Here is a 1,153,433-nt window from a genome sequence, read left to right on the forward strand (position 1 = left end):
GCAAATTTGCAGAGGTAATATGTTGGCACATGCCCCTATATCAATCTTGGCCAATAATGAATAGTTACCAACTTACTTTGGACAGATAATTTGAATCTTGGCAAACACTTTGGACGTTGTGATGGCATCTACGTTTTCCACGAGATTGAGTGTGAAACATGTTAACTGCTCTTTGTCTTATTGTGCACATCTTCGTTATTTTCTGGTTTGTCAATCACCTCATTTATATGTTTCTGATGGGATACCAGTTGGTCATTCTTGTTGCTGGAAGGTACCCGTTGTGTACAGTCTGTTTGGATCAGTGCCCGGTTCTTTGTACCTGCATCAGCCTTTGGTCTAATGCACTGCCGCTGCCAATGGCCCTTTCTGCCACATGCCTTGCAGAATTAATGTAAAGCTGGGCAGTTCCTTGGTGCATGCAGAAGACCACACGTTCCATATGTCTTGCTAGGTTTGGGTGTTCTAATGAGTGCACCAACAATGGAATTGCACTTAGGGCCTGTAAGTTTTATTGACCTGCGAGGATCGCTTCATATTTAGGCCCAATTGAGTAGCTCTTTGATGCTATACATTTGGGCTTGTCTAACAGATCCTTCTGGAGTGTTTCCATGGGAGTGGATACAATCACCAACTCAACAATTCTGTCTGCTAGCTCTGTGTTTGAAAAATCACAGTATGTACTCTTTTCTCTGCATCTGCTGTGAAGTGGTCTATGGATTCTGTAGGTTGATGTTGAAATGATATGAACTCCAGTCGATGAATATGGAAATTTAAACTGATTCTGAACCGGTCTTCCAATGTGATCTGTATCTTTTGGGGAGGCTTTAGCTCATCTTCTGTTAATCCTGACATGTTCAGTCTATGTACACCTTCACTTCCAATTGCCAAGTAAATTTTTATGGCATGTTTGGAGATGGACTTTTCCAATCTCTCTCCAATCATGTGCAGTGCCTCTTGAAATTCTGACAGAACCCTTGCCAAGACTGCTCATCTCCAGTACATCCTCCTCCTCTGTGGCCAGGGTCTGGAGGCCTACCCCCTTGTTCTTTACCTATTCCTGGTGCTCTGCGCTCTCTTCTCCTGCAAGGGAAACAAAAAGAGAGTTATGGATGTGAGGACTGGACTATGTTGAGACAATGGAAAGATAACATTTGTGGGGGATAGCTGTGTAAGATGGCAATAAGATGAGAGTGGATTTCGGTGGTGGCTATTCAGATAGGGATGTTGGGTAAAACCATGAGTGGGAGGAATCGATGGATTTGCAAGATGTGTTGGCATGGACAGTGCTGTGTAGGAAAAGGCTGGGGAGGTCAGGGTGAGGCAATTTACACTTGAAGCAGAGGCACAAGAAGAATGTGTCATGCCACTCACTTTTCCTGCCCTGATGAGGCCATTGAAAATCTACCTGTACTGTATCCATGAGCAAGGGGCCAGTATCCTGCTGCTCACCCTTTCAGCCACTTCCAGCTACGCCTGCATCATTTCCAAGACAGATTTCTTCCTCCTGTCTGCTGGGATCAAAGTGTCTCTGTAGACCCTTCTATCCTGCAAGATGATCTTCAGTGTTGCCTCAGGAACTATGAGGCAGCCTACCCTCTTTGAGACTCCATCACTAAAGCTGCTGTCTCTGACTTGCCAGTTGTAGAATGATTCCACTCTGCCCCTGACCAAAATCCCTTTAAATACAGCAGCTTCAACAGGCAGGTGCACGTCATGATCACGCCTGCTCTAATTGGTAAGGACTCCCAAAAGTGGGATCGTTATACGGTAGCTAAGTTAAAGGGTCACTGAAAAAATCGTGCCTCAAAACTATGGGTTCCCAACCCACTGCTGGCCTGCTTCAACGCAAGTGAATCTAAACTTTAAAATTCAAACCTTGCTATTTCCCATGTCACCAAAGAGACAGGGTCCATTTCTATTCCATAGATGGATGGAATCTATTGTTCCTTCTTAAGTGAATGGGATAGTAATTTTTGTCTTTCTGGGCTAGTAATGCTTGATAGCTGGAAATTTGAGGAGGGAAATAAATTTATTAGGAACACAGTATAGCAATTTACTGCAAAGCTGCCTCCCCGATGATGCATGTCACAGTTTGGGGCTCATTGGTCGTTTTTTACATGGAAAATATTTGGGCATGAGCTATGTTAACACACGTTATTGTATCAAAAGCTTTTGAGGAACTCACCTTTAGGAAAGTGGGTTTCTCAAAAGCACCTCTTGCCAAATTGTGGAACAGTTGGCAGATGAATGGGAATTCCAAGGTAAAATAGGGAATTGGCTCAAGGGCCCAAACAATAGATAATTCATTACCCGTTCCTGGTTATTCAAAAGGCACCTCACACCTTGATTTTGGAAACTCTTTTTGATCTCTCTGGGGGTTGCAAAAAAATGTATTTTAAAAACCAAAACATGAATTTCAAGAATTGATCAAGCAGCAGTAAAATTGCAAAGGGTTTCCAACAGGAAATAAAAATAAAATAAACATTTTAACATTTCATTAAGAGCGAGTCCCTGTGTTATTCACAATAAGAGGTTGTGGTGGAAGAATTAATCCAGGCTGGTCTTTTGGTTCAAGCTGGTTTATTTTCATGACCATTCCTGTACTGACCTCCAAATAGCTTCCACACAAAGTGTTCCAGCTGTATCTTTTTATTCTATTTAGATGGATAATCAATGCCCAACACCTGTTTAACTAGCAATTGGTTTTAACAAGGTGATTGCCATATTAACGCCATCTCATGTGACAGAGTCACAGGGCACATGTTTTATAATATTTTAAAAATCTTTATTTTTAGTGTTCAGAACTCTTCATCTTGCTGAGGCAGCCCTGTGCCTGTGCAAATGTGCACTCTCGCCTTCCTCCCCCCCGCGATACATGCAGCGCTGAGCATTGCCGCACAGGTTTCATGCTGGGCGGGCTTTAATTGGCCCACCAGCGTGAAATTGTGGTCCGGCTCCGATCACAGGTGTCAGACGACTTCCCAACTGCCCAAGCCGCCCCCACCAAACCCGCTCAACAAGGGCAAAATTCTGCTCACTGTCTTTATTAATGACCTGGAAGCAGTGTGGGGTTATTGGAAGTAAATTTGCTGATGACACCAAAATCTATGTAAGGTTTAAGATGGTAGGGGCATGCAATCAAATCCAAAAAAATCTTGCTGTGCTAGGGGAGTCGGCAACACAAAGGCAGATGGCATTTAATTTAGAGAAATGTAGCATGATGCACGTTGGTCAGGCCAACAGAGAATACATGAATCATTTGCAGGAAACAAAACTGAAGCAGGTCGAGAGTCAAAGATCTTTGGGTTATTATGCACAGATCACTGAAGATTCCTGACCAATGTAGAGAAATTGTAGCTAAAGCGAATAAAGTTTTAGATTGTATTATAAGAACCATTTGATATTAATCAAAGGACACAATTTTGGCACTATACAGATCACTGGTCAGACCACATCAAAATATTATGCCTGGTTTTTCCACTCCCAACCCACCACTATCATCCCTCCACCTGGTGTGTGATATAGCAGCCTTAGGAAAGACCAGAGGCAGTTGGTAAGAATGAGCCTTTGTTTAGAACCTCAGCTATTCAGAACAGCTCAAGGACCTTGACAGCTTAAACTTACAGGAAGCCTGATTGCAGTCTGTAAAATAATTTAAGGGGGAGATGGCGGTGTAGTGGTGAGGTCACTGGACTAGTAATCCAGAGGCCTAGGCTAACGTTCTGGAAATATGGGTTCAAATTCCACCTTCAATTAAGAAAATTCAATTGATAAAATCTGCAGTTGAAAGCTAGTAAGTAATGGTGACCAAGACAACTATCATTGATTGTTGCAAAAACCCATCTGCTTCACTGTTGTCCTTTAAAGGAAGGAAATCTGCCATCCTTACCCAGTGTGGCCTACATGCGATTCCAGATCCACAGCAATGTGACTAACTGTTAACTGCCCTCTGGAATGGCCTAGCAAGCCACTCAGTTCAAGGGCAATTAGGGTGGGCAACAAATTCTGGACTTGTCAGCGACGCCCACATCACAGAATTTTTACAGTGCAGAAGGAGGCCATTCGGCCCATCGCTTTTCCGCGTTTGCACTAACTCTATGTAAGAGCATTCTACTTAGTCTCATTCCCCTGCCTTACCTCCATAATCTTGCACATTCTCTCTTTTCAGATAGCCATCCAATTCCCTTTTGAATACCTTGATCAAACCTGCCTCCACCTTTTGCCAATTATTTTGAATCTGTGCCCTCTGGTTCTTGATGCTCCCTTGAGTGGGAACAGTTTCTCACTATTTACCCTGTCCATACCCCTCAAGATCCTCAGTACCTCTATCAAGGTCTCCTCTCAGCCTTCTTTTCTCCAAGGAAAACAGTCCCAACCTCTCCAAACTATCCTCATAGCTTCAGTTCTTCATCCCTGGAATCATTCTTGTGAATCTCCTCTGTACTCTCTCCAATGCCTTCACATCCTTCCTCAGGTATGGTGCCCAGAACTGGACACAGTACTCCAGTTGAGGACTAGTGTCTTACAGAAGTTCAACATGGCCTCCTTACTCTTGTACTCAGTGCCCCTATTAATAAAGTCCAAGATACTACATGCTTTATTAACTGCTCTCTCAACATGCCCTGCCACCTTCAATGACTTACGTGCATATACACTGAGGGCCTTCTGCTCCTGCACCTCCTTTAGTTTCTCCCTTTATTTTATACTGTCTCTCCATATTCTTCTTGTCAAAATAAATCACTTCACACTTCTCTGCATTGAACTTCACCTGCCAATGGTCTGCCCAAACTATCAACATGCTTATGTTCTTTTGAAGTTCAAGACTATCCTCATCACAATTTTCAACATTTCCAATCTTCGTATCATATGCAAATTTTGAAATCATGCCCTGCACACCACAGTCTAGGTCATTAATATATACTAGGAAGTGCAAAGGTCCCAACACTGACCCTTGGGGAGCTCCACTACAAACCTTCCTCCAATCTGAAAAACATCCATTAACCACTACTGTTTCCTGTCATTCAGCCAATTTCTTATCCAAGTGCCTACTCTCCCTTTTATTCATGAGCTAGAATTTTGCTCCAGTCTGATGTGTGGCACTGTATCAAATGCCTTCTGAAAATCCAAACACACCACAACAACAGCTTTTCCTTTATCAACCTTCTCTATTACCTCCTCAAAAAACTCCAGCAAGTTAGTTAAACATGATTTTTCCCTAATTAATTCATGTTTTTTTCATTAATTTTCCTGCACTTGTCTAAGGACTATTGATTTTGTCCCAAATTATACATCCCATGAAAGAATAATAAAAAGGGCTGGATAGTGTTCCTATTCGTAGATTATTCCAGTTTAACAGATTGTGGAGAACCAGGTGACATGAGATTAAACGCTGTGAGAGTAGGAATAGACTGGGCATTAGGTGGTTCTTCTTTTCCCAGAGAGTATTGAGCCTCCAGAATGTATTTTTTAGCTGGTCTGGCGGGTGCTGACTCTCTGTGCAGCTTCAAGAGGCAGCTGGACTGCTTCCTGACTGGGCAGAGATTATATCACATGGAAATGACTTTATAGGTAATACTTAGTTCATGTGATCTCCTGAAATGGTTTCAATCATTTGAAGGAGTCAAAGGAATTCTACAGTGTATTTTTTTCCTTATTGTTCTGACATTTTGTAGAGGGTGCCTCTTTTCTCCCTCAAAGACCCTCCCCACACTCAATTTCGTGACACCAGATCCACAAGTGTATGGCTTGAAAAGAATGGCCAGTGAGAAAAGTTTTTTCTGATAATTCACAATTGCTTTATTGAATTATCTACCATCCTCAGAGAAGGGCTGCATTCAGCAATCATGAAACACAGTTACAATTACAGTTACCCAGAACCCTGTCCCATCAGAGCCAAAACCCCACCTTGTTCCTAACTTAATTCTTAAATTTTTATACCCTAACTTAATACTTACAATCACCCCTCAGTTGGTCTTCCAATGGTGTTGTAGGTCTCCCGTGGAGTTGACCAAACTCCACCAACTTCCTTGATTGCCTGTAAAAAACAGTGGCATCCTACGATTTCTGTCCAAGTCCAGACAAATATGATCAGCTCTTACATTACTTAAATAATTCTCCTCCTGTTTTGAGGCAATACAGTAACAGCACCTGGCTCCAAGGTCGATGAAAGTTTGAATATCAATGGCATGTTCCTTCCGCCATTGTATCGGGCAATCAGTCTCTTAATTGTGTTAGTCAATGGCAGGTAATGGCATTTCCCTGGTACCATTGTTCCATGATAGCAATCAATCAATGTCCAAACCCTTTTGATGAGCCACTGTCTTATTAAATGTCTGGATTAACCCCTTGTTGCACAGCCCTGTGCTGCAGCTGGGTTTCTGCATTGTGTGGTACAAAACATGAGGTCAGAACACATCCATGGGTTTGGGTTTTATACTCCATAAACTTCCCAGTTGGAGGGGATTCTGATTCTACAATTTCTTTTCTGTTTCTTTCCCTCTCCTAGGAAACTACATGGCTGCAGGGGTGGGTTCAAGGGAGTGGGTGGTGGGACAGGGAGAGGAGAAAAGGGAGGTATGCTTAGTCATGTTGGTTGAGCCATCATGAGGTTGGTTTGAGGTAGGCTTGATTGACACGTTTCTAGCCCGTCATTTTCTAATGTTTCCACGCTTTTAAGGTAAGTTATGGTGATTGCACCAAGTGTCTTTCAGCATAGTGTTTTTGCTTCAAAAGTATACTTCAGTTCATGAAATTTATAAAGATATGTTGCAGTACAATTTGAGTGTAACAGTCTGCATACTGGAAAGCAGATCGATTAAATTAAATGCAGGACATGGCACTCTACAGTGGGATCAAGAGGAGTCCAAGAATGCATTTGTAGCAGTGAGAGATCAGAACCTAAATCAGGCAGGGTCATTGTACTGAGGGCACTGTTCATGATTGACTAGCCAGCCTGGCTCATTAATAGGGCCATTAAGGTTAAACCTGTATCTGACGGCTGGGATTCTGCTCAACTCAGGATTTTTAAATGCCCCCTCACACTGTTAATGAAAGGTATTCTAAAGATGTTCTTTTTTCAAAAAAACCTGCTGCCTCAGTTCTGAAGACCATTGCTAGGCCCGAGTACCTTGGTCTTCCAATTGCAGTTGTATCTCCCTTTCCACCCTGCAATCTATGAACCATGTGGTGGTCAGTGAGCCATACAGGGGAGCTTAATCGGCTGATAGTTTAACTGCAAGAGAAAAAATTCAGTTGTGAAAAGGAAATTCTACTTGTTTGCTGCCAACAGGAAGTAGCACTCCTGGATGTGCTTCACAGTTTACTGACCAAAACTGGTCACTGAAGTTAGAAGGAGAGTTGTTGCCACAGTAACCAAGGTTCTGTGATTCCAGCCTTGATTCAATCAGTACACAGAGATGGCATAATAGTACCACAATAAACACTTTACTCAGGCATGTCTAGTGAGAAGACAGTCTCGATATATTTAAAAATAAATCTGGGGCATATTAACAACAATCTTATCATGTCACTGCTATCTCCCAGATCCTGCAGAAATTCAGAATTCAAGAAAAATGCTATTGTTATAAAAAATACAGATGTTAATGGCAATACCTGAGAAGTTAGAACACAGTGATAATCCCAGAAAATCTGATGGCAGCTAGTGACTGAGTACATTTTATTATATTGTAGGTGCAGTGATCTCAATGTTGGATCCTCATTCGCATGAGTGGATGTGTAGCACATTACTTTGTTGTCATATTGTACAAGCAAAAGATGTTTTATGGGCAAGGGGATGGAACAAGGAGTTGTTCCATTCCTTTAGCTTCTCAGCTAGGATGGGGAGGGGAAGGGAGGAAGGAAGTTGTAATGTGTGAAATGCAGCAGCCTAGATGCAAGACCCACAAATAGTAAATTGATAATGAACAAATCATCTGTTCCATTGTTGGTTGAGTGATAGATATTATCTGAGACACCGGGGGGAACTCTCCACTTTTTCTTTGAATAGTGCCATTGAATCTTTTATGTTCACCTGAAAGGGTAGACAGAATCTTAGTTTATCATTTCATCTGGAAATGGCACCTCCGACAGTGCAGCATTCCTTCTGTACTGCACTGAGGTCCCAACCTGGAATATGTATTAGAGTTTCTGGGCCTGAACCCAGAACCTTCTGACTCAGAGACAGCTGGAAAAGCAGAGGCTTGGTCACAGCATCTTGCTCTTCAGAAACGTACCCCCTCACCTAAATCTTGACATCTAAGGCAGAACTACCACATCCTGACTCATAAGCATGTCAAAGAAGCTGCCCTCTTTGTTGCAGACAGCTTGGCAATAATTTTAACCCTAGACCCACCACCTCCTCACCTCATCCACGATGAATGGTGGGTTTGGGATTAAAATCAATGTCAAGTTGTTTGCAACAAAGCGGGCAGTTTCATAGATACCTTTATGAGCCAGGATGTGGCCTTAGATTTTCATCTAATTGTACTTAGTCAAAACATTAGTAAATATGCAAGTGCTGAATGAGGTTTGAATTGCTCCTGGTTAAGTGATAGATGTTTAGATTTGTTTGGACTGGGATCTATATTGCAGGTTTCTCTCAATATCTTCACCTTATTTTGATTCAGTTTCTAGAGCTGAAACATTTGGCACAATATTTGGTTGTGTAAATCTGTATTTTCCATTCTATGGCTGCTGTTTTGGGTCAAAAATGGCATTGGCACTATACTCAAAGTTCTGTTACTGACCATGCCGGACACCATTTTGGGTATGTCATTAGTGTGAGTGCTGGGAGCACTTGTTGGAAGTGTGCAGAGCAGGCAGATCGTGATGTCAGTCATCATATAATGCTGAATTGACCCCATTTAATGCCCTCTCTTAACCTTGCACAGCTGAAAATATAGTCAGCAGCAGGAAGGACTCACACTATTCAAAGGAATCATCAACTACTTTCAGGTTAGTTGTTGTTTGATTTCTAATGGCTGTTGTTGACTTAGTAAACATTTTTTGTGCTTAGTACTGCTATTTGAAGTTGATAACATCAACAGGAAGTGGTGTTGCACACGATGAAGGTCTTGGTTCTGACTTCAAGGGTTCTGTTCAAGCCTCTAGCTCCCAGTCACGCCTGCAAATGTTTTTTTATTATTCTTTCACAGGATGTAGGCATGGCTGGCTAGGCCACCATATATTGCCTAACCCTAACTGCCCTTGAGAATCTGGTGGTGAGCTGCCTTCTTGAACCACCGCAGCCCAAGTGGTATAGGTACACCCACAGTGCTGTTAAGAAAGGAGTTCCAGGATTTTGACCCAGTGACAGTGAAGGAATGAAGGTAAAGTTCCAAGTCAGGATGGTGAGTGGCTTAGAGGGGAACTTTCAGATGGTGCTCCCATGCACCTGCTGCCCTCATCCTTCTTGGTTGTAGAGGTTGCAGGTTTGGAAGGTGCTTTCGAAGGAGCCTTGGTGGGTTGCTGCACTGCACCTTGCAGATCATACACACTGCTGCCCCTGTGTGTCGGTGGTGGAAGGAATGAATGCTGTATGTGGTGAATAGGGTGCCAACCAAGTGGCTGCTTTGTCCTGGATGGTACCGAGCTTCTTGAATGTTGTTGGGGCTGCATTCATCCAGGCAAGTGGAAAGTATTCCTTCACACTCCTGACTTATGCCTTGTAGATGGTGGACAGGCTTTGGGAGTCAGGTGGTGAGTTACTCGAATTTCCAGCCTCTGACCAGTGGCAGAGTTACAGTTAGTGGGGCCCTGTGCTCAGCTTCATTTTTGCACCCCATTCCCCCCCCACGCCCCCAGGTCCTGAACAGGTCATTATCTCACTGTTTCTTTTACTACTGATGATGGAAACGATTCATGGGAAGTTACTCTTGAGGAAATTTTTAAAATCCAACATTTTAGAATACTGCATACTTAAAAAGATCTGAGATCATCCGATTGTAACAAAAATATTAGGAAAAGAGGTGAAACATGACTGGTCAATGTTAAAGGACAAGCAACCCTGGTCACTTTTATCATTGTCATGTTTGGCTGTACAGTGAATCCACAAGGATTGTCCGTCCTTCCTGCACCTGACTGTCAACTATTCTATCACAAAGCTATTCTGTATTCTCTACCATCAAACCATTGATATCACACCACACAAACCTGCCACAAACAGCTTCATGAGATCAATTTTTTTCTAAAACTAATTGTTGGTATGTTTTCAATATGGTAAAGATCTAAACTTTCAATAAAATGCTCAGCACTGTCCTTGTGGTAAGCATCATGCTTGAACTTTAATATTTAAATTTTGGAATTGCAATCCAGATATCAAGCATTGTATATATCAATATGACCGAAGCACATATTACGAATGGCTATCACAGTTTTAGTTACTTTTCTAACAAAATACTTCCAGTTTTCAATAATGTTCGAAGTCAGGAAACACCAATACCCAGTGTATTGGAAGCACATTCCAATGGGCTACCTGATTAGCAACTATCCCGATATGATCAAGATGAAATATTTAATAAAACAGGAAAAACGACAATTAAGATAGCCAGAAGTTTTGAACCCAAAGCAATTGTCATTTTGAAAATAGGAACTCTAATGCAAAGTGGATTTTTTGTTAGGTCTCGGAAGCTTTCACTTTCAATGAAGACAGCTCTAATTGCCACTAGCACCATGATGGAAAAGTTCACTAGTAAACAAGTAAGAAGCAAATGTTGCACTCTGTACAGAACAGTATGATGCCTTATTAATGAGTTCATGTGAAACCTTAAACATCCAATGTGCTTCAAATATAGACTGGCAAATGCTCTGATATTTCAAATGCATCTTGGCAAATATCAGCTCCACTGTGTTTTAAACGTTATATTTTAATCTGACCTACTATTTTTAGGGCCCCCTGTCACTTGGGGGCCCCATGCCATGGCACAGTGTGTTTCATTGTAAATCTGCCCCTGCTTCAGACCTGCTCTTGTAGCCACAGTATTTATATGGCAGTTAACTGTTCACTTAAGTTTCTGGTCAATGGCAACCCCAGGATTTTAATAGTGGGAGATTCAGTGATAGTAATTTCATTGAATGTCAAGGGGAGATGGTTGGATACTCCTTGTAGCCTGTATTATGGAAAGGAGAATAAATAGAGATGACACAGAGGACAAAAAGCTGCTTAAAGAAGGAAGATGGGGAATAGGGCTATTATAACAAGCAACATCCACTCAGGGTCTTCAGGAGCATTTTTCCTATCTCAACCTCAGCAAGCAGCAGTGGCCTGAATTTTTGGCTCGGCAGGCGGGCGCGATCAGCAGGCCCAGGATCTGCCAGGAAACAGACCGTGAACGCTATCGGCCCCCGACCACAATATCATGATGCTGGCTGGCCAATTAACGGCCAGCCAACGTGAAGCGTGCGCTGAAAACCTCAGCACTGCCGGGGTGGGGGCGGGAGGAGGGTGGGTGATATTTCACAACGGAAACCTCATCCCACCCTTGGATGAGGTCTCATTAAAGATGTAAAGGCCGCCTGGCCAATTCGCCTGTCCGCCATCTGTAAGGTTGGATGGGCAATGAAAAGTAGCAGACAATTGCGCTGTTAATGGGTTTAATTGCCCTCTTAATTGTCAGCGGGTGCACTTCTGACTTTTGCACGTGCCCACCAAGTGAAATATCGCACGAGTGCACAACAATGTTGGAACGCTCGCTCGACATCATCTCACGCAATTTCACGCCCGATCGGGTCGGGCGCACGCCCTCCCAGTCAATGTTAAATTCAATCCAGTGTGTGCAACATTTCTGCTTCATTGAAGAGGTGCTCACTGAAATCTGCCACCTGTTGCAAGCAAAACAGACCTGCATCCAGAAAGTAGGATGAGGACAGCATTGCCAGTGGCTGTGAAGGTGATCATTTCCCTTAACTTTTTTGTGCTAACTTCCTTCCAGACTAGAGCGGGCGATATTTCCAATATCTCCTAGTGAGCCATTCACTGTTGTGTGAACGAGGTCACTGAGGCTCTGGATACCTCCATGAATAAATTTCATACTCTCTTACAAGAGAAGCAGGCAGAGTGAGCATGTCATGGTCTACTACATCCTGCACAACTTCACCGTCATGAGAGCACAGCCCTTGCCACCAGGTGTATGACAACCAGCTGAGGAGGAGGAAGAGCATGAGGAGGGAGACTGGGAGGAGAAAGAAGAGAGGGGACAACCAACACGGCCCTTTCTGTTGGGCTGTCTGTGGTCAGCTCATCTGACTGCAGTACAAGTGAATGCAACCCCAATTCTACATTTATCAACAGTCACATACCTCACTTTCCCTCTGCTACTCCTCTTGGCCATAGTGCTGAAATAAAACTAACACAAAATAAAAACTCCAAACATCTTTACAAAGCGAATCATCCAATATTTCAAACAAAAGTCAACTAATTATCTGCATGCATTCCCTTAGTGTTAATATTTGGTTGATGAGGTTGTTAAAGGTACACAGGCAATGGGCATTATTTGATTGAGGACTGAGTACATATAAAGAGAGTCAGCTGGGACACTGGGTGGGTAGTTAGGAGGCAGGGATCTGTAATGCTGCATCCTGTGATTAAACCTACTCTCAAGGAAAAGATCTGTGTCTTGCTTTGTACTTCATCTGGCTTGGCTCCATTTAACATCGTAGCAGAGAATGATTCCCTAAAGGTAAAGATTGGAAACTAAGAATTTTATTTTCAGACAGAAGGTTGTAATCTGTGTTACTTTTGAGAAGAATAGCTGGAACCAAGTGTAAAGTGTCAGGGTATGATTTCCCACCATTGCTCTCTGAATCTGAACTTAATGACCAATGGAAAATGAAGTAGATGTATGGGCATGAGTTATGTCCTTACCAAAAAGAAAACAGGGTTATGGCCTTCGCACTGTCACTTCCTAACAAGAGTAAGATAAGGTGCAGAGTAATTTTCTGAGCTAGAGGCCTGCCTATTGAACACTGAGGTAGGGTTGGGTAATCTATTAAGCTTTATGGATAAAGTTTATAAGAAAGATGATCTATTAAATACATGTAAGGCATGGTCAGACTTTGACAAATTTAGAAAGATGAACAGTAATTCAATATAGGAATACATCATGGAATTTAACAGACTATATAAAAAATTACAGAAATTCTATTTGGAAATTCCTTATTCAGTGCTTGCTTTCAAATTGTTGGATTGTGCTAAGTGTCGCATGTGGATTGACTCCTGGGCTTGAATTTTTTGGATGCAGGGTCTCCCTTCCTGCCATCCGAAGAGTTGACGGGGAACAAATCCCCACCAGCTCCGAGTGCCCTGCAACCATTTCATGCTTGATTGAGGATTCAGTGGCTGCAGGCAGGACTTCTGACCCTCACGCTGGAGGAAGTCCCGCCTTAGAGAGCTGGCCGCCAATCAGATTGTCCAGCAGCTCTCCAGTTCCTGCAGTGACAAGAGCAGCAGCGGACTGAAGAGGAAGTGCACCAACAGGCCTGAGCCTAAGTCCCAGAACCGGGAGGCAAGTTTAAGGCATCCCAGGGCGAGGAGTGTAGCGATGGCCTGGGGGAGGGGAGGCACAAAGGGGAAAGGCTTGGGGGGGTAGCGGGTGTGAGCAGAGGGAAATCCATCAGCCAGTGGACCTTAAGGGGGGTGCCCACAGTCAGAAAGGGGCTTCTGATGGAGGCACCACCCTTTTCCCATCTGAGATCTAGGCCCTTTTGTGCTTCCCCCACGCTAGGTAAACACTCCCACCAGCCTAGAAATTGAGGGTAGGCAGGAAACGGCCTTAAGCGGCCATTAATTGATCATTTAAAGGCCTCAATTGGGGTGAGGGTGGGCTTCCCGCCTGAGGCCTTGCCCATCTCAGCATAAAATCGCTGCAAGGTCAGGACGGGTGGGAAACTGGAGGGAATCCCATTCCTTCAATTTCACGCCCTGCCCTCCTTGCCACCACACCCCCCCCCCCCCCCAACCCCACCCCCAACACCTAAAATCCCAACAGTGGGGGAATGTGAAATCCTGGCATTGGTCTTAACTGGAGTTAGATTCTCAGAAAAAGACTGGCTTGTGGAACAGATGTTGGAAGCTTTAAAAAATTCCTGGGAAATCAGTCATCACACAAATGGAACATTCAGCAGTGTCACAAGATGGAGAATTCAAAGTTCTTGGCATTTTGAGACCATCGAGATATGGGGTGCATGTGTCAATACAACAGAAGAACCACCGACAAAAGAAATGAAGTTGGAGAGATTTTTGGCAGATGACATGAATGGAGTAATAATTACAGGAGAATGAACCCCAGGAATGCCCAGGGGTTATTAACAGTTGTTTCAGATGTCATTCAAAATATTATTATGCGGTAAATTGTCCAAAATGGAACAGTGGGTTTTTTGACGCAACACACAAAATGGAAGTTTTGAGAAGGGGGGGATGACAATATTGATCAATCTGAGATAATTGTACTGGTCACAAGAAATTTCAGTCCAGTAATTATTGTTCTAGTGTGGATTTGTTTAATTGTGCCATGTTGGGCAGTGATTTCACATTCACAGTATGTGGAATGGATTAGTTGAAATGTTATTTGGATTCATTCAGTAGTAAGGATTGAAGTAATGCCAAGGAATATGAAAGTTCTACTTGCTTCCGGCTTAGGGATGACAACACGTTAAGGTCATTGAAAAGAATAGGGATTCCATGTAGAATGGCTGAGGTAAGCCAATTTATTAGTACAGATGTTGTATCTAGTTAGATACTCTTGCTGCTGAGCAAGCTAGCCATGAAAAAGACAAATGAAAGTAGGCATGGAATATGATAAAGCAATTTTCCTTGAAAAATCAGTAGATTTGCAATTTACCCAATCAGGGCTTTATTGCATCCTTTTAACAAAACCTAGCATCTCTAATAAGAATATGAAGAAAGTGTTAATGTCATCAGGTGATAGGAATTTAAGAGAAAAAAAGAAAAGTGTCTTAAAGTTACATCGACAATTTGCTCATTCCTCTTGTCACAGATTAAAAATCCTACTAAAGGATGCAGGGGTAGCTGATGATGAGTACACAAAGCTTATTGAAGAGATTAGTGAAAAATGTGATATATACAAAGAAGACACCATCACGGCCTATTTTCATCAGACTTTAATGAAATAGTAGCTATGGATTTAAAGGTGTGGGACAAGGACAAAAACATTTTCATTTTACATTTCATAGACAAAGCAACACAATTCTGTCTTTCTGCAGTAATACATGGTAACAAAAAGAATGATTGTGGGTAAAATCATGGAAAAATGAATAGAGACTGGACTGGGGGCACCAGCTAAATTCCTAACTGACAATGCGGGTTGGGGAGGAATTTGCCAATGACAAATTTAGAGATGTGCAGAAATATGAACATTGTAGTGGCGAATAGTGCAGCTGAAAGTACCTTGAATATTGGGAATCACACAGTGATTGATGAGAAACTCCATAAGATCTGAGCTGGACCAATCAAATTGTAAGCTAACATCTGCTCTGGTGTGGGCAGTCCATGTGAAGAATTAGTTTCAAATGCTTGGGGCTATAGTGCATATGAGTTGATCTATGCGAGAAATCCAAAAATACTTTCTGTGATGTGTGATCATCCCCGGCGTGGAAGGGGCTACAATTAGTTCTACCTTTTCTAGGCAATTGAATGTCCCACATGTACCGAGAAGGGCATTCATCAAGGCAGAAATTTCAGAGAAAATTACTCAGCAGTGCAATTCATGCTGGTTGCTGCTATAATTGTTGTAATGGGCAGGAAGCATGAAATTTACATGCAGCCTACATTGGGAGGATCAAGTGCAGATGAATCATGCATCACAAAGCCCATGCTCAATTTTGGGCTTTATTGAATTTGTGGCACTTGAAGTTTGTTTCCCCACTACAAAAATCATAGCACAGTGCAGAAGGTGGCCATTTGGCCCATTATGTCTGTGTTGGTCCTTTGGTAGAGCTGTCTAATTAGTTCCACTTGCCTGATCTTTTAATATAGCTCCTTAAAAAAAATCCCTTCACGCATTAATCCAATTCTCTTTTGAATGTTACTATTAAATTTGCTTCGACCATCCTTTTAGTTGATGCATTCCTGACCACAATAATGGACTAACTCAGTACGTTTGTTGTGGTAAGTTTGACAAACGGACCGCAGGAGGCTCAGGTACAGGTCACAATTGTTTATTCGAGCAATTGCAAGGAGAGAACCATCTCAAGGCAGCTTGAGATAGCACTCTGCTAAATTACAAGTGTTCAGCATATTTATACATTATTGGTCACGTACAAGAACATTTTCCAGATTCTGATCCCGTCAACATATAGGTTTGCATTAAACAAACATCTCTGGCAACAGGTATATGCATCGTATGTCCCTATTTTCACCCAGGCAGAGACCTTCCCTCCTACCTAAATTAGGACCATCTGTTCTTTCCCTATCTGCTGTAAACAGGCTCAATCTTAGTTGTTTTTTTTAACAACCTATGTCTCCAGTATGGCTCCTAGGACACCTAATCTATCGTATTTGCATTCCTCTATGTCCAGCCTGGTTCCCAGGACCTTGCTGATGATCACAAGCCCTAAGGGTGTACAAGGTTCATGTGGTGCTTTTTAACTATTTATGTACTTGCAGGCACTGGCTGCTTGGAGATTCCAACAGTATCATTCCCTTATAATAAATTTTTACTGTACCCCTATATTCCCCCTAACACGTTCCTTCATGTCACCTCTAGTTCTTTTGCCAATTACCTCAAATCTGTGTCCTATGGTTACTGACCCTTCTGCCAATGGAAATAGTTTTTCCTTATTTATTCTTTCAAAACCATGCATGATTGTGAACACCGCTATCAAAACTTCCCGTACCCTTCTCTGTTCTAAGGGGAACAACCCTAACTTCTTTTGTTTTTCCACATAACTGAAGTCCCACAACCTTGATTCCGTTCTAGTAAATCTCTTCTGCAACCTCTTTAAGGCTTGTCAAAGTGCTATGCTTGGAAATGAACACATCTGAGGCCTAACCAGTGTTTTAAAAAGGTATAGCACAGCTTCCCGATTTTGCACTCTATTCCTGTAATAATAAATCAAAGGATACAATGTTTTTTTTAACAGCCTCTCAACTTGTCCTGCCACCTTCAAAGGTTTGTGTACATACACCCCAGGTCTCACTGATCCCACACCCGCTTTAAAGTTGTGCCATTCAATTCATATTGCCTCTCTTCCTTCTTCCCAGCAAAATGTACCGTTTACTTCTCTGTGTTAAATTTCATCTGCCATGCGTCTGTCCACTGGTACTATTGTCTACTTTTACTGAATTTCTAAATTTTTTGTCATCTGAAAACATTGAAATTATTCTTTTATTCATTTACAGGATGTGGGCATTGCTGGCTAGGCCAATATTTATTGCCCATCCCTAATTGGCCTTGAGAAGGTGGTGGTGAGCTGCCTTCTTGAACCACTGCAGTCCTTGAGGTGTAGGTACACCCACAGTAGTTAGGGAGGGAGTTCCAAGATTTTGACCCAGCGACAGTGAAGGAACGGTGATATATTTCCAAGTCAGGATGGTGAGTGACTTGGAGGGGAACTTCCAGGTGGTGGTGTTCCCATGTATCTGCTGCCCTTGTCCTTCTAGTTGGTAGCATTTGTGGGGTTGGAAGGTGGCATAGTGGTATTGTCACTGGACTGGTAATCCAGAGACCCAGGGTAATGCTCTAGGGACCTTGGGTTCAAATCCTGCCACGGTAGATGGTGGGATAAAAATCTGGAATTAGAAGTCTAATGTTGACCATAAATCCATTGTCATAAAAACCCATCTGGTTTACTAATGTCCTTTAGGGAAGGAAATCTTCTGTCCTCACCTGTTCTAGCCAACATGTGACTCCAGATCTGCAGTAATCTGGTTGACTCTTAAATGCAAGTAACTATCAAAGTGCAAATTATGCCCTCTATATGCAAGTCCAAGTCATTAATATGTATGAAATCATATTATCAATTGCATTAGTAAGTCTATAAATTTCCTCCAAAAATTCTTGTACATTATCAAGAATTGTTAAAAAAAATCTTCTAACAATATTGGCAGAGATTCCTTGCTTTTCCTTTCCATTGGTGGTAGCGCAGGAGACTTGCACTTCTGTTCACCCTATAGTCAAGCAACTGAATATGATAAATTTCCCATGGTCAACCAGTTTTGTCACAAATGCAAGGTTTTATTAGATGGTTATGTTTTGAACTGTCTTTTTAAATTCAAGGTAAAATGATGTAATGAAAAGGGACATGTGACCTCCTGCTAGTTCTGCCCGGCGATAAACTAATGTGATCTGGTTACCATGGGGACAGATCAACTGCTTTGAAATCTACGTACCAGGTTTAACATCCAAAAGGACAGAGCATTTGGCTTTGCCATGGGTAGAAGTACATACCCGCAGACAGCTGCTGTTGCTTTGTGCAGACTTTCTGACTAAAGAAACCCTGGACACAGGGAGAGAGAGAGAGAGAGGGAAGCAGCAGCAATTGTGAGCAGCCGGGAGAAAGCTGTTTTCTGCTAGCTACTAGGCAGCATGCTAGTGAAAGCTTGTCCTCTGGGTAATGAGAAGGAAACTGCAGAGATTTAAAGAACCTGCAGAGATTTAAGGTAACTGGAAGATTCACCCTGGTGAGGCCAGGAGAATTAAACTCCAGAGTGAACCTTGTTGCTGAAAGATGATTTTGGAATTCTCAGAAGATTGAGGGACAGGATCTTCGAACAACCCTGGAGACTACGACTCAGCGAAATGGAGAGAAGTGAACCCATTAAAAGCTGAGAGTGACTTTGGGCTGTTTCCTGTAAAAACTGTAATTCTTCTAGGAATGTGCTATAATGTATGTATGCGGTGTGGGGTTATCGCTCATGTTGAGACTCTAATAAGCATTATCTTTTTTGTAGTTCAGAGTATTAGCTGCGTACCAAGTGATGCTTAGTTGTGTTGATTTTAGCTTATTTGTTATATTAAAAGATTTAAAAGAACCACGTGACATTTGAAGTTTTAAATTGGTCATTGGGGATTCAATTTTTTTTTAAGTTATTGGTCTCTGCGGGGATCATAACAGTTTGCATAACAGTCAGTGGACAGCCATTGAGGACCCAGAAAGAATAGGTTGAATTTGCCATTTGGGGTGAAGACTGATATGATGCTGTAATATATAATGTCCTGTAACAGCTTAAAGGGGTTCTTAACAATTCAAACAGAAGAAAACTGAAAATTATAGTTGCTGGAAGACCTGAAGAAGGAAGGGCCTTCAATTTCTCTGAAGCACCAATGGAGCTACTTTTGGGGGAAAAAATGAAGGCAAAGTGATCAGGATCATTTGGCTCACAGGGTTTGGTGAAGACATAATGGAGTAAGGTTGCTGAAGCAGTGAGTCCCACCTTCATAAGCTCAGATCAGCAGCTCAGTGTCCCCAAAAAATCAAGGACTGATCAGAATGAGTAAGTCTCCCCTGCCATATTGGGAAACAGCGCCTCATGTCTGAAACAGGTGTTAGGAGCCTCGCAGCCGGTTGAGTCACCGATTGAAGATTGTTACACTGAGCAGCAGCCTGAACTTTGCTGACATTACACCAGTGAGCTATTTGCACCCTGAAGCTTGATGGAAATGAGTGCAAGGCCCAAATCAGGGCTGCCTTGGATTTCACCCTTCACCCTGAGTCCTTTGAATATCTGCCTCCTGATGTCTGAGTGTAGTATATGAGGAGAAACTAATCCTGGTGTATGAGTAGGTGTGCAATGTTGGTGGTGTGTTTTCTGAAGCGTGTGGATGCAGCATGTGAGAAGTGTTTAGTTCCTCCATATAAATGTAGTGCATGAGGAAGACTTAGTCTTAACTTGTGAATGGGATATCTGGAAACTTACTACTCCCAGCTTGTGGATGTGAGCCAAGAAATTCGGCTTATATCACTGCTGATGCCCATGCTACGGAAGCTCCAAGCTCAAAGTGATGGCTGCAATGCTTCCAGACATTTCCAGCATTCCCTGCACGGAGCTCCCTGACCAACAGGGCGTTACCACAGGCACGCAATGTGTGCGATGGAAGCATACAAAATTAGGGAAAAGAAATGTCAAACAGCCTCTAAAACTGATTTGACATACGATCTGACATTGTGGTCTGCACAGGTCCAGTTAATGTCCTCTCTTACTCATCTCAGCTGTACATGCATGAGGGATCTCTCATATTGCTACTTTATCCAACATCCAGGTCAGGTGCTTTTGACTTCCTTATATTGATACAGAGTTAATGAAAGTACTGTGTTCTGTGTTTTTGAAGGAGTTTTACTAACTTTGGATTTTCATGAGAGTGGTACTGGATCTTGTTAAGTAGGTCAGAGAGACTAGCCTGTCAGGAAAAGTCCGCTTCTCAGTAATGGGAGTTATAGTTGCAGGCCCTCTTGGGTTGCAGTATGATTTGAAAAAGGAGCTCTGGCAACAAAGAGGGGAAGTGGTGCATATAGGAAGGAGGGCTCTTAATAAGAGGCCCTATCCCAAAAGGGTCTTTAGGGAACAATTCTCCTACCTCCATCTCAGCCAGGACCAATGTGTGAGGTACCTGTGTTTCTTCAAGGAGGTGGGCACTGAACTGTATAACCTCTATAATCCAACCTTCAGCCACACAGCAGGGTGAGGACAGCGATGCCTGTGGCCACCAATGTCACTGACACCCTTAATTTCTATGTGAGCAAAGCCAGACGAAATGGCCCTAGGAACAGCTCGGCCTGCAATGCTGAGCATTGCCTCCTCTAGAGGGCGCCATCGATGATTGCATGCCTGTACCCCACCAGTTCTCTGCTGCTACCTCTGGTTGTCAGCCACCTGAGTGTTTTGGAATATAGTTGACTAATGAGCCTGCCATAATTAAGTAGCTAAAAGCAGCAAGAGCTGGTTGTGAGGCTGGCATCTTTGGAAAATTAAGGGTGAAGTAGAGCATCTGAATGTTAAGCACAAGTCCAGATTACTGATCAGCATGTGATTGGCTGTGGTGTGTTTTATTATTCATTTATGGGATGTGGGCATCGCTGGCCAGGCCAGCATTTATTGCCCATTCCTAATTGCCCTTGAGAGGTGGTGCTGAGTGGCCTTTTTGACCCCCTGCAGTCAATGTGGTGCAGATACATCACAATGCTAACAGGGAGGGAGTTCCAGGATTTTGACCCAGCGACAGTGAAGGAACGGTGATATATTCCCAAGTCAGGATGGTGAGTGGCTTGGAGGGGAACTTCCAGGTGGTGGTGTTGCCCTGTGTCTGCTGCCCTTGTCCTTCTAAATGATGGCAGTTGTGGGTTTGGAAGATGCTGTCTAAGGAGCCTTGGTGAATTCCAGGAGTGCAACTTCATTGCTGCCACTGTGAGTGTTTGTGGATGGGGTGCCAATCAAGCAGGTTGCTTTGTCCTGAATGGTGTCAAGCTTCTTGAGTGTTATTGGAGCTGCACTCATCTAGGCAAGTAGAGCGTATTCCATCACACTCCTGACTTGCACCTTGTAAATAGTGGACAGGCTTTGGGGAGTCAGGAGATGAGTTATTCACCACAAGATTCCTAGCCTCTGAACTGCTCTTGTAGCCACAGTATTTATATGGCTAGCCCAGTTCAGTTTCTGGTCAATGGCACCCCCAGGATACTGATAGTGGGGGATTCAGCGATGGGAATGTAATTGAATGTCAAGGAGCAATGGTTAGATTCTCTCTTGTTAGAGATGATCATTGCCTGGCACTTGTGTGGCATGAATGTAACTTGCCACTTATCAGCCCAAGCCTGGATATTGTCCAGGTCTTGCTGCATTTGGACATGGACTGCTTCAGTATCTGAGGAGTCGTGAATCGTGCTTAACATTGTGCAATCATCAGCACTTCTGACCTTATGATGGAAGGAAGGTCATTGATGAAGCAGCTGAAGATGGTTGGGCTGAGGACACTACCCTGAGGAACTGCTGCAGTGTTGTCCTAGAACTGAGATAGTTGACCTCCAAAAACCACAACCATCTTCCTTTGTGCTAGATATGACTCCAACCAGTGGACAGTTTTCCTTCTGATTCCTACTGATTCCAGTTTTGCTAGGACTCCTTGATGCCACAGTCAGTCAAATGCTGACATGGATCATCCACTCGGCACTTCTGGCTGAAGATTATGGCAAATGCTTCAGCCTTATCTTTTGCAATGATGTGCTGGGCTACCCCACCATTCAAGGTGGGAATATTTGTGGGGCCTCCTCCTCCAGTGAGTTATTTAACGGTCCACCACCATTCATGACTGGATGTGACAGGACTGCAGAGCTTAGATCTGATCTGTTGGTTATGGAATCGCTTAGCTCTGTCTATCACTTGCTGCTTATGTTTTTTGGCACACAAGTAGCCCTGTGTTGTAGCTTCACCAGGTTAATACCTCATTTTTAGGTATGCCTTGTGCTGCTCCCGGCACGGCCTCCTGCACTCTTTATTGAATCAAAGTTGATCCCCTGGCTTAGTAGTAATGGGAGAGCAGGAGATATAATAGCCACTTGGTTACAAATTGTACTTGAGTACAATTTTGCTGCTGCTGATGGCCCACAGCGCCTCATGGATGCTCAGTCTTGAGTTGCTAAATCTGTTCAAAATCTATCCTATTTAGCACACTGGTAATGTCACACAACACGAAGGAAGGTATTCACAATGTGAATGTGCGACTCCATCTCCACAAGGACTGTGTGGTGGTTGCTCCCACCGATGCTGTCATGGACAGAAGCACCTATGGCAGGCAGGTTGGTGAGGATGAGGTCAAGTATGTTTTTGCCTCTCATTGGTTTCCTCACCACCTGCTGTGGACCAAGTCTAGCAGCTTTGTCCTTTAGAACTCGGCCAGCTCGGTCTGTAGTGGTTCTACCGAAACACTCTTGGTGATGGGCATTGAAGTCCCCCACCCAAAGTACATTTTGTGCCCTTGCTACCCTCAGTGCTTCCTCCAAGTGGTTTTCAACATTGTGGAGTGCTGATTCATCAGCTGAGGAGGGGGGGTGGGGTCACAGTGCGTGGTAATCAACAGGATGTTTCCTTGCCCATGTTTGACTAATGACCTCACATGGATGGTCATGTGGTCTGGAGTCAATGTTAAGGACTCCCAGGGTAAATCTCCCCTCCCCCTGTCACCCAACAACTTTCCCACGTCACCCTTGACCTACCCAATATCACCATTCATCTCCCTTCTGTCACCATTAAACCTTCCCCCACCTCCGTTACCTGGACCATGTTACCATCCACCTCCACGTGCCTTAAGAACATAGGAACATAAGAACTAGGAGCAGTGGTAGGCCATTTGGCTCCTCAAGCTTGCCCCGTCATTCAATCAGATCATGGCTGATCTGCCCCAGGCCTCAACTCCTCTTTCGTGCCAGCACCTCATAGCCGTCAGCTCCCCGATATTTTAAAAGTCTATCTACCACCTCTTTAAATACTTTCAGTGATCTAGCCTCCATAACTCACTGAGCTAGATAATTCCAGACATTCACTACCCTCAGAGAAGAAATTCCTTCGCATCTCAGTTTTAAATGAGTGTCCCCTTATTCTGTAACTATGTCCCCTAGTTTGACATTCCCCCATTAGTGGAAACATCTTCTCAACATCTACCCTGTCAAGCCCCCTCAGAATCTTGTACGTTTCAGTAAGATCACCCCTCATTCTTCTAAACTGTAATGAATAAAGGCCTAACCTGTTTAGCCGTTCTTGATAAGTCAAGAATTAGTGAATCTCTTTTGAACTACCTCCAATGCCAGTATATCCTTTCTTAAATACAGGGACCAAAACTGTGCACAGTGCTCCAGGCGCAGCCTCATCAACACCCTGTATAGTTGTAAAAAGACTTCCCTATTTTTAAACTCCAACCCCCTAGCAATACAGGCCAAAATTCCATTTGCCTTCTTAATTACTAGTTGCACTTGCATGCTAACCTTTTGTGTTTCATGCGCAAGAACACCCAAATCCCTCTGTGCTGCACTTTTTTGGAGTCTCTCTCCATTTAAATAATAGTCTGCCTTTTGATTTTTCCTACTAAAGCGCATGACCTCACACTTTCCTACATCCAAACTCCATCTGCCAAGTTTTTGCCCAGCAAATTTGGATGCATTACACTCTGCCCCCTCCTCTAAGTCATTAATATAGATAGTAAATAATTGAGGCCCAAGGACTGATCCTTGAGGCACTCCACTAGTTACATCTTTCCAACCTGAAAAGCACCCTTTAATCCCAACTCTCTGTCTTCTGTGTGTTAACCAATCCTCAATCCATGCTAATACATTATCCCCAATACTGCGAGCTCTTACCTTGTGCAATAACCTTTTATGTGGCACCTTATCGAATGCCTTCTGGAAATCCAAATACACTACACCTACCAGTTTCTCTTTATCAACTCTGCTTGTTTTATCTTCAAAGAACTGTAGCAAATTTGTCAAACATGGGGCAGGATCTTCTGATCAGTGAGCAGGGGCGGGGTCTGCTCGCTGATGCATAAAATGGCGCGGGATGACATCGCGTGGAACTCCCGGCGTCACCCCACGTCATTTCCATTTTCAGGTCAGCAGGGGTGCAGCCGAATCAGCTGCGCGCCCGCCGACCTGTCAACGGCCAAATGAGGCCATTGAAAAAGTAATTAACATCATTAATGGACGTGCCCGTCCAACCTTAAGGTTGGCGAGCAGGCCGAGAGCCCTGGTGGGCTTAAGAAAAAGCATCAAACCTCATCCACGGGCGGGATGAGGTTTCATGAGGGTTTTAAAATATTTAATAAAGGTTTCAATAAAAGTTATGGACATGTGCCAACTCATGTGACAGTGTCACATGAGGGGACATGTCAGGGAAATCTTGCTATCATTTGTTTAACAATTTTCAATTTGGAGCCGATCTCCTTGAGGCAGCACCTAGCCAATCTTTCACGTCACGCTGGGTGGGCCTTAACTGATACCTTCCTTATTAACAAAGCTACCCCACCTCCTTTTCCTTTTGCCTATTTTTGAAGAACGTCGAATGCCCTTGAATATTGAGCTCCCAGCTTTGGTTACCCTGCAACCACGTCTCTGTAATAGTGATCAAGTCATATCCATTTATTTCTATTTGTGTCATCAACTCATCTATCATGTTACAAATGTTGCATGCATTCAGATAAAGTGCCTTAAGCTTTGACTTTTTACCATTATTACTGATTCTGGTTCTAATTTCTGCTGCACTCTTCTGCTTATATTTTCTGCCCCTTCCTGTCACACTTTGATTATTGTTCGCCTCTTTACTACCCTACACCTCTGCTCTCTTGTTTATCTTTGATTTTCTAAACTTCCCTTCAATTGAACCCTCCACCCCACCCACCCCCAACTAATTAGTTTAAAGCCCTATCTACAACCCTAGTTATACGATTCGTCAGGACACTTGTCCCAGCATGGTTCAAATGAAGCCCGTCCCAATGGAACAGCTCTCTCCTTCCCCAGTGCTGGTGCCAGTGACCCATGAATTGGAACCCATTTCTCCCACACCAATCTTTGAGCCACGCATTTACCTCTCTAATCTTATTTACCCTATGCCATTTTGCACTCGGCTCAAGTAGTAATCCAGAGATTATTACCTTTGTGATTCTGCTTTTCAATTTAGTCCCGAGCTGCTCGTAGTCCCTCAGAAGAACCTCTTTCCTAGTCCTACCTATGTCGTTGGTACCTACGTGGACCACGACAACTGGATCCTTCCCCTCCCACTCCAAGTTCCTCCCCAGCCCAGAAGAGATGTCCTTAACCTTGGCACCAGGTAGGTAACACAGCCTTCGGGACTCTCTGTCTTTGCTGCAGTGAACAGTATTTATTCCCTTAACTATGCTATCCCCTATTACTACTACATTTCTCTTTCCTCCCCCCACTTGAATGGTGCTCTGTACCACAGTGCTGTGGTCAGTTCGCTCATCCTCCCTGCAGTCTGTGCCCTTGTCCACACCAGGAGCAAGACCCTCCTACCTATTGGACAAGGGCACTGGCTGAGGCTCCTCCAAAGTTAAAGTCTGGATCCCCATACCTGCCTCACTTGCAGCCATACTCTCCTGTCCCTGACCATGGACCAAATTTAATGTAATTAATCTAAGGGGCGTGTCTGGCTCCTGAAACATTGTGTCCAGTTAAATCTCCCCCTACCTGATGTGTCGCAGTGTCTGCAGCTCAGACTCCAGCTCATCAGCTCTGAGCCGAAGTTCCTCAAGCAGCCACCACTTGCTGGTCACCTTGGATCGCACCGGCATCCACCATCTCCCACACATTGCAACTGCATGCCCAACCCTTCCCTCCCCTCAGAGCCAACACCCATTACCATCCCCATGCTCACAATACCCCTGACCCCTCCTGTTATCCAAGCCACATGTGCCTGTGGAGTTCACCTCCGTGATACCTGCCCATGAAACCTTAACCCACTAGACTATCACTTTGGACCTGTTACTCTACTGCATCCCACGCCCCCTTCTGACTGTGACTGTTCCCTCCGCTGCCCAGTACCCTCAGTTCAACCGCCAGGGCCCCACTGTCAACAGCACCGGCCCTGCCCTCTGGGACCCACTCTCTTCAAACATCCTTGTCTGTAAAAACCCTCCCCACCCAGCCACAGGAACCCCAGAACCAACAAGAAAGACCCTTCCCTCCATCCAATGTTGCTGCACCCTTACGTTCCCTCGCTGCCTTCCCCCCTTCCCCAGACATTCTTCCTCCCCTTTCCCCAGACACTCTTTCCTGCCACCCCCCCCACTCCCATGCCAGACACTATTTCTCCCCCTTCCCAGTCACTCCCCTCTCGCCTTCCGCAGACAGTTTTCCCCCACTTGCACCCTTCGCCTGCCTCCCATGTCCAGCCTCTGCTTCACCCTACCCCCTTCCATCTTTTGCCTGCATCACATGTCCAGTCTCCACTCCACCTTTGCACCCTACCCTCCTTCACCCTTCATCTGTCTCCCACTTCCAACCTTCACAGCTTTTGCTACCGATACACAATATGTGTCAAGTTATGAGTGGTCTCCAAGAAGGGGAAAGCAGTGTCTACTGACCTTAAAATCCTGGAAGATGTGAAACTCACAGCTGCCTCAGGGAATTGCAGACCTTCAAATAATGAAATAAAGCTTTAGAAAGCAGCTCAAAAATGTCCATGCACCACAATCAAGCACCTGAACGCATGCCTCATAAAAATACTATCCCCAGATATTCATCTTTATTTTGTTTCCTAATGGAAATTTCATCCCATCCTTGGGTGACGTTTGATGAAAAATGTAAAAGCCGCCTGGCCGATTCGCCAGTCTTCCAACCGTAAGGCTGGATGGGCCACAAAAAAATCGCAGATAATTGCACCATTAATGGGCTTAATGCCCCCTTAAATGTCAGTGGGCGCAGTTCCAACTTTTGCGCGCGCCCGCCGAGCAAAATATCGCATGAGTGCACGATGGCGTTGGGATGCTCACCCGACATCATCTCGCACGATTTTATGCCCGATCAGGTTGGGTGCGTGCCTGCCCTTAGGATGTAATATTCTGCCCGCCGTCTGTGCTGGTGTATCTGAAACAGTTTGAGTTGCAGATGTGGGTTGTAGGAAGTAATTTGATAAATGTCTCACATTTATTTCTGCTGATAAAACAAAATGAAGAGATAATGATCAAAGTAGGATGTGTGTTCACAATACTGTAACACTGACAACAATGCTAACTTTATGCTGTTTAATCTCAGAGATGAGCCAGGGCACTTTACTTTTCACAATGCTGTTTAAACATTAAATAATGGAAGTAAACGCAAAGTACTGTGGATGCTGGAAAGCTGAAGTAAAATAATGGAAGTATTCCATTTAAGAGTAGCAACATTCAACCTGCTGCTTGCAGGGTTGCCAATCACTCCAGTCTACCTGCAACAGCAACAACAACTAATAGCACCTTCAATGCAGAAAATTATTCCGAGAGGTCAATAAAAAATGAACACCAAGGTTTAGATTTTTAGTCGGGGATTAGGAACCAGAAATGTGGTTAGTTGCAGCTCCCGACCCTGTATAGCATGCTTTAGGCATACCCACCAGGATTTTCAAATCTTCAGCCAATTAAAGATCAGGGAGCAGTCACGACTCACTGGGGATAGCGCACTGTAACATCAAGCCCCACTGTTCCTGAGCACGACAAATGTGAAAAGTTTAATCAGACTCCCAAATTGCCCCAATTCTACCAACCAGTTTAATTTAGGTTAACAGAATACAAGCACCAGGTTTTCGTAAACTTAACAAGTAAATAACTGTTTATTAAACAAATTGTCTTTAACCAGTGGCAAAAGAAAGAAATAAGAACTGCTAATTTCTAACTCTATAACTTAAACTCTACCCCGTCTTAAACCCCTAGACATAAACACACACACACATACATAGGACACACAAAACATGGATTTTAAGGGTGAGATAAAACAGCTCAATAGCACCAATCCGGAGCACAAGATTAGATGGTTTGATTTTGATTGATGCCTTTCAAATTCCTTGCAGTTTGTTGCTGATGACACAAGGTCCCAGCACTTTCAGTCTGTGGTTCACTGGTTGAAAAACTTGTTTTTCAATGTCTCTATTGGTGATTTTTCCCCTTTTCCTCTTGACAGAGGTTTTCAGAGAAAGCAGGTTACAGAGATGTGAGGAATAGCCAGTTAGCTACTATGGCAGAATTACTGGAATCTTACAAACACAGGAGAGAGAGATTTTAGGTCTTCCCTCTTTGCAGTCTAGTAGCTGTACTACCTACACTGTTACCACACAAAACTCTGGTCACCTGGTCAGAAGCCAATTAAAATGCTGTCGTCAGGCAGTTCCCCTTGGTCTAGGCCTTCTTTTCAGCACCATCCTTCTTTCATGGCACACTATGTTCCAGGATAGCAACATTGTAGATATTCCTCATCCTATTCCAGTGAACATGTCTTTTAACTGCAGCCATGGTAGTTTTTAAAGCCACTGTCCAATTTTAAAGTCACAGTCCAAGAAAAATAAAAATAGGCTATTTACAGAGCAGGCTTGTAGTCCAATCAGAGATGGCAGGCAGGCTCCCAACACTGGAGGGACAATAAGAGGCCCTCCAGTAATCAATGATTTGCAACCCCTCCGATTGAGGTGGGAGCTACCAAAGTGAGCATGGAGACAGTGAAGGACAAATAGCAGTAAGTTTATTTTTGGGTTCTAAAAATCCACAGCAGCCTTGATCGTGATCCAGCAGCCACAACTGTGGCCTGTCTGCCATTATGCGTGGTGGGTGAGGAATGGGTTCCTTCACGTGATCCATTATACCCCTACCCTGAGCCCACAAATTTAGTTTGGGCATGGTCCAGGCAAACATGGCTGTTCACATTGCCTACTGGAAAACCCAGTTGGTGTGAGAACAGTGCCTTATTAGCAATAATTGGCCTTAAATGACTGCCAGCCACTTGACGGCTGGCAGCCGGTCCACCTCCTGATCCACCCGCATTCAAAATGGCTCAGGGGCGGGATGCATGGTGGAAAAACAACGCAGGGGCCGAGGGCACCAAATTGCAAGACAGACCACCTCCAATCCAGACCATGATCCTTTCAATAATCCAGTCTCAAGTCAAAAAAGGAAATATTAGGAGAAACGATCAAAAGTTGTCACCAGCACAGATGCAGAGCACTGATAGTTCATTACAGCTGTTAACCTTAACTCTGTTTCCTGATCATCAATCAGCTAAATGTCCTCATATCACCTGCTTGCATTATTGAAACATGCATCCTAATGTATATCTTAATGAATCCCTTATAAAAATCCATTTATATTACATCTAAAGCATTCCTTTTCTCTAACATTAGTTCTTCAAATAAATCTATTAAATTAGAGCAGCACGATATACCTTTAACAAATTCCTGCTGGCTGTCCTTGGTAATGCAATGCATCTTTAAATGCTCACTAATTTGATCTTGACATTTTTGGCAGATTTTTGTTTGCTCAGCATGTGGGTGTGCGCTCGACGCACTCAAGCGTAAAATAGCGCGCAATGATGTCGGACAAGCACCCCGACGTCATCACACACTCGTGCGATATTTCTGTTAGCGGGCAGGCGCTAAGCTCTGAAGTGCACCCACCAACAATTAAGAGGGCCATTAAGCCCATTAACGGCGCAATTAATCAGGATTTTTTGCTCCCTGTCCAACCTTACGGTTGGCAGGCGGGCAAAAGGCGGCCTTTGCATTTTTCAGGAAACCTCATCCAAGGGCGGGATGAGGTTCCCGTCATTAAATAAAAAAAAGGTTTGGACAGGATTTTCATGTTTAAGGCTGTTGCTGATGTGTGGGCATGTTTTCCCGGTTTTTAGAATCTTTTATTTTTTTTGTATTTAAATTCTTCAGCCCCCTGAGGCAGCTGTCTAACTTCAGGGAGCTTTCATTCTGCACTCCCCACAACCTGACTGACTTCAGCAAATGCCTTCTTCCCGCCCCCAACCCAGGCAGCGCTGATCGTATCAGCGCGTGCTTCACGCTGGCTGGCCGTTAATTGGCCAGTCAACATGAAATCGCAGTCGGGGGCCGATTGCGCTTGGCAATCCATTTCCCGACTGCTCCCGGGCCCGCCGATCACATCCGCCCGGTGAGCTGAAAATTCAGGCCATGGAATCTAAAAATTTCCCCACAGCTGGCATTAGTTCGTTTAACCTCTTGTCCTTTCTTGAAATCAGTGGCGATGAACATTAGGGCTTTTTATAACGAGGTGCCAATCTGGTTCAACTCCCAGGCAGCAAGTTGAAATTCTACCCCAGAGTCTGTGCGAGGAATCTTGTTGAGGCCTTGCGTGTCTCACTTGCAACTGGAGAGCCAGCTAGAGACCCATGCTGCCTCTTTTCAGGAAGGCCCGCCGAACCACAGGCCAATCAGGCAGTGGTGAGGCCAGCCGCAGGCCTTCCACCGGAATCAAGACCCGGGGCTGTAAATCTACAAGAGACCAGCAGCTCTTGTGCTCAGCAGTGCCACTGGGGAGTCCATGGCTCTGCCAAAATGTCAGGCACCAGAGTCCCAGGACATGAGTAACCCAGGGCATAGGTACGTGATGTTGGGGGGAAAGCATTGCAGGGTGGGGGTCACAGGGAGGAGGATGCAGGGGGTAGACAGCAAGTGCAGGAGTGTGGCTTTCAGCCCCTCTTTCCCAATGCCCAAGCCCTCGATCAAGCACTGAGTGTCCTTGATCAAGGGATAACCCCCCCCCCCCCCACCCAGGAAGTGACAAGCTGGCCGCACGCTTTTAGCTGACGTGCACATCGCATGGTGACAGGCCCGCCCACCACTGGGTTAATTCCAACGGCAGAGGGATGAGGTCCTTAAATGATCATTAATTGGCCACTTAAGGGCCTCAATAGGCAACGAGGTGTATTGACCTCAAAACTTAATTCTGGCGAAGGCAGGAAGGCAGCAAGATACCAGGACACCACCTTCCCACCTAATTACATGCCCTTGCCGCCTTCAAGCTCAGCAATGGCGAGAGCAGAAGATTCTGCCCTGTATGTCACACATCAGCCTCAATGTACTCTAAACACCTATGTCAGGGAGGAATTGCTAGGGAAGAGAACTCCTAGACTAGGAGTTTCCATGGCTTCAGCTTAGGTTCTGCTATGCTGCAATAAAGCAAGTGTACCAGCCTGCTCAACGGTGACCATGGAGCCAACTTTGAATCCAAAACTGGAGACTAGCCAGAATCCCCAAAGGTTTCTTGCTGCAATTGTACAGGGCCTTGGTGAGACCACAGGTAGAATATTGTGTGCAGTTTTGGTCTCCTTATCTGAGGAAGGATGTACTTGCTATAGAGGGAGTGCAGCAAAGCTTTACCCGACTGATTCCTGGGATGGCGGGACTGACATATGAGGAGAGATTGAGTCGATTAGGATTATATTCACTGGAGTTCAGAAGAATGAGGGGGGATCTCATAGAAACCTATAAAATTCTAACAGGACTAGACAGGGTAGATGCAGGATGGATGTTCCTGATGGTGGGGGAGTCCAGAACCAGGGGTCACAGTCTGAGGATATGGGGTAGACCATTTAGGACTGAGATGAGGAGAAATTTCTTCACCCAGAGAGTGGTGAGCCTGTGGAATTCATTACCACAGAAAGTAGCTGAGACCAAAACATTGTATGCTTTCAAGAAGGAGTTAGATATAGCTCTTGAAAGGGATCAAAGGGTATGGGGAGAAAGCGGGAGCAGGCTATTGAGTTGGATGATCAGCCATGACCATAATGAATGGTGGAGCAGGCTCGAAGGGCCGAATGGCCTACTCCTGCTCCTAGTTTCTATGTTTCTATGTTTCAATCTCATCTGTCTACTTTTACAAGGCCCTTTCAAAATCACACAATAAGATGCTTCTGCCACTGACACATGATGCCATTGTCACTTTTCCTGCCCCCATTTCTCTGGCAGACATCTGAGATGTGCCTATAGTCACACGGGCATCTTCTAGTGTAATTAAAATGAGGGAACTATCCCCTTACTCTGAATACTCTGCACCTTAAGTGCTGTAAGCTGCAGGGCTATGGGCCGTGTGCAGGAAGGTGGGATTAGAAAGGGCACCTGGGTGTCCTTGGGCTGGCATGGACAAGATGGGCCGAATGGCCTCCTTCTGTGCTGTAACTTTTCTATGGTTCTAATACTACGGTGGAGTCAGTGGGGTGTATCCCAGTATTGGAATAGAAGCTTGGATTTTCAGAGGCAAAATGGTTATTTTCACTTATTTAGAATTGCATATACAACCATCACTGAAGCCTAATCTGTATTTTCACAGCTGCTTCATCAGACTTTACTGCCCTCCAACCCACCCCATCAAGTTACAATCATCTGTGAATTTGGCAAGTTTACATTGTGTTTCTGAATTCAGGGCATTTATGTGTATCGGTAAAATCCAGAGTACTTTCCTCTGGGCACTCATTCAGTAATCTCTCTGACAACATCCTCTTCTTCCCCTCTTCCAGTAAATTATTTATCCACCTCCAAATTCTGCTTATGATATTCATTGGCTTAATCTTGTCTAGCAATTTTCCTTGTGGAGTTTTATTAAATGCTTTCTGGGACATTTTATGGTCAATTTTGAATAGATCCAAGTACATCATCCACAAAGATACCTCAAATCCCAGAAAAAATGTTGACATGGAAGTTGATAAAATCCATTTGCCATGAAAAAAAACTGATGAAATTAAAATTCCAGCGAATTCTTTTTTTGTGTGAACTATATAAGCTATCACTTTGTGAGAGACACTGCTTATCTTATTGTGAGATACACATGTCATTACTGAGTATCAGATATGTGAGTTATGTGAGTCATCACTAAGTATGAGATATAGGGCAAAATCATTCCAGATTTACACTAAGTGCAGTAGCATGCGGGAAAAAGAACGTTTTACCTGCAATGGTGGCTTTTCATGCCGTATCGTCCCAATCCCACCTCGTTAATCATGCATTCCCAGGAAACACACAGGTTGCTGGCGAGTGACCCCTCACTTGCCCGCCCCGCCGTCACCTTGCTGCTTCCTCATGCTGGGCGCCATATTTAAAGTACAGCCACGTACACACCTCTCAGTGCTTCCAGCCCAGGACTGCTGCACAGATAACGCCCCAAAAGGCAAGAAGACTGCAGCCCTCCGATTCAGTGACGCTTCCCTGGAACGCCTTTTGGATGCAGTGGAGGTCCGCCGTGATGTCCTTTACCCTTGCTCTGGGTGAAGACCTGCAAGCAAGGTGATAAATCCAGCGTGGGAGGCAGTGGCAGCGGTGGCCAGTGCCAATGCCCTGCAAAAGGGAACAGCCACCCAGTGCCGCAAGAAGATGAATGGCCTCATCCATTCCGCCAGAGTAAGTCACTCTTCTCATCACTCTCAACTCACACACTCACAAACCGATCGCACATCCACAGGGATCTCACACCTCAAGGGACAAATCCACTAACTCTCACACACACCCTCACATCTCCATCAGGCTCATATCCTCTGGAGCTTACATCATCACCCCATCCATGGCCCCGCTCACCACACAAACATTCCACACAGTCCCATGTGTCCTGCTCACACTCTCTCCATCTGCTTTCATGCGGGAGAAGCTGGCTCACATCAGCAGGGAGAGGTCCCAGACCAGGAGTGGAGTGGCCCACATTAGGCCCCTCACTCACTTTGAGGAGCATGCCATCACGTTGACTGATGAGGATGTAGACCATGCCTGCAGCAATGGGGAGGTCGGCGGTGAACACCCACATGAAGATCCGACACGACATCATCCCACTCTCAATGAAATTGTTGAGTGCTCTCTCTCTCTCCTGCTTTTGACTCTGCTGCTATGCACTAATTATCTCTACTTTGGTTCACAGGGAACTCTGCCAAGCGGCCAACACTCTCAGCCAGCTAGTCTCTCAGCTCCATCCAGGCCCTCACCTCCAGCCAAGAGGACACCTCCTCCATTGAAGAGCTGGAAATAAGCAGCCTGGAAGACACTTTACACACACCCTCAACTTGCACAGAGACACATACCTCGCTGGGACCTAGATCTAGAGCGGCCTTAGGTTCACAATCTGGTAGTCGCTGCACAGACACATGTCCATGGAAGGAGGAGGCAGTTTCAGCCGAGCTCCCCTGCACTTGGAGGACTGCTGGGGAAGAGGCAGCTGTGAGGTCTGAGTCAGATGACAAGCCTCTGGATTCTGCCTTCCAACTCATCGTGGAGAGTCAGCAGAAGGTGGGGGAACATCATGCAGAGCTGTTGACACCCTCAACAGAGTGGCACATGAGTCAGGAGAGTGCGCCCACCTTCTCTCTGATGAATTGGTGCTCATATATGCGCGTATGGAGGTCTCCATGGGGAGGATGGAGCCACGGAGACCCTGGCCCAGCAGAACACGGAGATGCGCACAAACCTGCACTCCACTGCGGTAGCCTTAGGTGAGTTCCTGCATTGGCAACGCGAGGGAGAAACGGTGCACCTCAACATCACTCCAGGTGCTCCTTCCCCTCAAGGAGTCAGTCCAGGACCCTCGGGCACCCGAAGGGAGGAGGAGCAGCAGCTGGATCCCCCTGGGTCATCCACTCAGGAATCGCAGAGGTTGGCCTCTCCCTCCAAGTCCCCTTTGCCTTTGACTCTCTCAGCCATATCATCTATCATGACAGATGGAGCAGCTGACCCACAGGAGGACAGCCAAAGCAAGTCAGGACCCTCAAGGCCTCGGCACTCCAGATGACCCACAACAAAGTCATCAGAGACAACAGGGCCAACCATTGCAAAGGCTGTCTCCACCCCTGCTGTGGATGTCAGGGCAGCACCTAGAAATGTTAGGCCTGGAAAAGTTAAGAAATCCTAATCACAATTGTTTGCATGGGTGAACACATTTTGTCACTTTATAATCTGAAAATATATTCACTTTCACTGAATGATGTGTCATGGTGCCTTTGAGCTTCATTGACAGGCTTTGAACATCCTCCCACTGCATCCCCCTCCCACACCCCCACCAACCCTTCCTCCCGCACCACCCCTCCCCCACCCCCACTAGCAGTTTGGCTGCACGCAGCTGGCTCACACGTGATTCTGGAGGGAGAAGTGTGTGTGTGGCAAGGCCTTTCAGAGCCTCATGCAGCACTCTCCCACGCACGCCTCTCTCAATCACACTCATCTCAATGTCCTGAGCATTTTCAATGCTGCTTGCGGGGGTTCTCTTTCACTTGTCCATCTTAGTTGCCTGTTCCCGCCCACCACGAGTCTCCTTTCACTTTTGGATTTAGAAACATGGTGCGTGTAACATTCGTTTTTCGCTCCCCCATCCTTTCCCCTTCCCCTCAAGTCACCTATGTACTTTTCCCCATCACTGTCTACCTCCCTGGCATCACCTTCCACCTCCCTGCTGTCACCTACCAGGCACAACCCTTTTCTTGCAGGAATGTCCAGGTGAATGTGCACATTCCCTACCTTCCCAAAAATCCCACCCCCATCCATATTAACCACCCTGACCTCCACCTTCCCATTCCCAGGGATCGTGTCTGCCTCTGAGTCCCCACCAACCACCCTTGCCGTCCCTTCTATCGATACACCGCACCCTCACTTTCCCACCCTACCGGCTCACTCTGCCGTCTCTCATTCTCACCATTCCCTCCTACCACGCCCACCCTCATTTCGTTCCCCAGGAGGCAATCATCGAATCCACAGACCCCTCCCTTACACATTCGCCTGGACATCCCCCCGCCACCGCCCTCCGGACTCCTCCTTCCCCACGGACTCTTTCCCACTCCAGACTCCTCCCTCCCCATTTACTCCTTCCTCCCCACCTACTCCTTCCCCCTTCCTTGCTCCTTCTTCTACGCTTACTCCTTCCTCCAGCCTTGTTCCTTCCTCCCCCCAGACTCCTTCCTCCCTCTGGACTCCTTTCCCCTTCAGAGCTCCTTCCTCCCCCCAAAGCCCAGTCCTCCTCAGAATTCCTTTCTCTTCCTGAACTCCTTCCCCCGCTCCAAACTCCTTCCCCCGCGAACTCCTTCCTTCACACCTTCATCCCCACTTACACCTAACTCCTCAGTTGCCATATTCTCCCCATTACGCCGTCCTCCACATACTCCCTGCCTCCTCCCAACCTTATCCCTCCGACACCTTTGTTCCCTTCCTCCCAACCTCACCCTTGACACCTTCATTTCCACCCCCCCAACCTCACCCCCCCGATACCGCCTTCTCACCCACCCCACCCGACATCTTCATTCTCCCCTATTGCCGACACACCTTCCTCTCCCAGTCAAACTTAGACCTTCCTCTCTACCCCCTCGATGATCATCTGTAGCAGACCATGGCCAAGACACTGAAGTCCTGAAGCAGACCCTCAACGGTGACATTCCACCTTCCGTCAGCTGCTTCACAATGGAGCTATGTCCATGAGAATCCACCTAGCATGCGCTGCACGTTCCTCCAGGATCCCATTGCTGTCAGGTTCCAGCATCTTCTGCTCCTCAAATGTTTGCGATGTGATCAAAACCCTGACAGTAAGTCCCAACTTCTGCATGTCACACTTGTCAAGGCATGTTCAACACCAGCATGTTTTCCCACTGACGTGGGCGGTAAATTTGACGTGGAGGATGATTTCAGTGAGTTGGACTTATAATGATATGCAGATGTATTACAATGAAGCTCCCATTGTGCAGCAGCAGGAATGCAGCCCACCATTTATGGGTGGAGCAGATGATTGCAAACTGGTTTCATGACATCATGAAACCGATTTTTGGCATTCCCGCCATATTATTTGCTCATGCCATGACACCCGATGACAGCAGGCACGGAAAATTCCGCCCACACAGGTTGTCCCTTCATATGAAATACATAGGTTGTCAAAATGGACATGAGCTATCCAGATTATCACTGAGTCTGAAATATGTACACCTCTGAGGTTATTTCTGAGTGTAACATATGGAGGTTGATAATGTGTTGCTAAGCAACCATACCAAACTACTGCTATGCTTTGGGCAACAGTGCTCTGCATTATGGTGCACTAAGTCCTAAAATTTGTTCAGCTTGTGTCAAAATGTGTGACAGAGAGCCTATATGCATACTGTGCAATAGATTCATTAATGAGCTGAAAATTACAGTAATTAAGGCAAAAACCCAGAATACCAGAACTGTAGGTATATTGATATGGCTTTAAGGAATAGCAGCATGCTTTCACTAGAAGGGAAGTGTGCCATTTGATCCAGCCTCAGTTTCACTTTGGCCTGTGGGAAGAACACAGCACACACAGCCTTGCTGCTGATGTCTTCACGCTTTCTATCCAGGTATATATGTTCTCATGTGCCTAGTCTTAATAAATGAACCCACAATGTGTTTACCCAATTCCTTATGAGTGATTGATGCCTTTATATTATTATAAAAACATGACACTCCAGAGACTCAGGGTGGGATTTTCTGGCCCTGACACTGGCGGGCATCGTTGCAGGCGGGATGGGAAAATTGGAGAGCCATTAAAAGTCAATGGCTCTCAAAATTTTCACATCCCCCCCATGACGATGTCCATTGGTGTCAGGGCTGGAAGATCCCACCCTCAGTCTTCATATAAAAAAGAGGCTGTGAGGGTGGTTATGTTCAGTCTAGTAGTTGAAATGATTTATAGTGAGAAGATGCTATGTATTTTTTGAACTATTTTAATGTTTCTTAGTTGCGTAGCTGTATAGCTGCTTTGTTAGTTTGTTATTTCACTCTTTAACTAGAAACAATAACTATTGTTATTTGCTTAAAGTTGACAATGTACACTTCTAGAAACAAAGTGGTTTAGTAACTGCTTGTGCCATGACTGGTGCCGTGAGAATTGGTGTGGTCTGGATCTATATGCAATGGAGCACTTGAATAGTCATTTGAGTGGGGTGTTTGAAGTTATATATCTGTCATATCACAGAGAGACATCTCTATTGTTTGTACCAGCTCCTATTTTTAACCTGCTAGCCTGCTGAAATTCCCTTACGTTAACTCAAGATCTAATTGAGAACAGACAATTGGACAATGATAAATTAATGCCAACATTATGACTGCCTCAAGATGATTTCTTGATAGACAGTCTGCTATAGATTCAAGCCCAAGAAAGCTCAACATTGGTATTCATTATGAAACATATTACTGATCTTAGGAAATCAGCCAAAGGGAGCTATACTGTGTGCAGCCTTACTCTCATTGGTGGTCTTCAGCTCAGTTAGGTAGTCCTGCAAAGTTGCAGATACACATTGTGGACTTCACAGGTGCCCTCAAAATGCACAGTCTGCTTGGTACACTCTTAGGTGATTGTGTGAGGTGCTTCTGGTGCACTATCATAATGTGTTTGTAGACAACATAAAATCTGAATGCCTGAGCTCAGAAGCTTGAGTAGCTCTTCAATTGAATTCACAATTAGTTATGCTAATTCCACCTGCACTTCCTTTTCACTTGTGCTCTGTCAAGTTTTTCGTGCTACAGCTCACTAACTAATCTGTGTGATATGGTTGTATCTGTGCTTGTGCTTGCTAATGTAATAAATGCAGAACTGTGAGATGCTTAACTGAGTCTGCCCCGAATTCTGACACCACTTACCTGTCTACTTTCAGGAATAAAATATATTCTAGAATGTTAGCAATAGGGAACCTCTTGAAATGGAGTTTTACACAGAAAGCATTTTTATTACTAGATAGCAATATGAATTGTGGGGAGGGTGCAAAGAGGCTTCAAGGGGATTTAGACAGGCTAAGTGAATTGGCAACAGCATGACAGATGAAACATAATGTGAAAAAATGTGAAGTTATCCATTTTGGGGTTGCACGCTTGACTTGAGGCTCTCCATTATGTGTGCATGAATCCTGAAACAAGAACTTAAGACCTTCAACCACAGGGTACCTATTCTGAAGCAAATTCTCTGAAATGAGGCTCTTAGCGAGGAAGTTAAACATTCTGAAAACTGCACCTCCACACAATCTTAACCATAATCTTCTATGTCAGAACACAGAAACATAAGATCCTACAGTCTAAAGCTATAACATTCCATTGCGAGGTTGCACACTATGAAACAAGATATTCCTAAAAAGGTTCCACATTTTTTTTATTAAGAATTGGGAATGTTTAATATTATTGGTCAACTCTATAAAGACATCAATAATTTGTATTTTTTGTATACTTTCTTGTCTTCTGCCATGGGATCTTGCATCTGTCCATGCTGCTTGTCTCCATCTTCATCAAAACCAGCATCTCTACTCTTGGAAAGCACTTTGACTTCTCCAACAAGATGTCAAGAATCCTAACAACGGTACATGAGGTAAGGGACACACTGCTTCTTCTGAGTTGCTATATTGTAATTAATATCATTATCAATTGCATAGGATTACAGGGGAAATATAGGACAACATAGGCCATTCATTATTACATATACATAAAATTGATCAGATTGCAAAGGGTTTTGGTAGAGTAAATAAGGAGAAACCATTTCTATCAGTAGAGGGATTAGTAGCCAGAGGACACAAAATTAAAATAATTGGCAAAAGAAACGGAGGTGACATGAAGAAAAAATATCACACAGTGAGATGTTATGATCTGGAATACACTGCCGGAAAGGGTGATGAAAGCAGATTTAATCGTAACTTTCAAAAGGGAAATGGGTAAATACTTGAAAGGGAAAAAATTGCAGTGCTATGGCAAAAGTTTAATTCCTGTACCCATTTGTGGGTCTAACACAGAACTCCTCTTGTAATTCATAAACCAAGGAGACAGGCCAAGTTGCATAGTGCAGAATATCACAAAATTTCAAAAGGGTGGGAGAAAAACAAGATAAATTAATAAGTACTGATTAAGCATTGGCAAGTTTAGATTTTTTAAAGCTGGAAGATTGTAGGGGAAATGAACACTGAAAGAGATAAGCAATTCCACAATTTTATGCTGTTGTGAAAAAATGAGGGGTGGATTTTATTGAGCCACAAGGGCGGGAAATGTAGCATGTGCGGTGACTTAATTTTGATTTCCCAATGGCGGATTGAGCTGCGGAGATAGACTCAGCAGCATGTTAGCAACATGTGGAGAATTACACCATACTTGTAAAGCATTTGCATGCCATGAGTACTCATTAGTGGAAAGCATTTTTCAATTACGTCCTACCTTCAAGATAAAGTCAGCAGTGCATCAGAATCTCATTGCGCCTCATGGACCATCACTTAAAGATGGTGTGCATCTGTTGGCTTTGTGCAGTTGTGTGTAAGTTCAGTGGTTTTCCTTCATTAACTCTATGGTATAGGGAGGGGAGCAGGAGAATGGATTCGCTTAAAAGGCTCGGGACTGGCAAGGGTGAGTCTGCAGTGAAGGGGTTTTGGGGTGGGATTAGGGGCATGAAGGAGTGGAGGTGGGATCCAGAGGAGCACAGAGGGTAGGGTCAGGGGCATGGAGGAGTGAAGTGGGAAGGATCTGGTGTCCTGGTGTGGGATGGTGGGTACGGTCAGTCAAGGTAAGAAAATGAGGGCCCTAAAGGATAATATCAGTACTGTCCAAATGTGTTTCCATCTCAGGGTCTTGGCTGGCAGAGTCCTTACAAGGTTTTGAGTTCACCTATAACATTTCAGTTACCCCTGCTGAGATTGTTGTCAAACAATTCCCTTTATAATGCACAGAAGGGAGGGCCAGCTGAGCCTGCAAGTTCAGTCATGTCCCATGGAGAGACGAGTACAACACTGGGCACTAGCATGAACATTCAATAAACATTGAAGGCAGAAGCACAGCACTGTTTTTTCCACAATAAAGGAAATGTCCCTAACTCCCCTGTGATGCATGCCAACCATGAGGCATCTCTGACTAAGCTAGTCTCAAAAAATAACAATGGTGCACCAATGTAATGTGAAATATTTACAAGTGAAATTTAACTTTGAAAAATACCCTTGCCACCTTTGTGCTCTCAAGTCTCCTTTTAATGGCAACGTAGTTGGGCAGGCAAATGATGCTGCTGAGCCTCTCTGTTTGACCAGGAAGCTCTTTAATAGGCCGCCTACAGATGCAGCATTGTTAGTTGATGACAAGTTACACAAATGAAAAACTTCACCGTTGCCAAATTGAACATGTTTTGCATGCATGTGACTGGAACATAGAATTTTAATAATAATCACGTGGGAAACAGCAAAAAGAGAGAAAGCAGAAGAGCAGCACTGTTCCGGTTACAACGTCGAGAATGACATGCTGTTGATAAAATCCTGGCCAATGAGTTAGGCTAAGAAGTAGTACGGTAACTTGATTTCAACGTGGTAAAAATTTAGTGAAGCAGAAAAATGAATGATGGCGTTAGAAGGAAAGCAAAGCAAACTTTAGAGGAGCATTGGCCTTACTGGTATGTATCAATGAGAGACATAAGAAGTAGGATGCAGAAAGTGCAGGACTGGAAATTGCTGTTGGTGATAATAACCAATGTTACAGCTAGCATTTATCCCAAAACCTCCACTTGACAGACAGCAATTTCCTTAAGTGGTCTAAGCTTGTTCTGAAATAGTTATCTTTGTGCAGTTACGTAGTGCAGAATATATAGGATAACTTGCTAGTTCCAAAGCAATTGCAGCTGTTTGGAAGTTTTGTGAAACTGGCCCCTTTAATCCTCTCCTGTCACACTTTTCCAGACTAAAAATGCCTTTTTATGTCACAGAATCACAGAATTTTAACGACACAGAAGGAGGCCATTCGGCCCATCGTGTCTGCACCGGCTCTCCAAATGAGCATTATGACCGAGTGCCATTGCCCTGCCTTTTCCCTATACCCCTGCACATTGTTTCTATTCAAATAATCATCTAATGCCCTCTTGAATGCCTCGATTGAACCCTCCAGTTCCTATGTCTGCCCTCTGGTTCCTCTACACTCAACATTCTGTGCTTCCATAACCCAACATAGATAAACTGACATAAAAGCAAAAAACTGCGGATGCTGGAAATCCAAAACAAAAACAAAAATACCTGGAAAAACTCAGCAGGTCTGGCAGCATCGGTGAAGAGGAGCACAGTTAACGTTTCGAGTCTGCATGACAGTTTCTTGTCTGATTCCCATAATGCTTGACTCCCTTGTCGATCAAAAATCTATCTAATTAAGGACCCAGCCTCCACTGCTCTCTGGGGAAGAGAATTGCACAGACGAATGACCCTCTGAGACAAAAAAATTCTCCTCATCTCAGGGGTCTCCCATTTAAGACTAACTTTTAAACTGTGTCACTAGGCTCTCCCATGAGGGGAAACATCCTCTCAACAGCCAAACTGTCAAGACCCGTCAGGATCTTAAATGTTTCAATAAGATCACTTCTTCTAAATTCCAAAGGATACAGGCCCAACCTGTCCAACCTTTCCTTGCAATATAACCTCTTCATCCCAGGAATCAGTCAATGAACCTTCTCTGAACTGCCTCTAATGCAATTATATCCTTTCCTAAGTAAGGAGATCAAAAATGTACAAAGTACTACAGATGTGATCTCACTAAGGTTGTGTCCAGCAGTAGCAATACTTCCCTACTTTTATACTCGATTCCCCTTGCAATAAACACCAACATTCCATCTGCCTTCCTAATCAATTGCTATACCTGTACGCTAACCTTTTATAATTCATGCCCAGATCCCTCTGTACCACAGAGTTCCGCAGTCTCTCTCCATTGAATAATATTCTGCTTTTCTATTCTTCCTGCCAAAATGGACAATTTTACATTTTCGCACATTATATTCCATCTACTAAATTTTTTTCTCACTCACTTAAGCTATCTAAATCCCTTTGTAGACTCTTTGGCCCAATTCTTTTGGTCTCCGGATCGTCGGATGCCTGACATACAATTGAGGTGCCTGTCAGAACCCTGTAGAAGTCCCGGTGCACTGACCTACATGGAAATTGCCTGGGAAGTTTCAAATTGAAATGGGCAATTCCCTGCTCCCTGGGACCCTCCACAAATGTGTCCAACCCTAAGCTAGAGTCAGGGTCTTTGGACAGTTCCGCAGTACTACCTGAATAGTTACCCAGGAAATGTTAGTCACATTTAACCTAGTCAACCACCTGGGCAACTACAGAACTGACCCCTAATCACTCAAACTGACGACCACCTCACCCACCACCTACCACCTCACCCACCTGCCACCCTACCCACCTACCATCTCACCCACCTGCTGCCTCACCCACCTGCGGTCTCACCCACCTGCCACCTCACCCACCTGCCACGTAAGCCCCCTACCATTACCCACTTATCCACTTACCACATCACCCACTTACTCACTTTACTCACACTACCAACATAGCCAATTACCTCACCCACCCTGCCCACCTATTCACTTACCTACCCACCCTACCCATTCACTCATTCATCCACTCACCCATTCACTAACAATTAAACTGGAGCTTGAAGCTCACCACATGGTGCTGTAAAAAGGGTCCATGTCCTCTCTTCCCCCGACTCTGTAAGTTAAGAGACTCAGACCGTTGCAGTTAGTGTTATACCAGCAGTTGCGGGGTGGTGGGGAAACTGACACATATATCCTGCTGGGCATGCCAGCAGGTCTGGAAAGGGGGAGGTTGCCCTCCTGCTCAAGTACCCTCTGGTCAATGGAGGTACCCACTGGCAGCAAGGGCCACCCACGTGGGAACCCCCCTGCCTTTATACTGGCCCCCCTGAAAGACTGGCCACGGCAAACCTACCCCACTTACCTAGGTTCAGGGGCTCCATCACTCTTCTTCAATTTGGGGCCTACCAGCAGTACCAGCAGTGGCAACCTCTCCCAGTGACACTGCTAGTACTGAAGAGCTGCTGGCCTCTGACTGGCTCGAGGTGGGAAATTCTCCTAGCAGGAGCCAAGAACCCCAACACTGGGCAACAGATGCCTGATTGGCTTTTAATTGTGTTGGGGCATCCAGGAATTGCCACGTAGGGTTTCCGCCAGCTCTCCAGCCAGTGTGTGGGCCACAGCCATTAAATCTAGCCCCAAGTGTGATCTAACCAAAGTAGTCAACAAGATTAAAATGCCATTTTTGTTTTTTAATTCTATCCTACTAGAAATTAACCCCAGTACTTGTTTTTGTGGCCTTTTTAACCTGCTTTACTACTTTTAATGATCTATTTATCTGTACCCCAAGATCCCCCTGTTACTCTAGATGCTTACTTTCCAAGAATATGTGACCTCCTTATTCTTTCTACCAAAATGTATTACCTTGCGTTTATTTATTTTGAAATTCATTTGCCAATTACACTCATGTTTTGAAAATTTAATCATGACTTCCTGTTTTGTTGCAGCCTGCCCCTGTGTTAACTGCACTTCCCCTCCCCCAAGTTTGGCATTGGTAAATTGTAAAATTTACTGCCCATTCCCATGTCCAAATTGTTTACATAAATGGTGAACAACAATGGGCTCAGCACTGATCCTTATGGTAAACCACTTCCCACCATTTGCCAATCTGAGTAACTATCTTTACTCTGTTTCCTCCTCTGTTTTCTGCTTTGCAGCCAGCTTGAAATCTATTCTGCTACTTGTCCCCTGACTCCACGGGTTGAATCCTACCAGTCCCGCTGAGGCAGCAGTGACAGCAGGACCAGGAAGAATATAGGACAGGAGGGCACCAGGGCGACAGGCCAGCAAGTTTCAGCTCCTGATAGACCTTGCTGGAGGCGGGGTGGAAGCGACAAGAGTTACCCGCCCATCGGCAGCAGGTAGCTAATTTGGATATGTCCAGTTGTGGGTGGATTGGAGACATCGTTGGGATCTTACTAGCAGCAGACAGGACCCCTGCTGAGGCCTAAACCTAACATATGCCTAGAAACAGCTTGGCAGTGGCTGACTGGTGGGCCCGTGAGTTCTCCAATACTTACCACCCCCACCACACCAAATCTGCAAGGATCAGTGGGCTCACGTTCACCCTCCTATTGTGCCAGCACCCTCCTCTATTGGTGGGGCTGCCGTTCTTCCAGGCTATAGGTCCTCTGATTGGGCCTGTCGCTTCAGCAGCCTGCCCGCCATCTTTAATTGGATGGCAGATGTGGAGACGGCCAATTAGGAGGCCACTTCCAAAAGATTGCATTGTTGGGCACGTTGCCATAAGTGCAGGTTCGAGACCTTGAAATGGTATTAACCTGGGTTTATTTTTAAAGTGGGTAATATTCTATCCAATATGTTCTGATTTTAATTGTGAATCACTTACCAGATTCCTCAACATCTCATTAGATAGTCTTCTTACTGTTCTACCAACCAGTTTTTTCTATTTCACTAATTAGGCGTCATCCTATCTCACAGATCGGGATTCCTTTGAATGCCACAAACAAGATTCATCAGCATATCACTAATTAGGCTCACTTCACTGACCAGGTTCCTCACCATCACATTAACCAGGATTCCTTACTCTCTCACAAGCAACATTCATTGCGATTTCACTAATCAGATTTCTTGTTGTTTAACTTATCAAACACCTCAGCATCTCACTAAGCAGGCTGCTTAACTTTTTGCTAAACAGGTCTTCACAATTTTACTAACCAATCTTTTCAGCATATCATTAATCAGGTTCCCCAGCATTTCTCTAACCAGGCTCATCACCATTTAACTGCAGGTTGGCATCACAGTGGTTGTTGTGTTTGTAGTTACTTTGGGAGCAAGGTGCATCATTTTGTGTGGTTACCCTTGGAGGCATGCTAGTGGCAATGTCTGAATTCCTCACCACTGTGCCACATTTCATCATGGGACCATATGTTTATGACCAAACCGTTATTAGTAAGTAGATCATGGAGACATCAGACTTGTGATTTTGTATTGTTGGCACCAGAGCTTCTCAATAAGGTAGAACTAAGAGGTATGACTAAATTTACTTTCTGCGCAACAGCATAAATAGTGTGGATAGGAAGCCAGTGTAACATAGACTGCACGCTGGTCCATTATGATTTGTTAAAATGCAGCAGATTACATTATGATTCCACTTTTAGATTCTGTACAACCCAATCATTTTTGAGATATGGATGGCACTGGCATGGTCATCATTTATTGCCTATCTCAAGTTTCCCAGAGAAGGTGGACTTTCTTCTTGAATAGTCACAGTTTTTAGTAGCAGTTTTATACAATTAGGTGGCTTGTATAATCACTTTAGAGGGAAGTGACCATGTTGGCTATAGACTGGGGTCACATATAGGCCAGACTAAGTAAGGATGACAGGTTTCCTTCATTAAATGATGTTGGAGTCATACTGTGTAAGACATTCACTCCAGTCCTAAGAAAGACTCAGACTCTAGATACAAGTTAACTTTCAATATTTATTGAACCTATACTTAATCAAAGTTACAAGTAGGATATCAATCAAGGTTACTTCATGTAACTTCTTGCTTTTCTAAGTAATTTTCTGCTATAGTTAGAATTTAGAAACACCTAACATCATGAGGCATAGCTTTCATCTAAGAGTATTCTCTAAACCCAGTTCTACAGGGATACAATTCATTACTTCTACACCAGTAGACTTGTATTGCTCAAGTTATCTGGTCTGCACCAAGATGTCTCTATCACATGCTGTACACTGTCTCTCGTTCTCTATACCAATTAATCTGTGATACCCACATTAAGCTGTTAATCTATTATAATACACATTAGCCTATCAAGGACATTAATGAACCAGGTTTTTATGGTAATCTTCATGATCAGCTTTTTATTTAAATTGAATTTAAACTCTCAAACTTGCATGATGGGATTTATCTCATGTTGTCTGGATAATTATTTCAAGGCATTGGATTAGTCCAGTTGTATATTATTCTATAAATATATAGCATATAAATCAAACGAAGTTCAGTTTGTTCAGCTCTTGTCTGCAGGCTATTTGAGGGGCTGTCACACAGGTTCAGAGTGCTGATCATTTTTAAAATTCATTATTATCCAATGGTGTTAATTGATATGTATTATTTAACATTTCAGTCAATCACAGTGACTTAATTCAAGCATACTTGCATTTGAAGCACACGTAAGCATGGTGCTAACACTTTAAAAGTCTGCAAATTGCAATTACTGTTAGCGATATTAGTGGATGAATGCACAATAGATTCATATAACATTCCTCTGTCTTTATGGAGGCATCTTTGAATTGGTCAGTCCTCCATTAAAATAATGGCCAGAGGAATATTATACAATACTAACAGAAATTCCTAGATTTCTATCTATCTTTTTGCAGAATCGACAGATTCCAACCTCTGTCAAGTCAAAGAATCCAAGACCACTTTCTCCCCAACAGATTTAGAATGTACACAGCACAGAAGCACCGACAGCAATGTGGTCACCCTCTTCATATTCACTTAGTTTCTGCGAGGAATCGGGATGGTCCCTTCGGAATTTCATGCATAAATGATTTTGGAAGTGAGAAGAACATTCCCATATATAGGTAGGTTTGATACACCAAAATCTCTGCAATACCAACCCCACACCCAAATCATCCCAACTACACCACTGCAACCCACAACCACACTACTGCAACAATTTACATTTATGCACTCTATTTAATTAGTAAAACATTCCAGCATTATTTTCAGGCAGAAGGGAGGTAAAGGACACCAAGCAAAGAGTTGGGAATAGGAGGTTCGAGTAACAACTTGAACACGCCATTGAAGAGGTAGGTTCTGAGAAACTTTTGAAGGTCTGGAGGCATGTAACAAGATGGAGAGGTTCAGGAAGCAAATTCAAGATTGTAGACTATGATGACAGAACGATCTACTACTAATGATGGAGTCGAGGGAGGAGGAAATAATAGGATGAATGCTCAGAAGAGTGGGGGCATCAGTTGATGCATAGAGTGAGAGGAATTTGCAGAGGTAGATTGGTGGTATTGAAAACGAGAAAGAGGATTTTGAGTTCAAAGCACTAGGATGGAGTGAGTGGAGCCCAATAAGGACAGGGCAATGTGTACAATGTAAACAATGAAATTCTGCATATATATTTTGTCTAGGGTGCAGATTGAAAACTTGATTGGGAGGCTGTGGTAAAAGTTATACCAAGAGGTATTATAGGAATGGATGAGGATTTCAACAGGGATTGTGGTGAGGCAGACAGAGGTGATTGATATTTTAGAGGTAGAAATAGTCCTGATGATTGACTAAATGTGGGCTTTGAATCTCAGAATCACAGAGTTGTTACAGCGCAGGAGGCCAATCAGCCCATTATGTCTGCACCAGGCCTCTAAATGAGCATTTCACCTAGTGCCATTCCCTGCTTTCTCCCCATAACCCTGCACATTCTTCTTATTCAGATAACAATTCCCTTTCGAATGCTTAATTGTATCTGCCTCCACCACACTCTCAAGCAATGCATTCCAGACCTTAACAACGTGAAAAAGATTTTCCTCATGTAATTTTGTTTCTTTTGCCAATTACTTTAAATCTGTGCCCTCACATTCTCGATCCTTTTATGAGTGGGAAGTTTCTCCCTATTTTCTCTGCTTTGACCCCTCATGATTTTGAATTCCTCTATCAAACCTCCTTCTCTTCTGCAAGGAAAACAGCCCAACTTCTCCAAGCTATCTTCATAACTGAAGTTCATCATCCCTGGAAACATTCTTGTAAATCTTCTCTGCACACTCTCTAATGCCTTCACATTTTTCCTAAAGTGTGACACCCAGAACTGGACGCAGTACTCCTGCTGAGGCTGAACTAATGTCTTATTCAAGTTCAACATAACCTCCTTGCTCTTGTACTCTATCCCCCATTAATAAAGCCACGATATTGTATGATTTATTGTATGAGTTATTATCCGCTCTCTCAATCTGTCCTGCCACCTTGAATGACTTGTGTACATATACACTCAGGTCCCTCCACTCCTGCACCCCGTTTAGAGTTGTACCATTTATTTTATATTGTCTCTCCATGTTCTTCCTACCAAAATGAATCACTTCACATTTCTCCTCATTGAACTTCATCTGTCACCTGTCCATCCATTCCATCAACTTGTCCATGGGCTTTTGAAGTTCTACACTATCTTCCTCTCAGTTCACAATGCTTCCAAGTTCTGTATCATCCACAAATTTTGAAATGTTGCCCTGTACACCAAAGTTTAGGCCATTAATATATATCAGGAAAAGCAAGGGTCCCACCACTGACCACTACAAACCTTCCTCCAGCCCTAAAAACATCCATTAACCACTACTCTCCGTTTCCTGTTACTCCGTTAATTTTGTATCCATGTTGCTGCTGTCCCTCTTATTCCATGAAATATAACTTTGCCCATAAGTCTGTTTTGAGGCACTGTATCAAATGCCTTTAGGAAGTCCATGTACACCACATCAGCAGCAATACCCTCATCAATCCTCTCTGTTACCTCTTCAAAAAACTCCAAGTTAAACACAATTTTCTCTTAACAAATCTATGCTTGCTTTCCTTATTTAACCCGCATTTGTCCATGTCACTATTAATTTCGTGCTGAATTATTGTTTCTTGAAGTTTTCCCACCACCAAAGTTAAACTGACTGGCCTGTAGTTGCTGGGCTTACCTTTCAACCCTTTTTTGAACAAGACACCCCTGTGACTAAAGGAGACTGAAAAATGATGGCCATTGCCTCCACAATTTCCACTCTCACTTCCCTTAGTATCCTTGGATGCAGCTCATCTGGTCCTGGTGTCTTATCAACTTTAATTACAGGCAACCTATCTAATACCTCCTCCTTATCAATTTTAAACCCTTATAGTGTCTGAATTACCTCCTCTTTCACCATGGCCTGTATAGCATCTTTTTCCTTGGTAAAGACAGATGCAAAGTATTCATTTAGCGTCTCAGCTATGCCCTCTGCCTCCCTGTGTAAATCCTAATCAGTCCTACCCACCCTTTTACTACTATTTTACTATTTATGTGCCTATAGAAGACTTTGGGGTTCCCTTTTAAATTGCCTGCCAGTCTCTTTTGATACTGCCTCTGTTTCTCTTATTTGCTTTTACACCTCTCCTTTGAACCTTCTATATTCAGCTTGTTTCTCGGTTGTATTGTCCACCGGACATCTGTCACAAGCACACTTTTTCTTCTTTACCTTAATTTCTATCTTTTTGTTTCATCCAGGAAGCTCTGGATTTGTTTGCTCTACTTTTTTCTTTTTGAGGGAATATACCCTGATACCTTGACTGTGCCCGAGCTATCTCTTCTTTGAAGGTAACCCATTGTTCAGCTACCATTTTCCCTGCCAAACTTTGACTCCAATTTATTCAGCCCAGATCTGTTCTTACTCCATTGGCTTTCTCCTAGTTAATTATTCTTACTCTGGATTTTTCTTTGTCTTTTTTCCATTGCCAACCTTAATCACAGTCCCCTAAAAGTTTTCCTACCAACACTTGATCCACTTGGCCCACCTCATTCCCAAGAACCAAGTTCAGCAGTGCTTCCTTTCTTATTGGACTTGAAACATACTGCTTTAGAAAATTCTCCTGAACACACTCTAGGAACTCTGGCTCCTCTCTGCCCTTTACACTATTACTATCCCAGTCTATATTAGGATAATTAAAGTCCCATGTTATAGCTACTCTTTAATTCTTGCACATCTGTGTAATTTCCTTGCAAACTTATTCCTCTTCATCCTTCCCACCAGTTGGTGGCCTACAGGCTATACCGAGCAATGTAATTGCACCTTTTTTGTTCCTTAGCTCTAACCAAATAGATTCTGTTCTTGAGCCATCTGGAACATCCTCTTTCTCCTTAATCAAGATCGTCATCCTTCCCCCTTTTCTTCTTTTCCTATCTTCCCTGAACAACCTGCATCCAGGAATGTTATTGACTTCTCTGAGCCAGATTTCTGTACTGCCACAATATCATATTCCCACTTGCAATCTGTGCCTGTAACTCACCAATCATGTTACCACACTCTGTGCATTCACATACATACATATTAATCTTGATTTAGGCTTATTAGTTTCCCCCTTACTCTGATCCCACCTATTAACTTAATTTTCCCTACTCTACTGCTATATGTCTCTTCCAGTATTTTGTGCACATTGGTATTCCTCTCTGATATTCCCTTCTCACACCCTTGCCAAGTTAGTTTAAACCCTCCCAAAAGCACTAGCAAAATGCCCTACAATGAACTTAGTTCTGGTTCTATTTAGGTGCAACCCGCCTGGCTTGTAAAATTCCCATCTACCCCAGAGCCAGTCCCAATGTTCCAAGAATCTAAAGCCCTCCTTCCTGTACCATCCTTCCAGCCATGCATTCAACATGCTTCATCTGCTTTATCCTCCTATTTCTATATTCATGGAGAAGGGAATCACGGGGTATGGGCATTGAGTTTCTGATGATAATAAGGTTATAGTGGTTATGTTACTGGACTAATAATCCAGAGGCCTGGACTATTGATCCAGAGACATTCATTTAAATTCTACCTTGGCCACTGGGAAATTTAAATGCAATTTATTAAATAAACCTGGATTAAAAAGCTAACATCAGTAATGGTAACCATGAAACTAATAGATGCATCTGGTTTACAAATGCTCTTTAGTAAAGGAAACCTGCTGTCCTTGCCCAGCCTGTCCTATATGTGGTTCCAGACCCAAAAAAATGTAGTTGGCTCTTAACTGCCTTCTGAAATGGCCTAGCATGCCATTCAGTTATATTCAAGATGGCAGTTCACCACCACCTGCTCAATAGGAATGGATAAAAAATATTGGTTCTGCCAGTGACATCCATATCCTGTGAATGAATTTAATAAAAATTGTTCAAGATGGTTTTAGTCTTGCTATGTTTAACTGGAAAGAATCTCTGTCTCATTCGCATTGATGCTGCATGGACAGTGAAACAGCCCTCAAGTACTTAGCCGGCCAGCATGATGCCTTCCATGCAATCAAGCCCAGAGTGGGGAGTAAGTCCGTCCCCTGAGAACTACTGACCAATCAGAGGCTGGCAGCTCTCCATTGCCAGCAGTGCCACCGGGAGCACTGGCTGCTACTGATAATGCACCCAGGCCCAGCCCAAGATCATCACTGGATCCCTGGACACAGGTGAATGGAGTGGGATGGGGGTGGAGAGTGTCGTGAGGAGGGGATCACCAGAGGGGTAGGGAAAAGGGGCGGAGAGAAAGGCAGGAGGGTGGCTTTCAATGGCTCACCACCTCCTGATGCCAGGCCCTTTGATCAGGCACTGAGTGCCTGAAAATGTTGGACTTCAATCCCCACAAGGCCACAGGCAAACAAACCCAATGGGGTTTGCTAGCTGGCCTTCAGGAGGCATGGGGGCACCAGTGCGAATCCCTGAGCCACCATTTCAGTTGGGTCAGGGATAATTGCCCTCAAGTGGCTTATTGATGAGCTTAATTGACACCTTGCTGCCAGCAGGCAGAATTTTCACATCGGGCCCTTCCTGTCCCCAACAAATTGGGGACAGTTTCTCTGACACCAAGGGCGGAACTTTCCGAGTCCGCTGGTGGCAGGCGTGATAGGTGGGGTGCGCGGTAAATATGGCACGACCTGCTTCACGATGGTGAGAAGGCAGGTCGTGATTGTCTGCCCAGCCCGCCAACGATGGGCCACGTTTCCCTCCATTATGTTGGCGGAGAGCTAACGTAATACATCAGCATATAATTAAACGGCCATCCCACCAGGCTCTTGGAACTCTGCCATATCGTCCGACTACATCAGCGGGAAAGCACACCGATATGTTTCACAACAGCACAGAGGCGACGTGCACTTGGTGGCCTTCACTTTGGGGGAGCTGAGGTGAGTAAGCAGCAGCGTTCTCCACAGCTGTTGTTTACAGGCCTTAGGGGAGCTGGGGGGTGAGGGTAACTGATGCCTGGCCCCTGAGGTGACTGCTGAGGGGGGTGGTGTCCAGGGCAGGTGCTGGCCAGCGTCGGAGGCGAATGCTGGGTGGGGTGGGGGGGTCAGGTGCTGCCCTGGCACTGCATCCCGCGCACAGGCAATCGAGGTGGGGGCAGGGTAAGCGAGGGGAGTGGCCACACAATAGGGACACCTGTACAAACTGACCATGTCTCTGCAAATAAGATAGGTCAGGCCCAGCCACAGCGAAATGATTGGGGTCAGTCTCCTAGCCTGCCCACCCACGCAAGCAACACGGAGGCACCAAAGGGTCACCAAGCGCTCCATACTTTACCCCCACACCACCACTAGCGACCCCCACACCCCCACCCCCAACCCCCCGGCACAGACTTCAAGTTCACCACCACTTTATTGGACCGTGGAGCAGTTGGGTTGCACACGTTGTACAATCTCCTCACCAACCCTGGCCATGTAGCAGTCACTGCTGGAGGTGCTCACAGCCCCTTGCAACCTCAGCATCCCAGTTTGGACCAGTGTCCCCCATGTCGCAGGTTAACAGGGCAGCCATGCAGCGTACTCATCTCTGGCCATCCGAGGGGTGACCAGCACTCTCCAAGAAGCTTTCAGGGTCAGTCACACAGGGCCAGCTGCTAAGTACAGCCATGATAACCACGTCTCTCTCTCTCTCTCTCTTTCATGCTGCAGGAGGATCACGTCAGGGTCATGGATCCTGGTGACCTAGCTGTCTGCCTGATGTCCCACAGAGACCATAGAAGATGGAGGAGAAAGCAACTAAGGCACCTGGCCACGCAAATCAGGAGCAGCAACTTCGTGAAGAAGGGGCAGCAGGGGCTCCTGCACATGCTGCCCAGGAGTGACAGTGAGCCGTGGCTGCTCAGCGCCTAGCGACACCCAGGATCTATAGACGCTGCCTGCCACTCCTGCAGATGACTGAGAACCAGTGTCGCTGACGACTGTGCATATCTAGGGACCTGGTGGCTCAAATCTGCCACTTACTGCAGGACTTGGTGCCAAGAGGACATGGATGGCATCCACTGCCAGTGGTTATGAAAGTGACTGTGGTGCTCAATTTCTATGCCAGTGGCTTCTTTCAGAGCTCCACAGGTGACCTCTGTGGGATTTCACAATCTGTCACCCACAAATGCATCTATGAGGTCACGGATGCCATCTTCTCCATGGCACACAACTTTGTGCATTTCGCCCAGGACCGGGACAGCCAGGATGCAAGAGCCATTGGAATCTCCCTGACCTCGGGATTCCCACAGGTGCAGGGTGCAATTGACTGCACTCATGTGGCGCTCAGGTCTCTATTTCTACATTCAGTGGACTTCATCAACGGCAAGGGCTGGTGTGCGACCACCATGAAACACATCCTGCAGGTATGCGCACGGTTTCCAGGGAGTGTGCATGACGCCTACATCCTGAGTCGTTCACAGATCCCTGCAGTGTTCCAGGGTCCACAGTGGCTGCAGGGTTGGCTCCTTGGGGACAAGCGCTACCCACAGAGGCCGTGGCTGATGACACCCATGCAGCGGACTCAGACTGCAGCAGAGCGACGCTATAATGAGGCTCATGCAGCAGCTCGCAACTTGGTGGAGCAGACCATCGGGATGCTGAAGATGCTGTTCTGGTGCCGGGGCTGGCCTTGTGAGGCCCTGCAACACAGTCCGCAGAGGGTGTCACACATCGTCGTCGTCTGCTGCGCCCTTTACAACCTGGTGCTGCAATGGGGTGAGGAGCTGGCTGAGGAGGAGATGGAGGAGCTGCATGACTCCTCCGATGAGGAGGACACTGACGGGGATGAGGGTGAGGGGGTCCTCGGTGGTGACGATGACGGGAATGAGACCCTCACACTGGCCAGACGAGGCAGGCGCACTTGCGAGGCCAGATTTGTGGAGGATGATGACGACATGCAGTGAGGTGCCCCTGTAGATCCTCACATCGCAGTTATGAATGTTTGACTCCAGTCTGGCTTATCTCAGCGCAAGTACCCTCTGTGAGAATGGTCCTGTCATGGAGATGCAGTGGACGCCCTAATAGTCACTCGATCACAAGAGGATGATGACAACATGCAGTGAGGACATTCCATAGATTTTCATATGGCCTCTGGGAATGTCTGACTCCTGTCTGGCCAAGGGCAGCTCACTTGCACTCCATGATCAGGCCCATCTCAGAGACGCAGCCATGAAACTTTAGACGCATCTGATGCTGTGTCCGCCTTCAGCATCTCAGCCCTTCAGGAGCTGGTGCACAGCATCACTGGTCACAGATGCTGGTGTGATAGGGGCCAGCCTCACCCTAAAGGTGCTGAGAGCACACAGAGAGTATGACAGAACTCTGTAGCACTTACCCACTACATTTTGTCAGCAGTGACCAGCACCGCCGAGGTGCAGGCATCAGTAATGTTTCCAGGGAGTGTGAGGGTGGACCATCCCTGTGGTCTGAAGGCTGCACAGAGCACAGGGAAGAGGCCCTGGACTGAGACACCTGCCTTTTATCTTTTGCAGAAAGGTTTCACATCTGAGTGACAAGAACACTGCTCATTAGAACAAAGAGCCACAGACAGGGTGACATTCTTAGGAGTTTATTGACAATAATTAACAGTATGCAGAAGTGATCAACACCCTTGGCCAGGCTGTGCAACTATTTTTACCTAACTTTCCTAACCCTGCCGCTACGTCTTGGTGCTCCCAGGACATCCATTTAGAGGTGGGGACAGCCTGCTGACTGTGATGCCCTGTCTGTGATGACTTTGGCAGGTGTCCTCTGGAGGGCCGAGACTTGGAGGACCCCGGCCTGCTTTCGGGGTCCTGCTGTGGGGCAGTGGCACTCTCCTCGGCCTGTGAAGCTGGATCTGCAGAGGTCACAGGATGATAGGATTCGGATGAGCCTGTCACTCCCAGTCACCTGAGTGAATGACCCTGGGATGTGCACCTGCTGATCCTCCTCCCTATGGATGCCCAAGGGCCCCTGGCTAAATTCGTGAGCGGAAGGGGTAGCTGGAGTGAGATCGAGCTGTCCAGCATCCCTCTTGTGTACACACTGTTGGAGGCCAACTATGGCATCAGTGATGAAGTTAAGCCCATGAGCAGTGCAGGAGTGAAGTCCTGGACCAAGGTCTCCATGGCGGCCACCATCCTGCCAGTGTTGACTTCGATGCATTGCAATGCCAGTGCTATCACCACAGCCTGAAGATGGGCGGATTCATCCATCATGCCTTGCAATCTGAGGAATGCAGCGGCCATCCCTTCCTGAGCTTGCCTTTGCAGCTCCAGCAATTGTGACGTGACCCAGTCCAGAGGCTCATCATCTGACTCAGACTCAGCAACGTTCTGGCCTCCAGCAATCCTCCGAGTGCCGGGGACCTGGGAAGTCCCTGCCTCCGCCTGCTGTGGATCAGAGAGTGTGATATGCTCACCAGATTGTGATCCCGAGGCTATTCTAAAGCTAGGTCGCGCTAAGGTATGTGTCTCTGCTGGTGGAGGGTGTGGGTGAGCACTGTGATGGGAATTCAAGGGGGGTGCCTTCAGATTCCTCTTCAGAGGTTTCTTTGGGGCTTGACTGGAGGCCCTGGGACATGGACTCTGTCGGCTGTTTGGCAGATGTGCCTGTGAAAGCAAGGGGAGATAATTAGCGCATGGCAGTGGCCTGTGAAACAGGACATGTCACTCATGGCATGTTGGATGGATGTTGCACTGCTGGATCCTCACTTGGTAGAGCAGCGCTGACCTCACTGTCAGCACAGGACTGATCCCGGTCATCGCTGACCAGCTGGATGGCTCTGTTTTCAAATTCTGCCAGAACTTTGATCTCTGGCATCCCTCCACCTGTGACCTTTCCCTCCTGTTGTGAGCCAGTTTGTCCTGCATGGATAGAGATGGGGAGAGTTTACTTGGATTACTGTCAGGCCAGACGATAAGTATGCCTGGACTGTGTGGGTGGTGAGTGGTCCCATGGACGGGATGAGGACAACGATGGTGTGTGTCAAAGAGTGAATGGTGATGTCCCTTGCACTAGCAGTGAGTGAGGGCCCTGTGGATGTGTGATGGGTTGTGAGTGTGTGAGTTGGAAGTGATGAAAAGGATGACTTACCCTGGCGGAACAGAGGAGATCATTCATCCTTTTGTGGCACTGGGTGGCTGTCCTCCACTACAGGGCATTTGCGCTGACCACTGCTGCCAATACCTTCCAAGCCGGGTTGGTGGCATTGCTACCCATCCTGCAGCCAGAGCGGGTGTAGAGAAAATCCTGTCAGGCCTTCACGGCATCCAGAAGTCGCTCGAGCAACACATCGTTGAAGCGGGGGGCTGCAGTCTTTTTGCCTTTACTGGCCATATCTCCCAGACAGCGGTGGTGAGCTGGTGGCGATGAACGCTTTGCTGGCGGCTGCCTTTTAAAGATGACGACCGGCGTGATGCAACAGTGGGGTGAAGGCGAGCGGGCGAATGAGAGCCCACCTGCCATGGAAATGGCATGTTTCCCGGGAATGCATAAATAATGAGGCTAGTTCAGGAAGATACTGCATGAAAACCTGCCATTTTCGTCGGCAGCTAGGACTCAATTTTACCCGCCCGCTACTTCACATAGTGCAATTCTGAGAAGATTCCGCCCCAAGAATCCAATGTAGGTACTCGTGCCCAATTCTACCACAACCCTGAGCCAACATACCTGCTCAAGCGGGCTACAATAAATTCCATGGTGTGGTTGTACACTATTTACGGAACTGATTCTATCACTGCACAATTCACAGGTCATTACAGGGTCAGTTAATACAGCCAATTCACGGCTTTAAATCACAGTCAGCTGTAGCAGCCCAGACTCTTGGCAACTCATACACTACTCAATTACACATCAGATTTTTATTACAGTGTTTTATCCCTCACTATCAATGTTTCCATTTCTTCAGGAATCCTTTACACCATCGCATTTGTGGGTCCAGCTTTGGTTTTCGTGCTCAGTTCAGTAGTGCTGTAATTCTAGGGGGACATCAATAAATCTCTGAAATGAAAGTGTCCTACTAATGAATGGTTCCAGGGTCTCATTGGTCAATAGAGTGATCTCGCATTGGTGAATTGTGAAAGGTTGAATGAGCTGAAGTCCTATTGGTCAATTGCATTGGATTCACAATGCTTGGGTTTCTGGCTCACCAGCATATGGCACTGGGGAATGGTACCAGTGTCTAATTGATGCTGTTGGTTTCTCTTTGGCAGGTAGTATTGTTGTCTCATTGGTAAATAGTACCAACATTCCATTAATGGACAGAGCTGGTTGCCCAGTGTTAGATGGTACCATTGGTGAATCATGCTGGTGTTCCTTTGTTCAAGGATGTTGGCGTCCTATGGCATCACTAAATTAAATGGGCAAGGGGTGAGCACCAGCATGGTAAAGCAGTGTATAAAGGATTGAGAGTGTTGGGTTGTGCTAAAGAAGAATTTAACAACATAAGATAGGAGCAGACTAAGAAGGACTACGAGAAACACAAAGAAATGTTTAGAATGCATGTATTGAAATGCACAATGTGTGATGAGTAAAGGTTGGTGGCCTACAAGTGCTAATAACCATGTGGGAATATAATGTAGTAGCAACAACAGAAACGGCAACTACAGAAACAGGACAGGGCACTTAATATTCACAGATACAAAGCAATGGATTTTCTCATTGGAGGCAGGAATCTGGAGTCAGGACTGTCTCCAGCCTGACATGAGTCACAATTTTGCAGTACCCAGGGCCTTAACTGGCCTGGAGACGGGTCTGCCACCCATATCAGCAAACCAAACCCAGAAATGCAGGCAAGCTGATTCCATAACAGGAACAATGAAAGGCCCGCCTTGGCTACCATCTTTTTGGAAAATTGTGAAGTTGTCTTGAATTGGTGATAGAAGATATTGAGATTGCTGAGAAGTGTTGGTTGCAGCTTGGAGTGTAAGTACAAACTTTCCTTTCTGTCTGATATGTGAATATCCCTATGAAAGCTGGTCCAGCATCATGGAACCCCTATGAAATTGTCAAACGTTTGCAGTCTCCTTGGAGCCTTTACTCTGCTACCTCAGACCCATCCCCCCCACCCCCCACCACCCCCACAAATACACTGATGACCCAACCTGTCTCTACTCCCCACTGCATGTGCCTGCACTCTGTCATGTGCAGCTACAGCAGGTCTCAGCAAGTGCTGGAATTGAGCACAACAACCCATTTCAAGAGCTGATCTCCACATACATCCCTGAAGTGAACAGCCTTTCCAAGTAGCCTCATCTGACCATATTTCAAGCATGAGGACACCAACCCTGCAATCCCCTGGACACTCCTAACTTCACACCATCCCACCAGTAGTGAATACCTCAAGGAGGTCTGTCTCCCAAGACCATTGCTACACAGCAGGAACCCATTCTATGATGGCCGGCACACATGAACGGTGAGGCAACCAAGCCTTCACACAAGCCACCCATCACTTGTAAAAACCCAGAATTCACTAGCCCCTGACATTCATGTAAGCTTTCCCACCTGATGCTATAATTGAAATGAAGCAATCATTTATAATGACTTCTATACTTCTTGCACTCCAATGCCAGAATGTCACAGTCAGACAGGCAGCAAGGGAAGCCAGTTCACAGGTGCAGACCTCGAGGTTCTCATCGACGAGGCCAGGCACAGGAGGGACATCATTTTCCTCGATGTCACTGATGATCATGAAGAGGACATGGATCGACATTGCTGACAGTGCCAGTGCCACAGGGGAGCAGTGCCACACTTGGCTCCACTGTCACAAGCAGTGCAATGACATATTGCAGTGTGGAAAGGTAAGTCCTACCTCCAAGAATTTGCCTATAGGCCCTTGGCCACACAGGCTCCATCATGCGCAGCAGCTAAGGGGACACAGGAGGCATTCTGCTCCTCACTTTTGCAGGAGTATGTGCCCAGCACTCACTCAGCCTTCAGAGAAACTTTGCGGCATAGTACTTACGGGTACAGTTGACAACATCAGCATCCTGCCTTGATCAATCTGGAGGAACTGCCCTTCTCTATGCTGGACTCCAGTGCCCTATCTCTCTCTCCTTCTTGGCTTTGCGGGAGAAACGGGAGATGGCCCAAACCAGGAGGTGGTGCCCCAATAATGAGAACCGTCAGTGCAATTGAGAACACGGCTCTGGAGATAGCCAGGGCCATGCCACAAGAGCATGTTGGTGAAGGTGAGACCATCATCTCGGTGCACATGGCCAGTGAAGAGGCCAGTACGCCCATGTGGGGGGGTTTGGTGCCACCACCTGACACCTCGTCTGAAAGCGTGCCAAGCACTGGGTGGTGGAAGGCTTCAGCACTGCAGAGCCTTCAGGATCTCCAATGCTAACTTTCATCATTTCCTCTTGGGTCTCACGCAGGTCTCAGCAGTCTCAGGCCACCCTGTCCCTCTGAGGAATCACTTGGACAGCAGCAGGAGGAGGTGTCCGAGGTTCCATCGTCAGAGCAGACTAGCACTCTCTTCATCAGTGTAGATACCAGCACATCAGTGGATCCATGCTTAAGTGTGGAAACAATAGCACTGGGTGAGAAGCACAGCACTCAAGTGTAGGAGGAGTTGCCTAAGGCAGAGGCTTCTGTGGACAGTCCTCCTCAGAGGATGGAGCATATCACAGTGGTGCTCCACTGAGTAGTGAGGAAGCGCCTCAAGAGTTATAGTTTGGGGCTCAGTACTTGGAAAACCAAGAGCAAATGTGTGGCCATTTGTCAGAGTTTCCTGGGGCTGTTTTTATTTATTCCTTTTTTTATTTATTCTTTCATGGAACGCAGGCATCTCTGGCAATGCCATCATTTGTTGCCATTGAACTGAGTGGCTTGACACACTATTTCAGTGGACAGTTAAGAGTCAATCACATTGCTGTGGTCTGGAGTCACATGAAGGCCAATGGATGGCAGGTTTCCTTCCCTAAAGGACATTAGTGAATCAATTTTTACGACCATCAACAATGGTTTCACAGTCACTGCAGTGATATCCTTGTGCTACCTATATGTAACACAAATGAGGTACATAGACTCCATTTGCAGGATTTATTTACAGCTAAATCAGTACAAGCAGTAGAGCAATCTCTAGATACATGCCGTTGTTTAGGGTGCTACAGTGCAGAGAGAGACCGTGGCTCCTGGTCACATGATAGCATCAAGGTAGCTGGTTTGTCTGCATGTTGAGCTTCTTAAAGGGACATCACTCTTAAAGCGATATTACAACAGTCGCCATTACTGAAACTAGTTTTAATTCCAGATTTATTAATTGAATTTAAATTCCACCAGCAGCCAAGGATTTGAACCCTTGCCATCAGAACATTAGCCTAGACCTCTGGACCACTACGCCACTGCCTCCCCAAATGTGCAGGTTCATGTACTGCAATTGGAGGAGTCCATGGAATAGGTGAGCTCGACCATGTCTCAGGGCTTTGAGTGCATGAGTTTTTCCCTTGAGAGAGAGGCCAGCCTCATGGAGAGCCATGTTCGGCAGTACCTGGAGGGCATGCAAAAACAGTGTGATGTCCTGCACTGGATGCAGGGCACTTGAGGTAGCCTGGACCAGTCAGTTCAGAACCTGATCACTGATGAAAATAGAATATATGAAGCGCTGAGCACATTGGAGAAGACTTTTGAATGGGTTGTACAATGATGGCTGGAGAGGATGTCAGCTGTATCCCAGCAACAATTCCCTCAAGCCAATGGGAGAGCCTACTAAAGGCTGAGGATGCGCTACAGGAGGATGAAGGTCCACACAGTTCGCAGAACCCTCATCATCCTTGGCATCCTTGGCCCCTCTGACAGAGGGTGCATCCGTATGCCAGTTCTCAGTGACAAGGGCTGCCCCTGCAGCGATGTTGGCAGAGCAATCCCAGGAGAGACCCCAAAGAGACCCTTCAAGACAAGGACAGCTGCCACTGGCTTCACAGCTGCAAAGCCAGAGACATGAGCATACTGTATCCACGTCCTCCAAGGCATCAAGGGGAGCACAAGTTAGGAGTGTCGGAATTCAATGGGCACGACGGTCAGTGTGTCATACTGTAAATGTTGCATGCAATTAAGTTTGACTCACTATGTAAATAAATTCACTCTTGGTTACAATGGGATTAATTATCTTTATAACTTTGTGCTAAGCAATAGCAGCAGTGCGTAAACAAAACAATAGCTTCTCATTGCTCAAGCAGTAGTCCATCTCTCTGTGAGGGTAAGATTACATATGCTGGATGCACAGTTGTCTTTCCTGTGCCAGCGCATGCTTGCTGCATTCACAACCATCTGATTAGTCCCACAGCCCTCTCCATTTATCTCCTAAACTTTTGTTGGATCAGAATGTTCCTTACAATACTGGCTCCTGGACAGACCTTGTTGTGACACCCCAAACCCAGCCACCTTCATGGTCACCCAGACCACCTCGTGCAGCAGAAGGTAACCCCCCCACCCCCCCCACGCCCACTGCCCCAACCTCTCCCACATCCTGGTCATCCTCTTCCTCCAAGGATATCACACCTCTCCACCTCTTCAAGCGTTACTCCCTTTTGCTGGGCCAGGTTGTGAAGCATGCAGCATACCACGGTCATATGAGAAACTCTGGCCATGAGTATTGCCACCCAAGCGGTCCAGGCAAGGATAGCACATTTTGAGAAGACCAATGGACTGCTCAATGAGGAATCTTGTCAGCAGATGGCTATCATTGTACTACCTTTGGGTCCCACTTTGTGGTGAACTTACATGATGGGCAGCCTTCACCTCAGAGGGTAGCCGTATCCATGGACTGTGGGGGTGGGATGGAAAAGCAGCGGAAGGCTTGACTGGTGGAGAATATATGTTTCATGGCAGTTTCCAGGGAAGTGTGCACCAACATGTAGCAGGTTTTTCTTGTGGTCGCACACCAGCTGCACATTCATGGATTGCTAGGTTGTTCCAATATAGTAGGTAAAATGGCTTCTGCCTCAGTCCTTTACTCACAAAGGAATGAATCTGAGGTCACATGACTATGGCAAGCCACAGTACACAACAGGCAAATGTCCACAAAGACATTTCTCCAAAAAAACCCTTTTAATAAAAAGATGAAAAACACATTGCATGCACTATCATTTGTAATTGCAAGGTACCCACATCCATGGTCTATAAAGAAAGTCATCACTCGCGGACAGAAAACCGTTCATTCAAGTTTGTTAGATTTAATGTCTCTGCAAAGTTGATGACTTCTAGAGCATGTCATGTTGCTACTTCTCATTGAATTTGGAAGATTTCATACTCTGTACTAACGTCATCAATTTCCTTCGAAGGGAGTGCAGCTCTTGGCAGCATATCGGCGATGTACATCTGCTTCCCTTGCTTGTACTTCACTTGCAAATGATATCTCTGCCAACAAAGTAACATCCTTTGCAGACACTTTGGAGCAGATAGAAATGGTTAAATGGGTTGAGAAAGATGCTTTGAAGTGGCTTGTGGTCAGACTCTACTGTCAATTTGCGCCTCCTAGACAACTACTGGTTAAAAAGCTCACAAGCAATGTCAATAGCCAGGCACTCTTTCTCAATCTGGGTGCAGCACCATTCAGTTTGCATTAATGCTCTGGATGCAAATGCAACTGGTTGTCCTTGCTGCATGAGGGTTGCTCCAAGTCCTGTCTCGCTGGCATCACACTGCAGGGCGACTTTGTCGTTGACATGACAGTACCTCAGCACTGACATTGTCGTCACTAGTTGTTTGATGTGAACAGAAGTTGCTTCCTGTTCTGTGCCCCAATACCACTGAACATCCTTTTCAGTGAGCTTGTGTAGAGGTTCACACTCTGATGACAAATTGGACAAAAACCTTGTTAGGTAGTTCACAAATCCTACAAATTGATGAAACACCTTCACGTCTGTTCATTGTTGCATCTCTGCTACAGCTTGCACCTTATCTGGATCAGGGCAAAGCACTTTCACTGTCAGAACATGACCTATGTCAGGGCTTCTCAAACTGGGGATCACAACCAGCAATGGCTGCCATGGAGCTCTGACTGAATGTTAACAACTGCGAGGCCCCTTTAAAAATCCTCGCTTTTTTTTATTGGTGGGCATATCTTAAATGGCCGATTCCTGCTCCAAAAACAGCCATTAAAAAGGTAAGTGTTTAAAAATAGGTGAAGATTAAAAACCGACCCCACTCACACTGGTCTCCCCCCCACTAACGTGCTCTCACAGTAGAGAGGTTATGCTTCAGTTATACAGAGCACTAGTGAGACCACATCTGGAGTACTATGTACAGTATTGGTCACCTTACTTAAGGAAGGATGTAAATGCATTGGAAGCAGTTCAAAGAAGGTTTACCAGACTAATACCTGGAATGGGCAGATTGTCTTATGAGGAAAGGTTGGACAGGCTAGGCTTCTATACGCTGGAGTTTAGAACAGTAAAAGGCCACTTGATTGAGACATATAAGATCCTGAAGGGTCTTGACAGGGTGGATGTGGAGGGGATGTTTCGTCTTGTGAGAGAATCTAGAACTAGGGGTCAATGTTTAAAAATAAGGGGCCGCCCGTTAAGACAGAGATGAAGGAAATTTTTTTTCTCTCAGAGGGTCATGAGTCTTTAGAACTCTCTGCCTGAAAGGGGGTGGAAGGAGAGTCTTTGAATATTTTTAAGACAGAGGTGGATAGATTCTTGGTAAGCAAGGGGGTGATAGGTTATCGGGGGTAGGTGGGATGCAGATTTGAGGTTACTATCAGATCAGCCATGATCTTATTAAATGGCGGAGCAGGCTCAAGGGACCAAATGGCCTGCTCCTTGTTTGTATGTTCATATGTCCACCACCCGTCCCCATCTGCCCTGCTCTCACAGCACTCGCTGAGGGGTGACGGCAATTTTGAAGCCTCAAAATGTGGTTGCAGTGGGAAAAAGTTTGGGAAGCACTAACTTATGTACTTGACTTCAGCCATCTACAGTTGCAGTTTTTCTTGTTCAGCTTCAGGTTCATCTGGCGAGCTTTCTCTAGCAGTTTCATTGGATTCTGATCATGGTCTGCAATGACTTCTTTTATCATAGCTCCATATTCATATACCAGCAGGTCATCCATAATCACTTCCACCTCTGGAAGATCATTGACTATCTCATCCTGGAGCAATAAAAATGCCAAATGGCATGCGCAACTATCTGTACCTCCAAAATGACATCCAGAACATGGGCATCCAACTTCACTTGTCAGTATCCATCCTTCACATCTAGCGTAGTAAAGAGTTTTGCCTTCCCAAGTTGTGGCAAAATGTCTTCAATGGTTAGCATAGGGTAGTGGGATCTCTTCAAATCTTTATTGAGGTCCTTTGGATCTATGCACTCTCCCAGCTTTCCAGGTTTTTGTCACTGCTGCCATGCTGCTAATCAGTCTATCGGAGTTGTCACTTTCTTGATTATTCCCATCTTTCCAAGCTCCTCTATCTAGTCTTTCAGGCTGGACTTGAGGGCAGCTGATACTCTTTTCGGAAGATGCTGAGTTGGTTTCACACACTCATCTACTTCAAGATGATATTCACCAGGAAGACATCCAAGACCTGTGAAAACATATTTGTAATTTGTCAGGATCTGTTCAGCAGTCGATGGTTTGGTGGCATGCAAAACACTACAAATCTCTTCTGGCAAATGGAGGATTTTGAAGCTTTTGACTTGTTTCAGCTGATTGAGGGGATTTAGTTTAGTGTCAACTATCTAAAACTGTAGATCTTCTTTCTTCCAATTGCATTGGGCTCTCAGCTTAGTTTGCCCTTTCGGAGTGAGCATCATTCCATCAACTTTACCTTCTATGGCTTCATTTTCGAGTCACCACCTTGAGCAACTTCACACAGATCTGCAAAGCTCATAATGCTGCAAGTAGCACCACACTTCACATTAACTTGATGCTCTCCTTCTGCAGTCATCATTCCAATAGTCACAAACCATCTTTTCCTTGAGACTTAATGGTGCTAACTTGTTCTAGAGTGTAGAGTGATTTGCCGGAAGCATTGTCTGACATCTCTCCAGAAACCATCTTTATAGGCTTGTTTATCTTCTTTCCAGCAATACACTTGCATGCAAAATGATTCAGCTTCTTACAGGTAGAGCACTGCTTTCCCCATGCTGGACATGTTTCATTTTCTTTTGTATAGCATCCTCTGCAATATTTACATTCAATACTCTGGACTTGATCTTTCTGCTGGCCCTTCTGTAAATTGTTCTTTGTTTTCTCCATTGCCCTGTGTTTGGAAGGCCTCAACTGCCTCTCCACATAGTGCAAAGCCTCATCAGTTTTCCCATCAATACTCTTCAGCTGATGATTAATCACTTCAGAGCATCTGCATATGCCAATAGTTTTCTTGAAGTAAGTTTCTCTTCTCTAAGCAGGCGTGATCTCATGGTGGGATCTCTTGTCCTTAAGACAATCCTATCACTGATCAGATCATCCTTCAGTTACTCAAACTCACAAGATTCAGCCAGACGTCTCAGTGCAGTCACATACTGATCAATATTCTCCCCTTCTTCCTGAGCTCTAGTATTGAACTTGTAGTGTTCATAAATAACATTAGTAGAGTGTTCAAAGTGGGTCTTCAAGGCTTCCCAAAATTTCCTAAGACTGTTTTTTCTGCTCCTTACTGTAGTACTGAGGGGACAAGGACATAATTCATTTGGTTAGAGTTGAGAAGCAAAAGGGTATGATCACATTACTTGAGTTATTCTATAGGCCTCCAAATAGTGAGAGTGATAGAGGAGCAAATCTGCAAGGATGTGCAACAATTAAAGATTGGTGGTATTAGGGTGCTCTAATTATCCAAATATCAAATTGGTTAATGTTAGAGTAAAGGGATAGGAGGGGAAGGAATTTCTGAAGTATGTTCAGGAAAACTTCCTTGACGAGTGTTTCTCAGTTCAACTAGGAAGGAGGCACTTCTGGATCTGGTGCTGGGGAATGAGGTGGGTCAAATGGACAAAGTGTCTGTGGTAAAACACCTGGGAAAGAGTGGTCATCATATCGTAAGATTTAAATTAATAATGGAGAATATCATGGAACACTGTAAAGTAGAACTTCAAAATTGGGAGAGGGCCAACTTCAATGGGATGAGGAGGGTTCTAGCTAGGATAAAATGGAACCAATTTTTGACAGGAAAAACCATAATGGAACAATGGGTGATCTTTATGGAAGAATTGTTTCAGGTACAGGCTACATATATTTCTACAAGAAAGAAAGGCAGTGAAACGAAAGCCTGGACTCCTTGGATGATGAGGGAGATAGAGGATGTTCTGAAGCAAAAAAAAAGGGTGTATGATACATGTCAGGTAAATTCTTCAAGTGAGAGCCAGGTCAAATACAATAATTTGAGAGAGGTGAAGAGAAAAATAAGATTGGCAAAAAGAGAATCTAAGAATAGAATGGCTATTAACATAAAAGGTAAGCCAAAAATGTTCTACCGGCATGTGACTAGTAAACGGAGAGTAAGAGGCAGGGTGGAGCCTATGACTGACAAAGAAGGTCATATGTGCTTAGATGCACAGGGAAGGCTAGAATAATTAATGAGTACTTTGCATTGGTGTTTACTAAGGAAGAGGATGCTCACAAAATATTGGTAGAAGTGGAGATGGTAGAGGTAATGGGTGGGGTAAAAATTAATGGCAGGATATACAGGAAAGGCTTGCTATGCTTAGAGGTAATAAGTTGCCTGGTTAGATGGCTTGCATCCCGCAAGTTGCTAAGGGAAGTGGGGATGGAGATAGCAGAAGAGCTTGCCATAATCCTCCAAGCTTTCCTAGATATGGGGAAGGAGCCAGAGGATTGGAAAGTGGCAAAGAAAGTGTGGAAAGACATTCCAAGTAACTACAGGCCGGCCATTTTAAAATCAGTGATGCATAAGGCTTTAGCAACAATAACCAGGGAAAAAAATTAATAGGCACTTGGAGAGGTTTGAATTTATCAAGGGTAGCCAGCATAAATTAGTAAAATACAAATCGTGTTTCTCAAATCTAATTTAATTTTTTGATGAAGCACCAGAGAAGGTTGCTGAGGGAATGCAGTGGATAAGGGAATGCAGTGGATGTCATGGAAGTGTTTGACAAAATACCTCATAAAAGGCTGGTTAACAAAATTGAGATTCATGGAATAGGAGGGTAAGTGTCAACTTGGATTTAAAATTGCTTAAGGACAGAAAACAGAGTGTTGTAGTAAATGGTTATTTTTCAGGCTAGAGGATAGTAGACAGTAGTGTTCCCCAAGGGTCAAAAGCACCACTGTTTTTTTGATATACATAAATGACTTGGCTATTGAAATATAGAGTAAATTTTCAAAACTTGTTGATGATACAAAACTTGGAGGTGTGGCAAGCTGTGAGGGTGACACCATTGACTGGAACAGGGCATAGGCTAGCAGAATGGGCAGACAAATGGCAGATGGAGTTTAATAAAAAGAAGTGTGAGGTGATGCATTTGGCAGAGGGAATAGGGAGACACGATACATACTTAGTATACATACAGTTCTAAAGAGTTTGCAGGGACAGTAAGATCTGGGGGTTGATGCGCCTAGATCATTGAAGGTGACAGAACATATTGAGAGGGTAGTTAGGAAAGCATATGAGATGCTGGGCTTCATAAATAGAGATATTGAGTACAATGATCAATTATTTCAAATGGAAGTTGGATGGGCACATGAGGGGAATAAACTCAATGGAATGGGACTGCTGGATTGCTCTACAGAGAGCTGCATGGACTCAATGGATTGACTGGCCTCCTCCTGTGCCGTAATGACTTTGTGACTCCATGACTGAAGAGCTCCATAATTAACTACCACCTTAAGTGATGATATATGCCAGTTCATTGTAGCATTCAGGGTGTTTAACATGAAGGAAGCTGGAATTGAAGATATTTTTGGCAGGGGAAACACTTCCCCCAGTCCCATGCTCTCCAATATCAGAGGTCATGGTTACACTGGACTTATACAAGAAGTGCGCCACTAGGTCCCAAATAAATTTAGGGCCATAGTCTTGAGATACTGCAAGTTATAAGAGCAAATGCACATTGACAGGCCACTCATTGCCTTGCATGCCAAGCTGGGTGTCAATTGGTTACTATACCTCATGCAGCTAGGTTGTTTTCCAATAATGTAAGGTGTTATGTCCTAGGAAGATGTGAATGTAGTAAGGCTTTGCATTATACATGACATCTTGAACAGTATCGTACCGAGTTATAGTGATGTGTGGCATGTGTGAAGAGGCTGTAAGTTTATGTGAGAGTTTGCTAGGGGAAGTAATAAATGTGGACAAAGTTGTCATGCAGCTTTTGTCATGCAATCTTGAATCATCCACTTGATATATGATGCTGTCAGGCTATTTTAACTTCCTGATTCCTTAAAGTGCTCTTGCGCATCTGTTCCCTGATCCTGCAGGTAGTACACAGCACTGAGTCTGGTCTCCATCTGGTGTCAGGAATGATATAGTGCTGTTGAATAGAGAGAGTGCCCTGAAGTGCTGAACAAGGAAATCCCCCTTGAACCATTTCATGGCACAGCATAACTCATTATTTTGGCCATCAGACAAGAAATTGGATTCAGTATCACTGTCATCTACTCACAGAATCTGTGTTTGGTTTCCATTTCAGGTTTGTTTTCATTTTATTTAGGCCTGGAATTTCAACACCCCCTCTCTGATTCTTAGCAACGGCTGACAAATATTGATCACCATATGTTGGCACTTACCTTACATACACATGCATCCATTTAATTTGGACAGCAGTCATATTTCCACATCGCCCATTAGGCTTGCTTACTGCACAAGGCCAAAGCTGCACAATGAATAATTATTCAAATAAGTTGACTAAATTTGGGGCAATCAGTTCACAGATTTGTAGCTAAACATCCAGGTAAAAATGAAAATATTGACACAGATAGTGAAAAATCTTCCCTTTATTAGAAATGGAACTGAGCAGCTTCAAATAAGCAGCAGCAAAATAGCACTTAACAATGTTAAAGGCATCAATCAATGAGTCCAAGAAACTTCTATGGTACATTTCTGGTATCTTTCCTGGATAATTTTGGGCTGTAGATTACAGTCTGTCATTTTACATCTGGAACCTATGTTTAAATCCAGCTCATGAAATGAAGGTCTCCTGTCTACCTTCAGCAGCTGGATAAAATCAATAATTATTAAGGCCAGAGGTTGGAAATTCTGCAGCAAATAATTCACCTCTTGACTCCTCAAAGCCTGTCCGCTATGTACAAGACACAAGCTAGGAGCTTGGATGAGTGCAGCTCTAACAGCACTCAAGAAGCTTGACACATCCAGGACAAAACAGCTGTCAGACCAGCATCCCATCCACCACCTTAAAAATTCACTCCCTCTACCGCTGGCACAGTGGCAGCAATGTGTCCATCTACAAGATGTATTCAGCAAGTTGTCGAAGTTCATGCAACAGCACCTTCCAAACACATAACCTCTACACTTAGAAGAACAAGGGCAGCAGGTGCACGGGGACACCACAAGCTGCAAGATCTCCTCAAAGTCATACATATGAACATACGAATTGGGAGCAGGGGTAAGCCACTCGGCCCTTTGAGCTTGCTGCACCATTCAGTAAGATCATGGATCATCTGATTTAACTTCAGCTCCATATTCATGCCACCCCTAATTATCTTTCACCCCCTTGTTAATAAGAATCTATCTACCTCTGCCTTAAAATTATTGAAAGATTCTGCCTCCACCACCTTTTGAGGAAGACAGTTCCAAAGACTCATGGCCCTCTGAGAGAAAAACAACTTTCCCTCATCTCTATCTTAAATAGGCAGCCCCTTATTTTTAAACAGTGACCCCTAGTTCTAGATTCTCCCTCAAGAGGAAACATCCTTTCCATATCCACCCTGCCAAGCCCCCTCAGGATCTTATATGTTTCAATCAAGTCGCCACTTACTCTTCTAAACTCCTGTGGATACAAGCCTAGCCTTTCCTCATAAGACAACCCACCCATTCCAGTTATTAGTCCAGTAAACCTTCACTGAACTGCTTCCAATGCATTTACCTCCTTCCTTAAATAAGGAGACCAATACTATATACAGTATTCCAGATGTGGTCTCACCAATGCCCTGTATAACTGAAGCATAACCTCCCTATTCTTGCATTCAATTCTTTTGCAATAAATGATAATATTCTAGTAGCTTTCCTAATTACTTGCTGTACCTGCATGCTCACCTTTTGCAATTCATATGCCAAGACATCCAGATCCCTCTGCATCTCAGAGCTCTACAAATCTTTCACACTTTAGCTAATATACGTTTTTATTCTTCCTGACAAAATGAACAATTTCACATTTTCCCACATTATATTCAATTTGCCAGATCTTTGCCACCTCACCAAACCTATCTCCTTTTGTAGCCTCCTTATGTCCTCTTCATGACTTACTTTCCTACTTATCTTTGTGTCATCAGCAAATTTTGCAACCATACCTTCGGTCCCTTCATCCAAATCATTTATATAAATTGTAAAGAGTTGAGTCCACAGCACTGATCCCTGTCGCACACAACTCATTACATCTTGCCAGCCAGAAAATGACCCATTTATGCCTACTCTCTGATTCCTGTTAACTAGCCAATCTTCTATCCATGCTGATATGTCACCCACTACACCATCAGCTTCTATTTTCCGCAATTACCTTTGAAGTGACACCTTTTATCAAATGCCTTCTGAAAATCTAAGTACAGTACATCCACTGGTTCCCCTTCATCCACAGCACATTACTTCTTCAAAGAACTCCAATAGCTTTGTTAAATGTGATATCCCTTTTTCCAAAATCATGTTGACTCTGCCTGATTACCTTGAATTTACCTAAGTGCCCTGTTATAAAGTCTTTAATAACAGCTTCTAACATTTTCCCTAGGACGGATGTTAAGCTAACTAACCTATATTTTCCTGCTTTCTGTCTCCCTCCCTGACTTAGAAATGTATTGCCATTTCTTCACTATTGCTGGGTCAAAATCCTGGAACTCCTTCCCTAACAGCTCTGTGGGTGTACCTATTGAAGGTGAACTGCAGCAGTTCAAGAAAGTGGCTCACCACCACCTTCTCAAGGAAAATTTGGGATAAGCAATAAATGCTGACCTTGCAGTGATGCCCACATTCAATGAAAAAATCATAGGTAAAGCCTGTATGTTATTGATAAAGCTCTTTGTATTTTGTGAGATGTTCTCCTGGTGGCTGACGAGTCACCATTTTTGCTGTGGCTGGAACCAATGAAACAGGATTTGTGGGGGCAAATTAACTCAGAGGAAAAACAAAGGAAAATATCAAAACAAATTAATTGAATAAGAACACTTACTGCCTGTACCTTTATCTGCAGTTGAGTTGTTGCCTTCAGGTCCAAGGTGGGTTGGTGCCTGTTGCCTTTGGTTCCTTCTCATTGCTTCATTTTTGGGTCTCAGTTCCATTCCATATTCTTCTTTCCAAGAACCATGTCCAAGGAAGGGGTAAGTAACAATTTGTAGTCTGCACATGGACAACTTGAAATTTGTTGAACCTGGCTGTATTACTGTTCTTTTCATTTGCATGATGTGGGTGAGAACCAGGCATGATTTATTCCCCTTATTTGTTGCTTTCACATTTTGTGTTCTACTCTGGGTCTTACAGGCCTCCTGGAGCTTGGGGATACAATGATGCTCTTTGTATTTTGCTGCTGCTAAGCTGGAAGCAGCCCAGAAAAATGTCTTTAAGCAATCAGTAGCAGATGGGTTCCGCAATTTACGAAAGACCCATAAAACCCTTACTGTGTAGCAGCGGGGAGGTGTCCTCTTTCACTGTGATGACTGTCAGGTCAGCCAAAGGGTAGGTCAAGGGATTTGGCAAAAGCCCACTGATTATGTCAATGCCATCAGCACTGCAGAAAGGATTTGGGTTTAGAGCCAATGCCAAAAAAAGTTCAATGACTTCCCAAGAGTGGGAAAGTTGACAATTACACTTGAATCTCATGCAATGCATAAGAGGTGTAAGAGTTTAAGGTCAAGGTGACCTTGCGTGGAAATGTTAGCTTCAGCAGGGGGATGTAAAAGGCAGTAGGAGATCGGCTCCCATGATATGGCCCTGGACTATTTCCTTTTCATTGCAAATATCCTTCAGATGCAATATCATCATTTCTGTTCCTGTCATACTACAGGTAGAATTTTATAAATATACATGAACCTGGTCCCATTTTTGGAGAAACAGAATGAAAATGCAGCATGATAAAATTGTGAAACTGTGTTACACAAGGAACATAGAGGAGTTTTATCGATATCCATTATAGGGTTTATGTAATTATTTCAGATTAGTACCCTTAATTTCACAATAACAAAAATTGGAAAGAGCAATCAATCAAGCAAACTCTACACTAAAGTATACCCATAAAATACACAGTCTGTTGGGTAACCATTTATGGATAATCACTTTTTAACGTCTCTGTTTCCATTTAAAAGAATTGAAAGGGCAAGGATCCAATGGGATCAGGACTTCAGAAAACCTCTCTTTGGGAGTTTATTTAGAGTAATGCTCAATTGTATTATTCTTTTCAAAATGTCATCAATTCAGAGTAAAGTTGTGTGTGAATGTCAGTTCCCAGATTAACAAATTGTAGCAGTTTCTACCAGTCCTATTGGCAGCAGCTAAATTCCCTGGTCCTTCAGCCATTAACTTAATCTGTGCAGAGAACTTTAACTGGACTTGTAACTTACCCGTGCATGCTCTTGTATGCATACAATGATTGATTCCTATGTCTTTCTTGTCAATGATTGTACAAGTCTATGATATGATTGATCAAAAGTCTCTTGCCCACTCTGATGAAATTCAGTGACATTGGGAAACTTTGAATAACTGTATTATAATTGTAATTTCCATACTGTCAACGATCACTGAAAGAAAGACAAAGGGTCGCAGACTCTCTAATTAGATAGCACCCCAAATTCATCCCTTGTCTGGCCAGAAAACACTTGGGACTGGAAATTCCATGTGGGTTCTCCTAGATCTTGCCCACCCCAAGTAAAATTGCAGACTGGTTAGGGATGGAGTGGAGAGTGGCGGGAAGGACACCCAGTGAATTTTATGGGCACCCCTGCCTGCAAACTGCCAGTGGGGGACTATAAAATTCTGCCCAATGACTGCATGCTACTGAATGAGGCAGCTTTGTTAATGGCAGTAGCGATTTTCACCAGAAGAGGGAGTGCCGTCCCAGTCATGGACAAGGTTTTGGAGATAAAAACAAAAAGCTAAAAGCTACTGCGGATGCTGGAAATCCAAAACAAAAACAGAATTACCTGGAAAAACTCAGCAGGTCTGGCAGCATCGGTGGAGAAGAAATCAGTTGACGTTTCGAGTCCTCACGACCCTTCGGCAGAACTGTCTCCCTGATGAAGTACAAGCAGTAAAGACAGAACTCCCTGGGCATGCCCAAGTAACTGTGGTATTGTCTGTGTATCTGCCACCTTGGGTAGGAGAGGGTCTGCTGATCCCTTCTCCTATTTAGGGTTACTTGTCTCACTTTATGCTTACCACATTCCCAACCACTAGCTCTATCTGGACTAGAGAAATTCCTAAAGGAATATCCATCCTGTGCTGTGCCAGCTGTTCTAAGCAGAGGCAAGTCTCCTCAAAGGTAGGTGCAGATGCAAAAAGAGCAAAAATCATCCTTAACTCAATGGCAGCACTCATGCCTCTGAGTAATTTTCATCAAATATGGAGTCTTAAAGATGCTAGGATGTGAAATGTGAACAAGCGTTCTAGCACACAAATGCAGAACAATGCAGAACCACAGACCAGTAGGTAATGGCCACAGGGTTTGCTCTCTCAATTCTGCAATCTCTTTGTGCCTCATGTACATCTACTGCCTTGGTTCACAGAACCTCACACCCTACCCCTTAACCTTTTGAACATTGGCAAATTATTAGGATCTTATCTGACACCTTGGTTTCTCAATTTAGAACTCAGAGACCCACTATCCTGAAAGTTAGGGCTATACCACATGATCATCATGTTTTTCCCAATTTCTAGCGTTCATAGTTCTTATTTTAACTTCTCCTGAAGGTATTTATTGGCCTAAATTTTACAGTCATCAGAGAAGCAACAGCACTCTCCACTGAACTTGAAGAGAGCTGCCCATAAAGATCTAGTGATCTCTGTGGCACAGATTCCCCCTTTCCTGATGGCAGTTTAAGTCTGGTGCCAAGTCAAGGGGAGCTCCAGGCCTGCAGCAGCAATTATGTCAGCAAGTAGGATAAACACTCAATCACACTTGAGTATTCTCAGAGAATCAAACCAGAAAGCTAAAAGTACTTCATCCTTCATTTTTAATTTTAATTTTTAGAGAGCGAAATAAATGATTATAATTGGATTTAAATAGAAACTAAAATAAAGATAAACAAACTCCTAAACAAAAATAAAAACAAAAAACTACTGCGGATGCTGGAAATCCAAAACAAAAACAGAATTACCTGGAAAAACTCAGCAGGTCTGGCAGCATCGGCGGAGAAAAAAAGAGTTGACATTTCGAGTCCTCATGACCCTTCAGCAGAAGGGTCCCTTCCTGCTGAAGGGTCATGAGGACTCGAAACGTCAACTCTTTTCTTCTCCGCCGATGCTGCCAGACCTGCTGAGTTTTTCCAGGTAATTCTGTTTTTGTCCTAAACAAAAATGTTGTTTCAAAATGTGGAAATTTTTATCATAATGGAAAAATTTGACATTCCACAAATATAAATTTAGTATTTATGAAGTTAGTATCACCCTAGAAATACCTCATTCAACAAGGTGTAACTTCCAAGGGTTTTTACAGCAAGACTAACAGTATGAAGGGAAGTTCTTGTTAATTCCTAGGTTTCCTATTGATTGCAGCCTGAGATGCTACAACAGCATACCTTCTGGAGAAGTATAGAATCTCTCACACAAGTATTGGATTTCCAGATTATTTTGTGCACATGTGGTCTCCCAGAAGTGCTGTAAGTTTCAGTGGAGTAATGACGGTGAACACGTACTGTTTTGTTGTCAGTACCACCACAGAATCTGGGCTATTTTTGAGTTTATGCTGAAAGGAATCAATAATAAACCAGACACTGTACCTAATCCTGAATTTAAAGATAGGAAAACCAGATATTATTCCTGGCCCTGGCTGCAGCTGCTCACCTTATCAAGTTAACAAAAGTTCAGGTCATTGGATGCCTTGCCTCTTTAAACAACTAACAACTATGTGTGTCTGCTTTTCAGGTCTCCCAGTCACTTTGCTTGGAATGCTCAGGAGCAGAATTTTGGCGGGCGGGCTCAGCGGTTGCGGGCGGGAAGCCAACCACTGCCCACAATCGGCACCAGACCACAATTTCATGCTGACGGGCCAATTAAGGCCCACCCAGTGTGAAACGTGAGCAGCAGTGCTCAGCGCTGCCTGTGCTGGGGTGGGGGGAGGGCGAGCAGGCCGAGCACGAACTTTATGCGTGTGAGTGCTTCATATTCTCCCTGAGGCACAGAGCTGCTTCGGAGAGATGAAGCGTTGTTAAAAAAAATAAAGAAAATAAAAATGTAATAAAACATGTCCCCTCATGTGACACATGAGCAGGGACATGTTATTAATTAAATTTTAAAACTTTTATTTTATCTTTATTTGCTTTTGGAAACCTCATCCCGCCCATGGGTGAGGTTTAAAAAAAATGCAAAGGCCGCTTGGCCTTTTCACATGCCTGTCAACTGTATGGTTGGATGGGTGGCGAAAAATTTTTCTTAATTGATTCTATAATGGCCTTAACAGGCCTTTAAATTGCCGGCGGGTGCACTGCTGATTCCCACGCATGCTCACCGACCTAACTATCATGCGACTGCGCATTGACGCCGGGACACTCGCCCAACGTCAACGCATGTCATTTCACGCTTGAGCGTCGGGCGTGCGCCCAACTGCCAAGCTAAAAGTTTTGCACTTGATAATGCATCTGCAATCAGATAATCCCGTCCCACCACATGTATAATCTGTAGATTAAATGGTTGCAGTAATAAACTCCATCTGAGTAGCTTTGCACTTCAGTCTCGCAATTTGTCTAGAAACTTAAAAGGATTGTAGTCTTTACAAATAATTGTTTTTGACGCATTGTTTGCAACATAAATCTCAAATGCTAACACCAAACCCAAAGTCTCCTTTTCGATTGTTGAATGTCTTCTCTTTTGTGCACTCAACTTCTGTGAAAAATACCCTATCGGTTTTTCAATTCCAGTGTGATCTTCTTGTAAAGCACGGCCCCAATGCCTATATCGTTTGCGCCAACGGCCAACTTAAATTGCTTGGTGTAATTCGGTACTGCCAAAACTGATATTGTAGTTAATACAGTTTTCAAGTTGTCAAATGCCTTCTGACACTCCTGTGCAATGAAACTTCTTTTTTAATAGTTCAGTCAGTGGAGCAACCACACTGCTAAAATTTGATACAAATTTCCAATAGAACCCACTCATGCCTAGAAATCTCGAAACTTCTCATTTTGTTGTAGGCACAGGGAAATCCACGATAACCTTGACTTTCACATCTCTTGGAGCCACCATACCATGTCCAATATTATGGCCTAGATACGTAACTTGCACTTTTGTAAATTCATTTTTAGCCAAGTTCATCAGCAAATTAGCTTCTTGTAATCGAGTAAATAATTCTTCCCGGTGTTGTAGATGCTCCTCCCACGTCTGACTGAAAACTAGCAAGTCGTCAATATAAACAACACACTTGCTCAGACCTGCAATTACTTTGTTTATCAGTCTTTGAAATGTTGCAGGTGCATTCTTCATACCAAACGTCATGACTTGAAACTGACAGTCTATCTGGCGTCACAAAAGCCGATATCTCCTTTGCTCTTTCCAATAACAATATTTGGCAATATCCCTTTAGCAAGTCAATCTTTGTGATAAATTTTGATTGTCCCACTTTCTCAATAAAATCTTCCAATCGTGGTATAGGATATGAACCCACTTTTGTCAGTGCAGTCACCTTTCGATAGTCCACACACAATCTTTGTGTTCCATCTGGTTTCGGTACCAGCACAATAGGCAAACTCCAGTTACTGCAGATAGACTCAATGATACCATTTTGAAGCATGAATTTCTGTACCTGTAATAGCTTTGCCGGATTTAATCTATAAGGATCTTGCCTTAGCGAAGATGAAACTTCGACACATACATCATGTATAGCTAAATTTGTCCTCTCCAGCTTATTTCCACAAATATCTTTGTGTGACCGCAATAACTTTTCCAAATCACTCTGATACTTGTCTGGAAGGTAACTCAATATTACATTTAAACTTTCAAGTACCCCCTCATTATCCAACTTGATTAGAGGGAAATCATTTTCAGAATCCTGCATTTCTACTCTTTTCTCATTATCAACCACCACTAATACCTCCTTTTGGTCCTCTTCCATGTCAAAGTACTTTTTAAGAATATTTACATGACACGGCCTCTGCTTCTTTCTTCTATCTGGAGTATTTATTAAATAATTCACTTCACTCAGCTTCTTTTCAATCCTGAAAGGCCCACTAAACCTTGCCTTTAATGAGTCACCCACTACTGGTAACAGAATTAGCACTTTCTCCCAGCAACAAAACTATGAACTGTAGCTTTTCTGTCTGCTTTTATTTTCATCACTTACTGTGGTATCTTTACATGATCCCTAGCCAACTCACATGCTCTGTCCAATCTCTCTGAACTTTGATACATAATCCAGGAGGGTAGTTTCTGAATTTTGACCCATCAATTTCTCATGAATCAAGTTCACTGGTCCCCTTACCTCATGACCATAAACTAGTTCAAAAGGACTAAAACTAGTCGGTGCATTAGGAGCGTCCCTAACAGCAAACAACAAGAATGAAATTCCTTATTCCAATCCTGTGGGATAACTCTGATTACATGCTTTCATCATCGTTTTTAGAGTTTGATGCAATCTTTTAAAACCATTTGTGACTCAGGATGATAAGTTGTTGACTTCAACTGTTTTATTCCCAAACTGTTCATTACTTCCTTAAACAGCTGTGACATGAAATTTGACATCTGATCTGATTGTATTTCTTTAGGTAAACCATTTATTGCAAAAAAAATTTAGTTAACTCTTCCACAATTTTCTTTGTTACAATGTTTCTCACAGAATCATAGAATCACAGTGCAGAAGAGGCCCTTTGGCCCATCGAGTCTGCACCGGCACGTGAGAAACACCTGACCTACCTACCTAATCCCATTTACCAGCACTTGGCCCATAGCCTTGAATATTATGACGTGCCAAGTGCTCATCCTGATACTTTTTAAAGGATGCGAGGCAACCCGCCTCCACCACCCTCCCAGGCAGCGCATTCCAGACCATCACCACCCTCTGGGTAAAAAAGCTTTTCCTCACATCCCCCCTAAACCTCCTGCTCCTCACCTTGAACTTATGCCCCCTTGTGACTGACCCTTCAACTAAGGGGAACAGCTGCTCCCTGTCCATGCCCCTCAGAATCTTGTACACCTCGATCAGGTCACCCCTCAGTCTTCTCTGCTCCAATGAAAACAACCCAAGTCTATCCAGCCTCTCTTCATAACTTAAATGTTTCACCCCTAGTGAATCTCCTCTGCACCTCCTCCAGTGCAATAACATCCTTCCTACAATGTGGCGACCAGAACTGCACACAGTACTCCAGCTGTGGCCTCACCAAGGTTCTATACAACTCTAACATCACCTCCCTACTTTTGTAATCTATGCCTCAATTGATAAAGGCAAGTGTCCCATATGCCTTTTTCACCACCCCACTAACGTGCCCCTCCACCTTCAGAGATCTATGGACACACACGCCAAGCTCCCTTTGTTCCTCAGAACTTTCTAGTGTCATGCTGTTCATTGAATACTTCCTTGTCAAATGACTCCTTCCAAAGTGTATCATCTCACACTTTTCAGGGTTAAATTCCATCTGCCACTTATCTGCCCATTTGACCATCCCGTCTATATCTTCCTGTAGCCCAAGACACTCAACCTCACTGTTAACCACCCAGCCAATCTTTGTGTCATCCTCAAATTTACTAATCCTACCCCTCACATAGTCATCTATGTCGTTTCTCAAAGGTATTGTTTCAGGAAACCTGGTAGGCACATCCATTATTGTCAGTAAGTACTGATTTCCACTTTTAGTCTCAGGGAGGAGTCCTACAAAATCAATCATTATCCTAGTAAAAGATTCTACAAAGCTGTAATGGGAATTAAAGGTGCCGGCTTAATCACTGCTTGTGGTTTCCCTATCACCTGACATGTGTGACATGTTCTACAGAATTGGACTACATCCCTATGCAATCCAGGCCAAAAAAAATGTTTTTGTATCTTCGTCTGTGTCTTTCTAATTCCTAAATGTCCCCCCAATGGAATTTCATGAGTTATCCTCAGGATCTCATTTCTACATACAAATGGTATAAGAATCTGATCCAGCTTTCATTTACTGAAGCATGATAAGGCCTCCATTTTCTTATTAAAATGTTACCCTTAAGGTAATAACATTCTGGAATACATGTTGCCTCTGTTTCTGAGTAAGCTGTCTGATATAAATGTTTTATTTACAAATCATTTTTTTCTGTAACTCCACTAATCTCCTTGAGTTAAACACTTCAGCTGAATTGTCCTCTAGTCTTTCTTCCTGAACGATCTTATCAAACACAGTATCAGATAATTGGATTTCCACACCTTCTCCCTGCCTTTGTTTGACCTTTCCGTTATTCTTGTTTCAACCTATGAATGATGATGATCTCATTATCACACAACCTGGAAACAATCCAGGGTGTTCTTTCAACACTTCTGTTGAAAACACTTATACAGGCTGCTCAACTACCATAGGCATCACCCATATTTATGATCCAGTTATATCATTACCCAGAATAAACTGAACCCCTGCAATGGGCAATTTTTCCACTACTCCAACAACCGCATCACCTGTTTTCCACTTGCTCTTTAAATTTATCTCCCACAATGGAATAGATTTAGCATCTCCATGAACCCCACTTATTGGGTGGAATTTTCCGAGCCCACTGGCAGCAGGCATGATAGATGGCATGATGGCGCAAAGGCAGGTCACGATCGTCCACTCAGCCCACTGACGGCGGGCAATGGTTCCCACCATCAGTGAGCGGGGAGCTAATTGTTATACATTAGCATATAATTAAAAGGCAATCCCGCCAGGCTCTTGGAACCCCACCATATCATCCGTCCTCGTCAGTGTAAAAGCACGCCGACTTGTTCACAACAGCACAAAGGCAACATGCATTTGGCGGCTTTCACTTTGGGGGAGCTGAGGTGAGTGAGCAGCAGCATTCTCCACAGCTCTCCTGTTGTTTACAGGCCTCAGGGGTGCTGGGGGGAGGGGGGGCAGGGGAAACTGATGCCAGGCCCCAGAGGTGACTGTTGAGGGTGGTGTCAGTAGTATCTGGGGGCAAGTGTTGACCAGCCTCGGAGGCGACTGCTGAAGGGGAGGGGAGGTCAAGTGCTGCCCTAGCGCTGCATCCCACGCACAGGCAATTGAGGTGAGGGGCAGGGTAAGTGAGGGCAGTGTCCACGCATTAAACTGACCATGTATCTGCAACTGAGACAGATCCGGCGCAGCCACAGCGATATGATTGGGTTCAAGCTCCTAGACTGCCCGCCCTTGCAAGCAACGTGGAGGCACCAAAGGGCCACCAAGTGCTCCAAACCTTACCATCCGCTCCGCGTCCCCCCACAACTCCGGCACAGACTTCAAGCCCGCCACCACTTAATTGGAGCGCGGAGCAGTTGGACTGCACATGTTGTACAATCTCCTCGCCAACGCTGGCCATGTAGCAGTCACTGCTGGAGGTGCTCACAGCCCCTTGCAATCTCAGCAGCCCGGTTTGGACCAGTGTCTCCCATGTCACAGGTTGACAGGGCAGCCATGCAACACACTCATCTCTGACCATCTGAGGGGTGACCAGCACTCTCCGGGAAGCATTAAGGGGCAGTCACACAGGGCCAGGAAAGGTGCTAAGTACAACCATGATAACCACCCCTCTCTATCTCTCTCTGTCTCTCTCTCTCTCTTTCATGCTGCAGGAGGACCACATCAGGATCATGGATCCTGGTGACCTAGCTGTGTGTCTGATAGCCTACAGAGACCGTAGAAGATGGAGGAGAAAGCGACTGAGGCTCCTGGCCACACAAAGGCGGGAGCAGCAACCTCATGAAGGAGGGGCAGCAGGGCCTCCCGCACACGCTGCCCAGGAGCGACAGCGAGCCGTGGCTGGTTGGCACCTAGCGACACCCAGGGTCTATAGACGCCGCCTGCCATTCCGGCAGATGACTGAGAACCAGTATCACCAACAACTGCGCATGTCTAGGGACCTGGTGGCTCACATCTGCCACTTACTGCAGGACTTGGCACCAAGGGGACATGGAGGGCATCCACTGCCAGTGGCTGTGAAAGTGGCCACGATGCTCAATTTCTATGCTAGTGGCTCCTTTCATGGCTCCACAGGCGGCCTCTGTGGGATTTCACAATCCGCCACCCACAAATGCATCCATGAGGTCATGGATGCCATCTTCTCCATGGCACACAACTTTGTGCATTTCGCCCGGGACTGGGACAGCCAGGATGCAAGGGCCATTGGATTCGCCCTGATCTCGGGATTCCCACAGGTGCAGGGTGCGATTGACTGCACTCATGTGGCACTCAGGTCTCCATCACTAGACTCAGTGGACTTCAACAAAGGCAAAGGCTCACTGCATCTCCATGACAGGAGTGAACGTGCAGCTGGTAAGTGACCACCAGAAATGCATCCTGCAGGTGTGCGCACGGTTTCCAGGGAGTGTGCACGACGCTTACATCCTCAGTCGGTCACAGATCACTGCAGTCTTCCAGAGTCCACAGAAACTGCAGGGTTGGCTCCTTGGAAGCAAGGGTTACCCACAGAGACTGTGGCTGATGACATCCAGGCAGCGGACTCAGACGGCAGCAGAGCGACACTATAATGAGGCTCATGCAGCAGCTTGCAACTTGGTGGAGCAGACCATCGGGATGCTGAAGATGTGGCTCCGGTGCCTGGACCGGTCTGGTGGAGCCCTGCAATACAGTCTGCAGAGGGTGTCACACATCATCGTCGTCTGCTGCACCCTTTACAACCTGGCGCTGCAACAGGGAGAGGAGCTGGCTGAGGAGGAGATGGAGGAGCTGCACATCTCCTCCGATGAGTAGGACGCCGATGGGGATGAGGGTCTCACAATGGCTAGATGAGGCAGGCGCACTCGGGAGGCCCTCATATCTGCCAGATTTGTGGAGGATGATGACGACATGCAGTGAGGTGTCCCCATAGTTCCTCACGTCGCAGTTGTGAACGTTTAACTCCAGTCTGGCTTATCTCAGCGCCAATACCCTCTATGAGAATACTCCTGTCATGGAGATGCAGTGGAGACCCTAACAGTCACTCGATCACAGGAGGATATGACGACGTGCAATAAGGACACGCCAAAGATCTTCACATGTCCTCTGAGAATGTCTGACTCCTGTCTGGCTGAGCGCAGCTGACTTGCGCTCCATGATCAGGGCCATCTCGGAGATGCAGCCATGAAACTTTAGATGCATCTGATGCTGTGTCCGCCTTCAGTACCTCAGCCCTTCAGGAGGGCTGATGCTGGCGTGATGGGGGCCAGACCCACCTTAAAAGTGCTGAGAGCGCACAGAGAGAATGAGAGAACTCTGTGGCACCTGCCCACTACGTTCTGGCAGCAATGACCAGCATCGCCGATGTGCAGGCATCAGTAATATTCCAGGGAGTGTGAGGATGGGCCATCACTGTGGTCTGAAGGCTGCACAGAGCACAGGGAAGAGGCCCTGGACTGAGAAACCTGCCTTTTATCTTGCGCAGAAAGGTTTCACATCCGAGTGACAAGAACACTGCTCATCAGCACAAGGAGCCATCGGCAGGGAGACATTCTTAGGAGTTTATTGACAATAATGAACAGTATGTACAAGTGATCAACACCCTTAGTAAGGCTGTGCAACTACTTTTACCTAACTTTCCTAACCATGCCGCTACGTCTTGGTGCTCCCCAGACATCCCTTCCTGTTGTTCCCGAGCTTGCCTTTGCAGCTCCAGCAACTGTGACATGACCGAGTCCAGAGGCTCGACGTCTAACTGAGATTCAGCAACGTCCTGGCCTCCAGCAGTCCTCCGAGTGCCGGGGACCTGGGAAGTCCCTGCCTCCACCTGCTGTGGATCAGGAAGGGCGATGTGCTCAACAGATTGTGATCCCAAGGCTACTCTAAAGCTAGGTCTCACTGAGGTCTGTGTCTCTGCGCTGGTGGAGGGTGTGGGTGAGCGCTGTGACAGGAATTCAGGGAGGGTGCCTTCAGATTTCTCTTCAGGGGTTTCTTCAGAGCTTGATTGGAGGCCCTGGGTCATGGTCTCTTTGGCTGTTTGGCAGCTGTGCCTGTGAAAGCAAGGGGAGATAATTAGTGCATAGCAGTGGCCTGTGAAAGAGGACACACCACTCACAGCATGGTTGTCTAATGGATGTTGCACTGCTGGATCCTCACTTGGTAGGGCAGCGCTGACCTCACCGTCAGCACAGGACCAGTCCCGATCATCGCCAACCAGCTGGATGGCTCTGTTTTCAAATTCTGTCAGAACCTTGATCCCCGGCATCCCTCCACCTGTCTGCAACCTTTCCTTCCTGTTGTGAGCCAGTTTGTCCTGCATGGATAGAGACGGGGAGAGTGTATCAGGACTCCTGCCGGCCAGATGATAAGTATGCCTGGCCTGTGTGGGTGGTGGGTAGTCCCATGGACGGGATGAGGACAACGGTGGTGTGTGTGAAAGAGTGACTGGTAATGTCCCTTGCACTCTCAGTGAGCGAGGGCCCTGTGGATGTGTGATGGGTTTGTGAGTGTGAGAGTTGGGAGTGAGGAAAAGAATGACTTACCCTGGTGAAACAGAGGAGATCATTCATCCTTTTGCGGCACTGGGTGGCCGTCCTCCTCTACAGGGCATTTGCACTGATCACCACTGCCACGCACTTGCAAGCCAGACTGGTGACATTGCTACCCATCCTGCAGCCAGAGCGGGAGTAGAGCAAGTCCCGGCGGGCCTCCACGGCACCCAGCAGTCACTCCCGGGACCCATCGTTGAAGCTAGGGGCTGCAGTCCTTTTGCTTTTGCTGGCCATGTCTCCCGGACAGCCGTGGTGAGCTGGTGGAGATGAGAGCTTTGCTGGCAGCTGCCTTTTAAAGATGGCAGCCAGCGTGATGCAACAGTGAGGTTGATGGCGAGCAGGCGAATGAGAGCTGGCCCACCATGGAAATGGCATGTTTCCCGGGAATGCATAAATAAAGAGTCCGACTTGAGAAGTTACGGAGTGAAAACCCTTCGGCGGGTAGGACTCCATTTTACCCGCCCATTACCACACTTAGTGAACTCAGCAGTCACCTCCGAGGCAGGCCAGCACTTGCTCCCAGACACCATCCCACCCCCCACTCAGCAGTCGCCTCCAGGGCCAGGCATCAGTTGACCCATCTCCCCGGCACCGCTGAGGCCTGTAAACAACAGGCGAGCTGTGGAGAACGCTGCTGCTCACTCACCTCAGTTCCCCCAAAGTGAAAGCCACCAAGTGCACGTCACCTGCGTGCTGTTGTGAAACATGTCAGCATGCTTTCCCGCCAATGTGGACAGACAATACAGCAGGATTCCAAAAGCCTGGAGGTATGGCCTTTTAATTATATGCTGATGTATTTCAATTCGCTCCCCACCAACCAATGGTGGGAAATGCGGCCTGCCGTTGGCGGCTGAGCGGACAATCGTGACCTGCCTTCATACCATCATGAAGCAGGTCGCACCATATTTTCTATGCATGCCACCTATCACACCTGCCGCCAGTGGGCTCGGAACATTCCACCCAAAACCTTTAAACATTTCTGCAACCTGCTCTTCCGAGTTCTCTCAAGTAAATTGTGAACACATTCCCACTTCTTTATCTATCACTAATTCTCCTTGTTTTACCTGTACAAACAACATTGGATTTTCCTGTGCCTGAACCTCAGAACCCACAGTACTTTTATTTCCAGCACTTTTCAGCACCCCTATAATTCCAACAGATTTTCCCCGCAATTTCCACACACAGGTTTCATATGTCCAACTTTATTACAATGAAAATATCTCAATTTTCGAATGTCACTCTTACCCTCAGCTCCTTCCTTTTTATTCTGAGAAAAAACTTCCTGCGAATTTCCACTTACTCCTCTTACCTGAATACCCACCTTCTTTCACCTTCCCACTTTCTATCCTTTTCTGATTTAAAAGGGTGATGAAAAAAAGGTTTAGCTCAATGAACGAAATCATAATCATCAGCTATCTCTGCTACTTGTCTCACGATTTGAACCCTCCATTCCTCCGCATGAGTTCTCACTACCGAAGGAATAGAACCTTTAAATTCTTCCAAAAGAATTACTTGTCTAAGAGCTGCATATGTTGTCTTTATCTTTAATGCCCATGCCCACTGATCAGAATGATTTTATTTTACTCTTTCAAACTCAATATAAGCTTGCCCAGGCAGTTTTCTCATATTCCTAAATTTCTGCCTGTATGCCTCAGGAATCAACTCATATGCACTCAAAGTAGCCTTTTTTTTAACCACACCATGGTTCACTGACATTTCTTCTGTACTGGCATCTCATTTTTAACTGCCTGCATTTTAAGCTGGAACTCTCTCTCTCTTTTTCTCTTTCCTCCTTTCTAACTTTGCTATTTCTAATTCCCTTTCTTGTTTTCTTTCTTTCTCCTGCCTTTCTGCCTGTTGCCTTTGAAATGCTCTTCCTTTTTGCTTTTTCATTATCTGCTGCCTCTTACTCATGTTTTTTCATTTCCTTTGCTTGTTCAAGTTCAATCTTCTTCATTCCTAATTGAAGTCTCATTACCTCCAGCTCTGACTCACTAGCGTCAGGTATCACTTCCAGCTTTAAATGCTGATCTATATCTTCAATTAAACCTACTTTCTTCACCTCTGCAGGTAACCCCAATTGTAATTTATCTGCCAATTCCATTAATTTAACTTTAGTTACCTTTTGTAAACCAGCCAAAGTTATAACTTCAATTCCCAACAAGTCTGAGCAACTGGCAAAGCCATATTGCAGTCTCACCACTTCAAAAAAACTTCATGCCAGCTCCTGAATTCAAAGTGCTTCTCGTACTCATAACCTCAAGATTCACCAACACCAAACCAATCAAAGAATTTCAATTATATCCCGCAAAGAGCCCCCAACTATGTTATGGCACAGCCAATGGCAAATGCTGAGTTGTTCAAATCCCAAAGTGAAACTTGAAACAACTGCCATAACTTGTTTTGCAATTTGTATAAATTTCAAGATGCGTGCCTTGAATTCAGTAGCAGTAAGAACACCAAGTCTTATAAGTTTTTATAAAACTAGATTAAACATTTATTAACAAGAAAAATGATTTTTAAGCACATACATATGTCTTCAAATTACTACTATGATAACTTCTAAATCCCCTAATCAATCTATCTCCCTGTTACACTTGCATTAAGGGAACTGTAAGACACATAGGCCAGAATTTTTCACTTGGCATGTGGGCATGTGCTCAACACGTTCGAGCGTAAAATGACGTGCGATGACGTTGGGTGAGCGTCCCAACAACATCACGCACCCACACGATAGTTCAGTCAGCGGACATGCATGGGAATCAGCAGCGTGCCCATCAACAACTAAGCGGCCTATTAAGGCCCTTCATCAATTAATTGATTGGAAGTTATTGCTGCCTGTCCAACTGTTCGATTGGTGGGCAGGCAAAATGGCCAAGCGGCCTTTGCATTTTTGGCGAAACCTCATCCACGGGCAGGATGAGGTTTCAACCAGTGATTAGAATAAAAAAGCTCTTTACACTCATATTTAACATGTCCCTGCTCATGTGACAGAGTCACATGAGGGGACTTGTTTTCATTATTTTAAAAATCTTTATTTTTATTGATAAAAATCTTCAGTTCCCTGAGGCAGCTCTGTGCCTCAGGGAGCTTTTACTGCGCGCACCCGCGTGCACATGCAAACTTCAGCACTCACACTCCTCCCGTCCCCACCCCGGCAGCGCTGCGGCATATGTTTCACATTGGCTGACCATTAATAAGGAACTCAGTAAATAATGTTCTGCTACTTTTGTTGATACTTTTCCTGCTCAGGTTAAGAACTGGCTATCAACATTTCTTGTGCACTAATGCTAGCCATGGCACAGTTGTGAAAGGGTATCTGACATCATCCAGTTTCAAATCAGTTTGTCCTGTGGCGCCTCAGGGTACTCTGATTTTCCATTTTAGTGTCTGAGAACTGTACAGGGAGAGAGAGAGAGAAATGATCAGATGGACAGAAATCAAAAAGAGTACAAACAGACTGTGGGAGATAAATAACTAGAGATGGGCAAGTGATCTCGGAGACAGATATATAAAAGCAAACTTTATTTTTGTCTGCAAGCAATACTCTGAGAGGTCAGCTAGTGTTACAATTATGTTCTTGAGTTACCATCCTGGCCATTATCTCCCCTGCAAAATACAAGTAACTTTACAATGGATCATGTTAGGAACTTTAAGAATCAGTCTTGCTTGGCTCTTCACTGCACATGCAGTGCTATTCTATTAACAATAATGTGAGAAATAGAAAGTACCTCAGTCATAAATAATAAACACCGTCAGGGTTTAAACCTTGTGCTTGAGTGATTGGAGACTGATCAGGGGCCTATTACTTCAACATCACCTGTTTTCTCACCAACTTTAGGGCAATGCCCAAGGAAACCACATCATTCGCAGTCGGAATTCAAGTTACTCCAAGTACCAGGTACCATTGTTTACTTATCCATCTGTTCAGAATCTTACTGGGATGGGAAGTAGTACAGCATTTTCCACTAAAGCTTCACTTTCTCTTGCCTCCTCATTTCTTTAGTTGTTTTGACTTACTCTCATCCTTTATATTTAGACAGCTCTTGGCAGTCAAATACTTATTTTAATGAGAAACAGGAGAATGCCTATTTCTCTTCATAATTGACAACCTACTAATGAAATTTAAGGAATGCACACCTTTGAAATAGACATTTCAATAATTTTGATAATAAGCTGATAATTAGAGAGAAAACAAGGAGTCCTCTAATTTAATTGAAAGAGATTTCACACCAGAATTGTTGAGCTTCACGTTTAGATGCCATTTACTTTTATCATTATTCCTCTCTCTTAGATATCACTGGTCTGAAAGACCCTCACCACAGCCTGATTTCTTTACTGACCCCTTCGTAACTACAGGGCTCTTCTGATTTTAGGGTTCCCCTATTGAGCTCGTCTTGAGAGCAGTTGGTCTGCCATTTTACAAGGTTGAGTGAGAAAAAGCGAATATAAAGAGGGGAGGAAAATCCTTCATTGGCTCACCCTTATGTCACTATGACTGTTCAGCTAATGTTTATGCATTGCTATTTTGCAGGTTGGCTTCCTGGTCCTATCCTATTTGGAGTTATTATTGACAGAACCTGTATCCAATGGGAGTAGAAATGTGGACACTTGGTCTCTTGCCAATATTATAACAATGATCTTCTCCATATAAGATACTGAGAAAAGACATCCCTCCATACTAGATCGCTTCATTGTCCAATTCATGCCTGAACAATAACGCGAAAAATACAAAATAAATAAACACAGAATCACTCTACAAAATAAACCAATCACAAATCAAACTTGTTCTCCCTGATTTTCCAATTGGGAATATTCAATTTATATCATAGAAATCATAGAAAGCTTATGACACAGAAGGCCATTGACCCCTCATGTCCATGCCAATTACATGTTCAAATTGGGCAATCACAATTTGAAAAGCAGGTGGAATGTGTTATACTAGATCGTCGCTAACTTTACTCCATGTAAGCAGCAAGGAAACAAAAATAATAGTATTTAATGGTTGCTGGATAGATATTTGGCAGCAACTTGTAAATTGGCTTCAATGTCATTTTCGAATGACCTCAGCCTTTGCCATTGTGCCTAGGAATGGTAGATGTCTATGTTATACAGGTATCAAATATGAAAAGCAGTGGTGGAGGACAATGTGGCACATAACGTCATAAAGTCATTATGCCCTTATGAAAACATATCTCCACAAAAGTGGATTATTACTTCCGTTATCCAAGGTACTAGTGGGGACCCAGTACAGCAGGTCATCAAAGCATCTTCCATCCCGATTGCCTCTGAAAATGGAGCAGACTGCCTTTCGATTCTCATGGGCCTTCCTGCCAATTGTTCTGATTCTTCATTTTTGCTCCAGTAGCATTACTGATGCCAATGAGAAAACACTCTCTGACATTTTTGGAAGAATGGGAGGACCTACAGAGGGATACTAGCCAGGTTATATTGCACAGGGGGTAGTTCTGTGCCCAGTTGCTGCTACCCACACATCTACATCCACATTCAAAGGTCATCACTTGGGGAGATGATTGATGCATGTGGAAGTTCCTTTTCCAAAGAAAGCACAACAGTAAAGTAAAACAGAATAATGTGAATGCCTGACTAACTGTAATGTTGAATGCCTCCTCGGAAGCACCCCAATTACAGATATCATATTTTCGGTGGCACCATATGAGAAAAGGCATTCTAGGATCATAAAAGCAATGCCTATTTGGCTGCACCTGTCAAGATGCTATCAAACTCCTCCTCCTCCAGGTCCCATGCCCTAGGAGGGCATTGGCACCAATGGACTTCCATTGGATCGGTCCATGATTATGCTTGGCAAAGTCCTGTAGCGGTTTGCTGTTGCCTTCTGCAGTATGGCTGATCAAGAAATTCTCCCACCCTTACCACCTGCCATCAGGGATATTTGAAGGATTTACAGGATAATAATCAACCTGTTTGGCTACAAAAGAATGTACATACCACGGCCATCAAGTCCTGAAGTGGGACTTGAATCCGGAGCTTCTGGCCCAGAAGTAGGGATGCTATCGCTACACCATAAGACCACCCGTGCCACCACACAAATGGATGTTTTCCCTAACTACTGCAGATAGGGAATGCTCACTTCCCTAGGAACGGAGTGCATGAAACATGGATGGAGAATGGTTGCACTGCGTTTATGCCCCTTTAGCATTGACTCAAGATTTCTAGGGCTTTCTTGATCAGGCAGAGCTGGGTCATGGAGAATTATCTTAACAACAATTACATCTTGCCTTTATTTAGTGCTTTTAACATAGAAAAATATCCCAGAGTTCAGGTCATCAGAGAGCTGGATGTAGAGCCATGTCATATCATGCAAAAACACTTTTACTTACCCTGCAGCATAAAGTTGGCACTTGCAATGAAAGTAACAATAGGCTTGGTTGCATCTCCTGAAGGCATGCTATGTTACTAATTTATGAGAATGGTGTCATTAAGAGATGCAGAGGACAACTTTTTCTCCTAACCACTTTAGGTACCACAATGGACGCTTTAGTTGCAATCAAACAGGTGGCCATCCTTGCATCTAGGGTTTCCTTTCCTTTTATTTCTGCTTGTTACTTTTTAGCAGTCTCTCCTTTCAGCTTTGGCAAAGGATGTTCATGGACTGAAAGGCCTAGAGCCTTTCCAAAATTTTTCAGAATATTTGTTACCTTTTTTTATTCATCCATGGGATCTGGGTGTTGCTGGCTAGGCCAGCATTTATTGCCCATCCTATTTACCCTTTAGAAGGTGGTGGTGAGCGGGCTTCTTGAACCGCTGCAGTCCATGTGGTGTAGGCACATCTACAGTGCTGTTAGGGAGGGAGTTTCAGGATTTTGACACAGTGACAGTGAAGGAACAGCGATATATTTCCAAGTCAGGATGGTGTGTGGCTTGGTTGGGAACTTCCAGGTGGTGGTGTTCCCATCTATCTGCTGCCTTCGTCCTTCTAGATGGTAGCAGTCATGGATTTTTAAGGTGCTGTCTAAGGAACCTTGGTGAGTTGCTGCAGTACATCTTGTAGATGGTACACACTGCTGCTACTGTGCATTGGTGATGGAGGGAGTGAATGTTTGTGGATGTGGTGCCAATCAAGCAGGCTGCTTTGCCCTGGATGATGTCAAGCTTTTTGAGTGTTGTTGGAGCTGCTCTCATCCAGGCAAGTAGAAAGTATTTAATCACACTACTGATTTGTGTCCTGTAGATGGTGGACAGGCTTTGGGGAGTCAGGAGATGAGTTAATCACCACAGGATTCCTAGCCTCTGACCTGCTCTTGCAGCCACGGTATTTATATGGCTAGTCCACTTCAGTTTCAGGTCGATGGCAATTCCCAGGATGTTGACAGTGGGGGATTCAGCGATGGTAATGCCATTGACTGTCAAGAGGCGATGGTTAGATTCTCGTGTGTGTCTGTGTATCTTAATTGAATTAAAGGCAGCTGCGCTGAAGGCTTTGATGTAACAGAAGAAACAGAAGATAAGCTAGGTTTGAAATGTTAAGTAGGTAAACATTGGTTTAAAGAGAACATTTGCATTTTTAAATAAACCAGTCTAGATTGATTTCAAAGGAGGGGTGAAATGTTTCACCTAGCCAGGAGAGGTTAAGAAACAGTGTACTTATTTTTCCCAAAGATTACTGGTAAAATTGGTAATTTAATGGATTTTATTATTAGAGAGGTAAAAGTTCAAAGATGTGGTGAAACAATGGGAATTTACATTCAAAGGGGAAAACATGCATAAAGGAGTAATGTGTAAGAGAAGAAATTCTAAGATCTAACAAACGTGAAAAGTCTCTAGCATCGACGCCTCAAGCTGCTGTCTACAAAGAACTGAAGTTAAGAAAACTCACTTTGAATTGGATTGTTCAGGGAATGGTGTATCTTTGCCTGGGTCTTTTAAAATCTATGTATTTTACTGTTGCCTTAATGAAAGTGTAACTGGGAGTTAGATTAACTGGAGGATTTAGAAGTTATCACAGTAGTAATTTGTAGATCTATGTGTGTACTTAAAACCAATTTTTCTATTAATTAAGATTTAATTTAGTTTTGTAAGAGACCAAAAGACTCGCTGGTCTTATTACTACTGAATCCAAGGTACACATCTCGAAATTTATGCAAATTGCAAAACAATTGTGGCAGTTGTTTCAAGTTTCCCTTTGGGATTTGAGCAGCTCAACATTTACAATCGGCTGCGCCATAACACTGAGGAGTCACGAATAAATCTGAACATTGTGCAATCATCAGTGAACATCCCCACTTCTAACCTTATGATGGAAGGAAGGTAGTTGATGAAGCAGCTGAAGATGGTTGGGCCTAGGACACTACCCTGAGGAACTCCTGCAGTGATGTCCTGGGACTGAGCTGATTGACCCCCAACAACCACAACCATCTCCCTTGGTGTCAGGTATGACACCAACCAGTGGAGAATTTTCCTCCCTGATTCCCATTGACTCCAGTTTTACTAGGGCTCCTTGATGTCATACTCAGTCAAATGCTGCCTTGATGTCAAGGGCAGTCACTCTCACCTCATCTCTGGAGTTCAGCTCTTTTGTCCATTTTTGAACCAAGGTTGTACTGACGTCAGGAGCTGAGTGATCTTGGCGGAATCCAAACTGAGCATCAGTGAGCAGGTTATTGCTAAGAAGTGCCACTTGATAGCACTTTTGATGACCCCTTCCATCATTTTACCGACAACCAAGCGTATACTGATGGGGCGGTAATTGGCCGGGTTGGATTGGTCCTGCTTTTTGTGTGCAGGAGATACCTGGGCAATTTTCCACATTGCCAGGTAGATGCCAATGTTGTAGCTGTACTGGAACAGTTTGACTAAGGGTGCAGCAAGTTCTGGAGCACAAGTCTTCAATACTATTGTCGGAATATAGTCAGGTCCCATATCCTTTGCAATATCCAGTGCTGTTAGCCATTTCTTGAAATCATGTGGAGTGAATCGAATTGGCTGAAGACTGGCATCTGTGATCCTGGGGACCTCCAGAGTAGGCCAAAATGGACCATCCACTCGGCACTTCTGACTCAATATTGTAGAAAGTACTTCAGCCTTATCTTTTGCAGTAATGTGCTGGGCTCCCCCATCATTGAGGATGGTGATATTTGTGGAACCTCCGCCTCCAGTGAGTTGTTTAATTGTCCACCACCATTCACGACTGGATGTGGCAGAACGCAGAGCTTAGATCTGATCCATTGGATGTGGGATAACTTAGCTCTGTCTATCACTTGCTGCTTGCACTGTTTGACATGCAAGTAGTCCTGTGCTACGGCTTCTCCAGGTTGACATCTCATTTTTAGGTATGCCTGGTGCTGCTCCTGGCATGTCCTCCTGCACTCTTCAGTGAATCAGGGTTGATCCCCTGGCTTGGTGACAATGGTAGAGTGGGGGAATATGCCAGGCCATGAGATTACAGATTGTGGTTGAGCTGCTTCTGGCAGCCCACAGTGCCTCATGGATGCCCAGTCTTGAGTTGCTAGATCTGTTTGAAATGTTTCCCATTTAGCATGATGGTTGTGCCACACAACATGATGGAGGGTATCCTCAATGTGAAGACAGTCACTTTGCAACAGTCCCTTATAATTGCTTCAGTTTGTTCAAATTTCAATTGTTTGCAATTTTACACTTTCAGTATTAGTGTGTAACCTGAACTCATTCAATCCATACCTGGTGCTGTGGAAATTATGATAATGTACTGACCTTGGAAAATTAGGTGTAAATAGCATACTTCCATTTGTATCAGTGAAAAACCTATTTCTTACCATTTGTCATACATTGTGCCTACATTGGAATATTTACGCTACTCCCTTTCAAATTCTGGAAACAAAACAGATCAACATATCTATAAGGGTACATCTCCTCTATGTAATTTTCTATTTTAAAGTCTATTGTATGGCACATGTCCCACTGTAATCCTGTATAATCTTGTGCATTTTCAATAGTAAACCTTCCCCAAAATACTGCTGTACTATTTATTATATTTACATAAGCATATTTCCTCATTATTCTGTACTGCTTAATATACCTTTATGAGTACATTTCCCTGCATCAATACTGTAGTGTTTAGTATGTTTACATGAACTCATTTCCTTACTGTATTCCTGCACATTTTAGAATACTTAATGATACATTTCTCTACTTAACCACTGCACTCTCTCTCTCTTTCGGCTCTTCTCATGTTACATGGGGTCTCCACAATGCTGGTTGATCACCCTTCTCTACTCATATCAATCATCATTTTTAGATTTGACAGCTGGATGCCCTAATGCACTTATCTTCTACACTATCTAATGTATTTACATCAGTACATATTCAAGTAATCTTTGAAAAAACTCAACAGACCTGACAGCATCCGTGGAGAGAGAAACAAAGTTAAGGTTTCGAGTCTGTGTGACCCTTCTTCAGAGCTCTGAAGAAGGGTCATACAGACGTGAAATGTTAATTCTGTTTCTCTCTCCACAGGTGCTGTCAGGCCTGCTGAGTTCTTCCAGCATTTTCTGTTTTTATTTCAGATTTCCAGCATCCACAGTATTTTGCTTTTATTCAAGTCATCCTTCACAGTTTAATGTGTATATAAGTAAATTGCCCCACAAAAACCTTGCACTGTTTATTGTTTCCTACATTAATTCTGCAAGGAAATATACTTATATAGTTTCCCTACATTAATTGTACAATTATTTGATTGCATTTCTCCATAACCCTGCAATCTTTCTTTTATTTACACAAGTATATGTAGCATTATTTATCTGCATGACTACATTCGCTCACAGCAACTCTATAATGCAGATTTCATGCTGTTACCTCCTATTTTTGATGTAAATTATTATAATAGCAAAGGAGGTTAAATCAAATGAATCTTAGATAATTTAATGTTCTCTCTGTCCTTTCTCAGGTTCATGGGGGTTTCCAGATTATTTTTCTAGTGGTAATTTTCATGTGCTTTCTCATCGTTTGCTACATAATGCAGTATAATATACTGAAGATTACAGTCAGAACAGCAACAGAGAAATATGCAGAGTCTGTTGAGTTATTAGAAAGCAGAGTTGTACTGAATGTAAAGTAATTAATGAATCTCTATTTGACATGAGACATAAAATAAATGTTGAAAAAGAATGCAGTTAGCCCACACTCATAAGAACATACAAAATAGGAGCAGAAGTGAGCCATTTGGCCCCTCGAGCCTGCTGCACAGTGTTAGGAAATAGAGATAGTTTACATAATTTATATTTATACTTGTGGGTGTTAGGAATGAGTTTTAGCTTTAAAGTTTAAATTTGATTTGTATCTCTGTATCTGAATGTTAAGAAAAGGTCAAATTGAGTTTTAGTTTCACTTTAAAAAGGTGCCTGCATTTCTAATGAAAGTTGTATGACTTAAGCTAAGTTAAGCAAACAAGAGTAGAGGAAAATCAATGCTGTTGCCTAGCAACAGCAGTCCAGAGAGGCAGATCCCTCCCACAGTCACACACAGAAGAAGGGAAACAGCCGTTTGATTTTGGAAGCTGTTTGAGTTCAGTTGGTTTTGAAAGTAGTTGCCAGAAAGAGACTGGAGCAAAGGGGACAGATAGCTAGTCCCCAAAGACCCCAAAATCCAAGGGAACGGAAGAAGACCTTCTAGTCAAAGGAAGGACAGGAACCTGGAAAAAGTACTGTTAGGAGAAGTTCAGAAGGGCAGAGAGAAAGGCCCCAAGCTTCAGATTTAAAGAGACAAAATCTGCAGAAAGCAGCTTTAAAGTGAGAACAACTTGCAAGGGGCCAGAGGTCCAAAAAGACAACTTTGTTATGGGCATGTGAAGCAGTGGTGCTGTTGTTGGCTGAGTCGGTGAAAGAGAGTGTGTGGAAGAAAGCTTGGATGCATTTGGTGACCCAGGAGAGAGGAACATCGGAAAGAGAGTTCAAAACCCTGGAGTTGAACCATTGTGGAAGGCATCTGAGAGAAAGCATCAGTTTGGGAGAAGATTCCAAAGCGAGTCCTTCGAGAGTGGAGATTGGAAACCCTCATGTGAATGACGGAGTTCAGTGAGACTGGTTGGCTCACGGTGTGACAAGCATCTGGGAATTGAGGAGAGATCATTAGCCTCTGTCTGCGGTGGCATCTGTCACTTGGTTTCAGAATGTGGTGTGCCTGACCACAGTATGCCTATAGGTTTACATGGACTGTACTTACTGTGAACATTAGAGTATAAGATAGCTTTTGTAACCTGTGTTATCCTTACAAATCTGTGTATATCTGTAAAGGTGTAGTTGTGGGTGAAGGAGTATTGTAATATAGTTCATCTTTTCTTGTTTAATAAATGTTTTATGCTTTTGTTAAAAGTTCATTAGCTGACTCCAGTGACTGTATTCAGTAGCCCCTCTCCACATATCTAAGCAAAGAAATAAAAGCTAGGATCTGTCAAGCTGGGTTCACCTTGGGATCAGGCTTGTCCAGTGGTAACCTCGCTGGGGATCATAACACTCCTCTGAGAAATCATCATCTGCAAGGTCTTATTGCACATGTTGAGGTTCTTTCAGAGGGAAAGGTATGAATTAGTGCTGGAAAGTTAAGAATGTTGTAATTTATAATTGTGAAGATGATTTTTCGCTCACTGCTGAAATCAAGTCAACATTTCACTAAGTTAAAATGCTCAGAAAGTTGGTGCAGACACGATGGGCCAAATGGCCTCCTTCTATACCATAACAATTCTGTGATTCATTAGAGTGCTGTATATCTGTGAATTATGTTTAATTTTGTCACCAGATAACTGAGAGGTCCTCATCTCTGATGACCAAGAACACAGAGCTGCCTCTGATCTCCAGTGTTTCCTCCTCTGCAGTTGTCAGTTGTGAAAACTGTGGAGTCCTACCTCTGGTTCTCTTTTCCTGCAAAGATGGAAAAAGCAGATCTATGACAGAATGTAATGGCATTTGTTCACCTAATGGATGGAATACTTTTGGTGACGGTGACTATCAGGGAGAAGCACCAAATTGCATAAGCATGACATTGAGTGGCAGTGGTGGATGAATAGATGGGGATGTTAGGAAGTGCAGAGAAAGAGAAGTATGAGTGCACTTTGAAGCTAAGTGGGTATGAGAGTGATGTAATGGAATGGGCTTGACAAGACCTAGTGCAGGGGTCAGTGAAATGCACACAGGATGTTATAGGTGAACATACAACTGTACCCGCCTCTCCTGACCTGGTTAAGCTATTAAAGTGCTTCCTGCGCTGAATCCAGAAGCAAGGCACAATATTCCTTCTGTTGACCTTCTGAACTACCTCCATGCTTTCTTTGTGGCAGCAGCATGTCTCTTCCTCCCAAAGCTAGGGCAGAGTATCGCTCTTTGGCTCCATGTTCCCTCAATGTTCTTCCTCTGTTGCGTCCAACTCCAAACCCCACCTTTGTATTGCTCCTTTAAATACTGGAGTTAAGATTGCATAATGTGGATCCTCGTCAAACCCACCACCACACAATCAACATGAAATAGGAAAGTCAAATGATCATGCGATACCTGCAATACCAAGTTAATAGGAGGCCCTTCGTTTCTACTTTTGTCTGTTTGTTTAATAAACCCTCTCACAAGTTTTGTTTTTTTTTCTTTCTGGTTCAACATTTACCAGAAACAGGTTTGTAGGAACTTATCATTTATAATTAAATACAACTCACAAGCTGTCCAATGCGCAGTGGCAGTATCGTAGCCGATGAGGTTTAACCGAGGCGCGATTATTGCTTATTGAAAACCTTTCCCAATACCCCACTATGACGACTTGAAATATAGTCGGCAATGGCAATTTTTGATAGTCTCTGCGGAAAAAAAAGCAGTGTATTACTTAAATGAAGAACAGCTGCAGAATTCCGAGGTGCAGCAGGATACAGGTGTTCTAGTGCATGGTTCACAAAAAGTTAGTATGCAGGTACAGCAAGTAATTAAGGTGACTAATGGAATGCTATATTTTATCACGAGAGGAATTGAACATAAAACTAAGGATGTTATGCTTCAGTAATACAGGGCATTGGTGAGACCACATCTCGAATATTGTGTGCAGTTTTGGTCTCCTTATTTAAGGAAGGATGTAAGTGCTTTGGAGGCTGTTCAGAGGAGGTTTACTGGATAGATACCTGAAATGAGCAGATTGTCTTATGAGGAAAGGTTAGACAGACTGGGCTTATTTCCATTGGAGTTTAGAAGAGTGAGGGATGACTTCATTGAAGTAAATAAGATCCTGAACAGTATTGACAAGGTGGGCATGGAAAGGATGTTTCCTTTTGTGGGTGAGTCCAGAACAGGTGACACTGTTTTAAAATTAGGGGTCACCCTTTTAGGACAGAGTTGAGGAGAAATGTTTTCTCTGAGAGGTTAGTGCGACTTTGGAACTCTCTGCCTCGGAGGTCGGGTCATTGAATATTTTTAAGGCAGATGTAGATAGATTCTTGTTAGGCAAGGAAATCAAAGGTTATCGAAGTGTAGATGGGAATGTGGAATTCAAAACACAAACAGATCAGCCATGATGTTATCAAATGACAGAGCAGGCTTGAGGTGCCGAATGGCCTACTTCTGCTCCTATTTCGTATGTTCATGTAACCGACAAATCAAACCTGTTAAATATGCATCAACAGATGCTCCACTAAATGCTCCAGTGTACATTGCATAAAATGCATCTCATGTACATTCTATTAAATGCCCACCATATTAAATACTGCTCATGTGCATTCCTCCAAATATCCCACCTTCAAGCACTCTATTAAATGTTGTCCACAGCACAATATACTTCCCCATGCATACCTGCTGGACACTGTACTAAATAGCCATGAATTCTACAAAATACCCACTGTGCATTCTACTAAATATCCAATTGTACTAAATATACTTATTATGAGTCAGTAAATATTTATTGTGTACGCTACATTTCATTTCTTTCTCATGCTAAAATAATTGGTGCTGCAGTACTTCGGCAGCTGCAGTATTTTGACTTCAAACTTCAACTATTTTTCATGACTGAACAACATTAGCAAGAACAAAAGCACAATGATCCCCTTTCTTACCCTCTCTGATTTGAGTTTGCAGGTCCCGTTTCATCAGTTTAATACACTTTCTAAAGCTAATAGAACACCAAGAAAAAGCAACAGCCAGGTGTATAAATAGTGTATGCCAATTTTTTCTCACACTCAGACGCACGCACAACTTCACTTTAGAAAAAAGATTTCATATAAATTTCACCTCAAGCGAGATTTTGAAACTTGTCTTCTTTGTCAAACTTATTTGAACAAGAATTAGTGTCCAAATTTGCAGACAATAGGAGGCATGGTAGATAATTCGACTGACCAAAGAAAGCCGAAAGTGTAAATTGATAAGATGTTGGGTTGGCAAAAAAATTGTTGAGAGAATTTAATGTTAATAAGCAGTGTTTTATGATAAAAAATAAAAATAAAAATTATATTTTGAATAATAGATTTAATAATGTTGAAGAACAAACTAGGCATGCACATTTCTTCTGTCAATTTTATATTGAAGTTTAATACAAATGTGCCTTTTATTTCCTTTAAGATCAGTAAACGTTTTTATTATTATATTTTCGTACTCAGTAATGTTCCTTTACTCAGTAAACTCATCTGCTAGTTTAAAGCATGAGCTACTCATGTTAATCTAATACCTGCCAAAGATCACGTGGCAGTGCATGATAGAAAACCTTGGGCTGCATTTTATGTGCCCCCACTGGGTGTGTTTTCAGTAGAGGGGCAAGTCACCCACCACCTTCCCTCCCACCCCCAAGCTCACCCCCATTTGGTGGGCACCAAAATCAGCAGACCACCTGCCATATTTAAATAAATAATCAAGGGTCGATTAGGCTTGTTAACAAGCCAATGGACCCCAAGAATATGCTGCCCACACTATTAAACGATTGGCATGGGCAGTCAGGTGGGAGTGAACAGGTCATTTTTTAAAAAACGTTTTCAAAGGGCAGGAAGGGGGTGCCCTTTGTGGATCGGGTAGCAGCCACTCGAAGATAGTACTCTCCCCCCTTCTTCCTACCTGCCTGCTCCATTAAACACACCACCCGCAACCCCTGCAACTCCCCACTAAACTGCCCAAACCCTCCCTGCCTAAGAGCCTGGACTTTCCTGGCTCTGGGATCCATGTGCCGCCTTCTTGTTCCTGGTTGCAGTCCCAGCAGCACCCACTAATGTGCTCTTAGTGCTGCTGGGACTGATGGAGCAGCCAGCCAATTTGACTGGCCGGCAGCTCCCGAGAGCGAGACTTCCTCCCCAGTGAGGGGCAGGAGTCCAACACTGCTCCAATTTAGCCCACCCGCAGCCTGTTATGGCCGTGAGGCGGGCTGCCGTGGAGTGGGTTTGCTCCACGCCAACTTTACTTCTGGGGATGGGGGGACTTTAACATAGTAAAATGTCCAAGTGCACTTCAGAAGAGTAAAATCAAAGAAAATTTGACACTGAGTCACATAAAGAGATATTAGAACAAATGACCAAAATCTTGGTCAAAGGAATACGTTTTTAGGAATGTCTTAAAGGAAGAAAAGGGCAAAGAGTTCAGGGAGGAAATTCCAAAGCTTAGCACCTTGGCAGCTGACAGCATGATTACCAATTGATGGAGTGACTAAAATTGGGGATGCATAAGAGATCAGAATTGGAGGGCTGCAGAGAAGGACTGGAGGAGGTTACAGGGAAAGAGCGAGGTAATTGAGGGATTTGAAAACAAGGATGAGAAGTTTAAACAAGTATTTGCTTGCATTTCTTTTAATTTAGTATACAGTGTTCACTGTTCAGGATTTGGTCTCCTCTACATTGGGGTGACTAAACGCAGCCTAGGTGACTGCTTAACAGGACACCTCCATTCAGTCCGCAAGCTTGACCTTGAACTTCAGTTGATTGTTATTTTAATTCTTCACCTTTCTCCCACTCTGGCCTGCTTCAGTATTCCATTCAAGCTCAAAGTAAGGTTGAGAAACAGTATGTCATCTTTCAAATTGGCACTCCAAAGCCTTTTGAACTCAGCATTTAGTTCAACAATTTTAGATTGCAACATCTGGCGCTGTTTTGTTTTTCTTTTTTCTCTTGCTTCCCTCTCATTTCCTTTTGGATAGCAGCAATTTAGGAACCTGCCATTCATACCTCCTCTAGATGCACCTTTTGATTCTTTACATGCCTCATTGCCACTCCTTTTGGTCTTGCACCATGAAAACTTTTGTTATTTAATCTGGCCTTCCCCTCCATCATATCATGGACCTTTCCTTGGTTCTTTTTGTTCTTTTTGCCCACACTCCCCCTTTCACTTACTCAAAACCTATTACATTTCAAACTTTTCCCAGTTGTGATGAAAGGTCATAGACATGAAATGTTAACTCTTTTTCTCTTTTCACAGCTGCTTCAAGACCTACTGAGTATTTCAAGCTTTTTCTATTCATTTTTTTAATCTTTCACGGGATGTGGGCATTAATGCCTGGGCCAGCATTTATTGCACAGCCCTAATTACCCTTGAGAAGGTGGTGGTGAACCGCCTGTAGTCCATGGGGTTAGGTGTCATGAAAAGATATTAATGTGTATAATGTTATTGGAATTTATTTTTAAATTAGACCTGTGGTAGGGTCTGTGTCTGTGTGTGACTTAATTGGATTGAAGCCAGCTGGTCTGGGTGCTTTGATGTATAGTAGTGAGATCTTAATTAGATAAACATAAGGCTAGAAAGTAAAGGCTACATTTGCATTTGTTGAATAAATTTTTCAAAAGAAGGGAGTAAAACCTTGCACCTAGCTAGGAGACATCAAGTAATGCGTTTATATTACTAATAAAATTGGTGCTATGAAAGGGGTTTATTGTTAGAAGAGATGAAGTTCAAAGATCCATTGATACAATGAGAATTTACATTCAAAGGGAAGGCTAGATATAAACATGAAGTTTTGTATGTGCAGGTCAGTGGCATGTAAGATCTAAACAGCCTGTAAGCCCTACAACTGTCACTGGCCCTCTATCCAGCTCTTCTTGTCCCCACCCCACCCATTAAACCAGCCTATATTTCACCCCTTTTCTATTTTTCCTTAGTTCTGTTGAAGAGTCATGCGGACTCGAAACATTAACTGTGCTCCTTTCCACAGATGCTGCCAGACCTGCTGAGTTTTTCCAGGTATTTTTGTTTTTGCCCTACAACTGTGTCTGCAAAGGAACCAAATTGCAAGAGACCTCATTTTGAATTCGTAAGGTTAAATGTGCTTTTCCTGGGGAAGAATTTTCCCGTCGGCGAGTTGGGGTGGAGCCTGCTCGCCGACACGTAAAATGACATGGAATGACGTCGGGCGGAACTCCCGACGTCATCTCGTGTCATTTGCATTTTCAGGTTGGCGGGGGTGCAGCCAAGTCAGCTGTGCACCTGCCAACCTGTCAACGGCCTATTGAGGCCATTCAAAAAACAATTAGTGGACCAGGTCAGGAGCGTTGGCGGCCACCTGAAAAAGCATGAAACCTCATCCAGGGGCAGGATGAGGTTTCATGACTGAATTAAAAAATTAAGATTTACTTTTATTTAAAGTTATGTCCATGTCCCAAATCATGTGACATTGTCACATGAGAGGACATGAATGATAAATGAAATTTTCGACAGAATAACTTTTTCACTTTGGGAACCGATCTCCCTGAGGCAGCACTTAGCGTCAGGGAGATCAGAGCACGCACGCGCGAAGGAGCGCAATTCCGCATTTGGCATTCCACCTCCCTCCCCCCACCACCAGCCCTCACAGGAAGCGCATAGTGCTTCTGTGCGGGTGTCACGCTGGGCGGGGGCACCGATCGGAGGGCTGCCCGCCCATGCCCACTCCTGCACTCCCCCCACCCCGATGGCGGGAAAGTGTTGCCCCTGGTGTCTGTTTAAAGTCTATGGGTTATTGTTACCCTGGTGAAGATATACCTGGGAGTGATTAATTTGGGGATTTGTTTAAAAGTTATTATGATAGCAATTTGTAGACGTGTATATGTGTTTAATTTCTTGTTAAATTAATAAATGTTTAATTTAGTTTATATAAAAAAACCTCTTGAGGCTTAGTGGTTTCATTTCTGAATTCAGTGCTGCATCTCAAACATACCAATTGAAAATATAGGTTATGACAGTTGTTCAAGTTTCCCTCTGGGATTTAAAAAAACTCAGCCTTTACCAACTGCTGTGTCATAACAATTGGGGACTCTTGGCAGGACAATATTTGTAATTCCTTCATTGGTTTTGAATTGGTGAATCTTATGGTTACGAGTATGAGAAGCATTTTGAATTCAGGAGTTGGTGAGGTATTTTTATAAGTGGTGAGGCTGCAAGATGGCTTTGGCAATTGCAAGACTTGTCTGGGAGTAGAAGATATAACTCTGATTGGGTTACAAAACGTCTCCAAAAATAAGTTAACAGAGTGGCGGATAAATTACAATTGGGGTTACCTGTAGGGGCTAGGAAAGCAGATACAATTAAAGGTATAGCACAGCATCTACACTTGGAAGTGATATCTGACACAAGTGAGTTCCAGCTGGAGGTAGTGAGACTTCAGTTGCAAATGAAGACGCTTGAACTTGAACAAGAAAGGAAACTAAAAAACTTGAATTGGAAGCAAAGGAAAGAGAAATGGCATTCAAAAGGGAGCAAGCAGAAAGGCAGGAGCAAGAAAGGAAGCTGGAACTGGAAAGAAGGATAAAGAAAGAGAGGCAAGAGAAAGAGAGAAAGAAAGGGAAAGGGAATAACTACTTAAAAGGTTGGAAGTTAAAAAAGAGAACACAGATTCTGAGGAGAGTTCTGATGATGAAAAAACCTTTAACCTAAAACCCTGTGGGGAGATGTTTAAATTTGTACAAGCTCTTCCAAAGTTTGAGGAAAAAGATATTGAAGCATTCTTTATTTCATTTGAGAAGCTAGCTAAACAGATGAAATGGCCACAGGAGTACTGGACGTTATTGATACAGTCTAAGTTGGTGGGTACAGCGCATGAGGTAAATGCTTTGCTGTCTGAAGAAGTATCAGTGAATTATGACGTGGTGAAAAAGGCTATTTTGAGTGCATATGCATTGGTTCCTGAAGCATACAGGCAGAAATTTAGGAATATGAGAAAACAGTCTGGGCAAACTTATACTGAGTTTGAGAGTAAAACAAAGTAATTTTGAACAATGGATACGGATGTTAAAAATAGAGACAACATATGAAGCTCTTAGGGAAGTAATTCCTTTGGAAGAATTTAAAGACTCAATCCCTTCATAGTGAGAACTCATGTGGAGGAACAGAGGGTTCAAACTGTAAGGCAAGCAGCAGAGATAGCTGATAATTATGAGTTAGTTCATAAAGCTAAACATTTTTTTAGTCACCCTTTCAAATCGGAAAAGGATAGAAAGTGGGAAGATGAAAGGAAGATAGGTAGCCCGGGAAGAGAATGAGTAGCTGAAAATTCCCAGTAAGTTTTTTTCTCAGAATAAAAAAGGTGCTGAGGGTAGGAGTGACATTCAAAAATTGAGGTGTTTTCATTGTAATAAAGTGGGGCACATGAAGTCAGTGTGTTTGAAATTGCAGGGAAAATCTGTTGGAATTATTGGGGTACAGAAAAGTTCTGGAAGTAAAAGTACTGTGGGTTCTGAGGTTCATGCACAGGAAAAACCAGTGGTTTGTGTATAGGTAAACCAGGAAGAATCAGTGATAGGTAAAGTAGGAATGTGTTCACAGTTTACCCAAGAGAATTTTGAGGAGCAGGTTGCAGAAATGTTTAAACACTTTGTGTGTGAAGGGAAAGTCTTTCCATGTGTACAGGGTGGAATAGGTAAAGATGCTAAAATTTAAAGAGACACAGGAGCTAGTCAATCCTTAATGATGTGGGATAGTGATATTTGTTGTTCAAAGGGAGTATTGCAGGAGCAGGTGATAATAAGTGTGGTTCATGGAGATGCTAAATCAATTCCATTGTGGAAGGTAAATTTAAAGAGCAAATGGAAGACAGGTGAAGTTATTGTTGGAGTAATGAAAAAATTGCCCATTGCAGAGGTTCAATTTATTTTGGGTAACGATATAGCTGGGTCACAGATTTGGGTGATGCCTATGGTAATTGAGCAGCCTGTAAATGGGTTTTCAACAGAGGTGCTATAGAAGGAGCATCCTGGATTGTTTCCAGATTGTGTGATAATGAGGTCAGAAGCATACAGGTTGAAACAAGAAGGACAGGCAGTTCAAAGGCAAGAAGAAGGTATTGAAATCCAATTAGCTGGCACTGTGTTTGTTAACAATGTTCAGGAGGAAAGACTGCAGGGACAATAACACAGGGAGGTTAGTGGAGTTAAAGAAAAATGATTTGCAATTAAAATAGCTATATCAGAAAGCTTACTCAGAAGCAGGAGCAAAATGTATTCCAGTATGTTATTTCCTTAAGAGAGATATTCTAATGAGATAATGGAGGCCAGATCATGTTTCAGCAAATGAAAGCTGGAGGGAGGTGCATCAGATTGTTATCACAGCTGGGTATAGAAATGAGGTTCTGAGAATTGCTCATGAAATTCCAATGGGGGGACATTTAGTAATTAGGAAAACACAGGAACAGATACAGAGGATTTATTTTTTTTGGCCAGGATTGCATAGGGATGTAGTCAAGTTCTGTAGAACCTGTCACACATGTCAGGCAACAGGGAAATCATAAGCAGTGATTAAGCTGGTACCTTTAATCCCAATACCAGCATTTGAATAACCTTTTATTAGGATCATGATTGATTGTATAGGACCCGTCCCTAAGACTAAAAGTGGAAATCAGTACTTACTGACAATAATGGATGTGTCTACCAGGTTTCCTAAACTAATACCTTTAAGAAATAATACAGCTAAGAGGATTGTGGAGGAGTTCACTAAATTTTTTACAAGATATGGTTTACCAAAGGAAATACAATCAGATCAGGGTTCAAATTTTATGTCACAGCTGTTTAAGGGAGTAATGAACAGTTTGGGGATAAAACTGTTTAAGTCAATAGCTTATCATCCGGAATCACAAGGAGCTGGAAAGGTGGCATCAAACTTTAAAAACATGATGAGAGCATACTGTAAGGATTGTCCATAGGATTGGGATACGGGAATTTCATTCTTGTTATTTGCTATTAGAGATGCTCCTAATGCATCAACTGGTTTTAGCCCCTTTGAACTAGTTTATGGTCATGAGGTAAGAGGACTACTGAAATTGATTCATGAGAAATTGGTGGGTCAAAATTCAGAAACTATTCTCCTGGATTACATATCAAATTTCAGGGAAAGATCGAACAGAGCATGTGAGTAGGCTAGGGAACATTTAAAGACATCACAGCAAGTGATGAAAATGAAGGCAGATAAGAAAGATAAAGCTCACTGTTTTGTTTCTGGAGAGAAAGTACTAGTGTTGTTACCACTACTAGGTGATTCATTAAATGCAAGATTTAGCGGGCCTTACAGGATTGAAAAGAAATTGAGTGAAGTAAATGATTTAATACTCCAGATAGAAGAAAGCGGAGGGTGTCATGTAAATATGCTTAAAAACTACTTTGACAGGGAAGAGGAACAAAAAGAGGTATTAGTGATGATGGATGAGAAAGAGGTAGAAGTGCAGGACTCTGAAATTGATTTTCCTCTAATCAAATTGGATAATGAGGGGGTGCTTGAAAATTTAAATGAAATATTGAGTTACCTTCCAAACAAGTATCAAAGTTATTTGGAAAAGCTATTGCAGTCACACAAATCTATTTGTGGGAATAAATTGGGAAAGACAGATTTAGCGATACATGATGTCTCTGTACAGGTTGCATCTACAATAAGGCAACATCTTTATAGATTAAATCCGGTAAAGTTATCACAAGCACAAAAAGAAATTAATTTCATGCTTCAAAATGATATCATTGACTCTAGTTGCAGTAACTAGAGTTCGCCTATAATACTGGTACCGAAACTGGATGGAACACAAAGACTATGTATGGACTATCGAAAGGTGAATGCGGTGACAAAAGCAGATTCATATCCTATACCATGGTTGGAAGATTGCATTGAGAAAGTGGGACAATCGAAATTTATCACAAAGATTGACTTGCTAAAAGGATATTGGCAGGTACCGTTGTCAGAGAGAGCAAAGGAGATATCAGCTTTTGTAATGCCAAGTGGACTATAACAACAGAGAATGTACAACAGAGAAGATATTCAATGATCGAAAAAGAGATGTTGGGTTTGGTGTTAGCACTGCAGCATTTTGAAATTTATGTTGCAAACAATTAACTGTTTATACAGACCATAATCCTTTGAAGTTTTTGGACAAATTTCGAGACAAAAGTGCAAGATTTTTCAGATGGAGACTATTATTACAACCATTTAACCTACGGATTATACATGTTGCTGGTAGAGGAAATCTGTTCGCAGATGCATTATCAAGAGTTTGAAGCTTAAAAGAAAATTGGACGTTTTAAAAAACCTGGACACTGAACTGGAGTGTTTTCTGTTGATACCAAAGACTTGTGAACATATATTATGTTAATGCGTGCATCTGGTAATGTAATAGTGTAATAAGTATAGGAGATAGTGTGAGATGTGTTATTAAAAAAGGAAGCCGTCTTTTAAAATTATGACAGTTCATTTGTCGATAGGGAGGGGAATGTCATGAAGAGGTATTAATGTCTATAATGTTATTGGAAATTATTTTTAAATTGGACTTGTAGTAGGGTGTGTCTCTGTGTGGCTAAACTGGATTAAAGCCAGCTAGTCTGGGTGCTTTGATGTATAGTAGTTTTAGATGTTAATTAGATAAACATAAAGCTAGAAGGTAAAGAGTACACTTGCATTTGCTGAATAAACAATTGAAAAGGGAGTAAAATCATTGCACCTAGCTAGGAGACACCAAGCAATATGTTTATATTACTAATAAAATTGGTGCTATGAAAGGGGTTTTATTGTTAGAAGAGGTGGAGTTCAACGACTTGGTGGTACAATGAGAATTTACATTCAAAGGGAAGGCTAGGCATAGAAAGAAAGGAGTTTTGTATGTGCAGGTCAGAGGCATGTAAGATTGAAGCAGTCTGTAAACCCTACAACTGTGTCTGCAAAGGAACCAAATTGCAAAGGACCTCATTTTGAATTCATAAGGTCAAATGTGCTTTGCCTGGTTTCTGTTTAAAATCTATAGGTTATTCAAAACAAAAACAGAATTACCTGGAAAAACCCAGCAGGCCTGGCAGCATCGGCGGAGAAGAAAAGAGTTGACGTTTCGAGTCCTCATGACCCTTCAACAGAACTGAGTAATATTAGGAGAGGGTGAAATATAAGCTGGTTTAAGGTGGGGGTGCGGGGTGGGGGGAGAGAAGTGGGGGGGGGGGGTGTTGTGGTTGTAGGGACAAGCAAGCAGTGATAGGAGCAGATAATCAAAAGATGTCACAGACAAAAGAATAAAGAGGTGTTGAAGGTGGTGATATTATTTAAACGAATGTGTTAATTAAGAATGGATGGCAGGACACTCAAGGTACAGCTCTAGTGGGGGGTGGGGTGGAAAGACTAACAGGGCATAAAAGGTATAGATTTAAAAATAATGGAAATAGGTGGGAAAAGGAAAATCTATATAAATTATTGGAAAAAACAAAAGGGGGAAGAAACGGAAAGGGGGTGGGGATGGAGGAGGGAGTTCAAGATCTAAAGTTGTTGAATTCAATATTCAGTCCAGAAGGCTATAAAGTGCCTAGTCGGAAGATGAGGTGCTGTTCCTCCAGTTTGCGTTGGTCTTCACTGGAACAATGCAGCAAGCCAAGGACAGACATGTGGGCAAGAGAGCAGGGTGGAGTGTTAAAATGGCAAGCGACAGGGAGGTTTGGGTCTTTCTTGCGGACAGACCGCAGCTGTTCTGCAAAGCGGTTGCCAGTAGAGGAGACCGCATTGGGAGCAACGAATGCAGTAGACTAAGTTAGGGGAAATGCTGCTTCACTTGAAAGGAGTGTTTGGGCCCTTGGACGGTGAGGAGAGAGGAAGTGAAGGGGCAGGTGTTGCATCTTTTGCGTGGGCATGGAGAGGTGCTATAGGTGGGGGTTGAGGAGTAGGGGGTGATGGAGGAGTGGACCAGGGTGTCCCAGAGGGAACGATCCCTACGGAATGCCGCCAGGGGGGGTGAAGGGAAGATGTGTTTGGTGGTGGCATCATGCTGGAGTTGGCGGAAATGGCGGAGGATGATCCTTTGAATGCGGAGGCTGACGGGGTGATAAGTGAGGACAAGATCATGTTTCTGGGAAGGAGGAGAATGTGTGAGGGCGGATGCGCGGGAGATGGGCCGGACACTGTTGAGGGCCCTGTCAACGACCGTGGGTGGAAAACCTCGGTTAAGGAAGAAGGAGGACATGTCAGAGGAACTGTTTTTGAAGGTAGCATCATCAGAACAGGTGCGACGGAGGCGAAGGAACTGAGAGAATGGGATGGAGTCCTTACAGGAAGCGGGGTGTGAGGAGCTGTAGTCTAGGTAGCTGTGGGAGTCGGTAGGCTTGTAATGGATATTGGTGGACAGTCTATCACCAGAAATAGAGACAGAGAGGTCAAGGAAGGGAAGGGAAGTGTCAGAGATGGACCATGTGAAAATGATGGAGGGGTGGAGATTGGAAGCAAAATTAATAAATTTTTCCAGGTCCCGATGAGAGCATGAAGCAGCACCAAAGTAATCATCAATGTCCCTGTCGCTTGCCATTTTAACACTCCACCCTGCTCTCTTGCCCACATGTCTGTCCTTGGCTTGCTGCATTGTTCCAGTGAAGCCCAACGCAAACTGGAGGAACAGCACCTCATCTTCCGACTAGGCACTTTACAGCCTTCCGGACTGAATATTGAATTCAACAACTTTAGATCTTGAACTCCCTCCTCCATCACACTCCTGATTTGTGCCTTTGGGTAGTCAGGAGGTGAGTTACATGCTGCAGAATTCCCAGCCTCTGACCTGCTCTTGTAGCCACAGAATTTATATGGCTGGTCTAGTCCAGTTTCTGGTCAATGATAACCCACAGGAAGATGATAGTGGGGGATTCAGCGATGGTAATTCTAAGGGAAGATGGTTGGATTCTCTCTTGTAGGAGTTGGTCACAGTTTGACACTTGTGTGGCACGGATGTTACTTGCCATTTATCAGCCCAGGCCTGAATGTTGTCCAGGTTTTATTGCATATGGGCACAGACTGCTTCAGTACCTGAGGAGTCGTGAATGGTGCTGAACGTTGTGCAATCATCAGCGAACATCCCTACTTCTGACCTTATGATGGAAGGAAGGTCATTGATGAAACAGCTGAAGATGGTTGGGCGAAGGACACGACCCTGAGGAACTCCTGCAGTGATGTCCTGGGACTGAGATGATTGATTTCCAACAACTACAATCATCTTCCTTTGTGCTAGGTATGACTCATAAGAACATAAAAATAGGAGCAGGAGTATGCCATTCAGCCCTCAAGCCTGTCCCGCCATTCAATAAGATCATGGCTGATTTGCCGCAGGCTTCAACTCCTCTTTCATGCCACCTCCTCATAGCCCTCAGCTGCCTGGTATTTCAAAAATCTATGTACCTCCTTTTTAAATACTTTCAGTGATCTAGCCTCCATAACTCTCTGGGGTAGATAATCCCAGACATTCACTACCCTCAGAGAGAAGAAATTCCTTCGCATCTCAGTTTTAAATGAGTGTCCCCTTCTTCTGTAACTATGTCCCCTAGTTCGAGATTCCCCCATTAGTGGAAAATCTTCTCAACGTCTACCCTGTCAAGCCCCCTCAGAATCTTGTACGTTTCAATAAGATCACTCCCCATTCTTCTAAACTCTAATGAATAAAGGCCTAACCTGTTTAACCGTTCTTGATAAGTCAACCCCTTCATACCAGGAATCAGCTTAGTGAATCTGTTTTGAACTGCCTCCAATACCAGTAAATACGGGGACCAAAACTGTACACGGTGCTCCAGGTGCGGCCTCACCAACATTCTGTACAGTTGTAACAAGACTTCCCTATTTTTAAAATCCAACCCCTTAGCAATTCAGGTCCGAATTCCATTTGCCTTCTTAATTATTTGCTGCACCTGCTCGCTAACTTTTTGTGTTTCATGCACAAGAACACTCAGATCCCTCTGTGCTGCACTTTTTTGGCATCTCTCCTTATTTAAATAATAGTCTGCCTTTTGATTCTTCCTACCAAAGTGCATGACCTCACACTTTTCTACATTAAACTCCATTTGCCAGCTTTTTGCCCACTCACTCAACCTATCTATATCCCCTTGCAGATTCCTTATGTCCTCATCACAACATGCCCTCCTACCTATTTTTGTATCGTCAGCAAATTTGGATAGATTACACTCTGTCCCCTCCTCCAAGTCATTAATATAGATAGTAAATAATTGAGGCCCTAGGTCTGATCCTTGTGGCACTCCACTAATTACACCTTTCCAACCTGAAAAGGACCCATTAATCTCGATTCTTTGTCTTCTGTGTGTTAACCAATCCTCAATCCATGCTAATACATTATCCCCAATACCGTGAGCTCTTATCTTGTACAATAACCTTTTATGTTGCACATTATCGAATGCCTTCTGGAAATCCAAATGCACTACATCTACTGATTCCCCTTTATCAACTCTGCTTGTTATATCCTCAAAGGACTAACAAATTTGTCAAACATGATTTCCCTTTCACAAAACTATGTTGACTCTGTTTGATTGCGTTAAGCTTTTCTAAATGTCCTATTTCTTCCTTAATGATGGACTCTAGCATTTTCCCAATGACAGATGTTAGGCTGATTGGCCCTATAGTTTCTGGCTTTTTGTCTCCCTCCCTTCTTGAACAGTGGCATCACATTAGCAGCTTTCCAATCCACTGGAACACTCCTGGAATCCAATGAGTTCTGGAATGTTTCGGCCAATGCCTCCACTATATCTGCAGCCACTTCCTTTAAAGCCCTTGGATGCAGGCCATCAGGTCCTGGCGACTTGTCTGCCTTTAGTCTCATTAGTTTGTCAAATACTTTGTCCCTCATGATAGAAACTGTCACAAGATCTTTCCTCCCATTAGCTCCTTGCTTATCTCCAACCAGTGGAGCAATTTCCCCATTGACTCCAATTTTGCTAGGGCTCCTTGATGCCATACTCAGTTAAATGTTGCCTTGATGTCTCACCTCACCTCTTGAGTTCAGCGCTTTTGTCCATGTTTGGATCAAGGCTGTAATGCGGTCAGGAGCTGAGTGGACATGGGGGAACACAAACCAAACATCAGTGAGCATGTTATTGCTGAGTAAGTACCGCTTGATAGCAATGTTGACAACACCTTCCAACACTTCACTGATGATTGAGAGTAAACTGATGAGATGGTAATTGTCCAGGTTGGATTTGTCCTGCTTTTAGTCAACAGGCCATACCTGGGCAATTTTCCACATTGCTGGGTAGATGCCTGCATTGTAGCTGTACTGGAACAGCTTGGCTAGGGGCACGGCAAGTTCTGGAGCACAAGTTTTCAGTACTATTGCTGTACTCTTGTTCAGCCCCATAGCCTTTGCAATATCCAGTGCCTTCAACCATTTCTTGATGTCACGTGAAGCGAATTGAATTGGCTGAAGGCTGGTATCTGTTATACTGGGGACCTCAAAAGGAGGCCGAAATGGATCATCCACTTGGTCCTTCTGGCTGCAGATGGTTGCAAATTCTTCAGCCTTGTCTTTTGCACTGATGTGCTGGGCTCCCCCATCATTAAGAATGGGGATACTTGTGGAGCCTCCCTCTCCAGTTAGCTGTTCACGACTGGATGTGGCAGCATTGCAGACCTTAGATCTGATCCATTAGTTATGGGATCGCATAGCTCTGGCTATCAAATGCTGCTTCCACTGCTTGACATGCAAATAGTCCTGTGCTGGAGCTTAACCAGGTTGACACCTCATTTTTAGGTATGCCTGCTGCTGCTATTGGTATGCCCTCCTGCATTCTTCATTGAACCAGGGTTGATCCCCCAGCTTTGGTAATGGTAGTGAGGGATATGCCAGGCCATGAGATTGTGCTTATATATAATTCTGCTGCTGCTGATGGCCCACGGCACCTCATGAATGTTCAGTTTTGAGTTGCTACAGCTGTTTGATATCTAACCATTTAGCACAGTGGTAGTGCTACACAACATGAAGGAGGGTATCTCAGATTTCCAGCATTCACAGCATTTTGCTTTTGTACATGAAGTTTAAAATTGAGACCTTGCTGGGCTGGAAGGTCAGCATGCACAGGGCTGACAATTGAACTGGCCTTGACTCAACTGGGATATATGAGGCAGCAGAGCTTTGGAGAAGCTCAAGTTTATGTAGCGTACCTTCCAATTAACTCAAGTACGGTGATAAGGCTTCCCTGTTCACTTCCTGGGCATTATGAATCGGCCTAGATGCAAGCTGGCTACTAGGGTCCCCTTATGGGAGAATGCCTGGCCATTCTTCTCTTATATTTTCCTCACCCCAATAAAAATAATAACTTGCATTTGTAAGAGAGACTGTATATTGTACAAACATGTCCCAGGACACTTCACAGAGTTGCAATCACATAGGAAGACCTTTCCTCCTCTCTCTTTCTCCTCTTGTTAAACGCCACACTCAACTCCATGTTGCCATCCTGAGAGGTAGTCCAGTGGATCATCTGGCCTATTACAGTCACCAAGCAACCTGACGAGCAGGGGCGGGGCTAGCGGAAGTGACGCACTTGTTGCTGCGGTGACGAGCTTGTCTTGCTGATCGGACGGTTTCGCTCCCATTCCCTTTCGCTTTTAGCACCATCATTATGTCCGGCGGAGGCGGAGAGTTCGGAAATCCCTTGCGCAAGTTTAAGCTCGTCTTTCTGGGCGAACAGAGCGGTGAGTGACCGACGCTAGGCCCGCGGATGAGCCTCGGACTGTCGTGAGCAAGAGCTGGCTTGCGGCAAGCGAGGACAGCGCGGCAGGAGCATCCGGGCCTTTCAGTCAGGCCCCGAGGCCGCGGTCTTTGCTGTGACTGCAAGGCCCAGTTACTGTGACTGAGCTAAGAGAAGGAAACCGCCCCATTGAGCCTCGGATCTAAGAGCAATGACCTCGTTGAAGGATATTTTTCCCCACCAACCCCCCCACCCCACCCCAACTCACCTCACCTCACCTTACCTTACCTACCTACCTAGAAACTTAAGACTGATCAATCTGATTGAGAGACGTTTGAAGCGCTCACCTGGCTCTCCCTTGTTTCATTTCTCCACGCTGCTTATTTTTAGTGGCTAGTTACCCGCCTTCAGTCTCTCTTCCAATTGTTTGGGACCTTCCGCCTTTCATCCTTCAGGGCTTCAGAAAACAGGGCGCTTGGTGTATTTACTTTTTTTTCAATGAATGAAAAATCCCAAAATAGATCCGATGTGTGCCTTTTTAGCCATGTCTCTGGTGATCGTCACCTTTAGAAGTTCCAGGATTTAACTGTCAGATGGATTTGTGACAGAGGGAAAAAGTTATAGGAATGGCTGATAGACGGTGATCAGGCACTTAGCACAGTGGAAGAGGAGTTAGCCTCACAGCAAACATCTCCCTGCCAAAGCTCCTTCCAGAAGAAGTGGTTTCTGCCTACTAAATATGTTGGATTGGATTTTGATCCCTCGAATATCAAAGTGTTTTGTACATTGGAATCTGTCTTGTGTAGTTCTCTACATTGGGGAAAACCAGATGTCTGTGCTCATCTTAAGTTTGGGAACTTTTCTCTGTCATTTCATTCCTGGTTATATCAATTAACCCATTTTGTCTTTCCCCAGCCTTTTTTCTCCTCATTCCAAGTAATTAGAGCACCCCCTTTGTCATTGTAGGAAAGCTGTTTGTTCTTTCAATTTGTTGTTTTTTCTCTATCCTTGTTGTCAAGAATCCTTTGTGTGTTTAGAGACAGCTCTTCTTGCTAACTTGTTAGGTAATTCTGTTTTTGTTTAGGATCTTACATTGCTGCATAAACATGCACTATTTAGGAATCCTATGTGTGAAGTTCCTTTTCAATGTGTTGCACTGGTTTATTATTTTATATAGAGTTAACTGATCAGAGAGACTGGATAGGCTTATAGCAGAGAAGGCTGAGGGGGACACAAAATTATGAGGGGCATAGTGGAGGTGAGGTGTCAGTAGCCAGAGGGCATAGATTTAAGATAAGGGCAGGAGGCTTAGAGGTGATTTGGGGAGATATTTTTTCACCCAGAGGATGGTTGGAATCTGGAACATTTTGCCTGAAGGGGTGGTAGAGGCAGGAACCCTCACAACGTTCAAGAATTATTTGGATGAGCACTTGAAACGCCAAAGCGTACAAGACTACGGGGCAAGTGCTGGAAAATGGGATTAGAATAGATGGGTGCTTGATGGCTGGCGTGTTTACGATGGGCCGAAGGGCCTGTTTCTGTGCTGTATAACTCTATGACTATGACTGATTAGTCAGTAAACATTTTCCCTGTTATTTATGCTGAGATATAATCCATTGGGTATGAGTGGCACTCCAGTATCCCTTCCAATCTGGATAAAGAGCTGACATGAGCAGAAAATGTTATATTTAGCTGTTCAGACAGGATTCATTGAGCAAACATTAGACAGCTCATATTTTAGGTATAAAATTTCTTCAAAACTGAGCAATATTACAGAAAATTCAGTTTTGGTGTTTACAGTGGTGGAAAAAGGATTTGAATCTCCAATATTATGTACTTTGGTTTCTTGCCAATTGAGCTCAAAACCTACAGTTGCAAAATCATCTTTGAGGATACTTACTGCCAAGTTTATTATTTCTAGCATTACTGCTAGAATAGCAATTTTGTCGCCGTAGTTGAAGTCAGTGAAACTTTCTAAATTTAGCTCAGTGCCATTCATGCTTTGACTAGCAGAATTTGCCAAGATGCAGTCCACTGGTAGCAGAAACAGGCCAGGGCTGGTTAAAGTACACTCGCCAAACTCCAGGTCCAGTTTGAATAAGGTGCTGGCATCATTGCATATGCACATGCAAACTTATCCCTTCGTATAGGAGTTGAATGAGTTGGACAAATTTATCTGGAGCATCCGCTTGCTTTAGAATTAATCAAATTGAGTTCCTATTTGCCAAATCAGATGTTGCACACTACAGCCAGGTCCTGGATCTCACATTTGACCAATGCAGGCCAGGGAATTCTAAATATGAAGACCTTTGCCTTGTAAAGCACACATTTATGGCCTGTGAATAGTGTTTCTTTTGGTGTGCTGAATGCTTGGGTTATGATGAACTGCAGACTTCTGTCAGTGGTGGATCTACTGAGTATGAACTACTTTGCTGCAGCCATCTCTTACTTGACAGGAGGGTATTCCTCTTGTAGCTTTCATATAAGGTTTTGCTGCATTCCCCTTTCTCAGTTGGGATTATTAATCCACCCTTCTAGCCTTTGAGCATGATCTCTTGCTGCTAGGCATCAAGTGTCAATTGATGTTGGACTTTAGTTTATGCCTGTCCATGACATTTCAACAGATATTCCACATGTGTTGTGGGCAGCCCAATCATGAGTTTCTTTATGGAAGCCTTTGTTTCCAATTTGAAGGATTTATTTTGGGAAATGGTATTGCTTCATTTGCTTGCAGAACTTCAGAGATCCCTCTTTAGGAGGCAGTCCTGCAAGGTTTCAAACCGGCTCTTCTATCTTCTATTTTCTCTGATTATGGCTGATCTTCACTATATTTGACTGGACCAAGGGCTAATTTATGACGTCCATAAGAAGCTTAATGCCTGGTGGGGTTAGATTTCGGTAGCTGCTCTTCTCCATTTGCTTTCTGCAAGGCCTCATACTGATGGTCTCAACGGTGCCTTTGCCCCAAGAATATCTGTGGTACTCCTCTTATGTGCAGTGTCCTTTCTTGCATCTTTGAAGGGATCGATAGTGAAAACAGAGGAAGATTACAGGGCAATGAAATGAAAACAGGGCAATGCAATTAGTTTTGAATTGTTTTAACAGAGCTGTCACAGACTCAATGGGTTGTATGGCTCACATTATCCCAAGCATGTATGTAAACTGAATACATGGGATTTTCTCTGTCCAGAACTGCAGAGACATATTTTAAGGAGGTTATTTTCCCTTGTTTGGCACAAATCTTAGATGGCGTTTACCTCTTCAGACTTTAACCCTGCCTACCTGCCTGGAATGCTGCAAGCAGCTGGCTGTGAGTCTTCACGTTCATCCTTCCCAATGAACCTCCCCAACCTTGTTGATTTCCTTGTAATTCCAAGTTATTCCCTTATGTATTGTGTATGCACTGAGGTGTTTGGATAACACTGTTAATATGGTCCTGTGCACGTACAAAATATGTACTGTGCATCATGCCACTTGTACTGGCTATTCCTAGACCTATATTCCAATTGACATCCAGCACTACTGCACTGCCAGCAGTGTTTACACTCTGAAGAATTAGAATGAAGACAGACTGCAATGGGATGTCTGAGACTCTGATTATTAGTAATGTGTGCATGGAAAGAATTGCTTTATTTTTGTGTAAGTAATATTTTAATTTGGTACTTTTTGATACCTTGATGAATTAATTTTATTTGGAAATCTTGATTGAGATAATAAGACTTCTTCATTTCTGTACTGTGACATCAGTTGCAGGATGGAAGTATTGTCCCTGTGCCCCCTTGCACAAACTAGTCTGTCTGTGCTGTCCACGTGCCTGATGAAAATTTAATCTCTCTTGAACTCGATGGGATAACTGCTTCATGTTAAAAGACACTTCTTAAAAACAATGTTTAAAGAATTAATTATTTGGATCAGTACTACCTGAAATAAAAATAGTAGGATCATGCGTTTGTGTTTTTGCTAACAGGACTGACTGATGTAGCTGGTTAATGCTGCAAAGGTAGAACTAGATTAGAACTATCAGTGCCACTTGTTAAAGCTAAAGGGTCCTATGTACTTTTTAAACAGCTTTATCAAATTGCCCTTGCCTTTTCAGGACTTGTGTATCTGAATCCCTTAGTGTTTGCTCTGTTAATGTTTTACCAGTTAGTGTATAGTTTCTCTGCTTGCTTATTCCTCCCAAGATGTATACGACCATACAAATTAGGAGCAAGAGTAGGCTACTTGGCCCTTTGAGCCTGCTCTTCTATTAAGTAAGATGGCTGATCTGATTTATAAATTCAAGTCAACATTCCCACCTACCCCTAATAACCTTTCGCCCCCTTACTAATCAAGAATACATCTACCTCTGCCTTAAAAATATTCAAAGATTCTGCTTCCACCACCTTTTGAGGAAGAGAGTTCCAAAGACCCACGACCTTTTGAGAGAGAAAATTTCTCCTCATCTCTGACTTACATGGGCAACCCCTTATTTTTAGATTCTCCTACAAGAGAAAACATCCTCTCCACATTCACTTTGGCAAGACCCCTCAGGATCTTGTATGTTTCAATCAAGTTACCACTTTCTCTTCTAAACTTCAGCAGATACAAGCCTAGCCTGTCCAACCTTTCCTCATAAGATCATTCCAGGTATTAGTCTGGTAAACCTTCTCTGAACTGCTTCCAACGCATTTACATTGTTTGTTAAATAAGAAGACCAATACTGTATACAGTACTCCAGATGTTGTCTCACCAATGCCCTGCATAACGGAAGCAAAACCTCCCTATTTTTGTATTAAATACCCCTCGCAATAAACAATAGCATTCTATTAGCTTTCCTAATTACTTGTACCTGCACTAGGTCACTTAGATCCCTCTGCATCTCAGAGCTCTGCAATCTCATAATCTAATTTTTTTCTCTGCATTGGATTTTGTTTGACATCCATCCACCCGCTTTTCTAGTGAAATCATTTTCAGTCCTTTTTAGAGTTAATCACACAATCTGTTTTTAAGTTGCATTTAATTTTGGTATTGTGCCCCTGGATCCAAACCCATATCATTTATTTTTAGTGTGTGGATTCACAGAATGGTTTCTCGAAATACTTGGCCTTTGAAGTCTTTGAGAACAAGCCTTGCTGCGCATGGTAACATCATTCTAATAGTTTGATCAGGCGGACACTAAAATGGGTGAGATTAAATTCTGGTCTGCCATTTGGCATTAGCACTGTGCAGTCAGAGGTCAGCGCTGCCTATTGCTAATTTCCTATTTGTTGGTTATTGACTTAAATGTAATAGTTCCTATTGATCAATAATTCTGTGTCTCTGAACATTCTCCAAACAGATGAGTAGTCCATCTGTCAGTTGGTTAATTCAATACATTGTTATCAAGTTGTTACTGGAAAAATTCCTCTTAAACTTTTCATGTTGCATAATGTGCATATGTGACATTCTCCATGCCATGACCAGTACTTCACCCTAGTGTCACAGTCCAAATCCCTCCAAAGACAACCCCAAACCCATCATTGATTTTTTTCATAGCTCAAATGGCCATTGTATGAAATCCCACTTTCACCACATTAATTTTACTGCAATGTATTGATCAGGCATGCTGAGCTTCTTCCTGGATGCTTATCCCCCTTTTCAGTGTAATTTCACCTTCCATTCCAGATTTTCCAGTCAAACACTAAATGCCACGACAGTAGCAAATTCTTTCAGAGGTGACTATTTGTCAACACACTACACATTGCTGTACTGTACAGGCTATTGAATATCATTAATGAGGCTTAGAGTTCTCTACCTAAAGGAGCAATATGCATCAATGTTATGTTGAGATTTTTCAATTTAAATTAAGACCCAAGTATTTTCTAAAAACCAAAGCAGTTCAGTGTTTTTTTAATCTAATATCACAATCATGCAAATACCTGTGCTGGAGCGTTCCTTCAGTCCACGTAGAAAATAGAGAATAACGTATTTAATTTTCGATCATGCAGTTGGTTGAACTGATTCTGAATACTGTGTAAGCCCAGCTTGACAATCATTTGAATAATCTTTCATGTAGGAGCCTGGGTTTGATTTCAGCTTCGGCTAGTTGCCCTCCTGGGCAAGAAGCAGGGTAACATAACACAAAGAAAAGGCATACTTAAAAGGTTGTGTATGCAACAGAATGGGGGAGCATTGCGCTGAGACCTGATAATTGTTGTATGCTTGTAACTATTTTAAAATATTACAATTTTAACAAATGCTGAAAGCAAACATTACTACAATAAGAAGACAAATTAATAATGTTTTTACATCAAGCATTACCAGTCTTTTATTAATAATTTCCTGACAGCTGTTTGTTTAGCATTGACCGCAGTAGTGAATCTTGATTTTTAAAAAATCATTTAACTCAATTGCCATACCTTGGGAGTCCATACGAATCTTCTCTAAGGTGTCTTTCAATGGCTGTATGCAGCCTTTTTACACCTAACGTAGCTGAAAAAAGCTTTTACCATTGCAACTGAAATTATCTGCCACTTCTTTCTCCTTTAATCTCTCAGCTGTTCTGATAGCCTTTGTTTTCTTTAATTGTGCATGATATTTGTGTCTTCTCTTGTAAATGATATTCCTTTAATCTATAAAGTATGTTTGCTAATTTGAGGAATGTTGCTTTTGTTGCAGTTGGAAAGACATCTCTGATAACCAGGTTTATGTATGACAGTTTCGACAACACTTACCAGGTGAGTGATTCAGTAGGCCAGTATCTAGCTCCATGTTTTGTAGTACTTCTGTGTCCTTGTGCTGAGTTTCTGTTATTAGCAGCAGTGTCTAGGAAACAGTCATGTCAAAGTCCAAATCCTATATGAACAGGCCATTAGGATACTGGAAGATGTATTGCATAAGGCTGAGGTGATTGTTACTGTGTAATATTAGCAGAGGGCTAAGTAGATTTCACACCTTCTTAGCTGGAGAAGTGATTGTGCCATCTTCAGGATATTATTTCTGTTTCCCAAATTTTAATGTATTTAATTTGTTAAGATGATGCAGTCCACAGCTGAGCTTTCTAAACTCAGAGCTGCTCGCAGTCACCCTGCAAGGCCATCTGTGGTCTTCACTGAAAGTCAGCAGTCTTCCATCAACCATACTGCAACCACTGGGGTAGCAATGTGTTGGAGCACTAGGATAGACAAATACACAGGGAAGATGGGCACTAAGGGGGAATGCTCTAGGCTAATTAGTAGACTTTTTGTCTGCAAGATAACATTAATTTATAAATTTGGTTTAGAATGTTTATTTTGTGGAGACATTTGTTTTTGCATTGTGGCTGTGAGTAGTAGAGCAATGGGAGCATTGTTTAAGCACTCCAATGATCTGTTCTATTCATTTGTGTGATAGCATGGGCTTTCGTTTTATGCATGCTGTGCATGCATGGGTTGCACAGTGGAGTTATCAGCCATGTGGTCAGCAGCTAATATCTCTTGTCATCCAGTAACCACCCTTCAGTTAACTGTGCTAGGCCAAATATAGCTGGAACAGTGGACTACCGCAAATGAACCAGGCATTGACCTGCATGATTTACTGTCCATGGTTACGCACCAGCTGGATGCTACAGTGCAAAATTAATATGCATCACCCGCAAAGGAAATTGTGTGCACTCAAGGGAACCTGCACTGTGGGGGAAGCATGCAATGCTACCAAAGCCATGTGTTCACTGAAACTGCTTCACTCTGGAAAAACAGAATAAACTGTAGTTGGCTCTCATTGCATAGAGAGCCTCAGTAACCTACCATATGCAATAGTGGATGGTAAACTGCGAGATGTTGCAAATATCTCAATTAAAGCCAAGAAGGAGCCAGCTACATAAAGATTCATTACCGCAGTCACCACTTGGAATGCGATCCTTGCCTTATTCTGAGGTTGCAGTTGTGATTCCAACAGTTGACCAGTTTCATTGAAGCTGTCCTTATTGAAAAGCAGACATCTTGCACATTTCTCCTTGCTGAGATTCATGTTGGAGGATTGCTCCCTAACACACTGGATGGAAAGGGCCCCCTGAGAGCTTTTCTTCTCCACCTGCTCTTTCCTTTTTCCTCTCGCAGCTTGTCCTGCTCTGCTAGCCTTCTGTTCATTCTCTGCATCATGCTGTAATCCATGGGGAATGCCTACCACTACACACATGTCTTGGAGCAATTAGTTTGTGCAGATGCATAAAGTCATGAACAATTCATCAACACCTGCCACACACACCCTTAGACTTCTGAAATTTTAAGTATTGGTACAAAGCATGAAATACTTGTAGACTCAAAGCAACAGCCAGAAAAATTGAACCATCAGCTGGCCTATAAGTAGTCGATTACCCCTTTAAATAGCACTGGTGGGGGTCCTTCCTGCTGCTAAATGCACATTCAGTTGTGTGAGGTTAAGAGATATTAGCTTGATAGCTGAACTCCAAAATGACATTACTGGCATCAGATCAGCATTGTACACTGAGTTTATGATCTGCCTGTTTTGCATATCTCCAGCTGCCAACTGTGCCTATGCCTGCCAATGCCCGAAATGATTTGCCCCAAAAGTGTGCATTTGCACTACAAATGCCATTTTGAAGTTTGAAGGGCACTCATAGTTCCCAAAAGAGGGATACCAATTATCCCAATTTTTGCACTCTTTGTTTTCTATGGGGAAAGTAGTCAAAACAGTGGCATTAATGTTCTATATTCTTAAGCTGACTTTTCAAAAGGTGACCATACACCTCCATTTTTAAATGTGCTAGGCAATTTTAAATCAAATACTTTTGCAGGGAAATTGTCTTATGAGCAGTAGTTTTTCTAAAATCTAACTATTCTTTGCTTTTCACTTAATCTTGAGTGTTGTGAATTTTGAACTTGCCTGTTTGTCCTATGATCAGTATAGATGCATTTTGCTTTATTTCACTCCGGTGTTTTGTTTCCAGGCCACAATTGGAATTGATTTCCTGTCGAAAACAATGTATTTGGAAGATCGGACGGTGAGTATGATCACATTTACAGCTAATAAGAGTTCTTGTATCTCAAACCAGTACTTTCATCTTGTGTATACACACACTTTAGCTTTGCTTAAGTTTTGGTTGAAAGGCATTGGTTGTTCTATGGGGGATGCTCATTGGAAGCTTCTGGATTTGTTATTCAGCAGACCAGTCAGCAGGGTGGAAATAAAATTAAAATGTGTGCGACCTTTCATTTTACAGATTATGGCAACTGCCTCACCCTAAGCCTGCCTGAATTAAGGCAGAAATATTTTCTTTCTTGCCCTCTAAACTAGTGCTGAATTATTCCAGAATCTGTATTTAAAAAGAAAACAAAATAATAAATTGAAACCATTTACAGGTTGTGAGCTGGTGTTCGGTGCAAGTGAGTTTTTCTTGCTGGATTGTGATTTGGTTGTCAAGAAGTACTGCATGAATTGGATTAATTCTGCAGGATAATTATGCACTAGGAGAACTGAACGACTGTACTGAAGAGAAATTACGTTTTCAAGTCCACTTACAGTTTCTGGTTATCAGAGCATTAGAAAGGGTGCTGCAATTACTGGGTTGTTAATTTTGTAGACTACCCATGTGTTACAAAACCATAATACCCTTGTCTTATTGTTTTCTCCTGAAGATGTTATCACATACTGGTATGTGATTTCATTAACACTCTAGTTCCCTTTGAGTATCTTGTCCAATTAGGCATGTTTCATGTGAGAGCCTAAATGATGAGTAGGCATTTCATGTAGTCTGATCATGTTTTCACCTAATTTTGAGGCATAATTTCCAGCCCAGGAACATAGGTTACAAAATACAGGTTATAGGAAATGGGAACGTGGGCTCCAGCTTATTTGATATGTTTCCCCTTCACCCTTCTCCCAGCCTGTGAGTACTAACCGCTGAGGCTAATTGTGTAACATCTGCCAGGATCCTGGTTGAGATTAGTTAATTTAGAACAGTTTAATCCATTGCCGTACAACATGGTGCATCTGTCAACTAAACCTAGTCTCAAAAACGTTCTTTTTAGTTTTCTTATTTTAATAGTGATTAGCTAGCATTGCTTGTGAAATGTAAGGAGCCGCACTGAAAATGCTCCAGTCTTGTTACTTTTCTTCATGATGCCGACTATATCTGCAGTCAGAGAAACTAGACATCCAAGTAGGTAAAAGGTATTAAAATGATCAGGAATTTTGCTTCTGATAATGTTTTTGAATGAAAATGTCTACATGTGAGACTGGAACTGGTTACTCATGCAGAAACTGAATGTTTGTTAGCAGGTCTATTCATTCCTGATTCCCCAGGCTGTATTAATTAATCTGGACATATGACTTCAATTGGTGGCTCAGATTGGAGGGGACTAAGGGAAGCCCTTTGGTAGTGTACTTGAAATTGCCTGCTCTAATGACAGTGTGTTCTGAGCTGATTTCATGCTTTATCCATTGATGCAATGCTGCATACAGTACAGTGGAACCTCCATTATCTACCTTAATGGAGGAGGGAAGTATTACATCACTTCAGCGGAAATTGGCAGATCATTTTGTTTTTAGTTTCTGAATGATTTTTTAGATTGCCTAATTCCCTGAGTATACAAGTAAGTTTTCCATTTAAAAGCTCCCGAGGGCGAAAATGTTGGTGCAACTGCTTTTGATCTCAGAACTCAGATGTTTGACTCCCACTGGACTTCTAACCTGTGAACCAGTTGAAGTCCCAATTTTTGGGCCTACCATATTGCTGTAGCCTTTTGTGTCTACAATCACTGTATTTATATAAATAGAAAACGAGAGTCCCCAGCAAATATCCCATGGAAATACCACATTACGTCAGTATAAACTACACAGGTTTAACCCCACCATCTGCTTTTGTGTCCTAGTATCTTTGTACATGTTGCTACAATTTCTTTATTGTCTTAAATTTCTTACATGTCTTGTGGCATCTTGCAAAATGCCTCCTGAAAATCCAGCATAAAACAGAAGACACAAGAATAGAAAAACAGGGGGCAAAAGGGACAGAGGAACATAAAACAATCACTATCACTGGACAGAATGTATTAGGAAAACAAATAGAACCAAGGGCTGACAGGTCTCCTGGACTTGATGGCCTGCATCCCAGGGGCTTGAAGGAAGTGGCTGTAGAGAAGGTGGATGCACTGGTTGTGATCTTCCAAAATTCCCTAAATTCTGGAAAGGTCCCAGTGGATTGGTAGGCTGCAAGTGTAATACCACTGTTCAAGAAAAGAGGGAGACAGAAAGTAGGAAACTGTAGGCTAGTTAGTCTACATCTGCCATTGGGAAAACACTAGAATCCATTATTAAGGAAGTAGTGACAGGCCATTTAGAAAGTCATAATACAATCGGGTAGAATTAACATGATTTTGTGAAAGGGAAATTATGTTTGACAAATTTATTAGAGTTCTTTGAGGATGTAGCAAGCAGGGTGGATAAAGGGGAATAAGTAGATGTAGTGCACTTAGATTTCCAAAAGGCATTCAAAAAGGTGCCACTTAAAACGTTACTGCAGAAGATATGAGCTCATGGTGTTGGGGATGATATATTAATATTGATAGAGGATTGGCTAAAATGAAGAGGAAACAGTCGGGATAAATGGGTCATTTTCAGGTTGGCAAACTGTAACTAGTGGAGTGCTGCAGGGATTAGTGCTGGGCCTCAATTATTTATGACCTATATTAATGACTTAGAAGAAGCAACTGACAGTATTATCGACAAATTTGCTGATTATACAAAGATATGTAGGAAGGCTAGATGTGAAGAATACAGAGTCTGCAAAAGGATATAGATAGGTTAAGTGAATGGGCAAAATTTGGCAGATGCAGTATAATGTGAGAAAATGTGAGGTTGTCCATTTGGCGGGAAGAACAGAAAAGTTGAATGTTATTTAAATAGAGACTGCAGAATGCTGCAGGAGAGGGGGATCTAGGTGCCCTCATACATGAATCACAAAAAATTAGCATGTGGGTACAGCAAGTAATTAGGAAGGCAAATGGAATGTTGGCCTTTCTTGAAAGGGGCTGGCCTATTAAAGTAGGGAAGTCCTGCTACAACTGTACAGAATATTGGTCTTCTTACCGAAGGAAGGATACACTTGCATTTGAAGCAGTCCAGAGAAGGTTCGCTAGGTTGATTCCTAGGATGAAGGAGTTGAGGAAAGGTTGAACAGGTTGGATTCATACTCATTGTAGTTTAGAAGAATGAGAGGTGATCTTATTGAAACACAAATTCTAAGGGGGTGTGACAGGTTAGATGCTGAGAGGATGTTTCCTCTGGTGGGGAATCTAGAACTGGGGCACTGTTTAAAAATAATGGGTCTCCAAGAATTGATCCGTTCACACTTCTCAAACCCATTTTTCATGTTTTCTTATTCTTTCCTTACTATAATTCTTAACTCTTCTCCCAATTTCACTGATTTACATCTCTGCAAAACTCCCAGCTTAATATTTATGGTTCTGTTCTCTTATTAATTTCCAGCAACTATAGCGAGACCACATTTATTTCCACTCTCTAGGTACTTTGAGAAGGCGATGGTGGACCTTCTCTTGAACTGCAGCAGTTTTTATGGCGTTGGTGTGCCCACAATGGCTTTAGGTAGAGGATTCCCTCTGAAAAAACATTCTAAGTTTCAAACCACAAATTTTACATGGCCTTGACTTTTAACTTCCTCTTTTTTTTAAAACTGCAACCCAACCTTATCTATCAGTGTTCTCACTTATCCTCTACTCTTAGTTCAATGTTTGCCCCTGCTGGCTCCTTGATGCACCACACTCTGCTTGCAGTCAGCAGCCCTCACCATGTGTCCTTGACATACAATGGCAGACCTAAAATCTGCGTAGAAGAGTGTGATCCCAAAGGCTGGTAACAGAACTTCCCAATGTCACACACCCTTCCACACATTGTATAAAATTCATTGAGCTGTTTGGGTTTAGAGCAATCATAAACATTTGAAAGAAAGACCTGTTCTTTACAGTGAAATTAGACACCCTTCTCCAGTAAGTTAATGTCACTCTCCCATTAGTTTTTCAAGAGTGCTTAGGATGGAACTATCATGAACATGGTCTGCATTGAGAAATGTGAATCTGCCTAGTTGGCCTGTGGCTCATCAGGTACCTATTACATTAACTATTGGAGGTAAATTTTGAACACTAGTAGTAACCCCCCTGTAATATTATATTTGATATTACTTGCCTTGGTTCTATCACAGTTTGTTTTTTTTAACCACGTAGAAGATATTTGATTGATATTGCCCTTTGCAGCCTCTGGACTACATGTGTAGACTTATAGCTCAGGAGGCATGTGTGATTGACTGGGTGTATGTTGCTATGTGGCCAGCTAGCAAAATCTGCTAAGGCTGGCACAAGGTGTAATCCATTGAAAGTTAATTTCCTGTTATGTCAGCTAGAACTTCTAATCTCCACATTGTACTCAAGATCCCTATCCAAGGGAACAGTCATTGCAAAAGCCAAATAGGTTGTAATTGAAACCAGCAACCCCTCAGAATCGTTTGCTATTTTTTTTGCCAGTTAATGAAATATAAGCTGCATTGCATCTCTTGGCAGGCTGTGCCATTTGAATTTTCATAGATGAGAATGATCGGTCTTGCAGACAACCTTTCATAGCTTAGAGCCTACCAGGGGGGTGGTTTCATAATATCGGTTCAATACAAGAACACCCTCCTTGTCCAAGAATAGGATCTAGCAAAAAGACAACCTTAAATAACTTTAGGTAATTTTGTGATATTCTCCAAGCCTAGTGTTTGAGGTATTGTCGGCGGTTAAACTGGGAATAATCAGTTTAAGTGAGGTGTGTGGTAATACTGCTTGTTACATGGCTGATGTTTAGCACCATGGATGGTAAGAAATAGGTTTGATTTCCATTTCAATTCCCAATCTGAGCCATACCAAAAAAAGGGAGACTATAGGTGAGGGACTAGTAACAATACACTTGCACTATGTTGCCAACCATTGGACAGTGAGCATTAGGTAAAGAGGTTATTAGCTGAGGTCTGGAAGCACCGAGCAGTTGTTGTGGTAGCTTACAGGGCTGCTTAAAATGTATCCAAGGAAAAATTGGAGATGAGTGCTCCTCATTGATCTGCACACTCTCCAAAAAGATTCTTTGATTTTCCAGCTTGTGGCATGAAGAGAAAGGTTGCTATTGGTCCCTTCCAATGAGCCATACAATTATTTACTGACAGGAGAACGAAGATCAGCTGTGATTCAACACTAGCTACTATCTAGTGATCCCTAACAGATAGTGCCTGTGTGGAGATCAAGTGAGGACAGAAGTATGCTTAGCTATGATGCTTTTATGATTGAATAACATATTGGCATTCACTATCTAGAGTCACATACTAAGAATGTCACTTGGGTGAGGTACCAAAAAGTAGCCAGCATCTGTGAAATTGTACCCCAGCGTGTGTTTACATCTTCAGGAGAGGATATGAGAAAACTCCTAATATACCAGCGATTCTCCTGTTGAATGACTGGATGCCTTGCTGAACTTTATCTATGACTCATTGACTAGGTGTATGTAGCGGAGTGGGATCTAATTCTGCTTCAGTGCATTCATGAGATGACTAACGAGACGACATCCATTTGTTTCATTATATCTGTTTTTTTACCTGCATCTGAAAACTTGTTGTGAAGCTTTTGGTGGGTTTGTGAAGTACCATTCTGCTTTTCAGGTTTTTAGGTTCCCTGCATTCTTCATTTTGTTTACTTTGCCGTTCAGTATATTTTTCCTGTGTTGTTTTCCCATTTGGTTTTTCCCCTCTGCTCCTCCACCCCCAGATCAGACTCCAGCTGTGGGACACCGCAGGCCAGGAGCGATTCCGCAGCCTCATTCCCAGCTACATCCGTGACTCGGCTGCTGCTGTTGTAGTGTTTGATATTACAAGTAGGTATTCAGTGTATGTGCGTTTTGATTCCAGTACAATCGGTACTCTTTATAAAACAATTTATGGACTATCTGGCAATTAACGCACTATTTTGTTCAAAATAACCATTCAGGTCTATAGGTGTTGAGGCAACGTTAATAAAATGCCTTTTTTGCTGTGACTACATACTGGTGTAACTTACTGAACAAACTTTTCCTTTGTTGTTATGGTGAAGGTTAATGCATCTGGGAATGGAACATGTTTCACTTCCATCCATTGACATCGTCAGGCAGCCCCCAATAGCCCATAATACACATCTGTGCGAAGCTTTCTCTGAATTCCTTCAGAGGCTGGGTCTAATTTGATACAGATTTATGTGCCATTCACTCCTGTACACCCCTGGTAGCATGCCTATTGCCTCTCATACAGATGGGCATATTTTCCATTTGTCAACTACTAAGTGCGATTTTTGAGTTTATCCTGAATTGAAAATTATTTGTATGCTTATGGATTTAACTTCCACAGTTTTCTAGAATTGCAGAGCCCTTATCTATTACTGTACTCAAAACAACTCTTAGCAGCTACTATAGAGAAAAGAGACAGCTCTAGCACTTGCATTCAATTCCCCTGTCTCATAACACATTGGTATAGCTGCTTGTTGGAGGACTGCTGTTTTTCATCATTTTCTTGTAGTTACATCCAGAACTGTTTTAATTCTGCAATCTTTCTGAGATCTGGGCTATTAAGGGTTGAAGCTGAGATTATCTGCCTTGTTTTATCAAATGAAAGCTATGTAAGGAGTCACTTACATAGAAAACATTTCCTATAATGCAACCCAAATAGGATGAACTATTCCTAAAGAAAATTGACAGGAATGTGATCTTATCAGGTGAACCATTTAAAGCTCATAGTAACTGACATATACAAGGGAGCTTCACAACACTTACACAATTGAGAGGTTCAAAGAGTGGTGTGTCTGAGCCTTTAAAATGTGTAAGGTGTGTTGAACTAGCTTGTGACCGTCACTTTGCCAGCACTTTCCATGCCGCTGTATAAGCCACAGCTATGACTGCTGGAGTTTCAAGTTCAGTTTACTATATCAACCAAGAATATCAACTTAAGTGTATTAAGTTTTCTGGCTAATGTCACAAGGATGCGCACACAATTAAATTCTCTTATTGTATAATTATATACTTGACACCTGATAAGTTAATTCCTTGTGTTTCAGAAAAGTTAACAATGATCTTACAAAACTTTACTAAATTGTCATGGGATGAAGATACAGGTTTCATTCTGCAGGCCTGAGATGAGGTTGATGTAAAATGCTTGTTGAGCTTTTCAGATTTTCTAACTGTTTTAATTTGCAACTAAATCCAATTATCATGAAACACAATAGTGGAGACTCTGACCTGCTCCCAGTGAGTGGCGTTCTGCTGTGCTGATTGAGATTGGTCCTTGATCCTGTCGTTTTCCCCTTGCCTTTTCTCTTTCTCTGCTGTCCTGGACCTGGTCTCTGCAGGTTCGACTGCAGCTCTGGGATACAGCCGGCCAGGAGCGATTCCGCAGTCTGATTCCCAGCTACATCCGTGACTCCACTATTGCTGTTGTAGTCTATGATATCACAAGTGAGTGCAAATTCCTGCTAATTCTTTCTCTTACTCCACTATGTTCCTGTGCATGACACACTTCTGTTTATCACACAGCTGCTATAGTTTCTTATTAATATCCATAATAGGGTGTAGCTAGTAATTCCACTGTGTCCCCATGATGTAGTCATGCAATTACTGCAACTGATACCACGGTGCCGAGTATGGCAGTGCATTCAAAGTATGACATCCCCTTCCTTTTTGACCCCGAAGTGTAATGATCGGTGACCTTGCTGTGCCCCTTCTAAAATGTGGCAGTGTTTTCTGCAAGAAGAAACCCTGCAATGCTATCTGTTCCACCCCCTACAACAAAGGAGATCAATGTTTGAAAGCAGGCATCCTGAAAATAAAACTGGCTGGTTAAGAATTATTAAAAATAGACAAATAAGTACCTTTGTCATAGTCATAGACAAAGCACTGAAAAAGGCCCTTTGGCCCATCGAGTCTTCACCAGTCAAACAAATACCTAACTATTCTAATCCCATTTTCCAGCACTAGACCCATAGCCTTGTATGCTATGGCATTGCAAGTGCACATCCAAATACTTCTTAAGTGTTATGAGGGTTTTTGCCTCTACCACCCTTTCAGGCAGTGAGTTCCAGATTCCCACCACCCTCTGGGTGAAAAAATTCTTCCTCACATCCCCTTGAAACCTCCTGCCCCTTACCTTAAATCTATGCCCCCTGGTTATTGATCCCTCCACCAAAGGGAAATGTTCCTTCCTGTCTACCCTATCTAAGCCCTCATAATTTTATACACCTCAATCATGTCCCCCCCCTCAATCTCCTCTGCTCCAAGGCAAATAACCCCAGTCTATTCAATCTCTCCTCATAACTAAAACTCTCCAGCCCAGGCAACATCCTGGTAAATCCCCTCTGCACTCTCTAGTGCAGTCACATCCTTCCTATAATGCGGATTCTAGAACTGCACGCAATACTCTAGCTGTGGCCGAACCAGTGTTTTATACAGTTCCAGCATAACCTCCCTGCTTTTATATTCAATGCCACGGCTAATAAAGGCAAGTATCCCATATGCTGCCTTAACCACCTTATCTACCAGTCCTGCTACCTTAAGGGACCAGTGGACATGCACACCAAGGTCCCTCTGATCCTTGGTACTTCCCAGGGTCCTACCATTCATCGTGTATTCCTGTGCCTTGTTTGTCCTGCCCAAGTGCATTACCTCACACTTATCCGGATCAAATTCCATTTGCCACTGATCAGCCCATCTGACCAGCCCATCTATATCCCCCTGTAATCTAAGGCTATCCTCCTCACTATTTACCACCCCACCAATTTTCGTGTCATCAGCGAATTTACTGATCAACTTTCCTACATTCAAGTCTAAATCTAAATATATACCACAAACAGCAAGGGACCCAACAATGATCCCTGTAGAACCCCACTGGACACAGGCATTCAGTCACAAAAACACCCCATGACCATCACCCTCTGCTTCATTCCACTCAGCCAATTCTGGATCCGTTTTTGCAATATTGCCTTGGATCCCATGGGCTCTTAGCTTTGTTATCAGTCTCCCATGTGGGACCTTATCAAACTCTTGCTGAAGTCCAAGTAGACTATGTCAAATGCATTGCCCTCATCTACACACTGGTCACCTCTTCGAAAAATTAAATCAAATTGGTCAGACATGACCTCCCCTTAACAAAACCATGCTGACTGTCCTTGATTAATCCCTGCCTCTCCAAGTGTAGATTAATCCTGTCCCTCCGAATTGCTTCCAGTAGTTTCCCTACCACTGAGGTTAGACTGACTGGCCTGTAGTTCCCTGGTTTATCCCTTCCTCCCTTCTTGAATAACGGTACCACATTGGCTGTCCTCCAGTCCTCTGGCACCTCTCCTGTGGCCAGAGAGGTATTGAAAATTATTGACAGCACCCCTGCTATCTCCTCCCTTGCCTCAATCAACAGCCTAGGACACATTTCATCCGGGCCTGGAGATTTATCTACCTTTAAGCCTGCCAGATCACTTAGAACCTCCTCCCTTTCTATGCTAATTTCTTTAATTATATCACAGTCCTTCTGCCTGATTTCCATACCCATGTCGTCCCTCTCACTTGTGAACACTGACACAAAGTATTCATTTAGAACCCTACCTACGTCTCCCGGCTGCACACACGAATTACCACTTATGGTCCTTAATGGGCCCTACTCTTTCCTTCGTTATCCTCTTACTCTTAGGCCAGGATATTGAGGTCGGCGTGCAAGGGGCAGGGCCCACTCGCTGACACATAAAATGACGTGGGATGAATTCGGGTGGAACTCTCGACGTCACCCCGCGTCATTTCAATTTTTAGGTCGGCGGGGGCGCAGCCGAATCAGCTGTGCACCCACTGACCTGTCAATGGCCAATTGAGGCCATTTAAAAACTAATTGAACTAGTTAATGGACCTAAAGGTTGGCAGGTAGGCCGGGAGCCCTAGCGGCCTTCAGAAAAAGCATGAAACCTCATCCACAGGCGGGATGAGGTTTCATGCAGGTTTTTAAAAATTGAATAAAAGTATAAAAGTTTAATTAAAAGTTATGGACATGCCCCAACTCATGTCACAGTGTCATATGAGGGGACATGTCAGGGAAATTTTATTTCTCTACATTTACCATTTTTAAATTTGGCGCTGATCTCCCTGAGGCAGCACCTCAGGGAGATGAGTGAGCCCTTTTGCGCGCATGCACGAAAGAGCGCACTCCCGGCTTAGGGAATTTCCCCCACCGCCCGCACAGGGAGCGCATAGTGCTTCCTGACGGATGTCACGCTGGGCGGGCCTTAATTGGCCCACCCACATAAAATGGCGGTGCACCCCCAATTGGGGGCGCCGATCGGAGGCGCGCCCATTCCTGAACTCTCTCTCCCCCCACCCCCACCCCGGACAGGGGGCAAATTCTCCCCTTAATGTATTTGTAAAATAACTTTGGATTTTCCTTTATTTTATGTGCCAATGTTTTTTCATGCCCCCTTTTTGCTCTCCTAATTTCCTTTTTAAGTTCCCCCCCTACACATTCTACACTCCTCTAGGGCTTCTGCTGTTTTGAGCCCTCCGTATCTGCCATAAGCCTCCCTTTTTCTCTTTATCCAATCCTGTATATCCCTCGACATCCAGGATTCCCTGGATTTGTTGATCCCACCCTTTATCTTTACTGGAATATGTTGGCCCTATACTCCCTATTTCCTTCTTGAGTGAGTCCGACTGCTCTTGACACAGATTTACTTAAAAGTTGCTGCTCCCAGTCCACTCTGGCCAAATCATATCTGATCTTAAAATCAGCCTTCCCCCAATTTAGAAGCCTGATTTCTGGCCCATTCTTGTCCTTTTCCATAACAACTTTGAATCTAAGGGAGTTATGATCACTATCTGCAAAATGCTCCCCCACTGATACCTTTACCACTTGCCCAGCTTTATTCCTTAAAATTAAGTCCAGGACCTTCTACGTACTGGCTTAAAAAGCTCTCCTGGATGCACTTTAAGAATTCCGCTCTAAACCTATCACACTATGACCAGCCCAGTTAATGTTGGGGAAGTTGAAATCCCCCACTATTACTACCCTATTATTTTTGCACTTCTCTGAAACTTGCCTACATATCTGCTCTTCTATTTCCCTCTGACTGTTTGGGGGCCTGTAATACACTCCCAGAAATGTGATTGCTCCTTTTTTGGTTTTTAAGTTCTACCCATATGGCTTCATTTGAGGAGCCTTCGAAGATGTCCTCCCTCCTTACTTCTATAATTGATTCTTTGATCAATATTGCGATACCCCTTCCTCTTTTACCTCCTTCCTTGTCTCACCTGAGGACCCTATATCTGGAATATTGAGCTGCCAATCCTGCCATTTTCTCAACCATGTCTCTGTGACAGCAATGACATCATACTCCCATGTATTAATTTGTGCCCTCAACTCATCTGCCTTATTCGTCAGACTCCTTGCATTAAAATAAATACCATCCAACCATGCCAAACTCCCTTGTGCCTTAACTGGCCTATAATATCTATGCCTTCCAGACTCAATTGCTCTCTCTTCTAATTTTGGCTGTGCATCTCCCCCTGCTAAACCTCCTCTCAGGATCCCACCCCCCTGCCAAGTTAGTTTAAACCCTCCCCAACAGCATAGCAAACCTCCCCGCAAGGATGTTGGTCCCATTCCGATTCAGGTGCAACCCGTCCGCCTTGTACAGTTCCCACCGACCCCAGAAACGGTCCCAATGTCCTAGAAATCTAAAGCCCTCCCTCCTGCACCATCTCTCCAGCCACACATTCATCTGGACTAACCTCCTATTTCTATACTCACTAGTGCGTGGCACTACTACCTTTGAGGTCCTGTTTTTTAATCTGCTTTCTAGCTCCCTAAATTCTGCTTGCAGGACCTCATCCATCTTTCTACCTATGTCGTTGGTACCAATATGTACCATGATCTCTGTCTGTTTGCCCTCCCCCTTTATAATGCCCTGCAGCCGTTCAGTGACATCCTTGACCCCGCCCCCCCCCCGCCACCACCACCACCACGTGCAGCTGAGCCACTCAGTGCCATGAGCGTGGCTGCACATGCAGCTGCCAAGCATCTGCCAAGTCATTCTTTTTGATACAGTCCTAATGTGCGCCTGAACCCCATCTGTCCAAGAAACATGTTTAATTGCCTCTTGAAACCATTTGGCATCTTTTTCGATGTCTTCCCTGGTAACATTCTACAATGCTTATTACCCTTTTAGTGAAAAAGTTCAACCAATTCCCCCCTGTACTCCTAACTTTTAAGCCCTATGTAGACCATTCACCATGTTAACAAATACGCCTTAATGGGTGTTGCTTTCTTTCCTCGTCTCAAATGTTTCCTTTCTTTGCTATCTAGATGTTGCTAGCAGGGCATGACCAAGTCATCGCTGCACACTGATCCCAGGCTACCAGTGCTACACGTGCCATTTCATCTGGTTCTCACCATTTATCTGGCAGGGACTATGTTATTCAGTTATGGAGTTTAAGGGGTTTTCAGAATTAGATTCAAAACATGAAAGCATATTCTGATTATATGACTGTTTCGCATTCTGATGTTAGATGATTAAGTACAGGGATGGGAGAGGCCCTGTTGGCAGTTAGTGAAAGTGATGCAGGGCTGGTGGGTGGAAAGAGACCCACACATTCTTGGTGGTTGAAGAAGACAGGAGAGAGTAATTGATCTGCTAATGGAGGGAAGGAAATGGGAGAGATTGGTACTAAAGAAATTCCAACTTTTAGAAACATGGCTGTGGAAAAACCCACTGGTTGAAACATTTAGTCTGCCAGCAGGGGATGAAGCAGGTAATGTTGCTAGTCTTGGTGGGAATGTAGCAGGTTTCTATTCACCTTTCAATCCCATTACTGCTCCTTTCTTCCAGTGTTGTAGATTGTTGAGGCCGGTCCTGGTAGATTAATAATTAAAACAGGAAATATTCAGCAAGTCTGATAGCATCTGTGGTGAGAGAAAAACAGTTAATACTTCAGGTTGTTTCAGAAATGAAACAATATATATACTTGTAACAGGTTTTAAGCAAGTACAGAGGCAGGGAAAGTAAGGAGGGAGAAGAAGCACTAAAGGAGATGTCCGCAATGGGGACAAAAGGGATGATGGTGCAAGACAAAAGGAGATGGTAATGGGACAAGTAAAGAAATAAAAGATGGATCTTGAGGAGATGTGAATGGGGAAAGCAGTGTCATCACCAACAGCTGTTGTCCAAAAATAAAACCTCTGGACCTCGCCCACTTTTTTTATGATCTGAACTTGTTGAACTCAACGTTGAGTCTGAAGGCTGTGAAGAGCGTAATCGAAAGATGAAGTTCTGTTCCTTTAGCTTACACTGAATTTCGCTGGAACAGTGTAGGAAGCCAAGGGCAAGGTGGAATGGACGGTGTATTAAAATGGCAGGTGATCGAAAGCTCGAGTCAATCTTGTGACATGAACAGAGGTGTTCTGCAAAGCGTCACCCAGTCTGCATTTGGTCTCCCTGACGTAAAGGAGGCTGTGTTGTGAATGGTGAATACAATATACTAAATGGATAGAAGTACAAGTAAACCACTTTCACCTGGAAGGACTGTTTGAGACCTTGGAAGTTGAGAACGTAGGGGGTAAAAGGCAGGTGTTGCATCTCCTTCGCTTGATTGGAAAGGTGGCATGAGAAAGGAAAGGGCTTTTGGAGGTGATTCAGGAGTGGACTGGGGTTCCCTGGAGGGAATAGTACCTTCAGAATGCTGAAAGGGGAGGGGAAGATGTATAGATTTGTTTGGTAATGACATCACGCTGCAGATGACAGAGGATAATCTGTTGAATGTTGAGGCAAGTGGGGTGAAAGGTGAAGATAAGGGGAATCCTATCATGGACCTGGGAGTCAGGACAGAAGTGCAGGAAATGGACCAGACAAAGCAAAACCATTGCTGGTTAATTCATCTCCCATCACACCCCCACAACAGATTGGTTGTTTCTAACCTATCCCTTTTTGAGATGTGATTTTTTTTTAATGCATATCACTTGGCATATCAATGTGGCATTTTACTTAAATGGGAGGGGTGATTGAAGCCAGCTTAGTCTCTGCAGGTTCTAAATGGGAGACATGGTTGTTAGCTTGAATGACCCCAGTAGAATATGAAAAGTAAGCAATCGGGAGACTAGCCTATATCTCCCACCCCAAGTACACAGCATCATTTTGAGCAGTCCTCACCAATCCTTGATGCTGTGTGCACCATTCTGCTGCCTCTTACAGGTTGAGTCCAGATGCTGCTGCTTCTAACTTTCCTGAGTCCCAGTGCCTCATCTCGTCCATAGTTCCAGACACAATTTGCAAAGATACAAACAAATCTGAGAAAGTTAAGAAGAAAGTGGGAAGGGAGAGTGGTGTAGTAAAGAGGAGGAGTGTGTGAGTTAGATATAAAGGTCAGGAGAAAGGAGAGAGCAATCACTGAAGAAAAGGGTAATGGGAGAAAAGTGAAAAGGGGGGGGCTGCATGAAGGAAAGGGAATTGAGAGGGACAAAGAAGTAGAGAAAGAGAGAAGCAAGTGGTGAATGAATGAAAGGGTATAGAACAGAGAAATGAAGAGTGAAAAGAAAATATCTTTGAGCCCTTTTCATGTTCCAAAGGGCTTCGCAGCCAATTAACATAGCCACTTGGCAAATATATCTGAAGTCTGGAGGGATTCATTGTAAAATCAGTCTTTGATATCAAATCAGTAGCTGCTTAATTTTTTTTTCATGGAAAGTGAAGTCCTTGTGCATGAACAGCGAAACAACTGGAAACCCCCTTTTTAGCTACCACGGTGGCTGTAAGTAACAGTCGGATCTCTGGAAAATATTGGAGAAGCTTATTGGTGCTGGATTTCTTGTGCCTATTACTTCTTGGTCATTGGGGAAACTCATTTCTTCAATAAAATTCTTAATTTTGTATATGGTGGTTTAATCCAACTGAGGCAGAAAGCGAATATCACTGCTTGGAGTATGAACAGAATGGAAATGAGCCCCACACCAAGCTGCACAGATATTGTATCTGCTGTTAACTTCCACTAACAGGCCCTTGCATTGAAAATAACTATCTAAGTTATGTTGCTATATTCTTAGACTGTTTCTTTCTTTTTGTCCCATCCCCAATACCTCCAGATTTGAACTCTTTCCAACAGACTTCAAAATGGATTGATGATGTACGGACAGAAAGAGGAAGTGATGTCATCATTATGCTGGTTGGGAATAAAACTGATCTGGCTGACAAAAGGTAACAAGCCTAAATTAGTTTTACATGTAATTTTTTTTTTGAATATTTCACTCACCTGTACTTTTATTTAACTGATGTTGATGACTTTATTCGGTCTGGACTGTTTTTTCATAAGTTTCTTCTAATTCTCCTGTTAAATCAAGTGATTCATGAATTATAATTTGGGTGTCAGGGATGTTTCTCATGAGATATGCACCAGACATCGGATCTGGTGTGAGCAAAGCAGGATCAGACAGATGGTTGCACAGGGGTAATGTCACTGGACTAATCCAGAGGTCCAAGCTAATGATCTGGTGACATGAGTTCAAATCCACCAAAGCAACAGGTAGAATTTAAATTAAATTAATAAATCTGGAATTGAAAAACTAGTTTCAGTAATGGTGACCATGAAACTATCATTGATTGCTGTAAAATCCCATCTGGTTCACTAATGTCCTTTAGGGAACGAAATCTGCCAGCCTTACTTGGTCTGACCTACGTATGACCCCAGATCCACAGTAATGCGGTTGACTCTTAACTGCTTTAATCTGAAATGGCCTGGCAGGCCACTCATTTTGAGGGTAATTAGGGATGGACAACAAATGCTGGCCTTGCTGGCGACGCCCAGATCACATGAAAGAATAAATTTTTAAAAATTAGTTTCTTTGGGATATTAATAGACCAAATAATGCTGATCTCTTTATTATTTCTAAACAAGAATATGTTACAATGTCACAGTCCTTGGTGTCCCTTTTGATCATGTGCTGACATTGTGTTGCATTTCCATTGTTGTAGGCAGGTTTCTATGGAGGAGGGAGAGAGGAAAGCCAGGGAACTGAATGTAATGTATATTGAAACCAGCGCTAAAGCAGGATATAATGTCAAGCAGGTATGTACATGTGTGTTTTTAAAAAAAAACATTTGAAGTGTGAGGTTTCCCTGGAGCTTTTAGTGAACTGTTGCTGCCCTGAATTTACAAATTGATTCCTGTAAAACAGGCAAAATTAATGTGCAGAAAGTTTTGCTTCAAAAAATTTTAAATATTTATTATTCATTTTATATATTAAATACATAATAAAATGATTAAAATGTATATTTCTTATTACAATTGGGCAATGTTACAGCTGTACCTCTTTCCCCATTGCACCTCACCCCCACCAACCCTGGCCAAATAAAAATGCAAAGCAGTGCAACTCAGCAGTGTCCAAGATTTTTGTCTAAGTGCAGCATACTATGGAGCATCAGATGTAGATAAAGTTCAACTCCATGTTCCTTTTAATTTCTGTACATCTCAAGCTGCCAGTACTGCAGATCTTGGAACATTGATTTAGGATTTAGCCACTAATAAGGCAAGAGTACTAAGGTGAGAACTTATCAAACCTCCGGGCCTACAAAATTCACACAGGCAAACCAGTATTTAAGACGTATAAGCACAGATAAGACTGAATTACCAGGGTTTTGAAGGCCACATTATCAAGGCTTGAAGGTTGCAGTTTGGACACCCCAGGTCCAGTTTACCCTTCTTTCCAGCCTGTCTCTCTGTCCTACAAGGTATTTTCCTGTGAAATTGGAATTGCAGGTATATTTGACTAAGAAAGTTAAATGATTCAGTTCTCTTGTGTATAATTAGCCATTGGAACTAATCATAGAATGGTAACAGCGCAGAAGGGGGTCATTCAGTCCATATAGTCCATGCTGGCTCTCAATAAGAGCAATAGAGCTAGTCCCACTTCCCTGCAGATGTGCAATTTTTTTTCCCTTCAAGTACATACTTGTTTCCCTTTTGAAAGCCATGATTGAATCTGCCTCCACCACCCTTTCAGGCTGTGCATTCCAGATCATAATCACTTGCTGTAAAAAACACATTTTTCTTCGAGTTGCCTTTGATTATTTTTGTCAGTCACCTTAAATCTGTGTCCTCTGGCTCTAGACCCTTTCACTTATGAGAACAGTGAACAGTCTCCCTCTGGATAATTTGTCTAGATCCCTCCTGATTTTAAACGTATATGTCAGATCTCATCTCAACCTTCTCCGCTTTATGGGGAACAACCCCATCTTCTCCAATTTATTTACGTAACTGAAGTTTGATCCTTGGAACTGTTCTAATATCTTACTGCACTCTCTCTAGGGCCCACACATCCTTCCTAAAGTACAGTGCCCATGATTGAACTACCCCAGCCATGCCTTCTGCTTGTATGCATAGGTGTCCTTTTTGGCCCCAAATCAGCCTCACCCCTCTTTATACTACCTGTCCACTATACTTATAGAAGGCATTTAGATTCTCTTTTATGTTGCATGCTGGCTTTTTCTCATATTCTCTCTTTGCACCTCTTTATTTCCTTTTATACTTTCCCCCTGAACTTTCTGTATTCAGCCTGGTTCTCACTTGTATTTTCAATCTGTCATATGCCACCTTTTTCTGCTCATCTCAGTCTGTATCTTTTGCCATCCAGAGAGCTCTGGTTTTGTTTGTCCTATCTTTCCCCCTTGCGAAAATGTATTTAGATTGTACCTAAACCATCTTTTCTCTAAAGGCCACCCGTTATTTGGTTACATATTTACTAGGGCGAGATCTGTTCTTAACCTGCTGAAATTGATCCTCTTCCAATTTAGTGCCTTCATTCTAAATTGCTCTTTGTCCTTTTGCATAGGTAATCTAAACCTTATGATGCTATGGTCACTGTCCCCTTAATGTTTCCTGCTGACACTTGCTCCACATGACTTTCCTCATTCCCCAGGACAAATCCAGCAAAGCTGCCTTCCTCATTGGGCTGGAAATGTACTGATCAAAAATGTTCCCCTGAATTCACTTGAGAAATTCTTCCTCCCCTCTGCCCTTTACACTATTATCCCATCTATATTAGGATAATTGAAGTCCCCATTATCACTATTCTATAGTTCTTGCCCCTCTCTGTAATTTTCCTGCAAGTTTGCTACTCTATGTCCTTCCCACTAGTTGATGTTTATAGAATACACCCAGTCGTGTATTGGGGCCTCTGTTGTTTCTTAACTCAAAGCAAATAGTTCGGCTTAACCCCCTTCTGACATCCTCTCTCTCCAGCACTGAAATAGTCTTCTCATTATTGCCAGCCCCCTCCTCATTTTTCCTTTCCATTCTTCCCTGAACACTTTATATCCAGGAATATTCAATATCCAATCCTGCCCTTTCTGGAGCCAAGTCTCCATTATTGCCTCAATATCATATTCTCATGTGGCTATTTGTGCTTGTAGCTCACCATCATTATTTCCACAGATCATGCATTTACACAATTGCACTGCAAACCTATCTTAGACCTTGTGTTCTCTCTTAGTCTGATCCCACCTAATTTTATACTATTTCTTACTCTGATGCTACGGTCTCTCCCAATCCTTTGTGCACCTAGTTTCTGCTTTCTAATGCTATACCCTTGTTCCCATCCTCCTGCCAAATTAGTTGAAACTCTTCCCCCTTCAGGTCTAGTGAACATTCTTCCCTGTGACACTGCAGAAAAATAGTAATCATCCAGGGAGTACCCTTTCCAGAACAATTGAACTAAACCTTAGGAGACTTTTACTTGGGTCTAAATAAGAAACAAATAGAGTTTGCCAACCTTTTGGAACCTCCTGCATTTGGCTTTATTCAATTCGAAGAATTTTAACAACTATTTTTTTTAAATCACTTTTTTTTCATTGCCAAGATTGGAATAAGCCCGTTAACATGGGCTTGAAGGGTCATGCAGACTCGAAAGGTTAACCCTGTTTCTCCCTCCACAGATGCTGTCAGACCTGCTGAGTTATTCCAGCATTTTCTGTTTTTATTTCAGATTTCCAGCATTCGCAGTATTTTCTTTTATCATAAATTATATTGCACATACTATTCCCTGATGGGGCTGGTACTTATTAGAATTGGGTTCCCATCTGCCTCCTCCTACAATAAGAGATGGGTCAGATACTTTGGAAAGAGTGGGAGGGAGAGGCCGGGCCTCCATGCATGGCTACTACTTTCCTGTCTCTTGTGTAGCAGTGTGAAGTTCAATTCATCCAATTATGAACAAGTTCTTTATCTAGAAGTTGAGAAAAGGTTAACTAATGTTCTTTGTTGCATAGCATCAGAGAAAAGGAGCATTCCCCAAAAGCACATTATCTTTTGTCAGCAGGAAAAAAAACTAGGATGTTACAAATGCATTTTTGTTGTAAAATAGTTAGCAGTGGGAGATGGCACTGTTAAATCATCAATCAGAAAAGCTCCTTTAGATTGCAAATGAAGAATGGGATTTTTTTTGTCGGATATTTTACTAGGGCTTAGTGTCACTGACTGCTCCTGTTACTATATCTTGTTTCCCCTAAAATCTTGAGTGTGCCTTTATCTGTCTAACATTTAAGCAAATCACAGTGGATCAAACAGAATGGTTGCTGGATTGCACCATGTGCAACAGCGTTCATTCTATTAGATTGAGACTCTAGCTATTTACAAACAGGCAATTTATTTAATGTGCACTACAAATTGAATGTCTGCAATCGTAATTGTCATGTTCAATGTCACTTTTTCATAAGTAAACTATGCATCTCCTACTCCAGATTATCCTTAACCGTTTCTACCCAAATTATCATTGAAAGTGTGTCTTGGAGGACTGTGCAGCCGATATTGTATTTTCCCATCTGGGCCATAGGCACCAATTCTCTCTCTTTCACCTTTTTGTTTTCTGCTTCACTGTACCAATACAGGCTCATTGCATGAAAATTGAACTGCTGATTTGCCAGATCGGTGGTGGGGAACATCAGATTTCACCCCCGTTCCACCCAACACAATGGTTTCTATTGACTCTGGTGGGGCCATAAAATGGTTGAAGCATTCACTTTACCGCTTCAGTATTTTGTACTCCTGCTCAAGTAGTCCACATTCAGTTACGGCAGATCAACAATAATTCAGATGCACCACCCATCACCCCCCACCTCCAGCCCTCCCGAAAAAGAAGATCCACCTGGATTGCTTCTGTAAAATAGTACTAGATTTAACAAAATTATTCCATTCTAAGATCAGCTGTACCCTGGCAGATGCTGTGTCTTTCTCTGTCAATTCAACTGTTATGCTTTTGGGTTCTGTGCTAGATATTTACCTGGATTTCGGCCATTGATCTTTCCTGTAAGTTGATCTCACATCACATCAGAATATGTCTTAACCTAACCAGTATCTAGGTGATCAATGTGAAACCAGAGGATTGAACTGGTATGTGAAATAAGAATAGGTTCCTTAGTTTCTAAATAAATACAGGTGAGTAATGATTAAAGTAAAAGAATGAAAATCTTTAGGAGGTTGTGAATCCAAGAGCAGTGCTTATTTCTTTCAGATTCTATTTCAGCCATATTTGGAGTTGTGTGAAAACTGAAACAAGGCATGCAGGGAGATGTATCTTCAGTTTCTACAAGTTGTGTACTGAAGCTAGTAAAAACAGAAAATGTTGGAAAACTCAGTAGGTCTGACAGCATCTGTGGAGAGAGAAGCAGAATTAATGTTTCGAATCTGTATGCCTCTTCTTCAGAGCAGCTCTGAAGAAGTCTTGAAACTCAGTTTCTTTCTCCACGGATGCTGTCAGACCTGCTGAGTTTTTCCAGTGTTTTCTGTTTTTATTTCAAATTTCCAGCATCTGCAGTGTTTTGCTTTTGTCTTAGTGTACTGAAGCTGTTTGATTTTTCCAGTCCAGGAGCAGGTGTTGAACTGCAGCACAGTTCCTATAGGGTGAAGGGGAGGTACGAGAGAGAGAGTGTGTGTTTGGCGTGTTTGTGTGTGTGTGAGTGAATGACTATACTATGGCCTAGCAGAGACATTACTGGGCAGCAGAGGGGACAGGAAAGGAGAGAGGCTTGTCACCTCTGTCATTTGTTTAGTTCTTATCTTTTTCATCTAATACAAAATTTGGAAGCATTGTGAACTCTGAGGATATTGTAGAACTTCAAAAGGACATAGAAGAATAAAAAAGTCCTGGTTACACCCTATTTTGAGCACTCTGTTCAGTTCAGGGCACTGCACCTCTGAAAGTACATATGAGCCTTGAGCGGGTGCAGCACTAGAATGATTAGGGCTAAAAGGCTTAAGCTTTGGGGAAACATTGCATAGACTATTGTATTACTTTGCTTATAGAATATTTAAAGGATGAACTAATGATTTAAAGGATTTGATGGGGTAGATAGAAACTATTTCCCCTTCTTGGTGAGTCCAGAACAATGTGCATAACCTTAAAATTAGAGCTAGGCTGTTCAGGAGTGATGTTAGGATGCACTTTCAGATATGAAGGTAGTGGAAATCTAGAATGCTGTTTTCCCAAAAAGTTGAGGTTCCGTAAACTGAAAATTTAAAAACTGAGATTGATAGATTTTTGTTAGGCAAGTATATTAAGGGGTACAGAATCAAGGTGGATACGGAGTTAAAATACAAATCAGCCAGGATCTAATTGAATGGCAGAACAGGCACAAGGGACTGAATGGCCTACTCCTCTTCCTATGTCCCTACAAAAATGGTTTAACATTAGAAGTTTATCAAGTTTTAATAGATATTTTCTCCTTTTGTTCAACAGTTTCTTTGAAGATATCAAGCAAATAAAATGTTAAGCTTCATATTTTGCAAAATACTGGGGTACTGCCTTTTTTGTCTTTGGACTTCCGCATCGCCACTGAACTAGCAAATGAGCTTGCAGTTATAAGGCATCTCATCACGTCTTCAGGATTCCCCAAAGTTAATATTAATTGAGTAACCTTTGCCACCAATTTCCATACAGCAAGGTTCCACAGAGAGCAAATGAATGAATGACCTGTTTTTGTTGAGGGAGGAAGGTTGACCTGGAGACTGGGAATACTCTTTACTCTTGTTTGAACAGAACCATGGATCTTTTACATCCATCTGAGCAGGCAGATGAGGACTCAGTTTAACACCTCATTGGAAAGACTGCACACCCTCAACTGCACTGAAATATCAGCCTAGGTTATGCATTCAACATTAAACAATTGCACAATAGTCTGCTCAATACTGCATATCAGCATTTTAGTCACACTGCACTCTGAATCAAAGATCATCATTTACTAATTTGTGACAGGTCTCCCAAAAGACCAGCCTCTTTTTTAAATTGTAGCTACTTAAGATATATTTTAGTATGATATGAGTTTACAAAGATAGATGTTCTGAAGTTTTTTGGTCAGTGTTGGGTCCCCACATAAAGACTCATATTAGGGCATGAGAAGTGTGGTTGCATGTGTTGGTGTTGGGTCCCAGTTTAAACCCTTACCCAGGAGTAAGGGAGATGCTTTATGTGCAGTTGTCTGGGCCCCAAATAAACTTTGAAAATGCTGATTTCAGGCCTTGAATAGATTGCTTTAAGGCACAACTGCTAGCAAGTTTAGGTAGAGAGTTGAGTTCATGTTTGTTTTCAGATTTCCACATTAAACTGTCTGATTCTTCCTGAGGTTCCTGTCTCTGATCGTATTTGTGAATTTCTGTAGATAGTCAACATGATGTATTATGTAATTATCCAAATTCCTAAATGTTTATTGGTCTAAATATTTATAAAACAAAGTCATTATAATCAAAGTAGTTAAAATTTTGCAGTTATGAAGATGCTAGCTGTAAGGAGGAATCACTGAGACAGTCAAAGCAAGGTAGCTAGATTAACATTATCAGATACAAGCACGAACAGGGTGCAGGCTGGGAGAAGATACTAAGCTCAGTCGATATTGTGAGAAAACTGGATTAGCATCAGTGGAACTACTTTGGTGACGTACCATTTTGATAGTGACCATCACTTTTTCTGTTTTGTGACTCCTCCCCCACATTTTCCCTTGTTTTTATTACTTACCACTTCCCTTGAAATGTTGATAATATTTTGAACATAATGTTCCTTCCTTAAGTGAAAGAAACCAGTCCATATACTGTTTGCCAATAAATTGAATCAAAAATGTTCCTCTCCATTGCCTTGCCCCACTATATTTCTGAAAGCCTCTACAGTTGCTGGGCGAAGACATGACATCCACTCTTTTCTTAGTGAAGAATGTTGGGATGCTATTTCAAGAAATATGCAATATGAACATATGTTATTGAATGTGCCTGTGGTAGAAAGTAAGTCTCTTTACCTTAACAGTTTCTGTGCAGGCCACCCCTCGACAATACATGCCCTCCCAAGTGAGAACTGTAACAAGCTTGGTTTGTCTTACCTTGGCATTAGATAAGACTCTTACCAGCTATTACACAACTACGTTGTAATTTGTAACAAGATGGTTCCAAATGAGTTTTTTCCTCTTTCAACTCGTGCAAGCAAGTTGATAAAGTGCAAAAAAGTAAAATTGTGGGGTGGAATTGGTGGTTTGGAACAGATTACAATTGTTGATTATAAACCCTATATAGCGCATTGTCCAGTTCAAGTCTTCTGTTTAGATAGCTTGCCTTCTGTTGGCTTTGAACCAGTTAGTCTTGAATCATCAACTTCTAATTCATTTCTTTCAGCTTTTCCGACGTGTGGCAGCTGCTCTGCCTGGTATGGACAATGCACCTGAAAAGAGTAAAGAAGACAGTATCCTTCACTGCACTTTCCCATGGCTTTTTAAAGAATATCTAGCTGCAGGCCAGAGCTAAAACAAACACAGTTATGATAAAATAGTTAATTTTGTATTTTACTATCTGTCAGGATACACGCAAAATAATAACTGCCATTGCATGATCTGGCAAAGTAGGATGCCAATTTAAAAATTCAATGTCACAGTGTATGAGTGTCTAGGTGAGTTCATTTTTCATTCTAAATAAGATATTAACCTGTTGCTCAGTTATTTAATTCTTCTGTAAAGCAAATTAGGATATTTTACTGAGTTAAATATGTTACATAGGTACAGTTTCCTTTACTGTGTACAGTAACTGCAATAGGTTAATGTAATATATTTTCTGCATATTCATGACGTATTAGAGCTATGTACGAAATGGCTGTGGGCCACTCCATTCTCAGTTTTGGGAAGATTAATCCAATTCCTTGTTGGAGAAGGGCAAGACATGCAATATTACCTGAAGAAGATGGGGAGAAATAAGAAATTAGGCAATTTTTCTTTCCTGTCTCTTGCCTTTTGGTATTTGGGCTGGGGGGATAGGGAAGGCGAGAGAGATATCAGAAAGGTGTATACACAAGCTATGCCAGTGGCTTTATCGGTAGCTGAGAGAAAAAAAGTAAACTTAAGTTTAAGTTGTTGAACAAGCTGGTATCAGCGATTTTCAGGAATGGAAAAAAAAATCACCAAGGTTTCTGATGACTATTCAGTAACTCCTTCCTAAAAAGTACATACATTTATAGACACTAAATAAGCAAGGGCTCATCACAAGAAGGGAGACAGCTTGAAAACACTGCCTGCATTCACAGAATGGACATTTGGGTGATGTACCAGAGAGTAAGTGACACCTATCGAAATATACCCCAACAAGGAGTCAGCAGGACAAATCCAACCCAGCAAATGACTACCCAGTCAGTACTCTCGATCATCAGCAAAGTGATGGAAGAGGTCACCAACAGTGTTATCAAACGGCACTTATTTAGCAATAACCTGCTTACTGACTCTCAGTGTATGTTCCACCAGGACCACTATGCTCCTGATCTCATTACAGCCTTGGTCCAAACATGGACAAAAGAGCTGAAATTAAGAGGTGAGGTGAAACTGCCCTTGCTGTCAAAGCAGTGTTTACAAGGAACCCTAGTAAAACTGAAGTCAGTGGGAATCGGGGGGAAAAATTCTCCACTGGTTGAAGTCGTACCTAGCACAAAGAAAGATGATTGTGGTTGTTGGAGGTCAATCATCTCAGTCCCAAAACATCACTGCAGAAGTTCATCAGGGTAGTGTTCTGGGCCCAACCATCTTCAGCTGCTCATCAGTAAGGTCAGAAATGGAGATGTTCACTGATGATTGCACAATGTTAGAATCATTTGTGATTCCTCAGATAATGAAGCAGTCCATGTCCATATACAATAAGACCTGGACAACATTCTGGGCTGGTAAGTGACGAGTAATGTTCATGCTACACAAGTGCCAGACAATGACCATCTCCAACAAGAGAGAACCTGACCACCTCCCCTTGACACTCAATGGCATTACCATCATTGAATCCCTCACTATCAACATCCTGGGGGTTACTGTTGACCAGAAACTGAACTGGTCCAGCCATATAAATACTGTGGCTACAAGATGGCTACAAGAGGATGGGAATTCTGCAGTGAGTAACTCACCTACTGGCTCCCCAAAGTCTGTCTACCATCTACAAGACACAAGTCAGGAGTCTGATGGAATACACTCCTCTTGCCTGGATGTGTGCAGCTCCAACAACACAAGAGGCTTGATATCATCCAGGACAAAGCAGGTCACTTGATTGGCACCCCATCCACAAACATTCACTCCCTCCACCACCGACGCACAATGTCAGCAGTGTGTACCATATACAAGTGAGCAACTCACCAAGGCTCCTTCGACAGCACCTTCCAAACCTACAGCCTCTACCATCTAGAAGGACAAAGGCAGCAGATTCATGGCCACCATGGTCAACACCACCACCTGCAAGTTCCCCTCCAAGCCATGCGCCATCCTGACTTGGAACTATATTGCTGTTCCTTCAGTATTGCTGGGTCAAAATCCTGGAACTCCATTCCACACAGCACTGAGAGTGTACCTGCACCACATGAACAGCAGCGGTTCCAGAAGATGGCTCATCACCACCTTCTCCAGGGCAACTAGGTGTGGGCAATAAATGCTGGCCTAGCCAGCAATGCCTACATCCCGTGAAAAAAATAAAGCATGTTCAGGAAAGATGGAAAGGAAAAAAATTGGTGCAAGAGGATTTCGTGAGGAAGGTGGTGAACAGGTGAGTGTGACTGTGCTACCCTCTTGTTCAGGCAGATAGAAAGGCAACATGGTGGCTTTCTTTAAGTTTCAATGCTGTTGTTTTCAGATCACCTGGTGTTCGCTGCTTTGTCAGTTATGTTCATTGATAACTTAATCTCCTTTCTAAGGGTGAGGCACCTGGTCTAACAGAAAATATGATCATTTTATTACTTGTGGAATATTCTTTTCCAAATAAATGACATTGAGGTTTCTGAGTTTTTCCTAGCTGATAGCTAGAGTGCTTGTTAGGGGAGGAGTTGAAAACAAAATCATAAGTAAGGGTGATAAAACAGAAGTGACAAGTGTTACAAAGCACCGATAATTCTGTACATTATGTCCTTAAATAATCTCTCTCAATCTGCTAATGGGTATTGTTGGATTTTCTGGGGTAAGTTTTGAAAGTAGGATTCGTTCAAATTACTCACTGTACTCACAAGGGCACATATAAATGACAGAGATATTCATAGATAAAGTGAATAGACGAAACTGTGGGAAATAGATTTCAATGTAGGTTAACGTGAGGCCATCCACTTGGACCTAAAAAAAACAGGGTACTTTCAAAATGGTGGAAAAATAAAAACAGTAGAGGTTCAAACAGACTTAGGCATCCAGGTATTTAGTTCATTAAAATGCCAAGCAGGTATGGAAAATAATCAGAAAGGCTAATGGAATACTAGTCTTTATATCTCAAAGAATAGAACGCAAGAGGTCAAAATTATCCCTCAGGTATTCAAAGCCCTGGCTAAACCACAGTTGGATTATTGTGAGAGTTTTGGGCATTGCACCTTGGAAAGGATATATTGGCCTTAGAGGAAGTGCAGCATGGATTTACTAGAATAATACCTGCACTCCAAGGTTTAACCTGCGACAAGTGATTAAACAAATTAGTGTTCTATAAGCTGAAATTTAGACGGTTCGGTTTAGAATTGATTGAAGTTTTCAAGATATTAAGGGGAACAGGTAGGTTAGATTGTGAGAAACTACTTCTGTTGGTTGGGAAGTCTAGGACTAGATGGCACAGTCTAAAAATTAGAGCCAGACCTTTCAGGAATGAAATTAGGAAGCACTTCAAAGGGTGGTGGAATTTTCTTTTTAATCGTTTATTCATTCGCTCGACCAGCATTTATTGCCCATCCCTAATTTAAGAGGGCATTTTAATAGTCAACCACATTGCTTCCCTAAAGGACATTAGTGAACCAGATGAGTATTTATGATAATCAGCTATGTTTCATGCTCATCATCAGATTTTTAATTCCAGATTTTTATTGAATTCAAAATTCACCATCTGCCATGGTGGGATTTGAACCCAGGTCCCCAGAGCATTCCACTGAGTCTCTGGAATAGTGACAATACCACTATGCCATTGCCTCCCCTGTTCCCCAAATGGCAATTGATGCAAGATGCATTGCCAATTTTAAAACTGAGATTAATAGACTTTTGTTAACCAAAGGTATTGAGAGGTATGGGGCAAAGGCAGGGTTATGTGATGTTCGGTTGTAGGTCAGCCACGATCTCACTAAATGGCAGAACAGGCCATATGGCTAACAGCTCTTCCTATATTGGTGCCTGATTGTCTTGAAGGAGGTTGATGAATTGCCGAAGATGGTTGAATGTCATTGAGCTTGCTGTGAAGTTGATTTGGTCAATGAGGGATAATAGGCTGGTTTCTCAAGAGACGATATGTTTGAAATGCAGCAAGAATAATTAAACCAATCTGAAGAAATGTTATCCAGTGCAAGATTGCGCCAAAATTCAGAATGTTTCCTCACTGGTATATATATTTGGTTACAGGGGCTACAATGGGTACAGCCTCCCCTACATCCTTCCTTGTTACTGCTTGCTGCCACCCACCCCCCAAACAAATGGCAACAAGTTTCATGGAATAAAACATCCCCAAGCACTTGAAAAGTGTGTTATAAAGCAATATTTGTTACCAAGCTGCACAAGGCTAAGGTTGATCAAGGCCAAAAGCTTGATCAAAGAGAGGTTTTCGGGAGTGTTTTAAAGGAGGAAAGAGAGGGTTAGGGAGAAAATTCCTGAGTCTAGGGCCTAGGCAGCTGAGGGCACAGTCAGCAGTGGTGGAACAATTAAAATTGGTAATGCTCATGAGGCTAGAATTAGAGGAGTGCATATAGCTCAGGGCTGTGGAGCTAAAGGAGATCACAGAGAAATGGAGGGGAAAGGCCACAGGAGGGACTTGAAAACAAGGCTGAGAATTTTAAAATTGAGGCATTGTTTAACCAGGATCCAATGTGGGTCAACCAGCACAGAGTAATGGGTGAGCAGACAGATTTGAAACAGACAACAGTTTTCTATCCAATTGAGTGCCATCTTAGAGGTAAACTATGCTAATGGATCAGCATTAGCTGAACTTGTTTGGATCTATGCCATTAATTGAAATGGTGGTGCTTTGTATCCAAGTGTAAATTTAAAATGCATCTCTTGAATCTAGTGTAGTACAGTTTCATTTGTGTAGATGTACACTGCATGGTGCCAACTGTGGCTCAGTTGGTCGCATTCTTGCCTCTGAATCATTGTTGTTGGTTCAGCCCCGCTCCAGGACTTGAGCATAAAAAATTAAAGTAGATACTCCAGTGCAATACTGAAGGAATGCCTCACTACCAGAGATCCCATCTTTTGGATGAAACATTAAACCTAGGGCCCCGTCTATCCTCTTGGGTGAATGCAAAAGATCATTTGGCAATATTTAACAGAGCAGGGGAGTTACCCTGGTGTCCTGGCCAATGTTTAACCCTCAATCAACATGACAAAAACAGATAATTTGGTCATTGTTAGATGGCTATTTGTGGGAGCTTGTGCACAGGTTGGCTGCTGCCTTTCATTCGAATAGTGACTACACTTCAAAAGCACTTTGAGATGTTGTGAAAGGTGCTGTATAAATGCAAGTCTTTTTATTTCAAAAAGGTGAAATTCCCTTAACTTCATTTACACAGTGATTGATATCAAGCTGGAGAAACCACCAGAACCACCAATCAACGAGGGTGGCTGCTCCTGCTAATACTGGCACAATCAAACTGTTCCCTATTGGCCAGCATCACCAATTGCATTACAGTCATTGACTAGCCACCTTGCTCCTTCTTGGTGGTTTGCTGGCTTGGTAATGTGTGAACGTGCTGCTGTAATCACACCAGGAGCTTCTTCATTCAGAAAATTCAATTTCATTTCCTTCAGCTGCATGGTTTATTTAAGATCAGAGAGCAAGTTTGATTTAATTATGTTATGTATTGCACTCTAACACTGAGCGATGCAGTCCTCTACATTGTACAGAAATGTGTGCACGATGTAAAATGTTTGTGTGAATATGCAAAGATGTTGCTGTGTCAGGTTTTCAAAAAAAGGAAAAAATTGTCTATGGTGAGGTGTACGAGCTGAGGTGCTGATGCTGCTTTGACCAGAGAGACTTTTTATGGTGGAAAGGAGAGGAAGCACCAATGTATCCAGTAAGACTCCTGATACCTCTGAGTAATGTCTTAATGTGTTGCCTTGGGTGATCTTTGATGAGGTGAAGCAACCTTCTTGCTACTATGTGGTGCTAGAACAGAATTGATTTTCTACTATTGAAAGCCAGTAAAGCTGCATTTCTTTTGCCATCTCTGGATGTGTGTCTCAGCTCATGTGCACAACCACGTGGAGTTCAAGTGAAAGAGAGCAAGTGCAGTGGCATAATATCTGTTTATTTAAAATTGGAAGTCAGTTGATTATCATTGGGGAAAGCATCTGAATATTTTCTTCTGCGTAGTCCCTCAGAGCCTCCTTTGCAAGTAGATGGTGATTATGGCATTGCACAAATAGACAGCATCCAATTTCAGTACCCATGAAATAATTCAATCATGCTTTGTAATTTAAGTTGTGGTGCAGGACGTGATGGCTGATAAGTACAGTGTGATGTTTTGATGGTTGCTGTTTACTGAATCTATTTGGCCAGTATCCTAGTGAAGAGTAGCCCTTTCAAATGGTCCCCGCAGGTTTCAGGTTCAACATGAATTGGTGCTTTTACATTCTGCGTTTTTCTAAGTTATTCTAACAGTAAAATGCTGTCCCTTTTCAGGTTGTCACGAGAAAAGTAATAGTCATTTTCTGGTTATTCTTAGTAAACAGCACTAAATTCCTAGAAATACCTTTTGTTTGGGCCCACTGTGGAGAGGTACGTTAGAATTTTATTCACGGGTCAGGATGTCCATGTAACCGGAAAATGCTTGATTGCAATTTTGTACATTTAGCTACATTGCTTAATGTTTCAGACTAAATTGAGTGTTTCTGAATAATTTTGCTATAGCTCAAAGAAAGTTGCAGTCCCAGAACTCTGACTAAACCGAGTTTGTGTTAGTAATAGTTACAGCTTATTGCACCAGACTCCTTCGTGAGCGAGCAGTTGACGGAAACTGTCCTGCAGGTGAGCCACAGTTAATTAGTTTTCAAAGTCTCTGGGTATTGTGCGGCTCTGTACAGTCTTTGTACTTGCGATTACAAAAATGCTGCAAAGTGTAACTGGTAAGCTTCGGATTTAGTAGGGGTTGAAGTTTGTTGTTGTTGCTGCGTGAGCACCTGAAATCTCTGTCCATTAGCGAGCTCAATTCCGTCATTAGCAAACTCAATTCACAGCAACATATTTATGCGAATCCTTTGTTTTAATGGAATACATAAAATCTTAAATGAATTTGTTGGGAACAGCTTTTTGATGTATTTACAATTTTGAACTGACATCTTAAACCACAATTATTGGCTATAAAATTGCTGTAAATTTTGATGTGACCTTATTCCTGTCAGATTAAAATGTTCATGTGATGTTATGCATAATTACATCAGCACATTGATTTGCTGTGTTACTACTGATTTGTAAAAGCTTAAGGTAGCATTTTTGTACCAGAGACGTACCCAGAAATGCAGATTAAGCATTCTCTGGGCAATGTTGTTTGTGTTCATTTAAACAGCCATTTAGTGTGAAACTTCAACCAAATGGGGAGGTATTAAAATAAACGTGATGGTTGGTGCTAACTCATCAGCAGACTTAAAATTAACTCTTTATATCCAGCAGTATACTTTTTTGTATCAATAATTTGAGTATATGTACTATTGCTGTACCTTTTTGGAAGAGCCTATAATATTTAATGGAACTGATGATTAATGCAGGGTTATTTGATTCCATAAAACACATTTTTTCCCATTTGGGATTTGACTAGAATGGAAAAACTGAGCATAAATAGCTGGTCTGTAGGTTTCTAGAAGAAGTGATGTGCTGTGTTCAGACATTCTGACTAGGTCCTCTGAAAAACAACAGCAATCACAATAAATCAAGCAGGAATTCACTGTGGCTCACTTGAAACATGCCCTGCATTTCTAATCACACTTTTAAAATAAACAATTTACCTTTGTTCAGAAGGATAGCAACATGAATGAGGGGGTCAAGTTTGTTGCTTAGTGAAATATTTCATTTGAACTTGCCATGTCTAATCAGCTTCATTTGAGGATGTGTGTGTGCAAGGTTGAAGTTGTAACTGATACCAAGTGTGGCTTTCCTGTTTGTGATTACAATAATTATTGGTATTTTAATGCAGCCTGTGGAGGCCAGTAATGAAGGATACTCTCTTGAATAATTCAAAAACAGTCTATTACATTGGAAATATTTGCAGACAAGTACTGGGGCCTCCTCCATCAGTGGTGTGTTTTTTTTTGAATATTTAAAAAAAGTTGTCTTTTTGTTGTAAATACTTGACAGTTGTAATGTTCTCATGTCTGTGTATGCATTTACTAGATTAACATCTTTGGAAAGGCAGTAAGACACTAATCCACTTGCCTATACTGAAGTTTATACCCTTTATCAACTTAGATTAGCTCAGCCTGTGTACCTGTGTCTAAAGTCTTTTGCAAAGATAAATATCCTGTCACCCAAACCGTTCACTAACACATTAACTATTTAATAAAGAAAATATTTGTCTTCATGTTTCCATCACTAAAATGGTCTCATTACAGCTAGTTATTAGAATATTTGTGTTAAGGTACCACCTCCTGTTGTAAAGTCACTTCCTTGTATTACACACAATAAAATGAGCCATTTCACCACTTAGCCAGTTTGTAATAGGTTTGTTATGTGTGTATTCATCTGAGTGCCAAAGTGAAAGTGAGTCAAGTTCAGTGTCAAGTGCTTGTGCCCTCTAGATTCCACTGAATACCCTTGGATCAGACCCAAAAGAACAAAATTGCAAATGTCAGAAATCTGAAATTAAAGCAGAAAATGCTTATAACACACAGCTCATCTGTCAATTCCATGCTCTAACATTGCCACTTGAATTGGCAGCATCCACTGTCTTAGAGGACCTACAAATGTAACCTCTTGAATAATATGTGGACTTTTTTCAAACTCCAGAACTTGGGTACATTGCTTATGCTCATACTGCACAATCCAAATTCAGCATCGGATAAAAATAACAATCCAAGGCATTATAACTGCAAAATTCAGTCCACAGTGCCACATCATTTTAAAAGTTGCAATTGTCAATTCAATAGATAAATTAAGTATGTTAATGTTCAATATGTAATTTCCTTGAATTGTTAAATTTGCCCATAATTGGATATTAAGGTAAAAATGGCAGATGAAAAATCAATTTCATTTGCTCACAAGTAGTTCTATAAAATCGCTGGGCTTACCCTGACATGCTTGTTTTCACTAAAAGAAAGTTTGGTGGCTGGGTTTTTTTTTCATGAGAAGTGAATACTTCAAACTCCCTAAATTCTTTCTCAAAGTTTCTAAGAAAGTTACACAATTGTGTTGTGATGTGATCTAAGGGAAGGAATCACAAAGAATAAGCAAAGAAGGAGAGAGGGATGTGTGTGTGTGTGGATATACACACACACGAAAGATTTGTAGGGTATGGACAAAGCAGGGGAATGGGCCTAATTGGATAGCTATTTCAAAGAGCTCGCACAGGCATGATGGGCTGAATGGCCTCCTTACTGTAAGATTTGATCAGTCAATGAAATTTTCAGAGAATTGTGGGAGCACAGTGACCAGGATGTCAAAATGATGAGCTTCAGTTATAAAAATTAACAGGAATTGTAACAGAAAAGTTCAGGTACTGTAGACAAAGTACACAAGGATGTGAATCGGTAAAATTAATGTGGCTGCACTGAGTAAGAATGCGTGTGAATAGTGTGCAAAAGCCAAGAATTTGGTGAGAGCGAATTCCCTTCAATGCAAGTGAGTATTTCTCAAATTGGAAATTTAGTTTAACATTTTGAATTTAAAACGTTTGAACCTGCAAGCTACTCAATAGCACTGTTAGTGGCAGTTAACTGTTAATCAGCTGTAAGCGATCGAGTAAGTGCTAATTACTGTGTACAGGAATCCGAGTTAGCACTTGTAATTTGGTTGTGGCTCAAAAAGATTTATAAAGTAAGCAGTATCAATACACAGAGTGGTTGTGAAAAGAATGCAGGAGGAATAGACTGAAAAAAGTTGGGAATTTGGTACAGAAGAACGTGTTTTTTTTGCCTCTAATACTTGTATAGTTTTAAGTAAGCTTGAGGTATTAAGTAATTAAAATTTTTGATCAGTATTTAATACAAGTTAGAAAAAAAACCTTGCAATAAACTAAAGTACATCAAATATAAATAATTTAAACTAAGATATGACAGTGAAGGTTGTGTGTCTGAGCCACAGTTTGCGCTTGTTTGTGTACAGTGAGACTGTACCTAGCAAACATGTGACCAGTAGATGTCTCTTTTTTGAATCTCTCTGGCTCAGAGTAAATGAACTAGAATGTGAATTGGAGCCTTCCAAAGGAGTGGGAGCAGTATCTGAACAATTTACCCCAGACTTTGGTCACACCTTGCAGAGGTTCAGGTTCAGAATCGGGTTGGTGTGATCAGTAGTGTACGTAGTAAGGGGAGCCTAGGTGAGTTAGAGAACAAGGAACCGTAGAAACTGATCCTATCCAACAGGTACTAATGATGCACTTGCTTCCTGTAAATATGAGGATAAAGACTGTCGGAAGGAGAGCCAACAAGAGGATCAGGAGGCTGCCCAAAGAGGGAGGAGAAGAGAAGTGTGATGATGTAGTTGCAGGGGATTCAGTAATTAAGGTGACAGAAACATTGTTTATAAGCAGAATGGCAAGACCCACATGGTGTTTTGCAATCATGGTGCCAGGCTCATGGTATACCATGAAAAAGAAAGCGGAGGAGTGACCTCATAGAGGTCTTTAAAATTTATGAAAGGTTTTGATGGAGTGGATACAGAGAGAATGTTTCCTCTTGTGGGGAAGAGCCTGGCAGAGGGCCATTGATATAAGATAGTCACCAAGAAATCCAAAAGAGAATTCGGAAGAAACTTTACCCAAAGAGCAGTGGGAATGTGGAACTCTATCTCAGGGAGTGGTTGAGGTGAATAGTACAGCTGCATTTAAGGGGAATCTAGGCAAGCATATGAGGGAAAGGGAATAGAGGGTCACAATGGTATATTTAAATGAAGGGAAATGGGAGGCAGCTCAAGTGAAGCACAAACACCGGCATGGACTGGTTGGGATGAATGGTCTGTTTCTGTGCTGTATTTCCTATGATATTGGAGAGGGACAGAGGATCCAGATGCTGAGATACATGTTGGGACCAACAACATAGGAAAGAGGTCTTGGTGCATACCAGGAACTAGGAGCTAAGTTAAAGAACAGGATGTCGAGGTTTGTAATCTATGGACTATTACTTCAGCCACATGCAAATTAGTGCAGGGAATAAACCGATTAGGCGGTTGTGCACATGGCTGAAGGAGTGCTATGGGAAAGAGGGGTTCCATTTTATAGGACACTGACACCATTACTGGGACAGGATGGAACTGTACCATTGGGACAGGCTTCACCTGAACCAGGCTGAGACTAGAGTCCAATGGGAAGAATGCAATGGGCTGTTACAAGGACTTTAAACTAGTCAGGTGCGGGGAGGTGGCTCAGGTAGAAAAGACAGTACAAATATTCAAAAACAAAAGGGAGAAGCGTAACAGTCAGAAGTTGTGCTTTAGGCACTACAGGTAAAGTGAAAATAAAATATATATAATAATTAAATCAAAAGAGAGAAATAAGAAATCTGAGTAAAACACTAGAGCAGAGTTAAGATGCGTGTCAAATAAGCATTCTTTATATATAAACACAAGAGTATAAGGAATGAATTGCAAGTGCAAATTCAACTTCGTGTATGACATGGTAGCTGTAGGTGAGACATGGCCACAAGACAGAACTGGGAGCTAAATATAGCAGGTTATAAGGCCTATAGGAAAGATTGAAAAAAGTGGAGGAGTAACCTTAGTGATTAAGAATTAATGGGGTATTTTAACTTTTATATAGTTTGGAATAAGCAGACTAGCACATGTCAGAAAGGGAGTTGATTTCGTGGGTGTGTGGGATAGTTTCCTGCAGCAATATATTCTAGAGTAGCGGTGGGCAACCTGTAGTCCATCAGGGTTCTGAATGCATTTTGTTGATCGTTGTCCATGTGCAGGGTTGCCAGGTTCTGCTGGTTTCCGTCCACAGTTCTCAAAATGCTCTGCCAGTGTAGACAGCGCTTGTAAGTGAACTGATGGATCATATTCATGTCCTTGATCAGTGTGTTTTTCCAGTATTTTTTTCAAATTTGGGAAGTGAGTGTGCTCACATGAAAATAACTGAGTGGACATTAATTGCAGATGTAGCATGAATTTTCTGACACTAGCAACTAGTGTGGGCAAGAGGTGATTTTTTTTTTCTCCTGCAACAACTCATTCAACACATTCAGGTGGCCAGTGACATCAGTGAGAAAAATCACATCCAAAATCCATTTTTCATCTTCTAGCTCTGGTTTAGTTTCTGTCTGCCTCATTTTTTTTCTTACCAGCATTAAGTGATATGCTTGCAAAGCAAGGGTACATGCAGTGAGGTGCGTGCTGACTACACATAGCATTGACTGAGAGCTGCGTGCTCCCCCTGCGTCCAATCGAAGCATTGCTATGGTTCAGTTGGTACGCCCTGCAAATTCTAGGTACGCAAGCGCAGTTAGCAAAATTACCCTATCCCGGGAGACTGTCTTGGTTACAACACCAGTGGACGTGGGACGTTGTGCTTTTTTATATGACTTGCAGGTAATTTAGCTTGCCTCTAATTATATAATGGATCACTGTGTGTTGAAGTGGCTTGATAAAGGAGGAGAATCAAGTGCAAAATCAAAATATATAGAGGAAGGAGGAGTAGCCAAAAAGAGGAAAATTGGTGACGAGGGCAGAATGGCAAAAGACAGTTGGGAGCTGGACTATTTTGTTATTGAACAAAAAGGGAGGCCATTTTGCTTAATTTGCAATGAGCTGATATCAGCTCCAAAAAAATACAACGTTAAAGGACATTATGAAACATGCCATTCCTCTCGTATAGCAAAATTTCCAGTAGGTTCTGCGTAAGGTGCTCAACAGCTTCCAAATCTGAAGGAAGCCGTGAAAACACAGAAGCAGGTACATAGACGAGCATTAAATGAAAGTGATGCAGTGACTTTGGCTAGCTTTCATATTGCTTGGTTACTTGCAAAAAGTGGAAAGGCATTCTTAGTGAAACAATGCATCATCGAATCCTTGGATGTTTTATTTGATGGATTTTGGATGTGGCTTTTCTTGCCAAATGCATTGAACGAGTCATTGCAGGGGAAAATTCACCTCTTGCCTACATTAGTTGCTAGTGTCAGGAAATTCATGCTGCACCTGTAGTTAATGTCCACTCAGTTACCTTTATGTGAGTGCACTCACTTCCCAAATTTGAAAAGAAAACTGGAAAAACACTCTGATCAAGGAAATGAATGTGATCCATCAGTTCACATACAAGTGCTGTCTACACTGGCAGAACATTTTGAGAACCGCTTTTCTTCTCGAGTGATCTGAAGCCCTTCCTCTCTTTGCTTTCAAATCCATTTGAATTTGATCTGAGCAAATGTGACATAGTATGTCAAAGACTTGGGGTTGATAAAATGAAGTTTGAGGAAGAACTAATTCATGTGTGTGCCCTGGATGAAGATGAAATTAACCAGCTAAAGAGGGAAGGTACATGAGAACTTTGGTTGAATATCCCCAGTCCAGTTCTCTGGCATTACATTGCAAAGCTGCTGTCAATCTCTGGATCAACATACACATGCGAGCAGAATTTCTGCTATGGAACACATCAAATGCAAGAAGCACAACACACTGACAGATGGAAACTTCAGTGCTGAATTGCGAAGCATCTGCACATCCCTGAGTCCTAATCTAAGAAAGTTTGTGGAGGATAGATCCAACCATAAGTTACAGTGAGAATGATGTAAGGGAAGCGTAAATATTTATTTTGTTTTTACCATTTGAAGTTGATGACAGTTCTATTAATATATGAATGATTAAGCATTTTCTATAACTCATTATGAAATATTTGGTGTGTATTAAATGTATTTAATCTTATTCATAGGATCATGGTTAGTGCACATGCCCAATTTTAATCTTGTGGCCCACAGAGATGAAGGAGGGCCACTCATGCAGCCCACTCACTAGCCTAGGTTGCCCATCACTGTTCTAGAGCCAACAAGGGGGCAGGCCATATTAGATTTAGCAATGAGTGATGAACCAGGTATAGTTAACAGACTAATGGTGCATGAACGTTGATCTAATAATGATCATAATATGATTGAGTTCAACGTAGCGTTTGAAAGGGAAAAATGCAAAACAGCTACTAAGACTCTAGATTCAGGTAAGGCTGACTTCATTGGGTGGAGACAGAAACCATCCACAGTAAAATGGGCAAATCTTTTAATAGGTGAAACAACAGAAGATGATTGAAGGTGGTACAGAATCAGTTTATATCTCAAAAGGGAAAGAACTCCACTTGGCAAAAAAGATGGCCGCGGACAACCAAAGAAGAAGTAAAGCAGACAAAAATGCAAAAAGCAAAGCACAGATTCTGGCGAATAAGGAAGATACAAAGAGTAGAAAAGAGTATTAAAACAGTAAGAGCTACAAAAAGGGAGTACAAAAAGAAACTTGCAATGGGATGTAAGAACATTTTTACCAATTGTATTAGGGAAAATAGTGGTCAGGAGCAAAGTGGGTCCTTTAAAAATTGACATTGATGAAAATGTCAGAATAATTACTTGCTGAATAATTTGCATTAGTATTTACAGTAGAGGAAGAGCTCAGCATGCTAGACATTCCAAAGGAACTATTATTGAATCTGGACCAGGGACTCGCCCAGATTAATATAAGCAAAATAACTAATGAAGAAAATAATGGCACTAAAGAGTGGCAAACTGCCAGGAGTAGATGATTCCCACTCCAGGGTCTAAAAGAAATAAGTGACAATGTTAGATGCCCTAACCATAACCTTCCAAAGTTTGCTCGATACGGGAACCATTAATTTAGATTGGAAAATAGGACATGCACTATTAAGAAAGGTGAGAGTGGGGAAAAAATGGAATTAAAGCCCAACATCATCTGTCAGGAAATTGCTAGAGCCTATAAGGACCGAATATCTTGAATATTTTCAGTTGATTAGAGAGCCATCATGGCTATGTAAAGGGTAGATCGTGCCTGATGAATCTGATTGAATTTTTTGAAGAGATGACTAAAGTAGTAGACAGGCAAATGTCTGTGGATGTTATTTATATGAACTTTCAGAAGGCATTTGATAAAGCCCCTCATAAGAGACTGATAGCTAAGGTTGAAGCTCATGGACATGAGGGCAAAACTGTGACAAGTGGATTTAATTTTAGGCAAATATGAGGCCATCCATTTGGACCTACAAAGGATAGAACAGCGTACTTTCTAAATGGTGAAAAGCTAGAAACAGTGGAGATCTAAAGAGCCTTGGGGTTCCAGGTGCAAAGATCAATAAAATGGCCTGAACAGGTCCTTAAAATAATCAAAAAGTCTAATGGAATGCTGGCCTTAATATCTAGAAAATTGGAAAATAAGGGAGTAGAAGACATCCTTTAGCAATACAAAGCCCTGGTTAGACCACACCTGGAATACTGAGACAGTTCTGGATATATCTTAGGAAGGATATATTGGCTTAGGAGGGAATGCAGCATAGATTTACTAGAATGCTACCTGGAATCCAAGAGTTAAAATCTGAGAAGCGATGGCACAAACTAGGGGTTGTATTCCCTAGAATTTAGAAGCTTAGGGGGTGATTTGATTGAGGTCTCAAGATATTAAGTGGAATAGACAGGGCAGATAGAAAGAAAATACTTCCGCTAGTTGGGGAGTCTGGGACTAGGTGGCACAGTCGAAAAATTAGAGCCAGGCCTTTCAGAAGTGAAATTAGGAAACACTTCTTCACCGACCAGGTGGTTGAACTTTGGAACTCTCTTCCCCAAATTGAAATTGATGTTAGATGCAGTGTCAATTTTAAAACTGAATTCGATAATTTTTTGTTAACCAAATGTATTAAGAGATATGGGGCTAAGGTGGGTACATGGAGTTAGGTTACAGATCAGCCATGATTTTGTTGAATGGAAGAATAGGCTTGAAGGGCCAAATTACCTACTCCTGTTCCTGTGTTCCTAGTGAAACCCCTGACAAAGCACTGGGGTTTATTTCTAGAGGCACGGAATTGACAAGCAGATAAGTTATGTTAAACTTGTATAGAGCATTGGTTACACTACATTTGGAATATTGTGATCATCTCTGGTCTCCATATTATAAAAAGGATATAGAGACTTTGAAGTAGTTTCAAAAAGTAGTTACCAGAATGATACCAGAACTGGGTGGTTATATCTATCACTAAAGATTGAACAGGCTGGACCTTTTTTCTCTAGAAAATAGAATACTGAGGGTTGACCTGATAGAGGTCATCAAGATTACAAAGGGGTTTGAAGAGTCAGACCTAGAGGGTGGAATCTTCTGATCCCGCCAGCAGTGGGAACTGTGGTGGGCGAGGGCACTTAATTTGGCGGGAGGAAAAATATCTGTTTCCCAATGGCTGGATAAATAGTAGGAATTTTGTTCTCCTGACTTTCAAGGTGGGTTAAAGACAGGTTGAGATCCCTGACGAACAATGTCAGTAACCCCATTTGCATGCAGTAGCATCTCATGCATGCAAATTAAAAAGCCACCTCACTGGAATTAAGTTTGCCTTCCAAATTAACTTCCTTACCAGTGAGAATTTAGAACGTTCAGTTTTATGACTATATAAGTGGCATGCACCCCTCAAGCTTCACTTCTTCTACCACTTTGACATAAGTAGATGCTGATTTTGCCTTCTTGGGGACCGCACACAACTGCTCTCGATATGAGTGAAATTAGAAAAAGCTGCACCAAGACTGGACACAGGAGGCAGGTGAAGGCTGTGGGGGGGCAGGGCAGCAGGGTTGTTGGAGGGAGTAGGGTGGAGCACAGGCTGGACAGGGGGGCAGGCTAAGTGGGGAAAGGGGGTGGGGGAGAGAATGTCATAGAAGGCAAGGCCGGCGGTGTTAACGGTAGGGTCTTGGGGTGTCAACTCAGAGCACTGGTAATTGGAGGGGACAATCACAGTCAGGGGGGAGTGGGATGCAGTAGGATGGCAGGTCCAGTGTGATAGTTTGGTAGGTTAAGGTTTCATGGGGTAGGGAATCATTCCGACTTCCCAACACGCCACCGTACTTAGACTCCAGAACAAAAGACCCAGCTCAGAGAAGTCATTTCTACTTAAATGGGAGACCAGAACAAGGAGCCACAAAATTAGATAGTCACTAATAAATCCAATAGGCAATTCAGGGGAGACCTCTCTCCGGTCGAGACGCACGGAGAAGGAAAATGATCTAAAAGAAATTTGTTTCTCTTCCATATTCTCTTTTTTTAAATCCTGTTCATTTTTAAATGGACAAATGGCTGGACTGACAGTGGTCACCACTGACCACATCATGGTAGTTCTGGGCAGTTTAAAAATGGACAAAGGCCAACACACCAAACCCCTGGAATGTCACATTCCTTGCATTGTATAGACATTCCAGCCAACCCACACAAACAATAGTAGACAAGACATCTGCACTAGTCTGCTATGGACAAAGGCAGAGCTATTTGTGACTCTTCATCTCCAATGTTGTGCAAATAGTTCGACAGTTACCTGCTCAAAACACAATGGGTTTTAACAAGTGGGCCTCGTTAGCTGAATGGCTCAACCCAAAACCACTGTCACATGACTGAGACTTGAGCATTTTAAATTGCTTTAATTATGCAGCTTTTGGATTTCATCTTCAGTCACTGTTTAACCTCAGAAGAGTAACAGGATGCCAGGCTCTGTCTGCCATTTACCACCTAACAGAGCAGCAACAGAACCATGGCTCTGTCCAGGTTTTAAATTGCCTGGCCCTCATCAACACTGTGAATACTGGAACATCTGAACTTCTGTATCTGCACCTAGAAGACTAATTCACCTCTACATGAATTCTTCCATCGTGGAAGTCATCGCCCCTGAAAAAGCGGATCACCATATAACAGTTTCAACACCATTGGACTTTTTGATTCTGGACTCATGAAACCACAATTCTTATTTTTATTGTGGTCTTAGCCCTGAAACCTTTGCTTTCCATTATCCCTCTTATTGTACGAATGCAAAAAAAGGGGTGGATGTTGTGAAATTCCTTCCTTTATTTTGTGTGTGTGTGTAAATAAATTACCCCTCTTATTTTACCTTATCTCGAGTTTGCTGTGGGGTTATTAATAGAGGGTTGGAGCACTCCAAAACTGAAAGGCTGGGGGAAAAATGCCACCACTTATAAAGGGGGAAATCAAAAACAACTTTCTGCTTACGGACGGAGTAGTGAGTGGAGAAATCAGAGCTGTTCTAAATTAAACCTCTCCTGTCCATAACAGAAATTAGGAGCTTGCATCTGGGATTGATCCAATTTGAATTTGACCTGAGTCCCAAGTTCGGAGATGAGCCAAATCTGATATAAAAGGGTCAATTGGAACCTAAGAGGGAAACTCGGTGGCTGGGACAAGTTTTAAAATCCAAGTAACTTACCACAGCAAATTCCTTGTCCTAACACTAAGAAAATGGCAACATTTGATGCCGAAACATTTGTTCAGCAAGAGCACAGATCAACTGAAAGCTGTAGCTAGGGAGATACAATTCAAATTGTCTAGCAAAATCAAAAGAAGTGAACTAATTCTGCACTGGTAGAATGTCTGGATCTCATGTTACTAGTAGAACAATTCGATGAAGAGCTCAATCATGATGCTGAATCCCCTTCCCTTATCAATTTCGAGCTGGAGAAGCTTAAATTGCAGCTAGAATTTCAGGAGAAAGAAAGGGAAGCTCAAGAGAGGGAAACAGAGAAAGAGAGTGCAAGGGAATAAGAAAAGGAAAGAGAATTCCAGCTCCAAAAATTGGAAATGGAGCTGGCAGCTGAAAGGGGGAGAGAGAGAGAGAGAGAGCAGACAACTAGCCGGTGCAAGGGAAAATCTTCCTCTACCTGGAGCACCCCCTATCCCCTAACCCAGAACCACTCTCTGGGGCCCTCAAGTATGCAAGGTTCCTTCCCAAATTGAAGGGAGTGTTGTGAAATTTTTTTTACCACCTTTAAGAAAATAGCAGGACAGCTAAAATGGCCCTCAGAGATCTGGACATTTTTAATTCAAGGGCAGCTGCCAGGGAGAGCCCAAGAGGCCTGCCCCATGCTGCCTTCTGAGGTGTCCCTAAATTATGAGCAGACTAAGGCTGCCATTCTAATTGCCTATGAGTTAGTCCTGGAGGCATACCGCCAGCAATTCCAGAACGCTCGTAAGAAGCCCACCCAAATCTGCAAATCTGCATCGAGGCTGAACGGCTGAAACAAATCGAATTTGACGGAGGGATAACATCCCTAAAAATCCATGCATCTATGTGGGGTTGCATGAGCTAGTACTGTTGGAGGAATTCAAAACTTGCCTTCCCTCCAACTTGCGAATACACCTAGAGGATAAGAAGATCCTTACAGCCAGGGGTGCAACAGTCACAGCAGACAGCTATGACCTCCCTCGTAGGCCTGTAAACTCCAGCATATCCTTTCCAAACCACATCCCTGAGCATTGGAAAGATAAGCAGGGCGATCCATACAGGAAAGACCCCCCCACCCAGAAAAGAAAACACAAAGGGCATGCGAGAAGTCCCCATGCAGCCTGAAAGGAGAACTGGAGGCTGGTGTGTTCTCTTTGCAACAAAATAGGCCATTCCAGACCTGAATAGTGGAGATTGCGAGGCGAGCCAGTTGGTCTTTTAGGACTTCACATGATTCGTCCCCCGAAGAACGCCCCAGTGGGTAGTGCAGCAGAGCAGACAGAGCCTCTCACTACAGAAACTTACCCTTCTGAGCACAAGGCACTATGGGTGCCAGAGAGTTCCCGGAGCTTTGTCCTGTCAGGAACCGTGTCCCCCTACCCATCCCAAAATGTGAGCAAGTCCATGGTACTGCTTCAGGACACAAGCCCCTCAGCCCTTAACATTGAAGGGAAACTTAAACCTGCTCACTGAGTCCTCCCTGAAGGCCAAAGCACTGATCAGTGGAGCGGGAGGAGGATTTGTGTTTGCTCTCCTGCATAAGGTCCACCTAGACTGTGACCTTGTTTCAGGCCCTGTTACAACAGGAATTGTCCCTAAACTACCAGTAGCAAGAATTGATTTCCTCCTTGGAAACGATCTGGCTGGCAGCTAGGTGCTAGCCAGTGAAAGAAATTAGGGCAAAGCCAAGCAGCAGTAAACTGCAGAAGGGCAGAAAGCTGGAGAAGGTCCTGAGGCCCAAAAGGGAGGGATAACACCCGTAGACCTCGAGCAAGAGCTGCTTGAAGGTAGCAAGGCCAGTAGAATTACAAGACCAGAGACGGCCCCTGGAATCTGAAATAGACTCCCTAAATATCCCAAAATTAAATAGGGACCAGTGTATCTAGAGTAGGGACAGAAGTAGTGAGGGAGATGCCCCACGTAGCCAAAGATGTGAAGGAAGGTCAGTTATTCAGCCCAGAAAGGAAAAGGGTAAGGACTTGCCTGAAGTATGGCTAGCAGAAACCTTCTTTCTGACATTAAATAGGGAAAAGGGGAGTTGCCAAACCAATGAGCAGATAGGGAGCGAGATGCCTCCCCCAATCGAAAAGCCACAAGGGAGTGTAGCTGGAATGGCACCTCCACTTGAGGGCAGAGGTGTTCCAAGAGACATGGAACAAGTCAGGGGAGCACACACTGCCAAGCCAAAGACCCCAGCTAGGAAGCCATTGATTGGTTTGGCCAAGTAGCTGGCGAATTTAAATGTGGACCAGAAAAGTTCGCAAATTGACCCAGAAAGATTGAGTGTGATGCCTCACTTAGTTGTAAAGCTACCGGGAGGTACAGCAAAAGCTGGCAATCCACCAGAAAGGAGTAGTGTCCCAAAAGACCCAGCGCCTACCCTTGACTGACCAGCAGAGGAACCCCAATCAGATTGCGCCCCATGCTCACCCACCATAATGCAGAATCGCAAGGTGACTGGACAGGGTTAACCCCCAGGGTTAACTCCCCCAACCCCCATTTAAAATGATCCATAAACCCTAACCAGGCTACAGCACTGTAGCCCTATCCAGTATGGATGCGGGAGAGGCCCCTGCCAGAAGGACATCTTCATATTATCTAGGCCCAGTAAGGCTGGCCCAAGTTCAGGAGCCAACTGTCCACCTGTTGCCATGTCAACTCAAAGCACCTAACAACAGAAGCTGGAATTCTCCAGTTATGCTAGTGCCCGAACTGGACCCTGTACCAGAATCTCTTAAAGTGGTCCAAGTCCCTTTACACACCTTACTTTCCTGACCCCTTAGCCTACACATGGCCCCTGACTTCCGCCACCACCTCCCCCCACCCCCACCCCACCCCACCCCAGATTACCAGAGTGAACAAGCAAGAGCTAAGCTGGACGAGAGCAGCTCAGCCCTATGATCTCATGGACTGGCACCCCACAAAGTGAGGTGTTCAGCATTCCCTCGCAGATCACCTAGAGTAGCTTGACCATCACTCTTTCTCTTAGTGCTAACCACACTGTAAAACCCCCAGACACTTTTGAAGATACTTAATCAGGAGGTTGGAATGCCTAACCCCCAACAGAGGGAAGTCAGAACTCTAGCACTGAATACACTTCCCCAGGCAGATGAATTTCAAATCCTCCCAAGTCACTTAAACTATCCCGAATCCCAAAGCTGGACAAGGTCCTTGTGGATGGATGCCCTGTACAAGGTTTAATTCACAAAAAGGAAATGCAGCAGTGAACTGCTATTTCCCCTGCTAACGGTATATCTTATGTGCCAGTGTGAATGAGAAAATGCATGTATACTTCTTTACTTGCTATTCTTCCTTCTTAAAACCATTATTATTTATTAAAAAAATGAAATAGAATTCATTTCTTTTGTCCAACAGTGGAGACATATCCCACTGCGAAGGCACAATGAAGGAAAAACATTCTAAAAGAAATTTGTTGATTTTCCATATTCACTTGTTTAAATTCTATGTTTTTAAAAATGGATAAATAGCTGGAGTGATAAAATAGCCGCCGCTGACCATATGATGGTAGCTCCCGAAGTTTCTGAGCAGTTTAAAAATGGACAAAGGCTAACACATCAAACCCCTGGAATGCAACACTCCTTGCATTGTATAGACATTCCAGTCAAGCCAACATAAAGGATAGTAGACAAGAAGTCTGCACTAGCCAGCTATGGACAAAGGCAGTGCTATTTATGACTTCTCATCTCCAATGTGTGCGAATGGTTCCACAGATACCTGCTCAAAACACAATGGGTTTTAACAAGGAGGCCTCATTAGCTGAATGGCTTGACCCAAAACCACTGTCACATGTCCGAGACTTGAGCTTTTTAAATTGCTTTAATTATGCAGCTTTTGGATTCCATCTTCAGTCACTGTTTATCCTCAGAAGAGTAACAGGACACCAGGCTCTGTCTGCCATTTACCACCTAACAGAGCAGCAACAGAACCATCGGACTTTTTGACTCTGGACTCAAGTGAAACCATAATTCTTATTTTTATCGTGGTCTTTGGCCCTAACCCCATTTTTCCCTTATCCCTCTTATCGTACGAATGCAAAAAAAGGGGTGGGTGTTGTGAAACCCCTTCCAGCATTTTGTGTATGTGTAAAATAAACTACCCCTCTTATTTTACCTTATCCCAAGTTTGCTGTGGTCATTAATAGAGGATTGGATCACTCCAAATCGGAGGTTTGGAGAAAATATGCCACCACTTATCAAGGGAGAAATCAAAAATCAAAAACACCTTTCGGTTTACAGACGGATAGTGAGTGGAAAAATCCGGGCTGTTCTAAACCCCCTCCTGTCCGTAACATTTCTTTAACCAGAGAGTGGTTAGAATGTGGAACTTGCTATTAAGGGCTGGTTGTGATGACAAGTATTGATACATTTAAGGGGAAGCTAGATGATAAAGGAATAGAAGAATATGTTGGTGAAGTTTGATAAAGAAGGGTGGGAGGAGGTTTGTATGGAGCATAAGCACTGGCATAGACCTCCTGGGCTGAAGTGCCTGTTTCTGTGCTGTTAACACTGATTATGGTTTTTATACTTTACTGAGTAAAAAAAGGAAATTACTTATCAATGTTATCAGAAAATATTGAACTGATCAGTAACGTAATTAAGCAAATTAACATTTTTAAAATTAACGTAATGCAAATTAGGTTGTATATTTATAAATTGAAAATGTTAAATGTAAATTTCAAGGTATTAAATAAATATGATTGAATTTTAAATTTACTTACTCAGATTAAACAACCTCTGATTAAACAACTAGTTAGAAAGTGAAAGTTGCCATGGACAGAGGACAATTTCCAGAAATAGCATAAAAGGCATATTATGCCAAAATTTACTCCAGTTTTGGTGCTGATTCTGCTGAGGGGAATTTATACCAAAATCAGCATCAGAATAACCAAATTTGCATCCATCTCATTTCAGTACAGCAAAAGATAAGAATCAATCAATGTGATTCAAGCTTAAGCAACTAGCTTTCTTCAGCCAGAGGCTTGGGGTTAAAGATGACAGACAATAACACCTCATCTTATGAGAAAAACCTTTCCATTGACTTTGTAGTGTTTCAGCAGCATTTACTTTCCCATAGCTGATCACCAAATTCAAGACCAAAGTTGGTAGGAAGAGAGCCTGCAATTATACTCCTGAATGAAAGGAAAGTCAGGACCGCACATGGATTCTCAAGGAAAATCCAACATGTGTAGTTATTGCTGATCGTCAGAAGGCAAATCTGGCATAAGCAGTTATTATTGATTGTCGGAAAGCAATCTGGCATGTGCAGATATTGATTAGGACATTGTTTTGCTATAGCCTGAAGCAGCATGGGTACAGAAACCTTGGAAGTGCTTTTAACCTGAACAGTATGGGGAGGCAGACAAACATATGAGGGAGAAGGGAATATTGGGTTACCATGATAGATTTAGAAGTAGAAAAAGTCTAAGGAAGACAGAAAAGTTGTGACCAGTGTTATGATCCACAGCTGAGGTTACCACTGGACAAGCCTCATCCCAGAATGGAACCCAGCTTGATAGATCCTAACTTTTATTTGTTTGTTTAGATACATGGAGAGGGGCTACTGAACAGAGTCACAGGAATCAGCTAATAAACTTTTAACAAAAACATAAAACATTTATTAAGCAAGAAAAGATGAACTATATTATAATACACCTTCATTCACAACTACACCTTTACGGATATATACAGATTTGTAAGGATAACACTAGTTACAAAAGCTATTTTATACTCTAGTGTTCACAGTCCATGTAAACTAATAGGCAAACTGTGGTCAGGCACACCACACTCTGAAACCAAGTGACAGATGCCACCGCAAACAGAGGCTAATTATCTCTCATCAACTCCCCCAGATGCTTGTCACACCGTGAGCCAACCAGTCTCACTGAACTCCGTCTTTCACACGAGGGTTTCCAAGCTCCACCCTCAAAGGACTTGCTTTGGAACCTTCTCCCTAACTGACGCTTTCTCTCAGACGCCTTCTGCAAGGGTTCACCTCCAAGGTTTCAAACTCTCTTTCTGATGTTCCTCTCCCTGGGTCACCACGTGTATTCAAGCTTCCTTCCATTCACTCTCTCTCGCCGACTCAGCTGTCAACAGTACATCACTGCTTCACATGCCCATAGCAAAGAGTTACAGACCTTCAGCCGTCTCTTTGGAACTTCTTGCCTCTTGTAAGCTGTTCTCACTTTAAATCTGCTTTCTGCAGCTTTTGTCTCTTTAAATCTGAAGCTTGGAGCCTTTCTGTCTGCCCCTCACTTTTAACTTCACTTAACAGGAACTTTTCCATGTTCCTGTCCTTCCCCTTGACTAGAAGGTCTTCTTGGGACTTGTTCCACTCACCTGGATTTTGGTGTCTTTTGTCCCCTTTGCTCTAGTCTCTCCTGGCAGCTACTTTCAAAACCAACCGAACTCAAACAGCTTACAAATCAAACTGCTGTTTCTAGTTTCTTTTGTGGACCCCTGTTGCAACTCTGGACCCCTGTTGCTAGGCAACAGCTCAATTTCTCTGCTCCTGTTTGTTTTTTTTTATTCATTCATGGGATGTGGGCATCACTGGCTAGGCAAGCATTTATTGCCCATCCCTTCTTCAGAGGGTATTTAAGAGTCAACCACATTGCTGTGGGTCTGGAGTCACATGTGGGCCAGATGACAGCAGATTTCCCTCCCTAAAGGGCATTAGTGAACCAGATGAATTTTTACAACAATTGGCAATGGTTTCATAGTCATCATTAGACTTTTAATTCCAGATTGATATTGAACTCAAATTCCACCATCTGCAGTGGCGGGATTCCCCAGAGCATTACCCTGCGTCTCTGGATTACTAGTCCAGCGACAATACCACTACGCCACTCCACCATTGCCTCCTTGATTCATTAGAAATGCATTAGAATTCATTAGTCTCATTAGAAATGCAGGCATGTTTTAAAGTGAAACTAAAACTCAATTTGACATTTCTTAATGTGCAAATACAGAAATGCAAATCAAACTTCAACTTTAAAGCTAAAACTCATTCCTAACACTTACAAATACCAAAGTAACTTACTTAAACTATCTCTATTTCCTAACACCCAGTGCTTCCACAATTTCTACTGTTACTTCCCTCAGTATGCTTGGATGCATCTCGTCTGGTTCTGGTGCCTTATGCACTTTAAATACAGAGAGCCTATCCAACACCTCCTCCCCATCAGTTTTAAACCCTCATTGTGTCTGAATCACCTCCTCTTTCACCGTGGCCTTGGTAAAGACAAATGCAAAGTATTAATTTAATACTTCAGTTATGCCCTCTGCCTCAATGTGTAAATCCCCTATTTGGTCTCCAATTGGCCCTACTCCTCATTTTACCACCCTTTTACAATTTATATGCTTATAGAAGACTTTGGGCTGCCCTTTATGTTGGCTGCCAGTCTCTTTTCATACGTCCTCTTTGCTTCTCCTATTTGCTTTATCACTGCCCCTCTAGACCTTCTATATTCAGCCTGTTTCTCAATTGTATTTTCTACCTGACACCTGTCATTAGCACTCTTTTTCTTTCTTATCTTAATTTCTATCTCTTTTGTCATGCAGGGAGCTCTGGGTTTGTTTGCCCTACCTTTCCCTTTTGAGCGAATATACCGTGACTGTGCCCGAACTTTTTCTTCTTTGAAGGTAGCCCATAGCTACCAATTTTTTTTGTCAACCTTCGACTCCAATTTATTTGACTCAGATATGTTCTTATCCCATTGAAGTTGGCTTACTCCCAGTTAATTATTCTTACTCTGGATTGTTCTATGTTCTTTTCCATAGTCAACCCAAACCTAACGATACAATGATCACTGTCCCATAAATGGTCTCCTACTGACACTTGATCCACTTGGCCCACCTCATTCCCAAGAACCTGGTCTGGCAGTGCTTCCTTTCTTGTTGGACTGGAAACATACTGCGATAGAAAATTTTCCTTAATACGCTCTAGGAATCCTTGCCCCTCACTGTCCTTTACACAATGAATATCCCTGTCTATTGTTGGATAATTAAAATTCTCCATTATAACTATCCTATAATTTTTGCACGTCTTTGTAATTTTGTTCCTGTACATCCTTCCCACTAGTTGGCGGCCCATAGACAACACCGAGCAATGTAATTGCACCTTTTTTGTTCCTTAGCTCTAGCCAAATAGATTTTGTCCTTGATGAAAATGAAAATTTGAAAAGAAAACCTTTAAAAAAAAAGTATATCATATAGCTAAATAAACAGTACCTAATAAGTGTGACACCATTGTGAGTGAGTGACTGGCAGCTTAACATTGAAAACTTCTACCAGTATCACTTAGAGGTATAGTACCACCTTGAAGTCAATCCATTTAAGAATCTACTTTAACTAACCTTCACCCCTTTTTCATATGATCTCGGAGGAACTGAACGTCCCCTGTAGTCAAACCTACCTGGTGATTAGAAGTACACCACTATTCTCCAATGAATTGCCCAACATTGTAGGGTGTTTTAACTTTATAGTGTTAATTTGTTCAGTGTTTGATTATGTGTGTCTGTTAACTCTTCTCCACACTGTGTGTGATTAGTTAAACCTGGGTGTGGTGACTGAAATAATAGAAAGTAAACTGAGGCAAGCTGCTGAAAGAATGAGAGCAGACATTTTAAAACAGTGAATAAAACTCCTGTTACACACATGGAAGCTGGTGTATCATCTCTGCATATCTCTGAGGCATAAAACACAAACATGAATGCAGCAGATTGCAGGAATCATTTTGTAATTACTTTTGCCTTCAAGTTGTGTACATGGGAGCAGAAAATTGCAATGGCAAATTGATACATTAATTGAGTAAGCAAAACTGTGACTGATGTAATTCAATCTGGGGAAGTGTGAGGTCATTCACTTTGGACCTTAGAAAATACTCTGATCTATCTTTCTGAATGGTGAGAAGCTGGGAACTGTGGATGAACAGGAAAGCTTAAGGGTCCATGTGCAGAAATCACTAAAAAGCAGTGAACAGATACAAAAAAGTAATCTTTGGTCTCAGGGATATTGGAATTCAAAAGTGAGAAAAGTTATGGTTTTGTTATACAGAGCCTTTGTCAAACACTGCCTGGGAGTACTATATTATGTATATATTATATAATATATATATTATATATTATACTATATATGGAATACAACGTGGGGAAGTGTGAGGTCATGCACTTTGGTAGGAAGAATAGAGGCATAGACTATTTTCTAAATTGGGAGAGAATTCAGAAATCTGGAGTGCAAAGGGACTTGAGAGTCCTAGTCCAGGATTCTCTTAAGGTTAACTTGCAGGTTGAGTCGGTAGTTAGGAAGGCAAATGCAATGTTGGCATTTATTTCGAGAGGACTAGAAGATAAAAGCAGGGATGTGCTCCTGAGGCTTTATAAGGCTCTGGTCAGACCACATTTAGAATATTGTGAGCAATTTTGGGCCCCGTATCTCAGGAAGGATGTGCTGGCCCTGGAGAGGGTCCAGAGGAGGTTCACGAGAACGATCCCAGGAATGAAAGGCTTAACATATGAGGAACGTTTGAGGACTCTGGGTCTATACTCGATGGAGTTTAGAAGGATGAGGGGGGATCTGATTGAAACTTACAGAATACTGAAAGGCCTGGATAGAGTGGACGTGGGGAAGATGTTTCCATTAGTAGGAGAGACTAGGACCTGAGGGCACAGCCGCAGAGTAAAGGGAAGACCTTTTAGAACAGAGATGAGGAGAAACTTCTTTAGCCAGAGAGTGGTGAATCTGTGGAATTCATTGCCACAGAAGGCTGTGGAGGCCAGGTCATTGAGTGTATTTAAGACCGAGATAGATAGATTCTTGATTGATAAGGGGATCAAAGGTTACGGGGAGAAGGCGGGAGAATGGGGTTGAGAAACTTATCAGCCATGATTGAATGGCAGAGCAGACTCGATGGGCTGAATGGCCTAATTTCTGCTCCAATGTCTTATGATCTATATTGTGTTCAGTTTTGGGCACCGAACATTGGCCTTGAAAGGGTGCACTGCACAGATTCAAATTCAGAAAGATCATAGGGCTTAAAAGGGTTAAATGATGAGGACAGGCAGAAGTTTGCCTTGTATTCTCTTAAATTTAGGGGTTAAGGGATGATATAATTGAAGCATTTAAAATGATCCAGGGTATGTGCAGAGAAACTATTTCCCTCGTGGGAAATCCAGAACAATGGGACACAACATTAAATTTAAATCTAGGCTATTTTGGTGTGAAATCTGAAAGCATTTTTTTTCACTCAAAGGGTAATGGAATGTCTTTTGTCTTGAAGTTACCCTAAATGGCTTGTCAACTGAAAATTTCAAGACACGTGAATAGATTTTTTAATCTGCTGAATGGCCATTAATTAGAAACATGAACTATTTTTCTCTCCATAAATTCTGCCTGGCCTGCTTTTCCAAGTAATTTTTGTTTTTGTTTCAGATTTCCAGCATTCATTGTATTTTGCTATTGCTTTATGTTGATAGAATTTAGTGGATAATAGTATCAAGGGATATGAAACAAGGGCAGATAAATGGAGTTAAGGTACAGATCAGCCATGATCTAACTGAATGGTGAAATAACCTCAAGGGGCTAAATGGCTGTTTAAAATACTCCTGTTCCTTTTATCATCTTCTCCCTCATGTACTTGTGTATCTTTCCCTTAAATGCATCTATGCTGTTGGCTTCGACTACTCCTATGTAGTACTGAGTTCCACATCGTCTTTGTCTCTCACTTTGTCTCACTGTTCCTGCTTCTCGCTTTTCACATGGTTGATTTTTCATTTATTCTCCCAGCGCTTGTTTCTTTTTCACTATCCCATCTCTCTCTGTATCTGGGTCTCCTTGCCTGTTTATCTCTCCCATTTATTTCTCGCCGCCTTTTTTCGCGTCTGCTTTTTGTCTCTTTCTCACTTTTCCAGTCTCTTGATCTCTTTCTTGCTTCTCCTGTTTCTCACTACCTCTATCGCCCTCTACATCTAAGTCTCCTCCAAGTCCGTTATTTGCTCTCATTTTTCTACTTGTTTCTCTGTTTTTCTCTCACTTTTCCATTCTCTTTGTCTCGATGCTCCCAATCTCGATTCTTTCATTTTACCCAGTGTTTTTCACTCTTTCTGACTGTCGCTGACTCCTGTCTTGAGTCCGATTCTGTTTTTGCTGGAGCTCCTGAACGCAGCCTTTTGCGGGTTCGCCAAATCGCTGAATGATACCAGAACAGCCGAGGAGTAGCAGCGCCATTCGGAGCAGGGAGGATACGATAGCAAACCGCCAGCTGGGAACACTTTCACAAATCCTGCCGATTGCAACTGTTGAGTAGCTGGATGGTCGCTGTCACTCCTTTGGTATGATGGGGTAGACGGAAGGTCGAGTGTAAAGGAGGGGTTTGAAGCTCAACAATGGTTCACAGAGAAGGTGCAGTGCAGCATCTTTATATAATACAGTACCTGTCGTTCATGTTCTCTAAAGCTCTCCGTGCCGCGTGCGCTTTGTTAGTTTGCGATAAAATGTACTACTTCAGAGTAATTGATGAGTTTGTTGCACTTTTTTTTGCCCGTTGAGAACAAAAGTGGGCTCATACTGAAATCGCTGCGTCAATTTTTTTGCATGGCTGTCTTCTATTTAGTGCTGTGATTATTGAAGGAATTTAATACACAAGGGCGCCCATCTGGGAATATTCACGGAGGCTGCTAGTGACTCTGACTATGGTTGTGCATGTTTAAATGTGCTTCAGACTTTATCAGAGACGCGCCCACACGTGCTGTATAACACTTGAGTGTAAGATTGATGGTGAGTCTCTCCTAGCTGTTAACATATAGCAAGGCAGAGAAACAATTAGCAAGTAAAAGCTTGGGAGAAGCGGATCAAGTTTTGCTGTGTCCGTATCTCTTATTTTGTTTTTTACATGTTTTATATTGAAACAGATTTAGTATATATTGTTGAAAGCCCATGTGCTCCACGGATTATTTTCCACCAGTGCACGGAGGTACTTTGTGTAGAATAGCAGGATGAAGCCTGGACAGGCAGCTGGAGCACTTTATAAATTGAAGCTGATGCAGGTGAAGTGATAGACATGGAAAGAGATTACGTTTATAAGTGTCAAGTCTATATCGATGATTTGCCTTTTTTATGGATAGGCTGATTTCACTTCTCGTGTGGTTATTGTGATTTCACTCCAAGCATGGTTATCAACTGATTAATTTTCTGACACTGAGTTTTGCATCTCTGACGCTGTGTTTAATTCATCCATAACCAGCGTGTTTCAGTAGAAAATGTAATCACAGTATCACAAATCAGGACAGTATAATGCTATGATTCCCCATGCAATACATTCCCATTTGGTCTTTCCACTAGGGCAGGTGCCAAGCGAAAGCCAAGAGATTTTCTTCCCCTGCCCCCCGCGCCCGCACCCCCCCCCCCACCCAATCCCCATCCCTGACATAGGGAAAAATGAGTGGAAAAGTGGAAAGTTACCATGGGCTTCCTTTGTGCATCATCTTATACCTAGTTTATAGAACATTATTGGTCAAGGTTTCCTTGTTCAAAAAAGGGTGTAAGGATAAGCCCAGCAACTACAGACCAGTCAGTTTAACTTCGGTGGTGGGAAAATTTCTAGAAACTATAATTCGAGACACATGGACAAGTGAGGATTAATTAGGGAGAGCCAGCATGGATTTCTTAAGGGAACTTGTTGGTGTTTTTCAGAGGTAACAGAGAGGATTGTTGAGGGCAATGCTGTTGATAAGGTGCATATGGACTTCAAAAGGCATTTGTTATAGTGCCACACAACAGACTTGTGAGAAAATTTATAGCTCATCGAATAAAATGGACAGTAGCAACATGGATACAAAATTGGCTGAGTGACAGGCAACAGAGAGTAATGGTTAATGGATGTTTTTCGAACTGGGCGAAGGTTTTAGTGGAGTTCCGTAGGGGTCGGTATTGGGACCCTTGTTTTTCCTGATATATATGAATGATCTAGGCCTTGGGGGCAAAATTTTTAGCTCAGCAGGCGCGCGCACGCCTGACCCACTCGTTGACGTCAGGCGAGCGTCCTAACGTCAACACGCAGTCGCACAATATCTCAGTCAGCGGGCACGTGCCAGAGTCAGCAGCGCACCCGCCGACAATTAAAAGGCTTGTTTAGGCCATTAACAAGGCTATTAAAAGAAGTTTTTTGTTGCCCATCTAACCTTACGGTTGGCGGGCAGGCGAAAAGGCCAAGTGGCCTTTGCACGTTTTAGGAAGCGTCATCCACCGGCAGGTTGAGGTTTCCTAAAGCAAATAAAATAAAAGTTTTAAAATTTAATTAATTACATGTTCCTGCTCACATGACAGAGTCACATGAGGGGACATGTTTTATTTCATTTTTCAATTATATATTTTGTTTTTACAACTCTTCATCTCCCCGAGGCAGCTCTGTGCCTCAGGGAGATTCTGAAGCGTGCACTCATGCACATGCGCAAAGTTCACGATCGAACCGCTCCCCCGCCTCCCCCCCGCCCACACAGGCAGCGCTGAGCACTGCTGCTCGTGTTTCATACTGGGCAGGCCTTAATTGGCCCGCCAGCATGAAATCGCCTTCTGGCCTCCATCATGGGCGGCGATCGCGGGTACTACTCTAAAGGGAGTGCAGGAGCAAAGGGACTTTATGTGCACAAGTCATTAAAGGTGGCAGGACATGTTGAGAGAGCAGTTAATAAAGCATACGGTATCCTAGGCTTTATTAATAGGGGAATTGGGTACAAGAGCAAGGAGCTTATATTGAACTAGTTCAGAACTAGTTATAAGACACCAGTTTAGCCTCGGTTGGAATATTGCATACAGTTCTGGGCATTGCATTTTAGGAAGATTGTGAAGGCATTGGAGAGAGTGCAGAAGAGGTTTACAAGAATGGTTCTAGGAATGAGGAACTTCAGTTATGAAATAAGATTGGAGAATTTGGCACTCTTTTCCTTGGAGAAAAGAAGGCTGAGAAGAAATTTGATAGAGACATTCAAAATCATGAGGTGTTTGGACAGAGTGGTTAGGGACAAACTGTTACCACTTGTGAAAGGATCGAAAATAAGAGGGCACAGATTTAAAGTAATTGGCAAAAGAAGTAAAAACAACATGAGGAAAAAATCTTGTTGAAACATCAGGCTGGCTGGGTGTGAAAGGGGGCGTGCACGGACAATATGGCACGATCGGTTTCACGACTTCGGGAAGGCAGGTCATGATCGTCTGCTCAGCCCGCCAATGGTGAACCGTGCTTCCTGCCAACAGTCGTCGGGGAGCCCATTGTAATACAGCAGCATATCATTAAAAGGCCATCCTGCCAGTCTCTTGGACCCTCGTTGGATTGTCCGTCCACATCGGCGGGAAAGCACTTCGACGTGTTTCACAACAGCACACAGGTGACGTGCACTTGGTGGCCTTCACTTTGGGGGAACTGGAGGCGAGTGAACAGCATCGTTCTCCACAGCTCGCCAGGGTCGCCTGTTGCTTTTCGGGCTTCAGGGGTGCCGGGGGCCAGGGTGACTGTTGTTGGGGGGGAGGGATCTGGGGGCAACTGCTGCTCAGCCATGAAGGCGTTGGACCCCACGCAGAAGAAATCAAGGTGAAGGGCAAGGTCGGCGAGGGAAGTGGCCACACAGTAGGGGCACTTGTATAAACTGACCATTCCTTTGCAACTGAGACAGTTCAGGCACAGCCACAGTGACATGATTGGGGTCAGGCTCCTATACTGCCCGCCCACACAAGCAATGCAGAGGCATCAAAGTGCCACCAAGTACTCCAGACCTTCTTGCCCCTGGCTCAGATTGCGAGTATGCGACCACTTTACTGGACTGCGGAACAGTTGGACTGCACAATCTCCTCGTCAATGCTGGCCAAGTAGCAGTCACTGCTGGAGGCGCTCACAGCCCTTTGCAATCTCAGCATCCTGGTTTGGACCAGTGTCCCCCATGTCGTAGGCTGAAAGGGCCGCCATGCAGTTCACTTATCTCTGGCCATCCGACGGGTGACCAGCACTCTCTGGGAAGTGCTAAGGGTGGTCACACAGGGCCAGGAAAGGTGCTAAGTACACCCATGCTAACCACGTCTCTCTTTCTTTCATGCTGCAGGAGGACCACATCAGGAGCATGGAGCCTGGTGACCTAGCCGTATGCCCAATGGCCTACAGAGAGCGGAGAACACAGAGGAGGGAGCGACTGAGGTTCCTGGCTGTGCAAGGGCAGGAGCAGCAACTTCAGGAAGAAGGGGCTACTGGGGCTCCAGCACACGCTGCCTATCAAACTCTGACCGGTCAGTGCCTAGCGTCACCCAGGGTCTATAGACGTAGCCTGTCATTCCTGCAGATGACCAAGAACCAGTGTCACTGACAGCTGCTCATGCCTAGGGACCTGGTGGCTCACATCTGCCACTTACCACAAGATTTGGCGCCATGCGGACATGGAGGACATCCACTGCCAGTGGCTGTGAAAGTGACCGCGGGACTCGATTTCTATGCCAGTGGCCCCTTTCAGGGCTCCACAGGTGACTTCTGTGGGATATCATAAGCCACCACCCACAAATGCATCCAAGAGGTCATGGATACCATCTTCTCCATGGCACGCAACTTTGTGCATTTCGCCCGGGACCGGGACAGCCAGGATGCAAGGGCCATTGGATTCGCCCTGATCTTGGGATTCCCACAGGTGCAGGGTGCGATTGACTGCACCCATGTGGCGCTCAGATCTATGGTGCTACACATGGTGGACTTCATCAACTGCAAGGGATTCCACTCACTGAATGTGCAGCTGGTATGCGACCACCAGAAACGCATCCTGCAGGTGTGTGCGCGGTTTCCAGGGAGTGTGCACAACGCTTACATCCTCAGCCGGTCACAGCTCCCTGGATTCTTCCAGGGTCCACAGAAGCTGCAGGGTTGGCTACCCACAGAGGCCGTGGCTGATAGCACCTGTGCGGCGGCCTCAGGCTGCAGCAGAGCGACGCTATAATGAGGCTCATGCTGCAGCTCGCAACTTGGTGGAGCAAACCATCGGGATGCTGAAGATGAGGTTCTGGTGCCTGGACCAGTCTGGTGGAGCACTGCAATACAGTCCGCAGAGGGTGTCACGCATTGTCTTCGTCTGCTGTGCCCTTTACAACCTCGTGCTGCAACGAGGAGACGAACTGGCTAAGGAGGAGATGGAGGAGCTGCATGTCTCCTCTGATGAGGAGGACCCCGATGGGGATGAGACTGAGGAGGTCCTCAGAGGTGGCGATGATGGAGATGAGGCCCTTGCACTGGCTAGACAAGGCAGAAATGCTTGGGAGGCCCTCATAGCTGCTAAATTTGTGGAGGATGATGACGACGTGCAGTGAGGACACTCCATAAATCTTCACATAGCCTCTGAGAATGTCTGACTCCTGTCTGGCTGAGGGCAGCTCGCTTGCGCTCCGTGATCAGGGTCATATCATAGACGCAGCCATGAAACTTTAGAAGCTCTGATGCTTTGTCCGTCTTCAGCACCTGAGCCCTTCAGGAGCTGCAGCACAGCATTGGTGGTCACTGATGCAGAAGAAATGGGGGACAGCCCCTCCTTAAAGGTGCTGAGAGCACATCAAAAGAATGAGAGAACTCTGTGGCGCCTGCCCACTACATTCTGGCAGCAATGATGAGCATCGCCGAGGTGCAGGCCTCAGTAATATTTTCAGGGAGTGTGAGGCCGGACCATCACTTTGGTCTGAAGGCTGCACAGAGCACAGGGAAGAGGCCCTGGACTGAGACACCTGCCTTTATATTGTGCAGAAAGGTTTCCCATCTGAGTGACAAGAACACTGCGCACCAGAACAGGGAGCCATAGACAGGGAGATATTCTTGGGAGTTTATTGACAATAGTGAACGGTAGGTACAAGTGATTAAAACCCAGGGTAACTAATTCTCCTTAATTTTTCTAACCCTGACCCTGTGTCTTGTTGCTCCCCGGACATCCACAGCGGAGGTGGAGACAGCTCACTGACTGCGACGTCCTGTCTGTGATGAATTTGGCTGGCGTCTTCTGGAGGGCCCCAGCCTGCTTTCGGAGTCACTTTGAGTGGCAGTGGCATACTCCTCAGCCTGTGGAGTTGGAGCTGCTGAGGTCACAGGAAGAGGGGAGTCGGATTGGCCGGATACTCTCGGAATCACCTGGATGGATGGGCCCGGAGTGTGCACTTGCTGATCCTCTTCCCTGTGGGTGCCCGAGAGCCCCAGTCTAACTCCTTGAGGAGCAGGGGTAGCTGGGGTGAGATTGAGCTGCCCAGCACCCCTCTCACGTACACACGGTTGGAGGCCAACTATGGCATCAACGATAGAGTTGAGCCCGTGCAGCAGTGCAGGAGTGAAGTCCTGGACTAAGGTCTCCATGGCAGCCACCACCCTACCAGTGTTGAGCTCGGTGCATTGGCATACCAGCGCTATCACCTCAGCCTGAAGGCAGACGGACTCCTCCATTGTGCTTTGCAACCTGAGGTGTGCAGTGGGCATCCCTTCCTGATGTTCCCGAGCTTGCCTTTGCAGCTCCAGCTACTGTGACATGGCCGAGTCCACAGGCTCATCATCTGACTCAGACTCAGCAACTTTCTGGCCTCCAGCAGTTCTCCAAGTGCCGGACATCTGGGAAGTCCCTGCCGCCGCCTGCTGTGGACCAGCCAGTGCAATGTGCTCACCAGATTGTGATCCCAGGGCTACTCTAAAGCTAGGTCCCACCAAGGCGTGTGTCTCTGCGCTGGTGGAGAGTGTGGGTGAGCGCTGTGATGGAATTTGGAGAAGGGTGCCTCTCCAGAGGTTTCTTGGGGCTTGATTGAAGGCCCTGGGTCATGGACTCTGTCGGCTGTTTGGCAGATGTGCCTGCAAAAACAAGGAGAGATAATTAGTGCATGGCAGTGGCCTGTGAAACAGGACACATCACTCACGGCATGGTTGTCTGATGGATGTTGCACTGCTGGATCCTCACTTGGTAGACCAGCGCCGACGTCGGCATCAGCACAGGACCGGTCCAGATTGTGGCCGGCCAGCTGGATGTCTCTGTTTTCAAAGTCCATGAGGACCTCGATTTTGGGCATTCCGCCACCGGTCTGCGACCTCGCTCTTGTTGTGAGCCAGCTTGTCCTGAATGGATAGAGATGGAGAAAGACTAAGCAGGACGCCTGGCAGGCCAGATGATAAATGTGCCTGGCCTATGTGGGTGGTGAGTGGTCCCATGGATGGGGTGAGGACAATGACAGTGTGTGTGAGAGAGTAAATGGTGATGTACCTTGAACCAGCAATGAGTGAGATCCCTGTGGATGTGTGATGGGTTTGTGAGTGTGAGAGTTGAGAGTCATGAGAAGAGTGACTTACCCTGGCGGAATAGAGGAGATCATTCATCCTCTTATGACGCTGAGTGGCTGTCCTCTTCTGAAGGGCATTGACGCTGACCACCGCTGCCACTGCCTCCCAAGCTGGATTGGTTATGTTACTGCCCATCCTGCAGCCAGGGCGGGGTTACAGGACATCCTGGTGGGCCTCCACGGCATCCAGCAGTCGCTTGAGGGACTCATTGTTGAAGCGGGGGCCTGTGGCCTTTTTTCCTTTGCTGGCCAAGTCTTCCGTGCAGCAGTGGTGAGCTGGAAGTAATGAGCGCTGTGCTTGCGGCTGGACTTAAAACATGGTGCCTGGTGTGATGCGGCTGCGGGGTGATGGCCAGTGGGCGAATGACAGTCCACCCACCATGGAAATGGTGTGTTTCCTGGGAGTGCATAAATAATGAGGGCGGTTTGGGACAATACGGCATGAAAACCCGCCATCGCGGCCTGGGGGTAAAACATCATTTTACCCGCCCACTACCGCACTTAGTGCAAATCTGGGAAAATTCCACCCAACGAGTGGGTCTGAATGCACTGCCTGAGCGTGTAGTGGAGGCAGGTTTAATTGAGGCATTGAAGAGGGAATTAGATGATTATTTGAAAAGAATCAATCTGCAGGGTTGCAGGGAGAAGGAAGGAGAATGGCACTAGGTGAAATGCTCATTTGGAGAGATGGTGCAGACATGATGGGTCAAATGGCCTCCTTCTGCATTGTAACAATTCTATGACTCTTGAAATTACGAAGCGCTTAGTGAAATGTGAGGTAATCATGGTACTCAACAAAAATTTTTAAAATTAAGTTATTCTTCATAGTTTTTATAGAATTTTTTGAAGATAGATGTTTTACTTGGATTTTCAAAAAATTGGTAAGTGATTTCTGGCAAAGGTAACTGTATATAGAATTAAGGTGGTTGTGGCAAGGATAGAGAGCTGGAGGCCAGAAAGTAAAGGGTATGGATAAAAGGAATTTTCTCTGACCGAACAAGTGTTGTTGATGGTATTCCACTGTGGCTGTGTTGGAGCTGCTCTTATTTAATACACGAATAAATGATATGTGCACAGGAATTTAAAAACAATATTGACATTTAACAATGACACCAAATTGAGAGATATGGCATATTGTGACAATACTGTGCAGTAATTGTGTCAGTGCACCACTGTCCTTGATCAATACCTAATTAAGAATGAAAAACTGACATTTGCTGTAATATGAAGAATATGTTCCTCAAAACATTATCTAAAGTTTTTGTACACTGCATTAATGATTTCAGCACGGCACATACAGCACACATTTACACACTGAGATCACAAATGAGTCGTGTGCACCTCTGGACTTGAGTTTTGAATAAAAAGGAACTTTTGGGTTTTCCTTCTAAAATGCAGGAGGATTTTTTTTTAACCAATTCACCATCAAACAAAATAATTTAATGGTGGATATTGGTCGAAACTGATCTTAAAGGTCCCTATGTCTCATCCATAGGTGTTAACCTAGGTTGATAACAATCCAAGAAAACGAATGTTCTAAAAAATTGGAATCCGAATCAAGTGTGTTAATTTACATAGCATTCAAAATAAAACTAGAGACTAGTAAGCATTAATAACTATTGAAGGATAGCTTTAATAGAGATGGAGCTTAGGTTTAAGCAGGACTCTGAACCTAATTATCCCAATTATTAAAGAGAGATAAGGAAAAAGGGCAGGAGAATAACAGTGTTAATAAGGGCTATCCTAGCGCTAGAAAGTCAGGGTATCTTAGTGTTAAGACAATATCCATATAGATAGAGTTAAGAAATAGATAGAGAAACAGTACAATTCCTGATGAACATTACAGGTTGCCCAACTTTTGAGATGGGACAGTTAGTTTAGAGAGCTGTTTGAGAACAATGGACAAAATATTGGATGGCAGGATAGACTTTGAATTACCAGGGAGCTTGGGGAGCCTTTAGTTCCCTGCTGCTTTCTCCATGGCAATGCTTTGGCCAGAGTTGACTTGCCAAACAAACAACGAGCACTCTTTTGTCCCATAGTATAAATTGTGATCATTTTAAATTTGGCATTCTTGCATTTTGTCCGGATGGGTACAAGACAAAATGCTTCGGCAACATGTTGCTCTTTTCAGCAATAATCAAGTTCAGTACAACCAAGCGACTGAACATTGAGGGATTAATTAAGGACAACCAACATGGATTTGTTGAAGGCAAATTGTGTTTAACCGTGTGTTAATTTTAATGAAGTTTCATGAACATCAAAAAGATTGCCTTCTTCTAACTTATAACATTGCCTATCTCTAGCCCTGCCACACACCATTTGCTGTGGAAACTCTCATCCGTGCTTTTGTCACCTCCTGATTCTCTATTCCAAAGCTCTCTTGGCCAGCATTGCACCCTTCACCCTCCATAAATTGTAGCTTATCCAAAACTTTGTTGCCATATACTATCTGACTCCAAGTTTTGCTCACCCATCTGCCCTGTACTCACTGATTTATATTGGCTCCTATTCCCCCTCAAATTTAAATTCTGATCCTCATATTTAAAACCAATCGTGGCCTCGCCTCTGCATATTTGTATAACTTTCTACAGCCCTACAACTTCTGAGAATCTTTCTTGTGCATCACTTAGCCCTTTAACAGGCTGAGCCTTCTGTTGTCTGGAGCCTACTTTTTTTCCTTTATTCTTTAATGGGATGTGGCCATCGCTGGCAAGGCCAGCATTTGTTACCCATCACTGATTGCCCATGAACTGTGGGCAGTTAAGAGTCAATTGCATTGCTATGGGTCTGGAGAAACATGAAGGTCAGACCAGGTAAGGATGGCAGATTTCCTTACATAAAGGACATTAGTGAACCAGATGGGTTTTTCCAACAATCAATAGTTGTCATGGTCACCATTAGTGAGACAAGCTTTTATATTCCAGATTTATTAATTAAATTTAAATTCCATCAGCTGCCATGTTGGAACTCAAACCCATGTCCGCAGAACATTAGCCTGGGCCTCAGGATTACTAGCATAGTCACATTACCACTATGCCAACATCTCCCTTTATGAGATTCTCTTCCTAAAACAGTCTGCCTCTCCACCTCCCTCTGTTAAGTTCCCCTTGAGTTCCATCTCTTTAACCACATTTTTAGTCATTCATTATAATATCTCCTCCTTTTGCTCAGTTGCTTTTTGTCACTGCGCTACCATGCACTGCCCTGGGATGCTTTTTTCTACATTAAAGGTACTACATGAATGCAAGTTGTATTATTCTCCTCATTAAAGATTTCACTTGGAAACATCAGCCTGTCCCAAAAGTCAGGGGCCATGATTTACCGGCCCTCCCATGGTGGGACCCACTGCAGGCGGTGCAGTGGCCCAGCCAAAAGCCCATTGATTTTCGGTGGGACCGGATGATCTGGGCGGTGGATGGGGCCGGAAAATCCTGCCCGTGGTTTAGACTTCCGAATTTGGCTTGTGCAGTCTGAGCATGTGTGGTACACCTAATTTCCCACAACGCAACAGCTCCATTCAGTCAACAACATTCTAGCAGTTTCTGTCTACTTGCCCTTCAAATTATGCAAAGGAAAGCTGGAGGACAAATTTAAGAATTTTTATTCAGGTGGAAATTTTATTGATTTATCTTTAAAGCAATAAGGAAAGTCAGATGGCTGATTACATAGCTGTATTTTTTTGTTATTTGGTTTATAAACTTCAGAAACTGTGTTAAGATCAGAGACAGATGGTGTTTCTCCTCATCATGATTGAGTTCACTTGAAGCAAAAAGCCTCTAATTACCTTAACTGGTTATCACCCGGCACGCTGTGAGAAAATGTAAACATTTTAATTATTAACAGGTGTCAAACACCACATCTCTTTTCTTTTCATTTGGTTTAAATTAAACAAAAACTGGAATTTTGAAATCTCTAATTGCCACCTGTACTTTGTTATTAGGAATTAGAATTTTTTAATATATTGGCCCAAATCTTCCGAGGAGTGGCCATTACCGCCAGACTGTCACTCCACTCCTATTTATTTACCTTGCACCTTTCCGCATTTCTCGCCCAGACTTCCGAACCGGACCATTTTAGAATCGCGGAGCGTACCTGTCTGGGGTCCTTCCTCGTAATACAGGATCGTTGGGGGAAGCCAAACCACGGCCCCTTTTTATGGCACCAGCTGCTACATTCCAGTAAGTTCAAAGGACTCAAAGCAACTTTGAGAATTTAAAGAGAGAAGGTGGATGTGTAAGGTAAGTGGGTGAAGGAGTAGGGTGGCAGATGGGTAGTATGAGGGGGTAGGGTGGCAGATGGGTGAGGGGTAGGATGGTAGGTAAGTGGATGAGGGGGTAGGGTGGCAGAGAGGGTTCAGGGTGGTCAGGGGGTGTAGTCGGGGGTGGGGGGGGGAATAGTCGTGTGGTCAGGAGGATAGTCGGAGGGGGTGGAGGGTCCAATGGGGAGTTGGAGGGGGGTGTCAGTAGTATAGTTACCCAGGAGGTGGAACTGGCTTCCATCCTTCTAACTTTTCCGGTAAGTGAGTCAAAACCATCCAAAGTCTCCAACTCTAAATCAGAGTTTCGGGGGTTTCCAAATGCAGGGGAATTGCCCTTCCTGGGCAATTCCCATGTAGTCAGTGTCTGGGGGCATCCAAGGAGTACCCCAGGGCATCTTGTAGGGCAACCATGGGATAAGACCACCTGGAGATCGGAAGTTCTGGGCCAATTAAATTGTCTTTTAACCCTGAGAGAATGCAGAGTGAGATCGACAAACACAGACACACATGAAGGATCAATCATCAAAGCAAATACTATGTTTAAAAACATCCCTTAAAGTCACAAACCATGGCTGCCACACTTAAGAATTCTCCACACTCCCTCCAACATCCTGTCAGGCTCATGCCTTGTTGTTCCCTTCATTGCTGACAGACAACAGGAAATGGTCTATATAACCGTCACACTGCAATCACACTATCCTGTCAGTGATAGGGCTGTGGTCCATTGGGCTATCCTTGTCTTATGGTGCTGCACTGACATTTTCTTCCAGGCCACCTTCCCATTCTGCCAGAAAACCAGCCCTGTCACCCCTCCTGCCCATCCCTCAAAAGTCCTGTAACTTTCGAAAGAAGAAAAGCCAGTTCCCTTGACCTGATGACTCAATAGATGGTTGCACTGGCAACTCTGTTCCAATTATGAGTATTCTTATTCATAATATGGTAATCCCCATTGGCTCCATGGGCACAATAAACAAGCTACATAGAATTACATAGAATGTACAGCACAGAAACAGCCTGTTCAGCCCAACTGGCTCATGTCTGTGTTCGCGCTCCACATGAGACTCCTGGCCTCAACTATTGGTTGTGGTTACAAGTTTCACATTCTAACCACTCGCAAGAAGTTTCTCCTGAATTCTTTTGGATTGAATAGTGACTATTCTATATTTACAGCCCCTAGTTTTGGTCTACCTTCTACGATAGTATATTGGTTAGTACACTAAGATAATAGGTTGGATGAAATAAGTATAATAATTTGAATGTATGTTTATGTAAATATATATGTCATTGCAGGAAATGATGTAATATCACGTTCTGGTAAGTAGCATGTGTAAGCAGAAACAAGAAGTCCCGCAATAAAGCTCTGTGTCAAACCTCCATGCCAACTTTACAACTGTGTTTGTACTAGTCTCAAACCCCAGATAATTTCAGATCAAAATTAGCTGCAGTCTTAGCTGGAGAGGCCATTTGCAGTGTTGTGGTTTGGGCGTGGATTTTTTTCCGCCATTGCCATACTTGCATGCTATTAGTCCACCTGTCACTAGAGTACCTCCCACCTGCAAACTTGCGAAGCCCGCGCTGCGCCAGTACAGCTCTGTGGACATCACGGTTAGATGCAACCCTGATACTGAAGCTTGCTCTTTTAGGAGGAAAAGTGATAAAAGGCTGAAATCACGGCAGCCAGATTCCCCGAGGTCAACTGCAAAGTGTTTGATGTCCCAGGTGAATTCAAATTACTCAAGCAGAAAATGGAATTATGTTTCCTAGACCACAGGCTGGATGCAGAAAAACCAGAATTGTGGTAGGAAATGTAGGATTTCCTTAGAATAAATATCTCTGGTCTATCCAGATCTGATCAGAAGGATCTAGCAAAGTTATGGTCAACGTTAGAAGATCAGCTGAAAGTGGGAGTAAAATTTAGAATATACTGCTTGGATCTCATGCAATATAGGCAGAAAGCCAATGAGTGCATAGATGATTTTGTTAGCAGATGTAGAGAGAAAGCAAAACATTGAGACTTCACAGATGCGGAGCTCTTAGAATGCATTATGGAGTTAATCATTGCCTCTACTTCATAGAGGCTTTCCAAAAAGATCTACTGGAGAAGCTGAGGTGGGGCTTGGGGGAGTGGGGGCAACCGGGAACTCCAATCATAAATCATTTGGCCCTGATTTTGTCAGCCGACTTAGGCTATGGCAAAACAAAGTGTGCAGAAACTGCAGGCTCTGCCACAAACCGTGAAGATGCCTGGCATATGCAGATACATGCAAGGCCTGCAGGCTTAGAGGACACTGGGCCAAACTCTGCAGGATTCCAACATGAGGAACATGGGGAGAAGCCCGAACAGGCAGCATTCAAACCACAAAAGCACTCCACCAAGAGGTGAAGGCAGGCGAGATACTTCTTGGCATCTCCACAAGCCCACCCACAAAATGGGAGAACGCCTAACCAAACTGAATGAGTAGTTAAAGATACTATCAATGAGCAGCTGTTTCACATAATCACCCTAGTGGAACAGGTTAATTTCATAATCAAAATGGCAGCCTTTGTGACACTGCAGATTATTTTCCCAAATAAGGCTGGGAGACATCGACAGTGGGTGAAGATTGACACAGGTGGAAGTGCCAACACTCCACTTTTCCACACTCAAAGATATGTATATATGCATAAAGCTCACGGCTTAAAATGGATCACCAATACATTGTCTAGGTACCTTAAACCTGGAATGCAGGGAAAAAATTCAGCTTGGTTTGGTAGACATTTTACATTGTGGATGTGTCAGGACTAGCAGTAGCAGTATTGCCAGCATGCCCGAAAGGTAGGCAGAGGAAATAGTTTCTGCCAAAGGGGTTCTGATTATTATCAGCTCTTTTGACAGGTATATGGACCAATATTCATTTTTGGCATTGAGCTTTGAAAAGTACATGGTCACTATTCATGAGTTGACCTAGTCGAAAGACCACAGTAATCAAAGTACATGCATGCCAATTGAATTAATTCTAGACCACCAGAGGTTGCACCTGGACAGTTTGACACGATTGGTGATTTCCATGGTGATGCAGTCCTTCCCCTCAAAGAAGGCGCAACACCATCAATCGAACCACCATGGAAATGCAACATGCACATTCAGGAAAGACTGAGGACCGAACTGGAGGGACATGGCATAGTTTGCTGAGTGCAACACCACATGAACTGGTGCAGCTCCACGACTACTACAGTCAAGAAAGGTGGTTCTATTTGGTCATGTTTGGACCCCAGGAGGCTGAATAAAGCCTTGAAGAAATGCCCTCGCAAGGTACCAACAGTAGAAGAGCTTAACCCAACATTCACAGCAGTGAAATATTTTTCAAAGCTCAATGCCAAAAACGAACATTTGTCCATGCACTTGTCATAAGAGCCACAAGAGCTGATGACATTCAAAACCCCTTTTGGCAGAAACTGTTTCCTCTGTCTACCTTTCAGGCTATTGGTCAGCAGACATTTTTCAGCAACACATGCACCTAATAACGGAACAAGTATCAGGCTGCGTGTGCATTGTAGATGACATCACTGTGGTAGGATGCACAAATAAGCAGCATGACAGAAACTTACACTTGTTGATGGAGACCCCCTGGTGCGAAGGTTTGGCTTTCAATGGTAAAAAGCGCTCCATTAAGGTGGACCACCTTAATCTTTTCAGGCTATTTACTCCAGCACAATTATCCGCCTGGATCCTGGCAAGATTAAAGACATCCAATCAATGTCAACATTGCAGGTCAAGGACAACCTACAAAGATGCTTAGGTTTGTTCAGTTTCCCAGTGGCATACATTCTGAGCTTCTCAGAGAAGGCATCTCCATTAAAAGACCTGTTGAAAAAAGACATACCGTTCCTATGGCAGGATGAATACCAACATTGAAACAAGCTGAGTCATGTCTTCAATATTATGATGCACAGAAAACTACCACACTTGAAGTAGACAAATCACAGAAAGGTCTTGGTGCATGTCTTGGTCCGGATAGCAAAAACCTGTTGTATTTGGATCAAAAAGTCTATCGTCCACACAGGAAAATTATTCGAATATCGAATGTGAAATTCTTGCACTTGTCTTTGGGATCTGCAAGTTCCAAAGATGCTTATTCAGGAAAGAATTCATGCCTGAGACAGACCACAAACCCTTAGAAATAATCTGGAAGAAACCGCTTACTAGTGCACCACCTCAATTCCAAAGATTACTCATTAAAGATTCAAGGTTATAACTCAGTAATCAGATGGTTCTCTCAGACACTCTGAGCAAACTGCCTAACCCTGGAAAGGCACAAACCACACCACTCAACTTCCAGGTTGATGAAGTGTGTTCAAGCTTAGAGGATGGCTACAACATTGACCTGATGTGTTTTGGTCATCACAAGCGAACTCCAGAGAGAGACTTCTCAAGAGCCAGTACTCAGAACCTTGTGACAGATCATTAAATATACATCATAACAGGAAGTGATGTAATATGTGTTCTAGTCAGTCTTATACAGTCAGTCATTAGCATGTGTAAACAGAAGCAAGAAGTCTCCCAGTAAAACTCTGTGTCAAACCTCTATGCCGGCCTTTTGACTGTTTATATTAGTCTAAAACCCAAGATAATACAACATTCCCCACAAGTGAAAACTACTTCTATATATTTACCTCATCACACCCTTTTGTAATCTTAAAGACCTCTACTAAATCACCCCTCAGCCTTTTCTTTCCTAAACAAAAGAACCCCAGCCTATTCAACCTTTACTAATCTGTATAGCCTCTCAATTCTGGTATCATCCTTGCAATTATGTTTTGCATCTTCTACATCCTTTTAGAACATGGACATTAGAACTGTTCACAGTTCTTCAAGTGAGGTATAACTAAGGCCTGTGCAAGTTTAGCATTATTTTGGTTTTCAATTCTATCCCCCTAAAAATGAATCCTACTGCCTTGTTTGCTCTTTTATGGCCTTCTTAACTTGTGTTGCTACTTTAGTGGTTTGTCTATACTGTCAGATCCCTTTGTTCCTCAACCCCAATTAGAAACATAGGAGCAGGAGTAGGTCATTCAGCCCATAGAGCCAGCACTACTGTTCAATTAGATCATGGCTGATCATCTAACTCAACCCCACTTTCAAATGCTATCCCCATATCCCTTGATGTCATTAGTATCCAGAAACTTATCTATTTCTGCCTTGAACTGCTCAATGATTGAGCTTCCACAGCCCTCTGGGTAGAGTTCCAAAGATTCACCATCCTCTGAGTTAAGAAATTCCTCCTCATCTCAGTCTTAAATGGCGTGCTGTTTATTCTGAGACTGTGTCCCCTGGTTCTAGACTAACCAGCCAGGGAAAACATCCTATTTACATCTCCCCTGTCACAACCTGTAAGAACTTTGTAAGTTTCAATGAGATCACCTTTCATTCTTCGAAACTCTAGAGAATACAGGCCCAGTTTCTTCAATCTCTCCTCATAAAACAATCCTGCCATCCCAGGGATTAGTCTGGTAAACATCTTATCTTCCAAAGACTATTCTTATTTTAACCCTTCCTACCAAATTGCAGCACCTCACAGTTATGTAGAAATTCATTTACCAATTAGCAACCACTCTACAAGTTTATTAATGTCTTTTTGTATTGTATTTGGAGAAAGTGAATAAATGTATTCCTATGTTCACATCTCTCATTCAGTTTTTATGGTTTGTTGATGAATCAATGGAATCACTTTTTTCAAAAACATTCTCGCTGCCATTTTTCCTCAAGGTAACTGAAATTTCGAAGCCCAAAATCATTTTTTAAACATCTTTTAAAAAAACCCAGCCTCAAAAAACCTGGGCTTCAACTGAATGGCTTCACTTCACCACAGCTAAGAAAGAGCTTTGCAGAGATTACCAGCATGCAGTCAACACATTACTAATATGTATTGTTTCCAAAATTTTCCAGCCTGCAATCTGTTTATCAACAGAAAGATGAAAGGATATGTATAGTCGGCCTGGGAGCATTTAAGGGTTCCTTTGCTTTTTTCCAAAAGACTTTGAATGAAACTGGAGAGTGAATTCTTGAAGCTTTTGTTTTAGGCAAGTGATGAAATTAAATAAATGCATTTTTCTGTTGCAAATTACTCACAGGCCAACACGCTTTTTATTATTATTGTGGTTTATTTGTTGAAGGGCTATAAAATAAGAGATTGTTTACAGGGAATGATTTAGACAAATATCTCATTTGAGTGGATCAGGTATTGGTGCCAGGATTCAATAGGTGGAATTTTATGCCCTCTCTGGTAGAGTGTTTGGAGGTGAGGAGGGCATTTAATCAGGTGGGAGGGTGGCGTGTGAGCACCCTGCCACCTTCCTACTTCCACCAAAATTAAGTCCGGGGTGGGAAGGCTTGGGGTCAGACTTCTCGCCAGCTGCCAGTTGGGGCCCTTAAGTGGGTAATTAATGACCACTCATGGGCCTCATCCTGCCATCAGGGGTCTCTTGTTCATAGGCACTCAGTGCCTAATCGAGGGATGCAGCATTGGGAAGAGGGTGCGGAGCCGCTGAGAGCCATCTCCCTGCCCTTGCTTCCATCTTCACCCCCCCCAACATCCCCTGTGACCCCCCCCACCTCACAAAACCCCTCTAGGTTGGGTTGCTCCGCGATCCTGGGCCTCCGATGGCTGTCTTTCCAGCAGCAGCCATCACCTCCCCGATGACACTGGTGAGCAAAAAATGAGTTGCCAGTCTCTGATTGGCTGGCAACTCTTGGTGGGTGGGATTTCTGCCCCTGGGGTCATTGTTCCTGGGGAAGGCCTGCTGCTGGCATAATTTGTTGCCATGCTGCTCAATTGTAAAGAACTGTTGTAAATTACAATGTAATTGCATTGTATTGTGAATACATATGAGCTTTTAAAAATAATGAACAATTCCATAAAACACACAGTTCTCAGGAATAATTCAGGAAGGGAGAATTATGCACATTGTCTTTCTGTGAATTGACAGGACACATTGTCAGTCATAGACACCTTTCAACTAGGTAAACATTTTGACATAGGGGCCTATTCTCCAATGGTTAAGTCCACATGTTGCACTACTGAGCTAGAATTTAACTTACTGCATATGTGGCTCACGTACCACTATGAAGGTTTTGAACACAACTTGTCAAATCTGTATTTTAAATTGTATCCCAGGTAAATGATGTTACTGTTCCTATGCCTTTCCTGATAGAACCACGGTTAAAGCTAGTCTGCAAATGTTGTATGGTGGTCCAAAAAATGCATAGTCAGTTAGCATCTGAAAAGAGAAAAGGTAGTCATGCATTTGTGGTGCAGATCGTTTATCAGAGCTGCAGGTTCAAATGAAAAGAAAGTAGAACATTTACTATGCAAGTCTGTGCTGGCAGTTTATTCCACGTGAGACACCTAGTCAAACCCCACGCTCCTGTTCAGTCTCCATACTCACTAATATACCTTCATAAAGCAATTGGCTAATTTCCCTTTAAAAAATTGAAGCATTCTGTTTCAACAACAATTTGTGGTCAAACATTCCACATCCTAGTAAGCCTTTCTATTAGGATTGTTTTCCTACACTCTGGTTTATTTATTTTTGCAATTATCTAATATTTGGTTCTTCTTAATGTTGTCTCAATGACCAGTGGAAAAAAAATTACTATTTACCTAATGATCTTGAAGATCTCTATCATATTGCTCCTTAACCTCCTCAATTCTAAAGACAGAAATGCCCCAACTTGTCACGTTCTTCATCCTGGTTATGTGATAAAAGGATTAGCACCTGAAATTATAACATCTCTCTTTTCAGGTGCTGGCAAAATTAAGAGTTAATATCCTGAAAAAATCTATTTTATTTCACAATTCCAGCATAAACAGGTTCCTTTTTAAAAACATATACTGTAGTTTAAAGTTGCTGCTATGGATATTGCAGTGCTCAGTATTATGTTTAGGATTGCTGTAAACCTGTTTTAAAAAGAGGTCTTGACAGCATGAATGATGAAGTCTGAAGTTGGCACAGTAAATAATTGCAGAAAGTTTGCTATGTTTTTTTGGGATTAATCTTTCCAGGCTGGCTCATAATGATTTATTTTTTCACCACCATCTTGTGACCATACTGGACAAATGGAATGAATTAAAACATCCTGTTTATATTTTTCTTTGTAGACACTGAGCGTGCAGTGCAATTACTTGCAAAGTACTGCAAGAATCTTCCAGAACTAGAGGAGGAGCAACTCCGAGTGGCAATTGGGAAAGTCACAAACATTTTCAAAAGTGATTTGTTCCGAGCACTATTAGGTAACTCTCCTTACTATACGTTGATATTAAAGTTAACTACTTGTCAAACCTTTCTGACTTGCACAGTAGTTCACATATATTTTGAGGAGCTAGTCAGCTCAAAATTTAGACGTATAGCACTTGTTTTTTGAGAACTATGAGTGGTCTTAGAGGCCAAAATAATATCTGTGGTGTGTACGTATACTTCTGGTGTGAATTGCATCGGACGACATATTGGTGACGGTGTTAGCATCTGCGCAGTGATTGTCAGAAGTATGCAGAGTAGCCAGTACATGGTGTCAGTGTGTAATGCTAAATATGCACTCAGCAGCAGGAAAGACCCACCTCACACACCACCCAACCATCCACCCACCCTCGACCAGTACTATTTAAAGGGATCATCAAGTAATTTCAGGTTAGCAGCTGATCGATTTCTACTTAATGTTGCTTTGAATGTAGAGGTGTTTGGTGCTTTAGATTTTTGTTAAATTTGCTAAAATCCACAGGAGGGGTGTGACATGTGCTGAAGGAACTAGTCCTGACTTCAAGGCTTCTGCATTAACCAGTTGCACCCAGACATAGGTGCACTAGTCCACATTCCCCTTGGAATATAGTATGACAGAGAATTAACAGAGCAGAGCAGGGCAGGCTGGAAGAGGGAGAGGAGGGGATGGGCTCTGATCAAGAAGCCACATGCACCCAATGCATTTAGAGAGCAATTCTCCTACCTGAAGCTCAGCAGGAAGTAATGTGTGCTTCACTAAGGAGGTCCTCACTGAAATCTGCCAACCACTGCAGCCACAACTGCAACCTCAGAGCAGGGCAATGTTCATATTGCTACAGGCTGTGAAGATGACTGTGGCAATGAACTTTTATCTGTCTGGTTCCTTCCAGGCTGGAGCTAGAGCTGTTTGCAACATATTGTAATTGGCCATCCACTGTTGCATAAGGGAAGTAACTGAATTTCTCTATTAAAAGAGAGCTAACTACATTTCATTCTCTTGCCTGAGAGCAGCAGGCAGAGCGAGCATGTTGCTTTACTCGGACTGCAGTCTTCCCCATGTTGCAGGGTGTCATTGACTGCAAACACGTTGGCATCATGCATACAATGAAAGTCATGCTGCCAAATGCAGTGTGATAAAGCAGACAACACTGAGTTGGAGTCATGTAGCAGAATGACTGACATTGCTTATCAAAGCCAATCAAAGCTTGAGTCTGGGATGTACTCTCATTGCGGTCAGAGGAAGTTCTACAAGGACACTCTGAAGGCCTCACTTAAGTTTTATGTCGACTTCAAATCCTGGGAGAAGTTTACCCAAGATCACTACACACGACAGAACCAAATAAAAAATGGTGCAACCTCCTTCAAAAGCAAGCGCATACCAGAAGCAAAGAGAAAATGCAAGGAGAGGAAATCCCCAGCCAGCAACTCATCCAAAACTCAATCATCTGCAGTATCCTGTCCTATTTCCAACAGAACCTTCGGGTGCAGATCAGCCTTACCAGTCACCTACATACTCACCGGAACCGTACCAAACACCCCTGATAATGAACATGGTCATCTTCGCCTGAAAGGATGATCAAGAAGATAGAGCAGATCAGTGATGTGCTAAAACAATGCTTCCGCTGCCTGGACCCCACTGCAGTATTTAGCAACTGGATGTCAAGATTCTTGGTGGTCTACTGTATGCTGTACAACCTTACCACCATGAGAGCACAGTCTTTGCCACCAGCAATACAGCGAGCAGCGGACGAGCAGGAGGTGGAGGAAGAAGAGAAAAAGGAAAGGAGGCAACCTAGGCAGTCGCTTTCATGCAGGGTTTTCCGTGATCAAATTATTCTATTGTGTTATCAGCAAATGCAACTCCAATTCTCTATTCGCCACACCTTTCCTTCCCTCTATTACTGACCATCACAATGTCTATTTGGTCACAACGTAAATAAACAAAAAAATACATTCCAAACCAAATTTATAAATCCAATCATGCCATATTCCAAGTCAACTAGTCACCCCTGCACATTCACTTATTGTCTGTCTTCCATATGCCTTTGCCTGTCCTAGAGTTCCTACTCAATGTGTGGAATTTAATGCAGGCCGCTGGAATAGGAACTGTGGCGGCTATAGAATCACATGAGAGGTTGTGTGTCAGAGGCCTGATGTTGGGAACTGAGGGCTGAATCATGTGGGCCTTGGGGAGGCAGTGAGGTGGTGATGTCACATGCATCCTTTATGCATGCTAATATGTTACCCCTACACCATGAGCTCTTATTTTGTGTTGTCACCTTTGATGCAGTGCCTCAGTAAATGCCTTCTGGAAATCCAAGTCCACCACATTTACATTTACTCTTTATCCACATTGCCTGTTACTTCCTCAAAGAACTCTAATAAATTAGTTAAACACGATTTCCCTTTCACAAACCATGTTAAGTCTGCGGATCCCATTATGATTTTACTAAATATCCTGCTATAACCTCCTTAATAATAGATTCTAGCATTTCCCTATGGTAGATATTAGGCTAGCTGGCCTATAGTTTTCTGCTTTCTGTCTTCCTCCTTTCTTGAATAAAAGTGTTACATTTGCTATTTTTCAATCTGCTGGGACCCTTGCAGAATCTAAGGAATTTTGGAAGATTACAACCAATGCCTGTATTATCTCTGCAGCCACTCCTTTTAAGACCAAAGGACGCAGGCCATTAGGTCGAATAGTTTTCCCAGTACCTTTTCCCTGGTGATAGTGATTGTTTTAAATTCCTCCCTCCCTTTCGCCTCTTGATTTTCAAATATCTTAGGAAGTTTTCCAAATCTTCTAGAGTGAAGACAGACACAAAATACATGTTCAACACCTCTGCCTTTTCATTGTTTTCCATTACTAATTATTCAGACTCACTTTCTAGAGGACCAGCAGTCTATTTTTACCTTTTCCTTTTTAAATATTTGTAGAAACTCTTACTTCCTGTTTTTATATTTCTAGCTAGCTTTCTCTCGCACCCTAATTTCTCTCTCATTATATTTTTAAGTCATTTTCGCTGGTTCTTAAAATCTGTCCTGTCTTCTGACCTGCCACTAACCTTCACAGAATTGTACAATGTTTCTTTCAATTTGATAGGATCCTTAACTTCCTTATTTAGCCATGGATGATGCATCCTGAAAGAGATTTCTCACTGGGATAAATCTTTGCTGAGAGTTATTAAATATCTCCTTAAATGCCTGGCACTGCATCTCCACTGTCCTACCTTTCAACCTAGTTTCCCAGTTCACTTTAGCCAACTCTGCCTTCATACCTTTATAATTATCCTTATTTAGGTTTAAAACATTAGTCTCCGACCCACACTTCCCATCCTCAAAGTAAATGTGAAATTCAAGCAGGTTATGATCGCTGTGGCCTAGACGCTCATATGAACATTTGCACAAGAAGCAGGAGTAGGCCATTCAGCCCCTCAAGCCTGTTTCACCATTTAATAGTTCATGGATGATCTGATGATAATCTCAAATCTGTATCCAGCCTACCCCCGATAACCTATCACCCCCCTGGCTTACCAAGAATCTATCCACCTCTGCCTTAAAAATATTTAAAGACTCTGCTTCCGCTGCCTTTTCAGGAAGAGAGTTCCAAAGACACACGACCCTCTGAGAGAAAACATTTCGCCTCATCTCCGTTTTAAATGGATGACCCCTTATTTTTAAACAGTGACCCCTAGTTCTAGATTCTCCTTTACCAAGAGGTTATTGATTAGTCATGTCTCATTGCACATTACCAGGTCTAGAATAACCTGCTACCTGGTTGGCACTAGAATGTGCTGCTCTAAGAAATTGTCCTGGATACAGTCTCTAAATTCATTTTCAAGGCTACCTTTGCCAATTTAATTCACCCAATCTACATGTAGATTAAAGTCACCCATGATTATTGCAGTACCTTTCTTACATTCCCCCTTTATTTCTTCTTATATACTCTATCCTACAGTGTAACTATTGATAGGGGGCCTATGAATTACTCCTGCAAGTGACACCTTTCTTATTTCTTTCCTATTTCTTATTTCTACCCAAACTGATTCTCCATCTTGTTCTTTCAAGCTAAGATCGTCTCTCACTACTGTGTTAATGCCATCCTTAGATAACAAAGCTACCCCATCACCTTTTTCCAGCTTCCTGTATCTGCGAAATGTATGTATCCTTCAATATTCAGGTCCCAGCCTTGGTCACTTTGCAACCATGTCCTTGAAATGGCTATCAGATGATACATATTTATTTCTACCTGTGCTAACAATTCATACAGTTTGTTATGAGTGCTGTGTATATTCGGATACAGAGCCTTTAACTCAGTCTTTTTACCATTTTTGCAATCTCTGGCCTTATCTACTGGAGCACTCTTAAGTTTGTACTCTCTGTCTTTCTGGTTATCAGTAGCCAAATCATTACCTTGCTTTATTATCTTGTTTAATTTACCATATCTTTCTCAGGTGATCCTTCCCCCCCAATTTAGTTAAAGCCCTCTCTACCACCTTAGTAATACAGCTCACCGGAACACTAGTCCCAGCACAGTTCAGACGAAGAAGGTCCCACTTTCCACAATACTGGTGCTAGTGCCCTATGAATGGAAACCCATTTCTCCCACATCATTATTTAGCCACGTATTCTTCTCTGTAATCTTATTTACCCTACGCCAATTTGCTTGTGGCTCAGGTAATAATCAAGATTTCCTTTGCAGTTCTGCATTTTAATTTAGCCCCTAGCTGCTCATAATCCCTAAGCAGAACTCCTTTCCCAGTCCTAACTATGTCATTGGTACCTATGTGGACCACAACAACTGGATCCGCCCTCTCCCACTGCAAGTTCCTCTCCATCCCAGAGAAGATATGCTGAACCCTGGCATTGGGCAGGCAAAATAACCTTATGGACTCTCCATCTTGGCTACAGAGAACTGTGTCTATCCCCCTTCTACAGCTACTGGTGGCTGAACAAAGGTAGATAAAGGAACATCTCTTTTCCCTCCTCACCAATTTCACACATAAACCAATTTGGCAACTACACACTTTGTCTATGTCTCACTCAGACATAGTCTCCTCTCTGTGCTTCCCCTTACTCAATGCAGGTTGAAAAAACCCTGTCTGCTTATATAGAGCCTCTGATGAGTTGCTAGCTAGCTTAGCTTCCTACTACAGTAATTAATGCCTATTAAATCAATTACTTTCAGCTGATTGACAGATAACTGCCTCTGCCAGGCAGCTCCCTGTTTAACAAGGCTATTTAACTAACTTCAATTTTTAAAATTCTATGTCAGAACCTGACTCTTCATCCAAAATTTAACATTAAATACCATCTGATAAACTCCAAAGAATTTGATTTTACAGCTTGCAGTAACTTGAGAAAAACCTATCAGAACTTACCACATGAACCAAATTCCCAACTACAAATGCTGTCTACATCTCATTCGGGCATGGTCCGCTCTCATGCATCCCTTTGCAGCATCCAGCATCACTTGGATGGTCAGATTGAAAAAATACTTCATTTATATAGCATCATACAGTCATGGAGATATTACAAACTTTAAAGCTATATTTTAAAAAGTTAATAAAAGCTGTGGAGATTGCTGCAGAATACCATGTGACTTTTGCCATTTGAAGTGTAGACAGTAGAATTTTCAGCCAATACCTGATTAATTATAGACCAAACCCTACAGACAATAGTGTTTGTTGTCAACTCACCTTTTTTTACCAAGGGCATCAAAACTCAATGTGTGTTGGACAAATGTGAAATGGATCCCTTTCATTGTATTGTGATGGTCCCTCATCCAAACACAAATACCTTGGCTGTCTCAAACTCTCAAAAGTGTAAAAAGCCACAGCACAGGATATTTATCAGCCTAACACACCGCCTTATTTAGAAAAGGACTTTGAACTTGTAACAGGTCGCATAGGTGAGACAGCCTATGTTTGTGCCTGCTTTTTAAAACAGCAAGAATCAGCTCTGCAGAGATAGAGAACCCACAGAAATCCATCAACTGGCTGCGGTCAACTAAGCAGCCAAGATAATAAACAGCAATGCCTTGAAAGTGGGAGAAGGCCTCTCTCCAACCTGTTCCAACTTCAAGTTCACCTATGAACCAACCTTCTGGCAATTAAACTACAAGAAAACTCGCATCTTACTAAGAATCCACTCCTTTTCACACCATCCAAAACTGAAATAATCCCAAATCGTAACTGTTTATTTTCTTCATCTGTACCTAATATTTGTGTGAGTGATAGTGTGTGTGAGACATCACACATTTAAACCTCCGGAGCAAGTGTGGGATAATAAGTAACCTTCCTTTTATTAAAACTCACAAAAAGCTTGCTGCTGGAATTATGTAAGTTGGAACAACCACTCTGAGGGTGATAAAACACATAAAGCTCACATGCAAATACTTTGATCACAGACAAGAGTAAAACACATAAATTCTGTCCATGACAATAGCACCTTTCACAACCAGCAGATATCCCAAAGCGCTTCACAGCCAATTAAGTATTTTTCAAGTACAGTCACTGTTGTAATGTAGGAAATACAGCAGCCAGCTTGCATGCAAAAAGCCCCCACAAACAACTTTGCCATAATTGCCAAATAATCTATTTTTGTGACATTATTTGAGGGATATATATGGGCCAGGATATGTAATTTCTTGTTTGATGTTTCTAATGTTTACTGCACCTCTGTGGTGGTTAAACTTGTTGCCAAGCCTGTGGTTTTGTGGTTTTAAATGTGTTTTCTTTCTGAGGGGTTCACATTATATTGCTGTTCTTTTTATGTAAGTATTGGAACTCAAATATTCCTAAGGATAACAGACTTACCAGATTCCTTGAATGCATTTACGATAAACCTAACTTAATTTTACTTATTCAGCCAGAGACAAAATAAACAGAGCAGCACACCAATCAATACTTTGAGACACTGTTTCCACCCAAAGAAATTGTTTGTGATGGAGATGTGATGAACCATCTGCTTAGTAGATATTCCTTTGCAAATGTAAACATTGATTATTTAAAGGCAAGTAGGCATTGGTATCAGCTATATGCACTCAGCCATGTATGGTGACTCTTTAAGAGATGGCAGGTTTTATGTTATTACCAACTTTTAATTATTAAGTGGATTTTGCATAATTTTTATTGCTGTAAACTGGATTTATGTGCACATTGTAGTATTGGATTGTTCTTTATTGGATTGTTTTTATATAGTACAAATAACACAATTGTGCAATACTAGTAGGTTGTACAGATTACATTGCATATATTAATATTAAAATGCTATTCAAAAGTGTCAATAGCCAAATGGCCTCGCAGTTAGTAACCAGTGATTGTGACATGAGTTCTGTGTGAGTTTCATTAGCAAGTGTTGCCTGGGGCTGTAAATACGTTTTGTGGATGAATTATTAAGTGGTATGGTGCATTTTCAATAATTAAGAAGAAAGATAAGATTGTGGGAGAATGTACAGGCAAATTGGCATCCAACATCTGCTTGGGAATCATCTACCAACTGAATGGAGGAGGGAAATGTTTCCCCCCTTTCAAATACCCATCCCATAAACTCCAAAGAATTTGATTTTACAGCTTGCAGCATAAAATCTTCAGTCATGCATTCAACTTTCCCTTATCTGTTCAACTGGAAGTCCTTATACTCATCTTTCCATTTGTAAAAATTGGAGTTATGCGACAGTGCCAAATTTTTGGTTTCTGATTGTCAGCCTGTTTCACATGACAATAAATAGAAGTCTCAGATATAGTGAATCACTTATTGTTTTGTACATTCCAAGTTTAATAATTGCTTTCAAGTTCTATCAGTCACTGGAAATGATTGATTGCTAAGTCATGACCTAAACTGATTGAGAAAATAATGCAGAACAGCATATTCCATATCAGTGAACCTGAAGCAGCACTATTATGTAAGAAAGCTCTGGACAAATCACTCTCTTTTACCAAAATTAACATTAATTTGACAATAAAGTAAAGAAATTTGATGATGTCAGTTTATTTGGAACAGCTGCTTGTTTTACTAGGATTGTCTCCACCCTACTAGATCCTTCGGGCACAGAAATAGGTCAGCACGTCAAGGTTAATGATGTCTCATTCAACCCCAATTAGGAAATTGTGAAATATCCACATTGTTTCAGGACAATAGGACAGTGGAATGAGCTGCCCTGTTTTACCCAAGTTGTGATTTCTCATAATGAGCCTGGGTGGTTTTCACTGTTGTATGCAACAGGTAAGGATCATTAAAATACAATTTTGCAAATCTTTCTTTGAATATTTAAGGGGTTTCAAAAACCAACCAGAAATGGCAGGGTGTGGAAAAATCTATTTGAAGTGTTTTTATTTGGCACATCATTACAAGTCACAAGAAAACATTCAAAAGGCTTTAAAATAGAAACAGCAATTGGTAAGACCAGAGGTTTTCTCAGGTCCACAAGTTTATTTCTGACTGAGGTCAAGCATTTCAATTATTTAAGCGAAACACAATGGGAAGAATCGTCCCAGATTTGCACAAAGTGCGGTAATGGGTGGATAAAATGACGTTTACCCAGCGCTGTGATGGCGGGTTTTCACGCCGTATTGTCCCAAACCCACCGCATTATTTATGCATTCCCGGGAAACACGCCATTTCCATGTCAGACGGGCTCTCATTCCACCATCACCTCGCCGCTTCATCACGCCGGCCGCCATATTTAAAGTCCAGCCACGCGCACCACATTTCAGTGCACCCAGCCCGTGACTGCTGCAGAGAAGATGTCCACAAAAGGCAAGGAGTCTGCAGCCCCCAGGTTTAGCAACGCGTCACTGGAATGCCTTTTGGAGGCCATGGAGGCCCCCCGCGATGTCCTTTACACCACACTTTGTCCACAGGATGGGCAGCGGCATCGCCAACCAGGCTTGGGAGATGGCGGCAGTGGTGGTCAGTGCCAATGCCCTTCAAAATAGGACAGCCCCAAGAGAATGAATGACCTCTGTTCCGCCAGGGTAAGTCACTCTTCTCATCACTCTCAACTCACACACACACAAACCCCTCACACATCCACAGGGTCCTCATTCACTGCCAGTTCACGGGACATCACCATTCACTCTCTCACACACACCTTCATTGTCCTCATCCCATCCATGGGACCACTCACCACCCACACACCAGGCATACTTATCATCTGGCCTGGCAGGCATCCTGCTTACACTCTCTCCATCTCTACCCATGCAGGTCAAGCTGGCACACAAGAGGGAGAGATCACAGACTGGTGGAGCAATGCCTGAAATCAGGGTCCTCACGGACTTTGGAAACAGAGCCATCTAGCTGGCCGGCGATGATCTGGACCGTCCCTGTGCTGACGGTGAGGTCGGCGGTGCTCAACCAAGTGAGGATCCAGCAGTGCAACATCCACCAGACAACCATGCTGTGACTGATGTTTCCTGTTTCACAGGCCACTGCCATGCACTAATTATCTCCCCTCGCTTCTACAGGCACATCTGGGAAACAGCCAATGACCCAGGGCCTCCAACCAAGTGCCAAAGAAACCTCTGAAGAGAATCTGGAGGCACCCTCCTTGAAGTTCCGTCACAGCGCTCACTCACACCCTCCACCAGTGCAGAGGCACACACCTCAGTGGGACCTAGCTTTAGAATAGCCTTGGGATCACAATCTGGTGAGCACATTGCACTGTCTGATCCACAGCAGGCGAGCAGCAGGGACTTCCCAGGTGTCTGGCACTTGGAGGACTGCTGGAGGCCAGAAATTTGCTGAGTCCGAGTCAGATGATGAGCCTCTGGACTCGGTCATGTGACAGTTGCTGGAGCTGTAAAGGCAAGCTTGAGAACATCAGGTAGGAATGTCTGCTGCACTCCTCAGATTGCAAGGCACGATGGAGGAGTCCATTTGCCTTCAGCCTGAGGTGATAGCACCAGCGTGCCAATGCATCGAGGTCAACACTGGTAGGAGGGCGGCTGCCATGGAGACCTTGATCCAGGATGTTGCTCTTGCACTGCTGTGCTGGCTGAACTTCATCGCTGATGTCATAGTTGCCCTCCAACAATGTGTACGCGAGAGGGGTGCCCTGCAGCGAAATTTCATTCCAGCTACCCCTTCTCCTCAAGGAGTCAGCCAGGGCTTCTCGGCCACACATAGGAAGGAGGATCAGCAAGTGCACACCCGGGGGCCGTCAACCCAGGTGACTCCGGGATTGTCCAGTCCATCTGAATCTCCTCTTCTAGTGACATCAGCAGCTCCAGCTTCACAGGCTGAGGAGGGTGCCATTGCCACACAGCAAGACCCTGAAAGCAGACCAGGGCCCTCCAAGTCTCGGTCCTCCAGAGGATGCCTGCCAAGGTCATCATAGACATGTCCCCTCATATGAAACTGGCACATGAGCTGGGACATGTCTATTAACTTTATTAAAAATTTTTACAAGACTTTAAAACCTTCATGAAACCTCATCCCACCCGTGGATGAGGTTTCATGATAAATGCGAAGGCCGCCTGGGCTCTTCGCCTGCCCACCAACCTTAAGGTTGAACGGGCAGCTCAGTTAATTAGTTTAATTAGTTTTTAAATGGCCATAATAGGCCTTTGACAGTTCGGTGGGCGCGCAGCCGACTCTGGTGCATGCCCGCCAAACGGAAAATCTGAATGAAGCGCAGTGACATCGGGACGCAAGCCCGGCATCACCGCGCGTCATTTTACACGTCAGCGAGCGAGCCCCGCCCCCACTCACTGAGCTGAAGATTCTGCCCAGGTGAATTCTTGCTGCCATAAGCCAGACTGGAGTCAAATGTTCACAGATGTAATGTGAAGATCTATGGGGACACCTCACTGCATGTCATCATCATCCTCCACCAATCTAGCAGCTATGAGGGCATCCCGAGCGCACCTGCCTCATCTATCCAGTGTGAGGGCCTCATCCCTGTCATCGTCACCTTCGAGGACCTGCTCACCCTAATTCCCTTCCCTCAGCATAGGAGACCTCCAGCTCCTCCACCTCCTTAGCCAACTCGTCTCCCTGTTGCAGTCTAAGGTTGTAAAGGGCGCAGCAGATGACGATGATGCAATGCACCCTCTGCAGACTGTATTGCAGGGCTCCACCAGACAGATCGAGGCACGGGAACCTCATCTTCAGCATCACGATGGTCTGCTCTACCCTGACATTTCTTGTCAGCCGGGATCATAAGATCTCAGAAGAAATGGGCTGTAGTGTCGAGCCGGTGAAATCTGCACAGGCAATGGCAATATGCCCAGCAATGTCACTGACTGGAAGACCTATGCCATTGTTTTCCCATTTTTCTCTTATCAGTATGTAGGTTGTGGTTGTTGGAGATTAATCACCTCGGTGCCAGGACATTACTGCGGGAGTTCCTCAGGGTTGTGTCCTAGGTCCAACCACCTTCAGCTGTTTAATCAATGATCTTCCCTCCATCATAAGGCTAGAAATGGGCATATTTGTTGATGGTTGGATAATGTTCAGCACCATTCATGAATCCTCAGATGTTGAAGCAGCCCATGTTCACATGCAGCAAGACCTGGACAACATTCAGGTTTGGGCTGATAAGTGGTAAGTGTTATGACCATAGCCAGTGTTAATTGCTGTGCAAATCAAACTCCAGAGGGAAAGCTGGCTAAGGGGCCACAACCTTTTTATTTGTATTCTAATAACGAGAAGAAGATGTACCAATCTCAGCAGTACGAGGTTCAGGAACACTTTTGGGTTTTTAAAACTTAAAAGTAAAAATTTTCTTAACAAAAAAATAAAACTTAAGCACACAAGGTTACAGTTACATAACTGAGGTTGGTCTTACAAAACATTCCCCCAACTCTTTACGTGGTCAAACCCACAAGTAAACATTTTCCAGGCAACACTCCCTTATAGATATTTAAATATGGAATCCAGTAATATCACACAAGGCAGACTGCTGTAGCTGCAATAAAGTTCTACCACATGACCTTTACCCTCTTCCACTTTGCTATGAAATTCACTTCAGAATAACACTGCTTGCTGCAGCCCAAGACTTCTCAACAGCCCAAACCGTTCCAGCTATCTCTAACCTAATGGCTCGACAGCTATCTCTAGCTCTCTCTACCTCAACAGCTATCCACAGTAACTCTAATATACCTTTTCCCCTTTCATCTCAGTCCTTTTGTTCTCACACCCCATTGAAATTCAAACCCTTCCAAATATAAGCTCTTTCATGTTTCCATCTTGTCTGTGCTTTTGAGTCAATAAAAATAGAATCTCCGCACTACTATTTACATATGGACTCCTGCCAGATGCAAATATTTTCCTTGGTACCACTGACTCTCTTTGAAATTCAAACAACCTCTCAACTTATCTAAAAATGCAAATGTTAGATCTATTTAGCTATCTGTAACCTATCTACTTGTACTTCAGACTTAACATCTTTAACCTTCTCATGTTTTCAAACACCCAGACAGCCTGACTCCCATCGACCTCTTGCCCAGCTGAATTAATTCACACACACGCACACGCAGACACCCCAGGTCAGGAATTTACAGCCCTGCTGCAGCGTGTCTGCCCCTGGTGGATGCAGAGAGCCATTTAAAGCCCCATTCAGTTCAGCGGGACTGTAATATCCCACCGGGTGGGAGGGACTGTAAAATCCTGGCCCCAGCCTTCTTTACAGAATAACACAATATTCCCCAAAATATTTTTTTTAAAATACATCCTCACAGTAAGTAACATTTGCGCCACACAGCTGCCAGGTAATGACCATCTCCAACAGGAGAAAATCTAACCATCTCCCCATGACATTCAATGGCGTTACCACTGTTGAATCCCCCACATGAATCAACATCCTGGCGGTTACCATTATCCAGAAACTGAACTGGACCAGCCTTATAAATTCTGTGGCTACAGGAGCAGGTCAGAGGCTGGGAATCCTGTGGCGAGCAACTCACCTTCAGGCACCCCAAAGCCTGTCCACCACTTACAAAGCACAAATCAGGAGTGTGTTGGAACACTCTCCACTTGCCTGGATGAGTGCAGCTCCAACACTCGAGAATCTCTGCACCATCCAGGACAAAGCAGCCCCTTTGATTTGCACTCCATCCACCACTTTAAACAGTCACTCCCTCTACCACTGATGCACAGTGGCAGTCATGTGTGCCAACTACAAGATGCACTTAGCAACTCACCCAGAATCTTTTGACAGCACCTTCCAAACATGTGACCTTCAGTACTCAGAAGGACAATGGCAGCAGATGCATGGGAACACCACCAACTGCAAGTTCCCCTCCTAGGCACACACCATCCCTACTTGGAACTATATTGCTGTTCCTTCACTGACGCTGGGTCAAAATCCTGGAACTCCCTTCCTAACAGCACTGTGGGAGTACCTAGATGTCATAGACTGCAGTGGTTCGAGAAGACAGTTCACTACCACCTTCTGAAGGGCTATTTGGTATGAGCAATAAATGCTGGCCTATCCAGTGATACCCACATCCCCTGATAGAATAAAAAAACTTCAAAAAATTAGTTTTCAAATTCAAAATAATCCATAATGCGGGTTAATTAAGGAAAGCCAGCATGGATTTCTTAAGGAAAAACTGTGTTTCCCTAACTTGCTGGAGTGTTTTGAAGAGGGAACAAAGAGAGTTGATGAGGGCAATGCTGTTGATATGGTGTACATTGACTTCCAAAAGGCCTTAGATCCAGTGTCACACAGCAGACTTATGAGCAAAGTAACAGCTCATGGAGTAAAAGGGACAGTAACAACATGGATATGAAATTGACTGAGTGACTGGAAACAGAGAGTAATGGTTAATGAATGTTTTCAGGCTGGAAGAAGGTTTATATTGGAGTTCCCCAGCGGTCAGTGTTGGGATCCTTGCTTTTCCTGATATATATTAACAACCTAGACCTTGGCACAATATAGGGCACAATTTTGAAATTTGGGGGTGATATGAAACTTGGAAGCATTGTAAACTGTGAGGAGGATTTTGTAGAACTTCAGAAGGACATAGACAAGTTGGTGAAATGGGTGAACAGGTGGCAGATGAAGTTCAATGCAAAGAAATGTGAAGTGACTCATTTTGGTAGGAAGAACATGGAGAAACAATGAGCCCCAGGGCATTGTACTAGGGGCGTACCTTAAAGATGCACTAGGGAATGCCCTTCGGAAGTTCCCAGGTATGGCTTGCATGACAATTGCCCAGAAGTGCAAACTTGCCCGGGGCAATTGCCCTGCATTGGGAACTGTCTGAAAATGCGATTTAAATTTTCAATTTCACCCAGAAAAGAATGAAAACCTCTTCTAACTTGTGGGCGACTATTGCACAGACTCACAGGGACTCCTCAAAGGACTCCACCAACACCCCCAAGCCCTCAGGGGACTCCCCACAGCTCCTGCATAGGACGCCCCCCCCCTCCCATCCCCCAAGGTGTCTCCCCCCACCACCGCCATGGGTCTCCCCCACCCCCTCAGGCACCCCAGGGGTCTCCCTTCACCCCACTGACTCCCCACCCCCACAATATTCCCCCTATCACCAAGGGGCTATACTCCCCGACAGGAAATTCCCAACCCTGGGATTCCCCCCTCACCCCCACGGGTGAGACAGGATCTCAGGTAAGACACTGGGAATGGAGTCGCAATGTGACACTGGTTGCCATTCCGAGGAAGTTTAGGCCCATTATAAATTGAAGGGTATAATTCTAAAGGAGACACAGGAGCAGAGGGACCTGAGTATATGTGTGCATGTCATTGAAGGTGGCAGGACAGGTAAAGCATACAGTATCCTAGATTTTATTAATAGGGGCATGGAATACAAGAGCAAGGAGCTTATGTTGAACTTATATAATGCACTAGTTTGGCTTCAGCTGGAGTATTGCATCCAATTCTGGGTGCTGCACTTTAGGAAGGGTGTGAATTCATTGGAGAGAATGCAAAAAGGAATCATTAGAATGGTTCCAGGGATGAGAAATTTCAGGGAGAAGTCAGGATTGTTTCCCTTGGAGAAAAGAAGGCTGGGGGGAAATTTGGTAGAGGTATTCAAAATCTTGAGGGGTCTGAACAGAGTAGATGGGGACAAATTGTTCCCACTCATGAAAGGATTGAGAGCAACGAACAAGCATTGTGCAACAAGATAGGATTAATTAATGCCCTCATAGTGAAGGCGCCCCTAAGTAGGGATGATCATAATGTGATTGAATTTTACGTTCAGTTTGAGGGAGAGAAGAATGGGTCTAAGGCTAGTATTTTAAACTTAAATAAGGGCAATTATGAGGGCATGAAACCAGAATTAGCGAAATGAACTGTCAATTTAGGTTAAGGGATAGGTCAGTTGAGATGCAATGGCAGGCATTTAAGGAGATATTTCAGAATTCAAAGAGTAGATGCATTCCAACAAGAAAGAAGAGGACCCAACATCCGTGGTTAACTAAAAAAGTAAAAGATAGTGTCAAACTAAAGGTAAAAACATCTAATTGCTCAAAGCTGGTGGCAAGTCAGAAGATTGGACAGAATGTAAAAAACAATAAAAGAATAACTAAAAGATTAATAAGGGGGGGAAATTTAGAGTACAAGAGAAAGCTAGCTAGAAAATAAACAGATTTTTTTATTCATTCACGGGATGTGGGCGCAGCTGGCTAGGCCAGCATTTATTGCCCACCCATAATTGCCCTTGAGAAGGTGATGGTGGGCTGCCTTTTTGAACTGCTGCAGTCCATGTAAGAGATAACAAGAGTTACTATAGATTGAAAAAAGAAAAGAATTAACAAAGCAAGCATTGGTCCTATAGAAAGTGAATCTGGGGAATTAATCATGGAAAATAAGGAGATGGCAGATGAATTGAACTGGATTTTGCATTGGTCATCACTATAGAGGATAAAAGTAACATTCCATAAATAGCTGTAAAACAGGAATTGGGAGGGAGGCACTCAAGAAAATTACGGTCATCACTGAAGTGGTCCTTAGCAAATTGTTGGAACTGCAGGTTGACAAGTTCCCCGATCCTGATAGATTTCATCCTTGGGTCTTAAAGAAGTGGCCAGTGAGATAGTTGCTGCGTTGGTTTTAATTTTCCAAAACTCACTCGATACAGGGAAGGTTCCATTAGATTAGAAAATAACAAATGTAACTCTTTTATTAAAAAAGAGAGGGAGACAGGAAGCTATAGGCCAATTAGCTTAACATCTGTCATAGGGAAAATGTCGGAAGCTGTCTTTAAAGATGTTATAGTAGGGCACTTTGATAAATTCAAGATAATCAGGCAGAGTCAACATGGTTTTGTGAAAGAGAAATCATGTTGAACCATTTTTTTGGAGTTCCTTGAAGAAGTAACATGTGCTGTGGGTAAAGGTGGATGCACTGTGCTTAGATTTTCAGAAGGCATTTGATAAGGTTTCCACAGTAAAGGTTATTGCAGAAAATAAAAGCTCATGGTATAGCGGGTAACATATTTGCATGGATAGAAGTTTGGCTAGCTAACAGGAATCAGAGAGTAGGCATAAATGAGTCATTTTCTGGTTGGCAGGGTGAGTGGTGTGTAAGAGGGATCGGTGCTGGGCCTCAACTCTACAATTTATATAAATTATTTGATGAAGGGACCGATGAAATGGTTGCTAAGTTTGCTGATGACATAAAGATAGGTCGGCAAGTAAGTTGTGAAGAGGACATTAGGAGACTATAAAAGGATATAGATAGGTCAGGTGAGTGGGCAAAGATCTGGCAAATGGAGTATAATGTGGGAAAATGTGAGGTTTTCCACTTTGGCAGGATGAATAAAAAAGAAGCATATTATCTCCATGGTGAGAGATTGCAGAGCTCTGGGATGCAGAGGGACCTGGGTGTCCTAGTGCATGAATCGCAAAAGGTTAGTATGCTGGTATGGCAAATATTTAGGAAAGCTAATAGAACGTTATCATTTATCGCAAGCGGAATTGAATACAAGAGTAGGGAGTTCTAGGGCATTGGTGAGACCACATCTGGAGTACTATGTACAATATTGGTCTCCTTATTTAAAGAAGGATTTAAATGCTTGGAAGCAGTTCAGAGAAGGTTTATTAGCTTAATACCTGGAATAGTCAGGTTGTTTTATGAGGAAAGGCTGGACAGGTTAGACTTGTGTCCGCTGGAGTTTAGAAGAGTAAGAGGCGACTTGATTGAAGCATATTAGATCCTGAGGGGACTTGACAAGCTGAATGTGGAAAGGGTGTTTCTTCTTGTGAGGGAATCTAGAACTCAGGGTCACTGTTTCAAAATAAGGGGTCACCCATTTAAGACAAAGAAGAGGAAAAAATTTCTCTCAGAGGTTTGTGAAGCTTCGGAATTCTCTTCCTCAAAAGGTGGTTGAGGCAGAGCCTTTGAATATTTTTAAGGCAGAGGTAAATAGATTATTGATAAAGGGGTGAAAGGTTATCAGGGGTAAGCAGGAATATGGGCCTGAATATTCTGGTTGGCGTGAGGGGTGGGCCCTGCTCGCCAACAGGTAAAATGACGCGCGGTGACATCGGGCTTGCATCCCGACGTCCCCGCGGGTCATCCTGATCCTCAGTTTGGTGGGCGCGCAGCGGAGTCAGCTGAGCTGTCGAAGGCCCAGTAAGGCCATTAATTAACTAATTAAACTGATTCTCGGGGCTGCCCATCCAACCTTAAACCGCAGCAGTGCAGGAGCAACGTCCTAGACCAAGGTCTCCATGGCAGCTGCCATCCTACCAGTGAGGGCCCTGTGGAAGTGTGATGGGTTTGTGAGTGTGAGAGTTGAGAGCGATGAGAAGAGTGACTTACCCTGGCAGAACAGAGGAGATCATTCATCGTCTTTCAGCACTGGGTAGCTGTCCTCTTTGAAGGGTGTTGGCGCTGACCGCCGCTGCCACTGCATCCCAAGCTGGGTTGGTCACTCCACTTCGCATTCTGTAGCCAGAGTGGGGGTAGAGGACAGCACAGCGGGCCTCCATGGCATCCAATAGGTGTTCCAGTGACGTGTCGCTGAACCTGGGAGCTGCACTCTTTTTGCCTTTTGTGGACATCTTCCCTGCAGTGGTCCTGGGCTGGAAGCACTGAGATGTGTGCGTGCAGCTAGACTTCAAATGTGGCGTCTGGCATGATGAAGCAGTGAAGTGATGGCGTGGCAAGTGAATGAGAGCCTGCCTGTCATGGAAATGGCATGTTTCCTGGAATGCATAATTAATGCCTGTTTGGGACGATATGGCGTGAAAAGCTGCCATTGCGGCTGGCGGGTAAAACGGGGATACCGCACTTAGTGCAAACCTGGGACAATTCCGCCCTTTCATTCAAAAAGTGTCCTACATGACTTCAGGATATCCCAAATTGGTAAAAGCCAATGAGGTACAGTTTAAGTGTGGTCACTGTAGTAATGTAATTTTGGTGGGAAGAGAGGGAGACTGGGGAATGGAGCTCAGGCAGAGAGGGAGAATGGGGCTCAGGGGATGGAGGAGGGAAAGTGACTTTGGAATGAGGTTGGGGAATGGAGACTGAAGGGAAAGAGGGCTTGGTTTTCCTTCTTTGCCAGCTCAAGTTAGCCTCTTGGTTGTCATAACTTCTCACATAAAAACTGCTGGTGCAAAACCATGATCAAGACATTCAACAACAGGGAACTCAACTTTTCCAAGGTAAATACAATAGCATCTGCAGATGCATTATGATGCTTTCAGTTTATGATGCATTCAAATCTGGATTGCATTTACTTTTGACTGAGTCATAAAATTAACAGATGAGCAATGCTGATTCACCTTAAAACATTGAAGAGGTTTTATTGTCCTAATCAATCATGTGTTTCTCTGAGCTAGTCCATGTGGAAAAAGAAGTTATTACTGAAGATTCCTGACATGCCTTACTATTGTAGTTGTGTGCTCACAGATAAATAAAAAGATTAAATTCTAAACAGGCCACATTTCAAAATAGTACTGAAACTCAGCAGCTGGCAATCTAATCAATGAGCCAGACATTGTTGCAAGTGGCTTTACAAGGAAGGTCAGCTCTATTACTAAACTGAAATGTGGGGATCAGACGGAGAATTCTAAAATTACCCAGTTGTGGCTGTCAAAATAACCATTGCCTGACCGTTGACTCCATCAAATCCTTTCAAGGAACAGCAGGTGACATCTGCCACATCACCCATCTTTCAGTGCATAGTATGTCATGCAGATCACAGATGTTTTGTTTGCATGGGCTATTGAATTAATCCATTTTTCCCCAGAAGGCATGCAACAGAGTTTAAAAAAAACACTTTTCCCTGCGAAGGGGACTTTCAGGGGAACAGATAGGAGAAGAGAGACAACAGTAATCAATAGTAGAAAAAAATCCCAGAAAAGGAGCCAGATGACTTACCCAGTTAACTGGTCACTCAGCTAAAGTGTCATTGTTAACATCCAAGTGCTGAAATGGCCAGCACACAACAGTCAATTCCAAATCTGCCCCTTAAAATAAATGTGCTAGTGCCTGAAGCCATACATCAGGAGCTATGAATACAATATTCAGTTCCCCACTTATCTTATTCTGCATCCTCTCACATTCTGTCTGTTGCAGAAAACAAGATAGGAACCACAAGAAGAAAGAAAAATAAAGACTTGCATTCATAGCAATTTCTATGACCTAAGATCACCCAAAGCTCTTCACATCCAATGAAAGTACTGTTGAAGTGTAGTCATTCCTGTAATGTAGAGAAGCAGGGCCATCAATTTATCAATGCCCTACAAATGGCAATGAGACAAGTTGTGTCTAAACTAAACAGTTCTGGTGATGTTGGTTAAGGGAACAATATTCCTCTGTTCTTCAAATAATACAGTGGGATCTTCTATATTTACCTGAGAGAACACATTTAGCTCACGGTCAATTCTGGTCAATTATGGCCATTCGGAGACAAAAAAAAATTTCATCTAGCGAATGGAATTTCTGCATCATGAATGGTACACAAAAGAAACCAAATTTCACTTTTTGAATATGGTGAAGTGGAGGTGCTGCAGTATGCAATATGCGCAAGGAGGATTACTTTGTTTGGCATGGTAGGGCATTCTTCCTAGAGTGGAACAGAGTATATGCATGTGGGTTGTGCCCAGTGCCCATAGTATCTGCAAACAATTGAGGAAAAAGGATATAAGAAAGAAGAATTTGAGAAAGCTGCCAGGGTAAGGCTACTCAACAGTGCCATTTATTGGATAAATGATCCAAGGATACAAAGCATTCACAAAATCTTGTAACTTTTACAGTGCTTACTATGCATGACCACAGGGCACACATTTCAGCTGTGATTTACAACCGGAGCTCTTGTGCTTCTGATATTTCAGAATAAATCTATATAAATCATTCTGAAAGATGTGGCTAAAAATGCACCAGCTACATCTTTGCAATGATACAGGAAGGCTTCTTGGCACCACATATGATAACTCCAGGGAAATCTGCAGCAAGGCCTCCAGTCATATGTTGGTGTTAATTTCAGCTGAAGTTCCTCTCATGAGCTGAAAAGGCGTTCAGTAGCAATATAGAAGTAGCTTTGCCTGGTGCCAACATTTTGGCAGATTGGAGGGCAAGGGCCATCAATGGTAATTTCCTTGGAGTTTCTTCCATTCTGTTGGTGGAACTTCAGTGAAAAATTGCAATCCTGCCAACTTTCTGCCGAAGCGATGGGGCAGGATTTTCAGGTCGTCGGGCGGGCGCGGTGGGCAGGCCTGGGAGCGGCCGGGAAATGGTCCACCGCCCCCAATCGGCCCCCAAACTCAGCGCTGCCGAGGTGGGGTTGGGAGGAATGCCTGCGCATTCGCGGGGGAACGCACACTGAAAGCTCCCTGAGGGCAGGGAAGTGCCTCAGGGAGCTGAACAATTTTAAAATCAAAAATAAAGATTTTTAAAATCAGAATAAAATGTCCCGACATGAGATTCACTCACAATAAAATCAACAGGATAAAAATTCTGTCCAATAATTTATATTCATTTTTTATTTAATTGTGGAAACCTCATCCCGCCCGTGGATGAGATTTGCTAAAAAATCAAAAGGCCACCTGGCCGATTCGCCCACCCGCCAACTATAAGGTTGGACGGGCAGCGAAAAATAGGATTAAGTTAATTGATTAAGGGACTTAATAGGCTTGTTAATTGTCGTGTGAGTGTGCAATGATGTTGGGACGCTCACCCAATGTCCTCGCGCACTATTTTCCGTCCGATCAGGTTCGATGTGCGTCTGCCTGCAGATTTGAAGTTGGAGAAACCTTGAGAAAATTTCTGGTTTATGGGTTGGGCTTCACAGGTCCATTGCTGTTCCAGATCTGTCTCCACACAAATAACTGGTCATGCTAAAGGAGTTACTCACCTGCAGGATCGTGGCATGTAGGCATGGTTGAGGCTGACGTCTCTCGGGGTATTCCCTGCACCCTTCCTCCACTAAATGTGCTGTAAAGAAGGTGGGATGAGTCAGCTACCGTAGCCGCAAATGTTGCAAATGCAATTGCAGGGGCATCTCAGGTGTCAGCATAAGGAGGTACAATGTTACATCAATCCCAGGAAGAGCTCACTCAGACCTTGCAGCCAGATACCATGCATGTGATCAGATAGATTTCAGATATAGTTTTTTGCAGAAATAAATTGTTGACACTTTATTACTCCTATAGGATTAGCAGTTTTCTGATGCTGCAGAATACGTTAGCAGCACAGCAGAAGATAAGCGTGGGTGACCTATAGGCAGTGCAGTGAACAATGTTGGACCACTTCATTCTACCTTCTTCCACACTGTTACCTCTGGTGTGGCCCAAGGATCGATTCTTGGCCTCCTCCTACTTTCCATCCACATGCTGCTCCTTGGTAACATCATTGGAAGGCATTGCGTTAGTTTTCACGTGTACGCTGAATATACCCAGCTCTACCTCACCACCACCTCTCTACTCCATTGTTGCTAAATTATCAGACTGCTTATCCAACCTCCAATGCTGGATGAGCAGAAATTTCCTCTAAATAAATATTGGGAAGACTGAAGCCATTGTTTTTGGTCGCAGCTCCAAACTTTGTCCCCTAGCTACCATTTCCATCCCTCCTGCCTGGCAACAGCCTGAGATTAAGACCAGCTGTTTGCAACTTTGATGTCACATTTGATCCTGAGAAGAACTTCCTACCTCATATTCGGGACATCACTGTGATGCCTATTTCCACGTCCATGACTTTGCCCCAGTCTCAACTCATCTGCTGCTGCAATCCTCATTCATGCTTTCATTACGTCTTGATTTGACTATTCCAATGCACTCCTGGCTAATCTCCCATATTCTACCATCCGTAAACTTGAGATAACCCAAATCACCGCTGCCCGTGTCTTAACTTGCATCAAGTCCTGTTCCCTATCACCCTTGTCACCTCCTGGGGTTTGGGGGGGGTGGGGGCTTCCCTTGATCAAAAGCACCCAGTGCATAATCGAGGGAATGGACATAAGGAAGTTGGGGGGTGGGGTGGGTGGGTGGTCACTGAGAGCAACGCCCCTGCCCTTGTTGCCGACCCACCCGCGTTCCTCTCCCTGCGACCTCCACTCTACCACCCCCAAACATTACCTACTCTGGCAGCTTTCCGTAGGTGGGCTTTCACCCCAGGGTCTTGATTCCAGGGGAAAGCCTGCCAACCGTAAGGTTGGACGGGCAGCGAAACATAGGATTAAATTAATTGATTAAGGGCCTTAATAGGCCTCTTAATTGTCGCACGAGTGCCCGATTGGCTTGTGGTTAGGTGGGCCTTCCCGAAGAAAGGCAGTGTGGGTCTCTTGCTGGCTCTCCAGCTTGCGAGTGAGATTCCCGATGCCTCAACAAGATTCCACATGGTTTCCTCATTTAAGACACACCTTAAAACCTACCAGTTTGACCAAGCTTTTGGTCATCTGACCTAACATCATCTTATGTGGTTTGATGTCATACTTTGTTCGTTAATGCTCCTGTGAAGCACTTTGGGATGTTTCATTCCTTTATCGGCACTGTATAAATATAAGTTGTCGTTTTTGAGAATATATGGACAAGAGCATTTGTTTAAGGGACAAGTGTCACAGGTACTTAGCAGCATATCCTGTATGAGCACCTGCCACAGTAGTCTGCTTCATAGAATAGTACAACAGTGCAACAGGCTATTCAGCCCATCAGATGAATGCTAGCTCTTTCAAAGAGCAATCAAGTTAGTCCCACTCTCTGGCTCCTTCCCCATATCGTTGCAGTGCTTTTCTCCTTCAATTATTTATTCAATTTCCTTTTGTAAGCTGCTACTGAATCTGTTTCCATGGCTGCATAAGGCAGTACATTCCAAATCTGAGCCACTTGTAAAGTAAAAAGTTTTTCCTCATGTCACCGCTGTATTTTATGTCAATCGCCTTAAGTTTGTTATTGACCCTTCATACACTGGAAACTGTTTCTCTTTATTTACTCTAAATCGTTCATGATTTTATACTCCTGTTTCATTACTTGACTTAAATACTTGACTGCAACAATGGGCCTAATCTTCTGAGGAGCGGCAAACACCATCGGTTTGCCACACTGCTCTTTTTTTTTACACAATGCCAAAGTTCCACATTTCTGGCCCGGACTTCCAAACCAGGCCTTTTCAGAAATGCAGGGTGTACCTGTTCTGGGAGTCTTTCTTTGTAGGGCAGGATTGTGGGGGAAGCTAAGCCACATCCCCTTTTTACGGCACTAGGTGCTATATTTTGGTAGGTCTACATTCATTAACACAGTAAAAAGCTTTGGGAAATTTAAATACTTTTCACTGTGTTAGTGAATGAGTGCGAGTGAGGTAAGTGGGTAGGTGGGTCGGGTGGCAGGATGGTAGTTTAGGTAGGTGCCAGCTGGGTAGAGTGGCAGGGTGGTAGGTGACAGGGTGGTCAGCGAAGTGGGAGGGTTGTGGGGGGAGTCCAAGGATCGGGGGGCGGGGAGGGGGGGGGGCGCTCAGAGGCTCAGAGGGTTGCAGGGGAGAGTTGAGGTGAGGTCAGTTACATAGTTACCCAGAAGTTAGACATAGTGCAAATCTGGGATGATTCTGCCCCAAGTGCAATAGTGGGCGGGATAAACAATGTTTCACCCGCCGGCCGAAATGGCGGCTTTTTAAAAAATTCATTCATGGCTAAGCCAGCGTTTATTACCCATCCCTCATTGCCCTTGTTCAGAGGGCATTTAAGAGCCAACCACATTGCTGTGGGTCTGGAGTCACATGTAGGCCAGACCAGGTAAGGACAACAGATTTCCTTCCCTAAAAGACATTAGTGAACCCGATGGGTTTTTACAACAATCAACAATAGTTTCATGGTAAACATTAGACTTTTAATTCCAAATTTTTATTGAATTCAAATTCCACCATCTGCCGTGGTGGGATTCAAACCCTGGTCCCCAGAGCATTACCTTGGATTTCTGGATCACTTGCCCAGTGACAATACCACCACAGCATCGCCACCCCCAGCTTCTCACACCGTATCGTCCCAAACTCGGCGCATTAATTATGCATTCCCGGGAAACACGCCATTTCGATGATGGGCAGGCTCTTGTTCACCCGCCACGCTGTCACCTCACTGCTTCATCACGTCAGGCACCACAGTGCAGCCACGCACACACCTCTCTGTGCTTCCAGCCCAGGACTGCTGCATGGAAAACATGGACCCAAAAGGCAAAAAGACTGCAGCCCTAAGGTTTCATGATGTGTCCCTCAAGCGCCTTTTGAACACTGTGGAGGCCCACTACAATGTCCTCTACTCCCGCTCTGGCCACAGGATGGGCAGTAACATCACCAAACCAGCTTGGAAGGCGGTGGCAGTGGTGGTCAGCGCCAATGCCCTACAAAAGAGGACAGCCACCCAGTGCCACAAGAGGACGAATAATCTCCTCCGTTTCGCCAGGGTAAGTCACTCTTCTCATCACTCTCAACTCACACACTCACAAACCCATCACATATCTACAGGGCCCTCACTCACTGCCAGTTCAAGGGATATCACCATTCACTCTCTCATACACACCTTCATTGTTCTCATTCCATCCATGGGACCACTCACCACCCACACATGCCAGGCATACTTATCATCTGGCCTGGCAGGCATCCTTCTTCCACACTCTCCATCTCTATTCATGCAGGACAAGCTGACATACAACAAGAGAGGGAGGTCACAGACTGGTGGAGGAATGCCTGCAATCAAGGTCTTCACGGACTTTGAAAACAGAGCCGGACTTTGAAAACAGAGCCATGCAGCTGGCCGGCAAGGAGCTTGACCGTTCCTGTGTTTACAGTGAGGTCGGCGCTGCTCTACCAAGTGAGGTTCCAGCTTTGCAACATCCAGCAAACAACCATGCTGTGAGTGATGTGTCCTCTTTCACAGGCCACTGCCATGCACTAATTATCACTCCTTGCTTTCGCAGGCACATCTGGGAAACAGCCAACGGAGCCCACAACCCAGGGCCTCCAATCAAGCCCCAAAGAAATCTCTGAAGAGGAACCTGGAGGCACCCTCCTTGAAGTCCCGTCACAGTGCTCACCCACACCCTCCATCAGCGCAGAGACACGCGCCTCGATGGGATCTAGCTTTAGAGCAGCCTCAGGATCACAATCTGGTGAGCACATTGCACTGTCTGGTCCACAGCAGGCTGCAGCAGGGACTTCCCAGGTGTCCAGCACTCGGAGGACTGCTGGAGGCCAGAAATGTGCTGAGTCCGAGTCAGATGACGAGTCTCTGAACTCGGTCATGTCTCAGTTGCTGGTGCTGCAAAGGCAAGCTCAGGAATATCAGGAAGCGATGTTCGCTGCACTCCTCAGATTGCAAGGCATGCTGGAGGAGACTGTCCGCCTTCAGGCTGAAGTGATAGCGCCAGCATGCCAACCCACTGAGATCAACGCTAGTAGAAGGATCAGCAGGTGCACACTCCGGTTCCATTCACCCAGGTGACTCCGGGAGTGTCCAGCGATCTGAATCCCCTCTTCCTGTGACCTCAGCATCTAGAGCTCTACAGCTCGAAGAAGGCGCCACTGCCACACAGCAGGACTTCGAAAGCAGGCTGGGGCCCGCCAGGTCTCAACCCTCCAGAGGACAACCATCAAGGTTATCACAGACATGGCATAGCAGTCAGCAGGCTGCCTCCACCTCCATAGTGGATGTCCGAGGAGCACCAAGACTTGGCAGCTGGGTTAAGAAGGTTAAGAAGATGTAGTTGCACAACTAGGACATGGGTGTTATCCACTTGTACGTAATGTTCACTATTGTAAATAAACATACACACACACACACACACATAAACACACACAGAAAAGCACACTCTGTCACTCTCACAAACGCACACACACATGCATGAAAAGATGCACACTCGTGCGTACTCAGACACACACACAAAGACACACACGCGCACACACGCACACATTCTCACACAAACCCACACACAGCCACACATGAAGAAACACATACATATAAGTGCACACACAAAAAAACTCTGAGACACACACACACACACACACACACACAAATGCACGCTATCAAATAAACACCCTCTCTAGCTCTCTCTCTTACTTTCTTTGCAGAAAAACACATATGGCTCCTTGTTCTGATGAGCAGTGTTCGTGTCACTCAGATGTGAAACCTTTCTGCACAAGATAAAGGCAGGTGTCTCAGTCCAGGGCCTCTTCCCTACTTTGTGCAGCCTTCAGACCAAAGTAATGGTCCAGCCTCACACTCCCTGAACACATTACTGATGCCTGCACCTTGATTGTGCTTGTCATTGACTCCAGAATGTCATTGGCAGACGTCACTGAGTCACGTCATTCTCTCTGTGTGCTCTCAGCATCTTTAAGGTGGCGCTGCCCCCCACCTCTTCAGCATCTGTGACCAGTGACATTGTGCTCCTGAAGGGGTCAGGTGGTGAAAGCAGACAAATGATCAGGCACTGGAACTTTATTTTCAGCATCCCAATGGTTTGCTCCACCAACTTGCGGTTGCAGCATGAGCCTTGTTGTATCTTCACTCTGCTGCAGTCTGAGGCCGCCACACGGGTGTCATCAGCACGTCCTCTGTGGGTAGCCCTTGTCCCCAAGAAGCCATCCCTGCAGCCTCTGTGCACCCTGGAAGGCATCAGGGATCTGTGACTGACTGAGAATGTAGGAGTCATGCACACACACCCTGGAAACCGTGCACAGGCCTGCAGGATGCACTTGTGGTCGTCACACACCAGCTGCACATTCAGCAAATGGAAGTCCTTGCGTTTGACATAGTTGACCGCTTGTTGCGACGGAGATCTGAGCACCACATGAGTGCACCCTGCACCTGTGGGAAACCCAAGATCTGGACAAATCCAATCACTCTTGCATCCTAACTCTCTTGGTCCTTGGCGAAATGCACAAAGTTGTGTGCCCTCGCGAAAGTGGCATCTGTAATCTCATGGATGCATTTGTGGGTGGAGGCTTGTGATATCCCACAGAGGTCAACTGTGGAGCCCTGAAAAGAGCGTAAAAATTGAGCGCCATTGTCACTTTCACGGCCACTGGCATTAAATGTCCTCCATGTCCCCGTGGCGCCAATCCTGCAGTAGCTGGCAGGTGTGACATACCAGTTTCCTAGACATGCGCAGTCTTTGACGACACTGGTTGTCGGTCATCTGCAGGAATGAAAGGCGGCATCTTTAGACCCTGGGTCTTGCTAGGTGCTGACCAGCGATGGTTCGCTGTTGCCATTCGGCGGCGTGTGTAGGAGCCCCAGCCGCCCCTTCTTCCTGATCATGCTGCTCCCCCCTCTGCACAGCCAGGCATCTCCGCTGTTCTCTTCTCTGTCATCTTTGCTGTCTTTATGCCACGAGACATACAGCTAGTTCACCAGGCTCCATGCTCCTGATGTACTCCGTCTGCAGGATGAAAGACAGAGATGCGTGGGTTAGCTTGGGTGTTCTAAGAACCTCTCTTGTTACGTCTAAAGGCCCCTCAATGCATCCCGGAGATTGCTGGCCACCACTTGGATGGCCAGAGTTTAGTGCACTGCATGGCTGCCCGAAACACCACTCCCCCATCTCTACCCCACTCCACCTGACCGATTGGCGACCACTTTGCCCATTGGGCTGCACGCTGTGCTTTCAGCCCAGATGCAGGCATTTCCTGACCCACGCTGCAAGGCTGCACTGTTAACTTGAACCATGGGCGAGGCTGGTCCAAACCGAGATAATGACATTGCAGTGAGGTTCCCGACATCAATGGCGGGAAACGCAGCCCACCATCAAAGGGCTGAGCGGGTGATCGCAAACTGGTTTCACAACGTCGTGTAACCAATTTCTGGCTGCCTCACCATATTGTCTGCTCGCCGCTGAGCACACACGACAGCAGCGGGCATGGAAAATTCCACCCCTTGTCTTTTCCTGCCTGACATTTCCTGGGTAAGTCGGAACCCTCTGAAGTCCCCGACTCTAACTCAGAGTTGGAGACTTCTTCAGAGTGTTCGGATGCAGGGGAATTGCCAATCGGAAGTTGAAACTTCTCGGGCAATTCCTGCGATGTCTTTACGTTAGGACTTCTGACGGGTTCCCCCAGCGCACCTTCCGGAGTACAACCATCCAGGCACTAGATGTTTTGGGCCAATGTTTTTGAGGTGGCATCCTCAGTGTTATTATCTGTGTTCTGGATAAAACTTGACCGAAAACTTCGAAAATATGAAGCTGAATATCAGAGCCCTAGAGAGGAATCTTCTGCTGTTGCTGGTGGCAAAATTGTAGGCAGGAAGAGCATGTAATTAGGCGGGGTGGTGGCGTACCTGAACCCCACCATCTTCCCACCTCCACCAGAATTATGTTCTGGGCAGGAAGGCCCATGGTTGACCTTCCCACCCCATCGCCAATTGAGGTCCTTAATTTGTCATTAATTGGCCACATAAAGGCCTCATCCCATTGCTGTGGGAATTAACCCAGCGGCAACCAGCCGTTTGCCATGCAGCGTGCACACTTCAGGAGGCAAGGGCGGCATCCCTCAATCAAAGGCACTCAGTAACATGGGAAAGAGAGGCGGTCCCCTGAGAGCCAACCCCTGCCCTTGCTTCCGGCTCCCTTGCCTTCCTCCCCACATATCCCTCCCTGCGAAATCCCTCCCCCCAACATTACTTACCTGTGGCCTGTGCCCTCTGCGATCCTCTGGGTGTGCCCTTCCAGCAACAGCCACAGTCTCCTCAGTGGCGCTGCTGAGCACAAAAGCTGCCAGCCTCTAATTGGCCGGCAGCTCACTAGGTGGGACTTCCGCCACCGAGGTCTTAATTCCAGGAGAAGGTCCGCCAGTGGTCTTGCCACTGCCTGATTGGCTTGTGGTTCAGCGGGCCGTCTGAAAAGAGGCACTACGGGTCTCTCGCCTGCTCTCCCCACTACGGGTCTCTCGCCTGCAGACCCCTGACGCCTCAACAAGATTGCACCCTTAACAAGAGCAAGATAAGTCCACTGCGGCGGAAGGCAAATTGGAACAGACCATGTAGCACATTCGGAGTGAGGAGCTGTCAAGGAAATATCTTCTGGTTCCTCCTCCCATGATTAACAATAGTTGGGCTCCCTCTCATCTGGCAATTGCTGCATAGAGTTCAAGGCCAAATTGTTGGCATGCAGATCTGCATGCATACATACCCAGCAGCCACTGAATGTTTTGCTGAATTGGCTCTCTATGACAGTCGCCAACCTCTCTCACACACCCAAGACATGGCAGAACACATGGCCTGGATTAACTCCCCCATCGTTTGCGTATAGCCTCTAGCAGCGCTGCCAGGTGTTCCCCTGTCTTTTGCTGCAACTCCAGCAGGTTCAGTGTGCCCAACACCAGAGGCCCAGCACCAACCTGGGACTCAGCTGGACCTGGCCTCCAACAGTCCTTTGATTGCCAGGGCTCTCAGATCTCACAGCCTCTGTCAGCTACTCCTGCAGACCTGTGAGGTGCTGACCAGATTGTGACCTCAAATTGGGTCACAAACACTTAGCCATTGAGATGAACATATCTATGCTAGTGGAGGGAGCGGGGGAATGATATGACACCGCATCCAATGAGATAGACTGCAGGGTTCCTGCCTTGGCAGAAATCTGTCCTTCCAGAGTGTGGATACCTGCATGTGAGAATATAAACAATTAGGGCTTAGGCTTTCCATTCCCCTCCCCCACCCATGCCTGTGCGCAGTTCCTTTCTGGCCAAAGATGGATACCAAGTTCTAGGCCTCCTCACTTTCATCACATATCACTCTGATCTACCAATCAGTTATGGCCCAGCCACCCTGCTCTCTGGCCAGGTTGAAAGCCTCCTCCTCAATGGGTGTCAGGCACACCTCCATTCGCCTTCTCCTTCACTTGTATTGTGGGCTCTTTTCTCCTGCAGTTAGAAGGGAAAAGTGAGTCTCCGCAACATGATCAATTGGTCTGCTCCTGTCCTGGCATTCCTCAGCCACAGTCTCTCTCATGTCCACTCTCATAGAACTTGGAGGATACTGGAACTGAGAGGCAGACGCCTGTCACCCACATGCAGCCATTCCTCACGAGGTAGCTGCTGAAAGGGGATACTATTCTTTCGTCTGACTGGCCGATCCCACCCCACAATGAGAACAGTTGTGTTTTGCCCACTAGACAGCCACAGAATGCTCATCATTCACTCATACTCACCCTTGCTGTGCAGAGGAAGTCATCCACCCGCTTCCGACCTTGGACCCAGGCTCACTTCTGGACCTCATAGTTGCTAACCTTGCTGCTATCACCATCCAGGCTTTCTTCTTCAGTCGGGAGTGGCTGTTCTTGCCATCTGTTTGGGACAGTGCTTCCCACCGTTCCCATACACTCTGGAGGAAAACCTCCAGCAAGGCATTGTTGAACTATGGGTCCAGCCTATGACATATTCCTGGTGAAAGCCTCCCTGGGATTTCAGGATTGTCCTATGAGGAGATATTGAGGAGACTGGGCCTACATTTTGTGGAGTTTAGATGAATGAGAAGTGATCTCATTGAAGCTTACAAAGTTCATCCAGAGCTCGACAGGGTTCATGCAGGATGTTTCCCCTGGCTGAGGTGCCTAGAACCAGGGGATGCAGTTTCAGAATAAGAGGTAGGCCATTTAGGACTGAGAGGAGTTAGGTATTTCTTCACTCGGAGAATGTGAATCTTTGGAATTCTCTACTCCTAAGGGCAGTTAAGGCTCAGTCATTGGGTATGTTCAAAGTAGAGATCAATAGATTTCTAAGTATTAAAGATATCAAGGGATATGGGGATAGTGTGGGAAAATGGTGTCGAGGTAAGAGATCAGTCATGACCTGGTTGAATGGTAGAGCTGGCTCAAGGTGCCAAATGGCCTACTCCTGCTCCTATTTCCTATGTTCCTCCTGCTCCGCTTCATGGACTGGGTGCTGCAGATGTTGAAGGGCGGTGGCCTGAGGGATCCATGTCTTGGAACTGAATGATCTATGTATTGCAGATGAATGATTTATGTCTTGGAGAGGAAGGCTGTTTATCTGTGCTAGAAACGGTGTCCTTGCAGCAGCTGGCATGATGATACAGAAAGCTTGAGGCACTGCAGACGGTCTGGCTGCCATTTAAAAATGGCACCAACTCATGTGCTCCCATCACCTGATGCCAGGAGTGACGCCTTTCTCCCCATCCCTGACACTTGATTTGCTGGGCACCGTGTCACCAACTTGTTAATTGGGCAGCTGCCACATGATTGCATTTGGCTGGCCGCTTCTGCCCCAAACAGGAATGCCACCCACTTCTGTGTCTGCCGCCGGGACCTGCACTACTGGCATTAAATTCCACCCATGGTGTGCAGTTCTGGGATCTACACTTTAGGAACGATGTGAAGGCTTTAGACAGGGTGCAGAAAGGATTTTTGCAAACAACGTTACTGGGCGCCTGAAACTTTATTGAAATGTATCTATGTTACAACTGAATGGACAGTTATAGGAACTCACAGGTCTCAAAGCGACAGCTAGAGTGTCATTGACATGCAGTGCATCCATGCTGATGGGTCCAGAATCTTGTTTTTTTTAACCAATTTATATTTCTAGAATTTTTCTATGTATGGGGGACTTCAGTTAGGAGGATAGATTGCAGAAGCTGGGTTTGTTCTCCTTAGAGAAGAGAATGTTGAGAGGAGATTTGATGAAAGTGTTTAAAATCATGAGGGGTCCAGGCAAAATAGATGAAGAGAAAATGTTCCTATTGGCAGAAGAGTTAAGAAGCAGAGGATACTGATTTAAGGTGATAGGCATAAGAACCAATGGCAACATGAAGAAAAACGTTTTAAAGTAACAAATGTTTAGGATCTGGAATGCAGTACCTGTAAGTATGGCGGAGGCAAACGCAATTGGGGCTTTCTAATGGGAATTGCATAAGCACCTGAAGGATAAAAATATTGCAGGACTATGGAAAATGGGAGAGGAACTGGGACTTGCTGAGTTGCTCTTGCAGAGCCAGCATAATCACAATGGGCCAAATGGCCTCTGCCTGCACTGTAACCATTCGATGATTGTGTGATTCTATTATTGCATTCAGATATACAACACCTTGGGTTATTGGAAGTCATTCCACCATATATGTGTTCACATAATGTTTCAAATGTATTCCACTTTTTTGACTTACATAGTTTATAAAAGCAGAGTATTATGGCGAGGATTCTTTTGAATTGTGCTCTGAGTGTTCTGACCTCTCACTGTGGTACAAAGCAGCATTTAAACAATACGTTCTATTGAGCAGAAACAACACTATGCTTTCAACTCCCAGCAAAATCAGGGTGAAGATAACTTTTAAGAAAATAGCTGGAAATGTTTTTGTTTGAAATAAAATGATGGTCTCCTGAATTTTTACTGAAAAGAGGGTGACCATCATCCAGGCTTTTAGAAAACTAAATTAAATCAGAGTTTACAGAGCAAGAAGAAATAACTCATTTGGCTTTGTGTTCATTGGAACAGCAAGGACACATGGATGTTGCAGTAAATGCACTTCTGGGAAAAGAGCAAGTGGATACCCTTAAGATATTATCTGATGAAAAGTTCTTACTCTGCTTTTGTTCTCTGTTGTTTAGTCCCTTTCATGAATATGAGTACAATGACCTTTGCCAGAAAAGTCATCTTTCATCTGGGAAGTATAATAAAATTATTCAGTACTGTGGTTTTGTTATAGGGTCCAATATTGTATAGCCTCCTAGCTTCCTCTGAGTAATTATCTCAAATCTTATTTAGGTCAGTCTGTGAATGCATTTGGTGATGAAAACAGTTTTGTAGATTTGTTGAATACAGCACCATTTTGTTGTGTATGAAAGCAATTTAACAAGAATTTTTTGTGGGTTTAGATAGCATTCCAACACTATCAAGTTATGAAACAATGAGTATTTTATGCTTCTGCATTAATGCAATGTTGTAAAATGAATGTGAAACCACAAACATTTTATGTCTGCTAGTGGAATCATTCTGACATTGCTTACAGTGACTTGAAAGATACAGGGTAGATGTTGGTCTCCCAGCAGTAAAGGCAGGAAATAGGTAGGACAAGAGCCACAGCCCATAGAGGAGCTGGTGAGTAACCCATCTCAGTTTCAGCACCACCCTGAATAGTGCAAGTGAGGGGTACTTCCAATGTGAAACAGGCACACCGTAGGCAGCCCACTGATTAGGAAGCAGTTCTTAAAGGGCTGTAATAAAAACAAAAAACTACTGCGGATGCTGGAAATCCAAAACAAAAACAAAAACAGAATTACCTGAAAAAACTCAGCAAGTCTTGCAGCATCGGTGGAGAAGAGAAGAGTTGACGTTTCGAGTCCAATGACCCTTCAACAGAACTGAGTGTAGTTAGGAGAGGGGTGAAACATAAGCTGGTTTAAGGTGGGGGGTAGGGTGGGGGGAGAGAAGTTGAGGGTGGGGTGGTTGTAGGGATAAGCAAGCAGTGATAGGAGCAGAGAATCAAAGGATGTCACAGACAAAAGGATCAAAGAGGTGTTGAAGGTGGTGATATTATCTAAGAGAATGTGCTAATTAAGAATGGATGGCAGGACACTCAAGGTACAGCTCTAGTGGGGGTGGGGTGGAAAGATTGACAAGGCATTAGTTGTAGATTTAAAAATAATGGAAATAGGTGGGACAAGCAAAATCTATATAAATTATTGAAAAAAACAAAAGGGAGGGGGAAGACACGGGGTGGGGATGGGGGGAGGGAGTTTAAGATCTAAAGTTGTTGAATTCAATATTCAGCCCAGAAGGCTGTAAAGTGCCTAGTCGGAAGATGAGGTGCTGTTCCTCCAGTTTGCGTTGGGCTTCACTGGAACAATGCAGCAAGCCAAGGACAGACATGTGGGCAAGAGAACAGGGTGGAGTGTTAAAATGGCAAGCGACAGGGAGGTTTGGGTCTTTCTTGCGGACAGACCGCAGGTGTTCTGCAAAGCGGTCGCCCAGTTTGCGTTTGGTCTCTCCAATGTAGAGGAGACCGCATTGGGAGCAACGAATGAAGTAGACTAAGTTAGGGGAAATGCAAGTGAAATGCTGCTTCACTTGAAAGGAGTGTTTGGGCCCTTGGACGGTGAGGAGAGAGGAAGTGAAGGGGCAGGTGTTGCATCTTCTGCGTGGGAGGCTGGTGGGGTGATAAGTGAGGACAAGGGGGACCCTGTCATGTTTCTGGGAGGGAGGAGAAGGCGTGAGGGCGGATGCGCGGGAGATGGGCCGGACACGGTTGAGGGCCCTGTCAACGACCGTGGGTGGAAAACCTTGGTTAAAGAAGAAGGAGGACATGTCAGAGGAACTGTTTTTGAAGGTAGCGTCATCAGAACAGATGCGACGGAGGCGAAGGAACTGAGAAAATGGGATGGAGTCCTTACAGGAAGCAGGGTGTGAGGAGCTGTAGTCGAGGTAGCTGTGGGAGCCGGTAGGCTTGTAATGGATATTGGTGGACAGTCTATCATCAGAAATTGAGACAGAGAGGTCAAGGAAGAGAAGGGAAGTGTCAGAGATGGACCATGTGAAAATGATGGAGGGGTGGAGATTGGAAGCAAAATTAATAAATTTTTCCAGGTCCCGACGAGAGCATGAAGCAGCACCGAAGTAGTCATCGATGTACCGGAGAAAGAGTTGTGGGAGGGGGCCGGAGTAGGACTGGAACAAGGAATGTTCCACATACCCCATAAAGAGACAGGCATAGCTAGGGCCCATGCGGGTACCCATAGCCACACCTTTTATTTGGAGGAAGTGAGAGGAATTAAAGGAGAAATTGTTCAGTGTGAGAACAAGTTCAGCCAGACGGAGGAGAGTAGTGGTGGATGGGGATTGTTCGGGCCTCTGTTCAAGGAAGAAGCTAAGGGCCCTCAGACCATCCTGGTGGAGGATGGAGGTGTAGAGGGATTGGACATCCATGGTGAAGAGGAAGCGGTTGGGGCCAGGGAACTGGAAATTGTTGATGTGACGTAAGGTGTCAGAGGAATCACGGATGTAGGTGGGAAGGGACTGGACAAGGGGAGAGAGAAGGTAGTCAAGATAACAAGAAATGAGTTCCGTGGGGCAGGAACAGGCTGACACGATCGGTCTGCCAGGACAGTTCTGTTTGTGGATTTTGGGTAGGAGGTAGAAGCGGACCGTCCGAGGTTGCGCGACTATCAGGTTGGAAGCTGTGGGAGGAAGATCTCCAGAGGAGATGAGGTCAGTGACAGTCCTGGAAACAATGGCTTGATGTTCTGTGGTGGGGTCATGGTCCAGGGAGAGGTAGGAGGAAGTGTCTGCGAGTTGACGCTCAGCCTACGCGAGGTAGAGGTCAGTGCGGCAGACAACAACAGCACCACCCTTGTCAGCGGGTTTGATGACAATGTTGGGGTTGGACCTGAGAGAACGGAGTGCAGTAAGTTCAGAGAGAGACAGATTAGAATGGGTGAGAGGAGCAGAGAAATTGAGAGGGCTAATGTCACGCCGACAGTTCTCAATGAAAAGATCAAGAGAAGGTAAGAAACCAGAGGGAGGAGTCCAGGTGGAGGGAGAATATTGGAGGTGGGTAAAAGGATCCGTTGAACGGGGAGAGGACTCCTGCCCAAAGAAGTGAGCACGGAGACGAAGACGGCGGAAGAAGAGTTCAGCATTCTGCTGAGCCCGAAATTCATTGAGATGAGGGCATAAGGGTATGAAACTAAGTCCTTTGCTGAGCACTGAACGTTCAGCATCGGAGAGGGGAAGGTCAGGGGGTATAGTGAATACGCGGCTGGGGCTGGGATTGGAAGATGGGGTGGGGACGGAGGGACAAGCAGGGGTGGAGGGTGTCAGATGGGTGTTGGTGTCGATGAGTTGTTGGAGCTTGCGTTCCTTAGCACTTCCAACCTGATAGTCGCCCAACCTCGGTCGGCCCGCTTCTACCTCCTACCCAAAATCCACAAACAGAACTGTCCTGGCAGACCAATCGTGTCAGCCTGTTCCTGCCCCAGGGAACTCATTTCTCGTTATCTTGACTCCCTTCTCTCTCCCCTTGTCCAGTCCCTTCCCACCTACATCCGTGATTCCTCTGACACCTTACGTCACATCAACAATTTCCAGTTCCCTGGCCCCAACCGCTTCCTCTTCACCATGGATGTCCAATCCCTCTACACCTCCATCCTCCACCAGGATGGTCTGAGGGCCCTTAGCTTCTTCCTTGAACAGAGGCCCGAACAATCCCCATCCACCACTACTCTCCTCCGTCTGGCCGAACTTGTTCTCACACTGAACAATTTCTCCTTTAACTCCTCTCACTTCCTCCAAATAAAAGGTGTGGCTATGGGTACCCGCATGGGCCCTAGCTATGCCTGTCTCTTTATGGGGTATGTGGAACATTCCTTGTTCCAGTCCCACTCCGGCCCCCTCCCACAACTCTTTCTTCGGTACATTGATGATTACTCTCTCAGTTTCTTCGCCTCCGTCGCATCTGTTCTGATGACGCTACCTTCAAAAATAGTTCCTCTGACATGTCCTCCTTCTTCTTTAACCGAGGTTTTCCACCCACGGTCGTTGACAGGGCCCTCAACCGTGTCCGGCCCATCTCCCGCGCATCCGCCCTCACGCCTTCTCCTCCCTCCCAGAAACATGACAGTGTCCCCCTTGTCCTCACTTATCACCCCACCAGCCTCCGCATTCAAAGGATCATCCTCCGCCATTTCCGCCAACTCCAGCATGATGCCACCACCAAACACATCTTCCCTTCACCCCCCCGGCGGCATTCCGTAGGAATCGTTCCCTCCGGGACACCCTGGTCCACTCCTCCATCACCCCCCTACTCCTCAACCCCCACCTATGGCACCTCCCCATGCCCACGCAGAAGATGCAACACCTGCCCCTTCACTTCCTCTCTCCTCACCGTCCAAGGGCCCAAACACTCCTTTCAAGTGAAGCAGCATTTCGCTTGCATTTCCCCTAACTTAGTCTACTTCATTCATTGCTCCCAATGCGGTCTCCTCTACATTGGAGAGACCAAACGCAAACTGGGCGACCGCTTTGCAGAACACCTGCGGTCTGTCCGCAAGAAAGACCCAAACCTCCCTGTCGCTTGCCATTTTAACACTCCACCCTGTTCTCTTGCCCACATGTCTGTCCTTGGCTTGCTGCATTGTTCCAGTGAAGCCCAACGCAAACTGGAGGAACAGCACCTCATCTTCCGACTAGGCACTTTACAGCCTTCTGGGCTGAATATTGAATTCAACAACTTTAGATCTTAAACTCCCTCCCGCCGGCCCCACCCCGTGTCTTCCCCCTCCCTTTTGTTTTTTTCAATAATTTATATAGATTTTGCTTGTCCCACCTATTTCCATTATTTTTAAATCTACAACTAATGCCTTGTCAATCTTTCCACCCCACCCCCACTAGAGCTGTACCTTGAGTGTCCTGCCATCCATTCTTAATTAGCACATTCTCTTAGATAATATCACCACCTTCAACACCTCTTTGATCCTTTTGTCTGTGGCATCCTTTGATTCTCTGCTCCTATCACTGCTTGCTTATCCCTACAACCACCCCACCCTCAACTTCTCTCCCCCCACCCTACCCCCCACCTTAAACCAGCTTATATTTCACCCCTCTCCTAACTACACTCAGTTCTGTTGAAGGGTCATTGGACTCGAAACGTCAACTCTTCTCTTCTCCACCGATGCTGCCAGACTTGCTGAGTTTTCTTAAAGGGCTGTAGCAGCTTAATGGGAAAGTACTTTTTTGTGAGTGAGAGAGAGAACATGGAGAGGCAAACGAAGATGCTTAAAAGTAAGATCATTTGATTTTTGAGTGCTGGTTGGGTGATTCTGAACTTTATTGCGGGTCATGTATCAACTAACTGCACTGTTGCCGGTGATTAATTCACCATCACGGTTTATAATTACAGTTTGGATTAAATTTTGGATCAGTGAAGCTTGTGCTGATGCATTAACGACCTTCACTTTTAGTCTGGTTGAGAGAGGTAGATTACTGGAACAATATAGTCTACAATTGATTTTAAGAGGTTTTATTGAACAATGCTTTTGTTGTTATAAAGCAGTATATGTTAATTCTTACTATTAGCAACACCATAGGAGATCTGTTAACATGTAAATTTTTGAGTTAATCAGACTACAGATGTCAGACATCAAAGTATAGAAAAGAACAAGAAAGTAGAGCACTCATTTCATGCAGGTTTCTTCTGACTGGGAATTTACAAGTATCTGTCACTTTGCAAAGTTGCGTCATCAACAACAATTGACTTAAGCGTTAGCTTGTGCCTCTGAATTAGAAAGTTATGGTACAAGTTCTTCTCCAGGACTTGATCACATAATCTAGTCTGACACAACACTGTACCAAGGAAGGGCTGATTTCCGGGGGTCTTGTATACTAGAGGAAACATTAAATTAAGACCTCGTCTGATACTTTAGGTGGATATAAACAATCCTATAGCACTTTGTTAAAGAAGAGCAGTGAGTGTCTGCAGGACCTTAATATAGCCAGCCACAGTGAACATATCATGCAGGTTCTGGAAAATCTACAAGTGTGTTTGGGAGGCAGGGAGAATGGGGATCAAGTAAGAGGGTGGATCAGGTCAGGATTTGGGGGAAGGATGGTTGGAGTGTGGGCTCATTAAGTACACGATCTGTGTTATGGAAATACATAGAAGGGGCTAGGGTGTTGGAAAACTCATTAGTGGGGAGCTAGTACAGTGGTGAATCTTTGGTCTGGTAGCACTTCTAGGCCACAAGGGCGGAAAACAGTTTGGATGCCAGAGGTTGGGAATTCTTGGAATGGAGCCTTGAGGGCCTGAGACTGGCAGCAGTTAGGAAGGAAAAGGAAACAGAATAGTTCACAGTAATGTAATAAAGGCAATGAAATAAATTTGATTAGATCCACTTTAAAGCAACAGTGTGACAGATTCAGAAAGTTAGCTATCACAAATTTGATGAAAAAAAAATCTCAACACTGGCAATGAATCAGGAACTGGAAGCACCCAGAACTGCTGATCCACCAGAAAGATAGCGAATATACACAGCAGCTAACCTACTGCAAGAAGAGTGCTTGCCATTAGAACACCAGGTAAAGAAGAGCTTGCATCTGCTGCATGAGTCGGGAAGGAGATTGGATACCAGGCAGAGTCAATGAACCACTATTCTTAAAAGGCTGCAATATTGGCAGAGGTGGAGCAGGGAAGTTGCCATGATGTAGTGGGACATCATTTGAAATATCGGGCGGGATTTTCTGCACCCACCTGCCACCGGGATCATCCAGTCCCTCCGCAAGTCAATAGACTTCTGGCTGGGGTGCTGCCTCACCTGCGGCAGGTCCCGCCCGCGACAGGGCTGGAAAATCCCGACCATAGTTCATCACTCTGCTTGTGCCACCTTCAGGCATTTTACTTGCATATATATTTTTAATATATTATAGAACAGAGGAGAGTATAGCTCCTAATAATTGATTGGTGAGGTTTTTGAGAAGGTGCCTGTGATCTTCTCCTTTCTGGATTATGTAAGAATCATCTAGATATCTGTGCTGATCTTTTCTGCCATCCTCGATAGTTCCATTGCGACTGATCCATTATCAAATTTCTTTTCCCTCAACAAAACTACCTGACTTTCCCAATTCTCATACAATTTATTTTGTTCCGGTCTTTTTCACACATTTCTCCCTTTCTGTTTTGAAGACACTGATGTACAGATGCCAGGCACCTGTTGGTACAAATTGAGAAGTAGAATACTGCATACTTGACCAGTCCACCCCTATCTATATCCATGACTCTTCCATGCCCTCCTTCACTTTAATAGTTTCCAATTTCCTGGCCCAAACTGTCTCCACTTTACCACGGATGTCCAATCTCTCTACACCTCCAACCCCCACCTGGATGGTCTGAGGGCTCTCCGCTGCTTCCTTGGAGGTCCAACCAGTCTCCATTGACCACCAGCCTCCTCCCCTGGCTGAACTTGTTCTCACGTTGAACAATTTCTCCTTAAACTTATCTCACTTCCTCCAAATAAAAGGTGTTGCTATGGGTACTCACATAGGTCCTGCAGTTTTGTAGATATGTCAAACATTTCTTATTCCAGTCCTACGCGAGCCCCCTCCCTCAACTCTTTTTCCGGTATGTGGATGGCTGTATCAGTGTCATGTCCTGCTCTCACCTTGAATTGTAAAACTTCCCTTCCTTGACTCCTCTGTCTTCATTTCTGGTGACAGGCTGGCAACTAATATTCATTTTAAGCCTACTGACTCCCGCAGCTACCTCGACTACACTTCCTCACACCCTACACCTTGTAAGGACTTCTTTCTATTCCTCCAGTTCCTCTCTGTCCATTGTATCTGTTCTGATGATACAGCCTTCCACAACGGTGCTTCTGAGATATCTTCTTTTTCCCTCAACCAAGGATGCCTCATCACTGGTTGAAAGGGCCCTCGAACGTGTCCGCCACATTTCCCACACTTCTGCTCTCACCCCTTCCCCTTGCTCCTAAAACTACAATAGAGCTTCCCTTGTCCATACTTTACGCCCCACCAGCCTCCATATTCAACAGATCATTTTCTGCCATTTCTGCCCCCTGTAGCATGATGCCACCACCAAACACATCTTCCCAACTGCTCCCCTTTCAGCATTCTGAACATACAAACATACAAAATAGGGGCAGAAGTAGGCCATTCAGCCCCTTGAGCCTGCTCTGCCATTCATTAAGATCATGGCTGATCTGTTTGTGTTTCGAATTCCACCCATCCCCGATAACCTTTGATTCCCTTGCCTAACAAAAATCTATCTACCTCCGCCTTAAAAATATTCAATGACCCCGTCTCCACCGCCTTCTGAAGCAAGAGTTCCAAAGTCGCACACCCCTCTGAGAGAAAAGAAACTCTCATAACTCCATCCTAAAAGGGCAACCCCTAATTTTAAAACATACATATGAACCTGGTTCTGGACTCAGCCACAAGAGGAAACACCCTTTCCACATCCACCTTGTCAATATCGTTCAGGATCTTATATACTTCAATCAAGTTGCCCCTCACTTTCTAAACTCCAGTCTAGTCTGTCTAACCTTTTCTCATAAGACAACCCACTCATTCCAGGTATCAATCCAGTAAACCTCCTCTGAACTGCCTCCAACACATTTACATCCTTCCTTAAATAAGGAGACCAAAACTGCACACAATATTCAAGATGCGGTCTCACCAATGCCCTGTATAACTTTTATGTTTAATTCCTCTCGTGAAAAAAGTAGCATTCCATTAGCTTTCTTAATTATTTGTTGTACCTGAATACCAACATTTTGTGACTCATGCACTAGAACATCTAGATCACTAAACATCAGAATTCTGCAGCCGTTCTCCACTTAAGTAATACTTTGCTTTTTTATTCTTCTTGCCAAAGTGAATAACTTCACATTTCCCCACATTATACTCCATCTGTCATATTTTTACCCACTCACTCAACCTATCTATATCTGTCTGTAACTTCCTTATGTCCTCTTCACAACATACTTTCCGACTGATCATTGTGTCATCTACAAATTTAGCTATGCCTTCACTCTCCTCATCTAAGTCATTGATATAAATTTTAAAAGGTTGAGGCCCCAGCACAGACCCCTGCGGGACTCCACTCATCCTGTCCTGCCATCAGAAAAAGACCAATTTTTGCATACTCTGTTTTCTGCCAGTCAGCCAATCTTCTATCCATGCTAATACATTACCCCCTACACCATGAGCTTTCATTTTCCACAATAACCTTTGATTTGGCACCTTATCAAATGCCTTCTGAAAACCCAAGTACAGCATGTCTACAGGGTCCCCTTTCTCCACAGCACATGTCACTCCTTCAGAGAACACCAATAAGTTGGTTAAACATGATTTCCTTTTCACAAGACCATGCTGACTCTTCCTGATTACCTTGGGTTTCTCTAAGTGCCCAGCTATAACCTCCTTAATGATCAATTCTAACAGCTTCCCCACAACAGACATCAAGCTAACTGGCCTATAGTTTCCTGTTTTCTACACCCTCCCTTCTTGAATTGAGAGGTTATATTTGCTACTTTCCGGCCTGATGGAACCTTTCCAGAATCTAAGAAATTTTGGAAAATGAACACCACCGCATCTACTACCTCATTAGCCATCTCTTTTAAGACCCTAGGATGAAGTCCATCAGGACCCGGGGACTTGTCAGCCCGCAGCCCCATCAGTTTGCTCAGTACCACTTACCTAGTGATTGTAATTTCACCAAGTTCCCCTTTCCCTTCCACCTCCTGATTTACAGATATTACTGGAATGTTTTTTGTACCCTCTATAGTAAAGGCAGAAGCAAAATATTTGTCCATTTCATCCACCATTTCCTTATTATCTACTATTAATTCACCATTGTCACTCTCTAGAGGACCAACACTCACTTTACTTACTCTTTTCCTTTTTAAATATCTGTAGAAACTCTTGTTACATGTTTTTACATTTCTAGCTAGTTTCCTCTCATACTATAATTTATTACTGCAGATAAACCTTTTAGTTATTCTCTGCTGTTCTTTATATTCTGACCAATCATCTGACCTGTCACTCATCGTTGTGTAGTTATATGCTTTTTCCTTAAGTTTGATGTTTTTTTTAATTTCTTTAGTTACCCACAGATGGAGGGTCCTCCCTTTAGAATTTTTCTATATAGTAGGAATATACTTATTCCGAGTATTCTTAAATATTCTCTTAAATGTCTGCCACTGTTCCTCTATTGATTTATCCCTTAGCCTAGTATCCCAGTTCACCTTGGTTAGATCAGCTTTCATGCCCACATAGTTGCCCTTATTTAAGTTTATAATGCTAGTCTTAGATCCACCCTTCTCCCTTTCAAACTGGATGTAAAATTCAATCATATTGTGGTCGCTGCTATCTAGGGGAGCCTTCACTCTGAGGTCATTAATTAATCCTATCACATTACACAACACCAAGTCTAATATAACCTGCTCTCTGGTTGGTTCCAGAATGTGCTGCTTTAAGAAGCTATCTTGAAAGAATTCGATGAAAGTCTCATTCAGGCTGCTACTGCCAATCTGATTTTTCCAGTTTAGATGTAGATTAAAATCACCAATGATTATTGCCGTCTCTTTATCACAAGCACCCAATATTTCTTCTTGTATACTTTGTCCTAAATTGTGGTAACTGCTAGGGGGCCTGTAGACCACCCCACTTGTGACTTCTTTCCCCTACTATTCCTCATCTCCACTCAAACTGATTCTACATCCTGATCTCCTGAACCAAGATCATCTCTAACTATTGCCCAAATGCCATCCTTGATCAACAGTGCTACCACCCCCGCAACTCCCCCCTCTACCACCACCTTTACCTAGCTTCCTATTCTTCTTGAATGTCATCTGCCTCTCAATACTCAGTACCCAATTCTTGTCATCCTGCAGCTATGTCTCCGTAATGGCTATCAGATCATATTTATTTACTTCAATGTGCATTATAAATTAATTTACTTTGTTATGAATGCTATGCGTATTCAGATTCAGAGCCTTTAATTTTGCCTTTGAGTTATCTTTGTAATATTTAGTCTTGACTATTGGTGTTTTCTTAGGTTTTTTCTCTTTGCCCCTTCCTGCTATTCCCTGACCCTCATTTCCCAGATTACTATGATGGTCTCCTGCCTTGAATCTACCCCTTGATTTGCCACATCTACCCAAGCTTAATCCCTCACCCCCCCCCACCCCACCTTGTTTAGTTTAAAGCTCTGTCTACTTTCCTAGTTATGCGATTCGCAAGAACACTCGACACAGCACGGTTCAGGTATAGACCGTCCCAATGGTACAGCCCCCACTTTCCCCAGTATCGGTGCCAGTGCCCTACAAATTGGAACCCACTTCTCCCACACCAGTCTAAGAGCCAGGCATTCATCTGTCTAATCTTTGCCCCATGTCAATTTGCATCTGGCTCAGGTAATAATCCAGAGATTAATACCTTTGAGGTTCTACTTCTTATTTTTGGTACCTAGCTTCTCATGTTGACTATGCGGAACCTCGTTCCCTGTCCTGCCTATGACTTTGATGCCTACGTGGACCACAATGGCTGCATCGTCTCCCTCCCACTGCAAGTTCCTCTCCAGCCCTAAGCAGGTCTCCCGAACCCTGGCAACAGGCAGGCAACACAGCCTTTTGGACTCTTGCTCTTTGCTGGAGAGAACAATGTCAATCTCCATCACTATACTGTCCCCTACTACCACTACATTCCTGTTTGCTCCCCCGGCTTGAACATCTTCCTGTATCATGGTGCCATGGCCAGCCCGCTCATCCACCTTGCAGACCTCACTTTCATCCGCACAGCTTGTGAGTACTTGAAACCTGTTTGACAATTGCAAAATCTGAAACTTCTCCACTGCTGTCTGCTTGGTCGCAATACCTTCCTCAGTCACAGTCACATCCTCCTGTCTTTCACTGCTGGCCAAAACAGACAACCCTATTCTAAGAGGCATGACTATTTCCAGGAACCAAGTGTCCAGATATTTCACCCCCTCCCTAATGTTGCACAGTGTCAGCAGTTCGGCTTCTTGATCAATAATCCTGATCTGGAATTCTTCTAGCTGCTTACACTTTCTGCAGACGCGTTTGTCCTGGATCACCTTGGCGTCCAAAAGTTCCCACATTCCACAGCTGCAACATAACATCTGTCCTGCCATTGCTACATGTGTTATTTAGCTAACTTAATTTAATTACTCACTTACTTAACTTAGAATAATTTCTATGTATACTACACCTCTTTCCCCTGTGCACCGAATTCCCACATGAACCTAATTTGCTATTACTCAGTGTCCGTCTCACTGCAGCGTAATCGCCTGTCTCCTCGCATGCCCCTTACTGATTGTGCAGTTTGAAAAGCCTGTCTCTCTTATAGACCTTCTGATAAGCCCCTAGCTAGTTTAGCTTCCTTCAACAGTAATTAACACCACTTGAACCAACCTAACTTACTTGAAGGTTAGTACAATGTCAGATTTTGATTCTTAATTTATAGTTAAAACCTGAACTTACCAGAACTTACCATGTGAACTTAATTCGCTACTCACTCAGTCTCCATCTCACTCCAGCGTAGTCGCCTGTCTCCTCATACGCCTATTCCTCCAATATACTCTGGTCCACTCCTCAGTGACCCCCAACACGCTGTCCCCTTCCCACATCGCCTTTCCATACAAACGCGGGAGATGTAACACCTGCCCTTTTACCTAATCTCTCCTCACCATCAAGGCCGCAGACACTCCTTCCAGCTGAAGCAGCAATTTATGTGTACATCTTCCAATCTATTCTACTGTATTTGCTGCTCACAGTACGTAGATTTGGCGACTGCTTTGCAGAATACTTCAACTCATTCCGCGTGTATGACCCTCCCGCTTCCAGTTGCCTGTCATTTTAATTCTCCATCTTGCTCTCACGCTGACATCTCTGTCCTCAGCCTATTGCACTGTACCAGTGAACCTCACTGTAAGCTTTACCGCCTTCCAGACTCAACATTGAGTTCAACAATTTTAGACCATAATCTCTGCCCAATTTGTGTTTCCTTTTCTTCGCTTGTTTCAGTTTTTCTCTTTTTATTTTGCTTTCAGATAGTAGCACACCTTTTCCTGGCACATCCTCTGCTTCTTTGTTTCTTTTCTTGCCCCATCTCCATTCCCTTTGTCCCTGGAAGACTGATTCTTTTGTCATTCAATCTCCCCTGTCTTTCATCCTATTGCAGATCTCTCTTTTGACTTTGTCCCACCTACCCCTTGCTCAAAACCGATTACTTTTCTAACTTTTCCCAGTTCTGATGAAATGTCGCAGACCTGAAACATTTGCTGTGTTTCTTTCTCCACAGATGCTGTCAGGCCTGTTGATACAACATGGGTGGGGACAAAATTAAGCACAGCTGAAATCATTCCTATACACACAGAATATTTTCACACACACTTACTTTCCAGCAAAAATTCATAACTGTAATCATGAGTGATATCCCCCTAGAGCCCTTCCTTGTCCAGTGATGAAACACTTTTGCCGCCCAGCCGAGAGTTAACTTAGTAATGAAAAGATTTGAACTTTGGTCTTTCTGATCTGTATGTCTCATCTTCTTGGAACTTCTAACTGTTTTTGTGTAGGCTTTTGATGACTTAAAAATCCTTTTTCTGTTATCAGCAATGCCTTTCTTCCACCTTACCACTTCATTACCATTGTGAATTACACACAAGTTTCCACAAGGGGGTAAATATAAAGAATAGCTCCAACATATATGATCTTGCATTGTAATTGAAATTGCTGAAGCAGAGATGGGCATAGATTAACTCAGGAAAGAAGAGAAAGTGACTCCAGATCTGAAGCTGTAGAATATATTGAAAGCTCATAAAGTAGAACATAAATACTGTGAAAAACTATGACAAGAAGGAAAAGGTATCCTGCTTGGGATTTGCTTTATTTCAAAGAAGGGATTAATGTACCAGTTTGATTGCTAGTTTTTAGCTCCACAATGTTACACCAAACTCCGTGGCTAATTGAAGCTCATGTATTCCAAGTGTAATATCTCATCACAACAGATATACTTTGGGATGGTGTACAATTTATCAAGGAATAAGAGATCTTTGACAAATACTGGAATTTTTGTTTTTTTCTTTTTTAAATGTAGCTGTGGTCAAAATGAAGACTATTTACCCCATTAGATCACAAAATTAATCGAAGATGTTGTGTCTTTGGAAATATTCATAACTGAGAATAGATTTCCCATAGAGGGGACAAGGGTTTAGACACAATAATATATACAGCTTGATAGACAGAAACACAGAAAACTGCCTTCTATGAACACATATATGAACTTACGAATTAGGAGCAGGAGTAGGCTACTCGGCACTTTGAGTCTGCTCCACCATTCAATAAGATATTGGCTGATCCGACTGTAACCTCCTTCCTACCCCCAAAAACCTTTCACCCCCTTGCTTATCAAGAATCTATCTACCTCTGCTTTGAAAACATTCAAGGACTCAGCTTCCACTGCCTTTTGAGGAAGGGAGTTCCAAAGATTCACGACCATCTGAGAGAAAAAAATTTCTCCTCATCTCTTAAATGGGCAATCCCTTATTTATAAACAGTGACCCCCTAGTTCTAGACTCTCCCACAAGAGGAAACATCCTCTCTACATCCACCCTGTCAAAACCCCTCAGGATCTTATATGTTTCAATCAAGTTGCCACTTACTCTTCTAAACTCCAGGGGATTCAAGCTCAGCCTGTCCAATCTTTCCTCATAAAACGACCTGCCCATTCCTGGTATTAATTTAGTAAACCTTCTCTGAATTGCTTCTAATGCATTTACATCCTTCTTCTCTCTAATTTCTGATATTTTTCTATTCTTTCATGGGACATCGACATCACTGGCAAGGCCAGCATTTGTTGCCCATCCTTAATTGCTCCTGAACTGAGTTCCTTGCCACACCATTTCAGAGGGTAGTTAAGAGTCAACCACATTGCTATGAATCTGGAGTCACATGTAGGCTAGACCAGGTAAGGATGGTAGATTTCCTTTCCTAAAGGGCATTAGTGAGGGGTTTTTATGATAATCAACAATCAGTAATGCTGACCGTGGTTTCATGGTCAGCATTACTGAGACTAGCTTTTCAATTCCAGATTATTAATTGAATTTAATTTGAGCCCACGTTCCCAGAGCATTAGCCTGGGCATCTGGATTACTAGTCTAGTGACATTACCACTACACCACTGTCTCCTCCTAAATCATTTGTAAATTCATTAAGAGGTGCAAATCCTGTGAGAAGAGAATACACAGAGTGCTGCATTTTACAGCCATTAAAACCCCATCAATCAAATTGTAAAAACTATTCAATTCTCTTGTTTCCTTTAAAAGGAATGGCTATAAGATGACACAAAGCACTCATAAAAGGGAAGCTCTGATTGTTATTTTTCAGCTATGGTGTAAGTGCATGAAACTCAATGGGTGAACTGGAAATCATGCTATCCACATAGAACATCTAATCATGAAGATAATGTGAAAGAGAAAACTTGACTGTTGCATCCAAGCAACCTGTTCACAAGGTCGTAAGATAATTGCAGATGAGGAAAGTCATTCAGCGTTTCTTATTTCATCTTTCTAGGTAACCCACTATTGCCACATCCAATTGCCTTTAAAATTATTCCAAGGTTCTCAGCTCTACTGTTGTATTCAGGAAATGTATTCTATGTGCTGTTCACTGTGTGTGTGAAGATGAGAATCCTGATATCAGCCCTATATTTTCCTTTTGCTAGTTTGAATCTGTGATTTCGCTCTCTACTCTTGCGATTTAATTTAAAGTAATTAGCTGGATGTCCTCTTTCTATACCATTGACTATCTTGTATGTCTTTATAAAGTCATCTGCCAGACATCCACTTTCAAGGTTAAACGTCCCAAGTTTCTCCAGTATTTCCTTTTAACAATGATCTCTAATATTAGGAATGAGTCTTGTGTTTTTTCCTTGCTCTTCCTTCAATGATTGAATGTCTCCCTTGTGTCCTGGTGAACAGAAATAGAAATAAGACTCAAGTGCAATCTGGCCAGAGCACTACAGTTTGATCATGACTTCCCTTGACTTGCAGTCTGCTCATTTGGGTGTATAGTTTAATATTCTATTAACATTGACTAGATGTTGAGTATTAAGTCCACAAAGGTCATCACCACCTCCTCAAGGGCAATTACAGATTGGTAACAAATCCCAGCCTTGGTAGTGATGCCCACATCCCATGAAAATAAAAAAAGGTCTATTTCAAATTCATCCTTAAATATTTCAATTCCACTCATGGTGCTTCCTGAAAATAACATAGTAACCACCATTGTACTTGAAATTATATAGTGGCTTTAATGCAGTAAAATGTCCCAGGGTGTTTCCAAGGAGGATTATCCAACAAACTTGGACACTGAGTCACGTATAAGAGAAAACAACCAAAAGTTTTGTCAGAGGTAGTTTTAAGGAGCATTTTAAATGGGAAAAGAGAGGTAGAGAGATTCAGGGAGGGAATTCCAGAGCTTATAACCTCACCAGCTGAAAGCATAGCCACTAATGATATGTAAATTAAAATTGGGGATGAGCAAGTTGCCAGAACTGGAGGAGCGCAGATATCTCAGAGGGTTAAAGAGATGAAATAGGTTACAGTGTTACAGACAGGCAAGACCATGGACGAATTTGAAAATGAGGTTGAAAATTTTAAAATCAAGGAATTGTTTTCCGGAGAGCCAATGTAGGTTGGGGAGCATGGGAGTGACGGATGAACAGGACTTGATGTGCTTTAGGATAGACAGCAGAGTTTTGGATGAGCTTAGGTTTATGGAGGTAGAAGATGGGAGGCCATCCTGGAGTCATTTTGTGGTTTTTAAGCATTGTGTCAGCTGGTATTTTGTTGTGTCTTTTTGCTTTTCTACATTATTTCTTCTGTAAATAATTCACTCGAAATAGATACTCTGCACTCATAGGTTGGATGGCATGTTATTTTTAGCCTTTGGAAGACCAGAAGAACATGATGTGTGTCCTAAACATTCTGAATATATTATTTACCAAGAATAAAGGATAATGTTAAACCTCACCATCAGTCCATTCCTCTTAGGTTTTTGGATGGGTTAATTAACAACTCTTAGGATGTGCATGCATGCAGTTTAATCATATTACCCTCACGTTGACTTATGTTAAAAAAGTCAACTTCACTTCAGAGCCATGGTTTTGAGGAATCCCAAACTGGGCCCTGGTCACAGCAGGTAAGCTGGGTTTTCACTGGGAAGGTACAAAGATTGGTTTAAGATGTGGGACAGTCCTGTCTCCCTCAGGCCTTGGGTCTTCTGCTGTTAAACTTAACTGAGGGTGGAGGTTGGCAATCTGTCCAACACAATTTGTCCTGACCTATGAAAGAATGCCGGAATGTCACAGGATAGTAGTTCAAGAAACCATTCTCTATTTGTGATCTGAACAGGTTGGTAAATAATAATCAGATCTCTGCTCTTATGAGACTGGCATGTTAATTCTCCATCCCACTCCTGCTCTGATCTCTCTGTCCTCTGCCTCTCACACTGTTTCAATGAAGCTCAACATAAGTTAAGGAACTGTACCTCACTTTTCCATTAGGCTGTTACAGCTTTCTGGACTCAACATTGAGTTTCACAATTTCAGATCATAACATCTACCCCCATTTTTCAGACGGTACCTATTGTTGATGATTCTGCTACTACACATTTACACTTCCTCTAGATCCATTTTTTGTTTCTTTATTTGTCCTATTACCATCTCCTTTTGCCTTACACTATCATCCCATTGTCATTTAATCTCTCCTACCTAACACCTTATCATAGACCTTCACTTTTGTTTACCATCACACCACACCACCTGCCTTTTCTCTGCCTCTTTAATTTCTTAAAAGTTACATCTCTAATTATTACCAGTTCTGGTGAAAGGTCATCAACTTGAAACTCTTTCTTTCTCCACAGATGTTGCCTGATCTGCTGAGTATTTTCAGCATTTTCTGTTTTTATTGCTTATGAGACTAGGGGCTGGATCTTTGTGCACCAATTGGGCTAGCATAGAGGCTGGCAACCAAAAAGAATGGCGCTGATGTAGTGCGTCACAATGTCCTGCCTCCATTGCCGGCCCTGCCAATTTTTGTGAGACTGGGACAGAGTGGGGGTGGGGGGTGGGGTGGGGGGAGGGTACATAATTGAAATTGTCTGCATCGTTAATTGGGCACATTTAGGTAATTAAGCAGCCCATTAAGAGCTTGTCTTCTAAGACATTGACATTTTCACAAGGAAAGCCAGCCACTGGTAGTCATGTAAAGCTGAACTGCTCCAGCCTGTCAGGAAAAGCACGGCAGCATGGAAAATGTTTTATTTGATTGCAAAAATTGGAAGTTTTGAAGAAAATCTATTCCACAGCAGTGAAATTTGAGTGCATAAACATTGCTCTACTCTATCCTGGGTTCCAGCCCTCCATCTGCCCTGGCCAATTCAGAGATTCAGATACTTTCATTTTGTTAAATCATACACAACACTGGCTGCTGAGTTGGGCCAAAATATGGCTTGCCTCTCTGGTGTCCTAACTCCAAACCCCAAACCCCGGCCACTAATTAGCCACCTCGCTGCACCCCCTCACCAATTAAATCCTTGTCTGCACCAAAATCGGAAGCTTTGCCTGCTTCCTGCTGGGATCACGCATCGCCTTCCGCATTTTGCCTCCTCAGCTAGAATCCAGCCCTAGATCCACTTACAGAGCTGTTATCTAACCATGAACACACAAGAACACAAGAAATAGGAGCATGAGTGGACCATATGACCCATCAAGCCTGCTCAGCCATCCAATACGATCCTGGTTGATCTCTGGCTTCAACTCCACCTACCTTGGGGGAGGCAATGGCGTAGTGGTATTGTCGCTGGACTAGTAATCCAGAGACCTAGGGTATGCTTCTGGGGACCTGGGTTTGAATCCTGCCACAGCAGATGGTGGAATTTGAATTCAATAAAAAAAAATTTGGAATTAAAAGTCTAATGATGACCTTGAAACCATTGTTGTAAAAACCCATCTGGTTCACTAATGCCCTTTCCTTCCCCTTAGGGAAGGAAATCTGCTGTCCTAACCTGGTCTGGCCTACATGCAGTCACAGCAATGTGGTTGACTCTTAAATGCCCTTTGAACCAGGGCAATTAGGAATGGGCAATAAACGCTGGCCTAGCCAGCGATAACCACATCCAATGAATAAAAAAATACCTGTGGCTCCCCATATCCTTTGATTCCCTGAGAGATAAAAAATCTGTCTATCCCAGAGTTAAATGTATTCAACGATGGAGAATCCACAACCCTCTGGAGTAGAGAATTTCAAATATTCACAACCCGTGAAGTAATTTCTAAAGTGACTCGCAGCAAACTCTCTTAGGATTAAATCAGAAGTTTAGTTTATTCACGCTTTCAAACCCCACGGTGAGAGGATGATTGCAACTTCACGCACACACACATACACAAACATGCAAGTATACAGTAAGGAGATAGGATATAACTATAAATGACTTAACTGTAAAAAGAACCACTGAAATAGCTATCCAGTCACATGATTTACAGAGTCCAGAAAGTCCACATCTAGAGGGGCTTCGCTCACAGAGAAATTCTAGTTCAAGTGGGCCCCTGGCTGAAGGCAAAAGTGCAGAATTCCTTTAAAGATGATGGTAATGCAGTGAGATGAGGTTGATATTCAGAGACATGGTCTGCTTGGCACTTGGCAGGCAGTGGCCAGTGGCTTCCAGATAAACAGGCTTCGAGGAGGGGTTGTTGCAGGCTGCTTGGTTACCCTGGAGAACTGCTGGCAGATGTTTGCAGGTTGGAGTTGAATCAGCAGACTGCCCTGATTCTGAGTTCTCAACTGTGTTTAGAGATTTCAAAATGGTCACTCAAGTTACGTGACCTCCTTCCTCCACAATGATTTCATAAAGGGAATGTTATGACACAGCAGTTTTCAAAGGCTGAGTTATTTAAAATCCCAGAGGGAAACTTTAAACAACTGTCATAACCTATATTTTCAATTGGCATGTTTTGAGTTGCAGCTCTTAAATTCAGGAATGAGACCACCAGTTTTCGAGAGGTTTTTTATGTCAAACTACATGAAACATTTATTAATTTACAACAAATTAAACATAAACACATGGCTACAAATTACTACTATCATAACTTTTTAACAAATTCCCAAATTAATCTCCACTAAGGCAACAATAACCAATAGACTTACCCAGACACCAGGCAAAGCATTTTCACCTTATGAATTCAAAATGAGGTTCCTTTCAATTTGGGTCCTTTGCAGACAGTTGTAGGTTTACAGCTGCTTTGATCTTACATGCCTCTGCTTTCATACACAAACCCCTCTCAGGTTATACCCAGCATTTCTCTTTGAATGTAAATTCTCATCGTATCACCAGGCCCTTTGAACTCCACCTCTTCTAACAATAAAACCCCTTTCGTAGTACCAATTTTATTAGTAATATAAACATTGCTTGGTGTCTCCTAGCTAGGTGCAAGATTTCACTCCCGCTCTTAAATGCCCTATTCAACAAAATGTAAATGTACCTCTACTTCTGTTTACATCTCAAAACTACTACATATTAAAGCACCCAGACTAGCTGTCTTTAATCCAATTAAGACACACACAGACACACCCACAGACTAAGCCTCTATTTAAAAAAATAATTTTGAATAACATTATATATATTAATAGCTTCATGACAGGGAAGTTTATCTGGTGTCTGGTTCTGGCTTTTATTTTGTGTCTTATAATGTCTCAGTCATTACCTCCTGAAAGAACCGTTATCCATATTGATGACCCTGTCCCGGGTAGCCATTGTCTTGGTAGACCCTCGAACTCTGCTAGAGCGGCAGGCCATATCAGGTAAAGAATTGGGTTAGCCCTTTGATCACGGCCTTGGCTATGATTTTCTTGAGTGGTTTTGCCTCGGGGAACTGGGAGCAGATATTGATAGCTGGTCTTGGTTAGCAGCCCCACGCAGCCTGGCAGTATTTGGTCAAATGCTGGGATGGGCTTGAGGGAGGCTGGTTTAATTGTGGCCTGGGGTTTCCCTGCAACCTGGCAAGCAATGACTGCTTGAAGTATTCAGTCACATGAGACTGCAGTCGAGGCCACTGAAAGTGCTTACTGATGCAGGTTAAACTTGTATGGGGATCCACATGTCTAGCCATCAGAATAGCATGGACAATTTTTAGATGTTATGGGTGTTCTGCAATCTGGTGGAGCACTGTTCACTCGTCATCTGCAGGCCTTCCATTGGTCTCCACCTCCGCATACTAAGCCATCTCGCAGGCAGTAACACTCAGCAACTGGGTGGCTTCTACTTCAGGGCAGGCAATCTGTGTTATGCGCTTGACTTCAGGATCTGCCTGCAGTGCTTTAATCAGGGAGGTTTTTGAAAATAAGTCTCCGCTAACCTGACCTCTGGGTCACCCAGCTGGTTCCTTTTCGACTAAGCTTGCCTGCCTAGCTTGGGATTGGGTCACTACATAATTAGGGAAGATCCCTGGAACTTCCTCCAGTAGCTATTCGAACTCTCTTTCTCTGCTTGGCTGGTCTAGAATTATAGGGGTCGCTACCACCTTACTGCCAGCCAAATCATTCCTGAGTAGGAAGTCGATGCCTGCCACTGGCAACTCAGGGACAATTCCTATGGTCGGTCACTGGACCTGATACTAGGCCGCACTGTAGATGGACCCAATGGAGGGGCACAGACATGTATCCTCCTCTCACTCCGCTGATCAGTGCCTGGGCTTTCAGGGAGGACTCGAGTGGAGGGCGGGGTGGGGAAGCATATGTTTCTCTCCAACATTAAGGGCAGAATTTTTCCCTCGTTGGGAGGGTGTGCACCCGACGCAAATGAGAGTAAAATAGTACGCAATGATGTCAGGCGAGCCTCCCGATGTCATCGCGTACACTCGTGATCTTTCGCACAGCGGGCGTGCACGGGTGGTCAGGGTGGCGCCCGCCATTAATTAACAGGCCACTTAAGGCCCTTAACAATGCAATTGCCTGAGATTTTTCATTGCCCGTGCGATTTTCAGCTGACTGCATGGGCAAAACGGGTAGGTGGGCAGCCGACATTTCCTCAAACCTCACCAAAGGGCAGGATAAAAAGGGTCAGTGGCATTGCCAGGGTGAGTAGTGAGCAGTTTTGGAGATAGTTTGCTGCTGGTTGCTTATTGGTATTTGGCAGCTTCATCTCTGTTTGGGGCTTTATTCTTAGCATTTCCAGGCCTCATTTCTGGACTCATTGGTGTCTCCAAGGCCTCTGGAGGATTCAGACCATGTGGACCCTTCCAGATATCAGCCCGACCTTCCTTTATACTGGTAATGGGGATTGTGGTCTCAGCTGGGAGCACCTCCTTTGAGGAGGAAGAGAGGGGCAGAGGGAAAGGAGGCCAGGTGTCCCCATGCAGCTTTCAGGGGAGGAGAGGCGCAGGCACAAGGGGCGTACGGCCAGCAGGTTATCTGAGGCAGAAGGGACCACAGTAGATGCCACTATCCTGCTGTCAGGGTTTACAGACGGCGATGCAGCTACCTCAATATGTCCGAGGTGCAATGCCGAAGGAGGCTCTGCCTCTCAAGGGAGACAGTGACCTCCATTTGTCAGATGATTGGGCCTGAGATCAGCTCCAACTGTGTGGGCGGACACCCCATGCCAGTGGCTCTGAAGGTCACAGTGGCGCTCAACCTCTATGCCTCCAGCTCTTTCCAGGTGTCAGTGGGGGATCTGTGTGCAGCCTCCCAATCAGTTGTCCACAGTTGTGTCAAGCTGATGACAGAAGCTCTGTTCAGGCTGGTACTGACCTTTATTCTTTACCGTATGGACGAGGCCAGCCAGGCTGAGCGAGCCAGAGGCTTTGCAGCGATTGCTGGGTTCCCCTGTGTCCAGGTTGCCATCGACTGCACACATGTGGCTATCAAGGTGCCAGCGGGTCAGCCGGGTGACTTCATCAACAGGAAGCGATTTCACTCCATGAACATGCAGATAGTGTGTGATCACAGGATGCAGATTCTACAAGTCTGTGCAAGGTGACCTGGCAGCTCCCATGATGCATACATCCTGAGACACTCCCAGGTGCCGAGGCTCTTCAGTGCTCCAGCCCGACTGGATGGATGGCTGCTGGGTGACAAGGGCTATCCCTTAAAGAGGTGTCTCATGATGCCTCTCCACCACCCAAGAACAGAGGCAGAGCGGCGTTATAATATGAGTCATGCCTCCACAAGGGCGGAGGTAGAGAGGACCATAGGTCTTTTCAAGATGCACTTTCGATGCCTGGACCATTCAGGGGGAGCACTACAATACCCCCCAGAGCGGGTGTCACTGATCATGGTACCATGCTGCGCTCTCCACAATCTGGCACTGGTAAGGGGGGACCCACTGGAAGAAGAAGATCTTGACGCAGCTGCACAGGCCACACATGATCAATCCAGTGGTGAATTGGAAGATGAACACGGTAAGGAGAATGCTGAGGGCGTGGAGCCAGACTTCAGTAACCTCCACGGAGGCAGGGATACCAGGGACACCTTGATCCAACACTCCTTCAGCTAAGCTATCAAATATCAGCTTCAAACGCATGCCAGGGCTGCCTCCAACATCCCGGATGTCTGAAAGGACCCTTTCATTTGAACACAAGGAACACTCAGTACCTGTGCAATAAAGTTCAGAGCTACCTACGTCCAGCTTTACATATTGACATACCCTGCACCAATGAAGTAAAAAGGTGAAACATACTCAGGCCATGATGACAAAACCAGATTTATATCATTTTGACAAGTACAGACTATTTACATCAACCTCTCTGGTCTTAAGTACCAGACCAGTATACATTAACTAAACATAAATTAACATAAAATCACCCGTGACCTGTCCCTCTTGTGCTTATGGTGCCTTTAACTTACACTTGTGAGTGCTACATCTAAGTGCTCTCCGCTCGCTGGCACCGGCACTGGAGTCAGCCCGCTGACTCTGCTGACTTGTTGGCCTTGATGATCTTGGTGGTCATCCTCTGGCCAGTGGAGCCCGTGCTGGCCCCACCTGGGGGGGAGCAGCCTGTGCCATGGCTGGCATCTCTCCAGTCACCGCAGCCTCATCAGATGCCACAGTCACTGGCGGAGGGGTAGAAGAGCTGCTACCATTCATCTGGAGCTCCCTGAGAGACGACAGGCAGCTCGCGTGCCAAAGTAAGATCGCTGTGGACCTCCCTGCTCAGCATTGATGGACGGGCACCTAGCTAGGGTACTGGGTGCCTCATCCATCTCCCACACAGACACAGACCACCTGAGGTCAGTGCCTGTGTGAAGGCTTGCAGGTCCGAGCGCAACCCCAGGAACTCCTCATTCTGTCCCTGGAGCTGCCTCTCCAAGAGAGTTGCCACTCTCTCAATGGAGGAGACAGTGTGCTCGCCTATGAGAGTCAACACAGTGCTCACGCTCCACATGGACTCCTCCGTCATGGAGACCATGGCACGCTGACCCTCATGGATCTCCGCCAGATGTTCCCACACATCTCGCTGGACATCCAGCATCTGCCGCCTTATAGATGACTCTGGAGGCTCATCATTAGCCTTAGACTGAGCATCATCCCAGTCCCCCGCAGTCCTCCATCTGCCGGCGTCCTAGGCACTCTCTGCCTCCTCCTGCACCTCAAGCAAGTGTGAAGTTCCCTCGCCAATGTGCACCGAGATACTAGCCGCTGAACTATTGCCCACCGAGGTGCTGATACCTGTGCTGGCATCTGGTTCAGAGATCAGTGTGATGCAGGTGACAGTGACGCCCGGTGGTCCTCCGGCATTGGGTGGCCCTTCGGGGACTGCAGATGGGACGCCTGCTGGTGAACCTAAAAGGGAGAAGAAGGACATGTCATTAGTTTAAGTCATCACACTGCCACTGTGCATGCCAGGCACTCTGGTGAGACAATGAAGATCTGCATCATGGTACCATCATCTTCCAATGATCAATGGGGATGCCAGGTTTGAGGCTCACATCAATGAGGAGACTACACTAGAATGGTTGCACAATCCGAGAGTGTCACCTCTGTGCACTGGACTCTTACCTTCGTCTGGCACCCCCGCCTCTCCACGCCCGGTTGCATGGGGAATGTGCCGGCTCTCCAGCTCAAGGGTGTCCTGCTCGAACAGGGAGAGCAGCAACAGGGCGGGCAGGCTTCTACCTTTATGTGACCTCTCTGCTTGGTAATGGCTTTTCTTCTCCTGAAAGAACAGAGGAGCATTGATTAGTCCACTCTGTACATGCAGCGCCATTGCAGCCTGGCCAACTCCAGCTGAGGAACACCTCACAGGCGCATCCAAGTCATGGCCCTCGAGCCGCAAGGCACTCAGTCCAAGGATCCAGGGCTCACCCCCTTGGTCAGCTCTGGCGTGATTGACAGTTTGCCCTCAGACTCTAGCGCCGCTAAGGTCCACAGGGGCTTGGCCACACCTTAACACTTCTGCACACTGACCTGCCAACACGGTACTCACTCTTCCTGAGCGTAGCAGGTCATTGAAGCACTTTGGCACTGCACCCATGTGCACCACACCACATCATGGCTGCTCACTTGATCAGCCACCTCCTCCCATGCCCTCTTGGTGAGGTGAGATGTCCTCCTCCTCCCATTTCTGGGGACAAGGGTGTCCCTCCTGGCAGCCACCTCCTCCAGCAGGACGGCAAGGCACTCATCGGAAAAGCAGGGGGCTGAATGCCCACCCAACCTGCCCTCTCGTCTGCCTTGTCCAGCTGCACTTGACTCCATAACTTCGATATTGAGACTGCAAAATAGACCTTTTTGCGTGGCAGCCTTCCAGGGGCTGCCTGGGCTGTTTTAAACAGGCCGCCAGGTCGCCATTAAACCTGGCGGCTGACAGACCCCCGCCCCTGCTCGGCCCTTCCCGACCAGTGCGGAGCCGCGTTTCATGCTGGTCAGGCCTTAATTGGCTCGCCAGTGTGAAATTGCGGCCGGGGCCTGATCACAGGTGGCGGTCACTTTCGTGGCTGCTCCCGGGCGCACCTGCCACGCCCGCCCAACAAGGGTAAGATTCAGCCCTAAGGATTGTGTGGCCCCTGTGTCCTGGAGCAGTACAATGGACTTGCTCACATTCTGGGATGGGTATAGGGACACTGTTCCTGAAAGGACAAAATTCCGTTAGTTCTCAGGGATTTTGTCCTTCTCGGCAATACATGGGGCAAAGCCTTCAGGGTGGTTAGTTTCTATAGTGCGGGTTGCTGCCGGCTCTGCTGCACTACCTCCTGGGATGTCCTTCCGGGGTTACTCTTGCGGAGCCCTATAAGACTCACCGGCTTCCTTTCAACCTCCAGCATTCAGGCCTGGAGTGTCCTATTTTGTTACCGTGGGAAAACACTGATCTCTCGGTGTCCTCCTTTCGGGCTTGTGGAGAACTTCTCGTACCTTCATTTGTACTTGTCTTTCTGCTGGTTGGAAAGGGACTGCCTGAGTTGCCATGCCTTTGGGTAAGGTCAAAGCTACCTGCTATGACAGTTGCATCCCTGGCTGTGAGAACCTTCTGCTCCTCCAAGTGCATTCTTAGGTTGAAGGGTAAGCAGTTTATGAATTCCTCCAGCAATATCAATTTGTGCAGTCCATGGTAGGTCCACTATGTTTTTAAAGAGCAGACCCACCAGTTAAATGTGATTTGCTTCAACCATTCAGACTCTAGGTAGGTCTGCGTGGGTTTCTTATGAGCGTTCCGGAATTACTGGCGAGATGCCTATGGGACAAAGGATGGCAGCCTTGGTTTGTTCATAATTAGTGGACATATTAGCAGTCAGCATGGAATAGACTTCATGGGCCTTCGCTGTCAACTGCCTCTGTATCATAAAGGTCCACTTATCTGGTGGCCATTTTAGCTGTCCTGCTACTTTCTCAAAAGTGATGAAAAAGGATTCCACATCACTCTGTTCAAATTTTGGAATGAACACAGCGTATTTAAAGGCTTCAGGAATATTTGAACAGTTGCCAGGTAGATTTTCCCTAGCAGCTTCCGTCTGATCTCTCGCTCCCTTTGAGCTTCCAACTCCATTTCCAATTCTCGGAGCTGGAATTCTCTCTCCCTTTCTCTCTCCTAAACTTCCCTTTCTCACTCTCAATTTCTCTCTCCTGAAACTCTAGCCATATTCTGAGGTTTTCCAGCTCAAATTTGGCTAGGGGAAGGGATTCGGTGTCGGGGTTTATCTCTATGTCTACGTGTTCTGGTTGATAAGTGGGGTCCAAATCCTCAACCTGCATCTGGAGTAGCTCACTTCTTTTTACCTTACCGGATAAGTTTACTTGTACCTCCCTAACTACAGCTTTCAATTGTTCTGTGCTTAGGGGTGATAGTGTTTTGCTGTTTAAGTGTCCTTGCTTTATTAACATCTGTGCATCAACATTTGTCATTTTTCTAGTGTTAGGGGAGGAGAATTTGCTGCATTAGTTTGTGTTTTAAAGATCGTTTCAGCCACTGAACCTTCCTTCTTAGATTCCATTAGTTTCTTTTGTATCAGCTTCAGCTTGTTTCTTAAATTTGAACTTTGGTCAGATTTTTGGTCAGATTTTGGCTCACTTGTAATGGTTCTGACCCCAAGACCTGAGACCCCAATTTTTGTAACAGATAGGAGAGAGACAAAATGGAACTCCTTTATACACTCACCATCTATCTGTAAATAGAGGTGTTTTTTGTTTTAAAATAGGCTGTAGTGCTTATTCTAGAAACCCTTCATTTGTGTAGTCAATTTTTAAAGAGACTTGCAGCAAACTCTCAGGATTAAATCAGGAGTTTAGTTTATTCATATGTTCAAACCCAGGGCGGGGCGAATGGGGGCTGATGATTGCAACTTCACACACACACATACACACACACACTCCTATACAGTAAGGGGATAGGAAAGAGGGGTTTTACAACTATGTATAGCTTAACAGTAAAAAGAACCACAGAAATGGATATCAATTCACATGATTTCCAGAGTCCAGGAAGTTCAAATCCAGAGGGGCTTCCCTCACGGAGAGGTTCCAATTCCGGTGGGCAGAAGTAGTAGGTAGAAGTGCAGAATTCCCTTAAAGATGATGACAATGCAGTGAGATGAGGTTTATATTCAGAGATATGGTCTGCTTGGCAGGCAGTAGTCAGTGGCTTCCAGATAAACAGGCTTTGAGGAGGGCTTGTTGCATGCTGCTTGGTCACCCTGGAGACCTGCAGGCAGATGTTTGCAGGTTGGAATTAAATCAGCAGAGTGCCCTGATCCTGAGTTCTCAATTGTGTTTAGAGATTTCAAAATGGTCACTCAAGTCATGTGACCCCCTTCCTCCATAATGATTTCAGAAAGGGAAGTTAATTGGCATCTGGATTGGTTTTTGTTTTGTGGCTTATTATGTCCCAGTCATTAGCATCTGAAACAATAATTATCCATTTTGATAACCTCATTCAGGGTAGCTATTGTCTTGGTAGACCCTCGGACTCCACTAGAGGGGGTAAGCTTGTAAAGATGCAAATGTTATCCATTTCTTTTCAATAGTTATTTTCTTGAAGTGGACCTTTACAGTCCCAGGTGTGAGATTCCATGGGCAACATGTCAGGGCATGTCTGCAGTGCAATCCATATAATGCCTTAGTGGCCCCCTTATAATTCCAGACATCAGGTGACTTGTGGCAGCAATCTTTTGGTTCAGCAAAATTCATTTTTAAATAAGCAATAAAAGAATAAAGTTTAATTTACATAGTTCATGATCTCTTCCATGTCTCACTGACATGTCATGTGTTTCAGTGAGATCACCTTTCATTCTCCTAAACTCCAAAGAATAATGGCCGAGTTTGCCCATCGCTCATCATAGACGACCCACTTATTCCAAGGGGCTAATTTAGTGAACCTTCCTTGTACTACTTCCAATGCAAACATATCCTTCCTTAACTATGGAAACCAAAACTGCACACAGTATTCCAAATGTAGCCTCACTAAAACCCTGTACCATTGTAGCAAGATCTCTTTATTCTTGTTACTCCAATCCCCTTGCAAGATCTCTTTGTTCTTGCACTCTGATTCCCTTGCAATAAAGGTCAATCATGCCATTTGGCTCCTAATTGCTTGCTGCACCTTCATGCTTACTTTCTGCGTTCCTTGTACAAGCACACCCAAGTCTCTTCGGACATCAACATTTACAAGTTTCATACCTTTTAAAATATATTCTGCTTTTCTATTCTTATGACCAAAATAAATAGCTTCACACTTCCCCACATTATACTCCATCTGCCATCTTGTTTTCCACTCACTTAACCTGTCTAAATCTCAATTCAGCCTCTCTTTGTCCTTCCTACAGCTTACTTTTCCACCTAACTTTGTATCATCAGCAAACTTAGATACATTACCCTCTGTCTCTTTGTTTAAGTTGTTAATGTAGATTGAACATAGCTGAGGCCCCAGCACTGATACTTGTGATACTCCACTGGTCAGCACCTGCCATCTTGAAAATGCCCCGTTTGTGCCCATTCTCTGCTTCCCGTCCATTAAAATCCTCTATCCATGCTAATAAGTTGTCCCATTTCCATGAGCCCTAAACTTGCCGATTAATCTTTTGTGTGGCATTTCAGCAAATGCCTTTTGGAAATCCAGATATACTATGCATACTGGTTCCTCTCTACCCTATGAATTACATTCTCAAAAAACTCTAATAAATTCCACGAAACTGTCATGAAAACACTCTAAAAGCTCATCTACGAGACCACTTTTGCTAATCTGATTGTCCCAGTCTATATGAAAATTAAAGTCTCCCAAAATTATTACATTGCTTTTTTACAAGCTCCAATAATTCTCTGTCCAGCGGTATAACTACTGCCAGGGGGCCTATAAACTATCCCATCAGCGTTTTCTGACTCTTGCTATTCCAATTTCCACCCATGCTGATTCAACTTCATGATCTTCTGAGGCCAGATCCTTTCTTACCAATGTCTTTATGATACAAAACCAAGTATTGATAGAAAGCCTAAAGAGCAGCAGACTTGACTGATCAATTGAGAGAACTTATGAAATTTAAGAAACTGTATTTATTCTAAAAAAAGCTAAAATTGGTGTTCTGAAAAGAGTAAAATATCTCCCTGTGGGCTGTTTCCAATTTCCCAATTCCCTTTTCCAGTTACCAGCTGGCTTACCATTTTTGCGCCTCAGTTATTTTTAACTATAAAAATTTTTGATTAATAGCTTGTGCAAATGATTTAATATTTTCATATTTTCATCCATCGACAATTTTCCAGTAAGCAGTTTACTATGATTGAGCCTAATTGTTGGACTCCATCTATATGCAAACTAGCCTGGCAGAGAATAAAAGACATAAGTTTAAGTTTGTAGGAGGCACAGTCTTCCAGTGGAAGCTGTTGTCAAATTGTTCACACAAGGTACTGAAGAAGTTCAAACTGAAACTCTCCTAGCACCATCTGATTATTGAACTAGAGATTTTTTTTGTCTTGTGGTTACCAAAGTTCTCTGCAGATAAGTGGGTGTTCAATAATCGTACAGTGTCATTCTCCACCAGAGTGTAGTTCATCACCTTCCATTATTAGTAAAGGACCACTGCAGCCGCCTGGATAATAATAGTAAAACCTGGATTAAGATATAATTTTACCTGAATAGGAAAACATTTATCAGTATTAAAAAGTTGTTCAATAATTTCAATGTACTTTGAGCTTCCCTTTTTTAAAGGTAAGAAACATTTATATTTAAGAAACAAAACAACTCGCATGTATATGCCACCTTATAACATTTCTTGAACTTTGAAATATAATCACTGTTATATAGGCAAAGCCAGCCATCATTTTATAGACAGCAAGATTCCACAGTACTGAGTTAAATGATTAGTCTACTTTTGGTGGATATTTTGAGGGAGGAATGTTAACCAGGCCACCATGAAAACTGCTCTTTTTCAAATGGAATTGTAAAATCTTTAGTCTACTTTGTAACAGACAGTTAGGACATGTCACGTTCAAAAGAGGGCACTGTTATTGCACTGGATGTCAGCTTTGATTAAGATCTCAAATCCTGGAGTGGGACATCTCTATTGCAGGTCTTCAGGCACAGACTATTAAATGAGGCATCGGAAATATTTTTCAGTTAAAACAGGTTTTTGAATCACATTCATCTTGAACAATGTTGATCATGGATGAAAAACGTTGTTTCTTCTACTTTTAACAGTTTCTCAGCATCTTTCTCATTTTGTGATCAAGGCTGGCACCCAGTGCAGTACTGAGAGAGTGCTGCACTGTTGGAGATGCCGAGCTTTGTATGAGATGTTAAACCGAGGCCCTCTCAGATGGACGTAAAAGACCCCATGGCACTACTTCAAAGACAAGCAGGAAAGTTATCTGATCATTATCCCATAGCTATGTCTGGGAGCTTGCTGTGTATAAATTGGTTGCTGTGTTTCCTACATTATAACAGTAATTGCACTTCAAAAGTATTTCATTGGCTGTAAAGCACTTTCAGACGTCCAGTGATTATGAAAAGAGCTATATAAATGCAACTCTTTTTTGGGCAGAGGGGGGAGGTTGATTTTAACTCCTTGTGATTTCTGGAACTGGAAGTTAATTGGTTTCCAAAACGTCAGTGGAAGAATGCAAGCATCGTGATTTTTTAACCATTGAGCCTCATTATTATTCCAGCAGTCCAGTTCTGTGTGATGAACCTCTGTATAAATTTGTCTTTTGAACTGAAAGAAATATCTGAACTAAATGACTTCAATTTCACCTCCTTTGATCACAGGGGCATTGTGCATCTAAGTGACACCCTTATATCTGTCTGTATCTAGGATTCTATAGCTTACATAATATTTACAACACTAAAATAGGCCATTGGCCTAACATATCCATGCCAGAAGCAACAGGACCACTCACTCTTTAGATGACCTTCTTTCTCTTTCTGTTGGAGATGTATTTTCCAATTTTACAGAGACCCTTCTATATATACTAGGTTAAGAATTCTGATGCCTTCTGCTACAAAGCCCATTGCAAGTGTTATGATATGGCAGGTGGTATTTGCCAGGCTGACCAAATCCCAAAGAGAAGCTTGGCCATGATACAACAATTTTGCAATTTGTATTCATTACAAGAAGGTTTGTACACTGAAGTCTGAAGTAATCAGTCCACTACCACCTTTTGAGATTTTAAAAATTAAATTAAAACACTTATTAACAAAAGAAAAGAAAACTTAAGCACACAAAATTACAGTTACACAGTTACATTTAATTTTATAACAGTTCTCTCAAGATTTCTACGTAACTAGACTTCTGACTACACACCCCTTCCAGGCAACAGTCCAAATAGATTCTTAATCTATAAAACATCCAGCAATATTACCATAAACACTCACTGTTGCTTTGAGGGAAGTATTTCACAGCTTCTCTCTCCCTCTCATTTGACAATGGAACTTCAAAGGCTTTTAACAAAACTTTGGTTACTGGAACAGCAAACTTCCCCACAGTGGCTCAAGGTTTTTACCCACAGATCTGTTTCACACAGTGCACCTTTCAAGATCTCACACGACCACACCACACACAGCTTCCTAGCTTTCTTTAAATACATTTCCTCCCTTTGTCCTGTAAATCTCATTGATTCAATCTTTCTTTGGAAGTTACTTTTCCCAAAATACAAAAATCATTCATGTTGTCATTATGGCCAGCGCTCTCAGGAAAAATAAACTTAATATCTTTGCCTTATTTATCTGGCAAAGTAAGGCCCGACCGGAATCGTCCCCAAACGCCTAATTTACTGTTATGATGGTGGGAAATATGCTGATCCAAAACACATCTGGACAAGTGTGATGTGCAGAAGTGTGGCCTTACCTTTACGGCTTTGTTCAGATTGCGGACATCTGAGGAGAAGAAGATGCTTGGGCCCTGCAGCTACCAGACCTTAGAGGAACACGTACATTGCATGCTGAGTGGATCCTCACCCACATAGCTCTCGGAAGGTGGGAGGTCTCCGTTGATGCTACAGGCCTGCTTAGGAACATCATGGCCTTGGCCATGGGCTGCTACAGATGATCAGCCAAGGGCGGGGTGAGAGGAAGGTCTAGACGTGAGTATGAGAGGAAGGTGTACCGGGAGGAGGAGGGGGGGTTAGGTTGGGAAGGGGGGAACGAAGGTGTCGGGCGGTGGTTAGGTTGTGAGTGGAGTTGAAGGTGTCAGGTGGGAGGAGGGAGTATAGAGGGGGTAGAAGGGTGTAACGGGAGAATGCTGCAAGGGGGGTGGGTAGGTGTAAGGGGGAGGAAGGTGTAAGAGAGGGAGCTCAGAAAAGGGAAGGTGTCTGGGGGAGGAGGAAATTTGGAGTGGGGAAGATGTTTGGGAGGAAGAGGGAGTTCGGAGAGGGGGAGGTGTCCAGGGGAGAGGTGGGAGTTCGGGAAGGGGAAGGTATCTAGGGGGAGGAGGGAGTTCGGAGGGGGGAAGGCAGCCGGGGAGAGGAGGGAGTAAGGGTGGAGGAGAGAATAAGGGGGAGATGTCCAGGTGCATGCGCAAGGGAGGGATCTGTTGGGTCAATGACTGTCTTCTGGGGAGCAAACTGATGTTGGGTGTGGTAGGAGGGAATGGTGAGTATGAGAGAGGGCAGAGGGAGCCAGTAAGGTGGGAGGGTGAGGGTGTGTTGGTAATGGTTGAAGGGGCGGCGTGGGTGTTTTGTGGGGACTCAGAGCCAGACACAGACCCTGGAGGTGGGAAGGAGAAGATCGGGTAGGTCAATGTGAATGGGGGTGAAATTTTCAGGAAGGTAGGGAATGTACACGTTCACCTGGACATCCTGGAATAACAAGGGTTTTGGTTGGTAGGTGATAGTGGGGAGGTGGAAGATGATGCCAGAGTGTCCACAGTGACGGAGGAAAGGACATGGTTGATGGGGGAGAGGAAAGGACGGGGGAGCTGATCAAAAACTACGACTATGGTTTTCAAATTGAAAATGAACAGAGCCTTATGTTGGATGGGCACAGGCGCTGCATGGGGAGTGAGGTCAGTGGGTGGGGCGGAGATGCAGATCAGCTCAGATAGATAACTGAAAGAGAACCCCAGCAGGCAGCATTGAAAATGCTCAGGACAGTGAGAGGAGTGTGTTGGATGAAGGCTGCACGTGCGTGGGAGAGTGGTTGCACAAGGCTCTGAAAGGCCCTGCCACACACACACACTTCTCCCTCCAAAATCACTCATGGTCTGGCAGAACTGCTAGTGGTGGGGGGGATGAGCAGGAGGACTCACGAAGCCTGTCAATGAAGCTGAAAGACAAAATTACACATTGTTCAGTGAAAGTGAAGATATTTTCAGATTATAAAATGACAAAATGTGTTCACCCATACAACCACTTGTGATCAGAATTTGTGTAGTGGTTGGCCCTGTTGCCCCTGATGACTTTGGCGTGTGTGCTCTGGAGAGCAAAGGCCTTGAGGGCCCTATCTTGCTTTGACTGTCCTCCTCTTGGCCAGTTGCCCCCTCTGCCTGAACAGAGGACGAGGTTGAGGGGGTCACAGGCAAAGGGAACTCAGAGGGAGCAGACAGCCTCTGAGATTCCTGAGTGGATGACCCAGGGGTGTCCAGCTGCTGCCCCCCTTCCCTTCAGGTGCGTGAGGGCCCCAGCCTGACTCCGTGAGGGGAAGGAGCACCTGGAGTGATATAAAGGTGCCTCATTTCCCCCCCACGTTGCCACTGCAGGAACTCGCCTCTGGCATCCATGATGGAGTGCAGGCCTACACGCGTCTCCATGTTCTGCTGGATCAGGGCCTCCATGGAGTCCTCCATCCTTCCCATGGAGACCTTCATGCGTGCACATGTGGGCACCACTAATCATAGAGCAGGCAGAAGCACTCCTCCAACTCACATGCAACCCTGTTGAGCGCTTCCAAAAGCTCTGTGTGATGTTCCCCTGCCTTCTGCTGACTCTCCACGATGAGTTGGAAAGCCGAATCTAGAGGCTCGTCAACTGACTCAGATGTCACAAATGCCCCTTCCCCAACAGTCCTCCAAGTGTCGGGGAACTCAGCTGAGCCTGCCTCCTCCTGCTGCAGGCATGTGTCCATGCGGTGACCACCAGATTGTGAACCCAAGCCTGCTCTAGATCTAGAGACCACTGAGGTGTGTTTCTCTGTGCTGGTGGAGGGTGTGGGTAAGCACTGTGATGGGTCTTCCAGGCTGCTAATTTCCAGCTCTTCAATGGAGGAGGAGTCCTCTTGGCTGGAAGTGGGGACGTGGATGGAGCCTAGGGACTGGCTGGCTGAGGCCGTCAGTCTCTTTGCAGAGCTCCCTGTGAACCAAAGTAGGGATAATTGGTGCATGGCAGCAGAGTGAAAGGCGGGAGAGAGAGCACTCACGGTTGCATTGAAAGAGGGATGATGTGGTGCAGGATCCTCACGTGGGTGTTTGCCACTGACACTGACCTCACCATCGCCACAGGAATGGTCCACATCCTCACCAGTCAGCGCGATGGCACGCTCCTCAAAGTGAATGAGGGGCCTAATGTGGGCCACTCCACCCCTGGTCTGGGACCTCGCCCTGCTGCTGTGAGCCAGCTTCTCCCACATGAAAACAGATGGAGAGAGTGTGAGCAGGATGCATGGCACTGCTTGGAATGCTTGTGTTGTGAGCAGAGCCATGAACGGGTGAGGACGTGAGCTCCAGAGGATATGATCCTGATGGGATGTGAGGATGTGTGTGAGAGTTAGTGGTGTTGTCCCTTGAGGTGTGAGATCCCTGCCAATGTGTGATGGGTTTGTGAGTGTGTGAGTTGAGAGCGATGAGGTGATTGACTCACCCTGGCAGAACGGATGAGAGCATTCATCCTCTTCCTGCAGTGGATGGCTGACCTCCTTTGTGCTCTGGTGGTGCTCACCGCTGCTGCCACCTCCTCCCAGGTTGGATTTGTGATTGTGGTGGACCTCCTGCGGCCAGACCGGGTGTAGAGGACATTACAGCGGCCTTCCACTGTATCCAGTAGGTGCCCCAGAGAGGCGTCACTAAATTTAGGGGCTGCCATCTTCCTGGCTTTCGGGGCCAGCAGTCCAGGTCTGTAGACATGAAGTAGGCTGTGGTGCACTTTAAATATGGCGCCTGGAGTGAGGAAACGCTAAGGTCACTGCGTGGTGGGCAAATCTGGGCCTGCCTGCCAGCGATCCAGCACATTTCCCATGAATGCATTATTAATGAGGCGGGATACGCCGGGAAGAGGACGACATGGCGCGAAAACCCACCATTGCGGTCGGCGGGTATAACGTCTTTTTTCACACACACTACCACACTTAGGGCAAATTTGGGACGATTCCACCCAAAGTGCGCCAGAAGTGCCATACATGAAGTTGACCCTTGCCAATTGTGCAGCATAATCTCTGCTGACGACTTGTTTGCAGGGCTGGCATCTGCTTTAGAGTTTCTGAAGCTGCATGTTGTCATGTTGGCAAATTCCTGTCCACAGCTTGTGTCTCCATTTGCATCGACCGTCAGCTAGAATTTCCCACTTGTCATGATTGACATTAAGGGCTTTCATATGTCTTTTGGCAGCATGCTTGAATTGGAGCTTTGGATGCCCTGCAGGTCTCTTGGCACGGGCCACCTTCCCACATGGCATATCTTGGGGATGCTGTCATCTTCTATCCTGTGCACATGCCCAAGCCAGCAAAGCATTCTTTGCTTGATTAGTGCTAGCATGCTTGGCATGTTTGCCCAAGGAAGGACTGCTTCACTGGTGACTTTCTCCTTACATGTGATGCCACGGATGCATTGTAGACACCAGATCTGGAAGTTGCTGAGCTTTTATTCTTGGTTGGCATAAATTGTCCAGGCTTCACTGCCATGCAGGATACAGGCCTTGTAGATAAGCATCTTATTCCTGCGGGTCAGTTTATTGTCTCCCCATACCTGTTTTGTTAGTCGGCCAAAGTAGGTGGCTTCCTTTGCAATGTGCTGAGCTCTTCTTCAAGAGACAGGTTGCCTGTCACCGTAGGTAACAGAATTTGCTGACTGTTTCCTGTGGTGTGTTGTTGAGTCTGATCACAGGTGGAAACACAATGACCTGCCTGATAACTACAGTTTTCTTGACACTGATGGTGAGAGAGAACATGACACAGGCATTGGACAGACAATCTATTAGCCTGTAGAACTAGTCTTCTGTCTGGGCAACTAATGCAGGATCATCAGCATACAGAAGTTCTCTGACCAAGACATGCTTCATTTTTGTCTTTTCTTTCATTCTTGGTAGGCTGAGGAGTTTCCTGTCTGATCATGTGTGGAGGCATAGTTCCCCCCTTCCATATTGTTATGACATGGCTGATGGTAAATGCCAAGATGCTCAAATCCCAGAGGGAAACTTGAAACAGCAGCCAAAATGTTTTTTGCAATTTGTATAAAATGAGGTGAGGTTCTAAAATCAGGAAATGATGTCCCCAACTACTTATGATGATTTTATAGCAGAGTACACGTTTATTAAAAGAATAAAGAAAAAGAATTAAAACACAATTACACTTAAACACAAGAATGTGTGTTAAACACAATAAACAGTACTTCAAAACAGTTCCACAAGATCTTAACCTAAGAGCTAACCATCCCCTTTTCTGTTCAGCAACTATCTTTACAGATTTTAAAATCTATATAATCCCAGTAATTTTTACCACACGGTGCCTTTTTTCCTTGGGGTATAAATACTCTGAGACTGACAGCAACTGGGTCTTCAGGTCTGGCCTTGTTCACACTGTCTCTTTGGAGTTCTTCCCAGCTACCCTGCTGCCTTTTTTTGGGAGATCTGACCAGCTTCCCCCACCTAGGTATCAATATTTCCTTAAATGCATTCCTTCCTTTGATCTCTCTATTGTCTCAACAAGTCTCTTCAGAAATGCTTTCTTCCCAGAATTGATTAAACCCGTTTTGTTTGCCTAGCTCTTAGATTTGTAAAAACAACCTTACCCAATATTTATCTTACTTACACTTTTTACAGCCTGCATATATTCTCTTTGAACTAAAACAGCTCAATTCAAAAACACTCCTGTTAATGCTTTATGTAAAACTCTGATTGAAGTTCCCCTTGGTACATTAACATATCAAAACCACTTCTCACTGTTGGTTTTAGACTCGTGCAGTCACTCTGGCTCTTACTCCAATTACTCCAGCCGCCTGTCTTCCAGGAAATAAGAAAAATGACAGTGATATTAGCAGATCAAAAATTTTACAATTTCTTGTGTTCTTGACAATGTTATCAGGAAAAGCATAGGTCAGGAGGACAAAGCAAAATATATTGTTTTTGTTATTATTCCAAGTCAGGATGGTGTGTACTTTGAAAGGGAACTTGCAGATGGTGGTGTTCCCATGCATCTGCTGCCCATGTCCTTCAAGGTAGTAGAGGTTGCGGGGTTTGGAAGGTGCCGTTGAAGGACTCTTAATGAGTTGCTGCAGTGCAACTTACAGATGATAAATACTCCTGCCACTGTGCATCAGTGGTGAAGGGAGTGAATGTTGAAGTTGGTGGATGGGGTGCTAATCCAGCGGGCTGCTTTGTTCTGGATGGTGTTAAGCTTCTTGAGTGTTGTTGGAGCTGCACTCATCCAGGCAAGTGGACAGCATTCTATTATACTCCTGACTTGAGCCTTGTAGATGGTGAACAGACTTTGGGGAGTCAGGAGGTGAGTTACTCACTGCAGAATTCTTAGCCTCTGACCTTCTCTAGCAGGCATGGCATTTATATGGCTAGTCCAGTTCAGTTTCTGGTCAATGGTAACCCTCAGTATGTTGATAGTGGGGGATTCAGTGATGGTAATGCCATTGAATGTAAAGGGAAGATGGTTGGATTCTTTCTTGTTGTAGATAAGACCATAAGACATAGGAGCAGAAATTAGGCCATTCGGCCCAGCGAGTCTGTTCCTCCATTCAATCATGGCTGATAAGTTTCTCAACCCCATTGGCACTTGTGTGGTGCGAAAGTTACTTGCCACTTATCAACCCAAGCCTGAATGTTGTCCAGGTCTTGCTGCACAGGGGCACGGACTGCTTCAGTATGTGAGGAATCATGAATGGTGCTGAGATTGTTCAGTTATCAGTGAACATCCCCACTTCTGACCTTATGATGGAGCAGCTGAAGATGGTTGGGCCTAGGATGCTACCTTGAGGAACATCTGCAGTGCTGTCCTGGGACTGAGATGATTGGCCTCCAACAACCACAACCATCTTCCTTTTGCTAGGTATGGCCCTGACCACTGGAGAGCTTTCCCCCCTGATTCCCATTGACTCCAATTTTGCAAGGACTCCTTGATGCCACATTTGGTTAAATGTTTCCATGATGTCAAGGGCAGTCACTCTCCCCTCACCTCTTGAGTTCAGTTCTTTTGTCCATGTTTGGATCAAGGCTGTAATGAGTTCAGGAGCTGAGTGGCCCTGGTGAAACTCAAACTGAGCATCAGTGAGCAGGTTATTTTTGAGTAAGTGCCGCTTGATGCACTGTGGGCGACACCTTCCATCACTTTGCTGATGATGGAGAGTAAACTGATGGGGTGGTAATTGGTCGGGTTGGATTTATCCTGCTTTTTGTGCACAGGACATACCTGGGCAATTTTCCACATTGCTGGATAAATACCAGTGTTGTAGCTGTACTGGAACAGCTTGGCTAGGAGCACGACTAGTCCTGGAGAACAAGTCTTCAGTACTATTGCGGGAATGTTGTCAGGACCCATAGCCTTTGCATTATCCAGCGCCTTCAGCTGTTTCTTGATATCAGGTGAAATGAATCTAATTGGCCGAAGATTGGCATCTGTGATGCTGAGGACCTCAGGAGGAGGCCAAGATGGATCATCCACTCGGCACTTCTGGTTGAAGATGGTTGCATATGCTTCAGCTTTCTCTTTTGTTCTGATGTGCTGGGCTCCCCCTTCATTAAGGATGAGGATATTTGTGTAGCCTCCTCCTTCAGTTAGTTGTTTAATTGTCCATCACCATTCACAACTGGATGTAGCAGGACTGCAGAGCTTAGATCTGATCTGTTGGTTGTGGGATCGCTTAGCTCTGAATATCGCATACTGCTTCAGCTGTTTGGCATGCAAGTACTCCTGTATTGTAGCTTCACCAGGTTAACACCTCATTTTTAGGTATGCTTGGTGCTGCTCCTGGCCTGCTATCCTCCTGCACTCTTCATTGAACCAGGGTTCCCCTGGCTTGATGGTAATGGTAGAGTGGGGAATATGCCAGGCCATGAGGTTACCGATTGTGGTTGTAAACTATTCTGCTGCTGATGATGGCCCACAGTGCCTGATGGGTACCCAGTTTTGAGTTGCTAGATCTGTTCGAAATATATCTCTTTGGCATGGTGGTAATGCTACACAACATGATGGAGGGTATGCTCAATGTGAAGAAGAGACTTTGTCTCCACAAGAACTGTGCGGTGGCCACTCCTACCAATACTTTCATGGACAGGTGCATCTGTGACTGGCAGATTGGCGAGGATGAAGTCAAGTAAGTTTTTCCTTCTTGTTTGTTCCCTCCCCACATGCTGCAGACCTAATCTAGCCACTAGGTCCTTTAGGACTCAGTCAGCTTGGTTAGTAGTGGTGCTACTGAGTTCCTCTTGGTAATGGACATTGAAGTCTCCCACCCAGAATACATCCTGTGCCCTTGCCACCTTCAGTGTTTCTTCCAAGTGGTCTTCAACATGGAGGAGTACTGATTCATTAGCTGAAAGGAGGCAGTAGGCGGTAACCAGCAGGAAGTTTCCTTGCCCATGTTTGACCTGATGCCATGAGACTGCATGGGGTCCAGCGACGATGTTGAGGACAACTCCAGGACAACTCCCTCCCAATTGTATTCCACTGCGCTGCCACCCCTGGTAGGTCTGTCCTCTCAGTAGGGCAGGACGTCCCCAGAAATGGTGATGGTCGTGCCTGGGACACCGCCATGACTACATGAGTAAGACTATGTCAGGCTGCTGCTTCACTAGACTGTGGGACTGCTCTCAAAATTTTGGTACAAGTCCCTAGATGTTAGTAAAGAGGACTTTGCAGGGTTGACATGGCTGGATGTGCTGTTGTCATTTCTACATAAACTTGACCCATAAAATCACCATGCGGCACACATCAATTTAAATCTATATTCAGATAAATAAGCTGAGAAGCAGTTAGGGTTGAATGAGTATAAAAATAGAGAAAACATTTATTTTTGTCACGGGCCATTTAAGCCGATCATCATAATTTATTCAAACGATTTGTGATTTCTTATTTTTAATGAATGGGGTGTTTGAGTCAATCAGCATGCTTTGCTTCCTGGGGCCATTTCCAGATCTTATTTCCCAGATTCTGTGGACATTTTTGTCCAGTGGCTGCCACCAGATGCAATATTTCAATTATGTAGATAACTATAATTATCTATTCTTGTCCTCTCAAATTTAAGTTGCTCTGCATAGAACAAGTAGTTACCAACTTAAACATTTTTTATTCTTCTATCATACACTCACAACACTAATAAATAATGTAGTTAATTAAGTCAAATTAGTTTAGATGTACATATATTTCTAAGAATGTGTATTGTAGGAATATGTTATAAGACACTGGCATTAATAATAAGATAGCAATTTGATAAAGTTGTGTTTTAGTGCTTAGTTTATAAGCCTTTTCAGTGTAGTGTATTGCAGATTTAAAAAATGGTTTTCCACTACACACTGGGGCATTGGCTACTTCTCTGGCCCTGGTTAAAAAGAAGCCAGTCAAGCCTTGTTTATTAAATATAAGCATGGGTTCTCCTAGCCACCATAATTTTAAACATCTAGGCATTTGAGAAAAAAAATGTTAGGAACATTTAACATGCATTTCTGGGCAATTAATCAACATCGCAATGTTGCTTGCACAGCTCTCATTAATCTCACCCCCTCTCATTCCAAAGTGGTTTTTGGCAGCCCTTCTATACCTGTATTGACAGGGCAGGAATCTATTGTGCAATTCATTGCCTTGGACTTGCAGATTATCAAGAGGTTTGGGGCATTTCTAATAATCTAGTTAGCTATAATTTTGACCAAGCCACAATGGATGTGGAGGAAAAAATACATTTTCTGTGGGAGGAATAATTATATAATGCCAAATGCGATAACAACTGCTAGGGATTAGAGTGCTACTGAACTACTGAAAAGAGCTTACTGCCTGTTTTCTGAAAAGCCTGCAAAGGCAAACTAGTCAAAGAAACTCAATAAACTCTACTTACCACTTTGTTCTTTGCCTTGCTCTGTACTTGATCATCTCCAACATTTTCCAGTTCTGGTGAATGGTCCATCAACTTGAAATATTAACTATGTTTTTTCCTCCATAGTTAACGTCAAATTTTGTTTGATAATTGCTCCTTGGGATATCTTACTACTTTAAAGATGTTATCTAAATACAACTTGTTGTTGTTGCTTGGCCTGTCCAGCATTTTCAGCATTTTCTGTTTTTATTTTGGATTTCCAGCATCTGCAGTGTTTTCCTTATGTTCAATGAACTAATCATCTTTTTAACCCTTCATGAACTGATTCAAAACTCTGTGACAGCTAGCTACAATTTACTGTCACTGTAAAATGTTTTATCTGTGAATACACATTTGATAAATCAGTCTGATAGGAAGCTGTTGCGACTGATACTAATTACACTTGAAAGTGACAAATGCATAAGGGAAGTGCTCTGTTTAAATCCAGAGACAATAATCCAGGGCAAGTTATACCAAATCACTTTGTGCACTCAGTTGCATAAAGGTTCAAAGGGAGTGATAGCAGGGCCAATTTTTGTATTAGGGCTGAGAAAAAATCTGGAAATATCTTACCTTATTGCAGCTCCTTCACCAGAATTTTAAAGTTTGCACAAATCTAGTTATGTGAATCCAGAAAATTTTGCGTAAGGATTTTTAAAGATAGAAATGCATTTCCTGAAGGATCGAGAAATAGCACAATAAAGATAGATACATCCCTAGGAAGTGGGGTTTTAAAGTACTCAGAGAATGGTGAGGGATTGAGATTAGAAAGATAGAGCTACCATGTCTGGCATCATAATGGAGCAGACTTTATGTGTCAAATGATATGCTCCTGTTTCTTTGTTCTAAGATAATCATTGTGTATATAGACTCAAGGGGCTGGATTTTACTGTTTTCGTAAGGCTGAGGGGAGCGGGACAGAAAGTGGGTGGTCCACTCATTCCTGCCCCTGCCATCTCAGCTTGATTAATCAAGTGTCGGACGGCCAATTAAAAGCCGCCTGGCAGGAAGGAAGCCATTTGTCGGTGTGTAGGGGGGTTCCGTGCCTAATTGGGAGTCTAGGCTGGGACATCATGTGGCAGAGGGGTTATGCTGTGTAGAAGAAGAAGTCAGTCATGGCTACAATTTTAAAGGCCCTCTGCTCTCTCAGTCTATCTTTTTTTCTCATGACAGACTCAAAAAAGTTAACAAATGAATCTCAAAAGCATACAGACACTGCCGCCTTCACCAGCAGAATCTCCTGCTACATGCAGCCATGGTCCGGATGACAGACTGTGTCTTCCGCCCTTGTACCACCTCGTCATATCTGCCATAAAGCATCCCAAACCTCTTCCTGTCTGATGTCCGAAAAATGCAATGGGGCAACAAAAAATCGCATACAATTGTCCCTTTTGCAGCTCAGTAGCTTGTTAATAGTTTTTTTTCAAAATGGTGGGTGGGCTTCCGATATTGGTGCCTGCTCGCCTTCCATCATACCTGAGATTGGCATGATGACATCGTATTGCTGACCCAACGTCACCACACCACAGTCAATAGTCCCATGGGGCTGGGTGGGGGTATGCGGGGGTACCTGATTTGCAGCTGTAAAATCCAGCCCAAGGATTCCGATGGCGATACTTCTTAAAAAACAAACATAGTCCTGTTGTAGATTTGAATTTATCAATTAACTATAAAATAGTTTTTATAGTTCCCTTCTTTAACGGGAAGAACACATTTGGCCCAGTTTTAACTCTGTGTAAGTGAATGAGTTTTGAATAAGTTCATTGGCCCATCCTTTAGACCTAGGGCTGCCTTTTCATCAAAGTTGCGTTTTCTGGGGAAATCAATATTTTTACATTTTTGCTGATGAATCAAATACAAAGTTGGTGTACTTCACAGCTGGATTTGAGATTTTTGTCATTTATACCTGTTAAGTGGTACTTAGCCTTTTGTAAAATGTGAAAGGAAAAGTACTACAGGTGTATTGTGACTACACAGTTTTCATTTACAGCCTTTAAAATATCTGAAATCTAGAAAAAGTAACTCTTTTCCGACAAAAGGAAGAAAGTTATAACTTTTTCTGTAATAGCATCAGAAATTCTGTTTTGCCAACCTCCCATTTTGAATGTAGTTGAGACTGCCATATCTGATGTCATTTTAAACATCTATTGGAGACGTGAGAAGATGCTTGTTCCAACAGCTGTTCGTAGTTCCCAAAACAATGTGTATTACTGTAGCATTGTCACTCTTATTCCTTGGTGTTAATTTTATCTTTGAAGTGAACAGCCAGTGGAGTTCATACCCATGGTGAAGTGGGAGTCATGATTTTGAGGCACTGGCCTAATTGTCAGGACAGCAAATAGGTAGCTCGCCAAACTAAGGCTAACCAATATTAGACCACCTTGGCCATCAACAAGGTAACTGCAGTGAGGGGATGGGAGCAGGGTCACAATTATTGAAATAGGAACTCACCAAGCAGTAGTGGCCCAGATCATATTAGTTGTGTCTGATGGAGCTCTCCTACCCTTGTTGATGCCAAAAAAAATTAGCCCAAATTTTGTGATCAGCGATGAAGCAAAAATACTTGCTGCTGATCTTGAGGAAAGCTGTCCAAAAAGATGTAGCAGTCTCTGTGGTGTTGATTTCACCTTTCCCGGCATTACTTCAAATCTGGCACCAAGTAAAAGGGATCTCCAGGTGTCCAGCACAAGTGATCAAAAGTGATCAAAGCAGGCTAAGCAGACAATCACATTGAAGAATTCTCACACAGCAAACCAGGAAGTAAAATGCACTGATTATCTTTCGCTTTCTCTAAATATTAAGGATTGAATATACACATGCACATTAGAGGCTGAAATATCCTAAACAAATTTTAAAAAAATCACATTAAGAAACTTGATTTTTTTTTAATTAGAATGAAAAAAAAATGACATTGCACAAATAAACAACCAGTTTTTCAGGGTCAGAGAGGTTCTTAAGCAGTAGTTATGACTTATTATGGATTGCCATTAAAAATCCAGTTACACCTGATTGATAAGATATAACGTTTTGGGAGGGCATTTAACAGTGATATTACAGTGTAAAAGGAGAAGTTCCCATAGTTCAGTGATTTCTAATTGATTGCAATCTATTAGGACATTAACAGCACCCCTATGGAGATGCACTGGATCACTGACTTTTGGATTTCTGCATTAACTGCATAGGTGTGGATACTAGAAGTTTCTGTCACTTTCAGAGGAATAATGACAGAGATCACCAAGAGATTCGCTGTCATTACTACCACAGAATCCAGGTCGATATTAAACTTGCCTTGGCCAAGCTTCTTTAGTGCCATCACCTACGGAAATGATTGGAGTATGAAAGTGCACTTCTGACAACAACCCAACGTGGGCAGTTGGAGTCTCAGGGCCCAATTTCCATATTGAAATGGATCTAGCACCTGAAACACATGGCACTTTGGGAATGCAGTATTAGGTTTCAAAATGGCTCTGGTTGCTTTGTCAGAGTTAACAGGATGGTAAGGCCCATTTTGAGGCCTGACCCCCATTAATGACAGGTGAATCTCCTGGAAACTTATTTATAATTGACTTACTGACCCACACTTGTACACTTAGCACTCTTAGTAGGAAAACTTGGGATTAGTGTACTTCACAAAACCAGTATTTGGAGTTGTTTTGTATTGTATTTCCCTAAATATCTGCTTTGCGCTCTATCCCTTGTTCAAAATGTGCTGTTGGTGCTGTCACATCTTTTGTCCACATGATGGTGCCAGATGACAGAGAGGAGTTTTTCTCTGGTGTAATTAATTATCCCGTTGTGCATAATATGTCTGTCAGCGTAAAAAAAATATGGGTTTTGAAAATACAGCTAAAATATTGTTTATTCCTAACAAGTAGGATGGTACCAGACTTCGGTGATACACTCTGTGTAGACACTGTTGAAGTAAACAAATTGTCCAAAGTTAAATGTTTGATCATTGCGCAAATAGGAACCTTTTAACATTTTTACCTCTCATGCAATTCCTCTACTTCACTCGATCACTACACTATGCAAAATGACAGCAGTCAGCAGGAGCAAATGTACTTCACAAGTACATTGCCCATTTAATAAACTAAGCATCAAGGTTCTGAGAATTTGAACGTTTGAATGCAGTTCAGACTGACTGGCATCTTTTGGAGAGATGGAGAGGGAGCAAAAAGGATGAAGCAGCTAGGAAGAAAACTGGTGATGGACAGAAATGTAAAGGAGGAAGAAAGAACAAAAGCAAAATATAAGGGCAGGGAGAGAAACAGATTGAGAAAGAGAATAGGAAAAGTAGAGACAACAGCTGCATGACATAGAGAAAAACTATCAGTAGTATAAATATTTCAACTTCAGTAGTGTTTCTTGTAGATACAAAATTTAAATTTAACACACACAAAACTTATGCAGATGATTTTCTTGCAGTTCTTGCTCTTCTTGCAGTGTTTCACCCTTATGTGTGTACAGAAAAACTGGATAGATGTTAAACTAATACAGGGAAGGAGAATAATAACCACATGGACATTGGAGTACTGATTTTAAATAGCTAACGTGGATTAATTCTACAAATTTATTTTGCCTTATTTTCAAATATTTAGTCACGAGTTCTAATTTACAAGCTGAATATATTAGTTTGTAAATAATGCACTTCCATTGATCTAATGGGGCTCCGCAGACATTTTGGCCGGATTTTCATGGAGGAGGCAGGGAAACTGCCGACTCCGTAGATCCATCTCCTATAAAAAGGCCCCCGGCTGCCATATTTTCATTCCAGGCAGGGGGAGCTAGATGGAGTTGGGTCCACCACCTCTGGAGGCAGTCCCAAGGTGGCAATGGAGATGGATGGATGTCCAGGCCAGCAGTGTAGAAGGTCTGCCTCCACTTACTGAGACATCAGCCCTTTTGTAATGATGATTACCAGGCCCTCAAGCCCTCATCCTTCACCTCCTCACTTCTTCAACCACCCCACATGCCCCATCTGCCCCTCCATGCCCCCCGTGCTCCTCATTCACCCCCCCCCCCCATGCCCTTCATGCCCCAATGTCCCCTCTATGCTCCCTATGTCTCATCCATAGCCAATCATCCAGTATCTACTATGAGCAGCCCTCAGGAACCATTAAAAAAAAACTTCTAACAATCCAAAAGAATTCTCATTCAAATACATTTCATACTGAAAAAAATCAATCAAGAAAGACATTCAAAAAATATAAATCTCCTCAATCTGTTACAAAAATAAGAAAACATATTCAGATACTACATAAAAGACAGATAATCCTTTAATAACCCCTTAAAACTGTTATTAAAACTGTCTACACAGCCGCTGCTGAGATAAGTGGTTCTGTAGGTTTTGGAACTCAGACAAGCATTCGTAATGGCCAGAGCTGCCAAAATAGCGACAGCTACAGACGATGAAGCCTGTTGAAGCTGAAAAATATATGTCCCCATTCCTTCTAAACTATACTAGACGGATTATCAATCAATGCACCCCAAGATGTCTTTTTATTCCCTAAGGGAAGTTAAAGGTTGTTTTTGTTTTTCAAATTGAAATGGATGTGGAGATTTAAATCACTTCATATCTAGGCTCTAAGGACCGGGTTTTTGCAGAGTTTCAGAGATTCTGCAGACCTTACAAAATAGCGGGCAGGGCCCAGATTCGGAGGTCCCACCCCCATTTCCAACAGATCCCATTTTTGTCGGTAGGGGAAGGGGGACAGAGTGTGACTCACACATGAGGGAAACCCAAACTCAGCAGGGCCATTTGAACTCAATGTTGAGTTCAAACTGCCCCTATTTTCGCTGTATCGGGAGCCTTAATCTGCAGTGTGGGCTTTGCAAATTTTTAGAGTAGACGAAATGCTCTTGAAGGGTGGATAAGGTCTGTAGAACTGACAAGCTGTGAAATTATTTAAATCCACAGCCCTTTACAAATAAAACAAAATTTGGGTCTGCACTGGAGTGCTGCTTTGGGCTATATTAGAGTGTGTAAGTTGGAGTTCGATGAGTGAGGGACTTTTAAGGGTTAATTTATATCTAAAGTGTAGTCTTTCTTTAATTTATCAATTAACTAAAAGTTGCCCGTTGGGCTGTGAGAAGGTGAGTTTTAGTCCATTTTACAAATAGGGATTATACAGGGTCTGCTGCAGCTGCAGCTAGTTAATTAGATAACTGGTTTAAACAGGATTTTAGAAGCTAGATTCAGAGAGCATAAAAGCAGTCTAGCTACAGTATTGCTTTGTCTGCCCTGGAGTGCTGCTTTGGACTGCATTGGAGCGCTTAAGTTGGAGTTTGGTGAGTGAGGGAGTTCAGTGAAGAGGAAAATAGGTGGTCTTTTCATTTTCTACCTTTACTCAGAAAGAAGAGCAGCGACCTTAGTAAGTAGGACCTGGTGAGTATTTCTACTGTCCTTAATATTTCCTAAACTAAAGCAAGTAAAAGTAAAGGGAGTAATTTAAGGGTAAGTCATGGCAGGGCAGCTCGGCCACATGGAATGCTCTTCCTGTGCAATGTGGGAAGTAAGGGACACTTCCAGTGCCCAGAATGACTACGTGTGCAGGAGGTGTCTCCAGCTCCAGCTACGTGAAATCCGCATTTTGGAGCAGCTGCTGGACTCACTGTGTAGCATCTGCAAGGATGAGATCTTCGTGGATAGCATGTACAGTGAGATGGTAACACTGCAGGTAAAGAGTGCACTGGCAGAAAGGGAATGGGTGACTGCCAGACAGAGTAAAAGCACTAGGCAGGTAGTGCAGGAGTCCCCTGGGTCCATCTTCTTCTCTAATAGATTTTCTGTTTTGGATACTGCTGGTGGAGATGTTTTCTCAGGGGAATGCAGCAAGAGCCAAGTCCATGGCAACATGAGTGGCTCAGCTGCACGGGTGGGGGTGAGGGGGAGGGGAGAGAAAAAAGATTGGGAGAGAAATAGTGATAGGGGATTCTATCGTAAGGGCAACTAATAGACTTTTCTGCAGCTGCAAACTTGACACCAGGATGGTATGTTGCCTCCTTGGTGCCAGCGTCAAGGATGTCACAGAGCAGCTGCAGGACATTCAGAAGAAGCAGGGTGAACAGCCCAAGGTTGTGGTCCATATCGGTAACAACATAGGTAAAAAGAGGAGTGAGGTCCTGAAAGCAGAATATGGGGAGCTAGGAAATAAATTAAAAGACAGAACCTCAAAGGTAGTAATCTCAAGGTTACTCCCAGTGCCATTTGCTAGTGAGATCAAGAAGAATAGACCAAATGAATGTGTGGCTGGAGAGATGGTGTAGGAGGGAGAGATTTAAATTCCTGAGGCATTGGGACAGATTCTGGGGAAGATGAAACCTCTATAAGCTGGACGGGTTGCACCCCTGTGGGACTGGGACCAATATCCTCACAGGGGTATTTGCTAGTACTGTGGGGGAGGGTTTAAACTAGAGTGACAGGAGTCATATAAAGTTGCTAGAAAAAGTAGCAAGCCTGAGGATTTAGAGCAGTTTAGAATTCAGTAAAGGAGGACCAAGAGATTTATTGAGAGTATGAGAGTAAACTTGCAAGGAACATAAAAGCAGACTGTCAAAGCTTCTATCAGCATGTTAGAAAAAAAATTAGTAAAGACAAATGTAGGTCCCTTTGTCAAGAAGATGTAATAATTCTCATAATGTTATTGGAATTTATTGTAAAACAGAGCAATAGTGGGATGTGTCTGTGTGTGTGTGAGAGAGAGAGGGAGATTTAATTGAATTAGAGGCAGCTAGTCTGGGTGCTTTAACCTAAAAAGAGAGGATAGGTTTGAAATGTTAATTAGATAAACATGGGGAAGTTTAAAAACATATGTGTCAAGGGAATATCTGCATTTTGAAATAAACCAGACGAGATTGTTTTCAAAGGAGGGTGAAGTTTAGAAACAGTGGCCAGAAACTTCCCCCCGTCGGGGGGGTTGGGGGGAGGGGGTGGGTGCAAACCCAATGAATGCCCCCAATTGGGTCCGCTCCCTACGTGAGCGCTCCCTGTCCAGGCGGGGGGATTCCTTGAGTGGTTCCCTGCGCTCTTTTGCGCATGTACGCAAAAGAGCGCGGAGATCTCCCTGAGGCGGGTCAGCTGCACGGCCACCGAACTGAATATCTGAATGACGTTGGGATGCCCGCCCAACGTCACCGCGCGTCGTTTTACGCGTCAGCGAGTGGGCCCCACCCCTCGCTTGCCGACGGGAAAATGCTGCCCAGTGTGTTTATTTTTCCCAAAGGTTACTGGTAAAATTTAGTGCTATGAGAGGGTTTTATTATCAGGGAGATAAAGTCCGAAGAAGTAGGGAAGAATTTTCCCACTGTCAGGGGGAAGTGCAGGAGCAGGCGAGGGTAGGTGCACCTCCGATCAGTGCCCCTGATTGAGGGTGCTCCGCCATATTATGTGGGCGGGCCAATTAAGGCCTGCCCAACGTGACACCCGCCAGGAAGCGCTATGCGCTCCCTGTGTGGGTGGGGGGGGGGATTCCCTCAGCTGAGAGTGCGTTCTTTCACGCATGCGCACGAAAGAGCGCACTCATCCCCCTGAGGCTAAGTGCTGCCCCAGGGAGATCGGCTCCAAATTTAAAAATGTTAAAGAGACAAAAAGAAAATTTCCCTGACATGTCCCCTCATGTGACACTGTCACATGAGTTGGGACATGTCCATCGCTTTCAATGAAACCTTTATTAAATATTTAAAAACCCTCATGAAACCTCATCCCGCCTGTGGATGAGGTTTCATGCCTTTCCTGAAGCCCGCCAGGGCTCCCGGCCTGCCCTCCAACCTTAAGATTGGACAGGCAGGTCCATTAATTACGTTAAGTACTTTTTAAATGGCCTCAATAGGCCGTTGACAGGTCAGCAGGCGCATAGCTGATTCGGCTGCGCCCCCGCCGACCTGAAAATGTAAATGACGTAGGGTGACATTGGGAGTTCCACCTGACATCATCCCACATTATTTTACACGTCGGCGGGTGTGCCTTGCCCCCCCACTCGCCAACCTCAATATCCTGCCCATAGTGAAACAATGGGTATTTGCATTCAAAGAGGAAGATATGTATAAAGAAGGAGCAAGGGCCGTGTGTAAGTGAAAGCTTTTTTAACGATCATACAAGTATGAAAAGCCTTCAGCATCTATGCCGCAAGCTGCTGTCTTCAATGGACTGAAGTTAAGAAAACTCAATTGGAAGTTGACTTGTTCAGGGTATCATGTTTCTTTGCCTGGGTCTTTTAAAATCTATGTGTCTTACTGTTGCCTTAACAAAAGTGTAACCGGGAGTTAGATTGAGTAGGGGATTTAGAAGTTATCATAGTAGTAAGTTGTAGATTTGTGTATGTATTTAAAATTATTTCTTTTATTAATAAATGTTTAATCTAGTTTTATAAAAATCTGTAAGACTTGGTAGTCTTATTACTTCTGAATTCAAGGCACGCATCTCAAAGTTTATACAAATTGAAAGTTAGTTATGACAGTTGTTTCAAGTTTCCCACTGGGATTTGAACAGCTCAGCTTTTACCATCTGCTGTGTCATAACATCCTTACAGCCTGAAATGCGAGAATTTATAACAGAGAACAAAGAAATGGCAGAGCAATTAAGAAACTACTTTAGCTCTGGCTTTATGGAGGAAGATACAAATAAATTCCCAGAAATGCCAGGGAACCAACGGTTTAGTGAGAAGGAGGAATTGAAGGAAATTAGTATTACTAAAAAAATAGTGCTGGAGAAATTAATGGGACTGAAAGCCAATAAATCCCCAGGGCCCGATAATCTATATCCCAGGGTACAAAAGGAGGTGGCCATGGAAATAGTCAATGCATTGATTGTCATCTTCCAAAATTCTGTAGATTCTAGAACAGTCCTGGCTGATTGAAGGGTCGCAAATGTAACCACACTATTTAAAAAAGGAGGGAGTGAGAAAACAAGGAAATAAGACAGGTTAGCATAACTTCAGTAGTAGGGAAAACACTGGGGTCCATTATAAAGAATGTGGAAACAGGACACTTAGAAAATATCAGAGGGATAAGGCAAAGACAACATGGATTTGTGAAAGGGAAATCATGTTTGACAAACCTACTGGACTTTTTTGAAGATGTAACTAGCGGAATAGATAAGGGAGAACCACTGGATGTGGTGTTTTGGATTTTCAGAAAGCTTTTGATAAAGTCCCACTTAAGAGGTTAGTGTGCAAAATTAAAGCACATGAGATTGGGGATCATTTACTGGCATGGATTGAGAATTGGTTAGCAGACAGGAAACAGAGAGTAGGGATACTTTTCGGAGTGGCAGGCAGTGACAAGTGGGGTATCGCGGGGATCAGTGCTTGGGCCCCAGCTATTTACAATGTATATCAATGATTTGGATGAGGGAACCAAATGTAATATTTCTAAGTTTGCTGACGACACAAAACTTGGTGGGAATTTGAGTGGTGAGGAGGATATTAAAGCGTTTCAAGACAACTTAGACAAGTTGAGTGAGTGGATAAATACATGACAGATGCAGTATAATATGGATAAGTGTGAAGTTTTCCACTTTAGTAGGGAAAGCAGAATAGCAGAGTATTATTTAAATAGTGATAGATTGGGAAATGTTGATGTACAAAGGGACCTGGGTGTCCTTGTACACCAATCACTGAAAGCAAGCACGTAGGTGCACCAAGCAGTTAAGAAGGCAAATGGTATGCTGGCCTTCATTGCAAGAGGACTTCAGTACAGGAGCAAGGATGTCTTACTGCAGTTGTACAGGGCTTGGTGAGGCCATACCCGGAGTATTGTGTGCAGTTTTGGTCTCCTTACCTAAGGAAGGATATACTTGCCATAGAGGGAGTGCAGTGAAGGTTCACCAGACTGATTCCTGAGATGGCAGGACTGTCGTATGAAGAGAGATTGGGTCCACTAGGCCTGTATTCACTGGAGTTTAGAAGAATGAGAGGGGATCTCATTGAAACTTATACATTTCTTAAAAATTAATTTGCAGGATATGGGCTTCGCCGGCTAGGCCAGCATTTATTGCCCATCTCTAATTGCCCTTGAGAGGGTGGTGGTGACAGACTGTCCAGGGCTGGACAGACTGGATGAAGGGATGATGTTTCCTCTGGCTGTGGGGTCTAGATCGAGGGGTCACAGCCTCAGGATACGGGGTAGGCCATTTAGGACTAAGATAAGCAGAAATTTCTTCACTCAGAGGGTGACAAATCATGGAATTCTCTAACAAAGAAGGCTGTGGAGGCCAAGTCACTGAATATATTTATGAAGGAAATAGATAGATTTCTAGACTTTAAAGGCATCAAGGGATATGGGCAGAGAGCAGGAGTATGGCGTTGAGATAGAGGATCAGCCATGATCACATTGAATGGCAGAGCAGGCTCGAAGGGCCGAATGACCTACCCCTCCTTCTATTTTCTATGGCCAGAATTTTCCGGCGGATGGCGTAGCCCGCACGTCAGCGTGAAAAATGACGTGCGAACATGCCAACGTCAGTGCACGGCATCGCGATATTTTGGTCGGCGGGTGCGCTCAGCAGCAGGGCGTTCGCCTGCTATTAATTGAAGGGCTTGTTAAGCCCCTTAACTTGCCAATCGTGCACGATTTTGAGGGGCCCGTGCGAACTTCGGGTCAGCGCACGGGCTCAACGGGCAGGCGGGGAGGAGATTATTTAAGAAAACTTTTGCAATGTCGGGATATGTGGACTCAGAGGGATTGTTCATGTTTTTCACGAAGTTATAATTGATGAAAATGTTTAAAACATACCTGTGTGATTGTTAGTAGTTCTCATCGATGTCCAAGAGGTTTTTGTGTAAAGTGAAAGCATTCTGCAGACAGCATTCTTTTTCGGCCTTGCAGCTTTCCGGAGGCCTCCATTTAGCCTGGGGCTATGGGTTCTGACCTCTCCAGTGGAGGCAGCTCCCCTGAGGAGGAAGGGAGGGATAGGATCAGGAGGAGGCCAGGACTGGACAGTCAGCCTCCAAGGGAGGCACCTTTGGGTGTCCAGGCGCAGGTACAAGGGGCGCAGGGCCAAGAGGTTGTCCAAGGTGCAAGGGGCCGCAGACAACACCACTATCCTGCTGCCAGGGTATACAGGCGGCGAAGCAGCTCCCTCAATATGACTGAGGTGCAGTGCCGAAGGAGGCTCCAACTCTCAAAGGAGACAGTCATCTATATCTGTCAGATGATTGGCCCTAACTGTGTGGGAGGACACCCCATGCCAGCGGCTCTGAAGCTCACACTTTCCCTCCATTTCTATGCCTCTGGTTCCTTCCAGGGCTCGGTGGGTGATCTTTGCAGTGTCTCCCAATCAGCTGTCCACACTTGTGTCAAGCAGATGCTCTGTTCAGACGGGTATCCACCTTTATCCACTTCCGCTGCGACCAGGCAAGTCAGGCACAGCGAGCCAGAGGTTTCACGGCTATTGCTGGCTTCCCCCGCATCCAGGGTGCTATAGATTGCACACGTGGCCATCAAGGCGCCAGCAGGTGAGCCCAGTGCCTTTTTCAATAGGAAGGGCTTCCACTCCATGAATGTGCAGATTGTGTGTGACCACAGGATGCAGATTTTAGAAGTTTGTGCAAGGTACCCAGACAGCTCCCACGACACCTACATCCTCAGACACTCCCAGGTACCGGCGCTCTTCAGTGCTCCGGCTCAGCTCGATGGTTGGCTGCTGGGTGACAAGGGCTATCCCCTCAGAAGGTGGCTCATCACACCACTACGCCATCCAAGAACAGAAGCTGAGCATCGGTACACTAGGAGCCACGGCACCACAAGAGCTGTGGTGGAGAGAGCCATCGGTCTTCTCAAGATGCGCTTCCGTTGCCTGGACTGCTCAGGGGGCGCACTCCAGTACCCCCCAGATCGCATCTCTCTGATTGTGGTAGTCTGCTGTGCTCTGCACAATCTTGCGCTGGAAAGGGGGGATGTAATTGACGATGAAGACCTTGACATCCTGGATGAGGCTGCACATAATGAATCCAGCAGTGCCTCAGAGGATGAGAAAGCACAGGGCGATGATGAGGGGCAGAACGACGACCTGCAATTACACCAAGGAGGCAGGGACACCTGGAACAATTTAATCCAAAGAACCTTCAGCTAGCTCCACACACATCGATCAGCAGGAGCAGCATTGCCTGGCGCTTCCACACGTGGCACTTAGGTGCTACATCTTCCACCTGATCAGCTGCAAATAAGGCCTTAGTACAGAAACATCAATCTCCACTCTAACACTCATGATAATTATGTCAAAATGAAAAATGCACCACAATGAAAAGACGCTCAGCCATGGTAACAAAGGTGGACTTTATTCTGTCCGCAATTAAAGCCCACGTGATTATTCGACAATGTTCCAAAAAGGGCCAACACAAAATCACTAGTGACATACCCAGGGAGTGCCGAAGGTGCCTTATGTTTTCGTTTGCGGGTGCTACGTCTAGGTGCCGCCCCATCGCTCGGAGTGGCTTGTGAGACAGCCTGCTGACTCTGCTGTCCTATTGGCCTAGATGACCTTGGCAGGCGTCCTCTGGCCCATGGAGCCTGTGATGGCCCCACCTGGGAGGGAGTGGCCAGTTCCTGAACTGGCACCTCCTCAGTTGTCGCAGCCTCAACGGAAGGAACGTTGACTGGCAGAGGGGCAGAGGAGCTGCTGCCCTCATCTGGAGCACCATGAGAGGAGCTCGCAGTGACGGCAGGCAGCTGCTGCGCCAACGTGAGGTCCAAATCTACCTCCCTGCTCACCGCAGATGCATGGGCACCGAGTGCCGGCACTTGGTGTCCACAACATCTCCCACAACGGAAAACACCACCTGTGGCCAGAACCACTGTGAGGGCTTGCAGGTCAGAGCGTAACCCAATCATATTTTGATCCATTTGGTGGAAGCCCCTCTCTGAGTGTCGCCAATCTCTCACTGAAGGAATCCTGATGCTCTGCCCTGAGGGTGGATTCTTCACGTGCGCTCTGCCTAGACTCCTCCGTCACAGAGAGCAACTGAACCATTCCCTCATGCAACCCTGCCAGATGCAAACGCACTTCCTGCTGCTTTTCCTGCAGCTGCTGCAATGGGGACAACTCCAGAGGCACGTCATTAGTGCCGGACTCAGCATGTGCCTTGTCCCCTGCAGCCCTCCAGCTGCTGGCGCCATCGGCACTCTCTGCCTCTACCATCTCCTCCAGCGATCGTGATGTGCCCTCTCCACTGTGTCCCGGGACACTGGCCGACAGTAAAGTCCCCAACGAGGTGTGTGTGTCTGCGCTGGTGCCTGGCTGGCTGAAATGATGTGCCGCAAGTTGCACATGTTGCCCCTCAGGTGTGGAGGGGGGGCTGCGGTGCGGACGTGTGGGTCGCTCTGGTGGTGATGCTGAAATTAACAACAAGGAGAGTGGATCAGTTAGCGTACATTCAGTTCAACCTTTCATCCCTTTGCCCCCCAGCCTCAAGTTGCTCACCCTTCAAGACCCTTAAAAGAAGAACATTAGTGAGGTCCAAATGAGTCAAGACGGGCCCCAAGCATTAAACGCACATGCAAACAGGCTGGTTAGATGGCCTCATGAATGGCACATGGCTTGTAAAGAACCAGAGGAGTGGGGAGAGTGCAGAGGTATCTGATGTGGATGCATTGTTGCCTGGATAGTTGCGCGGCTGAGGGAACATTTCTAACAGTTGTGTCATTTTCCGCCGAACTCAGGAGATTGAGACGTCATATTATTGCCCTTCATTCTGTAAGGAGGGGCATAGACTGGGTGGCCAGAATGCAACGTTTCCCCTTGGCGCAGGGATGAGTAACTTGGCGGCATTCATCTAAGTTGAGTGCCATGAGGTTCACAGCTGAGATGCTGAGGACCTTCTGGACAAAGTAATGTGGGGCGCACTGGCTGAAAGGGTGCAGGAGGTCCCAAACCCCAGAAAATGGAATAAGTCTTTGGGTGTGCAGCGGCAATCCAATGGCATGTGAGACCATGGGGATAGTGGTCACAAATGGGATAAGGTGACTTTGGAAGGTGGTGGAGAGGCTATTCCTCAAGGGGACGAGGGTCCCTCCTGTATGACCCAGGCGTCAGAATGCCTCAGTCAGTGAATGAGCATTGTTGCAGCACTAACGATTGCAGCAACCATCAGTGGTTTAGATGGTGGGCGCAAGGAGTCGATGGGACTGTGAACCTCAAATACCTGCCCGCTGGACCCCAGCCTCGCCACCCTGGCTTCCTGCCTCCTGCCCAGCACCCTGGCCTGCTCCTCGAATGGGGTGAAGCACTGGAGGAGGGCGCGCCCACCACCAGTCCTCAGGCGCTCCCGGGCATTGTGGTTACTTTTTGCCCACAAAACACATAAGAGGATTTATTGGGGCAGGTTGCTCATGTACTCTGCACGCACATGCCGCACTCCAACCACAGTGGGCCATCTGAGACCTCCAGCGGCTCCTGTCCACACTACTAGTGATGAGTCCTCAGACCCCTGGTCCCAAACCCCTCTCCCAATGGTCCCCTTGGACACATTTGGCGTCCATCACTTTGAATAGCACACTGGTCCGAGCGCCCATGGAAAGAAGGATCAAATAGGTGCGGCGCCGATGCCAGCAGATGGGACTTGCCCAAAAGATCTTGAGACACCCCTTGGACCATGTCATTACCATCAATATGACATGTGTTGGAGTTCTGAGTTTGTGTCTACCATTGGAACCGGCAGTCTGAGGCTGCCCGCCCCCGCAACTATTTTCCTGTTCTCCATGGGAGTCGCAAAGCCGCAATGCGGGCCTTAATTGGCCCGCCCACGGAAAATTGCAGCACGGCCCGTTTTGCCAGCGGCAATTGACCTCCCGCCCGCTGCCGTGTTGATCATGCCAGCCCGATCGACGAATGTAAATTTCTGCCCTATGTTTCTAAAATAGCCTGCCTATGTCAGTGAGAGGTTAAAAAAAAACTCAGGTCGGGATTTTCCGACCCTGTTATGGCAGGACCCACGGCGGGAAATTTGGTGGCCCAGCCAAAAGCCCATTGACTTTCAGTGGGGCCAGATGATCCCGGTGGTGGGCGGGGCTAGAAAGTCCCACCCTCTATTCTGGCAGTTATAATAGCTGTTTGTTGACATTTGACATTGCTCTAAGGGGTCTTTATGAATGCTTTGTCTGCTTTCCGCAGTCTATAATTATCGCAGTGGGGGGGGTGGGGTATGCAGGGGAGGAGGTGGTTGCTTTAAGTTCACTGTTTAATTAATGGTTAAAAGAGGTTATTAAAGGATTAGCTGTGTTAGATGTGTGGTTATGAATCTGAGTGTGTTTTTATAAGGGGTTAAGTATTGGAGGAGATGTAAATGTTTTGAATAGGCTTTCATGAATGGGAATTTTTTTATTATAGTGAAGGCTGTAATAGATATTTAGACCTTTATTTCTTTTCTTGGCTCCTTAGGTTTGTCCATGGTGGATATTGGGTGAGTTGGAAAGGAGGGTGTAAGGGCAAAGAGTGGTGGGTGGGTTGATATGGGTTGGCATTCATTGGGATGGGAGCTATAAGAGGCAATGGTAGTAGGTAAGTTGGCATGAGTTGGCATTAGATTGCCATGGAGAGTATGAGGGACCATTGTGGTGGGTGGGGGTGTGAATTCGCATGGAGGGTTTGAGGGGCCCTTGGGAATAGGTGGGTGCCATGAGTTGACATGAGTTGGCATGTGTTATGACGTGACAAATGATGTGTGCCAGGCAGACCAAATCCACAAGGGAAACTTGGTTGCGCCATCACAATGGTTTTGCAATTTGTATTTATTATGAGATCCAAGCACTGAATTCAGAAGTAAAAAGTCCACCAAGACCTTCAGAGATTTTAAAAATAAAATTAAATATTTATTAACAAAATATAAAAGATTTCAAGCATATACATAAGACTACAAATTACTTACCACTATAATAGGTCCTAAAATTCCTAATTAACCTGAACCCCAGTTACATTCTCTTTAAGGCAATGGTCCAAAATAGATTCTAGGTTTAAAACAAACTCAGCAAGCTACTACAATATCCTGGACAGTGGAATTCCAAATGGCTTTTCCCCAACTTCAATTTTGTTATATAGCAAACTTATGCACAAATGCTGGAGGCTTCATTAAGTCTATTTCACACACTCCTGTTAGATCTTACATGGCTTCTGATACATAACATTTCATTCTCCTTTATATATGTTTCTCTCTTTTTAATATGTAAGTTCTATTATTCCATATGTCTTTGAAACTGTATCTTCCTCATAATATAAAAACTTTCATGTTGCCAATATCGTCAGTAACCTTTGGGAAAAATAAACACGTTCCTTAGCCTTGCTTATCTAGCTAGTTATAAACAGACTAAGATCCATTTGAAATCCAAATCTCTTCATTTACCTAAGAATACAAATTCCCTTCACACCTTACATGCTAAGCCAGCATCCATGTTTACTCATTAGCATGTCAAGCACCCAGCTTCTTTTCATGATTTCAAACTTACAGTCTACTTTACTCCAAATGTAATTAAGTCACACAAAGACCCAACTATACTCACCCCCATAAACCTACTTCACAATAAACCGGAAAAATGTTATGAAAATTATTATACTTTTATCACACATGGCTGAGGCATTGGGAGCAGGTGGGGAGTGATGGGGTGGGGAGTGAGGGGGTGTGAATGGTGAGGGATAGAGGGCCTAAAACATGAGCAAACAATTGGGGCAAAGCCCCAGAGAACTGAGGTCAGCCTTTTAACCAGCCCGCCTAGGCTGCCTCCAGTCAGTGTCTGGGGATGGCAGGCCCAAATCCACCCGACACTTGCCCCCTATGTAAGGAAGATCCTGTCATATGGGAGGGGGGTTTCTCCCAAGGCGGGTGCGGCGAGCTGAGAAATTTCCCGATTCACGCTACCTGCCTCAGGTGTGAAAATCCGTGCCAGAAAGTGTTTTCTTCAGTTTTGAATGCATAAAATTGCGATGTGGATGTTTGGACTGATTACACCTGCAATGGAACTGGCAAGGGTGGGAGTGCTGCTTGCGTGCAGACTACCTGCACCCTTATCCCATGCCAGCAAAAATTGCCGGCAACAGGAATAGGGGTGGGAATCCCAGAATCAAGTCCCACCCGCCATTTTTAAACTGCTCTCAATTGAGCAAGAATATGGTCCTTTATGTCTGAATGACAACCTGTAGTTGACAATTATTTATTAATTTATGAAGGTGTGAATGGGGGATATGCTAAGCATTGAAAAAAGTACAAGACCTTACACCTTGTTATCTTGATTGTCATGTTTTTGTGTCTACTTTCTCAATTAAATAAATTCTTGTGTTCACATTTATAATGGAAAGGCCTTATGTAAGTCATCTCTGGTCAAAGTGTAATTGCAGATTTGACGACTAGATGCTAGTATGTTATCTTCTCCTCGTAAATTGCTAAAAGTACTTTTGAAAAAAAATTCATCTGCCATATTTTTCCAGGTATCTGAAATTTCTATTGTCCAAAGTAAGGTTCTAAAGAAAATATCAAAAAATAACCATGGCTTGCTCATAAATAAAATTTGTAGTTGCACCATGTACACTGGTGTGAAATAAAAATTGCACAGTGCATAGAATAGACTCGGGGTCAATTTTTGGGGAATTCTCTGACACATCTCCACAGCAGTCGGAGGCAGTAAGAGCCCAGGTCTCAGGCACTTGGAGGACTGCTGGAGAACAGCCACTTGCTGAGTCCGAGTCTGATGATGCGCCTCAGGAAACCACCATGTCAAACATACTGGAGATGCAAGGACAAGTGGCAGAAAATCAGGTAGAGTTGCAAGAGGCAGTCAGCAGACTAGACTGAACGATGGAGGAGTGCATACGTGTTCTGTCTGATGTTGTGGCTCTGACATGCAAGTGCCTCGATGTCTCCATGGGAAGGAGCATGGTCCTCTAGAAGAGTGTGGTCCAGCAGATCCTGCCGGATTTGTGCTTGGACCTGCACTCCATCACTATAGGCATTGATGAGATCCATCAATGACTAGGTGAGAGGGAGACAGGACACCTTGACCTCCCTCCAGGTGCTCCTTCTCCTCAGAGAGTCAGACAGAGGCCCTCAGGCATCCACAGTGGGGAGGACCAGCAGATGGACATCCCAGGGCCATCCCAGATAACTCTGAGAGTGTCCAATCAATCCCAGTCCCCTCTGCCTGTGACCCTATCACCTCCAGCTGTATAGGCCAAGGAGGGAGTGGCTGCCCCACAGCAAGATACCCAAAGCAGGCCAGGGCCCTCCAGCTCCCAACCCTCTAGAGAATGGCTGCTAAAGTCATCAAAAACTACAGGTCATTTCAGTCAGCAGGCTGCCTCCACATCGGCTGTGGATGCCGGGGAAACACCTAGATATAGCGGTAGGGTTAGAAAAATTAAGAAGCTTTAAAATCACTTCTGGATCACGGGTGTTTAATCGTAAATTGTAAATATCATGCACCTTTGTTAAACATGTGCTGTTCATGAGAATGGTGTACTCATTTGCAAGCATCCTGCATATGCATCTATGTGCCCTCTCATTGCGAGGGTGATCCATGCTCCCAATCAGTGTTCGCCTCCCTTTGTAAGCTTCACGTTCATGTGACATGTAGCTGACTCACGAGGCTTATTCCACCCTTGTGTTGTGTCAGGGAGATATGTGAACCTCTTTACGGAAGTGTTTGCAAAATGCACTAGCAATCATACTGCTTACAAGACAGTGTTAGGTGCCCTCACTAGCCTGGGTGGGGTAACTGTAATTGTTCCTCCAAAATGAGAAGGCTGCCATCATTTGTAGTGCCAAAGCACAAGACCTGCAGCCATGGTGCTCTCTCCAAACATGCACGCAAAAATGTCAGCAAAAAGCTTCTCATAAAGGTGGTGTCCACTGTACCAAGTCTTTTGACACAGCATCTGTGCTGTTGTGACAACTATCACTTCCCAGAGTGCACCAATGGAGGGGTCGCCCTGGCCTTTCCAGTGAATAGGGCCTAGTGCATCATGAGGTTTGACGGTGCAAGGCCGAACGCTGAGAATGCTCTCGATGTCACTGGTTGCAAAGGCCTTTTGGTCCACAGGTATGGCAGTAAGGAACAGAAGGAATGTGGATGTGTACCTTAATCATCCTGGAATTGTGTGGCCAACAGTGTGTCATGGGTATGCCTTTCATGTCGTGTTTCTTCGAGGCATCCTCACGTGGAAGCAGACACTCATCTCCCAGTTCATATTCCTGCCCATCCTGCTCTTCATCGTCTGAGGAGCTCTCAGCCTCCTCCATGCCTCCCTCTGGCAAGGGAACGCCATTTGAAGTACCAGGTTGTGAAGGGCGCAACACACCACGATGATTCAGGACACATCTCGGGAGAGTACTGCAGAGCGGTTCAAGCATCGGAAGTGCATCTTCAGGATGCCAGTGGTCTGCTCGATAATGGATTATGTTGCCTTATGCATCTCATTGTATCTCTGCTCCAAGTGACTCAGAAGATGATGCAGTGGTGTCATGAGTCATTGTTTGAGTGGTACCCCTTAACCCCAAGCAGCCAATCCTGTATTCACTGAGGCTCTTCGAATATGTAAGGCACCTGAGAGTGACTCAAGATGTATGAGCCTTGGCAACTCCCAGGGAACCTGGCACAAACATGTATGATGTGCTTCTGATGATCACACACCAGTTGAACATTGATGGAGTGTAAGCCTTTCCTGTTAATGAACATTAGGGGCTGTTACTGTGGAGCTCTCAATGCCACATGTGTGCAATCGATTGCACCCTGTACTTTAGGGAAGCCTGAGATAGCTGCAAACCCCAGAGATCTAGCATCCTGGCTAGCTTCGTCGAGTGTGAACTTCACATAATGATGATCCCTATGATAGAGGGCATCTGTCACCTCCTTGACACATTTATGCATTGAGAACTGTGAGCTGCCGCATAAATCCCCTGTGGATCCCTGGAACGATCTGCAGGCCAAAAAATTTAATGCGGCGGTGACCTTCAGAGCCACTGGCAGGGAATGTCCTCAATATGGCCAGCATTGACCACAGGCTCCATTACTTAATCCTCCTTCTCCCTGGGGAATGATAGATGCAAGAGACAGTGAACACTGGGCAGAAATAGTAGACCCCCGCTCGCACACAGAAAGACAGTGTCAAGCCACAGAGCTGGTCTTCATTAATAGCTTTTCGCTGATACAGCCTTGCAGCTGAGGCACACAGTCACATATCTAGGAGCCCATGATACCTATCTTGACTGATGTGATGCTAGATTGGGAGGGGCTATGTGATTCTGGTGAGTGGTGTTTTTAATGAGCATTCATGAGATGGTAATGCATGCAAATGGGGTTGCCGCCATGGATCAGCAGAAAACCTGACCCGCCATCAGTCCACTATGAAGGTGATGAGGGGAAAATTCCTAACTGCTTTCCAGCCAGCAAGTTTCAGATGTTTGACCTCTCCCCACATTTTCCAGTCCCGCCTGCCACAAAACCTGCTTCAGGCTCGAGAGAAAAATCCTGCCCATAATTACTGCTACTACTACATACTAATTCGCCAGCCATCAATTCAACAGTGATGATTGAGCCAATATATATTAGTAGTATGTATATATATCCTGTAGTATTACAAATGGCAAAGCAGAGAATATGACTTTTCCCTTATCTATCTTTGTTGTCTCAATGTTGCAGTATCTTGCATCATTTACATTATAAGTGACTACAATTCAAAAATACTTAATTGATTGTGAAGCAATTTCAAAAGTCCTAAGGTATAAAAGGTGCTACATAAATGCAAGCTCTTTCTTTTTCTTTTGTCTCTTTTGTTTTGCTTCTCTGCCTAACTCCGCTGGCTTCTCTCTCTCTCTCTCTCTCAAGTCGGAGATGATGGATTTACATAGTTTGGCATAATGTGTCAGGAAAAGGAGCCAACAGCTGCCCCTTAGTAACTGCCATCCAAGTCGCCCCAAATCACTTGCCTTACTATTTCAGCACCGTACAATGCTTATTTTTCACTATCTGTGTACATGTTGCACCTGCAAGTTTTAGAACAGTGCAAACAATCACAAGTTTTTATTGAATGATCTTACGAACCAGCAGTGTGAACAGGAAAATAAGCCTCTTCTGGAACAAGCATTGAATTGTTGTGACCTGTCACCTTTGTTTGATATTGTTCTCTTTTTGAATGCACAGCAGGAAACACAAGTAGGGCAATATTATATTAGGCAACACTTCAATTGTGACTTCAAGGTCACTCCCACCAGTACTCTCATGGATAGATGCGTCTGTGACAGGTAGGTTGGTGAGAGTGAGATCAAGTCAGTTTTTCACTGTAGTTGGTTCACTCAGCCTCTGTCGCAGTCCCAGTCTGGTAGATATGTCTTTCAGAACTCGACAGTTCAGTCAGTAGTCATACTGCCGAGCCACTCATGGTGATGGGTATTGAAGTTCCACGTCCAATGTACATTCAGTGCCGTTGCTACCCTCAGTGCTTCTTCCAAGTGTTGCTTAACATGAAGGAGCACTGATTCATCAGCTGAGGGAGGCAGTAAGTGGTAATAAGCAGAAGGTTTCCTTGCCCATGTTTGACCTGATGCCATGAGACTGCATGGGGTCTGACGTCAATGTTGTGAACTCCCAGGTCAACTCCACCCTGACTGTATACTACTGTGCGGCTGTCTCTGCTGGCTCTGTCCTGGGCCTCTGGATTACTAGTCTTGTATCATTACCAATACACCACCATTCTCAGGGTGCATATGAATGAGGGTCATCGTTTGGGGGTGGGAGAGGCGGGGGTTGGTGTGGCGGTCCTTCCTTAGTCTTACTTCTCTCCTTTGTTTGTCTGTGCTGTTTGGCCTGAAGAGGAGGAGAGAGGTGACTAGTGGTCTTTGTAAAGCAAAGTCCAAGTACTTAGGGCTTCTGCATGTGATATATGTGCTGAGAGAGAAAGAAAAGTAAGATGCAAGCAGGTTGTGGATGTGTTGAATGAAAAGCAAGTAACTGGAATGTGAACTGAGGAACAAATCTTGAGTCGTTCCTTATCTGAAATTGGTATCAGAATGCTATTGCCAGTTGCTATGAAGGCATCAAGCAAGAGTTGAATGTGTGTTTGGTGTGAGAATGAGAGGTGGTAAAGTGTGTCTTTGATTGGATATGTTGCAGGAGTGAGAATTGATTGGAGTGTTAGAGAGGAGGCTGAGCAAGTTGTTGCTCAGAAATGGAGAAATAGAGAGCCACACTCACCTGTACTGCTCTTGTCAGATTTTTATAAGTGTTTCCTCTATTGAACACAAGTTCTAGAGGTAATGCTCCTCTGCTACCTCTCTCCTGATCTTGGGTATGTAGGTCTTGACGACCTTATTCTGACTTTTGGGAAACACAATGTCCCCTCTTTCCCTTATCTTTTCCACTAGTGACCTCCAGGAAGGCTTCAGAAAACCTAGAGACAGTTGCAGACCATCTTACAGCAGTTAATGAAATCTCCTTTTAACAAGTGCCTCACATTTTACTGAGTCTCTAGAGGCCTGACAGAAATTCTACCCACAAAATGGGTGACTAGTATCTTCTTCTACATGTCATGATTTCTAATCTTCAAAGCAATGTAGGCGAGTTCAGCTTCAGAACATAAGGGTTATTGTAAGGCAGTTACTAATGTGCTTTGAGAATGAGGGATAGAGTGTGAAACATGCCAAAGATGCTAACATTCTTAAATTGAATAATGCACAATAAAGACCATGTCAAAGGGAATATCAGGTGACTGGTTGACCACACGGAACTCCCTGATTGAAGTTTGAAGAAAACCAAACCTATTTTCAGGTAGTAGTAAATAGAACGCGATCAGACAACATACATATGGTAAATTGATAAGCTAAATCCAAAGTAGTCATGAGATGTGAATGAGAATAATCTGTGCATGAGCCCAATTATCCAGGACATGTTCCCCAGAAAAGAGACAGAGCCAAAATGGGGAGGCAAAACAATACAGGTTAATTTGCAGTCTTGTACTAAGAAGTCATTTGGCTCAATCCCAAAACAGATGTCTATTCTTTTCAAGTGTTTTCCAACATATTAATGCATATTAGACATTGGGGAGGAGGATGACTTAGAAAGGGGGTTTGAGGCATTAACCACTGCTAAGATCCAAGTAACTGCGTTTGAACTTCTAAATAGACTGTTGTATAAGATCAAAGGTGTATAAAACTGAAAGTGCCAAAATCTAATTTTATAAATGAGTAAACAGCTTGTATTTTCCTTTGGGAATCTTCCCAATTTCAGGAGATTCAGAGTGTTAGCAGGAGGAAAATTGCATAGGGTCCCACCATCAAATCTTCATCACAACAAGACTTTCCTTTCCCAAGCTGGGGCCAGTGTTATGTAATTGCCATGATCTTGCCCCAAAACAAACAAACAAACACAGACACACACACACACACATATGACAGTGAGGTGTAGATTGTTTCCCACCCCTCCAACCCAATGGAAATAGCACCTCCTAGGTAATAGGCATTGACTAGCAGCATTATGGACTTAATGGCCCAAAGGGATTCAAAGCAAGCTGCAAGTATTTCTAAAGTGCATTTTAAATTAATTTAAATACATTTTAAATACTTTAATGTCAAGATAAGAGTTGTTAAAGTTTCTAAAGTTATTTAGAAAGCTTAACCTAGTGAACTGGGCTTTGGAAACCAAAGGAATGTCCTCCAGGCCTCCCCATATTCTCCTGCTCTGAAACAGAACAAAAGCAGGTTGAAGAGGATTGTTACAGAAATGGCAGCTCTACAGGCATCACAGGCAGCCTTTGGTCCTGGAGTGCTGGTGCCCACATCTCCTCATCTGTCGATCCAGAATGCTGTGAGCTACATTGTTACAGAGAATAAAATTACTTTTCTAGCTCCTGCACCACTGAATTTTCCTTCTCCATTGCACCAGCCCCGCCCCCACCCCCACAAGGGGCAGGTTGTCCATAGCGGGTGCAAATAGCACTGGGAGCGCACCATGAACATGTAATCAGTGTGCACTGAGGAAAGTTTAGTTGGTGTGGAAGGAGCTACACTGAATGGCAGAATGTAATTTTAGTGCAAGTTTAGCACAAAATTAACCACGGAGGAAAATCTATTTGAGTATCTCTTATTCGGGGGTGGGAAGGAGTTAATGCAAAAACCTTTAAGTGGGATCATTGGACTTTAAGATTTTAAATTTTTTTTAATGAATTATATTTTCTGTTTTTCTTTTTAAAGATATTCAGGAATTTTATGAAGTGACCTTAGTTGCTGCACTGAAACCGCCTGATCAAAACCTTGTAGCAAGCAATCTGTTTTCAGCTGAGGTGGGGAGGACATCAACCTTTACAAGCATTGAACTTCTCAGTCCAGAGGTGAGTGACTCAACTGGCTATACAAAAAGCAATAATATTGCAAATGCTGAAAATCTGAAACAAGGACATAAAACGCTGGAAACACTTAACTGGTCAGTCAATATCTGTGGAGAGAACAGATAGATTAAAATTTCAGGTATAAACACTTCATCAGAAATCAAATGGCTGTAGCTTTACGTGATGTAAAAAGGGAATAGGCTTCCACCTAGATTTTTTAATAAAAATAAATCACAGAATCCAGTGTGTTTGCCATGATGCATACAAAAATATTAAAAATGACGGACAGGAAAAGACCAGCCTTGGCCATAGTGCAAATAAGCATTGTGATCCTGAACAATATTCACCCACCAGCAGCTACGTAATCTCTTGGCAGATGCAAAAAAAACAGGAGGTTTGAGGGGAAAATGGGAAATAGCTGTGCAATCTTTATTGTCAAACACAGCATCAAATTCTAGTAAAATTGGTGTATGAATATTCATGCCACACGCGTACCAGGCAATGACTATCTTTCTTGACATACAACAGCATTACAATCGTTGAATTGCCCACCATCAAGCCCATGGGATCCAAGACAATTTGGCAAATTGGATCCAGAATTGGCTGAGTGGCAGGACGCAGAGGGTGATGGTCGAGGGGTGTTTTTGTGACTGGATGTCCAGTGGGGTTCCACAGGGATCGGTGTTGGGTCTCTTGCTGTTTGTGGTATATATAAACGATTTAGACTTGAATGTAGGAGGGTTGATCAGTAACGGATGACACAAAAATTGGTGGGGTGGTAAATCGTGAGGAGGATAGCCTTAGATTACAGGAGGATATAGACGGGCTGGTCAGATGGGCTGATCAGTGGCAAATGGAATTTAATCCGGATAAGTGTGAGGTGATGCACTTGGGCAGGACAAACAAGGCACGGGAATACACGATGAATGGTAGGACCCTGGGAAGTACCGAGGATCAGAGGGACCTTGGTGTGCATGTCCACTGGTCCCTTAAGATAGCGGGACAGGTAGATAAGGTGGTTAAAAAGGCGTATGGGATACTTGCCTTTATTAGCCAAGACATGGAATATAAAAGGTTGTTTTGGAACTGTATAGAACGCTGGTTAGACCACAGCTAGGGTGTTGCATGCAGCTCTGGAATCCACATTGTAGGAAGGATGTGATTGCACTAGAGAGAGTGCAGAGGAGATTTACCAGGATGTTGTCTGGGCTGGAGAGTTTTAGTTATGAGGAGAGATTGGATAGACTGGGGTTATTTTCCTTGGAGCAGAGGAGATTGAGGGGGGACATGATTGAGGTGTATAAAATTATGAGGGGCATAGATTGGGTAGACAGGAAGGAACTTTTCCCCTTGGTGGAGGGATCAACAACCAGGGGACATAGATTTAAGGTAAGGGGCAGGAGGTTTAGAGAGGATGTGAGGAAGACTTTTTTCACCCAGAGGGTGGTGGGAATCTGGAATTCACTGCCTGAAAGGGTGGTAGAGGCAGAAACCCTCATAACATTTAAGAAGTATTTGGATGTGCTCTTCCAGTGCCAGGGCACACAAGGCTATGGGCCTAGTGCTGGAAAATGGAATTAGAATAGTTAGGTAATTGTTTGACCGGCGCAGACTCCATGGGCCGAAGAGCCTTTTTCTATGCTGTAGACCTCTATGACTTTTTGACTCTATCAACGTTAACCAGAAATTTCCTTGGACCAGCCATATCAGTACAATAGGGGCATCTCAGAGGCTGGGAATTCTGCAGTGAGTAACTCACCTCTTGATTCCCCAAAGCCTGTCCACAAAATCGACAAGGCACAAGCAAGGAGTACCCGCTACTTGCTTGGGTGAGTGCAGCTCCAGCAGCACTCAAGAAGCTCAACACCATCCAGGACAAAGCAGCCTGCTTGTCAGCACCCCATCCACCAACTTAAACATTCACTCCCTCCACCATCAGTGCACAGTGGCAGCAGTGTTTAAATAGCAACATGAGACTTAGGAGCAGGAGTAGGTCATTCAACACTTTGAGCCTGCTCTATCATTCAATAAGATCATGGTTAGACCATAAGACATAGGAGCAGAAATTAGGCCAATCGGCCCATCGAGTCTGCTCCACCATTCAATCATGGCTGATAAGTTTCTCAACCCCATTCTCCCGCCTTCTCCTCGTAACCTTTGATCCCCTTACCAATCAAGAACCTATCTATCTCGGTCTTAAATACACTCAATGACCTGGCCTCCACAGCCTTCTGTGGCAATGAATTCCATAGATTCACCACTCTCTGGCTAAAGAAGTTTCTCCTCATCTCTGTTCTAAAAGGTCTTCCCTTTACTCTGAGGCTGTGTCCTCGTGTCCTAGTCTCTCCTACTAATGGAAACATCTTCCCCAAGTCCACTCTATCCAGGCCTTTCAGTATTCTGTAAGTTTCAATCAGATCCCCCCTCATCCTTCTAAACTCCATCGAGTATAGACCCAGAGTCCTCAAACGTTCCTATATGTTAAGCCTTTCATTCCTGGGATCATTCTCGTGAACCTCCTCTGGATCCTCTCCAGGGCGAGCACATCCTTCCTGAGATATGGGGCCCAAAATTGCTCACAATATTCTAAATGTGGTCTGACCAGAGCCTTATAAAGCCTCAGCAGCACATCCCTGCTTTTATATTCTAATCCTCTCGAAATAAATGCCAACATTGCATTTGCCATCCTAACTACCGCGTCAACCTGCAAGTTAACCTTAACAGAATCCTGGACTAGGATTCCCAAGTCTCTTTGCACTCCAGATTTCTGAATTCTCTCCCCTTTTAGAAAATAGTCCATGCCTCTATTCTTCCTACCAAAGTGCATGACCTCACACTTCCCCACGTTGTATTCCATCTGCCACTTCTTTGCCCATTCTCCTAACCTGTCCAAATCCTTCTGCATCCTCCCCGCCTCCTCAATACTACCTGTCCCTCCACCTATCTTTGTATCATCTGCAAACTTAGCCAGGGTGCCCTCAGTTCCTTCATCTAGATCATTAATGTATAAAGTGAAAAGTTGTGGTCCCAACACTGACCCCTGCGCAACTCCACTATTCTGAGAAGGACCCTCTTATCCCCACTCTCTGCCTCCTGCCAGCCAGCCAATCTTCTATCCATGCTAATACCTTGCCTCTAACACCATGGCTTCGTATCTTACTGAGCAGCCTCCTGTGCGGCATCTTTTCAAAGGCCTTCTGGAAGTCCAGGTAGATAACATCCATTGGCTCTCCTTTGTCTAACCTACTCATTACCTCCTCAAAGAATTCTAACAGATTTGTCAGGCATGACCTCCCCTTGATGAAACCATGCTGACTTTGCCCGATTTTACCATGCACTTCCAAGTATTCTGAAATCTCATCCTTAATAATGGACTCTAAAATCTTACCAACGACCGAGGTCAGGCTAATCGGCCTGTAATTTCCCGTCTTTTGCCTCACTCCCTTCTTAAACAGGGGGTTACATTAGCGATTTTCCAGTCGTCTGGGACCCTCCCTGACTCCAGTGATTCCTGAAAGATCACCACTAACGCCTCCACTATCTCTTCAGCTATCTCCTTCAGAACTCTAGGGTGTAATCCATCTGGTCCAGGTGATTTATCCACCTTCAGACCTTTCAGTTTTCCTAGCACCTTCTCCTTGGTAATGGCCACCATACTCACCTCTGCCCCCCGACTCTCTTGAACTTTGGGGATGTCACTCGTGTCTTCCACTGTGAAGACTGATGCAAAGTACCTATTCAGTTTCTCCGCCATTTCTTTGTTCCCCACTACTACTTCTCCAGCGTCATCTTCCAGTGGCCCAATGTCCACTTTTGCCTCTCTCTTACCCTTTATATATCGAAAAAAACTCTTGCAATCTTCTTTTATATTACTGGCTAGTTTACCCTCATATTTAATCTTCTCCCTCCTTATTTCTTTTTTAGTTGTCCTCTGTTGGTCTTTGTAGACTTCCCAATCCCCTGGTTTCCCACTGCTCTTCGCCGCATTGTATGCTTTCTCTTTAGCTTTTATGCTGTCCTTGACTTCCCTTGTCAGCTATGGTTGCCCCGTCCTCCCTTTAGTATGCTTCTTCTTCCTAGGGATGAATTTTTGCTGTGTCTCCCAAATTACTCCCAGAAACTCCTGCCATTGCTGTTCCACTGTCTTTCCTGCTAGGCTCATCTCCCAGTCAATTCTGGCCAGCTCCTCCCTCATGCCTCTGTAGTTGCCTTTATTCAACTGTAATACCGTTACATCTGGTTCCAGCTTTTTCCTCTCAAATTGCAGGGTAAATTCTATCATATTATGGTCACTTCCTGCTAAGCGTTCCTTCACCTTAAGCTCCCTTATCAAATCTGTCTCATTACACATCACTAAATCTAGAATTGCCTATTCCCTAGTGGGCTCCACCACAAGCTGCTCCAAAAAGCCATCTCGTAGACATTCCACAAATTCCTTTTCTTGGGATCCACTACCAACCTGATTTTCCCAGTCTACCTGCATATTGAAATCCCCCATGATCACTGTAACCTTGCCTTTCTTACATGCCTTTTCTATCTTCTGGTGTATCTTGTGCTCCACATCCTGACTACTGTTCGGAGGCCTGTACATAACTCCCATTATGGTTTTTTTTACCTTTGAGGTTCCTCAACTCTACCCACACAGATTCTACATCATCTGACCCTACATCATTTCTTGCTATCGATTTAATTTCATTTCTTACTAACAAAGCAACCCCACCCCCTCTGCCAACCTGCCTATCTTTTCGATAGGATGTATATCCTTGGATATTTAGCTCCCAGTCCTGATCCCCTTGCAGCCATGTCTCCGTGATGCCCACCACATCATACCTGCCAATTTCAATCTGCGCCACAAGCTCATTTACCTTATTTTGTATACTGCGTGCATTCAGATACAACACCTTCAGTCCTATATTTCCCGTCCCCTTTCTCATTGTCATCCCTTTATCTGATGTGCTTGAAGTTAGATTCGTAGCCCTTTACAAACACTCTGTCCTATTTTGTGTTCTGGAGACTTTAATAGCCTCTCCTGGGCTCTCCTTTCTTTTCAGTTTTTTCATAATTTTTCATGAAGTTGAATCCACCCCCCACATATAAAAATGTGACTTGCTCTGGTGTGAGGCCATATGGTGTGTCTCACTTATCAACTACAAAGCGTCTGTCATGTGGTGTACAAGTGTCCTGCATTAATTACAAAGGAGCAGAATATAATATTAGGTTAATTGACTAATATACTTTGATTACTTGATCATTGCACATAACTAAACTAAAACTAATTGTTAAACATGGGCTACAGATACACCTATGGCAGGTAATAAGTGTGGGAGTGTCTCCTGGTCAGCCATGCTTTATACAGAGTGGTGCCCCTCAAACTATAGCATCTGGCGACAGGCTAGAGACCTGTTCCAGGAAAAACTAGCTATGAAAACAGACATAAGTGCATGCTTTGTTTGTCTCATGTGGCACTAGATAGGGGAGAGAAAAGAAGAAGAAGACACATTGGCATAGAATACAAGAGTAAAGAACTACTGATAAATTGGTACAAGGCATTGGCCAGCCCACAGTTAGAATAAATTGTGTGTAGTTTTGGGCACCTCATTATCAAATGGCTATCAGAGCCTTGGAGAGCTTATAGCATCCATTTACCAGGAAATTGCAAGGCATGGGAAACAGTTATGACAAGAGATTTAAGATGCTAGTACTATTTCCACCGGAGCCGAGAAGCCAAAGAGGAGATTTAATAGATGTTTTTAAAATTTTGAAGAATTTTGATAGTGAGCAGGAAAAGGCCATTCCCTTTGGATGAAAGTAATTGATGAAGGGTCATCAATTTAAAAATGTGACTGAGAAGGAAGAGAGAGATGTTTGGAAAAAATTGTTTATCAGAAGTTTATTGGAGCATGGAGTGCTTTGCCACAAGGAGTGGTTAAGGCAGACACAATCATTTCTTTTAAAGAAAAACTGGATACAGATTTAAATCAAAGAAATATAAAAAGCCATAAGGAAAGTGCAAAACAATGAATTAGCAAAGTCTAGTCTAGCAAAGAACTAGCACTGACCTTATGGTCCCCGACTGTGCTGAAAACGTTTCATGTTCAATGGATTCAGGTCATGCTGTGAAGGGCAAGAATGAAGCTTGAGTGCTCATAGCTGACATCACTAGCTGTGCACTTCTAAACCATCAGACGTCCCTCCAAAAGCAATGCCCATGGCTGTCGAGTTACACTTCAAATTGCATTGTCTGTTCTGCAACTGATATTTGTCATCTGAGTTTTTTTATTAATATAAGGTTTGCCTAGGGCTCTGTTCTCTCTCCCACTCAATTCCTTCTTTATATCAGTGAGTAACTTTACAACACTCAACTACATCCACACTTACTGGCAATTTTGTACAGTAATACATTCATCAGCTCAATCTTTCAAATTTCATGCCATAAGTGCTCACAATCTGTTACCCTCTTGTCCCCTCACATTGCATTAACTGAATCACTACAACAAGCAGTTTATGGCATCTTTGATGTAGAAAAACATTCCCCCTTTACAGAGGATAGAATTGAAATGGAATGGATATGAGACATGATGAGAGAATTAGATGTGACAAAAAATATGGCTGAAAATGTACACTTTTAAAAAGCCTTAAAGATGGACAGAGAAGTGACAAAGTGGAGGATTAGGGAGAGGATCGGGGTATCTGAAGACTGCCACCAAAGGCAGGGGAAAGGGAGGGAAGAGCATACAAAAGATTTGGAGAACCAAAGAGTTAGCGGTTGCATATGTAGGGTAGTAAGAGACTTGGAGGGAATTAAAAATGAGAATGAGAGCTCCAATATTAACTTACAGGTATGGCAGCACAGTGGTTACATTATTGGACTAGTACTCCAGAGACCTGGACTTATGATTCAGAGACATGGGGCTGGATTTTATGGGGCACCGTATCCCCTGCTCCTCTCAACTAAAAAATCAGTTGTCAGCCACCCACCCAAAATCCAACTGTCCTGCAGTGATATTACATTGGGAGCAGCCTTAACTGTTTCAGGGTGAGACTTCTGCCCCCATCTGGGAGGAGGCTTTGCCCTAGAGATCTGCTGGACAATTTGATTGGACAGCAACTCTGCAGTCCCAGCAGCACCAGGATCAAACAACGGCCAGATCCCTGGATTACTCATCTAATAACACCGACACTATGCTACCATACCTATAAGTTAAAATTGGGGTTCTAATCCTCACCTTCAGTTCCAGCTAAGACTCTCACTACCCTACATATGCAGTCACTAACTCTTTGGTTCTCCAAACAATGGCGAGTGCTAGGTCGACAGGCAGTCCCGAGAAAGAGGTGATAGAGACCAGACTTCAAGGCAAGTCAGGAGTTTTGGACAGGCCTGGCTGGCAGACCCCAGCGAGGAGGGTACTGGGATACTGGGATGGGGGGATGGGGTGGGGGGGTGCGGGATTATTGTTGCGGGGGTCAGGATAGCAAGGCCAGAGGGGAAAGTTAAAGGGAGGTGTCTCGAGTGGGCACAGGGGATCCCCCAAAGGAAGTACCTCCCTTCCTGCCTGAGAGTAACCCATGCAGTCCTGCCTTGTTGTTTTGTCCCCCGCTGCACTTAAAATTGCAGTGGAGGCAGAATGAGGCCCTTATATGGCCATTAATTTGTCACGTAGGGCCTCAATAGACCTCAGGGCAGGCGGGCTTCCTGAGTGCTTCACATCCCATTCTCATCGGCATTTTTTGCAATTTCTTTTGGTTAAGGAGTGTATCCAAAGGCTTGTGGTTGGTTTCAATTTTGAATCTTAAACCCCTGACAAATAAGCACTTCTCATAGGCCCATGTGGCTACGAAAGCTTCTCTCTTTATGGTTGCGTACATCTTCTCTTTGCCCATAAAATATCTCGAGGCATAATACACTGGTTTTCTTTGCCCATGTTTTGAATTTGAAACAGCGCTGCACCTAATCCTGTAGATGATGCGTCTGCTGCTACAGCTGTTGGCAAATCTCGGTCATAGTGTGCTAGTACCTCTGGTGATGTTAAGAGATTTTTGATTCTGTCAAAAGCATTTTGCTGGTTAACATTCAGCACCATTACTGACCTTCTCTCAGTAGTTGTCATAATGGTTCGTTGATTTCTGCCAGGTTCAGTCATTTTCTGCCACTTGATTTACCGTGCCAAAGAATCTTTGCAATTCTGTGATGGTTCTAGGCTGTGGGAACTCTCTTAGAATTTTAGTCTTCAGTGGGTCAGCCGTAATTCCTGAAGCTTGCACAATGTGCTCTCAGAATTTTATCATCAGTTTTGCAAGTTCACATTTGTCATTTAATGTCAAACCTGCTTCGTGTAGGATTTTGAGGACTGTTCTTACATGACGGTCATGTTTTTCCTTTGATAAAATGTCACCCGTATGGCATATTATGCCTTCCAGGGTCTGACACATCATCCTTTGGAATATCTCAGGTGTAGAAGCAATTCCAAATGGTAACCTGTTAGAACAATAATGACCAAATGGAGTGATAAAGGTGGTTAATCTTGATTCATTGTCTAGGGCAACTGCCAGAAGCCGCTGTTAGCATCCAATTTTGTGAAAAAGGTGTTTTTTGCCAGTTTGGCATGACTTTCATCCATTGATGCTATTGGGTGGATCTCATACTCTACTGATTTGTTTAATTGATTCTGAGTAAACCATTAGGCTTTCGTTCTGTGACCATTCCAGAATGGTTACTGGAAAGATGACTCCTTATTGTAATATATGTTCAAGCTCGCTCTTGACTTTGTCTAAGAGTGGGTGAGGGACTTTCCTTGCTGTGAAGAGACATATAGGCTTGGCATCTCCCCATAGGTTTATATGATATTATGCCTTTAGCTTTCCTAAGCCGAAAAATAAGGATGTAAATTAGTTCCTGAAAACATTACTATACTGCTCATCAGCCTTGTAATTTCATCAACCTTGTAAATGAGCTTCAGCTGCAAACATGCCTTTTTGCTCAGCAATGATGACTCTTGGTTCTTTGTCACATAGAGGGTTTCCACAATTTCTTTATCTTTATATCTCAATCTTGCCAAATGTTGGCCTATTACTTTCAGTGTCATCTCTCCTGGACCTTGCAACTGGACGGTGATTGGCCATAAAGTAATATTTTTAAGCCACTTTACTTCATCAGATAATACTGAAACACCTGCCAGTATCTAGCTTGAATTCTGTGGGGTGACGATCAACTTCTAATTTAATGCTCCGATGATTATTTTCTACTTTGGTAACTTCTCTTAAGAAGGTTATTTGTTTTTTCCGTGGTTCTTCCACTTCTTGGATTTAACTTGGTTTATTTTTTTTCCCTCCTATGAACTATTGGCACTTTAGATTGGCAGACACTTCTAAAACTTTCCACAGTTGTGGCACTCTGCTCCCCCTGCTGGGCATTATTCCCTCTTTTTCAAGCTTTTCCTGCCACAATGAGAACATTTCAAGTTGGCGGTTGGTTTGCTTTTTTCTGATTTTGCTGTGCTTTCTCTGTTTTGTCTGACATATTGAATGGCTTCACTATTTCTTTTCCAAGGGACATCACTTTGACCAGGAACAACCACGTTGTTTAGCTTCCTAACAGCTTTTGTGAGAGTAAAATTTTCCCTCATTTGTAAAAGGTCTGAAAGTGTTTCCTTTGAGACACCCACTACTATACAATCACATATTACTTTATCTCTGAGAATCCCATAATTGCAAATCCCCATGAGTCTGTACAGATTATTTAAAAATGAATCCATGGATTACCCCATTTTTTGCCCCATTTTATTAAATTTTGCTTGCTCAATGATCAAATTTTTTTGAACACTGAAATACGAATTGGATGGAAAAGTTCATCGTATGAGCTTGAAGCCTCATCGACACCCTGTCTTGCGATAACATTGTCTGCTGTGGCCCTTACTGTTTAGAGTAAAGTGATTTCCTTCAATTATCTCAGTTTTGAGCCTGCTGCAAGCCTTCAGTGCTTTGGAACAGTTCTTGGAATGGCAATGTAGACTCTGCATACCCTAAGCTCTGGACCTGTTGCTGCTTTAGAAGTTTGGCTTACAGATGGTGAGCCAAAGTCACTGTGGTCTGACTGGTTTGCATCTACTGCTCCCACGATGTTCTGTTCTCAGTTGAGTTTTCAGTCTATATTCTTTCTTGTCCTTCTCCAAGGATCTGTAAGTCTTTCAGGTCTACAGTCTTTGCCTTGAGGTTTTCTTGGGTCTTTTACGCTTTTTCTGCTGCCACCATGTTTCTTCTTGAGCTCACATCTTGGATGGGTTTCTTGAAGGGTTACCTGTTACCCTAAGAATACTACTGTAGGATGTTATTCATAAAAACCATTCCTGTTTATTTACAGATATATATACATCTCAGTGCTACATGTGAGGTTCTACTTCTTGCTTCCCACCAGTTCTCAGTTATCTAGCCATGTGACATTGTATCACAGTTACCTCAGCAGTTACATCAATATCAGGTGCTCCATTACACTGCAGTGGGGAACCATAAACTCCAGCCACCATGGAAGCTGGAGAATTTAAATTCAGTTAATTAACAAAAAGAAATCTGGAATTAAAAAGCTCATGTCAGTAACGAAGACCTTGAAACTACCAGGTTGTTGTAACAACCCATCTGACCTTTAGGGATGGAAATCTGTTGTCTTTACATGGTCTGGTCCGTATATAATTACAGACCCACGGCAATATGGTTTATTCTTAACTGCCCACTGAAATGGCCTAGCAAGCTCACTTGTATTCAAGAAGGCTTCTCAAATGCAATTAGAGTGGAACATCAAATGCTGATCTGTGAACGCATAAAGAAAAATTAATTTAGGATGGACAACAAGACCTTATTACATGCTTTGTTTGATAACCAAACCATTTTAATTGCCAGTTTTCATTAATATTTGAAGATAGACTATCCTCCCAATCACCTGCAGAATCAGGCAGCCTGTCCACATGAACTATTCAATTTACAGCACGTTTGCCAACTGTACTTGAAGCGGGGGTGCATTACTTAAAAGTTGGAAAAGATTGTGGGTGTAGCACAGATGAGTCTAAGGGCCTCCTCCTGCTTCCCTGGAAGTCCTAGTGGGGGGCAGTGAGGGCGGGAAGAGAAGCCCTCTATACCCAACACCCATGGGAGCATCGCCAAGGTCATAGTCAGGTAGTCATCAACAGAAGTGATTGATAGTGCCAATCTCAATAGCATCACTCCTGAGACCTTGATTTAGTGTAGACAGGAGGCTTAATTATCTCACCAGGAGCAGGAGTGAGTTCACTTCTCTACCTCCCATGCTGGCGCCTCTCTTGCTTATTCCAAACACACTCACCTTTTTTCACACCACAAACTATCACCATTCTCTTTTCAAATACTAGCACTTACACAACCTCCAACTGCTCTCAACACTGCTTCCTAACAACTCATCACACATGTTTCTCTTTACATTGATCACCTCCGAATTCTCATTCCATCATGATTTTTCTACAAGTTTTACCACATTCACTATATGTGCAAGTCTCACACATCTCCAATCATTTCCTCAACCAGCACTCTCATCTCTGACATTCTATAGGGCAAGACCATGTATACTACCAGAGAGAGGAACAGAATAAATGAAAGAGTCCCCAATATGATCACCCACACACAGACAGAGCGAGAAGCTCTGGACATGGCTGGCCCAGGTAGAGTCATGAGCAGCGGGAAAGGAGAGAGTGGTGGCCTATTCAAGCAGGTGCCTGCACATTACTTGCAGCCCTTCATTCAAATTAGCACAGATGCAAAAAACTTAACAACTTCAACCTGAATTCTTAAGACTGCCACATGATCACCTGCCCGTCCTCTCTCTCTTCCAATCTAACTCTTCCCCACTTTCTCTTTGTTCCAGGGTTTCTGCAGAAAAATAGATCTTGGAAGAAGACAATCTTTCTGAGGATGCAGTGTCAGGCACTTCTCCCAAGCACCAGTGCAGCCATTGGCAATCTCACATGGGTTAGCTAGTTATCTGGGTGAAACATGTAGAACCAGTGGGCAGCAGTAGGTACTGCTGGAAGAGACAGCCCAAAAGTTCACCTCATAGGAATGGTAGAGGAATCATTGAGTTATGATCCCCGTTATTTCTAACTGCAAGGCACTGATGTAGCTCTTCTCCCTCTGCTGCTTCCTCTCCAAACTCTTCTCTCTGTTGATTGTTGCTGCTGCTCCTATGCTACTCCATCCAAAATGCAGGCCACTCTGCAATGTAACATTGTGCAATATGCAACAGACCACAATGATGAGCAACACTCAGTCTATGACATCTTGCAAGGAGCCCCTCAAGTGACCGAGACACCAAAACCTCTGCTTGAACAGTCCTATTGTATGGCCAAAATAGACTCAGGTTGTGCCTTGTTTTCGATTATATCTGTCTAATGGGTTTGTGCAGTGGTATCATCAGCCAGGTCTACGGAAGGGCTGGGGGTGGTGGGGGTTTGGGGAGGGGTCTCCCATAGGCCGTGTCATGATAATTCCCCGGGCACCAGTACATAATTTTGTTTGTGGAATCAGCCTGTTATCGGGCACTAGCTGTACATTGATAGAGTGGTATTCTTTTCTATGGGTGAATGTTGCTGGCTTGTGTTCTAGTGCCCTGATGGGCATGTGTGTGCAGTCAATCATGCCCTGGACATGAGCGAAGCCAACCACTGTTGAAAATCCATGAGCTCTATTCTGTTAACTGCTGTGATCAGTGAGGAAGGCATTGAACACATGGATCTGGGAAAGTGGGTGTTGCTGACCTGTTTAATGCAATTCTGAACTACAGTCTGGGATGGCAGCAGATGGACCTGGTATCAGACTGAAAGGATCCAGTGGCATAAAAATTCAGTTCTGTAGGAATGCGTCAATTCCTGGGTTGTTTCAATGACTTTATTATTAGTCCTTTTTTTATTTTGATCCATGAGCCACAGCAAAAGTGAGCATGGAGAAATTATTCCAAATCGCCCAAGATTGTACAGTGACAACTGTTAAATAAAACCTTAGGAAAGGAAATTTTGTACGGCTCATTTCAAAGCTAATGAGAAATGCAAGAACAAACTGTATTTTTAATAAAATGGTAATGGGAAAAACCTTGTCAAATGTTCAATTAGCTCATTTATTTCAAAAGATTTGAATTGGTTCCTGCTTCCTCATGCATAGAAATTACAGTGTCCTGAAGGGTTGTTATTACCCGGTAAAGGACTGCATTAACTTCCACTGCCATGGATTTGTTGTCAGTTAGGAGAGAGAAAAAGAGCAATGACTAATCTTCAATACAGTTTGAGCTCCCTGTTTTGTTCCTTTATATCTAACACATCTGTTTCCTTGGTCATTTGTAACATGTTCAGTCAGTTCAATTATAAAGATTATAAAACTATCCTCCAGGAGTTGGGGGGTGCTCAAGTAAGTGTGATCTCTTTAAAACTGAGGAAGCACCTAGACAACATGCTTGGTGATTGAAGCTCAGAATTAAGTATTCTTCCAACGCTGACTTAGTAAACCAATACCTGAATCAAACATGCTCACTGTATTTCAGGGTATAGATTGACCCATGAGCTCATTTCTAAACATACCGTGGCTTCCTAGATGTGGAAGAATAATGAGCAGAGGAAGAGCAGTATGTGGCCTCTCTGCTTTAGTAACTCATGAGTCCTGTCCATAAAACCCAGTGTTGCATCTTAGACAAGAGACACCCATCTGTGGGTGGATGTGCTCGTGCTCACTTTGTGAGACAGGGGTGAGACGCAAAGCTTAAGTAACTGAGTGGAGTTGGGGCTGAAGGAGGTACTTGTTGCTATCTGTAGGAGGCAGTTGTTGCTGGCTGGAGTGGCATGAGCCGAGAGAAGAAGTGGAACTTGCACTGAAGAAGATGAAGAATGGGAAAGCACCAGAACAGAATGAAATAAGTAATTATTGAAGCAAGAGTAATTATTGAATTAATTATTATTATTGAAGTAAGAACTGAAAAACTGGTATCACCAACAAGATCTACAACACTGGCATTACCCCTGAAGATCTAACTAAGTCTGTTTTCGTCGCTTTGCCAAAGAAACCTGGCGTAATAGAATATGAGATACATCGAACAATCAGCCTAATGAGTCATGTACTAAAGATCATCTTCAGAATCCTAATCGCCAGAGTTAGAGAGAAAATTAAATCAGAGATTTCAGACACTCAGTGTGGCTTTGTAAAAGATAAAGAAATCAAAAATGTAATCTATCTTTTAAAAAAATTGGCAGAAAAGAGCCATTGAAGTGAAACATGACCTCTATGTCTTATTGATTATACTAAAGCATTTGATAAAGTCCAACACAATCATCTCATGAAAGTGCTGGAAGACATCAACATTGACACAAAGACCTTCGATTCATCAGGAATATTTACTAGAATCAGGTAGCAGCAATCAGATATGAGAACAAATTTGGTGATTGGAAAGTGATCAAAAGAGGAGTTAGACAAGACTGCGGTCTGTCACCAGACTGTGGTCTGTCACCAGACTGTTTCACTCTATACAGTGAACGCATTCTCAGGTGAATTGAAGGAGAGATGGTATAAAGGTAGGAGAGAGAGTCAGCAACAACATACACTATGCTGATGACACCATACTTACAAAAGACTTACAAAAATTAATCGGTACAATCAAAAAGGAAAGTGTAGACACAGGCTTACACTCAATTGTATGGCTAAGAGAAAGAAAAGGGATATTCCCTTTCTGCAACGTTATAGTAAATGGAAGCAAGTTAGAACACGTCAATCAGTTCAACCATCTAGGAAGCACAGTAACATCCAATGTCGAAAGCAGCACTTAAATCTAAAAAAGGATTGGGCAAGCCAAAAGTGTTTTTACAAAATTAAGCAACATTCTAAGAAATTTCAGCTTGAGTCTTGAAATGAGAATCCGTGTACCAAAAGGTTATGACTGGTCAGTAATGAATTATGGATGTGAAGCTTGGCGCATTGGGAAAGAAGAAAAGAAAATCAACAGTTCCGAAATGTGGTGCTTAAGAAAGATCCTAAAGGTGGAGAAAAGAATGAATTAAGAATTACTGAATGAGGCTAGAAGAACAAGAGAGCTGTTAAATAATGTCAAAAGAAGACAAATGGAGTTCTTTGAATATGTCATCCATGCCGAAAGATTGGAATGCCTAATCACTACTGTTGTAAGGGTGGCCGAGTTGCTACTATTGACGACAGAGTTGATCTGCAGACACTTCTTGGGTGGAAACATTTAATTTATTTACAACATACTCAGCAGCAACTACACGTGTGCTTTCAACTCCAACTCTATCTCTGCACTGACTGCTGAGATAGCCCACGCTACTCTCCTATTGCTTACTACAGATCATGTGATCTTCCCTAACAAGCATTATTCTTAAAGGTATATTACACACTAAATAAAACCATAATTACTACATTCCTCCCCCTTTAACTCGTCAAACATCTATTTACAAGTACATATTTGTCAAGATGACATAATATTCACACTTGGTAAGGAATTTACAAGTTCAGTCTTTCAGGTGGTCTCCTGGTACAAGTGGAATGTCGCAGCTCCACAGCTTCAGATTCTTTGTCAGGAACCTCCTTTTCCAGAGTTGCCTGAACATCAGGAGCTTCGGTGGGCACTTGCAGTTCTGTATCCTCAACTCTTACAGGAACATCAGACATGTATGTCCTGGGTTGAATATCCTCAACAGGAAATGCAGACCCAGTCATGATCACTGGTGGAACCAAGTCTTGGTGATTTATCTCTCTCTTCCTTAAATGGTCCACATGTTTACAGCAGATCCGGCCTTCCACCTCCACGTGATAAGATAGAGGTCCAGTCACCGCGCTTATTTCACCTGGTAACCACTTTGGTTCTTCTCTGAAGTTCTTCATATACCAGCTCTCCCACGGTAAATTTCTTCTCGCGACTATGCCAGCCGTGTCTGGTTTTCTGGCTTCCCTGACTCCTTTCCACCTTCCCCTCTAAATTTGGCATTATTAAGCTCAATCTTGTACTGAGACAGCGTTTCAACAATAACTCCCAAGGTGTGACACCTGTTGTATGAGAGGTAGTCCTGTAATGAAAAAGAAAGCATGCTAGCTTGGTTGCTAAGGAATTGCCAGTTGGCTTTTTCATGCCTGCCTTGAAACCACCCTTTCGAACCACCCTTTCGGCCCGTCCATTTGGGGAAGAGTGGTACGGTGTTGTTTTTACATGAGTGATACCATTGAGGCTGATAAACCATTGAAACTCAACACTCATAAATGCCATGCCATTATCAGAAAAGACTACTTCTGATAGTCCGTGAATGACAAAACTCTGATGTAGTTTCTCAATTGTAGCGCCCGACATTGGTGACTCACCTCATATACGTCCAACCGTTTTGAATGGGCATCGACAATGACCAGAAACATTGTTCCCAGGAAAGGTCCAACGTAGTCAATGTGTAACCACACCCAGGGTCTACCTGGCCACTCCCATGGGTGTCATGGAGCTGTCACTGGTAACTTTTGCAGTTGCTGACATGAACACAGTGCTTTACTAAACTCTCTATTTCGCCATCCATCCCTGGCCACCATAGGTAGCTACATGCTATGGGGGTCTTCATTCGGGAAATTCCTGGTTAGGGACAGTGTAGTTCAATTAAAAGTGGCTCCCTTCCCTTTGGAGGAACTATCACTCTTGCACCCCACAATAGGATGACACCCTGTCTGGTTATTTCATGTCTCCTGTTGAAGTATGGTTTCATTTCATCAGATACGGGCTCCTGAGACCAACCATGTAGCACTTGTTCTCGTACTTGAGATAGGACTGGGTCCTGAAATGTCCAGTCTCTGATCTGTCGAGCACATACTGGCGAGGAATCTGAGAAATTTAACAGTAAAACAAGTTCCTGTGGAACTGGGTCGTGCTGATCAATTTCTTGTAAAGGCAAACAACTAAGGGTATTGGCGCTTTCAATTTGATTGCCAGGCCTATGTATAAAAGTGTAATCGTATGCTTCCAGAATGAAAGCCTATTGTTGTATTCTTGTCCTCACCAAACAATCCTAGCAATGGTTTGTGGTCTGAAATGATTGTAAAATGCTGGCTGTGTACGTACTGGTGAAATTTCTTGACACCAAATGTTGATGGACAGGCCTTTTTCTATCTGCGAATATCCCTTTTCCGCTGTGATGAGCGTTCTTGATACATAACCTATTGGCCATTCTGTGCCGTCATCCATCCAAAGAGAGAACACTGCTCCCACTCTGTAGGGAGATGCATCGCATGTCCAATTCTTTCGTCTGCTTATACTGCACTAATAGATTGGACAAGTGCAACAATTGTTTCACCTTTATGAAAGCTTCTTTCTGGGGCACCTCCTAAGACCAATGTTGGTCCTTTTTAAGTAGAGAATGCAGGGGGGCCAGCACTGTAGACAAATTGGATAAGAACCACCCATAATAGTTGAACATTCCTAGGAATTTTTGAACTCTGAGGCGTTCTTTGGCACAGGTGCCTCTCCTATGGCTTTCACTTCCTCCTCAACAGAATCGAGGTCCTATGAATCTAGCCAGTGACCAAATAGATTACCTCCCTTGCTTGTAACGTGCACTCTTCTTTTTTTAAACGCACTCCAGCTTGCAAGAAACATTTTAAGACTTCTTCTAAGTTTGCCAATGTTTCAATGAATCCTGTCATCAATACATCATCTAAATAGACTACAACCTGGGGCAGTCCCTGCAGCTCTTTATTGTTCTCTGAAAGATGGCCAAGTGGAGGAGGTACCGAAAGGTAATCGTGTTTATTGGTACAACCCTTTGTGGGTATTAATTGTGACAAATTCCCAGGAGGAATTATACAACTCTAGTTGTTGATAAGTATGACTCATATCAAGCCTCACGTTGGTTGTCCCTCCTGCCATCTCGGCATACAGGTCTTCGGTTTTTGGAATGGGGTGCCTGTCTATCTTAGCTACTTAATTAACCATCAGTTTGTAGTCTACACAAATTCGGATGTTTTGGTCGGGTTTAAGTACGGAGACTATGGGTGCTGCCCATTCTGAGAACTGAACAGGTTGTATAATGCCCAGTTTCTCCAGTCTGTTCAGTTCAGTGTCGACTTTATCTCACAATGCGTATGGCACCAGTCTCGCCTTCATGAAGCGAGGGGTTGCTTCCAGATTCACATGAATCTTGGCCTGCAGGCCTTGGATTTTCCCAGTTCGTACTTGAAGACGGCGATGTACTTTCTAAGTAGCTCTGGTAGCCCACTTGCTCTCAACTGGAAAATTTCAGCCCATTCTAGCTTAATCTCCTTTAACCGACTTGGCCCTTTACCTGCTACTACCGTCAAAACTAGCTTTGCCGATTGGGCTTCCACAATAGACAGTTACTCTGCTTCTACCTTTTACTTGAATGTCTTCACCTGTATATGTTTTGAGCTTGGCAGCTGTTCGTTCCAAACTTAACTGATGTTCACCATTATTCAAACATCTGAAAGTATGTTCCCCAATTACAACAGTGGAAGCTCCCGTGTCTACTTCCATTTTAACAGGTTTGCCATTTACTTTCACTGTGATGAATATTGGTTCTGTCTTTCCAACTTCCAGATTAAACAATGAATAAATGTCAGATAAAGGCAAAATACTGCGGATGCTGGAAATGTGAAACAAAAACAAAAAATGCTGGAAAAACTCAGCAGGTCTGACAGCATCTGCGAAGGGAAAGATAGAGTTGACAGAATCTGTGGAGAGAAGGACCGAGTTAACGTTTTGAGCCCATTTGACTCTTCTTCAGAGCTAAGAGAAGTGAAAATGTGGTGAAATTTATACTGTTTAAGGGGGGTGGAGCAGGTGAAGCTGGATAGAAGGCCAGCGATAGGTGGAGGCAAAGGAGAGATTGCCAAAGATGTCATAAACAAAAGGTCAAAAGGGTGTGAATGGTGATGGCACTGACTAAAGGATGTGCTAATGGTGACATTAAGGATAGAAAGCAGAATGTGATAATAGCCAGACACTGGAAAGAACGAGATGAGCAAGTGACAGATGGCCCTAGTGGGGTCGAGGGAGGGGTCAGTGGTGGGAAAAAAGATTGAAAATAGGCTAGAAGGTGGGGATAAAACAATGAATAAAAATGAAAATGAATTAAAAAAAATAATAATAAGCGTTAAAAAAAATTAAAAATAAAAATGAATATTGAGAAAAGGGGATAAAAAAAGGGGTGAAGATGGAGAAGAGAGTTAATGGTCTGAAGTTGTTGAACTCAATGTTGAGTCCAGAAGACTGTAAAGTACCTAATCGGAATATGATGTTGTTCCTCCAGTTTGTGTTGAGCTTCACTGGAACAATGCAGCAGACCAAGGACGGACATGTGGGCATGAGAGCAGGATGGTGTGTTGAATTGGCAAGCGACAGGAAGGTCTGGGTAATGCTTGCGGACAGACCAAAGGTGTTCCGCAAAGCGGTCACCCAGTCTGCATTTGGTCTCTCCAATGTAGAGGTGACCACACTGGGAGCAGCGAAAGCGGTAACCCAAATTGAGGGAAGTGCAAGTAAAGCACTGCTTCACTTGAAAGGAGTGTTTGGGCCCTTGGACGGTGAGGAGGGGGGAGGTAAATGGGCAGGTGTTGCACCTTCTGCAATTGCATGGGAAGGTGCCGTGGGAAGGGGTTGAGGTGTTTGGGGTGATGGAGGACTGGATTAGGGTGTCCCGGAGGGAACGGTCCCTACAGAATGCTGACAGGGGGGTGAAGGGAAGATGTGTTTGGTGGTAGCATCATGCTGGAGTTGGTGGAAATGGCGGAGGATGATCCTTTGAATGCGGAGACTGGTGGGATGAAAAGTTAGGTCAAGATGTGCAGACAACATCTTGTGTTCTTGCTCATATTGTTCTTTTCAGAGTGCTCACCCTTGTCCAGCTATTATCACATTCCGCTTTCTATCCTTAATGTCACCATTAGCACCTCCTTTAGCCAGTACCACCACCATCAACACCCGTTTGACCTTTTGTTTATAACATCTTTGGCAACCTATCCTTTGCCCCACCTATCATTGGCCTTCTATCCGGCTTCACTTGCTCCACCCTTTAAACAGTATAAATTTCACCACATTTATACTTCTCTTAGCTCTGAAGAAGAGTCATACGGACTCAAAACATTTACTCAGTCTTTCTCTCCACAGATGTTGTCATGCCTGCTGAGTTTTTCCAGCATTTTTTGAATAAATGTCAGAATTTGTTGTTTCAGGCTCTTCTACATTGTAGCTTTCATTGAGCTTCTTCTTTTGTTTACAAGCCTGCTTGAATCTTTCACTGCACTGCCTCATTATATGTCCATTTCTGTGAAAATGGTAGTATTTGTTTTTTTAAACTGCCAATCACTTAAAGATTGATTGTTTCCACCTCTATTAAAATTATTCTTCAATTTCGCTGCTAAGTTATTTTTCTTTATTCTTCAGCTAGCGGGGGCTGTTTCCCGCTTCTCGGCAGAAGTTTTCGCGCCACTTTCGGCTGAGGTTTCCTGCCCAATATGGAGGATGGCACCATTTTACGCACCCTGTATTGCTTTTGAATCTCTTCCTGCGCTTTCCATGGCCAGCGCTATCTCTAGCGTCTTCTTGAAATCCAGATTCACTTCAGACAATAATTTTTTCTGAATAGTGTCCTCTTCCACACCACACAGCAAACGATCTCTGAGTGTGTCGTTCAGAGTTGTATCGAATGCACAACGTTCCGTTAGCTGTTTCAAATTTGCCAATACCATGCAACTGTCTCACCCGGGGCTCTATTTCACGAATTAAACCTGAACCTCTACATCATGACTAAGAGCTTGGGTTGAAAGTGACCCTTCACGAAATCCACTAATTCATCAAAATTTTTCGAATCTGGGGCACTGGGTGAATTAAACTTTGAATCAAACCGTAGGTTTTACTCCCATAAGTACTCAAGAGGATCGCTCGCCTCTCACCTTCCCCGTAATCTCATTTGCTTGAAAAAAGAACGTGAGGCGTTCTATTTATTGCGATCAATCATCTGTGGCTGGTTCAAAAGGATCAGTTCTCCCAAATTGTGGCATTTTGAGAGAGGATAACTTCTTCAATTCTAATGGAACTTGCTACTTACAATCACTGGGCGAGGTACAATGCCAATTTCTTTCTAACTTAATTTCTTCTGTTCAATCCTGTTTGATCCTCATCGCCAGTTTGTTGTAAGGGTGGCCGAGTTGCTACTAATGATGATAGAGTTGATCTTGGGCGGAAACATTTAGTTTATTTACAACATACTCAGCAGCAACTACACGTGTGCTTTCAACCCAACTCTATCTCTGCACTGACTGCTGAGGTAACCCATACTACTCTCCTATTGGTTACTACAGATCATGTGATTTTTCCTAACAAGCATTATTCTTAAGGGTACATTACACATTAAATAAAACCATAATTACTACAACTACCGGAAAGATTAACTGAAGAATAGCAAGGGGCTGACAGCAAAGGAAGCAGCTAGACAACATTAAAGACTGGCTTAAACAGAACTCCAACACTGAGGTCGCCCACTGTTGCTGTGATTGGAGAGTTTGTAACACCCTGGTCACCTATACACTCAGGATGGCACTTAGACGACGACGATACAAACATACTCAAGATTATAGATTTAGCTGTATTGCAGCACAGCCTAGTTGCTTGCTCCATCTGCTAAAACACTGATTTTATATAATGGTTAGCAACAGATGATTTGGAAAATGGGACAGACTAGATTTAAAGACATATGCCAACAAATACCGAAGAAGGGTCACACAGACTTGAAACGTTAATTCTGTTTCTCTCTCCACAGATGCTGCTAGACCTGCTGAGTTTTTCCAGCATTTTCTGTTTTTGTTCCAGATTTCCAGCATCCGCAGTATTTTGCTTTTATGCTAACAAATATTGCCTTATCAGTTGTAATGCATATGTTCCTTACCATGGCACCAACAAACCACTTCTGCCAGGCAGTAATTTGGCAGTTTGTGAAAATTTCATTCACTGGATTCACTCTGTACTCTCAGTATTATTATTTTCTAATAGGTGAATGGAGCAGATATTCAATGTAAAGTGAAATGGAATTTCCAGATTTTTAGTAGCTTAGATTTATTTATAGAATGATCATAATTACTGTTCAGGTACTTTATACATTCCAGAGGCAGATTTCACTGGCTAAAAATTAATGGTAGAAATTAATTTCTGTTTTTGTAAAGTGTGTAATTGTCAAAACAGATTCACTGCTGAATTTTTAAGAAATTATTTCGTGGGATGTGGGCGTCTCTGGCTAGGCCAACATTTGTTGCCTATCCCTAATTGCCCTTGAGAAGGTGGTAGTGAGCCACCTTCCTGAACTGCTGCAGTCCAACTGGTGTAGGTACATCCTCCTGTTGGAAGGGAGTTCCACAATTTTGATTCAGCAATAGTGAAGGAAGGGCAATGTCGTTTCAAGTCAGGATGGTGTGTGGCTTGGAAGGGAAGTTGCAGGTGATGACGTTCCCATGTGTCTGCTGCCTTTGTCCTTCTAAGTGGTAGAAGTCATGGGTTTGGAAGGCGCAGTTGAAAGAGTCTTGGTTAGCTGCTGCAGTTGGATTCATTATCTATACATGAATGACTTACTTTTCAAAAATAAAAAATAAACTGAGCAGCAAAAATTCATTTTTTGAGGATGAAGTCTCGTTTTCCAGGCACAGGGCTGGCACTCCAAGTGGCTTTCATTGACCCACTGAATCTCCAGTTCCTTCATAACTTTGTTGTTGGACCAGACAAAATTTCCTGCAAATTAAGTAGAATGAAAGTGATTTGCTACTGTAATTAATGGCAACTTTTTCTCACTTGGCCATGTTAAATATTAAAAATGTTTTAGCTGCCCCTTTTGCTGTTGTATATATAAGATTTTTGGATTTGGGACCCAGAACACAGCCGACTATAGTTTATTAAGAAGCAACAGTTTAGATATGATGCATTAACTAATTAGACAGAAAAAGTATACGATCCATGATAATTGAGAGTGGTTTACTGATCCCAGAGGATGAAGGGACAGTTGGCACAGAGTGTGTTGATCTCAGTAGCTGGTGATAACAGCATTCTACTCTTTAGTTGAAGCGTTAGGGAACTGTTCCCTCCATCTTCTTCCTCCTTCTTCTTCCTCTTCCATCTAAAGAAGGCAGCTGTCTAACAAGCACTGCTACCTCACCAGGACCTGGCCCCTGTCCCTGAGATCTTGTTAATATATCCTTTTTCAGGGGGCTAGTAGCTTCCCCTGTGTCAATCATCTATTCAAACCCTTCTGACCAATGGACACAGGACAGGTGCCCAAAACGTCAGGGTGGTTATCTCCTCCCTTGTTCGTCACGCTGCTTGAAGTCAGCTTTTTAGTTTACATCATGCTGAGGGTCTTTTTCTGGTCCTTAATAAACACTTGCATAGATAAGGGGGTACACAAGATGCCATCCTACCAATTTGGGGATGTCAATATGGTAGTCTGAACCAAATAACCTTGCCATTTCCAGGCACTGTTTAAGAGGCAAGTTGTTTAAAAATTCTCTTTCCAGAGGGAGAATCAATGCTGTTTAGCTAATCTCATAAATGTTCTGCACTATGCAGAAAATACCAGTTTATTAAAGACCCTAATTTCTTACATATATGGTGCACACTGCTGCCACTGTGCATCGGTGGTGGAGGGAGTGAATGTGTAAGTTGGAGGATGGAGTCCCAATCAGGAAGGCTGCTTTGTCCTGGATGGTTTTGAGTTTCTTGAATGTTGATGAAGCCGTACTTATCCAGACAAGTGGAGAGTATTCCTTCACACTCCTGACTTGTATCTTGCAGATGATGGACAGACTTTTGGGAGGCAGGAGGTGAGCTACTTGCCTCAGAATTCCTAGCCTCTGACCTGCTGTTGTAGCCACAGGACATAGGGGAGATGGTTAGTTTCTGTCTTGTTGGAGATGGCCATTGCCTGGCACTTGTGTGGTGTGAATGTTACTTACCACTTATCAGCCTAAGCCTGAATGTTGTCTAGCTCTTGCTACATATGGTCATAGACTGGTTCATTATCTGAGGAGTTGTAAGTGGTACTGAACATGGTGCAATCATCAGTGAACATCTCCACTTCTGACCTTTTGATGGAGGGAAGGCCACTGATGAAGCAACTGAAGATGGATGGGCCTAGGGCACTGCCCTGAGGAACTCCTGCAGCAATGTCCTGGAACCGAGATGATTGGCTTCCGACAACTACATCCTTCTTCCTTTCTGCTAGGTGTGATTCCAATCAGTGGAGAGTTTTCTCCGGACTTCAATTTTGTCAGGGCTCTTTGATGACACATTCTGTCAAATGTTCACTCTGTCAATTGCGAAGAAGACTCATACTGGACTCGAAATGTTAACTTTATTTCTCTCTCCACAGATGCTTCCAGACCTGCTGAGTTTTTTCAGCACTTTCTGTTTTTATCTCTGTCAAACAATGCCTTGATGTCCAGGAAATCTGCATAATTATGTAACCATCATTACTTTCATCATCAAAATAGCCACTGATCTAGGATGTTCCCAATTTATTAGTGTTTTAGTAGCGCCTGACTTTCAGAGATGATTTCTTGCAAAATTTCCACATTAAGCTTTTTGGTTTCATATTTCCATATGGAGATGAACTCATTTGAGCGGAACATTTGATAGACAGAGAATCTTTGTAAAATAATTCATATGTAAAATATCCTGAAGTACTTCACTGTGGACATGAATCTTTCATTTTAAATGTCTACTTGAGCCTCAGTGCCTGCCCAAAGATCAATAGTTTTAATCATATTCAGACAAATTGCTGACGCCACCATATGTTGAGAGCACACTGGTCTAAGAATACAAATGCTGTAGCTTTAATAGGATTGTATTATCCACACATGAATGACTTACTACCCAGTTATTTTCAAAAAGAACTGAGCAGCAAAAATTCATTTTTTGAACATGAAATCCAGTTTATCCAGGCACAGGGCTGACAATTCAGATGGCCTTCATTGACCCATTGAATGTCCAGTTCCCTCATAGCTGTGTTGTTGGACTAGATGGAATTTCCTGCAACTTGAATAGAACGAGGGTGAAATGCTACTGTAGTTAATGACAATTTTTCCTCACTTAGCTTTGTTGACTAATAAAAATGTCTTAGCTGCCCCTCTTGATTGTTGGCCACCTCACCCGCTCATTCATCGGCCTTGCCTGCTATCTGTGTTGAGTGTTTTTCCGGTCTGACTTTTTACCTACCTACTCTGAATGTTTGTTGGCCTGCCTGCTTATCTATCTTCTGTCATTGTCTCCTTGTTGAAAAATGGTTTCTCTTCCACTTCCTAAGGAGAGAGACGAATTACTCCTAGGAACTCTGAAATTTAAAACAGTATCAAAAATCAGAGTAAAGAAACAAATAACAAAATGTAATCAGCAGGGGAGATGAGGCTGGCCAACAGAGAGAAGGGAGACTGAGTGACAGGAAAAGTGAATAAATGACAAGGGAGATCCAGAGCATTTAGAAAAAATCTACAAAGAAGTAAAAATGGAATGAGTAAGAAACAAGGAACAAAAGAAATCAGAAATACGAAAGAAGACTGCATCAACAAAATAGTAAAACTGAAGAATTAAAACTGTTACCAAGAGCTTCAATAGCTAATGGGTATGATGAATACTTGCTGGGCAATTTAGATATTCAAATACAACAACTTGTATTTAAAAAGCACCTTCAACACAATAAAACATCTCAAGGTGCTTCACAGTAGCGTTATCAAAGAAAAATTGATACTGAGCCACATAAGGAGATGCTTGGTGAAAGAGGTATGTGTTAAGGAATGTCTTGAAGAAAGAGAGGTATGCAGATTGATAGGTTTAGAGAGGGAAGTTTGGGCCTCGGCAACTGGAAGTACAACCACCAGTGATGGAGAAATTGAAATCAGGGATATTCAAGAGGCAAAAATTGAAGGAGTGCAGATGTCTCAAAGCATTGTAGAGCTGGAGGAAATTATAGTGATAAGGAGGAGTGAGACCTTGGAAGGATATAAAAATGTGAATTTTTTAAAAATCTAGGCGTTGCTGGACTGGGAGCCGATATAGGTCAGCGAGCACATGGGCGATAGGTGAACAGGATTCGGTGCAAGTTAGGAAATGAGCAGAAAAGCTTTAGATGAGCTTAAGTTGGATGAGTTGGAAGATAGGGGTCTGGTCAGGTGTGTATTGGAGTAGTCAAGTTTAAAGTGCTGATAAGGGTTTCAGCAGAAGATAAGTTATTAAAAAAATGAGAGTCAGTGAGTAAGTGTGAGACATGTTGGGAGTGAAGTTAGGTTACACCAGTCATGCAGAATGGGCTTATCATCAGCGTACTTTTCACCGCACCTGATCATCTTTCCACTGAAGTTCATAAAACAATAGTCCCTAGTCTCACTGTTGTCCGTCCTTACTTGATTTGAACTAAAAAAATCTTTGCCGCCATTTTCCAAGTCAATGGAAAATTAAAACTGACATGGTGAAAAATCAGCATGCCAATTTGCTACAAGCCTGTTTTACGCTACTGGCGTAGATCAGTTTCACCTGTGTAATGTCAGACTGCGCTAGGTGCTAAGTGGAATTCTGCAGAATAATACAGTGTTTAAAAGAAAGCTGGTCATTTCATGCTGTTCTTTTTTTCACCTGGAGTTGAGAATTTACAAGCACTGCCCATTCCACAAGCTTTCCTCACCAACAACAATTAATTTCACATTGATTTCAGGATTTTTTCCTATTTAGACTTTGTGACCTGAAAGGAAGTAGCCACTAAAACACAGCTGCGCTTTATCAGCGGGACCATTTATTGTGAATCACATGTCATCACAATTCACTATGGGCGAGATTTTCCGACTCTGCCAGCAGTGGGCATCATCACAGGCAGGATGGAAAATCTGGCCGTTCTCTAAATTTTTCTGCCCTGCCTACAACAATGCCCACCACTGGCAGGACCGGAAAATCCTGGCCTATACAATTTGACCTCCTATGAGCAATGTCACAAGATCTGCCATTCAGGGTTAAAGTTCATTTGGCACTTGGCTGCCCAATGGCATAACAGATCAAAATACTTTGTAAGTCTTGTACTACATGCTTTGTCACTGCTAGCTTAGAAATATAACTTATTTTTACACATGTTTATATTTATTTACAGAGTTACACGTTACCTTTCACCTCCTTACAACCCCAGTTCCAGTCTATACCTATTTATACTTCTTTTGCTCCAACCAGAAGGTTTCCAATAACAATGAATTAAATGTCCATTCCGAAAGAGACACCATTAATATACAGTAACAAAAAGACAAAACCTTTAAAGGAGACTTAGCTAATCAGATTAAAGTGACATTCGCAAGGTGATGATGCACTCCAGTGCCCGTGATGTACACCAATATTGGAAGACCTGAGTGCACCATTAGACACTGTGTGCTCCCTCTCGGACATAGTCGTGGGAGAAAGGCAGGTAGTCAGGCCAAGTGACCCCCTCGACCACCTGCATCCTAGATCTGTTAATGGCCACTGTAGTCAGGTCCAGCAGCAGTCCCCTTGATCTGCGTGCCCCCTCTACACTGGGTGGCCAAAGGTCAGGAGCGTGGGACTGGAGTGCAACCAGAAATTGAGGAGCAAATCCGTCAGACAGAGAAAGAGGAGCTGCAACTTCACATATCCTAGATGGATGTGAAACACACAACTGTCCATGCTGCAGAAATTACAGGCGGCCTGGAAATCTATGAATAGGCTCAACAATATATTAAATGGGGCTGTGGAGCTGCCATGTACAACAACCTCTATGCCAAATCTCAAATGGACATAAGGAGGACACCTGTGAGGAGCACCTTCCACTGGATCGCAGGATGAAATGCTGCAGCTTGTCCAGACGGCTGACGAGGGCGAGGAAGTGTTACCCTCCCAATTTAGCATAATCAACAAAATTGCCAAGTTTACATTTAGTTTCCATGTTCATGTCACAAAGGGAGATTAAAAACAACAGGGATTCAAGAACTGAAGCCTGCAGGACTCCACTTAACATCTCCCTCACAGTCTGACATTACACTTCTAATTATTCACTATTTCCAATTTTTTTTACCAACTTCTTATTTAGCCAAATGGCCTACTGTGGATTCTTATGGGATTTAGTTAATTAGGAGTCCTTTGTTTGAAGCTTTGTCAAAATGTTTCTTGTACAGTAACCTGCCAATGTTACATTCAGAATGCATGCTGATCATTGGCACAAAACACACAGGAGTTGAGTGGACTCCAATGGTTATAAAGCGAGACAAACCAACAGCTCTGCTCAACCTTAATGGTCTTCCATGATCTTGCTTACCGGAAAAGGGAGATGTGTGTATCCTCATCAACAAGTTACTGTATAAAATCCCAAATTAAATCAATTGTTCGCAAGGACCACTAGTTGCCCAATTAAAATATTATCAGCGTTCATTCTGGACAGTAGATTTACCATTAAGCTCTATTTGAGCTTTTGATCATTGTAAGTGATGGTCCACTACAGTCATGACAGACATAAGTATAATTGGAAATGGGTTGAATTTTATGTGGGCGGGGGGGGGGAGGCATGCTGCTCAACCCCCTGGAAGAAAAGTTAGTTCCAAACTGACTGACTTTAAACAAGCCCACCCTAGAGCTATAACCTGGTTCGTCTTGACGAGGTGAGGGTCTGACTCCTGCCTCTCAGTGGAAGGAAGCCCAACCCTCCAAAGCTACTGGCCAATCTTATTAGCTGGCAGTCCCAGCAACACCATGGGCAGAATTTTACACCAGCAGGATTTTACGGTCCCGCGGGGAAGTCAATGGGCTTTTGAATGGCTCGCCGCATTTCACGGCCCCACCCCTGCTGTGAAAAGGCTGAAAAATTCCGCCCCAGAACTCAGTAGTGGAACTGCAAGAAGATCGATGGTGACTAGAGTGAGGCAAGTCTCTCACTTTACAGCATGAAGGGATTGGGCACCCTAGGGAGGGGGGTAAGTGGGGTGAAGGGGGTTTAGGTGGCCAGGCATGGAGGCACTAAGGAGGGGTAACATCTTGGCGGGGCAGAGGGTGGGGTGGGTGGTGTGCCCTGATGTGCACAAGGTACACTCCCAAGCTTGTACACGCCTTCCTGCCTTCTAACTAGTTGTGTTAAAAAACGGCCTTCTTTCTCTTGTCCACCTGCCACTGTCCAACATTTTATGGCAGGAGAGGCAGCTAGAAGTGTAGTATAAGGGGTTAATTCTAAATGTGTGATATCTAATGAAACACAGTATGCATCATCACAAGAAGTGATGCAATGTCTCATGATCTTGCTCTCTCTTGTAAACTTCATAGAAAGATGAAGCCACTATAAGATGTGCTGTATTAAAGTTAATGGGCAGAATCACCCCAGATTTGCACTAAGTGCGATAGCAGGCAGGAAAAAGAACGTTTTTCCACCTGGCCGCAATGGTGGGTTTTTGCGCCATATTGTCCCAACCCCGCCTCATCAATCATGCATTTCCAGAAAATGCGGCGTTTCAATGACGGGCAGGCTGTCATTCAACTGCCACGCCATCACCTCGCCGCTTCATCATGCTGGGCGCCATATTTAAAGTGCAGCCATGTGCACACCTCTTAATGCTTCCAGCCCAGGACTGCTACACAGAAGACATGGTCCCAAAAGGCAAGAAGACTGCAGCCCCGTGATTCAGTGATACATCCCTCAAGCACCTTTTGGATGCCATGGAGGCCTGCCGTGATGTCCTCTACACCTGCTCTGGCTGCAGGGGGGCCAGCAACATCACCAACCTGGCTTGGGAGGCAATGACAGCAGTGGTCAGTGCCAATGCCCTGCAAAAGAGGACAGCCACCCAGTACCACAAGAGGATGAATGATCTCCTCCATTCCGCCAGGGTAAGTCACTGTTCTCATCACTTTCAACTCACACACTCACAAGCCCATCACACATCCACAGGGGTCTCACTCACTGCCAATTCAAGGGACATCGCCACCACTCATGCACACCTTCATTGTCCTCATCCCATTCATGGCACCACCCTCACATGGCAGGCATATTTATCATCTGGCCTGGCAGGCGTCCTGCCTACACTCTCCCCATCTGTATTCATGCAGGACAAGCTGGCGCACAACAAAAATGAAAGGTTGCAGACTGATGGAGGAATGTTTGAAATCAAGGTCTTCACAGACTTTGAAAATAGAGTCATCCAGCTGGCTGACGAAGATCTGGACCATTCCTTTGCTGACGATGAGGCCGGTATCAGGCTACCAAGTGAGGATCCAGCAGTGCAACATCCATCAGATCACCATCTTGAGTCACTTCCCCTGTTCCGCAGTCCCCTGCCATGCACTAATTATCTCTCTTTGCTTTCGCAGGCACATCTGGGAGATAGCTGATGGAGTTGATGCAGGGCCTCTGATCAAGCCCTAAAGAAACCTCTGAAGAGGAATCTGGAGGCCATCTACATTGAAGACCCATCACCGCGCTTACCCACACTCTCCACCAGCGTAGAGATACTCACCTCGGTGAGACCTAGCTTTAGAGTAGCCTCGGGATCACAATCTGGTGAGCACATCGCACTGTCTGATCCCACAGGGACTTCCCAGGCCTCCAGTACTCAGAGGACTGCTGGAGACCAGAAACCTACTGAGTCCGAGTCAGATGAGAAGCCTCAGTTGCTGGAGCTGCAAAGGCAAGCTTGGGAACTTCAGGAAGGGATGTATGCTGTACTCATCAGATTGCAAGGCACAATGGAGGAGTCAGTCCGCTGAGGTGATAGCATTGGCATGCCTATGCACCGAGGTCAACACTGGTAGGATAATGGCTGCCATGGAGACATTGGTCCAGGACATTGGTCCTAAACTGCTGCGCAGGCTGAACTCCATCGCTGACACCATAGTTGGCCTCCAACGGTGTGTTCGCGAGAGGGGTACAGGGCCTCTCAATCTCACTCCAGCTTCCACTTCTCCTGAAGGAGTCAGCCAAGGGCTGTCAGGGACCCATAGGAAGGAGGACCAGCAGCTCGATAACTCAGGCCATCCACCCAGGTGACTCCAGGAGTGTCTGGCCCACCTGAATCCCCTCTTCCTGTGACCCCAGCAGCTCCAGCTCCACAAGCCAAGGAGGGTGCCACTGGCACATAGCAGAACCCTGAAAGCAGGCTGGAGCCCTCCAGGTCTCAGCCCTCCAGATGATGCCTGCCAAGGTCATCACAGACAAGGTGTATCAGTCAGCAGGCTGCCTGCATCTCTGCTGTGGATGTCGAGGGAGCACAAAGGTGTAGCAGCAGGGTTAGGAAGCTTAAGAAGATGTAGTTGCACAATAGCCTGGGCACGGTTTTAATCACTTGTACATAATGTTCACTATTGTCAATAAACTCCCAAGAATGTCTCCCTGCCTATGGCTCCTTGTTCTGATGAGCGGTATTCGTGTCACTCAGATGTAAAACCTTGGTTCCTGCACAAGATAAAGGCAGGTGTCTCAGCCCAGGGCTTCTTTGCTGTGCTTTGTGCAACATTCAGACCAAAGTGGTGGTCCAGCCTCACACTCACTGGGCACATTAGTGATGCCTGCACCTCGGCGGTGCTGGTCATTGCTGCCAGAATGTCATAGGCAGGTGTCACAGAGTTCCGTCATTCTCTCTGTGTGCTCTCAGCACCTTTAGGGTGGGGCTGGCCCCCATCTCTTCAGCATCTGTGACCAATGACACTGTGCTCCTGAAGGGCTCAGGTGCTGAAGGCGGACGAAGGATCCGGTGCATTTAAAGTCTCACTGCTGCATCTCCATGATATGACCCTGATCACAGAGTGCAAACGAGCTGCCCTCAGCCAGACAGGAGTCAGACATTCTCAGAGGCTACGTGAAGATCTATCGAGTGTCCTCACTGCATGTCATCATCGTCCTCCTGGAATCAAGCAACTATTAGGGCCTCTGCTGCGCCTCCATGACAGGAACCTTATCACAGAGGGAATGTGCAGTGCTGTCAGCCAGACTGGAGTCAAATGTTCACAAATGCAATGTGAGGATCTATGGTGTCTCCTCACTGCATGTTGTCATCATCCTGTGCAAATCTAGCAGCAATAAGGGCCTCAGGGATGTGCCTGCTTGCCTGGCCAGTGCAATGGCCTCAATGCTGCCTTACTTGCCTTCGAGGACCTCATCATCCTCATCCCTGTCGACGGAGGAGACCTCCAGCTGCTCCATCTCCTACTCAGCCAGCTCCTCTCCCCGTTGTAATGCCAGGCTGTAAAGGCAAGCGATGACGATGCATGGCACCCACTGTGGACTGTATTGCAGGGCTCCACCAGACCGGTCCAGGCAGTGGAACCTCATTTTCAGCATCCTGATGCTCCACCAAGGTGCAAATTGCAGCATTAGCCTCATTATACCTTTACTCGGCTGCAGTCTGAGGCCGCTGCACGGGTTTCATCAGCCACGCCCTTGTCCCCAAGGATCCAACCCTGCAGCCTCTGTGAAGCCTGGAAGATGTCATGGATCTGAGACCTGCTAAGGATGTAGGAGTCATGGACACTCTTTGGGAACTGTGCGCACACCTGCAGGATGTGTTTGTGGTGGTCGCACACCAGCTGACTATTCAGTTAGTGGAAGCCCTTGCAGTTGACATAGCTGACTGCTAGTTGCCATGGAGATCTGAGCACCACATGAGTGCAGTCGATGGCACCCTGCAAATGTGGGAAACCTGAGATCTGGGCGAAGCCCAGCGCTCTTGCATCCTGGCTTTCCTGATCCTGGGTGAAATGCACAAGGTTTCATGCCTTCACTAAGATGGCATCCGTGACCTCATGGATCCATTTGTGGGCGGAGGCTTGCAATATCTCACAGAGGTCATCAGTGGAGCCCTGAAGGGAGCCACTGGCATAGAAATTAAGTGCCACGGACACTTTTACACCCACTGGCAGTGGATGCCCTCCATGTCCAGATGGCACCAAATCCTGCAGCAACTGCAGATGTGACCAACCTGTTCCCTAGACATGCACAGCCTTCAGTGACACTGGCTCTTGGTCATCTTCAGGAATGAAAGGCAGTGTCTATAGACCCTGGGTCTAACTAGGCAACGACCAGCAACAGTTCACTGTGGCTCTTCAGTGGCATGTGTGGGAGCCACAGCTGCCCCTTCTTCCAAAGGGCACTGCTCCTCCCTTTGCGCAGCCAGGCGCCTCAGTCGCTCTCTTCTCCCTTCACTCTCTGTACGCCACCAGGCATACAGTTAGGTCACCAGGCTCCATGCTCCTGATGTACTCCTCCTGCAGAATGAAAGAGAGAGACACATGGTTTAGCTTGTATGTAATAAGGCCTCTTGGTTAAGTCTGAAGGCCATTAACGCATGCTGAAGAGTGCTGGCCACTTGGCTGGCTAGAGTTTAGTGTGCTGCCCTTGCCCCCCCCCCAAACTCACCTCAACTGCAGTGCAGCCCTTGCTCCTCCAAACTCACCTCAACCTCAGTGCAGCCCCTACCCTCCCAATCTCACCTCGACTGCTGTGTAGCCCTTGCATCCCCCTAAGTCATCTCAACCTTGAAGTCCAACTGGATACCCAGATGAGCACTGCGCAACATTACTATGTACTCATCTCCGCGGTCCCCTCAAAGTGCAGCCCGCCAAGTGCACACCTTATATATGCTGTTGTGAAACATGTCGGCGTGTCCTCAGATGATCCAGTGTGGGAAGATGATTCTGACAGGCTGGCCTTATAATGATATGCAGATGTATTACAATGAGGTTCCCGACGTGCAACGGCAGGAAACACAGCTCGGCCTTGATGGGCGGAGCGGACGATTGCAAACTGGGTTCGCAACATTGTGAAACCAATTTTTGGCCTTCTCGCCGTATTGTCCTCTCACACCGCCAAACATGCCCGACGCCAGTGGGCATGTAAAATTCCACCCAATGTTTTCCTTACCTCAGCAGGCTCTGTAAATATTCTGTGCTAGCATAATGAGGCGAAGAATATTATGTTAAATGGGCACTGAGAACCTCAATAAGCCGAAGGGCATGCAGCCAAGTGGACGCCTGACCCACACCCCCCTGGCATTATGGGGTCTGGGTCAGGGGGTAGGCAGGAAGGCAGTAGGCTAGCCACCCGACATATTTTACATGCACCCCCACAACCCAATCGAAAACACACTTGGTTGGGAGCTATAAAATCCAGCCCATTGAGTCAATAATGGCCTGCCATTTCTGTTATGGCAGTTACTCCAAAACTTACACCAGCTGCCATGCCAACTTTGCTGATGGGAACAAAACCCAAAATTTCCGGCAGAGCTTATTTGTCTACGCTAGAAGATAAAAAGTGCCAAAATCTAAGTGCAAATGCAATGGTTGTCAAAGGAAGATGGTTGGGGTTGTTGGAGCTCAATCATTTCAGATCCAGGACATCATTACAGAAGTTCCTCAGGGTAGTGTCCTAGGCCCAACCATCTTCAGCTGCTTTATCAATGAGCTTTCTTCCATCATAAGGTCAGAAGTGAGGATGCTCACTGATGTTTGCACAATGTTCAGTGCCATTCATGACTCCTCAGATACTAAAGCAGTCCATGTACAAATGCAGCAAGACCTGGACAACATCCAGGCTTGGGCTGACAAGTGGCAAATAACATTTGTGCCACGCAAGTGCCAGGCAATGACCATCTCCAGTAAGAGATAAACTAGCCATCACCCCTTGCCATGCATTGGCAATACCATTGCTGAATCCCCCACTATCAACATTCTGGGGGTTACCATTGACCAGTAACTGAACTGGACTAGCCATATAAATACTGTGGCTACAAGAGCAGGTCAGAAACTAGGAATCCTGCAGCGAGTAACTCACTTCCTGACTCCCCAAAGCCTGTCTCCCAACTACAAGGCACAGGTCAGCATGTGATGGAATATTCTCCACTTCCCTGCATGACTACACCTCCAACAACACTCAAGAAGCTTGACACTGTCCAGGACAAAGCAGCTCGCTTGATTGGCACCCCACCCGCAAACATTCGGGCCCTCCACCACCGATGCACAGTGGCAGCAACGTGTACCATCTACAAGATGCACTGCAGGAACTCACCAAGGCTCCTTAAACAGCGGCTTCCAAACCCACAATTGCTATTATCTAGAAGGATAAGGGCAGCAGACACAAGGGAACACCACCACCTGGCCGTTCCACTCCAAGCCACTCACCAGCCTGACTTGGAAATATACCACTGTTCCTTCACTATCGCTGGGTCAAAATCTTGGAACTCCCTAACAGTACTGTCGGTGAATGGACTGCAGCGGTTCAAGAAGGCAGCTCACCACCACCTTCTCAAGGGCAATTTGGATGGGCAATAAATGCTGGCCTAGCCAGCGACACCCATGAATGAATACAAAAAAAACCACAAATAGGAGTAATGACATGCGTGTAAACAGCTCTGTTGAGTCTTCATCCACGGCACCCCACTCTCAGAGCCATTTGCCTTTGCTGGTCAATGTCCTCTTTCACTATTATGTAGAAAAGTGGTATGCCCAGAATTGGCACAAATAGAGTATACTTGTCTTCTCTGGTCCAAAGCGGGGCTAAGTTAATGAGCAAAAGTTGGATTTAAAGATATATAATTCAGGATTGTACAAGTGATTGCAGATATTTTGATATTTTGGTGTAAAGCTCTGTGAAAGTGCTCAAGTTTCCTTGGGAAAATGGCTTAACATGGCTCTTATAATGTTGGTGTGCCAGAAATCCTGGGCCAACATGCTTAATTACTGAGATAAAAGCAAAAATCTGCGGATGCTGGAAATCCACAACAAAAATAAAAATACCTGGAAAAACTCAGCAGGTCTGGCAGCATCTGTGAAGAGGAACACAGTTAACGTTTCAAGTCCGTATGACTCTTCAACAGACTCGAAACGTTAACTATGTTCCTCTCCGCAGAAGCTGCCAGACCTGCTGAGTTTTTCCAGGTATTTTTATTTTTGTTGATGCTTAATTACTGTTTTGGCCCACCAGTAGAAAAGCAATAACAGCACAGTCTGAAAATTGTCCCCTCTTCCATTTGTTGGACAATTGTATCACTGTTTTATTCTAAACTGGTATTGATGCCCTGACATTACAATACTTTATTAAAATCTTGCAAACTATTCCAATTTACTAATAACTGGGACTTTTTATTCTAGCATAAAAATGGAACTTTATAAAACTCAATGGTTTGAATTGAACAAGTGCAAGGAACTCAGACAGTGCATTACAGTTTGAAAACTGAAGAATTCATCTGCAGCTTTCTCTCACATCAGCTAATAATTGATAGCTGCAGTACGGCTGAATCCTGTATTTGCCAAGAAAGGTAAGAGGTTATTTAGTGATCCCATGCTCACTGCAGTGAACCATACTTACTGGAAACATGGGGGAGAGATTCAAGTTATGCTGTTGTACACACTCTTTCTGCCCTGAAACAAAAACAGAAAATGCTGGAAATACTCAGCAGTCTAACAGCATCTGTGGAGAGAAAAAAAGTTGAAGTTTCGCGTCCTTATGACTCTGAAGAAGAGTCATAAGGACTCAAAACATTAACTCTGTTTTTTGAGAGCTCTGAAGAAGAGTCATAAGGACTCAAAATGTTAACTCTGTTTTTTCTCTCCACAGATGCTGTTAGACTTGCTGAGTTTTTCCAGCATTTTCTGTTTTATTTCAGATTTCCAGCATCCACAGTATTTTGCTTTTCTCTTTCTGTCCTGGCTGGTTGTGCATACAACTTCCATGTTGCCAGTGCAGGATTATGAAATCATCTTTGGGTCCTTTGGGCAAAGTAAAGGCAAACAACAGACCGGCTTTTTATTTGCTTACCACTCTGTTCATGTTGAAAATTGGGGTTGTTGACAGACAAACTTCAAAAGAAAATTTCCTGTTGTTGGTTGAACCAGGCCCACAAGACTTAAATTTCAAATATGAATTTTGTTCCTTGCCCCACAAAAATTTTACAACCTACTGCTGATCTGCCATATCTTCCCTATTGATCATGCCCTCCCCTGTCCCCAACTGATTCCAGTGGAGGTCAAGCATACTTCTAGGCTTACACAAATGTCCAGAATATTAAGCTGCCTCAGATGATACAACCTGCCCCATGTCGGTTATTTCACCATGCTAAAGGCAGATATCCATCATATAGTTGATGAAGAAACAAGGAAACTTGGTTGGCAAACTTTGGAAGGTATTACCTGTTGTATTTCATGCACGCATCCTATTCTATTTTATTTTCTGTTTGTTTTTCTTTTCCTTCCCTTTCTTGCTCTCACATATGAACAACATCCCTCCCCCAACCACCATTGTGTACCTGTTGAATTGGTGTGCAGTCATTGCCTCATTGATTTCAAATCAATGTCATTGATTTAAAATGTAACAAAAAAAATCTCCAGCTTGATTGATCATTCATCAATAGTGCCCTGAACCATTGCAGACTTCCATGTCTCGGCCTCAGCTCATCACTGGTCTGCATCAGCAAATTGGCTTGGTTCCAATCTTTCATCAATAAGAATATCAGCTTGGAACCAACTGAAATATACAGCTATCCTGCTATGTCTCCACAGAGAATAGTTTGTTTACCCTTGTTTGTGTATATATCTCTACTCAAGTTTGTCACATCTTTCTATTTTCCTTTTCTATGTAGCCAGGACTGCTTCTCTCCCTGAATTTTCACCCCTATATGGGTATGGAGTCAGGCAGGAACAAAATTAGCACCACCAGCCATCATGCCAGTTTGATTCGCCATCCTGACTGTCATCAGTTTTGTCTAGGAGAGGGGAAAGCGGGACCCGACAACCCACTCGATTCAGATTAGTGGCTATTTGAGCTTGTTAACAAGTTTGTTGTCAGCCTGTAAAGGTCCACAATGGATCAGGACTAGTCCAAGTGGAAGGCAACACATTGGGAAGCCAGTCATGCAATTAGATGGGCCCATAAAAGGTGCATTGCTGAGAGGGGCACTCATCCATTGGTGTTGTTATGACCAGGTGAGGACGGGTATAAGGACTCCCACTTTTTTCCCATTCCTCAATTGATTGTAACAGGGTTATTTGAAATTTATAAGGACGAATGTGGCAATTCAGTGTATGTACTTAACCGTTTATGTGCTGATTGCAAAGAACTCAGTCCAACAGGCTTTGTTGAGTCTAAACACAAAAGGGGTTAGTTTTTATTGTGCTAAAACCCCCCAGGGATTTTCCGGTCAGCGAGCGGGGGGTCAGGGCCCACTTGCCGACACGTAAAATGACACGGGATGACGTTGGGCGGAACTCCCGTCGTCACCCCGCGTCATTTCAATTTTCAGGTCGGCGGGAGCCTATTGAGGCCATTGATAGAGTCATTAAAGTAATTAATGGACCTGCCCGTCCAACCTTAAGGTTGGCAGGCAGGCTAGGAGCCCTGGCGGGCTTCAGAGAAAGCTTGAAACCTCATCCACAGGCGGGATGAGGTTTCATGTAGGTTTTTTAAAATTTAATAAAAGCAAACTAAAAGTGATGGACATGTCCCAACTCATGAGACAGTGTCACATGAGGAGACATGTCAGGGAAATTTTATTTTTCTGTTTTTAACATTTTTGAATTTGGCGTCGATCTCCCTGAGGCTGCACTTAGCCTCGGGGAGATGAGTGCGCTCTTTCACGCCCATGTGCAAAAGAGCGCACTCTTGGCTCAGGAAATTTCCCCCTGCCCGCATAGGGAGTGCATAGCGCTTCCTGGTGGACGTCACGCTGGGCGGGCCTTAATTGGCCTGCCCATGTAAAATGGCGGCGCACCCCCAATCAGAGGGTCGCCTCCAAGCTCCCGCTCCTGAACTTCCCCCCCAATGGGGGGAAATTCTGCCCCAGATAAAGATATTACATTATTTACAAAGACAAGCACATTGCAACACACACAGAAGCATGCAAAATTACAACTTATAAAGTAGAGGAGGTTAGCTTTTGGCCCAATTAAGATTCGATGATAAAAGGCCAATAAATAGAGAGTTGACTGATTATGAATCCTTTGTTGTTGTATGTGGCTGAGGCAGTTCTTTAAACAGCAGTCCTTGTTTCTTTTCCTTGGAAACACTGCTTGGAATTTGAAGTCTTCTTCACAATTTCTCTGTCTGCTAGCAGAATTAACACTTTAGTTGAAAGAGAGAGAGAGGCATGCAGCTTTGTTGCTGCCTTCAGATATTTCTTCTCTAGACTGTGCCAAAAGCAACCAGGGTGTTGTAATGAAAGACATTTCAGAATGATGATCTTGATCACATAACTTCTCTCTCCATAACGATTTGAGTATTCCACAGAAAGTAACTGATCAGCTCATGTCTGGATAGACCTTGGCTATTGTGTTTGGTTGAGGTAATTTTTTTTTAATGCCCAAGTCATCATTTCTGAATGGCCTATTCTTTCCCGTGATGAGCTAGGAAGAACATATAAACACCCCCAATGTAGCCATTGTCTCTGTAGACTTTATGTCTCTGTCTAATGGAATGGAATGTAACTAGTATAGTGATGCAAATGGTGACTGCCATTTTAAGCTTAAGTCTATCTTTGAAGTATTCCTTGACCGCAGCATATGTGAAATTCAACAGGACGGCTGCCTGGACATGTCTTAATTGTAATCCATATTGGAAACTTCCAGAAACTTGACCAAGTTGCAGATGTGTCAGGTGACCTGTGGCGGCCATCTTAAGTTAATGTCTTTGTTTTAACAGTTGAAACTGCCGTTTTAAAACATTCCATATGTGAGTCCAGCAGATGAAATTGAAATTTAATATTTAACATCAACAAACCTCTGTAATAGTGTGCAGGTGCCATTGGTTAGCGAAGTTATCAGAGCAAGTGATCTGTGTGCACTTGAGTGGTGGAGCAGTTGTTAAATTCTACAGATTGCAGGACCATCACAGTTGGGTCCACTAAATATTGTGAGTGCAGCTGACCACAAGTAAGGCAACAGCTGGACATGGGATTAAGGTACTCGGAGATAGGTTCAAGCAGTGATAAGGATCAGCATCCTCAGGAGCAAATGCAAAGGCCCAGTCATGAGGAACATAGAGGGGAGGAATGAGGATCAGGAAGGCAACAAAGGCTATACCCTCAGTATTTAGCGTAACACCAAAGAAGAAGCTACGTGGACATGCTGGAGAATCAGTACCTTGGAGATTGTGCATATCTAGGCAGATGGTAACTGAGATTTGTATCCTCATTGAGGAAGACTTTAGACCTCTCAGTGCTGCTCATCATGCCCTATTATTAGCTTTTAAAGACACTGTGGCCTTGAATTTCTTCACCTCTGGCTCCTTCCTAGGATCAGCGATGGATCTCGGTGGCGCCTCGCAACTGGTGGCATACCACTGCATCTTGCAGGTTACTGATGTCCTATCAGTGAGAGCTGGGCAATGCATAAAATTTCAAACAGGCGGACCTCACAGACACAAGGGCAGAGAGATTTGCTTCTATTGCTAGATTCCCACACGTGCAGGGCATCATCAATTGCACCCATGTGACCATCAAGGCACTGAGTGATCGGCTAGTGAGATTCATTGACAAGAAGGGCTTCCACTCAACGTTCAGCTGGTATTTGACCACAAGAAGTGTTTTATGCATGTGTGCACTTGCTATCCTGGCAGCTGCCAAGACGCCTTCATCCTCTGGCAGTCCAGGGTGCTGCAGCCCTTCATGCCAACTTCCCTTCCAAACTACACGGATGGACTTAAGGGGATGAGGGATATCCCTTGAAGAAATGGCTACTCAGATCTTTACCCCATCTGCTCACACAGACCACCATCAAACAGGCCATCGTGCTTCTGAAGGTGTGGTTCCTGTGCTCGGACCAGTCAGGTGGCAGGCACCCTGCAATACACTCCTACAAGGGTTTTGCACCTTGTGGTGGTCTGCTGCGCTTTCCACAACATGCTCCTCCAGAGAGGAGTTGACCTTAAAAATAGTGAGGTGCTCAATTGACACAGTTCATCAGAGAAAGAGGAGGAGGAAGAGGCAGAGCAGAGAGGTGCCCATGTTGAGTAGGGAAATGACCATGGCCAGCTCATGAGCTACTCATTCAGCAAGACTGCATGCTCTGGAACTCATTTTGATCTGCCAATGAGATCACTCCCATTGAAGTCGCAATCTTGAATAGATGCACTTTTACTGCCAATCCATGGTGCACATCTGTGCAGTGGTCTCATTGACCCTGTTCAGAGACCATGGCTTCCCTTCACCAATTCTTCCCTCTTTTGCAGTCTTGCCATTAAAGAAGCTCACATGTCTGGGATCATGGGTCAACATTTTCAGTAGTAATAATAAATTACAAAATACATATTCACAAATGAAATAAACCCCTGTGAATGAGTCAGTGATCTGACCAAGGTGGTGGCCTCCAGTCTCAGCTACTTCCACGTGATGTTTCCATTGTGGCCTCGGATGAGTTGAAGGCAGCCTGCCTGCGTGTGTCTGTTTGCGGCTATGATGCATGTGGTGGTCATCCACATTGTGGAGCTGCCAGAGGGGCAACCTCCAGTAGATGTTGCACTGATGTTAATGCAGGAGCAGCCTGTGCCACAGGGCCGCGCTGCATAGATGCTGCCTCAGTGCAGGAGGCCGAAGAAGATGATAGCACCCTGTGAGGGGTGACACCTTCTTCCTCATCACTGACTACATTAGCCCTTGGATGGCGCTCTGAAGCACTGGAGGGAACAACTGCTGGGGCACAACTGACATTCACTTAATGCATTCTTTACACTTCAGCGCTACTGACTAACGCATGGTCAGTGCGCTGCTCCTGCATCCACTCTAAGTGCTGCAGCATATGGCTGTCCATGAGGTTGGACACTCTCTCAATGGAAGAACTCATGCGTTCAACACCCTGAGCCAGGGTCATGCACATGAGCTGAATGGACTCCTCCATTCTCAGCTTATGACCCTTCACTGCCTCAGAAAACTCTGACATGTGGTTATACATCCCACATTGTTGAACAAAGTATAGACTCCTTGCTTGTGACTCCCAAGGGCCTGCATGTGTACCCAGCTGAGATTAGCTGTATCTGCCCTCCGTCCGCCAAGGGGGACTGCTCACAGTTACCACTGCCTCTCTCACCTCCGGCACACTAGTACTGTGCTCTTCACCCAATGTCATCCTTTCTAACCTCATGCAAGGATCCACCAAAATGAGTGTACCTGGGCTGGTGGAGGGTGCACTTAAATAATGTGACTTTGCTGGCTCTGTTTCTTTAGAGGCCCCTGTTGATGTCGCTGCACTGGCATGCTCCCCATCCATGACTGACCCTATGGGAGTCAAGGGGGGATCATGAGAACTTTCCTGTGACAGCAGAAGCCTCTGTAGAGATGAAGCTTCCCACTGAAGCTTAGGCATTGATATGCTGTCAGACAGGGACGTGTCCACTCCACCCCCTTCATCTACAGATCTTGGTAACTTTCACCCCATCCTCCATGTATTCCCATCTCTCTGCCACTTGCTTCTGCAGGGTTACCCTTGCAATTTCCATTGCTGTCTTCTCCATGCCTGCAAGCATGGTGAGATGGGGCCCTCCTCCACATGTGTGCACCCCCTATCATGAATTCTGTACCTGCATGTACAAAAGAGAGAGAGAGAAATAAGGCAGTGCTGGCCTCTCTCACCAATGCCAGTGGCTCATATAAATAAAAACTTGCATGTAGCAGTCAATGCTGTCAGGTCCTCAACAGTGATGGGGCTCTGGCCATTGTTGGCAGGTCATTAATTACCCTGGGCACACATTTCTCCCATGATCAGGAGCACCATGTCCCCTCAGGCTGTACAGCTGGCACGTCTGCAGACCTGAAGGCTGTCATCTGGGTGGCGCGTTGCACTTTACCAGGTCATTAACACACTTGCAGCATTGCACCTAGTATCACTGGACAGCACTTCTGGCTGCTGATGTTTTCTGCCAGTTCCAGCTGGAGCTTCCTAATTTGACTAGGTGGCCTTCTCCTGCCACCCTTTAGGAAAAAACCTCTCACCTCTTGCAAACTGCCTCCAACATAATGTCAAGGATTGCACCAGGCAGCTGTGGGGCAGCTCTGCTACAGTTCCAAGCCTTTGCATTTTCTCCTGCTGACCTGGGGCTTCCATAGCAATGCAAAACAGCTACCCCAGTAATGGCTGACATCATGCCTTAAAATCAGGCTTGCCTTCATCGCACACCTGGTAATTGTTCAGCAAACCTGCCCCCAGCCAATTGGCAGCCCACCTCGGGGAAAATCGCAAGCTGTCTATACTTCTTCTCCAATGCAAGGATGGAACCCGGAAATAGTTCCAATGTTTGGTTCCTGATCCCAGCCTGAAAACTCTGCCTTCCATTTCCCTTTATTGATATTTGTGCCCATCTCTCTTCCTCACTCTTTTCTAACCCAGCGTTGACGTTTTTTCCTTGTATTTACCTGCGTGCAATATTACATATGTTTAAGACAGGCAGTATCCAAGCTTTTTATGTACACATTCATTAAAATATTTTTCCAATATGCATTTGCACCAATCAAAAAAACTTTAAGGACAATACCTTTGGAACATGAATAAATTTCTCAGTTCTGGTATAGAACCCCATCTGCTGGGAATGATCCCAGAAAATAGCGCAAGCATAATCCTCAATTTTCCAGTCATTAAACATTGGAAATGTACACTTCCAGCAGGTGAGGGTATACACTGGGAGGACGGAAGCTGCAGATTTAGTGTTTTAGGGTGTTCTAACGTCATGAAATCCTTGATCGTCTTGCAGAAAAGTTGTATTCATGGATTATTTCAAAGTGAAAAATAGAATATAATTGAACTACAGTGTGATATATTCCTTAACAAACCCTCACATCCAAACCTACCTCCAGGCACCCATGACTGTCCTGAGACCACCAGAGTGCCTGCTACTCTCTGTTGGAAATATAGTAGAATGAGTAACATGTGGCTAATGTGCACATACTTCTTGACAAGTCAGGAATCACAACCTGATCAATCATCTTGCTGTGCTCAAAAAACATTAAACTCGACATCATACTGACTTGCCATCTGAGTTGTGATTATTCCTGGTGTTACATGGCAGCAAATTTGTCTTAGGTACCACTCATTTCATAGTCACATAGAATTTTCTATGCCTCCTGTACACTATGGTTGACTCTAGTGAAAGCTTATTCTAATACTTTAATACTTATAGAATAGTATTAATAGTACTAATAGAATAACACTTATTCTAGTCTTTAATTAAAAATCTGTCAATGCCTATCTTTAGCCCCCTAGGTTTGCTACCAAAGGGGAAGACCAATGCCAGACAAATGCTGCTAAGTGCCTGCATTGTGATGACAGTGAGTGTTCATCGATTACCAAGACAAACTAACTAATTGTTTACAACCTTTTGGTTGGGGTTGGGGGAGGCAGTGGAGCAAGCTTCAATGCATAGTTTAGAAGCATTTTTAACCACTTTCCTTTAGTTATGTGCCCAAGAGTTTTTTTGGAAAGAGAAAGACAGAACTGTGCTACCATTCTATGAAATAGTTGTTAGTTTTGTGGGGAAACAGTTGAGCCAGACAGCCACTGCCTGTATTCAGAATTTAATTAGGTAAAGTTTGTTTGTTTAGTCTTGTATGTTTTTGAAATGTTAATGCCTGCAAATTTATAAAATTTTATTAAAAATCCTGTTCAATTTCTATTGTGACAACCGTAAATGACTTAGTTGCTAGCCAAGAAATTCTTGTCACTTATATTCGGTTGAATGGCAAAATGCTTAGTATTCTGATTGCCTGCAGGGCTGTTGAGAAAGAATCATTATTTTTTTTAATAAAGCCTGCCTCCATTTCAAAAAAAGGCAGGATTATATCTGGCAGCCTGGGATTTTTTTTAGTTTCAGAGAAGCGGCAGTGCTTCTCCAAGCCCCACAAAGGAATCTTGGATCTCCCCTTCCCTGGGTTTCCTGTACCCTAGATCTAAGCAGTACATAAGAACATAAGAAATAGGAGCAGAGGTAGGCCATTTGGTCCTCAAGCTTACTCTGCCATTCAATGAGATCATGGCTGATGTGATAATGGCCTTAACTCCACTTTCCTGCCTTCACCCGCCGCCACCCCCCCACCCCCCCCCACCCCACCACCACCCCACCGCACCACCTCCCCCATATCCCTTGACTACCTTAAATATATTTAATGACTCAACCTCCACCACTCTCTGGGGTAGAGAATTCCAAAGATGAACAACCCTCTGAGAGAAGAAATTCCTCCTCATCTTAAATGGAAGACCCCTTATTTTTAAACCGTGCCCCTAGTTCTGGGGCAACATCCTCTTAGCATCTACCTTTCAAGCCTCCTCAGATGCTTATATGTTTCAATAAGATCACCCCTCATTCTTCTAAACTCCAATGAGAAAAGGCCCAAATTTCTCAACCTTTCCTCATTGGACATCCCTTTCATCCCAGGAATCAGCCTAGTGAGCCTTCTTTGAACTGCCTCCAGTGCAAGTATATTCCTCCTTAAACAGAGTGACCAATATTGTACACAGTACTCAAGGTGTGGCCTCAACAATGCCTTGTACAGTAGCAGCAAGACTTCCTTACTTTTATACTCCACTCCCCTTGCAACAAAAGGCAACATTCCATTTGCCTTCCTAATTACTTGCTATACCTGAAAGCTAATGTTTTGTGATTCATGTACAAGGACAGCCAGATCCCTCTGTACTTCAGCATTCTGCAGTCTCTCTCCATTTAAATAATATTCTGTTTTTTTCCTGTTCTTCCCACCAAAGTGGATGACCTTACATTGTTTCACATTTCTACTCCATCTGCCAAATTTGTGCCCATTCACTCAACCTATCCAAATATTTTTTCTTTCATTCTTTTATGGGATGTGGGTATCACTGGAAAGGCCAGCATTTGATGCCCATCCCTAATTGCCCTTGAACTGAGTGGTGGGATTTGAACATATGTCCCCAGGGCATTAGCCTCTGAAATAAAAACAGAAAATCCTGGGAAAACTCAGCAGGTCTGGCAGCATCTGTGGAGGGAGAAGCAGAGTTAACGTTTTGAGTTTGTATGACTGAAGAAGAGTCAGATGCTGCCAGACCTGCTGTGTTTTTTCCAGCGTTTTCTGTTTTTATTTCAGATTTCCAGCATCCACAGTATTTTGCTTTTATTTTCGTCCAGGCCTCTGGATTACTAGCCCCGTGACATTACCACTATGATACCATGTGCTCAATCCCCTTTGCAGATTCTTTGTGTCCTCCTCACGACTTGCTTTCTTACCTATCTTTGTATCATCAGCAAATTTGGCTGCAGTACACTCTCTCCGTTCATCCAAGTAATTAATATAGATTGTAAGTAGTCAAGGCCCCAGTACTGATCCCTGTGGCATTCCACTAATTACAGTTTGCTAATCTGAAAATGACCAATTTATCCTGACTTTCTGTTTCCTGGTAGTTGGCCAATCCTCTATCCATACTAATATTTCACCCCTATCACCATGAACTCTTGTATAGTAATCTTTTATGTGCTTTTGTCTGTACATGCATAGTCTTTGATGCATAATACTGTGGAAAGTGAATATAATTGGTCCTGCAGCATGCTATCTCATTCATGTCATATAAATTATCACAAGTTTCCGCTCATAAAAGATATTCCTTTAGTTCACAAGCTTCTTACAGAAGCAATATTTTTACAGCGAACATAAGTTAAAAATTTTGAAGCCTGAATTGTAACATTTTTCTCTTCTACATAAATCATGTGCATTTACATGGTAGTTGAAATAATGTGTTACATTGCTACACTTGTTCATTGAAGACCTTTGTTCTAACTTTGTTTTCATTCGTTATTGGGATGTGAGCATCATTGACAAATCTCATTCTGAATTGCACTTGAGCAAGTGGCGGTGAGCTGCCTTCTTGAACTGTGACATACTGTTTGGTGTAAAGGCACCTACAGTGCTGTTAGGAGAGGAATTGAAGGATTTCGACCCAGCAACAGTAAAGGAACAGCGATATATTTCCAAGTCAGTATGATATGTGAGTTGGAGAGGAACTTGCAGGTCAAAAACAAAAATACCTGGAAAAACTCAGCAGGTCTGACAGCATCTGCGGAGAGGAACACAGTTTACGTTTCGAGTCTGTATGACCCTTCAACAGAACTAAGGAAAAATAGGAAAGAGGTGAACATGCAGGTTCTGGTTTTCTTATGTATCTGCTGTCTTGTCCTTCTAGGTGATAAAAGTCGCTGGTTTGGAAGGTGCTGTCAAGGGAGCATTGTCCAGTTAGATGGTACGCACTGTGCACCGGTGGTGAAGGACATGAATGTTTAAGGTGGTGGATGGAATGCTGATCAAGCGCGCTGCTTTGTCTTGGATGGTGTTGAGCTTTTTGAGTGTAACTGGAACTGGACTCATCCAGGCAACTGGAGAACATTCCATCACACCCCCAACTGTGCTTTGTAGATGGTGGAAAGGCTTTGGGGATTTTAGGTGAATCACATACAGCAGAACTCCCAGTCCCTGACTTGCCCTTCCAGCCACAGTATTTACGTGGCTGGTCCAGCTGAGCTTCTGTCAGTGGTAACACCGGAATGTTTATGGTGCGGGATTCAGCGACAGTTGAATGTCATGGGGAGATGGTCAGATTCTGTCTTGTTGGGGATAGTTTTTGCATGGCACTCGTGTGGCACAAATGTTATTTTCCGCTTATCAGCCCAAGCCTGAATGTTATCTAGGTCTTGCTGCATGCTTGCACAGACTGTTTCAGTATCTGAGGAGTCATGAATGGTGCTGAACACTGTGCAATTGTCAGTGAACATCCCCACTTCTGACCTCATGATGGAGGGAAGGTCATTGATGAAACAGTTGAAGATGATTGGGCCTTGGACACTACCCTGAGGAACTCCTGCAGCAGTGCCCTGGAGTTGAGTTGATAGGTTTCCAATGGCTACAGCCATCTTCCTTTGTGCTAGGTATAACTCCTACCTGTGGAAAGCTTTCCCCCTTATTCCCATTGATTTCAGTTTTACTAAGGCTCCTTGATGTCACTCTTGGGCAAATGCTACCTTGATGTCAAGGGCAATGCCATGCCCAGTATAGGCATGTCATATTATGAACTTTCAGGGAATACTTTTAAAAACTGGATATAAATAAGCTAAGTTAAGATGGCTGCTACAACTCATGTGACTTTTGACATTTGGACTACAAACAATTTCAAGTCTCCAGTAAAAAAATAATTAAAAATGGACATAGATGTGGATAACTCACAGCCATCTGTAGAATTCATACATTTCATTGTTTAAGGATGGGCCAACATCTAAAGACTATGGAGTTTCCAGACTGCCTATCTCCATGTTTCATAAAAGCCAAAAGGGAAGATTGAAAACCAATGGCCACTATCAATTTCCCATTGTATCACAATGGCCTCCCCCATCCAAACCAGACTGGGTGGGCCTCAGAAGTATTTACCCAGTGGTCATGTGATTAAAATTGTTTTCAGGGACTGCACCCTTATTATCCAAGTCCCGGCAGATCCATCAGAATCATCAGTCTTCAGACACTGAGAACTAGACTCTGAAACCTGCTGCAAGTCATCGGGTGGCCAAAGTACTTGACCTGTTCCAGTTTCAAAATTCACCTGAGAACCTACCTCCTAGATATTCAACTACAAGAAAGCTCACAGCTAGTTGTGAACCCTTTGCTTTACAAGACTCTTACTTCAACTTTAAATCATTGAATCCATTCAAGAAACCACAGGCCTGCCACATGGAAGACTGTAAATCATAAATCAGAGACTGAATTAACTATAATCAGTAATCTGGTGATCTGTATCCAACCTTTGTGTATATGTGTACGTGTGTGAGACCGAGTGTGTGACATTGCATTAATTCGGGGTAACTGTGTGAGAATACATACGCTTCTTTATTTCAAACTCATGAAAGCTTGCTGCTGAATTATTTAATTGGGATACACACTCCAAGGGGAGGAAAAGGCACACCTCTTGCCATACAGAGATGGTGATGGAGAAGCCTCATTGTCTGTAAGGTATGAACCTGTGAGTATGACAATATCAGGCTATTGACTAGTCTCCCAATTTTGGTACAAGTCCCCAGATATTAGTGAGGAGTACTTTTTGGGTTGACTGGGTAGAGCATGCCTTTGTCCTTTCTGGTGTCTAGATCGATATCGGGTAGTCCATCCGGTTTTATTTTTATTTGTATAGTGGTTTGATGCACCTTTGTGGTTTGCTGGACCATGGCAGAGTTCAGTTAAGGGTCAACTACATCACTGTGGGTCTGGACTCACATATGGGCCTAACCAAGTAAGGACTGCAGATTTCCTCCCCTGAAGGATAGTAGTGATCCAGGTGCATTTTTACGACAATCCAGTAGTTTCATTTTTATTATTAATGAGACTAGCATTTTATTCCTGTTTTATTCATTAATTGAATAAATAAAACTTAACGCATAAAGGAGCAGCCCCAGAATATTGGGGCTGAATTTTAATGTGGAAAAGCAAAAAGTTTTGAGTGTGGGTAGACAGTTGAAACTGACAAAATTGACTGCAGGATGCAAAGCTGGTTCCAACCAACTGATATGTGTATTTGACTCCAGCACACTCGGGTGCCTGAACAAAGTGTCCTCGGGTGAGGCAATTGCCAATCTTCATTTGCTAATTGTTCAACTGAAGCAATATTGACATACTGTTTTCACATTAATATTGGACCCACAGATTTCCTGGGCTTCTTGAAACTTGCCAGTAAAAATAAGCTAAGCACAAAGTAGCAATTGAGGGGACTGAAGCAATTACTTACCTACTAGTCAGAAAGGACTTGTTTAGTTTAGCTGAGAGGTAGTTTTGTACAATTTAGAGGTAAATTTGTACCCTTTGGAGATTTACTCTATCACATCAGGATGGGTACTGCTTGTGCTACCTTAAATTGGACCTCAGATGAGGAGCAAGAAAATCTGCAACAGCATATGCAGCAGCCTGCTGCTTACTGGCCTATAGCTGCACAACAGAGTCGGAACCAGCAAGAGGTGCAGCTCGCATGAAAAACCACCCATGAAACAGGATCTACAGGGAGACATGGTTGATTTCCTTGACCTGTCTGAACACCAGAGTCTCAGAATGTCTCCTTAAGTAGTGTCAGACATCTGTACCTCCTAGAAGAAGACCTGCTACCTGCCGGACCTGGTGGCTACGTGTTAACTATTGCTGTCAAAGTCACCACCATCTTCAACATTTTTACCCTGGGTCCATGTAGAGCTCTGTCACAGACGTATGCAGGATCTTAGCCAGCTACCCACAAATGCACAACACAAGTGACACATGGGTTGCTTGCCAGAGATGTCAGTTATATCATTTTTTTCTGCGATGAGGCCAGTGCTGACCGATCCCTGGGCAAGGTTCCTCCAATTTGTTATGCTCCTGGGTGAGGAGGGATGAATTGGCTCTCTTTCTTGATTCAACCGCCTCGGTTGGTCGCAACAAGGTTAATTTAAATAGGATCCCTTCCTCACGGATACCTTTTCCCAGTCTTGGGAAATGTACTTATATTTTAAAAAGAGCCAATTTAACCAGGCGTCTTGAGTCAAAGAGTGAGTTTATTAGTTACTAAACACAAGAAGAAAAAATGCAACACACATACAGATTAGAAATGAGAAATTGAGTCCAAAAATAAAAGTTAATAAAATATATGAATCAGTCCTTTGGCTTGTCTGTGAGGAGTAGATGGTGAAATGTTGTGGCCGTTAAGTTGGGGTGATTCTGGTAGCACTCACTTTAGCAGTTGAGCAGTTGGCTTGGAGATTCTTGGTTCTCCAGGTTAGCTGAAAGGAGTTGTCCTGTTTCCTTTTCGACTTTTGACTGTGGCTTTGCTGGCTTGTGACTTGCTGCCAGCAATCAGAGAGAGAGGGCGTTTTTTTTTACCTGCGAGCGCAGGAATGTCCAATTGGTGTACTTCAGCTGTGACCTTCACAGCACACACACACCTGAGCAGAACACCAGAATAGCACACCGAACTAGTGTTGCAGTTGGTTTTTTTAAACCCTGTTTCTTGTGTATTCCTGGAAGGGAAAAAACAAACATGTCTTTCGCCCAGATCCTATGGCTGGGATTTTCCGGCCCCGTCATGGGCGGGACCTGCCACAGGCAAGTCAGCGCCCCAGCCAGAAGTCCATTGACTTGCAGTGGGACCGGAAGATCCCAGCAGCGGGCAGGTGCAGAAAATCCTGCCCTATATTTTCTTTTCAACTCAGTTCATGTTCACAGCCTGGGAAATAACTCAACAGGAGGTGTTTTTAGCTGTGATGGTAATCATTTTCCATTATCTCTGCAATCACAGGAGATTACAGTTCAGTTTGCATTGTATCTTTTCCTTTGAAGTGCCTCCATCTGAAGTAGTCCTTGTCACACCTTTTAGGTGTGACATTCCATTCTCTCTGAACGAGTTGGTCAAGTAACCCACATAGGAATTTTCCAGCAAGTGGTTACCTTATAGTCTCAGCCAGCTTTTGCTTGAATGTCCTTTTTTTAAAAAAACATGTCTTACTTAAATGCTCAACATGTCCATAAGTAATTCGGGGATAGGATCTGTGGCCATGACACCAGTCAGAATGAGTGGGCGCTCGGCTTTGTGGTTCTGATTGACTTTCACAAGTCAGGGTGCCATTGACTGCACGCATGTACCAATCTGGGGAGTTAATAGAACCCAAGCCAGTTGGTGAAGTCAAAATTAAAACACAAAGCTTTTCTTTACTAAGAGAGTTTATTGAGTTTGTTCAGCCTCATAGCTCTCCTCATACACCCAATGTCCAGGCTGTCCCCTATTTATAGACTCTTTTTAGAGAAACAAAATCAATAAATTGAACTAGAATCATTAAATCTGAGGGGGTTACAGCCTCTGGTGGGGGTCTCCTATTTATATGTGCTCAAAGTACTTAAGTAAGCAATGGCCTTCACCTGTTTATCCTAACAATATAATTAACATATCATTAACATGGGGTCCACCCCCAGAACAACCAGGTATACTTGTAAACCATAAGATCTTTCGCTCCATAAATTGCACTATAAAACCACAAAGCGATCTCTATTTTCCAGAACAGTCACTGACCCCATCTCCTCTGGTAATCTTCACTCCACGGCTTCCCACCTCATTGTTCCCCAACCCTGTACAGCTTGCTTCTACCTCCTTCCCAGGATCCATAAACAGAACTGCCCTGGTGGACCTATTGTTTCAGCCTGGTCCTGTCCCACTAAACTGATTTCTTCCAACCTTGGCTTGATTTTTTCTCTCCGTACTTGCTCAGTCTCTTCTTACCTATATTCATGACTCTTCTGATGTCCTCTGTCAGTTCAAAAGTTTCCAATTTCCAGGCCCAAATTATCTCTTCTTTAACTTGGAATCCAATCTCGCTACACCTCCATCCCCCATCAGGATGGTCTGAGGCCTCTCTGCTTCTTCCTCGAATGGAGGCCTAACCATTTTCTATCGGCCGCCACTTCTCCTGCCTGGCTGAACTTGTTCTCTCATTGAACAATTTCTCATTTAACTTGTCTCATTTCCTTCAAATAAAAGGTGTTACTATGAGTACCCACATTGGTTCAAGCTATGCCTGCCTTTTTGTAGAATATGTCCCAGTCCTACCCAGGCCCGCACTCTCCCTCAATTGTTTTTCCAGTACATTGATAACTGCATCAGTGCCAGGCCTTGCTCTTTCCCTGAATTGGAAAAATTCTTCAACTTTGCTTCCTATTTCCACTCTTTTCTCATCTTCACATTGTCCATCTCCAAATCTTCCCTTTTATTCCTTGATTCTCTGTCTCCACTTTGAGTGATAGGCTATCATCTAATATTCATTTCAAGCCCACTGACTCCCACAGCTACCTCGGCTGCACTTCCACACATCCTACGCCCTGTAAGGACTCCATTCCATTCTCCCAGTTCCTCCGCGTCCATCACATCTGTTCTGATGACACACCCTTCCACACCAGCATTTCTGAGATGCCTTCGTTTTTCCTGAACTGAGGATTCCCCCCCCACCCCCTCACTGTGGTTGATAGGGCCCTCGACCATGTCGCGCCACATTTCCCACAATTCTGTTTTCATCCCTTCCTCCCCCTCCCAGATCCATGATAGGGCTCCCCTTCCACCCCACCCTCTACATTCATCGGATCATTTTCCACCATTTCTGACACCTGCAGCATGATACCACTACCGAACACATCTTCCCCTCCCCTCCCCTTTCAACATTCTGAAGGAACCATTCCCTACATGATACCCTGGTCCACTCCTCAGTCACCCCCAGCACTCTGTCCCCTTCCCAAGGCACCTTTCCATGCAAACACATATAGATAGATAGAAGATATAACACCTGTCCTTTTATCTTCTCTCTCCTCTCCGTCCAAGGCCCCAAACCTTCCTTCCAGGTGAAGCCGCGATTTACGTGTACTTCTTTCAATCTAGTCTACTGTATTCGCTGCTCACAATTCTCTACACTGTGGAGACCAAACAGAGATTGGGTGACTGCTTTGCAGAACACCTCTGTTCAGTCCTCAAGCATGATCTCATGCTTCCGTTGACCTATCATTTGAATTCTACACCTTGCTCTCATGCTTACCTCTCTGTCCTTAGCCCATTGCACTGTTCCAGCGAGGCTCAATGTAAGCTTCAGGAACAGCACCTCATCTTTCAATTAGGCACTTTACAGCCATTTAAATTCAACATTGAATTCAATCATTTCAAACCGTAAACTCTCCATCAATTTGTGTCCTTTTCTCTGTTTTTGTTTCAGCCAGCAGCAAACCTGCTCTAGGCATATCTTTTGTTTTTCTTGCCCCATCTCCATTCCCTTTGGCCCTGAAGGACTACTTTTCTGTCATTCAATCTCTCCTGTCTTCCACCCTTCACAGACCTTCCTTTTGTCCTTCTATCCACCCCTTTCTCAAAACCTATTACATCTCTAACTTTTCCCAATTCTGATGGAAGGTCACAGACCTGAAACTTTAACTGTTTCTCCCTCTACACAGATGCTGCCTAAACTGCTGAGGATTTTTATGCAGTACTTTCTGTTTTTATTTCTGATCTTTATGAAGGTTTGTGCACTACAAGCTTGTAGAATACTTTTAGAACAGTTTTCAGGAACAATATGTTGTGGAACCAACAAGGGATAAAACTATTTTAGATCTAGTATTTTGCAATAAGGGAGGTTTAATTAGTAATCTCAGAGTAAAGGATCCTTTGAGAACAAATGATCATAATAGATTTAAATTCGAGAATGACTATTCAGGATTTTGAGTTTCTGCCATGGATCTTCATTTGACTGAATATGCCAATTCTCAACCCACAGATCTTCCACATGGGGCAGTATTTACTACAAAGTGGAGTGAAGGATTTGCTTCCTTTTCCTTCTTTCTCTGCCATCGCTCTGCTTCAGCATTAAGGCATTAGGACTCAAAGCATGATGCAGCTTGACGGACAAGTTGTCTCCATTCTGAATGATTGATAGCAAGCTCCTCCCAGCTAGTCATTAAGGTCAATGCTGACACACTTCAAGGAGAGCTTCAGAGTATTTTTGAAGCATTTTCTTTGCCCTCCCCAGAACGTTGGCCATTTGAGAGCTGAGGGATGCAGTGGGGGGGATGGTGTTTGGCTATGTGGTCAAGGTGTCCAGTCCATCGAAGTTGATTTTGCAGGTGTTTTGTGGTCCTGGCTTCAATAAGGACACTAGCATTTGTTCAATTGTCCTCCCATTGAAACCAGGGGATGCAATGGAGACATTGCTGATGCAATTTCTTTAGCGCTCATATGTGTCACTGACACACAGTCCAGGTCTCACTGCAGTACAGGAGCGTGGTGACAGAACTAGGACCTTTGTTGACTTGCGGAGGCCTTTGTTGTCAAACATTCACTAACATAGTTTATAGATGGCTGAACTGGAGCAGCTAATCTGATGTTGGATCTTCTCATCCATGGTGGCCTTTTGAGAGAGGTGGCTGCCAAGGTATGGGAAGTGCTCTACATATTCCAGAGTCTCTCTTTCATTACATATAGGAGATGAAATATTTGGCTGACCAGATGTGGGTTGATTATGAGTTTTGTTTTGGCAACATTCAAGGACAGGCCAAGTTTCGTGTATGCAGAATTGAAGAGGCTGAGAGTGGTTTGCAAATACAGTGCACTGTGGGCAGTGACACTGCAGTCACTCACAAGCTCTAGATCATTTATATCCATGGCGGTCAGTTTAGTTTTGGCATGGAGATAATCGCGATTTAAGGGTTTTCCATCTAGATGGTATTTAGTTCCAACACCAGAGAATAGTTAATCTTTGATGAGGTAATGAGCCATTGTCAGGTAGATTGGAAATAGGATTGTGGCTATCACACAGCCTTGTCTGACCCCATTTGAAGGCATCGGTTTCAGATCTCCCACTCAAGACAGTTGGAGTCATATCATAATGAAGCAAATGCAAGATTGTGATCAAGTTTCTGGGACATCCAAATCTTTGGAACTCAATCCATAGAGCCTCATGATTTACTGAGTCAAATTCTTTGGTCAGGTCGATGAATGGAACAAAGAGTTCCTGGTGTTATTCTGTTGGATCTGTCTGGCAACAAAAAACATGTCGGAGGATCCTCTGGAAGGCCTAAAAACACACTGTGGGCGAAATAGTCCCAGATTTGCACTAAATGCAGTAGTGGGAGGGGAAAATGAAGTTTTACCCGCTGACTGCAATGGTGCTTCTCATGCCATATCATTCCAAACTCTCTGCATTAATTATGCATTCCCGGGAAACACGCAGTTTCAATGATGGGCAGGCTCTCATTCACCCGTCATGCCATCACCTTACTACTTCATTGCACCAGGTGCCACATTTAAAGTGTAGCCACGTGCACACCTCCCAGTGCTCCCAGCCCAGCACTGCTGCATAGAAGACTGGATAGTCCTAAAAGGCAAAAAGACTGCAACCCCCCGGTTTAGTAACGAGTGCTTCAAGCGCCTTTTGGATGCCGTGGAGGCCCACCGTGATCCTCTACATCCACTCTGGCTGCAAGGGGGCAGCGGCAATACCAGTCCAGCATAGGAGGTGGTGGCAGCGTGGTCAGCACAAATGCCCTGCAAGAGAGGACAGCCAACCAGTGCCACTACAGGATGAATACCTGTTCTGCCAGGGTAAGTCACTCTTTTCATCACTCTCAACTCACACACTCACAAACCCATCACACATCCACAGGGATCTCACATCTCACACATACCCTCACATCTCCATCAGGCTCATATCTCCTGGAGCTCGCGTCCTCATCCTGTTTATGGCTCCGCTCACCACACAAACATTACATGCAGTGCCATGTGTCCTGCCCACACTCTATCCATATATTTCCATGCAGGAGAAACCTGCTCACATCAGCAGAAAGAGGTCCCAGACCAGGGGTGGAGAGGACCGCATTAGGCCCCTCACTCACTTTGAGGAGCATGCCATCGCTCTGACTGGTGAGGACATGGACTGTGCCTGAGGTGACAATGAGGTTGGCAGCGAACAACCTCATTAGGATCCTGCACTACATAATTGCTCCCTTAACGCAAATGTGAGTGCTTTCTGTCCTGCTTTTGACTGCGCCGCCGTACACTTATTATCTCTACTTTGGTTCATAGGGAGTTCTGCCAAGCGACCGACACCTTCAGCCAGCCAGTCCCCTAACTCCATCCAGGTCCTCATCTCCAGTCAAGAGGACACCTCCCCCATTAAAGAGCTGAAAATAAGCTGCCTGGAAGATCCGCCACAGCGCTTACCCACACCCTCCACCAGTGCAGAGACACACACCTCAGTGGATCTAGATTGAGAGCAGGCTTGGGCTCACAATCTGTCCATAGCAAGAGGAGGCAGGTTCAGCCAAGCTCCCTGGCACTCAGAGGACTGCTGCAGAAAAGGCATCTGTGAGGTCTGAGTCAGATGACAGACCTCTGGATTTGGTCTTCCAACTCATCCTAGAGAGTTGGCAGAAGGTGTGGGACATCACTCAGAGCTGTTGAAAGCCCACAACAGAGTGGCTTGCGAGTTGGAGGAGTGTATCCGCTTGCTCTCTGGTGAGGTGGTGCCCACATGTGCGCGTATGGAGGTCTGCATGGAGAGGATGGCGGATGCCATGGAGACCCTGGTCCAGCAGAAAGCAGAGATGTGTGCAGACCTGCAATCCATTGTGGGAGCCATGGGTGAGTTCCTGCAGTGGCAACGTGAGAGGAAAACGGGGCACCTCAACATCCTTTCAGGTGCTGGAAGGATTCTGGAGAAGGGATGGGTACACTTACAGAGCAAAATGATATGGCAGCATTGCAGGGCAGCTATTAAGGTAATGATACCCAGAGTGACAGGAAGGGACAGAGTGTACAACCATAAAAAAACAGCAGCAAATAGGGTCAAAGGGGGACAAAATGGGAAAAAGGCAAAATTAGAGGCTCTTTACTTAAATACACATAGTATTCGGAACAAAATAAATGAATTAACAGCACAAATGGAGGTTAATGGGTATGATCTTACAGCCATTACGGAGACAAGGAGATCAAAGCTGGGAACTAAATATTCAGGGGTATGTGGCTTTTCAAAAGGACAGGCAGGAAGGAAAGGGTGGTGGAGTAACTTTGTTAAGATGAGATGGAATAAGTATGATAGCAAGAAATGATCTTGGATCGGAAGATGTAAAATCCATATGGGTGGAGGTAAGAACTAACAAGGGGAAGAAGACACTGGTGGGAGTAGTCTATAGGCCCTCTAACAGTAGCTATGCTGTAGGACTGAGAATAAATTAGGAGATAATGAAGGCATGTAAAAAAGGCAGTACATTAATCATAGGTGACATCAGTCTTCATGTAGATTGGGAAAATCAAATTGGCAGAGGTAGCCACGAGCAAGAATTCTTAGAGTGTATTTGGGACAGTTTCCTAGAACAATATATTGTGGATGCAACCAGGGATCAGGCTATTTTGGATCTGGTAATTTGTAATGAGGCAGGTTTAATAAATTATCTCAGAATAAAAGATTCCCTAGGGAACAGTGACCATGACATGGTTGAATTTAGCATTCAGCTTGAGAGTAAGAAACTTGGGTCAGAAACAACTGTGCTAAACGTAAATAAGGGTAATTACAAAGGAATGAGGGCAGAGTTGGCTGGAGTGGATTGAGAAAGGAGTTTAGCAGAAAAGACGGTTGATGAACAATGGCAGACGTTTAAGAAAATAGTTTATGACTCACAACAAATATATATCCCATTGAGGAAGAAGGATTGTATGAAGGGGAAAAACCAACCATGGTTAATCAAGGAAGTTAAGGATAGTATCAAATTGAAAGAAAAGACATACAATGTGGCAAAGATTAGTGATAAACCAGAAGATTGGAAAAGTTTTAAAAACCAACAAAAGGTGACCAAAAAAATAATGAATAGGGAGAAAATAAACTTTGAGGGGTAAACTAGCAAGTAATATAAAATTTGACAGTGAGAACTTCTTTAAATATATAAAATGGAACAGAGAGGCCAAAGTGAACATAGGCCCCTTAGAGAACGAGGCTGGGAAGATAATAATGGGGAACCAGGAAATGGCAGATGAGTTGAATAAATACTTCGCATCAGTCTTCAGAGTAGAAGACACTGGTAGCATTCCAAAAATACTAAATAATCAAGGGTCAAAAGTGGGGTAAGAAATAAATACAATAACTATCGCTAGAGAAAAAGTACTAGGGAAACTAATGGGTCTAAAGGTTGATAAGTCCCCTGGCCCTGATGAGTTGCATCCTAGGATATTAAAGGAAGTAGCTGCACAGATAGTGGTTGCACTGGTAGTAATCTTCCATGAATCCTTAGATTCTGGAGAAGTCCCAGAAATTTGGTAAACTGCCAGTGTAACACCCTTATTCAAAAAGCGAGGGAGACAAAAACCAAGTAACTATAGGCCAGTTAACTTAACATCATTGCAAAAATATTAGAGTCTATTATAAAGGATGTAATAGCAGAGCATTTAGAAATGCATAATATAATGAAGCAGAGTCAGCATGGCTTCATGAAGGAGAAATCATGCCTGACAAATTTATTAGAATTTGTTGAGGAGGTAACAAGCAGAATAGATAAAGGGATCCAATAGATGAAATATATTTGGATTTCCAAAAGGTGTTTGATAAGGTAGCGCACATAAGGCTACTTAATAAGATAAGAGCCCATGGTGTTGGGGGTAGTATATTAGCATGGAAAGAGGATTAGCTAACTAATAGAAGACAGAGTTGGGATAAGGGGGGCATTTTTAGGATGGCAACCTGTAACGAGTGGAGTGCCACAGGGATCAGTGGTGGGGCCTCAATTATTTACAATATATATGAATCACTTAGATGAGGGAGGTGAACGTATTATCTCTAAGTTTGCGGATGACACAAAAATAGGTGGGAAGGCAAGTGGTGAAGATGACAAAGAGTCTACAGAGGGATACAGACAGGTTAAGTGAGTGGGCAAAAACTTGGCAGATGGAACATAATGTGGGAAAATGTGAGGTTATGCACTTTGGCAGGAAGAATAGAGGAGCTGAATATTATTTACATGGAGAAAGACTGCAGAAAGCTGCTTCACAGAGGGATTTGGGAGTCCTCGTGCATGAATCCCAAAAAGCTAACATACAAGTTCAGCAGGTAATAGGGAAGGCAAATGGAATGTTGGCCTTTATTTCAAAGGGAATGAAACATAAAAATAGGGAAGCCTTGCTAAAACTTTACAAAATCTAGTTAGCCCACACCTAGAATACTGTAAACAATTTTGGTCCCCTTATCTAAGGAAAGATATGCTGGCATTGGAGGCAGTCCAGAGAAGGTTCACAAGGTTGATCTCGAGTATGGAAGGATTTTCTTATGAGGAGAGGTTGAGTAGGTTGGGCCTGTACTCATTGGAGTTTAGAAGAATGAGAGGCAACCTTATTGAAACATATAAGATTTTTAGGGGCCTTGACAGGGTAGATGCTGAGAGGCTGTTTCCCCTTATGGGACAGTCTAGGACTAGAGGGCATAATCTTAGAGTAAGTGGTTGCCCATTTAAGGCAGAGATGGAGAGGAATTTCCTCTCTCAAAGGGTAGTGAATCTGTGGAACTCTTTACCGCAGAGGGCTGTAGAAGCTGGGTCATTAAGTATTTCAAGGCCAAGATAGACAAATTTTTAGTCAATAAGGGAATCAAGGATTATGAGGAAAAGACAGGAAAGTGGAGTTGAGGATTATCTATCAACCATGATTTCATTGAATGGAGGAACAGACTCGATGGGCCGAATGGCCTGCTTCTACTCCTACATCTTATGGTCTTCTGGCCTTCCCCTCAAGGAGTCAGGCCAGGGCCCCCAGGCACCCAACGGAAGGATCAGTGGCAGCTGGGCAGCCCTGGGTCATCCACTCAGCAATCTCAGAGGCTGTCCTCTCCCTCCGAGTCCGCTTTGCCTGCGAGCCCCTCAACCTCACCCTCTGTCACCGCAGGTAGAGTAGCTGGCCATTGAATGATTCTGGAGAAAGAAGTGTGTGTGTGGCAAGGCCTTTCAGAGCCTCGTGCAAGAAATCTTCCACGCACGGGGATCCTTCCTGTATCACACTCAACGTCCTGAGCATTTTCAATGCTGCCTGCTGAGGATCACTTTCAGTTGTCCATATGGGCTGACCTGCATCTCCGCCCACCCACTGATCACACTCCATGCAGCACCTGATCTCACCCACCACAACTCTCGTTTCACTTCGATCTAGGCAGCATGGTGGTGATTCAGTTTTTTATTCACTCCCTCATCCTTTCCCCTTCCCCAGTCACCCATTTACTTACCCCCTTAACCCCTTGTAACTCCTTCCCCCCTTGGAACCCCTCCCTCCTGCCCCGGACTCCCCCCACCCACTTCATCCTTCTCCCTTCCTAACTCCTTTAAAAAACCTTCTTCCGCCACCCTTAGTCTTTCCCTCCCCTCCGACTCTTTCCTCCAGTCTTACTTCTTCCCCCAGCCTTATTCCTTCCCCCTTCCCAACTCCTTCTGCCACCCTTACTCCCTCCCCCGTCTGCACTCTTTCCTCCCCTCTCCACATTCCTTCCCTCTTCCGAACTCCTTCCCTTACACCTTCTGCGCTCCCCCCCTACACCTACCTCTCCAATTGCTGCCTTCTCCCCGTTAGCCCCTCATTCTCCCCATACTCCCACGCCTCCCTAGCACCTTCTTCAATCCCCCCTCGCAACCTCACATCCCCAGCCCCCCAGGTCACCTCTTCCTCCCCCAGTTGATCTTAGACCCTCATCTCCGTCCCCCCCCTCCCCTTCCCCGCCCGGTACGTCTTCCTCTCCCAATGACAGCTGGACCATCCTCTCCATCCCCTGGACCATCATCCGTTGTGAGCAGACCCACAACGGTGACTTTCCAACTTCAGTGAGCTGCTTCGCGGCAGAGCCGTGTCTATGAGAATCCACTCAGCATGCCATGGACATTCCTCCAGCGTACCTATGCTGTCGGGCTCCAGCATCTTCTGCTCCTCAGATGTGCGCGATGTGAGCAAGGCCCTGGTGGTAAGTCCCAACTTCTGCATGTCAAACTTGTCAAGACATGTTCTGCACTGGTGTGCAATCACACCGACATGGGCAGACGATCCAGCAGGTGGGGGATGAGTCCAGTGGGCTGGCCTTATAGTGATATGCAGATATATTACAGTGAGGTTCCTGATGTCCGACGGCAGCAAGTGCAGCCCGCCATTGATGGGCTGAACGGAGGATCGCAAACTGGTTATAATTGTCCCATTCCTGAACTCGGGCACGGACAGGGAGTTCATTTTCTCCCAAAATCCTTGGGATGAGTGCATGGAGTCTTGATGTGAGCCATGGACCGCCACTTTGTGGCGGTGGAGAAGCTTATATGTTCCGACAATCCCTTGAGTGATGCCGTCAGGAGCTCCTTGCTCCTGATATGGCCATCCATGATGACAAGGTCTGGGGGAGGTGCCAGACAAAGTGCATTCCAAAAAGTCCTCAATGGCAGAACAAGGGAAGGAAGGCTGTGCATCTCACCAGCCACCAGCAGCAAGCGACATGCTCCAGCCCCAAACAAGAATCTTAAACTTAAACAGAGCCAATTATGCAGATATGAGGGAAGAGCTGACTGAGGTTGAATGGATAAATAGAGTAATAAGCATGGCAGTAAATAAATAGTGGGGAACATTAAAAGAAACAATTCAACATTTTTAAAAAAATATTCACATTCAAAAACAAAGTCTCAGCATAATGGATCCATCTGTGGCTTACTGGGCAAGTTAAGGATAACATTTGATAAAAAGAAGATTCTTGTAATGTTGCAAAAATTACTGGTAAGCCTGAGGATTGGAAATGTTTTAGAAACCAGCAAATGGCAGCCAGAAAGTTAATAAAAAGGGAAGAAATAGAATATGAGAATAAACTTGCCAAGAATGTAAAAACAGATTTTAAGAGCTTTTACAAGTATATAAAAAAAGAGGACAATAGCTTAAGTAAACATTGGTCTGATAAAAGGGCACAGATCTGAAACGTTAATTCTGTTTCTCTCTCCATAGATGCTGGCAAACCTGCTGAGTTTTTCCAGCATTTTCTGTTTTTACTTCAAGTTAGTGCCTTTCTTTATGCAGTAGGTGCAGTAGCAGATGACTTTCTCCCGAGGCAGGGTGTGCAGAAGTCCACCACGGACTGTGATTCCATTGTTAAAGCCTTTCACACCTATTTTAGCCCGAAGCAAAATTTAGTAATTGAACAAGCATGTTTTAACCAGCACTCGCAACGACCAGGGGAATCAATTGAATTATTCCTAACAGACCTATATTGTCTAGCTAGTTCTTGCAGATACAGGGTACTGAAGAATCTAATCCATGACTGCATTGTCGTAAGTGTCCAGAGTGAAAAACTCTCTGACTTTCTGCAGGCCAAAGATGATCTTACATTGGATCAAGCGATCCAGCATGTGAGGCAGGCTGAGCTTCAAGCAGCACAACACCGAGGCACATGGGGAAAATCCATGACTCAGAAAGTAGAATGACAGTCTTGTCTGATGGCTGTAAGGATACAATGCAAAATAAACTTGGTACAGTTATAACCCAGCTCCCAATAGGTGTAGATCTGCAACATGGAGCTGCCAATAGATCACCACAAATTAGTAATCCATTCAGAGGGTGCAGAAAAAGCGAAATCAAACAACTGCAGTAGAAGGTGGACTTCTGAGATTGATGTAAATATACATGATGGGTAGAATGTAAAGTGATTTCCTGTGCTATAGAAGTGATTTGGGAGTGTTTATTTACTGCCATGCTTATTACTCTATTTATCCATTCAACCTCAGCCAGCTCTTCCCTCATCTCTACATAATTGGCTTTATTTAACCTGTGCTATAAAAGTGATTTGGGAGCGCTTGATGAGACATTCAAAAGAAGTGTTACTGTGGGTCAAGGACAGTTTGATCAGATTCACATGTGAGCTTGGAAAATTCTTATGCCTTGTGCCTAGACATTAAAATTGTTGACCACCTGTAGACACACACACATGCACACAGAACTCTTAGCATGCAGGAACACAAATAGACACACTTGATGAGATTACCTGAGTGCACAAATATAAATGGTCCTGTCAAATTTAATTGCATTGGAGGAAGAAAAAGTTAGGAAGGAAAGAAACACAATCGAGTTTTTCTTAACTTGTGAAGGAATTGATAAAATCAGGTAGATCATTTTCAGGACCGTTACAAAATTATGCGTGATCCCACTGTGCCAGTGGGAGTCTACACTTGAAAGGAATGTGGGCTGGGGCCTCATCACTACAGTGTGTAGAACAATCTGCAATTAAACTCCCTTTAAGTGTGGGTCTCTACTGAATGCCTGGACTAAGTGCAAATATCTTGATAAGAAGCTGCCAACTAACACTAACCCCTTCACAGCTGAAGTCATACACTTATGGAACAGATTCCCACATATTGCTTTAAACACTCTAGATACAGCAGGGAGTGGAGGGCTTTGGGTTTAGAAAAGGAAATTGATGAAAGGTGTCAGCTCAAGTCCTAACAAAACCTGGTAACTAAGGGCAGTATTTTATCTGTGGTGTGCCATACCCAACTGTGGAACCGAAAGTGGGCGGCACTTCCGTCCTTGTGTCGCGAGTTGGCTCCCACTCAATTCTAATTCAAATTTAAAGTGCTGGTGGCATGCATGGGGGGACATGTGCGATCACACACTGGGGTGGGTATTCATTGGTGGATCCCACTGCTAACCTGGGCTGGGGCCTCAAAAAGAACTGTGAGTTGCACAAAACGTATGAGCCATGAGAGGTCCCAGAGAAACAAGCACAGACATGCATAGTTCTTTGCCTGTTGCCATAGACCAGGTGTACATTCAAAGAGTGATAGCCCTTGTGATTTTGGTCCCAGGGAACTCTAATGGCCATATGATTGCAGTGGATGTCCCTTTGTACTCTAGGTAAAGGAGCAATGGCTGTGTAGCCCAATGCCCTTGTCACCTCATCTATGAAACATAAATATAGAAAATAGGAGCAGGAGTATTCAGCCCTTTGAGCCTGCCCGCCATTCAATATGATCATGGCAGATCCTCTATCTCAATGTCATTTTCCCGCTTCCTCTCCATACCCCTCGATGCCCCTAATATCCAAAAAATGATCAACTTCTTTCTTGAATATACTCAGTGACCCAGCCTCCCCAGCCTTCTGTGGTAGAGAATTCTACAGGTTGACCACCCTTTGAGTGAAGAAATTTTTCTTCATCTCAGTCCTAAATGGCCTGCCTCGCATCCTGAGACTGTGGCCCCTGGTTCTAGGCTCGACAACCAGAGGAAACATCCTCCCTGCATCCAGTCTGTTTAGGCCTGTTAGAATTTTATACATTTCAATCAGATCCCCTCTCATTCTTCTAAACTCTAGTGAATACAGGCCCAGTCAAACCAATCCCTCCTATACGACAGTCCTGCCATTCCCACTATCAGCCTAGTGATCCGTCGCTGCACTCCCTCTATGGCAAGTATATCCTTTCTTAGGTAGGGAGACCAAAACTGCATGCAATGCTCCAGCTGTGGTCTCACCAAGGCCTTGTATAACTGCAGTAAGACATCCCTACTTCTGAACTCAAATCCTCTTGCAATGAAGGCCAACATACCATTTGCCTTCCTAATTGCTTGCTGCACCTGCCTGTTTACTTTCATTGACTGGTGTATAAGGACACCCAGATCTCTTTGTACATCCACATTTCCCAATATATCACATTTTAATTTATTATTTAAATAATACTCTGCCTTTCTGTTTTTCACACCGAAGGGTATAATTTCACATTTATTCACGTTATACTGCATCTGCCATGTGTTTGCCCAGACACACAACTTGTCTAAATCACCCTGAAGCATCCTTGCATCCTCCTCACAACTCAAGACCCCACCCAGTTTTGAGTCAAGTAATTGATGAACTCACTTGCACGATGGATGAGGGCATTGGTCAGTTCCTTTATGCACCTGTGTTTGGCAGCCTGTGATATGTCACATACGTCACCTGTGGAACCCTGGAAAGCACTGATGGTGAAGAAATTGAACACGGCAGTCACCTTGAGAACCATTGGCATGGACTTCACACCGAATTCACATGGTTGCAAGTCTGGCTGCACAATCCCACATTTTTCAGGGACCACTTCCTGGGGCAGCTTCTCTCTGTCTCTCTGAAATCTGCAGGTAGTTAATTTTTGTCCTGAAGAGGTGGTGATAAGCCAATGCCTGTCTTCCACGTTGCCTTCCCTGGATGGCTGCTTCCTGACCAACCTCGCACTGTGGTACTGCCTGCTGCTGGCGTTGCGGCCAGCAAGAGCCCTCCTTTGTCACCTCCTCTTCTCCAAGCCCCTGACCCCACTCTCTGTCCTCCCTTGGATCTCTCTTGCATTCCTCCATGCCCCTAACTCCATTCCAAACCACCCCAAACCCATCGGCTCACCCCAACTTGCCTTTGCCGGTTCCGAGCCCCCATGCAAGCTGCCATTCTCTTGCTCCCCTCCCTTATGGTGCAGAGTTCAACAAAGAAAACAGCTGACCTCAGAAACAGCTGCACAAAGCCAACTGTTGCATGCCACTGTGCCACAAGATTCTCGTGCGCTACTGATTTAATCTTGAAAATAGGAGCAATTACAAAAAGTTTTAATGTAATCTGTATTCATGGCATGCAAATGTATTACAGGTAGGAACCCACCACAGGTGAGCCCTGACCTGCCACTGCCATGCCGTTGACCTCATTTCAAACCGTCATCGGGAAACCAAAATTTTGGCCCCCACCTAATTAAGTCACTCCATCTGCCATGTTTCCCTCTCTTACAGGCCCCATAAAATATTGCCCTAAAACTGCACTTATTATGCTGACCTTGCTGAGTGCACATTTACATGTGCATTTCACCTTGACAAGCACCAATACATGCACACAATGATTGTTTTAACTTCTTTAAAGTGATGATGTTGAGTTATCCAAATGACAGTTAGTTAATAGTGAATCAACATTTTGCTAGTAATAATCCATTACACATAATAATAGAAGAAACCATTCAGACACAAGGAGAGGGATCTGACTGACCAATAATAGCTTGTTTGCGGCTGATGCTCAATTACCTGTGGCTTTTGATAGCTATTAGAATAACATTAGATGAAGGATGGAAGAATGATAAAATTGCTGACAATAAGCGAGGGAGTCTTGACAGAGTGCAGCCCTTATCCGAATGGCTAATTGAACGGCATGTTTCTGCGCTGCCAAATGTAGATGTTTGAAGTAGATCCAAATGTACAAATCTTCTCCAGAGCTTTAGCTCTTATGGATATGCCATTGCAGTCAGTTAAGAGAAAAAAGGCAGATTGGAAGACAAACAAGCTTTAATGCAGCAATTCTCTGCCTCTTCCAGGGAAACATCTGCAAGACTTTTATTTTTGCTTCAAATATATGTGGCTCCGAATTAATTTCTTGAACCAAAGAATGGCTTGGTACTGTGGTGATTCAAACTATTTCTGCCCGTTTCTGTGCCAGTGTGTTATACCATACACTAACATCCACTAACTTCACATTTGGCTGCAAGGTGGGTGGTACTCTTTGTCAATGGTGAGAATGTTCAGTGGTGTGATATTAAATGTTTTTCATCCCTTTGCTGCATTTAAACAGTAAATTAAAAAAATAAATTACTATGCGAGTTCTTCAACACAGCAGGTAGCATGGGCCAAATGTATATATTTAAGAAAACGATATATTTAGGAACTCACTTATCATTGTTTTAAGGACCAAGCCTTTTATTACTTCATTGTGAGTTGCTTAAGGGTAAGTGCCTTTGAAGAACAGCCCCTCCTGTGTGCCAGAGCTAGACTCAAACAATTCTTGTGGTAATGGCAGAATCTTTTGAAAAGCACGTTTAATTTACATAAATTCTTCAGATGCTGGCATTAATATGAATAAATAGAACTCCTAAACAATCCCTTAATTGAATTCTGAGACAAGAAGATATAAGATGCTCTTTTTGATCAGGGCACACAGTTTAAAGTAACGGAATTTGTTAACTTTAAAATGGAGCCCACAGTGCACAGTTGAGCTTAAAACAAAATATGACAAACAATAGGAAATATAACTGTTCAACAAGCAAGAACTAAACTCATTGGAGTGTTTGATTCCTAGTTCTTTGATCATTACAAGCTGGTTTAAACAGGTAAGTAGGCACAGTTGAACTGTAAAACATATAGTTAATTCTTTAACAATGACATTTTTAACTGCAGTTTTGAGTGTTGGTGAGGTTTCTGAATAGTGATCTCGATATTAATATCTACCAAGGGTCGAGTTGAGGGGAGATTTAAAAATAAAAAAAACCAAGGAACATGTAACCAACCTGTTGCACATGTGCCTGCGGCCATTTTTACAGTAGTGGGTTGCAAGGCATGTGTGTATCCCATCTTAGGGCGGGGAAGCTTCACTTTCACATTTAAATTAGGTTCCCACAGTGCATATAGGAGCCTGGTTTAAATGCAATGACTGTTGACTAGATTTCCCAGACCTCAAGGAACTGGAAAGGAAATGGAGGCGTGAGCTGTCAGCTCCAGCAGATAAGAGCTTTTTAGAGTACTTCTCATGGGCCAGGAGGAGTAGGAATTCTTGCTCCAGCCCTTCATGAAAGGTTTTGGGCTGCCTCCTACCAATTGTTGTCTCTCCTCACTGCGTTGATCAGCTCCTAAACCCTCTCCCCAAAACAAGCCTCAGTTCTCCCCTTGCTATTGCCTGGCTTCCCTTCCCACCAAGCCACGATCTCAAGCCACGATCTGTCCCTTCCAACTGCCGCAACAATCCCCAGCTGCAGCATCTTATTACTGTTTTCCAATCCAGCAGCAGGCCAGCCTATCAATGTGACTGACTGCCAGGAAACAAGAAGAAACTTATGATGAGGTTCTGACATTAAATTTATAGACTAAAAAAGTAGAAGTTAATGTATTTGGCAGCTGTCTGCTTACTCCACTACCTTTCCTATATGCTCCTGCCATATCTTGCATTCTTCCACAAAATTTGCCCTTATAAGCATCATTCCTCTTGCACCTATGTTCAAACGTTATGTTACTTTTTTTTTTAAATTGAATAGTGTGCACTTCACATTCATAAGGCTGACTTCCTGCTTCACAATTTAGAGCTACACAATTTTTTGTCAACATTCGACGTGAAATTAACTATGTAAGCATTTATAATGGAAAAACTCTATTGAAAGATATAAACATTGCTGAGCCAATGTAATCACTCAAATTGCTTCTTCAAAAAATGATCTGCCATTTTGACTTGAGTAATTGAAATCTCTAATGCTCAATTTAAGGTTTTAAACAAAACAGAAAAATCTAAAGCTGACGTATTTCACAATGAAATGTGCCTACTGAATTATTTTAGTCTTTCAATACTTTATTACACTTTATTTCAAAGATTCAGCCACTTTCAAAACTTTAAGCTTTGTTGAATGTTTTATGTGAAAGCAGTTAGAAAGCTTTCAGCCATATCTGTGCATTCTGAGCATATGCAGTTTACAGAATTTCCCAGTATGCAATGTGTACATTATTAGGTATTGGATGGTAGAAGGAGATGTCCTGTTATCCTCTGAAGATTTTCAAGTTTCTTTGCTGTTTCCAAAGGATTTTAACAAAAAACTGGAGATTGAATTCTCAAAGCTTTATAGTAGGCAGGTTTGGCATTTAATTAAATTTACTAGTCGGTTTCCTGTGGATTGACATATATTAAGTAGGAGATACAGGAATACAGTCAGTCTGCTACCTGTCTCTACTATCTTTACGTTTCTGTTTCTGTCTCTCTGGGTGGAATAATACGGGTGGGGGGGGTGGGTGGTGTGGTGGGTAGGGTGGATGCAGATGGCACACCCCACCCCCCCGAAATAAACTCAGCATGGAGCTAACATGTTCCACACCAACCGGCCCCATCTTGGGGATGGGCGGGAAGATAGTGGGATGGGCACCCACCCTATTTACATGCCCCCGCCGTGGGAAAGACACCTGCCGAGGGCATGTAAAATTCAGCTCTCTGTTTCTCCTCTCCTGTTTCTTCCCTCATCTATTCTGCTTTCTCTCTCTTAACTCTTCTTTCTGGCTTTCCCTCTGTTCTTTTCTCCTTGTCATTTCTATGCTTTCCCTTTTGGTGGAATCTGGTGGGTGGTAAGGTATGTATGTTGAATAAAGAAGAGGCTGATGGTTCTAGGCTGGGTTTGGGGTGCAAGTTTTAGGAAAATGTAGCTCTCAATGTAACTCTAAGTCCCATCATATCCTCTAACCTTTTACCTTCCTATTCCCTTCTCATTCCTCTTCCTGTTCCAATCTCGATGCCAGCTCTTCCCCTTTGAACACCCTTTTCAACCTTGTATCCAACCCTTGTTTTTGGTCTGCTGTCACACATCTCTACCTTATGCTTTCCACTCCCTTCAGTCCCACTAAGTGCTCTTGCAGATGAATGGAGAGACCAACCACCATCGACTCTCAATCTCTCAATCTGTTTCTCACCTTCCCTACCCCTTTTATTCTCCCTTACAAGCTATTTCCCTCAAGAAGCTTTGTTTGATATTTGTTTTCAGGGTTTAACTCATTAAAAAAAAGGAATATATAAATGTATCCCTACCTGAAAATGTTGACATTTTTGGGTTAAAATGCACTCAAAAACGATCAGCGATCATTTGACATCAAATGTTCTAATTTGGAGTGAATTTTGCATGCAGCCAGCAATGTTTTTCCATCTTTGACAGCAAATGTGATCCAATGGCAAAAGGTGCTTGAAGGCATTGAGTACACTCGAAGCTATCCAATGAGCTCAAAGCTATCAAATGCGCTTGAAGGTGGCAACTGCGCCCAGCAATCTGCATTGAAAACTAGAAGGAAATTAATTATTTAGATAATATCTGAGTTTATTCAGTTTTTTCATTTAGTCCAAAAAATCTTTCCACTATACAGTGCATGCTTGGGAGCACCACCAGATCCCCAACAGTTCTTAATTCATTTTAGTCTCAGTGTCTAAACCTTTTCTCCCACCCACCTTCCCCACCGCCGCCCCCGAACCCCCCAAAGTCTCAGGGTGTAATCCTCTCTGGCACCTAGTCCCAGGGTTTAAACCCTCACCACATCCCGCCCCCCCCCCCCCCCCAAAGTCTCAGGGTCTAAACTCTCTCCCTTCCTTCTCTCCCTCCAGTCTCCAAACTCTACCCCTGTCCCTCCGTCCAGTCCCAAACTCTTCCCCTTTCCCTCCAGTCTCCAAACTCTCTCCTCCGACCCCCCTCCCTCCTGTCTCCAAACACCCTCCCCTTCCCTCACTCCAGTCTCCAAACTCTCCCATCCTCTCTTCCTCTGGTCTCCAAACTCTCACTGCCACAGCCCCCCCAGTCTCCAAACTCTACCCCTGGCTCCAGTCTCCAGGCCTCCGCTGCCAAACTCCAGGTCCCATTGTCAGCACCGAATTTCAGGCTCCACCGAACTCCGGGAGTTCCACAAACTCCGTGCGCCACCGCCCCCCTCCCCCGAAAACTCTCCCCATCTGCCCCCACCCCTGACTTCTCCAACACAATGCTCACAGGACAATAATACTCAATGCTACCAACTTAATCCAGTATCAATTCTGCTCACTAATGGGGCAGAATAGGTTAGTAGGCAGGAGGGACCCCATAAATTTCCTTGTATGGCCTTCCCACTGGGCTCCCACCCACCCTGATCTCTCTGAAGTTTAATGGTGTGACAGGGGAGGCCCAGGCTGTCCCACCCACCCTTACCTCAATTGAGGCTCTTAAGTGGCCAATTAATGACCACTTAACGGTCGTTTTCACCCAACCTTAATTTTCAGGCTGGCAGGAGATGTTCAGGGGCGGGGGAAGCCGGGAAAGTGACCTTGTTCAGACCTCGGGTGGGAAGGGGATGTGCCTACATCAACCGCCTCCTTTCAACTTTGGGCACCCCCCACCTCCCCTCAACCCACCCCAAGGTCTGGCCCCTGCGGGTGCTCCCTCCCCACTTAGCCTCTCCACCAAAACCCTCTCCGACGAACCCACTGGGCCTCACCTCTCCTCCCCGCCCTGAGACCCCCATGCATACCTGCTCTTGGACTCTCGGTACATAGGGTGGGATTTTCCAACCCTGTCCGCCACCGGGGTCATCCAGTCCCACCGAAAGTAATTAAACTTTTTGGATGGGGCGCCGAATCTCCTGTGGCGGGTCCCACCATGAGAGGGCCAGAAAATCCCGGCCTTAGATGCTGGGGACTGCTTGTAGTCCCAGTTCTGTCCACTGCAGCTTCTGGAGCTGCTGGGACTCCTGAGATGGGACTTCCTCCTGACTGAGGGGCAGAAGTACTGATTCCAGTCAATTAGTGCTCCTTGGGGTGTTAAATGGCTGCAGGACAGCCTGTATCAGCGGCAATGCTTTGGCCACCGGCTCTTCAGATGGCAGGAAGGGGAACCCCAGCATCTAAAAATCCTGGTCATGATCTTGAAAAGGCTTGCTTGCAATAGGTAATATGAAAATTGTTGACAAAATAATCAGGCCTCAGCTATTACCATTCCATAGGAGCCCTTTCACTGCACCTGCACAGGTTGCAGTCATAACACCACCCCCATATCAGTTGACTATTGTCTGAGCGCCTCTGACTGTCCATAGGAGCAGGAATAAGCCATTCAGCCCCTTGAAACTGCTCCGCCATTCAACTAGATCATTGCTGATAATCTACCTCAATGCCACTTTCCAATGTTATCCCCATATCCCTTTATGTCTTTAATATCTAGAAATCTATAGATCTTTGTTTTGAATATACTCAATGACTGAGCTTCCACTGCCTGTGGGGTGGAGAATTCCAAAGATTCATTACCCTCCATGTAAAGAAATTCCTCTTCATCTCAGTCCTAAATGGCTTGCCCCCTATTCTGAGACTGTCTCCCGGTTCCAGATCCCCTAGCCAGGGGAAACATCCTTTCTGCATCTACACTGTCTAACACTTTAAGGATTTTGTATGTTTTGATGAGATCACCTCTCATTCTTCTCAACTCTAGAGAATACAGGCCCAGTCACCTCAATTTCTTTTCATATGATGGTCCTGCCATCCCAGGAATCAGTCTGATGAATCTCCGCTGCACTCCCTCTCTGGCGAGTATATCTTTCCTTAGGTAAGGAAACCAAAACTGTACACAATACTCCAGGTACAGTCTAATCAACATTCTGTACAATTGAAGCAAGGCATTTTTACTCCTGTTGCCTTCCGAATTGCTTCCTAAATACTCTGCACCTCTGATTCTCCTACCAATGAGGATAAGCTCACACTTATCCACATTACATTCCATCTACCATGTTCTTGCTCACTCACTTAGCTTGTCCAAATCCCCTTGAAGCCTCTTTGCATCCTCATTACAATTCACATTCCCACCTAGTTTTGAGTCACCTGCAAACACATCCAAATCATTGATATAGATTGTAAATAGCTGGGGCCCAAGTCCTGATCCTAGCTGTACCCCACTAGTCACAGCTTGCCAACCTGAGAATGACCCATTTTAACTTACTCTCAATTTTCTGTCCATTAACCAACCCTCAATCCATGCCAAGGATATTACCTCCATACCATGTGCTCTAATTTTGTTACTAAGCTCCTAAGTAGGATCTTATTGAAAGCCTTCTGAAAATCTGAATACACCACATCCACTGATTCCCTCTTATCTGTACTGCTAGTAACATCCTCAAAAAATTCTAACAGGTTTGTCAAACATGATTTCCTTTTCATAAATTCATGTTGATTCTGCCCAATTAAATCATTATTTGCTAAGTGTCCAGTTATCACATCTTTTATAATAGCTTCTAGTATTTTCCCGACTACTGATGTCAGGCTAACAGGTCTGTCGTTCCCCGATTTCTCTCTTTCTCCTTTCTTAAATAGTGGGGTTATATTTGTAACCTTTCAACCTGCAGGCATCTTTCCAGAATCTATAGAATTTTGAAAGATGACCACCAATGCATCCAGTATTTCTACAGCCACCTGTTGCAATACACTGAGATGCAAATTGTCAGGTCCCGAGGATTTATCTGTGGTATAAAGGGTTAACAGATGGGTTATGCTAATGTATGACATGAATGACGATGTCCCATTGACACCAGTCAGTCATGCATTCGACTCTCGACAGAGATTGGAATCATGCCTAGGAGCTATGTGCCTACTCTAACCTGTTTATGTTTAGACCTAATAAACAAGTGTTAAGCAGATACCAGAGTACGTCTACAGTCTCTTAGAACCAAGTCCGATGCCTAGAGTCCGAGATAGAAAAACACATCTCACAACATGGTGGCAGCCGTGGAGACATAAATGTAAAAGGGCACATCCAAGGTGTTAAAGAAGGAACCACAGAGTGAAAAAACTTTTGAAAGCAGCTTGAGAAATTTTGGTGGAAGGAGACACAATAGAGAGTGGTAATGATGATGATACCTAGTGAACAGTCTCTTCCCTTGCCCCGCCCATTTGACTGCCTCGAAGGCCTGCAGAGAGGCCAGCAGTGGGAGTTATGGAAACACTATTTTCTCCAGTATCAAATAGCGGCAGGTCTTCACGAAAAAGAGCCAAAGCTTCAAGTTAATTAAATAAAAGCAAAATAGTGTGGACGCTAGAAATTTGAAATAAAAACAGAAAATGCTGGAATGCTGGAACACTCTGAAGAAGTCATATGGACTCGACACATTAATTCTGTTTCTCTTTCCACAGATGCTGTCAGGCCTGCTGAGTTTTTCCAGCATTTTCTGTTTTTATTTCAAGTTAGTGCCTTTCTTTATGCAGTAGGTCCAGTAGCAGATGACATTCTCTCAGGGCAAGACGTGCAGGAGTCCACCATGAACTTTGATTCCGTTGTTAAGACATTTGACACCTATTTTAGCCTGAAGCAAAATTTAGTAATTGAACAAGCACATTTTAACCAGTGTTTACAATGACCTGGGAAATCGATTGAATTATTCCTAACAGACCTATATTGTCCAGCTAATTCTTGCGGATACAGGGCGCTGGAGGATGACCTAATCCGTGATTGCATAGTCTTAGGTGGCCAGAACGAAAAACTTTCTGACTTCCTGCAGGCCAAACATGATCTTACATTGGACCAAGCGGTCCAGTATGCGAGACAGGCCGAGATTCGAGCATTTATCCGGATTATTATTCATGACAACTTCAAGGCTTCACATGACTCTGTACATTGGGCAGGCCCACAGGCAGTAGCCCCACCCATATGAGAGTGCGCCAAAATAACTGAAAGGCCAGGAAATTCCACAACGGCAGCCATTTTGATATGCTTGCATTGAGGCGCGAAAACTCAGCATGGACCAAACATCAAGACTGCGCAGCAGGAGGCACGGAATGCTTCCAGTGTGGAAAAATTGGACATTTCAAGCATTTCTGCAAATCCAGTAATTTTAATCGAAGCTGAAGACCAGAAAGTATTTCTGAAATTAATTTCTTCCAAGACAAGGAAAGTCGAGAACAAGACGAATGTACGTAGTTTCTTAGGGAAGTAGATAGTCTTCATCCAGATTACTGATCAGCTACAATCCAAGTTCAAGGCTTTGATACCACTTTTAAAATGGGGACTGGACCACCTGTTAACATATTAGCAGATGACCTCGACTGGCTTCAGCAAATGACCCTTTATCCATCAGGCATCAAGTTACAAGGTCCAGGCGGCATTGATCTTCCAATCAAAGGCAGGATTATTGCTCCTCTTAGCTACAAGGGGTGACAGATTGTTGATTCTCTCACTTTCTTCATAATCAATGTACAACTCTGTTGAGTGGCGAGGTTGGCATACTTCTAGGAATCCTATACAAAGTAGCTGATATCTACCATTTAGATGACTCCTTGGCTTTCATGCAACGATTTTCATCCTTTTATTTAGAAGCAGTAAAAATTCAGTCTTCAGAAGCTGAGGAAGTTTATACAATCGACAGTAAGTTTCCTTCTTTCACAGAGACCATCCACTGGACACATTGCAGACATGGAAGTTATGAATCTCTCAATTAACCTGGGGGCGGAGGATGCAGAGGGTACTGCAGCTGACAGTGACCATCCCCATGAAGCCCTGCTGGACCTGAATTGGCTCTTCTTAGAGAGTGATGAGGAAGAATCCCTTGCGATGCTGAGTAATTTCTTGCATGTTGAGATTCTTTCCCATTGTTAGATGCACATTGTGACATCTCTGTTGTGTTTTTAGAAGAAGCAGCTGTAATTTCAGGGGCTGAACAACATTCAGATCTTAGTTACACTGAATCTACTCATGTATTGCCTACTTTATCTCTTGTTGTCCATGAAGAGTCTTCCACAGAGAATGCTTTGCCTGAGTCCAAGACAGAGTCCATAGAGGATCATACTGCCCAAGACCTGGTACCTTCCAAGGGTGAGTGTCAATTGGCACCCATATTTCATTCCCAGCTGAAAGTCTTCTTCTCTCCAGAATTGAATGTAAGCACAACAGTGGTAGCAGACCTTTAATACTTGTTACGACCTGGAGGAGTGCACGAATTATACAGCCTCAATACTCCGCAGACCACATCATTAATTTAAATGTTTAATTTTCTCACCAAAATGGCCAATTGTGTACCTATACCTTAGTACCCAGAAGAAAAGACAATCTGATCAGGCTTCTTTCAAAAACTCAGAATGATTAATTTATTTTAAAACAAAACTTCTTTTAACAAGTTGCAAGTACTGGTTAACGCACAATTGTAATCGGAAGTATAACTATCTCTCTCTTCCTAAAGAATTCCCCCAGCACACACACAGAAAAAGGACAAACAGATAGATTCTCTCTGCAGAGATGGGCTTTGGAGGAGAGGCATTAGAAAATAAAGGATAAAGTCCGCAGGGTCTCATCACAGTCGACCTGGAGTTCTCTCTTGTGAAGACAGGCTGCTGGTGCAGGTGGATGCCTGGAAATTCTCACCAACTCTCAGCTTTGGAAGCTGAAATGCAGACCAGTTACACTCAGATGAGGATTCCCTGGCTACAGGTTGATAGTCACACAATTTTAAGCAAGATGGAGAGAGCCTTCTTTCCTTAGCTTGTTCTCCAACAAGATTGCCTTCAGAAAAGCAGGTTCACAAGTTATTCTTTTTTTTATCTCTCCCCATGTGATTGCCATTTTTGTCTCCCAGCTTCATTAATTAAAGTGTTTTGCAGCTCAACACAAACAAAACAACTCCTTCTCAAGTACCATGTAGGTCAGGTGATTTCTTGGAAGAGGCCTGCTTGCTGACAGTTCCAAGATGAACTTATGACCTTTTAAAAAAGATCCCAGGTTAACATCTAAATGTCCAGATCATGCCATGTCCTTCCATTTTGTAAAAGAAAAAATCAGTCCTGAGAGATATGATTTTAACATACTCCTGAAGCTGCAGAATCCTATACAGCAATCTTGTCCCGGAGTTGATTGTCCGCAGAAAAGCAGACAGTCCTACAGGAATTGTAGTTATTTTCTTCATCATCTAAGCTCATTGAAATCTCAGATCTTCAATGCCTTTTCAGTCTTTGATACAGCAGTCGATGATACAACTGTGATAGTCTTCCCAGGAATTGAAGATCATTCCTCTTCAGGAGATTATTCCCAGAGTTTTTCCAGGGAGCAACAAGTTCCTCAGTGTCTGAGTTCTTCTCTTCTAGTCCCAGTGGGTCCAAAAGTCCACTCACTTCAATCTTCTCCTTTGAATCAGTCTTTTGTTTAAAAGTCTTTGTTGTCCTTGCAGTTCAGTCATTCTGAGATCTACACTCAGCTTCCCTGCAATGCTGATAAAGTGTTGTCCTATTCTGCAGATGATGATGTCCTACCAAATGCAGAAGAAAGTCCTCATGTCTCCAAGCCATCTCCCCTAAGGGCTGAGAATACTGAGGAAGATTGAATCCCCCAGCACTGTGATTTGGGAAGAGTTGGAGTGGCTGGAATCTGTAGTTGTAAATAGGGAGTTACAGAAATGCAATGTAAATAGTTAAAGGTAGAGTGCGGAATCGTACCAGATTTGCATTAAGTGCAGTAGTTGGCATGAGAAAAGTCGTTTTACCCACCGGCCGCATAGGTGGGTTTTTGTGCCATATCGTCCCATTCTCGGCGTGTCCCATCTCATTAATAATGCATTCCTGGAAAACATGCCAGATAGCTGGCAGGGCAGCCTCAGATTCTCCCACCCCACCTCAGACCTTCAGTAATCCGGGTGCCATATTTAAAGGGTGCCTCTGCACAGAGCTAGCTCTCTCTAAGGGATCGGAAGCTGCTGCAAAGTCATGGCTGCCAAAGGGAGGAAACATACTGCCCTCAAATTTAGCGATGTCTCCCTTGGGTGCCTACTGGATACAGTGGAGGCCCACAGTGAAGTCCTCTACCCAGGTTTTAGGCAAAGACCAGCAAGCAGGGTCATCAATCCAGCATGGGAGGCAGTGGCAGCGGTGGTCAGTGCCAATGCCCTGCAAAAGAGGACAGCCATTCAATGCCGAAAGAGTATGAATGATCTCCTCTGTTCCGCCAGGATAAGTCACTCTTCTCATCACTCTCCACTCACACACTCACAAACCCATCACACATCCACAGGGATTTCACTCACTGCTAGTTCAAGGGACATCACCATTCACTCTCGCACACACACCTTCATCTGCCCTGCAGATCGTTTCCTCATTCCGTCCATGGCAGCACTCACCAACTACAAGTTCCAGGCATCCTTATCATCTGGCCCAGCAGGCATCCTGCTTACACTCTCTCCATCAGTATTCATGCAGGACAAGCTGGCACACAACAAAAGGGAGAGGTCACAGACTGGTGGAGGAATGTCCAACATTAAGGTCCTCAAAGATTTGAGATTAGAGTAATCCAGCTGGCCCATGATGACCTGGACCTTTCCTGTGCTGATGGTGAGGTCGGTAGTGCCCAACCAACTGAGGATCCAGCAGTGCAACATCCATCAGATAGCCATGCTATGAGTGAGTTCCCCAGTTCCACTGTCCCCTGCCATGGACTAATTATCTCTCCTTGCTTTTGCAGACACATCTGGGAAACAGCCGAGGGGATCCATGAGCCAGGTTCTTGACTCAAGCCCCGAGGACACTTCAGAAGAAGAATCTGATGACACCCTCATTGGAGACCTGTCACAGCGCTCACCCACACCCTCCACCAGCACAGAGACACACACCTCAGTGGGACCTAGTTCTAGAGTAGCCTCAGGGTCACAATCTGGTGAGCACATCACACTGTCTGCTCCACAGCAACTGGAGGCAGGGACTTCGCAGGTTTCCGGCACTCGGAGGATTTCTGGAGGCCAGAAGTCTGCTGAGTCCAAATCAGATGGGGAACCTATGGACTCAGTCACTATTGTAACTAAACTCCCAAGAATGTCTCTTTGCCTATGGCTCCTTGTTATGATGAGCTGAGTTCATGTCACTCAGATGTGAAATCTTGGTTCCTGCACAAGATAAAAGCAGGTGTCTCAGTCCTCTTTTCTGTGCAGTGTGTAACCTTTAGAACAAAGTGATGGTCCGGCTTCATCTCACTGGAAACATCACTGATGCCTGCACCTCGATGGTGCTTGTCATTGCTGCCAGAATGTCGTGTGCAGGCGTCACCGAGTTCCGTCATTCTCTCTGTTTGCTCTCAGCACCTTTGAGGTGGGGCTGGCCCCCATGTCTTCAGCATCTGTGACCAACGACACTGTGCTCCTGAAGGGGACAGGTGCTGAAAGCTGACAAAGGATCAGGTTCATTTAAAGTCTCACAGCTGCGACTCTATAATACGACCCTGGCCACAGAGCACAAGCGAGCTGCCCTCAGACAGACAGGAGTCAGACATTCACAGAGGCTATGTGAAGATCTATCGAGTGTCCTCACTGCATGTTGCCATCATCCTCCTGGAATCAAGCGACTTTTAGGGCCTCCGCTGTGTTTCCATGACAGGAACCTGTGCAGCAATGGTATGTGAGCTGCCATCAGCCACACAGGAGTCAAACATTCACAGCTGCAAGGGGAGGATGCCAGGACTGTCCTCACTGCATCTCGTCATCATCCACCATGAATTTTGTGGCCTCCCAAATGCGTCTGCTTCATCTGGCTAGTGTGATGGCCTCATCATTGGCATCCTCGCCTTCAAGATCCTCACCATCGTCATCCCCTTCAAGTTCTCCTCATCGGAGGAGACATGCAGCTTCTCCATCTCCTCCTCAGCCAGATCCTCCCCTTGTTGCAGCGCCAGGTTGTGGAGCGTGCAGCAAGCGACGATGATGTGTAACACCCTCAGTGTACTGTATTGCAATGCCCCACCGGACCAGTCGAGGCACAGAGCTCTGCTGCAGTCTGAGGCTGCCGCATGGGCGAAATTAGCCACATCTCTGTGGTAATGCTTGTCCCTGAGGAGCTAACCCTGCAGCCACTCTGGACCCTGAAAGATGTCAGGGTTCTGAGACCTGCTAAGGATGTAGGAATCATGGACGCTCCCTGGGAATCATGCACAGACCTGTAGGATGCGTTTGAGGTGGTCACACACCAGCTGAACATTCAGTGAGTAGAAGCCCTTGCAGTTGACATAGTTGACTGCTCGTTGCCATGAAGATCTAAGCACCATGTCAGTACAGTTGATGGCATTCTGCACCTGTGGAAAACCCGAGATCTGCGCAAATCCCAGCACTCTTGCTTCCTGGTTTTCCTGAACCGGGGCAAAATGCACAAAGTTCTGTGCCTTCACGAAGGTGGTATCTGTGACCTCATGGATACACTTGTGCGTGGAGACTTGTGAGATCCCACACAGGCCACCTGTGGAACCCTGGAAGGAGCCACTGGCATAAAAATAGTGCGCCACAGCTATTTTCACGGCCACTGGCAGTGGATGCCCTCCATTCCATCTGGTGCCAAATCCTGCAACACACGGCATATGTGACCGACTAGTTCCCTAGACATGCACAGTCTTCGGTGACACTGGGTCTAGCAAGGCGCCTACAGGCGTCGGCTCGCTGTGGAACTTCAGCTCCGTGCACAGTAGGCCCCGCCACTTCTTCATCTTGAGGGAGGTGTTCCTCCCTTTGCCAAGCCAGGCGCCTTGACTGCTATCATCTTCTCCTTATAAGACATGAGGCATACCGCTAAATCACCAGGCTCCATGATCCTGACCTTCTCCTGCAGGATCAAAGAGAGAGAGAGGTGCATGGGTTAGCATAGATATCCTAAGAACCTCTCTTGGTTAAGTCTGAAGGCCCCTTTATGCATGAAGGAAATTACTGGCCACCACTTGGATGGCCAGTGTGTAGGGTGCTCATTGGCTGTCTGAAACCCCATCCACCTCCGCCCTTCTCCATTTGACCGATTAGAGGCAGCTTCGACCACTGGATTGCATGCTGTGCTCTCAGCTCAGGCATTCTCCTAACCCGGACTGCAAGGCTGCACTATTAACTTGAACCATGATGGATACTGGTCCAAACCTTAATAAAGACATTGCAAGAGCTGTGAGCGCCTCCACCAGTGACTGCACCATGGCTACCTTTCACAAGGGGATTCTACAACTTGCCCAGTTGGCCAATTGTTCTGCAGCCCCCTAAAACACACATTAATTTGCAGCCTGTGCCTGAGGGGTGAAAAGTTCTGGACAATTTGGTGACACTTTCAGGCTTTTGCGTTGGTTGAGTGGGCAGAAAAGCTTCAGAGGCCTAAGCATGTCACTGGAGCTGCTGCTGAACAGTCTCAGCTGCGGAAGAATGCTCACTTTTGACAAGCTTTTCAAAGTGCATGGCTGTTTCCCTCACCCCCACTCCTCCAACCACCTCCCCGGCATGTACTTGAGTACTTCCTTCAGTCTGTGCTGCCTTGCCCCCCACTCCCTCCACCCCTCCCCAGCCTGACCCACGCTGGAGCCCTTGCCCCGGTACTGCACTGAAAGCCAGCCAGGAAAAAGTGACTTGCCTGTGCCCCCTGCGAATGCGCAGCGCCTCTTCCTTGATGTCCTACAGGTGATGCTCGTGAGTGCTGCGCAAGGTCATGTGCACTCACCTCCACATTTCCCTTGAAGTTCAGGTCTCCAGGTGCACGCCTTTTAAAGACAGTTGTGAAGCACACCGTTATGAATCATGCCAAAGTGGGAGGTAAATTTGATATAGGGGGAATTATTCCGGTGAGCAGGACTGATAATGAGATGCGAAAGTATTGAAATTAGGCTCCAGACGTGCAGTGGCAGGTGGAGCAGACGATCACAAACTGGTTTCACGATGGCGTGAAACCGATTTTTGGCCTTCTCGCCATATTGTCCCCCCTGCCCGCCATGACGTCCGATGCCAATGGGCCAGAACATTCCGGCCATAGTTCCATGTTGTTGTTTAAAAAGTAAGATAGTATACTTGGGCGGTGGGTGGGGTGTAGAGGGGCGGGAGGGTGCTGTTGGGAGGTGTTGTATAAAGGGTTAACAGATGGGATATGCTAATGTACGGCTTTTTTGATTCGTTCATGGGATTTGGGTGTCGCTGGCTAGGCAGCATTTATTGCCCATCCCCAATTGCACTTGAACTAAGTGGCATGCTAGGCCATTTCAGAGTCAGCCACATTGCTGTGGGTCTGGAGTCACATATAGGCCAAACTAGGTAAGGACAGCAGGTTTCCTTTCCTAAAGGACATTAGTGAACCAGATGGGTTTTTCAGACATTCGACAATAGTTTTTTTTTATGGTCATCATTAGACTTTTAATTTCAGATTTTTCTTGAATTCAAATTCCACCATCTGCCACAGTGGGATTTGAAACTGGATGCCCAGAGCATTACAGACACAAAGTAATTATTTAACATTATTCATCATGTATGATGGTATTGCATCCTCTGCAAATTGTACAATTTGTATGTTATTCTAAGCTAGCCTCTCTGTTTGCTCCTTTATTGTTGTTCCCAGAATAATAATTCTGAACCTGATTCCTCCTTTGCTTTGTATGTGTGGTCAGCAAGTTTCAGCCCTGTACTGTTATTACTTTATTACTGTTTATTTCTAAATCTGCATGATGTACCGAATTAGGAAATTGGGCCTGGATTTTCGCTGAGTCAGGCTGACTCAGGCGCCCTTTAAAAATGGCAAGTGAGATGCAATTCTGGATTCCTCCCCTATTCCAGTTTCCAGAAATTTTTTGCGGCATGTTCAGCTATTTCTCAAAGTATCACAGCCCAGATTAACTTTTGAAAAACTCCCACCACTTCTAGCAGCCCATTTCAGATGGGTAGGCTACCATTAAGTAGCACTAACCACTCGTGATATTGGGCAGTCTGTTGGTGCGAGCAGCCAAAGAATAGCATGGGAAGGGCTGGCTTTGCACAATGTCATTTAAAAGAGCAGGCAGCACCAATTTAGTGAGCCGTCTACAACGGATGAACATGAGTTAATCGCACGCTGCAATTCTCGTTACCCATTTGCAGGGATTTCTTACCCTTGAAATACTAGTTACTCATAAAAAATGTCTAAGGGGAAAAAATTCAGAAAGCATTTTGTGCATTTATGGGGACCCTGGTAGCCAGATTATGCAATTACAGTATGAGAAGTTTTGCATAAGGAAAACCTATTATAAATTTGGAAATAGGAAGTTATAATCTTCAAAAGTACTTAATTTGCTGTAAAGCACTTTGGGGTGCCCTGAGGCCATGAAGGGCTCTGTACAAACGGAAGTGTTTATCTTTGTATAATGAAATTTGATACAAAATGTGTGACAAAAATAATGACATGCAGTGTCTTTGAACATCTATTTTATAAAGCCACTTGTTACGATCAGATGAGGAAGGGTGGAGGGAGCCCCTCATCCTTTTTAAAAAGGATGCTGGATTGCTAATTCAGTATGTACATGACTGTGTCAGTTTGTAAAAATTAAGCCAGACAGGTATTCTTGAGTTAAACACATAAAGGGTTAGTTTTATTGTGCTAAAACCCACACAGGTAAAAAGATTTTGAAATGTTAAAGACATATAAATGCGTCCTACTTCCCACTGACACACGCAAACGCATATTCAAATCCCAAGCATGCAGAAAAAGTACAACTTTACTGAATATAAGATGTTAAACTTGGCCAAGTTAAAGTGCAGATTTTTTAAAAAGTCAATAAAGATTCACCGATTGTATCTGGAGGCATTGGCTCTGCAGCTGAGGCTGTTCTTTTTTTTTTTGCAAAAATATACTTTATTCATAAAATATCTTCAATCACATTCCAAACCATTTCAAAAACACCATTACAAGGGTACAATCCAGGTTAAACTTTTACAAAATGTATCACCAGGTGCATCAGTACAAACAATATTACAATCATTTACAGCCTTTCATTTTGAGCTGTACAGCCCGAGGGGCTCTAAACAGTTCCCAGTCTCTCGGTGCGCTGTGGCAGAAAGGTCTTAGACAGCGACCCTTCCCCATTGCGCCTTTGCGGCAGCTGCCCCAAGCTTTAGTGCGTCCCTCAGCACGTAGTCCTGGACTTTGGATTGTGCCAGTCCTCAACAATCGGTCAGGGACAACTCTTTGTGCTGGAAGACCAACAAGTTTCGGGCAGACCAAAGCGCGTCTTTCACCGAGTTGATGATCCTCCAGCTGCAGTTGATGTTTGTCTCGGTGTGTGTCCCTGGGAAGAGCCCGTAGAGCACAGAGTCCTGTGTCACAGAACTGCTCGGGATGAACCTCGACAGCAACCACTGCATCTCTCTCCAGACTTTCTTTGCAAAGGCACAATCCACAAAGAGGTGAACAACGGTCTCTTCCCCACCACAGCCACCTCGAGGGCAACGTGCAGAGGGGGTGAGACTCCTGGCTTGTAGGAAGGATCTGACGGGGAGGGCCTTTCTCACCACCAGCCAAGCCACGTCTTGGTGCTTGTTGGAAAGTTCTGGCGATGAGGCATTCTGCCAAATGACTTTGACAGTCTGCTCGGGGAACCATCCCACAGGGTCCACCCTCTCCTTTTCCCTCAGGGCCTCTAGGACGTTACGTGCTGACCACTGCCTGATGGACTTGTGGTCAAAGGTGTTTTTCTGCATAAATTTTTCCACCAGGGACAGGTGGTACGGCACGGTCCAACTACTTGGAGCGTTCCGCGGCAGCGTGGCCAGACCCATCCTTCGCAACACCGGGGACAGGTAGAACCTCAGCACGTAGTGACACTTGGTGTTTGCGTACTGAGGGTCTACGCACCGCTTGATGCAGCCACACACAAAGGTGGCCATCAGTATGAGGGCGATGTTGGGCACGTTTTTTCCCCCTTTATCTAGAGGCTTGTACATCGCGTCCCTGCGGACACGATCCATTTTCGACCTCCAGATAAAGCGGAAGATGGCTCGAGTGATCGCCATCGCGCAGGAGTCTGGAATGGGCCAGACCTGCGCCACGTACAGCAACAGCGAGAGTGCCTCACACCTGATGACCAGGTTCTTACCCGCAATGGAGAGGGAGCGTCGCTCCCACATGCCCAGTTTCCTTTTCACCATAGCCACTCGCTCCTTCCAGTTTCTAACGCATGCCCTGGTCCCTCCGAACCATATCCCCAGCACCTTCAGGCCGTCAGCCCTGACAGTGAAGGGGACAAAGGATCGGTCAGCCCAGTTCCCAAAGAACATGGCCTCGCTCTTCCCACGATTTACCTTGGCTCCCGAGGCCAGTTCGAACTGGTCGCAGATGTGCATCAGTCTGCGCACCGACAGCGGATCCGAGCAGAAGACAGCGACATCGTCCATGTACAGGGAGGCTTTTACCTGAGTGCCTCCACTGCCTGGGATCGTCACTCCTCTTATGCCCGGATCCTTCCTGATGGACTCGGCAAAGGGTTCTATGCAACACACGAAAAGAACAGGCGAGAGAGGACAGCCCTGCCTGACTCCAGATTTAATCGGAAAGCTATCTGTTTCCCACCCATTGATTGAGACTGCGCTACTGATGTTAGTGTAGAGCAGTTGGATCCAATTTCGAATTCCCTCCCCAAACCCCATTTTGGAGAGCACATCCCCCATGTAGGTGTGCGATATTCTGTCAAAGGCCTTCTCCTGATCCAAGCTGATGAGGCAGGTATCCACACCCCTGTCCTGTACATAGGCAATCGTATCCCTGAGCAGCGCGAGGCTGTCAGAGATCTTCCTGCCTGGCACAGAGCAGGTCTGGTCAGGGTGAATCACCAATTCCAGAGCGGATTTGACCCGATTGGCAATGACCTTGGACAGAATCTTATAGTCCACATTCAACAGTGAAATGGGTTGCCAATTTCTAATTTCCTCCCTTCCCCCCTTGTGCTTGTAGATGAGGGTGATAATGCCTTTCCTCATGGATTCTGACATACTGCCGGCCAGGAGCATACTCTCGTACACTTCTAGCAGGTCTGGGCCGATCAAGTCCCACAGAGCCGAATACAACTCCGCCGGCAAGCCGTCGCTTCCGGGAGTTTTACTCTTCTCGAAGGACTCAAGGGCTGTTCTTTTTTTTTTGTAAAAATATACTTTATTCATAAAAAATCTTCAATCACATTCAAAACCATTTCAAAAACAACATTACAAGGGTACAATCCAGGTTAAACTTTTACAAAATGTATCACCAGGTGCATCAGTACAAACAATATTACAATCATTTACAGCCTTTCATTTTGATCTGTACAGCCCGAGGGGCTCTAAACAGTTCCCAGTCTCTCGGTGCGCTGTGGTAGAAAGGTCTTAGACAGCGACCCTTCCCCATTGCGCCTTGGCGGCAGCTGCCCCAAGCTTTAGTGCGTCCCTCAGCACGTAGTCCTGGACTTTGGATTGTGCCAGTCCGCAACAATCGGTCGGGGACAGCTCTTTGTGCTGGAAGACCAACAAGTTTCGGGCAGACCAAAGCGCGTCTTTCACCGAGTTGATGATCCTCCAGCTGCAGTCGATGTTTGTCTCGGTGTGTGTCCCTGGGAACAGCCCGTAGAGCACAGAGTTCTGTGTCACAGAACTGCTCGGGATGAACCTCGACAGCAACCACTGCATCTCTCTCCAGACTTTCTTTGCAAAGGCACAATCCACAAGGAGGTGAACAACGGTCTCTTCCCCACCACAGCCACCTCGAGGGCAACGTGCAGAGGGGGTGAGACTCCTGGCGTGTAGGAAGGATCTGACGGGGAGGGCCTTTCTCACCACCAGCCAAGCTACGTCTTGGTGCTTGTTGGAAAGTTCTGGCGATGAGGCATTCTGCCAAATGACTTTGACAGTCTGCTCGGGGAACCATCCCACAGGGTCCACCCTCTCCTTTTCCCTCAGGGCCTCTAGGACGTTACGTGCTGACCACTGCCTGATGGACTTGTGGTCAAAGGTGTTTTTCTGCATAAATTTTTCCACCAGGGACAGGTGGTACGGCACGGTCCAACTACTTGGAGCGTTCCGCGGCAGCGTGGCCAGACCCATCCTTCGCAACACCGGGGACAGGTAGAACCTCAGCACGTAGTGACACTTGGTGTTTGCGTACTGAGGGTCTACGCACCGCTTGATGCAGCCACACACAAAGGTGGCCATCAGTATGAGGGCGATGTTGGGCACGTTTTTTCCCCCTTTATCTAGAGGCTTGTACATCGCGTCCCTGCAGACACGATCCATTTTCGACCTCCAGATAAAGCGGAAGATGGCTCGAGTGATCGCCATCGCGCAGGAGTGTGGAATGGGCCAGACCTGCGCCACGTACAGCAACAGCGAGAGTACCTCACACCTGATGACCAGGTTCTTACCCGCAATGGAGAGGGAGCGTCGCTCCCACATGCCCAGTTTCCTTTTCACCATAGCCACTCGCTCCTTCCAGTTTCTAACGCATGCCCCGGTCCCTCCGAACCATATCCCCAGCACCTTCAGGCCGTCAGCCCTGACAGTGAAGGGGACAAAGGATCGGTCAGCCCAGTTCCCAAAGAACATGGCCTCGCTCTTCCCACGATTTACCTTGGCTCCCGAGGCCAGTTCGAACTGGTCGCAGACGTGCATCAGTCTGCGCACCGACAGCGGATCCGAGCAGAAGACAGCGACATCGTCCATGTACAGGGAGGCTTTTACCTGAGTGCCTCCACTGCCTGGGATCGTCACTCCTCTTATGCCCGGATCCTTCCTGATGGACTCGGCAAAGGGTTCTATGCAGCACACGAAAAGGACAGGCGAGAGAGGACAGCCCTGCCTGACTCCAGATTTAATCGGAAAGCTATCTGTTTCCCACCCATTGATTGAGACTGCGCTACTGATGTTAGTGTAGAGCAGTTGGATCCAATTTCGAATTCCCTCCCCAAACCCCATTTTGGAGAGCACATCCCCCATGTAGGTGTGCGATATTCTGTCAAAGGCCTTCTCCTGATCCAAGCTGATGAGGCAGGTATCCACACCCCTGTCCTGTACATAGGCAATCGTATCCCTGAGCAGCGCCAGGCTGTCAGAGATCTTCCTGCCTGGCACAGAGCAGGTCTGGTCAGGGTGAATCACCAATTCCAGAGCGGATTTGACCCGGTTGGCGATGACCTTGGACAGAATCTTATAGTCCACATTCAACAGTGAAATGGGTCGCCAATTTCTAATTTCCTCCCTTTCCCCCTTGTGCTTGTAGATGAGGGTGATGATGCCTTTCCTCATGGATTCTGACATACTGCCGGCCAGGAGCATACTCTCGTACACTTCTAGCAGGTCTGGGCCGATCAAGTCCCACAGAGCCGAATACAACTCCGCCGGCAGGCCGTCGCTTCCGGGGGTTTTACTCTTCTCGAAGGACTCGAGGGCCTTAGTCAGTTCGTCAGGAGTTAGCGGTTTGTCTAGGCTCTCCCGCGTACTGTGGTCTAAGACCTCCGTGATAGAGGACAGGAAGGACTGGGAGGCCGTGCTGTCCGTGGGCTTCACGTCATACAGACCGGCATAAAAGGATTTGCTGATCCTCAGAATGTCGGACCGTGATGACTTTACTGAGCCGTCTTCTTCCTTCAGGCTGCTGATCACAGAGCGCTCTCTGTGTACCTTTTGGAAGAAGAAACGTGAGCACGTCTCATCCTGCTCCACGGAGCGGACTCTGGAACGGAAGATGATCTTGGAGGCCTCCGAGGCAAAGTGCGAGGCTTGCTGGCCCTTCACCTCTTGGAGCTCCTCCTTGACATCGACCCCCATCGACTGCAGCCGGAGCAGATTCTGCATCTTTTCCTGGAGTCGGGACATTTCCCTCTGTTCCTTTCTAGCTTTCTGGGTGCCTTTGCGGATGAAAAACCTCTTGATGCTTCCCTTGATCACTTCCCACCAGTGTGTCAGGGACTCAAAGAGGGGTTTCACGGTTCTCCAACCTTTGTAATCCCTCTTGAGCTCCTCAATGTTCTCTGGGGTCAGCAGTTGCACATTTAGCTTCCATGCCCCCCTGCCCACCCTCAGGTCTTCCTCCAAGTGGCAGTCCGCCAGTAGGAGGCAGTGGTCAGAGAAGAACACCGGCTTGACCTCGGTGGATCTGACTGTGAATGCACGGGACACAAACAGGAAGTCTATCCTGGAACGAATGGACCCGTCTGGCCGCGACCAGGTGTATCTACGCTGCGCTCCGTCTGCAGGGTTGCTGAAGACGTCGTGCAGCTTGGCATCCTTAACTGTTTCCATCAGGGATCTGGACGTAGCGTCCAATCTGCTTCCGGCCCTGCCGGATCGTCCAGCCGCATCGATGATGCAGTTGAAGTCCCCGCCCAGAATGACCGGCCTGGAGGTCGCCAGCAGCAGTGGGAGCTGCTGAAAAACCTCCAGCCGCTCAGCCCCTTGTGCCGGGCCATACACGTTAATTAACCGGAGTGGAGCGTTCTTGTACATTACGTCTGCTACGAGGAGTCGCCCGCCCACCACCTCCTTGACCTCGGAGACGGTGAAGTTGCCTCCCCGCAGCAGAATACCCAGGCCGGAGGAACGAGAGTCGTTTCCGCCCGACCAGATCGATGGCCCGTGGGACCACCATCGTGACCATTGCCTGTAGGAGCTGAGGTGCGGTATCGCACACTCCTGCAGAAACAACAGGTCAGCTTTGACCTTGGCTAGGTAGTCCAAGGTCGCAACACATCGCGTAGTAGATTTAATGCTACGCACATTTATGGATACAATCTTTAAACCCATTTTAAAGCATTTATTCTCCTACCAAACCCACTGTCTCTGAGAGTCCCAGACCTTTAGTCTGCTCCTTCATACCCGTAGTGAGCTCAAATTCCTTCACTTTGGATGGGCTGAGGTAGATCTCCTTGGCCGTGTTCTGCTCCAGTGGCATCTGGAGGTTCACGTAGCGAGCGGGTTTTGAGATGACCTTTGCTGGAGAAGCTTCTCCAAAACTCACCCCCTCTGGGGGGTTGCTGTTCCCGGCTTCCTGGAGCTGGGGTGCGATGATTGCCTCACTGCTCCCAGATTCCAGGGGCTGTGGTGCACTGGCCTCCTCAGGTTGCAGGCAAAGTTGGGGTGTGCTGGGCTCCTTGTTGTCTCCAATTTTCTGGAGCTCGGGTGTCTCGTCCTCCAACGCCCTGGAGCTTTGCCGCCTCTTCTGTCGGTGCCGCTCTGGCACTTCCTCATCCGAAGAGCTGCTGCCCTTGTCATCCGTGTCGGATGGGAGACGCCTCTTGCCGCTTCTCTGGGAAACGCCTTTGCTTCTTCTTCGCTCCCTCTTACTTTTCTTGTTCTTCACCGTCCGCCACTCCCCCTGCTGCTTTTCCACTGCTGCCTCCTCCTCCATTGATTCGCTGTCCTGAGGACTGGAAGGTTCAGGGGGTAGTGCTGTTGATTGGCTCTCTGTTGCCTCAATCTCTTTCTCCACCTTGTCTCTCTCTGTGTCCTCCTTTGTCCCGTTGGGCTCCCTGGGGGCCTTGGTGGTTGGAGTGACACGAAACCTTTCTTCTGCTTCCCCCTGGTCGGCTTTGGCTGCCTGTGCGTAAGTACGGCAGCGTTTGGGGCAGGTCCTGTAGAGGTGACTTGCCTCGCCACACAGGTTGCAGCACTTGGCCTGTTTGCAGTCTTTTGTCTGGTGCCCTTCCTGTTTGCAGATCTTGCAGAGGGAGGCGCTGCAGTTGGCCGCCACATGACCAGCCTTGCCGCATGAGCGACAATGCTTGGGTTGCCCAGCGTAGACCAGGTAGCCCCGGTTTCCCCCGATAGCGAAACTGGAAGGAGGGTGGAAAATGGCTCCCTTACCATCGGTCTTTAGCGTGACCTTAAACAGGCGTTTGCCTGTCCAGATCCCCAAGTCGTCTCGAATCTCGGTGCCGCTCCCCACCTTATCGAAGTACCTGGTGAGGAAGGTGACCACGTCGGCGACAGGGACGAAGGGGTTGTACACATGCACCATCACCTCACGTTCCCGTTGCAACGGCAGAGAGAAGTGCGGCTCCGCCGTCAGGATCTTCATCTCCGGCAGGTCTCTCTTCTCCTCGAACACCCTCAGGAGCCGGACGCAGTCTGCCACTCGCTTGAACGTGACGTCGAAATAACCACCTTTGCGGGAGTCGTGCAGGGTGAAGATCTCCGTAGCTTGGAAGCCGCACGCCTTCAACAGGATCCTCCTGGTGAAGAAGCCCCGATCCATAGGTGATCCTCCTTCGTCGCTGTGGTTCACCGTGACTCGGACGGTGATAGGTAACCCACGGTATGGATTCGGATTGCGATTGGTTATCGCCCTTCCATCCCGACCTTGCCTTGGCAGGACCATGGTGTCGCCCCTGCAACACTACACTTGATCTTAGCCAAAAGAACGAGAAGGGCTGTTCATTTAAAGTCATGGCTGGTATGGCCCTTTTCTCTTGGAAACACTGTTGTAGAAATCTAATGCTGTAGGGATGTAGACACACTTTTAGATCAGCAGAACAGGGTTCAAAGCTTAGGTGGAATATTGTGGAGAGAGAGAGAGGGCGAGAGTCAGCCGCTAATACTAGCAACTAGGATATTTCTGCCAAATGCCAAATTCAAACATCCCACACAGAAGTTTATATCACATGACCTCTCTCTATTTTGGTTACATATTCTAATAGGAAGTTGTTCAGCTTATGCCTGGCATGATATTTTGATAGCTGAGATGATTAATTTTTAATGTTCCAGCAATTAACTCGTGAATGGATCATTCTTCCATTTGGATGAGGTAGGAAGGAAATTTTTCACTCCTCCAGAGAGGTCATTGTCTGTTGGGGTCTCCATAGATCCTATGGCAAGAATTTTCTGGCCCCATAGTGTCGGGCATCATGGCAGGTGGGGGAGGACAGTATAGCAAGAAGGCCAAAAACAGTTTCATGCCAGTGTGAAAGCACAGTGGGATCATCCAATGTTGTCCGCCATGGCAGAATGCCAATCCCACTGGAGGCCGGCGTGAACCCTCTTTGCATCATGCTAATGGGATGCAAAGTAAGGCCTGACCGGAGTTGTACCCCCACAATAGATTGTCTATTACGCCGGCGGGAAAACACGCTGGCCCAGAACATGTCTGGACAAGTGTGACGTGCAGAAGTCGGGACTTACTGTTAAGGCCTTGCTCACGTCACGGACATCCGAGGAGCAGAAGATGCTGAGCCCTACAGCTACCAGACCCTGGAGGAACATGCGCATCGCATGCTGGGCGGATCTTCATAGACATGGCTCTGCCACAAGCAGCTCACACAAGCAGGGAGGTGTGCGTTGATGTCTGGGGTCTCCTTCGGAACATAATGGTGTTGGCCATGGGCTGCTTCAGATGATCAGCGAGGGGAGAGAGAGGAAGGTCCAGCTGTAAGTGGGAGAAGAAGGTGTACTGGGCATGGGGTGGGAGAGGAAGCTCCAGGTTTGGCTAGGAGAGGAAGGTGTAAAGGTTGGGGGGGGGGAGGGGTTGAGGGGGTGGGGTGGTACGAAAGTGTCGGGGGCGTGAAGTTGGGAGGGGGGTCACGAAAGGAGTGAGGGGGGGCTGAGGTTGGGAGGGGAGGAGGGAGTATGGGGCAGGAGGGTGTAATGGGGAGGAATGCGGCAAGTGGGGAGGAAGATATAAGGACAGGTGTTCGGAGGGGGGGAAGAAGTCCGGATGGTCGAAGGAGTCAAGGCAGAGGAAGGAGTCCAGGTGGAGGAGGGAGTAAGGGTGGGGGAGGGAGTAAGTGGGGGGATGGCTAGGTGAATGTACAAGGGAGGGATCTGTGGAATCAATGACTGCCTCCTGGGGAATGAACTGAGGGTGAGGGAGCAGTAGGAGGGAATGGTGAGTATGAGAGGGGGCAGAGTGAACCGGAAGGGTGGGAGGGTGAGGGTGCGGCGGTAGTGGTAAAAGGGATGATGACGGTGGTTGGTAGGGACTTGGAGGCAGACACAGACCTGGGAGTGGAAGGAGGAGGTCAGGAAGGTCAATGTGGATAGGGGTGGGATTCTGAGGAAGGTAGGGAATGTGCACATTCACCAGGACATCCTGGAAAGAAAAGGTGGGGAGGTGGAAGGTGATGGCGGGAGTGGGGTGGGGGGTGGGGGGGGGTGGCAACGGTGCAACAGTGATGGGGGGGAAAGGACAGAGATGCAGGAGAGGTAGGTCAGCTCAGATGGACAACTGAAAGAGAGCCCCAGGCACCAGCATTGAAAATGTTTGGGATATTGAGGTGAGTGTGAAGACGGAAGGCACCACATGCATGGGAGTGTGCTTGCATGAGGTTCCGAAAGGCCGTGCCACACATACATACCTGTCCCTCCAGAATCGCTCATGGGCCGGCTGCGAGCAGCTGAACTGCTAGTGCTGGGGGGGATGAAGTGGGAGGGCATGCGAAGCCTGTCAATGAAGCTGAAAGACAGTATTACACATTCTTTAGTGAAAGTGAAGATATTTTCAGATTATAAAGTGACAAAATGTGTTCACCCATACAACCACTTGTGATGAGAATTTCTTAACTTTTCTAGGCCTACCACTTCTTCCAGGCGCTTCCCTGATATCCGCAGGGGTGGAGACAGCCTGTGCAATGGTTGGCCCTGTTGCTTCTGATAACTTTGGCATGCATCCTCTGGAGAGCCGAGGCCTTGAGAGCCCCAGTTTGCTTTGGCTGTCCTCCTGTGGTCCAGCTGCTCCCTCTGTGGTGACAGAGGACGTGGTTGAGGAGGGTCACAGGCAAAGCGGACTCGGGGAGAGAGGACAGCCTCTGAGATTCCTGAGTGGATGACCCAGGGGCATCCAGCTGCCTCTGCTCCTCCCTTCAGATGCCCAGGACTCTGCCTGATTCCTTGAAGTGAAGAAGCACCTGGAGGGATATCGAGGTGCCCCATTTCTCCCTCACGTTGCCACTGCAGGAACTCACCCATGGCTACCATGATGGAGTGCAGGTCTGCGCACATCTCCCCATTCTGCTGGACCAGCGTCCTCATGACATCCACCATCTTTCCCATGGAGACCTTCATACGGGCACTGCTTCATCAGAGAGCAGGTGGACACACTCCCCCGACTCGTGTGCCACTCTATTGAGGGCTTCCAATAGCCCTGTGTGATGTTCCCCACCTTCTGCTGACACTCCACAAAGAACTGGAAGGCCGAATCCAGAGGCTCGTCATCTGACTCAGACCCTCACAGATGCCTCTTCCCCACCAGTCTTCTGGGTGCTGGCAAGCTCAGCCGAACCTGCCTCCTCCTCTTGGTGCGGACACTTGTCCATGTGGTGACCACCAGATTGTGAACCCAAGCCTGCTCTAGATCTAGATCCTCCTGAGTTGTTTGTGTCTGTGCTGGTGGAGGGTGTGGATAAGCGCTGTGATGGGTCTTCCAGGGTGCTTATTTCCAGCTCTTCAATGGAGGAGGTGTCCTCTTGGCTGGAGGTGAGGACATGGATAGAGCTGAGGGACTGGTTGGCTGAAGGTGTCAGTCGCTTGGAAGAGCTCCCTGTGAACCAAAGTAGAGTCAATTAGTGCATGGCAGCAGAGTCAAAAGCAGGAGAGAGCACTTACAGTTGCACTGAGAGGGATGATGTGGTGCAGGACCCTCATGTGGGGTCCACTGCCAACCTCACCATCACCGCAGGCACAGTCCACGTCCTCACCAGTCAACGCGATAGCACGCTCCTCAAAGTGAATGAGGAGCCTAATGTGGGCCACTTCCCTGGCCTGGGACACCTCGCAGCTGTTGTGAGCCAGATTCTCCTGCATGAAAACAGATGGAGAGAGTGTGAGCTGGACATATAGCATTGCATGGAATGTTTGTGTGCTGAGCACAGCCATAGACAGGATGAGGACACGAGCTCCAGAGGATATGAGTCTGATTGAGATGTGAGGTTGTGTCTGAGAGTTTGGGGTGTTGTCCCTTGAGGCGTGAGATCCCTGTGGATGTGTAATGGGTTTGTGAGTTGAGAGTGATGAGGTGGTTGACTTTGGTGGAACAGATGAGAGCATTCACCCTCTTCCTGCACTGGATGACTAACCTCCTCTGTTGCCCAGTGGCATTGACCACCGCTGCCACCACGTCCCAGGCCAAATCGTTGACTCTGGCTGGACCTCCTGTGGTGCTTTAAATATAGTGCCCAGAGCGAGGAAGCACTAAGGTCACGGTATGGCGGGCAAATCCAAGCCCACCCGCCAGAGGTCCAGTATGTTTTCCATGAATGCATTATTAATGGGGCGGGACACGCTGGGAATGGGACAATATGGCGCAAAAAGCTACTATTGCAGCCAGCGGGTAAAACATCCTTTTTCTCACCCACTAATGCACTTTGTACAAGCTGGGACAATTCTGCCCTACGTCTCCATGGAATGGACTGTGACTACACAATGCAAATTTGCAGCCATTTTGAGTCAGTGGGCTGCATTTTACATTCCCCCACAGGGCGTGTTTCTGGTGGGGGTGGCACATAAAATAGGGCAGGTGCCCACTCTACCACTTTCCCACCTACCCCCGAGCTCACCCCCATAATACCATGAGGTGGGTGAGTGCTGAAATCGGCTCCATGCCAACTTTGCTTCCAAGGGGGCGAGGGGGGAGCCAATCGACCCCGTATTATTCAGCACAGTGTCTTTGTTTTTCAATGAAAGGCCTCTTTTTTTAATTGTCTAATATGTAAAACCAGCAGATGAGATATCAGATTAATTCCATACAGCACATCTTTGTGACACATTTGTTTGTTTATGGAAATTTACACTGACTGAAGACTGTAACTTGGCATATTCACTACGAGTGCTTCTATTCCCCTGGTGCATACTTGGTGTGCATATTAGGAAACTGTAAACTCCAGTGTATTATTTTCCACCTGTTAATTTTAAGAAACAACTTATATGCTTAAAGAATTTAAGGCAGTAAGATAACGATAGAAGCTAGGTGGTTTTGGGAAAAATGGTGTAGAGTAACCTTAGACATAGAAGTGATTTCAAACAGTCGAAGGAGAAGACTGTTAGATGGGAACGCTTGAGGGTCATAGGCTGGATTTTGTGGAGCCGACAGAAGTTTTGCCCGCCATTTAGAGAACCAACAGGGAACATCTGTCAGTTCTAATGGGAAGGCCTGACGGAACCAATAGCCCTTCACACACTTTAGTGACCACCGTCCAGCCTTCTCTGCGATTGAGGTCCCTGGTGGTGGAAGTCCTGCCCTCCATGCGCACTAATCAGAGGCCAGCAGCTACTCGTCATTGCCAGTGCCAGTGGGAGCAATGGCTGCTGGCAGCACTCCACCCACCAGAGGTCTAGGAATGTCATGGGATCCCAGGCTAAAGGTGAGTGAGGGCAAATGGATGGCACGGGATGGGGTTCACAGGAGTGGGAGCAGGAGGATTAGAGGCAAGGGCAGCAGGTGGCTTTCAGTGTCCCCCCCATGCCAGGCACAGAGTGCTTGATAATGAGGGACCCACCCCATCCCCCCAAGAGGTCATTGGGTTTGTTGGGTGGCCTTGCAAGGGTGCAGGAAAGCCACTCGACTCCTGATAAATCCTTGAGGCAATACTAAATTGCAGTGGCCTCAGGGATAATGGGTGTCAATTGGCTCATTAATGAACTTAATTGACATCCTGCCACTGGTGGCCAGGAATCCCATGTCAGCCCCTTCAGCCCTTCAACTTAACCAGGGGCAGTTCTCCTGCTGCTGGGAGACTAATCCCGGGCCTCTCCCACAATTAAGTGTGTCTGGCTGCCATGGTTCCCACCATTCATTAAATCCAGCCCATAGTTTGAAAGAGGCCAAGACAATTTAGGATATAACCCTGGACTCCTGATCCCCTCCCCGTAAGGCTGTTAGACCTTGCTCCCCCTAATACTGCTAGATATCTGCAACATCAAGTATGGTTGGAGCCTGGCTTTATTATTTCACTTACATAGGTTGGGGAGGACCAGTGATTACCCTTAAAAGTACCAGCCACCTTCCAGTATATGGCCCAAGTGGCCATAGTTTACATTTGAGCCTTGCAAATGAGTTTTGGCAGCTCGATTATGGAGCACCAAGATCACTTCCAAAATATTTCCTTATCTCATGTTCACACGTGCGCCACTCCCTGTAGGAGTGACTGAGTAGCAAAAGGAAGTGAGGCTCTAGGCTTAATTTACCCAGGGGCACAGAAGTCAATTTAGTGCTCATCTGTTAACCAGCTGAGATCAAATAATATAGCACAGACCAAATCTCTAACCTGAAAACCGTCTGGCCTGTAAGGTTCAGCAGTTAATTTGATAAATCAGCTGAACTACTAAATCAATCTATTAATGAAGAAATGTTCAGATAAAACATGTTTATGAATGATGCCAGCAAAATAAATTTTCTTCTCACAGATAAAACAGAACTATAGACACCTACACTTTTGGAGGGAAAGGGGTCCTAGAGAGGACTAAAGGAGATCTGGGCAGAATTTTACGCTGATCAGGCGGGCGCGTGCCAGACCCAATTGGGCATGAAGTCGTGCAAGATGATGTCAGGCAAGTGTCCCAACGTCATCCCACGCTCGCGCGATATTTTGGTTAGTGGGCACATGCAAAAGTCAGAAGCGCACCCACCAACAATTAAGAGGGCAGTTAAGCCAATTAATGGTGCAATTGTCTGTCAATTTATGTAGCCCTCCAACCTTACGGTTGGCAGATGGGGGTATTGGCCAGGCGGCCTTTGCATTTTTCAACAAACCTTACCCACGGGTGGGATGAGATTTCCGTGATGAAATAAAATATAAATAAATTTATGTGCTCAGCATTTTCATAAGCTAAATTTTCAGGTGACTGATTATGATGCATGGATGCATTTTTTCAGCTTATGAAAGCTTTATTTTTGCTGCTTCAGGTCTTCAGCTTCCTAGGGCAGCTCTCTGCCGTCAGGGAGCTTTCTTCCAGTGCTCGCCCATGCCCGCATTGATGTGATCGCCTGCCCTCTCCCTGCCCCGTGTAGCACGGAGCTTTTCAGCGGGCATTTCACACTGGTTGGCTGTTAATTGGCCAGCCAGCATGAAATCGCGGTCGGGGGCTGATGGCGATCGGTGGTCTGTTTCTTGGCCAATCTCAGGCCCACCGATCACGCCTGCCTGCCGACCTGAAAATTCAGGCCCTGGAGAATAAGGGCCAGATTTTTGCAGAGTTCAGCTGCCTTCAGAGGCATTTAAGAATGGTGGGCAGGACCCGAATATGGAAGTCATGTTCCCATTTCCAGGAGATCCCATTTTTGCCATCAGGGGAAAGGGGACAAGATGTGAATCATACAGGCAGGAAACCCAAACTTAGCCGGGCATTTGACATTAATGCTGAGTTCGAACAGACCACAATGGCCTTAACCCGCAGTGTGGGAGTCATGAATTTATGGGGGAGGCTTTTGAAGGGCAGATAAGATTTGTTTAAGTATCATGATCTAAAGTTATTTAAATCCCCAACATATCAAACGTGAAAAAAACAGACTTGTCATTTAGAGTAGCAAAAACAATGGCTGCTGGACTGCTTTTGATTGATAGGCCATCTAGTGTAGCTTTTAAAAAATTACCGTCTGTTCCTGCAATTTCAGTATACTTTATTGCTGACATTTCCCAAGGGCTGTTAGTAAAGCTGTGCCCATTATGAATGCTTGGCTGAGTTTCAAAAGCTACAAACACTTACCCAATGAGGGCTGACTTCACATTTTGATTGACAGCTTTAAGAGGCTTAAAAGGATTCTCTGTCTTTGGCGTTGTTAGTGAATAGTTTGTTTTTAATAATAACTTGACGATTGGAGGGAATTTTAAATCTTTGAATGAGTTTCATGAATGACAGTTTTTATCAGTTTCAAGTGTGCATGAGTGAGAGCTCTATTAGCTGTTAGAAGTTTATTTTTTTTTCATTTCCATATGGCTCCTGAGGTCTGCCCATAGTGGATACTGGTGAGTACTATGGAGGTGGCATGGGGTATGAGGTGGAATGGTAGTATGAGGTGGCATGGGGGCTTGAGGCGACATGGGGAGTCGATGGCAGTGTGAGGGGTGCAGGCTGAAGGGCCTAACAGCTTTTTAAAAAGCTAGGATGAAGTCCCAGAGAACTGTGGAGGGTCTTCTAACTAATCCCATTTGGCACTTCCACCCCTTCTCCCTGTTATTCTAATATGCCTTTAAGGGATATCAGCATGACATCACTACAAGGGAAATGTGTCATGTGATCCAGTCTTACTTTCATTTTTGCTTTGAGCAGAACACACACACACAGCTCTGATGTCTTCAAGCTTTATACCTATGTATGACTGTCCTCATGTTTACCCAATCTCATATGAGTGATTGGTGCCTTGTGTCTTGTACAGTAAATAAGCCCAAGGTATTGTGTCATTATAATAACACGATAACTGTGGCTGCTTCCAAACTGCTCCCAGGGTCAGCAGGCCCAATTCTACTCCTCCTCCGCCTCCCTGGAGCGAAAATTATGTGATTGGGTCCTTTATATTGAGGTAGGCTGCCAAGTCCAGAAATTTCCCAACTCAAGCTACCTGCCTTAGTAGCAAAATCCAGTCCTAGCTATGGCAGCATGATCCGTTTGTGAAGCAGTGAACTGGAGATTGGAATGCAGCGGAAAAATAAGCTTGAAGCAGTTTGAAATATCCATTTACAGATGAGATAACTGGGCACATGTAAGCGTCTATTGCCACTGTCATTTTCATTTTCTTTTAATGCTGCCCATGGAGATTAATGTGCCCCATATTAAGAAGCACTGCTGTACATAATTTAATTTTTTCAACGTTCACTATTCCTGCAAGATGTAACAGTGTTTGTGGCCTCCCGACAGAACATGAAAAAATGAGCCTTGTTTCACTTCAGATTTCCTGATCATATTTCAGCAAAATCTCAAGGTTTCGACTTAGAAACGAAATTGAAACTCACTTTACGGTGTGAGTGAAAGTAAGATGAATTACTATCAAGTAGATGTAGGAAGTGCTAAAAGGTTGTTGGTGTACAACTTATCCCAGCAACTTAACAAAAAGAGGGGTAAAAATTGGGGCGATGGGGGAGAATTAGGAAAACATGCTGATATCAGATTACTAAATGAACTCATTAGCTGCAGGGTAGCTGTTGTCAGGTGGGGGAAGCTAAGCAACAGCAACAATGCAAAGATATTTGTTACTTTAATTATTAATTGGTTTTAATCTATCCATGTAATACCACAGTCAGTAATTGACTCTGTGATTTTCTTAATGAGTATCAGTTCTGGTTTTGGAATGTCATTAACTGAGACAATGCTTTGAGAAGCTTGGATCAGAACTCTCCGATCTTTCTGCAGGCTTTCTATTAAAGTATATTATATATCAGCAGCATGCAGGATCACACAAAAGAAAAGACAAGGAGGCTGGAATGCTTTTGCAGAGAAAATGGAGACTAGGGCTTGTGCAGAAATGCAAGTAACATGGTGATATTTTAGATGGAGTTTAAACAATTGAGTACTGTGTAAGAAAATTATTGAAGTTTGTCAAATTCCTTATTATAGTGAATTGAATAAGCATAAATTGGTATTTTTTCGAGTGTCTATTCCTGAAAGTGCTCTAGCGTCAGAGAAAGGCTTAAAAACTCGAAGAAATAGGAATGCTATATGAAATATTTTTTCTCAGCAATTGCCTGCATAAAGAATACCACTAAATATGGATGTGTGTATATTAATGGGCATTGTTAATATTGGTAAATGTGTATGGAATCCTTAACATAATAGCACAGAGGAAGTGAATCAGTCCATGTTGCCTGAGCTACTGTTATTTCTTTATTTGGATCTATCTGCCTCCAGCTGATGTCTCACTAACCATGAGCAGTAAAGCATTTCGTAGCATCTGTTTAGAAATAATTCCTGTTTATTTTCTCTTCATTCTTTGGGTGATAATTCTCAAACATTCTTCCTCACAGCTTGTTATGTGTTATGAACAAACTTTTAATATCATTTCTCCTCTGCCTAAATAACTTATAGGAAAATAGAGGTTCCTGGACCACATCACTAACCACAACTTGGCCAATCTCCAAGCATCTATTTACTTAATACATTTGCTTTCTGTTCCAAGCCACCTCTCTATGTGCATGCATGTTTCCGTTAATATCATGTATCTTAATTCCCATTATCAATAATTTCCTCAAAAAATCAAATTATGTTAATGAAACAAGCTTTGGCCTAAACATATTAACTGTCCTTAATTAATCTTGTATGTCTAAGTATTCACCAATTTCATCCCATATTAAAAATTTTATAAGCAAAATTTTCTAATCTGGCGATTTTGACAAGATGGAAAATCATGGGCTTGGGTTGCAAAGTTGCCTATTATGTATTCTGGTCATGCACCTTAGTGCCAAAGTGGAAAATCTCCTCTTGGAAATGTTCCCCAAAAACTCAGTTGGCCTCTCATTCCCTGGCTTATCCTTTTCCTATTTCTTCAGCAGGGTATAAAATTTCTATCATTCAACCATTTTCTAATATTCCTGCTTCCAAAGACTTTTGGAAATTTGTGGTTAGTGGCTCTGCTACTTCCTTCTCAGCCTATTCAGTATTCTGGGCTGCCTATCTGACATAATCATGACTTTTATATTTGTAGCTCTGTCATTTTTTTTTTTGTTTAACGTCTATTCAAATATTTACCTCCACTAGTGGCTGTTTCTTATCCTCTTCCGGTACTTGCCACTTTCACTGTAAATGTAAAAGTCTTTGCCATTCCTTGACCCCTAACGTATACGAAAACTCCCTTTATCTCTTCATGGTTCCACCCTAATGTAGTAACTGACGGTATAGTCTCTCCTGCTCTCAGGAGTCACATGATGTTCTGGGAGGTTCCGACCAATGAGCCGTAAGCGGGGTCAATCCGGGGAGGGTGGGGTCTTCCTGATGAGAGTCCTGATTGGGCATGTAGCACCTGAGAAGCTCTCTGTAATGAAGTTTATCTGTTTCTTGTCGAAACCTGTCCACTCCATCATGTCATTACATTTGGCGATGGGGGTAAAATAGATCAGACACTGCACCTCGCCTTGTTACCATGGGCAAGATTTTGATGTCTTCAGGCGGGCATGGCGGGCGGGCCCAGGAGCGGCCAGGAAACAGTCTGCCACCAGCGATCGGCCCCCAACCACAATTTCACGCTGGCAGGCCAGTTAAGGCCCACCCAGCATGAAATGCAGCTCTGCAATGGCCAGGAAGGGGCGGATGGGGGTGGGGCCTGTTGGCCACCAGGTGCAATGGTAACCTGGCGGCCAATTTTAAAAATGGTCCAGGCAGCCCCTGGAAGGCTGCCACGGAAGGTTCCCAATGGTTCCCAATACTGGACATGGCAGGTTGGGTGGCCACTCGATCCCCCACTTTTCCAACGAGTGCCTCGCTGTTCTCCTGGAGGATCTGGCTGCTAGGCAAGACAGCCTTGTCCCCAGAGATGGGAGGAGGAGGTCACTGCTCTTGTGGAGCCATAATTCATATTGTAACGCTTCTTTGCCTTTGTTCTTGGGTGGCGGAGAGGCGTCATGAGCCACCTCTTCAATGGATAGCCCTTGTCACCCAGCAGCCACCCAGGCTGGAGAACTGAAGAGCCTCAGCACCTAGGAGTGTCTCAGGATGTACGCGTTATGGAAGCTGCCAGGGTACCTTGCACAGACTTGCAGAATCTGCATCCTATGGTCAGACACTATCTGCACGTTCATGGAGTGGAAGCCCTTCCTGTTGACGAAGGCACCCCGCGGACCTGCTGGCACCTTGATGGCCACATGTGTGCAGTCGATGGCACCCTGGATGCGGTGGAACCCAGCAATTGCTGCAAAGCCTCTGGCCCGTTCAGCCTGGCTGGCCTCGTCCATACAGTAAAGAATAAAGGTCAGTACCCGCCTGAACAGAGCTTCTGTCACCAGCTTGACGCAACTGTGGACACTGACCCCTGGAAAGAGCCAGAGGCATTGAAGTTGAGGGCCACTGTGATCTTCAGAGCCACTGGCATGGGGTGTCCACCCACACAGCCGGAGCTGATCTCAGGCCCAATCATCTGACAAATGGAGGTCACTGTCTCCCTTGAGAGGTGGAGCTTCCTTCGGCATTGCACCTCGGACATATTGACTACATCGCCACCTGTAAACCCTGACAGCAGGATAGTGGCATCTTCTGCGGCACCTTCTGCCTTGGACTACCTGCTGACTCTGCACCACTTGTGCCTGTGCCTCTCCTCCCACAGGTCCCTCCCCTGGAATCTGCATTGGGACCCCTGGCCTCCTCGCCCTTCTGCCCCTCTCTCCTTCCTCAGAGGAGGTGCCAGCAGTGGAAACCACAATCCCCATTTACCAGGGTAACAGAAGGCTGTCTGATACCTGAAAGGGTCCACACGGTCTGAATTCTCTGGGGTCCTTGGAGACACCAATGAGTCCTGAAATGAAGCCTGGAAATGCTAAGAACGAAGCCCCAAACAGAGATGAAGCTGCCAAGTACAGTAAGTCACCAACAGCAAACTATCTACCAAACTCCTCACGATTCACGCTGGCAATGCTGCTGACCCATTTTAATCTGTCCTTGGATGAGGTTTTTGGAAATGACAGCTGGCCGTCTGCCCATTTTGCCCGTGTCACAAGCGCAAAATTGCACGGGCGATGAAGATTTGTCATCAATTGGGCTTAAGTGGCCTGTTAATTAATTGCTGGCATGGGTCCGGCCTCCACTCACCGAGCGAAATATTGCGCGAGTGCGCGATGATGTCGGGAAGCTCGCCCAATGTCATCACGTGCTACTTTAGGCCCGACCGGGATGGGCACATGCCCACCCGCAGGACATTAAATTCTTCCCCGTGAGCACATCGAATCTTAAGAAAAAGAACTGATTACCCAGCATGCCACTCTTCGGCAGAATCAATCCTTATGATGTGACTATGAAAGACTGGAGCCAGTATGTGGAGTGCCTCAGATTTTATTTTGTAGCGAACGAAATTACCATGGAGGCAAAGCAGAAAGTCATCCTTTTGAGTGTATGTGGCAGTGAGACATACAATCTCATTCTCAACCTGATGGCTCCGAGCGCACTCAATTCTAAATCCTATAATGAATTAGTGGACCTCGAGAAGATGCACTTGCAGCTGAAGCCATCTGTAATAATGCAGCATTTCAAATTTAATTCCAGAGTTAGGGCCCCAGGAGAGTCCATCGCAACCTGTGTAGCGAACCTTAAACAGTTGACAGAAAACTGCGACTTCAGAGACACGTTAAATGATTTGCTGCAAGACTGATTAGTTTGTGGAGTTAAGGACGACGCCATTCAGCGTCATTTACTCGTCGAGGTCGACATCGACTTTAAGTGTGCCCTAGAAATCTCCCTCATCATTGAAACTGCTGCAAGAGACTCACAGGCTTTGTAACACATGCTACATGGCGCCGTCCTTCATGCGGGGCGGAAACCTACCGCCGAGCGAAAACCAGACCCACAGCATCGAAGTGAGACGCAACATCTGCCATTAAAGACATGAAAAGGCCTAGTTGAAACACCTCAGCAGCGGCTCCAGGATTAAGTTGTTATAGATGTGGGGGGTGACCACAGACCGGACATCTGTAAATTCAAGGAGGCAGAATGCCATTACTGCCTTAGGAAAGGTCATGTAGTGAGGCAATGCAGGGCAAAGTTGAAACAGCCTGTAAAGCAGCAAACCAACGTGACTGAATTTTAAAATACAGCAGAACTTGAAGCTGCCGACACCAACATCTATTCCCTGTATAACGTATTCACTGTAAAATCCAAACCTATCACTGTCACAATCCAAGTTAATGAGAAGCCACTAATAATGGAGGTGGATATGGGAGACTCAACTACACACTTTCAAATACCTTAATGAAGGTAGCCAATAAACCTGAAGTGGACACCACTAAATTAAAGACACAGGAGAATCTATTCAGGTAAAGGGCATCACCACAGTACCAGTGCCTTATAAGCAACAGACAGCCCAGCTGCCTGTGGTAATAGCGAAAGGAGAAGGACCCAGTCAGTCTTATAGGCCGAGACTGATTACAAATGAACAAGCTTGGCTGGTCTGAGATATTTCACCTGAAAACAGGAGGAGTTCTGCTAAGGAAATACGACATGGTATTTCGGGTTGAATTAGAGAAGTTAAAAGGTGTACAGGCCAAGATATATGTGGATTCTCAGGTGACACCACATTTCTTTAAGGCCGGACCTGTGCCTTATGCGTTGAAGGAGAAGGTGGATGCAGAACTGTGCCAGTTAAAAAAACTGGGCACCATCCAACCTGTCCAATTCTCGGAATGGGCAGCACCCATAGTTCCAGTGGTTAAGCCTGACCAAACCATACACATTTGTGGGGACTATAAATTGACCGTAAATAAGGCAGCAAAACTACTTAAGGACCCCATTCCAAGGATAGATGACTTAAATGCAAAACTGGCTGGAGGCAAACCCTATACAAAATTGTATATGAGCCACGCCAATTAGAACTGGATAGCACGTCGAGAGAATCCACTACTATTAACACACACAATTGTCTTTATCAGTGCAATCACCTACCCTTTGGAGTTTTGTCTGCATGCGCTATCTTCCAGAGAACAATGGAGAATCTTTTGCGAGAACTTCCCTGGTAGTATACGTAGATGATGTTCTGATCACAGGGTCAACCGCGACTGAACACTTGGCCAACCCGGAGGAGGTGCAAAGAAGGTTCTTGGATGCCAGAGTACAGTTAAAGAAGGAAAATGCACACTTCAAGCGCCAGAAGTTACTTACCTGGGTCACAGGGTGGATGCCATAGATTTGCAACCAGTAGAAGAGAAAGTTCTGGCAATAAAAGATGCACCCTCACCATCCAATGTAACCAAACTTTTTTTATTATTAATTTGCAGGATGTGGGCTTCGCTTGCTGGGCCAGCATTTATTGCCCATCCCTAATTGCCCTTGAGCTGCCTCCTTCAACCTCTGCGGTCCATGTGGCATAGGTACGTCCACAGTGCTGTTAGGAAGGGAATTAAGGACTTTGACCCAGCGACTTTGGAGGAATGGTGATATATTTCCAAGTCAGGATGGTGAGTGACTTGGAGGGAAACTTCCAGGTGGTGGCGTTCCCATCTATCTGCTGCCCTTGTCCTTATATATGGTAGTGGTCGTGGGTTTGCAAGGTACTATATAAGGAGCAAAAACAAAAAATGCTGGAAAAACTCAGCAAGTCTGACAGCATCTGTGGAGAGAAAGACAGAGTTAACGTTTCGAGTCCGTATGACTCTTCTTCAGAACCGGCTCTGAAGGCTGTTTAAAGGCTCTGAAGAAGAGTCATATGGACTCAAAATGTTAACTCTGTCTTTCTCTCCACAAATGCTATCAGACCTGCTGAGTTTTTCCAGCAATTTTTGTTTTTGTTTCAGATTTCCAGCATCTGCGGTATTTTGCCTTTATCTTGCTGTCTAAGGATCCTTGGTGAATTCCTGCAGTACATCTTGTAGATGGTACACACTGCTGCCACTGTGCGTCAGTGGTGGAGGGAGTGAATGTTTGTGGATGTGGTGCCAATCAAGCGGGCTGCTTTGTCCTGGATGGTTTCAAGCTTCTTGGGTGTTGTGGGAGCTTCATTCATCCAGGCAAGTGAGGAGTATCATCCTGACTTGTGCCTTGGACAGACTTTGGAAAGTCAGGAGGTGAGTTATTCATCACAGGATTCCTGGTCGCTGACCTGCTCTTGTATCCACAGTATTTATACGGCTAGTCCAGTTCAGTTTCTGGTCAATGGTAACCCCCAGGATGTTGATAGTGGGGTATTCAGCAATGGTGATGCCATTGAACGTCAAGGGACAATGGTTAGATTCTCTCTTGTTGGAGATGGTGATTGCCTGGCATTTGAGTGGTGTGAATGTTACTTGCCACTCAAACTTTGGAAGAGCTTGTACAAATGTAAACATCTCCCCACTGGGTACAACTCTAGAGGTAAATCCTTCCTCACCTACTGGCATCTCTTTTTTAGCTGCCAACATTTTCAGTTGATATTCTCTCTCTCTCTTTCTCTTTCCCCCTTCTTTATCTTCACAATTTCTAATTCCCTTTTAAAGGCCATTTCTCTGTCCTTTGCTTCTAATTCAAGCTTTTCACTTGCAACTGAAGCCCCACTGCCTCCAGCTGTGACTCACTCGTGTCAGGTTTCACTTCCATCTATAGATGCTGTGCTACACTTTTAATTATATCTGATTTCTTAGCACCCAATTTTAACTTATTTGCCAACTCTGTTAACTTACTTTTGGTTATTTTCCCCAACCCAATCAGAGTTACCTTTTCTACTCCCAGACAAGTTTTAGCAATTGCCAAAGCCATCTTGCAGTCTCTTATAAAATACCTCACCAACTCCTGAATTTAAAGTGCTTCTTGTACTTGTAACCTTAAGATTCACCAATTCCAAACCAATCAAGGAATTAGAAATATTTTTATCCCAGGCGAACCCCCAATTGTTATGACGGAGCAGTTGGTAAAGCTGAGTTATTTAAAAATCCCAGAGGGAAACTTTAAACAACATCCATAACCTATATTTTTAAGTGGTATGTTTGAGATGAAACTCTAAATGCAGGACCAAACCACCAGTTCTCGAGACATTTTATATTAAACGCAATGAAACATTTTAGTAATTTACGCAAGTTAAATATATACACATGGCTACAAATTACTACTATTACAACTTATAGCAACTTCCCAAACTAATCTCCATTAAGGCCACAGCACCCATAGACTTATCCAAACGCCAGGCAAAGCATTTTCACCTTATGAATTCAAAATGAGGTTCCTCTCACTTTGGTTTCTGTGGAGACAGATGTAGGTTACAGCTGCCTCTGCCCTGCACACACAAAACTGCTTTCGGTTGTATCCAACACATCTCATTGAATATAAATCCTCATTGTATCACCAGCCTCTTTGAACTCCACCTCTTCTAACAGTAAAATCCCTCTCATAGTACCAGTTTTATTAGAAATATAAACATGTTGCTTGGTCTCTGCTAGCTAGGTGCCAGATTTCATCCCATTTCTTGAATGATCTATTCAAAAAATGCAAATGCATTCTACCTCTCTTACATCTCAAAACTAGTCCACATCAAAGCACCCAGACTAGCTGACTTTAATCCAATTAAGACACACCCACAGACTACACCTCTTTAAAAAGAAAAATATTTTCCAATAATATTATATACATTAATAGTTTCATGACACTGGATATTGTCCAGGTCTTGCTTCATTTGGACATGGACTGCTTCAGTACCTGAGGAGTCGCGAATGATGCTGAACATTGTGCAATCATCAGCAAACGTCCCCACTTCTGACCTTGTGATGGAAGGAAAGTCATTGATAAAGCAGCTGAAGATGGTTGGGCCAAGGACACTACCCTGAAGAATTCCTGTCTGGTCGCCAGGCATTGACAATGACATTGAAAGCATGTTCAAGCACTGTCTCCATTGTCAGCAACAACAGAAGTTGCCTGTTTCAGCTCCCCTGCATCCGTGGGAGTGGCCTGGTTGACCCTGGGTTAGACTACATGTCGATTATGTAGGGCCATTCTTAGGTACTATGTTTTTGTTGATTGTAGATGCAGATTCTAAATGGATGGATGTATACAAAGTCAAATCGCCAACATCAAGTGCATTTATCAAGAAGCTGTGTCATTGTTTTAGCATACATAGCCTACCTAAAATCATCATTTCTGATAATGATACAGTCTTTACCAGCACAGAGTTTCAGAAGTTCTTAAATCTGAATGGAATCAGACATATTTAGACAGTCCCTCACCACCCCTCATCAAATGGTTTAGCTGAGAGAGCTGTACAAACTTTCAAGGCTGGTGTGAAAAGGCTATCAGAGGGTACGCTAGAATCTCAACTTTCTCACTTTCTTCTCAGTTATCACAGAGTGGCCCATTTAAATACGGCTTCAACATTGTCTGAATTATTGGTGAAGCGCTGCCTACGTACACGGATAAGCCTGGTGTTTACAAATTTAGAGGGGAAGGTAGAGCGTAATCAGAGTAATCAAAAATTGAATCACAATATACGCAGCAAGGCTCGCATATTCAGTGTAAAAGACACAGTATTCATGTGAAATTTTGGAAGTGGACCTTGTTGGGTTCCTGGAACCATTGTCTCAGAGACAGTCCATTATCTTTCCAAGTACAAGTGGAACTCTGAATCGTTCGTAAGCACGTAGATCATATTCGTGCTAGAGAAACATTCCAACAACCAACTATTCTGCCTGTGATTAATGTTGAACCAACAATTTCTGAGATGACAGATTGACCTAGAATAGACATGCCTGATTTCTCTGTAGAGTTGCCAAACCCTGAACTGCCACTTTCTGATGATGTCTCTCATGCTGCAGTTCCAGATCCTGTTGATCCTGTTGAGGAACCTCAAGTGGTAGAGCTATGCCGCTGTAGCCATATAAGGAGACCACCTCAGAGACTTGATCTTTAATCACCTGAAGTTTTATATATGTGTATGTTGTTAGATATTCAAATGCTTCCCTGTAAATAGAAATTGTAAAAAACTAAAAGGGGGAGGAAATGTAGTAACTGAAGTTATTGCCTCTGTTGCTTTCTATCAGGGGTCACATGATGTTCTGGGAGGCTCTGACCAATGGCCCTAAGCGCTGGAAATCCGGGGGGTTGTGCTTCCTGACGACAGTCCTAATTGAGTATGTAGCATCCAAAAAGCTCTCTGTAATAAAGCTTATCTATTTCTTGTTGAAACCTGTCCACTCTGTCAAGTCATTACACCTAACCTTTTACATCTTATATGCTAAATCATAGCTATTTCCTTTCTTTCATTCTCCCTTTCATCCTTCTTAATTTCCTTTCCTGTTTCCTTTTTTTCATTGTCATTGTCATCTAAGGGCTTATCCATTGGAGGACGTTACTGCTCCCAGTTTCTTCTAACCCAGAAGTTCCCATGCAGGATGAGCACAAGTTGGCCCTTTAAGTTACCCTGATAAAGAAGTAGGAAAAGGAAATTATTTACTTTGGCATTCATGGCACATGACCAGAATACATATTGGGCAACTGTGCAACCCAAGACCATGACTTTCCATCCTGTCAAAAATAATTTAAAAGGGTTTGTGCACTTAAATGAATAGGCTGCATACAACAAAAACAAATCAGAGGGAATGTTACACATGGAGCTTTGGTGAGGATTCCACAGTTTCAGCCAAGGCCACTATGTCAACAGCAAAGTCCAGACCTGTATACATATAATCATTGCCTAGGCTGGTACATTCTCTCTTTTTCTGTTCTTGTTCATGATGAGTTGATAGCTGACACGAATAAGGCTGGGGAAAGAATACAGCCCGGATATGACCTGGTATATCAAACAGCTCAGAAGATTTCTATCAATATGGACTCAGCTGTTTGTGTGGGCATAAACCTCTTAGATTAATTATATAATTGTGAGTATTGCTGAAAAAAGAGACATGCTGTCAAAGCTTTTTGTGTTGCGCTCGTCAGGACAGATTTGCAAGAATACCAAATCTCAAAGAAAACAACTGCGAATCTGTCCTGATGAGTGCAAAACAAAAAGCTTGAACTACATGTCTCTTTTTTCAGCAATACTCAAATTCTGTACTACTAAGGGACTATTTATATAATTTTGATAGAGCCATCTAGCGATTGTAACAGGAGCCATTGACACTCTCTATTCACTGAGTCAAAAAATGTCTTCAAGTTAATGTAGTCAATATACTGACTCCTTGTATTTGCGTTGTTTGGCTGCCACCTGCTGTAGTGCAAATATCTGTTCAGTAGTGGACCTGTGAAGCCAACCTGTTTTTGCAGCATTTGTCTTTTCAGAGGGTTCTTGATGTGACCAAGTGTCCCTTTAATGCTATACATATTTCTCATAACTTTCTTCTATAGTATTCTCCCTATATTTATCATAAGCCTTTTTTAAAAACCTGACTTTGCTTTCACTTCTATTTAACAATGGAACTCAAGCTTTTGGCACATCTCATTTACTCCAATTGAGAATATATTTCACTTGCACTCTATCCACTACATATTTTAATTATCTTGACCCCACAGTCCTTGCAAACTACCATCCCATCTCCAACCTCCCTTTCCCCTCCAAAGTTCTTGAACATGTTGTCGCCTGCTAAATCTCTTGCCATTGTTTTTGGAACACTACGTTTGAATCCTTCCAATCAGGTGCCACAGTACCGAAATGGCTCTTATCAAAGTTACAAATAATATCTTGTTTGACTGTGACAAAAGTAAACTTTTACTCCTCGTCCTTTTCAACCTGTCTGCAGCCTTTGATACTGTTGAACACACCATCCTCTTCCAGTGCCTCTGTCATCTAGCTGGTCTCATCTGGCTCCATTCTTATCTAACTAATCATAGCCAGGGAATCACTTGCAATATTTTCTCTTCCTGCTCCTGAATCATTATCTCTGGTGTCCCCCAAGGATCTATACTTGGCCCTTCCTATTTCCCACCTACTTGTTGCTCCTCTGCGGCATCATCTGGATGACACTCATTTCTACTTCAGCACCACCTTTCAATTCCTCCACAGTTGCTAAACTATCAGATTTCTTATCCAACATCCAATACAGGATGAGCAGAAATTTTCTCTGATTAAATATTGGGAAGACTGAAGCTATCGTTTTTGATTCCCGCTCCAAACTCTGTTTGCTAGCTACTAACACCATCTCTCTCCCTGGCAACAGTCTGAGGTTAAGCCAGTCTGTTCACAACCTTGGTATCACATTTGACCCCAAGATGAGCTACTGGCCTTATATTTGCTTCATCACTAAAACTGGCAATTTCCACCTACATAAAATTGCCTGACTTCACCCCATCTCAGCTCATGTGCTGCTACAACCCCTATTCAGGCCTTTATACTCTAGGCATGACTATTGCAAGATACTCTTGGTTGATTTCCCACATCTTACCAATGTCTGAGTTGCAGGCATCAGGAAGGAGAGTTACCTGGACGTTTGTTCCAGGAGGCAGTCATACCCCTTAGGTTAAGTAGAACATTAGAGCTGGTTACTGGTCAAGGACAGATATGGGAATCCATCATATAGTGATGGGAGAGCTTCAGCCCTTGACCTTTGACCAACAGATAGGTACTGTTACCTGACTAGATGAGAAAAGGGACTGCAGGGTGGATCGGAAACTGACCGTGACACTATGATTCAGGATGCCATTCAAGTTCAAGGAGTGAGAAGGAATGTGTTAGTGATAGTCAATGGGTACAGTCAGGGGAATAGATACTAATCTTTGCAGCCAAGACCAGGACCTCCGAAGGTTAAGTTGTCTGCCCAGTGCCAGGGTGAAGGACATCTACTTGCGGCTGGAAATGAACTTGAAATGGCAGGAGGAGGATCCATAGTGATGTAGGTATAACTATGTATGATTTCTGCTGACAGTGTTTAAGGAGTTAGGGTCCAAATTAAAATGTAGACCTGCGAAGGTAGTAATCTCTGGATAATCATGTGCGAATTGGCAAAGAATCAAGCAGATTAGAAAAGTAAATGTATGGCTCAAAGAGTGGTATGGGAGGAAGGGATTTTAATTCATGGGGCACTGGCAGCACCGCTCAGGAAAGAGGGAGCTGTTCCGTTGGGATAGGCTCCACTTAAACCGAGCTGGGACCAGTGTCCTGGTACGTTTTATAGCTAGGATTGTGGAAAGGGTTTTAAACTAAATGAGTGGAGGGAGGGTAGGTGAAGGGAGATTTCAAAATCTAAAGAGAAACATAAAGACAATAGAATTGTGTAATGATTTGGCTAAAGACAAACAAAGTGGAACAGGCAAGCACAGAAAGTTTAATGGTAATAGTGCATCAGTAAGGCCCATGAAAATGATAGTTAAAAAGAATAAAATTAAAGCCTCCTTATCTCAATGCATGAAGCATTCGCTACAAGATAGATGAACAGCATCACAAATAGAGAGACATGGTTTAGATCTAAGGACCATTATTGAGACTTGGTGCAAGGTGGCCAAGTTGGGAAAGGAGGCGTCGCCTTGACTTAAGGACATGAGTGAGAAAGGGTCTTGGCTCAGATGATCAGGAAGTAGAATCAGTTTGGGTGGAGATTAGGAAAAGCAAAGGTCATAAAACATTGATTTGAGCAGTTTATAGGCCCCAAACAGTAATTATAATGTTGGACAGAGCATTAAGCAATAAGTAATTGGAGCTTGTAACAAAGGCAATGTAGTAATTCTGAGGGACTTTAATCTTCATGTAGGCAAATTGGCAAAGGTATCCTGGAAGATAAGTTCATAGAAAGCTTTTGTGATAGTTTCCTGGAACAATTTGTTGTGGAACCAACTAGTGATAAATCATTTTTAGAACTAGTCTCCTGCAACGAGGCAGGGTTAATTAGTAATTTCAAAGTAAAGGATCCACTGGGAAAAAGTGACCATAATACCAGAATTCCATACTAAGTTTAAAAGTGACATAACCCAGTCCCAAATAAGAAACTGAAAATTTAAAAAAAGCCAATTTCATAAGTATGAAGGGAGAACTGGCTAAGGTTGATTCAGTAAATAGACTAAAAGATATGGTGATAAATTAACAGCAGGAAACATTTAAAGAAACAATTCAAAATGTTCAGTAAAAATACATTCCATTAAAAACAAATCCCCAGCAGGAAAGAATTACCCTTGGCTTACTCAGTAGGTTAAGGATAATATTAGATTAAAAGAAGAGGCTTATAATGTTACAAACATTAGTAGTAAGCCTGAGGATTGGGAATAATTTAGAAAGGATGGCCAATTATTGATAAAAAGAGAATAACATAGAATATAATGGTAAACTATCCAGGAGTATATAACCAGATTGTAAGAGCTTTTACAAGTATATAGCAAGGAAGAGAGTAGCTAAAGTAAATGTTGGTCCCTTAGAGACAGAAACAGGAGAAATTTTCATAAGGAATGAGAAAATGGCAGACATTGAGCTGATATTTTATGTCCGTCTTCACATTAGAAGGCACAAATTACGTATTATAAGTAAAGGATAACCAAGGTGATAATAAGAGTGAGGAACAAACTTAGGATAATTAAAATCAGCCAAGAAACTCAAGGGACTAAATTTGGACAAATCCCCAGGACCTGATGGCCCACATCCTAGGGTTCTGAAAGAGGTAGCTACAGATATAATGGACGTGCTGGTTATAATTTTCCAAAGTATTCTAGATTCTAGAACGGCCCCCAGATTGGAAATTAACAAATGTAGCACCACTTTGCAAGAAAAGGAGGGAGAATATAAACAAGGAACTGCAGGCCAATTAGCCTGACATCAGTCATCAGGAACATAAGAACATAAGAAATAGGAACAGGAGGAGAGGCCTCTCGAGCCAGCTCTGCCATTCAATAAGATCATGGCTGATCTGCTTGTGTTTCGAATTCCACATTCTGATCTACCCCCGATGACCTTAGATTCTTGTTAGGTAAGGGAATCAATCTACCTCTGCCTTAAAAATATTCAATGACCCCACCTCTATCGCCTTCAGAGGCAGAGTTCCAAAGTCACACAACCTTCTGAGAGAAAACATTTCTACTCATCTCTATCCTAAAAGGGTGACCCCTAATTTTAAAACGGTGCCCCCTACTTCTGGACCCACCCACAAGAAGAACCATCCTTTCCACATCCACCTTGTCAAGGCCATTCAGGATTTTGTATACTTCAATCAAATCACTTCTCACTCTTCTAAACTCCTGTGGAAACAAACCCAATCCGTCCAACCTTTACTCGTAAGACAACCCACTCATTCCAGGTATCAATCTAGTAAACCTCCTCTGAACCACCTCCAATGCATTTACATCCTTCCTTAAATAAGGAGACCAAAACTGCACACAGGGAAATGCCGAAATCTATTGTTAAGGAAGGTTGAACAAAACACTTGGAAAAGACAAATTAGACAAAAAAGAATTAGACAAAGTCAACATGGTTCTGCGAAAGAGAAATCATGTTTGACAAATTTATTAGAGTTTTTGAGGATGTATGTAGTAGGCTAGATAAAGGGGAAACCAGTAGATATAGTATTCTTGAATTTACACTAGGCATCTGAATAGGTGCTGTACAAAGGGTTAATACACAAGCTAAGGGCTCATGGAGCTGGGGATATATTAGCATGGATGGAGGATTGATTAACAGATGGGAAGCAAAGAGCAGGAAATAACAGGAATTTTCAGGTTGGCAGCCTGCAGCCTGCAAGGATCAGTACTGGGGCCTCAGCTATTTACAATCTATATTAATGATTTAGATGAAGAGACCCTGAGAGTAATGTACCTAGGTTTGCTGATGATAGAAAGTTGGATGGGAATATGAGCTTTGAGGAGGGCACAAAGAGTCTGCAAAGAGATATAGACAGGTTAAATGGGTGGGCATAAGGTGGCAGATCAAGTGTAATGCAGGGAAGTGTGAGATTATTCACTTTAGTGGTAGGAATAGAAAAGCTGAATATTTTCTAAAAGGCATGAAATTCTTAAATGTTGATGTTCAGAGGGTTATAGGTATTCTCGTACTAGGAACACAGAAAGTTAGCACACAGGTACAGGAAAAAATTAAGAAGGCAATGGCATGTTAGTCTTTATTGCAAGGATATTGGCGTACAAGAATAAGGAACTCTTGCAACAATTGTCCAGGGCTTTGATGAGACCACACCTGCGGTAGTGTGCAGTTTAGGTCTCCATATTTAAGGAGGAAATATTTGCCTTAGAGGCGGCACAACAAAGATTCATTAGATTGGTTCCTTGGAAAAAAGGATTGTCCTATGGTTGGATAACAGACGGGAAGGAAAGAGTAGGTATTAATGGAACATTTTCACCTTGCCAGGCTGTGATTAATAGAGTGCCGCAAGGATCATTGCTGGGGCGTCAGCTGTTTACAATCTATAACAATACTTAGACAAAGAGACCAAGAGTATTGTATCAAGGTTTGCTGATGATACAAAGCCTATACTTCCTGGGGTTTAGAAGAATGAGAGGTGATCTCATTGAAATATACAAGATTCTGAAGGAGTTTAATAGGGTAGACACTGAGCGGTTGTTTCCTCTGGCTGGGGAATCTAGAACATAGAGCACTGTCTCAGGATAAGGGGTCGATCATTGAGGACTAAGATGAGAAATTCACTCAAAGGGTTGTGAATCTTTGGAATTCATTACCCCAGGGGGTTATGGATGCTCCATCATTGAATATATTTAAAGCTGAGATAGACAAATTTTTGGTCACTTCAGGGAGTGGGAGGGGAAATTGAGTTGTGGCAGAAGATCAGCGATGATTGCATTGAATGATGGAACAATTTTAATGGGCTGTATGTTCTGCTCCTGATCCTTTTTCTTACAGTAACATAGGAACATAAGAAATAGGATCGGGAGTAGGTCATCTAGGCCCTTAAGCTTGCTCTGCCATTCAACTAGATCATGGCTGATCTTCTACCCCAAAACCATTTTCCAGCACTACCCGCATATCCCTTGATGTCTTTAATATCTAGAAATCTAGTGATCTCTGTCTTGAACATACCCAATGACTGAGCCTCCACAGCCCTCTGGGATTCTTACCCTCCCTAAATTTGAGGTCATCCAAAACTCAGCTGCCTGTAAAGTGCACCAAGTCCCGTTCACCTATCACCCCTGTGCTTGCTGACGTACATGAGTTCCCAGTCAAATTCTTGATTTTAAAATTCTCATCCTTGTTTTCAAATCCTTCCATGGCCTCACCTCTCCCAATTTCTGTAATCTCCTCCATTCCCACAACCCTCTGAAAATTTACTCTCCCCTAATTCCGGCTTTTTTAAATTCTTTCATGGGATGTGGACGTTGCTGGCTAGGCCAGCATTTATTGCCCATCCCTAATTGCCCTTGAAAATGTGGTGATGAGCTGCCTTCTTGAACCACTGCAGTCCATGTGTTGTATGTACACCCATAGTGCTGTTAGGAAGGGAGTTCCAGGATTTTGACCCAGTGACAGTGAAGGAATTGTAATATGATTCCGAGTCAGGATGGTGTGTGATTTGGAGGGGAACTTGCAGGTTGTAGTTTTCCCATGCATCTGCTGCCCTGTTCTTCTACATTATGGAGGTCATAGGTTTGGAAAGTGCTATAGAAGGAGCCTTGGTGAGTTGCTGCAGTGCATCTTGTAGATGGTGCACACTGCTGCCACTTTGCATTGGTGTTGGAGAGAGTGAATGTTTAAGGTAGTGGATGGGGTGCCAATCAAGTGGGCAACTTTGCCGTGGATGGTATTGAGCTTCTTGACTGTTGTTGGAGCTGCACTCATCCAGCCAAGTGGAGAATATTCCATCACACTCCTGACTTAAGCCTTGTAGATGGTGCACAGTCTTTGGCAATTCAGGGGATGAATTACTCTCTGCAGATTTCCCAGCCTCTGACATGCTCTTGTAGCCACAGTACTTATATGTTTGTTCCAGTTCAGTTTCTGGTCAATGGTAACCCTCAGTATATTGATAGTGGGGGATTCAACAATCGTAATGCCATTAAGTGTCAAAGGGAGATGGTTAGATTCTCTCTTGTTGGAGATGACCATTGCCTGGCAATTGTGTGGTGCAAATGTCACATGCCACTTATCAGCCAAAGCTGAATATTGTCCAGGTTTCGCTGCATATACACATGGACTGCTTCAGTATCTGAGGAGTTGTGAATGGTGCTGAACATTGTGCAATCATCCGCGAACATCCCCACTTCTCACCTTATGCTGGTCATTGATGAAGCAGCTGAAAATGATTGGGCCTAGGACATCTCAGAACTCCTGCAGCGATATCCTGTGGCTGAGATGATTGACCTCCAACAACCACAACCATCTTCCTTTGTGCTTGGTATAACTCCAACCAATGGAGTGCTCCCCCTTATTCCCATTGACTCCAGTTTTGCTTGGGCTCCTTGATGTCACACTCAGTCAAATGCTGCTTTTATGTCAAGGGAAGCCACTCTCACTTCACCTCTTGAGTTCAGCTCTTTTGCCCATATTTGTACCAAGGCTGTAATAAGGTCAGCAGTTGAGTGGCCCTGGCAGAACCCAAACTCAGCATCAGTGAGCAGGTTATTGCCGAATAAGTGCCGCTTCATAGCACTGTTGATGACACCTTCCATTGCTGATGATTGAGAGTCAACTGATGGAGCCATAGTTGGGCAGGTTGGAATTGTCCTGCTTTATGTGTACAGGACATACCTGGGAAATTTTCCACATTGCTGGGTAGATGCCAGTGTTATAGCTATACTGGAACAGCTTGGCTAGGGGAAGGGCTAGTTCTGCAGCACAAGTCTTCAGTACTATTGCTAGAATGTTGTCAGGGCTCATAGCCTTTGCAGTATCCAGTGCTTTCAGCCATTTCTTGATATCATGTGGAGTGAATCGAATTCACTGAATACTAGCATCTGTAATGCTGGGGACCTTGGGAGGAGGCTGAGATGGATCACCCACCTGGCACATCTGGCTGAAGATGGTTGCAAATGCTTCAGCCTTGTCTTTTGCGCTGATGTGCTAGGCTGCCCCATTGTTAAGAATGGGGATATTTGTGAAGCCTCCTCCATCTGTTGGTTGTTTAATTGTCCACCACCATTCACAACTGGATGTGACAGGACTGCAGAGCTTAGATCTGATTTGTTGTTGTGGGATCGCTTAGCTCTATCTATTGCATGCTGTTTAGCATGGAAGCAGCCCTGTTTTGTAGCTTCACCAGATTCACATCTATTTTTAGGTATGCCTGGACTGTTCCTGGCATGTCCTCCTGCACTCTTCATTGAACTAATGTTCATCCCTCTGTGCATCCCCAATTTTAATCGCTCTACCGTTGGTGGCTGTGCCTTCAGTTGCCTGGGCCTCAAGCTGTAGAACACCCTCTCTCTGCCTTTCTTCCTCACTTTCCTCCTTTAAGACACTTAAAACCTACTTCTTTCACCAAGGTTTTAATAATTTCAGCTAATATCACCTTAGGTGGCTCAGTGTCATATTTTGTTTTATAATGTTCCCATGAATAAAATGTAACATGTAATGATGTTAAAGGTGCTATATAAATATACATGGGTTGTTGTTATCACCTCCCACAGCTGCTGTGACTTTTGTAACGACTGGGATGGGGCAAGTGTGTGAATTATCAAGCCCCACTACTTCGCAGGCTGTACCATTAATTTAACTGTTTATTTTTCCCACCGAAATGGCCAATTGTGTACCTATACCCCTAGTACCCAGAGGAAAAGAGACTCTGACCAGGCTTCTTTCAAAAACTCAATAATTAATTTAGTTTAAAACATAACTTCTTTTAACAAGTTGCAAGTACTAGTTAACACACAATTGTAATCAGGAAGTATAACTATCTATCTCTTCTTAAAGAATTCCTCCAGCACACACAGACACGCACACACAGACACACACACACACAATCAAAGGACAAACAGAGTCTCTCTGCAGAGATGGGCTTTGGAGGATGGACGTTATAAAATAATGGATTTAGTCCTCAGGGTCGCGAAGCTGTCGACCTTGGCTTCTCTTGTTTGAAGATGGGTCGCTGATCCTGATGGATGCCTGGAAGTTCTCGTCACTGGTCTCAGCTTTGCAGGTCCAAATGCAGACTAGTTACACTCAGATGAGGGTTCTCTGGCTACAGGCCGATAGCCACACACAATTTTAGGCAAGGTAGAGAGAGGGAGCCAGTCAAGGTAACCTTCTTCCCTCAGCTTGTTCTCCAACAAAACTGCCTTCAAAACAAGCAGGTTCACAACTTAAGTTGCCTTTTGTCTCCCAGCTTTTCATTACTTAAAGTGTTTTGCAGTTCAACACAAACAAACAACTCCTTCTCAATTAATATATAGGTCAGGTGATTTCCTGGAACAGGCCTGCTTGTTGACAGTTCCAAGGTGAATTTATCACTTTTTAAAAAAAAAATCCCAGGTTAGCATCCACATGTCCTGATCATGTCAAATCCCTCCATTTTGTAAAAGAAAACTTCAGTCTTGAGAGATATGATTCTAACACTTCTATCTAACACTTTTTCCAACTAATTAATCTGGGCTAGGTCCCCATTCATACCACTGAAATTAAACAATTTCCGATACATTATCTTTCAGTTTTTGTTCACCAATTTTCAGTGTGTTATTAGGTTATGATCCTGCCTCAGGAAATTTACTTGTCTTGCCTCATTACTCAGAACTGGAATTGGAAATGTATCACTCCATGGACATACTGATTAAGGAAGTAGTCCTGGGAATCCTGTGAAGCAGTCTCCTTTAATTTACTCATTCATGCGATGTAAGAACTGCTGGCAAGGCCAGCATTAATTGCCAATCCATGGTGGCGAGCCGCTGCCATGAACTGCTGTAGTTCATCTGGTATTGGTACATCCATAAAGCTGTTAGGGAGGGAGTTCCAGGATTTTGGCCCAGTGACAATGAAGGAATGGCCTTACAGTTCCAAGTCAGGATGGTATGTGGCTGTGTGGCTTGGAGGAAACTTGCAGGTGGCAGTTTTCCCATGTATCTGCTGGCATTGTTCTTCTAGGTGTAGAGGTGGCAGGTTTGAAAGGTATCATGGAGGGGCCTTGAAGGGTTGCTGCAGTGCATCTTCTAGATGATACACACTGCTGCTGTGAGCCAATAGTAGAAGAGAGTAAATGTTTAAGGCACTTAAAGAGTAGCCATAAATGGGCCATTTTCGGGTTGGCAAGATATGACAATTGGAATACCATGGGGATCAGTGTTGGGGCCTCAACCATTTACAACTTGTATCAATGACTTGGATGAAGGGACCAAATTTATGGTTTCTAAATTTGTTGATGATACAAAGATAGGTAAGAAAGTAAGTTGTGAAGAAAACATAAGGAATCTGCAAGGGGTAATGGGTTAAGTGAGTGGGCAAAAATCTGGCAGGTGGAGTATAATCACAGAATCTTAACGGCACAGAAGGAGGCCATTCGGTCCATCATGTCTGCTCTGGCTCCCCATTATGACCTACTGCCATTGCCTACATTTTCCCCGTATCCTTGCACATTGTTTCCATTCAAATAATCATCTAATATCCCCTTGAATGCCTCGATTGAACCTGCCTCTACCACACTTCCAGGCAGTGCATTCCAGACCCAAACCACTTGTTGTGTGAAAAAGTTTGTTCTCATGTCACACTTGCTTCTTTAGCAAGACACTTTAAATCTGTGCCCTCTTGTTCTTGTTCCTTTTACGAGTGGGATCAGTTTCTCCCTATCTACTCTGTCCAGCCCCCTCTTGACTTTGAATATCTCTATCAAATCTCCTCTCAGCCTTCTTTTCTCCAAGGAGAACAGTCCCAACCTCTCCAATCTGTCCTCATAGCTGAAGTTTCTCATCCCTGGAACCATTCTTGTAAACCTCTTCTGCACTCTCTCCAATGTGTTTACACCCTTCCAATAATATGGTGCCCTGAACTGTACACAATATTCCAGCTGAGGTCTAATGAGTTTCTTATATAAATTCAGCATAACCCCCCTGCTCTTGTACTCTATGTCCCTATTAATAAAGCCCAGGATGCTATATGCTTTATTAACTGCCCTCTCCACCTGTCCTGCCACCTTGAATTATCTATGCACATATACACTCAAGTCTTTCTGCTCTTGCATCCCCTTCAAAATTTTACCCCTTATTTTATATTGTCTGTCCATGTTTTTCTTACCAAAATGCATCATTCACACTTTTACACATTGAACTTCATCTGCCACCTATCTGCCCACTCCACCAACTTGTCTATGTCCTCTTGAAGTTCCACACCATCCTCCTCGCAGCTCACAACACTCCCAAGTTTTGTATGATCCGCAAACTTTGAAATTGTCCCCTGCACACCAAGATCTGGATCATTAATATATATCAGGAAAAGCAAGGGTCCCAATACCGACCCCTGGGGAACTTCACTACAAACCTTCCTCCAGCCCGAAAGATATCCATTGACCATTACTCTCTGCTTCCTATTTTTCAGCCAATTTTGTATCCATGTTGCTACTATCCCTTTTATTCCATGAGCAATAACTTTTCTCACAAGCCAGTTGTGTGGCACTGTGTCAAATGCTTTTTCAAAATCCATGTACACCACATCAACAGCATTACCCTCATAAACCTCTTCTGTGAACTCTTCAGAAAACTCCAGCAAGTTAGTTAAACACGATTTCCCCTTTAGAAATTCATGCTTTCTCTTTCTTATCAACCCATATTTTTCCATGTGACTACTAATTCTATCCCAAATAATTGTTTCTAGAATCTTGCCCACCACTGAATTTAAACTGACTGGGATCTGTAATTGCTGGGCTTATCCCTACGGCCTTTTTTGAACGAGGGCATAATGTTTGCAATTCTCCAGTCCTCTGGCACCACCCCTGAGTCTAGGGAAGACTGAAAGATTATGGCCAGTGGCCCTGTAATTTCTACTCTCACTCCCTTCAATATCCTTGGATGCATCTCATCCGGTCCCAGTGCCTTGTCAACTTTAAGTACTGACAGTCTATTCAACACTTCCTCCTTATCAATTTTGAACCGTTCTAGTGACAGAGTTTCCTTGTCTGTTGCCATGGCCTAGGTAGCATCTACCTCCTTGGTAAAGACAATGTGGGAAAATGTAAACTTTTCCACTTTGCAGAAAGAAAAGAAAAGCAACATATTGTTTAAATAGAGAGAGATTGCAAAACTCTGAATTACAATGGACCTGGGTGTCCTGGTACATGAATCACAGAAAGTTTGTATGCTGGCACAGCATGTAATTAAGAAGGCAAATGGGATGTTGCTGTTTATTGCAAGGGGAATGGAATATAAAAGTCAGGATGTTTTGCTATGGTTGTACAGGACATTGGTGAGACCACATCTGGTGTACTGTGCACAGTTTTGGTCTCCTTATTTACAAAAGGATATAAATGTGTTAGAAGCAGCTCAGAGAAGGTTCACTCAATTGATACCTGAGATGGTGGAGTTATCATATGTGGCAAGGCTGGACAGGCTGGGCCTGTATCCATTGGAGTTTGGAAGAATGAGAGGTGATCTTATTGAAACATGTAAGATCTTGATAGGACTTGACAGTATGGATGCTGAAAGGATGTTTCCCCTTGTAGGAGAAACTAGAATCAGGGGACACAGTTTAAAAATAAGGGGTCTCCCACTTAAGATGGAGATAAGAATTTTTTTCTCTCTCAGAGGGCCATGAGTCTTTGGAACTCTCTTCCCTGGAGACCGGTGAATGCAGGGTCATTAAATATTTTTAGGGCAGAGGTAGATAGATTCCTGACTGACAAGGGAGTCAAAGGTTATTGGAGGTAGGTGGAATGTGGAGTTGAGGTTACAATCAGATCAGGCATGATCTTATTGAATGGCAGAGCAGGCTTGATGGGCCGATTAGCCTCCAGCTGCTCCTAATTCGTAAATTCATATGTTTATAAGGCAGTGGATGGGGTGCTGATCAAGCAGCTGCTTTATCCTAAATGGTGTTGAGCTTCTTGAGTGTTGTCGGAGCTGCACTTATCCAGGCAAGTGGAGAGTATTCCATCACACTCCTGACTTGTGCCTCGTAGATGATGGACAGGCTTTGGGGAGTCAAGAAGTGAATTACACATGCAGAATTCCTAGCCTCTGAACTGTTCTTGTAGCCACAGTATTTATATGGCTTGTCCAGTTCTGTTTCTTTTCAATGGTAACCCCCAGGATATTTATGGTGGGCATTTCAGGAATAGTAATGTAATTGAATGTCGGGGGGAGGTGGGGTGGAATGGAGGTGCTGGTTAGATTCTCACTTGTTGGAAATAAAAGATGTTGCAATGATTACAATATCTCGATTTTCTGGTAGATTTCTAGTAGAGTGGGTTTCCAAACTGGGTAATACACTTTTTCCAAAAGCTAGAGAAAGAGAGAGAGAGATAGAGTTTTCAACCTGTCTCTTCTGATGAAGTCTTTTTCGCAATCTCTTTACAGTGGCTGCAGCCTAGCCTGAAATACTTCACCCATTATGTATTTCCAAGGGGTTTTGGGTGGGTCTGTCTGTGGCAGCCACTGTTTCAATATCCAGCACTTTGCAAAATTGACTCAGGAAACTACAGACCATTAAGTTTGCAGTCCATTCTGGGAAACCCTTGTCAAAGAGAAGATCATGGAGCACCTAGATAGAAATAAAATCATAAGGTAGCCAAAATAGTCTAGCCAATCTAACTCACTGGCTTTCTTTGTGGGTTTGATTTGAAGGAAATTGATAGGGTTAAAGTAGTGAATGTGGTATGCTTGGATTTCAGTAAAGCCTTTGGTACAGTTCTTCTGAAAAGGCTGGTACTGAAGATAAAGAAATAAATGGGAAATATTTTACAATGGATATACAATTGAATGTTGGAACATAGAGTATAGAGGTACAGGGATTGTGATCACCAGCCTGGGCGAATGTTACCACAGGGATCTGTTTTGGCTCTTGCTTAATATCTTCATAAGTGATCTGGAGCTGGAAGTCACAATCGCAATATTTGCAGATGATACAAACTAATGAAGGCGATAGACTTCTAAACTTAATAAGGGAAGCTGCGAAGGATTTGAATATACTTGGAAATTGAGGTTTGGATGGATAAATGCCAACATAGAGAAATGCAGAGCTCTTCAAATGGGTGCAAAAATTGAAAGAAAATTATTTGCATGGGGAAAAAAAATCTGGGGACCCTGACTGACAATAATGCTTGGTGGCATTGCGTAAGCAGATTAGGTGTTGTAATGAAGTAACTGGTGAATAAAGGCCTGGGAGCCAAACTAAGTTAAGATAATCTTGCCACTTTATAAATCATTGGTGTGATTGCACTTAGAATATTATGTACAGTTCTAGTCATAAAACAAAAAAGATATTGCAATTTTTGAAAAGATACAGTAGGAAGTAACCAGAATAATTGAGAGATTGGATTATGGGCTACAACACTGGCATCTACCAACAATGTGGAAAATTGTCTAGTTATGTCCTGTCCACAAAAATCAGGGCAACCAATCCAGCCAACAATTGCTCCATTTGTCTACTTTCAATCATCAGCAAAGTGATGGAAGGTGTCTTTGACAGTGCTATCAAGCAGCACTTACAGAGCAACATCCTGTTTGCTGTGCTCAGTTTGGGTTCTGCCAGGGTCACTTGGCTGTTAACCTCATTAGAGCCTTGGTCCAAACATGGACAAAAGATGTAAGGTGAGAGACAACAAGATTGCATTTGACCCAGTATGGCAACAAGGATCCCTAGCAAACTTGAAATCAATGGGAATCAAGGGGAAACTCTCCATTGGTAAGAACCAAACCTAGCACAAAGGAATATGTACATGGTTGTTGGAAGCCAATCACGTCAGCACCAGGCCATTGCTAAGGGGGTTCCTTAGGGTAGTGTCCTAGGCTCAACTGTCTTTATCCATTTCATCAATGACCTTGCCTCCATCATAAGGTCAGAAGTGGGATGTTTACTGATGATTGCAAAGTGTTCAGTACTATTTCCAACTCCTCAGATACTGAAGCGACCTGTGTCCATATTTAGCAAGACATGGATGGCATTCAGGCTTGAGCTGATGAATGGCAAGTAACATTTGCACCACACAAGTGCCAGGCAATGACCATCTCCAACAAGAGAGTATTTACCCATCTCTCCTTGACATTCAATGGCATGACCATCACTATATCGTCCACCATCAATATCCCGGAGGTTATCATTGACTAAAAGTTGAACTGGACCAACCAAACAAATACTGTGACTACAAGAGTAGGTCAGAGGCTGGGAATTCTGAGGCAAGCATCTCACCTCCTGACTCCCAAAAGCCTGTCCACCATCTACAAGGCACAACTCAGGATTGTGATGGAACACTCTCCACTTTCCTGGATGAGTACAGCTCCAACAACACTCAAGAAGCTCAACACCATCCAGGACAAAGCAGCCTGTTTGATCGGCACCCCATCTACTACCTTAAACAATCATTCCCTTCACCATGGATGCACAGTGGCAGCAGTATTTATCATGTACAAGATGCACTGTAGCCACTCACCAAGCCTCCTTCGACAGCACCTTCCAAACCAACGACCTCTACCATCTAGAAGGACTAAGGCAACAGACACAAAAACAGAAAATACTAGAAAAGCTCAGCAGGTCTGACAGCATCTGTGGAGAGAGAAAAACAAAGTTAACATTTTGAGTCTGTATGACCCTTCTTCAGAGCAACAGGGCAACAGACACATGAGAACACCATGACCTGCAAGCCCCACACCATGCTAACTTGGAACGATATTGCCATTACTTCACAGTCATTGGTTCAAAATCATGGAACTCCCTTCCTAACAGCATTGTGGGTATATCTCCACCAAATGGACTAAAACAGTTCAAAAAGGCAGCTCTTTCCAGTGTCTTAATGCTGCAACAAACTCCTAAGCTGTCACACTCTTCCGTATGTTCTGCAGGATATGGGAACCTTCTTGCAACACCAGCTACTTATATTTATATAATGCCTTTAATATAATGAGATGTCTCAAGGTGCTTCACAGGAGCATTCTGAGACAAAATATGACGCCAAGCCACATTAGGCCAAATGACCTCTCGGTGAAAGAGGTAGGTTCAAAGAAGTGTCTCAAAGGAGGAAAGTGAGGTAGAGAGGTAAAGGGGTGTAGGGAATGAATTCCAGAGCTTGAAGCCCAGGCAACTGAAGGCACAGCCACCACTGATGGAGCAATTTTAATTGGAAATGCACAAAACACCAGAATTAGAGGAGCACAGATATCTTGGAGGGTCGTGGGGTTGGAGGAGATTACAGAGATAAAGAGGGGAAAGGCTATGGAGGGATTTGAAAACAAGGATGAAAATTTTTAATTCAAGACATTGCTTGACTGGGAGCCAGTGTAGGTCAGCCAGCACAGGGATGCCAGGGGACTTGCTGCAAGTTAAGACATGGGCAACAGAGTTTTGGATGGCCTCAAGTTTACGAAGGGTAGAATGTGGGAGACCAGCCAGTAGGGTGTTGGAATAGTCAAGTTGAAAGGTACTGAAGGCATGGATGAGGATTTCAACAGCAGATGAGCTGAGACAGGAGCAATGTCTAGAAAATGCAAAGGCCGCTTGGCCTTATCGCCTGCCCGCCGACCGTAAGGTTGGACGATAAGGCACTGAACAATTTCTTTCAATTACCTTTTTAATGGCCTTGATAGGCCTTTTAATTGTTGGCGGGCGTGCTGCCGACCAAAGTATTGTGCAAGTGTGCGATGACGTCGGGATGCTCGCCCCACGTCATTTTACGCTCCGCCGGGTTGGGCCCAAGCCTGCCCGACAAGCTAAAAATTCTCCCCCTGGACTTTGAAGTGAGTGGATGCTGCTTTGGCCTTCTTGGCTCACAAGTCTCAGCCTCTTGACTCAGAAATGGTGCTAGCAGGCCAAGCTGTGTGAAAGATGGACATGGGAGCCAGGCTAAGGGTGGAAGGTTGGAGAACAGGTAGGACACTAGGCAGGCTAAGGGTGGAAGGGAAGGAGGCTTTCCGGGGAAGGAAGACAGACTGTCCCAGGCAGGGAGGGAGGCAGTGAGGGGATGCGAGGGTGCAGTGATATGGGGTGGAGGGAAGGGCCTTGATTGTAGCGTCTGGGGGACCTCTGTTTGGGTGGAGGAGGGGGTTTCTGGGTAAAGATGGTCCTAGTGGTTGGAGACAATGCTGTCTGTGGTAGAGTCCGGGGGGTTGAACTGAGGATACTGGGCAGTGGGGGGAACAGTCACAGTTGGGGGGGAAGGTGGGTTACGATAGGATGGCAGGTCCAGGGTGATAGTCAGGTAGCTGAAGGTTTCATGGGGCCGGGGTGGGGTCACGGAAATGGACAAAAGAGGTGGCGCGGATAATGGGGTGGGGGGGGAGTCAGGGTCAGGGTGAACATGGGGAGGTAACATGTGTAGGCTCAGAGGGGAGAGAAGGCCTGCGGAGTGTGATGGTTATAGGTGCAAGGGTAACAGGGGAGGTTCAAGGGAGACAGAAGGGAGAGGAATAGTTATATTGGGTGGATCCAGGATGATGGGGGTGGAAGTTGGTGTGTGACAGGGGAAGGGTAGAAGATGATGGAGTGAGTCACGAATGTCATGCACACCATTTTGGGATTCTCAGCTATGCATCATTGTCGTTCTGAAACTGCTATCCCTTGAAGTTGTAGAAGGGTATTTTCGGATGGTAGAGTTCAAGGTCAGCATATTTGGCCTCTGAAGGGACACCCTAATAATCATGAGGTAACTGGATGACAATAGTGCCCAGTTGTGTTCTCCTCTCTCTGATGAAGCCCACAAGCCAACAGGTTTGCTCCCTGACTCATGGGTCTCATTACGTCAAGATCCAAGGTGTACATCAAGGTGTGGAGCTGCCATTCATTCCACGCCATTTGCCATCTGCTGCTGTCAGAGGCAGGGATGAAGGGAGGCAGGGAGGTGGATGCCTCCAAGGGGCATGGCTGGTGAACATCAGCAAACCTCCGACTCCAAACCTCCATCCTTCTGGGAAATGGTCATGGCTGACAAGGGTTCATGTGGTAAGTCTTTCTATGCTGTCATGGCAAGCAGAATAGTACCTGAGGGAGGGTTCTTGCACATGGCTCTCATCACCCCAGTCAAATAGCAATGTCTCCATGAACAGTCATGTAGGAATGGGAGGAACGCTCATCTCTGGTCCTCCATGATGTCCTTCACCTGGAAGGGGTGGGGTAGGGTGCCATGCCTAGATGGAAGCCAGGCACAGGACTTAGCATTGGCTTGGTGTCTCTGAGATGGAGGCAAATCTGAATGGAATACGTTCAGTAGATTGATTACTGCAATTTGTGCACAGATCCAGTGAGGGCTAGATGATGCAGTCTCCAGGCAACCATGCCTTTCTGCAGCTCAAGTCCAGCTGAGGTGGAGGAGGGACTGGCACAGGTTGGCACGACGCCAGGAAGGGCAAAAGCCTGAGCTGCAAGAGGCAGCAGGGCCTCAAGAAGGTCAGGATACTGGCGACCAGGGGCCAGTGCAATGGCAAACATTGGCCCGACCACAGATACATATTGCAGGCGGTGCAGCTATCCAGACAAGAGCAAAAGGCAATGCTGGAGAAGCCTTAGAATGTCCCGGAATGCGGTTGTACACATCTGCTAGCTTCTCCACGACTTCTCCTGTGGCCGCAATGACTTGGATGCAGTCCTATGTCAGTGGCATTAAATATCATACCACCTTAAACTCTTTGCCAGTGGCGGCTTCCAGGCCTTCACAGGGGACCTGTGTGGCATCTCCCAGTCAGCAACACAAAAGGGCATCCAGGAGGTGACAAATGCCCTGTTTAGGAGAACACAGCAATTTGTCCAATTCCGCCTGGATGCCGAAAGCCAGGCTGCAAGAGCAGCCGTCTGCAGAGTCTTGCTGAGGGGAGCTTCAATGCCACACATACCTTCACAAGGTCCACAACTGAGCAGACTATAGGCCTCCTAAAGTTGAGGTTCAGACGTTTGGACCATTCAGGCGGGCTCTCCAATACTCGCCACATAAAGAGTCCCAGGTCACCACTGTCTGCTGTGCCCTGCACAACCTTGGCACTACAAATGGGGTTGTACTGCCTGAGAAAGTCATAGAGAACTGAAATGTCTCCTCCGATAATGAGGATGGTGAAGGGAAGGGACAGGGTGTCACAGAGCCACGTGTAGAGGCCATTGCAAGGCTACGATGCGGCAGACAGGCCCATGACAATCTGATAGCTAACAGATTCCATGCAGAGAAATCTGTCAAAACATTTCCTTTACTGTTTGGTTTTCTATCCTCTGCTGTCTGGAAGACCCCAGCTCCTTTTTGATTTCAGCCGTTATAATTTGCTGTAACATGCCTTGATCTCTGAAAACTGAATTAACTTGCACTACTTAACATCTGCCCTTGCTGGTGGTTTGATCCTCTGCATATGCCAAACTGTGCCGATATACAGAGCCCTGGTGCTAAGTATGCACATTAGAACCTGCAAAGCACTCCATTCTCCAGTGACCTTGAGCACCTGTAAGTAGAATTGAGATTTTTCCCATGCCCTCACAGAGTCTGTCTGCACGGCAACTTGGAAGCAATATCAAATCTTATCTTAACAGGGATGCACTCATGTCACTCGTACACCTGCTCCCAATGGCTGGCAGAACTTGCAGAAAGCTCTTTCAGGTGGAACCAGATGGATGGGTCCACAGCATGCAAACACCATTTGGTCCCTCGAGATCGCTCCTCCATGCAGATTGATGAGGGAAGATTGTGTTCCTGCCCCCTGATCACCACTTGCTCATAGTAAACCCAAATCCTTTGATATCTTTATCATCCTGGTAAGTATCAAAGTAACTTTGGAGTCCACTCGACCACAGTGCCTCAACTACACTATGGGGTGTGGAGGACCAACCACTCAAAACCCTCCAATTGCAGAGAGTCCTACAAATCTCAGTCCTCGATGGGCCTAGTATTGATGCAAAACTGTGACCCGTCATTCTGGACACCCCAGCCAAGATAGGTATCTTTCCTGCAAGGATCCTGCAGGGCTCTGTTTGGCTGCTGATGCTTAAAATAGATAGTCTCACAGTCCTCGGCACAGTGCAGCACACAGGCCCATTTTACTCCCTCTCATCTCATGGACTAAGACCCAGGTTCTTCAGTGAGGTCCAATGCACTTTGGTTGCAAACCCTTTATGTGAGGTCTACCACCCTTGATAAGGAGACAAACAGGCCACACAAATCTCCATGTGAGGTCTGACAAAGGCTTCATTCAACCCTGCTCAGCCACCTCTTAAATCCTACACTCAATCTCTCTTGCAGTCAAGGCTAACTTGCCCGTTGCCTCTTTACTTGCAGCTTTTAGCTGCATGTTAGCTCAAAATGACAAATCACTAAGGAAGGCCATCGTAGCTTTCTCCAAACATATAGGGAAGTCTTTGGTTTTCTACAGTCTAGAGCTTCACTCTTTCAACACTGAAACTGCATCTACAGTGTTACTTGCCACTCGCATAACCTGTTTAACTCCCCGAGTATTCCTTGCATTAACCCACATCTCACATCAGGGCAAGAGAAGCAGGAGATTCAATGACTTCGGTGAACACATTTTCAGAGCTCAGAACTGAAAATAATGGCTTGCATGATGTGTGTCCAAGCCAGATATTCACATGATGGCCAGTGCTTAATCATGCACATGTGAGACTATTGAATAATTATTATGTTAATAATGTGAGAGAACTGAATCTTGGTGTTCATTCTTGGACTCTGATGGGGCCCAAATTCCACATCCTTAAATGCCCACCACAATTGAAGCAACTAGTTACAAGATGGAATCCAGAGCACTTCCAAACTGTGAAAGTGAATATATATTTACAAATGCCAAAAGTATATAGAATGGTTGTACACCCTTGCCACCTGTGGTCCTGCAAAGCTTCATTATCTTTCTTTTTCTATTACTACATTTAGGTGCAGCCCCGACATCCACAGCTGAGGTGGAGGAAGCCTGCTGACTGCTATGCCGTTGACTGTGATGACTATGGCAGGTGTCCTCTGGTGGCCCGAGGCCTATAGGACCTCAGCCTGCTATGGGTCCCTGCTCAGGTGCAGGTGTACCCTCCTCAGTCTGACCTGAGGGATTAGATCACTGGCAAAGGAGAGGTGGAGTGGCAGGGCACCCTTGGAGTGTCCTGGGATGAAGCCCCCACTGTGCATAGCTGTGGGTGCCCGATGTCACATACCTGACTCCTTGAGGAGAAAGGACAGCTGGATGGAAGTCAAGCGGCCCCGTCCCCTTCTTGCCTAGCCACTGCTGCACTGCACCCATGGCTAGAATGATGGAGCACAGATCCGAGTGCATGTCCGGCAGCCACTGTATCTTCTGCTGGCAGCCACCGCCCTTTCCTTGGAGGCAGCCAAGCACTGGCATGCCGGAGCCACAACAGCAGACAGAGTGTAGACGGACACCAGCCTTTGGTCCAGTCTGTGCATGGCCCCTAGCATCTCTGCCTGATGTTCCACTGCCTGTCTCTGCATCTCCAACAGGTCTGTTAAGGTCGAATCTAGAGGCTTGTCATCTGCATGGGGCTGAGCAAGGGCCTGATCTCCAGCAGTCCTCTGAGGGTCAGAGACCTTGGTTGTCACTACCTCTGCCAGCTGTGGATTTGTGTCTGTGATGTGCACACCACTGTCGAACGTGCAGCCACTGAAGTGAATGTACTTGTTCTGGTGGAGGGTGCAGGTGAATGCAGTGATGATATATCCTCTGAGGCTTCCTCCTTAGAGGTGGGGTTGGAGATGAATCTGGGGCTAGTTTCTGTTGTGGGCCTCCCCAATTTTTTTGCTGGTATCTGCAATGGTGAAAAGAAAAATTTAGTGGAGGCCTAAGCAGGCTCTTTAATTAAAACAATGTGTTACTCTGTAGGCACATCTAACAACTGCATTCTCAATGGCTTCCTGGGGAGTCCTATCTCGCTTTCAGCACAGGCACGGTTCTGCTCCTCCCCGGCTATCTCGGCACCTGCTCCTCAATAGGAGTGAGGACTCAGAAGTCCGGAATGCCACCTCTGGTTTTGGCCCGTTCATTCTTATTTTGGGTGTTTTTAACCTGCAGATGAACAGAAGGATTGATTGTCATCTCTATGGGTGCATGAGCAGTTTAGGAGCATGCATGTCTATGGCAGCTGATGAGCCCTCCCTGGTAAGTGATTAAGAAGCCAGGATGTCCTGAAACTAATCTGAGATTGAGAGCGTGAAGTGACTGGCACACATTCATTTCAGATGTCTCATGTGCTGGTGAGTGCTGCAACCTAAACTCCTGTGTGACATCCCTGTGCACTCGCATGCTTAGACTGCCTGATGCCCTTATGAGAGTGTCAGTTTGCAGTGAGTAGACAGTGCACTTACCCCAGTGAAGCGCAGCAGATCATTCATCCCCTTCCTTCACTGCAGGGTGGTTCTTTGGTGGGGCTCCCGGGCACTAACCTCTGCTGCAACCTCTGCCCAGGCCACCATGATCAGACAGGAGGGCCTCCTGCTGCCATCCCTATGAAACAGCACCTCCCACCTTTCCTGTGTGGCTTGGAGGAGAATCTCCAGAGAGGCTTCGCTGAACCGTGGGGCCACATGTTATCTCATCTGTGACATCCTGGTCTCAGCAGAATCTGGAGCTTCTGGCTTGCAATAAGTGTATGGCTGTCCAGATGTCCTTTAAATATGGTGCCCAGACCTTTGACCCATGGGGTAACATTGGGGACAGGAACTTCCTGCCTGCTGCCAACGTGAGATTTGGTGAGCACCTCGCGGATGCATATGTAATCAGCTGAACAGCACAAGATCACGTGTGGTCAACCCCACAGGGGGAATCACTCCCACTTTCACACCCACCACCAAACTTAGAATCCAGATCGGAAGATTCAGGCTTAGAAATTAGGAGCAATAAATAGATTTGGATATATATGTACATATAGGCTAGTGCACAGCTACAAAAATATAATCAAAGACAAATGGAATGTTAATGTTCATGTTAAATAGGTGGGGGTGCATTACAAAAGAGTAGGGGTATATTCCAAAGGGGTGGAAGTTAATGCTGCACTGATATAAAGGTCTGGTTATACTGGGTACACTTCCTTACATAAGAAAAGATATACTCCTTACCTAAGAAAGGATATACTTGCCATAGAGGGAGTACAGCGAAGATTCACCAGATTGATTCCTGAGATGGTAGGATTGTTATATGAGGAGAAATTGGGCCGACTAGGCCTGTATTCACTGAAATTTAGAAGAATGAAAGGGGATCTCATTGAAACGTATAAAATCCTGAGAAGGCTGGACAGACTGGATGCAGGGATGATGTTTGCTCTGGCTGGGGGGTCTAGAACGAGGGGTCACAATCTCAGGATACGGGGTAGGCCATTTAAGACTGAGTTGAGGAGAAACTTCTTCACTCAGTGGGTGGTGAACCTGTGGAATTCTCTACCACAGAGGGCTGTGGAGGTGAAGTCACTGAATATGTTTAAGAAGGAAGTAGAGAGATTGCTAGACTCTAAAGGCATCAAGGGGTATGGGGAGAGAGCAGGAGTATGGTGTTGAGATAGAGGATCAGCCATGATCATACTGAAGGGCAGAGCAGGCTCGAAGGACCGAATTATCTACCCCTGCTTCTATTTTTCTATGTTAGAACTCATCTGCATTCAGTTTAGGCATCATATCTCAGAAAAGGTGTATTGTCCTTGGACAGGATACAGTGCAGATTCACGACAATTATATCAGGGCTTATGGGGTTAAATTATGAGGACAGCTTGCATAAACTGGGCTTGTATTTCCTTGAGTATAAAAAAATGAGGGGTAATCTAATTGAACTGTTTAAAATTATGAAAGGTTAGGAAGGACAATTACAGAGAAGATATTTCCTCTGATGGGGATAACTTCCAGGTGAGGGTTGAAAATGGTGCAGGGCTGCCTCATGGCATTTGACACTAAATAATTAAAGTACTTTAACACAATGGCCCGGATTTTCACCACAGCAGAGAGTTTCATGGAGGCAGCTGGTCAATTAATTCATCAGCGGCCTCCGCTCAAGTAGGATTTTGGTAGCCTCCGAGTATGAAACTCAGAGGCCAGGATTTTTCGGTAGTCAGGCGGGCCCAGGAGTGGTTGGGAAGCCAACCGCTGCCTGTGATCGGGCTCCAAACGCAATTTCACACTTCGCCAATTAATAGCCAGCCAGTGTGAGATGCGCACTGCAGCGCTGCCGGAGTGGGGGCGGGAGTAACGCGAGCGCGGGAAAGTTCACGCATGCGCGCAGATGCGCACAGTAAAAGCTCCCTGAGGCACAGAGCTGCCTCAAGGAGTTGAAGATTTTTAAGATAAAAAATAAAGATTTTAAAAATACTGAAAACATCTCGCCTCATGTCACTCTGTCGAATGAGCAGGGACATGTTAAGTATGAGTGTTAAAAGGTTATTTTTAATCACTGGTCAAAACCTCATCTCACACGTGGCTGAGGCTTCACCAAAAATGCAAAGGCCTTTTGGCCTTTTCACCTGCCCACCAACCGAGCCGTTGGACGGGTAGCAAAAAATTTGAGTCAATTACTTCATTAAGAGCTTTAATAGGCCACTTAATTGTCGGTGGGCGTGCTGCCGACTTCCACGCGTGCCTGCTGACCGAAATATTGCGCAAGTGCGCAATTACATCAGGACGCTTGCCTGACATCATCGTGTGTCATTTTACATTCATTCAGGTCGGATGCAGTCCCTACCGCCGTGCACAATATTCTGCCAAGAGTGGGTAGATTAGAACTGGGCCGGGATTTTACAGCCCCATCATGGTGTGTCTCCCCCCGGTGGATGCGACGAGCCATTTAAATCTCCATTCAGTTCAGCAGGACCATAATATTCCACCAGGTGGGAGGGGTCATAAAATCCTGGCCCTGGTATGAGCAAGTCTGAACTTTGTGGATTCATTTGGATAGCCAGGGTATTTCTTTGGAGAGGTAAGAGACCCCTTTGGATCTCGTCAAGACACCTTTTGGGATAGGCCAGGTGTCCTTTGAGGGAGATAGAGTGCCCTTTGGAATTGTTAAAAGTAGACATATATGTGCCTAACAAGTACATAAACTCATTTCTGTCAAGCTCATTGGAACTGTCAACAGACCTGTTAAAATCAACTGTCAGAAGTACCTGCCAAAGGGACCTGCCAAAAGGGTCAACAGGAACTCTCAACAGCACCTGTCAAAGGGGCTGTCGAAACATTTAAAAGTTCTGCCCTTTAAACCTTTGAAAAAAAAATGTCTGGAGCGTTTAAAAAAAATCATTGCTTACTATTTCACTCTGTCTGTTGACATAAGCCTTAGGCTTTCCATTACTGGATTATTGTTGCATGCCTGATTTCGTAACCATTCATTACCACAGCAGGGTGCCTGCCATTTCAGTTTGCTTGACAGCTACAAGTGGTTATAGACTCTTTGAAGTAGGACAACGAATTCCAAAGCGTGTTGTTATTAGGGATTGTGCACTTAAATGAAATGTTTCTTGTTATAAGGCTTTATTTAGTTGAAAGAATGTAAATGTAGTAATTTTTTTTAACGAATGAGTGTTTTATTCAATATAGTGAAGTCTGGAATAGACACTTAGAACTTTATTACATAGAACTTTATTTTATCTCAGATAAAAGCAAAAAACTGCGGATGCTAGAAATCCAAAAGAAAAACAAAAGTACCTGGAAAACTCAGCAGGTCTGACAGCATCTGCGGAGAGGAACACAGTTAACGTTTCGAGTTCGTATGACTCTTCAACAGAACTAAGGAAAAATAGAAAAGAGGTGAAATATAAGCTGGTTTAAGGGGGGGTGGGACAGGTAGAGCTAGATAGAGGGCCAGTGATAGGTGGAGATAACCAAAAGATGTCATGGACAAAAGGACAAAGAGGTGTTGAAGCTGGTGATATTATCTAAGGAATGTGATAATAAAGGTACAGATAGCCCTAGTGGGTGTGTGGTAGGGGGAAGGGATCAAAATAGGCTAAAAGGCAGAGATAAAACAATGGATGGAAATACATTTAAAAATAATGGAAATAGGTGGGAAAAGAAAAATCTATATAAATTATTGGGAAAAAGAGGGATCGGAAAGGGAGTGGGGATGGAGGAGAGATCCAGCTCTACCTGTCCTGCCCCCGCCTTAAACCAGCTTATATTTCACCTCTTTTCTATTTTTCCTTAGTTCTGTTGAAGAGTCACACGGACTCGAAACGTTAACTGTGTTCCTCTCCGCAGATGCTGTCAGACCTGCTGAGTTTTTCCAGGTATTTTTATTTTATCTCATCTCTGCATGAGTCCTGAGGTGGATACTAGGTGAGTTGGCATGGTAGATGTAAGGGAAAAGGGTGATGGGTAGGAGGCATGGGTTGGTACTAAGTTGCCATAGAGACTATAAAGGCCATGGGAGTGGGTGGAGGGGCATAGGTTGGCATGGAGGGTATGAGGCACCATGGGCAGTGGGTACAGGAGCATAGGTTGCATGGAGGGTATAAGGGGTCATGGAGAGGGGAGTAAAAGGGCATAGGTTGGTATGGAGGATACGAGGGCTAAGGAGGTGGGCGGAGGGAAATTGGTTGGCATGGAGGGTATGAGAGCTTATGGGTGCACACAGGGCATGAGGTGGCAGGTTAGAATGAGGGCATGAGGGGTTATGGGGTGGGTACAGGACATGTGGTTGCATAGTTTGGAATGGGTGGGGCATGGGAAGTGTGAGGGAGATTGAAGGATGAGGGCTGGAGGGATGTTTCATGTTTTATTTTTTATTTTAAAACTTTATGGACACAGTGCCCAATCCCCAAGGCAGATTCTCTGGCTCCAGCTCACCCATCAGCCTCCTCAGTTCTCCTGGGGTCGCTGGCCCCAACTTCTAATCTAGCACCCTCCCCTGGGTCGAAAATCCAATGTCAGGACAACCGTTTTTAAAGATCGAGTTTGTGGAGCTGGGAATTCTCCCAACTCTGTGTACCTGATTCACGGGCGAAGATCTAGGCCAAGTGAGGAAGAGGTGCAAATAACAGGTTTGCTTAAGTGCTATTAATTGTTGCATGAAATGGCAGACTCCTTTTACCTTGCTTGATTTGATTAGGTAATTAAACTTCATTCTGTATTGGACCATTATGCTAGGGGTTGGCACTGACTATCCTGACCAACTCAAGGGCAGCTCTCCCTTGGGCTGAGTAGTGCTCCAAAAAGAGTCTCTTTTCTCCCACAGAACTTTGTTTCATTAAAAATAATGGTAATGATGTTTGGCCTTTGATGCAGTTTTATATCCCTACTTCGCAATTCCCAATAAGGCAATCTCCCAATCAAAAGTATTCCTCATGCTTGGGGTATGTCCAAAATATTACTGTGAGGCTGATTCTGAAAATATACTGGTGTCAGCAGTCATGGAACACCTCACATTCTGTAGGGCTAATCTTCAATTGGAAAATCTAAGCTGATTTCAATGAGAATGACCTATCTTCAGCTCCAGGACTAAAACAATTTATGTTGATAAAAGTATTCATTATTCACCCGAAACCCGGGCAGCCTAAATGTCACAGACTTCACCATATGCCTTCTACCTAGAAATGTTCAGATCAAGTAAACCAAAATTCATTTTTCTTTGTGTATTGAATTAACAGAATCTAGTCATCAAATACCTGTGTTTATATTTTCATGTAGAGATATAACTACTGTGATGAAGACATTATCAATCGTTATCCCCCTAACCAGAGTGCCATCGAGGATATGCCTGAGCTCATACAGATAAAGGAGAAAAATATACCTGAAGTTGAGAATGTTTGCAGCTATGTATCACCCATCCATACATCCTGCCCAAAGGTCAGTGTCACCTTTTCCTTCATGTATGTGGTATTGTCAAAAGTTAGAGAGTAACAGAAGACAAAGTAATACAGTGTAAGTGTTGTAAGGTTGTTAGGTGTCTCACTAAGAGGCCTAGAATCTTGTGTGGTTGAAGCTATTTATTGTTAACACACAACTATATACATATCTCCAAGGTATAGCCCTTACTAGGTGCTGTCTTCATGCCAACTTCTCTAAGTACACGATCCACCATCATGTGATTCTACCTCATATTGTGGGCAGTAGTGTTTCCCCAGTCCCACATTAACCCTTACTAACCCAAACACCCTTATACTGCAGTAAGAGGCTGTTCCTTTATCATTGAATCTAGGTTAAATGCAGCCCAGACATGAGAAATGAAGTCTTCATAAGAGGTGTTTTTGGTACAAGTCTCAATCTGGACTATTCCAGTCCTTGAGTTCTTATGATTTTAATTCTATTTTAATTATTTTTCTAAATTTAAACTTAATCTGGCCCTACCTAACTGGGTTATTTCAGGTTTACTCTATATGTTTTTTATCCAAATCTTTGCTATTAAATCTTGAACCATCATACTATTCAGAAATAGATATAATAATTGCTTCGGAGATTGCAATTAAGTTGATACTTTGGAAGCAAAAACCTGCATAGAAAAGCATTGTTATTATAATACATTGACATTGAAAGTCTGGAAACAAATGTGGTTTATTGTCCAAATTACTGCTTGTCACTAGCCAGTCCTAATCCTCATTCAGTGCCTTTTATTTTAAATGCAACAGAAGTATTGGAATGAAGAATACAGATGTTCCAATTGAAGTTCAGTGTGAAAGCAGAAAAACTGAAGTTATCTGGAATTTTGCATTGATTCTGATCCTCAGTGTGACTTTGTAGCAGCTTTGTGTGAATTTAATACATGTTTCAGACCATGATGGAGAAATTCCCATTGTGAAGGACTTACACAAAAAAAAGAGTAACCTTGACAGTTTCCCTTTAAAACTGTAGAGATCCCAGTGTGTTGCGTGTGTGCTGTGCGTGTGTGACTACCTGGTGCAAATCGATTGTCTTTGCAGGTGGTCTCTGTGGAAAGTTGGAGAATTTCCATTCACAGCTAGCAAGTCACCAGTAACGTTGCTTGTGCTATTGCCCTTTAGAACCACCTGCTGGCAGGATCTGTGAATTCAGCACAAAATCAAGACTTAAAATAAGTTAAGTAATAAAAACAGCAGTCTCTGGAAAATGTTGCAGTCTGATTAAGGTGGCATCAAGCTGCATTGTATTGGGCAGTGCAGAAATGTACAGGACCAGAAAGGCCACACTGATATATGTGACAAGTCGCATAGTTCAAAAGGTTTCATCTCGCATGTAGACAGCATATATGAAAAGCCACAGGCATACGGTCCATGATTTTTGATAAATTATGGATGAAAAATTGCAGGCTGGGTAGCATGATTTTCCTATCTGCATTAGCTGTGCACAAGGCCCTGCCAGCAGCATGACACCTTGCAAAATTTACCCACGTGTCTAGAAATCCTCAATTTCTTTTCACCAAAAATCTCTCTTAGTTCCTTCTTGAATTAGTCAACATTATCCACCTCCATTGCCTCCCACACATTAACTGCATACTGTGTAAAAGAGTTATGTCTAAACTATAAGTTCAACTTCCCTCTTCAGAGTATGTCCATACTCTCTGCTTTGTTTGCAATGGCCCTAGCAATAGTGTGTTTGCTAGTTCTAATCACAGATCAGCCATTTGCCTCACTTCATATCCAGAGATTAAATTATGAATTCTATTATAAAGACACCAATTAACCCAGAATTAGCTACTTTTACTGGGTGATCTGTTTCATATATCCACTATCTCTTGTGAAAATACATATTTTAATCTTGCACAAGATTTCCTGAAATTTGTGTTACGGACAGGAGGGGGTTTAATCTAAACAAACCTGATTTCTCCTCTCACTAGCCGTCTGTAAACAGAAAGGTGTAATGATTTTGATTTCCCTCCTTTATGTTGCATTCCCCAACCCCTCAGTTTGCTACATAGCCACCAGTGCATTCATTCAATAAAAGACGGATAGAGAGGGACAGATTTACAGGGCAAAGACCACAAAGCAACAGCTTACTATTTCACCTGAGCCCAGGGTCCAGAGTCAAAGTCCAATGGTGTATTCTTTCACAGAGGTCGACAGGCTGAAGATTACTGCTAGATAATTCACTTTTTCAGTAGAAATTACATCCACGATGGGATAGGCACGTAGAGATAAATTAGCCTTGTAGGTGCTGGTACAGGAGTTTAGACGTTCCAGTAGGAACAGTGTAGAATGGGGCCAGGCATTCACCTGGACCAAGCCCTTGTTCCAAGCTGCTGCTTGCTAAATGGAAAATGGCAGGCTGAGTGGCAGTACAGCAAGGCAGGGTGACTGGCTCTCCCAGCTAGAGGGTTCACGTGACATGACTCCCGCTTCTCCACTTTGGCATTGACAAAGGATGTACATTCCTTTGTCTAGATTCTTGAGATTGTTACTGTCCAACCATTAAGAATTTGAAAGGAAAGGTGCAGGGTCCTTTGTCCTAGCAGACAGGTAATCTCTGTTGGCCAGACCTGGTTTAAGAAATGTAGCTGCCCTTTGTATAATTTCCTTTGAACTTGGTTTCTGCTGCTCAGAAGGTTGTTAGCATCTCTTCAGAGATAACGAGGTGCAAATTTCTTTGATACTGCTAGATTAGTTCTTATTGTTCAAAGATCACAGCCAGAAAGTTCCTTTTGTTCAGGGTTACAGGCAACCAAAGCTTCAGCCTTTTTAAATTCTTTGTCCAGTTTTTAAAATTTTAGAAGTGGCCAAGTCAATATATATATTTCACAAAAATATAGTGGGAGGTCTTGCTCTGGGACATTTGGAATCCAATTATTTTTCCTTTTCTAACAAGACACCCTTTCGTGGTATTCACATGTTTACTGCTTACACTTTGCTGTTTATATCTGCATCAAGCTGCATCATGTTTTGAGTCCCAACACCTTAATGATGAGGCAGAATAGCAGCAGAGAAGGAAAGAAAAGGAAGCTAATCCTGTACTCCAGATCCCACCACTGCGTGGGACGTCCTGCCCAAGGTTTGCAGGCTGAGAATTGGCCTATTCAGTTACACAGAGTTACATGGCAGAAACTTGTGGTCCTGAGTAAACATCATCCTCGAATCGAGGAACAGTCAACGATAATATTGACCTTACATACACATCAAACTACATTCGGAACATAGGAACAGGTTTAGCCCCTCAAACCTGTTCCACCATTCATTGAGATCATGGCTGATTTGCATTCTAACTCTATGCTGGCCTTTGCTCCATATCCCTTAATACCCTGGGTTAAGAAAAAAACTTTCAATCTTGGTTTTAAAATTAACAATTGATTAAGCACCAATTGGTATTTACGGTAGTCTCAAACTTTAACACCCTTTGTGTGTAGAGGTGTTTTCTAATTTCGCTCCTGAAAAGTCTGACTCTAGCTTTTAGATTACGTCCTTTAGTCCTAAACTTCCCAACCAATGGAAATACTTTCTTTCTACCCTATCTGCTCTCCTTAAAACCTTGAAAATTTTGATCAAATCACCCTTTAATGTTCTAAAATCCAGGGAATACAACCCTAGTTTGTGTAATCTCTCCTTGTAATTTAACCCTTTGAGTCTTGGTATCATTCTAGTAAATCAACCCTGCACTCCCTCTGCCAATACAGCTTTCGTAAGGCGTGATACTCAGAATTGTTCACAGTACTCCAGATGTGGTCTAACCAGCTTTGTATAGCTGAAACATGGCTTCTCCTCTTTGTATTCTGGTCATCTAAATATAAATATATAGATAAATTCCATTAGCCTTTTTGATTATTTTCTACACCTGTTCATGATAATTTAATGATCTATGTGCCTGGATCTCCACTGTTTCTCACTTTTCACCATTTAGGAAATACTCTGTTCTATCCTTTTCAGGCCTAAAGCAGATGACCTCACATTTCCCTACATTGAAACCATTTGCAACATTTTTCTCATTCACATAACCTATTAATTTCTCTTTGCAGCTTCCATCTACACTACTTACAATGTTGCCTATCTTTGAGTCATTGGCAGATTTCGGATATGTGTCTTTCTATCCATCATCTAAGACATTAATAACTATGGTGAATGTTGAGGCCCCAACACAGATCCTTGCAGGACAGCATTAGTCACATCCTGCCAATTAGATTACCTATCCATTATCCCTACTCTCTTATCTGCTGCCACTCAGTCAATTTCCCAGCCAGGTCAATAATTTGCCTTCAATTCTATGAGCTTCAAAGAAAACTGAACTTTCTTAGCCCAAATGCTTAATTTGTGTAAATCTGTTGTTTTGTTCTTTATTCTTTTCTTTCATGGGATGTGGGCATTGCTGGCAAGGCCAGAGCATTTGTTGCCCATCCCTAATTTCCCTTGGCTTGCTAAACCATTTCAGAGGGCAGGTTAGAGTCAACAACATTACTCTGGGTCTGGAGTCAAATGTAGGCCAGACCAGGTAAGGATGGCAGATTTCTTCCCCTAAAGGGAACTAGATTGGTTTTTGCAACAATCAATGATAGTCGTCATGGTCACACTTACTGCGAGTAGCTTTTAATTCCAAATTTATTAATTAAATTTAAATTCCACCTTGGAGGGATTTGAACCCATGTCCATAGAGCATTAGCCTGGACCCTCTAGATTACTAGCATAGTAACATTATCATCACGCCACCATATCCCCTAGATTGATTACTGCTTCACAGAGCTTTGTGTCACTAGCAAATAGATGGCTTGTGTGATATCATTCATGATTCCTTTTGTTCCTGGAATACATAAATAGCAAGGAATAACAGTTTCAGTACAAGATAGTTAAACTCACAAGTCACACCTAGCTTAGGGCTGGGAAATGGAGAGAGAGGGGAAGGTATGGTAATAAAAGCAAAGTACTACAGATGCTGGAAATATGAAATAAAAACAGAAAATGCCAGAAAAACTCAGCAGGTTTGGCAGCATCTGTGGAGAGAGAAACAGATTTAACATTTCAAGTCCATATTATTCATGGCCAGTGATAGGTGGGGACACAGGAGGGATTGACAAAGATGTCATAAACTAAAGGACAAAGGGAGTTTTAATGGTAGTGGTTAGTGCTAAAAAAGGTGCTGATAGTGGCATTAAGGTAAGAAAGCAGAATGTGATGACAGCAGAACAAGGGTAGCATTGTGTGAAGGAACAACATGAAACTAGTAACAGATGGCCCTGTAGGGGATGGGCTGGGGGGACAGGCAGTGGTTGGGGAAAAAGGATAGAAAATGGGGTAGAGGGGGGTTAAAAAAGGGGATACAACCATGGATGAATGAATACAAATAAAAATAAGTGGATAAAAAGTAAAAATAAATGTAGAAAAAAGGGGATAAAAAAGGGGGTGGGGTGAAAGAGAGAATTCCCCAGGAACAGTACCTCACCTTCCGATTAGGCACTTATCAGCCTTCTGGACTTAACATTGAGTTGAACAACTTCAGATCATGAACTCTCTCCTCCAACCTTATTTCCCAGTATCAGATCCAGAAATGCTTCCTCCCTAGTTTTTTTTTTGTAAAAATATACTTTATTCATAAAAAATCTTCAATCACATTCAAAACCATTTCAAAAACAACATTACAAGGGTACAATCCAGGTTAAACTTTTACAAAATGTATCACCAGGTGCATCAGTACAAACAATATTACAATCATTTACAGCCTTTCATTTTGATCTGTACAGCCCGAGGGGCTCTAAACAGTTCCCAGTCTCTCGGTGCGCTGTGGTAGAAAGGTCTTAGACAGCGACCCTTCCCCATTGCGCCTTTGCGGCAGCTGCCCCAAGCTTTAGTGCGTCCCTCAGCACGTAGTCCTGGACTTTGGATTGTGCCAGTCCGCAACAATCGGTCGGGGACAACTCTTTGTGCTGGAAGACCAACAAGTTTCGGGCAGACCAAAGCGCGTCTTTCACCGAGTTGATGATCCTCCAGCTGCAGTCGATGTTTGTCTCGGTGTGTGTCCCTGGGAACAGCCCGTAGAGCACAGAGTCCTGTGTCACAGAACTGCTCGGGATGAACCTCGACAGCAACCACTGCATCTCTCTCCAGACTTTCTTTGCAAAGGCACAATCCACAAGGAGGTGAACAACGGTCTCTTCCCCACCACAGCCACCTCGAGGGCATCGTGCAGAGGGGGTGAGACTCCTGGCGTGTAGGAAGGATCTGACGGGGAGGGCCTTTCTCACCACCAGCCAAGCTACGTCTTGGTGCTTGTTGGAAAGTTCTGGCGATGAGGCATTCTGCCAAATGACTTTGACAGTCTGCTCGGGGAACCATCCCACAGGGTCCACCCTCTCCTTATCCCTCAGGGCCTCTAGGACGTTACGTGCTGACCACTGCCTGATGGACTTGTGGTCAAAGGTGTTTTTCTGCATAAATTTTTCCACCAGGGACAGGTGGTACGGCACGGTCCAACTACTTGGAGCGTTCCGCGGCAGCGTGGCCAGACCCATCCTTCGCAACACCGGGGACAGGTAGAACCTCAGCACGTAGTGACACTTGGTGTTTGCGTACTGAGGGTCTACGCACCGCTTGATGCAGCCACACACAAAGGTGGCCATCAGTATGAGGGCGATGTTGGGCACGTTTTTTCCCCCTTTATCTGGAGGCTTGAACATCGCGTCCCTGCAGACACGATCCATTTTCGACCTCCAGATAAAGCGGAAGATGGCTCGAGTGATCGCCATCGCGCAGGAGTGTGGAATGGGCCAGACCTGCGCCACGTACAGCAACAGCGAGAGTACCTCACACCTGATGACCAGGTTCTTACCCGCCATGGAGAGGGAGCGTCGCTCCCACATGCCCAGTTTCCTTTTCACCATAGCCACTCGCTCCTTCCAGTTTCTAACGCATGCCCCGGTCCCTCCGAACCATATCCCCAGCACCTTCAGGCCGTCAGCCCTGACAGTGAAGGGGACAAAGGATCGGTCAGCCCAGTTCCCAAAGAACATGGCCTCGCTCTTCCCACGATTTACCTTGGCTCCCGAGGCCAGTTCGAACTGGTCGCAGACGTGCATCAGTCTGCGCACCGACAGCGGATCCGAGCAGAAGACGGCGACGTCGTCCATGTACAGGGAGGCTTTTACCTGAGTGCCTCCACTGCCTGGGATCGTCACTCCTCTTATGCCCGGATCCTTCCTGATGGACTCGGCAAAGGGTTCTATGCAGCACACGAAAAGGACAGGCGAGAGAGGACAGCCCTGCCTGACTCCAGATTTAATCGGAAAGCTATCTGTTTCCCACCCATTGATTGAGACTGCGCTACTGATGTTAGTGTAGAGCAGTTGGATCCAATTTCGAATTCCCTCCCCAAACCCCATTTTGGAGAGCACATCCCCCATGTAGGTGTGCGATATTCTGTCAAAGGCCTTCTCCTGATCCAAGCTGATGAGGCAGGTATCCACACCCCTGTCCTGTACATAGGCAATCGTATCCCTGAGCAGCGCCAGGCTGTCAGAGATCTTCCTGCCTGGCACAGAGCAGGTCTGGTCAGGGTGAATCACCAATTCCAGAGCGGATTTGACCCGGTTGGCGATGACCTTGGACAGAATCTTATAGTCCACATTCAACAGTGAAATGGGTCGCCAATTTCTAATTTCCTCCCTTTCCCCCTTGTGCTTGTAGATGAGGGTGATGATGCCTTTCCTCATGGATTCTGACATGCTGCCGGCCAGGAGCATACTCTCGTACACTTCTAGCAGGTCTGGGCCGATCAAGTCCCACAGAGCCGAATACAACTCCGCCGGCAGGCCGTCGCTTCCGGGGGTTTTACTCTTCTCGAAGGACTCGAGGGCCTTAGTCAGTTCGTCAGGAGTTAGCGGTTTGTCTAGGCTCTCCCGCGTACTGTGGTCTAAGACCTCCGTGATAGAGGACAGGAAGGACTGGGAGGCCGTGCTGTCCGTGGGCTTCACGTCATACAGACCGGCATAAAAGGATTTGCTGATCCTCAGAATGTCGGACCGTGATGACTTTACTGAGCCGTCTTCTTCCTTCAGGCTGCTGATCACAGAGCGCTCTCTGTGTACCTTTTGGAAGAAGAAACGTGAGCACGTCTCATCCTGCTCCACGGAGCGGACTCTGGAACGGAAGATGATCTTGGAGGCCTCCGAGGCAAAGTGCGAGGCTTGCTGGCCCTTCACCTCTTGGAGCTCCTCCTTGACATCGACCCCCATCGACTGCAGCCGGAGCAGATTCTGCATCTTTTCCTGGAGTCGGGACATTTCCCTCTGTTCCTTTCTAGCTTTCTGGGTGCCTTTGCGGATGAAAAACCTCTTGATGCTTCCCTTGATCACTTCCCACCAGTGTGTCAGGGACTCAAAGAGGGGTTTCACGGTTCTCCAACCTTTGTAATCCCTCTTGAGCTCCTCAATGTTCTCTGGGGTCAGCAGTTGCACATTTAGCTTCCATGCCCCCCTGCCCACCCTCAGGTCTTCCTCCAAGTGGCAGTCCGCCAGTAGGAGGCAGTGGTCAGAGAAGAACACCGGCTTGACCTCGGTGGATCTGACTGTGAATGCACGGGACACAAACAGGAAGTCTATCCTGGAACGAATGGACCCGTCTGGCCGCGACCAGGTGTATCTACGCTGCGCTCCGTCTGCAGGGTTGCTGAAGACGTCGTGCAGCTTGGCATCCTTAACTGTTTCCATCAGGGATCTGGACGTAGCGTCCAATCTGCTTCCGGCCCTGCCGGATCGTCCAGCCGCATCGATGATGCAGTTGAAGTCCCCGCCCAGAATGACCGGCCTGGAGGTCGCCAGCAGCAGTGGGAGCTGCTGAAAAACCTCCAGCCGCTCAGCCCCTTGTGCCGGGCCGTACACGTTAATTAACCGGAGTGGAGCGTTCTTGTACATTACGTCTGCTACCAGGAGTCGCCCGCCCACCACCTCCTTGACCTCGGAGACGGTGAAGTTGCCTCCCCGCAGCAGAATACCCAGGCCGGAGGAACGAGAGTCGTTTCCGCCCGACCAGATCGATGGCCCGTGGGACCACCATCGTGACCATTGCCTGTAGGAGCTGAGGTGCGGTATCGCACACTCCTGCAGAAACAACAGGTCAGCTTTGACCTTGGCTAGGTAGTCCAAGGTCGCAACACATCGCGTAGTAGATTTAATGCTACGCACATTTATGGATACAATCTTTAAACCCATATTAAAGCATTTATTCTCCTACCAAACCCACTGTCTCTGAGAGTCCCAGACCTTTAGTCTGCTCCTTCATACCCGTAGTCCTCCCTAGTTGGCCCAAGAACATACCAGTCAATGAAGCGCTCCTGAACACATTACAGAAATTGCTCCCCACCTCCCCCTTTCCTCTTCACTTCAATGTTATCCGAATCAACATTTGAATAAGTAAAATTCCCAATATCAGCACTCTATAGTTCTTGCACAACTCTGATTTCCCTGTAGATTTGTTCCTCTATCGCTCTTTCACTATTTGGAGGCCTATAGAATAACCCCCAGTAGCTTGATCATACCTTATGCATTTACATATATGTGTTCTAATCCTGTCTTTGTATTTCTCATAGTCCTTCTCAGACTGGTCCTATCTAATATCGTATTACTTCCTTCTCTAGTACCATCCAACACTCTCACTCCTTTACGATCCTTATTCCTCCTTTCTACTTCTTTATATGGCTGCCTATCTTCTACCAATTTATTTTAAACCCTCCCCAACCACATTAGTGAACTAGTCCTGTTGAGATGCAACCCATTCCTTTTGAACAGCTGCTTCCTGCCCAGAACTGGACCCAATGTCCCAAGACTCTGAAGCCCTCCCCTGCACCATGCCTCAAGCCCTGTTTTTCAGCTTCATCTTACTCTCTGGGCAGGATTTTTAGGTCAGTGTGCGGGCGCGATCGGCAGGCCCGGGAGCAGCCGGGGAATGTACAGCTTTCTGCAATCAGCCCCCGACCACAATTTAATGCTGGCTGGCCAATTAATGGCCAGCCAGCGTGAAGTGTGCACTGATATGATCAGTGCTGCCGAGACGGAAGCAGGAGAAGGGCGAGCGCTGAGGTCAGCGCGAGCGCGGGGGACGCTCACAGAAAGCTCCCTGAAAGCGGGGAGCTGCCTCAGGGAGCTGAAGACTTTAAAAGTATCAAATAAAGATTTTTAAATCTGGAAAAAAAATGTTCATGCAACACAAGCAGCCACCTGAGCATGGACGTTATAAAAATTCTGTGCATAGATTTTTACGTTTTTTAATTTAACAACGGAAACCTCATCGTGCCCTTGGATGAGGTTTCCTGAAAAATGCAAAGGCCGCCTGGCCGATTCGCCCACCTGCCAACCGTAACATTGGACGGGCAGCAAAAAATCCCAGTTAATTGCACCATTAATGGACTTAATAGCCCTCTTAATTGTCAGCGGGCGCGCTTCCGAGTTTGACGCATGCCAGCCGACCGAAATATCGCGTGAGTGCACGATGATGTTGGGATGCTCACCTAACATCATCATGCGTTGTTTTATGCTCGAGCGAGCCAGGCGTGTGCCCGTCCACTCAGCAAAGATTTCTGGGCCTCTATGTCTTTCAATGACCTACCTCATTACCCAGATTCAGATCCAGCATGCCCTCGTCCAGTATGGGCCAGAAACATACTGATCAAGAAAATTCTCATGAGCAGACTTCAAAAACTCTTCCTCCCCGCTGTCCTTTACACTATTTATATCCTAGTCTATATTAGGATAATCAAAGTTCCCATTATCTCTGCTCTATAGTTCTTGCAGTTCTCTGTAATTTCAAACTTGCTCCTGTATATCTTTCCCACTAGTTGGTGGCCTATAGAATACACCCAGTAGTGTATTGGCACCTTTGTTGTTTCTTAACGCTAAACAAATAGGTTCTGTTCTTGACTCCTCCAGGAGTTTCTTACAGTTCGATTATTAACAACATCTAGGACCCAAAAGACAACAACAACAAAAGATAACCAAAAGACAACAAAACAATAACAAGGCAAGAGGCATGGCTGAGGTGTTAAATGAATGCTTTGCATCTGTCTTTACCTACAAGGCAGATGCTGCCCAGGCCATGGTGACAGAGGAGGAAACTCAGTTTCTAGAAAGGTTTAAAATTAATAAGGAAGAGATATTGGATAAGCTGTCGGTACTTAAAGTTGATAAGGAACCTGGACCAGATGAGATGCAGCCAAGAATATTGAAGGAAGTGAGAATGGAAATTGCAGAAACACTGGCAATAATCTTTCAATGTTTTCTGGATTCGGGGGAGGCGCTGGAGGACTAGAGAATTGCAAACATTGCCCCCTTGTTCAAAAAAGGTTGTAAAGATCTATCCTGCAATTACAGACCAGTTAGTTTAACTTCAGTGGTGGGGAAACGTCTAGAAACAATTATTCGGGATAGAATTAATAGTCACATGGAAAAATGTCAATTGATTCGGAAGAGTCAGCATGGATTTGTTAAAGGAAAATCGTGTCTAACTAACTTGCTGGAGTTTTTTGAAGAGGTAACAAAGATGGTTGATGAGGGCAAGGCCATTGATGTGGTGTATATGGACTTCCAAAAGGCGTTCGATACAGTGCCACCCAACAGGCTTGTGAGGAAAGTTATAGGTCATGGACTAAAAGGGACAGCAGCAACATGGATACAAAATTGGCTGAGGGATAGCAAACAGAGATTAATGGTTAATGGATATTTTTCAGGAAGGTTTGTAGTGGAGTTCCCCAGGGGTCAGTACTGGGACCCTTGCTTTTCCTGATATATATATATATATATATATATATATAAATGATCTAGATCTTGGTGTGCAGGGGACAATTTCAAAGTTTACAGATGACACAAAATTTGGAAGAATTGTAAACTGTGAGGAGGACAGTGTCGAACTTCAAAAGGACATTGACACATTGGTGGAGTGAGCAGATAGGTGGCAGATGAAGTTCAATGCAGAGAAGTGTGAGGTGATACACTTTGGTACAAAGAACATGAAGAGACAGTATAAAATAAAAGATACTGCTCTAAAGGATGTGCAGGAGCAGAGATACTGGGTGTATATGTACATAAGTCATTAAAGGTGGCAGGACAGGTAGAGAGAGCTGTTTCTAAACATAGAGTATTCTAGGCTTCATTAATAGTGGCATAGAGTACAACAGCAGGGAGGTTATGATGAACTTATATAAAACACTGGTTAGACCTCTGGAGTACTGCGTACAGTTCTGGGCACCACACTATAGGAAGGATATGAACGCATTGGAGAGAGTGCAGAAGAGGTTTACGAGAATGGTTCCAGGACGAAGTACTTCAGTTATGAAGAAAGATTGGAGAAGTTGGGACTGTTTTCCTTGGAGAGGAGAAGGCTAAGAGAAGACTTGATAGAAGTTTTCAAAATCATGAGGGGTCTGGACAGAGTAGAGTAAACGAATCAAGAATCAGAGGGCCAGTTTTTGTAAAAGAAGCAACTGCGAGGTGAGAAAAAACGTTTTCACACAGCGTGTAGTTAGGGTTTGGACTGCACTGCCTGGAAGTGTGGTGGAGGCAGGTTCATTTGAGGCATTCAAGAGGGCATTGGATGATTATTTAAATAGAAACAATATGCAGGGTTACGGGGAAAAGGCAGGAGATTGGCACTAAGTTAAAATGCTCAGAGAGCCAGTGCAGACATGATGGGCCAAATGGCCTTCTTCTACACCTTAACAATTCTGTGATTCTGTGAACAAGAACACATAACATTGTGGCAACAAATGTCAATGAGTAAACCTAAAGCATTTTAAATTGATTTAGTGCCGATTTGGAGAATTGACCCCCATTAGTGCCAGAAGAAAAACTTAATGAATTGTGAGAAAACGAAAAGCAAAATGTTGACCAGCACAGCAATGAATGCACAGTTACATCCCACAATGAATTGGGAAGCTGATGATGTCATAGAGGCATATGCAAAGTTTAAACAAAAGTGCAGATTGACGTTCAGTAGTTTCCTAAAAAACACTAACAATAAAGAGAGGGTCAGCTTATTAAATAGTGGAGCAGTCTCGATGGATAAACAACTGTAGCTCTGATGGTAGATTGGAGAGGTTAGGTCTGCTTTCCTTGCAGAAAAGAAGACTGAGAGGAGACTTGACAGAGGTATTCAAGATCCTGAGGGGTATGGATAGGATAAATAGTGAGAAACTGTTCCCACTCAAGCGTACATCAAGAACTAGAGGGCACAGATTCAAAATAATGGGCAAAAGGAGTAGAAGTGATGTGAGGAAAAAAATGTTTACCCAGAGTGTGGTTGGAGTCTGGACCGATCTTCCCGAAAGGGTGGCGGTGGCAGGTTTGATCGAAGTATTCAAAATGAATTGGATTGCTATCTGAAAAGAAAGAATGTGCAAGGTTACGGGGATAAGGCAGGGGAGTGGGATTAGGTAGAATGCTCTTTCAGTGAGCCATTGCAGACTCGATGGGCTGAATGGCCTCCTTCTGCACTGTAAAGATTCTATAACTCTGTGATTGTGGGAAAAGCCCATAATGATAAATCTGAAGATAGATACCGGGGCACAGAGTAACATCATCCCACTCAGACTGAAATTTTGGAAGAAAATGGTTATCCAAAGAAAGGTGTTCTTAAACTGAGCAACGTCATGCTAACAGCATATAGGGAAACTGAGATTCAAAAGCTAGGAACAATCCAAACCAGAAGGACACACACAGGAAAAGATGTTAACTGTACATTCTACATCACTGAAACAGATGGTCCTGTTATCCTGGGGCTGAGCAGTTGTGAAGAGCTGCAGATTATCTCAGTAAACCATGAGTTAAAGGAGGTGACACTGAGGGTTGAAGAGAGTACACTGATTGAAAAGTGTCCTCTGATCAGATGCAAAGAAGATCTGGTGCAAATGTACCCAGAGTGTTTCGATGAGAGGGTTGGATGCTTTGAAAATTTTGAGTATCACATCACTGTTGATCCAATGATGAAAGCAGTGATTCATCCCCCACGTAAAGTACCAATAGAATTAAAAGTAAAGCTTGAAAGGGAGCTCCAAGAGGTAGAAGAAAAGAAGGTGATCACCAGAGTCACAGACCATACAGATTGGGGAAATTGCATTGTGGTGAGAGAGAAGCCAAATGGAGAGCTAAGAATTTGCTTGGATCCCAAAGATCTTAATGAAGCCATTAAGAGGGATCATTACCCCATTCTAACACTGGAAGAGATCACAGCAGCACTGACAAGCTCAATACCAGAAATGGCTTCTGGAATCTGAAACAAGACATGGAATCTTCGCTGTTAACAACATTCAACACCCCCTGTGGATGGTACAAATTCCTGCGTCTACCTTTTGTCCTTAAAGTGAGCCAGGATGTGTTCCAGCAGAAAGTAGCCAAGACATATCAGGAATGCAAAGGAGCAGTCAGCATAACAGATGATATCCAGATATATGGTGTAGATGAGAAAGTTCATGACTACCACCTACATGAAGCTGTGGAGAGAACAAGGAAACTTGGGATCAAATTAAACGCAGACGAATGCATTCTGAAAGTGACAGAATGCCAGTTCTTCGAAATGGTGTCCACACCTGACAGAATAAAGCCGAGCCCTGAAAGAATCATGGCTATCTCTGGGAGAGAAGCTCCAAGAGATGAGAGAGGGTTGAGAAATTTCCTTGGCTTGATCCAATATATGAGCTGCTTCATACCACATATGTCAGAGCACACGGCAAACCTGAGGGAGCTGATGAAAGAAGATATATAGTACCACTGTTTAGATTCACATGACAGGAGTTTCAACGAAGTCAAAAAGGTAATATGCCAGGAGACAAGTCTGTCGTGCTACAACAAAAAGAAACCTGTCACTCTGCATGTTGTTGCTTCCAGAAAAGGACACATGGGAATGGAGAAGTGTAAGCTCAGAGCCAGAGTTTCTGATTTTTCCAAACTTAAAGTGTGATTATTAACAACATCTGGGAACCAAAGGAAAACTAGGTCACATAGCAGCACTATCCCTTTTCATCCTTCGTGACCTGCCTACAGCCTTTGAAATGCTTGACCTTCCAACGCCTCTCCTTCACTGTCCAACTGCATGGGACCGCCCTCGCTGCTTCCATTCTTACCTATCCAGTCATAGCCAAGTCACTTCCTACATTCTAACACAATTACCTCTGAAGTCCCTCGAGCATCCATTCTTTGCCCCTACCAATTTTTCATCTGCATGCTGCCCCTTGTCAACATCATCCAAAAACACAACATCAAATTTGATATGTATGCTGAGAACACCCAGCTCTACCACACCACCACCTCTCTTACCCCCTCCACTGCCTTTCATTTATTGCACTACTTGTCTGACATCCAGTATTGACAATCAGGAATTCCATCCAATTTAAAAATTGAGAAAACTGAAGCCATGAGGCAGAATCGCCCAAGATTTGCACTAAGTGCAGTAGCGGGCGGGAAAAGAAACATTTTACCTGCTGGCCACAATGGCGGCTTTCCACGCCATATCATCCCAATCCCGCCTCATTAATCATGCATTCCCAGGAAACACGCCATTTAGATGGCGGGCAGCCACTGATTCGCCTGCCACGCCATCACCTCACCACTTCATCACGCCAGGCACCATATTTAAAGTACAGCCACGCACACACCTCTCAGTGCTTACAGCTCAAGACTGCTACAAAGAAGACATGGCCCCGAAAGGCAAGAAGGTTGCAGCCTCCTGATTCAGTGACACATCCCTGGAATGCCTTTTGGATGTTGTGGAGGCCTGCCTTGATGTTCTCTATCCCTGCTGTGGCCGCAGGAGGGGCAGCAACATCACCAATCCAGCATGGGAGGCAGTGGCAGCGCTGGTCAGTGCCAATGCCCTACATAAGAAGACAGCCACCCAGTGCCAAAGAAGGATGCGATCTCCTCTGTTCCGCCAGGATAGGTCACTCTTCTCATCACTCTCAACTCACACACTCACAAACCCATCACACATCCACAGGGATCTCACTCACTGCCAGTTCAAGGGTCATCACCAAAATGATTGAAAATGGGATTAAAAAAATGGGATAAAACAATGAATAAATGAATAAAGGTAAAAATAAATTTAAAAAATAAAAAACAATAAGTGGATAAAAAATAAAAATGAGTTTTGAAAAAAAGGATTAAAAAGGGGTGAAGATAGAGGAGAGAGTTCTCACTGGAACATTGCAGCAGTCCAAGGATGGACATGTGGGCATGAGAGCAGGGTGGTGTGTTGAAATGGCAAGCAACAGGAAGGTCTGGGTCATGCTTACGGACAAACCGAAGGTGTTCCGCAAAGCGGTCACCCAGTCTGCATTGGGTCTCTCCAATCTAGAGGAGGCCGCATTGGGAGCAGTAAATGCAGTAGACCAAATTGAAGGAGGTGCAAGTGAAGTACTGCTTCATTTGAAAGGAGTGTTTGGGTCCTGGGACAGTGAAGATGGAGGAGGTAGTTGCGCCTTCTACAGTTGCATGGGAAGGTGCTGTGGGAAAGGGGTGATGTGTTGGGGGTGATGGAGGAGTGAACCAGGGTGTCCCGGAGGGAATGGTCCATAAGGAATACTGACAGGGATGGGTGAGGGGAAGATATGATTGGTAGTGGCATCATGCTGGGGTCGGCGCTGATGGTGGAGGATGACCCTTTGAATGCGGAGGCTAATGGGGTGAAAAGTGAGGACAAGGGGGACCCTATCATGGATCTGGGAGCGAGAGGAAGGTGTGAAGGCAGAGGGACAGGAGATGGGTCGGACACGGTTGAGGGCCCTGTCAACCACAGTGGGTGGAAAACCTTGGTTAAGGAAGAAGGAAGACATGTTAGAAGCCATTTTGGAAAGTGACATCATCAGAACACATGCAATGAAGGCAAAGGAGCTGAGACAATGGGATGGAACCCTTACAGGAAGCAGGGTATAAGGAGCTGTAGCCGAGGTAGCTGTGGGAGTTGGTGGGCTTGTAATGAATATTGTTGGACAGTCTATCACCAGAAATGGAGACAGAGAGGTCAAGGGAAGGGAAGCATCAGAGATGGACCAAGTGAAGGTCATAGAGGGGTGGAAACTGGAAGCAAAATTGATAAATTTTTCCAGGCCCAGACGAGAGCATGAAACTGTCATTGATATACCAAAAAAATAGTTGTGGGAGGGGGCCTGAGTAGGACTGGAATAAAGAATGTTCCACATACCCCATAAAGAGACAGGCATAACTGGGGCCCATGCGGGTATGCATAGCCACACTTTTTATTTGGAGGAAGTGAGACAAGTTAAAGGAGAAATTGTTCAGTGAGAGAACAAGTTGAGCCAGGCAGAGGAGTGTGGTGGTGGATGGGGATTGTTCAGGTCTCTGTTCAAGGAAGAAGCAGAGAGCCCTCAGGCCATCCTGGTGGGGGATGGAGGTGTAGAGGGATTGACGTTCATGGTGAAGAGGAGGCGGTTAGGTCCAGGGAACTGGAAATTGTTGATATGACGTAGGGCATCAGAGGAATCGCTGATGTAGGTGGGAAGAGGGTAGACAAGGGGAGAGAGAACGGAGTCAAGACAGGAAGAAATGAGTTCCATGGGGCAGGTACAGGCTGACAAGATCAGTCTACCAGGACAGTCCTGTTTGTGGATTTTGGGAAGGAGGTAGGAGCCAGCTGTCCAGGTTTGGGAGACTATGCGGTTGGAAGCTGTGGAGGGAAGATCTCCAGAAGAGATGAGGTCAGTGACAGGTGGCAGATGTGATCAACTGGTTCCCTAGACATGCGCAGTCTTCGGTGATGCTGATTCTCAGACACCTGGAGGAATGAAAGGTGGTGTTGAAAGGGCCTGGGTCTAGCTAGGCGCCGACCAGCAACAGCTCGCTGTGGCTTTTCAGCGGTATGTGTGGGAGCCCCAGCCGCCCCTTCTTCCTGAGGGTACTGCTCCTCCCTCTGCATAGCCAGGGGCCTCCATTGCTCTCTTCTCCTTCGTCTCCGCTCTCTGTAAGACATGAGGGCATACAGCTAGTTGATCAGGCTCCATGCTCCTGATGTACTCCTCCTGTAGGATGAAAGAGAGAGGCATGTGGGTTAGCTTGGGTGTTCTAAGAACCTCTCTTGGTTAAGTCTGAAGGTCCCTTAATGCATCGCAGAGAATGCTGGTCACCATTTGGATGATCAGAATTAGTGCACTGCATGGCTGCCCGAGACCCCCCACAACTCTGCCTCACTCCAACTGACCGATTGGCGGCAGCTTTGCCGACTGGATTGCATGCTGTGCTGTCAGCTCAGGTGCAGTCCTTCTCCTAACCCACACTGCAAGGCTGCACTGTTATCTTGAACCATGGGGGAGGCTGGTCGAAACCTGAATAATGACATTGCCTGGGGGTGTGAGCGCCTCCACCAGTGAATGCTCCATGGCCAGCTTTCGCAAGGAGATTGTATAATGTGCCCAATTGTTCTGCAGTCCACTAAAACACTCATCAGTTTGCAGTCTGTGCCCGAGTCATGAAAAGCTCTGGAGCACCCGGTGGTACTTTCAGGCCTCTGTGTTGCTTGAGTGGGCAGATAAGCTAGAGGCCCAACTCCAAACATGTCAATGTGGCTGTGTCTAAACTGTCTCAGCTGGGGAGGAATGGTCACTTTATACAAAGTTCCCTAATGCGTGACTGCTTCCCTCCCACCCACCCCTCATGTGTTTGTGCACTACCATCAACGCAGTGCGGCCCTTCCCCCCCAAACTCGCCTCAACTGCAGTACAGCCCTTGCCCCCCTCAACTCGCCTGAACCGCAGGGCAGCTCTTGCCACCCAACTCACCTCAACCGCAGTGCAGCCCTTGCCCCCACCTCGCCCCAAGTCGCCTCAGCCCTCAGCCGCAGGCCAGCCCTTGCCTAGCACCACACCATCAGACATCCGGGAAAAAAACAACTTGCCTGTGCCCTCACTTGAATGTGCAGCACCCCAATCTTGAAGTCCAACAGGTGACCTTCGCAAGTGCTGAGTAATGTTACTGTGCACTCATCTCCGAGTTCTCTTCGAAGTGCAGCTCACCAGGTACAGGTCTTATATATGCTGTTGTGAAACACGTTGGTGTGAGTGCTCAGATAATCCCGCTTGGGGGGATGATTCTGGCAGGCTGAACGTTTAATGATATGCAGATATATTACAACAAAGTTCCCGACATCCGACAGCAGGAAACGTGGCCCGCCAATGATGGGCAGAGCGGACAATTGCAAAATGGTTTCATGATGTTGTTGGCCTTCTCGCTATATTGTCCGCTCATGCCGCCAAACACACCCGCCCCCAATGGGCACGGAAAATTCCACCCTTAGTCTTTGGAACCATTACCAACTCTGTCCTCCAGCCATTGATCCATCCTACTTCCTCGCCACTGTCTGAGCCTGAAACAAACTGATCACAACCTAACCGTCCAATTTGTCACTGGACTAAGCTTCTGATCCATGTCATCTCCAACACCAAGAATGTCAGTTTCCACCCCTAATTATTACCTATCTCTTGCCTTGCCTCAGCATATCTGTTGCTGAAATCCTCATCCACACCTTTGTTGCCTCCAGACTTGATTGTGCCAATGCTGTGCTGGCTGGCCCCCCATCTTCCACACTCTATAAACTTGAGCTTACTCAAAGCTCTGCTGCCTATGTTCCAACTCACATCAAGTTCCATTCTCCCATCATCTCTGGTCTACATTGGCTCCTTATACAGCAATGCCTGAATTTAAAAAATATAATTCTTTGTTCAAATCCTTCTGGGACCTCAACTCTCCATTTCTCCGTAACCTCTTTTAGCTCTACAACCCTTCAAGAACTTTTGTTCCCCCAAATCTGGCCGCTTGAATGTCACCAATATCTTTTTATGTGACTCAGTGTCAAATTTTGTCTGATGACGTTCCTGTGGAGCACCTTGGGATGTTTTGCTACATTAAAGGAACTATACAAATGCAAGCTGTTGTTATTTTTTGTAGGCAATAGTTTTGCTAAGCCCTACTGAGCCTTTCTAATTGGAACCTTGGGTAGTCCAGAAAAATCCCAAACAGACCTCCAAAGCTTAAATAAAAACAGAAAATGCTGGAAATACTCAGACAGCAGGAGAGAAAAAGAGTTAACATATGGGTGGTGGCCCTTCATCAGAACTCCCAAACATAAGTTTGGATGGAGAGGGATAATTTAAGCATTGAAACAAGGTGCATTCTGCTTTCCATTTGGTTTGAAAGGTGGAGGGGAGAGCAGGTAACTGGCGTAAGGATTTATAATTTGATGCTCAACCATGCTACAGTTGATGATTTTTTGAGGTTAGGCTGCCTTCTGCAATCAAATTGGAGCTGTAGCTTTGCTGAGCTGATAGTGAGGGGCAGTTAGATGTAATTGTTAGTGCCATTGCCTTGCCGACTGCACCGTTGATCTGCCACCATAATGTGGTCGGAGTGCTTGCTGCATGCATGGATAGGCATTCCTTTCTGGTCAGTGGGCAGCATTTATTAAAGTACACCTTGGCAGTTTGCCTTAGTCCTGAGCACAATGGCCCAGAACTTCCAGTCTCCTGATGGTCATACCCCGGATATGGCCCCCAAGATGCACTACGGGACACCTCAGTCATCCTGTGCAATGACTATGCAGAAATTGCCGGGGAAGTTTGGACTCCCCATGGGCAATGCCCCTACATCCGGTACCCTCCAAAAAGTCTCCAAGCCTGGGTTGAATTTGAAGGCTTCAGAGGGTTATGGCTTACTACCTGGATAGTTACCCAGGAAATGTTAGGAAAAAAACTGTTCTAACTCATGGGTAACTATACATAATCAGGTACACTGACCCACCCCTCCCCCGACTCCCACCCCGATACTCCGACTTCCCACTGAGTACACCCCCGATCCTTTAACACCCAGACACTCACCCAACCCAACCTGACAAACCCCCGACCCTCTAATTCATCACCGACCCTCTGACTCACCCCCCCCCACACCTGATCTGAATACACCTGACCCTCCGACTCCCCCCAAACCTCCAATTTGCCTCAGACACCCTCGACCCTCTGACACCCCCCCAACCTTCCAACTCCCCCATCAACCAGACCTGACCTGATCTCATCACCCTACTCACGCTGCTACTTACCACCCTGGCATCCTAGCCACCCTGCTACCTACCATCCTACCCACTATGCCACCTACCATCCTACCCACCCTGACACTCTACCCAGCTGCCACCCTATCCACCATGCTACCTACCACCCTGTCACCCTACACACCCTGCCACCTACCATCCTCCCACCCTGCTACCCTATCTACCCTGCCACCCTACCCAGCTAGCACCCTACCACCTTGGCTTGGAACTCTTTCCCTAACAGCCCTGTGGATGTGCCTACACCACATGGACTGCAATGTTTCAAGAAGGCAGCTCACCATCACCTTCTCAAGGGCAATTAGAGATGGGCAATAAATGCTGGCCTAGCCAGTAATACCCACATCCCATGAATGAATTTTTAAAAACTTACACGGTCATTCACTAGCAGAATGAAAAGCTATTTAAATATCCCAAAATTTTTCACTGTTTTGGTGAATGAAGGTTACCAAAATATGGCAGCTAGTGCTGTAAAAAGGGGACATGTTTTGGCTTGCCTTGACAGTCCTACGCTATGAGGAAGACTCGCAGAATAGGCATTTCTGAAGAGGGATGGTTTGTAAGTCTGTGCCAGAAATGCGGAGCTCCAGTGCAAGGTAAGAAAATAGGAGTGGAGTGGCAATCCAATTACGTGCATTTGGTCCCATGGTCTATAGACTTTGGAAAATATACTCTTGTTCTCTATTATATGCCACAGCGGTTCTATTTGCAAGCTTTCTTACTGAAGGGGGCAGTTCTTGGTACTCCTCCAGCCTTGTTGTCTCTGAAAATGCTGGTGGCTTCTGCACCCCAAATTCCACTCTCAGCATTCCCTGTGATCATTAAAAACGCAAAGGGAGCATACTAAAGTTTGAACTAACCAATCCAGCCGTCCAGGAAATTTCACAAAAGTGCTAGTTCTCATGAGGACATAAAAAGGACAATGATATGAATCAAAAGGCCCACAACTGCATTTTAACATGGACCTGAGCAGGGAAGTCACTATGGTTTTCTCGTCAAGGAAAGGCAAGTCAAAAGCTGTCTGGAAGAATGGGGAGACCAAAACATTAAGTTAGAAACTTTCCTTTTGTGAGGCCGGAAGGAACAAGAGTGCTTTCCCCAGGCACAACAAGGATAACCACTTCTTCCTTTTACTCCCACCCCTTTTCCTCATACGAAACTCTCCTTCCCTGTCACTTACCTGCTGAGAGTTGGTGGGCCTCCCATTCTTCAGATGTTTGGTGTCCTCTACATGGTCATTCTGGGTGGGAAGTGAATCAATGGCATTTAAATGGAAACCAGTGATTGAAGGTCCCCTGCTGCCACTATTGGCAGAAAATCAACAGTATAGAACAATTGCATGTTGTAAACCTACTTCAGGTTAAAATCTGTCCTGTATAGTTTAGTGGAAAGAAAGGGGGATACAGGTGTACATATAATGTTGAATTGATCTGCAACTATTTAGTGGTGAGAGTTAGGATTGACATAAAAACACCTGTTTTTATGTTTTTTTTTCTAGCTGGTTTCAGCAGCTCTTCTGCCATGGTTGATGGCAGGCAAGTGGGAGAACCCCTGCAAAAGCTTTGAAAAGAGATCCAACAGACTGAAATAAATTTCAAGGCAAGCTGTAGACAGATTCCTGAGTGTTGGTGCTAAAACAGACTACAAACTATTACAGTTTGCATAAGGTGCAAAGTCACTTTGGTGCACAGCTGTCCTGTTAGAAACTGATGTTTCATGATCAGATTATACTGTGCGGCTGAGTTATTGTGAGTTCAGTATAATGAAATAAATTTCCCAGAGAAACAGCAGAAGTAAGGGGCAGGCGAACAGAAAGGGAACAGAGTAAGGAATGGAGAAAGTGGACCAAAAGCAAAATACTGTGGATGCTGGAAATCTGAAATAAAAATGGAAAATGCCGGGAGTTCTGATGAAAGGTCACAACCTGAAATGTTAACTCTGTTACTCTCTGTACAGATGCTGCCAGACTTGCTGAGTACCTGGCATTTTCTGTTCTTATTAATAGAATAAGTGAAAACATTTCTTCTTATAAAATGAGTGAGTGGTGTAGAAAAAAGAAAGGCTGGAGAATGTCATAACAGAACAGTGCTGTGCCATTATCTGGGTTATGTGATGGCATTTTTTTAAACTGCCTTCCCAGTTTTGTGAATATTACTGGTGACACCAAGCTGTTTAATGCAGATATATGCTGAGTAGGGCTGCACAGAAATATCTGAGTAGGATGGGATGTAATAGTGTGCAGCCTGAAGCAGGTTGAAACAAATGTACACCGTTTAATTTGAGATTCCAGCTTGTTCCCCTGTTAGTCCCTCCAAACTGGAGGTAATAACTTGTTACCGATTAGATCAATATGGCTATTAGATCGATATGACTGAGAACCCTTGCAATGATGTCAAATTACCCAAGCAAAGAAATAAGGAAATTAAGCATATGAAGAAGCCTTTTGTTATGTGCTAGAGAGAAGGCTCAGCAGAGCTGAAACATTGAAGACTGACATAAGACTGTAATTACAGCTTAGACCTTTCATTCAGAGTCATTCATTGTGTGTGCAAATGTGAAGCATTAAAAAATTGCTTCTATTTTGAAGACTAACAAAGTGCTGTTTTTTATGTAGTCTTCAACAGAGATTGAGCAGCCCTTTTGTGTTCTGTTCGTATATGTTTCCTGGCAGGTTGATAACAAATTGTAAAGACAAAAATACTTTGGCCATGTGCTGGCCTGCTGTCAAATTAAATACCTCTCCATAATGTGTGAAGAAACACAGGGGACTGATAGCTGATCCTGGGTAGCTGAATCTGTCTCTCAGTATACATTGTTATGACCCAGTCACACAGAGATTCCCAGCAGTGCATCATTAATCTAAGCTAAGGAAGGACAGTGCTGTCTTTACATTTATTCTATTCTTCTTTGTTGGGAACTCATCAGACAATTCTTAACTGTTTATAGAGAGAAACTCTAGCTAGAAATTAGACAGTGAAAAATAGTGTTACATTAGTGCTAGGGCGGAATTTTCTGTGCCCATTGGCGTCGGGCGTCATGGCGGGCGTGAGCGGGCAATATGGCGGGAAAACCAAAATTTGGCTTCAATTTGTTGTGAAACCAGTTTGCGATCATCTGCTCTACCCACCTTTCCCGCCGGCAGACGTTGAGAACTTAATTTTAATACAACTGTATATCATTATAAGCTCTGCTTGCTGGAATCATTCCCCCACGCTGGACCATCTGGGCAACCATGCCGCATGTTTAACCACTGTACATAAGCGATGTGCACCTGGTGAGCAGCACTTTGCTCAGGGCTTTGAGGTTTGTTTGCCTACCTTGCTTCGGGCAGCACTCACAGTCATCAGCACCAGGCTTCTTAGGCAGCACCACATCACTTTTAGGGGAGCTCATGGGCAGGTCTCTATCTACCAGACCAGCCATAAGGCAGCAGGTGGCTTTTCAATGGCTACAAGACTAGTGCTTGCTTGGGGAAGGGGAAGAAATGGCCTCAGGAAGAGGAACAGGCTGCAGGGCGAGGGCTGTACTGGGGAAGGAAGCTATCCCAGGGTGTGTGTGGGGTCACATGTTGATCTGTGCAAGTAGCCTCAAGATGGTGAGGGCTGAGGAGGCAGTCTCCAGAGGACTTGAGGCCAGATGGAGATGTGAGGGCATGTGTGAGAGAGTAAATGGTGTTGTCTATTGAGCTGGCAGTGAGTGAGATGCCAGTGAGTGTGCGATGGCCTTGTGAGTGTGTGAGTTTAGAGTGCCTTACCCTGGCAGCACAGATGAGATCATTCACCCTGTTTCTGCAATGCATGGACAACCTCTTCTGTGCAGCGTTGGCACTGACCACCTCTGCCACCACCTCCCAAGCCAGAATGGTGGACCTCCTGCAGCCAGAGTGGGGTGGAGGACATCACAGCGGGCGTCCGAAAGGCATTCCAGTGATGGGTCACTGAACACTTCTTGACTTTCAGGGCCTTGTGGTACTGCATATTTGCAATGTAGGGGGACAATAGCAGCCCTGAGCTGCAAGCATTGAGAACTGTGTGGGCGGCTGCAGTTTGGATATAGCGCCCAGAGTGAGGAAACAATGAGATAATGGTGTGATGGGCGATTCAGAAGCCGCCCACCAGCGAGACCGCGTGTTTCCTGTGGCTGCATAATTAATGAGGTGGGAAGCGGATGATATGGCCAACAGGTAAAACGTCTTTTTTCCAGCCCGCTCTCGCACTTAGTACAAATCTAGGACGATTCCGCCTCTAGTCTTCAAAGAACTTTTTGAGCTCTTTGCCTTCTTGCTCAGGTTTTCTCTTGAAGCCTAATGAATTTTCAGACACTGTTCTTAACTCTATAAATCTCAAGTCTGTCCATAACTTGATATTTCTGCTGGATCTTGCTCCCCCAAAAGGCTGTGGATGCTGGACCAATTAAAGTTTCAAAACTGAGATAGTTAGACTTGTGTAAGGGTAATATGGAAAAAGGGCAGTTAATAGAGTTGATGTGCAGATTAGCCTTGATCTAATTGAATGTCAGAACAGGTGTGAAGGGCTGAATGAACTACTCCTTTCCCTATGTTCCCATATCTTAGCAGGTTGTTCTAGCCTGTCTCTCACACAATACATGAAAGTTTTGTCACCTGTTACTCAAAGCTTTCATCACTAGCCTCCAACCTCTGCCTTTCACAATCTTCCTTGCCTTCTTATTTTAGTGACAGATCCATGCTCAGTTTTTTCCCTGAACTTTTCTCTCTTGTTCCCCCACATTGCAAATATGCAGTGCCACAAGCTGATATTATTATAATAATCTTACATTTCAGAGCCTTTACTATATAATTGTTTTGAGTTGACCTCCCTCAATCTGTCATTCTGTCCACAATTCCCAGGCTTTAAAACTCAAGTTTGGTGCCACCTAACTATCACTTCTTGATTGGATATACCCTAGATTTTCATGTTGGCTCTCCCAAGCACTGCTCTGCATTCCAGTTTGCAGCCATGTTCAACTCTTTTCTTGTCTTTGTTTTCACATGTCTAACTCAGATGACTAAACAGTGCAGTTCTTTACCCTCCTCTTGCTTGAAATCCATTTAAATGCTTATATTTGTAAACTCTCAATCACTACCTATTGTTCATTTTCCCCCTTTTTGTTTGATAATTCCTATAAAGGAGATTGAATATCTGACTGTGCCAGTTATGATGAAGGGTCCCACCACAAATCTTAATCTTTCTTTCCAGATCCTAAATGACATATGTTTTATTTCTTGCTTCTGCAGTTTCTTTCTCTTTTAATAATTTCTTGATTTATCCAGTCTTCTCTACAACCATGGTTGCATCTTGCACTGTACTACAGGCCTCCAACCTTCATCCAAGTTTCTTAAGAAAAAAGAGTGGTATGACACCATAGCACACCAGAGCATCTCTGTGTGGCACCATGCCAATTCCTCAATGTTTCTGAATTCCCAGTCTTAGCCAGGTTGATGTGGGGAGGCATATGTCATGGGAGGAAAGGAAAATCAAAGAGAAAGCAATCTGTGAACTGTTTTTATATGCCTTCCAGCCACAGACTTTGAGCAGCAGTGGTAAAGGTTTGGAAGCAGTCATCCAACTGCTCTTTCCCTCAGGTAGCCAAGAGGATTAGCCAGGTAACAAAGGGATTTATATGCTCAACAAAGCATTTATGGATGATTTTAACAGGTTATGATTTAAATCCGCTCATCTGAGAAGGCAAGAAGGCCATCTGTCAGAAATTAGCAGGGTCCTTCTTTAGAAGTACATAAGATATACAAGGTTTGAATGCTATTTTAACCATGGACCTGAGCAGAAACACAGTTATGGCTTTAGTGCCAGTGCAAACTAATGGGATGAGACCAAGAAAGGCAAGACCAGGAGGAGAAGGAGTTCTTCTCTAAGCCCGCCAATCAAAGTTTATGTCTCCCCTGCCCTGGGCTACCCTGCAAGGCCCTCCTGAAACCCCTCCTCTCCACTACGTACCTAACTTGTTCCTTCGATTCTCTACTGCAACCTCCTACTACCTGACACTGACGTTGCAAACCCACAGTGGGCCAACTGCTCTCTCTTGTTGGTTTTGAACAGGAAACTGACCAGAAACATGCAGAGGGTGCCTAAGTGTTCAAGTCTCCTAGGCCTCATTCTGCCAAGGTCAGAATGGATTCCCCACCCACCCAATTTCCAGTCCAAATTAAATTCAAAGCTAACATATCTGCAAAGGGAAATGAGGTAACTCTGTATATGGTCAGTCTTCTCCCTTACCTTGGTCCAGTCATGATTGTAAGATCGTCCAGCACCTTGCTCAAATGGCCCTTGATTGTGTATAAATCTAGGCACTGGGTGATTTGCCTACAAGTGATTTGCAGCTTTTAAATCACTTCTTAAGTGATCTACACAAGTGATTTGCCTACTTGGGACAGCAGATCATCAAGCCTGATCATATTTTCTTATTCATTTATGGGATGTGGACGTCGCTGGCTAGGCAGCTATATTAGACAGCTATGATTCCTGTCTTATAAACACGTCCCAAGCACTCAAATGCCTACCAGTAGAACCTAGCTACCAAGGCCATGTGGATATCAATAAAATACAAGCTCTATATTAAATAGCTAAGCTGTTCCAGTACAGCTACAACACTGGCATCTACCCAGCAATATGGAAAATTGCACACAAAAAGCAGGACAAATCCAACCCAGCCAATTACTGCCCCATCAGTCTGCTCTCAATCAGCAGTAAAGTGATGGAAGGGGTCATTAGCAATGCTATCAAGCGGCACTTGCTTAGCAATAGCCTGTTCAATGAAGCTCACTTTGGGTTCCACCAGAGCTACCCAGCTCCTGACCTCATCACAGCCTTGGTTCAAACATAGACAAAAAAGCTGAACTCCAGAGGAAAAGTGAGAGTGACTGCCCTTGACGTAAAGGCAGCATTTGACTGAGTGTGGCATCAAGGAGCTCTAGCAAAACTGGAATCAATGGGAATCAGGGGGAAAGCTCTCCGCTGGTTGGAGTCATACCTAGCACAAAGGAAGATGGTTGTGGCTCTTGGAGGTTAGTCATCTCAGCTCCAGGACATCACTGCAGGAGTTCCTCAGGGTAGTGTCCTCAGCCCAGCCATCTTCAGCTGCTTCATCAATGACCTGACTTCCATTATAAGGTCAGAAGTGGGATGTTTGCTGATGATTGCACAATGTTCAGCACCATTCATGACTCCTCAGATACTGAAGCAGTCCATGTCCAAATGCAGTAAAATCTGGACAATATCCAGGCTTGGACTGACAAGTGGCAAGTAACATTCTCACCATACAAGTGCCAGACAAACCATCTCCAACAAGAGAGAATCTAACCATCACCCCTTGACATTCAATGGCATTACCATCACTGAATCCCCCACTATCAATATCCTGGGGATTACCATTGACCAGAAACTGAACTGCCATATAAATACTGTGCCTATAAGAGTAGGTCAGAGACTAGGAATCCTATGGCGAGTAACTCACCTCTTGACTCCCCAAAGCCTGTCCATCATCTACAAGGTACAAGTCAGGAGTGTGATGGCATACTCTCCACTTGTCTGGTTGGGTGCAGCTCCCACAACACTCAAGAAGCTTGACACCATCCAGGACAAAGCAGCCCACTTGATTGGCACCCCATCCATAAACATTCACTCCCTCCGCCACCGATGCACACTGGCAGCTGTGTGGACCATCTACAAGATGCATTGTAGGAACTCACCAAGCCTTCTTAGACAGCATCTTCCAAACCCATGACTGCTACCATCTAGGAGGACAAGGGCAACACACACATGGGAACACCAGCACCTGGAAGATCCCCTCCAAGCCACTCACCATCCTGACTTGTAAATATATCACCATTCCTTCACTGTTGTTGCATCAAAACCCTGGAGCCCCCTCCCTAATATCACTGTGGGTGTACCTACAGCACATGGACTGCAGCAGTTCAAGAAGGCAGCTCACCACCACCTTCCCAGGGGCAATTAGGGATGGGCAATAAATGCTGGCCTAGCCAGCAACATCCACATCCCATGAATTAATGAAAAAAAATGCCAAATGCAATTCAATATTTAGTATTTATCCTTCAGGCAGAATATACTCCTTATACCCATATCAGAATGCCTACCTTCAAGCCCTGAAAATTTGTTCATGGATTGATGGGATGTAAATGTTTTTCCTTCTGTCTCTCCCTCTCACACTAATATGGAGACTTCTCGATGATTTCATGCATTTATTTGCTGGCTTATTTTGGTTTTGTCAGAAGCTTGGGAAATGCATGATTCTTCCTTTTTTTAGCAGAACCAGAGTTGTGAAATGTTGCACCTTTGCCTTTTGATGACGGGAGATGAAGTCACAGGAAATTTTGATCACTCAGTAGGCATAGATCATTGATACCTAGTGAATTTAGTGAATGGGATGTGTTTCCAATCATGCTCCATTGATAGAATTGAAATAAGCTGCAGTGTTTTGTGCATGTATACATATTTAACTTTCACTAATTCTCAATTCTGGAACAGTTGTATTGGTGGATATTGCAGTACAGTCTGTTCTCCTCAGATCTCAACATATTAGCATTCTGTTAATGCAGCTGGTTTCCTGTCTCTTATTTCACACCTTGTAAAAAAGAGAAAAAAGAAGAAATTGAATTTCCCACAACACAGAGTTTGTTTGTTTTTTACTAACTAAAGAATGTTTAAAGGGACAATTTTGCTGTAAGAAAATAAACCAGAACAAACTAACAGATAAGCAGAAATGTTATTAAAACTGCACTAGTCTTTACAGTGGGTCAGTAGTAAAAGCAAAAACCTCCTGCTTACTTACATTTTGTTATTTGAATATGTGGAGGTGATGCATGGATCCTTTAATTGAAAGGATACTTCAGGCATAATGGTCAAAGCTAGCAGTTACCTGTGCATTATTGCACCAACAATTCAGCAATTCACAATCATTTTAGCTTTGACTGAGGCCAGGATTTTCCGGCCCCGCCGTGGGGTGGCAAACCATTCAAATCTCTATTGACTTTGGCGCTACCGGAAGATCTCGCCGGCGGGAGGGGTCGGAAAATCCCACTGTAAAAAGCTATAAGCTCTGCAATTCCCGCCCTATATCTCTCCACCTCTCTTTCTTGCTTTGTTCCTTTGAGACACTCCTTAAACCCTGCCACTTTGTCCAAGCTTTTGATTATCTGACCTACGGGGGAGAGTTTTCTCCCCATCGGGGGGGGGGGTTGTGCAGGGGGTGGGCGCGGACGGGTGTGCAGCTGATCGACGCCCCTGATCGACTGGGCGCTGCCATTTTATGTGGGTGGGCCAATCAAGGCCCGTCCAGCGTGATGCGCACCCAGAGGTGCCTCAGGGAGATTAAGTTCACGTATAAAACATTGAATAAAGGAAGAAAAAAATTTTAAGGACATGTCCCCTCATATCATGTGAAGGCCGCCTGGGCTCTTCACCTGCCCACCATCCTTAAGGCTGGACGGGCAGCTTAGGTCAATGCTTTAATTGATTGTTAAATGGCCTTCATAGGCGTTTGACAGTTCGGCAGGCGTGCAGCCGAGTGTGCCCGCTGAATCTGAATGATGCACAGTGACGTAGGGTCACATGCCTGACGTCACCCTGCGTTATTTTATGTCTCGGCAAGCAGGCCCCGCCGAGCTGAAGACTCTACCTACTGTTTCATGTGCCTGTGTGTAATTTTTTAATATAATGTACCTGTGAAGCTCTTTGTAATTTTTTTATTACATTAAGGATGCTGTATAAATGTAAGCTTTGTAACAATTCACCATTAGTTATAAGACAAACAGTGCTTTTTTACCAACAGAGGTGGTTTGTGCTGATATCATTACAGTTGCAAAAAGGCGTTTTAAAAGTTCATATCATCTACAAGTATTGTCTCCTCAATTTAGTATGATTGCTTGCATCTTTGAAACTTTGTAGTGCTGGGCTGTTTTTCAGTGACAGTCCATAGCTGTGACAAGAACTTTCCTGAGGAAGCAAAATCTGTGAGAGACACTTATTAGTGCTTATATCTGGATAGCACAGTTACTTCCACTAATACTGACCCAATTAATATCAAGTGCACAGTATCACTTATTCAATACAACTGTATTAAGGAGGTTTGATCCAACGAAATCCTTTTTTGATGTTTGGTGCAATGAAGTGTACAGTGTTCATACCTAACATTAGAAGTTACTACCAAATTCTATGATATATTAGCTTAGAAATTTCCAATGTTAGTATACAAATCTCTAATCTGTTCATATGACTTTCTTTTCTAAAACAAACAAGTTACAATGACAAAACGAGCAATATAATGCAACCCATTAAGTGCTTGTAGACTATTCTAGACTATTGAGTTAAGTGCCAGAGCTAACGATGCTTATGGTTGAATCGTTCTCTGTGAATGAAATGTGACCTTGTTCACATCATGTGATTTGATTGGTCTGATTTTGAATTCAGTATGCCATGAAGCTTGTAACTATACAGCACAGAATCTCTGGTGCCTCTTGACTTGATGCATGTTAGGCACATTTAATTAAATACACACTTGAGCAGAAATGTTTGTGTAGCATAGTGTGTTTGTTCCTTTTTCAGAGATATACCTAACCTTCTCATCAAATCCCTTCACTCTCTCTAAAAACAGATTTAACTGTCTTTTTTTTATACAGTCTGCTTCAACAGCCTCCCTTTCCAAGTTACTCCACAGCTGTAATACACTTGAGGTGTATTTCTCCTTCCTCTCAGCTTGTTAATCTTAACCAGTGTCCTTTAGTATTCTGAGCCTTTCAACATCATTGTGAACATTGTGCCTGGGTTAATTTTACCAAATCCTTACATTGTCTTCAAAAGTTTGATAAATTTTCTCATTTCCAAAGTCAACAAGCTCAGTTTCCTTATCATTTCCTTATGAATTCCTGTAGTTACTTCCAAATATTTCCATGGCAATAATTCTTTTCTTATCATTAGTTAACTATAACTGCACAGCCTGAGAAACATGTTATACATCCATGGCAGGCTGTGGCTTTGCTGTTTGTTGAGGATTCTAGTTATAAATTCAAACTATTCTGGCTCAAGCTATACATCTTCCCCTTGCTGACTGGTGAAAAGCGCCACATTTTCCTCGGCACTCATTAATAGGGGAGAGGGGAGTTAGAATTAAATTAACTGTCCTCATATTTATTTGTTTGGTATTTTAAGTTTTAGGCTCTTTATTTTGCATATCACATGCAGTTGTTGCCATATGATAAAAGCTTAGCACTATCAGGCTATGGGATTGTTTGACTTTTTTTTGCTCAAAATTAGGTTCTTGGGGGGACCTCAGAGGTGCAGGAATTGAAGACATTGTTGGAGAATCACTGGCTACAATTGGATAAACAAGGGTGGAAACAAGTGAGAACAGTTCCCTCTCAACATAGAAGGCTAGTTTTTATCATGTCAAAGGTTGCAGAGACCAAGGAGGGATAGTGTGCCATGACCACAGAGGATTAGTTGGTATATCTATAATCCATCTGCCCATAGTACAGTAAAAGCCATCCTGTCCACATAACCTTACTTCTTGTGCCACAATTTTTGAGCCATGATTTTTTATATCAGTGTTTTACATTGGAAAAAGTCAAGGTAAACATTTGCCTATCATGTGATAATTGAAAGCCTCCCATTACGAGGCAATGGTATTGCATCTCCCTATCATATTGTGAACCTCCTTCGGCTTTTGAACCCCTTAAGCTCCTGCACCCCATCTGTCTTCCAGCCTCTAGCTTATGTTTCCAACATTTTGCTGATACTTCAAAACTGCTTCTCTTGCTCAGTGCCCCTCATTCTGCTGCTCCAGTACCCCCATTTTCCACTCCGGTGTTTGTTGGTTCTACTGCTTATATTTTTAATGTCTCAGCATCTTGCCATTCCTGTTGTCAGAAGCCCAGCCTTTTCCATTCTTCTGTTCAAAGGCCTTGCTATATATTTATATTTTTTAAAATAGCTTTTTAAAGAAACTTAAATGATTCCAACTGCTTCTTCTAAAAATGTCAGGAATAAAATGCTCAGGACACCAGAATCCAACTACTGCATCCCCTCGATCTGAAATCCTATCTCTGTACACCCTTTAATTTCCCCCAGTCCCAGTTGTCTGCTCCAGGGTAATGTTCTTGATGCTCACTCTTCATCCCAAAACTCAGAAATTAGACAGACACAGAGTGAGGGGGAAATCAAAAAGAAACAAAAAGAATTATTGAATCGGCAAAAGAATCAGCTGCAAGCTGGATCACATCAATACTTGCAATATGGATCTATAAAACAGGGGTGTACCTTCTAATTCCTCCTATAAGAATGAACTATCTCACACCTTGCTCTATTGAATTATATTTTCTATTTATCCAGCACTATGCAAACCTGTATATATCTTTCATATTTTGGTGCCGTCTTCCACATTATTAGCTATATCTTCCAAATAGTAATCACAATATATATATATATGTGGATACACACATACATGCAGTGGTTCTAGCATGAATCCCTGCAGGACAACTTCCCACTTTCACTATTCCTAGAATCCCTTTAGTGCTCTGTCACAAAGAAAATGCCTTACATGAAACTGGAACATGGATGGAAGAAAATAGATACAAGTTGAAAAAAAACAGTAAATGCTAGGACTACTCAGCTGGCCAGACAGGGTCTGTGAAGCTGAAACCTCATCCACAGGAGGGATGAGCAAATAATCTAGCCTAGCACTTAATCCAGCACTCCCTCCGTAATGCAATGATCAGGTGCTCTAAAATGGATGAGATGTTACATTGACGCCTCACTTAGACATAAAAGATCTCATGGCACTATTTGAAGAACAGGGGAGGTCTGGTGTCCTGGCCAACATTATTTCTCACAGCACAGGTGAATTGGTCATTTATCTTATTTGTATCCATGTTGGACACAATTAGTTGCCACATTTGCCTGCAATAAAAAGTGACTGTACTCAAAAAGCAACTCATTGGCTGTGGAGTAAGTTGTGAGGAGAACACAAAGAGCAGTATTTAATGGAGATGACGGGGCCTCGCCCGCTGGCTGGACAGCCAGTGATGACTCAGCATTGCCCCTTTTAAAGAAGATCAGACAAATTAATTGCTGCTTAGGCACTTAACTGGATAGCTCTGAGCCTTCCCCAGGATCAAGGACCCTGGGGTGGAGGGGGGTTGGAGGGGGGTGCGCGGAGTCCCACCCACCAAGAGCTGCCAGCCAATTAGAGACCGGCAGCTCTATTCAATGGCAAGCAGTAGCTCTGCCTAGTGCGACACCTACCCAGACCTAGAATCATCATTGGATTCTAGGCCCCAGGCGGGTGATGGCGGAGCAGTGTTGCAGGGCGGGGCTATGGGGGCGGGGGGGTGGGGGGGTGCAGTGGACTTGGCATCAAGCACAGAGGTTTCCTCTTAGTGGGCTTCCCATTTCCCAATGCAGGGTTCCTCGATTAGCCACTGAGTGCATTTTCACAAGGGATCACCCCCACCCCCCCATCACCCCAGGAGCTCACAAGCAACCCCACCACATGGGTTTGCTTGTCCTGCTCCCTGCATGGTGAGCCACGGGTTAATACTAGCAATGGCAGGAAGAGACCCTTAAGTGGGCATTAATTGGCCACTTAAAGGTCTCAATTGGTGGCAGGGTGGGAAGGCCTTCCTGCCACGGCTTCAATCGGAGTTGAGGTGGGACGGTGACAGGATACCCGCCCGTCTCCCTCCCGCTGGTTTAAATGTCCCCCCACACCAAATTCGCCATGGGGGAGGGCATAAATTCCACTCACAGAATCTGCAAAGGGACATTTAACATAGGTTAAATGAGTGGGCCAAAATTTGGTGCCATATAGTGTTAGGTTGTCCACTTTGGGAAGAATAGGAAAGCAGAATATTATTTAAATGGAGAGAGACTGCAGAATGCTGAGATACAGAACAATTTGGGTGTCCTCATTCATGAATCACAAAAAGGCAGCATGCAAGTACAGCCAGTAATTAGGAAGGCAAATGGAATGTTGGACTTTATTGTAAAGGAGATGGAATATAAAAGTAGGGAAGCCTTGTTATAACTGTGCAGGGAGTTGATGAGACCACAGCTGGAATACTTCATATTGTTTTGACCTCCTTACTTTAAGGAAGGATATAATTGCATTGGAAGCAGTTCAGTGAAGGTTCATTAGATTGATTTCTGGGATGAAGGGGTTGTCTTATGAGAAAAGGTTGAGCAGGTTGGGACAATACTCATTGGAGTTTAGAAGAATGAATGGTGTTCTCATTGAAACATATAAGGTGCTGAGTGGGCTTGACAGAGTAGATGCTGAGAGGATGTTTCCTCTCGTGGGGGAATGCAGAACTAGAGAGCAGAGTTTTAAAGAGGTCTCTCATTTAAAAAGGAGATGAGGAGGAATTTCTTCTCTTGTAGAGACAGGCTACATTTAAGACAGCTCAAACATAGTGGTAGACAGTTTTCTTCAATTCTGTCTAATACTAAGACTATCCCTTAATTGGTTAGTGTGTATAACTGGTGACTGATGTACTACCACCTAATCTTACAACACCGCTGGTTAAATGTTCTACCCGCTTTCCTTTTATGTGGAATATGTTATACATTACATATAATCTTCCTATCATAAACAGCATATTCACTAAGTTTCCTTGTTAATTTAAACAATGGAAAAGCCACCATATGTGAAAATGTATATGCTCTTATCTTCTCAATTTCTTCCCTGAGTCCGCCAACCCCCTTAATGGTTCCTTGTTAGGGGACAGTTCTTTGAGTGAATCTCACCCTCTGGTACATTATTCTGTTGATTATTATTTGTATGTGAGCCTTGACAATGAATGTAGGGAAATAGGTTAATTTGATAACATGAAGCACAGGCTTGATCCTGTCCTTGCCCAATGTTCACACACGTGCCCACTTCCAGCCCAGTTACTAGATTGTGAGCAGGCCTATTTCAGACATCTCAACTCTTATAGATTTTCTGCAAGTTGCATGGATTTCATGTCCATCTCACAGTCTTATGTAAATATACCATAAACATGTGGAAATCTTGAAGTGTGATGAACATTACCTCTATACTGATTGCAGGTAAAAAGGTTTGAAGGATTCGGGGAATATTTTATCTTATTTTTTGCTGATTTTCTAAATGTGCCTTCCAATGGAAGTTACATGTGGAGATAATTGTTAGTTAAACCATGAGCAATCATTGCTGTTCCTGTATTTCCCATCCTCTGAACTGAAAATAGATTCAACTCCTTAAAAGACACTTTTGTTTGGATCTGGTCTGCATTGAACTGTTGCTGATAAATTGGCAGTTCTCCCATATAAAATCTGACTTTATATCACTGCAGACCTGTTGGGTGGGATTTTGCTGTCCCGACACAGGCAAACATACATCGAGTGGTGGTGGTGGGGGAGGGGAAGAGACGGGAACCTCATTCCTGCCAGGAGCCATTTATTCCATTTATTATTGGGGTGGGGGGGGGGAGAGGTGCTCAGTGGGGGTGGCCAGGAAGGCAACCACTGCTCGCGATCGGGGCCAGGCTGCGATACTACGCTGGCAGACCAATTAAGGCCCGCCCAGCTGCAGCGCTCAGCGCTTCCTGTGTGGGCGGGGGAGGAGGGCGAGCGCAAACTTCGCACATGCACGTGGGTGCATGCTGGAAAAGCTCCCTGAGGCAGATGAATAGTTTTGAAAATAAAAAATAAAGAATTTTAAGGTGTTAAAAAACATGTCCCCTCATGTGACTCTGTCACATGAGCAGGGACATGTTAGAAATTAGGATGAATTTTTTTTTAATGACGAATCGAAACCTCATCCCACCCGTGGATGAGGCTTCACAAAAAATGCAAAGATCACTTGGCCATTTTGCCCGCCCGAACGGTTGGACGGGCAGTGAAAAATTCTAGTCAATTAATTGATTAAGGGGCTTAATAGGCCTTTTAATTGTCGACCGATGGGCTGCCAATTCCAGCGTGCACCCGCCAACCAAAATATCGCGTGAGTGCGCGATGACATCGGGACACTCGCCCGACGAGATTGCGGGTCATTTTACACTTGAGCGGGTTGGGCACGTACCCGCCCACTCAGCGAAAAGTCCTGGCCATGGAGTTTGCAATTTTCAGTGAGGCCATTGGGTTTATGAAGCCTGTGTGAACCACATCAGGTCAGAGGGGTTGTGAACATGGGGGAAGCCTGTTCTGGAGTCGGGAAGTTTTTGACAGGCAAGTTAATAAGTTGTTGGCAACTTCACATGTCAAAATTTGATTCTGTACAATTATTTAAGTATGTTTTTAATGCAGTGATTGATGGTAGAGTTTCTTTTTCTTAACATATAAGTAACCATAAAATTGATCAACATTGTGAAAATGTCCAGATGCATTAAAAAACATCATCCACTGGGAAATAGTGTTTCTGCATTCAATAGTATTGACATTCAGATTTTAATGTGCCAATTGGACCTTGTGCTTTAATCTTTACATTGATTCACAGCCCAGACATCTGTTGAGCCTTTGAAATAGCTGAATAGATGGCTGACTTTGATTGACAACCTAGCCATCGGCTGATCTTTTGAAGCAGTGGAACAGTTGACCATCTGTCCCACTATTTATAAGGTTTTAATATATTAGCTCTAGAGGTTTTGTTGACATAACTGGGCACTGGAACCCCATTATGAAGAATGGCTGAGCTCCAAACCTCAATAATGGGTTCAGCTTAATAGGGGTTGTTGACATAACTATCAAGGTGATTGTGAGCTTTGTTTTGATTGACAGTCTCATGAGCTGCTAAAAGGATTTTTGAAGAGGTTTTGAATGCCCATTTGTTTATTTAGACAGTTTCATGAGTATCTCAAAGACTTCCCAATGTTATTAAAGGGCTCATGAGTTCTGTTCATAGTGGACACTGGATGAGTGGGCATGGGGGGCATGCAGAGAGCATGGGGAATATGCAGGGGCATAGGTATGGAGGTGGCATGGTGGTATTGAGGTGCGTAATATATCCCAGGAAACTGATGTGGGTCTCCTGACCTGCCCACCTCGGCATTCAACCAGCTCCTTTCCCACCTCAGGCCTGCTTCCAGGGGCAACAGCCCAGCCTCCAACCCATCCCTGCACCCCAACACGAATATAGTGTGGGTGGGCAGGAGGTGGAATCGCAATGTCAGGAAATGGCCCAACTCCAGCCTCGAAGCACTAATATACAGCTATATGCTTTAAGTTCTCTGTGTTAGTGGATAATTAAGTTCTAAACAACAAGAACGTGCATTTATAACACACCTTTAATATAATAAAACGTCCCAAGGCATTTTACAGGACTGTTATGGAACAAAATTTGATACTGAGCCACATAAGGAGAAATTAGAGCAGTTGACAAAAGCTTAATTAAAGAAGTACAGCTATTAAGTACAACTTTTAGAAGGAAAAGCTGTGTCAAATCAGTGGGAGGCATTCAAAGGTGAGAGTCTACAGGCACATTGTAGACATGTCCCCACAAAGAAAAAGGGTGGTACTGCCAAATCTAGAGCCCCCTAGTTATCCAGGAGCATACAGGCCAAGATAAAGCAGAAAAAGAAAGCTTATGACAGTTACAAAAGACTTAATACTGTAGAAAGCCTGGAGGAGTATAGAAGGTACAGGGCTGAAGTAAAAATGGAAATTAGGAAAGCAAAGAGAGAATACAAAAAGATATTGGCAGGTAAAATCAAAGAAAATCCTAAGATGTTTTACCAGTACACTAAGAGCAAGAGAATAACTAAGGAAAAGGTAGGGCCGATCAGAGATGTAGATGGTAACTTGTGGGTTGATGCAGAAGATGTGGGCAGGACTTTCAATGGGTACTTTGTCTATGTCTTCACTAAGGAGAGGGATGATGTAGATATTCTAGTTAAAGAGGAGGATTGTGAAATATTAGATATTAATAAACATAGTGAGCGAGGAAGTACTGAAGAGACTGGCATCCTTGAATGTGGATAAACCACCGGGGCCAGATGGATTGTGTCCCAGGCTGTTGAAGGAAGCCATGGAGGAAATAGCAGATGCTCTGAGGATCATTTTGTAATCCTCACTCCATACAGGTGAGGTCCCAGAGGATTAGTGGTATGCAAATGTTGCACCATTATTTAAAAAGGGTGCAAGGGATAGCCCAGAAAATTATAGGCCGGTCAGTCTGACTTCGGTGGTGGGCAAATTATTGGAAACAATTCTGAGAGACAGGATAAACTGTCATTTAGAAAGACACGGATTGACCAGGGACAGTCAGCATGGTTTTGTTAAGGAAATATTATGTCTCACAAACTTATTAGAATTTTTTGAAGAAGTAACAAGGAGGATTGATGAGGGTAGTGCAGTGGGTGTTGTCTACATGGATTTCAGTAAGGCATTTGACAAGATCCCACATGGCAGACTGGTCAGAAAAGTAAGATCTCATGAGATACAGGGGAAGGTGGCAGGTTGGATCCAAAATTGGCTCAGTGACAGGAAGCAAAGGGTAATGGTCGATGGATGTTTTTGCAAATGGAAAACGGTTTCCAGTGTGTTCCATAGGGCTCAGTGTTGGGGCCCTTGCTGTTTTTTGTACATATTAATGATTTAGATTTAAGTATGGGAGGCATGATTGGGAAATTTTCAGACAACAAAAATTGGCCATGTGGTTGATAGTGACGAGGATAGCTGCCGACTCCACAATGATATCAATGGTTTGGTTGAGTGGGCGGAGAAGTGGCAAATGGAATTCAATCCGGATAAGTGTGAGGTAATGCATTTGGGGAGGGCAAACAAAGCAAGGGCATTCTCAATAAACGGGAAATTATTGAGAGGGGCTGTGGAAGTGAGAGGCCTTGGTGTGCATGTCCACAGGTCCTTGAAGGTGGCTGGACAGGTGGACAAGGTGGTCAAGAAAGCATATGGAATGTTTTCCATTATTGGGCGAGGTATTGAATATAAAAGCAGGGATGTAATGGTGGAACTATATAAAAAGCTGGCTAGGCCACAGCTGGAATTTTGTGCACAGTTCTGGCCACCACATTACAGGAAGAACTTAATTGCTCTGGAGAGAGTGCAGAGGAGATTTACAAGAATGTTGCCAGGGCCTGAAAATTGCATCTATGAGGTGAGATTGGATAGGCTAAGGTTGTTTTCCTTAGAGCAGAGAAGGCTAAGGGGTGACCTAATTGAGGTCTACAAAACTATGAGGGGCCTAAATAGGGTAGACAGGAAAGACCTGTTTCCCCTAGCTGAGGGGTCAATTACCAGGGGGCACAGATTTAAGGTGATTAGTAGAAGGATCAGAGAGGACATGAGGAAAAACTTTTTCACCCAGAGGGTAGTGGACATCTAGAATTCACTGCCTAAGTTGGTGGCTGAGGCTAAAACACTCAACTTATTTAAAAGGTACCTGAATCTGCATCTGAAGTGCTATAACCTGCCAGACTACGGACCAGGTGTTGGAAAGTGGGATTAAAATGAGCAGCTAGTTTCCTTTTTTTTGGCAAGTGCAAACACGATGGGCTGAATGGCCTCTTTCTACACAGTAACTGTTCTATAATTCTATGGTTCTATGGTTCCAAGGGCCTACATTGGGCTGTAAGAGACCCTTCATCAGCCAGTAGACGTTTTCAATATGCGAAGCGGGATCCTATGATATACCAACACCTGATTGCCAACTTTGGACAGCAGATGGTGGAGTATGTTCCACGTGCACGTTGCACAGTTTTGGCTGGGAGTCCAGCTGAAGATCAGCAGCAAGTAATTTAAATTTATTCTTGTTTATCTAGAAGAAGGAGGAATACACCTAGAGGCCTTACAAAAAACAACATGGGCCGATTGCCACATTGGGCCCTTGTTCTTTCAGAGAATGGAACCTGCCTAGACCTACCTACCTTCTGAACTGGGGCAATGGACTGCTCCTGACCATTCATTTTCCATTTCTAACTCACTGGCCCTACACCAACCAGGCCCAAGCCTCACGTCAAGAATATTGAGTGTGCAGTGGGTGCACTCTGCTTGCCGCCACCCAAACACTAATTGGGAGGTTAAACTTACCCCTACATTGACAATGGCAGAACATGGATTGATTGGTGGGGAGATCATTAAAGTAATTATAACTGTCCAAGAGTTGGTCCTGCAGATGCTTGACCATTTGAGCAACCTTTTGTCATAACTCCAGCAAGGGTCTGGCCATAACCTCCACTCAAACCAGGAAGCACTGGGTCCCAGTTTCTGTTATTATTGGTGCTGAATGTCCATGTTGTCTCTGCACCATCTCCTCCAATACATACTTTGTAGTAGACCGTGAACTGTAAAAACTTGTTTGGGAGGCATACTTTGGTTTAACCTGTTACGGTGGCACCATCCATCCAGTCCTTCATGATTTATTTAATCTTCCCTCTTTTCTACCTAGGTGGTGCCCCATTCTCTGTGCCTTGGCCCTAAAATTCTGTCTCGTTCAATAATAATTTCATCTATGGTCTTTTAAATAGCTCTCAATTCAGATTCAGCAGAAAAATCTTTCTGGGTAAGGTACCAAAATTAAACTGTACTGGCTGGGTTGGACTGTATTTAGCTGGTTTATCTATCTAATCATAGCCAGAGAATCACCTGCAATGGCTTCACTTCCCCTTCCTGCAGAGTTACCTCTGAAGACCCCCAAGGATTGTAAATTGACCCCTCCTATTTCTCGTCTACATGCTGTCCCTCAGGTGACATCATTTGGAAACACTTCAGTTTCCATATGTACGCTGATGACGTGCAGCTCTACCTCATCACCATTTCTCTGGACACCCCACTGTCTCTAAATTGTCACACTGATTGTCAGACATCTAGTCCTGGATTAAGAGCAATTTCCTCCAACTAAATATTAGAAAGACAGAGCCAATGCTTTCAGACCCCACCACAAACACCACTACTCAGCAGTCAACTGCATCCCTCTCCTTGGCAACTGTCTGAGGCTGAACTAGATTGTTCGCAACCTTGGAGTCATCTTTGACCCTGAGATAAGCTTCCAATCACATAGCCACATCATCAGTAAGACTGCCTATTTCTACCTTTGTAATATTTCTCAACTCCGCCTCTGCCTCAGCTGATTTGCTGTTGAAACCCTCATTTATATCTTTGTTACCTCCAGACTTGACTAGTCTAAAGCACTCTCAGCATACTTCCTATGTTCTACATTTTGTAACCTTAATGTCATCCAAAGTTCTGCAGCCTATGCCCTAACTCGCACTGAGTGCTGTTCATCCATCACCCCTGAGCTTGTTGACCTACATGGACTCCACTCTCAATTTTTAAAATTCCCATCCTAGTTTCCAAATCCTTCCCTGACCTATCTCTGTAATCTCCTCCAGCCCCACAACACTCCACAATATCTGCACTCCTCTAATTCTGGCCTCTTGAGCATTCCCAATTTTAATAACTCCACCATTGTTTACCATGCCTTCAGCTGCTTGGCCTTGAACTTTAGAATTTCATCCCTAAACCTCTCTGCCTCTCAGCCTCGCTTTCTTACTTTAAGAGGCTCCTTAAAATCTACCTCTTTGATGAAGCCTTTGGTCATCTGCCCTAAAACCTCCTTGTATGGTCTGGTGTCATATTTTGTTTTATATTATGGCGGCATTATGGGCTAGATCACCAGTTGAGAGCATTGAGGAATCTATCACCACTCATAGCAGGGTGTTGAAGTATATGCCAGCACTGAGGATGGTTTAGACAACTAAATGTTGGCCATAGGTTATGTTGGCATAGTGAGAATCCCAACGTGTGGTTGTACAGCAGGCAAAAGTTTTGGAAAATAGGAATCTGAGATCAGTCAACATTAAGGATGGAGGAAGGCATAATGTGACACTTATGGGGTGTGGGGCTTTCAGTCTGTAAAACTTTGTCAGCAGGCTCCTGGTGATATAGCAATACTGCAGTCTGCAAGTACTAAGGAGATATATTGAGATCTGTCAATACAGCATTCAGAACCTCCTATGGTATGCCAACCCTGGGAGTGATGAGTCTACACCAGTTGTAAATCATGAAAAACATTGGATTATCTCAATATATTTCCCTATTTCTAGTTCACTTATCACTGTTTAGAATGTTTATATTTTAATCAGTAAAACATAGAAAATGATGATCATAATCTTATAAACTGTTTTCTGAAGACACATTGATGTTACAGGGCTTAATGGCAGCGAGACCTCCCCAGGACTGCCTCTCCCTGAACCACCCCAGGCTCAGTCTACCAGACAAATTAGTGTGAAAGTTGACATGAGGCTTGGGCCTGGTTGGTGTTGGGCCAGTGGACTGCAAATGGAAAATCACCCAACTATTTGGTGATAACAGGGCTTCTGTTTGTTGCCCATAGCTCACCTGTGGCATTTAAATGAAGCCTGAATCCAAATAGATGGGGCCAGAGGGCTGGGAATTGGAAATCTTTTTGGGTAGGCAGCCCAGCTGCCCTGCCAAGCTCAAAGTCTGAACAAAAGTCAAATTCCAGCACTACCCCCATTCTCCCCCCACGCCCCCCAATTCACCCAGGGTGTTTATAATTTGTGATTGGTAGAAGGATTAGAGGAGAGATGAGAAAAAAAAATTCACCCAGGGGGTGGTAGGGGTCTGGAACTCACTACCTGAGAGGGTAGTAGAGGCAGAAACCCTTAGCTCATTTAAAAGGTGCCTGGATATACACCTGAAGTCCCATAACCTCCAGGGCTACAGACCAAATGCTGGAAAATGGGATTAGGCTGGGTGGCTCATTTTTTTGGCCAGCACAGAATGATGGACAGAGTGGCCTCCTCCTGTGCCATAAGTTTTTCTACATTTTCTAAATATCTGAAAAGGAGGAATGTGCAGGAATGTGGGGAGAGGGTGGGGGAGTGGCAGTACGTGAATTGTAGCCAGCATGCACACAATGGGTCGAATGGCCTTCTTCTGAGCTGTAACAATTCTATAACTCTATGATAAAGACCTCAGCTAAGCTCTAGGATGTGAGGAAGATGATTGGGAATGGTGTGAGAGGCAATTTTGGGCCGGAACCAGCGACTGGGAGTAGGGCAGGAGGAAATCAGGCAGAGATGAAGTCAAGATAACATTTACCTCATCAATGTCTTATGACTTTAGCACCAGGACTGGAAAACACTTTGTTTTCAAAATGCAACTCCTGGCCTACAGCTACATAACATTGGCTCCTAAGTAGACAATATGTGTGGAGCTTACAAATGTGGTGCTCATGTACTGTAGCAATTTGCTTTCCTTTCACATCTGTGTTGACCTTGAACTTAATTTAAAATCTATTCATCTCCTTTCCCATGATTCCATTATTTTGCTTTCCTTTCATTTTGTCTATCTCACACTCCATCTCTATCGATTCATCTCCCTCTCTGCCTGCCTGTCTGTCTCTCTCTCTCTCTTTGTCTCAGTCTGTCTTTCCATTTATGTCTTTAGCTCTCTGTCTGTATGTCCTTTTCATTGACTGTTTAATTGTCTGGTTATCTATTTCTGACTGTCTTTTGGCTGTCTCAGTCACTCATTGTGTGTCTCTTTCCCTCGTTCTTTGTGTCTCCATTTGTCTCTTCAGATTTCTATCCGTTCCTGTTACTGTCTGTCTGTCTCTCTTTCTGGGCTAGAAATTTGTTCATGCACATTGGCCATTTTTTAGGTGTAAAACAGATGCCTAATACTGGTGTCAGGTGTTGTGATAGTGTATTTGTTAGTATGTTAAATATAATAATTTAAATACAGGAAGTGATGCAATATTACGTGATTCAGTTCTCTTGCACAGTAGATTAGCACATGTAAGTTGAAGCAATAACAAATCTCCATTAAAGCTGTGTTCAACCTCTATGCCTCCCCTTCAGCTTTGTTTGCGTAAATCTAGAAGGAGATAATACAACATCAGGCACTGCCCACTATATTGGATCGGGCTCTTCTATAGACATCCAGGGTTATGCCTAAGACAGAATGCTCGTTGTAACTGTTGTATGCCTGCTATAAGACTCTTTTGTGAAATTGGTCAGCGCCAGTGTGTGATTCGCCACCCAGTAAGCTCACTCAGTAAATCAAGGTGCTAACAGGCAGAAAGGACCCTGCAGCAGTGCTATTTAAAGGGCTCATCTACCTCATACAGATCAGTTGCTGGTTTATCGTTTATGGTTGCAGGTTAATTTCTGGCTGCTTGTTTTGCCTTTTTTCCTGAATTCCTCAGCTGAACTGTACCTTGAAAACAGTTTCATTTCAGTCATAGATGGTCAGGTAGGTGGTCAAGTGGCCTTTTTGATTGGAGGATGAGAAGGGGCAGTGAAGACAGAAGACAGCAGGCGTATCTGAGAGAAGAGGGGGGAAGAGGCCACTGCACAGGTGGCCATAGCCCCAGAGGGCTTTTAGAGATACCTTCTCACCACGACTTGTCTGAAGCGCAAAGCAGGGCAAAGTGGTATGGATGCTGGAAATCTGAAATTGAAACAGAAAATGATAGAAAGATGTCAGCAGCTCTGGCAACACGTGGAGAGAAAAACAGAGTTAATGGCCCAAATTTTCACGGAATCGTGGAGATTCCACAGTCTTTCCAAAATAGTGGGCGAGACCCAGATTTGGATGTCCCGCCCTCATTTTCAACAGATTCTATTTTCACTGGTAGGGGAAAGGGAGTGGGTTGGGAATCACATGAGGTAAAGCCAAACTCAGCAGGGCCATTTGAACACAGTGCTGAGTTCAAGCAGACCCCATTTTTGCTGTGCCTAGGGCCACAGTGTGAGAGTTACGAATTTTTAAAGTGGTCATAAATGCTTTTGAAGGGCAGATAGAACTGTCAAGCTGTGAAGTTATTTAAATCCCCAGCCTTGTTAAAATAAAAATAGGTCCCACAACCTATCATTATCTCAATAGAGAGTCTTATGTTCAATGTTTGATTGACAGCTCAACAAGTTATTAAAGGATTAGTGTCTGTGTCAATGAGAGATAAAAAGATCTGTTCTAGCAGTTGTGATAACTGTTTGTTGACATTACCCCAAGGACTATTATTATGTCATTATTAATGCATGGCTGTGTTCCACAACCTATCATTATCTCAATAGAGAGTCTTAGGTTCAGAGTTTGATTGACAGCTCAAAGAGGTTATTAAAGGATTAGCTGCCTTTGATGTGGGATAATGAATACAAGTCTGTTTGTTTTTTATAAGGGATTAAGTACTCAAGGAGATTTAAATGTTTTGAATGGGCGTTCATGAATGTGAGTTTTTTTTATATATAGTTAAGGCTGAGGCCTGGCCATGGTAGATACTAGGTGAGTTGGCATGGAGGGTATAAGGGAAAAGGGTGGTGGGTGAATTGGACTGAGTTAGCATTAAGTTGGTATAGAAGGTATGGGGGACATTGTGGTGTGGGCATGGGTTGGCATGAGTTGTCATGGATGGAGCATGGGGAGTGAATGGGGGCGAAGGGGTGTGAGGGGTTAGGGCTAGAGGTCCAAATATTAAACAACACCCCTGGGCTTTATAAACAGTCCATCTTGACACTCGGCAGCCCCTGTGGCCACCTTCAATCTGTGTCCAGGGCCCGACCCCATCATGCACCTACCTCCTCCAGAATGAAGATCCCGCAATTCAGGCGAGTTTCCCCCGAAGTGAGTGCACCAAACCAGGAGATTTCACAACTCCCGCTACCCAGTTTAGGAGCGAAAATATGAACCCATGTTTCAGGTCGATAACCCTTTGTCAGAATATATCAGGTACCTTTGCTTCACTCAGGGATTATACTACCAAACCAAATCAGTTGCTGCAGCCACAACTCGAGCCTTAATCCAGGGCTTGCACACTATTTCCTAAAGCTGTCAAGATCTCATGGCCTTAATGTTTTTTTTTAATTATTTGTTCATGGGATGTGGGCGTCATTGGCTAGGCCAGCATTTATTCAACAACTCTTCCAGGTGACTGAGGTCACATCAGCGAAATCTGCTTGGTACTTCTGAAATAGCGACATCATAAAGGAGGATCAGCAACATCACTTTTCCAATGGACAGAGTGAGGCAGGATGGGAGAGCAGTAGGCTACTCCCACATAGCACACTCTCTCAGGGTCCCCATGTGGCCTTGCATGCTCCTTATTATCATCCTGCCATCTTTCTCAAAAGAAAGGAATTCCTGTCCCTCAATATCCAGCTGGTTTTTGCCCAAAGACAAAGGAATTTCCTGGTAGCAGTCATGACTCAGTCATCCTGTGCCAGTCCTCTATGCCATTCGGTCACAGGCTGGCTAGTGGGTGACAAGAGCTATCCCCTTCATTCATGGCTCATGACTTCTGTCAGGTGTCCCAGAACAGCTGCAGAGCTGACCTACAATGAGAGCCATGCTGCCACCAGAAAAGTCATCACACAGACTATTGTCACACTCAAGCAATGCATCTGCTGCTTGAACCAATTGGGCAAAGTTTGTAGTTCAGTCCTTGCCTGGTTTTCAGATTTGTTGTTGTTTGCTGTCTTGAGTGAGGGGCTAGCTCTTCTGGCTAGTTGGTGGGGGTGGTGTGGGGGTTCAGGTCTTGGGGAGGGTGGGGGTTGGGCCTTGCGGGAGGCATCGAGCCTCGGGAGGGGTTGTTGGGGATGATGTCGGGGGGTCGGGGTGTTTGGGGGGGTTGGACTTCGGGAATGGGATGGGGTCGGTCCTTGGTGGGGGTGTTATGGGTGGGTCAGGCCTTGGGGGTGGGGGTCGGGTTGAGCCTCGGTGGGACAGGGTTGGTGAGAGTTGCCCTGGCAGGGGAAAGGGAGGGGATGAGAGTGGGGCCTGGCAGTGGGGAGGGCCTGAGTCGTGCTTGGCAGGGAGGGAGGAGGTGAGAGTCGGGCCAGGCAGGGGGTGGGGAAGGGGAGGGGATGAGATTTGGGCCTGGCCGGGGGGGAATTCCGTGGGTTGGCAAGTCGCTGTCGGGGGGTGGGGTGTAGTCCTTTGGGGGTGGGAGGAGTCCCGTGGGGGCTTGTAGTTGGTGGGGGGAAGTGGAGGGAGATCCCTGGGGGGGTCAAGGGGTGTGGGGGAGTCCCATGGCGGAGGCTGGGGGAGTCCCTTGGGGGGGTCGATGTGGGTCTGTGCAATAGTTACCCAGAAGTTAGAAGAGGTTTTAATTCTTCTAACATTTTTTGGGTAACTATTGGCGTAACCCAGTTGAAACCATCCAAAGTTTATGATTTAAAATGAACTTTCGGTTGGTTCCCAGTGCAGGGCAATTGCCCAGAAGAAGTTTGCACTTCTGGGCAATTGCCACACAAACCTTACCTATGAATATTATAAGGGGTTTCCCCAGCGCATCTTTGAGGTATCCCCCCATTACGATTCCCTGGAGATCGAAAGTTACAGCCTAATAGCGCTAAAATCAAATCCAGAAAAAAAAACAACTCATCTGTGTGTAATATTCAACAGGAATAATTAAGAACCCCGTTAGTTACCTGTCTCTGTCCTCATTGACGTATCCTAGTGCTGTTATGAAATGTATTCCCAGTGGCTACAGTTTGACAGGTGTAAAGCTGCTGAGCTTCCATTGATGACACTTCAGATGGCCTTTGTGGGTGACCTTGAGCAGCTAGAGGGTCACGCTGCAGACTGCTGCATCTCAGCATGGGTAAGGACAGGATGGCCTAGCTGGCTGTGTGGTACTAACAAAGGCATTGGCAGAGTGGGTGGCAGGAAGCAGGCATGCTGTCATTCTGAGAGAGGAGAGGAGAGTAGATATCCCTCCTATGGCACCAAGGCCACTCTCCTGAAACCGTACCTCAGCACTCCTGTGACCCTCTGCAGAGTGCTGGAATGATTTGATGCTCTGAAAGCACCTGTCTTGACCCCAGAACCAAGATGATCATTGTCTACTCCTCCAGCAGTAGTGTAAGTTGCCATGGAAGCTATCAGAGTTGTGAGCAGAGTGACCATTGTGGTGGGCGATGCTGTCATGTTCATGAAGCTGACCACTTGCTCAATGATAGACAGGAAGCCTCCATGCTCTATGTGGACATTTGACAAAAGTTGGAGCTAGACCGTTCCATGCTTTGAGCCATTGTGTGTAGGCCACTGAGTGCACCTAGCACTTCCTGTATTCTATCCATCAGCCTTTCTCAGTGGAATGGGTCCTCAAAATCATTTTCTGAATCCTCAACAGCAAAGCCCCACCACCTGTAGTGTGCATGTTCTTGGGAATGTGATTTGTCTGCTATACACAGCAACTGGTATAATTCCTGTAGAAAGTTTATTTTCTCTGTCTTTCCCTATAACAAATTGTCCACAGCTACCCACTTTCCAGCCTTTTCAATGGGACTGGATCAGATGGCGGTGTCAAGTTTCTTGCATCTGTGACTGTGACCAGGGTGTGTCTGGATAAAAAAAAAATTGTGAAAATGTCAATTTTGTAAACAGAGCAAATACTATAATACAGGTAGACTGTCTCAAAACTAGCAACCTCGGGACCAAGTACATGCCAGATTTTGGGTCTTGCAGGTTTACAGAAAAAGAACCAGAACCTTAATTCAATGAATAGGGGACACATGAAATCAAAGGAAGAAGTTCCTTTAAAATATATACTTAAATGTTTTCTATCCATTTGAGTTTCTAGCCTTTCTAGAACACCTGTTAAGGAGCTTTACATATCTTTTCTGTTGATGCTAACAAAGCTGCATCTGACAAATTGGTTTTAATTTTCAGGTAGATTTTTCTTACATTTAGTGCAGACTGATGAATTATCATTCTTCTGCTTGGTTTTTACTTCTCTAGTTTTTCTTCAATGGCACTGGTGCCTTTACCCTAACTGAAAATATGGTCCAAAGTAGAATACATAGCTAAATATTCTACCTCAATGGGTTCTGCAAGAGTATTTTGTTTTTCCTGGGTGGGTTCAACTCTGTGTGCCACATCTGCACTGACTTCACTCAAATCCAAATCATTTTCATCAACAGTCTCAGCTATCTCTGGGAAAATTTCAGCCATCTTCACTGGTATGGTAAGGTAAGGTAAGTAAGGCTGACTCGCAGGCTGTGATGGATTTAAAGTACAGTTATGCTAGTGAAGCTGCCAGAAATAAGCTAAGATAAGCTAAACCACTCAAAGATCTGTATGCTACTGCGCCAATGCAGCAACTTCCAGAACAAGCCACCAGAGTGCTTTCTTTGGCAGCAGTAGAGAGCTTCAGTTGGAGATTGGTGACAGGGAGTTCGGTGAGAAGGGAGGAAATGCTCCTTTCCTTTTTTAACTTTCCTCAGAAAGAAGAGCAAGATAGCCTTGGTAGGTAGGAACTGATGAGTAAAATAAAAAGATGTAATATTTTTAAAGTTCCTATACTTGGAATTTAACTGTGAAGCGTCAGGAATAAGGGAAATCTAGGGCCAATACAACAAAGTAATATAAATAATCCAAAGTAGATTAAAGTTAACATAAGGGAAGTAGAGTTAAGACATGGCAGGGCAGCTCAGACAAGTGGAATGCGTGTCCTGTAATATGTGCGAAGTCATGGATGCTACCGGTGTCCTAGACGACCACATGTGCAGAAAGTGCTGTCAGCTGCAGAAACTTGAGCTCTAGGTTTCAGAGCTCGAGCGACGGCTGGAGTCACTGTGGCACATTCACGAGGCTGCGAGCTACGTGGATAGCACGTTCAGAGAGGTGGTCACACCGCAGCTTAAGAACCTGGAGACAGAGAGGGAATGGGTATCCTCCAGGCAGTCCAAGAGAAGTAGGCAGGTAGTGCAGGAGTCCCCTGGGGTCCCGCTCACAAATCAGTTTTCCATTTTGGAAGTTGGTGAGGGCGCTGGTTCCTCAGAGGAGTGCAGTCAGAGCCAAGTTCATGGCACCACGAGCAGTTCAGCTGTACAGGAGGTGAAGAAGAAGAAAGGATGAGCTATAGTGATAGGGGATTCATTGGTTAGGGGAACAGACAGGAGTTTCTGTGGCCGTAGACGTGACTCCAGGATGATATGTTGCCTCCCTAGTGCCAGGGTCAAGGATGTTACAGAGTGGCTGCAGGACATTCTCCTGGGGGAGGGTGATCAGTCAGAGGTCGTGGTCCACATTGGGACCAATGACTTAGGTAGGAAGGGGAATGTGGTCCTGCAATCAGAATTTAGGGAGCTGAGTAGAAAATTAGCAAGCAGAACTTTTAATGTACTAATCTCCGGATTGCTCCCAGCGCCACATGCCAGTGAGTACAAAAATAGGAGAATAATGCAGATGAATGCGTGGCTGGAAAGATGGTGCAGGAGGGAGGGCTTTAGGTTGGGACACTGGGACTGGCTCTGGGGGAGATGGCATCTGTACAAGCCTGACAGGTTGCACCTGAACAGAGCTGGGACTGAGTTCCTTGCGGGGTGTTTTGCTAGTTCTGTTGGAAAGGCTTTAAACTAACTCAGCAGGAGTGTGGGAACCAAGAGAAAATATTAGAGGGGAATACTAGGGTGCACAAAATACTGGGAGGGACAGATATCATTAGTATAGAGAATAGTAAGTTAATTAGGTAAAGTCGGGGTAAGGGAGAAAGTAACAAAATCTAAATTAGGGTTACTATGCATGTATGTGAATACACGGAGTATAGTAAATAAGATTGGGGAGTTACAGGCACAGATTGCAATGTGAAAATATGATGTTGTGGCGATAACAGAGGCCTGGCTCAAGGAAGGGCAGAACCGGGTGTTAGATGTTCCCAGTTACAAGGTGTTCAGATGAGATAGGAAAGGAAGGAAAGGAGAAGGGGTGGCAGTATTGGTTAAGGAGAGCATGGCAGTGCTGCAGAAAGAGGATGTCCCAGAGGGTTCAAGAAAAGAATCAATTTGGCTAGAGCTAAGGAACAAAAAGGGTACAATTACATTGCTCGGTGTAGCCTATATACAAACAAATAGTGAGAAGGACGCGGAAGAACAATTCTGCAGGGAAATTACAGAGAGATGCAGGCATTTTAGAATAGTTATAATGGGGGACTTTAATTACCCAAATGTAGACTTGGTACAGTGGTAGCGTAAATGGAGGAGATGGGCAAAAGTTCCTAGAATGTGTTCAGGAGAATTTTCTACAGCAGTATATGCCCAATCCAACAAGAAAATACTTGTGTTGGACCTGGTACTTGGAAATGAGGTGGCCAAGTAGATCAAGTGTCAGTGGGGGAACATTTAGGAAAGAGTGATCATTGTATTGTATGTTTTAGGATGATGATAGAAAAGGACGATAGACAATCCGGAGTAAAAATAATTAACTGGACAAGAGCCGCCTTTGATGGGGCAAGAACGGAGCTGGGCCAGGTAGACTGGAACGAAAGGTTGGCAGGAAAAACTGTCGCTGAACAAAGGGCCACCTTCAGAAAAGAATTGGCTCGGGCACAGTCAAGGTATATTCCATCGAAAGGGAAAGGTAGGGCAAACAAGTCCAAAGCTCCCTGGATGAAAAAGGAGATTGAAGTTAAGATAAAGAAGGAAAAGTGCGCTTCGGACAGGTGTCAGGCAGAAAATACAATTGAGAACCAAGAGGAATACAGAAGGTTCAGAGGGGAGGTGATAAAGCATATTAGAGAAGCGAAGAGGGATTATGAGAAAAGACTGGCAGCCAACATAAAGGGGAATCCCAAAGTCTTCTATAGGCATACAAATAGTAAAAGAGTGGTAAAAGGAGGAGTAGGGCTGATTAGGGACCTAAAATGGAATTTACACATGGATGAAGGGGCCATGGCTGGGGTATTAAATGAGTACTTTGCATCCATCATTACCAAGGAAGTAGGTGCTACCTAGGCCATGGTGACAGATGAGGTAACTCTGTCATTAGAACAGTTCAAAATTGATAAGAAGGAAGTGTTGAATAGACTGTCGGTACTTAAAGTTGATAATGCACTGGGACCGGATGAGATGCACCCAAGGATATTGAAGGAAGTGAGAATAGAAATTGCAGGGGCACTGACCATAATTTTTCAGTCTTCCCTAGACTCAGGGATGGTGCCAAAGGACTGGAAAATTGCAAACATTATGTCCATGACAAAAAAAGTTGTAAGGATAAGCTCAGCAATTACAGACCAGCCAGTTTAACTTTAGTGTTGGGCAAGATTCTGGAAACAGTTATTCGGGATAGAATTTGTAGTCACATGGAAAAATATGGGTTGATAAGGAAGAGCCAGCATGGATTTCTAAAGGGGAAACCATGTTTAACTAACTTGCTGGAGTTATTTGAAGAGGTAAGAGAAAAGGCCGATGAGGGTAATGCTGTTGATGTGGTGTACATGGACTTTGAAAAGACATTTGACACAGTGCCACACAACTGGCTTGTGAGAAAAGTTATTGCTCATGGAATAAAAGGGGCAGTAGCAATGTGGATACAAAATTGGCTGAAAAATAGGAAGCTGGAGGAAGGTTTGTAGTGAAGTTATCCAGGGGTCGGTATTGGGACCCGTGCTTTTCCTGATATATATTAATGATCTAGACCTTCATGTGCAGGGGACAATTTCAAAGTTTGTGGATGATACGAAGCTTGGGAGCGTGGTGAATTGCAAGGAGGACTGTATGGAACTTCAGGAGGACATAGACAAGTTGGCGGAGTGGGCAGATAGGTGGCAGATGAAGTTCAATGTGGAGAAGTGTGAGGTGATGCATTTTGGTAGGAAGAACCTGGACAGACAATATAAAATAGGGGGTGGAATTTTGAAGGGGTGCAGGAGCAGAAAGACTTGGGTGTATATGTGCATAGATCATTGAAGGTGGCAGGACAGGTGGAGAGAGTAGTTAATAATGTATATAGCATTTATTAATAGAGGCATAGAGTACAAGAGCAGGGAGGTTATGCTGAATTTATATAAGACCCTCGTTAGACCTCAGCTGGTATATTGTGTACAGTTCTGGGCACCATATTATAGGAAGGATGTGAACACATTGGAGAGAGTGCAGAAGAGGTTTACAAGAATGGTTCCAGGGATGAGAAACTTCAGTTGTAAGGATAGATTGGAGAAGCTGGGACTGTTTTCCTTGGAGAGGAGAAGGCTGAGAGGAGACTTGATAGAAGTTTTCAAAATCACAAGGGGGCTGGACAGATAGGCAGAAGGCAAAGGATCAAGAACGAGAGGGCACAGATTTAAAGTGATTTGCTCAAGAAGCAAGTGTGACGTGAGAAAAAACTTTTTCACACGAGTGATTCGGGTCTGGAATGCACTGCCTGGAAGTGTGGTGGAGGCCGGTTCAATCGAGGCATTCAAGAGGGCGTTAGATGATTATTTGAATAGAAACGAGGTGCAGGGATATGGGGAAAAGGCAGGGCAATGGCACTAGGTCGTACTGCTCATTTGGAGAGCCGGTGCAGACATGATGAGCCGAATGGCCTCCTTCTGTGCAGTTAAAATTCTGTGATTCTGTGATAAGTTTTTCACTCATTTAATGGGACTTAAAATTGTTGAATGGCCCGCTTAAAAAAATGTCCAGTTTTTGAACACCACTGATTTTAGATAGCTGGATTTGAGATACTGTACTGGAAATATTAGGTGTTTCCACTTTTACAATATAATGCTTTCCACACTGCAGCAAAACTAACAAAGGCTGGAGGAACAGAAATGGAAGGCATACCTTCAGAAAAAAGTCATGACCTTTTCAATGGCAATGACTGGCGGAATAAACCAGTGGGAATATGAATTGGACAGGCAGATCAATGTGCAACACACCAAACTATACCAAACGAATCCTGAGTGTAGAGGTGGAATTCATGAAAGAGAAATCTTAATGAAATGTGCAGTAGTGAATAAACACAGTGGTTTCTGCTCGAAATAAAGAGTACATAAGAGACCACAACCAAAAACTTTGCAATTAATATCAATGCAAATGAATAATGGTTATCACTATATGGCCCATGTTAAGTGACTGCTCATTTTAAATATGAACAACTTAAGTGGTGGGGACTATATGTGATCTCATCCTTCTCTGAACTGACACCTGTGATGTTCTATACCCTCTACCTTGGACTGATAACTCACCACATGGAGAACCCTTCTTTTTCCTGCCCTCTAAAATAATTGTGGTGCCAGAATCTGAATTGGCATTTGCTAAGGTCAGGGAGAGTGATGGTGCTCAACACCAGACTTTTAGTGTGAAGGGAAAGACTCAACACCATAACAGGCAAAGGAAGACTGTGTGTCTCACTAGCTGCGAAGGTGGAAGAAGGTAGCAGCAGCAAGGTGGTCCCAGCCATCGTGGCTTTACATGTCACCAAAATCTGATCAACCCGTCAAGACAGTGTGGACAATGACAATACTCCAAGGTCGCCATGGCAAACAAAGTCACGATTCTACCAGGGTCCATTTGCTAAGTCCTGTGGCAATGAAGAATTGGCAAAGGGGACAGGGCTGTGAACCTGGGAATCCCTCATCAAGAATCTGCACCCAGGTGACAAATGCATGAAGATCGTTGGACACCTGTATTGGGGCAGGGGTGACTTTGGGCAGCAGCATCTGTGATTGAGCAGTCCTCTTCAGGATACCCTCTACTCACCCCAAATGGGAAAGGAGGTATTAAAGGTGTCCTGAAATAGGCTGTCCCACTTCATTCTAGCTGGAGAATCACACCCTGAGGGATCACCATCTTTGTGGTCAAAGAAAGAAAACTTCAAATTTTCCAACTTGGAGTGTTAGAACACACATGGATAATCTCAAGAGTTATCATCCAGAAAGAAGAACTGCTATCACACCACATGAACTTTCAGGACTCCAAAATGACATCGCTGTCATCAGGGAGACCCACCTGCCTGGGGAGAGGCAGCTGAAGGAAGAAGCAGAGGGATACATCTTCTACTGGAAAGATAAGGTTGACAGCGACCCTTGTGTCCAGAGAGTTGGTTTTGCCATCTGGAATAGGATCTCATGATCCTATAAATGATAGACTCATGACACTTCACCTGCACTCAGTCGTAACCCATTTGCAACCATCATCAATGCTTAAGTCCAGACCCTTGGCTCCAATGAAGATGTTAAGGAAAAATTCTATTCTGACCTTGATGAAGTCCTCAGTATCATCCCAAAAGAAGAAAAGATCATCCATCTGAGGGGCTTCAATGCCAAGGTTGGCCATGACTCCAATGTCTGGAGCGGAACTATTGGGAAAAACAGGGTGGGGAAAACCAATGAAAATGGTGTTCTCCTGCTAACAAAGTGTGCTCAACATGGTCTCACTGCAACAAACACCCTCTTCCGCCAAAAGGACAAATACAAAACCATGTGAAAGCATCCTAGATCAAAGCCTTGGCGTCTCCAAGATTATGTCACTGTTTGGGTCAAAGATCTAAGTGATATCTGTATCATTTGATCCATGTGAGGGAGTAATGCCTGCTGGACAGATCACCAACTTGCTCAATTGGTGATGAACATTCACCTGATACCAAAATATCGCAAGGTCCAAAAGTCCAAGAGGATGAAGATCAATGGCTCAGCCCTAAAGCAGCCTGACAAAGAGAGGAATTCCAAGTACAGCTCATGACCAATTTGGAAAATCTTCACACATCCAGCTCAATTGCAAAACAGTGGGATCAAATAAAGTCAACTGTACTAGATTTCTGTGCTCAGAACATTGGGTTCGAGCATCGTCATCAACAGGACTGGTTCAGTGAAAATAATGCTGAAATATGCAACCTCCTAGAGCAAAAACATGCAGCCTTCAATGCCTGGCAGAACAACTCAAGGTCACAAGCTAAGAAGGCAGAAGTTCAACAGTTCAAGGCTGACACCCAAAGCCAAACCTGGATGATAACGGACATTTGGTGGAAAGAGAAAGCCCAAGAGATGCAACAATTTGTTGACCATCATGACATGCAAAGCTTTTTTGAAGCCACCAAGGTCAGGACCAGGAGTGTGCAACACTTTAGGATCACTGTGAAGCAGAGCAGGAGGAGTGTGAAGCAAGTCAGGATCACTGTGAAGCAGACCTAGATGAGTGTGAAACAGATCAGAATTACTGTTGAAGCAGATCGGGAGGAGTGAGCAGGTCAGGATGGGTGAAGTGAGAAAAAAAAATCAAACTATGACATTACAGGAAGGCCGTGAGTTGATTGGCTGGTGAGTTACTGTAGTTTTGTTCCCTTTTCTCCGAGGTTAGGAAGTTAGTCTAAGGAGCTGAGAAACTAAAAATTACACTTTTGTTTTAATGAAGGGTAAGTAGAGCATTTCAATTACCCCCCATATATTTAAGAAGAGAAGTGAGTAGCTGGTTAGTCTTTATTTTTTTAAGTAGTAAGTTTTATTATCTGATAGAGGAACATCTCTGACCCCCTGAAGTGCACATCCTGTTCGATGTGGGAACTCCAGGACATTTCCTGTGTCCTGGATAATCATAGGTACAGAAAGTGTTGTCAGCTGCAGCAGCTTAATCTCCAGGTTTCAGAGATTGAGCAGTGGTTGGCATCACTGTTGCACGTTCACAATGTTGAGAGCTTTCTGGATAGCACGTTTATAGATGCAGTCACCCCGCAGCTTAAGAGTATGCAGGGAAAGACGGAATAAGTGACCACCAGGCAGTCAAGAAGAAATAGGCAGGTAGTGTAGGAGTACCCTAAGTGCGTCTCACTTTCAGTATTTAGTTCTGAAATCCATTGCACCATGACTGGCTCAAATGTATGGGGGAGATGGAGAAGACTGGAAAAGCAATAGTGATAGGAGATTCAATAGTTAGGGGAATATACAGGTGTTTCTGCAGCTGCAGATGTGAATCCAGGGTGACATGTTGCCTCCCTGGTGCCAGGGTCAAGGATAACACTGATTGGTTGCAGGGTACCCTGAGAGGGAAGGATGAACAGCCAGTGGGTACGATCCACATTGGTACCAACAACATAGGTGGAAATAGGGATGTGGTCCTACAGCCAAAATTTAGGGAACTTGGTAAGAAATTAGCAAACAGGACCTCAAAAGTAGTAATCTCCAGCTTGCTCCTGGTACCACATGCAAATGAATATAGAAATAGGAAGATGGGGCAGAATCGTGCATGGTTGGAGAGATGGTGCAGGAGAGCAGGCTTTAGATCCTTGGGACATGGGATCAGTTCTGGACAGCTGCCATGTACCGTCTGGATGGATTGCACCTAAACAGATCCTGGACCAATTTCCGTTCGAGGTGATTTGCTATTGGGGAGGGTTTAAACTAACTTGGCAGAGGTGTGAAAACCAGAAGGTAATACTGGACAGGGATATGAAAATTCACAGAATGGAAGAATCAGAGTACCAGAGTGGAGAAGGTATTAGGTGGGTTCAGAGTAAGAGGAAAAGTATTAAAGTCTAAATTAATATTACAGTACATGTTTGTGAGTGCGCCGAGTGTGTTAAGTAAGATTTGTGAGTTGCAGATAGAGATGGCCAGGTGGAAATATGAAGTTGTGGTGATAACAGAGATCTAGCTCAAAGAAGGGCAGGACTGGGTATTAAATATTCCTGGATATAATGTATTCAGGAAAGTTAGGAAAGAAAGGAAGGGGAGAGTGTTGGTAGTTTTGATCAAGGAGAACATTTCTGTGCTGGAGAGAGAGGATGTCCCAGAGGAGACAAGAATGGAATCTATCTGGGTAGAGCTAAGGAACAAAAAGATGTAATTGTTTTGCTTGGTTTGTTTATCGGCCACCAACTAGTGGGAAAGATGTAGAGGAGCAAATTTGCAAGGAAATTACAAGAAATTAGAAGTGCAAGGATTATAGTTATAATGAAGGACTTTAATTATCTGAATATGGACTGCGATAGTAGTAGTGTAAAGGGAAGAGAGGGGCAAGAGTTCCTAGAGTGTGTTCAGGAGAATTTTCTACAACAGTATGTTTCCAGTCCAATGACAAAGGAGGCATTACTGGAACTGGTTCTTGGGATTGAGATGGGCAAAGTGGATCAAGTATCAGTAGGGGAACATTTAGGAGACTGGAATCATTGTATCATAAAGTTTAGGTTAGCTATAGAAAAGGACAAGGAACAATCCAGAGTAAGAATAATTAACTGGCGGAAAGCCAGCTTCAATGGGGTAAGAATGAATCTGGCCCAGATAGGTTGAAATCAAAGATTAGCAGGCAGAACCGTAACTGAACAACGGGCTGCCTTTAAAGAGTAGATAGTTCAAGTACAGCCAAGGCATATTCACATGAAGGGGAAAGATAGGGCAAACAAATCCAGAGATTCCTGGATGACAAAAGATGGGATAAAAATGAATTGGAAATGTGTTTATGACAGATAATACAATGTAGAAGGGAACTGAAAAGGCAAATGAGAGAAGTAAAGAGAAATTATGAGAAGAGACTGGCAGCTAACATAAAAGGGAATCCAAAAGTCTCCTATAAGCATATAAATAATAAAAAAGGTGGTAAGAGGAGGAGTGGGCAATTTAGGGACCAATAAGAAGAATTACACACAGAGACAGGGGCATTAAATGAATACTTTGCATCTGCCTTTACCAAGGAAGAAGATGCTGTCCTGGTCATGGTGAAAGAGGAGGTAGTTCAGACACTTAATTGGTTTAAAATCAATAATGAACAAGTATTGGGTATGCTGTCAGTACTTAAAGTTGATAAGATACCAGGATTTGGTGTGATGCTTCCAAGGATACTGAGGGAAGTGAGAGTAGAAATTGTGGAGGCACTGGCCATAATTTTCTAACCTTCTTTAGACTCAGAGGTGGTGCCAGAGGACTGGAGAATTGCAAATGTTGCACCCTTATTCAAAAATGGTGTAAACATAAGCCCAGCGACTAAAGGTCAATCAATTTAACCTTGATGGTGGAGAAACTTTTAGAAATTATAATTCAGAAAAAAATTAATAATCATTTGGGCAACTGCGGGCTAATTAAGGAAAGACAACATGAATTTGTTCAGGGCAAATCTTATTTAACTAACTTGCTTGAGTTTTTTGATGAAGTAATAGAGAGGAATGATGAGAGTGATGCTGCTCATGTGGTGTATACGGATTTGTGAGCAAAGTTAGCACTCATGAAATAAAAGGGACAGTAGTAACATGGATATGCAGTTGTTCAATGGCAGGTAACAAAGAATAGTGGTGAATGGTTGTTTTTCAGACATGGGGAATGTTTATTATGGAGTTCCCTAGGGATTGGTGTAGGGACCCCTCCTCCTCCTGATTTATATTAATGACCTAGATCTTGATATACTGGGCACAATTTCAAAACTTGCGGATGATACAAAAATTTTAAGTACTGTGAACCATGTGGACGATAGTGTAGAGCTTCAAAAGGACATAGGTTGGTGGAGTGAGTGAATAAGTGGCTGATGAAATTTAATGCGGAGAAGTGTGAAGCAATTTGTTTTGGCAGGAAGAACCAAAAATATAAAATATGGGTTACAATATATAAAATAAAGGGTATAATTTTAAATGTAGTGCAGAAACAGAGGAACCTGGGTGTACATGTGCATAAATCATTGAAGGTGACAGGACAGATTGGGAGAGTGGTAAATAAAGCATACAGCATCCTGGACTTTATCAATAGAGATATAGAGAATAAAAGCAAGAAAGTTATGTTTAACTTGTATAGAACACTGGTTTGGCCTCAATTGGCATATTGCATCCAGTTCTGGGCACCACACTTTAGAAAGGGTGTGAATACATTAGAGAGAGTGCAGAAAGGTTTCACAAGATTGATCCCAGGGATGAGTAGTTTCAGGTACATAGAAAGATTGGAGAAGAAAAAGTTCAGAGGAGATTTGATAGAAGTATTCAAAATCATGAGGGGTCTGGACAGAGTACATTGGGAGAAACTGTTCCCATTGATGGAAGGTTTGAGAACCTGAGGGCACAGATTTAAGCTAATTGGCGAAAGAAGCAATGGTGATATGAGGATTTTTTTCATGCAGTGAGTGGTTCGAATCTGGAATGCACTGCTTGAGATTGTGGTAAAGGCAGGTTCAACTGAGGCTTTAAAAAAGGAATTGGATAGTTACCTGAATAGGAATTATTAGCAGACCTACAGGGAAAAGGACAGGGGAGTGGCATTAGGTGAATTTCTCCTTCAGAGGGCCAGCACAGACACGACAAGCTGAATAGTTCCCTTCTGTGCTGCAACCATTCTATGATCTATAGACCAAGGTAAAATGCACAAAAGCCCCTACACTCACATGCTGGTGTTTCTCTTCTTAAGAATGACAATGCCATCTGTCAACATTGGAAAGAACACTTTGAACAACTGCTCAACTGTGAATCCACAGTGGCAGCTGATACTCTCCAGGCTATCCCCCGTACCCTGTATAGAATCCATGGGTGAGACAGCATTGATGGGAAAGCTGCAACAAGCAATCAAAAGGATTAAAAAACACAAAGCCTGTAGCTCCAATTGTACTCCAGCTGAAACCTTCAAAGCTGGTGGACTTTGGCACACATCAAGACTTCATGCACTCACCCTACAGATTTGGGAAGAAAGAGAACTCCCCAATTTCAGGAATACGATAATTGTAACTATCTTCAAGAAAGGAAATAAATCAGGCTGTGGAAACTATCAAGGTATTTCCTTCCTGTCCATGGGAGGGCAAATTCTGACACGCATTCTCCTGAATCGCCTACTTCCTGTGAGTGAAGAAATCCTCCCAGCGACACAGCACAGCTTTAGGCCTTCCAGAGGAAAACCCAGTGTAGTCTTTGTTGCCGTACAAAGTCAAGAAAAATATCAAGAACAACAACAGGAAGTCTTCATTACATTCATCGACCTGACCAAAGCATTTGACTCAGTAGATGATGAGGCTCTGTGGATTCTGCTCCTAAGGTTTGCATGTCAAAGAAATTTCATTACAATTTTGCAATTGCTTCATGATGATATGACTCTAACTGTCTTGAGGGAAGATCTGAAACAGACGCTATCAAAATTTGAAATGGAGACAAGCAAGGCAGTGTGATAGCCCTCATACTATTTCCAATCTACCTCATAGTGGCTATTCAGCTCATCAAAGATCAATTTGCCCTCTGGTGTTAGCATTAAATACTATATAAATGGGAAACTCTTTCATCTCAGTTGTCTCTGTGCCAAAACTAAACTGACTACCACGGATATACATGATCTATAGTTTGTGGACGACTGCACTTTAATTGCCCACTCTGCATTGGATTTCTTCTGCATACAAGAAACTCGGCCTGTCCTTGAATGTTGCCAAACAAAACTCGTGCATCAACCCACATCTGGTCAGCCAAATATTTCACCTATATACGTTGAAAGAGGGACTCTGGAATATGTTGAACACTTCCCATATCTTAGCAGCCATCTCTCCCAAAAGGCCACCATTGACAATGAGATCTAACACCGGATTAGTTGTGCTAATTCAGCCATCTACAAGTGACAGCAACGAGTGTTTTGATAAAAAGACCTCCGCAAGTCAAAAAAAGCCCTAGTTTACAGAGCAGTTATCGTCACCATGCTCCTCTACTGGAGTGGGACCTGGTTGTATTAATGACACATAAGAGAGCTAAAGAAATTCCATCCACAATGCCTCCACTGCCTCCTCCAGATTGAATGGAGGACTGTTGAACAAACGCCAGTGTCCTTAATGAAGCCAGATCCACAAGCATTCAGGCAAGACTCCTGCAAAATCAACATCGCTGGATGGCCACCTTGTCCAGATAATTGAAAACTGGCTTCCTCACCAGGCCCTGTTCTGTCAGCTCCCAAATGGCAAATATTCCAGGGCAGGAAAAAGAAAATGCTTCCAAGATATTCTGAAGCTCTCCTTGAAGCATGGCAGCATTGACATTAACTGAGAGGAGTTCGATACCAATCATTCAAAATGGCAGCAACTTGTCCATAAAGCTGCATCATGCTTTGAATCCAAATACCTTAATGATGAGGCAGTACAGCAGCAGAGAATGAAAGAAATGGAAGCAAATCCAACACTTCGGATCCCACTACCTCATGTCCTGCAGCATGTGCCCAAAGATCTGCAGGTCAAGAATCCGCCTACTCAGCCATGTGAAGAAACTTGTGACCCTGAGTAACCACCATCCTCAAATCAAGTGATAGCTGCCAAAAATGATGGAAGGGAAAGACAACTGGGTGATAAATGCAGCTGCAGTTTATCTTGCAGAATGTATACGATGGGAAAGAGGTAAGAAAGGAAAAGGGAATAAGGTGTGAAAAAATCCTACACAACATCTCTTCCAGCATTGCCACTTGCAGTAGCCAAGTATTTTCCTGCTTGTGATAGCCAGCAAATTTTTTCCACAGGGGACAGGGTTTGTAGGTGGGCTTGGCCTCTGGTTGCCAGTTCCTGCTACAGATTGTGCATGACCATCTACAACAAAAATGGGGGTGGTTAGTGACCTTGTGAAATATTTTGACAATATGTCTGCCATGATTGAGTGATTTGTGTGTTGTGTGGAACATATGATATGTGGCAAAGTGAAGATTCCAAGACTAACAAGAGCAGGTGGTACAGTGTGAGTAAGACAAATCCAATCCGGCCAATTACCGCTCCATCAGTCTATTCTCAATCATCGGCAAAGTGATGAAAGGTTTTATTGACAGGGTTATCAGGTGGCACTTACTCAGTAATAACCTGCTCACTGATGCTCAGTTTGAGTTCTACCAGGGCCACTCAGCTCCTGACCTTATTACAGTCTTGGTCCAAATATGGATAAAAGAGCCGCATTCTATGCATGAGGTGAGAGTGACTGCCCTTGACACCAAGTAAACATTTGACCGAGTTTGGCATCAAGAAGCCTTAGTGAAATCTCTTCAGTGGCTGCAGGTTTGAACACCGTGAGAGAGTGTGAGAGAAACAGCAGATCTATTTACAGTGAGAGAATGAGAGAGAAACAGCGGGGTCATTTACAGGGTGAGAGTGTGAGAAAAAGAGCGGGGTCATTTACAGAGAGACCGTGTGAGAGAAACAGCATGGTCATTTACAGGGAGAGAGTGTGAGAGAAACAGAGTGTGAGATGGAGTGTAAGAGAAGCGGGGTCATTTACAGCGAGAGAGTGTGAGAGAAGCGGTGTTATTTACAGCAAGAAAGTGAAAGAGAAACAGCGTGGTCATTTACAGTGAGAGCGTGTGAGAGAAACAACGTGGTCATTTACAGTGAGAGTGTGTGAGAGAAGCAGCGTGGTCATTTACAGGGAACGAGTGCGAGAGGAGCGGGGCCTTTAACAGTGAGAGAAGAGTGTGAGACCATTAAAGGGCGCAAGAGGGAAAATAGCACAGAGAGCAGCTGATTGTTGAATAGGGTTGGTGAGTATTTCTAGTCTTTAAAGTAAAAGTAAGGTCTTTAGTTTGTGTTTTGATCTCTAGTCTTTTTTTCTCTTTTTCTTAAAGATAGCTTGTTAAGTATAAGATCGATACTGGTGTGTATAAAAAATAATTATAATGAAGTATAAAGAGTGGGGATACTAGAGTAATTAATTAATAAATTGAATAAAATACGATAGCGATGGCAGGACGGGTGATGTGTTGCTGCTGCAGCATGTGGGAGCTGCTGGACACCAAAGTGATCCAGAGCGAACACATTTGTACCAAATGTTTACAGCTCGAGGAACTTCGGATCCAAGTTAAGGAGCTGGAGTCCGAGCAGCAGACATTGCGCCACATCAGGGAGAGGAATGCTACCTGGGCACATTGTTCCAGGAGGCAGTCACACCCCTCAGATTAGGTCATTCAAATTTGCTCTGTGATCAGGGACAGGAGCGTGTGACTGCAGGTGAAGAAGGTTTGGGGACCCAGGGGTTAGCGTTCGAGGAACCTCGGCCCCTGCAACTGTCCAACAGTTACAAGGTTCTTGCAAGCTGTGTGGATGAGAGCAGTGACTGCAGGGAGGATGAGCGAACTGACCACGGCTCTGTGGCACAGGGAGTCATTCAAGTGGGGGGAAGAAATGGGAGCATAGTAGTGGTAGGGGACAATATAAGTAGGGGGATAGATACTCTTCTATGCAGCCTTGAGCATGAGTCCTGAAGGCCGTGTTGCCTTCCCGGTGCCAGGGTTAAGGGCATATCCTCAGGGCTGGAGAAGAACTTGGAGTGGGAGGGGAGGGATCCAGTTGTTGTCATCCATGTTGGTACCAATGACATTGATAAGACTAGAAAGGAGATTCTGCTGAAAGAATTTGAACAGTTAGGGGCTAAATTAAAAAGCAGGATTGCTACCTGAGCCACGGGCAAATTGACATAGGGTAAATTATGTTAAGGGGTTAAATGCATGGCTCAGAGATTGATGTGGGAGGAATGGGTTTCAATTCATGGGGCACTGGCACCAGTACTGGGGTAGGAGGGAGCCGTTCCAATGGAATGGGCTTCACTTGAACTGTGCTGGGACCAATGACCTGGCGAACTGAATAACTAGGGCTGTAGAGAGGGGTTTAAACTAAATAGAGAGGGGGGAGGTTTCTGGAAAGGGGGTACGTAGGCTTACAAAGGAAAAGGATATGCCAGCCTTGTGGGGCAGCATTTAGGCAATGATACCCAGGGTGTGGCAGAAAGGGACAGAGTGTACAACCATAAAAAAACTGCAGCAAATAGGGTCAAAGGGGAAAAAATGGTAAAAAGGCAAAATTAATGGCCCTTTACTTAAATACACGTAGTATTAGGAAGGAAAGGGTGGTGGGGTGGCTTTGTTAGTACGAGATGGAATAAGTACGATAGCAAGAAAGGATCTTGGATCGGAAGATGTAGAATCCATATGGTTGGAGGTAAGAAATAACAAGAGGAAGAAGACACTGGTGGGAGTAGTCAATAGGCCCCCTGACAGTAGTTATACTGTAGGACAGTGAATAAATTAGGAGATAATGAGGGCATCTAAAAAGGCAGCACATTAACCATGGGTGATTTTAATCTTCTTGTAGATTGGGAAAAACAAATTGGCAGAGACATGAGCAAGAATTCATACAGTGTATTCAGGACATTTTCTTAGAACAATATGTTGTGAATCCATCCAGGGATCAGGCTATTTCGGACCTGGTAATGTGTAATGAGACAGATTTAATAAATGATCTCAGAGTAAAGGATCCCCGAGGAAACAGTGACCATAATATGGTAGAATTTAGCATTGTGAGTCAGAAACAACTGTGCTAAACTTAAATAAGGGTAATTACAATGGAATGAAGGCAGAGTTGCCTGGAGTGGACAGGGAAAGCAATTTAGCAGAAAAGACGGTTGATGAAGAATGGCAGACATTTAAATAAATAGTTCATGACTCTCAACAAAGTGATCCCAGTGAGGAAGAAGGATTCAAGGAAGGGAAAAACCAACATGGTTAACCATGGAAGTTAAGGTCAGTATCAAATTGAAAGAAAAAACATACAATGTGGCAAAGATTAGTGGTAAACCAGAGGATTAGGAAAGTTTTTAAAACCAACAAAAGATGGCAAAAAAATAATAGAGGGAGAAAATAAACTGTGAGGGTAAACTAGCAAGTAATATAAAAACGGACAGTAAGAGCGTCTTTAAATATGTAAAAAGGAAGAGAGAAGCCAAAGTGAACATGGACCCCTCAGAGAATGAGGCTGGGGAAATAATAATGGGGGATCAGGAAATGGCAGAGGAGTTGAATAAATATTTTGCTTCAGTCTTCACAGTAGAAGATACTAATAGCATTCCAAAAATACTAAATAATCACAGGGCAAAAGAAGGGGAGGAAATAAATACAATAACTATCACTAGAGAAGAAGTACTCGGGAAACTAATGGGACTAAAGGCCGATAAGTCCCCTGGACCTGATGGGTTGCATCCCAGGTTATTAAAGGAAGCAGCTACAGATATAGTGAATGCACTGGTAGTAATCTTCCAAGAATCCTTAGATTCTGGAAAAGCCCCAGAGGATTGGAGAACAGCCAATGTAACACCTTTATTCAAGAAGGGAGGGAGACAAAAACCAGGTAACTATAGGCCAAATAGCTTAACATCTGTCATTGGGAAAATGTTGGAGTCTATTGTAAAGGATTTAAACCAGAGCATTTAGAAATACATAATCTAATCAAGTAGAGTCAGCATGGCTTAATGAAGGGGAAATCATGCCTAACAAATTTATTAGAATTCTTTGAGGGGTAACAAGCAGGATAGATAAAGGGGAACCAGTAGATGTAATATATTTGGATTTACAAAAGGTGTTCGATAAGGTACCGTGCATAAGGCTACTTAATAAGATAAAAGTCCGTGGTGTTGGGAGTAGTATATTAGCATGGATAGAGGATTGGCTAACTAATAGAAGACAGAGAGTTGGGATAAGGGGGGCATTTTCAGGATGGCAATCTGGAACTAGTGGAGTGCCACAGGGATCAGTGCTGGGGCCTCAATTATTTACAATATATATTAATGACTTAGATGAGGGAAGCGAATGTACTCTTCCAAGTTGGCAAATGACACAAAAATAGGTAGGAAGGCAAGTAGTGAGGATGACACAAGGAGTCTACAGAGGGATATAGACAGGTTAAGTGAGTACACAAAATCTTGGCAGATGGAATATAATGTGGGAAAATGTGAGGTTATGCACTTTGGCAGGAAGAGTAGAGGAGCTGAATATTATTTAAATGGAGAAAGACTGCAGAAGGCTGCAGCACAGAGGGATTTGGAAGTCCGTGTGCATGAATCCCAAAAAGCTAACATACAAGTTCAACAGGTAACAGGGAAGGCAAATGGAATGTTGGCCTTTATTTCAAAGGGAATGGAGTATAAAAATAGAGAAGTTTTGCTAAAACTATACAAGGCACTAGTTAGGCCACACCTAGAATACTGTGAACAGTTTGGTCCCCTTATCTAAGGAAAGATATACTGGCATTGGAGACAGTCCAGAGAAGGTTCACTAGGTTGATCCCAGGTATGGTGGGATTTTCTTATGAGGAGAGGTTGAGTAGGTTGGGCCTGTACTCATTGGAGTTTTGAAGGATGAGAGGTGACCTTATTGTAACATATAAGATTCTTAGGGGGCTTGACAGGGTAGATACTGAGAGGTTGTTTCCTCTAGTGGGAGAGTCTAGCACCAGAGGGCATAATCTCAGAGTAAGGGGGCACCCATTTAAAACAGAGATGAGGAGGAATTTCTTCTCTCAGAGAGTAGTCAATCTGTGGAATTCTCTACCACAGAGGGTTACAGAGGCTGGGTCGTTAAGTATATTCAAGGCTGAGGTAGACAGATGTTTAATCAGTAAGGAAATCAAGGGTTATGGGGAAAATGCAGGAAAGCGGAGTGGAGGATTATCAGATCAGCCATGATCTCATTGAATGGCGGAGCAGACTCGATGAGCCGAATGGCCTACTTCTGCCCCTATGTCTTATGGTCTTATAGTCTTATGGAAACCAAAGTCAATGAGGATCAGAAAGAAAACTCTCCACTGGATAGAATCAAAGCTAACACAAAGAGGGTTTGTTATGGTTGTTGGAGGCCAGTCATCACAGCCCTGGACATCGGTGCCATTTGTATTGTCTTAAGCGCTCTGTTTATTTCAGGCAGAAACAGTTGTGTTTATTCACTACTACACCTCGTTAAGATTTCTCCATCATAAATTCCACATCCATAATCAGTCCTTGATTGGCGTGTTTGGTGGCTTGCACACTGAGCTCCCTGCCCAATTCACATTCCCACTGGTTTTACGCAGCCAGTAGTTGCCATTGAAAAGGTTGTGACTTTTTTCAGAAAACATGCTCCCCATTTCTGTTCCTCAAGCCTTCATTAGCTTTGCTGCAATGTGGAAAGAATTATATTGTACAAATGGAGACACCAGATGTAAGATAATGGCGTTTTCTCTATTTACAAAATTTACATTTCCACATTTTTTATCCAGACATATCCAGGTCACTGTCACAGGGAGTTCCTCAAGTCAGTGTCTTAGGCCCAACCATCATCAGCTGCTTCATCAATGACCTTCCCTCCATCATAAGTATAGAAGTGGGGATTCACTGTTCAGTTCCATTCGCAATTCCTCACATGACAAGCAGTCTGATCCCACAATTAGGCAAAACCTGGACAACATCCAGGCTTGGGCTTTTGTGCCAAGTAACATGCATGCCGCACAATGTGCCGGGCAATGACCATCTCCAACAAGTGAGAATCCAACCACCTCACCTTGACATTCAACAGCATTGCCATCAATAAATCTCCCATCATCAACATTCAGGTGGGTCACCATTGACCCGAAACCTAACAATATCAGCCATGTAAATACTGTGACTACAAGAACAGAGAATTCTGCAGCAAGTAACTTATCTCCTGATTCTCCAAAGCCGGTCCACGTCAATGTCACTATTTGGAAGAAGTTGGTGGCATAGTGGTAATATCACTGGATGAATTAATCCTTGGCCCAGGTCAATGCTCTGGGAACATGGGTTCAAATCCCACCATGGCAGCTGGTGGAATTTAAATTCAATTAATAAATCTGGAATATAAAACTAGTTTCAGTTATAGTGACCATGACAACTATTTTCAGATTGGTGTAAAAACCCACATGGTTCACGAATGCCCTTTAGGGAAGAAAATCTGCCTTCCTTACCTGGTTTGGCCTACATGTGACTTCAGACCCACTGTAATGTGGTTGACTCTTAACTGCCCTCTGAAATGGCCTAGCAAGCCACTCACATCAAGGGCAATTAGGGATAGGGAACAAATGTTGGTCTTGCCAGCGACGCCCACGTCCCATGAAAGAATTTAAAAGAAGGGACAAGTCAGGAATGTGGTGGAATACTGTCCACTTGCCTGGATGAGTGCAGCTCCAACAACACTCAAAGCTCAAGACCATCCAGGACAAAGTGGCCAGCTTGATTGGCCTGGGAAGAAGAGGAACCACGGATGCCCCCAAATCCAGGTACATTCGAGATCTCGTCAGGGTGAAGTGAGGGGGGTTGGAGAGTCTGTTGGTCAAGGCAAGGGGTAGAGTGGAGGCAAAACTGTTGGAGGTGGCCTCTGATTTGCACAGGGTGCCCAGGAAGGAGGCACCCTCCCTCCTTTCACTGACCAGCACCCTGCAGGCTTAAAGCTGCCGGGCTATATATTGGGCACAGCCTCTCCCACTGCCCATTACCTAATTAGACATTTAAGGTGTCAATTGGCCACACGGATGACCCACCTAATGTCACCCCCCACCTCCTGTAAAATGGTGGCACGGGCAGGCAGGTGGCAGGTATGTTGTCAATGGCATGGCGCCCAAATGTACGGGCCCACCCACCTGTTTTCTCATCTGTGGGTGACTCGTAAAATTCAGCCCAACATTTCAGTTTGATGACCCAATCGGAAATGCTGAAAATACTCAGCAAGTCAGGCACTATCTGTGGAGCGATACAGAGTTAATGTCTAGGGTTAGGAACATAGGGCTGAGGAGCAGGAGAAGGCTATTCAGCCCTTCGAGTCTGCTCTGCCATTCAGTAAGCTCATGGATGATCTGCTTGTGGTCTCAATTCCGCCTTGCTGTTTAACCCCCATAACCCTTGCCTCCCTTATTTATCAAAAATCTGTCTAACTCTGCTTTGAATGAATTCAGTGACCCAGCCTCCACTGCTTTCTGTGGAAGAGAATTCCACATACTAATGACTCTCTGAGAGAAAAACTTTCCCCTCATCTCAGAAGCATTGTATTCTTAAACTGTGTCCCCTAGTTCTAGCCTTCCTAACAAGTGGAAACATCCTGCTGGTATCTACCCTATCAAATCCTCTCAGGATCTTAAATGTTTCAATAAGAACACCAATGGGTATAGGCTCAACCTGTTCAACATTTCTTCATCGTTAGGCCCTTCTTCCCAGGAATGAGTTGAGTGAACCTTTTCTATACTGCTTCTAACACAATTATATCTTTTTTCAAAAAAAGAGACCAAAACTGTACACAGTATTCCAGATATGGTCTCAGCAACGCCCTGCAGCTGCAGCAAAATTTCCCTACTTTTATATTCCATTCCTCTTGCAATAAGCACCAACATTACATTTATGTTCCTAATCACTTGCTGTACCTACATCCTAATTTTTTTGTGATTCATGTTCCAGGACACCTAGATCCCTCTTACCACTGAGTTCTGCAATCTCTCTCCATTTAAATAGTATACTGCTTTTCTATTCTTCCTGCCAAAGCGGATAAGTTCACGTTTTCCCACATTATAATCCAAGTACCATTATACTTCCAAAGTTTTACCTGCTCATTTAACCTGTCTATATCCTTTTTCAGGCTCTCTACCTCCACTTAACAATTTACTCTCCTACCTATCTAGGCCTCTTCGGTACTTTAGCTACTATATATTCAATCCCTTAGTTCAAATCATTGATGTAGATTGTAAATAGTTGAGTCCCCAGCACTGATCCCTGTGGCACCCCACTAGTTACTGCTTGCCAACTTGAAAAAGACCCACTTATCCCTACTCTTTGTTTCCTGTTAGCTAACCAATCCTTTATCCATGCTAATTTGTGACCCCCTATGCCATATTCTCTTATCTTGTGTAGTAACCTTTGATGTGGCACCTTATCAAATGCCTTTTGGAAATCCAAGTACACCACATCTACAGCTTCCCCTTTATCCATCTTGCGTGTTACTTCCTCAAAAACTCTAATAAATTAGTTAAACTATATTTTGGAACATAGGAGCAGGAATAGGATCTGCTCATCCATTCAAACAGATCATGGCTGACCATCTATCTTTACGCCATTTTTTCCCCACTATTCCTATATCCCTTGGTTTCATTAGTATCCAGAAATCTATCAATTTCTCGTTTGAACATGCTCAATGATTGAGCTTCCACATCCCTGTGTGGTAAAGAATTCTAGATTCACCACTCTCTGAGTGAAGAAATTCCTCATCTAAGTCTTCAATGGCCTGCCCCTTATTCTAAGACTGTGTCCCTGAATTCTAGACTCACCAGCCATTTTGACTCTGCCTGATCACATTATGATTCCAAGTATCTTGCTACAACCTCCTTAATAATGGATTCTAGCAATTTCCCTATGACAGTTAGGCTAACTGGCCTGTAGTTTCCTGTTATCTGTCTCCCTCCTTTCTTGAAAAGAGGTGTTACATTAGCTATTTTCCAATCCACTGGGACCTGTCCAGATTCTAAGGAATTTTGGAAGATTGTAACCAATGCATCTACTAGCTCTGCAGCCACTTCTTTTAAAACTCTAGGATGCAGGCCATCTTGCCCTGGGGATTTGTCAGCCTTTAGGCCTAATAGTTTTCCTAGCACCTTTTCCATGGTGTTAGTGATTGTTTAAAGTTCCTCCCTAACATTCACCTTTTGATTTTCAACTATCTTTGGGAAGTTTTCTAAGTCTTCGACAGTGAAGGCAGACACAAAATACCTGTTCAATGCCGCTGCCATTTCCTTGTTTTTCATTATCAATTCCCCACATTCACTCTCTAGAGGACCAACACTCGCTTTAGTTACTCTTTTCCTATATAAATTCTTGTAGAAATTCTTATTATCTGTTTTTATATTACTCGTGGCTTTCTCTCATACTCAGCCTTCTCCTATTTTTTTTAGTCATTCTTTGCTGCTTCCTAAAATCTGACCAATCTCCTGACCTACCACTAATCTTTGCAGATTTGTACTGTGTTTCTTTCAATTTGATACAATCCGTTACTTCTTGATTCAGCCATGGATGATGCATCCTTCTCAAAAAGCCTTTCTGTCTTACTGGGATAACTCTTTGCTGAGAGTTATTAAATATCTCCCTAAAAGTCTGCCACTGCATCTCTATTATCCTACCTTTTAATCTAGTTTCCCAGTTCATTTTAGCTAGCTCTGCTTTCATACTCTTATAATTACCTTTATTCAAGTTTAAAACACTAGTTGTAGACCCAAACTTCATCCCATCAAACCGAACATGAAATTCTATCATGTTATTATCGCTGTCAGCTAAAGGCTCCTTTACCATGAGATTATTGATTAATTCTGTCTCATTGCCTATAACCAGATCTAAAACAGCCTGCACCCTGGTTGGCTTTAGAATGTACTGCTCTAAGAAACTGTACCGCATCCACTCTCTGAACTCATTTTTCAGGCTACCTTTGCCAATTTGTTTCATCCAATCTACATGTAGATTAAAGTCACCCATGATTATTGCAGTACCTTTCTTAAATGCCCTATTTATTTCTTCCTGTATACTCTGTCCTACAGTGTAACTACTGCAAATTACTCCCACAATTGACCTCTTACCTTTTCTATTTCTTATCTGTACCCAAACTGATTCCATATTTGCTCTTTGGAGCTAAGGTCATCTATCACTACTGTACTAATAATATCCGTAATTAACAGAGCAACTCCACCTTTTCCTAGCTTCCTATCTTTTCAAAATGTCAAATATCCTTCAATATTCAAGTCCCAGCCTTGGTCACCTTGCAACCATGTCTCCATGATGACTATCAGGCCATATATATTTATTTCTATTTGTGCTAACAATTCATCCATTTTGTTAAGAATGCTGTATGCATTCGGGTACACGAGCCTTTAACTCTGTCTTTTTACCATTTTTGCAATCTATGGCCTTATCTGCTGGTGCACTAAGTTTGTACTCTCTGTTCCTTCCTGTCACACTCTGGTTATCTTTATCCAAATCACTACCTTGTTCCAGTACTTCATTGCTCCCCTTTGATTCAATGCATCTCCTCTTGCATGATCCCTTCCTTACACTAATTAGTTTAAAGCCCTCTCTACGACACCTAAATTATACGAGTTGCCAGAACACTTGTGCCAATAGTGTTCAAGTGAAGACCATCCCAACAATAAAGCTCCCACTTTCCCCAGTAATGGTGCCAGAGCCCCATGAAACGAAACCCATTTCTCCTACACCAGTCTTTGAGCCACACATTCATCTTTCTAATCTTATTTACCCTATGCCAATTTGCTCATGGCTCAGGTAATAATCCAGAGATTATTACTCTGTTTCACTCGCCACAGATGCTGTCTGACCTGCTAATTCCAACATTTTCTGTTTTTATTGCAGGATCTCCCTGCCCCTGTTGACCACCTGGACCGGGAACTCAGAAGCTGTAACCCAAAATTCTTGTGCCCTCACTGCAACCTTTGAAGCCATTTTAGACCTTCCTAGTGTCTGTAGCCAGAGGCATCCATTTTAAAGAGGTGCTGGCTGCCTTTAAGTGGCATCAGCAAAGCCCAATTTTCAACCACTGCAAACAGGCCCACAGCAAATAAGCAGTGTAGGTAGCGCTGACTGCAAGCTTGACTCATGATAATGATCTGGCAGGACCAGTTTTCAGTGACCCCTGTGAACACATAAACAGCACCCCACTTCCCCACCCCACCCCACACTGCGCACCCATTTTTCAACATAATCAAATTTGTAGGTTCTGGCTCCCTGTGTCTCTCTATTCTGGTCTCTCCTGTTCCATTCTCCGTTTATTCCTCCATTATTTTTCTCTCTCTGACCAGCATTGTCTCTCTGTATCTTTCCCTTTGGCTCTATGTTTGTATGCTTTATTCTCTAGCTAGTAGAAGGCTACAATGTTAACAGCAGGTCGCCTGTACACGGAGGTGTTGTACACGTGTCTGTGTTTGCAAGCTGTGGTTGGATTGGAATGATCAGAGATTACTGAGTGTTTGATCTTTTTCTGTCTGAATGCTGTTTATTATTCAAACTGCCTGTGTACGTACAGCAGCTGCATGTTAAAAATTTGGTTACTGCAATTGTTTGGATGCACACATTGTGAGTTCATGAAAACCTATAGCCTCAAGACACTAGAAAGATATTTGTTATGAAGAATTAAATGTGGGCATTTGAGGAGAGGGGACTGTGCTAAATAAAACCCAGACTTGGAGACCTGATTAATTATGCACTGTGGATAGCTAACGCTTTATTCGATACTGTACTTAATATGTAGTCGGGGCAGTGAACACATCTAAATTATGCCATACTGCTTTACGCCATCCAGCATAATGTAAAGATTCTGCATTTTGTAAAATACCCATCTTAATCTATTTGCTGTTAAATCATATTGAAAAAAATTAAATAACTGAATTTGATTTTTATTTCACTTAAATAATATCTGGGGAGATGAGGTCACTGTAGAATTCTGTGATTCACTTCCCCAGTGGCAAATAGAAGTGTTTTTGATTTCTGAATGTGGCTGGATTAATCTCCATTCTGTAGCAGATGTTTTAATATCTTTAGTTGAAAAATGTATGTTTTGACATTCAGGATTGACTTACTCACACATGTACAGTAATGTTGAATCCAGGAACATTTGTTCATGACCTCATCAATAGTATGTGCTATGTGGCCCTTGAGATCATCCTATTGCCAAACAACCCAGCACATAATCTTATGTACTGTTTCAAGTATCTATCACCACCCTCGCATTCCCTGCTAGTACAAGCTTTACCCACCCACCAAACATAAATCAGATGGATGCTCGCGATTCCTTTGCCATCATCATCCCGCTGATGCTATGGAAACAGCCAGAAAGCTAACACCACCTCCTTCCAAAGAGCCCACTCACTGCTGTACTTCTCCCTGCTGCTTTCTTTTTCACATCTTATAACATGTGTTGTGATAGGCACCCTGGCTGTGGCTATGTGTTCCTCAGTTCAGCCTGTTACATGGCAGCATGCATCACCAGCCATGCAGCCCATAACGTAGTGCTGGAACTGGTGACAAAATTGACATTTCAATGTAAATTAATCTGCATTTTCAAGTAAACCACTCCATGAAAAGAAAGCTGAGTGCTTCCACCCTGTTGCCACCACTCATCTGCAAATACATTTCCCCTAACTTTCCAGACCAAACACTGAATGCTGGATGTTATCCAAAACTGACTAAAAGTGCTTCAGCAGTTTCAATGGTTTAAAATCAATATTTTGGTATGGTTGAGGCAGTAAAGAGCTGGTAATTTGTTGAAAGCAGTATTTTTAATCCTGCGTCTGCTTTGGTTGTATCGGCATCACAAGCTAATATCCATATTCCACCAACGTTTATATGGCTAGTGTTAGCTAAACTAGACATGACCTGCTGATATAGTAGTCCTGATAATGAAAAACTTATAAATGGAAATAATTCTGTTTTTTAAAGCAGTATTTATTTGAAATAACTCCCTTATCACAATCTGACATCTCCTGTTGCTGCTGCTGTGAGCAAACCCTGAGCCTGAACATTCTCCTTGAGGCTGGCTCATGTTATTATCATTGCAAACGAAATCACAATTTTTTTTAATCATTCATGGGATGTGGGCTAGCCTAGCATTTCTTGCCCATCCCTAACTGGCCTTGAGAAGGTGGTGGTGAGCTGCATTCTTGAACCGCTGCAGTCCATGTGGTGTAGGTACACCCACAGTGCTGTTAGGGAGGGTGTTCCAAGATTTTGACTCTGCAACGGTGAAAGAACGGTGATATAGTTCCAAGTCAGGATGGTGAGTGACATGGAGGGGAACTTCCAGGTGGTTGTGTTCCCATGTGTCTTTTGCCCTTGTCCTTCAAGTCGGTACTGAGCATGTGTTTGGAAGGTACTAAGGAGGCTTGGTGAGTTCCTGCAGTGCATCTTGTGAATGGTACTCGTTACTGCTACTGTGCATCAGTGGTGGAGGGAGTGAATGTTTGTGGATGGGGTGCCAATCAAGTGGGCTGCTTTGTCCTGGATGATGTCAAGCTTCTTGAGTGTTGTTGGAGCTGCACTCATTCAGGCAATCCTGACTTGTGCCTTGTAGATGGTGGACAAGCTTTAGGGAGTCAGGAGGTGAATTACTTTTCTCAGGATTCCTAGGGCGCAATTTTCCGTGCCCGCTGGCGTCGGGAATGTTTGGCAGCATGAGCGGACAACATGGCGAGAAGGCCAAAAGTTGGTTTCACAATGTCGTGAAACCAGTTTGCGATCGTCCACTCAGCCCACCAATGGTGGGGCCGCATTTCCTGCCGTTTGACATCAGGAACCTCATTGTAATACATCCGCAGACCATTATAAGGCCAGCCCACCGGAATCATGCCCCCACGCTGGATTGATTATCCGCCCACGTCATAGAGTCATAGAGTTATACAACACAGAAACAGGCCCTTTGGCCCATCATGTCCGTGCTGGCCATCAAGTACTTATCTATTCTAATCCAACTTTCCAGCACTTGTCAACCAGTCAATCCAGTGTTTGCATGCCGACATGCTTCACAACAGCATAAGGCGTGCACTAGGTGGGCTCGGAGGTGAGTGCGCAGTAACGTTGCGCAGTGCTCACAAGTGTCGCCTGTTGGACTTCAAGTTTGAGGCGACTTCAGGGGGGGAGTGGTGCCAGGACTGCCGTTGAGGCAAATTTGTGGGGGGGGGGCAAGGACTGCCCTGCGATTGAGGTGACTTTGGGGGGTAAGGGCCGCCCTGTGGTTGAGGTGACTTGTTGGGGGGGGGGGCGGGGGCAAGGGCTGCCCTGCAATTAGGCAACTTGGTGGGGTTGGTGGGGGGGGTGGGGGTAGGGCAAGGGCTGACTTCTGGGGGTGGAGGTAAGGGCTGCTCTGCGGATGAGGCGACTTGAGGTGGGGTGCAAGGGCTGCTCTGTGGTTGAAAGTAGTGAACAAGCAGGTGCAGGGTGGTGGGGAGGGAAGTGGCCACCTATTAGGGAAATCTTATATAAAGTGACCATTCTTCTGCAGCTGAGAAAGTTCAGATGCAGTCAAATTGACATGCATGGAGTTGGGCCTCTATTTTATCTGCCCACTCAAGCAATGCAGAGGCATGAAATTGCCACTGAGTGTTCCAGAACTTTTCACCCCTTGGGCACAGACTGCAAACTAATGAGCATTTTAGTGGACTGCTGAACAGTTGGACGACTGGGCATGTTGTACAATCTCCTTGCTAAAGCTGGCCATGGAGCAGTCACTGGTGGAGGTGCTCACTGCTCCTTGCAAAGTCATCATCCCAATATGAACCAATCTCCCCCATGGTTCATGCTACCAGTGCAGCCTTGCAGTGCAATTTAGGAGAATGCTTGCACCTGAGCTGAGAGCACAGCATGCAGCCCAGTGGGCAAAGCTGCCGCCAATCGATCAGGTGGACTGGAGCAGAGGAGGGTGGTATTTTGGGCAGCAATGCAGCTTACTAAACTCTGGTCATCTAAGTGATGGCCAGCACTCTCCTGGGTGCATTAAGGGGCCTTCAGACTTAACCAAGAGAGGTTCTTAGAACACACAAGCTAACCTACATGGTCTCGCTCTTTCATCCTGCAGGAGGAGTACATCAGGAGCATGGTGAACTAGCTGTATGCCTGTGGCGTACAGAGAGCAAAGACAACGGAGAAGAGAGCAACGGAGGCGCCTGGCTGTGCAGAGGGGGAAGCAGCACGCTCAAGAAAAAGCAACAGCTGGGGCTCCCGCACTTGCCACTGAAGAGCGACAGTGAGCCATCACTAGTCGGCGCCTAGCTAGACCCAGGGTCTGTAGACACCGCCTTTCATTACTGCAGATGACCGAGAACCAGTATTACCAAAGACTGCATATGTCTAGGCAACTGGTTGGTCACATCTGCCAGCTGCTGCAGGATTTGGCGCCACGGGGACATGGAGGGCATCCACTGTCCATGACCATGAAAGTGACCGCGACGCTCAATTTTTACGCCAGTGGCTCCTTTCAGTGCTCCACAGGTGACCAAATTTGCACATTATGCCCAGAACGAGGAACGCCAGGATGCAAGAATGATTGGATTTGCCCAGATCTCAGGTTTCCCACAGGTGCAGGGTACCATTGACTGCACTCACATGGCGCTCAGATTACTAGTAACAAACGACAGGGGAGCTGATGGCTTAGTGGTATTGTCGCAGGACTAGTAATCCACAAACCCAGGGTAATGCTCTGGGGACCTGGATTCGAATCCCGCCATGGCAGATGGTAGAATTTGAATTCAATAAAGATCTGGAGTTAAAGTCTGATGATGGTGACCATGAAACCATTGTCAATTGTTGTGAAAACCCATCTGGTTCACGAATGTCCTTTAGGGAAGGAAATCTGCCGTCCTTACCTGGTCTGGCCTACATGTGGCTCCAGACTCACAGCAATGTGGTCGACTCTGAAATGGCCTAGCAAGCCCCTCGGTTGTATCAGACTGCTACAAAGCCTCAAAAAAGGAATGAAATCAAACAGATCTCCCAGCATCAACCTCGGCACCGCAAACGTCAACAGCCATGTTGACCCTGCAAAGTCTTCCTTACCAACATCTGGGGGCTAGTGCCAGCTGTCTCACAGACTAGTCAAGCAACAGCCTGATATAGTCATCCTGACGGAATCATATCTTACAGATAATGTCCCAGACACCATCATCATCCTTGGGTATGTCCTGTCTCACTGGCAGGACAGACCCAGCAGAGGTGATGGCACAGTGGTATACAGTAGGGAGGGAGTTGCCCTGGGAGACCTCAACAGCAACTGTGGACCCCATGGGGCAAGTCTCATGGCATCAGGTCAAACATGGGCAAGGAAACTTCCTGCTGATTACCATGTACTGCCCTCCCTCAGCTGATGAATCAGTACCCCTCCATGTTGAACACCACTTGGAGGAAGCCCTGAGGATGGTAAGGGTGCAGAATGTACTCTGGGTGGGGGGCTTCAATGTCCATCACCAAGAGTGGCTCGGTAGCACCACTACTGACCAAGCTGGCCGAGTCCTAAAGGACAAAGCTGCTAGATTGGGTCTGCAGCAGGTAATGAGGGGACCAACAAGAGGGAAGAAAATACTAGACCTCATCCTCACCAACCTGCCTGCACAGATGCATCTGTCCATGACAGTATCGATAGGAGTGAGCACTGCGCAGTCACTGTGGAGATGAAGTCCCAGCTTTCACATTGAGGATACCTTCCATCGTGTTGTGTGACACTACCATCATACTAAATGGGATAGATTTCAAACAGACCTAGCAACTCAAGACTGGGCATCCATGAGGCACTGCGGGCCATCAGCAGCAGCAGAATTGTACTCGAACACATCTGTAACCTCATGGCCCGGCATATCCCCCACTCCACCATTACCATCAAGCCAGGGGATCAACCCTGGTTCAATGAAGAGTGCAGGAGTGCATGCCAGGAGCAGCACCAGGCATACCAAAAAATGATATGTCAATCTTGTGAAGCTATAACGCAGGACTACTTGCATGCCAAACAGCATAAGCAGCAAGTGATAGACAGAGATAAGCAATCCCACAACCAACGGATCAGATTTAAGCTCTGCAGTCCTGCCACATCCAGTCATAAATGGTGGTGGAAAATTAAACAACTCACTGCAGGGGGTGGCTCCACAAATATCCCATCCTCAATGATGGAGGAACCCAGCACATCAGTGCAAAAGATAAGGTTGAAGCATTTGCTCTAATCTTCAGCTAGAAGGGCCGAGTGGATGATCCATCTTGGCCTCCTCCGGAGGTCCCCAGCATCACAGGTGCCAGTTTTAGCCAATTCAGTTCACTCCACGTGACATAAAGAAATGGCTGAAGGCACTGGATAGTGCAAAAGCTATGGGCCCTGACAATATTCCAGCAATAGTATTGAAGACTTGTGCTCCAGAACTTGCCACACCCCTAGCTAAGCTGTACCATTACAGCTACAACACTGACATCTACCCGGCTATGTGGAAAATTGCCCAGGTATGTCCTGTAAACAAAAAGCAGGACAAATCCAACCCGGCCAATTGCCGCCCCATCAGTTTACTCTCAATCAAAGTAATGGAAGGGGTCATCAACAGTGCTATCAAGCGGCACTTGCTTAGCAATAACCTGCTCACTGACACCCAGTTTGGGTTCTGCCAGAGCCACTCAGCTCCTGACCTCATTATAGCCTTGGTTCAAACATGGACAAAAGAGCTGAACTCTCAAGGTGAGATGAGAGTGACTGTCCTTGACATCAAAGCTGCACTTGACCGAATGTGGCATCAAGGAGCCCTAGCAAAACTGGAGTCAATGGGAATCAGGAGGAAAGCTCTCCACTGGTTTGAGTCATGCCTAGCACAAAGGAAGATGGTTGTGGTTATTGGAGGTCAGTCATCTCAGCTCCAGGACATGACTGCAGGAGTTCCACAGGGCAGTGTCCTCAGCCCAACCATGTTAAGCTGCTTCATCATTTACCTTCCTTTCATCATAAGGTCAGAAGTGGGGATGTTCGCTGATGTTGCACAATGTTCAGCACCATTCGCGACTCCTCAGATACTGAAGCAGTCCATGTCCAAATGCAGCAAGACTTGGAAAATATCCAGGCTTGGGCTGACAAGTAGCAAGTAACATTCTCACCACTTAAGTGCCAGGCAAAGACCATCTCCAACAAGAGAGAATCTAACCATCGCCCCTTGACGTTCAATGTCATTACCATCACTGAATCCCTCACTATCAACATCCTGGGGGTTACCATTGACCAGAAACTGAACTGGATTAGCCGTATAAATACTGTGGCTACAAGAGCAGGTCAGAGGCTAGGGATCCTGCAACGAGTAACTCACCTCCTGACTCCCCAAAGCCTGTCCACCATCTACAAGACACAAGTCAGGAGTGTGATGAAATACTCCCCACTTGCCTGGATGAGTACAGCTCCCACATTGCTCAAGAAACTTGACACCATCCAGAACAAAGCAGCCCGCTTGATTGACACCACATCCACAAATATTCACTCCCTCCACCACTGACGCACAGTGGCAGCAGTGTGTACCATCTACAAGATGCACTGCAGGAATTTACCAAGGCTCCTTAGACAGCACCTTTCAATTCTACAGCCACTACGATCTAGAAGGACAAGGGCAGCAGATAGATGAGAATACCACCACCTGGAAGTTCCCCTCCAAGTCACTCACCATCCTGACTTGGAAATATATTGCTGTTCTTTCACTGACACTGGGTCAAAATCCTGGAACACCCTCCCTAACAGCACTATGGGTGTACCTATACGACATTGACTGCAGTGGGTCAAGAATGCAGCTCACCACCACCTTCTCAAGGGCAACTAGGGATGAGCATAAATTCTGGCCTAGCCAGCAAAGCCCACATCCTGTGAATGAATAATAAAAACAAACGGTCAACTATGTCAACCGCAAGGGCTTCCATTCGCTGAATGTGCAGCCGGTGTGTGACCACCAGAAACGCATCCTGCAGGTCTACACACCATTTCCAGGGAGTGTCCATGACTCCTACATTCTCAGTCAGTCACAGATCCCTGGCCCCTTCCAGGGTCCAAAGAGGCTGCAGGGATGGCTCTTCAGGGACAAGGGCTACCCGCAGAAGACGTGGCTGATGACACCCGTGCAGCGGCCTCAGACTGCAGCAGAGCGAAGGTATAACGAGGCTCATGCTGCAGCTCGCAATTTGGTGGAGCAAACCATCGAGATGCTGAAAATGAGGTTCCGGTGCCTGGACCGAGCTGGGGGAACCCTGCAATGCAGTCCACAGAGGGTGTCACGCATCATCGTCGTTGCCTGCTGCGCCCTTCACGACCTGGTGCTACAATAGGAAGTGGGGCTGGCTGAGTTGGAGATGGAGGAGCTGGAGGTCTCCTCTGATAAGGAGGATATCGACAGGGATGAGGGTGAGGAGGTCCTCGAAGGCGACGATGACGATGATGAGGCCCTCGCACTGGCCCGACAAGGCAGGCGCACCTGGGAGGCCCACATGGCTGTGAGGAGACGCCATAGATCCTCACATTACATCTATGAATGTTTGACTGCAGCCTGGCTTAAGGCAGCGCACATCCCCTCTGTGATGCTGCTCCTGTAATGGAGACGCAGTGGAGACCCTAATCGTCGCTCAGTTGCAGGAGGATGATTACAACATGTGGTGAGGACATTCCATAGATCTTCATATAGCCCCTGTGAATGTCTGACTCCTGTCTGGCTGAGGGCAGCTCGCTTGCACTCTGTGATCAGGGAATTTATCATGGGGACATGGCCATGAAACTTTAAAAGCACCTGATCCTTTGTCCGCCTTTAGCACCTGACCCCTTCAGGGGAACAACGTCACTGGTCACAGATGCTGAAGAGATGGGGGCCAGCCCCACCTTAAAGGTGCTGAGAACACACAGAGAGAATAACAGAACTCTGTGACACCTGCCCACTACATTCTGGCAGCAATGGCAAGCACCACCAGGTGCAGGCATCACTAATGTGTCCAGGGAGTGTGAGGCTGGACCATAACTTTGGTTCGAAGGCTGCACAAAACACAGGAATGAGGCACTGGACTGAGACACCTGCCTTTATCTTGTGCAGAAAGGTTTCACATCTGAGTGGCATGAACACTGCTCATCAGAACAAGGAGTCATAGGCAAGGAGACATTGTTGAGAGTTTATTGACAATAGTGAACATTATGTACAAGTGATTAACACCCATGCCCAGGCTGTACAGCTACATCTTCTTGGAGGTGTCAGCTGTGGCTCAGTTCATAGCACCCTCACCTTTGAGTCAGAAGGTTGTGGGTTCATGTCCCACTCCCGGAAACCAAGAACTGTGAATGTACTCGAAAGAGTTACATGCGATCTGTTGATAACTCGAAAGAGTTACATCTTCTTGGAGGTGTCAGCTGTGGCTCAATTCATAGCACCCTCACCTTTGAGTCAGAAGGTTGTGGGTTCATGTCCCACTCCAGGACTTTGAACAAAAAAAAAGTCAAGAACTGTGAATGTACTCGAAAGAGTTACATCTTCTTAACCTTCCTAACCCTGTTGCTACGTCTTAGTGCTCCCCGGACATCCACAGCGCTGGTGGAGGCAGCCTGCTGACTGCTACACCCTGTCTGTGATGATTTTGGCGGGCATCCTCTGAAGGCCCAAGACTTGGAGGGCCCTGGCCTGCTTTCGGGGTCCTGCTGTGTGTCAGTGGTACCCTCCTCAACCTGTGGAGCTAGAGCTGCTGGGGTCACAGGAAGAGGGGATTCGGATGGGCCAGGCACTCCCAGAGTCAGTTGGATGGATGGCCCTAGGGTGTGCAGCAGCTGATCCTCCTCCCTATAGGTGCCCGAGGGCCCCAGGCTGGCTCCTTGAGGAGCAGGGAAAGCTGGAGTGAGATCGAGCTGCCCCACACCCCTCTCGCGTACACACTGTTGGAGGCCAACTATGGCATCAGTGATGGAGTTCAGCCTGTGCTGCAGTGCATGAGTGGCATCCTGGACCAAGGTCTCCATGGCGGCTGCCATCCTACCAGTGTTGACTTTAGTGCATTGGCATACCAGCACTAACACGTCAGAGTGAAGGCAGACAGACTCCTCCATCATGCCTTGCAATCTGAGGAGTGCAGCGGACATCCCTTCCTGATTTTCCCGAGCTTGCCTTTGCAGCTCCAGCAACTGAGACATGACCAAATCCAGAGGCTCATCATTTGACTCCGACTCAGCAAATGTCTGGCCTCCTGCAGTCCTCCAAGTGCCGGGTACCTGGGAAATCCCTGCTGCCCCCTGCTGTGGATCAGAAAGTGTGATGTGCTCACCAGATTGTGATCCCAAGGCTACTCTAAAGCTAGGTCCCACCAAGGTGTGCCTCTGCGCTGGTGGAGGGTGTGGGTGAGTGCTGCGATGGGACTTCAAAGAGGGTGCCTTCAGATTCATCTTCAAAGTTTTCTTCAGGGCTTACTGGAGGCCCTGGGTCATGGACTCGGTCAGCTGTTTCCCAGATGTGCCTTCAAAAGCAAGGAGAGTGGCCTGTGAAACAGATCACATCACTCACGACATGGTTGTCAGATGGATGTTGCACTGCTGGATCCTCACTTGGTAGAGCACTGCCGACCTCACCGTCAGCACAGGACCGGTCCAGATCCTCACTGGCCAGCTGGATGAATCTGTTTTTAAAGTCCGCCAGTCTGTGACCTCTCCCCTATGTTGTGTGCCAGCTTGTCCAGCGTGAATAGAGATGGAGAGTGTGTAAGCAGGATGCCTGCCAGGCTAAAGGATAAGTATGCTGGCATGTGTGGATGGTGAGTGGTCCCATGGACAGGATGAAAACAATGACGGTGTGCGTGAGAAAGTGTATGGTGGTGTCCCTTGAACTGGCAGTGAGTGAGATCAGATTGGTGATGTTGCTGCAGCCAGAGCCGGGGTAGAGCACATCACAGTGAGCCTACACTGCGTCCAAAAGGCGACGCAGTTATTAAACCTGGAGGCTGCACTCTTTTTGCCTTTTGGGGCCATGTCTTCCATGCAGCAGTTGTGGGCTGGAAGCACTGAGAGGTGTGCACATGGCTGCACTTTAAATGTGGTGCCCCTTGTGATCCCATGATGAGGTGATGGCGTGGTGAGCGACTGAGAGCCCGCCCACCATTGAAATGGCGTGTTTCCAGGAAATGCATAATTAATGCTGTGGGATTAGGATGAACCGGTGTGAGAAGCCGCCATTTCGGCTGGTGGGTATAACATTGTTCTTCTTAGTGCAAAGCTGGGACGATTCCGCCCCTAGCTTCTAACCTGCTCTTGTAGCCATAGTATTTATATGGCTAGTCCAGTTCCGATTCTGATCAATGGTAACCCCAGGATGTTGATAGTGGGGTATTCAGCGATGATAATGTCATTGCATGGCAAGGGGATAATGGTTAAATTCTCTTTTATTGGAGATGGTCATTGCCTGGCACATGTGTGGCGCAAATGTTACTTGCCACTTGTCAGCCCGGGTCTGGATATTGTCAAGGTCTTGCTACATTTGAGTGTGGGAAGAGTGTCCTGCAGTCAGCATCACCCAGGGTGCATCTCGCTCGAGAACCATTTTTCTGAGTTGGAAAATGGTGAGAGTAACGGTTCCTCTGGGGAGTGCAGCCACGCTCATGGCACTGTGAGTGGCTCAGCTGCACAGGGTGGGAAGGAAAAAGAGGGGAAGAGCAATAATGGTAGGAGACTTGATAGTAAGGGAAACAGACAGGCATTTCTGCGGCCGTAGACGTGACTCCAGGATGGTATGCTGCCTCCCTGGTGCCAGGGTCAAGGATGTCACTGAATGGCTGCAGGGCATTCTAAAGAGGGAGGGCAAACAGACAGAGATCGTGGTATATATTGGTACCAACAACATAGGTAGAAAGAGGGATGAGGTCCTGCAAGCAGAATTTAGGGAGCTAAGAAGCAGATTAAAAAACAGGATCTCAAAGGTAGTAGTTTCTGGATTACTTCCAGTGCCACACGCTAGTGAGTATAGAAATAGGAGGTTAGTCCAGATGAATGTGTGGCTGGAGAGATGGTGCAGGAGGGAATGCTTTAGATTTATGGGACATTGGGGCCATTTCTGGGGGTGGTGGGACCTGTACAAGGCGGACGGGTTGCATCTGAATCGGAATGGGACCGACATCCTTGCGGGGAGGTTTGTTAGTGCTGCTGGGGAGGGTTGAAACTAACTTGGCAGGGGGATGGGATGCTGAGTGGAGGTTCAGCGGGGGGAGATGCACAGCCAAAATTAGGAGAGAGAGCAAATGAGTCTGGAAGGCATAGAAATTATAGGCCAGCTAAGGCACAAGGTTGGATGGTATTTATTTTAATGCAAGGAGTCTGATGAATAAGGCAGATGAGTTGAGGGCACAAATTAACACATGGAAGTATGATGTCATTGCTGTCACAGAGACATGGTTGAGAGAGGGCAGGATTGGCAGCTCAATATTCCAGGATATAGGGTCTTCAGGCGAGACAGGGAAGGAAGTAAAAGAGGAGGGGGTATCGCAATATTGATCAAGGAATCAATTACAGCAGTAAGGATGACATCTTAGAAGGCTCCTCAAATGAAGCCATATGGATAGAACTTAAAAACAAAAAAAGAGCAATCACATTGCTGAGAGAGTACTAAAGGCCCCCAAACAGTCAGAGAGAAATAGAAGACCAGATATGGAGGCAAATTTCAGATAAGTGTAAAAATAATAGGGTAGTAATAGTGGGGGATTTCAACTTCCCCAACATTAACTGGGTTAGTCATAGTGTGATAGGTTTAGAGGGAGCAGAATTCTTAAAATGCATCCAGGAGAGCTTTTTAAGCCAGTACGTAGAAGGTCCTACAAGAGACGGGGCGGTCCTGGACTTAATTTTAGGGAATGAAGCCAGGCAAGCAGTAGAGGTATCAGTGGGAGAACATTTTGCAGATAGTGATCATAACTCCATTAGATAGATTGTTATGGAAAAGGACAAGGATGGGCCAGAAATCAGGGTTCTAAATTGGGGAAGGCCGATTTTAATAAGATCAGATATAATTTGGCCAGAGTGGACTCAGAGCAGCTACTTTTAAGTAACTCTGCATCAGAGCAGTGGGGCTCATACAAGAAGGAAATTGGGAGAGTACAGGGCCAACATATTCCAGTAAAGATAAATGGTGGGACCAACAAATCCAGGGAACTCTGGGTGTCAAGGGATATACAGGATTGGATAAAGAAAAAAAGGGAGGCATATGGCAGATACCAAGGGCTCAAAACAGTGGAAGCCCAAGAGGAGTATAGAATGTGTAGGGGGGAACTTAAAAAAGAAATTAAGAGATCAAAAAGGGGGCATGAAAAATCATTGGCAGATGAAATAAAGGAAAATCCAAAGTTATTTTACAAGTACATTAAGAGCAAGAGGATAACTAGGGAAAGAGTAGGGCCCATTAAGGACCATAGTGGTAATTTATGTGTGGAGCCAGAAGACGTAGGTAGGGTTCTAAATGAATACTTTGTGTCAGTGTTCACAAGTGAGAGGGATGACATGGGTATAGAAATCAGGCAGAAGGACTGTGATATAATTAAAGAAATTAGCATAGAAAGGGAAGAGGTTCTTAGTGGTCTGGCAGGCTTATAAGTAGATAAACCTCCAGGCTAGGATGAAATGTATTCCAGGCTGTTGAGTGAGGCAAGGGAGCAGATAGCAGGGGCACTGGCAATAATTTTCAATACCTTTCTGGCCACAGGAGAGGTGCCAGAGGACTGGAGGACTGCCAATGTGGTACCGTTATTCAAGAAGGGAGGAAGGGATAAACCAGGGAATTACAGGCCAATCAGTCTAACTCAGTGGTGGGGAAACTATTGGAAGCAATTCTGAAGGACAGATTTAATCTGTACTTGGAGGGGCAGGGATTAATCAAGGACAGTCAGCATGGTTTTGTTAAGGGGAGGTCATGTCTGACCAATTTGATTGAATTTTTTGAAGAGGTGACCAGGTGTGTAGATGAGAGCAATGCATTTGATCTAGTCTACTTGGACTTCAGCAAGGTTTTTGATAAGGTCACACATGGGAGACTGATAACGAAGGTAAGAGCCCATGGGATCCAAGGCAATTTGGCAAATTGGAACCAGAATTGGCTGAGTGGTAAGAAGGCAGAGGGTGATGGTCGAGGGGTGTTTTTGTGACTGGATGCCTGTGTCCAGTGGGGTTCCACAGGGATCGGTGTTGGGTCCCTAGCTGTTTGTGGTATATATAAATGATTCAGACTTGAATGTAGGAGGGTTGATCAGTAAGTTCGCGGATGACACGAAAATTGGTGGGGTGGTAAATAGTGAGAAAGATAGCCTTAGATTACAGGAGGATATAGGTGGGCTGGTCAGATGGGCTGATCAGTGGCAAATGGAATTTAATCCAGATAAGTGTGAGGTGATGCACTTGAGCAAGACAAACAAAGCACGGGAATACACGATGAATGGTAGGACCCTGGGAAGTACCGAGGATCAGAGGGACCTTGGTGTGCTCGTCCACCGGTACCTTAAGGTAGCAGGACAGATAGATAAGGTGGTTAAGAAGGCATATGGGATACTTGCCTTTATTAGCCGAGGCATAGAATATAAGAGCAGGGAGGTTATGCTGGACCTGTATAAAACGCTGATTAACGTCACAGCTAGAGTATTGCGTGCAGTTCTGGAATCCGCATTATAGGAAGAATGTGATTGCACTAGACAGAGTGCTGAGGAGATTTACCAGGATGTTGCCTGGGCTAGAGAGTTTTAGTTATGAGGAGAGATTGGATAGACTGGGGTTATTTTCCTTGGAGCAGAGGAGATTGAGGGGGAACGTGATTGAGGTGTATAAAATTATGGGGGGCAGTGTAGACAGGAAGGAACTTTTCCCCTTGGTGGAGGGATGAATAACTAGGGGGAATAGATTTAAGGTAAGGGGCAGGAGGTTTCAAGGGGATATAAGGAAGAATATTTTCACCCAGGGGGTGGTGGGAATCTGGAACTCGCTGCCTGAAAGGGTGGTGGAGTCAGGAACCCTCATAACATTTAAGAAGTATTTGGATTTGCTCTTGCGATGCCATGGCATACAAGCCAAGGGCCTAGTGCTGGAAAATGGGATTAGAATAGTTAGGTACTTGTTTGACCAGCACAGACTCAATGGGCCAAAGGCTGTAGACCTCATTGACTCTATGACTCTATGATATTTGGACATGGGCTGTCTCAGTATCTGAGGAGTCACAAATGGTGCTGAAGATTGTGCAATCATCGGCGAACACAGCCACTTCTGACCTTCTGATGGAAGGAAGATCATTGATGAAGCAACTGAAGATGGTTGGGCCTAGCACAGTACCCTGAGGAACTCCTGCAGTGATGCCTTGGAACTGAAATGATTGACCCCCAACAACCACAACCATCTTCCTTTGTGCTTGGTACGACTCCAACCGGCAGAGATTCTCTGATTCTCATTGACTCCAGTTTTGCTAGGGCTCCTTGATGTCACATTTGGTCAAATGCTGCCTTGACGTCAAGGGCAGTCACTCTCACCTCACCTCGGGAGTTCAGCTCTTTTGTCCATGTTTGAACCAAGGCTGTAATGAGGTCAGGAGCTGAGTGGCCCTGGCGGAACCCAAACCGAGCGTCAGTGAGCCAACAATTGCTAAGCAGGTGTCACTTGATAGCACTATTGATGGCACCTTCCATCACTTTACTGATAATCAAGAGTAGACTGATGCAGCAATAATTGGCCAGTTTGGATTTGTCCTGCTTTTTGTGTACAGGACATGCCTGGGCAAATTTCCACAAAGCCGGGTCGATGCCAGTGTTGTAGCTGTATTGGAACAGCTTGACCAAGGGCATGGCAAATTCTGGAGCACAAGTACTCTTGCTGGAATATTGTCAGGGCCCATAGGCTTTGCACTATCCAGTGCCTTTAGCTGTTTCTTGATATCACATAGGGTGAATCAAATTGGCTGAAGACTGGCATCTGTAATGCTGGGGACCTCCGGCGGAGGCTGAGATGGATCATCCACTCGGCACTTCTGGCTGAGGATTGTAACAAATGCTTCAGCCTTATCTTTGGCACTGATATGCTGGGCTTCCCCATCATTCAGGATGGGGATATTTGTGGAGCCTCCTCCAGTGAGTTGTTTAATCATCCACCACCATTCACGACTGGATGTGGCAGGACTGCGGAGCTTGGTTGCGTTGGTTGTGGAATCACTTAGCTCTATCACTTGCTGTTTATGTTGTTTGGCATGCAAATAGTCCTCTGTTGTAGCTTCACCAGGTTGACATCTTATTTTTAGGTATGTCTGGTGCTGCTCCTGGAAAGCCCTCCTGTATTCTTCATTGAACCAGGGTTGATCCCCTGCCTTGGTGGTAATTGTAGAGTGGGGGATATGCCAGGCTGTGAGGTTACAGATTGTGGCTGAGTATAATTCTGCTGGTGCTGATGGCCAACAGTGTTTCATGGTTGCCCAGTCTTGAATTGTATGATCTGTTTGAAATCTATCCCATTTAGCACAGTGGTGGTGCCACGCAACACAATGGGATCCTCAACCTGAAGACAGGACTTTGTCTTCACAAGGACTGTGCGGTGGTCACTCCTACTAATGCTGTCATGAACAGATACATCTGTGGCAGGCAGATTGGTGAGGATGAGGTAAAGTATATTTTTCTCTCTTGTTGGTCCTTCATCACCTGCCACAAACCCACTCTAGGAACTATGTCCCTTAGGACTGGGCCAGCTCGGTCTGTAGTGGTGCTCCTGAGACACTCTTGGGTGGACATTGAAATCCACCATGACAAAGTAGGGATAGCAACTCTGCTAAGGAGGTGACTACTTAAGTAGTTTTCTCTAGCGTATCCTGTGGAAACCTGAATAATGGTAAAAGAAGGTTCAGTTATATTTTCAATAGTACTTTTCTCCAAATTGCCAATTAGGAAATCCCTTTACAGAATTCACACCCAACCTCATCCAGGACCATTACCATTACACTCAACATTTTTCCCCAGTGGTGATTGGACATCCCTGAGCACTTCTTTTTGTGTAGTGTAAGAGCTGAACATTTTGCTCTGCAGCCATCTCTGTTGGGCAGATGTAAATAAAGTCATCATAGCTGCTTACAATTGAGCATGTGAGTCTTTTCTCAGTGCAGTACACAACAGAAAGATGGCTCTGAGGCTAGGATGGAATTTTATTTACATTTCATTTGAGAAATTAAGGACCAAAGAACATCGTGACGCAGTTTTTGGAACTCCTAAAGTTGATTTTCAGGAAGTTTGAGCGGTTCAAAAGATTGCTTCATATGCACCTGTCATGTTGTGAGTCAACACAGTATCTAATTGAATGAAGAATAAGACACAAAAGGCATATTTGCAGATAATGGGAGAACTCAACCCTCACAAAGAGGACTGGTATAATTACAAAGGTTTCACATTTGGCTGAAAGTACATAAAATGGGTGATGAGGAAAAAGTAAATGTTTTTCTCAACATGATGAGACCAGATTCTTTCGATGTAGTGTTTAACCTGTGTTTCTGAAATACCCCAGTACTTTGGACTAAGCTGAAATTAATGAGATTCTGGACTCCTATTTTGGCACTAAGAATGAAATTGCACAGAGTTGCATTCTGTCAAATGAAACAGTTGCCAAGTGAGACTGTAACAGATTCCATTCTTGAGGGTTAAATAAACTCTCACAGCACTATGGGTAGGGCACCAACTTAGAAATCAACCTTGGATCCACTTTCATAGGAGACCTAAAGAACAATAAAACCCACAACGAGCTTATGAGTAAAGGCAATAAACTGACATGGAAGGAGGCTGCGATGAGGCCATAGCCATGGAAATGCCAGAAAGAGCTAGTTGCAATTTGCAAGGGCGTTCTTTTCATGAGGCGGCACAGGGGGTCCACTGGATTTCAGTGGGATCCATGCCACAGCAGCCAAGTTGACAGTCTCAGAGTCAGGAATTTAGATTACCATTGCCATGGTAGCCAACAATCACCTAAATATCCCATTTCCAGTCCAAGTGCTATGCCTGTGAAAAAGTCAGTCATATCCAGATGGCATGCAGGACTAAAGGAAACAGCAAAGCTCCAGGTCTCAGCCACACACCAGGTCAAGATTGTGATAGATCTGAAGCTAATTCAGGAGATCCGGTTTAACTGGGTTGAGTTTTTTACAATAAGGATCAATAAGAGTACATCTGACATTGAGAAAGTGCTTAGAGAGCACAAAATGGGCTTTGAGCAAGGAGGTCCAAATGATAAAATTAAGCATCACAAGTCTGAAGACAACATAAAAGACAACATTTTGCAAAGTTAGGCCAGTGCCTTACTCACAATTAGAAGCATTAAGTAAAGAGCTGAATAGATTAGAAAGAACAGGGGCAATTAAGAAGGACAGTGAATGGGCCGCAACCTTTGTGGTAGTCCAAAAAGCAGTTGGGTTCATTTGGATTTGTGGCGCTTATAAGCAAATGATAAATAAGGCGATTGAGAGTGATACTTACCCACTGCCTACAGAGAAGATTTGTTTTCTAATGTAGCCAATAGAAAGATGTTCAGAAGGTTGATCTTTCCAATGCATATTTGCAATTAGAATTAACTGACAAGAACAAGGAATTGCTTACAATTTATACACCCAAAGGTTTGTACCAGTACAAAAGTTTACCATATGGGGTGTCTACTTCACCCACAGCATTCCAGAGAATTATGTATCAGGTACAAAGTGGGATGAAAGGAGCATGCTGCTTCTTAGATGATTTTTTTAAAATTAGTAGACAGAGAAAGAGTATATTGTACAGTTAAACAAAGTCCTCAATCAACTTCAAGAGTATGGCATCAAAACTACAAAGCACAAGTGTTGCTTCATGGTTACAAAAACAAAAAACTGCGGATGCTGGAAATCCAAAACAAGAACAGAATTACCTGGGAAAACTCAGCAGGTCTGGCAGCATTGGCGGAGAAGAAAAGAGTTGACGTTTCGAGTCCTCATGACCCTTCAACAGAACTGAGTAATATTAGGAGAGGGGTGAAATATAAGCAGGTTTAAGGTGGTGGGGGGAGAGAAGTTGGGGGGTTGGGGGTGTGGTTGTAGGGTCAAGCAAGCAGTGATATGAGCAGATAATCAAAAGATGTCACAGACAAAAGAACAAAGAGGTGTTGAAGGTGGTGATATTATCTAAACGAATGTGCTAATTAAAAATGGATGGCAGGACACTCAAGGTACAGCTCTAGCGACAGGGACATCGATGATTACTTCGGTGCTGCTTCATGCTCTCATCGGGACCTGGAAAATTTTATTAATTTTGGTTCCAATCTCCACCCCTTCATCATTTTCACATGGTCCATCTCTGACACTTCCCTTTCCTTCCTTGACCTCTCTGTCTCAATTTCTGGTGATAGACTGTCCACCAATATCCATTACAAGCCTACCGACTCCCACAGCTACCTGGACTACAGCTCCTCACACCCCGCTTCCTGTAAGGACTCCATCCCATTCTCTCAGTTCCTTCGCCTCCGTCACATCTGTTCTGATGATGCTACCTTCAAAAACAGTTCCTCTGACATGTTCTCCTTCTTCCTTAACCGAGGTTTTCCACCCACGGTGGTTGACAGGGCCCTCAACCGTGTCCAGCCCATCTCCCGCGCATCCGCCCTCACGCCTTCTCCTCCCTCCCAGAAACATGATAGGGTCCCCCTTGTCCTCACTTATCACCCCACCAGCCTCCACATTCAAAGGATCATCCTCCGCCATTTCCACTAACTCCAGCATGATGCCACCACCAAACACATCTTCCCTTCACCCCCCCGGCAGCATTCCGTAGGGATCGTTCCCTCCAGGAAACCCTGGTCCGCTCCTCCATCACCCCCTACTCCTCAACCCCCACCTATGGCACCTCCCCATGCCCATGCAAAAGATGCAACACCTGCCCCTTCACTTCCTCTCTCCTCACCGTCCAAGGGCCCAAACACTCCTTTCAAGTGAAGCAGCATTTCACTTGCATTTCCCCTACCTTAGTCTACTGCATTCGTTGCTCCCAATGCGGTCTCCTCTACATTGGAGAGACCAAATGTAAACTGGGCGACCGCTTTGCAGAACACCTGCGGTCTGTCCGCAAGAAAGACCCAAACCTCCCTGTCGCTTGCCATTTTAACACTCCACCTTGCTCTCTTGCCCACATGTCTGTCCTTGGCTTGCTGCATTGTTCCAGTGAAGCCCAACGCAAACTGGAGGAACAGCACCTCATCTTCTGACTAGGCACTTTACAGCCTTCCGGGCTGAATATTGAATTCAACAACTTTAGATCTTGAACTCCCTCCTCCATCCCCACCCCCTTTCCGTTTCTTCCCCCTTCCTTTTGTTTTTTCCAATAATTTATATAGATTTTTCTTTTCCCACCTATTTCCATTATTTTTAAATCTATACCCTTTATGCCCTGTTAGTCTTTCCACCCCGCCCCCCCCTAGAGCTGTACCTTGAGTGTCCTGCCATCCAATCCTAATTAGCACATTCATTTAGATAATATCACCACCTTCAACACCTCTTTGTTCTTTTGTCTGTGACATCTTTTGATTATCTGCTCATATCACTGCTTGTTTGTCCCTACAACCACACCCCCCACCCCCCCACTTCTCTCTCCCCACCCCACCCCCCACCTTAAACCAGCTTATATTTCACCCCTCTCCCAATATTACTCAGTTCTGTTGAAGGGTCATGAGGACTCGAAACGACAACTCTTTTCTTATCCGCCGATGCTGCCAGACCTGCTGAGTTTTTCCAGGTAATTCTGTTTTTGTGTTGCTTCAAAATGTAATATAACTGGTTTAGCAAATAGATGGTGGTGTTATCCACCCAATGCAGGAGAAAGTTGAGGGGATTTTGAAAGCAAAGAGACCAGAGAACAAAGAAGTACTTAGTATATTCATAGGAATTGCTGTGTATTATTCTAAGTTCATCCTGCCTTAGCTAACACATTTGCTGCACTATATCAACTGCTCAAAGGTGAAATAGCTTGGAAATGTTTTGGGAGTGCCAGAAAGCATTTGAAGAAGTGGAAGAAAGTGCTGACTAGTGATACTGTTTTGACACTCTATGATCCCAAAAAACAACTGGTTTTAACTCGTGATGCCTCACCACAAGAGTTAGATGTGGTGTTATCTCACATAACGGAAGACAGTGTGGAGAAGCCTGTAGCATATGCTTCATACTTTAACAAAGTCAGCGCAAGTTGCTCACAAGTTGAGAAAGAGGCGTTAGCCATCACGTGTGATGTTATCAATGTTCTACAAATACCTGAACGGTAGGAAGCTTAATTTGTTAACTGACCACCAAGCCCTTCGATCATATTTGGTTCAAAGAAGGGAGTACCATCCCTAGCAGCAGCATGGGTATTCAGAGATGGGTATTGATTTTGATGGCCCGTCAATACAATATTAAACATTGTAAGTCAGCAGATCGTGCTAATGTAGAAGTTCTTTCAAGATTCCCCATGAAGACTGATTCATTCTCAGCCACTGAGTTACTTGTGAATTATTTTATGTACACAAATGACATGCCAGAATCTGACAAAGAAATTAGTGAAGAAATTCTCAAGGATGTAGTACTAGTAAAGTGCTCAATTATGCCATGAATGGCTGGCCTAAACAATGTGATGATGAGAAAACACAGGAGTGTTTCACACCTGAAATGAACTGAGCATGGACCAAGGCTATTTCCTTTGGGGTTTGATCAATATTCTGCCAAGGCTTAGAGAGAGATTGTTAGAGGAACTTCATCAGAAGCATACATGGATAGGCCATATGAAAGCAGTAACAAGGAGCTAGTTTTGGTATCATAAGAAGACCATAAGACATAGGAGCAGAAATTAGGCCATTCGGCCCATCGAGTCTGCTCCGCCATTCAATCATGGCTGATAAGTTTCTCAACCCCATTCTCCCGCCTTCTCCCCATAACCTTTGATCCCCTTACCAATCAAGAATCTATCTATCTCGGTCTTAAATACACTCAATGACTTGGCCTCCACAGCCTTCTGTGGCAATGAATTCTATAGATTCACCACTCTCTGGCTAAAGAAGTTTCTCCTCATCTCTGTTCTAAAAGGCCTTCCCTTTACTCTGAGGCTGTGCCCTCGGGTCCTAGTCTCTCCTACTAATGGAAACATCTTCCCCACGTCCACTCTATCCAGGCCTTTCAGTATTCTGTAAGTTTCAATCAGATACCCCCTCATCCTTCTAAACTCCATCGAGTATAGACCCAGAGTCCTCAAACGTTCCTCATATGTTAAGCCTTTCAGTCCTGGGATCATTCTCGTGAACCTCCTCTGGACCCTCTCCAGGGCCAGCACATCCTTCCTGAGATACAGGGCCCAAAATTGTTCACAATATTCTAAATGTGGTCTGACCAGAGCCTTATAAAGCCTCAGGAGCACATCCCTGCTTTTATATTCTAGTCCTCTCGAAATAAATGCCAACATTGCATTTGCCTTCCTAACTACCGACTCAACCTGCAAGTTAACCTTAAGAGAATCCTAGACTAGGACTCCCAAGTCCCTTTGCACTCCAGATTTCTGAATTCTCTCCCCATTTAGAAAATAGTCTATGCCTCTATTCTTCCTACCAAAGTGCATGACCTCACACTTCCCCACGTTGTATTCCATCTGCCACTTCTTTGCCCATTCTCCTAACCTGTCCAAATCCTTCTACAGCCTCCCCACCTCCTCAATACTACCTGTCCCTCCACCTATCTTTGTATCATCTGCAAACTTAGCCAGGATGCCCTCAGTTCCTTCATCTAGATCATTAATGTATAAAGTGAAAAGTTGTGGTCACAACACTGACCCCTGCGGAACTCCACTAGTCACCGGCCGCCATCCTGAGAAGGACCCCCTTATCCCCACTCTCTGCCTCCTGCCAGACAGCCAATCTTCTATCCATGCTAGTACCTTGCCTCTAACACCATGGGCTCTTATCTTACTGAGCAGCCTCCTGTGCAGCACCTTGTCAAAGGCCTTCTGGGAGTCCAAGTAGATAACATCCATTGGCTCTCCTTTGTCTAACCTACTCGTTACCTCCTCAAAGAATTCTAACAGATTTGTTAGGCATGACCTCCCCTTGATGAAACCATGCTGACTTTGCCCGATTTTACCCAAAGGTAGATAGAGATATTGAAGACTTGGTGAAAAGTTGTGAAGTATGTCTCAGAAGAGAAATAATCCACCCAAAGTTCCTTTCATTCCATCATCAAACACAAGAAAACCATGGGAACAGGTGCATATAAATTTCTTTGAAGTGGAAGAGAACAAGTACCCTATTTCCGTCGATAGCTATTGCAAGTGGATAAGTGTTGAGCTTTTGCAAGTTCCAAAATTGTTACAGTTTTGAGAAGTTTGTTTGCATTTCATGAGTTGCCAGAGGTGTTGGTGTCAGATCATGGTCTACAGTTGACGTCAGAACAGTTTGAAAATTTCTGAGTAAGAATTGAGTCAAACGCATATTGTACAAACCCTCATATCACCCAGCATTGAATGGTGCTGCAGAAAGAAGTGTACAGATTGTGAAGAGGTCTTTGCCGAAGTATTTGTTAGGTGACAAGCTAGACAGTATATGCCATATTTCTTTTTGACAGAGGCTAGACAATTTTCTGTTCTCTTCCATAATAACCCCACAGTCTACAATAGGTCACTCACCATATGAGTTAGTGTTTAAACACACTCCTAGAACAAGGTTTAGTTTGATGCCAAGGTTAAGCCTGATGTCAATAGCAAAGAAAGAGAAAAGCAAGACAAAGTCATGATACACCCAGGCACGAAACAGAGAGTTCAATGCTGTTCAGGTCATGGTGAAAAACCACTGGAGTCGTAAGGAGAAGTATGTGATTGAAGTTGTAAAGAGACTAGGTGCATTCATATAACTAGTGAAGATTGGAGAGAAACTCCATCAGCATCATGGATATCATTTATTTGAAAGAGGAAATCTGATGAAAAGAGGGTATGATAACCCTCCTATAGTCCAAATTCCTCCTACAGTCCAAAGTGAAAGTCACAAAGAAACTGAAATTTTTCTGGTATCACAAAATTCACTGGTAAAGCATAGTGAGTCAGGGTCTTTGATTATGACTAATCAATCAATGTCACGGTCCCAATTATGAAGTGGAGTTGGTAGTCAAAGTTCAGGGTTGACACAGTCAGCAATGTTAAGAGAGCAGAGTCAAGCAAATGGAAATGGAAGAGCATACCTAGACAGAAAGGGAAAGAAGTCAGACAGGCTAATTGAAATAATGTAGGAAGGAAGAAGAAAATAGTTGTTCTTTTGATTATTTCTTGTCAAATGGTGATGTTTTTGTTGATCACATACAGGTGTTAAGGAAAAACAGTTTTTTACATGTAAATTGCTCTGGTGATATCAGTCATTTATGTTTTCATTATGATTAAAGTAAAAGCAAATTTGCAATCCAACCTGTTAAATTTCAGGTGTGATGATCCCCATAGTGACCAATAACTTTAGAAAAAAGAATTTTGAACTTCCAGTTGATAGCTAAAAGGATGACCTGACAAGATTTCACATTTTAAGGCTTTTACTGTTACAAACTGACGAAAAGCACATTGATTAAACAATATTTTTTAGGCAATTTCTACTTTAAAATACAGAACAGAACTTTCCCCTTGTACTTTTAACACAACTGGAAAATGAATTTCATAGGTATACTTTACACTGTCCCTTTAATAGTCATTTGATTTTCCCAGATCCAGGCCAAAGTGATTCTTAGCTCCCACGGGTTTACTTCTATTCCCTTCCTTTTCCAACCTGCTATCTTTTAACCCTACAACTGTCTTTCATGATGAGGGTTTTTCCTGCCAATTCTCCCTCCAGCACTGAGCAAATCTTACAGTCTCGTTTTATATCCTTATGAATTTGGTCTTTTCAACCCACCTATATTCCAGCATGGTGAACCATAGAGACTTTTGGCCTCTAGCAGCTCTCTATCTCTCTCTCCTGAATCCTGACAGACTATCTGTGTCTGTGAGTTTCAGGAATATCTTAGAAACACGTCATCTCTCTTGGCCCATCTCCATGGCACATGAATCACTTGGGCCTTGTATCCAGGCAGAAATGCTGATTAGCTATTCTTTAGGCTCCAGTCCTATTCTATCTTGGAATTTAATACACAGTTTAAAGCATAACTGTTTACAATCTGACATTCTCAAAACCTTCCTGATTTTGAAACCACCATCAGTCTAGCTCTGTGAACACAGATGCTGTTGCATTTGTTTCCAAGTGTCATCACCTTACAACTTCTTTCTAGTAAAACACAATCTGGGGCTTCCTTTAATCTTTAACAGTTCCATCACCCAGGCCTGTTGTCAAGCAGACTTCAAAACAAGTCACATGACTCCCTTCATTTTATCCTAAATTAAAGGCACAGTCCCAAAACATCATAACCTCATAATTGCAACACAGGTATTGTTGAAATTGGTTTAGTCATATTATATTCTAGGAAATTGTGTATATGTATCATTTTACATTTTAATGCACAAGTTGTTTTTGAAGTGGGAAGGGAGCGTGGCGTATTGTAAGAGCTGATCATTTTTGCTATTGTGTCCTCGCTGCTATGCTTGCTGTTGAGGAGGTATAAATAAGGTCATCAACACAGCCGCTTACAGTTGAACATATGTGAGTCTTTTCTCAGTGCAGTACACACTTCTCCTTTCCCTTCCCCCATTCTCTCTTTCTGCCTCTTGCCACTTCCAATTCTTGTCCACATGATCACCAATATCTTTCCCACCACTGGTCACCACTCCTTTAAACACTGACTAATGCATATTTTGTTGGTGGTAACCTATAACCTCCCTCCCTGTACTCATATACCAAAAAAACCCTTCACCAATTCTCCCCACCTTGATGTAAACTTTCTAGCGATGTTATAGCCCAAGTGCATCCCCAGTATACTGCTGAGCCTAGTATCCCCCTTCCCATTGGTCCCACATCCCAAGAGCCCTCTCTGACACCATCTACAATTCAGAACTCTCCTCAGTTCTACCATACCCTGACCTCCTCTCCCACTCTTAATGGTAGGCCATTCCCAGTGTTCTGAAACACTATAACCACCACCACTACAACCCACCACTGCGCCCCCCCCCCCCCCCCCCCCCAACCACAACCATGGTAATGTTCCCATACTGCACACCATCTCCCAGTACTCTAAGATGGTTACATCACTCCTGTTCTCTCACACATAATAACCACTACTGACAAACACAAGGACCACCCTCCCAACAGTATCAATGTCCTCTGTATCTTACAAAATTGCTAAAATGCTCTGGCAAAAATGTATAAATTGACAATTTCATTTAGAATAAATCATAAGCCCTGATATGTTTTATGTTAGTTGCAACAAAATAATATCTATGGAATTGTCTTTTGTGCCTTAGAACATTTTTTTTGAAGGCCTCAGTGTGTGGCAAAAGCCTGGACTTTGAACTTGGTCTTGAACTTGGTGAGCAGAACTTTCAACTTCAGCAGAAATGTAAGCCCAGCGATATCAGAATGGCTGCTCATTGTATACCTCGCCCAAGTGTGTTGGAAACAGTCGGCCAATCCAGCATTGCCTATTTTATGCCCCTACTGATGTTGAAAGTTCTGGTGAATGTTTTTGCCTTTCCTTGACTCTCTGAGCTGAATTTGAACTCATGCAGTCTGACAATACCCTAATTTCCTAACATGCATTAGCAGCATTCAATCAGCTATACAGTTGAAATTTTATCTTAAGAATCTAGCACTTTTGGCTTCATGACTGATCTTCAAAAAGAATTGAAAATGAGGACAAATTTCTGAAATTTTATTAAGGTACCAATTAGATTGAGAGCTTTTTTTAAAAAAATAAAGAAATGCTGTGTGTGTCAGTGTTAGAAATAAAATAACCATGTTTTGATTATATACCTGCTGTGGCTTTCGCTTTGTATTCTGTCCATTTCAGAAATTTACATTGACTAAAGAAGTAATGGGGTCAGAGAAGGGTGAAACAGAGAATCAGGCTCTCTTTTTTTCTTTAATTATACTTTAATTTAAGAGACACTTGAATTTGAAGCTAACTGATTAGTTCACCTGTGTTACTGACAGTCGGAAAATGTCAATGCTGATTGCTGACATCTGTGATACAGAGGACTTAATTTTAACTACCAAAAATGGGTGGATTGGATCGAATGATAGGGAAAAATTTTCCCCCATTGGGGGGGAAGTGCGGGAGTTTGCGCGGGAGGGAGCGCCTCCGATCGGCGCCCCTGAGGCTAAGTGCTGCCTCAAGGAGATCGGCTCCAATTTAAAAGTTGTAATACAAATGATAAAAAAATTTCCCTGACATATCCCCTCATGTGACACTGTCACATGAGTTGGGACATGTCCATAACTTTTTTGAAACCTTTAATAAAAATTTGAATGCCCTCATGAAACCTCATCCTGCCCGTGGATGAGGTTTCATGCTTTTTCCGAAGCTCGCCAGGGCCCCCGGCCTGCCCGCCAACCTTAAGGTTGGACGGGCAGGTCCATTAATGACTTTAATTAGTTTTTCAATGGCCTCAATAGGCCGTTGATAGGTCGGTGGGTGCGCAGCTGACTTGGCTGCGCTCTCACCGACCTGAAAATGGAAATGACGCGGGGTGATGTTGGGAGTTCCACCTGACATCATGCAGCTTCACTTTACACGTTGGCGAGTGGGTCCCACCCCCTGCTCGCCGACCGGAAGATCCTGCCCATAAATTCAAATTTTGAAGATTTCAAAATCACTCACTTTTGGTTTTAACAGAGGTGGGTCGAGGGATGGGTGAGTCAGTTCAATCAGTACAGCTCTTAAGGAGGCTTCGTACTTCCACCTTAACACCTCTCTTTTACCTAATGTCAGCCAGCAGGTAAAAAGAGGCAAGAAAGGATGGATCCATAAGATAGGTGCCTTTGCAGCACTGCTTGTGGGCCAGGAGAAGTGCTTTCTTCCCCCAACCCCACCTCTGCCAGCCCAAAAAGCTTACCTGCTTAACTCCCACATAAATATAGGAGCCAGAGATTCTCAATTCTAATAGGTATAAGAAAGAAGGTACACAGAGACAAGGACAGAAATAGGGAAGCAATTTCTTTCTTCATTCTCGTTTGATTACCTGTTTTGAGGAAAAGAGAGGAAGGGAGATTAGGAGGGAGTGGAGAGGATGAACACTAGTTGAGGGTGAAGCCACCTCTGGCCTATCACTACATACCCGTGGATGCAGTGAGAAGATGGAAATGGATGGACAAATGAGTTTGTAAGATACAGGAGTTGTTGGGTTACTCAGAGAGGAAGAGGGGAGTAGTGAAGGAAACGAAGGGGCCAGTGTAGTGATAGGAGTGAAGAAGGTTGTAGGAAGGAAAATTGTATTTGGGAAGTCAAAAGATAGCTGACTCGATGAGAGCGGGGAGTGAATATAGCACAAGTGTTTTGTGCAGAGGATGGGAACAGAGTTGCCTAGTTTCTCTAACCACCAACTGAATTGCAGCTTGCAGCTCTTCAAGGCTCCTTTCAGCACCACACCATGCTATACCACCCACTACCTTCCACCCAGAAAGGAAAGAAGAAATGGAATAAAATGGAGAAAAAGGCAAAAAAAGGTTAAAAAATGAGAGATTGTCCTATAAGAAGAAATTGAGTAGAATTACACTTTCCAAGAACCAATACAGGCTGAATGGCCTCCTTCCATACTGTAACCATTCTAGGGTTCTCTAATTGTCCTATATTCTCTGGAGTTTAGAAGAATGAGAGGTGATCTCATTGAAATGTATAAAACTTTTGTAGAGCTTGACAGCGTGGACTTTGTCCCGGCTGATGAGTCTGGAACAAGGGATCATAGTTTCAGGATAAAGAGATGGACATTTTAAACTGAGATGAGGAGAAATTTCTTCACTTAGAGGTTTGTGTATCTTTGGAATTCTCTACCCCAGAAATCTGGATGTTTAGTTGGTGCGTATATTCAATAATAAATAGCACGTCTTCCATTTAATAAAACATTCCAGGCACTTCACAAAACCATTATAAAGCAAAATATGACACTGAACCACCTAAGAAGATATTAGGTCAAATAACTAAAAAGGTTAGGTCAAAGAGGTAGGTTTTAAGGTGTGTCTTAAAGGAAAAAAGTAAGGTAGAGAAGCAGAGAGGATAGGGAGCATATTCCAGAGTTTAGGGCATAGGCAACTGAAGGCATGGTCACCAATGGTGAAGCAATTAAAATTGGGGATGCTCAAGAGGCCAGAATTAGACAGGTGGGGACATCTCAGAAGGCTGATGAACTGCAGGAGATTACATAGATAGGGAGGGATGAAGCCATGAAGGGATTTGAAAACAAGGCTGAGAATTTTAAAGTCAAGACGTTGCTTGACCTGGACTGAGATCAATAGATTTTTGGACACCAAAAGGGTCAAGGGATATGGGGATAGGGTGGGAAAGTGGAGCTGAGGTAGAAGACCACCCATAATCTTAATTAAAAGCAGACTTAAAGGGCCATGTGGCCTAATTCTGTCCCTACTTCTTATGTTATTAAGAAACCAAGAGAAGCATCAACAAAAACATCAGAGACAGGTAAGAGTAAACATATTCTCAATTTAGCGAATGCAACATCCTGGAAGATTGATTGGTATCTTTTATACATCTTATGGCCGCATGCATTACCTGTCTATAAAACTTGATTTCCTGTTGTCACACTTTTGTAGCACTTTTGATGTCAATTTTTTTCTCTGCCAACATTTATGGGTATTGCCTATGTAAACTCAGGCCAACAGTTGAACCTGCAATCTTTAAAGGGACTGCTGGATGCTGTCTAAAAGTTAAATTTAAAGCTTTTACTTACCTGAATGTGGAACTAGGAGAAGCAGTTGTTCCACATTAAAACTGTGAGGCATTGTCTTGCTCAGCCCCTCTCGATTTCCTTCCCTCCTAACTTACCTTGGACCCTTGGCTAACTTTGCAGCTGACTGATCTCACTCCATCCAATGAGCTGCCATGTAAATAAACTAAAAACAGAAATAAAAGTTGATGAAATTCATTGTAAACAGAACGCGTTTTGACGTACTCTATCACACAAGCATAAGGTCCATTGGAAAATTATCTTCAATAAATTACAGACAATTGTCAGCCAGAGAGAGTAAGAGACAGAGAAGGTGTGTGGGGAGGCCGAAAATAGCCTACGATCCAAAAAAGGCTGCGAGTTCAGAGGTCCTGTTCAATTTAAAGACAGGACATCATTATCATATTTTTCTTCCGTTTCCTGACCGGTTGTTGAGCAGGTAAACCAGCAGTTAGAAACCCTTGGGGACAGTCCCCAAGTTGGAGGTACAGGAGATCAGAAATCAGGGTAGGAGATTGTTACACTTGCAATATGGTGTGGTCACCAATCAGGGCATGAGGCGATTGGGTTGGGATCGACTGTGATTGGCTGGAAGGAGAGTGGTCATCGTGGTGGGGGAGAGGGCTGAGGTGGTGCAGGGTCAGGAGGAGACAATTACATCAGAGGGGTAAAGAGAAAGGCCACGATCAGTAGAAGGGAGGCCGAAAGTTCCCTTCAACTGTGGGAAGTACTGCTGCTCCTGCAGTAAAAGGTACCAAATTATGGAGCAGGCAGCTCCCATCTCTCTTTCAATACCTGGTTTCCCAATCTGGAACACTGCAGTATCTTTAAATTTAAATCATTGTGGAACCTGTTTTAAATACATTAATGAAGCATAGAGTGGGACACACACACAACACAAAACCCATCACCATGAAAATGACGATGGCGCTTAAGTAATGGGTTGTATGCGTTCCCCAGTTTTCATTTTTAACCATCTTCTGTCCATTATGGGGTAGTAAATATTGAGGCCAAAGAGAATATGACCTATATTTTTCAATCAGTTATTTTAATAGCAGGTTATCCCATTCATTTTAAACAGATTAACCACCGTCACCATCCCTGGGTATGTCCTGTCCCACCGGCAGGACAGACCCAGCAGAGGCGGTGGCACAGTGGTATACAGCCGGAAGAGATTTGCCCTGGGAGACCTCAACATTGACTCCGGACTCCATGACGTCTCATAGCATCAGGTCAAACATGGGCAAGGCTGATTACCACGTACCTCCCTTCCTCAGCTGATGATTCAGTGCTCCTCCATGTTGAACACCACTTGGAAGAAGCGCTGAGGGTGGCAAGGGCACAGAATGTACTCTGGGTGGGGGACTTCAATGTCCATCACCAAGAATGGCATGATAGCACCAATGCTGATCGAGTTGGCCAAGTCCTTGCTTGACTGGGTCTGCGGAGGTGGTGAGAGAACCAACAAGAGGGAAAAACATACTTGACCTCATCCTCACCAACCTGCCTGCCACAGATGCATCTGTCCATGACAGTATCGGTAGGAATGACCACCGCACAATTCTTGTGGAGACGAAGTCCCGCCTTCACATTAAGGATACCTTCCATCGTGTTGTGTGGCACTACCGCAGTGCTAAATGGGATAGATTTCAAACAGATCTAGCAATTCAAGACTGGGCATCCATGAGGAGCTGTGGGCCATCAGCAACAGCAGAATTGTACTCGAACACAATCTGTAACCTCATGGTCTGGCATATCCCCCACTCCTCCCTTACCAACAAGCCAGGGGATCAACCCTGGTTCAATGAAGAGTGCAAGAGGGCATGTCAGGAGCAGCACCAGGCGTACCTTAAAATGGGGTGTCGATCTTGTGAAGCTATAACACAGGACTACTTGCGTGCCAAACTACATAAGCAGCAAGTGATAGACAGAGCTAAGCGATCCCACAATCAACGAATCAGATTGAAGCTCTGCAGTCCTGCCATATCCAGTCGTGAATGGTGGTGGACAATTAAACAATTCACTGGAGGAGGAGGCTCCACAAATATCCCAATCCTTAATGATGGCAGAGCCCAGCACGTAAGGCTGAAGCTTTGCTGCACCTTCAGCCAGAAGTGCTGAGTGGATGATCCATTTCGGCCTCTTCCGGAGCTCCCCAGCATCACAGATGCCAATCTTTGGCCATTTGATTCACTCCACGTGATATCAAGAAACAGCTGAAGGCACTTGATACTGTAAAGGCTATGGGCCCTGGCAATATTCCGGCAATAGTACTGAAGACTCGTGCTCCGGAGCTTGCCGCGCCCCTAGCCAAGCTGTTCTAGTACAGCTACCACACTGGCATCTACTCAGCTATGTGGAAAATTGCCCAGGTATGTCCTGTACACAAAAGCAGGACAAATCCATCCCAGCCAATTACCACCCCATCAGTCTACTCTCCATCATCAGTAAAGTAAAGGAAGGGGTCATCAACAATGCTATCAAGCGGCACTTGCCTAGCAATAACCTGCTCACTGACACCCAGTTTGGGTTCCGCCAGGACCACTCAGCTCCTGACCTCATTACAGCCTTGGTTCAAACATAAGAATTGAATTCCTGAGGTGAGGTGAGAGTGACTGCCCTTGACATCAGCATTTGACTGTGTGTGGCATCAAGGAGCCCTAGCAAAACTGGAGTCAATGGGAATCAGGGGGGAAACGCTCCGCTGGTTTGAGTCATACCTAGCACAAAGGAAGGTGGTTGTGGTTGTTGGAGGTCAGTCATCTCAGCTCCAGGACATCACTGCAGGAGTTCCTCAGGGTAGTATCCTCAGCCCAATCATCTTCAGCTGCTTCATCAATGACCTTCCTTCCATCATAAGGTCAGAAGTGGGGATGTTTGTTGATGATTGCACAATGTTCAGCACCATTCGCGACTCCTCAGATACTGAAGCAGTCCATGTCCAAATGCAGCAAGGCCTGGACAATATCCAGGCTTGGGCTGACAAGTGGCAAGTAACATTCGCACCACAGAAGTGTCAGGTAATGACCATCCCCAACAAGGGAGATTCCAACCATCGCCCCTTTATGTTCAATGGCATTACCATCACTGAATCTCCACTATCAACATCTTGGGGTCTACCATTAACTAGAAACTGAACTGGACTAGCCATATAAATACTGTGGCTATAAGAGCAGGTCAGAGGCTAGGAATTGTGTGAAGAATAACTCACCTCCTGACTCCCCAAAGCCTGTCCACCATCTACAAGGCACAAGTCAGGAGCATGATGAAATACTCCCCACTTGCCTGGAAGAGTGCTGCTCACACTACACTCAAGAAGCTTGACACTGTCCAGAACAAAGCAGCCCGTTTGATTGGCACAACATCCACAAACCTTCACTCCCTCCACCATCGACGCACAGTAGCAGCAGTGTGTACCACCTACAAGATGCACTGCAGGAATTCACCAAGGCTCCTTTGGCAGCACCTTACAAACCCACGACCACTACCATCTAGAAGGACAAGGGCAGCAGAGAGATGAGAACACCACCACCTAGAAGTTCCTCTCCAAGTCACTCACCATCCTGACTTGGAAATATGCCGCCGCTCCTTCATTGTCACTGGGTCAAAATCCTGAAACTCCCTTCCTAACAGCACTGTGGATGTACCTACACCACATGGACTGCAGTTGTTCAAGAAGGCAGCTCACCACCACCTTATCAAGGGCAACTAGGAATGGGCAATAAATGCTGGCCCAACCAGTGAAGCCCACATCCTGTGAATGAATTTTTAAAAAGATTCATGTTAGCATTAAAATCTAGGCTCATGTCTTTCCATAACCCTTACTTATTTTTACAAAAAAAATGTTGAAGGTTTCTCAAGCCAGACAAACAATTCTGATTACCATTAGTTCTGTTCTACTGATAATTAGAAAAGGAAAATATTCTAATTGGTGGCAGGCATGTGAGAGAGAGAGAGAGACAGAGAATATGGTTTTAAACACTATTCATTCTTTCTTACTGTACTCGCTTAATCTCAATGCATAGTTTTGGCAAATACAATTTTGGATAAATATGTAATTTAAAAATGGATTTCAGGGAAGTGCCCAGGGACCCTTGGTGAAGAAAAATTGAAAAGTAGCCAGGATCACATTATGTGGACATCTCCACTATTGTTAAAAGCACTCTTGAAGTCCCAGACTATATCCTCTGTCCTAGTACTATTCTACCAAGACCTGTATACTATAGGAACTTGTCCACTTTCAACCTTTTAATGCTTCTGATCATAGGATCAGTGAGATCCTGAGACACTTGACACTTCACTCCACTGCTGTCAGATCCTAGTATCCCCCTCAGTTGTACAACTCTCTAGGGAACCCCTCTCCAGCCACCCGGTATTCCAGATACTATCAACCTCCACAGTGGTGCCGCATCTCAAGTAGTTACCAGTATATTAAAAGGCTTACATGTGGAGAACATTCCCTGCAAGTGTCACAATCATTTCCTGTAATACAGTGATTCTTAAGCTCTAATAAAAAAAAATCATCTATTTGTACCTTACAAAAGTATAAATAATTTCTATTCACGTCTTCAAGACTTCTGCTTCCATTCAGTTCCTTCCACAGATCATGAAAAATCCATTCAATTAGAACTTGAATTGTCCAACCAATTAACCTCCTTTAAAATTTCTCTCCCCATCCCATACTGTTACTAAAATTACTTACGCAAGGTGCCAGAATAACTAATCATCTTACATTTTTGGATCCTTCATCAGGCTCCTTCATTGATCAGATATTTCCATGGCTTCAGCAGTTCAGGAACCATCAGATACCCACGACTAAACAGGCCACACCAGAGTTAATTTCAAGAAATATAGGACGCAAACAGGATTTCTCTTGCTCATCTCATCATTTGGCACAACAGCCATAGAAATCCCATCAAACTGGTGGAAACACATTTTACACAGTTTTTCTGTGATTTGGTGGCTATTCCACCAAAAGTAGCAGCTGATGACTGGGAGACTCCTCACAGAAATCACTCCTCCAGCTTATTTCATATGGAGAATAATGTAGTATGTAGGCCAGTTCCACAGATGATCACTCACTTTATAATAGCTCATATCACACATTAAAGCTAAAGTTTACTGAGTTATTTTGGCATTTGTGTGCAATATAATGATTGCCAGTGTCTCATGCTACTGCTTCCCACAGTTTATTCAGATCACATGTAAAGAAAAAACGAAGGCTGATTCCTTGATTGAGCTCTCCTGACAAAAAGCAACCATGCCTGGAAGAGCTAGTCAGTAAATAGTGGGCCAAAGCACATAATAGCCGAAATTTTATGCCCCCCGGGAGCGGGCTAGAGGTGCAGGGGGGATAAGATCAGGTGGAATGGTGGGGGGGGGTGCCGTGTCTGTTACCTAACCACTTCTGCTGGTATTTTACAAGTAGCAAAGTAAGTGGCAGGCAGCCCAGCCTAGGAGCAATAAAGGCCCTTAAGTGGCCAACTAATGGTCAACTAAGGGACTCTTCCTACCACCGTTGGTATTTTACCAGTGATAGGGGAGGGCCTATGTGACATGACGCGGCTGCCAGGTATATCCTAGCTGCCCGACTGTGGGGTCCCTCCTGTTCAGGCACCCTGTGCCCCACAAAGGCAAGGGCTGCCCTGCTTGAAGTACTTCCCCTTAGCCTTCTGATGGCCTTGCAACCCCGCTGCCCCATCCACCCCATCGCCAGGGCCTGCCTGACTGGCCTCTTCTAGCCCACCCCACTTACCTTTCCTCCAGGCCTCCAGCACTGCTTCTGGTCCAGGGCCTACTGCAGTCCCAGCAGTAGCCTCTGCTGCAGGTGGCACTGCTGAGACTGAAGATCTGCTGGCCGTCTAATTAACTGGCAAATCTTGGAGGTGAACATCCTGCCTCAGCGGGGCAGAAGCCACAATGTCAGGCAAATAATTGTTTGAGCCACGTGAAATCCAGTTGTGACTTTCAGGGCTGGCCGAGGTGGACATGACCCCGACTTTCCAGCCTGTGGGCGGGGCCACCGACTCCACATTAAATCCCGGCCAATTTAACAGAAGGAAATGTTCATTCATCCTATAATGCAAAGATATTTTCTGTTTGAAGCAACAATGATGCTCTGTATTGAACATTTGCAAGTGACTAGGCACAAGCCACACTTAACATTACTCTTAATTTACAATTGGAGAAGAATTGCTCTGACCATACTCTGTATTTCATAGGGCAGGATTTTTACCGCGGCAGGCTGGCCCAGGGGTGGTTGCGAAACCGAAGATTTTTAAAAATATAAATAAAGAATTTGAAAATGTTAAAAACGTGTCCCCTCATGTGACTCTATCACACAAGCAGGGACATGTTATAAATGAGATTTCAACATTTTTATTTTATTTTTAATTCCTGTTGGAAACCTCATCCCACCCGTGGATGAGGTTTCATTAAAAATTCAAAGGCCACTCGCCATTTTCACCCACCCGCCAACCGAACGGTTGTACGGGCAATGAAAAATCAGATTTAATTAATTGTTTAAGGGCCTTAATAGGTCTCTTAATTGTCGGCGGGTGCGCTGTTGCCTGCTGAGCGAAATATCGCGTGATACTCGCCCGACGTCATCGCACACTATTTTACTCTCCTTCAGGTTGGGCGCGCGCCCGCCCAACGAAAGAAAAATTCTGCCCATAAATATTTCCTCTCGTTGATTATTCTAGCAAAATTGTATATATGCTCAAAGAAATATGCAGCATTTAAGCATGATGTAGATTGAAAGAACTGTTCCTAATGCTGCATTTGCTGGGCCCAGAGGGATAATGTATTTCTCTGAAACAGAAGCACAACATACATGTCAGTGAGAATGGGATGGGTGAGGTGGAGACTGTGTGAGAATGGCCTGCTTCATTTTAGAGTCCATTCTCTACAATATTTCAGAAATGAGGCCTGCTTCACAATCTTCTAGAGCAACTCCTAATGTATGTTTTATATTAACATAAAAAATCATCAGAGATGGCCATCACCAAAGCTACTACATACATCAGTATTTCTGCCTGGGGAATTGTCTCACAGTTTTATCAGCTGTAACCCTGCCACTTATATGTGGAATTCATGTTGAGGTAATCATCAATTGCTGAACCCAGGTTTTTGAAGTAAACATTAAGTCATGGCTCATTACTGCTATCACAGTACAATTTCTCCCAATTTTATCCATGCTCCAAACAGCCAGGAACAACAATTGTAAGAGATACCTGTCCTGGTTATAGTCATCTGCAGATGTACATTATTACGCTACCAAATGCACAACCTTCTCTGGCAGGCCTGGTCTGTTGCTATAGCAACAGACTGTTATTCAATTTAGATATACTTACATAAGAACGTTCAGTAATAGGAAAAAAACCATTAGGCCTCACAAGTCCATCACTATAGATCAACCCCACCTATATCATATCTCTCTTTTCATTTTCCATCTGGAAACACATCCAGTTGTTTCTTGAATATATTTGTATTATCTTCTTCAGTAACATTCCCCGGTAACAATGTATAAATGTAATAATCGTTGGGTGAAAATTTGCCTCATGATTTCCACTCTTAACTCCCAAACTCTTAATTTTTAACTTGGTCACTTTACATCTGGGCTCTTCAACATATCGAACGATTTGTCCTGATCAATTTTGTCAGTTCCTTTGATAATTTCAATTTGATCATCATCTGGTGGTGTCCCTTTTGCAATCATTCCTCACAAATTCTTGATATCTAGAATCATCTTCATTTGTTGCCTCTGTACCTTGACAAAGCCAACAATATATTTCCTAATATTAGATGATCAAAACTACATGCAGCACTCCCTATAGGGTCTGGCCAATGCCTTGTACAGCAACAAAATAATCTCTTTGATGTGTGTACTTGTACTCTATCCTTCTGCTAATGTAACCCAGGACCAATTTCACCCTTTTTACTGTGGTTAAGCATTTTATTTATATTTTCATACATTTATCCAGTATAAACTGTAAATTTATTTCCTGATCAGCACACTGCACTATGGTGAGCTAAAATCAGAGTGAATGATTCCAGGGATATCCCTTTATCCATAACACTAGCATGCATAACAGAAATAGTACAAGAGAAGAGGGCACACATACCTCAGCCATGCTGTGTTAACTCAACATCATTACAATAATCATCTCTTTCTTGAGGCTTTTCCCTGCCTGATTGATGCTCTGTAACCACAAAGCTGAAAAACAAAATCTTTTTATTAAGAGTTCCTATCTCAATGAGGAGGCTTCAGGCCAATCCACATCCAACAACCTGCTCTGAAAACTCTGCTCACATTTTGACAGCTGGGACAAATTCCACCACAGCAACTGAGACAATCCACAATATTCTAAATAAAACAGCTCAAAACAAAAAAGTCAATTCGCCCCATCTCCCTACGCTAATGGATCCTTTAAAATAATCCGGATCCATATCCTGATCTACACCTTTGCCAAAAAACTAATCAGTTCTTCCTTGGGCCATACCCTATGTGTGTACCAAATTTTGTGCAAATCAGTCCATTTGTTTCTCAGACATACTGTTTACAACAGACTAACAAACAGGGGTGAAAACATTACCTCCACAACACAAAGAAATTACCCTAAAGCTTTAAATAAATTATATCAAGTGGAAATAGTTAACTTGATTTTCTAAAGCGAGGTGCATTTTTTCATATTAGTTTTGTTTCTCTTTTAAAGTTGCCTTTCCTCCATTCATGTTTACCATTCCTATTACCATACCATAAAATACTGGACAGCGGGTGTTCCCTGCACTATTCCCTGACTGAGAATATAAATTGGTCAGCATTTCCATCTCTCAGTGCTTGACTGAGAGGGTAAACATGATGAGTCATTATGAAGGAAGATGATTTGTGGTAAGGTTTTTTGAAACCAAGAAAGGCATAGGAAGATGAAGGGAATTGCTAAATTATTCACTGATTAAGACAGTGGAGCTGTTGACTGCAGCCTGTATCATTCCCTAACCTAGACATTGGTGCTGACCACTGCTATCTGCATCACTCTGTGAGTAGGGCCATGTTGTAAGATTTGTCCTTAAGAGTTTCTCTTTCACTCTGTCTGGCACTCTGTACTGGATGCTCTGCATCTGCTCTGTGTTCCCTCTCATGCTGTTACTTCCCTCCTTACATATCAGATTGGAATTTTGATAGCTGGTCTCAAACTTGGAACTCATTATGTGGACATTCAATCGCATCTCACCTGTAAACTATTAGTACCAACACTAATCAGAAAATCAGTTATCTTCTTAATTTCTCATTGTCAAAATTCCTAAACTCCTGGAGTTGTCAGATGTCATTGACATGCACCTCGTGTGAATGTCTCTGACTTTATTCGCTATGTGAAGCAGCTACTTACCACTAAATATGAGAAAGGATTATTCTTTGAATTGTGAAACAGATCGATTGCAATCAAGTCAGTGAATCATTTCATAAGTACTTTGTGAAGTTTACAAACAAGATGATTAATAGTTGCAAAGAATAGAGACTTTCAGATTAGTTCTACAGTACAACTGTGCAAGGCACTGTATAAATGCAAGTCTTTCTTTATTTAGAACATTTTAACTGCATGTTGGAGAATTCTGATTGTATATTGATAAATATTCTACACACTGTGAATACTCAGTGACCATTACAACAATTGCTCTTTAATGTTGTTCCTTAAATTGCCAAAGTTTGAATGTAGTTTCCATTACTCTACAGAGTCAATGGGCAAAACTAAACTTACATTTTCAACTGATACAAAGTTATTTATTTACATTTGGAAGATCCATCATTCATTAATTACACATTCATTTTGACTGTGATGATTTATATTTTCCTTTTTTTAAATTAGACAGGTGATGCAAAGATATACACTCAACAAGGATCACTGGGCCTTGTTTTTTGTTCTGAAGGATCACTTAATCCACACAGCATGCACAAGCTTCTTTAAATTCTTATAATATGACTCAGAAAATTAGCAAGTCAGAGTCCATGAGGCTTGTTGGGCAAAGATACATCTTCAAGGGTGTAATTTGGACTCAGTACATGGTGTGAAGTGAATTGTTAGCCTGCTTTACTTCTCTCCTGATTTGTTATTTCTGTTGAAGTTAATGGAATAAAAATCAAGATGAGCTGTCAATTCTCTAACACCCATTTTAACTTATCGCACAAAGTCATACTTATCCCTATTGTCTATTTGTCATATACTTGTCACATACTGTGAAATCCACTGGCTACTAGTCACCAAATAAAAATTCAAAAAAGAGATTTAAAAGATAGCAAATGCAATGTTGCTGCATAAACTGAGTTTAGTCGGGTAATAAATGGCTCAGACAAAAGGATTCAGGGCAGAAAGGTAGATTCAAAATTGTTGCCTTTTGGGAATTAGTCTGGAGAGAGATTCTATGTCATTTTGCTTAGAATTAGACCTCACTCTCCCTTCATCTGTTATATCATTACGATAGCCCTAGCAAGCAGCTAAAAGGTCCTGGTACTGAGTGAATAGGATGTACTAATCAAGTCCTGCGTTACTCATCAGAACACATTCACCAATGCAGATGGCTTCTCATAGTAATGAAGGGACTAGGGACAACAGTTCCAATCCCCAGGGTCATCATGACAGTACAGCTTAATATCAGTGCTGCACTTGTTCAGAGTGGTTTTATTGGATTTCTAACAGTAGGATGTACTGAAGTGATGCAGCATACGGATGCTGCTGCTGACAGAGCTGGGTATCTGAATGCTGTTCTGTGCAGCACATTGATTGGTGCTGTCTGAGAGCAGGTTGCTGGAGGGATGCTTGCATCCTCAAGACTTACACTGGCCAGCATCGAGCGCTCTGCAGTTCCAGCTTTCGCCTCCGCTGGCAAGGTCTGCCATTAACAGCAAGAAGCAGAAAGAAGGGACAAAGAACAGGGACTATTTCCTTCTTGATTGAAAATAAAGAACAACGTTTTTTTTTCCTCTGACTCGAAAAGTGGAAAATAATAACATTTCAGCTGAACGATAGTGTTGGTCATGAAAGCAAATCTGCACAAGAACCATCACTGCTGCAAGTGCCCAGAGTGCTATGAAGCAACCAGGATGGCAGCTCTCCGACGGATGGAACCACAGAATTACACTGAATGGCAGCACGAACCGTATGGATATGGTGGTTTCAGCTCCCAGACGCTGCCATCTTCATCAGGAGCTGCCGCCAGGAATAAAACCAAGCTCATCCCGACCTCCCGTGATAGTGGACCGATTAAAAGCCAAAATAAGAGCGTACCTAAGGTGAACGGCAACAGTGGCGGATGGTGGCCGGAGTGTACATGTTCTACACGTGACTGGTATGAACAGGTATGGTGGTAATATTTTTTCATTCAAACCCTTTTGAGACCTGTGTAGTGAGGGATACTGCCTAACGCAGCAGTGGAGTTTGGTGCATTTATCTGCTTGAATGGTTTTTAATGATATAATCTGTGAAATATGCTATCAATTATGTGCCATCTCTGCTCCATTGCAATTGTGAATTTTTGCAGTGAATGATGAAATTGAATTTCTATTGTGCAGACACTGCAATGTTATGTGCTGTTCTGCTGTAAATCATCAGTAGGCTTTGGTTTGCTTTTTGCATTATTATGTTTATCATTTTCGTATAACCTGTCATCTTGGCTAATGATGTCTAGGAAAAAAATAAAGCTCAGCTCTGTCCCATACTAATCCTACATAGTGGAGAAAGGAGAAATAATAGAGTCTGAAATAAAATGGAGACTGAAAAATCATTCACTGTACAATATGAATAGGAGCTATTATGAGCGACTGATCAAAAAGGTTTTCATTGGGGCTGCTGCTAGGATACAGTCAGTTTTTTTCAGTACATGCTGCAATATACGTATGACATATATTCACATACACTAACTCGCCTGTTGAATTTATTACAAAATAATTCTGAGAAAGATTTTGATGTTTTTGCTGCAAATTCAAATTATTTTATTTTTTGTTTTAATGATTATTGTAAATTTGATGACCTACGGCATGTCCCACAATTATTAGCTGAATAGGTTCTATGTTTTGAATGTTGTTCCAGCCCCCCTCCCCCAAACAACCAACACGGCTGATTGCATTAGACTTACATCAAGCACAAATGTTTGTGCAGGGCTGCACCATCCAGGGGGGAGTGGGGAAGGAAGCAATAAACAGCATTCTGGTTGAGAGCTGTTGCTGATGCTTAAAGCTCAATAATGTCGCACTCTCCTACAGTGACAGGCAAAGCATATGATAATTTTGTAAATGCTATCCTGTGCATCCTCTTCAGTGCACTCTACTTTTTAAAATTCATGCACCATCCTGAGTTCTTTAAAAATTAAAAAAAGACGACACAGGCTCTGATGTGAAATGTGGAGTCGCTCATCTGTGCTGTATGTGACGTCACTGCTGAGCACATCATACCAAAAACCAAGCCTTAACCCATTGAGTGCTGTTTCATTTAGATGATCCTGGCAGATCCAAAATGGAGACTGGTATTAATAAACATACACTTACAGCTGATTAAATTCCAACAATTCCATATTCTAAATGGGAAGCAACACTGCTGATGTATATTAATAAACTGATGACTTGCCTGTTGAACCAGTACTGAAAGGGGAATACCAAGCAACCTGAGATGAGATGGGCCACTGAATAATCAGTTTAAGGATAAAGTTGATCTTGAAGATTTCTCGTATTTTAAATAATGTTTAAATTAAATAAAAATGAAGGATCCCTGAATACAATAATCAGCAGGTAACATGCACTGAAAATCATGACATTTTCAGCTATCAGGGAGTGGAGTCTGCATCTGAATAGTATTCTGCTTTTCACATTTTTTAATAAATATATGGATTTTCCAATCAGGCTTCTTAGCAGGCCGAAGAGGGGTATTGTGTTCATAAAATTCATAGAATTGCTCAGAAGGAGACTATTTGACCCATTATGTATGTGGTGGCTCTTTGAAACAGCTATCCAATTTGTCCTATTTGCCGACTCTTCCCCAATAGCTCAGCAATTTTTTTCCTTTTCAAGTATTTATCTAATTTCTGTATGAAAGTTGCTTTTGAGTCTGCATCTACCATTCTTTCAGGCAGTGCATTGTACATCATAAAACTCACAGCATAAGAACAATTCTCATCTCCTCTCTGATTCTATTGCCCATTACCTTAAACCTGTCTCCTCTGGTTATCCTCCTGCCGGTGGAAACAATGTCTTCCTCTGTATTCTATCAAAACTGCTCAAAACATTGAACATCTCTATTAAATCCTCCTCTTAACCTTCTCTTTTTAAAGGAGAATAATCCCAGTTTCTCTAATCTCTTTACATAATTGAAGTCCCTCATCCCTGGTATCTCTCTAGTAAATTTCCTCTGCATCCTCTCCAAGGCCTTGACATCCTTCCTAAAGTGTGATGACCAGAATTAGACCCCAGGTGAGGCCTAACCTGTGATTTAACTTAACTTCCTAGCACCCACTTGACTACTGATGGCACTATTATTTAAGTGGTGTGGGCAAGCTCACAGCCATATTTACTCAGGTGTGAGGAGCCTGCCATGATATGAGGGCGGATCATGTATTGAGATGCTTACAAGAAATTTATGTGGGAAATTAAAAGGTAAGTACCCATATATGGGGATAAAAATGTTGGTAGCAATTTCAAAACCTAATATTTTCAATATATTTAAGCCTTTGTGAAAAAAAGGTTCCTGACAAAACTCAGTGATATGCAGAATAAATGTAGAGGCAGAACATGAATCTGTGATCAAGTGATGGAGTGGTGCAGCATTCCAACCGCAAGTACTTTTGTTGTATTGTCACTTGTGATGTAGAAAAACATGGCTACCATTTTGCACACAGCAAATGAGACAGTGAACAATAAATCTGTTATTTGGCCAGATTAGTTGAGGGATAAAGTTGGTCAGTTCACTGGGAAAATTCCCGAACTTCTTTGAATATAACCACGGGATCTTTCATGTCCAGCTGAAGAGTCAAAAGTAAGGGTTTTGTTTTGGCATCTCATTCGAAAGACAGCATCTCCGACAATGCAGTACTCTTTCAGTGCTCTGCTGAAGTGTCAAACTAGATTAATTGCTAAAGTCTGCAGTGTAATAGGACCCACAACCTTTTGACTCAGAAGTGAGAGTGCTATCATGCCAAATTGACCATCTTAATTGAGTGGAATAGTGGAAAAGTAAGTGAAACAATTCAAATTATGGTCCAGTGGGTAACTACTCTAAAGTGCTTTGAACTGAGCTATATTGATCAGGAAGATTCTAGGCTGCAGTCCTGGTCAGTCCTGCTCATTAAGTTGCCCTCAGGATTAGCAAAGAAGAACAGTTTGCGCTTCCACCCCTGTGGTCTCATTTGGAAATTATGGACGGAATTTTACGTCCCGTGGGCAGGCGTGTGCCCAACCCGATCGGGTGTAAAATAGTGTGCAATGACGTTGGGTAAGCATCCCAATGTCATCGCGCAATCGCGCAATATTTCGGTCGGTGGGCACACTCGTGAGTCGGTAGTGCGTCCGCCACCAATTAAGAGGCTTATTAAGGCCATTAATCAATTAATTAACCACTATTTTTCATTGCCCATCCAACCTTACGGTTAGCGGGCAGGCGAATTGGCCAGGTGGCCAACAGCGGGGTGAGGTTTCCGATAATAATTTTTTTTTAAAAATAAAAATGTTTGGGCAGAATTTTTATCGTCAACATGTTTAGGTGAGTGATTCTAATGTGTGGACATTTTTTTCGTGATTTTAAAATCTTTATTTAAGGGTTTAAAATTCTTCAGCTCCCTGAGGCAACTCGTTACCTTCAGGAAGCTTTCATTGCACGCTCCTCCGCACCTGCGCAGACTTCAGCACATACTGTCCTCCCGCCCCCCACCCTGGCAGCACTGGGCCTTTCAGCGCGCGGTTCACACTGGCTGGCCGTCAATTGGCTGGCCGTCATTTGGCCAGCCGGTGTGAAATCGCGGTTGGGGGCCAATCGTTTGCCGGCAAGCCGTTTCCCAGCCACTCCTGGGCCCGCCCAATGACCTCAAAATCCTGTCCCATGTGTTTGTGGAAGCCCAACAAGGACAGTTCCGTGCGCACAACCTGTCCAGAAAAATTAACTTCCTGGCATCACATTTTTGTGTCAGCTTTAATTCCATAATAAATTCCTATATCCATATTTATAATATAAATGCCTATGTAATCTAATCATGCTATAATTACATTCTTCCATCAGGGCTGTAGCACCAGTTTTATATTTCCTAGCCCCTTAATGGCATGTAGCCCTAAGGAGTTAAAATTTTGAAAACATTTCTATGGATTGGCCCCTGGCTCGTGGGACTGAAAATAACATGATTGGGATGCAAGAACAGAGGCGCCAGGCAACTTTTCTTCCTCAGGAAGGTGCTACAGGACTTCCCGGCAGTAATAGTCAGGAAGGGGCTGGATATACATCAAAAGTAGTAATTACATGCATCTGGTCCATGCAAATGAGGTGCCTTCCTATTGAGGACACCCTCCATTCTGTCATTTGGCATTATCACTTTGCTCAGTGGGATAGATTAAGACTAGATCTAGTAGCTCAAAACTGGTTATCCATAAGGCCTTGTGGACCACCAGCAGCAGCAGAATTGTATTCCAAAACAATCAGTAAGCTCATGGCCTTGCATATCCCTCATTCCTCGAATATCATAGCAGGTGACCAACCATAGTTGAAAGAAGTATACAGAACAGCTTGCTGAATATAACACCAGAGGTACCTGTAAATGAGGTATACGCCTGGTGAAGCTACAACACAGACTACTTGCATGCTAAATGGCAGAAGCAGCATGCTTTAGACAGTTAAGAAATCCCACATTCAGCAGATCTGGTCAAAGCTTTGCAGTGCTGCTATGCCCAGTCAGGAATGGTAGTGAACAATTAACTGAAGGAAGTGGCTCCATAAGCATCTGCATCCTCAGTGATGATGGGAAATCACATCGTGTTAGTGCAAAAGGCAAGGCTGAAGCATTTGCAACCATTGTCAGCCAGAAATGCCTTCTCGGCCACCTCCTGACAATCCTAAACAATCTTTAGCCAATTTTATTCACTCCATGTGATATCAAAAAACCATGAGTGAACTGGATGGAGCAAGGGCTATATGTCCCAATGACATCCCAACTGTAGTGTTGATGGCCAGCTGTGCCTCTAGCTGAGCTGTTCATCTACAGCTACAATACTGATGTCTACCTGAAAATGTGGAAAATTGTCCTGTCCACAAAAAGTAGGACAAATCCAAACTGGCCAATACTTTCCTATCGACCTACTCGCAATTATCAACAATGTGATTCGCAGCGTTAACAAAAGGTTCTCAGGCAGCATTTACTTACCAATAACCTTCTCACTGATGGTCAATTAGGGTTCTACCAGGATCACTCAGCTCCAGATTTCATTACAGCCTTGGTCAAAATATGGACACAAGCTGAATTTTAAAGGTGTTAAGAGTAACTGTGCTTGACATCAAGGTATCATTCAACTGAGTGTGCAACCAAGGAAGCCTAGTCAATGGGAATGATGGAGGGGAAGGAGTTGGGGGGAACTTCTTGCTGATGATTGCACTGTCCTGAGCTCCATTTGCAATCCCTCAGATAATGAAACATATGCCTGTAAACAACAAGACCTGGACAGCATCCAGGATGATCAGTAGTAAGTACTATTCATGCACCACAAATGCCAAGCAATTGCCACCTCAAAAAAAAAGAGTCTACCCTCTTCTCCTTAATATTCAGTGTCTTTACCATCACCAAATCCTCCACCATCAGTATTCAAGGTACACCAGTGACCCGAAACTCAACTGGACTGGCCACATAAGTTCGTGGCTATTAGCCTAAGTCAGAGGCTGAGTACTCTGTGAAGAATGACTCACTTCCTGAACCCAAAAGCCTTTCCATCACCTATAAGGCACAAGTCAGGAATGTGATTGAATACTCTCCACATGCTTGGCTGAATGCAAAAGTGAAAAAAAAGTATCAATCTATCCCAAAAGAAGCTGACATGAGCCAGGACAAAGTAGTTCTCTTGATCAGCAACCCAACCACCAGCTTAAACATCCACTTACTCTGTGACCACATACCATGGCTGCAGAGTATACTACCCCACAAGAAGCCCTGGAGCACCTGACCGAGGCTTCTTCAACAGAACCTCCCCAACCGACAAAATCCATAATTTAGAATGAGAAGGGCAGCAGATGCATTGGAATACAAATAGTTCAAAATTCTTCTTCACATTACCTATCAAACTGACTTGCATATATACTCTTTCTTTATCATCACTGGGCCACAATCCTGGACAGCATTATGGGGTTACCTTCACTATCAAGACTGCAGTGGTTCAAGACAGCCCACAATCCCCAATAATTTAAATAATTTTAATAAAGCAGCATTTATAAGGCATGCACGTGGCAGGCTGCACTTCACTCAGGGCTTCGAGGCTTGTTTACCTACCTTGCTTCAGGCAGCATTGCAGTCATCAGCACCAAGCTTCACAGACAGCACCACATCACTTTTAGGGGGGTTCACAGGCAGGCCTCTACCTAACAGACCAGCCATAAGGCGGGGTGACTTTTCAACAGCTGCAGGGCAAGGTCTTGCTTGAGGAAGTGGGAGAAGTGGCCTCAGGTAAGGGAAGAGGCTGCAGGGCGAGGGCTGTACTGGGAAAGGGGGTTATCCCACGGTGTGTGTGGGGGCACATGTTGATCTGTGCAAGTGGCCTCAAGATGGTGAGGGCTGAAGAGAGAGTCTCCAGAGGAGATGAGGCCAGATGGGCACGTGAGGGTATGTGTGTGAGAGAGTGAGTGTTGATGTCCCTTGAGCTGGCAGTGAGTGAGATGCCAGTGAATGTGTGATGGGCTTGAGTGAGTGTGTTTAGAGTGATGAGATGGTTGCCTTACCCTGGTGGCACGATGCAATCATTCGTCCTGTTTAAGCATTGGATGGCCAACCTCTTCTATGCAGCATTGGCACTGATCATTGCTGCCATCGCCTACCAAGCCAGAGTGGTGAGATTGCTGAACTTCCTGCGGCCAGAGTGGGGGTAGAGGACAACACGGCGGGCATCCACGGAATCCAAAAGGCATTCCAAGGATGCGTCACTAAATTGGTGCGGCTGCAATCTTCTTGCCATTCAGGGCCGTGTCTTCTGTGCAGCAGTCCTGGACTGGAGGCACTGAGAGGTGTGCGCATGGCTGCACTTTAAATATGGCACCTGGCATGAGGAAGCGGCGAGGTGACAGCATGGTGGGCAAATGATAGCCCGCCCGCCATCGAAACAGCGTGTTTTCCAGGAATGAAAGATTACTAAAGCGGGATTGGAACAATACAGCGTGAAAAGCCGCCATTGCAGCTGGTGGGTAAAATGTTCTTTTTCCTGCCCGCTACCTCACTTACTGCGAATCTGGGGCGATTCCACCCTGAGGAAAGATGGAGAACACAGTTTGCTTCTGTATTTGTAATTCAGTGTATGCTGTAAGGTGTTTCCAAATTCTACCAGGACAACCCACAGGATGGTTTCCGTCACTTTAGCATGTTCCTTACTTACCACACACACAGGATTCACAGCATCAAACCTAGTTCAGCTTCTCTAATTGCACTATTGTAAACTATAGGACTATCTGCTTAACAGTCTCTGCCATTCTTACAAGATGACTGGGTAATTAACTTGTATATTTTAAATGCCTTTGGCTATTAGAAAGCCTTTTATTATGTGCTGAATATTCACTTACAATAGTATTCTGCAATTTACACTTGTTATATTTTTAGCTCAGTTTAGGGCCATAGGGTGCTTAGTTGTTATGTATTGTCGCAAGGAGGCACTACAAGGCATCTTGGTGAGGCTGTTTACTGGCAGGAGAGACTTGTGCACTTGGCTCTCTCTTTGCAGTAAGCTGCACTTGATGCAAAACCACTGACACGCAAGGGGTCTTGGAGGAAACTTGGCCCCCGGGGATGCAATATACAGGTCCACAGATGTGTGGACATGCCTTGGTGTCTATCAATCAGGACCCAGGGTCCAGCTCAAGAGTATCAAAGACACTGGAGTGGAGTCCTATAGGTGGCTGGTGATCCCTTTAAGCAAGCACCTTCTGGCAACTCCTGCAACCGAGTGGATTCCAACATAGCGGGCTCCCAGCATTCCTCTGGATTCAATCTATAAAGTCGAGAGGGAGATGCAGATGCTGGGCAACTCTGTGTCTCCAAATCGTTCTTCACACCCACACTTATCACAGCGAAAATTGTGATATTGATCACTCACTTGTCAGTAGGAGGTTGAAGGTGCAAACACGAAAAATTCACAAATCCAAACACATCCCGCACATTAATGCTCCATGTACGAGGGATGACAATAAATGTTGTAAGTTTTCAGAAGCTCTCAGGCAGTCTCTTCCACATGGCGACTCAGCAGATAGTGCTGATGAAGCATGGAAGCCTCTACAGTCAATCATCTATAAAGCTGCAATAACCATGTTTGGCAAAGGGAGAAATAGGTACAAAGATTGGTTTGAGACCCACTTTGCAGAAATGACCCCCATCATTGAAGCGAAGAGCACACATCAACCTGTCTCCTAATCTGAAAGCACATGACACTTTTATGCTAGCCAATGCAGTTGTGCAGTAGATAGCAAGGTACTATGCCAATAAGTATTGGATTGATTGATGTGAAGAAATACAAACTGCTAGTGACAATGGTAACCCTTGTGCTATATATGATATTATCAAAAGAGCACTGGGCCTCACCGTCACCAGAGTTTCTCTTTTGAAATCCACAGCTGGGGAAGTACTCACTGAAAGGAACAAGCAAATGACCTGCTGGGTGGAGGATTATTCTGAGCTATACTCATATGAGACAGATATCTCTCTGCCTATGCTTGATGATCTTCTGCAGCTACCTGCCATGTACGAGCTTGATGGTCATTACTGGGTTTGAAAAGGGCATTGACTTTCTAGTAGCAAGGAAAGCACTGAAAACTCCACCTTTTGCCATATCTCCACGACCTCCTCCTCATCTGCTGGAGAAAAGGCTTTGTCCCACAGGATATACGTGACGCAAATATCACATTGTACAAGAACAAAGATCATAAAGGGGATTGCAACAACGTCTGGGACACCTCACTCCTAGCATCACCAGGAGGGTATTTCCAGAGTCATTCTAACGAGGCTCCATCGACTAGCCAACAGAAACAGAATATACCCAGAGGCACAATGTGGCTTCAGTGTAGGTAGATCCAGTGTAGACATGATGTTTCTCCTACGTCAGCTTCAAAAGAAGTGAAGAGAGCAGGAACCACCACTCGACCTTGCTTTTTTGGGTCTCGCAAAAGCATTTGATACTGCGACCAGACTGGGCCTCTACTAGATACTAGGGAAAATCGGCTGCCCTCCCAGGCTTCACGGTCTCATACAGTCCTTCCTTGATAACATGCATGGCACCATTCAATTAGATGGCTACACTTCTGACAATTTCAAGAACAAGAATGGAGTGAAACATGCCTCACCTTAGCTCCTAGTCTATTTTGTATCTTTCTCTCTGTCCTCCTTACCTATGCTTTCCGTGATGACATGGAAGGAGTGTACCTCCACACACGATCAGATGGGATATCAAAATTTCAAGAATGAAAGCCAAGATAAAGTGCAGCATGGGGCAAAATCCTGGAGCTCCTTTCCTCACAGCACTGTGGGTGTAACTACACCTCATGGACTGCAGTCCATAAAAACATAAGAATAGGAGCAGGAGTAGGCCATTCGGCCCCTCAAGCCTGCCCCGCCATTCAATACGATCATGGCTGATCTGCTCCAGGCCTTAACTCCTCTTTCATGTCAGCTCCTCATAGCCCTCAACTCCCCAATATTTCAAAAATCTATCTACCTCCTCTTTAAATACTTTCAGTGATCTAGCCTCCACAACTCTTTGAGGTAGAGAATTCCAGACATTCACTACCCTTTTGTGTCTCAGTTTTAAATGAGTGTCTCCTTATTCTGTAACTATGTCCCCTAGTTCGAGACATCCCCACTATAGAACCATAGAACCATAGAAAAGTTACAGCACAGAAGGAGGCTATTCGGCCCATCTTGTCCAAGCCAGGCCGAGGACACCCAGGTGCCCTTTCTAATCCCACCTTCCTGCACCCGGCCCATAGCCCTGCAGCTTACAACACTTAAGGTGCAGATCCAGGTACTTTTTAAAAGAGTTTAGAGTTTCTGCCTCTACCATCAATTAGGCAGCGAATTCCAGACACCCACTACCCTCTGCATAAAAAAGTTCTTCCTCATGTCCCCCCTACACCTTCTGCCACTTACCTTGAATCTATGTCTCCTGGTTCTAGAATTGTCCACCAAGGGAAATAATTTTATCCTGTCTACTCTATCTATTCCCCTCATAATTTTGTATACCTCAATCGAGTCACCTCTCAGCCTTCTTTGTTCTAAGGAAAACAACCCCAATCTATCCAATCTCTCCTCGTAGCTACACTTTTCTAACCCTGGCAATATTCTTGTAAACCTCCTCTGCACTCTCTCCAGAGCTATTACGTCCTTCCTGTAATGTGGTGACCAGAACTGCACACAATACTCCAGTTGTGACCTCACTAGTGTTTTATACAATTCCAACATTCTTATTTTTATATTCTATATCTCTGCCAATGAAAGAGAGCATTCCATATGCCTTCTTTACAACCTTGTCTACTTGAACTGCTGCCTTCAGCCTAGTGGAAACATCTTCTCAACATCTACCTTGTCAAGCCCCATCAGAGTCTTGTACGTTTCAATAAGATCACCCCTCATTTTTCTAAACTCTAATGAACAAAGACCTGACCTGTTTAGCTGTTCTTGATAAGTCAACCCTTTTATCCCAGGAATCAGCCTAGTGAATCTCTTTTGAACTGCCTCCATTGCCAGTATATCCTTTCTTAAATGCGTGGACCAAAACTGTGCACAGTACTCCAGGTGTGGCCTCACCAACATCCTGCACAGTTGTAACAAGACTCCCCTATTTTTAAACTCCAACCCCCTAGCAAAACAGGCCAAAATTCTGTTTACCTTCTTAATTGCTTGCTGAACCTGCATGCTAATTTTTTGTGTTTCATGTGCAAGAACACCCAGATCCATCTCTGCTGCACTTTTTTGGAGTCTCTCTCCATTTAAATAATTGTCTGTCTTTTGATGCTTCCTACCAAAGTGCATAACCTCACACTTTTCTACATTAAATTCCATCTGCCAAGTTTTTGCCCACTCACTCAACCTATCTATATCTCCTTGCAGATTCGTTATGTCCTCATCACAACATGCCCTTCCGCCTATTTTTGTATCATCAGCAAATTTGGATACATTACACTCTGCTCCCTCCTCCAAGTCATTAATATAGATAGTAAATAATTGAGGCCCTAGGACTGATCCTTGTGGCACTTCACTAGTTACATCTTTCCAACCCGAAAAAGACCCATTAATCCCGATTCTCTGTCTTCTGTGTGTTAACCAATCCTCAATCCATGCTAATACATTACCCCCGATACCATGAGCTCCTATCTTGTGCAATAATCTTTTGTGTGGCACTTTATCGAATGCCTTCTGGAAATCCAAATACATCTTTCATCTACTGGTTCCCCTTTATCAACTCTGCTTGTTATATCCTCAAAGAACTCTAGCAAATTTGTCAAACATGATTTCCCTTTCACAAAACCATGTTGACACTGTTTGATTGCGTTAAGCTTTTCTAAATGTCCTATTTCTTCCTTAATAATGGATTCTAGCATTTTCCCAACAACAGATGTTAGGCTGACTGGCCTACTGACCTACAGTTTCCTGCTTTTTGTTTCCCTCCCTTCTTGAACAGGGGCATCACATTAGTGGTTTTCCAATCCTCTGGGACCCTCCCAGAATCCAGTGAGTTCTGGAATATTTCGACCTATGCCTCCACTATCTCTGCAGCCACTTCCTTTAAAACCCTTGGATGCAGGCCATCGGGTCCTGGCAATTTGTCTGCCTTTAGTCCCATTAGTTTGTCAAATACTTTGTCCCTCATGATAGAGGTTGTTATAAGATCTTTCCTCCCATTAGCTCCTTGCTTATCTGATATCTTTGGAATGTTTATAGTGTCCTCTGCCGTGAGACCAATGAAAAATATTGTTTTAAATTATCTGCCATTTCCGTGTTCCCCGTTATCAATTCTCCAGTCGCAACCTCCAAGCTCCCACGCTCACCTCAACAACTCTCTTTCTTTTTGTTTACCCATAGATGCTCTTGCTGTTTGTTTTTATATTTCTTTCCAATTTACTTTCATAATCAATTTTCTCCCTCTTTATTAACTTTTTAGTCATCCGCTGCTGGTTCCTAAAAAATTCCCAATCCCCTGGCCTACCACTGCTTTTTGCTGTTTTGTTTGCCTTTGTTTTTGATTGGATACTCTCCTTGACTGCCTTTGTTAGCCACGGGTGGTTCATCCTTCTCAGCGAGTCCATCTTTTTGATTGGGATAAATTTTTGCTGAGCGTTATGAAATATCTGCTTAAATGTCTGCCACTGCTCATCCACTGGCCTTCCCCTTAGTCTATTTTCCCAGCCCGCTTTGTTCATACCTCTGTAATTGCCCTTATTTAAGTTGAGGACATTGGTTTGAGACCTGAGTAGTTCAAGAAGGCAGCTCACCACCACCTTCTCAAGGATAGTTTGGGATGGGCAATAAGTGCTGGCCTAGCCAGTGATGCCCACATCCCATGAGCAAATAAAATTTTTTAAAATGTCCTGATCAGAGAATTTTTGTATGCAGATGATGCTGTAAAGCAACAAACTGACCCAGAGGATCAAGATGCTTATCTAAAAGGCCTGCATCCTCAGCATATTGGTTTAAGGAAGCAAAGCTTGGACAATTTACACGGAACAAGAAAAAAGACTTAATAACTTTCATCTCTGGTCTCTACGATGCATCCTCAGCATCACATGGAAAGACATAGTCACCAATAAAGCAGTCCTTCTATGGCAAACCTGCTGAGCATGCTAGTGCTAATCAAGCAAAGAAGGCTTCAATGGCTTGGGCATCTTCACAGGAAGGAAGATGGTCACATTCCCAAGGATATGTTATATAGATCCATGTCAAGACACCGGCAGAGTGACCAAAGCTCCAATTTAAGGATGCTGTCACAAGAGACACGAATGCCCTCAACATTAATCTCTACAAGTGGGAAACTCTAGTTGACGATCAATGTAAACACCAGCTGTGTTAGTTTGCCACCATGACAACATGTGGCTTCAGAAGCTCCAAAGCAGATGCCTGCCCTGCAAATAAGGTGGCAGCAGAGATCATTCCACATCACTGGCAAGGGTCAAATTTGTGTGTGGCACTTGTGATAGACTTTGCATCTCCAGAATTGGCTTGTTCAGCCATCAAAAGAAGTGCAGCGGATTATCTCATCTGACCTCACCAAAGCTTTGAGGCTGCATTCCCATCGTCTCTCTCAGACTGAAGGAGGCCAATCACATTTTTTGCATTCTAAACAATTGAGGTGCTTGCAAAAACAAGTCAGAGGGTTTTGAAAGAAGAAAAGAGCTTGCACTTGTACACTGCCTTTGCATCTTAAAGGATGACCCAAAGTGCTTCACAACTAATGAGTTACTTTTGAAGTGGGGTCACTGTTGCAATGTAGGGGGAAAAAAGTTTGACAAACAGCTATGAGATAAATGACTAGATAACCTGTTTTAATCATGTTGATTGTGGGATAAATGTTGGCCAGGATGTCAGGAGAATTCCCCTGTTTCTCTTCAAGTAGTTCTATGGGCTCTTTTACGTTCAACTAAACAGGAAGATGGGGCTGTAGTTTTATTGTCTTATCTGAAAGATGGTGCCTGTCACAATACAGCAGTGCTTCAGTGCTCCACTGAAGTGTCAGCTTAGATTACGTGTTCTACTCCTGAAATGAGGCTTCAACTTCCTCTGACTTTTTGTAATATCGTAAATGGGAGTGCAAAACTAAAAGTGCTTAACTTTAGTCTTAGTTGTTATTGGGCATGTGGCTCAGCTATCAAGGTGGTGGAGAGTAGGCATCTCCAATGCCCATTGTCTATACCAAAATGTAATAGCAACCAGAGACAAATTATAGTCAACCTAACAATATTCTTCTGTTGATTTCTGCTCCCTACATAAGATGGCTTAGAACAGGAATAGAACAGAGAGGGTATTGAACCTATGTTGCCTAATTTCTTGCGATCACCTGTTGCGTGAACTGATATATGGCAGGTACTCTTTTGAAAATAATTCTTAAAGCTGATTTGACCTATTTGACAAGTGCTTCCTGCTATTTTTGTTGGACTACATTGTTTAAAGATTTGGGAGATTTAATTCATCAACTATGTATAGTAAAGTCATAAAATGCAGTTTTATCAATGGGTTTATGATTAGCAACAATAATTCTTTAATATCCTTTTGTTCAAGAAACTATCTAACTTTATTTTAAATAGAACTTTCATTTATATAGTGATTTCACAACCTCAGGATGACCCAAAACTCTTTACAGAATTTATGGAATATTCTTGGGTAAGGTTTTATGGCAGAGGACTCCATGTTCTGTGTTAAGATTTTTTTTATATAATCTCCCCTTCAGCTTCTTTTGTGATTATCTTAAAATGTTGCCCTCATTATGTTTTGCCAACCTTTGGAAGCAATCTATCACTACTTATCAAAACACATCACTTCACAATCTTGAAGATCCCTACCAGATCATCCCCTGGTCTTCCCACTTCTAATGAATAAAGCTCTCAAGTCTCTTTTCATAACTGTAATCCTTTATTTCTGTTAATGTTCTATTTCAACTTTTCCATTGTTTTTATATCTTTCTGTACTGGCGTTCTCAAAACTGAACATAAAATTCCAAAAAGGACTTGAGTTCTTATATAAATTTGCCATTACCTCCTTTGCTTTTTGTATTCTATGCCAGTAGATACAAAACCAAGGATCCTGCTTACATTTTCATGGCATATCTACTTACAGACCTTTGCTACTCCATTTAAAATCTTTATATTTAAGGCACATTACCATTTGTTAATGCTCAAATGAAAAATATGTTGGGAGAAAGAAATGTTGCGGTGGGAAACAAAGCCAAATATGCTTTCACCTTATGTGTTTTATGCGCATTTGTCCTGGGAGCTGCATATTGAAAGGAAAATGTTAAAAAGAGCTGTTCTCTCCATGAAATCCAGCTCTATATATCGCAAAGAATAACACTGCTTGACATGCATTCGAAGGATGTCGCACATCTTGTGGGTGATGTGACATTAATGAATTGTTTGAGCTTGCTCCCAGAGTTTATGAGTTATCCCAATGCATTTATTTGTTAGTTCCTCGGTAACATACATCAGCCTATATTATCCTAGAGGTAGTGGCATATTTTATAGAGGGATTACAAAGCAGTAGTCTAACCAAGGGCTTCAAACAAAATAAATCATGAATGGGAAGCGGTTTGAGCCTTGAAATAAGATAACCCGCAAGGAAATGTGATTTTGTATTGCACATAAACATACAATAGAGTTGATTAGAAAAGTTGATTCTAATTTTACTCCCTCTTCTGTAAGAGATGGTTTTCATTAGCACATTTTGCTGTTTTTCTATGTTAAGGGTGATATATAAATGCAAGTTATTATATAATGGACATTACCAGAAATGAAAATTATGGTGTAATCGGCCAGTCACAAAGTTCAGATAATACCATGTAGCACTGTACTCTCTTGCACCTCAATTGCCTCACATTGATGAATGTGCAAAGAGCTTAGTATCAGCCTTGGCTAAGGCACTGTCGCCACTAAATCAGAATTTTGTGAACTCATGCTCATGAATTTGGAATGGGGCTTATCATCTAGGCTGACATCCGAGTACAGTGTAGATTTTCAGGTGAGTCTTTAAACCAGTGCCCTGATCTGCCCTCTCAGGAGGATTTAAGTCCCATGGCATTATTGGAAGAAGAGGCCATTATTCATTCCTCTGCCAACACCACTAAAAGATGATCTGCTCATTTACCTCAATGTTGCATGCAATGTCTTATACTTTACAATTCTTTACCACTTGAAGCCATGTAATCTCCCGGGAGAAGTGAAAAGAAAGACTAAGAACCTAAATCTATTTAGGGGGAACAAACCTGGAAAATTCCTCTCCAACTCCCAACCATACCATCACCACTCCCTCCACGCCCCCGCCCCCACCCCACCCCTGCCCCCATCCAAGCCAACTTCTCAACTCCTACGTGGTCAAAACTTCATCGGCTCTGAATCACTTTGGATCAGCCTGATGAAAGTCCCTATATGGATGCAAGTTTCTCCTTTCGTTGAATGAACAAATAATGGAGTACTGTCTCTTTTGATGTCTACCAGCCTAACATCGAAGGGCAGTAAACTTTCATTGGACAAAATAGGGGCTAAAATTAATATTCAAAAAGATGTGGGTTAATTCAGCATGAAAGGCGTATAAAAAGAAAATCATTCCTGATAAATTTACTAAATTTCTTTGAGGAAATAACAAAATGTTGATAAAGGAAATGCAGTGGATGTTGTGCATATGAATTTTCAAAAGGTGCTTGATAAGGTGTCACATAGTTTGTTGATAAAAATAAAGAATCACAGCTTTAAACAGATTGTGAAAGCAATGGATACAAAGTTGGCTGAAACACAAAAAACATACAAAAGCGATTCAATCATATTTTTTCAGATGGGAAGGGGGTAAACAGTTGTATTCCCCAGGGGCTGGTGTTAGGATCATTCTATGTAATATATTTATAATGATCCTTGAGTCAAAAATCCTGAAATTGCCTCCCTAACAACATTGAGACAGTACCTTCACCACACAGACTGCAGGGGTTCAAGGTGGCTCTGCACCACCTTCTCAAGTGCATTTAGGGGTGGGCAATAAATGCTGGTCTTTCCAGGGACACCCATGCCCCAAAAATGAATAGAAGAAAATACAATACCAACTTTTGCAGGCAAAACAAAAATAGGGAAAATTGGGCAATTCACCACTCGTTCAGATCCTTAAGGCAAAAATCTACTTGATCTTATCGTCAGTAATTTACCTGAAATAGCTGCATCTGTCCGTGACAGTACTGGTAGGAGTGACTATTGCACAGCCTGCAGACCAAGGCCATCCTCCATTGTTGAGAGAAATCATGTTAAACAATTTATTGGAGTTCTTTGAAGGAGTCACATGTGCGCTAGATAAAGGGGTATGGTGGATGTACTGTACTTAGATTTCCAGAAGGCATTTGATAAGGTGCTACATCAAAGGTTATTGTGGAAAATAAAAGCTCATGGTGCAAGGCGTAATATACTGAAATAGATAGAAGATTGGCTAGCTAACAGAAAGCAGAGAGTTGGCATAAATAGGTCTTTTTCTAGTTGGCAGGGTGTAACGAGTGGTGTGCCACAGGGATCAATGCTAGGTCTTCAACTTTTTACAATTTATATAAACGATTTGGATGAAGGGACCGAAGGAATGGTTGTTAAATTTATTGATGACACAAAGATAGGTAGGAAAGTAAGTTGTGAAGGGGACATAAGGAAACTACAAAGTGACATAGATGGTTTAAATGACTAGACAAAGATCTGGCAAATGGAGTATAATGTGGGCAAATGTGAAATTGTCCATTTTGGCAGGAAGAACAGAAAAGAAGCATACTATCTAAATGGTGAGAGATTGCAGAGCTCTGAGATTCAGAGGGATCTGTATTCTAGTGCATGAATCATTAAAGGCTAGTATGCAGGTACAGCAAGTAATTAGGAAAGCTAAAAGATTGTCACTGTTTATTGTGGGGGGAATTGATTACAAAAGTAGGGAGGTTATGCTTCAGTTGTACAGGACACTGGTGAGACCACATTTGTAGTACTGTGCACAGTGTTGGTCTCCTTATTTAAGGGATGATGTAAATGCATTAGAAGCAGTTCAGAGAAGGTTTACTAGATTAATAGTAGGAATGGGCGGGTTGTTTTATGAGGAAAGGTTGGCCAGATTAGGCTTGTATCCACTGAAGTTTAGAAGAGATAGAGATGACTTGATTGAAACCTTTAAGATCCTGAGGGGTCTTGACAGGGTGGATGAGGAGAGGATTTTTCCTCTTGTGGAAGAATCTAGAACTAGTGGGTCACTGTTTAAAAATAAGGGGTCACTCATTTAATACAGAGATGAGAAAATAATTTTTCTCTCAGAGAGTCGTGAACCTTTGGAATTCTCTTCCTCAAATGGCAGTGGAAGCAGAATCTTTGAATATTTTTAAGGCAGGGCTAACAAGGGGTGAAAGGTTATTGGGGGTAGGCAGGAATGTGGGGTTGAAGTTACAATTAGATCAGTCTTGATCTTATTAAATGGCAGAAAGGCTCAAAGGGCCAAGTGGCCTACTCCTGCTCCTAATTCGTATGTTTATATGTATGATCGTATGTTTGTATCATGTTGTATGATACTACCACCCTGCTAAATGGGATAGATTCAGAACAAATCGAACAGCTCAAGACTGGCCATGTATAAGCACTGTGGGCCATCAGTGGCAGAATTGCATTCTGCCACAAGCTGTAACCTCATGACCTGGCATAACCTTCACCCTACCCTTACCATCAAGCCAGGGAACCAATTCTAGTTCACTGAGTTGTGTGGAAGAGTATGCCAGAAGCAACAGAACCAGGCATACTTAAAAGTGAGATACTGACCAATTGGAGCTACAATACAGATTGCATGCATGCTTAAACAGTGGCAGCAATAGTAACAGCTAAGTGATCCCACAACCAACTTGTCAGATCACAGCTCTGCAGTCCCACCATACACAGTTGTGAATGATGCTGAACAATTACATCTAACAGAAGGAGAAAATGATGGTGGAACCCTGCACATGAGTGCCAAAGACAAGGCTGAAGCATTTGCATCCATCTTCAGCCAGAAGTGCCAAGTGGTTGATCCATCTTGACCTCCTCCTGAGGACCCCACTATAACAGAAGTTACTCTTCAGTTAATTTAATTCACTTTGCATGATATCAAGAAATGGCTGAGAGCATTGGATACAGCAAAGATTATGAGCACCTATAATATCCCAATAATTCTAGAACACAAGTCTCCAACATTACTCATTTGTGTGGTAAGCAGAACATCTTTTTAGCTGTTTCTGGGAAATACCACTTGTGTTGCTACTGCAAAGTAGCAGCATGAAACGGCTAGTTTCACAGGTTGCTCAGATTTTTGGGATATCTTACCACTCCAGGGTATCTTGAGATAGGCTGGGTGCTTTACAGGTCCAAAACTGATGGCCTTAGACCCATTCTAAGCAATACGCTATACGCATCGAGCAATGATCTGATTGAGGTAGCCATTATCCCACAGGATAGCTTTGATGTGCCCTATTTTGGCATCAAGCTTGTATGGTGAGAAAATGGCTCAGGCAGTATTTATAAGATTAGCCAATGAGTCAATCTTATAGCGCAGGGAGCTGTAGGAGTCCCAACGCTCATATTGACCAGTGAAGTTAGGCTTGCAGCAGACAGTAGTAGAGAACCCATTAGCAGGTTTCTCAATGAGCATGTAGAGGGGAGGGAGCTCATTAGACTGCTCCATTTTAAAGGTGAATTTGAGCGCGGGATGGAGCACATTAAGGTGTGTAGGGAAATTCTTCCATGCGGCTACAGATTCAAATATAGCAATCCACTAATGAGCAACAGATGAAGCTGGCTGTTTCATGCTGCTACTATGCAACAGCAACATGAATGGTACTTTCCACTAACAGATTTTGCCAAAAAGGCGCTCTGCCTACCACATGAATCATAATGTGGTATATGAATTTCAGTGCCAGTGTGATACCAGGTACATAGGCCATATGTCTCAATGACTGGCTGATCGTACCAAACAGCATGTCCCTTTGGCTCTGGCTGATCATATCAAAGAGCACGTCCCTTCGGCTGTTTGCAGCAGGCAGAGTACTGACCATATTCAACCAGCCTGTGCTTGCAAAACTCAGAACATAATCTCTAATGTTGAATGTGATTCCACGATTGGATAGCACTTGCTAAACAATTCCAAGTATGCTAGGAACTACACTAACATCCAATTTAAGATTATCAGTGGGGCTCACAATGTGGCTCACTTATGCTTGCTAGACTCTACATATATTCATACTTAGGGACCTGTCCTCTTCAGGCAAAAGGAACATGTCCAGGCATTGTTCCTTTTTTGAATTAAACTTAAGTGTGGGGTACAATAGTTCGGTGATGTATTCTCCAGGGCAATGCCTCGACCAATCAGAGTCAACTTGTCAACCAATCAGCACCCTTTTCTCATGCAGTATAAATTGTTGCTCCCTTTGAAATTTGGCATTCTTGCATCTGTCCTGATGAGTGCAGGACAAAAAGCTTCAACAACATGTCTCTTTTTTCACATTTGTCCATAGCCTCCCTAGACAGTCCATTCCATTTATTTGCCGATTCCTGTGTCAAGTTGTTAAATCTAACTGAATTTTCACCATTCTCTTCTAATTTTGAGCACCTGGTTTCAGAATTTGGCAATCTCAAAAAATGATCTGGGGTTCAATTTATCAATCCCTTAAGAGTTTTGAATACTGAAATAGTTGCTGCCCATCCCATCTCCAGAGTAGCAATCCCATATTCTTCAACTTCTCAAGCACAGATGCCTTAAGCCAAGTATCAGCTTGATTTCCCTTTTCTGCACTACCTCAGTGAACTGTCTTGATATCCTTGTTGTAGTTTTTTTTTATTGTACCTCTTGGTCATAGATAGCTTTAATACTCCATCAAAGTGCACAGATTCTTTTTACAAATATGCCTTGTGTGTGTGAACGATCCGTGCGTGTCATCTTCGTCAGACCAGGGTTTGTCTTTGTTGTAGTATGGTGAACAAAATTGTACACAGTACTCCAGGTGCATCTGTACTTCATTACCCCAGGCACAGCTGTGCTTCATTACTCCTGATCTTTTATTGGGATTTGTGCTCCACCTTGCTGCGATACTTTATCCAGTGAACTTTTCTTTCTGCTGCTGTACACTAAATTATCGTTTTTACTGAACCAGTATCACACCACCCTCCCCAACCCCCCATCCTGATCCCTACCTGTGTTCAACTCTGTGGCCTGAAGCCACAGTTTATACTCCTGTTGTTCACTTCCCTTATTACCTGGCTTCCTCCCATATTAAATGTCATTTACTAGCCTATTCAGATCCTTCTGCAATTGACTTGCCCATTCCCTATTTGGAAATACTCCAGTCCTATTTTGTCAAACTTAGACAGCGTTGGTTCTGTCCCCAACCTCATGTCAGTTAGATATACTGTAAGCAACAGTGACTCCTGCACTGATATCTATGACATTCTATTATTAGCTCCTTGCACTGTCAATGTAGCTCTATTCGCAAAAACAGAAACAAAAACAGAAAATGCTGGAAAAATTCATACAGACTCAAAACGTTAACTCTGTTTTTCTCCACAGATGCTGTTAGACCTGCTGAGTTTTTCTAGCATCTGCAGTATTTTGCTCTTAGCTCCATTCACAACCATCCTCTGTTTTCCTTAGTTTAGCTGATTTTCATAAGCTTTTTTCTGATTTTATCCCTTTCTAGCTTTTGGACAAATTACTTGTGTATCTAAAGTTTTTTCTGAAATCTAAACACATCACATCCAAAGAATTCCCATTTTCAACATGTTCATTTCGTTGAAGAATTTCAGTAAATTTATTAGGCAACACTCCCTTCCCATAAATCTATGGTTTCTTCTTACCATATCATAGCTATCTTTGTGTTTCACTCTCCAATCTTCTAATACTTTATGACAAATGTTAGGCTCACTGACTTGCGTCTCATTGCCTGAGTCTTCCCTATCATTCTTTTTTAAAGATTGAAGTTATATTAATTGCTTTCCAAGCCTTTGCCAATACTCTCATCAAATGATGTCTTAAAGATAAAGGCAAAGCTATGACCAATTTCAACAGAAACATCATTAAGTATCCTTGTATGAAATCCATCTGGGACAGGTGTCTTGTCTCCCTTGAAGTTCATCAGGTTACCAGTGGTAAACTTAGCGAAATTTCTGTTTCCTCCAGCCCCTACAGAAATTCAACTTCTTGGAGCCTTCTTGACATATTGCACTTCTTATCTGTAGCTGTTGGTCCAGCTAAGTGGTCCAGATTAGTGACCTAATTAGTATGTACCTACTGATCTATCGATGAGCATACTTCTCTTTTGCAGGTTTTAACAGAAAAGGAGGAGGATCAGAGGGGTCATGCCAGACAGGTACGTTTGCAGGCACCAGGCACCTTTCAGACATAACGTTATACCAACACTCAAGTACAGAACTAGGTTCTTATATATGGACCGATCTGAAAATGTCAGCCCGTATAGGCTAATGTCCTTAATTCTTCCTTGGGATGTGGGCATCACTGGCAGGGCCAGCATTTGTTGCCCATCCCTAATTGCCCTGTCACACCATTTCAGAGGGCAGTTAAGAGTCAACCACATTGCTGTGGATCTGGAGTCACATGTAGGTCAGACAGGATAAGAACAGCAGATTTCCTTCCCTAAAGGGCATAAGTGAACCCCAGATGGGTTTTTATGACAACCAACACTAGCTTTTAATTCCAGGTTATTATAGTACTTGAACTTAAATTCCACCAGCTGCTGTGGTGGGATTTGAACCCTTGCCCCTAGAACATTAGCCTCGTTCTCTGGATTACTAAACCAGTGATATTAACACTATGCCAGCATCTACCCTGAGAGCAGAACCAGGACAGAACTGTGCACACTCCTGCAAACCAATTCCACCACAAGGGCAGCTTTATTTGTAACTGTCATTGAACTTTATGTGATGACCAAGTGTAGGAGATCATCATCTCTAAAACTTTATGCCATATCTGCATCGAGCAGATCACAGATATATTGTTTCCAGTTTCAGGGATTTCATTATTTTACCCTGAAAAGTAAGCAGCAACAAAAAAGATCCTTCATTTATATTGTGTGACAGGACATAATTGCAAGGAACCAGAGGCCAGTGAGTCCAACATCTGTGGACACAAGTGCAGGCATGCATCATGTCCGTGCATACTCCTACTGCCAATGCATCTCAATTTATGAATAGAAAGGAAAACCATTTCATGAACATGCAGATGGTCTGGAACCATAGGAATAGAATCATGTACATCAGTGCTCATTACCATAGCAGCTGCACAATTCCTTCATCCTGAGGCAGTCAATAGTTTAATCATTATTTATCTCCATGGGTGACTGTTGGAGAACCAAGAATATATATTTACAGCCATAGCTGATACACCACTGCATTCAACATTCAAGTTAAAGATTAGAAGAGATCAGAAAGATCTAACAACTTTTAAGATAGAGGGGAGTGAACTAATTTACAAAGTAATCAAACACATAGAGGATAAAACCTCTGATGTGGACGGATTGCATTCAAGCATATTACAAGCTAGGGAAGACCTAGCAGAGGCACTATTACATATTTATTTTTTTAAAATTAGGAAAGGGAACAGTGCCAGAGTACAGGCAATCAGCTAGTTCTTCTTGTATTTAAAAAGAGAGCTGGAGCAAGTCCAGCAAACTATAGACCAGTTAGCTTAACATCTGTGGCATGAATGGTAAAGTAATCGTTACTGAAAAATATGGTTGAAAACACCTTGAAACCAAAAATATAATAATGAATAGTCAGCATGGATTTTAAAAGGGAAGGTCATGCTTGACCAATCTTACTGAATTCTTAGAAGAAGTTACAGAAAGAGTAGATAATACAATAACAATAATGCAGTTGACGTATTATATATGGATTTTCCAAAGGCCTTTGATAAAGTACCATAGTGGACTAAAGTCAAAGCATGTGGAATTATGAAGCAAGGAGCAGAATGGATGGCAAGATGGCTTTGAAACAGAAAACGTTAGGGATTAAGGGTATCTAATCAGGTTGACAAAAGATGGGAAATGGTGTTCCATAGGGATTGGTGCTGACACTGCTGTTGTTCACAATTTATATTAATGATTTGGACTTGACCTGAGAATCAAAAGTACAATTTCAAACGTTGCTAACTGCTAATAAATGTGTTTAATGGGGATATAGCTGGCAACATGATTTCAATGTACTTAAGTGTGAATAATACCTTTTTGGTATGAAGAATAAGGCCCCTACATGCTGCTTGGTAAGTAAGAGCCCAAATGTATAAGAGGAGTAAAGAAATCTAGGGGTACAGGTGCACAAATCATTAAAATTAGTGAAGCAGTTTAATAAGGCGATAAAAAGGCAAACCAACAAGCAGGGTTAATTTCTAGCGAGATGGAATTAAAAAGCAGAGAACTTATGTGAAATATATAACTTTGGTTAGGCCATACGTGGAGTATTATGCATAGTTCTAGCTTCCATATTATGAAAAAGATTTGGAGGCACTGGAGAAAGTACAAAAGAAATTCATTGAATGATAGCAGATTAAGAGGATATACTTACCAGGAAAAGCTAAACAGGCTGGAGATCTTTTCTTTAAAAAAGAAGGCTCAGGGTGACCTGATAGAGGTCTTTAAGATTATCAAAGAGCTTTATAGAGTAGATGTAGAGAAAATGTTTCCACTTGTGGGGAAATACAAAAATAGTGGCCATAAATATAAGACAGTCACTAATAAATCTAATAGAGAAATCAGAAGAAGCTTCTTTCCCTGAGTGTGGTCGGAATATAGAACTCACTATCACGAGGATTAGTTGTGGCATTTATGGGTAGATAAGCACATGTGGGAGAAAGAAATAGAAGGATATGCTGATAGACTTAATGAAGGAGGCAGGAGAAGACTTATATGGAACATAAATACCAGCATAGAGCAGTTGAGCTGAATGGCCTGTTTCTATGCTGGAAACTGTGTAACTCCTGTAACAAGCTAAAAATGGCCCAGGACCAGTGATCCAAATACATGACTAGAGCTTAAAAGAAGTGAAATTTATTCACCTACAGTTTGGTCTTTTACATCCTGGGTTTGAGGAGGAGCTGGAGGAGCCCCAGGGTGATGAGCAGGATCCCAATGTAAGGATCCTTATGGGAAGCAGGGAGACCAGGTGCCTTGATTCAGAGGACTTTCAGCTGGACATCCAAATCAAGGAGTCAAGATGATGGCAAGGGGTATGCCATCTTAATCACCTTTTCTGATGAGGCAATCCTGTCACCCTTAAGTCAAGGTCGAACACCTAAAATAAACTTTTCAGCCCTTCCTTTGTGTCACACGTGACTCCCAGGCTTCTTCCCTATCAAACACATGAAGCACACTGAGGCCATTGCACATAATGAGACACTTTTACAATGAAGGCAAATATACAAATTAACTAGTACACACATGCCAAAGAAGCATAAATCACCCATGAGAACCCCATTTGTGATCACAGTGACTTAAACTTACGTTTCCGAGTGCTATGTCTTGGTGTCTCCCCCAACCCCCATCAATCACTGGCAGCTGGATTCAAGGCAGCCTGCTGACTTTGATGCTTTGTCGGCCTTGATGACCTTGGCAGCCATCCTCTGGTCAATGGAGCCTGTGCAGGCTCCGTCTGGGCGGGAGAATCCAGCATCATGTCTGGGCACTCCTCAGTCATTGTGGTCTCATCAGATGCGATGGTCACTGGCAGATGGGCAGAGGAGCTGCTGCCATTATCTGGAGCACCCTGAGAGGAGCCCCCAGATGCTTGGAGCTAAAGCTCAATTGCCAACATGAGGTTGGTTTGATCCTCCCTTCTCACCGTAGATGGATGGGCACCTAACAGAGTAACTATGTGCCTCATCCTGCTTTCACATTGGCAGTGACCTGCTGAGGTCACTGCCAGTGTGTGGGCTTGCAGGTCTGAACACAACCCCAGAAAACCCTGATTGAGTTCCTGGAGCTGCCTCGCCATGAGAGTCACCACTCTCTCTATGGAGGAAGCTGTGCGTTCTGAGCTCTAGGTCAATGCAGTGCTCACACTCCAAATGGACTCCTCCAAGACCCTCAGGGATCTCTGCCAGATTTTCCCACGCACCCTGCTGGACATGCAGCATCTGCTGCTTGATGAATGACTCCAGAGACTCATCATCTGCCTCGGACTCATAAACGTCCTGATCTCCAGCAAACCTCCAAATGCTGGTGCACTGTAGACTCTCTGCCTCAGCCATCTCCTCAGGTGAGTGCAATGTGCCTTTACCACTGTGCACAGCCATCCGAGCTGAGACACTTATTCCCAGCGATGTGCCTGTATCTGCGCTGGTACATGGTGCAGAGGGAGGATGTGACGTGGGTGCATCTAGCAGCTGTTCCTCCTCGGGTGTCAAGGGGGGGTCCTCAGGGTCCTTTTGGGGTCATGATGATGAACCGTCTGAGGAAGGAAGCAAAAATGTCAGCATCAACCATCATTATGAAGTCAGAGTGCACTCACTGTGCCTTCTCATTAGAATGGACATCTGGCTGAACAATTACTTTCGAATGGATGAGCTACGGGAATAACTGCATTTCACATGTCAGTCTAACAACCGCAGCTCCACATCTCTCAGGCCCTTCACCAATCTTGTCCCTTCCTTTGGACTCTTACCCTCATCCGACACCCCTTGCCTCTCCACGCTCGCAGGCCATTTCCAAAGTTTGCTCCTCTGCTGACTGAGAATCAGTAGGTTTGGTATCCCCCACCAGTCCGTCCTCACGCCGCTGAGCTGTGACTCCTCTTCTCCTGTAAGGGAAAAAGTGCTTCCATTAGTCTCCCCCAACATGCCACCACGTTGCAGCCTCCCCAACCCCAAGGACGCAGTAACAGTTTGCCATATTGTTGCACATCATCCCGACCTACACACCAGCCATGGTCTATCAGGGCACATGATGTGCCACATTGCACTCTGCATTTTACATCACTGAGCATCAACACGTGCAGCCACCCACAAAAAACATCTACCCAAGGTTCCAACTGGAATAAGTACTCACCTTGCCAGAGAGTAGAAGGTCATTGATCCTTTTCCAACACTGGATCCAGGTTCTGCGTACTACGTCATGGCCACTGACCAGGCCCGCCACCTCCATCCAGGCCTTCTTTGTGACATTAGGTTGTCTCCTGTTGCCGTCCCTTGGCAGCAGGATGTGACGATGACCATTTACTACTTTCAGGAATACCCTCAGACACTCATTCAAAAAATGGGGGGCACACTGGATCCAGGCATTCCCGTCATGCTAAGCATAGGATCCGGGCATCACTGCCATCTTACACACTGGAGCAACACTTCAAATCTGTAATGGAGACCAAAAAAATTCCCACTGCAAACCAGCTCCCTGAGGCACTAAATGCAGACTTCCAGCCTGCAGGGAGCTGTATTTAAATCCCCCACTCACACCCTTCCTGTTCCTAGTGCCCGCCCTCTTCCCCCCCCCCCCCACCCACAGCCAGCAGCGCTAAGCCTTGCTCAGTGTATGTTTCACTCTGGCTGGCAGTTAATTGGCCAGCCAGTGTGAAATTGAGTTCGACAGCCAATCGTGGTCTGGAGCTGATTCCACATCCGCTTTCGGGCCCGCCAATCATGCTTGAATGCTTGAATTCCACGCTGAAAATTCATAGGGCAGAATTTTCTGTTTGACATGTGGGGGGCAGGATCCACATGCCGATGCATAAAATGATGCGCGGTGACTTCGGGTGAACGCCCCAACATCACCGCACGCCATCGCAATATTTCGGTGGGCGGGTGCATGGCGATCTCCTTTGTGCACCCACCATTAATTAACGGGCCACTTAAGGCCCTTGAGCCTCCAATTGACGGGGATTTTGCGACGAGCCGAAGGTCGCATGGGCTGGCGGTTAGCAGAAATTTGTATGAACCTCATCCACGAGCGGAAGAAGAGGGTTCAGTGGGGTCACAATTCTACACATTTAAAAGTTATTGTGCAAAGGTTACTGAAACTTGCCTGTGTGAGCTGGAAAACTTCAAAACGCAAACCAGCTGTTTGGACTGGACTCATAAACTTCAGGTCAGCAATTTGCAGTGAGGATTTGTTTTGGGGCCTGTAGGTTTCAGGAAGCCTCCCTGAGCCTGGGAATGGGAGGTGATCTCTCCACTGGAGACACCTCCTCTGAGGAGGAAGGGAGAGCTAGAAGGGGGAGGAGGCCAGGAGTGCACATTCAGCCTCCAGGGGATCCACCTTTGGGAGGACAGGCGCAGGCTCAAGGGGTGCAGGGCCAAGAGGTAGTCCAAGGCGGAAGGAGCCACAGAAGACGCCATTATCCTGATGCCAGGGTATATAGGCGGTGAAACAGCTACCTCAATATGGCTGAGGTGCAGTGCTGAAGGATGGTCCGTCTGTCAAGGGAGACAGTCAACGCTATCTGTCAGATGATTGGGCCAGAGATCTCAGCTAACTGAGATGGTGATGACGGTGAGATGGTGGACACCCCATGCCCGTGGCTCTAAAGGTCACAGCTGCCCTAACTCCTATGCCTCAGGCTCTTTACAGGGATCGGTGGGTGATCTTTGCGGTGTTTCCTAATCAGATGTCTACACTTGTGACAAGCAGGTCACAAACGCTCTGTTCAGGCATGCATTGACCTTCATCCACTACCGCTGGGATGAGGCTAGTTGGACAGAGTGAGCCATAGGCTTTGCAGCCATTGCTGGCTACCCCCGCGTCCAGGGTGCTATAGACTGCACACATGTGGCCATCAAGGCGCCAGCAGGTGAGCCTGGTGCCTTCGTCAACAGGAAGGGCTTCCACCCCATGAATGTGCAGATAGTGTGTGACCACAGGATGCAGATTCTACAAGTCTGCGCAAGGTACCCAGGCAGCTCCCATGACGCCTACATCCTCAGATACTCCCAGGTGCCGAGGCTCTTCAGTGCTCCAGCCAGCTGGATGGATGAATGGCTGCTGGGTGACAAGGGCTATCCCCTCAGAAGGTGGCTCATGACACCTCTCCGCCATCCAAGAACAGAAGCTGAGCAGCGGTACAATAGGAGCCACGCCTCCACAAGGGCTGTGGTGGAGAGAACCATCGGTCTTCTCAAAATGCGCTTCCGAAGCCTGGACCATTCGGGGGGCGCACTCCAGTACCCCCCAGATCGAGTGTCACTGATAGTGGTTGCATGCTGCGCTCTCCACAATCTTGCACTGCAAAGAGGGGACGCTTTGGACGAAGAAGATGTAGATGGAGTGAGTGGCTGCGGCTGAACACAATGAGTCCAAGGATGAGCACGCACAGGGAAATGCTGAGGGGGCAGACGCTGACCCGGGCATACCTCAGGGAGGCAGGGACACCCGGGATGCTCTAACCAAAGGAACTTTCAGCTGGCACAGCACATATGGGTCTCCAACACAAGCCTGGGCTGCAGCCTCCATACTGGAGACATTAGTGCCAAATCTGTCAGGATAGGAGCATTGACGATGGCCCCAGCCAATAAATGTCAATGACACACAAATCACTCATAACATCTCAGGAATCCATCCACCTGCCCAAGAAAAGAGGCATCACCAGTCATGTTAGACGAACTTAATTTAATGTTTTCACAAAAGTCTCTTAACATAACACAGATGAAATGGTGTCGCACTGCAAACACAATCAGAAGGAACTCATAGGGGAGCCAACAAAAAACCATAAGTGATGAACCCTGAGTGTGCCTAAAGTGCCTTAATTTTACATTTGTGGGTGCTACGTCTTTGTGGTGCCCCCTTGCTGGCAATGGCATCTGAGACAGCCTGCTCTCTTTGCTGTCCTGTTGGCCTCTATGACCTTGGCGGATGTCCTCTGGCCCGTGGAGCCTGTGTTGACCCTTCCTGGGAGGGAGCTGCCAGCTCCGCAGCTGGCATCTCCCCAGTCGTTGCAGCCTCATTGGGTGCCACGGTCACTGGCAGAGGGACAGAGGAGCGGCCAGCTTCATCTGGAGCGCCCTGAGAGGCGCCAGCTGAGACGACAGGCATGAGGTCCGTTTGGCCCTCCCTGCTCACCATAGATGGATGGGCACCGAGGTGGGATACCTGGTGCCCAAACCACCTGAGGACAATGCCGCTTTGAGGGATTGCAGGTCCGTGCGTAACCCCAGGAACCCCTGATCCTGTCCCAGGAGCTGCCTCTCCATGAGAGTCGCCACTCTCTCCATGGAGGAAGCTTGGCGCTCATCCATGAGGCTCAATGCATTGGCAACAGTCCGTGTAGACTCCTCCACCACTGACACCAAGCCAAGCACAGCCTCATGTATCTCCACCAGCTGGTCCCGCAGACCCGGCCGCATCTCATGAGTCGTGGACGACTCCAGAGGCTCATCATCAGCCACGGACTGAGCATGTGCCAGGGCTCCTGCAGTCCTCCGACTGCTGACACCATGGGCACTCTCTGTCTCCGCCAGGTCCTCCAGCGACTGTGAAGTGCCCTCACCACTGTGCGCTGAGACACTAGCTGAAGATCTGATGCCCACCAGGGTGCCATTATTTGTGCTGGTCCCTGTCTGGCAGAGATGGTGTGATGCTTGCGATGTTGGAACTTAATGGCCCTCAGGTGTCAGAGGGTGTCCCTGCTGCTCCGGGTCCCGGCCCTGCGCCACTGATGCTGAAAGGAAGATTAAGGAAATTCAATCAATTAACGTGGGAAAATGTCAATGTACATGCCTGTCCCCCGGATCATCATGCGCTCATCATTCCACACGCAATGGGCAAGCCATGTCGGCCTACCCCAAGCCCAGTTGGCCATTACAGGGGTCCAGTGCATCCTTACCAGTGCTGCTGCTGAACACTCACACAAATATGCCAGGTGTGTCCTTCACCCCCGCCCCCGCTCCCCCCCCTTGGCCAAATGCTGCCTTCATCACACTTGGGAGCACACGGTTTAACCTGCTGTAGCAAGGAGACATGGTGACGTAGGTCGCAGAGGGTAGCAGATCGATCTGTGCCACACCACCTTGAAGATCCCCTCCCACCATGTCATCACCCTGACTTCGACATGTCCTGGAGTTCGAGCAGTGTGACTGGGTGCAGATCCTCCAGGTTGCCCGCACCATAGTCATGTGGGTCTCAGTCCACCACATGCTGCGGGTGCAGAACCCATCTCATCACCACCCTGTCAGGCTGACTAACGCATAGGGAATATCTGCTGGCCCGCCCAGCTAAGGACACATGCCGTCAATGAATCATTGCACTTAGGCCACTCAGACATGGGTGGGGCACCAGGGTGGGAGAAGCTTACATGATGGGTGAAGTGAATGATGCCAACATGCTACTCACCCTTCCTGTGCACAGCAGGTCATTGAAGCGCTTGTGGCACTGGATCCATGTGTGCCACTCCACGTCGTGGGAGCTCATGCCCTCCACTACCTCCTCCCATGCACGTTTTGTCAAGTGGGGTGGCTTCCTCCTCCCATCCTGGGGGACGAGCACCTCTCGCCGTGCTGCTACCTCCTCGAGGAGGGCAGCAAGGCACTCATCCGAAAACCGGGGTGCACATTGACCACCCGACCATCCTGCATGGCCAGCCTGGATCTGTGTTGGCCCCAACCTCTGGCCATGTACAGCAGCCTTGGAGAGGCTGAGAGTGCATGAGCATGACTGACTTGGGATTTAGAACACAGAGAATTGGGTGGAAATTCATAGCACACAAAAGTGCTGCAGTGACATTGTGGCTATGTAAGGTAGTAGCCCTGCTCCTATTGGCCAACAAGGCACTTTCCTTGTGGCGCTGGCAGCTCCCGACTCACTTTCACGGACGTATTTCCAAGCTCCTGAGAAACCCATGCAGCAGTAGTGAGCTTTAAACCAATTGCACCTTGGGAGCCCAATTTGATATGTTAATGAAGTGCCCTACCTTTCCATGGCAGGACACTCAGTCACCTCAATGTCTGCCACTATACAAAGTGTTCCCCATAGTTGCACCTCCAACCCACCCCACCAGCATCTCCGCACAAACCTGTTCCACCTGCTGAAGTCGCGGGGCGGAAGAGGGCGTTAATATCAACGCCTATGCCTCTGACCTTACCCTCTTCCACAGCAATAATAGAGTGCCTCATCATGAGCTCCATGGCCTTGCTTTTCATAGGGCCCTCAGGATGGAGATGCCCTCGCTTACTGTCTGCCTCTCATGAACATTATGCAGCATTTTCTCCTGCAACAGATTGAAATAATTAGGTGAAGGGAATTAAGAGTGTCTGCCAGATGATAGGAAGAGTTGAATCCTGTTAAAATGGAGCAATAGATTTAAAGTTTAGCAATGCAAATTAATAATATTAAGAGGGAATCAATATCCATAGTGTAAGATTCCAAATTAGAGCTTCCCCTCACTCTATCCAGAGTGGATTGTGAAGAATTCATTGTGCAACTGTTAAATTTTGAATGTGACCAGAGTGCTGCTATACACAAAGCCTCAGGAAGAAAGGTGTAATTAGCCAGTGTATTGCTTTGCCTGTCCTGATTAGGTCATTGAATTAATTGTAACAGCGGTCTGGCATTGGGGTGAGAGGGTTATCACTTAATGACATTCTCTCCACATGGCATGGGGTGATATTTTTTGGACTACTTCACAGCAATCTGTTTCTGCTCTGCTCTATTTGATTGAGAGGGATTTGTAGGTCTGACTTATTGAAATTCTGGGCACTTTTATGCTTCTCTACCATGCCCTTGTCCTTTCCTTGTCTGCCTCTGCTAGCTGCTCCTGACGTTCTTGAAAAGTGACACAATACTCATGAGACATTTATTCAAGGTAGCTGACTTAATTCACTAAGCCAAGCGTTTTGCTATTTACCTCCTGTTCCCCAACCTGCTGATAGAATCTTTAACAAAAGCTAACTTTTTAAAGGCTGTCATCTTATTTCCAAGCACTCCCGCAAATTATTCCTGTTTTACACAAGATTTACACCAATGACTTTTCCAATGTTATGCAAATGAGTTGGGCCGCAAAATACTGGTACAGATAGTCGTGTAGTTGGTGGACACATCTGTTACTGCAGCGCTTCACTTGCACTTCCCTCAATTTGGTCTACTGCATTCGCTGCTCCCAATGCGGTCTCCTCTACATTGGAGAGACCAGACGCAGACTGGGTGACCGCTTTGTGGAACACCTTCGGTCTGTCCGCAAGTATGACCCAGACCTTCCTGTCGCTTGCCATTTCAACACACCACCCTGCTCTTATGCCCACAAGTCCGTCCTTGGCCTGCAGCAATGTTTCAGTGAAACTAAACGCAAACTGGAGGAATAGCACCTCATCTTCCGATTAGGCACTTTACAGCCTTCCGAACTCAACATTGAGTTCAACAACTTCAGATCATGAACTCTCTCCTCCATCCTCACCCCTTTTTGTCCCCTTTCTTCAATATTTATTTTTAAATTTTTATATATATTTTTTTCCCACCTATTTATATTATTATTTTTTAAATGTATTTCCATTCATTGTTTTATCCCCACCTTTTAGCCTATTTCGATCTTTTTTCCCACACCATCCCCTCCCCCCCACCCCACCCCCACTAGGGCCATCTGTCACTTGCTAATCCTGCTTTCCACTCTTAATGTTACCATTAGTGCCTCCTTTAGCCAGTATCACCACCATCAACACCCCTTTGACCTTTTGTTTATGACTCCTTTGCAATCTCTCCTTTGCCTCCACCTATCACTGGCCTTCTATCCAGCTTCACCTGTCCCACTCCACTTAAACAGCATATATTTCACCACATTTCTACTCCTCTTTAGTTCTGAAGAAGAGTCATCTGGACTCAAAGCATTAACTCTCTCCACAGATGCTGTCAGACCTGCTGAGTTTTTCCAGCAATTTTTGTTTTTGTTTCAGATTTCCAGCATCCGCAGTATTTTGCTTTTATCATCTGTTACTGCATTGGCTATAATGGGGCAAAACTCACTGCATGGAATTTCATGGCCCATCCATCTGCTTGAAACTGTATGTTTCTATTTGTTTCTGTTACACAGTAAGAGCACAACAGTTTTGCTAATTTCTGTTTAAATTCTATAGTTTAGAAATTACTGTTGGTTATATTAACAAGCACTTAATTTATTCTTAGGACATTATTTTGCCAGTTATTTAACAAAGTTGTTAACCTGTTTACCTTAAATGGAATGTTATAAAGCCATGGTCAGTGTTTGTCTACTAGAATTACCAACAATAATTTCTAACCTCATAAGGGATCGAGTGAATATTTTTAAAGTAATTACATTGGCCATATCTTGCCTTGACAAACACAGCTTGACTTTCAGCACTGAACATCTGATTGGTTCAAAATTTACCTTTCCAGTGGTGAAACTTTGAGCTCCTGTCAAAGCTGAAATCAGATAGTCCCTATGTGTTTAGAAGTGTCTACCATTTAAATTAAGCTGTCAATGTTGTATGCTGTTCTACACGACTCATGAGACTCAGCTTGGCAATGATTTTGCTTTACAAATTTGTATAAAGACCTGAGCAAATGTGAGTAAAGAACCAAAAGTTCATGATCCAGTCAAAGCTCCAACTATGGCTTGCTTGTTTTAAACTAGAAATACCTAGAAATTTGAGCATCCCTGAACGGAGACCGGGTTTGACTAGGACTAATGAGGGGAGGTAGCAGCTGGCAGCAAGCTGCTTCCTTTTAATGTTGGGTCAGGAGGACCACTCCTGCTTCTCCTGGTTCTACATTCAGGGAACTATATTTTTACAAAATACTTTGTTGATTCCATTCCAACCGGCCTTTAAGACCTCCTATGTCCTCTTCTGTAAGTATGAAAAATGTGAAGGGAAAGACTAGGCTGGTCATGAACCACAGGCATCTTCTGACACTGACCACATGCCTCCATGTCCACAGAAGAACCCTTCAATACTAGGCTAATCCTGGGATTCCAAAGGGCCCTGCCAAATGCATCCTGCCATCAGTGTCTTTCTTTTGTAGTGAGCTCAACTCATTCCCATGCTGATGTCGTGCTCCTGTCCATAACTACCAAGGCTCCAATTTCAGAAATATTCTGCTACACATTCTTACAGACTTAAATCTGAATTTCTCTAAACCTATCTGCACCTTTCATGTTACTGACAAAAATATTTCAGTGAAAACAAATTTGAGAACCTTTATACTGCTTTAGACCATCATGCCTCCCTTTGGTGCCCAGTGTTGTCCTGTCAATCCTTATTTCCTATTTATTCTACAGTGACTTGCAAGTGATTAGTAGCAGAAGCCCTGAGGCATTGAGGTGACATTTTCGTTTTGGATTGTCATTTAATTTTTCTTTAAGAAGATAGTGTGTGAAGGTGCTCAGCACGGAGCACATGGAACTTAGCCTAGGTGTCAGAAAACAATCCTTAACATGGGTAAGAACAGGTGCTGGAAATGCATCTTGCGCTACTTCCAAATATGTCTAGCATGAGTAAAGAAATACATACAGGAGAAGGAAGAGGATGTGAGGAGTATTCTGCTGGCTTCATTCCTGGTATGGTGCAGATGTTGTTCATGGCAGTAAGGCTGCAACTGGGAAAGATGCTTTCTACAGTGTTTTGTTATAGGTTATGGCAGTGTGCTGTTACCCTGTATATCCCGAAGAGGTCAGTTATTTTTTTTCAACATAGAATGGCTATCTAAGTCTGGAAGTGTTGTCTGGTCCCTGCCACTGTTTCGCTGAGGGTCTGTTATAGATTGAAATAAAGCTGCTCCATGTGCCATTGAGCTCTGCAAAAATCAAAAGCTCCCTGATGAAAGCAAATAACTTGCGTTTGTATAATATCTTGAATGAGGTGAGGGTACAGTATTCTAAACCAGTTCACAGCCCAATTAATTACTTCTGTAATATAGTCACCTTTGCAATATAGTAAAACAAAAGCTGGGATTTTCCGCTCCTGATCGCAGTGGGCGTCATGGCGGGCACAACAGCTAATTCTTGCAAGAAGGCTCAAAACTGGTTTTATGACAATGTAGAGTAAGGAAGCGATTGTGCGCCTCAGCCATCAATGGTGGGCTGCGTTTCCCGCTGCTGAACGTTGCGAACGTCATTAGCATAAATCAGCATCTCATTCTGACACCTGCTCGCCGGAATCATCCCCCCCATGCTGGATTAAGAGCCCACATTGGCAATTAGAACAATGTGTTTTACAACAGGATATAAGCTATGTGCAATAACATGATTTATAAAGAAGTAGCTACTTGGATTTCAGTAAGGAACACCAACAATAGGGAAGTAAAGTTAAATCAAGTCAAAATGAAATAAAGTAATAAAGTAAACCAAAGCAAGATAAAGTTAGCATAAGTGCAGTAAAGTAAAGTTACTAGTAATTTATTCTACTCATTTTCCATACTCTAAGGGCAGAATTTTCTGCCTGTCGGGTGGGCAGTGCAGGAGCGAGCGCGGGCAGGCACGGACCCGATCACCTCCCACGATCGGGTCTGCGCCGCCATTTTACGCGGGCGGGCCAACGAATCGTGGCTCCCGAGGACAGCGGGAGTGGACGGGTGGTGGCGGGACTGCAATGACCACCGGGTCCAATGGCGACCCGGCGGCCTGTTTTAAAAAGCTGCTGCAGCCTTTCAAAGGCTGTGAATCATGGCCAGTGGAAGGGCTCCCCAGGGCGCTGCTGGCGAGCAGGCCAGGCAGGAGGATAGGGCAGGGGGGCACTGTGCCCCTCATTTTTCTGATGACTGCCTTGCTGCCCTCGTCAAGAAGGTAGTAGCATGGCAGGAGGACGGGAGAAGGAGGCCCCTCCCACATGACCAAATGTCCCTGGGAGGAGGCGTTGGAGATCGTGAGCTCCCACGACATGATGCGACGCACCTGGATCCAGTGTTGCAAGCACTTCAACGATCTGTTGCGCTCGGCAAGGGTGAGTACCATGTTGGCATTGGTCACTTAACCCAGTAGTTAGGCTTTCCCCCCTGGGACCCCCCGCCCATCCCTCAAATCTGAGTTTGGTGACTGCATGGAATCATTGACGGCATGTGTCCTTCGCTGGGTGGGCCAGCAGATATTGCCCATGCCAAGGTCACCCTGAGAGGGTGGTGATGAGTAGGGTTCTGCACCCGCAGCATGTGGTACACTGAGACCATATTACTGTTTTGGGGGCAACCTGGAGGAGCTGCACCTCAGTGCAGAGCTGGAACTCCAGCACATGTCAAAGTCAGGGTACTAACATGCTGGGAGGGGAGCTTCAAGGTGGCATGGCACCGATTGATCTGCTGCCCTCTGCGGTCCACGTGCTTGCGCCTCCTTGCTATGGAAGGTTAGACTGTGTGGTGCCACATGTGATGTAGGTAGCATTTGGCCAAGGGGGTGGGGGGGGCGGGAGGCAGGCCTAGCATCTTTGTGTAACTGTTCGGCAGCAGCGGGGTGAGGAGGTACTGGAGCCCTGCAATGTCCCATTCTGGTTGGGGTGTGCCATCCGTGAAGAGAATCCAGGTACAAGTAGCACTAATCAATGCTCTTCTCTCCTTTTCAGGAGAAGAATGCACATAATGCCGCCAAGAGGGTGAGGACTGGCGAAGAGCCGGCGCAGTTGGCGATTCTCAGCCGCTTCAAGCAGGAGGCCCTAGATTTGGAGAGGCGCCATGCACCCATATCCGCCAGTGTCGGTGAGGCTGGGGTGCCACGGGCAGGTATGTTTGCCCAGCAGTGAGGCCACCATTGTTCTCCCAACAGCCATGGCAGTGCTGAATGTTCAGCAAGTGAAGTTTGCAACATGGCTTGACCATTGCTTATGGAAGGATGAGCGCATAATGATCCGGGGGACAGGGATGCACATTGACATCGTCTCCACGTTAACTGATCCAATGTCCTTGTTCAGCATCAGCGGAGCAGGGCCGGGAGGAGGAGCAGCAGAGGCCCCCTCTCACACCTGAGGGCCCTGAAGTCTCACCAGCGTCACACCATCTCTGCCAGGCAGGCACCAGCGCAGATACTAGCACCTTGGCGGGAATTAGAACATCGGCTAATGTCCCAGGTCACAGCAGTGAGGGCACTTCACAGTTGCTGGAGGATGCCCATGGTGCCAGCAGTCGGAGCACTGCAGGGGACCAGGCACATGCTAATTCGGTCGCTGATGATGTGCCTCTGGAGTCGTCCGTGACGCAGCAGATGCAGGAAATGTGGCTGGGTGTGCGGGAGCATCTGGTAGAGATACATGAGGCTATGCTTGGCTTGGTGTCCGTGGTGGAGGAGTCTACGTGGACTATCGCCGATGCAATGAGCCTCATGGCCGAGCACCATGCATCCTCCATGGAGAGAGTGGCGACTCTCGTGGAGAGGCTCCTCCAGGAGACCAATCAGGGCAATCAGGGCTTCCTGGGGATGTGCTCGGACCAGCAAGCCTTTACATTGGCATTGACCTTAGCTGGTCAGTGCCAGTGTGAGAGATGGTCTGGGCACTAAGTTTCCCAGCTTGGTGCCCATCCATCCACGGTGAGCAGGGAGGTCCTAACCGACCTCACGTCAGCGCAGCAGCTGCCTGTCGCCTTTGTGGGCTCCTCTCAGGACGCTCCGGATGAGGCCGGCAGCTCCTTCGCCCCCGCCCCCCCCCACCTGCCAGTGACCATTGTATCCAGTGGGGCTGCGACGACTGGGGAGATGCCAGCTGTGGAACTGGCAGCTCCCTCCCAGGCGGGGCCAGCACAGGCTCCACAGGCCAGAGGACTGCCACCAAGGTCATTGAGGCCAACAGAACAGCAGAGTGAGCAGGCTGTCTCACAAGCCACTCCCAGTGAAGTGGCAACACCAAGACATAGCACCCGAAAACGTAAACATAAGGCACCTTAGCCACATACCAGGTTTATCACTGGTGCTTATGTGTTGGCCCGCAATGAGGTCTTTATGAGCTGGTGTGATTTTTAACACCTTTGTCATTTTGTTTTCTTAAGTTCTTTTAGTTGTAATATTAAATTCAGACATGTCACCATGGCTGAGGGTAACTCTTTTCTTCTGCAGGTGGATGGTTACCAATAATGTTATGAGTGATTTGTGGGACATTCATCTTTATTAACAAGACCCTTAGTTAATGTTCCTATCCAAGCAGATTTTGCACTTAGGTATTGAGTATGGAGCCTGCAGCCCAAGCTTGTTCTGGAGGTCCATATGTGGTGTGCTAGCTGAAGGTTCATTGGATTAAAGCCTCCTGGGTGTCCCTGCCTTCCTGCAGTACGCCCGGGTAAGCGTCTACCCCCTCAGCATTTCCCTGTGTGTGCTCGTCCTCGGACTCACAGCTGGACTCATCATGTGCAGCCACTCCATCTACATCTTCATTGTCCACAGCGTCCCCCCTTTCCAGCACAAGATTGTGGAGAGCGCAGCATGCAACCACTATCAGTGACACACAATCTGGGGGGTACTGGAGTGCGCCCTCTGAGCAGTCCAGGCATCAGAAGCGCATCTTGAGAAGACCGATGGCTCTCTCCACCACAACCCTTGTGGAGGCGTGGCTCCTATTGTACCACTGTTCAGCTTCTGTTCTTGGATGGTGGAGAGGCGTCATGAGCAACCTCCTGAGGGGATAACCTTTGTCACCCAGCAGCCATCCATCAAGGCTGGCTGGAGCACTGAAGAGCCCCGGCACCTGGGAGTGTCTGAGGATGTAGGCGTCGTGGGAGCTGCCTGGGTACCTTGCACAGACTTGTAGAATCAACATCCTGTGATCACACACTATCTGCACGTTCATGGAGTGGAAGCCCTTTCTGTTGATGAAGGCACCGGGCTCACCTGCTGGCGCCTTGATGGCCACATGTATGCAGTCTATAGCACCCTGGATGCAGGGGAAGCCAGCAATCACTGCTAAGCCTCTGGCTTGCTGTGTTTGGCTTGCTTGGTCCCAACGGTAGTGGATGAAGGTCAATGCACATCTGAACGGAGCGTCTGTAACTCGCTTATCACAAGTGTGTACAGCTGATTGGGAGACACCGCAAAGGTCACCCACCGACCCCTGGAAGGAACCAGAGGCATAGAAGTTGAGGGCAGCTGTGACCTTTAGAGCCACTGGCATAGGGTATTCACCCACACAGTTCGCGGAGATCTCAGGCCCAATCATCTGACAGATGTAGTTGACTCTCCCTTGAGGGACCACAATATGATAGAATTTTACATTATCACAGAATCTCGGAATCTTAACAGCACAGAAGGAGACCATTCAGCCCATCATGTCTGCACCGGTTCTCCAAATGAGAATTATGACCTAGTGCCATTGCCATGCATTTTCCCTGTACCCTTGCACATTGTTTCTATTCAAATAATCACCTAATGTATTTTTGAATGCATTGATTGAACCTCCCTCCGCCACACTTCCAGGCAGTGCATTCCAGACCCAAACCACTCATTGTGTGAAAAAGTTTCTTCTCATGTCACACTTGCTTCTTTTGCAAGTCGCTTTAAATCTATGCCCTCTCATTCTTGATCCTTTTACGAGTGGGTACAGCTTCTCCCTATCTACTCTGTCCAGTCCCCTCATGATTTTGAACATCTCTATCAAATCTCCTCTCAGCCACCTTCTCTCCAAGGAGAACAGTCCCAACCTTTCCATTCTATCCTCATAGCTGAAGTTTCTCATTCCTGGAACCATTCTTGTAAACCTCTTCTGCACTCTCTCTAATGTGTTCACATTATATTTGAAAGTGAGGTAGTTCACTCTGAAGCAAGGTTTTTAAAGTTGAATAAAGGAAATTATAAAGGCATGAGGGACAAATTGGCTGAGGTGGATTGGGAAAATACATTAAAAGGTATGACTGTACATAGGCAATGGACAGTCTTCAAAGAATTATTACATAGCTTACAGCACTTACGTTCCTCAAGGTGCAAAAACCCAAAAAAGTCAGTCAACCATCGCTGACAAAGGAAGTTAACGATTGTATAAGATTAAAAGAAAAGATTTATAAAGTTGCTGGAAGTAGTAGTAAACCTGAGCATTGGGAGGTTTTTAGAATACAGCAAAGGAAGACCAAGAAACTGGTTTAAAAAAAAAGGAGAATAGAATATGAATGCAATCCAGCAAAAAACATAAAAAAGGACTGTAAAAGTTTATGGTATGTAAAAGGTATGTAAAAAGGACAAATGTGGGTCCATTACAGGCAGAGTCAGGAGAATTCATAATGGGGATTAGAGAAATGGCAGAGAAGCTAAATGATTACTTTGTGTCTGTTTTCGCTGAGGAAGATACAGGAAATCTCCCAGATTTAGAGATCCAAGGAACTAGGGAAAATGAGGAGTTGAAAGAAATTAGTATAAGAAAGAAGGTTGTATTGGAGAAATTAATGGGACTGAAAGTTGATAAGTCCCCACGACCTGATATTCTGCATCCCAGAGTGTTGAAAGAGGTTGCTGTAGAGACAGTGGATGCATTGGTGATCGTTTTCCAAAATTCTATAGATTCTGGAATGGTTCCTGAAGGTTGGAAGGTAGCAAATGTCACCCCACTATTTAAGAAGGGTGGGAGAGAGAAAACAGGGAACTACAGACCTATTAGCCTTACAACAGTCGTGGGGAAAATGCTGGAATCTATTATAGAGGATGTGATAAATGGATATTTGGATAATCATGATCGGATTGGGCACAGTCAGCATGGATTTGCAAATGGGAAATCATGTTTGATGAACTTGTTGGAGTTTTTTGAGGATGTTACGAACAAAATTGATAAAGGAGAGTCGATGGATGTAATATACTTGGATTTCAGAAGGCTTTTGATAAAATCCCCCACAGGACGTTGATTGGCAAAATAAAAGCACATGGGATAGTAATATACTGGCATGGGTTAAGGATTGGCTGACAGGCAGGAAACAGAATAGGAATAAACGGGTCATTCTCACGTTGGCAGGCTGTGACTATTGGGGTACCGCAAGATTCAATACTTGGGCCCCAGTTGTTCACAATATATATCAATGATTTGGATGTGGGGACCGAATGTAATATTTCCAAGTTCGCGGATGATACAAAGCTAGGCAGGAATGCATGCTGTGAGGAAGATGTAAAGCAGCTACAGGAGGATTTGGACAGACTTAATGAGTGGACAAGAACATGACAGATGGAATACATTGTGGAAAAATGTGAGGTTATCCATTTTGACAGAAGGAACAGATGTGCAGAGTATTTCCTAAATGGTAATAGGTTAGAAAGTGTAGATGTACACAGGGACCTGGGTGTCCTTGTCCATAAGTCACTGAAGGCTAACATGCAGGTGCAGCAAGCTATTAAGAAGGCTAATGGAATGTTAAACTTTATCGCAAGAGGATTTGAGTACAGGAGTAGTGAAGTCTTGCTTCAGTTGTATAGAAGCTTGGTTAGGCCGCACCTGGAGTACTGTGTGCAGTTTTGATCCCCTTACCTCAGAAAGGGTATTATTACCATAGAGGGAGTGCAACGAAGGTTCACCAGATTTGTTCCGGGGATGGCGGTACTGTCTTATGAAGAGAGATTGGGCAAACTGGGCCTATATTCTCTGGAGTTTCAAAGAATGAGAGGTGATCTCATTGAAACCTACAAAATACCTAAAGGAATAGACAGGGTAGATGCAGGTAAGATGTTTCCCCTGATTGGGAGTCTAGAACCAGGGGACACAATTTCAAAATAAGGGGGAAGCCACTTAGGACCGAAATGAGGAGAAATTTCTTTACTCAGAGGGTTGTGCATCTTTGGAATTCTCTACCCCAGAGGGCCGTGGAAGCTCAGTCATTGAGTATGTTTCAGGTAGAGATTGATAGATTTCTGACTAACAATAACGTAAAGGGTTATGGGGATAGTGTGGGTAAAAGGCATTGAGGTATTCGATCAGCCATGATCGTATTGAATGGCGGAGCAGGCTCGACGGACTGAATGGTCTTCCCCTGTTCCTATGTTCCTATCTGGCAGTTCGCTCGAGACTCCGAGGTTAGTTTGCATACCTTGCATCACGCAGCACTCATGGGGGTCAGCGCCAGGCTTCGCATGCTGCACTGCATCAGTTTCAGGGGGGTTCTCACAGGCAAGTCTCTACAGCTACCACACCAGGGTTAAGGCGGGAGTGGCTTTTACTGTGCTACAGGGCAATGGCTTCATTGGAGAAGGGGCCAGACAGGACTGAAGGAAGAGAAAGGGCTGCAGGGCAAGGGCTCCACTGGGGCAATGAACAGCGAAGTTTGCACTGAGACACATGACTCGGGGGTGAGGGGGTGGAGCAGAGGGAGGACGGCACTAAATGGCCACCCAACTGAAATGATACTTCCAAAATGGGACAGAGGCACAGCTGAGACAGGTCAACAGCTTTCATTTGACATGCAGGGAGTCAGGAAAGTGAAGCAATAAAGCCTATTCATGCAACACTGATCCCTCACAGTGGCAATAACTGTTCCCCTAGTTTTAATCCCTTGTTCACAGCCTTCAGATTCACCAGAGTATTATGGAACTGCAGAACTATTGGGCGACTGGACAAGCTTGAGAACCCCCTTGGAAATGTGGCCATGCACCACTCACAGAGAAGAAGCCTCTGGACCCCTTAAATTATCTCATGGAATCACTGAACATTCACCCTCATGTTTAGACCAAACAGCGCAGTCTTGGAGTGCAGATAATGATGATCCCAGTGCCTGGGCTGAAAGTAAACATCCAGTCGCCTGGTCGAAGTTGTCAGCAGTCTATCAGGTGGGCTGGGAGGGGGGATTGTGGTGAATGTTCATGCACAACCCGCATTGGGCATCATTTCAGGGGCCAGTACTCTCCAGCATGCATAAAAGGCCTTGAGCCCACAATAACAGATGATTCCTTGACAGAAATTGGACTTTTGGAAACAAATGCTGACTCTTGCGTGTTTCTCATTAGTACTGCAATGAGGAGACGATCAGGAAGATGGAGCCTGGTGTTATCACTGCCTGCATTACTGCTCATAGGCAGGGGAGAAGAATGAGAAGAATGCAACGGAGGTGCCGGGCTTGACAAAGGGAGGAGCAGAACCCTCAAGACTAAGGGGCAGCAGGTCCTCCTGTGGACACAGAAGATGATCCTCAGAGAGCCGTCGTTCGCAGGCGCCTTGCTAGACCCAGGGTGTATAGATGTCTCGTGTTATCTGCAGATGAGTGAGGACTAGCGTCGCAGGCACCTCCGCATGTCAAGGGACCTGGTGACTCACATTTGCCACATTCTGCAGGATTTGGCGCCATGGAGACTAGGAGGGCATCCATTGCCAGTGGCTGTGAAAGTAACCGCCGCACTCAACGTCTATGCCAGTTGCTCCTTCCAGGGCTTCACTGGAGACTTCTGTGGGATCTCCCAAGTGTCCACCCACAAATGTATCCAGGAGATCACAGATACCATTTTTGCAAATTACCACAATTTTGTCAACGTTGACAGAGATCAAGCAAGACACAAGAGACACAAGCAACACACAAGGGCTTTGCTGAGATTTCTGGTTTCCTACACGTGCAGGATACCATCAACTGCAATCATGTGGCTATAAAAGCTCCCTGGCAACAGGCTGTCCAGTGCATCAGTCGGAAAGGCTAGCACTTGCTCAATGTGCACATCATACATGTTTGCGCCAGATACCCAGGAAGCATCTATGACTCATACAAGATCCCTGACATCTTCAAAGACTACACAGGATGCAGGGTTGGCTCCTTGGGGAAAAGGATGGGCTGTGGCCTCAGACTCCTGCTGAGACAAGGTATAAAGAGGCTTCTGCCGCAACGTGGACGTTGGTGGAACACACCAGAGGGATCCTGAAAATGCAATTCTGATGCCTGGATAGATCTGGCGGAGTGCTCCAGTACACTCGTCAGAAGGTCTTACACATCATCGTGGCTTGCTGCGTGTTACACAATCTAACACTGCAAAAAGGGGAGGACTTGGCAGATGATGAGATGGACGAGCTGCACATCCCCTCCAAGGGGGAGGACCTCAAAGGGGATGGTGATGAGGTCTTGGAAGCCGAGGATGCAGACGCAGAGGCCATTTCACGGGCCAGACAAGGCAGGCATGTTCATGAGGCCGTCATTGCGAGCAGATTCCAGGAGGAGAATGACAAGATGTACAAAGGATCTTCCTGGACAAATCTCCTCCATCATAGGCCAGCATGACCGTTAGCATAATTAATTCTGCCATGAACTTCCAGATGACAATGCATTGTTGTACAGCATGCTCACATTGCCCTGATGCTTTGTAGGATGAGCAAGCCTCAAGGGCATGTGCCTATGCTGAGATGAGCTGCTACCTGGAGGAGGGAACCCTGGATCAGACATCAGAAAGTGCTGCCTTTTCACACATCCATCCAGCGTCCCAGTCGCAACAGCACCCTACACGACGCAGGGGCACCTGCAAGATCCTCAGTGGGCTAGTGGCTGCATGCCTTCAATCTGGCAAGGCTCCTCACAGAGACCATTCGTTAGCAACACAGCTATGCATGGAGTATTACATCAATGGTGAAACAGAAACGTAACACTTGGAACAAGGAAGCCAATGAAATACCGCTGCTGTGATTGCACTAAGAAATAACTTAGTCGGCTGTGGTACACTCACCAAAATGACACTGACATCCGGCAGTTTAAGTTAAGAATCCTGAGCTGCATTTATCTTAACCCTAATATGGAGGCAGAGTATGACGAGGTCAGACAGTTGGCTGCCTGATCTTGAGATGCCTCTTCTTACACACAACAGTGTGTCCTCCTGGCCAGCCCTGGCCCTTGCAAAGTCCAAGATTATCAGACAACATGAAGCCCTCAAGGGCACGCGTCATTGCTAATGTTCTGCTTCATCACATATTTGCTCCTATCCCATTGCTCCCCTCCACATTGTCTGAGGCAAAGATATGTGATTCCAGAGCATGCTTAAAGGCTGTTTTGGTCTCCAGAAATCACCATTTGGAAATAGCATCAGTAACCTTTTGGGGTGTCAAGGCGATGGGACGCACAGCGCTGTCTACCAACTTTGTGGCGATACCCTTCTCCCTGCAATAGTCACAACTACAGGGTTACAGGGTGAGAGGCGCTTAAGGTTGGGCTTTTCAGCACCTGCACACAAATGTGCCATTGCTTCGTCACCTTGAGGTGGCAAGGTGCTCCCACTTTTTGCTGAGCTCAACAGATTGACACTGGGAACATCAGAAATCTGTTTGGCTGGGAGCAGTGCTCATAAGCTCTGAGTACAGGCTCATATCATTAAAACCCTGCTGAGAGACAGCGGGCAGATGGAGTTGGATAGTACATGAGCCTTCTGCATGTGTGAGAACATCTCTCCTTAAACACCACACCTTCGCCTTTCAAGAATACAGACAAGATAAAGGCACACCTCTGCCTCAATCGTACAGAGCCAAGAATGCGCATGATGGGATCCTACGAGGCATGGGAACATGGCTTGTTCCACAAGCACGCTTAACATGAAAGTGCAGGCAATACTGATGTGAAGAATTATGTTGAAACAGGCCACTCACTGTGGTGAGATGGCACCACAATCACACAAGAGAGGCCCAGGGTAGAGACCATTGCCATAAGTGGGTGAAAGAACCAAGGTATCATACGTGATTGACAGTAACACAGCTCATCATAAGAAGGAGGCATAGACAAGATATGCAATGATTGTGAGTCTATTTACATTTATGAACATTATATATATGTGGTTAACACCCATGCCAACATTGTGCAACTGCATCTTTTTCACTTTCCTTACCCTGCTGATATGTCTTGGTGCTCCCTCGACATGCACAACGGAGGTGTAGGTAGTGTGCTGACTGCTACACCATGTTGTTTGTGATGACTTTGGCGGTCATCCTTTGGAAGGCTGCGACCTGGAGGGCCCCGGCTTGCTTTTGGTGTCCCGCTGTGGGGTAGATGCACTCTCCTCGGCCTGTGGAGGTGGAGCTGACGGGGTCACAGGAAAAGGGGACTTGGATCGGCCGGACCTGGGTGGATGGCCCTGGGGTGTTGAGCTGCTGGTTCTCATCCTTATGGGTGCCCAAGGGCCCTGGCTGACACCTTCAGGAGAAGAGGCAGCTGTAGTGAGATCGAGGTGTCCCGCAGCCCTCCTGCATTGACACTGATGAATGCCACCAATGGCTACAGTAATGGAGTGCAGCTCCTGCAGCAGTGCAGGACCGATGTCCTAGGTCAGGGTCTCCATAGCGGCCACCATCCTACCAGTGTGGACCTTGGTGCGTTGGCATGCTGGCACCATCATCTCAGACTGAAGGTGCGTTTCGATCTGAGGAGTGCAGTTGACATGCCTTCCTGATGTTCCTGCGCTTGTCTTTGCAGATCCAGCAACTGATTTAGGACCAATCCAGAGGCTCATCACCGGACTTGGACTCGGCAGAATCGTGGCCTCCAGCAGTCCTCTGAGTGGTGGTGACCTCTGATGTCCCTGCCTCCACCTACTGTGGACCAGATGATGCGCTGTGCTCACCAGATTGTAACTCCGACGCTAAACTAGCACTAGGTGCCACCAAGATGTGTGTCTCTGCACTGGTGGTGGTTGTGGATGAGTGCTGTGGCGGGTCATCAAAGTTGCTGTCCTCAGATTCCTCATCAAAGGTGTCATTGGGGCTGGAGTTGAGGGCCTCGGCTCATTAATGCCTTTGGCAGCTTCCCAGAGGTGCCTACAAAGAAAGGAGAGACAATTATCACATACAGGTGACTCTGAAACAGGAGATATCACTTGCAATATGGTTGACTGACGGATGTTGCAGTGCAGGATCCTGACTTGGGTGTGTCACCTCACCATCAGCATAGGCACGGTCTATGTTGTCTCTGGTCAGCTGTATGGTTCTGTTCTCGAAGTCTGTGAGAACCTTGATCTCTGGAACTCCACCCCCAGTCTGGGACCTCTCCTTATTGTGAGCCTGCTTGTCCGAATGAAGGCAGATGGAGAGAGTGTGAGCAGGACACATGCAAGGGCAGATGATAAGGATGGCTGCTGGCATGTGTGGGTGGCGAGTGGGGCCCTGGACAGGATTTAGACACAAACTCTAGAGGAGATGAGGCCGATGGAGTTGTCAAGGTGTGTGAGAGTGAATGGTGATGCCCCTTGGGATGGCAGCAAGTGAGATCCTTGTGAATGTGTGATGGGTTTGTGAGTGTGTGGGTTGAGAGTGATGAGGTAGTTGACATACCCTGGCGAAACAGAGGAAATCATTCATCCTCTTCCTGCACTGGGTGGTTGACCTCTTCTGCAGAGCATTTGCACTGACCACGGCAGCCTCCCAAGCCGGATTGATCATCTTGCTGGAAGTCCTGCGGCCAGAATGATGGTAGAGAAGTCACGGCGGGCCTCGACTGCACCCAACAGACGCACCAGTGAGGCATCAATTAATTTGGGCTTTCTGCCTTTGGAAGCCACATCTTCCCTGGAGGTGTCCTAGGCTGCAGAGAGTGCGAACGCTGTGCAGGGGCACTGTTTAAATATGACACCAAGAGTTAGGGAGTGCTGAGGTCATGGCGAGGTGGGCAAATCAGATGCCACCTGACAGCGAAATGGCATGTTCCCCGCGGATGAATACTTAATGCAGTCTGAAGCACACGATACGGCACGAAAACCCACCATTGCAGCCAACGGGTAGAGCACCATTTTTTATACCCACTAATGCACTTCCTGCGTTTCGTGGAAAATCACAGCCAAGGTAGCAAGGTTGAGCACAGCAAGATCCCATAAGCAGCACTGAAATAAATGACCCACTTAACTGTTTTAGTTATGTTGGTTGAAGGATAAATATTGGTCAAGAACTGAAGAATCGCCCTACTCACCTTCAAATAGTGCCATAAGATCTTTTTACATCTACCTGAGAAAGTGAACAGGACTTCAGTTTAACATCTTCTCCAAAAATCAGCCTAGATTAGGTGCTCCAGACTCTGGAATAGGGCCTGAACCATCGCCTTCTGACTCAGGAGTGAGAGTACTTCCACTGAGTCAAGGCTCACACCTTCAAACATTGTGCAGTCCATTATCAACAATGAAAAAGAGAACTAATAGACTATAACATTAAAAATATTCCATTTACGGAGCTCCTTATCATGTCATTCAATTGCCTCAAAGTGGTTCATATGATGCATTATTTTTGAAGTGCAATGACTATTATTGTGTAAGCAGACATAGTTGCTATTCACACATGTTTATTTGACTATAGAGGTTGAGAAAGGAATTTCCTACTCTTCAGATAATGCTGAGGGATTGTTTAAAATCCCCACCGTAAAATAGCAACTCACATTAGTCATCAGTCTAACACCACCTCTGAACCAATATACTGCAGCAATTTTAATTCACTGTACTCTATGTTCTTAATCTAAATTAAGCCCCAGAATGGATGGTGCTTGCTGCAGGTGAAATGATCCTGAAGTCACACAACGTAAAAAGAAAATCCCCCCCACATAAAATGCCAGTGCCTCTTTAAGCTCTTGTCTCAAGTACAGTCCAGCCTCCATAGTCACAGCTCAAGGGCTAATCTTTTATTGGAGCACTCTACCTTCATGTAATTGAGAGGGTCTCAGCAAACCCAGCAAGGTCCCCTCCCTGCATCCTAGAAATGATGGGCAACTGCATCATGCAAGCAACCACACAACCCGCCACACCACCCCCCCCACCCCACCAAGTGAAATTTTAGCCCTCTGTCCACTGGGGTAGAAAATAAGTATTTCAACAGAGAAGGGCTGCATGGCTGATTCCTACTGTCAAAGGACTTGCTTATGAGGAAAGTTTAGAAAAATTCTGAATTTCAAACTTGGAAGGCAATGAGGTGCCGGCAATCTTACAGGGATATAGAAGATACCAAAAAGAATAGAAAAGGTTAATTGCCCTCTTAATTGACCGAAATATCGCGCCAGTGCAGGATGACGTCGGGACGCTCGCCTGACATCATCTCGCGCGATTTCACGCCCGATCGGGTCAGGCGCACGCCCGCCGGATCAGCGTAGAATTCAGATCCATATGTATGCAGTGTTTAGTAGCAACTCTAGATTACAGGCTTATTGAATTGCACTGATATTGCACAAAACCCCGAAAGAAACTCTTGGGCCCTGAAATTACACCATGGGACACTAGCATAATCAATATTTAATATGCTGTCTGAAAACCCACTCTTCGCTATGCTCGTGGAGATGTTAGCCCATTTAAAATAACCCACTTAAAATAAATGGATTACACCTTTTCTGAAGTAATGGAAAAAGGAATTTCAGTTGAACACATTAAGTATTTGTAGTAGGGTTTGTAATCCCAGTTGTTTATTGCAATCTCCAGATTTCTTTTTTCAATCTCACAAATGCCAGAATCCTGGGTAGGGATTGAAGTTGCTATATAACACTGCTTTCATGTACTCAAGTACTGTAAGTGCTCAAACCAGTTGTTTCAACTGTAACTTTTTTGCATCTGATACCTATGATGTGCATAGTGCTTCTCCAACTGGTGCTCGCATTCACCAACAGGCATCAGGTTATCAAACTACAGCTCCTCCTATCTGCTCTCCCTCATCTGCTTCTGGGCATCATAATGTTACTTTTCTCTATTACTTTCTCACATGTGCTTCTCCCCACTCTATCCCAAAAAGGTCACGCTATTGACTGATTTCCCCTCTATCTTATCCTAATTTCTGATCCCTCTTCCTGGGGTTAATTTTGATTTTGTACAATAGTGTAAAAGGTGAGGTAGCAAGTTGGCAAACCCTTTACATCTCTCCTGATTTATATTAAATTGTAGTCAATGGAAATGAAAATCAGCTTGGAAAAAAAAATGAGTCCTTATCACTATCACCTGCTTTACATCATTGCTCAAAGTCAAAATTATCTTTCTTTCTCTCTTTTGTTGGCTGTTCTCTTCAATTGTAGATTCTATACTCACTCACTTTTACCACCCTCTGGTTCCAGCTTCTCAAATTACTAGTTACTAGACTCACCATATAAAAAAATTGTTCCTAGTGACTGGGTGAACTTAATTCTAATAATTATGTAATTTATGAAATTCCTGGACCTTTAGGCTGTGATTCCAGAAATTTCAGAACTGGATTGGGTACATGAACACAGGTTTGCAAACCCTATGTTTGTACCTCACAAGGTAATTTTAAGGCCTTATTCACCTAATAGAATATGTTGCATTAAGCGTGAAAATACTAACATATAGGATGAAATTTGGAATGATTTTTGTTAAATGAAATAGTATTTGGAAATTATATGTTGTGAATACTCGGAGATTCATGGAAGGTTTCTCCCAGGGTTGGCCTGAACCTCAAAGCCTCCTGTAGCAGCTGTTGATGTGGGCCGCAGGCTCCTGCTTTCTAAAACCTGAACATTTCCATCATTAAAAGTCTGAATTGCAGAGAATGATTCGAACTTAATTTCTTGCACTGGATATTGCTGTCGTATTGGGGTAGAACTTTTCATATTTCTGTACCTACCAAACATAGCTCTTCATACATGATAAGTACAGTCTGCAAAGAACATTGGATATGGAAAGCAAATAGGATTCAGCGCTGGATGGGTTAAGTAGCTCAAGTGTTTCAGAATAAATTCATTCTGTCGGCATCCCACGTCACGTAAGGTTAGATGTGGGAGGCTCTAGCTGTCTTTTTAAAAGCATATAATGACAGGAGAATCTGGAAAGAAAAGCGGAAGCTATAATTACGCGACCCTGTGACCGTCAAAAAATGATGTGAATTTGCATTTGTGATGCAGTAATCTCTGAGGTTTGGAATGTACATACCCACACTCCCCAAGCAATTACCATTACATTGTAAAGCATGGTAAAGTCTTATCAACTCTAGTTCTGTAGTGAACATATTTGAAGAGTAGGCCCCAGATACAAAGACACTCCCAGCTCAATAGCCAGAGCTGAAAGCTACAGAAATCATTGCTGGTTTAAAAGTTTTATATTATCAGAAATGTTTGCTGTGTATATTTATTCTGCAGTCTCATTTTTTTAACTCTATATTTTACATCTTGTTTTTGAAACCTATCTACTTGCCCTTAATTCTGCTGAGAAACTTTAATGAGGATGCTAGGACCAGGATCCCAGATCCTGCAGCTCATACAACACCAATCTTTTAACAGTAACACTAATATACTTTTATTTATATATTGTAAGGAAATGTGCTAAGATACATGTAAGGAAGACAGATGCCAGACTAGAGGTGAGAGTTTAGGAGGGTGGTCTAAAGTTTGATCGACAAGGTAGGTCCTGAGGAGGCCCTTGAAAGGTGGAGAGGTTTAGGAAGAGAGTTCCAAAGTGTACGCTGCTGAGTGCACTTTTACCAATGGTGAGACAAAGGGAGCTGGTACACACAGAAGACCATTGGCAGAAGAACCAGGTATTTGAATGGGGACATAGAAAAGTGTCACATTATGGAGATAGTCTTGAGCAAGGTCATGAATGGATTTATACACAAAGGGTGGAATTTTCGTGCCTGTTGAAGCTGGGTGTCCTGAGGGGCGTGAGTGGACAATATGGCGGGAGACCAAGAATCAGTTTCACGATGTCAGGAACTTCATTTTAATACACCTGCATATCAATATAAGCCCTGCTCGCCGGAATCATCCCCCCATGCTGGATCATTCTGGCAGATCGGTGATCACGCCAATGTGTTCCACAACAGCATTTATAAGGCGCACACCTGGCGAGCTGCACTTCAAGGGGAACTCGGAGGTGAGTGCACACTAAAGTTGTGCAGTGCTCGCAAGGGTCGCCTGTTGGACTTCAAGGTTGAGGTATCGCGCATTCAGGCAAAGGCTGAGGCAAGTTGCTTTTTCCCACCTGGCTGATAGTGTGGTACCAGGGCAAGGGCAGCACTGCAGTTGGGGGGAGTTGGGGGAGGGGTAAGGGCTGCATTGCGGTTGTGCACAAGCACATGCTGGGATGGGAGGGGAGTGGCCACACATTAGGGAAACCTTGTATAAGATGACCATTCCTCCGCAGCTGAGGCGCAGCCACATTGACCTGCTTGGAGTCGGGCCTCTGAAATTAGAAGTCTGATGACAACACAAAATCATTGTCGATTGTTGTAAAAACCCACCTAGTTCACTAACGTCCTTTAGGGAAGGGAATCTGCTGCCTATACCTGGTCTGGCCCACATGTGATTCCAATATGGTTGAATCTTAAATACCCTCTGAACAAGGGCAATTAGGGATGGGCAATAAATGCTGACCTAGCCAGCAACACCCATATCCCATGAACAAATAAATTTTCAGGGCTCCACAGATCACTTTGTGGGGTATCACAAGGCTCCAAGCACAAATGCATCCATAAGTTCACGGACCCCACATTCGCGAAGGCACGCAACTTTCACCCAGGATCAGGAATGCCAAGGCACTGGGATTTGCACGGATCTCTGGTTTTCCAAAGGTGTAAAATGCCACTCACATGGCGCTCAGATCTCCATGGCAATAAGCATTCAACTACATCAATCACAAGGGTTTCCACTCGCTGAATGTTCAGCTGGTGTGTGACCATCACAAATGCATCCTACATGTCTGCGCACGATTCCCAGGGGGTGTCCATGACTCCTACATTCTCACTAGGTCTCAGATTCCTGACATCTTCCAGAGTTCAAAGAGGCTGCAGGGTTGGCTCCTCGAGGACAAAGGCTACTCGCAGAGGCCGTGGCTGATGACACCCGTGCGGCAGCCTCAGTCTGCAGCAGATTGAAGGTACAATGAGGCTCATGCTGCGACTTGCACCTTGGTGGAGCAAGCCATCGGAATGTTGAAAATGAAGTTACGACTATACAAAATAGGAGCAAAAGTAGGCCATTCAGTCCCTTGAGCCTGCTCCACCATTCATTAAGATCATGGCTGATCTGTTTGTGTTTCGAATTCCACACTCCCATCTATCTATGATAACCTTTGATTCCCTTGCCTAACAAGAATCTTTCTACCTCTGCCTTAAAAATATTCAATAATTCTGCCTCCACCACCTTCTGAGGTCGAGAGTTCCAAAGTCACATAACCCTCTGAGAGAAAAAAATTCTCCTCATCTCTGTCCTAAGAGGGCAATCCCTAATTTTAAAACAGTGGCCTTTAGTTCTGCACTCACCCACAAGAGGAAACATCCTTTCCACGTCCACCTTGTCAATACTGTTCAAGTCCCATTGCCTGGAACAGTCTGGTGGAGCCCTGCAATACAGTCTGCAGAGGGTGTCATGCATCGTCGTCACCTGCTGACCCTTCACGAACTGGCACTGCAATGGGGAAAGGAGCTGGCTGGGGAGGAGATGGAGGAGCTGTACATCTCCTCCAATGAGGAAGACGTTGATGGGGATGAGGGCGAGGAGGTCCTCAAAGGCAAGGATGATGACAATGAGGCCATCGCACTAGCCAGATGAGGCAGGCGCACTCGGGAGGCCCTCATATTTGCTAGATTCATGGAGGATGATGATGACATGCAGTGAGGAGACACTATAGATCCTCACATTGCTTCTGTGAATGTTTGACTCCTGTCTGGCTGATGGCAGGACACATACCCTCTGTGATAAGGCTCCTATCATGGAGATGCAGTGGAAGCCCATTGGCCCTACATTCCAGGAGGATGATGACGACATGAAGTGGAGACACTCCATAGGTCCTCACATAGCTTATATAACTGTCTGACTCTGTCTGGTTGATAGCAGTTTGCTTGCACTCTGTGAACAGGATCATATCATGGAGATGCAGCGGGGAAACCTTAATTTCTCCTGATCCTATGGCATCCTTCGTGAGCTGAACCCTTCAGGACCACACTGTCAACAAACACAGATGCTGATGAGATGGGGACCAGCCGCACCTCAAAGGTGCTGAGAGCACATAGAGAGAATGATGGAACTCTGTGCCAGCCCAGGACATTGTGGCAGCAATTATAAGCCCCAATGAGGTGCAGCCATGACTGATGTGTCCAGTGACTGTGAAGGTGCACCATCAGTGTGCTGGGAAGGTTGCACAAGGCACAGGGAGGAGGCCCTGGGCTGAGACACCTGCCTTTATCTTGTGCAGGGACCAAAGTTTCACATCTGAGTGACACAAACACTGCTCATCAGAACAAGGAACCATAGGCAGGGAGACATTCTTGGAAGTTTATTTACAGTAGTGAACATTATGTAGAAGTGATTAACACCCTTGCACAGGCTGTACAACTACATCTTCTTAACCTTCCTAACCCTGCCGCTACATCTTGGTGCTCCCAGACATCCACAGTGGAGGTGGAAGTAGCCTGTTGATTGTGATGACCTTGGCGGGAGTCCTCTGGAGGGCCGAGACCTGGGGGGCCCCAGCCTGCTTTCAGGGTTCTGCTGTCTGGCAGTGGCACCTTCTTCAGCCAATGGAGCTGGAGCTGCTGGGGCCACAGGAGCAGGGGATTCGGATGGGCCACAAACTCCCAAAGTCACCTGAGTGGATAGCCCCGAAGTGTGCACCTGTGATCCTCCTCCCTGTGAGTGCCCGATGGCCCCTGGCTGACTCCTTGACGAGAAGGGGAAGCTGGAGTGAGATCGAGCTGCCCAACACCCATAAGACCATAAGACAGAGGCGCAGAAGTAGACCATTCGGCTCATTGGGTCTACTCCACCATTCAATGAGATCATGGCTGATCTGATAATCCTCACCTCCACTTTCCTGCCTTTTCTCCATAACCCTTGATTCCTTTACTGATTAAAAATCTGTCTATTTGAGCCTTGAATATACTTAACGGCCCAGCTTCTGTAGCCCTCTGCGGTAAAGAATTCCACAGATTGACTACTCTCTGAGAGAAGAAATTCCTTCTCATTTCTGTTTTAAATAGGCGCCCCCTTACCCTGAGATTATGCCCTCTGGTGCTAGACTCTCCCACAAGGAGAAACAACCTCTCAGCATCTACTCTGTCAAGCCCCCTAAGAATCTTATATGTTTCAATAACATTGCCTCTCATTCTTCTAAACTCCAATGAGTACAGGCCCAACCTACTCAACCTCTCCTCATAAGAAAATCCCTCCATGCCCGGGATCAACCTAGTAAACCTCCTCTGGACTACCTCCAATGCCAGTATATCTTTCCTTAGATAAGGGGTCAAAATGGTTCTGTTGAAGGGTCATGAGGACTCAAAACGTCAACTTTATTCTTCTCCGCCGATGCTGCCAGACCTGCTGAGTTTTTCCAGGTAATTCTGTTTTTGTTTTTGTCACAGTATTCTAGATGTGGTCTAACTAATGCCTTGTATAATTTTAGCATTTTTATATACTCCATTCCCTTTGAAAGAAAGGCCAACATTCCATTTGCCTTCCCTATTACCTGTTGAACTTGTATGTTAGTTTTTTAGGATTCATGCACACGGATTTCCAAATCCCTCTGTGCTGCAGCCTTCTGCAGTCTTTCTCCATTTAAGTAATATTCAACTCTTCTATTCTTCCTGCCAAAGTGCATAACCTCACGTTTTCCCACATTATATTCCATCTACCAAGTTTTTGCCTATTCACTTAACCTGTGTATATCCCTGTGTAGACTCCTTGTGTCATCCTCACCACTTGCCTTCCCATCTATTTTTGTGTCATCCACAAACTTGGCAATAGTATATTCACTTTATTTTATAATATATATTGTAAATAATTGAGGCCCCAGCACTGATCCCTGTGGCACTCCACTAGTTACAGGTTACCATTCCGAAAATGCCCTCCTTATCCCAGCTGTCTCTTCTATGAGTTAGCAAATCCTCTATCTATGCTAATATACTACCCCCAAAACCATGGGCTCTTCTTATTAAGTAGCCTTATGTGCGGTACCTTATCGAATGCCTTTTGGAAATCTAAATATATTACACCTACTGGTTCCACTTTATCTATCCTGCTTGTTACCTCCTCAAAGAATTCTAATAAATTTGTTAGGCATGATTTCCCCTTCATGAAGCCATACTGACTCTGCTTGATTAGGTTATGTATTTCTAAATGCTCTGCTATTACGTCCTTTATAATAGACTCTAACATTTTTCCAATGACAGATATTAAGTTAACTGGCCTAAAGTTACCTGTTTTTTTTGCACCCTCCCTTTTTGAATAAGAGTGTTACATTGGCCGTTCTCCAATCCTCTGGGACTTTTCCAGAATCTAAGGATCCTTGGAAGATTACTACCAGTGCTTTTGTTATCTCTGTAGCTACTTCCTTTAATATGCAAGGAAGCAACCCATCAGGTCCAGGGGATTTATCAGCCTTTAGCCCCATTAGTTTCTCTAGCACTTTTTCTCTCACGATAGTTATTGTATTTATTTTGACCCCACTTTTGCCCCTTGATTATTTAGAATGTTTGGAATGCTATTAGTATCTTCTACTGTGAAGACTGAAGCAAATTATTTATTCAACTCCTCTGCCATTTCCTGGATCCCCATTATTATTTCCCAGCCTCATTCTCTAAGGGGCCTATGTTCACTTTGGCATTTCTCTTCCATTTTACATATTTAAAGAAGCTCTTACTGTCCGTTTTTATATTACTTGCTAGTTTACCCTCAAAGTTTATTTTCTCCCTCTTTATTATTTTTTTGGTCACCTTTTGTTGGTTTTTAAAACTTGCTCAATCCTCTGGCTTACCACTAATCTTTGCCACATTGTATGTTTTTTTCTTTCAATTTGATTCTGTCCTTAACTTCCTTGGTGAACCATGGTTGGTTTATCCCCTTCCTTGAATCCTTCTTCCTCACTGGGATATATCTTTGTTGTGAGTCATGAACTATTTTCTTAAACGTCTGCCATTGTTCATCAACCGTCTTTTCTGCTAAACTGCTTGCCCAGTCCCCTCCAGCCAACTCTGCGCTCATTGCTTTGTAGTTACTCTTATTTAAGTTTAGCACAGTTGTTTCCAACCCAAGTTTCTCACTCTCAAACTGAATGCTAAATTCTACCATATTATGGTCACTGTTTCCTCGGGGATCCTTTACTCTGAGATCATTTATTAACCTGCCTCGTTACACATTATCAGATCCAAAATAGCCTGATCCCTGTTTGGGTTCACAACATATTGTTCTAAGAAACTGTCCCGAATGCACTCTATGAATTCTTGCTCATGTCTACCTCTGCCAATTTGATTTTCCCAATCTACGTGAAGACCATGGTTACTTTACTGCCTTTTTTACGTGCCCTCATTATCTCCTAATTTATTGTCTGTCCTACAACATAGCTACTGTCAGGGGGCCTATAGACTGCCATCACCCTCAACACCTCAACCTCCTCCCACGGCACCTTCCCATACAATCGCAGAAGGTGCAACACCTGCCCCTTTATTTACCCCCTCCTCATCGTCCAAGGGCCCAAACACTCCTTTCAAGTGAAGCAGCGCTTCACTTGCACTTCCCTCAATTTGGTCTGTTGCATTCGCTGCTCCCAACGCGGTCTCCTCTACATTGGAGAGACCAAATGCAGACTGGGTGACTGCTTTGTGGAACGCCTTTGGTCTGTCCGCAAGCATGACCCAGACCTTCCTGTCCCTTGCCATTTCAACACCCCATCCTGCTCTCATGCTCACATGTCCATCTGTGGCCTGCTGCAATGCTCCAGTGAAACTCAATACAAACTGGAGGAACAGCACCTCATCTTCCAGTTAGGCACTTTACAGCCTTCCGGACTTAACATTGAGTTCAACAACTTCAGACCATGAATTCTGTCCTCCATCCTCACTCCTTTTTGATCCCCTTTTTTCAATATTCATTTTTGCTTTTTAACTTTTATTTATTTTTTTCCACTTATTTTTATTATTATTATTTTAAAATTTATTTCCATTTTTATTCATTGTTTTATCCCCAGCTTTTAGCCTATTTTTGAACTTTTTTCCCACCACCCTCCCCTCCCCCTACTCCAACCCCACTAGGGCCATCTGTCACTTGCTCATGTTGTTCTTCCCAGAGTGCTTACCCTGGTCTGGCTATTATCACATTCTGCTTTCTACTCTTAATGTCACCATCAGCACCTCCTTTAGCCAGTACCACCACCATTAACACTCCTTTTGTTTATGACATATTTGGCAATCTTTCCTTTGCCTCCACCTATCACTGGCCTTCTATCCAGTTTCACCTGTTTCACTCCCTTTAAACAGTATAAACTTCATCCCATTTTTACTTCTCTCTAGCTCTGAAGAAGAGTCATACGGACTCGAAACGGTAACTCTGGGCAGGATCTTCCGGTCGGCTAGCGGGCGTTGGGCCCACTCGCCGATGCATAAAATGACGTGGGATGACGTCGGGTGGAACTTCTGATGTCACCCCGCGTCATTCCCATTTTCAGGTCGGCGGGGGCGCAGCCAAGTCAGCTGTGCGCCCGCCAACCTGTCAACGGTCTATTGAAGCCAGTGAGAAACTAATTAAAATCATTAATGGACCTGCCCGTCCAACCTTGAGGTTGGTGGGGAGGCCAGGAGCCCCAGCAGGCTTCAGAAAAAGCATGAAACCTCATCCATGGGCGGGATGAGGTTTCATGAGGGTATTTAAATTTTTAATAAAGGTTTCAATTAAAGTTATGGACATGTCCCAACTCATGTGACAGTGTCACAGGAGGGGACATGTCAGGGAAATTTTTCTATCATTTGTATTGCAAATTTTAATTTGGAGCCAATCTCTCTGAGGCAGCACTTAGCCTCAGGGAGATCAGTGCGCTGTTTCGCGCATGTGCTGAAAGAGCGCACTCCCGGCTGAAGGAATTCCCCCCTCGCCCACACAGGGAGCACATAGTGCTTCCTGGCGGACCTCACGCTGGACGGGCCTTAATTGGCCCGCCCACATAAAATGGTGGCGCACCCCCAATTGGGGGCACCGATCAGAAGCGCGCCTGTTCGCGCCCGCTCCCGCACTCCCCCCCTCCAATGGGGGGAATATCTTTCCCTCTGTCTTTCTCTCCACAGATGCTGTCAAACCTGTTGAGTTTTTCCAGCATTTATTGGTTTTTGTCTGCAGCCCTAGTTATTCAGTTCGCCAGGACACTGGTCCCAGCACGGTTCAAGTGAAGCCCGTCCCACCAGAACAGCTCCCTCCTACCGCAGTACTGGTGCCAGTGCCCCATGAACTGAAACCCACTCCTCCCACACCAATCTCTGAGCCACGCATTTAACTCCTTGACTTTATTTACGCTATGCCAGTTTGCCTGTGGCTCAGGTAACAATGCCAAGATTATTACCTTGGAAGTTCTGCTTTTTAATTTAGCCCCTAACTGTTCAAATTCTTTCAGTAGAATCTCCTTTCTAGTCTTATCAATGTCGTTAGTACCAACATGGTCAACGACAACGAATCCCTCCCCTCCCACTCCAAGTTCCTCTCCAGCCCTGAGGAGATGTCCTTAACCCTGGCACCGGGCAGGCAACACGTCCTTTGGGACTCATGCTCATGGCTGCATAGAATGGTATCTATCCCCCTAATTATACTATCCCCTACCACTACAATGCTCCCATTTCCTCCCGCCAATGTTGACATCAGTGCATTGGCAAGATGGCATAATCACTTCAGTCTGAAGGCTGATGGACTCCTCCGTCTGCTGTGGAACAGGTTGTTTGCTGTGCTTGCCAGATAGCGAACCCAAGCCTACCGTACATATAGGTCCCACTGAGGTGTGTGTCACTGCACTGGTGGAGGGTGTGGGTGAGTGCTGTGAGGGGTCTTCTATCCTTAGGGTCCTCATCCGAGGTGCTGTTGGCGTGGAGTCAGGGCCAAAGTTGCCTGAGGGCAATGTGGCAGATGTGCCTATGAGAGAAAGTGGAGATTATTAGCGCGTGGTTGTCGCAGTACAAAGAACAGTGGACTCATAGTTGAATTGCCAGGGGGATGATCTGGTGCAAGATCCTAACTTGGATGCTTGGCGCTGACCTTGCCATGGCCACAGGAAAAGTTCATGCCCTCTCTGGCAGCTCTAACGCGCAGCCTTCAAAAGGAGTGAGGACCTTTATGTCCTGCACTCCACCCCACGGTCTGCGACCTCTCCCTTTTATTTTGCGTGGTCTTGTCCTGCACAAAGACAGATGGAGAGAGTGTGAGCGAGGTGCATGCCCAGCCAAATGAGAAGGATGCCAGGTGTGTGTGTGTGTGTGTGTGTGTGTGCGTGCGCTGAGTGGTGGCATGGATGAGACGAGGAGGCAATCTCCAGAGGCGATGAGACCAGATGGAGATGTGAAGGTGTGTGTGAGAGAGTGAATGCTGATGTTCCTTGAGCTGGCAGTGAATGAGATACCAGTGAATGCAGGATGGGTTTGTGAGTGTGTGAGTTCAAAGTGGCGGCATGGATGAAATCGTTCATCGTCTTTCTGCACTGGATGGACAACCTCATATGGGCAGCATTGGCACTGACTGCTGCTGCCACTGCCTCCCAAGCCAAGTTGGCAATGTTGCTGCCCCTGCTGTGGCTAGAGCAAGGGTAGAGGACATCACAGAGGGCCTCCATGGCATCCAAAAGGCATTCCAGGGATGTGTCACTGAATCGGGGGGCTTCTTGCCTTTCGGGGCCATGTCTTCTGTGCAGCAGTCTGGGCTGGAAACATTCAGAGGTGTGTATGCGGCTGCACTTTAAATATGGCACCCGGCGTGAGGAAGCTGCGAGGTGACGGCATGGCGGGTGAATCAGAGCTTGCCTGCCAGCGAAATGGCGTGTTTCCTGGGAATGCATGATTAATGACGCAGGATTGGGGCAAAACGGCATGAAAAGTCGCCATTGCAACCAGCAGATAAAACGTTCTTTTTCCTGCATGCTACCACACTTAGTTCAAACCTGGGACGATTCACCCCAAAGACAAAATTACCGCCACAGATGCATTTCATAATTTTCACAAATATATCTTACTTTAACACCTTCCTTTGGGACAGATTCTTGTTGTAAATGGTTTTGAACTGTGAGCAAAATGTTAGACCATTGTCAGTTAAATAAAAGTTAGATAGAGTTGTGTAATCATTATTTTGCAAATGATAACACAAGAACTGACTTTTTTGACATCAGGAAAAGCCACTGGGTCCAAGGAAACCTATTCCTGATTCTTTCCTAAGCAAAATAAGTTATATGAGTTGCACTATGAAATTAGAAAATTATTGTTGATAGATGTGACATTGCAGGACATCAGAAAGCTATTGATAACAAGTGTGACAGGACAGCATGGCAGAAAGTTATGGTTAATTGATGTGAGAAAGGGCATTATAAAGCTATTGTTAATGACTGTTCATTGTTATTAAAAACCTATTTTTCAAAAATCTGCTGGTGCAAGATAATAGAAAATTATTGTTAATGAATGTGGTAGTACAGGGTATTTGAAAACGGTTATTAAAAAGTGTTTCAGTGCAGGAGACTATAAATTGGCTTTTAATGAGTGTGATAATACAGATTGTTATAAACAGTTGTTAACAAGAGTGACAGGCAGAGTGTTAGCTGTTGCAAATGTGTGTGACAGGATATTACAAAGGTATGGTTAATAAGTGTGATAATGCGGGATAATATTGTTCCACCGTGCATACAGGGCAATAGAAAGACCCTGGATTATAACTGTGATTTTTCACATGCTGCATTCCAGATTAGAGCTCTAAAGGGAAATATTAAATTAAACCTGGTGGGAAATGAAGAATTTCAATGTTAAAGTTGCTATAACTGTTTTCTCACCATCCATAGGGAGCTTTACAGAGAGACTTTGACAGAGGCAATGCATTAGGTCACACATCTTCTCAGCTGGGAATTCTAGGCAGTGGATGAGTCTTTTTTAGAATTCAGCCTATATTTCTGTGTGATTTTTTTTTTGCCCATCTGACTGAGGAATATCTGTGCTTGGGAATGTAATTGTTTCCACTTAAAATAACAGAACAGAAAATGTTAGAAATACACAACAGGTCAGTCAAGGAGGAAGCTAGGCTAAAATTCGGGGGAGAAGCATGGTCGTGCAGCACAGCCCCTTTTAAAGAATGACTTAAACAGCAGAAGGGATGGGAGAAAAAGAAGTTAATTTTGAACTTCTTCCTCAGAAAGGCAACTATTCAGTTTCAAAGCCAGTAAATAGTCTCAGCATGCAGGTGAAAGGTGCAATGAATTGTGTATTATGCAAGTCATCTCTGCCATGCATGTACAAAAGCATTGGACAGAAAGATAAGTTTCTTTCCACTTCTTGATCCCAGTGTCAGTAACAAACACTACCTGAAGGCAACAACTGGAACAGAGATGGGTTTTCTCACAGAATTGAAGGCTACCACAGCATGAAGCATTTATTGTACCGGTTCTGTCCAAGCCACGAAGAGGATGTTTGCCATATCACTGTAGACTGCAACGTGCACATCTATCAAGAAATTTGTCAAAACCATGTGATTGACTTTAACTCCTCCTGCCCAGTGGAAACTGAGAGGGGGCAGTGAGAATGAAGCAGATGGCTTAGTCACTCCGTTCCGGCCCTTGTCTGGCCAACAGGAATTTAAAATTTCAGGTCACAAGGAGACTGGTCAGAAGTCTTTAAATTTGCAGATCAAGCAACGGTGACCTTATCATTGTATGACTGCTATTTTTACCTGAGGTCTGAGCAGAATTGTAGTGGAGGCTTCTCTGCCAGCCCAATGCTGCTGGAAGCTTCATGAGAGCAAGGAGCCTAGTAAGGTAAGTTTTTAAAATTTAATTAAAGTTTTTAGTTGGCCAAGAGGAGCAGAAGTCCTCCTCTGGATCACACAATGAAACCTTGGGCCTCCTATGGCCAGACATTCCCCTTCACTCCCTGGTCATACACCTTCGATCCACTTAGCTTGGCGCCAGAGTCCACTCCCACAAGCTCCCAAAGGTGGATTCAGAGCTGCCTGATTTAATAGCCAGGAGGCTGCTTTCCACCAATTTTCCAGCTGTTTGGTTCGGAAACTGGCAAGCAACATGCTAATGAGGCTCAGTCAATAAAATCAGCTGAGCACTCCATGCTCCCGGTGAGTTTGCTAGTCCCTGGAGTGAAACTCAATCTCTGTGTTTGCGCATGAAAAATCTTAATCATTGTCCCGATGGAAAGGAGGCATCACTTGAACAAAGTACAGAGCTTTCACAAGCTGGCAAAGATTCCTCAAGTGTAAGAATACAAAAACTAAAAAAGATAACATAAATATTCCAGGGGGTGAGAACATTACAGAAAATAACAAATAAATACACATTAAAAATAATGTGCTACTGATGAAAAATAAGTACAAGATTTTGGTCACTCTGTTTTTGTATCAAGCACTTTTAGGTCAGGTATAGCATGGTTTAAATGAATGGTGAAACTGACTCAGCTTTATCCCAACAATATACCCAAACTTCAACTGCACAGAAGCAGTTGCTGCTGTACCAGTGTGACATTTTCCATTTTCTGCATTAATCAAAATTATCATCTATTTGAGTGAAACTGACAATGTAGTCCCAAATTATGAGTAGTTTTGTACTGTGGATTCATACCCAATAAGGAATGGACTGAGGTTGCTCAAGCATGTATCTTTATGGGTCGTTACAGCCAGCAGATAGAAGAAGCTTTCATCCCATCAGTCTGAGTTTAGTTTGATATTCCAAGAGGTAATAGGTGCAGCAGCTCAAGAAGGCGGCTCACCCTCACCTTCCCAAGGACAACTAGGGATGGGCAACAAAAGCTGGCTTTGCCAGTGATCCCCACATCCCATGAAAGATTTTTTAAAGTCTAACCAGCTGCACTTCCTTGTACAGAAATGTAAAGTTTATCATTATTTTGCATGTATAGTATGGTAACATTGTACTTGAGAAGTTATTTGCTCAAATTGTTTGTTGGCACTATGCACCATTCCTATGTGAAAATTAGAGCTGAATACCTGCTGGCAGGTGTTTCCCAGCATTTCTCTGCAAATGATTGATTGTCGGTGCTTAAAAACGACATGGGTTAGTTTGGTGTCTCATTTGCTCTACAATTCAGCACTAAACACTCACAATGTGATTACTTACTTAAACAATTGGTTAGAGTTCAATGGGCCAGATTTTTGCAGCATGGCGGAGACTCTGCGGACCTTTAGAAATCACGGGCCAGACCCGATTCTGGGATTCCCGCCCCCATTCCCAGCGCCCCAAATTTTTGCTGGCCACAGGAGAAGAGTGCAGGCAGTGATCCCGCACCCTGCATTCCTGACATGGCCAGCTCCATTGGATGGGTGGGTATCTCCTAGCCCCCGCAATTTTCGTGGAGTTGGGCTTGCTTCTCAAGTACTCATGGTTCACGGTCCCTCAGAGGAATCGTCAACCATAGTATGGATGCAGGAACCTTGTGAAACTTAACTTCAAAAAGTCTTACCCAAGCCTGTCATGCCCCCACCCACCCCCAATGGCCCCTCATACCTCCATGCCAACCCATGCCCCACCACCCACCCCGAGTGGCCTCTCACCCGCCATCTCAACTTATTGTAAATCCATGCATATTCACCCAGTATACTCTCTGTACAGAACCAATGAACCTTAGAGTAACAATGGCATATATGGAAATGCTTAAAAAGCAGCAATTCATAATTTTTTTAAAAAACAAATGCTGCTGCAACAACCCTATAAAGGTGTCCATCAACCAGACTTTTACAGTATTAATAACAGACATTATAAGCACTTGACACCTCTTTATCTTGTGTAAATGAACATTGAGCCAGTGACAAAATAGATCACAGGTTAAAAAGCTTGTAAAGTTATCAATCAAGCAATGTTTTCCTTTCTATGCACCTGTTTCAACAAAACTAAAGCCTTTATGGATGCTTGGGGTCTCAGCCAAGCATGCCTTTCAATCAATCTGCCTTACCACACAGCAACCCCTGTGGCTGCCTCCGATCTATGTCTGACGCGGTGGGCCCGACTCCACGTAGCACCCACTTTTCCCTCACTCCCCCCACCCAACCACTGCGAGTGAAAATCATGCTATTCGGCACATTTTTTCCAAGGCAGGAGTGTCAAGCCAGAAACTTCCTGACTCGAACTACCCACCTTGGAAGTGAAAATCCAGCCCTATGTATTGATAGTCAGTTACTGTAGAGCAGAAGTCAGTAAAATTGTTGTGTTTTATATTTTTACAGGCAAACCCTCCTCCCATTATTGTGAATGCTGATTCTCTGGATTCTGGGCCTTATGTAAGTCCTTTTACATTGTTTCGCTTATTATAATTCACTGTGAAGGAGATGGAGTGACCACCTTGTAGACAGATTGAAGGGGTGACTTTGGTTCATAGTTTTCTGTCACCGGATTGGTTTTCCTGAAGTGGCTACACTTGCTAAAGAATCCTGATTGTGCTAAAAATTACACTGACAACCAATTTTAGATTACCAGTCAGGCTTGCAGTGTGGCTCACTGATACATGCTAGAAGCTACATATATTCACCCACAGGGCCCTATCCTTTGCAAACAGAAAGAACATGTTAATGCATTGCGCCTTCCTCACCTAAACAAAAGCTCAGGGGACAGCCATTCTCTGGTTCATTCCCCATGCAGTGCTTTGACCAATCAGAATCAACTTGCTTGGTTTGAATTTAAACAAAAGCTTGGTAGTTAACTGCTCCCTGGTGCATTCTCCATGGCAGCGCCTCTACCAATCAGAGCCTACATGCCAACCAATCAACAGCCTCTTCTCATGCGGCATAAATTGTTGTTCCCTTTGAGATTTGGTATTCTTGCTAATCTGTCCTGATGAGTGTAAGACGAAACGCTTCGACAGCATGTCCTTTTTTCAGCAATACTCAGGTTCTGTACTACCAAGTTTAAAAACCCACCTGATTCACTTATGTCCTTTCAGGAAGGGGATTTGTCATCTTTACCTGGTCTGGCCTACTTCAAACCCACTGTAATGTGATTGGCTCTTAACTGCCCTGTGAAACAAGCCCCTCAGTTCAAGGGCAATTTGGGATGTGCAACAAATGCTGGCCTTTCCAGTAATTTCCACATTCCATGAAAGAATAAATTTTTAAAAAACATCCAGACACCAACCCCTAGCACAGCATCTGATTATTTCTTAATTGATTCCAGGGTCTTACCTTTGCAAACCAAGCCATTCCATGTATTTTCCACTTGTTGTGACATCAATCCTAAATTTGCCTTTCAACATGTGGCCTTTTGCTCTCGTTTGCAGTTTAATTTGAAATAGTTTTCTGGATCTACCTTTTTCTGTACCATTTATTACCTTATATAACCTGATAAGATTGTCTCTCAGTCGCCTCCTTCAAGGCTGAAAAATTCAAGCCTCACTGACTTCCCTTCTAACTCCTACTACGGTGTGAAAGTAATTTTAACATAACTCACTGGGAAGGAAATCCAAAGGATCAAGTGGAATGCCCATTTTTCACTCTGCCCAATGTTACTCTCTGTTGACTTCAATAGACTATCTGATTCTGTCAGTTTCCTAACAAGAAAGTTAGGCTAAAATTGCAACCTACGTATCAGTCTTGTGGCTTTTCTCTGTACCATCTACAACACTTGAATGTTTCCCTTGTGCCTTGGTGACTGCAACTGGACTCAAGGCTCCAGGTACCAACATACTGGCATCCTGTTTTGCACTCTGCATAATTTTATTTTCCACAGCAGAATAAAAGTGACTGGTAATGCACCTATTAGCCATTTTGCATTATCACCCAGGAACCACTAGCTGACCGACAATAGCATGAATCACACAATCAAACATTTTTAGTAAGTTGCCTGATCAGTGAAAGTGCAAGTTCACATTAAAATCTTCTTGGGGTCTGAATGATATTATAGGAGCCAACATTTGCCTTTTAGAGAGGCCCTTTGCCTGTATGGGCAAGAGCCTCACACACTGCCCAAAAAGCACCTCTGAAAATGGATGCAATGTCATTGAAAATCACTTGAGTACAACATTGTGCCAAATTTAACCTCTTGCAAGTCCTGTTTCACTAGGCTTGTGATTGGGTCTTTTATCTTCATTCGCTTGACCCAGATGAAAATTCCAGCTATCAATAGTTGTTTGTGTGAAGAAGTGCTTCCTTTCATAAATCTTAGCCATAAATCTTACCAATGCATCCCTATGTCCCATTGTTGCAATCTTGGCTTCATTTGAAATAGTATTCATGGTTAATCTTTTGATTTTCACTTAATGTCATATAGACCTAAAAAAGAAAGACTTGCATTTATATAGTGATTTTCACAACCACTGGATGTCTCAAAGTACATTACAGCCAATGAAGTCTTTTGTGAAGCATATTCACTGTTGTAATGCAGGAAACACAACAGCCATTTATGCAGAGAAAGCTCCCACAAACAGCAATATGATAATGACCAGATAATCTGTTTTTGCAATGTTGATTCAGGGATAAATGTTGGCCAGGACACCATGGATAAGTCCCTTGCCCCTCCTCAAAATAGTGCCATAAAATTCTTTACATCCGCCTGGGCAGGTAGTTAGGGCTTCAGTTTAACTTTTCATCTGACAGTGCAGCACTCCCTTGGTACTGCAGTAGAGTGGTAGCCTTGATTTTTGTGCTCAAGCCAGGAGTGGAATTTGAACCCGGAGCCTTGTGAGGAGGTGAGAATAAGCCATAGCTGACACAAGGCTGACCTCTGTAAAACCCCATCTTGATTACCTCTTTCCACACTGAGAAGGTTAAGTTTTTCTCACAACTCATCCTTGGCACAAGAGATCCGTCTTGTAACAATTCTCAGCGCCTCTTCCAGAACTTGGATGTTTCCTTTGTGCTTTGGTATTCAGAGCTAAATTGAACACAGTATTCAAGATGCTACCTGAGCAAAGCACTATGCAACGTCAGCATGACAGCCTCAGAGTTATACTTTATTGATTTGGCATTAAAGCTCAGCATTTTATTTGTTTTGTCAATTGATGACATGCCCTTTGTCAATCTTGGTGTAGTGGTTGTATTTCCATGTCTGACACAAGAGATTGTGTGATCAAGCCACACTCCAGAAACCTAAACTAGGCAGGTACTTAAGTGAAGTACTGAGGGAATTACGCCATTTTTTTCAGATGAGATATTAAACTGAGGCTCCAGCTGTCTACTCAGGTGAATATAGATCTCACGCCACAGTTTGAAACTTGCTAGAATATTTGCTTACACTGCAATGATGACTACATTTCAAAATTACTTCTTTAGCGAAGCATTTTGGGATATTTGCAGGATCTGAACAGTGGTACATAACTGTAGGCTCTTCCTTTTTTTGTCAGATCTCTCTCAGTCTGTTCCCCATAGAGCACCATTTATCAAGTATAGCCCTTTCTTTTCCTGTGTAGAATCTTGAACATAGCAGCAATTAATTTTATTGTTATAAATCTGTCCAATTTCAAACTTTGTTCTTTTAATCTTTGGCTGCTTCATTTCACTCAACTTCTCCTCTCCATCATTGTTTTCACCTTTATATATTTACCATAGAAGGCAATAATTTCTCCCTTAGGGATTCTCTTTACTTTTTATATGAGAAAGATGGAGACACTGAGAGGCCTGACTGATCAAGCACCATAAACGTATTTACAAGTATTCCTGCCTCATTCTTTATAGACTAAGGTGGTTGTATCTCAATTTTACCAATCAATATTGCTGTAAAAGGATGTATTTCCCTCATGAAGTAATGCAGGAGTTATGCCAACTGTTTGCCTTGGACCTGAAGCCCAACTGGATCAGAGATATCCCTTTGCCAGCGTCAGTCACTGCATCACTAACTCCTTTCAGGTCATGTCAGGAGGCATATGTCACCTTTGCTGTGGATCTAAAGCATCAGATCATTGAAGCTCTGAGACATAGTCCTCTCCAGTCTGGTGCCCATAGCATTTATGGCAGCAGTTGCAACTGCAATACCAAATGCTGCTTAGTTGATCATAGTTCCACTGGTTGACAGACCTCAGCTGCTTATTGTTTTACAGATACCATACATTTCAAAATTGATTTATAGCTGAACACACTATTATGACACAGCCGATGATTAATGCTGAGCTGTTCCAATCCCAGAGGGAAACTTGAAACAACTGTCATGACCTATTTTGCAATTTGTATGTTTCGAGATGCAGGTTTTGTATTCAGTAGTAATAAGACCACCGAGTCTCAAGAGGTTTTTATAAAACTAAATTAAACATTTATTAATACAAGAAAGATCGTAAACACATACATACGTCTACAAAATTACTTCTATAATAACTACAAAAATCCCCGAATTAATCTGACTCCTAGTTACACCTCTGTTAAGGCAACAGTAAAACACAGATTTAAACAGACCCCTGGCAAACCATACCCTGGACAGTCGCATTCAAAATGAGTTTATTTCAGCTGTGGGTCCTTGCAGACAGACTTGAGGCTTACAGGCTAGAGCCTTTAGATCTTGGAATCTCTCCTCTTTTATCAAAAGCCTTCTTTTCCTTTATACATATTTTCTTCTTTGAATGCAAATGCTCATTGTATCACTAGTTTTTTTTTACATCTTCTAACTATAAATCCCCTTTCATAGTACCAATGTAAGCTTTCGAAAAAAAACGATTGTTTAGCTTCTTCTGGCTAGGTGTGATATTTCACACATTCTTTTGAATGGTTTATTTAAAAATGCAAATTGCCCCCTTTTCACTTCACCTTGTAACTTCCCTATGTTTACCCAATTACCATTTCAAACCTACTTCTCTTCTATACATCAAAGTCTCTAGACCAGCTGGCTTTAATTCAATTAAGACACACACACATACATAGACACAGATACCACTGAACTCTATTTTAAAATAATTTCCGGAAAAGGCACTACAAAAATGGGGCAGAATTTTACATTCCCCTGTGGGTTTGTAGACAGTGGGACACGTAAAATTCCTTGGGTGGCCTTTCTACTGGGCTACCTCCTGCCTCATCCCTCCAAAAATTTACATTAGGATGGGCGAGCTCCCCTGCCCTTTCCCCAGTTGAGGCCCTTAAGTGGCCAATTAATGGCTACTTAAAGGGCCATTTCCTGCCCAGCCTCAATTTTCAGGCTGACGGGAGGAGTTCATGAGAAGGGGAGAAGGCCGGAAAGTGACCTTGCTCAAGTCTCGGGAGGGAAGGGGAGTTTGGGGGGGCACCTCCATCAACAGCCTCTTTTCAAATTTGGCCACCCGCCCCCACCTCATCAAGGTCTGGCCCCTGCGGGTACTCCCTCAACTCCAGCCTATCCTCCAACACCAACGCTCCCCTCTACCCTCCCTCACCCTCCTGGGCCTCAAGTCCCCTCCCTGCCTTGAGATCTCCACACTTGCCTGGTCCTGGACTCCTGGGACTTACACCCTGGGGACTGCTTGCAGTCCCAGTTCTGTCCACTGCAGCTTCTGGTGCTGCTAGGACTAGAGAGCTGCTGGCCAGTCAGGTTGGCTGGCAGTTGTCCGAGGCAGGACTTATTCCCAACTGAGGGGCAGAAGACCCGCCTCGCATAAGTGGCTGCAGGGCAGCCAGTAACAGCGGCAATGCGTTGGCCACCGACTTTTCAGTCCAGGCCATGGTGAAGGAGGTGAGAATGCTCTTGTTGCACTTCTCAATGTGCTGCTGCTAGTGCACAATGGTCTTGGCACAAGCAGCCAAGTTTTGACTTGACACATTCATAATATATCGTAGTGTCTGATTTCATTTGAACAATAGGAACTAAACAGACATGAGAAGAGAAATTTCCTGTCCGGTCTCGGCTACTTCCCTATCTCCCACTGTTTTTCTCATCTACATGCTCAACACTTCCTTCTTTAAGGGGTGAGAAGTCAGAGGCAGGGGATCCACCTTCTATGCAGTTTCCATTTCTGGATTCTGGGATGCTTTAAGGTGAAAATAGAGAGGGTTAACTTCCTTTGCTTGCCATCTTATGAAATACAACTCAGGCTTGAGAAAATACTCCTTAATGTGGGTGGTAACTGGTACAGGAAACAAATAAATATTTTGTGCCATTTATTAGTAGGCTATGAGCAAAGGAATAGTTTCAGGGGAAGGAAAAAGCTATTAAAATTGTCCTTTGTAAACATTACACATAAGATATAGGTAGTGTTCATCACAGAGTGGGCAAGGTGAATGGAAATGTGAAGCATGCTTATTCCATTGCATTTTTGCAAGGCATGGCTGTCTCCTTGTGCCTTGGCTAAGTTGGTGAGGTCATTGAACTACTGAGTAGCCAGCTGGACTTGCTGTAGGTGCTGTCACTGCTATGGCCAATTTCTTCCTGTGTGGGCTGGCAGCATGCCAGTAGGCCTCCTTCTTTCACTACCAAATATGTGCTTCCCCCTTTGTCTTATTTTAGACAACAAAACCTCTGTGGAGGAATAAAAAAATCTAGGTACTTAATAGGTACCCTATTTCCTCCCTTTTGGCTAACCCCAGCTCCTATATAATTACTGGTCTACCTTTTTGGATGCTATCAGTATTATATTTCCATCTCTTCCCACCTCCACCACCACCAGCAACACCCCCCCAGCTGCACCCCCACCAACTTCCACAATAGATGATGCAAGTAGTGCTGGGAACCTACCCTCAAATAACTCTATATAAGAAAATTTCACAAGGCCAATGCCAAGTCACATTAGTTGGGAGAAATCCAGTCCTCTTGAACGTCCAATGGTAAACCCGCAATAGAGGATAGACCAATCTGCAATTAAGTGCTGTCCCTTAGCAAAAAATGAAAGGGTTTGAGATTGATTAGTCAAATCCAAACTAATATAAACAAGTCGCATATTCAGATACATCTCAAGAGCGTTTTATTATGAGAAAAGTTGCCTTGTATACATCATTGATGAAGCCATATTTGGAATATTGCATGCAGTTTTAAACATGTGATTCTCAAAGGAATGTTGGTACACTGAAGAGAAACTAGAGAATTAGGCATTTAAGTTATGAAGACAGATTTACACAGTTTAATTAAAGAAGAGGATGAGATCAATTAGATATATAATGCTGGGTTTCATTAGATAATGTGCTGGAGATGATGTGTAACAGATTTTCAGCACAAAACTAAAGAACACAAGTAAAAAGTAAATAAAAAGATCTCAGGTAACATTTGAATAATTGGAAGGAAATTTCCCCCACCCCATAAAATAAATGAATATTTGGAACGCATTCCCATCTAAAACATTGTTGCCACGCCAATGGAACCTTTAAAAAATGTTGCATTGATACCTGGTTATGAATGGAATTATGGGATGCAGGAATATATACAGATTGAGATAATCAATTGCTTCTTGGAGTACCATGGTTCCTGAGATGTTAAACTAGAAATTTAAGTTTAACTGGTCATTGATATATAATGCAATATTAGAGGGCTAGAAATCAATTAGTACTATTTTTTGGCACTGGATCGTGATTCACTACCTCTGCCTCTGCACACAGCGGGAGGGCCCAGCAGTGTTGTGTGCAGACCACATACTCTTCTTTAAAGGCAGGCTTTATCTTGAAGGGAAGCTGCACTCAGCAATATTGCTGCAATGTAAATTATGGCAAAGTGAACACCAGTGTAGAGAAAGGAATCCATAGTGATGAATAGAGTGCTGGAGGCATGACTAGTGCAGGTGGACAGGAGGAGAAACACCATGAATGGGTTTTCAATTGTCGATGAGGCGAACACAGGGCATTGAAAATTGCATTCCTGGATGCCGTCACTGGATCTCAATGTCTCCAGAAAATGACACAATTTCAAAGATGGGGGTATCTGGGAACCCACACACTTTCAATTAACAGATTGTTGAGCTCATTGATGAGCTCATTAACAGGCCTCAGAGGAGCTGTTTGAAATTTTAATCGGTAGGCACAGGAAAAATGCAGTGTCTGGGACACATCAGGGTGCAGCTGTCATGAACACAGAGGCAGGCCATGCAGGCTAATGAGTGCACTGGTGAACATAGAAGAGCTGGAGAATAATGTTCAGCTGATCAACCAAGACACAGAGCTGCCATTGCTCGTACTGAGAGGCTTGCATTTTTGAACAGTGAGTGATGGACCTCCTGAGAGGATGTGAGGCTACTGACATCACTTAGGCAGCAGAGGTTGTCAGAGGAAGCCCTGTTATCCAAATAAGTGTCAGCTGAGGGAGCTGAAATGGAAGCAGGCTACTTCGATGTTGGACAGAATAGCAATAAGAGCTTCAGCAGATGCATCCTCCTGGTCAGGAGGCCAGAGGAGCTCAGAGAAAGGCTCCAAAAGGATGAAGGTGCTACCCAAGACATTGTTTGTGCTGCCCAAGAGTCACCTACCTGCAGGTAAGAGAGAACCAGTGCTGTAGGAGGCTTCAGCTATTCAGGAAGCTGGTCTTGGACATTTGCGCTCTGGTCTACAATGACCAGATGCCTCGAGGTCACCGTGGCAGACTCCTACCTAGAGCTGTCAAGGTCACTGTGGCACTGAATTTTTATGCCTCTGGGTTGTTTCAAGGCTCAGCTGCAATCCTTGCTGGCATCTCACAGTTGGCAGCTCATCGCACCATCAGGCAGGTCACAGATGCCCTATTCCGGAGGTTGGAGGATTATATCCATTTGAAACAGGTGGGCCAGCACAGGCATAGAGTGCTTTAGGGTTTGCTGCCATTAATGAATTCTCTCAGGTTCAGGGTCATTGATTGTATTCACAATCGCACCTACTGACCACCCAGCCAGATTCCTGAACAGAAAAGGCTTTCACTCATTGAATGTCCAGCTGGTCTATAACTACAGGAAGTGCAACTTTCAGGTGTTTGCCTGGTTCCTGGGAAATTTTCATGACTCCTTCATCCTGTGAGAGTCCCAGGTGCTTCTACAGGTCAACATCCAGATTCCGTGGTTGGGTGCATGAGGATAAGAATTAAAATCCTGAGGAGGTGGCTCCTGATGCCTGTCCGGTACCCAGAGATGGATGGAGAGAGGCGCTACAACCGAAACCATTTACTAACATGAATTTATTGAACAGACCACTGGCATCTTGAAGATGTGCTTCCATTGCCTTGACCAATTGGGTAGTGCTCTCCAGTATGAGCCAACCAGGGTGTCTCGTATTGTAGTCATTTTATGCATATTGCACAACAGGACTATGCAAAGAGGACTGGAGTCAGATGAAGACGAGGACCAGGTATTCCACTCTTCCTCAGAGGAGAATGGGAAGGAGGAAGAGGTGGAAGGCAAATGGGGCGCAGGTGCCCAGGAATTAGAATGGGACCAACGAGGAGGTCCCAGCCTCATGGCAATCAGCAGACTGACATGGCCGCAAGTGACATGTTGAATCAGCAATGTTTCACTTGAGCGTGTCTCAGTCTTTGAAACTCAGCTTCCATCAGACGGAGAAATTATCCAGCAAGCACATACATCTAAAGGATTCCATTGCCACCCAAATACATTGAGAGTTGGGTATTCATTGCCAACATTCTCTCACATCATTGACCATGGAACCACATCAGATCAAGGAATTCCCCCCTACCTGGACTACCCTCCCAACTTAACCTGCATTCTACTCTGACATCAAGCATTAATAATATACGAGCCTAGTCAAGATCATAAGCTATTATCATTATTAAAGAAGAAATAAGTGACCAAACAAATTGAAAACATTTCACCCAGGTGACCCAAAAATGCAACTAATGGTGTGGCCCCTTGTGTCCATGCCCACTTCAACAGGGTGCTCCTCCTATGGCTGATTCACTCAATTTGATATCAAGAAATATCTGAAAGCACTGGATACAGCAAAGGCTATGAGCCCTGACAATATCCGGGCTGTAGTATTAAAGATTTGTGCTCCAGAACTAGCCACACTCCTAGTCCACAAGAAACAGGACAAATCCAATCTGGCCAATTGCTGCAGCATCAGTCTACACTCGATCACCAGCATCGACAGTGCAGTGTAAGGGTCTGGCAGATATAGGGTTAAAGTAGGACTGAGTATAGTACTGCCCACACAATGATGTAAAAGAACATATGACCACGTTTGGGGTCAGTCTAGTGCAGGACAGAGCTGTGTGCACAAGCAAGCAAGGAGACAGCTCCGAGTTTGACCCTTTAACTGTATATATGGACATAGTTCTTGTAGTTAATAAATGCATACAATTAACCTACTTAAGACTTCGAAGATTTCATTAAGACCTACCAAACGGTATCCAACACCCTACAATATGGTGGCAGTGAATGGAAAAACCCTAAACCTGACAAAAAAATGCAGAGAAAAGCTAAAATCCTACAAGACTAAAAAAAATTTGAAGAAGCATTCTGACCGAAAGAAAAGCTCGGGAAGTAGACACACAGAGGAAAATCACCAGGGGAAAGCTCCAAAGAAAGGCTTGAAAGCTGAAGGTAGAAATTTAAAATTCCTCACTGCAGCAGAAGATTCCATCAGACCTCTTGGAATTCCAGCTTCAATTCCCAAAGTGCAGAGTCAGCAGGCGTAGCAGGAATGAGCTAAAACGTTTAAATTCCGGGATACAACAAGTCCTGAGAAATATTTAAATAGTTCAAAGGCCAGCAATTGTTGTTTAAAAACTCTGTCAGAAATATCAGATTCCCAAGTCGACGCCTGAGCACATGGCATCCGAGCTCGCTCTGAGAGCAAAAACAAAATTAATTAATTAATTCGGAAGAATCACAGTTAAAGAATCAGCTTTAAATACCAAAGGCCAGGATTCGATGCTTTCACGACCCGAAAGCATTGCGCTGAAAGGGAAAAGTCTGCAGCTAGTTGACCCAAGCAGCCAGTGTTTAAAATTCTTCCAAGGCTGAGCACGAGCACCACTGCAGCGGGAGCCCACCAAAACTGGCAAGCGCAGGTAAACCCTTTGGCCAGAATTTTTCACATCCCATTGGCGACAGGTGTCATGGCGGGTGGGCAGTAGAATTCGACAGGGGGGGCAGAAATCAGTTTCACATGGCATGAAATCACAGCGGGATCATCCGATGGTGTACATCATGACAGATCGCAAATCCTGCTGGAGGCCAGCATGAACCCACTTTGCTACTAATGGGATGCAAGGTAAGGCCCGACCGGAATCTTCCCCTCAGACCTGATTTACCGTTACGCCGGCGGGAAAACACGCCAGACCAGAACCTGTCTGGACAAGCGTGACATGCAGAAGTCAGGACTTACCTTTCGGGCTGTGCTCAGAATGCAGACATCCGAGGTGAAGAAGATGCTGGAGCCCTTCAACTATGGGACCCTGGAGGAACACATGCATCGCATGCTGGGTGGATCTTCATGCAAATGGCTCTGCCGCAAAGCAGCACTCGGAAGGTGGGAGGTCTCCAAGCAACAGCCTCGACTTCGTTGAGGCTTCGGGACATCATGTACTTCGCCATGGACTCGCACCATCTTCCATGGTCTGCATTGATGCTTCGGAACTTCACGGACTTCACCATGGGCTGGTATGGGTGTTCAGCAAAGACGGGTTGGGGGAGGAGAGGAAAGTGTAGGTGTGAATGGGAGAGGAAGGTGCACTGGGAGGTTGAGGTTGAAAGGTGGGGCTGAAGGTGTCAGGAGGTGAGTTTGGGAGGTTGGCATGAAGGTGTCGGCGGGGTGAGGTTGGGAGGAAAGAACGAAGTTGTCAGGGGGGTGAGGTTGGGAGGACAGGAGTAAATGTGTCAGGTGAGTGAGGTTGGGAGGGGGAAGGAAGGCGTCCGGGGCGGGGAGGAGGGAGTACGGGGAGGGAGGAGGGTGTAACAGGGGGGGAATGGTGCAAGTGGGGAGGTAAGTGTAACAGGGGAGGAAGGTGTAAGGGAGGAAGTTCAGAAGGGGAAAGATGTCCGAGGGAGAAGAGGAGTTTGGAGGGGGAAGGTGTCTGGGGGAAGGAGAGAGTTCGAAGGGGGGAAGGTGTCCAGGGGAAGGAGGGGTTTGGAGGGGTGGGGGCAGGTGCCCGGGGGGAGGAGGGAGTAAGGGTGGAGAAAGGCGTAAGGGTGGAGGAAGAAGTAAAGTGCAGGTGGAATGTCCAGGAGAACATGCAGGGAGGGGTCTGTGAAATCAATGACTGCCTCCTGGGGAGCGAACTGAGGGTGGGCATGGTAGGATGGAATGGTGAGTGTGAGGGGGGTAGAGGAAACCAGTAGGATGGGAGGGTGAGGGTGTGTTGGTACTGGTAGAATGGGTGGTGAGGGTGGGTTGGTACCGGTAGAATGGGTGGCGAGGGTGGCTGGTGGGGACACAGAGGCAAATATGACCCGGGAGTGGGAAGGAGGAGGTTGGGGAGGTCAGTGTAGATGGGGTTGGATTTTCAGGAAGATAGGGAACGTGCACGTTCACCTGGACATCCTGGAATGACAAGGGTTCTGGCTGTAGGGTAACAGTGGGGAGATGGTAGGTGATGCCTGGGGGTGGGCAGTGATGGGGGAAAAGACATGGGTGACAGTGGGAGGGGAAAGGACAGGTAGCTAATCAAAAAAACCTAATGACTACCATGCTGTTCAAATTTAAAGTGAGCAGAACCTTGGGTTGGAAGGGCACAGATGCTGCATGGGAGTGCAATCAGTGGATGGGCAAAGATATAGGTCAGCTCAGATAGACAACTGAAAGAGAACCCCTTTAGAATCACTCATTGTCTGGCTGCGTGCAGCTGAGCTGATAGTGGGAGGGGGATGCAGGGGAAGAACTCGCGAAGCCTGTAAACAAAGCTGAAAATTAACATTGCACATTATTCATTGAAAGTGAATATATTTTCAGATTATAAAGTGACAAAATGTGTTCAGCCATGCAAACAATTGTGATCAGAATTTCTTAACTTTTCTAGATCTACCACTTCCTCTGGCTGCTGCCCTGACATCGACAACAGGGGTGGAGACAGCCTGTGCAATGGTTGGCCCTGCTGCCTCTGATGACTTCAGTATGTGTTCTCTGGAGAGCCAAGGCCTTGAGGGCCATGGCTTGTTTTGGCTGTCCTCCTGTGGGCCAGCTGTACGTTCTGCAGTGACAGAGGGTGAGATTGAAGGGGACACAGGCAAAGCAGACTTGGAGGGAGTGAACGGCCTCTGAGGTTCCTGAGTGGATGACCCAAGGGTGTCCAGCTGCCACTCCTCCTCCCTTCAGAGGCCCCCAGCCAGACTCCTTAAGGGGAAGGAGCACCTGGAGGGACATTAAGTTGCCCTGTTTCCCTCTCGCATTGCCACTACAGGAGCTCACCCATTGCTACTATGATGTAAAGCAGGTCTGCCGCATCTCCGCGTTCTGCTGGACCAGGGTCTCCACGGCTTCCGCCTTCCTTCCCATGTAGACCATGCATGCACACATGGGCACCATTTCATCAGGGAGCAGGTGGAGGCACTCCTCCTACTCGCGTGCCAGTCCGTTGAGAGCTTCCAACAGCTCTGCATGATGTTCTCCCACCTTCTGCTGACTCTCCATGATGAGTTGGATGGCTGAATCCAGCGGCTTGTTCTCTGACCTGGACCTCACAGATGTCTCTTTCCCAGCCATCCTCCTAGTGCCGGGGAGCTTGGCAGAACCTCCTCCTGCTGCGGACAGATGTCCCTATGGTGACCAACAGATTGTGAACCCAAGCCTGCTCTAGATTTAGGTCCCACTGAGGTGTATGTGTCTCTGTGCTGGTGGAGGGTGTGGGTAAGAGCTGTGACAGGTCTTCCAGGCTGCTTATTTCCAGCTCTTCAATGGAGGAGGTGTCCTCTTCACTGGAGGTGAGGACCTGGATGGAGCTGAGGGACTGGCTGACTGAGAGTGTCTGTCGCTTGGCAGAGCTCCCCGTGAACCAAAGTAGAGATAATTAATGTGTGGCAGCAGAGTCAGAAGCGGGAGAGAGAGCATTGAGAGAGGGATCATCTGGTGCAGGATCTAACGTGGGTGTTCGCTGATGACCTCACCATCACTGCAGGCACGGTCCACGTCCTCAGGGGATGAGGACTTGAGCTCCAGAAGATATGAGCCTGATGAAGATTTGAGGATGTGTGAGAGTTAGTGGTCTCTTAAGGTGTGAGATCCTTGTGGATGTGTGATAGGTTTGGGAGTGTGTGTTGAGAGTAATGAAGTGGTTAACTTACCCTGGAGGAATGGATGAGAGCATTCATCCTCTTCCTGCACTGGATGGCTCACCTCCTGTGTGCAGTGTTGGCACTGACCACCGCTGCCACCACCTCCCAAGCCAGAGTGGTGAGACTGATGGGCCTCCTGTGGCCAAAGCGGGGTAGGGGACATTGCGGCAAGCCTCCACAGTGTCCAAAAGACATCCCAGGGATGTGTCACTGAATTGGAGGGCTGCACTCTTCTTAGCTTTTGGGTCCATGCCTTCACTGGAGCAGTCCTGTGCTGCAAGCATTGAGAACAGTTCACGCGGCTGCAATTTAAATATGTTATTTTAGTAAGCTCACCTTTGTGTTTGGCTGTGTTGTGTGCTATCAGCAATGGGCAGTTGCTACTTGGTTCCAGCATCATCAGTAGCAGTGTCATGCTGGCTGGGAGTTGCAGCATTTGTGGTTGTGGCATTGACCTCATCAACAGTCACCGAAGCAGGAGGCTGAGGCTCTTCTGGTTGTTGGTTGCTCTCTTGTATCTGGGTATCTCTTTATCCTCTTTTTCCATTCCTTGCTATTGAATTGCTGTTTGTCAATTCGGCAGTTGTGGTGATAGGTGATTGCTGTTCCATTCCTGTTTCATGAGTACACTACCCCCATACGGTGATGTAAGGGAATGCATTACCCACACCTAGGGGTCAGTCTAGTGTTGGACAGAGCTGTGTGCACAAACAAGCATGGAGATAGTTCCTAGCTTGAACCTTTAACTTAGATATGTACAAAGTTCTTGTTGTTAATAAATACATACTTAAGACTGCAAAGACTTCATTAAGGCCTACCAAACAGTTTCCAGCACCCTACAACAGCTAGTGCTATCAAGTGGCACTTACACAGCAATAGCTGACTCACTGATACTCAGCTTGGGTTCTTCCAGGGCCACTTGGCTCCTGACCTCATTACAGCCTTGGTCCAAACATGGACAAAAAAAGCTGAACTCAGGAGGTGCGGTGAGAATGACTGCTCTTGATATGAAGGCAGCATTTAACCAAGCGTGGCATCCAGGAACCCAAGCAACACTGAAGTCAATGGGAATCAGGGGGAAAACTCTCCACTAGTTGGAGTCATACCTAACACAAAGGAAGATGGCTGTGGTTGTTGGAGGCAAATCATATCAGCTCCACGACATCACTGCAAGTGTTCCTCAGTGTAGTGTCCTAGGCCCAATCACCTCAGCTGCTTCATCAATGACTTTCCCTCCATCATAAAGTCAGAAGTGGGGTCATTCGCTGATGATTGCACAGCGTTCAGTACCATTCGCGGCTCTTCAGACACTGAAGCAGTCCATGTCCAAATGCAGCAAGACCTGGATGATATCCAGGCTTGGGCTGACAAGTAACATTCATGCCACACAAATGCCAGGCAATGGCCATGTCCAACAAAAGAGAATCTAACCATCTCCCCATGACACAACAGCATTGCCATTCATGAATCCCCACTATCAACATCCTGGGGATTACCATTAACCAGAAACTGAGCTGGACCAGCCATATAAATACTGTGGCTACCAGAGTAGGTCGGAGGCTTGGAATTCTGCAGCGAGTAACTCACCTCCTGTCCACCATCTACAAGGCACAAGTCATGAGTGTGATGGAATAATCTCCCCTTGCCTGGATGATTGGAGCTCCAAAAACACTGAAGTAGCTTGACACCACCCAGGACAAAGCAGCCGCTTGATTGGCACCCCATCCACTACCATAAACATTCATTACCTCTACCAACAAGGCACAGTGGCAACAGCATGTAGCATATTCAAGATGCACTATAGCAACTCAACATGGCTTCTTTGACAGCACCTTCCAAACCTGCAACCTCTACCACCTAGAAGAACAAGTGCAGTCAACATATGATGTGAGAAATGGATGGTTTTTTAAAAATATTTTTGGGGGATATTGTGTTATTCTGTGAAAAAGGCTGTGGGTGGGTGTATGATTTAATTAAGCTGGGCAGAGATTGATAGGAGTAAGGTTGTCTGGGGGGTTTAAAAATGAAAAGGATAGAGGCATTAGGTTTGAGGTACAAGTAAACAGGTTGAATTTAACATTTGCATTTTTAGATAAATTGAGAGTTTGTTTGAATATCAAAAGTAAGTCAAAAGTGATAAGAAACATGTTTACATCTCGCAGGAGTTCCATAGGTAAATAGAAGTGGTGATGTTATATTTTATTGACCTGAAAGCAAAGACAAGATAAAAACATGAAAGATCTTATATTTGGAAGGATTTGAGTTTCAAATAGGTGTGAGAACAATGGAACCTAAGATGAAAGGGGTAAAAATGTATTTTAGAGTTACTGTGGAGAACTTAAGGTAGCTGTTTGAGCTGTGGAGCTGTTTGAGCTGCGGTAGCTGTTGCGCTGGAGCTGTGAGATGTAGCAACTGGAGCTATAGCTGGAGCTCTGGGCTGGGAGAGGATGCAATTTGAATCAGCCATCCAGTCAATCCAGAAAAGTCTTGGGCTGCAACAAGCAGTCAGTTCTGAAATTTTGAATTTCCACAGCAGGGTGGAAGAGAGTTAGAGGTCATGTGGAATGCCTTTATTAATGCTACAGCAATTTGCCTTGGGTAATATTACTAGATTTTTATAGTTAAACATCTAAAAGGGAGTGTTGCCCGGAAGGTGTTTACTTGTAGGTCTGACCAAGTAGAGTATCTTTTGGGGGGGAATATGTTGTAAGATCAAGCTTAATTGTGCAACTGTAGTCTTGTATGCCTAAATTTTCTTTTACTTTGCCCTTGTTGATAAAGCTTTTACTTTTAACTTTTAAAATCCTAGAAGTGTTACTGGACTTCTTGCTGCTGAGATCAGTACGTCTTCTTTTCGTTTTCAAAATACAAATAAAAGGGTATGGCCTGTAAGCCAAGTTTCCCTCTGGGACTTAGTTTGTGCAGGAATTAACATTTGCTGTGGTCATAACAATGGGAAGACAACAACCTGCAGGTTCCCCTGCAAGCCACACACCATCCTGACTTGGAACTATATTACCGTTCCTTTATAGTCACTGGGCCAAAATCCTGGAACTCCCTTTCTAACAGCACTGTGGATGTACCTACACCAGATGGACTATAGCAGTTCAGACCAGATAATTTGATATTTTTTGTAATGTTGATTGAGGGATAAATCTTGGCCAGGATACCAAGGATAACTCCTCTGTTTTTCAAAATAGTGCCATGGGGTCTTTCACATCCATCCAAGCAGGCTGATGGGGCCTCAGTTTAATGTCTCACCCAAAAGATGGCACCTCCGGCATTGCAGAACTCCCTCAGTACTTCAATGGAGTGTCAGCCTTGATTTTTGTACTCAAGTCCTGAAGTCGACATGAATCTAGAACCTTGCGACTTAGAAGCGAGAGTACTACCAACTGAGTCACAGCTGACACTCTACTGAAAGGGTGCACATGAATTGCAGGTATTACTCTTCTGAGGCTCTACAATGCCTCAGGAATCTTCAACATTTGGAAACCCATCTGCCTCTGATGATCCATATAGACCCTTCTTGTTTGTGATGTTGACCAGGGGTCACCGGTAATAGTTATTGGCTTAGTACAAAGAGGAGAAGAGTCAATTCTTTAACACTAAATTCGCTTTATTCATGTTGTTAGATCATATACATATAGCTTATACGTCTGGTTAGATATAGACATGCAGTTTGCATCAGGCTATACAGTTTTATACTCAAACTAGGATCTAAATGCACGCTCATTAGGTTTCTCTGACACTCCCTGAGTGGTCACAGAATATAAAAGCTAATACCCGAAAAGGAGAGCTGACGCTGGCCAGGCGTTCCGTTCTCTCTCTCTTTCGACATCGTCTCTACGTTGCTGACATAGGTTCTTCCACTTCCACAATGGTTGTTCTCCAGAGTCTTCGCTGGCTCCATGCCCGAGATTCTCCATTCTTATTCTGAATCTTATCTCTTCAAGCTGTGCTGTCTCTCTCCTGTTGGTTTAGGCTTGCTTGCCTAGTTTGTGGCATCTCCGTATTGGCTCTGTCCCAAGGACTTAGATAGCATTACCTCATTACTCCTTTTCTAAATAAGGACTTGTGTCTTATCACATTCCCTTTGTTCTTCATGAAACTCAGCTACTTCAAACCGGTTCCAGCCAGCTCAGGCCAGTGACTGGACTCCGGTTACTTCAGGTCAAACGTTGCTTTTGCCTATGTGTCAACAGTTCGGCTGCAGCCCCTGGCCAACAGTGACACCTGAGGTCCATTTTCTTTGCCCAGTGAAGTACTACAGCGTCTATCTTCTGTTCTCTAAAGGGAACTGTTCACAGCTGATTCTGCCTCACTCTCCTCCTGCTGCTGATTGATGATTGTAACTCACCCTTTTCTCCCCACTCTAATCTTGACTCAACCGAGGTGAGTGAGACTGTGCTGGTGGATGGTGCAGAGGTATAATGTGATGGTGCTGTTTCTGTGAAGTCTCCCCCCATCAAGGAGGCCAACAATGACTGTGCAGGGATGCTCAACTCCTCCATGCTCACCTGAAGATAGACTAATCAAATAACTCTGCTCTTCACAACCTCCCATCCACAGCCTGCCACAATAGCACCCTCACATGTCCAGCGCCACCATTTCCATCAGTGTCAGATTGTGCAAGTCAACCTTACCGCCCACCCATATGAGACATGTTGTGACTGTTGTAAGCTCTCGTTTCCTGCAGGATGAGGAGAGAATGATGCAAGAGTAACCTGCCCACCTTCACCTATTCCAGCATCAGATTGGCAAGAGATTTTCCACTCCTCAGTGATGTTCCCCTTCTCAATTGCATCCCATAAGTGAGGGGGTTGACTTCTCAGTGATTCAACTGGCCACTTTTTCTGACGATGTTAGGGAGAACTATGGGCACTCTGTTTGCTCAGCTCATGCTCATGCTGCTGTGCACAGCTTCTTCAGTCTATTCACGTAACTAATGTCTCTCATTCTTGGAACCATAAATATTTTCTGCACCGGTCTCTGTGTTCCTGCATCACCTTTAGAATTGCATCCTTTATTTTATATTGCCTCTCCTCATTCTTTCTACCAAAATATATCACTTCACACTTCTCCGCATCAAATTTAATCTCCCACACATTGTTGATTTGATGTAGGGAACTGCTTGTTTCATCTCATCTCTATATAGCAGACCATGGAGGTTACTTTTGTCATTGCACATTAATAGAATGAACATTTGTCATGGGAAATCTAGGAGATCCCAATTATTCAGTCGGAAAGCATAATACCAAAGTTTAAAGATGTAGATCCCCCCTTCAAAAAGATCATTGGAATTTGTTTCTAATTTCACTCATCTCACTGGAAAGTAGAATCTTTAGAGTTTTCACCTCATTAGACAAATTTTTTTTATTCATTTATGGAATGTGGGCATCGGTGGTTAGGCCCTTGAGAAGATGGTAGTGAGCTGCCTTCTTGAATTGCTGCAGTCCCTGTGGTACACCTACAGTGCTATTAGGGAGGGAATTCCAGGATTTTGACCCAGTGACAGTGAAGGAACAGCGATATAATTCCAAGTCAGGATGGTGAGTGACTTGGAGGGGAGCTTCCAGGTGGTGGTGTTCCCATGTATCTGCTGCCCTTGATTTTCTAGATGGTAGAGGTTGTGGGTTTGGAAGATGCTGCATAAGGAGCCTTGGTGAGTTTCTACAGTGCATATTGTAGATGGTACACATTGCTGCCACTGTTCGTCAGTGGTGGAGGGAGTGAATGTTTGTGGAAGGGGTGCCAGTCAAGCAGGCTGCTTTGTCCTGGATGGTGTCAAGCTTCTTGAGTGTTGTTGGAGCTGCACTCATCCAGGCAAGTGGAGAGTATTCCATCACACTCCTGACTTGTGCCTCATAGATGGTGGACAGGCTTTGGGGAGTCAGGAGGTGAGTTACCCGCTGCAGGATTCCTAGCCTCTGACCTGCTCCTGTAGCCACAGTATTTATGTGGCTAGTCCAGTTCAGTTTCTGATCAATGGTAACCCCCAGTGATAGTGGAAGATTCAGCAATGGTAATGCCATTAAATGTCAACTGTGGAGGGATGGGATGTGGGTTGCAGAGATCAGCCTGCAGTATCCTAGCCAGTGACCATCCTACAACACCAGGCAATGGCTATTAGTTAATTTATTGACCAGGGAGGTTTTGAAAGCTGAACCCAACCCCACCCTTCCTGAATTTCCATATATGTACCTTTTCTAGCAGCATAACTATCAGGAATACCCACCTTGGCTAATATATTTATCTCCTGAAACCCTGCAATATTGAGGTAGTTAACTCAACATAGACCAGTATTCAAGCCTGAGATCCTTCTGGCCTGTAAAGCTCAGTGACTCAGTACCATACTCTACCCACTCATTCACCAAGGTGCTACCTAAACAGATTTTAAATGTTTGTTTGCTATGAGTGTAACTGTATAAGTACTAAGTTATGGAATCAGTCTTTCTTCCAGATTATGGTCCTGAAATGAAGAGGAAGTTCTTCCCTATGCTTTCAGCTTGTTGAATGAATGAATGCCAATTAATTCCTCTATTCAAAACAGAGTAGCAACTCAACCCTTCTCAGAAATTCAGTAAAATTCAAAAAAACAGATTTTAATAATGCATCCCTCATCTTTATGAGATCAGCCACATGTGGACAGGCATATTTCCCTCTCTTGAATTTTACTTTCAGTGTTCAACTATAACTGAAAGATTCAGCACTGTCCAGTATGTGAATTCTGATTTGCCAAATCTCTATCAGCTGGACAGGTTGGAAAGTATCTCCTTTGAGGAAAGATTCGTTCTCAATAGCTTTTTAACCGTGTTTCGAACTGAACAGGTAATTCACATTAGAAGTATTGCTTCTTTTTAAGGAACATGAAGTTAGTGAATACATAAAACTGTAAGCAGTTCAGGAAGGTGGCTCATCAGATGTTTGAAATAATGAAATTTATATATTTATTTATTTCCTAGGCTAATGGAAGTGATGGAATGTACAAATATGAAGAGATAATCCTGGAGCGTGTGAGTAGTGCAGTTTGTCTGTCCATGTTAATGTGTAATGGTAATTGCATTTCTTCCAGTTGGATTGTTAATAGTAGTATTTAATTCATAGGGGTTGTTTTTAACCCTATCATTCTGGCAGAAACCAGGCTGGTAGGCAGTTAAAAATAAGCAGCTTAGTTACCTAATCAGAGCCCAATCACTTCTGGTTTTAACCTGCAGGGTTTTGCAGGCAGATAAAGCACCAGTCCCACTGCTTACCTGGAAGCTGACTGCTCATTCTTGGCCTACCAGCAGTCACTCTGGAACCTCTTCATGTCCATTCTGGATGCAAATAGACCAACAACATTTAAATGAGGCTAAGGGGTTAAAATACTATGATAATCAGCCTAGCATATGTGCTTCACCCGAAACCCCGCTCCAAATTGAAAGCAACCCCCTAGTTTCAGTAGCCTATTTACTTATCATTTGAATAATGTATATTCCTGTATTAGAGAATCATCCCAGAGCAATAATATTTTTATAATTAATGGGATTTATGACAGGTGATACTGTCTGGTGCAGAGCTCTGCCCAGATACATGATCCAAAGCCAACTCTTTTGGCTCTAGGTCAGCCTTGTTCATTATTGGTTCTCCAGTAAATGAAAGCATGTGATTTTTAGGATATAGTGACCATTAATGTGTGCCTCTATTGATACATAGGAGCATATTACTGGCCCTCAGATTTAATCAATGTAACTACGTGAATTCACTTGCCGACCTATTGATTTTGAAAAGGGAAGCAAACCCTTTAGTCTCCCTTTACCGTGCTCCCAAAGGAAAGTAATGATAGTCCAGTGGAGACAAGATCTATTGTTCCATTTTTAAAGGTCAGACGTTAGCACCAAGCGTAACTGAAATCTGGACTCCTCCCACTGGTGTTTAGTATTCAAAGAGTGTCCTCACCTCTGGGTATATGCTGCAAATTTACAGTCTTGTCAATGAAAACTGAAACACACCCTGCAGATGGATTCGCACTGCATCTTTTAAAATTGCCTAAAAGCATTTACATCTGGAATCACTCACCTGGAGAGATTAATGGAATAATTTCCAAGACCGGGGGGAAGGTTTCATCTCTGAAAGGGCTCACATTTTGGATGCTCACAATTACAAATGCTACAGATTGGAAAGGCAGAGACGTCAGCAAATTTATTGTTGTATTTCTGTATGGTCCTTCTTAGCGTGACTCCCAGTATACTTACGATAGTTATTTTCTTCACAACTCAATATTAAATTTTACCCACAGTACCTTTCCCATCATGGGGCAGAATTTTCCCAGGCCTTTGGAGGTGGGTTTGGGGTGGGAAAGTCCTGGAAAGTGATGCTGGGTCAGGATCCTATTGTGATCTCACCTTCATCCAGCTTTCCCCAGTTCAGCATTGAAGCTAAGCAGAAACTCCCTTGGTTTTGTCGGATAAGTAATTAAGAGCTTGTTGAGGTTGCTCTGAAGCCAATTATGTGGTTCCTTAGCCCTGAATCCTGGATTTCCCAGCCTTGAAACCTGATTCCCAACTTGTCAGCAACTTGCCTGTGTCATTGTAGCAAGTGCACAGCAGGAAGAGCATTTTAGTAAAGCTGACAAGCTGGGAAGGCTTTGATCAGTGAAACTGAAGAGCTCCAGCCATGGCCATTGAGAGCCTGCTATGCAAAGTATTTCTTCTCTCAGGTGTGTTTTTACTGCTTGACAGGTGATTGCTAACTTCTTGGAAGGCACTTCACCTGTCTAGCACTTCACTCACTTTCAGCTGCACTTCCCTGCTGCCAGCCTTCACCAAGGTCTAGTCGAGAGCAGCTTATGCAGCTTCACCTTCCACCTCTGATGAAGGTCAAGAACAGAGACTACACCACCACCAACTGCTTCAGCAGGAGCAACACCATCACCGGCAGCAGTTGCCTTCTCTTCAGCCATATGTCACTCTACAGGGCAGATGGGGTGGAAGGAGGGCCTCCAACACAGGCCTATAGGCAGAGAATCAGCTCTCTCAATATGTCTGAGCACCAGTGCCTCAGCAAGCTCAGGCTGTCATGTCAGGTTGCCGCTGACATCTGCAGCCTCCTGGAACAAGACTACCTTTCCAATGCACCTGGTTGGCACACATTGTCAATGCTCGTCAAGGTGCCTGTCACTGGAGGGGAAACTCTGTCTGGGTCATTGTCTGTCACCAAGTAGTATGGTCTCTTCTACAGCTATAAGGAGAGGAATTACAAAAAAGATACCATTTATGGAGGGGAGACTGTGAAGCTTGGGTGCAAGAGGCCAATAAGCTGAGGGTGAGGGTGAGTGTGAGTGTTGACTCTTCAGAAGGGGTGTGAGGTGCCTGCAGAGAGGGTGTGAATGCAACTGTAAGGTGTGTTGTCCTGAGGAATGCTGTGCTGGAGAATGCTGTGCAAGTTAGAGTATGGGGCTTGGCATCTGAAATTGCTATTCCACCCATTTTCCATACCCTCCTGAGGTCCTGGATCCTTTTGGTGCACTCTCTCTAGGTTAATGTGACCACACTTCTGCTGCTGACTTCTTTGGCCATTTACATGCTCATCTGCATATTGGAGAGGTTATCCTCTTCCCTCCTATCCTTGGGATAGGTTACCTCACTGCAGCCCCTCAGGTCCGTCAGCAAGATCTCTAGGCAAGAATGACCCAGGTCTGCTTACCATTCCTGTGGTTTCTGAAGCCTGAAAAATCCAAGTGCTGGTGAGTTTTTTCTGAAACATATTGTGATCCTTATAATTAGAAATTTTTCCTTTGCCAGATGGACACATCATCCTGCCCTCCCTCCCTAATTTTTCAGGAAGCCTGGAGGCGGGCTTTTAATTGGTTTGCTTTGGTAAAGAGCAACTGTCGGGCCTGGAGTCAGATTCCAAACTCAAAAATTGTCCCGTCATTGCACCAGGGACTAAGCTGAGAAGATTCTGCCCATAGTTTTGGAAGCATACCTTCCTTTTACAAATTTTAGAGCATTCAGGAGTAAGCAAATACATCATTCCTAAATTAAACATGTAGTATGTAAGATTCATGCACAATAAGTTAAATAAGACATTGTATTGCCTTATTCAAACACTGCAACTTTCACGTTTATATCATGGTTTCCCACTTCAGAATCACAGAATCACACAGTGCAGAAGAGGCCCTTCAGCCCATCGAGTCTGCACTGACACGTGAGAACCACTTGACCTACCTACCTAATCCCATTTACCAGAACTTGGTCCATAGCCTTCAATGTTATGACGTGCCAAGTGCTCATTCATGTACTTTTTAAAGGATGTGAGGCAACTCGCCTCCACCGCCCTCCCAGGCAGCGCATTCCAGACTGTCACCACCCTCTGGGTAAAAAAGTTTTTCCTCACATCCCCCCTAAACCTCCTGCCCCTCAACTTGAACTTGTGTCCCCTCGTGACTGATCCTTCAACTAAGGCGAACAGCTGCTCCCTATCCACCCTGTCCATGCCCCTCATAATCTTGTACACCTCAATCAGGTCACCCCTCAGTCTTCTCTGCTCCAACGAAAACAACCCAAGTCTATCCAACCTCTCTTCATAACTTAAATGTTTCATCCCAGGCAACAGCCTGGTGAATCTCCTCTGCACCCCCTCCAGTGCAATCACATCCTTCCTATAATGTGGCGACCAGAACTGCACATAGTACTCCAGCTGTGGCCTCGCCAAGGTTCTGTACAACTCCAACATGACCTCCCTACTTTTGTAATCTATGCCTTGATTGATAAAGGTAAGTGTCCCAAATGCCTTTTTCACCACCCCACTAACATGCTCCTCCGCCTTCAGAGAGCTATGGACATATACGCCAAGGTCCTTTTGTTCCTCAGAACTTCCTAGTGTCATGCCATTCATTGAATACTTCCTTGTCAAATTACTCCTTCCAAAGTGTATCACCTCACACTTTTCAGGGTTAAATTCCATCTGCTACTTATCTGCCTATTTGACCATCCCGTCTATATCTTCCTGTAGCCCAAGACACTCAACCTCATTATTAACCACCCGGCCAATCTTTGTGTCATCCGCAAACTTACTAATCCTACCCCCCACATAGTCATCTATGTCGTTTATATAAATGACGAATAATAGGGGACCCAGCACAGATCCTTGTGGTATGCCACTGGACATGGGCTTCTAGTCACTAAAGCAGCCTTCCATCATCACCCTCTGTCTCCTACAACTAAGCCAATTTTGAATCCACCTTATCAAATTACCCTGTATCCCATGTGCATTTGCCTTCTTTATAAGTCTCCCATGTGGGACCTTGTCAAAGGCTTTGCTGAAATCCATATAAACTACATCAACTGCACCACCCTCATCTACACACCTGGTCACCTCCTCAAAAACTTCAATCAAATTTGTTAGGCATGACTCCCTCTGATAAAGCCATGCTGACTATCCCTGATCAAACCTTGCCTCTCTAAGTGGAGATAGATTCTCTCCTTCAGAATTTTCTCCAATAGTTTCCCTACCGCTGATGTGAGACTCACTGGTCTGTCGTTCCCTGGCTTATCTCTACAACCCTTCTTAAATAGTGGAGCCACTTGCATGATACAGATTTTAAAAGTAATGAAAAGTATAGATAGGTAGAGTGAAGCAGGCAATTTAGCCTCAACATATGGACACAGAACTTGAAGACACACTTAGAAAATTAACATGCCTCAAGCAAGATTCAAAATAGATAAGGCTGGCTATATGGAAAACCTCCGAGAATATGTAGTAAATTCCAGATCAGTTTATACCTTCAAAAGTATATGGATTCAAAATCTGTTAAGGATTGGGGATTATATAGAGATAGAGGTTCTATTTCATATGTGATTAGGAAAGGAGTATAGAGATCTTGGGAATGAGTATCTTTCCTAAAACAAACCAGCTGGACCTGACACCACATTCCATTCCTCAGTCCTGGCACACCTCAAATTCCCCATCATACTTCTTTCAAATGTATGTATAGGTGTTCTCCAGGCATATATTGGACAAAAAAGCTACTGGGACCTATTACATCAACACCCCAGCATTTCCTTCCAGGATTTCCTGGGGCCTTCCCACAGAATGCATGTCCAGTGTTGGTATTTTAATGAGGCGGGCGAGGTCTCATTTTCTTTTGGCTCTATTTTCTAGCCACCTCAGTGCAGGAGTGTCTGTAGATAACCGGACCTTTGGTTCCCGTCCCCAGAGCCCTGCCAACTGGCATGCCACAGGGCTACTGGAGACAGGCTGGACAGATTTGAGGCCAGTAAGTATCCCAGATTTGAGGCACTGTAATATGAATTGAATTGACTGAAATGATGTAACTGATAAACTTTTGGCTGCATACCATGACTAACTGTTATGCCTGGTATGCTGTGAGAACATGCATAAGGCATGATAAATTAAGCCAAATTGCCCACTGTTGAATTTGATAGCTTGATCTTTGTGGGAACATAAGGGTTAAAGGAGTGGAAGATAATAAGGAAAATCTGGGCAATTCACTCAATATGGAATGTTCTGTGTCCTGAGTGCTACAATCTTAAAACAGGATAAAGGCAATAAATTGAGAAAAAGCCTGTAATTATTAGAAGTCAGATATGGAGTTTGTTCTTACTGCAAACATTCCAATGGTACAAATATCTATTAAGGGAAGATTGAAACTTCTTCTGATTTCATGGTTATCATTATGGTTAGGGGAGCAAGGAACCTTGAAACAGTATGAAGAATACACCTGAGTGATGCTTATCAAACATGTGGAATGTTAAGCCTCTCAGCCAAGAATACATAATGAGGCTTGGCTGAGAGCCCAGAAATCCATTAGCCTGTTGAAACGCCTGAGCTCCAGGGAAAACATAGCTTGATTGACAACTCTGTCTCTGTGATCTATGCTGTCAATTTTACAATGTTTATTTACTCAAGATGAAGAGGTTTTAAGTATTTGCAGTTTCAGCTATTGATAGTTTAAAGGATCTGAATGATTGACACTTTTATTGGGCTGTAGTAAGAATGAGTTTTTTTAAGAAACCAGAAAGTTTCTTAACTGTCAATTAACTTTTTTTAAAGCTTTTTTTTTACACATCCTACTTTCACCATAAGGTTCATTGCTTCTATACAGTGTATTGTGGGTGAACGGGCATGCAAGTGCCATACCTTGGCATGAGGGGCATGAGGAGCCATAGGAGTGAATGGGTGCATACCTTGGCATAGCAGCATGAGGAGGACCTTTTGAACTCATCCTTCAAAAGGTTCCCTCATGCAGACTGTGGTTCACGACACTTCTGAGTGGCCGTGAACCATGACTCTTTGAAAAGCTGGGCCGACCCCATGAAAATTGCAGAGGACCAGGACATGCCTATCCCCACAATGGAGCCAGCCAGGTCAGGAGTGCAGGGTGCTGGCTCACAGCTTAAACCAGACCAGACTTAAAGGCACTCCTGAAAATCAGAAACCCTGGGAATGTGGTCAGGAATCCCGGAATCGGGACCCAGCCCCCCATTTTTAAAGGGCTCCTGAGTGATCCTGACTCAGTGAAAATCCAGCCCGTTCTGTTTCCCTTTCTGTTCCCTTTCCAGTTCAGTTTCTGCTTTAGTTAGGGTCTGCCTCAAAAAATACAAATTAAATTTAAAGACACAGACTCCCTCACAATATTGCGGAGGTACTCTACAAACCAGCAAGGTCTGCATCTATGGGAGAACAAGAACATATTTTTACAAAAAATGAGTGAACAACCTTTGAGGCTGCATGTATGATATGAAAAAAATGAGATGAGGATGTTTCATTACAATGAAGTACTGCTGCTGCATTGTACATGACAATGTTCTTGAACCAGCTATCTGGCAATCCATGAGTCAAAATTTTGCTTCTCAAAGGCACCTCATACATAAGCTATGTGACTGGTTTCAATGTGGTCACTGGCACAAAAGTTGCAGTTTGTATTGGTTTCGCCTTAACCCGCAATTCTTTGATGTCAGTGCTGTTGCTTTGTGTAAAAGCTTCAATTAGTATATCAACAGGCTAGTGCTCAGCAGATACTTTCTCAGGCACCCCGATTACTGACTGCTACAGAGATCAATGACAGGGCAGACAAGAGTTTGGGAGTAGCATAATAATAAGATTACAGAATTATAATTTTTTAGCTCAGTGCAAGGTGCCAAAATGGTCTCATTTATGTTTCTAACCATTGAAGACCGTTTGGCCAAATTAGAACAATTTGTTTTTATATATCAGCTGACCTTATCCAGAGTTGATTTCAATTAAATCATGTTCCATGGTCCCATTTATATATAATTCAAAATTACAGCATTAAGCATTAAGAACTATGCCATCAGAGAAATTGTTTGTATCTAACTGGGCTTCTGTGAGCTTGTGTGTCTGAGTGTGTTTCTGGCTGAGTGCAGGAGTCTATGTGTCTATGTCTATGTGAATACAGGTGCTTCTAGATGAATGAAGGTCTGAGTGTGGGTTTTCGAATGAATCAGCAATAATCGGGGGATTGGGGTTAACAGATCAAGGTCTGGGCCTTAATGGCCCAGAACATCCATTCCCGGGCATTATACTCCAGAGGTACCCCAGAAGATGCGTTGGGCGATCCCCCCGGAGGACCCCCACGCAAGGATTGCACAGGAATTGCCCGGAAAGCTTAATCTTCCATTGGGCAATTATCCTACACCTGGAACCATCTGACACTCCAATTTAAATCAGAGACTTCGGATGGTTCCGATTCTCTTAGCAGGATAGTTACCCAGGAAAAGTTAGAAGGATTAAAGCCACTTCTAACTCAGGTAACCATGGTACTGACCCCCCAATCTCTCACTGAGCCCCCCGACTACCCTCCCGACCACATCTCCACTCTACTATGACCACCTGACACACCCCTTGACCCCCCACTACCCCTGACTACTCACCCCACCCCCAACTATCACCCACTACACCCACCACATTGACTACCCCCAGCCCCCAGACTACCCCCACCCTCCGACTACCCTCCCGACCCCTCCCCGACTACCCCCCTGACCACCCGACTACCTACCAACTCCCAGCCCCGACTGCCCCATCCCTGACAACTACTACCCTCCTGACCACCCCCAAACTCCACCCCCGATTTCCCCCCCGACCCCTGACTACTCACCTCACCCCAACCCCTCTCACCCTGACTGCCCTCCTGACCCCCCGACTACCCTCAACTGCCACCCCAAACAACAAAACTACCCTCCAACCCCACCCTCCACTAACCCCCACCCCTTGACCACCCCACCCCACGACTTCTCTTCACCCCCCCCCAACCAATCCCCCAACCACCCCTACCCCCTGGCTACCATCTAGACCACCCACCCCTCAGACCACCTGACCCCCTTGACCACCTGCCCCCTCAGCCACCCAACTCCACCTGACCACCCCCCTGACCACCCAACCCACCCCTACAACCACCCAACCTATCAACAACCCTCACCCACTTACCTTATACACTTACCTTCTCCCTTGCTTCTCAAAGTGGCTGGGACCTTTAAATTTACCTGGTTTATGACAGCTAGTGCTGTAAAAAGTAGGCGTGACTTCATTCTCCCACACGCTACTGCCCTGCACTGGAAGGAGTCCAGAGCTGTGGCACTGCACATTTCTCAGCAGGCCCGGAACAGAAGATCGGGCGAGAAATGTGCAGATCCTGACCTGGATAAGTAAAAAGGAATGGAATGGCAATCTGATAGTGATTTCCACTCCACAGAAGTTCTGGCCCAATGTATCTAAAGGAAGGCTGAGGTTTCAGCAAAATTATAACGAGGTCTGTGCCTTACCTTTTGAGTCATAAGGCATAGGCCTCTGTTAATTTGCAATAGTTGAGGGCTGGGCCTTATTACATATAGAGCAAGCCCTGGGCCTCAGTGCGCTGGCAATCATTGAAACCTGTTGTCCAGAGTACCAGGACCTGATTTAATTTTAACTGAATGATTTGGTATGTTGCAAGATAATCAATTTATGGAGTTTTGGTTGAATCAACAATTGATGAATTCTGTCCTTACAGGGTAATTCAGGCCTGGGGTTTAGCATTGCTGGAGGAATCGACAATCCTCATGTTCCAGATGATCCTGGGATTTTTATTACCAAAATTATCCCTGGTGGGGCCGCCGCGATGGATGGACGACTTGGGTAACTAACTAGTAACTTGCAGAAAAAACATTGTTCAATAAGAGCTATTGTACAGTAAGAAGTTACGTGTGTTCCTACATTGAGAGGTGCGCTCACTAATGGTGAATAGCCCCTACACCCTTCGTGCTCTCAAGCAGGTTGGCTGTTAGTGGTGGTTGGAGCTGGATGCTGAATTTGGCAGGGCTTAGTCATGATGTTCACTGGTGTGCTGTTGATGACCCAGCTGAAGTGGTGGGGCAATCAAATCGCTCAATCTGTCAGAACACAAAGTTGTTCATTCCTGCATTAATCATGTTGGAGAACATCCTTCTTGGTCATTTTTGACAATGCCTACATTGGAATTGCTTCATCTTTACTCCACATGAGTTCTCCCTCCCTCCATATGCTCTACAACTAAGTAGAGATCATGCTGCACAGGGGCTTCTTGTTTGTCAGATAATTACTCTTTGTTGATCAATTTTGAACATATGAGCAGAATACTATTCCCAATTTGAATTTTTGAAGTGAGTCATGCTGTCCTTGATATCCCATTACTACTGGATACTTGCCTTAGCTTTGTATTGTGAGCAATCTGACTCTGCCCCCTTGTTGTATTGCATGAACCATTAGTATTCCTTTTCATCCCATTTACATGTTGCAAAATTTGATAGATACCTTTGAACACACACCAAAGTAATAACCTCAAAATTGCACTCTGGAAAGCAAATCTGTGCCATCTACTACATGTGTGGCATTGCTTATAAATATGGCAAGGTTTAGATCCAAGGGCCTCAGAAATTCTATACATTTATTTGTTTTGCCAAGATGCTGGAGCTCTTGTTTCTAACATCTTAAAATTTGATTAATTGTTTTTCCTTTTTGAGATCACAGTGGAAGATTTTTAATCTGTGCAACCTATCACATGCTAGATAAAACAAGAATACAGTGATCTCTTAAAAGAGTGTAAACCTCTTACTCCTAGCCATCTGACCCTGAGATGAGTACACGAAGCTCTTTAGCCCTTCAGGCCAGTAGCAGGATTGATTTTGCACAGCAGCGATGTGGAGGCACCATTCTACAATAGAATCTGCAGAAGCATGTTATAGAGCCTCAGGTTACGGAACACATTATTATATGGGCCCAGGTTATTGTGGGGTGTGATTTTCTTACATCTCTTCATGCAAAGCTGACAATGTTGAATATCTGCAGACAAAAGCATGTACCTGTAGCATTAATTTGCATCAGAAGCATAAAGATAGTAAAAAGCAGCAGCTATCACCTGGGTTGCAAGAGACAGTCAAGAGCATAAACATATTATCTCAAAGATTCTTTTATCTTTTTCTGTATTTGTCTTTTCCTTTTCACCACCTCTATGATTTGTATTTCTTCTTGCCTTCTCTCACTGGAGGGGAAGGGGATATTAGATACAGCTACACATGTATATCTTAGCATCTATTGCCGAAAAGAAGACTCTCAAGTAAAATTGTAGACTTTCAGATAATATTCATTGCAGGATCTCGTTAAACAGGACAGTGGATTAAAGAAGAGCGCATAGAAGGCAGAATGCCAGATTCACAGTATTCTTAATTTTCTGATTATTGAAATCCAGCATGAAAAACCAATGTAATGAATTGAATGCACTGGCCTCTGTGGTGGATACTACAATACACACTCACATCTACCTCCATCCTGGGAATGGTAGCTCGTGCTGAATTTACTTGATTATCTATAGTTTTAATTGAGTTTGATCATTATGAATATGAACCCATTTGGTCGTTCGGGTCGTTTGTGAAATTCCCAGCATAGCTGCACTAACAGTTCACAACCAGATAGTTCTCTTTACCATTCTGTTTGTCCAGACATGTCATTGAGGCCAAAAGATCACTCAGCACACATGTGGGATATACTAGCCTTGGTTTTTCTTTTCAACAGCATCACAAGATTATAAAATAAACAAAATGCTACCTCATTTGGAATATTGTGTTTAATTTTAGGTGCACATTTTAAGAAAATATTTTGACCTTAGAAAAAAAATGCCTGAGATGAGGGGGTTAGCTCTGATGAGAGACTGGGTAATCTTAAGTTAAATTTCCTGGAGTTCAGAAGGTTAAAGGATGGTCTGATCAAGTTGCTTAAAGAAATCCCAAGAACTGTCAAGCTAGATACAGACAGATTCTTCTCTTTAGTTAGGGGATCAAGAGCAAGGAGACCTAATCATGGAATTTAAGCTAGCTGGTTAAAAGTGAGTCCAAGAAAAATTTACCTACACATGAGGCTGTGAGAATGTGCCTCAGAAGGTTGTCGATATAAAGTCAATTGAGATATGTAAAAAACAGAAGTAAGGATATTAAGGGATATGAAGATTTATTCATTAACGTAAACAGCCAGTGTTGAAACTTACAAAATGGAATTGCAGTTAAAGATAGGATTACCACACCATATCCCCAATTCTCTGAAATTGCTGAATTTCTCCTTTAAAGATAAAGCAGGAAGTTGGAATTAGAACGATAGAGCAATCATTGCTAACGAAATGGAGGAACAGGCTTGATAAACCAAATTACCTTCTGTTCCTGTATGGTGAATTAACCGATTGTGCATTCCTAATCTTGTGGGGAAATGGTACAAGCATAGTTCATAAATTCCTTCCCAGTATGGTTCCCGGTGCACATATGATTTCCCAATATGTACTGCTGAACTGCGTGGCTGCATGTGGGAGTTCACAGTTGGATATTTTACCCCATTCCTATATTCATGTCATGAACAACGTGAAATACAAGCTATGGATCTACAACATACCACAGCCTCTGAGAAGACCAAATCCATGCATGCCATGGGCTGAATTCAATGGCTGTGGCAGTGGCCCCGTCCATCTGCTGGAAAGCCAATGACAGCCCCGCCGTGGCCATTTTAAAAAGCCCCAATAGGATTAAGTTTCAACTAGGCAGTCAATTGCCTGCCTTCAGGGCTTCCGTGCTTTTAAAGGTGAAGATCCTGCCTCCAAGCTCTGCCAGCCAGTCAAAGAGCAGGTAGCTCTTCAGTCCCAACAGTGCTATCAGGAGTAGTAGCCACTGCCAGCTGGCCCTGGAGCAGTTCCCGTGGTGGAGGCCCTGAAACTCAGAAGAGTGGGTCAGGCTCACCTGGGCCAGTCAGACAGGACCTGGCATTGGGTGAGGGGGTGGGTAGTGGTTTGTGGAGGGCAGGCGGGCTCTTTAAGCTGGGGCGGTCCTTGCTGGCCGGGGGCTCTCTATGGGCCACTGAGTGCTCAATCAAGAGGGCACTGCGCCCCCTGAGCCCACAGGGAGGCTGCCAGCTTTTACTGGGCGGCCTCTTCACGTGGTGTATGGTTCTTCCCCTCACCAGACCCCTGCTCCAACAACAGTAGAATACTAATGGTGCCCTTAGGTGGCCTCAATTAACCTCTTGGCGGGAAAGTCGTCATTGACCTTCTTCGCTCCGACACAATTGCAGGGGGGCAGCCGGGAAGTTGACAGGTACTCCATCGCTCACCTTTCCTCCTGATTCAATGCCCCCTGATTCCAAGCCCACTCTGGGTGGGGGGTGGGGGGGAGAGGTAATTAAGTTCTGCCCCATAACTGCTGCTTCTTCGTGTACCATTTTTGTTGCATCTTGATGGACCTTGATTCTCTGTGCATTTTAATTTTAACCATCTCAGCCTCACCTTTTGTATCACCATTTGCACCCTGTAACATTTTCAATACTGGTGAATAATTTAAGAATCAAATTATTTTTAGGAATGGGTGAAGCATGTCCACTTTGTAGGAAATGTTCATTCTGTCTACTCCTGGGAACCTCATCCTTGATTGCTGTTGGTGTTTTCAGGGTCAATGACTGTGTGCTGCGAGTCAATGATGTGGATGTTTCAGAAGTCGTTCATAGTAAAGCGGTGGAGGCGCTGAAGGAGGCAGGACCTGTTGTTCGACTATTAGTTCGTAGAAGACAGCCAGCTACAGAGGCTATATTAGAAGTGAATCTTTTAAAAGGACCCAAAGGTAACTTTTTAATGTCTGATTCGTGGTGCTGATTTGATCAGTGGTATTGGCACACAGACAAGGAAACAAGAGAAAGTTAGAACTAACTACCCATCCATTCCCAGAGTCAACTCTTGGTTTCTTTGTTATTTTAACCTCATTTCCGTGGGCAGATGTAGTAATAGCTCTTGAAAAGCTCTGTTGGTTTCTCTTCTTCCAAAGTCAAAGCAACGACATTAAAGTAAGTGTTTCTTTCCAAAATATGAATATGAACAATTACTTCTGGATACACAACACAAACAGTATCTCTGCATTCCTTGCCTCAATTATGCAAACAGCAGCTGAGCTTTCTGAGCTTTTAGTAACATAAACATTCTCAGCCTCAATAACAGCACTGAGACTTTCCCAATCTCAGTAATGCACAGTGCCTGAGCATTTCCAATCTCAGTAATACTGAGGGCTGGAGTTTTGCTGAGGAGGCAAGATTTGGGAGTGGGGTTTGTTTCCAGATCTCAAATCTGTCTCCAATGGGAAGCAGACAAAGCTTCTGATTTTGACAGAGATGATGTGTGAATTGGTGAGGCATCAGAATTGGTGGCCAATTAAATGGCTGGGGAGAGGTAGGGGGCGGTGGAATTTGCGATAAGACACCAGTGGGGAGTGGGCCACATTCTGGCCCAACTCGACAGCCATTGCTGTTGCTGCCCTCTGTGCATGATTTTAAAAAATGAAAGCACCTGAATCTTCAAATTGGCCAGAGTAGATAGAGGGCTGGAACCTGGAAAAGAGTAGGGAAATGTTAATGTTATTAAAATCTCATTACTGTGGAATAGTTTTTCTTCAAAACTTCCACTTTTTTCAATCAGGTAGAGCTTTTTCCATGCTGCCAACCCTGTTCCTGACAGGTTGGAGTTGTTCAGCTTTACTCAGCTCTCAGCAGCCCGTGAAAATTTCCTGAATTCAGAAGGAAGCTCAGAAGGAATTACGTTGGTGCCAATTTTTTTGGTCACCCACCTCCGCTCCATTCCAAAACAGCACATGAAAATCCAGTGCACAGTTTCTGAGCATTCCCAGTCTCAGTAATATGCAATATCTGAGTATTCTCAGTCTCAGTAATACACCATATCCTAGTATTCCATGTCTAAGTAATACACAGTGTCTGGGCTTTCCCAGATTCAGAGGCCGAGAAATTCAACTGCTATGAAGTCAGCGAAGTGGCCAATCCATCTGTGCCGGTGTGAAAGCCGAACTAAATCCAACTTTTCTGGTAATGAACATTGCCAGCTCACATTCCTAATGGTGACCAAAGGACAGTGCGATTGAAGAAAGCCAACACCAAAGTCTCCCTTCTTGACTGCTGAGGTTGGTGGGAAATGTGATGTGTTGCTCAGTCCTGATAATTAGAGCATTGGTCACCTCCTTAATACAGTTGATGTCCCCTGTTACAGTCTTAAAGGAGATAGTGATGTACAAATTCAGAACTGTGGGGATTTGGAGGGCCACTGGCATGGCATGCCCTCCTATCTTTCAGGTAGTCTGTCCTGTTGCAGGAGGTCTGCAGAGGTTTGCAACAGCCTGCCTGGAGAAACACAGCCTCCTCCAGCACTGTTTCTCAGTGAGATCCAGCAAGATGAATCTTGGCCTGTGGAGTCAGTGTATAGGCATGGCCTCCTCTGTCCAGCCTAACCCCGCCCCCCTCCCCCACCACAGCCCCCAACCCCCAAACCACCCCCCGACCACAGCCCCCAACCCCAACCTATTCTGAGTGGAATACGTGATTGCTATGGCTGTTGCTGAAGCTGATATTTCTCATCCAAGTTTAGCTATGTTCAGAAGAATTGATCCCATAATAAGTGGAGAGTCCTAACCTAGGCATTGTTGGGCAGCAAAAGTATAGAAGTTGTGATCTGGAAGTTAGAAATACTCCCAACAATCCAGGCAGCAAAAGGTGCTGTGACCTAGTGAGCTGCAGCTGAAAACGCTTTTATACTGCTTCAAGGGATCTGACACCAAACCAGCTAGGTTTAGCTGGCAGGTACAAGAATGGGTGGAGGATATGCAAATTCAAATTAAAATGCACTGGGGGGTGAGTATGATATTATTGGAGCATGATTTTTGATCTGTTAGTTAGGACCCCACCTGCCTGGGTGGGTACCAAACCTGCAGCCTGAAGCAGATCAGTTAAAATGTTGGTGGTGAGGGAATGATGCAGCAAGTGTATGGACTAGTGATAGCTGCAACTTTGAGCAGAATCTTCTCCACTTAGTCTCTGCTGGAACAGTAGGAATCATTTTCTGGGCAGGAACCTGATTTCCTAATGGATTGTCTTTGCTTATGCTCTTTCCCAGAATGGCATTAGCATCCCACCCCCAGACTCCCCGATCAATAGGGAGGATGGATGAGATGAAACGTCCATTCCGTCAAATGGATTTCTAGTTTCCAGGACCAATCACAAACTCTTCCCTCTTGACTGCTGAGGTTAGCAGGCAATGTGATGTATTGTTCGTCCCTGGCAATTAGAGCTTTGGTCATCACCTTAATCAGCTGATGTCCCCTGTTGCAGACTTAAAGAAGGGAGCTGTGTACAACTTCAGAGCTATTTGACATGGGGTATAAGGGCTCACCAGCATTTGGACTTTTGAGGCTGCTGCAATCACATGAATAGAGAGGAGACATGGGAAGGCTGTTCTCCAAGTCTTTTACTCTGTTCTGGAGGCCCTGCTGTGGGATCTGAGTGGATGCAATGAACCCCAAGGATGGAAGGATGAGAACAACCTTTCTAATTAAGCAGGCATGGATGCAAAGGAGGTCAGCAGCAAATGTTACTCCTTTCAAACTGGAGACAATGCACCAAGAAGATCCAGGACCTCAGGAAGGTATGATAGGTAAGTGGCATGACACTTTCAGGTACCAAGCCCTACACTGATTTTCCCGCATTCTCCTGCACAACACTCCTCAAATCAACCCAGCTTGCAGCTCCACACATTTCTCTCTGTCAGCATCTCTCACTCCCATTCAAACAGCTAACACTCACTTTGCCTCAGCCTATTGCCCTCACATCCATGACTCACAATGACCCCCTATAAGTGGTGGACTTCCTTACTCTCTACACAAGCCTTGCCAAAAACTCACACCTCTCTGTATTCTCTTCTTGCAAGAGAAGAGAGCACACAACTTGGCTAGAGGCAGAGACCTGAGGGATGGGAGGGGTAGCCATACACTGACGGGCACCTTGTCAGCCATTAGCAATGCGTGCCCACCGAGTCCACTGGGAAGGAGGTTTTGTTTCAGGAGTTTGTAGATGTCAGCAGTGACCTGCCATGACAGCTAAGCCTCCTGAGGCATTGGTGCTCAGACATATCCAGAGGACTGATCCTCTGCCTGTGGACCGTGTGCTGAGGGCCTCGGCTCCTTCCAGTTGAGTCACGGTGTCTATCCCATCTGTCCTGTGAAGGGGCATATGGCTGAGGAGAGGGCAGCTGATACTGTTGATGATATAGCTCCTGCTGGAGCTGTCAGTGGTGATGTGGTTTCTGCCCTAGTCCTTGAACAGAGGTAGAAGGCGGAGCTGCATAAGGTGCTCCCATGCTGTGGTGAAATCTGGTAACAGGGAAGTGCAGCTGAAGGTGAATGAATTGCTAGACAGGTGAAGACCTTGCAAGAGGTTGACCATCACCTGTCAAGGAGTGATAGCACTGTCCGAGTGAAGAAGTGCTTTGAACAGCAATCATAGCTGGAGCTCTTCAGTGTAATAATCAAATCCTTCCCGGCTCGTCAGTTTCGCTGAAGAAGCTCGTTTCACTGAATAAGCTCTTCTCACTGTGTAATCACCTCAGTGATGCTGGTGAGGTGCAGACAAAGCGTGGAAGCCTTGCACTGTTGGGAAAGAAGGAATTCATTTTAAAAAAGGCTCTTAATTGCCTTCTTACTCTGCTCATTGCTTTCCCGCCAGAACTCGGAACCTGCCCTGGGGAAATCCGGAAGAGGGCGGGATGACATTCGGATCCTGACCTGACTTTCCTGCCTTGCACACACTGGAGCCTACCTCTAGCTGGCTGGGAAAATTCTGTCCTTTAACCCCTACAATCCACTCTATCCCCGCTAGGTGGAGATGCTGGCTTAAAATCTGTCATTATTTTGCACAATAACTTGCAATTTGACTTTGGAAATAGTTCATGGCCATAACCAAATCTTAGTAATCAATTTCAGATGGATAATCTACAAAAGTGTGAGATTAAATTATGGCTGAAGTAGGAATAAAAGTTTACAAAACTGGCCAATTGACCCAGTATAAGATCATGCAGTATCATGACAAAAATAAATAGGGGGTGCTAAGAAAAAAAAAGAAACAAAACAGCAGATGCAAAATACAAATCTGGAGGTAGCTGTTGGTGCAATAATCAACAATTAACTAAGTGTTGCTTTAAGTTTTTGAGCGTTACAAAATACACCTATTATCCCTGTTTAGTGGAACATGGTGAGCATGCTGTCCTATGAAATGGCAAGAATAAATATGTTAGCCGGCACACGTTAACTGAACTAAACAGTCATTTAAACCTCTCTATAATGCTATTTCTAATGATGCAATTTTGTTATGCTATGGAGCCTGCCATTGTCAGGTACCATACAGTATGCCTTGTGTTCAACCAGACATCATGAGAAGCACTTTCATTTTTGCTGCCATCTTCAGCTAGTTGCTGTGTTAGTAAAGTACCGAATTAAATCCCTAGGTGAACAAAATGGGAACCAATAGCAGGTGTTGCTTGTGCTTGCACAATATTGTACACTCACTCCTTGAACATATTTCAGTGATGTTCCCGGCAGGGTATGCTGAAAATACTATGTGGGGTAGGGGCTGGAATGTTCAGTACTAGCAATCAGTGAACTTCCTTCTGTTTCCACCTAAATGACCCTGCAATTATAGTCTTCATACAAAGAAGTCAGATTTGAAGGCACCAAGCAAAAAACACAGTTTCTGACAAGAGGACTTGACAGTATGTGCTTGTGGGACGTTCGGTGGTAAATGAAGTTCATTATGGAAAAGTACAAGGTTCCATATATTAAAAGTAGCAATAAAAAGTGTGTGTAATCAATAAATGAAATAAATCCTGCAAAGAGAAAATTGAAAGAGACCTAGGAGTGTTAGTTGGCTTATCTCTTCCCATGCTTAAACAGCATTAAGCAAAAATATATATTTTTTAATTGTCAAATTAGTTGAGTTGAAATCCCCAGCTCTGCAGTTGTCTGGTCAGGCTGCACCTGGAATACTGTGTACTGTTCGGATGGCTGTGACATAAGGGGACCCGAGAGGCAATGATGTAGAAGAGAGAAATAAGGTTGATTTCTTGTGGTAGATGAGCAGAGATGAGCAATTTGATATGCTATGGCTCTTCAACCTTAAAAACAAGGGTGATTAACAGAAACAGAATGCCAGGTAGAATGGTTGAAGCTGGGATATAGCATTTATTTATGACATAACTGCATACTGTAATAAAATATAAAAGTGTTATGAAAGGGTAGGATCAAGTGGACTGAGTGACCATCCCCATTGTGGACTTCATTGCCACTATGATTGAGACTGCTTTCAATACACTTTTCACCAAAACCTTCCCCAGGCTTTCACCAGTTTAACCTTGAATACACCGTTCTGTCCAGTTCCTCCTTCATTTGCCCCTATGCCCTCTCTGAGCTCACTTCATGCTTGAAATCCACCTCCTCCATTAATTCCATTACCACTACACTACTGACTACACATCTGTACTACCTCCCCATCCACAGGTACTGTACCCTTCCATTTCAAGACTGCTGTATCGGCCCTTCCACAAAAAAATATTCTTGACCCATTTGTCCTTGCAAACACTACTACCTCATCTCAAATCTCTGTTTGCTCTCCAAAGTTCTTGAACATGTCACCTTCAAATTTTTTCCCATCTTTCCAGAAACTTCTTGTTTGAATCTCTCCAAACAGGTTTCTGCCCTGCCACAACACCAAAACAGCCCTAACCAAAGTCTCAAATGACATCTTTTGTCACTGTGACTGTGATGCATTATCCCTCCTTATTCTCCTCAGCCTCTCCGCAGTGTTTAACATGGTTGACCACAGAAACCTCCTTCGTTGTCCAGCTCAGTGGGACAACCATCAGTTGGTTCCATTCTTATCCATCTTATCATAGCTATAGTACCTCCAGCAATGGCTTCTCTTCAAGCCCAACAATGTTACCTGCAGAATCCCCAAAGCTATATCCTTGGCTACCACCTTTCTCATCTAAATTTTGCCCCTTGACGATATCATCTGCAGACATGGGATCAGCTACATGTATGCTGGCTATACTCAGTTCTGCCTTTCCACAATCTCTCTCGACCTTTCCACTATCTCTGTGTTGTCAGACTGCTAGACCAACATCTAGTCTTAGATCAGTCACAATTCTTCCAGATAGCCACAATTCTTCCAGATAGCGACAAACTCTATTTCCTTGCCATTGATTCTATCCCTCTGCCTAGCCACTGTCCTAGGCTGAATCTGGTTGTTTGCAACCTGGCATCTTATCCGACCCTAAGCCAAATTCACAACCCCATAATCCTCTCCATGATATGAACTGCCTATTTTTTTATCTTGTAACTTTGTTTGCTTCCACCCCTGCCTCAGCCCATCTGCTGCAGAAACCCTCATCCATGACTTTGGAGCTTCCAGATTCAACGATTCTAATGGGGAAAAGATAAAAGGGGGTAAAACCTTTACAAGAAGCAGGGAGTTAGAAACATAACCCATGTAATGATGAGGCCTAGGGGAGGTTGTAATAGATAGTTTAGGAATCCCATTGCCACAAATAAGGAAAAAAACTGGACCTCTAAAGAGAATGGACTTCGCACTCATTAGAGGTGATTTTTATCTCACTCTGTTTTTCAGAGTGAACAGGGAAGTAACAAGATGCATATTTTTCAAAAAGAACTTGCATTTGACTTGCTATTGGAGGCCCAGCTGATGCAGTTTTCAAGTGGGTCTCCGCTTAGACTATCACTACTCCTGCCTAAAGCAGGTAGGGGCCTCATTGATATATTTAAATTGGGATATCTGCTGTTGTATTTAGGACCCCGATGCAACTTTGGTCTTCCATTCTATTAAGCATGCGCTGCATGTACTCTGGAACTGAACACTCTAGTGCCACCTTAAGGGGACTGCTTGAGACCCTTCTGAAAACATTCATGGTAAGTTTTAAGTTGTGATTTTAGTGGGACCAGGAGAAGCATGAATTGTCCTGTCCACCACTGATCCCTCTGCAGTCACCAAACTATCATCTGACCCGCTGCGAGGTGTTTCTCTGGCTCATCTTCAAGGAGGAGCTGTCAATTTTACCACATTTCATCCATTCTGATTCAGGAGCACCCTGTCCACATTCACGCAACTCTGACTGCTCACCAATTTTATTACTTAGGGGCTTATCACAAAAATTAGTTAGACTTTCTGCTGGTGACATCAGGCAGATGGCACACTTGCCATGCCCATCGCCCTGCCAAGTCAAAAATCTCCCCCTCCATCTCTGGCAATGGCTTTCCACAGATATCTCTAGTCATGTCCTCAATGCTATGTTCAATAGTTAAGTATCTTCATTGTCCAGTTAAGTCTTCTTCTGCCCTTCCAGATTCTGAAGTGCTTAAAGTATTTGTTACTTGAAACTGTACAAATTACAAAGTATTGAGGCACTACAATTTGAAATCACTCTTAAAGTGTTGGAATATTCAACTTTCCACCTTTAGTAGCTGTTGTTTCATAGAAAAAAATACAAAGCTTCCAGGTAAGTTTGGACCTTTTTGAATTATTGGATGTTTGAAGAGGCAAGGTGAGTGCAAATTTCTTTTTGGCCAACAAACCCTCCAATGGCCTTAGCCACCCAATTATACAAAGTTTGCGGCCAAAAATGGCAGGGGCACAGTAGGGCTTGTTGATCATTGTGACAAAATAGATTATTTAATGTGAACTCTCAAGCAGTCGCTGTTATAGTGTGTGTGGCTCCCAAGATCATTGTTTGTAACAGCGCTGAGTAAGCATTTATGAACTGTAATATTAAGGTATTCCATGGCATGGCAGTCTTGTTTCTTTCAATTGCCAATCAAATCCAAAAGTCTTATGTGTTCTTTAATGGTTAAAGCCCTTATAAATAGGCACCTCATGTCCATCACAGCCAGAGTCTTGCTTTAGCATTGCAGTATCACAAAGAAATAACATTGTTTTTCATACTCTGTCTCTTAGGTCTAGGGTTCAGTATTGCTGGAGGAATTGGGAATCAGCACATTCCTGGAGATAACAGTATCTATATTACCAAAATCATTGAAGGCGGCGCTGCCCAGAAAGATGGTAGACTCCAGACAGGGGATCGACTGCTTGCTGTAAGCACTGTTTTATATTTATACACATCAATATGTTTAGTCACCTTACTGTTTTTGAAAGTGAAGCTAAAATATATTTTTATAGTGAATTGTGAGAGTGTGAGAGGAGGATCCTGAGCCAGGCAGTCAGCAGCACCTAGAGGAGAGTGCAAGAGGAGGACCCTGGGACTGGCAGTTAGCAGCACCTGGAGGATCTAGTTTATCTAGAGGATCTAGCATCTAGACTATACTCAAGTAGGAGTAAGGGTTAAATAAAAGCAAAGGTCCATATTCTATTTAGTTAAAATATGTCTGGGGAGCTCAGTGCTGTGATTTGCACATCCTGCGCTATGTGGGAAATTCTAGGTCCTCTTGGCAGTCTGGATGACCATGTGTGCAGGAGGTGCCTCTGAATGGAGCAAATTGAGCTCCTAATTTTGGAGCTTGAGCAGCAGATGGGGGCACTACAGTGCATTCACGAGGCTGAGAGGTTCGTGGATAGCACGTTTCAGGAAGTGGTCACCCCGCAGCTTAACGAAGTGCAAGCAGAGAGGGAATGGGTGACTGCCAGACAGAAGAAGGGGACCAGGCAGGTATAACGAGGGAATCCCCCGAGTGCGTCTCACTTGCAAACCGTTTTTGGCCTTGGAAAATGGTGAGAGTGACGGTTCCCCTGTGGAGGCCAACCAGACCCAAGGTCATGGCACTGTGGAAGGTCCAGCTGCTCAGGCAGGGAAGAAGAAGTGTTGAAGGGCAATAGTGGTAGGGGATTCATTAGTGAAGGGAGTAGACAGGCGCTTCTACGACCATAGACATGACTCCAGGATGGTATGTTGCCTCCCGGGTGCCAGGGTCAAGGATGTCACGGATTGGCTGCAGGGCATTCTGAAGGGGCAGGGTGAACAGCCAGAGGTCATGGTCCATGTTGGGACCAATGACATAGGAAGAAAGAGAAATGAGGTCCTGCAAGCAGACTTTAGGGAGTTAGATAGGAAATTGAAAAGCATGACTTCAAACGTCGTAATCTCCAGATTACTCCCAGTGCCACACAATAGTTAGTATAGTAACAGAAGGATAGAGAAGATGAATGCGAGGCTGGAGAGATGGTGCAGGAGGGAGGGCTTTAGATTCCTGGGGCATTGGGACCATTTCTGGGGGAGGTGGGACCTGTTGGACGGGTTACACGTGAACAGGAGCAGGACCAACATCCTCATGGAGAGGTTTGCTAATGCTGTTGGGACAGATTTAAACTAAATTGGCAGGGGATGGGATCCTGAAAAGCAATTCAGAGGGGAGAGAAGCTGAGATGGAATTAGAAGTTAAAATGCTAATAAGTGAACCTGGAAGGCAGAAGAAACATAGGCTAGATAAGAAAGAAGTGAGTTTAGCAAGGCTAAATGGAATATATTTTAATGCAAGGAACCTGAGGGATAAGACAGATGAGCTGAGGGCACAGATAAGCACGTGGGAGCATGATATCATAGCTATGATCTATGACATAGCTAAAAGAAGGGCAGGATTGGCAGCTGAACATTCCTGGTTATAGGGCATTCAGTCGAGATAGAGAGGGGAATAGAAGAGTCGGGGGGGGGGGGTCGCAATATTGATCAAGGAATCAATTATAGCAGTGAGAAGAGATGATATCTTGGAAGAATCATCAAATAAGGCCATATGGGTAGAAGTAAAAAACACAAAAGGGGCAAACATGCCATTGGGTGTATACTATAGGCCCCCAAACAGTCAGGGAGAGATAGAGAATCAAGTATCTAATCAAATTTCAGAGAAGTGTAAGAATATTAAGGCAATAATAGTAGGGGATTTTAACTACCCAAATATTAACTGGGATCATTTTAGTGTGCAAGGTAGGGAGGGAGCAAAATTCTTAAGTTGCATCCAGGAGAACTTTTTTAGCCAGCAGGAAAAGAAAGCCCAACAAGGGAGGGGGAAGTTCTGGACCTAATATTCGGGAATGAGCCCAGGCAGGTGGTAGGCGTATCAGTAGGGGAGTATTTTGGGGATAGTGACCATAACTCAGTTAGATTTAGGATAGTTATGGAAAAGGACAAGGTTGGGCCAGGAATAAAAATTCTAAACTGGGGAAAGGCTAATTTTACTAAGTTGAGATATGATTTGGCCCAAGTGGACTGGGAGCAGCTACTTGCAGATAAAACTGTGTCAGAGAAATGGGAGGCATTCAAGGAGGAAATAGCGAGAGTACAGGGCAAATATGTTCCCATAAAGACAAAGGCGGGGACCAAGTCCAGAGAACCCTGGATGTTAAGGGACATAAAGGTTAGGATTAAGAAAAAAAGAGAAGTTTATGGCAGATATTGAGGGCTCAATACGGCAAAGTCCCTAGAGGAGTGTAAAGAGTGCAGGAGGGAACTTAGAAAGGAAATTAGGAAAGCTAAGAGAGTGCATGAGAAAGCATTGGTGGGTAGAATAAAGGAAAACCCAAAGGGGTTTTTTAATATATAAAGTGCAAGAGAATAATTAGGGAAAGAGTAGGGCCAACTAGGGACCATAGAGATAATGTGTGTGTGGACCTGGAAGACATGGGTACAATCCTCAATGAATCCTTTGCGTTAGTCTTCACAATGGAAAAGGATGACACAGGTATAGACATCAGGGTGGAGGACTGTGAAATACTAGAGGAATTTTTTTTTAAAAATTATTCATTCATGGGATATCGGTGTCACTTACCAAGCCAGCACTTATTACCCATCCCTAGTTGATTGCTGTAGGTTTGGAGTCATATGTAGACCAGGTAAGGACAGCAGATTTCCTTCCCTAAAGGGCATTAGTGAACCAGGTGGGTTTTTAACACCAATCAACAATGGTTTCATGGTCATCATTAGACTTTTAATTCCACCATCTGCTGTGGTGGGATTTGAACCCAGGTCTCCAGAGCATTACCCTGGGTTTTTGGATTACTAGTCCAGCAACAATACCACTACACCATCTCCTCCCCGAAACATAGAGAGAGAAGAGGTACTAGTGGGTTTAACGGCGTTATAGGTGGATAAATCTTCAGGCCCAGATCAGCTGTGTCCCAGGCTGTTGAGGGACGCAAGGGAAGAAATGTCAGGGATCATGGCAGTAATTTTCAAATCCTCTCTGGCCACAGATGTAGTGCCAGAGGACTGGAGGATTGCTAATGTTGTCTCATTATTAAAAGAGGGAAGAAAGGAAGAAGGGGCAGACCGGGAAATTACAGGCCAGTCATTCTAACCTCGGTGGTGGGGAAATTACTAGAAAGAATTCTGAGGGACAGAATATATCTGCATTTGGAGAAACACGGATTAATCAGGGTTAGTCAGCATGGATTTGTTAAAGGAAGGTCGTGTTTGACAAATTTGATCAAATTTTTTGAGGAGGAACCAGGAGTGTCAATGAGGGAAATGCATTTGATGTGGTCTACATGGACTTTAGCAAGGCTTTTGATAAGGTCCCTCATGGTAGACTGGTCAAGAAAGTAAGAGCCCATGGAATCCAAGGCAAAGTGGCACATTGGATCCAAAATTGGCTGAGGCAGGAAACAAAGGATGAAGTAACTTACTGAGAGGTGGTTGCTATTGTGTATCTAGACATTCAAAAGATATTTGGTAAAGTACCACATGGTAGACTTGTTAGTAACATTGAAGCCCATTGCATTAAAGGGGCAGTGACAGCGTAGATCTGACATTGGCTGGGAGACAGAAAGCAGGGGGTCGTGATGGGCAGTTTTTTCCAGACTGCACGAAACAAAAGTGGTGTCCCACAGAGGTTGGTATTAGGACCAGTGCTTTTTTTTGATTATATATTAATGATCTTGGACAGGGTATAATTTCAAAGTTTGCAGATAACACAAAACTCGGAACTGTATTCAACAGTGAGGAAGATTGCAGCAGACGTGAGGAGGACATTGACAGATTGGTAAAATGGGAAGATGGCAGATTAAGCTTAGTGTAGAGAAGTACAGAGTAATGCATTTTAGGAGGAAGAATGAGGAGAGGCACCATGAACTAAATTACACAATTTTAATGGGGATGCAGGAACAGTGAGCCTGGGGTTTTACATAACACAAATCTTCGAAGGTGCCAAGGCAGGTTGATCAGGCTTTTTACTTTAAAAAATGCATCTTTCGCTTTATAAATACAGCAAAAGCAAGAAAGTTATGCAAAACATTTATAAATCACTGATTAGGCCTCAGCTAGAACTTTGTACCCAATTCTGGGCACCACAATTTAGGAAGATGACGAGGGTGCAGAAGAGATTTATTACAGTGATACCAAGGAAGAGGGACTTTGGTTATCTGAAGAAACTGGAGAAGGTGGAATTGTCCTTTTTAGAACAGAGAAGGTTAAGAGGGATTTCAATAAAGGTGTCCAAAATTTTATGGGGTTTTGATAGAGTACAAAGGCAGAAATTGTTTCCACTGACAGAGGACACAGATAAGCAATTGGCAAAAGAACCAGAGAGGAAATGAGAAGTGAGTTGTTATGATCTGGAATGCATTGACTGAAAGGGTGATGGAAATAGATTTAATAATAACTCTTAAAAGGAAATTGGATAAATACTTAAAATGGAAAAAATTTGTTGAACTATGAGAAAAGAGCAGGGGAGTGGGATTAATTTTTCAAACAGCCTGCCCAGGCATTATGGACTGAACGGCCTTCTCCTGTGTAAATGTGAAAGCCTTGCTCTTTGTGCTGGACAGGTCAATAACATCAGTCTGCAGGAGGTACGGCATGAAGAAGCTGTGGCTGCTCTCAAGAACACCTCAGATATGGTTTATCTGAAAGTTGCTAAACCTGGTGGCAGTCACCTCAATGATGTATACGCGCCTCCTGACTATGCAAGCAGTAAGTATTTACAGTGTGTCAATTGTACAATGTTACCTTACTGACAATATTACTATAAGGGATGAAAATTTGTGGAAGATAGGGTTTGCGTGGCAATTATGTGAGCAGTGACTCAGTTATTTAATTTTATGCCCATTTTGGAACTGAGGCATACTGACTGAGAAAATTCCAAATTTGAATATAAGTATGTACTTGGTTCGCTCATCTCAGCTGCTGTATGGCATAGGCACAAGAGTTATCTAGTACCTATGAGTTATGGAAGGGATTAATGAAACTGAGTTCGCCCTCAATTGCCAGTGGCCCCAACAGCCGATCCTGCCACTTAGCTAATCTCTACATGCAGTCTCTGCAATTTGCCTTCATTGGTAGGAAGTAGTTAGTGGGATTTAAATGATGCCTAGGTGTTAAAATACTCTGAGGCTAATTTCTGGAGCAGAGGTGAACTTCTATTCACATTGCTGCCCATCAGCTCCAAACAAGACCAAATTTAACATCAGGATCATAGTTTGTTATCAGCCCTGTTGCTATGACCACAAAACTTTCCATAACTTAATCCATTACCCGCTTGGCAGCTTGGCCCTATACACAACATGTTCCACTCCTTATTCTTACACATTCCAGACACAGCCTGATTTATTCCCCAATCTCACATACTTCTCATTCTGACATGCTCCACTTCTGATATACTGCTGCCTGATTTACTCCTTGGCTTGGACCACATTCTGAGCTGGCCCACTCTCTGGCCTCACGTAGTCCGCAGCTTGTCATTCTTACTATGATCAGTCTGGAACCTCAGTAATTTTCGCTGTCTTTATGGCAGGAAATGTTTGTACTCTGCAAGACAACAATGGGTTTATGTCTGGAGATCATGGGGGTAAACCCACTTTCAAGTTCTCAAGAAACAACATTTTAATGTTCCAATATATTGAAGTACTGGGCATCTTAGACAAAGTCATATTTATTTTGGCCAGCATGTAACATTTGGATTTGAGCAGTTTCTCCTAAATCATTGCATTTATCATTCTGATGCAGCATTTTCTGCCCTGACTGATAATCACGTGAACTCTGGTATGGGTTACATGGGTGGAGTTGAGAATAAACCCACATATCCGCTGCCAGCAATCACTTCAGGACGATATTCTCCAGTCCCTCGACATGTGATGGGAGATGAAGACTTCACAAGGTCAGTTTCTACTGGAACATTGCAACAGAATGCCATGGCATACAAGGCTATGGGTCTAGCGCTGGAAAATGGGATTAGAATAGTTAGGTACTTGTTTGACCAGTGCAGACTCCATGGGCCGAAGGGCCTTTTTCTGTGCTGTAGACCTCTATGACTCTATGAGAATGCTGGGCTGAAATGCTTGGGATGAAAGAAATTGTACATGTCAGCTATAAGTTTCCTTAGCAGAATGGATATGGGAGGCTCTGATTGTTTGGCAGCTGTCATGATAGATGAGAGGTCACGTGTGAACAAAATCTATTGTCTATTTCTTTGAAGAAATAAGGGACATGGACAAAGGGAACTAAGTGGAAGTTATGTACTTACATTTCAGTTTTTGATGCAATGTGTCACACAAAAAGTTGGTTCTCAAGATTGAAAGACATGGAACGGAGTAAACTACTGAATTTAGCTAAATCAGAGGGAAAAAGGTAGTTGCTGCACCTGGAATATTAGCATGGAGAAATGATTAGCAGGTTGTTTCAGAGATCAGCACTTATGACTTGATCCATTAAAGATGGTGACTGGCTGACAGGGAACAGCCAGTGGCAGTGGTCATGTGAAGAGAGGAAAGCAGTTCTGTGCTCCACGGTGCCACAGCCACTTTCTCAAGGCAGTTCCTCAGCAATCCTAGCAATGCGTTGGAGAATAGATTTCTGGACTGCTATGGGACCCCACAAACCCCTTTAAACTCTTGTATCTGCAGTAATCTGAGTTTACATGAGTTCAGTCTGAGCTTCCACTGCAGCAATAGGACACTGAGTGGCTTCTACTTGATCTGTAATGGAAGCTGAGTGTCAGTCATCAAATGCTAACTCATGGTTGGGACCACAAGTATGCTAATGGAGTTGGCCACCCCTTCTATGTTGGAAGGAACAGGCTTCAAGCTCTGCACAAAGTCATGTGCAAGGTTAATGTTAGACTCCTCCATGCTCCTTAACAGTAACCACAGGCACTCTAGCTTGCTTGAAAATGCACCAAGCATTTCAGCGTGCATATGCTTCAGCCTTTTTCTGCAGGCCGCCCCATTGCATTCCTCATCCAAGTACTCTGCAGCAGAACTCATGTGACATAGCCTTCTGCCAAGCTGGCACCTGTGTTACCTTTTGCCTCTGCTCTGGATACAGACCATTTTTGCCTGGTGTCTCACTATGTGAAGATCACATTTCTAAGCTACCCTTTAAAGTACACATGCTGTCAGTATTTGAGCTGGTTGATAAGAGTATCAAATGATGGTGTTTCTTTATGACCAATCTCTTTCTCTTCCACTCCTTGCTCCTGTATCACTGCCTGGCTAGTTCTTGAGTATCAGAAAGGACAAAAGCACAAATAAGTTGCAGGGAGCAGAAAGGGGAAAAGCAAGAGGTGCATGCTTAGACCACCTGCAGCTTGTCAATCAAAGAGACAAGCAGAGACTCACAAAATACTTGTGTGAAATTAGCATCTCTATTGCAACAGCACTTTATTAAATCTGCATCACATGCCATTCCATCTTTCCCATGTCATTCCTATCATGCAGTACTCATCCTATTCATCCCTCATATCAACCCCATTCCATCCTTCATCCCACTCTTCCTTCCTACACCATCCCTATCCATCATTCCACACCTCCCATGCTGTTCTCCCATCATACCACCCATCACCCCCTACCCACTCCCATGCTAACCACTCCCTCCCTACTCCTCCCATGCCATTAACCCGCTATGCCTTCCCCTGCAGCCCATGCCTTCCATCCAGGCCCTTCCTCCCTTGTTGTCCATTCTCCATCTCTCTCTCCCTCTCTGCTCACTCACCGAAGCTGTACCCCACTACCCTTCCTCACATGCCTTCCCTGCCTTTCCCTGAACCAGTAACTGAGAATGTGGAGCAGTGGGAGCCGGGGGGGGGGGGGGGGGGGCGGGTGGGAGGGGGCACGGTGCTGGAGCTCAGCAACCAAGGCCAGGGAACAGTGAGAGACATGGGCCAGTAACCAATGCCAGCAAGCAGCGATAGTCACAGCCGAATAACTGCAACGTGTGCACCAATCTCTGCACACCAAATCAACCCATGTGGACAGACAAAACTTATTATTATCATAGATTGTGGGATGAAGGGGAGGTGGATGTGCCAAGGAGTATTAAGTAAGAGCTTAGCATAACCTGCATCTGCCCTGCCACTGACCATGGCCTCATGCATGGCCCACCATCTCAATGATGAACACTGTCTCTTCCATGACATGCAGTCATGCCTGTCCCCCACCTGTAGCACCTGCTACCTGCAGTTGTGTGATACCTTGTCCTGCAAGAGAGGGAAATTTGTCAGTAAGTGTGGTGCAATATGTTTGGGTGATGTGCCTTTCATGGTTGAACAGCTGGCAATGTGGGCAAGCTGTGAGATGTGGATGTGAGATTTATAGCAATGCAAGTGTGGGAGGGTGAGGTGAAGCTATGGATGTGAAATGAGTTATAGTCGATAGAAATTGTTGTTAGGTGTATGAAGGGGTGGTGGTGAATTGAGTAGTATGTGAGTCTAGTGGTACTGCTGGTGGGATATGGCATTTGAAGGTGTACTCACTGACTTTGACTACTCATGTGGTCATTATACTTCTTGCAGCATACATCCAGGTACTCGGGTCTACACTCCACGATGACCATAATAATTGTCTGTTCCCACTGCCTTTGTTATATCTCTCTGGAGGGACTCTGGTCTCTTGTGGTTGGAGAACCTGTTTACTCCTGTCCACCTTTTCCACCAATGCCTCCTATGTTGCAGGAGGGAATCTTGGAGCATGCTGTCTACCATGTTGTGCCATTCTTCTGTCTTTTCCAGGTCAAATTCGCTTTTAGAATGACTTCCAGCACCCAGTCAAAATGGACCTCCCCTGTATGACGTGAAGCCTGGCTTTAAGCAGTGCAAGCTAGTTTAAACTCATGCTAGCCTTTCACCATTTCTCAGGCGTGTATTCTCTCAATTTAGTTTAGCACTGGTTGCATTCTACAGTCATGTAAATGAGCAGGCAGCACAAAGTTTGTATTAGTCACACATCACAATCCCTGCATTTATTTTTGAGCATTATCGAATTTTGCAACCTGAATATTTTTGGATGCCTACAGCCCTACTCACATCTGCTGGAGGTAGTTAAAATCAACCTTAATTATCATCTGTGTCTGTGTCAATATATTTCTGTATCCTGACCTCTGTCTCCCTCCATCTCTGCTGTTGTACTTGAATACCTTCATATCTCTGAATCAGTATTATGTATTCTAATCACTGCACTGTAGGATTAGATTGCAGCCTTCCTGTAGGTGGAGTGACTGATTATGCAACAACCAATTGTAATACAAAAATTACAATCAAGGAGTTCAGGGTGGGGACTGAAAACCGGAGCTATCATGGCTCAAGACATTCAACAGCGAGTGGCTGAGTGAGTACTGGGATATTCTATGAAAGCCTTCCGAGCAATGATAAATTACATGGTGCTTAGACATATAGTAAAGGTGAAGTACATTTACTATCAGAGAACTGTTAATTTGCACCTTTAGGAAAGTACTTCCTGGTTATGGAGCAGGCTGCAAGTCCCTGAGTATTTTGGGCTGTACTCTTTACAGAAAGCAGCAAAGCACAAAGCCTACATATCATTCATATCTTTATAGCACAACTTTCTCACAGTCCCTGTGTGTCAGACATTTGAATTCTACACAGCTGTACTGTGCAGCATTTAACTTCTAAAACGTAAGCTTTGGTATTGCGATGCAAATTGAGGGAGTGCATTATAGGTTGAAACTTGTTAATTTAATCCTGCAGAACTTGAAAGTCTGCATTTGTAGTATTTTGTGGAATTTCAGGCAGCCAACCTTGAAAATCACATCAATGCGTTGTAGAATTACCAGAGATTATATGATTTAAAACCATAAATTGTGAAAAGGAGAATTAGAAGCTTATATAGGGTAACTTTTTCAAGGCCCTACACCACCACTGGGGCCTTGGACACAGCCAGGAAATATTGAAAGATTGATGCCATGCTAGCTATACTTTTCTGTTTTATGAATACATTCCTCTGATTTCAAAAATATCCACTGGCTGCATGTGAAATTTACTCCTATACGGCCAAAGTCCTGATATGGGACTCAAATCATCAAACTTCTGACTCTGAAGCAAGAGCATTATGGACTGAACCAAGTTAACAGCATGCAGAGAGATGTTGGTTGCTTTGAGAAAGACACATTACATTAGAGTGAGATAGAACAACTTCCTATTCAGCACCACTATTGGAAATTATGGCTGGATCTTATGGGGTTTGGTGGGAAGGTTGGCCGGTAGGCGACGCACTTGGAAGAGGCCCGCCCCACAACCGTAACCCATTGCCAGGGGACTAAACAAACTCACAGTGGGACTTCCACCCCTCAGTAGACAGGAAGTCCCACCTTCGAAAGCTGATAGTCAATCAGATTGGCCAGCAGCTCTAGCAGTCCTGTCAGTGCCAAAGCACAGTAGTGGCTGCTGCTGTAAGAAGGAGCAGGAAGAAGAGGGATGGCTAGCCAGAGACAGGTAAGCCCCAGGCTTTTAGGGCAGAGAGGGATCCAAGAGCCCAGGGAGTGGCGAGTAGGGGAACCGGGTTTTGGAGGACAGACAGCAAGGAACGAAGGGGAGCGTGACATCTTGGAGGGTGCCCCTGATGTGCACGGGGCACCTCCCCCCCTTTCCTTCCCCCTTTTTTCCAACTGACATCAAAAAATAGACTGCCCAGTCCTACCTGCTATGCCATGCCCATGTGTAATGGCATGGGCAGCATAATATCCCGGTCAGTTGTTTGGTAACAAACTCAATTAACCTTTAATTATTTATTTAAATGTGGCAGGTGGGCTGCCAATTTTGGCGCCCGCTCACCAATCTTGTTATGGCGACAGTTTTGGTGTAGGCGGGAAGGTAGTGGGATGGGCACCCCTCGTAATTTATGTGCCCCCCACCCCCCCCCCCCCACCCCCCCGGCTGAAAACATGCACGCTTGGGCAAGGGGTGGGGGAACCATAAAATGCAGCCCCTAGTTAGCATTATGCCAGTCCTGAGAAGCACATCAGTAGTGCCACCATGAGGGGGTTTACTACTCAAATTTAGAGTGCCCTTTGAAAAGGAAATGTTCTAAATGATTTTTTAATATATTTTACTCGGAGGAACTCTAAAGCACTGGTGTCAATGCTGGGGTAATACCTTGTAGCTAATAAAGGGACCATGGTAAGGCTGCAGAATTACCTGTAATTGGACCCTTTGATTTTTTTTCTTGTAATTTTAAAATAAGAATTCCAGTCTTGCTAATGTACAGTGTCTTTTAAATAATGCCACTCCTCTAAAGCATGAATAAAATCCTGTTCCCTGTTAGCCTTAGCAATCAAAAATTCAGATGTGATTTCAAATTGGTAACGAATGCTTAAGAAGAGCATGTAGGTCTTTATTGCCTTTATCCTGGCCAGCAATGATACGGCAGATATTCCGTCTGGTTTAGGCACTATGTATAGTAATTGAATGTAATCTCTGAAAATCGCCCAAATTCTCTGATCATTTAAAAGTTGCTGGGGAGTGAAGTGTTTTGGATTAGTTTTCTGAAGTAGTACATCATAGAACTGCATAGGGTTTACACAACAGAAAAATGCCATTTGTTCTGACGAGCCCTTGCTGGTTTTTATATTTCATACAAGTCTCTTCCCTCCCTAATTCATCTAACCCTTTCAACAGATGCTTTTATTCCTTTCTCCCTCATGTACTCATCTAGGTTTCCCTTAAATGTATCTATGCTCATTGCATCAGCTATTCTAGATGGTAGCAAGTTCCACATTCTAACCTCACTCTGAGTAAAGAGAGTCACTGGCATATAGGGATATTTCTTACTCAGTTCCTCCAATCTGTGCTCCATGGTTTATTCTGATGCATGGTGCCAGGAGTTCTGTGGCCAGGGCTGAGAGGAAGTGGGTACCCCTGTTTAGTTCCATGATGGAGGGAGAATTCAGGGCACTGGAGATAATGCAATAATTTGTGCCCTGAATTCATCTTCCAACAAGGATAATTATTGTGCATAATGTGAGTTGTGGGCTGTTAACACAGGATTTTAATCTTTCTCTAAAGTGGGTCAGGGAAAACCATTTCCTCAAGTCTTGGGAGAAGCTGCAACTGCACCCAGTGAAAAATATTTTCTGAGTTTAGCATATCAGGGCACATATTGGATCTATTATAAGGGTGCATCACATTGAATAGCACCAGAACTGTTTTGTCTACATGGAAAAGCCAGGAGTTAACCACATTTTGTCTGGAGGCCAGGATTTTGATCCAAATTTTATAGTCAGCATTCAGCAGGATTGTGGAAATGTATGAATTGCATTTGGTGGGGATGGGTGGGTGCCTATTTTCCTTTTTTTATGTATTAATATGATTGCGGCTGCCATGATGGTGCCTGGCAAAACATTGGGTGGAATTTAATGCTGGAAGAGCGAGCAATGAATGAGGCTTGGGGGAGTGCGTGGAATTGCATCAGGAAGGCCGTGTCAAGTGCCTGACGTCAGGAGGAAAGCGCCAAATTATCCAGCTGGTGGGGAGGAAACAGTATGGCAATACCGATGGCATGCAGCAGGGAGCTTTACATGCAATGAATACTCACTAAACCACAACTTTTAACGATTCAATTAACCTTTGCAATTAAGTTGAAGGTGCAGGTGAATCACATGGCTTCGCTTTCCCAACTGGTTAAAGCTGTGGTGAGCAGGTGAAGCAGTCCTGGAGATGAAAGGTGAGCCAGTTGGAGCTACCTGCCATCACTCAGAGATTTTGTTGGAAGATGGGAGAGGAGGCCAAGAAGCATCACAGGGGAGGTCGAGGGTCACTGAGTAGAGGTCGAAGGTCATTGAGGAGAGGCCAAGGGCCAGTGAGAGGAAGTCAATGATCACTGAGGGGTGTGCAGGTGTCACTGAGGATGATAGGGGTTACTGAAGGGAGAACCAGAGTGAGTTCAGGCAATACTTGGATGAGTTTGAGCAAGGCAAGGGTGAGCCCCGGGATCCTGGGGCTTGGTGACTGTGGAAAAGGTCATTCTTCCACAAGGGCAAAGTTTTTGGTGAAGGTCAGGTCATCATTCTGAGCTCTGCTGAACTGGAGGCAAAATGGGTCTTATCCGTCCAGTGTTCCTGGAGCCTCAAGCAGAGGAGAAACTGTGCAGAGGAAGGCTGGAACTGGGTCCACTCGAACAGCAGCCAGAAGTCTAACAAGGGATGTGACATGTGGCAGGGCCAGACTCTGAGGACAGTCAGGAGGGAGCCAACCAGGAACAGTCCAACGGAGATCAGTGGTATGTCCCAGAGTCTGCTGCACCCACCTGCAGGTGTCTTAGAGTCAATGCCAACGATGGCTGAGGATGTCTGTGTAGACAGTCACTGACCTGTTTGCTCCCCTACAGGATGACCTGTCACCCCCTTGGACTAGGAAGGAACACAATGCTTTAAAAGTCAGTGTGGCATTAGAAGTCTACATCAGTAGCTCCTTTCAGTGCTCCACAGGTGATGTGTGGCATCCCATAGGCAGCCACACATCACTGCATTAAAGAGGTGGTTAAGGCCCCCCTTAAAAGGGCTGGAGAGTTTGTACAGTTCAGAACAGATCTAGAGAGCCAGCTGAAATATCCATGGGCTTAGAGGCTATTGCAGGCTTCTCACAAGTTCAGGGGTTATCAACTGTATGCATGTGGCAATCAGAGGCTGCAACCTTTATCAACAGAAGAGGATACCACTCCATCAACGTGCAAGTGGTGTGTGACCTCCCAGTGTGTGTTTGGTTCCCAGGGAGCTCTCATGATGCGTACATCTTCACGCTCCCAGGTGCCACATCTATTTGAGGCCACCACACAGCTGCATGGATAGATTCTGGATGACAGGGGCTATCCCCTCAAGATCAGGTTGATAACACCAGTCAGGAATCCTTGAACTCCAGCCGGGGAGCGCTATAATGTATCCTGTGGTTCCACAAGGGCTACTATATGGCGAACCATCGGATTGTTAAGAATGAGGCTCCGCTGCCTGGACCAGCCCAGGGCAGATCTCTTCAGTATGCACCTCAGAGGGTCTCCATGATAACAGTCATCTCCTATCCATTATGCAGCTTTGTGCAGTAGATGGGGGAGGCCTTGCTGACCATGGATCTAGAGGGGCCACATTCCTCATCTGATGAGGAGGATGGGGCGGGTGGATCAGAGCAGGCAGGCCTGCAGGTTGGGGTTCCAGCAGTAGATGTCAGGGCGATCGACAGACAAGCGAAGGAGGTCTGTGAGTCCCTCATTCTCAACAGATTCTAGCAGGCATGGTGCCTTTGAGGAGCCATCAGCTCTCGACATTACATCCATGGAACCTCAGCATCTCCATCCAACAGATCACCAGTAACTGTCGAAAAGCCACTCCAGTCTGCCAACTCAGTCACGGAGATGTCCATACTCCGCCTTCACCAATACAGATTTGCTACTTAATCCACAAGCGATCACACTGCTAACTAGGGCACTACAATAGGACATGTGAAGAAAGTGAACAAAACTATTTAATCATATGCGTCACTAACATAGACTGCAATGTATTGTTTGAACACTGTGCCACCCTCAAGCGCCTACATATTCTTTCCCTTACACTTACAGTCACTACAACATGGTGCGATGACATCATTTGCAGCTGAGGTAGAGGCAGGCTGCTGAGTGCAATGCCCCATTGCCTGAGATAACTTTGGCAGCTATCGTCTGGTTGCCTGAGACCAGGTGGGCCCTGGCATGCTGAGGGGCTCCTGCACAGGTGCACCATCTTAGGTTTTGGCTGCTGCAGGCATTGGGGTCACTGGCAGAGGAGCTGAGGCTGCACAACTTCGGACCACCCTGAGAGGAGCCCCCAAGGAGGCAGGCTGGTGCTTCTCCTCCCTCCCAATGAGTGACGGCAACCCCCTGACTATGAGAGGAGGAGGGATGCCTGGAGAAAGACGCAAGCACCTCCTGCCCCTCTCGCCTAGCCACGGCTGTATACGGCCCATGGATAGAGTGATGGAATGTAGTTCTAAGCGCATATTTGACAGCCACTGATTGGTCCAGAGAACCAGGCTTTTCATGATGGTCGCCAACTTCTCCATGGAGGAAGCCAAGTGCTTGCATACCTGAGATATGGCAGAACTCATGGCCTGAATGAATTTCTCCATCATTTGTGTACATCTATGCATGCCTCTGGCAGCTGCGCCAGATATCCCCCTGCTTGTCACTGCATCTCCAGAAGGTTCCGTGTGGCCATCACCAGAGGCCCGTCATCAGCTTGTGGCTCAGTATGGGCCTGGCCTCCAGTGATCCTCCAACTGTCAAGTCCCTTGGCTGTCTCAGTCTCCATCAGTTGCTTCAGTGTGTCTGTGATGTGCTCAACAGATTGTGACCACAATTCTAACTGCGATTGCATATCCACCAAGGTGACTGTATCGGCGCTGGCGGAATGTGTGGCTTGTTATTCTTTCAGCTATTAACTAGAAGTTTGAATTTCTTTTTCAAAGTTATTGGTCTCCATGGGAATCGTAACATGTGCCTTATGCTTCATTCATCTGCCTGCACACTCCCTTCTCTCGCTGAAACACATTGCTTTTTGCCTTCATGAGAGCAACATTGATCTTATGCCATCATTCTGCTAACCCTGGCCATGTGGAGGAGATCACTGACCCTCTTTCTACATTGCACACAGGTGTGCCTAAAGACCCCAAGGCTGCTAACTTCCACTGTAATCCTTATCCAGGTTTCCTTGGTCAGGCAGGTCGGTCTCCTGATGCCATTGGTAGTGAAGAGCACCCCACCCCCCGCCATTCCTGGGCAGCCTAGAGGAAAACCTACAGGGAGGCATTGCTGAATCATGGAGCCATGTGTTGTCTGCTCTGAGTCATTTGCCAATTCAGTCTGGAGGTCGGGGTGATGATCTGGGGTTCCTATCAGCCTCTGCAACACCAATGCTGCTGGAGGCATGTCCAGATGCTGCTTACAAAAGGCATCCGGATCTCCCACCCCGTAAACTGACGCTGGGTTCGATAATTTCCTGCCCTTCCTAATGACGGAAAGAAGTAACAACTAAATTCCGCCGTTGTCTCCGGTAGTTGGTGTTGAAGTTGCAATAGATGGTGGTAAGTCCGAAAAAACACGGTCATGTAAAATTAAGCAGAGTATTTGTAAATTACGGGGTTGCCAGAAATTGAAGGTCTTTTACTGCTAGCTGAAACTTGCTGGCTGAGATTAGCAGATCAAACAACTTCTCTTTCCGGAGAGAGTTAGAACAGAATGAACTTGGATACGTATTATGCTGTTTCTCATTGAGATGTGTAAAATCCTGATAGATTTGGATGAAGGAAGATGCAATTGTGAGCCCCCATCCCCAACTCATGAAGATGGGATATCATTGACATATATAGCAGGACCCAGAAGGTTCTGAAAAATAGAGAGGGAGAAATTTGCTATCCGATGCTATACGTAAGTCTTCACAGTTGCCTGGAACTAGGACGGAACAGTACTACTCCAGATAGAGTCAGAGTATAGCTAATGCAACAGTTCTATGTGTTTGTTGCAAAAGGATGTATGTAAAGAGTTTCTCCCACTTGTTTCCCTTTCTATTAGCGTACACTCGAGAGTCTTTTCAGCACCCAATAATAAGCTTCTTTAGTTTCCTTTATTTTCTAGGCCTATTTACAAAAGCCCTTTTAGTGCTCTCCATTTTGTGCCTCCTTTGTTGAAATTATAATTAGTTTTATTTGTTTCTCCAGGTTTCTGTGGGTTTGCAACCCTCTAAGTCTCTTGATGGAAGTGAGGTATTTTTATAGCCACAGGTACACCATGGAAGTTTCCCACATTACAACTGGGAAGGACAGGGTCCCTGATTCTGAGTTATGCAGAAGATGAGCTGCACTTCTAAGAATTTTAGGAATTCCAAATGGTTAAGGAGGACACAGTTAAGACACTGGTGTTGAAGGTTCAGAGCAGGTTACCTGAGATGATCTGGAGTGTAATTGGGCATTGATCAATGTTATAGTTTGTGACTTGAATTGGTTCGGAAGAAGTAGTTTTTAAATTATAAATTATAAAAAGTGCTTAAAATTAACCAAAATGCATCATTGTAATGTAAAGACTTCAAATTTTCCAGTATAACATAGACCCGGATGTCCCTCCCTAGAAATGCACCACCAGTTTTGTGCTTTCAGCATTTGAACTTCCCCCTCAGGCTTTCATTATACAATGAATTTGTATCATATGCCAGGACTATTCGTGATTTGTCAGCTGTTTGGGAGTTGTGACAGTTTTTGGTTTGCAGCTGTTGTTCAGCTTTTGCTGGTTGCAGGTTGACATCTTTGTAACTGAAATGTACTATATCATTTGAAGTCATAACCAATGCTAACTGATATAATACAGTATTGACAGTGTGCTGCAGCTGATATTCCAGCTGACTCTATTGCTCAAGTTGAAGCTCATACTACCTTGTATGATTTAGCAATCAAACTAGTTCATAGTAGTAGATTTTTAAAAAAAATTAAATTCTGGTAGTTCTCTACCATTGTTTCCCCAGTGATCATCTTTCTTACATTCTGCAATTTTTTTCTCAATTTCACTCAGTACTATGCAGAACCTTTTTTGTGACACATCATTTTCACTTGATTAATTTATCCTCTGCCAATCCAACATACAGGAACTCTTTCAAACGAAAGACTGGACTGACAGCTGGCTGCTGGAAGATACAGGCTGTGGGTTGCAATCCCCAACCTGTGCACAAGGATTCTGACGTGGTACAATGAGACCCCAGTTGCCTGGAACATGTTGGCAGCTGTGCAATGTATTTCCCAAAGAAGATGCCAGAAAAGTATTGATGTCCCGCATGCTGTAGAATATGGTCTTTGATGGGGTTGTCAGTATACAGTTCAATGATGGTCAATAGGCACTAGTGCAAGAGAAGGACAAGATGAGGTAACAATATCACTCCCAAGAAAGAATGGCAGTTAGTAACATGGAAACGGTCTTTGAAACAGTCTGCATTGATTCTTTCTCAGAGCTACTGCACTGGGACAGTTGTTGACAGGAATCATGCTCCTTCCATATGCCTGTCCACTATTGTCCTGAATCTTATCACTAATTAAACAACATAAGCATGAGGCTATATGCATCAGCCTTCAGAGATTCGGCCTAAACAGCATATTTTTTTAATTAGACCCAACACTTAATGGGTATTAAAGTGCAAATCCATGTGTCTTTCTTAAATGTTTCTCACCTTTAATGGGATGTATACTGTGATATATGAAGATTTAATTAAGTATATATTATCCTCTACATTATTTAAGACCTGCCGTTCATGGACTGTGTATTGCTCATTCTTCTTGTTAAATAAACACTCTGGAGTACCAAGCAAATATCACCTTGACTCTACCCTGTTCCTTCTTAATAGTTGGAAAATGTCCAACTTTCATGTACACAACATATTTATATTTCACAGCAGCAATGTAAAAGATGAGTTTATACGATCAAATTAACTGAGTTACGGGTATCTGGATATAAGGTTCTTTGATTTAGTGGGCTCTACACGCTCATATGTTCCTGTTTACCACAGTTGTATGTTAAGGTCACAGCTTCCATCAGTCTGCTGGCACTGCTGCTCCTTGTTTAGCCAAAAAAGATCTGGGATGGAATTTAATGCCCTTCTCCTATGGCAAGTTTGGTGGTGGGGATATATAATCGCGTGGATCCCTGTCGTCTTCCCACCTCCACCCCGATTAAATCCATGGTGGGAAGGCTGATGAATGACCTTCTTGCCCTGCTGCCAAGTGAGGCCCTTAAGTGTGCAATTAATGGCCAATTGAGGGCCTCATCGCACCAAAGCTGGTATTAACCCAGTGACAGGCGGGGGACCACCATTCAGGCAGCACAAGTAAACCTGTGCAGGGTTGCTTGCGAGCACCTGGTGGGAGGAGTGGGGGGGGGTCCCTCATTCAAAGGAATTCAGTGCCTGCCGAGGGATCAACCATCAGAAAGGGGGACCACTGCAAGCCATCCACTACTCTTGCTGCTGAAACCCCTTCCCCTAAGACATACTTGCCATGACCCCCCCCCCCCCCCCCCCAATCACTCAATTGAGGCCTGGGATCCAGCGATAATACTAGGCCTTAGGTAAGTGAACATACAAACAGATGAATTAGGAGCAGAAATAGGACATAGGGTCTCTCAAGCCTGTTCCATCATTTGATAAGATCATGGATGATCTGACTGTGGCATCAACTCTACTTTCCTGTCTACCCCCATGTCCTTTGGCTCCCTTCTGTTTGTGTTTCTTAATTAATTATAAGGTAGCTACTTAGGGATTATTTAAAATCCCCTGGAAGGAAAAAAACAGTTCAGACCAGTACTCTTATTTCCCAGTTTTTACTGTTTTTTCCTTCTGGGTTTACTCTTTTTTAATTTCCAGCTATTTACACAAGTACCCTAATAACAAAGTACTAACCTAGCTATTTACAGACACTCCCTAACAGCAGTTACTCACCAACTAATCAACTTATGGCATTCCTATGATGTCACTATTTGATTTTTATTTTCTTCACTAAGTCAGCACAGGCTATCTCCTAAAAGTACATTTCTCGGTAGTTTCCTCACAGGTCCGCCTCCTCTCATTATTCCCTCCAGGTGAGTGAAGGCCCTTGAGCCTGGGTCTCAATTTATTCTCTCCTCAGTAGTTTCCTCGCAGGTCCGCCGCTTTTCCCGACTCCCTCCAAGAGGGAGTGTAGTACCGGTAGCAGCCACTGCAACCCCAGTGTACTGATATTCAACAGAGCTGCTGGCCACTGATTGGCCGGCTGCTCTCGGTGGGCGAGACTTCTGCCTCTGGCCTTCTTGATTCCACGGATGGCCCACCACCTGAGTGGCACAAAATGCAGTGGGCCAACCCTAAAAGAGGTGATGCAAGGCTCTCACCAGCTGTCTAACTAGCAGGTGAGATCCCTGCCACTTCTATTAAATACCGCCCCTGTGAGTGATAATGAAAGGATATTCTAGAATTTTGTTTGATTAACTTTGAGAAAATCTATGGGTGCAAATTCTTTTCATGGAGTGTCACTTGAAACTCAACACTTTCAATGTGTGCCCACTCCTTTGGCTGCTTCCTGCAAGGACTGCACAACATTTTTTGAATATAAGGGTGTACACATTTCCCTTGAATGTGATTGAACACATTGATTTGACATTCTATCACTGATTGATCAAATTGATTTGACACACTATCTTGACATCACACAGCCCAACTGGCTGATGTGATTCCAGGATCTCAAATTTGGGCAACACGTGTGCAGGCTAAAGATTTGTTGTTTACTCAAGGGAAAACAAGATGCTGCAAGATGGGCCTTGCATTAACGTTATTTGAAGGGTCAAGCACCCTGATTGCAGGTAAAGTCATTTTTCTGAACTTTATCTATTTGCAGTGTCTGGAAATATTCTGGAGTGTTTTTGGAGGTGTTGTGGTGAGTTCCTGGATTTGCTAGAGAGTGTTGTTGCACTCTACAGGACAAGGCCAGAGGATTTGGTGACCCGTCCACACAAAGGCTTCAATAGGTATGTGGCAGCAGGGGCAGTGCCTCTGGGTCTGCAGCACGAGAGGGAGATGATGCAGAGGCTGTAGAGAGAGCAAGCTCCATGCCTGCCCTCTGCCAAGTTGGAGTCAGACACCTCCATGAATCTTGACAGTGCCAAGAGGCTGTCTGCCTGACGAACATTTCAACATGCATGCCCATTCAGCGGTCTCCTGTATGTCGCCCCATTAAAACATCATCTAAGTCCTCTGCAATAGTCCCTGTCTGCTGCCTTGCCTTCTGGTGAGCTGGCAAATGAATCATCCTTTCCACTTTACCTAGCTGCAGGCCACTCATGCCTGAAGGACTCAACATGTGCAGATCTCAACTTTGTACTTACCATCAAGTGTAGTGCTAGTATCTAAGCTGGTGGCAGCAGGTATCAGATCAAGTGATGGGGCCTCTTAATTAGTGCTTTGCTGTTGCTCTTTTTCCTGCTCCTGGGCTCGTATGGCTGGGCAAGCAGCAGTTCTTAGGTGTCTGAAAGCAAGAACTTAGAAGGGGAAGGCTGGCATGAGGGAGGAGGGATGGGATGGGAAGCAAGAGATCCATGGTCACATCATCAGTAACTTGCTCATCGTGCCATCTAGTAGTATGAAGGTGTGCTACTGATTGAGAAGGTGCATAAGGTAGGAACAGGCCATCATCTCCAATCTTCTCAGCGATGTCAAATGCCATGGGCCCCATTGCAAGTGGTCCCATAATGCTGAGAACTCTATCCTCTGTCTGGCTTCAGAGATGAAGGCATCCTTGACCCCGCCAGTTCTGCTCTGCTCCCTTCTATAGTGTGTCACCTTGTCCTGTGTTATAATTGTGAGGTTTATGAGATTATTATGTTTTGGGACTGTATGTTTAACCTTAGAGTAAATGAATGGGGGTCATGTGAGCTGCTCTGAAGTCTGTTCGACAATAAGCCTGGGTAGTTTGATTGTTAGAGATCAAAGGAAGGCATTGATTGTTTTACTGGGAAGAAGGCGCAAGGTATTTAAACTTAGACACAGTGGCAGCAGTCTCTTAGTTTATAATGAATAGACTCTCAAAGTCCCAGAAAGGTGTTGTGATTATTGGGTCTACCTAGATACAAGGTTAATGTGTTTCATGTCACCATGGAGAAGAAAGCAGAAGAAGCGATTTTTGAGATTAGGCTACAGGCTTCCCTACAAATCAATGAATATCACAGACAGACAGCAGTTCTGTGTGGTTAACAAAGAGAAAAGACACCTTGACTTCATGATCTACTACAATCGGATACAGAGGGAGACCGTCTCTAATTGAAGGGATGCATCCTGCAGCCTTCTATGGATTCTGGGAGATTTGTTCTGGCACGTCCGGGGGAAGATGAATCATCGGAACAGGCTTTACTGATGGAAGGGGATTTAAGAAATTCACTGAAAACTGAGGAAAGCACCTGGAAATGGTCACTCAAAGTTACTACTCAGCAAAACAGGGACAGGAACTCATTAGAAGCTGGGAGCAATGGTGAACTGTTTGCTATATGGACTGTAATTCTGTGGAAAGTGTGATGTGTGATAAGTATAAAAGGAGAATGTTCCCCTCTGTAGTTTCAAGTATAATTTGCCTACAAAAAAAATAGTGTTTAGTCAATAGTGCTTTAAGTGAATAGTGCTTTCAGTCATTTGTTACAGTAAAAGTTTTAAAAGGTGAAATATTCCTTTAGCTAGTAACTGGAAATTCAAATCTCTTTTTAAAAGTTATCAGTCCCTATGGAGATTATTACACTTGCAATAGAATATCAGAATATCAGTGGTTGCGTAGCACTCTGCCCATCATAGCTGGATGTATGTGGAAACAGCAAGAGGTGGGTGTGAGGCTGATAGCATTGGTAGATATGTGAGCGTGAGTATCTGGATGTTAGCCTTGAGTCCTGATTACCAAGGAGTGCTGCTGGTTGAGTGATGAGGGTGTGGTGCATTAAGCAATGTGAGAGGCAGGTGGAGTGATGGGTAGGACATGTAATGGGAAGATGCATTAATTAACCAACTGCATGAGGTCATTAGACTTCTTGCGGCACTGGTGCCATGTTCTTGGATCAAGGCATCAGAAATTGACCTTCATTGCCACCTGCTCTCACTTCCTTCTGAAGGTGGTCCTTGAGAGCCTCCAGGGCCCCACATACCCATGGCATCTCTCTTCCTGCCAATCTGCACCACCGGCATGCATTCATCACTCTGGAACACTCTGTCTGCCCTAGGGTTCAATTTGCAATAATTTACATTGCAGCAGTATTTCTGTGCAGCTTCCTTTTAAGGTATAAGCTGCCTTTAAGAGAGCAGGAATTGGCTGAAACAAGTGTTTGGCAAGCAATGCTGCCGGAGCCCATGCTTTGCACAGGCAGCTTGGCGAGGAAAGGAGCAGTGAGGAAACCACTTAAGCCCAATGCAACTTCAGGCAAATGAGGTGGGTAGATGAAAATTATGTCCTGCCCACCTTGATTTCAACTGTTGTGGGCTGCTTGCAAATAACAATCCATGCACCCAAAAACCAGGACAGACCAAAATCTAGCTCATAGTATTTATATAGCATTTTTCAAAAATATGAATAAATGGAATAGAATTCCTAATTCTTACTTGGAATAGACCTAATAGATTGAATATCCTTTTCTTGTTCTACGCATTCTTATGTCCTCAAGCATGCACTTAACAGGATCAAGCATGATTCAAGAGCAGAGCTGCAAAAGTTGCAGAATTACCTTATCTGACTGTCATTCTGCAAGACTTTGTTGTCCAACTGCTAGTTTGTTGCCTCCTTTGGCTGTGTGTTGTTGCACATTGTCTATTGTTTCTTGTCTACATGTTGTGGTGCATGTGTTCATACACTGTCAGTAAACTGAGAACAGTTTAATTGTGCTAGGATGTCTCCAATGTTCCAACACAGAAACACCTGCAAATCTGAATTTAGAACTGCTACATTTTCAGAAATTTCTTGGCAAGATTATACTGCGCTTGCATTAATGACTAGGCTAAGGAGTCACAGAATAAGTGCTGAATAGAAAATTGGCTTAACAGCTCAGATATAGAGTAGCCATAAATAAGATCTTTTCAGGTTGGGAAGTAGGTAACAACTGAAATGTGACTGTCAATGTTGAGATTTGCTATTTTCAATGTATACTAACATCTTTCATGACACTTCCTGGTAGGTTGGAAGAATAAGAGCATTACACATGTAATGCACAGTGCACTATTATGATACTAAAGTACATGTGTGGGTGACTTAGTGTGTCCTAATGCCACAAAGTGTTATTTTTGCACCTTTGCGGAGTTATTTAGAAATTGATGTTTGTGGGCATCTGCTCAGTTCAATTCGCAGCAGAAACAGCAACTTGTATTTATATAATGCCTTTAAAGTAGTAAAATGTCCCAAGGTGCTTTGCAGGAGTGAGGTGAGCAAGGCAGTGAGATGACCTGTAGGATACTATAAGTGATGGTCGAAAGAACATGGCCTTGAAATTCTGAGACAGGGAAGGCAGTGAGAGATTGGGAGCCTGAACTTTGGGCAGAATCTAGTTCTGCCAGGTTGCTACTCCATGTAAAACATTGTGGTCATCGAGAAGAACAGCTGGATTTTCCACATGCCTCAACATCATGGTTACATGAGAGAGTTCCCAGGATACGCGGGGATTTTTTTTTTATTCTTTCACGGGATGTGGGCATCATTGGCTAGGTCAGCATTTATTGCCTATCCCTAATTGCCTTTGAGAAGCTGGTGATTAGTTTCCTTCTTGACCCGTTGCAGTCCATGTGCTATAGGTATTCCCACTGTGCTGTTAGGAAGGGAATTCCAAGTTTCTGACCCAACAATGAAAGAACGGCAATATAGTTCCAAGTCAGGATACTGTGCGCTTGGAGGGAAACTTGCAGGTAGTGGTGTTTCAATGCATTTGCTGACCTTGTCCTTCTGTGCGGTCGAGGTCATGGGTTTAGAAGATGCTGTCGAAGGATGCTTGATAGTAGCTACAGTACATCTTGTAGATGGTACACACTGCTGCCACTTTGCAACAGTGGTGGAGGGAGCGGATGTTGAAGGTGATGGATGGGGTGCCAATCAAGTGAGCTGCTTTGCCCTGGATGCTTCTTGAGTGTTGTTGGAGCTGCACTCATCCAGGCAAGTGGAGAGTATTCCATCAACTCCTGACTTGTGCCTTGTGGACAGGCTTTGCGAAGTCAGGAGGTGAGTTACTCACTGCAGAATTCCCATCCTCTGACCTGCTCTTGTGGCCAAAATATTTATATGGCTGATCCAGTTAAGTTTCCAGTCAATGGTAATCCCCCCAAGATGTTGATAGTAGGGGATTCAGCGATGGTAATTCCATTGAATGTCAAGGGGAGATGGTTGGATTCTCTCTTGTTGGAGATGGTCATTGTCTGGTGCATGTCAGTGTTAATTGCCACTTGTCGTAAAAACCCATCTGGTTCACTAATGTCCTTTAGGGAAGGAAATCTGCCATCCTTGCCTGGCCTGGTCAACATGTGACTCCAGACCCACAGCACTGTGGACCTAGCAAGGTCAGTTCAAGGGCACTTAGGGGTGGCCAACAAATGCTGGCCTTGCCAGTGACATCCACATCCCAAGAAAGAATTTTTAAAATTCCCAAGCCTGAATATTGCCCAGGTCTTTCTGCATAAGGACATGGACTGTTTCAGTATCTGAGGAGTTGCAAATGGCACTGAACATTGTACAATCATCAGCGAACATCCTTACTTCTGATATTATGATGGAGAGAAGGACATTGAAGTCACAGCTGAAGGTCGTTCAGACCACAATACTACCCTGAGGAACTCCTGCAGTAAAGTCCTGGGTCTGAGATGATTGACCTCCAACAACCACAGCTATCTTCCTTTGCACCATGTTTGACTCCAACCAGTGGACAGTTTTCCCTCTGATTCCATTGACTTCAGTTTTGCCAGGGCTCCTTGATGCCACATGCAGTCATTCTTACCTCTCCACATTTTATGCATGTTTAGACCAAGTCTGTTATGAGGTCAGGAGCCAAGTGGTCCTGGAGAAACCCAAAATGAGAGTCAGTAAACAGGTTATTGCTCAGTAAGTGCTGATTGATAGCACTGTTGATGACATACTTCATCACTTTGCTGATGATCAAGACTGGTGGGGTGGTAATTGGCTGAGTTTGATTTGTCCTGCTTTTTGTGGACAGGACATACTTGGGTAATCTCCCATATTGTCGGATAGATGCCAGTTTTGTAATTTTGCTGGAATAGCTTGGCTGGAGACACAGCTAGTTCTGGAGAACAAGTCTTCAGCACTATTGCCAGAATGTTGTCAGGGCCCATAATCTTTTTGTAGTATCCATTGCCTTCAGCCATTTCCTGATATCACATTGAGTGAATCAAATTGGCATCTGTGATGGTGAGGACCTCAGGAAAAGGCAGAGGTGGATCATCCACTGAGCACTACTGATGAAGGTGGTCGCAAATGCTTCAGCCACCTCTTTTGCATTAATGTGCTGGGCTCCCCATCATTGAGGATGGGGATGTTTGTGGAGCCTCCTCATCCTGTTAGTTGTTTAATTGTCCATTACCATTGCCCACTGGATTTAGCAGGGCTTTGATCTGATTCATTGGTTGTGGGTCACTTAGCTCTGTCTATGGCATACTGCTTCCTCTGTTTGGCATGCAAGTAGTCCTGTGTTGTAGCTTCACCAGGTTGACATCTCATTTTTAGGTATGTCTGCTGCATGCTCTCCTGCATTCTTCATTGAACCAGGGTTGATCCCCCAGCTTGATGGTAGAGTGAGGCATATGCCAGGCTATGAGATTAAAGATTGTGGTTGAGTGCAATTTTGCTGCTGCTGATGATGGCCCACAGCGCCTCATGGATGCCCAATTTTGAGCTGTTGGATCTGTTCTGAATCTATCCCATTTAGCACGGTGGTGGTGTCACACAACACAATGGAGGGTATCCTCAATGTGAAGACAAGACTTTGTCTCCACAAGGACTGTGCAGTGGTCACTTCTACCAATACTATCATGGACAGATGCTTCTGTGACAGGTAGATTGGTGAGGATGAAGTCAAGTAGGTTATTCCCTCTTGTTGGTTCCCTCACCACCTTCCGCAGGTCCACTCTGGCAGCTATGTCCCTCAGGACTTGGCCAGCTCAGTCAGTAGTGGTATTACCCAGCCATTCTTGGTGATGGACATTGAAATCCCCCACCCAGAATACATTCTGTGTCCTTTCTCTTGAAGTAACAAGCAACGTGGATAAAGGGGAACCTGTAGATGTGTTGTACCTGGATTTCCAACTGACATTTGATAAGGTGCCACATCAAAGGTTACCACACAAAATAAGAGTTCATGGTGTAAGGGGTAACATTTAGCATGGTTAGAGGATTGATTAGCTAACAGGAAGCAGAGAGCAGAGATAAATTTTTAATGTTGGCAAGCTGTAACTGGAGTGCCACAGCGATCAGTGCTGGGTCCTCAACTATTTGCAACCTACATCAATAACTTGGATGAAGTGACCGAATGTATGGTTGCTAAATTTGCTGATGGCATAAAGATAGGTAGGAGAGTAAGGTTAAAGAGGACATGAGGAGTTTGCAAAGTTAGGTTAAGTGAGTGACAAAAAATTTGGCAGATGGGGTACAGTGTGGGAAAATGTGAACTTGTTCACTTTGGCAGGAAGAATAGAAAAGCAGTACTTATTTAAATGTAGAGAAATTGCAGCACTCGGTGGTATGGAGGGATCTGGTGTTCTGGTACATGAATCAAGAATAGTTAGTATGCAGGTATAGCAAGTGATTAGGAAGGCAAATGGAACATTGCAAAGGGAATGGAAAATAAAAGTAGGGAAGTTTTGCTACGATTGTACAGGGTGTCGGTGAGACCATATCTAGACTACTGTGTACAGTTTTGGTCTCCTTACTTAAGAAAGTATATAATTGCATTAGAAGCAATTCAGAGAAGGTTCCATCGACTGATTCCTGGGGTGGCGGGGTTATCTTATGATGAAAGATTGGATAAGTTGGGCCTATATCCATTGAAATTTAGAAAAATAAGAAGTGATCTTATCGAAACATGAGATCCTGAGGGGACTTCACAGGGTGGATACTGAGAGGATGTTTCCCCTTATGGAAGATACTAGAACTATGGGACACAGTTTCAAAATAAGGTGTCTCCCATTTAAGATGGAGATGAGGAGAATTTGTTTCTCTCAGAGGGTCATCAGTCTGTGGAATTCTATTCCCCAAAGAGCAGTGGAGGCAGAGTCATTGAATATTTTTAAGGCTGAATTAGATAGATTCTTGATTGACAAGAGAGTCAAAGGCTATAGGGGATAGGCAGAGTTGAGGCCACAACCAATCAGCCATGACCTTATCAAATGGGGCCGAATGCCTGACCCTAATTCATATTTATATATGTTCATCTGCCAACCCCTGCGCATCTTCCAGTTGAGGTTCAATATGGAGAAGTACTGATTCATCAGCTGAGGGCAGGGTGTAGTAAGTGGCAATCAGTAGGAGGTTCCTTGCCCATGTTTGACCTGATGCCATGAGATGTCCTGGGGTCCAGAGTGAATATTGATGAGTGCCAAGGCAACTCCCTCCTGACTGTATGCCACTATGCTGCCACCTCTGGTGGGCCTGTCCTGCCAGTGGAACAGGGCATACCCAGGGATGGTGATGGTGGTGTCTGGAACATTGTCTGTAAGATATGATTCATTGAGTATGATTATATCAGGTTGTTGCTTGACTAGTCGATGGGGTAGCACTCTGAATATTGGCACAAGCCCCCTGACTTTGCATGGTTGACAGGGCTGTGTGTGCAGTTGTTGTTTCTGGTGCCTAGATTGATGCCAGGTGGTCTGTCTGGTTTCATTCCTTTTTGACTTTCTTGTAGCAGTTTGATACAACTGATGGCTTGCTAGGCCATTTCAGAGGACAGTTAAGTGTAAACCACATGGCTGTGGGTCTGGGGGTGACTCGTAGGCCGGTCCAGGTAAGGATGGCAGATTTCCTTCCCTAAAGGGCATTAGTGAACCAAATGGGTTTTTATGACAATTGGTGTTAATTTCAAGGTGGCTATCCCATGATCCTTGCCATCACTGTATCCTTAATATTATTCACAAAAATGTTTCATGAATTGTGTTATTGAAAGCCTTTGAATGTTCAAATGTTCACTAGCTTTTAATTCCAAATTTGCTAATTAATTGAATTCAAATTCCACCAGCTGTCGTGATGGGATTTGAACTTGTGTCTGCAGAGCATTAGCCTGAGCCTCTGGATCACTAGCCCAGTGACATTACCACTATGTAATTCCCTCCCCCTGGAATTTTATTTGAACCTTTATTAAAATGATTTCAGAGGGCATTTCCTTTATGAAACACCCTCTCTCTCTTCCCTATGTCGGCAGTTCCCACCTCTGAAGGTGGGGCTGCAGATCTCTCAGTCCCCATGAGCCACCTGCATTTCTGAACTAGATGGCAAGCAAGTATCCTGGCCATTAATTAGCTAGCTGTTCAATGATCTTGCGGAACCTTAGGCATGATGTAATGCGGGGTCAGGATCTGGAAATGGGTCCCTGACCCCAGATTTAAAATTCAGCCTTGTGTGGCCAACAGTTTCACCCCGTGTCATAGTCATATTCTGTTGATGGAAAGAGATTTCCAGATCTTAAGCCCTGGTATTTACAGAGAATGAGGGAGGGAGTTGGTAATACAAAACAAACATAGCAAACCGGAGCAAGTGGAGGCCCTAACAAATTACTGCAGGACCTTTCCCATATTCAATAATATGTAAAAATGGAATCAAAATCGTAGACTGTATAATATATCACTGTTAAAAATGGTATAGTACTTGATAGCATGTACTTAAAGAGATATTCGTTGTGCATCTTGTCTCAGCTTTGTAATTCAGAGCTATCTGAATTGGATTTTATTTCAACAAAGTTAGCATCTTGGTTGTTGAATTCAATTTGAAATATGCTGTGCCATCTAGAGACTCAAGTCTATAATGAACAATATTCAGTAACATTTAGAGATAATAGAAATGGATTTGTAAAAGACCTAATTTAGTGAAGTTATTTGAGGTCATTACTGTGCATATAGAAATGCATTGTATATGCTACATTTGAACATTCAAAGGCTTTCAGTGACACAATTCATGAAACATTTTTGTGAATAGTAAAACTCATAATATTAAGGATACAGTGATGGCAAGGATCATGGGATAGCCAATGACTGGAGCCAAATAGGTATTACCTTAATTGGCAAGATGTAGCTAGTGGCATGACTCCAGGGGTGGTATTTAATGGAGGTGACAGGGGTCTTTCCTGCCAGCAAGAGAGTTGTTTAGGGACAACGGTGGGCCTTACCCAGGATTAAGGATGCTGCAGGCAGGTGTCCCACTCACCAAGAGCTGCTGGCCAATCAGAGGCCGGCTGCTCTACTGATCAGCAAAGCCACTGGGGACGCAGTCGCTGCTGCTGATACGACACCCTCCCAAGGCTTAGTATCATCGCTGGATCCCAGGCCACAGCTGTGATAGAAGGAGGGCAGGCGGGGTGGTGGGGTGGGTGGTGCAGGGGAAGGAGGTTGGCAGCAAGGGGGAGGGTGACTCTCTGCAGGCCCACCCCCCCTTTCACGACGCCAGGTCCCTTGATCAGGCACTGCCATTGAATGGGTTTGTTTGCTGTGCTCCCCATATGGTGAACCGCCTGCCCACCACTGGGTTAATTCCAGCAGCGGTGGGATGAGCCCTTTAGGTGGGCATTAATTGCTCACTTAAGGGTCTCAACTGGCAGCTGGGCAGGAAGACTGTACACGGCCTTCCTGCCATGGACTTAATTGGGGTGGAGACAGGAAGGTGCCATGTCCCCACCTGCCACCCTCCTGCCTGATTAAATGGCACCCCCCCCACCAAAAAACCTGCCACGGCATTAAATTCCACCCCAGGATCGTCTTGTGGTCTGTCCTGTTTTCCACTTAAATGTGATTTGGGCATGGACATAAACTTTTGTTGATAATGCCAAACCAGAGAAAAGGCAAACTATGTAAGGGAGACTACAGAAGGATATTGACAGTTGAGTGGCAAATGCAGTTCAACATAGATAAAAATAAAGCTTTACATCCTGGGAATATGAACAGGTAATAGAAATGTGCCTTAAATAATTAAGTTCTTAATGGAAGAGAGGGATCTTTATTTGAAATTACACAGATTTTTAAAAGTCTGATTGCTGATCATAAAAGGGAAAACTCTATGTTTTGGATAAATGGGTTTTAAGTGCAAAGGCGAGGAAATAATAATTAAGTTGTTGCTTAGGCCAGGATTAGAGTATTGTTTATGGCTTTAAGAGCCCATTTATAGAGTATATTGGTATCATTGGAACAGATGCAATGGTAACTTACTAAAATGATACCAGGGCTGAAAGAAAGTAGTTCTAATGAGAGACTTGAAAACTAGAATTGTATTCATTGGAGAATCTGATTGAAGTTTTCAAAATTTTGGTGGTAAGTGATAAAAGATTATTTCCAACACTCAGTCAATCAATAACACAGGGCATAAATTTGGGATTAACAAACACTAGAATGTGTGGTTAGAAGTAATTTTTCACATAAGAGATCATTATAATATAGAACACATAACTGCAGATGTCCTTTGAAACCACTTTAGTCACAGGAAGTTAAGAGGCAATGAGATGAACACTTGAAGAGGGAAAATATTTCATGGTATGGGGAAAGTCAAGGGAAATGGAATAAGCACAGGTAATTCTGATGTGGAGTTTGTTCTGGAAAAGGCACATGAGCCAAATGGCTCCCTTCCATGACAAAAGTTTGATGATTCTATTATCAGTGCTTGTATGCAGTGACCTCTGTGGATTTGGTATCAGCTGTGGGAGTATCCTTCATCATGTTCACTCTTGCTTGTGCATCACAATCTTATCTCAGTGATTCTTTCTGTATTTACTAGGCCTGAACCTGTTTACAGCATGGTGATCAAACAGAGTGGCCAACCTGAGCCACCTCCACCTCCTAATGGGTATACCAGTATAACTCGTAACATGCATCCTTGTCTCTCATCCGGTCCCACTCGCAACGCTGTCAGCCAGGGAGTTGATATTATCTCCAGCAGGTACTAACACCGCTTCAAAAGCTTCAGCATATGCAACCCGCTTGTGCCTAACACAGATTGGTGTGCTGATTAATACCTGCGCCATGGCTGCAGTCTAGCCTAATGTTACCAGCCAGCATGCTTTCACATTTCAAGTTCTGAACAATGGAGTAAAAATAATTAACAATTAAAAAGTAGAGATGAGAATTACAGAAATGTGGTTCCCAGTCCTTTCTCTTCCTCAATGTGCAGGAAATTAGCACATTTCAACTAAACACTTCCCTTGCAATTTGTAAAGTGGGTGCAGCACCAAAACCACCTCCCAACTGGTTCAGAGAATTGATTAAGGAGCAAGCTGCAATGAGAGTGGCATCTGGACATTTGAATTAAGTACTTTTTTCTTCTCACCCACCTCCTACTGCAAGGGAATTATATTTAGAAAATATTAGTCATAATGCAATGATGAAATAGGACTTAAACTAATCATATAAAGTTAATTCGTTCAATTCATTGTCACACATCGCATGCGATCTCACCTGTGTATGGATTGTGTGGTAAATCTCAGATTTCTTTTACTTTCTTCCACTGGAGAGAGAGAACGAAAGAGAATCCTATGGAAGAGGGGGCACCCCCAGTATCCATCATGGTAATGAAAGCTCTTTATTAAAACTTAGTAGTGCTTGAATGCTAAGTTAATACCGCCACTGTACCATACTCCTGCTTTCACTGTTCCGTAATTAAAATCATTAGAAAACACAGGCAAATCCCACTGTCAGCAGGTTGTGAATAACAAAAGAGAAAAAGAGAATAGTAAGGTGTGAAAAAAACATAATTGCCACCTTACTAGCTTGCTCAATGACCTGCAATAACTGAACTTAATTTCTAAAAGAACTAATGTTTCCAATAGGACATCTTTTTAAAGAGGAACCTTGGATACCCATTGTAAAGAGAAAGTCCCCAGCCTTCAGAATTATTATTATTAATTTTAATATTGTTTGATTTATGTTACATTTGAATATTTAGTTCAAACGCACCATCAGACTCCAACTCACTGAGACCTCAGTTGGTTGGTTCCACTCATACCAACTTGATCCTATCCACGTTATCTCTAACAATGGTGTCTCTTTCCACTTCAATACTGCCACATCACATTAGGAGTTCCTTCAAGGACCTATCCTTGGTCTTCTCTTCCTTATCTACATACTATCCCTGGGGAACATTAGCCACAGATATGGAGTTAACTTCTCATTATACACTGGTGACAGGATGAAAACTCTCTGCTGGTTAGAGCCATACCTAGCACAAAGGAAGATGGGTGTGGTTGTTGGAAGTCAATCATCTCAGTTCCAGGGCATCACTACGGGAGTTCCTCAGGGTAGTGTCCTAGGCCCAACTATCTTCAGCTGCTTCATCAATGACCTTCCTTCCATCATAAGGTCAGAGGTAGGGATGTTCGCTGATGACTGCATAATTACAGCACCATTCACGACTCCTCAGATACTGAAGCTGTCCGTGTCCAAACGCAGCAAGACCTGGACAATATCCAGGCTTGGGCTGACAAATGGCAAGTAACATTTGTGCCACACAAGTGCTAGGCAATAACCATCTCCAACAAGAGAGAATCTAACCATCGCCTTTTAACATTCAATGGCATTACCATTGCTGAATCTCCCAGTATCAACATCCTGGGAGTTACTATTGACCAGAAAGTGAACTGGACCATCCGTATAAATACTGTGGCTACAAGAGCAGGTCAATGGCTAGGAATTCTGCGGCAAGTAACTCACCTCCTGACTCCCCAAAGCCTGTCCACCATCTAAAAGGCACAAGTCAGGAATGTGATGGAATACTCTCCACTTGCAGCTCAAACAGCATTCAAGAAGCTTGACACTATCCAGGACAAAGCAGGGCGCTTGATTTGCACCCCATCCACAAACATTCACTCCCTCCACCAGCGATGCATAGTAGCAGCAGTGTGTACTATCTACAAGATGCACTGCAGGAACTCACCAAGGCTCCTTAGACAGCACCTTCCAAACCCACAACCACCACCATCTAGAAGGAAAAGGTCAGCAGATAGATGGGAATACCACCACCTGGAAGTTCCCCTCCAAGCCACTCACCATCCTGACTTGGAAATATATCGCCGTTCCTTCACTGTCACTGGGTTAAAATCCTGGAACTCCCTCCTTACCAGCACTGTGGGTGTACCTACACCACATGGACTGCAGCAGTTCAAGGCAGCTCACCACCACCTTCTCAAGGACAATAAGGGATGGGCAATAAATGCCCGCATCCCATGAATGAATTAAAAAAAGCTCAGTTCTCCCATTGCCTCTATGTTGTCATCCATCTTGGATGAGGTTCAGTTTTCTCCAGCTAAATATCAGGATGACCAAAGCCACAATTTTCAGCCCTCACCTTTAAAATCTATATCCTTGAAATCAACACCACATCCCAAGCTGAACCATTGTGTTTGTAACCTCAGATCCTTTAAAACCCTAACGTAAGCTTCTCAAAGAAATAATAAAGAATATGCATCAATATAGAACTGGCATTCATAATCTTTTTTTTTCCAGTGAATTTTAATGTACATCTGAGTAGCACAATCGAGAAATGATAGGAAGGAAACCTTTAACAAATTAATATTAGACAAGAGCTATATTAACCATTTAAGCTTCCTTCTTGACTGACTACACTTCAGAAGTACTTTGTTGACTGGAATGTCCTGAGTTTGTGAAAATTGATATATAAATGTTTCCTTATTAATAGCAATTCACTGTTATTAACGTACCAGGAAAAGATTACAATCAACACTATAACATGTTTCCTTTCAAATCCTAATTGTTTCTTGTAATGCAAGTTAACAGTTTTTAAAATTTTAACAAATCCCAAATGTTAACTCCTGATCCCAAAATAGCTTTTCTTCTTTTCATACTGTGAGGATGGTCAACACCTGTGTTGCTTTGAGCATGGGTTATGCAGGTTCTTACAGGCATCCAGTTTCAGGGTCTACATATCCTCTCTCTGTGTGTCCCCAGTTTAGAAAAATGTATTAACATACCAGCTTTTCATTTCCTCAGGGCAAAACAAAATGTTTCAAATCCAATGAAATACTTTTGAAGTGTTGTCAATGTATGCAAATGTGGTAGCTCAAAGGCACACACAAAATAACCTCAAAAACCTCAAGTGAAATAAATGGTCAGTTAATCGGTTTTAGGTGGCATTGTTAAGGAAGGAATGCTTCAGAAAACCAAAAGATCTATTATCAGTGCAACTTGAGTTAAGTCTGCTTAAAAATTTCTTCTCATTGAAAACTTCTTTTGACATCATCCAGGAGCAGTTACCTGCTTACCTAATGTGATAAGATGGCAGTGAAAACAGGTGACTGGAAGTTGAGTCTGAATGACCAGAACTGCATGTGTTAAACCATGAAGAATGCACCACTTCAGCCATTTTATTAAATATTCAAGCTTGGAACACTTCAGATGCCTGTGATTTGGTTCTAAACAACTTGCACTGGATTCCATTGATCATGCATGTGATGAATTTTGTCACCAGTATCACTGTGTTGGAGCGAAGCTGTATAGCCTAACAATGAAAATGTCTACTGTTGACTAAGCACAGAGCAACATTGATATAAGAATTGTGGCAAAATTTCCAACTTGCATAATGCTTTCCCAATAAAAGCACTTCCTAGCATGATCATTCCTAGTACAAATTGAGCATTTTCAATGGATGTCAGTAATCAGTTCAAGCTACTCCATGAGGAATTCTATCAGTGTAACTAGCTTAACTGTTGCTAGATTGCCCTCTGTCAATAATTAAAATGATGTTAAGCTATAAGCAAATAAACTATTGGATTAAAATTCAAATCAGAAGAGGTTGTATTGCTCCAGTGTAAAATGTCAGCACATCCGTTTGGAATGCTGTATATGGTCTAATTACCTCATCATAGGGAAAATATTGCCTTTGAAACAGTGAAAAGCAAGCAAAGAAAATTCCATCCAAACATTTCTACTTATGATCCAAATTATTCAAACTGAAAGTCTCAATGAATTCCTTTTCGTTGGCACTGAGGACTTGTAGCTCCAATTCCCTGGGTGTGAGTTTGGCTATGCCTCTGATTACATGGCAATAATGGTAAATGTATTATTTTTTTGATGCTGTGTTGGAGATGTTTCACAATTGCATCACACTAATTATTTGATTCAGGCTATTTGCATTTTGGATAGCTGCAGGCCAGATGAATCCCAATATCCTATCTGAATTAACAGTAACACAGGTGACCTTTTCAGAAGAATTCCAACAATGGTGGCTCAACACACACAATTGTTGTTGGACCCTCAAAAGACTTTTGCTTTTAATGATTGAATTGTTCTGAAGGATTTTAAATTTAAATTTTGTTGAATATTCTGATTATTACAAACTTTGAATAGCTATAATATTACGGAAAGAGTCTCTGATTGTTTCCCAACTCTCTCCCAGCAACTGTACTCTGCTGTTTCTCCTCATATCCAAGTTTCTCTGTCTTAAGGGTTCAGGTTCTAATTCTGTCTCCTTCTCAGGAACCTCAATCCCAGGCCTTTCTGAAGACAAAAATTGCGGAAGACACGATTGACCACAGGTCCCAGGCAACATTTGGAGCATACTGCAGAGAGTCCCAGGACTGAGGGGTGGCCTAACAGAAGTCTTTAAAATTATGAAAGGTTTTGATAGAATGGATACAGAGAGAATGTTTCCACTTGTGGGGAAGAGCATAATTAGAGGCCATCAATATTGGATAGTTACCGAGAAACTTCTTTACCCAAAGAGTGGTGAGAATGTTGAACTTGCTACCACAGGGAGTGGTTGAAATGAAAGTATTTAAGGGGTGGTTGACAAGCACATGAGGGAGAAGGGAATAGAGCGTTAAGCTGATAGATTTATATGGAGAAAGAAGGCTCAAGTGGAGCATAAACACCAGCATGGACTAGTTGGGCCAAATGGCTTGTTCCTGTGCTGTATTTCCTATGCAATCATATGTAACCTATATAGGCATGCCAATGGTCTATTCAGTTCTTACAATTCAGTGGTCACACTGTGTCAGAAGATTCTGGGTTCAAGCCTCATTCCGCAATTTGAGAAGATAATTCAGGTTGACACTTCAGTTCAGCATTGAGTGACTGCCAGAGCCACCAACATGCAGATGAAATGTCAAATTGAGGTTGGACCAGTCTACTCCAAAGGATGTGAGAGATCCAATGGTGTTATTTAAAAAAAAAAGGCAAAGCCCTTCCCTTAATGTCCTGGGTAACATATATATCATAGCCAACACCAGTAAGCTAGATTACTGTATCTGATTATAATTAATTCCTTTTTCTGAGACCTTACTGTGTGCAAATCAGCTTCCACGTTTCCCCACATAACAACAATAGCTACCACTGAGAAGTAATTAACGGACTGTAATGTGCTGTGGGGAATTCTGAGGATGTGAAAGGCACCATAGTTTGTCAATTTGTAATTTAAGAGCAGATGTTAGTCCAAATGCAATGTTTCCTTGCTTTGTGGATTGTTCTTCTCAATGGTGTGAGTAGCTACAATAGTACTTGAATACCCCTTTGTCTCCAAGAAGGCAGCCAGCATCTTACCCTTGATTTTGAAAGAATATAAGAAGTACTGGAATGTTATAGATGAAATGATCGTGGCAGCTCCCAGTGTACTTGTATTGATGTGTAGAAACCTGTGTCTTGTAGTTGAGCACTAATTGGGTGTTGAGGGAGCGATATCTCTTTTAATTCACATAATGGTATAGATTGACAGTTGGGACTCATTTGGACACTTGAGTGCTGTCCATAACTCCAAGCACTCATAGAAATCCTGTGACCTGTTAAAAATGGCCTGCTCAACCATTTGTTTTTGCCTTCATTGTATATAATTAACTTGACTGCACTGGGAAACTTGCCATATGCAGGAGTGGACAGCTAACTAACTGATCTGAAGAATTTACATGTAGTAATCCACTGGTCAGGAAATTAAGTGCTGTAGCAATTTTCTAATCCATTGTCAAGTCTGTCTTGGTCTTGAAAAAGTTTGCATATTTTCCTATAGGATGTAGAAATGTTCTTGCAGGATTTCTGCACTAAATGGCAGTGTGCAAGTGCATATCCCAATTGATATATTGAATTAAGATTTCCTGAGTGTATGCACGCAGGTGGCTATGTATTTGAGGGAGGATTTTGATCTTTTCTTGGGTCCTGTTTTTTGGTTTTCTGTTTTCTTGGGTTCTTTGCTGTTCCTCCTCTTTCTACTCCAACATATATCACAAAGAGAGCAATCCGCATTGAGAAGCCTTTAGAGTGTAGTTCAGAAACGTTTCGCAAACATAAAACATCCTTAAAGGAAGGCTTCCAAATAAAGTGAGGAACTTCAAAAATGAGAAGCAAAAAATATTGACAAAACACCATTCAGAAGTAAAGTTTGATTCTCTGTAAAAGCATAATGAAACATAGAAAATCATCTTTAAGAATAGAGCAGCCTTCTTCAGCTCTCAGGCTATTTTATGCTGGCATAAGCTAGACTGGTGGTCTTAGGGCATAAATGATATGCTTTAGGTCATAACATTATCTTGGCCTAAACCCATCATTTGCATAGATGCACTTTTGCTAGCTGGGTGCATCTCACATTCTCTTTCAATTCATGGGTATAAGTCCCAAATCCTGAACCAGACCTTGACAGATCTGCCATTCATGCCATTATCAAACTGTTAGAATGTCGGTTTGCATTTGTTTTAATTTGTTCATGGGGTGTGGACACCACTGGCTGGGCCAGCATTTATTGCCCGTCCTTAATTGCGCTTGAGAATGTGGTGGTAAGCTCCCTTCTTGAACCGCTGCAGTCCATGTGTTGTAGGAACACCCACAGTGCTGTTAGGAAGGGAGTTCCAGAATTTTGACCCAGTGACAGTGAAAGAACGGCAATATAGTTCCAAGTCAGGATGGTGTGTGGCTTGGAGGGGAACTTGAAGATGGTAGTGTTCACATGTATCTGCTGCCCTTGTCCTTCTAGATGGTAGAGGTCACAGGATTGGAAAATGCTGTCAAATGACCCTTGGTGAGTTGCTGCAGTGCATCTTGTATATGGTACACGCTGCTGCCTCTGTGTGCCAGTGGTGGGTGGGAGTGAATGTTGAAGGTGGTGGATGGGGAGCTAATCAAGTTGTCTGCTTTGTCCCGGATGGTGTACAGCTTCTTGAGTGTTGTTGGAGCTGTACTCTTCCATGCAAGTAGAGAGTATTCTATCAGACTCCTGACTTGTGCCTTGTAGATGGTGGGCAGGCTTTGGGAAGTCAGGTGGTGAGTTACTCAGCACAAAATTCCCAGCCTCTGACCTGCTATTGTATTTACGGTTCACTTTCTAGTCAATGGTAACCCTTGGGATGTCGATAATGAGGGATTCAGCAATGGTAATGCCATCGAATCTCAAGCGGACATGGTTATATTCTCTTTTGTTGGAGATGGTCATTGCTAAGCACTTGTGTGGCCTGAATGGTACTTGCGACTTATCAGCCCAAGCCTGGATATTGTTCAGGTTTTTATACATATGGGCATGGACTACTTCAGTATCTGGGGAGTTGCAAATAGTGCTGAACATTATGCAATCATCAGCGAAAAGCACCACTTCTGACCTTATGATGAAGGGAAGGTCATTGATGAAGTAGCTGAATTTGGCTGGGCCTAGGACACTACCCTGAGGAACTCCTGTAGCAATGTTCTGGGGCTGAGATGATATACCTCCAACAACAACAACCATCTTCCTTTGTATTAGGTATGACTCCAACCAGTGGAGAGTTTTCCCCCTGATTCCCATTGACATCAGTTTTTCTAGGGCTTCTTGTTGCCACACTTGGTCACGCTCACCTCAGTTCTTGAGTTCGCCTTTTTAGTCCATGTTTGAACTAAGGCTGTAATGAGGTCAGGAACTGAGTTGGCCTGGCCAAACCCAAGCTGAGCATCAGTGAGAAAGTTATTGCTGTGTAAGTGCCACTTGATAGCACTGTTGATGACATCTTCCATCATTTTACTGATGATCGAGAGGAAACTGATGGGCTGGTAACTGATGAAGTCAGGAATGCCAGATACTTAACTGATGCAATGTGTACTAATGTTGCATAAAATAATTTTCTGTTGGGATTCAACTTAGTAGCTGCAGCAGTCACGATATGAATTTGATTAATCTCATAATTGGAACAATTTTCACTGGAAGTATAGTCCGGGGTTTTTATCCAGCTTAAAATGTGCCATATGTGGAGAAGCAAGCCTCAAGTTTTTTTATCTTTGTCATAGGGTTGCACACTCTGGGCAAAACTTGAAACTCATTGTGTGTTCCAGTACTGTTCAGTTTGCTAGAAGAATTAGATAGGCTTTTGGTGGAGAGGACACACTTGGGCAATTTTCCAAGTTGTCCGGTAGATGCCACTGTTGTAGCTCCTCTGGAACAGTTTGGCTAGGGGCATGGCTAATTATGGAGCTCAAGTCTTCAGTACTATTGCTGGAATATTGTCAAGGCCCATAACCTTTGCAGTATCCAGTGCCTTCAGTCGTTTCTTGATACCATGTGGAGTGAATTGACATGGCTGAAGACTAGTGTTTGTGATGCTGGGGACCTCAGGAGGAGACTGAGATGGATCATCCACCTTGCACTTCTGGCTGAAGATGGCTGTAAATGCTTCAGTCTTGTCTTCTGCACTGATGTGCTCCCCCATCATTGAGGATGGGGATATTTGTGGAGTCGCCACCTCGTGTTAGTTCTTTAATTGTCACAACTGGATGTAAACGGAAGGCAGAGCTTAGATCTGATCCATTGGTTGTGGGATCACTTAACTCTGCCTATCACGTGCTGCTTCTTCTGTTTGGCGTGCAAGTAGTCCTGTTTCGTAGCTTCACCATGTTGACACCTCATTTTTAGGTATGCCTGGTGCTGCTCCTGGCATGCCCTTCTACACTCTTCTTTGAACCAGGGTTGATTCCCTGGCTTGATGGTATTGGTAGAGTGCGGGATATGCCAGGCCATGAGGTTAGATATTGTGGTCAAATACAATTCTGCTGCTGCTGATGGCTCACAGCATCTCATGGGTGCCCAGTTTTGAGTAGCTAGATCTGTTCAAAATCTATCCCATTTAGTACGGTGGTTATGCTACACAACACGATGGTGGATATCCTCAATGTGAAGCCAAGACTTTGTCTCCACAAGTACTATGTAGTGGCCACTTCGACTGATACTGTCATGGACAGATGCATCTGCGACAGGCAGGCTGGCGAGGGTGAGGTCAAGTTGGCTTTTCCCTCTAGTTGGTTCCCTGACCACCTGCCGCAGACCCAGTCTAGCAGCTATGTCCTTTAGGACCCAGCCAGCTCAGACAGTAATGGTGCTATCAAGCCACTCTGGGTGATGGATCCCAGGTGATTACCTGATGTCTTTAGAGTCTAGGCCACGACTGCTACCTGGACCCCATAGCCATCATTAAGGAAGCTGGAAAACCACTCCCCACTGGGTATACTTGCATTTGAAGATGTGACAAACTCCTCCTAAGCTGAGATATAGGGGCTCTCATATAGGTTGTCCCTTGTCCCACACCCTCCATGTCCCTGGGTTTCTAAGGGGTGGATGGAAGCACCAGCCTTTACAATACTCCACAGTAACTCCTAGTGGCCCTTACACTCCACAGGCAGAAATTTTCGCTTGGTGGGCGGGCGCTCGCCTGACTTGCTCGAGCGTGAAATGACGCACATTGACATCGGCTGAGCGTGCTGATGTCAACGCACAGCCGTGTGACAGTTCACTCGGCGGGCGCGCCCGGAGCCGGTAGCACACCCGCCGACAATTAAAAGACCTATTAAGGTCATTAAGTAATCAATTAACTTAAATTTTTCTCTGCCCGTCCAACCTAACGGTTGGCCGGCAGGTGAAAAGGCCAAGCGGCCTTTGCATGTTTTTGGAAACCACATCCACAGGTGGGATGAGGTTTCTAAAAGCAAATAAAGATAAAGGGCAGGATTTTCCACTTGGGCGATTTAGGGGCGGGGCCCGCTCGCCGAGGGGAAACTGACGCGGGATGACGTCGGAAGGAATCCCCGACGTCATCCCGGTCCCTTTAAATTTTTAGGAAGGCGGGCAGACAGTGAAATCAGCTGTCTGCCCGCCGACCTGTCAATGGCCAATTGAGGCCATTGACAGGCTCATTAAGATAATTAAAGACCTGCCCGTCCAAGCTTAAGGCTGGCGGGCAGGCCAGGAGCCCCAGTGGGCTCCAGATTATTCATGAAATTTCATCCACTGGCGGGATGAAGTTTCATGTCCATTTTTTAAACATTTAATAAATTTTATGTGTTTATTATTAACATGTCCCATCTCGCGTGACATTGTCACATGAGGGGGACATGTTAATAATTTTTTAATTTTTCTATTTTTAAAGTTTTTTGCACTTTCAGTATTCTCCCTGAGACAGGACTTTGCCTCAGGGAGCAGTGCGCTCTTTCACGCATGCGCGCAAAAGAGCGCACTTTGACAATTGGGGATTCCCTCCCCCCTGCACAGGATGCACATAACGCTTCCTGTCAGGGATGCTGCTGGGTGGGCCTTAATTGGCCCGCCCACTCAAAATGGCGGCCGTCCCCGTTTCGGTGGCGGGGTCGGCTGTCCACCCACCGCCAAGCCGGTGGGGCGCGCCCGCCATCTGAGGGCAAAATTCTGCCCAAAATAAAAGTGTTTAAATTGAATTAATAACATGTCCCTGCTCATGTAACATAGTCACATGGGAGGATATACTTTATTACATTTTTATTTTCTTCATTTTCTTTTCTTAACAATGCTTCATCTCCCTGAGGCAGCTCTGTGCTGAGCAATGCTGCTCGCGTTTCACGCTGGGCGGGCCTTAATTGGCCTACCAGCGTGAAATCGCGGTCCGGTTCCGATCGCGGGTGGTGGTCAGCTTCCCACCCGCCCTCGCCAAGCCTGCTCGCCAAGGGCAAAATTCTGCCCCACCTCGGCTGGAGTTATAACAGAAGTACATCATAAGTGTTGACATTTTCAGCTCTTGTTCTTTATATGTCTGACAGTAATCTGAAACATTAATTTGCTAAAATCGTGGGATCCATTTGTTTTATAACCTTGTCCGTGATGCGAGATCCCTACTAATCAACTGACCCGCCCTCAGCATTATCAAATACTGAATGGAAGGTTTTTTTTAATACATATTCCCAACACTTTTCAAATCCAGCCATCGAGACTTCTGATTACAGATGCATTTGTGTTGCTGCCCAAAGCAGTTTGAGTTTATTATAGCACAGGTTTTGAGAGGCTGTTGGAGATGAACAGAATTATGGGGCAATTAAATGTCATGACACTTTTCTAAACATGAGCTTGGATAAGACTGCTATGTGTGGACCCTGTAACACATTCATAACATACCGTAGAAGCAGCAGAGAAAGGCAGGGGAAGGAACCAGTGTACCAGAGAGGGATTTCAGTAAATAGCCATGTTCACCGTGAATGTTTCTTCATCCATCACAATTCCACAAAATCCAACAGTGAAACGGCAAGGATGTCAGACAGCACACAGGAGGGCACATCCTGTAAGGTAATGTGGTTTTGAAACCTTTTTATTCAACTGCCTATATATTCTTTCAAAGAAATGTTTAATTTATTTGATTCACTTCCCTCAAACACAATATAGATTAACTTGTATATCTGCATACACACATACTGTGAGAATTTGCACTGGCCAAAAGCGCTGATATGTTAGTTCAATAAATCAAAATACTACTAGACTTATTGAGATTTTTCATACACTTGAAGCGCATTGTTCTATTTAAGGGATTGACTAATTATAGAAAGGGTCAGCTCTAATTTTCAAGAGATTGGAACATGCCATAAATTTGCATAAATTGTTAAAAAATAGCTCCAAGATTGGACTTGCTCCCATATCAGCTCTAAGTTTGAGATCGTTTTCAGTACTAAATCATCTTCAGCTGTGCGCCGAAGATGTCTGCACACACAAAAGAATTCTCTTGAATGAGTGTTTTTTTAAAGTGCATTAATTGAGCAAAGTGTATCATGGAAAATTACTGTATGAGACAGGATGGAGGTAATGAGCAGTGGAAGGAGTCAGGGCTAACAGCAATGGCTACATTTCTGATGACCTGCCAGTTTTGAGAAACCCCAGGCACAGGGTACTCGGAGTCAAAAGCAAATCCAATGCTTGTTTTTATTAAGAGATGCCTATCTAATTCTGCTAGAGAACTGGAACAATACTGGAACACTCAATGGGTATCATGTTTTTTCCAGAGGGTGGAACACTTTGACAAAGGCTCAATGGTTCAGATAAAGCATTGTGGGGCTTGCTTCTCCACATATGGCACATTTTAAATGGGATAAAAACCCCAGACTATTCTTTCTGTGAAAATTGTTCCGATTATGAGATTCACCAAATGCCATTCATATCATGACTGCTGCAGCTACTGAATTGAAACCCAACAAAATGTTACAGCATCCTCAAAACCTCTGTTTGATAAAGTGCTGAAGGGAGTTAAATAAGAAAACTGATTTACGCAGCATTAATACACCTTGCATCAGCTAAGTATCTGGCATTCCTCACCTCACTAATTTTGTTGAAGAAGGTGTGAATAAAAACAGGAAAATGTTGGTCAAACAGTATAAGGGTGTTCGGGCAGAGCAAGAGTTAATGTGGGACTGGAGAACAGTACCACCCACAGTGTGATGTAGCGAGTCACATGATGGTAGACTGTGTGCAGAGGAGTCTACCAGAAGCCAGCTTGGAGACAGCATCTATGCAAGGCTGTACCTTGGAGGTATATATATAGAGTTATGGGTTACCAATATATGGTTTACGTTCGACCATACAAACCTCCAGATCTCTTAGTGAGACACCAAACAACCTTACAACATTGTGGCAGTGAAAGATTGACCCTGAAATGCCGAAAACATGAAAAGGTGAAGAAACTGCAGTCAGGCCTGCGAGATATGCGCCTAAATCAAAGACACAGCTGGAGATCGTCTAAAAAAGTTCCATTGCCAGACCTGATCAGTCGCAGAGGCAGAGTCAAGGGATCCACCCTGATCAAAAAGGGCTGAGCAAAATTCAAAAAAGGCTGAAAGGTAGCAGAAGAATCCACTGTGTAGATGGACAGCCAGACCTGAGTGTACACAGAGCAGCAGGACCCTGCCAGATCACAAAAGGCTGAGCAAATTTCAGAAAAGAAAAAAAAAACGACTGAAAGCCAGAAGAAGAATCCATTGTGCAGATGAAAAGATGAACCTGAGTGAGAGCACAGTCAAGGGACCTAGCCAGATCACATAAAGGGTGAGCAAAATACAGTAAAAAGGCAGAAATTACCTTTTTAGAATCAGCAGCAATCAGCAGCATTAGCATATCAGAGCATAGCTGAAAGAAAGCTGCAGGAGGGTCTACAGCTGGCACTATAGTACGTGGTGGCCGAACTCGACTGATTGAAAAAGAAAGTTTTAAAACTGAAGGCAGAGCAGAAAAATCACCCCCAGTATATTTTCTCTGATTTAAAAATCCACTAGGTGGCCCAGGCCTATTGTTTTGGTGATTTTCTGCAGAGTTAATCTGTTTAAAAAAAGAAAGCCCCATCAGGGCAATGGGAGCCTGCCAAAACCTGACAAGTGCAAGAAGAACAAAGGTAAGAAAAAGAAAATCGCTTCTGCGGCGCCATCTTGAAAGGAAAAAAATAGGGGTACGGCCCTGTTATAAAAAATGGCCATGGATAGTAAACTAAAACTACCAGACCAATTTGATGCAAGGACCAAATCAGCTGCATAATTGGACATCCTGGAGAAGAAAATTTTAAGAATACAGGAGTACATCAGAATTAAGTCAGAAATCATAAAAAGTACAAATTAATATGTTTTTATACTTTTTTGGTGTGTTTCTGGATTAAGTAATCCTAAAACAAGGTATAGATGAATCCTCATCCACATTTTGCGAGACCTTAAAAGCCTTTGACAAATATTTAAACTCCAAATTGTGGAGAGCACAAACCTTTAAAACAGATCTAGAACATCCCCAATAAAGCACCAACAGGGCAAGGAGACCCTAGAGTGAGGGAGACAGGAGGCCCCACGCCAAGGCAGACAATACCTAAACAAACCACAGGATGGTCACAGACCATGTCAGTGCAAGAAAGTGCATGAAGAGTTTAGTGCAGAAGAAAGAAGAGGCTGAGAAGCAACCAAAAGGCTTAAAAATAGACATTTTTCAAAAGCTGACTCAGTACACAAACTACAACAGCAGGTGGCAGTGTGGAGCAATCAGGTGGTTGTGAATGAAAGAAAGCTATCTGATGTAACCCAAAAGAAACAAAACCTGAAGAAAGGAAATGAAGCTTTTTGAACAATGTTTGTATCAAAGCTGAATTAAAGGAACTCAACCTGAAGTACAGCCAAGCACAACAACAGGCAGAAAAGGTACACAAAGTCACTGCCTAGAAAGACTCTTTGAAGAATAAATATGAAGCCCTGGAAAAACAAGAGGGGTTAAAAAAATGTTGAATACTATTTCAGCAATAGCTGCGTTGAAACTATCAGTAGCAACAAAGCATTGCACTGAAGTGCAGCATGAGTTGGCAAGAGGTCAACAAGAAAATAAATAGTTGAAAGTACAGCTAATCAATCTTCAAGATCAAATGCAAAAGGAGTACATAACCCCTTAGAAGCATGAAGAAATGAAGACTGTCCTGAACAGCAGAATGGAAGAACAGCAGAAATAAGTCAAGGAGGCTCTGTTCAATTACAAAAAAAGGACTCAAGACAAAGCAACTGAGCTTTGCAAAGAAAAAGAAAACCTGTTGAAGGACCTTTACATGCTACAATGATCCCTCAGGTCAAAGTCTGTTCCTCTGGAAGTAACAAAGAGATGGAAAATGAATTTAATGGCACTCTGAATGAATTGAAGAACCAGTTGGCAGAGAAGACTCAGCAATGTTCAATACTCCAGGAGGAAGCCAAGAGGTACACAAGAAAGAGACTGAAGAACTGGCTGAATGGAAAAAGGAGGCATCGCAAGGAAAAGCCGTAGAGCTTTCCAAGCTGCGAGCGGATACTGAAACACGATTACAGAACTGAAACAAGTCAAGATTTTGCTGGAGATGGACCTGGCTAACAGTGAAACCAGACAGAAGGACAAGGACAAAGCTCTGATGCAAACAAAGAAAGAAAAAACAGAAATAAGATTGGACAATGTAAATCTGATGCTGAAGCTCAAGGAACTAGAAGAAAGGACACTGGATGCCTCAAATTTACTGAGAACCATTGAGTGTTGAAAAAGTAAGTGGCTGAAATGAAAATCATGAACCTAGAATATCAAGGAAAAGTTGAACAGTTGCAAGAGAAAGTAGAAGTCCTCACAAAGGAGCGTGAAGAGCCTTAGAAACAACTAGCAGAAGTAAAATTGAAGAATGTGAGCTTGAAGGATAGCATACAGGAATTAGGCTCTGCTAAGGAAAAACTGTTCAGCCTAGAGAACCAACTTTCACGTACAGAAGATGAATTTGCTAATGAAAAATTAGAACTGGACGGACTTCAAGTACTAGAAGCATCTATTAAGTATCGTGAAAAATGCCTGGAACAGGAAAAGGAATTACTGATGAATCAGAACAGTTGGTTGAATGCAGAATTGACAATCAAAACTGATGAAATGTTGGAACATCATCATGAAAAGAGCTATGACACTCTAGAACTTTGATCCAATCTGAAGAACATAAAAGATGTGATGTGCAGTATAGAAGAGCACATCCAGCAGTAAAGAGAATTCTGAGAAATAGATTGATGATCTAACATGTGAACTGAACGAGTCTAAGGAGCATTGAGTGACCATGGAAGAAAGATTCTGAAAGGAACTGAATGTCCAGGCGAAGATGTTAAGCTTGTATAAGGATTTCACAGATAACTCTGAAATGAAGACAACTGAACTCTCTGGAGTAGTTGCTGAGCTGAATGAAAAGATTCATAAGCTTGAAAAAGGACAGGAAAATAAGAGAATAAACAAATCTTTGGCTCAAATTGTGAAACAAATGCAAATGAGGGTTCCATTTTTGAAATGTCAACGTCCAGCAAGATCACGGCGGACCCCATAGAAAAAGAAAATCTGAGTACACTCTAGGAATGAATGGAGTGCACGTTCCCTCCAAAAGGACAAACCACCAAGCCCAAACAAAGGAGATGGGTTGCCGATAAAGAGAAATGTAGCTCTGAGGAGCGCATAAAGCAAATCAAATGGAGACAGCCAAGTGCCGGAAACACAGATTCTATAATTCCAACACCAACTGAAAACAACTGAGACTACCATTACTCCAAACGTGATGAGAATGAGATCTGAAAGAGTTGTCAAGCCTCCAGACTGTCTGAATTTCTAGTCAGAGACTTTAGGGGTGGCGGGGATGGGGGGGCGTGGGACGGTGGTGATAGTATGGAAGTAAAACAGATTGTGTTGTATTTATACTTGGGTAAGGACTTGAGGTGAGCTGTAGTACAAGGGTGTTCGGACAGAGTAAGGGTTAATGTGGAACTGGAGAACAGTTCTGTCCATAGTATGATGTAGAGAGTCACATGATGGTAGACTGTGTGAGAGGAGTCTGGCAGAAGCCAGCATGAAGACTGCGCCCATGCAGGGCTGTACTTTGGATATGCATAGTTATGGGTTACCAATAAACAGTTAATGTTCAACCATACAAGCCTCCAGACTTCTTAGTGAAACACCAAACAACCTTACAACAGAAAGCACTAATAGATTTATCATCATTATTTAGGGTCACTCTGCATATTAATATTCATGCAAAATTAGATTAACAAATATTGGTCAAAAAAAGAGATAAGATTGAATCTTATTTGTTAAGATTGTGTTATTTTAATTAATGAAGAACTGATTCAGCATTCCACAGCAGCATAGTCAAATTGAAACCTGAGCATTTTACTCCGGGTTCAGCTTGCATTAATGAATGTAACAAAAAGAGTTTGAGTTGTAAATGCAGCAGTGAGAAAATAAAATGTTTGTGATCTCTTGTTACTGTGTGGTTCAATGGGTAGCCTCTCAAAATGACTGTGGGTTCAAGTCCCCCTCTAGACTGAAATTCCAGTGGGGGCTTTATCTTTCAGATAAGATGTTAAACCGAAGTCCCATCTACCCTTTCAAGCGGACATAAAAGATTCCATGTCACAATTTCAAAGAAAAGCATAGGAGTTTTTCCTGGTGTCCTGGCCAATGTTTATCCCTCAACCAACCTCAGTAAAACAGATTACCTGGTCATTACCACATTGCTGTTTGTGGGACCTTGCTGTGCACCAGTTGGCTGCTGTGTTTCATACTTTTCAACAGCGACTAACTACACTTGCATACAGTTGAGGTGAATAGTATACATGCATTTAAGTGGAAATTGGATAACATGAGGGAGAAAGGAATAGGAGAATACATTGATGAAGTTAGACGAAGAAGGGTGGAAGGTGGCTCGTGACATTCTCCATGAAACATTTCTCTCACCCAAGTGGTATGAATGTGGTTGTTTGTCTTCTTCAGTTGGAATGCTATTCAAACGATATCCAAATCCATTCAATACTTACTTGAGTAGATTTTTGTAATTACTGCCTATTTATCTATTTCACTTTGTGCACGCACACACACAAACACACACACAAACACACGTATGTATATATCTGCACTTCATCTGCTCTTTATTCTGTTATTCTGTTTAAATAAACTTGAATTCCACTTCCCTTCAATGCTGACTGACAGACAACCTATTTTCCTTTTCTGAGGATTGTGGTTTAAATATTGTTGTGCAGTAACATTGCAACTATGGGCATAGGGGAAACAGATTGTGGAGAGATCCTTAGTTTTTAACCTTGTGTCACTGTTTGCTGCAGCATAGTAGAATGCAAGTAAGAAAATCTTTCAGCTAAATAAACTAGTGTACAGTATAATGCTCTCCATGCCTTCTACTTGGATTTCTTCTTTTCCTGAATGCAGCACAGAGGTTAATCTGATGCAGTTACAGAGCAAAACAAAGGAAACTGAATATCACCACAATGGTCTAGACTCAGATCTCTGGCAAGGGTAGGAGTCATTCCTGCCTCCATTATATCCCACATGTTGCATGAACAGATTTCACAAGTACAAATATAGCCATCCAGGGGTTTGAATGTTATGTAGGATTGTGTGATGTAAGTAAGAAGATGATAAAGTGCTGTGAAACATTTAAACAGTAAACTGGTTCTGTTAATTCTCTGTTATACAGCTTATCCAAACAATCAGTGCATATGTTACATACATATGCTAGGAAGGTTTGGCAGATTTTAGCATTTTCTACTGTAACATTGTGGGAATCATTTTCTCAACAATGTAAAATATGTGAGGTTCTGAAATGGTACCACTTGAATCAATAGTACATGAATTTACAGGTGCATGTTAAGTACTTAAGGGTGGTATGTTGTATTCCACAGGCTATGTCTTCTAAAGTCCTAACTGTCCAGTTTTGTTTAGCAACATCCTTCTGTCCTTGCATCTGCACAAATTATGCAATGAGAGTTGGGAACCTTACACAGAAAGTGAGCAGGTATCCTCCCAAAGCTCTGTACTGTCCCTAAGCCATGGATTCTGAAGGTGATGAGAAGCGATGTGACAGGGTAGCTTATGGAATGTTGTCTTTCCTACTACTCCTGTGGAAAGTAACAGAAACAAATCCTTCAGGATGGCCCTGACCAAAGAATAAAAATGCTTTCAACTACATGACAGTCGTTTAAATTACAAGGCAACTAGACACTGCGCATCAAATAAGGTATTATGTTAGGGAAGTACTAAGCAGTATTACTAAGTGCAATCATTATTTGTACAAAAATAGTAAATCGATGGCCTGGCTTTTGTGTTCACCAGCAAAGTGATGGCACTTGCTGCTGACCTTAAAGAAAGATGGCCACAAAGATCTAGTGATCTCTGTGATGTGGATGTTACCTTTCCCAATGTTAATTTTATTCTGGTGTCAGCTATAGATGATCTCCAGTGTCCAGCAACACTGATATCATCAAGCAAGCCATTGAAGGATTCTCACAGACAGCAAACCAGGAAGTAAAAACACTTATTATCCTTTATAATCATTTAACAGAGAATTAAATAAGGATTGGGATATACGCATGGGATTAAGGCCCATATGTCTGTAATTAGCTATCGTCCCAAAACTGAAATATTATAGAAAACCTGTAACAAATCATTTTTAAAATTTTAAATACCTATGGAATTTTTATCATAATGGCAAAATATGACATTTGACATATACAAAATTAAGTTTTCGGGTATAGAGAGGCTGTTTAGCTATAATTATGACTTAATATACCATTAAAAACTCAGTTACACCTTATTCAAAGAGGCACAACTTTTCTAAGTGGTTTACAGTGATACTAACAGCTTAAACAATGGAAGTTCATACCAAATCAAGTGACTTCTTCAATGGCCGGGATTTTCTGTGCCCACCGGTGTTGGGCATGTTCGGTGGCGTGAATGGACACGAAGGCGTGAAACCAGTTTGCAATCATATGCTCAGTTCCCGCCATCGGATGTCGGGAACCTCATTATAACACAACTGCATATCATTATTAGGCCAGCCCGCTGGAATTGTCCCCCACCATTGGGTCGTCCGCCCACGCCAGTGGGAAAACACGCTAAAGTGTTTCATAACAGCACATAAGTGGCGTGCACTTGGCTGAACTTCACTTTGGACTTCAAGGTTTGTTTGCCAACCTTGCTTTGGTCAGCACTCACAGTCATCAGCACCAGGCTTCACAGACAGCACCACAGCACTTTTAGGGGGGCACACAGCAGGTCTCCACCTACCAGATCAGCCATATGTGGGTGGCTTTTCAATGCCTGCAGGGCTAGGGCTTACTTGAAGTGGGAGAAGTGGCCTCAAGCAAGGGAAAAGGCTGCAAGTCAAGGGCTGTACTGGGAAAGGAGGGCAACCCAGGGTGTGTGTCGGGGCATATGTTGATCTGTGCAAGTGGCCTCCAGGTAGTGAGGACTGAGGAGGCAGTCTCCAGAGGAGATAAGGCCAGATGAACATATGAGGGTATGTGTGTGAGAATGGGTGGTAATGTCCCTTAAGCTGTCAGTGATTGAGATGCCAGTAAATGTGTGATGGGCTTGAGTGTGAGAGTTTAGAGCGATGAGATGATTCTATACCCTGGCTGCACAGATCATTTATCTTCTATCTGCATGGGATGGCCAATGTCTTCTGTATAGCATAGGCACTAATCATTACTGCCACTGCCTCCCATGCCTGTTTGGTTACACCGCTGCCCATTCTGCAGCCAGAGCGGGGGTAGAGGACATCGCGGCAGGCTTCCATGGCGTCCAAAGGCGTTCCAGTGGTGTGTCACAAACCTGGGGACTGCAACCTTTTTGCCTTTTGTGGGCATCTTCCCTGCAATGGTCCTAGGTTTGAAGCACTGAGATGTGTGCACGCACCTGGACTTTAAATATGGCACCTGGCGTGATGAAGCAGCGAGGTGATGGAGTGGTGGGCAAATGAGAGCCCGCCCACAGTCGAAATGGTGTGTTTCCCTGGAATGCATAACTAATGTGTCAGGTTTGTGATGATACGGTGTGAAAACTCCGTCCTATATGTGGGAATTAACAGTGTACCCTGTAGAGGAGAAAGGAATCACTGACAGCAACTTCTGGATTTTTGCGTTTAACTGCGCATGTGCAGACCCCAGAAGATGCTATTGGCTTCACAAAGTAATGACAGCAAACAATAAGGCCGGAATTTTCTGGCCCCGCCAAAGCGAAGGATGCTGCGAGCCATTGACTTTCGATGGGGCCGGAAAATCCCGGTGGCAGGCAAGGGCGAAAAATCCCAGCCAAACTGTTTTACCAACATTGCAGCTGTCAAAACAGGTTTTGGGCAGGGAAGGTTTTAAGTGATCGAAGCTGAATTTATTTCTGTTGATTGGAAATTAAAGCTTTACCTGATTGATGTCTGTCCAGTCTTTTCAACAACCTTGCATTTACTTAGTGTTTCTAACATGTAAAGTGCTTAGGACATTTTACAGAGTAGTAGTAGGATGAATGAAGCACTGAGCCACAAGAGGTTTAGGGGGACAATTGAAGCCTGGGTGAAAAGATGGATTTTGTGAAGGCTTTTAGAGGAAGAGAAAGAAATGGATATACAGGTGGGTTTATGGAGAGAATTCCAATGTAGGGCCTAATGGATGGCTACAATTATAAAGCCAAAGGAAGTGAATGAGAAAATAAGTCTGGAGAAGAATGTAGAGGTAGGGTGAAGCGAGACCATGGAAGAAACTGAAGACAAAATAGAGGAATTTGAATTTAATACATTGATGGACAGAGAATTAACTTAGATCATGAGGAATGATGGATGAGCAGCTTAATGCAGGACAGGATATGGACAACGTGTTCTGAACAATTTCAAATTTATGGAATGTAGATGAACAAAAGCCAGCAAGGAATGTCTTGATGACAAAGACATGGGTATGGGTTTTGGGAGTAAAGAATCTGATATAAGGTGAAGCAAGACAATTTTGTGGAGGTGGATCTTGTTGATGCAGAGGATGTAAGGTTTAAAGGGCAGCTGAGAGTCAAACAGAATGCTAATGTTTAATGTAATCCTGTTCAACCTGAATGATTGGTAAGGAAGAGATAGAGTCATTGTCAAGGGAATAATGTACCTGATGGTGTACATCCTATGGATCTAAAACACATAGCTACAGAGATAATAGATACATTGGTTTTGATTTTTCAGAATTCCCAGGATTTTAGAATGGTCCCTGCTGCTTGGAAAGCAGCAAACTATTCAAAAAAGAAGCGAGAAAGAAAACTGGGCGCTATAGGCCGATTAGCCTGACATCAGTAGTAGGAAAAACACAAGAATCTATTATTAGGGTTGGAGGAATAGGGCACTTAGAAAATCTTAAATCTGTGTTAACTCTACCCAATCACATTATGAAAGGAAAATTATGTTTGACAAATCTGTTAGATTTTTTGAGGTTGTTAGTAGCAGGGTAGATAGGGGGGAACCAATGGACATAGTTTATTTGGATTTTCAGAAAGAATTGGTAAAGTGTCACACAACAAGTTATCACATAAGAATAGGGTTCATAGGATTGGGGGTAATATATATTTGCATGATTTAAAGATTGGTTAACAGATAGGAAACGGAAAATAGGAATAAATTGGAATAAATTTGCGTTAGCTGACTGTAACTAGTAGAGTACCAAAAGGAGCAGTGCTTGTGTTTCAGGAACTTACAATTTATATAAATGGCTTAGATGAATTTGTTGATAGTTCCACATATCTATAGTCTGCATAATCAATAGCAGTTTACCAAATGATGCTGAAATCAGTATACAGATTGCAAAATCTGCATGTTATGTCCAAGCTGTATAAGAGTGTGTGGAACAACAGCAATAACCTGTGAGAGAACATCAAACTGAGGGTCTACTGAGCCTGTGTCCTCAGTGTGCTCCTCTACAGTAGCGAGAATTAAATAACTTATGTCAAGCAGGAAAAAAAGCTGAACAGTTTCCATCTTTGCCCTTGGCATCTCTTGTCAGGAAAAGATCACCAACTCGGAGGTTGGGTGATAATTCCATTAGCATATACTCTTTACCAAGTCAATGACATCTGCAATGGCTCGGCCACATTCGTCAGATGGATGATGGCTGTATATCCAAAGACCTTCTGTATGGTGAACTGGCCATTGAGGTCATGACCTCCTGGATGTCCATACCTCCACTAAAGGACACTTGCGAGCGAGAAATGAAGATGACAGACATCATCACAGACAACTGGGAGACAGCCGCTGACAGCCAATACCTCTGAAGGCTGACTGTTCGGAGGAGCATCAGAAGTCGCAACATCGGAAGTCACATGGAGAAATGGAACGCTCAGCTGGCTGAGAAGAGGGTCTAGAGAAAACAGAGGCCAGCAAATCCTGCACCTTCTCAGCCTACTGCCCTTGTCTGAAACAAGCGCAACAGAGACTACAACACCAGGGGCACTTCTCACCCAACCTCATCCATTTTGAGGTTGGCAGGAGGAGCTCAGGGATGAGGGGGCAAGCCCAGTAGGTCACACTGCTCGGGTCTTGGGTGAGAAGTGGGGCACCTCCCTCAAGGGCCCCCTTTCCACATCGGTTGTCCTCCTCCCCCAATATCTGCTCCAATGGGTGTTCCCTCACTGCCACCCCCTCCCCACCCCACGCAGCCTCTCCATCAAGACCCCAATACCCTCTCACTTCTCCTGGGCCTCACATCACCTCCCTGCTATGATACCCTCTGCACTAACTGGTCCTGGACTCCATGACTTAGAATCTAGGGACTGCTTGTAGTCCCAGTCCTGGTCACTGTTGCCACTAGTGCTGCTGGGTCTACAGAGCTGCCAGCCAATCAGATTGGCCAGCAGCACTCTGAGGTGGGACTTCTCACTGAGGGGCGAAATTACTGTCTCCAGCCAATTTACACACCTGGGAGCATTAAATAGCTGTGGGGCTGCTGTGATTGGCGAGATGCATTCCCCACTGACTCTTCGGGTGGCGGGGCGGGAAAATCCGCCATCCAAAAAGTCCTGCCCTAGGCAACACAACACAGTTGACCACCAAGCCAGAAACCACCGTCTCATGAGAGGGAAGGCTTCCAGAAGATGAGGGGACTGAGCATAATGTATTCACGTTTGCTGACAATACAAAGGTAATTTGAAAGTAAGTCATGACAAGGACGCAGGGACGCTGCAAAGGGCTATGGACAGGTTAAGCGAGCAGGCCAGAATGTGGAGATGGAATATAATGTTCAGATATGTGAAGCTATCCACTTTGGAAGGAGAAATAGAAAATACTTTTATTTTAAATGGTGAAAGACTGGGAAATACTGGCATTCAGGGGGATTTGGGAATCTTTGTACACAAGTCGCAGGAAGTCAACAGCAAGGAAATAAAAGCAAATGATTTGTTTGTTCCAATGGAATTGGAGTGTAAGAGCAAAGAAATTTTACTGCAATTATACAGTAATTGGGCCTTAGAGAGACCAACCTAGAGTACTGTATCCAGCTTTGGCCTGCTTATCTAAGAAAGGATATACTTGCTTTGGAGGGAATGCAATGAAGATTCACTGGACTGATTCCTGGGATAAGGGAATGTTCCTATGAGGAGAGATTGAGTAGAGTTGGCCGATATTCTCTAGACTTTAGAATAAATATATATGAATTTTTAAGGGGCATGACAGGATGGATGCTGGGAAATTGTTTCCCCTGTGTAGAATGTTTAGAACAGGCTTGTCCAACCTGCAGCCCGCGGGCCGCTATGCAACCCGCCAGGCCATCCTATCCAGCCTGCGGACCCCATGTTTAAAATGCTGGTAAGTAAATTCGAAGATTCTGCGAGTTTCTCTTACTTCAATCACAGGCTGTTTCTCTACCACATTTGCCACATCACTAGTGAGCCTATCAGCAGCAAAGGTGGGAGAGAACTACTCACTCATTGGAGGACCAGCTTCCTTCAGTCTGAGGCCTGAAAAAATGGTGCAGTGGCAGCGATGAGTCTGTTGGGGAGGGAGGTCTTCAGGGAGTGGGGAAGAATCAGAGTGGGGAGAGAGAGCAACTACCAAGAGCAGAGTGACAGCGACTAATGAGCAGGGAGAGAGTGCGATGGCCGAGCTGGGGAAAGAGCGATGACTGAGCGGGGGGAGCATAACTACCGAGCGGAGAGAGAGAGGGACTGGTGTGGGGGTGGAGTGGCTGCTGGTGGGGTGGGAAGAGACTGGCAACTGTTGGGAACAAAGAGTGGCTCCTATTAGGGGAGAGAGAGTGGCTGCTGGTAGGGGAGAGAGAGTGGCTGCTGGTGGTGGGAGAGAGAGTGGCTGCTCGTGGGAGGGAGAGAGCGGCTGCTGGTGGTGGGGGAGAGAGTGGCTGCTGGTGGGAGGGAGAGAGTGGCTGCTGGTTGAAGGGGCAGAGAGTTGGTGCTGGTGGGAGGGAGAGAGTGGCTGTTGGTGGTGGGGAGAGAGTGTGGCTGCTGATGGGGGAAAAGCGTGGCTGCAAGTGGGGGGAGGGAGAGTGGCTGCAGGTGGGGTGAGTGAGTGTGTATGAGGGTGAGTGTGTCAGTGAGTGAGAGACTGTGTGTGTAAGTGAGTGAATGAGAATGTGTGTGAGTGAGAGTGCATGTTGTGAGTGAGAGAGTGAGTGCATGTGAGTGAGATAGTGGGTGCGTGTGTGTGAGGGTGAGTGCGTGTGTGTGTGAGTTAGTGCATGTGTGAGTGAATGTGTATGTGAGTGTTTGTGTGTATCAGTGTGTGAGAGAGTGAGTGTGAGAGTGTGGCTCTCTCCAGCTGTCAGGGTTCACACTCACTCTCAGCCTCACACACCAACACACTTGTAACAACTCACACAGTGGGTGATGGTGAACGAGTAACCACCCTGACACTGGGAGTGAGCTGGACAAACACAATTTGACCCTCTAATGCTCAAATAGTCATCTTTATTAATTACTCTTTTTTTTAATTATCAATTTATTTCTCTGACATTGCTTTATTTTTGCTCCGCAAGTTGTTTCTTTTCCTCATACCTCAACATTTTATTGAAATTCATGTTTAATGTTGTACCAAACCTTATCTTTCCAAAATTTTCTCTTCATCCCCTTGAGTGAGAAACAACTGAAATGTGCCCACTCAAAGGGTTGTGAATCTTTGTGTTCTCTACCCTAAAGTGCTGTTGATGCTCAGTCATTAAGAATATTCAAGACAGAGATCGATAGATCCTTGAATTCTAAATGAGAATTAGGCTAACAAGCATGCAATTACCACATTCATGCCTTACTGCATACTATCCTTTTTTCAAATATAGGTAACAACAAACCTATGAAACTACAGATCCATGTTATGGAATCAGTGCAGAGTAAGGCCACAAGGTTAATGCTTTATGGAGGACTGTGTTATGTGGTAAGGTTAAAAAATCTCACTGTTCAGCCTTAAAATGAGAGGGGCCTTTATAGAGTTTTATAAGATGCATAAGTTTAATTTGGAGTACTAAGGGAAATACTTCTTGGGCGGCATGGTGAAAGCTTCAAGGAGCAATGGAAGGAGATAGATTGGATAATCAGTGCCAGGGAACACTCCAGGTGCAATAATTCAGTACCAGAACAAGCTTAAGAACTTAATCAGATTTTGGATTTGATTCCTTTTACTTAGTGACTAGTGGGAGTTATTTGTAGCTGACTTCAAGAATATGCCTGTAATAGTTGTTAGAACAGAAGAATGTAAGAAATAGGAGCAGGCGTAGATCATTTGGCCTCTTATTGCCATTCAATAAGATCGCCTACCTCAGTTAATCTTCCCACACTATCCCCATATCCCTTCATTTGCTCAGTATCCAAAAATCTATCAATCTCTGATGTGAATGTACAAGAATGTATCAAGCTTTGGAACAGAAAAAGGTCATTAGGGACACCAAACCTGAATCTTTTTCAACAATTAAACCCACCAGCCTGTCTTTTCACCATATTCTTAAATCCATTCTGTCTCCAGAAGTGCATTAAACTGTCTCTTGAGCCTGTTTACAATTTCTACTTATGGGCCATCGTCCCCTCCCCCACCCTAGTCCATACCTAGTTCTACAACTTGTCAAGAATGTGGAGGATACTGAAGTGTATATGCAGGACAGCCGTCAACAATTGGGTTTAAACAAAGATTAAGTGCGCTTTTAACTGCCTTTTGAAATGAAAATGGGAAGTGTGGGTTTATAGCCTTTGAAGAGCATACCATTCAATAGCATCCAGAAGTTCACATACAATTTTATCACTTCTTCTGTTGCAACAATTAGATCAAAGGATGGTTCAACAGGTAAATGCTGCACCATGCTGGCTAGATAGCCAACTGGCAAACTGCATGGATACAGTGGCTGGATTTTTCAACATAATCCCACCTTAATTGCACGGGATCATAACAGAGAATAATGGAATATTTAGATGATGGGGCCTACCAAACCTTCACTGTCCCAACTGGGTTTTCCCAGTTGCCCCCACCCTTACTATGATCATTATTGACCTCTTCTTTCGGCATAAAAATGGTAGCAGGGATGATGCCTATTTCCCAAGTACATTTCCCTCCATCTGCCTTACTATCATTTCCTAAGCATATAGAAAGGATGATAATAACTTTAGGTTTGCTAATGGAGAGAGAAGGTCATAAGTACAAAGTGGTCACAGAATCACAGAATCACACAGTGCAGAAGAGGCCCGTCGGCCCATCGAGTCTGCACTGACACGTGAGAAATACCTGACCTACCTACCTAATCCCATTTACCAGCACTTGGACCATAGCTTTGAATGTTATGACGTGCCAAGTGCTCATCCAGGTACTTTTTAAAGGATGTGAGGCAACCCGCCTCCACCACCCTCCCAGGCAGTGCATTCCAGACCGTCACCACCCTCTGGGTCAAAAAGTTTTTCCTCACATCCCCCAAACCTCCTGCCCCTCACCTTGAACTTATGTCCCCTCGTGACTGACCCTTCAACTAAGGGAAACAGCTGCTCCCTATCCACCCTGTCCATGCCCTTCGTAATCTTGTGCACCTCAATCAGGTCGTCCCTCCATCTTCTCTGCTCCAACGAAAACAACCCAAGTCTATCCAACCTCTCTTCACAACATAAATGTTTCATCCCAGGCAACATCCTGGTGAATCTCCTCTGCACCCCCTCCAGTGTAATCACATCCTTCCTATAATGCGGCGACCAGAACTGCACACAATACTCCAGCTGTGACCTCACCAAGGTTCTATACAACTCCAATATGCTCTCCCTACTTTTGTAATCTATGCCTCGATTGATAAAGGCAAGTGTCCCATATGCCTTTTTCACCACCCCACTTACATGCCCCTCCGCCTTCAGAGATCTATGGACACACACGCCAAGGTCCCTTTGTTCCTCAGAACTTCCTAGTGTCATGCTGTTCATTGAATACTTCCTTGTCAAATTACTCCTTCCAAATTGTATCACCTCACACTTTTCAGGGTTAAATTCCATCTGCCACTTATCTGCCCATTTGACCATCCCGTCTATATCTTCCTGCAGCCCAAGACACTCAACCTCACTGTTAACCACCCAGCCAATCTTTGTGTCATCCGCAAATTTACTAATCCTACCCCCCACATAGTCATCTGTGTTGTTTATATAAATGACGAATAATAGGGGACCCAGCACAGAGCCCTGTGGTACGGCACTGGACACTGGCTTCCAGTCACTAAAGCATCCTTCTGTCATAACCCTCTGTCTCCTACAACTAAGCCAATTTTGAATCCACCTTATCAAATTACCCTGTATCCCATGTGCATTTGCCTTCTTTATAAGTCTCCCATGTGGGACCTTGTCAAAGGCTTTGCTGAAATCCATATAAACTACATCAACTGCACTAAACTACACCAACTTGCAGGTCAACAAAGCTTACAGTCCAAAGTACAACCCCAATTGTTGACGCATTCACTAGAACACCCAAAGTTAGCAATCCATGTGGAAGGTGTGGACTTCTACATGCACCAAGTGAATGCCCAGCTTTCCATCAAGTCTGCAAGGCAGAAAGGCCATTGGCAGCAGCAGTGCTCTAGAGTAAAGGCTGATGCAGCTGCACAGAGCAGTGCACTGGTCCAAACAGACGGTACACAACGGGCATCTTCAAGGAATAAGAATCACCATCTGTGTCCCATCAGAAACATATACATGAGGTGATTGACAAACCCAAAAAAGTTGATATGTACAATGAGACAAAGAATGGTAAAGACATGTTTCACATCATCAATCTTATGAAAAACAAAAATGCCATCACACAGTCTGAAGTGTTTGCCAAGATTTGAATTATCTGTCCTAAGAAGGTAGGTAACTATTTGTTATTGGCCAAGATTGACACAGAGGCAAGTGCCAACGTACTGCATCTGCGAAGTCAAAAAGACACGTATATACAAACGTGGAAGGCCATGGTGAAACCTACTGCTGTGAAACTTTCAGCGCACAGCGGTTCACTAATTCCATGTGCAGGATCCATAGTTCTGGAGTGCAAGTACAATCAGTCCTCCTGGGTGTCACAGAGGTCCTATATCATAGAAACTATGATATGGACTTGGGAGGCAGTGGTTTAGCGGTATTGTCACTGGACTGGTAATCCAGAGACCCAGGGTATTGCTCTGGGGACCCGGCAGATGGTGGAATTTGAGATACTAAAAAAAAAATCTGGAATTAAAAGTCTGATGATGACCATGAAACCATTGTTGATTGCCATAAAACCCATCTGGTTCACTAATCTGCTGTCCTTACCTGGTCTGGCCTACATGTGACTCCAGACCCACAATGTGGTTGACTCTTAAAATGCCCAAAAAAACCTAAAGGCCCAGGGATTGTAGGTCTACCAGCATGCCATGACCTCAAACTAGTCACAATCCATGGAATCAGTCAGATATCACAAGGCAGACCAACCTCAGAAACTACTCATATCGCCTCAGAACATGACCAAACATTGTAATATCCAGAATGTTCTGACAAAATTTGAAGTTTCAAGGGAGCTACAAAATTACACTTGCAAGAGAATTCAACTCCATCAATTGATTCACCATGTAAGTGCAGCAAGACAAATTGAACTAGACAAAATGGGGAAAGATGGAATCAGTAGAAGAGTACCAGAGCACATAGATTCGTGCAGCTCAATTATGTGTCATAAAAGAGGACAGAACATCGAGAGTATGCCTCGATCCATGATGGTTAAACACAGCTTTTAAATGTTGTCCTTACAAAATACCCACATTAGAAGAGTTAAATCCAAGATTTGCAGGTGCAATTTTTTTCTCGAAGCTTGATGCCAAGCGTGGCTGCATCAATACATCTCAAGGTGCAGTCTCAAGGGCTTACTCCATTTCAGCCGATTTCTTAACCAGGATCCCTTTCAAGCTCATATGAACCACATCACATGCACTGTTCCAGGATGCATCTGTATCGCCAATGATATTAAGGTTGTGGGAAGAACAAAGCAAAAACATGACTATAGTCTGAAATAAAAGCAGAAAATGCTGGAAAACCTTAGCAGGCCTGGCAGCATCTGTGGAGAGAGAAACAGAGTTAATGTTTCCAGCCCGTATGACTCTTCTTCAGAGCCAAAGAGCTTCTTCAGAGTTCCTTCAGACTATAATCTGCACTTATTGATGAAGGCGACACCTAATGAAGGATTGGTGTTCAGCAGTCTGAAATATAACAACAATATGAGGGAGATCAGTTTCTTTGGATCCATTTATTTCAGTGCTGGCATATGTCCCAATCCAAGTAAAATAAAGGATATTAAGACCATGCAAACTCCTCAAGATAAGGATAATCTTTGAAGACGTCTCGTTCTCTTAATTTCTTGTTTCATACATTCCCAATTTCGCTCAAAAATCTTCATCACTAAGGGAATTGTTGAGAAAGGATATGCCTTTTCTGTGGCACGAAGGCCACCAAAATCTCTTCGATGCACTGGGACAGTAATTATTAGAAGCATTGGCATTGCAATTTTATGATCCTAGGGAGACAATTACCCTGGAGATAGATGCACCACAGAAAGGTCTGGGAGCATGCAGACTACAAAAGGCAAACCAATTGTATTTACTTCAAAATCCCTGTCAGAAACACAATCCAGTTACTCCAACATCGAACAGAAAACATTAGCTTTAGTGTTTTGAATCATGCATTTTCATACTTATCTATTGAGCAAAGGATTTGTGGTAGAGACCGACCACAAGCCACTGAAGGTGATTTGGCGAAAACCATTGACTAGCGTACCGCCGCGATTACAAAGTCTCTTAATAAAGATTCAAGGTTACGACTGTGAGATTAGGTACAAACCAGGTAACTTGATGGTCGAATACACTTAGCAGATTTCCTAACCCAGCAAAAACAGAAGATATATCCTAGGATCTACAAGTTGACTTCATTGACACTGAACTTATAGACGTTCTCCAACTTGATCTGGTGCATTCTGAGCAACGCAAATGTCAGCAGCTACAAGAAGAAAAGGCCAAGTATTCCACATTACAGAAACTGTGGAAAACCATCGTTGAAGAAAGGCCTTATTCAATTCAGCATGTCCGCAAACACGTGAGACCATTTTGGCCTCATCAGGTTGAGCTAGGCATCTCCCAGGCAGTCATTTTTAAAGGCAGGCAAGTCATCATACTGGAATCTTTGTGACCTGATATTCTTCAACAACTTCATCACTCACACATGGGCATAGATCGGTTGAGAATATTCGCAAGAGAGACAGTCTATTGGTCGAGTATGAACAATGACATTGAAGTTGTCGTCAAGAAGTGTGAGGCATATCAAAAGCATATGCCAAGTCATCACAAAGCACCTTTGATTCCCCATGAAGTTATACCCATATTTGTTTCAATATCACATCTGACTTCTTTCATGTCCATGGCAATGATTTCATTGTCATTATCGACTACTTTACCAAGTACCCCATTATTCGACAATTGCACAATACGTCAGGCACAACTTTCGCGCATACTCTTTCTGTTTGTTTGGTGTGCCTAGAGAAATCATTATGGATAATGGTCCGCAATTTATTGGTAAGCCATTTCAGGATATGTGTTTTCAGGATATGTGTGAGAAATGGAATATCGATCACACTACTTCTTCCCCTAATTACCCTAGATCTAATTGCCTAGCTGAACAAATAATGTGCATGGTAAAATCCCTAATTCTCAAATGTAGACAGACCAAGCAAAATCTACATATTGCAATGTTACATCTGAGAATGACACCTTTAAGTGCAGCTATTCCATCACAGCAGAACTCATGTTTGGCAGACCAGTGCATACCAATTTACCTACTCTCATCCATTCTGCTCTCTCAGAAACTAGACAGCAACTTTTAAAATTGCAAGAGAATATGAACAACACGCACAATAAAAATGCAGGTATGGAATTACCAATTTACAATTGGGATAGCAAATTTGCATCCAGGATCCCACAGAAGGTATGTGGTAACCAGCCGAGTTGAGAAGGATTTGTTCAGAACCAAGGTCTTATGAAGTCATTACACGCAAAGGCACAATGGTGAGGCGTAACTGAGGACAAATCAGATCTATTCCAGCTCCTCAACCACCGTGCAGTCCTATTGCATCAAGGACAAGATCCCAAATGCAACCAGGAACAACATCTGTGAATGAAAACCCCACAGATCACTGTAAGCAATTAAAGAAACCTCCAGATCTGGGTTTGCCAGGAGATTACCTCTATGCTTTAGAGACTCATAGATTCATCAATTCTAGACACTTATGCAATGGTAACTAAGCATGAACATGTATTGTAAATAGTTATACTTCTTTGGAAGGAGGAAAGTGTCTTTAAAAAGAAAGGGGATGTTGTAATATTCCTTTAAGGGACATCAGCATGACAACACTTGAAGGGAAGTGTGTCATCTGATCCATTTTTGCTTTGAGCAGAGCTCTGATTTCTTCAAGTTTTATGCTTATGTATAATTGTTCTCATGTGCCTAGTCTAAATAAATGAACCCACAACATGTTGCACAATTCCTTATGAGCTTTGAGCCTATATCATTATAATAACACATCAGCCTGTGATTTTTCCTGTGTATAGTTAATAATTGGCTGATAGTTTTGCATAACCAGAACTAAAAGTGCAATCGCAGGCAGAAATTGCTTATGTTAGTAGATCATCAACAAATACCTAGCAAAATGGATTTGTCTGCCATTTTTGATTATAATAAAGTATAGCTAGACAAATTTCAAGGATCCCATTTGATAGAAGTGACTGTAAGCAGTCGGGGTGTCACCCTAATACAAGAGCATCTTTGCAAAAAGAATCCCATTTGATAAAAATGATTGTAACCAGCTAAGCGGCCACTACAGGAGCTTCAGTGCAAAAAACAAATTTGTTCCATTGAAATTAAACACATCAGTAGTGACATCTGAACACTCATCTTGTAAAGAGAAAATGCAAAACCTGTGATAGAAATTTGAAATGGATAAATAAAATGCTGAAATTACATACCAGTTCTATCAGCATCTGTAAAATGAACAGTTACATGAATGTTTTATGTAGGAGACATCATCAGAATTGTGATGAATGTTCCTAACTGTAGCATTAACATGTTTTCCTCTTTCAGTTCTTCAGCAACAGCATTCTAATATATTTGTTTTTATTTAACTCACTCATTGTGGCATGTTCCCCAGCACACATAGTATTCATAGGCTATTTGGAGAAACTCCTCGACACAAGTTTGCTCACCACACGCTGGAATTTACAGAAAATGTTCGTCGGATTTCTGATGAGGTGTAGAAAGGGTCAGGACATTTTTGCAGAAAGGTTGCTTAACAATGAAAATCTATATGTTAGTGACTTTGACATGTTTCTATGGAAAGAATTTTCAGGTCAGTGAGCGGGGGCAGGCGTCCTGACGTCTCCACGGGTCATTTAGATTTTCAGTTCAGCGGGCGCGCAGCCAACTTGGCTGCTTGCTCACCCAATTGTCAAAGGCCTATTAAAAACTAATTGATCTAATAAAATGAGCTGCCCTGTCCAACCAACCTTAAGGTTGGCGGGCAGGCGAAGAGCCCAGGCTTTGCATTTTTCATGGAACCTCATCCACGAGTGGGATGAGGTTTCATGGAGTGTTTAAAAATTCAATAAAAATTTTTTTTAAAAATAATTGACACTGTCACATAAGCTGACATGTTTTAAAAGTTTTTAATTTCTTTATTTAGATGTTTAAAGCTTGAACTAATCTCCCTGAGGCGCCCCTGTGCCTCAGGGAGATTTCTACACTCTTTCACGTGCATGCACAGACCCTGACGCAGGGAATCCACCCCCCCCCACCCCGCCCACACAGGGAGCGCTCAGCGCTTCCAGGCACACATCACGCTGGACGGGCCTTGATTGGCCTGCCCACGTAAATTGGCAGCGCGGACCTGATCGGGATTGCACCGGCTCCCACCCGCCCCCGTACAACTCCCCCAATGGGGAGATAATTCTCCCCTATGAATTCTAAAGCCTGTAAACATTTGTGGGTAGTTTAGGGAGTGAAGCCTGACCAATCGTCAGTTCTTTGATACACGAGCCAGAGGAAGAAAGGAAAAATCAATTTATCAGCTGCCCCCATGACGCTAATCTGCCAGTTCCAGAGAAAAGTGAAAATGACACAAGAGCTATAATAGTGTGAAAACAAGTTTGGGTTAACATTATTAGATGAGATGATGAGACTAAACATTCTTCTTGTAACACACTAAAACAATATGAGCAGTGTTGATTTGAATGTCAGTCAGGTACCTTGACTGTCATCCCATCAGAAGCAATTTATATTTTTTATTAAGGTGGATTAGTGTCATCACTTCCTCATTTTGGATCAAATCTTCAAAGGCAAAGTCATTTTGTCTTCTCTTACTTGTGACAGAGAGGCCAGCATCTTTCTACAGGGCTCTCAATCTTGGTCAACATTGATTCAGTCACATCTCAAAGGAGGCTAGATTGATAGACTGATTGATATAATGTCAGAAATCCTACCAGATCCACCTTTACTGCAGTCAACTAAAAGTACACCTGAATGAAACAGGTATACTTATTATACCAATCTCAGGGTGGTAACCTAAGCCTGGTTTCCTGTTTCCACTCAGACCAATTAATTGTGATTGATAGTGGCAACAGGAAAGCTTTTTAAAAATAAACCTTCGGCCACAACTGCCTGTCTCACCACAAAACAGGATTCAATGACTTTTGCTCCAAGATGATGTTACTCTGGAAAGTAATTCTTCAAGGACAGATTGATAAATAATGCAGAGCTGTCACCTGTAAGACCAATGAAAATGCTTATTCTACACAGACTCCAGAAATACCAAATAAAAAATCAGTGGGCAGAACTTCACCCATGTCCGGTGGGCTCGGTGGGGGCAGATAGGAAGCCAACCACCGCCCGTGATCGGGGCCGGAAGGCGATTTCACACTGGCAGGCCAATTAAGGCCCACCCAGCGTGAAACACGAGCGGCATCGCTCAGCGTTGCCTATGTGGGCAGGGGGGGTGGAGGGGAGTGTGAGCTGGGCCGAGCGCGACCTTCGTGCATGTATGCGAGTGCGCGCTTCATAATCTCCCTGAGGCACAAAACTGCCTCAGGGAGACGACGTGTTATTAAAAAAAGATAAATAAAATAAAACTATAATGAAACATGTCCCCTCATGTGACTGTCACATGAGCAGGGACATGTTATTAATTAAGTTTTTAAATTTTGATTTTATTTTTATTTGCTTTAGGAAACCTCATCCCACCCGTGGATAAGGTTTCCTAAAAAGTGCAAAGCGGGCAGCGAAAAATTAAACTTAACTGATAATTTAATGGCCTTTTAATTGTTGGCGGCCGTGCTGCCGACTCCGGCACGCGCTCGTGGAACGAAATATCACGCGACTGCGCGTTGACGTCGGGACGCTCGCCTGACGTCAACACGCATCATTTTACGCTTGAGCAAGTTGGGCACGAGCCCTCCCACCAAGCTAAAAATTTTACCCAATGCGAAGTAACTTCTAACTTTGTCATAATATCTGGAGTAAAAGAGAAAATAAACTTACATTTATATAGTGTCTTTACGTCCTCAGAGCACCCCAAAGCACTTCACAGCCAATTAAGTACTACTGAAGTGTAGTTGCTGTGTAATATAGGCAAACGTGGCAGTTTGTGCACAGCAGAGTTCCACCTATAGCCATGAAATATATGATGACATAATATGTTTAATGGTATTGGTTAAAGGATAAATGTTAGTCAGGATATGGGAGGACTAAGCTGCTCTTCTTCGAATAGTGCCCTGGGATTTTAATTAAACTTTTGAACAGAATAAAATAAAACTAAATTAAACATTATTACATCTTCCTGAGTGGACAGTTTAATGTCTCAAGCAAAAGATGGCACCTGTCACAGTGCAGCACTTCTAACTGTTAGCTTAGGTTATATTCTCAGGTCTCTGAAGTGGGGCTTGAATGCACAAACCTCTAACTCAGAGGTGAAATCACTATCACTGTGCCAAGACTGACATCTTGGTAAAAGGAGCTTAAACAAAACCTTCCTGGCAAGGACAGGGGTTGTAAGGCTTGGTAATTGTGTAAAGATGAGTATAAATTTCACTGTTAGCTTTCTGGAACCTGACAGCTTCACTTCCCAAGTTATCACACTGACCATTACAAACAGTGATTTTTTGTTACTGTCATTCCATTTGGAAAGAATGAAGCAGATTGCATTATTGACCATGGGAAGAAGGTGGAGAAGCATAATTAAAAGGTGCAACCTGTTGCACCGCAGCATGATTCTGCACTGTGATGCCCCTATACTCAGGTCATGGTGCATTCACTTACATTCATTCATCACACTTGCTTACCATGTGCGGCAGTATTCATAAACTGCATGCTCTTTCTCAGTCCTGTGACCCTGCACAGTGATACTTCTAAACTCTGTGTTCTGCTTGTTCTCATTCTTCCCCCATTCACTGTGCTACAGTTATGAAACACTTCAGCGTGCAATCACATCGACATGCCCGGATGATCCAGCATGGGGGGATGATTCTGGTGAGCAGGGCTTATAATGAGATGCTAAAGTATTGAAATTAGGTTCCCAAATTGCAGCAGCAGGAAACGCAGCTCACCATTGATGGGTGGAGCGGACGATTACAAACTGGTTTCCCAACGGCATAAAACAGATTTTTGGTCTTTTCACCAAATTGCCTGGTCAGACCGTCAATGGGAGCGGAAAATTCCGCCCTAATGAATTTGCATGGTGCTCACTGCAATTTAATGAACGGTTTCAAATTTTATCAGCGTGCACACAGATCACGTGCCTTCTAATCTGCACCTGGTTAAAGGTGGCAGTATTGAGGCAAGACCTCTGTGTTACTTCAGGAAGGCAGTCATGGAGAACTCTGGGTGAAAGCAGGAAGGGGAGCAGAGAGCTCACTGACATTGTTACACAGCAGCGCTCCATTGACATCAAGGCTGGTTACACCAAGGGGATGCTACGTACATGGCAAGGGTGGGTGGAGATGGGGTGCTGCATTTACAACAAGTGGAGAGAGGCCATCAGTGTTCTCAGAGGATCTGAGTGGCAAGGTGAAGATAACAAAGGTAGGATCTTCTCTCAAGGATCATCGGAAGGGAGGGGAAGAGACCAGAAGGCATGGGGCTTGAACACCCAGTCTTTGTAGAACCCTGTACTGGACAATAGAAGCTCAGAGGAAGGCAAGGCCAGGGGTCGTCTAAGCAAGCCAGTGACTCCACACACAGGAGCGACAACAGTTGTTAGCGGCAAGAGGATATATCTGTGACAAAAGGTATACCAGACTTGCTTTAACTACCTTTAAAGCACCAGTGTCAATGATGACTGTGTCTCTCCAGGGAGGTTGTCACCACTTTATGTGCCATGTTTCAGGATAAGTGGAGACCCAGGGGCTTCTGTGGACACCCAATGCCTAAGGCCCTGAAGATCACAACTTTTATGCATCCAGATCTTTTCAGGGATTCAATGTGGACATATGTGGAGACCCCCAGGCAGTAGCCCAGCGCTACATTAAGGAGATGACAGAAGCCTTGTTCAGGAGTGCTGGCGATCATGTGCGCTACCGAATGGACCCTTAAAGTCAGGCGAAGAGGACCATCGGCTTCATCGCTGGATTTCCCAGGTGCAAGGTGCCATGGATTGCACACGTGGCCATAAAGGTTCCCACGGAACAGCTGGGGCCTTCATCAAAAGAAAGGGCTTCCATTCCATTAATGTGTGACTAGTCAACGACCATCAAAAGTGCATCCTACAAATGTGTGCATGGTTCCCAGGAAGCAGCCATGACACACATATACTCAAGCGTTCCTAGGTGCCACAGTTTTTTCAGTCCTCTGCTCGCCTTCAGGGATAGATTCTCGGTGACAAGTGTTACCCATTGAAGACATGGCTGCACATGTCTGTGAGGAACCCTCACTCTGCAGCAGAGGAAAGGTACAATGCCTTCTAATGGGTCCACCCAAGTGACCATCAGGCTGTTAAAAGTGTGATTCAGAAGCCGGTGATCAATCTGGCAGAGCCTTGCAGTTTGCCTCACCAAAGGTGTAACATACTGTGGTGGTCTGCTGTGCTCTCCACAATGTGGCACTGCAGATCGGGGAGGCCTTACCTCAGGAGAACATGACTAATCACCAGTCTTCCTCTGACAAGGAGGATGCAGAGCTTGCAATGCACTATGAGGAAGCCTTTGAACCAGATGTGAGGGACATTGTCCCGTGCGTCCTTGGCACGTCTCTCAATCTAATACATACCTGGTTCCTGCAAGCATGATGCCCCTTCCTACTGAATTCAGTAAAGTCTGAACTAAATAATACTACCTGTTTCCTCATTCCTGTTGCTATCATAGCACCGAGCACCCAAGTCAAGAAGCTCATTCACAGAGCTGAGAGTGTATGCAAATGTGGCCAGGCCCTACATTAGCAAATCATCGAGGTAGCAAGGACAACGATGGCTTCTGCCAAGGCATGAAGAAAACCATTAGAGATTATCCACAATGATAGTGACCTCCTTTTATTCAAAGTAACACCCAAAACAAGACCAACTTTGTTACACCTGTAAGACACCAAGTGCGTCTAAGTGACCTTTCTCATGAGTACAGGTGCTCCTAAGAGACACTACCCCTGCACCTGCTGACCACGCTGTCTGGGATGACATTGGTGGATGTGCTCTGGCAGCACATGTCCAGAGAACATTGGCTGGCTGAGGGGCTCCTGCACAGGAACAGGAGCCTTCACTGCTACTAAAGCTGGGATTACTAGCAGATGGGCCAATGAACTGCTGTCCACACTTGAAACACCCTGAGAGTAAAGGTCCCACATGGGGAAAGCAGCCACTCCTCAGCCTGTTCAAGGTTCACCTGAACCCCCCTGCTGGCCCAAGAAGGACTAGGACCTGGGGAAGACTCCAGGCACCTCGACCCTCAATCACCTTGCTGTGTGGGACTAATGAACAAGATGATAGTATGCAGGTCTGTGTATATCTGCGGGATTGGATCTCCATGAATGTCGCAAACCTGTCGGTAGAGGAAGCCATGTGCTCATATGCTTGAGACATGGCAGCTCTCATGGCCAGAATGGATTTCTCCATTGCCTGCTCATGACTTTGCATTGCCTCTGCCAAGCCACCCTGATATTCCCTCATGTCTCCCTGCAACTCCAGCACTTTCCAGCCAGAGACCTGTCATCAGCCTGGGTCTCAGCATGGATATGGCCTCCCACAGTCCTCTGACTGACAGTGGCCTCATCTGTTGCAACCTCCAACAGCTGCTTGGACATGTGTGTGGTGCTCACACCAGATTGTGACCCAGAATCTGAAACCGTACGTGATCCCAAGGAGATGAGAGTATCTGGGCTGGTGTTGGGTGCTGGGGAATGACGGGATGGTGCACCATCTGAGAGGTCTTCCTTCCCACTCAAAGGGCAACAGGCTTACTGTGTCTGTAGCTGACAATGTTCCCCCTGAGTTCCCATGACCTGCATGAGAAAGTAAACATTTAGGAGTGGCAATGCATAGATCTGTCCATACCTTGCACTCTGTAGATCTCTAGAAGGCTTATACTGGGCCAATGAACACAATTGGCTGGATTTTACACTCTCTTCTGGTGGGTTTGAAGGCAGGAGGAGGCAGGTAAAATCCAGAATGTGGCGGATCCACCGCCTACCTGCCCACCCTGCCCACACCGTAATTTTACCAGAGGTGAAGGGGTGACATTGGGTGACCCGAACTCCATTGGGCCAAGTGAGGCCCTCAGATAGGCAATTAATGTTTACTTATTGGCCTCATCCTGTTGCCACTAGGATTTAAGCAACAGCAGGAGAGGCCCACGCCGAGAGAACCAGCCCGGCAGAGTTCCCTGCGTGGGCTCATGGCAGACCGGTGGGGCTTCTATTATCATCATTGTGGGAATTAGATGAGGTAGTTCTTAGTCAGGATTGATAGAGACCGGTGGAGGCATGGCTGTTGGTAAACTTTACCTTTTATTGAACGCTCTACTAACTTTGTACAGTACAAGGCTTAGCACGCGACTTCTCATAGAACTATCTCTCAGCATACTTTGTTGTCATGTGATCTTACATCACTGATTATGTAGACTGTTTATCTACATATTTATCATTAACCCTTTACACATCTCCCCCCAAGTCTCTGAATCTATTCAAAACATTATTTACATTAACCTATATCTCCCCTTGAAGTCTCTGCCTTCATCCCTGAATCACAGAGATAACTATTGTGGCAGTTTCACCAATCCCCGTGACCTTGTTCTCAGCTCTCTCAGAACATGTATAGGATTCAACTTCTCCAGGTTCTCTCTCAGTGGAGCAGTGTGTACATCATCAGAGACTACCGGCTGTCTGATCAGGTTGTCTTCCTGATCATCTGGGTAGCTGATCCATTCTATTGACAGCCGTCTAGTTGTGGATATGAGTGCGCTTCTGTTTCTTCTCACTATTCCATTTTCAATCTCTACAAGATAAGATCATGGATGTAGTGTTTGTTCCAACATTTGACCTTGGTGATTCTGGTCATGAATCCACACTGATTCAGCTGATTGGAGTTCTGGTAAATCATTTACTCTATGGCATCAATTGTGATTTCTGGTTAGATGCAACGATGCTTATCCTCCTTCTCCCTTACTCTCTCTATATCTGATACTGTGAGACATGGCATAAGCTTGTGTGGAAGAATACAACCAAGTCTTCCCATTAGAAGTTTGGACGGAGCCAAACCATTCTGTGGAAAGGTAGCTCAACAGTGCTAAGGTGATACCGTCATTTTACTTCAACAAAGCTTTTATCTTTCTTACTCCTCTTTTGGCCTCTCCATTAGCTTGTGGGTATCTGGGTGAACCAGTTGTGTGGACAAATCCATAAGCTTCTGTGAACTGTTTAATACATTTGTTTGCATACATTCATTTGGGCCATTGTCTGAAATGACTAGATCTGGAATGTCATGTATGGCAAAAATTTCTTTTTGCCTCTGAGGTGGAACCATAGAGACATTTAACCTCAATCCCTCTGCACTAATAGCCAACAAATATGAACAGCGATGCCCTTGAGCTCGAAATGATCCATTCTAAGACGTTCCCATGGTCTGGACTGAAATGAGGATACCATCAATGGTTTCCTTTGCTCCTAGCGAAGGATTGAACAGGTGATGCAGCTCGAAATCATTTCCTCTAATGATTTTGAGATTCCTGGCCACCAAACAGAATTTTATGCTCTCGCACAACACTTTATAATGCTTAGGGGTCCCTGGGGTAGTTTTTTCCGGTCAGGGAGCAGGGGCGCAGTGTCCCGGCGTCACCCTGCGTCATTTCAATTTTCAGTTCGGCGGGCGTGCAGCTGAATCAGATGCGCGCCCGCCGAACTGTCAATGGCCTATTAAGGCCATTAAAAAACTAATTAACATGATCGATGGACCTGCCCGTCCAACCATAAGGTTGGCGGGCAGGCCGGGAGCCCTAGCGGGCTTCGGAAAAACATGAAACCTCATCCACGGGCGGGATGAGGTTTCATGAGGGTATTTAAGTTTTAATTAAATGTTTAAATAAAAGTTATGGACATGTCCCAACTCATGTGACAATGTCACATGAGGGGACATGGCAGGGAAATCATTTTATCACCTTTATTGAAAGTTTTAAATCAGAGCTGATCTCCCTGAGGCAGCATGTGTGAAAGAGCGCACTCCCGGCTGAGGGAATCCCCCCCTGCCCGCACAGGGAGTGCACAGCGCTTCCTGGTGGACGTCACGTCACCAATTAAGGCCCGCCCACGTAAAATGGCAGCGTGCCCCCATCGGAAGCCCATCCACCTGTGCTCGCTCCCACACTCCCCCTCCCCCCCCCCCCCCCTCAACTGGGGGGAAAATGTTGCCCCTGGTGTATTCTTTAAAGGATCGTGAGTCAGAGGATTCTAGGGATTACTTATCTCATAATAAATCAGCAGTCATCCACGACACTGAGATGTCTTCATTGCTAAAAGTATTGCTTTGATGAGATTATTTGGAACATATTCTGGCCATCCATTGATGCAGAATTTCAGCACATTCTTCACCTGATTTTTGTGCATATCAGATTTCATTTAGCCTCTGTGTTGGTGATGGTAGAAATTTTGTCATCATTGAGGTATAGGACTCCACATCCTCAACAAAATGTATGTCCTCTTGTTCAGGATCCTCAAAAGCATTGTGTGACAATGCATCTACTGTTATTTGTTCTTTTCCTTGCTCAGGTTTGTCCATTTGTTTCTTGCTTGATGCAACTCCCCTTACTAGTAACAAACTTGTGATCCTGTCACCTGCGGTTCCTGGAAAATCTTCTGCCTGTTTTTCTCAAGGTTTTCACTTGATTCTATTTTCTGGTGCTCTCGTTTCAGAGCACTTGTTTCAGTCATCTCAGGACCTCTAAATAAGTTAGGAAATTCTGTCCTGTATTCTTTCGATTTTCTTGACTTCCCAATTCGTCTACATTATAGATGAGTTCTAGATCTGTGCAAACTTTTCAGCTTAACTGTGAACACTCCTGGTTATGGATCACATACAAAGTTTTTGTGATTTCTCTTCCTTTGTACTGAAGTTTAGAAGTCTACTGTCCCTTGCCCTTCATTCGAATGCCTCCTGGACTGTGGAGTCAAATGGTCAATGGCTGGAGGAAGTCTTGCTTTAACCACTGTTCTGTGTCTGAAAGAACTGAAAATCCTCCTCCAGTGTCTAATTTGAATTTTGTTTTATGTCCGTTGACCATAATGTCTGTGCTCCAATAGTTCCCATTAATCCTGTAATTTTTCCCAAGAATGGCACTAGATTGTTGTTTTTATCTTCAATTTTTGGATGCTATATATTTGAATTGGTTTCTCCTTAAATTTCTGTGTCAAGAGCTTTTGCTGAAGCACACAGATTTAAAATATCCTCTCCTCTTGCAGGAATGACACTCCACATTTTTGGTGGTATATTCTTCACGCCAATGCAGCCTTTTCCTGTCACAGTGAGAACACTGAGGGTAGAATCTTTCCCTTGGATGGCAGGTGGGCCTCACGGGCTTGGTGGCGGGCGGGCAGCTGACTCCCACCACTGAAACGGGGCCCGCTGCCATTTTAAGTGGGCGGTCCAATTAAGGCCCACCCAGCGGCATCCCCGACGGGAAGCGCTATGCACACTTCCATGCAAATAGAGAGTATTCTATCAGACTCCTGACCTGTGCCTTGTAGATGGTGGCCAGGCTTTGAGGAGTCAAGTGGTGTGTTACCCGCCGCAGAATTCCCAGCCTTTGACCTGCTCTTGTAGCCACGTTATTTATATGGCTGGTCCAGTTCACTTTCCAGTCAATGATGACCCCCAGGATGCTGATAGTGGGGGATTCAGTGATGGTAATGCCATTGAAACTCACGGGGACATTATTTAATTCTCTCTAGTTGGAGATGGTCATTGCCTGGCACATTTGTGGCATGAATGTTAGTTGCCACTTATCAGCCCGAGCCTGGATATTGTCCAGGTCTTGCTCCATTTGGACGTGGACTGCTTCAGTATCTAAGGAGTCATGAATGGTGCTGAACATTGTACAAACATCAGTGTACGTCCTCACTTCTGACCTTTTGAATGAAGGAAGGTCATTAATGGTGCAGCTGAAGATGGTTGGGCCGAGGACACTACCCTGAGGAACTTCTGCAGTGATGTCCTGGGACTGAAATGATTTACCTCCAACAACCACAACTATCTTCCATCGTGTTAGGTATGACACCAACCAGCAGAGAGTTTCCCCCCGATTCCCATTGACTCCAGTTTTGCTAGGGCTCCTTGATGCCACATTCAGTCAAATGTTGCTGTGATGTCAAGGGCAGTCACTCTCACCTCACCAAGTTTCACTCTTTTGTCCATGTTTGAACCAAGGCCGTAATGAGGCCAGGAACATCATGAGTGACCTTGTCAGAACCCAAACTGAATGTCAGTGAGCAGCTTATTGCTAAGCAAATGCCACTTCATAGCACTGATGATCACCCCTTCCATCATTTTACTGATGATCAAGTGTAGACTGATGGGATGGAAATTGGCCTGGTTGGATTTGTCCTGCTTTATGTGTACAGGACATGCCTGGGCAATTTTCCACATTGCCAGGTAGATGCCAGTGTTGTAGCTGTACTGGAACAGCCTGGCTAGGGGCATGGCAAGTTCTGGAGCACAAGTCTTCAGTACTATTGCCAGAATATTGTCAAGGCCCATAGCCTTTGCAGTATCCAGTCCCTTCAGCCATTCTTGATATCACATGGAGTGAATCCAATTGGCTGAAGACTAGCATCTGTGATGCTGGGGACCTCCGTAGGAGGCTGAGATGGATCGTCCACTCAGCACTTCTGGCTAAAGATTGTTGCAAATGCTTCAGCCTTATCTTTTGCACCGATATGCTGAGCTCCACATCATTGAGGATGGGAATATATGTGGAGCCTCCTCCTCCAGTTAGTTGCTAACGTCCACCACAATTCACAACTGGATGTGGCAGGACTGCAGAGCTTAGATCTGATCTGTTGGTTGTGGAATCCTTAGTTCTGTCTATCACTTGCTGCTTATATTGTTTAGTACTCAAGAAGTTCTGCATTGTAGCTTCACCAGGTTGACACCTCATTTTTAGGTAAGCCTGGTGCACCTGGCATGCCCTCCTGCACTCTTTATTGAACCAGGGTTGATCCTCTGGCTTGGTGGTAATGGTAGAGTGAAGGATATACAGTGCCAAGAGGTGACTACAATTCTGCTGCTGCTGATGGGCCAAAGTGCCTCATGATTGCCCAGTCTTGAGCTGCTAGATCTGTTCGAAACCTATCCCATTTAGCATGGCGGTGGTGCCACACAACACAATGGAAAGTATCCTCAGTGTGAAGACGGGACTTTGTCTCCACAATGACTGCGCGGTGGTTACTCCTACCGATACTGTCATGGACAGATGCAACTGCAGCAGGCAGGTTGGTGAGGATAATGTCAAGTATGTTTTTCCCTCTTGTTGGTTCCCTCGCCACCTGCTGCAGACCCAGTCTAGCAGCTATGTCCTTTAGGACTTGGCCAGCTTGGTCAGTAGTGGTGCTACCGAGCCATTCTTGGTGATGGACATTGAAGTCCCCCACCCAGAGTACATTCTGTGCCCTTGCCACTCTCAGTGCCTCCTCATTGGTGTTCAACATGGTGGAGTACTGATTCATCAGCTGGGGGGGGTGGGAGTACATGGTAATCAGTAGGAAGTTTCCTTGCCCATGTTTGACCTGATGCCATGAGACTTCACGGGATCTGGAGTCGATGTTGAGGAATCCCAGGGCAACATCCTCCCGGCTGTATACCACTGTGCCGCCACCCCTGCTGGATATGCCCAGTGGGACAGGATATACCCAAGGATGGCAATGGTGGTGTCAGGGACATTATCCGTAAGATATGATTCTGAGAGTATGACTATATCAGTCTATTAATGGCTAATCAACCATTTAATGGCTGTGGGGCAGCTGTTCTTCTGCTGGGTGGGCACTCCCCCCAGTTATTTGCTACAGGAGGTGTGGTGCTCCATAAAACTCAGCCCACTCTCTTGGGTAGACACTCCAATCTCCCTGTCTGTGATGGGACAGCTGCCTGGAAGTTCGCTAGTTCAAGTGCTTCCTCCTTTGCCACAATTAGCTCTCTGATGTCTGGAATCTCACCTCTGGTTTTTACACTTCCCTGGATGTTGTGGGCCATTTTCTCCTGCGAGCATATAGAGTGACACTGTTAGTCTTTGCACATAGCTCAGCAGCACAGTGCCAGCTGGCATGCCTTTAGCCCCTTATGGGGGCTCTCCAATGCTACCTCCTCACACTCGCTCACAAGGGACTTGGGGATGAGCTCAGACAAATGGCTGTCTGTCCTTGAGAGGTCTGGAGGTTTCAACTAAGCGGATGAAAGGAGCTCATTGAACTTTTTGCGACACTGGACCCAGTTTCAGCAGGTGAATTAGTGATTACTGACATCCTCCGCAATCTCTGTCCAGGCCTGCTTGAACTGGTGGGACACTCTCTTCTTGCTGTCCTTTGGAAAGAGGACTTCCCACTGACTCCTAACAACCTGGAGGAGAATCTGCATGGGCAGAGCTAAACCTTAGGCCCAGCCGATGTTTCTCCACAGACATGGTCCCTGTTGCCTCCTGGTCTATAGCTTAGTAATGTGGGCCTGGTGGTGGAATGCAGGGGGCTCCAACAACAACAGAGGCTCAGTCACAGAGGAGGCTGCAGTAGCTGTATGCTTTACAGGACGTGCTGACAGTTTTTCAATGATGGTACTCGCGCTGGTGCTCTTGCCACAATAAGCGCCTCATTGCCTGCCGCTGTGATGAGATAGGCCCCATGCCTCATTAATGCAAAAAGAGGATGATGTTCTGATATCAGGATGCTTCTCACTGCAGTACACATTTCTTCTAAGCTCATCAGCCATGGCACAAAGCTGTCATATTGTCTGTACCCAATATGAGATACCATCTGGAGTTTGTATACAATCGTTGCTCCTACTCTTTCATTGCACTAAAGCTGCATGGCACAATTGAAGGTAGAGGTGGCAGTCATGGAACAACATAAATATGCTGATGTGTCCAGGCCAAGGTTTTCCTCTGCTATAAGTGGCTTTCAAATGCAAAATTGTTATCTGTATTTATAAGTCTCTTCCTAACTCTGCATCATTATCCAACCCTGTACCCTGGTTCCCATCCTTCAATAGTCCGATTCTGGCTTCCTGTGAATTCCACTGTCCCTTCACTCCATCATCATTGACAGGGTGTTCAGCCATGTTGACCCTATCTTCGGAACTGCCTTTCTATAGCTGTCCACCATGCTTTCTTATCTTTTAAAGCTTGCTCAAAACCTATATTACAAACATTCTTTGGCTACTTTGCCTAATTCTTCTGTTGCTGCTCCCTGCCCAATCTTCCTTTCTGTAGGAGTTCTTATCTTTTATGAAACACCCTTTGTATAGTTCTTTTGACCCACGAATCACAAGAAAACAAATTGACTTACTCAAAAGGCTGTTATGCTTCATGGGGTTACTTTATTTGTACCCACAATTACAGACTTAACATAGGCACAGATTTACAATGGGCACAGGAAAATCAAAATGGCTACAGAAAACGATTACAGATTTAACAGGTTGAGAAAAGAAAAGAAAATAATCATCAAAAATAGTGGCTGCTTTGTTACTCCCAGCAATTCAACTCTTTACTGGTATGTAGCATCAGAATGCTCAAATATGTTACTTTACTTCCAGCAATTAAATACTTCACCAATATCTAGCTCAAATATACTGTGGTCATATAAACACCAGAAGTGGCCAGCTCCTGTTGTTGTATACTCTTCTCCCAATGATCAGTCTCTATTCTCTCTCTATCTTAGAGTTCACCTTCTGACAATTTGCAGGAAGCTCTTTCTTCACGGCAGTGCTAGGTCTCTGACATGTTCAGTCTATTATACCCTTTATCAGGGAATGGGATTAGTTTACTATATTGACAGGCCATACTGTCCTATGAATTAGGAGTTTTGTGGTACAGTGAGTAGTGTCCCTGCCGCTGAACTTGCAGCTCCAGGTTCAAGTCCCACCAAAGGACTTGATGGCCAGGAAAATGTCTTCATAATGTGGCCAAACAGGTTGATTACTGGCCAGCAAATCCTTTCAACACATGCCAGTGGTAGGCAGTGAGTGCAGGAGAGATTCCTGGTCAGCTATGTAATGGAAAGAAAGTTGGAGCCTCTACCATCACTATCCAAAAAGCTCCAGGCTATAACAGGAGTATAAAAAATGCATGTTGGCATAGGGACTCGGCATCCCTGACTGATCGGTGACACAACACCACTCTCCTATGAAGCTTCTTTTAAAACATAATACCCAATTTTGTTATGTGCCTTTTGTTTAAATCATGGTTTGCATCCGCCCAGAAAGCTGTCCACCTTTCTTCGGCTTTCTCCGGTAACTTCCCATTATGTGAAGTCCCTTATAGTTAATTTTCCAGGAAAAGAAGTTTATACTATTCTGGAACACCTTATCTCAATTCAAGGCCTAATTTTCATAACTAAAACACTAGCGCCTGTGGCTGGGCTATATTATCTCTGTTGCTTTCCTTGATAGCATTTGTTCTGGTCTCTCAACTTCGTAAGTTCAGCAAGGTTAATTTTAAAATACTGACAAACATGCATCTCTTTATCAGCATTTTCCTAGTTTCCCAAGGCATGCTGATCAAATGTCAAGCTTAAAAAAAGTCAAAAGGTTTTTTTTTATCCTACATTTCTAAAGTGCTCTGGGATGTTGTCCTATGTTAAATTCTATGTGAATATAAGTTGCTGCAATAGGGAAGGAAATCTTCATGAAGCAATGGAGTTCTGTGCTTATCAGTTTAACCTATCTCATTTATGTATTTGGAATTCCACACTGTCAATTTATGTAACACATTTTCCTCAGATTTGTTTATTTTTATGGTGCATGTATACAAGATGGGTTTTCACAAAATATTCTGTAACACTACTTAAACTCCAAAAGTTATGATGAACATAATGCTGGTGGCTTATATTTCTTATTTTCCCGATTTCTCTGTTGGATGTCTGTGAGATGGTTTGTAAAGGATTATTTTCAGCCAACTTTGAATTTTTGGATTTTCTCAGCTCTTCATGGCAATGATACTCAAGGCAAGAGAACACAACAGAGTAATATGTAAAAGTACAGTGAAACTAGTTTCTGGGTCAGACAGCTAGCGACCACCTAAAAGGAACAGTCTTACTACACATCCTTTAGTTGCACAGAATTAACTAATGAAATAAAAAGTACAGAAACTTTGTAAATTCTTCTTTTAGACGAAGTGTGGAGTGACATTCTTGATGATATAAAGATACCCTTCCCTTCCTGTGGGCTGAATTTTTTGTTTCCTTTTCTTTAGCTATAGTGCTAAACTTGGGCGTCTCATCAGTTTAATTGAGAATTTCACTCAGTTCAAAAATTCTGATATATAGTCATTCAACATGTCATATAGTCATTTAACCATTTAAAATATCTTTTTATTTGGTCTTATCCATCTCAATGAAAGAGAATTGAGTGGAATCAGCTTCTTGGGACTGGGATATGGATTTTTCCAACAACTTGGTTGATTGTCTTCTTTCTAATGTTGTTCCTGTTTTCATTTCAGAGAACCAAGAAAGATTGTCCTCCACAAAGGATCAACAGGATTAGGCTTTAACATTGTCGGTGGAGAAGATGGTGAAGGGATTTTTGTATCATTCATTCTGGCAGGTGGGCCAGCAGACCTCAGTGGAGAGCTACGAAGAGGCGATCGGATTTTATCCGTGAGTGATAAGCAAGTATATTTGCTGAAGATAAGAAAACTCCCTCAGCATCTGTAAATTGATATCAAGTGTAGCATCTATGCCTATAGCAGGCCCCACTTTGAATCTAACTGGCTCACTAAACTACATCCTGTATCTCACAAGGTGAAGAGAAGATAATCAGCAAGGTTTTGTCGTGCAGAGAGTGATAATGTAGCAATGTGCTGCATCACAAAATTACTGATGAAATTTCAATCCCATGCTCTTCTCTATTGCCAGTCTTAGCCACACTACTAGGGAGAAATACCAAAATGAGGGAAGCACCTTTACACAAGAAGGAACTGGGGATCTGAAGCAGCCTTTTCTTATGGTGAAGATAGCTTTATATGTTCGGATGCATCATTACATGATAGATAACTGTATACAAGTGTGGGGCTAGGTGGGTGCATAAGCACTTTTATATGATTGAAGGGGCGCAGAGACACCTTTGTATGGTGGGAAGTATCTTTACACAGCCAAAGCACTTACACATACAAAAAGGTATGGTTACATGAGTTAGGGGAAGCACACTTACACAAGTGAAACATGAGGCAGAATGCTTCTTTAAGTGTCCTGAGTAAAACATGTTAGCCTCAAATCAACCCAACTTCCAGCAGAAAGTATTTCATTTGATGAGGATATGGAGATAGTTGATATGCAATGAAAATGGCAGTGCTGCAATTCAGGGCAGAATGCAGGGACTTTTACTCTGCACCTAACCCTTGCTATATCTGACCTGGGAGTGCTTAATGGGGCAATGTGAAGAGAAATTTACCCAATTTATAACCCAGGTAATAATTGCATAGTGAATATTTGTTGGGGAAATATAGAAGGATGACACACAGTATAGAGAGCTTTATACTTCTATCCTGTGTTGTACATAACCCTTAAATATTTGTTCGGGCAGGATCCAATGTGTCACTTTGCCCATGCCATACTTGACCTGAGCATGCTGTAAATTGAGATTTACTTTGTATCTAGCTTGCAACGTACCTGACCTGAGTATGTATGGTACTAACAATGTGAGGTGAAGAATGTTTCATTTCACTTTGCTGATGGTCCCTGCCTTTATGAAAACTAAATTTCATAATATTCTCTATAAATTCAGGCATGTGTAATGACTACTAGTGAATTCTGCTGTTGTAAATGTACAGAAAGCAGTAATTGAAAATCCGCATAAAATAATCAGATCATCTTGACTCTAGTAACAGACATTTAGCATGTTTACAGGCTAATAAACCGTAAATTAATTTTAAAAAACTCTGCTTTTCCGGCTCATTCCTTTAAAGTGTTTTGAAGAAGGTAGCTGCATGACTCAGTTTTTCCTCCAACACTGCCTCCCATGTAGATAGCTCTGGATTAAAACAGCAGCAGCATTTGCTAGATAGAAATTAGCTATTACCTGTATTTTACAGGATCGTGCAGGACAATTTATAATGTCGAGAGTATTCATAGTTTGCTAACTGGTGCTTTCCTGCTTTTGATATTTGTCTCTAAGATTTCTATTTCAGGACACTGGTCAGTGCACCTTTAGCAGAGACATTGCCAGCTGCTTCAATGATTTGTGTAGCGCAGAATTAGAATATCGTTGCTATGGTAACTTCCATTTGAGGTTATTACTACAATCATATATAACCTGCCTCCATATCCGCTCTCCTACACCATTTTATTCAAGAACAAAGAATACTCTTATTATTTATTACTTATCCCAAACATTTTTTTTAAAGTTTGCTGTTGGGAGCTTTGTTACTCAAATGCTTATTTCATTGATTAGTCTCCATCTGGATGTCTGTATGCCAGAATACTTGCTCATTAGCACATCCATGTTCCAGGCTACTGCTCGCCAAGGTGCTTTCATCCCAGAGTGCAGTTCATTAGTAATACCCTTGTCCTGAGGCAGCAGGAGGTTGGTGACAACCTTACGATCAATAGCAGAGATCTATTGTAGAGGAATGGCTGATCACTCCCAACATATAAAATCATGATATTTTCATACAATTCTGTATTGTCTTTTAATTTTCATTACAGCTATATTTCATTTGCCCTTTCCCTTTGTTGGATACTGAAAATGCTAGACAAAAAAAGACCACCTTCATCTTCCACCATCCTGGTAGTCGCATGATAGAATGAGAATGAAATTGTTGACTAATCATGGTGATCAATCTCTATCAATTAGATTACAACAAACGCAGTCCTGACACAAGCAAGGCCCCACTGGTGGAGATGATTTAGGAACTATTGGTCCAAAGTTATCTGTTCCTTCCAAGGGTGTTACACTTAGCACATTTCATTCTCTTTCAATTACTCATGTACAGGATCCCAAAATTTTTAGAAAGGGATCTACCTATCTAATTTAGTTGTTTCTGGATAAGCTGTAGGAAAGCAAGTAGCTCAGTCCAATTTGTCAGCCATCTGTCAGTCAGTAGGTACTTCATAAATGCTATAAGTCTACATCACTACAAACCCCCATCAACCAAGTGGGAACTTGATTGTGTTTTAAATAATCCTGCCTCTTTGTTTAAGGTGAATGGTGTAAACCTTCGGAGTGCTACCCATGAGCAGGCAGCAGCAGCACTCAAAAGAGCCGGTCAGACTGTGACTATCGTTGCCCAGTACAGACCAGAAGGTAAGCATATGTGGCATGGGGCAATCAGTGTGTTACTGGTGATGATTGGGCAAAGCCAGCTATGACAGCAGATAAAGTTCCTCCCTACTTTACTAAGGGTGTCCGACTGTTTTAATTCAATTCCTCCACCTCAGAAAGTCAGTCATTATTCCTTACAGTGTCAGTTATTCCACTTTGATGCTTGAACAAAGACTAATATGCAGTGCAATCCAGCTGTTGTACTTGATTAGAAAAATAACTTTGATGAGTACCATGTCTAGCTGAACACTACAGCTAAAGTTAGGACTTTGAAGGATATTTCCATAAACATGTTTTTTTCTCTGTCAGTGCAAGTGCCCTTTTCAAGGTTGTGTTTTAATCTGCATTCACATCCAAGGAAGGAAACTGAAAATTGTAACAGACCTAACTATGTTGAACATTCAGGTTCTTTGCATTACTACATAACAACAATGACTTCACATCAAAAATACTTAGTTGGCTGTGAAGCATTTTGGGATAGCTTGAGGTCATGTGAGACAATGCATTTTTTTCTTTTTTAATTGCATTGAACTGTTGCTGCCTCAGGGGGGCCTCGGTGAGCTATAGAAACACAAACTGCTGGGGCCATTAAGATGAAAAGACAATTCAACTTACTGGAATAAAAGGGGAAAAATAATGCTATTATATATCAGCAATGCAACCAAAAGGAGCACATGATTTGAAATGACCAGGAATTAATATGATCAGATGGAAAACTGAAACCGATGTAACATTGATTTTACTCCTGTTCTTCATGGGGAAGAAAAACTTGTGTGTTGCAGCATTTTATTTAGTCTTTCAAAAACATTCCCATGCAATTCATATGCAGTGAATTACTTTGCTGTGGAGTCACTGTTGTACTGTAGCTGAATATAGCAGTCATAAAAAGAAATGACATAAATTGCCAAGGAATCTATTTTTCATAATGTGGGTTAGGAAAGAAATGTTGATTGGGACATATGGAGGATTCCATGCCCTCCTTTAAATAATGGCATAGAATCCTTAACACGCAATCACGGTTTCAGTTCAACTTCTTATCTGAAGATTGATTCTTTGTGGTTAGCTTAGTATTTGACAAATGTAGAAAGTCATCACCACTTTTGAGTGCCTGAGCTAAGCTACTAAGAAAATTACACCTGTGGAGTTTATGTTGTTTACTAGAGTACCAGCCGAGAGAACTAGTAAAAATTTAACAGGAGCTTCAAATAAAAGTTGACACAAGCCCCAAAAAGGTGGCTGGCCAAGAACAGCCCTGATTCTGTCAATGACTTGAAAAGGTAGTTCAATTAGCTTTGTAACTTAAGAATAGCTATACATGACTTCCTTTCCTTGTGCCTGAAAGAAAAAGCCAAATGTTGACACAAAATTGGTATTTAACTTATAGTTATCCAGGATATGTTCACCTAGGACATTTTTGAATGGTCCATTCAAAATGGACCATTCTGGTTAACCTTCAATCTTAACAACTTTGATACTTCACAACTGGTAAGAGTTTTGATCTAAAAAGAGAGGAAGGTGACATTTACATATCCAACAGATCAACCAGACCATTGCTTCCACAAAAGTGACAATGAAGCTCACTTTCCCACATTCAACCCACCACCGCCTCAATTCACAAAAATATTGTCCCTCTCTGGACCCAGTTCACAGAGATCATATACTCCATCCAGCTGCCCACCCTTTCACTGAGACATGTGCTCCTCTGTCAATCCTCCTTGTGTACTTACCCCTCTTTTTAATGCAAGTTGCTGATTTAGTCTTACATTAGCCAGTTGGAGCTTTCACTCTTCTTCCATCCTTCTCAGTTATTGTGGCTGCTTTTCTCCCTTGCTTCCCTCAAGTTAATGCTGGCTCTCTACTCCTGCCCAAGTGCAAAGTTCCATTCCTGACTTCCATTCTTTTCCTTCTGCCTTTCCTTCCCTCTTCAACCTTACTTCTACCTAAGTACTTCTGCCTCAGTGCATGTAATATCTCTCCATAGAGATGCACCCAACTTGTCCAAGTCCAACGAGCTTGGGCACATGTTGATAGAGTAGGGACAGGGTAGGGACCCCTCAAGTGCATAGAATATCAGTGTTAAACTGTGCAGTTTACCAGTACAAGCACTGGCAAGCCTCCCACAGTTCGTCCAGCCAGGACTATCTTACACTTTTGGGCTTTAACTTTCTGGTTTATTTGAAGTTGAATGGGAGGATCTCAGCTTACAGTGACAGATCTGTCTTTCTAGCTTCTGTTAACAAGCCAAACTTATTAATAAACTATCACTAGTGTCCCAGAGTACTGTAGATCTGCCTGGTTTAGTCATTGACTGAGTCTGCCATAGCAGTTAAATTAGTTCTGAACTTCCATCACTAGATATATCATTTTGAAACACTTTGACCTCAAAGAGATCAAAGAAGATAATCATTAGGAACATAGGAGCAGGAGTACACCATTCAGCCCCTTGAGCCTGATCCGCCATTCAATTAGATCATGACGAATCATCTACCTCAACACCACTTTCCCATGCTGTCCCCATATCCCTCGATGTCATTAGTATCCAGAAATCTATTGATTTCTGTCTTGAACATGTTTAATGATTGAGCTTCCACAGCTGTCTGGGATAGAGAATTCCAAAGATTCATCACGCTCTGTGTGAAGAAATTCTTCCTCATTTCGGTCTTAAATGACCTGCAGTTTATTCTGAGACTGTGTCCAATGGTTTTTTTTTATTGTTCATTTATGGGATGTGGGCATCGCTGGCTAGGCCAGCATTTATTGCCCATCCCTAAATGCCCTTGAGAAGGTGGTGGTGAGCTGCCTTCTTGAACTGCTGCAGTCCCTGTGGTATAAGTATACCTACAGTGCTGTTAGGGAGGGAGTTCCAGCTTTTTGACCCAGTGACAGTGAAAGAACAATAATACAGTCCCAAGTCGGGATGGTGAGTGGCTTGGAGGTGAACTTCCAGGTGGTGGCGGTGTCCCCATGCATCTGCTGCCCTTGTCCTTCTAGATGGTAGAGGTTGTGGGTTTGGAAGGTGCTGCCAAAGGTGCCTTGGTGAGTTCCTGCAGTGCATCTTGTAGATGGTACTGCTGCCACTGTTCATCGGTGATGGAGGGAGTGAATGTTTGTGGAAGGGGTGCCAAACAAGCAGACTGCTTCTTCCTGGGTGGTGTCCAACTTCTTGAGTGTTGTTGGAGCTGCATTCATCCAGGCAAGTGGAGAGTATTTCATCATACTCCTGACTTGTGCCTTGTAGATACTGGTCAGGCTTTGGGGAGTCAGGAGGTGAGCTACTTGCTGCATAATTCCTAGACTCTGACCTGTTCTTGTAGCCACAGTATTTATATGGTTTGTCCAGTTCAGTTTCTGGTCAATGGTAATTGCCAGGATGTTGATAGTGGGGTTTCAGCGATAGTAATACCATTGAATGTCATGGGGTGATGGTTAGCTTCCCTCTTGTTGGAGATGGTCATTGCCTGGCACTGGCCTGGCGTGAATGTTACTTGCCACTTGTCAGCCCAAGCCTGGATATTGTCCAGGGCTTGCTGCATTTGGATATGGACTGCTTCAGTATCTGAGGAATCATGAATGGTGCTGAACATTATGCAATCATCAATGAACATCCTCACTTCTGACCTTTTGATGGAAGGAAGGTCATTGATGAAGCAGCTGAAGCCTCTTGGGCCGAGGACACTACCCTGAGGAACTCCTGAAGTGATGGCCTGGAACTGAAATGATTGACTTCCAACCACCACAACCATCATCCTTTGTGCTAGGTATGATTCCAACCAGCAGAAAGGTTTCCCCCTGATTCCCATTGACTCCAGTTTTGCCAGGGTTCTTTGATGCCACATCTGGTCAAATGCTGCCTTGATGTCAAGAGCGGTCACTCTCACCTCACCTCTGGAGTTCCGCTCTTTTGGCCATGTTTGAACCAAGGCTGTGATGAGGTCAGGAGCTGAGTGGCTCTGGCAAAACCCAAACTGGGTTTTAGTAAGCAGGTTATTGCTAAGTAAGTGCTGCTTGATAGCACTGTTGATGACCCCTTCCATCACTTTACTAATGGTCGAGAGTAGACTGATAGTAATTGGCCAGGTTGGATTTGTCCTGCTTTTTGTGTACAGGACATACCTGACCAATCTTCCACATTGTTGGGTAGATGCCAATGTTGTAACTGTACTGGAACAGCTTGGCTAAGGGCGCGGCAAGTTCTGGAGCACAAGTCTTCAGTACAATTTCTGGAATATTGTCAGGGCCCCATGGCCTTTACAGTGTCAAGTGCCTTCAGCCGTTTCTTGATATCACGTGGGATGAATCAAATTGGCTGAAGACTGGCATCTGTGATGCTGGATCCTCCTGAAGACGCTATGATGGTTCATCCACTCGGCACTTCTGGCTGAAGATTGTTGCGAATGCTGCAGCCTTATCTTTTGACTCACCAGCCAGGGAAACATCCTGTCTACATCTACACTGTCATGTCCTGTAAGAATTTTGTAAGTTTTGGTGAGATCACCTCTTATTCTTCGAACCTCTAGAGAATACAGGCCCCGTTTCCTCAATCTCTCCTCATAAAACAATCCTGCCATCCCAGGGATTAGTCTGGTGAACCTCCATTGCTCTCTCTTTATGGCAAGCATATCCTTCTTTAGATAAGGAGACCAAAAATGTACGCAATATTCCAAGTGAGGTCACACCAAAGCTCTATACAATTGTATTAAGACATCTTTACTCCTGTACTCAAATCCCCTTGCAATGAAGACCATTATATCATTTGCCTTCCTAATTGTTTGCTGCATCTGCATGCTAGCGTTTAGTGATTCATGAACAAGGACACCCAGGTCCCTTTGACCATCAACACTTTGCAACCTCTCACCATTTAAGAAATACTCTGCCTTTGTTTTTTTCTACCAAAGTGGATAACTTCACACTTATTCACAATATATTCCATCTGCCATGTTCTTGTCCATTCACTTAGCCTGTCCAAGTCTCCTTGAAGCCTCCTTGTATCCGCCTTACAACTTACATTCCCACCTAGTTTTGTGTCATGCGCAAATTTGGAAATATTACATTTGGTTCCCACGTCGAAATCATTTATGTAGATTGTGAACAGCTGTGGCACCAGTTCTGATCCTTGCGGTACCCCACTTGTAACAAACTGCCACCCTGAAAATGACCCGTTTATTCCTGCTCTCTGTTTTCTGTCTGTTAACCAATTCTCAGTCGATACCACTATATTACCCTCAATCCCACGTGCTCTAAATTTGTTTACTAACCTCCTGTGTGGGACCTTATCAAAAGCCTTCTGAAAATCCAAATACACTACATCCACAAGTTCTCCTTCATCTATGCTACAAATAACATCCTCAAAATACACCCAACAGGCTGTCAAACATGATTTCCCATTCATAAATTGTTGACTCTGCCCAATCATACCATTATTTTCTAAGTATCTAGTAATGGTGTACAAAATTATGAGGGGAATAGATAGAGTGGACAGGATAAAATTGTTTTCCTTGGTGGAGAATTCTAGAACCAGGGGACATAGATTCAAAATAAGTGACAGAAGGTATAGGGGGGACATGAGGAAGAATATTTTTACGCAGAGGATAGTGGGTGTCTGGAATTCGCTGCCCAAGTTGGTGGTAGAGGCAGAAACTCTAAACTCTTTTAAAAAGTACCTGGATCTGCACGTTAAGTGCTGTAAGCCACAGGGCTATGGGCTGGGTGCAGGAAGGTGGGATTAGAAAGGGCACCTGGGTGTCCTCGGGCTGGCATGGACAAGATGGGCTGAATGGCCTCCTTCTGTGCTGTAACTTTTCCATGGTTCTATGGTTCTAATCACATCTGTTATAATAGATTCTAACATTCTCCCTACTACTGACTCGAAAATAACAGGTCTGTTCTCTGTTTTCTCTCTCCCTCCCTTCTTAAATAGTGGGCTTATATTAGCATTATTATTTACATTAATCAGCTGCTGCTTGTTTATCCAATTGAAGGGTGCAGGTTCTGACAGCAGGTACCAGGAGTTCCTCACAGGTAGCACAGTGAGCAGCAGCGCTGACCAAAAAATGTTTGTGCACAGCCACTATGTTCCCACAAAATGAATACCGATCAGGTATGTAGCTTCAACAGCAGTAGCTTGCCTCACTGCAACCTAATCACATCAGGCAACAAGAGCTACATGAGCAAGCAGGTATTCTCATACCTTCCTATGCAATGGAAAACTGACAACCAATGTACCTCTCCTGGTACCTGGCAGGCACAGTATACTGAAGGGTAAAATTATTATGTATATGGCCTAGCACTTGCATTTATTATGATAGTATCTGCTTTGTGCTGAGAAAATGGAGGAAATGGCATTCAGAGTCAACCATGTGGAATGGAGTCACACACAGACCAGTATAGGTAGAGATGGAAGGGTTTTTCCTTTCCCTGAAAAACATTACTGACACCGATTACCAGATGAATTGAATTTAGTTTCAATTCTAAATGTGTAATTGCCAGTACAATACCTTAACCATTAATCTGACTTAGAGGCTAGATTTCTACCAGCTAAGTCAATCTAACACTTAATATCATAAATGTATTCACAAATATTTACTCTGGTTTGTAACCCTGGTAAAATTTTAAGTCAATTCTTTTAAAACAGTTTTACAATTTTGCTGGAAATACACCAGAAGAAATTTTCACAAATGCGCTTACAATGTTATTAAACATAACAACAAAAGCCGTTTGCTTACAGGCATATTACAATATAATTTCTAAGCAGTCTCTCAATATGGAAAACAGTTTTAGTTGATCTAGGATAATCCTTTTATAATAAATGTTAAATTGATAGATTCATTATTTTTTTTAAAGTCCTGATTGCAAATACATCAAACTTTAATGAATCTGTAGAGCTGAAAAATATATTTAGTTTGAAGCTTCTTACAGTGCATGGTGACAGGATGGCATTGATCTGCTGGAAGATATGTTAAGATATGATCACTGGGGCCAACATTAACTGAAGAGACTGGAGGAAGAGAAGAGCTGAAACAACTGGTGAGGGGAAAAACCTTAAGCTGAATTCATGCTGAATGCTGGGCAATGGAATGGAAGTAAAGGGAATGAGTGATCTGCAGTGTGTTTCAGGGGAGAAGGCAGTGTGAGTTGGGCTGTAGAGTAGGAATAAAATATTACAGGACGGCAGTGTAGAAACTTGGGAGTGGAGCTATAGGTTAGTCTTAATGCAAAGGACATGTTATGTGATCAATGACAGACTATGGAGTGGTTGGAGAAGGTGTTACTGGAAATGACTGAACTGTCACTGTCTGATAATATATACATAATTGCTACATGCAGTTTAAATGATTGATATTCAGTGGGTCACTATGCAACTTAGATAAAGACCTCTTATAACTCAGTGTATAATCAGTGTGGAGTTCTAAATTTCTTTCTTCTGATTTTTTAATACTAAATTCTGTCACAAAGCTAAATATTTTCACTTCCTCGGCGGCAAAGTTCAGAATTATTTGAAAATGTAATCTTCATTCATTCAGCTCCGTCCCTGCAGGAAGAAGTTTTAAAAACAGCTGTGTGGCAGGCAGGGATGGAGATGAAGGTATTTTCATTTGTGGTATTATTGCACGGCTTTAATTTTGTAATCAAGACAAGCTACTTATTTACAATCTGATTGATAGGAGAAGAGCCTAAAGGTCATTGCATTCATTGAAAATGGTTTTTGGTTTGGAATTACATCATATTCCAGTCAGCATTTGTGTAATTCCTTTAATCAGGACTGAGATTATCTTCTCTCGTAGTTTATGTCAAACTCACTAGATTGGAATTTAATCATTCATTGATCCAGGAACTATTGGGCCTCAGAACCGGGATTATCTTCCAAATTGTTAGATACCAAATCAAGCCCTGTCTGTAAAATTAATGTGAGGACAAGTTCAGTGTAATCATGCTTAGTTGTAATGTCTAAGAGCAAATGGTTAGTCCCAGTATTTTTGCATTGGTTTGGCAGATCCATTCTCTGGACAGTTCCAACAATCCCACTCTCTCTGGGCGAATCCCACAGATCCAGTTTCTTTTGTATCCCAATTCCCAGTCTCTCTTGACAGATTCAAAAATCTTAGTCTCTGTGGATAGTTTTTGGTCACACTGTAGGTTTTCACTTTTTCAGTCCCAGCCTCTTTAGTTAGATTCCACATCCCAGACATATTTAGATGACTGCATTTTTGAATGATATCCACAGTTTCATTCTCCTGGATGACTTGCACTGTTCCAGTTTCTTTGGATGGTTCCCACTGTCCTAGTCTCATAAAATTGATTCCCATAAGCCCTGTCTTTTCGGATGGATCCTGCAATCCTAATGTCGTTGGATGCTTTCTTCAGCCTTGGTTATTTTGGATCAATCTCATGATTCCAGTCTCGTGGATGGATCTGAGAGTCCAAATTTATTTATAGTTTCCATAGTCTATTCTTGAGATTGAAAAAAAGAGATGTACTTTGTAGTGTCTACAGATAAGATGTATTTGTTGAACACATACAGTAATTATGCAGATAATGGTTATGGTGTGGTAGATAACCTTTATTCATTTCCTAATTCTCTGCATCTCTCTTTCTTCCTTTAAACCCACTTCTGACCAAGTTTTTGGTCACTCTCCTAATATTGCCTTCCTTGGTTTGGTATCAGTTATTTTTGATTATGTCTACATGAAGCACTGAGAGGTATTTTTCTACATTATGGTGCAATATAAATGCAAGTTGGTGCTGTTATAAGCTTGGGTAGATCAGCAAGTTCAACAATTATGACAATCCTGTCAAATAGAGTACAAAAATAGTGAATTTTTTGCCTGGGATCATTTGTGCTATGCATGCAAAATGTGTCTCTAGTCCTGATTAATCATTTACTCTTTGCATGCTTTGTCATACATATACTGGAGCTAAGTGTTTTCTGTATCACTGGAGCTGCTATCTTTCACAGTGACATGCTGTGAAGTTGAGTCTCTTGCATTTGTTTGTGGCTTTTCTAAAATAACTATTTTACTCATCAGATGATTTTCAGTGACTTAGTTCTCCCTCTTGAGAGGAGAACATGCTGACTTGAAGCCTTGTCCACACTCTGGAAAACGTGCTATTGAAACATTACCAACAGCATACCCAATTGGATTTTTGTCACCGAAAATGGTTACACTATGGTGTAACTTTAACAAATTTTTACAAACTTAAAAAAAACCCATTGGTTATATTAGGCAGAATTTTAACTGCTGGTAGGTGGTAGGGGCGTTCAGGCTGGGGTGGTGGTGGCGGGGTTGGGGAGGGTGGTTAAAGTCTTGAAGTGTGCCGGTCAGTTGGGGACAACCTGACATTATCCTACCCTCTTCTGTTTTTAACCGTGCATATTTGGAGATGAGCAGGAAACACTTGTGGAGCTGTCAGGCAAGTAATTTCAACATTTAAATAGTCAATTAATTGTGAATTTAACCCAGGACTCTGCCTTTAACAGCCAACAAATGGGTATAGATCTTGTCAGGGTCAACAACATGACAGCACAGCAAGGATTCATTGATCAATGAAATTGACAGGCTTGAGAGCCTTTAAACATTGAAATTGTTTTTATAGGGCTGCCTATGTGAAAGGCTTGTTCTCACAGCACTTGTTCAGAAAGCCAGATTTCACAGTTGATTTCCAAACTCTAGAAGTCATTTCACCTACCTAGGACTTTACTCATCTTGAGCTGCTATCACTGGAGGGCCACTCCCTGGATTAGTGCACTTCCTTCTGCAAGGAGAAAAAGCAGAGAGTTATGAGGGTGAGAAATGGATTGTTCAGAGAGGATGCAATAACAACATTTGTAGAGGGTGAGGCATTGATGTGAGATGTCAATAAGATGAAAGTGAGTATCTATGTTGGTTGTTCAGATGTGCATGTGAGGAGATGCCTGGAGAGAGAGGAACGAGTGGAGATATAACTTGTGTTGATCTGAGCAGTGCTGTGCAGGAGAATGTTGGGGAAATCAGAATGTGAGAGTTGGCCTTGAACATGAGATGTTATTATCATGGGGAATGAGGAAATAGCAGAGACATTGAACAAATATTTTATGTCCATCTTCACAGTAGGAGACACAAATTACATACCAGAAATCGAGGGTAACCAATGGGCTAAATAAGATTGAGGAACTTAAGGTAATTATCAGCAGAAAAGAAATATTGGAGAAATTTATGGGATTAAAATCCGACAAATACCCAAGACCTGATGGCCTACACAGTAATGTTCTAAAAGTGATAGCTTCAGAGATAGTGGCCCTTCAGCATGAAATCGCGGTCCAGCCCTGATAGTGGGCAGCGGTCCGCTTCCCGACCGCTCCCGCCTGTCCCCGCTGAGCCCACCCGACGAGGGAAGAATTCTGGCCCTTGTTTGACAAATTTATTTACATTTTTTGAGAATGTAACTAGTAGGTAGATAAAGGGGAACCAGTAGATGTAGCATATTTGGATTTCCAAAAGGCATTCAATAAGGTGGCACACAAAAGTTTAGTATACAAGATAACGGCTCAAGGGAGTTGAGGATAGTATATTAGCATGGATAGAAGATTGGTTAATGGACAGGAAGCAAAGAGTAGGGATAAACTGGGCATTTTCAAGATAGCAGGCTGTGACTAGTGGAATGCTGGTGCCTCAGCTATTTACAATCTGTTAATGACTTAGACGAAGAGACCAGGAATAATGTATGTAAGTATGCTGATGATACAAAGCTTGGTGGGAACATAAGCTATGAGGAGGGCACAAAGAGCCCACAAAGAGATATAGTCAGGTTGAGTGAGTGAGCAACAAGGTGGCGGATGGAGTATAATGTGGGGGATTGTTAGGTTATTCATTTTGGTAAGATTGGTAAGCAGAATATTTTCTAAAATGTGTGAAACTTGTAAATGTTGATTTTCAGAGGAACTTGGGTGTACTCCTACAAGGATTACAGAAAGTAAGCAAGCAATTAGAAAGGCAAATGGCATGTTAGTCTTTATTGCAAGGGGATTGGAGTACAAAAATAAGGAAGTTATGCGCAATAGTACAAGGTTTTGGTGAGACCACACCCGGAGTACAATTTTAGCCTCCATATTTGAGGAAGGATATACATGTTATTTGAGGCAGTACAGTGAAGGTTTAACTGATTAGTTCCTGGGATGAAAGAGTTTCCTATGATGAGAGGTGAGTAAATTGGGCCTATACTCTCTGGGGTTTAGAAGAATGTAAGGTGATCTCATTGAAAAATGCAAGATTGTGAAGGGGCTCGATAGGGTAGATGCTGAGAGGTTGTTTCCCCTGCCTAGGGATTATGGGGTCACAGTCTCAGGGTAAGGGGGCAATCATTTAGGACTGAAATGAGGAGAAGTTTCTTCACTCAAAGAGCTGTGAATCTTTAGAATTGTGGATGCTCCATTGTTGAATATATTTAAGGCTGAGATAGACACATTGGTGGTCTCTCAGGGCATGAAGGGATATGGGAAGCAGGCGATAAGTGGAGTTGAGCCAAAGATCCGCCAGAGTCATATTGAATGGCTTGACAGGTCTGCTCCTGCTTCTATTTCATATGTTACTCACCTTTCCTACCCTTATGAGGTCATTGAACATCTCAGGGCACTGTATCCAGGTTTGAGAGACCACACTCCTGCTCACTTCCCCGGCCACACCTGCTTGAGAGGCTGGCCATTTCTTCCTTGTCCGCAGGTAACAGTCCCTCAGACCCCTAGCATGACCTCCAGGGAAGAGTCAAAGACCTGGCAAAGGCCGTAGTAAAGCCTTCAGACAAAGCATATGGGTTTAATGACCTCCTACTACCTGCCCCACCCTCTATATAGATCTATTTTACTAAAATACCTCCTATTATGCTTGGACAAGTAGTACGGACAGCTTCACCCAAAACTGCTGTATTAGTGGCGCCTTTTTGTAAGAAGACTTAAAAGACATAAAGGTGCTTTATAAATAAGTTTCTCTAAACATTTCATAGATGATTAATTACTTTGAAGTGCACTGAGTTTTTATGTATAGAAGTGTAACAGAAGATTCCACAAAAAATAATGAATGAGCAATTAATCTGTTTTTATTATTGGTGGAGGGAGGAATGTTTATCAGCACACCAAGAGAACATCCTGTTCTTTAAATAGCCTCAAAGGATTTTTAATTTTTACGGGAATAGGCATTCTTAGCCTCAGTTTAACAGCTGCAAAGTTTGTCATCTCTAACAATGAAGTAGAGTGCTAACCCAGGTTATGTGCTCAAGCCCTTGAGTGTAGCTTGTATCGGCAGTTTTCTGATTCCAAGCCAGCAGGAGATAATTTGGGAAAATCTGATGCACCAAACAAATGCACTCAGCTACGGGTAGGATTAAATAAATAAATGTTGTTTTCATGCCACCTAGCATTTTAGGATCTACTAGGTGAAATCAGGGTGAGTGGGATTTGTTGTCTTGATCATCTCAGAAGGATGGTATTTTCTAATTGACATTGGCACAATCTGGGAATTCTAATCTATAAGAAGCATTTTGAATAATAGGAGTGGGAAAAGATACCCAGAAATGCTCCATGGTGCTTGGCTACTTCAAGTTATCTAAATCTATCTTTAAATACAGTCATGCATTTTGCATGTTTTCAGTACACCTCAGGCACCACAAACTTGTGACACACCTGAATATGCAAAGCATGTTTCAGATTCACAGCTGATTGGCTAGAACATCACATTTACAAAATAACATTCCTGGAACATAATGATGGTGAAGTAGCAAACAGGAATGAAAAATACCAATCAAGAACAGGCAGTCAATAATTAACTGCTAATAATTTATCTGGCAAAGAGCCAAAGGTAAACCAATAAAATTATTCTTAAATACTTCTTATAAATTAAAATTCCCAGAATATCCCATGGACAATTAGAAAACGTCACCCTTCTGAGTTGATCAAACACCACCAGATTTTGAAGTTGGGAGCATACAACTCAGGAAGACGTTTCAGATTCAGAGCAAGATGACAGTTCAGTGTGTGTCAGGACTAGTTGTTTGTAAGTCCGATTGGAACTTATAGAGCTATGGAAAAGGCTTGAGATCTGACAGTGCTATATGCCCGGAAGCCATTATTGGGACTGAGGTATTTGTGATTTTTCTTTTTGAATTAAAATATCAAAAGAATAGTACAGCATGAACATTTGAACTTTACCTGAAGTAAACTTGACAGGAAAACAATGCAATTAACTATATTCGAGATCGAATTAATTCACTGCAGCATGCGAATATGCAGTTATTTTTTTAATTGTGATATGTGAGGCGAATCATCTTTAAAAAATCTAGTGCTATTTACACACTTTGGGGTTCAATTTCCATGAGGGTTCTCCTGATCATCTTCCGTAAATTTAGTTGGCAGTTCCATGGATACCTCGGAGAAGTACAGTTTATGTGAAGTTGCAGCGGACGATTGAGAAATACCCTGCACAGATTCAACCTCACTGTATATTCATTTTTATCTATAAACAAAGCTATGGAGATCTACGAATACCTACTCCTGTTAATTCAAACACATTTCAGGTCAAAAAATTCAATTAACATAATCTTAATAAAGCAAGTAAGAAACAATTAATTAAGAAATAAGTCTGGGGTAAGTATGCTCATATGTAAAGTTTTGCCTTAGCATGTGTTTATCGTGCATGCAAAACATCCATCACAGAAAAATCTATATTGCCTCAAATTTCTCAGGAACAAATCAAAAATGGCTACTTCACTGTGTCTGAGTATAGACATCAGAACCTCTGCCCAAATCCTTTCATCTTCCTAATGTGTAGCAGATCTTCTGTGTCCTTATTCATAGCAAATCAGATAAGATATTGTTTTATCGTGAAGTGAGTATTGTACCATGTAATGCTCAATTTATACAGATTGTAATAATCTCTCTTGGTACACAATAAATCAAGAATAATGCTGTTTTATAGAATAAGGCAGGAACATTATAAGAGGTAAAATAGGACACAGGCATTTTTAAGGCCAGAAGTTATAATTGATCTATTATTGTAATAATAGGTTAGGTTACTTGAAGGTCAAGTTGCATATAAGATCCTATTCCTTCTATCTTCCTTTTATTTTAGTCCTCTGCCCTGTCACTTCCTTTTTCTCTTGCCTAGTCATACTACATTCCAATTCTTCCCTCTTTGGCTACTTTGCCTGCAACCCCAATCCATCACTACTCCTCTATATTCCTACTTTTCCACTGTTAGAGGCTTAAATTGCCCTCCTTGAATCCCTCTCCAAAGTACCATCAAGGCATGTGTCACTGCTCCTTTACAAAGAATTACCTCAACTGTCCATACTCCTCTCTCAACAAATTTCCTGCCCAAGCACTTGTTGGGGGAGAACCTTGTTAACCTCCTTTGCAACCCATGCTACCTCCTTGGATTCTGCCTAGTAGATTAATCACAGCACCCCCTCCATATTTTTCTGCAGAATGCTCATTCACTCATGAATAAAGTCCCTGCCATCCATGACCTTATTATGTGTCATTTCATTGATTTGCTGACTTTCACTGAAATATAGTTTACAAGTGGTAAAATTTGCCCCTTTATCCTGGCTATACTTTATATCAGCTGCCCATCCAAAATATGTTACTTTATTACCCAGTCACACATTGAATTCTCTCCCTACTCTCCTGGAACCTTTTACTCCTTCAACCACCTCACCTTGTCCAACCTTTCTCACCTCTCCTTCAAAAATCCTTATTTTTTTTACTGTCCTCCAACCCCCATCCAAAATCGTTACCCTTAATATCTTCCCTCTTTTTGTCCCTCAACCTCTGCAGCAATTAAATCTCCATTCTTAGTGACTACACATCATATTTACAAATTAGCTCTCCTGGCTGTCTCCTTTGAATTCACTTCCCTCTTGCCCTTTCTAAATCTCTCTCTCCATATACATTTTTGTATTGAAATTCACGTTTACTCCTTCAACCTCATTATCTCCTGATGCCTCTCTGCTCCCATGATCTAGGCCATTGACAAGACTATCTCCAACCTCTTCCATGTATTGCTCACTAAACATATCCTTTTACTCCCTTCCAACCCTACTATCTTCTCAGTCCATCTCTGGAAAACAAAACTCTTCCTCAAATCACCTACAACTGTACTTTCCAACTCCCAACTGTTTAGCCTTTGGCCTTTCCATTCTGCATGATACTTGTGCAGTTATTGATCTGCTGAACCATTCTGTCACCTTAACCTTTGATAGCCATGTCACCAGTAATACCCTTACTCTCGCCCAACCTGGTCATTACCTCTGATATGGCCCCAAAGCCCACAGTGCACAGACTTCAGCACATCTACTGGTTTAGCAATCAATCCCCAGATCCAGCTGGACCACCTTGAGTGCTGCACTATTCCAGGATCACCCTGGGAGCAAAAGAGACCCACAGCTTCTTTTCCCCACTACTCCTTAGCCTCCTTTCCTGTCCCTTCTCCACTCACCACCAAGTGGAGCAAAGAGCTCATGGACTTTTCCATCACTAAGGTTGAGATTATTCATTCAGCTGCCTCTGCTGTTACATTTTTCTGTTCCCTAATCTTGACACCACATCTTTTTCTAGCTTTTCGTCCATCTTTTTCAATGTCCCCTCTGAGTGCATCTCAACCATGAGGCCCACTTCCTGCTCTCTTGACCCCTTTGACACTGAACAGTGACCATCCAAATCCCCTCCCTAGTCCCCATGCAAATCACTATAAACAGTTACCTCCTCAAGTACGCACCCCTTCTATCAAAATCATCTTCATTACCGCCATCTCACAAAATCTATCCATGATCCCTCTACCCTTGTAAATAATCACGCAAGCTTCAATCTCCCTTTCCTTTTCAAAGTCCTTGAACATGTCACCACCCATCTTTCCCTCAAATTTCCTATTCAAATCCTCCAATTATTATTTTGCCCCTGCCAGAGCACTAAAATACCTAGCAAAGCCATAATTGAAATCCTCTGTGATCATGGTACATAATCCCTACTTATCCACAATCTCTCTGCAGGCTTTGACATTGTTGTCCATATCATCCTCCTCCTCCATGCCTCTCCTCTGACATCCATCTTAGTGAGACTACTTTTGCTTGCTTCCAGGCTTATCTATACAATCTTACAAAATCAGCTGTAATACCTTCTCTTCCTGCCCTCGCACCATTATTCCAGAGATGTCCATGGATCTATCCTTATCTCCCTGCTGTTCCTCACCTACCTGCTGGTACTTGGCGATATTATCTGTAGATATGGGGCCAGCTTCCACATGGATTCTGATGACACTTAAATCTTAAAACCACAATGTAAGATTGAAACTTGTTTTTGAATTCTTCCAATTTCACCTGAAAACATTGACATTTTCTTGAATTCAGTTCCATAGATTTTAGTTAACCTCCACTAGACCATTCTTGACAGTAATCGTTGGTAGGTTATTCCGTCGGAGGAAAAAAATCACAATGGAACCCCTATCCTTTCTTCACCTGATGTATACGCAACGTGTACTTCCAGCAGGGGTCAATAAATAGCAACTAGGAATATAAGGACTCGAAATGTCAACTCTTTTCTTCTCCGCCGATGCTGTCAGACCTGCTGAGTTTTTCCAGGTAATTCTGTTTTTGTTTTGGATTTCCAGCATCCGCAGTAGTTTTTTGTTTTTATAACTAGGAATATTCCCTGCCTTAACTTAGGCCATTGAGGTCAATTTTAGTGCCTCAAGTGCCACCCCAGCTGCAATTAGTTAACTCAACAGAGTTGGAACCTGGGACTTTTCTGTTCTATACATCTGTTACTAGAATACCAAGAGAACATTATTTGTGTGTTATGATTATACAATGAATTTTACACATTGCATATATTAAAAATGCATTCCAAAATTCTGGAAAATACATTATGAAAAGTACCCAAAGTAATATTCTATTGTGAGAGCACGATGCTGATCTCTTGGATAATGTACAATAGCTCCCTTCCTAACATTTCTGCTCCACTACCGTATGGTGCTGTCCAACAAGTCGGTCTTCCACACTGTCCGGCTCTCTCCTAAAGTAGTCTCCGCCAGCGGTGGGTGAACAACGGCTACAACGGTAGCCAATACTCCTCAGTTATGGACCTAATGAGGGGGACTCTGCTGGAATCTCCCCAACGATGGAGCGGACTCCCGCTAAGTGTCAAGCCTGGCAGCTCGCTGGAGGCTGCCTCCCAGCAGCAGGCCCGTTGGCCATTGGAGCTAAAGACTCCATGTCCCAACACAGGTAAGAAAGACTGTACCTACAACCTAAAATAATCTTGTGTCCCTATGGGCCTACCGGTCTCGGTCCGATTCATTCAGAAATTTTCTGTACATTTTTGAGGATGCCTCTATTTTGAGGCACGGCTTGTGCTCTCATTTCTGCCTGAGTCCCAGTGGGGCTGCCAGCCTCGGAAAGCTGTGGGTCCTCTGATTGGGCGTGCAGTCTCAGGAACCATCCTTGATTGGCTGCTTTCACATCTGCGGCCCAATTAGGAGAGTGCCTCCCGGAAGATCGTTCTGGAATGCACACTGCAGGTGTCGGGACCCGGACCCGCAAATGGTCCTGACTCCGAATGCTTTGCCTTCCTGATGATAAATACAGTAATTTCATGTTGTAAATTGAACACTAGAGACACTCCTGGTGGGTGCAAACATACATTTACACACCTGATTGTATTAAAGGGAATTGTTAAAGGAAATATTTTAGACTCTAAAATAAAAAAAAAGCCATTATGTTATCCCACTAATTGTGTGTTCATCAAGCATAACGCCTGTGGTTGTGAGGAATGCATCAGCATTAGTGGAATGAGGAAAGCTGTATCCGACAAGAGGCCTGTTGGAGAGTTATCTTCAAGTCGAACCATCAGTGAATAAATCACAGAAAGTAAAGGAGGCAGCAGGATCTCAGTCCCCAGTAGCTACAGACCTACAAGGTGAATTGGATAGCTCCCCCCGAAATTAGCTCTGGGATTGCGATGTATGATTAGCTCGTGCCCATTCAATGTAATGTATGCCCATTGCGATGATTTCTGCATGCTGCCAGTGCTGACCACATTGTTGATTGGTTGCATGCATCAGCAGAGGACCCAAAGTTGTAACTTGTCAGCTGTATTTGACACTAGTCTGCTCCTCTTAAAGAGGAGGTGGATTGTGGCTGGAGCAGATCTTGGGAGTCCTTTGTGAACTGAATCCGACCTAGAAAAGACTGAAGAGTGCCTGAACATGGGAGAGTGGGTACCAAGATTTTCCAACCCTGCGTTAGAAGATTTGGTACAAGTGGAAAGGAGGAGATTACAGGAGGATATAGACAGGCTGGTCAGATGGGCTGATCAGCGGCAATTGGAATTTAATCCAGATAAGTGTGAGGTGATGCACTTGGGTAGGACAAACAAGGCACGGGAATACACGATGAATGGTAGGACCCTGGGTAGTACTGAGGATCAGAGGGACCTTGGTGTACATGTCCACCGGTCCCTTAAGGTAGTGGGACAGGTAGATAAGGTGGTTAAGAAGGCATATGGGATACTTGCCTTTATTAGCCAAGACATAGAATATAAGAGCAGGGAGGTTATGCTGGAACTGTATAAAACGCTGGTTAGGCCACAGCTAGAGTATTGCGTGCAGTTCTGGAATCTGCATTATAGGAAGGATGTGATTGCACTAGAGGGAGCGCAGAGGAGATTTACCAGGCTGTTGCCTGGGCTGGAGAGTTTTAGTTATGAGGAGAGATTGGATAGACTGGGGTTATTTTACCCTGGAGCAGAGGAGATTGAGGGGGGACATGATTGAAGTGTATAAAATTATGAGGGGCATAGATAGGGTAGACAGGGAGGTACTTTTTCCTTTGGTGGAGGGATCAATAACCAGGGAGCATAGATTTAAGGGGCAGGAGGTTTAGAGGGGATGTGAGGAAGAATTTTTTCACCCAGAGGGTGGTGGGAATCTGCAACTCACTGCTTGAAAGGGTGGTAGAGGCAGAAACCCTCATAACATTTAAGAAGTATTTGGATGTGCACTTGCGATGCCATGGCATACAAGGCTATGGGCCTAGTGCTGGAAAATGGGATTAGAATAATTAGATACTTGTTTGACCGGCGCAGACTCGATGGGCCGAAGGGCCTTTTACTGTGCTGTAGACCTCTATGACTCTATGAGAGATGTCTTGTATACTCAGGGGAGAGGGGGGTGCAGGAAACCCTCCAACCACGTGGTGCAAAGGCAGTAGGAGCAGATAGCTGTGGAGGGTGATGCCAGGAGTTTAGCCCCAAGAACCTGGATGCAGTGTCGCAAGAAGTTTATTGACCTCACACAAGTGGTCTAAGTGAGTAAACGCATCTTCAAATGCAATATCCTACCATTAGCCTCAGCCATTACTCAAATCCTCCCACGACTCAACAACCCAACAATCTATCAGTCAGAACTCTTACTAACATTCACCTCATTCTCACACGTTTAGCACTGTCGCAAGCCTCACACACACACCTCACAGCTTGCACACAGCTGGCTATTAAACCAGGACACCCTGATCACACAAATAGATAGCACTACATACACATCCCTTTCTCTGGCAGGAGAAGGTGACATACAACCTGAGGCAGCAGGAACTAAATAAAGGGCACTGCATTTTCCTGCTCCTAATTCTTGTGTTCTTGTGTGCATTTTCTAACCCTGATGGAGGAGATAGTGCTGGCCATTAACAGCCATTGCTGTTGTCATGGTCAGCTATAGTGTTGATTTCAGTGAGGATGTCGCTACTCTCATACTCAGTCCTCCTTCTCACTTACTACTTGCCCCATATACCACAATTATCTTCTGATTTACAAACTGTGGATGGTGTAGGCATGAACCTCTTGATTTCCTCCCTCCACTCACCACAATCTTACCCTTATCCCTTACTCCTTTCAGATACCCAAGAACTACAATATGGCCAGGCACTGAGGGAAGAACAAGGAGATAGTGATGATGAATACACACCGGCTGTTGATTTCACACTTGCAGCCAGTCACACACTGTGCATAATTTAGAGAATAGCATAGAGGTGGGATCTGAACAATGTGAGACACTGGGCACAAGTGTGCTGCAGCCAAGGCAAGGATAGCACAGGTGCTAGCTCCTTGAAGGGCAAGGTTGCATATGAGTTTTGCTGTGGAGGACTCCCATGAGGACTTTAGTGCTCCAGGTTACATTGGGAAGCTTGTTAAAAAGCCTGTGTTCAAGGAACGTGGAGGAGTCTGGCATCAAATTGGATTCAAGCTTGGGGCTCATTCTTTCCAGCATGGAACTGGTGGCTAATTCCAACAGCACAGATGTCACAAGGATGATGCAGTGTCTGATGGCTAATGCCTCAGGTTTCTTTGCTGCACAAGCAGCTTCCACCTAAAATCTGAGTGCTGCAGGGGAAGCTCAGACTGCTGCCATCACAGCTGCGGACACCAGTGTTTAAAGTGGCTTATAGGCGTCACAGCAATCCAGCAATCTGTCCTCCACATGGGGCACTGATAGTAGTTCCATGGAGTATGGATGGACTGTCTTCTTTCACGAATACGGTATTTTGGCTTCCAACACTGCCACTCCATCAGTGCCCTTGCTGTTGCCTGTCAGCCAACCCAGGCTGCTGCCACCCATGCCATGTGTTAAAGTCTGAAGGTGGGCCTCCAAGGCCCAGAGCTGCTTCAATTCAGCCTCCAAAGGCATCTGCAGTCTCCTCAACTGAAAGTGAGCAGTCTTCCATTGGCCATACAACTGTCACTGGGACTATAGCATTTGGCCAACAACGACTTATATTTACATAGCACCCTTAACATAATGAAGAGTCTCAAGGCACTTTACTGGGGCATTATAAAGCAAAATTTGGCACTGAGCTACAAAAGCCGATGTTAGGGGAGATAACCAAAAGCTTAATCAAAGAGATAGGTTTTAAGGAGGATCTTAAAGGAGGAAGGAAAGACTTCAGTTTATATAGTACCTTTCATGACCACCAGATATCCCAAAGTGCTTTACAGCCACTGAAATACTTTTGAAGTGTAGTCACTGTTGTAATGTAGAGAATGCGGCAGCAAATTTGCATGCAGTAAGCTCCTACAAACGGTAATGTGATAATAACCAGATAATCTGTTCTTTCGCGATTGTGATTGAGGGATAAATATTGGACAGAGTATCAGGGATAACTCTCCTGCTCTTCTTCAAAATAATGTCATGGATCTTTACATCACCTGAGAGGGTAGTTGGGGCCTTGGTTTAACGTCTCATCCGAAAGATGGTACCTCCGACAGTGCAGTGCTCCCTCAGTACTGCACTGGAGTGTTAACTGTGATTTTTGTACTCAGGTCATGAGGCAGAATCATCTTAGGTTTACACTAAGTGCAGTAACAGGTATGAAAAACGACGTTTTACCCACCGGACACAATGACAGATTTTCACACCATATCATCCCCTTCTCAGCGCGTCCCACCTGATCAATAATGCATTCATGGGAAACAACCGGATCACTGGCAGGCGGTCTCCGATTTGAACGCCACGCCATTACCTTGCTGCTTCCTCACGCCGGGCGCCATATTTAAATTGCAGCCGCGCTCACAATTCCCAATGCCAATGGGAGGAGCACCACCCTCAAGATGAAGGTGTGGCAGGGCCTCCTGCACATGCAGTTGAAGATCCACAGCGAGCCGTCGCTTGTAGGTGCCTCACTAAACCCAGGGTCTATAGACGGCACTTGTCGTTCCTACAGATGAACAAGAACCAGTGTCGCTGAAGACTGCGTATGTCTAGGGAACTGGTTGGTCACTTTGCCACCTGCTGCAGGATTTGACACCATGGGGACTTGGAGAGCATCCACGGCCAGTGGCTGTGAAAGTGACAGCGGTGCTCAATTTTTACACCAGTGGTTCATTCTAGGGCTCCACAGATGACCTGTGCGGGATCTCACAAGCCTCCACCCACGAGTGCATCCAGGATATCGCAGGTGCCAATTTTGCAAAAGCACACAACTTTGTGCATTTCGACCGGGATTGGGCAAGCCAGGAAGCAAAAGCACTGGGATTGGCGGGGAGGGCGCTGGGTGCCTCGACTACACTCGTGGTGCTTGGATCTCTATGGCAACAAGCAATCCAGTTGCGAACCGCAAGGGCTTCTACTCACTGAATGTACAGCTGTTCTGCAACCACCACAAACGCATCCTGTAGGGAGCGCCCACGACTCTGAGCAGGTCTCAGATCCCTGACATTTTCCAGGGTGCACAGAGCCTGCAAGGTTGGCTCCTCAGGGATGAAGGCTGCCCACAAAGGATGTGGCTAATGACATCCGTGCGACGGCCACAGACTGCAGCAGCGAGATGGTAGAATGAGGCTCATGCCACAGCCCAGACTTTGGTGGAGCAATCGATTGGCATATTGAAAATGAGGTTCTGGTGCCTCAATAGCTCTGGTGGAGCAATGCAGTACAGTCCCCAGAGGATTTTCACACATCATCGTAGCTTGCTGTGCGTTACACAAGCTGATGAGAGGACCTGTCTGAGGAGGAGATGGAAGAGGTGCACTTCTCCTCTGTGAAGGGGATGAGGGTGATAAGTTCCTGGAAGGCGAGGATGCTGGCGATGAGGCCATCACACTGGACAGACGAGGCAGGCACGCTCGTGAGGCCCTAATAGCTGCAAGTTTCGTGGAAGGTGATGACAAGATGCAGTGACGACAGTCCTGACATCCTCACCTTGCATCTATGAACATTTGAATCCTCTGTGGCTGATGGCAGCGCACATACCCTCAGTGCTCAGGCTCATGTCATGGAGCCGCAGTGGAAGCCCTAACAGTTACAAGATTCCAGGAGGATGATGATGGCATGCAGTGGGGATACTCCAGATATCTTCACATTGCCTCTATGAACATCTGACTCCTGTCTAGCTGATGGCAGCTCGCTTGCACTCTGTGATCAGCGTCATATCATGGAGACGCAGCCGTGAAAGTACACCTGACCCTTTGGCAGCCTTCATCACAAGTACCCTTCATGACTACACCATCGCCGGACACAGATGCTGAAGAGATGCGGGCCCAGCCGCACCTCAAACGTGCTGAGAGCACATAGAGAGGATGACAGAACTCTGTAAAGCCTGCCCACAGCATTCTGGCAGCAATGGCAAGCACCATCGAGGTGCAGGCATCACTGTGTCCAGTGAATGTGAAGCCAGACCATCACTTTGCTCTTAAGGTTACACACTGCACAGTGAAGTAGGCCCTGGACTGAGATACTTGCCTTTATCTTATGCAGGAATCAAGGCTCCACATCTAAATGACACGAACACTGCTCATCATAACAAGGAACCATAGACAAGGAAACATTCTTGGGAGTTTATTTACACAAGTGAGCATTATGTACAAGTGATTAACATCTGTGTCCATGCAGTGCAACTACATCTTCTTAAGCTTCCTAACCCTGCTGCTAAATCTTGGTGCTCCCTGACATCCACAGCGGAGGTGGAGGCAGCCTGCTGACTGCTATGTCCTGTCTGTGATGATCTTGGTGGGTGTCCTTGAGGGCCCCGGCCTGCTTTGAGTATCCTACTCTGGGCCAAGTGCACTGTCCTCGGCCTGTGGAGCTGGAGATGATGGGGTCACAGGAGAAAGGGATTTGGATCAGCCGGACATTCCCGAAGCCACCTGGGTGAATGGCCCTGGAGCTTTCAAGCTGCTGGTCTTCCGCCCTATAGGTGCCCAACAGCCTCTAGCTGATTCCTTGAGGAGAAGGGGAAGCTGGAGTGAGATCGAGCTGCCCTGCACTCCTCTTGTGTTGATACGTTTGGAGGCCAACTATGGTGTCAGTGATGGAGTTCAGCCCATACAGCAGTGCAGAACCGATGTCCTAGACCATGGTTTCCATGAAGGTCGCCATTCTGCCAGTGTTGACCTCGGTGCATCAGCATCACGGCGCGATCACCTCAGCCGGAAGGCGGTCAGATTCCTTCATCGTCCCTTGCAATCTGAGGAGTGCACCAGATCTCCCTTCTTGATGTTCCCATGATTGTCTTTGCTGCTCCAACAACTGATTGAGGACTGAGTCCAGAGGCTCATCATCTGACTCAGGATGCAGCAGATTCCTTGCCTCCAGCAATCCCCCAAGTGCTGGTGACCTCAGATGTCCCTGCCTCTGCCTGCCGTAGAACAGATTGTGTGATGTGCTCACCAGATTGTGACCCAGAGGCTGCTCTACATCTAGGTCCCACCGAGGTGTGTGTGTCGCTGCACTGGTGGAGGGTGTGGGTGAGCGCTGTGACTGGTCTTCAATGGTGCTGCCCTCAGGGTTCTCATCCGAAGTGCACTTGGTGCTGAAGTCAAGGTCAAGGTTGCCTGAGGGCAGCGTATCAGATGTGCCATGGAAAGAAAGTGGAGATTATTAGTGCTTGGCAGCCGCATTACACACAGAACAGTGGACTCAGAGTATCGTTGACAGAGGGATGAACTGGTGCAGGATCCTTACGTGGATGCTTGCCACCGACCTCACCGTTGCCGCAGAAACAGTCCACATCCTCTCCGGTCAGCTCCAATATACAACTCTTGAACGGAGTGAGGGCCTTGATGTCTGGCACTCCACCCCTGGTCTGGGACCTCTCCCGATTGTGCATGACCTTGTCCTGCATAAAGACAGATGGAGAGAGTTTGGGCAAGGTGCATGCCAGGCCAAATGTGAAGGATGCCAGGTGTGCATGTGTGCTGCGTGGAGCCATGGATGGGTGAGGAGGCAATCTCCAGAGTAAATGAGGCCAGATGGAGATATGAGGGTGTGTGTGAGAGAGTAAGTGGTGATGTTCCTTGAGCTGGCAGTGAGTGAGATTCCAGTGAATTTGCGATGGGCTTTTGAGTGGGTGAGTTGAGAGTGATGAGATGGCTAACTTACCTTGGTGGTACAGATGAGATCATTTATCCTTTTTCTGCACTAGATGGCTGACCTCTTGCGTGCAGCGTTGGCACTGACCACCGCTGCCACTGCCTCCCAAGCCAGAGTGCTGAGACTGATGGGCCTCCTGCAGCCAGAGCGGGGATAGAGGACATCACGGCAGGGCTCCACTTTGTCCAAAATTCATCCCAGGGATGCGTGACTGATTTGGGGGGGCTGCACTCTTCTTGGCTTTTGGGGCCATATCTTCACTGGAGCAGTCCTGGACTGCAAGCATTGAAAAATGTGCGCATGGCTGCAGTTTAAATATGGTGTCCGGAGTGAGGAAGCGACAAGGTAAAACATGGCAAGCAAATCGGAGGCCGCCAGCTAGTGAGACGGTGTTTCCCGTAACTAAAGAGAAGTAGGAATGTGATGGATTTTATACTGTTTAAGAGGGGGTGGAGAAGGTGGAGCAAGATAGGTCAGGGCTAGGTGGGAGCTAAGGAGAGATTGACAAATATGTCATGGACACAAGACAAAGGGAGTGTTAACGGTAATGGTAAAAACTAAAGAAGGTGCTGATAGTGGCACAAAGGAAAGAGCAGAATGTGTTAAAAGCAGAACAAGGGTCAGTGGTCTGTAAAAGCACAACATAGAAACCAGTGACAGATGACTCTGTGGGGTGGGGGAGGGGTGGTTTGAGGGGTTTGGGGAAAAAGGATAAAAAAACTAAAAATAAATAAATAATGAAAATAAAAAGTAAAATTAAAAAAAAACAATTGGATTTCAAAAAGGGGGTAACAATGGAGGAGAGAGTTCATGGTCTGAAGTTATTGAACTCAGTGATAATTCTAGAAGGCTGTAAAGTGCCTAATTGAAAGATGAGGTGCAGTTCCTTCAGTTTGCTTGGGCTTCACTGGAACATTGCAGCAGGTCGAAAACAGACATGCGGGCATGAGAGCAAGATGGTGCGTTGAAATAGCAAGTGACAGGAAGATCTGGGTCATGCTTGCAGACTGAGCGAAGGTATGCTGCAAAGCGCCCACCCAGTCTGTATTTAGCCTCCCCGTTGTAGAGGAGTCCGCATTGGGAGCAGCGAATACATAAGACCAAATTGAAGGAGTCAAAACGGACTTGAAACATTAACACTGTTTCTCTCCACAGACCTGCTGAGTTTTTCCAGCAGTCTTTATTTCAGATTTCCAGTATCTGCAGCAATTTGCTTTCATCATTTGTATCCATTGCCCCACATCAAATACTTTATAATCACTTGGAACTGTCAATCAAACTGTGAACTGACAGGCACCCCACTGTGATAACAAGTTGTGAGATCAGTCATGCAACACAAATCCTATAATGATAACCCTTGGGCATATCTCAACAGACAGAGTGAAATAGCAAGCACTGATTTGTTTTAAAACTGCAGACTTTGTGCAAAGATTTAAAGGGCAGGAGATTTAAATGTATTGGCAACTTGACAGTTCCAAGAGGATTTTAGTGCTTTGAGAGCTTGGCAGTTCCAAGGGGATTTAAGTGCCTCGACAGCTTGACAATTCCAATGAGTTATCCACTTTTTATGCACACTCATGTCTGTTTTTAACAATCCCAAAGCACATGCCCTCTCCCAAAGGGCACCTTACCTTTCTCAAAGGTGTCCATGCACCTATCCAAAAGGGTACCCTACTTCTCTAGAGAACGCCATTAAGTTTAGACCTACTGAAAAGTGTAAAGCCCACAAATCATGTTTTGGACATTCCACTAACGAAAATTAGCTCTATTTGAAGGCAGCTTCACTTTTGCATGTGCAACTACTTCCGTGAACCAAAGACGTACAAACAACAACCCATCCCCATCTCAACCCCACACCCTCCCCCTTCCCCAACTAAAATGTGTGGCTCAGTGCGGGACTGCCGGAATCGGGGCTTCAGTACCAATTTGACTAAGACAGAATGAGAAAGAGAGTGTGCATGTGAGAGAGAGGGAAAGTGAGAGGAGCGTGTGTGTGAGACAGAGAGAGAGAGAGAGAGAGAGAGAGAAAGAGTGTGCGAGAGAGAGAGACTGTGTGGCCTTAATTTTTCGTTCGTTGGATGTGAGCGCTCGGCAGGCCCGGAAGCAGATGGGAAATGGGCCTCTGGCTGCAATTGACCCCCAACTGTGATTTCACGCTGGCTGGTCAATTAATGGCCAGCCAGTGTGAAATGCGAGCTGAGAGATGCTCAGCGCTGCTGGGGTGAAGGCGGGAAGATGGTGGGCACACGACCTAACCGAGGGTGTGGGTGAGCACTTCTAGCGAGCTTCCCTAAGGCAGACAGCTGCCCTAGGGAGCTGCAGACCTCCATAGAATAAAGGAATGACAAAAATGCTGCAAAATACGTCCATGTAGCACAATCAAGCACTGAAAGCACACCTCATAAAAAATACAGTCCCCAGATATCTCTTTTAATTTTATTTCCCCGTGGAGATTTCATCCCACCCTGGATCGAGGTTTGAGCAAAAATGTGAATGCCACCTGGGAGAATGGCCTGTCCGCCAACCGTAAATGTGGATGGGCCACGTAAAATCACTGTTAGTTGCATCATTAATGGGCTTAATTGCCCACTTAATTGCGGCAGTCAGAAGCACATGTCAAGCGAGATATCACATGAGGGCGCGATGACAGCGGGACACTCACTCAGATTGAGCGCAGGATGGGCTCCAGGTTCTGCTCAAAGCCCTGTGCTGAGTTGTAGCCGGACTCCTCCATGGTCCTTGGCAGTTACTAAAGGCTCTCTGGCAAGCCTGCCAATGCAACAAGCATTTCCATGTGCAGGTCCATCAGTTTTTTCTTGTTCATCACCCCATCTAAGTCGTTACTTGAATTCTCTACAGCAGGACTGGTCTCCAACTTGATGCTACAGCACATGCATTATCCTTTCCCCTGGCCTTGCTGCAGCCTACTCATACTCAGTCTCTGTACTACCCTCCATCTAAGGTACGCACCAGAGACCAAAGAAAGTAACAAGAGAGGGTATCTTTAACTCGAGAGTAGTCATTGAAAGATACCTGGAAGTGCAAAACCCTGTGTAGGTATGCTTTATAGACCATGTGAAGGCATTTGATGGAGTCTACCATCAGAAAATAATGAAGTACTCAAACAAACTAGAAATTGACAGAAATGATAAAAAGATCATTTAGAATCTATTTTGGAATCAATCAGTAATGATGAGACTTGATAGCATCCCATCAAAAAAGGAGTGCATCAGGGATGTGTTACATCCCCAAAACTGTTCAACCTTTACACTGAAGCTATCTTCAGAGATATAGGTCTATGAGGTTGCAACATTGTTGGGTTGAACATCAACAATTTGAGATACGCAGATGACTGCAAGTCAGAAAAGGCACTATAGGAAGTTGTAAACAAAGTGAAAAGGAGCATGGAATATGGATTAAGAATGAATGTGAAGAAGACCAAGACAATGGTGATAAACAGAGACCTAACCCTGGAAGTTGAAATTGAAGTAAATGGACAAATCCTGGAACAAGTGAAAAGATGCACAAAGCTTGGGCAGATTATCATAGATGACAGGAGATGAGATTGAGAGATCTGAAGGAGAACTGAGATAGCAAGACCAGCTTTGTCAGAATGAAGGATGTGTTAACATCAAAGAAACTGAACTTGAATCTTAGAAAAAGAATGCGAGATTTAGTCATCTATGTCATATGCCTCGGAGACATGAACAACAAACAGACTATTGATAAGCTGACTGCATTCAAGATGTGGACATATAAGAGGATGTTTGTATATCTTACACAAACAGAAAGGCTAATGAGTAAATGCTGGAAATGGCTGGAGAAAAGAGGAAATTAGTGGATAATATCAATATTTTGGTCATATCATTAAAGCATATGGTAGACAGAAACAATTATTGGAAGGAAAAACTGATGAAAAAGTAGGAGAGGGAAACAGAGGAGAAAATGGATGATGGATATAATAGACTGCATACAGTTGATCTATGTGGAATGTGTACAGACAGACAGAGGTGGAGATCCATGGTAATCAACCTTCTGGGAAGATGGTGACACCAACAGATGAACAAAGGTATGCACAGTGCCAGTATCTGAGCTGGTAGCTGCAAGTGTCAGATCAAGTGACAGTGCTTCTTTCTTAGAGGTGTGCCCTTCCTCAGGGCCTTCATCTTCAGGCACCATTGATTGGCCTTGAGTATCTGAAAGCATAAATGCAGAAAGGGAGGATTGGGGCAGGGGGATGAGTGGAAAGCTGCAGCTTCATGGTCACACTACCTGCAGCTTGTGCTTCATGTCACATTGCAAGATGAGGGTATTGGATTTGCAGATGGTGTGTGAGGCAGGAACATGCTGTCAGCTTGGATGGCTTGAGCAATGCCAGTTACCGCAACCACAGTGATGGCCACACCAGTAATACAGTGAGGATATGCAGTCAAGCCTATACCCTGCCAATTCTTTGCTGCTGCCTCCTGTTACCTACTGCCTTTTCCTGCAAAAGAGAGGAAAGAGTGTCTGTGTGTGTGATGCAATGTGTTTAGATGATGTGCCTGTAGATGGAAGTGTGTGGATACTGTGAGATGTGGGTGTGAGGTTTGAAGCAGGGGTTAGTGTGTGACGGTTTAGGTAGAATATATGAATGTTAGGCATGAGTCCTGATTGCCAGAGGTTGCTGATGGTGGAGTGATGGGGGTGTGGTGCATTGAGCAGCTTGAGTGATTATTGAATGGTTGGTAGGAGACAGCAATTTGAGATGCATTCACTAAGCTTGATCACTGTGTGAGGTCATTGACCTTTTTTCCAGCACTGTATCCAGGTCCTTGGGGCCAGATTCCTGGCATTGACCTCTGTGGCTGCCTGCTCCAATTTCCTTCTAAGTACATGTCTGGAGGGCCTTCCAACACCTAATGCCTCTTTTCTACTTCCTGTACAAAGGGCTCGAGAGTTGTGTCTGATAAACTGTGAGCCCTGACACTGATCTGCTGTTCCATTGCTCTGGTTTCCTATGGAGACTCTCTCCCATGGGCTTCCAGCATTTGCAGTAGACAGAATGCACTTCCTCCCTTTAAGAGGTACAGGCTAGCTTTAAATGCTGCTAGCCTTGTACAAACCTGGGCCACCTACTGAGCATGCAGCATGTTTAGCACTGGAATGCAAACCACAATCATGGAAAAGAAGCATGAAGTTTGCATGCTGCCTGTATCATTTCCACCTGCGGTAATTGAGCGTGATAATCCCCATATCTGCTAACAGGCCTTATTGCATTTTTAGCCTGTTGTTTATTGAGAATGGGTTTGGTTAATTAATCAAACGAAGCACATTATTTTGAATTTATATATTCAGTTAAATAGTCTGTCTTTGAAACAATTCTGAGGCTTAAGGATTTTTATGTTGTTACATAGAAATGGCAGCACATGAACAGGCCATTCAGCCCGCCTATATGTCAAGAAAGTACAAGGGGAGAAAAACACGCCTCAACAATAATGCCCCTTGGGTTTGATTCCAGTATCAGACCTAGAGTTAAAGTTGTTTAAACTGAAGACCCACAAACTTCTGGGGGTTGATGTCACGGAAGGACAGATTACACATACCTCTGATGGAAAAATCTGACAGCACCGCACTGACCAGAAATCCAGCTGCCCCACAAAGATAATAGCCTGGGGGCTGCCTTAATTGATTTAGAGTGGGACTTCGCCCCCATCTGGGAAGAAGTCCCATCCTAGAGAGCTGCCAGCCAATCTAATTGGCAGACAGCTCTGTAGTCCCAGCAGTGCCAGAATTGAGTAGTGGTCACAGCTGGGACTACAAATAATCCTCAGAGAAGTGCCATGGATGCTGGAAAGCAGTGAAGTCTGGGGATTTTGGACAGGCCTGCAGACCTCAGTGAAGGGGTCAGTGGTGGGGGCTCCTGTTTTACAGGCCAGGGGGAACGCTTAAATCGGGGTATGATCTTAGGGGTGGGGGTGCCTCTGATGGGCACAGGGGATCCCCTAAAGAGTCCTCCCCTTCCTGCCTGACAGCAGCCCAGGCAGCGAAAGCTGCTGGGCTGCCCATCCTGCTTCTGCCTTACCCTGCCATTCCTATTATAGTGGCAGGGCTGGAATGATGCCCTTAAGTAGCCATTAATTGGCCATCAAGCACAGGTGGGCTGCCTGATGCCTTCCCCGTCCAGCGTAATATGGGACAGATTCAGAGGTGGCAGGCAGGCCATCGTTTTATTTTAGGAGCCAGTCCTTCAAATATGCTAGCGGGGTTGGGCATAAAATTCACCCCCTGGTGTTTATTCTCCACATAAACAAACCTCCTAACCGCATATTGACCTCTCTGTTTCCATATTCTTTTAATCCCTGTTTCATTAACCACTTTTCTAACCTATTCTTAAATCTTCACATGATTTCTGCTTTGATCACTAACTTTGGCAGTGAATTCCACAGCATCACAGCCCTTTGTTAAAATGTTTCTCCTGCTGTCTGTCCTGTGACCCTTACATTTGATTTTATCAATCACTCAAAATAGTCTGTTTTTATCTACTCAGCCATATCCCTTCATCATTTTCAACACTTTCAGCAAAGTTCTCCTCTGTTCTAAAGAAAACAGTGCCAAATTATCAAATCTTTCTTTCTATTTGTACTTCCTCATACCAGGCAGCAACCGAGTGAATCTGCAATGTGCTCTTTATCTATTGCCTCAACATACTCATTGTAGTGTGGAGCTTAAAACTGCACACACTACTCCAACTGTAGTCTTTCTAAAGCTTTACTTACATCTTAACTTTCTAACATTCTAAACCTCTTACCATAAAATCCAATATGCCATTATTTTTTTCGCTCTTAACAGGCAGAATCTTCCCGGTCCTGAAGAAGTGGGCTTGAAGGTGGAACTGGGAGCAAAAGTGGAAAAGATGGCATTGGGTTGATGGGCTGAAACTTCTGGGTGACCTTGCTAAAGACGACAGCTTGACAATATCAATGACATCTGCCACTTACCTGGCAGCAGTGGCTAGTCAATAATTTGCCAAATAAGAGCTAACAAAGGGGATGGGGAAGACTCAGTCGAGATCTTCCTGGTGTCAGAGCAACCACCTTGCCCCAATGATGGTACCGTGGGCAGAAAATGATGCTTTGGCCCTCGTTGGTTTGATATTTATGAATGTTTGTAAGCTCTCAGGGGCAGCCTCTGAATTGGTCTGCATCAGGTATCTGAACTATTTCAAAATTTGGCAATAATGTAGCCTTCTATTCTTTGTGTCACTGCAGAATGTCTGCTTTGTTCCATGAAGAGTGAAGGAAATAACCGTTACTCCAGGGTTTTCTTTAAGGCACAAGACATTAGATCCAACAGAATTTCCTTCCCTGAGAACTGGGTAATGCTACCATTTAGAACCAGTTGCTTGACCATATGAGATACCTGAGCATAACCCAATAATTTAAATGCTAGATCCATGGACCCTGAAATTGAATTTCGTCAGTCTTCCATACAATCTGTTAAAGTCCATGATATATTCCTCCTTGGAGTGGCCAACTTTTTCTGAAGTCTATCAAATTCTAATTGTGCCTCATAGGCATTTAACAGATGATCTTTCTTGTAGATTTCATCCAAGAACTCTGATAAAAAGCCCAAAGTTTCATCATTATCCAACTGACGGCCTCCAAATGCACAAAATACTTTACATCTGATTTTACTTCTTGTAGGAAGCAAGAAGGTCATATCTTGTTTTTTCTTAGGGAGAATAGAACTGATGTCCATATGTCCACTTCATTCTTCCACTGGTCAAATTGTTCAGATTCCGAGAACGTTAGAGGGTAATCATATCCCGACAATTTAAACTTGTTTTTTGCCATTTTCCACAATGGCTACCGGGATTTTATTTTTTATGTCTGATTTTTTTTCTCTTAGTTTCCACCCTTCGCTTTTGGCAACCATCCTCCGCCACAATGTTGTATTACAGAAAGCTAGGCAGATGGAACTGGAATTAATATTTATATAATCTTATCGGCTTTAGCTTACAGAGCTACACAGTACAAGCATGCACCTCCTAACCTAACCAACTCAGTTTCAATCTGTTCCTCTTTGTAAGAGCACAAGTGCTCAATTAATGCCCTCTACCTGCATATAATTAAACATAATTAATATTTGGACATTCAGTTAGATCATGGCTGGACTGTATCTTAACTCCATTTACCTGCCTTGAGCCTTAATGCCCTTCCCTAATAAAAATCTATCACTCTCAGTTTTGAAATTTTCAATTGACTTTTCATCAACAGCTTTTTGGAGGAGAGAATGCCAAATTTCCACTACCTTTGTGTAAAGAAGTGATTTCTGACATCACCCCTGAATGGACTAGCTGTAATTTTAAGATTATTTTCCTTTATGTTAAAGTCCCTTCACCAGAAGAGAAATTTTTTTCTCTATTCCTACCCTAACAAGTCCCTTAATCATCTTAAACACCACAATTAGATCACCCCTTAATTTTCTGCATTTAAGGGAGTACAAGCATAGTCTATGCAATTGATGTCCCCTGCTTCTTGTCCCTTCCACCAATAGGAACAGTTTATCGCTGTCTACTTTGTCCAGACCCCTTGTGATTTTGAACATGTCCATCAAATCTCCTCTCAACCTTCTCTAAGAAGAACAGCTCCATTTCTCCAAACTACCCACTTACCTGAAATCCCATGATTTGGAACCATTCTCATAAATCTTTTCTGCACCCTCATTAATGCCTTTGCCTCCTTTTCAAAGTTTTGTGTCCTTTTTATTCCATGGGCTTTAATTTTTCTGACAAATCTGTTATACGACACTTTATCAAATGCCTTTTGAAAGTCCATGTACACAACATCAACCACATTATCTTCTCTGTTACCTCATCAAAAAAACTCAATCAAGTTAGTTAAACATGATTTTCTCATAAAAGATCTGTGCTGGCATTCCTTAGTTAACCCACCTTTGTCCAAGTGACTGTTAACTTTGTCCTGAAAGATCAATTCTAAAGTCTTGCCCATTACCGGTGTTAAAATAACTGACCTGTAGTTGCTCATCTTATGCCTATGCCCTTTTTTGAACAAGGGTGTAACATTTGCAATTCTCCAGTCCACTGGCATTACTCCTGTATCTACGGAGGATGGGAAGATTATGGCAATTTCCACACTTAATTCCCTCAGTATCCTTTGAAGCATCTGATCTGGTCTTGGTGACATCAAATTTAAGTATAACCAGCTTAATACTTCAGCTTTTTTAATTTTTAGACCATCCATGTCTCAACTAACTCTTCTTTCACTATGAATTGGAAGAATTTTCTTCTTTGGTAAAGACAGATGCAAAGTACTTATTTAGTACCTCAACCATGTCCCCTGCCTCAATGCGTAAATCTTCTTTTTGGTCCATAATTGTTCAACTCCTCCTTTTACCATCCACTTAATACTTATATCCCTATAGACAACTTTTGGATTCATTTTTATGTTAGCTGCCAGTCTCTTCTCATACTGCCTCTTTGCTGCTCCTATTCCTTTTTTAATTTCCCCTCTAAACTTTCAATATTTAGCTAGTTCTCACTTGTAATGTCAACCTGACATCTGTCATAAGCCCCTTTTCCTACTTCATCTTACTCTTAACTCTTCTGTCATCCAGGGAGCTCTGGCTTTGCTTGTCATGCGTTTTCCCTTTGTTGGAATGCACCTTGAATATACCTAAAACATCTCCTCTTTAAAGACAACCCATTGTTCAGTCTCAGTTACAGTTTAGACTGCCAATCTTTGATTTCAATTTACCTGGGCCAGGTCCGTTCTCACCCCACCTCCAATTAATTATTGCTCCTTGTCCTTTTCCATAGCTAACCTAAACCTTATGATACTGATTGCTGTCCCTTCAATGTTCCCTGAGTGACACTTAATCCACTTGACCAACCTTATTCCCTAGAACCAAATCGTGCAATTTCTCCTTCCTCATTGGACTGGAACATACTGATCTAGAAAATTCTTCTGGCCACACTCTAGGAATTCTTCCCCCTCTCTGCTTTTTACCCTATTACTATTCCAGTCTATATTAGGATAATTAAAGTCCCCCAATTTAACTACTGTATAGTTTTTAGATCTCTGTAATTTCTTTGAAAATTTGTTCCTCTTTGACTTTCCCACTAGTTGGTGGCCTATGGAATATACCCAGTAGTGTTATTGTTTCTTAGATCTAAACAAATAGATTCTGTCCTTGACCCCTCTAGGATATTGTCTCCAGCACTGAATTATTCTCTTTAATCAATACTGCCACCCCTTCTCCTTTCTTTCTTTCTATTCCCTATCTTTCTTGAACCTTGTATCCAGGGATATTTAGTACCCAGTCCCGCCCTTTTCTGAGCCAGGTCTCTGGTATTGTCATAAGATCATATTCCCATGTGGCTCTCTGCACCTGCAGCTCACCAACCTTATTTACCACACTCCATGCATTCAAGTACATGCACAGTAAACCTAATTTATACCTTAGATAAAGGCAAAAGAGTCATATGCACTGGAAACGTTAACTCTGCCTTTCTTTCCACAGATGCTGTCAGACCTGCTGAGTTTTTCCAGTATTTTTTGTTTTTGTTTTTAATTTATACCTTATTGTATTTCCTCTTACTGTGACCCCACTGAAATACCTTAATATTTCTTATTTTAGTGCTATCTGTCTCTCTGGGTTCTTTGTGCACCTTGGTTTTCCTCTCTAATGTCACTTTCTGGTTATGATCCCCCTGCCAAGTTACTTTAAACCCTCCCCAAGAGCACTAAACTGGTTCAGTTTCGTTGCAACTCATCTGGCCTGTGCACGTCCCATCCCTATCAGAACTGGTCTCAATATCCCAGGAATCTAGAGTCTTCCCTCCTGTGCCATCTCTCCAGCCATTCACCTTCTCTATCTTATTTCAATACTCACTAGCCTGTGGCATTTAAGTAATCTGGAGATTACTACCATTGAGGTCCTGCTTGCTAGTTGCTTTCCCAGCTCCCTAAAATCTGCCTGAAGAACCTTGTCCCTCTTCCTACCTATTTCAATAGCACTAAAAATACACCTCCTGAACTTCTGGTGCTCCCAGTGTGCTATGCACTGTGTACCATAAATGCTGGATAGTTATTTACATGAACTGACCTGGCACAATGGTGTGAGGTCATCCTCTTGTCCCATGTGGATATACAGCACTCAATCTACAGTGGCTTGGGAGCAATTACACCCAGGCTTATGTACCCCTAGAAACAGAATATTAAGTCAGCATAGTTCGCCAATTGTATTTGTATAATATTCCTATGTGCATAATTTTTACACTGATTTAAAATTGGTTAACCTTTGCATAAAAATTAACTTCACTGATCAGAAATTATAACCTTGGAGTGAAATATTTTCACTCAAAAAAGAGTGAATGTGTGGAACAAGCTCCCAGTTGAAGTATCTCATTTGAAATTAAAAATCAACATTTAAAAAGAACGGGTGATTCTTGATGAGAGGGTGAGGAATGTAAGGATATATACACATAGAGATGATCAAATACTCTATAGGACTAGAGATGATCAAATACTATATGGAACATGATAGTTCCTGCTCAGCAAGGACCTTGTAGATATCTTTGATGTGTAGTCTGCAAAGCCAGAGTCTTGTTGCAAATTTTGATGTTAGTTATAGACAGTCTACAATTTTCATTCAATTATCTTCAGGCTCAAAGAGATAGTATAAAGTTTCACCTTCTTGAAAATTATTCCTAGTGATTGTTCACCTGTGTGAGATTCCTGCAAAGAGTCCAAGAAAGTGCAAATTGTATAATAAAAAGAATGCTCAGCAGGTCTGGCAGCATCTGTGGAGAGAAACAGAGTTAACGTTTCGAGTCTAATATGACTTCGTCGGAACTTCTGAGGGCAATTTTAAATGTCCCCACACAGTATCCTCTGGTGTGCAGGGTTAAACTCACCCCTTTTATCATTCTATATAGCAGTGTATAACAATATATAGGTCAATTTCCTATATATTGAGTGGGTTGTGTAGTCTTTCTGCCAGCTCTGCATGGTTGTCCGATTTCCAGCAATACAAAAGTAGCAGTGCGTACTAGCCTGATTCCGGGAAAGCTGCTGTCTCACACCATTTCAGCTTGAATCTGCACCGAATGTAACTTTGGTATAATGTCAAACCATGTTTGAGAAGTTGGATTTTCTGGGTTCTTCATAAACTGAAAACAATCTCATTTAAATGTTTTTAAATCATAGAATTTACCACCTGCATTCTCAAAATAGCTCATTATAGCCATCTGGGAATTGAGTTCTGTGTGTGTGTTTCACATCACAATTATGCACTGCTGCTGGATGGGATATTCCTTTGTGTCCTCAGAGCACAAGAACGAGGGATCCGCCAGAATATTTAAATTGTATGCATCAATTCGATGTGTGGCCACGGTGAATGAACTGTGTTGGCTTTGAGACAGAGGGAGACAGAGACTGACACATGCTGAGATAGAGGAGGGGCTACTTATGATATAAAAAAACCACATGGTATGCTCTCCATTGGCTGGTTGCGTCAAACCAGGTTGTGTTTCACTCTTTGATTTTCAGAAACCGGTTTAAACCTTGCCGAGCAGCAAGGTTAATGATTCACTCTTATGACCTCGCCTTGTTCACCTCACCTACACACTGAAGAAGATTTTAACGAGACAGACAGATTACGTAGAGAAACTGCTTCACTTACAAACTGATCACTTTGAGAGGGTATAAACTCAAGCTTCTTGCCTGTTTCTGAGCAAGGGCTTTTCAGCTGCGATCAGGCGAAGTCTTTAAGCTCTGTTCTGAGAAGTGTTTGCGTCACTGCAGGCTTAGGAAGGGCAGGTCAAAGCTGAGCCAGTGCAAAGTCGCAAACAGCAAGCTTTTATCCTTCTCCGAGCAGCTCAAATTCCATCAGCCTGCTGGCGGGAGAGGGGAGGGAAGAGGAAGTGATCGCAGAACCTGGGAGCCCAATCTGGGCTGATGTGTGCGTGGATGTGGGAGTCTCTTCATTATCCCATGCTGCTGTATCATTGCAATTCAAACTTGCAAAGAGTTCCACAATAACCGCAGCTTTGATGACATTCTAAAAGGTGGGTACTTTTTACATTAGCCCTGTGGGGGGAGGTGCAGTATGGAGGGTGAGATCCTTTTCATCAGACATATTAATCCTGTAGCAGTTGGTTGGGGCCTTTGTTTTACGGATTTACCTCCAGAAACAGACTGTGCAGCACAACGCGTATTAGGAAGTGTCGGTGATACCACAGACGACATATCACAGACGGGACTTGGAGATGTGCCATTTACTCCAAAATTATTACATGGTCTGTAGCTGTGAAAACGTAATGTGTAACCAATATACAGTCTGTCTTCAATGAATGGCTTAGTTGAACCATAAATAATTTTGAATTTTTCATCCGATTTTAGTCAGACTTCCTAAATGAATTATTTCATTATAAACTCCGCTCCATTGGGACCGCGTAGTAGTGTTTCTCCATGCGCGATGGAGCCATGAGCCTGAAATCCGATAACCTTTCTCCACCGTTCTAACTTATCTCATTGATTCTAGGAGTTCAGAGCAGAGGGCAGCTGCCACTCAACTGGAAGTGCAGAAAAGCAGAGGGAGAGTCGCCCTGGGCTCTCGCGTGTTTCCATGTACTGGCTGAGCCCAGCATTGTTGGTGAATGGGAGCAGTACCTAGCTGTCCTCATGCTGTACGATCTGTTGTGAAAATAAGTATTGTTGTTTTGTAAGAGAAAGATGATGCAGAGTGAGTGGGTGGTCACCGAAGAAGTATATCGGGTAGACACGATTTATGCCTGTTGCGGTTTGCATGTTGCCATTTTCTCACTATGTTGATTTACCCCGATCATGAATTATGACTAATTATTTACTAGGGTTTATAGTCTAGTCAGTGTGTGAGAATGGTTAATTATTAAAAACTAGGAGACTGAAATTATGCAATAGGACACTAATTTATCAATGCTTAACACCGCACCTTAAATTTCCCTAATTTTTTTTACGATAGTATTAAGAATGAATTTAAACGGTTTAACAGCATTGCTAAAATCGGGAAGAAAGGAATTTCGTGTGAACAAGCTTCTCATTCTCCCTAGGTGTGATTTCAGGGCCTAGATTTTTATCTTCAGATAATCCTGAGTCATTTTGATTATTTGTGTCTTATTCTGCATTTCTTCCAGAAGTAATTTAAAAAACCTTGTATCCAGTTTTAAATATGCAAAGAAGAAATTATCTGTTTAACCCCATAATATTGAGGTTATCAGTTAAAGCCTTCATGTTACAATACTCTGTAACAACCCTTATTATAATAGTTATCTTTACTGTGCCATATACCTGTAAGCTGTTATGACACGTGATATTCTATAAGGTGCTTTATTTTAAAACCTTTAAAGCTCTGTCATGCCCTCACTCTCAAATTCAGGCTTTTCCTTGGCTATTTTCTTGGGTCAAGTGATGCTAGTCACTGCTGTAAATGGTGAGTGTCTTATATTTACGGATGTGCTCTTACTGCCCAAAATCACTTATATATCCAAATGTGTGGAAAAAAAATTCTCCTTGTAAACCAAAATGGATATTGGAATCTTTTGCACATGCCCCCAAATGCATCTCAACAAATGTTTTCTCAGTCCACCTTCAAAATCATTGGAAAGACAAGACAAAGTCAGGATTGTTACCCCCCAGCAAGTGAACATACAGAACAATAGTTGTATAAAAGCAAAAAACTGCAGATGCTGGAAATCCAAAACAAAAATAAAAATACCTGTAAAAACTCAGCAGGTCTGACAGCATCTGCGGAGAGGAACACAGTTAACGTTTCGAGTCCGTATGACTCTCCAACAGAACTAAGGAAAAATAGAAAAGAGGTGAAATATAAGCTGGTTTAAGGGGGGGCGGGGTGGGACAAGTAGAGCTGGATAGAGGGCCAGTGATAGATGGAGATAACCAAAAGATGTCATAGACAAAAGGACAAAGAGGTGTTGAAGGTGGTGATATTATCTAAGGAATGTGCTAATAGGTGACATTAAGGGTAGAAAGCAGGACGAGCAAGGTACAGATAGCCCTAGTGGGGGTGGGGTGGGGGGAAGGGATCGAAATAGGCTAAAAGGTAATGATAAAACAATGGGTGGAAATACATTTAAAAATAATGGAAATTGGTGGGAAAAGAAAAATCTATATAAATTATTGGAAAAAAGGGGGATCGGAAAGGGGGTGGGGATGGAGGAGGGAGTTCATGATCTAAAATTGTTGAACTCAATATTCAGTCCGGAAGGCTGTAAAGTGCCTAGTCGGAAGATGAGGTGCTCCTCCAGTTTGCGTTGAGCTTCAGTGGAATATTGCAGCAGGCCAAGGACGGACATGTGGGCATGAGAGCAGGGTGGAGTGTTGAAATGGCAAGCGACAGGGAGGTCTGGGTCATGCTTGCAGACAGACTGAAGGTGTTCCGCAAAGCGGTTACCCAGTCTGCGTTTGGTCTCTCCAATGTAGAGGAAACCACATTGGGAGCAACGAATGCAGTAGACTAAATTGAGGGAAGTGCAAGTGAAATGCTGCTTCACTTGAAAGGAATGTTTGGGCCCATGGACGGTGAGGAGATGGGAAGTAAAGGGGCAGGTGTTGCACCTTCTGCGGTTGCATGGGAAAGTGCCGTGGGAGGGGGTTGAGGTGTAGGGGGTGATGGAGGAGTGGACCAGGGTGTCCCGGAGGGAACGATCCCTGCGGAATGCCGCCGGGGGTGGGGCGGGGGGTGTGAAGGGAAGATGTGTTTGGTGGTGGCATCATGCTGGAGTTGGTGGAAATGGGGGAGGATGATCCTTTGAATGCGGAGGCTAGTGGGGGTGATAAGTGAGGACAAGGGGGACCCTATCATGGTTCTGGGAGGGAGAGGAAGGTGTGAAGGCAGATGCGCGGGAGATGGGCCGGACACAGTTGAGGGCCCTGTCAACCACCGTGGGTGGAAAACCTCGGTTAAGGAAGAAGGAAGACATGTCAGAGGAGCTGTTTTAACATGGGCAGCAGAGTTTTGGATGTCCTCATTTTAAGGAGGGTAGCATGTGGGAGGCTGGCCAGGCATGTGTTAGAGTAATCAAGCCAGGAGGTAACAAAAGCATGGGTGAGGGTGAGGTGGTGGTGAGCTAGAGCTTAGTGCATCAGCATATATGTGAACATTTATGCTGTGTTTTCAGATGTTGTCGCAGAGGGGCATCATGTAGAAATAGGAGGGGACCAAGGATATATCCTTGGGGGACACCTGAAGTAATGGTGTGGGAGTGGCAAGAGAAACTATTGGTGGAAATTCTCTGGCTACAATTAGATAGATAAAATGGGACTAGTCAAGTGCAGTCCTACCCAGCTGGATCATGGTAGAGAGGCAATTGAGGGAGATGTTGTGATTAACTGTGTCAAAGGCTGTAAACAGGTCAAGAAGGTTGAGGAGGGATAGTTTACCTTTGTCACAGTCACATAGGATGTCATTTCTGACTTTGATAAGAACTGTTTCAGTACTGTAGTAGGTGGAAAACTGAATGGAGGGATTCAAACATGGAGTCCTGGGAAGGATGGGCATGACTTTGGGAGGTGACAACACGTTCAAGGGCTTTGGAGGGGAAAGGCAGGTTGGAGATGGGGTGTTAGGCAGAAAGATCAAAGGTTTTTTTGACAGGGGTGATGGCAGAAGATTTGAAAGAGAGAGGGACAGAGAGAACACCATTAGGTCAGCCAGGAAGGGAAGTTGGGTGGTCTGTAGTTTAGTGGGAATAGGGTTGAGAGAGCAGGAGATTGGCTTCGGGGAGATAGGAGAGAAATTGGAGAAAGAAACAAGTTCAGGCCTAGGGCAGGAGGGAGCTTGAGAGGACGTTTGGTCTAGTAGGCTAGAAGGGAGGGAAGTGACAGAGACAACTGATTGAACAGTCTCAAACTCAGTGACAAAGAAATCATGAGTTCCTCACACTTGTTGTTGGAGGTGGGGGTGGAGGATTTGGGAAGAGGGTCTTAAGAAGACTGTTTGCAGTAGAGAAAAGAAGCTGAAGGTTACTTTTGTATTCCAGGATGATCATGGAATAGTGAGCAGTTTTCATAGATGAGAGAGCACCCCATAGTACATTGTGTAGTCCAGCCAGATCTGGCGGTGAATGGGTTGTCCACCGTATCTGTTCACATTTGTATCTTTTAGACTTAAGGGAGGGAAGATGAGGGCCATACTGGGGAATGGCCAGGATGAGCTTTAATGGGGTCAGAGGTGGAGTTAAAGGTGCGGTTGAGCAGATCGGTAGTCGTGGTGGTGAATGGAGAGCCAAATGCCAGATAATTGTGAACTTGAGATAGCAATTCTACGTAAATTGGGAAGAGTTTTTTTTCCAAAGATGGACACAGAAGGGGGAAGAGGGATGTGGGTGGACAGTGATACAAGGAATACATCAGTGGGTTGGTGCTGGGCTTAAATTAACTTCTAGGCACTCCTACATTTTAACCTTCCTATTTTGGTGAATGCCTGCCCTAGCCTATTTCCATTAAAAACCATACTGTTAGTGAATGTTTCTGTTTTTATCTTTCTCTGTTAACCTCTAGAGGAGTAGTGTGCCTACAGGCTGTCTGGGATGTGGGACATTTGTTGATTACTGAGACAGACTGAGAAAATGCTTAATGTTTTCAGTCTTTTGGAAATAACTTCAAAACTAAGTTTATTATAATAATCATTCAACCAGTCACTCAGTTCATATGGAATGCATACTAGGTTTCAGAGAGCAGCAAGGGTGGAGATAGCAGAAGCACTGACCACAAGTCTTTCATTCCTCCTTGGATATAGGAATAATAGCACAGGGCTAGAGGATTGCAAATGTTACACCCCCAACAAAAAGAGAAAGGGAGAAACTTGGTAACTACAGGCCTAATGTGAGTGGCGGGAAAACTACTAGAGGCTATTGCCAAGGACAAAATTAATCCTTACCTGGGCTGGGGTAAATAAGGGACAGCCAGCATCAATTTGTTAAAGGCAAATCCTGTCTGGCTTTCAAAAGGTATTTGACAAAGTATTACATAAGAGATTTATTTAGAAAATAGAATCACATGATTTTAAAAGGATGGTGGAAATGTGTATGTAATTGACTAAGGGATATAATACAGAGAGTAGTGTGAATGGGTGTTTTTCTGACTAGACAGAAGCTTGCAGTTGGTCTCCCTAAAGGTTGATATTAAAACTATTGTTATTTGTGTTGTATGTAAATAACCTGGACTTGGGTAAAGCAAGTACAATTTCAAAGTTTGCGGATGATGCGAAGCTTGTCAACATAGTAATCTATAAGCAGGGTGGTAGCAGACATCAGGAGCACATAAACTGATGAAATGGGCAGACATGGCAGATGCAATTTAATAAGTGTGATGTAATGCACTCTGGTAGAAACAACTACCAGAAAGGCTTACGAAAACATTGCATGGAAGAAAATTGGACAAGTAATTGAAGAGGACTAATCTGCAGGGTTTGGGCAAAAAAGCTAGAAAATGGGCCTATATTGAAAAGCTCTTTCAAAGAGCTGACAAAGGTATGGTGGACCAATTGGCCTTCTGTGCTGCAAATAATAAAAATAAATATGTGTGAATAAAATTTGCATAAAACTCCAACATTTAACTGTATAATTTTTCCAAATCCTCCTTGTAAAAAAAAGTTACCAGACGATCTCATAACAAGACACTCCTACTGTGTTATGATCCTTTGTGTTATATGACCCTTAGGTACAAATCGCTGTAGTACATACTCCATGCTATAAGGCTCCACTATAACCTTCACTCTGTTATAATGCTCTCTATTATATTTAGTTTTATTATAAGGCTCTTAGTTATAACTCTTGCTGTGTAATAAATCTTTCAGCTATAACTCTTGCTGTTTTACAAGGCTCTGAACTATAACACTTGCTGTGTTATAATGTACTTGATTGTAATTCGTGCTGTGTTATGCTTTCAGTTATTTTCCTTGCTGTGTTTATTTTAAGATTTTGACTATAACTCACTGTTGTATAATACTGAGTTGTAACGCACTTCAGTGTAGTACTGAGGAAGTGTTGCACTGTCATAGGTACGGTCTTTCATACGGGCATAAAAAAATCCCATGGCACTATGAACAAGAGCAGATGTTGCATATTGCATTGGTCTTTTTCTTTCGAGTTATCAACAGTCACAGATTGCAACTCTTTTGAGTACAATCACAGTTCTTGGTTTCCGGGAGTGGGACATGAACCCACGACCTTCTGATTCAAAGGTGAGGGTGCTATGGACTGAGCCACAGCTGACACCTCATGCATTGGTCTTTTAATGAACATCACTAAAACAGTTTATCTGGTAATTTGACCTATTACTGTTTGTGGAACTTTACTGTGGGCAAATTGCTGGATTGCTGGCCACGTTTGCCTGTATCACAACAGTAACTAAATTGTTTTTCCAGGTATTTTTATTTTTGTTTTTGTTTTTGTTCAAAAGTACTTCATTGGCTGTAAAGCTTTTTGGGAAGTACTGAGGTTGTTGAAAGCACTGTATAAATGCACATTCTACTTTCCTTACTGCTGTGTTTTAAGGAACAGGCTGCTGGGATTCTTTTGCTGACTTTTTTGATGTTCTTTATTATGCCTTGGATACTTACAATAACGCACACTTTGCTGTCATACATGTTTTGCGTCTTATTATTGTGTTCATCATCCCAGAAAACTCATTAGGGACCACGCAAAGTCAGCATACTGAAAGATATAATCACTGTTGCAATACAACAGCTCCATGCAATACCTGCAACAATGTTTAACCACTGAGCTTTCCAACACCTAACAGGGAACTTTCCTTTGTACTTGCACAGTATTTAAACTTCACCTTAATGGTAAAGATGTAAAGGGAGAGCCTGAGTTAGTCCAAGGGCTGACAATAAAAATGCTGTATTCCCAATAAATATAAATATTTTCGTATCTGGTTGCCGTCCTAGAAACGGAAGAAAATGTGTCTATTAAGCATTCCCAAACAAATGAACTCCTGTCACAGCTGCTGACAATGAAGTTTGAAATTAAAAAACTTCTGTCTCACACCAAATTAGTGTTGTATGCTACACTGATTCTTTTATGATAACCCATAGCAAGGTCGTCTTCTGTCTTTGGTTAACATCAATTTACATAGAAAATAAAAGCTTATTGCTGAAAAGACAGATTGGATTAACCAATTATAACAAATATTCAACCTTTCTAGAAAACATTGCTAGCTGTGATGTGAGGTTGATTGTTACAATGTTTGCTTAATTGTGGTGCCCATGCTGATTGTTCATTCCCCACAAGACTTGGCCAGTGTTGCTGCCGGGACTGATTACGGTTTGATTCGTTGTGTTGCTGAGACCGATCAGTAAGACTTTTGACTAACTGTAATGGTGGAGCTGATTGGTACAACAGTTGGCTTTGATCATGTGATGTTTCTTTAGTGACCATGCCTAAGCTCCAATTTAAGCTCTGGAATTTCTTCACTAAACTTCTTCATCTCTCCTTCCTTTTAAGTCACAGCATAAACCTCATCTCTTTGTCCAAGCATTTGTCCTAATGTCTCCTTATGTTGCTCAGTATCACATCTAGTTTGATAACACTGCATGATGTGCCTGGGGATCTTTTTACTACATTAAAGGCGCTATATAAACTTTAAGTTGCAAGCTGTTATATGTTCTTAAACTTTCTGAATGTATTCCTGTGTGGATTTTCTTAAGAGAAACAACATCCAGGCCTAAGAAGGTCTGTGTGGTGCAAAAACCAGAAAGATTTGCATTTACATAGAACCTTAGCATGCTTATCCAATCAATCCCAAAAGTCCTTCACATATAATTAATTTCTTTGAGATGCAGTGACACTGACATGTAAACAAATGTAACAGAGGTTAATGATTGGCAAAAATGAAATTTTAGATAATCATAGAGTCAAGTACATGGGGGACGGAATTTGAGGCCTGAAGAGGGTAACAAGTGTTCTATTGGAAGGGAAGGGGCCTTGAATTAGGGATCTGCGGGTTGTTGCCAAGAGGTGTTGTAGGCCTTTGTGCTTGGGGTATGGAGAGACCAGTACAAAACAAGGAAATGTTTTAATTCCCTCAAATAAGCAAAGTAACATTGGTTTTGCATGAAACCACTGAGACTTTTCAAGTGAGATTCATTTAAAAGTTAACTGCAACCTCCCTTCCCCAATAATTTCAGGGGAGATGGTGGCAAAGTAGTAATGTCACTGGACTAGTAATCTGAAAGCCCAAGCTGATGTTCTGAGGACATGGGTTCAAATCCCACCATGGTTGCTTATAAAATTTAAATTCAATTTTAAAAGAAGTCTGAAATTGGAATTGGAAGCTGATTTCAGTAATGGTGATCACGAAATTCTTATCGATTGTTGTAAAAACTCATCCAGTTCACTAATGTCCTTTAGGGAAGGAAATCTTCCAGCCTTGCTTGGTCTGACCTACGTGTGGCTCCAGACCCACAGCAATGTGGTTGATTCTTAACTACCCTCTGAGATGGCTTAGCAAGCCAGTCAATTCAAGGGCAATTAGGGATGGGCAGCAAATGCTGGCCTTGCCAGTGATGTCTGCATCCCATGGAGGAATAATGGAAAAGAAACAGCTGTTGTAAATAAAACGAAATCATTTGTATTAGAATCTGACATTGCTTCTCTCCCTCTGGCCAGCGCATCTCAACTGGTGGCTATAGAATAAGTACGTGCCTGTTTAGGAAGCTTCCTGGTGAGCAGAGTTAGGACTATTTTGCTGCATGGTTATCAGCAGGAGCTTTTAGAAATGATTTAAAAATCTAATCATGTTGCTAAGGAACCTAAGTGGCTGTATAATATCTGCCAATCTGTGCTCACCAGTGCACTGCAACCTACCACTGCGCAGTGGTAAGGCAGTTTGAATCAGTCTGATACAATTTGCCTGACACTAAAAGTAGATTTTATGAATAGACAATGCTGCAGAGGTGCTTGACCTTCGTGCTCAAATTCCTCACTGAACAAAGCTTCATACCAGAACAGGAATTCATAAAATCTACTTTTACATATTATCAGTGATCAAACTGGGTAGTAGATCTATTGGTATGAAGGTTGATGAGGGTTCGGAGGATCAGCATCAGTGCTCTGTTAACCAGAGTAATATCATGACTATCCAGTCCCAGCAGTTCTAGACTAAGTTCCTGCTTGTCCAATACTGTATTTGGACAAGCAGTGTGACAGATCGGAGGCAGTGGAGTTGTAGAGGTGGTGGTGAAGTAGAGTTGGGTGTTGTCAGTTAGTGCACACGTGGAACCTAATGCATTTTCAGATAGTGCCACCAAGGAGCAGCATGTGGATGAGAAATGGGGAGGGTGTGGGGCCAAGGATAGACCCTTGGGAGACTCCAGAGGTAATTATGTAGAAACAGGAAGAGACACCAAAATCCAAAAGTCAACTTGCTGGGATTTGCTAATGCTGACTCAAGAGATCAAAAGCACTAGCTTTAATAGATACCACCAGGTTTGCTTTTGGAATACTTACAGCTTATCACAAGTTTGCACCTTCGCGGCAACTCTTGCGCATTATCAAAGCATTATTTTCTGTTTCTTTCCTGTCCTGTGGTAATGATGCAAATTCCTACATAGCTAAGATTGGGAACTAAATTCCAGTAGAGGAATTGTGGGTAACTTGTGTCGTCATTCGCTCCCTGGTCCATTATGTTAGTCAATTCATATTGCTTCAATCCTGTTACAAAACCATAATTTTTTTTTAATACAGAATACAGCCGCTTTGAGTCTAAAATCCATGACTTGCGGGAACAGATGATGAATAGCAGTATGAGCTCTGGATCTGGCTCCCTGCGGACCAGTGAGAAACGCTCGCTTTATGTCCGGTAAGTTCGTTATTCAGGTGAGATGGTTCATTCCGTTGGATATACTCAAGGATTTCAGTTAGCAAGAGCTGATACAGTAACCAGTGATTTAATCAACAACCCAGGCCAATTGACAAAGATAGGTGGAGGGACAGGTATTAATGAGGAGGTGGGGAGGCTACAGAAGGATTTGGACAGGTTAGGAGAATGGGCAAAGAAGTGGCAGATGGAATACAACGTGGGGAAATGTGAGGTCATGCACTTTGGTAGGAAGAATAGAGGCATAGACTATTTTCTAAATGGGGAGAGAATTCAGAAATCTGGAATGCAAAGGCTTGGGAGTCCTAGTCCAGGATTCTGTTAAGGTTAACTTGCAGGTTGAGTCGGTAGTTAGGAAGGCAAATGCAATGTTGGCATTTATTTCGAGAGGACTAGAATATAAAAGCAGGGATGTGCTGCTGAGGCTTTATAAGGCTCTGGTCAGACCACATTTAGAATATTGTGAGCAATTTTGGGCCCCGTACCTCAGGAAGGATGTTCTGGCCTGGAAAGGGTCCAGAGGAGGTTCATGAGAACGATCCCAGGAATGAAAGGCTTAACATGTGAGGAACGTTTGAGGACTCTGGGTCTATACTCGATGGAGTTTAGAAGGATGAGGGGGGATTTGATTGAAACTTACAGAATACTGAAAGGCCTGGATAGAGTGGACGTGGGGAAGATGTTTCCCTTAGTAGGAGAGACTAGGACCCGAGGGCACAGCCTCAGAGTAAAGGGAAGACCTTTTAGAACAGAGATGAGGAGAAACTTCTTTAGCCAGAGAGTGGTGAATCTATGGAATTCATTGCCACAGAAGGCTGTGGAGGCCAGGTCATTGAGTGTATTTAAGACCGAGATAGATAGGTTCTTGATTGGTAAGGGGATCAAAGGTTACGGGGCGAAGGCAGGAGAATGAGGTTGAGAAACTTATCAGCCATGATTGAATGGCGGAGCAGACTCGATGGGCCGAATGGCCTAATTTCTGCTCCTATGTCTTATGGTCTTATGGTCATTTATCTCCTGTTTGAGTTGTCACTGTCACAGATTACTGCACATAATACCATAATAATGGCCACTATACTACACTTCAAAAGTAATTTGTTGTCTCAGTGCTTTTGAGTTGTTCAGATGTGATCAGGTATTTTGTAAATTAAAACATTATTCTATTTTTAAACAAGCTAAACTCTTTTCAGTGGAGTCTCCATTCATTCATCAGCTTATGCTGACACCAGTCTTCCAAAGGGGAAACTAGATCTGAACTATTAGAATATCTGAGGAATGCAGAAGCAGCATAGCTGCAGCCTGATTCTTTGCCATCTTAATCATTTGGGTTTATTAGTTTCAGCTTCTCCACCTGAGAAATCTGGAAGCAGATCATAAGAGCAGACTTTTTAAAATTTACACTTGGTATGTACAACTTACTGTAGAAACTATAGGATTAAGGTATACTGGTTAATTAATAGCCAATTAAATATTGGGAAGACCAAAGCCATTCTCTTCGGTCACCACCTAAATCTCTGTTCACTAACGACTGATTCCATCCCTGTCATGGTCTACTGTCTGAGGTTGAACCAGGCTCTGCAACCTTGCTGTCTAGTTGACCTGAAGCTGAACTTTGACCCTATATTCTCTCCATCACCGAGACCACCAGTTTCCACCTTCATAATGTCACCCTCCCCTGGCCCTGCCTCAACTCATTGTAAACATTATGGGTGGAATTTTCCATGCGTTGGGCGTCATGGTGGGTGGGAGCGGACAATATGGCAGGAAGGCCAAAAATTGGTGTCACTGTGTCGTGAAACCAGTTTGCAATTGTCCATTCTGCCCGTCAATGGCGGGCCACGTTTCCTGTTGCTGGATGTCAGGAACATCATTTTAATCCATCTGCATATCATCAAAAGCCCTTCTTGCCGGAATCATCCCCCCATGTTGAGTCATCCGGGCATGTATGCTGATGTGTTTCACAACTGTACATAAGCAACATGCACCTGGCGAGCTACACTTCGCTCGGGACTTCGAGGTTTGTTTACCTACATTTCTTCAGGCAGCACTCACAGTTATTAGCACCAAGCTTCACAGGCAGTACCACATAACTTTTAATGTGGCTCACGGGCAGGCCTCTATCTACCAGGCCAGCTGTAAGGCAGGGGTGGCTTTTCAACGGCTGCAGGGCTAGGGCTTGCTTGGGGAAGGGGAGAAGTGGCCTTGGGGGCGGGAAGATACTGCAGGGTGAGGACTGTACTGGGGAAGTGGGGTATCCCAGGGTGTGTGTGGGGCACATGTTGATCTATGCAAATGGCCTCAAAATGTGAGGGCTGAGGAGACAGTCTCCAGAGAAGATGAAGCCAAATAGTGATGTAAGAGTTTGTGTGAGAGAGTGAGTGGTGATGTCCCTTGAGCTGGCAGTGAGAGAGATGTCAGTGAATGTGTGATGGCCTTGTGAGTGTGTGAGTTTAGACTGATGAGATGGCCGCCTTGCCCTGGAGGCACGGATGAGATCATTCATCTGTTTTCTGTGCTGGATGGCCGACCTCTTGTGTGCAGCGTTGGCACTGACCATCTCTGCCACTACCTTCCAAGCCGGAGTGATGAGACTCTTGGGCCTCCTGTGGCCAGAGCGGGGATAGAGGACATTGCAGTGGGCCTCCACGGTGTCCAGAAGGCGTCCAAGGGATGCATCACTGAATCAGGGGGCTGCACGCATCTTGGTTTTTGGGGCCATGTCTTCACTGGTGCCCTCCTGGGTTGCAAGTATTGAGAAGTGTGTGGCAGCTGCAGTTTAAATATGGAGCCCTGTGTGAGAAAGCTGGGAGGTAACGGCAAGGCAGACAAATCAGAGGCCATCTGCCAGCGAATGGGCATGTTCCTGTGGCTGCATAATTAATGAGGCGGGAATGGGACAATATGGCACGAAAAGCCGCCATTGCGGCCGGCAGGTGAAACATCCTTTTTCCTGCCCGCTACTGCACTCAGTGCAAGCCTGGGACGATTCCGTCCAGCTGCAGCTTTGACGATGCAGAGAGAGAATCAATTTGTTGCGAGGAGTCCTCGGACAAGAGCTATAACCGGAGAGAAAAATAATAATAAATGTATCCGTGTCTTTGTCACTCATTCTTATACCCAGAGAAAGGACTTGTGGAATTTTCACACTGACGATTGGGGTCAGTGGGGGCCGGTTGGGGGGGTGGGTGGGGGGGGGTGGCGGTGGGGGGCTGGGCAGTGGGGAAGGGGGGTGTTAATCAGGGGGATCCAGGTTGAGACACGGTGCTGCAGACAGCCCAATATAATCCCATCGAGTTCAATCCCTCTACCACTTCCTGCGACTCAGTCTCCGTTCCTCCCTCCATGTTCCTGTTTCCCCACATCTTTCTTTAAATCCCCATCTCTCTGCATCCTTTGTATCTCGGCCTCTCTGAATTGTGACAAGTTTCCCTTTTTATCTCTTCCTACAACTCTCTCTGTACCTTTCTCTCTGAAACATTTTCACTCTGTTCTTTCCAATCTCCCCACCGTCCTCCCTCAGCTCCTCTATTTTTCTCTACATCTCACTTTGTCCCTCAGCCTCTCAGTATCTTTCTGTCTCTGCATGTCTCTCTCTCTCTCTCTCTCTGTGTAGAGAGATGTGTAAAGGGAGCACCCATTGCCAAGCACCCATCTTGCATCAGGACACTGAATCTAATTCCAGCCCAGTGCCATCTTTCCCTCTTGACGTCTCTGCTCCCTCACTGGGGGGGTGGAGTGGGGTCGGGATAGAGAGGCCTTTAAAATACAGGGCACTGCTCGGGGGAAGGGCAATTAGACAGAGAGAGGGAATTAGACATATGGGGGGAATTGGAGAGAGAGGGGAGGAAATTAGACAGGGGGAATTAGACACAGAGAGCTAATTAGAGAGAGATGGGGGAATTAGACATGGGGGGATTTGGAGAGAGAGGGGGAGAAATTAGAGAGTGGAATTAGACGCAGAGAGGGAATTGGAGAGAGGTGGGAATTAGACATGGGGGGAATTGGAGAGAGAGAGGGGGGGAAATTAGACAAGGGGAATTAGACACAGGGAATTAGAGTTAGAGAGGGGGATAATTAGAGAGAGAGAGGGGGTAATTAGAGAGAGGAGAATTAGACAGAGGGTAATTACAGACAGAGGGAGGATTAGAGAGAGAGGGGGGGATTGGAGATGGGGATTAGAGAGAGGTGGGGGGGATTAGAGAGAAATGGATGTTTAGAGAGAGGGGTAATTACAGAGAGAGAAGGGGAGATTGGAGAGAGATGGGGAATTGGAGAGAGAGAGAAAGGGGGAATTGGAGAGAGAGAGAGGGGGGGAATTGGAGAGAGAGGGGGATTTGGAGAGAGCGGGGGGATAATTGAAGAGAGAGGGGGGAATTGGAGAGAGAGGGGGGTTATTACAGAGAGAGGGGTAATTACAGAGATAGAGGAGGAATTAGAGAGGGAGGAATTAGACATGGGTAATTAGAGAGGGAGGGGGAATTAGAGAGAGTGGGGGTAATTACAGAGAAAGGGGGAATTGTGAGAGAGGAGGCAGAGGGGGAATTTGAGAGGGGGGCAATTAGAGGGGGAAAGGTTGGGAGGGGATTAGAGAGATGGGGTGGGAGTCAGACAGAGAGAGGGGGCAATTTTTCAATGTAACTACATAATGCCTACAACAGAGAAATAGGTCATATGGTCCAACAGGTCCTAGCAGGTGCTCCACAAGAGTTTTCTTCCCCCACCCTCTTCTTTTTCATATAATCCCTTCACCATATCCTTCTATTGTTTTCTGTCTCATGTGTTGATCTAGCTTCCCCATAATTAACCTATGCTGTCTCTCTCAACTATTCCTTGTAGTAGTGAGTTCCACATTCTAACCACTGTATGGGTGAAGAAGTTCTGTCTGAATTCCCAATTTAATATTTAATATCTTAAATTTGTGGCCCCTAGTTCTGATCTGCTGCTGCATGTGGAAGCAGCATCTCTACATCTACCCTATCAAACCCTATCATGATCTTAAAGACCTCTAACAGGTTAGTCTTTCCTAGAGAAAAGAATCCCAGCCTGTCCAATTTTTTCTGATGGGTATAACCTTACAGTTCTGGTACTATCTTATCAAATTTTTTTTTGTACCTTCTCCAGTGCCACTATTCTTTTTTACCATGGAGACCCAAACTTTTCACAATATTCTAAGTACAGTTTAACCGAGGTACTATACAAGTTTAATATAACCTCTTTGCTTTTTAATTCTATTGTTATGGAAATGAACCCCATGCTTATTCTGCTCTCTTAAAGGCATATTACGTGAATTACTACTTGTGTTATATGTATCTGTACCTTCTGATCCTTGTGCTCCTTTTGCTCCATTTAGACACTTATTATACAAAAGAGTTTGTGGCCTTATTCTTCATAATCACCTCATACTTACCTACATTGAAATTCATTTGCTAGTTACACACCGATTCTGCAAGTTTATTAATGTCACCTTGTACTTTATCGCAGTCTCCTCTGTATTAACTATACCTCACAATTTGTTGTTGCAAATTTTGAAATTGTACTTCCAATTCTGAATCCAAATCATTTTATGTTAATGGTGAACAACAATGGTCCCAGGACTAATCCTTATAGGAAACCATTTCCCACCTTTTTCTAGCCTGACTAACTACTTTTAACATCTGCTGTCTGTTTTCTGTTTGTAGCCTGCTTCAATCCATTCTGCTACTTGTCCCCTGACCCTGCATGTTCTGACCTTAGTAATGAATCTACTATGGGGAATTTTTTGTCAAAAGTTTTTTGAAAATCCAAACGTATTGGGCTGGATTTTTCCCCTGAGGTGGGACAAACCCATGTCCAGCAAGGGTAAAAGATGTGGGCAGGACCCGATTTTGGGAATTTTAAGGGCACAGCAAGCAGCAAACTTGATACCAGCATCTCCAGTGCAGGGGGTGTTAATTTCAAACCTCCTGAAATTTTCATGTTGAGGTGGGCAGGTTATAAAGCTTGCCTCCGTTCACTGGGACATTCGCACAGATCTGGAGATGAGTATTAGACACCCTAGCCCTCACCACCTCCATCTATCCCTCTGCCCCCTCCATACCCCCCATTCCGCCTCCGTATCTCCTATGCCCACTCACCCAGCATCTGCTATGGACAGAACTCATGGGGGAAACCTGTTCTGGAGTCGGGCGCCTTTTGACAGCTAAGTTTAAAAGGTGTCGCTTACTTCAAATGTCATAGTGTAATACTATATGATAAGCATGTTTTTAATGTTGTGATTGATGATAGGGCTTTGTTTAGATTGACAGTTTTATGAGCTCCTAAGAGGTTTTTTTTTGACAGCTTCACAAGCATCTCAAAGACTTCCTAATATTTTTATAGGGCTCATGAGTTCTGTCCATTATAGATACTGGGTGAATGGGCATGGGAGATATGGAGGGGGGATGGAATGTATGGAGGGGGCAGGGGGTTGGATGGGGGAAGTGAGGGCTAGGGTGCCTAACATTCATCTCCAGATCTGTGCCAATGTCCCAGTGAACAGAGGGGAGCTTTATAACATGCCTGTCTCAGCATCCCCTCACATCAAGCCTGCTTTGGGAGGCAGTGGCCCTGACTCCAACATGTCCCCGCCATGAAAATAGCATGGGTGGGCACTGTCAGGCAAGAAGTGTGATCCCTACCTCACGGGGGAAACTCCAGTCCATTATGTATATTGCGACCCATCTCATTATGTATATTGTTACCCTTGTCGATCCTTTGTGTTACTTCTTCAAAGAATTGAATAGATTAGTCAAGCATGACCTCGTATTCTGAAATTCACAGACTATCCTTTATTATATGTTTCTTGTTGGAGATAGTCATTGCCTGGATGTGTTGTGATGTAAATCCTACTTGCCACTTATCAGTTAGGTCTTGCCACATGCTGGCATGGACTGCATTATTATTTGAATAATTGTGAATGGAACTGAACATTGCAATCATCAGTGTCCAACACCACTTCTGAATTTATGATGGCAGGAATGTCATTGATGAAGCAACTGACAGTGGTTGGGCATAGGACTCCTGCAGTGATGTCCTGGGGCTGAGATCATTGGCCTCCAACAACGACAAATATTTCCCATTATGCTAGGTATGCCTTCAGCCATTGGGGAACTTGTACCTTATTTCCATTTTGCTTGGGTTCCGAGGTACCACAGGTTAGTCAAATACTGCATTGATGTCAAAGTCATTGATACCCTACGTTCACTTCTGGAATTCAGCTTATTTGTCCATGTTTGGCTCAAAACTGTGGCATTGTGATTGCTGCTATTGCAATCAGTTGACACACCAAGCACACTCCTCTCACTGCCTCCACGGTTAACAAAACAAAAATGCATGTAATTGGAGGTGAACTATTGGCTCGGATGGGGAATCTGTTAGAAGTTAGGAGACATTAAAGATAATGGGTATGTACTCAAATTAGCAGGATGTGAGTAGTGGTTTTTCCTGGGGATGTATTGGAGCCTGAGCGTTTCACTATATTTATAAATAACTAGGGAGAAGAATAGAGTGCTGTATGTCTAAGTTTACTGACAGCACTATGTTAGGTGGCAAAATAAATATTATAGAAAGGAGCAGAAATTTGCAAAGGAGTATTGATAGATTGAGTGGGCAAAACTGTGGCAGATGGAATTCAATGTAGGAAAGTAAACCTAAGAAAGATAGATGAGAGTATTTTCTAAATGGTAAGAAGCTGGGAACTGTGAGCAGAGAGAGCTAGTTATCCAAGTGTGAAGATCACTAAAAGCTGGTGGGGCAGAAGTAAAAATAATTAAACAGGCTAATAGAATTATCTCAGTGGGGCTTAAATACAAAAAAGGATGGAAGTCATGCTCCAGATACACAAAATGTGGTTAGAGCCATCTGGAGTGAGCACTGTACTCAGTTCTGGGGACTGTACCTGAGGAAGTGGGGTGTAGCACAGAATCACCAGAATTATATTGGGGCTGACTTTTGAGGACAGGTTGATTAGACAAGGCTTCTTTCCCCTAAACATAGAAGATAAAAGGGGGGAACTACTTGAGATATTTTTAAAAAATCATCAAATGAATTGATAGGGTAGACAAAAACTATTTCATCTGGTGGGGATGTCTAGAACAAGGGGCCATAATCATAAAAGTTTAGAGAAATTAGGGGCAGAATTTTCCCCGTCGGGGGTAAGTTCAGGAGTGGGCGCATGGAGGGGCGCGCCGCCATTTTATATGGGCGGGCCAATTAAGGAAGCGTTATGCGGGCGGGGTGGATTCCCTGAGCCGAGAGTGTGCTCTTTTGCGCATGCGCAAAACCTCCCTGAGGCTAAGTGCTGCCTTGGAGATCGGCTCCACAATAAAAATGTTAAAAACAGGAAAAAAAAATTCCCTGCCATGTCCCCTCATGTGACACTGTCACATGAGTTGGGACATGCCCATCACTTTTAAATACATTTTTATTAAATTTTTAAAAACCTAAATGAAACCTCATCCTGCCCGTGGATGAGGTTTCATGCTTTTTCCAATGCCCGCCAGGGCTCCCGGCCTGCCCGCCAACCTGAAGGTTGGACGGGCAGGTCCACTAATTACGTTAATTACTTGGTTAATGGCCTCAATAGGCCATTGACAGGTCAGCGGACGCACAGCTGATTCGGCTGAGCCCCCGCCGACCTGAAAATTGAAATGAGGCGGGGTGACGACAGGAGTTCTGCCCGACGTCATCCCACGTCATTTAACGCTCACCGACCGGGAAATCCTGGCCCAGGTGTGATGTCAGAAAGCACTTCATCACACAAATGAAAGTGGAAATCTGGAACTTTCAACCCACCCCAAAGGAAAAAAAAGCTGATGAGTGTGACATAGATTTTTGTTAGGCAAGGATATTGAGGGCTACAGACTAAGATGAATAAATACAGCTAACTAGCTGATCAGTTGTGATCTATATGAATAGTGGAACAGGCTCTATAAATCCTATGCCCGGTTGTGTGTCTGTTCATCAGTGTGATTGATGCTAACATTAGAATTCCCAGGTCTCACACTATGCATCATTGCTCTGTATTTGTAGTTGCTGTCTTATTGCCCTGTAGTTGTTGCCTAAATGTCCTGTGTCTGTTCTGAGCTCACAATATATCTTGCACTGTTTGTTTTTCAGTGCTCTCTTTGACTATGATAGAACCAAGGACAGTTGTCTGCCAAGTCAAGGGCTGAGTTTCCTGTATGGTGATATTTTACATGTCATTAATGCCTCTGATGATGAATGGTGGCAAGCACGACTTGTTACACCTCATGGCGAAAGTGAGCAGATTGGTGTCATACCCAGCAAGAAACGGTGAGTGAGAAACTCCTTGTACTGACACATCAGTGCATTGAATCATCCAGCAACTTGCTTACCTCTTCTGAAAGGCAGTTAAGCCTTTTGATGTCACAAACGTTAAAACCCCTGGCAAAAAATCTCATTCCCTAGCCACCAATTCCATCCAACTGCCTGATCCTATCTCGGGCTGAACCACATTGTTCACAACCTTAGCTTTTTATTTAATCCTAAAGTGAACTCCCAATCCCATATCCTCTCTGTCACAAAAGTCCTCATGCTTCCACCTCCATAACCTCACCATCTCTGCCCCTGTCTGGGTCTTTCTGCTGCTGAAATCCTCTTTCATGCTTTGGTTACCTCCAGGCTCGACTATTCCATTATTTGTCATGTCTCTCATTTTCCGCACTCCATAAACTTGAGCACATCCAAAACTCTGCTTTCCATCTTCTAACTTGCATGAGGTCCTGCTAACCTATTGTTCCTGTGCTCTCTGAGCTACTGTGGCTCCCATTACAGCAATGTTTTGAGTTTAAAATTCTCATCTTCATGTTCAAATTCCTGTTCAAATTCTTCCATGGTCTTCCATCTCTACCACCCTCCAGTCCTATAACCTTGAAAGAACTCTGCATTCCTCCAACTCTAACCTCTTGTGGATCCTCCACTCCCTTCACCCCACCATTGGTGACTAGTCTTGAGCTATCTAGGCCCTCAGCTCTATGATTCTGTTCCTAAATCTCTCCACCTTTACTCCTTTATGCCCCTCCTTAAAACGTACCTCTTTAACCAAACTTTTAGTCACACCCTCCTAATATCTCCCTCTTTTAGCTGTGTCAATTTTTGTCTGATTATGTGCTCCTGTGAAGTGTCTTGAGATGTTTTCCAATGAAAAAGTTGCTATATAAATGCAAGCTATTGTTCTTGGTTCAGAAGATAAATGGTTATTTTTATGAAGTTGGCATTTGAATTTTCCCTTTTTTCCAATTACTTAATTGAAAAAATATAGGTTTCTCCATCTTTCTAAACACTGATATTGCACTATTTGCATTATAATAGGCAGAATTTTAGTGTTAGCTGAAAGCAAATTTCCTTTTATGTACAAATTGTTTTATTTCAGTCCTTACCTGAAAATTCTGTAATGAACTACACTTTATAACAGAAAAAATTTCTCAATGGTGAGCCCAAGATATTGCAATTACTTTTGTGAAAGAAAGTAAATTTATATACAGCTATCACGATATGATGCCCTGCTGGAAGTGTTGTAATGTAAGAAACGCGGCAGCCAATGTGTGCAAAGCAAACTCCCACAAACAGCATTGTGATAATGGCCAGTTAATCTGTTTTTGTGATGTTGATTGAGGGATACATATTGGCCAGGACACTGTGATACCATTATTCAAGAATGAGTGCAAGGACAGTCCTAGCAACTACAGGCCAGTTAGTTGAACATTAGTGGTGGGTAAGGTTTTGGAATCCTTAATCAAGGAAAAAAATCACTTGGAGAGGTTTGAGTTAATTGAGGTGAGCTGGTACAGATTTTTAAAAGGCAGATCATGGTTGACTAACCTAATTGAATTTTTTGATGAAGTAACAGAAGGTTGATGAAGGGAATGCGGTGGATGTTGTCTATATGGATTTTAAGAAAATGTTTGACAAGGTTTCACATAACAGGCTGGTTACCGAGACTGAGGCTTATGGAATTGGAGTGCTAGTCTGCGATTGGATAAAAAATTGGCTTAAGGAGAAAGCAATGAGTGGTAATAGGTGGTCCTTTTTTGAAATGGAGCTTGGTAGACAGTGGTGTTCCCTAAGGGTTTGCTATTTATAAATGACTACGATCTTGGAATACAGAGTAAAATTATCCAAACTTGGGGGAATGGCAAACAGTGAGGATGATACAAATTGCCTGCAACAGGACATAGATAGGCTAGCAGAATAGGCAGATGAAATTTAATACAGAATTGTGAGGTGATGCGGTTTGGCGGGAGGGATGGGGAGAGGCAATATAGACTTAATGGCACAATTCCAAAGAGTGTGCATGAACAGAGGGACCTGCGGGTACATGTGCATCGATTTTTGAAGGTGGCAAGGCATATTGACAGTAGTTAGAAAAGTATATGGGATCTTGGGTTTCATAAATAGAGGCATTGAGTACAAAAGTAGGAAAATCTGAATGTATATAAAGGCCTGGTTAGGCCCCAACTACAGTGTTGCTTCCAGTTCTGGTCACCACACTTTAGGAAAGATGTGAAAGCCCTTGAGAGGATGAAGAGAGGGTTCTAGGGATGGTTGTTTTTATTAACAAAGTTAAGTTGGAAAGGCTGGGGTTGTTCTCCTTGGGGCAAAGGAAATTGAGGGGAGATTTGATTGAGGAGTACAAGATTATGATAGGCTTAGATAAGGTAGACAAGGAAAAAGTCGTCCCATTAACAGATTGTAAAAAGACTAGGGGAAGCAAATTTAAGATTTGAGGAAAAAGGTGAAGGGAAATGAGAGGAGGAACTTTTTTCCCCAGCAAATGGTAATGACCAGGAACTCGCTGCCACGAGGGTGGTGGATGCGGAAACAATCAACAATTTCGAAAGGAAATTGAATGGACATTTGAAGGAAATAAATTTGTAGGGCAATGGGGACCGAGTTGGGGTGTGGGACTAACTGGGTTGCTCATTGGGGAGATGTCCTGGACTCGATGGGCCGAATGGCCTCCTTTTGTATTGTAAATTTCACTATTACCCAAGGACACCAGGGATAACTTGCCTGCCCTTTTATGAAATCTTTTACACCCACTTGAACAGGCAGATGGGGCCTCGGTTTAGTGTCTCATCCAAAGATGGCACCTCCAACAGTGCAGCAGTCCCTCAGTACTGCAATGGAGTGTCAGCCTTGGTTTTTGTACTTGAGGCTTGGAATGAGACTTGAGTCCAGGGCCTTATGGCTCAGGTGAGAGTGCCATCAACTGAGCCATTACTGGCAGAGCCTCCCTGGTGACATGTGTAGGGTGTAAAATCTGGTGCACTGCCCTGTATACCAAATTGCCAGAGTCAAGATTTGTAGGGTAGCAAGGAAAAAGCACCTCAGGCAAGTATAATCGATTTTAAATAGGAAAATTATTCAACTTAAGTTCCACACTAAATTTCACAGCTTTGGCTGAGGCTCCATGACCAGTACACATCTCGTCATATAAAATAAACACAGTTCTGCTCAATTGGCATAACTGGTTTTGGCCTAATTATTAAAGCACAGCTATTGCAGTTTCAGGTAGTGTATAATGTATTTTTTATATGCTTATCTGCTTCTGCATTGAACTCTTTATGAATACTTTTTCCTCTGTGGATTTATACTTATGCATTATTGTTGTGGAACATTGTTAATTTTTAAAAAATTCATTCATGGAATGTGGGCTTCGCTGGCTGGGCCAGCATTTATTGCCCATCCCTAGTTGCCCTTGAGAAGTTGGTGGTGAGCTGCCTTCTTGAACCGCTGCTGTTCATGTGGTGTAGGTACACCCACAGTGCTGTTGGGAAGGGAGTTCCAGGATTTTGACCCAGCGACAGTGAAGGAACGGCACTATATTTCCAAGTCAGGATGGTAAGTGACTTGGAGGGGAACTTCCAGGTGGTGGTGTTCCCATCTATCTGCTGCCCATGTCCTTCTAGATGGTAGTAGTCGTGGGTTTGGAAGGTACTGTTGAAGGAGCCTTGGTGAATTCCTGCAGTGCATCTTGTAGATGGTACACACTGCTGCTGCTGTGCGTCGGTGGTAGAGGGAGTGAATGTTTGTGGATGTGGTGCCAATCAAGCGGGCTGCTTTGACCTGGATGGTATGAAGCTTCATGAGTGTTGTGGGAGCTGCACTCATCTAGGCAAGTGGGGAGTATTTTATCACACTCCTGACTTGTGCCTTGTAGGTGGTGGACAGGCTTTGGGGACTCAGGAGGTGGATTACTCATCGCAGGATTCCAAGCTTCTGACCTGCTCTTGTAGCCACCGTATTTATATGACTGGTCCAGTTCAGTTTCTGGTCAATGGTAACCCCAAGGATGTTGATAGTAGGGGATTTAATAATGGTAATGCCATTGAACATCAAGGGGTGACAGTTAGATTCTCTCTTGTTGGAGATGGTCATTGCCTGACGCTTGTGTGGCGTGAATGTTACTTGCCACTTGTCAGCCCAAGCCTGGATATTGTCCAGGTCTTGCTGCATTTGTACATGGGCTGCTTCAGTATCTGAGGAGTCGCTAATAGTGCTGAGCATCGTGCAATCATCAGCAAACATTCCCCACTTGACCCTATGATGGAAGGAAGGTCATTGATTGAGCAGCTGAAGATGGTTGGGCCTACGCTGAGGAACTCCTGCAGTGATGTCCTGGAGCTGAGATGGCTGACCTCCAGCAACCACAACCATCTTCCTTTGTGCTATGTATGACTCCAACCAGCGGAGACTTTCCCCCTGATTCCCATTGACTCCAGTTTTGCTTGGGCTCCTTGATGCCACACTCTGTCAAATGGTGGCCTTGATGTCAAGGGCAGTCACTCTCACCTCATCTCGGGAGTTTAACTCTTTTGTCCATGTTTGAACCAAGGCTGAAATGAGGTCGAGAGCTTAGTGGCCCTGGCGGAACCAAAACTGAGCATCAGCGTGCAGGTTATTGCTAGCTGTACTGGAACAGCTTGGCTAGGGGTGCAGTAAGGATCGCTTAGCCCTGTCTATCACTTGTTGCTCATGCTGGTTGGCATGCAAGTAGTTCTGTGTTATAGCTTCACTGGGTTGCCACCTCATTTTAAGGTATGCCTGGTGTTGCTCTTGGCATGCCCTCCTGCACTCTCTATTGAACCAGGGTTGATCCCCTGGCTTAATGGTAATGATAGAGTGGGGTGTCTGCTGGGCCATGAGGCTACAGATTGTGTTCGAGTACAATTCTGCTGCTGCTGATGGCCCACAGTGCCTCATGGATGCACAGACTTGAGTTGCTAAATCTGTTCAAAATCTATCCCATTTAGCATGGTGGTAGGGTAGCACGATGGAGGGTGTCCTCAGTGTGAAGGCAGGAATTCGTCTCCGCAATGACTGTATGGTGGTTACTCCTACCGATAGTCATGGACAGATGCATCTGTGGCAGGCAGGTTGATGAGGATGAGGTCATATATGTTTTTCCCTCTTGTTGGTTCCCCCACCACCTGCCGCAGACCCAATTGCTGATGAACTACAGGTTGCATCTAACAAAGTTGTGAGCATAGGAATCTCTTTGGCTGTTTCCATTGAGTTACGTTAATTGGATGAAGAACAGCTCACAAGCAGGAAAAATCTTAAAGTTTGTAGTATATTTACACTTATCAATATTGAAGCCCCTGTCTTTTTAGGCCATGAAATTTCTACAGAAGAGAGCTGTCTTTGCAGACACAGTGACAGAACTAAGCCAACTGCTGCAAATTGACTTAGCAACAACCTTAAGGGTCCTTCCATAGTTGTAAAAGTCACAACATTTGACTTTTATGCAACATTTTCTTTCCAGGCCACAACTGGAGACATTAATGAGATAAGCTAGTCTATGGTTTATACCTGTGTAGAGCAAATGACTGACAAACGTTTGCTAGGCAAGGAACTTCTAACATTCCTATTGGAAAGGAGACAATAATTGGAGAGGGCAGAGAACCTTTTAATTACCTGGCAAGTTTTCCAAAAGTATAGGGCATTTTAGATGAAACCCATAAAGTTAACGGACTCCATACGTTAACCCTAATGTACCTGTAAACAGGAAGGGGGACTACTCAGAATAGGACCCTACATGTTAATAAAAACAGAAAATGCTGGAAAAACTCCAACATTTAATAAGATCATGGCTGATCTGATAGTAACCTGAAAACTACATCCCACCTACCCCCGATAACCTATCGCCCCCTTGCTTACCAAGAATCTATCCACCTCTGCCTTAAAAATATTCAAAGACTCTGTTTCCACCATCTTTTCAGGAAGAGAGTTCCAAAGACTCGCGACCCTCTGAGTGCAAAAAATTCACCTCATCTCTGTTTTAAATGGACGACCCCTTATCTTTAAAGAGTGACCCCTAGTTCTAGATTTTTCTGCAAGAGGAAACATCCTCTCCACATCCACCCTATCAATATCCCTCAGGATCTTATATGTTTCAATCAAGTCGCCTGTTAACTCTTCTAAACTCTAGCAGATACAAGCCTAGCCTTTTCAACCCTTTCTCATAAGACAACCCACCCATTCCAGGTACTAGTCTGGTAAACCTTCTCTGAACTGCTTCCAACACATTTACATCTGTCCTTAAATAAGGTGACCAATACTGTACACAGTACCCAAATGTGGTCTCACTAGTGCTCTGTGCAACTGAAGCATAGCCTCCCTACTTTTGTATTCAATTCCCCTCGCAATAAATGATAACATTCTAATAGCTCTCCTAATTACTTGCTGTACTTGCATATTAGCCTTTTTGTGATTCATGCGCTAGGACATCCAGATCTCCCTGCACCTCAGAGCTCTGCAATCTCACCATTTAGGTAACATGCTTCTCTTTTATTCTTCCTGCCAAAATGGACAATATCACATATTCACTCATTATACTCCATTTATCAGATCATTGCCCACTCACTTAGCCTATCTATATCTTTTTGTAGTCTCCTTAAGTCCTCCTCACAACTTACTTTTGTACCTATCTTTGTGTCTTCAGCAAATATGGCAACCATCCCTTCAATCCCTTCATCCAAGTCATTTATTTAAATTGTAAACCGTTGAGGTCCCAGCACTGATCCTTGTGGCACACCACTCGTTACATTTATGCCTACTCTCTGCTTCCTGTTAGCCAGTCAATCATCTATCCATGCCAGTATGTTACCCCCTATACCATGGGCTTTTATTTTCTGCAATAACCTTTGATATGGCACTTTATCAAATTTATAAAATTATAAGCCTTTCCTTTGAACACTCGTGGTGCAACAGTCATGGAAAACGGTGTTTTGATATTTGGTGGGAGAGTACTGATATTAACTTTAAAGATTAATCTGCATTCAACCAACCTGAGAAAGCACCCCATCAAAAATTTTTACTCTGAAAATTAGGCCTCAAGGGTCAGCTTAGCTCAGTTAGTAATGGTGTCATCTGCATCACTAGATTGTGGATTCAAGCCTCATGCCAGAAATTAAGCACATAATCTAGGCTGAGGAAGATAGTGTCAAGGCTGACACTATAATGCAATATTAAGGTGTGCTATATTGTTGGAGATGAAATGTGAAAACTAAAGTACTGTCTGCCTATTGAGGTGGATCTTGAAGACCTTATGCCACTGTTAAATGAAAAGCATTGAATTTGTTTTTTGCAACCAACACAATCTAAAACTAATGAACTGCACATACCTTCATTGCTGATCTTTGGACCTAGCTATTGACGAAAGACTTCTGATTGTCACCAGATAGTCATTGGGCAGAATTGTCCAAGATTTGCACTAAGTGTGGTAGCGGGTGGGAAAAAGGACGTTTTACCTGCCGGCCGCATGGCAATTTTTCATACTGTATCATTCCAATCCTGCTTCGTTCATAATGCGTTCCTGGTAAATGTGCCGTTTCAATGGCAGGCGGGCTCTCATTTGCCCGCCACGCCATCACCCTCGCCGCTTCATCATGCAGGGCGCCATATTTAAAGTGCAGCCTTGTGAATACCTCTCAGTGCTTCCAGACAAGGACTGCTGCAAAGAAGACATGGCCCCGAAAGGTAAGAAGACTGCAGCCCCCTGGTTTAATGACGCATCCCTTGAGCGCCTTTTGGACATAGTGTAGGCTCACCGTGATGTCCTCTACTCTCGTTCTGGCCGCAGAAGGGGCAGCAACATCACTAATCCAGCATTGGAAGTGGTGGCAGTGGTAGTCAGCACCAACGCCCTATAAAAGAGGACAGCCACCCAGTGCCGAAAAAGATGAATGATGATCTCCGTTCCGCCAGGGTAAGTCACTCTTCACATCATACTCGAAACTTACACACTCACAAACCATCACGCATTCACAGGGATCTCACTCACTGCCAGCTCGAGGGACATCACCATTCACTCTCTCACACACACCTTCATTGTCCTCATCCCGTCCATGGCAACACTCACCAACCACACATGCCAGACATACTTATCATCTGGCCCGGCAGGCATCCTGCTTACACTCTCCATCTGTATTCATGCAGGACAAGCTAGCACACAACAGCAGGGAGAGGTTGCAGACTAGTGGAGGAACGTCTGAAATCAAGGTCCTCACAGACTTTGAAAATAGAGCCACCCAGACCATTCCTGTGCTGACGGTGATGTCAGCGGTGCTCTATCAAGTGAGGATCCAGCAGTGCAACATCCACCAGGCAACCAGGCTGTCAATGATGTCTCTTGTTCCGCAGTCCCCTGCCATGCAGTAATTATCTCTCCTTGCCTTCATAGGCACACCTGGGAAAGAGCAGACGGAGTCCATCACCCAAGGCTAACAGTCAAGCCCCGAAGAAACCTCTAAAGAGGAATCCGAAGGCAACTTTATTGAAGACCCGTCACAGTGCTCATTCACACCCTCCATCAGTGCAGAGACACACATGGGTGGGACTTAGTTTTGGAGTAGCCTTGGGATCACAATCAGGTTAGCACAGAGCACTGTCTGATCCATAGCAGACGTCATCAGGGACTTCCCAGGTCTCTGGCACTCAGAGGACTGCCCGTGACCAGAAATCTGCTGAGTCCGAGTCAGATGATGAGCCTCTGGACTTGGTCATGTCTCAGTTGCTGGAGCTGCAAAGGCAAGCTCGGGAGCATCAGGAAGGGATGTCCACTGCACTCCTCAGATTGCAAGGCACGATGGAGGAATCCGTCCGTCAGGCTGAGGTGGTAGCGCCAGCATACCAACGCACCGAGGTCAACACTGGTAGGATGGTGGCTGCTGGACCTTGGTCTAGGGCATCAGTCCTGCACTGCTGCGTGTGCTGAACTCCATCGCTGATGTCATTTTTAGCCTCCAACAGTGTGTACACGAGAGGAGTGTGGGGCAGCTCGATCTCATGCCAGCTAACCTTTCTCCTCAAGGAGTCAGCCAGGGGCCCTGGTGGATCCATAGGGAGGAGCATCACTAGGTGCAGACCCCGGGACCTCCACCCAGGTCACTCCAGGAGTGTCCAGCCCATTTACACCCACTCTCCCTGTGACACCAGCAGCTCCAGCTCCGCAGGCTGAGGAGGGTGCCACTGCCACACAGCAGGACCTTGAAAGCAGGCTGGGCCCCTGCACTTTTCAGCCCTCCAGGAGACCCCCGCCAAGGTCATCACAGACAGGGCGTTTCAGTCAGCAGGCTGCCTCCACCTCTGCTGTGGATGTCTGGGGAGTACCAAAACGTAGCGGCAGGGTTAGGAAGGTTAAGAAGATGTAGTTACACAGCCTGGGCACGGGTGTTAATCACTTGTACATAATATTCACTTTTGTAAATAAACCTCCAAGAATGTGTATCTGCCTATGGTTCCTTGTTCTGATGAGCAGTGTTTGTGTCACTCGGATATGAAACCTTGGTTCCTGCACAAGATACAAGCAGATGTCTCAGTCCAGGGCCTCTTCCCCTTTCAGACCACAGTGATGGTCCAGCTTCACACTCATTGGACACATTACTGATATCTACATCTTGATGATGCTTGTCATTGCTGCCAGAATGTCGTGGGATGGCATCACAAAGTTCCGTCATTTGCTTTGTGTGCTCTCAGCACCTTTAAGGTGGGGCTGGCCCCCATCTCATCAGCATCTGTGACCAATGACGCTGTGCTCCTGAAGGGGTCAGGTGCTGAAGGCTGACAAAGGATCAGGTGTATTTAAAATTTCACAGCTACGTCTCCATGATGTGACCCTGATCACAGAGTGCAAGAGAGCTGCCCTCAGCCGATCAGGAGTCAGACATTCACAGAGGCGATGTGAAGATCTATGAAGTGTCCTCGCTGCATGCTATCATCATCCTCCTGGAATTGAGCGACTATTAGGGCCTCCACTGCATCTTCATGACAGGAACCTTATTACAGAGGGAATGTGCGCTGCCACCAGCCAAACTGGAGTCAAACATTCACAAATGCAATGTGAGGATTTATAGTGTTTCCTCACCGTATGTTGTCACTATCCTCCACAAATCTAGCAACTTTGAGGGTCTCCCGAGTGCACCTGCCTCGTGTGGCCAGTGTGATGGCCTCTCATTGCCATCATTGTTGCCTTCGAAGACCTACTCACCCTCATCCCCATCAACATCCTCAAAATCAGAGGAGACCACCAGCTCTTCCATTTCCTCCTCAGCCAGCTCCTCTCCCCATTGCAATGCCAGGTTGTAAGGGCTGTAGCAGGCAATGACGATGTTGTGTGACACCCTCTGTGGACTATATTGCAGGGCTCCACCAGACAGGTCCAGGCACCGGAACCTCCTTTTCAGCATCCTGATGGTTTGCCACCAAGGTGTGAGTTGCGGCATGAGCCTCATTATACTTTAGCTCTGCTGCCGCCTGAGGCCGCTGCAGAGTGTTATCAGCCACATCCTCTGTGGGTAACCCTTGTCCCCGAGGAGCCAACCCTTCAGCCTCTATTGACCTTGGAAGGCATCAGGGATCGGAGACCGACAGAATGTTCACCAGCTAAACATTCAGCGACTGGAAGCCCTTGCGGTTGACATAGTTGACCACTTGTTGCGACGGAGATCTGTGTGCCACATGAGTGCAGTCAATGGCACCCTGCACCTGTGGGAAACCTGAGATCTGGGCAAATCCTGGTGCTCTTGCACCTTGGCTTTCCTGGTCCCAGGTGAAATGCACAAAGTTGTGTGCCTTCACGAAGATGGTATCCATGTCCTCATGGATGCATTTGTGGGTGGAGACTTGCGATATCCCACAGAAGTCACCTGTGGAGCCCTGTAAGGAGCCACTGATGTAAAAATTGAGTGCTGCGGTCACTTTCACAGCCACAGGCAGTGGATGCCTGCCATGGCTCCTATGGTGCCAAATCCTGCAGCAGCTGGCAGATGTGACCGACCAGTTCCCTGGACACGCGCAGTCTTTGGCAACACTGGTTCTCGGTCATTCGCACGAATGAAAGGCGGCGTCTGTAGACTCTGGGTCTAGCTAGGCGCCGAATAGCGACGGCGCGCTGTGGCTTTTCAGCGCCGTGCAAAGGTACCCCAGCCATCCCTACTTCCCAAGAGTGTTGCTTCTCCCTCTGGGCAGCCAGGGGCCTCTGCTGCTCTCTTCTCCTTTGCCTCTGCTCTCTGTACACCATGAAGCATACAGCTAGGTCACCAGGCTCGATGCTCCTGATGTACTCCTCCTGGAGGATGAAAGAGGGAGATGCTTAGGTTAGCATGGGTGTTCTAAGAATCTCCCTTGGTTAGGTCTGAAGGCCCCTTAATGCATCGCGGAGAGTGCTGATCACCACTTGGATGGCCAGAGTTTAGTGCGTGGCATGGCTGCCTGAGACCCACCACCTCCACCTGACCGATTGGCGACAACTTCGCCCATGTAGTGCATGCTGTGCTCTCAGCTCAGGCACAGGCACTCTCCTAACCTGCACTGCAAGGCTGCGCTGTTAGTTTTAACCATGGGGGAGGCTGGTCCAAACCTGAATAATAACATTGCAAAGGGTTGTGAATGCCTCCACCAGTGACTGCTCCATGACCAGCTTTAGTAAGGAGATTGTATAATGTGCCCAGTCGTCCAACTGTTCTGTAGTCCACTGAAATGCTCATTAGTTTGCAGTCTGTTCCCGAGGGGTGGCAGCAGTGTGTACCATCTTGTGTACCACAAGATGCACTGCACAAACTCACCAAGGCTCCTTAGGCAGCAACTTCCGAACCCACGACTGCTGCCATTTAGAAGGACAAGGGCAGCAGATAGATGGGAACAGCGCCACCTGGAAGTTCCCCTCCAAGCCACTCACCATCCTGACTTGGAAATATTTTGCTGTTCCTTTACTGTTGTTAGGTCAAAATCCTGGAAGTTCCTCCCTAACAGCACTGTGGGTGTACCTACACCAGAGGGACTGCAATGGTTCGAGAAGGCAACTCACCACCACCTTCTCAAGGGCAATTAGGGATGGACAATAAATGCTGGCCTAGCCAGCGACGCCCACATTCCGTAAATGAATAATAAAAAAAAATGTGAGGAGCTTGGAAATATTTCCGAAATGTGTGGTAATTTTTTTTTCTGACATCACTTTTCTAGTTAGATTGTTGTAGGCTTATGCTTTAAGTTCCTGTGTTCCTCATTTTCCTGGGACAGGATTTTCAGGCCGTTGGGCAGGCCCATGAGCGGTGGGAAACGGTCCACCGTGCGCGATCGGTCCCCGAGTGCGATTTCACGCTGGCTGGCCAATTAACCACCAGCCAGCCTGAAAGGCGCGCTTAAAAGTTCAGCGCTGCTAGGGTGGGGACAGGAGCGGGGAGGGGGGCGAGTGCTAAAGTCAGTGCAGGCGCAAGGGAGCACACAATGAAAGCTCCCTGAAGGCAGAGAGCTGCCTCAGGGAGCTGAAGCATTTTAAACCAATGAATAAAGTTTTTAAAATTCTGGTAAAAATTTCCACACAGCGGACTCACTCACCTTATCACGTAGATTTGAAAAATTCTTACCCAAAAATTTTTATTGTTGTTTTATTTAATTACAGAAACCTCATCCCACCTGTGGATGAGGTTCCCTCAAAAAATCCAAAGGCTGCCTGGCTGATTCGCCCGTCCTCCAACCGTGATGTTGGACGGGCAGCAAAAAAATACAGATTAATTCATTGATTAATGGCCTTAATAGGCCTCTTAATTGTCGGCGGGTGCGCTGCCGACTCTAGCACGCGCCCGCCGACTGAAACATCGCACGAGTGTGCAATGACGTTGGGACGCTCACCTAATGTCATCGCACGCTATTTCATGCTCAAGCATGTTGGTTGTGCACCGCAAGCCAAGTGGAAAATCCTGCCCTTTATCTCTATCTTCCTTTCTTATTTCAACTTATACTTTTCAGGTCTTAATTATTTGTTGCCATTTTATACTATTTTGTGTGAGCTTTAGGAAGGACAGAGTAGTGGGAGTGCTTTATGTTTATTAAGAAAAGTTAAGTGTTACCTTACTGAGTGGGAAGGCTATCAGTTAGTTTCCTTCTATGCTAAGTTACGCTACACATACATCTCATTCCTGGGATCTAACTATTGACAAGATGGTTATCATATTTGTCTACATGACAGTAGTTGGTGCAGTAGCATCAGCACTCCAACTACTGTCATGTAGACAAATATGCTAACCATTTTGTCAAGCGTTAGGTCCCAGGAATGAGATGTATGTCTAGTTTATTAGGTATAGCTGGTGTTGGTTGCAGAAAATGAACTCCGTGCTCCTCATTTAATGGTGGTATGAGATCCTTAACATCCACCTGAACAGGCAGACAGCATCATAGTTTAATATTTCATCTCCAACAATGTAGCACGATCTTAATACTGCACTGTTGTGTCAGCCTAGATAATTCTTCCCGAGATTACATGCTTAATTTCTTGCATGAGGCTTGAATCCAAATGTAATGATGTAGATAACTGCATTACTAACTGTGCTAAATTGACTCTTGAGGCCAGTGGTAGAAGTTACAAACAATGTCATGAGGCGGTGGGGGGGCGGGGGGGTTTAATTGCAAATTCTTAGATGTGATTTTGGGCTGCCTTAAAAGGGCTGCCATTGCAGCAAACCACATTACAAAGTGGGATATTGCTTTCCTTTTCGGTTCAATCTCTTGTTAGGCAGGATAGAATGGTATGTAATGGCAGGAGTACTAAATGGGCAAATATCACATGTTGCAAAGACTACCCACTCTGCTTGTATATCTTTCTGTACAGTCTCAAAATACTGTATACGGAGTGGCCCTTGGCTTAAGGGATCATGTCCAGTCAGATTCTAGTTACTGGTTTATAACATTTTTTATTGTGTTTTAATTTTTCAGAGTTGAGAAGAAAGAGCGGGCAAGATTAAAAACTGTAAAATTCCATGCCAGGCCTGGAGTCATTGAAATGAAAGGGGTAAGTTTGGAAAAGAAACTGCTGGGAAATAACTAACAATAGCAAGATTGTTGAACCTCATCTCTTCCTCTGTGGTCCTCTTCTCCCTACTCATAGCCTGCAAGATTGCGAGCTCATCATCCACTCTTCTCCTGTCACCATTACTGTTATTCTGTTTGGTGCAGTAGCATCAAACAGTGACCAGAGGCTATTGATTGTGATCAGGGTGCCAGGAGAGAGAGATCCTATATGATCTTGAAAACTCTACTTATTTTATCTTAAATTTTATACGTAAGAAGGGATCTTAATGTGACATATTGAATATTACAGGATGCAATGAGTAGAAGTTAAAGTAGTAACAGGTGCGGTTAAAAGAGCCTCTCACTGTTGGGTGACCTAGCGTCTAAACCCACCCCCCCCCACCCCCCCCGGTCAGTGACGCTGCATTGAGCATGGCATCAACTAGCCCTGTCCAGTTTGAGAACCTGTACTGCTCTGTTCCACCATAATAAAGATATAAAAGCCTTAATTTTCCGTTTTAGTGGAGTAACTGTACCTGAGTGTATCTTGCATGTGTTGAGTTATCCCGATCACAGAAGCTCACAGTGCAGAAGAGGCCCTTCGGCCCACTGAGTCTACGCTGACAAGTGAGAAACACCTGACCTACCTACCTACCTAATCCCATTTACCAGCACTTGGCCCATAGCCTTGAATGTTATGACGTACCAAGTGCTCATCCAGGTACTTTTTAAAGGATGTGAGGCAACCTGCCTCCACCACCCTCCCAGGCAGTGCATTCCAGACCGTCACCACCCTCTGGGTAAAAAAGTTTTTCCTCCTGCTCACCTTGAACTTATGTCCCCTTGTGACTGACCCTTCAACTAAGGGGAACAGCTGCTCCCTATCCACCCTGCCCATGCCCCTCATAATCTTGTACACCTTGATCAGGTCACGCCTCAGTCTGCTCCAATGAAAACAACCCAAGTCTATCCAACCTCTCTTCATAACTTAAATATTTCATCCCAGGTAACATCCTGGTGAATCTCCTCTGCACCCCCTCCAGTGCAATCACATCCTCCCTATAATGTGGCGACCAGAACTGCACACAGTACTCCAGCTTTGGCCTCACCAAGGTTCTATACAACTCCAACATGATCTCCCTACTTTTGTAATCTATGCCTCAATTGACAAAGGCAAGTGTCCCGATGCTACTGACAATTCCCCAAGTTGGATTCAATACACGGGTTGCTGTATCATTCTGTAGCAGTTTACCTCCATTACAAGATTGAACTGGTTAGGTATCTGTTAATAAACCTGAGACCTGATACTTCCTTGAACCCAGACAAGTAACTAAACAACGTGCAGTCACTGAAATTGAAAATACGGGTGTGAAAAAAGAAAATGTGCTGTTTCAATATATTGGTGTTGAGCTGTTCAGGCCAATGATACAAGAAATCTTGAGTGCTGTATCAGTGAAATGGATGATTATAACTGTTGGTGCTCACATTTATTCACATTCACACAGTCACTTTCTCTCTCATGCAAATCCACTCACGAAAATTTTTGTCTGACACAATCACTTATTCGTCCGTACTCTTCTATTCACCCACTGAGCTTCACACTCGTGCACAGATTTTAAGGGTTGGATTTTTAATTAGGGGTCGGGAAATGGTGGGGGCTAGTTCCAAGTCCTAACAGGGCAAGGAATATTTTAGGCACACCCAATACAATCTTCAATGTTCCAGCCAAATATAGGCCAGGGAGCTGGCTTGCTGTCCAATTAGGACGGCAGGTGGATTCCTGATGCTGAAGGCCCAATGGTAGGTCCTCCAGCACTCTGAGAACAGCAGCCCCACTGGCCAAGGGAGGAGCTGCCAATGTGAACATGGGCAAATGGAGGTAAGTAATTTTTATTTTTTTAAAAGCTACAGCTATCTGACTTTGATCCTGGCAAGGCAACCCCTCCGGTGGATATCGAAGTGGCAGCTAGTGGTTGCAGCTGTGACCTGGCAGTCATTCTGGATCCAAATATGCACCCTCACATGATTTATTGCTTGCCCTACCCAACCCTCACCCCACTGACTCTTTGGGTGGTGGGGTGGGAAAACCCACCATCCGAAAAATCCTGCCCCATGTATGTAACCATTTTATTGCAAGTGGCCACACCCATTTTTAATCTTAAACAGCTATCCTTTATTCTCCATACTAACATGATTTTGCCATCCTCCACCTTATCATGCTCTGCAAGGTACCAGCATTTTAAATGGTATTCATATGCTGTGCTTGAAATACTGTATCCAGAAAACCCAGTTCCTGGCAGTTCTGGCATGCACGGATTGCAAAATTAGTCCTGTGTAATGTTTCAGTCCTCATTTCTCAGGTCCGTATGTATAGCTAGCAAGGAACAGCTGTGTGTATATACAGAGCAGGCTGCTAATAGGGTGGCAGCAACTGCATTAATTCTAAACCTGTATGTGTGGTTTAGCAAACCTAGGTTATTGTGACTGTTTTCAAAAGAATAGGTTGGGTTTTCACTCAGGAAGTGGTGTAAAGGCAGTCACTGCATTTACTGACAGATGTACTGTCTCCCAGCCTCAAAACCTTACATTTAAAATTTTATATCCTCATATATTTATGTCCTTTATGATCTTGACTCAATCTGTCTTTGTAACCTCTTCCAGCCCTAGAATTTCACCCCACTTCCCTCACCCCCGCATCCTTCCAGAAATCTCTATACCCTCAGTTCTGGCCTCTTGTGCATCCTGCCTCCTATTGCTCCACTGGTGGCCAGGGGTCAGCTGACTTAGTTCCACTCTTAGTAATTCCTCTCTAAATGCCTGTTCCCCTCCTCCTTTTGGGCTTTGCTTAAAACCTATCTGTTTAACCAAGTTTTTTTGATCAACCCTTTTTTATTTTAGCACCCATTTTGTCTGATGAAGCCTATGAAATGCCTTGGAATGTTTTTCTACATTTAGAGGCGGTACATAAATGCAAGTTGTTGATAATAGTGGTAGGGTCACTCTAATCTGTATAATACTTATTGCAAATAAGAAAGTTCATTTAAAAGAGCAGAATTACAATCCCAATACTATTGTTGCCTTCGCATTCCCATCCATCTGATACCAGATCATGTCATTTAATGTTCATGATTTTCAATTTTGTTTATCATTTGGTATATCGGAATGTTCTGATTTTAAAATGTAAAGATTTTGTTTCACTCCAGACCAGCTCAACATAACGTTCTCACTGGAAGAGCAAAGGAAAGTAGGCCCCACCAAAGTGGATTTCTTGTTTATCTCAGGTCTGAGGAGTAGGGGGAGAAATTCTAGGGCTAGAAGAGGTTACAGAGATGGATTTGGTCAAGACCATAAAAGGAGGGGTGAGAAGTGGTTTGGTACTTCATGAGCTGCCAGTACTCTCTGTGACATATATTGTTCAGTAGAGTTTAGTTTTAATGGGAGGATGTACACGTAAGGGGTTGTTGGTTGGGTATCAGGGTGGATGGATCCAGGGAATGTTAGTACTGTTGGGAGACAGAGGGGTGGAGGGGGTCGGGGGGGGGGGGGGGGGGGTGCACTCCTTAGATGTTGGTATGGCTCTATTCCTCAGGGGTATTGATAGTATCTGGGGGGTGTTGGGGGTGGGTGCTGGTTAGGATCGTAGTTCTCAGATCATATTAGTGCTATCTAGGGGAATTAACTTTTCAGGTAAAGGGAGTGAGCTCCTCAGTTGCATTAGTATTATCTGGGCAGGGTGTACTTCTTCAGGGTATACCACTGGGGTTGGGAGAAACGACTGAGACATCTCATGCTCTTCGAGACCTGGTAATTCATAGTTAACATTACTACTTGGGATGTACATTGGATTTCCTAAAGTTTCCTGCTTGTTAGGTTCCAGCATTCCAAACCCAGTTGTACTCTTGTTACTGCAGTATTTAATGAAGGGAGGAGAAAAAGACTGAATAACCTCCTCTGTCTTCCAAGGCTGAAGTTTCTATTGTAGTTTTAGTGGGAGTTGGAGAATGTGATTCAGGCTAAGCAGAAAGGGAAAGATTGAAATTAACCTTCACAGTGATTCAGTTAAATGTGTTCGGAAGTACCAGCACATCCAATACAATGTTACCTCAATGGCTAAAATGCATGGTTGGTCTGGGTTCATTTCATTTGTTACTTTTTTCCTATAATGTTATCATTTCAAACATTTCCCTTTAAATTTTGTAAACCTGGTGATGCAATGACTGTAAAATCAAAGGTGAAAATGTATCCGTCAGTAGATGTCAACTTCAAATATCAGCTTTAATTAGTTAACATTACATGTGAGGGAAGTCTCTAAATTGAGTTAGTGCTGTCCCAGTTGGGGATCTTTGCACAAACGCAGTGAAGGATAGGCTCAATGCAATAAATTTTAACACATTTGTAAAGAACTTGACCTCTGCCCACTCTTCTTTGGGATGTGAATGTTAACGGGTGAATATCTACTTCTTGGTATCGTGATTTCCTTGTCAATTCACCAGATCCATATAAATATTATATCTGTCACTATGAAGGCTATATTATTGGGGTAATTTTAATTCTGCACTGGTGACAGGCAAGTTGCCTACTATAAGCGCATTTAGGCATACGTGGCAATTTGAACGTGTGCAATGCTAATTTTCTGACTAGATGTGTATTGGAATTTCTGATATGTGCTACCAGTTGGTAACACTATCTGCTACCAGTGTGAACTCTTAAAATTACCCATAAATCCTGCTCTTCATAGACAAATAAGCATCTAAGTCACTATCAGGATGTAGATATTCATTACACAATCCCTGAATTGTTGATTAGTTCAAATGTCCCAAGAAATAAATAGATACATGAAAGGCTATAGTTTCAGTGCAGTCCAAGCTTTCAATATAAAATACAGGAGCTACTCACTGCCCCAGTGTTGGTGGGAGCCTAAAATGTCAACAGGTAACAGGGAATACTAGTTTAATTAAACTTGGCTGGCTGATTGTGTCACACTGAAGAATTTGGCTATTTAAAGGAGATGCCCCACACAGTATATAAGTCAAAATACCTTATTTATCTGGTTTTGCTCACCATGTCACTGCTGATCCACATTTACAATGTGTTTTGCATGAATTGAAACATCCATTCGTCCTCCTATACCCTCCATCCATCCTCTTCTCCTTCACAGTCATCCAGGGCCAAGCGTAAAAAGAGCATCCTCTTGTCTCGAAAGTTTACCTTCTACAAGAGCAAAGAGAATATTGTACAGGAGCACACAGGTGATCATGACCGTAAGTAACTGTAGGCTTACATGAAGTTTGGTCAGAGGGAACAACATTCTTTAAACACTAACTCATTGTGGTGCAGACACTAATATGCTTGCACTATGGTTCCAATATTCAAAACACCTTTCCATGGACTGTACAAAATGGGGCCTCAGCAGTTCCAGACTGTCATATACAGCAAAATTATGTAAATTTTGCTGTATATGACAGTGAACAGAGTGAGAGTTGATAATAGTGTCAATGTTCACAGAATTAACAGTTTTAGGCTATAATTCTTCAAACAATGTTGCCAGAATTTATCAGTATGTGTGCAAAATCATATCTGTCCAATCTGAATTGGCAGTAAATATATTGAATGCAATTTCAGTTTAATAGCCTTACAATTCTGGTTGAATATTCCATGGTCTCAATGTTGTGGAGCAGTTAAAATCACTGGAATCCACGTCACCAGCTGCAGTGGCCCCAATAGCCGCTTCTATTCTGCTCTATCACTGTGCAGGAGTCCAGCTGCTAATTCACTGCTTTCCTCTGTTTCTATATCTCCTTTTGTTTCTGTGTTATTTCTAATTTTTTGCTGTCCGGTGATTGGATCCAGGAGTTCCCTGGATTGAATGATGACTATTACGGGATGAAGAACCTGAGTAAGTGAGAGACCGACATTTGTGAATGTAAAAATCACAGACATCCGCATTTGAACATCTGTTCTAATACAACTCTTTCTTTTCTTCACTTCCACTGTCATCTCAAGTAACCTTATTAACTCTCTCAGTTCCACAAGTCAATTTTTAGACAAGTTATTAAGGGCTCCCTCTCTCAAATTTCCAATATGTCGACCCAGTGATACAAATTAAACTAGCTTACAAGTTAGTATTTTTGCTGTTCAATTGTACACTAAAGTGAGAGTCAACACTTATATTGATTTAATGCCATCTAAATTACATAATTGATAACCTTCACTTATGTACAAAATTGGTTTTATTGACTGTTAAAATGTGTGAAAGATTTGTACCTAAGTTGAGAGGTTTTTGTGCAAGTTTACAATATATGTGGTTTATAAAATAAGAATTGAAAAGGGATCAGTTTTAATTTATGTTTTTAGTTTTACAGGTATCCTTATTGACAGGTTCCTGGCAATCATGAATTACATGGCAGAGTGGCCCATTGGATGCTGCAGTTCAGGGGATCAGAGCTATAACCCAGATCATAAATAGTTGGGTTTATAATTATCCATTTGATCTTTATCAAATCTCTGCTCTTTGTCCCAATACTCCAAGGATGCAATGTTCTTGGATCGACAAATGTTAGGGATATTTTCAGTAGTATCATCTGATATCAGCTTCCCCATAAAAAGAACTGCTTAAATCTCTTGATTTGGCAGATTTTAACCCCCCGAGCTGTGCTGCTGTAGGTTATTACATCATTTATACACTGCAAATAACTGGCTAGTAACTCACACTTAATCTATTAACATCTAATAAATCTTCATTTTGGATCCTTTCTCTTAGGTTCTTGAATCACTTCTGCTAGGTTCTCTTTGGCAGAACAGATGGGCCATGCTGGAGGTGTTGGATGAGTCAGGTAGTGCACAAGTGGCTGAAAGTGAATTTTTCTTTCCTATAAGGAATAGTCACTGCTGCACTTGCCAACACCTTACATGTTGCTGTAGGAAAGATTTGCAGGAGGGAAGTAAACTTCATCAGAGTGGAGGGCACTGCAGCACAAATTCAGCATTCTGCATTAAATTACCAGCCAATGGGAGTATCCTCACCATAACAATAAAGAATTGTGGTTGGGAATGTCTTAGAGCTTTTTATATTCAGACCTGTTACAGACAGCAGCATCACATCCCATAGGGGGCAACAGATAGTTTTGCAGTAAATAGAAAAATCTAATAAGAATCAGTTTAAGATCTATAATCAGCATGTTTCTCCAAACCTAGTTGAAGATATTTAGTGTTAGCAATGTGCAGGAAGTTACTGTGCCAGTACATTGTAATCAGAAACACGTTACAAAGGACAGTCAGCCCATCTGTTGTGTGCTCCTTTTATAACCTGAAACTCTGGCACCTTGCTTTTTTGCAGAGTGTATGACGTCCAACACCAGTGACAGTGAAAGCAGCTCCAGTAAGTAACCCCTTTGGGTTCCTTCATTCATTTTTCTTCTCCCTTTGCAGGTCATTTGTCTCCACAGGTCCTCTCCTCAGGTGGGACAAACAGTTGGGAACACTGACCACCTGCATAGCCTTACCATGAGGCCATCACCCTATGCAACCGTTTTTTGGTTGGATAGACAATCAGGACCCCAGCTGTGTTTAGGGCTAAAGAAAAAATTGGAACCCGAGCTCTACTCGCTGTCGGCAGAGCAGGTCAGAGTCAGAGCCTTCAGCTTCAGTCTCAAGATGGATGGAAAAGTTGACTTGGACCATTTACTTTGTTGCATTTACCTAGCAGTGAGCAGGACATTGTGGACTGCTCACCCCCACATATTCTGTACTCGGGTCGACATTCTGGTCCTGAAATTCACAAATAAGCAGCTCATTGTTGCTTTTTATTTGCTCCAGCCCCAGTCTGCCATAACATGGGACACTCACCAGAGCCTGTAAAACTAATACCTTCATTCAAATGATGAATTTTCAATAGCACTGACTGACTGACTGACATGTATAATCCCCAATTATATTCCAATTGCTTCTTGATATGAATACTTGGAGGATTAGATTTAAGCAAGTTCTGGCAGACTGTACAGGAATAAATGAAGAGCATGTGCAGTACAGGAGCAGCAAGATAGGGAAGGGAAGATGATGTCTAATTAATGAGGATGATTTCAGTTGATGATGTTTTTCTATTTTCCTCCATAGAGGGTCAGGATGATACTGTTCTATCTTATGAAGCAGTGACACGCTTGGAGAGTAAGTAGGAATTTTCAGATTGATCTCCCTTTGTAGAAAGTTGTAATCTTATGTTTAAAAAGGGATGGGATTAATTGGGTAGCTCTACAAAAGAGCCAATGCTGGCATGATGGGCTGAATGGCTTCCTTCTATGCTGTGTCATTCTATTAAATCCAGATTTAGACCTAATATTTTTGTGATAGTTATAATACTATTGTGTAGCAAGTGCATGGGAACACCATCACTTCAAGTTTCTCTCCACCCACCATCATGACTTGGACATATCATCATTTCTTCATGGTCACTATTTCAAAATTCTGGAGCTCCCTACCTAACAGCACTGTGAGAGTACCTTCACCCATGGACTGCAGCAGTTTAAGGCAATGTTTCATCACCATCTTCTCGAAGGCAACTAAGTATGGGCAATTAATGGTGGTCTTGCTAGCAACACACATCTTTAGTATGATTTTTCTTTTAGAAATCCTCTGTACTAGCCTGAGTGCATAAGTGCCAAGAGCTCTGAATGTGTTTCCTGTCCTATCCCTATAACTCCAGGGCCAGGATTTTACGGCCCGGCCATGGCATGTCTCCCCCCGGCGGATGCAGTGAGCCATTTAAATCTCCATTCAGTTCGGCGGGACTGTAATAACCCGCTGAACGGGTGGGACAGTAAATTCCTGGCACAGGAGTACTTGAAGCAGGTGCTCCTTTCATTTTCTACATTTGCTCAAAGAAGTGCTGAGGCCTTGGTAAGTAGGAACTAGTGAGTAAATTAGAAAAGTGTAACATTTTTAAAGTTCCTATACTTGCAATTAACTGCGAAGCGCCAGGAATATGGGAAATTTAGGCCCAATATAATAAAGTAATATAAATAACCCAAAGTAGAATAAAGTTAACATAAGGGAAGTAGAGTTAAGACATGGCAGGGCAGCTCAGTCAAGTGGAATGCATGTCCTGTAATATGTGTGAAGTCATGGATGCTACCAGTGTCCTAGCTGACCACATGTGCAGGAAGTGCTGTCAGCTGCAGAAACTTGAACTCCAGGTTTCAGAGCTTGAGCGGCGCTGGAGTCACTGGCGCATCCACGAGGCTGAGAGCTACGTGGATAGCATGTTCAAAGAGGTGGTCACACCGCAGCTTAAGGGCCTGGAGGCAGAGAGGGAATGGGTGACCACCAGGCAGTTCAAGAGAAGTAGGCAGGTAGTGCAGGAGTCCCCTGGAGTCCTGCTAACAAATCGGTTTTCCATTTTGGAAGCTGGTGAGGGCACTGGTTCCTCAGAGGTGTTCAGTCAGAGCCAGATTTGTGGCACCATGAGTGGCTCAGCTGTACAGGAGGGGAGAAAGAAGAAAGGAAGAGCTATAGTGATTCATTGGTTCAGGGAACAGACAGGTGTTTCTGTAGCCGTAGATGTGACTCCAGGATGGTATGTTGCCTCCCTGGTGCCAGGGTCAAGGATGTTGCAGAGTGACTGCAGGACATTCTTCTGGGGGAGGGTGATCAGTCAGAGGTCGTGGTCCACATTGGTACCAATGACTTAGGTAGGAAGGGGGATGTGGTCCTGCAATCAGAATTTAGGGAGCTAGGTAGAAAATTAGCAAGTTGGACCTCCAATGTAGTAATCTCCGGAGTACTCCCAGTGTCACATGCCAGTGAATACAGAAATAGGAGGATAAGGCAGATGAATGCATGGCTGGAAAGGTGGTGCAGGAGGGAGGGCTTTAGATTCCTGGGACACTGGGACTGGCTCTTGGGGAGATGGCATCTGTACAAGCCAGACAGGTTGCACCTGAACAGAGGTGGTACTGAGTTCCTTGCGGGGCATTTTGCTAGTGCTGTTGGGAGGGCTTTAAACTAACTCGGCAGGGGTGTGGGAACCAAGAAAAAATATTAGAGAGGAATACCAGGGTGCACAAAATACTGGGAGGGACAGATAGCAATAGTATAGAGAATAGTACGTTAATAGGTAAAGCCAGGGTAAGGGAGAAAGTAACAAAATCTAAATCAGGGTTACAATGCATGTATGTGAATGCACGGAGTAGAGTAAATAAAATTGGGGAGTTACAGGCGCAGATTGCCATGTGAAAATATGATTTTGTGGCGATAACAGACCTGGCTCAAGGAAGGGCAGAACTGGGTGTTAAATATTCTCAGGTGCAATGTGTTCAGAAGAGATAGGAAAGGAAGGAAAGGAGGAGGGATGGCGATATTGGTTAAGGAGAGCATTGCAATGCTGGAGAAAGAGGGTTCAAGGACAGAATCAATTTGGCTAGAGCTAAGGAACAAAAAGGGCACAGTTACATTGCTCGGTGTAGTTTATAGACCACCAAATAGTGAGAAGGACGTAGAAGAACAAATCTTCAGGGAAATAACAGAGAGATGCAGACATAGAGTAGTTATAATGGGGGATGTTAATTACCAAAATGTAGACTGGGACAGTGGTAGCGTAAAGGGTGGAGAAGGGCAAAAGTTCCGAAATTGTGTTCAGCAGAATTTTCTACAGCAGATTGTGTCCAATCCAACAAGAAAAGACACACTGTTGGACCTGGTTCTTGGAAATGAGGCAGGCCAAGTAGATCAAGTGTCAGTGGGGGAACATTTAGGAGACAGTGATCAATGTATTGTACATTTTAGGATGATGATAGGAAAGGACGATAGGCAAAAAGGGAATTTACACATGGCAAAAGGGGCCATGGCTGAATTATTAAATGAATACTTTGCATCTGAGTACCAAGGAGGTAGATGCTATCCAGGCCATGGTGACAGACGAGGAAACTCTGTCACCAGAAGGGTTCAAAATTAATAAGGAGGAAGTGTACAATAGACTGTTGGTACTTAAAGTTGACAAGGCACTGGGACTGGATGAGATGTATCCAAGGATATTGAAGGAAATGAGAGTAGAATTTGCAGGGTCACTGACCATAATCTTTCAGTCTTCCCTGGACTCAGGGGAGGTGCCAGAGGACTGGAGAATTGCAAACATTACACCCTTGTTCAAAAAAGGTCCTGAGGATAAACCTAGCAATCACAGACCAGTCAGTTTAACTTCAGTGATGGGCAAGATTCTAGAAACAATTATGCGGGATAGAATTAGTAGTCACATGGAAAAATATGGGTTGATAAGGAACAGCCAGCATGGATTTCTAAAGGGGAAATTGTGTTTAGCTAACTTGCTGGAGTTTTTTGAAGAGGCAACAGAAAAGGTCGATGAGGGTATTGCTGTTGATGCGGTGTATGTGGACTTTGAAAATGCATTTTGCACGGTGCCACACAACCAACTTGTGAGAAAAGTTATTACTCAGGGAATAAAAGGGGCAGTAGAAACGTGGATACAAAATTGGCTGAGTAATAGGAAGCAGAGAGTAATGGTCAATAGATATTTTTCAGGCCGGAGGAAGGTTTGTAGTGGAGTTCCCCAGGGGTCGGTATCGGGACCCTTGCTTTTCCTGATATATATTAATGATCTAGATCTTGATGTGCAGGGGACAGTTTCAAAGTTTGCAGATGATACGAAGCTTGGGAGTGTTGTGAACTGTGAAGAGGACAGTGTGGAACTTCAAGAGGACATAGTCAAGTTGGTGCAGTGGGCAGATAGGTGGCAGATGAAGTTCAATATGGAGAAGTGTGAGGTGATGTATTTTGATAGGAAGAATATGGACAGACAATATAAAATAAGGGGTGAAATTTTGAAGAGGGTGCTGGAGCAGAAAGATGTGTATAGATCATTGAAGGTGACAGGACAGGTGGCGAGCAGTTAATAAAGCACATAGTATCCAGGGCTTTATTTATAGGGGCATAGGATGCAAGAACAGGGAGGTTATGCTGAATTTATGTAAAACACTCATTAGACCTAAGCTGGAATATTGTGTACAGTTCTGGGCATCATATTATAGGAAGGATGTGAACACATTGGAGAGAGTGCAGAAGTGGTTTACAAGAATGGTTCCAGGGGTGAGAAACTTCAGCTATTAGGATAGATTGGAGAGGTTGGGACTGTTCTCCTTTGAGAGAAGGCTAGGAGGAGATTTAATAGAGATGTTCAAAATCATGAGGGGGCTGGACAGAGTAGATCAGGAGAAGCTGTTCCCAATCATAAAAGGATCAAAAACGAGAGGGCACAGATTTAAAATGACTTGCAAAAGAATCAAGTGTGACGTGAGAAAAAAACTTTTTCACACAATGAGTGGCTCGGGCCTGAAATGTGCTGCCTGGAAGTGTGGTGGAGGCAGATTCAATCGAGGCATTCAAGAGGACATTAGATGATTATTTGAATAGAAACAATGTGCAAGGGTGTGGGGAAAGGGCAGGGTAATGGCACGAGATCATAATGCTCATTTGGAGAGCCTAGTGCAGACATGTTGGGCTGAATGGCCTCCTTCTGTGCTGTTAAGATTCTGTGAAGCAGATAGCACCCTCTGTAACCAGTAGGAACTGTTCTGCCATTGGAAGGTAGTTATGCATTGGTTGATAGAATAACATGGATAGTCCACCTCTGGTACCATTTGTTATTTCTGACATTAATTCTTTCTTGTTTTTCATCCTCTTCCATTACATTCTGAGAGACAGGATCACTGAAAACAGTCCACATTGCTAATAATTGAATGGTAGCAAAAGTAAACGAATAGTGCGGCTTTAAGAGATCCCTTCCCCACAGGTTGATGTAGTTTATATGGATTTCAGCAAAGCCTTTGACAAGGTCCCACATGGGAGACTTATAAAGAAGGCAAATGCACATGGGATACAGAGTAATTTGATAAGGTGGATTCAAAATTGGCTTAGCTGTAGGAGACAGGGTGATGACAGAAGGATGCTTTAAAGACTAGAAGCCAGTGTCCAGTGGCACACCACAGGGATCTGTGCTGGGTCCCCTATTATTCGTCATTTATATAAACGACATAGATGACTATGTGGGGGGTAGGATGAGTAAGTTTGCGGATGACACAAAGATTGGCCGGGTGGTTAACATTGAGGTTGAGTGTCTTGGGCTACAGGAAGATATAGATGGGATGGTCAAATGGGCAGATAAGTGGCAGGTGGAATTTAACCCTGAAAAATGTGAGGTGATACACTTTGGAAGGAGTAATTTGATAAGGAAGTATTCAATGAACGGCATGACACTTGGAAGTTCTGAGCAACAAAGGGACCTTGGCGTGTGTGTCCATAGATCTCTGAAGGCGGAGGGGCATGTTAGTGGGGTCGTGAAAAAGGCATATGGGACACTTGCCTTTATCAATCGAGGTATAGATTACAAAAGTAGGGAGGTCACGTTGGAGTTGTATAGAACCTTGATGAGGCCACACCTGGAGTACTGTGTGCAGTTCTGGTTGCCACATTATAGGAAGGATGTTATTGCACTGGAGAGGGTGCAGAGGATATTCACCAGGATGTTGCCTGGGATGAAACATTTAAGCTATGAAGAGGGGTTGGATAGACTTGGGTTGTTTTCGTTGGAGCAGAGAAGACTAAGGGGCGACCTGATCGAGGTGTACAGGATTATGAGGGGCATGGACAGGGTGGATAGGGAGCAGTTGTTCCCCTTAGTTGAAGGGTCAGTCACGAGGGGACATAAGTTCAAGGTGAGGGGCAGGAGGTTTAGGGGGGATGTGAGGAAAAACTTTTTTACCCAGAGGGTGGTGACGGTCTGGAATGCGCTGCCTGGGAGAGTGGTGGAGGCAGGTTGCCTCACATCCTTTAAAAAGTACCTGGATGAGCACTTGGTACATCATAACATTGAAGGCTGTGGGCCAAGTGCTGGTAAATGGGATTAGGTAGATAGGTCAGGTGTTCCTCCCGTGTCGGTGCAGACTCGATGGGCCGAAGGGCCTCTTCTGCACAGTGTGATTCTGAGGTGAGAAATTTAGTTATTTAATGCACATTGTTAAATAGCAAAATGATAAACTTAGCACATCAGTTGTAAAAAAATGAACAATGTCATGGGCATTTTCATTAACACCTGATTGAATTGTACTTGAATATAAAATAAAATTTTCATGTAATCTGACTGAGTGGACTTACTGCTACAGAAAATAAATTAGTGCAAGTGCAGAGCAAGTGGAAAAGGAGCAATTTCCCAGACTCTCAATTTCACATTAGAAATTCTAGGCTATCAAAAGTGGGTGGGTGAGTTCTTATCAAAAGGGACCGACTGCTTTGTTGAGTCTAATGGGTTATTTTCTGAAAATATCTTGATGTTCTCATAAAAGGGGAAAAAGAAAGCAACTTTACTTAAAAGAAGAGTTTCTTGTTTTTAGAGATACCCATTGAAGAAATAGGTTCTTTGGTGTATATTGTATAGTTGACTCAACCACGTGAAATTCATCAAGTCCTGCTCACGATTGGAAAGTGATGTTCATGGGATTTCCACTGATGGCTTCCAGCCAAGGAAGCACTTGTTGAAAAAAATAATAATTTTCATGATGTGAGCATCATTGGCAATGTCAGTGTTTGTTGCCCACTGCTAGTTGCCCTGAAAAAGCTGGTGGTGGCCTTTTCCTTGAACCACTGCTGGCCATGTGATGAAGGCTACCACTGTGTTTTTCAATGGGGGTTTCCAGAATTTTGATCCAGTGGTAATGGAGTGATGATTATGTCCAACCCAGAAAGAGAGTGAATTGGGAGAGAGACTTAGAGGTGATGGCATTCCCTTGCACCTGCTGCCCAACCTATGTGATGGAGGTTGCATGTTTGTGGGGTGTTGCTGAAGAAGCCTTGGTGAGTTACTGCAGTGCGTTCTGTAGATAGTGCATGCTACAGTCATAATATGCCGGTCGTTGAAGAATGGATGTTCAGGTTATTTAATATGAATGGTTCTGTATGATGTTTCATTCAAGGCTGTCTGTGTAAATTTCAGTTCACTATGCTCGGCCAATAATAATTCTGGGGCCAATGAAGGACAGAATCAATGACGATTTGATCTCAGAGTTCCCAAATAAATTTGGTTCCTGTGTGCCACGTAAGTACTTCTGAAATCTCATCTTGTACATGCCATTTCACTAACTGTTCTTTGAAGTCTGTTATCCTAGAAACATCAACTTTTGGATGCTTCACCTTAAACTCATCCACGACATCTTGTTGTTCTTCCTTCACTTCCTCCGACCTTGGGTCCCCAAACTAATTTCTCAGAAACACGAAGAATGCCCCAAAATACACTGGACATTGAGCCATTGGCCACAAAAAAGTTTTTTGTTCAAGCTTTACTGTACAAGAAATGCATGAAAATATTGGGCTGGATTTTATGACCTCCCGCCAAGTGTATTTTTGGTGGAACACATGTAAAATATGACAGGTGGGTAGCCCACCAACTTCCCACCCACCCCTGACCTTGTCCACAAATTATGGAGGGGTGAAAAAGGCTTCCACCAGCCCATCTGCCCTTAGGCCTATTGAGGCCCTAAAGTGGCCAATTAATGGCCACATCAGGACCTCAATCTGCCTCCAGTGCCATAATATCTTGGCTGTGGAAGCAGGTGAGAATGGGAAAGCTGTTTTTACACCAAAGTTGGTGAAAAGGTGGGAAGGAAGTAGGAGTACTTGCTTTGGGGGCTGCCTTGTGTGCATCGGTGGTACCCCCCTTTGTGCCTCTCCACGTGGTCTCCTGAACCCACCCCCCCCTTCCTAGAGTGCTCGATCCCTCCCTGCCCAAAAAATCTGGTACTTATCTAGGTCCAGTGTCCATAGCACTTCTTTATGGGGCTCCTTGCAATCCCAGCAGCACCCACTTCTCTCTTCTGGCACTGCTGGGACTGCAAAAGCTGCCGGCTAATCAGATTGTCTGGCAGTTCTTGAGGGTGGGACTTCCTTTCACTGAGAGACGGAAGTCCAACCCTCAGTTTGTTAAGGCCATCCGCAGCGTATTATAGCTGAGGGGCAACCTTTCTTAAAAAGTCGGTTTGCAACCAGCTTTTCTTTTGTGGTGGGTGGGGGGTGGCGCAGCAATGTTCCCCCTGAAAAATTCAGAAATAAAACTCTTCTAAGACACACAGGGTACACCCTCCAGGGTTGCCCTCATATAATATTGACAATCTGTTGCAAATGCCCTTCAAAACATTGTAGACAATCACAGATACCCCTACAAATATTGATACTCTCCCAGGAATCCTATTATGTAAAAGTGTCAGCTACACAATTGCAGTAGATGCTTTTTTTGTTAATATGTATTATTAACATGTAATAATAGAATACTGTGCTGGAAAATAAACATAATACATAGAAATACAAAAATACAACGACATCAGGTACCAGCTAGGGCCTCAGTTTGAAAGCTATGCTGACACGCAACAAAAACGTGACAATGCAAAAACAGGGGTGCTAATTTTCTATATATTGTTCATGAGTAGAAAAATCTAAACCTGAGGCAGAAGCATAATCTCTTGACTCATTGACTATGAATGGACTTAATCTGGGCCTGAAATTAAAAAAACCCTTTATTTCCTGCTTTGCTGCTATAAATTCATCAAGTGTAGAGAAAAGCTATCAAAAGGGTTTTCATCGCACTTCTGATGAAGTTACAGTGCTGGAGCTGTAACAGCTCTGAGAGAATTCCTGGAGTAAGACAATGGGCGGAATTTTCCCAAATTTGCACTAAGTGCAGTAGCAGGCAGGCAAAATGGCATTCCACATGGCGATGGCAGGTTTTCACGCTGCATCATCTCAAACTCGCCACATTACTTCTGCATTCCCAGGAAACACACTGTTTCCATGGCAGGCGGGCGAATGAAAGCCCGCCTGCCATTGCATCACACCAGCTGCCATATTTAAAAGGCAGCTGCCAGCACAGTGCTCATTGCCACCAGCTCACCACCGTTGCCCGGGAGACATGCAGCAAAGGAAAAAAAGACTGCAGCCCCCCACTTCAATGACAGGTCCTTCAAGTGACTTCAGGATGCCGTGGTGGTCCGCCGGGATGTCCTGTACCCCCGCTTTGGTCACAGGATTGGCAGCAACGTGACCAATCCAGCTTGGATGGCAGTGGCAGTGGTGGTCAGCGCCAGCGTCCTTCAGAAGAGGACATCCACCCAGTGCCGCAAGAGGATGAATGATCTCCTCCGTTCCACCAGGGTAAGTCACTCTTCTCATCACTCTCAATTCACACACTCACAAACCCATCACACATCCACAGGGCCCTCACTCACTGCCAGTTCAAGGGACATCACCATTCAATCTCTCACACTCACCGTCATTGTCCTCATCCTGTCCATTGGACCACTCACCACCCACATAGGCCGGGCACAAATCTTCTGGCTTGGCAGGCGTTCTGCTTACACTTTCTCCATGCAGGACAAGCTGGCATACAACAAGAAAGAGAGGTGGCAGACTGGTGGTGGAATGTCCGAAATCAAATGCCATCCAGCTGGCCGGCCATGATCTGGACTGGTCCTGTGCTGATGGTGAGGCCGGCACTGCTCTACCAAGTGAGGATCCACCAGTGCAACATCCATCAGACAACCATGCCGTGAGTGATGTGTCCTCTTTCACAGGGCACTGCCATGCACTAATTATCTCTCTTTGCTTTCGTAGGCACATCTGCCAAAGAGCCGACAGAGTCCATAACCCAGGGCCTCCAATCAAGCCCCGAAGTGATCTCTGAAGAGGAATCTGGAGGCATCCTCCCTGAAGTCCGGTCACAGCGCTCACCCACACCCTCCACCTGTGCAGAGACACACACCTCAGTGTGACCTAGCTTTAGAGTAGCCCCAAGATCGCAATCTGGTGAGCACATCACACTGTCTGATCCACAGCAGGCGGCAGCAGGAATTTCCCAGGTGTCAGAGGACCACTGGAGACCAGAACATTGCTAAGTCTGAGTCAGATGACGAGCCTCTGGACTCGGTCATGTCACAGTTGCTAAAGCTGCAAAGGCAAGCTCGGGAACATCAGGAAGGGATGTCTGCTCTGCTCCTTAGATAGAGGAGCCCGTCGCCTTCAGGCTGAGGTGATAGCATCAGTATGCCAACGCACCAAGGTCACCACTGGTAGGGTGGTGGCTGCCATGAAGACCTTGGTCTGGAAACATTACTGATGCCTGTACTTCAGCGGTGCTTGTCATTGCTGCCAGAATGTAGTGGGCAGGCGCCAAAGAGTTCTCTCATTCTCTCGATGTGCTCTCAGTCCCTTTAAGGAGGGGCTGGCCCCCATCTCTTCAGCATCTGTGACCAATGAAGGGCTCAGGTGCAAAAGGCGGACAAAGCATCAGATGCTTCTAAAGTATCATGGCTGCGTATCTATGATATGACCCAGATCACGGAGCACGAGCGAGTTGCCCTTGGCCAGACAGGAGTCAGACATCCTCAGAGGGTATGTGAATATTTATGGAGTGTCCTCACTGCATGTAGTAATCATCCTCCTGCAATCGAGCGACTATTAGGGCCTCCACCTCATCTCCATGACAGAAGCATTCTCACAGAGGGTATTCACGCTGCCATAAGCCAGACTGGAGTCAAACGTTCACAAATGCGAGGTGAGGATCTATGGGGTCACCTCACTACATGTCGTCATCATCCTCCACAAATCTAGCAGCTATGTGGGACTCTCGAGAGTGCCTGCCTCGTCTAGCCAATGCAAGGGCCTCATCCCCGTCATCGTCGCCTCAGAGGGCCTCCTCCCTTCATCCCTGTCGGCGTCGTCCTCACCGGAGGAGATGTGCAACTCCTCCATAGCCAGCTCGTCTCCCCATTGGAGTGCCATGTTGTAAAGGGCGCAGCAGACGACGATGCGTGGCACCCTCTGCGAACTGAATTGCAGGGCTCCACCATCAGCATTCTGATGGTCTGCTCCACCAAGTCGCAATTTGCAGCATGAGCCTCATTATACCATCGCTCTGCTGCAGTCTGAGGCTGCCGCACGGGTGTCATCAGCCACGGCCTCTGTGGGGTAGCCCTTCTGTCCAAGGAGCCATACCTGTCGCTTCTGTGGACCCTGGAAAACTCCAGGGACCTGTGACCTACTGAGGATGTAGGCGTCGTGCACACTCCCTGGAAACCACGTGCACACCTGCAGGATGCGTTTCTGGCGATCACATACCAGCTGCACATTCAGTGAGCGGAATCCCTTACGGTTGATTTTGTTGATCGTTTGTAGTGAAGGAGACCTGAGTGCCACATGAGTGCCGTCAATCGCACTCTGTACCTGTGGGAGTCTCGAGATTTGGGAGAATCCAATGGCCCTTACATCCTGGCTATCTCGGTCCCGGGCGAAATGCAAAAAGTTATGTGCCCTTGAGAGGATGTCATCCGTGACGTCATTGATGTGTTTATGGGTGGCGGCTTATGATATCCTGTGGAACCCTGAAAGGAGTTACTGGCTTGGAAATTAAGCACCATGGTCACTTTCACAGCCACTGGCAGTCAATGCCCTCTATGTCCCCTTGGTGCCAAGTTCTGCAGTAAGTGGCAGATGTGAGCGACCAGGTCCCTGGACATGCGCAGTTGTCGGCGACACTGGTTCTCGGTCATCTGCAGGAATGACAGGCAGCGTCTATAGACCCTGGGTGTTGCTAGGCGCCGACCAGCCATGGCTCGCTGTCACTCCTGGGCAGCATGTGCGGGAGCCCTAGCAGCCCATTGGTCCTGAGGTTGCTGCTCTTGCCTTTGTGCGGCCAGGAGCCTCAGTTGCTCTCTTCTCCGCTTCTTTGCTCTCTGTAGGCCATCAGGCCTACAGCTAGGTTACCAGGCTCAATGCTCCTGATGTTGTCCTCCTGCACTATGAAAGACAGAGAGATATGGTTAGCATGGGTGTACTCAGCACTTTTCCTGGCCCTTGTGACAGCCCCTTAATGCTTCCCAGAGAGTGCTGGCCACCCTTCGGATGGCCACAGATGAGTGTGCTGCATGGCTGTGACATTGGGGAGACTGTTCTTAACTGGGATGCTGAGATTGCATGGGGCTGTGAGCACCTCCAGCAGTGACTGCTACATGGCCAGCATTGGTGAGGAGATTGTACAATGTGTGCAGTCCAACGGCTCTGTGGTTCAGTAAAGTGGTCGCGAACTTGCAGTCTGTACTGGGAGTGGGGTAAGGTCTGCAGCGCTTGGTGGCACTTTGATGCCTCCACGTTGCTTGCATGGGCGGGCAGTCTAGGAGCCCGACCCCAATCATATCACAAAACAAAAACAGAAATACCTGGAAAAACTCAGCAGGTCTGACAGCATCTGCAGAGAGGAACACAGTTAACATTTCGAGTCCGTGTGACTCTTCAACAGAACTAAGGAAAAATAGAAAAGAGGTGAAATATAAGCTGGTTTAAGGGTGGGGGGGTGGGGGGGCAGGTGGGACAGGTAGAGCTGGATAGAGGGCCAGTGATAGGTGGAGATAACAAAAAGATGTCATATACATCAGGTCGCCTCCATGGCAGGGTGGCATTTCACCCCGGAAGCCTGCAAAGCAACAGGCAACCCTGGCGAGCTCTGCAGAATGTTGCTGTGCACTCCCCTCCAGTTCCCCCAAAGTGTAGGCCGCCAAGTGCACGTCGCCTGTGTGCTATTGTGAAACACGTCAGCATGCTTTCCTGCCAACATGGACGGACGATCCAGTGGGGGCCCAGGAGCCTGGCAGGATGGCCTTTTAATGATATACTGATGCATTACAATGAGCTCCCGACAACCATTGGTGGGAAACGGGGCCTGCCATCAGTGGGCTGAGCGGATGATCGCGACCTGCCTTCCCGACGTTGTGAAACACATTGCGCCATATTGTCCGTGCAAGCCGCCTATCACACCCGCCAGCGGGCACGGAAGATTCCGCCCAATGAAGCAGACAAGGGAGAAATGCCCCTAAAAACCACCGAATGCTGTGTAACAGAGGACACCTAGTGACCAAAATCTCATGGCAGTGTTTAATGGCCTTTATAGAGCTTTACAACATAGAAGGCCACTCGGCTTTGTACCTGCTGCAGCTCTTGGAAAAAATTTAGTCCCTTTCCCCTAACTGTCCCCATACCTGTTTTTTAAAACAGGTAGGATATTTAATGTCTTAATGAATCTATGCTGAAAAGAAATTCTCCTAGCCTCTCCAGTCATTCTTTTGGCAATAGGATGTTCAAGTTAATGTTGCCTGATATGAAGGGCAGTTACATTCACTACTCTCCTTGCATTTTTGTGTCCAAATCAGAATTGATGCTTTGACTTGGTCTAGAGTCAAAGGATTCAGGTTCTTGTGTAGGGAAAGGGAATTGCTTTTATTTGTATGAGGGCCCTCTACCTTTTTATATTTGGAACTTGTGTGAAGGACTGATATTGTTAAGTATCTGTATGTGGCCCGCTCACTGATTTAATGTGTATTCAGCCCTTATCTCTAAAATGTAGGGTCTACTCCAGTGTATTGAAGGTTTAGTTTCAAGGGCATTGTCAGTCCTCTGGCACTTTGCTCAAATTGCCATCCTTCAAGTGTGAGCTTAAGTATATTATGTATCAGCAGGCTACCTTGTCTTCCACTTTCCAGTAGGGGTCATAAGAAATAAGAGCAGAGGGCCAGATGACCCATTGAACCTGCTCTGCTATTCAGTGTGATCATAGCTGATCTTGGTCTTCAACTCCACTTTCCCATCCACTCCCCCATATCTCTTGATTCCCTGAGAAATCAAAAATCTGTCTATCTCAGCCTTAAATATATTCAGTGACAACATTTCCATAACCTTCTGGGGTACAGAATTCCAAAGATTCACAACCCTTTTGAGTGAAGAAATTTCTCCTCATCTCAGTCCTAAATGAATGGTCTCTTATCCTGAAACTGTACTCTTTGTTCTAGATTCCCCAGTCAGGGAATGTCTCTGTTCCTCCCCTGTCAAGCTTCTTCATAATCTTGAATGTTTCAATGAGATCACTCCAGAGATTATAGACCCAATTTACTCAGCTTCTTGTCAAAGGACGACCCTCTCATCCCAGTGATCAATCTAGTGAACCTTCACAGTACTGCCTCAAATGTAGGTGTATCCACCCTTAAACATGAAGACCAAAATTGCACACAGTATTCCAGGTGTGATCTCACCAAAGCCCTGCATAATTGTACCAAAACTTCTTTATTCTTGTACTCCAATCCCCTTGCAATAAAGGCCAACATACCATTTACCTCCCTAATTGCTTGCTTTACCTACATGCTAACTTTTTGTGTTCTTTCTATGAATACATCCAAGATCCTCTGAATATCAACATTTACATGCTTCATACCTTTTAAAAAAATATTATTTTCTATTCCTAGGACCAAAGTGAATAACCTTATTGTTCACTTACTTGACACGTTGAATTTTTTTTTTTGCAGCTTTTGTGTTCTCCTCACAGCTTGTATTCCCACCTAGCTTTGTATTGGCAGCAAACTTAGATACACTTTCTCTGCAGCTATCTCTTTTAGAACCCAAGGATGTAGGCCATCAGGTCTTGGGGACTTTTCAGATTTTAGCCACTTGAGTTTCTCCAGTGCATTTTCTCTGCTGATATTAATTACCTTAATTTCTTCACTCTTATTAGCCCTTAGGTTACCCTCCATTTTTAGTATTTAACTTGTGTCTTCCACTGTGAAGATGGACACAAAATATTTGTTCATTGTGTGTTATTTCCTCATTTCCCATGATGATTTCTTTTGTCTCTGCTTCTAAGGGACCCAGTGTTAACTTTAGCTAGTCTCTTCCTTTTTATATACTTATAAAAGCTCTTACAATCTGTTTTTATATAATTGTCTAGTTCACTCATTCTATTTTTCTCTTTTAATCAATTTTTTGGTGGCCGCTTGGTGGTTTCTAAAACACTCTCGATCCTCAAACTTACTACTGTTCTTTGCACATGATAAGCTTCTTCTTTTAATCTTATCGGTCTAATGGACCTTTCTCGCTGAGTTTTTCTTCTTCAATACAATGTATTTTTGTTGAACATTTCTTTAAATGTTTCTCACTGTTTTACTGCCACACCATTTAGTCTATTTATCCAATCAACCTTAGTGAGCCCTCCCCTTATACCTGTGTAATTGGCTTTGTTTAAGATTCTTGTTTATGATTGGAGTATGTAGTTTTCAAACTTAACACAAACATATGTATTAGTAGCAGGAGTACGCCATTTGGCCCCTTGAGCCTGCTCTGCCATGTGATAAGATCATGGCCGACCTGAATGCAGCCTCAATTCTTATTTCCCTGTCTGTCCCAATAACATTTTACTCCCTTGTCAATCAAGAATCTATCTAACTCAGCCTTGAATATATTCAATTACTCAGCCTTCATTGCTCTCTGAGGAAGCAAATTCCACAGGCTAACAACTCTGTTAGAAAAAATTTCTCATCACCGTCATAAATGGGAGACGTCTTATTTTTAAGCTGTGTGCCCTAGTTCTAGTTTCGCCCATGAGTGGAAGCATCCTTCCAGCATCCACCCTCTTAAATCCCCTCAAGACCTTATATGTTTCAATAAAATCACTTCTGCTAAATTCCATTAGGCATAGGCCCAAACTATTCAACCTATCCTCATAAGATTACCCCTCCATACCAGGAATCAGTTGAGTGAATCTTCTTTGAACTTCTTCTAATGCAATTTTATCCTTCCTTAAGTAAGGAGACCAAAACTGTACACTGTACTCCAGATGTGTTCTCACTAAGGCCCTGTAAAGCTGCAGTAAAACTTCCCTACTTTTATATTCCATTTCTCTTGCAAATAGAATGTTGTTGTTTATCGCCTTCTTAATCACTTGCTGTACCCACATACTAACTTTTTGTAATTCATGTTCCAGGACACCCAGATCTCTCTGCGTCGTAGAGTTTTGCAGGTTCTCTCCATTTACATCTACAGGTTCCTCTTTATCCACTTGCTTGTTACTTCCTCACAAAACTCTAATAAATTGGTTAAACATGATTTCCCTTTCACAAAACCATATTGATTCTGCCTGATCCCATTATGATTTTCTGAGTATCCAGCTGTAACTTCCTTAATAATGGATTCTAGCATTTTCCCTATGCTTTAGGCTAATTGACCTATAGATTCCTACTTTCTGTCTTCCTTCTTTCATGAAAAGAGGTGTTACATTAACTATTTTCCAATCCGCTGGGACCTTTCCAGAATTAAGAGAATTTTGGAGGATCACAAATAATGCATCTACAATCTTCGCAGCCACTACTTTTAAGACCGTAACTGGGGATTTGTTAGCCTTTAGCTCTAATAGCTTTCCCCGTATCTTTTCCCTGGTGATCGCGATTGTTTTAAGATACTTCCTCCCTTTTAACTCGTTTTTCAAGTATTTTTGGGATGGTTTTTGTGCCTTCTACAGTAAAGACCGACACAAATTACCTGTTCCACTCATCCACCATTTCCTTGTTTTTCATTATTAATACCTCTGACTCTCTATAAAGGAAACGAGTAACTAAAGTTAGTGTAGATGCTCTAAATACCTGTAGAAACTCTTAATATTTATTTTACTATTTCTAGCTAACTTTAATTTCCCCCTTATTATTTTTTCAGTCATTTTTGTTGTTTTTTAAAATCTGTCCTGTCTTCTGACCTTCTACTGACCTTTGCAGAATTGTATATTTTTTCTTTAACTTAGTCATGGATGGTGCATCCTTCTCATAGTCTTTCTTTCTCACTGGAATGTGTCTTTGCTGAGTGCTATGAAATATCTCTTTAACGGTCTGTCACTGTTTCTCTACTGTCCTATCTTTTAACTTAATTTCCCAGTTCACTTTGGCCAACTCTGTCTTCATATCCTTGTACTTGCCTTTATTTAAGTTTAAAACACTAGACTTAGACCCACACTTCTCACCCCTGAGTGAAATTCTATCATGTTATGATCACTGTTGCATAGCGGCTCCTTTACTTTGAGGTCATAAATTAATTATGTCTCATTGCACATTACCAGGTTGCTCCCTGGTTGGCACTGGAACATGGTGCTCTAAGCAGTTGTCAAGAATACACTCTAGCTGAATTTTATGTCCCGCGGGTGGGTGCGTGTCCGACCCTATCTTGCGTAAAATCACGTGAGAAGACGTTGGGCGAATGTCCCGACTTCATCATGCACTTGCACGATATTTCATTTGGTGGGTGTGTGCAAAAGTCAGAAGCACATCAATTAAGCCCATTAACAGCGCAATTGTCTCCAATTTTTCATGGCCCGTCCAACCTTATGGTTGGCAGACGGGCAAATTGGCCAGACGGCCTTCGCATTTTTCATCAAACCTCATCCAAGGGTGGGATGAAATTTCCATTATGAAATAAAATAAAAATAAATATCTGTGGATAGCATTTTTATCAGCTCTATTTTCAGGTGATTGGTTGTGATGCATGGACATTTTTTTGCAGCTTTTCCAACCTTTATTTTAACATTTTCGAGTCTGTAGCTCCCTGAGGCAGCTGCCTGCCTTCAGGGAGCTTTCTCGCTGCGCTTACCCATGCCAACGGAAACATTGTCACCCACCCTTTTCCCGCCCCCACCCTAGCAACGCTGAGCTTTTCAGGGCGTGTTTCACGCTGGCTGGTTGTCAATTGGCCAGCCAGCATGGAATCATAGTCGGGGGCCGATCGCGGTCGGAAGTCCATTTCCCAACCACTCCAGGGTCTGCCCACCAAAGGTAAAATGCAGGCATATGAATTCACCTTCCAGGCTACCTTTGCCAATCTGCTTCATCCAATCTATATGTAGGTTAAAATCACCCATAGTTATTGCAGCACCTTTCTTACAAGTTTCTATTATTTCTTCCTGTATATTGTCCTACAGTGTAGCTACTGTTAGGTGGCCTATACTCCCACAAGTAAATTCTTACCTTTGCAAAATGATTCTACATCTTGACCTTCTGAACTAATGTCACCCTTAATTAACAGAGCTACCCCACCACATTTTCTTAGCTTCCTGACCTTCCAAAATGTCAAATAACCTTGAATATTCAGCTTCCAATCATGTTGCAACAGGTTTCTGAAATGGCTATCAGGTCATACATATTTATTTCTATTTGTGCTAACAATTCATCAGTTTTGTTTTGAATGCTGTGGGTATTCAGATAAAAGCCTTTCTGTCTTGTGGAATTCAATTATATTACCATCCCAGTGGATCTTACTATGACATTGCTTTGACATCACTGGTGAATGATGAGACAGTGATGTCCCCTCCCTAGTCTGGGTGCTGAAGACAATAGGCGAACCTCGGTTAGCTGATGCAGAGATTAGGATTGGAATTTGGAATCTTTATGGTCTTGGTGGCTCTATTTATTCACTGATTCCATCTTTAACTCAGTTCAGCTTTAAGTCTACTTAATCTTGATTCCTACTGCAAGTTAGACTTTGCTCGTTTGGCTAAAGCTTCACTAATGCTAAATTGGGCAAGAGCAAAACTAGATGTCATCAATATAAGATAGTCATCAAGTAATTATCTGGGGAATTCAGAAAAAACCTCTTTACCCAAAGATGGTGAGAATCTCCTACCGCACAGAGTAGTTGAAGTGAATAATATAGATGTTTTTATGAAGCTAGGTAAGCATATGAGGGAGAAGAAAATAAAGGGTTATGCTGATAGGTAGATGAGGAAGGATTTCAGGAGGCTTGAATGGAACGTAAACACTGGCGTGGAGTGGTTGGGCCAAATGGCCTCTTTCAATGCTGTATATTTTATGTAATTCACAAAGCATCAAATGAATTATAATTTAATCCGCTGCTGTTCCTCTGCCTTGCAGACACCACCAGGTCAAGACGTGAGAATGAAATTGATGGGCAGGATTATCATTTTGTAACTTCTCGGGAGCAAATGGAGAAAGACATTCAGGACAATAAGTTCATTGAAGCCGGTCAATATAATGACAATCTGTATGGGACCAGCATTCAATCTGTTAGAGCTGTAGCTGAGAGGGTGAGTACAGTTAAGGCTTACAAAAATAATGCTTATATCTGGTTAAAGGGAAGGCTACCTTAATAGAAATATGCAGTGCCTACTGTCATTATGCCTTACTCTTAAGTTGATGTGCTAACATCAGTAGGGTACTGCCTATCACCATGGAACACTCTCCATAAAAAGGTCCTGTATTTTGGGTTCAGATAAGCTCTGTTCACTGCAGAAATACAGATTCACTCTGACCCTGGGTGATAAGAAAAAAAAAATGTGTTGAAAATACAGCCAAATATTTTCTGCTAACAAAGTTGTGTTAAAGATACAGCCAAGTATTTTCTACTAACAATGGAAGAATTGCAAGTAAGTTTGAATTTATAATTGAACTGTAAAAGATATGCTTCTTGAAATGAATTATCCCAAGAGGATTTTCCTGGTGAATAATTGGTAGTATCTTACAGCATGAAAGCTTGAACATCTGGAAAAATTGTCACTTCAACAGGTAAACTACTCTCACTAAAAATATGCTTATTAAGGTGTCATTGCAAATACACTCCATGTGTTGAAACTGAGCCTGCAGATAGACTCCATGCGATGAAACTGAGTCTACTTGCCTGATTGTCATCTTTTATTAGTTTTCTAGGTTGACATGTATGCAGTCCCAAGAAAGTCCCATATCTATAATGAGTTAGTTGATCTCAGCTGACATAATAGTGAAGATGCTTCAAATCCTTGAGTGGAGTGGGGAGAGATGAAGAGTTATCAGTTTGGATGTCAGCATTTAAATACTAGCCAGTAATCCCTGGTGGTAAAAACAAAAAACTGCGGATGCTGGAAATCCAAAACAAAAACAGAAACAGAAATACCTGGAAAAACTCAGCAGGTCTGGCAGCATTGGCGGAGAAGAGCACAGTTGACGTTTCGAGTCCTCATGACCCTTCAACAGAACTAAGTAAAAATAGGAAAGGGGTGAAATATAAGCTGGTTTAAGGGGGGGGAGGGGGTTTGTTGGGACAAGCAGCCAATGATAGGTGGAGATAACCAAAAGCTGTCACAGACAAAAGAACAAAGAGGTGTTGAAGGTGGTGATATTATCTAAAGGAATGTGCTAATTAAGAGTAGAAGACAGGACAGATAAGGTACAGATAGCTCTAGTGGGGGTGGGGGAATACTAAAGGGTAGAAATAAACAATGGGTGGAAATGCATTTAAAAATAATGGAAATAGGTGGGAAAAGAAAAATCTATATAAATTATTGGAAAAAACAAAAAGGAGGGGGAAGAAACGGGAAGGGGGTGGGGATGGAGGAGAGAGTTCAAGATCTAAAATTGTTGAACGCAATATTCAGTCCGGAAGGCTGTAAAGTGCCTAGTCGGAAGATGAGGTGCTGTTCCTCCAGTTTGCGTTGAGCTTCACTGGAACAGTGCAGCAAGCCAAGGACAGACATGTGGGCAAGAGAGCAGGGTGGAGTGTTGAAATGGCAAGCGACAGAGAGGTCTGGGTCATGCTTGCGGACAGACCGAAGGTGTTCTGCAAAGCGGTCACCCAGTCTGGGTTTGGTCTCTCCAATGTAGAGGAAACCGCATTGGGAGCAACGAATGCAGTAGACTAAGTTGAGGGAAGTGCAAGTGAAATGCTGCTTCACTTGAAAGGAGTGTTTGGGCCCTTGGACGGTGAGGAGAGAGTGGTGTGAGAGTCCCTGGTGGTGTGTCTTGTGTGTTAGAGCATCAAACTCACTTTGTTGACCTCCATAATTAAATAACCTTTCAATGATTACTGTCAGGATGTATGTGGAGTCTTGACCCAGCAAAATTCATTGCCTTCAGCAGAAGACTGAACAATATATTTCTCCATATCCTGATCTTTCCTTATTATCATGGCATATAGTGTTCTTAATTTTAGAACTGCAATTCATTTTTAATGGATTTATGTTATTGAAGTTGTTGCTTCCATCCTTGTAGGGAAAACATTGCATACTTGATGTGTCTGGGAATGCAATCAAGAGGTTACAGCTTGCACTACTCTATTCTATTGCCATTTTCATCAAACCCAGATCTGTGCAATCCCTCATGTAAGTATGAGATTCTCTTGTTTAGGTGCAAGTGATTTTTATTCTAATTCCATTTATTTTGTTTTCTAATATAAAATTAGTCTGGCTGCTTGGATTTAAACTATCAGAAAATAGGTAGGTTCACTGAGTATCATCCCCTACTGAGTGATGATGCCTTGTCATCATGAAGCTTCCACTCAATTGCTATTGGGGTGGGAATGAGATATGCTTTTTGGTCCTTAAAAGATTTCCCCTGTGATTTTTTAAACCTTCGTATGAAATTAAATAAATGTAGTTTGAGGGAAGTGAACATGCTGATGATTATATATTCCTCATTGGAGCAGCTTTCTGTTGCATTTGAAAATAATGTTCTTTCAGCATTCTCCATTTCTTCCCCACTGGAAAATTTAGTTATTTACTAAAAGTAAGTATTTAAATGATGATCATGGTGTTCACTGTGAACTGCTAGCAACACAATACATTGAGTCAGCACTGCTGAATATTTTTCAATAACTTTAAAACTGTGAACATTAACCAGGGCTACTTCGGATGTCAGTGACTACCTCTAGAAAGGTTATTCACTCATGTACATCAACAGAACAGCTTCCATTCAACTTGTCAAAGATAGGAAGAAAAAAATTCCCTTAATATATAAGAATATTGAAATTATGTTCTCCTGCAAGAATAATTCCCCATAAATTGGAAACAAATGGTCTAGAAATTCAATGACATCAAGCCAGTTTTTCAGTTGCAAAATGGACATCTAAGTGTCCAATATGGCTGATTGTGAGCGCATGCTCAATCCGTGTTGGAAGTGTGCTATCTATCATATTGGATTGAATTGGGTTGCTCCAGGGGCTTCAAGAGTATGCACCGGAAGTATGTAAAATGATTAATGAAATAATTAAATAAGGCTCCAAGGTTTGTGACATTTGTCTGTCTGCCTAATTCATCAGGTGATAAACTCACTCAGCAACTCTTGCCACTAATGGGCAGGAAGGATCCTTCAGCAATGCTATTTAAAGGGTTCATTGATGTTAGTTGTTTTATCTGTTATAGCTGTGCGTTATCTTCTAGTATTTTTTGGTTTCCTTTGTGACATAAAACTTAATTCTGATTTTTGCAGAGAAGTTTTTGATGGTAGTATGGACTGTTCTCTGGCTTCAAAATATTTTGACTGTAGTTAAGGGCAGCCTTTGGTGCTGGAGGGTGAAATGGAACAGCAAAGAATAAAAGACAAGTAAGGGCTGGATGAGGGCACTCTGCAGGAGGTCACATCGACAGCAGGTCTTCGGGGAGCACTTACCCTACACGAATGTCATAGAAGAGCAACGTCTCGGGCACCTTTGCTTCATAGACGGTGTCATTGAGCTATGTTACCTGCTGCATGCACAACTTGAACCTCAAATCGGCATGGACAGCACTGCTTATGGCTGTCAAGGCCATTAGTGCCCTTAACTTTTATTCAGCAGGCTCCTTCTTGGCTGAAGCAGGTGACACCAGCAGCGACCATTTTCAGTCCACCAGTGTATTAGTGGGGACACCAAGATGCTCTATGTCAGGAGACTTGTATCTCTCTTCTGGGCAGAGTAAAGGACAAGCGAGCACTAGGTGTTGTTCACAATGTAGTCTTCCCCAGAGTGCAAGTTGCCATAGACCGCACTTGCATTGCAGATTCCTCATCACTAGCTTGGCATCTTTCTGGAAATAAATGGATTCCACCCTTTCAGTGTCCAACCTTTTTGCAATGGCAATCCATTATGCAGATCTGTGTCTGGTTTTCTGGCACCAGAGAAGATTCATACTTCCTACCTATATTCCACCGCACCTGGCAGCTTACAAGTTGGTTTTTGGGTGATAAGCATAATTTCTTCAGACTTAGCTTATGAATCCTGTCAGGAATCTGGGCAGAGCTAGCTTACAATGAGACCCATGCTGTCACCAGAATATCATCAAGCAGACAATCCGTGTAATCGAGCAAATAGTCAGTTTACTCAAACAATGCTTATGCTGCCTGAAGCATTTGGAATGAGCTTTACAATGCAGCACTGAGTGGGTGTGCAGACTTTTGGACATCTGCTGCATGCTGCGCGGCTTTTCCATTATGTAGTACTAGCTCTTTTCCACCATCTGAAGTGCAGCAGAATGAAGACCATGAGCAGCAGGTAACAGCCTGAAGAACAGGAGCAGCATTAACCACTACTGTTCCTAGGTGCCAGAATGCTCTATGAGCAGTTCTTCCGAGAGGGTTTATATGAACCATCCTTCCAATTCCCAATACACTAACCTAAAAATCCTTTTTGCAACCATCCTTACCACCAGCATCCTATTGTCTTCCTTAAGTTCAGCCTTATTAGTGTTTCCTCGTTTGACTACAAATATAAACACCAAATCAGAACAAAAAACAAATCTATCAAACAACTCAATTCCATCTGTACATGTTAATATCTTTCTCTGTAATAATGTTAGTCATTAATTTTTTTTAGCAATTTCAGGACTAGTTCATAGTTAACAAAAATAATTAAGGACCACCCTTGTGCAATCCATTAGAGCCCCACTTCTGTGCTTTTTAACTATCCTAGAATACCTACAAAATGTATCCCCAGTGGTCACAGCTTGGGAGATGTAAAGCTGCTGAACTTCCATTGAGCACTCTTCACATGACTATGGTGCACAACCATAAACAGTTCTGAGCCGAGAAGGCCCTGGCTGCACGCTAGTAGCAACTAGGTATTGACCAAGGCTGTCTGGTCCAGCTGCTTGTGTGGCACCACCAAGGACATGGCGAAATGAATAGCTGGGGAGCAAGTATGCTACCCCTGCCTTTCCCATAGAGCCAAACCAAATCTCCTGCAATTGTGCCTCAATGCTCCTCCATGTATGTACAAATGTAGGAGTGGTGTGTCACTCCAGAAGTCCCTGTTAACACAACCACAAAGCCAGGATAGCAGTGTGACCTGACAGGGAAGCTGCCTCATGGAGCTGACCACTTGATCCATGTCCATGCTCCGCATGAAGCACCAATACATGTTGAAGTTGACTTTCTCCTTGGTCTGAGCCATTACGCACAGACTCACTGTCAGGATGCCCATTGCAATTAGTATTTTCTGGTGTATACTCATCAGCCTTCTTCAGATGACTGGGCCCTTGAAGTTAGCATCTGAGTCTTCTGTAACAAAGCTAGTTCGTGATTTCATCTGCCAGCAAGCTGGCACCTGCAGGGCTCTACTCCCCTACCCTCACTGCTGCATACATGGCTGGTGATTTTCTGCATGAACACCTCTCCTCTAGCCTACTATCTAAAGTATGCGAGGTGCCAGTCTGGTGCTTGCTGGGGTCAGAGGAAGTGATGGTGCATCTTCAAGGCAGGTGGCCTCCTAAAGAGGCGAAGTTGTTTGCATATTTTCAGCATCTGAAATGAAAGAAACAGAGAAGGGTTGGCTTTTAATGTGAATGGAGAGCAGGAGTAGTAGTGGCTGGTGAAAGCAGCTTAGGTTTGTCATGCAGAGAGTGCAGGGTAAGAGAACATATATACATAAGGGTGTTCCTGCAAAACAATTCCTCCAACATTACCACTCATCACAGCCATGACTCTGCCCCAGTCTATGATGTCAAGTACATTTTCTTCCACATGGGTGAGGGTGTGCCGTCTGGCTGCAGACAACAGGAAAACACAGAAATATCTGTGAGAAATACCGATTGGGCCACCAGGTTCTCTGATGTCACCTTAGAGGCAGTGGACAGCAAGATGGAGGTCTTAAATAAAAACAGACAATGCTGGAAATACTTGGCAGTTCAGGCAGCATCTGTGAACAAATAAATCGAGTTAATGTTTCAGGTCTGTGACCTTGAGGGATCTTGTTTTTCTCAGCAGACAGAAAGGTCTATGGATAACAACTGCACTGTCAGTGGGAAGATGTTAGTTGTACTGTCCTGCCATAGGTTTGCATGACCTTCTGCACGAAAAAGGGGAATGTGTAAGTGATAAGTCTTGAGTGGTGTTGAGAATGTGTCTGTCATGGTTGAATATTGGGTATGTAGTGTGTATAATATGAGGATCATGATACCGATGGATGAAAGAATGGGCAGAATTCTCTGGTCGGCGTGCGGGGGAGGGACCTGCTCAACGACGCGTAAAATGACACACGGTGACGTCAGGCAGGTGTCCTGATGTCAACGCATGTCATTTAGATTTTCAGTTCGGCGGGTGTGGAGCTGAGTCAGCTGCGTGCCCACCGAACTGTCAAAGGCCTACTAAGGCCATTTAAATAGTACTTAATTCAATTAGCTGAGATGCCCGTCCAACCTTAAGGTTGGCGGGCAGGCGAAGAGCCCAGGCGGCCTTCACATTTTTCATGAAACCTCATCCACGGGCGGGGTGAAGTTTCATGAAGTGCTTTAAAAGTCAATAAAAATTTTATAAATAATTCTTTCACGTGTCCCATCTCATGTGACAGTGTCACATGAGGGGACATGTTTTAAAAGTTTTTATTTCCCTTTATCTAAATTTACACATGTCAAACCGATCTCCCTGAGGCAGAGATCTCTGCGCTCTTTTGTGCGCATGCGCGAAACAGCGCAGGGGAATGGCTCAGGGAATTCCCCCCCCCCACCTTGCACAGGGACGCTCAGCACTTCCGGGCGAGCATCATGCTAAGGCTCGCCCACATAAAATGGCGGCGCATCCCCGATTGGGGGCGTCGATCGGGTTCGCACCTGCCCCCGCACAACCCCCCTCCCCGCCACCCCCGACGGGAAAATTTAGTCCTATGAGAAGAAGTGATGTGGTGCAGTGCTTGTAGGAGAGTGAAGGGAAGAGGAGGAGGGGAGTATTGTGAGTAACAAGGCTAGAGTTGTGAAAGAAAGATAGACTTGTGTTTACATAGCAGTACTTTCCAAATTATTTTCCAGCGTGAGCCCATTTTAACACTTGAAAATTAACATGATTGTTGCCAACAAAAACAAATCAGCAATAAAGCAGTATAGCAACATTCAGTATATAATTATTAAAGATTGCACATTATAGATCAACTATAATGTAGCATATAAATATGAAAATCTATGTTCTTAAAATGCTTCATAAAAATGTTATTTTATGTACTCAATATGTTCCCTATAAGCTGTGCAGCCGCGCAACAGTCCATCAAATGCCGTGCACTTAATTATTACAGCCACGCACATACATACTCAGGGATGAGAGTGGCCGAAGACGAAAGGTCTGAAAATTTGTTTCTGACGAGGAATCATGTACACAATGGCCTAAATCTTTCCGGTCAGTGGCGATCATTGACTGCGAAGATATCTGTGCTCTTGCCATTTTGTGTTCTTCCAGCCAGAACTTCTGATCTTAGCTGCAACAGTGATGCTTCAGTGCAGCAATCAAAGAGAACACCAACAAAGAGGAGCAGCACAGAGCGCACATCCCCTTTTAACAACATCAGCTGCTGTATTCAGGTGAATTTTTAACGGTCTAATGTTTTCAGTGGATTAATTAGCGAGTGAGGAGATGAGTGAGTGCTTGGGTGGGTGGGAGGAGGGAGCAAGTGGTGGGGGAAAAGGAGAGGGGGAGTGCAGGAGCAGGGGGAGGGAGTCTCCTGCCGACAAAGATGAAATAAGAAGAAAGCCATTGGAAAGGATTTAACTGCTTTTTTTGTTTGGTTATGTTGTTCCAGCAGTAGTTTGTAAACATGAAAGCCAGTCCCAGAAGGAGGGTTTTGGAAGGGAAAAAATGATTTTAAAAAAAAATGAGTTGGATAATCATATCTGAGTAATGTTGCTTGTTGTGCACACCCTCTCTCTTGCCCTGAAATTCCTCCTTCCGCAGCCTCAATCCTCCCTCTCGTTCCTCAGTAACTCTCTCTTTCTCTCCCTCCCGCTCACATTCCCTTTGCCTCAGACCCAGCCGAAGCTCCTGTACCTGCACTGGATCCGCTGCCATCATGGCCTCTGTGTCTTCTCCTGATCTGCCAATGGCGGCGCCGAGATCCCGATTTTCTTCTTTCCTATTGAAATAGGAGGGTTATTGTAATGGGGAGAGGTGTGGGGGTGGGGCAGGGGAGGTGGGAAGGCGGTGTTTATTTATGAATAATTATAAACAGACTCACCTCAGTGCACCCTCACCAGCAGTTGTCAGAAACAGCCCCCCACCCCCCTCAATTCTAGAGGGATTTCAAAAATGAAACATTTCCAAAGGGAAGAACAAAGGTATTAACCATCCATTGAGTCTCAAGTTCTGAGGTTCTGCTCTGAAGAGAATTGTTTCTCTCTTTTCTCCCACTCGTCAACTTGAGGAAAAGTTTTTTTTTGGTTTCAATTCTTCTGTCTCTCCCATGCTGCTGCTCCAGTTCCTCCAATCACTGGCTCCCTCCTTCCCACCCTTGCTGTTCCTTCAATCATATATTCTGTCTCTCCCACGCTGCTGTTCCAGCTCCTCCAATCACAGGTTTCCTTCCTCCCGCTCTTGCTGCTCCTCCAGAGACAGAATCTATGATTGGAGCATCCAACATGGGAGAGCAGCTACTCAGATTCTGTCTCTCTTGCGCTCACTGCTCCTCCACTCACAGCCCTGCACTCAGTCCTTGCTTTCACTGGCTGATAGCAGTGTTATGATTTTTTAAAAACCGCCATACTTGGAACAGATATTTAAAATGGTGGATTTCCGAGATGCCAATATTGGGAATTGCCAAATGGTGGAAATTTCTTCTCCCAGCATCTTGCTGGTTAAATGAGGTTGACTGCCACTCTAGCCCATGAGCGATGAACTGGTAGAGTCCCCCACGACAACTAACAATTGATAAGAGCCAAGCCATACGTGATCAAGCAGGTGGATTTAACAGCCAAAATTCACTTGCGTCAGTTGCTGGAGCTTGTCTTTTCTGTGGCCATCCCTTCTGCTCGCTACATTCCTCCCTAACCCTCCTGCTTGCCGCTTCCCTCCCCCACTCTCCCACTCACAGTACCTCTCCCTCCCCTGCTCTTGGCATACCTCAAGAGGGTTTGGGGAAGGGAAACGGAGAGTGGCGTTGAACAGAAAGGAGGTGGTCAGCGGGAGGATTGGGGAGGGAAGCGGTGAGTGGGGGGGTCAGGGAGGGAAGCGGCAAGTCGAGAGAGGTGGCAAGTTGAGAGAGGCAGCAAGCTGGAAGCGAGTTGAGAGAGTTAGTGAGAGGATTTTTGGGCCTGTTACTACCACTGATCTAATTCTGCTGCAGCTGATTTTGTAGAATTATTAAAGGAAGATTGTGTTTTTAATTTGTTGGATGTCTTTGGGATCAGGAGTTTGGGAAAAGTTTTAGATTCCTAGTCCAGATCTTCGAATATTAATGCAAAGGTCCTTGTGAGCTTATCTCATGGGACATTTTAAACCGTGCATACTTCAAAATACTTGCTCTCCCCAATTCACTTTTGTATGCATTGTGAGAGACAGTTTACTTCAAAAATAGTGAATTAGTTTATTACTTCACAATTCATAAATTTCCAATCTAAAAAAATTGCCAGTGGAATAAATGCCAGTATTTCCCCCAAAACTAGTTAAATAGTTATTCTCCCTTCTGAGATTCCATTCTTTCTTCCCGCTCTTTTCCCCAGTTCCCAGATGTACTTTCCCCTTCGATATTCACTTAATTTAGAGACAGTAGCCAGAATTTTCTACCCCCGTTTGCGATGGGGTAAGCAGAAAATATCACGAGATGGCCCTAGTCACATTTCCTGGCGACTTAAATACAGGGCACGATTGTCCCCTCCCCCTGTCAGTGGTGGGCTGCATTTCCTGCTGTCCAACATCGGGACCTTAATTTTAATGCATTTTCAACCCCTACGTCAAATTTAATTCCCATGTTGGCTTGACTTCAGAACAGCATGATTTACGACTGCCTTTAAAAGGCGCGCACTTGACAAACTTAACTTTAAGGGGAACTCTGAGGTAAGTGCACACAATGTTGCGCAGTGCGCATGAGGATCGCCCGTAAGACATCAAGGAAGGGGCACCGTGCATTTGGGTGGGGGGGGCGGAGGGCACAGGCAAGTTGCTTTCTCCTGGCTGGCTTTCAAGTGCGGTGACGGGGCAAGAATTTCAGTGCAGGTGGGACCAGGGGAGGTGGCAAGGCAGCACAGCCTGACGGAAGTACATAAGCACATGTTGGGGTCGGGGGAGGTAGGGTGAGGGAAGCAGCCACACACTTGGAAAAGCTTGTCAAATGTGAGCATTCTTCTGCAGCTGAGACCCATCCAGCTCCGTTGCCATGCTTGGAGTCGGGCCTCTGAAACATTTCTGCCCACTCATGGAACAGAAGAGCATGAATGTGCCACCAAATGCTCCAGAACATTTCACCCCTCAGGTGCAGGCTGCAAATTAATGTGAGTTTTAGGGGGCTGCAGAACATTTGGATGACTGGGCAGGTTGTCGAGTCCCCTTGCAAAAGGTGGGAATAGTCATTGATGGAGGCGCTCAGAGCCACTTACAACGTATTTAATCAGGCTTGGACCAGTATTCCTCATGGTTCAAGCTAACAGGGCAGCCTTGCAGTACAAGTTAGGATAAAGCTTGTCCTGAGAGTGTAGCATGCAATCGAGTGGCCGAAGCTGCCGCCAATCGGTCAAGTGAAGTGGGGCAGAGGTGGGTGGGGTTTTGGACAGCCATGAAGCACACAAATGCTGACCACCCAAGTGGTGGCCAGCACTCTCCAGCATGCGTGTAAGGGCCTTGAGACACACCCAGGGCCAGAGACTTAACCAAGAGAGGCGCCTGGCTCGCCAAAGGGAGAAGCACCACCCTCAAGATGAAGGGGCGGTAGGGCCTCCTCCGGACGCAGCTGAAGATCCGCAGCGAGCCGTTGCTCGTAGGTGCCTTGCTAAACCCAGGGTCTATAGATGCTGCCTGTCATTCCTGCAGATGAGCGAGAACCAGTGTTGCCGAAGGCCTGCTCATGTCTAGGAGATAGGTCACCCACATATGCCACCTTCTGCAAGATTTGGCGCCATGGGGACTTGGAGGGCATACACTGCCAATGGCATTGAAAGTGACTGCGGCACTCAATTTCAATGCCTGTGCTCCTTCCAGGGCTCCACAGGTGACCTGTGTGGAATCTCACAAGCCTCCACCCACAAGTGCATCTAGGAGGTCACAGACACCATCTTCGCAATGGAACAGAACTTTGTGCATTTTGACAGGGACCAGGCAAGCCAGGAAGCAAGAGCACTGGGATTAGCGGTGATCTCAGGTTTTCCACAAGTGCAGGGTGCCATCGACTGCACTCACATGGCGCTTAGATCTCAGTGGCAATAAGCAGTCTAGTATGTGAACTGCAAGGGCTTCCGCTCGCTGATATCTTCCAGGGTCCACAGAGGCTGGAAGGTTGGCTACATGGAGACAAGGGCTACAGAGGATGTGGCTGATGACGGCGTGTGGCGGCCTCTGACTGCAGCAGAGACACGGTACAAAGAGGTTCATGCCACAACCAGATTTTGGTGGAGCACACGATTAGCATCTTGTAATTAGGTTCCGCTGCCTCGACAGGTTTGGTGGAGCACTGCAGTACAGTCCCCAGAAGCTGTCATGTATCATCGTAGCTTGTTGCACGCTACACAACCTGGCATTGCAATGGGGGGATAACCTGGCTGAGGAGATAGAAGAGCTGCACATCTCCTCGGATGAGGCAGACATCAAAGGGGATGAGGGTAATGAGGTCCTGGAAGGCGAAGATGCTGGCAATGAGGCCATCACACGAGCCAGGCGAGGCAGACACGCACGTGAGGACACTCCTGACATCCTCACATTGCATCTGTGAACGTCTTGACACTTGTTTGGCTGTTGGCAGCGCACATACCCTCTGTGATCAGGCTTAGTCATGGAGACACAGCAGAGGCCCTAATAGTCGCAAGATTCCAGGAGGATGATGCCAACATGCAGTGAGGGCACTCCATAGATATTCACATTGCATCTGTGAACATCTGACTCTTGTTTGGCTGAGGGCAGCTCATTTGCGCTCTGTGAACAGGGTCATATCAGGGAGACGCAGCAGTGATACTTTAACAGCACCTTTGGCAGCCTTTTTCACCTGACCCCTTCAGGACCGCACCATCACTGGTCTCAGATGCCGAAGAGATTGGGGGCCAGCCCCGCCTCAAAGGCGCTGAGAGCACACAGAGCAAATCACGGAACTCTATGATGTCTGTCCACAACATACTGTCAGCAATGACATATCACATCGAGTTGCAGGCATCACTGATCTGTCGAGTGACTGTGAAGCTGGACAATCACTTTGCTCTGAAGGTTACACACCACACAGGGAAGAGGCCCTGGACTGAGACATTTGCCTTCATCTTGTGCAAGAACCAAGGTTTCACATTTGAAAGACACAAACATTGCTGATCATAACAAGGAGCCATAGACAAGGAGACATTCTTGGGAATTTATTTACAATCGTGAACATTGTGTACAAGTGATTAACAACAATGCCCACGCTGTGCAACTACATCCTCTTAACCTTCCTAACCCTGCTGCTAAATCTTGGTGCTTTACCCACATCCACAGCAGAGGTGGAGGCAGCCTGCTGACTGCTACGCCCTATCTGTGATGATTTTGGCGGGCGTCCTCTGGAAGGCCGAGATGTGGAGGGCTGCAACTTGCATTAGGAGTACTGCAGTGTGGCAGTGGCACCTTCATTGGCCTGCGGAGCTGGAGTTGTGGGGCTTACAGAAAGAGGGGAATCGGATGGGCCAGACACTCCTGGAGTCACCTGGGTGGATGACCCCGGGGTGAGCACCTGCTGCTCCTCCTCCCTATGGGTGCCCAAGGGCCCCGGCTGACTCCTTGAGTGGAAGGGGCAGCTGGAATGAGTTCGAGATGCCCCATCCTCCTCTCGTGTTGACACTAATGACCGCGTGATGGAGAGCAGCTCCTGCAGCAGTGCAGGACCAATGTCCTGGACCAAAGTCTCTATGGCAGCCGCCATCCTACCAGTGTTGACCTGGGTGCATTTGCATGCCGGCGCTATCAACTCAGATTGAAGGTGGATGGACTCCTCAATTGTGCCTTGCAATCTGAGGAATACAGCAGACAGCCCTTCTTGATGTTCCTGAGCTTGTCTTTGCAGCTCCAACAACTGAGGTAGAACTGATCCAGAAGCTCATCATCTGACTCAGATTCAGAGGATTCCTGGCCTCCAACTGTCCTCCGAGTGCCAGCACCCTTGGATTTCCCTGCCTCCACCTGCTGTGGATCAGGCAGTGCAGTGTGCTCACCAGATTGTGACCCCGAGGCTAATCTTGAACTAGGTCCCACCAAGATGTGTTTCTGCACTGGTGGAGGGTGTGGGTGAGCGCTGTGATGGGTCTTCAATTAGAGTGTCATCAGATTCCTCTTCCGAGGTGTCCTCAGGGCTGGAGTCGATGACCTGGCTCGTGTCCACCTTCGGCTGCTTCCTGGACGTTCTTGTGAGAGAAAAGGGAGGTAATATTGCATGGCAGGTGACTGTGAAACTCACAGTAGGTTGTCTGATGAATGTTGCAGTGCAGAATCCTCACTTGATTGAGTGCTGCCAGCCTCACCGCCTTCGCAGGAACGGTCCACAACCTCGCCAGCCAGCTGGATGGCTCTATTTTCAAAGGCCAAAAAGACCTTGATGTAGGGCATCCCCTCCCCGCCCCAAGTCTGGGACGTCTGCCTCTTTTTGTGGGCTAGCTTATCCTGCAGGGAGACAGATGGAGAAAGTGTAAGCAAGATGCCTGCCAGGCCAGATGAGAAGGATGCCTGGCATGTGTGAGTGGTGTCATGGACAGCATGAGGACATGATGGTCAGGGGACATGAGGCTGTTAATGAGAGAGTGAGTGGTGATGTTCCTTGAGCTGGCAATGAGTGCGAGCCCTGTGGATGTGTGATGGGCTTGTGAGTGCGTGAGTTGCGAGTGATGAGAAGAATGACTTGCCCTGATGGGAACGGAGGAGATCATTCTTCCTCTTGTGGTACTGGATGGCTGTCCTCTTTTGGAAGCAATGGCACTCACCACCACCGCTTCCCATGCAGAATTGGTGAGCTTGGTAGCTGGTCTTTGCCTAGAGTGGGGGTAGAGGAGTTCACAACAAGCTTCCACTGTGCCCAGCTGGCCCAGAGAGGCGTCACTAAATTTGGAGGCTGCCGTCTTCTTTGCTTTCGGGGCCATCTGTCGCCTGGAGCAGTCCTGGTGCATAGCCATGAAGCAGGCTGCGCTCTGGTGTGCTTTAAATATGGCGCCCGGGGCGAGGAAGCTCATGGTGTGGTGGGAAATCTAAGCCCATCCACCTGCGATCCAACATGTTTCCCGTGCATGCATTATTAATGAGGCAGGGAAGCACCGGGAAGCGGACGATATGGAGCAAAAACCCACCATTGCGGCCAGCAGGAAAATGTCTTTTTTTACTCCCACCACCGCACTTAGTGCAATTCAGGGAAAATTCCGGCCACTGTGTCTCTCTCTGACCTTCATCCTTCAGTTCACAAGAACCAAACTCTCCAAATACAGACACTTTAACTCTGCCTGATTATGTTTGTTGATGTGTAGAAATTACTGAGCTATTTTCCTCACTATTCATAGCAGTTTTAAGGAAACACTCAATAAGGCCGAAAAAATTAAAGTTGCCTTTTCCACACGTTCTATCAATTCAAAAGGCAACTTCCTTACATTTTTCTATTTTAAGCTTGCCAAATTGAAACAAAAGATCAGCAGGTCTAGCAGCAGAAGAGTCATATGGAGTCGAAACGTTAACTCTGTTTCTCTCCCCACAGGTGCTGCTAGACCTGCTGAGTTTTTCCAGCATTTTCTGCTTATGTTTCAGATTTCCAGCATCCGCAGTGTTTTGCTTTTATGAAACAGAAGTTCGTTGTGTTGAGCCATTGCTACCAATTCAACTTATCTTCTGTCAAATGACTGAAATACAAACTACAAAATAAAAACTAACAAATGCCTCTCTCATGTATTGTAATGTAGTGGTTATGGTACTGAACTTAAAACCTGGTGGTCATGAGTTTAAAGCCATCATATTGAATTTAAGATTGAATTAAGTAAATCTGGTAATTTGCGCATTAGCATATTACTGTGTCAATGGCTGGGGTGATATTCTTTCTTACCTATGGGCCAGAATCTTTGGGTTGGCCTGCAGAGGCGTGCCCCGCTTGCTGACGCGTAAAATGACAGGCGATGACGCCGGGCATGCGCACCGATGTCAACGCGCATCATTCAGATCTTCAGTAGTCCATTGACATGTCCCAGCTCATGTGACACTGTCACATGAGGGGACATGTCTTAAAATTTATTTTTTTTCTTTGTTAAAACTTTTGGTAATCAAACTAATCTCCCTGAGGCAGCTCTGTGCCTCAGGGAGATTTCTGTGCTCTTTAGCATGCATGCGTGCAAGAACGCAGGCTCCCACTCAGCCTACTCTGCCTGCCCGCACAGGGAGCGCTCAGCACTTCCGGGTGCGCGTCACACTGGGCGGGCCTTAATTGGCGGCCTTAATTGACGTAAAATGGCGGCACGCAGCCGATCGCGGGCGATGATCAGCGCCCACTCCCACCCAGCGCCCCGACGGGGAGAAAATTCTCCCCATGGTAACTTTTTTAAACTATATATTATGTTTAGGTTTTTTTGTTTCTACTGGTGGCACACATCCCCACATTGCCTTGATATTGATGCACATGACAAAATCCATTCTGCACTTGGATGAAAAAAATTAGAGGGAACATTGCTCATCAGTCCATTACTTTATCTTGTGCCCCTCCAGCTCATGGACCTTAGCCAGGAAGCAGCAGATCTTGTTGATGTTCATATTTGCATTCAGCATTGCTGATCTACAGCAATATCACACTAAGGTTCCCTGAAGGCCATCTTGACGTAATTGATTTTAATGCGAGACGAGTCAACTAAACTTATAATTCTCTACTGAGGATCTCAAATGACACAAAATAATATTTAGAGGCTGCACTGTCACAGTGGATTCTGCTACACATAATGCAGCTTTAAAGTAAAATGGATTTAATTCACAAGATAAGTAACTTAGCTGAACTTGGAGCTGTGCTCTTCCCAACCCAGAGAAAGTGGAAAGTGCAATGCTTCTGAATAGGCACAGAACATAAAGAACAACAGTTACTAGCCACTGAGGTTTCAGCCATGTTCTCCATATTCCCTGGTGACAGAAGACACAGTGAAGCCCCTCTTCTCCCCCAACCCACACACTGCAATCAATCCCTTTTTCACCCTGCCGCCGCCCCCCCTCCACAACGTGTGCACACACACAAACATAAGCCAGCTGATTGTGACCAGTGGGGAAGCATATTGTTCTGACAGCTGATGTCTATGCCAATATGCGGCTGTGGCCCTGCAGGCAACATTTTAAAATGGTCTTGAGAACGAGATAAAATTTCTAAGACTGAGAGACAAGCAGGGCAAGGGCAAGGCCTTGCTATAAGGACTGTAATTCCATGAGGCATGCGATGTGTGTTATGTATAAAAGGGGAATATTCCTCTCTCTAGTTTAAATTAAAAGTTGCCTACAAAAAGTGTTTAGTCAATAGCGCTTTTATTATTTGTACCAGGCCCTCGGTTAGCATTGCAGTCTCGGAGAAGACTGAGCTCATTACCCCAATCGTTGTTTCTGCAACGCCGATTGGGGTCATGGCCCATGGTTTGGGAACCTCTGCTTTATAGTGTCTTTCACAACCTCAGGACATCTCAAAGTGCTTTACGGCTAATTTAGCACTTTTGAAGTGTAGTCAGTGTTATAGGGAATGCAGCAGCCAATTTGTACACAGCAAGCTCCCACAAACAGCAGTGTGATAATGACCAGATAGTGTTTCTTTTTTATGATGTTGATTGAGGGATAAATATTGACCAGGGTGCCAGGAATAGCTCCCCTACTATTCTTCAAAATAGTGCCATGGGATCTTTTACATCAGGCTTGTCCAACGTATGGCCAGTGGGCCGGATGCAGCCCATGAAGCCCCTCTATGGGGCCCCTAGAGCCAGTTTTCAAAATTCTGGTCAAACAGGTGAGTTTCAATGGAGGATTCGGCATGGAGCTGTTCCTCAATCAGAGACCGTTTCTTTCCTTCATTTGCTGCTGATAGACTCACCAGTGATCCTATCAGCAGCAAATGAGGGAAAGAAAGTCTCTGATTGGAGGAGCAGCGAACACTGGTGTTGGTGAGTGTGCTGAAGGCCGCCAAACCTTGGGAAACGAAAGTATGGCAGGGCTGGAGCCCAGGGAGCCAGATACTTTGGACTTGGGGAGGACGAAGTTTTGGAGGCCCGTGGAGGGCGAAGTTTTGTCGGGTCTGGGGAGGAAACAGTGCCATGGGAGTGAGAGAGAATGTGTGTGTGTTTGCGGCGGGGGGACGGAGGGAATGAGAGTGTGTGTGTGTGGTGGGGGGTTAGTGAGAGAGTGTGTGTGTGTGTGAGAGAGGGTGTGTGTGTGTGTGGGGGGGGAGAAAGTGTGTATGAGGTGGAATGCAAGAGACTGTTTGTGTGGAGAGTGCACGAGAGATTGAGTGTGTGTGGTGCGGGGGGAGGAGTATGAGTCTGCCTTGCACCCAGTTTCAGGTTTCTCACTTACTCTCAACGCCGTACACCAACGCATACTTACGCACCCACTCACAGTGGGTGAGGTTAAGTGAGTGAGCACATTGAGATTGGAAGTGAGTCGGACACACACACTCCGACCCTCTCACCCTCCAGTCACCTTTTTTAATTACTCTTTTTTAAATTAACAATTTACTGCTATGACATTGCTGTACTTTTGCTCAGCAATTGTTTCTTTCCTTAAAACCCAACTTTTTTTTTGAAATTAAGTTTATTGTTGTGCCAAACCTTGGGCAGAATTTTGCCCTTGATGGGCAGGCAGGCCTGACCGACTCGGTGGCTGGCGGGCAGCTGATCGCCGCCACCGAAACGGGCCCTGCTGCCATTTTACGTGGGCGGGTCAATTAAGGTCCACCTAGCGGACCGCCCCACGGGAAGCTCTATGCGCTTCCTGTGCGGGCGGGGGGGGGATTCCCCAACTGCGGGAATGCGCTCTTTCGTGCATGCGCACGAAAGACCGCACATCTCCCTGAGGCAAAGTGCTGCCTCGGGGAGATCGCTGGAAGTCTGTGAGACGTTAAAAATAGAAAAATAAAATAATCATTAACATGCCCCCCTCATGTGAAAATGTCACATGAGATGGGACATGTTAATGAAGTACACAAACACTTTCGTAAACTTTTTAAAAACTGAAATCAAACCTCATCCCGCCACTGGTTTGTGAAAAAATCACTTACCCACCTGCCCGTTGGGCCCGTGCGCTGACCTGAAGTTCGCACGGGCCCCTCAAAATCCTGGTCGATTGGTGGCTTAATGGCCTTAACGAGGCCTTTAATCAATGGCGGGCGCGCATTGCGCTGCATACCGTGCCCACTGACCGAAACATCATGATGCCACGCGCTGATGTCAGGATGCTCACGCAACATTTTAAGTGCTGACCTGCGGGCTCCGCCACCTGCACGTCAGCCAGAAGATTCAGCCCCTTATCTTTCTGAAATTCACTCATTGGCCCCTTGAGTAAGAAAAACAAGCAAATGTGAACCCCCGAGTGAAAAGGTTGGACAAGCTTGTTTTACATCCATCACTCATCTAAAAGATGTCACAATCAACAATGTAGCACTCCTCAGTGCTGCACTGGAGTGTCAGCCTAGAGTTTTGAGCTCAAGTTCTAGAGTGGGACCTGAAACCACAACCTTCTGACTCTGAGGCAAGGCTGCTACCAACTGAGCCACAGATGTTAGAATGAGACAGCACTGACAGATAATAATTAGAATATGAATGGAAAGAGAAATCAGTATTATTTGGAAAACTCTAGTGCAATCCCTCCTGCTGTTCACTGACTGGATCAGGTGCTTCAAGGTGGCATCAGAAACCTGGGAGCCCAATTTGTATTTCTCCCATGTTACAATTGTGAGGCTCATAAGATTATTATATTTTGGGACTGCAGCTTTAAATTTAGAGTAAATGAAGAGCGTCATGTGACCTGTTCTGGAGTATGCCCGATGATAAGCCTGGGTGGTTTGATCGTTAGAGATCAAAGGAAGGCTTAGATTGTTTTACTGAGAAGGTGCAAGGAGACACTTGGAGACTATAGCAGCATTCTCTGAATTTACCGCGAATAGACCCTGAACCTCCCAAAATCCCAGAGAGTATTCGGTTGTAAACAGTTGTGTTTTAACTATCCATTTACTTCTAAGATGGAAGAGAATTGGAATAAAAGACAGCTAATTAACATTTCTACCTGGATAATATGTTTCACATTACAAAGGCGGAGGAAGCCATTTTTGAGTGCGGGTTATAGGCTTCTCTACAAATCCGTGAATATCACTGACAGACAGCAGAGGTTTCTGTGTGGTCAGCAGAGACAAAAGGCTGCTTGATTTTGTGAGATACCATAGCTGGATGCAGGAGGGAGATGGTCCCTCATAAGAAATAGGAGCAGGGGTAGGCCATTCAGCCCCTCAGGCCTGCCCTGACATTCAATAAGATCATGGCTGATCTGCCCTAGGCCTCACCTCATCTTTCGTGCCAGCTCCTCATAGCCCTCATCTCCCTGATACTTCAAAAATCTTTCTACCTCCTCTTTAAATACTTTCAGTGATCGAGCCTCCACAACTCTCTGGAGTAGAGAATTCCAGACATTCACTACCCTCTGAGAGAAGAAATCCTTTTGCATCTCAGTTTTAAATGAGTGTCCCCTTATCCTGTGACTATGGGCAGAATTTTCTGGCTGGCAGTGCGGGAGTGGGCGCGGACCCAATCGGGGGTGCCAATCGGGTCTGCCACCATTTTACGTGGGCAGGCCAATTAAGGCCCGGAAGCGCTGTGCGTTCCCTGTGCAGGCGGCAGTGGGGGGACGGGGTTGCCTGAGTTGGGAGTGCACTCTTTCGTGCATGTGCACAAAAGTGCAAAGAAATCTCCCTAAGGCTGCCTCAGGGAAATTAATTTGAGTGTGAAAAACTGAAAAAAAGATTTTTAAAATATATTCGGACTGATCCCCTCATGTGAAACTGTCACATGAGCTGGGACATGTGAGTTAATTTCAATAAAAATTTTTGTGAAAATTTAATATCATTCATGAAACCTCATCCTGCCCGTGGATGAGGTTCTATGAAAAATGCGAAGGCTGCCTGGGCTCTTAAGGTTGGATGGGCAGCTCCGTTAATTATTTTAAGTGACAGTTAAATGGCCTCAATAAGCCTTTGACAGTTCGGCGGGCGCGTAGCCGACTCGGGTGCGTGCCCACCGCACTGAAAGTCTGAATGACGCGCTGTGACCCACACTCGACTTCACCATGTGTCATTTTACGCCTCGGCGAGTGGGCCCCCCCCTCGCCAAGCTGAAGATTCAGCCCTATGTCCCCTAGTTTGAGATTCCCCCACTAGTGGAAACATCTTCTCGGCATCTAACCTGTCAGGCCCCCTCAGAATCTTGTACGTTTCAATAAGATCACCCCCTCATTCTTCTAAACGCCAATGAATAAAGGCCTAACCTGTTTAGCCACCATTGAAGAGATGCCCCCTGTAGTTTTCTACAGATTCCAGGAGATTTGTTCTGGCATGGCGAGGGGGAAGAAGAATCATTCAAACAGGCTTTACGGCTGCAGGTGTATTTAAGGAACTCTCCAAAAACTGAGGAACGCGCTCGGAGACGGTCACTTGTGGTTACTACTCAGCGAAATGGGGATTCAGGAACCCATTGGAAGCTGGGAGCAATTGTGGACTGCGTGCTATAAGGACTGTAATTCTGTGGGTCATGTGATGTGTGATAAGTATAAAAGGGGAATGTTCCTCTCTGTAGTTTAAATTAATAGCTGTTTACAGAAAAGAAAATAGCGTTTAGTGCTTTTATTCATTTGTTACAGTAAAAGTTTTAAAGTGTGAACTTGTGAAGTGATATTGTTTTTAGCTATTAACTGGAAGTTCATAATTTCTTTTTAGTTATTGGTTTCTATGGAGATTGTTACACCCAACTATTTCTGTGTCCATAAGTGTTTGTGTTGTCTGCAGCCAGAGCCCATTCCCCTTTAAAAGAAGTACTGGAAGTACTGGCTGCCTTTTAAGTAATATTGATGAAGCCCAATTTTCTGCTGCACCACTGCATTCTCCCCCCGCCCCAAATAGGTAGCATTGGCTGTGTGCCTAGAACATAATGAAGTTCCAGCATCAATTTTATGTAGTTCCTGGGACACATGCCTGTTCGAGTGCAATCAGGAATTTCTCATTCGATGTCTTGTTAAAAGTAATAAAAAGAGCAAACTACTTGGAGTCTCACATTATAAAACTATTCAAGTAACTATTGCCTTAATCATGTGTAAAAGATCTAAAAGAGGGATAAAGGCCTTTGATTTTTTTTTAAATAGGGAGATGAATAAACGACAAACTGAAGAACAAGCAACTAAAACCTTTGATAAAGCATTGAAGCTAGAGCAGGAATTTGGAGAGTTTTTCACGGGTAAGTCTATTCACTGTAATTTGCTACCTGTTAAGATCATTGGAGGGCAAATTCCTGCATTTTAACAGGTTTAACTGAACTGAGACTCACTGCTGGAGGAATACTCTGAATGTGTTAACCTGGATGAATTTGGAACACTTGTAAGAAACTATAGCTGGAATTACCCTCTCTCAGTGGCAGTGTTTCAGGGCTGGGCCTTCCACTCATTGAAGGCAGGATCCCAGTGGAATTCCTGTTGCAAAGAAAGCCCACCATTGCTCAGCTGCGAAATCCACAGGAGAATATATTTGTCAGAAAATGCAACTGCCTTCTAAATAATAATATCTGGCTATCAAAAATGTTATAAGCATAGGTATCCTATCAAAAAGATGTAGATTAAATGCAAGAGCCAACTTGGAGTCTGGTGATATTTTGCACAATTGTAGCATTTCTTTTAAAAGCTCTTATATTTGCTCAATTCATTGCATGTGCCAGGAAGGCTAGTCTTAACCGGAGCTCATGTTTGAAAGTACAGTAGTAATAAACAAAACAAATATAAAGGAGGATTATACAGGCAAGTATATTATGAGGTTCAGAAAAAGGATGAGGGAAGGAAAATATATATAAAGAAAATACGAGAAGTTTAAAACTTCAGTATGGGTTTGAAATTAAATGGTTTAGATTTTGGCTAGGGACACGACCTTTGTCAGAATAAAGTGTAAGTGGTACATGATCCTTCTTTTACCTTTTGGAATTGGTGGACCTGATTTATTTTGCCAATATCTTCTATTTCAATTTCTTAACCAACTTAATTTCAAACTTGATCCCCAAGTTATTTTCTCCCACTCCCTTTATCCAAATTATTGAGATCTAGGGTGAGAAGTCCAAATTAGGAGATAATGCTAAAATAGGAGCTATGATAAAGGGAATATTGATAAGATGATAGAATGGTCAAAAAGATAGCCAATTCAGTGTTAGTAAGTGTGATGTGATACATTTTGTTAAAATAAAATAAAGATTATACTTCGGTGTGGGGAAATAGCTGGGTGACGTAGAAGAGGGGGATTCAGGTTTACAGGACTTTAAATGCAGCTACTCAAGGGGATAAGGCCAGAAAGGAACATAATGGAATACTGGATTTTATATTGACATATTAGGGGTGAAATTCAATGTTGGTAAGGGCACAAAATGGGTACTAACAGATTGGCCAACTGTATGCAACTAGCCTATTTTCCTATCCATTGAAGTCTACAGGGAGGAAAATGGGCAGGGTGTATGACAGGCAGATTTGCTACTTCTCGTTTTGCAGCATTGTCAAAATTGGATTTCACTTCCATTGAATATGAGAGTTTGGATGAAATGATGAATCTATGTAAAACGTTAGAAAGAGCCCAACTGGAGTAGTGTGCACAATTTTAGGCTTGTCATTAAATGCTGAGAAAATAGAGAGAACTCTTTGCAGATTTATTAGATCATAAGAAATAGGAGCAAGAGTAGCCCAGTTGGCCCATTGAACCTGTTCTACCATCCACTAAGATAATGGCTGATCAGATTGTGGCCTTAACTCCACTTTCCTGCTTTGCCCCCAACCATAACCCTTGACTCCCTTGTCAATCAAAAATCTAACCCAGCCTTGAATGCATACAATGACACAGCCGCCATTACTCTCTATGGAACAGAATTCCAAAAACGAACAATCCTGAAAGAAATTTCTCCTCTCCTCATAAGACAAACCCTTTATCTCAGGAATCAGCCTGGTGAAACTTCTCTGAACTGCTTCAGTGCAAATATACCCCTCCTTAATGAGATCAAAACTGTGCACAGTACTCTAGGTACAGTCTCACCAATGCCCTGCACAGTTGTAGTAAGACTTACCTATATTTATACGTCATCTCCCTTGTAAAGGTCAATATTCCATTTGCCTTTCTAATTACTTACTGCACCTGCATGCTAAGTTTTTGTAACTCATGTATAAGGACACTCAGATCCTCTGTACTGCAGCATTCTGCTTTTCTACTCTTCCTGCCGAAGTGGACAGCCTCACAATTTTCCACATTATACTCCCATCTGCTAAATGACATGGTCACATGGGGGTACATGTTTAAATAAATTTTAAAATCAATTCTTGAACTATTTTAATCTCCATTCAATCTCCCTGAGGCAACTTCATGCCCCAGGGAGATTGCTGCGCTCTTTCACGCACATGTGCGAAAGAGCGCTGGCCCCAACTCTCCCTCCTTCTCCCGCCCGGACAGGTAGTGTGCTACCGGCTACGTATTATGCTGGGTGGACCTTAATTGGCCCGTACGCGTAAAATGGCAGCGTGGAGCCAATCGTGGGCGACGATTGGCTCCACGCCCACCCCCGCCCAGCCCGCCTGCCATAGGAAAAATCCTGGCCTTTATGTCCTCCTCACAACTTGCTTTCTTATCTATCTTAGTATTGTCAGCAAATTTGGCTACAACACACTCAGCCCATCGGTCCTTTCACCCAAGTCATTAATATAGATCGCAAATAGGTGAAGTCCCAGCACTGATCCCTGTGGCACTCCACTAGTTAGTTTGCCAACCTGCAAATGACCCAGTTATCCTGACTATTTCCTGTTAGTTAACCAATCCTCTGTCCATGCTTATATATCACCTCAACACAATGAACTCTTATCTTATATGCAGCACCTTATCAAATGTCTTTTGGAAATCCAAATACACTGCATCTACTGGTTCCCCTTTATCCATCCTGCTTGTTACATCCTCAAAGAATTCAAATAAATTTGCTAAACATGATTTCCCTTTCAAAAAACCATGTTGACTCATCCTGATTGCATTATAATTTTCTAAATATCAGGCTACTACTTCCTTAATGGATTCTGGCATTTCCCAATGACAGATGTTAGGTAACCAGCCTCCTTTCTTGAATAGAGGTGTTACCTTTGCGGTTTTCCAATCCGCTGGGTGCTTTCTAGGATCTAGGAAATTTTGGAAGATTACATTTAATATCTCTGCAACCACCTCTTTTAAGATCCCCGGATGCACACCATCAGGTATAAGGGACTTGTCAGCCTCTAAGTCTCATTAGTTTTTCCAATATTTTTACTCTAGTGATAGTAATTGTTTTAAGTTCCTGCTTCCATTTTGCCTCTTAATTGTCTACTATTCTTGTCATGCTTTTTGTCCTTTACTGTGAAGACAGTAAACGTTTGCCATTTCCTTGTTTCCCAGCATTAATTCCCTAGTCTCCCCTTCTGAGGGACCAATGCTCACTTTAACAACTCTTTTCCTTTTTATATATTTGTGAAGCTTTTATGGTCTGTTTTGATATTTCTTGCTAGTTTTCTCTCATACTCTATTTTTTCCCTTTTTTAAGTCATCCTTTGCTGGTTCTAAAAATGTTTTTGCAGCATTGTACATTTTTATTTCAATTTGATTACATCCTTGACTTAGTTAGCCACGTATAGTGCAAGGTCCTCAAAGTCTCTCTCATTGGAATGTATCTTTGAGAGTTCTGGATTATCATCTTAAATATCTGCTACTGCAATTTATCTTTTAACCTATTTTTCCAATCCTCTTTAGCCAACCCTGCCTTCATTGAAATTACCTTTATTTAAGTTTAAGACTCTCATTTCTACCCTCAAACTGAATGCGAAATTCTATCATGTTATGATCACTCTTACCTACAGTATCCTTCACTATGAGGCCATTAATTAATCCTGTATCATTAAACATTGCAAGGTCTAAATTAGGATGTTGGATGGTATAAGGAATTACAAATACGAAGAAAGACTTGAAAAAATGGCAGCTTATTTCTTTAGAAAAGGAAATTAGGACCTAGATTTAAGGTTAAATGTGAAATTTAGGACTGTGTGTTGAAGAATTTTTAGGAGGGTTGTGAGAATGTGAAGTGCACTGCTGAAATTGTTGATTAAAGCAGACACCATGTCAACATTAAAATAAGGTTAGAATGGTAGTTGAAGGAAAAGCAAATGAAGGAACCTGGGCACATGAAGATTAATACTACACCTGTAAAGAATAGGCACTAAAGTGGATTGGTCAGACTGAAAGACCCTTTTCCATTTTGGCATTCCTAATGTAATTCTTGCCTGCCACTCCCTTTTGTTTATTCAATGGTTTATTTCTTTAATTCTATTTGTTATTTTCCTTGACACAACTCTGTTTTTCATATTTGTTCACTCCTACTTCTTATTAATATGCTTATCTATCTCTTTGCTTACTTTTCGTTGCCAACTCTGAAAGATCAACTGTTCTCTCCACTGCTGATTTGACTTGCTGTGTATTTATGCAATTTCTATGTTTGTTAGAAGTTTCCAACAATTGCAGTATTTTGCTTTTTATAAAGTAGTAATGTTTCTCTTTTTCACAGCCATTGTACAGGGAGATTCATTAGAGGAGATCTACAACAAAATTAAACAGGTCATTGAAGAACAATCTGGTCCCTACATCTGGATCCCTTCATCTGAAAAACTCTAAACATGGCCCAGTGTTTAGAGGGAAGATATTGTTGGGGGAAAAAAATCCTCCTTTTAAGATATGTTGCATATCGAGTTTTATCTTTCTCATTATGTTATGAATCCTCACCGTCGCTGTGGCTGTTTCCATTCTGCATGGTTTTTATGGAATTCCATCAAAGACATGGAAATGCACACCCGAGTATTTTACAGAACATCTTCAGGAAACAAGACCAGGATTGGTAATGACTTTGTACGTTTGTATTACCTGAAGATAAGCTGGAGAGTTTCATATCGACTAAGCGGTTGTTTTAAAGAACCAGTGTTCACAGGGGATTCTGTTGGTACCATTCCTTTAAAAGGATCTTTCTGAAATTTCCTAATGCAGGTGGGTTTGAAAGGAGAAGAGAAAACCACTATTCTTCTGTGATTACACATAGCAGTGCTTTTAAAGACATGTACACAATTCCTCATCTCAGAAGGAGAATGAAGAGAATGAAAATCAGAAAAAAATTTTAAATCATGATTATGGTACTGTAGATGAAAATATAAAAACAATTTTCAACATATTAAATTGCACATTGTTTTACACATGGAAACATGGTTGTCTGCATGGACATTTTACATTTTTTTGCTGTTTTTTAAAAAGTGATTCCAGTAAGAACTGAGCAGGTGAATGGTACAGAATGTGTAAATTGCTCAGATTGATGCTGTTCACATGTGGCTTTCTATGAATGAAATGTTAAAAATGTATTTTTTGTCATTGCCTAAATGCCCTATTTCTCCCTTTCAGTGAAATCGATCATCCTCCTTTGAACGACTGGATTTAATTTGAATTTGTAGTGGTCAGGAAACCTGCTTTACGAAATTACTACACAACTAAAATGCTTTTATGTAGAGAATCACAAATCAGATCTATCTAGCTTGTTGATACACAAGTAGCTCCTTTCATGTATTTATATATAAAAAGGTGTTGCACAATATTCCCCCTTAATTAAGGAGCCAAGATAGTAGCTTAAGTTTAAGTTCCCTCGATGGAAGTAAAACAACCTAATTGAATGAGGAAGATGTATGTTGTATCTTTGAAACCCTGTTACTAATTAAGCCAATTGTTTTACCTACAAAGCATGAGGCACTGGAACAGTTCGACTTCCTTCAAAAGCAGTATCATTTTTTTAATCAATATCTAAATAGAACAGAATGAGTGCAAACCTTTGTAGTGATATGAACAATTTTTACTCTTTACAAAGAGTTCTGGATCTTATATGTGGGGGACCAGGTAGCAGAGCACAGAAAATAGGGGTTTATTTGTTAGTGGTAAAGACCTGCCATTGATGTTTGAGATGCAGGATGTAATTTTTGAAATGTATGCAAGCCACATAGATATGGTGCATCTTTAGACATGAGTGATTATTGCTTTTAAATAGATACTTAAGTATGAAAAGAGTTTGGAGAGAGCTCTACTGCTACCACAATTCCCCTTGAAAGGTTAGTCGGTTCACCTTTGGGGCATAATTTTCATTATCTGCTCCTATCTGTCATTGACCCTGGTTTATAAATTTAAATCAGAGATCATTGCTGCAGTCCATAAGATATCAATGTTGCATGTAGAATCAATTCATACATATCTTTAGTGTAAATAGTCAAGCTGCAACTTTGATCAACAAAGAAGTTATCCAGTAGGTATACTCCAGAAGGTGACTGTGTCAACACATAAGTGCAGTTATCCCTGCCCTTTTTATATGGACTACTGTATTATATACAGCTGTTATCTATTACACTACACTGCAAAATGTTATTTTCTAATATTAATTGGAAGAGTATAGAATAACAAAACAGAGGTAGATAAGAAACATTGCTGAATGGACTGAGGATTAGACAGGATGCCTTTCCCATCTTCCTATTAGTCCAACTCTCGTTTAATGGCAGTCTTAAATATATTGATTCAGAGACCAATGTGTAGTAAATGATTCATGTCCCTATAATTTTGGGCAGAAGGGGAGATCAAGTGCCTATGTTGTAACACTGAAGGCCATTCTTGCATTGGATTAATTTCCCCTCTGTACTGTGACACAGCAGTATCTTTTCAATGCTCCACTTTGTGGTTGGGTTTTACTTCCTCCCAGATATGCAAATTACAGGAAATAGACTTTATATTTCAGGCTGTGATTTTTCAATTAAGCTTTTTTTTAATTCTCAGGGTTTCCAATGGAGTAACTTTGGCCCAAGCATAGTAAATACTTCCACTGGTAGGGTGGGGCTTGTGTGCCTGTTCTTAACTTGGCCAAGTCACTGTATATTTAGTAATAGCAATGAGGTCAGATTGGAAAGTTGACTTCCATTTCATGAGTGGAAGGATTATACTTGGCAAGATATTGCAGGTGGATTCTACTCCTAACTATTTTCCCTGTATTATTTTTGTAGAGTAAATATTTAACTTTCTTCCATTACAAAAACTAATCTTTTATAACTTCCTCCCAAAGTAAACTAGCAACCAAGCAGCAACATTGAAATGGACTAACATTTTGATCCACTTTCAATGGTTGCCTCCAGATTTCTACAAGTTATGCCTTCACATTTGCTCAGTATGACTAAGTGATAATTTCTGCCCATCAATGATCCATAAAGTCCTACAAGTAGTGAAATGTTGAAGTATACTGAAGATGAATGTGGTAGAAAAGACAGTTAAGTGTTTTGCATTTTGCACAGAGAAAAGTAAATTTACAGGGTTTGATGGTGCAACATCAGGTTTTGAAAAGGGAAGGCAGAAAGGGTCCCCAACTTGTACTCTCTAAACAGAGTAAAAATGAGCTCCGTTGGTCATCCCTCTACATCTTTTTGTCTTTTTTTCCCATGATGATCAGTTGGCTGTTGGATTTCCATTGATTCCTCCCAGTGATTTTGATAAATCTGCCTTTTTTTTCAGTATCTCTATTTTGGTATTTGCATCATTAATGCCAGTATTCATTCTGTTTTTATTTTTAAAAGAACCATGGCTTATGTTAACTTATCTTCTCCATTTGTTTAAAATTTATTTTGCCACATTAAATGTTATTTACATCTGTCATTAAGTGTTTCAAACACACATTATAGTTTATCTGCATGTTACAGGTCAGGCTGTGGAAGTTACACTGTTGATTGCTTTTGTGCAAGATTCAATCCATGAATTGTCTACAATTCCACAGTTGCTGATTTCAGTGGCATTTGCTTCTCCTACAACCCACCCATCCACATCTGCAATGTGCAGCCTGGTCTGTAAAGGGATCACCAAGGCCTAGAAATTATGCTGTGCTTAGTGTTTGTTTGAAATTACTTTGTCCCATTGTTTTAACAAAAGTATTAACTTGTTTATTTTAGAAGTAATGTTGCAGTGTAATTTCTAAGATAAAACGTGCTGCATAACTGATGGTCTCCTCCACTTGATGAGGATTATTTTCTTGTACATGCACAGATATAAATACATAAAGGAAGAACATCATAAACTTCACCTACCAGGCCAGGAATGTATTTGAACACCTAGGGCACAGAATGCATTAAAAAGAAACACAAGGAAATTAAATAACTAGTAGAGCAGCAAAATCTAAACTAAACAAAGGATCAGGATAACGGGAGGGCTGCCTCTCTTTTCAGTTTATTCTACTTTGAGCGCTATCTACGGTACATAGTGACAGATAGGAAAGAAATTTAGTCTCTAAAGAGCAAATCTGTTTTTAGGCTAGAATTTCTAAACTAGAGCGTTCTTATTACAAAGCATTATGTATTCAAAAAAATTAAAGGGTAAAGAAAATGTTTTCTAACTGAAATCATGTGACATTTTTATGTGAACCACACACTAAGGTACAATCTGTAGAGAATCTATTTTAGGTTTGAGGCAGTTTTAAGTATTCAAAGTGATGTTTTAAAATGGTTTAACTGTGTTGCTTAAGCACTGTGCAAGATTTTTTTAAATTTAAATTCTATCATTTAACTATCATTAGACCAAGAAATACATTGGGACCAGAGTATATGTGTAAAACTTCCATTAAAAACTATTTTCATAGCCTGTAGCTTTAAAAAAAATTGCTGGAGATTCATCTAATTTCTGTCATCACAGCTCAGTAGTTCTAGCTATCTAATATTAAGTACGAGTGATTCAAAGGGCTAAATTCTGCACAGTCACAGCATCTATGAGCCGGATTTTCAATTACGAAGATGGAAATTTTGAAAAAAATGTAATAATTGAATTCTGAGTGATGAAATGCTTAAGAATATGGTAGTTCTATTATTGATCATTTTGAAATGTAGCCTACACAGAACATCCCTAAATGACACATTTTTGTTGCTCTGATCTGTGTGCAGTAATGATGCTGTTTAGGTTGTAAATTGTGTGGAATACTATTCTGGGATTATAATATAAACTATGTTGAATTCTGTACCAGGATAATTCAGGTCCAAATGAAATTGGCATACAGTGAGCATGGAAATTCATTTAATGTAGGCTATCATGCTATTGGGAATAACAGAACAGGAAAAACTCATGGAGTCATAAGTTTTATTCAATGCTTTTGCATTATTATGTGCAGACCAACATCAAGTTTGCAGGGATCACCAAGGGCCTGAAAGTACAATGTAGAAACATAGTACCTATATTAGTAACACCTCTTTTCTTAACTTAGTAACTGTGATATTTTACTTACCTTTGGTTACTGTTGTAATGAAAATCCACTTACCATTCAGGTGCAAACACATTATTAGCTTTTAATTTATTGGTATACAAATACGGAAATGATGGATTGGTATACTACACACATACGCACACGCACTCATGAGGTATTCATACTCGTCTTCAGTTCCATATACACTCTTTTGCTATGTTCAGATCAGAAATGTGAATGACAGTTACATTAAAATCATACCTGTAAGTTGCTGTGAGATCACATTACTGTCGTGTTCATTTTTGTGCCTAGCAGAGTAAAGGCTGCCAAAAAAAAGTAGACTACAGCCTTGGGCCATAAGCATTGTATATTCTGTTTAAGGAAATGTTGCTGTGGTTGGAAACTTCCTGTGGTAGATTAGTTGTCCTGATGCAGCCATCCTTTCCTGCAGTTCAGCAGTTACATGTAAATGGACTGATTTTTTTTTTTCAAACTCCACATTTTGGGATTGGTCTTTTGCAATCCAGGTGGTAAGAAGCCTCCTGGTTACAGATGTAGAACAGTTTGTTATATACCTTTAATGCATAACATTTCCCTGATTACATTATGTGGAATACCTTTAGGGTTCCAAATGTTGGAATAGTGGTAAATCAAAGGAATAAAAAGTTTTATTCCTGTTTATTTAAAAAAATATTGGCTCTAGACGTAAAAATAAAATCTGTTTAATTTAATTAAAATCAAGTTAAATTGTTGCTGTCTCTATTTTCAAAACCTCCCAAAATTAACTGAATGCAGCATTTACTCATGGGTTGTTCTTTAATAATAGAAAATAAATATTTCCTCATTTCCCCCTCTGCCCCACCCAAGTCACAAGCCTGTTGAATAAAAAGAATCCATCAACAGTTGGGGTGTCCAACGTACTGTCAGCGGGCTACTGACAGCACAACCCTCAGTGCCCTATCAATTCACTGCTGTATGGGCTTTTATTTCTTATTCACTGGCTGATCCTATTTGAATTTTGTGAACGTCTGAATTTTGTGAAATGACATTTTAGTGCTGTTGTCACATTGGTGGATAAATCCCGCAAGTATCAAGTCCTGTTAGTATCAGCAACTTGAGGTCAATGCAAATTAATGAAAACATTGGACTGCGCAACCTCTATTAAAATCCAAGTACTATTAGCTCAATGGACAAATGCGTGCCAGATCCATCCGTGGCTTATTAAGAAAGTTACGGATAGTATTATATTAAAAGATAAGGCAAATGATGTGGCAAAGGATAGTGGTAAATCTGAGCATTAAGAGTGTTTTAAAAACCAGCAAAGGGCCACCAAAAAGGTGATAAAAGGGATAAAATAGAATGAAAGTAAACTAGCTAGGCATTAAAAAAAACAGATTGTAAGAACTTTTACAAGTATATAAAAAGGAAAGTAACTAAGGAAAATACTAGTCCTTTAGAGGCAGAGACGAGAAATTATCATTGGAACTGAATGGCAGAGACATTGAATACATATTTTTGTGTTCGCAGTAAAAGACACAAACTATGTACCAGAAATAGAAGATAACCAAGGGACTAATAAGAGTGAGGAATCTACGATAATTAATATCAGCAGAGGAAAAGTATTGGAGAAACTTAAGGGATTAAAAGCCAATAAATCCCTAGGACCTAATGGCCTACATGCTGGAGTTCTAAAAGAGGTAGCTGCAGAGATAGTGGATGCATTGTTATAATTTTCCAAAATTCTCCAGATTCTAGAATTATCCAAGCAGATTGGATGTTAGCAAATGTAACTCCGCTATGCAAGAAAGGAGGAAGAGAGAAAAGAGGAAACTAGGCCAGTTAGCCTAACATCAGTCATTAGGAATATGCTGGAATCTCTTATTAAGAAGTCTTAACAATGCACTTAGAAAATCATAGGATGATCAGACAAATTCAATATAGTTTATGAAAGGGAAATCGTGTTCAACAAACTTACTAGAATTTTTGAGGATATAACAAGGAGGGTAGATAAAGTGGAAACTAGTAGATGTAGTATACTTGGATTTCTGAAAGGCATTCGATAAGGTGCCACACAAAAGATTAATATGCAAGATAAGAGCTCATGGAGTTGAAGCATGAATGGAGGATTGGTTAACAGACAGGAAGCAAAGAGTAAGAATAAACAGGCACTTCCAAGCTAGCAGGTTGTGACCACTGGCGTGCCACAAGGATCAGTGCTGCGGCCTCAGCTATTTACAATCTACATTAATGACTTAGATAAAGAGACAGAGTAATGTATGTAAGTTTATTGATGACACCAAGCTAGGTGGGAATGTAAGTTGTGAGGAGGATACAAAGGTTGCAAAGAGATATAGATAGGTTAACTGAGTAGGCAACAAGGTGACAGAAGGAGTACAATGTTGGGAAGTAAGAAATTATTCACTTTGGTAGTGAGAATAGAGAAGCAAAATATTGTTAAAAGGTGTGAAACTGTAAATGTTGATATTCAGAGGGATTTGGGCATACTCATACAAGGAACATAAAGTTAGTATGCAGGTACAGCAAACAATTAGGAAGGCAAATGGCATGTTGGCCTTTATTGCAAGAGGATTAGAGGAAGTCTTGCTCCAATTATAAAGGGTTGTGGTGAGGCCACACTTGGAGTACTGTATAGTTTAGTCTCCATATTTAAGGATATCACAGTAATTACATTGGAGACAGTACAGCAAAGGTTCACCAGATTGGTTCCTGGGATGAGAGGGTTGTCCTGTGATGACAGGCTTAGTAAATTGGGCCTATACTCTCAAGAGTTTAGAAGAATGAGAGGTGATTACATTGAAACATACACGATTCTGAAGTGGCTTGATGGACTAGATGCTGAGAAGTTGTATCCCTTGGCTGGGGAATCTAGAACACGGGCGCAGTCTCAGGATAAGGAGCTGATCATTTAGAACTGAGATGAGGAGAAATCTTTTCACTCAAAGGGTTGTGAATCTTTGGAATTGCCTACTCCAGTGGGTAGTTGATGGTCATTGTTGAATATATTTAAGGCTAAGATAAACATATTTTTGGTCTCGGAATCGAAGGATATGGGGAGCGAGTGGGAAGGTGAAGCCAAAGCCAAGGATCATCCATGATCATATAAAATGGCAGAGGTGGCACAAAGGGCCATGTGATCATCTACTGCCCGTATTTCCTGTGTTCACAGATATGCTATTAAAGACCAGAAGTCCCTGGTTTGGGTCCTGTTGTCTATGGCAAGTTAGCTGATCTCAACAAGAACAGATTGAAATTGGCTTCAGCATCTCTTAAGTTTGGAAGGCACAAAAAAAACTACACAGGATTCTTACTCTAATTTGCAGCATAATGGCCTCTACTGGAAAGTGCACATGTGGACATTGGGTGTGGACAGGGCTGGGTTTGTGATATGTTACATGGCCTGGTACTAAGCTGCATAAGTGAATAATCCTACTTTTATGAGGTACCAGAGAGAGAATGGTGTCAGTAGACCCGTCTAGGGCAGCAGGGGTCTGGTATCAAATGATCAGATTAATTTGCATTTGTGCCCTTTTCTGAGTTACTGGGCAGAATTTTGCCCTCGTCGGGTGGGCTTGGCCGGGAATCCGACTGCCGCCCGCAATTAGGGCCCGACCGCAATTTCACTCTGGTGGGTCAATTAAGGCCCACCCAGCGTGAAACGTGGCTCGTCACTGGCTGGGAAGGGCGAGCGGGGTCCTATTAGCCACCGAGTCCAATGGCCACCCAGCAGCCTGTTTAAAAATGGCCCAGGTAGCCCCAGAAAGGCTGCCGGGGAAGGACATCTGTCTGCCGTTGAAAGGATGGGGTCGAGTGCATCAGCAAATGCCAGGCGGGAGGGCAGTTTTTCTGACGAGTGCCTTGCTGCCCTCCTTGAGGAGGTGGCTGCCAGAAGGACTATCCTTGTCACCAGAGATGAGAGGAGGAGGCCACCCAACCTCACAAAGAAAGCGTGGGAGGAGGTGGTGCAGCACACCTGGGTGCAGTGCCAGAAGCGCTTCAATGACCTGCTGCGCTCAGGAAGGGTGAGTACCATGTTGGCACGGGTCAGTATGTTGAATTAGTTTGGGCTGGCCGTCCCCCATGGTGCTCAGGGATGTTAGAGTCTGAGTGCCAAATGTCATTCATGCCAGCGCTGGCCAAGGGGCTGAGCCCTGACTGATTGGGTGCCCTGCAAGGTGCTCTTCAGCTGGGGTTGGCCAGGCTGCAGTGGTGCTGCAGGTACAGAGTTGACTAATCAATGCTCCTGTGTCCTTTCTGGAGAAGACATCCCATAACAATATTGAGAGGTCGCAGACTGGCAGAGGACCACCACACCACCTCATCCTCTGCCAGTACGAGCAGGAGCTCAAGGGGCACCATGCACCTCTCGGTGAGGCAGGGGTGTCAGATGAAGGTAAGAGTGCAGTGCACTGAGGTGAGAATTTCAGCTTCTGCAATTATTCTAGTGGAGTCTCTTCGTTGATGTAAGCCTCGAACCTGGAGTCACCATTGAAAATTGAAAGACGAGGGCACCATGATGCAGATCTCCATTATCTCACCAGGGTGCCTGGCATGCACAGTGATAGTGTGATGACTTTAACTAATGACATGTCCTTCACCCTTTTAGTTCACCAGCAGGCGTTCGCTCTCCGGACCCTGAAGGGCTACCCCTGACACCGGAGGACCACCGTGTCCCCCAAACACCTGCGTCACACCCACTCTCTGAACCAGGCACAAGTACACATACCAGCACCTCAGTGGGCATTAGTTCGGCGGCTAGTATCTTGGTGCATATTGGTGAGGGCACTTCACACTCGCTTGAGGTACAGGTGGAGGCAGAGAGTGCCCAGGGCGCCAACAGCCGGAGGACTGCTGAAGAACAGGATGATGCTCAATCGAAGGCTGATGATGGGCCTCTGGAGTTGTCCATTAGGCAGCAGATGCTAGACGTCCAGCGGGGTGTGCGGGAGGATCTGGCAGAGATTCAAGAGGGCATGTGAGCCATGGTCTCCATTGTGGAGTAGTCCCTGTGGAGCGCGAGCACTGCGTTGACCCTCATGGCCAAGTGCAATGTCTCCTCCATGGAGAGAGTGGTGACTCTCATGGAGAGGCTGCTCCAGGGACAGAATCAGGGGTTCCTGGTGTTGCGCTTGGACTTGCAAGCCCTCACATAGGCACTGACCTCAGCTGGTCGGTGTCCGTGTGAGAGTTGGATGGGGCACCCAGTATCCCAGCTAGGTGCCCATCCAATGGTGAGCAGGGAGGTCCACAGCGACCTCACATTGGCGCACAAGCTGCCTGTCGTCTCTGTGGGCTCCTCTCAGGAGCTCTGGATGACGGCAGCAGCTCCTCCGGTCCTCTGCCAGTGACCGTGGAATCTGATGAGGCTGGGGAGATGCCAGACGTGGCATTGGGCACTCCCTCCCAGGCGGGGCCAGCACAGGCTCCACTGGCCAGAGGACAACTGCCAAGGTCATCAAGTACAACAGGACAGCACCGTCAGCAGGCTGTCTCCAATGCCAGTGCCAGCGAGGGGGGAGCACCTAGACGTAGCAGCCGGAAACCTAAGTTTAAAGCACTTTAAGCACAAGAGGGGCTGATCATTGGTGATCTTTTGTTCCCCCATTTTGTTTTTCTTTTTTTAATGGTGTGACTACCAACACTTTTTTTTTCGTTCAAGTCTATGTGAGTTCCAACATACAATTACATTTGCTTTTGTGTTATTGGCCTGAGTGTGCTTCATTTATTTTGTAGGTGTAGGGTAGGCCAGTATGTAATGCTGGATGTAGATGGCTTGAAACTTTATTGCACTGGCACTGAGTGTATCTTGGAGGCCAGGGAAAGGGTCATTTCTGCAATCCAGGATGGAGGCGGCAGCCCTGGCATGAGGTAATCGTTCTTATTTGGCAGCCTAGCTGAAGGAACGTTGGATCAAGGTGTCCCTGCCTCCTTGGAGGTTACCGAGGTCTGCCTCCTCGCCCTCAGCGTTCTCCTCACTGTGTTCCTCTTCTGACACTCCACTGAATTAATCCTCTACAGTCTGTGCAGCAACGTCAAGATCATCTTCCCCCAGTGGGTCCCCCCTTGCCAGTGCCAGATTGTGGAGACTCAGCATGCAACCACTATCAGTGGCACCTGCTCTGGGGTGTATTGCAGCGCGTCCCCTGAACAGTCCAGGCATCAGAAGCGCATCTTGAGATCTATGGTTCTCTCTAGCACTTCCCTTGTGGAGGCATGGCTCCTGTTATACCGCTGCTCTGCCTCTGTTCTTGGGTGGCGGAAAGGTGTCATGAGCCACCTTTTCAAGGGATAGCCCATGTCACCCAGAAGCCACCCATCCAGTCGGGCTGGAGCACTGAAGTGCCTCAGCATCTGGGAGAGTCTGAGGATGTATGCGCCACGGGAGCTGCCAGGGTACCTTGCACAGACTCGCAGAATCTGCATCCTGTGGTCACACACTATCTGCACGTTCATGGAGTGGAATCCCTTCCTGTTGATGAAGGCACCCAGCTGACCCGCTGGCGCCTTAATGGCCACATGTGCAGTCGATGGCACCCTGGATGCGGGGGAACCCAGCAATCGCTGCAAAGCCCCTGGCTCACTCAGCCTGGCTGGCCTCGTCCGTACGGAAATTAATGAAATTCATCATGCGTCATTTTACGTTTGAGTGCACACCAGCCCACTCAGCAAAAAATTCTGCCCACTATATCTCAATTATCAATAAAACATTATAGATTTGCATTTAATATCAACAACATGCATTTATTTAGCACCTTAGTCCTTAAGCCCTTCACAGAAGCATTGTCAAACACAATCTGATTCCGGAGGAGATATTAAATTAAGACAGTTGACGAAAAGCTTGATCAGAGTTTTAAGGGCAGCAGAAAAAGGTGGAGAGGTTTAGGGAGACAATTAAGAGCTTAAGCAGCTGAAGGCATGGCCAAAAAGCTAGAATTGAAGGAGTGCAGAGGGTTGTAGGGGTGTAGGAGGTTGCAGAATGAGAGAGATTAAGGACGAGAATCTTAAAATTGAGGTGTTTCCAGAGCAGAAGTCAATGCAAGTCAGTGAACATGGGTGATGGTTGAACAAAACTTGGATGAGAGTTAGGATACAGGCAGCAGAATTTTGTAGGAGCTCTACTTGATGTAGGGTAGAAGATGGGAAGCCAGGCAGGAGTGTATTAAAAAAGTCAAGACGAAACATAAAAATGACATCACAAAATGCTTTCATTATCAAATACAATTCTTAGTAATATTAATTAGCCTGACCCTTTTAGCCTTGTTCAAACCCAACTCCTCATCATTCAATAATGCATGCTGCCATTGTCAACATCTTAATTTTCTCAGGTACTCTGTTCCCCTGCCCAACTACCCCCACTTCAAAACTGAGGACATCTTAGGTCACTTCTTTATTAAGAGAAGCTAGAGGCCAGATTGTTTTTAACATTCCATCTATAACTACCTCACCTTCTGTAAGGTCCTCACTGTCTCTTTTCTATTACTACTTGCCTATGTAAAATAGCTTGGGATGTTTTCTAAAGATAGATAGTAGATAAATAATTGATTTATTGAAAACCATCACAGCAGCAGGTGCTAAATTGCAATGACAATGCAAATAAAACAAGCAATCATAATTTATAACATTGTTATAGGCAATTAAAATAAAATATAAAATAAAAGGATTGCATAATTAAGAACAATTCATTTTTACAAATAATTACAATATATTGCAAAATGCATGTTTCCTTAATATACAGAATAAAAATGAAAGGTTTACTGCACTCTGCAGTTTGTATTAAAGTCCATAGATCATATATTGTCAGGTTGAGTTCATTAAATTCTCAATCATTTACATACTATTTATGAGTTTTATAAGGTAGGGGATTGGGTTGTCTCGTAGTCTATTCATTCTATATCTTATTTAAAGACTGTAAAAATGCAACTTGCTAAAGTTCAACAATACTTGTTGCCAGCTGTGGTTCAGCTGTTGGCACTCTCGCCTTCTGTGTCAGAAGGTGGTGAGTTCAAGTCCCACTCCAGGATTTGAACACAAAAATAAATGCTGATACCCTAGTGCAGAACTGAGGGAGTGCTGTCAGAGGAATCACGTTTTGAATGAGACTTTAAATCAAGAGTGTTTGCCCTCTCAGGTGGATGCAAAAGGTCCTATGGCACTATTTGAAGGTGGAGCAGGGGTGAGGGGGGTTTAATCCATGGTGTCCAGGCCAATATGTATCCCTCAGTCAACCTCACCTAAACATTATCTAGTTATTATCATATTTCCGTGGAGAATGCTGTGAACAAATTGGCTGCTGCCTTTCCTATATTGCAATACTTTAAAAAAAAGAACTTTACTGGCCATAAAGTGCTTTGGAACTCCTCTGGTTGTCAAAGGTGCTATATAAACGAAATACTTCCTTTTTCCTGTTTGAGATCTTTTGGCCATTTTCTCACAGAAAGGACATTGACATGAACGATGTAGCAGTGTCTTTCTTTTAGCAAATGGTCACCTAAAAGGGGTTAACTTACCAACGTACCCCTATTTGGATTGTGGACATGTGGACAGGTAAACACTACATCTAATTATTCAGAAAGGCACTTCATCTCATTCAGGAATATGTTTGATCTCCGTGGGGACTCTGGGAGTGGTTCTTAAAAATAGCCAGTAAAGCAGCAGAAAACTGAAAAGAGAGTGAGCCATCATCCTGGCTTGCAGGGCAAGATACATTGTGCCTTTAAGTTGATATGGATAACATACAAATTGGTATATATTATACAAGAAGAACAAACTGGATTATCTATTGAGAAAGCAATAGTCTTAGAGTTTGTTATGTGTCCTACCTGCCCAATAGCTTGTTCATATTTCAACTGGAAACTGTATTAAAGCTCAAACAATTTCTAGTCAATATGCCACCAATAATACAATGATTAGTGTCATGTGCATAGCAGATGTTTTTCATGTGCTTTATGAAATAGTATTTACTGAATGTGCTGGAGAATTCTTGGGATAAATGTCAATATTCAATGAATAGTTCATGAGAAGTGCAGGAAAGCATGCCACGAGCAACATCAAGCATACCTAAAAATGAGGCACTAACTTGAAGAAGGTACAAAAAAAATTACATGCATGCCAACAGCAGATGCAGCATGCAATAGAGCTAAGCAATCCCACAACCAACAGATCAGATCAAAGTTCTGCAGTCCTTCCACATCTAGTAGTGAATGGTGTTGGGCAATTAAATACTAACTGGAGGAGTTTCCACAAATAGCTCCATCCTCAATGTTGGAGGTATCCAGCACATCAGTGCAAAAGACATGACAGAAACATTTGCAATCATCTTCAGCCAGAAGTGCTGCATGCATGATCCAGCTCAGCCTCCTCCTGAGGTCCCCAACATCACAGAAGCGAGTCTTCGGCCAATTTGGTTTACTCCACGTGACATAAAGAAATGGCTGAAGGCACTGGATATAACAAAGTCTATGAGTCCTGACAACATCCAGCAGTAGTACTGAAGACTTATGCTCCAGAACTAGCCATGTCCTGAGCCAAGCTGTTCCAGTATAGCCACAAGACTGGCATCTACTCAACAATGTGGAAAATTGCCCAGATATGTCCGGCGACAAAAGGCAGGACAAATCCTATCTGACTAATTACTGCCCATGCAAGTGTGGGAATTGACTATCAGGCTTGGGATGGTGTCCTGGGGAATCAAGGTGTGGGTTGGAATATGTCAATCACAAACACCATCTTTAGACAGAAGACAAAGTACAAAAACACTTGGATGCACCCAAGATCACTGGCAGAGCAACATAAAAGATATTATGATCACAAGGGTTATGAGAAGAGCAGAGTGCTCTACAGGATGCTACACTCCAAGATGAAATTTACTAGCTCACCGAAAAGACCAACATGCACTATTCCCCCAAGAAAGCTAGATGTTCAGAAACTGTCAACTTTGTCTAATCCTGTTGATATTTTTTAAGTGTGCTGTTATCACACCCTTTATTATAGACTCTAGTATTTTCCTTACTACCGATGTTAAGGCTAACCTGTCTGTAATTCCTGGTTTTCTCCCTCTTTTAAATAGTGGGGTTACATTTGCCACCCTCCAATCTGCTGGGACTATTCCAGAATCTATAGAATTTTGGCTGCTGATAACCAAAGCATCCACTATTTCCATGACCACAACCTTTAGTACCCAGGGATGTGGATTGTAGACCCTGAGGATTTATCGGCTTTCAATCCCATTAATTTCCCCAGCACTTTTTTTTTACTAGCACTAATTTTCTTCAATTCCTCCTTCTCACTAGACCCTTCATCCCCCTAGTATTTCTGGGAAGTTATTTGTTTCTTCTTCCGTGAAGACAGAACTAAAGTAGTTGTTTAATTGCTCTGCCATTTTCTTGTTTTCCATGAAAATTCTCCTGTTGCGGATTGTAAGAGACCTACACTTGTCTTCACTAATCTTTTTCTTTTAACATACTCATAAAAGCTTTTAAAGTCCGCTTTTATGTTCTTGGTAAGTTTACTCTCATACTCTATTTTTCCCCTCTTGATCAACCTCTTTGGCTTCCTTTGCTGAATTCTAAACTGCCCCCAATCCTCAGGCTTGCTGCTTTTTCTAGCAACTTTATATGACTTCTCTTTGGATCTAATACTATCCTTAATTTCTTTTGTTAGCCATGGTTGGGCCGCTTTAACTGCTTTTGTGTCGGAAAATAATGTATAACTGTTGCAATGCCTGTATTCCTTCCTTAAATATTAGATGTTGCCTGTCTACCTTTTAATGAAGTTCCCCAATCTAGCATAGCCAACTCACCCCTCATACCTTCGTAGTTTCCTTTGTTTAGATTTAGGACCCTAATTTCGGATTGGACTACTTCACTTTCCATCCTAATGAAGAATTCTATCATGCTATGGTCACTCTTCCCTAAAGGACCCGCAAAACAAGATTATTAATTAACCCCTTCTCATTACACAATATCAAATCTAGGATAGCCTGTTCCCTAGTTGGTTCCTCGATGTACTGGTCAAAAAAACCATCTTGTACACGCTCCAGGAATTCGCGCTGTTAATTCATCCATTTTATTGCAGATGCTCCATGCATTCAAACACAGTGCCTTTAGACTTGACTTTTTAACATTTTATGTATCATTTTTGCACCAGGGCCCCTATTTGCTGCTAGCCCTTGTTTCCCCTACCTTCCACTTTTGCTTTTAACTTTTCTATCTTTGTTTCCCTCGCTTGTGTCTCCAAGCTCAAGTTCACATCCCCTGCCACTCTAGTTTAAACCCTCCCCCACAGTACTAGTGAATACCCCTGCGATGATATTGGTCCCAGTCCTGCTGGAGTGCAACAGTGCAATTTGTACAGGCCCCATCTTCCCCAGAATCGATCTCAATGCCTCAGGAATCTAAATCCCTCCTTCCTACACCATCTCTCCAGCCACGCATTCATCTGGTCTATTCTCCTATTCCTAATCTCGCTTGCACGTGGCACGAGTAATCCTGCAAACCGCCCATCCACTGTAAATGAGGCACCTATTGTTACAATCTCTTTCGAGACCGGTAACTTTAAAAAAGGAATTTGGATTCCCAGTTATTAACTGAAAAGACCACGCAACAAGATTATATGTTTTAAAGGTATAAACTTTTACTGACAAAAGAAAAAGTACTATTAGCTTAACACTACATTCACTATATTCATAAACCAAAATTCCGAACCAAACTCTCTGTTCTACTTTTTAATTTTAACCAAACTCCTTTTTACATTGTAGTTTCTTGACTGTTTATTCAATTCTCCTGGAATGAAACCTGTGTCTCAGCTCCCAGGGATTTACCCAGATTCTCCTTAATTTCCCAGTCTGGCACTTAGACTTCCAGAACTCATTCTCTCTGTGAGGAGTCCACTTCCAATCTCTTCCACGAGCTTTACTACGCAGATCTGGCATTCTTTAATTTTTTTATAAAGCTGGACTTTTCATTCTGAGCATGGGTCCCACTCGTAATCCCTTCACGGTGTTCCACAGAAACATTCCTTGTTTCTATTACTCTTACCCACACTCCTGGCAGACACTTTCTGCACTCTCCAAGCTGTTGCCAGACCCAGACTACCTCTCACAGACTGTTCCCAGGCTGACTGCCTCACGAATTGTGAAAACAACAGAGATATATTAAAACAAAGGAACCTTCCCCCTCAACCCATCTCCATAGCAATGTGACACATGTGGCCTCTCTTCAGATAGAAATGCAAATTAATTATCTTTAACTTTAAACCTTTACTTTGATTTGAAAAGTATATAGATACTTTAAAATCTTCCCTTATTTACCAATGGCCTTCAAACCTTCCCTGAGCTAGGGAAATTACATGAATAATTTAAACCCTCTCCAGAGCTCTCACAGACAGACCACAAGAGATAGCTGACAAGACTCCCATTGTTTAACTTCTAACAGCTCACATCATGGCTTTACTAGCATAACAGAGGCCTCCCTTTGATCTGTAATTATCCCAAGCCTGTCTACTAGTCCCTCAGATCAGGTGTTCTTTCATTTATCCTACATCTAAAAATTGCAACCTTATACACATTTGTGACAGTATAGACAAGCTTCCAGACTGGCCCCAAATGTGAAAACTGGGACATCAAACCTTCTGTTGTGGAGGATGACAAAGCTATTAGATCTCTCAAGGAAAGTTCCAGGCACAGATGAGATCCCAGGAGAAATTTAGAAATCTCAGGTACCCCAGTGGCTATTAAATTCACAATTATAGAATGTGGGATGAACGAACCATTCCTCACGAGTTCAAGGATGCCATGATCGCTCACATGTTTAAAGGAAAAGGCCAAAAATCTGTGACAACCACAGAGCAATCTTGTTGCTTGTGATAGCTGGTAAGATTCTAACAAAAGTTTTACTCAACAGATTGGTAAGCCAGATAGCACAATGTGCACTACCAGAAAGTCAAAAGTGGGTTCAGGAAAGCCATGACATGATCTTTACCCTTCAGCAACTATAAGAGAAATGCTGTGAACCACAGAGGGGACTCTACTGTGCCTTTGTTGACCTGATAAAGGCTTTTGACACAGTAAATAGACACGCATTGTGGAAAGTCTTAGACAAACTTGGATATCTGGATACAGCTGTAAATTTGATACAGCAGTTTCACGATGGAACGATGGGCAGAGTTGCTGACTGTGGTGAACCCTTTGACATAACAAGCGGAGTGAAGCGGGGGTGTGTAATGGTCCCTGTGCTCTTCAGTATATTCTTTTCTGTCATGCTTTCTGGGCCATATGATGGAAATGTTCGTGGAATTTACATCCAATTCAGAACAAATGGCAACCCCTTCAACCTGAGTCGACTGAAATCCAGTTAAGGATCAGATGACACGGGTATTGTTGTTTGCTGATGACTATGCCCTGTGTCACATTGTGAGCATGGCCTTCAAAGGATTATAGACGATTTATTCAAATGTAGCTGATGACTATGGGCTAATCATCGGCTTAAGAAAGACAGAGATACTCCACCAGCCACCACCAAATTCTAACTATACCCCACCTACTATAACTAACAATGATACAATAGGAGACTTGTAGGTGACTTCACTTATCTCGGAAGCACAATCTCCAGCAATGTCTGCATTGACAGTGAAGTGGCAAATAGAGTTGCCAGAGCAAGCTCAGCACGTTTTCCGTAAGAGACTATGGAGGAAACGAGGTATCAAACTTACAACAAAACTTGCTGTGTACAAAGCTATGGTAATACCTACCCTCCCACATGCTTGTGAGACATGGACTACCTACTGGACACATGGATATACTACCCTCTTGTACTCACTGTGGAACCTGAGCAATGAGTAAGAAAAGGTCGATCAAAACAGGGTGAAGTACAGTGAGATACCTTATGTCCTGGGCTGCTTCGGTTACCCTGAAGGCCTGTTATGCACCTTAGAAATAACTAGCAGATGGGGCTCTGGCAAATGAGACCTCAATGGCAGAACAGCAGAGGAGGATATGCCATCTGGAAATCTCAATGGCTGTTCTGGCAGACGAAAGCTGCAGCAGAATGAAACCTCCAATCGTCTTGGTTTCCTTGACATTGGATTGAGGTTTCGTACTGTCAAGACACATGTGGAAGCTAATATGCAATGGTTTCTCCACGCTAAAAGTTGTCATGCCAGGTGTCTTGCTTTCTAAGCACATATCCTAAGTCCTTCGCCGACCAGAAAATGACGACGGGAGCAGGATTGTGTTGTCTGGAAATTTCCAGTCATGATCTCGGGGAGATGGTGACATAGTGGTAATGTCACTGGACTAGTAGTCCAGAGGTTCAGGCTAATGCTATGGTGACAGGGGTCAAATCCCGCCATGGCAGCTGGTGGAACTGAAATGCAACTAATAAGATCTGGAACTGAAAGCTAGTCCCAGTATTGGTGCCCATGACACTCGTGTCGATTGTCGTAAAAACCTATCTGGTGCACTAATGCCCTTTAAGGAAGGAAATCTGCTGTCCTTACCTGGTCTGGCCTACATGTAACTCCAGATCTACAGTAATGTGGCTGACTCTTAACTACCCTCCGAAATAGCCTAGCAAGCTGCTCAGTTCAAGAGCAATTAGGGATGGGCAACAAATGCTGGCCTTGCCAATGACACTCACATCCCATGAAAGGATAAAAAAAATCTGGCAAGGAGGCAGTAGTTCCAAGATGGGTATCTAGCATTTGGATGAGGTAGGGGTGCCTTTTGGCAACTGTAACTGAGCATCCCTCCTTAGGATCCACTCTGCTCACCCCACATTGGGGAGGGGACTGGATAAGGTGCAGCAGAATTTTTAGCTCAGTGGGCAGGTGCGCGCCCCCGACCCGATCCAGCGTGAAATTGCGCGAGATGACATCGGGCGAGTGTCCCAATGTCACACTGCGCTCGCGCGATATTTCAGTCAGCAGAAGCGCGCAAAAGTTGGAAGCACGTCTGCCGACAATTCAGAGGTTAATTAAGCCGATTAACAGCTCAGCTGTCTGCAATTTTTCATTGCCCGTCCAACCTTACACTTGGCAGACGGGCAAGTTGGCCAGGCAGCCTTTACATTTTTCATCAAACCTCAACCATGGGTGGGATGATGTTTCCTTGATGAAATAAAATATAAATAAATTTCTGTGGACAGCATTTTCAGTAGCTAAATTTTCAGGCGATTTATTATGATGCATGGACGCTTCCTTTCAGCTTCTGAAAACTTTATTTTTGAGCTCCAGGGAGCTTTTTCTCAGCGCTGGCCCACACCTGCGTTGATGTCGGTGCCCGCCCTCCTCCCACCCTCACCCCGGCAGCGCTGAGCTTCTTAGCGCGCCCTTGACACTGGCTGGCCGTTAACTGGCCAGCCAGTGTGAAATTGCGGTTGGGGGCCAATCACAGTCGGCAGTCCGTTCCCCGCCGATCCCAGGCCCGCCAATTGCACCCACCTGCCAACCTAAAAATTCAGGCCATAGTCTGCCTCACCTCTCCTGACTGGGCAGCCGTGTCCAGAGGGATCACCTTCTGCAGTAGAAACACACAAAAGACACAAGTTGTAATGTTTGGGACTTGGAACATCAAGGCGCTCATGGACACACCCGCAAGTGAATGCCCAGAGCTTAGCATTGCATTTGTCACCTGAGAACTCTGGCAATATGACATCGACATCGCTGCTCTGAGTGATTCCTGCAAAACTGGAGAGGGGCAGCTCAAGGAACTCCCAGGCGGCTATACTTTTTCTGAGAAGTTAAATCAGAAGAACACAGAGTTCATAGAGTTGGATTTTCCACTAAGAATGAATTTGTGAACCAGCTTCATGAGTTCACTCTTGGAAGAAATGAGCACCTCGTGACTCTTCATCTCAAACTGGCAAGGAGCCACATTGCCACCCTGGTCAGTGCTTATGCCCCAACTCTGGATGCCGACAATGAAACCAAGGAAGATTTCTATGCCAAACTTGACCAAGTTCTCTATGGGGTTCTGAAGGAGGACAGGCTTATTCTTCTGAGAGACTTCAATGCCAGAGTTGGAAGAGATCCCAATCTCTGCAATGGAACTATTGGCAGGGAAGGAATTGGAAATGTCCACTCTAATGGCTTTCTTCTCCTTACCAAATGCTCAGAACAGGGGCCTATCATCAACAATAGCCTGTTTCATCAGAACAGCAAGTACAAAATGTCATGGCAACACCCACCGTCCAAAATGTCATGGAAACACCCACGGTCCAAACACTAGCACCTGATCGATTATGTAATTGTCTGTACCCAGAATCACAAAGACGTCCATACCACCAGAGCAATGACAGGAGCTAATGACTGCTAGATTGATCACTGACTTAGTCGTTCAGTTATGTTCATCAAACTGGCTCCCAAGTGTAGGGCGTAACAAAAGAGATATCCACCAATGATCAACTTCGAAGCTCTGAAGGATCCAATCAAAAGAGGCTGATTCCAACAGTGCCTTAGGGAAAAACTTCCAAACTTCCATCAAGAACAGAAGAAGTGTCCAGTGCTTGGGATGTCCTTAAGTCCAATATCATCAATGCCTGCAAATAGACACTTGAATTTTCTGTCAGGAACCATCAGGATTGGTTTGATGAAAATTGTCAGGATATCAACAAACTGATTGATCACAAGTGCAAGACTTTCTGTGCCTGGTGGAATGACCCGAAGTAAAAGCAAAAGAAACTGGATCACCAACAAGTAAAGGCCGAGGTACAAAGGTGCACCTGTGACATGAAGAACATGTGGTGGACAGACAAGGCAAAGGAAATTCAACATCTCGTTGACATGAATGATATTTGTGGCTTCTTCACATTCACAAAGGCTATTTATGGCCCAAGTGCTCAAGGGACCAGCTCCTCTGAGGCCTAATGGTGGGGGACATTTGACCAAGGAAAGGGAAGTTGTCAACACCTGTTGGAGGGAGCATTTTGAAGACCTTTTCAATCAAGAATCAATTGTTGATGAGAGTTTTCAACTCCACTCCAGAACACCCAGTTAGAGATGAGCTCAGAACTCCACCAATGCCAGAGGTGATGAAAGCCATCACACAAATGAAGACCAACAGAGCAGCAGGGGGTGATGGAATCCCCGGTTAAATCTTTAAGCATGGAGGAGGGGAACTAACATCACAGCTTCAAGTCCTTATTCTGAAGATCTGGAATGAAAAGGAAGTCCAAATGACTCCATGACTGGGACAGGGATGACTATCCTTGCAGTGAGATTTGCTAGTGCTGTTGGGGGCATGGGAGGTGGGGGGGCACTAAACTAGATTGACAGGGGGCTGGGAACATGAGGGCAAATTCAGAGCAGGGAACGGGAGATGAAGAATTAGTGAGTGACTCAAGCACAGCTTAAAAAGCGTACAGCACAGGGATTTGGCAGTGTTAAAAGGTGTCTATGTAAATGCAAGGAGTATAGCAAATAAAGCCGATGAGCTGAGGGCACAGATAGATACATGGCAGCACGATATCATCACTATAATGGGAACTTTGGCTTAAAGAGGGGCAAAAATGGCAGCTCAACATCCCTGGATATAGAGTTTTCAGGCAGGATAGAGATTGAGATGTAAAAGGTGGGAGTGTAGCATTATTGGTTAAAGAAACAATTACAGCTGTGAGGAGGGATGATATACTAAATGAAGCATCAAATGAACCATATGGGTTGAGTGCAGAAATAAGAAAGGGGCAACCACATTACCAGGAGTGTACTATGGGCCTCCGAATAGTGGAAGGCAGTTAGGAGAGCAAATACGTCAGCAAATTTCTGAGTGCAAAAACAATAGGGCTCTAATAGTTAGAGACTTCAACTACCCTAATATCAATTGGGATACGAACAGTGAAGGGTACAAAATTCTTGAACTGCATTCAAGAGAACTTCTTAGCCAGCATGTAACAAGCCCAATGAGAAGGGGTGCGATTCTAAATTTAGAGTAGAATTTTCCAAGCCCACTGGTGGCGGGTGTGATAGGTAGCGTGCGTGGAAAATATGACGTGACATGCTTCACGACAGCGTGAAGGCAGGTCGTGACTGTCCGCTCAACCCACTGACAGTGGGCCGCGTTTCCTGCCATCCGTCGACGAGGAGCTAATTGTAATACATTAGCATATAATTAACAGGCCATCCCGCCAGGCTCTTGGAACCCTGCTGTATCATCTGTCCATGTCAGCGGGAAAGCACGCCGGTGTATTTCACAACATCATGCAGGTGACGTGCACTTGGCGGCCTTCACTTTGGGGGAACTAAGGTGAGTGAGCAGCAGCCTTCTCCACAGCTCGCCTGTTGTTTAGAGGCTTCAGGGGTGCTGGTGGGTGGGGGCAACGGATGCCTGGACCCAGAGGCGAATGCTGAGGGTGGAGTGGGTGGGGGGGATGGTGTCCGGGGGCAAGTGCTGGCCAGCCTCGGAGGCGACTGCTGAGGGGGTGGGGCAGGGTGTCTGGAGGCAAGTACTGGCCAATCTCGGAGACGAATGCTGAGGGTGGGGGGAGGTGGGGTCAAGCGCTGCTCTGGCGCAGCATCCCACGCACAGGCAATCGAGGTGGGGGGCAGGGTAAGCGAGGGAAGTGGCCAGGCATTAGGGACACCTGTATAAACTGACCATGCCTCTGCAACTAAGACAGATCAGGCGCAGCCACAGTGATATGATTGGGGTCGGGCTCCTAGCCTGCCCGCACATGCAAGCAAAGTGGCGGCACCAAGTGCTGCATGCCTTCCCGCCCCTCCCCCCCAGGCACAGACTTCGACTCTGCCACCACTTTATTGGACCGCGGAGCAGTTGGACTGCACATGTTGTACAATCTCCTCGCCAACGCTGGCCATATAGCAGTCATTGCTGGAGGCGCTCATATCCCCTTGCAATCTCAGTATCCTAGTTTGGACCAGTGTCTCCCAAGTTGCATGTTGACTGGGCAGCCGTGCAACGCACTCATCTCTGGCCATCCGAGGGGTGACTAGCACTCTCCAGGAAGCATTAAGGGACTGTCATACAGGGCCCGGAAAGGTGCTAAGTATAGCCAGGATAACCACGTCTCTCTCTCTTTCATGCTGCTGGAGGATCACGTCACGATCATGGATCCTGGTGACCTGGCTGTATGCCTGATGGCCTACAGAGACTGTAGAAGACGGAGCAGAGAGCGACTGAGGCACCTGGCTGCGCAAAGGCAGGAGCAGCAAACTCATGAAGGGCAGCAGGGGCTCCCACACACGCTGCCCAGGAGCGACAGCGAACCGTGGCTGGTTGGCGCCTAGCAACACCCAGCGTCTATAGATGCCGCTTGCCATTCCTGCAGATGACTGAGAACCAGTGTCTCCGACGACTGCACTTCTGGGGACTTGGTGGCTCATATCTGCCACTTACTGCAGGACCTGGTGTCAAGGGGACATGGAGGGTATCCACTGCCAGTGGCTGTGAAAGTGACCGTGATGCTCAATTACTATGCCAGTGGCTCCTTTCAGGGCTCCACCGGTGACCTCTGTGGGATTTCACAATCCGCCACCCACAAATGCATCCATGGGGTCACAGATGCCATCTTCTCCATGGCACACAACTTTGTGCATTTCGCCCGGGGCCAGGACAGCCAGGATGCAAGAGCCATTGGATTCAACCTGATCTCGGGATTCCCACAGGTGCAGGGTGCGATTGACAGCACTCGTGTGGTGCTCAGGTCTCCATCGTTACACTCAGTGGACTTCATCAACCGCAAGGGCTTCCACTCACTGAACATGCAGCTGGTATGCGACCGCCAGAAACGCATCCTGCAGGTATGTGCACGGTTTCCAGGGAGTGTGCAGACGCCTACATCCTGAGTTGCTCGCAGATCCCTGCAGTCTTCGAGAGTCCACAGAGGCTGCAGGGTTGGCTTCTTGGGGACAAGGGCTACCCGCAGAGTCCGTGGCTGATGACACCCATGCGGTGGCCTCAGACTGCAGCACAGCAACATTATAATGAGGCTCATGCAGCAGCTTGCACTTGGTGGTCCAGACCATCGGGATGCTGAAGAAGCGGTTCCGGTGCCTGGACTGGTCTGGTGGAGCCCTGCAATACAGTCCACAGAGGGTGTCATGCATCATCGTCGTCTGCTGCGCCCTTTACAACCTGGCGCTGCAACGGGGAGAGGAGCTGGCTGAGGAGGAGATGGAAGAGCTGCATGCCTCCTCCGATGAGGAGGATGCGGATGGGGATGGGGTCCTTGGTGGTGACGACGATGCAGATGAGGCTCTCGCACTGGCTAGACGAGGCAAGTGCACTTGGAAGGCCCTCATAGCTGCCAGATTTGTGGACGATGACAACATGTAGTGAGGTGTCCCCGTAGATCCTCACTTCGTAGTTTTGAACGCTTGACTCCAGCCTGACTTATCGCAGCACCAATACCCTCTGTGAGAATGCTCCTCTCATTGAGATGCAGTGGAGGCCTTAACTGTCGCTCGATCGCAGGAGGATGATGACAGCATGCAGTGAGGACACTCCATAGATCTTCACATAGCCTCTGAGAATGTCTGACTCATGCCTGGCCGAGGATGGCTCGGTCACCCACTGCTACTTCATCCATTTGCCCAGCTTCATTTCCTAAGACTAAGGGCAGAATTTTCCCTGAATTGCACTAAGTAAATTGGAGTCCTACCCTCCAACGAAAATGGCAGGTTTTCACACTGTATCTTCTCGAGCCCCCCTCATTATTTATGCATTCCTGGGAAATGCGCCGTTTCCATGGTGGGCAGGCCCTCATTTGCCCGCTCGCCATCACCCCGCTATTGCATCACTCCGGCCGCCATCTTTAAAAGGCAGCTGCCGTTGAAGCGGGGGGCTGCAGTCTGTTTGGCTTTGCTGTCTCCCAGACAGCGGTGGTGAGCTGGTGGCGATGAGTGCTTTGCTGGACAAATAGATGAAGTAGCAGTGAGTGACCATTTTGGGGATAGTGACCATAATGGTTAGATTTAGCATCATTATAGAAAAGAACAAAGATAGCATAAAAATATTGGCAGGTAAAATCAAAGAAAACCCAAAGATGTTTTACGAGCACATTAAGAGCAAGAAAATAACTAAGGAAAGGGTAGGGCCTATCACAGATGTACATGGTAACTTGTGAGTAATGCTGAAGATGTGGGCAGGGTTCTCAATGAGTACTTTGTCTCTGTCTCTGCTAATGAGAGGGATCATGCAAACAGTCTAATTAAGGAGGAGCAATGTGAAATATTAGATACAATAAGCAAAATGAGAGAGGAAGTATTGGAGGGACTAGAATCCTTGAAGGTGGATAAATCACCAGGGCCAGATGGATTGTATCCCAGGTTGTTAAAGAAAGCCAGGGAGGAAATAACAGATGTCCTGAGGATCATTTTCCAATCCTCACTAAATACAGGTGAGGTATCAGGGAATTGCAGGTCAGCGAACGTTGTACCAATATTTAAAAAGGGTGCAAGGGATCGGCCAAAAAATTATAGTCTGACTTCGGTGGTGGGCAAATTATTGGAATCAATTATGAGTCAGGGTAAACAGTCACTTAGAAAGGCACAGATTAATCAGGGATAGTCAGCATGGTTTTGTTAGGGGACTGTTGTTAGTAACTTAAATAAATTTTTTGAGGGAGTAAGGAGGAGAACTGATGAGGGTAGTGCAGTGGATAAGACCATAAGACATAGGAGCAGAAATTAGGCCATTCGGCCCATCATGTCTGCTCCGCCATTCAATCACTTGTTGTTTACATGGATTTTAGTAAGACATTTGACAAGGTCCCACATGACAAACTGGTCAGAAAAGTGAGATCCCATGGGATGCAGGGAAATGTGGCGAGTTGGAACCAAAATTGGCTCAGCGACAGGAATCAAAGGGTTATGGTCAGTGGATGCTTTTGCGAACGGAAAGTGATTTCCAGTGGCATTCTACAGCGCTCAGTGTTGGGGCCCTTGATGTTTGTTGTATATATTAATGATATGGACTTAAATGTGGGAGGAATGCTTGGGAAATTTGCAGATGACACAAAATGGCCATGTAGTTGATAGTGAAGAGGATAGCTGTTGTCTCCAGAAAGCTATCAACGGTTTGGTTGAGTGGGTGGAAAAGTGGCAAATGGAGTTCAATCTGGATAAGTGTGAGGTAATGCATTCGGGAGGGCAAACAAAGCAAAGGAGTACTCAATCAACAGGGGGATATTGAGAGGTGTTGAGGAAGTGAGACACCTTGGAGTGCATGTCGACAGGTCCCTGGAGGTGGCAGGACAATGGATAAGGTGGTAAAGAAAGCATATGGAATGCTTTCCTTTATTGGAAGAGGTATTGATTACAAAAGCAGGGATGTAATGATAGAACAGTATAAAATGCTGGTTAGGCCACAGCTGTAATTTTGTGTACAGTTCTGGTCGCCAAATTGCAGAAAGGACATAATTGCTCTGGAGAGAGTACAGAGGAGATTTACAAGAATGTTGTCATGGCTTGAAAGTTGCAGCTATGAGGAAAGATTGGATAGGCTGGTGTTGTTTTCCTTAGAACAGAGGAGGCTGAGGGGTGACTTAATTGAGGTGTACAAAATTATTATTTTTTTATTCATTCATGGGATGTGGGCTTTGCTGGCTGGGCCAGCATTTATTACCCATCCCTAGTTGCCCTAGAGAAAGTGGTGGTGAGCTGCCTTCCTGAACCGCTGCAGTCCATGTGATGTAGGTATACCCACAGTGTTGTTAGGAGGGGAGTTCCAGGATTTTGACCCGACAGTGAAGGAACGGGTATATATTTCCAAGTCAGGATGATGAGTGACTTGGAGGAGAATTTCCAGGTGGTGGTATTCCCATTTGTCTGCTCCCTTGTCCTTCTAAATGGTAGTGGCCATGGGTTTAGAAGGTGCTGCCTAAGGAGCCTTGGTGAATTTCTTGGTGAAAAATTATGAGGGGCCTAGATAGGGTAGACATGGAAGACTTGTTTCCCCTAGCTGAGGGGTCAATTACCAGGGGCCATAGATTAAAAGATGATTCGTGGAAGGATTAGAGAGGACATGAAGAAAACCTTTTTCACCCAGAAGGTGATGGGCATCTGGAATTCACTGCCTAAATTGGTGGTTGAGGCTGAAATGCTCAGCTCATTTAAAAGGTACCTGGATTGCACCTGAAGTGCTGTAACCTGCAAGGCTATGGACCAGGTGCTAGAAAGTGGGATTAAAAATGAGCGGCTAGTTTCTTTTTTACTCTTCCTTAGCTGGCGCAGACACAATGGGCTGAATGGCTTCTTTCTGCGCCATATTTGTTCTATGGTTCAAGGACGCCATGATTGTGACAATCTTCAAGAGAGGGGATAAATCCAACTGTGGAAATTATAGACGCATCTCCCTACTTGCCAAAGACCTATTCCCCGAATCACAATGTGGGTTTAGGCCACCAAGAGGCTTGGCAACTACAAGAATAATGTCAAGAGCAACATCAACCTCTCTACATGGTGTTCTTGGACTTGACAAAGGCCTTTGGCTCCCTAAATCGTGAGGCACTCTGGAAGATTCTGCGAAGTATGGGTGTCCTCCAAAATTCGTTACCATCCTTCGCCTGCTTCATGATGATATGCGAACAGTGATCCTTAACAATGGACCCGTTACAAACTCTTTTGAGGTTAAGACAGGAGTCAAACAAGGTTGTGTCATCGCTCCAACTCTTTTCGATCTTCCTTGCTGCCATGTTCTGACTGACTAGAGACAAGCTCCCTGGAGTGCAGCTTATTTATTGAATGGAAAGTAAACTATCTAATCTCAGACGAGTCCAATCAAAAACTAAGACCAGCCGGACCTCAGTCATTGGGATCCAATACGCTGATGGTGCTGCAGTAAGTGCTGTGTCAGAAATTGATCTCCAGAGAATTATTGACAGATTTACTGAGTCATATGAGAAGATGGGACTTACACTCAACATTCAGAGAACCAAAGCCGTCCATCAGCCAGCTCCAAATGCACAAGCCCCAGCCCCATTGATTAGGATTCATGATGCGTGCCTGGAAAACGTGGAACACTTCCAGTATCTTACCTTACACAGAAGGCAGACATTGACATAAAAATCCAGCATTGCCTGAAATCTGCTAGTGCAGCCTATGGCCACCCGAGGAAACGAGCGTTTGAAGATCGCGACATCAAAACTGAAACCAAGTTCATGGTCTACCATGCGGTCATAATCCCTTCCTTACCGTATGGGGCTGAAACATAGACAATGTACAGGAGGCACCTCAAAGCACTGGCATCAAAGCCTCAATGCTGCCTGTGGAAGATCTTACATATTAACTGGGAGGACAGACACACCAACCTCAATGTCCCTTCACAAGCAGGTACCACAAGCAGCAAGGTTATTATCATCCGCCATCAGCTTCACTGGGTTGGTCATATAGTTCAGATGTCAGACACCAGGCTCCCAGCTCAGTCAGGGCAGATGCACCAGAGGAGGACAGAAGAAGCACTTCAAGGATGTGCTGAAAATCAACATGAAGAAATGTAACATTGACATCAACTCCTGAGAGACCATTGCCCTGGACCAAACCAAATGTTCGCAAAGTCTGTGGGAAGAATCCCAGCATTTTGAAATCAACAGATGACAAAATGAAGAGGGAAAACGAGAGCGGCTAAAAGTACATGCCATGACTCGAACAGATAATACATGACCAGATATCCCACATCACAACAAATGCTCTACGTGCCATAAAGTCAGCAGATCCCAAATCGGCCTCATCAGCTATCTCTACACTTACGGAAGGCAATCATCCTCGCTAGCAAGGGATAGCCAATAATAATGAGGAGAGTGCGAGAGGAGGACCCTGAAACAGGCAGTCAGCAGCACTGAGAGGAGAATGCGAGAGGAGGGCCCTGGGTCAGGCATTCAGCAGCACTTAGAGGAGAGTTTGAGAGGAGAGCCCAGGGACAGGTAGTCAGGAGCACCTAGAGGATCTAGTCTATCTAGAGGATCTAGCATCTAGTCTATGCTCAAGAAGGAGTAAGGGTAAAATAAAAGCAAGAATCCATATTCTATTTAGTTAAGATATATCTGAGGTGCGCAGTGCCATGATTTGCACATCTTGTGCTTTGTGGGAAATCCTCGACGCTCCTGGCGGTCTGGATGACCATGTGTGCAGGAGATGCCTACGACTGCAGCAACTCGAGCTCCGGGTTTTGGAGCTTAAGCAGCAGCTGGAGGCACTACGGTGCATTCACGAGGCTGAGAGGTTCATGGATAGCATGTTTCAGGACGTGGTCACCCCACAGCTTAAGGAAATGCAAGCAGAGAGGGAATGTGTGACTGCCAGACTGTAACAGGAAACAAAGGAAATGGTCGATGGATGCCCTTGTGAATGGAAAGTTGTCTCAAGTGGTGTTCCACAGGGCTCGGTGTTGGGACCCTTGCTGTTTGTGTTATATATTAACGATTTGGACGTGAACGTGGGGGGCACGATTACAGATGACACAAAGATTGGCCGAGTAGTGGATAGTGTAGAGGATAGCCATAATCTCCAAAATAATATAGATGGGTTGGTGGAGTGGGCGGTAAAGTGTCAGATGGATTTTAACATAGACAAGTGTGAGGTCATACATTTAGGGAGGTCAAACAGTTACAGGGATTACACAATAAATGGGAATATACTAAGACGGGTAGATGAAGTGAGAGATCTTGGTGTACAAGGACACTGGTCCCTGAAGGCAGCAATTCAGGTAGACAAGGTTGTAAAGAAGGCATATGGAATGCTCTCCTTCATTGGCAGAGGTATAGAATATAAAAGTAAGGATATAATGTTGGAATTGTATAAAACACTGGTGAAGCCACAGCTGGAGTATTGTGTGCAGTTCTGGTCACCACATTACAGGAAGGACGTAATAGTTCTGGAGAGAGTGCAGAGGAGGTTTACAAGAATGTTGCCAGGGTTAGAAAAGTGTAGCTACGAGGAGAGATTGGATAGGTTGGGGTTATTTTCCTTAGAACAAAGAAGGCTGAGAGGTGACTTGATTGAAGTGTACAAAATTATGAGGGGAATAGATAGAGTGGACAGGATAAAATTGTTTCCCTTAGTGGAGAATTCTAGAACCAGGGGACATAGATTCAAGATAAGTGGCAGAAGGTATAGGGGGGATGTGAGGAAGAACTTTTTTACGCAGAGGGTAGTGGGTGCCTGGAATTCACTGCCCTAGTTAGTGGTAGAGGCAGAAACTCTAAACTCTTTTAAAAAGTACCTGGATCTGCACCTTAAGTGTTATAAGCTACAGGGTTATGGGCCGGGTGCAGGAAGGTGGGATTAGAAAGGGCACCTGGGTGTCCTCGGGCTGGCATGGACAAGATGGGCTGAATGGCCTCCTTCTGTGCTGTAACTTTTCTATGGTTCTAAGAAGGGGACCAGGTAGGTAGTGAGGGAAACCCCCTAGAGCTTCTCGCTCGCAAACCGTTTTTCGACATTGGAAAATGGTGAGAGTGATGGTTACTCTGTGGAGGCCAACCAGAACCAAGGCCATGGCACTGTGGGTGATCCAGCTGCTCAGGGTAGGAGGAAGAAGTGTGGAAGGGCAATGGTGGTAGGGGATTTGTTACTGAGGGGAGTAGACAGGCGCTTCTGCAGCGTAGATGTGACTCTAGGATGGTATGTTGCCTCCTGGGTACTAGGGTCAAAGATGTTACAGAATGGCTGCAGGACATTCTGAAGGGGGAGGGTGAACAGCCAGGGGTCGTGGTCTATGCTGGGACCAATGACACAGGAAGAAAGAAAAATGAGGTCCTGCAAGCAGACTTTAGGGAGTTAGGTAGGAAATTGAAAAGCAGGGCTTCAAAGGTAGTAATCTCCAGATTACTCCCGGTGCCACGCAGAAGTGAGTATAGGAACAGTTAGATAGGACAGATGAATACATGGCTGGAGAGATGGTGCAGGAGGGAGGACTTTAGATTCCTGGGGCATTGGGACCGTTTCTAGGGGAGGTGGGACCTGTACAAGTTGGACGGGTTACATTTGAACGGGAATGGGACCAACATCCTCGCGGGGAGGTTTGCCAAAGTTGTTGGGGCAGATTTAAACTAAATTGGCAGGGGGATGGGATCCTGAAAAGTAGTTCAGAGGGGAGAGAAGCTGAGATGGAATCAGAAGTTAAAACGTTAGTAAGTGAATCTGGAAGGCAGAGGAACCATAGGCTAGATAAGAAAGAAGTGAGTTTAGCCAGGCTAAATGGAACATATTTTAATGCAAGGAGCTTGAGAAATAAGACAGACAAACTGAGGCATGTGGGAATATGATATCATAGCTATGACCGAGACTTGGCTAAAAGGCAGGATTGGCAGCTCAAAATTCCTGGTTATAGGGTATTCAGATGAGATAGAGAGGGGGATAGAAGAGGAGGGGGGGGGGTTTGCAATCTTGATCTAGGAATCAATTATAGCAGTGAGGAGGGATGATATCTTGCAAGGATCATCAAATGAAGCTACATGGGTGGAAGTAAAAAACACAAAGGGGGTAAACACGCTGTTGGGTGCATACTACAGGCCCCCAAACAGTCAGGGAGAGATAGAGAATCAAATGTGTAATCAAATTTCAGAGAATTGTAAGAATAATAAGGCAGTAACGCTAGGAGATTTTAACTAACCAAATATTAACTGGGACAGTTTTAGTGTGCAAGGTAGGGAGGGAGCAAACTTATTAAGTTGCATCCAGAACTTTTTTTAGCCAGTACGTAGAAAGCCCAACAAGGGAGGGGCAGGTCCCACCCACCCCCCCACCCTCCCTACCTTAAACCAGCTTATATTTCACCTCTCTTCTATTTTTCCTTAGTTCTGTTGAAGAGTCATACGGACTCAAAACGTTAACTGTGTTCCTCTCCGCAGATGCTGTCAGACTTGCTGAGTTTTTCCAGGTATTTTTATTTTTGTTTTTGTTGTGTAAGGGAGGGGCAGTTCTGGACCTAATGTTCAGAAGTGAGCCTGGGCAGTTGGAACGCATATCGGTAGGGGAGCATTTTGGAGATAGTGACCATAACTCAGTTAGATTTAGGATAGTTATGGAAAAGGATAAGGTTGGGCTGGGAATAAAAGTTCTAAACTGGGGAAAGGCTAATTTTACTAAGATGAGATGCAATTTGGCCCAAGTGGACTGGGAGCACCTACTTGAGATAAAACTGTGTCAGAGCAGTGGGAGGCATTCAAGGGGGAAATAGCGAAAGCACAGGACAAATATGTTCCTGTAAAGACAAAGGCCATGATTTTCCCTCCCCATTGCGGGCGGGGTCCGCCGCGGGCGAGGCACTGCCTCAGCCAGAAGTCCATTGACTTGTGTAGGACCAGGAGATCGCGGTGGTGGGCGAGTGTGGAAAATCCCACCCAAAGTGGGAGAACCAAGTCTGGAGAACCCTGAATGTCAAGGGACATAAAGGTTAGGATTAATAAAAAAGAGAAGCTTATGGCAGACCCCAAGGGCTTAATATGACAGAGTCCTTCGAGGCGTATAAGAAGTGCGGGGGGAACTTAAAAAAGAAATTAGGAAAGCTAAGAGAGTGCATGAGAAAACATTGGTGGGTAGAATAAAGGAAAATCCAAAGGGGTTTTTTAAATATACAAAGAACAAGAGATTAACAAGGGAAAGAGTAGGGCCAATTAGGGCCCATAGAGGTAATCTGTGTGTGGACCCAGAAGATATGGGTGCAGTCCTCAATGAAAACTTTGCGTCGATCTTCACAATGGAAAAAGGATGATGCAGATATAGACATCAGGGTGGAGGACTGTGAAATATTAGAGGAAATTAACATAGAGAGGAGGTACTAGCAGGTTTAGTGGCCTTAAAGTGGATAAATCCGCAGGCCCGGATGAGATGTAACCCAGGTTGTTGAGGGAGGCAAGGAAAGAGATATCGGGGCCCTGGCAGTAATTTTCAAATCCTCTCTGGCCACAGGTGAGGTGCCAAAGGACTGGAGGACTGCTAACATTGTCCCATTATTAAAAAAGGGGGGAAGGGATAGATCAGGAAATTACAGGCCAGTCAGTCTAACCTCGGTGTTAGGAAGTTACTAGAAAGAATTGAGGGACAGAATACATCTGCACTTGGAAAGACACAGATTAATCAGGGATAGTCAGCATGGATTTGTTAAGGGAAGGCCATATTTGACAAATTTGATCAAATTTTTTGAGGAGGTAACCAGGAGTGTTGATGAGAGTGATGCATTTGATGTGGTCTACACGGACTTTAGCAAGGCTTTTGATAAGGTCCCTCATGGCAGACTGGTCAAGAAAGTAAGAGCCCATGGGATCCAAGGCAAAGTGGCACTTTGGATCTAAAATTGGCTGAGAGGCAGGAAGCAGAGGGTGATGGTAGAGGGATGTTTCTGTGACTGGAAGTCTATTTCCAGTGGGCTTCCGCAGGGCTGGGTGCTGGGGCCCTTGCTAACTGTGGTGTATATAAATGATTTGGACTTAAATGTAGGGGCTATGATCAAGAAGTTCGCGGAAAATTGCTTGGGTGGTAAATAGTGAGGAGGGTACCTGTAAACTGCAGGAGGATATCAATGGACTAGTTAGGTGGGCAGAGCAGCGGCAAATGGAATTCAACACGGAAGTGTGAGGTAATGCACTTGGGGAGGGCTAACAAGGCAAGGGATTACACTATGAATGGCAGGACCCTGGAAAAGTACTGAAGATGAAGGTGTGCATATCCATAGATCCCTGAAGGTAGAAGGGCAGGTAGACAAGGTGGTTAAGAAGGCATATGAGATACTTCCCTTTATTAGCTGAGGCATAGAATACAAGAGCAGGGAGGTTATGCTGTAACTGTATAAAACGCTGGTTAGGCCACGCCTGGAGTACTGCGTGCAGTTCTGGTCACCACATTAAAGGAAGGATGTGATTGCACTGGAGAGGGTGCAGACGAGATTTACCAGGATGCTGTCTGGGCTGGAGGGTCTGAGCTATGAGGAAAGATTGGATAGGCTGGGGTTGTTTTCCTTGGAGCATCGAAGGTTGTGGGGGGACCTGATAGAGGTGTATAAGATTGAGGGGCATAAATAGGCTGGATAATAAGGCACTTTTTCCATTAGTAGAGGGGTCAATAACCAGGGGCCATAGGTTTAAGGTAAGAGGTAGAAGGCTAAGAGGGGAGTTGAGGAGAAATTTTTTCACCCAGAAGGTGGTGGGAGTCTGGAACTCATTGCCTGAAAGGGTGGTTGAGTCAGAAACTCTCATAACATTTAAGTAGTATTTAGATATTCACTTACGTTGCCATAGCCTCCAAGGCTATGGGCCAAGCACTGGAAAATGGGATTAGTGTAGTCAGATCTTTGTTGACCGGCATGGACAGGATGGGCCAAATGGTCTCCTTCTGTGCTGTAGACACCTATGAGTCTATAAGAATAATACAACAACTCCAGACATATCAAAGCAGCTGGACAGGTTCCATGATATGCATCATAGGCATCAAATCAGAGGACAAAGTGCTGAACACTGACATATTTTAAACAGCAGAAATGTCTGAAATTGAAGCATTCATCATCAGGGCCCAGCTCAGGTGGAATGGATGTGTAGTACATATATGACTGGCAATAAAATCCCTAAGGCAGTCATGTATTTACAACTTAAACTTGGACCCATCTGTGAGGTAGGTCCAGATTAAAGTTCCAGGACTCCTTAAAGGTGAACCTCAGGAAATATGGTATGTCCACCACAGACTGGGAGAAAGATGCACAAGAAAAGTACCTGAAAAGCAAACTCAAACACTGGCACTGTTTTCTTTGAACAGCAAAGAGTACAGACAGCCAAGGACAAAAGGCAAACTAGAAAGACTAAGCTGTCCCCAAAAAATCAGACAATTAATCCTTGCCCACACCATGGAAAGCCATGCAGGTCTGCAATCGGGCTCCACAGCCACAGCCATAGAACGCACAAAAGTTGACTCTATGCATGCAAAAAATGGCCATCTTCGTTAACTAAGGGAAACTGATAAAGACAAATCTATTCTCGATCATCAGCAAAATGACATATAGTGTCATCAGTGCTATTAAGCGGCACTTACACAGCAATAACCTGCTCGCTGACTGTCAGTTTGGGTTCTGCCAGGGACACTCGGCTCCTGACCACATTTGGTTCAAACATGGACAAAAGAGATGAACTCAAGAAGTGAGGTGAGTGTGACTACCCTTGACATGAAGACAGCATTTCACCAAGTGTGGCATCAAGGAGTCCTAGCAAAATTAGAGCCAATGGGAATCAGGAGGAAAATTCCCCACTGGTTGGGAGTCATATTTAGAACAAAGGTAGAAGATTGTTGTTGTTGGAGACCAATCATCTCAGCTCCAGGACATCACAGCAGGAGTTCCACAGTGTAGTGTCCTAGGTCCAGCCACCTTCAGCTGCTTCATCAATGACCTTCCTTCCATCACAAGATCAGAAGTAGGGATGCTTGCTGATGACTGCAGTGTTCAGTTACTTTCTTAACTCCTCAAATACTGAAGCATTCCTACCTGCACACAGGAAGACCTCGACACATCCAGGCTTGAGTTATTAAATGCAAGTAACATTCATGCTACAAAAGTGCCAGGCAATGACCTTCTCCAACAAGACAGAATCTAACCACCTCCCCTTGAAATTCAATAGTACTACCATTGCCAAATGTCCCATCATAAATAACGTGGGGTTACATTTGATCAGAAGGTTAACTGGACCAATCATATAAAAACTGTGACTACAAGAGCAGGTCAGAGGGTGCTAATTCTGTGGTGAGTAACTCACTTCATAACTCACCAAAGCCTGTCCACCATCTACAAGGCACAAGTTATGAGTGTGATGGAACACTCTCCACTTGCCTGAATGAGTATAGCTCTAAAAGCACTCAAAGTTCAACACCATCCAGGACAAAGCAGCCCACTTGATTGGCACCTCATCCACCAATTTAAACATCCACCACCGACACACAGTGGCAGCAGCGTGTACAATATACAAGATGCACTGCAGCAACTCATCGAGTCTCCTTTGACAGCACCTTCTAAATTGGCGATCTCAACCATCTAGGACAAGGGCAGCAGATGCTTGGGAACACCAATACCTGCAAGTTTCTCTCCAAGCCACACACCATCCTGACTAGGAACGATATTGCTGTTCCTTCACTGCTCCTGGTGAAAGTCCTGGAACTCCCTTCCTACAGCACTGTGCATGTTCCTACACCAGACAACTGCATCAGTTCAAAAAAGATCACCACCACCGACTCAAGGGCAATGAGGGATGGGGAACAAGATGCTAGCCTTGCCAGTGACACCCACATCCCATGAAAGAATAAAAAAAACTAGAACTTTACATTTAAGTCAAGCACAAAGCAGTTGCTGCAAATTTATCATCTGAGCATATTGGTTTCAATATGATATAAACTGAACCCACAAAATTGGGTAACATACCTTCTTGTGGCAGCTGGAATCTCACAAAGCAAAATGAAACAGTGACTGCAACCTGATTACTGTCTCCCTGGTAACTAAAACAGAAGAGGCAGTATAATCTGATTGTGCCCCTATACAGACAGTAAATAATACAGGAGCTGCAACCCAATCCTATATGAGTGTTGTTTGCCTGAGATTGTCCAAATCTAAAATATTACCAAGGATTCGGACGTCTGTAATGCTTTAGCTAGCCTACCCCTAATTTATTGCAAAATTTTCCAGAAATGCCAACAACTAAAGGTTTTTAATCTCCTATTGTTCTGAATCTTCCTCCAAATATAACATTTAGGAGATCTTGGGGATGTTTGGTCTGTCACGTCCCTTTAGCATAGACACCTAAGCAATTTTTAACATAACTGCCAGTCATTCAATAGAAAGGCTGAGTTTATTTTAAATATTTGCATCAGTTTACATAGGGTCACCTATAACATTCATCACACATGATGACAGTCAGGCAACAAAACATTTACAATGCTAAGCAAATGAAATCAGTCTGAAGGCAAAGCATTGTTTCTAATAAATTTCATATTCTTAAACATTTTCATAACACATGTCTGGGACCAAGAAAATTGTTACAAATTTTCCATTCACAACCCAGAATATGGCAAGTTATTCCTAAAATACCATCTCTTGTATAGTAATTTTTTGTTGATTTAATCTTACAGGCAATTTGTATATTCTGAGGAAATCCAGATGAACTAGAGATAACTCGATGTCTCTTCTCTGATATTCTCTTAATTGGACTTAACATAGTTTGGAGTAGCTATGAAATTAATGTTAATTTGGTCATTGAAAAAGAAAACATTTCTTAAAACGAGTAAATTGAATGAATAATTTAGATATGAGTTCACTACTGTAAAGAATTTATATCTCCACATTCTTGATACGTTCTATATCCACTGAATGGAAATGCTTTACTTGTCTGTTACTCTTCAATAGGGAGTACCTTCTTTTCTCTATCCATTCTATCCAATATTTCAGTGTAGAGACCCATCATCTGTCAAAACACAATCAAAAAATGTGTGTAACACACAAGTTTTCATCTTCATTATATTCCATATACCATCTGTAAGATAGTAATTCTACTGTTCTTTTACTCGAAAAACCATGGTAGGAACATTGAAAGTTAAGAAGTATGAATTTCTCTGTACACTTGGATCAAAACAAAATAAGAAGCATGCACCCAATAAAAAACAAGATGGAGCAGTCCTTCCCAGCTATGGTTACTCACATCCAAAATCCCAGGTTGCTAAAACTAATAGGAAAGCATAAATCGACACTGGATCACAAGGTCACACTCCTTGAAGAATCATTATCCATGTCATCCCCCAAGTCAACATGAGTTTACACATCTACAAATCACAAAATACCCCACAATTATCAATTAATTTAACAGCATTAGAAAATGCTGCTTTGAGCGAGCTAGTGTATCAAATTCTGAAACAAAGGCCAGAGTTTTCCAGCCCCATTGGCTTCGGGCGTCATGGTGGGTGGGGGAACGACAATAGGCAAAAAGGCGAAAAAGTGGTTTTATGCCATCGTGGTTAATGGCAGGCTGTGTTTCTCGCTGCCGCATGTAGGGAACCTAATTTCAATACTTTCACATTGCATTAAGCCCTGCTTGCCGGCCCACGACGGCGTCACTTCAGAACAGTGTGTGTCACGACTGCCTTTAAAAGGCATGTACCTGGCAACCTGAACTTCGAGGGGGACTCAGAGGTGAGTGCACACAACCTTGCACAGCACTCACGAGCATCGCCTGTAGGACATCAAGGTAGAGGTGCTGTGCATTCGCAGAGGGCACAGGCAGGTCGTTTTTTCCCAGCTGGCTTTCAGTGCGGTGCCAAGGGCTCCAGTGTGGGTCAGGCCGGGGGGGGTGGTGAGGGGCAAGGCAGCACAGACTGAAAGAATTACTCAAGCACATGCCGGGGAGGGAGTGGGGGGTGAGGGAAGCGGCCACGCACTTGGAAATGCTTGGCAAAAATGAGCATTCTTCTGCAGCTGAGAACATTCAGCTGCCGCTCTATTGACATGCTTGGAGTCAGGCCTCTGAAGCTTTTCTGCCCACTCAGGCAGTGCAAAAGTATGAAAGTGTCACCAAATGCTCCAGAACTTTTCACCCCTCAGGCGAAGACTGAAAATTAATGTGCGTTTTAGGGGGCAGCAGAGCAATTCGCCAACAGGACAATGTGTAGACTTGCCTTGTCATGGCACAGTCACTGGTGGAGGTTCTCACAGCCCCTTGCAATGTCTTTGTCATGTTTTGGACCAATATCCATCATGGTTCAAGCTAACAGCATAGCCTGCAGTGCGGGTTAGGAGAATGCCTGAGCTGAGAGCACAGCATGCAGTCCAATGGCCAAAGATGCCACCAATTGGTCAAGTGGAGTCGGGCGGAGGTGGAATGGATTTTGGGCAGCCAAAGAGCGCACTACACGCTGACCATCCAAGTGATGGCCAGCACTCTGCTGCATGCGTGAAGGGGCCTTCAGATTTAAGCAAGAGAGGTTCTTAGGACACATATGTTAACCTACATGTGTCTTTCTTTGACCCTGCAGGAGGTTCATGGAGCCTGGTGATTTAGAAGTATGTCTCATGGCTCACAGGAAGCAGAGAAGAAGAGTGTGGCGTAAGCGCCTGGCTTGGCAAAGGGAAGAGCACCTCCTTCAAGATGAAGGGGTGGCAGAGGCTGCTCCGCACGCAGCTGAAGATCCACAGCGAGCCATCACTCGTAGGCGCCTCACTAGACTCAGGGTCTATAGATGGTGCTTCTCATTCCTGCTGATGACTGAGAACCAGTGTTGCCGAAGACTGCACATTTCTAGGGAACTGGTCACTCACTTATGCCACCTGTTGCAGGATTCGGTGCCACAGGGACATGGAGGGCATCCACTGCCAGTGACTGTGAAAGTGATTGCAACGCTCAATTTTTATGCCAGTGGTTCCTTCCAGGGCTCCACAGGTGACCTGTGCGGGATTGCGCAAGTCTCCATGCGCAAGTGTATCCAAGAAGTCATGGACGCCATCTTCACAAAGGCACAGAGCTTTGTGCATTTCGCCCAGGATCAGGAAATCCAGGAAAACAAGAGTACTGGGCTTTGTGCAGATCTCGGGTTTTCCATGAGTGCAGGGTGCTACTGACTGCTCTCAGATGGCGCTTAGATCCCTGTGGCATCAAGCGGTCAGCTACATTAACCGCAAGGTCGTCCACTCACTGAATGTTCAGCTGGTGTGCAACCACCACAAACACATCCTACCGGCCTGTGCACAATTACCAGGGAGCGTCCACATCTCCTACATCCTTAGCAGGTCTCTGATTCCTGACATTTTCCAGGGTCCACAGAGACTGCAGGGTTGGCTCCTCGGGGACAAGCGCTACCTACAGAAGACGTGGCTGATGACACCTGTGCAGCGGCCTCAGACTGCAGCAGAGCGATAGTATAACAAGGCTCATGCCGCAACCGGGACTTTGGCGGAGCAAACAATAGGCAATTTGAAAATGAGGTACCGGTACCTCGACAGGTTAGGTGGGGCACTGCAATACAGTCCACTGAGGGTGTCACGCATCTTGGTCGCTTGCTGCGCGCTCCACAACCTGGCACTGCAACAGGGGATGGACCTGGCTGAGGAAGAAATGGAAGAGATGCAAGTCTTCTCCGATGAGGTGGACATCAAAGTGGATGACAATGATGAGGTCCTCGAAGGCGATGGTGCCAGCGATGAGGCCACCGCACTGGCCAGATAAGGCAGGTGTGCTCGGGAGGCCCTCATGGCCGCAAGATTCATGGAGGACGATGATATGAGTAAGGACAGCCCTGACATCCTCACCTTGCATCTGTGAACGTTTGACTCCTGTTTGACTGTTGCGTACATACCCTCAATGCTCAGGCTCATGTCATGGAGACGCAGCGGAGACCCTACAAGTTACTAAATTTCAGGAGGATGATGATGATGACATGGAGTGAGGACACTCCACATATCTTCACATAGCCTCTGTGAATGTTTGACTCCTGTCTGACTAAGGGCAGCTCTGTGATCAGGGTCATATCTTAGAGACACAGCCGTGAAACTTTAAATTCACATGATCCTTTGTCAGCCTTCAGCACCTGACTCCTTCAGGAGCACACAGTCACCGGTCACAGATGCCGAGAGATGGGGGCCAGCCCCAACTCAAAGGTGCTCAGAGCCTACAGAGAGAATGATGGAACTCTGTGATGCCTGCAACGACATTTTGGCAGCAATGACAAGGACCATCAAGGTGCAGGCATCACTCATGTGTCTAGTGAGTGTGAAGCCGGACCATCACTTTGGTCTGAAGGTTACACGCTGCACAGGGAAGAGGCCCTGGACTGACATCTACCTTTATCTTGTGCAGGAACCAAGGTTTCACATCCGAGTTACAGGAACACTGCTCATAGTAACAAGGAGCCAAAGGCAAGGAGACATTCTTGGAAGTTTACTTACAACAGTGAACAATATGTACTAGTGATTAACACCTGTGCCCAAGCTGTGCAAATAGTGGTTATCACCTTTGCCTCACACAAAAGGTCCCCATTTCAGAACCAGGCAGAAACATTGTACAACCATGTTCATTATGCAGCTGCGTGGCCTAATGGATAAGGCTTCTGACTTTGGTGTGAATTGTGATGCCAGCAGAAGGTTGCAGGTTCAAGTCCTGCTGCAGTGCTTTTGTACCAAGATGGCTGAGTGATTAATGCGTTGGACTTAAGATGTAATGGACATGTATCTGTGTGGGTTTGAACCCCACTCCTGGTAGTTGTGTTTATCAGGTATTGCTTGAATTCTTCCTCGCACATCAGTGGATGTCCAGCTTGCAGTCAATGCCATCCATGACCTGAGAACGGTTGTGCTCGGCACTGACATCATACTGAGTCTCGAGGAAGCGCAGGTGCGCGGTGGTCTTCCGCCCGAGCGTACCCCTGTTCAGTCAGAATTTCACGTTGGCCTCAAGCCCTGAACCCTCCCTCTGGAGCCAGAGCCCTGCAACCTGAGTCGCCTCGCAGAAATTACCTCTGTGCCCTTTAGCACGGCACGGAGGAGTTTCCTGTATGGGCTGCTGCTGCACACCCTTCACTTTCTTGCCTGATGCCCGGATGTGCCTTGTTGCCGTCCAGCTGCGGAGGTCCCCAGTAGAGGACCTTCTACAGGGGTGTCCTTCCCCCTTATCAGCAGGGACCTGAGGTGGAGGGTTTTGCACATGGCAGTCCCATGCAACCATTAAGATGTGTCGATTCACAGACTCCCAAGATGCCTGTGTGTTTTGCGGCCTTGTGGAGTCCGTGGACTTTGCATATGTAGGTTGTAGTAGGCTGCACCCCGATTCCAGTTGTCTGGAGAACCTTTTACTGTTGCTTTGTTTGCACTTCAGTTCCACATTTCTGATTTACGGGAACCTGGCACGGAGGGAGGCAATGGCGTAGTGGTATTGTCACTGGATTAGTAATCCAAAGATCCAGGGTAATGCTCTATAGACCCAGGTTTGATAGTGGAATTTGAATTCAATAAATATCTGGAATTAAAATTCTAATGATGACCATGAAGTCTTTGCTGATTGTTGTAAAAACCCATCTGCTACACTAATGTCCTTCAGGGAAGGAAATGTGCTCTCCGTATCTACATGTGGCTGCAGACCCACAGCAATGTGGTTGACTCTTAAATGCCCTCTGAAATGGCCTAGCAAGCCACTTAGTTGTAACAAACCATTACAAAGCCTCAAAAAAGGAATGATACTGGACGGATGACCCGGCATCGACCTAGGAACCGGAAATGACAACGGCAAACTCAGCCCTGTCAACTCTGCAAAGTCCTCCTTACAAACATCTGGGGGCTAGTGCCAAAATTGGGGCAGCTGTCTCACAGACTAGTCAAGCAGCAGTCTGACATAGTCATCCTCACAGAATCATATCTTACAGATAATGTCCCAGACACCACCATCACTGTCCCTGGGTACGTCCTGTACCACTGGCAGGACAGAATCGGCACTGTGGTATACAGTCAGGAGTGAGTTGTTCTGGGAGTCCTCAACATTGATTTCGGACCCCATGGAGTCTCATGGCATCAGGTTAAACATGGACAAGGAGACCTCCTGCTGATTACCATGTACTGCCCTCCCTCAGCTGATGAATCAGTGCTCTTCCATGTTGAACACCACTTGAAGGAGGAAGTGAGGGTGGCAAGGGTGCAGAATGTACTCTGGATGGGGGACTTCAATGTCCATCACCAAGAGTGGCTCGGTAGCACCACTACTGACTGAGCTGGCCGAGTTCTAAAGGACATAGCTGCTGGACTGGGTTTGCGACAGGTGGTGAGGGAACCAACAAGAGGGAAAAACATACTTGACCTCATCCTCACCAACCTGCCTGCCGCAGATGCATCTGTCCATGACAGTATCGGTAGGAGTGATCACCGCACAGTCATTGTGAATACAAAGTCCTGTCTTCACATTGAGGATACGCTCCATCATGTTGTGTGGCACTAGCACCATGCTAAATGGGATAGATTTCAACAGATCTAGCAACTCAAGAATGGGGACCCATGAGGCACTGTGGGCCATCAGCTGAAGCAGAATTGTACTCTAACACAAACTGTAATCTCATGTCTCGGCATATCCCACACTCTACCATTACCATAATGCGAGGGGATCAACCCTGGTTCAATGAAGAGTGCAGGAGGGCATGCCAGGAGCAGCCCCAGGCATACCAAAAAATGAGGTGCCAACCTGGTGAAGCTAGAACACAGGACTACTTGCGTGCCAAACAGCATAAGCTGTGAGTGATAGACAGAGCTAAGTGATCCCAGCGGATCAGATCTAAGCTCTGCAGTCCTGTCACATCCAATCATGAATGGTGGTGGACAATTAAACAACTCACTTGAGGAGGAGGTTTCGCAAATTTCCCCATCCTCAATGATGGGGGAGCCCAGCACATCAGTAAAAAAGATAAGGCTGAAGCATTTGCCGCGATCTTCAGCCAGAAGTGCCGAGTGGATGCTTCTTCTCGGCCTCCTCCAGAGGTCCCCAACAACAAATGTGCCAGTCTTCAGCCAATTCAATTCACTTCATGTGTTATCAAGAAACGGCTGGAGGCACTGGATACTGCAAAGGCTATAGGCCCTGACAATATTCTGGCAACAGTGCTGAAAACCATTGCTCCAGAACTTGCCGTGCCCCTAGTCAAGCTGTTCTGATATAGCTACAACACTGGCATCTACCTGACTATGTGGAAAATTCCCTAGGTATGCCCTGTACTCAAAAAGCAGGACAAATCCAACCCGGCCAAGTACTGCCCCATCAGTCTACTCTCGATCATCAGTCAAGTAATGGAAGGGGTCATCAAATGTGCTAGCAAGCGGCACTTGCTTAGTAATAACCTGCTCACTGACGCCCAGTTTGGGTTCCGCAGGGCCACTCAGCTCCTGACCTCATTACAGCCTTGGTTCAAACATAGACAAAAGAGCTGACCTCCAGCTGAAGTGAGAGTGACTGCCCTTGACATCAAGGCCCCATTTGACCAAGTGTGGCATCAAGGAACCTTAGTAAAACTGGAGTCAATGGGAATCAGGGGGAAAACTCTCCACTGATTGGAGTCATACCTAGCACAAATGAAGATGGTTGTGGTTGTTGGAGGTCAGTCATCTCAGCTCCAGGAATCACTGCAGGATAAAAGCAAAGTACTGCAGATGATGGAAACCTGAAATAAGAACAGAAAATGCTGGAAAAACTCAGCAGGTCTGACAGCATGTGTGGAGAGAGAAACAGAGTCAACGATTTGAGTCTGTATGACCCTTCTTCAGAGCTAAAGAAATGTAGAAATGTGATGAAATTTGTACTGTTTAAGGGGGTGGAGTAGCTGAAGCTGGAAAGAAGGCCAGCGCTAGGTGGAGGCTAAGGTGAGATTGACAAAGATGTCATGGACGAAAAGATAAAGGGAGTGTTAATGGTACTGGTAAGGGCTCAAGGAGGTGCTGGTAGTGGCATAAAGGTAAGAAAGCAGAATGTGTTAATAGCACAAAGGTAAGTACTCTGTGAAAGAACAACATGGAGCAAGTAACAGATGGCTCCTTTGGGGATGGGGTGGAGGGAGGGGGCAGTGGCTGGGGAAAAAGATGGAAAAAGGGATAAAAAGAGGATAAAAGAATGAATAAATGAATAAAAATGAAAATAAGTGGATAAAAAGTAAATTTTAAAAAAAGAAAAGGGAATTAAAAAAGGGGTGAGGATAGAGGTGAGAGTTCATGGTCTGAAGTTGTTGAACTCAATGTTAAGTCTGGAAGGCTGCAAAGCACCTAATCAGAAGATTAGGTGCTGTTCCTCCAATTTGCATTGGGCTTCATTGGAACATTGCAGCAGGCCAAGGACAGTCATGTGGACATGAGAGCAGGTGTGTTGAAATGGCAAGCGACAAGAAAGTCTGGGTCATGCTTCGGACAGACCAAAGATGTTCCGCAAAGCGGTCACCCAGTCTGTGTTTGGTTTCCCCAATGTAGAGGCGACCACACTGGGAGCAGGGAATGCAGTAGACCAAATTGAAGGAGGTGCAAGTGAAGTGCTGCTTCACCTGAAAGGAGTGTTTGGGCCCTTGGATGGTGAAGAGCGAGGAGGTAAAGGGGCAGGTGTTGCATCTTCTGTGGTTGCATGGGAAGGTGTCGTGGGAAGGGGATGAGGTGTTGGGAGTGATGGAGGAGTGGACCAGGGTGTCCCAGACAGAACGGTCCCTACAGAATGCTGATGGGGTGGTGAGGGGGAGATGTCTATGGTGGTGGCATCATGCTGGAGTTGGTGGAAATGGTGGAGGACGATCCTTTGAATGTGGAGGTTGGTGTGGTGAAAAGTGAGGACAAGGGGGACCCTAACATGGTTCTGGGAGGGAGGGGAAGGTTTGAGGGCAGATGCACAGGAGATGGGTCGGACACTATTGAGAGCCCTGTCAACCACAGTGGGTTGGAAACACTGGTTAAGGAAGAAGACATGTCAGAAGTGCCGTTTTGCAAAGTGGTTTTGGAAAGAAGTTGCTGCAGAAGTTCCTCAGGGTAGTATCCTCGGCCCAACCATCTTCAGCTACTTCATCAATGACCTTCCTACGATCATAAGGGGATGTTCGCTGATGATTGCGCAATGTTCAGCACCATTCGCAACTCCTCAGATACTGAAGCAGTTAAGTCCAAATGCAGCAAGCCCTGGACAATATCCAGGCTTGGGCTGACAAGTGGCAAGTAACATTCGCACCACACAAGTGCCAGGCGCAATATGGCGCAAAACCCTGCCTTTGCAGACAACAGGTAGAACAATATTTTTCATGCCTGCTACCGTATATAGTGCAAATCTGTGACAATTCTGCCCATAATCAATAAGCAGCCAAATATGAACAAAATTTTATCCTCTAAAACAGAACAAGAAAACAATGGTTCCTTGTCTCGTGAGCAGTGAAAACACCAACCTTATGGGGAATGTCTTAAGAATCTTGAATTAATCATTGCTGTAATATATAATTTGTATTGCTCGTCTGGAATTAGCATTTTCAAGTTACCTTTAAGGAATACACCAATGAAACCCAAACCAGTCTAGAGACTAAGGACTGACAGCTTGTGTGATGGCAGCTTTCAGTCTCTGCTGGAGGTTATGCAATCTCTCAAGGAACAAATGAATAAGTAAATATCAACTTCCCCTTTATTTTGGATCCTTTTCGATGAGTATGTTGTTATTTAATGATCAAATGGTTGGCACATGCAGATCAAAAGAGGGAATTGGGCCTTGTTGAGCTAATTCAGTTACTAACTGCCTGAGGAATAAATCAGAGGCATAGGCTGGACAGACTGGGCTTGTTTCCACTGGAGTTTAGAAGAGTGAGGGGTGATTTGATTGAACTATACAAGATCCTGAACGGCCGTGACAAGGTAGATGTCAAAAGGATGTTTCCTTTTGGGGTGAGTCCAGAACTAGGGGGCACTGTTTTAAAATTAGGGGTCGCCCTTTTAGGACAGAGATGAGGAGAAATTTTTTCTCTCAGAGGGTTGTGCGACTTTGGAACTCTCTGCCTCAGAAGGTGGTGGAGGCGGGGTCATTGAATATTTTTAAGGCAGAGGTAGATAGATTCTTGTTAGGCAAGGGAATCAAAAGTTATCGGGGTTAGATGAAATGTGGAAATCAACACAAAAAAAGATCAGCCATGATCTTATTGAATGGCGGAGCAGGCTCGAGGGGCCGAATGGTCTACTCCTGTTCCTATTTCTTATGTTCTAATACTGATTTATTCTTCAGGCAGCTAGTACCTGCATTGGCTGAATCAGCAGGTTGTTAATTAAACACTAAGCAGATCTTTGAGAAAATTGGACTCGTCTGTGCTAAGGTAATTCCCGATAAAGGTACTCTCTCTTAGAAAACAAATGTGTTGTTAAGAGAGACTACATCTGTTCGCATGGGGAAAAAACAGATGAAACATGAATAGCGATTCAAAATCATGAAGAGAATCGTGGCAATTAATGCAGAAAGTTTGCGTGCAGAATTAGGAAAGGAAATCAGGGGATCCAGTGATATTAGTGTCCTTATATTGATACCTACAAGCAGCTATTTGAGTTAATTTACAGAAGAGACCACCAGTTAGTGTAAAGTATTAAGCCTTAGTTGAAACATTCAAAAATGACCCACTCATTTATAGGGAGCGCAGGGAACTGATGTGGTACCAAAACAGAAAGGTGAAGTGTCTACCAAAGTCGGAGGAATAAGCTAAAATTAAAATCAAGTGTTATTATGAAATATCAGCGAAGCTGTCACACATGTCATGAAAAGGATTTTGGGAATGAGATATGTCTTGAGGGTTGTGTCTCAGAACAAAATATCTCCAATTTTGAAGACGAAATAGTAGCACCCTGGAAAAACACAGCATAGATCTTACCACCCCATTCCTGTCCCCAGTCCACCCGAGCCATTTTTGAGGGTCTTTATCAGGACAATGCAAGCACTCATTGGTTTGTTTCAGGCAGGAGCCTACTTATAATATGCATATTGGAGTCCTACACTGATTGCAGGATCCTGATACAATTTTGGGACCATGGGTTGGGATAACTTATACTTTATGTGGATACCGGGGGATTGCGATGACCTTGTTGAGAAACCCAAACTATTTTGAGTGTAATGCTGCATTTCCATTTGATCACTAAGCAAGCACCTAACCATCAATCATTTCCATCAGAATGAAAGGGAAGTTCAACTGCTGATCTAAACATATTGCATTGGAGAGGGAGATGATTGGAAATGTGGCATAGGCAGCCAATCACCTGCATGCGAACACTAAATGGCTCAGGTATGATAACAGAAATGGGGCTGCTAGGAACATCAAAGAGCATGTTATTGGGATCTTGAACAAAGATCCCAGTGTAATGATCTGGGACCTCCCTACACTATGGCCCATTCAAAGTTGGTTGTATCAACGTAATTTTGCTGCATGTTGCACAACATGACGATACAAAGAGAATTGTTTTTGGTGGGCGTAGAGCATAAAAAGAAGAATGAAAGCAAAATACTGCAGATGCTGGAAATCTGGAATAAAAACAGAAAACGCTGGAAAAACTCAGCAGGTCTGGCAACATCTATGGAGAGAGAAGCAAAGTTCATGTTTCGAGTCCGTATGACTCTTCGTCAGCACTAAAGAGAAGTAGAAATGTGATGGATTTTATACTGTTTAAAAGGGTGTGGAGCAAGTGAAGCAATGTAGAAGGTCAGGGATAGGTGGGAGCAAAAGAGAGATTGACAAAGATGTCATGGACACGAGACAAAGGGAGTGTTAATGGTAGTGGTAAGAACTAAAGAAGGTGCTGATAGTGGCAGAATGTGATAATAGCAGAAAAAGGGTGAGCGATCAAAAGAAGGATGATCATCTGACAACATGGAAGAATTGTGTGAAGGCAAAGCAGAAAGAGGGCCAGCAGAACACACTGCAGCCAGAGATGTCAGAGAACAGTTGATATAAAGATGAAAGCAAAATACTGCGAATGCTGGAAATCTGAAATAAAAACAAAAAATGCTGGAAAAACTCAGCACGTCTGGCAGCTTCTGTGGAGAGAGAAGCAGAGTTAAGGGAATGTTAACTCTGTTTCTCTCTCCACAGATGCTGCCAGACCTGCTGAGTTTTTCCAGCATTCTCTGTTTGTATAACAGTTGATGTATAAAAGTGTTTTTTGGTGGTCTGCACATCCCCACCACCTGAAAAGTTACTCAAGGTCCCAATGTGCTAAATTCTTGTTATCCTCTTCACCACTCACTTAATTAGGCCTTAAAAAAAAATTGAAGACATTTTATATCAAGGACATAATGACAATGCAGACACAGAAGCTGCTATGAAAAGACACTGCAGACCAATTAATGGAATGCCAAACCCAATAATTGCCTTGCATTCACTCCTCATCCAAGGATCCAACTCAAGGTGGCGGAATTTTCCAGCCTTGTTGGCGTCGGACGTCATGGCAGGCCTGGGGGGGTGGGGGGGGAAAGGAGAACAATGTGGCAACAATGCCAAAATTCGGTTTCACGCTATCATGAAACCAGTTTGCGATCATCCACTCCACCCATCAATGGCGGGCCATGTTTCCTGCCACTGCACGTCAGGAACCTAATTTCAATAGTTTAGCGTCTCATTATAAGCCCTGCTCGCCGGAATCAGCCCCCCCATGCTGGATCATCCGGGCACATTGGCATACTTGCATGCCGACGTGTTTCACAAGTGTACATAAGTGACGTGCACCTGGCGAGCAGCACTTCACTCGGGACTTCGAGGTTTGTTTGCCTACCTTGCTTTGGGCAGCACTCAGAGTTATGAGCGGCAACTTCACAGGCAGCACCACATCACTCTTAGGGGGGCTCATGGGCAGGTCTCTACCTACCAGACCAGCTGTAAGGCAGGAGTGGCTTTTCAATGACTGCAGGGCTAGGACTTGCTTGGGGAAGGGGGAGAAGTGGCCTCAGGCAAGAGAAGAAGCTGCACGATGAGGGCTGTACTGGGGAAGGTGATATGCCAGATGTGTGTGGGGGCACATGTTGATCTGTGCAAGTGGCCTCAAGATGGTGAGGGCTGAGGAGGCAGTCTCCAAAGGAGATCAGGCCAGATGGAGATGTGAGGGTGTGTGAGAGAGTGAGTGGTGATGTCCCTAGAGCTGGTAGTGAGTGAGATGCCAGTGAATGTGTGACGGCCAGGCGAGTGTGTGAGTTTAGAGTGATAAGATGGTTGCTGTACCCTGGTGGCACAGATGAGATCATTCATCCGTTTTCTGCACTGGATGGCTGACCTTTTGTGCACAGCATTGGCACTGACCAACTCTGCCACCGCCTCCCAAGCTGGAATAGTGAGACTGATGGGCCTCCTGTAGCCAGAGCAGGGGGAGAGGACATCGCGGTGGGTCTCCACAGCAGCCAGAAGGCATCCCAGGGATGCATCACTGAATAGGGGGGCAGCCCTCTTCTTGGCTTTTGGGTCATGTCTTTACCAGAGCAGTCCTGGGCTCCAAGCATTGAGAAGTGTGCGCATGGCTGCAGTACAAATACGGTGCCCTGCGTGAGGAAGTAGCGAGGTAACGGCGTGGCGGGCAAATCGGAGGCCGCCTGTCAGCGAGATGGTATGTTACCTGTGGCTGCATAATTAATGAGGTGGGAATAGGACAATATGGTGCGAAAACCCGCCATTGTGGCTGGTGGGTAAAATTACTTTTTTTCCGCCCGCTACCGCACTTTGTGCAAATCTGGGATGATTCCGTCCAGAGTAACCCTTACTTTACTTTTTACCCTTTATGTTTCAGATCCACCCATGATTATAGGCAACTCCAATCAAAGCTCCTCGAACTGCTGTTCTCGTTGCATCCTGAGATCCGCACTCAGTGCCATGCACTCCACATGCATACCCTTGACCTCATCTTTCATCTCATCCAACGCCTTAACAAAAAGTTCTCTCTCCCTTTAATGGGTTAAGGATTGCAAGCCCCAACAACTCATGGCACCAATGCCTCTCCTGATCTCTCTTCCCCATCACTTCCATCTGACCTCATACTTTCTTATAATCTTAGCTCTGGTCATGTCTTCACAATGCCCTCTGACCTTCTCTCTGACGCTGAATGTTGTGTCCTTAGCAAAAGACTCAGCTTTATACCCTTGCGCCCCATCTCACTGAATTTTAAACTCAGCATGACTCTGAGCTCTTCATTTGCCTTTCCCTCTGTGCCCACTTCTTTCGCTAGGAGTCCTCCCCACAGACAGTGAACCCTTTTATCTGTCTCCAGCATTCTCCTTCCACCTGGACCCTTCCCTCTCTCTAGATTTTTTAATTGTCATATCAGCTGTTCTCATTGGTCTTCTTAATTTCTCTGCTTGCTTCATTCCCTCTGAACTTGCTGCATTCCATTCTCTCAGGTGCAACCCTAACATCATTATCAAACCTGACAACAAAGGTGATGCTATTGTTGTCTGGTGAACTATCCTGTACCTAGTGGAGGCTGAACGCTAACTCTGAAACACTTCCTCCTACCTCCTCCTTAACCATGACCCCCACCACCAAACATCAACCCATTCTTTCCAGAACTGTCACTGCCCTCATTTCCTGCAGAAATCTACCTCCACAGTTTCCAACTTCATAATCCCCCAACCCCAAATAGCCTGCTTCTACCTCTGTCCAAGATATACAAAGAGGACTTCCCTGGTAGACCTATTGTTTCAGCCTGTTCCTGCCCCACTGAACTGATTTATTTCTATCCTGACTCTATTTTTCCACTCCTTGTCCAGTGTCTCCCCAGAGACTAACTCTTTCGATGCTCTAATATAAAATAAAAACAGGAAATGCTGGAAAAACTCAGTGGGTCTGGAAGCATCTGTGGAGAGAGAAACAGAGTTAACTTTTCAATCTGTATGACTTCTTCAGACTAAAGAGAAGTAGAAATGTGATAGATTTTATACTGTTTAAGAGGGGATGGACTAGGTGGAGCAAGTTAGAGTGTAAGGGCTAGGTGGGTGTTAAGGAGAGACTGACAAAGATGGTATGGAGACAAGACAAAGGGAGTGTTAATAGTAGTGGTAAACACTAAAGAAGGTGCTGATAGTGGCATAAAGGTAAGATAGCAGAATGTGTTAATAGCAGAACAAGGATCAGCCCTCTATGAAAGCACAACATAGAAATAAGTGACAGATGGTCCTGTTGATTGTGTGTGGGGGGTGGTGGAACACTGGGGAAAAAGGATAAATAAATAAATGATAAGAATAAATAAAAGTTAAGAAGTAAAAATTAATATTAAAATTTTAAAAATATGATTGAAGAAGGGGATAAGATGGAGAAGAGAGTTCATGGTCTGAAATTCTTGAAATCAATGCTAAGTCCGGAAGGCTGTAAAGTGCCTAATCGGAAGATGAGGTGCCGTTCCTCCAGTTTGCATTGGCTTTCACTGGAACGCTGCAGCAGGCCAAGGATGGACATGTGGGCATGAGCCCTCTTCCACCTTGCTGAACTTGTAGTCTCATTGAACAACTTCTCCTTTAACTCATCTCACTTTCTTCAAATAAAAGGTGTTGCTACAGGTACCCACATGAGTCCTAGCTATGTCTAACTTTTTGTGGGATATGTGACCATTTCTTATTCTAGTCCTACTTGGGCATTCTCCGTCATTTGTTTTTCCGGCACATTGATGACGGTATTGGTGGCGTTTTTCACTCTTGCCTTAAAGTGGGAAACTTAATCAACTTTGCTTCCAATTTCTACCCTTGCCTCAACTTCACATCGTCCATCTCTGACTCTTCCCTTTCCTCAGTGTGCTGTCTCCATTTCTGGGGATAGGCTAACAAGTGACTTCCACAGCTACTGCAATTACACTTCCTCAAACCCTGTTTCCTGTAAGGACTCCATCCCGTTTTTCCAGATTCTGTTTCTGTTGCATCTGTTCTGCTGATGCAACTTTAGGGTTGCCCTTGTCCTCACCTTCCACTACACCAACCGCCATATTCAACAGATCATCTTCTGTCATTTCCGCTACCTCCAGTGTGATATGCTACCACTGAACACATTTTCCTCTCCCCTGTCAGCATTTCGAAGGTTCCGTTCCCTCTGCAACATCCTGTCCACTCCTCAGTCATACCTCCCACCAATACCCCATACCCTCCCACAGTATGTTTACATGCAAATGCCAGAGGTGCAACACCTGGTCTTTTACTTAGCCTCTCCTCATGGACAAGGTCCTAAACAATCCTTTCAGGTGAAACAGCAATTTACAAGTACTTCTCTCGATTTAACATACTGTATTCAGTGCTCAGAATGCTGTCTGCTCTACCTTAGGGAGATCAAATGTAGGCTGGCTGACCGCTCTGCATAGCGTCTTCATTCAGTCTGCAAGCATGATTCTGAGCTTCTAGTGACCTGCCATTTTAATTCTGTACCTTGCTGTCACTCTGACATCTCTGCCCTCGGCCTACTGCAATTTTCCAAGGAACTTCAATGCAAGTTCATGGAACAGCACCTCATCTTTCAACTGGGCAGTTTACAGCCTTCTGAACTCAACGCTGAGTTCAACAATTTCAAACCATAATCTCTAGTCCCATATTGTTTCCTTTTCTTTGCATGTTATGGTGTTAATCTTGTTTTTCTCTTGTTTTCAAGACAGCACCTGTTTGCTATTCTGCCATTCACACCTCCTCTGGACATGTCTTTTGTTTCTTTACACGTCCTATTACTACTCTCTTTGGCTCTGCCCCACCAACTCATTTGTCATTTAGTGTCTCCCATCTTTCATCCTATCACAGTCCTTGCCTTTGCAAGCTCCCCCATTTGACCTTCTTAAAATCTATTACATTTCTGACTTTTCCCAATTCTGAGGAAGGCTCTGTTTTTTTCTCTGCCAGACGCTGCCAGGCCTGCTGAATATTTTCAGCATTTTCTGAATATTTAAAGAGATGCACTCCTGCTGAGTATTTCTAGCAATACAACATTATTGCACTATGTAACAACTATGATGGTAGAAGCGAACTAGATGAACCCAGGTCTTTTAGGGATTCCTATGGTCATCATGGTCACACCTTTTGCAAACTTGAGTCTGTGAAGGCATGGCTGCAGACAAGAACACATTGGCTACTCCCAAGCAGCCTGGCACTATTGCCTATATTGGCTGAGGGGGTGTCGAGGGATATGCTGACATCCTGAGGGGGGGCAACACTATCACTCCGATGGGGCTATGGTTTATTTTCATTGAGAGCAGACTCCAGAAGATTTGGGGGAGGTGGGAGGGCTTCTGCTTGCATTGTACATGCTGAGAGAAATAAGAATCAAGCTGCAAGCAAGATGGGGAGGGAATGAACGGGAAACACATGTCAGGGCGTGAAGTGAGGAAGGAGACTTGAGAACGTTGATGATTCTGCAAAAGATACCAAGTGAGCAGAAAATGTTTCTGGTTGCTGATATGAAAGGAGCAAGGAAGGGGTGAGTGTGTATCTGACATGAGGATGAGAGTTGGTCTAGAGTCTCCTTGTGACGTGCAGTGAAGGACACAATGCAGAGGAGGGAATTGTTCTAGACTGGGCAAAAGGAACTGCTGTCATTTGTAATTGACAGATATGACAAAATGAGGAGCTGCTCTTGTGAAATTGTAAATTCTTCCTGTCCATCCAAGTCCTATGATGCTTCTAAAGCTAGCAATCTCTCTCCATGACTGCTGCACATCATGTTTATGGATCTTCCTTCCACTGATTAGAAACAGAACTTTGCCTCACCCCTTGCATGAGGCTTCAGAAAACTTTGGGGTTGTCTGCGACTCATTTTACTTTTGATTCCAGCTTTAAATACCTGCTTCCGCAGGCAGCCTGCAAGTTTCCCAAATTGTCCAAGTTTACTATTAGCTCACCAAATCTGAAACCCACCAGTCAAATTAAATGATCAAGTGGCCCATACCTAAAATTTTCTGTAGCAGGTGTTTCCCACCACCTAAAATTAAAATTAGGGCCCATGATGTAAGGTCCCGTCTCCAGTACATAGTGACACTAATTCAGGATATTAGCGCTGGGAATGTGCAAAGAGGAGTTGCAGAACCTGCCTAGTTCTTTAGCCACTGAATTCAGATGAGATAGGAGACAAGGAATTTAAATTCTGGTAATTTTAGGCAAAACATGATGCAAAATGGGGTCCCAAACATCGATGTCCACATGTAAAATCAACGTTTGACAGCTACCATTCTAATTCTCATAAGACTATAACAGAAGCAGGAGTAGGCCATTTGACCTATTGAACTTGCTCCGCCATTCAATAAGATCATGGCTGAGTTGAGTGTGGCTTTAACTCCACTTTCCTGCCTGCCCCCAACTCCTGCCACTCCCCGCACCCTCCCATAACCCTTGACTCCCCTGTCAATCAAAAATCTGTCTAACTCAGCTTTGAATATATTCACTGACCCAGTCTCCACTACTGTCTGTGGAAGAGAATTCCAAAGACTAAGACCCTCTGAGAGAAATTCCTCCACATCTCCATCTTAAATGGGAGACCCCTTATTTTTAAACTATGTCCCATTGTTCTAGATTCCCCCATGAGCAGAAACATCCTCTCAGCATCTACTCTGTCAAGCCCCCTCAGGATCTTATATGTTTCAATAAGATCACCTCTCATTCTTCTAAACTTCAATGAGTATAGGCCCAATCTGCTTAACCTTGCCTAATAAGACAAACCCCTCATCCCAGGAATCTCTGATCTTCTTCCAATGCAAGTATATACCTTCTTAAGTAAGGAGACCAAAACTATTCACACTACTCGAGGTGCAGGCTCACCAATGGCCTGTACAGTTGTAGCTAGACTTTGCTACATTTATACACCATCCCCCTTGTAATAAAGGCCAACATTCCATTTGCCTTCCTAATTGCATGGTGTACTTGAATGCTAACTTTTTGTGATTCATGTATGAGGACACCCAGATCCCTCTGTACCATAGTATTCTGCAATCTCTCTCCATTTAAATAACATTGTGCATTTCTATTCTTCCTGCCAGAGTGGACAGTCTCACATTTTCCCACATTATACTCCATCTGCCAAATTTTTGCCCAGACTTAACCCATCTAGATCCCTTTGCAGACTCTTTGCAGCCTCCTCACAACCTGCTTTCCTACCTATTTTTCATCACCAGTATCATCAGCAAATCTGGCTGCAATACGCTCAGTCCCTTCATCCAAGTCATTACTATAGAAAGTAAATAGTTGAGGCTCCAGCACTGATCCCTATGGCACTCCACTCATTAGTTTGCCAACCTAAAAGGGATTTGATTTATCTGACTCTGTTTCCTGTTAGTTAGCCAATCCTCTATCCACGCTAATATATCAGCTCCAACATCATATGTTCTTATCCTATGTAGGTCTTATCTCTTGTCTTATCTTGTGTAGTAACCTTTCATGTGGCACCTTATCAAATGCTTTTTGGAAATCTAAATACACATACATCTACTGGTTCCTCTTTATCCACCGTTTGTTAAATCTTCAAAGAACTCTAATAAATTTGTCAAACAAGATTTCCCTTTCACAAAACCATGTTTACTCTGCCTGATTGTATTATGATTTTCAAAATGTCTTGCTATTACCTCCTTAATAATTTTTTCTTCTCTGAAAATGTTGGCCTGCATTCAACTACAAAGTGCTTCACAGGGGTAGCTCAGATCTCCTTTAAACTTTCCCTTCCCTTCGTAAGGAGGTAGATCAACTTTCTTTGGTAGCTCTCTGTGCCATCTTATTACACCTGGTTGCTCTGACTACTTCACTTCCAACATTAGAAACATGGATGATGCGTGAAATGTGACATACAAGAATGAAGTGTCATCCATTTATTACAGGACCATCTATATGAAGTGCTGTCACCAATTAATTAGATTTATAACTCTTGCAGTAAATCTATTGGTCAGCTGGTCTGAGGTTTGCAGGTTGGTAGGACTACATTTGAATGAGTAAAGCCAGAAAAAAAATCAGAAAGTTCACTTACATAGAAAAGATAAGACACAAAAATATTTTACATGAAATAAGTTCGGCATGGACTAAGTACGTGTCCAAACGAGCTTTTCTTTGATTTACACACAACTTTTACATCTCTCATTCCCCAGACTTTAAAACACACACACATTTTGATAAGGTTTAGAGTATTTTAATTCTGACCAAGGTGTGCTGACAGCTTGCCAAAGGAATATCTGATTGTGATAAGCTTTAGAATTGAAATATATCCAGTGAAACTACTTTTAAAGCTACAAGCCCTGATAATGAATATTCTTATAATTGCTAACAGTGTTAGCACTGTCTAATCACATATAGCAATCTTGAAGCCCTGGTCACATTGTTTTCTGGGAGTTGGAAACAACTGGTTGAACTCACCCCATAATCCATTCTGAGACAACTTTTCCAAAAGTACTCAATGCTGATATGATAAACTGGCAATTGTGACACTGGACGAGCAGCCCAGAGGTTGAGAGTTCAAATCCTACCACAGAAACTGGGAAAACTGAAAGATATCTGTTAACTTGTGAGCAATAAGAAGGAATCTGACACCCCCACCAGATCTGACATACATATGTGACTCCAGTCCTGCACCACGTGGTTGACTTAATGGGCCAGATTTTTGTGGGCACTTAAAAACGGTGGGCAAGACCTGGATGCTTAAGTGCCAGCCCCATTTCTGACAGATCCAATTTTTGTCGGGAGGGGGTAGGTGGCAGGGCACGATTCACACAGGAAGAAAACCTGAACTCAGCAGGGCCATTTGAACTTCGTGTGGAGTTCAAATAGACCCTATTTTGTTAGTCCAAGGGCCTTAATCAGTTGTGTGGGAGTCATGAATTGGCGGAGTAGATATAAATGCTCTTGATAGGTGGATAGTCTGTTTAAGTGTGATAATCTGAAGTTTTGTAAATTCCCTATTCTTTAAACTTAGGGGAAAAAAAGCTTAAACTGTCAATGACAGTTTAAAAAAAAGCTACCATCCACTGGACTGCTTGATTGACAGGCTATCTGGGATAGGTTAGAAAAAAACATTATCATCTGTTCATGCAGTTTCAATAGAGTTCTTTGTTGTCATTTCCCAAGGGCTATTTTTATGTCAGTATATATGCTTGGCTGACTTTCAAAAGCTATATCAACTGGGAGTTCTGAGTTCATAGTTTGTTTGACAGTTTAAAGGGGCTATTAAAGGATTAGCTCTCTTTGATGTTGGGTCTGAATAGGAGTTTGTTTGCTTTTATAAAAGACTGAAGGATTGAGGAGATTTAAGAACTTTGAATGGGTTTCACGAATGGAGTTCTTTTTCACTATCAAGTGTGCATAAGTGAGACCTGTATTAGATTTTTAAAAGGGCGGAATTTTCTGTGCGCATTGGGCGTCATGGCTGGCGTGAGCGGACAATATGGCAGGAAGGCCAAAAATCGGTTTCACGCCATTCTCACACCAGTTTGCAATCATCTGCTCCACCTATCAATGGCGGGCCGCATTTCCTGCCACCACATGTTGGGAACTGCATTTTACTATATCTGCATTTCATTATATGCCCTGTGTGCCAGAAACATCCCCTCATGTCAAATCTACCGCCCATGTTGGCAGGAAAACAGGCGGGTGCAGAACACGTCTTGACAAGTATGACATGCAGAAGTTGGGACTTACCATCAGGGCCTTGCTTACATTGTGTACATCTGAGGAGCAGAAGATGCCGTAGCCATACAGCAACCGGACCCCAGAGGAATGTGCATCGCATGATGTGTGGATTTATATGGACATGGTTTCGCTGCAAAGCAGCTCACAGAAGGTGGCAGGTCACCGTTGAGGGTCTGCTTTGGGATATCAGTATCTTGGCCTTGGTCTGCTACAGATGATCATCGAGAGGCTGGAGAGGGAGCTGTAGGTTTGACAGGGAGAGGAATGTATACTGGGGGAGGGTGGGAGAGTAAGGGCTAGTTTTGATAGGGGGAGGAAGGTGCACGGGGGTGGGGGGTGAGGTTGGGAGTGGGAGGAACGATGGTATTGGGGGTGTGAGGTTGGGGGGGGGAGGATGATGCAACGGGGGAGAATGCAGCAAATGGGGAGGTAGGTGTAAGAAGGCAGGAAGGTATAAGGGAAGGAGTTCAGAGGGGGGAAAGAATTTGGAGGGGGAAGGACTTTGGGTGGAGGAATGAGACGTTCTGCTGGACCTGGCTCAATCCTGCCCCCACCTGCCTGGAGCGAAAATTGGTCTAACAAGTCCCTTTAAACTGAGACGGGTCTACAAAGTCAGGAAATTTGCCAACTCGAGCTGCCTACCTCAGTAACAAAAATCCAGCCCGATGCCTTTAAGGCAACTAGAAATGGGCAATCAACACTGCCATGCTAATGACTATCGATGGCCATGCTTTCAGCCACCTGCTCCCATTCTCTGGAAGTCCCTTCCTAAATTTCTCTGCCTTTCCACCTCCTTGTCCTCCATTACGAGCTTCTTTAAAATCTACTGCTTTGACCAAGCTTTTGGTTACCCCTGCTAATACATCCTTCCTTCGCTTGTGTCAATTTTTAATTGTTTGTACCTGGAAGTGTCTTGGAATTATTTTCTGCATTAAAAGCACTAAATGAATGCAAAGTTTTATATATCAAGGCTAATAAATAATGAAGAAAAGGTTTTATATTTTTTTCTATAAATGAGTGATTCTTACTGTGAGGTTTTCTTACCTGGCTTTCATAGTTGGCCTTGAGAGATCCCAGATGTTTGAGGAAGCGCATTCCAAGCCCACACCACTGCTCTGCCTCAGTGTATTTCCCCAAACTGTACAAGGAAGCCCCTGTGTTCCAAGCTCGAGTCATCAGCCACAGGATCTCCACCTCTGGGTATTCCTCTTGCTACAGACAGAAAAGCATAGTCTAAGACATAGTGAGGCAAAAATTGCTCAGCTAGACCTCATGTTCCTCAACCCTTAAAGTGCAAGTTGAGCAGAATGTAGCTTTGCTTTATGCCTAATTGCCCTTGATAAGGTAGTGGTGTGCTGCCCTCTTAAACTACTGCAGTCCATGTACTGTAGGTTGTCCTATTATGAGAGGCTGAGTAAATTGGACCTATACTCACAGGTGCTTAGAAGAATGAGAGCTGCCCTCATTGAAAGATACAAAATTCTTAAAGGACTTGATAGGTAAAGCTGGAGAGGTTGTTACCCTAGCTGGGGAATCTAGAATACAGGGGCATAGCCTCGGAATAATCTTTTAGAACTGAGGTGAGGAGAAATTTCTTCACTCAAAGGGTTGTGAATCTTTGGAATTCTCTACCCAGAGGACTGTGGATACTCCATTGTTGAATATATTTAAGGCTGAGATAGACAGATTTTTGGCCTCTCAAGGAATTGAGGGAGCTGGGGAAGTAGGCAAGAAGGTGGAGTTAAGGCCGATGATCATACTGAATGGCAGAACATGCTTGATGGGCTATATGGTCTACTCCTTCTTCTATTTCTTATCCTATGTTCTTAAGTATTCCCACAGTGCTGTTAGGGAGGGAGTTCCAGGCTTATGACACAGTGACAGTGAAGGACAGTGATGGTGTTTGACTTCCAGCAGAGCTTGCAGGTTATGGTGCTCACGTCTGCGGCCCTTGTCCTTCTAGGTGGTAGAGGTTGCGGTTTGGAAAGCGGTGTCAAAGTATCTTTGTTAAATTCCTGTAGTGTATTTTGTAGATGGTACACACTACTGCCCCTGTGCGCCGGTTGTGGAGGGAATGAGTGTTTAAGGTGTAGGCCAAACAAATGCGCTGCTTTGTTCTGGATGGCATTGAGCTCCTTGACTGCTGTTAGAGCTACACATCCAGGCAAGTGGACAGTATCCCATCACACTCCTGACTTGTGCCGTGTAGATATTGGACAGGTTTTGGGGAGTCGGGATGAGTTATTTGCCACAGGATTCCTAGCCTCTGACATGTTCTTGTTGCCACAATATTTATATGGCTGTTCCAGTTCAGTTCTGGTCAATGGTAAACCCCAAGAAGTTGATGGTTGTGCTGTTGAATATCAAGGGGAGGTGGTTAGATACTCTCTTGTTGGAGATGGTCATTGCTTGGCACTTGTGGACACTCTTCCTGAATAGAACCATACATGCCCATATTTCCACCTTCAGGTCATTTAATTATTGTGGGCTAATCATTTCTTCTGTTTGCAACTTTGGGCACATCCAATCAAGAGGGGAAGTCTGAGGTCTACTGCAGGCCTCCAAGATCTGTAGAAGTTTAAAGGCTTTGTGAGGTTTGGTAGCATGCTTGTTGTTGGAAGTGTGGCTCTATGTCTTAAAATCTCAAAGCTGCACCTACTACATTGTTCCTTAATTTCTAACAAGCATTCTCCTTTATTGCTCTCAACCTCACCTGAACAGCCATGAATATTACCCCTGAGCTCCTCAACTGTATATGCACTTTTCCCAACTTAATGAATGCCGACAAGACAAACGACTGCTTAGGACCCATTGATACAGACTATGACTCGATGTAAAATCTCGGTTAAAGAAGTCCATCAGCAGAGTGCCCTGGCCATTGTATCCTGTATCTCAGTTAGGTGGTAAGGCGGCATTGCACAGTTGCAAGTAGTGGATTCCTTCATAGATGCCCCCAATCTATACAGAGCTTGGTGCTTTGCGTGAAACTGTAGGAATGAGTGAACCAGAATGCTAGTCAGAGCTGACACGGATCCCTAGGGGGAGCCTCTAGGATCAGAAAACAAAACAACTGGTACTATACTGTCAGTACAAGATCATACACAAACAACTGGGGCTGTTTTGCCAGTGCTCTGTACCTGTACATGTTTATTTCCCAGATGCATCAAGTCGGAACAATCAAAAGTTTCTCCTAATTTGAGGCTATAATTCAGTTTCACTACATTAGTACTAGCAACAAATCATGACAATAGAGGCAGCGAACTGGTCAAATGTATCATTCAAAATAGGATCCATCCAGAATTCGTTACTCTGATAAAGTTTCAAGCATACAGGAAAGATTTTACTTTTTTTTTTAACTCCCCTAGAATCTCACTCTTCCCTCACTCACCAAACTCTCCATAATGATGAGTGCTTCCTCATAGTAAGACCAGACTTCCTCCAGGACCCGAGGTTCAATTTCAGTTACTCCTGTGGGGAGTGAGATCTGGATCAGGCTGTGTAGCAACTTGCTGTGGGAAAAAAAAATGCAAGTCCTTAATAACTATCCTCTAAACATTAAAATAAGGTTTCAACTCCATCCTGGCAACAGACAAATCGTCTTTAAAAATTATCTTTACATTTCCGTTAATAAAAACTGAAAATTCTGTAAGAATTTAGCAGGTCAGGTCTGCCGAGAGAGAAACAGAGTTAATGTTTCAGTTTGATGACCTTTCGTCAGAAGTACTTTGGGTACAGATTTGAGGTTGTAAACATGGTAACATGAGTTCTTAGTGGTTATTGTCTCAAATGCCCACAAAAAAAATTGGAGCTGAATTATCCTCCCAAACAAGCACCTTGAAGTCCCATCAAGAACACGACCTGTCTCAAGATTAGGGTTGAAGTAGTATGGCAAACTTATAACGCATATCCCCCGACCATCGTCTCAATCCCACCCTAAATAATTACTGCCAGGAATGTATTTCTGAGTCAGGTATCACATTGATGAAGCCATTTTGCATGCTGTTACAATTGGTATTACTTTACCTGCCTGTAGATAACTTTAGTACTTTGGGATGTAACAGGTTTTAAGCCTGACAGAGATGGCAGGGATGGCGGGGGGTTGGGGGGTGTGGTGTGGAGAACAAGACTTGCGATTATGTGGTGGATAGAGAGCTTAGGTACAAGAAGGATGATTATGCAAGACAAAAGGAGCTGGTAAAGAGAAAAAATAAAGAAAGAAAGGATGAGTTCAGAAGATGTGTAAAATGGGAAAGCAGAATCAAATCTGTGCAAGGCACAAATCAGGAGTGTGATGGAATACTCCCCACTTGCCTGGAAGAGTGCAGTTCCAACAACACTCAAGGAGCTCAACACCATCCAGGACAAAACAGCCCGCTTGATCGGCACCCTATCCACCAACTTAAAGATTCATTCCTTCCACCACCGGAGCACAATGGCAACAGTGTGAACCATCTACAAGATACACCCAACAACTTGTCAAGGCTCCGACAGCAGCACCTTTCAAGCCCGTGACCTCTATCACCTAGAAGGATGAGGACAGCAAGTTCCCCTCCAAGCCACACACCATCCTGTCTTGGGACAATATCACCCGTTCCTTCACTGTCGCTGGATCAAATTCCTGAAGCTCTGTTCCTAACAGCATTACCTACACCAGATGGGACAGCAGTGGTTGAAGAAGGTAGCTCACTATCACCTTCTCAAGGGCAATTAGCGATGGGCAACAAATGCTGGCCTTGCCAGCGGCACACACAGCCCATGACAGGATAACAAAAAGCAGTTGAAGGCCCTGTCAACAATGGAGGATGCAAAGCCTTAGATGAGGAAAAAGAAAGACATAGTGGAAACGCTACAATCATAAAATGGTTACAGCAGAGAAGGCAGCCATTCGACCTGTCAAGTCTGTGCTGGTTCTCTGATGAAACTATTTACCTAGAGCCACTTCCCCTCCTTGTCCCTGTAGCCCTTCCTTTTCAAATAACCCAGTTCTCTTGAATGCCTTGATTGAACCTACCTCCACCACACACTAGAGTGGTGTCCAGAACTGGTTGCAAAGACTCCAGTTGAGGCCAAACCAGCGTTTCATACAAGTTTAACCTAACTTCCTTGCTTTTGTACTGTACGACTCTGTTGATAAAGTTCATGATGCCATTTGTTTTATTAATAGCTCTCTCAATCTGGCTTGCCACTTTCAATGATTAATGCACATATGCACCCAGGTCTCTCTGCTGCAACATCCCCATGAGAATTGTACTCTTTATTTTATACTGCCTCTCTGCGTTCTTCCTACCAAACTGAATCACCTCACATTTCTCTACATTAAATTTCATCTGTCACTTGTCTGCCTATCCCACCAACCTGTCTATATACTTTTGAAGTTCTACACGATCTTCCTCACAGTTCATAACATTTCCAAGTTTTGTATCATCTGTAAATTTGGAAATTGTGCCCAGTACACCAAAGTCTAAGTCATTAATATGTATCAGGAAGAGCAGATGTCTTAACACCTACTCCAGGGGAATTCTATCATAAATTTTCCTACAGACCAAAAAACAACAGTTAACCACTACATTTTCTTTTCTGTCACTCAGCCAATTTTGTATCCATGTTGCTAATATCCCTTATATTCTATGAGCTCAACTTTGCTCAAGTCTGCTGTGTAGCACTTTATCTAATGCCTTTTGGAAGTCCACATACATCACATCAATAGCATTACCCTCATCAACTCTCTGTTACCTCATCAAAGAATACAAGCAAGATAAATTCCTGCTGGTTTTCCTTAATTAACCCACTATTTGCCCAAACGAGTATTAATTTTGTCCCAAATTATCGCTCCTGTTAGTATCTTTGGATGCATTTCATCCGGTCCTGGTACCTTATCAACTTAGACAGACAGCCTGTCCAATACCTCCTCCTTATTAAATTTAAACCTTTCAAGTGTCTAAACTACTCCCTCTTTCACCATGACCTGTGCAGCATCCTCTTCAATTGGTAAAGACAGGTGCAAAGTATTAAATTAATACCTCAGCCGTGCCCCCTGCCTCCATGTGTAAATTCCCTTCTTGAGCCCTAATTAACTGCACTCTTCCTTTTACTATTTATATGCCTGTGGAAGATTTTTGGATTCCCTTTTATGTTAGCTGTCAGTCTCATCCCATGCTCTCAGTTTCCCTTATTTGCTTTTTCAACTCCCCTCTAAACCTTCTATATTCAGCCTGGATCTCAGTTGCATTAACCACCTGACATCCGTCATAAGCACACATTTTCTTCTTCATCTTAATCTCCATCTCTTTTGTCATTTAGGGAGCTCGGGATTTGCTTGCCGCACCTTTCCCCTTCCTGGGAACATACCTTGATTGTGCCTGAACTATCTCTTCTTTAAATTAGCCCATAGTTCAGTTATAGCCTTGCCTGCCAACTTTTGATTCCAATTCATCTGGGCCAGATCCATTCTTACCCAATTGAAGTTCTTTCCCCGAGTTAATTATTCTTACTTTGTATTGTTCCGTGTCCCTTTCTACAGTCGACCTAAGTCTTATGTTTCAATGATCAATGCCTCCTAAATGGTCCCCTACTGACACTTGATCCACTCGGCCCACCTCATTCCCAAGAATCAGATCCAGCAATGTGTTCCTTCTCCTGAACACGGTCTAGGAACTCTTGCCCCTCTCTGCCCTTTACACTACTATTGTCCCAATGTATATTCAGGTAATTAAAGTCCCCATGATAACTACTATATAATTCTTGCACCTCTCAGTAATGCCTTTGCAATTATTTCCTCTATATCTTTCCCAGTGGTTGGTGACCTATAGCCTACACTGAGCAATGTAATTGCATGTTTTTTGCTTTTTTGTTCCTTAGCTCGAGCCAAATAGATTCTGTCCTTGACCCCTCTGGTAGATCTTCTCTCTCCAGCACTGCAATGTTCTCCTTATTCAATACTTCCATCCCTTCCCCTTTCCTTCCTTTCCAATCTTTCCTGAACACCTTATATCAAGGAATATTTAATATCTAGCCCTGCCCTCCTTTGAGCCAGGTCTCTGTTATCCGCTGTACATCATATTTCCACATGGCTATCTGTGCCTACAACTCACCAATCTTATTTACAACACACTATGCATTCACATACATGCACAGTACCCCTAATTTAGATTTTATTACTTTCTCCCTTAACTGAACCCGCCCACGACTGTACTTATTCTTATTCTGGTGCGATCTGTCTCTCCTAGTACTCTGTGCTCCTTGGTACTCCTCTTTAGTATTACCTCCTGGTTCCCACACTCCTGCCAAGTTAATAAAAACCCTTCCTAATAACACTAGTAAATCACCCTGCAAGGAAATTGGTCCCAGCTCTGTTTAGCCGACTTGGCTGCGCGCCCACCGAACTGAAAATCTAAATGACGTGTGGTGACACCGGGACACCCGCCCAACGTCACCGCGCATCATTTTACGCATCGGGGAGCAGGCCCCACCCCCCCCGCTGGGAAAATGCTGCCCATGGAATCTATATTAACAGAGAGAATAGAAGAACATCAAAAAATGAAAAATATAACAATGAATAGTCAGTATGGATTTCAGGAGGGAAAATCTTACTTGTCCAACATTATCGAATTTTTTGAGAAGCTGACAGAGGGTAGGCAATGGTAATATCGTAGGTGTAATTTATCTAGATTTCCAAAAAGCCTTCAATAAGGTGCCCCATAATAGACCAATAAAAAAGATTAGAGAATGCAGAGTAAGGAGACAAGTGACAGAATGGATTGCTAGCTGGCTTCAAGACAGAAATCTTGGAACTCCCTCCCTAACAGCACTGTGGGTGTACCTGCATCACATGGATTGCAGTGGTTCAAGAAAGCAGCAACACCTTCTCAAGGGCAATTAGGGATGGGCAATAAATGCTGGCCTAGCCAGAAATGCCCACATCCCATAAATGAATTTTAAAAATGAAAGCAGGAAGTGGGAGTAAAGAGTAGTTATTCACAACGGCAGAGGATTGTGGTGGTGTTGCACAAGCACCAGAGCTGGGACCACTGCTGCACATAATTTACTTTAATGATTTGGACTTAAGAATCAAAAAATACATTTTCTAAATTTGCAGGCGACACCAAATTGTGGTGTGGGGGGAAGGAACAGTTAATATTGGGGAGGACTGCAACAAATCACAGGACATTAATAAACTTTCAGAATGAGCAATAATTGGCAAATGAAGTTCAACACAGCTAAAAGTGAGGTAGTACAGTTTGGTAGGAAGAATAGGGAGGTCACTTGTAACTTGGAAGGTGCGATTCTAGGCGGAATGGAAGAACAAAGGGACCTCAGAAGACAAAAACACCAATCACTCAATTGTTAGCAAGGCAATGAAAAAAAGCAAAAAAAGCAAACCACCCATAAAGGATACAACTGAAATGTTGGAAAGTTGTGCTAAACTTGTATCAAACCTTGGCAAGACTACACATTTTTTTTATTCATTCACGGGATGTGGGCTTCGCTGGCTGGGCCAGCATTTATTGCCCATTCCTAGTTGCCCTTGAGAAGTTGATGGTGAGTGGCCTTCTTGAACCACTGCAGTCCATGTTGTGTAGGTGCACCCACAGTGCTGCTAGGAAGGGAGTTCCAGGATTTTGGCCCAGCAACTGTGATGGGATGGCGATATATTTCCAAGTCATGGAGTACTGCATGCAGCTGTGGTCACCATATTTTAGAAAAGGTATAGATATACTGGAGAAGGTGCAGAGAAGATTTACAAAGATGATATCAGGAATGTGAGGGTACACTTATCAGGGAAGGTTTGACAGGCTGGGTCACTTTTCTCTTGAAAGAACAAGGCTGAAGGGTGAGGTAATAGAGGTATTTAAAATTATGAAAGGTTTTGGTACAGTGGATACAAAGAGAATGTCTCCTCTTGTTGGGAAGAGCATAACTAGAGGCCAAAAATATAAGATAGTCACCAAGAAATCCAATAGGGAATTCAGAAGTAATTTCTTTACCCAAAGTATGGTGAGAATGTGGAACTTGCTACCACAGGGAGTGGTTGAAGTGAATAGCATAGATGCATTTAAAGGGAGACTAGACAAGCATATGAGGGAGAAGGGAGTAGAGGGACACCCTTATAGATTTAGATGAGGAAAGCCAGGAAGAAGCTCAAGTATTGCATAAAGTCTGGCATTGTCTGGCTGTGCCGAATAGCCTTTTTCTGTGGTGTATATCCTATGCAAGCATGACTTTGAGCTTCCCGTCGCTTGTTATTTTAATTCTCTGTCCCACTCTGGCCTCTGTCCTCAGCCTCCTATAATACTCCATTGAAGCTCAATGGGAACTCAAGGAAGAGCAACTATTTTTTGATGAGGCATTTAATAGCCCTTCAAACTCAGTGAGTTCAACAACTTCAGATCATAACCACTGCTCCATTCATTTTTGGACAGATGTTGTTAGTACTGATTCTGCTATTCTCATTTATGCCTCCTCTACATCCATCTTTTCTTTTCTTGCCCCATTACCATTCTCTTTTGCTTTGCACCCTCATCTCTTTTGGCATTTAATCTCTTCTGCCTTTCACCCGACCACAAACCTTACCTTTTGTTCTTCTCTGCCACCACCCAACCCCCACATCACTGTACTTGCTTAAAATCTGTTCATCTTTAAGATTTTCAAATTCTGATCAAGGTCATCAAACTGAAATATTAACTATTTCTCTTTTCACAGATGCTGCCTGATCTGCTTAGTGTTTCCAGCATTTCCTGTTTTTATGTCACATTTTAAGTTGTAAATGGCCAGATAGGTTAGATGTCAGGAGGTGGCTTGTATCCCAGAAACAAAGGATCTCTGGAACAGGCTGCCAACTGGAATGAAGGTGCCAGTTTGTTAAATTCTTTCAAGCCACAGGTGGGTCTGTTTGCAACAGATATCACCTTAAGAAAGGTCGGTACTTCAGAGAATCGGGCCAAAGTGATCTTCTGGACTAGGTTTGATCATCGAAATGGGTTGGAGAGGAATTTCCCAGTCTTTTTTCTCTCCCCCAATTTGGCCTTTTTTAAAAAATCTAGTTTTCCACATTTTCCAGCAGATCACATGAGGCAGGATTTTCAGCTAGGCATGCAGGCACGTGCCCGACACGCATGAGCGTGAAATAGCGTGAGATGACATCGGGCGAGCATCCCAACGTCATCACGCATTTGCGCAATATTTCGGTCGGTGGGCAAGCACAGGAGTCAACAGCACAACAATTAAGAGGGCTGTTAAGCCCATCAATCAATTAATTAAAGTGAAATTTTCCCTGGGCAAATCAGCCAAGCGGCCTTTGCATTTTTTGCGAAACCTTATCCATGGGTAAGATGAGGTTTCAAACAGTGATTAAAAAAACTAAAAATTTTAAAACTCATTTTTAACATGTCCATGCTCATGTGACAGAGTCACATGAGAGGACATCTTTTCCTTATATTTCAATTCTTTATTTTTAATGTTAAAAATCTTCAGCTCCCTGAGGCAGCTCTGTGCCTTCAGCGAGCTTTCACTGAGCGTATCTGCACGCATGCACACACTTCAGCACTCGTGTTCCTACCGCCCTTGCCCAGGCAGCACTGAGGTTATCAGCACGCGTTTTACGCTGGCTGGCCGTTAATTGGCCAGCCAATGTGAAATTGCAGTGGGGGCCCGATCATGGATGGTGGTCCATTGTGTGACCGCTGCTGGGCCCGCTTGCCCAACGAGGTAAAAGTTCTGCCCATGGTTTCAGGTGGAGTGGTCAATGTATATATTGTGATACATAAGGTATGCGGTTACAAGAGACTGCTTGGATGGAGCAAAGAGTCTTTATCGGTCAGCCATTGTTTGTAATTATGTATCAACTAATCATGGCATTGGTGCCATAATTTCTGACAAATATGTTCAATGCTAGGTCATCAAAGAGAGTTCTGGTGATTGCTGTGAAACATAAACCAATGAAATGGAGGCAGTGCCTAATAATACCAACAGTAGGGATGGGTTACATTAAATAACTGGCTCTAATGTGGCTATACATCCTTCTGGCTTGGCCACTGACCTGCATCGTATGACATCCTTATCAGGCTGCTTCTTTTGAAGAGATAACGCAATCTTCAAGGCCTTTTTACAAACTGATGGATAGTGAGCAGGCGATTCCATGGCTAAGGCTTTAATTTACAAGAGAATAAAAAGTTTATATTATCCTCTATACAATGATAAGATGGTATATATCCAAAGACTGATTAACAACTTTACCTAATAAGATACTATTTTTTTTGTTGGCCGATCCAGATATCTAGTAACTGTAGCAATACTGGATTGGTGACCTCTTTCTATAACAAATACAGCTGTTCCTTATTTAGCGTGCCTAATGTGTCCCCAAAAAGCAGCGTGAACAAGAACGCGCCAAATGAAAATAATGTTGCCATTGGAAAACATGTAAAAAGGTTGCTTTACGTTCCTGCCCCGGACAGAGAACTGCCACTGCCTTCCGTCAGGGTCATTGCAACCGCAGTGGATACAACAAGTGCTATGTGAATAAACCTGTATAGTATCTAACCAACAGAGCACAAAGCAAGCTGCTGGAAATCTTCCTTATCAGGGGAAGAACACTCTTGCAGGATTTGGAGTGGTTCTGGTGGCAGCGGCTGGCACATGATCTGTACCTGATTTGGGAACATTTCTTGAGCTGGGGAACCAGGCTAACCTGGTGATGGACAGTGGCCTGGGCCTGAGCAGCCTCTCCGAGTGCTTGCACTGGGTCAGTCTGGCCATTCCACCCTGTCACTACCCACATCCACTTCGATAACTCAGGTAGCCTTTGAGATGGTGGCTGTGTACCGGGCAAAGGCCGAGGCCCTATCTGGTAATAACCTGGTTGAACAAGTGGGAGGTCAGCAGGCCAGAGCCCGGTTGGTGGGCAGGCAGGTACAGTGCGAAGGCCATGCAGTCCAGCCAGTTAATGGAGGACAGGACTATCATCAGTCTGGGGGACTGGATGCTCACCATGCACTGTGCAGCAAAAAGTCAGGTAGCTGTAAAAACTGAAAGCACTTGAACTGAAACTAAATTTTGGCTCTTCTTAACGCATGAACAGTAATAACTTATCAATTGTGCCAAATTTGGAAATTGAAGTTGTGGTCGGCAGCACTATACGGATACATTCCCTATTTTTAAAACTCTTCTAAAACGAAAACATGTTATTAGACCATGGTCTAAACCAGGGAAATATCTGTAACTATCAAGTGAAAATAAAAATTCAAGAGTGTAAGTTCAAATATTTTGTTCCACAATTTATTGCACTGTGAATTCTCTATTGGAATTGTATTGCGTGACTGAGTTGATGCTACTTTGTCACAGCTGATGGGAAAATCAAATAACAAACCTCTAAACTGTCTATGGCAGTCAATGTAAAACTCGAAAATGGAGATGAAGATAATAAATACACTGGTGTTAAAATCCTCTGCTGGTACAGCAGGAAACTCCATCAGGACTCATATAAACTAAGAACCTCCACATGCCCCTTACAAGGGCACCTATGTCAGAAGAGCAGGAAACCACTATGCTGAGAGTTCCTGGATTCTCAGCCTTACAAAGATCTGGCAATTGGAAGCTGGTATACCAACTAAGAAGTCATGTATCAGCCTCCTGGAGGGAATCAAAGCCCCTTACAAAGCCAGCCTATTGGGGAAAACTTGAGTTTCTGAGGGTGACAATATCACCCGCAACATGGCAGAGGGACCAGATTCATCAACAGCTTAGGGCTGGTTGGTGCTTAATGTGTCCTAGTAATGCAAATACTTGTGGCCCAATGCAACATGGATGCTCTTCCTCTGACCCTGCATACCTCAACAGGGTCAGGGCTGGATATTACTATTGGATACAATCCTGGGCCAAGTCTAGCATGTGGAAATCCAGGGCCATTAACTCAGAATTAAAGTCAGCAACAGTGACTTTGATTTTGATATACAAATAGGTTTCCTGGAAGATGGCCATGCAGTTCAAGAACCCCAGCTTCTCATATATATCTTAATGTCGTCTTTCTTCAGAATCATGTTCATGCTATTTCTTTTAGTGCCCTTCTCAGTAACTTAATACTGAGACCTATTTGTGTTTCGATCTGATTTAGTAATTTATATTGCTCATTTTTAAATTCATTAGGATATTGTGCTTGGTTCATGTTATAAATTGTTAAAATTAAAAGAAAGGTGGGCCTGAATTTTTCCATCAGTGAGTTGGGGGCGGGGCCTGCTCACCGACACGAAAATGACGCGAGATGACGTCGGGGGGAACCCCTGACGTCATCCTGCCCCATTTAAATATTCAGGAAGGCGGGTGAGCAGCTGATTGCGCTGTCCGCCTGCCGACCTGTCAATGGCCAATTGAGGCCATTGACAGGATCATTAAGGCAATTAAAGGACCTGCCTGTCCAACCTTAAGGCTGGCGCGCAGGCCAGGAGCCCCAGCGGGCTTCTGAAAAAACATGAAACCTCATCCACTGGAGGGATGAAGTTTCATGTCTGTTTTTAAAAAGTTTAATAAAGTTTTAGTCATATTTATTAACATGTCCCATCTCGTGTGGGATTGTCACAAGAGGGGGACATGTTAATAATTTTTTTATTATTCTATTTTTGATATTGAAAACACTGTCAGTGATCTCCCTGAGACAGCACTGAGACATGCACGAAAGAGCGCACTCTGACAGTTGGGGTTGGGGAATCCCCCCCGCCCGCACAGGAAGTGCATAGCGCTTCCCGTCGGGCAGTCTGCTGGGCGGGCCTTAATTGGCCCGCCCACTTAAAATGGCAGCGGGGCCCATTTCGGTGGCGGCGATAGGCTGCCCGCCTGCTGCCGAGCCAGTGGGGCCCGCCCACCATCAAGGGAAAAATTCTGCCCGTGGTCATGAATGAGTAACCGGAGAATATCAAAATCAACCAGCATATATACTTCCTATAAAATGAATATTTTTCCCTAATACAGTATTTAATTGCCTACATGACAAACACTGTACACCAAGGAATTCACTTTGTCAAGCATCGTGAGATGTTCAACTAAAAAGGTACATTAATTCGACATTATCACTTAATAATCGTAAAATAATTTGAAACGGGGAATTCACAGGGTGCTGTTAAGTTGTGATAATTGATTTTGTGTAACGATCCTTCATTGAAATTAAAAATTAGGTTTTTTAGATCCTCCTGCAATTACCATATTATTGCCATTTATAGCATTAAATCCATCTGCAAAGAGCGGAGGATTATCATACATGTGTGGACATAATGTGCAGAACAGCCTCCTTTAAGCCATAATGACTGTGATACATATAGGGCAGAAGGTGAATGACAGAGAAACATTTCACGTTAGATTACAAGGATCGTGATAGGTTAGCAGTTCACTTTAGACAGCATTTAAATAACAATACTCTAATAGATATATAATGCCTTATCGCATGCTGAAATACATTGAATAGTAGGGCTGCTGTTATCTGGTTAAACACGATAGACACTTTTACATTACAAGTCTGACAAGCAGCACTGGTGTACTGCTTTGGGCTACATTACAGTGCTTCAGTCGGAGTTTGATGAGAGGGGGATTTTCAAGGGTTAATTTCTATCTAGAGTAATCTTTCTTTAATTCAGCAACTAACTAAAAGTTGTTCTTTCAGTTGGGAGAAGTTGAGTTTTAGTCCAGCTTTAAAACAGGGGTTATATAGGCTCTGCTTGCAGCAGCGCTAGTAAATTAGTTAACTGGCTTAAACAGGTTTTCAGAAGCTAGATTCAGACAGCATAAAAGCAAACGATCTACAGTGCTGCTTCTGTCTGCACTGGAGTGCTACTTTGGGCTGCATTAGAGTGCTTCAGTTGGAGTTTGATGAGAGGGGGATTTTTAAGGGTTAATTTCTATCTAGAGTAATCTTTCTTTAATTCAGCAACTAACTAAAAGTTGTTCTTTCAGTTGGGAGAAATTGAGTTTTAGTCCAGCTTTAAAACAGGGGTTATATAGGCTCTGCTTGCAGCAGCGCTAGTAAATTAGTTAACTGGCTTAAACAAGTTTTCAGAAGCTAGATTCAGACAGCATAAAAGCAAACGATCTACAGTGCTGCTTCTGTCTGCACTGGAGTGCTGCTTTGGGCTGCATTAGAGTGCTTCAGTTGGAGTTTGGTGAGAGAGGGAATTTGCTAAAGAGGGGAGGTGATCCTTTCATTTTCTACCTTTCCTCAGTAAGAAGAGTGAGGGCCTTGGTAATTAGGACCTGGTAAGCATTTCTTCTGTCCTTAATATTCTCTAAACAAGAGGAAGTAAAAGTAAAGGGAGTAATTTAAGGGTAAGCCATGGCAGAGCAGCTTGGCCAAGTGGAATGCTCCTCCTGTGCAATGTGGGAAGTCAGGGACACCTCCAGTGTGCAGGGCGACCATGTGTGCAGGAAGTGTCTCCAGCTGCAGCTGCTCAAAATCTGTGTATCGGAGCTGGAGCTGTGCCTGGAGTCACTGGAGCATTGCAAGGATGAGATCTTCGTGGATAGCATGTACAGTGAGGTGGTCACACCGTAGGTGAAGAGCGGCCACAGAGGTGACACCAGGATGGTATGTTGCCTCCTTGGTGCCAGGGACAAGGATGACACTGAGTGGCTGCAGGACATTCTGAAGGGGGAGGGTGAACTGCCAGGGGTTGTGGTCCATATCAGTACCAACGACATATGTAAAAAGAGGGATGAAGTCCTGAATGCAGAATATGGGGAGCTAGGAAATAAATTAAAAATCAGGACCTCAAAGGTAGCAATCTCAGGTTTACTCCCAGTGCCACGTGCTAATGAGATCAGGAATAGGAGAGTAGACCAGGTGAATGCGTGGCTAGAGAGATGGCGTAGGAGGGAGGGATTTAGATTCCTGAGGCATTGGGACCAATTCTGGGGAAGATAGGGCCGGTACAAGCTAGACGGGTTGCACCCCAGCAGGACCAGGACCAATATATTTGCAGGGATATTCACTAGTACTGTGGGGGAGGGTTTAAACTAGATTGGCAGGATGGTGGGAGCCTGAGTGGGGAAACACAAGAGAGGAAAACAAAGTTAGGAATGAAAGACAGAAAAGTAGAAAGCAACAATGGAAGGCACAGGAAACAAGGGCTAGCAGCAAATAAGGCCATATAGACATTGCTGCAGGCTGACCAAGGCTGGGAACTGAATATCCAAGGGTATTCGATATTTAGGAAGGATAGGCAAAAAAAAGTGGGATGGCCTGTTAGTTAAAGATGAAATCAGTGCAATGGTGAGAAAGGATATTGGCTCAGAAAATCTAGGTGTAGAATCAGTATGGTTGGAGCTAAGAAGCAACAAGAGGTGGAAAACATTAGTGGAAGTTGTATATAGGCCTCCAAACAGTAGTGGTAAGGTAGGGGGTGACGTTAAACAGGAAATTAGAGATGCATGTAACAAGGGTGCTACTGTAATCATGGGTGACATTAATTTACATATAGACAGAGCAAACCAAATTAGCAATAATACTGTGGTGGATGAATTCCTGGAGTGTGTACGCGATGGTTTTTTAGGCCAGTGCGTTGAGGGGCCAACTAAGGAACAGGCTATCCTAGATTTGGTGTTGTGCAATGAGAAGGGATAATTAATAATCTTGTTGTGCGGGGTCATTTAGTGAAGAATGACGATAACATGATAGATTTCTTCATTAGGATAGAAAGTGAAGTAGTTCAATCCGAAACTAGGATCTGAAATTTAAACAAAGGAAACTACAAAGGTATGAGGGGTGACTACGATAGATTGGGGAACTTAATTAAAAGGCATGACAGTGGGTATACAATGGCTAATATTGAAGGAATGAATGCATTCATTGCAACAGTTATATAGTCCTTTCTGACGCAAAAACACAACAGGAAAAGGAGCCTAACCATAGCTAACAGAAGAAATTAAGCATACTATTAGATCCAAAGAGGAGTCATAAAGTTGCTAGAAAAAGTAGCAAGCCTGAGGATTGGGAGCAGTTTAGAATTCAGCAAAGGAGGACCAAGAGGTCGATTAAGGCAGCTTCTATAAGTATGTAAAAACAAAAAGATTAGTGAAAGCAAATGTATGTTCCTTACAAACAGAAATGGGATCATTTATAATAGAGAAAAAGGAAATAGCAGAACAATTAAACAACTACTTCAGTTCTGTCTTCACGAAGGAAGACGCAAATAACTTCCCAGAAATGCTAGGGAACCAAGGGTCTACTGAGAAGAAGTAATTGAAGGAAATTAATAAAAAATAGTGCTGGAGAAGTTAATGGAACTGAAAGCCGATAATTTCCCAGGGCCTGGTAATCTACATCCCAGGGCACTAAAGGAGGTGGCCATAGATATAGTGGGTGTGTTGGCAGTCATCTTCCAAAATTCTGTAGATTCTGGAACAGTCCCGGCAGATTGGAGGATGGCAACTGTAAGCCCACTACTTTAAAAAAGAGGGAAGGAGGAAACAGTGAATTACAGACCTGGTAGCTTAACCTCAGTAGCAGGGAAAATTCTAGAGTCTATTATAAAGGATGTGATAACAGGACACTTAGAAAATATCAACAAGATTAGACAAAGTCAACATGGATTTATGAAAGGGAAATCATGTTTGACAAACCTACTGGAGTTCTTTGAGGACATAACTAGTAGAATAGATGAGGGAGAACCAGTGGATGTGGTGTATTTGGGTTATCAAAGCTTTTGATAAAATCCCACATAAGAGCTTAGTGTGTAAAATTAAAGCACATGGGATTGGGTGTAATATATTGGCATGGGTTGAGAATTGGTTAGCAGACAGGAAACGGAGTAGGAATGAATGGGTATTTTTTGGAGTGGCAGGCCATGACTGGTGGGATACCACAAGGATCTGTGCTTGGGCCCCAGCTATTCACAATATGTATCAATGATTTGGATGGGAAACCAAATGTACTATTTCCAAGTTTGTTGATGACACAAAACTAGGTGGGAATGTAAGTGGCGAGAAGGATGTTATGAGGCTTCAAGGTGAGTTAGACAAGTTGAGTGAGTTGGCAAATACATGACATGTTGAGTATAACGTGGATAAGGGTGAAGTCATCCACTTTGGTAGGAAAAATAGAATGGCAGAGTATTATTTAAAAGGTGATAGATTGGGAAATGTTGATGTACAAAGGGACCTTTGTGAATTCCTGGAGTGTGTACGCTATCACTGAAAGCAAGCATGCAGGTGCAGCAAGCGGTTAGGAAGGCAAATGGTATGTTGGCTTTCATTGCAAGAGGATTTAAGTACAGGAGCAAGGATGTCTTACTGCCCTACAGGGCCTTTGTGAGACCACACCTTGAGTATTTGTGCAGTTTTGGTCTCCTTACCTAAGAAGGATATACTTGCCAGACAGCGAGTGCAGCAAAGGTTCGCCAGATTGATTCCAGGGATGGCAGGGTTGTCATATGAGGAGACTGGGTCGAATAGGCTTATATTAACTGGAGTTTAGAATAATGAGAGGGGTTCGGGATCTCATTGAAACGTATAAAATTCTGACAAGGTAGGACAGACTGGATGTAGGGATGGCATTTCCTCTGGCTGCTAGGTCTAGAACAAGGGGTCACAGTCTCAGGATACAGCTAGACCACTTAAGAATGAGATGTGAAACAACTTCTTCACTCAAAGGGTGGTGAACCTGTGGAATTCTCTACCACAGAATGCTATGGAGGCCAAGTCACTCAATATATTTAAGAAGGAAATAGATTTCAAGACTCTGAAGGCATCAAGCAGTATAGGAAGAGAGTGGGAGTATGGCATTGAGTTAGGGGATTAGCCATGATCATACTGAATGGTGCAGCAGGCTCAAAGGGCTGAATGACCTATTCCTGCTCCAATTTTCTATGTTTTTATGGGTGAAATTTTACACCAGCAGGATTTTACAGTTCTGCCAAAGTCAAAGGAATTTAGATAAAAGGGCAAGTAGTGGAGGTATCAGTGGGGGAGCATTTTTCAGATAGTGATCATAACTCCGTTAGATTCAAGGTTGTTATGGAAAAAGACAAGGATGGGCCAGAAATCAGAGTTCTAAATTGGGGGAAGGCCAATTTTAATAAGATCAGATATGATTTGGCCAGAGTGGACTGGGATGTACAGGATTGGATAAAGAGGAAAAGGGAGGCTTATGGCAGATACCGAGAGGTCAAAACAGCGGAAGCCCTAAAGGAGAATAGAATGTGTTGGGGGGAAATTGAAAAGGAAATTAGGAGAGGAAAAAAGGTGCATGAAAAAACATTGGCAGGTAAAATAAAAGAAAATCCAAAGTTATTTGACAAGTACATTAAGGGTAAGAGTGCAATTCTGGTCACCACATTACCAGAAGGATATGGAGGCGTTGGAGAGGGTGCAGAGGAGGTTTACCAGGATGCTGCCTGGTCTGGAGGTTATTAGCTATAAGGAGAGGTTGGAGAAACTTGGATTGTTCTCACTAGAGTGACGGAGATTGAGGGGCGACTTGATAGAAGTTTATTTAAAATTATGAGTGGCATGGACAGAGTAGATGGTCAGAAGCTTTTTCCCAGGGTGGAAGAGTCAATTATTAGGGGACATAGATTTAAGGTGAGAGGAGAAAACTATAAAGGTGATGTGCGGGGCAAGTTTTTTACGCAGAGGGTAGTGAGTGTCTGGAATTTGCTGCCAGAGGAGGTGGTGGAAGCAGGTACGATAGTGGTTTTAAGAGGCAACTTGACAAATACATGAATAAGATGGGAATAGAGGGATACGGACCCCGGAAGTGCAAAATGTTTTAGTTGACGGGCAATATGATCGGTGCAGGCTTGCAGGGCCGAAGGGCCTGTTCCTGTGCTGTACTTTTCTTTGTTCTTTTTGTTCTATAACTAGCGAAAGAGTAGGGCCCATTAAGGACCATAGTGGTCATTTGTGTGTGGAGCCGGAAGACGTAGGTAGGGTTCTAAATGAATACTTTGTGTCTGTGTTCACAAGTGAGAGGGACGACGTGGGTATGGAAATCAGGCAAGAAGGACTGTAATATAATTAAAGAAATTAGCATAGAAAGGGAGGAGGTTCTAAGTGGTCTGGCAGGCTTAAAAGTAGATAAATCTCCAGGCTGGGATGAAATGTATCCAAGGCTGTTGAATGAGGCAAGGCAGGAGATAGCAGGGACGCTGGCAATAATTTTCAATACCTCTCTGGCCACAGGAGAGGTGCCAGAGGACTGGAGGACAGCTAATGTGGTACCGTTATTCAAGAATGGAGGAAGGGATAAACTAGGGAAGTACAGGCCAGTCAGTCTAACCTCAGTGATGGGGAAACTATTGGAAGCAATTCTGAGGGACAGAATTAATCTACACTTGGAGAGGCAAGGATTAATCAAGGACAGTCAGCATAGTTTTGTTAAGGGGAGGTCATGAGTGACCAATTTGATTGAATTTTTTGAAGAGGTGACCAGGTGTGTAGTCTACTTGGACTTCATCAAGGCTTTTGATAAGGTCTCGCATGGGAGATTGATAACGAAGGTAAGAGCCCATGGGATTCAAGGCAATTTGGCAAATTGGATCCAGAATTGGCTGAGTGGCAGGAAGCAGAGGATGATGGTCGAGGGGTGTTTTTGTGATTGGGTGCCTGTGTCCAGTGGGATTCCACAGGGATTGGTGTTGAGTCCCTTGCTGTTTGTGCTATATATAAACGATTTAGATATGAATGTAGGAGGGTTGATCAGTAAGTTCGCGGATGACACAAAAATTGGTGGGGTGGTAAATAGTGAGGATGATAGCCTTAGATTACAGGAGGATATAGACGAGCTGGTCAGATGGGCTGATCAGTGGCAAATAGAATTTAATGCGGATAAGTATGAGGTGATGCCCTTGGGCAGGACAAACAAGGCACGGGAATACACTATGAATGGTAGGACCCTGGGAAGTACTGAGGATCAGAGGGACCTTGGTGCGCATATCCCTTAAGGTTGCGGGACAGGTAGATAAGGTGGTTAAGAAGGCATATGGGATACTTGCCTTTATTAGCTGAGGCATAGAATGTAAGAGCAGGGAGGTTATGCTGGAACTGTACAAAACGCTAGTTAGGCCACAGCTAGAGTATTGCGTGCTGTTCTGGAATCCGCATTATAGGAAGGATGTGATTGCACTAGAGAGAGCGCAGAGGAGATTTACCAGGATGTTGCCTGGGCTGGAGAGTTTTAGTTATGAGGAGAGATTGGATAGACTGGGGTTATTTTCCCTGGAGCAGAGGAGATTGAGGGGGGAACATGATTGAAGTGTATGTATAAAATTATGAGGAGCATAGATAGAGTAGACAGGAAGGAGCTTTTCCCCTTGGTGGAGGGATGAATAACCAGGGGGCATAGATTTAAGGTAAGGGGCAGGAGGTTTAGAGGGGATGTGAGAAAGCATTTTTTCACCCAGAGGGTGGTGGGAATCTGGAACTCACTGTCTAAAGGGTGGTAGAGGCAAATACCCTCATAACATTTAAGGAGTATTTGGATGTGCACTTGCGATGCCATGGCATACAAGGCTATGGGCCTAGTGCTGGAAAATGGGATTGGAATAGTTAGGTACTTGTTTGACTGGCACAAACTTGATGGGCCGAAGGGCCTTTTTCTGTGCTGTAGACCTCTATGACTCTATAAAAGCAAAATACTGTGGATGCTGGAAATCTGAAACAAAAAGAGAAAATGCTGGAAAAACTCAGCAGCATCTGTAGTTTCGAGTCCATATAGGGAGTTTAGAATGGCTCGCTGCATTTTACGGCCCGGTCCCCACCGCGATGGGGCTGTAGAATTCCAGCCTATGTTTCTAACAATTATCCACAAGCAACTTCACCAAGATTCTCATCAGGGATGAAAAGCTTGGTGCTTACAAGCTAGGGTTTCCAGTGTTTTGGGCTCCATCTGCTGAAGTTGCAACACTCTTTCCATTACATTCTCTATCTCTGGATCATTCAGCTTAGTCCTGGCTTCAAACTCATACAGAAGCAAAAGAGTTTCTGTTGGGTCTTTTGAGACATCACCTGCAGAGAAAGAGAAACAATCACATTGGTATCACAATGAAATGGCCATATTCAGGTCTGCATTGTTAAAATTCAACTCAGAAAAAGAACTAAATTATTGTGCTTGGAAATATTCAGGTCTCTTTGCTTCATCAGCCCAGCCCTCTAACAGCTGCATGTTCTCTAAGGGCTGAATTTTCCCCCTGTCAGGGGGGGTTGTGCACTGGCGGGCAGGAGCGAGCGCGAACCCGATTGGCGCCCCCTATCAGGTGCGTGCCGCCATTTCACGTGGGCGGGCCAATTAAGGCCTGTCCAGCGTGACGCTTGCCCGGAAGCACTGAGCGCTGCCTGTGCGGGCAGGGGGGATTCCCTGAATCAGGATTGCGCTCTTTCGTGCATGCGCGCTAAAGAGTGCAGAAATCTCCCTGAGGCACAGAGGTGCCTCAGGGAGATTTGTTTAAGTTTAAAATTTCTAAATAAAGTATTTGAAAACTTTTAAAACATGTCCCCTCTTGTGACAGTGTCACATGAGTTGGGATATATCAACGATTTTTAAAAAAAAAATTTTTTACTGAATTTTTAAACACTTCATGAAACTCATGAAACGCCCGTGGATGAGGTTCCATGAAAAATGTGAAGGCCGTCTGGGCTCTTCGACTCATTTAATTGTTTAAATTAGTTTTTAACAGGCCTTAATAGGCCTTTGACAGTTTGGTGGCCGCGTGCCCGCCGAACTGAAAATCTAAATGACGCACGATGACGTTGGGACGCCCACCCAACATCACCGTGCGTCACTTTACGCGTCGGTGAGCAGGCCCCGACTTTGCTCGCCGACCGGAGAATTCAGCCCCAAGATTTTGATCTGTTTGATATTTTCAGGCTGCTTGGTCACTGACCTGCTGCTGTGGATTTTAGTGTCGCCCAAATCTCCCAACAAACTTGAATATGCTCCTGCGCTTGAGTCAGACTTGCAATCTACAAAGACAAAATAATTATTATGGAACACATGCATTGAGATTTCTAACATTTTTACCCTTTGTATTTCAAATTTTTTCGTTTTGCAAACATTGCATAATTTCCCAAACTCCACTGGATCATATATTGCAGATAGTTTGCTTTTGTCCACAATTGTGAAATCTTTATGACCACAAGGATTTCCAGTCAATCAATCTACAGCTGGACAATACCAATCTATACAAGTTCATGTAGGTCAATGTTATGTAGGGATGGTAGGGTAGGTGGAGTGCCACAACAGTAGCTGGAGTCTGAGGTGCAGATATTGTATTGTGTGGCATCAGTGAGTTAGCTGGATACTTTGATCCAGGAGCCACTCACACCATTTGGGTTAGGTGGTGACACAATTTGGTCAGGGACAGGAAGGTGTAATTGTGAGTTAGACAGTTAAAGGGACCCTAGGTGCTATGGTGGAGGGGCCTCAACTCTTGCCCTTATCCAATACGTAAGGATTTTTGCCGTCTTTGTGGCTGAGAGAAAGTCTGCAGGCTGGAATTTATCCATGGCACCATGCCACAGGAAGCCAATCAAATTGGGTGAGCGAAAGTGAGTATGGCAGTGATAAGGGGCAGTATAGTGAGTGCATAGCCTCACAGGTAATCTCTGGATTGCTACCTGAGCCATGTGCAAACTGACATAGGGACAAATAGATTAGATAGTTAAATGCGTAGCTGAGAGTGCTGTGGGAGGTAGGGGCTTTGAGTCATTGGACACTGGCACCAGTACTGGGGGGAAAAGAAGTTATTCCATTGGGATGTGTTCCACTTAAAATGCACTTAGGCCAGTGTCCTGGCAAATTGAATAACTAGGTAAGCAGTTGGGGTTTTAAGCTGATGAGGTCTAGTTTCCCTTCTATTGCCCATCATGCCCTCTCTGAGCTCATCTTGTCCACGGGCCACACGTCCTGCTGTCTTGACCCTATTTCCACTAAACTACTGACCATTCAACTTCCCTTCCTAGCTCCCATGTTGGCTGACGTTGCTAACAGTTCCCTCCCCTCAGCTTCTGTCCCTCCCTCCTGCAGACCTACCAACATCAAGGTTCTCTCCAATTTATTTTGGGGGTGTGCAGGTGATTTATTTAAGTACACGGGCCCTTTAAATTTTTTTGCAAGTCCGTGCACACGTACTAGTTTAAAGTGGCTGACTTATGCATGGACTTTCAGGGTGCATCACACCTGCATGACATCCTGATGTGACCAGAGACAAAGGCTGGAATCTTCTACCCCCGCATGTGGGCCTGAAAATTTGGTGGGTTAGCGGATACCCGACGCTTTCCTGCCTCCACTGGAAGCAAGTCTGGGCAAGAAGGCCCATAATCGACCTTAATGGCCCACCACCTGAGTCTCTTAAGTGGCCAATTAATGACCAATTCAGGGCCACTTCTCACCTCTGCTGCAATCTTTCCAGCTCCAGGTGGGCCTGCTGACATGCGGCTTGCATGACTGGTAATACTGTGCAAGTTGCATGTTAGCTGGAGGGGGGGGTGGTTCCTCAATCTGGGCTGCTCTGTGCATGATGGACGTGGGGCATGGGGGTGGTCGCTGAATGCCACCCCTTGCCCTTGCTGCCGACCCCCATGAACCCCTTCTCCCTGTGACTTCCCACCCCGCGAGACCGCAACCCCCACCAACAGCACTTACCTTTTCCCTGGGTTGCTCTGTGATACTGAGGGTGTTGTTCCAACAGAAGCCACAAACTCCTCCATGGCGCTATTGAGTGCAAAAGCTGTCAGCCTTTGATTGGCTAGTAGCTCTTTTCGTCTTCCAGGGTCCTCAGTCAGGAGGAAGGCCCACCGCTATCCAATTAACTGCCTGACAGGCAGAAGATACAGTGGGCCCTCCTCCTCAATCAGTGCAAGTGTCTCACTGATTTTTCAGGCAACGTGCAAGACATCTACTGAGAACGGAAGATTCCACCCAAAGGCAAATTATATCTCTTCTTCCATCTCTACCAGTCTGCAGCCTTTGGTAAAGTTCATCACATCATCCTCCTCCAGTATCTTTCCACCGTCATCCAGCTGGGTGGAACTTCACTCGGCTGGTTCCATGCTAATCTAATGAAAGGTTATTAACCTGTTTATCTCTCCACAAATGCTGCCTGACCCATTAGTATTTCCAGCATTTTCTGCTTTTATTTCAGGATTCCAGCATCCACAGTAGTTTGCTTTTGTGTTACATTCTTATCTATCTAATTGTAGCTAGAAAATCGAAATTTATGGCTTCTCTTCTTATTCCTGTGGTTACCTCTGGTGTCCAAGGATCTGTCCTCGGTCCCTTATTTCTCACCTGCATGCTGCCCCCTCTATGACGTCATCTGAAAACACAATGTCAGTTCCCTATAAACTTTGGACACAGAGCTTCACCTGACCATCACCTCAACCCCTCCATTAATGGTCAGACTGTCAAAAATCCAATAAGGAATTAACAGCAATTTCCTTCAAAAAAACACTGGGAAGGCTGAAGCCACTGTCTTCAGTCCCCGCCATAAACTCCACTCCCTTGCCGACTCCATGAGGAGAATTTTCTCTCTGTCGTACAGGCTGGGCAGGAGCAGCGCGCAGCTGATCGCCGCCCATGTTCAGCTGTGCACCGCCATTTTACGTGGGCGGGCCAATTAAGGCCCGCCCAGCGTGATGCACACACGAAAGTGCTGAGCGCTCCCTGTGCGGGCGGGAGGAGGAGAGGGAGTTGGGGCCTGCCCTCTTTCGCACGCATGCGCGTGAAAGAGCACAGAAATCTCCCTGAGGCACAGCGCTGCCTCAGGGAGATTATTTTCATCATTAAAACTTCAAAAAAATAGAAAAAATTATTCAGACATGTCTGTGGATGAGGTTTCATGATAAATGCGAAGGCTGCCTGGGCGCTTTACCTGCCCGCCAACCTTCAGGTTGGATGGACAGCCCTGAGAATCAGTTAAATTAGTTAATTAACGGCCTTAATAGGCCTTTGACAGTTCAGGCTGTGTGCCCGCCGAGCTGGGGATCAGAATGACGCACGGTAATGTTGGGACGTGTGGGTGTGGTGTTGTCAGGACGCACAGCCTATATCACCGCATGCCGACCATAAGATTCAAGCCCATCCCTCTCCCTGGAAAATGTGAGGCTCAACTAGACCGTTCGCAACCTGTGTTATATATGACCCCAAGGTAAGCTCTTAACCACAAACCCAAGCCATCACTTAGATCACATATTTCCACTCCCAAAACATCGCTTGTTTCTGCCCCTGCCTCAGCTCATCTGCTCCTGAAACCCTCATCCTTGCCTTTGTTACCTCCAGATTTGACTATTCTAACACATTCCTGACCATCCTCCCACATACACCCTTTGTAAACTTGAGGTCATCCAAAACTCTGCTCTCCGTGTAGTAACTCGTACTAAATCCTGATCACTCATCACTCCTGTGCCCACTGACTTACAATGGCTCCCAGTTAAGCAATGACTCAATTTTAAAATTCCCATTCTTGTTTTCAAATCCCTTCATGGCCTGGCCCCTCCCTAATTCCTTCAGCCCTACAACTCTGAGGTATCTGCGCTCCTTTAAATTCTGGTTCACGAGCACCCTGATTTTAATCATTCCACTATTGGTGGCAATGCCTTCAGCACTGAAATTCACTCCCTAGATTTCTTAACTTTGCTTTCTTCCTTGAAGACACTCCTTAAAACCCAACTCTTTGGCCAAGCTTTTTGTCATCTGCCCAGTATCTCCTTATGTGGCTTATGTCATATATTTTTACAATACCTCTGTGAAGTACCATGGGATACTTTTATTATGTTAAAGGTGCTATATAGAAATGTCAAAGCTGCAGAGCAGAGAAAGGCTTTTGGTAAAAATAAGCAGAGTGGATTAGGAGAGGACAGAGAGCTTAGCAAAGGTAATGGGTATTAGTGACAATCACAGAATGGTTACAGATCAGAATGAGCCCATTCAGTCTGTTGTCTGTGCTGGCTCTCTGAAGGAGCAATTCACCTAGGGCCGTCCCACTGCCTTCTCCTCATTGCTCTGCACATTATTCCTTTTCAGATAATAATCTAATTCCCTCTTGAATGTCTCATTTGAACTTGCCTCCACTATACTCTAATGCAGTGCATTCCAGATCCTAACCACTCGCTGCGTGAAAAAGTTTTCTTCATGTCCACCGTTGCTTTTTTTGCCAATTACCTTAAATCTGTGTCTTCTGGTTTTCAATCTTTCCACTAATGGGAGCAGTTTCTTCCTATCTACTCTGTCCAGACCACTCATGATTTTAAATCCATCTTTCAAATCTCCTCTCAACCCTCTCTTCTCCAAGGAAAACATTCCAAACTTCTTCAAATTATCTACGTAACTGAAGTTCCTCATCCCTGGGTCCATTCTCATGAATATTTTCTGCACTCTCTCTAATACCTTCACATCTTTCCTAATGCAGTGTCCAGAACTGGACACAATACTTCAGCTATGGCCAAACTGCTGTTTATCTAGGGGAGGTGGTGACATTGTCACTGGACTGGTGTTCCAGAGACACAGGGTAATGCTCTGGGGACCTGGGTTTGAATCCCACCATGGCAGATGGTGGAATTTGAATTCAATAAAAATCTGGAATCAAAAGTCTGATAATGACCATGAAACCATTACCGATTATTCTAAAAACCCATCTGATTCACTAATGTCCTTCAGGGAAGGAAATCTGCCGTCCTTACCTGGTCTGGCCTACATGTGACTCCAGACCCACAGCAATGTGGTCGACTCTTAAATACCCTCTGAACACGGGCAATAAATGCTGGCCCAATAAAAAAAAAGTTAAATATATGTGCCTCTTGATAAAGCCTAGGATGCTGTATGCTTTACTAACCACTCTCTCAACCTGTCTTGCCACCTTCAATGATTTATGCATAGACACCCAGATCCCTCTGCTTGTTCACCTCCTTTAGAATTGTACCCTGTTTTATGTTGTCCCTCTGCATACTTTCTACCAAAATGGATCACTTCACACTTCTCTGCACCAAATTTCATTTGCCATTTGTTCGCCCATTCTACCAACCTGTCTGTGTCTTTTTAAAATTCTACCCTATCCTCCTCAAAGTTCACAATGCTTCCAAGTTTTGTATTGTCTGCAAAATTTGAAATTGTGCCCTGTACACCAAAGATCTAGGTCATTAATATATATCAGGAAGAGTAGGGATCCTAACACCCACCCATGTGTAACTTCTCTATAAACCTTCCTCCAGTCCAAAAGAAAATCTATTAACCACTACTTTGTTTCCTGTAACTTAGCTAATTTTGTATCCGTTTAACTTTGCTCACAAGTCTGCTATGCAGCACTTTATCAAATGCCTTCTGGGAGTCCATGTACACCACATCGACAACATCGTGCTTATGAACCCTCTCTGTTACCTCACCAAAAGACTCAATAAAGTTAGTTAAACATGATTTGCCCTTAATTTCATGCTGGTCTTCCTTAATTAACCTGCATTTCCCCAAAGCGACTATTAATTTTGTCCTGAATTATCATTTATAGAAGCTTCCCCACCAAGGTTAAACTGACTGGCATGTAGGTGCAGCTACAGTAGAAAACTAGAAAAAAAATTAAAGCTGAAGATACAATAGTTGAATGGGCAACACATTCACAAAAAAAAGATAAATTAATAACACAGAAATTAATAGGTTTGATCTATTAGCCATTATGGGTATGTTATTGCAATGACTGAGGGTGGGAATTAAATATTCCAAAAGTCATGGCATGTAAAAGATTAAGCAAAATAGATAAGGAAGAGGGATTGCCCTGATAATGAAAGATGAGATAAACACAGTAGAGAGAAAGGATCCTATCATGGAAATTCAGCATGTAAAATCAGTTTGGGTAGAGCTAAGAAACAACGGGCAGTGTCATGAAAATATAATAATTCTCATAGTATTACTGTATCTCATAGTATTATATTTATTATAAAGGTAGGTTAATAGTGGGGTTTGGATAGCTTGTGTGTGTGTGTGTGTGTGTGTGTGGGGGGGGGGGGGGGGGTGGGGGTGGATTTAATTGGAGACAGCTAGTCTGGAAGTTTTGAGTCAACAAGAAGCTAGGTTTGAAATGCTAAGTACATAAACATTGCTGGAGTTTTAGAATGTGAGGTGTGAGGAAAATTTGCATTTTTAGATAAATTAGGTTAGTTTAAATTTCAAAGAGATGGTAGGATGTTACACCTAGCCAGAAGAAGCTAAGCCAAACAATGTGTTTATTCTTCCCAAAGGTTACTGATAAAATTAGTACTATGAAAAGATTTATATTATGAAAAAATAAAATTCCAAAGACATATCAGAACAATGGAAATTGTATTAAAAAAAGAGAAACATGTATAAAGGAGATGATGCTATGTGCAAGAGGAGAAGGAATTCTAAGATCTAAAATGTGTGAAAAGCCTCCAGCCTCAATGCAATAGACTTTCTGTCTACAGGAACCAAAGCTGGGAAAACTTTGGATTCTCCCATCCAGGGCATTGCATTGCATTGAGTCTGTTTAAATCTATTTGGTTTTACTGTTGCCTTAACGTAAGTGTAATTGGGTTAGGGGTTTTAGGAGTTATTATAGTAGTAATTTGTAGACCTATGTATGTGCTTGAAATCTTTTCTTTTGTTAATAAATGTTTAATGAAGTTTTGTAAAACCTCAAAGTTGTGGTAATCTTATTCCTCCTGAATTTAAGGTATGCGCCTCAAAATAAAATACAAATTGCAAAATAGTTGTGAATGCATGATCAAGTTTCCCTTGTAGATTTGATCCGCCTGGCACACATCATCTGCCACATCATAACAGGCAGAAAAAACAGGTGGGATTTTCATTAGACCACCTAACAACAGTTGTAGTGTTGGGCAAAATAAAAATAAGGAACAACAAGGGGCAGGAAACATTAGTGGGAGTTGTCTATTGGCTTCCAATCAGTAGTGGTAAGGTAGAGGATGGCATTAAACCGGAAATTAGAGATGCATGTAACCAGGGTGCTACAGTAATTATGGGTGACTTTAATCTACATATAGACAGGGCAAACCAAATTAGCAATAATACTGTGGCAGGTGAATTCCTAGAGTGTGTACGAGATGGTTTTTTAGACCAGTATGTCGAGGAACTGACTAGGGAACAGGTTAGCCTAGATTTAGTATTGTGCAATGAGAAGGGGTTTATTAGTAATCTTGTTGTGCGAGGTCCTTTAGGGAACAGTGACCATAACATGATAGAATTCTTCATTCGGATGGAAAGTGAAATAGTCCGAACTGAAACTACGGTCCTAAATCCTAACATAGGAAACTATGAAGGTATGAGGTGTGAGTTTGTTTAGATAGATTGGGAAACTTCATTAAAAGGCAGGATGGTGGATGCACAAAGGCTAATAATATTTAAGGCATAAATGTATGCATTGCAACAGTGATACATTCCTTTCTGGCGCAAAAACACAACAGGAATGGCAGCTCAACCATGGCTAACAAAGGAAATTAAGGATAGTATTAGATCCAAAGGGCAGTCATATAAAGTTGCTGGAAAAAGTAGCAAGCCTGAGGATTGGGAGCAGTTTAGAATTCAGCAAAGGAGGGCCAAGAGATTGATTAAGAGGTGAAAAATAAAGTATGAAAATAATTTGCAAGGAACATAAAAGTGGACTGTAAAAGCTTCTATAAGTATGTAAAAAGAAAAAGATTAGTGAAGACAAATGTAGGTCCCTTACAGTTTGAAATGGGAGAATTTATAATGGAGAACAAGGAAATGACAGAGCAATTAAACAACTATAGTTCTGTCTTCACAGAGGAAGACACAAATAACTTATCAGAAATACTAGGGAACTAAAGGTCTACTGAGAAGGAGGAATTGAAGGAAATCAGTATTACTAAAACAATAGTGCTAGAGAAATGAATGGGACTGAAAGCTGATAAATCCCCAGGGCCTGATAATCTACATCCCAGGATACTAACGGAGGTAACCATGGAAATAGTGGATGCGTTGGTTGTCATCTTCTAAAATTCTGTAGATTCTGGAACAGTCCCAGCAGATTGGAGGGTGGCAAATGTACCCCAACAATTTAAAAAAGGAGAGTGGGAGAAAACAACGAATTACAGACCGGTTATCCTAACATCAGTAGTAAGGAAAATGCTGGAGTCCATTATAAAAAATGTGGTAACAGGATTCTCTGAAAATATCAACAGGATTAGGCAAGGTCAACATGGATATATGAAAAGGAAATCATGTTTGACAAACCTATTGTAGTTTTTTCAAGAACTAATTGGCAGAATAGATAAGGGAGAACCAGTGGATGTGGTGTATTTGGATTTTCAGAAAGCTTTTGATAAAGTACTACATAAGAGGCTAGTGTGTAAAATTAAAGCATATGGGATTGGGGAGAATAGATTGGCATGGGTTGAGAATTGGTTAGCCGACAGGAAACAGTAATTTTTTCGGATTGGCGGGTGGTGACCAGTGGAGTACCACAGGGATCAGTGCTTGGGCCCCATCTATTCACAATATCTATCAATGATTTGGATGAGAGAACCAAATGTAACATTTCCAAGTTTGCGGATGACACGAAACTTGGTAGGAATGTTAGTGGTGAGGAGGATGTTAAGAGACTTGAAAGCAATTTAGACAGGTTGAGTGTGCTGGCAAATACATGGCATATGCAATAAAACGTGGATAAGTATGAAGTTATCCACTTTGGCAGGAAAAACAGAATGGCACAATATTATTTAAATGGTGACAGACTGGGAAATATTGATGACAAAGGGACCTGGGTGTCCTCGTACACCAATCATTGAAAGCAAGAATGCAGATGCAGCAAGCAGTTAAGAAGGCAAATGGTATGTTGGCCTTCATTGCAAGCGGACTTGAGTACAGGAGCAAGGATGTCTTAGTGAGCTGTACAGGGCCTTGGTGAGGGCACACCTGGAGTATTATGGGCAGTTTTGGTCCCCTTACCTAGGAAAGGATATACTTGCCATAGAGGAGTGCAGCGAATGTTCACCAGATTGATTCCTGGGATGGATTGGGCCAATTAGGCCCAATCACTGGAGTTTAGAGGAATGAGAGGGGGTCTCATTGAAATGTATAAAATGCTGACAGGGATGGACAGACTGGATGCAGAGATGTTGTTTCCTCCAGCTGAGGGTGTCTAGACAAGGGGTCGCAGTCTCAGGATACGGGGTAGACCATTTAGGACTGAGGTGAGGACAAACTTCTTTACTCAGAGGGTGGTAAACCTATGGAATTCTCTACCACAGAAGGTTGTGGAGGCCAAGTCACTGAATATATTTAAGAAGGAAATAGATAGATTTCTGGACTCTAAAGGCTTCAAGGGGGAAGGGGAGAGAGTGGGAGTATAGCATTAAGATACAGGATCAGCTATGATCATATTGAATGACAGAGCAGGCTCAAAAGGGCTGAATGACCTATTCCTGCTCCTATTTGCTATGGTTGGAATCTTACGCTGGCGGGCTTTTACGGTCCTGCCAAAGTCAATGAAATGCCTCGACCTGTTTTACGGCCCCACTCCCACTGCAACGGGGCGGTAAATTCCGCCCTATGTTTTTCTATAAAAATAGAGTTGCATGTAACAGGATGATACAGTAATTATGGGGACTTTAAACCTTATAATCAAATCCAATTTGCAATAATAGCGTGGAAAACAAGTTCATGGAATGCATTCAAGATAGTTTCCTACATTATAGTAAAGGATCCTCTAGATAAGAGCGACCTTAATATGATGGAATTTCAATTTCGATTTGAGAGTAAAAAATGTGGGTCCATAACTTACGCTTTTAACTTAAATAAAGGCAATTCAAAGTGTATGAAGACAGAACTGGCTAAACTGGACTGGGTAAATAGATTAAAAGGTAAGATGATGGAGAAGCAGGCGCAGAACTTTAAGGAGATATTTCATAACTTTCAACAAAGATATATTCCACTGAGGAAGAAAGACTTTACCAGAAGGATGCACCATCCGTGGCTAACAAAGGAAGTTAAGGGTGATATCAAATTGAAAGAAAAATCATACAATGTTGTAAAAATTAGTGGATGGCCAGAAGATTGGGAAAGTTTTAGACACAAACAAAAGAGGACTAAAAATATAGAGGGAGAAATTGGAGTATGAGGGAAAACTAGCAAGAAATATAAAGACAGTAAAAGCTTCCAGTATATAAAAAGGAAAAGTAGCTAAAGTGAGCATTCGTCCTTTAGAGAGTGAAACTGGGGAATTAATTAATGGGAAATGAAGAAATGGCACAAGCTTTGAATGAGTATTTTGTATCCATCTTGGCAGTAGAAGACTCAAAAAGCATCCCAAGTATAGTAGAAAATCAAGAGGCAAAAGGGAGGGAGGAGCTTAAAAGAGTAATTATCACTAGGGAAAAAGTAGCGGGATGCTAATGGGACTTAAAGCTGACAAGTCTACTGGACCTGATGGCCTGCACCCTAGAGTCTTAAAAGAAGTGGTGGCAGAATTAGTAGATGCATTGGCAGCAATGTAATCCTGCTACTAAAGAAAGGAGGGAGAGAAAATAGTGAACTATAGGCTAGTTAGCCTCACACCAGTAATAGGGAAAATGCTAGAATCTATTATTGAGGACGTGATTAAAGGGCACTTAGGCAATCATCACATGATTGGATTTAGTCAACTTGGATTTATGAAAGGGAAATGGCGTTTGTTAAATCTGTTAAGAGCTTTTGCAGGATGTAACTAGTAGAATAGATAAGGAGAAGCCAGTGGATTTGGATTTTCAAAAAAAAAAATTCAGTAAGGTGTCACACAAGAAGCTATGACAGAATTAAGGCTCATGGGATAACGGGTAATATAATAGCATGGATTGTGGTTGTGGTCGTGGTTCCTACACTATTTTCTGTCTATTAAAATGGTTATTTTTGAGTTGACAGGCTGTAACTACTGGGGCACTGCAAAGATCAGTGCTTGGGTCTCAGCTATTTACAATCTATATCTATGACTTGGATCAGGGGCCCAAATGTAACTCTATCCAAGTTTTCTAATGATACAGAGTTAGGTGGGAAAGTAAGCTGCGAGGTGGAAGGTTAAGTAAGTGGGTAAGAACATGGTCGATGGAATATAATATGGAGAAATGTGAAGTTATCCATTTTGTAGGAAAAAGTAGAAGACATAATATTTTTTAATGTTGAGAGAATAGGAAATGTTGGTATTCCGAGGGATCTGGATGTCTTTCTACATGAATCAGAGAGAGTTAACATGAGAAGTACAGCAAACAATTAGAAAAGCAAAGGGTATGTTATTATATATGTATGTTATTATCAATGGAATGGAGCATACGAGTAAAGAAGTCTTACTTTAATTGTGATTTAATTTAGATTGGACACCTGGAGTACTGTATACAGTTTAAAGAATACCTAAAGAAGGATTAACTTGTCTTAGACTGAGAGAGGAAGGGACTTGTATTTATACAGTGTTTTTCACGACCATCAGACATCTCAAAGCACTTTACAGCCAATGAATTATCTTTTTGAAGTATTGTTAATGTTGTTGGGAGTGTAATGCAGGTTCACCTAGACTGATAACTGGAATGAGGGGAATGTCCTATGAGGAAAGGTTTAGTGGAATAGGCCTATATTCCCCAGAGTGTGGAAGTATGAGAGGCGATTTCATTGAAATATGTAAAATTCTTAAGGGGCTTGACAAGCAAGATGCTGGGAGGATGTTTTCCTTGGCTAGGGAGTCCAGAAGTGGGGGTCACAGTCAGTCATTTAAGATTAAGACAAGAAATGTCTTCACTTAAAAGGTTGTGAATTTTTGGAAATTTCTACCTGAGAGGGCTGTGGATGTGCAGTTATTAGGTATATTCAAGACAGAGGTTGATAGATTTCTCAATACTAGGGGAATCAAGCGATATGGGGATAGTGCGGAATGATGTAGCTGAATTAGAAGATCAGCCATGGTGCAGAATGCTCAAATGGACAAATGGCGTATTCCTACTTCACAGTATCTTTACAGTGCAGAAGGAGGCCATTCAGCCCATCGAGTCTGCAGTGGCTCTCTGAAAGAGCATTCCACCCTTTCAGGAAGCTTGTTCCAGCCTCAAACCACCGTCTGTGTGAAAAGAATTTCCTCACATCATTTACTCCTTTTGCCCATTATTTTGGATCTGTGCCCTCTAGTTCTTGATGTTCTCTTGAGTGGGAACAGTTTCACACTATTTACCTTGTCAGGATCTTGAATACCTCTATCAAGTCTCCTCTCAGCCTTCTTTTCTCCATGGAAAACAGTCCCAAACTCTCCAAAGTAGGGAGATGATGGCGTGGTGGTATTGTTGCTGGACTGATAATCCAAAAACACAGGGCAATGCTCCGGGGACCTGGGTTCAAATCCTGCCACAGATGGTGCTGGAATTTTAATTCAATAAAAATCTGGGATTAAAAGTCTATTGATGACCGTTGTTGTAAAACCCATCTGGTTCACTAATGCCCTAAGGGAAGGAAATCTGCTGTCCTTACCTTACTTCCGACCCACAGCAATGTGGTTGACTCTTAAATGCCCTCTGAAATGGCCTAGCAAGCCACTCAGTTCTATCAAACCACAGACTACCCGGCATTGACCTAGACACAGGAAATGGAAATGACAATGGCAACATCAGCCCTGTTGACTCTGCAAAGTCCTCCTTACTAATATCTGGGGGCTAGTGCCAAAATTGGGAGAGCTGTCTCACAGACTAGTCATGCAACAGCCTGACATAGTCATCCTTACAGATAATGTCCAAGACACCACCGTAACCATGCCTGGGTATGTCCTGTCCCACCAGCACAGTAGTATACAGTTGGGAGGGAATTGCCCTGGGAGTCCTCAACATTGACTCCAGGCCCAGGTCAAACATGGACAAGGAAACCTCCTGCTGACCACCACGTACCACCCTCCCTCAGCTGATGAATCAGTGCTCCTCCATGTTGAACACCATCTGGAGGAAGCACTGAGGATAGCAAAGGCACACAATGCGTGGGGGACTTCAATGTCCATCATCGAGAGTGACTTGGTAGCACCACTACTGACTGAGCTGGACAAGTCCTGAAGGACATAGCTGCTAGACTAGGTCTGCGGCTGATGGTGAGGGAACCAACCTCATCCTCACCAACCTGTCTGCTGCAGATGCATCTGTCCATGACAGTATTGGTAGGAGTGATCCTACACACAGTTGTTGTGGAGACAAAGTCTTGCCTCCACACTGAGGATACCCTTCATCATATTGTGTGGCATTACCACCATGCTAAATTGAATAGATTTTGAACGGATCTAGCAATTCAAGGCTGGGCATCCAAGAGGCACTGAGGGCCATCAACAGCAGCAGAACTATACACAAACTCAATCTGTAACCTCATGGCCCAGCATCTCTCCTTTCTACAAAGGCTTTTTTTTAATTCATTCATGTGGGCTTCACTGGCTAGGCCAGAATTTATTGCCCACCCTTAATTGCCCTTGTTTAGAGGACATTTAAGAGTCAACCACATTGCTGTGGGTCTGGAGTCACATGTAGGCCAGAGCAGATTTCCATCCCTAAAGAACATTAGTGAACCAGATGGGTTTTTAATGACAATTGTTTCATGGCCATCATCAGACTTCTAATTGCAGATTTGTATTTATTCAAATTGCACCATCTGCCATGGTGGGATTCAAACCAGGTCCCCAGAGTATTGACCTGGGTCTCTGGAATACTAGTTCAGTGACAATACCACGACGCCACTGCCTCCCCCACTCTACCATTACCATCAAGCCAGGGGATCAACTCTGGTTCAAAGAAGAGTTCAGGAGAGCCAGGAGCAGCACCAGGCATACCTAAAAATGAGGTGTCAACCTGGTGAAGCTACATCACAGGACTACTTGCGTTCCAAACACCATAAGCAGCAAGTGATAAGACAGAGCTAAGCGATCCCACAACCAATGGATCAGATCTAAGCTCAGCAATACTGCCACATCCAGTCGTCAATGGTGGTGGACAATTAAACAACTCACAGGAAGAGCAAGGGTCCCAACACTGACCCCCGAGGAACTCCACTACAAACCTTCCAACAATCTGAAAAACAACCATTTATCACTGCTCTCTGTTTCCTGTCACTCAGCCAATTTCTTATCCAAGTGCCTACTTTCCCTTTTATTCCATGACCTAGAATTTTGCTCACAAGTCTGTGTGGCACTGTATCAAATGCCTTTTGAAAATCCACATACACCACATCAACAGCGTTTCCTTTAACCACCTTCTGTAACCACTTTAAACTCCAGCAAGTTAGTTAAACATTTTTCCTTGATGAATCCATGCTGGCTTTCCTTAATTATCTTGCACTTGTCTAAGTTATTATTGATTTTATACCATACTATAGTTTTCAGAAGTTTCCGTACCACTGAGGTCAAACTAACTGGCCTGTAGTTGCCAGCTTTATCCTTGTACCCCTTTTTGAACAAGGGTGTAACATTTGCTGTTCTCCAATCCTCCGGCACCTCCCCTGCGTCTAAGGGAGACTGGAAGATTATCACTCATGCCCCTGCAATTTCCAATCTCACTTCCCTCTGTACCCTTAGATGCATCTCTTCTGGTCCTGGTACCTTATTTATTTTAAGTCTATTTTATTCAGTACTATCACTCCAGAAATGAACCCCAGTATTTTGTTTACTTTTTAATGACCATATTACCAGCGTCGCTACTTATAGTGATCTGTTTATCTGTACCCCTTCTTTTCCTCTTTCACAATTAGTTAAAACACTTATTAAAGCACTTAAAATATTTTTTTAAAACACTTAATTTTCCAAGGAGTATATGGTTTGTTTATTCTTCCTACCAAAGCATATTATTTCAAGCTTATCAATATTTAGGACTCCATTAATTCTCCATTCAGTTCCTCTGTCACTGTTGCATCTGGTCCAATGATGCAACTATCCGCACCAGTGTTTCTGAGATGTTTTCTTTTTTCCTAAACTGACGATTTCCCCCACCTTAGTTGTTAGGAGCCTCGAGCGTGTCCACCACATTTCCTGCACTTCTGCTCTCACCCCTTCCCCTTCCTCCCAGAACCACAGTATGCTTCCCCTTGTTCTCACCTTCCACCCACCAGCCTCCACATGCAACAGTTCATTTTCTCCCATTTTCGCCACCTCCAGCATAAGGCTACCACCAAACATATCTTCCCATCTTCTCCCTTTTCATCATACCAAAGGGACCGTTCCCTCTGTGATATTCCAGTCCATTCTTCAATCACTCCCAACATCCCATCTCTTTCCCATGGCACCTTTCCCTGCAAACAGGGGAGATGGTGGTGTAGGAGTAATGTCACTAGACTTGTATTCTAGAGGCCCAGGCTAATGTTCTGGAGGCACGGGTTCAAATCTCATCATGGCAGCTGGTGGAATTTAAACTCAATTGGATAATTGCAAATGTAACACCTCTGTTCAAGAATGGAGGTAGCAGAAATCAGGAAAATATAGCCCAGTTAGCCTAACATCTGTCATAGAGCAAATGCTAGAATCCATTAAGGGAGCAGGGCATTCACAAAAACATAATACAATCAGACAGAGTCCACATGGCTTTGTGAAATAAAAATTGTGATTGACAAATTTATTAGCGTTCTTTAAGGATATAACAAACAGGGTAAATAAAGTGGAACCAGTAGATGTAGTGTATTTGGATTGCCAAAAAGCATTTGATAAGGTGCCACATAAAAGGTTGCCACACACGATAAGAGTGATCTATCTGGTGATTAATCTGCCATGTGAATTGTTCCTTGGCTACAAAATTTTTCTCATTAATTTTTAAGAGTTGTAAAATTGTTGCTTTGAAATTAGGGAATATACTTTGGTGAGAATCTATTTATTGTTTGAGGTGTTTTTTTTGAAAAGAGGTACCATTGCTTTAATTACTGCTACATTGTGTGTGTGCTTGGACGGGGTAGTGTATAACCAGGTATGTGTTTTAATTGTATTGATTAATAAAGTTTCGGTGGGGATATCATAAACTATTTTTACATCACTGAGGATTAAGAAGAATTGTCTTTGAGGCACCCAATAATTCAAATGTCTTGTGTGGTCATATATATAGCTCCCTAAAACAATTATTAAAATGAGACTTCTGTCCTTTTACTCATTCTGTTCAATTAAATAGATTCCAAGTTTTTAAAAAATCTTATCATCAAGGGATATAGGGGTAGTGCATGAAAATAGTGTTGAAGTAGAAGACCAGCCATGATCTCAGTGAATGGCAGAGCAGGCTCAAAGCCCTGCTCCTGCTCCTATTTCTTATTGTATGTTCTAATAATCTGGAATTTAAAAGCTGGTCTCGGTAATAGTGACCATGAAACCATTGTTAATTGTCATACAAACCCATCTGGTTCATTAATGTTCTTTAGGGAAGGAAATCTGCCATCCTTACCTGGTCTAGCCTACATGTGACTCGAGACCCACTTTAGCTATGCTAAAAGTACCAGTAGGAAAAATGACTTAAGAGGCACAACCTTCAGGTTTTCTTTATATTTATTCTTTCATGTGATGATAAATGCTATGCTAGCATTTATTGTCCATCCTCAATTGCACTTGAGAAGGTGGTGGTGAGACACCTTCTTGAACAGCTGCATTCCATGTGGTGCAGGTACACCCCACAGTGTTGTTAGGAAGGGAGTTCTAGGATTTTGACCATGGGACAGTGAAGGAACAGCAATATAATTCCAAGTAAGGATGGTGTATGGTTTGGAGGAAACTTGCAGGTGGCGGTGTTCCCATGCATCTGCTGCTTTTATCCTTCTAGGTGGCAGGAGTCATGAGTTTGGAAAGTGATGTCAAAGGAGCCTTGGTGAGTTGCTGCTTTGCATCTTGTAGATGCTACACACTGCTGCCATTGTGCACTGGAGGCAGAGGGACTGAATGGTTAAGGTGGCAGAGAGGATGCCAATCAAGTGGGCTGCTTTGTCCTTGATGGTGCTGAGCTTCTTGAGTGTTGTTGGAGCTGCACACATCCAGGCAAGTGGAGAGTATTCCATCACACTCCTGACTTATGCTTTGTAGATGGAAGGCAGGTTTTGTGGAGTCAGGGGGTGAGTTATTCACAAAAAAATTACCAATGTCTGACCTGACCCTGCAGCTACTGTTATTATGCCACTGGTCCAGTTAGGTTTCTGGTCAATAGTAACCCCCCAGGATGTTGATAATGGCGGATTCAGTGATTGTAATGCCATTGAATGTCAAAGGGAGGTGGTTTAATTCTCTCTCTTGTTGGGGATGATCATTCCCCAGTTCTTGCGTGGCGCAAATGTTACTTGCCACTTATCAGCCCAAGCCTGAATGTCGTCCAGGACTTGGCGCATCTGGACACAGATGTCTTCAGTTTCTTAGGAGTCACGGGTGGTTCTGATATGACTGTATGTGCCAACAGTACTGTAGCGACTACACATTGTGTGGGGTGATGCCATGTGTTTGCCATTTCTTCAACGATCTTCCACATTATTCTTCCACCACCAGCGCCCAGTGTCACCAGTATGAGACATCTGGAATGAGCAATGCTGCCAAACACCTAGGATCCTTGCGAACCCACAGCCTCTATCCCCTAGAAGACAAAGGCTTCGATTGTAATGGAAATACCACAGAAGCATGGTTACCTGGAGCAAACATGGCATCTTGCAATGTGGAGAATCCACTTTAATGTCCACAATCAAGTGTGAATGACTGCCTTCAAACACATTACTCATGCTTGAAGTTCATCTGATAAACTGAATTTGATCACTGACTCTGATCACTGATCCTCCTTTAAAAGCAATCATAGATGGAGAATAAATTGCTACAAGGAGCATCTCAATCCGGAACCTTTAGAGTACGACTGTTTTATCTGAAGGTCTGGATAAGAAAACAGCCTGCCACTGCAGACATGCATGGGCGCATCCTCGCTCCTGATGGCGTCAATGAGAAATGAGCTTCAGGATGCAGTCTCCAGTGCCAATGGTAAGAACTTCATTCTCTCTGTTAACATCCTCATTGAGGGTATTAATGTACAAAAACAGACCAAAACATTCTTTGCAATAGATATGTGTATTTACCAATTGCTTAACTGTGATGTTAACGAAGTGATATGAAATTAAGCCACGGCGAACCCATCAGTGATTGAATTGCAACTACACCCTGTGCTCGCAAACACTCCTACCTAGCACCCTCCTGTGTTGCCTTGGAGGAGGTGGAGGCAGGCTGCTCATCTCTCCTGCTATATGGCATTGAAGACTGATGGCTGGCCTTGTCGTGCATGAACCCGCTAGGAGCCTACCACAGACTGCAGCCTGCATTTCTTCAAGGGCAGCCATTGTCACTGGGACATGTAGTGCTGACAAGGACTCTGGCAGAAGGGCTGGTGAGTTGGACATCTTCCTCACTAACCTCCACAGCCTTAAGTTGGTCTTCAGGTGGCTCAGCATGAATTGACTGCTGGGGGTGCAGTGGTAGTCCATTCCAGCGACCTCTGCCACCAGTGCAAATATCTTGTTAAGGGAATGCAGTTCCTCCTGTATTCCATGGAGTTCACCGCTCATATTCTGAGCAGATTGCTCCAGGCTACTGAGTGAAACTTGTACCGTTTGCAGGGTACAATGCTGCTCTTACATTCACTCCGAGTGATGTGTCTCTTCATGAGATTGACCATGCTCTCATGGTTGGAGTTCATGCAATTGAGCCCCTGAGATCACCGCAATGGAGTCCTCCATTTGAAGCGCATGAGCTCGCATTGCCTCGGGGAACTCTGCCAGATGTCAACACATCAGCTGCTGATATTCCAAGGACTCTTCCCAATAGGTGACAACTCAGGCCCTACCTCAATGCCTACTGCAGGAACACTACAACTGTCCTCACAGGTGTCTCTGACTCAGACACCTCCTCCTGCAATCTGGTATGATGACCTTCACCACGTGACTCTACACACGCGCTACATCCCTCTGATGTGCTAGTAGCTGTGTTAGCCAAGTGAGAGGTAGTCAGATGTGACACTGCCTCTTCAGATATCTTTCTCCTCCTGGTGCCTGAGGGATGAGGTGGCCCCGGGACAGGGTGATGAGAGAGCGGCACTAGGATCTGTGTTAGAGATACAAAAGTATGTAAGAAGATGTCGCCCTTCACAATGCGGGGGCATGTTGTGATACACACCATTACCTTCAGCTATAATTGCAGTGGCTTTATCAGGCAGCCCAACCTTTGCACTCCCTCTCATACCAATGTCCTCTTCAGTTTAGTGCACTAACAGGATTTCTGTTTAATGCACTTACAGAATAGTCTCCATCATTAAGACCATGATCCAAAATGCCTCTAACACCCACTTTAGCACCTACTATGGGCAACTCCCCATCCGTGACAATGAGCTGGCAGGGCACCCTCGTTATCTCCATGGCTGCCTGCTCAATGTTTCACCCATAGCCTCACAGACCCACCCTTAGTCTCGGCCATCTCCCTGGCATTGTGGGTCCTTTTGTCCTGCAAATACAACATACAGAGTGATGTTAGCCCATTATATAGTGCTGTCAAAGAAAATCTCTTGAATACAGCAGTGTATCAGTGTACATTCACATTTTTACCGATAACTGTGTGCAACTTACAGGAGCGACTTGAACATACAAGCCGCCAAATGATAGACGTATGTGCCAAGTCTCCCACCATAGGTCCATCATTCATGTGAACCATCACTTGAACCTCTGTTTCCTTTCACTCACAGATGACACAAACACAAACTAACCTGCAGACCTGTTCCCTCTGAGTCACACTGCTCTGAGGGTCATGAGCAAGGCTCAGTTGCATAGCTGCACTGAGAAATGGGTGGAAAGAGGGAGGTGGAAGGGCAAAGGTTCCTGCCAAATGTGGTATCTATCAGTCATCCCTGAGGCATTACGTTAATCTTAGTCAATACAGAATGTCGTGAGCAGTTGATGCTGCCAACTGCATGGCTGTGTCTTGTGAAGCCTTTCAAGCCTTAACTTTGTAAAGGGTGTTTCTTCATTACAGAGTGAATAGGCAGCAGTAATCTCTAAAATGTCCTATGGAAGGCCCATGATGGGTCATCTCTTCCAGTGTCATCAACCAGTTGGACAACTCTGATCAATGCCTCCTCCCAGGCACAGCATTGCTCTCATCTACTTCCTGCCTCACAGGAGGAACTCTTACAAGTTGTGCTTTATAGCCTGTCTGAGACATGCTCAATACCCAGGGCCCAACTCCATCACGCCAGTGCCCCCCAACTAGAGGGAAAATCTGGTCATTCGAGACAGAGTTTTTCCCGAGGCAGGTTCAGCAAGCCGGAAAATTTCCCAACTCTGCGCACGTGCCTCAGGAGCAAAAAATCTGGCCCATTAACTCTGAGCTGCGTTTTTCAGTGTGGGGGGCACATTATAGGGCAGGTGCTCATTCCACCACCTTCCCACCCACCCCTGAAATTGGCAGCCTGCCCACCATATTTAAATAAATAATCAAGGGTCAACTGAGCTCGTTATCAAGCCAATTGACCCCCAAAATATGCTGCCCATGCCATAAAACGGTTGGCGTGGGCAATCAGGCGGGAGTGGGCAGGCTGCTTTTTTAGAAAAGTGTTTCAAAGGATGGAAAGTAAGGGAGGTACCATATTCGGGGGCTGGCCTTTGTGGGTTAGGGGGCAGCCCCTCTAAGATAGTACCCCCACTTTCTTCTACACATCTGCTCCATTAAACACACCACCCCCACTCCTCTCCCTAAACCTCCCTGCCCAATACCCTGGACTTACCATGCTCCGGGGTCCATTGCTTGTTCTTCTTGTTCCTGGTTGCAAACCCGGCAGCGTCCACGAATGTGCTCTTGGCGCTGCTGGGGCTGCCAGCCAATCAGATTGGCCAACAGCTCCTGAAGGCAGGACTTCCTCCCCCATGCCCCTATTTTATTTAGCCCGTCCGCAACACGTTGTGGCTGTGGAGTAGGCTGGTATGGACCAAGTCAGCTCCATGCCAACTTTGCTTCTGGTTGGGAAGAGGTGGCAAGTCGTCTGCACTACTGTAATATTCTGCCTTGTTTCTTTCTCCATTCCAGCATTTTTAGTTCAGGTTTCCAGCATCTGCCATATTCTACTTATCTATGTTGACGTTCATTTGACAATTACCCAACATTCTGCAAGTTTATTGCCTTCCAGTATTTTGTTCTAATCTTCCTCAAAATTAATAAATGACAATTTGGAGTCACTCACAAATTTTGAAACCAAAGTTTCATAGTTTATCTAAATGGTGAACAGGTTCTATATATGTTGAGTGGCTGTGGTGAGTTATTAAATCTCAGAAAAGTCAGCATAATTTTTTCTGACATTAATTGATGTACCTGATTAGTCTGGTAGATTTAATTTTTTGCATGTAGTTTACAATTTATACTGTGTTGATACAGCTACACTCCCAAGTGTAAGCCTGCCTCACCTGCTCTGAAGTATTTGGCGCTTTTCGACTGATCTCCAGGCTAGCTGCTGCGGCCATTAATAAACAAGTCTTTTGACCAATGAGAACAGCCTTGTCAACTGGGACCATCTGTGAAAGCTAAAGAGAAATATGAAACACAGGCCCTGCGCAAAGATCAGAAAGAACAAACAATAATTCAAACTTTGGTGGTGGGGAAAGTGAGGGGTGGGGTGGTGGTGGTTGTACAAAATGGATGGCAGCAAATCAGCTGCCCATTATACAATCCGCCTAATTTCCCTTTCCATGACTTCAAAATTGAGTTTCATCTCTTTATATTTAAATAATCAATTACAATATGATAGTTTTCAATAGTAATGGCACTTTAAAATGATTAACTGTACAGTGTGAATATTTTCTCTTTCTCGTTTACAGTCCTGCCTATTCAGCTGATCTGTTGTTCAGAACCTCATCCATTCAAGAAATAGTGCAATAGAAAACAGTGTCCCAAGAACACCAAAACTATTGAAAATGCACAGCAGGTCCACCAGCATCTGAAAGCAGAAAAGGTAAGATGACTTTCCAGAGATAGGCTCTGAAACTGAAAGATAAGTGAACCTCTTCATTGGATTGGAAAAAACAAAAACTCCTTCAGACTCTTTCAACAGTCCTTTATTTCAAAAATAAGTGCTTAGTATTTCTAGTCTAACTCCAGACCAGCATCAAAGGCATTGTGTAATGTTTCTTCATATTTACTATGAAGGCTAGCGACTGAACTAGTTACTGGCTGGTGTTTGTAAGTGGATTTACAGATTTATTAAGATTAACACATTGTGTCTTGGATACAAAGTCTATGGTCACATATGGAATGAGTAGGAATCCAATTGACTTGTCACTATCAGAAGATAAGCATTGAGTGGGAGGAGGACGGTCTCATTTTGGACTCTCTTTTTTGCGACTCTTCTGAACTGCCCTGCACAAAACCTTTAGCACTTAGCTTCTTTTACCCCTCTTCTGGACTGCCCTGCACAAAACCTCTGGCACTTGGCATCCTTTACCCTATCCTCCCACTCCCTCTTTTAAAATGGCTCTGTGCTTTGGCCCCAGGAATTAGGAGGCTTTTTAAAAAAAATATGGCACCAATCCTTGTCCCTTTCCAAGTCCTATTCTTCAGAATAAGACTTTTCTCTTTAGCTTGTTCCCAGCCCTCATTCTTGCCTACAGATCACGTTAGCCAGACAATTTTACAAAAAAAGATAGCTTTTCTGCAGCTTTCTAGTACTACCATTTTTCCTCAGTTCCCATTTCAAAAGCATTTTTTTCACGTTGGATCAGCTCTTCCACCTCATCCCAGCCCTGCTCCCTAAGTAATTGTATTTTAAAATTCTGGCTCCTTTCTCAGAATGTTTTCTTCTCTTTCGGCTCTTACTAATACAACTCTTTGGCCTTAATTCCCACTCCCTACTCTCCCCACAATTGCAGCTAGAGTTTTTCCACAATTATTTGCCTTGGTTCCAGTGAAAGCCTCAGTCTCCATGACTTCTTTCCACTCCCAATCCAAACCCTTTCCTCAGTTCCTGTGACATTCTCCTTAATCACATCCATTCCAAAACCAACTTTAACCCAGTAATCACCTTTCACTCCAAGTCAAATGACAAGATTGTCCCAGATTTGCACTAAGTGTGGTAGCATAGTGGTATTGTCACTGGACTGGTATTCCAGAGACCCAGGATAATGCTTTGGGGACCTGGGCTCGAATCCCACCACAGCAGATGGTGAAATTTGAATTCAATAAAAATCTGGAATTAAGGGTCTGATGATGACAATTGTTGTAAAAACCCATCCAGTTCACTAATACCCTTTAGGGAAGGAAATCTGCTATCCTTACCTGGTCTGGCCTACATGTGACTCCAGACCTGCAGCAATGTGGTTGACTCTTAAAATGCTCCCTAAACAAGGGCAATTAGGGATTGGATTGGTAATAAATGCTGGCCTAGCCGGTAACAACCACATCCCATGAATGAATTTAAAAAAACTTAAACTGCAGCTGTGCACAGAGTTCTCAGGGCTGCTCCAATGAAGACATGGCCCCAAAAGCCAAGAAGAGTGCAGGCATCTCTGGGGCACCTTCTGGAAGTTGTGAAGGCCTGCTGTGATGTTCTCTAATCCAGCTCTAGCTGCAGGAGGCCTAATAGTCTCACCACTTGATTTTGGGAGGTGGTGGCAGTGCCAATGCTACACACAAGAGGGTTTGCCATCCAGTGCAGAAAAAGGATGAATGATCTCATCTGTGCAGCTAGGTTAAGTCAACCATCTCATCAATCTCAACTCAGCCATTTGCACGTTTATCACCCATTCAGTGCCAGCTTGAGGGACATCACCTCTCACATACACCCTCACGTCTCCATCTGGCTTCATCTCCTCTGGAGATAGCCTTCTCATCCCATCCATGGCTCCACTCAGCACATGCACGCCTAGCATGCTTCTCGTTTGGCCTGGCATGTGCCTTGCTCACACTCTCTCCACCTGTCTTTGTGCTCAAGCTTGTCCTGCATAATCAATGGAAGAGGTCCCAGGCCGAGGGTGGAGTGCCCGACATCCAGGTCCTCACTCTGATCAAGAGACATGAGTTAGAACTGACCAGAGAGAACGGAGACCGATCCTGTAGCAACGGTGAGGTCGGCGGCGAACATCCACATGAGGATACTGCACCACATCATCCCTCTCTCAACATTACTGAGTTCACTGTTCTGTGTTCAACGCAGCTGCCAAGCACAAGTAATCTCCATTTTCTGACCCAGGCACATCTGACATGTCGTCCTTGGGCAACCTTGACCCCGACCCCAGCACCAACAGCACCTCGGATGAGGACCCTGAAGGCAACACCGTTAAAGACCCATCACGGTGCTCACCCACACCCTCCACCATCACAGACACAGACCTCAATGGGACCTAGACCTTGCGGCAGGCTTGAGTTCATAATCTGGTGGTCACCGCACGGACACATGTCCGCAGCAGGAGGAGGCAGGTTCAGGCGAGTTCCCTGGCGCTCGAAGAACTGCTGGGGAAGAGGCATCTGTGAGGTCCGAGTCAGATGACGAGCCTCTGGATTTGGCCTTGCAATTCATCATGAAGAGTCAGCAGAAGGTGGGGGAACATCATACAGTTGTTGGAAGCCCTGAATGGAGAGACGGAGAAGTGCATCTGGCTGCTCTCTGCTGAAGTGGTGCCCACATGTGCGTGCATGGGGGTCTCCATGGGAAGGATGGCAGATGCCATGGAGACCCTGGTCCAGCAGAATGCAGAGATGCGCACAGACCTGCACTCCATCGCGGTAGCCATGGGTGAGTTCATGCAGTGGCAACGCGAGGGAGAAACAGGGCACCTTAATGTTCCTCCAGGTGCTCCTTTCCCTCAAGGAGTCAGGCTGAGGCCCTCAGAAACCTGAAGGGAGGAGGTGCATCAGCTGGTCTCCCCTGGGTCATCCACTCAGGAATCTGAGGCTGTCCGCTCCCTCTGAGTCCTCTTTACCTGTGACCCACCTCAACCTCATCCTGTCACTGCAGAGGGAGCAGCTGGCCCACAGGAGGACAGTCAAAGCAAGCCCTCAAGGCTTTGGCTCTCCAGAGGACCTACGCCAAAGTTATCAGAGGCAACAGGGCCAACTATTGCACAGGCTGTCTCGGCCCCTTCTGCGGGTGTCAGGGCAGCACCTAGCAGCAGTGGTAGGCCTAGAAAAGTTAAGAAATTCTGATCATATGCATGGGTGAACACATTTTGTCACTTTATAATCTGAAAATACATTTGCTTTTACTGAATAATGTGTAATGTTGTCCTTCAGCTTCACTGACGGGTTTCACGAGTCCTCCCCCTGCATTCCCCTCCGCCCCCGCCCCCCACTAGCAGTTCAGCTGCATGCAGCCGGACCACAAGTGAATCTGGAGGGAGAAGTGTGTGCGGTGCAGGGCCTTTCGGAGCCTTGTGCAACCACTCTCCCACATTCAGTGAGCCTTCATCCATTACACTCATCTCACTGTCCTGAGCATTTTCAATGCTACCTGCTGGGGTTCTTTTTCAGTTGTCCATCTGAGCTGACCTGCATCTCTGCCCACCCACTGACGGCACTCCTATGCAGCACCTGTGCCTGTCCAACATGAGGCTCCACTCACTTTCAATTTGAAAAACATGGTCGTAATCAAGTTTCTTGTAGGCTCCCTCTCCTAGTCACCCATGTTCTTTCTCCCTTCACTGTTGACCCCACCTCGGCAGCACCTTCCACCTCCCCACCGTCACCTACCAACCTAAACTGTTGTAATTCCAGGATGTCCAGGTGAACATGCACGTTCCCTATCTTCTTGGAAATCCTACCCCTGTGCACATTGACCCCCCCTTCCAACCCAAGGACTGTGTCTATTTCTAAGTCCTCACCACCCCTACTACTGTTACCAATGCCCCCTCACCCTTCCACCCTACTGGCTCCCTCTCACACTCGCCAATCCTCCCTACCACACCCACCCTCAGTTCACTCCACCGAGGCAGTCATTGACTCCAGAGACCTCTCCCTTGCACATTCACCTGGACATTTCCACCCCCCACCCGTTTACTCCCTCCCCCCCAACTCATCTGCCTGGACACCTTCCCCAACACCCTCCCAAATGCCCTTCCTCACACCTACCTCCCCGCTTGCAGCATTCTCCCTCTTTACACCCTCCTCCCCCTGTACTCCCCACTCCCCGGTATATCTTCCTCTCCCCACCCCTCCACTTGCTAAGACCGTGAAGTTCTGAGACATCACCGGAGACCTCCCACTTCTGACAGCTGCTTTGCGGCGGAGCCATGTGCATGATGATCCATCCAGCATGTGATGCATGTGTGCCTCCAGGGTCTGGTAACTGTAGGGTGGCAGCATCTTCTTCTCCTTGGATATGTGTGATCTGAGCAGGGCCCTAAAGGTTAGTCCTGCCTTCTGCACATCCCGCTGGTCCAGACACATTCTGAGCCAGCATTTTTCCCGCCAGCATAACAGTAAATCTACCGTGGGGGGACGATTCTGGTCAGGCCTTACTTTGCATCCATTAGTGGGATGCTATTCATATTGACGCTGGCCCCCAGCGGGATTTGCGTCCTGCCATGGCGGACACCATCAGAAGATCCCGCTGTGATTTCATGCTGGTGTGAAACCGGTTTTTGCCCCCACGCCGAATTCACACCCCTCCCCCCGTCTGCCATGATGCTCGCCACCAACGGAACCGGACTATTCCACCCAATTATGTTCAGATATGTTGTCTTAAGCTTCAGTCCAAAGCAAAACCAAACATCTCTACCCTCAGTTCTTCTGTACCCTATCCTGACTTATTGTGGACAACGCCAAACAGACTAACTAACACTCGTGTTGAAAAGTCGCTTCAAGGGACTAGATTTTTCTACTTGCATATCTAGTTCATCAACGATGAATTACAACGTGTGAAGAAAATAGGCATTACTGCATGGGTACTTGGAGCTGCATCATTTTCATCCACTGTATTGATATCACAATTGCATACTTTTTTTTAAAGTTTAGTTCACTAATCATCTCAGATTAATCTAAATTCTTTATTTGAATGGAACAGTATAAAATATTAAAAATACAGTTTGTACACACCTGATAAGAAAGAGTGAAAAACTCCCTCATTCTGCTTGGGCAGTCCTCACACTGCAGAGCTAAATTCCAGGCTTATAAATATAAAAAACATGGATATCATTGATAATACTTATATATTTTTAAATCCATTTAGTTCCATTAACTTTTTAGCTGATGTTACTATAACAAAAAAAAATTGTAACTGATCATTTCATGGATTAGTGATATTTATTGATATTCCAATGATACCGAATTCTTTCAGCCCACGTTCTCGCCTGTGCAGCATATCCAAAACAATCCACTCAACCGTGACAGTGATAGTGGCTTTCAGTATGCAGCAGAAATTGCTATAAGACGTGTAATAGCATAACTTCAGGCCTAAATTTGCCATTTTTGGTAAACCTATTTTCAGCAAGTTTGCAATTACTTCTTGATTCATACGTTGCTGCCAGCATAATTTAACACTGAACAAAATTTAAAATGTCAGAATAATAATTATCTTTTGTGGCACTGGGCCCAGTTTTGAACTACACAACTAATAAAGTTAACATGATTTTTCACAAGTGGCTACTGGTAAGCCACCAAATTTTCTTTTTTTACTCTGCTATTGCCAGTGGTCACAAGGCCAGATAAAGGTGGCCTTACTTTTGGAGCTGTCAGGTGTGTAGGTCATTACATACGGTTCAATTCATCTGTCTTTTTAATGTCACTTAACATTAGATTATTAGCATTCTGGGATCTGATTACAAAGCAATGTAGCTAAGCCTGGAAGCTGGCTGTTTGACTGCCATTTGGCAAGAAATGGTCCGAGGAGACCACTGAAGTGAGAACGTTTTTTAAAATGATATATTAAATACTAAATAAATCAAGAGGAAATCAAAAAAACACTTTCAAGTATGCTTCAAGATAAAGACATTTTTGTTTTAGATAATAAATTATTGAAAGCATTCTTTGTGCAAATAAGATAAATGCCTTCAGCTCATTCATAATTAATGCAATGCAACTGAATTCTGCACCAGTTTACATAAGCCAAACACTGACAATGTAAAACAAAAACAGAATTACCTGGAAAAACTCAGCAGGTCTGGCAGCATCGGCAGAGAAGAAAAGAGTTGATGTTTCAAGTCCTCATGACCCTTCAACAGAACTAAGTAAAAATGGGAGAGGGGTGAAATATAAGCTGGTTTAAGGTTGGGGGGGGGAGGGGGAGAGAGAAGTTGGGGGGTGGATGGTTGTAGGGACAAGCAAGCAGTGATAGGAGCATGTCACAGACAAAGGAACAAAGAGGTGTTGAAGGTGGTGATATTATCGAAGAGAATGTGCTAATTAAGAATGGATGGCAGGACACTCAAGGTACAGCTCTAGTGGGGGTGGGGTGGAAAGACTGACAGGGCATTACAGGTATAGCTTTAAAAATAATGGAAATAGGTGGGACAAGAAAAATCTATATAAACTATTGGAAACAACAAAAGGGAGGGGGAAGAAACGGAAAGGGGGTGGGGATGGAGGAGGGAGTTCAAGATCTAAAGTTGTTGAATTCAATATTCAGTCCAGAAGGCTGTAAAGTGCCTAGTCGGAAGATGAGGTGTTGTTCCTCCAGTTTGCGTTGGGCTTCACTGGAACAATGCAGCAAGCCAAGGACAGACATGTGGGCAAGAGAGCAGGGTGGAGTGTTAAAATGGCAAGCGACAGGGAGGTTTGGGTCTTTCTTGCGGACAGACCGCAAGTGTTCTGCAAAGAGGTCGCCCAGTTTACGTTTGGTCTCTCCAATGTAGAGGAGACCGCATTGGGAGTAACGAATGCAGTAGACTAAGTTAGGGGAAATGCAAGTGAAATGCTGCTTCACTTGAAAGGAGTGTTTGGGCCCTTGGAGGGTGAGGAGAGAGGAAGTGAAGGGGCAGGTGTTGCATCTTCTGCATGGGCATGGGGAGGTGCCATAGGTGGGGGTTGAGGAGTAGGGGGTGATGGAGGAGTGGACCAGAGTGTCCCAGAGGGAACGATCCCTACGGAATGCCGCCGGGGGGGTGAAGGGAAGATGTGTTTGGTGGTGGCATCATGCTGGAGTTGACGGAAATGGCAGAGGATGATCCTTTGAATGCAGAGGCTGGTGGGGTGATAAGTGAGGACAAGGGGGACCCTATCATGTTTCTGGGAGGGAGGAGAAGGCGTGAGGGCGGATGCGCGGGAGATGGGCCGGACACGGTTGAGGGCCCTGTCAACGACCGTGGATGAAAAACCTCGGTTAAGGAAGAAGGAGGACATGTCAGAGGAACTGTTTTTGAAGGTAGCATCATCAGAACAGATGCGACGGAGGCGAAGGAACTGAGAGAATGGGATGGAATCCTTACAGGAAGCGGGGTGTGAGGAGCTGTAGTCGAGGTGACAATGTAGCCTTTCTCTAACTTGGCTCTAGTGAATTAAGTGGAGGCGGTCAGCACCTTGGACTAGAGTCAATTTAGAACACTTGAGGGCCCATTTTAATTTTGCTCACAATGGCAACATAATTTTGGGAGCTGGGACTTGGGAGGACGTATTGTACACCCAACATCACTTTTGGGCAATTTCACTGAACAGTGGGATGCTGAAGAGACAGATTCTGGCCCAATATGTGGTGGAATAGGATAGGAAAATAGGCTTTTATGACAACAGAAATTCCTTCAGGTGTTGCATGTGCAGTTCCAGACCAATAATACATCTTGAATGTTACGTTTTGGGATCTCTAGCCCATTTTTCCACAAATGTTTTTTGGAAGAAATATTACATTTAAATGCTGTGCTTTAACAGTGTAGTCAGCCAAAAGTTTCTTTAAAAGTTGATAAGTAATTAAGGTGCTTTTATTTTGTTTCCCCGTAAACTATAAATAATAAGCCATTTGGCTTGGTAACATTTTTCTGCCGCCTGGACAATACAGGAAAGATGCTGGAGGAGAATAACATACTCAACTATGTCAAAGTTGAGAAGTACGATGATTGTCATTGCACCAATGAATGACTCCTAGAGGACATGAAATAAACAAATAAAATAATTCTACTTTTTCAGTTCCTTTGTTGTCCTGTTGATCCTCCCACCAGATTTCCCTGGCCAGGTTGGCTCTTGGAGTCAAAATCACTGTTGCCAGTTAAAATGTAATCAGGCCCTGAAGTATGTCAATGAACCCTAAATTTGAATATCAATGATATTTCTTGCCTGCCTGAGCGAGAAGCCCATACGCTGTCTGAAACCCATCTGTGGGGGCTCAAAACAGGCAGTGGTGAAACTGGCTACCAGTTAGACATAATCCAGTCTGGTTTTCCTTTCCGTTGCCCAACTGGAGCTGAATTTCACTCCCTTTCTTCTTTAATACATTTAGCACAATATATAAACACCTGTACTACATAACATGATTGAAAGCGAGTGACCAAAATAACAAAGAATGTAAATAGTTAAATGCTCCAATGGTCTTTTAGTGAAAAAGTTTTGATATTTTTTCAGGTCTTAGCCTTCAGATAATGACGTTTCCCTAGTATTCAAAGGTACACGTTTATCACTTAGAATTCAACAATAACATTCTTTTACCTATTTTTCGAAACCAATTTGCTTCGCTACTTTTCAGCTCAACAGTCATCTTTCCCTCGACCAGCTGACCTATTAGTTTCTTATGAGCTGTTAAAAAAAGGACAATTAATTTTTATACAACAAAACTTTGTTCATAAAATTTGTTTAAGTACATTCTGAAGCTTTTCATATTGAATATTACAGAAAGTGCAAAAAAAATTCAATTTTTCACCATACTACATGTTGCTCTCTGAGTACCTCAAAACAATTGCAATATATGTGATATTTACAATATACATTCCATGTCAAGCATATGTCTCAAGGACAGTGGCCTGTACATAACAGCCCCTCAAGGCCTTATGCAAAAAGGAGATGGTGGACCCTTGTTGGATGGTTCCTTGAGCAGATTGTCAAAGTCATTTGGCAAAATATTTCATCACTAGAATTTTTCAACAAGCACCAAGAGCAGCTTGGCTGGTGGTGAGTATGGCACTCCCCGTCAGATTCTTCATGCTTGCCCTAAGTCTCAGTACCACCGCACGCTGCCCTTGAAGTGGTTGCAGTGGGGAAGCGATCATCGTCCACCTCCTTCTGGAACGTACCTTTGCAAAGGAAGTCTGGAAAGAGATGCAGTGGTTTTTGTCGAGGTTCATCCAAAGCAGTTCTGTTACTCAGGACTCTACGGGCTTTTTCCAAGGATGCACATCGAGACAAGTATCAACTGCTGCTGGAGGACCTTCAATTCAGTGAAAGACGCTCTTAAGTCTGCCCGAAAATTGTGGGTCTGGCACATTCCAAGGTCGAGAACTATGTGCTGAGGGATACACTAAAGTTTGGGGTAGTCGCTGCAAAGATGCAATGGGGAAAGGCCATCCTCTAAAGCCTTTTAGCCATAGTACACCAATGGGATAGAAACTGTGATAGGCACATAAAATACCTCAGAAAAATTAAAAACTGCCAATTATGAATTACTTACTTACAATATCCCAACTGCAAATATACCAATAATTTATCACAGCAACAAAGTCACATTAACTGTAAGCTGGAGATGAGAGGAAAAAATGAAACACAGGAAATATGAAGCAGAAATAAAAAAGCCAGAAATAAATTGCAAGGTCAGCTAGAAATTGTTCATCAGACTCTGAAAGCGTTGTACCCAAAGTGATTAACCTATATTTTCACTTTCCAAACGCTGACCGACCTTGTTTTAATTACAAACTTTATTCACATTTATTCAAATTTTCTTAATGAAGGTTTACAAATTTCAGCAATGGGCATCAACTGTAGGTAGGCTTTTGCTCACATCAAGATTCCATGGGCTCATCCTACGGACTTGGGCAGAAAAGAACTTCAGGAATATGGCAATTGTAACTATTTTCAAGAAGGGAGATAAATCATGCTGTGGAAACTATCAATGTATTTCCCTCTTGTCCATAGCAGGAAAAATTCTGGCAAGCTATCCTCCTGAATCACCTACCTCCTGTGGTTGAGGAAATCCTCCCAAAGACACAATGTGGCTTTGCACCTTCCAGAGGAATCTCTGACATGGTCTTTGTTGCCAGACAAATCCAAGAAAAATGTTGTGAACAACACCAGGAACTCTTCATTGCATTCATCGACCTGACCAAAGCATCTCACTCAGTAAAACCCAAGGCTCTGTGGATTATGCTCCAAAGATTTGGATGTCCAAGAAATTTGATCACAATCCTGCAAATGCTTCAAGATGACATGATTGCAAATATCTTGAGTGGAAGAACTAAAACAGATACCGTCAAGATCTGGACTGGGGTCATGCAAAGCTGTGTGATAGCCCCCATACTATTTACAATCTACCTGACAGTGACTATTCACTGCCCTCTGGGGTTAGTATTAAATAAGCCTAGGTGGAAAACTCTTTAACCTCAGTTGCCAAAACTAAAAACTCTGTGCCAAAACAAAACTGAGAACCACAGACATATATGATCTACAGTCTGTGGATGGCTGCAGTGTCATTGTCCACTCTACACTCAGTGTGTAGACTACACAGGGCAAAGTAATTGCACCGTTTTTATTCCTTAGCTCTAGCCAAATATATTCTGTCCTTAACCCTTCTGAGACACCCTCTCTCACCAGCACTGCAATGCCGCCAATAATCAATACCGCCACCCTTCCTCCATTCCTATCTTTCCTGAACGCCTTCTATCCAAAAATGTTTAAAACCCAGTCCTGTCCTCCTTTGAACCAGGCTTCTGTTATCGCCACATCATATTTACACGTGACCATCTGCGCCTGCAACTCATCAATCTTATTTACCACATTCCGCGCATTCACATACATACACTGTAACCCTAATTTAGATTTTATTATTTTCCCTCTTACGCTGAACCCACCCAATACCTTACTACTTCCTCTTCTCATACCATTTGTCTCTCCAAATATTATTTGCACCTTGGTATCCCTCTCTAGTATTACCTCTTGATTCCCATACCCCGACAAGTTAGTTAAAGCCCTCCCCAATAGCATTAGCCCCAAAAGGAAATTGGTCCCAGTTCTGTTTAGATGCAATCTGTCCAGCCTGTACAGGTCCCATCTTCCCCAGAATTGATCCCAATGTCCCAAGAAACAAAAGCCCTCCCTCCTGCACCATCCCTCCAGCCATGCATTCATCTGCACTATCCTATTTCAACACTTACTTGCACATGGTACCAGGAGTAACACGGAGATTACCACTTTTGAGGTCCTGCTTGCTAATTTCCTACCAAGCTCCCTAAATTCTGAATGTAAGGCCACATCCCTTCATTCTACCTATGTTGTTACTACCGATGTGGACCACGACTGCTACTAGCAGTTTACTCTCCCCCCCCTCAGGGTGCTCTGCAACCATTCAGTGGTATCCTTGACCCTGGCACGAAGAAAGCAACATACCATTCTGGAATCATGTCTGCAGCTACAGAAACACCTGTCTATTCTCCTAAAATCAAATCTCCTATCACTATTGCTCTTCCAGTCTTCTTTGTGCTCCCATGTACAGCTGAGCCAGCCGTGGTACTGTGGACTTGGCTCTGGCTGCACTCCCCAGGTGAACCTTCACTTTCATTAGTATTCAGAACTGAGTTGCACCCAGACCTGCATGCCATTGCCTTGTTCGTGAGCTCTATTCAGCAGTGGCAAAGCAAGACCGGGACGAGGAACCTGATCGTCTGCACCAGGGCCCAGTCCATTTCAGATCAGCAGGGTGCCTGTCACAAGTGTGCCTTGCGAGGGAGGGGGAGTGGCTGCCTTCTGCATCTAGGGGCTCCTCTCGGGGCGCTCTCAGCACCTCTGCCATGGACATCAGTAGCTAAAGTTGCTGCAGTGACTGAGAAGGCTCCTGCACCTTTGCAGTAGTCCCTCAGCATGCCAGGCCTCAGGCAGCTAGAGGGATGCCACCAAGGTCATCCAAGGCCATAGGGCAGCAAGTTCAGCAGCCTGCCTCCATCAAAGCTGGCAGTGAAGGCAGAGCACCACGTAGGAACACCAATAAAATAATTAAGGAAACACACTAGATGCATTTGGACTTCATGGGTGAATAGGTAGTTATGGTGTTCCTGTTTGTATCAGAGTAAGTTTGTAATATGTTTGGGGAGGCAGTGGCATAGCGGTTTTGTAATTGGACTGGGCGAGTTCGAATCCCATCATGGCAGATGGTAGAATTTGAATTCAATAAAAATCTGGAATTAGAAGTTTAATGATGATTATGAAACCATTGTTGATTGTGGTAAAAACATTTCCATCCCTTGTTGGAAGCGCTCCGGAGTGCAGGACTACCGTGACATGCCCCAAGAGCTGTTTGGGAGGGGCCATGGCATGTCTGGTCGTCTTTTGGCCTGCCAAGAAACACTATCATGTGGCACTGGGTGAGGAAGACTGGGCCTGCAGCTGAGGTGAATGGCAACAATGAAGGTTGAAGGTGGACCTTTATTTGGTAGGATGGATGCTGTGGGATGGGTCATCTGAATCATGTATGCATGAGCGTCTGCCAAGCCTCCCCTGTAGCAATGTTATGGCATCCTCTATGCGGTCCCTCATGCCTTTACAGATGCTGCTACTGGTCATCAACTTCCTCCTCCTCCTGAGGTTGCCTCACGCTTCACTAATTACTCAGTGGCTAGAGCATCTCCCTTCTGCAGAGCGAATCATGATCCGGAAACACTTGCTAGGAGGCATATTAAAGCACCCAAGAGAGCAATCAGGCACCTGAATCTCATCTTCAGGGGACCTATGGTTTGCTCAATGGTGTCTGGGGTCAATGTATGGCTCGCGTTGTCTCCTTCCTTTGCCTCCTCAGCCATCTCTTTAGTAGGTATCCTTTGTTGCCAGAAAATCCATCCTTGAAGGCATGAGGAAGAGGTGAAAAGCTCAGGCAGCTGGGAATACCTCAGTAATTTAGCACCGTGGTTGCTCCCAAGATAATGTGCACACAAATGCAGGATCCACTGGTGGTGGTCGCAACCTAGTTGCACACTGATGGAATTGAATGGAATTCCTTCCTGTTAGTGAAGGTGGTTGGATGGCCTTAGGAGGCCTTGCTGGCCACATGCATGCATCTAGCACACCTTGCACCTAGAGGAATCCAGCGATGGCACCAACTCCTCTGGCACTCTCAGACTGACTGGATGAGTTTGATATTGTATGTGTTGGCTGGTCCTCCTGAAAAGGTATCAGTCACCACCTTCATTCTATGATGTACAGTTGATTGGGAGATGTCACATGTCTCCAGTGGGTGCTTTGAATGAACTAGAAGCACAGAAATTTAGGGCCAGTGACCATCAATGCCATTGGAGTTCAGCTCTCCCGTCATCATGGCACAAAGAATTAGGATGGAAAAGATGGCAAAACGACACCTCCAAATCTGGAGGTAGCTCATCCTCTGCATGCCCCCATTGCGTGATATCTTTACCGCGCTAGTAACTGACTGTGGGTCCCTCTGTGGCATTCTGCTGCTTTCTTATCCCAAGGTTGCCCCTCCAGTTGGACATGAGGTTGCTGCTATCCAGGTCCATGTGGTTACGCCTTCTTCTCTCTCAGGTTCTCCTCGCTGGCGGACCCACCTCCTGAGTTGACAATGCCCATGGTACTTGGGCAATGCCAGAGTCTGTAGGGTCTCTCTGCCATGTGCTTCCTTAATATTGCTCGCCCAAACCCTCTCTCAGTTGATCTACGTGTCAGGAGCTAGATGGCATGATGGAGGCTCGCCTCCAAATCCTTGGCATGTTAAGGCCCCCTCCTTGACGAAAATCACTCTGATCACGCTGCATCAACTTTCCTCTGAAGATGAATTGCCTGACCCCACGGCTGCCGAATGCAGTAATGAAATCAGCTGCAGTCCCACAGCTCTTAAATAATATGGTCCCTGTGCACTCTTCATAAGATTGGAACAGGCCTGTAATTTCAATTGGAAATTTAATAAGGTCTCAATTGCTGATTTTGAACTAGTGTGCACTGATCAGGCTTGACATGCCAACCATCACAGGTATATTAAGGACTAGCCGTAATGACATTATAGGTATATGCTGATGCCCCATACCACACTACCTCCAAGCCCATCTGCTTTGGATCTGTTAATACCAGTCCATGTCTCTGTAATGGTGATTAGATCTAAACTGTTTATCTTTATTTGTTCCACTAGTTCATCTATCTCATTATGAATGCTTTGCGCATTCAGATAAAGAGCCTTTAATTTTATTTTTTTACTACAATTCTTTTCACGAGCCTTATTCGTCAATACATTATTACCATTAAACCCCCATTTCACTCTATTTTTCGTTATCCAAATTACTACACTGTTCTATTAATCCAGCTATGGAGCATTCATTTTTTGTGTTTTGTGCAAAATAATTGAAAAAAATTCTAGCTTACCCAGGGGGCATAGCATTCACAGGCACATATTTACTGCCTTTTAAAGAAAAAAACTTGCATTTGTATAGTGCATTTTACAACCTCAGGACCTCTCAAAACATTTATTGTACAAGTGACTTTTGAAGTTGTACACTGTTGTACCACAGGAAATGCAGCAGCCAATTTCTGCACAGCAATCTCCCAAAGGCAGCAAATGATATAATTTCTTTTAGTGATGTTGGTTGAAAGATAAATGCTGGCCAGGAAAGTGGTAAAACTTCCCTTGCTTTTTTCAAATTGTGCCGTAGAATCTTTACATCCACCCAAATGTTTCACTCAAAAGACGGAACCTCCAACAATGTAGCAGGCCCTCAGTACTACGCTGAAGTGCTAAGGCCTTTGGAGTAGCGCTTGATTCCATGGACCTTCTGACCCAAGAGGTGAACACACTACCAACTGAGCTAACCAAGTACAAGAAGCGCAAAATGTAACATATGGAATTTATATACATTTACAAGAAACATACAATACACCAGAGCTAAAAGGCACAACTGTTGGCAAGGACCATTTGGCCTTTGAAATTATGCTGTCCAATATTAGCCATTAAATCGTTCACTATCCCCGTTAAAATAGCAATGGAGCTCTGTGTATTGTGTTGTCTTTGCCTGTTAACATCGCTAAATAATTTAGTGACCTTTAGTAAGGTCACTGAAACAGCTGAAAAGTAACAATACAGTTGCAATATCCTCTGACTATTAGATCATCTTATTGTACCTACCAGATTTTAAATATGATAAAAGAGAGTCCAGTCGCTCATGCCTGCAAAAAGAAACAAGACATTTATAGTTAGATGTTGACAGTAAAATATTGTTAGAAAGTATGGTTTCTAACCCTAAGCATAAGCAACTTTGTGTAATTTTAGTTATACTTGTCCTAATCAAGAATGTTCAATTTTGTGGAACAGGGCCAAAACTACATACCACAACTCATATGTGACTTCCATATGCTTAAATTGCTTTTAAGCCAGACAGCTTAAACAGACAGACTTGCACAATATTGAATACTTACTCATTTGAAAATATACTCCACGACACTCTCCACAGTTTTGCTTTCAACTTCCAGATTCTGCAAGCCTATCTCAGAATTTACAAATGCCTAGACTGTACTCCCAGCATTTCCTAATTCTAGAACTACCACAATTCTCTCAGATTCTGAGACCTCTCTTCCCCAACAGCCCCAAGTCCAATGGTTCTCTCTCTTCAAATGGTCCCAGATGCCCAAATTTGTCACTATAGCTACTTTGTTCTTGGAACCCTGGGACCCTTCTCCTTAGTGTTGCCAGGCCCTGGGACCCACGGCCTCAAAATACTGCTAGCCTCAAAGCAATTAATACAGTCCCACAGCCAGCATCCCCCTTCGCAATGCTTCCTTGTTGGCGTCATCTCCCTGATAATGTGGCACAACAGCCCTGTTCTTATAAAACCTCTGTCTTATGAGTAATGCTATGGGAGATCTGCCAGTAAGTTTGAAAGCTTTCTACTTATGATGAAGTATACTCAAGCAAAACGTACAAAACAGCATATGAAATATTGTAGTAGCTAAACAGATCAAATGCATAATAGTTGGTTGATTTCACATTGCACGTGGATTTTTTTAAGATGCAGAACTAGTGCTATTTTGAAAACTGAAGTTAGCAGAAGCAAGATTATATAAAAAAAAGGAGGCAGTCGATCGCTCTTGAAAAAGGAAACACAACCAAAGGTATGACAAGAAGGGACCAAAACAACGGCTACTTAAAAAGCAGAACAATTGGAACCATTGGGAGGGATGAAAAGGAACAGAACCAGGGTTATTTTAAAAAAGCAACATACCTGAGGCTGCATGTGGGGAAAAAACAGAACAAAAATAATGTTTCAAATAAGCACAGCTGAGGGACTTTTTCAAATAAGGAACAGAAACAACTTTGAAAATAAAGACACAATATGGACAAAGTTAAAAAAACTGAATTTTTATTTTAAGGGGTGGGAAAAAAATTCTGTTTAAAAAAATGCACAACAACTGGGGTTATTTAAAAAAAACAATACAGAGAAGCTTACCAAAGTTTGGTTGGGTATGCTCCAGGCGTTTGTGAGGATTAGTGATTTTGTTAATAAAGTCAGGCGGGTAGGTTGGAAGCACTGGAGACTTGGGGCAGGATTTTACCATCAGCGAGTGGGGGCCGGGCTTGCTCGCCGATGCATAAAATGACGCGCGGTGACGTCGGGCGGAACTCCCGACGTCACCATGCCCCATTTAAATTTTCAGGAAGGCGGGGGCGCAGCAAAATCAGCTGCGCGCCCGCCGATCTGTCAATGGCCAATTGAGGCCATTGACAGATCAATTAAAGTAATTAGTGGACCTGCCCGTCCAACCTTAAGGTTGGCGTGCAGGCCAGGTGCCCCAGAGGGAAGTGGAAAAACATGAAACCTCATCCACAGGCAGGATGGGGTTTCATGTTGGGTTTTAAAAATTTTAGTAAAGTTTTTCTTGTAAATTATGAACATGTTCCAACTCATGTGGCATTGTCACATGAGGGGACATGTAAGGGAATTTTTCTTTTCTATTTTTAATATTTTTTACAGTACAGCCGATCTCCCTGAGGCAGCACTTAGCCTCAGGGAGATGAGTGCGCTCTTTTGTGCGCATGTGTGAAAGCGCACACTCTCGATTTTAGGCATTCCCCCGCCCGCACAGGGAGTGCATAGCGCTTCCCTGCGGACATCACGCTGGGCGGGCCTTAATTGGCCCACCCACGTAAAATGGTGCCACGCCTCCGATGGGGGACACCAATCAGAAGCGCGCCTGCCCATCAACTTTCCCCCCAACGGGAAGAAAATTCTGCCCTTGAAGTGGCAGAAAATTGTTGATGGCACATGTGACAGCCCAGGATCTGATGCTGAGGCAGGCTGCACTATTGGGAGTGTTTGGCCCCTCCTTACACAAATGGCTTCATAAATGATGGGCAGGAATTTATGCCGTGGCTCAGTGGGTAGCACATTTGCCTCTGGATTTTTGTGTTCAAGCCCTAAGAGTAGGACTGGAACCCAGAATGTTGCAACTCAAAAGTTGATGCTCCATGCAGTGCTGAGGGAGTGCTGCACTGTCGAAGGTGGCATCTTTTGAATGAGACATTAAACTCAGGCCTCATCTGTCAGCTCAGGTGAATGTAAAAGATGTGATGGCACTATTTTGAAGAAGAGCAGGGGAGTTATCCCAGATATCCTGGCCAATATTTATCCCTCAATCAACATCCCAAAATACAGATTATCTAGTCATTATCACATTGCTGTTGTGGGAGTTTGCTGTGTGTATATTGGCTGCCTCATTTCCTAATTACAGCAGTGATTACACTTCAAACAGTACTTCACTGGCTGCAAAGCACTTCAACATGTCTGTTGGTCGTGAAAAGTGCAATATAAATGCAAGCTTTTTTTAACAGGTTACCCTCCACAAGGTGATCCCAGAAATGTTGGAGCAAGGCCAGAACCCAGTGTTAGGCTGGAAGTCTGTCTAAATGATCACAGGTGTTAAGGATTGTGTAGTTTTAATTTAGCTTGTTGGCATCAATTATTACTAAGAAGGACTTCACGAGTGGGCTCAACAGTGGAAAATTATCAATCTTGATTAGCACTGATGGAATTCCCATCAATGCATGAATCAGTGGGAACCAGCATGGAAAGGTACAGTATCTATACCTTTCATCGGTGAGCAATGGTACATGCTTTCTCTAGAGCTAAGAATACTGAATCTTGTGGAACAGTGCCCTCAAGTGGGGCAGCACTAAGGGGAATTGCAAAGAAACTGTGCTGTAACTTTAGAATGCAATGAATAAAGTCCTGCAAAATGAACCATGAAACTGCAGTTGGCCTCAGCAGCTAGAAAGAAGAAACCACAATCTGGATTTTGCAGTTTGAGGTGAACAAATAGCACTTGACGTTCATCAAGCTTACAGCTTCCCACAGAATTTGTAGGATATTAAACCATAACTTATGGTCGTCAGATCAGCACAATGCCTTCAACAGGGGATCCAGGATTTGTCTGAACAGAGGGCTTAACTTTCCCGGCCCTGCTGGAGGTTGGGGGGTTGTACATGGAAAATCAGAATGCTATATGTTTGGTCAGTGCCACGTCTTCCAGCCTCCAGGATATTTGCCTGGAGACAGGTTCCCTGCAACAGTGGTTTCCCACCTGTGTATTGTGGGTGGTTAATCAAGATGTTTAAAAGGGAAATTAGCCATTAATTGAAGGCGGGTAGGCTCTGCGCTGTCAGGAGTCCCGCAATGCATTGCAGGCAGCCTCACAACTGAAGGTCAGACTGAGATCAGAGACTGCTGTCTATGCTGTTATTGTGGGGCCATAAGGCTAAAACAGGAACAGCCACAGCCAAAAGCATTCTTGTGGGCCTTCCCTTCGCACTGATAACCCTAACAGTTCTGGGTCTTTTTTTTATTAATCTCACTGGAGCCTTTTGATAGCACCTCCGTTTTGAGGTGCCGTCACAGGTTTCATCTGCCTCAGCATCAGACCAACCAGTCCGAAGGCCCTCCTGCACCGGTGTCTACCTGCTGTCCTTAATTGCAAGGCAACGCAGATGCGGCTTATTAATTGGCCACCAGCCGTAAGGTTACGTTGCATGGCACAAGTCTGCATGAGTGGAGTCAGGACCTGAAAATGTTCTGGATGCCTAAAGACTTTTCAAGTGCAGAAAATTCTGGCCAATGAGTTTCTTGAAGCCATCAGTTTGAAGAATCCTTATACTAGGAAGCGAGGAAGGGTAAGTTAGAACATTCAATTCAGTGTACAGAAAGCAAAATAAAAAGAAGAAAAATGGGGCCAACAGAGAGAGATAAGAGGCAGAAAGTTAAAAAAAAATTAAATCTCCAACAATAACTAAAATCCGAAGGAAAGATTACACACTTGTAAAAGTAAATTTTCAGTGCCAGTGAGGTTGCTTCGTAGCAATTAAGACTTACCACTTTGTTAAAAATTCACTTACGTTTAAATGGACAAGCTTTCGCTTTTTCTAGCATGTTTGCTGGGATAAGTGCCTCAACTTCATGCCCTTCGTGTGCTTGAATGCTGAATCTTTTGGGGAGATACTCCAAATCAGAGCTTGTAAACAAGTAGGGAAAATTGGACAGTAAGTTCCTGATTTCTCTGTTTAACTGTGTATGTGTGGATGGTGGAAGTTGCTATTCACTTTAACGGTGAGCGTTAATAGTCCTACTGTTATTGCTATTGCAAAATCGAGGTCTATCATGCATCAACAAGAAGCATTGGAAGAAGCATTCCTGCCTATTACAGTAAAACTGCTGCAACCACCTTTAACACAGTAGTCAGAGAAGGATGTGACTGGAACAGGTACAACAGATTATAAGTGCAGTGTAGCTACCTTGTTTCTTTATCATCTGCATCTGGAATAGATGGCACAAGGCGAATTAAACATCTGTTTAAGATAAAAGGAAATCAAGTGGAAGAACCTGGAATTACTTCAGAACTTCTGCAGATAAGGACTTGCTGAATAATTTAAATATGGTATACAATGTATACAATTGTTAACATTTTCAAAAGCCTGCCATTCCTTTAAGCATCAAATATCCAAATTTTGAGGTTAGAACCACTTAAGAATTAAAGTTAAAGTAGGTTTCCTAATAATTTCTGGTTAAATAGAACCAAAAGAATTCCAAATTTTGTTGGTGTCTGTGCTTACTTGGGGCACTGTATGGAGTTTCTATGTATAGTGAGCCTTTTACATCTGTCCCTAAATCAGTTCCTGCGCTGAAAACAGGATGAGGTTACAGGTGAGCTCCCTGCTTATTATAGTTTCAAGGTGACATTCTTTACCCATGTGTTTTTTTCCTCAAATACAAATTATAATTAAAATTAGAAAAAAAAAATGGTACATTTTGATATTGTTAGCATCAGAACATCTTTTAAGCCCAAGATAAAACAGATTTGATAAGGAAGCTACAATAATTCACTGACCTGTGGTGTACAACTATGAGAAAGTCTTGCTACAATTGTATAGGGCTTTGATGAGACCACACCTGGAGTACTGTGCGCAGTTTTGGTCTCCATATCTAAGGAAGGATATACCTGTCTTGGAGGCTGTATAGTGAAGGCTCACTAGATTGGTCCCTGAGATATGATCATCCTATGAGAGGCTAAGTAAATTGGGTCCATATTCTCTGAGTTTAGAATGAGATAGTCTCATTGTAACATATAAGATTCTGAAGGAGCTTGACAGGGTAGACACTGAGAAGTTGTTTCTCCTGACTGGGAAATCTAGAGCAAGGGGTACTGCCTCAGGATAAAGAATCAATCATTTAGACTAAGATGAGGAAAAATTTCTTCACTCAGAAGGTTGTGAATCTTTGGAATTGTCTACCCCAGAGGGCTGTAGATGCTCAATCACTGAGTATATTCAAGACTGAGTTTGACAGATTTTTGATTTCTCAGGGAACTGAGGGATATGGGGAGCAGGCAAGTTGAGGTAGAAGATCAGCCAAAATCATATTGAATGGAGCAGGCTCAAGGGGCCAAATAGTCGACTACTGCTCCTATTTTTTACGTTCTTATTCAACAAGATCATGGCTAATCTTCTCCTTCAACTCCATCTTCCCACATCTCTTAATTCCCTTAGCACCCAAAAAGTCATTGGCCTCTGTTTTGAATATACTCAATGACTTTGACAATGACAATGATCATCAGCTCTTTCCAAAGGTTCAAAATCCTTTGGGTGAAGAAATTTATCTGCATCTCAGTTCTCAATGGCCAATGCCTTACTCTGAGTCTGGGACCACATGTTCTAGATTCTCCAGCCAGGAAAACATTTTCTCAGCACCTATCCTGTGAATTTTAGCTCATCTTTCAATTGGATTACCTCTTGTTCTTTTAAATTCCAGAGAATATAAGACATTGCTACTTAATATTTCCTCAAAGCACAATCCCCTCATCCCAGAACTGGCCTAGTGAACTTTTGTTGCACTCCCTCTAGGCAAGCATGTTCTTCCTTAGGTAAGGAGACCATAACTGCACACAGTACTCCTGTGTGGCCTCACTAATGTCCTGTATAATTGTAGCAAGCCTTCTTTACTCTTATACTTCAACTCCTTTGTAATGAAAACCAACATACCATTTGCCTTTCTAATTGCTTGTTGGACCTGCATTTAACTTTGTGATTCATTTACAAGGATACTCAAGTTCCCTCAGAACATGAACTAGTCTTTCAGCATTCAAAAATAACTTCCTATCAAAGTGGATAATTTCACACATTGTATTCCATCTGCTACGTCCTTGCCCACTCACACAACCTGTCTACATCCCTCTTCACGTCCTCCTCACAGCTTACCTAAACTTGCAATGTCCGCAAAGTTGGACATGCTACAGTCGGTCCTCTCATCTAAGCCATTAATATATTTTGGAAATAGTTGCAGCCCAAGTATGGATCCCCGCAGTACTAGAAAATGTCCCATTTATTTCTACCCTGTTTTCTGTCCATTAAGCAATCCTCAATCCATGTTAATATATTACCCTAATCCCAAAAGTCCTACTCTTGTGTAATAACCTCATGTGTAGTACCATATTGTATACTTTTTGAATATCCAAATACACTACATCCACTGGTTCACCCTTATATGTCTTATTACATCCCCAAAAAACTCATCAGATTTGTCTAACATGATTTCCCTTTCATAAATAAGGTGCCACATCAAAGGTAAATAAAATAACAGCACACCAAATAAGAGTTCATGGTTTAGGGGGCAACATCTTAGCATCAATAGAGGATTGCTTAGCTAAATGGAAGCAAAGAGTACATAAGAACTAGGAGCAGGAGTAGGCAATTCAGCCCCTCGAGCCTGCCCCGCCATTCAATACGATCATGGCTGATCTCATTTCGGCCTCAACTCCAATTTCCCGCCCTCTCCCCATAACCCTTCAACCTGTTACTAATTAAAAATCTGTCTATCTCCTCCTTAAATTTATTCAATGTCCCGGCATCCACTGCACTCTGAGGTAGTGAATTCCACAGATTCACCACGCTTTGAGAAAAGTAATTCCTCCTCATCTCTGATTTAAATCTACCACCCCATTACCTAAAACTATGGCCTCTTGTTCCAGAATGCCTCACAAGGGGAAACATCCGCTCCACGTCTACCTTGTCTATCCCCCTTTAGCATCTTATATACCTCTAATAGATCTTCTCTCATCCTTCCAAACACTAGCGAGTATAAGCCTAAACTGCTCAATCTCTCCTCATAAAACTAGGCCGGCATCTCTAGAATCAATCTCGTGAACCTCCTCTGAAAGGCCTCCAATGCAACTACATCCTTCCTCAAGTAAGGCATACTCAAGTAGGCATAAATGGGTCATTTTCAAACAGGCAAGCTGTAACTACTGGAGTGCAACAGGGATCAGTGCTGGGATCTCAACTATTTACAATCTATATCAATGACTTGGGTGAAGAGACTGAACGTAAGGTTGCTAAATTTGCTGATGACACAAAGATAGGTAGGACAGTAGAAGAGTTCATAAGGAGCCTGGTAAGGGATATAAGTAAATTAAGTGAATGGGCAAAAATTTGGCAGCTGGAATATAATGTGGAGAAATGTGAACTTGCCCACTTTGGCAGGAAGAATAGAAAAGCAACATATCATTTAAATGGAGAGATTGCTGAACTCTGCGGTACAGAGCAAACTGGGTGTCCTGGTACATGAAAGTTAGAAAAGTTAGTCTGCAGGCACAGCAAGTGATTAGGAAAACAAAAGGAGTGTTATCGTTTTTTTGCAAGGGAAATGGAATACAAAAGTAGGGAAGGTTTGCTACAATTGTACAGGGTGTTGGTGAGACCACATCTAGAGTACTGTGTACAGCTTGGTCTCCTGACTTAAGAAAGGATATAATTGTATTAGAAGCAGTCCATAGAAGGTTCACTGGGCTGATTCCCGGGATGAAGGGGTTATCTTATGAGGAAAGGTTCAGCCTGTATCCGTTGGAGTTAAGAAGAATGAGAGGTGATCTTATTGAAACATACAAGAAATATATAAGGGGTTTTGACAGAGTGAATCCTGAGAGAATGCTTCCTCTTATGGGAGAGACTAGAACTAGATGGCACAGTTTAAAAACAAGGGGTTTCCCATATAAGAGAAAGATAAGGCAAAATTTATTCTCTGTGTTGCATTAGTCTGTGGAATTCCCTTCCCCAGGGAGCTGTGGAGGCAGGGTCATTCAATATTTTTAAGGTTGAGTTAGATAGATTCTTGATTGACAAGGGAGTCAAACAGTACAGAGGTTAGGCAGGAAGATAGAGTTGAGGTCACATCAGATCAGCCATGATCTAGCAGAGGAAGCTAGAAGGGCAGAATGGTCTACTACTGTCCCTAATTCGTATAAATCTGCATTGACTCTAAACCGTAGTCATTGTTGTCATACAAGCAAAAACAGCAGCCAAAGTATGTAGAGCAGTCATACAAGCAACATTTTTGAGTTAAATGACTAATTAATTATTGGCTTTTATTTTGGTGATAAAAACAATAAATGCTGGAAGTGCTCAGCAGGTCAGGCAGCATCCGTGGAGTGAAAAACAGAATTAAAGTTTCAGGTCAATACCTTTCATCAGAACTTAAGGTTATTGACCTGAAATGATAACTCGGTTTCTCTCTCCACAGATGCTGCCTGACCTGAGCATTTTCAGCATTTTGTTTAATTTCAAATTTCCAGTGTCTGAAGTGTTTTGCTTTTTCATTTTTGTGATGGTTGAGGGATGGACGTCGGCTAAGTTACTGGAATAACTGCCCCACTCTGCTCAAGTAGTGGGGGGAGCTTTTACATCCATCTGAACAGGTAGCCAGGACATCAGCTAAACATTTCATCTGAAAGATATATTGCGCATTCTCATTATACTTAATCTAACTGAGTTTATAGATGATGACAAGCTATTCTCCACTGTCTAGGCCAATAGAATGGCATTGGATAGAAAAAATGTTCAAATTACACTTGATCAGCTGTGATCATTAAATACTGATATTATGCAGTTTCCACTAGCTGCAGAAGGCTTCAAGTTAACCAATGAACACCACTAGCTCTGAAGGAGAGTCATATAGACATGAAACATTAACACTGTTTCTTTCTCCACAGATGCTGCCAGACCTGCTGAAATTTCCCAGCAGCATTTTGCTTTTAACACCATCTGATCAGCCTCTATGCATACCTGGGTACAGACTTGAGAGTAGAACATAGGCAAGCAGTTGAGAGACCTTCCCTGGTGTAATTTGTATCCTAGGATATTTTTCTATCTGTGGTCACTGTGCAAAAAACGACCAAAACTGAACAGTATGGTGGGGAAGTTATGCCACAAATTGAGTAGAAGCAGTGAATTAAGAGTCAGTAACACTGTCACTATGAGAAGGTGTTGCAAAAAATAATTTGGTTTTAAATTTATCGATATGTGAGCAATAGGATATCCTATTTACTGTGCCTTATCAACACCAGTTCTGTACCTTAGAGCTGTGAACAATTGACTACAGTCTTGGGCGAAGTCACATAAATACTCAAATGCCTTTCTGGCAGCATCTTGTTGATCATTCTAAAAAAATTGCATATATAAGATTGCAAGGTTAGATCATCAATCATATTTAAATGCTGAACCACTACAGTACATATTTAGACATTTACAAAAGAAAACATTTAATTAAAACACTTATTACAAATCACCCTATAGATTCTTTATTCTTTTTAACAATAACTTCCACAGATTGGTAATTTTTTGCAGTTACTTTATGGATACAAAGCAACATTATAAAAAACAAGAGAAACATTAGGTCCTGCTTTTTTTGTTCAATGAACATAAACAATAGGGATTGCACAAAGTAGTGTCAGGCTAGCTTGGAGCATTGCAGTACTTTGTCCTTAACTGACAGATTAATGCAGTAATGCACGGTGGGAGCACACAAGTTTGCCTAGGCATCAGCCTACTGGATGGAGAGCACCTCTCTTGAGAGGACCCCTCCAGATCTTGGACCATAAAGTGACTGGCACAAAAAGGATAGGTTCTAACTTTATCTAGTGGTTCCAGTCCTGCTAGATAAAAATATAAGAATCATACTTCAGGAAACAGCCTACAGCTAGAATTCCCCTCCTTGGAACAAAGATCCAGCAGAGTTGGAGATACATCTGTTGTTCTGAATCTTCCCCACCCTATTTATCTGGCTCAGGGTATTTGTGTGACATTTACAGAGGAGAATAATAGTTAAGCATTGGAGAAGATACAAGAGCTCTAAATACAACTACACGAGCAAGAACAGCAGTCTGCTTGCAAATGGCAAAAGGTACTCCTGCAGGAAACATGGCATTGCAATATGTTATCACTATTACAGTTCCAATCCTTCAGCTTTTGGTCTCTCCTTGCACATCCAAGACTTCCTCCTGGTGGTGACAGGGAGTCAGAGTCGTAAGATTTACTTGCACTTTACGCGCCCCACACACACCCCCCCCCCACCCCCCACCCCGCCACAGTTGGCATCCTGTTTCCTGCCATTTTTTGATATCTTCTCCTTGATGAGTAGATAATGTGAAGACCAGATTGAACTAGTAGAGCATGTAGGAGTGAGTGCATTTCATGCAAGCTTACAGAATATTCCAACAGGTCTTTGAAGGGACATCATACAGGTAATCCCATGAGGGCAGGCTTATTCTCAGTTGGCAGGTTGGAGGGCAATGGAGCTCATTTGCATGGGCACACAGTTCAATGCTAGTTTTAAATTGTATTGCTAAGAAGATTTTTGGTGAAGAGATCACACAGAGGGGACAATAGAGTTTTGTAGGTAATTAATTTTGCCTTGTCGAGCCTCAAAGTCACTAAACTTGTTCTGGCACTATATAGCCATCCAGGACTTTGTCGATGTGCTAATGAGCATCACTGATATCTCCCTCCACTGAGTCGCAGACACCAACGTCATTGGTCTCTTCCCATCTATCCCCATGCCTGATTTACATTTCATTCTCCAGAAAATAATTTTGGGAATAAATATCTCTAATGCTGCAGGCTTCAACAACTCCACTCACATACGACATGGCAACAACATTCAGCATTGGCAGAGTGCAGTGCTGGGAACACTAAGAGGGCACAGCAGGATCATACACAATGGAGCCACTGCGCCTCCCTGGGGCGGAGTCTCAGCAATCCGAGTAATCTGCTAGAGTGCAGATTGCTGTGAGAACCCGCAAGCCCCTTTGAGCTCTGGTATCACATCCATGATGGCAACAGCCTGAGCTTGCATGGCACCAGGGTGGCCTTACATAGCCATAAGCAGAGATCTCATGACCTCAGTCTGAGCTTCTACTGAAGTATTCAGATGTTGGGTTGGCTACTGCCTGCGCTGCAATGGAAATTGAAATATTGGCCGCCATTAGATGCTAGATCAAGGTTGGGTCTGCAAGTGTTCTCATAGAGGTGGACATTACTTGCATGCTGGAAAGCATGGGTTCCAACTTCTACGCGAAACCCTATGCTAAGCTGGAGCTGGAGTACTCCACGCTCCTTGACAGTGACAATAGGCTCTCTGCCAGCCTGCCAATGAACTAAGCATTTTGGTCTGCTCACCCACCAGCTTCTTCCTGAACAGTATTCCACTGAAGTCCCCATCAAATTCGCCAGCCAGACTTGCATTTTTCATCAAAACTCATCTAAGGGCGGGATGAAATCTCTATTATGAAATAAATAAAATTAAATATCTGTGGACAACATTTTCGTTAGGTATATCTTCAGGTGCTTGATTCTGATGCATGGAATTTTTTGGCAGCTTTTTAAACCTTTATTTCATCATTTGAAGGCCTGCAGCTCCAAGGCAGCTGTCTGCCTTCTGAGAGGTCTCTCGCAGTGCTCATCCGAGCCCGTGGTGATGTCATCGCCCGCCCTCTTCCTGCCCCCACCCCGACCGCACTGAGCTTATCAGCGCGCGTTTCACGCTGGCTGGCCGTTACTTGGCCAGCCAGCGTGAAATTGCGGTTGGGGGCTGATCCCGGTTGGCGGTCCGTTTCCCAACCAGTCCCGCCGATCGTGTGCACCCGCCAATGGTAAAATTCAGGCCCAAGTGATAGTGCTCCTTCCTTAAAGGTATGGTCTTCCACTGCACCTTAATCCAGATGGGAGTTCTTGGGTTTCTAAAAGCACAAATGCACAAGGGCAGCTTGGGGTAAGGAAAGGAGATTGGGTGAGGAAAGTGGGTTTGGATGGAAAGCAAGAGGTGCATGGTTACATCATCTGTAGCTGACACATCATACCAGATTGTACGCAGAAAGTGAAGTTGGATTTGACAAGCTGCGTAAGGCAAGAACAGTTATCCTGGATGACTTCAGCTGCCACGGCGTCAGTGATGGCCGCACCAATAACACTAAGCACTGTCTCCAAGAATATGAGGATATGCAACCATGCCTGTCCCTGCCAATTCTATGCTGCTGCCTCCTGTTCAGTGACACTTTGTCCTGCAAGGGCGAGGGAAGAGTGTCAGTGAGTGTGTTGCAATGTGTTTGGCTGATGTGCCTGTCATAGCAATAGTTGGAAGTGTGTGGAAGCCTTGAAAATGTGAGGCTTGCAGCAGTACTAAGTGTGTAAGAGTGAGGCGTAGCCAATGAATGTTAAGCATGAGTCTTGATTGTTAGGGATTGCTGAGGGTGGTGAGTGATGGGGGTCTGGTGTATTGAGAAGGGCGTGAGGTTGGTGATTCCATTGGTAGGAGATGGCAATTTAAGATGCATTCACTGACCTTGACCACTCGTGCAAGGTCACTGAACTTATACCTTCACTGGATCCAAGTTCTTTGGGCCAGACACCCGGCATTGACCTCCATGGCTATCTGCTTCAACTGCCTTTGCAACCTAACTGTGGAGGACCTCCTGGCTCTCTTTGGAAAGATGACTCCTCTCCTCTTTTCCCCATCCTGAACTGCATTTGAGAACCTTGGAGCCCTCTCTCAGGCCCACTCCTTCAATGCTTCCTACTCAGAGATTGTTTCCCAACCACTTCCACCACCTGTCGCAGCCAAAATGCACTTCCCTTTAAGAGGTGCAGGCTGGTTTTAAGAAGTGGGAAGTTAACTTTAATTGGTGCCAGCCTTGCATGAACCTGGGCCGCATGCTGAGCATGCAGTCTGACAGCCCCACACCTCTTCTCTGCCAATGAATTCAATTTCCAAACTCTGGTATTGACAAACACAAGTACAGCTGTGTTTCTGAAATTGATAGGCTAATTACTTTGGTGCACATGGTAAGCCTTGGCAATTAAACAATTTGAAACACTTCCTACTGACTAAAATTATTGAAAAAAACATCTAAATTGACAACCATCTGAACCTCTAAAAATTTTCTTTGTTACCTCCAGAGCAATATGTGCAGCAACACTCAGAAAATCAGTCACCGCAATTCTACTGGTTAGCATATTATCTTCACACTCAACACATTTTTCTGCGAGTTTTCCTATGGTTTTAATTTTCTGCACAGCTGAAAAAGAGAAGAAAGCCACAGAAAATAAATCTTTCCAGTCATATTTTGTAATCAGTACCTTGAAGTAATTCCATTTTATTTAATTTGGGACGCACATTTTGCTTTTGAAAACAAATAATATATGGCACAGGATTGTTATCAGGAAGGATGTAACAAAATTATGTTGTCAATTTTATATTTACATAATGACATGGTCTTTTCATTTTAAAATACGAAAGCAAAAATCAAGTAGGAATCCAAGTTTTTTTGTTAACATTTAATTGTGTCCGTCTCCCTCCCCCACTTTTCCTTTCATTTCCTCAAAATTTCCTTTAAACCACATTATTCCATCATGAATTGATGATCAAACTTCTTCCCAGCCTCAAGCTTTCAATGGAGGTTTGACTCACCAAATGATTTCCCTTCCTTAGTGCAATTTAAAAAAGCAATAAATAAGGCAGGTCTCGACACTGCCAGAGAACTGCTATATATTAGTATCATAATCTCCATGGAAAATGCACACTTGTCAGTTCAGTAGATTTGTGAATCTGCAACATTTAGCAGTGTAGCATCTACCTTTTTGTATATCACTTTCCAAAATAGCAATTTTGTAGACAGTGAACTGGGTGAAGATATTATCTGGGTCAATTCGTTCTGCTTCTTTTATAGCCTCTTTTGCCTAGATACAAAACATTTGAGGAAGGTTCAATAATCTACAATTTAAATCAGTTTGACCACATTCCACTGTTCATTCCTATAAAATGTAAATAGAACTTTAAGATGGTATCACAATTATTTCACATTGTTCATAAATGTATCATTGTCAAGAATGTATCAGTGGTAAGAGTAAAATGCTGTTGGTTTACTCAGGGGCTTGTTTACTTTTATATTCTGAGAATGTTCTTAATACAGGTACGCGGTATTCCAACATTGATGGCACAACATAAAGGATCTGATGAGGAAAGCTAACAAATAAATCAAGAGAAAGAACTAACTAGATTCAATATAAATTAAAAAAAGATGTGATGGGGCAGTCAATTTTATTAAATATAGGCAAATCTCAAGAACCTGATGGTTTCCACCCCAGAATATTCAAAGAAATAGTGAGGAAATTGTTGATCTTCCAAACTTCTCTTGATTCAGGACTTGTCCTGTGGATTGGAAAACTGCCAAAGCAACTCCAGTACTTAAGAAGGGTAAGAGATAAATTATGAAATTATAGATCTATTACTTTAATGTCAATTGTGAGGAAGTTAGTAAAATTTGTTATTAGGGGCAGTGACTGAGCATTTGTGAATGAAAGAACCATACAATGGTTACAGCAAAGGAGGCCATACAGCTTGCCGTGTCTGTGCTGTAGCCCTGAAAATATTTCCACATTAGAAAAATGATCCAATTTTCTTTTGAAAGCCACGACTGATTCTACCTCCACCACGCTTACAATCTCTGTAGAGACCAATAACTTTTAAAAAGAGATTTGAATTCCCAGTGACGGACTTAAAGGAATCGCACGACAAGATTTCAAGTTTTAAGGCTTTTCCTGTAACAATCTAAAATCAACATCAACTAAACATGACTTAGTAGGCAACTAATACTCTAAGCTACAGAACAAATATTTCTTGTTAGCTTCTTAACACAACCGATAACTCCACACCATGGGCGGAATTTTACGTTCCCGTTAAAGTCAATGGAATTTAGAATGGCTCACCGCATTTTATGGCCCCGTCTCTGCCGCGACAGGGCCATAAAATTCCGGCCCATGTTTATACATTATGCCACACTCTGAGCAGAACTGTAGTCTTGATTTTAAAATCTTGAATCCCTGCTGGCGTTTCAACAGGCTTTCTTCTCCTGTTACATCAAGGCAAGTCTCCAAGAATCCTTTTAAAAGTCCCTTCACTCAATCCCGTTGACCATACCCAAATGGACTTCTAGCAGTAGGGCACCGTCTGGCAACTTCTCAGTCTTTAAGTCTCTACAGGTTCACCTCTTCAAATGGGGAATCCATTCTTATCAACATTCTGCTCTCGAAGCAATAGCTTCCCTGCACTATTACACAGCAGCATCTCTCACTCTCTCCATGCTCTCTGGGTCTGACTGACTTAAGTCTGTAACTCTCCACAAAGCAAAGCTAGTTACTTATGCCTTTGTGTTCAAGTGTGAAAGCTGGCACTTGGGCTTCAATAGGACTTGATCTGGGCCCCCTGTCCCAAGGCAACCAGGTCACCTTGGCTTATGGCGAGTTAGAGGTCACATGTTCCACTTTAACTTTAATTAAAAGAGACAGTTTAAATAACAACCATCTTATAAAACCTCTCACTCGTAACAACAATCGAAGTGCATTCCAGATCCTAACCACTCGTTGTGTAGAAGAACTTTTCCTCATGTCATCTTTGGCACTTTTGTCATTCATCTTAAATTGGTGTCATCCGGTTCTCGATCCTTCCACCAATGGGAACAAATTCTCTCTATCTACTTAGTCCAGACCCACATGATTTTGAGTACCTCCAACGAATACCCTCTCAACCTTCTCTTTTTCAAGGAGAACATCCCCAGCTTGTCCAATCCATTTACATAACTTAAGTTCCTCATCCCTGAAACATTCTCGTGAATCTTTTCTGCACCCTCTCTACTGCTTTTACATCCCACCTAAAGTGCGGTGTTTAGAGCTGGATGCAATGCTCCAGTTGAGATCAAACCAGTGTTTTATATAGGTTTATCGTAAGTTCCTTGCTTTTGCACTCTATAGGCAGAATTTTTCACTGAGCGGGCAAGCACGTGCCTGACCCACTCAACGTAAAATAACATGTGATGACTTCAGGTGAGCATCCCGACATCGTGAGCGATATTTCAGTCAGCGGACACAAGCAGGAGTCAGAGCCATACCTACCATTAGTTAAGAGGCCAGTTGAGGCCATTAAAAAAGAAATTGACGCAAATTTTACGTTGCCCGTGTGATTTCGCGCATGTCACATGGGCAAAAGGCCAGCCGACAATTTGCACAAACTCATCCACAGGCGAGATAAAAAGGGTCAATTTCCAGCCAATTTTCTCCCTTCCTTATCTGCAGATACAAAGTAGTGTTTGTGTACAGGTACACATGGGGCAGAATTTTACATCCCGAGGGCGGCCGTGCACCTGACCCAATCGGGCGTAAAATAGCGCATGGCAACATCAGGTGAGCATCCCGACGTCATCGCGCACTTGAGTGATATTTCAGTTGGCGGGCATGCGCAGGTGCCGGAGCCGCACCCACCAATAATTAAGAGGCCACTTAAGGCCATTAACAGTCCAATTGATGGTGGTTTTTCGTTGCCCGTGCAATTTTGTGCTCGTCGCACGGGCAAAACGGGCAGCCAACATTTTCAATAACCTCATCCACAGGCGGGATAAAAGGGTGAGCAGTATTACCAGTATGAGTAGTGAGTAGTTTGTTAGATAGTTTGCTGCTGGTGACTTATTGGTACTTGGCAGCTTTATCTCTGTTCGGGGCTTCATTCTTAGCATTTCCAGGCTTTATTTCAGGTCCGCTCGATGTCTCCAAGGACCCCTGAGGATTCAGACCGTGTGAATCGTTCCAGTTATCAGACAGCCTTCTGTAACCCTGGTAATGGGAATATTGGTCTCTGCTGGAGGCACCTCCTCTGAGGAAGAAGAGAGGGGGAGAAGGGTGGGGAGGCCAGCTGTCCCAATGCAGTTTGCAGGGGAATGACCTGTGGGAGGAGAGACGCAGGCACAAGGGGCACAGGGCCAGCAGGTAGTCCAAGGCGTTAGGGGCTTCAGAAGACGCCACTATCCTGCTGCCAGGGTTGACAGGCAGCGATGCAGCTACCTCAACATGTCAGAGGTGCAATGTTGAAGGAGGCTCCACCTCTCAAGGGAGACAATGACCTCCATTTGTCAAATTATTGGGCCTGGGATCACCTCCAACTGTGTGGGTGGACACCCCATGCCAGTGGCTCTGAAGGTCACAATGGCTCTCAACTTCTATGCATCTGGCTCTTTCCAGGGGTCAGTGGAGGTTCTGTGTGGAGTCTCCTAATCAGCTATCCATAGTTGCATCAAGCTGGTGACAGAAGCTCAGTTCAGGCAGGTACTGATTTTCATTCATTTCTGTATGGACTAGGCCAGCCAGGCTGAGCAAGCCAGAGGCTTTGCAGCGATTGCTGGGTTCCCCCACATCCAGGGTGCAATCGACCACACACGTTGCCATCAAGGCGCCAGCGGATTAGCCGGGTGCCTTTGCTAACAGGAAGGGATTCCACTCCATGAATGTGAAGATAGTGTGTGACCATAGGATGCATGATCTGCAAGTTTGTGCAAGGTACCCTGGCAGCTCCCATGACGTGTACATCCTGAGACACTCCCAGGTGCCGAGGCTCTTCAGTGCTCCAGCCCGACTGGAAGGGTAGCTGCTGGGTGACAAGGGCTATCCCTTGAAAAGGTGGCTTATGACACCGCTCCGCCACCCAAGAACAGAGGCAGAGCAGAAGTATAACAAGAGCCATGCCTCCACAAGGGCGGTGATAGAGAGAACTAAAAGTCTTCTAAAGATTCATTTCCAATGCCTGGACCATTCAGGGGGAGTACAACAAAACCCCCAAGCGGGTGGTCACATGCAGCGCTCTCCACAATCTGGCACTGGCAAGGGGGAACCCACTGGAGGAAGAAGATCTTTATGCAGCTCCACCGGCCACAGGGAATGAATCCAATAGTGAGTCCGAAGAGCAGCACGTTGAGGAGAATGGCTGAGGGCACGGAGGCAGACCTCTGTGACCAGGGATGTCTTGATCCAACGCTCCTTCAGCTAGGCTGCCAAATAGGTGCTACCACCTAACGGCAGGGGTGCCGCCTCCATCCCAGATGTCTGAAATGACCCTTTCCTTTGACCCCAAATTCCACTCAGTGCCTGTGCAATAAAGTTTAGAGTCACCCACGTCCAGCATTACATACTGGCATACCCTGCACCACATTAAAAAGAAAAAGTGAAGCACACTCAGACCATTATGACCAAAGAAAATTTATCTCATTTTGCCAGTAAAATTAAATTAAATTTTTTTAAAGTTAATTTTAAGTAAATTAACAGAACCTTCTCTGGTCTTCAACCCAAGTCCAGTACATATAAACAAAACATTGAACAACAGAAAATCACCCTTGGCCAGTCCCTCTTGTGCTCATTGTGCCTTAAACTTACATTTACAAGTGCTACGTCTTGCTGCTCCCCCCTCGCTGGGAGCGGCATTAGAGGCAGCCTGCTGACTCTGCTGTCTTGTTGGCCTTGATGACCTTGGAGTTCGTCCTCTGACCAGTGGAGCCTCTGCTGGCCCTGCCTGTGAGGCAGTGGCCAGTGTCGGGGCTGGCATCTCTCCAGTTGCCGCAGCCTCATCAGATGCCATGGTCACTGGCAGAGGGGCAGAGGAGCTGCTGCTGTCATCCAGAGCGCTCTGAGAGGGGCCCACAGAGACCGCAGGCACCTCGTGCACCGTGAGGTTGCTCTAGACCTCCCTGCTCACCACTGATGGATGGGAACCTGGCTGGGATATTGGGTGCCTCATCCATCTTCCACATGGACACTGACTGCCTGAGGTCAATGCCTGTGTGAGGACTTGCAGATCCAAGCAGAACCACAGGAACCCTTGATTCTGTTCCTGGAGCTGCCTCTCCATGAGAGTCACCAATCTCTCAATGGAGGAGGCAGTGCGCTCGGCCATGAGGGTCAACGCAGTGCTGAAGCTCCGCATGGACTTCTCCATAACGGAGATCATGGCATGCATGCCCTCATGGATCTCCGCCAGATCCTCCCGCACACCTCGCCAGATATCCAGCATCTGCCGCATAATGGACAACTCCAGAGGCTCATCATTTGCTTTCGACTCAGCATCGTCCTGGTCTCCAGCAGCCCTCCGACTGCCAGCGCCCTGTGCACTCTGCCTGCACATCAAGCGGGTGTGAAGTGCCCTCACCTCTATGCACCAACATTCTAGCCACCGATCTAACGCCCACCAAGGTGTTGGTGCCTGGTCCAAAGAGTGGGTGTGACACAGGTGCACCTGGAACCTGGCGGTCCTCTGGCATCAGGGGTGGCTCTTCAGGGTCCTGTGATTGGGTGCACGGTGGCAAATCTAAGGGAGAACAATGACATGTCATTAGTTTAAGCCATCACACTGTCTCTGTGCATGCCAGACACCCTGGTGAGGCCATGGAGTACTGCATCATGGTGCCCTCGTCTTTCAATGATCCACGGGGAATCCAGTTTTGAGGCTCCCATCAACAATGAGACTACACAAGAATGTTTGCACCATCTGAAACTCTCACCCCTGTGCACTGCGCTCTTACTTTCGTCTGATACCCCAGCCTCTCCGGTTGACTGAGGCCCTCCATCTCCAAGGCATCGGTACCTTGTGAGGATTAGGAGGTTTTGGGGGCCTCCGCCGGACCGCGGCCTTTCAATGTTGTAATGGGCCGTCTTTTCTGAAAGGACAGAGGAGCATTGATTAGTCCACTCTCTACCTGCAGTGCAATTGTAGCCTGGCCAGCCCCACCAGAGAAGCACCTTGCACACCCAAGCCGTAGCCCTCAAGCCGCAAGGCACTCAGTCCAAGCAGCCAGGGCTCACCCCCTTGGTCATTGGCGGTTGGCACGCAGACTCTAACACCCCTGAGCTCCACGCCTGACCTTAACATTTCAACACACTGATCCATGCCAACATGGTACTCACTCTTCCTGGGCACAGCAAGTCATTAAACCTCTTGCAGTGCTGTACCCAGATGCGCCGCACAACATCATGGCTGCTGACCAGCGCTGCCACCTCCTCCTAAGCTCTTTTTGTAAGGTGCGGTGGCCTCCTCCTTCCATCCCTGGGTACACAGGTGTCCCTCCTGGCAGCCACCTCCTCCAGAAGGACTACGAAGCACTCATTAGAAAACTGGGAGGCTGAGTGCCCAACTGACCTGCACTCCCGCCTGGTGTCTGCAGCCACACTGGAAGCTATAAATTCCTCTTGACAACACTGAAGATGTCTTTTTCGCTGGCAGCCTTCCAGGAGCTGCGTGGGCTGTTATTAAACTGGCCGCCGGGTCACTATTGGACACGGCGGCTGACAGGCCCCTGCCCCTGCTCGGCCCTTCCCGACCAGTAAGGAGCCATGTTTCACGCTAGGTGGGCCTTACTTGGCCCTCCAGCATGAAATCGCAGTTGGGGGCCGATCGTGGGCGGCGGCCTTTTTCCCATCAGCTCCCAGGCCCGCCGAACAGGCCCACCCACCGAACTCAAAATCTGCCCTATGACTCTATTGATAAAGCCCAGGATGTCAGGTACTATATTAACAACTCTCTCAACCTGTCCTGTCACTTTCAATAACTTGAACACATATACGCTTGGGTCCCCTCTACTGCAACTCCTTTACAATTGTACCCTTTATTGTATATTGCCTCTCCCCGTACTTCCTACCAAAATGAATCACTTGACACTTCCCTGCATTAAATTTCATCTGCCACTTGATTGCAATTCCAACCTGTCTATGTCCTTATGAATTTCTACTCTATCCTCCTCACAATTTTGTGTCATCTGCAAATTTTAAAATTATGTGCTGTATGCTGAAGTCTTGGTCATTAATATATAACATCAGGGGTCCTAAAATCGACCCCTGGGGAACCCTATTATAAACATTCCACCAGTCGAAAAACAACCATTCCAACACTACTCTTTTTCCTCACTCAGCTCATTTCATATAATGTTGCTACTGCCCCTTTTATTCCACGAGCTCTAACTTTGCTCATTTGTGCGGCACTTATCAAATGCCTTTTGGAAGCCCATGTGCACCACATCAATTGCATTACCCCCGTCAAATCTCTGTTACCTCATCAAAAAGCTTGAGCAAGTTACATTCAGTTGTGCCACTGCCACCTCCCTGCACACAATTTTCTTTGGGTATCCCTTATAGGCACCCAAGTCTTTCTCTTCTCTGCTATATTTTATCCAGCAGTGTCTGAAGGCCAGATTCAATTAAGTTCTGTGCTCTTTTTTAATTGCTTATCACCTTACTCTTTTTAAAGAATTTCCTCCACTAGGAGACAATCATAAAATCCCAATAAAACATCTGAAGCCACTGTCTGACATTACATTCAGTCTTGCAGAAGGTTCAACAGTTATCTGCTGTTCCCTAGGCTGCTGCCGACAATTGCTCACACAAATTGTGATGAAAATATGGAACCTTTTCTCCAAAAGGCTGTGAATAATAGGTCAATTGAAATTTTCAAGCTGTAAATCAATAGGTTTTTGTTAGGTAAGGCTATTAAAAGATTAAGAAAAAGTGGTAAACTGAGCTTAAGTAGAGCAGCTGTGATCTAATAGAATGACAGAGCCAACTAAGGGTGGGGGGGCAAATGATCCACTCATTCTGTATAATAGGCCACCCTAATTTCAGTGGAAGATCAGTGAAGGTCCCAGATATACTGTGTGAGCAGAGTTTCAGCCAATGTTCTACTATAGTAGCTATTTGGGAGAACCCTGAGGAAATTCCAGATGTGTGCGTGTTACATGATATTGTTAAAATGCCACGTCTAGCAAATTTCCTTGTCATGTTTTCCAAGAATCCATCACAACAAGCAAACTTCACTTCTGAGCGATCCCTCAAAACTACTTTTCCACATCTTCACAATAGCTGCTTGCACCCAGTCCTATTCCCATTCTGTCCCTGAACAACATTGGCATCAAAGGTGGCAATGCTACATAAAATCTGCTAGTACACATGCACTGCTATAACTATGGGAACCAATATACACTTGTACTTATGTATATATCTATGCTAATGATGAGAGGTAGTACCTTTTCCAACTGATTTAGATGAAGGTAGCAAGATGCCCTGTTTCTCTGCAGTCTAGCCAGATTCTGATCCAGTTGTCCAGCAGAAAAAAAACTTAAAGAATAACTGTACCATTGGAGAGCCTCTATATAATTCTGTCCCTAGAAATTAGGAGAAAAAAATGTGAAAAGAAAGAAATTCCCACCCGTTACAAGTTTCAGCCTGATTTCTTAAGGCTAAAAGATCTGCAATTTCCAGAATTTGCAATCAAGTTATGCTGCAACAAAGCAGAATAAAGAGGAAAAACTGTGAGATGGAATTGGGAATACACTAGCAAAGAAACCATGTTGTACAGTGATGCAGAAAGGCCTTAGCAGTAAGTGTTCTCCCTCAAACCTCCAGATGACCACTCAATCTTGGAAAATGTTTAATGACCTAACAGAACAAAACAAGGACAGAGCACTGAGCCACACCTTCCAAAATGCACACTGGTAACCACGTCTGCCACTTGCAACCATTTTCCCCTCACTGAGCTGAAGTGCAAAAGAGCTTCCCTACTTTCATGGGTAAAGGTTATTTCCATTACGGCTTTAGAAGTATGTACCACACTCAAAGCCTTGTTTGATAAATAATTGTTGATTCATAAACCCTATTGTGGGTTGTCTGCTAATAACTAGGTTTAACTGTATCCTCCACATGCACTGATACTGGATCAGCTGGAGATTGGGGCACCTTGTTTTGTACAATCTGGGCGGGGGTAATGGCTGGTGGGCAGTGTATGCCTCCCGTGGCCCCTGGGCAACCTAGCCTTCCTCTGATCCTCCTTTTTTCTTCATCAAAATAACAGACAGAGAAATGTTTTCTATTCAAATATCGCATGACTTTTCACGATTGGGTGAGGAAGAGAAAAGTAAGCTCTGTAACAGAAGAATGGCAATGAAGGAGTAATCAAGGTGAATTCCTTTTCTTTTGTAAAATGAAACATGACACACAGGAAGGTCACACTGCCCTGAAACTTTGTCATGCATGAGGTAGATCAACTGTAATCATGGGGAGTCCGTATTTACAAGTACTTTTAAGGAGTATTCTACAAGCCTCTTTTCCTGGAGCTTTGCTAGACAGGAGGGGCTATAGCATAATAGGAATAACTCTGTGACCCATGTCCTCATACTGTAAGGCTCCTGTTGGAACTGCAGTGATGAAATTATTATTCTTCTACTGTTACAGAACCATTTTCAGTGTAAAATTATGCTTATGACTATCGACTTATATTTGGCAACAGGTGAAATCAAAAGTTCTGTTGTACTCACCAGAATCAGATCTATAAATACATAGGTTAAAATATATGGGCCTTGAGTTTCAGCTCACAGGAATGAGAGTGCTCAAAGACAAAAAAGTCTAAAAATTATTGGCCAAAGACAAAAATGCCTGAAAATTTTGTAAATTATACCACTTTTTATGATCTGTAGTGAAATGCAGATACTTCTAGGCCACTGCAAATAGGTGAAACAATGATACTTCAAGTCAGTAGAAACATTAATTTTCTCTTTGCTTACCTTCTACTATCATAATGACTATGGACCAATTCATTTGTATCAAATCACCAAAATGACCTCAGTATTTCAGGATTCAATGCAATTTGTGCATGTAATACAAAATGAAGTCCATATGAACAACAGAACATGACCTGGTTGGATTACATACACGCAAAGTGAAGCAAAGGACCTTGGCAGTGCTTCGCAAACTATTTTCCAACGTAACTCTACTTTAACTCACCACCAACTTCTCGAGGGCAATTAGGAATAGGCAACAAATGCTGGCCTTGACAGTGATATCCATATCCAATGAATGAATATAAATATATATATATTATACATATATATATATATAAACTCTTGTAATTAAACATGAGCCCAGACCCCATGAAAAACTAAGCAGCAATAAAGGAGCATAGTAACATTTAGTATGTAATTATTAAGATTTGCATATCACATTTAGTAATAAATCATATAAATATCTGATTTAATTAGTTTGCAAAAATGTTATTATTTTATATACTCAAGTAGGTTTCAGCCAAGCTCTCCATATTCCCTGGTGAGAGAAGACTTATTGAGGTCCCTCTCAGGGTACACACACCCCCCATACACGTTTTAATCAGCCCCTCTCCCTCTATCTCACACAAATGCACACTCTTCCCAAACCCTCTTCCTCCATTCACTCAGCATCCTCTCTCCTCAACCCGCCACCCCACTCACTCAGCAGCCCCCCCTCCCCAACTCACTCACTCAGCAGCTCTTCATCCCAAAACCTTTCTGTCCCACCCAATCAGCAGCCCCTCTCCACAACTGCCCTCCATTCACTCAGCAGTCCCTCTTCCTAAACCCCATTGCCCCCACTGACTCACTTAGCTCTTCCAAACCACCTTTCACCTCCCCACTCACACACAGCAGCCCCTCTCCCCAAACCCCTTCCTCCCAATCACTCAGCAGAGCCTATCCTCATCGCGACCTCCCTCCCTCACCTCATCCCAGGCCAGCTGAACCCCACGGAGACTCGAGCTCTGCTGCCACTGTGCCCCCAGAACTGCTGATATCCACCGGGACTCATGCTTCGCTGCTCCCCGCCGGGCCTGCCAAGACTCTGGCTCTGCTGATCTGTCCTCTCCGTTGCCCCCAACACGGACCTGCAGAACCCCTCAGTCCCGCCAAGCAGCAAGCAGCAGAGCGTGTCCTTCTGGTGAGATGAGTGATGGCACCCAGGCCCAGACTGGCACAAGGCTGAGTGGCAGCTCCCTCAGGTCACGCTCCCAGCCTTGTTACTGATGGAGATTTCCAGGCTGAGACTCTCTCCTCCCGGTGTTTGCCACGTTGGACGCAGCAGCTGTCAAAGGGAGCTGGAAATTGGAAAAAAAATTAAAAACGCTGACTTCCATTATTCAAAAGTTGGAATTCTGCCAAATGGTGGAAATTTCTCAAGGCTGCACTCAGTTGCATTGCTTCTTTGTTGGAACTCAGCTAAATTCAGTTTAAAAGAGAAAAGCAAAATGCTGCAGATGGTGGAAATCTGAAAGAAAAACAGAAATACCTGGAAAAACTCAGCAGGTCTGACAGCATCAAATACAGTTGATGTTTCGAGTCCCATTCACTCTTCATCAGAACTAAGGAAATAGAGAAATGAGGTGAAATATAAGCTGGTAGAGGGAGGTGGGACAGGTAGAGCTGGATAGGGGGCCAGTGATAGGTAGAGGCAAAGAGGAGATTGCCAAAGATGTCATAGACAAAAGGACAAAGGGGTGTTGACGGTGGTGATATTATCTAAGGAATGTGCAAATGGGTACATTAAGGGTAGCAAGCAGGACAAGATAGTGGCAGACCCTAGCGGGACACCCTGGTCTACTCCTCCATCACCCCCAACACCTCAACCCCTCCCACGGCACCTTCCCGTGCAACTGCGGAAGGTGCAACACCTGCCCCTTTACTTCCCTTCTCCTCACCGTCCAAGGGCCCAAACACTCCTTACAAGTGAAGCAGCACATCACTTGCACTTCCCTCAATTTAGTCTACTGCATTCGCTGCTCCCAATACGGTCTCCTCTACATTGGAGAGACCAAACGCAGACTGGGTGACCGCTTTGCGGAACACCTTCAGTCTGTCCGCAAGCATGACCCAGACCTCCTTGTCGCTTGCCATTTCAACATACCACCTTGCTTTCATGCCTATATGTCCATCCTTGGCCTGCTGCAATGTTCCAGTGAAGCTCAACGCAAACTGGAGGAACAGCACCTCATCTTCCGACTAGGCATTTTACAGCCTTCCAGACTTAATATTGAGTTCAACAATTCCAGATCATGAACTCTCTCCTCCATCCCCACCCCCTTTCCGATCCCCCCTTTTCCAATAATTTATAATTTTTAAAAAAATTTTCTTTTCCCACCTATTTTTAAATTTATTTCGATCTATTGTTTTATCTCCACCTTTTAGCCCATTTCAATCCCTTCCCCCCACCCCACCCCCACTAGGGCCATCTGCCACTAGCTTGTCCTGCTTGCTACCCTTAATGTCACCATTAGCACATTCCTTAGATAATATCACCACTGTCAACACCCCTTTGTCCTTTTGTCTATGACATCTTTGACAATCTCTTCTTTGCCTCTACCTATCACTGGCCCCCTATCCAGCTCTACCTGTCCCACCCTCCTCTACCAGCTTATATTTCACCTCATTTCTCTATTTCCTTAATTCTGATGAAGAGTCATACGGACTCGAAACGTCAACTGTTTTCCTCTCCGCAGATGCTGACAGACCTGCTGAGATTTTCCAGGTATTTTTGTTTTTGTTTCAGTTTAAAAGAGCTCAGAATTTTAAGAGCAAGTTACTTTCTGAACATTGAGTTTTCACCTCCTTTTGCACTAGCTTAAAAACATCACATTAGAAGTGGGCCCCACCTATAAAACCAACCAAAGCTCCAGAAGGAATTAATCAGCACTGGGAATTTCCTCTAAATTGTGCTGATTTTTGAACCTCTGTGGAGGATCTAAAAATTAATCTGGTTCCTTTGGTTGCAAGGACACTAACAAGAACATTTTAAAAGATTTTGAACATAATTTAATTCGCTAAGAAACTGGCAACTGTACCACAAGGAAATAGTTACTCTTTTTATTAAAGTCATTTTCAGTCATTTAAAATCCGGTTATTCACAGGTGGTGGATTGACACGGGGACTGAAAATACTTATTTTTTTATGATAAACCAATTTTCAGCTGTATCAAATTGAACTGCACCTAGTTACCACTCAAATATATCAAGGAATATTTTTTAAAGCAATTTTTTTAATGTTTTAAATCGCTGCCCAATTGAGCTGATTTCATGGCAGATTTTGCATTGGCAATATGCAACTAAGTTTGAGCAGAATTAACACAGTTTACAGCATCTGAAATGGAAATTCTACCTATGTATTACAAAACAGCTGAATGAAGGAAGCTCAATAGAGGGTGTCAACTTAATATTTTAAGGACGATACTTTACATGGGGTGGGGGGGAGGAGTGCGAGCCAGGCGATTTGAAAAAAAAAAATTAAAAGATTTGATAAATGTTATGAAACAGGTCCCCTCATGTGACTGTCACATAAGCAGGGACATGTTATTTATGAAAAATTAAAGTTTGTATTTAATTTTTATTTACTTTTGGAAACTTCATCCCACCCATGGATGAGGTTTCCTAAAAATTGCAAAGGCTGCTTGGCCTTTTCGCCTGCCTGCCAGCCAACCGTAAGGGTTGACGGGCAGTGAAAAATTTACTTCAAGTACCTTTTAACTGGCCTTAATAGGCCTTTTAATTGCCGGTGGGTCGACTCCAGCACGTGCCCGCCAACTGAAATATCGCAAGAGTGCACAATGACTTCGGGATGTGCGCCCAATGTCATCGCGCATCATTTAACGCTCAGTCGAGTCAGGCATGCGCCCTCCCACTGAGCTAAAAATCCTGCCCATGGACTCCAATGATAAAATTAGCTTTCAATAGAAAATAATGTTTGGTGCAAAAAAGTAATTGCAATAGAGAGTGGCTGCCGATGCAGGTGACCCAAGTACAGAACGCACAGTATAACTTTGATTGGGTTTCACAAACTTCTACTACTTGTGTCTCACCTCAAAATTCCTGGCAGCTCTTTCCCAGAGAACTATGTGAAATCGAGTCAGAATATCTGATGAAAGTCGTTTCCCTGTGTAATGATCTAAAGATAGCGATCAGAAGAAATTGACCACAATGAAAATATGCAGAAGTGGTTGACAAATGTGGAATAAACATTATCATTCATCTTTAATAAGAATGATACATTTCTGCCTTGACCCACTGATGCTGTTTGCTATAAAAGTAGTTCTCAAAAACTTAATCCCCAGTAAATCAGCCTGTGAGCTGTCACATTTGCAATACTTTTAGATCATTAGCTTTAGCATAAAACCTGTTTCTTTTCAATAAACAATTGAACAGTCTTCATAAGAAATGTGTAAAACATATTGTGAAGTCAGAATCAATAAAGAATGTGGAACTGTATAGTCCAAGCTATTTAATATAAATCTGACGGTGTTATATTTAACCTGTGCCATACTCGTCAGGCAACCAAGACAAACAAAGGTAAGTGTCACGATCCCAGCTGATGTTAATACTGCACAAGTCAGATCCCAGAGTGAAACCTGGCTTGATAGATCTTAACTTTGTTTCTTTTCAGAAACCATGGAGGAAAGTTACTGAACAAATGTACAGGAGTCTGCAGATGAACTTTTAATATAAAAAATAAAACATTTATAAAACAAGAAAAATGAACTGTGTTACACCAGACAAAAAGGTTGGAAAGATCTCAATACAAACACAATAAAATGATCCAAATATTCACTATTCCTTCACCCCAGCTATATCTTTACAGACATATACAAACTCATAAAGATAAAACAATTTACCATATCTATCTTATACTCTAATATTCAGGGTAAGTATGTGATACATGTGAACCACTGGCGAACTGTGATCAGACACACCACACTCCAAGGTAAATGACAGATGCTACCAAAGCAGATTTTACGGATTTCTTAACAACCCACCCAGAAACTTGTCACACCGTGAGCCAACTGGTCTCACTGAAACTCTGGGCAAGGTTTTGCCCTTGGCTTGGGCAGTCGACCGCAGCCCACGATCGGCTCCACACCGTGATTTCATGCTGGCGGGCCAATTAAGCGCTGCCTGTGTGGGCAGGGGAGGAGGGAGAGCTGGGCCTAGCGCATAGTTTGCGCATGAGCGCGGAAGAGTGCTTCAATCTCCCTGAGGCAGCGCTGTGCCTCAGGGAGATTGAAGCGCTTTTTAAAAATATTAATAAAGACAGTAGAAATTAATAAAACATGTCACCTCATGTGACTCTGTCGCATGAGATGGGACATGTTTTTAATTCCAAAATAAAGTTTTTATTTAATGTTTATTTACTTTAGGAAACCTCATCCCACTCGTGGATGAGGTTTCCTAAAAAATATAAAGGCTGTTTGGCCTTCTCGCCTGCCCGCCAACCGTAAGATTGGACAGGCAGCGTAGATTTGAATTCAATTGGCTTGTTAATGGCCTTAATAGACCTTTTAATTATCAGCGGGTGCGCAGCAGACTCCGCACGCCCAACATCATCACGCATCATTTTACGCTCGGGTGTGCACCCACACGCCGAGCATAATATTCTGCCCTCTGTCTTTCTCACGAAGGTTTCCAATCTCCATGTTTGAAGAACTCACCTTGGAATTCCCTGCAAACGTTGCTCCCACTTGACGGCTTCAACAAGTATCCACCTCCAGGGTTTCAATCTCACTTTCCGAGATTCCTTTTCCCTGGGTCTCCGAGTACACTCACGCTTCACCTTCCAAGCCCACTTTCAGATCTTCGGCTGTGCCAAGCAGAACACCGCTGCTCCAAAAAGGTACATTTCCCCTTATGGCACGCAGCACAGTCACCAACCTTCAGCTGCCCTCTCAGATCTTCAGGGCTTCTCTCGAGCCCACTTTGCTTCAAGTCTGCTCCCCACAGCTCTCTCTTTTAACTTGGAGGCTATTTCTCTGCTCCTTTCTCTCAACTTAATAGGATCTGTTTTTGATCGCTGTGCTTGTCCCTTACCTGGGAGTATCTTCTGGGCCTTTTTCTGATCCCTGTCTTTGTTCCTGCCTGAGACATTCTTCTGGGACCTCTCCCTGTCCCCCTCTCTGTGACCTGCTCCCTGGGACACCTTCCTTCCAATGGCACTCCAGTTCACGTCACCTGACCTCCAATTTTGTGCTGTTTCACTTCTTTGCTTCTTTTCTTCCACACACATGCGCAGGCTCAGTTCCCGGCCTGAAGACACAAAAACTAACTGCACATGTGCAGCCATTTCCGAGCCGGCGCATGCGCAGGAAACTCGAGTTCCTGACCTCCAAGGTAAGTATTCGAGTTTCACAAAAGTAAGCAAAGTCCAAAACAGAGAATTGCCCTACGCTGGTGATGCCGCACTAGCATTCCTTACCAAAGAACACCGTCGGTGGCAAATGGACAGACTCTCTCATGCCTAAAATGAAGTTGGTTTGACCATAAGCATCAGGAAAGCAAATTTCATGGACCAGAATGGTGCTATATCACCATCTATCAGCATTGACAATTTAACACTGGAGCTTGTTGATTGCTTCACATATATCTATGCTCCACAATCACCAGCAATGTCATTTGATGCTGAAATCACATATACATCGCTAAAGCTGCAGCTGTTATGTCCAAGCTGAGTAAGAGACTGAACAACAATAACCTGGCTGGGAACAACGAACTGTGAGCCTACCAAGCCTGTATCCTAAGTGCATTCCTCTACAGTAGTGAGACCTGGTCAACATATGTGAGGCAGGGGAAAAGGCTAAACAGTTTCGACCTTTGCTGTCTCAGTTGTATCCTCGGTTTCCCTTGGCAGGACAAGATCACGAACTCGAGAGGTCCTGGAGCGTGCTAATTCCATCAGCATACGCTCATTGTTAAGCCAACAGTGACTGCGCTGGCTCAGCGGTCTTCATCGGATCAATGATGGCCATTTACCTGAAGACCTTCTGTACAGTGAACTAGCCGCTGGGTCACAGCCTCTTCGCAGTTCATAACTCCACCAGAAGGACATTGGCAATTGAGATATGAAGATGACGGGCATTAACACAGACAACTGGGAGGCAGTTGCCGACAGCAGTGACCTCTGGGGCCTTGCTGTTTGGAGGGATATTGAGAGGCGAGCAGAAATGGAAAGCTCAGCTGGCTAAGAAGAGGGCCCAGGGAAAACAGAGGCCAGTGAATCATGCACTTTCGCAACCAGTGTTTTCCTCTGCAGCAGAGACTGCCACACTAGAATGGAACTCCTCAGCAACACCAGGCGATTCTTAACACACAGTTGACCACCACAGCGCAAACCATCATCTTACGAGAAGGAAGGCTGCCAATGACCATGATGCTCATCAAAGTACTGATCTTGAGTACTGTTTCTACTTCAGATTAAAGAGGTTCAAGTCAGACATTCAAGTCTTGAAGGCAAAAGAGCTAAGAACAAGAAGGTAAATCAGAATAGTGAGTTATGTGGTAAGATTGCAGAAGCTGGACTTCCAAGTATTGAAAGGAGGTAACTGAGAGGTGACATTAAAGAGGTGCATGTGTCACCAAAAGGTAAATTCAGAAATATATTTCAAATTCTGCCCATAGCAAAATGCATAGCTCATGTTGGTAAAAGACAAATTTAGGGCTGCTCTCAGGGACTGTAGCATTCTGGTTATGTTAATATTGCTCCACAGAACCAAAGAACCATGGAAAAGTTACGGTGCAGAAAGAGGCCATTCAGCCCATTGTGTCTGCGCCGGCCAAAAAGAGAAAAAAGGAACTAGCCCGCTCATTTTAATCCCACTTTTCAGCACCTGGTCCATATCCTTGCAGGTTACAGCACTTCAGATGTAGGTCAGGTACCTTTTAAATGAGTTGAGCGTTTCAGCCTTAACCAACTTAGGCAGTGAATTCCAGATGCCCACCACCCTCTGGGTGAAAAAGGTCTTCCTTATGTCCCCTCTAATCCTTCGACCAATTACCTTGGGCAGAATTTTGCCCTTGATGGGCGGGCGGGCCCCACCGGCTCGGCGGTGGGCAGGCAGCTGATCACCGCCGCTGCAACGGGCCCCGCCGCCTTTTTAAGTGGGCGGACCAATTAAAGCCCGCCCAACGGGAAGTGCATAGCGCTTCCTGTGCGGGGGAGGGGGGGGAGGGAATTCCCCAACTGTTAGAGTGTGCTCTTTCGCGCATGCATGCGAAAGAGCATACATCTCCCTGAGGCAAAGTGCTGCCTCAGGGAGATCGCTGAAAGGCTGGCAAATATAAAAAATAGAATTAAAAAATCATTAACATGTCCCCCTCATGTGAAAATGTCACACGAGATGGGACATGTTAATGAAATAAACAAAAACTTTATTAATCATTTCTAAAACCGCTATCAAACCTCATCCCGCCACTGGATGAGATTTGTAAAGAAATCACCTACCCAGTGTACTGAGCCAAAGTTCGCACAGGCCCCTCAAAATCATCGATAATTAGCAAGTTAAGAGCCTTAATGAGGCTTTTAATTAATGGCAGGTGTGCGTCCCGCTGCGTAGCAGCCCACCGACCGATATATCGCGATACCGCGCGCTGACGTCAGCGCACGACATTTTAAGCGCTGTCATGCGGGCTCTGCCACCCGCACACCAGCCGGAAGATTCTGCCCCTTGAATCTATGCCTCCTGGTAATTGACTCCTCAGCTAGGGGAAACAAGTCTTACCTGTCTACCCTATCTAGGCTCCTCATAATTATGTACACTTCAATTAGGTCACCCCTTAGCCTCCTCTGTTCTAAGGAAAACAACCCTAGCCTATCCAATCTCTCCCCACAGCTGCAATTTTCAAGCCCTGGCAACATTCTTGTAAATCTCCTCTGCACTCTCTCAAGAGCAATTATGTCCTTCCTGTAGTGTGGTGACCCAAACTGTACACAAAATTCCAGCTGTGGCCTCACCAGCGTTTTATACAGTTCCATCATTACATCCCTGTTTTTGTATTCAATACCTCACCCAATAAAGGGAAGCATTCCATATGCTTTCTTGACCATCTTGTCCACTTGTCCTGCCACCTTCAAGGACCTGTGGACATGTACTCCAAGATCTTGCACTTCCTCAACCCCTCTTAATAACTCCCTGTTTATTGAGTACTTCCTGCTTGGTTTACCCACCCCAAATGCGTTACCTCACACTTTTCCCGTTTGAATTCTATTTGCCACTTCTCTGCCCACTCAACCAAACCATTGATATCATTCTGGAGTCGACAGCTCGCCTCTTCACTATTAACTACACGGCCAACTTTTGCATTATCTGCAAATTTCCCAATCATGCCTCCCACAGGTAAGTTGAAGTCCTACCAAAGCAGCTGGGGAAATAGAATTAATTAAATATACCTGGAATTAAAAAACTCATCTCAGTAACGGTGACCATGAAACTGTTGGATTGTCATAAAAACCTATCTGGCTCATGCATGCCCCTACAGCAAGGAACTCTGCCATCTTTACCCGGTATGGCCTACAAATGACCTCACAGTAATGTGTCTGACTCTTAAATGATCTCTGAAAGGGCCTAGCAAGCCACTCAGTTGTATGACATTGCCATGAAAAAGTAGAAGAATAAAAGCGAACAGACCACCCAGCATCAACCTCGGCACTGGAAAGGTCAAAGGCAGACCCTGTCCAATCGACTCTGCAAAGTTCTCCTGACATCTCAGACTTATGCCAAAATTGGGAAAGCTGTCCCACATACTAGTCAAATGCCAAACTGATGTAGTCTTACTCAGAGAATCATATCTTACAGTCAATACCCCAGACTCCCCCAACACTACCCTAGGGCATATCTTGTTCCATCTGTAGGACGTATATACTACAGGTGACGACACAGTAGTGTACCGCCCAGACCCCATGAAGCCTCACAGCTTCAGGTCAAGCATGGGCAAGAAAACCTCTTGCAGGTTATCACCTACCGCTCTCCCTCAACTGATGAATTCGTACTCTTCCATGTTGGACACCACTTGGAAGAAGCACCGAGGATAGCAGGGAGCAGAATATACTTTGGAGGGGAACTTCAATGTCCATCACTAAGGATGGCTCGGAAGCACAAATACAGGCCCAGCTGGCCAAGTTCTTAAGAACAAACCTGCTAGACTGGGCCTGCGGCGGGTGGTGAGAGAACCAACAAGATAGAAAAATCTACGTGACCTTGTTCTTACCAATCCACCTGTTGAAAATGCATCTATTTGTGGCAGTATTGGTAGGAGTGACCACGATATTGGAGGCATAGTCCTGTCTTCACGCTGAGCACATATTGCATCATGTTCTGGGCCAAAGCTACAATGTTGACTGCATAGCCTCAGAACAAATTTCGCTGCTCAAAACAGGGCATCGGTGACGTGTTATGGTTCATCAGCAGTAGAAGATTGTATCTGACCACAATCTGTAACCTCATGGCCCAGCATATTCCTCCCTCTACCATCAAGCCAGGGGATCAATCCTGGTTCACCGAGTGTAGGAGAGCATGCAAGGAGGCAGAGCTAGAAATGAGATGGCAATCCGGTGAAGCTACAACACAGGGCTATATGCAATAGAACTAAAATGTATCCAATCAAAGCTCTGTAGTCCTGCCACATCCTGTCATGAAGGGTGATGGACAGTAAAACAACTAATCGGAGGAGGAGGCACCACAAACATCCTCCCCGTGATGGAGAGCCCAGAACATTGGTGCAAAAGACAAGGCTGAAGAACTTGCAACCATCTTAAGCCAGAAGTGCCGAGTGGATGATCCATCTCGGCCTCCTCCTGACACCCTCAGCAACTCGGATGCCAGTCTTCAGCCAATTCGAACCAATTTACGTGATATCAAGAAATGGCTGAAGGCAAAAGAAACAGCATAACGTTATGGGCACTGACAACATTCCGGCAGCAGCATTGAAGACTTGGGCTCCAGAACTAGACAAGCCCTTAGATAGGCTGTCCCAGTACAGCCACAACACAGGCATCTACCCGACAATGTGGAAAATTGCCCAGGTATGGCCTGTCCACAAAAAGCAGGATGAATCTAATCCAGCCAATTGCAAGGAATGCCAGTAAAATTGAAGTCAATGGGAATCAGGGAAAAACTCTCCACTGGTTCGAGTCACACCAAGCACAAAGGAAGAAGCTTGTGGTTGTTGGAGGCTAATCATCCTAGGGCATCACTGCAGGAGTTCTTAAGTGCAGTATCCTGGCCAAAATATCTTCAGCTGCTTCATCATCTATTCCTCCACCATGAGCTCAGAAGTGGAGATATTTGCTGATGATCACAGTGTTTAGTTCCATTCGCAGCTCCTTACATAATGAATCAGGCCGTGCCCACATGTTGCAAAGCCTGGACAATAATGAAGTTTAGGCTAATAAGAGACAACTAACTTTTGCACCACACAAGTGCCAGGCAATGGCCATTTCCAACAAGAGAGACTCTGAACATCACCCCACTCCTCACTGACATTCAATGGCATTACCATTGCTGAATCCACACCACCAACAACATCCAGAAGGTGTCGCCAAAAACCAGAAACTTATCTGAACCAGCCATTATGGCTGCAAGAGTGGGTCAGAGGCAGGGAATTCTATGGTGGGTGGTTTACCTCCTAATTCTACAAAGCCTGACTCATCTGCAAGGCACAAGTTGGAGTAATCCCAATTTGTCTGGATAAATGCAACACCAACACTCAAAGTTCAACGCCATCCAGGACATAGCAACATGCTTGATTGGCACCCCATAGATCACCTTAAACATTCACTCCCTCCATCACTGGTGCAATGTAGCAGCACTGTGTACCATCTACAAGATGCACTGCCTCAACTCGCCAAGGCTCCTTCCACAGCATCTTCCAAACCCACAATCTCCATCAGCCAGGAGAACCAGGGAAGCAAGCACATGGGAACACCACTACCAGCAATTTCCCCTCCAATCATATACCATGCTATCCTGGACAAAAAACAATCACCATTCCTTCACTGTCACTGGGTCAAAATCATGAAACTTCCTCCATAACAGCACTGTAGGTGCACCAACACTACACGGACCAAATACTTCAAGAAAATGGCTCAACACCACCCTTCCGAAGGACAATTAAGGATGACCAATAAAGGCAGCCCTTGCTAGTGACACCTACATCCCATAAACGATTTAAAAAAGAACGTTGTTCTTCACACCGAGCTTCATCAGTACATGGAACAGACTTCGAGGTGGGATGGTGGAGGCAAAAACTCAGGAAATTTTTAAAAAGCCTAAAGGTGTGATGGGGTATGAGAAGTTAGATGAGAGTTTGTTGCGACTTTTTTTCCTGAACAGATGAGCCAAGATGGACCAAATGTTCTATCTGGAATCTTGAGTAAACTTACTAACTTAATTTTGTACTGGACCCATTCTTTGAAATTTTGGTTTTTCCTGCATAATAAAAGGTGGAATTGGTTGGCACTGCTGTTCGGGACATAAGTGATTGACCGAACATAATTACATGGCAGCCAGCCAATTAACAAGTTGGAGACACAATGTCCAGTGAATCAAGTGTTGGAGACAAGCAGGAAGGTGCCAATCTTGGCATTTGGTGACAGGAGCACAAGTACTGGTCCAATTTTAAATGGTGGTCAGGCCTACCTGAAGTGATTCAAAGCTTCCCACATCATTGTGCCAGCTGTTGCAAGCACCCACCCTCTTACACAGACCAAGGTCCTTCATCTCTCATATCAACAGCAATCATCGCTCAGACCAAGAGCCATCATGTCCCATGTTTCCAGTGCAATGGAGAACGGGATGCTGAAAACAGGGGAATGTCTCAGGACAGACAAAAGATGGCCCAAAGGTTCAGCAATGCCTCCCTGCAGATTCTCCTCCAAGCTGCACAAGAATGCCTGAAGGTGATGTTCCTTGTAGATGGCAAAACGATAGCCTGTGGCTTGGCCATGGGAATCTGGGTGGAGATGGTATTGGAGGTTGCAGCCATGGGGTCCAGCAGTGCATTTGCACTGCCAGGATGAGTTGACTGAATGCTGAGTACACTATGGCTTTCATGTGGGCAAGACACGATGGGTCTCAGCGTAGGGAGGGTTTGGCTGGATGGGCGAAAGATTTGTATACTCCAGCAGCGGCAGCCTCATGAGGAATGGCGACATGTGGGGGCAGGCATCTGCCTCTTGTTGCCAGCATCCTCCAAGTCCTGTGAGAGTTGATGTGTGTTGTGTGAGACATCTGGGAGGGTCCATCTTGAGGGATGCCAGTTGATTAGGGGGCAAGTTGATTATTGCGTGGCAACTCACTTTTCCCTTGTCTGCAGGAGAAAAGGACCCAAAACACCAGGCAAAGGGAGAAGGCGACTGGAACTGTGCCAGACATCCAAACTCTTGACACCAACTGAAGTGGAGGCTTTCGACCTGGTCAGAGGGTGGCTGGGCTATAACGATAGTGGGATCAGAGTAAAGCGTGAAGATAGTGAGGAGTCCTCAAGCTTAGTGTCCACTGCTGGATAGAAAGGAAAAGGCGCGTCAGACGTGAATGGGAAGTGGAAATGGGAAGGCTTTGCCCTAATTGTTGTCTTCTCCAATGCAGATTATTGTACACTGAAGAGATGGACATTGCTTCAACAGGAACCCTGCATACCACCTCTGAAGAGGAGGATGTTGAACCCTCAGAATATAGTATCACACCATTCCCCCGTAACCTCTATCAGCGCAGATACTTTCATGCCAGTGGGTGTGTGTTCAGGACACAATTCGGGCTCACAATATGGTGAGCACCTCACACCTGCGCAGCTGCAGCTGACAGGGGGACATGGCAGTCGGAGACTGTTGGAGGCAAGGCACATATTGAGCTGCAGGCTGATAAGGGAGGTGGTGGCATAGAGGTATTGTCACTGGACTAGCAATCCAGAGACCCAGGGTAATGCTCTGGGGATCCTGGGAATTCAATAAAAATCTGGAATTAAAAGTCTAATGATGATCATGAAACCACTGTCGATTGTTATAAAAACCCATCTGGTTCACTAATGCCTTTTAGGGAAGGGAATTTGCTATCTTTACCTAGTCTGGCCTACATGTGACTCCAGACCCAAAGCAATTTGGTTGATTCTTAAATGTCCTCTGATGCCAAGCAAGCCACTCAGTTGTATCAAACCGCTAGAAAGTTAATAAGGAACGAAACCAAACGGACCACCTGGCATCGACTTTGGCACTGAAAACGACAATGGCGAACTCAGCCTTGTCAACACTGCAAAGTCCTCCTTACTAACACCTGGGAGGCAGTTCCCAAGTTGGGAGAGCTGTATCACAGACTACTCAAGCAACGGCCAGACATAGTCATACTCACGGAATCATACCTTACAGGCAATGTCTGAGACACCACCATCACTATCCCTGGGCATGTCCTGGCCCATCGGCAGGACAGACTCCAGGAAAAGTGGCAGCACAGTAGTATACAGTCGGGAGGAAGTTGCCTTGGCAGTCCTCAACATTGACGCCAGACCCCATGAAGTCTCAAGGCATCAGGTCAAACATAGCCAAGGAAACCTCCTGCTGAGTACCATGTAACACCTCCGTAGCTTCAACCTACCACAACCCCGCCACGGTGATGAATCACTACTCCTCCATGTTGAACAGCAATCAGAGGAAGCACTGAGGGTGGCAAGAGTGCAGAATGTACTCTGGGTGGGGGGCTTCAATGTCCATCACCAAAAGTGGCTCAGTAGCATCACTACAGGCTGAGCTGGCTGAGTCCTAACAGACATAGCTGCTAGACTAGATCTGTTGTAGATGGTGAGGGAAGCAACAAGAGGGAAAACAACTTGACCTCATCCTCACCAGCCTGCCAGCGCAGGTGCATCTGTCCATGACAGTGACAGTAGAAGTGACCACCAAACAGTCCTTGCAGAGATAAGGTTTTGACTTCACACTGAGAATACCCTCCATCACATTGTGTGACACTACCACCATGCTAAATGGGATAGATTGAGAACAAATCGAGCAACTCGAGACTGGGCAACCATGAGGCGCTGTGGGCTATCAGCAGCAGCAGAATTATACTCAACCACAACCTGTAACTCATGGCCTGGCATACCCCCTACTCTGCCATTACCACAAAGCCAGGGGTTCAAACCCTGGTTCAATAAAGAGTGCAGGATGGCATGTCAGGAGCAGCAACAGGCATACCTAAAAATGAGGTGTCAACCTGGTGAAGCTACAACACAGGACTACTTGCATGCTAAAGAGCATAATCAGCAAGCAACAAGCAGAGGTAAGCGATTCCACAACCAACGGATTAGATCTAAGCTCTGCAGTCCTGCCACATCCAGTTGTGAATGGTGGTGGACAATCAAACAACTCGCTGGAGGAGGAGATTCTACAAATATTCCCATCCTCAATGATGGGGGAGACTAGCACATCATTGCAAAAGGTAAGGCTGAAGCATTTGCAACAAGCTTCATCCAGAAGTGCCAAGTGGATGATCCATCTCGACCTCCTCTGGAGGTCCCCAGCATCACAGATGCCATTCCTCAGCCAATTCGATTCACCCCACATGATATCATGAAAAAGCTGAAGGCGTTCGATATTGCAAAGGCAATGGGCCCTGACAATATTCCGGCAATAGTAATGAAGACTTGTGCTCCAGAACTTGCCACGCTCCTAGCCAAGCTGTTCCAGTACAGTTACAACACTGACATCTATCCGGCAATGTGGAAAATTGCCCAGCTATGACCTGCACACAAAAAGCGGGACAAATCCAACCAAGCCAATTACCTCCCCATCAGTCTACTCTTGATCATCAGTAAAGTTATGGAAGGGGTCATCAACAGAGCTATCATACGGCACTTGCTTAGCAATAACATGCTCACTAACGCTCAGTTTGGGTTCAGCCAGGATCACTCAGCTCCTGACCTCATTACAGCCTTGGTTCAAACATGGACAAAAGGGCTGAACTCCAGAGGTGAGGTGAGAGTGACTGCCCTTAACATCAAGGCAGCATTTGACCGAGTGTGGCATCAAGGAGCCCTAGCAAAACTGGGGTCAATGAGAATCAAGGGGAAAACTCTCAGCTGGTTGGAGGCATACCTAGCACAAAGGAAGATGGTTGTGGCTGTTGGAGGGCAATAATCTCAGTTCTAGGACATCACTGCAGAAGTTCCTCAGGATAGTCTCTTCGGCCCAACCATCTTCAGCTGCTGTGTCAATGACCTGCCTTCCGTCATAAGGTCAGAAGTGGGGATGTTTGCTGATGATTGCACAATTTTCAGCACCATTCGAGACTCCTAAGATGCTAAAGCAGTCCGTGCCAAAAAGCAGCAAAACCTGGATAATATTAAGGCTTAGGCTGACAAGTGTCAAGTAACATTCATGCCACACAAGCGCCAGGCAATGACCACCTCCAGCATGGGAGAATCTAACCATCGCCCCATGACATTCAATGGCATTCCATTGTTGAATTCCCCACTATCACCATCCAGAATGTTACCATTGACCAGAAACTGAACTGGACGAGCCATATATGTACTATGGTTACAAGAACAGGTCAGAGGTTAGGAATCCTGTGGCGAGTAACTCATTTCCCGACTCCCCGAAGCCTATCCAGCATCTACAAGGCACAAGTCAGGAGTATGATGGAACACTCTCCGCTTGCCTGGATGAGTGCTGCTCCAACAACATTCAATAAGCTTGACACAATCCAGAACAAAGCAGCTTGCTTGATTGGCACCCCATCCATAAACATTCACTTCCTCCACCAACAGTAGCAGCAGTGTGTACCATCTATAAGATGCATTGCAGGAACTCACAAAACCTCCTTAGAACTCACCAAACCTCCTTAGCACCTTCCAAACCCATGACTGCTACCATCTCGAAGGACAAGGGCAGTAGACACATGGTAACGCCGCCGCCTGGAAGTTCCTCTCCAAGCCACTCGCCATTCTGATGTGGAAATCCTTCACTGTTGCTGGATCAAAATCCTAGAACCCCCTCCCTAACAGCACTGTGGGTGTACCTACACGACAGGGACTGCAGCGGTTCAAGGAAGCAACTCACAACACCTTCAAGGGCAATTAGGGGTGCGCAATAAATGCTGGCCTAGCCCATGAATGAATAAAAAAATGACAAGGCTGCAGCGTTGGTCACACACCCCTTTCTGGAGTTGCAGCAAGAAAAGCGAAACATCTGGTGGTGCTGCCAGAGGCTATGCCCAGATCATGGAGGAGTCCATCCAGGACATAAGCTCTACCATATCTCAGGCATGTGAGTGCATGCTTCCTCCATGGAGAGGTTGGCAACACTCATGAAGAGCCAGGTCCAGCATACCACTCATGTGCTATTGGATATGCACTAACTTGCACACCATCGCTTTGACCTTGAGCTCTATGCAGCAGTGGCCAGGTGAGAGGGGGCGAGGCACCTGAACTCCATTCCAGGTGCCCCTCCATCTCCAGTAGGTGCCAAGTGACAGCCTGCTGTATCTGGGGGCTCCTCTCAAGGTGCTCCAACAATGCACAAGTGCCTCCGTCGGTTACCCAATTGCCTCCGGTAGACATGGCCACAGAGGAGGTAGCTGCAGGAGCCATTCAGCATTCTAGGGTCCTTCAGGAATCATGCACCCAAAGGACGGCTGCCAAGGTCCTCTCAAGCCTGCCTCCACCTCAGCTGCAGATACCAGGGCCACACCTCATCAGAGAACTCAGAAGTGTATTAGAAAGAGCACCCAGTTGCAACAGGTGGCACAGATGGTTATACTTAAATGATGATTGGCCTTTGCGTCTCACTAAATTGTGTTGGTGCATTTATTCCTGTGACCTTTATTCAGTTACTGTTGTCTCCTCACTCACAATGTGAACCCTTGCACCCTCCTCTGCCTGTCTTGAGGCAAGCAGAGTCCGGCCCTCTCGCAGGATGGGGCAACGTGCATGTAGAGGCTGGGCGATGGACGCTGATAAGTACTAAGTGTGATGATGTGGATTGGTGTTCCTAGGGGAACCCAAGGGCATCATGCCTGCTGGAAGTTGGTGTGAATGAGGTTGTCATGAGCCTCCCTTGTATGTCTCTCCAAGGCTCTTTTTTCGGGTATGGTGGCAGTCTTCTGTTTCATGAGACAAAGCTTTGTGCCATGGTGGTCAATACTGTGTTAAGCATCGCCTGATGTGGCTGGTTCTGCCACATTTACTGCAGAGGAAAAGTGGACTGAGAAAGTGCATGATTCACTCACCTCTGTTTTCTCTAGGTCCTCTTCTTGGCTAGTTCAGCTTCTCGTTTCTGCTTGCCTATTCCAATGACCTTCAAAACAGTCAGGCTCCAGAGATCACACTCATCAGCGACGGTCTCCCTCTTGCCAGTATTAATGTCCACCATCTTCCTATGCTGTGTGCTGGTGTCCTAGTAGTGGAGGTATGGACACCCAGGACATCATGGCCTAGTGGCCAGTTCACCATATAGAAGTTTTTTGGATAGGTGGCCGTCATCCACCCAATGAGCATTGCCGAGCCAGCACAGACTAGCTAAGTCATTGGCTTAGCAATGAGTGATGAAAGTTGCACAATCCAGGACCTCTAAGGTGGTGAACTTGTCCAGCCAAAAGATATTGAGGATACATCGGAGACAACATATGCTGTAACTGTTCAGCCTTTTCTCCCGCCAAGCATATGTTGACCAGGTCTCACTACTGTAGAGGAGTGCACTGAGGATGCAGTGTTGGTAGATTTCCAGTTTGGTGTTCCCAGTAAGGTTGTTGTTGTTCTGCACTCACATACTCAATTTGGACATAACAGAGGCACTTTTGCCATGCGTGCATTGATTTAAGCATCAAGTGACAGATTGCTGGTGATTGTGGAGCCTAAATATGTGAAGCTATCAACAGCCTCCAGCGTCACATTATCCATGCTGCTAGACGGCGGTACAGTAACATCCTGGACCATGACATTTGTCTTCCTGATGCTGATGGTCAAATCAAACAGCATCAGAAAGTCTGTCCATTTGCCATTGAAGATGTTCCTCAGTATGGAATGCTAGTGCAGCGTCATCAACGTACAGCAACTCTCTAATGAGGACTTGGCGCACCTTTGTCTTGGGTCTCAGAAAATCAAGGCTGAACAGCTTTCTGTCAGTTTTGGTATGCAAGTAGACACCCTCTGTAGATGACCTGAAGGCACATCATAGCAGTAGCTTAGCAGCATATCATAGCAGCAAAGACCATCCTGCTCTCATGCCCACATGTCCGTCCTTGGCCTGCTGCAATGTTCCTGTGAAGCCCAACGCAAACTGGAGGAACAACACCTCATCTTCCAACCAGGCACTTTACATCCTTCCGGACTTAATATTGAGTTCAACAACTTCAGACCATGAACTCTCCCCTCCATCCCCACCCCCTTTTTTCTCCCCTTTTTTCTACATTCACTTTTTACTTTTTATCCATTTATTTTTATTTGTATTCATTCATCCATGGTTGTATCCCCTCTTTTATTCCCCCCTTCTATTCCATTTTCGGCATGGGCTGAATTTTTGGAGACCCTAAGCTGTCCAAATGTTAGGGTTCAATCTTGAGCTCCCCGGCTGAATCTAAAGGAATGCAAAGCATTCTGTTTGGCACTGGCTTGGTTGCAGGAGTTGCCAGAAAGATGACATGCTTAGACATCAGTCTGCCTTTGGGCTCCACTCCAGACTTTTTGTCAGGGTTTACTCCCTCAGCCTTTCACTCTCCCAAGGTATCTACAAGACAGTGGAGCTTTTTGCCCATCACTAGGAGTTTGGTTTATGAGTGTCAGGGCATGTCTGCATGCTGGTGACTCTGCACATTGCGTGTCTAGGGGCTAAATCTCCTCCAAAATCCTCTGAAGCTTTAGCTTAGGGCCGCAAAGAACCCAGTTTCCGTGTGTCGCCACAAGGAGGCACAGCTGAGGATTTGCCAATGGAAAGGCTGTGTACTGACAGGGAGAGACTTACACATTTGGTTCTTTTTCTTGCATTACTGCTAGCAAGTGGTGTAGGCTGACAATGGGAAAGCCAACTAGCACACAAAAGCAGAAAGCAGGCTAACTGTCATCGCCCACATACTAGACATGTATCAACTTGTTGAACACACATCCTGGTACAGATGCCTCATCCTGCTCTTCTGCTTGCTCTATGCCCTGCACCATATCCCTCTCCTCAGAACAGGAGTGAATCTCCTCCAAATCCTCTAGCTGAAAGGCCTCCCCCTTTGCTGCACAAGGTTACACAGAGAACAACAGACAACTGTGATCATGGAACCCTCACTGGGTCATACTGCAGCACCCCACCAAGAAGGTCTAAACAACAGAAACGAATTGATTGTGACCCTGGTTGACTGGTGGTAAGCATTGTACTATTCCACAGCATTAGCAGCCATGTCTTGACTGGGTACTCCTTGTCCCCGAGGATCCATCTCTGAAAGTGTGCCTGGGGCTGGAACAACTATGACACCTGGGAGAGACAAAAGGACATAGGCGTCACGGGTGCTCCCTGGGAAACGGCAGGATGTGCTTTCGGTGGTACATTGATTGAATTTCTCTTCCTGTTGATGAAAGCTGCAGGGTTGTCCAAGGGAGCTTTTATGGCCACATGTGTGCAATCAATTATATCCTGCACCTGTGGAAAGCCTGCACTGGCCCTGAAGCCAACACTCCACCTGGCCATCAGGATCAGTATGCAGAGCACAAACTCTCCAACCCTTTTAAACAAGGCATTGGTGACCTCCTTAATGCAGTGGTGAGCTATTGCCTGGGATATCCCACACATGTTCCTAGTGGATCCCTGGAAGGAGTCAGATGCGTAGAAATTCAGCGTGAAGCTGACCCAGAAATTCAGGTTCCATGGATTGCAGGTCATCTTGCAGCATTGCGCACAGGTAGTGGGCAGGCCACCTTGACAGCCACAGTCTTCTCTGGCACTGGCATTCCGACATCTGGAGGCAGTTCATGTGGCTTCAGAACAGCCTGTCTTCTGACTCACTCCTGCTGTTGTTTCCCATAGCATCCTTGTGCAGCCTATCCAGCCGCTGGCTGCACCCCTTGCTGTTGCTACACTGGCATTGGTGCCGGCTGCTGCCTGATCCACCCTTGCGTTGCGTCGCTACTTTTCCACTTGGGGGTCCAGGAGGACCGGGTGGATGAATCCTATGTTTCTTTCACTCCCCTTTTACAGGCTGCTGCCTTTGTATGGCATATCCTACAGTGGGTCCCAGGCCTTGTGGTGCACCTGGTGCCTGCAGCTCTGCATCACTGACCTGTCCCTCAGTTTTGCAGCTCTGCCCCTCAGCTTTGGGGCTCTGTCCTTCTGCTCCTCAGAGCTGTCTCTTAGCTTTGTGACTGCCCTTCTGAACTGTCCCTTAGCTTGGTGAATTGGCTGGCCTCCTCTTCCTTTTAGATAAATATCCACCTCAATAGAAAGAAGCTCCACAAGGGCTAACCTTCCCCTCAGAGTCGGAGGCTTCGCCCCAATATGGTTGTATTGTTGGGGATCCAACGGCCTGTGATCCCCATGCACCACATGTTTAATTCACAAGGTAACATTTAATTCCATTCAGAGGTGTGAAAATGCCACACAAGTATCTCTTCAACAAGCTCAATTACATTCCTGCTGCTTCCATGCAGCATTTCTGTCTCAATGTCTTCCTGCCATCAGCGTAACGTGGCCCAAAATTGCCAGAGCCGGGCATCTGACAATAGCGCCTCCCATGCAATTTTACGGCTCCCCTCCCCTCCCACCAGTTCATTAGGCTCCATTAAATTCTGCCGTGTGTGTGGGCCCTTCACCTTGGTTCTTCAATAAAAATAATCTTTTTCAATTTACTCTTTAGTTCATCTCTTGCCTCAATCGAGTTACAAAACTCGATTAAAAAACAATGTACAAACTAACTTGAAGGGCATGGAAAGGAGTCAAACAACCATAGCACACATTATCTCAAAGAAGATAAAAAGGGAAGACAACTATAATGGTTCTGACCAATAAAAACTCAAACAACACACGACACACATTTTTGGAAATGAACAAAGGCAACAAATATTTGAAGAATTTAATGGATTTCTGTTTATTGATGGCAAGATTATTTTCATGCGGTGAGTCAGTTAAAAAATTATTTCCTCCAAATTTGTGCAAAAGATCTGAAATTTTGCCACATGCCATCATACCTTCAAAAACAATGTTTCCTTGACAGGTGTACTATACGTCAAAATGGGTTTCCTGGTAATAGTATAAGATAGTCCAAAGAGTTCCCTCAGGATAAGCAGGAAATGCAAATGCCCCTCTAAGATAGAGTAGCTGATCTTTTATGTTGCTCATCCAGACTTCCACTCACCCACTCCCACAACAACCTTCATGCCACCATCCCATGGCCTAATTATTTAAATGAAAGACACTGGAAAATTCTGGCAGGGGCCTTTCCTGGGCCTGTGGCACTCTGTGAGCTGCCCCTACACTCTTAATGGAAAATGGCCTTGTTTATGTCTCAAAGTCTGCTGGAAAATAACGTGGTGTCTAAATTCAACAGTGAGCTGGCAAAAATTGAATTTGCATTGTTTTCTGATACTACACTCTAAAATCATATTAATAGGATCGATTTTTCCAGACTGATGATCAGCTGAAGTGCTCTTGCAACTGAGCAATGAATAATATAAGTAATTATTACCGTAAGATGATTTTCTAATCCTTCTGATAATCTCCTACCTGCAATAATGTCTTCAATCTTCTGCTTGGCAAGGGCATCTTTGCCTCTTCGCAGCAGTTGCATAAAATGCATCAACAAAGCCTTCCCAACATCATGACTGGTTTCAAACTGCTTGGACAAAGTTGTCAGAAATTCAAAGGACAGTCCATCTCTGTTGAAAGCCAGGTTGTTAGTAAGTCAGTATTATATTGATGTTTTCAGCAATAACCACTCCTTGTAGTTATCACAATCCAGTACACATGATATCCTGCAAATCACTAAACCTGAATTTTCCTGTAATTGAAGGCGGCACAGCCAGGTTTGTGTGCACCTTTCTTCATCAGCATGTCTGCGAGCAGCCAGAAAACTTGTGTGAATCAAGGAAAAATACGTTTGCATTATTTTCAATAAGGAGTGGGGTTATTAGTTGACTCTTACCTGTTTCAGCCAGTATCGCAAAAGAGGGATGTAACGTTCCAGGAAACATTGGGGTGGAATTAAAACTAGTAAAGCTCACTTGTGCAAAAATTTCCCGGAACATCCCCGCAAGAATAATGGCAAATGCTGTAATGCGCTATTGCTATGACACAAGTATTCAGGAGAATTTGGACCATAGAGAGAGAGAAAACATGTGGCAATGGGAAAAAAATTGCAATATGATGATACAAAGGTATTTATACTTTTTGAAGCATGTAATATTTTGAATTTTGTTTTATTTTACTTCCAATTTTATCTGGGACATTAGAAATTCTAGTTAATGGGAAAAATGGCTGATGAAAATGAAAAAGGAAAAAGACTGGCATATATATATGGCACCTTTTATGACCACAAAACATCCAAAGCATTTTAAAGCAATTAACTTCAGAAGTTGAATATTGCTGAGAAGACATGTTTCCAAAACTTTTGTCCTGCATTTATCAGGACAAACGCAAGAAAGATAAATTTCAAAAGATCACAACAATTTACAAATTGGATCGCTGGCAAACAAAAAGCTTCAGCAACGTCTCTCTTTTCAGCAATACACTTCTGAAATGTAGTCACTACAGTAATGTAGAAAATGTGACAGCTAACAGCAAACTCCCACAGGCAGCAGTGTGAGTGAGAATGGCCAAATAATTTGTTTTTATGATGTTGATTGACGAAAACATATTGGACCAAACACAGGGAATAACTCCCCCACTCTTCATCAAAATAGAGTCATGGAATGTTTTACCTCCACCTAGGCAGGCAGATGGGGCCTCAGTTTAATGTCTCAATCGAAAGACCTGATTTTTCTGCTCAAGCCCTAGAGTGGGACTTGAACCCAGAACCTGTGACTCAAAGACAAGCGTGCTACCAATGAGTGGCAGTTGACACATTTGTAAACAGGCTCCAAGTGATTCAATCAGTTCATCAACAAACCCTGACATTTACATAGGAACATGGAATGTGAAATGTGGACCCAAGAATTTGCAATAGGAATGAATATTCCCTACAAACCTGTGAACAAAAAAAATAGATAACTGGAAGTAAGATTTGTAGGGAAATTCAGATAGACATAAGGGGTTAATTTTCAGTCTTAGCACCTTGGTGTTAAGCGTCACCTGAACGAAGTGCAGAAAGAGAAATACGGCAAGAAGGACCAGACACACTTTATAGAACCCAGCTGATGCTTAATGCCCAGCTAGTTAAAACAAAAATACCGCCAATAATCTTTAAGTAAGATATGGATTACTTTAAGGGGATTTCACTGACCGGTCATGTTCCAATAGTAGTTTTGCAGCTTCAAGACAAACATCAAGTGATACTTTTCCAAGAAGGTCTCTGACTGCTAAAATGAATCAAAATGGCAAAGAATAAAACATAAAACACAGGACCATGAAATGTCAGTTCCTGTAAACTAGGTTGCGTCTAAATGCTCCAGGTTTTACTTGATCCACTTAAATACAGCTAACACATTGGATCATCATATGGAGTTAATGTATTGTAAAGGAATTATGTTTAATACACTCCCAACAAGAGCATCACTGTGAAAGCTGTAATGAACAATAGGCATTAACCTAATAACTCAGCAAGCATCATCGTTGACATGCCAATTTTATTGGCCCACTACAGATGACCACACAGATTCCCTTTTATCTCTAAAACAAAAAATGCAGCATAAGGATCCAACTGGTAAGTATTTTGGATTCTGGAGTATCAGTAAAGATAGTAATTATAAGAAACAGCACTGTGCAACATTGGGCAGAATCGTCCCAGGTTTGCACTAATGCAGTGGCGGGTGGGAAAAAGAACGCTTTACCGCCGGCCGCAATGACAGCTTTTCACGCCGTATCATCCCAATCGCACCTAATTAATAATGCATTCCCGGGAAACAGCCGTTTCACAGGCAGACTGCCTCTGATTTGCCCGTCACGCCGTCTCCTCGCCGCTTCCTCAGGCCGGGCGCCATATTTAATGTGCAGCTGTGTGCGCACCTCTTAGTGCTTCCAGCTCACAACTGCTGCACAGGAGACACGGTCCCGAAAGGCAAGAAAATCGCAGCCCCCCGCTCCCCCATCCCACCGATTCAGTGACACGTCCCAAGAATTCATTTTGGACGCCATGGAGGCCCACCATGATATCTTCTACCCCCACTCTGGCCGCAGGAGAGGCAGCAACATCACCAATCCAGCTTGGGAGGCGGTGGCAGCGATGGTCAGTGCCAATGTCCTCCAAAACAAGGCAGCCACCCAGTGCCAAAAGAGGGTGAGTGATCTCCTCCGTTCCACCAGGATAAGCCACTCTTCTCATCACTCTCAACTCACATACTCACAAACCCATCACACATCCACAGGGATCTCACTTACTGCCAGCTCAAGGGACATCACCATTCACTCTCTCACACACACTTTCATTGGCCTCATCCCATCCATTGCACCACTCACCACCTACATATGCCAAGCATATGTATCATTTGGCCTGACTGGCATCCTGCTTACAGTATCTCCATCTGTATTCATGTGGGACAAGCTGGCACACAACAAATGGGAGGGGTCTCTGACTGGTGGAGGAATGCCTGAAATCAAGGTCCTCACGGACTTTGAAAATAAGAGTCATCCAGCTGGCTGGTGAAGATCTGGACCGTTCCTGTGCTGACGGTGAGGTCGGTGGTGCTCAACCAAGTGAGGATACAGTAGTGCAACATCCATCAGACAACCATGTTGTGAGCGATGTGTCCAGTTTCACAGGCCACTGCCATGCACTAATTATCGCTCCTTGTTTTCGCAGGCACATCTGGGAACTGCCGAGGCAGTTCATGACGCAGATCCTTGACTTAAGCTCCGAAGACACCTCAGAAGAGGAATCTGCTGAAATCCTCATTGAAGATCCATCACAGCACTCACCTACACCCTCCACCAGCACAGCGACACAAACCTTGGTGGGACCAAGCTTTAGAGTGGCCTCGGGGTCAAAATCTGGTAAGCACATCACACTGTCTGATCCAAAGCAGGCGAAGGCAGGAAATTTCTGGGTTTCTGGCACTCACAGGATTGCTGGAAACCAGGAATCTGCTGAGTCCGAATCAGATGATGAGCCTCTGGACTCGGTCATACCTTAGTTGCTGGAGCTGCAAAGGCAAGCTTGGAAACATCCGGAAGGGTTAGCCAATGCACTCCTCAGATTCTGTGGCACAATAGAGGAGTCTGTCCACCTTACATCTGAGGTGATAGCGCTGAATGCCAACACACCAAAGTCAATACTGGTGGGAAGGCAGTCGCCATAGAGGCCTTGGTCCAGGACATTGCTCCTGCACTGCTGCGCGGGTTGAATTCCATCACTGACACCATATGATGCATTTGTGGCGGTCGCACACCAGCTAACATTCAGCGAATGGAAGCCATGGAGATCTGAGCATCATGTGAGTGCAGTTGATTGGAAAACCTGAGATCTGGGCAAATCCCAGCAATCTTGCATCCTGGCTTTCCTCATCCCAGGCGAAATGCACCAAGTTGTGTGCCTTCGTGAAGATGGCGTACATGACCTCATGGATGCATTTGTGCGTGGGGGCTTGCAATATCCCATAGAGCTCACTGTGGAGCCCTGAAAAAAGCCACTGGCATAAAAATTGAGCGCCGAGGTCACTTTCACAGCCACTGGTAATGGATGCCCTCCATGTTCCTGTGGGGCCAAATCCTGCCGCAGGTGGAAAATGTGACTGACCAGCTCCCTGGACATGTACGGTCTTTGGCGACATTGGTTCTCAGTCATCTGCAGGAATCACAAGCGCCGTCGATAGACCCTGGGTCTGGCTAAGCACTGACCAGCGACAGCTCGCTGTGGCTCTTCAACAGTGTGCACGCGAGCCCCAGCTGCTCCTCCTTCCTGATGTTGCTGCTCCTCCCTCTGCCCAGCTAGGCACCACCTTTGCTCTCAATTCTGCTTTCTGTAAGCCATGATGCATGCAGCTAGGTCACCAGGCTCCATGCTCCAGATGTCCTCCTCCTGCAGGATGAAAGAGGAAGGTGTGTGGGTTAGCTTGGGTGTACTAAAAACCTCTCTTGGTTAAGTCTGAAGGCCCCTTAACGATCCCAGAGATTGCTGGCCACCATTTGGACCTCGAGAGTTTAGTGCGCTGTATGGGTGTCCGAAACCCTACCCACCTCCGCCTCACTCCATCTGACCAATTGGCAACAGCTTTACCCACTGGACTGTATGTTGTGCTCTCAGCTCAGGTGCAGGCATTCTCATAGACTGCACAGCAAGGCTGCACTGTTAGCTTGAACCATGTGGGAGATTGGTCCAAAACTGAATGACGACATTGCAAGGGGCTGTGAGTACCTCCACCAGTGCCTGTTCCATGGCCAGCTTTCGCAAGGAGATTGTACAACATGCCCAGTCGTCCAACTGTTCTGCAGTCCACTAAAACGCTCATTAAATCTGTTCCCGCAGGGTGAAAAGCTCTGAAGTATTTGGTGACAATTTCAGGGTTCTGCGTTGCTTGAGTGGGCACATAAGCATGTCAATGTAGCTGTGCCTGAACTGACTCAGCTGTGGAGGAACGGTCATTTTATACAAAGTTTCCCGAATGCATGGCCGCTTCTCTCCCCAGCTCCCCCCCTGCCCCACCGCACATGCCTATGCACTACCATCAACCGTAGTGCAGCCCTTGCACCCCCCAAGTCACCTGAACCACAGTGTAGCCCTTAGCCCCCCACCTCCCCCATCAAACTTGCCCTTGCCCAGGCACCGCACTGTCAGGCAGCCAGGGAAATGTGACTTGCCTGTGCCTTCGCCTGAATGCTCAGCGCCTCAGCCTTGAGGTCCAACAGGCGACCCACACAACGGTACTTTGCACTCACCTCTGAGTTCCCCTTGAAGTGTAGCTCGCCAGGTGCACGCCTTATAAAAGCTGTTGTGAAACATGCTGGCGTGTAATCGTGCTGATGCGCTCGGATGATGCAGTGTGGGGGGGATGATTCCGGCGAGCTGGGCTTATAATGATATGCAGATGTATTACAATGCAGTTCCCATGTGCGATGGCAGGAAACACAGCCCACCATTGACGGGCAGGCAGACAATTGCAAACTGGTTTCACGGTGTCGTGGAACCAATTTTTGGCCTTCCCGCCATATTGTCTGATCATGCCCGGCATGACGCCCGACGCCAGCGGGCAAGGAAAATTCTTCCCATTGTTCCTTCCCAGCACTGCAGCAGAATATCAATGAGGCACATAAAATTCAACAAAACAATGAGGTTGATTTTAATGCTGAGCAGGTTTCAGTTGGACAGGAGCTTTTTTACATAAATGGGCCGCTAAACCTTGCCTTCAGAGGGAAGCCCAATATTGGCAACAGCATGAAGACCTAGTTCCCTGTTTTTTAGGTTTGGGCTTTAGCATGTTTGTCAGCCTGTCTTTTCATGGTCTGCTGAAAGGTTTTAAAATGCTCTTGAGCCACAGCACAGGTTTTTGAGAGTTGCTCACAGAACGTCCTTTTGGCTGTTCGCAATAGGCAGAGTACTGAGCATACTCAACCAACCCGTGCTTACAAAACATGATACATATTGTCTAACATTATGTGCAATTCTGCAAATGAGCAGCATTTGTTGAACAATCCCAAGAATGCTAAGAATTACACTAACAACCAATCTAAGATTTTCAGTCGGGCTTACAATGTAGCTCATGTATGTTTGCTAGAAGCTACATATATTCATATGCAGGGACCTGTCCTCTGCAGGCAAAAGAAATATGTCCGGATATTGCACCCTTTTTTGAAACAAATGCATGAGGGGCAAAGCTCCCTTGTGCAATCGCCATGACAATGTCTCACACAATCAGAGCCAACTTGCCAACCAATCAGCACCCCCTTTCTAATATATATTGCAGTATAAATTGTTGTTCCATTTGGAAATTGGCATTCTTGCGTCAGTCCTAATTAGCGCAAGACGAAAAGCTTCGACAGCATGTTTCTGTTCAGCAATACGCAAGTTCTGTACTACCAAGAATCAGGTCACTTCTATACGGTCCTTATGGGCGAAAACATTGCAGGCCTGAGGATTCTCTCCTGGTTCCTTGAAGACAAATGGAGGTTGGAAGTTTCTGGCTTTTGTGGTGGAGCCTCTATAATGGAGAAGTGTAATTTATTTTAATTATGGGATGTGGGCTGGCCAGCATTTATTGCACATCCCTAAATGTCCTTGATAATAGCCGCCTTCCTGAACCGCTGCAGCCCATGTGTTGTAGGAACACCTACAAAGCTGTTTGGAAGGAACTTTGACCCAGCAACAGTGAAGGAACAGTAATATAGTTTCCTGTCAAGCTATAGTTCAAGTTTTTAATTCCAGATTTATCAATTGCTATCAGCTGCCGTGGTGGGATTTAAACTCATGTCCCCACAGCATTAGCCTGGGCCTCTGGATTACTAGTCCAGTAACATTACCACTATGCCACCATTTCCCCAGGTAAACCTTAGAGGTAAAACAAATTAGCCTCTTTTCACTAGCTGAGATGACTTCTATGGAGAGTTATTTCTTTTGCGGGGTTTCTTCCGTCGGGGTCATCTTCTTATCTTCGATTATCTGACTTCTGGCCATTCAAAAAAAATGTCAGATATAGAATGTTTCAAAAAAATGTCAGTTATAGAGTGTCAATTTTAAAACATTTTTCATCATAAACTGTCTCCCTGTCATGTGACCAGTGTCAGCTTTCCACTGTTCACACATCAACATTCCAGCCCCGAACAGCTTCTGAGTTTCTCCGTGCACCTCCAACCTCCCAACAATTTCCACAGGCATATGACGTGAGAGTAACAATGTTAATTGGATAAATTAAGTGTCTACAGGTGGGGGACACTCATTGGACAATTACTTAGGCAATGTGCACATATAAAGAGACACATTGACACTGGTGGTGGATTGTAAAGTTAGGAGCTATACATTTGGAATGTCTCACTTTGTGAATAAATCTGAAACTAAGTAAAGATTGACTTCTTGTCTCCTCTTTCATCAACTGGTTATAAAAAGTTTAACAATGAAATCTTACACACTTTCAGCCATAGTATGATCAAGAAACCAGCTGACCTGCTTAAAGGTTCCTGTATTTTCTATTTTTATGCTAATTAAAAGGATACTACACTACAATAACAAAGATATTCCTGACATTTGAATGGCTGTTTTACTCTAATACTGGTGTTAGCTTCAACATCTTGGTGCCATTAATTTGTTTTTAAAATAATGTATTTTAATTCATTCTAGTTCATGCAGAACTAGGTTCAAGCTCTGCTTCTTACCTGCAGAAACAGCTACATCGGGGGAAACGCATTTCAAAAGGATTTTAATCTTCAAGAACAGTCCAGCTGGATGGGGATTCTCCTGTTGGATTAAATAATTGAAATATTCATTACAAAAAATGAAGATTTTTTAAAATTTAATTTTAATTCATATATCCTGTCCATCAATTATGTTTTTACTATTTTCCATACTAGAGTCCCTGTACTTTGCTTCTCCCACCACTAATCTCTGCATCATAACCCGCCCAGAGTACCAATGCCTTTTGCTTTTCAAACCACTCCTGCTGAGTGCTTAAAATAAGACTTTTTCGAGCTCATGCAGAGTAGCTCTCTCCCGTTGTTCGGCTCCTTCCCCTCTTAGATTCAGCTGATTCCCCCTCCCTCACTGCTAACTGAGAACTACTGATAAATATCCCCAGCTGAGACAGGACTAGAATAGAGAAATGAACAACCAACAACTTGCAGTATTGTATTCCTCATGTGCATAGAGACATTTCAAAGCAATTTACAATCGAGTGGACAGCAGCAGTAGGAAAGGGATACGCAGAGGGAAAGAGAGGGATTTGTCAGGGTGAAAGCGTAGTCAAAGAGATGGGTCGATTGGAGGCTTTGGAAGGTCGAGTTATGGTGGCAACACAGTATTGGGTAGGAATTTGCAGGGCCATTATGGCTAAAGGAAAGGCTACCAATGATGCAGCAATAAGAATAGGGGAGGAGTAGGCTGGAATGAAAGGTAAATAAAGGAACATAAGATTTGGGGAAGATTAAGGAGACTGAGTGATATGTGACCATGCAGTGAAGGTCAAGAGGAGGATCTCAAGTCAATCTGATGGGCCAAGGAAGCCAACAGAGCTTGGGAAAGATAAGGGAAATAGGGTGGTGCTTCTGTACAGGTGAGGCTGTGGGCTATGATCTTTTGAATCAGTTGTAGTAATAAAGACTCGGAGGTCAACAAGCAGAACATTAGGGAGGAAGAAAAAAATGTAAAAATTGAGCTGCAAATAAAGACATGGATAAGAGTCAAGCCTGCAAAGGGATGAGATGGGAGTGGAGGTTAGCAATGTCATGGAGGTAAAATAAAGCAATTTTATTTATAGATTAGATATAGAGAAGAAAGCTGAGTTCCAGTTAACTAAGGCACCAAGGTTTTCTCCTTTTAGACCAAGCTTGATGAAAGTGGGTAAGCTAATGATGTTGAGGCCAGTTATGCATATATATTTGAAGGAACTTGATAGAAAGCTTTAACAGGCCACATTTATCTGAAAAAGTTTTAGCACATTCATCAGCCAGTTGGAGAAAGTGGCAACACCACTGGATCAGTGGATGGAATCGAGGTGTGGAACTGGGTTTAATTAGAACCATAGAAAAGTTACAGTACAGAAGGAGGCCATTCAGCCCATCTTGTCCATGCCAGCCCGAGGACATCCAGGTGCCCTTTCTAATCCCACCTTCCTGCACCCGGCCTATAGCCCTGCAGCTTACAACACTTAAGGTGCAGATCCAGGTACTTTTTAAAAGTGTTTAGAGTTTCTGCCTCTACCACCAACTTGGGCAGCGAATTCCAGACACCTACTACCTGCGTGAAAAAGTTCTTCCTCATGTCCCCCCTACACCTTCTGCCACTTATCTTGAATCTACGTCCCCTGGTTCTAGAATTCTCCATCAAGGGAAACAATTTTATCCTGTCCACTCTATCTATTCCCCTCATAATTTTGTATACCTCAATCAAGTCACCTCTCAGCATTCTTTGTTCTAAGGAAAATAATCCCAACCTAACCAATCTCTCCTCATAGCTACACTTTTCTAACCCTGGCAACATTCTTGTAAACCTCCTGGTCACTCTCTCCAGAATTATGATGTCCTTCCTGTAATGTGGTGACCAGAACCACACACAATACTCCAGTTGTGGCCTCACCAGTGTTTTATACAATTCCAACATTATATCCTTACTTTTATATTCTATACCTCTGCTAATGAAGGAGAGCATTCCATATGCCTTCTTTACAACCTTGTCTACTTGAACTGCTGCCTTCAGGGACCTGTGTACTTGTACGCTAGGATCTCTCACTTTATCTACCCCTCTTAGTATATTCCCATTTATTGTGTAATCCCTGTAACTGTCTGACCTCCCTAAATGTATGACCTCACACTTCTCTATGTTAAAATCCATCTGACACTTTACCGCTCACTCCACCAACCCATCTATATCGTTTTGGACATTATGGCTATCCTCTACACTATCCACTACTCGGCCAATCTTTGTGTCACATCTGCAAATTTCCCAATCGTGCCCTCCACGTTCACGTCCAAATCGTTAATATATAATACAAACAGCAAGGGTCCCAACACCGAGCCCTGTGGAATACCGCTTGAGACAACTTTCCATTCGCAAGGGCATCCATCGACCATTACCCTTTGTTTCCTGTTACAAAGCCAACCTTTTGTCCAGTTTGCCACATTACCCTGAATCCCATGGGCTTTTACTTTCCTGACCAATCTGCCATGTGGGACCTTGTCAAATGCCTTGCTAAAATCCATGTACACAACATCCACGGCACTACCTTCATCAACCCTTCTTGTCACTTCCTCAAAGAATTCAATCAAATTTGTGAGGCAAGACCTTCCTTTAACAAATCCATGCTGACCATCCCTGACTAGTCCATGCCTTTCCACATGACAGTTAATCCTATCTCTCAGGTTTGATTCTACTAATTTGCTCACCACCGATGTAAGGCTAACTAGTATATAATTGTTTGGAATTTCCTTTGATCCCTTTTTAAACAATGGAACTACATTTGCATTTCTCCAGTCCTCCGGTACCTCCCCTGTATCTAGTGAAGATTGGAAAATCATCCTCAGTAGCATCTGCTATCTCCTCCTTGACTTCCTTCAGCAGCCTTGAAAACAATCCATCTGGCCCTGGTGACTTATCAACTTTCAAGGATTTCAACCCTGCGAGTACTTCCTCTCTCTTTATGACTATCCCGTCCAATATCTCACAGTGTTCTTCCTGGATGACTATATTGACACACAAGTGACAATGAATCCAATATTCCAGATGATGTCAGCAAACTATAGTGTATAAATAAACAGAAATGGGCCAAGGAGGGAGGTCTGGTTTGCAGAAAAGGTGACCATTCAGGTACTTGCTGCAAGTGACATGGCTGTGTGCACCAGAAATGAAAAAATGCCCCATAATGCATACAAGTACAAATATAACCAGGGGACTGTGGAAGAGATATTCAAGACTGAAGACATTTTCAAGTGCCAAAAGCAGTGAAGAAGCTGAGAAGAATAAATAAGAGTCAGCAAGCCAAGGTTTAATCATATAGGAATCTTGTGCCACCAAGCTGACATATCGTACGTGTATCTAGATGACTGCATAAATGCCTTACTTGATTTGCCAGAATGACAGCATTGAGAGCTCTCTCCTGGTGTTGCTTGATGTCCCATTCTAGATAAACATTGGCCAATAAACGCAAAACCTTTGCCTAGAACAGAACAGTCAGTTGTAATATTTTCCATTTCAATATTGTATGTCTCTGACATAGTATTTCCTAGAATTCTTCTAGTCATTTTTGTCTCATAAACAACATCTTTTATAGGCCACTAATCATGTATAACACAATACCACTTACATATCTGTACAAAATAAATAATATTTGGCACAGCAAAACTCTACCATCATGCCATATGAAGAAAAGATGTCTCTCTCATTTGAGAATAGCCTGATCACAAGAGTAAGAATTGCCAAATCACCAGCAATTGGTTGTATATAAATGAAGAGAAATGGGTCAAGGAGGGAGCTCTGGTTTGCTGAAAAGATGACCATTCAGGCACCTGCTGGAAGTGATATCGGCTGTGTGCACCAAAAATGAAAATCTGCTCCATAATGCATACAATGAGACAAGTAGGTGTATAACCATGTGACTAATCATTACTAAACTTAAATTGCTCATTGTGGAAGTCCCATCATAGCATTCCTGAAGTTCTTTGCCAATTCTACAATGGCAAAGAATTAGCTCCACTACCAGAAAAAAATAATGGATCTGAACTCCATGACCTTTATACTTTCCCCATTCATTAGGATCTTTGGAAACATCATTATCAATGGAAATGCATATAGGAAATTTGCCAAAAATCAGGTATTTGTCTCATTTTTATTCTACGGGTTTTCTCTTAAATCCAGTCTAAGTACATAAGCATGTTAAAAATTGACAACAGTTCAAATTTCTGTTCCAAGCCTTTTCTGGTAGTGTTGCAAATTTCACCTGTTATAGGCCAGATTAAGGAATAATGTTAACTTAAACAATTTTTCATTGTATGTATGAATGATTTTGAGCAGAGACCTCAAAAATAGGTTTCTATTATTTACCCCCTCATGGACCTCTGAAAATGCACAATCAAGCAGGTTTACTGCATCAAGCCACATAGCCTGTCATCTGCTACTTAGTGCCACCCAAACACTCATACCGTTCTTCTTTGCTCTGGATTCTTCTTAACAACCGTAGTCCACAGAAGAAGACACTTCAGAGGAGAATCCTTCTGAGGAGACAGCTTTACATGTTGCACCATTCCCAAGCATCAACAAAAAAGTGGTGCCCCAGCTGGGTTAGATAGTGAGATAAAGAGTCTGCACGTGGTGAAGCATGCAATGCTGGTGAGCAACAGCAAGAACTGGTGACAGGAACTGCCCTGGACACAGCTTGCCAGGGTCCTCTCCTAGCTCATCTGAGCAGGACAGAGATGCAGATTTCAGGGGTAAAGCAATGAGAAGAAACTGCTAGCTTCACACAAACAGATATGTCAGGTGCATATATAGTACTGCATGCAGTTCTGGTTGTTATGTTATAGAAAGGATATAGAGGCATTGGGAGGACACAAAGAAGATTTACAAGAATGATGCTAGAAATACGTGGGTATACATATCAAGAAAGGATTGACAGGCTGGCTCTTGTTTCCTTTGAAAAAAAAAGGTTGAGAAGTGACCTAATTAAGGTATTTAAAATAATGAAAGGTTTTAATAGAGTGGATACAGAGAGAATGTTTTCCCTCGTTGGGAAAGACATAACCAGAGGTCATCATTATTAACTTAGTCAACAAGAAATTCAATGGGGCATTCAAAAGAAACTTCTCTACCCAAAGAGTGGTGAGAATGTGGAACTTGCTGGGAGTGGTTTAAGTGAATCGTATAGATCAGGCTTATCCAACCTTTTCGCTCAGGGGGCCACATTTCCATTTCTTTCTCAATCAAAGGGCTGATGAGCATATTTTGGAAAGATAAGGTTTCAATAAAATTTCAATAAAAAGTTGGGGTATTAAGAAAATAAGTAATTGTTGAGCAAAAACAAAGCAGTGTCATAGCAATAAATGTTAAGTTCAAAAAGAATAATTAATAAAAATGACCAGGGTGCGAGAGGATCAGTGTCTGTGGCAAGCTCACTCCCAGTTTCAGGATGCTCATTCACTCACCCTCACCCACTGAGAGTGGGTGTGTGTATGTGCTGGTGAGAATGAGTGAGAAACCTAAGCACATACACACTCCCACTCACTCTCACACAAACATACAAACACTCACTCTACCGTCCACACAAACACACGCACACAAACTCATGTGCACACACTTTCTCTCATTCCCCCACCTCCCCCTACCACACAGACTCTCACTCACCCACGCCCCCACACACAAACACAAACGTTCACTCTCTCACTCACATGCTCTCTCACACACAATCTCACTCACTCACACACACACTTTCTCACTTACACTTTCTCACTCACTCACTTTCTCACTCCCCCACCTCACACACACCCTCACTCCCCCATCCCCACTCACCTCATTCACACTCTCCCACCCCACACACACTCTCTGTCTCACATACACACACACCACACACACTCTCCCAGCCCACACACACACACAAACTGTCTCACTTCCCCATCCCTCACACGTTCATCTCACTCACACTCACTCCCCCAACCCCATACACATTCACTCACTCTTACTCACACTCTTTCTCTCTCTCCCCACCTTCTCTCCAACACACACACACACTATCTCACTCACACATGCACTTTCTCACTCCCCCACCACACACACACATACCTACTCTCACTCACACACTCTCCCACCCCACACACACTCACTCTCTCACATACATACATTCTCACTCTCCCACCCCACACACACACTCTCTCACACACACACACCACACACACTCTCCCACCCCACATACGTTCATCTCACTCACTCTCATTCTCCCAACCCCATACACATTCACTCACTTTCTCCCCCACCTTCTCTCCAACACACACACACACAATCTCTCACACACATACACAATCTCATTCACACACTTTCTCACTCCCCCACCCCACACCCTCACTATCTCACTCACACATGCACTTTCTCACTCCGCCACCTCACACACACACACATCCTCACTCTCTCACTCCCCACCCCCCACACACACTCACCCACTCTTACACACACTCTCTCCTACCCCACACACACACACACTCACTCTCCCTCCCCACACAAACTTTCTCACTCCCCCACCCCTCACATGTTCATCTCACTCACACACACTCACTCTCACTCCCCCACCCCCATATACATTTACTCACTCTCATTCACACCCTCTCTCTCACTCCCCCACCTTCCCTCCAACACACACACTCTCACTTAACATCCCCCCCCACACACACACACACACACACACACACACACACACACTCTATCTCTCTGCCACATCCCCCTACACACACACACACACTTACTCACTCCCCCAACCCCCACACACATTCAGGGCGCAATTTTCTGAGCCCGCTGACATCGCAGGTGTTCGGAGGCGTGAGTCGACAATATGGCAAGAAGGCCAAAAATTGGTTTCATAACGTCGTAAAACCAGTTTGCAATTGTCCGCTCTGCCCGTTAATGGCGGCCCTTTCTCCCATCGTCTGATGTCAGCAACTGCATTGCAATTCATCTGCACATCATCATAAGCCCATTCCGCCGGAATCATCTCCCCATGCTGGATCATCCGTGCATGCTGACATGTTTCACAACAGTATATATAAGGTGTGCACTTGGTGCACGAAACTTCGAGGGGAACTTCTAGGTGAGTGCACCGTAATGTTGTGATGCGCTCACAAGGGTTGCCTGTTGGACTTCAAGGTTCAGGTGCATTGAAGGGGTGGAGGGAGGGCTGCCCTGTAGTTCAGGCGAGTTGCGGGGGTGCAAGTGCTACCCTGCGGTTGAGGTGAGTTGGGGGAAGGGGGTGGGCAAGCGCTGCTCTATGGTTGAGGCGAGGTCAGGGGGGAATCAAGGGCTGCTCTGCGGTTGGTGGTGGTGCACAAGCATCTGTAGTGTGGGGGAGAGGGAAGCGGCCATGCATTAGGGAAACCTTATATAAAGTGACAATGTAAAGTGAGACAACTCAGATACAGCTACACTGACATGCTTTGAGTTGGGGCTCTGGCTTATCTGCCCACTCAAGCAACGTAGAGGCATGGAATTGCCAACAAATGCTCTAGAGCTTTTCACCCCTAGGGTACCGGCTGAAAACTAATGAACGTTTTAGTGGACAGAACAGTTGGATGACTGTGCACGTTGTACAATCTCCTTGCAAAAGCTAGCCGTGGAGCAGTCACTGGTGGAGGTGCTCACAGCCGCTTGCAATATCATCATCCCGGTTTGGACCAGTCTCCCCCATAGTTCAAGCTAACAGTACAGCCTTGCAGTGCAGGTTAGGAGACTGCCTGCACCTCAGCTGAGAGCACAGAATGCAGTCCAGTGGGAAAAGCTGCTGCTAAGAGGTCAGGTGGAGTGTGGCAGAGGAGGGTGGGGTTTCAGGCAGCCATGCTGCGCACTAAACTCTGGCCATCCAAGTGGTGGTTAGCACTCTCCACGATGCGTTAAGGGACCTTCAGACTTAACCTGGAGATTCTTAGGTTACCCAAGCTAACCCACATGTCACTCTCTTTTATCCTGCAGGAGTACACCAGCAGCATGGAGCCTGGTGAACTAGCTTTATGCCTCGGGGCTACAGAGAGTGGAGACAAAAGGAGAAGAGAGTGACGGAGGTACCTGGCTGTGCAGAGGGAGGAGCAGAACCCTCAGAAAGAAGCGGCATCAGGGCTCCTGCATACACTGCTGAAGAGCCACAGAGAACCGTCACTGGTCATCACCTAGCTAGCCCAGGGTCTATAGGCACCGTCTTTCATTCCTGCAGATGACCAAGAACCAGTGTCGCTGAAGATTGCACATGTCTAGGGAACTGGTTGGTCACATCTGTCAGCTGTTGCAAAGATTTAACGCCACAGGGACATAGAGGGCATCCACTACCCGTGGTTGTGAAAGTGATTGCGGTGCTCAGTTTTTAAGCCAATGGCATCTTTCAGGGCTCCACAGGTGACCTCCATGGAATTTGACAAGCCTTCACCCACAAATGCTTTCATGAGGCCACGGACGCAATCTTCGTGAGGGCACACAACTTTGTGCATTTCTCCCAGGTCCAGAAAAGCAAGGATGCAAGGGCGCTTGGATTTGCCCAGATCTCAGGTTTCCCACAGGTGCAGGGTGCACTCATGTGGTGCTCAAATCTCCATTGCATCCTGCAGGTCAGCGCATGGTTCCCAGGGAGTGTCCATGACTCCTACATTCTCAGTCGATCTCCGATCTCTGGCATCTTTCAGGGTCCACAGAGGCAGCAGGGATGTCTTCTTGGGGACAAGGGTTACCCTCAGGGGACGTGGTGATGACACCCATGCAGCGGCCTCAGACTGCAGCAGAGCAAAGGTATAACAAGGCTCATGCTGCAACTCACACCTTGGTGGAGCAAACCATCAGGATGCTGAAAATGAGGTTCTGCTGCCTGGATCGATCTAGTGGAGTCCTGCAATATAGTCCACAGAGGGTGTCACACTTCATCATCACCTCCTGCGTCCTTTAAAACCTGGTGCTGCAATGGGGAGAAGAGCTGGCTGAGTAGGAGATGGAGCAGCTGGAGGTCTCCTCCGATGAGGTTGAGGAGGTACTCAAAGGCGACGATGCGGTCATTGCATTGGGCAGACGAGGCAGGCATGCTCGGAAGGCCCTCACAGCTACTACATTTGTGCAAGATAATGATGACATGCAGTAAGGAGACACCATAGATCCTCACATTACATTTGTGAACGGTTGACTAGAGACTAGCTTATGGTAGTGCATATTCCCTCTGTGATGAGGCTCCTGTCATGGAGAAGCAATGGAAGCCCTAATAGTTGCTCGATTCCAGGAGGATGATGACAACATGCAGTGAGGACACTCCATAGATCTTCACTAAGCTTCTGTGAATGTCTGACTCCTGTCTAGCCGAGGGTAGCTCGCTTGTGCTCTGTGATCAGGGTCATATCATGGAGACACAGCCGTGAAATTTTATCCACTGTAAGCCTTCAGCACCTGACCCCTTCAGGAGCACAATGTCACTGGTCACAGATGTTGACAAGATGGGAACCAGCCCCACCTTAAAGGTGCTGAAAGCACACAAAGAGAATGATGGAATTCTGTGACACCTGCCGATGACATTCTGGCAACAATGACAAGCACCATCAAGGTGCAGGCATCACTAATGTGTCCAGGGAGTGCAAGGGCGGACCATCACTGTGGTCTGAAGGCTGCACAAAGCACAGGGAAGAAGCCCTGGACTGAGACATCTGGCTTTATCTTCTGCAGGGACCAAGGTTTCACATCTGAGTGATAGCAACACTACTCATCAGAACAAAGAGTCATAGCCAGGGAGACATTCTTGGGAGTTTATTTACAATAGTGAACATTGTGTACACGTTATGAACACCCGTGCCCAGGCTGTGCAACTACATATTCTTAACCATCCTACCCTGCCGCTATGTCTTGCTGCTCCCCGAACATCCACAGTGGAGGTGGAGGCATCTGTTGAGCCCTGTCTGTGATGACCTTGGCAGGTGTCGTCTGGAGGGCCAAGACCTGAAGTGCCCCGGTCTGCTTACGGGGTCCTGCTCTGTTGCAATGCCACCCTTTCTTTTATTCATTTACGGGATGCGGGCATCACTGGTGAGGCCAGCATTTATTGCCCATCCTTAGTTGCCCTTGAGAAGGTGGTGGCGAGCTACCTTCTTGAACCGCTGCAGTCCCTGTGGTGTAGGTACACACTTAGTGCTGTTAGGGATGGAATTCCAGGATTTTGACCAAGTGACAGTGAAAGGGCGGCGATATATTTCCAAGTCAGGATGGTGAGTGTCTTGTTAGGGAACTCCCAGGTGGTGGTGGTGTTCCCATGTGTCTGCTGCCCTTGTCCTTCTAGATGGTAGCAGTTATGGGTTTGGAAGGTGCTGCCTAAGGAGCCTTGGTGAGTTTCTACAGTGTATCTTGTAGATGGTACACACTGCTGCCACTTTTCATTAGTGTTGGAGGGAGTGAATATTTGTGCAAGGGGTGCCAATCAAGCTTTGTCCAGGATGGTATCAAGCTTCTTGAGTGTTGTTGGAGCAGCATTTATCCAGGCAACTGGAGAGTATTCCATCATACTCCTGACTTGTGCTGTGTAGATGGTGGACAGGCTTTGGGGAGTCAACTGATGGGGAGGGGGGTGGTACGTGGTAATCAGCAGGAGGTTTCCTTGCCCACATTTGACCTGATGCCATAAGAATTCATACAGTCTAGAGCCGATGTTGAGGACTCCCAGGGCAACTCCCTTTCGACTGTATACCACTGTGCCACCACCTCTGCTGGGTCTGTCCTGTCAGTGGGACAGGACATACCCAGGGATGATGATGGTGGCATCTGGGGCATGATCTGTAAGGTATGATTCCCTGAGTATGACTATATCATGCTGTTGCTTGACTTAGCTCTCAGTTTTGGCACAAGCCCCCAGTTGTTAGTAGGGAGGACTTTGCAGGGTCGACAGGGCTGGGTTTGCCATTGTCATTTCCAGTGCTTAGGTCGGTGTCGGGTGGTCTGTCCAGTTTCATTCCTTTTTATTGACTAGAGAGTCAAGAGGTGATCTACCCGCCGCAGGATTCCCCTAGCCTCTGACCTGTTCTTTGTAGCCACAGTATTTATATGGCTCATCCAATTCAGTTTATGGTCAATGGTAATCCCCAGGATCTTGATAGTGGGGGATTCAGCGATGGTGATGCCATTGAACGTCAAGGGGCAATGGTTAGATTCTCTCTTGTTAGAGATGGTCATTACCTGGCATTTGTGTGGTGAGAATGTTACCTGCCACTTGTCAGCCCAAGCCTGGGTATTGTCCAGGTCTTGCTGCATTTGCACATAGACTAATATAGTGTCTGAGGGGTCGCAAACGATGCTGAACATTGTGCAATCATCAGCGAACATCCCCACTTCTGACCTTATAATGGAAGGAAGGTCATTGATGAAGCAGCTGAAGATGATTGGGCTAGGACACTACCCCTGAGGAACTCCTGCAGTAATGTCCTGGAAGTGAGACGATTGACCTCCAACCACCACGAGCATCTTCCTTTGTGCTAGGTATGATTCTAACCAGTGGAGAGCTTCCCCGCCTTTTCCTATTGACTCCAGTTTTGCTACGGCTCCTTGATGCCATACTCAGTCAAAAGTTGCCTTGAAGTCAAGGGAAGTCGCTTTCACCTTACCTCTGGAGCTCCGCTCTTTTGTCCATGATTGAACCAAGGCTGTAATGAGATCAGGAGCTGAGTGACCCTGGCGGAACCCAAACTGAGCATCAGTGAGAAGGTTATTACTAAGCAAGTGCCACTTGATAGCACTGTTGATGACCCCTTCCATCACTTTACTGATAATGGTAAGTAGACTGCTGGGGCAGTAATTGATCGGGTTGGATTTGCCCTGCTTTTTGTGTACAGGGCAAACTGGGCAATTTTCCACATAGCTGGGTAGATGGAAACAGCTTACCTAGCGGCGCGGCAAGTTCTAGAGCAGAGGTCTTCGGAATATTGCCGGAATATTATCAGGGCTCATAGCCGTTGCACTATCCAGTGCCTTCAGCTGTTTCGTGATATCATGTGAAGTGAATCGAACTGGCTGAAGACTGGCATCTGTGATGCTGGGGATCTCTGGAGGAGGCCGAGATGAGTCATCCACTCGGCTCTTCTGGCTGAAGATTGTAGCAAATGCTTCAGCCTTATCTTTTGCACTGATGCGCTGGGCTCCCCCATCATTGAGGATGGGGATGTTTGTGGAACCTCCTTCCCCAGTGAGTTGTTTAATTGTCCACCACCATTCACGACTGGATGTGGCAGGACTTCAGAGCTTAGAACTGATCCGTTGGTTGTGGAATCTCTTGGTTCTTTCACTTGCTACTTATGCTGTTTGGCACGCAAGCAATTTTGTGTTGTAGCTTCTCCAGGCTGACACCTCAGCCTGAATTCTACCTTCAGGGTTTGCCCGAAGTTGAAGCTGTGAATGCGATCTTACAGTAGGCGGCCAATTAAGGCACGCCCAGCGTGAAATGTGACTGCCGGATGTATTTTCCATGCACAGGGGTGGGAACGTGTCGGGTGCCACGTGCAATGGGGACCCAGCAGAGCGTTCAAAAAATGGAAAAGGCAGCTCCCTGAAGGCTGCCAGGAGTTGTGGTGGAGGCTGAGGGAGCTGTTTGGAAGCAATCCAACAAATGTCCTAGTGTGCAGTCATGGCCTTAGAATCTGGTGGTCATGGAAGTGGGGAGGGCAAGTCAGGTGGGCACTCTGCCGTCAGTTTCTCAGAAGAGTGCCTGGGAGTGCCGATCAAGGAGGTCAGTGCCAGGCGGCATATCCTAATGCCCAGGGACAGCAAGAGAAGGCCGCCTCATCTGACCAAGAAGGCATGGAGAGAGGTCACCGCCCAGGTCACTGGGCACGACGTGGTGCGCCGCACATGGCTTCAGTGCCGCAAAAGGTTTAATGATCTGCTGCAGTCAGCAAGGGTAAGTGCAGAAATGGCATGCTGTGTGGAGAACTTAACTCGGGTGCCCATTGCTCAGAGTGTTTAGGGGTCTAAGAGTGTGTATGCCAACTGGCATTTAAGCCTGACCTACCAAGGCCAGGATGTCAGCACGACTGGCATTGCAGAGTGAGATGTGCCACAGTGACACAGCCTGCCTAATGTCCAGGTGGGAGTGCATGCAGGTCCGAGTGCAACCCCAAGAGCCCTCAGTCTGCTCCTGAAGCTGCCTCTCCACGAGAGTCGCCGCTCTCTCAATGGAGGAGGCTGTGTGCTCGGTATTAAGGGTCAACGCAGAACCTCATGCTCCACATGGACTCCTCCATGATAGAGACCATGGCACACAGATCCTCATGGATCACCGCCAATTCTTCCCTTGCATCCCTCTGGACATCCAGCATCTGCCTCCTGCTGGATGACTCCAGAGGCTCGTCACCTGCCTCAGAAGCAGCATGGTCTTGGTCTGCAGCTGTGCTCCTACTGTCGGGAAAGGACCTTCAGGGAGACGGAGCAGTGATGTGGCTATTTTTCCCTGTTAGGAGAAGAGCAGTCATAACGCTGCGGAATGCCACAGAACGGGTGGAGGAGTACCAAATCTGTGCATCCTTATGAAGCACAAAAGCAATGCACTGGAGATGGAATGCCACTGGCCAGCTCACTCCTCCAGTTGTGGTGAGATGGGGGTCTCGGATGAAGGTAAGAGTGCAGGTGACAGATGCGTGTATGGTGGGTATTGGAAACATAACGGGCTCCTCTCATCAGAAACTGAACTGTCGTAACCAGAGCTCATTGAAGCTCCAATGAAGATGGCACCATGCAGCAGGTCTCCACTGTCTCCTCAGCCCGCCTAGCATGCATAGTGACTTTAATGATTGAATCTACTGATCTTTTGCCTTCCTCCCGCAGATGCGCCATCTGCAGGAGCCGCCAGAGACCCCCCCGCAATGAGCTCAGAGGAAGACATCACACCAGCACTAGTGTCACACCGTCTCTGAACCAGACACCTGCGCAGATCCTCATACGTCAGGGAGCATTAGCTATTCAGTTCCGCAGGTAATGCAGAGTGGTGAGGGCACATCACACTTCCACAAGGAACTGGCAGAGGCAGGTCCCAGGTTGCTGACAGTGGGAGCACAGCTGGAGACCAGGTTCAGGGTTGATTCCCTGCACTCGGACCTGCAAGCACTCACATGGGCAGGGACCTCAGGAGGTCAGTGCCAGTATGAGAAATTGATGAGGCACCTAGTCTCCCTGCTAAGTCCCCGTTCATCAATAGTGAATAGGGAGGTGCAAATGCACTTCACGCTGGCAGGCGTTCTCTCAGGGCGCTCTGGATGAGGGCACCAGCTCCTCCACCCCGCTGCATCTGATGATGCTACAACAACTGAGGAGTGTCCAGCCATGGGGCTGGATGCACCCTCCCAGGCGGAGCCTGCTCAGGCTCATGCAGCCAAAGGACGACCGCCAAGGTCATCAGGGCCACTAGGACAGCAGAGTCAGCAGGCTGCCTCCAACGTCACTGTCAGCAAGGGGGCACAAAGATGCAGCACTCACAGACATAAATTGAAGGCACCCTGAGCAAAACAGCGGCGTGTCACGGGTGACATTTTCTGCGTTAATTATTTTGACTCTTGTGTTAGGGATGGACAGTTTGTTTCTCCATGTGAAGTAACAAACATTTATTTGACTTAAATGAGCTGAGTTGGCTGGAGGATATGTATTATGCCAGATGCAGCACAGGCTTACAGAAGTATGGCGTTGTGTGGTGCTGGCGTACTGGGTTGGGTTCTCATTTATTAATCGTTAGCAAAGGAGACATGCCATTGGCTTGACGAGGCATCGATGCCTTGGATGCCTAGCAGAAGATTTGCTGGATCAAAGCATCCCTGGTGTTCCTGCCTCCATGAAGGTTCCTGCCCTTTGCCTCGAGGTCCTCACCCTGCACCTCCCCAGGCTCTTCCTCTCAACCATCACTTGAGTCATCCTCCGTGGGCTGTGGAGCTACCTCGCTTTACTCAGCCTCCAGTGGGTCCACCCTTGTGAGAGCCAGGTTGTGCAGGGCACAACATGCGAAGACTATGAGGCAGACACGCTATGGAGGATACTGCAATGCTTCCCCTGACTGATCCAGGCATCTGAAGCGTTTCTTCAGCAGCCCAATGGTTCTCTCTAACACCGCCTTGTGGAGGCATGGCTCCTATTGTATCTCTCCTCGATCTAAGTTCTTGGCTAATGCAGTGGGGTTATCAGCCATCTCTTCAAGGGATAGCCCCTGTCGCCCAGGAGCCATCCATCCCACAATGCAGGAGCCATGAATAGCCTTGGTATCTGTGAGTGCCGCAAGATGTAAGCATCATGTGAGCTCCCAGGGTAACGGCAAAAACTTGGAGAATTTGTGTCCTGTGGTCACAGGCGATCTGAACATTGATTGAGTGGAAACCCTTTGTTTACGAAAACTCCAGGCTCACCTGCTGGCGCCTTGATGGCCACGAGAGTGCAATCTATTACACCCTGGACACAGGGGAATCTAGCCATCACAGCGAAGCCTCATGCTCTCTCCGCCTGGCTCGCTTCGTGTCTCCGGAAGTGAAGACGTATCTAAAGATAGCATCAGTTACGAGCTTGACGCATCTGTGTGCAGCTGATTAAGAAACGGTGCACAGATCCCCCATTGAGCCCTGAAAAGAACCGGAGGCACAGAAGTTGAGGGCCACTGTGACCTTCAGAGCCACCTTGGCTGCTGGTGGCATGGGGTGTCCGCTCACGCAGTCGGAGGCGATTTCCGGACCTATCATGTGACATATTGCTGTCACTGTATCCCTGGAGAGGCAGAGTCTCCTGTGGCGCTGGACTTCAAACATCTGGAGCTAATTGAAGCACTGCCTGAACATCTAGACGCTGGGTAGTGGGGTCTTCGGTGTGCCCTGCCATCTTGGCCTCCCTGCTGACCCTACACCAACTGAGCCCGTGCCTCTTCTCTTAAAGGTCTATCCCTGGGACGCTGCCTGCACTCACCTGGCCTCCTCTCCATTCTGCCCCTCTGTTCCTCTTCAGATGAGGTTCCACCAGCAGAATGCACTATCCCCATTAGATGGGATGCAGAGGACCATTGCACTGAAAATGAAGGAACACTGTGCTGGAATACTCAGGGAAACCTTCCAGGGAAGATGAAGACCTGAGATGCTGAAAAGCAGGTTTGACAATCAAACAAGATGCCTAGAAACTTTGGAACAACTCCATACTCACACAGCAAAGAACTGGCAAAGACAGAGAAAGTGCTGCTGCTCAGAGGGTCTTTTATCCCGCCTGTGGATGAGGAAATTATTAAAACGTGAATTCCACCCCACCATTTTGCATGTACGATGAGCTAAAAATTGCACGGGCAACGTAAAATCGCAGTCAATAGACTTCTTAATGACCTTAATTGGCCCTTTAATTGTCGGTGGGCGCTATTCGGATTCCCGCGCGTGCCTCTTGAACTCAATATTGCAGGCATGCACGGTGAGGTCGGGACGCACGCTCGACGTCTTTTTGTGCAATTTCACATGCATTTGGGTCAGGCACACGCCTGACCTCAGAACACAAGATTCAGGCCCTCGCTTCTAGGTATGCCTGGCGCTGCTCCTGGACTGCCCTTCTGCACTCTTCATTGAACCAGGGTTGATCCCCTGGCTTGGTGGTAATGGTAGCGTGGGGGGATATGCCAGGCCATGAGGTTACAGATTGTGGTTGAGTATAATTCTGCTGCTGCTGATGGCGCACAGCATCTCATGGATGCCCAGTCTTGAATTGCTAGATCTGTTCGAAATTTATCCCATTTAGCACGGTGGTAGTGCCACACAACACAATGGAGGGTGTCCTCAATAGACATTGAAGTCCCCCACCCAGAGTACATTCTGTGCCCTTGCCACCTTCAGTGCTTCCTCCAAGTGGTGTTCAACATGGAGGTACTGATTCATCAGCTGAAGAGGGGGCAGCGATACGTGGTAATCAGCAGGAGGTTTCCTTGCCCATGTTTGACCTGATACCATGAGACTTCATGGGGTCTGGAGTCGATGTTGAGGACTCCCAGGGCAACTCCCTTTTGACTGTATACCACTGTGCTCGGTCTGTCCTGCCAGTGGGACAGGACATATCCAGGGATGGTGATGGTGGTGTCTGGGACATGATCTGCAAGGTATGATTCCACGAGTATTATAATGTCAGGTTGTTTCTTGACTAGTCTGTGAGACAGCTCTCCCAATTTTGGCACAAGCCCCCAAATATTAGGGAGGACGACTCTGCAGGGTTGACAGGGCTGGGTTTGCCGTTGTCGTTTTTGGTGCCTAGATCGATGCCAGGTGGTCCATCTGGTTTCATTACTTTTTATTGGCTTTATAGCAGTTTGGTACAACTGAGTGGATTGCTAGGCCATTTAGAGCATTTAAGAGTTACCCACGTTGCTGTGGATCTGGAGGCACATGTAGACCAGACCAGGTGAGGACGGCAGATTTCCTTCCCTAAAGGACATTAGTGAACCAGATGGGTTTTTACAACAATCGACAATGGTTTCATGCTCATCTTTGGACTTTTAATTGCAAATTATTTTTAGAATCCAATTACGCCATCTGCTATGGTGGGATTCGAACCCAGGTCTCCAGAGTATTACCCCGGGTCTCTACATTACTAGTCCAGTAATAATACCACTATGCCAACTCCTTGGCATTTGGAGCTGGAGTTGCTGGGGTCACAGGAAGTGGGGATTCAGATGGGCCAGACACTCCTGGAGTCACCTGGATAGTTGGCCCTGGGGTGTGCACCTACTGATCCTCCTCCCTATGGTACCCAAGGGCCCCTGGCTGACTCCTTGAGGAGAAGGGGTAGCTGGAGTGAGATCAACCTGCCCTGCATCCCTCTCGCGTACACACTGTTGAAGGCCAAGTGTGGCATCAGCGATGGAATTCAGCCTGCGCAGCAATGCAGGACTGATGTTCATGACCAAGGTCTCCATGGCGGCTGCCATCCTACCCAGTGTTGACCATGGTGTGTTGGCATGCCAGCGCTATCCCCACAGGCTCCTCCATCGCACCCTGCAATCTGAGTGCAGCAGACATCCCTTCCTGATGTTCCAGAGCTTGCCTTTGCAGCTCCAACGAATGAAACACGACTGCGTCCAAAGGCTTGTCATCTGAATCAGAATCAGCAGATTTCTGGCCTCCAGCAGTCCTCCGAGTGGCAGAGACCTGGGAAGTCCCTGCCACCGCCTGCTGTGGATCAGAAAGTGCAATGTGCTCACCAGATTGTGATCCTGAGGCTACTCTATAGCTAGGGCCCACCGAGGTGCATGTCTCTGCACTGATGGAAGGTGTGGGTGAGCGCTGTGATGGGTCTTCAATGAGGTTTCTTCAGGACTTGATTGGGTCGTGGACTCTGTTGGCTGTTTCCCAAATGTACCTCTAAAAGCAAGGAAAGATAATTAGTGCATGGCAGAGGACTGCGAAACAGGACGCATCACTCACAGCACGGTTGTCTGATGGACGTTGCACTGCTGGATTCTCACTTGGTCGAGCACCGCCGACCTCACTGTCAGCACAGAAATGGTCCAGATCCACTCCAGCCAGCTGGATGGCTCTAATTTCAAAGTCCGGGAGGATCTTGATTTCAGGCATTCCTCCACTAGTCTGCGACCTGTCCTTGTTCTTGTGTGCCAGCTTGTCCTGCATGAATAGAGATGGAGAGAGTGTAAGCAGGACGCCTGCCAAAGCAGATGATAAGTATGCCTGGCATGTGTGGGTGGTGAGTGGTCCCACGGGTGGAATGAGGACAATGAAGCTTTGTCTGAGAGAGTGAAAGGTGATGTCCCTTGAAGTGACAGTGAATGAGATCCCTGTGGATGTGTGATGGGTTTGTTAGTGTGTGAGTTGAGTGATGAGAAGAGTGACTTACCCTGGCAGAAGGGAGGAGATCATTCATCCTTTGTCGGCACTGGGTGCTTTTCCTCTTTTGTAGTGTGATGGCACTGACCACCGCTGCCACTTCCTCCCACGCTGGATTAGTTAGTTAAACACAATTTTCCCTTTAGAAATCATGCTGGCTCTTCCTTATCAACCCAGATTTTTCCATTTGTCTACTATTTCTATCCCGAATAATTGTTTCTAGATCTTGCTCACCACTGAAGTTAAACTGACTGGTCTGTAATTGCTGGGCTTATCCCTACAACCTTTTTTTGAACAAGGGCATATGTTCGTAATTCTTCAGTCCTCTGACACCACCCCTGAGGTTAGGGAAGACTGAAAAATTACAGCCACTGCGCCTGCAATTTCTACGCTCACTTCCTTCAATATGCTTGGATGCATCTCATCCGATCCTGGTGCCTTGTCAACTTTAAGTACCGACAGTCTATTCAACATTTCCTCCTTATCAATTTTGAACCCTTCTAGTGACAGAGTTTCCGCTTCTGTCACCATGGCCTGGGTAGCATCTAGTTCCTTGGTAAAGATGGATGCAAAGTATTCATTTAATAGCTCAGCTATGGCCCCTCCACCCATCTGTAAATTCCCTTTTAGGTCCTTAAATCAGCCCTACTTCTCCTTTTACCACCCTTTTACTACTTACATGCCTATAGAAGACTGGAATTCCCCTTTATGTTGGCTGCCAGTCTTTTCTCAATCCCTCTTCGCTTCTCTAATATACTTTCACCTCCCCTCTGAACCTTCTGTATTCTTCTTGGCTCTCAATTGCATTTTCTACCTGACACCTGTCATAAGCGCACTTTTTCTTCTTTATCTTAATTTCAATCTCCTTTTTCATCCAGAGAGCTCTGGATTTGTTTGTCATAACTTTCCCTTTCAATGGAATATACCTTGACCGTGCCCAAAGCAATACTTTTTGAAGATAGCCCATTGTTGAGCCACAGTTTTTCCTGTCAATCTTTCGTTCCAGTCTATCTGGCCCAGCTCTGTTCTTGCCCCATCGAAGTCTGCTGTTGTCTAGTTAATTATTTTTACTCTGGATTGACTATTGTCCTTTTCTATCATCATCCTAAAACGTACAATACAATGGTCACTGTCTCCTAAACGTTCCCTCACTGACACTTGATCTACTTGGCCCGCCTCATTTCCAAGAACCAGGTCCAACAGTGTGTCTTGTTGGATTGGACACATAATGCTGCAGAAAATTCTGCTTATCGTTGGCTGCCAGTCATTTCTCACAATCTCCCTTCGCTTCTCTAATATGCTTTTTCACCTCCCCTCTGAACCCTCTGTATTCCTCTTGGTTCTCAATTATATTTTCCACCTGGCACCTGTCATATGCACACTTTTTCTTCTTTATCCTCACGGGAGCAGTAGAGTTAGTAAGCGTTCTTTAAGAAAAGCACTATGAGTTGCTCACCTGGTTGATAAAATAATTCTCTATGATATTGTGTTTGGAATTAAACCATTTGCAACTTTGATCCAGTTGGCTGATAATTGGGGCGTGAAATAATTGAAGTTTCAGTTTATCAGTTGGACTTTACAGGTGTACATTAACATGCATTAGATAGAACTTTAAGACCTGAGAGTTTTATGGACACAAAGTTAGCATAACATACCTGAAAAAAAGGGATCATCCCTCATGATTTAGTTAGTTTCTATCTTACTTTCCATGGAATGAGAAATATAACAGAATATAAAAACCTCTTATACACTTTTGTGATTCTACATACATTTCATAACATCCTAACATATTTGCATAATCCTATGTACACTATCTATACTTCTTACTCAACCACACATGTGTACAGATAACCCGTAAGTTGTTTCACATCAGCCAATACCACATCTATGTATGTACATACCTGCACAGGAGAACCTGGGGAATATCTTTTATCTATTTTCCCAATGTCGTAGCTCTGACTGGTGATAGAGAGAAAACACATTTTTAGCAATATTAACAGTAGGAACAAGAAGAAGAAAAAATCTACCCAGTAGAGTAACCTTCTTTCTTGAAATCCTCTGTGTCCCATCAGGCTTGCTAATGTCACCCTTGTAGTATAAGAAAAAATATAGCGAAGGTTCAGTGCTATCAATATTGGGCAAACACTAGGGCTGGGATTTTCTGTGCCCACCAGCATCGGTGTGTTCAGTGGTGTGAGCGGACAATATGGCGCGATCGGTTTCACGTGGCGTGAAATCAGTTTGCGATTGTCCGCTCAGCCCACTGACGGCAGGCCGCGTTTCCCACCATCAGACGTCGGGAACCTTATTGTAATACATCTGCATACCATTATTAGGCCAGCCAGCCAGAATCGTTCCCCACCCCGCATTAATGGGAAAGCATGCCAACGTGTTTCACAACAGCATATAAAAGGCGTGCAATTGGTGGGCTGTATGTTGAGGGGAACTCAGAGATGAGTATACAAAAGATGTACAGTGCTCACCAGGGTTGCCTGTTGGACTTCAAGCTTGAGGGGCATTGAAGGGGGGGGGGGATGTGAGAGGGGCAAGGACTGCTTGCGGTTGAGACGACTTGTGATGGGGGGGGCAAGGGCTGGCCTTTAGCTGAGGTGACTTGTGGGGGGCAGGGGGCAAGGTTAGCTCTGCTGTTGAGGTGACTTGTGGTGGGCGGGGGAGGCAAGGGCAGTCTTGCAGTTGAATATAACACACAAGTATTCGGGGTGGGTGGGGGAAGCGACCATGCATTAGGAACACCTTCTATAAAGTGACCATTCCTCTGCAACTGAGACAGTTCAAGCACAGCTATTGATATGATTGGAATCGGGCTTCTAGCTTATCTGCTCAGTCAAGCAACACAGAGGCATCAAACTACTACCAAGTGCTCCCCCCTCCCCTAGTGGCTATGCAGTGACCGCGGCGCTCAATTTCTACGTCAGTAGCTCCTTTCAGGGCTCCACAGGTGACTTCAATGGGGTCTCACAAGTCTCCACCCACAAATGCATCCATGAGGTCACGGAGGCCATCTTTGCGAGGGCACACAGCTTTGTGCATTTCTCCCAGGACCAGGACAGCCAGGATGCAAGAGTAATGGGATTCCCCACAGGGAAAGGGTGATCGACTGCACGCACGTGGTGCTCAGGTCTCTACCACAACACGCGGTCAACTACATCAACCGCAAGAGATTCTATTCGCTGACTGTGCAGCTGGTGTGCAACCGCCAGAAACGCATCCTGTAGGTGTGCACATGGTTTCCAGGAAGTGTGCACGACTCCTACATCCTCAGTTGGTCACACATCCCTGAAGTCTTCCAGGGTCCACAGAAGCTGCAGCGATGGCTCTTCGAGGGCAAGGGCTACCCGCAGAGTCCATGGCTGATGACACCAGTGCGGCATCCTCAGACTGTAGCAGAGCAAAGGTATAACAAGGCTCATGCTGCAACTCGCACCTTGCTGGAGCAAACCATTGGGATGCTGAAAATGAGGTTCCGGTGCCTGGACAGGTCTGGTGGAGCCCTGCAATATATTCCACAGAGTATGTCATGCATTGTTGCCATCTCCTGCGCCCTTTACAACCTGACGCTGCAACCGGGAGAGGAGCTGGCTGAGGAGGAGCTCTCCTCCGATGAGGAGGAGGATGCTGACAGGAATGAAGGTGAGGAGATCCTTGTAGGCGACAATGGCGGCAATGAGGCCTTCGCACTGGCTAGACAAGGCAGGAGTGCTCAAGAGGCCGTCATAGCTGATAGATTTGTAGAGGATGATCACGACATGCAGTGGGGAGACCCCATAGATCCTCACATTTCATCTGTGAACATTTGACTCCAGTTTGGCTTATGGCAGCAACCATACCCTCTGTGACAATGCTCCTGTCATGGAGATGCAGTGGAGGCCCTAATAGTCGCTCGATTGCAGGAGGATGATGATGACAAGCAGTGAGGGCACTCCTTAGATCCTCACATAGCTCCTGAGAATCATAGCTTCCTGTCTGGCCAAGGGCAGCTCACTTGCGCTCTGTGGTCAGGATCATATCATAGAGACGCAGCCATGAAACTTTAGAAGCATCTGATTCTTTGTCCGCCATCAGCACCTGACCCCTTCAGAAGCACAGCATCACTGGTCACAGATGCTGAAGAGGTGGCGGCCAGCCCCACCCTAAAGGTACTGAGAGCACACACACAGAAGGACGGAATTCTGTGACACCTGCCCACTACATTCTAGCAGCAATGACAAGCACCGAGGTGCAGGCATCAGTAATGTGTCCAGGTAGTGAGGCCGGACCATCACTTTGGTCTGTAGGCTGCACAAAGCACATGGAAGAGGCCCTGTACTGAGACACCTGCTTTTATCTTGTGCAGAAAGGTTTCACATCTGAGTGACATGAACACGACTCATCAGAACAAGGAGCCATAAGCCGGGGCACATTCTTGGGAGTTTATTGATAACAGTGAACAGCATGGACAAGCGATTAACACTCGTGCCCAGGCTGTGCAACTAATTATTCTTAACTTCCATAACCCTGCCATTACATATTGGTGCTCCCCGGACTTCCACAGCGGAGTTGGAGGCAGCCTGCTGACTGCAACATCCCGTCTGTGATGACCTTTGCGGGGGTCCACTGGAGAGCCGAGACCTGGAGTGCCCCGGCCCACTTTTGGAGTCTTGCTGTGTAGCAGTAACACCATCCTCTGCCTGTGGAGCTAGAGCTGCTGAGGTCACAGGAAAAGGGATACAGATGGGCCGGACACTCCCGGCGTCACCTGCATGGAGGCATTACCATCACTGAATCCCCAACTATCATCATCTTGGGGGTTACCATTGACCAGAAACTTAACTTGATCAACTATATAAATACAGTGGCCACAAAAACAGGTCAGAGGCTGGGAATTCTGCTGTGAGTAAGTCACCTCTCTATTTCCCAGCATCTACAAAGGCACAGGTCAAGAGTATGATGGAATACACTCCACTTGCCTGAATGAGTGCAGCTCCAACACTCAATAAGCTCAATACCATTCTAGGCAAAGCAGCCCATTTGATTGGCACCCCATCCACCACCCTCAACATTCACTCCCTCTGCCACCGACACAGTGGCAGCAGCGTGTGCCATATACAACGCACCAAGCTTCCTTCGACAGCACTCTCCAAACGCACCCAGAAGGACCAGGGCTGCCGACGCATGGGAACACCATCACCTGCTAGTTCCCCTCCAAGCCATACATCATCCTGACTTGGAACAATAATGCCGTTCCTACACTGCTGCTAGGTCAGAAACCTGTAATTCCCTTCCTAACATCACTATGGGCATACTTACACTAGATGGACTGCATTGGTTCAGGGGGACGGTTTGCCACCACCTTCTCAAGGGCAATTAGTGATGGGTTAACAAATGCTGGCCTTGCCAGCAGCGCTAACATTCCATGATATAATTTTTTAAAGTGCCAGTGCTTCAATAATAGTCATGTGGGTTTCCTCGCGTCGGGTTGAGTCTGGCCAGGCAGTGATCTTAGGTTTCTGAAAGCATAAAAGCAGAAAGTGGGGGGAGGGTTATTGAATTGAGCAGGGTTGGGGGGCTAGGTAGGAAAGCAGGAGAACCATCTGCAGCTTTCAATTTATGAGATATGTCAGGATGAGGGGTAGTAGGGAGCTGTAAAGGAGCAAAAGGCTGTAACTCACCTTCATCCTCGATGCACTCAGCAGTGGCACATGCCAAGGGCTCTGTTCCTGCCAGACCTATCATACAGAGCACCACATCCTCCAGTGGGAAGAGTGAATATTGTCGGTGTCCCCTTGGTGGTCCTCTGTTGCTCCCTCCTGTCATGGGCATCCTTGTCCTGCAAGGGAGAGGGCAGAACTTTGCTGATTGTGTGTTACTATCGGCCTGCCATATCTGATTAGCTGGATGTCCGGGAAAGAAGCAAGTGCATGACGCTGGCATCACTGGAAGGTATGTGCGAGAGGTGGAGTATGTTAATGTTAGGCATGAGTTCTGATGCCATTGAGTGTTGGTGGGCGAGTGATGGGGGTGCATTGGTTGGTATGAGAGGCTGGTAGTTTGGTGGGTATGAGATGTGAAGATGCATTCACTGACCTTTACCTTGGGGAGGATTTTTCCCTTGTCGGGTGGGCTCAGTGGGGGTGGTCGGGAAACCACCCACGATCAGGGCTGGACTGCGATTTCATGCTGGTGGGCCAATTAAGGCCCACCCAGCGTGAGTTGCACGCGGCATGTATGGGGTGGGGGGGGGGGGGGAGGGCGGCGAGAGCGTAAGTTCGCTCATGCGTGCGCCGGAAAAGCTCCCTGAGGCACAGAGCTGCCTCAGGGAGATTAAGAGTTTAAAATACTAAAAATAAAGATTTTTCAAATGTTATAAAACATGTCCCTCATGTGACTTTATCACATGAGCAGGGACATGTTATTAATGAAATGTTTTCATTTTTATTTAATTTTTAATAGCTGTTGGAAACCTCGTCCAGCCCGTGGATGAGGTTTCCTAAAAAGTACAAAGGCCGCTTGGCCTTTCCACCTGCCCGCCAACCATAAGATTGGACAGCCAACAAAAAATTTCATTCAATTACCTTTTTAGCGGCCTTAATAGGCCTTTTAATTGTCGGTGGACGCACTGCCGACTCCTGCATGTGGCTAACGACTGAAATATCGCACGAGTGCGCGATGACGTCGGGACGCTCGCTTGACGTCATCACCTGCCTGATGAGCGTTATATGTGTGTGAGGTCATTATTCTTTCTGCACTGCTACCACGTCCTTGAGGCCAATCTCTGAGAATTGGCCTCCCTGGCCATCTGCTCCCAGTCGATTCTGAGGAAATACCTTGAGGGCCTTATGGTTCCTTGAGGAAACATGACCTCTCTCCTGCTATCCACTTCCATCACGTGCCTCCAAAGTGGCATCAGTGAATCTTGCAGCACTCTTCCTGGCTGGTGCTCCATTTCATCCTCACCTTGAATGTTTCTATTTCAATTCTCTTCAAATTTGAGTGTTCCAATGCAACTTCCCTTTAAGGGGGCAAACTGCCTTCAAGAGCTGAAACACGTGCTAGCCTCGCACATACTTAGGCACATTGTGCATGCAGCAGCATAAATAAATAATGATAATTAGGAGGCAGCACAAAGTTCGTCTGCTGCCTACCTCCGACGGAAATGGTATGGGCAGGTCGCGAATTGCAACCCCCCTGGCCCAATTAACGGCGCAAACAAGTCTTTAGCCCTAGTAGCAAGATATTTTATGCAAGTCAACGATATGCCAGTGTTGCCTCATGCCAAAAACTTAAAAGGAAAAGAATTGCATTTATCAAAAGGGCAGCCTGTACTTAAGATATGCGCACTGTTCTGTTACCAACGATGGGGGTGTCCAAGGTACTGATTTTCTTCAGTTATCATTAGAGTGACAAGTCCTAACTTCTGGTAATTACAGGAAAAAGCATATTCAGCGAAACACCTATTTCAAATCACAAAGAAGAAACATTCTAATACCAACAGCTGTTAAGCTGAAAGAAGTTGGTATGAAGCACCATCAAAGTAAGTTTTTAAAATTAAAACAAACTCCATTGCCACTGATCAGATTCTAATGGTCAAAAAAAGCTGATTATCTTAGTAATTATTTTTAATGATGACAATGGCGCGCCAATAGGATAAGGAGCTTCAAATTGAACACTTGACAAAAACTGAAATTCATAAAATGGTGGGATTTGCATTTGATGAATAGGGAGATCACTCATATCATATCAAAGCAAGACTTAATAAGACCATTTTGATGTCAAGCCCCAGCTTAAATCACAAGATGCACACTTCTAACTTTTTGCTGAAGCCAGGTATTTCTCCAGGTTTAAACTAGTAATTTTGTCACTTTCATTTTGCTGAGAAGTAGCAGCACAGGAAAATATTGAGTGGTCATGCGAGCAATTATAGAAAAGAACACAGGCAGCTTAGGATGTGATAACAGGGCACTTAGAAAATATCAATGGGATTGGACAAAGTCAACATGGATTTATGAACATGAAATCATGTTTGAGGACGTAACTAGCAGAATAGATAAAGAAGAACCAGTGGATGTGGTGTATTCGGATTTTCAGGAAGCTTTTGATAAAGTCCTACATAAGAGCTTAGTGTGCAAAATTAAAGCACATGGCATTGGGGGTAACATATTGCCATGGATTGAGAATTGGTTGGCAGACAGGAAACAGAGAATAGGAATAAATGGGTCTTTTTCGGAGTGGCAGGCAGTGACTAGTGGGGTATCACAGGGATCAGTGCTTGGGCCCCAACTATTCACAATATCTATCGATGATTTGGATGAGGGAACCAAATGTAATATTTCCAAGTTTGCAGACGATGCAAAACTTGGTGGGAATGTGAGTGGTGAGGAGGATGTTAAGAGACTTCAAGGCGATTTAGACAAATTGAGTGAGTGGGCAAATACATGGCATTTGCAGTATAACATGGATAGGTGTGAAGTTATCCACTTTGGTAGAAAAAACAGAATGGCAGAGTATTATTTAAATGGTGATAGATTGGGAAATGTTGATGTTCAAAGGGACCTTGGTGTCCTTGTATGCCAATCACTGAAAGCAAGATGCAGGTGCAGCAAGCACTTCAGAAGGCAAATGGTATGTTGGCCTTCATTGCGAGGACTTCAGTGCAGGAACAAGGATGTCTTACTGCAGCTGTACAGGGCCTTGGTGAGAGCACGCCTGGAGTATTGTGTGCAGTTTTGGTCTCCTTACCTAAGGAAGGATATACCTGCCATAGATGGAGTGCAGTGAAGGTTCACCAGACTTATTCCTGGGCTGGCAGGATTGTCATATGAGGAGAGATTGGCTCGATCAGGCCTGCTTTCACTGGAGTTTAGAAGAATGAGAAGAGATCGGGATCTGATTCAAACATATAAAATTCTGACAAGGCAGGACAGACTGGATGCAGGGATGACATTTCCTCTGGCTGGGGGGTATAGAACAAGGGGTACACTATTTAGGACTGGGATGAGGAAAAGCTTCCTCACTCAGAGGGTGGTGAACCTGTGGAATTCTCAACCACAGAAGGTTGTGGAGGCCAAGTCAATGAATATATTTAAGAAGGAATTAAATAGATTTCTAGACTGTAAAGGCATCAAAGGGTATGGGGAGAGAGTGGGAGCATGACATTGAGACAGACGGTAAGCCATGATTATATTGAATGGCGGGGCAGGCTCGAAGGGCCGAATTACCTATTCCTGCACCTATTTTCTATGTTTCTATAATAGAAGATGATGAGGTGGAAGCCTATGCCTAAGAGAAGTAGTGAAACTCACACTACATCATGTCACTCAATCTCACCTTCGCAAGCAACAGCTCATGTACATTCATACCACGATATTTAGAAAACAGGGCACTGGGTGAAGCAAGAGAGGCAGGCAGAAATAGCTCAGGTGGAGCAAGGAACAAGTGGCTGAAAATGGAGATTATATCCATCCATAGCTGATGACAACAGTGATTTCTAAGCCTCAGCGGGAAATGTTTTTGCAGTCATTTGAGTGTTGCTACTAGCTTTAATAACATGTAACTAGTGTAAGTGATTCCACAACTCGCATTGTGTCGTATACTATTGCATGGGATAGTTTGCAAACCACTGAGCCATTGTAGAAACCCACTTTGTTAATCTAATTTTATAAGCGTATTCCATAAATAAACTTCATACTATGACACCATTTTTATAAAAATAACTATTATCAGGGACTTCCTTGAGGCTTCTGCTGTTCCACCACCATAACTTTGGCTGAGGTTTAGCAGAAACATAAAGAGTTTCTTACAAACAACCTACGAAAGTTATGGCGGCAAAGCAAAAGCCCCAAGAAAATTCTTCACATATAATCTTATAGAAAAATTAAATCTAAACCTTTTGTCCCAAAAGCCTTTGGTGGGAATCCTTCAAATTTAATAAAATAAACCGTCTTTACCTCAGCCAGAAAACACTTTCTTCGTATTTCTTCTGCTGATAGGTATCTACTCCGAAATTGTAGCACAGCAGGGACAAGTAACCTGTCTAAAACAAACAGTCAGCTCCATGCTGGTATCAGAGTAAGGAGATAAACAGAAAGCAAAACTGGCCTATAGAACAGGTTTTTTTCCAGGAGGAAACAACCTCAATTAGAATAAATTACATATTCTTCACGTCTCACAAGAACTTAGGCAAGCCCAAAGTATAAAAAGTCCATTTAGCTCAATCTGGAATTCATGGGTTTCCCATTTCCTACCACCACCATTATTGATCAGCTATTTTAAGAAGGAAAATTTACCTAATTTGCATTCCTTCCACTCAGAGCAAACATCTAGGAATCAAGCAATCGCAGCCCATGATTTCCTATCCATTAAATTATGGATGGGCAATAAATGCTGGCCTCGGCAGCAACACCCACATCCCATGAACAAATGAAAAAAATTGAACAGACCGGAAATTTAGAAACACCCCTAAGCATTCTGTTAGACGCAAAGGATTCATCTTATTTTACATCATAGTATGCCACATATTTTTATAAGAGCAACTCCACTCTGGGAGAGTTATTTGCTGTGTTTGGTTCCCTGATTTGGGAAAGTTGGCAAAATCTACATCCCTTGCTGGTATAAAGGCTGCTTCTAGGGGGCATTTTGTCAAGATAAATGGTTTGCTTGTTCAAAACAAATGAGTTGGTCAATGCAAGAAAACCACAGCCATTAGGCAACTAGGCCATTAGCCATTAGGCTGAGGCCAGGTGTCGGTGCAGACTCGACGGGCTGAAGGGCCTCTTCTGCACTGTGATGTGATTCTGTGTGATTATACAAAATATCCATCTCAATGTGAGGATGGGGTCCTGTTTACCAGTGTCAGAGATGAAGAACTGAGTCTAGCATTTCAGAGGTCATCTTGTTACACCTTGTAAATCAGACTTCTTTGACAGGAGTTATAGGAATAATCTACGTTGATTCCAATGCATCTACCAATAGTAGAAAGGCTTCACTGTCTTCCTTGGAGGGTTGCATTATAGTTTAGCATTGATTAATTGCAAAAGATAACTCCATTTTCCTTGTACTAGTTTGGATTAAGTAGAAACAGATATATAACTAAAAATCCTCACTTGCTGTACTGCTCTAAACAACAGAAGTTAAAGAAATGCACTGAAGTGCCTTTCTCACGTAAAAAACTTTTATCTAGGCCAAGTATCCCAAGTTATTAAGATTACCAAAGTAAACAGCAACTTTCATTGCTGGAAGAGTTTGAAATACTGGTGAAAAATGAAAGCTGAAATTTCATCAGTGCTTCTCCCACTCTACTACTGTAACTTTGACAAAATTTCAGCATAAATCTCATTTACTTGTGTAAACAGGGTTTCAAGTGAAATTATGGCCGTGAAGTGAGAGGAAATACCTGGACATTTCTGGCGGTATTCCACACATCCTGCTGCACAATCCACTTTGTTTCTCTAATACATTTGCCCTTAACGTGAAACTAATTGTTTTTAACCTGAGTTATGTGCTCTGTTGGTATAATATTTTCTAGCAATTTTAGAGATGTTAGAAATTACAGCAATAATCTGTGGTGGTTCCAATATACTTATCAACAGAAAAAGAGGTTCACTGTTTTCCTTACAACGCTAAATCCTAGATGCACTACACAGGTCAAGTTTCTATTCATAGAAATAGAAAATGCATGCTTATTTATGGAACAGGGCTTGTATGCTGAGCAGGGCTAGGAAGTATCAAGTAAGTGTCTGAATTGTAACAAGCATATTGTGAAGTTTCAAACATGAACTGAACATTTTCAAAAGGGCACAGTTGTCCAATCCTTCAGCTTGTAAAGTGTTTGTTTATTTTGTTAAGGAATGCAATTCATTTCAGAGGATCAATTGTGCTATTTGCACATAAGAAATAGGAGTAGTACAATACATAGCCCATCGAGCCAGCCCCGCTATTTAACATGATTAAGACCGACCTTTGGCCTCAACTCCACTTTCCCACCATATCCCTCGATTCCCTGAGGTTCAAAAAAGCTGTCTATCAATCTCTGCCTTAACTAATCGAAGGAGAATCTTCAACTCTCTGGGATAGAAAATTCTGAAGCTTCATAACCCTTTGGGTGAAGAAATTTCTCAGTACTAAATGATTGGCCCCTTGTTCCAGGTTCCTCAGCCAGGCAAACAACCTCTTACTGCCTACCCAGTCATGCCCTTTCAGAATCTTGCATGTTTCAATGAGATCACCTAATTATTCTAAACTCCAGGCCCAACTTGCTCAGCCTATCACAGAAGAACCTTCTCATCTGAGGAACTAATCTGTTGAACCCTCATTGTACTGCATCCAAGGCAAGCATATGCTTCCTTAAATATGGAGACCAAAACTCCACACAGTATTACAGGTACGGTCTCATCAACAAAGCCCTGCATACTTGTAGCAAGACTTCCTTATTCTTTTACACCAATTCCCTTACAATAAAGGCCAACTTGCAATTTGCCTTCCTAATTGCTTGCTGTACCTGCAGGCTAAATTTTTGTGTTCCTTGTACGAATACAACCTAGTCCCTCTGGACATCAACATTACAAATTTCAGGTCTTTTAAAGAAAATATTCTTCTTTTATTCTTATGACCAAACTGAATAACCTCACACTTCCCCATATTATATTCCATCTGCCACCTTGTTGCCCACACACTTAACCTGCCTATATCTCTTTGCACCTTCCTCAAAGCTTGCATTCCAGCATAGTTTTGTATCGAAACCAAAATTAAATGCATTACTTAATGTCTCATCTAAATTATTAATACAAATAATCACAAATAGCTGCGACACCAGCGCTGATCATTGCGGCATTCTACTCGTCACATACTGCCAACTTCAAAATGCCCCTTTATCCCTACTCGCTGCTTCCTGTTCATTAGCCAATCCTCCATCCATGCTAATTTATTGCCCCCAACTCCTTGAGCCATTACCTTGTGTAGTAGCCTTTCATGTGGCACCTTATCGAATGCCTTGTGGAAATCCAAGTACAGTGAAATCATGATGAGTCAAACTCAGAAGAAATTCCAGTTACATCAAAGTCGTCAACCATTCTCGACAATAAATAGCAAATCCCATAGAACAATGCCCATAAACTAAAATTCCGCACTGGTAACTCTGGATTAGCCAAACTTGTTTAATCTTGTCATAAGACCCCGCCAACCAATCACAGTGGAGCTAGACCACACAAGAGTGTGAAATCATGAAGAGCTGGGCAAGCCATGTGTGAAAGGATGTGTAAAGCCTGCGAGTATGGCTAAACCTTTGAGACAGTTAAGTGTTGTCAATCGGAGATTGCCCACCTGCTTCCCTAGCTGACGCTACAAAAGCCATAGACAACCCCAGGATTTTGTACTGCAGCAAAACACCGAAAACATGTTTGACTGCATTGGTGGACTATATCACGCATATACGAAAGACAGCATGCTAAGCAGAAAAAGATAACTCCCGACATTTTTCACGGTCGGGCCATTATAAGGCGTGAACAAATTGAATGAAGACTTTTTCACACATCTACTGCTTTACTGCGTTTTCATTTGGCATTTGAATCTGTTGTTTTTGATATAGACCGCGTTTGTAGGTATATTGGGTTACATAGAAACGCATTCATGTGAGAATAGGGCCTCCTCGGCTTTCACAAAGCTCCAACTAACACAAGTTTGTGGGCAAGTCCCCGAGATTCGACTCATCAGGATTTTACTCCATACTACATCTTTTCATCAGGATTTTACTGCATACTACATCTACTGGTTCCCCTTTATCTACCATACTAGTAATGTGCTCAAAACTCTAACAAGTTTGGCAAACAGGGTTTTAATTTCCTAAAACTGTGTTGACTTTGTCTGATAATATTATGATTTAATACATCGTTAAGACTTCCTTAATAATAGGTTCCAGCATTTTCCCAATGACATATGTAAAGCTATCTGGCCTATAGTTTGCTGTTTTCTCACTCCCTCCTTCCTTGAATACCAGTGTTAACATTTGCTAACTTCCTATTACCTCAAACTGTTCTAGATTCAAGGGCATTTTGGAAAATCCAAATCAGCACATCAACTTCTCTGTAGCATTTTCTTTTAGAATCCCAGGATGTAGGTCATCAGGTCACGGGGATTTGCCTCAAGTCTTAAGTTTCTGCACACTTATTCTCTGTTGATATTAACTACTTTAAGTTTCTCACTCTTATTTGTCCCTTGGCTGCCCTCTATTTCTGTTTTGTAATTTCTGTGTTCTACTGTTAAAACGGACACAAATATTTATTTAATGTCTCTGCCCTTTCCTGACTCCCCGGGATAATTTCTCCAGCCTCTGTCACTAAGCAACCAACATTTTGCTTTAGCTACCCTCCTTTTTATAGCCTTCTAAAAGTTCCTACAATGTTTTTGTATTCCTTGCTAGTTTACTCTCATATTTTATCTTTTCCCTTTTTATCAACATTTTGGTGGCCCTTTTCTCTTATCTAAAACACTTCCAATCCTCAGGTTTGCTACTCCTCTCTGCAATATTATAAGCCTCTTCTTTTAATCGAATACTGTCTGCGACAGATGGATCTTTCTTGTTGGGTTTTAATTTTCAACGCAAGGTATTTTTTCTAATTATTTTTAATTTTTTATTTAAATGCTTCCTGATGCTTATTTATTGCCATACCTTTTAGTCTATTCACCTAATCAACCTCAGTCAGCTCTCCCCTTATACCTATGTAATTGACTTTACTTAAGTTTTGAAGATTCTTGTTTGGGACTGGAGTATGTCACTTTCAAACTTAATATGGTATTCATTAGTATAATGATCACTTTTTTCCAGAGGAACTTTTAACAGAGGTTGTTAATCTGCCCTGCCTCATTGCATATTACTAGATCTAAAATAGATTTGGCCCTAATTGATTCCATAAAACCATCACAAAAGCATTCTACAAACTCATCTTCCAGACTACCTTTCTAATTTGATTGTTCCAAAAGATTAAACCCCCCCATGTTTATTACATCGTCTTTGTAAAAGCTTCAATAATTTCTTTCTTAGTACTCTGTCCAACTAATGTTAGGGGGCAAATAATCTACTCCCACCAATGTTTTCTGACCCCTTGTTATTCCTAATATCTCCAGCTGTACTGATTCTACTTCATTATCTTCTGAGTCTAGACCCTTTCTCATTAGATAATTTCCTATTCTTTCTCCTCTGCCATTCTGCCTTGTCTTTTCAAAATGTGGTGTACCCAGGAATATTTATTTCTCAACCTTGTACCTTGGGCAGAATTTTCAGTTTGATGTGCGGGGGGCGGGCCCCGCACGTCCGCGCATAAAATGACGCCGGTGATGTTGGGCGAGCGTCCTGATGTCACCGCATGCCATCGCGATATTTCGCTGGGTAGGCGCGCGATGAAGTTCAACACGTACCGGCCATTAATTAAAGGGCTAGTTGAGGCCCTTGATCTTTAGGCGCCCATGTGATCTTCGGGTCGGCGCACGGGCAGGCGGGTAAGAGACTTTTCTATGAGCCTCAGCCACGAGCGGGATAAGAGGGCTCAATGGGGTCGTCAATCTGCTTTGTGAAGTAATATTTGGAGAAAGTATTTTAAACTTGCCTGTGTGATCTGCAGTAGTTCAGAATGCATTCCAGCAGCTTTGTGTATTTTTAACCTTCAGGTTAGCACTCTGCAGTCAGGAATCTTTAGCAGGCCTGCAGCATTCCGGAGGCCTCCCCTTAGCCTGGGTATGGGATCTGACATGTCCACTGGAGGCAACTCCTCTAAGGAGGAAGGGAGGGCTAGAAGCAGGAGGAGGCCAGGAGTGCACACTCAGCCTCCAGGGGAGCCGCTTTTGGGAGTACAGGCGCAGGCACAAGGGGCGAAGGGCCAAGACGTAGTCTAAAGTGGTAGGGGCCGCAGAAGATGCCACTACCCAGCTGCCAGGGTATACAGGCGGCGAAGCAGCTACCTCAGTATGTCTGAGGTGCAGAGCCGAAGGAGGCTCCGGCTGTCAAGGGAGACAGTCAACTACACCTGTCAGATGATTGGTCCTGAGATCTCCCCTGATTGTGTGGGCGGACATCCCATGCCAGTGGCTCTGAAGGTAACAGTTGCCCTCGACTTCTATGCCTCTGGTTCCTTCCAGGGCTCGGTGGGTGATCTTTGCGGTGTCTCCCAATCAGCTGTCCACACTTGTGTCAAGCAGGTCACAGACACTCTGTTCAGGCATGCATTGATCTTCATCCACTTCTGCTGGGATCAGGCAAGCCAGGCACAGCAAGCCAGAGGCTATTGCTGGCTTCCTCCTCATCCAGGGTGCAATAAACTGCATGCATGTGGCCATCAAGGTGCCAGCAGGTGAGCCCGATGCCTTTGTCAACAGGAAGGGATTCCACTCCATGAATGTGCAGATAGTGTGTGATCACAGGATGCTGATTCTACAAGTCTGTGCAAGGTACCCAGGCAGCTCCCACGACGCCTATATCCTCAGACACTCCCAGGTTCTGGGGTTCTACACTGCTCCAGCCCAGCTTGATGGCTGGCTGCTGGGTGACAAGGGCTATCCCCTCAGGAGGTAGCTCATGACATCACTCCGCCATCCAGTATCAGAAGCTGAGCAGCGGTACATTAAGAGCCACGCCTCCACAAGAGCTGTGGTAGTGAGAGCCATCGGTCTTCTCAAGATGTGCTTCCAATGCCTGGACTGCTCAGATCGTGTGTCGGTAATAGTGGTTGTGTGCTGCGCTCCACCCTATCTTGTGCTGGAAAGGGGGGACACAGTGGACGATGAAGACATTGACGCAGTGTCTGCGGTTGCACACGATGAGTCCAGCACTGATTCTGAGGATGAGGATACACAGGGGAATGCTGAGGGGTTAGACGCTGACCCGGGACTACACCAAGGAGGCAGGGACACCCGGGAGGCTTTAATCCAACGAACCTTCAGCTAGCACAACACAAATGGATCAGCAGGACCAGCCTTGCCTGGCGCATCCATACTCGGCACCTAAGCGCAAAATCTGACAGGTCATCAGCAGGAACTAAGGGCTTTGGACATAAATTTGAATGTCTAAACAAACACTCATGGCATTTCTCTTAAGCATACACATGCAGAACAAATGAGCCACCCTCATCCATGATCACACATATGATTTTTATTGTAAACATCAGGAGTTCTCCCAATGCCAAAACCATATTGTAAGCAAGCAAAAATAAATTATAAGGACCTAATCTCGGGCCAACACAAAAGCACCAGTGAGAGACCCACGGTGTGCCTAAGGTGCCTTATGCTTTCATTTACAGGTGCTTGTTGCTGCCCCATCGCTTGGAGTGGCATCTGAGACAGCCTGCTGACTCTGCTGTCCTATTGGCCTCAATGACCTTCGTGGTCGTCCTCTGGCCCGTGGAGCCTCTGCTGGGCCCGCCTGGGAGGGATCTGCCAGTTGCGCAGCTGGCATCTCCCCAGTCATCGCAGCCTCACCGGATGAAGCGGTTACTGGGAGAGGGACAGAGCAGCTTGTGCCCTCATCTGGAGCACCATGAGAGGAGCCCTCAGATACGACAGACAGCTGCTGCATCGACGTGAGGTCGCCTTGGGTCTCCCTGTTCACCGTGGATGGATGAGCAATGAGCTGAGAAGCTTGAAGCCCACACCATCTCCCACATTAGCACTGATCAGCTGTGGCCAATGGCGCTGTGAGGACTAGCAGGTCTGAGTGTAACCCCAGGAGGACCTGATTGTTCTCCTGGAGGCGCCTCACCATGAGAGTCGCCACTCTCTCCATGGAGGAAGCATGATGCTCTGCCATGAGGCTCAATGTATCAGTGATGCTCCGCGTGGACTCCTCCACCACGGATACCAAGCGAAGCATAGCCTCATGTATCACTCCCAGATGCTCCCGCACACCCGGCTGCATTTCCTGCAGCTGCTGCGTCGCAGATAACTCCAGAGGCACATCATCAGGCACCGACTGAGCATGTGCCTGGTCCCCTGCAGTCCTCCGACTGCTTGCGCCATCAGCGCTCTCTGTCTCTGCCCGCTCCTCCAGCGAATATGAAGTGCTCTCTCCATTGTGCTCCAGGACACTAGCCGACATTCCAATGCCCACTGTGGTGCTAGTATCTACGCTGGTGCCTGCCTCGCAGAAATGGTGTGACGCAGGTGACACTTGAGGGCCCTCAGGTGTGAGAGGCGGGGGGGATCTGCAGCTCCTCCTGCTGGCCATGCTCTGATGATGCTGAAATGAACAACAAGGACAGTGAATCAGTTAGCGTGTAAAGTGACAAACTTCATCCCTTTCCCCTGGCTCATTATGCGCTCAACCTTCCAGAACCAATGGACACGAACATTGATGGGGTGGCAAATAGTGAGGAGGATAGCCTTACATTACAGGTTGATACAGACGGGCTGGTCAGATGGGCTGATGAATGCCAAATGGAATGTAATGTGGATAAGTGTGAGGTGATGCACTTGGGCAGGACAAACAAGGCACAGGAATACATGATGAATGGTAGGACCGTAGGAAGTAACAAGGGTCAGAGGGACATTGGTGTGCATGTCGACTGGCCCCTTAAGGTAGCAGGGCAGGTACATAAGGTGTTTAAGAAGGCATATGCCATACTAGCCTTTATTAGCTGAGGCATAGAGTATAGGAGCAAGGAGGTAATGCTCCAAGTGCAGAAAATGCTGCTTAGGCCACAGCTACAGTACTGCGTGCAGCTCTGAAATGCGCTTTACGGGAGGTATGTGATTGCAGTGGAGAGAGTGCAGAGGACATTTACCAGGATGTTAGCTGGCCTTGAGTGTTTGACTTATGAGGAGAGATAGCATAGACTGGCGTTATTTCCCCTGGAGTAGAGGAGATTGAAGGGTGACATGATTGAGGTGTATAAACTTATGAGGGGCATAGATAGGGTCGACAGAAAGGAACTTTTCCCCTTGGCGGAGGGATCAGTAACCAGGTGGCATAGATTTAAGGTAAGGGGCATGAGATTTACAGGGGATGTGATGAGTAACTTTTGCACACAGAGGTTGTTGGGAATCTGGAATGCACTGCCTGAAAGGGTGGTAGACGCAGAAACCCTCCTAACATGTAATAAGTATTTGGATGTGCACTTGCGATGCCATGGCATACAAGGCTATGGGCATAGTGCTGGGAAATGGAATTAGAAGACTTAGGAACGTGTTTGACCCACGCATCCTTGAAGGGCCGAAGGATCTTTTTCAGTGCTCTACACCTCTGACTCTATCATTCTGTGACCGAGCAATGTTTCAACAATAACAAATTAAACAATCATCAGTGCTATGGATGTCGGGAGGACATTGCGGATCTTACTGTTGGCCTCAAATATCTGGCCAAGCCACCCCAGCCTCACCGACACCAGTTGACCTGGGTGCATGCCGCCTCTCAAGCTCAAGGGCCTCCTGTTTGAAGCGTCTTAACATGAGGAGGTGAGCCTGGTCGCCTCCAGTCCTCGCACGCTCTGACGCATTATGAGCATTCTTCTCCTGAGAAAGAGAGAACACCATTCATTGCAGTAATTTGCGCATGGACTCTGCACCTGCACGCCGCACCCCAACCACAGTGGGCCATATCAGGCCTCTAGTGCCTCCTCTCTCCGCTACTGCTGATCATTCACAGAAAGATAGTACGTCTGCTCCCAACCTCCCCCAACGGCCACCTTGGACATATGCTGCGTACATCACATTAGGAATCACACGGTCTTTGTTCCCATAGCAAGGATGCGCAACAACGTGCAGCGTTGACGGCAGCAGATGGTTCTTGGCCATGACACCTTGAGGCTCCCCTTCCACCTTCTCATCTCCCCGAATAGGACATGTGTTGGAGTTCTGGGTATGCGCCTAGCTGCATCTCCTGCAGGTTGCCCCCAGGCTAGTCTTGTGCAACTAAGAGCAACACACGGTGCGGGGGAGAACTCACCTCCTTATGAACCGCTCAGGCTGATCTAAGCATGAGCACTATCTGCTTGCCCACCCAACGTAGGAAAAATGCCTTACTTAGATTCAATGCAATCATGACGGTAAGACTTGGTGGCGGGGCTCAAAGACTAAGGCTACCTGCTGAGTTAAATGCCCAATGCCAACAGGGTACTCACCCTTCCAGAGCGCAACAAATTGTTGAAGCGCTTACGGCACTGGATCCAGGTGTGCCGCACCACGTCATGGGAGCTCACCACCTCCTCCCAGGCACGTTTGGTCATGTGGGGTGGCCTCCTCCTCCCATCCTGGGGGACCAACACCTCCTGCCGTGCTGCCACCTCCACCAGGAGGGCAGCAAGGCATTCATCTGAAAAGTGAAGGGCATATTGGCCCCCCCCACTGGCCTACCCTGCTCCTGTGGCAGACCTTGCAGCCTGATCTGCTCCTCTGCACTTCCGTCCATCCTGGCCTGCTTAGCTGACCCCCTGTGGTGCGTCCTCGAATTGGCCATTGTCACCAGCCAACAAGAGGCTGCCAGGCCTTCTTTGAAACAGACTACCGGGTCGCTACTGGACCCAGCGGTCTGTGCACGTCCACCACTGCCCGCACACTCCCGCTATCCACGGGAGTCAGCAAATAGCTGGGCAGGCCTTAATTGGCCCGCCCGCGTAAAATGGCAGTGTAGACTCAGTCGCGGGCGCCAATTGGGTCTGCGCCCATCCCCGCTCTCCCCCACCAAAACGGAAAATTCTGCCCTATATCTCTGTAAATGCGATTAGATCAAAACCAATTATCTCTATTTGTGCCACTACTTCATCTATCTTATTGTGAATGCATTACACATTCAGATGAAGAGCATTTAATTTTTCATTTTATTGCGATTATTTATATAGACCTTATTCGTTGATGTTAGTGTTCAACTCTACTCTTGTCCCTTCCTGTCCTACTCTGCTTGCCTTTACCCAAATCACCACACTTGCTCTATTGTCTCAATTTTTCTCTTTGAATTTCTAAATTTCGCTTCAACTGAACCTTCCCACGCCATCTGTTAGTTTAAAGTCCTATTCACAGCCATATTTAGCCCCTGGACACTAGTCCCAGTCTGGTTTAAATGGAGCCCACCCCAACAGTACAGCTTCCTCTTTCCTGAGTACTGGTGCCAGTGCCCTATGAATCAAAACCCCTTCTTCCCACACCTACTCTTTGAGCCAGATTTTTAATTCTCTAAGATGCTTCACTCTATGCCAATTGGCACATGGTTCAGGTAACAATCCAGAGCTTATTACCTTTGAGGTTCTGCATTTTAATTTGGACCCTACCCCTCAAACTCTCTCGGCAGAACTTCATTCCTAGTGTTACAGACAGGGAGAGGTGGTGGGATAACTTAACCCCTTTTTTATCACCTCTCAGTTGACTACAACAAGATATACTTTTTTTAAGAAGAGGTGTTTTAAGCCTTTTTGAGCATTGTCACTCAAGCAAATAGACACAAGCAGGTTTTCTGATAAGTTTAAACCAAAAGCAAGGATAAACATTTATTTTACACACACTCAAAATGTAAACTCAACAAAATACCCACGCCCACAAACACACAAGAAAATGGGTTCTAGAGATGAAGCATGTGCTTAGATTACTAACAGAATAACAAGAACAAGTCAGGTATTCTTAGCCAGTCATTTAACATGAAAAGCGGTACAGGCCTAAAAAGGTTCTCTTAATTCTTTGAAGACAATGAAGGTTGGAAGTTTGTGTTTTTCATACAAAGTTGTGGCCGAACTTCAGTAGAGAAGAAATATAATCTTGCAGGTTAAAACAAATTAGCCCCTCTTCTCAATGCCTGAGATGAACAGCTATTCGAGGCAGAGTTCCTTTCTTCTTGCACTCCCTCGTTGTTGTTTGGCCCAGACTGCCTTGCTGGGTTCTCTTGTGGAGTAATAAGGTGTCTACTCCCCTCCAGCAACTTTCAATCATGTGATGGTGGTTTTGGAGCCTCCCATTATCTACATAACAAGTCGGAGCCAAGGTAATTGATACAAAGTGGGGGAATGATTGATATCCCATCAATATACCAGCTTATGATTAGCTCACTGAAAGACCTTATTTTCCATCTTTATGGGGCCGACAGGTCTGGCAGCCATTGTTTTAAAAATCTCTTCCATTGAAATGGTGAGGGCAGTTACTTTTCACCTCAAAAGCCAATCTGCATTTTTAAGTAACTTCACAAACAATTGTCTCTGTCCAGAAGCAATAAGCAGAAGTCACTCGACTTTCTGGTAACCATTTTGAGAGAGTAGAGTGTCCATTATTCCATGTTGCTTGCTTTCTAAAAAAAAGTAGTTCTATCTATATTGTTGGTTCTTACGTGGACCATGGGAACTGAATCCTCCCTCACCTATTCCAAATTCATCTTCAGCTGCAAGGAGATGTACTTAATCCTGGCAGCAAGTAAGCATGCAACCTTTACAATCCTGCTGTGGCTGCAAAGAACAGTATCCATACACCCATCCCCCTGACCATACTGTTGCCTATCACTACCACATTCTTTCTTATTCCCCCAACTTGAATGGTATCCTCCATCATTTACTCATCCACCCTGCCATCCTTGTTCCAATCCACAAAGGTAGCAAGTAACTCCTCCATCACTACATGCTGGATCCCCACACTTGCTTGACCACACGGTCACTGCGTCCTATTCCTGACCATGATTTCATCATGCACCATTCATCTCGGACATCAGTTAGATTTGGGATTCTTGACAAAGAAGTACATTTAAGTTTCTCAAAATGTTCCTATTTTGATAAAAATTTTGTTTTTCTCCCCTCTTCTGGACTCCTCTCCAGAAGACAGACATAATTATGCTCCAGCATGTATCACAAAGTATTAGCGGTATTTAGTAATTTGCTCAGTCACTCTTTACAACTGAATCTTGACTGTGTGGGAACAGACTCTTCAGCTGTGAAGTGCATTGCATCCATACCCAATATTGACAGATAGACTAACCACCAACATTAATTCCTGACACTGAACAGGAACACAAACCTGGGTCCCACTTCGTCCACCAGCGTACACACAGTTTCTCCTGCCATTGAAATCACTATTGTGTATCCACCACCCACTTCCCAAAATCTCCCACTCTGGTCAGTTCTAGTGTAACTTCCTGCTCTTATATTTTATGCCTTGGTTAATAAAATATCCCATATGCCTTCTTAACACGTTACCTACCTGTCCTACTACCTTTAGGGATCTGCAGACATGCACTACTCTGTTCCTCTACACTTCTCAGTACCCTACCATCTAATGTGCATTCATATTAATGTTGTTTTGTGAGCCCTATCCAAATGCATTACCTTATACTTCCCCAGATTAAATTTTATTTGCCACTTTTCTGCCCATCAGACCAGTTCACTGATATTTTCCTGCAGTCTACTGCTTTGTTCCTCCATTCTAACTCCTGTGATGAACAGGAGTAGGAACTTGGCTCCCACCCTGTTTGGTGGTGCATGTATGGTTTCTCCTGTCACTGATGTCACTACCCACCATGTGCTTCCTGAAATCTCCCACTCCCTGCTCTGGAACTTCCTGTTCCCTTCCTCTCCCTTTCACCCACTCCCCACCACCTGTTCCGCCGCTTCCTGCTCTCTTCGCCGCTTTCTGCACGAGTGGGAAGGAGCAGTGAAGGGAGGTGGACAACTGGGGTGGGAGAAAGCAGCGAAGAAAGAGGGGGAGAAGTGAGAAGGAGTGGTATAGGAAACAGAGGGAAGCAGCAAAGGGAGCAGAGAAAAAGGTGGAGGGGGTGGGGGAAGCTGTGAAGGGGATGGTGAAGGAGGACAGATAATATAGGTAGGGGGGAGCATGGAACATTAGGTAGTGGTGAAGGGAGTGGGGGGGGAGCGGAGAAGGCAACAAAGAAAGTGACGGAGGGAGTGGGAAGCTGGAGGGAGCAGTGAAGGGAGGTGGACAATGGAGGAAAGAAGGAGCGGCAAATGGGAGGGAGGGAGAACAGCGTTGTGTGTTCTTTACCGTCTTTGATAGGTCTGCGCCACCTTTGATGCAGACAGCTGCCTGTGATGTCGCTGTTTATGATGTCACAGGCACTGACACTGCATGTGTGAGGAGTGCACCCTTTGCAGTTGTGGTATCAGCAAACACAGCATTTCGCGAAAGGTTGCTGAATAATGATCAAAAGCAGGCACTCTAGCAGCTTTGTCACCTCTGTAGCTTGGAGACATTGAGGCCAACTGTAGCAATCCATGTGATTTTAGTTTGTAAAGCTCAGGGCCACAGCATGTGATGCATTTATGCGCCAACACATCTGGAGAGTTGCTTTACAATAATTTCTGTATTTATTTTTTAGGAAGGATTGTCTAGAAAGTGATTAATACTGGAAGAAAAATTGTATCAAATGATGGCCAGAGACAAAGATAAACAACCAGGGGGCTTAGATTTAAAGTAAGTAGTATAAGGATTAGAGGGGGGTTGAGGAGAAATCTTTTCATTGGGATGGAGGTGGTGGTCTAGAACTCACTACCTGAATGGGTGGCAGATACAGAAATCCTAGAAGCAGAAATACTTAGATACGTACTTAAGTGCCATAATCTACAAGGCTACAGACCAGGAGCTGGAAAAGGGGATTAGACAGGATAGCTCTTTTCCAGCCAGCACAGACAGGATGGATCAAATGGTGTCCTTTTCTCATGAGATAAATAGGACTTTTTCTGTTCATCACTCATCATAGTGGCGCTTGTAATAGCCAGCTTCCAAGTTACCATAGAACCATAGAAAAGTTACAGCACAGAAGGAGGCCATTTGGCCCATCTTGTCCATGCCAGCCCGAGGACATCCAGGTGCCCTTTCTAATCCCACCTTCCTGCACCCAGCCCATAGCCCTGCAGCTTACAGCACTTTAGGTGCAGATCCAGGTACTTTCTGCCTCTACCACCAACTTGGGCAGCAAATTCCAGACACCCACTATCCTCTGCATAAAAAAGTTCTTCCTCATGTCCCCCCTACACCTTCTGCCACTTATCTTGAATCTACATCCCCTGGTTCTAGAATTCTCCATCAAGGGAAACAATTATATCCTGTCCACTATCTATTCCCCTCATAATTTTGTATACCTCAATCAAGTCACCTCTCAATCTTCTTTGTTTTAAGGAAAATAACCCCAACCTAACCAATCTCTCCTTGTAGCTACATTTTTCTAACCCTGGCAACATTCTTGTAAACCTCCTGGTCACTCTCTCCAGAGCTATTACGTCCTTCTTTTAATGTGGTGACCAGAACTGCACACAATACTGTATACAATACAATATTGTGGCCTCACCAGTGTTTTATACAATTCCAACATTATATCCTTACTTTTATATTCTATACCTCTGCTAATGAAGGAGAGCATTCCATATGCCTTCTTTACAACCTTGTCTACTTGAACTGCTGCCTTCAGGGACCTGTGTACTTGTACGCTAGGATCTCTCACTTTATCTACCCCTCTTAGTATATTCCCATTTATTGTGTAATCCCTGTAACTGTCTGACCTCCCTAAATGTATGACCTCACACCTCTATGTTAAAATCCATCTGACACTTTACCGCCCACTCCACCAACCCATCTATATCGTTTTGGAGATTATGGCTATCCTCTACACTATCCACTACTCGGTCAATCTTTGTGTCATCTGCAAATTTCCCAATCGTGCCCCCCATGTTCATGTCCAAATCATTAATATATAACACATACAGCACAGTAGAAGCTTTCATTTATATTCATTCAGTACTAGCAAAGTGTGATCACAGATTTATAATTACTTTGACAGATTGATGTTGGGAGTACAGGAAGATTTTTGAATGCAGATTAAATGGTGTAATACCTACAAAGAAGTTCTGTTTAAGTCACAAATCACAATTCCAGAAAACACATTCACTTTGGTTCAATATCCCAGTGTGCACTTAGCAAGCAGAATATGTTACTTCCTTATGGGATTAGAATTTTATGAAATATTTCATTTCAGATATGTTTGGTTTTGTGTTAGTGATACAGATGACTCAACATTGAATTAAATAAATCCTGAGGCACAGCTAAACTCAATCCAAGTCGCATTGAATATGCCATTGGCAGCAGTGCCACAAAGGACATTTTAGAGTGACCATAACCAGTACATAAATGTTAAACACACTAACAAACCTCTTTGGGCATTCTGAGTAGCATATCTTTGCAGCGTTGGATACAAGTCACTGCATTCTTATGATCACACTGAGTCACAGCCTAACAATGGAGAGAAAAAAGTTAGACTTTGACCACAATGACATTGGACAGAATCTTGTGCCCTCCCCCATGACAAGTTTGGTGGTGAGGGGGCTTGGAATGAGGTGGGAGAATGGTAGTTGGGGACCCTGCCACCTTCCCACCTCCGTTCCAATCAAGTCTGGGGCAGGAAGACCCATGGACAACCTTCCTGCCCTGTCACCAACTGAGGCCCTTAAGTGCCCAATTAAGGGCCTCACCCCACCGCTGCTAGTATTAACCCAGGAACCTGTTCTGATAAAAGGTCATCAACCTAAGATGTTAACTCTAATTCTCTCCAAGGACCTGCTGAGTATTACCAGCATTTTTTAAAATTTCCATCTTCTAGTCTCTGTATTATTTTGCTTTTCGATAAGATATTTATTTATTTGCCTCAAGCTCCTGTTATTACCGCCAGTGGATTCGCCACCAGAAATCTTCTAGGCTGTCTTGTACAAAGGGAAAAGGAACCAAAAGGATGTATGGCAAGTAAGGCAGACCAAGGGGGGCTTGATGCCCTCTCGCCAGTGATCAACATCTGCAGAGAGGTAGCAAACTTCACTCCGGCAGATGTTGTTGGTTCCAAATGACTGCTGCAAAAGCAGTTGTGCCATGGCACCACTACAACATTGCCTGTCTAACCCTTATGCCAAGAGTTTTTCAAACACATTGCGATTAAATCATGTTATGCTTTTCATAGTATTGGGCATGCCAGAGTGATTATGAACCATTGTTGCTTGCTTGGCCACATTTGCCAAGAAGTTACCAACCATTTCTGTAGGCCCTGTCAAGCCAACCCGGGAATGAATACAGTAACAATTCCCACATTAGATAATAAACAATCTGGCAGAAAATTAACTCTTATGTTGTAAATATAGTAGTTCAAGATATGCACATACTGATTCTGCCTGATAGGAGTGAACTTTGAAGAGGTCCTTTTCCACATCATTCTTAAGAACATTTACATCTGATTGGCCATCATATCTAGCAATTAGCTTTGCATACAACATCTCCAAACTCTAGGGCAAAAAGATGCAAAGTGTTAAAATCTTTTATTGGGGAATTTAAATCTTCAATCTTAAGCACTGTAATACACAAAATTTTTAACAAGTTCTCAGACTGCTGCAACTATATAAAATTTCTATTCATATGCATATTTATAAACCACTCAATGTCATTTTTACCCAAGCTAGGTCATTTCAGCCAGTGATCTTAACCATAGCTATCAGTGAAATTGATCAGAATCAAAGTAACAGTCAGGATCAGAGCGCTAAGTAAAATCTGAAATGTAAGGCAACCACCAGTAATTTACTTGTCAGCTGGCACTAAAAAGAAAAACTTGGTAAATCAGCACAAGGTTATAGAATTGAAACTTGAGGGGAAATTTTAACTTTAGGAAGGAAGTTTGCAGCTTCCTGTAACAAGACCTACTGCCTTCTGGGCCAGGTAGCCATTCTTTGCTAGTGGCATTACGAGCAACTATGACTCTCAACATTTTTGCCTCAAGATCTTTCCAGGGTGCTACTGGGGACATTGCTCACTTGCCTCACTCTGATGTAAGTAAATGCATGAAAGCTGCTCACTACTACTCTCTTGACTAGGGCTAACAGTAAGCTTCCCATTCCTTTTCAAGGTAGGAAACTTGCCTTTAATGCCATTAACTTGCTATCTGGAGTAAAGAAAGATGAATTACAGATGTGGAAGATAATGAAGAAATAGCGTGGATATAGGCAGCTGATATTTCTACCACCTAATTACAAAATATTAGATATCTTACTCCTAAAATAAGTTAGAAAAATCTGGCAGGTACCAGCTAAGTTCAAGGCTTATTTTGCAGCAGGGTAATTCAAAGATAAAAATTAAATAATTCCAAACCACATTTTTCATGCTTCCAATTTCCTTCCCTCCTCTCCAGAAGAAAGTGACTAGTATTGGGATGTACTTACAAAGCAGCCTGCAACTCAAGGGCACTTCATCAAGTGCTTACAGTAATTTTAATTATTTCTTCTTCCTTTTATGAAGGCTCTGATCCCAAGCTGAGGTATAGCAGAACCAGTTCATGTTAACTGATATTGTTAATGTCTCTCTTCAGGTATTATCTCTCTCCTTCAAATCTGTTATCATTACCCCTCCCCTCAAAAGAAACCCTAGACCTCATCATTCTAGTGAACTACCACCCCATTCCTCTCTGCTCAGTCTTGGAGATGCTGTCACCTCTCAAATCCATGCCCATCTTTCCAGATCACCATATTTGAATTCCACCAATTAGATTTCTGCTCCTACCATAGGAACAGCTCTTATCAAAATCATGAACAAAATTGTATGTGATGGCTGTAAGAAATCACAGTAAAATAAACTTATAAAATCTTAAGGAATGTATTAAATATTGTAGAAATCTTAAGAAGGAAGCTTTTATAGCAGCTTGCTGACTGAAAAACACAACACAGCCCTGTTATCTCTGCCAATGACATGTCCCTAGTACGGACATTCCTGATAAGGTTGGATCTCATGATCTACACATAAACCAACTGTTTGATAAAAGGTTAAAATCAGTCTCTCAAGAGGGGGAAAAAAAATCGCTTCAGACAGCAGAGTTTTTGAAGTGATCCATGCTGACTTCTGCCTTCTTCAGATGGAGTATGACCTGGTAAGAGCTTCCTAACACTTTTGGCTAGAGAGCAGACTTGGAGGGGTGATGACTTGGAAATTTATCACTGTTCCTTCACTGTCACTGGGTCAAAATCCTGGAACTCCCTCCCTAACAGCACTGTGGGTGCACATACACCACAGGGACTGCAGCAGTTCAAGAAGGCAGCTTACCAACACCTTCTAAAGAGCTATTAGGGATGGGCAATAAATGCTGGCCTAGCCAGCAAAGCCCACATCTCTTGAGTGAATTTTTAAAAAAGGCTGTTGCCACCAGCTACTGAGATCAACACTCACCGTGCCATCTGTTAATTTGGTTCTCCAGTATGTCACCTGTTACATATCGTATGCTTTTCATGTCTATTTAGCTTATGCATCATTTTTGAACTGTTGTTTCTTAATAAACTATTTAATAAATTACTTGAAAATCACTTATGAGCTTGACCTTTTTGGATAATCTGTGACTCCCAAACCCAAATGTTACATTATGCCAACAGTAAACTATCCCTGCTCATCCTTCTCAACCTATCTACAGCCTTTGACATGGTTGTTCACATCATTGTTCTCCAACACCTCTGTTGTCCAACGGGCGGGGCTGCACTCACCTTGTTCCATTCAAATCTATATAATCGTAGTTAGGGATCACCTGCAATGGCTTCTCTTCCTGCTCCAAACTATTATCTCGAGTATATATCTCATCTACCTGCAGCCCCTCAGCAACAGCATTCACGAACAGCGCCAGTTATCATAACTGCGCTGACAACACCTAATCGTACCTCAGTACCATCTCTCTTGACTCCTCCACTGTCTAAATTATCAGACTGCTTGGTTGATATCCTGTATGAATGAACAGAAATTTCCTCCCATTTAATACTGGGAAGGTTGAGCCATTGTTTTCAATGTCTGTCATAAACTCTGTTCCACAGTCACTGACTCCCATAATTTTCCCTGGTAATTGCCTGAGATTGAACCAGCCTGTAAGCAACCTTGGTGTCATATTTGACCCCGAAACGAACATCCCCAATTTTAATAGCTCCACCATTGGTTGCCATGCCTTCAGCTGGCAAAGCCCTAAACTCTGGACTTCTTTCCCTACAGCTCTGCATCTCTCTACTCCTTTCCTCCTTAAATTCCTTAAAATCTACCTCTCAGACCATGTCATCATACTTGATATCTCCTTATATGGCATGGTGCCAAATACTCCTGTGAAGCAGCTGGTGGTTGTTTATTACATTAAAGGCACTACATAAATAAAAGTTGTTGTTGTTGTTTCAGTACCTTGCCCAAAGAAGAAGAATCAATGAGGCCCTATTTAGTGAGAACATGTAGCAAGAAGACAGAGCAGCATCAGCTTCAGTCCAGCATACAGTATTGCCCTTCTAAAAGCAATGTTCAGTAAAGTCCAGAGGAAAAGCTACTGAACTCAAGAGCAGCAGGAACAAAGATCAGCACAGTCAAAAGCCTTATGTCATTATCATAAACTTCCTAGGCATGATTGTGAGAAAGAACCAAAGTTTAAAATAATGAAACTTATAAATAGTAACAGGCTGAGCCTATACAGTCATGGAACAATGGGTCAAGTTAAACCAGGAGTTGATCAGTTCCTAGATTTCAACAAAGAAACATGGCAGAACAATAAAAACATGGAAAGATTTGAGTTTTGGCACACTGCAAAACGCATAGAAATAGGTGGATAATGGTTGGAGTTGTTTTTAGAAACTGGCAATAAATAGAACTATTCTGGTGATACAGATAACCAAGGTTATCAAAACACAGAATGATCTATGACTCTGATACAGCACAGGAAGCCATTCAGCTCATCTTGCCTGTTCCGGCTCCATGAAAGAACTAGCCAATTTAGTCCCACTCATTCTTCCTCACAGCTCAACAAATGTTTCCCTTTCAATTAGGTCACATTCTCATTCTTCTAGATTTTAGGGAATATAGATCTAATGTAGTCAATCTTTCCTCACATCTCAGCAATTAGCCTAGTGAATCTCTGCTGCACACCCTCTAAGGAAAGTATATAGGTAAGTAGACCAAAATTGCACAGTGTTCCATGTGTGGTCTCACCAAGGCCTTATATACTGTTATGTAAAGGTCTTTACACTTATACTTCAATTCCTTTGCACTAAAGCCTAACATACTACTTACCTTCCCAATTACTTGCTGTACCTGCATGTTAACTTTCCGTATTTCGCATACAAGGACACTCATGTCCCTCTGAATACCAACATTTCCTAGTCTCTCACCATTTAAAAATTATTTTGCTTTTCTACTTTTCCTACCAAAGTGGATAACTTCACACTTCACCACATTATATCCCATCTACGATGATCTTGCCCACACACTCAACTTATCTTTGCAGCCTCTTTAAGTCCTCCTCACAACTTACTTTCCTACTCCACTTTGTATTGTCAGGCAACTTGGATACATTACATTTAGCCTCCTTATGTAAGACATTTGTATAGATTGTAAATAGCTGAGGCCAAAACACTAATTCTTGCAGTACTCGACTAATTACAGCTTACCAACTTGAAAATGGCCTGTTCATTCCTACTCTGTTTTCTGTCTCTTAACCAATCCTAAACTCATGCTAATAAATCAGCCCCCAATCCCATGAGCCCATAAACAAAGCAAACATGTAGCCTGTGTGTCGTTTCATTAGCATTTTACTATGAAATGTAAGTCTCGAGAGACATTGCAAGCATAGACCATTAACAGAATGCCTGCATCAAGTAAAACACAGAACCCAATTAAACTTAGGAAACAGATTAAGAGAGGATAAAACCAAAGTACTGTCACAGCCAAGTCCAGGAATCCATCTGCCAGTAAGGGCTTCCTGCAATCCAACCAGCTTCTTCCAGTTTTGGTGAACATCTGTAACAAAAAGTAGTCATGTTTTATGATGTAATCTATCCACAAATTAAATGTATTTCTCACATAACCGTATCTTACTAGCTCGAGGTAAACTATTAATGTTTAAAAAGGTATCCAAACTCCCAGCTATTAACTGAAAGAAGTACGCCACTTTTTAAAGAAAAATACTTTACTGTACAAGAGTTAAACAAAGCAAGTACTACTAACTTAATTCTATATTTCAGAAACACTTATTCTTTAAACCCAAAAATCTCAATAGGAAACTCCCTGTTCTGCTTTTATTTCCACACAAGAATTTCCCCATACATTACAGGATCTTAAGGGTTCCTTCACTTCTCCAGGGACCAAACAAAGGTATAGCCACCCCAGCTCAGCTCATTGCACTCTTGCTTCGTAACTCCAACCCAGAAGTATACCTGGGAGAGAATTTTCTCCCCATCAGGGGGGTTGGATAAGAGCAGGCTCAAGCGGGCGCGTAGCCTTTCACCACTCGCGATCGGCTGCGTGCTGCCATTTATGTGGGTGGGCCTTAATTGGCCCACCCAGCGTGACACACAACCGGAAGCATTGTGCGCTCCCTGTGCAGGCGGGGGGAGTAGGCTGAGTCGGTGCATGTGTTCTTTCGTGTAGAAATATCCCTGAGGCAAAGAGCTGCCTCAGGGAGATTAGTTTGATTTTTGAAAATTTTAATGAAAAAGAAATGTTTTAAGACATGTCCCCTCAAGTGACAGTGTCACATGAGCTGGGACATGTCAATGAATTTTATTTTAAAAATTTATTAAAGTTTAAAAACGTTCATGAAACCTCATCCCGCCCGAAGGCTGCCTGGGCTCTTCGCCTGCCCGCCAACCTTAAGGTTGGACGGGCAACTCAGTTAATTAGTTTAATTACTAGTTAAATGGCCTTAATAGGCCTTTGACAGTTTGGCGGGTGCACAGCCAACTCCGATGTGCGCCTGCTGAACTCAAGATCTGAATGACACACGGTGATGTCAGGACGCATGCCCGACATCACCGCGCACCATTTTACGCGTCGGTGAGCAGGCCCCGCCCCCCATCCGAAGATTCTGGCCCTGATTTATGATGGCCCTTTGCTTCTGGGCGACATCTTTGGCAAATTCTCTCTCTGCATCTCAAAGCCACTCCCAAGTTCCAACTAACTGCTTCTGTAAAAAAATTACACAGGTAAAGCCAGAACCAAAACCTACCTCCCTGAAATCTATTTCCACGGCAATGTGGCACGCCTGGAATGTCCCAGATAGAGATTTAAACTAATTTTCTCCCATTCCTAAACCTTCCCTTCGTTTTGGGAAACCATATGAATAATTTAAACACCCTTATCAAGACAACTGTAGACATCTCATCTCCACCAAGGCTCAGAAAAGGGTCACCTATTGTTTACTGTTTTCCGACTTTCAACCCTGACCTTATTAAATAAACAAAGGCTACCCTTTGAATCGTAATTCCTTAAAGTCTGTTTACTGCCTCTCACCAGGGGCTCCATTATCTTACATTTAAAAACTTTAATGTCTGTTAATCATTATACTCCTCAAGCTGATGAATTGTGAAATTAAACATTTTCACAACATGTGTGAATAGACAGTAGCTGATTTTAGCTTGAGGTTGCCTGGCATAAACTGATTGCTAACAAACAGAAAATAAAATTAATTCACTAGGTACCCCAAGTACGCAGAGACTGGCCACAGTTAACTTGGCTGGGGCCTTTGAATGGACAGCCAGAATACCTGCTGGTTCATATGGAAGGTCAGATTGAACATTCAAATTTAGGTCCCATGACATACGGAAAAACCCATTTACAATTCTGTGATACACTCGGGCACAGCACCTGACATGGGCACTTTGCCCATTTCTATCAGCATTGATCAGCTGATCGCTCCTGTTAGTCTCAAAAATTATCCAGCCCACTATGGGTCTGTGCATGGCACTCTGCCAATCACATTAACCCTTCCCAGGGACAGATTATCACAAAGCTCCAGGTAGGGACTTGCCCAACATCCCAACTTCCCCTAATAGCAAAATACGTCAGAGTGCTGAATTAGCATGCACAGTCCCCTGGACCTATGCATTTGAGATAAAAGCAAAATACTGCAGATGCTGGAAATCTGAAACAAAAACAAAAATAGCCGGAAAAACTCAGCAGGTCTGACAGCATCAGCTGAGAGGAATACAGTTAACGTTTCAAGTCCATATGACTCTTCATCAGAACTAAGAAATATAGAAATGAGGTGAAATATAAGCTGGTTGAGTGGGGTGGGGCAGGTAGAGCTGGATAGAGGGCCAGTGATAGGTGGAGGCAAGGAAGAGATTGCCAAAGATGTCATAGATAAAAGGACAAAGGGGTGTTGACAGTGGTGATATTAGCTAAGGAATGTGCTAATAATGACATTAAGGGTAGAAAGCAGGACGAGCAAGTGACAGATAGCCCTAGTGGGGGTGGGGTGGGGGGAAGGGATAAAAATAGGCTAAAAGGTAGAGATACAACAATGGATGGAAATACATTTGAGAATAATGGAAATATGCACTTGAGGCCTGGGCACCAAACAGCAACAACAGGCACTATCCACCTGTTGACTGCCTATTTTGCATGAAATGTTAAAATTGGTCTCGACATGTATGTACTTGTCACCTAGGTGCACAATTTTCAAAATATTAGGCCAGTCTTTCTTCAGGAAGTTGTAATATTCATTGTATATATAATTTTCAATAACAAATAATTATCCCTAATGGACAGAAAAACAACTTCTTTGACCAAAATTAAAGTACATTGATCCAAACAACATTGTTACATTTGAAGTGATTTTAAATCTTAATGCAACTAACTTTGCATTCAAATATATTTTATGTGTATGAAAATTAAAAATAAGCACTTACTTGTATTTTCATTATGCCTACACATTTCTGAAAAAGTTAGTGCTTCATGTACAATTAATTCCTTTGAAGTACAATAACTGTTTTGCAACTAACACAGCATCCATGATGTGGTGCCTGGCTTTATTACCAGAAATGGTAATAATATAACTAATTAGCCCCAAAATTACTGCATAATCAAACACATCTGTTCCATCCATAAAAGCACCTTACCAATAATCTAACAAATGCTACATCTCAAAACTCACCAATATTTGTCTTTGCAGTGTCTCTTCAGTTGGATCAGCATAGTCACACAGACAGACCAGCTTGCATGCCACATGCCGCACTGAAAGTTGAAGTATTCACAAACTTGTTAAGAGTCTACACACATTTTCTCTCCGTTTACAATAATAAACTAAGATCAGATTAATCTCAAATTTCAACTATTTAATGCAATGAAACAGAAATCAGACAGGCATAAGAAGCAGTTTACGTAAGCTAGTAATAGATCAAATGAAGTTTTGCATTTTGATCATTTCTCTTTTCATTTCCACTCTACCCACCACCATCACATGTTTATTTACTTAAAAGGTAGCAGTCAAGATCCTGAAGGGGGATCAACCTATCCACTAGTCTCACAAGGAAGGAAGTTCCCAGGTTCAATTGCTTATCTCTACTGAACTAACTGACCTTGGCTGATGCAGTGGAACTGTGCTGCAGCCAAGAATCAACACAGTCAAGCGTCAGTTTGATGCAACACTGTAGGAATGAGTGTAGCCATATTCCCCAACAGTAAATCATTCCTCATTTACAATTTTAAATATCACCAGACCCATCGAGAAGGGTCCTAGGGTGTTGCCACGTTCCCATTCGCAACACAGATTCCTGCACATCCAGAGCTTCAGTCAGCCCAGTACACATCCCACCCCAGTTCCAGCCTGGTACAGATCGGCAACAGAAAGCAGGAACACAAGCACCAGGAAATTACCCCACCCTACTCCATAAACTCCCCCTGCACCTACTTTTGGCACCCAAGGAATAATGAATTTTTTAACAGAATGTACAGGTTCAGATTACCATGGAAATCTGTAACATTCTATCTCGGAATATTGCTTATTGAAGCTTTCACTGCACCACATAATGATCAAAACATTGTTTTTAATTGATTTAAACTGGGTAAGATATAAGATAAGATAACATAATGCGCAGCTCAGGTTTTACACTTTCTCATAGGCCTATTATCTGCCAAGCACCTAAGAAATCAAGCTTCACACATCTTGAGGTTGGAATGAATGCGAACCAGTTACAAGATCCGAGCCAGTCCCCGCTCCGGCCTGGACCAGCCCAGACTCCCACCCTAACCCCCAACCCAATACAAACAGACTCCCAGTACCGCTCCAGTACAGACTCACAAACCCAACCCCGGACTGGTACAGTGGTACAGATTCCCAACTCCATCTCGGCCAGGTACAGACTCCCACCCCCACTAGTACAGTGATACAAACACCCCCAACCCTACTCTGAGTTTTAGCCATCCTCTTTTTTCTCATTCAGTTTCTTGTTTTCAGTATTATCGAGCAGTTGGAACATCTGGTCAAAATGATGCACAGTCAAAAGTCTCTTGCATGTTGACAGGGAGACCGAGCAGAATAACTATTCCTCAACCTCCAATGGCAGCCTCAGCTTTTCCAATCTATCCACAAAACTGAAGTCATTCTTGCCTGGACCTATTCTTATTAATCTTTTCAGCACTCCTAATACGTTCACATCCTTCCTGAAGTGTGGGGCCCAGAACTGGACAGCATACTGCAGTTAAGGCTGAACCAGTGTTTTATGAAGGTTCACTAACTTCCCTGCTTTTGTACTCTATGCCTCTATTTATAAAGTCCAGGATCCAGCAAACGTTTTTTAACCGCTTTCACAAATTGTCCTCCCAACTTCAATGATTTGTACACATGTACAGGAAGTCACCATTTTAAGTCATCTTGCATTAATGTTAATCAGTTTAGAGTTGGGAGTTTCATTTTACCATCATTTCACGCCATGTCTGACGTAGGGTCACATGACCTCATCAGCACCATTTCGGAGTGGCCTCTCCCACTCCTCGACCATCCTGGTCAATGTCAACCTTCCCTCCCGCCAAACCTTCCGGTTGCTGTTGACCTTTCCTCTTGCTACCAACCTCCTTCTCGCCAACCCTACAAGTCGCTACCAACCTTTGCTCTTGCTGACCATCCCCGGTCTCTGTCGATCCTCCCTCTTGTTGACCCACCTAGTTGCGTTCAACCATCTGGGTAGCTGCGGACCTTTCTTCTTGCCATCTCTCCAGCTTGCGAATTACCTCTGCAACCCTGCAATTCGAAGCTACTCTCCTACCACTCGCTGCACATCTTGCGAGCCCTCATTCATAGCGAGAGTTTGGAAGAGGGAAGAAGCAAGTGTGAGATTTGGCGAGAGGGAGGGTTGGCCAGAGGGGGATTCAGCGAGCATAATCGGCAGTGACCGGGATGGTCAGGAAGCAGGAGGCGGTGGCGAGCCCAAGGGTCAAGAAAGGCACTGGGCCGGAGAGTCAGTGTTTCAAGTGGTGAATACACATGAACATATGAATTAGGAGCAAGAGTAGGCCACTCGGCCCTTCGAACCTGCGTTGCCATTCAATATGATCATGGCTGATGTGTGTAACCTCAACTCCACATTCCCACCTACCCATGATAATCTTTCAGGCCCTTACCATGTACCTCTGCCTTAAAAATATTCAAAAGCTCTGCCTTCCAACGCCCTTCGAGGAAGAGAGTTCCAAAGACTTACAACCCCTTGAGAGAAAGAACTTCTCGCCATCTCGGTCTTAAATGGGTGATCTCTTATCTTTAAAGTGACCCATGTAACCCATAGTTCTAGATTCTCCCACAAAGGGAAACATCCTATCCACATCCACCCTGTCAAAACCCCTCAGGATCTTGTATGTTTCAGTCAAGTCGCCACTTACTCTTCTAAATTCCAGCAGATACAAGCCTAGACTGTCGAACCTGGTAAGACAACCTGCCATTCCAGGTAATAGTCTAGTAAACTTTCTCTGAACTGCTTCCAACACATTTACACCCTTCCTTGAATAAGGAGACCAATACTGTACACAGTACTCCAGTCTTGCCAATGCCCTGTATAACTGAAACATAACCTCCCTACTTTTATATTCAATTCCTGTCATAATAAATGATAACATTCTATTAGCTTTCCTAATTACCTGCTGTCCCTGCGAACTATTTGCAAATCATGCACTAGGACACCCAGGTGCCTCTGCATCTCAGAGCTCTGCAATCTCTCACAATTTAGAGAAAATGTGCTTTATTATTCTTCCAGCCAAAATGGACAATTCCACATTTTCCCACATCATACTTCATTTGCCAGATCTTTGCCCACTCACTTAACCTATCTATATCCTTTTGTAGTCTGCTTATGTCCTCTTCACAACTTACTTCCCTACCTATCTTGTGTCATCAGCAAATTTAGCAATCATACTTTCGGTCCTTCATCTAAGTAATTTATATGAATTGTAAAAAGTTGAGGCCCAGCACTGATCCACGTGGCACACCATTTGTTACATCTTGCCAACCAGAAAATGACCCATTTATGCCTACTCTCTATTTCCTGTCAGCTGGCCAGTCTTCTATCTACGCCAATATGTTGCTCCCTACACCATGAGCTTTTATTTTCTGCAATAACCTTTGATGTGGTACCGTATAAAATGCTTTCTAGAAATCTAAGTACAGTGGTTCCCCTTTATGCACAGCACATGTTACTTCTTCAAAGAGCTCCAATGAATTGATTAAACATGGGGCAGAATATTGCCCTCGGCTTGCGGGGCCGGGCACGGCATGCTAAAGCGTAAAATGATGCACGATGACGTCAGCATCCCAACATCATCATGCGTCATTTTGATATTTTGTTCAGTGAGTGCGCACCCACCGACTTGTCAACAGCCTAATAAGGCCATTAAAAAAGCAATTGAATTTGTTGACAACACTGCCCATCCAACCTTAAGGTTGGCGGGCAGGCGAAGAGCCCAAGTGGCCTTCGTGTTTTTCAGGAAACCTCATCCACGGGCTGGATGAGGTTTCCTGAAGGTTTTATAAAATTAATAAATAAGTTTGATGAACTTCACAAACATGTCCCAGCTCATGACATGTTTAAATAATTTTTTACTTTATTATTTTAAAACTTTTATCGCTACTTAATCTCCCTGAGGCAGCTGCGTGCCTCAGGGAGATTGCTGCGCTCTTTCGTGTGCATGCGCAGAAGAGCGCAGGCCCAGAGCTCCCTCCTCCCTCCACCCGCACAGGTAGCGCTGAGCACTACTGACCGTGCGTTATTCTGGGTGGACCTTAATTGGCCCGCCCGCTTAAAATGGTGGCATGCAGCCAATTGTATGCTGCGATCAGCTCTGCGCCTGCCCCCGCCCGGCCCGCCCGACATAGGTAAGATTTTACCCATGATTTCCCTCTTAGAAAACCATGTTGACTCTGCCTGATTACCTTGAATTTTTCCAAGTGCCCTGCTATAATGTATTTAACAATTTCCTTATTACAGGTGTTAAGCTAACTGGCCTGTAGTTTCCTACATTCTGTCTCCCTCCTTATTTTCCAAATTAATGGGGCCTTCCCCGAAACCAGGGAATTTTGGATAATTAAAACCAACGCAACAAATATCTCACTAGCCACTTATTTTAAGATCCTGGGTGAAGTCCATCAAGACCCGGGACCTTGTCAGCCCACAGGTCAAACAATTTGCTCAGTACCATTTCCCTGGTGATGGTAATTTTCTTGAGTTCCTCTCCCCCTTCCGTTTCCTGATTTACAGCTATTTCTGGGACATTACTTATATGCTTGATAGTGAAGACTGATGCAAAATACCTATTCATTCATCTGCCATTTCCTTATTTTCCATTATTAATTCCCCAGACTCACTTTCTTTAGGGACAATGCTCACTTCATTAACTCTTCTTATTTAAATATCTATACAAACTATTATTATTCATCTTTATATTCTTAGCTAGCTGTCTCTCAATCTAATTTTTCGCTCCTTATTAATTTTAGTCTTTCTTTGTTGTTTTTTTATATTCTGTTTAAACTTCGAACCTGCCACCCATCTTTGCGCAATTATATGCTTTTACTTTAAGTCTACAAACACCTTTAACTTTTTAAGTTAACCATGAATGGTTGGTCCTCCCTTTGGAATTGCTCTTTGCATTGGAATGTGTTGAAATGTATTCTGTAATATCCCCTTAAATGTCTGCCACTGCATCACTATTGACCTATCCTTAACCTATTTTGCCAGTTCACTTCAGCTAGGTCCGCTTTCATACAATAAATAATTGCCCTTATTTTAGATTAAAATACTAGTCTTAGACTGATTCTTCTCTCCCTTAAACTGAATATAAAATTCAATCATTGTGGTCGCTGCAACCTAGGGGTGCTTTCAATGGGGATAGATGGAGATAATGTGAGGCACTGAATTCCCCAATCATTTATAGAAACATAGATGAAGCACCTGAGTTCTTTACTCATGAACTGAGGGCCATTGTTGCTCAACACAATGTCAGGGATACCATAATGACTAAAATGTGCTTCCAGGCATTCTACAGTCTTGCTAGTGGTCATTGGTGTCACCTTGTCTAACTCCCAGTAGTCTGACTAGTAGTCGATGGTGACGAGATAGTCAGCTTCAAAGAGAGAGGTCTGCTACAAGCTTTATCCATGGTCTTTCTGGAATGTCATATCACAGAATTTTGACGGCACAGGAGACCATTCAGTCCATCGTGTCTGCACCTGCTCTCCAAATGAGCATTATGCCCTAGTGCCATTGCCCTGCCTCCTCCCCGTATCCTTGCACATTGTTTCTATAATCATCTAATGTCCTCTTGAATGCCTCGATTGAACCTGCCTCCACCACACTTCCAGGCAGTGCATTCCAGACCCGAACCACTCATTGTGCGAAAAAGTTTCTCACGTCACATTTGTTTCCTTTGCAAATCACTTCAAATTTGTGCCCTCGTTCTTGATCTTTTTACGAGCAGGAACAGCTTCTCCCTATCTACTCTGTCCAGCCCCATCATGATTTTGAACATCCCTATCAAATCTCCTCATAGCCTTTTTCTCTCAAAGGAGGACAAGCCCAAGCTCTCCAATCTATCCTCATAGCTGAAGTTTCTCATCCCTGGAACCATTCTTGTAAACCTCTTCTGCACTCTCTCCAAAGTGTTCACATCCTTCCGCTTAGAATTGTACACAATATTCCAGCTGCGGTCTAATGAGTGTCTTATATAAATTCAGCATAAGCTCCCTGCTCTTGTACTCTATGCCCCTATTTATAAAGCCCAAGGTACTATATGCTCTCTCCACCTGTCCTGCCACTTTCAATGATCTATGTACCTATACACACAAGTCTTTCTGCTCCTGTACCCCCTTCAAAATTTCACCCCTCATTTTATATTGTCTGTCCACGTTCTTCCTACCAAAATGCATCACCTCACACTTCTCCGCATTGAACTTCATCTGCTGCATATCTGCCCACGCCACCAACTTGTCTATGTCCTCCTGAAGTTCCACACCTTCCTCCTCACAGTTCACAACACTCCCAAGCTTTGTATCATCCACAATCTTTGAAATTGTCCCCTGCATACCAAGATCTAGATCATTAATACATGTCAGGAAAAGCAAGGGTCCCAATACCGACCCCTGGGGAACTCCACTACAAACCTTCCTCCAGCCCGAAAAATATCCGTTGACCAGTACTCTCTATATTTTCTTCCCAAAACTCAGGGATGGTGTCAGGGGACTGAATAATTGCAAACATTGTGCCCTCGTTCAAAAAAGGTTGTAAGGATAAGCCCAGCAATTACAGACAAGTCAGTTTAACTTCAGGGGTGGGCAAGATTCTAGAAACAATTATTTGGGATAGAATTAGTAGTCACATGGAAAAATAATTTACTCCCAGTGCCACGTGCCAGTGAGTACAGAAATTGGAGGATAAGGCAGATGAATATGTGGCTGGAAAGATGGTGCAAGAGGGTGGGCTTTAGATTCCTGGGACACTGGGACTGGCTCTGGGGGAGATGGCACCTGTACAAGCCGGACAGGTTGCACCTGAACAGAGCTGGGACTGAGTTCCTTGCGGGGTGTTTTGCTAGTGCTGTTGGGAGGGCTTTAAACCAGCTTGGCAGGGGTGAGGGAACCAAGAAAAGATATTAGAGAGGAATACCAGGGTGCACAAAATACTGGGAGGGATTGGTAGCACTAGTATAGAGAATAGTAAGTTAATAGGTAAAGTCGGGGCAAGGGATAAGGTAATAAAATCTAAATCAGGGTTACTATGCATGTATGTGAATACAGAGTATAGTAAATAAGACTGGGGAGTTACAGGCGCAGATTGCCATGTGGAAATATGATGTTGTGACGATAACAGACCTGGCTCAAGGAAGGGCAAAACTGGGTGTTAAATATTCTCAGGTACAAGGTGTTCAGAAGAATTAGGAAAGGAAGGAAAGGAGAAGGGGTGGCAGTATTGGTTAAGGAGAGCATTGCAGTGCTAGAGAAAGAGGATGTCCCAGAAACCCTCTGGGACCCTTGAACCCCAAGGACAGAATCAAGTTGGCCGGAGCCAAGGAACAAAAAGGGCGCAATTACATTGCCTGGTGTAGTCTATAGATAGCCAAATAGTGAGAAGGATGCAGAAGAATAAATCTTCAGGGAAATTACAGAGTGATGCAGGCGTTATAGTGTAGTTATAATGGGGGACTTTAATTACTTGAATGTAGAATGGCACAGTGGTAGTGTAAAGGACAGAGAGGGGCAAAAGTTCCTGTTTTCAGGGGAATTTTCTACAGCAGTTTGTGTCCAATCCAACAAGAAAAGACGTATTGTTGGACCTGGTTTTTTGGAAATGAGGCGGGCCAAGTAGATCAAGTGTCAGTGGGGGAACATTTAGGAGACAGTGATCATTGTATTGTACGTTTTAGGATGATGATAGAAAAGGATGATAGGCAATCCAGAGTAAGAATAATTAACTGGACAAGAGCTAACTTCGATGGGTCAAGAACAGAGCTGGGCCAGATAGACTGGAACGAAAGATTGGCAGGAAAATCTGTAGCTGAACAATGGGCTACCTTCAGAAAAGAATTAGTTTAGGCATAGTCAAGGTATATTCCATCAAAAGGGAAAGGTAGGGCAAACTAATCCAGAGCTCCCTGGATGAAAAAGGAGATTGAAATTAAGATAAAAAAGAAAAAGTGCGCTTATGACTGGTGTCAGGTAAAAAATACAATTGAGAACCAAGAGGAATACAGAAGGTTCAGAGTAGAGGTGAAAAAGCATACTAGAGAAGCAAAGACGGATTATGAGAAAAGACTGGCAGCCAACATAAAGGGAATCCCAAAGTCTTCTTTCCAGCCACGCATTCATCTGCCTTAGCCTCCTATTTCTGTACTCACTGGCACGTGGCACCCAGAAATGACTACATTTGAGGTCCTATTTGATAATTTTCTACCTAGATCCCTAAATTCTGATTGCAGGACTGCATCCCCCTTCCTACATAAGTCATTGGTACCAATGTGGACCACGACCTCTGGCTGATCACTCTCCCCCAGAAGAATGTCCTGCAGCCACTCCGTGACATCCTTGACCCTGGCACTTGGGAGACAACATATCATCCTGGAGTCATGTCTACGGCCACAGAAACACCTGTCTGTTCCCCTAACTAATGAATCCCCTATCACTATAGCTCATCCTTTCTTCTTCTTCACCTCCCATATAGCTGAGCCACTCGTGGTGCTACAATCTTGGCTCTGACTGCACTCCTCTGAGGAACCAGCGCCCTCACCAGCTTCCAAAACAGAAAACCGATTGGTGAATGGGACCCCAGGGGACTCCTGCGCCACCTGCCTACTTTTCTTGGACTGCCTGGTGGTCACCCATTACCTCTCTGTCTCTAGCCCCTTATGCTACGGTACAACCACCTCTCTGAACATGCTATCCACATAGCTCTCAGCCTTGCGGATGCGTCACAGTGACTCCAGCTGTCGCACAAGCTCTGAAACCCAGAGCTCAAGTTTCTGCAGCTGTCAGCACTTCCTGAACATGTGGTCATCTAGGACACCAGTAGCGTCCTTGACTTCGCACATATTACAGGACAAGCATTCCACACGACTGAGCTGCCCTGCCATGTCTTAACTCTACTTTCTTTACATTAACTTTATTCTACTTTGGATTATTTATATTACTTTATTATATTGGCCCTAAATTTCTCTTATTCCTGGTGCTTCTCAGTTAAATCAAAGTATAGCAACTTGTTTAAAAATATTACACTTTTCTAATTTGCTCACCAGCTCCTACTTACCAAGACTGCCACTCTTCTTTATGAGGAAAGGTAGAAAAGGAAAGGAGCACCTCCTCAGTGAACCCCCCTCAGTCGCAAACTCCAACTGAAACACTTGACTGCAGCCAAAAACAGCACTCCAGTGCAAAGTCAGCACTCTAAGACAGCCTGCTTTTATACCCTGAACCTAGCCTCTGAAAACCTGATTAAGCCAGTTATCTAACCAGTTGCAGCTGCAAGCAGAGCTTGTATGGGCCCTGTTTTAAGGCTGGACTAAAACTCACCTTCTTCCAACCTAACAGCAACTTTTAGTTAATTGCTAAATTAAAGAAAGATGTGGTAATCTGAGATGCAATACATCTTTAAGAGAATGAGAGCAGACTGACCAAGTGATTGTATTACCCAAATGCTGCTTAGCATGGGCTACATTGTTAATGAGTAGTTGTAGAATAGCGTTTGGGTTTGAGAAGCGCACATGGGTTAGTGCATTACTATGTTAATAAAGAGCCTGTATTTCACTTTACAATGGTCTCTTCATCAGCATCATCCTGATTACCAACTCACTCACCAGTAGATAGGCGTGTAATTGTGTTCACTGAGCAAAGCGACCCGATAGAAGCAACATAACAACTGGCGGCAAGGAAAAACACGACCAGTCAGAAGTAAATCAGCCATACCTTGCAAGGCGATTGTAAGTACAGCCTTCATCATAGTTGTCAAAGTTATCTCCCTCCAGTATGCCATAGTTTGGCTGGATCCAAACATTTGATCAGGCCACCGATGGACTTGTCATATTATGTTGAACGCCATGCGTTCCTCTTTTGGCCAACGGTATATCAGGGAAGGGAGGCGAGCGATCCTCTAATCAACATGCGGCAGCAAAACATATGGCCTAATCGGTAGTCTGACGGCACCCAACGCCCCAGGTTCCAAGAGCTTTGATGACTTGGTAAAGCTTGTGAAAAGCCACTTTCAGCCGAAACCCTCGGTGACAACGCAGCATTTTAAATTTAATTTGAGATGTCACGCCCCTGGAGAGACAGTTGCTTGCTACGTAGCAGCCTTAAAACAGCTGACAGAGCATTATGAGTTCGGGACATCAATTAACAACATGTTAAGAGACTGATTACTACTTGGGATTAATGAAGATGCCATTCAAAAAAGGGTGTTGTCAGAAACGAATTTAGACTTCAGCAAGGTGTTGGAGTTGGCACTAGCAATGGAGAGCGCAGTCAGGGATTCAGAAGCAATCAAGGGAGCGCAAAATGGCACCATCCTGCACATCGGGAGGGAAGCACGGGTTAAAAATGGCACGAAAGCACAGGGCTCCGCGGAAATGCACAGCAGAGCCACCATTAACAAGCCAGTAAAAAACGATGGTTTAACAGAGAAAACCTACAATAATGACAGAAATGGAACCAAACAGCCCGTGAAAGAACAACAATTTAAAGGAATTGAATATTTCTTCTGCCATCCTAATGGACACATTATGTGGCATTGTAAAGACAGATTAAGACAAAACTTTAAGCAAAAAGGTAGGAATCGTGAAATCCACATATTAGAGGGACTAGAAGAAAGAGTCAGACGTTTATTCACTATACAACTCAAAAATAGGTAAATCGGAGCCAATCTACATGACAGTGAGAGTCAACAAGTGACCCACCTGAATGGAGGTGGTTACAGGGGCATCCGCGAAAGCTATAGGGGAACATACGCTCAAATATCTGCATGGAGGTGACCACCCATCAAATCTGGAAAATTCAGATGCTAAACTAAAGATGTATACTAGTGAAGACATACGAGTAGGAGATATTTGCAAGGTTCCAGTACAGTATGGAAATCAGTCTGTTAATCTACCACTAATAGTGGTAGCAGGGGAGGGTCCAAGTCTTCTTGGTCAGAACTGGTTTAAGGAAATAAAGTTGGAGTGGACCGAGATTCTTGAACTCAGAATGAAGGATCTGTAAGAATTATTACAGAAATATGCCTCTATTTTCAGGGAGGAGCTCAGAAAGATTCAGGGGCTGCAAGCTAAAATCCATGAGGACCCGGAGGCAACTCCCAGATTCTTGAAGGAATGACCAATGCCTTATGCACTGCAGGGAAAAGTTGATATCGAATTAGACAGGCTGCAAAGGTTGGGAGTCATATAACCTGTGCAATTTATAAAATTGGCAGCATCCATAGTTCTAGTACTAAAGCCTGACCAGAGTGTACGAATATGTGGGGACTAAAAGTTGACCGTGACCAGACTAGATAGGCATCCTATACCGAAAAGTGATGAATTGTACTCCAAGCTGGCATGGGGAACCGCATATACAAAGCTTGACTTGGGCCGCGCTTACCAGCAGGTCAAACTGGAAAAGTCCTCTCAGGACTGTGATTATCAACACACATAGGGGATTATAAAATATATACAGTTACCCTTTGGAGTTTTACCGGCTTGTGCCATTTTCCATCAGACCATGGAAAATTTATTCCAGGGACTGCCCCATGTTATGATTTATCTTGATGATTTCCCAGTAACAGGACTAACTGATTAAGAAGACCTGGCGAACATAGAAGAGGTGCTGAAGCATTTCTCACAAGCTGGAGTACGTTTGAAAAGAGAAAAATGTATATTCCAAGCAAAAGAAGTGGTTTACTTGGGTCATAGGGTCGACTCACCCAGTAGAAGAAAAGGTGAGAGCTATTCGTGAGGCACCAGCACCGAAAAACGCCATAGAACTCAAGTCCTTCTTGGGAATGATTAACTATTATCAAAAGTACTGGCTCCACTATACGGTTTTCTCAAGAACCACAGATGGTCTTGGCAAGCTCCACAACAAGAGGCAAGCAGTTGCTACATTCATTGACCCTGTTGGTACATTTCGACCCAAAGAAGGAATTAATTTTGACCTGCGATGCATTCCCTTATGCATTCGGTATAGGGGTAGTACTCTCCCACCAGATGGTGGATGGCTCCAAACAGCCCATTGGTTACGTCTCAAGAACACTCAGTGTTGCAGAACGAAGATACCCACAAATAGAGAACATAAGAAATAGGGGCAGGAGTAGGCCATTCAGCCCCCTTAGCCTGCCCTGCCATTCAATAAGATCATGGCTGATCTGCCCCAGGCATCAACTCCTCTTTCGTGCCAGCTCCTCATAGCCCTCAACTCCCAGATATTTCAAAAATCTACCTACCTCCTCTTTAAATACTTTCAGTGATCTAGCCTCCACAACTCTCCGAGGTAGAAAATTCCAGACATTCACTACCCTCTGAGAGAAAAAATTCTTTGCATCTCAGTTTTAAATGAGTGTCCCCTTATTCTGTAACTATGTCCCCTAATTCGAGATCCCCCACTAGTGGAAACATCTTCTCAACATCTACCCTGTCAAGCCCCCTCAGAATCGTGTATGTTTCAATAAGATCACCCCTCATTCTTCTAAACTCTAATGAATAAAAGCCTAGCCTGTTTAGCCGTTCTTGATAAGTCAACCCCTTCATACCAGGAATCAGCCTAGTGAATCTCTTTTGAACTGCCTCCAATGCCAGTATATCCTTTCTTAAGTACGGGGACCAAAACTGTACACAGTGCTCCACATACGACCTCACCAAACCCTGTACAGTTGTAACAAGACTTCCCTGTTTTTAAACTCCAACCCCCTAGCAATACAGGCCAAAATTCCACTTGCCTTCTTAATTACTAGCTGCACCTGCATGCAAACTTTTTGTGTTTCATGCACAAGAACACTCAGATCCTTCTGTGCTGCACTATTTTGGACTCCCTCTCCATTTAAGTAATAGTCTGCCTTTTGATTCTTCGCACCAAAGTGCACGACCTCACATTTTCCTACATTAAACTCTATTTGCCAAGTTTTTGTCCACTCACTCAACATATCTATATCCCCTTGCAGATTCCTTATGTCCTCATCACAACATGCCCTCCCACCTATTTTTGTGTCATCAGCAAATTTGGATACATTACACTCTGCTCCCTCCTCCAAGTCAGGTTCCCCTTCATCAACTCTGCTTGTTATATCCTCAAAGAACTCTAGCAAATTTGTCAAACATGATTTCCCTTTCACAAAACCTTCTTGACTCTGTTTGATTGCGTTAAGCTTTTCTAAATGTCCTGCTCTTTCTTCCTTAATAATGGACTCTAGCATTTTCCCAATGACAGACGTTAGGCTGACTGGCCTACAGTTTCCTGCTTTTTGTCTCCCTCCCTTCTTGAACAGGGGTGTCACATTAACAGCTTTCCAATCTGCTGGGACCCTCCCGGAATCCAGTGAGTTCAAGAATATTTTGACCAATGCCTCCATCATCTCTGCAGCCACTTCCTTTAAAACCCTTGCACGCAGGCCATCAGGTCCTGGTGACTTAACTGCCTTTAGTCACATTAGTTTGTCCAATACTTTGTCCCTCGTGATAGAGACTGTTACAAGATCTTTCCTTCCATTAGCTCCTTGCTTATCTGATATCTTTGGGATGTTTATAGTGTCCTCCACCGTGAAGACCAATGCAAAATATTGGTTTAAATTATCTGCCATTTCCTTGTTTCCCGTTATCAGTTCTCCAAGGGTCCCACGCTCACTTTAGCCATTCTCATCCTTCTAATATACCTGCAGAAGCTCTTGCTGTTTGTTTTTATATATTGTGCCAATTTACTTTCATAATCAATTTTCTCCCTTTTTATTAGCTTTTTAGTCATCTACTGCTGGTTGCTAAAAAATTCCCAATCTTCTGGCCTACCACTAGTTTCGCCACTTTGTATGCCTTAGTTTTTGATTGGTTACTCCCCTTGACCACCTTTGTTAACCACAGGTGGTTTATCCTTCTCATTGAGTCCTTCTTTTTGACTGGGATAAATTTTTGCTGAGCGTTATGAAATATCTGCTTAAATGTCTGCCACTGCTCATCCACTGAACTTCCCCTTAGTCTATTTTCCCAGCCTGCTTTAGACAACTCTTTCTTCACACCTCAGTAATTGCCCTTATTTAAGGTGAGGACACTGGTTTGAGGCCCCTGTTGCTCGCCTTCAAACTGAATTTGAAATTCTACCATGTTGTGATCGCTAGCCCCTAGAGGATCCTAAACTATGATATCTCTTATTAATTCCACCTCATTACACATTACTAGATCTAAAATAGCCTGTTCCCGGCTAGGTTCTGCAACGTATTGCTCTAAGAAACAATCCCTGATGCAGTCTATAAATTCGTCTTCCATGTTACCCCTGCCAATCTTCATATGCCTTTAAGAAGTCTATGTACAAGGTCAACTGCGCTACTTTCAACAGGCCTCTCATTACCTACACAAAAGCAATCAAGTTGGTTAAATATGAGTTCGCCATAAGAAATCCATGGTGACTTGACGTAATTGATCCACATTTGTCCAAGTGACTATTAACATTGTCCCAGGTTTTGGTTTCTAAAAGCTTTTCCATCACAGAGCTTAAACTGACTAGCCTGCAGTTGCTCACCTTATCCTTACACACTTTTTTGACCAAATTTGACCAATCCTCCTCAGATACAGGGGTTGGAGGTTTACGGTAATTGCTTCCGTCACTATCCTTGGATGCATCTGATCTGGTCCTTTTGACTTATCAACTTCAAGTGCACCTCGTCTTTTTAATACCTCCTCTTTATCAATTTTAAGCCCATCCAGTGTCTCAACCACCTCATCTTTTGCTATGACTTTGACTGCATCTTCTTCCTTGGTAAAGACAAATATAAAGCTCCCATTTAGTACCTCAGCCATGCCCTCTGTCTCCATGCTGCAATTCCCTTTAAGGTCCCTCATGGGCTCCATTCCACCTTCTTTCACTCTTTTACTATTTATATGCCTACTGGTGTGTTTTGGGTGCCCTTTTATGTTGGCTGCAAGTCTCTTTCATACTCTTTCTTTGCTGTTCTTATCTCTTTTCTCACTTCCCCTCTGAACTTTCTGTACTCAGCCTAATGTTCACTTGGATAATCAACCTGACATCTGCCATATGCACCTTTTTCCTGCTTCATCTTACTATCTCTTTTGTCATCAAGAGAGCTCTGGCTTTGTTTGTTCTAGCTTTCACCAATGTGGGAATGTACCTTGGCTGTACCCAAACTCTCTCTTCTTTTGCATGCCAAACTTTGATTCCAATTACTTGGGGCAGATCCGCTCTCATCCATTGAAATTGGCCCCCCGCCAATTAATTATTTCTACTCTGGATTGTTCCTCAACTTTTATGTTGCTGACATAAATCTTATGGTATTGTGATCATTCCCTCCTAAATGTTCCCGTACTGATACTATCTACCTGACCCAACTCATTGCCTAGAACTAGCAATGCCTCCTTCTTCATTGAGCTGGAACATGCTGATCTAGAAAATCCTCCTGAACATACTTTAGAAAATCTTCCCCATCTCTGACCTTTGCACTATTACAATCCCAGTTTGTATTAGGATGATGAAAGTCTCCTATTACAAAATTACTCTATTGGCTTTGCATCGCTCTGCAATTTCCTTGTAATTTTTTTCCCCTATAGCTTTCTCACTAGTTGGTGGCATTTTGAACAGGGATCCAAATATTCAGGGGCAGCAGGCAAATTTGCCCTCGCAATCCCCAAAAAGACTGTGAAAAATCAATAACAGGGGATAGGAGAGAACAGTTGCTTTCATACATGGGAGAGACAGAATCTGTTAGGAGTGCTCATTCAATCACAGATTCTGTCTCTCCCATGCTCACTGCTCCTCCGATCACAGGTTCTCTTTCTCCCACTTTTGCTGCTCCTCAAAAGACAGAACCTATGATTGGAGGAGCAGCAAAGGCAGACGAGAGGGAGCCTGGAGAAGTTGAGGCAGTTACTCTGGTTGATCTCACTGCTGCCATAAGACTGAGCCTGAACCCAGATGAGGAAGAACAGAATTTCAACAAGCAATGTGAGGTCTCACTCAGCGATGCTCAATCAAGGTCAACAGCCATGGTGCCAGAGCCTAGCTCAGGCTCAGATGGATGGGCTAGGGATGCTGGTGGGGGAGAGAAGCAGCAGGAGGAGGGGCAGAAACAGGCGCAGGAGATGGAGAAAAGGTGGGGGCTCGGCGGTCTCTCTCCATTTAAATAATATTCTGCTTTTCTATTCTTCCTGCCAAAGTGGACAATCTAACATTTTTCTACATTGTACTCCATCTGCCAAATTTTTGCCCATTCACTTACCCTATCTATATCCCTTTGCAGACTCTTCGTATCCTCCTCACAACTTGCTCTCCTATTTATCTTTGCATCATCAGCAAATTTGGCTGCAATGCCATCGATCCGTGTATCCAATTCATTAATTTGGTAATAAACAGTTGAGGCTCCAGCACTGATCCCTGTGGCACGACACTGAAATTTTAGGAAACCTGGAAATGACCTATTTATTCAACTTTGCTTCCTGTTAGTTAGCTAATGATCTATCAATGCACACCCAACGCCATGAGTTCTTATCTTGTGCAGTCACCTTTTCAAATGTTTTTTAGAAATCTCAATACACTACGTCTACCCTTTATCCACTCTGCTTGTTACATCCTCTAAAAACTCTAATAATTTTGTCAAACACAATTTCTCTTTCACAAAACTATGTTGACTCAGCCCAATCATGTTATGATTTTCTAAATGTCCCGCTACTAACTCCTGAACAATGGACGGTATAATTTTCTCACTGACAGGTGTTAGGCTAATTGGGTGAGGTAAGAATGACTGCCCTTGACGTCAAGGTAGCATTTGTCCGAGTGTGGCATCAAGGAGCTCTAACAAAACTGTAGTCAATGGGAATCGGGGGAAAACTTTCTGCTGGTTGGAGTCATACCTAGCACAAAGGAAGATGGTTGTGGTTGTTGGAGGTCAATCATCTCAGTTCCAGGGCATCACTGCAAGAGTTCCTCAGGGTAGTGTCCTGGGCCCAACCATCTTCAGCTGCTTCATCAATGAGCTTCCTTCCATCATAAAGTCAGAAGTGGGGATAGTTGCAGATGATTGCACAATGGTCAGCACCATTCATGACTCCTCAGATACTCCATGGATAGCAGTCCATGTCCAAATGCAGCAAGACCTGGACAATATCCAGGCTTGGGCTGACAAGTGGCAAGTAACATTCGCACCACACAAGTGCCAAGCAATGACGATCTCCAACAAGAGACAAGATAATCATCAACCCTCGACATTCAATGACATTACCATTGCTGAATTCCTCACTATCAATGTCCTGGGGGTTACCATTGATCAGAAACTGAACTGGACTAGTCATATAAATACTCTGGCTACAAGAGCAGGTGAGAAGCTAGGAATCCTGTGGTGAGTAACCCATCCCCTGACTCCCCAAAGCCTGTCCATCATCTACAAGGCACAAGTGAGGAGTGTGATGGAATACTCTACACTTGCCTGGATCAGTACAGCTCCAACAACACTCAAGAAGCTTGACACCATCCAGGGCAAAGCAGCCCACTTGACTGGCACCCATCCACAAACATTCACTCCCTCCACTACCAATGCACAGTGGCAGCAGTGTGTGCCATCTACAAGATACACTGCAAAAACTCACCAAGGCTGCTTAGACAGCACCTTCCAAACCGACGACCACTAACATCTAGGAAGACAAGGGCAGCAGACACATGGGAACACCACCACTTGGAAGTCCCCCTCCAAGCCTCTCATCATCCTGACTTGGAAATATGTTGCCATTCCCTCACGGTCGCTGGGTCAAAATCCTGGAACTCCCTCCCTAATAGCACTGTGGGTATACCTACAACACATGGACTTCAGTGGTTCAAGAAAGCAGCTCACCACCACCTTCTCAAGGGCAATTAGGGATGGGCAATAAATGCTGGCCTAGACAGCGACGCCCACATCCCACGAATGAATTTTTAAAAAATTGACCTATAGCTTTCTGTCTCTCTCTTTTTTGAATAGTGGTGTTCCATTTACAGTTTTCCAATCCACTGGGATTTTTCCAGAATCTTGGAATTTTTGCAAGGTTACAATCAATGAATCCACTATCTCTCCAGCCATTTCTTTTAAGATTCTAGGGTATAGACCATCAGGTCCAGGGGACTTGTAAGCCTTTAGTCCCATTAGTTTTCCTAATACTTTTTCTCCAGTCATCATGAGTTTCTCCTTTCTTTATCCCCCTGCTTTTCTACTGTTCTTTGGATGTTTTCTGCATCTTCTACAATGAAGACAGATACAAAATACTCGTTCCAAGTCTCTGCCATTTCCTTGTCACCCATCATTAATTCTCCCATCTCATCCTCTAAGGGACCAAAGCTTACTTCAGCTATTCCTTTCCTTCTTATACACTTCTAGGAGCTTTCAGTGTGTTTTTATGTTTCCTGCTGATTTCTAATTTTTACCTCTAGTTTTTGTTTAGTCATCCTTTGTTGCTTTCTAAAATGTTCACAATCCTTTGGGCTACCATTATTCTTTGCCACACTGAATGTCTCTCCATTCAATTTGATACTATCTTTAACTTCCATAGGTAGCTATGGATGATGCTTTCATAATCCTTTCCCTGCCCCCCTGTATAGCTGAACCAGCCATGGCACCATGGACTTGGCTCTGGCTGCATTCCTCAGAGAAGCCATCACTCTCCCCAGCATTCAGAACTAAATACTAGGTGAAGAGCGAGATGCACTCAGGGGACTCCTGCACTACCTGCCTGGTGTTCCTTGACCGAATATCAGTCACCCATTCCCCAGCTGCCTGCATAACTCTAAGCTGCAGGTTGGCCATCTCGATGAATATGTTATCCGCAAAACTCTCAACCTCGCAGATGCACCGCAGTGAGGCCAGCTGCCGCTAAGGATCCAAAACCCAGAGCTCAAGCCACTCTATCTGACGACACTTCTTTCATGAATAGGAAGCATAGCAGAAGGAGCTCGGGCATGCATCTATACCAGTTGCATAGCAGGAAGATTCTGGGTCGCAACAAAAAAGCAAAGGGCTCTGGGCAGACATCTAGTCTACTGCATGTCTCTCACTTCACTAAGCACAGATATTGCAGGTGGAAACCAGGCAAGGGGGCAGAGAAAATCAAAAGAAAAAATCCGCCTCCTTCCTGCCTGATCTGGCAGACTGCAATTTTAAATTGCAGTTGGCAAGGGGAGTCAAAGGTAGCAGGGTCATCTTTAAACATACAGATGGGCTCAAAATAACAATTTGGAAGGCAATGAAGTTATCTAAGCTGAGGCTAAAATAGGAGGCTGTAATGGCAGCCCCTCAAAGCAAAACATGCCATAATCAGCAGCAAAGGCCAGAAGAGGCCCAGTTTAACAGGTGTTCTTTCCGTGTGAATGTGGCCTTTCTCCTCTACCTATTCTATTTCCTTGGGCAGAATTATGCCCTTGTCGGGTGGGCGCTGTGAGTGGGCCTGGTAGCGGTCATGAATCTGACTGCCACCTGCAATTGACCCCGACACGGATTTCACGCTGGTTGGCCAATAACTGCCAGGGTGGGGGGCGGGAGGAGCACGAGCGCGGAAGTGTGAGCGTGCGTGGGGGTGCACACATTAAAAGCTCCCTGAGGCACGGAGTTGCACAGAATTTTTAAAATAAAAAATAACGAATTTAAAAATGTTAATAACATGTCCCCTCCACATGAATCAAAGAATCACACAGTACAGAAGAGGCCCTTCGGCCCATCGAATCTGCACCGACACGTGAGAAACACCTGACCTACCTACCTAATCCCATTTACCAGCACTTGGCCCATAGCCTTCAATGTTATGATGTGCCAAGTGCTCATCCAGGTACTTTTTAAAGGATGTGAGGCAACCCGCCTCCACCAGCCTCCCAGGCAGTGCATTCCAGGCCGTCACCACCCTCTGGGTAAAAAGCTTTTCCTCACATCCCCCCTAAACCTCCTGCCCCTCACCTTGAACTTGTGTCCCCTCGTGACTGACCCTTCAACTAAAGGGAACAGCTGCTCCCTATCCACCCTGTCCATGCCCCGCATAATCTTGTACACCTCCATCAGGTTGCCCCTCAGTCTTCTCTGCTCCAACGAAAACAACCCAAGTCTATCCAACCCCTCTTCATAACTTATATGTTTCATCCCAGGCAACATCCTGGTGAATCTCCTCTGCACTCCCTCCAGTGCAATTACATCCTTCCGATAATATGGTGACCAGAACTGCACACAGTACTCCAGGTGTGGCCTCACCAAAGTTCTATACAACTCCAACATGACCTCCCTACTTTTGTAATCTATGCCTCAATTGATAAAGACAAGTGTCCCATTTGCCTTTTTCACCACCCCACTAACATGCCCCTCCGCCTTCAGAGATCTGTGGACACACACGCCAAGGTCCCTTTGTTCCTCAGAACTTCCTAGTATCATGCCGTTCATTGAATACTTGTCAAATTACTCCTTCCAAAGTGTATCACCTCACACTTTTCAGGGTTAAATTTCATCTTCCACTTATCTGCCCATTTGACCATCCCGTCTATATCTTCCTGTAGCCCAAGACTCTCAACCTCACTGTTAACCACCCGGCCAATCTTTGTGTCATCCGCAAACTTACTAATCCTACCTCCCACATAGTCATCTATGTCGTTTATATAAATGACGAATAATAGGGGACCCAGCACAAGTCCCCGTGTTACGCCACTGGACTTCCAGCCACTAAAGCAGCCTTCTGTCATCACCTCTGCACTGAATTCCCACTGTGCACCAAATTGCCAATACCCACACTCTTTCTGGCTGAGCAGGGGCATGTTAGATATTAGTTTGAAATTTTTTTTTAACATCACTGATCGAAACCTCATCCTGCCCAGAGATGAGGTTTCGCAAAAAATCCATAGGCCGCTTGGCCTTTTCGCCTGCCTACCAACCGTAAGTTTGGATGGGCAGCAAAGAACTTCATTTAGTTAGAACTTTAATGGCTCAATAGGCCTGTTAATTGTCAGTGGACGCGCTGCTGACTCCTGCGCACACCCGCCGACCGAACTATCTCGCGAGTGTGTGATGATGTTAGGACGCTCGCCCAATATCATCGCGTGTCATTTTACGTTCGTTCAGGTCAAGACACCCGCCTGCCCAATGAGTGTAATATTCTGCCCCTTATTCTGTTCTTTCTTATAGCTATTCCTTCAAGCAGCTTCCAGTTCTGATGAAGGTCTTTAACCAAAACTATTAACATTCTTCCTTTCTTTACGAATAATACCTGATATTCTGAGTGTTTCCAGCATTTTGTTTTTATTTCAGATTTTCAGTATCTCCAGTATTATATTTTTTGACAAACTAACAAACTACAGCTTAAATAGACTAACTAATCACTATGTTGATAGTTCTGAAGGATGTTTTATTGAGATTAATGCTACTAACTTTGCAATTCATAATGTTAACATATTATGGTTACTTTGTTTTATTGTAAAAATCCACAGCTAGATGATCTATTACCTTGACTATACTAGCTTCACCAATGTGTGGCTCTCAGGTTGGATTTTTTTTACATTTTTAAAGAGAACCTAATTCAAGATTAAAAGTACTACAAAACAAAATACTCCACTTTGTCACAGTGTCCAAACACACAGACTGGTTTATGCATTCCTTTCATTCAGCACATTCTAAATTAATTAAAGCACATTGGCTTTACTCCATCATGAAGGCTTGGACTGGGTTGGGTTAAAACTTCAGTTTATTCCACATAACTATCCATAATAATGTCTGCAGTTAATTGGGCCTGTCCCCTCTGCCATAACTGATTCACCAGCTGTTTCAGAACAATGACAATAAAGATTTACTGCTATGTCAAAGCCATATTAAAATTTGTAAAAAGACATGCTGCCCATTATGGCTGAACAGCTGATTTTCCATTTCCATATGGGTAGATTAGTATTAAGAATTATGAGGCTGAAAATCAGCTAATGACTAAAAATACTTCTGAAGTATCCTGTAAGTGCAGTGTATGACATTGTACAATGAAGAGGTGGAACACAGGTAGGAGTTCACAATATATCTCACATAAAGCTCTTGATTTCCACCAGTATAAACTAAGGAAAATGAGATTATGAATCAATTTTTTCAAGCATCTAGATACAAAGCAATTGGCATACAGCATACCAACTGGCCACACTTTGGTCAGAAAGTGATACACGAAGAAAATAAAAAAATAAAGGGAAATGGAGAAATACATAATTAGCAATGCAAACAATTACTCACATTTCGTCCTTTGTTCATCATTAATTGAAGACTCTAGCCTTTTGGTTACTGCCCAGTTCCACAAATTAATGGCATACTCTTCAACCTTTATTACAAGGAAAAAAATGTTTCATGACTTTGTCACTTAATACTGTCTTAACTTGCACCCTAGCCATTTTGGCAAGTATTCCACCAAAATTTAGTTGACGATTAGTGGTCCTAGAAAAAGCAATTTCTACAACAACTGAATCATCAATATTTTAATATTTTCCTTCAAAAAATTAATTCTGCAAACACATGAAATGGATGATTCAGTTTTTCTACTTTATAAAAAGTGGCTTGGTCCAAGACTTGAGTTATAGCTCTTTTGTATGCTACATAACTACTACATATTATTCAGGATGTCTGCAGTTAATTAGAACTATCCCATCCACCAAATGATTCAATTGCTGTATCACTAAACCTCCATCAAAATTTCAAAAAGGCACAAGCATGGGGAAGAATTTTCAGGTCGGCGAGCAGAGTCGGGGTCCGCTAGCCGACGCGTAAAATGACACGCGGTGACGTCGAGCGGGCATCCCGACGTCACTTAGATTTTCAGTTCTGTCAAAGGCCTATGTCAGAACTGTCAAAGGCCTATTAAGGCCATTTAAATATCAAGTGAAACAATTACCTGAGCTGCCCGTCCAACCTTAAGGTTGGTGGGCAGGCAGAGAGCCCGGGCGGCCTTCACATTTTTCATGAAACCTCATCCACGGGCGGGATGAGGTTTCATGAAGGGTTTATTCATTAAATAAAGAATTTTCAAACATTTGATAAACATGTCCCAGCTCATGTGATGCTGTCACATGAGGGGACATGTCTAAATAATTTTTTTCTGGCATTAATACAAATTTACATCCCAAACTTAATCTCCCTGAGGCAGCTCCATGCCTCAGGGAGATTTCTGTGCCCTTTCGCGTGCACAACCACCCCGACGGGGGGAAATTTCTGCCCATGCTGTCTAAGTGTGGCTACACAGCTGGTCTTTCATTTTTTGTCTAGAAGTTAATTCTAGTTATACTATAATAAAAACAGAAAATGCTGGAAATACTCAACAATTAATGAGTCACTTAAAGCCAATTATCTGAGGCCACCAGAATTTAGTGGTGGCTCAGGGATTCTCCTGAAGTGTACACTTTTCCCATGTTTCCCAAAGGCCGCCGAGCAAACTCTGTTAAGTTTGCCTGTGGCCTCATGGGGGCCGTGAGGCGTTCCCTTGTTCACAGGCACTTTGTGTCTGATCGAAGGATCTGGCATCGGGAAGGGGAGGCCACCGAAGGTCACACCCATCCTTTACTCTGACCGCCTCCCACGTGACTCTCCAGCAAACTCCTCCTGCAACCCCCATCCTACCCTCACTCACCTGTGTCCTGAAATATAGCGTTGGTCCTGGGACTGGGCATTGGTGCATTACTGACAGCAGGCACTTCCACTCCAAGTGGCACTGCCTGCAGTGGAGAGCTGCCAGCCTCTTGTAGAACAGCAACTCCCTCTTGCCAGGGTCGTTAATTGCGAAAGGCCCGACACTGGCCAGTTAAGTGCCTAACAAGCACTAAATTGTATTGGACCTCCCACTCAGAAGTGACATGGGGTTCCCACCATCGTGCCTGGGTGACCTGCATCTCTGGAACAAAATCCAGGCCTATGTATGGTTCATGTCACACTTCAGCATTGGAGCAAAAAAAACGAAGTTGACACCTTAGTGCAGTATTGAGGGAGCACTGCATTGTTGCAGCTGCCCTCTCAGATAGAGGTAGAAGATCCCAGACAACTATTCTGAAGTGGTGATGTTCTGGCCAATATTTATCTATCAATCAACATCACAAAAGCAGTTCACCTGGTCATTATCACACTGCTGTTTGTCGGAGCTTGTTGTGTACAAATTGATTGCTGGGTTCCCTACATTACTGGTAACAGAGCTAGCACTTTCTCCCCAGCAACAAAACTATGGGGAGAATTTTCTCCCCGTTGGAGGGGTTGGATGGGAGCGGGTGCATAGCCGAAAGAGCGCAGAAATCTCCCTGATGCAAAGAGCTGCCTCAGGGAGATCAGGGTTATTTTTGAAAATTTTAATAAAGGAAAAAAAACGTTTTAAGATATGTCCCTTAATACGACAGTGTCACATGAGCTGGGACATGTCAATGAATTTTATTATGAATTTTTATTATAGTTTAAAAACTTTCATGAAACCTCATCCCACCCGTAGATGAGGTTTCATGATAAATGCAAAGGCTGTCTGGGCTCTTCGCCTGCCCGCCAACCTTAAGTTGGATGGGCAGCTCAGTTAATCAGTTTAATTACTATTTAAATGGCCTTAATAGGCCTTTGACAGTGTGGCGGGCATGCAGCCAACTCCGGTGCGCACCCGCCGAACTCAAGATCTGAATGACGCACAGTGACGTCGGGACATACGTCCGACGTCACCGCGCGTCATTTTACGCGTGGGCGAGCAGGTCCCACCCCCACTCACCAACCCAAAGATTCTGCCCTTTAAGCTGTAGCTTTCCTGTCTGCCTTCACTTCCATTACTTGCTGTGATATCTTTAAATGTTCCCAAGCCAACTCACCTGCTCTGTCCAATCTCTCTCTGAAGTTTGATACATAATCCAGGAGAGTAGTTTCTGAATTTTGACCCACCAATTTCTCATGAATCAATTTCAGTGCTCCGCTCACCTCATGACCATAAACTAATTCAAAAGGACTAAAGCCAGTCGATGCATTAGGAGCATCCCTAATAGCAAATGACAAGAATGGAATTCCCTATCCTAGGGCAGAATTTTCCGTTTGTCTGTCGGGCGGGCGGCCGATTGCCGCTGGAGAAACAGGCCCCACCGCCATTTTCCGCGGGCGGGCCAATTAAGGCCTGCCCAGCGGGTAAGCGACTCCCGTGAAGAACGGGAAAATAGTTGCCGGGGCGGGCGGCCTCAGACTGCCGATTCCAATTGGGAACCGGCAGCCTTTATAAAGAGTGGCCAGGCAGCCTGCTTGATGCAGTGCACCATGGCCACTCATAGAGAAGGACATGCTGGATTGAGGGCAGAGGAGGAGGAGATGGGGGGCAGGCTGCAGGAGAAGCCAACGGGGGGCCACTGTGGCCCCCGATTTTCAGATGCATGCCTTGCTGTCCTCCTGCAAGAGGTGGCTATCCGTCGGCACATTCTGTATCCCGAGGATGGGAGGAGGAGGGCCCCCCATGTCACCAGCCAGGCATGGGAGGAGATGGGTGACGCTGTAAGTGCCCATGATGATGTGCGGCGCACTGGCACCCAGTGCAGGAAAAGATTCAATGATTTGCTGCGCTCTGAACGGGTGAGTGCCATGTCTGTCTTGGCCATTTGACCCAGAAGGCAGCCTTAGCCTTTGAGCCCCCCCACCATGTCTTGCTGTTGTTACTGCATAGGGCATCTGTCGCACGCTGAGTGGGCAAATGGGTACTGACCATGCTTACATCAGCCTTAGTGGCTGAGGAGAAGAAGGGTTCTCCCTGCAGCATATGTTGGTGTTTGTGGCATTTGAGTAGTCTGGGGGCAACCTGCAGGGGAGGCCGCTAGACACATACTCAGAACTCCAACACATCATATTGATGGTAATGAGATGGTGCAAGGGGTGCCACAAGGTATTTTGAGCAAGTGCCATCTGCTGGCATCGGCGCCACACCTAGTTGCGCCTCCTTGCCATGGGCGCTAAGACCTGTGTGCTACTCAAAGTGATGGACGCCGAATGTGTCCAAGGTGGCCGTTGGGGGAGGGGGTTGGGACCAGCCATACTATCTTCTGGGGACTGATCACCAGTAGTGTGGACAAGAGCCACTGGAGGCCTCAGATGGACCACTGTGGTTGGGGTGCGGCGTGCGCGTGCGGAGTACATGAGCGAGCAGCCCCAACAAATCCTCTTCTCTGTTTTGCAGGCAAAAAGACACCACAATGTCTGGGAGCGCCAGAGAACTGGAGGTGGGCGTGCCCTCCTCCAGCGCCTAACACCCTTTGAAGAGCAGACCATGGAGCTGGGCAGGAGCCAGGAGGCCAGGGCGGCTGGGGGCGGCGAGGCTGGGGTCCAGCGGCCAGGTATTTGAGGTCCACAGTCCCATCCACTCTGCCCACCATACAAACCACTGATGGTTGCTGCAATCGTTAATGCTGAAACAATGCTCATTCACAGACTGAGACATTCTGACGTGTGGGTCATACACAAGGGACCCTCGTCCCCTTGAGGAATCGCATCTCCAACACCTTCCAAAGTCACCTTATCCCATTTGTGTGACCACAATCACCATGGTCTAACATGCCATTGAATCGCTGTTGCACAGCCAAAGACTTATTTCATCTGAGGAGGTTTGGGACCTCCAGCACCTTTCAGCCAGTGCGCCACACATTACTTTGTCCAAAAGGTCCTCAGCACCTCAGCTGTGAACCTCATGGCACTCAACTTAGATGAATGCCACCACGTTACTCATCCCTGCGCCAAGGGGAAATGTTGCCTTCTGCCCACCCGGTCTATGCCCCTCCTTATGGAATGAAGGCCAATAATGTGACCTCTCAATCTCCTGTGATCGAAGGCAAATGTCGCAACTGTGTGCGATGTTTCCTCAGCCCCGCAACTATCCAGGCCACAATGCATCCAGGTCAGGTACCTCTGCACTCTCCCCACTCCTATGGTTCATAACATGCCATGTGGCATTCCTGAGGCCATCTGACCAGCCTGTCTGCATGTGCGTTTAATGATTAGGGCTCGTCTTGACTCTTTTCCACCTCACCAATGTTCTTCTCCTTAAGGTCTTGAAGGGTGAGCGACTTATGAGGCTGGGGGGGAAAGGGATGAAAGGTTGAACTGAATGTATGCTAACTGATGCACTGTCCTTGTTGTTAATTTCAGCATCACACCAGAATGACCCGCACGTTGACACCACACCCTCCCCTCCACACCTGAGGGCCAACATGTGCAACTTGCGGCACATCGTTTCAGCCAGGCACCAGCGCAGACACACACACCTCGGTGGGGACTTTACCGTCAGCTAGTGTCCCGGGTCACAGTGGAGAGGGCACATCACAAACGCTGGAGGAGATGGTAGGGGCAGAGAGTGCCGATGGCGCCAGCAACCGGAGGGCTGCAGGGGATGAGGCACATGCTGAGTCCGGCACTGATGACGTGCCTCTGGAGTTGTCCCCAATGCAGCAGCTGCAGGACAGGCGGCAGGGAGTGTGTTTGCATCTGGCAGGGTTGCATGAGGGAATGTTTCAGTTGCTCTCTGCGACGGAGGAATCCAGGCAGGGTGCACGTGAAGGTTTAGCCCTCAGGGCAGAGCTTCAGGCTTCCTCCAATGAGAGATTGGCGACTCTCATAGAGAGGGGCTTCAATCGAATGGAACATTTTATGATTGGGATACGGTCTGACCTGCAAGCCCTTATAACGGTACTGGCCACGGAAGGTCATTCCCAATGTGGGAGATGTTGTGGACACCAAGCGTTGGCACTCGGTGCCCATGCATCTGCGGTGAGCAGGAAGGTCGAAAGGGACCTCACATCGGCGTAGCAGCTGCCTGTCGTCACTGCGAGCTCCTCTCAGGGCGCTCCAGATGAAGGCAGCAGCTCCTCCGCCCCTCTGCCAGTCAATGTTTCTTCCGTTGAGGCTGCGACAATTGGGGAGATGCCAGTTCAGGGATTGGCAACTCTCTCCCAGGCGCGGCCAAAACAGGCTCCACGGGCCAGAGGACGCCCGCCAAGGTCATCGAGACCAATAAGACAGCAGAGTCTCTCAAGCCGCGCTGAGCGATGGGGCGGCACGTAGACGTAGCACCCGAAAACATAAGCATAAGGCACCTTAGGCACTCCATGGGTATGTCACTGGTGATTTTGTGTTGGCCTTAGAATAGGGGCCCATATTTTTCTTATCGCAAAAAAGTGTGCTTTTCTTTTGGACACAATAAAGCCCACCTTTGTTACCATGGCTGAGGATCTTTTGTTTGTGGTGCATTTTTCTTTTTCACATATTTATCATGTGTGTTTGAGTGGACATTGATGTTTCTGTACTAAGGCCTTATTTGCAGCTGAACAGGTGGAAGATGTGGCACCTAAGTGCCACGTGTGGAAGTGCCAGGCAATGCTGTTCCTGCTGATCCATGTGTGTGGAGCTAGCTGAAGGTTCTTTGGATTAAATTGTCCCGCGTGTCCCTGCCTCCTTGGTGCAATTGTGGGTCGTCGTTCTGCCCCTCAACATCGCCCTGTGCTTCCTCATCCTCTGAGGCACTGCTGGATTCATCATGTGCAGCCTCATCCAGGGCGTCAAGGTCTTCATCATCAACTGCATCCCTCCTTTCCAGCGCAAGATTGTGCAGGGCGCAGCAGACTACCACTATCAGAGAGACGCGATCTGGGGGCTACTGGAGTGCGCCCCCTGAGCGGTACAGGCAACGGTAGCGCATCTTTAGAAGACCGATGGCTCTCTCCACCACAGCCCTTGTGGTGCACTAGCTCCTATTGTACCGCTGCTCAGCTTCTGTTCTTGGACGGCGTAGTGGCGCCATGAGCCACCTTCGCAGGGGATAGCCCTTGTCAACCACCAGCCAACCATCCAGCCGAGCCGGAGCACTGAAGAGCCCCGGCACCTGGGAGCGTCTGAGGATGTAGGCGTCGTGGGAGCTGCCTGGGTACCTTGCGCAGACTTGTAAAATCACAGACTTGTAAAATAAGATCACAGCATCCTGTGATCACACACTATCTGCACATTCATGGAGTGGAAGCCCTTCCTGTTGACGAAGGCACCTGGCTCACCTGCTGGCGCCTTGATGGCCACATGTGTGCAGTCTATTGCACCCTGGACGCAGGGGAAGCCAGCAATGGCCGCGAAGCCTCTGGTTCGCTGTGCCTGACTTGCCTGGTCGCAGCGGAAGTCGATGAAGGTGGATACCTTCTGAACAGAGCGTCTGTAACCTGCTTGACACAAGTGTGGACAGCTGATTGGGAGACACCACAAAGATCACCCACCGAGCCCTGGAAGGAGCCAGAGGCATAGAAGTGGAGGGCAGCTGTAAGCTCCAAAGCCGCTGGCATGGGGTGTCCACCCACACAGTTAGGGGAGATCTCAGGGCCAGTCATCTGACAGATATAGTTGACTGTCTCCCTTGAGAGTCGGAGCCTCCTTCGGCACTGCACCTCAGTCATATTGAGGTAGCTGCTTCGCCACCTGTATACCCTGGCAGCAAGATAGTGGTGTCTTCTGCGGCCCCTTGCACAACCTCTTGGCCCTGCGTCCCTTGTGCCTGCGCCTGGCCTCCCAAAGGTGGCTCCCCTGGAGGCTGATTGTCCAGTCCTGGCCTCTTTATTCTATCCCTCCCTTCCTCCTCAGGGGAGCTGCCTCCAGTGGAGAGGTCAGGACCCATACCCCCAGGCTAAATCGAGGCCCCCAGAAAGCTGCAGGCCCGAGAAAGATTACTGTCCGCAGACTGGTTTCAAAGTACACAAGAAGCTCTTGGAAATTGATGAGAACTGCTAACAATCACACAGGCAACTTTTAAAAACTTTCAGCAATTAAAACTTTGTGTAAACATGAACAACCCCTCTGAGTCCACATATCCCAACATTGCATGTGTTTTCTTAAAAAATCTCCTACCCGCCTGCCCGTTGGGCCTGTGTTCCGACCCGAAGTTCGCACGGGCCCCTCAAAATCCAGAACAATTGGCAAGTTAAGGGCCTTATCGAGGCCTTCAATTAATGGCGGGCGAACTACTGACTGAAATATCACAATGCCGCATGCTGACGTCGACGCGCTCGCGCGACATTTTAAGCACTAACGTGCTGGCATGTCAGCCGGAAAATTCTGGCCCTAATATTTTGGATAATCCTGACTATACGCCCTCATCATAGTTTGTAAAGTTTGATACCATCTTTCCAAAGCCCCTTGTGACTCAGGATGATAAACTGTTGACTTCAACTGCTTTATTCCCAAACTGTTCATTACTTCCTTAAACAACTGTGACATGAAATTTGAACTCTGATCTGATTGTATTTCTTTAGGTAAACCCTATATTTTAAAATATTTAGTCAATTCTGCCACAATTTCCTTTGCTGTAATATTTCTCAAAGGTATTAGTTCAGGAAAACTGGCCGATACATCCATTATTGTCAGTAAGTACTGATTTCCACTTTTAGTCTTAGGGAGGGGTCCTACACAATCAACCATGACCCCAGTAAAAGATTCTTCAAATGCTGGAATTGGAATTAACGGTACCGGCTTAATCACTGCCTGTGGTTTCCCTATCACCTGACATGTGTGATATGTTCTACTGCAATCCAGGCCAATAAAAATGTTTTTATATTTTTGCCTGTGTCTTTCTAATTCTTAAATGTTCCCCCATTGGAATTTCATAAGCTATTCTCAGAATCTCATTTCTATATCCAAACGGTATTACAATCTGATGCATCTCCCTCCAGCTTTTATTTGCTGAAGCATGATAAGGCCACCATTTTCTCATTAAAGCATTACCCTTAAGGTAATAACATTCTGGAATACATTTTGCCTCTGTTCCTGAGTAAGCTGTCTGATATAACTGTTTTATTTGCAGATTCTTTTTCTGTAACTCCACCAAATGCCTTGAGTTAAACACTTCAGCTGCATTGTCTTCCAGTCTGTCTTCCTGAACAACCTTATCAAACATAGTGTCAGATAATTGGATTTCCACGCCTTCTCTCTGCCTTTGAACTTCCTGTTCTTCTTGTTCAACCTATGAGCCTGTGATCTTGTTATCACACAATCCGGAAGCAATTCAGGATGCTCTCTCTACAACACTTCTGTTGAAAACACTTCTACAGGCTGCTCAACTACCATAGGTGTCACCCACATCTGTGATCCAGCTATGTCATTACCCAAAAAAATTGAACCCCTGCAATGAGCAATTTTTCCACTACCTGTTTTCCACTTACTCTTTAAATTTACCTTCCTCAATGGAATAGGTTTAACATCTCCATGAACCCCTTTTTATCACCTTTTCCTGCAATACACCTTCTGAACAACAAATATCACTGATTCTTCCTGTTCTACCTGTGCATAAACCACTGTTTTTTTCTGTGCCTGAACCTCAGAACCCACAGTACTTTTACTTCCAGAACATTTCCAACATACTGACTTTTGTGTGTCCAAATTTGTTACAATGAAAACACCTCAATTTTCAAATGTCACTTCTAACCTCAGCACCTTCCTTTTTATTTTGAGAAAAACCTTCCTGGGAATTTCCTCCTACTCATTCTCTTCCCTGACTACCTACCTTCTTTTCACCTTCCTACTTTCTATCCTTTTCTGATTTAAAAGGGTGACAAAAGAAGGTTTAGCTCAATGAACTAACTCATAATCATCAGCTATCTCTGCTGCTTGTCTTACCGTTTGAACCCTCTGTTCCTCCCCATGAGTTCTCACTACCGAAGGAATTGAATCTTTAAATTCTTCCAAAAGAATTACTTCTCTAAGAGCTGCATATGTCATCTCTTTCTTTAATGACAGTATCCACCGATCAAAATTACTCTGTTTTACTCTCTCAAACTCGATATAAGTTTGCCCAGGCTTTCTCATATTTTCCCAGTTTTCTCATATTCCTAAATTTCTGCCTGTATGCCTAAGGAACCAACTCATTTGCACTCAATATAGCCTTTTTATCAAATCATAGTTCATCAACATTTCTTCTGACAGTGAAGCATAAACCTCATGTGCTCTACCCACCAACCTGGATTGTAACAACAATGTCCAATTGTCCTGTGGCCATTTCATCTGTTTAGCTATCTTCTCAAATGAAATAAAGAATGCTTCACCATCCCTTTCCTCAAACTTTGGAAGAGCTTGTACAAATTTCAACATCTCCCCACTGGGTTTTAGGTTAAAGGTTTTTTCACCATCAGAACTTTCCTCAGAATCTGAGATCTCGTTCTTTAGCTTCCAGCCTTTTAAGCTGGTATTCCCTTTCTCGCTCCTTCTCGCTTTCCCTTGCCTCTCTTTCTTTATCCTTCTCTCTTGCCTGGAATTCCAGTTCCAGCTTCCTTTCTTTCTCCTGCCTTTCCGTTTGCTCCCTTTGAAATGCCCTTTCTTTTTCTTTTTCTGCTGCCTCTAGCTCAAGTTTTTTCAGTTCCTTTGCTTGTTCAAGTTCAAGCTTCTTCATTTGTAGCTGAAGCCTCACTATCTCCAGCTGTGACTCACTAGTGTCAGGTAACACTTCCAGCTTTAAATGCTGTGCTATACCATCAATTACGTCTGCTTTCTTTGGCCCTGCAGGTAATCCCAATTTTAACTTATCCGCCAATTCCATTAACTTTATTTACCTTTTGTGAACCAGCCAAAGTTTTAACTTCAACTCCAGACAAGTCTTAGCAAATGCCAAAGCCATACTGCAGTCCCACCACTTCAAAAAAACCTCACACCAACTCCTGAATTCAAAGTGCTTCTTGTATTCGTAACTTTAAGATTCACCAACTTCAAACTAATTAAGGAATTTCCAATATATCCCGCAAAGAGCCCCCAATTTCTGTTATGGCAGGTGAGTGGTAAATGCCAAGCGGCCCAAATCCCAGAGGGAAATGTGAAGCAGCTGCCACAACTATTTGCAATTTGTACTTATTTCGAGATGTGTGCTTTGAATTCAGTAAAAAAGGCCACAAAGTCTTATAGGTTTCTTACAAAACTAAATTAAACCTTTATTAATAGAAGAAATAATTTTAAGCACATACATAGGTCTACAAATTACTAGTATGATAGCTTCTAAATCTCCTAATTAATCTAAACCCCAGTTACACCTCCATTAAGCCAACAGTGAGACACACAGATTTTAAAAGATCCAAGCAAAGTAATACACAATACCCTGAACAGTCTAATTCAAAGTGAGTTTTTCTCAGCTTCAGTTCCTTGTAGGCAGCAGCTTGAGGCTTAGATGCTAGAGGCTTTTCACACTTGTGTTAGATCTTAAGATGCCTTCCCTTACACACAGCCTTCTTTCCTTTACACATATTTTCCCCTCTGAATGGAAATTCCCATTGTTTCACTATGTCTTTGGACTTATACCTCTCTAATAATAAAAATCCATCAAAGTACCAATTTTACCAGTAATCTTTGGGAAAAATAAACACACTGTTTCTTAATTTCTCGTGGCTAGGTAAAACATTTCTTTTGAATTCAATCTAGTCTCGTTTATTTAAAATGCGATTGTTCCCTTTGCACCTGTTTACCTACTTAACATTTCAAACCTAGCTTATCTTATGTTACATCAAAACCTTCAGGCCAGCTACCTTTAATTCAATTAAGAAACACACACGCACACACACACCCATAGACACAGACCCCACTATTACTCTACAATAAATTAAATCCAATAACATCATGAAAATTATTATATCTTCCTGACAGAGCCACACATCACAAATGAGCAGGAGCAGGTACTGAAGACATGGACACATTGGAGAGTCCTTGTCAAAGGCTGCAGGGCCCTCCAGGCTCTGCTCAGCTGGACAAAGATGCTGAGTCTCGGAGGTCATCAACTAGGAGGACTATTCTGGAGCGGCAGCAGAAATTGTGAAATGCTATCAGCATTTCCAGAAGCACCACACACCATTGGAGTAGACTGAAGGAGTCTGTTTCTAGATGAGTACCATGATGTCTCAGGCCTTTGTGCTGATGTACACCTGGAAATAATCACTATTTGCATGGAGCATCAGATGGGTCTGACAACCAAGTGAAAGCTGCACCTCACCAATGGCCTGCATATTCCATCTGCCAGTTTAAACATGATAGAGGAAAGCCTTGCCTTGGCTGTTCAATACCTCATTCAAGTGCAACAAAGTGCTCTCTAAGTCTTGGCTAGCAGGGAAATGTGGGTGGGCCATACAAGAGAAGACGGAGAAAGAACAGATGGAAGATGCAAGTCACGACTCTGCTCAAGTCCTTGACACTGCTTCCCCCACCCTCCCAGTCAGAGGCCATTGTGCTGCCACCTATCTCGATGCGTAAGTCTGCACTGCACAGGTGGGGCAAATCTTCGGCCCTCACAGGCTTCAAAACCCCGAAGGCATCAACTATGAGTGTTGCAGCAGCAGTAGAATGTGCTTCTTGTCTCTAATTCTGCTGCAGTCACAGTAGTTGTACCATTTTGAAGTAATAGGAAAGGATAAACACTTCATAGTTTAAAAAGGGAAATCATTTGAACATGTAAAATTGTGTTAAATATGTCAAATTAATTGTAAACATTTATGCACCATCAACTTAATTTCAAGTTTACACTGTCCAGTCATCTCCATTATCACCTCTTGCCTGCCAAGTGAAAATCATCCTCGAGGCAAATGGTATGACAGGAGTAGAAGATGAGCAGTGGGTGAGTGAAATGGAAAGATTATTGACTGTAGGAATGTTTTGTGTTGGTGGATTTGGTGGGGGGGGGTGGGGAGGATGGCGGCTGGGCAAGCAGCTGGTTCAGCATTGGTGAGCCACATGCTGCACAGCTTAGGTTAGCTGATGCATCCTTGTATTGACTGTCTTGAACACCTCTGACAGCTAGGTGTGTGGCTCCAGAGATCCTAGCCACATCAGGCCCCTCCTCCAAATATGCAGCATGGTTATTATCTGCCTCCACCAGTAGCTCCAGTCCTCTCTGCTACGCCATGTCATGTGAGGCACATTACACCACTATCATTTGGGACACACTTATTGGTGCATACTGAAAGGTGCCCCCAGACCTGTGCAGGCATGTGAACTGCATATTCAGCAGCCCAATGGCTTGCTCAGTGACCATTCTTGTCCACATGTGGATTCTGTTGTACCTTTGTTGTGGGTCGGTGGTAGGGTAGCTCAGGGGTGTCATCAGCCATGACTTTACAGGGTATCCCGTGTCTCCAAGAAGCCATCAGTTGAGTGGAAAATGATGGCATCATGGCAGCCTCCCAGATATCTTGCATAAACATGCACTATTATCTTCTGGTGGGCACATATTAGATGAACGTGAGAGTGGAGTCCTTTTTGACTGATGAATACTGCTGGTTGATCTGTTGGCACCTTGATTGGACATGGGTACAATCTATGACTCCCTAGACTTACGGGAATCAGCCACAAGTCAATGTGCATTTTGACACAGCAAATGCAAAGGCTCTCTCCCTCTGACTGGCCTTATCGGTTATAAAGTGGATATCAGTGACGACCCTGGATAACATGGCATCAGTCTCCTAGGAAATGCACCTGTGCACAGCAGATTGTGAAATTCTGTAGATGTCACCAGCAGATCCCTAGAAAGGGCTGAAGGCATAGAAATTCAGAGCTGTGGTGGCTGTCATTGGCAATGCATGCCGATCTGACAGGAGGTCTTCTTCCAGGAGGGAAGCAAATGTCAGCAGCAGTCTGCTGAGATAGCCTGAGCATCCTGAGGTACCGTTGCTCAGTCATGTCCAGAAAACTTAACCTCTGTCTGTACACCGTTTTGGTGGTATAGCCTCTTGCGACCTAGAGCTCCATGTTCATCCGCTTGACCTTATGGAGCAGCAGGTGGCTGAGGAAAAGGCAGCTGCTGCGTCCGGTGGCATGTGTTCCCGCTGCTGCTGCTCCTCTTGTTGCTCATCAGAGGTCCAACACAGAGCTGCATAAACAACTCCCATGCTGCAGTGAAGGCTGGGAAGTGCAGATCAAAGTCAAAAGTCCAAGGTAGAAGAAATGATCTCCAAGTTGGTGGGCCAGAATCTTCGGGTCGGTGTGCAGGGGCAGGCCCTGCTCACCGACACGTAAAATGACGCGCGGTGACATCAGGCGTGCACCCTGACGTCACTGCGCATCATTCCGATTTTCAGTTCAGCGGACGCGCACCAGGGTTGGCTGCGCGCCCGCCAAACTGTCAAAGGCCTATTAAAATCCATTTAAATATCAATTAAAATACTTAATGGAGCTGCCCGTCCAACCTTAAGGTTGGTGGGCAGGTGACGAGCTCAGACGGCCTTCACATTTATCATGAAACCTCATCCATGGGCAGGATTGGGTTTCATGAAGTGTTTATAAATTGAACAAAAGTTTTTATTAAAGTTCATTGACATGTCCCAGATCATGTGACACTGTCACATGAGGCGACATGTCTTAAAATTTTTTTTTCTTTAAATTATTGATAATGAAACAAATCTCCCTGAGGCAGCTCTGTGCCTTAGGGAGATTTCTGCAGGCCCCGACTCAGCCTACTCCCCCCACCCACACTGGGAGCGCTTTGGGCGTCCAAGTGCGTAGCATGCTGGGCGGACCTTAATTGGCCCATCCATGTAAAATGGCAGCGGGCGGTGATCGGCTGCGCGCCCGCCTGCTCCCGCTACCACTCAGTCCCCCGATGGGGAGAAAATTCTCCCCTTGGAAGTCACCTCCAAATCAGTAAAAGTACAATCTCAGAACGAATCCTGTGAGCAAAAGCCTTTCACTTAGGGTAAGAAGCAGCTGCTTTATATAACTATTAAATGTAATATTTAAAGGCTTTTCAGCCTGTCATTCCTACTGTCCTAACAACATAAGTTGGAGCTGTAGTAGACCAGACGACCCATCGAGCCTGTTCTGTCTTTAAATAGGATCATGGCAGATCTTGAGATTCAACTCCAATTTCCCAACCGCTCCCCATATTCCTCAATTCCCTGAGAGACCAAAGTCTGTCTATCCCAGCTTTAAATGTAAATGTCAGAAAAATCATAGTTTGGACAAAAAAATTCTTCACTCAAGGAATACCAGGCTGAAACTAAAGAGGTTGAGAGAGAAGACTTTCAGCACATGGGGAAGCAGGTCTGGAAGAAAGTTTATTGAGGCATTGAGTACAAAAGTCCTCATTTGGGAGAGTGGGGCCAGTCTCAAAATTTCCATCAGTGTTGAGTTCGAGCACAGAAATATCAAACTGCAGCATGAGTAGCCCAGAAATGCATCTAATTGGGAGGGGTAGGGGATGGGGAGGAGCACAGAAGCTAGTTTAAGAAGTACTTCAGCAAAGGGCAAGAGTTGGCAGAGAAGAGCAAGAGATGTAAAGAAAAAACTGGAAGAAAAGTGAAAGTCCTTCAGCATACAATTGTCGCCATGTGGGCCAGAGGCAATAGCCAATAAAATTGCAAGATAGTAGGAATTCAGTTCCAAGTCAGTGCATGCTAGGAAAATCACTGAGTTGTAGCGGTTCAGTTACATTGTAGCAAGGACAATAGTTTGAAGTGAATTGAAGAATACTTTCAGCCGCTAATGGTGCATGATCCAAAGCAGTGGAGTCAGAAAGTTAAAACAGTGCAAGAAGGGGCAAGACTGAGAGCGGAGTCAGAGTTAAAAGAGCATGAGAAGGGTCGAGACTGAGAATGGAGTCGGAGAGTTAAAAGAGCACAAGAAGGGGCGAGACTGGAATAAACATAGTAAATTGCATTATGCATAGGAATTATTCTAAATTAACATAATAGTTAAAATAAATTAATAAGTACTGTCTGCACTGGAAGACAGGGCTACATTAGAGTGCTTCAGTTGGAGTTTGGTGAGAGAGGGAAGGAGGCGATCCTTTCATTTTCTGCCTTTCCTCAGTATGAAGAGCAGCAGCCTTGGTAAGTTAGACCGGGTAAGTATTTCTTCTGTCCTTAATATTCTCTAAACTAGAGGAAGTAAAAGTAAAAGAGGTAATTTCAGGGTAAGTCATGGCAGGGCAGCTCGAGCAAGTGGAATGCTCCTCCTGTGCGATGTGGGAAGTCAAGGACAGGTCCAGCGTCCAGGGTGATCAAGTGTGCAGGGAGTGTCTCCAGCTGCAGTTACTCGAAATCCATGTTTCGGAGCTGGAGCTGCACCTGGAGTCACTGTGGAGCATCCAAAAGGATGAGATCTTCATAAATAGCACGTACAGCAAGGCGGTCACAACGCAGGTAAAGAGTGCACAGGCGGAAAGGGAATGGGTGGCCGGCAGACTGAGTAAAAGCACTAGGCAGGTAGTGCAGGAGTCCGTTGGGTCCATCTCACTGTCCAACAGATTTACCATTTTGGATACTGCTGGGGGAGATGGTCTCTCAGGGGAATGCAGCCAGACCCAAGACTGTGGAGCCATGAATGGCTCAGCTGCACGGGGTGGTGGGGGGTGGGGAAGAGTGGGAAAGCAACAGTGATAGGGGGTTCTATCGTGAGGGGAACAGATAGACGTTTCTGCGGCCACAGATGTGGCACCAGGATGGTATGTTGGCTCCCTGGTGCCAGGGTCAAGGATGTCACTGAGCGATTGCAGGATATTCTGATGGTGGAAGGTGAACAGCCAGAGATTGTGGTCCATGTCAGTGCCAACAACATAGGTAAAAAGAGGGATGAAGTCCTAAAGCAGAATATAGGGAGCTAGGAAATACATTAAAAAGCAGGAGCTCAAAAGTAGTAATCCCAGGATTACTCCCAGTGCAACATGCTAGCGAGATCAGGGAGAATAGGCCAGATGAATGTGTGGCTAGAGAAATGAGTAGGAGGCAGGGATTTAGATTCCTGAGGCATTGGGACCGATTCTGGGGAAGATGGGACCTGTATTCACTGGACTGGTTGCACCTCAGCAGGACCGGAACTAATATCCTCGTATGGGTATTTGCTAGTACTGTGGGGGAGGGTTTAAACTAGATCGGCAGGGGGATTGGAACCTGAGCGGGGAGACACAAAAGAGGGAAACAAAGATAGGAATGAAACAGAAAAGTAGAAAGCAGAAGTGGAAGGCAGAGGAAACAAAGGTTAGCAGCAAATAGAGCTATAGTACAAAAAAAGTGTACAAATGTTAAAAAGACGACTCTAAAGTGACTATCTGAATGCACGGAGCATTCGCAATAAGGTAGACTAATTAACAGCGCAAATAGATGTAAATGGGTACGATGTGATTGTGATTACTGTTATGACCAATTCAGTTGGTAGAGCTGTTGTTTAAAAATCCCAGAGGGAAACTTTAAACAACTGTCTTAACCTAGGGGAGAATTTTTCCTATGGTGGGCAGGCTGGGCGGGAGCGGACGCAGAGCCGATCGCCGCCCGCGAACGGCTGCATGCCATTTTACGCAGGCGGGCCAATTAAGATCCGTCCAGCGTAACGCAAAGCCAGTAGGGCTCAGCGCTACTTCGTGCATGAGCGCGAAAGGGTGCAGCAATCTCCCGGAGGCACGGAGCTGCCCCAGGGAGATTGAATGGATTAGAAAACTTTTCAAGAAATAAAGTAAAAATTTATTTAAACATGTCCCCTCATGTGGCAGTGTCACAAGAGCTGGGACATGTTCGTGAAGTTTGGAAATTTTATTTATTAATTTTATAAAAGCTTCAGGAAACCTCATCCCACCCGTGGATGAGGTTTCCTGAAAAACGCGAAGGCCGTTTGGGTTCTTCGCCTGCCTGCCAACCATAAGGTTGGCCAGGCAGCATTCTTAAAAAGTTTAATTACTTTTTTAATGGCCTTAATAGGCCGTTGACAGTTCGGCCAACGTGCAGCCACCTCCAGCGCGTGCACGCCAAACGGGATATCGAAATGACGTGTGATGACGTCAAGACGCACGCCCAACATCATTGCATGTCATTTTACGCATCGGCGTGCCAGGCCCTCCCCCGCACGCCAACTGGAAGATTCAGCCCCTATAGTTTTAAGTGTTATGTTTGAGATGCAACTCTAAATTTAGGAATCAGACCACCAGTTCTCCAGGTTTTACATTAAACTAAATGAAGCATTTTATTAATTTACACAGGTTAAAATATATATACACATGGCTACAAATTACTATCATAACTTTTAACAAATTCCTAAACTAATCTCCATTAAGGCAACAGGAACCCATAGACTTAACCAAACACCAGGCAAAGCATTTTCACCTTACGAATTCAAAATGAGGTCCTTTTCACTTTGGTTCCTGTGGAGACAGTTGGGGGCTTACAGCTGCCTTTTGATCTCACATTGCCTCTGCTCTGTACACCTGAAAACTGCTGAAGTTATACCTACCACCGCCCATTGAATGTAAATTCTCATTGTATCACTAGCCTCTTCTAACAATAAAACCCCCTTCATAATAGCAATTTTATTAATAATATAAACATATTGCGTGGTATCTGCTAGATAGGTGTCAGTTTTCACCCCACTTCTTGAATGCTGTATTCAAAAAATGCAAATGCATGTTATCTCTCTTACATATCAAAACTCGTACACATCAAAGCACCCAGACTAGCTGGCTTTAATCCAATTAAGACACACCCACAGACTAAACCTCTATTTTAGAAGAAAAATATTTTCCAATAATATTATATACATTAATAGCTTCATGACAATTACAGAGATATGGCTGCTGGATGACCAAGGCTGGGAACTGAATATCCAAGGGTACTCGATATTTAGGGCGGACAGGCAAAAAGGAAAAGGAGGTGCCGTGGCATTGTTAGTTAAAGATGAAATCAGTGCAATAGTGAGAGAGGATATTGGCTCAGAAAATCTAGATGTAGAATCAGTCTGGGTGGAGCTAAGAAGCAACAAAAAGCGGAAATCATTACTGAGGGTTGTCTATAGGCCATCAAACAGTAGTGATAAGGTAGGGGATGGCATTAAACAGGAAATTAGAGATGCATGTAAAAAGGGTACTACAGTAATTATTTGTGACTTTAATCTATATATAAACTGGGCAAGCCAAATTAACAATAATACTGTGGCGAATGAATTCCTGGAGTGCATACGAGATGGTTTTTTAGGCCAGTATGTCAAGGAACCAACTAGGGAACAGACTGTCCTAGATTTGGTATTGTGCAATGAGAAGGGGTTAATTAATAATCTTATTGTGTGGGGTCCTCTAGGGAACAGTGATCATAACATGATAGAATTCTTCATTAGAATGGAAAGTGAAGTAGTCCGATCTGAAATTACGGTCCTAAATCTTAACAAAGGAAACTACGAAGTAATGAGGCAGGAGTTGGCTAAGATAGATTAGGAAACTTCATTAAAAGGTATGAAGGTGGATAGACAATGGCTAATATTTAAGGAACAAATGTATGCAACGCAACAGTTATATATTCCTTTCTGGTGCAAAAACACACCAGAAAAAGCAGCCCAACCATGGTTAACAAAAACACTTAAGGACAGTATTAGATCCAAAGGCGAGACATATAAAGTTGCTAGAAAAAGGAGCAAGGGTTGGGAACAGTTTAGAATTCAGCAAAGGATGACCAAGAGATTGATAAAGAGGGGTAAAATAGAACATGAGGGTAACTTGCAAGGGACTTCAAAGCAGGCTGTGAAAGCTTCTATAAGTATGTAAAAAGAAAAAGATTAGTGAAGACAAATGTAGGTCTTATATTCCCTTATATTCTTAAATGGGAGAATTTATAGTAGAAAACAAGGAAATGGAACTGCAATTAAACAACTACTTTAGTTCTGTCTTCACGGAGAAAGAAATAAATAACTTCCCAGAAATACTAGGGAAGCAAGAGTCTAGTGAGAAGGAAGATTTGAAGGAAATTAATATTACTAAAACAATAGTGCTGGAGAAACTAATGGGACTGAAAGCTGATTAAATCCCCAGGGCCCAATAATCTACATCCCAGGGTACTAAAGGAGGTGGCCAGGGAATTAATGGATGCGTTAGTTGTCATCTTCCAAAATTCTGTAGATTCTGGAACAGTCCAGGCAGATTGGAGGGTGGCAAATGTAACCCCACTATTTAAAAAGGAGGAAAGGAGAAAACAGTGAATTATAAACCGTTAGCCTAACCTCAGTAGTAGGGAAAATGCTAGAGTCTATTATACAGGCTGTGGTAACAGGACACTTAGAAAATATCAATGGGATTAGACAAAGTCAACATAGATTTATGAAAGGGAAATCATGTTTGACAAACCTACTGGAGTTCTTTGAGGACATAACTAGCAGGATAGATAAGGGAGAACCAGTGGATGTGGTGTATTTGGGTTTTCAGAAAACCTTTGATAAAGTCCCACATAAGAGGTTAGTGTGTAAAATTAAAGCACGTGGGATTGGGGGTAATATATTGGCATGAATTGAGAATTGGTTAGCAAACAGGAAACAGAGTAGGAATAAATGGGTCTTTTTCAGAGTGGCAGGCGTGACTAATGGGGTACCGCAGGGATCAGTGCTTGGACCCCAGCTATTCACAATATATATCAATGATTTGCATGAGGGAACGAAATGTAATATTTCCAAGTTTGCTGACGACAGAATCACAGAATTGTTAAGGTGCAGAAGGAGGCCATTCAGCCCATCATGTCTGCACTGGCTCTCTGCGTATTTTAACCTAGTGCCAATCTCCTGCCTTTTCCCCGTAACCCTGCACGTTGTTTCTATTTAAATAATCATCCAATGCCCTCTTGAATGCCTCAATTAAACCTGTCTCCACCACACTTCCAGGCAGTGCATTCCAAACCATAACTACTTGCTGTGTGAAAAGGTTTTTTGATCACTTCACATTTGCTTCTTTTGCAAAACAAATAAAATTATCCCTCTGGTTCTCGATCCGTTTATGAGTGGGAATAGTTTCTCTCTACCTACTCTGTCCAGAACCCTCATGCTTTTGAAATCTTCTACCAAGTCTCCTCTTAGCCTTCTCCTCTCCAAGGAAAACAATCCCAACTTCTCCAATCTTTCCTCATAACTGAAGTGTCTCATCCCGGGAACCATTCTGGTAAACATGAAACTTGGTGGGAATGTGAGCAATGAGGAGGGTGTAAAGAGGTTTCAAGGCGATTTAGACAGATTGAGTGGGCAAATGGCATATGATCTTATTCAATGGCGGAGCAGGCTCGAGGGGCAGAGTGGCCTACTCCTGCTCCTAATTCATATGACGATGGATACCTTAACAAGACCTACTGAACTGTGCCCAAAAACTTATAACAACATCCACGTGTTAAATGGGCAGTTGCTTAACACAGAATTGTTACAGCACAGGAGGCCATTCGACCCTCGTGTTTGCATCGGCCCTCCGACTGAGCAACTCATTCCATTTCTCTGCCTTCTCCACATAACACTGCACATTCTTTCTTTTTAAATCACAGTTTAATGCCCTTTTGAATGCTTCAATTGAACCTACCACCACCACACTCTCAGGTAGTTCATTCCAGACCCTAACCACACATTGCATGAAAAAGCTTTCCTCATATCACTTTTGCTTCTTTTACTAATGACTTTTAATTCGCGCCCTCTCATTCTCAATCTCTTCACGAATGGGAATAGCTTCTCTTTATCTACTCAGTCCAGGCCCCTCATAATTTTGAATACCTCTATCAGATCTCCTTTCAGGCTTTTTCCAAGGAAAATAGTCCTAACTTCTCCAAATTATCTTCATAACTGAAGTTCTTCATCCATAGAACCATAAAAAAGTTATGGCACAGAAAGAGGCCATTTGGTCCATTATGTCTACGCCCTGGAACCATTCTCGTGAATCTTTTCTGTACCCTCTCTAATGCCTTCACGTCCTTACATCGACCTAAAAGTGTTAATCACTAGGCATTTGTATTAACAATTTTCAAAGTTGCTAGTTATAGTGTAGCATTTTAAGTGCTCCATTTTTTGGGAAGAAATGCTGTGCTTACTCACTTTTTCCACAATAAATGTAAAATAAATCAATTTCTGCTTCTCAACAGTTCTAATTATTGGGATATTTTGTTGGCAGCGTTGTCATGAGTCAATCTGCTCTTTGAGATCAATTACCAGTTGAGCTCAATAGTATAACACCTGGTTGAAAGAGTGCCAAACCTGCTCCCCCACAAAACCCACTTGATGAGATGGCCAACACATATGCCCTCAATTCCCTTGGTCTACATGCCCTGTTTTCGGTAGATTTTCTTGACTATTTACTGCATACTTGTTTGTGGAGACAGTGACCATTGATATCCTGAGTTGAAGATATCCACTCCATAGTTCAAATACTAATATACAAAACTTAGAATGCTATTGGGATAATTAAAAAAATGTATGGCAATGCAACTGATACATTATTCATCGTGTAGTGAACAAATTGTTTTTGCATGAATGCACCCGTTATGTGTGGTGGGGACAGTAGCATCAAAGAAGTCCCTTATTTTAAAATAAGATAGAGATTTCTTCTCCAGCCTCACCTATGGAATATATATGGGATACCTGATCTTCACTCAAGGTCTATTTTTTCACCTCGAGAAGAAAGCAAAATATAAGGAAGAGGGACAGGATTAGAGATACCCATCAAAAGTAGTCCAGCTAACTCATGTAGAGGATGTGGCCCTGGAGAGAAGTGAAACATCTGCGTCCCTTTTAGTTGGAGATGGACAGACAGGGAACTCACAGGCAGCTGGTGACTGAAGTACAAAATGTCTCTTACATGCTGATTTTATTTCACCCATGACTGAGCTGAGATGACTAAGTATAGTCATTGTCAAAGTGGTGACTCTGCCACAACTAAATCATATTCCTTCTTTTTGTTTTCCAGGGTCACTTTTAACAACAAGGGTCACAGGACATCAATGAGGACTTCATTCCTTCTAAGGGTACACTGTTGCAGGATATAAAGCCCAAATACTCAGACACAGTTCACTGAGCTTTCACCTGCTGATTATGATCTCACAAATGATAGCGACCAGACACTGATGGCAGGGGCATTGTGGAGTGCACATTGGTGGGGGGTTGCAATTCTAGAACACAAGAAATAGGAGTAGACCATATGGCCCATTAAGCCTGCTCTGCCATTAAATATGATTATGGTGGGTCTTGGCTTCAAGTCCATTTTCCCACTCGCTCCCCATATCTCTTACTTCCCTGAGGCCCCAAAACTCAACCCAGCCTTAGATGTATTCAACGATGAAGCATCCACAATCCTCTGGAGTAGAGAATTCCAAAGTTTAACAAACTTTTGAATGAAGTAATTTCCCTGCATCTCAGTTCTAAATGATCGACCCCTTATCCTGAGACAGTGCCCCTATGTTTCAGATGCCCTGACCAGCGGAAACAATCTCAGTGTCTACCCTATCAAGTCCCTTCAGAATTTTGTAGGGTTCAATGAGATTGCCTCATTCTTCTAAATTCCACAAAATATAAGCCTAATTTATTTAGCCTTTCATTGGAGGGTAACCCCGTCATCCCAGTGAACCTTTGCTGTACCACCTCCAATGCAAGTGTATCCTTTCTTAAATGTGGAGGCCAAAACTGCACATAGTATTCCAGATGTGATCTCACCAAAGTCCTGTAAAATTGTAGCAAGACTTATTTATTCTTGTAGGTCAATCCCCGGCAATTAAGGCCAACCATGCCATTTGCCTTTCTAATTGCTTGCTGCAGCAGCATGCTAACTTTCTGCGTTCCTTGTACGAGCACACCGAAGTCTCTTTGAACATCAACATTTACAAGTTTCACACCTTTTATCTTCTGCTTTTCTATTCTTACAACCAAGTGAATAACTTCATACATTATACTCCATCTGCCATCTTGTTGCCCACTCGCTTAACCCTGTCTATTTCTCTTTGCAGCCTCTACCTTTCCACCTGGCTTGGTGTCATCAAACTTTGGCACATTACTCTCTGTCTCTTCATAGGAACATAGGAGCAGTAGGCCATTCAGCCAGTTGAGCCTGCTCCACCATTCAATACAATCATGCTGACCATCCATTTCAATGCTGTTACGACCCACGTCCAGGTGAGATTCCCCAAAGTTAGTGATCCAGGCGAGGCCCCTCAATTTGTCACTATCTGGCTGGGAAGCCCCCCAAGTTGTTGTGCCCCGGGTGAGGGGGGATAAACTGGCTCCCTGTCTTTATTCTGCACCCACCCTTATGCTGATCGCAACAAGATTTAATCTAAAAAGGATCGCTTTCATGGATATGTCTTTCCCAAACCTAATCGTTCTGGTTTTGAAGGAGCCAATTTGATCAGACTTTCTTGAGTTAAAGGTAAGAGTGAGTTTATTAACTACTAAAGGCAAGAAAAGATAAAACACATGCATATACGGTCATAGAGGTTCCAGTAGAGTTGACTGCAGTAGATGAATAACCAGTTTCGAGATTCCAGTAGTTGACTCCGGTAGATGAATAATCTGTTTCCCAGTTCCAGCAGTGTTGAATTTGGTAGAGGGGAAGAGAGATCGTGATCCCTGCAAAATGGTGATTTGCAGGGATAGTGTGTGTGGCTATTACTTCTGAGTCAAACTTTCAGCAATTTCTCTTTCTCAGGTCCCCCCCCCCCCCACAACCCACCAACAGAGAGACACCAGGGCAGCTTTCCAACTCACTTTTAACCCCTCCTTCGTATATTCCAAGTGGGAAGCAAATTCACAAATCTGCCTGGGCATCGCTCACAGGGTTTCTTGATGAAATGATACTTATCTCCCATTATCTCTACTGGAGGGAGCAATTAGTTTCTGGATGTCTTTAGAAGTACCTTGTTTGGCAACAGGGTGGGATTCCATTACCTCTTAGGGAGTCACCCTGCAGCATTCCAGCCATTAGCTTGTGTGCATTTTTTAAAAACTCAGTTCTTATTTTTAAAGTCCATATTTTCAGATGCAATTTGGTGTTTTTCCTTCATTATCATGACAATGCCTTTTCCCCCACACTATCCCATATCCCTTTGTGTCATTGGTATTTAGAAATCTGTCAATCTCTACTTTAAACATATTCAATGACTGAGCTTCCACAGCCCTCTTGGGTACAGAATTCCAAAGATTCACAACCCTTTGAGTAAAAAAAAAATTCCTCATCTCTGTCCTAAGTAGTTTCCCCCTTATTTTGAAATTGTGTCCCCTGGCTCTGGACTCCCCAAACAGGGGAAACATCTTACCTGTATCTACCCTGTCTATCCCTTTAAGTATTTAGCAAGTTTCAATGAGATCACCTCTCATTTTTCAAAACTCTAGAGAATACAAGCCCAGTTTCCCCGATCTCTCCTCATAGGACAGTCCCACCATCCCAGAAACAAGCCTGGTGAATCTTCGTTGCACTCCCTCTATGGCAATAATAACCTTCCTAAGGTAAGGAGACCAAAACTGCACACAGTATTCCACGTGCGGTCTAACCAATTGAAGCGAGACTTTGCTACGCCTGTACTCAAATCCTCTTGCAATAAAGGATAACATACCATTAGTCTTCCTAATTGCTTGCTGCACCTGCACGTTAACTTTCAGTGACTTATTGATGAGGACAACCAGGTCCCTTTGTACATCTACACTTCCTAATCTCTGACCATTTAAGAAATACTCTGCACATCTGTTCCTCCTGCCCAAGTGAATAACCTCACATTTTTCCACATTATATTCCATCTGCCATGTTCTTGCCCACTATGTCTGTCCAAATCCCCTTCAAGCTGCTTCGCACCTTCCTCACAACACATATTTCCACCTAGCTTTATGTCATTCACGAACTTGGAAATATTACATTTGGTCTCCACATCCAAATCATCAATTGATATATATTGTGAACAGTGGGGCCCAAGTACTGATCCTTGCAGTAGCTCACTAGTCACAGCCTGCCAATAGAAAAATGGCCTGTTTATTCCTACTCTGTTTTCTGCCTGTTAGCCAATCCTTAATCCATGCCAGTATATTACCACCTATTCCATGTGCTTTAATTTTGCTAACCAATCTCTTGTGGGGGTCTTCATCAAAAGCCTTCTGAAAATCCAAGTATACTATGTCCACCGACTCCCCTTTATCAATTTTGTTAGTAACATCCTCAAAAAACTCCAACAGGTTCGCCAAACATGATTTCCCATTCTTAAATCCATGTTGACTATGCCCAATCAGATCATTATTATCCAAGTGTCCATTTATCACATCCTTTATAATAGATTCTACCATTTTCCCTACCATTGATGTAAGACTAACAGGTTTGTAGTTCCCCGTTTTCTCTTTCCCTCCCTTCTTAAATGGTGGGGTGACAATTGCTACCTTCCAGTCTTCAGGAGCCATTCCAGGATGCATAGAATTTTGGAACATGATCGCCAATGCATCCACTATCACAATAGCTACCTCTTTCAACAATCTGGGATAGAGAATATCAGGTCCCAGGGTCTTATCAACCTTCAGTCCCATTAATTCCTCCAACACAACCCTCTTATTAATTTCCTTCCTCATTCTCCCTAGTCCCTTGGATCTCTAATTCTGGGAGATTGCTTGTATCTTCCCCAGTGAAGACAGGCACAAAATAATAATTTCTGTCCCTTCTCTGTTCCCCATTATAATGTAATGGACCCACATTTGTCTTAGCCAAACATTTCTTTTTACGTACCTATAGAAGCTTTTACAGCCCATTTTTATGTTTTTTACTAGTTTCTATTGTGTTCTCCTTTTCCTTATCAGTTTCCTGGTCCTCCTTTGCTGTATTCTAAAATCTTCCAATCCTCAGGTTTACTACTATTTCTGGCAATTTTATGGGCCTTTTCTTTTACTCTTATACAATCCTTAACCTCCTTTGTCAGCCACAGTTGATTGACTTTTTTGGGGTTTTTGTGCCTTGAAGGAATGTATAGTTTCTGTAAACTATGTAATAATTCTTTAAAGACTATCCATTGCCTATGTACCATCATACCTTTTAATGTATTTTCCCAATCCACCTCAGCCAGTGTGCCCCTCATACCTTCATAATTTCCTTTGTTCAAATTTAACACCCTGGCTTCAGATTAACTACCTCACTTTCAAACAGTGTAAAATTCTATCATATTATGGTCACTCATTCCTAAAGGTTCTTTTGCAACAAGATTATTTATTAGCCCTTTCTCATTACATAATGCAACGTCTAAAATAGACTGTTCTCTAGTCGGTTCCTCAACATACTGCTCTAGAAAACCATCCCTAACACACTCCAAAAACTTTCCTCCACAGCATTAGTCTATTTGCAGATTGAAGTCACCCATAATTACTGTACTACTCATGTTACATGCTTCTCTAATCTCCAGTTAATACCATGCCCCACACTACCACCACTGCTTGGTGGCCTATACCAACTCCTACATCCAAGTTATTAATATAGATTTTAAGTAGCTGAGGCCTCAGCAATGATCCTTGCTACACTCCACAATTAACTGCCTGCGCACTTAAAAATGCTGGGTTTATGCACACTCTCTGCTTTCTATCAGTTAACCAATCCTCCATCCACACTAAAATATCACCCATAGCTCCATGAGCCCTTATCTTGCCCATTAACTTTTAACATGGCACCTTATTGAATGCCTTTTACAAATACATCTACTGATTCCCCTTAATCTAACCTACTAGTTACATCCTCAAAAAACTCCAATAAATTTGTTAGACAGAATTTTCCTTTAGTGAAATCATGTTGACTTGTTCTAATCATACTATGCTTTTCAAAATGCATTGTTAAGACTTCCTTCATAATAGATCCCAGTATTTTCCCAACAACTGATGTTAGGCTAACTGGCCTGTAGTTTCCTGTTTTCTTTCTCCCTCCTTTCTTGAAAAGGTTAACATTTCTGAACTTCCTACCTAATGAGACTTCTCTGAATCTAAGGAATTTTGGAAAATCATAGGCAGCACATCCACTACCTCTGCAGCTACTTCTTTTAGAACCCCTAGGGTATAGGCCATCAGGTCCAGGGGATTTGTTGGATTTTAGTCCCTTAAGTTTCTCCAATACTTTTTCTTTCCTGATGTTACTTACCTTAATTTCCTTATTTTTTAAGCCCTTAGGTTGCCCTCTATTTCTGGTATACAAGTTGTGTCTTCTACTGTGAAGACAGACACAAAGTATTTGTTCAATGCCTCTCCCATTTCCTCATTCCCCACAATAATTTCTCCTGTCTCTACTTCTAAAGGGCAATGTTTGCTTTAACTACTTTCTTCCTTACTATGTACTCATAAAAGCTCTTACAATCTGTTTTTATATTTCTGGCCAGTTTTCTCTCGCATTCTACATTTTCTCCTTTTTATCAACTTTTTGGTGGCACTCTGCTGGTTTCTAAGACACTCCCAAATCCTCAGATTTGCTACTGTTTTTGCAACATTGTAAGCCTCTTCTTTTAATTTAATACTATCCTTAACTTCCTGAGTGAGCCACGATGAGTCTTTCTTGCCGAGTTTTTGTTTTTCAATGGCATGTATTTTTGTTGAACATTTTGAATTGTTTCTTTAAATGTTTCCTACTGTTCATTTACCTCCATAACTTTTAGTCGATTTACGCAATTAACTTTAGCCAGTTCTCCCCTCATGCCAACATAATCGGCTTTGTTTCAGATTCATGTTTGTGATTGGAGTACGTCACTTTCAAACTTAACATGGAATTCAATGGTATTCTGATCACTATTTCCCAGTGTATCTTTTATTACGGAATTGCTAATTAGCCCTGTTTCATTATGCAATACTAAATTTAGGATAGTTTTATCCTTAGTTGGTTCCATAACGTATTGCTCCAAGAAAGTCACGAAAAAGTTCTATAAACTCATCTTCTTAACCACTCTTGCCAATTTGATTGTTCCAGTCAATATGAAGATTGAAGTCCCCTACAATTATTACATTTCCTTTGTTACAAGCTCCAATATTTTCTTGTTTAATGCTTTTCCCAAACTTTTCCCAGATGGACGCAGAGGCTAAAACTCATGTGGCTGTTGTAGGACAGAATGCTAAAAACTATAACAGCAGCTTATCCAAATAACAGCAGCTTATCCAAGTACTGACAGATGTGCCATGCATACCGTACAGAATAGCAGAGAGGATGGAGTCTAACTTTATCATTGGTTGGTGTAGCAGGAAATTGGGAAAATGCTTGCCATGGAGAGTGGCCACCTCCACTTGACCACTGGGAAATGAGGAAGCATGCTAAGCATTGGATGTGGGAGGAGGGGGGTGGACAGCAATGGGTAGGAAGTAGGAGTGCTTTGGAGTTTCCACTTCCATCTCCCCTTTTGCCATCACCCCTCTCCTGAGCCAGCACTATATCATTTCTACCACTATGCGTACCTGACGGAGATCAGTGACACTTTGTAAGACCACACGTAAGGTATCTGTCAATCCATTGATGGTGGTAGGCAAGTTTGGCTTCTGCACAGCCATGGTCATAGCCTGCATGGATTAATTTGCAAGTCTTGCCAATTATTGCATTATGTGTCAACTTTTACTTTCATTTGTTTAACAAATGTGAATACATGACAGGACCCATTTGACAAATGAATGGCTGAAGGACTGTTTAGTGCTAAGTTAGAGGGTGTTCTTCTTCCACGATGGGGGCAGGCTGCAGGATTTCAAGTGTTATGCTTCATATTAGGTAAACTATTGAGACATTGGAGCATTTCTGGCAGCAATGTAAGCAGTTCATCTGGAGATGGGTGTTCTATTTTAATCCTTCTCTTTCTGATTTAAAGGTGATTAATGACCAACTTTGCTCTCCTCCACCGGCATTCCTCACTGCTATGAAACATTGTGCAGGACACTGCCATCATTATTCCCTTGGAGATTCTCACTGGCAGGCACTGAAGGGCAACTCCAGATCCATCTAGGAACAGGAGGGCATCTTCGACAAGTCAATAGCTTGCTCTATGCCACACCAGGTAGTTGTGTGGCATTTGTTGTAACCTATACATCGCTGGGGTTCCTCCAAGGTGTCATGAGTCTTCTACGAGCTTGCCCCTAAGATTCTTCCTGAAATAGTGGATTGCTGCAATATAAATGCATCATGACAGCTCCTAAGGAAATCTGGTGTGGGCCTGCGTGAATCTCTTCCTGTGATCGCACACTAGATAGCTAAATATCCAGCTCTAGTGAACAATCTATCATTGACTTGACTTATATGCAGCTCTATGGCATATGCTGCGTGTGTCTCCAGTAATGCGCTGGATGGATCTGGAGGGCAAAAAATGTTGAGGGTGGTGGTCATTTTCATAGTCATTGGTAGTGAACCAGGTCCAACAGGGAGCATATCTTTCTCTAACAGGCTGCAGATGTATGTCACCACCTTATGTGACAATCTCAGCTACCGGAAATATTGCTCTTCCAAGAGATCAAGGAAGCTAAGCCTCTAACAATAAATGCTGCAAATGGGTCAGGACTCCTGCAATCCTGGACCCTCACCTGTGCATGTGCCTCCTGTGCATGTGCTGATCCCACCAAACATCTCATCACTATTGTGGATGGTCTTTCTTTTCTGATGCACTGCCGAACTCATCCAATGCACCTCCGATCGTGATCCTATCAGTTTGAAAGTCTCCAAGATTGAAAAAAGCTGTATCCACCCAAGAGTTTTCTGCCAAACATTTGCCAGAGGGTAGAAACGCTGGCTGCAGTGAGATTTTATTCAGATGGGAAAATGACACGTTTAAATGCCTACCTACCTGTTGCTCAAACTCTTGTTTTGATGGCCTCCTGTGCATGCCCCAGGAAACTCATGCTGCAACTGTTAAATTGAGAGCAAAGTTAAAAGAAACTTGCAAAGACCTAATCAATGTCTCTTAATGATGTTTTTCCAATTCTGGCAGCTTTCTGTCTCGATGGTCAGCTCTACGTTAAACATCAACTGGCATGGCTCAGAAGCCCCACTCTGGCATGGCAGTCTCTGCCACACTTGTTGCTGATGAAGGCATTCAGCTGAGATGGTGATGGGTCCATTGGACCTTGTTTATTGAGTCCTCTTCTCAGCCAGATGAGCTTTCCATTTCTCCCCACCACTTCCAATGCCCCAAAGGCCTCCAAAGGTCCTGGCCATCAGCAGCTGTCTCCTATTTGTTTACCATCTCCATATCTCACTTGCAGGTGTCCTTGTTGTGGAGCTATGGGCATCCAGCACGTCATGACCGGGTGGCCAGTTCACAACATAGGTCTTTTAGTATACGGCCATCATCCATCCGATGAACATGGCCGAGCATCACAGACCCATTGACTTAGTAAACCAATGTATTAAGGACCTTAATTGCAGCTAACATGCTTCCAAAGCCACCCCTGCAATAACTGAATCTGTGACTTTGATAAGTAAATTTCTTAACTAAGTTCAAAAATTCATCAAGATCAAAGGCCAGCCTGGTTATCCTCTTAATTGAAAATTCAAAAATGCTATTCTGTCATTCACCTATTTTTGAGGGTTAAGATTCTTCCCTCCCAACTTCAACAATGACTTTCAAAATCCTGAGGCTCTGGGCAGTTTAGATGGGGAGAAATTGATCCCACTAGCGGAAGGGTCGAGAACTTGAGCACACTGATTAGGGTGAATGGCAGAAGGACCAAAGGCAGCATGAAGAAAAACCTTTTGCGCAGCAAATAGTTAGCATCTGAAATGCACTGCGTGAGAGTGTGGTGGAGGCAGATTCAATCATGGCTTTCAGAAGGGAATTGGATAAATATCAGAAGAAAAAAAATTTGCAGGGCTATGCGAAAAAAACGAGGGAGTGGGGCTAGCTGAGGCACTCATGGAGAGGACATAATGGGCCAAATGGCATCCATTTATGTTCTAATCATTCTACAATTCTATGAACCGGAACTTGTTGTCTATGCGGGTATAGGAAGCGGAGACAGTCAATGGTTTCTAAAGAAAATTGGATGGGCATTTGAGAGACATAAATTTGTAGGGCTACGGGGATAGAACAGGGAATGGAATTGGCTGAATTGTTCTACAGTTAACATGGACTTGCGGGCCAAATGGCCTCCCTCCATGCCTAATGACTCCATGAGACTTATACAACTTTAACAAAGGAGCACAGATTTAAGGTGAAAGTAAAATACTGCAGATGCTGGAAATTAGAAATAAAAACAGAAAACACTGTAAAAACTCAGGTCTGGCAGCATCTTTGGAGAGAGAAACAGAGTTAACACTTCAAGTTTGTAAGACTCTTCTTCAGATTTAAGGTAATTGGCAAAAGAAGCAATGGAGACAGGAGGAGAATCATTTTCATGCAACAAGTGGTTAAGATCTGGAATGCGCTGTCTGAGAGTGTGGAGGCAAGTTTAATCGAGGGAATTGGATTATTATCTGAAAAGGAAGAATGTGCAGGGTTACGGGAGAAGGCGAAGAAATAGCGCTAGGCACTTTGCTCATTTAGAGCGCCGGCAGAAACAATGAGCTGAATGGGTTCCTTCTGTGCTGTAACAATTATGTGATCCTGTAATGCATAAGAATCTGCCAAGTTATTTTTTAACTTTTGTGTTATCATGCCCGCAGAGACTGATAACTCATTTTAATATCCATCGACTGACTGGAAGAAATACATGACAAGATTTCAAGTTTTAAGACTTTTACTTTGATAAACCAACTATAAACAACACTATCTAAACACTAGTCAGTAGGCAACTTGCGCTCTAAGCCACAGAAAAGATCCCCCATTTAATTTATAAAATGTTGAACCCCCTCCTCAGCTATATTTTACTCTATTCCTTAAGTGAACGCTTCATTCTCCACGAACCAATCCAAAGTCATTCTCAGCTCCTGATGGTTTTCTTCATTTTTCCTTTTCGAGCCAGATAAAATCAGTTTGGGGATTACAAGTTAACAGTGAGGGTTAGCGTAGAGGTTCCTCCTTCTAGCCAAAGCTGGCAAGTTAATTGTCAGTCACCATCAACTGGTGCATTCTCCATGGCAATGTCTCGATCAATCAGAGTCCACTTTCCAACCAACCAACACTCTCTTCTCATACAGTATAAATAAGTTGCTTCCCCTGACATTGGTAGTTTCTTGCGAATTGTCCTGAATGCAAGAAGAAAAGCTTCGACAAAAAAGAGTCTTTCTTTCAGCAAGACACCTATCCTCATGGGAGTCAGTGCATTTCTGGACATTTGCCAAAAACTTTGGTGGGCTAGAAAGTGGGCAACAATTCAATTGTTTGTTCTGGGTTCCAAATCAAACTAAAACAATTTTTTCTCTTTATTCATTCATGGTATATGGGCGTCGTTGGCTAGGCCAGCATTTATTGCCCATTCCTAATTGCCCATGAGAAGCTGGTGGCGTGCTGCCTTCTTGAAACACTGCAGCCCATGTGGTGTAGGTACACCCACAGTGCTGCTAGGGAGTGAGTTCCAGGATTTTGATCAAGTGACAGTGAAGGAACGATGATATATTTCCAAGTCAGGAAGGCGAGTGGTTTGGAGGGGAACTTCCAGGTGGTGGTGTTCCCATGTTGCCCTTGTCCTTCTAGATGGTAGCGGTCGTGGGTTTGGAAAGTGCTAAGAAGGCTTGGTGAGTTCCTGCAGTGCATCCCGTAGATGGTACACACTGCAGCTACTATGCGTTGGTGGTGGAGGGGGTGAATGTTTGTGGACTGCTTTGTCCTGGATGGTGTCAAGCTTCTTGAGTGTTGTTGGAGCTGCACTCATCCAGACGAGTGGAGATTATTCCACTACAGTCCTGACTTGTGCCATGTAGATTGTGGACAGGCTTTGGGGAGCCAGAAGATGAGTTACTCACCGCAAGATTCCTAGCCTCTGACCTGCTCTTGTAGCCAGAGTATTTATAAGGCTAGTCCAGTTCAGTTTCTCGTCAATGGCAACCCCCAGGACGTTGATAGTGGGGGATTCAACTATGGTAATGTCAAGAGGTGATGGTTAGATTCTCTCTTGTTGGAGATAGTCATCACCTGGCACTTGTATGGGATGAATGTTACTTGCCAGTTGTCAGCCCAAGCCTGGATATTGTCCAGGTCTTGCTGCATTTTGACATGGACTGCTTCAGTATCTGAGGAGTCGCAAATGGTGCTGAACATTGTGCCATCATCAGTGAACATCCCAACTTCTGACCTTATGATGGAAGGAAAGTCAACGATGAAAACAGCTGAAGATGGTTGGGCCCAGGACATTACCCTGAGGAACTCCTGCAGTGATGTCCTGAAACCGAGATGATTGACCTCCGGGAACCACAACCATCTTCCTTTGTGCTCGGTATGACTCCAGTTTTGCTAGAGCTCCTTGATGTCACACTCGGTCAAATGATGCATTGATGTCAAGGGCAGTCACAAGGACAATTGTGTTCAATAACATAGTAAATGTAAAAAAATACAATAACGGTTGCAACCTATATATTTCCCATATGACACTTGTAGTGGTAATGTCATTGGGCTAGTAACCCAGAAGTCCAGGTTAATGCTCTGAGGGCATGGGTTCAAATCTCATTATGGCAACTGGCGGAATTTACATTCAACTAATAACATCTGGAATTGAAAAATAGTCTCAGTAGTGGTAACCACGAAACTATCATCAACTGCCATAAAAACCTGGTATACTAATAACCTTTAGGGAGGAAATCTGCCATCCTTACCTCGTCTGGCCTACATGTGAATCCAGATCCACAGCAATTTGATTGACTTTTAACTGCCGTCTGAAATGGCCTAATAAGCTACTCAGTTCAAGGGCAAGTAGCAAAGGGCAACAAATGCTGGCCTTTCCAGAGACACTAACATCCCATGAAAGAATAAGGAAAAAAAAACCTTGAGCATTCTTTTACAAGTGCTGACTAAACTATTTCCCATGGTTGTCACTTGAGGTTCAGATAGAAGACCAAATGCTCCGCTCCATAATCATTCACTGACTCAGCACAGCAAAGATGCCTGAGTCCAATGTATTGCCAAAGACCATGAAAGCTTGGAACTAACTGAACGAGCCATATCAGGTCAATTAACCGCACAGCCATTCACATTTTTGTTAGGCAACGGTATCAAGGGTTACAGAAGCAATGTAGATAGATGGAGTTAAAATGCAGATTAACTTATCAACAACCTCCAGCATCACATTGCCAATGTTATTAGATGGTGGTATTGCAACATCCTGGACCATGACAATTGTCTTCCTAATGCTGATGGTCAACCAAACTTTATTGGAGTGAGAGAGTATGTCTATTTGCAGCTTCAGCGTGTTCCTTGCTATGGAATGTTAGTGCAGCATCCTCACTATACAGCCACTCTCTGAGGGCTTGGCGCACCTTTGTCTTGAATCTCAGGTGAGCAAGGCTGAACAGCTTTCCATAGTTCTGGTATGTAAGTAGATACTCTCTGCACATGACGTGAAGGCCCAGCAGCAAAGAGAGGAATATGCCAAAGAATGTCAGTGCCAGAACACTGTTCGATCCCACTGCAGAACTTAAAGGGTTCCAATGCTGTCCTATCATAGTCGTGGAAAGTGATCACATTGAGCAGCTTCAGTGGGCAGCAATTTTCTCCAACAGCTTAAACAAAAATCCTCTGCTCACATGGTCAAATGCCTTGGTGAGATCGGTGAAGGCATGATATAATGGTCTCCTTTGCTCAGGGCAATTCTCTTGCAGCTGTCAGGCTGAGATCATGGGCAGGATTTTCTCATCGGCGTGCAGGGGCGGGCCCCGCATACCAACGCGTAAAATGACGCAGTGACGTCGGGCGTGCGTCCCAACAACACCAAGCACCATTGCAATATTTCGGTGGGCAGGGGTGCAATGATCTCCGATGCGCGCCCACCATTAATTAACAGGCCACTTAAGGCCCTTGAGCCAGTAATTGACGCCAATTTTTCGGGGCCTGTGCGATCTTCAGGTCTTCGCACTGGCGCAACGGGCAGGCCACATTTTTATAATCATCCACGGGCGAGATAAGAGGGGTGAGTGGGGTCACGAGTGTTATTTTGCAGACATTTAATGTTTAAACTTACTGCTGCTTGCTTGTGTGAGCAGGAACACTTCAAAACTCTTTGCAGCTGCTTGGACAGGAGTAACAAGCTTCAGGTCAGGACTCTGGAGTAATCATCATTTGTGGGGCCCTGCTGGTTTCCGGAAGCCTTCCTTTACCCTGGGAATGGGAGTTGTGCTCTCCACTAGAGGCACCTCCTCTGAGGAGGGAGGGCCAGAAGGGGGTGGAGTCCAGGAGCCCATATTCAGCCTCTAGGGGAGCCACCTTTGCGCAGGCACAAGGGGCGCAGGCCAACTGGAAGTGCAAGGCGGAAGGGGGGCGCAGAAGACGCCACTATCCTGCTGCCAGGGTTTATAGGCGGCGAAGCAGCTACCTCAATATGTCTGAGGTGCAATGCCGAAAGAGGCTCCATCTCTCAAGGGAGACAATGACCTCCATTTGTCAGGTGATAGGCCCTGAGATCTGTGCCAACTGTGTGGGTGGGCACCCCATGCCAGTGGCATTGAAGGCCATGGCTGCCCTCAACTTCTGCCTCCGGCTCTTTCCAGGGGTCGGTTGGTGATCTTTGCGGAGTCTCCCAGTCAGCTGTCCACACTTTTGTCAAGCAGGTGACAGACACTCTGTTCAGGCGTGCATTGACTTTCATTCACTACCACTGAGACAAAGCGAGCCAGAAGCTTCGCAGCGATTGCTGGGTTCCCCCACATCCAGGGTGCAATCGACTGCACACATGTGGCGATCAAGGCACCAGTGGGTGAGCCGGGTGCCTTCGTCAACAGGAAGGGATTCCACTCCTTGAACGTGCAGGTAGTGTGTGACCATAGGATGCAGATTCTGCAAGTCTGTGCAAGGTACCCAGGCAGCTCCTATGACACTTACATCTTCAGACACTCCCAGGTGCCGAAGCTCTTCAGTGCTCCAGCCCAACTGGATGGACGGCTGCTGGGTGACAAGGGCGATCCCCTCAAAAGGTGGCTCATGATGCCTCTCTGCCATCCAAGAACAGAGGCCGAGTAGCGGTACAATAGGAGCCATGCCTCCACAAGGCTGTGGTCTTCTCAAGATGCGCTTCCGATGCCTGGACTGTTCAGGGGGTGCACTGCAATACCCTCCAGATCGTGTGTCGCATGATAGTGGTTGCATGCTGCGCTCTGGCGCAATCTGGCGCTGAAAAGTGGGGACGCAGTGGAGGAAGAAGATGTAGACCCAGCTGCTCTAGCTGCACACGATGAGTCCAGTAGTGAGTCCGAGAATGAGCATGCACAGGAGAACGCTGATGGGGTAGATGCTGACCCTGGCATACTCTAGGGAGGCAGGGACACCCGGGAGGCTTTAATCCAACGAACCTTCAGGTAGCCCATCACAGATGGGCCTCCAGCATACGCCAGGGCTGCAGGCTCCATACTCGATACATGAGGGCAACATCTGCCTGGATAAGGACGTTAACTATGTGACTTGTCAATAAAGCTCAATGACAAACAAGTCACGCATAACATCATGGGTTCCCGTCCACCTGCAGAAGTAAGGAATCACCCTGAGCCATGTTCACATATGAAACATTTAATGAATCAACAAAATAAAACAGAAAAGAAACTGAATGCAAAGGTGTTCGGCATCACACCAACTTATAATCAACTACTAGCAGGGCAACATAAAACCACCAGTGAGAAGCCCGTGGTGTGCCTAAGGTGCCTTAGGTTTACGTTTCCAGGTGCTACGTCTAGGTGTTCCCTCCTCACTGGCACTGGCATTCGAGACTGCCTGCTCACTGTGCTGTCCTGTTGGCCTTGATGACCTTGGCAGATGTTCTCTGGCCCGTGGAGCCTTTGATGGCCCCGCCTTGGAGGGAACAGCCAGTTCCGCGGCTGGCATCTCCCCAGTCGCCGCAGTCTCATCGGATCCCATGGTCACTGGCAGAGCGACGGAGGAGCTGTACCCTCTTCCAGAGCGCCCTGCGAGGAGCCCGCAGAGATGACAGGCAGCTCCTGTGCCAATGTGAGGTCGCTTCGGACCTCCCTGCTCACCATTGATGGATGGGCACCGAGCTGGGATACTTGGTGCCCAATCCATCTCCCACATTGATCAGCTGAGGTCAATGCCGTTGTGAGGGCTTGCAGGCCCGAGCGCAACTCCAGGAGGCCCTGATTGTTCTCCTGGAGAAGCCTCTCCACGAGAGTCACCACTCTATCCATGGAGGAAGCATGGCGCTCGGCCATGAGGCTCATTGCATCAATGATGCTCCGCGTGGACTCCTCCAGCACGGAGACCATGCCACGTATAGCCTCATGTATCTCCGTCAGATCCTCCCACAGACCCTGCTGGAATTCCAGTGTCTGCTGCCTCAGGAACGACTCCAGAGGCACATCATCAGTCACCAACTGAGCATGTGCCTGGTCCCCTGCAGTCCTCCGACTGCTGGAGCCATGGGCACTCTCTGTCTCCGCCCACGCCTCAAGCAAGTGTGAAGTGCCCTCACCGCTGTACACCGGGACACTAGCCAACG

General features: G+C 44.3%; 3 protein-coding genes and 1 non-coding gene across 17 annotated transcripts; 3 read left to right on the forward strand and 1 right to left on the reverse strand.

Annotated features, from left to right (window-relative positions):
• The first annotated feature begins 98,773 nt into the window (after positions 1-98,773).
• LOC144684101 (U4 spliceosomal RNA) lies at positions 98,774-98,914 on the forward strand. Its single transcript, XR_013577388.1, has one exon. It is a non-coding gene; the product is annotated as a U4 spliceosomal RNA (small nuclear RNA).
• A 15,848-nt stretch (positions 98,915-114,762) lies between these two features.
• Positions 114,763-156,094, forward strand: rab41 (RAB41, member RAS oncogene family). Of its 2 annotated transcripts, none has more exons than XM_078546974.1 (8): positions 114,763-114,932; positions 121,568-121,626; positions 123,837-123,890; positions 129,691-129,796; positions 139,047-139,158; positions 139,933-140,026; positions 147,605-147,671; positions 152,964-156,094. In XM_078546974.1, exons 1-8 carry the CDS (start codon positions 114,860-114,862, stop codon positions 153,026-153,028), a joined length of 630 nt encoding a protein of 209 aa, XP_078403100.1. In that variant the 5' UTR covers positions 114,763-114,859; the 3' UTR covers positions 153,029-156,094. The 2 variants fall into 2 exon arrangements, with proteins under 2 accessions (XP_078403100.1, XP_078403102.1); XM_078546976.1 differs by lacking the exon at positions 129,691-129,796 and adding an exon at positions 131,296-131,401 and having other exon boundaries at positions 114,773-114,932.
• A 21,211-nt stretch (positions 156,095-177,305) lies between these two features.
• Positions 177,306-871,043, forward strand: dlg3 (discs, large homolog 3 (Drosophila)). Of its 13 annotated transcripts, XM_078547010.1 has the most exons (25): positions 177,312-177,430; positions 196,751-196,882; positions 297,085-297,221; positions 435,099-435,257; positions 615,968-616,021; positions 636,765-636,815; positions 645,815-645,939; positions 649,759-649,928; positions 658,156-658,292; positions 662,971-663,115; positions 664,148-664,298; positions 739,313-739,469; positions 742,011-742,113; positions 780,166-780,309; positions 789,760-789,874; positions 799,028-799,204; positions 813,146-813,221; positions 818,379-818,481; positions 820,557-820,598; positions 821,333-821,383; positions 828,213-828,314; positions 839,989-840,161; positions 842,098-842,207; positions 861,595-861,686; positions 866,043-871,043. In XM_078547010.1, exons 1-25 carry the CDS (start codon positions 177,415-177,417, stop codon positions 866,147-866,149), a joined length of 2,829 nt encoding a protein of 942 aa, XP_078403136.1. In that variant the 5' UTR covers positions 177,312-177,414; the 3' UTR covers positions 866,150-871,043. The 13 variants fall into 13 exon arrangements, with proteins under 13 accessions (XP_078403126.1, XP_078403124.1, XP_078403136.1 ...); XM_078546998.1 differs by lacking the exon at positions 780,166-780,309 and having other exon boundaries at positions 177,310-177,430; positions 799,049-799,204; XM_078546997.1 differs by lacking the exon at positions 780,166-780,309 and having other exon boundaries at positions 177,315-177,430.
• Positions 871,044-913,826: 42,783 nt separating this feature from the next.
• Positions 913,827-1,115,599, reverse strand: tex11 (testis expressed 11). The gene is made up of 30 exons (XM_078546158.1): positions 1,115,576-1,115,599; positions 1,115,445-1,115,529; positions 1,093,190-1,093,269; positions 1,089,973-1,090,053; positions 1,085,427-1,085,546; positions 1,084,429-1,084,509; positions 1,068,276-1,068,361; positions 1,060,233-1,060,290; positions 1,042,869-1,042,964; positions 1,039,474-1,039,555; positions 1,033,460-1,033,535; positions 1,031,746-1,031,897; positions 1,013,102-1,013,187; positions 1,007,482-1,007,619; positions 999,232-999,334; positions 998,549-998,673; positions 994,677-994,762; positions 989,570-989,623; positions 984,917-984,957; positions 984,517-984,528; positions 982,902-982,912; positions 978,304-978,358; positions 974,770-974,840; positions 969,153-969,269; positions 947,644-947,722; positions 946,619-946,768; positions 935,829-935,937; positions 928,182-928,302; positions 925,822-926,005; positions 913,827-913,900 (listed from the first exon to the last, which is right to left on the reverse strand). The coding sequence occupies exons 1-30, from the start codon at positions 1,115,597-1,115,599 to the stop codon at positions 913,827-913,829; spliced, it is 2,637 nt and encodes an 878-aa protein (XP_078402284.1).
• Positions 1,115,600-1,153,433: the final 37,834 nt, after the last annotated feature.

Source organism: Cetorhinus maximus, chromosome 8 (genome assembly GCF_964194155.1).
Source record: "Cetorhinus maximus chromosome 8, sCetMax3.hap1.1, whole genome shotgun sequence".
NCBI lineage: Eukaryota > Metazoa > Chordata > Chondrichthyes > Lamniformes > Cetorhinidae > Cetorhinus > Cetorhinus maximus.

Excerpts from the sequence above, each read along its gene's own strand:
- rab41 (XM_078546974.1), top strand. The coding sequence starts at position 114,860 with ATGTCCGGCGGAGGCGGAGAGTTCGGAAATCCCTTGCGCAAGTTTAAG. Across the intron at positions 123,891-129,690 it reads TGTATTTGGAAGATCGGACG|ATCAGACTCCAGCTGTGGGA; the intron begins GTGAGTATGATC and ends CTCCACCCCCAG. Across the intron at positions 129,797-139,046 it reads TGTAGTGTTTGATATTACAA|ATTTGAACTCTTTCCAACAG; the intron begins GTAGGTATTCAG and ends CAATACCTCCAG.
- dlg3 (XM_078547010.1), top strand. Across the intron at positions 636,816-645,814 it reads AAGAGATAATCCTGGAGCGT|GGTAATTCAGGCCTGGGGTT; the intron begins GTGAGTAGTGCA and ends CTGTCCTTACAG. Across the intron at positions 820,599-821,332 it reads TGACAGTGAAAGCAGCTCCA|AGGGTCAGGATGATACTGTT; the intron begins GTAAGTAACCCC and ends TTTCCTCCATAG.
- tex11 (XM_078546158.1), bottom strand. The coding sequence starts at position 1,115,599 with ATGGCTAGGGTGCAAGTTAAGACA. Across the intron at positions 1,085,547-1,089,972 it reads TCCTGGACTTGGCTGTGACA|AGTTTGGAGATGTTGTATGC; the intron begins GTACTTTGGTTT and ends TTTTTGCCCTAG. Across the intron at positions 1,007,620-1,013,101 it reads GAGCTGCCAGGAATTTTGAG|GGACAGAATTATATAGAGGC; the intron begins GTGAGACACAAG and ends CCTAATTTCTAG.